Source organism: Ambystoma mexicanum, chromosome 5p (assembly GCF_040938575.1).
Source record: "Ambystoma mexicanum isolate Mex_15411 chromosome 5p, UKY_AmexF1_1, whole genome shotgun sequence".
Lineage (NCBI taxonomy): Eukaryota > Metazoa > Chordata > Amphibia > Caudata > Ambystomatidae > Ambystoma > Ambystoma mexicanum.
This window is the reverse complement of record NC_090930.1, coordinates 1,195,588,622-1,196,742,054: the sequence shown is the minus strand read 5'-3', so window position 1 is coordinate 1,196,742,054 and position 1,153,433 is coordinate 1,195,588,622. Positions and strand designations below refer to the sequence as shown.

Sequence of the window (1,153,433 nt, the reverse complement as noted above, 5' to 3'; positions counted from 1 at the left end):
CATTTCGCCTTCCGAAACCAGTGAAGTAACTGGTCAAATACGCACCCCTGCACCAGAAGCAGGATGGAGAGCTCATCCATTCAAACATTAAGGTGAGCCTTCATTGGGGATTTCGGAGGTGGTCAGAGAAGAGCAAAGGGGAGGTGGGAAGCAATCACAATACTCAGCAGTCAGTTAATCCCCTTTCTCCACCTACAGAAAGATTTTTCTACGGGCCAGAGAAGTGAGATTTGGCAGTCCAGTTCAGTCGGTGTTTCGAATCCTGCGCATCACGCTTGAAGAGGTCACAGCAATCCAGACCAGGTCAGCGCCTCCGTGGGAGCCAGGTGAGCATTACAGAACGCGAAGCCTTCCTACAAATTCCCACCCAGGCGCTATGGAAACTTCTGAGACTGATATGTTGGCCCAATTACTGGGGGAATTACGGGCCGAAGTACATGCCGCTCGTCAAGAGACTAATGCCCTCAGGAGGGAAATAATCGTATCTAAGGAACGAACTGATGACCTGGCTAGGCAGGTATTGCAAGGTCAAGCTGGGCAAACCCCTCTACCTGGTTCCGGGGGGAATTCTGTTCCTGTGGCTTCAAGTAACCCTGTGCAAATCAATCTACCTGGAAATATGCCGCTGGCCCCACCTGAACGCTTTGCTGGGGACCCCAAACGGTTCGCCGTATTCATGAATCAATGTCGTTTGCACTTCCTATGCAGACCTGGGGCCTTCCCTAATGACCAGACCAAGGTAGCTTTTGTGTTGTCATACCTTAGCAGCTGTGCTGCCGATTGGTCAGTACCACTGGTTACTCAAGATGACCCAATCCTCTGGGATTTCCAAGGATTTCAAGCAAGCATGGAGAGATTATTTGCTCGACATTCTCAGGGACAAGCTCGGGATGATGAACTTCTATCCCTGCGACAGGGCAACCAAGATCTCCTCTCCTACATAGCAACCTTTAACAGACTAATCGTGGAAACTGGGTGGCTAGAGGATAAAAGAATCACATTATTCTATCGGGGTCTACGCGGAGAACTTAAAGATGTCTTGGCCCAAGTTGTAAATCCGCCCCAAGAATGCACAGAATATATAGACTTAGTGGTCCAATTGGATCACAGGCTCCAAAACCGAAAAGCGGATCGGTCCAAGTTTGAAACCCGGGTGTTGGTCAAGACCCACGTCACTCCCAAGGGTGCCGATGTCTCCGAGCCTATGCAAATTGGAGGGGTTAGAGGACCTTTAACCCAAAAGGAACGTGAAAGGAGGCGGCAGTTAAAATTATGTCTTTATTGTGGGAACTCTGGACACTTTCTACGAGATTGCCCGGCAAAACTGCCCAAGAAGGTGGTAGGAGCCGCTGATAAAAACCATGAAGACTCTTTTTCGGGAAACGACTTCGCCCGACAAGCGTAGGGGTCCGCTTGCCGAGCTTGAAAACTAACTCTTAGACCTCGCATTTCATTGTGCCAATGGTTCTCGTAGATCCGGAACAGCCTATGCGGTTGCATGCAATAAAGGCATACATCGATAGTGGGGCTATAGGAAACTATGTGGATCGTGAATTGGTCTCTAGGATTAACCTCTGCGTCCAAAAACCAACAAAGATGTCATCACCACAGTCGATGGAACTGAAATTGCCTCAGGACCGGTAACACATTCCACTACTGAGGTGACTCTTATTGGTACGGACGGCCATCGGGAGGCAGTTGTGTTTGACGTAATCAAGGCCCCACAGTTTCAGGTTATTCTTGGAATTCCTTGGTTAGAGACACATAATCCTCGAATTGATTGGCGAGCAAAGAGAATAACCTTCCCGGATTGTGCACAAACCTGCTACCCAGAAAATCTGAAGATTAGTCTAGCATCTGTAACCTCTGCCTCCATGCAACTACCTCCGGAATACCAAGACTTTCAGGACGTCTTCCAAAAGGAACAGGCCAACACGTTACCCCCCCACAGATCGTACGATTGCCAAATCGATCTGGTGCCCGGTGCACAACCCCATTGTAGTAGGATTTATGCCCTTACTGAACCTGAGAACCGGCATTTGAGACAATATTTAGATCAATACCTAGCCAATGGTTTCATTCGCCCGTCAAAGTCCCCGGCATCCTCGGCTTTGTTCTTCGTGCCCAAAAAAGAAGGCGACCTTAGAACTTGTATCGACTATCGCGCATTGAACCAGATAACGGTTAAAAACCGTTACCCTCTGCATTTGATCCCTGAACTCCTTGACCAGGTGAAGGACGCTTGCGTATACACCAAGTTAGATCTCCGGGGGGCTTATCATCTGGTGCGAGTAAAAGAAGGCGACAAATGGAAAACGGCCTTCCGTACAAAATATGGTTTATTTGAATACCAAGTGATAACTTTTGGGTTGTGCAACACGCCTGCTGCCTTCCAATTCTTCATGAACGATGTCCTTCGGGAACTTATCGATGTTTGTGTTGTCGTATATATCGATGACATTCTTGTGTACTCCTCTTCGGAATCTGATCACAGAAAGCATGTCCGGGCCCTCCTTGAGAAATTGCGCCAGCACAAACTGTTTGCTAAGCTGGAAAAGTGTGTTTTCCATACCACCGAGGTGGAGTTTCTTGGATTCATTCTGACACCTAATGGGGTCCGAATGGACTCACGGAAAGTGGAGGCCATCCTCAAATGGCCATCTCCTAGCTCGGTAAAAGGGGTCCAAAGCATGCTTGGTTTTGCCAATTTTTATCGCAAATTTATTCCGGAATTTTCACGTGTAGTACAACCCATCACTGCACTTTTGCGGAAAAATAAATGTTCCGAATAGACCAAGGAAGCCGAACAGGCCTTTCAGGAATTGAAAGCTAAATTCACGTCTGCACCTATTTTGAAGCACCCGCGTCCCGATCTCCCATACATAGTCGAAACTGACGCGTCCAGTTTAGCCATGGGAGCTGTCCTGTCTCAGAGAGACCCTGAAACCAACCAACTGCATCCTGTAGCATTTTGGTCCAGAAAGTTCTCACCGCCTGAGGTAAATTATGCAATTACTGATAAGGAATTATTAGCCATTAAGTCCGCCTTTAAGGCTTGGCGGCATTATCTTCTTGGCGCCAGGCACACCATCACCGTGATCACTGATCACCGAAATTTACAATATTTAAAGACTGCCAAGGCTCAATCATCACGTCAGCTCCGATGGGCTTTGTTCTTTGCTGAGTTTGATTTCGTAATCACTTACCGTCCCGGCTGTAAGAATGGCAAAGCAGACGCACTATCTAGAATAGGAATGGGAGAAATAGACACTAATTCACAACCTGTGCCGATCATTCCCGAACAAAGAATTTTGGGATTAACCTCCTTGGAAACCTTTGAAGACATTCAAGCACGAGTAAAACAACTCCTGGACTCTACCGCCTTGCAGGATTGGATCCAAAGGGGGTCTTACTTTTCGGTCAACGATGGCCTACCTTACTTCCAAGGACGCTTATTTCTGCCAGAAAAGGAATTACAAGAACTGGTTATTTCCCGTCATCATGATACCCTGATGGAAGGACATCCTGGCATTGCCAAAACTGAGGAAAAAATTAAATGACAATTCTGGTGGCCTTCCTGGCGAAAGGATATTAAATCTTTTGTGATGTCCTGTGGAGTGTGCGCCCAAAATAAAGGCCAAAAGACAAAACCCGCTGGTCTTCTTCAGCCTTTAGACATTCCACCAGCGCCTTGGCACACCTTGTCACTAGATTTTATCACGGACCTGCCCCCTTGTAATGAATACAATACTATTCTGGTAGTGGTGGATCTATTTTCTAAAATGGCTCACTTTATTCCGTTGAAAGGATTACCTTCAGCTTCTGTCCTTGCTAAGGAATTCCTCGAAAATATCATCCGCTTGCATGGATTCCCGTCCATATTAGTCTCCGACCGGGGAAGCCAGTTTATTTCACATTTTTGGAAAAGGTGTTGTCAACTGGCACAAATCGACGTAAGACTCTCAACCAGCCATCACCCACAGACCGATGGTCAGACGGAGAGAACGAACTAGACCCTTGAACAATACCTACAGTGTATGTTGCACCAATCGGAGGTAATTGGAAGGATTTGTTATGGGTGGCCGAATATGCGTACAATAACTCGGTGCACTCTGGAACTGGACAAAGCCCCTTTTACAACCTATATGGACATCACCCTAGTACTTCAGACCTGGACTCTCCTCTGAACCTTGAAATGCCCGCAGCAGACCATTTGCATTCCACTATAACTCAAGCATTCAAGAATGCAACTGCCCATTTGCAACAAGCGAAAGAAAAATACAAGAAAAATGCAGATCTGCATCGGAAGGAGGCACCTTCATACCAAACAGGAGACCAAGTATGGTTGGCTACCAAACATTTATTGCTCAAGGAACCTCGAACTTTTAATCCAAGGTATTTGGGCCCTTATTCGATCAAAGCTATCATTAATCCAGTGGCAGTCAAGCTCGATCTGCCAGCTAACATGCGGATTCATCCAGTTTTTCAAGTGTCACTTTTGAAACCAGTGCAACCAAGAACCAGATTAATAAAGCCACCAGAACCAATTCAGATAGATGGGGAGCCTGAATTCGAGGTGAAGAACATTTTGGATTCTAAAATTTCAAAATCAAAACTTTTCTATCTAATTGACTGGAAAGGGTACGGGCCTCAGGAAAGGTCTTGGGAACTCAGCGACCACGTACATGCACCTCGGCTGGTAAAAAAGTTCCATTGGGATTTCCCAAACAAATCGAAACCTCCAGAAGGAACGACCTTGGGAGGGGCCTTGGGGGGGAGTGCTGTCATGATGCCTGCCCCCGGAGCACCAGGACAGGCCCAGCACCCCTGGGAGCTGGCATCATGCCCTCGGGTAAAAGCCCAGCGGCCCTTAATAGGGGCTCTTTGGACTTTGTCCTGGCGCCTTTGGTGCCAGGCTCATGTTGGGCATCAGTCCTGGCGCCATAGGCGCCAGGCCCATAAAAGAGGGTGTTTGGTGCACTTACCTGACGCAGACCATGCTGCATGAAGCCTCAAGCCAAATGAGGCTTAGGAGGGACTATTTTATCAAAGGAACTATTTTACTTGGGTGGGGACCGTGGAAGAATACTTACCTGGAACTTCTTCCAAGGCTATTTAAACCACGCCCGGACTGCCACACGTGCTTCGCGTTGCTCTGCATCTAGCAGCTGAACGCTCACCGTGCCTGCTCCTGCATCTTGCCTCCAGCCACGCCCGCCTCGATCTTGGGATACCTGAAAGGAAGGAAGGGAAGAGAAAAGGTGAAAACCAAGAACTTAATCTAACTTCCTACCTGTGTCCGGAACCATCACGCCAGCGATCCTGAAGATAGACATTCTTTAAAAGCATTGCGCTACTTGTTGCAGCGCCCCGCATCACTCACCTGCCTTGTGGGCTCTTCACTATCCACCGCGACCTTCTGGGCTTTCCACCACATCTCTGCACCTGCAGGGGAGAAGAAGAGACAAAAGGTGAGCAGGAGGAACAAATGAGGAAAGCCTGATTTTCCGTCACAAGACTTACCTGGCCATATTTGACGGAACCACTCCTCATTTTGGGTCGGCGCCACTTCTTGGCCTGGTACCGCACCCCGGCCCCTAAGGGGAAAAAAGAAAGACATTACTAGAGGGATTCAAAGACATTTAAAGGGATCATTTTATCACAAACTCACCTGAGTTTATCTCCGGCAATATCCCTCGAAGCGTCACTTCCACTCTGCACCTGAAAATAAGGACAGATCGCAGGTTAAGAAAAGCAAACAAAGAGAAGACTCTACTCTGGAACTTTTTAAACTGCATACTTACGGCATTTCGCCTTCCAAAACCAGTGAAGTAACTGGTCAAATACACGCCCCTGCACCAGAAGCAGGATGGAGAGCTCATCCATTCAAACATTAAGGTGAGCCTTGATTGGGGATTTCGGAGGTGGTCAGAGAAGAGCAAAGGGGAGGTGGGAAGCAATCACAATACTCAGCAGTCAGTTAATCCCCTTTCTCCACCGACAGAAAGATTTTTCTACGGGCCAGACAAGCCAGATTTGGGGGTCCAGTTCAGTCGGTGTTTCGAATCCTGCGCATCACGCTTGAAGAGGTCACAGCAATCCAGACCAGACCAGCGCCTCTGTGGGAGCCAGGTGAGCGTTACAGGGCTTCGAGCAAGGTAGAATGGCTAGGTGTGCCGTTTGAACTTCAACATGTGTGGGCTGTCCTGAGAATCTTCTTTTTGCACCTGGCTGCTTTTTGTATAGACAGCTCTGTCTATGTGATCTTAGCGCATAATCTAACTTTCACTTATGTCTCGCTTTGTGGTGCTATCTTTTTTCGTTGTTTGTTATGTTAGTACCAGTATGCCTGCGGACCGTGTGTTGTGCGCTATATAAATAAATTAAATAAACCTTCAACCCCAATTTATCTTTAATAATGTGTGTCTTCCCACAATCCATGTCAGGGAAAAATATGAAATCTTATTGCAAGTTATTGTAAAATGAGAAAAGTTTTGTTTCAGAGCACTAGGCCCGAAATGGAAGCCATCTTGGCTGGTGCACATAAGAAAACAAAACTGAAATCAGAAAGCGAAGAAACACATTTATTTTCTTGTTTGTATATTTGCTACGCCAGCACAATTAGCATTAGAAAATGCTTTCTCCACCAGAATTATATTGAGCTCAGACTGATAATTTATTTCTCTGCTAAATCCATCAAAACCAGCTCGAATGCTTAATTGCATTCTCGTTGCCCACAGCTGCGTGTTTATATAACTTTGATTCAGCTTTGGACCTTGAAGTTTCAGAAACTCTCCATCAACCACGACGCATTATAATGTTTGATCCATTGGATGGCTTCTCCCTAATTAAATCCCAATAATAATCCACTTTTTGAATGGAAGTCTGTGCAGACAGAAGGGTAGAAAACGAAGGCGGTGTATCCTGGGGGAGCGGGATAGGAGATACATTGCTGTACAGGGGTCTGTCTCTCTGACAGTATTGTTTTGTTTGTTTCTCCCACATCAGCGTGAACTAAAAGATCTTTGAGATTTATCGGACAGCCCCATGATTCAAATCTTGGGGTATTCTTTGATCCCCCTATGGATTTGTCAGCCCACTTTTTTTTGGCTTTTGCCGCAATTTTATGTGGGTTGTGGGTTAGGGTACTTACTTAATTAGTTAAAGGGTAGTATGGACAGGCTGTAGGGGTCTCCACTGCACATAATAGCACAAAAAGACAAAAGATATTCGACAATTTTGCATTCAGTATTTAATTTGCTCAGTGATCACATAAATGCATCAGCTCTCCATATAGCTCCTACTCCTACTACCTTTGAAAAGATCCATCCTTCCTCCAGGAACAATATAGAGTTCACATTACTTGTTTCGATTTTATTTTTCGAAATCATTTAGTGCAATGCACTTTTAACTGGCTGCTCTAAACCCCAAATTCCCCATTCACAAGTCTTGCAGAATTACACGGCTCTTGGGTAGTACATGCCCCTCTTTTTGTCCACATCGCACCCCTATTACACAAGCTACACTATCGTCCAGTTAAAGCCAGAATTGATTATAAGATTGCCTCAATTTCCTATTGCTGTCTGTCAGGCGTTGCTCCTTTACTCCTGAGATCAATAGTCAAGAATCCTGAGATCCTCCAACTCCAACTCTTATCTTCTTGTGGTTTCCAGGTACAACCTTAAGTCAGCAGGCGGTCGATTTTTTTTATCGTCGAAAGCTTTCGCATATGGAATAGTCTACCTCTCTCTTTAAAAGAGCAACCAAACCTAAAGCTCTGCATGAGGCAATTAAAAAACATTCATTGCAAACGACTTTTATTTTTCATTTAATGCAGAGGCTCTGTGTCCCACCTTCGGCAAATATTGTCCAAATATTGGACTGTTAGTGCTTTAATGCCTTAAGGCCCTTAGCGCTCTATATTTATATACGAAATATATAACATAAACATCTATAATCAGCTTTTTTTATCAGGGGAACTGGTTGTTTTTTCATTACTTCTATTTAGTGCCATTATAAATTCATATATTTTTAGAACTGGTTGTTATTGCACGACTTGGCCTATCGTTGTATGTATTTCTTGATGATTGCATGTTTTTAAAAATTCAAGAAAAAACATTGGGGGAAAAATGTGACTGTCTATGGCACGATGTGGGGTACAGGGTATCTGGAGCAATCCGCATCTCCTTGTTTTTCATGTGCGGTCAGTACTCTTCTACCGGCTTGATAAGGACTTATTGGTACATTCTACAGACCACACCTGGGTACATGTCTAGCTCCTCTCCAGGTCAACAAGGCTATACACAGTAGGATGAAATGTCCCCCGCCCCAGCACTGCATAGGAAGCCTTAGCACACAATGTAACAAAACGCAACACCTAATGTCATTTACTGACCAATAAATCACAATCTCTACATGGCTGGTGGTAGGGTCACCTTGGTTGGCTACATGCTGGCCATCCCGCTGATTGAATGCAGTTCACATATGTCATTTGCATCACTTAGTCTGTTAAGTCAGCAGGGATACAAGGGGGCTTAATCAACATATGGTTGTCAGGACTCTAGTTCTTGTTGAGTTAGCGCATCATATGTCTTTACCCGGACTATTTATTGTTGGTAACACTTACTAGAATTTAAGTGAAGGTTAGTACATGCTCCTTTTTCGAAACACACCGCATGTGCCTCGCCTGGTTTCCCTGCATTGTCCTATTGATGTTTTGCCTCGCCCTGACTGTTGCTGAGTAGCAGCCCAACAAAAAAGCTGTGCACAGAATCCAAAGTGTAGAGTCTTCAGAACCACACTACGCTGGCATAGACCCTTGCCAGCCCTGCAGACAAGAAGACGTGTTCTTGCCTGGAGCCTGCCTTGGCCCCCCCACTTACCCTCTCTTCTCTCTCACCTGTCAAACCGGATGAGGTGGTACCATACAGGTCTGATCTATGAAGGCTTCATTTAAACAGGTGAACCCCTGCCCCTCAAAAACCATTAAAGACAATATTGACTCCCTTTCCCCAGCCTTCGTTGATCTCTGCAATCTCTCCTGCTCCACTGGAGTTTTCCTAACTGCACTGAAGCACTCCCTTATGCACCACCTGCTCAAAAAACCCTCTGCCGACCCCTACATTCCGGAAAACTACTGCCCTATCTCCACCACTCCCTTCCTGGGCAAACGCCTGGAGAAACTGGCTATCTCACAGCTGACCCTACACACTAAATCTATTGGTTGCTCCCATGACCATTAATCTGGCTTTAGAGCATCCAGCGGCACGGAAACTGCTCTTCTGAACACCTGTGAAGACCTGCTCTCAAATCTTGACACTAACACCCCATCTATCCTCATTCGCCTTGACCTCTCCTCTGCCTTCAACACGGTTCACCACAACATCCTGATCGTATGTCACCGTGACACCCTGGGAATCCCTGGTAACGCTCTGGCATGGTTAACCACCTTCCTCTCAGACCGTCCATCCTAGGTGGAACTCGGAGCCTTTCAATCAACTATCAATCTGTCAACCTGTGGCATTCCCCAAGGATCTAACCTATACCCCTGGTTCTTCAACGTCTATGTGGCTGCCCTGACATGGGTGATTGCCACCTTTACCTCTAACTTCCAGTGCTATGCGAATGACACGCAACTATCTTTTAGGCTACCCTCAGCCGCCTTCTCCTCCTCGCTCATATCGGACTGTCTGCTATTCAGTCATGATGTGCTTCAAACGACCTCTCCCTCAATGCCACTAAGACTTAGATCATTCGCATTGGGACCCCAGCTGCCAGTTTCCCACTTTCACTCTGGCCGGCCTCCCATGGCCCTGCACCTGCACCCACCTGCGAAGCAAGAAACCTTGGGGTCATCTTTGATTCCACTCTCTCCTTCTCCTCTCATATTTCAGGCATCTCTAAAAAGTCAAACTATCAACTACACCTCCTCAGGGTACTTTACCCTTTCTCACTTTCCCCCCGAGCCTCACTGTCTCTAGAGCCCTGGTTCTCTCCAGGCTGGACTATATGCAACAGCCTCTTCCTCAACCTCCCTTCTTCTGCCCTGCGCCCTCTGCAACTCATCCAGAACAGAACTGCAAGACTTATTCTTGGCCTCAAACCCAGGGACCTCATCTCTCTGGTGCTGAAATCCCTCCACTGGCTCCCTGTGGCTGCAAGGATCCAATTCAAGGCCCTTTGCATTTTCCACAAGGCTTTCTGGGACCTGGGACCCACTTACCTTCAACGCTGCCTACCTAAATACTGTCCCTCAAGAGCCCTCTGCTCATCTTCCTCCACCCTTCCACGAGTGAGCTGGTTCTACAAGCAGAGATTTGGTGGGAGATCCTTATCCTCAGCAGGTCACTCCCTCTGGTATAGCCTCCCTGCTGCCCTACATCTTCAGCCAGATATCCTGAAATTCCAGAAACTCCTCAAGACCTTCCTCTTCCTTATCTCTCCCTCCACCCTGTTCACCTAGTTCTCTGTCCTTTCCCTCACTCCCTCCTATTACTTACAGCATGCTGACTGGCCGCCTCAGAGTCTCACTGGTCCCCGGCAGCCCCGTCAGTCCTCTCTCGCACTTGCCTGAGGGACCTACACCCCACCCACACTCAACGCACTGAGAGAAATTAACCCAAGAGAGTGGCTCTCTCTGCACTTACCCCAGTCTCAACCTGACCAGGTGCACTTGACCCACCCCTCCCTTTGACCCTCTGTGCACTTGCTGGATCCGTACGCAACATGCCTGAAGATCGTCTGTCTGTTTCTCCCCTGTTTTCACCCCAATTGTACTGTTAAAACTGCAGAATCGCTGTCAGTCATATTTGCTATATCCCATACTGTTAAATGTATTTTATTCACGTACTCTGCCTGTGCAGACTATCATCCTCTTAGATTTTGAAGGGCTCTGAGTGACTGTTATATTTTCCCTGTGTTCCCACCCTCCTTGAGCGCTTTGAAACGCTTGCCTGTGTATAGGCGCTACATAAATAAACAATACCGTACCATACCAGGTACTCTATTGTGCCAGTCACTGCATCACAGATTGCCCTGTTCAGGGAAGGGCACGTGCTCTTCTTTTCACTGTATCAAATGCATCCTTTTTAGTTGAGCAGCATTTCCCCACTTTTTACTTTCATCAGTTAGGGAGCATTTAAATCAAGTGTTTAAACATAATTTCCATGTTTGCATCTGGCTAGGAAATGGGGATTTAGACAACTCTTCATTGATCTTTAAAATTTCCATTTGCACGTATACGCATTGTGTGGTTCACTTATATTAGAAACAGTAGTGGGTACTGCCACGTAGCCACTGAATGTGTTCTATCCCCTGCCTCATGATCACTGTCATTCATGGCTGATTACAATTCCATTGCATAAGTATTTCGATCTTCTATATTGAAAATTGACAATGCCTACATAAATCCCATAGTGGGTTCCAAAAGGGATATTAGCATCGTTGGCTGGTGTGGCAGCCAAATAGGTTGCTCAGAATGTGGGCTTCACCTACTAGTCTGTACCTACATTTTATAAAAACAAGATTCTGGCAATAAATTTGTCAGAGGCGGAGTGAAGCTCCATTGGCTCTGCCATGAAATATTCCTACTGGATTTCTTATAAGCATTTTTTTTAAATTATCCAATATATATATTTCATTCCCTTTTAAAGAGGAGAGTTGCATCCGTTGCAGGTAAAAACAGGCCTTTATTTTTTGTAGATCCAATGCGTTTCGGACTTGAGTCCTTCAAGGACCAAAAATAATCATAGATAGAAACATCCAATTTGTTTATATATTTTTGTTATTCTTTGATAATAAACCTGTCAATTACCAACAATCCCAATCAAATAACACATATCTGCCTGAAAAATCTCTGTAATCTGTCCAGAAAGAAAAAAACATAATGGTACTGATATCATTTTCAAAACAGTGTTTATCGTAGTTGTTATTGTACTGAGCAGCTGCAGATGTATCAAACTCATGAAGGTTACATGCCTCAACTGGCACTTAAATAGAAAGTGCTGGCTGATGCGTAGTCTCATCGACCCTTTGACTTGCAAACAGCATAGTAAAAGAAAAAGAAAAAGGGGAAGAAACTTTATAAGTATGAATGTTATAACCAGGACCTTCTGTTGCTGCCTATTTTTCAATTAAAAAGAGATTATCTGCTATGGGGGATTCTCCTGTATTGCTGCTAGACCATGAAGCTACCTCAGTGCTGAGAACGCTGAGTTTTACTGAGGGAAGCTTGTAATCTTTGTTTTTATTTCAACCTGCGTGGCGAAAATTCAATGCAATGACGTCCTCAACGTGATTACGTTATTGCGCTACTACACGCCATGCACGGTATGCTTTTTGCAAAATGTAAATATTAAGTTCTGTATATAAACTGAGAAAAACTGTTGAATATGCTATTGAATATTCCATTATTAGAGCCCTGCTGTAACTCATGCGTGTTCCATTATGTTCAATAAATACCAACTGTTGGTGTGAAGGTTGGATACATGTATGTACAAACATTTTCTGAATCATTTAAAAATACATTATTGAGCACCTGTGTTTCAATGAATATAATTCTATGGACAACAGCATGTTGTACAATGTAATAGAAGATAGTCTTAACTAGAAAAGACTTCAAATTGCATCTGTATCTTGGGTATAGTAAAAGACAGTTTTAAACCAGAAAACAGTTCCAATTACACTCCTTCTTCATTCCTCCTGGAATGACGGAATTTATAGTCTCTATCCAAAAGCATTCTCTCTGATTTAGAAGTCTGGACATCTCAGTTCCAGGAGGTCCGTTCTTGATCACCTCTAATATCTGAAACTTCATTCGTGACATCTGGTGGCACAGTTCTAAATGCTGTGCTACTGGTGATTTTGTGTTCCTTGCGCGCAGATTGGACTGGTGTTCACTCCTTGCTTTACGTGTGGACTGTCCTACATAGTATTTCCCATATCGACATTTAATGCAATAGATTATGTTGGGTGTTTCACAAGTGGCAAAGCATCTTAGTATATTTTCCTTTCCAGTATTAGCATGGTAAATGATGCTCCCTTTCGTAGCATAGCCACAATTCACACATTGAAGGCATTGAAAGGTCTCAGTCTTATTTGAAACTTCTTCCTTTCTTGTTATGTCATTATATGTCAATACATCTTTCATATTCTTGTAAGCAAACATAGGTCTTTCTCTAAACAAACTACCTCCTGTGTCATCTTCTGAAGGATAGACCAGTTTTTGTTGACAATATTTTTGATTTTCTGGCTTTGTAATGAAAGGTTTGATGCAAATACCAAGTCTGATGTTTTCTTATCTTTAACCTTGTATAATAAATCTTGTCTTGTCTGTTAGTTTACTTTTTGTCTGGCCTCTCTGATCTCCTCAGATGTATAACAATGTTCTAAAAATCTACTTCCCATGGCATTTAGTCGATCTACACATTCATTCTTAACGAAACTATTCTTTTAATTCTTAATAATTGACTGTAGGGTAAACTCTTGATCGTATTTGGTGAAAGGAAACTTAGGAGATGGAATACATTATTGAGATCTGTAGATTTCCCAAGAAATTGGTGGTCAATCCTTCTGTTGTTAATTGATATGATATGATACATGAGTTGTCATTTATAACACGCCTTGAATCTTAACGTCAAGATAATTAACTTTCTTACACCCAATGTCTGCTGTGAATTGTATGCAAGGGTCGATCTCATTCATGTATGTTAGAAATAGATTGAGCTCTTCTGTTGTTCCTTGTCATATACCAAAGATGTCATCAATAAATCTTCCCTAACACTTAAAGTATTTGTGCCATATGGGGTGATTCAGTACATGTTCTTTTTCAAATTTGTAAACGAAAGTATTTGCATGTGATGTTCTCATGTTAACCCCCATAGAGGTGCCTAACACTTGTAGATAATATTCTACGCAATAGCTAAAATAAGAACTTTGGACTATAAACTCTAGCAAAGCAATTAGAAAGATTTTTGAAGCTCCAATTTCATCTTCTTGTAAGAGGAGCTATTCAACAACCTCTTGACCTGATCGTGTGGTATGGAAGTGTATACATTTCTTCTTTACCTACTTTTTCGCATGTCCCCCTACCATCTGCTGTCCTTAGATCTCCATAACGCAGCCCCCTACTTGCCAAGACTTCTTTGTTGCCTGTTGCCCACCGCCTCTCCACTCCTTGGCTCCACTTCCATAGTCCATGCCTACTCTATCTGAGCCTTCCATGGAAATGGCAGAGGAGCTCCACAGTCTTCACTTCCATTGCGGCCATCTTAGGTGTATTAATTCAAGCAATATACTGCCCCTTAGCACCCCATTCATTAACCTGGGGTATTAATTGCTATAATGCTGCATTCATTGGACTTAACCGAATCTTAACAACCTGCTGCCCAAGTTAAAAGGCCCACGCAAACACACTGCATGCATTATATACATACTTTACATTTGCATGCAATCATTAAGTTCACAACAAACACAACAAAGTTTTCCATTTGTGAGTGGTAGTGCTTTGTTATTTATACATTTGTTTTCCATATATCAGTTTTGTTTATAACATATACACATCATTTGTACATTGGAAAGGACATTTGAGAGATGTTCTTGGGACCTAGTCTAACCCTCCATTTAGAGTCTCAGCAATAGTTGTTCACTTTAGTACTGGGAGAATAGAACACATGTATTTTCAAGAGCTCTGGCCAGAAGCTCCTTTTGGGATAGTAGAATTTGAATTTTGAAGCAACTAGATCCCAGATCAGTGAATGGTTTTGGATCATAACTCTTTGGAGAACTGCTAACATTAGGACCATCTGTTTCAGTAATCCTGATAGGTTTAGGTGCAGTGGCGTTCATGGAGCAGGTTTGGTCATGAGGTTCATTCAGCCTACTGTTTTACTTCTGTGGCATAACATTGCCATTAATGTTTATGTTTAAGCATTTATATAGCGCACCTTGTACCCGAAGGCTGATGGGCACAGACTAACACACAGGAAACATAGAATGAGGAAAAGACATGGAAGAGATCAGATTATTTATCCGCTAAATCACAAATGGAAAGGAAGTACTCTCTAGGCAAAAATCAAGGTCTTCAGCTGCTTCTTAAAGAGGTCTGTTGAAGCTATAGTTCTTAGCATAGGCGAAAGGGCATTCCAAGCAATTGGAGCTGCTGCTATAAACGATCCCTGCCATGCCTTATTGAAGATACTGCGAAAACTCTAAGAAGGTTCATGTTATCTGATCTTAACGTCCTGGCGTTGTGTTTCATGACAATGGCTTCTGTCAAATATGCTGGCATTTGACCCATAATACATTGATGAGTAATGAGAAGAAGCCTAAACAGAATTCTTGCCCTGATCAGTAACCAGTGAAGACTCCTTCTAGCCTCTCATACGTGATCTCTTTTACTTAAACCCTTCACTACTCTCACCGCCCCATTCTGGATCACCTGCATTGGAATTCTACTTGCGAGATGCCTACCAGTAGGCTACCACCATAATCCAATTTGGATCCAATGATGGCCCTAGCCAAAGTTTCTGAATTTTTTTCTGAAATGAAAGGGCATAGATGACGAAAGAGTTTGATGAAATATGAGGATGAATAGATCAGATTGTTCACCTGAGCCTTCATGGTCAGGTGTTTATCCAGGTATACCCCTAGGGTCTTCACCTCGCTCAAGATTTCAATAAAACAGTTGTCCAACTTAAGATTCTTATAATCAGCCCCCAGTTTCTCCAATTTACTGGGTGTGCCTACCAAAAGAAGTTCAGTTTTAGCACTATTCAGCGCCAGCCCATTTGTAACCATCCAATTTTGGATTTTAAGATAGATTTTGGTAATGAAGGCTTCCTCCTCTTGATAGATGCCCGAGATAGGTAAGACGCATTGCGTATCATCTGCATAGTTGGCAAATATGATTCCCTCCTCTTCCAGCATCTGGAAGAAGGGGATCATAAGGATGTTATAAAAGCATGGTGATACACATGCTCCCTGTGGGACCCCATATAGTAGAATCATAGGGTCGGCTTCTGCCAACTCACTGGCCACTCTGACTTGTCAATCATTCAAGAAAGAGGCTATCCATTGGATTGCTTCCTCAGAGAAATATGCGTTCTCCCTTAGCCTGGTGGACAAGATGGAATGATCCACCAGGTCGAAGGCCGCTGACAGATCTAAAATCATATGTAGAGCAATCTGTCCTTTGTCCATACATTGAAGGAGGTGAGATTTAAGGGCAAGAAGGCCCGTCTCTGTTCCGTGGTTGATGCGAAAACCTGACTGATAATTATGCAAGATTTGATTTTGTTCCAAAAATACAGAAATTTGGTTATACACAACGCAATCTAGAATTTATAATAGAAAAGCAGTGTTAGTGATCGGTCTATAGTTCGATGGTGTTAATGGACACAGATTGGGCTTCTTCAGAAGAGGCGTAATTCATGCATTTTTTATGTTATCTGGCACCCGATTAGGTTTAAAGGAGGCATTAACAAATTCAGGGAGAGCTGGGATCAGAGTGAGTAGGCATTCCTTGATTATAATGGATGAGCAGGGGTCTCCTTTACAGCTTGTGCTTTTGAGTTGACATATTGTTTTGGCTAGTTCATCTTCAGAGATTGACATACATCTGAAGGTGGGTGATTCTTTATCATTGGCAGTCAGAGAATGTAAATTATCTTCCTGTCCTTTTATGTTCAGGGCGAGTTGTTTTTTCTCTATTTTGGACATGGCTAGTTGAATTTTTAACAATAGGGTCTTGTATGGTTCCTGGAGTGTGTGATTGTTTTTGTAAAATTTTAAAAAGCTCTTTACAGTCAGATTTGGCATTGATGATTCTGTCATTAAAAGACTCCTTTTTTGCTATAAGGATCGCTTTTTTAAATTCTGGTGCAGATCATTAGAAAACCAATTGTTTTTATGTTCGGTTATTTTCACTTTTGTTTCAACTGGAGCAAACTTCTCTGTAGCTGTCTTTTGGCCTGCCACCTTCTGCAGTTACCCTGTTAAATCCAAAGTCCCCATGATTAATGTAATTCATTCAGGCCAGTGACCTTTCTGTCATTGCCTAGCGTGAGTCATAGTACCCTGAGACTTCTGGAAGCCTTACTTCTTCCATCCAGAGTCTCCAGGATACATGGTGATCCAGTCTGTCTTTTGGAAATACTGTCATCTGGCTCTACAGAGGAATGCTGTCTGATGTCAGCAGAGTGCAAGATTTGAGAGCTGCAGGTAGAGGCTCCCAGACGGGACCCCCTAAAAGGAATCCAGAATGAAGGGTTCTGTTGTGCTCCATACTTACCTACAGCTCCCTTCAATCAGCCTGTCCTCTTTCTCTCAGCAATCCACTCCCTCATTAAGGGGTTGCCCTCTTACATAACCCGTTTCCTCATCTCATCAACCAGGTACTTCCAGCTTTCAGGAAGCTCAGGGGCTTGGCCGGCCACCTTCTGCAGTTCCCTGTAAAATCCCAAGTCCCCATGATTCAGCACAAACAGAAAACACATGTAGCCCAGTACGGTGTCTGATCCTCATGGTCTGCCATAGTTAGAAACACTGCAATCATATCCCAGTCCCAGATGTCAAGTTATATGGGCTTCACGCAGATGCGGTTTTTAATCCAATAAACAGTTAATACACTTGGGCAATGTCAGATTTACTATAGGCTTAACTGACTAAATAACTAAATCAAAAAAATATGGATCGGAATGCTCAAAGAAGAAGCAGATTCTGTACAAATCGAGGGAGGTAAGACTACTCTTCAAATTACATCCTAATGCATTGTAGCAGCTTGAGGCTGCACAAGATGCCTCTAAGATTGGGGAAGTAAAACTCACTCTACTCTTGCATGGTAAGGAATCCATCAGATTTTCACAAACCCAGATTATCCTGCAGACCAAATGAAATCCAATGGAAACCTATTGCTCCAATAACAAATCAAAGATTAACTCCTGAAGGGGGGCGCTGTTGAGCAGCCGTCAAGATGGCTGCCTAGCTCTTGAGCTCCGTGCACAGCCGCTCTTCATCCGAGGACATCTGCGGGCTAATGCAGCTCTGCGCCTACCCGACCAACCCACTGGCATCCCTATAACTGTGGCTACGTGTTGCTGTGATCCTGGCTCGGATCGGACCTTGGGAGCCGGAGATCTACTTTGCGGGATCCTCGAAGCCTTCCTTTCCCGGCTCCCGCCACCACACTACGTCCTCCCCTGCCGCATCCCCCCACTGGCCCGCCTGCTGAGACGCACATCGCGGTGCCCTGCGATCTGCGCCAGGTGTGCCGCGGACTGGGTCGCACCCTTCGCCGGACCAGCGCCCGCTGCTTGGGCCGTGCCTTGCGCCGGCCATCCTGGACTTTCTCCCCGTTCTGGGGCCGGGGCCCTCGGCCCGGCCGGAGGGCCCAGTGCTGGGGGGCCCTGGGCCGTCCCTCCTCCGCGCTGCTCGACACTTGGACGGTGCGCCCCTCCTGGAGGAGCTGCGCCCGCCGCCGGGCTTGGCTGCGGCGCTCGACTGGGGCCCCGCTGATCTGACATTTGCGGCCTGGTTGCGGCCTACGGCCTCCGCTCTGCGCTGCCGCCGAGACCGGATCTACCTCCGGCGGCACCCAAGGACCTGAGGAGCTGCACCTACTCCCTGACTGGACACTTGCGGGCTGCATACCAGGTGAGGAGCTGCTGGGGCTGCTGCGCGCCGGAGCCCCCGTATCCGCTACAGGCCATTCTCGACCTGTGCCTCTGTCCCCGCGCGGCCCCGACTAGCTCCTGCGCCACCTTGGTTGGTCTCTGGGCCCGTGTCCCTGCATCCCGGCGGACCCGGATCGGCCCGCTGCCGCCTCCCTCCGGGCACAGCGGCCCCCGGATTAATACTGAGGCCCACACTTTGGCACAACCTAGCTTCCCTGCTGGTCATCACCTTCACGGCCCTATGCAATACCCGCTTAAGCACTAAGGCCCACACTCCTTCGGTTGGTACTCTCTATGGTGCTCACTCGGGGTCTGTTCTGGACACCATCATCACCCTCTAAGGCGGTTGGATCGCGCTCTCCCTGCTGCTATTCTATACTTCCCTGACGCCACAGCCCCTGCCGCCTCTGTCAGGATTTGTTTGAATCGGCGGGCTGGACCACTGTCATTTGCCTTGAACCTCTCCTACATCTCCTCACTCGAGTCTTCACTCTGGCCGCTCAGGGCCCTGCCACATCATTCACGATGTCTAACAGATCGAGGAATAACAATAAAACCGGGGCCATGGACAAATTCGCTAAAGCCGCCCTGAGGCCCGACTCGGCCCACGCACCAAGCGACCCAGCTGACGACCCGCCATGCGCCGAGGCACCCACTATTGACCTCACAGCGATAATGGAATCCATGGCTAGAAACTTTGCAGCTTTCCATGAAAAGCTCGATGACATTAATGCCAATGTAGCCTCACTCAGAGCCAAACTGGATCAGCAGGGGGTTCGAATCACAGAGACCGAAAACAGGATTGGAACCAATGAAGATAATATATCTACACTCCAGGGCACGGTGTCCACTCTGGTTTCGGATATGAAGGCGGTTAAAGCCAAATGTGATGACCTCGAATCTAGGTCGCGCAGAAACAATATACGCATCGTTGGTGTCCCTGAAAATGCGCTGAAGGTTCGACTGGAATTGGCGGTCGAGGATCTCTTGAGGGAACTACTGGGTAACCCAGACATGTCTCCCTTCTTTACCATTGAGAGGGCCCATAGGGCGCTGTCACCCCGGCCTAAACCCGGTGACTTTCCGAGACCCATCATTGCCAAGGTTCTGAGCTTCAAAGACCGCGACCTAATTCTCCGCCTCGCACAGGAAAAAGGCGAGTTACGATTCGACTCGCAGGTGATCAGGATTTTCCCCGACTTTTCCACCGGAGTTCAGCAGGAACGTCGCCAGTTCCTTGGAGTGAAGAAACTCCTCAGGGAAAGGAACATCCCCTATGCCATCCTCTTCCCTGCACGCTTGAAGTTTACGTTCAACGACAAACTATACTTTTTTACAGTGCCTTCTGAGGCGGTTAAATTCATCGAGGCACATGTTCCGCTCCACCCTCCGGCTGATGACAATATGAATAATGAGTGAATTCTATGATTGCTTTGCGATGCCTTGATACTATGCTTATATGTGGATCGAGTCCTGCCACTCTCTGTTCATATACATGAGTGATCACACCTCTGTATTCACTTGTATACAATGCTTTCCTATGTGGGCTTAATTATTGCTCTTTGAGGAGCAACTGTCATCCCGTCCAAGTTATTCTCCCACACTTACTCCTGCTGCTCTCTGACATGCACAGCTCCCTTGGTCTGGTTGCAACCGTTGCCCTCTATTCACGACCACTAGGGCATGTTTCTTCTCATGGCTCCGCCTGGGGTGGGTTGCTGGATCTCCGTGATGTGTGTGTTGCTCCCTGCGCTCCACTGGGTGGGACTGGGGTTTTCACGTTTTGTCCGCTAACAATGTTCGTTTTGTAACGGAACCAGCTGGTTCCTAGCGTGCTCCCGCACGGCAACGGCGCACCCCACTGCGATTGCACTGTTTTTGGATATGCCCTTGTTTTGGGTTAGCCCCTGTTGGGCTTTTGGGCAGTCTGGGCCATGTTGGGGCCGGCCCGGCTCTGCACAGTTGAGGGTGGGTGTTGTTCACACTGCTGAAGTTGGGTCAGCGGTGAGGGTGGGGGGTGGGAATGGGGTATTTGGAAAAAACGGCATACTAGGGCTCACGGCACGCACACTGGCAAAACATAAGCGCACTCCCGACCTCAACCCCGGTAATGCGCACTGCTGCTATACCTGGGATGTTCATTGATGCGGGTATACCGGGATTAGAGATCCGCCACTGACATGTCTACCGTCATAATGTCCTGGAACATTTGCGGATTAAGCAATCACACCAAGGCCCGCAAGATCATGGCCTTTGCTAATAGACATGGCTGTAAGATACTACTCCTACAAGAGACACACTCCAATGCCCACATTCCGGGCACCATGGCCCCGTCGTGGGGTCCCACTAGATTCTTTACTTCCTACTCCTCCCAATCCAGGGGAGTCCTCACAATGATCCATAAATCGATCAAATTCATCCTGCACAAAAGTTACGTATGTCCCGAGGGTCGCTATGTCATACTACACTGCACGATGGTGAATAGAGAATACCTACTTGTTAACACTTACTGCCCCAACGTTGACTCTCCTGAGTTCTTCGATGCGGTAACTGCCATACTGTTGGGCTACGTGGGGGTCCAGATTATATGGGGGGGTGACCTAAACCTTATCCTTGACACTGTCCTGGACAGGACTGGCACGTCCTCTCCAGCCCTAACCAGTGCCGCACGCAGGTTGCGTGGCCATATGCAGACGCTCAATGTTTGCGACGCCTGGAGGACAGTACACCCCTTGTGCCGGGAGTATACTTATTACTCATCTGTCCACGACAGTTCGTCTCGTATAGACCTGTTCTTAGTGTCCAGTGAAACCATGGGAGGGGTGGAGGGGTCCTGGATTCTCCCCCGCACTCTGTCTGACCACGCTCCAATCACACTTTCTGTGGGGCTGGGTATACCCACCCCGACACTGAGCACTTGGCGTTTCAAATCTGAGGCCCTCAGGGACATTGTCTTTAGGGCTGATATCCTCGCCGACATTATATCCTTCTTTGACCACAACTCTCTCCAAGACACCTCAGCCGCGGTTCGGTGGGAGGCCTTTAAGGTATACATCAGGGGGATGTCCATCTCACGGGAGGCCGGGGTACTGAAAGCTATCCGAGCCAGCCTTGATCGCTCTGAAGCTAAATTGAAACAGTTGGAGCAGCAATGCTCCACTGGCGCCGATCCCGCCTTACTTCTCAAAATCAGCGAGGAATTGCAGGCGTACAATGCGCTCACTACCAACGAAGTCCAGTACTTCAGCTGCCCACAGGCTGCCAGGAAATATGGCGAGGGTGACAGACCGGGGAAGACATTGGCAGGAGTGGTGAGGGGGGAATTTGGCCGAGCTCAGATCACCTCCATCAAAGACGCATCTGGCAACGCACAGTGGGCTGACCAACAGATTTTGGAGATATTTACTGAGTTCTACAGGTCCCTCTACTCCCAGCCTCCCGAACACTCCGAACGACACATGCGCGAGCTGCTTGCTCAGATCCCCACCACCGAAATTTCCCCTGCTGCCCGCGACCAGCTGGACTCCCCGGTAACGCTGGATGAGATAGTAACCTCCATCTCTAACCTGCCCAAAGGCAAGGCGCCGGGACCTGACGGCCTCACGGCTGAGTTTTATCAAGAACACGTGGCCATACTGGCTCCCAAGTTACTCGAGGTCTGGGTCGAAGCGCTCCGCTCCTCTATTCTCCCCCCGTCCATGCGTGAGGCTATCATCACGGTACTACTCAAGCCTGGCAAACCAGACGACTAGTGTGGGTCTTACAGGCCCCTTTCCCTCATGAACCTAGATACGAAAATCATTGCTAAGACCATAGCTAACCGCTTTCTCCCCTTTATGCCATATCTGGTCCATGAGGACCAAGCGGGCTTCATCCCCAGCAGGTCCACCTCTCATAATATAAGGAGACTGTTTAATGTTATGTCCCGTATAAATCAAGATGCTCAGGCCGTGGCGGTTACTCTGGATGCTCAGAAGGCCTTTGACATGGTCTCTTGGAACTACACGTGGCTGGTGCTGGAGACGATGGGAGTTGGCCCAAACATGATCGGGTTCATTAAGCTACTATACGCCTCCCCTGTGGCCCGGGTCAGGGCTAACTCCTTGACATCCGACTCCTTCACACTCTTCAGGGGTACCCGGCAGGGCTGCCCCTTCTCCCCGATCCTCTTTGCCCTCGCAATTGAGCCAATGGCGGATTATGTCCGTGCTCGTCATGCCCGCAAGGGGATACGGTTGAAGGATGACCCCGAAATCATATCTCTATATGCAGATGACGTGCTATTATACATTAGAGAGCCCGCGACCCACATTGACCCCATACTGAGGGACATCACCCATATCGGCACCTACTCTGGCTTCACGATCAATTACTCAAAGTCAGATATCTTCCCGCTCACGAAATCTACCCAACAACCCACCACTGAGTACCCCTTTCGCTGGTCCCCGGACGGTGTCAGATACCTGGGGGTGCAGATATCCTTGACTGAATCTACTCTGCTAGCCGACAATTACTCCACCGCGGCGCAAACCGCCGAGGCCAAGATGTCAAGATGGCGATCGCTCCCACTATCCATGGCTGGTCGTCTCTCCCTAATTAAAATGATCCTGCTCCCCAACCTTCTTTACACTTTTAGCAACGTTCCCGTGTGGCCTGGGAAGGCCTACTTCACTAAATTGGATACACTATGCGCTCAGTTCCTATGGCACTCCGGTGCAGTGCGTAAGAAGTGGACTGACATGGCGCTCCCCTATAAACAAGGGGGGTTCACTGCCCCGAATCTGCTACTCTACTGGACTGCGGCCCAGGCTCAACATGCCACCCACTGGTACCCGGGCTCCCCAACGCGTCCACATGTCAAGTTAGAGCGACTAGCGGCCGCCGGCACCAACATGATGTTCCTTATACTACATCGCCATTACACACCTGATTCACCCATTGACCCTGTCGCTACGACCATCCACGCATGGGACCGCTTGCTATGTCCGACGGACGGGTCCCCCCCCTACTACAGATGGCTCCCGGTGTGGCGTCTGCCTGACTTGGAACCCACACACGATAATGCCTTGGCCCAACACTGGGGAACGCTGGGGTATCAAGCACTGTCCGATTTCTACCCAGAAGGCAAGTTCATTGACCCCCAAACATGGAAGCAGGGCCACACCAGATCCGCCTTGGAGACCCTCCAATACTATAGGCTACGGGCAGCGTTCCGCACTGCATGGCCCTCATTTCCCGATGAGCCCCCGGATAACCCGGCGATCGCATACATTGCCAACTCAGGCGGCGCCCGCAGTGTCGTCTCTTCACTATAAAGGATCCTTCAGGAGTCCATCACAATCCCGGCGCTTAGGGCGCGCGACGGCTGGGCGAATGAGTTGGGCCTGGAGTTGTCTGATGGCGACTGGGGCGCAATGTGCTTACACACAAAAAAAGTCTCCTTCAATTTCCGCTACCGCGCCATGCAGTACAAACTCCTCAATAGGCTCTACTATACTCCACACAGGACTTCGGCGTTCGCCCGCGCCGCCGCGGCCCGGTGCCTTCGCTGTGGAGCTGAGGAGGCTGATCACCTGCACATGTTTCTGTTCTGCAGGGAGCTATCTGGGTTCTGGGAATGCATCTTGAAAACACTCTCTGACATAGCTGAAACTGTGGTTGATCCTGACCCCTTGTCGATTCTGTTCGGGGTCTGGAAAACCGATGGAACCAGACGCCTAACTAAGTTCCTAAACATAGGCTGTATGATTGCCAAAAAGTGTATACTCCAGAGCTGGAAAAGCCCCGCTCCCCCGGTCTTTCAGAAAAGGTTGCGCTTACTCACCTGGTCACGCAATTGCGAGGAAGAATACTTGTCTATGCTCCCCGCCCAGTCTCGCCCCAGGAGCATTTGGGCTGAATTTAACGCTTACCTTAGCATCCGGGGCGAGGGCACCCCCGAATCTGGTTTGTCCCCTGCCCCGTCGGACTCTGATCCCACTGGGTGAGCCCCTACTTTGTTCCTTTGTTTTCGGATTGGTATGCTCCCTCTCAGATACCGCCCGGCTGTCCATGTTGTGATTGCTGTATCCTTTATGATGTGCTGCTCCATGATGTAACTGCTATGCACCTATTGCCTTGTGTGTGCCTTGTGTACTTCTGCCGTTCAAAAATAAAAGTTTAAAAAAAAAAAAAAAAAAGATTAACTCCTGAATGATTATCTGAGGGCTACCAAATCCTTTCCATCTGCCAGTTTGTGAATTGAAAAAGTGAATGCCTTTAAATAAATAGAAATCAACTGATGAGTACCCTTTTCTGGAAATATCTCCTGGAACTCAGAAACAGTGAGTGGAATGGCGGGCTGTGCAAAGGGACTGCTATGTTTTACAAGACAAGGAAAGAACAATATCCATCCAAGGAAAACTGGGTGAATACTTTGCTGCAGGCCCGAAAATATGTAGCCTAACAGTAGGCATGCAATTTTCAAGCTGCGTTGAATGCTTCTTCTCGAAGACATCTTCGGGCCTCCCAAGCTCTACTCGAAGGCGGCAGGCTGAGGTTTTCACTCAACCAAAGAATGGCCTTTAATGCGCAATGTTGTGAGCCATCAGTAGTACGTTCAGTGCTGAGGGGATACTCACTTATAAAGCATAGATTTGATCCACAAATCTGGAAGAACAGAGCACTGCTTTTACAAGCTTGATTGACGCACAATTGATCAAGCCAGAGCTGCCATCCCATTCATGTTCTACCTCCAAACTCATGAGTAGGACTGAAAGAGCACTCCTAAAATAATAGCTGCAGGGGAGGAGTGTTAAATCCCAGCATTCAATTGCTCAAACCAAAGCAATAGAGTTGGCGAAAAAGTCCTGGCCCCCATACATTCTGTAGGAAAAGGCTATATGTTACATTAACACTATTAACACACAGCAGAGGTGATGCACCTTTGGTAAAATCTGTGGAACATGTGGAACAGCAAAATAGTTTTGTATCCACTTGGTCTTAGTATGTTCATCATACATTAAATTAGAATGAGAACAATATGACCCTTCATAAAACATTCAGGAATTCGGCCAAAGAAATGTTGTTAGGGAATAACAATAACGAGGCTCTGACAAGCGATGAATCTGCAGGCAGATTGGGGGGCACGGAACAGGAGTACCATTTCTACCTACGTTTTGCACTCTGCTTGCAAAACCACCTGGTGTTATGCCAACGCAACATTTTCATGCAGGCGCAAGACCAATGGATTCCTGTTGATTTGAACCTGGTAAAAGCAGGCAGATTCCATAGGAATCCATTGCAAATGCTGTCTTCTATGCGTAAATGGCACTGACCATTGGCACTTTTTGCAAAAGAAACCAGGCGATTTTGCCTGTTCTATCACTTTTATTTTACAACATGTTTTACAAATGTAGACAATTGCATAGAGGGGGCCGAATTGCATGTAAGTGCGGATGTTGGCAGTCACCTCCATGCAAACCTTTTGCAAAATAACCTCCTTAGAAAGAGCAAGATTCAGAGAAGGAACATTGTCAATGTCAATTAATGCTATTAACAATAATCTTCTGGTGAATGGGTCAAAATCAAAGATAATTATACACTGCACCAGATAAAAAGCCAAAACGTATGGATTGGTTAGTGGGGGACTCATGTCTGGAAAGGGTTCCATCACTACGATATTTGGGGTATACTTTATGAAACAATGTTCCAATGAATTCTATTAAAGAAAGATTAAAAGCACGGATGCAGTCTCTACTTGCCCAATTTATAAGAGTTTACTCAATGACGTGCAGAGCAGTGCACGTGTGCCGGCGAGCATTACAGAATAACTTCTGAAGAGGGCACGTGTGTAAATGGAATGGCCGTTGAAGGATGTTGTGCCTAAGGTCTAAAAGGCAGATCTTTGTTTCATTTATATCTAAGTGACATTGGCGAGTATCTACATCCTGGGGCCCTGGACACTCCGAAGGTCCAACATTTAAAACCTTTATGGTTTGCATATGTTGGTGATTTCTTTATTATTTGATTTACCTCCGATTGGCACCTTTTCTCAGCCTTTTCTAAGTTTGCGGAGATTCATAAATTAAAGATAAATTCGAATAAATAGGAAATCACACACTGCACTAATAAATGAGTAGTTAGGTCTTTTATTTGGAATCTTGATTGTGTGCCCCTTGAAAAAGTAGAGTGTTTTATATACCTGGGATTTCCTATCTTCGCTAAACAGAACGAAACCTTAATGGTTGTTTTCATGTGCCTCGTCACTGTGCCATCAAATAGTTCATGTAGATTCTCGTGATGGCAAATATTCAATTCTACCCAGTTTGAAATGTTATGCCTTCCACAATTGAGAGTAGGAGGTGGAAGACAGTACTACAAACTCTGCAAGGTATGCCCCTCCCTGTCTTACGTTACGAACTTAGGGGGTAATTCATAGAATTCAGCGCACAAGTGGCGCACGCGGCTGGCGCACAGTGTGCGCGTGCGAATCCCTGCGCCAGCCGCGTGCGCCAAAACCCATTTCCGCGCACAGCGTATTCATGGATTCCAGCCACCAAAACCAGCCGTGGCGCACAGTGGCGCAGCGACCTTGCAGCAGTGCCAGTTACGCCCCCAAGAACGCCATCCGCGCAGGGAAAAGCCATCAAAATCCCCAATCCAGCGCAAAGGGCTGCGCTAACCCTGTACCAGCACGGCAAGCGGGCTACGTGTATTTCAGGGGTTCACGTGAAGTTTCTCACGCGATCGGGCCTGGGGGAGCGTGCTACGTGTATTTCAGGGGTTCGCGTGAACTTTTTCACGCGATCGGGCCTGGGGGAGCGGGCTACGTGTATTTCAGGGGTTCGCGTGAACTTTTTCACGCGATCGGGCCTGGGGGAGCGGGCTACGTGTATTTCAGGGGTTCGCGTGAAGTTTCTCACGCGATCGGGCCTGGGGGAGCGGGCAACGTGTATTTCAGGGGTTCGCGTGAAGTTTCTCACGCGATCGGGCCTGGGGGAGCGGGCAACGTGTATTTCAGGGGTTCGCGTGAAGTTTCTCACGCGATTGGCCTGGGCGCGTGTATTTCAGGGGTGCGCGGGAAGTTCCACACGCGAATAGCCTGGGCGCGTGTATTTCAGGGGTGCGCGGGAAATTCCACACGCGAATAGCCTGGGCGCGTGTATTTCAGGGGTGCGCGGGAAGTTCCACACGCGAATAGCCTGGGCGCGTGTATTTCAGGGGTGCGCGGGAAGTTCCACACGCGAATAGCCTGGGCGCGTGTATTTCAGGGGTGCGCGGGAAGTTCCACACGCGAATAGCCTGGGCGCGTGTATTTCAGGGGTGCGCGGGAAGTTTTACACGCGATTTCAGCAGGGTACGTGTATTTCAGGGGTGCGCGGGAAGTTCCACACGCGAATAGCCTGGGCGCGTGTATTTCAGGGATGCGCGGGAAGTTCCACACGCGAATAGCCTGGGCGCGTGTATTTCAGGGGTGCGCGGGAAGTTCCACACGCGAATAGCCTGGGCGCGTGTATTTCAGGGGTGCGCGGGAAGTTTTACACGCGATTTCAGCAGGGTACGTGTATTTCAGGGGTGCGCGGGAAGTTCCACACGCGAATAGCCTGGACGCGTGTATTTCAGGGGTGCGCGGGAAGTTCCACACGCGAATAGCCTGGGCGCGTGTATTTCAGGGGTGCGCTGGAAGTTCCACATGCGAATAGCCTGGGCGCGTGTATTTCAGGGGTGCGCGGGAAGTTCCACACGCGAATAGCCTGGGCGCGTGTATTTCAGGGGTGCGCGGGAAGTTTTACACGCGATTTCAGCAGGGTACGTGTATTTCAGGGGTGCGCCGGAAGTTCCACACGCGAATAGCCTGGGCGCGTGTATTTCAGGGGTGCGCGGGAAGTTCCACACGCGAATAGCCTGGGCGCGTGTATTTCAGGGGTGCGCGGGAAGTTCCACACGCGAATAGCCTGGGCGCGTGTATTTCAGGGGTGCGCGGGAAGTTTTACACGCGATTTCAGCAGGGTACGTGCATTTCAGGGGTGCCGGGGAGTCCTACATGTGATTTGACAGTGTGGGTCCTCCCAGGTGTTCCCTGTACACCCTCCACGGCCCCTGAAGGCAGCCCACACCACAGGGGACTACCCTGCATCCCTGGTCATGTCCCGCAGGCAGCCCACCCAACATGGGCATGCCCCCCAGCAAAGGCACATGTCTCCTTGAACTAATGAACACCAACTCATGTCCCCCACCACCCCCACCCCCCAGCACTGTGGGGCACCTGCCAGCAGGCCCCCACCCATGTCCAACTCATGTCCCCCACCACCCCCACCCCCCAGCACTGTGGGGCACCTGCCAGCAGGCCCCCACCCATGTCCAACTCATGTCCCCCACCACCCCCACCCCCCAGAACTGTGGGGCACCTGCCAGCAGGCCCCCACCCATGTCCAACTCATGTCCCCCACCACCCCCACCCCCCAGCACTGTGGGGCACCTGCCAGCAGGCCCCCACCCATGTCTAACTCATGTCCCCCACCACCCCCACCCCCCAGCACTGTGGGGCACCTGCCAGCAGGCCCCCACCCATGTCCAACTCATGTCCCCCACCACCCCCACCCCCCAGCACTGTGGGGCACCCTCCACCAGGCCCTCGCCCATGTCCCATCCATGCCCCCCTGCACCTGGGTCCCAACAATCCCCAATCATCTCCGTAATGGCCATCCTCCCCTGCCAAAAGGCCCAACCAACTATCACATCCACCCACATATCAAAGGCAATTACATGTTACACACCCAATGTAAATAATGCAAATGAACACATGTCTGTCACACACAATGGCTGCAAGTGAATGTTAAAACACCCAACATGGCATGCATGAAAGTAATGAGATGATACGACACATTGAAGGATGAAAATAAAAATGTATTGAAAATCAACTAGAATGGAAATGAAATTAGAAAAACCACAAAGCAAAACAACAAAAAGAAGATGAATGTCCATGAAAAAAATCCAAAAAATCAAAAAATCCATAGAAGAACTATTTACAAGACAATCCCGGGTCCATGAGCCCAACCAAATGAAACCTAACTATGTCAACTAACTAAAAACTGAACTATATACAAAAAAGTGGCGCATTGTCCAATCGCAACCAAATAAAAAAAAAATAATTAAAAGGAAACCTACCACTAACTATATAACTATATACAATGGCAGCGGGCAAGTCCTGCGGCTCACTCTGTGATGTTGCCGGCCAGGGCATCATCGAACTCCATGTCGATGTCCTGGAGGCGGGACTCTGTCCTGGCCCCGAGGTCTCGCAGGGATAACCCCATGTTCACCTCAAACTCCCTGCGAGCTTCCTCGAGGCACTCAGCCCGCCTCAACGCCCGACGCATGGAGAACTCCGCCCTGACCATGGTGAGCCGCTCCTCTTCCGCCCGCTGCCGCTCCGCACCTATCCGCTGGACCAACTGCTCCCACACGGAAGACACTACCATCCCAGGGTTCTCCTGCCCTCCGGCCGATGCCTGCCCCTCTGATCTTGATGGCCCCGAGCCATGATGCCTCCCACGTCGAGCCTGCTGCTGCCTCCGACGCCACTGCCCCTGCCAGCACGACGGCATCCAGGATGATGGAAACCACCGACGCCGTCGTGCACGTGCCCTGCCCGATGATGCCGTCACATCCTCCATCTGCTGGGGTCCAGTTGCTGTGTTGTCCACCCCTGCTGGACCTCTGACTCCCGACTGTGGCAGGGATGGGATCCCCACCGAGCTGGCTGCATTGGTCAGGGCAGGTCCACAGGGGGCCCTGGTGGCATCTGGGCCGGAAGACGGCAAGGAGAACGACTGGCGTATAGTCTCCACAGAGGAGGAGAGGGCCGCCAGATTGGCTGACACATGCAGGAAACCCCCGAACATGGCCGATCCCAATTGGGCCACGTCGGCACGGTGCTCTTCGTGATGACGTGCGTGCTCCTCCTGGGAAGCACGCACGGCATCACGAATCACAGCCGTGCGCATCGCGACCCCAATCAGGACCTTCTCCACACGGCCAGGGGTCCCCTCGTCCGCAGGTGGAGGGGAGTCAGATGACATGGACATCCCCTCTACCTGCGGACGGGCCTGGGACGGGGCATCCCTGCTGGTGCAAGGTGGTGCACCCACAGGTTCAGGGACAGCGACATGCACAGGCCCCTCCACGGTGACCTGTGCTGCCTCCTGCCCCTACCCCTGGACTGCACCACTTGCACCAGCAGGAATGCCCCCACCAGGCCCCATGTGCGCCTCAGTGGCGGCCTCCTCCTCCTCTGTGGAAACCACCAACCTGGATGGCTCCTCGCCGTCTACCGCCGTAGCAGGCCCCTGTGGGGGCTCACCCACCCCTTCCGCTGCAGCCGTGGGGGCATCCCCGCCGCCTTGCTCCACAGCGCCGTCTCCGCCCTCTCCTTCACTAGCCGCTGCGTAGAGGGAGACATAGAACACAAGCATCAGGGTACTGTACAATGGTCCCCTAGACAAGAAGCAATAGCAGATGAGTGCCACTGTCAAAGTACACTTCCATCATGTCACACCACAACACATGTGTCAGTCCAGGCAAAACACACACAGTGACAGTCATGGTGCGTGCCATGGACATTTCAATGCATGTCCAATGGACTCTCGAATCATACAATGTAATGGGACTCACATGCATCATGGGTCATGCCTATAACATGCACACACTTCACCTCAGTCACATCCATCTGGCCCCGTACACCCCAATCACAGTGCATACAAGGATGACTAGACTGCATCAGTGAATCTGTACATTGTCACAGACATGTGTCATGCATCCATGGCACTCACAAGTCACAGACACGCAGGTCAGGCACACAGACATGGATACCACATATGTATCTGGCATCAGCACCCATCCCTCGCCCCCACCCATGTCCAGGAACAGAGACTGCCATGCTCTCATGTGTGCAATCTGCACAGGGCTCCCCATGTCGCATTCAAACACATGCAACAACCGTGCGGTTCACACATTACAGGGCGCACATGCATTCCCATGATGTCCTTGCACACATACATGCGTACATGGCCTATGTCACACATGCAGGCAAGTATCAGACAACCAGCACACTGCAACATGCCCTGTCTCACACAGCAATGCTTGGCCACTTACCGCTCAACTCCAGACGGGTCTCCCTCTCAAGGACCTGGGCGTGGAGCGCTGGGTGTGCGCGTTCCAGGACCCTCAACTGGATGGTACTCATGCGGCCCCGGCCCCCCTCCACGAGGCGCCGGGCCTTCATGAGGGTCCTGGACCTCAAGTCCTCCCAGCGCTTCTTGACCTTCTGGATGGTGCGGGTTGCCACCCCCTCCGCGTTGATGGCAACCACACAGTCGGCCCAGATCCTCTCCCGTCCTACCCTGTTGGCGCGGGACGATCTGAAGAGGGCATCATACTGCCCCAGGACTTGCTCCACCAGGACACCAACTTCGGTGGCAGTGAAGCTGGTGCCCCTCTGCCCCTCTGGCCGGGGGTTGCCACTGGGGTCAGATGTGGATGTGCCCGACATGGCAACCCCAGGGGCAGGAGTGGGTGGGCAACTGGGTCCTGGGGCTGGGCTGTGGAGCGATGTTATTCGAGTCTGGAGTCTTCTGTACCAGCAGGGGTGGACACAGCAACTGGACCCCTGCAGATGGCTGATGTGCAGGCACCAAATGGCAGGGCACGGTGGCAGCAGGCAGGCAGGCAGCAGCAGATGGCACGTGGGAGGCTGCTCGGGGCACTGGGGGGCAGTGATTCGGCCTTCTGGGCAGGAGCGTGGTCTTCCGTGTGTTTTCGCGTGGCCAGCTTGATACGGAGTGATTTGGCACGTGAAAATCCTGCACGTCAGTGTGAAAATCGAGGAAAGGCCCTTAGCGCGTAAGCGCGTCAGCACGCGTACGCGATTTCATTGGACCAAAGGCCCTTGCAGCGTAAGCGCGTCTGTGACGTTTTGCGCACGGGCGTTGCCCTGGCAGGGCTTGGTGATCCCGCGTGCATTTATGTTCTGTACGTGCTTTTCGTGCGGTGCGTGTGTTTTCCATCCGTTGGGGTTCACACGCTATTACTTCACAGCGGGTGTTGGCTACGCGTTCTTCTACACGCAAGGCAGACGGTGAGTGGTACCCCACTCCCCCAGGCCCGATCACGTGAGAAAGTTCACGCGAACCCCTGAAATACACGTACCCCGCTCCCCCAGGCCCGATCGCGTGAGAAAGTTCACGCGAACCCCTGAAATACACATAGCCCGCTCCCCCAGGCCCGATCGCGTGAGAAAGTTCACGCGAACCCCTGAAATACACGTAGCACGCTCCCCCAGGCCCGATCGCGTGAGAAAGTTCACGCGAACCCCTGAAATACACGTAGCATGCTCCCCCAGGCCCGATCGCGGGAGGAACTTCACGCAAACCCCTGAAATACACGTACCCCGCTCCCCCAGGCCCGATCGCGTGAGAAAGTTCACGCGAACCCCTGAAATACACGTAGCCCGCTCCCCCAGGCCCGATCGCGTGAGAAAGTTCACGCGAACCCCTGAAATACACGTAACACGCTCCCCCAGGCCAGATCGCGTGTGTGACTTCCCGCGAACCCCCGGAATACACGTATCCCGCTCAATCGCGTGTGTAACTTCCCGCGCAACCCCGAAATACACGTGCCCCGCTCGCACAATTGCTGTATGTTGCCACTTTTGTAATGCGCAGGGACGCTACCGCCTGCCTTCGTGTGGCGGACGTGTATCGGCTTGTGCGTGTCTTTCGCTGTGCGTGGCTTTGCCCTATTCGATTCCATGAATACGTGTGGTTCGGGTGCGTGTGGGCGTTCCGTCTGCTTCCCTGCAGTACATCCCCAGTTACGCCCTTGTTTTCGCGAGTTGTTCCCCATTCCGCGCGTTACGCCCCGTGTTCCGCCCACTTTCTGGTGTATGCGCCGAGGTTGTGCGCTTTCACTGTGCGCATCGCGCACGTCTTTTGGGATGTTGCAGTGACGTGTGCGCCATGCACGGGTTTGGCGCACATCCCGTGGTTAACACGCGCAGGGACTTCCATGAATCGCACGCGTGCGCGTGCGCCTGTTTTTTTCCGCTTGCGCCTGCTTGCGCCTGCTTGCGCCTGCTTGCGCGAAGATTTTCGGCGCACGTTTGTTCCATGAATCGGCCCCTTAGTCTTTTATCACTTAAATGTAGGGCCCACTGGAAATGCTTGTCATTTTATTGTATTATGTCCAGCTAGCTCATCCTCACTATATAAAGAACTTAATAAGGTTCTGAAGAAACAAGGTGATGTTTTTATATGTGATTTGTATGATGCCTTAAATCAAATACTAGCTGGCCTGCGTCTTAATGAGTGACCTTATAGACAACATACTGAGGGTTATAAAATTACCTTATCGTCAACATTAGATTGATACGTTGAATCTGTTTCATTCCTATGAATCTCTTGTGCATTTCAAGTTTGAAACTAAGTTGATTGGAAGTGTTGCTCCATATCTCATTGTGTATCCACATAGTTTTGTGAGGCCACTTTTTCTCAGATTTTGATGAAATCAAGGACCCACGAAAGAGAAACTGCTACCTAATGGTATGTTGTCGGTCGATCATGGATCCTGTAGGTTCTGTGGATCACGTGATGGTATTGAAAACATGAAAACATGGAACATTTGATTACTGCATGTGTTGAACTTCGTGGCCCTCGTTAATTGTATTTTAGGAAATTTGTACAAATGTTAAATGTAATGATGTGTGACTCTTTTATGCAATTCTGCCTAGCCGGTCAAACTAGTTTGCTGGTTTTACCTGTAACTGTTTTTTTTTAAAATGTATGAAATTGGAGTGAAATACGGTTCAAGATCATTTTTTGGACTTAGCGAATTGTGTTTTAGGAAATATTTTCAAATGTTAAATGCAATGACATGTGATTCTTTTATGCATTTGTGCCTAGTCGGTTGAACTACTTTGCTGGTTTTGGCTGTAACAAGTTAAAAAAAAAAAAGAAAAATTAAGATTTCTATTCTTTTTCTGTTATTACTACTCAACTTTTATGACAGAATTTGTATTTTGTATTTTTATGAGATGTGTAATTACTCTTGTCTTATTATCTGTATTGAATATTAATCTGTTCACCTTTGTAAGTTTTTTTTAAACTGAATAACAAATAAAAAAATAAATGAAAAAAGGCAGTTTGAAGAAATATCCTAGAACAACATGCCGAGTGGCTTTCCAGAACTTTAAACACTAAACATTTTAAACACTAAACACAGCTTGTTTAGAAGAAGACACACCAGGCAAAAATTGGTCCCTGAAGATGGTCCTCTGGACCAAAATGCATTGGACTTTTTAAAACAGCCTGTGTCTTTGCAATAAACACTCTTTTTACGGATACTTTGTTGAAGGTTCTTCAAGGTTTGGCAAAAGGAATAGAGACTCCAACATGGAATTTCATGTAGAATGTTTTGAAGCATATTTATAAAGTGTGTGTACAAGTTTATGTGAGCCACTCACATGAGGTCCTTCCAATCTCCTGGGTAAGCCCAACCCAGGTACCATTCATATATAATTTTGACACCTCACAGTGCAAGTGAGAACATTTTGGCAACAGGACCACATTACTGATTTAAGATGAATGAATATTTGTTTTCATTTTTTGAAAGATATTAAGCGGTCCCCACTCAACCAGGTTCTTTCATTCACATTTCCGTTGCTATCTCTTTTGCAATTTTATTCAACAAAAATTGTTCCTCTTCTAATCTTCACTAATTTATGGTTTGGACATCAGATTGGTTGATGCCAGGGTTTGTTTAAACACATTCTAGGGTATTATCTGGAAATGGACTTTGGGTTTGACTCTTTCCACACCGAATACTATCATAAGACATGAAATGGGTCTAATTTCTTTGCATACGATAATGACCTGGAGTCAGCTTTGTACTTTTGCTAACATTCTTGCCCCTTATAAGAACTCTTTGTACAAAGATTTGAATGGGGACTTACTGTCTGGATCAGATGGCTCTCTTAAGGATTTTAGTAGAAAGATATGTGTGATTCTAGAAAACAATCAGGTTGGATGCAGATTAAATAATAGCGAATCCAACTAAGACTAAGAACTAATTATATGAAACTGGACAGAAACAATCGAACAATTGGGACAATGCTCGATGTACAAGGAATATGCTGGTTTTGATTAGAAATAGACATACATTGGGCTTCATTACGAGTTTGCTGGTCCGGAAACAAGGGTGCCGGTAAGCTCACCAGCACCCTTGTTTCTGGATGGGAAAACTCTGAGTCTGCCTGCCATGGCCGCTGTTCCCGACAGGTCTGACCCTGCCGGGCGCTGTGGCCACGGTAGGCAGACTGTTCATGGAAGCACCGGCACTGTTGCTAACGGTGCCAGTGCTTCCATGTCCCCACTCCCATAGAGTCCCAAAAGACTCTATGGGAATGGGGACTTACAATTTGCTGTGCTTGACTTACCGGGCCACCAGCCTCGTAATGAGCCGGTGGCACCAGGAAGTCACGCGCTAATTAAGTATTACGGGTCCGCCTGACCCGTAATGAGGCCCATTGTCTAGGTATATTTGTCTATTTTCTTGCAATTGGAAGAGAATAATTTATACAAAATGTGTTGGGAAGGGGACAACCCCGTCCCTTCCCCCTTAGCACTTTAGATGCATTCAAAGAACTATGATAGGCCAGGGGTGGGGGGCGGTGTGGAGGTGAAACAATCACCTCCCAATATAAAGGACCCCACTTAAATATGATCAAATGCAATCAACCCACATAGTGCAGCAAAGGGCACAAGCAAAATTGCTATTTTTGCTAGATGTTCGCAATCATAGTTAAGAGACATTCATGCACAGCAAATGCGGCATTGCATGTATGAGACCCAAATTGCGAGGCGAGGGAAATCTCAAACTATGACCGAGATCCCATGAGGACAGCCCACACGCCCAACCGCCACAACGCCTATTCATTGTTCTAACAGTGTTGTAAATACGTGTTTTTTACTCCAGAGGAATGGGCCCTACAAGACAGTGATCAGAGACCTGCGCCTGGTGTGCATGTTATCACACACTGGCCAAAGCATGACCCAGCCCATCCACAGGCAACCATGAGTTATAGCCCATATAACTGACTGAGCCCTAAGACCCTTGAATTCCATGGCACCAGGTGACCTTCGACCACCAACCCTAAATTAGCAAGTCCTGAATGTTCAAAGAATGTGAACATGCACGTCTTTCAATCACAATCGTATGATTTGTATTGCGAGGTGCTGGGAGGGATAAATTATAGTTCAAACCAAGGGTGGAGACCTTGCAGCCGGATGGCGCGACAGTTAGGGAGTGGAATGTGTGTGTAGGGGTCAAAGTGCCCCACAATCTCCTTTTAGCCAACCTTAAAATCTGTCAGGTGCACAGTATAATGACAAAGTAGCATTGTGTTAGGAGTGTAGTTAATTTGCTCTTTGACCTTCATCGTGAGAAGAAGATGATCACTGCAGTACCCATGTGATGGAAGACGGACAGACTGGGCTGGAACCAATGATCTGGCATCTCTTATGGAGAAGGAGGATTTTGTATAGGCGGACACCAACCAGCCGCACAGGTTTTTACTGTATATATGATGTAATCAATAGCAATGTTTTCCTTTATAAGATTCAGCTTGTACTACTTTTTGGCTGAACGTTCTTAGCAGCAAAGTTCTTTGCTGTTGCTCTCATCTGTGTGTGAGATTAAAACGTGTTATCCTTACAAGATCGACTTGGGACTTTCTTCCCTAGCGGGTTGTATTCTCTCTGGTGTGAGCGTTCAGGGACTTGCCTTCCAACGTAAATTGAACCAACTGCCCACGCTTGAGTGCAATGGTCCAAGATTGGGGTTGGTAAAATCTGCAAGATTCTGCCGATTTTATAAGAGGGACGACTTGCCCCAAACCTTGAAACACTTAACATTACATTGTGAGTTAACTGGCCATCTGAGGAAATTACATTTCAAACGATTTGTGTTTAGACATTATGAATATGCTAGCGACTTTATGGAAGGCAATAGTATGGCTCTGCTATTCGTACTTTATAGATTGATAACGATGCTATTTGATATGCTACACACCTAGATCCATTGATGGTTGGCTTCGGAGAGTGCAAAAAGACTTTTTAGAAAGTTAATATTGGAAATGTCAAGTAGTTATGGGAATGGATCCTAAATTTGAATGGAACTGTTCTGTGATTATGTATGTTGTAAAGTTTCTATTCGTATTACGTCGTGAGATATTTTATGTGTGTAAGGTTTCTCTTTACCTTTGTTTTGTAAAACAAAACAAGAGCATCATGTTATTACTAGTCTTTACAATTTCTAGTCAAAAGAAAAACATGATGCAAGCAACATTCTTCAGTTCAGGGTTGTGTGCAGGGAGGCTGTATTGCTTAAAATCAAGTGGCTGGAGACATACCTGCTTAAGAGGTTTTATTACACTAGAGCTACTTCATATATGTGATTAATCTATTAACTTTAATACAGGTGCTTGTGCAGGCAGAATCGCTATTTAAATCAATCAACTGAGACAGGACTTTGGATTCGTTTCAGCTAAACGGCTGCAACTGTTTTTTCGGCAGAAATAACCGTAACAATATGGCACGCTAATGTAACAAGCAATGTAAATAGCAGAGGCTGCTTAAAAGTGCCCTTTAAAAACCAACTGATGTAATGTAACAAGTGATTGACATAACAGATGCTGCGTAAACAATCAAAAAGCATTGTGTCCCTCGTCATCTGACATCAAATGGTGTCACTTTACTATAGAGTATTATATACCATTAGTCTTGGTTTGTAGTGTGTTGATAAAGAAACACATCAGCCCAAACTAAAAAGTGCTGTGTAGTCCCTGCTCCTTATTCTGTGGCAAACTCCAGTGGAATCCAGTACAATCAGCCTAATTACCTAATACCACCTAGATACCACCAGACGATATTCGCGTTACCATCACTTGGGGCGTTATTACCACCGGCGGTATTAACACTGGATTACAAGTGGTAGTAGGTGGTATAAGTCCCCATTAATTGGAGTCCATATGACTACATGGGGATTTTGGTGGTACTAACACTGGGGGTAATACCGCTGATTTCGCCGGTTTAGGGCTGTAAGGCAGAGGAATTACCTCCAGCATTCTGCCTTACCTACAAACATGTAGTTCGGTGGTGTGGTAATGTGGCAGTAATGCAGTGGTAACTTGTTACCACTGCATTACCACCATCTTTTACCACACCTCCGAACTCGTAATGAGGCATTTGTAAGGCGCGTATACATCAAGTAGATTGTGTTTCAAAATGCCCACAAGGCAACAGGGAGGGGACATGGCAATGAAAGGCAATTATTATAACAATGAAGAAAGACAGAGGCAGTCCTACTAGGCCTTGTGAGGTGATGGGGGAGAGGGGGTGGGTAAGTGCTAGGCATGCCACGAAGGAAAGTGCTAGGGAGTACGTTGTAAGCAACTATTAAGTGCCAGGCAGAGGTCACTTGCTGAGAGTGGTCAACTGACAAAAACAATAAGTGCAGGCATGCGAGATAGCACAGGCCAGTGGGAGCCAAACGGCAAGTGCTGGGAGTGGGTCTAAGGTGAGGCTATTGGAGGTATGAGGGGGGGGCAGGACCCAGAAGGACACACAAGGGCCATGGTCACCAATATCAGCGACTGTGTGGTTTAGCAAGGGAGGGAGCGGGGGGAAGAGGAGGTGAAAAGGGAAGTCTTGTGGAGCCCGAGACGTTTGTTATTTTTCTTTTTCCATTAACCCAGACGGTGAATATGGATATCCCCGTCTATTGGCTGTTGGTAAGACTTGCCCCAAGAGCTTCTACTAAAACGGACATGTGCTAGAGCACTGCCGAGGCAGCGCTTTTGGAAGCCCGGAAGTAAAGAACCATGTGGTCCCAGGATGAAAGATAGAAACCAAAAACGGACTACAAGTGTTTACATAGTGTTTCATTGTGCTTTAAGGGCTGGGGGGATACCTAAACGGATGTAGGACAAATGTAAGGGGACAAGAGCACAAAGGGATATAAGGAAATGCAAACTGCAGGCAGGTTGGGTTATTAGTGTGGGTATTGGGGTGATAGGATAATATCTGTTTATGATGGTTGCAACCACCCAATAAATGTAGTCTTCCTTTGTCCATTTCTGATACGACTCCTGAGTAATTTTGTCTGATTTGTACGTTCATAATGTACACTTAGAACACCGTGTAGCCCTGGGGGCATTATTAATTCAGCGTTTGCCTATGCTGAAATGAACTTGGGGAGAGTGCTTAGGGCTTAGAAACCCTATGGGCTGTAAGCACTTTATAAAGACAAAACATATAGATAGATAGATAGATAGATAGATAGATAGATAGATAGATAGATAGATAGATAGATAGATAGATAGATAGATAGATAACAGGGACACATTGACAAGGCCTGCCTGGGACCAACCAAGGAGAGTTTGTTGCCTGCAATGCTATTTTATAATGGTGGTATGAAGAAATGGTAACTCACCCAAGCTCCATCTGATCGTTTTCACACTGTTTGAAATGGCGGCACATTTCTTCTCTAATGATTAATAAACTCACTGATAGGCAGCGCTTAGCTTAAGCACTATATGAGGGTGATGGATCCAAATACTCATTGCTTCGCAACTGGTTAGTGCATCGGTTCCCTACCTTTCCTCCGGCTGGCAGCTGTGACCATACTATGGCTTCTTTTCTTCTTTGGCTATTTCCTGTTTTTGGCTGTATGCTGTTGGAACTAGTTCCACTGCAAAGCCTCTAATGAGTGCTTTGCCTGGCGTTCAGTATTCCCTTCCTGCAACTACCGCTATGCACTGAGGCATGCACCCTGGCAGCAGAGTAGATTCAATGGCATCCATGTGCCATTGGCCAAGATCCACATTCCCCCTGCTTTATCCAGACTCCTTGCACCGATGTTTTGGGTAAAGATGGGGCAGTATTAAAGTTTTACTTAATTTAAAATGTATCCTGTGTTGGTCAACAGTGGGCACATGCACCTTGTGGTTAATATGTAATCAAACAATTGGATTTACATACGTTTCTGTCTCCCAAATGAGCACAGCGTCCTTAGGGAAACCATGCGATGTTCTCTTGATAGATATTTAGTGTAACAAGCTCATTTTTCCAAACACTTTCTTTATTTATCTATTTTTAACACTTGAAAATGTGTGTTTATAGTGTCCCCGCCGCATTACATGTTTCAGGCGAAGTCACACTTTATCAGGTGCTAGGGCTCAGCCATCAGTGGACTCAAAACTGACAGTGACGGCATACTTACTCCAACTGCATGGTACACTGATCCCTGCACAGATGCCCCTAGCATCACCATCATCTGTCAACATGGATCTTCAAGATAACCTCTCAGTGCGACCCCATAATCTTGACATTTAAGGAACTAGAGAGATAGATCCAAGCCAAAAATGATACCTGGATTCTTCACTATCTGGGATCAATTAGGCGGGTTTACTGGCTCAGCTGGCCACAATGGGAGGAGCTGGGAACCTGGCCAATGTACAGATCAGAATCCCTGTGTGGGGTTTCATTTAGTTGTGAGTCAACCATCAGTCCATTTTGAGTAGGCATTGGCAAAGATATCTTTAGTCCAAATCTGGTTAGTTGTGGAGTTGATAATGATTTCTGTGCTAACTTCATAGTTGGGGTACATTAGTCCAAAGAATTATATGTTGAAAAGAAGAGGAGAGAGTATGGATAAAGAGTGAGGGAAGTGGAGAGATGACTTGGAAGCCATAAGAAAGGAAAGCAGCAATGCCCGCCAGTACTCAATCTTGAATCCCTGTCTTTGACACTTGATTAGTTGGGGTTGGGTGGTTTACTTTCAAAATTATAAGGGACTGAGTTGTTCTAAAGCCACTTTTGAGGGGACCCTCCAAGACTCTAATATTCTCCACCCACTTGAAAATGTCTGTGACCTCCAATTTCCTATCCAGCAAGCAAGTCCATCACATCCATCAACCGTTCTCTCTATAGTGATAATAAGAGACAACGTCTGCTCTATTGATTTTAATTGGGCTCCTGTCGCTTCTAATTCCTGTTCACACGACACTCCATAGCCTCCATTGATGTAGAAAACCTCGCAACTGAATTCACTGTCTGCCGGAAACTTGATATAGCTGCAATGACGTTGAAGAAGCCCTTGGAGATCTTCACACTGAGAGTCATGGATTCCCTTCTTCTTCAGCACCTTTCAAATTCTTTATAGTTAGGAGAAAAGTCCCTCTTGTTTCTCTTTTTTCTTCTGCAAGCCATCTGAGCACCTTACTGTCACAACTCCACACTATGCCTTCATATCTCAGTCCTGCTGCACAGGTGGAGACCCAGTGTGTAATTCCTGAACCTTAAGTGTATAGAGCCATGGACCCGTGCATGGCACCACCGTTAGACCCATACTAATAGGTTATGTACCACCGCTTCCTTACGAGACTCCAAGGTAAAAACCCTAACAGGTCAGCCTCCCACTCCTTAGATGCTCAGCAACTCAACCTCGTTCCCTTCTCTTCGGGGCTGGCAAGATAGGGCGTTTTGACACCATGAGAGCTAGCTGCGCTACCCTTTGGTTCCCCCACTTCTACCTGACCAGCGCTCTTCAGCCCAGGGACGGTGCTGTGATAAGACTATTTGATGCAGCTGCCTAGGGCATCACAAGCAGAGAGGTCTCAGGAGTTGGCATTATTTGTCTAAAACATACAATCTGGCACCATTGTAATGGAGGGAGACACCTAAACACTGTAAGTACTTACACTGAACCAAATGCAAAATGCAAAATGAAGCATTCACATAGAACACAAGAACCCAAAATATTTAGTGTTTGGCCAAGATCACGAGGCTGCACTGCAATCCATTTCATCCACATCCATCTGTAAAAGTTTTTTTAAACCAGTAACGTTGTAGCAATTTTACTGGTCCAAGCAAAGTACTTTCCAAAATGTTCTTTGTACATGCCACTAACCCAAATGTTCTGACTGAAACTGCAAAGAAGATGGAGATATTGTTGTTGCATCACAGCAAGGCTTGGTTGGGCTTTTCCACCTTAAGAATCTTAGCAGCCACTCACCACAATATGCCGGGGGCTGCGTTATCTTTTACGTTAGACCATGAGCAGGATCCACTGTCCCCTCACCATCGACACAGCCCAACCCTCATATATGCATTTGGAATATGCAACTGCACTAGCAGCAGAAGCCCCCTTATCCTTTCCCACCCACCTTTCCAATACATTTAGAAAGTCTGCACCCTTAAAACACAACCCAGGTTCAACCTCAACTTATTGACTTCAGGATGGCTCCCTTGTTCACAGTCGACCACCGATCCTTATACAACCCTCAAACAACACTCTGACACTTCCAAATTAGGTTCATTCTCCAGCCTTGACCCCAGCCCTTTCCCTGGTCCTTAGAGATATGGATTCTAGTATAAACTTGTTACACAACGATTCTGACTTGAAGTGAGGCCTCTTGGCACTGACACCCATTGATGCTGCCATAGTTGCACAACCAGCCCAGATGCCCCTGGATGCCAGTCAAAGTTTCACTCTCGTTGCCATCCTGATTTAGTGTCGAACTCCTTATTTAGCACTTGCTGCTCTCTATAAATTTGATTCTATGTACATAATTTCAGACAGCAACAGCTCAATGTAAAATGTAAAATGTTCTCTAGTTATTATTTCACAATAAACCACTGTAACAAATCCAAGGAGTTTCTCAACTCTCCCCAAGGGGGAGCCACCCCCTTTGGTACCAGAGAGGTGAGCCTGCTACGCTTAGCAACCCCTAGGGGACAGGGTAAGCTGGAACCTTCTGGGGATGGCATCCCCTTAGGGAGCAGGAAACCCAGAGAGAGGGACCCAAGTCATCACCCCCCAGACACTAAAACTTTAATAGGGTTTATAGGAACTAAGGTGCATGGTATCCCTAGGGCCGTTAATGGCTAATATGGCTTCTGACCCACACTTGACTCCATCCTTATGAGAAATCACAGAAAGGTGAGAAGAAAAAACAATGAAAACAGAGAATCGTCGAAGCCTGCAGAATTTGACTACAATGCGGCAGAAAGCCCAGGAGGTGTGGCTGGCAGTAGAAGGCGAGCGTCAGACGAGGCGTCCCAGGACGCGGTGTGTTCCTGGCTGGTGCGGCAAGGCCTCCCAGACGGGTATGCTGAACTGGCCAGGAACACAATAGGAACAAGAGCAGAGAATTTTGGATAGCTGAGGAAAGGCCCTGCAGAGAAGCTAGCCACCGACACAGAGAGACCGGGAAAGAAGCAAAGTCTATGGGTGACACAGACTTGAGCAGACTAAACACAGAAGTGGCTCTAGAGAGAGAGGCGCTGTGGACGTTGAGATCTTGACCACTTGAGTCATTACAGGGCTGGGATAACTAAGCCTTTGCATGGCTTAAGTTCCTACAATAAAGCCACATAAATACCTGTCGAATGAGATTAGCAGATTTCAAAAATATGTTTTCTGATTGTCAGTACTGATCCAAAGTCATGCAGGATGAAATCAATGTGCGGACTGGCTGAAACCGCCAGTCCCTCTGGCATATGGGAGTCAGATGCTGACAGCTAAAGAGGATCCTAGGAATGAGGAACTAGAGGAACAATTAATTGCAGTAATCTTCAAAAGATTAGTGACGAAATGGCAAGGTAGCTACAAACATCCATATATGGCTTCTATCTTGAAACACCAAGCCAATGCGGTTCAAGCACATTTGGCCCTCATTAAGAGTTGGCCAGTACACAAAAAAAGTGCCGGTAATAACGCTTAAAAGCACTTTTACCGAACCAGACAACTGCAACTTTGCTGGTAGGGGTAACAGATTTACCTCTAGCTAAGACCAGGAGGTAAATCTTACTCCAACCGACATACAAATGCCTCTATTACCGGCACAGTAATACTGTTGCCGATAACTCCCCCGATGGAGTCCAATGAGACTCCATGGAAATGGGGACTTACCGTGAATACTGCCACTTGTAATCTGCCGATATCGCCAGCAGACAAGTGCCGGTAACGTTATCACCATTTGCCAGTATCCCGCCGGTATTACTGCTGCCCATTGTGTCATCATGGTGGTACGCAAAAGTAGATGATAAAACTCTTTGTACAGCACACAGAAACACAGTGGTGTAAATCTGAGCTGCAGTGCTTGAATGATGTTGATCCAGCAGCTCTACTTGACGAAGCTGTTGAATGAGTTGAAACATGCTACCAAAAGTAGCTTTCTGAATAACAGAAAAGACCCACCCAATTTTCTGTGGCTCTTTCTACCCAATATTGTTGCCAAACTCAGATTCTAAAACATGAATGGGTGTATGGTTAAACTGATTTACTCAATGTCTGAAGACGCTTGTATCGGAAGATCAGTATGGTTTCTTTTGTGGTTGACACATGCATAGTCATGTGAGTGATTTGTTTTTCAGGATTTATATAGCCACCTAGCAGGATCTGCCACATTCTTTAATGGCTATAGACGCAGTCAAAATGTTATGGCTTTACGGGTGGGTATGGCTAAGAGAGTGTGCCAGGAGGAAGACTTCAAATGGAGTTCCCGAGTGGGAATCTACCTATAGATCAGGGTATTTGGCTATGTTTGTTCTCGGAAGGAGGGGCTCCCCGACCTCTGTTGAAATGTTTAGGGACGTGCAGTTTCACACTAAGTTACCCAGAGTGATACAGATGTGGACTCCTTATGCACTCCTTGTGCACTGTGCTTAGCGAGGTACAACCTCACCTCACTGATGAGGACCAACTAGGTCGAAACATGTGTCTTGGGTTGCTGTTGCTACTCCTGTTCAGAGGAGAATTGCCTGGCATTTCGGTGCTGGACTGCCCAGGTGGGTTTGGCCAGACTGATATGCAAATGGGTATTTCCCATCTGTGAAAGGTACAGGGAGCTAAAACGTGGATGTAGATCCCCCTGAGTGGGAACCTACCCATAGAACAGGTTCTGTGTCTGTGCTCGTTCTCAGGGGATGGGCTCCCAGACCTCTGTTGAAATGATCATGTCAAGCACCAGTGGCCAGATTATCTACCATTTGCACCAGGGCTAAGAATTGAGCAAATGCTCAGATAATACAAAATTGAGCAGTCATGTAGTATCGCAATCCGTATTATCGAAAAAATCATCTGCACTAGGGCAGAAAAGAATCAGACTGTTGTACTATGTTTGCTGCATAAGATAAATACATATGTGTTTATGGGTTTACTAAACGTCTTTCATTTTACACAGCAGGCATAGTAAATAATGAAGTCGACTTCCTTTTTGCCCAAGTAAAATCTTTTGCAGATAATACCGATTGTCGCGAAATTCCTTTGCATTAGAGAAAGTTTTTGAAAATCTGGCTCGAGGCGCCTCTGCATGATCAATCATGATATTAGGCGTGGCGATGCACTTTATGGCATTTATTATGTGCTAAATATGCAGTCTGCCTCTAATTCATGAAGCAAAACAAACATTCTCAGAGATATTGTACACAATAGGACTCCATATGCCTTGACTCTGCAACCTTTGGCTCTGCAGATGTTTTGAACTACAACTCCCACCAGCCCTCACCAGCAGAGTGAGTGCCGAAAGATCCTGGGACTCATAGCCCAAAACATCTAGCGAGCCACAGGTTGCAGAACCCTGCCATTTTTTGATAATGTTTTTATTGCATATCTCAAGCCTGCTAAATAAAGGATTCCATTAGGGGTACTGACTCCGATTAATGTGAGCAAAGTATACATATTTTTTTCTTATTTTCTTTTTTATTTCCACTCAGATTTAGTCAACCCTGTCAACCCATGAGGTATTTATAGCTTTCATTAGTGTGTCATGCTGCTTTCCACCAGCCTGCCAAACCATAACTGTACAGAGCACGGCTTCAATCATAGATGCCTCAAGAGTATTTAATTCCATCATTAATTGATTTAGTATAAAGTCACATATTAAGTTCCAAATTTCTGAACTTCTTAAAGTCTGCGTATAGCGAGCTAAGCACTCAGGAGCAACGTAACTGTCAAATAGTACATGCAAAAATGCATGTTTATACTGGGCCCATTGTGCCAGCTCATTATTCTATTTAATATGCTTCTCTGTCTTGATCAGATGGTTGTTTCATTCCACCAGTCTAGCATTCCAAGATCATTATCTGGGGCCTCATGCTTTGTTTTTCTGCTATAATCAAGCAATTAACTACCACCAGACATTTCTCCATGTGCTTCCTTTTCTTCTTTGGTTCTGTGTCATATCAATTTTCAAGGGATGGGCATACAAGGTGTCATATATTGATATCGAAATGAAGGACCATTTCAATAATGCTATGGATTAAGCTGTTCCATGCATAAGATTCCCACAAAATGTCTTACATCAGCATTTAATAACCTCTAAATTGCAGGCAATATTTATCTGCTTGCATCACTGCTGATCATACATCATTGTGTAGATAATCTGAGCTGTACCGCCATACTGTCTCGGGAGGATAGCTCAGAGGCAACGTGCTCTCCTCGGAAGCAAGACAGCACAGAGCAACACAGGTTCGATACCCGGGTCTGCGCTTAACCTCTGGGTATTAAGTGCCTTATAAATATCATATCATACAGATATATAATTTTCCTTAGTTAATTACAATCGACATCATAATTATGGTCTGGTTTTTCAACTCTTCATTGATTATCTGGTAGTAATTAGGTACAATTAAGGGACTTTCCATAATGTCTAACTGCTAAAAAAAACAAAAAAAAACACTTGCTTCTTCTGAATGCTTGATTGGAGCTGGAGAAATGAAATTATGTGATATACCCTTATAATCTATTTTCCTCGTTTATTTCCCCGAAAAGTTGCCCTTTCATTTCCATTTTCTCTTGAATAGGTGCCCAAGTTCTACTATTCCAAAATCCACCAGGGAACAAGGAATTAATGATGGCTCATTCTTCCCTCACTATGGCAAACCACATTTCTTTACATATTTGATTCTTCTACCCTGCTCCCACTCCCCCCTCCAGCCTACTTCTGCAGGACTCTGTCCCGATGCATTCTGGCTTCACCATCACCATCTTTTGGCCAATGCTGGAATTTACTTTTGTGGACTTCATTGATTCACAGTGTGTCACCCTTTCTAAACTCTCATGCTGGACTTCCCTTGCATCTTGTACTCATGGTGGCCCAGAATCATGCTGTTCCCATCTTCATCTTGTATCCTGGCTGCAACATCATGTGTTACTACTGACTTCTGCAATTGTATTCACTCTCCCCTCTTGCTTCTCCACTCTTTTTGACTGCTTACTCTTTGTTTTCTCCTTCTCTCCCTTTCTCCCTTTTCCTATCTCCTCCCCTCCTCCCATTACTTTCTTGTATGCACTTACTCTATCAGAATTGCCCCTGGACCAAGTATGATAGCAACCATGTCTGTCTCCTGCCCCCTTTACTTGTTTTTTCCTCCCCCCCCCCACCTCCAGCACTATCTGAAATGTCGTCAGGCCGAGTACGATAGTTAATTTCACATCCTTACGGTTCATGGCCTGTAAGAATGTGATTGTATTTTCCCTTGTTCCCTCCCTTGCCTTGAAGCGCTTTGAAACACATTGTGTATAGGCGCTATATAAATAAACTATCATATCATATCATTTCTTTCCATATTTGTGTATTGTCTTTAGTATTTGGAAGGGCGGAACAATAGTAGATCTGGGAGAAGAAATGGTCAGAAAGGGGAAGATTAGAGGAGCGAAAAGAGAGAAAAGGACGAGCGCAATGAAAGCTAAAAAGAATAAACCAACAGTTGCAAGCAGTAAGAGAGATCTGGGAGGTAAAGGAGAGAGAAAAATCGAAAAGAACACCAAGATTACGAGCAGTGTTAAAAAAAGAAAGCAAAGAGGGGACGGTAAGTGGCGCAAGCGTTGAGAGGGAGGAGGTGGGGAAGAAAAGATTCTTTGGTTTGGAGGGGTTCAAGCCAAGATTGGAAGGAAGAGAGACGAGCAGCGGCTCAAGAGTGAAGACCATCAGGAACTTCAGAGAAAGAGAAAAAGATTTGAGAATTATCGTCATAGAAATGACAGGACAGTTTGAAAGACGAAATAAGCAAGGAAAGAGGAATAGTATAGAGGCAGAATAAAAGAGGACCAATCACAGATGCCTGGGCGACATCATAGAGCAGGGGGGAGGGGCGGAGAAAAAAGGACAACCAGCCTAGACACCGACTAACAAACACCAGAGAGAAAGAATGGACCCAAATAAGAGCAGGGCCAGTTATGCCAAGAGAGGAGAGAGTGGTGAGGAGGGTAGGGTGGTTGACGGTGTCAAAGGCTGCAGAAATATCGTGAAGAATTAGTATTGAGGAGAGTTTGGTATGACATGCGGAATGAAGTGAATAAAGTACATGTAGAAGGGCAGTTTTGGTAGAATGAGCAGGCCGCAAACCAGACTGGAGTGGTTAGAGGAGAGAATGAAGATGCAAAAATTAGGAAATTTGGGAGTAGACCATTTGCTCCAGGAGTTTAGACAGAAAGGGGAGAAGGGCAATGGGGCGGAAAACAGAAGGGAGAGACGGATCAAGAGAGTATTTTTTCAAGATGGGCATAATAGTAGCGTGATTGAAGAAGGATGGAAAGAGCTAACAAAAGAAGAAAGAGAAACATTAATGAGAGCTGTGAAATAGGGAAGGAGGTGAGGGCAAACAGAATTTATGAGAGTAGAAGGGAAAGGATCGGTACGAGAGGCAGTGGGATGAGCATGTGAAAGTAAGCGCGGGATAAAGATCAGTAAGGGGAGAAAATGCACAGAGGAGGGGAGTGGGAGGAAAGAGGGGGGGTAGGGGCGGGTGAGGATGGAGATGAAAAGGCAGAATGGAGAGTAGTAACCTTAGTAGTAAAGTAGGCAGCAAATGTGGATGCAGGTAGAGAAGAGAAGAATGAGGGGTCTGGTGGACATGGAGAAAGAATATTATTTAGAAGTTGAAGAGACGTCGAGGATGATGGGCTAAGGAAAGAGTAAGAAGCAGAAAGGAGAAGCTAATCATAATAAGTGTGAAGAGATGACAGCTGGTTGGGATTAGAGGGGTATTGAGACTTTTTCCAGCAGCATTCAAGGTTTAGAACGGAGAAACAAAGAGACTTAAGGGATGCAGTAAGCCATGACTGAGGAGGCGTACAAGAAGCGGTGAAAGAATGCACAGGATAAAAACGGTGAAGAGTAGAAGTGAGAGAAGATTCAATAGAGGCAGCAGTACAGTCAGAGTAGAGTTGTGTAAAGGAATGAAGAGGGGGGAGAAAGAGGCCAAGAGGGGAAAAGAAGAGGGAAGCATCAAAAGAACAAAGTTCGCAAAAGAAGAAGGATGAAGAGTTGGGAGGAGGGAGAGGGGAGACGAAATTAGAATAGAGAAAGAAAGAAGAAAATGATCAGATGAGTAAATGGGATATGAAGATACAGGAGTGTAAAATCAGGTGGAGGATAAAATAAAATCCAAGGAAGACCAAGAGACATGAGTTTGAGTTGAATATAATGACAGGATTAACTTTTGTATATATTGTAAAGCCGTCCCTGTTCTGGACTTTCGGTTATATCAATGCCTTCAGTTCTTGGTGGTTGGAGAAGTGATCGCCTTCAACCCAGAGATCATAGTCTAGGTCAGTGCCTCTTTCTCGATTGTTTTCCTTAGTCTGACAGCTTGTTGGGCTTTGTTCGTGTACCTTTGACTCAGTATCCCAACATACAACGCTATCTCAAAGTGAATGTATCTCAACTTGCTCTGGGACTTGTACACTAGTTTCCCTGCTTGTAGTGTTATTTCAGAATTAATGTCGGTCAAATCACTGTGGAATTTATGGCTGAGTTTCCCAACATGCTGTATTATTTCAGAATGAATATTGTACAAATTGCAGTAGGATTTAGGACTCAGTTTACCGTCATGAAGCCTTTCTTCAGAATGTATGTCTCCCAAATTTTTACTTGCAAAGATGCCTTCTGGCATCACCTCTTGGTCCAAAACCTCCAGTTATACTTCTAAGCCTTTGTTTGTGTAATCGCTTGGCTTGGTATTGCTCACTTTTGTTTGACTGGAGTCAGTTGCCCATCCGCAGTTTTTCCTATATGGCGCTCATTGGACTCATTTCTTGCTCTGCTCCTTCCTTGGATTCTACTCAGCCTGGGCGGTTTGGCTCTGGCTCCACATTCGTTTGTCTGTTAGGCATCAGGATGCAACTGTTAAGGTGTACGTCTCGCAACTTGGACGTACCTCTGTTTCTGGATGATGTCCGCGTTGGGGAAGCCAGTCTGAGATTCGGATTAACCAGTAGAGAATATGGTACAAGGAAGCGGCCTCAGTCCCGTCCTGATAGTACAGGATTGGACGGGGACCACCCCCCAGCACCAAAGATCTTCTTCTTGTAGTGACCTTGGTTGCTGTAGCTGGCACAGACGAGACGGGCAATCAGGAAGTCGAGAAGTCCAGAGAGGAGAGAGCTCTGGAGAATGGCCCAGGGGAGAGAGCTCAGAGGATCGCCAGGAGAGCCAGAAACACTCAGTTCAAAGGAGTTCCAAACAACAGTCAATTTGCAGGCTGTGGAAGGATGGGTAGCCAAGTTGATGGAGAGAGTCCAGGCCCAGGCACATCCGGAAGGTGTTGAGGTTCAATTGGAGCAGGCAGGTAGACTGGTACCCCAGTAAGGCAACAAGGTAGGTACACCAAGGAGGCAGCAGATAGACCTCAGGAAACCTCAAGGATTACCAGGGTAAGGCAGTAAGGGAAGAACAGGGAGGCCAGCCAAGGAATAGGGAGCAAAACTGGGAAGTTGGGATTCCAGGCGAAAGGAGGGAACCTGGCAGGGAAACCAAGCAACAGGAGGCAGTGGGTCCGGAGGGGATTGCTAGAGCACCAGACTGAAGGACTGGAAGGTCTGGCAGGAAAGCAGGGACCCAGGCGGGCAAAACAGGAAGGTCAAGTAGGGGAACAGGAAGTCCAGGCAAGGAAGGGCAGGGATCCAGGCAGGGAAGGGAAGCAAGACTGCAGAGTCAAACAGGAGCAGGCGGCGAAACAACGGTGAGTCAGGAATGAACCGCGTTAAGACGCGATTCGTTCCTGCACCCGATCGCTATTTACGGCCGCGGTGCGAAACCGAGGCTTGGAGCGCGAAGAGAACCGCGCATGCGCCGCGGTCCTTCTGAGGCGAGAACGAGGCTTGAAGCGCAAGCCTACGATCGTCTTGGTCCGCGGCTCACGCGTGCGCCCGTAACCTGGACCACACAGCTGATTGGGACATCGGAGAGTCTCCCTCCCACTGATCCGATACCTAGAATAAAGCTGCCAAGGAATGTAGCGACCCGCAGCCTTCCAGGTACGTGTCCTAACAGCAACTGCCCTTATCTGTTTTTGCAGCAGCCCATCTCTTGGTCCCCCTCACTGCAAACGGCTTTGGTCTGACATCCAACTAACCATCTGGCCTTGAAATGTGTTTGGCGCTTGCAAACAGTTGGTAACAGGACACACCTCTGAAAGCCTCCAGCATGCCCAGCATTGCCTCTTCTCCACAGAATGAAGATACATTGAATGAAGATAAATTCCTCTGGTCATTCCAAGGTTTCTGAAGCTCACACTGTGCCTGAGGTACTTGAACCTGGTGATGAAAGAAAGATTCCTCGGAGTTGCTTTCTCTGGCAAATTCTGGCAATGATTAATATAATGAATTAAGCATTTATTAAACATCTCCTTAAGATACAGTGTACTGGAGATCCATCAATACTTATTTTTTCTTTTTAAAAGTTCACTTAATTTGGAGTATCTCAGTTTTAGTTTGGTTAACTTGATAGCCAGACCTTAATCCAAAATAGTGCAACTCAGATTATAAAGCAATTGTGGGGGACATTTTGGTTAATAGAGCATGCTTTATTATGAAAGGCATTTTCAAGATGGTTTCAAGAGGTTCAATACATTAGACAAACAGACAAGTGCTCAACAGGCAGAGTTGCCTAGTACAGCATTATATATTCAATAGACCTCTATATTCGTCATTAATAACCACCAGTCTAGCTATGGAAGATTTATACAAGACCTGAATGGTTTTCAATATGTTTATAGAGAATCTCATTTGTAACATGACCTTTCAAACAAATTGCAATTTGGCTTTTTCAAAACTCTTCTTATCATCCATCATAGTCGCCCTCAAAGGGACTCCTTTGTTAGCTGCTGTTTCAAAGGCAGCGGACGAATTCAGGGGTTTGTCATTGAGGGGGGTGGTAAATATGTTATGTTTTCATCATCATGATCATCATTAAGAACTTTATTCGGCCATAGGGACATAAAAGTATCTCCTCACACAAACAAATAAATAAATAATACAGTAATACAATAAAGTGATAGCGAGTTGTGATAACAGTACGTCCTATAAACTGCAGCACCACAGAAGCCACAGCCCCAAATGCCAACTTTTGGGCTAATCGTCCCATACACAGATGCCTACATAGTTGGTTCGGTTATGGGGCCACGGGTCCCTGTCCGATTGCAGTTGCCCAGTACCTTTTCCCCGACTGGTTTTCTGTTAGCTCCAGATAGCACTAAGTTGTGGGGCTAAATCTCGGGAAATTGGGCAGCATTGAGGTGATTTTAAGAACTAATTATAATCGTACTATTTGCTTTTAGATTACACTTCACATTCATCTTCAGAATGGCGTTGGATACGCTCTGGTCCCTACATTCTATCCGAAGAAAATCGAAAGCACTATCACCCTGATAATGCAATCCCACACAATTGTAGTTACAAGCAGACAACTACGTGCAGTGTTGACTCAATGCATACATTTGCTCTCTGGATTTTGGCTGGTAGAGGGGCAAGGAGGGAACTTTGTGCAGAAATATTGTACCCCTCCCAATTATCCTGCTGACCATACTGTTTGGCATGCTTTTAGTCTCGGGACGATAGCTCAGGGGCAACGTGCTCGCCTTGGAAGCAAGGCAACGAAGCAACACAGGTTCGATCCCCTGGTTCTCGCTTAGAAACCTTTGGGTATTAAGCGCGTTATAAATAACCTATCATATCATACACACACTCTTCCCCACGCCACGCTCTACATTCTTTTAAATAATCACCATTAACAACGTGGCTGTAACTCAACCAGTTAAATTGCTGTGTGTACCATTGGTAGACGCTGAAGGTTCAACATGAAAAAGGTACAGCATGTGGGGGGGTTGAACGACTTGATTATTTAGCCTTACAGGGGGCACGATGGATTATTGCCTTAGACATCGTGTCAGCCATTACGTTATTGGGGTTATATGTGTTATCTTTTTCGCAGGTAGACCCCCCAATCCTTTTTACTAAAGGACATTTTTGGATTGCAGATTTCTAAACTATGTTCGACTGGCTCCTCAAGTTGGTGTCATGGCCCCAAAATCTTTCTCCAAATGAATACACCTCACCCCATCATTCCTCCTCTCCTTTTGCGTTTCAATAAGAGCCAAAAGCAACCTCTTAATATCTGCAAGCTCGGCTCGAATAAGACTGCATTTACATTTGCATCCACAGGTTTTGAAGAAGATGCTGTGGAAGGGCTGAGACTCGGCGGGAAACAATTTTCTGAATTATATGATATGATAGTTTATTTATATAGCTCCTATACACAATGTGTTTCAAAGCGCCTCAAGGCAAGGGAGGGAACAAGGGAAAATACGGTGACATTCTTACAGGCCATGAAACAACAAGAATGTCAAATTAACTATCATACTCGGCCTGGCAACATTTCAGATAGTGCAAGAGCTAAGACACAGATAGGAAGGAAACGGGAGACAGACAGGCGACTACCCGCAATAGGCCTGACGACATTTCTGGTAGAGCTGGACTATAACAAGAGGTGAAGGAGAGGGGAGGAGAAACAAGACTAGGCCTGATGACCTTTCAGATAGTGCTGGAGGGGAAGAAAAAGTATGGGAGGTGGGGAGAAGACAAACAATTGTTGAATGTAAGTTTGCTTCAGCCTTATCCGAGATAGTGCTAAGGGAAGGTAATCTGTTCTCAGAAGCACCATCCGACACAGCGCTCCATTTTACCTTTCTGACTGCAGGTGCCGCTGCTTCTGTTTGCACTGATGTGCTTTTCAGGCCTGGTAGCACTGCTAGCATCTTGACAGCTGTAGCAGGATCACATAGAATGTCATTTCCAGCGTCCTTATATTTAGGAGGTGGGCTTTTCTGTATTGATTCCCCCCCTGGATGGACATTTCGGCGGTTGGTTTGTGTGTGGGGACTGACCTGTGTTCCCCAATACTAGCATAGGGCGTGGTGGTAGTCCACAAACGGTCATCTCGGATTTAATTGAGTCGGGGTCAGAAGCACAAAGGTTAACTTCAGCAAGGCCTGTAACTAAAGGCTTAGAGGAATACATGGCTTCAAAATTCACTGTAGCAGGGTTAGGAGGGGGTCGCCCTTAGCGATAGGGCATCGGATATCATTACAGCTATCTGGGGGTGGGGGGATTGCCATACACTTGCGCATTGGTAGATCGGCTACGGCTGCTCTAGTAACGTTCTCTGCTGGACTGACCGGGAACTGATGTCCAAGTCTACAGTTTGCCGATCCATTGATATTGCCATGGGCGGATTCATGCCTTTACCAGATGGGTGCGTACTCCCAGAACTCCTGGTTGGTGCCCAGGAATTGGTGAATTTAATTGATCAGCCAATATGCCTCACCTGTGAGGATTGTAAAACAACTGGTTTTACCCTCAGTGACAAACTCAGCATTATCAATGCCCCATTGGAAGAGTCCCGAGGCCATTCTCTGGTTAATAATTTGCATCTTTAGAACTTAACAATGTTTGAAGTGATTAGTTTATCTTGATGAAATAATCCCATTCTCCCCCCCCTATCCTCTACCCTCCTGATTCTTGTATGTCTCTTATCTGTCTCCCTGTACGTCTCCCCCCTAATCTCTATATTCACTACATATAAGTCACTCTTTGCAGACTAGTGCTACTATTAATGTTATACTACTTGTTATATTAATGCAGCTTATATCTACTATAGTTCATATTATATTCATAAATGATCTAAACAAATGATTTAGCTATATAGAAATACTATTACAAGTGATCTGAATCATTTACTATGTTATTTCTCTATGGTTCTTATTTATTCAAAGTCTGTAACTTGTTGATATCTGTATCAAATTCAATACTTAAACAATAAAATCATTAAAATAAAAAAAAAATAATAATAATAATAATTTGCATCTTGCGTCACTCTAGTGAACTGTCTTGCATCGCGAAGAATGAAAGGAGCTTAAATGAGACTGAAAAAATATGCCTTTGGTTGGTTGATAAGACAGTCCGGTAGATAATCACAGAGCACAGGACGCCCAAGCCCCGTTTTCCTATGGGCACTGAGTGGGCAGCCTGTACCAAAAGGGGCTGTGGGCTTGTGGAAGATGGTAGGAAGATGGAAGAGTACAGACAACAAATGTGGTACTTGTAAACAGGCACCCAATGTCAGAGAATGTGCTGGTAGGAAGTGTGTTGCTTAAATTTAACAGACTAAATAAATCCTCCGGTCAAGTGCATGATTTTCATTGTGTAAAACCCTATAAAAATCCTGACAAATGTGTGCTCAAGGGGCAATTTCTCAGGATGGGGATACTTTGCCCCGCTTCTCTGTCTGTTTCTCTAGAGCTGGAAAGTAATAAACTGATTCTGGTGTCTGCTTCCGTTCGTATCGAGTTTGGATTTATTTGCTGAATTAATATCTGCCGTCAGGCCTTCGAATCATCATGCCCAGCTGAGACAGAAACCGAAGTAGACAAAAGGATAGATAAGAGGCCTAACTGAAGACTCCAAAGGGGTTTTGAAGGAGGGCCGCCATTAGGTTGGTGTCTATTCTTGGGCTGCACAAAGCCCTAACACTGGCACTGTGGCAGAACCAGAAGAGGGGAGGAGCACAGGGAGGTTTAGGGTGGGGGTGGATGGGATTTAAAATCTCAAAGCATATTAGTTAATGTATTGGAATAAGTAGTGGGTGAAGATAGAGGAAAGCTGTAGGTGGTGTCAAAGTTAGAAGCAGATGGCGAATGTCAAAATAAATCTGTTATTACTTTAATTTAGAGAAAAGAGGATGGTGTGGGGAGACAGGATTAATGATGAAGATAGGATCCATTTAATGTGTGGCATGTCTCTCCCTACCTTCCTATCTAGGCTGACTTAAAGCAGAGTCTGTCATTTGACACTCAGAAAGTGGAGTTTTCCTAAACATAAGAATGGAAAAGGAACATTGTTGAGCCTGTAACACGAGTACTCACAACACGTTGAGTGGGATTTGAACTTGGCTTTATTAAGGCAATACAGAAACGAGTTCATGTTCATCTCGTTCAGTAACGACCCCCGGCCAGGGAAGACTTCAACTGACTCCGAGTAGAATCAGAACCTGCTCATGCACCAAACTCCAAGCTCTACCAGTTCTGAACTTGGAACATAGAAACTATGTACAATGCAGCTATATACCATTGCACATGTCTGAATGCAGGCACCTCTAACAGACATCTAAAGGAATGTTGTTCCCCAGAAAAAAAGTACAATGGCATATTTTATGTATACATATTTTTAGCCGGATAGTTAAGGGTGTTTAATGGGATGGAGTTATATGACTCAGGCGGATAAGCACACCTCTCTGGAAGGTACCTTTGACTTGGTGAAACCTCTAAATGTATACTGGGCGGTCTCAAACCTAAAAAGAGGCAAATAGCTTCGGAGCAATGGCAGGTGTTATTAGATCACTTTGTGGAAGTGTCTAATGGTAATGGGTTCAGGAAGCACATATGGGGTTTCTTAGGGGTACAATGGTAAATTAAGAAGTGAAGGGCAGAAATTAATAACTAGAGAAAGGGGCTGAGCCCTCCTACCTTTCGAACACCCATTACTTCTCCATACCGGCAGCTAGTCACAGATATCAAATGAAGGATGGGAGACAAAGAAGAGGAAGGAGAGGATGGTATAGATTTCTTTAGTACTGCAGATTCTGGTCGTTCTGCTGAGCAAGCTTCAGCAGCAGCAAAACACTCTCAAGCAACTTCTGGGTGCACTGTAACCCAGACCGTAGCTGGGCCAATAGTGCAGACGCAGCAGCAGCCCTCGGCCAGTATACACCCCAAGCAAGCGCTTACAAGTCCACTACTACACCTTCTCATATCCAGACAGGTGCTGTGTATGGTCTGTATGGTTCACATTTACAGGCACAACTACTGCAGCTTCCAGGGACTGCCGCTGATGGTACAGGTAACTTTGCAACAACGTATGGCCGGCGGATGCCACAGCATTTTAGGAATTGGTTAAAAGATTTCCTAAATCATAGGGAGAAACTCGAAAGGTTTACAGGAGAAATTGAGCACCGTAGTGCAATGGTATTATCTGACCTGGGTGAACCTGAATCAATTGATGAAAGTGATTATGTCCACTGAAAAGAGCCAGACCTTGACACACGACAGTGGTTGGCATAAGCAGGTGCAAGGGATAGGAGCAGAACTAGTCCAAGCAAGAGAAGACTTGTTGATCAAAATACCCACTGTGTGCCAGGGAACGAGAGATTGGGCAAACATATTTAATTGCAAGAAAAATAAAAATGAATTCCAAGTGGATTATCCTGATCGATTGCAGATTGTGTTCACAAAACATTCAGGGATTAAGAAACCTGCGAAAACTGCCAAGGAGGGAGTGGCTGCCGCATTTGTTCAAGAGCTGATGCCCACATCATCGGCAGCAGTTGAAACCAATTCATGTGTGGGGGAGGGAGGGCAGAAAAAAGTGGTGGTAGTTGCAAATCATTGTGTGCCTTGTCGAAACAACAGCATGAAGTAACAGAGTGCAAGTTAGTGATATTGCATTTGCAGAATTGGGCGAGGAAAGGGGGATGATACAAATTCAGGTATGGGTACAAAAGCAAATGTGAATACAAATACAAATGTACAAATGAATGTGATGGGTTCTGGTAAGGCAAGGGGCAGAGGACAGAGTGGTGGTGCCCCTGGTTCTCAAATTATGCCAGTGCTGCCCAATATTATTGTAAGCAAAAGGCCCACTGGAAATTTGAGTGCCTAAAAGACTGTATCCTCAGGTTCGGTCTGTCGCTACTGCTCTCCCGATCTTAAATTTAAATGTGCACAATTTTAATCCACAGGTAAAACAAACTGAGGTTTAGGACAGTCAGGACAAAGGCGACATTGTCATTCATGCATTCAGTTCTAGAGTTCAAGAGGGCTCTTTTGTGGATTTCAAAATTGGTGATAAAGTTGTGCTTTGCTTAGTAGATACAGGGGAATATCCCTCTGCAATATGCCCTAACAATGTACCTATTGTACCACTTTCTGCTGCAACTGCAAGAGCTGATGGTATTTCTAACAGTCCTGTGTTACATTCCATCAAAGCCCCTTTGACAGAGACCTAATGTCCAATCTCAGATCAACATGCATTCTTAATGAGCTCATCTTTCCTGATAAAACTATTAGGGCATGATCTGTGCTGCAAATTGAGATGTACTATATATTTTACAGCAGTAGCCGTCTTTCTGGGTATTCTCCATGAAAATTAAGGTACTGTTTTAGGTATGTGTGTGAAACCTGAGGGTATCCTCACACCTACTACCCTTGAATCCTCTTCTCAGGTGGCCAGGGAAAGGCCATAGCTTTTGGATCCTGACCCTAAGGGTGGAGATGCAAGGGAGGATCACCTGTGTGGAGGGTCCTTGGGGATTGGAGAAAGGATATCCGCAGGCGAGGCATGGTATCCCCCTTTTCCTTGTGAGAACCAACCTCCCCCTCTCCCTGCCTTTATAGGCTATTGCAAACTATTTCCCCTAATTTCCCCTCATTCATACCATTATAGAACTGGGAGGAGGAAGAGGCGACTAGGAGTAGCACACACTAACTTGTCATTTCACCACTCTAGTACTGAGGCGAGGCCTGAAGACTGTTGTAAGGGTCAGGCATGTCCCGAGTACATCACTAATTATGGGCAGGCAACTGGGCATACAGACTCACACCTGCAACCTGTCAAATGGTTGCAGGCACATAAAAGGTGGAGCTGACAAAGAGACTGGCAAGAGAGAGACCAGCAGGAGAGAAGCCGGGCCGAGCGTAGTGTGCCTGAGGGAAGAGAGCTCTGAGGCAGCCAAATTGGGTCCTACTGGGAAGCCAGGATGCCAGAAAGTAACCTGAAAGAGCTGTGGAGCCGAAGTCTGGGCGGGCTGTGCAAGGGACACAGTGGTGGGAGTGCCTGCAGCAGGAGCTGAGAGGCACAGAAGAAATCCAATAGCTGCAAGCTACAGGCAGCGTCCGCGGGAATTGAGCAGAGCTGCCGACAGCACAGAGAGGAGCGAAGTGCGAGTCGGGCTGCAGAGCAGAAGAAGAAAAAGCAGCTTCCCCGAGGAGACGGCAGGGACCAGTGGGTGTACAGGAGGGAAGACTCGAACCCGCAGGCTCCTGGGGACTATTAGAGAGCAAAAGTGAATGCCAAATGAAAGAAAGAAGATAAGCAAAATATAGCAAATGAATAATACGAATAAGATGAACTGTGAGCAATAGAATAAAAGCTCAGAACTATTGAATACCGAACTAAATGAAAGCTTTTGGCAAACCAATGAACAGATGACAAGTTGGTGTGAAGTACAGGTGCAATAGATTGAAAGCAAAGAACAAATCCTATGAAATGCAGTGAAAAGCAAAGCTTGTATATTGCTAAAGAATGTGAAAGCAATGTGGTGATGGAAAGAGAGCACCGCAAAGTGAACTGTATGAAGGAGCACATTGTGGTAAAGTCAAGAATATGGCAATGGCAAAAACACATTGTGGCAAAGCTAAAAGGCTGGCTAGGAGAAAGCCAAGTGAATGTTAACCAGAATACAGGTGTAGTTACAAAAGCACCTGTGTGGGCAAGAAAGCCTAGGGTTATCAGTAGCGTGACCTGTAATGAGTGGACCGTGTGGTCCGACAACTGCGCCTAGACTGGGGGTGCCCTATCTACGAAAGCCAAAGAAACATATAGACAGCAAATCCAAGCGTATGAAAGAGATGGCTGAAGCGAAGCAGAAGAAAGCAATCTGTATGAACTGTCAAGACACCAGAAGGAGTGTAAAGTTGTCCTGGAACTGGTTTTGAATATTGAGAGACTGAACCTAAGTACAAGTTGGAAAGCTGAAGTCTTGGGGAAGGGAACCTGAGACCTTGTGGAACTGTCTAGAACTTGGGTAAGTGGAGCTGGAACGTACACCACGAGCTGGAAGAAGCTCAGATATTTATTTGGAACATTATTTCTTGTGATGCTGATATCCCTACACATTGTTTAGCTTTAGCTGTGTGGTCAAGGCTAGATTTTGGACACAGACAGACTTAAGGTGAACTTACTGACTCGGACTAGCCTTAGTTTCTTTAGGTAGGGAAATCCCACCTTATCATAGGGCAAATTAGGCCTTCAACCACCCTGACATTTAAGTTAATAAATTACTTTTTTTTTTTAACTTTGAATCTGTTGTCTGTGCCTTGCTTCATGATTCCTTCACCTATGATACAAACATAATTACCAAATGTCCCCAAAGAATGATTTGAGTACAGATTTGGTTACATTATTATCTAAGGTACCTAACAAATTGTGCTCTCAGGATGCAAAAGAAGTGGGTTTGAGCCATGATGCAGGAAATAGCTGAGCTCATGTTAATCCATCAGAACCCCTACCAGGGAAGCCCTAATATCCTTTAAGACCTGATTATGAAAGGGAGAATTACAGCAATAATAGAATCTTTCTTGAAACAGTTTACCATTGTGCCAACTAGAATTGCAGGCAATACACCAATTTTGAAGGTGAAGAAGCAGGCAGAAACAGTGACAAATTCAGAGTATTTGTCCCTTCTCCCCAGAGGGCAGCCTCCCCCTTTGATGCTAGGGAGGTGAGCCCGCTAAGCAAGACCCTCTCTAGAGGTATGGGCAAGTGGGACCTCACTGGGAGCGACTCCTCTCTAGGGGACAAGAACTCCCATTCCCATGTAGAGCTCCCTATGAGAGAAACACTGTCTGCTTATATGGAAGTTAAGGTGCCTGCACTTACTGCTGTATTGCCTTCAAAAACCAGTAATATGATGCCCATCTCCTTGGTTTTAGATAATGCTGTATTTCACATAAAGGAAGAGAAACAAAATGCCCCTATCAGAGTTGGCAGCAAACGTAAAGAGACAAAGAACCCAAATAGAGAGCAAGAGAACCTTAGAGGAGAGCATCTGCTGAAGGAACATCCTGGAGGTGTGTTGCACTGATGGTCCAGGGAGCAAGCCGCAGCACGAGAGATTTGAAGGGGCAGAGACGAACACCGGAAGGTCAGCAAAGAAGCAGTAGAGCAACCGCTATAGAGACAGGGTAGAAGACTGTCCTGCTTGGTGGCATGACAACGGGGTACATCTGGTAGGCTTAGAGCCCACAAATGAATGCTGATACTAGGTGCATTGGGAAGCACCAGTCTTCCACTCCACCTGTGTGCGCAGAGACTGTCAAGCTGGGCAGGTTGAGAATCAGAGATGCTGAGAAACCAGAGAGACCAGAGAGCAGAACCAGGGGAAGATGCCCCGATGAAACGCCAAACCCAGGAAACCAGCCCAACGTTGAAGAAGGTAGCAGGGAGGTTTAGGGAAGAAGGAGGCAACTGGAAACAAGTGAAGGAACTCTGAATGTGGGTTACAGGAGCCCAAGAAACCCAAAATACATTGGCAAGGGCCGCAAGTGTTGTCAAGTATAAGGAATCACGAGGGTCTAGAGAGCCCTATAGGAGACATTATGAAAGTAGTTCATAGAACAGAATCTGGATTATTCAGCTGATTACAGGAGAAACCACAAGAAAAGCATGCACGTAGTTAGAGAATGGATACATGAAGGACCCCTTAGTATAAAGATGATAAAACTTTAAATGTATATCATGAATTACAGAATCTCGTGACGAGTGTGCAAGGAAGATTAAGGAACTTTCTTACTTTAAATACATCTTTTTTCATTGGAATTAAGAGAATTACCCTGGGAAAAAGCCCAGTTAGCTTGACCAAAGGAAGTCTTGATCTTTAGGTTCTTTTTTGATAGTGGTAGAGCCAGATAGAATTAGGTTTTAGACAGAGGACATATTTTTGGAAGACTGACAAACACCCGTAGTTTTGTTTGTTAGGCAGGGAAAATCCTCTTTTTTAAACTAAAGAACCATTTGAAAGCTCCTCAGTGAGCGTCTGACTCCTTCTTCTGGGTCGCCACATGTAGTGTCAGAAGTGGGATGTCGACCAACTGATAGAAGTTGGGAACCATGCTATTTACCAAGTTAAACCCCACGCCAAAGCCCCCACACTAGCGACCACACAGTCAATAGGATTAGATTTGCATAGTGCAGAGGAAATCCCAATCCCATGCCATGAAAGACGTTTAATATTTACTGTCCTTGGTATTTCTCCTCCACCAGGCATGTATGTTTGTTTAGCCTCAAAGTCAGGACTCGCATGTTGATAGGTGGTAAATTCAGTGGTCGGGCCATTTTTCTAGAGGTGCGAAATCCAGCAACTATTCTTTCCTTTATTATGCCAACTGCAACTCATTGTAATGTTGTTAATATGTGTTCTGCCTGCCTTTTTCTCTATCCCTATACATCATGATAGCAGTATTTATTACCCTTTAGACAAACTGGCTCGCTGTAATCCTGGACTAGGCTTCTGCAGGGCTATACAGAGAGTCCCCAGTCTTCTCACAGTTCCTGGACGATATTGTATTTCTATGTGAGTTGGTATTGTTCCAATACATGGATGTCCTCATAATTGCATCTCTTTTATACTAAGTGTGTAAGCAGTACATGCTGGTGCTTCTCAATGCATTTGCTGAAAAGCATCATAAAGCATCTTGTCCGAAATTAAAATCACAAAATTACACAAGCCCAAGATACATTACCTGGGTCATGATATTTATGCTGGGGTATTGAAGTTTAACTCATTCCTGGATAGAAGACATTTTAACACTTCACAAATCGCAACAATTGCACAAACAAGATCTTTTCTAGGTGCAAAAGGATATTGCAACGGTGGATACTGGGATATGCTGTAATGGTAAGCCCTCAACAGGTAATGACACATATTCAAACCCCCAAACAACTTAAATGGTGGATACACGCAAAGGAATTTGGTATTGAGGTCAGACATGAACTTTCTACTGCCCCAGGACTTTGTCTACCAGATTACAAGAAATCTTTCATTTTGCATTTCCATGAAAAAGAATGGGTATGCCTAAGCAGTATTAACACAAAAACATGTTGACTAACCCCAGCCAATTCCTTATTATAGCACATCTTTAGACCCAATTGGAGATGGGCTACCACCTTGCTTATGGTCAGTTTCATCAGCTGTGTTACCAGTGCATTCGTAAGAGAATTTGGTATTAGGTTTACCCCTTGTTGTAAAGGTACCATATGTAGTAATATGCTTAATATGTAGCATTAGGCTTAGAATTAAAGACAAAAAAAAGTTGTCTGTTTGCTTCCTGACTCATAAATTGCTAGCTCATTTTATTAAACTATGCAAATGATACTTTAAAGTGATAACCTGCGTGTAATGCTGCCTCATTTCTGCCACACCAGAGAGGAGGGGAGCCCATGATTCCAATATTGTAACTGCTGCTCTTACAAGCCCCCGGAAGTATCTTTATGATGTCCCACTCCAAAATGTAAGATTTGAACATTACTGAGATTGTTCTTGTTTCAGGACTGAACAAGGAGAATAAGGGGTAGGGAATGCAGTTTGTACTGCACATGCAGTGATGGAAAATGCACAGACTTCTGATAGGTTTTCTGCCAAAACCTTTGGACATATTGGATTAACCAGGGTAGGCTGTTTATCAAAAAGGTGAGTTACTGTCACGGCTCGCTCCCTTCGCTCCCGTTCCCGCCACTTGGGGGCATGTTTTGGGGTTTATTCCCTACTGGACATTTCCTCCGAACCTTATGCTACAGTGTCCTGATGAATTGGGAGCGCTAAAACCTTATTTCCCAAATTACTTCCCTTCCGGATCCATTCCAGGTTTTTGGCAGCCAGCATGCTACTTTAATCAAATGACTATGCTTCCCAGAATGCCTGGCTCACTGCTTCACCTCCTCCCTTGCAGGACAAGGCTGGGTGGAGGATAGGCAACACCTGTGGCTGCAGGTGCAGCAGGCGGCACGCCCGAGGGGTGTGCTCGTTAAGCAGCTTTAAAAGCCTCAGTTTGCTTCAGTCCAGCGCTGGTCATTGTTGCTGTGTTCCTGTTGTGACTGGTCCCTTGTTCCTTGTTCCTAGCTTTTGTGCCTAGTACCTAGTTCTTGTTCCTTGTTCCTAGCTTTTGTGCCTAGTACCTAGTTCCTGTTCCATTCCTAGCGTTTGTGCCGAGTTCCTAGTTCTTGTTCCTTGTTCCTAGCTTTTGTGCCTAGTGCCCAGTTCCTGTTTCTTGTTCCTCTGCCCTGGATTTCGGATTCTTGTGCTTAATTGATTTCTGCTCACTGGATTTCCCTTTCTGTCTTCCTCTGTCTGCAGGCAGCCTGTCTCTGTGCTTTACCCTTTGATGCTGCCCAATTCGCCTGTGTTTTCTGTTTCTTTGTTGCTGTCCTTTGCTACTGAAAAACCTGATGCTTTAGTCTTTCCCTTTATAGATTTAGCTTCCTGCCTCAAGGTTTCCTTTTGTGATATCATTTTCCCTGCTCCTGATCCTTACTTTCTATTGGGATCCATTCCATGTTTTCCATCTCACTTCTGCATTCGTTTCCCATGGATTATTAGGTGTGGGTGTTATTGTAACTAGTCCCAGTGTAATGCCCTTTTGTTTCCTCACTATTTTATATCACTATTTCTACTCGCCCCTTGACTAGGGTCTTATGTATTTAGTTTCCTCCACCCATTGCTGTTATAGCCTTCAGGGTTCCTGTTTGATCAACTGGGTTCGTGAGTTTACTGACATTCAAGTGGTCTTTCCGGTCCTCGTGAGTACAGTTTCTAAGTTCCTTATTCTGTATCATCCAGAGTGTCAGCTCACAGATCCTGTCCTTGCTTGCCCTCTACGTGGGTTTGGCGCTGTCAGTATCTGTAATAGCATAGTGGGTAAGGAGTTTTCCGACTTTCCTTTCAGTCATAAGGAGGTTCTAAGTGCTTACCCCACATTCCTTTTCATATATAGGTATTATTGTTTCTCCTGGGTTTTAGTATACACAAGTCTTGGGTTTTGTATGCACATATTTAGATTCAAAGTTGTACACTGTGAGATTCCGTGCACATTGCCTTCTTCCTTTCTTAACAGAATGACCAGCCGTTATTCCCGGTTGAATATGGCCAGTTTAAGAAAGAAAGGCAGCAAGGCCACTAACAAGTTTGTACAGAAAGCTTCCCTTAAGTTTACCTGTGACAATCAAATCATTGATCCTGACTTAAATGAACTCCTTGTTACAAATGGGTATTTACGTGCAAAGTATTTTACCCACAGGATGGCCCATCGTACATTGCCTGATCCTAGTTCTGTCTTTAATTTTGATCCAGATTCTATGTCCGCACAAGCCTTAGCAGCGGAAAACAACACACTGTTAGATTTACTACACACAAGTACGTCTGTTGTTGAACCCCATGATTCCGGTTGTGCTTTACCTCAGATTGAACAGTTTCATGATTCAAACATAAAAAATGGAGGGGTTCATTGCATATCTTCTGTTTTCAGCCCTCAGTCTACTGCTTACTCCTCTGCACAAGTACTTACTGTAGTCCCTAATGTCAAGAGGTCTGATGTCAGTAGTCTGCTTAAGGGTAACACAGACCAAGTCGGTAAGAGAGAGTATAGATCACCAAACCTGCAAGCAGTAAATGACAATGTACAATCAGTGCACATCCGGATGGCTAGGGCAGGATCCAGCCCTAATGCTACCATGCCTTCCCCTGTGCCTACTGATAGTGATGTACAGTTAAGGCGGGGCATGCTAAAAGCTGAACTTGAGGAGTTAAAACAAGAATACATTACTTTACTAGAGGAGAATAAGACTTTACGGTCTTTTCTGAATACACCTCAAACTTTATCCGTTGATGAAGTGAATACTGTTCAATCCCTGAGTGCGGAGGTTTTTGTAGGTCATGATACTTGTCAATATGAAGATTCTATTGGGAGTGAAAGTTCTCTTTCTAGCACAACACTTATTCAGGGCACAGGTTCTGACAATTGTTCTACCGTTTGTCAGGAATTGCCGTTAACTGAAGATTTACAAGCCACTCCTTTACCTGAGATTTCCTGTTTAGCAGTCAGTCATAATTCTGAGCTTGAACACATACATGCTTCTGATTCCCAAACACAATCCACAATGGTGGCATACACAGAATCAGTCACTACTGTAGGCTTAGGTTCAGCCCTTGATCTAGCTGCTGAGACTGAAGTAGACATCCAAGCTGATGTGGAAAACGATGCTACCTCTGTGTTTGCTCCTTCTTCTGCCAATTTTTGTCTCAATGAACAGTCAAAAACAGTACAAAATTCATGTTTTGATGGACTCATTCCACAGTATACTGTACCAAAGACCCGGCAGGCAATTCCTGAACTGTTGATTGTTAATATGCCACTTTCAGAAGCTAAGTCAGAGGAGTGGACATTTGACGAAATCCTGATTAACAGAGACTTTACTATGGTGATTCCTCTGGTTGATTTTGACTTTTTCAAAGGAAGAGACTCTGTGTCATCCACTAAGGAGAGGGACGGCATGGTTACAGCTCAGTCTTTGGTTACTGGTGCCAAGGAGTCAACCGCCCTAAAGGTGCATTCCATTCCTGAGCCACAAATGTGTCTGTCGACTTCTGGGACTTCTGTTTGTCCTCCTACAACCATTGACTCTTCGATTATCCAGTCCACGGCTCTGCAGTCATCATTGTCTAACGTGTCTTCAATCAATGAACAATTGCTATGTCTGCCAATCACTCAAGAGCCTTCACCATGTACGTGGTCAGAGTCAAAGACCTTGACAAGTTTGTCATCAGCTAACGAGACGGCTCCAGCTTGCATGCCCTCAGCCTCTGAATTTCCTCTGGCATGCCTGTTTTCGGCTACAGTGACTCATCCAGCGGATTATCCTTCAGCCATGGAGCCTCCGGTAGCACATCCTGAGTGCCTGTCTTCGGTCCCAGAGCCTACTGCTAATTTGGCTTCAGTTCATGAAAGACCTGTATCCTGCTCAGCCTCGCTGCCAATATCGGAGGTGCACCTGTCTGCTCTGTTTGATCGTGTTGCAGATTCATCTACTTCAGAGCTACCTCCTAAATCCCAACCATTTATTACGGATGAACGTCCAATCTGCCCTTCTTATGCTTCAGGAGGATCACCAGAAGGCCTGCCTTTTACACAAGTTAAATCTCCCAACTGCTTGACTGTAGAATCAGCACCTCCCGCATATGCTACATCTGAGTCTGAGACTTCTGCCAGAAACATCAAGCTGGATCACGACTCGGGAGGGCCTTACATGCAAGGCCGTTGGACTTGCCTGGAGTGTTACAAGAGGGAGACGGATACCATCCGCCATGGCCCAGACATCGAACAAGTAGCCAACCAGGATAACGGGCTGGACGGTTCACATTTGGGGGCCGGTTTTGATCAGCCGCTTGACAGCCTTTTTGTTGCCGGATCCCACATGAGCCTGAAGGAAGGGACGGGCACGGCCCCCCAACTGCTGCACCATTCGGGTGCTAGTAGCCAAAGGAAGGATATGACTGCTGCAGTTCAAGATGTGCCCGTTATTGCTCCTGCTGCGAGTGTGCCTGATGTACCAAGTACTGCGTCTATCACTCCTATCGGTATGCCAAACATTCCTGCGGTTGTATTCCATGTGCAACAAGGTGGCTATATGACTGACACCAAGAGTGCCAGCCTCGTACAACCCATTGGACTTCCAGGCCCCCAAGGCGTGGGACAGATGCAGTCGAACCTTGGTCACCCTCAACCACAGGCCTTTAATCAAATGGATGATGAGAGAAGATCCGAACCTCTACCTCGGCCGCCACCTTCTTTGTCTGAACATGAACATTTCCTGAAACCTGCTGTTTTCTCGCCTCCTGTGTGTCCGCTCTCAGCAGGGGGGCTACCAGAGCATCAATCATTGTCCAAAGCATGTTGCACCAGCCTGCCTCCCTCCTGAATGATGTATGAGTGTTCGCTCCCAGGGACTGAGCTTCCTGGAACTTCCAACTCTGCTTCAGGTCCTGCAAGTCCTTCATGCCTTTCTTCGACCCATGAGTCTCTTCCTCACCGAAAACCTGCCTATGGCTCTCATAGACTGCGGCCTGATTCTATTCATTCCAGTCCTTCTGCTTCTGCCCGTGGGTCATCGTTTCCGTCAGTGCCACTTCTGAAGACAAAGCGCTCCTGTCATGGAAAGAAGAGGTTTTGTGCGAGTAACGGCCGCCTGGAGTCGGCCGTGGGAGGGGGTATAGTGTCACGGCCCGCTCCCTTCGCTCCCGTTCCCGCCACTTGGGGGCATGTTTTGGGGTTTATTCCCTACTGGACATTTCCTCCGAACCTTATGCTACAGTGTCCTGATGAATTGGGAGCGCTAAAACCTTATTTCCCAAATTACTTCCCTTCCGGATCCATTCCAGGTTTTTGGCAGCCAGCATGCTACTTTAATCAAATGACTATGCTTCCCAGAATGCCTGGCTCACTGCTTCACCTCCTCCCTTGCAGGACAAGGCTGGGTGGAGGATAGGCAACACCTGTGGCTGCAGGTGCAGCAGGCGGCACGCCCGAGGGGTGTGCTCGTTAAGCAGCTTTAAAAGCCTCAGTTTGCTTCAGTCCAGCGCTGGTCATTGTTGCTGTGTTCCTGTTGCGACTGGTCCCTTGTTCCTTGTTCCTAGCTTTTGTGCCTAGTACCTAGTTCTTGTTCCTTGTTCCTAGCTTTTGTGCCTAGTACCTAGTTCTTGTTCCTTGTTCCTAGCTTTTGTGCCTAGTACCTAGTTCCTGTTCCATTCCTAGCGTTTGTGCCGAGTTCCTAGTTCCTGTTCCTTGTTCCTAGCTTTTGTGCCTAGTGCCCAGTTCCTGTTTCTTGTTCCTCTGCCCTGGATTTCGGATTCTTGTGCTTAATTGATTTCTGCTCACTGGATTTCCCTTTCTGTCTTCCTCTGTCTGCAGGCAGCCTGTCTCTGTGCTTTACCCTTTGATGCTGCCCAATTCGCCTGTGTTTTCTGTTTCTTTGTTGCTGTCCTTTGCTACTGAAAAACCTGATGCTTTAGTCTTTCCCTTTATAGATTTAGGTTCCTGCCTCAAGGTTTCCTTTTGTGATATCATTTTCCCTGCTCCTGATCCTTACTTTCTATTGGGATCCATTCCATGTTTTCCATCTCACTTCTGCATTCGTTTCCCATGGATTATTAGGTGTGGGTGTTATTATAACTAGTCCCAGTGTAATGCCCTTTTGTTTCCTCACTATTTTATATCACTATTTCTACTCGCCCCTTGACTAGGGTCTTATGTATTTAGTTTCCTCCACCCATTGCTGTTATAGCCTTCAGGGTTCCTGTTTGATCAACTGGGTTCGTGAGTTTACTGACATTCAAGTGGTCTTTCCGGTCCTCGTGAGTACAGTTTCTAAGTTCCTTATTCTGTATCATCCAGAGTGTCAGCTCACAGATCCTGTCCTTGCTTGCCCTCTACGTGGGTTTAGCGCTGTCAGTATCTGTAATAGCATAGTGGGTAAGGAGTTTGCCGACTTTCCTTTCAGTCATAAGGAGGTTCTAAGTGCTTACCCCACATTCCTTTTCATATATAGGTATTATTGTTTCTCCTGGGTTTTAGTATACACAAGTCTTGGGTTTTGTATGCACATATTTAGATTCAAAGTTGTACACTGTGAGATTCCGTGCACATTGCCTTCTCCCTTTCTTAACAGTTACTGTCTATGCTCACTCCTACTATTCCTTCAGCATGGTGCATCAATATGCTTACATGTAGCAGGAAAGGGGCTTACTTATGGGTTTGAATGAATTTAACCTTAATGTTCTGGCTGTACCCCATTTTTGGCCCCATAGGTTTTGCCTCTTACTGCTAAAACACCCAACCATCTGCTGGCCGACTTGGCTAGGTCAATGCTGGTATCTCACTGTGGGCCCCCCTGGACACCCCTGATTTCTTTCACGGGTTTCCATCCTTCTTGGATGTTCTTCTTCTTCCTGGTCTTGGTCACTTCCAACTTCCTCCTTTTGTTCTTCTAACCCTCCTCCAGCAGCAACCTCTCCCTTTTTCCTCCACCTTCCTCCACTCTTCTATTCCTTCCCTCTTCCAACAGTAACTTCTCCATATTCCATTCTCCTTTTTCCTTTGTCAAGTATGCACTCTAACATCCCTTCCCCCTAATCGAGGCAACAGAGGGCACAGGGACTCTTACATAGTCTTCAGACTAGGCGCCTGCTTCATGAGTGCGTTGGGCAGCGAGGTTATCCCAATCCATGATCTGGTTTCGAGGCTTAGTAGCTCAGCACTCAAGGGGAAGAAGGCAAGTGGCAATCCTGTATCCATTCTATGCAGCCTGGAAGGGTGCGTTGAGAGGGAGAGTTGTTCAACGCTTGCCAGTTTTCCCCTTTTTCCGTAGGTAAAATGTTTAAAACCTCTGGAATTTTAATGGCTGGGACCGGTGTGGAGTGAAAAACTCTATTTAAACAAAGTAATAGATTTAGAGGGGCGCTAGAGAGCCCAGTCAAGATGGCCACAGGCCTGTGTGCTTCTGAATACCCCAGACAATCCGGAAAGTATCCTAATGAATCCTAGGTTACCACTTTCATAATCTTTACTTCATCAGCTGTCCAAGTGTGTTGGGCATATTTTGTGCAAGTTTGGTGTTTGTGCGTGAGCTCCAGGCTGAATAAAAGGCAGCAGCAATGGTGGCACGGTGAGGAGGTAGGCAAAAACAAGCAGTGCAGGGCTTGCATTTGACACCGAGCTGGGAACACTTCCCTCGGCAACAGAAGATGTGCGGCTCTGCTCCCTGATTGCTTGGAGAATCGGTGTGCATAATAGGAGTGTTGCCAGTTTGAAGGAGGGTGGTGACTTCACCCAGCGGCATTGCCTGCGGGGCTGCTGCTCTGAACAGTCCCCCTGTGTGGAATGAGGTGATGCCACTCCGGGCCATCCCAGTGGTGCCGTGCAAGAGGTGCCTCCCACCATAGAAGCAGCGGGAGAGGAGATGACCCTTGCCGCTGTGATCCCCCTGCATCATTCACTCTGAGGCTGGAGGAGGTGAATCCTCCTCCGAGTGTACCTACCGACATCGCCAGCTATAAGGAAAGCTCCAATCTGCTACATGGAGTGGGCTGGGCCGGCACGCTCCCGAGCTCCCTGTGTGCATGCACAGGGGGATGTTCTGCCTTCTGGTGAGCTGAAGGTTGGGCTGGCAAGACAGCGATGGTGCATGGAGCCGTAACGAGACTAGTGGCCCGAATTGGAGTGGCCTGCATGTTCTGCCTGGGGCGTGGCTGTGCTTTACAGACGGCCTCCATGCCCGTTCAAGAACAGACACTGAAGAGGTGAGCAACATGGCACAGTGCGCCATTGCCCTCGGATATTGTGTGGCCATCCGGGACCAGCAGATATCATGCTTCCTGTCCTATGGTTCCACAAGAAAGTTTGGGAAATTCTAGTCTGCTAACATTGGAGAGTGGCCAGGAATAGGGAGTCATTCCACTGTGTGGTGAAGAGTGGAGTGCTTGATGTCTCATCCTGTTGGGAAGCATCAAGATAGCAGACTTAAAGATCTCTGGATACTAGCTCTGCAGCTGGCATGCCGGGCCTGTGGTATGGTCTAATTAGCAGAACCCCCCCTGTGACCCTACGTGGTGGCGCTTGCTGAACTGTGGGAAGCAGTATCCTCAGTTGCTGCACGGATTGGGGGAGGAACCCCCTGCTGGGATCCCTACACAAAAAGGTGTGCTTGGTATTGGAGCACAGGAGACACACAAGGTAGGTGTGCTCCACGCGAGCAGCATCATCTGCGTTGTTGGATGTGGAGCTGCTGTGGATGACTTCAGATGTGGTACCGTCCCAGTTGGATGGGCAGGACTTGGGGTGATCTGATTGATTGACTTGGGGATATGAACAGAAGCTGGCGGTGAGGGCCAATACCCCACCCCCGTCCCTCTCAAATATGGTGGAGTAAATCACGACTGCAGTATATGCTTGTGACTGCCTGTGGATATCGACTGTGAGGGTTGCAATAAGTGACAGTGCACAGCCAGACAACCCCAAACGGCCCTGGTGAGAGCAGAGGTCACAGGATTGCTCAGATTTTGGTTGGTGGAGGTGCAGCGAGGGGGGGACTATGATCAGTGCTGCTCTACCCTACACAACCTGTCCTGCCAATACAAACCACAAGAAATAAGCTATGCAGGGTGGAATAGGCATCAGAAGGACGGGCCATGTCTTAATCGCAGAAAACTGGCAAGCAGCATTCGAAGCTGCAGTTTGAGGCTTCAACTCCAGCCAAGCATCAAACGGCTGTGGGGGACTCTCCAGGGGGGGCACCTCTCAATCTTCCTCTTTGGACCCTAGCGGTGCGCTCAGTGCTATTAAAGTCATGTTTGGTCAGCTACAGGCGGGTATACAGTCTTTGGATGGCAAGATGGACACCCTGACTTGCAAAGTAGACCACATGCAGGTAGCTTAGATAAGTATGGGGTGAGGCTCAATGAGGTTGAGGGGCGAGTATCAATGGTCGAAGATGAATCCTCCTCTGCTCTGAGGGAGTTGGTCCTAGTTCAAAAGGCACTTTAGGAACTAGCGGACAAGCAAGAAGATTTTGAAACACGTTCTCACCGGAAAAACGTGTGACTAGTCGGGGTGCCTGAGGCGGGTGATCAACGCAATATGGAGCCAATGGTCGTAGGTCTTTTGCAATTGACCCTTGGGAGCAAATAATTGTCTGCGGTATTCATTGTGGAAAGATCCCATTGTGTCCCCAGCGGTAGAAGGCCGATACCTTGGGCACCTGCTCGGACAATAACAGCCCAGATGCTGAACTAGCTTGATAGGGACCTAGCTCTGCAGAAGGCCAGAGGAAAAGGATCATTGGTATACCAGGGCGCATCGATCCGTCTCTTCCCTGACTTTTCAGAAAAAGTACAAGCAGCGAGAAGAACTTGCATTGAAGTTAAAAAGAGAGTCCGAGAGAGGAGCATGAATTATGCCATGATATGGACCACCAAGCTCAGAGTGGTACATGAGGGACGGGTGCTGTTTTTTCATATTCCGGAAGAAGCCAAAACGTTTCATGAGTCACTACCAAGGATGCCATGTCAAAGAGGGAACAGTGATCAGGGGGGAACTCCCTATGAAGCAGAAGCATGAACTGGCAGCTGATAAAGATTATGGGGGCAATTAATCTTAGAAGTGGCAGGGGTGGAATTCAATGACTGTATGTCAGAAAACGCTCCAGGTCTTGTATCACCCCTGCGGTTCACGTGTCTCATCCTCACCAAAAGCTTCTGTCCCGTTATACCACCATACAGAAGGCGGGCTTGCGGTATCCACGCTCTACGCACGGAACACATTTGCGTCGGGAACTGCGTTCCCGACGCCTCACGTGGAAGTTGCCATGGAGACTACGTCAGTGGACGCAGCATCTTCCACGTGATAGAAAACGTGTTGGGTCACGTGACCATCTTGGTGCCGGTACTTCAAGTACTTAATGATCTGGCGCCCACTTCTCGCTGCTTCTGATCCAATAGTGACAGCGGTTTTTTCTTGCTCAGATTTAGTGGTTTTGTTTGATCTCGGATTACGTTTACTGGATTGCTCTTGGATTATCCTTACCTGTTCTTGTATCTTGACCTCGGATTGTTTATGGATTATTCTTGCCTAGTGATTTGGTTTTGTCGAAATCGGACCTCGAAGCTTGGGAGACCTCTTACCTTCGTTCTTTCCTTCCTTCCTTTTCCCTCTCCAATCCCTTCCCTGTCCTTCCCCAGGGTGCTGTAGGCGTCCTCGTGCCGGCGGGTACAGGCTTGGTGCTGGACTAGAGACTTCCTGAGCACCTTTTAGGCGTCCTCGTGCCGGCGGGAATAGGTGGTTGCTGGACTAGTGACTTCTTACACCTTGGATTGTTTGGTCCACCGAACAGAGGGCAGATACCATCACACTGTTCCTACAGGAAAGAAGAAGGACTTTGCCAGGGACGTTCACTTCCAGGGAAAAAAGGGTAAGAAACCTACCTTTCCTTACCATTATTTCTTCCACTCATTCTCTGGTACTGATTGTCTTTTCTCTTCTTCTGGTCTCCAGAGTACCCCAGTATAGAGGACATTCTTGCATGAAACACTTCTGGTTAAACCGTTTTCTGCAGGTTAGTCTGTTGAGATTTTGTTACGTGTTCTCTTGAAAGGGGTGTATTTGATTGTAATCAGTATAATATTCTGCAGTCGTTGGCTGGAACCTGGAACCATCATCTACCGGGAAGTTGCGGGCCGCTCAGCTCTACGATCCCAACGACTCTACACCATCTTCCGATCAATTGGATTCTTAGACTGTCCTTTCGTACTCCTGAGAATCACATTGGTAGGAAGAAATATATTCTTCACGACGGGTCAACGCGGAACCAGGTTCCCGGATTTCTGACAGAATCAGAAGCCTTATTATGGATGCCGCGAATGACCCGTTGGCCGTTTTGGTTCAGTTAGTGGCCGACCTACGTGCCGATATGACGGCCACCCAGGCTGACACCCACCGGCGCATTGATGAAATGCAAGCCGGTATCAGGGAAGTGGTTACAGGAATACCATCTTTGGCCTCCGCTTCCGCTTCAGGTCAGGCAGGGCCTTCGGTCAGACCTGATTCTACGCATGTGTACATGGCCGCTCAGTTCCCGCTTGCTCCACCAGAAAGGTTTACTGGGGATCCAAAATCCTTTCGGACATTCATTAACCAATGCAGACTGCATTTCTTGTGTCGGCCTACCTCGTTTCCTGATGCGACTACTAAAGCAGCCTTTGTCTTATCTAACCTTGGAGGTATGGCCGCGGTTTGGGCGAATCCTTTGTTGGAACAAGGCAGTCCGCTGTTGTTCGACTGCGATGCATTGATCAGTGCTATGACGAGGGTGTTTGATACTCGCTACAAGACTCAGGCCACGGATCTGGAATTGCTGAATCTCCGTCAGGGGGACACTCCTTTATTATCGTATTTGGCTAAGTTCAATCAGTTGGTGGCTGAAACTGGTTGGCCGGAAGATAAGAAAGCCGCTCTGTTCTATAAAGGACTGTCGGATACGTTAAAGGATACCATAGCTACGGTTCCGGTGGTTCCTACGTCCTTTTCTGATTTCTTGGATCTAGTACTCCAGATTGATGCCCGACGTACCGAAAGAAAGGGGGAGAAGAGAATGATTACGGTCAATACCACTATATCCCCAATCCCTGTTTCTGGCGGTGACGAGCCTATGCAAATTGGGGCAGTTAGGGGCCCGCTAACGACAGAAGAACGAGAACATCGTAGACGGAACAATCTGTGCTTTTATTGTGGTTCCTCTACTCATCTGCTTAGTGCATGTCCAAAGAGACCCCGCAAGTCGGGAAACGCCAAGGCCCGGTCGTAGAAGGAACCCCTACGCCGAGCTCTTCCCTGCAGGGTTCCTCGTTGTCCACGCCTTTTTACATTGACGTCATGTTGAGTTACGATCAGGTCACTCCTTGGAGTTCTGCAGCTGTTCTTGACTCAGGGGCAACCGGTAACTACATTGATGCCCAATACGTTCGGAAATGGGGTATTCCCTTGTTGTCAAAAAGTGTTCCGGAGGTAGTCAATGCGGTTGACGGTTCAACCCTACTTTCGGGGCTTGTTACTGAACATACCATTCCGTTGTTGTTAACTATTGGCGCCGAGCATTCGGAAATCATCACATTTGACGTCATTATGGCACCGCAATACAAACTCATCCTGGGTTTACCGTGGCTCAAGCTTCATAACCCGGTCGTTAACTGGGAGACCGGGGTTATCGCTTTCAGTGCTCAGCAACGCCCTCGATCCTGCAGTTCCCTAGAGTCCATGTATGAAGTACCTGAAGCTCCTAGTCGGGCGTTGTTGAACTCTGTGGTTACAATCGGAGCTGTTGTTAACACCGTATTACCTGTCGAATACACAAGTTATAAGGACGTCTTTGACAAGGGGAAAGCAGAGATCCTGCCGCCTCATCGGCCCTATGATTGCCCCATTGTTCTCAAACCGGATGCCAAGACACCTTCGGGACGTATCTATTCCCTTACACAAAAGGAAGAAGTCGTCCTTAAAGAATATTTGGATAAAGCCCTCGAGTTAGGTTTTATTCGGCCTTCTCACTCTCCATTTGCTTCACCGCTCTTTTTTGTACCCAAGAAGGAGGGGGACTTAAGACCTTGTATTGATTATCGGGAACTCAATGCAGGTACTATCCGTAATCAATACCCGATCCCGTTGATTTCTGTCTTGCTGGATCAGTTAGGGTCTTCAGAATTCTTCACCAAATTAGATCTAAGGGGTGCGTACAATTTGGTCCGGATACGTCGAGGGGATGAGTGGAAAACAGCCTTTAAGACACGATATGGCCTATTCGAGTATTTGGTGATGCCATTCGGGCTTTGCAATGCCCCGGCCACATTCCAGAATTTCATCAACGACGTTCTACGCGACATGATCGACAGATTCGTTATTGTCTATTTAGATGATATACTCATCTATTCTCCATCCATGGAAGATCATGTACGTCATGTTTCACAAGTCTTACAACGCTTGCGGGAGCATCGTCTTTTTGTCAAACTGGAAAAATGTGTATTCCATGCGAGTGAGGTCGAGTTCCTTGGATATGACATCACCAATAAAGGAGTGCAGATGAGTAGCAATAAGGTGAAAGCTGTCTTAAACTGGCCTGTACCAACTTCAAGGAAGGAGTTACAATCATTTCTGGGGTTTTCGAACTTTTACAGGCGGTTCATTAGACAATTCTCTTTGATTGCTGCACCCCTCACCGAATTGACCAGTAACAAGAAACCTTATTTATGGAACGATAACGCCCAAATAGCGTTTGAGTCTTTAAAAGCCGCGTTCACTACAGCCCCGGTGTTGCTACACCCAAATGACAAACGTCCATTCGTTGTCGAAGCTGATGCTTCGGATGTCGCGGTAGGGGCTGTCTTGTCCCAAACCTGCGCTGATACCAAGGAGTTGCATCCAGTCGCCTACCATTCGCGCAAATTAACGCCCTATGAACGTAACTACACCGTTACTGAACGGGAATTGTTGGCCGTAAGAGACGCATTTATGATCTGGCGTCATCATCTCCTTGGGACGGAATTACCGGTCCAGGTTTTTACTGACCACAGAAACCTGTTGGCGTTGCAGTCCCTGACGTGCACCACTGCGAGACATGCCCGTTGGCATGAATTCTTTTCCATGTACAACTTTAGTTTGACTTACCGCCCAGGTGTCTTGAATTCCAAGGCGGACGCGCTATCCAGAAGCCTGGGTAATGATGGTTCACGTCCACAGGATGGGTCTTTGTTATTACCTACACAAGTGGTCTGTAGTTGTGTTCTACAACCCACTTTGAAGTCAACGCTCCAGAACTGGGTTGATAAAGAGCCCACAGAACTGGCAGACTATAACATGGATATTCTGCATGGTCTTCCTTATGTCCAGGGTCGAGTTTATATGCCTGATCAGGATACCCGGTGTACAGCTATTTCTTTGTGTCATGACGCTGCTATCGCAGCGCATCCTGGTTCCCAGAAAACTCTTGACCTCCTCAAACGCTGGTGTTGGTGGCCTTCCATGCGAAGAGACGTCTCGCAATATATCTTGACCTGCGCCATCTGTGCCCAGTGTAAGTCCCATTCAGCGAAACCTATGGGGTTATTACAACCATTACCAGTGCCAGCCAGACCTTGGGCGATGATTACCATGGACTTTGTGGTGGAGTTGCCTTTGATTGATGGGTTTGATACCATATGGGTGGTGGTTGACAGCTTTTCTAAAATGTCTCTCTTTGTGCCTTGCCAAGGCCTGCCATCAGCTGCTAAGCTGGCAGAGTTGTTCTTGCGACATGTTTTCAGGTTTTTTGGGTTGCCTGAGATTGTGGTTTCTGACAGGGGGTCCCAGTTCACGTCGCGTTTTTGGAGGCATCTAATGTTCTCTTTGGGGGTAGATGAACGGTGTTCCACAGCGTTCCATCCCCAGACGGATGGTCAAACAGAGCGGGTTAACGCTACCATGGAGCAGTACCTCAGGTGTCTCATCCTTCAACATCAGGAATCCTGGCTAGCAGTTCTTCCTTTGGCGGAATTCGCGTATAATAATTCCAGCCATTCATCAACGGGAACATCGCCATTCTATGCCTTGTATGGGCAACACCCACGCACCCTTCCTCTTGATTGGAATCTACCTGAGGATTGTCCGGCAGTTCAATCTTGTATCAAAGATTTGTCTCTGGTCCGTGATAGGGTGCTGGAACATCTGAAACAAGCACAAGAACAGGCGAAGAAGTACGCGGATCGGAATCGCCGTCCTGCACCCGTCTACATTCCAGGTACACGGGTATGGTTGTCCACTAAGAACCTACGCATTCCAGGTCGACGATGCTTGTTGCCACGTTTTGTAGGTCCTTATGTTATAAAGGACGTCTTGAGTCCATTGGTGGTCAAATTAGAACTTCCGCACTCTTGGAAGATACATCCGGTTTTCCATGTGTCCATGGTTAAGCCTTGTGTAGACAGCACCAGGATACCGGCTTCTCCGTCTCCGATATTGGTTCAAGGGGTGGAGGAGTATGAGGTCAATTCTATTCTTGATACCAGGGTTTCTCGTGGTACCAGGTATTTCTTAGTGGACTGGAAGGGTTACGGTCCGGAAGAACGGACATGGGAACCGGAGCAGAATGTGCATGCCCCGTTGTTGGTTTCCCAATTTTTGGCCTCTCGGGGGCATGGGGGTCCTTTGGGGGAGGATACTGTCAGAAAACGCTCCAGGTCTTGTATCACCCCTGCGGTTCACGTGTCTCATCCTCACCAAATGCTTCTGTCCCGTTATACCACCATACAGAAGGCGGGCTTGCGGTATCCACGCTCTACGCACGGAACACATTTGCGTCGGGAACTGCGTTCCCGACGCCTCACGTGGAAGTTGCCATGGAGACTACGTCAGTGGACGCAGCATCTTCCACGTGATAGAAAACGTGTTGGGTCACGTGACCATCTTGGTGCCGGTACTTCAAGTACTTAATGATCTGGCGCCCACTTCTCGCTGCTTCTGATCCAATAGTGACAGCGGTTTTTTCTTGCTCAGATTTAGTGGTTTTGTTTGATCTCGGATTACGTTTACTGGATTGCTCTTGGATTATCCTTACCTGTTCTTGTATCTTGACCTCGGATTGTTTATGGATTATTCTTGCCTAGTGATTTGGTTTTGTCGAAATCGGACCTCGAAGCTTGGGAGACCTCTTACCTTCGTTCTTTCCTTCCTTCCTTTTCCCTCTCCAATCCCTTCCCTGTCCTTCCCCAGGGTGCTGTAGGCGTCCTCGTGCCGGCGGGTACAGGCTTGGTGCTGGACTAGAGACTTCCTGAGCACCTTTTAGGCGTCCTCGTGCCGGCGGGAATAGGTGGTTGCTGGACTAGTGACTTCTTACACCTTGGATTGTTTGGTCCACCGAACAGAGGGCAGATACCATCACACTGTTCCTACAGGAAAGAAGAAGGACTTTGCCAGGGACGTTCACTTCCAGGGAAAAAAGGGTAAGAAACCTACCTTTCCTTACCATTATTTCTTCCACTCATTCTCTGGTACTGATTGTCTTTTCTCTTCTTCTGGTCTCCAGAGTACCCCAGTATAGAGGACATTCTTGCATGAAACACTTCTGGTTAAACCGTTTTCTGCAGGTTAGTCTGTTGAGATTTTGTTACGTGTTCTCTTGAAAGGGGTGTATTTGATTGTAATCAGTATAATATTCTGCAGTCGTTGGCTGGAACCTGGAACCATCATCTACCGGGAAGTTGCGGGCCGCTCAGCTCTACGATCCCAACGACTCTACACCATCTTCCGATCAATTGGATTCTTAGACTGTCCTTTCGTACTCCTGAGAATCACATTGGTAGGAAGAAATATATTCTTCACGACGGGTCAACGCGGAACCAGGTTCCCGGATTTCTGACACTGTAGCAGGGCTGAGCCAACTGGGGATAGCGTGTTCTCATGGAGATGCATTTGTTTGTTGGTGGGTTAAGGGGAGGTGAGGGTAACTGGCAGGTTGGGGTTGCTGGTGGGGGAGGGGCAGTATTTTCTGATGCATCGGGTGGGGTTGGTTTGTTTTTTTCAGCACACACTTTTATGACCTCTAATTACTTCAGAGGAAAAGTTGGAGGGGGAGGGCTTCGATGAGAATCAAAACACATGGGGGAATAGCTGATAAGGGGGTTAAGTGCATCTCATCGAATGTTAGAGTGTTGAACTTTCCCTAGAAATCAAGAAGGGTATTACTCTACATGCACCAGCACTGGGTGAAAGCACCTCTCGCCCGCTAGCGAATCAGCTTCTGCAAAACACTGGGGTTGCCAATAGGTACTTTTCATCATATTCCATATATTCTTATGGGGTCTGCATAATTGGTAAGAGCATGGTGGGGTTTCGATGCACAGAGGTGGGGAGGGACACTGAAGGGGGGACTTGATCCTCACAGGACTAATACATGGACAGGAGTTCACCTTTGTGATCTACTATGGTCCCAATACGGACTCAAAAGAGACATTGGAATTCATCGAAGGTCACTTGACATGCTATACTGGGCAGGGAACTTCAACGCCATCATGAATAACTCACTGGATAGATCGGAAGGGCTTAGCAGAAGGGTGTCCAAGGCTACTGGTAAGTTAGTTTTACAGATTTATGCTAATGAGTGCTTGGTGGATGTACGTAGGGCTGTACGTAGGGCCAGTGAGGAAAAGGGGTATACATTCTGATCTTTAGTTCATGGTTCTGCTCCTCGGCTGGACTTGGTTGCTAATATCTCTGTCCCAGGAAAGGGACATGGGGGCAGGAGGTGATACTTCAAGAATGAAAGCCTTAGGGACACAGTGAGTATAGGGCCCTTTAGGAACGTGCATGGAATGGTTGTGTTCACACAGAATAACTCTGAGCCCAAATAACCGAACCAACTCAGGAAGATGGCAAAGTACTGTTTTATTAACAATGATCTAAAAAAGGCAGTTTACAACGAACGTCACGGGACGTATGCTCAGGTTCTCTTCACGATTTTCACACAAACAATAGCTTTTATATCAAAAATACATCAGAGGTGATGTCATACTACGTGGCAATGGTGAAAGACCTACCAAGGGACAGGATTGGCTAAAGGGAAACATATAAGTATATCTTCCATAAGGACTAGGATTGTAATTGGCTGTAATTGCCATCTTCCTGAGTTCCCATCCACTGCATGACATGCTACCTAAATTAAGGCCCTATGGTCACTAGGATAGTAATTGGCTGCCCACTGTCAGGTGGACTACATATGTCTACCTCTTAAAACACGTAATCTTCAGAAACATTAGATACATAGTTTCGCATTGGTCTTTAAACCATCAGGTCCTCCAATATATGGACTAATATAATTGGTTGTCACGCTTGTGCCATGTCTGGAACATTCGGTTCATTTAGCAGCATGTAAACTCAGACCCAGGTGCAGGGAGATGGGCATGACACTACCTCCCCATCCAATTAGCCCAGCATCTCTCATCACCCATGCCTTCTGCCATGAAGATTGTCTTTGAACTTGGCCTTGCAAAGAATCCTTGTCTTTTGAATCCATGGGAGTGCGAACACTCACTATCGTGTTCTAGGATTCCAAGCCTGAACTCTATTTTCATCTGTGGCCCACGTGACAGGAGACCACGATTTGGTCAATTTTGCAGGTTTTAAATGCTGTAAATGAATTAATCTTGGCACTCTAGCTGTTCTTTTCTTACACCTTAACAAGGGATGAATCATCCTCTGCATGTTTGTTCCTTTCCAGAACAGATAAACGACATTGGCTGCTTCCGTCTTGACTCCAGGCCAGACAACCTGGGCATGCGGCTCCACGGTTCTGCTTGTTCTTGCTGCGAGACAGCTTTTGCTTTCCTCTTCACGGATCCTGGCTTACTAAATTCATGATACCGCTTCTATACAATGGCGGCTTCACCTGAATTCAATCTAATATGTATAGCCAGCTTCTATTATAATAATCGATCCTCTATTTCATCATTAGATGCTTTAGGATCCATACATCCTCTTCAGCCAGTATCTCGGGACGTTGTGTTATGTGTCTTATAACATCACTAGCTTCTTTTTGTTGCTCTTTCTCATATTCCTTCAGGGAGTTCCTGCCTTAGGTTGCCATCACTTCGAGGATACATTCGGTAAGGTTGTCTCAATTAGTATCTTCTTTCAAACACACGCTGCAGTATTGGCACAACATCTTGTGTCAAACACGGCCTCAGGTTTCTAACATATGGGAGGAAGGGGGCAGGTTTTCCTGCAGAGGCATGCAGCTGCTCCTCTACATTCCCCCCTCTGGTCAAGTCCTCGACCACCTCCTCAAGTTTTTCTAAATCTTGGTGTTTTCTCGTGAAGAGGTATTTCTTTGGTGTCCATTTCTTCATCGCCCCCCTCAGGGTGCATGCTGATTTGACATGTTCATCTACACTCCAGGTCATGTAGTTACATTGTCCATTCTCTGGATACAGAAAGTTTGTTCCCTCAGGTGCCAAGATGCCTGCCTCTATATATTTTCAGACAGCATCATCAGTCAGCTCCTTGGTGTCTGGTACATCACCGGTATCAATCATGATCTTCATTCCTACCGCCTGTTCTGCCATTTTCTTGCATTGGGCAATCACTGTCCTGATTACACAGAATCCAAACATTTACGAGCAGCAGGATTACTCCAAGGATTTTTAATACATTCATCAACCATTGAGAATCCATGAAAACAAGGAGCCAAACAAACTGTCATCTTCAATGTCATCTGTCTCATCTTCCATCTTGGTATGCAGGTCTGTCAACATCGTTATGGCCTCTCTCAGGGTCCCATTCTGGCCATCATGAGAAGGTATGAACGTGACTATGATGGCCCGATTTTGACGCAAACTCCTCCTCCCATTGCTGTGATCATATCAAGGACGTACCTATTCTGGAGGTTCATCAATCGTTTGGCTCTCAGTTCTTCCTTAATGGTGTTGAATCCCTTTTGGGTAGCATTGATTGCCTGCAGGAGCTCCCACCTAGTGATCTGTAACCACTTGGCATTTGCTACTGTTTGGATTCCAGGCATAAATATGGTTGTCATTATCATAGCAGTCTTGCTGAACAACTTGTGCTCCTCAGGAATGGTGTCATACGCTGTAATTGATTTGGCTGAGAAGTAATTCTCTCTCTTCGTCCGTAGAGGTTCAAGTGATCATTTTTTCTCAAGTGGTCATCCGCCTTTGGAAATTCACCAATGTTTAGATCGCTCTGAGGAATCACTAATGCTGGAGCATGGATGAACACCAGGGAACACACTCCGCCTCAGTCCTTGGGCAACTTCATATAGGCTCTGGATATATAAGCCCAATATCGATCCATAAGGACAGCCGCCCCTTCTCCCATCCTGGGAACGTCAATTGTGGTTTTGCATTCTTTGTTATATCCCACAAGGTTCTTTCCATGTCTCCGGAAGCACAGTGTCGCATTAACCAATGGGATTACAACTACTGGGCCTGATTCGTCTTGCACCTACGTCGGTAACTTGGAGTGCTTGGCCCATGACTTTCAGCATCCATCATTCACTTTCCGCACTTATTGTACATAATCTGTTTTCAGCAGAGGAGCTGCACAGGACATCATTCCTTCTTCCCAACCCTTCTTGGTATGCACTCGTTCATAGATCAATAGTTGAGTTTGTTCCCAACATCCAGGCGATCCAGATATTTCCATCCCATCAGGGCAGTTCATTCTCTTAATTTCTTCAATGATTACCTCATCCTGTCCTGCAGCAGGATACACGAGTATCTTGCTCTTCCACCTGGGCTTCTTCTCCATTTGTAGGGACTTGATATAGTCATCTTGGTATGGAAACGACCATTTTGATCTCCAATCGCAAAGTCGCCCAACTTCCTTGGAACTGGCCTTGAGTAGTACATGATGCAAGATGGCTGAGGCACTTTGCTTCGTGTGCTGAAACCTCCTTAAAAATAAAAGTCCTTACTGTATTCATGGCATAGGGGATGAGAGAGCAGACAAAGCAACTCTCATCAGATGATCTTTCCCCCACATTTTTCATGTTTTGGTACCACATGTTATTCCCCAGGTGAGCTGTATTATCTAGATAGGTATTTATCCCTTAATTATCTTCCTCTGCATCTCTCTTTTGTCTCTTAACATAATCATTGAGATCAAGGTATTTGACATCATTCACAATCATAGTGGGGAGAACCATAGGAACTCTTTCTTCAGTGGATACATTAAAATGATAGAGACTGTGAAAAATAAGGAGCAAAAAGACAATGAGAACAATCATGCAAATATAGGCCATGCATAGAAATCTAAGCATCCATCTCTCGCGTCATCCTACTGCTTGCTGAACTTGTTCACTCTCTATGATCATGCCATTTTCTTCATTAATCATGTTTAATACAACCATTGAGTTTATTATTATCTTTGTAATTGCACAATTTGCTCAAGTATAGAAATGAGGAGTCTCCTTATCACTGATTTTTTGGATCGTGTAGGAAGGTGTGAATATTAACATCTCTTCTGACAAGAGATGGGTAGAATTGAAGTATGAACACAAAGACAGCAACCACAAGCCGATGAATGTCACTATTAACAGATAGCATGTGTTTTTATCACCTGAAAACAGATACTCTCCACATCATGAATCTTGATACTGATCTCTTTTCCAATTTCTGATCAAGAACTGATGTTTAGGCATAATTCTGATGCATTGTTCACAACTTCAATACATTTCTAAAAGTTCAGTTCACATTCTGGAATTCCTCTGCAAGTCCTTGCACTCTCTGCTACAATATCTATAAGCAGTGTCTATTGAATTCCAGTCCAAATAAAGTACATGTTAGTCACTCGCTGCTTTATCGTCCTTCTTCTTAGTCATCAATAGGGTCTGCTGACGCTTGACTTGATCTGAAACGAAAGAAAAACTGATTGTCATACATATCAAATAGTCGTGCATCTTAGCACCGATAGTTTTACCTACACCCTAGAAAGAGGTGTAAGGGGCATTCTCATTCAACACCCTGTGACTAGTTCATGCGGGGTGAGGTGGTGGTCCGACCCTGGCTGATTCCGAAGGGCATATTAGGCCTACAGAAGGCATTACAGCCATCAATTATTTTAAGTCAATTTAATCTTGGCGATCCTTTTTTTTAAGAGGCCGTTGAGTCTCTCACATATCCTGTGTTGCTTTCGGGTGATAAGCAGAAGAAAACCTGTGTTTTATGCTCAGTAGAAGCCCTATCTGTTCAAATAGCTCATTGACAAAATGCGGCCCATTATCGGATCTTAGTACCTCGCACACACCCGCCTCGGGAAAACTTCATGCAGTAAAATCTTTGCTGCACAAGTGGAATCAGGGTGTGTACACTGACCTGCCTCAATCCACCTAGAGAAGGGACATACCACCACTAATAGATACCGATATCCATTACATGTCTGCAACATATCGACATAGTTGATATGTAAATCGTGAAACTGCCCATTCGGTCGAGGTATTACTCCTCTAATCGTTCTCAGTGTATGCCCAGCAGTAAATTTTTGACACACGATGCAATTCACAATAAACAGTGCAACGTGTTCCAACAGATTAGGAATGAACCAGTGTTCCGCAATATTGGCAGCAAGACTTTCTCTAGTTACATGCGTGGGATAATGCAGCTGTTCAAGAGCGATTTTTAACAGGGTTACGGCATCACTGGCTTTCCAGTGCTGTCCTGTCACCATAAAGCTTCCATGGGGGATAAAGAACATCCCCTTTGCTTCCATGAATGCAACCCTTTTGGCTTCTACTTCTGCGGATTCGTTCCCGCAAGAGATAAATCTGTTTGTTTAGTAGCTGCTACACATTTAACGACTGCTATGGCTCCTGGGAGTTGTAGTGCCTTAATGAGTCTCTCCAGTAAGGACGCATGCTGCACTGGAGAGCCCGCTGCGTGAAGGTAGCCTCTCCTTTTCCAACGTGACAATCCTGCATGTACGTTTGACGTCACATAGGCAGAGTCACTGTACACCATCACTTCCTGCCCTTCATGTTTTTCAAGCATGACAATAAGCGCTACTAATTCTGCTGCTTGCGCTGAAAAATGAGACGGTACCCTTGCGCTCACCACCACCTCGAATACTCCATTTAATCTGTCTCTTACTTCTGCGGTACCTGAATGCCTTTCCCCACTAGTCTGATCAATTTTTGAAGGAGCATCAATAAAATAAATCTCCCCTCCCGCTAAAGCATTCTCTTTCACATGGGGTATATCATCATAGAATTCAACATAATTGGCACAGTCATGCACATGATCACCTTCTTCGACGGGCTCAGCTATGAACGTGGCTGGGTTCACTATTTTGCATTTTACAATTTTAATTGTTGGGTTAGAATTCATTACCTCATAAGCTGACGCTCTTTGGGATGCCAATGTGCCTTTGGGTTTCTCTAAAATGGCAAACAAGAAATGCTCCACGTAAAGGGTCGTAGAGTAGCCCATGACAATACTTGTGGACTTCTCAATTGTAAACGCGGCAGCTGCCAAAGCTTGTTTGAAAGGGAAGTGTCCTCTCATAACTGGTCTAAAATCCCACTGTAATACGCCAGAGCTTTATACCCCAATGTGGTTTTTTGTGTAAGCACTGCTGCCATGACTGTCCCATTTGTGTGCGAAAACAAATCAAATTCCCCATCATAGTTGGGAATCCCTAAAACAGGGGACGTGCAAATTGCTCTTTTCAACTCCTCAAGCCCCTTCTCCATTTCTTCAGTCCATTCTATTTTTGTATTACCAGTTTGTGCTTTCTTTAATGCTTGCAGAAGTGGATTTGTGTACATGCTATAATCAAATACCCAGGCTCTAACATAAATGCACAAACTCAGAAATGGTTGCATCTGTTTTACTGTGTTCAGTTTTGATGTTTTCATGATTGCCTCAACTCTCTCATGTGTCACTTTCTTTCCTTCGTGTGAAATTAACTGACCTATGTACAACATATCCTCCTGGCAATACTGTAATTTCTCTTTATCAACCTTATATCCCTTGTCTGCTAGAATGGTCATCAGTTGGACAGAATCTTGCCTACACTCATCCTCTGTGGTGCTGCAAATCAACATGTCATCTACGTACGGTATCACTGCGCTTTTGAGATCAATATTGCCTAGCTCCATCTATAGGACTCTGTTAAAGATTGATGGTGACTCACAGTGCCCGTGAGGCACCCTAGTATGTTTTAGTCTCTTTTGGCAAAACGTAAATGAAGTCTAGTCTTGTGAGTCCTTGTGCAACGGGATTGAGAAAAATGCATTTTTCCAATCGATCAACGTAAAACATTGAGCTTCTACCGGGATACTGCACAATATTGTCGCCGGATTAGGAACTAAAGGAAACTCAGCATCTGAAATCTGGTTAAGAGGTCTCATATCCTGGAGAAATGTCCATGACCCCGATTTAGATTTTCTAATCGGATACAGTGCGGTATTACACGATGATTCTGATGGCACCAGAATCCCCTGATTCATCAGCGCTGAAATAGTATGAAATATACCTTCATCTGCTTCTCAAGACATGGCGTACTGATTTGTTTGGGCTAGAATTTCTCATGGCTTAAGCTTTATTTTAACCTCCACTATCCCCTTTAATAAACCTACGTCATAGGGGCCGGTGGTCCATAGGGCACTCAGCACCTTTTCAAGATCCTCCTGAACAAATGCTGGTCGCTGCTGCATTATCCCCATTCTCTGTCGGACTTCACTTTTCTCTATCCTTATCCAGTATGGGATGCTCAGAAAGAACACCACTAAGTCATCTGTTCGGTCCTCCCTGAACATGTCGTCATTGGTTATGTCAGTCAATCTATACCGCTCCTCAAGAGCTATCACTGTTCTCCATGGTCTACCCTCATCGTCTATCCCTTCAAGCATTACCATCTCTTTTCGTAATAAAGCTGCTTCCAGCTCTATATGAATAGTCTGTCCACCTTCGTCATCCATAGGTATTTGTGGTCTGAGTAAAAACCCATCAGGTATCCTCACAATCTTTCCTACCAGACCAGGCAACCATGTCAACAAAATGCTTACCCCATATAGAAAAATCGCTGGATCTAACGGAACGCCCTACAGAGCCACTTGTCCAGTGAACGCCAATATAAACTCTCCTACGTTAAAATAGTGTATTTCTGGAGTGGAGCACACTATTCCTTGATCAGTAAATGAAATTGTCATGTTAATTTTCATCATTAAATCTGTTCCTAAAATGTTAACTGGTGTCTGTCGTGAATACAACAAAGGGACAGACATGTCACATTCTCCTAAGGAGACCAGTACATTATCAGTAAAAGGAACTAGACGTGTAGCTCCAGAGAACCCTTGAGCATTCAAGGCAATACCTGACATTAGATACTTTCCCTCTCATATACACAAACGAGTTGCCCCAGTGTCTACAAGAAAAGAAAAAGATGTGCCTCCTATTGTCACATTGAGCCATGGTTCCTCTTGGGGTCTGTTGTCACAGATAGAACTGAACACATCAAGTCACCCTGTGAGCTGTCCTATTGTGGGTACAAGCTCATCCTTGTGCCTATAAAAGGATTTCCTCCTACCACAGTGACACCTCCTATTCTAGGTGTTAACACTTATCATGTGTTCACATACTGTTGTGTTTGCATAGGGGATTGCTGTGACTGCCCCTGAGGTGAATTCATGTGTGCTTGTCCCTGCTGTGGCACTTGCTGCATTTGTGGTGCGTGTGCCCGATAAGACGTGTTATCTTGGGAAAAGCCCTCGCTAGTCTGTGTGTGATATGGCAGAGGATCAACTGTCCCCCCCTGGAAAATTGGCCATTTTGTACATTCCCTCGGCTCTCGCATATAGCGCCGCAATATGTCCTGTCATTCCAAAATTCCAACATACTGGGGGAACCCTTCTGTTGATCCCTCCTTGGTTATATCCTCGCTGAGAATTCTGGTTCTTGTTTTGTGCGTTTTGAAACCCATTTTGGTTATTCTGAAATCTGCCTCCTCTTCCCCTGTAACCTATACCTCTGCCTTGTGGCGTAAACCCATACCCACCTTGGTCCATTAGGCGGGAGTTATTCACCTGTGATGCACCTATCACTTCCTTCATTCCTAATACTTCTCCGCTTGTCAATACCACCCCATCTATAGTGAATTTTGACAACTTTTTCTGAACCAACTTGCTTCCTTGATCTTCCCATTCTCATCTTTCTTCTTGTTTTTCTCTTATAGTGACAGACAATAATGCACTATTGTCAACCGTATCTCAGCCCACGGCTTTGCTTCCATCCCCACTTGTTTTTTCATCTGCCTCTGTACTGGTTCTGGCAACCCCGACATAAAATATGGTAAAACAATGCCACTGGGCTTCATTAGAAGTTTGGCGGTAAAACCGGCAGGCTGCTCCCAAACTTCCAAAACTTTCCAGCACCCGCGAATGGGCAACTACCAGGTCATTACAGCCCTGCCGGACCTGCTAATTGCCTGTTTGCAGGTGCCGGAAAAAAGATGCTCCCCATCCCCATTTGGCCCGATTGGGGAGGTTGGATGCACCGGCACGACATTCTGTGCTCGTGGGTGCCTTTCTGCCCGCCAGGTCCGTCCTGGCGTGCAGAAAGGCACCCGCGAGCACAACTTGTAGTTTGCCGGGCCGGGAACTACAGTACCGGCATGCTTACCAGTACTGTAGTTCTGAGACCGGCAAATTTATAATAAGGCCCACTGTCTTTTTCCACGGCTCCCGAGTTTCAAGCTGCCATTTCTATTGAATATCCTGAATGTAAGCAATAGGGTCTTCATCTTCTTTCATTTTGCGTGTCATGATTGCACCCATATCCGATGTGTCAGGATACTGTACTCTAAGAGCTCTCCAAATGTCTGCTCTACAATTATTGAATGGTGCTCCATTGTGCTGTGTGTTTTGTGCTTTCAAACTTGAATATCCCGCTCCCCTCCATATGTCATCAGCCCTCTCTCCAAGAATGGCTGCCAGGAGACCTTTAAGGTCCCCTATGACCAGCACATTTTTTTCCTGTCATTTTCTCTAAGTCGTATATCCATTTCCCAGCCCCTGAAGTCAAACTTAGGGAGCTTACATAAGCTGAGTTAGGCAACGCCTGGGTTCGGGTAGGACACTTAAGCCAATAAAGCCGTAGGGCGGCAACTGAGTTCCGGGTCGTACCTAAAGCTACAAAGCTAAAGTGTCATGTGCGAGGACAGTAGTAATGTGTCGGAGCGCAAATCTATAAGGCACAAGCTGGCAGGTTAGAATGCTAGGGTGCAATTAACTGTGGCAGAGAAAACAATCATGTTGCCGAAATCTAGAGTGCAGCTGGGAGAGGCATATGGCCTACCTTGCATCTGGCATGGCACGCGGGCCTCGATCCTATAGCCTGCTGCTTCTGTAGTGGGTGGAGGGAGCTCCTACTCCTCCCTGATGCAGTTGGAGGTGCTTTCGGGTATGGGGCTCCAGCACGGCAGTTCGGTTCGGTTGGTGGGGGAATGTCGGTTGGGTGTAGCTCTCACATGCACCAAACAGGGGCAAAACAGGGCCTTATACTGGCCTTGCAGTGGCCGCCGGCTATTCTGCCTGCGGGCGGAAGTTAGTGTTTAAATAACACTAGCTGCTAGGCAACCGGAGGAAGCCGAGCCTCGTCTTAGTGCTGCGTCGCGCCCGACATTTTGTTTTCGGGAAAAATGTCGGCGCGGTGCAGTGCTTGGCCAGATGGGGTCAGTCCTGTTGTGGGAGCAGCGTGGCCAGATGGGGGGGGTCCTGGCAGGGCTGCTGGTCTCACCTCCAAGCCTGGGAGGGATGGCCCGTTGCGGTCGCGGTCACTGCGCTGCACCCAGGTGTTGGAGCGCGTAGGTGGCTGCTGGTGGGGGCTCCTGCCCGCGCCACCTCTGGAAGATGATCTAACCCCTACAGGGGCAAAACAGGGCCTTATACTGGCCTTGCAGTTGCCGCCGGCTATTCCGCCTGCTGGCGGAAGTTAGTGTTTAAATAACACTAGTTGCTAGGCAACCGGAGAAAGCCGTGCCTCGTCTTGGTGCCGCGTCGCGCCCGACATTTTGTTTTCGGGAAAAATGACGGCGCGGTGCTTGGCCAGATGGGGTCAGTCCTGTTGTGGGAGCAGCGTGGCCAGATGGGGGGGCCCTGGCAGGGCTGCTGGTCTCACCTCCAAGCCTGGGAGGGATGGCCCATTGCGGTCGCGGTCACTGCGCTGCAGCCAGGTGTTGGAGCGCGTAGGTGGCTGCTGGTGGGGGCTTCTGCCCGCGCCCCCTCTGGAAGATGATCTAACCCCTACAGGGGCAAAACAGGGCCTTATACTGGCCTTGCAGTTGCCGCCGGCTATTCCGCCTGCCGGCGGAAGTTAGTGTTTAAATAACACTAGTTGCTAGGCAACCGGAGGAAGCCGTACCTCGTCTTGGTGCCGCGTCGCGCCCGACATTTTGTTTTCGGGAAAAATGTCGGCGCGGTGCTTGGCCAGATGGGGTCAGTCCTGTTGTGGGAGCAGCGTGGCCAGATGGGGGGGCCCTGGCAGGGCTGCTGGTCTCACCTCCAAGCCTGGGAGGGATGGCCCGTTGCGGTCGCGGTCACTGCGCTGCAGCCAGGTGTTGGAGCGCGTAGGTGGCTGCTGGTGGGGGCTCCTGCCCGCGCCACCTCTGGAAGATGATCTAACCCCTACAGGGGCAAAACAGGGCCTTATACTGGCCTTGCAGTGGCCGCCGGCTATTCCGTTGCCGGCGGAAGTTAGTGTTTAAATAACACTAGTTGCTAGGCAACCGGAGGAAGCCGAGCCTCGTCTTGGTGCCACGTCGCGCCCGACATTCTGTTTTCTGGAAAAATGTCGGCGCGGTGCGGTGCTTGGCCAGATGGGGTCAGTCCTGTTGTGGGAGCAGCGTGGCCAGATGGGGGGGTCCTGGCAGGGCTGCTGGTCTCACCTCCAAGCCTGGGAGGGATGGCCCGTTGCGATCGCGGTCACTGCGCTGCAGCCAGGTGTTGGAGCGCGTAGGTGGCTGCTGGTGGGGGCTCCTCCCTCTCATATACACGAACGAGTTGCCCCAGTGTCTACAACAAAAGAAAAAGATGTGCCTCCTATTGTCACATTGACCCTTGGTTCCTCTTGGGGGTCTGGTGTCACAGATAGTACTGAACACATCAGGTAACCCTGTGAGCTGTCTTATTGTGGGTACAAGCTCATCCTTGTGCCTGTAAAAGGATTTCCTCCTACCACAGTGACACCTCCTATTCTAGGTGTTAACACTTATCATGTGTTCACATACTGTTGTGTTTGCATAGACGCTTGCTGTGAATGCCCCTGAGGTTAATTCATGTGTGCTTGTCCCTGCTGTGGCACTTGCTGCATTTGTGGTGCTTGTGCCTGATAAGACGTGTTATCTTGGGCAAAGCCCTCACTAGTCTGTGTGTGGTCTGGCAGAGGATAAAATGTCCCCCCCTGGAATATTGGCCATTTTGTACATTCCCTCGGCTCTCGCATATAACGTCGCAATATGTCCTGTCATTCCACAATTCCAACATACTGGGGGAACCCTTCTGTTGATCCCTCCTTGGTTATATCCTCGCTGAGCATTCTGGTTCTTGTTTTGTGCGTTTTGAAACCCACCTTGGTTATTCTGAAATCTGCCTCCTCTTCCTCTATAACCTATACCTCTGCCTTGTGGCGTAAACCCACACCCACCTTGGTCCATTAGGCGGGAGTTATTCGCCTGTGATGCACCTATCACTTCCTTAATTCCTAATACTTCTCCGCTTGTCAATACTGCCCCATCTATAGTGAATTTTTACAACTTTTTCTGAACCAACTTGCTTCCTTGATCTTCCTATTCTCATCTTTCTTCTTGTTTTTCTCTTATAGTAACCGACAATGATCCACTATTGTCAACCGTATCTCAGCCCATGGCTTTGCTTCCATCCCCACTTGTTTTTTCATCTGCCTCTGTACTCGTTCTGGCAACCCGACATAAAATATGGTAAACAATGCCACTGGGTCTCATTAGAAGTTTGGCGGGCCCCTTGCCGATAAAACCGGCAGACTGCCCCCAAACTTCCAAAACCTTCCAGCGCACGCGAATGGGCAATTACCGGGTCATACAGCCCTGCCAGACCTGGTAATTTCCCATTTGCAGGTGCCGGAAAAAAGATGCTCCCCATCCCCATTGTGCCCGATTGGGGAGGTTGGATGCACCGGTACCGTTCACAACGGTGCCGGTGCATCCGACATTCTGTGCCCGTGGGAGCCTTTCTGCCCACCAGGTCCATCCTGGCAGACAGAAAGGCACCCGCAAGCACAACTCGTAGTTTGCCGGGCCGGGAACTACGGTACCGGCATGCTTACCGGTACTGTAGTTCCCGGACCGGCAAACTTATAATGAGGCCCACTGCCTTTTCCCACGGCTCATGAGTTTCAAGCTGCCATTTCTCTTGAATATCCTGAATGTAAGCAATAGGGTCTTCATCTTCTTTCATTTTGCGTGTCATTATTGCATCCATATCCGATGTGTTAGGATACTGTACTCTAAGAGCCCTCCAAATGTCTGCTCTAAAATTATTGAATGGTGCTCCCATGTGCTGTGTGTTTTGTGCAGTCACACTTGAATATCCTGCTCCCCTCCATATGTCATCAGCCCTCTCTCCAGAAATGGCTGCCAGGAGACCTTTTAGGTCCCCTATGACCAACGTATTGCCTCCTGTCATTTTCTCTAAGTCGTATATCCATTTCCCAGCCCCTGAAGTCAAATTTAGGGAGCTTACATTTTAAGTTATCCATGTCCATCTGTGCCAGTGGCATATAATGCGGTCTTGCCCCCCCTTTTCTAACAAGGGGAACTGCGTAAACCCCATTCCATAGACAAATCCCACTATTAGTCTGTGCATGGCAGGCACGATCGTCCCGGCTGTCTCCTTGTCGGTAATGACCTTAACCTACTTACATATGGTGGAGACTCTCTCTTCTTACTATGTGATCATCCTCAGGGATGTCAAGGTATGCTATAGGATCTGGCTTCATTCCGGGGTGCACAGGCTTCCTCCTCCTGCCCAAGACAGAATTCTCTTTCTTCGTATGACATGTCCAGGACCCAACTAGAGTAACTATCACCCCCTTCACCCTTATCTAGGTTCAGTTTGCTCAAAGATATTGCTTGGCATTCATCATTGAACAGGTTTCCCCCCTCACTTTGTGATTGAGGTACCAGGGATCGATCACCATTCCCTTGAGTTCTGTACTTTCTACCTCATCTTAACTATTGATGGACCTTATCGATCCTTTCTCCAGTGCTTTGCGCATCCAATTTTGTTTTTTTAGCACTACTCTAGATACTGCTGGTGTTACTTCCTTTATCGGAAGAAACTCTTCCACTCTGTCCCATTATATTTCTGGGCACGGTCTCATTTGTTCATTGCAGATGAGACTGGCATCGAGACCTCGCTGCCTTCTGCTTTGTTCTATTTCTTCATCTATTTCCCTTTGCTTTCTCGCGTCTCTTCTAATTAGTTCTTCCTCTTGCCTTCGTTCTTCTCTCGTTACTACTTCCCTTCTTTCCCCTTCATCCCTTCGTCTCTGCAATCTTTTGTCCCCTAATCTTTGTGCTTCATCCTCCTCTCTCCTCCTTTCCTTTCTGTCCTTTTCTTCTATCGCTCTTTGTCTATTGTTGTACTTTCTCTATTCCTCTGCCTGTTTTTCAACTTTTTCTTGCTCTTCTTCGTATATCTGTTCATGTCGCTCCCTACTTTTCCTTCACTGTTCATCTTCCTTTAATCTCTTCTATCATTCCTTATCCTTCATTTCTTGTTTTTTCTTGTCTTCTCTTTGGTTAACTTCCTCAATACTTTTCCCATCTCTCTTGAGTAATATCTGTCCTCCCATCCATTTGTTTTGCCCGAGCACTACCTCGTCAGCTCTGTCTTTTTCTCCTTTTCATCTCTTGATTTCTCTGTCGACAAATTCAACTGTTTGCTCTTTTCTTCCTTGTTTTGTATGAACTTATAAATCTCTTGCTTTCTTTTATTCTCTTCCAGACTATCGTCATTACTGTAAGCAGGGGGGTTGTATATCAGATTACTATACCCCATCGCTGGTCTTAATTCCTTTAAATGATACACTCCTGTTTCTTCCGTAGTAACTCTCTTTGCTTCAAACAAGGTAGGGGGAGCTGAGGGCTCGACACCTTCCTCCTTATGCTGAATAAGCATCCACTCCTCAGGTGGCGGATCTTCTCTTTCCCCTTGGTACATCTTCCAAAGCTCTAGAATCAAAGTCTCTTCTCTAATTTCTTCCCTGTGTACGCAGCGTGCAAGTATGTGGTCATATATTGCAATACCGCTTTTGACAATTATCCCCGTTGTGGCCATTGCATGAACATTTTATCTGCCATGCCCTTTACCCTTTCCGCACTGTACTGTTTGAGCTTGGGCATATGTTTTGGCAGTGTCTTGCACATGTGCATGAGAGGCGCATCCCCATAATGACAAGTCTCAATCGACTGTCGATACTTACCGGATTGTTAAATAAACTTTTTACCTTGGCTTAAATCACCACTTCCAATGTTTTTCAAAAACAACAAATATGAGCAAGCACCATCAATCGCTGCTCAATCCTCTTATTTCAATACCATATCTGTTCTTTTGATTGGCACCAATCATTTTGCTATACTTTTATCTGTAATCACTGTTACTCTTCAGGTTTTCGGTATCGACTCCTCCTCCAATCCGACCACTTCTCCTTCCATCTGCAGACCGGTGAAACCGAGCAGGGATTTCTTCAAAGGGGTACCTGCCCACTGTTTCGGTTCTTCTTGTAAGTTTATTTCTATTCAGCCGCTCTTCACAGGAAACTCAGCGATTTTCCGGCTAATGGTGGAGGATGCCCAAACGTCCGAAATTCTGGAGCGGAACTGGTTTGGATCTTTGAACCATCCACACTGCTACCACGTGAGCTTAGGGCTATTTAGGAATGTGCATGTAATGTATGGATTCACACAGAATAACTCTGAGTCCAAATAACCGAACCAACTCAGGAAGATGGCAAAATACTGTTTTATTGACAGTTATCTAAAACAGGGAGTTTACAAAGAACATCAACGGACGTACGCTCAGGTTCGCTCTGCGATTTTTACACAAACAATAGCTTTTATATCAAAAATACATCAGAGATGATGTCATACTACGTGGCAATGGTCAAAAACCTACCAAGGAACAGGATTGGCTAAAGGGAGACATCTAAATATATCTTCATAGGGACTAGCATTGTAATTGGCTGCCCAGTATCTGGTGAACAACACATGCCTACCTCTAAAACATGTAATCTTCAGAAACATTACATACACAGTTTCTCATTGTCTTTAAACTATAAGGTCCTCCGATATATGGACTAATATAATTGGTTGGCACGCTTGTGCCATGTCTGGAACATTCGGTTCATTTAGCAGCACGTAAGCCCAGACCCAGGGAGGGAGATGGGCATGACACTACCTCCCCACCCAATTAGCCCAGCATCTCTCATCACCCATGCCTTCTGCCATGAAGATTGTCTTTGAACTTGGCCTTGCAAAGTATACTTGTCTTTAGAATCCATGGGAGTGTGACCACTCACTATCGTGTTCCGGGACTCCAAGTGCGAACTCTATTTTCATCTTTGGCCCACGTGACACGAGACTACAATTTGGTCAATTTTGCAGGTTTTTCATGCTGTAAATGATTTAAAGTTGGCACTCTTGGTGTTCTTTTCTTGCACCTTAACAAGAGATGATTATTCCTCTGCATGTTTGTTCCCTTCCAGAACAGATAACCAACCTTGTTGCTTCCGTCTTGACTCCCAGTCAGTCAACCTCGCCATGCGGCTCCATGATTCTGCTTATTCTTGCTGTGACACAACTTTCCCTTTTGTCTTCACGGGTCCAGACTTACTAAAATTCATGATACCGATGTGCAGCTTCAATACAATGGAGGCTTCGCCTGCATTCTATTTACTACGTATAGCCTGCTTCTATTATCACTTAGTCTACTTTGCGTTTCAGCATCTGTAACAATTATTGAACGGTTGATTTTCTGCAGCACTTCATGCATGTGTAATCTTCTTTTTCGCATTTAAAAGGTACTTGATCCTCTACTTCGTCATTAGGTTCTTTAGGATGCATACATTCTCTTCTACCAGTATGTTGGGACGTCGTGTTATGTGTCTTATGACGTCACTAGATTCTTTTCGTTGCCATTTCTCATATTCCTTCAGGAAATTCCTCCCTTAGGTTGTCATCACTTCGAGGATACATTTGGTGAGATTGTCTCAATGGGTATCTTCTTTCGAACACACGCTGCGGTATTGGCACAACTGATGGTGTCAAACACGCCACAGTCTCAGGTTTCCAACATATGAGAGGAACGGGGGCAGGGTTTCCTGCAGAGGCATGTAGCTGCTCCTCCACACAGTGTTTCGGGAAGAGGTGAGGGAAGGTGTGACTTGGTTCTCCCAAGAGAATGAGGGCTCCGTAACCTCTTATTCCACGCTATAGGAGGCCTTCAAGTGCGTAATAAGGAGTTTGTGTATAGCCAAGGAGGCGGGAATTTTGAAAACCATTAGGGACAAGCTAGCCACCTGTGAGACGCCTATGAGAAATGGAATTATGTGCAGGGTCACTAACGTAACAAACGACGTTCAGCAGGCCAGACTCCATGAGGAACTAGGATTATTTAGGAGTACCGCTGATTGGGAGGTTACATTTTTTAAAAGGTCATAGGGAATGAGGAGATATGGAGAGGGCCAAAGGACTGGTGCCACACTGGCATGTCTAATTAAGTCTGATAATTTCAGATCGCACATCAACAGGGTCATGTACCTGTGAGAAGCCAGAGGGTGTCTCAACCACTAGTTCCTGGGGATCTCTCTCTCTTAGGTGGCCAGAGCACAGCCATCTCCCTTGGATCCAGACCCAGGGGGTGGACCAGTACAGGAGGATCACCTGAGTGAGGGGTCTTCGGGTAGTGGGGGTGAGACAGCCGATGGAGAGGTATTCATCCCTTTTTTGATCATCTACCCCATCCTATTTTGTAGGATTTTCCAAAGTCCCAACCCCACCTCTTTTTACACAAACACTGGACTGAGGAAGAGGGTGACAGAGTAACCAGACTAACTCTCTCATATCGTACTGGACATGTCCTGTTAAATAGGTCAGGCAAAGTCAGGCACTTTACGCTAAGTGCATACACCTGATACTAGTTAGCTCTCCTCACACATATAAAAGGCAACACCTAAAGACACACTCAGAGCAAGGTGGAACACGAGCACAAGCAGAACTTCCGGGATGAAGGCATACCTACTGGAGGAGAGCAACGGACAAAGGGATGAGAGCAGTGGTTTGAAAACCCAAGGGTTCCCCTACTGGACGTTGTTGCCTCCGACAGACCACGAAAGACACATGGAGAAGGCCAGATCCCTCAAGTGAAGATTACATTGTGTTTCAAGGATGCCAGTGACCCTCCCGGTTGAACAGCAGAGTTGGAGAGGCGTGGCCAAGCCTGTGGTACTAACCTTGACTCGTGAATTGGAAATAGCAAAACAAGAAAGAAGCGCACACAGTCGGTGAGTTGGCAAGCAACCTGAGAGACTAGTGTGTGTTAAAGTGAATGAAGTAGCATTGCTTGAAGCTATAAAACGAACAACCAACAAAAAGTGAATTAAGCGAGAGTAAACATGAACTTTGAATCAAAGTCGTCCTGCGGTGGTCTGTAAAAAGAGCCACGCATATTTGAAAGTCTTCGACATCCGAAAGGGGTCCGAGCCGGATTGAGGGAGACCCGAAGTACAATAAGCTACGATAAGGGAGCCCCCCGCAAGTTTGTACTGAACTGTGATGTGAGAGGTCTGAGCTCGACAGAGGGGGACCTATGTGAACTTTACGTTTGAATACAGTTTTGAAAGTTAAGAAAGAGACTTTAATGTGGAAGGCCAGGCGGGCCTCAATCCACGTTTTGGAACTGCTTAGAGTGTTATAAACCGAGCCAGAGTGTTTTATTCTGCCTATAAGGGCAGCCTTACTCTGTGAGGTTTAACATGAGGAGGAGAGCTGGTTCAACTACCTTTATTCTTTTGAACCCTTTTTTATCCTTTGCATGCATTCCTCCTTTTTACCCTTTTTGTACAAGAGATAGGGCATGCATTAGGTTTTTGTTAGCATAGGCCATTTTGATTTGGCGACTGTTTTGTTTATCGTTTGATCGTCGAGAATAATCTGATCTTAGTTATAGGGCAAAATAGGAGGTTCTCCGACCAGAACATTTTCAATAAAGGTTTTACAAATTGTATCCATTGTGTCAGTGTCATACTTGTGATACCATGCCTTCCCTACAGACCACACTGGGAGGCTTATGCAGATGGTCGAGGGGATGATGAGGGCCCAGAGAGATTAAGCCCAGTTTGCAAGACTAATAAAACCCCTGGAACTTCCTTCTGATTTGCTGGTTTTGGGATTCAGGGGAAAACAATCCTATATATGCGTTCAAAGTTGATAGATTCATGTCTCTCATGGATCACCACTTGGCTTTGTGATACATGGTGCCAGAGTGGAGTCAATGAGAATTAACATAAAGGTTCCACTGTGCTCTACACTGAAGTTCATTAGGGTCACCAATGGGCTAATCTCCCATTCAAGGCTACCATTGTGTTGGCTGGTTTTTACATATATATCCTGAAAGATGTGGACATGCCGAAAGGAAGTAAAACACTAATTTTCACCAAGCTAAGGGTCCAGATACCCAACGGGACATACTGGGAATAGCTGCTAAGTCAGGCCTAGCTGCTAAGTGGCCTCGACTAGCTAGAGGAGCTATGGTAATTGATGAAGACTACTGCTGTGCTGTGAAAATACTGCTATTTAAACATGGGAAGCGTGTAGATGGCACAAAAGGGGAACCAATAGCTCAGATAGAGTGGTAGATTTATTTCAAGCCGGAGGCGCAAGAAGTGGCAGAATTCGAAGAAAGTGAAAGTGCAGAGAAGGGGTTCAGAGTCTACCATCCAAGACCAATACCAAATCAAAAGGAAGAGCCCACGGATCACCTTCCCCTTAGTCCAAAGCAATGATTCTTCCTTCCAGTCTGCCTTCAAACAGGCAATCTTTGTTGAAGAAGGTAGAAGGACGACTAATACATATTTCGTGGGAAAGAGGGCAGGGGAGAACATAATGTAAAATTACCAACTGTTGCTCCCTCCTCCATTGAGATAAGCAATCTTAGATCTAGCCCTTTACCGGTTACCACTGGTACATCAGGGAGTGGCCAAGATCCAAGTCCAATTGCTTAGTATATTCCTTTTTGCTGGAATCTACCAGAAAGTAAAACAATTCTGTGAAAGTGCCCCATTTCTCAGAAAACCTACTCTATCATTATGAGTCAGACTCCATTGCAACCTTTACCCATCACAGGTGTTCTTTTCTGTTGCTTGGCCATGGAAATTATGGGGCCCTTAAGCCTCTCCAAGGACAGGAATTTTAACATCCCTAGGATTGTTGATTATGCCACCCATTACTCAGAAAACTTTCCATTACACAGCAACACTATGAAGTCCTTACAGATCAAAGATTCCCTTTTTTGTCGAAACTCATGACCAAAAACTACCCTACACATTGACATGCTCTGAATCTCCATATACAGGACAGAGACGGATGGCTTAGCTGAGCATTTTAACAGACATTGAACAATTGGGATGCTCTCTTTCCATGGGTCGTTTGCAGTGAGAAAGATGTCCCACGCTTCTGCTGGAATCTCCCCTTTTGAATATGGAAGAAAACCTCCTGACAACTTGAAGATGCTGAAAGAAAAGTGGGAAAATCAGGGCGAGATGTAATAAAACACTGCCACAGTCGTGCAACCCACCTAAGAACAGATGGGCCTTTTAAGAGATATGGTAGACAAGCGCCTGAAAACAAGCCAGGACAAGCAGAAGCGGTAGTATGATTGCCTGGCCCACATGAAGAAGTTCAAGGTGAGGGAACAGGTGATGTAAACAAACTTCTGGCAAGGTAGCAAAGGCCTTACCAAATCACAAACATTTTGAGTGTCCTCCATGATCAAGTGTAACAAGACCATCATCAGAAGACAGCACTAGTTTAGCAATTGAATGGGGTCAAAGAGTGAAAAGATCTGATAGAGTTGACCGTGATAGCTAACACTGAGATCTACTGTGAACCTGGGTTGACCGCCCCTGTGTTCGAAAATGATTCAAGATACCTTGAAGGCTGCCAAAGCTAATGATCTTCTCAGCTATTTAACACACTTCTCAAATGTCTTTGTGGACAAGCAAAGAAGGGTTGAATAGTTTGTGCATTGGATTGAAACACTGCACAGAAAATTGGTATCGGTTGGACCATATCAGTTGCCAGAACCAAATGGCAGGTGGTCCAAACCGAAAAAGAGAGAATGTTGGAGCTATGTATCATCGAGCCATGGCAGAGTTATAGGTCCTCCCCAATTGTCTTGATGACAAACCCAGAATGGTTCAGGACATACTGCATCGATTTCCGGAAATTAAATGAGATCTCATAGTTCAAAGCTTGCCCAATGCCCTGGGTGGAGGAAATGGCTGAGAAGATAGAACCAGCCACCAATATCTCCACCCTTAACTTAACAAAAGGATGCTGAAGATCCCTTTGGCGCCAGATGATTGAGAGAAAATGGTCACCTCCATTTCCTTTAGACCAATTTCACTTCTCATTGCTGCTATTTACCCTTAATTGGTCTCCTGACACTTTCCCGGCTACTTTTGAGAAGGACTTTCCTCCAGAGAGGCTAAACTTTGAATGTTCAGGCCTAACCAAAGTCAAATAGATGGAGAGGGACTTAACGGAATCCTCACATTAACACAATGACACCTCAGCCTGTGATATGTTCCTGATGCAGATGTACAAAGACATGCCTGATGACGGCCACCAAATCTAGGCACTTCTTGACAACAAGGATGTTGCTCTTGCTTTTGATGGTATTGACTTGTTCCACTTATCCACCAATGGGATACCAACTAGGAAGAAAATCTGCAATCGGACAACCAAGTCTCTGCTTGTCCTGACTAAACCACCAACTAAATACTTTCCTCCTCTATGCATGGAATGCAGGAAAGGTGTCACTCCATTGGTAGGATTTAAGGCTTCAAGGAATGCCAAGCTACCATCTGAATATTTCACTAAGCAACTCGAAACTGAATTAGCACAGGACAGGTTCCAAGAGTTTTTACTTCAAGCTATCATCTTCTGATCGCAAGCTAAACCAGTTACTGCCAGATACTGGGTCATTCACCTGCAGTCAAGGGCTATATTCTGAAACAAGTGAAGGAACACCGAAGACTTCATTAAGCCCTTGGCTCCTGTACGTGTTGATATGAGGATGTTGCCTCGCTCTCCCACATTACTCCTTCTCTCAGACTCTCCTCCGGTAGCTGGAATTCACAATCCTTTTTTGGGAAGTGTAAAACGTGCTCATAATCTGGACTGTGGTGGAAATCCCTCTCTCTGAGAAGTCTTTCTCTTTTTTGACAAGATTCTTGTGATGCACAACAAGAAGCAAGCTGTCCTGAGCACCATACTAGATCCCTCCATGTTCAATCTTTCTCTTCCCCATCAAACACTGAAGAACATATTGCAGCTGTGGGAAGAGTTCAGCTCAAAAGCGATTCTCCTCAGGTTTCACACCTATACAGCGAGACAGTGAATGGCCAGATCATGCTTTCCCACCACATGTGGAAACTCCATCCAAAGTCGGTAAGAGTATCTTTCTGGAGTGGAAATACCCTCTCACAGACACGTTTGCCACTTCCTCTAACAAGCAAGAAGTGCCCTTGGAAAGTGCCTTAGATGGGAACAATGCCCCTGTAGCCGGGCCATGTCTGGTAGACATTTCCCAAATCCCTTTCTTGAACAGGAGATAATGTAATTCAGAATCAGCTAAAATTGCTCATTGATACTGTTTGTTCCCCATTGGGCCTCAAAGTTCTCCTTCTCTGATTTAGTGGACTTGCACAGATTTCCTCTGTGGGATATTTTTACCCATGCCGATGTGCCTCACTGCACCCCTTTACCGATGGGGAAAGAAACAGCCAAAAATGGATGTGCTAACTCCTGTGTGCGCAAATACCTACAAAACTATGCGTGGGTCACAATCACAAAAGGCTGCACACCCCTGCCACACACAGTCAAAGTGGGGGGGGAACAGAACTCACTGCAGGAGTATGCCAGTGGGTGCTGTTACATTTAACATGAAGCAAGGCCACAGAATTGGGCTAAAAACCAAAAATGCCTTTTAAAACGCAGCTTTGCAACCTTCAAAGTGCTGTTTTTGCACTAGATCCATTCATTTTTCAGTGAATCATTGAGAGCAAAGGAATTACAGATCATCCAGTGTGGCCAGAGAAGCCGGGCCTCATTGACTGACAGCAGTTAAGAAATGTATCTCATGAAAAAGGCAGCCCAGCAACAATTCTTTTCAGTTACACAGGAAAAATGCAGCTAAAAATGGCAAAACATGTAACAATTTCAGCTGTGCAGAGAAAACTGACTGGATACTTACTTCCAGACTGCAAACAAATCTCAGCACTTAAGAGAAGAACGGGTGCTGAATAAAATGTGTGTGCTGCAGAGGAAACTCTGATGTAAAGGATTCAGTTTAAATGCGCTTTTTCCATGAAGAAGTGCAAAATCGCCTGTTTAAAAACATGTTTTTGTGAAAGGCCTAATTCTTTAAATGTCAAAATCCCCTATAAACTGTGTTCATTTTTATATGTTTTAAATGAAAGATTTAGGTGAATCTTAAAGTCAAAACCCAGTTTGGAATTAAATATTTAATTCTGACTTGACAGTGCCCAGCCTGGGAAAGATTGACACTTCAGGTTGACACTCCACTGCTAGCAGGAAGGCATAATTGCTGCAGGAGGTTCTCGCATACTTAGAACAAAGAACTCATTAGACATTCGTCTGGGGCCCAGCCAAGGACAATGGCAGGCTGAACACTGATCCCTTCAGGGAAGGGGCAGCAAACTTCCCTCTGGATCCCCACCCTGATCAAAGGAATTTGACAGCTGTTGCCAGTTGAAAGGAAAGTAAATAAAACTGCTAAAAGACATTTGTGGTTTAAATGCCTATTTGTGATTAAGTTTTGAAAACCTTTAAATTAAATTGGTAGTTGTAAATCTAAATGTATGCTCTTTCTGTGAAGACGTGAGGGAACCCTGTACTACATAAGAAACCAAAGTTACACAAAAAGAATAATTGTGGCGAAACTATTGATGCTACAAATATAATATTGTATAACCCATTTTCTAGGGGTGATTGCCCAGATATATACTGAATTAGGAATTGTTAGGCCAAACCGTTATGATTAAAATTGACAAAATTACACAGAACGACAAAGACAGCTCTCACTGAGATGGGAGTTAGATGTAAGGATAACCCACAAAATATGTAGTATATGTGTCCAATTTTATTAGAGGGCATAATCATAGAAATGTGCATTTGTGGGAAAGTTAAATTATGGTTCAAATCAATGTGGGAGTTTCCAAACCACATCATAAAATAGCTCTTTCTGACTTTCAACCAGGAAAAGGCAAGTGCCTTTGACCTACCAGAGCCGTGTGGGTGTGGTTTGAAATTCTGCCCCTACCATAAACTTAGTGATGTCACTTGGCATGATAAATATAGGAACTTCACCACACACAGACACACACTGATTCCTGACTCCATCCTGATTTCCGTGTGACACCCTGTTCCATAATTCTTCATCTTGTCCTGATTCTAGACTTCTTTACCAAGCCAAGGCCTCAGCATTTGGTGAACTATTTTCAGCTAAACCCAAATCCTGAAACCATCCCAAAAAACTTCAGGGAAATAATTTTGATCCAGTCTGGCTTGCTACCATTTATGCTTGCCTGCTGAAACTCGCCATACTGCTAATCTACAGTGTCCAGTGATCAGAAGAGCCAATCCAATCCAATCCAGCCTGAGGTGCAGTCCAATTGACCAGAACCGCTCAGCTGATCCAATTCCGCCAGAGGTGCCCTGCTGCCTGTAGACTGATCTGTGATGACCAGAACCTGACGGTCCAATCTTAAATTACAAGTGGACTGTAAGTATCGATAGGAATCCTAGTAACCCATAGTATATTTGCCTTGTCCTATCCCAATCTATAATGCATCCTCTCTTTAATTTAAGAACCACTAATATTGTCAGAACCATTCTTGTAACCCTGTTTGTAATCCCTAGTGTTAGTGCTGATTTTCTCTCCTTTGTTCTACAAGACCATAAGCCATTAGTGATTTGGATTAAATAAAGTAATTCCCATAACGAAAAACGGAGTATCCCCCCCGTGAAGGGTTACAATCGGCTGTGCGTAACTGTGGATATTCATGGGTGGCATTCTCTTTTTCTTGGTCATTAATATAGTTGAAATAAAAACAATCTGTCATTTCTAAAACCAAATTTCTGTTTTTCTCTGTTCTATTTTTTCAAAAACGCCTCTCATTCAAACTTGCATAACTTCTTCAATTGTATAGCTAGAGACTTAATTTCAACTCTCACTTAAACATTACTGAACAGTAGTATTTGACCCGTTTAAAATAAAAATTGCATAGTGAAATTTCTGCGTGAATACGCATTTTTGCAAAGGTTTTCCATGTGTGTTTTTCCCATTCAAAGTGTTTTTTGACTTCCATTCTGATTTAGAGTGTGTTCTGTTGGTCATCTTGTAACTCATGTTGGTTAGAATCTGTTTAGTGTGGCTTCCATAGGAATTTGCATCAATTTAAGGATTTTTGAACACTTTTCATTGTTTTTCTAAGACATTTTAAACTGTCATTTTAAAAAGTGTAAATTTCCCAAAAACACTTTTCTCTCTTGTTTGGGGAGGGAAGATTATATTCAAACACTGTACTCTGTTCTTATTCCTGAATACCCGCTGCTTACTTACATCTGTGTAGAATTGCTCATTTGTGAATGGAGGACTTTGCAGGGGGAACCTTAATTTATACGCTATCTTTCACCAACCAAAACTGTTATTTTTCCTGTGTTTTCTATTCTGTATTACTATAAGTGAATTCAATTGCTTTACTTAATTTCTGAATTGTTTTAATACCACATTGGTGATTGCTGCCCCATATATATATATATATATATATATATATATATATATATATATATATATATATATATATATATATATATATATATATATTAAAATGTGTGTTGATTTGAATTTTAAATAAATAAATACATATTTACCTTTACCAACCAGCCTGATTCCTGGTTCAGTGTGACGTGGGGGGATATTTTGAGAAGGGTGTGATATGAGTGGTGTATCACTCAGGATATTGAACCTCTAGACATAATAAATAAGTATTTCATCTGTGCATTACATGCTAGGTGAGACCCGGGTGTGTGCCTGATTGAAATCCTTAACACCTCTTCCCATTTCCCTTTTAAAACGGATGTTGAGAAATAACAAAGCAATCAGTTGATTCACCTCTCCCTTCCATCTGATCCATGAACGTCTTTCTCAGGTCAACATTGACATTATTCAGTTAGCTAGGAAGCAAACTACCTGTGTAGAGTATTCCAGTAAATGGCTTTGTTTCTTCTGCGGTAGTCAGGAGAGTCGGGTGAAACCTTTCATTCTCTTGACAATGTTCTATGGTTTATTTCCAATTTGACCAAAACCAGGCATACATGTGGACCCTTGTTGGACATATGTCATGTCCCCATGGACTTATTGAAACTAGAAAGATATGTCTTCTTCTCGTTCCAATCTGATCTTTAGCAGGTTGTGTTACTAGGTCTGGAAAGGATCTGGGTCTAGGCAAATGTCAGGACTTTTGGGACTCAGGGCTAGCTAGCCTTTTGGTTGTAGCTCGTGAGCTTTTATCTGGGGCTACAACCAAAAGACTGGGGGCTATAGCCCCCTCTGCCCCCCTCCCCAGCAACGCCTCTGATCTTTAGTATGCACCTGGAAGTATGTCTACATTTTGTTTCCCTAACACTCTCTGATATTTGACAGCTTTTCATTTGGCCTTGGACCACAAACTATCTGAGACTACTACCTCAGTTGAATTAAGTTTGGTTACAGTTGCTTGGAAGATTGCCATTTTGATAATGGCCACATCAGACTGAGTTCAGCAGTCTATCGACTTTCGAATCCTGCACATTTTTCCAAAAAGACAATGGCCCTCATTACGACCCTGGCGGAAAGTGACTGACCGGAGCGCCCCAGCGTAAATAGCGTTTCCGCCATTGCACGAAGGAGCAAAGTGCGGCCCATTCCGACCCATCGGGCACGAGCACCACGCCACGGCGGAAGTGCAAAGTCCGCGATGGCGGAAATGACCCCTAAACGGCCCACACCGCCGCCGTACGGCGCCCTAGGTGCAATACCGCCACCCCTCTTAGCGGTCACCGCAGTGTGCGCCTACCGGAAAGTACGGTGACCGGAAATATACGGAAACGGAAGTAAAAACATGGGCCCGGAACGGGAAACATCCCGGCGTACACCTATAAAACCACTAAAACCACACAACCACTAAAATCACTACCCTGAAACACACCCCAACCCGTCACCCACCCTAGCGAAACCAAGACAAATGGGAAAAGTAGCGAAGAAAGCGTGCGACCGCAAGCGGCAGGTCCACTTCTCCCGCGAGGAACTCACCGTGCTAACCGAGACCCTCCAGGAGAATGCTGCCGTCGTCTTCTCCACGCAAATGACCAGAACGGCACTTGCAAACAAGAAGACCATATGGGCTCTGGTGGCACAGCGGGTAAGTGCGGTGGGGACTGCACCCCGCACCCCACAGCAATGCCGCAAGCGATGGGACGACCTGCGGATACGCGTCCGCAGCATACTCTCTGCCAACCGCAACATTGCCACAGCCACCGGGGGAGGTCCTGAATCACCCATCAAGTTGACCCCCTGGGAAGAAATCTGTGCCTCCACCATCGGAATGGAGAGCATAGAGGGAGTCGGAGGGATGGAGAAAGGAGTGCAGACATCCGAAGATTCAGGTAGGTGTACCAGATAAAACAATGCCAAATCCACACAGTCCATCCATGTGAAGTACCATGCGTCCACATAGTGCAACAGAAACACATGTCCAGGAGAACGGCCACACACATCGGCCTGATAGCGCACGTAAAAACCCACAATAAATACATAAATAATTAAAAACCCCTAATACACGCACTACACGTGCAGCAGGCACACCCTAACTGCAGGCTGCCAAACAACTGCACCCTCACTCCACACACAAATCAAAGCACCTCCAAGGACCCGACCCAAATCACCCTCAGGTACCACCCCAGAGCATGTGATACAATGCCATTCCAATTCCCACAGACCCATCATTAACCCTCGCCCTCCTTTACTCCACCACAGGGTCCGATCCAAACGACGAGCTACAGGACACCCCTACCAGCACACCTGCAAAGAGGGCCAAGACCAACGGCCAGAGACCCTCCACCTCAGCTGCACGCATCAAGACACGGCAGCAGCACAAATCAGGTGGCAGCACAGAGGAGGGAACATCAACAGGCACCCCAGCAGCCAGCATGCCCACAACACCACCACCACAGGTCCCCCCAATGGATGCCACAGAAGGCACTGCCTCTGGTGGCAGCAGCACCATAGGTGACACCCCATTGATGGCAGCATGCTCCGACACAGAAAACGGGGATGTCGAAGTCAGATCCATCCATGACCTGTCCCAATCCCCCTGTCTGTCCCATCCCGTACAACATGAGGATACCACGTGTGGCAAGGCAACATGAGGACAACAGCCCCTCTGTGACACCCCCGCAAATGGGCATGGCCCAGCAGAGGCAACAGTCCCTCGACCAGTTAATCGTGCAACAGCAGCAAATGGCCACGCTCCTCAAGGACCATGCCGATGAATGTGGGGGCACTAAGGCAGACATAGAAACATCAACTGAGACACTTAGGGCAGAAATGGAGAGAGGCACAGAGACGCTAAGGGCACAAATGGAGAGTAGCACCGAGAGCCTGAGAGTCCAAATGGAGAGAAGCACCGAGAGCCTGAGGGGGGAACTGCATGCGACGTCCAAAGACGTATGTGCCGAACTTGCCGCAGTGCGCCGTGTGCTCACTGAGCTCTCGCAAACCCTTAGGGACATGCATGGACGTGAGCAGGCAGACACATCATCTGTTGCAAGTTCCGTCCAGGGCAGCCCCCAACGTAGATCTGGAAGGAACCTGCGCTCCACAGGCAGGGGTGCCCCTGATACCCGCAGAGGGGGCTTGCAATAGCGACAGCCCACTGACAATGAGCATCTTTGGACACTGGGGTTCGGGGGGGAGGTAGGAGGGTGGAGGGGGTGTGTTGGGCTCACTTGGGTGGCGGGTCGATAGGGTGTTCAACATGACATCACATATGCCATAAAAAGTGCACGATCAACCAATGAGATGTGTGGACATTGATTTTTGTGTACTAGGCCATCATAGGCGTACAGTCCATATTGTGCATGTCCCAGACACGCACAGTGCCACGAGTCCCGTGTCCATGTATCAGCCACCAGGCGTGAGTGCTAGAAGCATACATCAATGAGATGCTGACGAATGTCACGGGCCTCCGGTGCCTCGCAGACTCCATGAGGTGCTGCCACATCCCCACCCTCATCATGACCATCATCAGGTGCTTGCAGTTCTGCGTCAGGGGGCATGGGCACATTTCTACGTACGCACATGTTGTGGAGCATGACACATGCCATCACCATCTTTGCAACCTTCTCATGGCGGTACAGGAGTGCCCCGCCAGACCTGCTGAGGCAGCGGAAACGAGTCTTCAGTAGGCCGAATGCCTGTTCAATGACTACACGGGTACGTGAGTGGGCATGGTTGTAGTCCTCCTCATGCTGGTCCCGTGGGTTCCGGACTGGTGTGAGGAGCCATCTCTTCAGTGGATATCCAGCATCACCTGTATGTGGACGAGAAACGTATGATGTGGAATGCCATTGCTACGTACGCACACCCCCCCCCTTCCTGCCAGGTCATTGCCAAATCACATTCCCCACATAATCATGCATGTAATGAGACTCACCGAGTAGCCAGGATCTGTTCCCTGCGTGTCGCTCCATGTAGCGTGGTATTGTAGAGTTCCTCAAGACCATAGAATCATGGGTTGATCCAGGGAATCGGGCACAACAATGTGTAATGATCCTGTTGGAGTCACACACCATTTGTACATTCAGGGAATGAAATTGTTTTCGGTTGCGGTACTGGGCCTCCATGGCATGTGGGACGACCAATTCCACATGGGTGCAGTCGATGGCACCAATGCAACCCGGTATGCCGGCAAGTGCATGGAATCCCACTTTTGTGTTGGTAATTTCCTGCTCCGAGCGTGGTAGAGAGATGTAGTCGTCTGCGTGCTGCAGGAGGGCATCGAGCACTTGCAATAGTGTCCGTGAGAACAGTGGCTGAGAAATGCCATGCAACTGTCCGACTGTGTGCTGGTAGGTGCCTGTGGCCAGGAAGTGGAGTACAGACACCACCTTCAGTAGGGGTGGGATGGCGGTTGGGCTATCTATCATGCTGACAAGGTCAGCCTGTGTCATGTCCACAATGGCGGCTATGGTGTCCCGGTCCAGACGGTAGAGGGTGTGGATCTGCTCATCAGTGAGGTTGAACGGATGTGCTCGGAGGCGTGGGATTGCGGGCTGCCTGCGTGGTGTTAGTGGCTGTGCTGGCGGCCCTTGCTGGCCCTGCCTTGGCCTCCTCCTCCTCCTGCGTCTCCTTCGTGCGGCCGGTTGCAGTTGGTGTTCGTCTTCTTCTTGGAGTTGGAGTACTTGCAGTGCTATCAGGTCCCCCAGGGCCAACATCGCGAGTCCTGCCGGTAGCATTTCGGTGTGGTTGTGGGAGGAGACTGGCTGTGCAATTTATGTGTTTTCAGGCTGTATGGCCTCCACCTGTGGTGATTAATTCCACCTGTGCAAACTGCTCTCCCCTTTGGCCGAGCACGTCCCGCGCACAACGCTGCAAATCGGGGAATGGCATCTTGCTATTGCAATCATGTATTTGTACCCGATGGCCGTGTAACATTGGTTGACATGTTCATTCTGCTGTGGTCCCATTGTTGCACATACTATCTGTGCAGTCGCGAACAGACTTGTGAAGGGTCAGTGGAACGTAGTACTCGAGTAACGGTGGGCCCTCATGCATCACTGTACCGAGTTGCAATGACGGGCGGGGCGTCCCATTTGTGGGTGAAGGCAGTTGCCATTTTCACACACAGCCGCACTAGATGGATTAATTAGTGATTTCAAACGGCCACAGATGCCTCTTCGACGTGATGTTGCAAATGTGGAATGCGAAGGGCGGCGCTTTCGGTTTCCAGCTAGCGGCGAGGAGATGCCCACAGGTCTGACTGCAAATATAACGTTCTGTTGTTCAATGTCCTTGAGACAGGGCCCATGGCGAGGAAGCAATGATTGATATGAATAGTTTGGGATGCGCAATTGCTACGTGGGCGATGAGGCCGGCCGTTCCCAAATACATGTTACTTCACAACACTGGAATTACGGGCTGGGGCACTGTGGATTTTGCAGGCTGCATAACGCACAGACTCAATGGATGTTTCTAATGTTATGTGAGTAATTATTCAGGCGTTTTGATTCCGGGATGAGGGAATGATGCATGGATGCATGGGCAGGTGATTTGATACAGAGTTTGCCATGTACAGGGCTTCTTGGGATCTATCCGCCTCCCCTACGCTATGTGATGCAGGGCTGCCATGGTGGGACCATCGTCTATCTGGCCTTGTTGAGCCCTCCCTGTCTCGACACGCCCTCAGTCACTTGTGTCCATGCACATTAACATTCCCATCTGATGGATTCTGTTTTGACAGACGCATGCACAGGTACACTCGTTTGTGATGGTGTTTGCACCTCGATATAGATGGTTAGGAGTCGCAAGTGGTTTTGGGGTGGTGATGATCCTTTGGAGTGGGCTAGCATGCATATGGCTGTGGATTTCGTGTGATCATTGAAGTGAGTTGTTGGAATGTAGTTCTGATGGCCATTCTGTTCTTTTTCTTTTCTTTTGGTTGACAGGTATCTCCTCCCCTTTTGCCACTGCCATCTGTATGCCACTCCTGCAGATGGGTTTTACTCCCGACACCTGCTGCTTCGTGTTAATCAGTGGAGCAGCATTACGATCTTATGGGACGATCGCCAATGGCCCACATGCCCTTACGCAGTACTGGTGGCTCGGAGCAACATTTCGGCCTTTCAGCTGGACTAGTGCCTCCCCATTGGGACGGCCCTGCGGTTCTGTGCGCTTCCATGTTGCCTTTTCGTACGTGAATGTGGCTCTGTGTACCATGAGGGAACAGGACGACACACAAGTAGTGGCTGGTCATTTCTTGCGGATGCAGCCCACAATGGTGATTGGTGTTTAGGAGTTCATGGCCTGATGGCTGTATGGGCTTGGTGACTTTGATGTGCATTAAATTTCTATTCTGATTTGGCCCGTGTAGCGTTTTTCTTTGCAAGTGATGTGGCATATGCCTATTTGGGGGGCGATGTATTGTGAGGAGATCTGCATTGGGTTCCAGCTTCGGAGTTTAGTTGCGTGGTACTGTACTGGGCGCGTTTGCCTACTAAGCCCGTGAGGTCAGGGATGGGGGCTGCCAATATGACAGTTTGAATGTTGTCATGCTCAGGGGCGGGGGATTGGGTTTTGTGTAACAGATGCCGGTCAGCCAGGTGGACTGGTGGAATGATGTGATTCTCGGAATATGGCTGGTCACAGGTGCCTGTGTTTGCGTGCGTTTCTTGGTGGGGGACTGTGGTCATGTCCATTGGGATGGCTTCTGTATTCGTGCCATCTGTGCCCTGCAGCTCCCATTGGCCCCTCTTGTGTTTCTTTTGTTCGTTGCCATGCATGGGTGACTTGTACATTTCAATGGTTGCATTGTGGCTTCATTGCACCTACGGGGAGTTGTACTTTGTGGGCAGGGAGCGGTGTACAGGCACTCAGTGGGGCCGTTTACGGTTGATTCGCGATGCCGTACTTCTCACCATGGCGGAATGGTACATTACGCCATGCCTGATGGCGTTAGGTACATGTCCGCTAGGGTCGGAATTGGCGTACCGTTGCGCCATGGTGGTGTTTGCGGTTTCGCATGGCGCGCGCGCGCGTGCTTGGTGCAGTTAGCGTTGGCGTTCACTACGGTGTCGCTAATGGCTTCGTACTTTGCGGTGACGGGTCATAGTCGCACCGAGCGCTATTCGATGGCGGTATTGCATTTCCGCCATCGTTTTCCGATTTCCGCAAGGGTCGTAATGAGGGCCAATCTTATCTTCACACACTTCTTGGTTTTCATTTTAAGGTTTTCTCAAACATCTGCTTGAACCTAGAAATGAGTCCCCATAACATTCTTTCTAAACCCCTCTCAGGCTTGCAAAATGTACTAGCCCACTCGCTTTGGCAAGGAGATTTTATAAAGGACGATTACCATTTGCATAGCACTCAAACTTACTGGTGAGTATGGGGAGGTATGAATCTTTTGTCATTTACTGCAAACAAATGTTGTCTATAGTAAATGTACAATATGGTTCAGTGTGCATGGTGGCCCTTGGGTGGCAGCGTTGCACCAGATATGAAGTGTGCTTATGGTGACAGGCACCGTTTTACAGAAAGTACTGGTATGTTGTCACATGTTACCCTGGGACGAGGGCATTTCTTTTAGGTTGAGTATGTCAAAAGAACTTGGCCTGCAGGCATAGCGGAATGATTAAGAATCTGCAAGGCCTGCCTCCTATGAAGCAAAGAGGGCTCTGTCCTGCTGGGGCATCCACAGGTGTTTCAAATTCTACTTTGACAGGACAAAAGACCTCTCCATCTCAGACAGGCTCTATACGACCGACAGCAGGGCTGAACCGTGCAAGAGGCAGCAAAAGTGTCTACTGCCAATTGATTATTAGCGTGTTTGAAAGCTTTTTCTTGCCAGACACCTGCATGCTCATGAACCAATATAACTTTGGTAACCATCCAAAGGCAAGTTGCATGGGGTGCTATTTGGAGAGCGGCCACACAGCCCTCTACTTTGGCTTTCTGAAAGCACCACTCTCTGATGTTAATTCCAGAGCTGATGCCCGGATTGGTCACACAGTTTTGTGTTATTCTTTTTGGTAGATTAATGACAGGTACACCCTCCCTCTGGGTTCTTCTACTTTGAATTCTTCCTCTAGTGTGAAAGAAAGGGGACATATACAGAAGGCAGGAAAGGTTCAACAGCACCGGATCCTTTGTAAATTCACACACTTATTGAATATTCCCCAAAGTTGAGGAATATCCTGGATAGAAATGAAACATTCCCAAGGCAGTATATACATAGGCTTCACTCGTTTTCATTGAAAATAAAAAATGCTGAATGCACATTTACTGCGCATTAGGCATTAAAAAAAATGTCAAATCTCATTATACTATACAAGGGGAGCAGGGGCTGCTGGGTGTGCTCTGCTCCACCTTGTACGGACTAATGGGTTCGGGAGCTACGAAGGTGTCCCCCCGCTGCTGTTAAAAGGATTGCGTTGGAACACAAAGGTATGAAAAAAAGGACCCTGCGATGGAAGTTCCTACATACTACAGGGTTAGGAAACTAACGTTGCTGGAGGAGGGCGAGGCGAGGCGAGAGAGAGAAGAAAGGTGCGTGGAAAAAAGTAAACATGGTGCAGCGAGTTGAGGGTAGGAGGAATGCTGTAGTGTAGCGTGTGATCGATGTGATCACCGCGTGCCCCCGTTTTCAGATTCAGCATTTTCCTATTCAAAAGAACGCAGTGCGCAGTGATCACGTAGATCCGTATATTTACCTGCATCATTATCTATGTCAGTCTTAAATTAAGGTCTTTTTTCCTAAGGTCTGTAGGGCTTGCTTTAATCCCGCCGCCACGGCCTCACTAACCTAGCTACACCCATCTCCTCACACCTCAGATTGCAATCGCACATGTAGATGAACAGAGCTCCCATTTAGTGCTCTGCTCTTGAAGTCGTTTCCGAGAAGACTTATTTTGGATTTGAATTTCTTTTTTGCTTAAATAGTGAAAGGTTGTCATTTCTAGCAAATCATGACGTAAAAAATGAAAAACCTCTTTAAGTCTTGCATCCAACGTAGGGAAAATAATGTCTTAAAGAAAGCCCCTGGCACAGAGTGTGTCTGCTGTCTCTACCTAGACTACAACGTTCCCAACTGTAAAATCTTGCAAACGTTTGCATCTTGAATGAGAAAGGAATGGTCAGTGAGGGTGCGTTTAGTAGAGTCTGAAAGGGTGAAAGTGAGGAAAACAGGTCAATATATCTTAGGCCCTCAATGCTAGCAATTACTTGAATGGCAAAGGATGAGATTAGTAGGATATCATGTCACCTAAATAGGACGTGGCCTGCGAATTTATGTTTTATATGGCACAAAACTGCGAGGTGATTTTAAATATATTTTTAAGGCACCCTAGATGTGGCCATCATTTCCAACTGGCGTTGTACGGTTACTGGTTCCTTTAAAAGTTGTCACAGAGGCCTGGGGAAACAGCAATTCAAGGTACAAACTGTAGATGCCAAGAAGGAAAGCAATTATGGACACATTATCAGGGAACAAGTCTGACTCTTGTGCGTTGAACCTATAGGTGTTTCAAATATTTATAGCACTGCCCGCCAATCACCCTTTAAGAACAATGTATCTTCCTAAAGAATCAATAATTTAGCGATTGCCTGACACGGGAAAGCTTTTAGCTATCATTATCAGTATTGCACTATGGGAAAGCCAGCATCCAGTTCAATGTATACATATTACCAATGTCCTATGCATTTTAGTGGATGAGTGGCTTTAAAATGGATTACGGCAATGCTAACCGTATGATGCTCTCTCTAAGAATCAAACAAATGTTGGCCTACTTTAGTGAGACGAAAATGGTTGAAACGCTCATATCCTGCCCCATATCCTTCCACGTATTGGGAAATGTGTGCAATAGGTAGAAAGTACCATAGCCTCACAAAACGTACAGCACCGATGCTCTGGGCCTGCAGCAACAGTATTGCATCAATGAACAAATTGGGAAGTGAGTCAAATTCTGATGGCAAAATGCGACACAAAAATCTGGAGCAAAACACTTACGCCTACCTTACTGTGCAGGAGCCGCAAATCTGTTTAGGACACTGTAAACACAATGGGCAAGATTCTCACAAATAAAAAAGTGGGCAAATCTGAGATGCGCCACAAATAAATGCACCGAGTTTACAGAGATGCGCTACTTTTGATAAGGGGAACAACATGAGAGCAAAAGATGTGCGAAGTGGGTGGAAAGCATGCAAATATACCACATTTGGTATGCAAAGGGGGAGTGACCACAGAAAGTGTGTAAAGATGCACCAAAATCCTGATGTGCAAAACCAAACCACAGAATTTGCTTCAAAACATGACCTTCACGTAAGAGTAGAGCAAGTGGCCCAGCAAAGATTGCAAGTCACTTATGTAAACAAAGAAGTACACAGGTCACACAAATCTCAATAAACAACACAATACACTGGTGCACATACCCACAATGCCCAATGCAATAGGTATGACGCTGTTGCACCGACTGATGAGGAAGCAACTGATGAGGAAGATGAGAATAAGAAGGGAAAGGATCCATAGGAGGAGGAACACTCTCTTCCAACTGACTGATAACGAGATCACCAGAAGTACTGCATACCACCCGCATCATACTGCAGACGGTGATTCAGTGGGAGGGGGCCCTTACCACACCCACAATGCGAGGCCATGCCATACCTCCTCTAGTCAAGAAACTGTCGGCTTGGATACCTTCATCACAGGGACTTATGAGAGGACCAGTGCCATCACTTCCTCTGCATGTTGCCTCATCTGCAGCCTCCTTTGCCTTTGGGTGGTGTGCTGCATGGCGTTCAATTGTCACTGCCAACACCTCACTTATTTCCCTCACCTCATCTCTGGTGGCTCTTGCTTCCTGTGTGATTGAATTTCGATAATCAGCAAGTTCTTTTGTCAATCCAATAAGCCTATCTCCCAGAGTGCTGCATATCGACGTTAGTTGGGTGCACACTGGGAGCTGATGCTGGCACGTCTCTTCTTCCCGCGTGGTTTATGGGGTATTGCAAGGCCTGCTGGTGCTAGCTCTTGTGATAGAACGCTGTGGTATGGTTGCTTCATGGGTTGGTGTGTCTCCTCCAGCCTGTGTGTCTGCGTCCTTGTCCTCTGTTCCTGTGGTGTATGTTGGGCAGTGGTTACCACCATGGTTGGCTCGCCTTGCTATTGGCCTTCTCCAAGTGTGGGGTGCAGTTCCTCTTCTCCCCCTCTTCTTCTCCCTTATGTGCTAGCATAGCAGCATCTAAAACCACATTCACCTCTGCTTGTTCGTGTTCTAGAGGGAAAATGTTAATGAAGAACATGAGTGTGTGACATACGCTTTGGACAGGCCATCAGTTACAGCATTAGGTGCAGGGGGAATCTGTGCCGGTAATGCAGGGCATCAGCCTTCTCAGTTCTGCAATTTACTTTGTCCCTGGGTATGTTCGGGTACTTGCCTGTGTGCACCACCTTTGTGTGTGTTGCTCTAATGCTGGGCTACTGATAGATAGCAGAAATGCACTGCCCATTTTGGGGGTGTTGTGACGCTCCGTGTTTCTGCATGTCAACATTGGGCTCCCAAGTTCCTTCTCCAGTGCATCCCTCGCTTCCCGTGGTCTCTGCATATGTTACCTGCTTCGTCATCCCCTCAACTTCCTCTCACTTATTTACATTCCCCAGCTAGCTATCGCAGTATGCCAATCAACTGACATCCGCTACTACACTAGTGCTCTCTTTAGGTGTTATTGTATAGCAAGACGTGTCACAGTATGGAGTGGCTTGTCTATGTGCAGGCGCTGTGGTACTGGGTTTTACTTTTGCTTGGGTGGATGTTCTGGACTCATAAGGGGATAGTGAGTATAGATTGCCATGATATTACTTTACTCAACTCTATCCTCTGCAGCTGTGTCAGGTCCACCAAGATGCCACCTACTGCCACTAGGTTGATCATGACTGCCACTGCCTCTTCTGCTGGGTTGAGGGTGTTGTCTGATGGTGGGCTGCCTCCTGTTCATGAAGGTCTGACCATTTATCCTTCGTTTGCCATTTCATGTCTCCCCATCTTTTCTTTAACTCTTTTTTGGCCCTGAGCGCTGCTCCCAAGACATTAATGTTGCTTGTGAGTTCTGCCCAGATGGCATTTTTCACGGCAATGTTTGCCCGTTGCCTTGCAGATTGTAGACAGTGGCCTCATGGTCTGCCATATATGCTATCATCGCATCCAGCTCTTCCTGGGTGAAGTTGGGTGATCGTGTCCTTTCTCTCCTTCTTAGGCACTTTGACAGTTGTTGGATGGCATTTTGTGACTGTGGATGTTGCTGGATAGAGGTGGGTAGCCTGTCAGTTGTCCTGATGGTCTTCCTGGGCTTCTTCCTGCTTCTTTCTGGTTTGCTCCGGTTTCTGAGGTGAATTGCACTCTTTTTATGCACAAGTCACGTGATGTGCACGTTTTTTGGTATGTGTCACTTTTCACTCTACTTTTGAGCGCATCTGCTAATTGTGCTTCCTACGGGCACATCCCAGCGGATGTGTATTTTTTGCTCCATTATGTGTGCTTCTTTTGCGCAGCTTTTTGCAGTTGGGTGCAGCAAGCACGTTTTGGGTCCTTTCTTAAAAAATGGTGTGCGGTGCAATGAGATACGCCATGGCACATCTTTGCGCCAATGACGCATCTCATTGAGATGCCAACTTTTTTGGAGAATCTGGCCCACTGTTATTAACTCAACAAACCCACACTAGGGAGGTGGTGTGAGGGCAGCTATTCGCATTCTGGTCTAGATAGTACTTGACTCATCATGCCAGGGTGGGCATGGTAGTAGCAAATAATAAAAGAGGAAGGCAAAATGTAAGAGAAAGGGTTAACAGGACAAGTGTGACCATGAGTAATTTTTCAGCCAAGCAGGTTATCCCGTTCTATCGACTTGACAGTGAAACCACCAGGGAACTGCTCAGGAAGAGCCAAGCTGTTGCCAGTCTTGCACTTCTGAGCTTAAACATCTTTTTAGCACATTCGCAGTCGCCTTGATCCCATGGAATTTCACTTTCCTCAACATGTGTTCAAGGTCATGCTAAACAAATCCTGCTGGGACATCCATTTGCCCAAAAGTACTTATAGTCATACATGCAGCCTTGGAACTAGTATTTATTTATACAGTAGTTCATAATGCAATCGATTGGTCACTTCAGCTTGAGAGCTAGATGCGCAAAGTTATGGGGTTTGGGGCAGAAGATAGGAAATGGCAGGTGAAATAGTGCAGGTGAATACATGAGTCGAGTGACTTTCAGAGGAGGCAGTTGTTCTCTTCAGTCTAGAGTTGAGTTGGCTGTGAGTTCCAAAACGAAAGACGCTAAACCCCAAGCCGACCACCTCCCAGTTGTTGGTTGAAGAATTTAGCAGTGGATAGAATGGCGGAGTCCACATACATAAGGCGTATGCATGTAGGCTAGACACAAAAAAGGCCGGCAAAGGTGATTTCGCACACATGAAGCAGCATTCGTTAATCAGAAGTCATCCTGTGAGTCAAGTCTAGGTATTCCAGACTTGCAGAGGTAGATTCCCTTCAACCCATTGCTTCATGATTCTCCTGGTCGTCCATACCCCACCAACAGGAAATCACTGCACATGATAACGTGTGTAGGGAATATACTGGAGACTGTGGGTGATTTGCACATTCCCTATTGTGGTGGAAAATATAATTAAGAGGCTATTCATGTAATGCTCCTCTATGCCTTACTTGCAAAACTAAGCATCACTCGGATCTGCTATAATGAATTGTGTCACTCTGCCTAAAACAAGCCTAACCCTGTGTAGTTGTGAGCATGCCTTAACCAAATGTGCTCTAGCTAAGCTGCGAGAAGCAACTCGCTTCATAGACTGTGCGCTTCCTATGTTTTTCCACTCTGGCTTTGACAAGTGAGATGTAGAACACTGCCTCGCTCAGTAACATGGCTTCAGTGTGTAGAATGAGCAACATTAGGCGGATCAGGCGCTGCCCGAGTCCTGTGAGAAATAGTGTCTGTACTAGATACTGCTGACTTGCTAAAAATTTATCAGACTATGTCTGCTCCATGTTGGCTTGTGTGCACATACTGGCGTGAGAAGGTAGTTTAAATACAGAGAAAAATAAAATAGGCAGAAGGTAACTTGATTCACCCACAGTGCAGTACACAAGACCGAACCTCTATATCTGCAAGACAAGCTAAAACCCTACCTACCACCCGCACCCTAAGATCAAGCTCCGCCCTCCTCTTAGTGATCCCACCAACCAACTCGATCAGGATAGGAGGATCCTGGTTCTCAGCCTTGGCCCCCACGCTATGGACCTCGCTTCCACCCCACATCCAACACAGAAGACTGTTTGTTATTCCGTAAACTACTAAAAACGTGGCTCTTCCCATAACAACGGTTACCACCTAAAGATGTGTCTGAATCCCCCAACAACCCAACGATGAAACACACAAAGAAGACACAACAAAGCTGTCCTACCTAATGTTCGAAACCTCTGATCCGACCCACATGATAGAGTAGAAAAAATGAAATAGAAGGAATGGCTAGAGTAGATGGAGCTGATGAAGTAAACAGAGTGGATGGACAGAATTGACGGAAGGTAAGAGTTGATGAGTGAAGGCAATAAAGGAATAAATGAAGTGGACGGAACTGATAGAGTTGATAGAACAGATAGAGCGAATGGAACCGACAGAGTGGATGAAACGTTTAGAGTGAATGGAAAAGACAGTGTGAATGGAACGTATAGAATAGGGTATCCGGTAATTTTTTCAAAAACTTCTTTCGAAAAACACCATTTTGTCGAAAACATTTTGCCGAAATTTATTTTGTCGAATGTATTATTTTTTTATTTTATGTTTTTTTTTGTTTCGTAAGTTAAAAAAAGTGTTAAAAAAGAGGGCTTGGGGGGAACCCCCCCATTTCAAAAATAAAATAAAAAAATAAACATTCTAAAAACAAAAAATCGGCAAAATTGTGTCGAGAAAATGGCATTCGAAAATAAGCCATTCGAAAAAGTCACTATAAACCATAGAATAGATGGAACAAATAGAGTGATGGAACTATTAGAGTGGATGGACGGTTAGAGTGGATGGAACGGATAGAGTAGATGGACCGAATGGAACGGATTGAGTGATTGGAACGGATTAAGTGGATAGAACAGATAGAGTAGATGGAATGGACAGAGTAGATGGAACGGACAGAGTAGATGGAACGGACAGAGAAGATGGAGAGTAGATAGAACCAACAGAGAAGATGGAACGGATAGAGCAGATGAAACGGACAGAGTGGAAGGAATGGATAGAGTGAAAGGAACGGATAGAGTGAAAGGAACAGATGGAGTGAAAGGAATGGATGGAGTGGAAGGATAGAATGGAGTGAAAGGAACAAATGAGTGAAAGCAACAAATGGAGTGGAAGGAACTGTTGGAGTGGATGGAACGAACAGAGTGGATAAAACAGATGAAGTGGATGGAACGGATGGAGTAGAGGCAACGGATGAAGTGGATGATATCGATGGTACGGATGGAGTGGATGACATGAATGGAGTGGATAGCATGGATGGACTGGATGGCACGGAAGGAGTAGACAGTACGGATGGCACGGATAGAGTGGATGGCATGGACGGAGTGAATGGCACAGACGGAATAGAAGGAACGGATGGAATAGAAGGAACGGATAGAGTCGATGGAACGGATAGAATGGATGGACTAGATGGAGCGGATAGAGTGGATGGTGCGGATAGTATGGATGGTACGGATAGTACGGATGGAGTGGATGGTACCGATGGAGTGGATGTCAGGGATGGAGTGGATGTCACGGATGGAGTGGATGGCACGGATGGTGTAGATGGAGTGGATCATACAGATGAAGTGGATGTTATGGATGGAGTGGATGGTATGGATAGATCAGATGGCACGGATAGATTGGATGGAACAAATGGAGTAGATGGAACAGATGAAATGTTTAGGAACGGTTACAGCGGATGGAACGGACAGAGTGGATGGAACGGATGGGGTGGACGAAACAGATGGAGTGGATGGAAAGGATGGAATGGATGGTACCAATGGTACTGATGGACTGGATGGCACGAATGGAGTGAAAAGCACGGATGGTGTGGATGTCACGGATGTCAAGGATAGAGCGGATGATATGATATGATATGGCATTTATAATGTGCCTATACACAAGTGTTTCGAGGCGCGAGGATGGTACTGATGGTACGGATGGAGCGGATAACATGGATGGAGTAGATGGCACTGATGGAGTCGATAGTACCGATGGAGTGTATAGATCCGATAGAATGGATGGAATGGATGGAATGGATGGAGTGGACGGAACGGACTGAATGGATGATACGGACTGAGTAGATGGCACGAACGGAGTGGATGGTACGAATGGAGTGGATGGTACGAATGGAGTGGATGGTACGGATGGAGTGGATGGCACAGATGGAGTGTATAGTATTGATGGTACGGTTAGAGTGGTTGGAACGAATGGAGCGAATGGCACGGATGTAGTGGATGGCACAGATGGAGTGGATGGCTCGGAGGAAGTGGATGGCTCGGAGGAAGTGGATGGTACGGATGGAGTGGATGGTACGGATGGAGTGGATGATACGGATGGAGTGAATGATACCGATGATACAGATGGAGTGGATGGAACTGAAGGAACGGCTGGAGTGGATGGAATGACTAGAGTGGATGGAACAGCTGGATTGGATGGAATGGCTGGAGTGGATGGAAAGGATGGAGGGGATGGAACGATGGAACAGATGGAGTGGATGGAACAGTTGGAATGGATAGAACGGATAGAGTGGATGATACGGATGGAGTGGATGGTACGGATGGAGTGGATGATACGGATGAAGTGGATGATACCGATGATACGGATGGAGTGGATAGAACTGAAGGAACGGCTGGAGTGGATGGAACGACTGGAGTGGATGGAACGGCTGGAGTGGATGAAACGGATGGAGGGGATGGAACGATGGAACGGATGGAGTGGATGGAACGGTTGGAATGAATAGAACGGATAGAGGGGATGATACGGATAGAGTGGATGATACGGATGGAGTGGATGGCACGGATGGAGTGTTGACATGGATGGAGTGGATGGCACAGATTAAATGGAGGGCAAGGACGGAGTAGATGCTACGGACGGAGTGGATTGTACGGATGAAGTTGATGGTACAGATGGAGTGGAGAGTACAGATGCCTTGTAGATAACCAGATAACCACCATATCACACCACTACGCTTACTCTCTACTATACATCCATCACTCAACTAGAACACAGCTATACCCCTGATAATTCGGCCTGGCTGTTCACTTACGAATATGATCCCATGAACACCTCATTCACCCTAATAAAACGCAGCTAGCTGAGCACATTCCAGCCTAGTCTGAGTGTCCCCCCACCAGACTGCACACATCCAACTGATTTCCTCATCATCAAACCTATCGCTAGAAAACAGCTCTCATCCAACAACTACACCAGCTGCACACATATCCGGGTCATCCACGTACCATACGACACTATCTCTCTCTACTGACTTGAACTACGGTTCCACGGTTCCCGAGGGCGTTCAACCTACCAGCGTTTTGAGGTCATCCCAATGATATATAAGGCGCTATATAAATGCCAAGTAACATAACATTTCAAATTATTGTCATCGAAAGTTGTCTTGTGCACCCATTCCATAGAAGATCATGTTATGTCAAAGTATAAGAGCAGCGTAAACTGGCAAAGGGGGGTTCCATTCGAACACTGAGATAGGGCGTTTCTTGTGTCGTCCTGTTTTGCAGATGTCTGTATGCTGCTTTGTTGACTGCCATTAAAGATGCTTACCAACCTTCTATTGATTGGATTAATATTATTGCTGAATAGTGCCGTAGACGTTGGATTCACGCTGCCCTGTGTCAAAAACGCAGGGGTGGCCGGACGCGACTCTCAGCAATCCCCAAGGGACCAAGGTAAGACGGTTTGTCTCAAGTGAGGGATCGACCCAGGGATTCGGGGGAGGGAAGATCAGTCGCAGAAGAAGAACCAATGAGGTGTGGTTTGGTGAGCACAGTTAATCACAAAGCTATACTTTATGGCATTTATGTCTTGTCATGCTCTGTTGTCTCTGGTAACGGATTGGAAAAAATTTGTTCTGGATCCAGTCTGGTAGCAAGGCACAAGGAGGGAAGATACTGTGCCTATTTAATCCCAGTCTGGTCTTGTTAAAGAAAAAGGAAAGAGAAAGCGGTTGGTCACCGCGCTCACTGGAAAAGTAACTGAGGATGTACCTGTAACACCCAAACAATGCAACCATGCAGAACCCTCTAGACAAAGGAAAATTATGATGATGAATAATGAATGTGAGAGTAGGGAGATAAAAAGGATTCTTGTGTATGAAACTGGCAAAAATGCAAAATGTATGAATGCGAGACCCATTGTCCCTTCATGTTAGCCCTTCCTTTCCCCGAACCATACATGTGCAATCTGATCACTGAACACTTTGTTTAACCTCTATCTATACTAGTAAGGGAGCTGTTACAGGCTTTACTTTCCTCCTCATGTCTCTATTGTCCTTGTCTTTTTCCTGCCCTGCCTCTGGTTCTGTACCACAGATATGCCGGGTAGTTTAAAGGGGGAAAATTAACTGTGTTGGAATGTCACTGGCAGGAAGCATAGTTAGAGGGAGACATGCTACACTAAAAAGTGCATCTGAACGTATGATAAGGGGGAGGAGCAGAGCTTGTGCAGTTTCACACAAAGCCCTGAATAGTGAAACAACGGTGGTCACCATGAGCTGTGTCGACACAGCCAGCCTCCGAGCGCAGTAAATCCAGGCGCAGAAGGGGAGCGACATGGACAAAATCCGCAATAAGCCAATGCTGGTGTTCCTCAGTGAGAATGCATGTTAGGAAGTCTAGAGAAGTGCTGGTTCCCTCTCAAGGGAGCCCATCACACTTCATGTATACACATTACCCTCCCAAAAAGTTCCTGGACAAATGGCACTATTATACAAGAGACAACCCAGAGAAACAGTTTCCCCAGGAAGGCACATTCGACTTAGACCATATAGTATGGCTGCAAAGCACGCTAGAAGCCAAGCGCTCTAAGGAACACCAGCAGCAGTTAGACTGCTACTTTAAACGGCACGCTGAAATAACAAAAAGACAGCCAGAATCTAAAATGTGGGCACTTAAGGATGTGCAGTTGAAGTGTTGGGTACAAGTGAAACCACTAAAAATCGAATGCGCTATTTTGCATGGCCTAGACACAAAAGAGACTATAGCCAACTGTATCCAGTCCTCCAAGAGGTACCCTCTCCAAAAGAATCACTGGAAAATATTCTACACTCGTATAACCGTGCTATTCAGAATTTGGAGCATGAAAAGCAGTCTCTGCCTCCACACCACCTTGATTTGACCCTGAGCGAACCACCCACCCACTCAATGTGATCACTTAGCAGTCCCTCACTATCGCTACCAGTCCTAGACACCGTCTATGGACAACTGCCCAGTCTTTTCTGGTCCCTGTCAACTGGTACCTCAGTTATTTTCAAAGAGTTTCTGAACACTTTCCTCTCAGACACTGCTGCTGCGTTCCCTTTAAGACTGCTCCTTGGGGTCAGGAATGCCTTTGTTATGGTACACGCTCCTTGGAGTGCTACCAATCTGTTTAACATTGTCCAATGATTCACCAAGATCCGAGAAGACCCCTGCACAAGTTTCAGGAGGAATTACAGGTCATCATAGACAGCTACAAGCCCACCTGTGCAGATCTTAACAAATTATTGAGAGCCGCCCTCCCGGTTGACACGTTCACCCTGCTTAAACAGAAATGCAATTGGCCAGTGCAAGAGCCCAAGTACCAAGACTTAAAAGTGTTCACAGACAGACTGGTGCAGTCTTTTCTGGAAATCTGCCTCAAGAAAACCGTCTGGACCAAGATCGATGCATGCAAACAAGCTAAAACGGAAAATCCGTCAGATTTTCTTGAAAGACTTGAGCAATGTTTTAATCAGTATTCAAGAATCCCAAATGTGTCGCCAGGGCTCCACAAGCTGGAGTTACACAGTTTGTTATGGCTCTGCAACCGAAGGTGGCTGCAGGAATAAAATCAGATTTGATTGGTAGGGAAGGAACAAATCTGTCTCAGGTTTTGCAGACTGCACATCACTTTTATGAGAAAGCCGAAAGATAGAAAGAAAACACAGAAGCAAAGCTCATGGCTTTACAGATACAGCAGGTTCAACCCTCACAGTCATGGGGAGGTTTACGGTCCATATCAGGAGGGTGGGGAAGAGGGAGAGGCCCTCCACTGCAGCCTGGGTACATGAATATCCATGAAAGGTAGACTAGGAATGTGTATAATGATCAATGTAACTATTGAAAAGAGTTTGGTCACGGAAAATCTGAATGTCCAAATGGGCCGACACCATAGGCGAACGAGCCAGCCAGCCCACAGCCCCTTTTTCTCCAGCATTTTCCATGCCATTGGCACCAGCTACACTAAACACACAAAAGGACAGGCAGAGGTCCATGGGATTGCTGCCCTGTTCATACCACTTAGCCCTACTGCCCCTTCTGTCAATTATGCTGTTGGCAGAAAAATGGTATCATGCTTGGTCGACACTGGGGCTTTGCGCTTTGCACTAAAAGCTTCTGAGTTTCCTCATGTTGTAAGTTCTGATGAAATCATTAATGTGGTTGGAATTGGGGGAATGGCGATACTCCATCCTGTGTCTCATCCTCTGTTACCCGCCTAAGTCCTACTTCAGAAGAACATGCTTTCCCTTTACCCCCATTAATTTGTTGCATTTAGACTTATTGCACAAAACGAGTTGCTCCATCTACTGTTCCCCTGAAGGTATCTTCCTTGACATTCTCATTCATCGGTACTGTATATGTTTTGGCTGCTCTACAGCAAGAGGCAAATCTGAGCTCATAAACCTAGAATGACCCTCCCTTGTTGCAACAGGGAATGTTGGACCAGGTTCCGTCCAAGTTATGGTCATGACATGCAAAGGATGTTGTGTGCATACTGAATGCCGAATCTGTAAGCATTACCTAAAATCCATCTAAACCTCTTCCTGTGTGCCTCCGTACCCTGTCTCAAAACAAGCAGAAGAATGGATGTGCCCTGTCACTGATTCATTGCTTGAGCAAGAAATTATTGTGCTCACTTGCAGCCCCTCTAACACCCCCATTCTTATAATGCTGCTGTATTGCCTACTTTGGCCGTGGTCCTCAACCCAATCATCATCTTGTCTTGCATCCCAGCCACAGCCCCAGCCAAGTATTTCACTGTTATTGATTTGTGTTCAGCTATTTTCTCGATACCGGTACACCCAGACAACCTGGACTTGTTTGTCTTTACCTATAAAATCTTACAGCACACCTTCACTAGGCTTCCTATGGGCTATCTAGAAAGCCCCACCCTTCTTTTGTAGATACTGAAAAGAGATCTTGTCTTATTCAAGTTCAAAGGAGGGTTTGTCCTGGTGCAGCATGTAGATGATCTTCCGTTGGTTTCCCCTCCTGCAACTCTCTTGACAGCTCTTGCTCTGAAGGGTCACAAAGCTTCCAGGGAAAAGCTACAGTTTTGCTTGCCCTGAGTGCGCTATTTATGCATTGATATATCAGCAGGCCAAGGGCACTTGTCCCAGGATCACATTAAGGTGGTCCAGCAAGTGCCCAAGCCCCAGACCAAGAAACAAATGAGGGGATTCCTAAGGATGGTCAGATACTGCCAGCAATGTATACCGGGGTACACCACCATAGTTAAGCTCCTCCAGGTCCTAATCCATGATTTGACTACCGAACACCTGTCTTGGTCGAAGGAAGCCGATGATGCTGTTGTCACCATCAAATAAGAGCTCTCAAAAGCACTGGTCTTAGGTTTGCCGGACTATCAGAAACCTCATTTTTTACTGTTTTGTGATGATCATAATAGTTTTGCCCAATGTGTGTAGACTCAAATGCATGGTGGCAAGCACGGCCCCTTATCATGCCTCACCCTGGCGTTAGATCCTGTGGTTGCTGGCTTACCGGCTTTTCTGCGAGCAGTCGCTCCCACAGCTCTGTTGGTAGCACAAGCTGATGTATTATTTCAGGGCCACCGAGTAACCATGGCAGTGCCACACGCAGTCCTCGCCCTTCTGCTCTAGGGAAAGCCTCAACACATCGCAAATTGCTGACTCACCAAGCATGAGAAGTTTCTTATCTGTGCTGCCAATGTCACTCTTAGCCAATGTTTTGTTTTGAATCCTGCATTTCTGTTTCTAACACCCCAAGACGTGGAACCGCATACAAGCCTGGTAGTAATTGAAAGCCAATTCTCCCCTCTGCTGATTTGAAAGACATCCAGTTGCAAAACACTTAACTAATACTCTTTGTAGATGGTTCTTGTTCACAGGATCAGAGGGAGGGGTGACTGGTGTCGGGGTATGCTGTATGCTCTCCCTATAATTTCTTAGAAGTGTATCATTATGGCGAATGTAAATCCCGCCTCTGTAGCTGAACTGACTGCCCTCACTCGAGTATGCATTTTGTAGAAAGATAATTTGGCTAACATTTATACTGACTCCCAGTATGCTCATGGGGTAGTTCATGATTTCAGTGACTTCTGGCAGCAAAGGGGTTACTTGACCTCATCAGGTACCCCAAATCTGAACTGAAAGTATGTGTCTTCTCTATTACAAGGCCTGTTACTTCCTTCTTCCTTGGCAATTGTCAACTGCCGAGGGCAATCTGTCACTGACGCAGTCAACTCTCTAGCTGATAAAGCAGCTCACGCGGCCTTAAATGATCCCCTGGCTCCTAATGATGTTCTTATCTGTGTTTCATTTCAACAGTCACCAATTGCCTCTCTTTCTAGTTTGGCTGTGCTTCAAGACCAAGCACCCCAGTCTGAAAAGAAGTTCAGGTCAAGACACGATTGTAAGTTGTCAGCTGACTCCCGGTGGCACTCCCCTGATGGCTGCCTGGTGGCGCCTAAAGTACTCTTACTTTACCTAGCCTGACTGGCACATTCACTGAGGTAAAGGGACTATGATTGATATTGTGAACCATGACTGTTTTGCCCCTATGTTTACTGCTGTGGCCCAGGTATATTGTGAAAATTGTTTTATGTGCCTAGCTCACAATGTGGGAAGAGCAGTGAAAATCAGGCAGTCTGCACATCCGGCACCAGAAGGCCTGCTTCTGAATGTGCAGATTGGCTTTGTACAGCCGCCCTGAAGCATGGGATATGAGTTTTACCTCACAGTAGATTTTTTTTCTCTGCTTGGTTGGAGGTTCATCTGTGCTGAATAGCTGATGTTATCACTGTGGTGAAGAGGCTTTTGAGCTTATGGCCCTTAGGAACGTGCATATGGAATGGATGGGATTACACCAGAGTAATTCTGAGTCCAAATAATGGAACTAACTCTGGAAGATGGCAAAGTACTGTTTTATTAACAATTGCCATGAAATGGTCTTTGTACTTGGCCTTGCAGAGTATCTTTGTCTTTCAGAATGCACGGGAGCGAGGGCACTCGCTATCGTGTCGGGAACTTCAAGTTCAAGCTCTATTTCCATCCTTGGTTCACGTGACAGGAGACCACTATCTGGTCCATTTTGCAGCTTTTAAATGCTCTAAATGAATCGAAGTTTGGCATCCTTTGTATATCTTGCACCTTAATGTGAGAAGATTCATCCTCTGCATACTTGTTCTTCTTCAGAGTAGATAGCTGACCTTGCTTCTTGAATCTGGACTCCAGGCCAGACAGCCTTGCCATGCAGCTTCACAAGCCCATTATTCTTGCTGCAACACAGTTTTCCATTCCAGCTCCATGGGTTCTGGCCTACTAAATTCATGATACCAATGTTCAGTTTCTATACAATGGCGGCTTTGCCTGCATCATATTCACTACTCATAGCTAGCTTCTATGGTAACTTAATCTACCTTGCGTTTCGGTGTCAGGACATTTACTGAACAGTTGGTTTCTGCAGCACTTTGTGCACATGTAATCTTTTTCTGTTATATTTGAGAGTTCACTTGATCATTTACTTCACGATTATTGTTTTAGCATTCATACATCATCTTCAGCCAGTGTCTCAAGACATTGTACATACTTTTTATGATATCATCAGTTCACCCATCCAGTTTCTCCCCATACTCCTTTAGGGATTTCCTCCTGTAAATTATCATCATGTCGAGGTTACATTCGATAGGGTTTTCCCAATGGGTATCTTCTTTCAAACACTTGCTGCAGTGTTCGTATTATGGTTGGTTTTAGGCACAGCATAATCTCATGTGCCCAATACATGGGAGGTAGGGGGGCGGGATCACCTGCAGATGTACACAGTTGCTTCTCTACATTTTTGTTTGACTTTATTCCCCAGTTTGGGCTCCCACTCCTTATAGATAGTGATCGGGGTACCCACTTCACCGGACAGGTTATCGAGAGGTATGTTATGCCCTTAACATCACTCAGAAATTTCACTGCTCTTACCACTCCCAGCCTAGCCGCGCAATGAAACGCCATAATGGTGACCTGAAGACTAGGTTATCCAAAATGTGTCATGAAATCGGGTTCAAATGGCCCCAGGCACTGCCCAGCTACAAATGTGCAATCACCCGCACCCCGCACAAAATCCCCACTGGGCGTCCGATGTGTATGGTAACCATATTATACCCCCAGTGCCTCCTTGTTATCGGAACTTGCATATGAAAGATGAAATAGTCCTAAATTACTGTTGAGCACTTGTGAAAACTTTTTGTTCTCTCCACTCCCAGGTCAAGGCTACCCTGCCTGAACTGTCTACAGAACCCTGCCACCCACTGTAACCTAGTGATCTGGTATATAGCCGAGTGCGTTAATGCAAGTCAGCACTGCAGCCCTGCTAGCGAGGACTGCACCAGGTACTGCTCACAACCCAGACTGCAGTTAAGTGTCAAGGAGTCGCATCCTGGACACATGCTGCTCTTTGTTGGAAAGTGTAACCCGCCACTGCAGGTCCTGGTGCAAGAGTTCCCAACAGCTATCTCTCATGAATCGCTTCACCAAGAACCTTCACAGTCTGAACAGACGCCTCCAACCCCAAAGAATCAGAGACTGCACTTCCACTGTCCCAGCTGGATCCTCCTAGAGCAGGGACAGATGCCACAGCTGCTGACTCTGTTCAAAGTAGTGGGGTCTCTTCAAAAATTGCTGTTCTGGCTGCTTCCCCAAGTGATAGAGCCCCCATTCAAGATGACGCAGATTCAAGTTTCTCAACACAACCACAGCCAGTTGCTGCTGTGCCCTCTGAGCCAGTCATATCCGCATAGGAAGATATAGTCTGCTGCCACAGAGGGTTCCAATTAAAGGCTAATAAACGGTGAAAAGGATTTTCCTTGTTTCCAGCCAATCACCCACTAAACTGCCGGGAGAGAGAGGGGATGCCCCTCCCAGATGTGATAATGCAAGGGCAGGATTGGGGAAACCTGCATAGCGAGATGCCCTGCCCTGAAGAGATTGGCCCCATTTGCTACCATCTCACTGTTATCCTTTTCTTCGTTATGAGCGGAGTGCTTTTTTTGTAGATCTATAGTTATCTTTGACATTGCTGACCGCTTACTGAGAGAACTAATTCGGCAGGTTAGGTTGTGTCCCTGGGCACTGTAAGGAACTCATGGTGGCAACAGTAAAGACAGACACAAGTGATCACAGTTCAAGGGTGATTATTGAACTGTAAATGTAGGGTGGAATAACGCCTAACCTAATCCTAAATCTAAAATGGGAGCAAGCGTCAACCATCAAATGAAAAATAAAGCTGTCCTCGTGGCACCTTGTCAAAGTAAAAAGGGCTATTGCCAAATCCTTACAACTAATTACAAAAAGAGTGTGGGATAGGGTTTTCAATAAATAAAAAAGTGTTCACAAATAATAAGTCAGGGTGTGATTGCCAGAGGTCTCGTTTACTCATGTTTTCAACACGGGACAAGGTGGATCTCCGGAGAACAGCACACACTTGAGCTTTCCCAACACGAGCTGACAGTTCCCTCCAGCTATCAGGTTCATCGATGGTTAAAGTCTCTTTTCAATAACAAGTCTCTTCCCTTCGAGGGCCTGATGGTTTCCACAAACAAACACTAAGTTATAGTCTACGAATACTTTGGTTGATGCCTTCACCCCTCGGTCCCCCTCTTCTGGGGGCAGACCCCTCTCAAGTCGTATTCAACAATTTAATCAAACAGTTATTTTGTCAGTGAACTTTGGGTGATGACTTTCCACCCCTGGATCTCCCTCGGCCGGGCTCGGATCCTAAATGAATAGGGGGACAATTCACTTCCCCTTATCTTGCAATACTTCTTGCTTCACAAATCTTAACAACTTTTTAGACCGTTCCTCAGGAATCACCCCTGTTTGTCGGCCTCCCTCTGCCGGGTTCACTCTGGCCACCTTTTGCAGAACAGTTCACTGTGGAAATCCCTCGATAGGGGTTCACTCCTGTCAAGATTCTCTTCATAGGGACTTTGGGCTTCACCCCTCTCCATTAGCATCCCTTTGTAGGGTTCACTCTTGCTAACCTTTACGAAACAGTTTACGATGTGCCTTTTAGACTTCGCTCCTTCTCCTTAGCATCCCTCCGCCGAGTTCACTCCTGCCAACCTTTACAGCGCCCCGTTTGTGCATTCTTTTTACCATGTGGGATTCGTTCCCTTTTTGTTTCCCAATCATCTGCCGGTCAAAGTGTTTTCACTGTGCGGAGGATTTGACAAGATCCCTGTATGACCACTTTGACCCCCTTCCGCCTTTTCATAAGGCCTTCTGGTTCCTGTAGTTCAACAGCAGGGTAATCTCCCAGCGTTTCTCAAGTGAACACCCACGTGGTGTTTGATTCTGTTATGCTGGCTTTCCCCTTTCCACATATCAACAGTTCTTTGTTATTTCAAAGTTCAATTAGCCGTTTGCTACTTCTTTCGTTTCAACACAGTTTGGTTTCTTTATTGGCTCTCCCCTCGACTCACCGGCTGTTATGAACTGCTTTGCTTTCTAGTCTGTAAAGTCACGGCTGGTACCATTGGGCCATGTGTCTCTCCTTGGCTTTGTTGTTGGCGGAGGAGGCCTCCGGGTACCGTTAACATCTGCTGCAACACACTATTGTCCGCAGTCATACAATTCCTTCTCTTGAGGCTTTACAGGTCTGTTTCAATAAGGGTAAGGTCACTTCTCCCTTTGGTATCCACTCAACTTGCAGCGTCTTTCGCCTTCTCTTGAACTGCCGTGCTGAGTTAGCTCTCACATTGTGCAGTCTTCCTTGCTCGTCCTGTGCTCATGTGCTCCACATTTTATCCCTGTGGGGAAAGGAAAGGGACATGTCAGGTGAACAGCTCTGGAATTAGTCTATTGTTTTCCTTGGTGCAGAAAACTGTTTGTGTCAGAAGGGAGGGTTAGAGTGTTAGAGTAACCTACGGGACATAGAGAGGAAACAGTGTTGTTTGGGATTATAGTTCTCATCCTAGGGGTTTGGGTACATTCGGAAGAGTGAGATTGGTAGGGTTTGTGGAATGAGTAAGAGGGTTTGTGGGAACTGTAGTTGTTGGTCATATGCAACTGGGAAGTCGGAAAATGACAATTAGAGGAACGGGATCGGTAGGTTTTATGAAACAAACGGGCATACCCGGAATCGTGAACTGAACAGAGGGGATTGTGGGAATGGTAGTTTTTTGTCAGGGTAGATTGGGTGTTTGGAAAAGAATCATCAGCGGGACATGGAGAATAATTACTGGGGTTGTTCTGGTGGGCAACATAAAAACAGTGATTCTGAGAGAGGTTGTTTCCTACTCTAACAGGGTTTTTAATTGGTTTACCAGAGGTGTATGGATGGTGGCATTTTAATAAATGAGTTTTATTGGGAAGAAGGGAGATGGATGTAGTACAATCTACAAAGGTTTCAAGGATCTCATTCTCCTCTCCTTCTTCCTCAGTATAATACTGCGCCTCACCTTGGATATTCCCCCAAGCGTAACCCCGGACTCCCCTACCCAGGTGATCCTCCCTCGCTCGCCCACCCCCACGGTCAGGATATGATAGCGCCAGCCTGTCCCTGGCCACCTGAATAAGGGATTCTCAAGGTCTACCTGGGAGAATACCCTAAGGTTTCTCACAGCACTGAGCTAAAGAATGCTCCTTTGTGACTGCTAATGACTAACATATCTTCCTTCTTGAACTAAACTATTGGAATTTGACTGCGAAGGTCTGTGTTTTATTAAAGAGCGCCTGGAGACTGCCCTGTGATAACGATGCACAGTATAAATCAACATAAAATAACTATGAACTTATAACCATATCCTTTGGAAACTCCTGGGTGTGCCACTCTACGGTGACTAGCACCTCATGACTCAGACTACACTGGTGCTGATTTGCCTTGTCCTCACTGTGATCACTGTGTTTGACACCACCTGCCACCATTTCCACAGTCCATTGGCTCACCCAGGGACTCACAGTGACAACACTTTTCTGCACATGACGTGCAATATGCAAGTGCGCAGAATATTTCTGACTCTTGGGCTTGTCCGCATCTCCCTCACAATTTTACCTCTAGTTTTCCTGTAGCACCTGTACCCTTTGACTGGGGAGATGTCTGCCGGGTCCTTCAGTTAGGATCACGGTCTCGGGTCTTTGGTGGATACCATTCCGAGAATAGGTTTACCGATTCTTCAAATTTTCCATCCCCAGGACAGCTATCAAGGACACCTGCTGCACTTCACCTTTCTGCTCCGGCTACTGGCTTGTTGTGTTATACAAACCAAGATACACTATTCATAGGAAACAGTTAATGTTAGTATTACCTTTCAACCCGTAGCAGTGTGATTATCAATAGTGTCACCTTCACATATAATCAAGGTTTCTCTTTCACTGATTCCAGGTAGGCCACCTACCGCAGTACCTACTTTATCTGAGGGGTTAATGCACATTCCTAGTTGCCCAAACACTGGGCAGGATGCTGTTATATGGGTTATGTCTTACCAGCAATGCGTCATTCCAAAACCTTCTCTTCCTCCCCACGCCATAAGAGAAATTCAGGGTGGGAAAGCTTCATCAATGAGATAGGATACATCATTCCAGGATTGCGTGTGAGGTAAACTGTACAAACTGTCCAGGTTACTAGAGGAAGTCACCAATACCAGGTTCTTTCTTTTCTTGCAGTCCCACAAGTAGGTTGTCATCTGCGACATGATATTCCACCACGTATGACTCTAGATATGTTACTTGCTCCTAAAGTAGGTGTGTGTGCTCTTATGAAATCTAAATGTTGTACTTTCATACCAAATTCCAATAGTACTATCACTGATATTGTCTTCCACATATACACAACGGTAGCTGCCCTGCATGGGCATAATGCCCACAGGTGGCCTTTGTGGTATTGGTTCACGAATAACCTTGGCTCCTTAGGAGACTCCACCCTACATATCACCCTGATAATACTCATATTCATAATGAGCCTCTATTGTTTGCTCCTGCTCCTCAGAGGTTTGTCTACCAGCCTTCGAGAATAACGCAAATGTTGTACTTGATGAACACCACCAAAGAATTGCAATTTCAAGATGTACAATTGTATGACATGCATAACCTTTAATCTGTAAAAGGATGAGACTGGAGTGAAGGTCTCATAGGAGGGATTTGTGGTAGAAGATATTAAATATGCTGCTATTCATTTACCACTCCTCTATGCCTTTTTCACAAAGCTAAGCCTAACTCGCATCTGTCATATTGAATTGTGTTGCTCTGCTTCAAACAATCCTAGCTGCGTATATTTACGCATATGCATAAACAAATGTGCTCCAGGTTAGCTGTGAGAAGCTTCATAGACTGTTCGCTTCCTATGCATTTACTTTCTGGCTCACATAAGCAAAAGGTAGAACACTTTTGAAGGACTAGCCACCCAAAGGCTCCAATTTGGAAAAACATGTGTGCAAGACTTTGTAAAGTTCATGGTGCCCACCACCGCTTTAGATAAAGCACAAAGCTCTATTAAGAAGTTTTTTGCACTGAGGGTTTTCTCCACGACGGTTAGAGGAAGGGGCTACTCTACTGACCACTTTCGGGAACACAGGAGGCCACAGGCAGTACAAGAAACAAGAAAGGAGGACTTTAATATATCCCCAGTGCATTAATCACTGATTGGTTTATCATCATACCAAATGGAAGGCATAGATCTACTCAGAAATGTGCTGCCTATGAAGGATTGACTGGCCCCTCTAGATCTACAAGATGAATTCCAATCTAGGTCCCCCAGAGTTGTTTCTCAGAATTCCAATTGGCAGGCTAATTTTGGGAATTCACAAGCCTCACTTCAGCCCCATAGTGTTTTTCAAATGTAATGAGTCAGGTGGTCATGGAACAAAGAGTCAGAATGAGTATTTATTTAGACAAAATACATTTCCTGTTTCAAGACAACAGTGTTTAACACAACAAGTGCAAACGTCAATTTGTGATCAGGCTTTCAAGGCCTCTAGTAATTATTTGGGCCTTACAAAGCCTCAAGAATGCACACCTACGGAAGCAGACATCCTACGCACCGAGAGTGGAACTATCTTGGCAGGGCACTATAGAACTGATTTTGTAGCTTGATCACATAGAAGCTTGGATTGAAAGGGAACATTTTGGTTTGGTTCCAGATTAACTATCGAATCAGGTGTGAGCAAGATGGGCTCTGGGATGTTGCAGGCTGGTAACTACCAGCGGGATATGGTCCAAGATGAACTGGCCCTTCATATAAATTGTTAAGAGCTCTGAGCATACTCCTTTGCAATCAAATCCTTTACACCAAGGACAAAGTGAACTGCTGCATCAGCATCAATCTCTCAGCAGTTCATTATATACTTATTTGTGGGGCACGATCCAGACTGCTAGCAAAGTTAGCAAAGGACCTGTGACACTATTGCAACAGATAACAGAGGAGATGAACCACCTGGTGGCGCTCATCTTTCTCCCTCCTGCCCTATCCTTATACTTATTATAACATAAATAAAGATATACATAATATCATTGTAACATATCCATTATTTATATATATATATATAAGGCGACAAGGAATGTGAGCCTTAGCCCCCCCTCTCACCCGCAACAGTCTCTGAAGTTTTGCCACTGAAGTCCGACCCGTTTGCCAGTGACGATGCTGCGAGGCCGCTCCACTCATGCCCGAGTGTTGCCGCGGCCCCCCGGAGCATTGAATAAGCCTTTTTTGAGGTAATCGTTGCGAATGGGGTGCAAACGTTTTACTTCTGAACAGAGCGAATCAGACCAGTACAGCGCGCTGCGTTCCTATATCTCGTATATGTGAGATCACTATCAACGCTTCCGCACATGCGCACATGAAGAAAATAAGAACTTGATCTATCTTAAATGACTTTCACATTCATACGTGCTAGGGCTAAGCTTACTCCTCTGATCTCATCGATATCTGCACATGCGCACATGCGAATGTGGAAGTAAACTCAATTAAAGTAACATTTCATTGAATTCGCATATGGGAATCAACAGCCAAATGACTTTTAAAACCACTACACAATAACATATAATCCAATGTTTACATTCTGACATTGGAATCAAGCAGCCAGTAACTTTTCAAACCAAGGCATGAATTTAAAAAAAATAAAGTGAACGAATGTTGTTCCAAATCAAGACATATAAATGCAACACAAATCATCTTTGTGAAGTCATCATTTCAAACCAAGGCACGAATAAGGATAAAGCTAATAACTAATTATTTTCTTACCTATCTATCTGCTATTAAAGAAATTATAAGCTCCTCACACCTACAAATAACCTCTCATCCATCAAATATATATGTGAGTAGGGCAACCAATCATCACAACTGCTGCTCACATACTTATTTTATAAACACTGCACAATACTACGGTTATGTCCTTCAACAGTGTACCTCCATGTAGAGATGTCGCGAGAGCCGTAACTCTCGCGAGATCTCGGCCCCGGCCACTAGGGCCACCCCCGCGCGCCTGGCGCGCATTTCGGGAGCAGCAGAGGACGCGGGAAGACGTCCTCTCCCAGCTCCTCCGAGAAGTCGGCCCCGGCCTGCACTAAGACATTACAGCCTCCCAGCTGCATCCATTTATCACCGAGGCAAGCTGCCCAAGAGGCCTTACCAATCATATATGCATATGTATGTTGAATGATGTTGCATGCTGATTAAAGGACATCACTGTTACAAGAGGCCTCCTGTCATCCTTGCAAGTATTATACTACATAAATTGGCGACGAGGATCACCACTACAACCCACGCGAACCATGCAAGGCGCAACACCACCTCTGCCCTTCCTACAAACTCCAGGTAAACCCGCCATCCCGTGGCCGCAATGGCAACCGTTATTTATGACATACGTAGAGGCAGTAGGCGGTGCAGGATTTTCGGCGGCACGGCGCAGGGCAATGTTACTTAACGCCCTAGGGGTAGAAGGACAGAGGGTGTTTGAAAGTCTCACCCCGGGCCAGGTGGTTGGTGACAACGATGACGTGTTCAAAGAAGCAGTTAGAAGAATCGTAAAAAGGTTCGCCAGTAAGGAGAACACGGTTCTGCACAGAATACATTTTTATAGCCGCAGGCAAGAAGCCTCAGATCCTGTTGACGACTACGTCACAAAGCTACGCGAATTGGCAGCGCTGTGCAACTTTGGCGCCAATGCGGAGAGCCTCATCTGCGACATGCTGGTAGTTCACACCAACAGCAGGAAAGTGCAAGATAAAATCATTATGGAGAAGGAACTACTGCTAGAGAAAGCAATGGAGATTGCCAGAGCAGTCGAAGAAACAGCTGGGAGAAGAAAAGAACTCACGGGAAGCCTTAGCTCCACTGAAATACAAGCAGTGGCGTTTCGCCCGAAGAAAGAGAGACAAGCTTCGAACGTGAAAGAAGAAAAAGGCAGCACGAGAGAACCACTGAAATGCCACAGGTGTACCAGCACGAAACATCTGGCGTTCGACAGGGAGTGCCCGGCCAGAGATAAGGAGTGCTCTATCTGCAAACGCATTGGCCATTTCTCGATTGTGTGTCGCTGGAGAAACAAGAAAGTCACAAACGTCAACATGAGTCGCAACACGGAAAGAGAGTCGTCCTCGGAAGATGAAGGTAGGCCCACCGTCATCATGGTGAACAGCACACGGGCCAGGAGAGAAAAACCCCATTGCATAATCAAAATAGATGGGATGGAAACAAAAGTCATGGCGGACTCAGGGTCGGACCTCACCATAATTCCCATTCCCACATACAAAGAAATGATGGGGACGGAAAAGGTTCGAGTGCTCACCACACGGCACAAACCCACGATTTTTGGAGGTGCGTCAGTTGACCTACTGGGCTACATCAATGGGAAAGTAGAGTTTAAAGGAAGGGAAACCACCACCAGAGTATATTTCAGCCAAGAGGGCCCAGCTGTATTAGGATGGGACAACCAAGACAAATTGAAAATCAAGCTGGATCCCAGTTCGGAAGACCAAGTACTCTCTGTCTGCGGGAGGAGCGTACCTATAGTCAAAAGTGATTATCCCAAACTCTTCTCGGAGGAGCCGGGGCACATCAAAGGATTCGTCCACAAAATTATGCTTAAAAGGAATGCGGTTCCAATCAAACATCGTGTGAGGCCAGTACCAGCAACCGCGAGAGACACACTCAGGAGTCAATTGGACAAAATGAGGATGGATGGCGTCATCGAAGAAGTAGAAGCTTCAGAGTGGCTAAGCCCAGTCGTGCTCATAAAGAAACCCAACTCTCAAGAGCTAAGGGTTTGCATTGACCTTCGCAGTGTGAACTTGGAAGTCATCACGGACAGCTACCCACTACCGAGCATAAATGAACTAATTCTTATGATGAAAGACGCCAAAATATTCTCAAAACTGGATATGAGAAACGCGTATCACCAAATACAATTGCACAAGGAATCCAAGCCCCTCACAGCATTCATCACTCCGTTTGGCACCTATCAGTTCACCAAGATGCCATTTGGCTTATCCTCGGCTGCATCGGCATTTCAACGAATGATGGATGTCCTGCTACGGAAAGTCAAAAACGTGGCATACTTTCAGGATGACATCCTCGTCTACGCAAAAGACGAACAGACCCACGATACCACGTTGAGAACTGTCCTGACCAAGCTGCAAGAAGCGGGGGTGAGGTTACGCTACGAGAAATGTGTATTCAAGGCGAAGGAAGTTGAGTACTTAGGGTACAAAATATCCGAGCAAGGGATAAGTCCCAAACAAAATTTAATGCAGGCCATAATTAAGGCACCAGAACCCACCAACAAAGAAGAAGTACGGTCGTTCCTTGGACTGGCGGAGTACTACGCAAAGTTTATCCCTAAGTTCTCGGAAACTTCAGCACCTCTCCGCGAACTCCTCAAAAAAGGGTCGGAGTACTCGTGGCAAGAACCCCAAAAGAAAGCGGTGGAAAGTATAAAACGCCACATAATGGAAGCACCGTGTCTGCAACCATTTAACCCCGAGTGGGGTACTGTCATCACCACAGACGCCAGTGCATACGGATTAGGAGCAGTTCTAACACAGAAGAAAGGTGACACAGAACACGTAGTAGCCTTTGCCTCGAAAGCCTTATCCTCGGCCGAAAATAACTACTCCACCATAGAAAAAGAAATGTTAGCGTGTGCATGGGCCGTAGAACATTTCAGAACATATGTGTGGGGCACAAAATTTAGGTTGGTAACCGACCATAAACCCCTCATCCACATGCTCAGTCCAGGAGGCACCAAAGCGTCAACACCCAGGTTGGCACGCATAGCAGCCAAACTGCAGGAGTACACATTTGAGGTACAGCACATCTCAGGATGGAAGAACTCGCAGGCAGACTGCATGTCGAGATTACCTGAGGGTAAAGACAAGGCCACCACGTTTTTGCAAGAGGAGTGCATAGTGGCATCCATTACAGATCTCAAAGATCCGGACTACTTAGAACTCAGTGAGAAGCATTGGTTGGAAGAAGACGGAAAGGACCAGACCATGGCGAGAATACGAGAGTGGATCAGGAAAGGGTGGCCGAATGAAAAAGCGATTCCAGAAGGCATGAGGCCATATTGGAAGGTGGCAGATGAGATATCAGAGACAGATGGAATAATATTGAAAACGGACCAGATAATCCCATCTGCAGGTATGAGAAGAACCATTCTCTGCAGAGCTCACGCGGGCCACCTAGGGAACACTATGACCCGTCGCAGAGTGAGAGAGGCCTACTGGTGGCCGTCCATGGACCAAGAGATTCGCATCATGATAGAGCGATGTCATGAATGCCTCAACAGCGACAAGCGCTTAAAGATCAGACAGGCGCCGTTAATTCCCACAGAAGTACCAGAGGCTGTGTGGTCAAAAGTAGGTATAGACTTTATTGGACCCTTGGAGGCGATGGCGCCGAACATCGCTATGGCGTAGTACTAGTGGACTACTTATCAAAGTGGGTTGAGGCAGAGTTTGTCCCCAACATCACCACAGCGACAGTAATTGAAGTCCTCACAGAAATTTTCCAAAGGGAAGGACTCCCCGACGAAGTGGTAACGGACAATGGGGTACAACTAGTCTCGAGGGACATGGAACAATTCCTGAGGAAGCATCACATACGCCAGAAGAAAGCAGCGTTGTACCATCCCCAAGCAAATGGACTGGTGGAGAGAGCCAACAGGTTTATAAAAGGTGCCATCCAGTTAGCAACTGCTTCCGGAATGGACCCGCTCAAGACCACAAAGGAGGCCATAGCGGCCCACAGACTTACTCCCAACGGGATCACTCAAATATCCCCGTTTCGAATGTTAAGCGGGAGAAGAGCAGCTTCGACGCTTATACCACCATGGCTGACTAAAGTAAGAGAAGATGAAGAAGTAGACATGACAGAGGTGGTGTGGAGAATGGAGAACAGCAAGACACGCATGAAAACGTGGAGCGACAGAAGGAGAAGAACTAAACAAGCGTTAGACGTTAAAGAGGGAGATTGGATCAAAATACGACTGCCGACAAAGGATCAAATCACGGGCTCTCGATACAGCAGACCTATAAAAGTGATCCACAGAGGAACCAACCACGTCCGCACCGAAGACGGGCGCACTTGGAACTTGGAAAGAGTAGCCCTGTTCCAGAAGAGACAAGAGAGAGCAAAGACCCCGGAGAGATCAGAAGCAGAAGGAAGAATGGACTGCGAGAGAGAAGAAGAACGTGAGCTGGAGAATGATGGCGAAGAGAAGGAGGAAACAAAGATGGAACCGGAGGCACCTACAGCAGATCGAGAACCTGAACACCAGGATGCCCACAGCGAGAAAGAAGACCGACCAAGAAGAGAACACAGAAGACCGGTGAGATACAATGACTATGTATTGCAATGAACTGCCTTTGCATTATCAGGGGGAGGTGTGTAGAGATGTCGCGAGAGCCGTAACTCTCGCGAGATCTCGGCCACTGCCACTAGGGCCACCCCTGCGCGCCTGGCGCGCATTTCGGGAGCAGCAGAGGACGCGGGAAGATGTCCTCTCCCAGCTCCTCCGAGAAGTCGGCCCCGGCCTGCGCTAAGACATTACAGCCTCCCAGCTGCATCCATTTATCACCGAGGCAAGCTGCCCAAGAGGCCTTACCAATCATATATGCATATGTATGTTGAATGATGTTGCATGCTGATTAAAGGACATCACTGTTACAAGAGGCCTCCTGTCATCCTTGCAAGTATTATACTAAACTCCACCCATGTTTTTCTTACCTGAGGCAGGTGAGCCCACCATACCGTGGAAGAGGTGGATCAGGCCATTTGAAGATTATGCAGGAGTTGTGTGTGGTCAGAACTGTAGTGCTGAAAGAAGAAAATCAATACTTTTACATTGCTTAGGACCAGCTGGCCAAGAAATGTTTGAGACTTTGCCAGAACTTCCCGCCGATGAAGGTGTTAATCTTATTGAATATGAACGTACCGTCAAAAAAGATCGACAAACATTATGAGAAGAAGTTGAGTACTATTCTAGAATGCTACAAATTCGGGAAGAGAGTACAAGAGGAGGGAGAAAGTGTCAAACAATATATTACTGTTTTGAGGAACCTGCAATTTCAATTAACAACTGGATGAGGGATTAAGGGATCAGTTTATGTTGGAATGTAGAAGTACTAAGGTGAGAGAAAGAAATGGTCTGAAGATGACCCATCTTTGGATACTGTGTTACACGTGGCCAAAGAGGTGGAACATACTGAAGAATGTGTGAAGGAATTAGAAAACAGAATCAAATCTGTGCAAATGAAACCTAGTATTGTTCCGTTTAATGCCACTAATGCCAATGAATCAATAGTCACAGTGAATAGCGCCTCGGTTGGACGCAGATCAGTCGGTAAGTCACACAGACCGTCAATTGATATGATATGATATGATATGGCATTTGTAACGCGCCTATACACAAGTGTTTCAAGGCGCGACGAGGCAGGGAGGGGGGAACAAGGGGAAGACAGACAACGATCCTACTAGGCCAGGTGTCATTCAGACCGCGCAAGTGCAGGGGTAGGGGGAAGGGAAAAAGTGCAAGGGGAAGGGGGAGTGCAGTACAAATAAGTAGAATAGAAATAAAATAATAAATAAATAGGGCCAGCTGGTGGCAAGTGCAAGGTAAGTGCAGACAAGTGCTGGGGGGGGGGGGGCTGTAGGGATACAGACAGTCCCGCAGTGCAGGGGTTGCCAGGGAGGCAGTGCAAGTGAAGAGTGACTGGGCCCAGGACCGAGGTCGGTGAGTGGCCCAGTTGCAGAATCAGTGCAGTTTTGGTGAAGAATTTAGCAGGGGAGAGGGAGAGAGAAAGCAGAAGTGAAGAGGAAGGTTTTGAGGTGCTTCCAGTACCAGAGATGGTTCTCCTCAAGTTTCAGGGAGGCAGGAAGGCTGTTCCAGAGGGAGGCCCCTGCCGCAGAGAGAGATCTACCCCCAGCTTGTTGCTTCGAGAAGCGGCTGACCCTGAGGGAGTTGGAGACGGATGAGCGTAGGGCTCGGGAAGGAAGATATTTAGGAAGAGAGAGTTGAAGGTATTTAGGCCCCAGGCCCCAGAAGGCCTTGTGGACAATGCAGAGCGTTTTGAACTTAATCCTCGCAGCCACTGGGAGCCAGTGTAGAGATTTCAGTCCTGGAGAGATACGGTCCCTGGGCTTGAGGCCAAGGACAAGTCTCGCAGTTCTGTTCTGGATGAGTTGCAGAGGGCGGAGAATGGAGGCAGGCAGATCAAGATAGAGGCTGTTACAGTAGTCCAGCTTCGAGAGAACCAGGGCTCGGGAGACAGTGAGCTTCTGGGGGAAGGAGAGGAAGGGAAGAATACCTCTGAGGAGGTGCAGCTGGTAATGTGACTTCTTAGAGACGTCAGATATATGAGGAGAGAAGGAGAGTGTGGAGTCGAAGATGACCCTGAGGTTTTTTGCCTTGCAGGTAGGAGCAGGAAGAGGACCAAGAGAAGCCGGCCAGAGAGCTGCAGGGAAGGAGGGAGTGGGTGTGCCGATGAGTAGGATCTCAGTCTTACTAGCATTAAGGCAGAGGTCATTGGCAGCACACCATTCCTGGATAGCAGACAGACAGTCAGAGATGAGGGAGGGAGAGGAGGGGGCCGAGGGTAGCCTGAAAATGAGCTGGGTATCGTCCGCATAGCACTGAACGTTGGGGCAGAGGGCGGCGATGCGGTGGGCAAGGAGTGCCAGATACTGGTTGAACAGCCAGGGAGAGAGATTAGATCCCTGGGTAACGCCACAGGTGGAGAAAAAGATGTCAGAGAGGAAGGACCCAAGTTGGACCTAGGAGGGTCGATTGGAAAGGAAAGAGGTCAGCCACGCCAGAGCCTGACCAGTGATACCCAGGTTATCACGGAGACGGTTGAGCAGGATGGCATGATTGACAGTGTCAAAGGCAGAAGAGAGATCGAGCAGAATGAGAACACACAGAGTGTTGGAGTCGAGGTTCAAGAGCAGGTCCTCACGGATGTTCAGGAGAGCAGTTTCCGTGCTTCTGGCCGCTCTGAAGCCAGATTGATGGTCATGGAGACTATCAACAGCTTCAGCATTGAGGTTAAGCTGGGTGATGGCCAGTTTCTCCAGGAGCTTGCCCAGGAAGGGAGTGATGGAGATTGGGCGATAGTTAGCCGGACAGGAGGGGTCGGCAGAGGGTTTCTTAAGGAGAGGGTGCACAAGGGAGTGCTTGAAGGGGGGTAGGAAGACTCCAGAGGCGAAGGAGTGGTTGCAAAAGTCAGCCAGGGCAGGAGCCAGGGAGTCGATGTGGTCCTTGATAGTTTTGGAGGAACAGGGGTGAATCTGTTTAGACGAGACTTTCATAGATCGGACTTGTCTGGAAACCTCGTCAGCAGAAAAAAAGGGGAAAGGCAGAGAAGGAGAGAGCAGGGAAGAGAGGGGGGGAGGTGATAGGAGGAGAATGAGGACAGGATGTCCTGAGTTTTAGAGATGAAGTGGAAGGCCAGTGCAGTGCAGAGGGCCTGGGAGGGGACAGGAGAGGTAGAGACTGCAGCAGGGTTGGCAAGCTCCTTGCAGATTTTAAAGAGTTCAGCCGAGTTGTTAGATGCCGCAGAGATGCGGGCTTGGATAAGGGCTCTCTTCTTGGTGAGAACAGAGAGGCGGTATTGCCTTTGGAGCAGGCGGCAAGCCAGTTTATCAGAGGATGAACATTAAGCACGCCATTTCCTCTCTGCCACCCTGCACTTGCGTTTTAGGGTGGCGTGATCCGAATCATACCAGGAGTTACATTTGGCTTTGGGCTTCAGGCGGATTTTCATGACAGGGGCAAGGATATCAAGAGTATCAGATATAGAAGAGTGGAGCAAGGAGAGGGCTGTGTCAGGGTGGGAGTCAGCCGAAGGGGGATGGGGGGGCGAGAAGCTGGCAGCGAAAGCCGCAACTGACACGCGCTTCATGGGTCGGATGACTGAGAAGGTGGGTGGCAATGATGAGGGTGGCTTTGCCTGTGGGGTAGGGAGGGTGAGGTGGGAGGATAGGAGAAAGTGATCACTCCAGGAGAGAGGAGTGGAGAGAGGGACAGAGAGGGGAAGGTCAGAAGAGATCAGAGCATCAAGAGTGTGCCCTGCAAAATGAGTAGGCCCAGACGGGAGAATAGAGAGAGAGAGACGCAGAGGTCACGAAAGAGTCCAGTAGGGGGACAGGAGGCATCTAGGTGGATGTTGAAGTCACCAAGAAAGAGGAGTTGAGTGGTAGAGGACAGGAGTGAGGAGGAGAGGTCAGCCCACTCAGAGAGGAAGGAGGAAATTTGACCAGGTGGCCGATAGATAGTAGCCACGGTAAGGGAATGGCTAGGAGAGAGAGAGAGTCGGCAGACAAGACATTCAAAAGAGGAGTAGGTCTGCGTAGGAGTGACAGTGGCAGGAATCCACTCAGGGAAGATAAGGGCAACACCCCCCCCTGCACGGTTGGGCCTGGGCACAGAGAGGATCTTGTAACCTTCAGGTAGGAGTGTGTCAAAGCTCGTGACAGAGCTGGCTGTGAACCATGTCTCAGTGAGACCGAGGACGTCAAGGTCCAGTTCCTCAAGAAGGCGACAGATATCGGAGGAATGCTTGATGGCAGAGCGAGAGTTAAGAGTGGCAAAGTGGAGAAGGTTGCCATCCTTGAAGGACTTCCGGGGAGGGGTACAGATCAGAGGTACGCCCTGCGGAGGTGTAGAAGAAGGAGGTGAAGAGGGAGTTCGAGAGGGGGCAGGGAGGGAGGGTAGAGGCAAGGTAGCCGAAGACAGGGGGGGGACAGCAGGGGAGGAAAGGAAGTTGATGAGGTGAGGGAAGCGTCTATCAAAGAGGTGAAGGTTGGCCTGAGGGCCTTGGACCAAGACGGTCCCATTAGCGTAGACATTAATGATGGCCTTAGAGGAGCGGAAGGGGGCCAAGAGGACATCCCAACGGGTGCCACCATTAATGGGAGAAGAGGAAAAAGGAGAGAGCACAGAGACCATATGAAGGGTCCATAGGTCAGGTGAAGGCACGAAAAAGAGGATGTCAGTGAGAGTTTCCTTAGAGCAGGCACTAGTGTAGGTATCAGCGATAGGGAGGCCTGGGTTGGAGACCAGGATGTCCTTTTTAAACTTATTCCTACCAGATTTAGTGAGGAGAGCAGGATAGTCAATAGAGAAGCAGTTTGAGAAGATAGGCGCGATAGAGAGCACCATGGAGTGGGAGGGGGGTGGGGGGAAGACAGATGATGCGAGAGCCCACAGACAGGAAGGAACGGCAAGACAGGTTACCACATTTCAGAACAACAACAGTATTGTGTTTTAGGAACACAGTGGAGAGGCCACCTAAGTTTGAGAATCCTGCGAGGAGAGAAAAACCCTAGTTACCACAACTGTGGAACACAGTGAGGTGAAGACACAGTGCGAATGCAGTGGCCAGGCGTGTGTGGGGGTGGGCAGGAAGAAGGTGGAGAAGGCGAAATTTACTTGCGCCTTGCGTACCCTGCGGACACCTGCAGACACACAGGGAGCCGCAACTGCAGGAGTCGCCCTTGGCCTTGGGGCCCTTAGCCGCAGGGGGCTGCCGGGCAGAGGGCTGTCCAGGAGCGGGGTGGTAATAGGAAGAGGGAGGAGAGGAAGGGGAGGGAGGTATGGGCGGGCAGGGAGGCGGGAGGGAGAGGAGGACCAGGAAGTGGGAGGGCAGGGGAGAGCAGGCACAACAACGCGCTCGGAGCACAAATGCAAAATTCTTTTTAAATAACACAGAAATCACTCACAGAGGCCCGCTAGGGCCAGGCAGGGCTTCCTGGCCTGCAGTTCCCTCTTGGCTACCGGCGACCGCTCTCCCACGCTCAGCTCAACAAAGAAGCGAGCAGGGGGAGCGGGCGTCAAGTAGCCCAGAAGGGAGGCAGCCAGACAGCCAATCAGAGGGGGGGGTGGGCGGGCAGGGAGGCGGGAGGGAGAGGAGGACCAGGAAGTGGGAGGGGAGGGGAGAGCAGGCACAAAAACACGCTCGGAGCGCAAATGCAAAATTCTTTTTAAATAACACAGGAATCACTCACAGAGGCCCGCTAGGGCCAGGCAGGGCTTCCTGGCCTGCAGTTCACTCTTGGCTACCGGCGACCGCTCTCCCATGCTCAGCTCAACAACAAATTAAAGAAGAAAGAAGGAACAAGACAAGTTTCAGAGGACAAACAAATAATCGTGCAAAGAGAAGTAGTCCTAACAGACAAACAATCAGCCCAAGGAGAAGAAAACAAGGTAGATGTTACAGATGTGACAGCAGTGGCCATTGGGCAGATGACCCTGAATGCTCTGCACTGTAGATAATATGTGGCAATTGCAAAGGGAAAGGGCACTACTCTAGATGCTGCAGATTTCGCAATACATCTACGAATTGGATAGGCAGAAACACCGACAGTGGAAACAGTGAAGTAGAAGATGGAGAGGAATGTTTATTTATGATTATGAATGATGAAGATGGGGAGGTGATGGAGAGCCCCAAAGCAACCGTTTGTATAGACGGCATAGAAATGCGCATGATGATAGACTCTGGTGCCAAATACACCCTATTATCACAGAACCTATGGGACAGGAAGAAACATGAATACTTACACGAATCTGATATCAATCCCAGAGCATATGGAGGAGTTAAGATTGGGATAATTGGTTGGTTTTGGGGCACATTAAAATTTAAAGATAGGAAAGCCATTGGCAAAATATACATCACAAGTGTGGGCAAAACACCACTTTTAAGCTGGACACACCAAAGCAAACTTCGAGTCAAACTAGATTCTGCCGCTGATGAAGCTGTACTAGCAATAGGAGGTAATGAAACCAGATCTGATGACATGAGCGATGTCATGAAAGCGGTGTTTCGAGAAGGAATTGATTGTCTCCAAGGGTACTTCATGAAATTAAATTGAAATCTGGTCATAATCCTGTAGCACAGAAACTAAGAGGCATACCCTTATCCATGAGAGATGAGGTGAGGAAAGAAATTAAAGCTCTGGAAGACCAAGGCATTATAGAAAGTATCGAGGCTAGCGAGTGGGTCTTGCCACTAGCTGTACTCAGAAAGAAATCTGGTAAACTCAGGATATGTGTGGACATGCGAGAATTAAATAAATGCATAGACATCCTCTTCCTAATATTCAAGAACTAATATCCACGATTGGGCCATCAAGGCTCTTTTCTACTTTAGACTTAAAAGCAGCATACCATCAGGTGAAATTGCACAAGAACTCTAAACATCTTACAGCTTTCACCACCCTGATGGATTATATCAATATAAAAGGATGCCTTTTGGTTTAGTGTCTGCTGCATCTGTTTTTCAGAAGATAATGCACAAGCTCTTCGAAAGGCAGCCGGGTATCATATGTTTTCAAGATGACATCCTGATTTATGCAGAAAATCAGAGAACTCATGATGATAGATTAGCATATGTGTGCAAGAAATTACATGAAGCAGGCATGACACTAAGCAAAGAGAAGTGTAATATTAATTGTTCTGAAATTGAATTTCTGGGTCAAAATTTCAGAAAAAGGGATATCACCAAAAAAAAACAATTGGTTGACACCATAAGAAACATTCCTAGGCCAAACTCTAACAATGAAGTGGATACTTTCATTGGTATGGCAGAATATTATTCCAAGTTTGTACGTGATTTTGCTATTCATACTTTTCCTATGCGAGAACTCCTTAAGAAGAAAACATTTGAATGGAGTTAGGAATGTGAAGAAGAATTTGACTTCATTAAGTCCGCTTTAGCCAAAGCTCCAGCGTTGAAAGATTTCAGGAGTGACAGGAAAACCATTATTACGACTGACGCAAGCAATGTGGGGCTAGGAGCTGTTGTCACTCAAGAAGAAAATGGAAAGGAGGTTCTGATTGCTTTTGCGTCAAGATTGTTGAAAGGAGCTGAAAGGTCATATGCTGCTATAGGAAAGGAAACTCTAGCCATAAAATGGGCTGCAGAAAAGTTTACAAGTTTTGTTTGGGGCGTCAAAGTAGAATTTCAAACGGATCACAAACCGTTGGTCCATGTTATCATGTCTAAAGGATTGGATAAGGTTTCTAATCGCATCAGGAGATGGGTAATGCTCTTGCAAGAATTGAATTGTGATGTACGTTATGTGCCTGCAGTAAAAAATGTGGCTGCTGATTGTTTGTCCTGCCTCACCAACGTGTCGGAAGTTGGAAATGAAGGGGATGACGACACAGAAATGGTTCTGAGTGTAGAGACAACATCTATTCCGCAAAATGAATGGAATGAAGCAGAAGCAGAAGACTGTGGATTGTCACGTTTAAGACAACTCATTGTCAACCAAAAATCCTTAACAAAGACAAAATTTGAAGAACTAGGTCTTGAAGACTATTGGAGGGTAGCAAATAAATTATATATTGGTGACAACATGGTCATGAGAGGTGACAAAATTATTCCACATCGAAAGTTTGTCAAAGAATAATTGAATTGGGTCATGAAGGTCAGCAGGGGATAGTGAAAACCAAGCAAAGAATTCGAAATGATTTTTGGTGGCCTGGCTGCGATCTTCAAATATAACGGTTTATTTGAGATTGTTGTCATACCGCCGAGCTCCTGGCGTCTATGGAGCCGCTGGCGACGCAGAACTTAGCTCTGTTCGCTTCGGCCACGCCCCCTGTTTCCTGGTTTCCCTTCCACTGATTCTTATTGGTTGGGCGCTCCGCGGCCCGGTGTTTTAACCGGCCACTTCCGGTTCACGGATGCGTCGCAACGCTTCCGGTTTCGTCCGTTGGCTGAGTTGCTTGCTGCCTGTGACTTTCTTCCGAGTCTCTCGTTTGTCTGCTGGTCGGGTCCTCGTACCCTGTCCGGCCCCTTATGTTCCTCGTTCCTCCTTCCGCTAGTCCTATCTTCCTTTCTCTCTCTCCCTTGGTTTTACTTTCTTTGACCCGTCTCCCTTGCCCTCCTTCCAACTTGCTTACCCTCCCTCCTTCCCATCTTCACTTACCGTCTTTTTCTCCTCTTGTCTGTTCAGCTCCTTCTGCTCGCCTACCTTCAGTATTGCTTGCTGTGACCTCCCGTGTACAAGTCTCCGGCCTGTTCCCCTGGACTGCCTTTGCTTGCTGTATTAGTCACTTCCACTCCTAGCCTGTGTACCAGATCCTCGGACCGCTTACTGGACTGCCTGAGTTCTGGAGTATTCACTTCTCGTGTTGCCTCCAGACACTTTGCACCAGCTCTTACCTTTCAAGTATTCCTGGTTCCACGCCTACAAGACACCCAACTATAATACAGGGGTTTTTTGTGCCTAAGGGCTTTTTCCCCTCTTGGTCGATCCCGGGGGTGGGGCCCCCTGGTCTCCCCTTGGGGGGGCACGGTGGCTTCCTTCCGGGGTTGTCCCTATCTTGATAAAAAAAAAGGTGTCAGCCCGAAGAAAAGAAAAGAAGGGTTCTTGGAAGGAAGAAGAAGGTGAGGAGTCGGGGGAGAGGGAGATTTCAGAAACTACACTTTCAGACGAAGATATCACCGACCCCGGTGACAGTTTGCGACGCCTAAAAGAGATGGCCACCCCACAGCAGGTACAAGAACTCGTAGCCGCTGTACAAAGTCTAAGTCTGGAGATGCAGAACCTTAAGACAGCTAACGCCACCCTTCAATAGCGTCTTACAGACAGAGAAAGACCTTTAACTGATTTACCTCCACTTCCCCTAGTATCGGGGAAGTTCGATGGATCCCCAAAGAAGGTTAAGGAGTTTCTGGACGCTTGCAATCTTCATATTTCCTTTCGCCCTCAGACCTTTGCCTCAGACCACGCCAAGGTGGGGTTTATGATCACCCACATGACCGGGAATGCCCTGGCTTGGGCTACCCCTCTAGTAAACCAGCCAGACCCGGTCTTACAGGACTATAATGCCTTTAAGGCCCTGATTGAACAAACCTTTTTGCGAACAGAGAGTACATACTTGGCCACGGAGGACCTCCTTGACATCCGTCAGGGGAATTCTGATCTACTGACTTACATCACCACTTTCAAACAGGTGGCAGCTGAGGCAGGTTGGCAGGAACAGGCTCAGTATGCCATATTCCGGCGAGGTTTAAGGGAGGAATTGAAGGACGAATTAGCCCGAATAGAAAGACCGGTGTCTTTCGTCGAACTCCTGACAGCTACCCTCCGAATTGACTTCAGAATGACGGAAAGACGTCAAGAAAGGAAGAAGACCAGGCTAAGTGTACCCCCTCTCGTGGAGACTCACTCACCTGAATCTGTACCCTTCCAACGGACAACTAAAGAAGAACCCATGCAGATTGGAACCACCAGAGCCCCGCTCACACCAGAAGAAAGGAAACGGCGCAGGGAGGGTTCCTTGTGTATGTACTGCGGATCTTCATTACATTTATTAAGAGATTGTGCGGAAGAACCACCCAGAAGGTCGGGAAACGCTCTCCCTCGGTAAACATTGGGACGCATTACCGAGGGGCTGCTCCTAGTCCCTACGCGCCTCTTTCTGTATCCTCTACAGAAACAACTGAAGACTCCCGGATGATGGTCCTCACAGTTTCTCTCAGAGTAGGCCCCAAGGAAGTAACCACTTTAGCCCTACTCGACTGTGGAGCAGCAGGGAACTTCATGGATACCATTTGGGCTGAACGATATGGAGTCAAGAGGATAGCCAAACGAGAAGATCAAAACGTGGAAGGAGTTGATTGCGAACCTTTGAGCTCGGGTTTGATCACTCACACCACTGAAGCACTTACTTTGTCCATCCAACAACACACCGAAAGTATCACATTCAATATCATCAGGGCTGCTCACTTCCCTCCTATCCTGGGTATCTGTTGGCTATGCAGACACAACCCTAGTATTGACTGGTCTAAAAACTTACTTAGTTTTCAGTCCTCACTATGCAAATCGGAATGCTTGCCAGAACCAAGATTCAAGACCGTCAAGACCACAAATAGCTGCGAAGTCAGAACGGTGCACTGTCTCCCACACTACCTGAAGGAGTTCAATGAAGTGGCAACTGAAAAGATACCCGTCGAGCTCCCTCCACACCTGCCTGAAGACTGTTGCATTGATCTCACCCCAGGTGCATTGGTACCCTTCGGTAGGATGTTTCCACTGTCATTAGAAGAAAAACAATACCTCTGAACGTACCTGGACAGCAACATGGAGAACAGGGTCATAAGGCCTTCCACGTCCCCTGCAGGGGCTTCCCTGTTCTTCATCTCGAAAAAGGACTCAAAGGAGTTAAGGCCGTGTATAGATTATCGCGGTCTAAACAAGGTTACCATAAAAGACCGGTATCCTATGCCATTGATAACCGATATCCTACAAGCGGTACAGGGTGCTACCATCTTTACCAAACTCGACCTGAGGAATGCTTATCACCTACTCCGGGTGCAGAAAGGAGACGAATGGAAGACAGCATTCCGGACTCCTTTCGGACTTTTTGAATACCAGGTAATGCCGTTCGGGTTGGTAAACGCCCCGTCGGTATTCCAACGATTTATGGACAGACTATTCTCCGATCTCCTGTGCCAAACCACATTGGTTTATTTAGATGACATTCTGATATACTCTCGCACACCTGAAGACCATGTGGAACATGTCAGGCAAGTATTCAGAAGGCTACAGAGAAATCAGATGTCTGTTAAGCTCGCCAAATGTGTGTTTTCAGCCTCCTCCATTCCTTATTTAGGATACATTCTGTCAGACCACGGTATCTCCATGGATCCTAACAAGGTGTCTTCCATCATTGAATGGCCCTCACCCACCTCAGTCAAAGAGATACAGAAATTCCTGGGGTTAGCAAACTTCTACCAGAGATTCATCCCTAATTTCTCTCAAAAGATACTACCCATCACCTCGCTCTTAAAGAAGTCTGCAACTCCATTCAAATGGACAGCGGAGGCGGAAGACAGCTTTGGAAATCTTAAGGAAGCCTTCTGTTCAGCCCCCATTTTACAACAACCAAACCAACATCTACCCTTCGTTCTAGAGACGGACGCTTCTTCAGCCGCAATAGGGGCGGTGCTTCTTCAAGAGATCCAGGGTACAGAACATCCGGTGGCTTATTTCTCAAAGACCCTAAACTCCAGCCAAAGGAACTACTCGGTCATTGAGCGAGAGCTTCTAGCCATGAAAGCGGCCTGTGTAGAATGGCGCCATCTGCTTCAAGGAGGAAGGTTTCCGTTCACCATAAGGACCAATCATAAGAACTTACAGGTTCTCAAACAGTTCGAGTGCTACAATACTCGACAGGCCCGATGGGCTCAATTCTTCGCCCAATTCGAATTCCACATAACCTACATCCCAGGCAAAACGAATGTTGTAGCCGACTCTCTTTCCCGCCGGAGTGATTACCTGCCAGAGTCGGAGACGCATCTTGAACGGATGTTTCCCCAGTCCAGGACTATTGGAATTATTTCTAAATTCCTTCAGCAGGAGGATTCTGGAGGTCGTTTTGAAGTTGAAAGACACTCTAAAGATCTGACCTATGAAATCAGGAACGGCCTTTACCTTGTAGGAGGAAAACTTTATCTACCCACTCCGGCTTTTTCGTAAGACCGCACTTGTCTGGTGTCATTATTCCAAACTAGGAGGACACAGGGGAGTGGCTGGCACTCACGACTATCTTCAAAGACATTTCTACTGGCCTCGAATGAGAAGGGATGTAGAGCAGTACGTTCAGTCATGTATCATCTGTCTGAGGAGTAAGTCATCCCGTAAACGACCAATTGGTCTACTGGAACCAAATGCTGTACCCAAGGGTCCCTGGAGCACGATTTCTACTGATTTCATAGTAGATTTATCCCCGTCTGAAGGATGCACCTGTGTCATGGTAGTAGTGGATTCATTTACCAAATTGGCTCACTTCTCCCCATTGCCTGGCGTTCCTACTGCAGCCAAGATGGCGGAAGTGTTTCTCCAAGACATATTCCGGTAACACGGTCTACCTAACAAGATAATTTCAGACCGGGGTAGTCAGTACACCTCCCGGTTCTGGAAAGCCCTATGTATCAGACTAGGTATCGAAAGAGCTCTCACCTCTGGATTCCATCCACAATCCAATGGGCAAACTGAACGCTTGAACGGAACCCTGGAACAGTACTTAAGGTGCTTTATCAACTCCCAACAAGACAACTGGTGCACGCTACTCCCGCTAGCTGAATTCTCTTACAATAACTCCACACATGCCGCTCTGGGGTTCAGTCCTTTTTTTGGTACTTATGGTTTTCACCCTCGCTCCATTCTTCCTGTCTCTGGCCTCTCTACTAACGTACCATCAGTAGATTCTTCACTCTCACTCCTTAGAGAGACACACAAGAAGGTAGAGGAAGGCCTTAAGCCAGCCCAAGCCCGGTATTGCATTCAAGCCAACAAACATCGTAGACCTGTACCAGGATGGGATGTGGGTACCAAAGTCATGCTCTCCACTAGATATTTACCTCGTTGGGTACATCCCTCCAAGTTATCTCCCAAGTATCTAGGGCCATATGAGATCATACAGAAAATCAATCCTGTGGCTTTTCGCTTAAAGCTACCCAACAACCTAAAAAGGGTCCACCCTGTTTTCCATGCATCCCAACTCAAGTTATTTCATGCTGACACATGGGCACGACAGGTTAGACAGGCCCCGATTCCTCGGGGTTCCACTCGAGCTGAATATGAGGTCGCCCAACTCTGTGACTCCAGGTATCATAAGGGCAGGCTGGAATATTTGGTTAAGTGGAAGGGCTACCCTTCCTCAGAAAACTCTTGGGAACCCATCACACACATTAATGCACCTGTCCTACTTCGCAAGTACCATTTCTTTCATCCAGGGAAACCAGGGGGAGGAGCTTATAGGAGGGGGCATACTGTCATACCGCCGAGCTCCTGGCGTCTATGGAGCCGCTGGCGACGTGGAACTTAGCTCCATTCGCTTCGGCCACGCCCCCTGTTTCCTGGTTTCCCTTCCTCTGATTCTTATTGGTTGGGCGCACCACGGCCCGGTGTTTTAACCGGCCACTTCCGGTTCACGGATGCGTCGCAACGCTTCCGGTTTTGTCCGTTGGCTGAGTTGCTTGCTGCCTGTGACTTTCTTCCGAGTCTCTCGTTTGTCTGCTGGTCGGGTCCTCGTACCCTGTCTGGCCCCTTCTGTTCCTCGTTCCTCTTTCCGCTAGTCCTATCTGCCTTTCTCTCTCTCTCTTGGTTTTACTTTCTTTCACCCGTCTCCCTTGCCCTCCTTCCAACTTGCTTACCCTCCCTCCTTCCATCTCCACTTACCGTCTTTTTCTCCTCTTGTCTGTTCAGCTCCTTCCGCTCTTCCTCGCCTACCTTCAGTATTGCTTGCTGTGACCTCCCGTGTACCAGTCTCCAGCCTGTTCCCCTGGACTGCCGTTGCTTGCTGTATTAGTCACTTCCACTCCTAGCCTGTGTACCAGATCCTCGGACCGCTTACTGGACTGCCTGAGTTCTGGAGTATTCACTTCTCGTGTTGCCTCCAGACACTTTCCACCAGCTCTTACCTTTCAAGTATTCCTGGTTCCACACCTACAAGACACCCAACTATAATACAGGGTTTTTTTGTGCCGAAGGGCTTTTTCCCCTCTTGGTCGATCCCGGGGGTGGGGCCCCCTGGTCTCCCCTCTTGGGGGGGCACGGTGGCTTCCTTCCGGGGTCGTCCCTATCTTCATAAAAAAAAGGTGTCAGCCCGAAGAAAAGAAAAGAAGGGTTCTTGGAAGGAAGAAGAAGGTGAGGAGTCAGGGGAGGGAGAGATTTCAGAAACTACACTTTCGGACGAAGATATCACCGACCCCGGTGACAATTGTATCCTTTGTAATGAAAGTGAGAAAAGTTGTGTGGGTGCGAAACATCAGATGGTTGTGACAAAAATTCCTGAAAAAGCATGGGATGAACTAGGTATGGATGTGCTTGGTCCTATAAATAGTAATGGAATGCAGCAATATTTGTCTAGTTGTAATTGATCTTCTGACTAGGTGGGTGGAGGTATTGATTAGACCTTGCATCACTGCAAAAACTGTGGTTGAGCTCCTTTTGGAAATCTGTGAGAAAGAAGGATTTCCGAAAAGCATCATGACTGACAACGGCACTCAGTTTCGCTCTAAGGAAATGGAAGAGTTTTGTAGCAGGAATTCCATAGAGCATAAAAGGAGTGCCATTTATCATCCACTGGCCAACGGCATAGTAGAATGATTTAACAAGGTACTTAACGAAACCATTCGTTGGGCATGGTCAAATGGGTTGAATTGGGAGAAAGCTGTAAAGGAGAAAATTGTGGCGCATCGTTTTACTGCACACTCCACCACAGGTTTGTCCCAATTTGAATTGAGCAGAGGGAGAAAAGCTAACACTAAGTTGGTACCATCATGGATGAATAAATGCAGTGAAGTTAGGAGAGATTTTGGGTCTGTGTGTAAGAACGTCAGGAGAGTTCAGTTGAGGAACAAACATGCATATGACAAACAATCGTCGGTGAGTGGGGTAGATGCAAAACCTGCGGTTGGAAATATGGTAAGGATTAAACTTCCTCCGGTATTAAGGAGAGGTTTGAATAAATGGTCTGAGCCAATTAAAGTCATAGAAGTATATAATCATGCTATCAGAACTGTAGATGGGAGGATATGGAATACAGAGAGAGTATGTGTGATGAAGTCACAGGTAAATAATGTGGAGGCTAATTGTAGACCACAAGAAAGCAGTGCTGAGATAACAGAGGAGTTCAGCCACCAGGCGGCGCTCATCTTTCTCCCTCCTGCCCTATCCTTATACTTATTGTAACATAAAGATATATATAATATCATTGTATCATATCCATTATTTATATATATGTATATATATATATATATATATATATATATATATATATATATATATATATATATATATATCCACCCCCATACTACAATATTCGGTGCATTGCAAAGCTGCTCTGGGTTTTCTTCTCTAGCATACTTGTGCGCTTCCTTGTCCTGCTTCCTTTCCTGCTTGCCTTTGTCCTTACTTTGTTATCCTCCTCAGACCTGTGTTCCTCTTGGCTGACTCCTTTTCCTTCAACCTCTTGCTTGACTATGTACTTCATGGACTCTTTTTGCCATCCAGATCAACGTTCAGTTGCTAACCACCTCTGACTGCTGCCTGTTCCTGGAACGAATTGCTTTTGACATTCTACAGGGATTTGTCTTCCAAAAGAGTTTCCCTCACTGGGGTGACACCCTGCACGAAAGCCTTCATCCCAATCCCTTTCTCAATATTGGAGAGCACTGTGACTACTAATAGGGATCAACTTTACCTATTTACGTATGATCGCACTCAAAGAAGTAAGTTAAAGTTCCGTCTCTAAAACACAGCAGAACATATTCCAGGACTGTCCAATATTGTGGTGGACTGGGGCTTCAGATAGCTCAGAGGCCCCAACAACTGACAGCTGAATCAGGATGTTTGGGTTTTTAAGGGCCTATTACAGAAAGGAGATCTATTATGCCTCTTGTTGAAATGCACAACATCTGCGTTTCTTCAGCTGGAGACCATATCCCTCAGCGGCAGTGACAGATGCATTTCTTCATTTCATCAGAGGGTAAATATATCACACCTTTCCCACATTCTCAATGATAGCGAGGGTCCTAGCACAACACGGGAGAGAACATGCAAGTCTGGTAATCATAGTTCCCCTTTTGGGTTTCTTAAGCATCGTTTCCAACCCTGTTGGAACTTTCTACACCCTGTTGGAACTTTCTACACATGTTCGAAACCGTTTGCCCCAAAGGGAACTGCTGTTGACGGATCAGATGGGCAATGCTTACCTACTGGCTCTAGATCAGTCCTTGGCACTAGATGCATTGGCGGATTTCGGGCCTAGATGTTGAATCCTATGGTTTTTTGGAACGCTCAGCAGCTCATCAGAAACAGTTGCGCTCCAACCAATACAACAAGTTACAAATCTGCCTGGGCAACTTGGGGTAGTTAGTGTTCAGGGTGGTGCAAAGATTTGGTTTCAGGATCTGTGACAGAAGTGCTCTATTTTCTGGTTGCCTTCATCGAAGAGGGTAAAGCCTTTCATACAGTAAATACAAATAGGTCGGCCATTTCGATGGCCACTCCTAGCTAGATGGGATTCCAGTATGGGAGCACTCTCTGGCTGAGAAAGTGATGAAATGCCTCAAGATAACAGCTCGTCCGGTTCCCGGTGTGCCCTCTTTTAGGAAGTTAACATAGTGCCTGTGATTATGCAGAGCTGGCCTAATAACGAGCCATTTCAAGAATGGCTCCTACATGTCAACCTCCTATGTTGTTATATTTGATCTCCTGCTGTAGAGTATTAGATGTTCCGTCTTTGTACCCCACAGGTAGAGTGTACTCTCCAGACAGGGTTGTTGTTTAATGTCTTTAGGTACACTAAAACCCAGTCGAGGACTATTTCATATTCATCTTTTCCAGATCACCCTAAGTTGTGCCTGTGTTCTTGCCACAAGCTTTATGGACATGCAACCAACGAACGCGTTAGGAAAAAAAGGAAGTCATCTTTTCATAGCTGGCAAGAAGCCGTTGAAGGCAGTGTCTACCACAGCTCGCTGGGTCCTTTATCAAGTGGGTATAGACGTTTCCCGCATTGGGGCAAACTCAGCGAAGGGTGCAGTGGCATCCAAGACTTTTCAAGTAGGTGTGTGTTTGGAGGATATTATGAGAATGGCAGATTGGTTCAAGGACTCAGTCAAAACACCCATCAACATTGGTAGTCTACAAGCTTTGAACACGCATAAGGCTCACCTCCCGCCTTGACATAAAATAAATATTTGCAAAACGTATTAGTGTAGAAGGTCTCGGAGAGGCCAGCATTATTCCCACACTTAGCTCCTAAACAGGCGCAAGCTTTGGGGATGCAGCCATTATTGCATCGCATGACTGTCTTGATAATGTGCTATTATCTGAATTTAAAGGGATCCACGTGTCCATGAAAGCATGTGATTTCTCTTAGCCCTCGCTGATCGACTGACTGCCTGCATTGAAGTCACATTTTCGTGTCTGGGGGAACCCACAGGTGGAAGCGATGTCTCAGGGAGTTTTCACCTATGGTCGGGGCATTATTGGAAGTTGTCCTTCATGCAAGAAAGGGGAAGGAGATACATGAGTTATTATATCTGCAGAGGAGTCGTGATTGGGCTGTAGAGTCACATGATTGAGGATATTGTTCCCATGTTCCTGGCGAAGTATTTTCCTGGTCCTTTTTGGGAAGTGTAGTTGTGTATTGTTTTAAATAATGTTTTGCACTTTTACACATCGCTGCGTGTGCAGAAAAAGGAAAGAAAGTGGAACATAATGCTCGCCTCCCTGCCCTTGATAGAACAGTGACTCTTCTATGCTAATAAGTTTGGGAAATCGTTGTCGTCTAAACACTATAATGAGTGTTTTGTGATGCCCCGTGATTCCACAACTGCTAAACAATTATTCACATTATTAGTATTATGGTACTTATTGAGTGCAGAGCTGGCTTAAAGAAGCAACGGAGCGCTTTACAGAGGTGTACAACAGTACAGATGCATACAGAGTGCTTTACAGAGGTGTACAACAGTACAGATGCATAACAGAGCACTTCTCAGAGGTAACAACAGAACAGATATACAGCGGGTTTGGGGTACAAAGTGGCACGTCTGGACCCTATGAAGAATACTAACATGCAGAATGCATCCATTGCTGAAAATCAGCATGAAAGCTCCTGGGCTGCTCAAACACAGATTCTAATTTCCACACATCAATGATGGCGGTATGTGCACCTACCCACGATTGCAGGATTACTGTTATGTGAGCATGTTCCATATTGTCTTTAAAGAGCATGTCCCGCTCTCACCATGTACCCGCCAGCCATGTTAATGGCATTTATGTATTCCTATTTTTAAAGCGCACATCAGCCCAAAGGCATCGAGGCGCTGTTACATATAAGCATATCTGGTTATAGAGGAAATCTTAGTGGTTACATTGATATTTGCATTTTACGTCTCCTTCATACACCTCAATGCCCAGCAACCCACACATAAACACTGCAAAGAAACTGAGGATAGCCAACCGACAAATCTTAGTTTCAAGTATTTTATTGCCAAGCTTGAAACATCATGTAATCTTACTAAGTACATAACACGGTTTATTGGACCCTGAATGTCCAAGACACCCATTTGTTATGACTGAAAGTGGTGCCACCTTGTTTCCTGCGTTTTAAATGTCCATTACCAACCTGGGCGGGAGTGCTCGCCAGTCAAGATATTTTGAACGTGGGATGTACTAGCAATTACAAGCCATGTTCTGCATAACCTGGGTGCTGCACACCCTTCTCTACTATTCCCCTGCTTGTCTTGCATCAAACTTTTTTTAGCAATGAGGATCCCATCATGTGGGAGCTACAAGTTTTTATGAATTACAAAAACAAATGTTTAAACGTACTTGATTGGCCCGTGTGACTCCACTGCTTTTTTCGCCTTAAGTCCCTTCCCATGTTGAAGATGATATTTATATATTTTTTATGTTAATGTTTATTTGCATTTTTAAAGCGCTCACACAGCCCGTGGGCATCGAGGCGCTGTTACAGGAATTGTTTTTTTTAAGTTGCGTAGTTACGTATTCATAATGTGCTTAAAAACCTAGAGGTTTCTAAGCGCGGATCGAACCTGTGTGTCTTGCTTCCAAGGCGAACGCGTTGCCGCTGAGCTATCCTCCCGGGACAATGATACTGTCATCAACACAAAAACGGGACTTAAAGCTAGCAACTAGGTATTGTCGACCTTTTTTTCTTTTCTTTTTTTTTCTTTATTTAAAGTGTATTTAGTCACATAGTGACTTTTTTACACAAGACAATAAAAATCACAGTCAATTTCAAAATACAATTTAGCACTTGCTATAAAACTTGCTAAAACAATGCATTACAGAATAAGATCACAATCCATACCAAAATGCAACTTAACACTTAATAAAACAGTACTAATCAGTACTACCCTAAATTCACTTTTAGGGTCCATATTCTCATGAAGAACATCTTATTTAAAATTGATTATACCTAGGTTAAAACAGCATACCAAAGTAGGATTAGATTTCATACACTCATTTCATTCGGACCCTTTCAGGTGTGGCCAGTAATCTACTGGTTGCTATTTTCCATACAGAGAGGGCTGCCGCCGATACCACCAGTGACACAGCCCCGAAAATATTACTCCATTCTTCATCCAATGATAGCAAGGTGAACTTTGCATATACCATATCTAGCGTTTCACAATGTGTCAAGATACGTTGTGCTGATTCGATATGTTTCAGACACAATCTACAAATCCTATCTTTATAGTCTATTCCCACCCAAGCCCCTGTCGTCTCCAATACCGGGAGAGTCTGCAACCTTACTGAGAGGATAAATCTAGTGAGGGCCGGTGCTCTACATTTAACCAGATATGTCTTTGGCACCCCAGTGTAAACCCTTGATGGGAATATATAACACATTTTCAGAGGGACCCTAAATGGGCTAGTGCCTGGTCCGCATTGTGTGTTTGCGTTTTCTCTGGGATCTTGGTCAGATTGTATTCAAGTCATGAATCCGGGATTGGAGACACCCTGATTTCCCCCAGATATCCTCTAACATTTAGCTCTAAATTCTTGTACCACTTGCTCTTTGAGAATCTCTACGCATGTTGGACCGAATGGCTCAATAGTCAGTCCTTTTCCCCAGCTCATAATTCATTTTTGCACAGTTTTTACAGGTTGCTGATGCCCAGGTTATCGATAAGGATGGCAACCCAAGTTCAAACCTGATAGCCTCTACTGGGGTACCAGGCGGGAGATTCAAAAGTAAGCAGAGAATCTTCTCCTTTAGCTTACTAAGTGGGGCTACCAGCCTCCACGGGAAGACCTCTAACACATAAAAATCGTTGTCTTAATGGCAGGATTTTTGCTTCGATACACCTTCCCCCCTGAGAGTCAATCATTTTCTTTAGGGTAAGCCACTTGTGCCAAACTTTGTGCGTAATATCTTCGGCCAAATGAGTGCTTAGAATATTTGGCCTGATTAGAATACCAAGGTATGTATACCCCATCACTCTTTCCAGCATCGTTCCCTCAGCCACCAATTTTGAGGGCCCTTTGCATGAACCCCCTTAGCACATACCATAATCCTGGTCTTGCTTGTATTTGGACTGAGACCTAGACTAGTCGCGAAGATATATAATGCGTACAATGATCTCTGGAAGCCTTTCTTAGTGCGGTCTAATGTGACTTCATCATCCGCATATGACATACACGGAAGCGATATTGTGGGGGGAAGTTTGACACCTCCTTCAACCTGTGGACTAACTGAGATATATACAACTTGAAAGTCACGGATGGCCAAAGAGCACCCCTGTTTCAGTCCTCTACTTGTGGGAAAAGGTGGTGATAGATCCCCATCCTGGGAAAGTCTAATTCTAACCTCTGTTCCACTATACAGTGCTTTTATAAAATATAACAGAGACGGATCTATATGCCAATTTTCCAACATATCCCATAGTTTAACCCTGTCCACACTGTCAAATGCGGATGAGAAGTCCACAAAACAGATATAGAGAGATGTCCCAGGATAGGCGTGCGTGTCTGACATTAGCGTCAGCAGGGTACAGATTGAATGGGTTGTGGCACACCCCTTCCTAAATCCTGTTTGTTGGTAATGGAGTAATCCCTTCTCCTCCACCCAGGATGTGAGTAATTCTAACAGGAGGTTAGCAAAGGTTTTTGAGCTACAATCTAACATGGGCAGCAATCTATAGTTGGCTGATATATCCCAGAGCCCTTTTTTATGCACTGTTATTAGGATTGCTGTATTCCACGTTCTTAGGATAGCTCCTGTTTGTCAGATATGTTTAAATAATTGTTGTAAGATATGGGCCCACAGCACCACGTCAGCCTTCAGGACCAGATTTGATAGGCCGTCTGGACCGACCGCACTAGAGGCCTTCACTTTATTAATACATGCCTCTAGATCTGCATTCTTTACATGACTACCCACTATTGTATTTGCCATGGGTACGGCTTCCCCCGGCCTCTCTTGCCTGCCCTTAAAGTTCGTACCAATAAATCCTGCCCATTTTTCCTCCATGACCCCTACCAATTCCAAGAGGTTCTCAGGATTCCTTTCATACCCCCATAGCCAATGCCAACATTTCCTGGTATAATTTATCCTGATTAACCTATTCAGGTATCTCCAACCCATATTGTTTTGTGAAAACCTGTGATTCCTTAGCCAATTCTTATTGGAAACCTTCAGTTTACATAGTTCTTTCCTCTTGTCATCTTCCAGGAATAAATCATTTCTAGTTATTTTTTCGAGCAGCTGAATTTAGCTCCTGGTTTTTTTTGGCTGTGAAGCTATTATAACAGCGCAACTTACTCTGAGGGCCATTCAATTTAACAACACACCTACGTTCCAATGGGCCAAACAAGGAGCACATGTTACTTAGATCTTTATTACAGAGGGACAGCATTTCCATTTCACTGAGCCCACTGTTTCTCAGCGAGCGATTAATCTGCTCAATCCTTCCCGCTGACCAACTGTGTCTATTTCCCACAGGGTTCACCACCGGATTTCCTCTTAATCTTTCTCTAGCCGTCCCCTGTATCATTTAGCACTTCATAATTAACATCACTTGCCCCAAGGTCTCTCCTTTCCAATACTGATTAATACTTTGCTAGATGGTTATTTGTGAATATGAAATCAATCCTACTACTATATAGGTCATTTGTCCAAGTCATTTTATTTACTTCTTCCCCCCTGGCCTAGTGGGTGGAACTCAAACTATAGTATAACACAATTGAGCAAGGTCATAGTGGTCCAACTAGTGATTCAAACTTGCTGCTTCCGACAATAAACAGAATCTAGACTGACACTGTTCGTTGATTAGACACTGCAGTTGCTATTTAATTTGTGTACAGTGAGTGTAGTGGTACATATACAAATGAGGTCATAGGATATTCAACTTCAAACGTACACATGATATAGTACATGGGTGTATAAAATCAAATAAGCAATATTTGAAGATTGAATTTTAACAATTGCATTCTCTAAATCTCCTATGTTGGAGGACATGAGACATCACTGTTTGCAAGTGTTCGAGGTACAAAACGGACAAATAATGTGAAAACAATCAAGGTTGCAAGCCAACAAAACAAAACAAGTCAACACAACAGTGTTTCGGCCTTTTTTGCTAAATTTATATAGCAGTTGTTAGGTAGGCCTTCATCAGGACGGGTGAATTCTTGTGTTGGAGAGATCCCATGAACTCGTAATCAAAGGGCACAATGGCGTACATCATCAGAGTGTCCACGTACACTGACGGTAATGGGTGAGTGGTGATAAGTACCAAACAAGTCCATTCAAAATATCTGTGAAATCAAAGGGTGCATGGTGCTGTGCGTGGGTCCAGGCGTTCACAATGGAAACAGGTACACCGGTCTTCTGCCAAGTGCGGGTAAGAACTATTGTACACATTCTTATCACTCAGTGTCATTCTTCTGATATTTGAGAACACACCCCCGACACCGCTCTCCTTGTTACAGCAATTATTACGCATGTGACCTAGTCCGGAACCACTAGCATTATCTGATGATTTGGACATTCAGAAGTTTAGCCTGAGTGCTACCCATTACGGTAAGATCCGTAACTAACAGAGTCTCTCCTTGAGAGGCCAGCATTTGATGCTCTTTAAATCTGTTTTACCATTGCAACCCCACACACTCCTGACCTCCCTGTCTGTCCATACATTACATTATATTACATTTGTTATGCGCACTATTGGCCCTCAGGCATAACGGCGCAGACTAGACAGACAATAAGGAAACAGGGAAAGAGACACAAAAGAACAAGAGAAAAAAAAGGAAACCCTGAGTAGTGTAAAACAAGGGTCCCTTGCAAAGCAAGCAAAAACAGGACATTGCATCAGAAAACTACGTTACAAAGAGTCAGGAAGGTATGATTCCCGATTCCTGTTGAAAGTATCGGGAAAAAAGGGGCTTTTTCAATTCTTTCTTGAAAGCTTGGAGGGAGATAAGGCTCCTTAACCTGACAGGCAATGTGTTCCACAGGGAGGGTGCCTTCACATTAAATGCCCAATTTTCTGCCTTTGAGGTCTTACATCTAGGCTGTATTATCAGATTTTGATTTCCTGATCTGAGAGTTTGTTGATTACACTTCTCTTTTATATGGCTTTGTAGATAAGTGGGCATTACTTGTAGCCTGCATTTGAAAGTAATGACCAGCACTCTAAAAGAGAGCCAGGATTCAATGGGAAGGCAGTGAAGAGAGCGTCTGGCCTCAGTTACGTGGCTGTGCCTAGGAAGTCTGAGAACTACTCTGACCGCCCAGTTCTGAGCTACCTGCAGCCTGCGCTGTTTTTGCCGACTGATGCCCAACAGTAGACTGCAGCAATAATCCAGCTGTGCTCCAATTATTGCCTTGGCAATTGTCTCAGCACTTTCTTGAGAAATCATGGGCCTCAAGTGAGCCAATAGTTTAATGTAATACACTACGCCCGCCACTACTGTAAAGATATGAGCCTTCATGCTCAGTGTCGAGTCCAGAGTCACCCCCAAATGTTTTAGAGATGATGTCATCTCCCCCATTTAAAAGAGCTCTAGGCTTGATTTAAACTGTTTAATGCTTTAGAACTACCTACAATCAGCAACTCTGTCTTGCTTCGATTCAGGACTAGGAAATTATCCAACATCCACCTTTCGATCAATGCAAACATTCTATTAACCTCTAACTCATCGGTCTCATCATGTCCGGTTAATGAGATGACACATTGGGTGCATAGTTTGAAAACATGACCCTCTCTTCCTCTAGCATGAAGAAGAAGAGGGCCATTAACAGATTGTATAGGCCGGGTAACATACTTGCCCCTTGTGGAATCCCATACAGCACTGAAAGTGGAGTGGCTTCAGCGGAGGCCGAGCAAACTCTACTGCTTCTGTGCTCCAAAAATGATGCAACCCACTGGGCTGCCGAGTCAGAGAGATTTACTACCTCCTGTAGTCTAGGAATAAGAATGGAGTGTTCAATTAAATCAAATGCCGCGATTGGTCTAATGAGATAATCAGAGACAAACCACTTCTGTCCATGTCTCCCAAAAGTTTCGTTTTTAGCTCTAGAAGAGCGGTTTCTGTCCCATATTTTTTTCTGAAACCTGACTGGTTAGGATGGAGAATAGGATGTAGCTCTGAATGCTCAGCAAACTGACCATAGGCCACCCTGTCGAATATTTTAAGTAAAAAGGGTGTATTGGAGATGGGGCAAACATTTTATGGATTATCCATTGGCAAGCCTGGCTTCTTAAGAATTGGGGTAACATCATAGATTTTAGCTCATCTGGTACATTGCTTGCCTTCAGGGAGGTGTTTATGAAGGTAAACACAACTTCAATGAGATGCAGAGGGCATGTTTTTATGATCATAGAAGAACAGGCATCTTGTCTGCACTGTGAGGATTTCATATGCTCGATAATTCTTTTTTAGTTCACTCTCTTTGATGGGATGAAAATTGAACTGAGGAAATGAGGGGTCATGACTGAACCCTTTGTTTGAGTCCTTACTAAAAGGAATGGAGGAGTTATTTTTTTCTAACATTGTTGTCAGAATTTTATGTAGCTTATTGTGTAAACCTTCTTGTATGAGTTGACACCAATTCTCATTGTTTTTAACGTGAGTGTCTAGTGGAGCGGGAGTAATCTCCTGTTCCTTGTATTTGATTTTGTCGTGTTGATGAGGTCATTATGAAAGTCTCTCTTTGCCTCGAGAATGGACTTTTTGTACTCACTTACTAAGTTTTTGTACCTTGCAAGGAGTGCTGGGTTGTGTTCCTTTTTCCATTTAAAGAAAGCTTTACTGACTTCGATTTCTTGGTTCTGAGATCCACAGAGAACCATGCTTTGCTTTTATGTTCAGTATCCTTTATCTTTTTTAACTTGAGCGGAGCCAACTTATCTAATATACAGGTCAGGTTGTTTATCAAGATTACAGCCATGTCCTGGGAAGACATTTCTGTTTGAGAGTTTAAGGGTTTATTGTCTAACAGTGGGTCAATGTTCTCAACCGTGATACGTTTAAGATTCTGCAACCATAATTTGGTTGCTTGATCGGAAGTTTGGTTGGAAAGGGTACATGCAGTGTAAAGTGCACAAAAAAGTGATCAGACCAAGGACATGGACTGGCATCAACCTGGCTGCAATTAATATTAAGATTACCAAGCCAATCCATGGATTCGTGGGTTGGTGTTGTCATAAATTGGGAGAAACCCAAATTATCTAATGATTGTTTAAATTCTGTAGCCAAGAGATCAGTATCTATTCCTAACCAATAATTAAAATCTTGACAGATGACATAGGATCTTTCCATACACCAATCTTCTCCCTCCTGATGAAGGCCGATCAAGTTACAGCCACACAAGAACAGCTTTGATGCCGAAACACAGTTGTGTAGACCTTTCTCTGTGCCACAATATTGCCACTCACTAACAGTCAAATTTATTGGCTTGTACTTAATATACTGCAATTGCACTACCTTCCTCATGGCATTCCCCACAAGGGACCATAGAGATTGCATTTGCTGCTAAACTTGTTCCTAAAGGAGTAATTTTTGCACATGTATTTGTATATTGTTTTTTTGTACATTGTATACATTTTATTGAATGTTCCTATGTTTTTCCTCTATGTATATGCAACATTTGCTATGATGCATTATATTTGAATCACATGTAGTAGTCACTGGCACTATTTGTTCGTCCATTGACTGCCAGGAGTAGTGTTTCCCTTTCTGTGGGTTCCTATGACCTTGCTCAATTGTATTATTTAAAAGAGTTGCTATGCCCGCAAACTCCTCTTTTAGCAGAAATTGCTCCCCAGCCATATTGGAACAAAGGGGGTCATTAGGAGTGTGGCGGTAAGGGGTTAATGGTGCCGGTAAAGGTGCCGGAGCCGCCAACCCCTTACCGCCGCATTACGTGTCTGCTTGTTGGAACCCGCTAAGGACGCCTGGTTTTACCAGGTGCCCTTAGCGGGTCCCGCGAGCAGACCAGGGTGCTAACAACGGGCCTGTTAATAACAGGCCCGTTGTTAGCACCCTCCCCATTCCCATTGAGCTGTATGGGGGGTCGAATGAGAATGGGGCTGGGTTCCTTGAATGAGGAATTACTGGGCCTTCCAAGGTCGGAATGGCCCGGTAATTCCTCATTCAAGGAACCCGGACTCGTTACCCGGTGAGCAGCATGGTTACCCCCTAACTCGTAATGACCTCCACAGTCAAAATAATGCCTCCATTTTAGCTTCCAAAGTTCCCAGGGAGTTCTAAACTGGCGGGGTACAGATTGATCAATTTCCACCACCTCAACCCCTGTCTCTCCCACACTCTCCTTGTCATCACTTTCTCTAGGGCCAAACTCTGAGGTAGTCATAACAGTTTCCAAAGTAGGTTTGAGCATAGAATGGGAGGGTTCATGCAGCCTGCTGGCTCTAAGCGCTTCTTATTGCGCAACACAATTTTTACAGCAGCTTTCTTTGTGGTCGGGCTTCTCGCCCACTTACCATGAGTCTTCATCTTACTTGTGGTTTAACGATGTCCACAAGAATCCACCCTCTTGTTTTACAATCTGGCAGGTAATGGGGGAACAAAGAAACGCCTTACTGTGTCGCCCTAGGTGAAATCGCTATGCTGCCTTCTCGGGCAGGCTGGCTCCCTCTCCCTCCACCCCTCTGTCCCACGGATCACAGACCACTTGCCCCCACTTCCACACACGCTCTGCACCGGAAGTGTGCTTTTAAAGACTGAACGCCTCTTTCCTTGTTGAACAGATCGCGTCACCAGGAGCCCAGTCTCACTTAGTTAAAGTTCCAGCAGCAGAAGAAAAAAAGTCTATTGTCCATTGCCCAAAACAATGTAGATACACCAGCTATGCGTTTTCTAGGGAGGCAAAGATACACAAGGGTACAACAGAGAACGTGCACCCATTCCTCGTGCGCTCCGTGCCGGAAGGGTGCTTTTAAAGTCTGAACGCCTCTTTCCTCGCCACACAGATCGCGTCACCAAGAGCTCAGTCTCACTTGGTTAAAGGGCCAGGAGCAGAGGAAAATAAGTCTGTTGTCTGTTGCCCAAAACAATGTAGATACACATAGAAAGATTAAAGCTAGCAACAAGGCATTAGCCCACCTATTTTTTTCCTTTTCTTAAGAAAGGCATTTAGCACCCACGCCTAGGCATGATGGGTGCTAAAAGCAATAAAACCATGGCAGTGGGCCGAACCTGCTGTTGCCCTTACCGTCTCCAGCTTTAAGGGACCCTTCATTTGCTTGTGCTCTTAACATGGTGGCAGGCCATTACTGGCATGGTTGGCCTTCGACCTAGGGTTATATCACCTCAAAATGCGCCCAGACCTTTCTTCCTTTCAGGTGCTACATCTTGAAGTATACGGCCTGCAAGGCACATATTCTGATATTCTGTTTCTGCGTGTATGCATATTGTTTTTCCATAACGTATACCCAGTTTCCTAGCAATGGAGGCTTCTACAGAAGTTGGGTAGAGTTACAGGGGAAGGTACAACATGTAGGAGAGGCGCAGGGTAAATTAAGCCTTGTGTGTCCAACAAAATGTCCTTTGAGGAGCAGAGTTTCCAATTCCTTCCTCAGGTACAAGAGAGAGGCAGCCAGTCTGAGTGATGTGGTTGGAGCATGGACCCAGGATCTATCCATATAAAAATAGCACTCAACACATAATAAAATGGAGACAGACATCATGCTAAGAAACAGATACACTTAAGAATCTAGTAGCCTCCGTTATACACTGACCCTAATACATACATCTAGAAAAAGGTATGTGTAGGTGATCTTTCACACTTGCACTTTTTTATTATGCATTTCCTTGCATGAAACCAGGTGTAATCGACTGTGGTGACCTGCAGCTTGCTGTGCACAGACCCACAAGCTACTCCTCAGTGAAGATGGCCAATGAGCCTGAAACATATCTGGAGTTGCTTGTGGTCTTGTGCAGAACGGATGTCACCTAGCGGTTCGGGGAGGACTTGCACTTTTGGAGTGGCACCAAGTCTGATATGCATATGATCTTTCTGCTTCTATAATGGAATAGCAGGCTGAATATGATGGTCTGGATATTTGCAGCGAGCATGATTCATCCAAAACCTTCCTGTTTTGCACATCACAAAGAAACAGCTGAAATAATGTGCCACCTCACCCAAGAACCGGTTACCACCAGTAAAAATCATTACATTTGTGACCTGCATCAAACTGCTCCCCAACTACTGTTAAGATAAGGTCACAATGGTAACTATATGAACCTTCATATAGTGTCACCCGCTCAAGAAGATGGCCCTGATGCTCCAGATTGCCCAAGCCCTAAGATATTGTATGCACCAGGACGAGGGCACGCAGGCAGAGAAAGTTCTGCAAGAAATGGCATGCTACGTTGTCTGTGAATGGACACAGAGATACCAGCGCACTGAGGAACTTGTAGAAACTGCCTGCACATAATAGATGCAACAAGCAAAGGGGAATCACAGAAAACAAAATGACAAGTATACGATCCAACATCTTTATTATGAGAGAGATAAGGTTTGGGAATAACTATAATTAAGAAAGACTTTGGGTAAACAAACAAACAAAAATAGGATAAGTCAAGCAGTTGTGAAAGATGTACTATTTTAGAATAGGGTCGAATGTCCTCTGTCACAGTGTTCTTTGGTGCATCACAAAGTTCAGTCCAAGGATGTTTTCCACTTCTTTCACTTGTGGTCTCAGGGTTTGTTTCTGTGTCCTGGAACAAGTATTTGACAATGGCTGCTGGCAGGATTGCCCTCCTTGATGTGATGTTGTGTATGGCATCTCTTAGGACTCTGTCCTGCCTGCAGTGTGCCAGTCCTCCTTTCAGTCTTGACTGAGCCACAGGCTGAGGTTCTCATTTGAGTTCGGAGACCACAGGTTTTGGTTCTGTGTCAAACTGTAAGCTCACCACATGATCTGGGTTTCCTTGGGTTTTTGAGCCCACCATAGGCTCTGGTTTTGCTTGAGGTTGGGAGCCCATCACATGCTCTGGATCTCAATCCTGCTGTGACCCAACCACAGGCTCTAATCTTGAATGAATGAATACAATTGGCCCATTGATATGACATACATCAAATACACATCAACAGACATTCAATCTGTCTGAGATTGCAACATGTGTAACACCAGCATAGCACTGGATGTTATGTATTGTGTATCTTCTGCGTTCACTTTGCCTTGCATTCACTTTATCACTTTTACTACTTCTAGTTACCTTTACTTCTTCTTTCACTTCTTCTAAAATTCACTTTCTCATGACAGTGGGAGATCCCCTGTAAACTCACCGTCTCTTCTTTTCTAAGCCCTATTATTCCACCTACTCCACCCTTAACTACAACTCTAACCTTACAGCTAACCTTAACCACATCCCTTGCCTTAAGCCTACCCCAACTCTATCCTTCCACCTGCCCCATCCACCTACACCTACACCTCAACCTTACCTCTACTCTTAAATGTAACCCTAATCTAACCCCTTACCCCAACGCGACCCCCTGTAAACCTGTTTTTCTTACCCATTGTGGTAGGTCAGACACAGGAGACAACTGGACATGCTTCATGGTGTTTCACTTTATTAAAGTAAAGAAATTGCTAAGATGAAGTTTGTCTAGTCTAGAAATTAACAAAATGTGTTTGTCAGGATGTCTTACAAAAAATACAGGTCCTCTGTCCAGACCTATGCTATGGTACTAACTATCCCTACCACTAACAAATGCAAAATAAACTTCACCTAGAGAAGAGTTCTTGACTTCCCTTCTTTGGTTTGTGCTAGTTGGTGCATGACCCCTTTCCTCCAAAGTGTCTCTTGAAATGCCCCTCGAGAGTTATCAGGTTTTTGCTGTAACAGTTCAAAACCACCTTCCTCAGATCAGCTATCTGGATGTGTTAGCATGTCAAGAGTCCAAATAATGTCTCTTCTCCACCCTTCCAAGGTGTCCTGGCATCCTGCAGGTGATAGGTTTCTGGGTTCCAGCATGGACCAGCAATCTCTAAGTCTGGGTCTGCCTTGCTCTTGTTCACCACACCCTCGGAGTGACTTTGCTTTGCAGCCCTGATTAGGCCCTTTGTTCTCAGCTGGCTTTTCTCTTCATTCTGAACCCTCCCAGAGTTTTCTGTTTCCTTCGGCTTTCTAGTAACCCCTTTTGGGGTGGGAATTTCACATTCATCCCCTGTGGGTGTTTTTGTTACTCTTCTAGTTTCCAGTACCCACTTCTTAACTCTCAAATTAAGCGCATTACAATGAAGATTCCCCCTGCTAATAGCGCAGGTAGCTCTTGATTTTATTAAAGACAAGGAGGCGAGCATTATGCTTCATCTTCTTATTTATTTGCTCTCCAGCAGTTTCAACACATCAAACAAAATGTCCATCTTTCCGATGGCCCAAACACATTTTTTTTTTCTTTTTTTTTTTCAAAACCTTCATTTCCCATCAGCCTAGGCCCTGAACCCAGTGTTCTGCTCATGTGACCTAGTCCTTCCTCTTCCTGTAAAACCTCCTCTTCTTTGACTGCATTACAACTGCTATCGTAAACATCTCCTGAACTGGCAACTCGATCCGGGAGGTCTCTGCCCCGTGGAACTGTAAAAACGATCTCTCGCATCCAAACTTGCGATCTCGATCAATGCTTTCAGATCCTCTCTCGTGGTCACTCAGCCGTTCTTCTGATCTTCTCCTAAGACGGAAACAACAGTACATGTTAGGGCGGCGGATACACACCCTGTTCTTGGGAAAGAACTAACTTGTTATTCACTCCGTACATATCTGTCCATTATCACGTCATCTCTTATCATTTTCCCGTGTATCTCGGGTGGGAAATTAATGCTCGCCTCCTTGTCTTTAATAGAATCAAGAGCTCCCTGCGCTATTAGCAGGGGGAATCTTCATTCTATGTCAAGACGGAGGCGAGCATTATGCTTGTTCAAAGCTTCTTACCATAGCTTCTGCCAGTGTATTAATTGGTTTAAAATAAAACGTTCTAAACGTGCTATCACTCGCCCAATCGGCTGCTTTCAGAATATCTTGTAATGTCGCCCCTTGGCGGAGTGCTTTGGATGCCCCCGCTCCTCGCACGGAGTGTGCTCCAAACCTCGCCATGTCAATCCCTGCCAGGCTCATGACTTCTCTAACCCATCTCGCTATAGTGGCTGTTGCTACGCCCTTATGCGGTTTCCTGCGCGCTATCAGCAATTGCGTCGTCCCCGACGGTCTCAGCTCAGCCGTCTTATTTATATATTCTCTAATGCATGCGGCCACGCACCATTTAGGATGATCTTGCATATATGGATACATTATCGATGAGGAGTTTGTCTTTGTTCTCCTGGCCAGATGAAAAGTCACTCCGTCTGGCCCGTATATCTTTCTGTCTACCTCCAATGCTCTGACGTCTGCTACTCTCCTGCATGACATGAGATCATGCATAAAAGCATTGCTAATTTCTCCGACAGTCTTCCTAGCGATAGGTACCTATTACTGGGCCAGTCGGCTAATAGTCGAAGCACGACTGTCACGTCCCATAGAGATTTATACCTCGGCTGCGGTGGCTTCCTGCATCTTATCCCTTTCAGGAGTCTAATTACTGCCACGTTCTCACCTACTGGTACTCCCCTCAATAGGCATATGGCCTGCCGATATTGCAGATCTATATACCCCTATCGTGCGGTAGGCTTTACCGTCCTGTAGAAGTTCCGCTAGGAAGTTCCCGATCTCTACTAGAGGGGCAGAAACGGGATGAAAACCTCTTGTCTTGCACCATCTAGCCCATCTGTTCCAAGCTGCATCGTAGCTCCTTCTAGTCGAGGGGGCCCATGATTCTGCGATGAGGCTCGCAGCTTGTGGCGAAATTCCCGGGAGATTCCAACGTCTCCTGCTATCTTGCACGCCATTAGCGGCATCGTCCCCTTCACTCTCAGAGGGTGATACGACCCAACTGGGTCCGTGAGGAGGCCTTTCTCTTGCGGCAACACTCGTGGATAGTCCGCCATCAGTTCCATCAATGCTGGAAACCAGACTTGGGTCTTCCATATCGGCACTACTATGATCAGATTCACTGCCTCCTTGCGGACTTTCGTTAGAACTCTGCTTATCATTATAAAAGGAGGAAAAGCGTATAGCGTCTGACCTCTCCAATCTTGCAGAAAAGCATCTGTCCCTGCTGCTGCTGGGTCCAGTCTCCAACTGAAAAACCTGCTCATTTGAGCGTTCAGTCTGGACGCAAATAGATCTGCGTGAAACGGTCCCCAGAGCTCCTCTATCCGCTGAAAGGTCGCTCTGTGCAGCTTCCAGTCGCTGGAGTCCGTGAGATGTCTGGAGTTCCAGTCTGCCACTACGTTCTGGGCGCCTGGTAGATATTCTGCCGTCACTGCTGTTCCCGACTCCAGACAGGAGTGCCAGAAGTCCTTGGCTATCTCCGCTAACAATCTGGACTTCGTCCCACCTAAATGATTTATGTATTTGACTGCTGAGATGTTGTCCATCTTCAGCAGTATACATGAGTTCACTTTGTCCTTGGTGAAAGCCCTGATAGCAAAAGAGCCGGCCAGGAGCTCCAGGCAGTTTATATGAAGCCTGAGCTCCTCCGAGCTCCATCTGCCTCCCGTTTGGAGTTCTCCGCATCGGGCACCCCAGCCCGCTCTGCTGGCGTCCGATTCTACTACCATGTCTGGGCGGTCGCCGAAAATGGCTCTGCCGTTCCATGCCTCCATGTTCTGGAGCCACCACTCTAGCTCAGTTCAGGCTTCTTGGTCTAGCTGCACTAGCTGGTGGTAGCCGAGCCCTTGCTGAAGGTGTCTTATTTTCAACCTCTGGAGCGCTCGGTAATGTAGGGGCCCTGGGAATATCGCTTGAATTGACGCTGCGAGCAGGCCCACAATTCTTGCGATTGTTCGCAGCGATGCGGTCGGACTGGCGAGGCAGGTCCTTATTTCCCTTCGAATATCCCGGATCTTCCTGTTCGGCAGCTCCAGGGTCGCAGACCTGGTATCTATAATGAAACCTAGGAATTCTATCCTCCTGACTGGTACCGTTTCCGATTTCTCTCTGTTCACTAGGAATCCCAGAGAGGTCAGCAGGTTCGTAACCCATCTGGTCTGATATCGCAGCGCCTCTTCGCTGCTCGCCATTACCAGGATATCGTCTAGGTAGATGATGATGATTCGAATACCTTTCTCTCTGATTGCTGCTGCTACTGGTCTCATCATCTTCGTGAATGCCCAGGGAGCGGACGCTAGTCCGAACGGCATCGTGGCAAACTGCCATAATCGCCCGTCCCAGTTGAAAGCCAGGAAGGGTCGGTATTCCTGGTCTACTGGGATCGTAAGATACGCGTCCTTCAGGTCTATTCTTGTGAGCCAGTCGCCCTGCCTGAGCGTATCTCTCAGTTGGTGAGTCCCTTCCATCTTGAAGTGGTTGTAGACTACCCACTCGTTCAGGCCTTTCAGGTTTATCACTGGCCTCACTTCCTCTTTCCTGTGCACCAGGAACATATTGCTTATAAATTTTGGAGCTACGCAAGGCTCGATGGCCCGTTTCTCCGCTAAACTCTGCAGTTCTGTTCGCAACAAGTCTGCTTCTGCTCGCGCTGTTACTATCAACCTGGGGGTTTTGTACTGGATTGGGGTCTGCGTAAATTGTATGTGTAGGCCCCTGACTGACTGAAGCACCGAGGCGTCGCAGGAAAGCGCGTGCCAGTTCTCCCAGTACATCGCAGTCCTCCCCCCTACCGCAGGATAAGCGGATGGTCTCACCTGTGGGAACGTATTGTCCTCTTCCCTGTCCTCTGCCTCGTTTTCCCCTGGGGAAACGGCCTCTGGGTTGGAAGAAGGTGTCTGGCTTCTTATCCTCCCAGTACTGCACTCTGTTCGATTGAGGCCTTCTGGTTGTCTGATAGCGACCGGTCGCTCGGCCTCTGAAGCGACCGGTCCCTCCAAAAACCCTTCCGGGGAAGATTTTCCTAATGGAGGCTTGCGCTTTCTCCAAAGAGGTGTAGGTCCCTACGAACCTCCCCATCTCCTTTCCGAAAGTCTCGCCGAACAGCAATCCTTGCGCGGCCTCTCCTGCTTCGTAGGAGGACAGGTCTCCTAGCTTTTGATCTATTTTCAATAGCAGTCCTCTTCTGCGCTCTGAGGATATGGCGCAGTTCACGTTACCTAACAGGCATACGGCTCTTTGGGCCCAGTTCACTAACACGTCCGGGTCAATTTCTTCTCCTGTATCTTTCGCTCGTTCTGCCAGGTCCATGATCTTGGCCAGGGGACCTGCCAGATCCAGGACCTTCTCCTGGCAACTCCTCCAGGAGCGATCGATCCCTTTCCTAGGGTCTCTTATTCGATTTCGCCACGAACGCCAACATTTTAGGGTCCAATTCTGGTGCTTCTGCTACCTTTCCTGGGAGTTCCGGCCTGGGGCATTCCGCCCTCATTCTTTGCCTCACTTCCTTTTCGAAGGCCTTGCGCAGCCTCTGCGTCATGTATCGTGCCACTCTCGGGGAAGGCACCCATTCTGACGATCTTGGGTTCCTAATCTCCTCGGGCTGAAACATATCTGAGGTTTCCTCCTCTAAATGATTTAGTTTTCTCAGTCTCTTTTTCGGAGGCGGTAAGCTCCCTTCGTCTCCGTCTCTATCTTCATCCTCCTGCGAGGATGTTGGAGATTCTACGGGTTCCTCCTCTTGAGGGACCTCCTCTCCGGTGTCTCCCATATTCTCTTCCCCTGGGTAGGGGGTCATGAGGCTCGGCACCTCCGACTTGGCCATAAATGCTTCTCTGAGCCTATTGAAAACGTCGGATGCCTCCGGGGCCTTTGGATTCGCCCCTTCAAATTGGCCCGGGGGGTCAGAAGAGTTCGCGCTCTTCCGGGCCTTCATACACCCCTGAGGGCTCTCTGGCGTGGCCCTGGTGGACGTGCTTGTCGTCGGTGCGGTGCATCTGTCCTTTTGGCTTAGGAAAGTCTCAATTGTTAGCAGGCGGTCCTGCAGGGGTTTGACTCCTAGAGCCACTGCCTCTATGAGTGAATTACCCAGCACGTCTTTGAAGCTCTGAGCCAGATCTTCCGATTGCGTAGCTTCTTGCTCCTCCTCACTCCACTCAAAATCGGCCATGCTATGTGCTGGTAGGTGCCTGATAGTACCTGAACAGGTGTAAGGGCACGTCCACTTCTCACTCCTCTTTCTTGAGACTGCACCTGGCTGCCAAGCAGCTTCTTTATCCCTCAGTGGAGGCACTGAGTCCACAATTTGCTCGTATGAGCGGTCTCCGGTAAGGAATATTGATCTGACTCTGTCAGGAGATCGGGTCGCAATGCCCGCGCGGCGGTTAGCCCCTCCTTCCCAAGGGAGGGGGGCCTCGCGCTCCCTCGCTCTATGCGCCGAGATCTTCGGCTAAGCCCCGCCCCCGCGAGGGTGGGGGCTGGGGAAAGAAGAGTATCTCCCCTTAGCGTCGATCGCGTTTGGGCGCTAACTCTGTCTCTCGCTCCTCCTTCACGAGGGTGGGGGCCTCGCTCCCTCGCTGTCGACGCGAGTGCGGTGCCCCGGCCTCGGGACGGCCCCCGAAGTGCTGATACTGCAACACGGGGCTCTGGCTAAAACAAATTAAAGTAACGGATTGTCAAATCCTCCCTACGCTGCGTGATCCCTGCGCGCTGTCCTAATGACTGGTCATGAGAAACGCTATCAAATATCACTACAACTGGTAACCCAATACAAAAAAGCTGACAGAAATGCGCAGCTAAGTGAAGGGTACTTATCTCTTGGAGAGCAGGAAAAGAAGAGGAGGTTTAACAGGAAGAGGAAGGACTAGGTCACATGACCAGGACACTGGGTTCAGGGCCTAGGCTGATGGGAAATGAAGTTTTTGAAAAAGAAAAAAAAAAAAATGTGTTTGGGCCATCGGAAAGATGGACATTTTGTTTGATGTGTTGAAACTGCTGGAGAGCAAATAAATAAGAAGATGAAGCATAATGCTCGCCTCCGTCTTGACATAGAATCTTGTTCGATCCGTTTGTGTCTGCATGTTTGTCGCAGGCCTCTGCTGTTCCCACAGAGCCTTTTGTTACTTTTCTTGACTTTGTGTTAGTTTCGTTCCCTTTTGGAATGCTCTGGGGCTCAGCCACCCTTCTTCCTCTCCTTGGTGTGAACTGGGTACCTGTGTCTCTGCAGTGTTCATTGGGAAAAGCGGCTGGTCAGATTGCATCAGAACCGCTCTTCTTAGGTTGTCGGTTCATTAGGCTTCCTTCTCTAGTCAGACGTCATGATTCACGGTCGGCAGTGATCCGTTGGCTCTCCACCCACCACGTATGGGATGTTGGCCTGCCTCCAGGCTCTACTGGCTCTGCGCTGCAGCCTAGGCTCCGGCTGTGCACGGCGTGTTCGTGCTGGCCCTCGCCCAGCCGTAGCTTCGCTTTCCAGTCATTCCTCCTTCCCAGCCAAGGGTCTCAGCCTTTTTACCCCTCTCCCTGTAATAATGAGAGACACAGCACCACTGGTCCTGTGGGTCAGACCTCCAGGAGGAGTCTGCAGCACATCCAACCACAGTTAAAGGTCCCATTACATTATCGTTATTATCAGTCCCTATACAAGCTGAAACACTTGGACATTGGTACTAAGGGAGATGATGTAGACTTATTCACTGGGGGGTCCATGTCCCTAAGGGGGATGGGTTGTCACCCCCAGTGAGATGCTGCTTGCCCTGTCCCCTAGGGAGGGTTTTGCATAGCGGGTTCACCGCCCTAGTCTCAAAGGGGGTGGCTCCTACTTGGGAAGAGGGGACAAATTCTCTGGATTCATCAAACCATTCTGATCCCTTACCCCAAATCCCTGACTCCTTACCCTTCACTTACACCTATCTTTAATTCAAAACGTAGATCCTAATCCTGTTCCCAACTCTAACTCTAATCTTAGTCTGAATCCGAAACCTAAATTTGACAATGTAAAGATGCAGATGAAGTCTAAACAAGAAGTGCCATTGGCAGCTGGTGAATTTTTTAATTTGTGGGGGCAGAAAGATTTTCCTCAAATTTGCAATAGCGACCGAGAATAGCAAGGGAGCCTGAACCAACCCAGGTGGGTTTTGGAGTAACAGGCTACAATAGGTTAAAATGGTGCTTTTAAACAGCACACTATCTGTGAACAAGGGTGTAACAAGCAAGGCAGTTTGTAATTGTTTTTGTGGAATAATTCATGAAAACAATCCAATATATGCAAGTCACCAACAGTGGACAGGAGCATTTCCTGACGCATTTACATGATGCCTCCCCCCACAATATATGCCAGTATAAAAAAAAAATGTTCACACTGGCTGTGCCCATACATTCCCATGTTGGCTGCACCTATATATGCCAGGAATCCCTTATAAGAACATACTCATGTTGACTTTGCCATTAAATATGCCATGCCACAATAAGCAAACATATTCAAACTAGCTGATCCAATAGAAGCCAATCAAGACATATAATAACACATATCATGTTTGGATAATCATAAAGGGCCAGTGAAATGCCATGCCACACTAAGATATTATAGCTAGACTAGCTGCACCAAAATGCCAGTATAGCCATTTAATAACGCGTATCATGCTTGCTTTATCATTGATGTCCAGTAAAAAAAGTCATGCCACAGTAAGAAATGGTTAGACTGATTGTATCAAAATGCATTCCAGCCACGTAATAACACCTAACATGCTTGTTTTATCGTGTGTTTCAAGCAAGCATGATAAGTGTTATTATGTGGCTACAATGCATTTTGATGCGATCTGTCTCGCCATTTCCTACTGTGGCAGGAATTCTTTTACTGGGCATGTATGATACAGTATCATAGATGCCTATTAACAGATCTCTTCTTCTCCCTTCCACCCAGCCCACATCAGCCTCCTATCCTGGCTGGCACAGACCCAACATTAGCGCACCCACATTTACTCACGCACTTAAACACACATTCACAGACCATTCATTTCAAAAAGCATTCACACAGCATTCACTTGCTCATTGAAACACATTCACGTTCGCTCGCTCGTTCACAGAGCATTCATTTCAATTAAATGAATGCTGCGTGAATGAGCATATTCAAGCAGAATTCACACTGTATTTACTCGCTTATTCAAACGCGTATTCACACTTTTAAACAGTATTCACACAGCATTTACTGGCACAGTGAAGCCGTTATTCAAGCATCTAAACAGCTTTCAAACACATATTCATGCATTCAAACAGCATTCACACAGAATGTAATCGCTTGTTCAGATGCATCCAACCACCCATACAATAAATACTCACTCATACATAAACGCAAACATAGATGAACCTACACATACAAAATTACATTTTCCACTTACCTCAGCTCCGGTTGGGACCCTGCTCCTCTACGGCTCCAAGAACAGAAAACCGGATGCACAGAGCGCTTCCTGGTCCCTGCACTCAGGCGCAGGAACTTGGGTGCTGATGACATGGAGCCACCAAGCGCCCTGTCCCGTTTTGGTTTGTGTGGGCAGGCACAGGAGCGCCACCTCGCACATACAAATGTGCAAGTCACAAGCCTGCATTCCTAATGGGCCATGCAAGGCTGGGAAAGCAAAATACCCCCACACCCATCGCCCCGCCCTTGCATGGCTTATTGAGCATACACGCTGGGGAACTAAACTGTCAAAAACACATTTCCCTTTGACACTTTAAGCCAGCCCAGGCACCAGGCTCAGCTAAAACAAGCAGTTGGTGGAGCACTCACTGATTACACTGAACTGTCCCAGCTCCTCCATAAAGGTTTATTTATTTATTTTGAATGTATTAAGCGCACAACGGCCCTGGGGCATCACAGCGCTTAAGGGTTCAGGGTTCAGGTGGCTCAGTGCCCTCCTGCTCATTATGGATGAGCCGTCCCCGGACAGAACGTGTCTGAAGAAGTGAATGCAGAAAAGGTATTGTAGAATAGTAGTTTTTTGGGTGAAGTAAATGGAGGAAATCAAAATTACACATTATTCATTTCAATAAGACACATGTAGAGGTATCGCGAGAGCCCCGCTCTCGCGAGATCTCGCTCGCGCGACCAGCTCCGCCCCCACGCGCTACGCGCGATTACGGGACGAGCTGAGGACGCGAAGAGCTGCGTCTTCCCGGCTCCTCCGAGCACGGGAGTTAGTTTATGAGTTTACAGCGGAAGAAAGCCACGGCACCCAAACCCCTGTTGGCCACGTTTGGCCCTGTTAATACTGGACATTTTCCATGCCTCATTGTTCCAGATTTGATGAAAATAAAGTCCTGGTGAAAAACCTGCCTGGCTCCTGTCTTCCTTCAGGCACCATTATACTACATAAATTGGCGACGAGGATCACCACAAGAACCGCGCAGAAACATGCAGGGAGCCACACCGCCTCCACCCTTTCTACAGACACCAGGTAGGCCTGCCATTCCTTGGCCACAATGGCAGCCCCTGTTCACGACCTACGTGGAGGCAATGGGTGGATCTGGATTTTCAGCAGTGAGACGCAGGGCCATGTTACTTAACGCCTTAGGGGTGGAAGGGCAAAGAATTTTCGAGGGCCTTACCCCGATACCAGTAGATGACGTCAATGACGATGTGTTCATGGAGGCCGTTAGAAGAATCATTAAGAGGTTCGCCAGCAAAGAGAACACTGTACTCCATAGAATAAGGTTCTACACTCGGAAACAGGAGCAGTCCGAACCCGTCGATGACTACGTCACGAAATTAAGGGAACTAGCAGCCCTGTGTAACTTCGGTACCGACGCGGAAAACCGCATATGCGACATGCTAATCGTCCATACCAACAGTCGCAAAGTCCAGGATAAGTTCATCCTCGAAAAAGAGTTACAGTTAGAAAAAGCCGTGGAAATTGCCAGAGCGGTAGAGGAAACCGCGGGGAGAAGGAAAGAGTTTACAGGTGCCCAAGTCCCCACTGAAATACAAGCAGTTGGATTCCGTCCAAGAAAGGAAAAATCTGCTCCAGACACGAGAGAGTCAAGAAACAGCAAGAGAGAACCCCTCAAGTGTCATAGGTGCTCCAGCACCAAACACCTGGCATATGACAGAGAGTGCCCAGCCAGAGACAAGGAATGTTCAATCTGCAAACGCATAGGACACTTCTCGATAGTGTGTCGATGGAGGAACAAGAAAGTCGCGAGCCTCACCACAGACCACACAAAGGAAAGGGAATCCTCGTCAGATGAGGAGGGGAGACCCACGGTCATAATGGTGAACAGCACCCGAGCCAGGAGAGAGAAGCCTCACTGCGTCATCAGAATCGATGGAAGAGAGACTCGGGTTATGGCAGATTCCGGGTCGGACCTCACCATCCTACCCCTTCAGACATATAAAGACATGGTGGGTAAAGAGAAAGTGGAAGTGCTCACCACACGACACAAGCCCACGGTGTTTGGCGGGGCCTCAGTCGAACTTTTAGGGTATATCAACGGAAAAGTCGAATTCAAAGGAAGGGAAACCGTCACCAGAGTCTACTTCAGCCATGAAGGGCCTGCAGTATTGGGCTGGGATGATCAAGACAAGTTAAAAATCAGACTGGATCCCAGCACAGAAGATCAAGTCCTATCAGTCCATACGAGAAATGAATCTGTTGTCAAGAGCGATTACCCCACACTTTTCTCGGAGGAGCCGGGGCACATTAAAAGTTTCATTCACAAGATCGTGCTCAAAAGAAATGCCGTCCCTGTCAAGCACCGGGTGAGACCAGTACCGGCCACAGCAAGGGACACCCTGAGGCAACAGCTGGACAAAATGAAGAGGGAAGGAGTGATAGAAGAAATTGAAGCGTCCGAATGGCTGAGCCCAGTCGTCCTGATAAAGAAACCCCACTCACAGGAATTAAGGGTGTGCATAGACCTGCGCAGCCTGAATTTAGAAGTCATCACGGACAACTACCCGCTCCCAAGCATAAACGAACTCATATTATTAATGAAAGAGGCCGAAATATTCTCAAAGCTTGACATGAGAAATGCATATCATCAGATACAGCTCCATGAAGAGTCGAAACCACTTACCGCATTTATCACGCCCTTTGGCACGTTTCAATTCACTAAAATGCCTTTCGGGTTGTCGTCGGCTGCGTCGGCCTTTCAGCGCATGATGGACGTCCTACTCAGGAAAGTCGAAAATGTAGTATATTTTCAGGATGACATATTGGTTTATGCAAAGGACAAGCAGACGCATGATACCACCCTCAAAGTAGTTCTCAACAAACTACAAGATGCAGGAGTGCGTTTACGCCACGAGAAATGCTTGTTTGGAGTAAAAGAAGTGGAATATCTGGGGTACAGAATTTCGGAAAAGGGCATCAGCCCGAAAGAAAATCTGATGCAAGCCATCACCAAAGCTCCTGAACCAGCCACCAAAGAAGAGGTGAGGTCTTTTCTGGGATTGGCTGAGTATTACGCGAAATTTATACCAAAGTTTTCAGAAACCACGTCACCCCTACGCGATCTACTCAAAAAGGGGACAGAATTTTCTTGGAGGGAACCTCAGAAGAGGGCGATGGACACCATAAAGCAACACATCATGAAAGCTCCATATCTGCAACCCTTTAACCCAGAGTGGGATACGGTCATTACCACTGACGCCAGTGCATACGGATTAGGAGCAGTGCTAACGCAGAGGAGAGGTGACACCGAACATGTGGTGGCCTTCGCGTCGAAGGCACTATCTGAGGCGGAACGGAATTACTCAACGATTGAAAAGGAAATGCTAGCATGCGCATGGGCAGTCGAACATTTTAGAACATATGTGTGGGGCACAAAGTTCAAGCTGGTGACAGATCACAAGCCGCTCATCCACATGCTCAGCCCGGGAGGCACCAAAACATCCACGCCCAGGCTAGCTCGCATTGCAGCAAAACTACAAGAATACACATTTGAAATCCATCACATATCAGGATGGAAAAACTCGCAAGCCGACTGCATGTCGAGACTGCCAGAGAACAAGGAAAGGGCTACCACATTCCTACAGGGGGAATGCATAGTCGCATCCATATCAGACATAAGGGCCCCAGATTACCTGGAACTCAGTGAAAGACACTGGGAAGAAGAAGACGGGAAGGACCCAATCATGGCCAAGATACGCAATTGGATCAAAGAAGGCTGGCCCCATGAGAAAATGCTGCCGGAGGGCATGAGAGCATATTGGAAGGTGCAAGATGAGTTGTCGGAAACGGAGGGAATAATCATGAAAATGGATCAGATCATCCCCCCCACAGGAATGAGGCGCACCATACTCTGCAGGGCCCACACGGGGCACCTCGGGAACACGATGACTCGCCGCAGGGTGAGAGAAGCTTACTGGTGGCCGTCCATGGATCAGGAAATACGCGCCATGATAGAGCGCTGCCATGAATGCATAAACAGTGACAAAAGACTTAAGGTCCGACAAGCGCCTCTCATTCCCACGGAGATACCAGAAGCGGTATGGTCCAAAGTGGGCATTGACTTCATAGGGCCCCTGGAGGCGATGGAAACGGAACATAAATATGGCATAGTGCTGGTCGACTACTTATCCAAGTGGGTCGAAGCCGAGTTTGTCCCGAACATAACCACAGAGACGGTCATAGAGGTACTCACTGAAATATTCCAAAGGGAAGGTCTCCCCAAAGAAGTCGTCACAGACAATGGAGTGCAACTAGTATCCAAAGATATGGAAGCATTTTTGAGAAAGAACCACATCAAACAAAAGAAAGCGGCCTTGTATCACCCCCAAGCAAATGGACTGGTGGAGAGGGCGAACAGGTTCATAAAAGGGGCCATCCAACTGGCAACAGCGTCAGGAATGAACCCCCTCAAAACCGTCAAAGAAGCCATAGCGGCTCACAGGCTTACGCCAAATGGAATTACTCAAATATCCCCATTCAAAATGTTGAGAGGGAGGAGTGCGGCATCCACCCTCATTCCTCCATGGCTGGCGAAAGTAAGGGAAGATGAAGCAGTTGACATGAATGAAGTAGTATGGCGCATGGAGAGAAACAAGAAACGCATGAAAGAGTGGAGTGATGAAAGAAGAAGGACGAAGCAAGCGCCCAACATAAGAGAAGGGGACTGGGTCAAAATCAAACTGCCAAGAAAGGACCAAGCCACGGGATCCCGTTACAGTAGGCCCATAAAAGTAGCTCACCAAGGGACAAATCACGTCCGCACGGAAGACGGGCGCTCATGGAACTTGGAAAGGGTAGCACTATACCAGAAAAGGCAAGATGAAGCGAGGACCCAAGAGACACCCCACTTAGAAACTGAAAGAGATAATTGGAGAAACGAGGAACAAGAGGCAGAGGGAGGCGAAGGAGAAAGAGACGCAACCGTAGTGGAACGGGAAGAACCATGTGAAAGTCCTGAACCAGAGCAGCAGAGACCATGCCCTGTAATCAGTGAGAGGCCCCGAAGGGAGCACAGAAGACCGGTGAGATACAATGACTATGTAGTACAGTGAACCCGCTCTGCTTTTGGGAAAAGGGAGGTGTGTAGAGGTATCGCGAGAGCCCCGCTCTCGCGAGATCTCGCTCGCGCGACCAGCTCCGCCCCCGCGCGCTACGCGCGATTACGGGACGAGCTGAGGACGCGAAGAGCAGCGTCTTCCCGGCTCCTCCGAGCACGGGAGTTAGTTTATGAGTTTACAGCGGAAGAAAGCCACAGCACCCAAACCCCTGTTGGCCACGTTTGGCCCTGTTAATACTGGACATTTTCCATGCCTCATTGTTCCAGATTTGATGAAAATAAAGTCCTGGTGAAAAACCTGCCTGGCTCCTGTCTTCCTTCAGGCACCATTATACTACAACACAAAAATACATCATGGACACATCATCCAAAGAAAGCTTATTTTCCCTAGGAACACTTGTATATTCTCCTTCAGCCATTAGCCCACCACTGGTTCCGTGTGGGTGTGAGCCGACAGGCTTGGGTTCTGCATGTTGTTTGACCCCCCAGGAAAGTGCAAAGCCTCCCACCAAGAATTCTCTGAAAGCTCATTTTTGGGGATAGTGTCTGGAAGATGGCCACACGCAGATGTTGCTTCTCTTCTGAACCTTTGCTTCACTCCTCGAACATCGCTCCTGCCTCTTGTCTCTCTATCATCCGTTCAACCTCTTTAACCACCACCTCTTACCCCACTTCTATATATCCCTTTTCAACCTCTCAGTTTAGAACCTCACCATCTTCTCTCTCTATCCGCCTCCAACTTCAGCCTTTCCCAGTAGAATCTCTCCTCTTCTCTAACTCTTTCCAACACCAGCTCTATATGATGTCATCCTCTTCCCCCAACTGGATATTTTTTATACTGTGGGTAATAATGTGATTTGTTTATTAAATTTTTTTTAAATATTTTAACGCGCCCAATACCATTCCAGAGTTTGGTTTCTAGGATCAAGATTCGAACCTCTCTTGCTCTGCATGGTCTTGGAAGACCACTGTTTCCCTTGTGCTATCCTCCGTTGGGTAAAAAAAAAGCTATGATTGGCTAGCTCGCTTGTTCCTAGTTTTCCCTAGTTGTGTTTGGCCCTGGCTCCTTGTGACCCCTCCTCCTTTTTTATATAAACCCCGCCCCACCTTACATAAAGGCGAGGGGAGTTTTGTAATGGTCTAGGTATTTTGCCCACCATGCCAGGGTCAGGCAAAAGTGTCATGTCTAATGCTTGACCCATTTCTTTGCCTGGCAAGTTCTTGTGAATGTGTCTCTCCTCTCTCTCCGATTGTGTATGCATCAAGGGAAACTGTAGTCTATGATAATGGGCCCCACTGCAAGCACCTTGTTTCGGTGTTTTCATAAAATTAGGCAGTGAAGCAGCCCTCTGATTTAACTTGTATCCCAAAAGGTCCTGTTTCAAATCACATCTGCGCCCTTTGCGTATGTCTGTGATCCAGGTTTAATGACCGCCAATCACAGTTTCCATATTCAGTACCTTGCTAGGTGAAGGGGCTGTGGAGGGGAGTGGAAATCTGTTCCTGCGACCCAGAGGTCAAACATTTGATTTTGTGACATATAAAATACATTACACTGAAAACGAGAACGACCACATGCCACTTTGGCAGAGGTGAAACTGCCCACTGCCCTAGATAAATATGCAAGAGGATAACTGCAACAACTCATAGGAGACCCCCTAGGCATATCATACTCCGCCCGCAAAGAAGTACAAATGGCTATACTGACATTGACAGTGGTGTCAAAGCCACATGGGGCACAATATATATCGCATTTCCACACAGGACATTCCGGCCAACAAGGATGCTTTCTGTGACATTGTCAAGTTTCCCATGGTTATCTCTGCCATTGATGACACTCGCCTGGCCATCAAAGAACCATGTCACTGGGGCATTCGGCTACTACAAGCACAAAGGCTATGCCAGCCCCAACATACAGAAGTTGTGTGATACACACCTATCATTTTTTGTCTACCCAAAGGTATTCCCAGGATCATGACATGATGCGGGCATATTGGAGGCCAGTAAGGTGCCAAGGGGCACGTGGAATGAGGTATGTCACGGTATAAAACATCTACTTCACACCCCATCAGCCTTCTCCAGCCACTGATGGCAATATGCAGCCACACTAAACTTGTGCCATCAAGTAACATTACCTTCCCTTTCCCTCTGTAAGGTGACAGTGAATACTCACTGAAGACATGGCTCATGATGTCATACAACAACCCCAAAGCAAGGTGCATCGGGTGCTATAAAAGGGCATATGTGCACACCAGACACACGATAAAAGGTATTATCCTAAAGCATTGCTTCATATGGTGCTTTATATATCTACACCAATGTAAATGCCAAAATCAAGTCATTCAATTAATGACTGGAGCCATACTTCAAGTCTGCCTTATGCTCAACAACATAGCCACAGATGTCCACCTGCCCATACTTGACCAGCATGTATGGCCAATGCTGGAAGTGCCACTGGACAAACTGTGCACAGTCATGCACCATAACAGCAGTTTCCAGGTGTGACCGGGAAACTAAGGAGTACATCCATAGGTCAAAGGATAAGATGACAACACACCAGCAGCTATTTCTCTTAACAGCAGGGACTAGTGCAAACTCTGACTAGTCCCCTGGCTAACTATGTTAGAGGTACATTTATGCCAACATGTTCCACTCAATTTCATGCCCCATTCAGACAACCTTTGCTAAGCAACTGTGAATGCCCCCATATCACTAGGCACTACCAGTACCAAGTACCTTGCCAATGTGACTGAACTAGACTAAAATGTAGGTGTGCCTTTTGTGCGTGTATGTCACACGCCAGGGTAGCTGGCGCCTTTGGAATCAATAGAGGACTCGCCTCCATTGAACCTTGCCATCACGTTCCCACGCTCGTTTCTGAGCGGTCTAGTGTTCATCCAATATGGCCACCTCCAGGTGGTTCTTATTGCATCCCCTCCAGGCGGTTAGTGTTTTTCAACCCATTGGTTGCCTGACTTTAGGTTACAACGCTAGTTTTCCTTTGTTCGCTCTACACTGGAGCCTTCTGTCCTTCTCTGCTTACCTCAGCCCTGTGCCGGCTCAGCTGCCCCGCTTTCCTCGTGTGGCACATTCTCGCCGGTCGCGGCTTTCTGCCTTTCTCTTTCCCAGCTGTTTCCTGGAGGCTGCGCCCCTTGCTCAGCTCTGCTGGGCACCAGACTCTACCTTTCTTCTCTCTCGTGCTCACCTTGCCCTGGTTTCTCCAAACGCAAGAGTTTTGGTCTCTCTCCATTACCTCACTCGGCTGTAACAATTAGGTACTCACGAATGTCCGGAAACAGCAGAGGTGTAGAATTGGCTCTGAAGTATATAGGTAATTCCCCCAAAGTGTTCAGAGGCCAGAAAACTGGACTCAGTGCACCCCAGGGGCAGTACCCTTGGGAATCCCTCGTGGGGAAGAAAACCCAATTGTGTCTCGTAGAGGATGGTGTCTCCCGAGTAGCTGTGGAAGAATGGTAAGTACTGCAGGCTGAAGGAGGAACGGTTCCGGGAATCCGCTCGGTGAGAAGGAGTCGAGCAGCAACATAGTGGAAGCCCGAGTACAGCAGGCTGAGGGAGGAACGGTTCCAGGAATCCGCTCGGTGAGAAGGAGTCGAGCAGCAACGTGGAGGGAAGACCGGTCGTGCTCAATGCTGTAGATAAGGAGTAAAGGTAAGGAAGGAAACGAAGAAAGAAGTAGCGTAGAAAAGAAACCGCACACGAGTGCACGGGGAAGGAAAGCAAGAAGAGTAACAGGGAAAACGGAAGGTAAGGAAAAGGTCGAGACGGAGCTCAGATAGAGTGCGCAGAGCGCAGAATAGAGGAGAAGAGGCTAAGAAAAGCCTCAACGGAAATACTGCAGAAAGTTTAGAAAAGCACCATCGCAACAGCGAGGTGAAGCGAACAGAAGCGACGCGTCTTGCCCGACCATAGAGAGGAAGATATAGAATGGGCAGACGCGGTCGCCATGTTGGAAACAACTAGAATGGTTATCTTCGTGTGGCAATAGCGCTGAGAAGCCGCCATCTTGAGTTCCATTGTTGGTATCTTGAATGACTCATTCTCCATTTCCGCCAAGGGTGTCGAGCTGAATTCCTGACATCGGCTCTCTTGTCTCTGGCCGTGTGTACCCTGGTTGCTGTGGCAACCATCGCTTGCCTTTTTTTCTCATTGCGGTGCTAGCCCTGGCTCTCAGGCTCACCATTCTGGACTCTCCCCACTTTCCTTTGACTTCGCAGGCCTCCTTCTGCCAATTCAGACCGGAGCCTACCTTTTCCATTAGAGTACCACTACCTTCAACGGGCATTGCTTGGACTTCTTCAAGTTTAACAACTGGCTTTCATACATCCGGACATCTGGTTTTTTTCTGCCTTACTGGCTTTTTCCCCTTGTGTTTGTTGCCCCGGAAGAGGGGTCCCAGGCCTGCTGGTCTAACCAGCGGTCTCTGTGGCTTCCTTTCGGCTAGACCATATCTGCATATAAAAAAGGACTATCACGCTAGAGGAAGAAGAAAGAAGTCATCACCCTATTCCAGAAGTGCAGGTGAGGAGGAAAGTGCGTTCTCCGATTCTGGGGAGGAGTCCAGGGAACTTGACAGTTTGAAACGCTAAAAGGAAGCGATGGCAACTGCAGAGCAAGTCCAAGAGTTGCTGGCTGCAGTCCAAGGACTTACCGTAGAGGTGCAAACCTCAAGACTGAGAAAGCTGTTCTTCAGCAACTTGTCTCAGCCCGAGAACACCATCCTGCAGAACTTTCACCCATGGCCCCAGCTTTGTGGAAATTTGATGGATCACCCAAGAAAATAAGGAATGTATAGATGCATGTATGGTCCATTTTACCTTCTGGTCTAACACTTATACTGCAGAACATGCCCAAGTCGGGTACTTGATATCCAATATGACTGGAAACGCGTTAGCATCGGCTACGCCATTGGTGACCAGTGGCAACCAAATTCTCCATGATTTCGTTTTTTTTAAGCCCTGCTTAAACAAGCATTCAAGAGGCCAGAAACGACATTTAGAGCTTGTGAGGAAATGCTGGATGTCTGACAAGGAGCCTCCGTCTTGCTGTCCTACATCACCACGTTCAAGAGACTGGCCACAGAAGCTGGGTGGCCAGAGCAAGCACAATACGCAGTTAGCTCGTTCTTCCTGTCCTCCCACCTTCTGAGACTTGCTTTTTATACTTTATACTTTATATAGAAAGAAGAATCAAAAGAAGAAGATTACGTGGTAACTTCTCCTCATCTGAACCTCTGCCTGGCTCACTTCCCCTTGAATAGCTTGGGAGGAACCTATGCTAATAGGAACAGCTCGATCTCCACTTACCCCGGAAGAAAGAAAACGTTAGAGGGTTAAGGCACTATGCCTATATTGCAGATTAGAAGAGCACCTTCTTCGGGAATGTCCTGAGGTTCCCCCTCGATGTCTGGGAAACGGACGACCTCGGTCCTAGGAGGGACGGGCTACCAAGGTGCTACATCCAGTCCCTATGTCACTCTCTCTGCGGCTTCTTCAAGCTTTCCCAAGGACTCCCGTTTATGGTGGTGAGCATACAACTGTTGGTCAACAAAGGAAGGATTGACCCTCTTGCGCTTATCGATTGTGGAGCAGCAGGGAACTTCGTGGACACCATATGGGCAGAAAAGGTCGGCCTCCAACGCCTCAGATGTAATGAAGATCAAAAGGTGGAAGGGGTTGACGGCAGTCCTCTCAGCTCAGGACCCATAACCCATAACACGGAAGACATACAGGTCAAGGTCCTGCTTCACTCCGAAGTCCTAAAGTTTGACTTCATTCGTGCAGCACACTTCCCAGTTATTCTGGGAATATCTTGGCTTCGGAAACACAACTCGAGCCTCGATTGGTCAAAAAATCAACTTGATTTCAATTCCTTCTACTGCAAACATAACTGTCTGTTGGGGGCCTCCTAAAATACCGTCCACGCTGTTCCCACTGTCCCTGAGGGTTCGCTAGGAGTCCATTGCCTACCCTTCGATATTTCTGAATATAGCAAGGTGTTCGTTGAAAAGATCCCCCAAGATCTGCCACCTCACAGACCAGAAGATTGCGCCATCAACCTCATTCCAGGTGCGTTGGTTCCCTTTGGTCGCATGTTCTCCCTCTGACAGACTGAAAAGAAGGCACTTCGGCAATACTTGGATGCCAACCTTCAAAACAGACTTATTCAACCATCACAATCCTCTGCTGTAGCTTTGCTTTTTTTCACCCGTAAGCGAGTCTCTATGGAACTCCGACCTTGCATCAATTATAGAGGTCTTAATAAGGTAAACGTACAAGACCGCTACCCGATGCCTCTTATCTCAGACATCCTCGAGGTGGTCCAAGGAGCTACAATCTTTTCCAAGTTGGATCTCAGAAGTGCATTCCACTTCCTAAGGATTTGCGTGGGCGATGAGTGGAGAACCACTTTTCGCACACCCTACGGTCACTTCGAGTATAAAGTGATGCCTTTTGTTCTAGTCAACGCCCCGCCATCTTCTAACGATTCATAAACAGGTTGTTCTCAGATCTCATGTTTCATTCCATAATCATCTATTTGGATGACATTCTGTTTTTTTCTTCCACTCTTCAAGAACACCAGTTCCATTTGCAAGAAGTCTTACAACGACTACAACAGCATCATTTACAAGCCAAACTGGAAAAGTGTTTGTTTTGTGTCTCCTCTGTTCCCTATCTTGGGTTCATTTTGTCTGATCAAGGGATTAAAATAGATGAAAGGAAGGTTTCTGCTGTACTCGACTGGCCCACTCCGACCACTGTCAAGGACGTTCAGAGATTTCTCGGCCTAGCTAATTTTTACCGCCGCTTTATACCTTATTTCTCTGAAGTGGTCCTGCCTATCACCAGCCTACTAAAGAAATCGGCGACTCCCTTCCTATGGTCTGAGACAGCCAGCTCCAGTTTCAGGCATTTCAAGGAACTGTTCTGCTCAGCTCCTATTCTGCACCAACCCGACCAGGAACTGCCCTTTGTGATGGAGTTGGATGCCTCTGCCATTGGAGCAGTGCTTCTCCAAGAACAGGAAGGAAAGGAGCACCCGATTGCTTACCTCTCCAAGACCCTCACATCCAGACAGTGTAACTATTCAATTATCGAAAAAAAAGCTCCTCGCCATGAAGTTAGCCTGTGAAGAGTGGCGTCATTTTCTTCAGGGAGGTTTACAACCTTTTCTCATTCGAACAGATCACAAAAACCTGAAGGTACTTCAAGGTATGGAATGTGTTAACTCCCACTAGGCCAGGAGGGACCATTTCTTTGCACAATATGACTTTCCGATTACTTACCTGCCCGGCAGCCAAAACACCCTAGTGGATGCGCTCTCTCGCCGGAACAGTCTGGATCCCAATATTGTCCACAAACCCAAGCGCTTCTTCCCTAGAAACAAGATAATCGTGCAGATTTCAACCTTTCTACAGAGGGTAAAGGAAGCAACCGTTCAAGGACTAACAGCCATCCCGAGAGTTTCAGCGGACAGAATGAAAAACAAGGAGGGTCTCCCTCTTCTATAACCAACATCTGTTAATACCCAATTAACCCCTGCGTCAGTTGGTTCTCTCATGGTGCCATGAAAGCAAGCTTGCGGTTCATAGAGGTCAGGCTTGTACTCTGGAGTTGATACATCGATCTTTCTACTGGCCAGGTATAAAGATGGATGTAGAAGATTATACTAAGGCATGCCCAATATGTGCCCAGAGCAAGCATAGCACCCTCAAATCCATCGGGTTGTTGGAGCAAGGTCCTTTGCCAAGCAGACCGCAGAGCCATATATCTACCGATTTTATCGTGGATCTCCCTCTCTCTCAAGCTTGTACCTGCATAATGGTGAAGGTGGACACATTCTCCAAACTGGCTAATGTTTCTCCACTACCAGGTATTCCTTCGGCTTCTGTCATGGTGGAGGTATTTGTCAAGGATATCTTTCGCCTCCATGACTTACCCGACAAGATTACTTCAGACCGAGGTAGTCAATAGACGTCAAGATTCTTTTGAAAATAACTAGGTATTGAGAGAACTCTTTCTTCTGGTTTCCACCCTCAAACCAACGGACAGACCAAAAGGTTGAACAGCACCCTTGAGCAATAACTGAGATGTTTTATCAACCAGGAAAAGGATGATTGGGTATCCCTTCTTCCCACTGCAGAATTTGCTTACAATAATTTTCGACACTGCAACTGGAATTGCCCCATTCTATTGTACATACGGTCAACATCCTCAGAGCATCTTTCCTGTCTCAGTGGTGCCATCTAAACTGCCAGCCATTGAATCCACTTTTTTAAATGTATTTTTAAGTTTATTTAGCAATTTTGTATGCCCAAACCCTAAGGTATCACTACGTAGTTACAGACATCGTGATAATATTGAGTAGTATTCACAATACATTTACATACAAATAACAATACATATAAAACATGTTATGGTTACAGTGGCTGGCTAGAGTGATACTGGGTATCAACTTGCTAATATTGGTTAAATAGCCAGGTTTTTAGTAGCTTTGTAAAACAATGGAAGGAATCTTCATTTTTGATATTTAGTGGAGGGAGTTCCAGTATTGAGGGCCATGACTGGAAAACTGCTTCCCTCTGCTCTGGAGCATTTGAAGCGAGGGACCACTAGGTTCAGGCCAGGTCGGGGGACCAAGACTGCTCTGGTCTCGTCCTGGACGATATGGTTGACACAGAGGGGTGGGTGCCATGATTATCGGGTCACTCGGATTTTGACAAATAATTAATGATATGTGTGTTTAAATAATGATATACATATGTTTTATCAACGTATTTGGGATGTTATCTCACTATCAAACATAAGGTAAGGTATCACAAAAGCATACAGTTGACAAAACAGATGGAAATTGAAAAGCCAGTGCAGCCGAATTTACACATGGAAAAGTTGAATTTTTTCTAGTTTGCAGTTTTAAACGCCAAAACGTTTTTTTGCAAAAACGGGTGAAAAACACTGAATCGAAATGCAGTTTTTCGGCAGAGCGAGAGATGCACAGCACAGGGACAATATAGAACTGAAAGGACAGTTATAGCTGGTGAATTGAGAGAGAGATTTGGAAGGTAGAAGGAGGTTCGTTTTTAGGAAAATAGAGCAGTTAAAAGAGAAAATTGGTTTTAAATATGAAAGGCAAATTTTACTTAAACTAAATTATTTAGACTATATTGTTAGTGCAAGTGATGTACAGTGACCCACTGTTGACACGGATAGGCTGTGGTTGCGGCCTAATGCAAGTGATTTACAGTGACCGTTATTGGCATAGATCGGTTGTGGTCCAGCCTTATCCAATGTGTTGGGAGTGACCATCACTGGCATAGACTTTGGCCGCTGCATTTACTGGATTTTTTCATGTGCTACCGTCGAGAACCATTTGTAAATTGTATGGCTTTTTCCTAATTTCTTGAGGAGAGAGAGATTTGCCAACCTACCAGATGAAATTGTGTGATTCAGTAGTCACTGAGGGCAATGTTAAGAGTCAGCTGGATTGACTTAGGGCTAGTCACCTCTGCACTTGGCCCTACATATTTAGTCGCTATTGAGGTCAAGTCTTTCACAACAAGAATATTGTTGCAGGAAGGTGATAATGTTTAGCAGGTATATTAGAGTTAAATTGTCCTTGGGGGTTGGCGGGGAGCAGAACATATGACATGTATCGATGGTCCCACTAGAGCAACTCGCCAACAAAATACTGAAACTGGGCAATGATCATCCGATCATACTCTGCTGGACTGGAGCAGTCAATCTATTGACTTGTTCCTTGATGGTGAATGCAAGAACGGGTACAAACTAAGGTCTCAAATCAAATCTATCTTAGATGGAGCATGGTCCTAGGTAGGGTATTGAATGACTCCCACAGAACACTGTTTGATGCGATAAGAGGTTTCTTTTTTTTAATCTAATGACTTTATTGATAGGGGCCCAGTGAATAACTGGGCTGCCTTTGTAAGCATACCAGGAACACTGCTGTTTATTCAATGGTTGTAAGGCGCCAAGAATAAGACTCGGACACAAGGGAGACATGGTTTTAGTCAAAGACTTTTATTAAAATAAAAGGGTGTGTGGAAATGCCTCACAGTCCCTGCTCTAAGAGGTGTTTATCTACCTAAAACCAAAACTAAGGGTCTTTCAAGGTTAGAACATACAAAGCAAAACCATCCCATGTTCAAAGTACTATTCTGGCCCTCACATTTAAACCAAATTAAACCCAAGGTGAAAAGGGTAATGTATTTGACCTTGAGACGTGTATACATTTTCAAAAAGAAAAAAAGTAACTCCAAAACAAAAGTTCCAGAAGGATAGAGTTGCCTTTCCAGAGGGTGGTTCACTTCCCCTGAATTTCTCTTCACTCTGTTGCATATTCAAAAATATCAGTACCTTCAGTTTCTCTTGATCAACAACACAATTGGTACACAGAACAACTTGGCTCTTTGTCTTGATAGGATACATTGTGTACTCTCCTGCCAGGTTTTCACTCCTTTTCTCCTGATCACCACATCCTTTTGCTAGTCCTGATATATCTTTCTCAGGACCTATTTAGGTGACATATTGCCTATATACCGTTCAACATTTCCTTGCCTGGTGTGCTTCCCTACCAGGGCTTTCTTATATGAACACACTTGCAACTCCCAGGTACCCTCTCCTGCCACGTCTTTCATATATATGAACACCCTTGCAACTCCCTGGTATATTCTCCTGCCAGGGCTTTCTTATAAGCACACACTTGCAACTGCCTGGTATATTCTCTTGCCAGGACTTTTTTCTTATATATTTTCCTTGTACCTTTAATTTTCCTGGCATACTATACTGCCAGGAATTCCATTATATGTAAATGGCATACACTAACATACTTGAAAGCTCACTTGCTCTTTCTCTTTAATGTGCTTCATTAACAATTATTTGGGTGTGGCATGACTGCCAATATGTCCCTGTGTCCCCACTTCCTTTGGGTGACTCACCGGCTCCTGCTGGTGTACTGTTTCTCCTGAGGCAAGCAGTGGTCGTTCTGCATTTCCTTCCTTGCCCCTTTGTACCTCCTCCTCAATCTCTGCCTCTCTTTTACTCCTCCTATCTATACTTACTCTCTCCTCCTGTCAACTCAGTAGGATTCATCTATTCCCCCACTCTTATTCCTGACTACCTGCTGCTTCTTTCTATCCACTCAGAATTCGATTATGTATGGGTGGAGGGAACATTGCAGGGGGAAACCTTACCTTGGGTGCTATTTATCTTAATTCCAAAAGTGCTCCTATTCACTTGTGCTTTGGATATGTTCTACTAGAAGGTTAACCAAGCACATTACTTCCATTTCCATTGTCATTATCACCCCATTGGTGATTGCTGCCCAATATTAAAATGTGTGATTTTTGTGAATTTTTAAAATAATTAAATATTGTATTTTCACCAACCGGCCTGGTTTATGGTCCATTGTGAACTGGGGGTGTGAGACGGGTCGGGTACCGGCTCAACTTGAATTAATTGAAAATAAAGAAAAAAGCATTTCTATTGAGCACCACATCTCAGGCTAAGACCAAGTGTCCTGGTCCAGTGTGTGATGCCCGATTGCAATCCTTAACAGGTGTGTACATAGACCTACCTCAATCCATCTGGAAAAGGGACCTCCCACTAACAAGTACCTATAGGCATTACATTCCTGCAACATATCCACATAATCTATATGTAGATGCTGAAAATGGCCATTGGGTTTAGGGATTGCTCCTCTCACTGTCTGCAAAATGTGCCCTGCTGTAATTTTCTAGCACGCTATGCAATTTACAATAAACTGTGCCACATGTTCTTATAAATTTGGTGAAAAACGATCTTCTGCAATCATAGCAGCAAGACTCTCTCAAGTCATAAGCGCAGGGTAGTGAAGCTGCTCCAGCGCCATCTTCAATAATGGTAGAGGCATAACTGGCTTTCCAGTGCTATCCTGTCTCCATATAGCCTCATTGGGGAAAAGAACACCCCTGCTTCCTCCACAAATCTTGCTCCTCTTGTGAGGCTCAACCTTGTAACTCAATTAACTGAATAATAGACAACATATTAAAACCCTATTTTACCATCATACACCATCCTGACATTTAACACTTTTTACTTCAAAATCGGAAATATTTGGGAAATATGCTGCCTTTTTTTAATTCTACATCTGGGGCTTTGTTACAGCGAGAAAATATCTCTGTCCTCTTAGTGTGGGCTGCGCATTTCACGACAGTGATAGCTAATGGGAGTCTTCATGCCTCAATGAGCTTTTCCAATAGAGATGCATTTTGCACTGGTGTGCTGTCTGCACGGAAGGGAACCCCTCCTTTTCCAATGTGACAATCCTGCGTGTACTGTTGATGTCATATAGGCAGTCATAGCACACTGTCACTTCCTCATCCTCATATATTTGGAGTGCAGCGATAAGCACCACTAATTTTACAGCCTGTGCTGAACAACAGGAAGGCAGTTTTGCTCTTGTCACTACTGCAAATTCACCATAATGGTTCCGCTTTACTACTGCTGACCCAGTATGTCTTTCACCAGTCGTTTGGTCTATTTTTGAAGAACCATAAATAAATAGAATTCGCCCACTCCGAGAGCCTTTTCTCTAATTTGGGGAACATCACCATAGAACTCAGTAAACATTGTGCAGTCATGCACATAGTCTTCCTTCCCTACTGGGTCTTCTATGAATGTTGCTGGATTAACTATTCTACATCTAACAATTTTGATCGCTGAGTTTGAAATAATTACCTCATACCCTGATGCACTTTGTGTAGTTATTATGCTTCTTGGTTTCTCTAAAATGGTGAATAGTGGGGGGTGCCGTTGCGAGCACACCAGATGGCTGCCTGAGAGTTGAGCTCCTCTCCGGCTGATATCCTGAGCCAATATTTATCCTGTTTTGGGGCCACCCGGGAGACCCACACGGCAAGTATTTGAACTTAAACCGTGTGTGTACCTCCAGGGAAATTTCTGGGGGAAAATGGGCCGGATTGGCCCAAGAAATCTAAATTCCCAGATACTGTGTGAGAGGCGGGAGCAGAGAGCCGGGAAGGGGTACTACGCCGAGTTCAGTCAAGCCTGCTGGTGCAGAAACGCCTAAGGGCCGCAGAGTGGGCAGAGCTTATGTGGGCACCTGTTGCACACTGCTGAATACTCGTCGTCTACTCAGCAATTATTTTGAGATCTGTGGATCTCCCGTACAGACACCCAAGAAGCTGGTTTGGACCCCTGCAGAACCTGGAGACGTCTACCCTTTTCACTGCTAACGCAGCTGACCCGGCAGTCTGGGCGTGCATGAGTCAGGCAGGCGATCAACAAATGCACATGGATTGGCCGAAGCGGCTCTCCTGTTACTGAATAGTCACCCGAGGTACTGAGCTACATATAACCTTGTATGCAACCCTGTTGAACGAAGTCCAGGAACTGGGGGAGGCTTGACTGCGCCCCTGGCCCCGGCACCCGACGACAGCTGACACCTCTTCGGAGCTGATCCGGATCCAGAAGGACGACTGCCGCTGTGGTGTGGAGGTTGGTGGAGGGAGCTGTGTGCCGCCTGAGCCCTCCAGTTGTTTCCTGCTGCCAGATTATTTGGACAGGTGCGATTGGGTGGTCTGGTGGAGCACCGGCACTGTGGTGACGACTGGAGGCCTGCGACCTGGGAGTTGGAGACAATCCTAAGGTGATACTTCCAGCACTCGACTCCTGCTTTGAATGAAAGCACACGAGGTGTCCGGTGAACAGAGTACTAAGTTGGCCCTGAAAGCTTGAACATTGTATGGACATTTTATAGAAAGGAGCACTTCGGAATACTTGCTCACTTTGATGTAACGGTTCATATAAGGCGGAAGACTTGGGCAGAGTATTGAACCAAGGTGAGCACTCTGTCCAAATCCCTTTTTTTCCCATTATATTTGGAGTGGGGGTGACGGATGCAGTAATGAAGCTGAATCATGCTGTGGGCTGCGCGGTGTGAAGTGCACTGAGCGGTGGGGGAACAAGAGGTGCCAGCTACTGATACCTGCCGTGTGCTCTGAGAGCGGTAGCAGGGCACAGACAGGGTGCTTGAACACGCGTGTGACACATGGTTGGACTTTGGGTGCTGGGTGCACATGGGCCCTAATGGAAGCCTCCTGTGTTGCGCCCCCTGACATCCCCTACACCGCTGGCAGCCCCAGTAGGCTGTCTTTACCGGGACCCAATATATTAACCTGGAATAATTGGGGCACTTTTGACAGAACGCTCCGACATTGGGCATTTCTGGCCCACCACCGAGAAAGCAATAACCCCACGACCTAATAGCCCACCGCGGAACACTTGTTAGCACTACTGGGAGACCACTGGAGGGCAGGATATCAGCGGTCTGGAGCACTTCCCTAGTGTTAGAGGTGGGGGTGCTGTTACCCTAAAACATGCGCTGTCTGTGAGCTCACAGAATGACCACGAGAATAGGCCTACAAATTTCCTGTCTACTCACACAGTAGTGACACCACAAAATACATGGCCTGAGCAACTTATGTGAGAACTGGGAAGAAATAACTACTCGGTATAGGTACGTGAGAGGACACAACCTATTCAAACAGCACAATACTGTATTAAAAAAGAGGGTTTGACGTCAGTGGATGCTGCAGTAAGAGCGGTGCATAGGTCTACAAATCTACTCCTCTGCACCACGAGATCCCATGGGACAGTTAATTCGCACCCTACCCACCTGTGAACACTAATGAGCTGGAACCTTGGGCGATACATGGCGGTGCCTCACAGTTCCTGATCCGTTTCCCGGCAGGGGTCTATTGGTTTGGTGCCTGGCCCGGGCCATGTGTGGACATTTTGCCCCGCTACCATAAGCTTCTCCTGCTGACTGGTCTCCTTATGAAACAATGCTACCATGCAGTCAAAGTGCCCTTTAAAATTACCTTGCTGTGGCATTGCCCCAAGGCCTGCTGGGGCTACAGTCACCGAGTATATAGTGTCTCGTTGAAGAGTTATAACCAGCATCTGTAATAGACTGCCCTCGTTTTGAAGGCTTTTGTATGCCAACTATACAGGAGGCTGAGTGACACCTATACTCTATCTACTCGGCGATGACAAAGGGAGCAGGCTCCAAGAAGAAGAAGACCGGGCCCATGGACTCCTTTACAAGCAACCAGTCCCCAGCCGTTATGCCATCACCACCGACTGACCCCCCAATGACATTGTCTGAAAACTCTAGATACGTTCAGTTCCTCACCACTGTAAAAAGCAGATTTATGTCAGTCAACGTAAAATTGGATGACATCGTCGCCACCATCGGCTCACTGAAAGTCTGCGTGGAAAAGGAAAGCGCGAGAGTCACTGAGGCTGAATCTAGGATCAGCAATAATGAGGATTCCATTGGACAAAACACACGCGATATCACTCTATTGAAAACTGAAAATTGGCAAACTACGTGGCAAATGTGATGACCTAGAATCCAGGTCCCGCTGCAATAATATCCTCATTGTGGGGGTGGCGGACTCCTTCTGTAAGGGCCCCATGGAGGCACATGTTGAGACATTATTGAAGTCCCTGTTAGGAGATGATGCCATTTCGGAGCACTTTTTGGTGGAAAGAGCCCATCACACACTGGCCCCGGCGCCTAAACCTGGGACGCCTCCACGCACCATAGTCGCTAAGTTACTAAACTATATAGACAGAGATGCAGCTCTCCGTCTAGCAAGGGAAATGGGGCCCCTCCGACATGAAGGTGACAGCATTCATATCTATCTGGATTTTGCTGCAGGAGTACAAGCCCAGAGAGGATCGTATGACCAGGTCAACAAACAACTCCGCCTGCGACAGGTTCCGTATGCATTAATTTTTCTGGCAAAGCTGCGCATACAGCATGGGGGTCGTGCACACTTTTTTTTAACATCGCAGAGCGGCCATGGACTACATAGAATCTACAATCCTGCTACTGCCGCAAGGACAAAAACCTGCTCCTGCGGCAGACAGGAGAGACCCTGCCGAATGATCACGCCAACCATAATATCCTCTTTTGTTTATGATTGCATTTTGAAATAGAATGCCCTGGGTGGCACCTATAGTTATTTGTGTTTGTAGACCGGATGAGTGACGTTCAATTGTGGCAGTTGTGAGCCACAACATTCGCACCTCCGGAGAGTTCCAGAAGTTGTATAATGGGTATTGCCATCAGGTTGCGGTTGATGGTGCGGGAGGGGGAGGGAAGGGAATAGTGGGGAGTTTCACCCTCGGCGATATGCTGGGACCTGTTGGGGATGTTAAAGGTTTAAAACCAGAGAGTCATGTTGGTGGAGGTACAGTCGGGTCGGTTGATGCACACCGTCACATAACTGTGAGCACTGTGACACGTGGCACGTGAAACACATTCAAACAAAGGGCTCACTGTTAAACTATTCTCCTGGAGTGTTCGAGGGCTTAACAACCCAGTTAAGGCCAGGAAGGTTGCTGCGTATAGATCAAGACATAGTCCACAGATATTGTTGCTTCAGGAGACCCACGCACCTAGTAATGTAAACTCCAGTTTCCTCTCACGCTGGGGCCCTCTCCAATACTATACAGAGTATCCTGCTCAATCCAGGGGTGTCCTCACCCTGATCCATCCATCATTAGGGTTCTGTTACTTGGACAGTAGAGTAGATGCCCAGGGCAGGTTTGTGCTGGTGTGGAGGGAGGTGGCTGGCCGGTCAATCAAGATAGTTAACACCTATGGACCAAACATCGATGATCCGGAATTTTACAGGATAGTACTAGGTATGCTTGATACACCTGATGAGCCATTAGTACTATGGGGTGGGGGGGGTGGAATTTAATACGGTTCTTGATGTAGTACTTGATAGATCCTACGTTACCCCCCGAGGTATCACTAAGGCTGCGGCCACAAAACAACAGTTAATGGCACAAGTACCCCTCATAGATGCATGGCGCACAGTCCACCCGCTTGACAGGCCGGTACACATACTATTCAACCATCCATGACTCGGTGTCCCGGATCGATTACTGCCTCAGCAGCACTTTCCTCTCAGATACAATATCGACTAGCGAGATTCATCTCCGAACTCTCTCAGACCACTCCCCGATCTCGCTTACCCTAACACTACGAGACGCCCCGCCGGGAGCTAGACGCTGGAGGATGCCCCCTGCCCTACTTAGAGACCCACAGGTATGTGAATCGCTCCATACGGTGATTGACGAATTCTTCGATCTAAATGAGGGTTCGGTTAGTACACACACTATGCTATGGGAAACGTTTAAGGTATGGGTGAGAGGTATCCTTTTGGCTAAAACCATTGGGTTGTACACGACAGTTAGGAAAGAACTGGGAATAGTGGAAGCTAAATTAGCAACGCTCGAAATAGATTAGAGTACTACACATAGCAAAGAAACCCTCACCGACATACACCATACATTGAGGGAATTTAATAAACTGGCCGATAGAGACGTTCTATATATGGCAACCCCGGCTCGCGCCCAAAGATACAGTGAAAGTAATGAAGCTGGCAAACATGCTTAGAACGGAGGGTTACCGTAGCCCGATAGCCAGTATAAAGACTGCACAGGGTGAGGTGATAAACCAGGAGGAGGACATTAATGCAACGTTCACGGGATTCTATAGAACCTTGTACGCTAACCAAGATGTTAAGTCCAGAGAGGAGATATCTGATTACCTGCAGGAACTCCATCTCCCTTCCCTGGATTTGGAGGCTCATACCACTCTAGATTCACCTATCACGCTCAAAGAAAGTAACTGCAGCCATAAAGGCACTGACATCTGGCAAGGCCCCTGGCTCAGACGGCCTTGGTGCCAAAATGTACAAAGAGTTGCAGGATAAGCTAGCCCCTATTCTACTGAAGGTGTGGGAGGAGGCAATGGAGCGTGGCACACTTCCTGATCCCATGCGCGAAGCTATGATCACTGTGCTCCTTAAACCTAGACACCCGCCCACACCATGTCCTCTTATAGACCTCTTTCCCTTCTTAATACGGACACCAAAATCTTTGCCAAAATCCCTGTGATCAGACTTTTGCCATACATACCCACATTAGTGCATCCTGATCAGGCGGGCTTTATTCCCACCTGATCCACCGCTCTTAACCTGCGATGGCTTTTTGGAGTGATGTCTCAAATTATCCCGAAAACCAAGGCTGCGATTGCAGCTTTAGATGCTGAGAAGGCTTTCGACTCAGTGTCGTGGGCATACCTCTTCTCAGTTCTAGAACGCTTCAGTATAGGATAATACTTCCTAAAGTGTGTCAGGCTGCTCTACACCAACCCAGAAGCTAGGGTCCTCACCAAGCATACTTTGTCTTCTCTTTTTTCCCTAGGTAGAGGCCCCAGGCAGGGTTGTCCCTTCTCCCCCATCTTGTTTGCCCTCACGATTGAACCCATGGCAGAATTTGTTCGGAAAACACATGCACACAGGGGAATCAGAATGATAGGCCCTCCACAGATCATATATTTGTATGCAGATGACACTCTGATCTATGTACCCGGAAACCAATCTGGGACTGGTCATGGCTGATATCCAGGTGTTTTCCGAATACTTAGGGTACAAGATTAATGTTTCTAAATCTGAGTTGTTTCCGCTAACCCCATCCACACCAGATCTGTCAATATCAGCGGATTGAAATGGTCCCCAATACGGGTCTGTTATTTGGGAGTCATAGTATCCAACAATAAAAGTACACTAGATACTGATAATTATGAAGAGAAGAACTTCATACTTTAACGACTAAATTACAACTGTGGACAAAACTCCCTATTTCGCTATATGGTCGAGTGGCTCCCCTTAAAATGATTGTCCTTCCCGAGTTACTGTAATATTTGGATAATATCCTCATTTGCCTTGGCAAAACCGTCTTTATGAAACTCGAATAGCTCGTTACCTTGTTTATTTGGGGCGGGAAGACAGCGAGGATGAAATGGACCCAAGATGGTGGAACCGTTTGCGAGCGGTGGCATTGCAGCCCCAGACTTTGAATTATATTATTTAGCATCCCAGGCACAATTCGCTAAACATTGGTTTGACCCATACGACACGTCCACTCATATCAATATTGAGAGGTATGCGGCTTCCCCCTCTGATGTTCAGTGAATTATTTTTAATCCAAACCGCAAAGACACCTGCGAGTTCAACTCAATAAGTGCTACTGTGCATGCATGGTCCAAAATGTATAAGAGAGTTGGAATTGAGACACCATATGATCAAGAAGTTCCATTATGGAACTACCCAGGCATCGCATCCACGTTTGATAGGTTCCATGTAATTTCATCGTGGGATGTTTTTTGGCAGGGTTTTTCACCGTGATTTTTTTTTCTCTAAAAAACCCATCCATTTTTTAAAAAAAAAATTATTTTGGGGGTCCCCCCTCCCAGAACCCCCAATTTTCGAAACAATTTGATCGTTTTTTTCAAGAAAAAAATTTGTGGTAAAAAACGTACCGTTTGATAAAGCCCTACAAATGACATGGTACCCGACTAAACAATTTAAATTGCGAGATATGTTTCCGGGGGGCACATTTGAAGAAGTGAGAGACTTCATGGACATGGTGGGGGGCGGTCTGCTCAAACGATTCCAATATCATCGCATGACAGCTGCGTTTGCTGCTAAATGGCCCACATTCCCCATGGAACCCACTACCCATGAATGCATAAGGGCTATGACAGCGACTGAGGGGTGGAGGAAAGGGGTTTCGCTGATATATACTTTGGTCCAGACACATTCAACCTTCTGCAACCCCATAAGGGAAGCCTGGGAACGGGACCTGGGAACCAACATAGGCAAGGAGAAATGGCAAAAATACTGTCAACTTACTAAATCTGTATCTCTTCATTCGGGACTGCGGCTAATTCAATTTAAAATACTCAACCCGCTGCATTACACTGCAGCTAGATTAGCCAAGTAGACGCCTACCATATGTACTGGACGTGACCCCTGGTGGTGGTATTTTGGGGCGAAGTTACAGACATCCTTGCAGACATCCTTGAGGAAATCACATCAATTTCAGCTACCGCATCCCCTTCGAAATATCTATTCTGGGATATTGGAAAGACCGCCGAGACTACCAGGCACCCACTTAATATTGGTTGTGTAAATGCAAAACGTTGTATACTAAAGTTTTGGAAGTCTGCTAATGCTCCCCACCGTGAGGACTTTAAGGAGTTCACTATGGTAAATAAATATGAAGAGCAATTTATGTCAACGGTGTCTGCCACTTGCCGCCCTAAGGATATTTGGGCACCGTTTAGGAGCTACCTTTGTAATATGCTATCGGATAATGACTTTACACCTTTGTCAACCCCTTGATTTATCAAATGCTATGTGAAATGATATTGACGTTCAAATGTGATACTTGTTGTGATACTGTGTTGAACCTGTACCTGCTCTTACCTGATGTGACTCTCTACAAGATAAAGTTTAAAAAAGAAAAAATGGCGAACAGTGAATGTTCGACAAACAATGGGCCTCATTATAAGTGTTGCGGTAAGGCAACAACGGCGCTGGTAGTGCTACCGGCGCCGTTGTTACCTCGCCACAACATTACAAGTCTGCTCGTGGGTGCCGCTCTGGACGCCAGGTCAGACCAGACGTGCAGAGCGGCACCCGCTAGCAGACCAGGATGGTAGCAACGGTCCCGTTATTAACGGGACCATTGTTACCATCCTCTCCATTCCCATTAAGCCCTATGGGGGCAGGTCCCGCAAATGGGAAATACTGGGCCAGCAAAGGTCGGAATCGCCCAATAATTCTAATTTTTCGGGACCCGGACCCGAGTTTGGGAGTAGCCATGCCAGTAAAAACGGCATGGCAACATCCAAACTCGTAATGAGGCCCAATGTCAATGAACACCCCATTGTAATACATGATGCTTTTTCAATAGCAAATGCAGCAGCAGCTAAAGCTTGTTTGCAAGGGTAGTGCCCTTTCATTACTGGATCCAAAATCCCACTATAGTAGGCCAATGGTTTATGGCCATGTCCTAGTGTCATTTTCTGACACAGGGGCTGTACTGATCGCCCTTTTTAATTCTTCAAATCCTTCAGTCAATTCATCGGTCCATGTTATCTTACTTTTGCCGACTTGTGCTTCCTTAAGTGCTTTTAAAAGTGGTCAAACCTATGTGCTGTAATCAAAAACACAGGCCCTGAAATAGTTACATAGACTTAAACATTGTTGCATTTCCTTCACTGTGGATGTCTTCATAATTGCTTCTGCTCTCTCAGGTGTCACTTTTATCACTTTTTGAGAGATTAATTGCCCTATGTTTAGGACCTCTTCCTGACAATATTGTAATTTTTCTTTGTCTACTTCTATCCTTTCTCTGCTAATATTGTCATTAGTCGAACTAAATCTTCCCTATATTGCTCTTCTCTCCCACTGCACACTAATAGCTCATCCACGCACTAGATTATTGCACTCTCAACTTGTACGTTACCTAGATCCATCTGGAGGACCCTATTAAAGATTGAGGGGGACTCACAGTACCCCTTAGGAAGACGAGTGTGCTTTAGGCACGGATTTCTATCCAATTATGTCAAGTCGTGCGAGTCGTCATGAAGGGGAATTGAAAAGAATGCATTCTTTAAATCTATTACTGTAAAGTGCTTGGCCTTAGATGGGATGTTACATAATATTGTAGCAGGGTTTGGAACCAAAGCTAACTCTTCAATATTGTTTAAGGGATGGAGATCCTGAATAAATCTCCACGACCCCCCCCCCCCCCCCCGTTGATTTCTTCACTGGGTACAGAGCCGGGTTATATGGGGACTATGATGGCACTAATAATTAATCCTGGCTTCATTAAAGTGGAAATAGTCTCAATTATGCCTTCATTTGCTTCTCTGAACAAAGGATATTGTTTTTCTCATGCAAATTTCGCTCCTGGTTTAAGCTTGATTTTAACTGACGCACGTCATATGGACTGTTGGTTCATAAAATGCTTGCCACTTTTTTAAAATCTTCCTAGAAAAATGACGGTTTCTTTTTTTACCATTGCCATTCTCTATTCTACACTTTCATCCAATAAGTGAGACTTATGAAAAATACTAACTCATCTGAATAATCATCCCTGAAAAGCTCCTTATTTGTCAACTCTGTCAATCTGTATCCTTCACCAATGGCTATCATTGCTATCCATCCTCTTCTCTCATCATCTATCCCATGGACTCTTTCTTTTCTAACTACTGCTGCTTCTAGCTCTAGGGTGGTCTAACGTGGGGAGGAGAGCTGATTCAACCACATGTATTCTTTTGAACACTGATTTTTCCTTTACATACATTTCTCCTTTATACACTTTTTTTGTACAAGAGATAGGGCAGGCATTGGGTGTTAGCATAGGCCATTTTGATTTGACAGACTCCAATAGGACAGTTTTGTTTATCATTTAATGGTTGAGACTACTCCCATCTTAGTTATAGGGCAAAGCAGGAGTTTTTCCAACCCCAGAACCTTCAATAAAGGTTTTACAAACTGTACCTATTGTGACAGAGACAAACTTGTGATAGCAAGCCTACCACAATAGGTATTTCTGGTCTAAACAAGAATTCTTCAGGTATTGCCAATATTTTACCTACCAACCTAGGTAACCATGTTAATAAAACAGTCACTCCATACACAAATAATTCTGGGTCTAAAGGAACTCCTCGTAATGCTTTGTGGCCTGAAAATGCAAACATAAACTCTCTCACATTCATATAATGTATCCTTGGAGTGGAGCACACTATTCCTTCGGTAGTAAAAGATATTGTCATGTTAGGTATTGTCATCGTCACGCCCTAATATGTTAACTAGTGTCTGCCTAGAATACAATACTGGCATTGACACATCGTCTTCTCCTATAGAGATTGGTAATTCATCTGTAAAAGGCAATGCCTGACATTAGAAACGAGTTGCTCCAGTGTCTACAAGAAACGAAAATGTTTTGCCTCCTATCGTTACCTTGACCCTTGGTTCCACTTCGGGGTCTGGTTGCACTGATAGTACCAAGCAGATCAGGTTGCTCTGTGGGCTGTCCTATTGTGGATATAAATTCATCCCTATACCTGTAAAAGGATTTCCCTTTACCACGGTCACACTCCCTATCCTGGGTGTGGATGCTTGTGGGCCCCTGTATTCATATTACATTGTGGTACCATGGCTGTTGTGTCTGTGCTTCCTGAGTTTGAACTTGAGTTTGCATAGGCGCTTGCTGTGGTTGCCCATGTGGCGTTTGTGATTGCAATGGTGCTTGCTTTGTTTGCTATATTTGCGGCACACATGTCTGATTCTGCTTGTGATCTTGGGCATAATACTATTGTGGTTCTGTGTTATATTGTGGAACATAGCCCACCCCCCCTTTTGGAGCTTACCAGTTTTGCTGCATGCCCCCCTCTACTTCTACATGTACTGGCTACATGTCCCACCCTTCCACAATTGCAGCATTGCTGTGGCTGTCCTCCATTAAATCCTCCTCCTCCCTGAGGGTTTTGAAATCCACCTCATCCTCCTCTAGGTCCATTCCCTCTAGCTTGTGGCCAGATATTATACCCACTCCGATCCATAGGATATACTACACCGATTTGCTGTAAAGGCTGTACCTCTTGTGTTGTCACACCTTCACCACTTGTCAATACTTCTCTCTCTAAAGCTAGTTTTGACAGTTTTTTCTGAAATATCTTTGCTTCCTCCCGCTTTCTTCTTATTCTTCTCTTGTAACAACCAGCAATGATGAATGAGAGTCAATTGTATCCCTGGCCATGGCTCTGCTTCCACCCCTACCTGTTTCTTCATCTGCTGTGGCACTGGCTCGGGCAGTCCCTGGCATCAAATACGGTAAAATAATGCCACTGTTTTATCCCACGGTTCTCTCGTCTCTAGACGCCAGCGTTTTTGAATATCTTGAATAAAGGCAACAGGATATTATTCATCCTCACCTATTTTTTTAGTCATAAACGCAGCCATACTTGATGTATCCGTATATTGTACTCGGAGTGACCACCATACGTCTGCTCTGCAATTATTAAATGGTGTTCCAACATGTGTCCTATTTTGTGCAGTCACCCTTGCATACCCTACCAGACTCCAAATGTCGTCAGCCCTCTACCATACAATGGCTGCTAGCAGGCCTTTTTATGTCGCCTATTGCTAATGTCATTCTTTCTAACTCATAAACCCACTTTTCCGCACCTGAAGTGAAACTAAGTAATTTACATTACAAATTGTCTTTATCCATTGTTGGCCACAGTATATATTGTGGTCGTCCTCCCCCTTTCTCTAATAATTGGAATTGTGCATATCCGTTTCCACAATCATACCTACCTACACTTCTCGTTTTCCAGGTGGGGATAGTCTCGCCCATTCGTCTCCATCCTGGCAGGGATCTTAATCTGCTTACATAAGGCGGGGATATGTCCCCTGCACTGTGCGATCGTACTTGTGATTGTTCAGTGTATGGTGCCGGTTCTGGTGTTTTTTTCATTAGGGTCCTCTAAGTCTGCCCATTTTACCCCCTTTTCTATGCTTGATTCTTTTGAAAACGTGCATGCGCCCTCTCTTCGTGCTCTCTCATTTTCTTCGCTTTCTTCGTCTGACATCATTATACCCCAGCTTGTATGGCTGTTGTCCCGTTCCACATCCTCAATATTTAGTCTACCTAGAAACAACGTTCTGTGCTTGTCTGTCATTACGTCATCTGACCTACCCCGTTTCCTTTGATAGAGATCCTTTGATATTCTCTTTGGTTTTGAACCCATCTTTATCCCTCCTTTGTCTATTTAAATCCCCAAACCTTTTCCCTATGTCTTCTGCTTCATGCTCGTCAGCCCATGTTTGTATTCTCCATATCCCCTGCAGCTCCCTGCGGGACTGTTGTGACCCTCTCTTTTCTTCCCATCGTTCTCGTGCTTTGATCGGCACCATGCCTCTATTAAATAGTTTATTTCGTCGTCCCCTACTCCTGTTCATCTCCTCTTCCCTTCTTCTCATCTCTCTTTTCTCTTCTTCCTCTTGCCTTCTTTGCAACCTATGTTTTGTCATGCTCTCTATTTGTATCTCTTGTTTCTTCTCCTCTAGTCTCTCCTTCTCCTTCTTTTCTTCATATCTTCTTCATTCAATGTTTTTCTTCCTCTTTTTCCTTCTCTTCCTTGTATGCGTTCTCTTGTTCTTTCTTTACCCCCATCAATGCCATTGTCGTCTAGTTTGAGTAATATCTGTCCTCCCGTCTATTCATTCTGTACTATTGTCACTTCCTTAGCCTTCGCTTCTCTTTGTCTTCTTAATTCCTCCTCTGTCTCTATTTGTACTTTCTCTAATCACGCTGTTTATTGTAATCGCGTATTGACATATCTTTGCATTCTCTACTTTTGCTCTCTTCTATATTGTCCTCACTGTTATAAGCAGGGGCTCATATGTTGTATTAACATACCCCACTGCTGCTTTCAATTCCTTTAAAGGATAAAATCCCTGCTTCTCAGTACCTGCACTTTTGTTTTCAGAAGGGGAATGAGGAGCCAAAGGCGTTACATCCTCCTTTTTATGCTGATTAAGCATCCACTCCTTCTCAGGCGGATCGTCTTTCTCACTCTGGTACATCTTCCATAATTCTACGACAGCCGGCCTTTTCTGTAACTTTTCCTTTATATGTAGCATGCAAGTATGTTGTCATGTGTTGCAGTATTGTTTTTGATAATGAGCTTTCTTGAGGCCCCGACATGAGTGTTCTATTGGTCGTAACTTTGACCCACTCAGCATGATAATTTCTTATTTTGGGTGTGTATCTTGGCAGTGTCCTGGATAGATGTAAAAGGGGAGTGTCCCCCATGGTGACAAGTCAGCTTCGACTGTCAATACTTAACATATTTTTTATCCTTTTATTTATTTGACCAGATATAGCAAACTAATTTCTTTGGGCAAGCGTCATCAATCGCCGCTCATTACCAGAAAACCAAGTTTTTAACCAATTTTAAATCTCTATACAATAATGTTCTTTTTATTCCCTCGTTTACAATTTCTATCAATTCTTGCTGCCTCGTTTTATTATTGACACTCTAAGAATCTCCTCTTTATTGATTTATTATTCTCCTTTGATTTTGTATCCTACTGATTGACCTCAATCCCTTGATTTTTCAAATCTAATAATCACCTAAATTATTACTATCGTAATCCAGATACACTATTAGTTTTATGCTGACATATTTATAACCCCATTCAGATATGCACTTTACATTTTTTGCCTATGCCTTACTTTACTATCTCTAGTAAATGGATATTATTTCACTATTTACCCCATTTCGGAGATTGATACACACTCTTCATTTTGGCCTTGCCTGAGGAATCCTTAAATAATACCCCACTTGGAGTTTTAGTGCATACCCTTCCTCCCTTCTTGGAACCAGGAACCGAGGTATCAATTTCTTTTCTTTTTACTCCCAAAAAATCCAGTTACTTATATATACACACATTTATAATGCAGTCTGTCCCCCTATATTTGCCACTTTCAATGTTCTACTTACATGCGTGGCTCAGCTCAAGTCCCTCGGCATCGACCCTTCCCCAATAGACCACTTCGCCTTCTGTCCAAGGGGCACCTGTGGGGACCGGATAGAACTTCGTTAAAGGGGCCTGTGCCAACAGTCTTGCTGTTTTGCTGTCACATGTGTGTCGTTCCTCTGTTCCCCACTGGAAACTCTGCGATCTTCCAGCTAATGGTGGAAGCTGTCGATAGTCCGAGAGTCTGGGTCTGGGCCTGGCCGGCTGGACATAAACCATCTGCACTGTTACCAAAATGTGCAGTAGCACCTGGAGCGTTTCAAATGCCAGATGGAACTACCAATAATGAGCTCAGACCCAAATAAGTCGGCAGTCTTAAAAAATATGGCAAAGTACTACTTTATTATCAGCTCAATAAAGTAGGGCGATCTGGCAAACAACAGTTTGTAGTCCACACACTCACAATAACAATCTGATTATACAAAGGCTTTATACCTCAATATGCGTCAGCTATGACATCATCCTAGGTGGAAAATGATAAAACCTTTTGAAGGGAGGGATTGGTTAAGGGAACATATGTACCTATATATTATATAAGGGTTAGTGTCATCATTGGATGCCGCTTATCTGGTAGGCAACCCTTTAACTAGCTCTAAATACATATAATACAGATTATAGCGGAATAACAGCAGCAGATTGGCTTCTGCAACATTGTATACCACACTGCTGCATAGACACTTATGAATGGTTGGCATTCTCTCCTAGCATTGCACCTTTTGGCTCGTTAGCAGCATGTAAGCAAAACAAATCTCAGGTGCAGAGAACAAATCAGACTACTACCCACTTGCCCAATAAGTCCACCATCTCTCATCAGTCAATCCCCAAGCCAAGGCTTCTTCTTTGTAGTTGACCTTGCAGACTGTTCTCTGCTCTGGGACTTTCAAGGCAGTGAAGGTACACCGTTATCTTTGTCTGGAGCTTAATTAATAGGCCTTGTTTTCGAGTTCTGAATCAAGTGGGAGGTGACCATGATTTTGCCCATTTCAACCTTTTATTTAGTGCTATTTAATTAAATTAGGCTAGGTGTCATTACTCCTCTTGGCCTCTGGATCCTTGGTTGCTGTACCTCACATAAGCTTTCTGCGTTTTGATTATCCAAAACTTGGCAGTTGCAGATGTTTTCTTCTTTACTTAATCCAAGGCAAATATGTCTTGTGTACATGGCTTATCCTCTTGACTCCCTTTGTGCCTTGCAATTATTCCTTGATGTGGCATCCTTGATCCCAGGCCAATAGATATACTCTGTTCATTCCACAAAGCTGTTTTTCTAGAGTCTCGATCTCTGTAGCCCTGGTCTGTTTCTGAGGTAGCTTGATTGGTTTAAACACAAGTCCGGCGTCTATCTTTTCATCATGGCCGCTTTTGTCACGTTACATTTTCTTCTGCAGCAAGCTTCTATGTGTCTCATCTACCTTGCGTTTCTGCCGATGTAGATTAAATTCACCTCTTCTCACTTATTGCTTTGGTGTGCATGATTTCTTTGTATTCAATTACATGTTTCTCTTTATTACTTCAGTTGCATCTTTATTCTTTAAGTATTTGCATATCGTTTCAGTGCGTCTTTGTATCTTCTCTTCATTACATCACTTTGCAGCTGCCAGATTTCTTTTACGACTCTTCGAAGTTCAGTGGTTCTTGTAAATCTCCTACTACCCTTTCAATTCGAGGGTGCATTCAATACAGTTGTCTGAGTGCATATCGTCTTTCATGCACTCGATGCTGTATTGGGACAATGCCTGTTGTCACAAATAGTGCTCTCCTACTGTTATTTCAGTATGATGGTGTGAGGGGGCGGAAACTAGAAGTGACGTGTACACCTGCTCCTCTATACCTTTCACTAGGTTCTCTTCGCAGTTTCCTGTCATCGTTATTATCAAAAATATTTAGCAATTTGTCTGAATTCAAACTTGACCGGCATTCAAATGGTCTATCGCTCACTCTCGAGCACCCCAACCTGCCGCAACCACGATGTCTACACCTCAGCATTCCGGAGTCACTCGGGCTTCTCAGACTCACCAGGTATGCTGTCTACAGATGCTCTTCTCGGTGACGGCAGGCTTGCTGTGGCTGTCTCTTCTCCTGGCTCCATGTGACTCTTCTCCAGGATCTCCACCGCCTCGGCTGTATGGAGAGAGAGAGACGCTTTGATTGTCAGAGGTATGCAGACCAGCTCTGCTGCCGGAGACCTCTCAAATGCTCCCAGCACAATCAGCTTCCCCTGCACCGACTCTGCAGCACGTAAGCACTTCGGGCACGTGTCTCTCTGGCTCCACCTCCATCTTCTCCCACAAGCGCTCCACGGACGACTATCTTGGCCTGACCTGAGCGGGCCATTTATACCGCCCCCTCGAATACAAGTGTAGGCAATGTTCATTCATTACACAACAATCTTGGCACTCAGCCTCTCTCTTCCTCGTCCTAGTACCAGAGTGGTGTCTGTGTGTGTAATAGTCAATAAAGAGAGGATGTATGTCTCTGGTGCGTCTCTTTCTTGTCCCAGTACCTAACTGGTGTTTACTGGGAGACGATTTACAGGACAGATAGGGGAGGGACTGAAAATACCCTACAAAGGCCTGAGAGATATCTGACTCGTTATAAAAGGGAAAGGGGGGATACTGTGTTTCATCCAAGGGTGCCTCATCCCCACTCCCCAAGTCCCCTCCACCCATGTGCTCCTCCCTCACATATCCTCCCCCAGGGTCAGTATCCAGTAGTGACGGCCTATCCCTGGCCACCTGAGATGGGGATATATTGGGGAAAGAAGTGAGGACGCCCTCAGATTTCTCACAGAACCCTATTTGAAATTTCAGGGCAATGTTGCTTTCTATGGGCCAAATTTCAAGTTTCGAGAGCAGGACCCGCGCAAATACTTTATATGTAACATCCAGCATAGCTAGCAAACGATAATTTGCCGGGTCAAATCTACTGCCCTTCTTGTGAATCGGAAGTATGATGCTTTCCTGCGACATACTTGGAAGAATGTTAATGTCAGAAATATGCTTGAAGACCTTGTGCAGTAAGTCACTCCACCAGTTTGGATTTAGCCTCAGTAAAGCACTACGGGAGCCCTCTTGTCTGGGCGCTCGAGTGGGCTTAAGAGCGGGAATAATTTTGCTAATCTCATACGGAGACAATTTAAACTCCCAGGTGGCAGATTCCAAATTAATCAGATAAAGATCGTTTAATCGCTTTCCAATGTTGGCACACAGGAACTCCTTAAAATCTTTCTTAACAACATCAGAAATGATGGACTTGGTTTGAGTTTTGTAACAGGCAAATACCAGAACTGTTTGCTATTATTTGTTAAGATGGCACTAGTTAAGTCTCCCCACTTTATCTGCATAATTTGTAGCTGCTAAGCCCTCAACCAAGAGCGGTAAGTGTGTTTACGAGAGCGCAGCAGTTCTGCCAAATGTTTGGAATCGCTTACCTTGTTAACGATAGATCTCAAATCTTGATGCATAAATCTTTTAGCGTTTCTAACATTAACGTCAAACCTTTTGGATGAAATTCTCGCCTCAGGCCCGATTGGGCTGGTTTTAGTGACAAATGTAATCATCTCTGCAGCTATTATAGAAAAGGGAGTGGATCACTGAGCAGGCCATCCTTCATACCAAGGTCAGAGTGGCCTCTGGTGTTCCATGATAAGATCTTACAAGGATAATTAGGGACACCTATTGGAATTGCCAGAGAGGAAAGTGGACACCCAGGACCAATCCTTCACCAAGCTGGTCCACCCTAGGCTAGAATTGATACAATAAGTAACAGCCCTATCTCCTTTGCTGTTGGTGGCTATCTGCATGTCCTGAAAATGTGTTAGATCAATATGTGGTGTGTGTCCCTTTTTGCCAGGTCGCCAAATGATGCTTTGCAAGTACAGTGAAAGCTCTATAATGGTTTCAACTGGACAAGTATCCTGACCAAACCGAGGGTTATAAGAAGAAGGGGCTGGGGGGGCTAAGCCCCCTTTTTCTAGGAGGCAGGGTGATGAAGTGCAGCATGGATTGGGCTAGCTTACTCCATTTAGCTGAATTTACAATGCTCAACAGTGCTTATCCATCTGATAATCCACCTCAATTCACTAGGATTGGGAACCACTCTAGTAGTATAATTGACATCTTCACTGCCAATCTTACCAGCTTGATCGTAGATATGGGTGTAATAGCATGTGAAGAAAGTGATCACCATCCTTTGGTTGCCTGTCTCGATATTTTCAATCAGCCTCAAAACACTGCCCAATTAGGGACTTGTGTTAACCCCTCCCTTAATCGAGTCTCCTGGAACGACAATAAATTGGGGGGGCGTCAACTATGGCCCAGGCTGTTCTTGGTGACTATGTGATAGCAAACAACCTTCTTGTCATTAAGCCCTTAATGGCTCTTGAAAAGCAAGCTGTTATCAACTATGAAATGTGTGTGGATAGCATCAGGCTTAGCACGTTAGCTAGGCCTGGTATAAGCTCTCGCAATGCATGTGGCCCAAAAAAAATACATCAGTATGCATTTGATAAACAGATTAAGCTTTAAAACAGGGCCATGCGTACGGAGTTATGTAGTTTAGCACACTTCGCACTAAATTGCAGTGAACACGCTGGTTCGGTTCAAATCTGTAAAATCTAACAATCGTAAATGGCTTCAAAGTCATATGTTTAATCTTGAATGCAATTGATGGAAGGCCCTGGTGTACTCATCCTTAACTAACGACTCTGTCAAGTTTTGGAAGATCATAAATGGAAATAATCATACTGCCAGAGATATTAATGGAGTGCCAGAAAAGTTTTCGGTCTCACGGGTGGAACAACTGTTTGGGGTTGGGGGGTGGTTACCTTTAGGCGCCCACAATAACCTCCGAGTGGTTATTCATAAAATAAATGTATGATATTCATAAGTTAATCATGGCCAGTAAATCTACTAGGGTCTCTGGCCCAGATGGGATGTGTAGCACGCTGATCAAACTGGATTTAGAACTCTGCGCAAAGGCATTACATTGGTTGTTCCATTGAACTGGAGTGATGCAAACCATCCTTTCCTCCTGGTGTTTGATCATATTGGTCCCAGTGAATAAAAAAAGGTCACTATGCGGACCCTCGTAACTATCCCCTACTGGCGATGTTGGATGCTCCAGCGAAAATATTGGCTTGCGTATTATTGAAAGAGCTTGACGAATGGATAGAGTCAAATAGTCTCTTGCCACTTAACCAAACAGGGTTTCGTAAAGGCTTGGGCCCCTCAATCAAAATCTTGGCTCTAGTAATGCACAGCAGGCATGGATGATACAAAACTTACCAATATACGTGGCATTTGTAGACTTCAGTGCCGCTTTTGACACAGTCGACAGAGGAAGTTTGTGGCAAAAGCTGCCGAACTGGGACATCCCTCTGGGTCTATTGAAGATCATTGTATTATTGCATGAACACACTAAGGTGAAGGTTTGGTTGGACCAACATGGCAGAACTACAGGTTGCGTACCCACCCAGAAAGGATTGAAACAAGGATTCATCTCATCTCTGATGTTGTTTAATCTTTGTATCTTTGTATGTCGGATTTGGGTGAAGCCATTGCCAATAGTTCCTCAATTGCTCCTAAAGCAGGTAACACCCCAATAAAATGGATGGGCTATGCTGATGATTTAGTATTGTTGGATTTAACACCTTGTGGATTGCTGTCCTGTCTTAACAGATTGAAAGGTTACACAGAATTAAACTCCTTGGTAGTAAACACTGGCATAACCAATGTATGGTGTTTACACCTCCAAATAAAAAATAGACAAGGGTGTGCTGGCATATGAACGAGGAGTACAAATATCTAGGTATGCATCTGGATGATAAACTCAGTGGTAGGAGGCACTTCGGACAGGTAAACCTAAAGGTCTTGCAGATAGCAGGCAGCATCAGCTACCGAGTGCGAAAGGCTGGGGGATATTCGGTTGGCATCTTACTACAGTTGTAACATGCAAAGATATTACCCACTATTACTCATGGAGTTGAAATCTGGGCAATGAAGATTCTATTGGAATCTAAGAAAATAGATTCAAGGATACTAAAGAGACTCATTAGATTGCCTCTGAGCATATCCATTGAACTGGTATATCTTGAATTTAACATAGTACCATTCAAAGTTAAATTCAACCTTATTTGTGTGAATATGTACTGGAAGTTGGTAAATGCATCTGAACTCCGCAGTTTTTTTCGAGTACATTCAGGAAAGAGCGAATACCCCAAGATATAGTGAACAGTTTGTTAGTAATAACATAGTCTGGGATACATTAAATCAAAAGTAAACTCTGCAAAGACGCTAGAGATTGTGGGAGCCTGGCAGATGTTACCGAGGGATAGAAGACAATGCCGTCTGTATGGTGAAACACAAGTAGAATCTGTCAAACATCTACTGACCGCATGTTATGCTCTCTCGGAACTACGGTCAGTAGCCTTAAGTTCAGCAGGTATAGAAGGGACACTGTTTGGTGCGGCTCTGTGGACCATGTACATGAATGGTAATCACGAAGGGTGTATAATCTTCCTTACTTTATTCTGGAGGAAAACTGTGACCATATGAGATCAATGTGAGGGTGATAATTATTAATATCTTTCTTTGTAAGGCTTTTGAAGTACTGTAGATCAAGAGACTATTTTTTTCTTTTTTAAGTTGAATTTGAAAATAGTATAATATGTTGGAATGATGTATCTTTAAAGGATGTTTTAATATTTTTATAATATTTTAATGTGGGATAACAAAGTATTAAAAGTTTACTCTGAAATATGATTAATAAATTAATACACAGGACAAAAAAAGGCTTCTTTGACAGCAGCAACAAAATCAACTAGGGTGTCCCTATAACAGTGCACATAGATTGTGGCTGCCCAGGACAAACCGGGAGCTCAACCAATTTTACATCTGCAGAACAGATGACCCTTAGTTGTGGCACATAGTTGCAAAGTTCCAAAAATAAGGAGCGGTTCAAAGTACGTACATCAAAGTTAAGCTTTGTATGTTAATTGTTCGAGCATAATTCTCAGACTCATGGCTGGAATTGTTTGGCCCATTCAAAGTACACTAGTCAATCATATGTTTGTACAGTTTTTAATCTGTGCTGTGTGTACCTTCAAAGAATATGTGTGTCTAGCTTTCAGTCTATATGTGTATTTGCAGCTTTCAATCTATTCCTATTCATTTGCCTTCAGATCTACAAGTTTTGGAGATGGAATATTTCTCAGTAAAAGGTGCAATATTAAAGCAGCCTTGCACTTTCACATTACCCATAGGTCTACCTGTGCATTTCAAGAAAAGGGATTACATAGTTTTACACTCTGCATGATTTTCTATGAGTAGGTTGAATTCTCTGAGCTACCTACTTTGCACAAGAATCTGTTTAATAATTGTGCTCCCACCAGCAGAAATGATAAATAAAGCTTTGTCAGGGGATAAGGTTGCATGCCAGCTTGATAACCAGAATTACTAACTAATTAGTCCTGCGGCACACACAGATTATAGTTTAAATGCGGTCTAATTTTACAGGACAAAATTGCATTTAACTTTCAAAAAATGTCAGTTTTGCACTGACACACATTCCAAAATGCATTGCATTACTGACTAGGCAATTTGAAATGATACTCTGTCAAACACTAGTGTTTTGTGACGACATTATGATCTGTGTGTTTCTATTTTGGCATGACCCATGAATTCTATTTTATTTTGATATAATTCTACAAAAACAATCTGCATTTAAGTTGCAAGAAATGCTTTTAATTATAAATTGCGCTTCGCAATATAAAAATACATTGGGCTTTTTGGAAATTAAGTCTTACTTTCATTCAGTTTTCAAATACAGAACACAGTGACATTTTTGTATTACACTACCTTATGTCTCTGTCAATTAGCATCCTCCTGTTTTGCTCCCAGTCCCTCTTACTCTCAGAATTTACCCTGGGTAGCACTCTAAGGAAAATGTGGAGTTGTATTGGGGCTCCAACTTACATTTTAAATGTGGCTTATCATTCTTGAGGAATCAACTGGGACCCAATGTCTGTATATGTCCTCATCAGCAAGGTCCCTTTTCAGCTACCTGTCTGGAAACCAATCTCCAATATGTGTCTTGCTCATCTGTCTCTAAAAGTGCTTCTTTCTTCATACTGCCTGGAAGCCAGTTTCCATTTGGTCTCGGTTCTCCCCAGCCACCTCCTTTCAGTTCTAGCCAGAAAATATTCTTCAATATATTTTCCACTCTATTCTTATCTATCTTCGTCCAAGCAATTCTATCATTTCAAACGCCTCCCCTAATCTTGTGACTTGAAAGGAGGGGCTTTTCCCTCTAAGTCGCATGACTGAAAAGGTGGAAGGGAATGTCACTCCTAATGTATGATTAATTCTATCATTTATAGGACATACATTTGGAAGTGAATGTGCAAGTTTAATAAAATAAGGATCATTATAATCTATATGTCAGGAGGAATCATGAAAGAAGCAACATAATCCAGTGGCATGTTTCTTTATGAAATTATTGATTTTTAAAAATAATTATAATAAATGTATTCATTTTTAGTATTGTAGGAAATGTGTATTTGGTGCCCAATTACCGAGAGGATTCCCACAATCGCAACATAATTGGTCTCATGTGTTTTCATGGTATGGATGCAAAGTTATACTAATTTCCATTCATAAAGGTAAATTCAACAATATAATATGAGTTTTCCTTTGATTTCACATATGAATACAAACCACTGTGGCACTCTGAATGTCTGTAGATGGGGACCCTGTGCCTGAGCAAAGTTACACCAGTCATTATGTGACGTTCGGCATGTCCAGGCATATTTTTGCATTTGTCTAGGGAATCCATCTTGTGCCTTGGGCCTCTTGAGTGATGGGGCCATTTGTATAGGCCTGAATGGGTTTGCTATTCCATATCTTCGCCATGTGGCAGGATCCGCAGAGGACAGGATCAGGAGGTGAAAGCTAATGCATTGATTGTCTGTTTGAAGCTGGAAATTAAATAAGCCTGGTTGCAACTAACATAAGTATCTCGTGGATCCATTATTCTGCCTTCGCTTGAAACCCTGTAATCATGCTTTTCACCCTGAGGTGAAACATCGGCCCGTTTGCAGTCAACATACTATAGAATAGAAACAAATACACAGCTTTAATTTCACACAAAATGTGGCCTTTCAATTAAGTGCAACATGGAATATATATTAGGATGAATTAACTGAATGTGTGATTATGGGATTATACAATAAATTTAACAGTAATTGAATGCATACCCAATTTTATATTTGAGTCTTAACAACAGTAAAGCTGTGGTACATTTTGCTTTTTGCACAACATTTGAAGCAGGTCTCATTCAGAATTCAGTTATTTGACTTTTCTATCTTCACAAGTGAATATTTCTATAGCTCAGGTTGGGTGCTCTTGTTGGTAAATACATTTCAGACACTATGGTGTTGGTTCATTTGAATGGAAAGGGTTCCTAAATCTTCTGTTGTTGCAATTAAAGTGGATTACAAATCCATTCCTTTGGTTTTTGGGATTGCTTGCATAATTGTTCCGGGTGAGTGTAAAAGCTCAAACAGTTTGTGGCTAATCGCCACATATTTTTTTAGGTGCTGGTATATTTGTATTTATTATTGTTTTATATAGCGCCTTAATCAAACGCGCTTTACAGTTAACAAAACACATCAAACATAGAACAGTAGAAGCAGTAACAGTAAACATGAATCAAGCTTAAAATCGGTATGTAGAACTATTTGCATATGAGGGAGAGGAGAGTAGGGGGGTGGGGAAGGAAGGAGAAGGAAAGAGTAATGAGTGACGTGGGCTATAGAGAGAGAGGAGAGCTTAGGAGAGACGGGAAAAAGTAAAGAGAACAGGGAGAAGGGAACTAGGAGAGTGAAAAGGAGAGAGGGGGGAAGTGTCAAGGAGGGGAGTGAAGAAGTGATTTCAGTGAGGAGCGGAAGGAGGAATAGGTGGAGGAGAGGATAGAAAGAGGTAGGGAGTTCCAGTGTAAGGGGGCAAGGAGCTGAAAGGAGCAGAAAAGAGGCACAAGGTGGTGGGGGAACAGACGTACGAAGAGATCAGCAGATCTAAGGGAGCGAGAGGGGGTATAGAATGAGAGGAGAGAGGAGAGGCAAGGCCATGAAGGGATTTAAATACAAGACAAAGGAAATTAAATTTAAGTTGGGAGTGAAATGGAAGCCAGCCAAGATAAAAGAGTGTGTTGGAGATGGAGTCATGGGGAGAGAGTAGACTGAGGGTGCAGATGGCAGAGTGGTAGTGGGATTTGAAGGGTGCAAGATGGGAAGCGGGGAGACCGAAGAAGAGAGAAGAACAATAGAAAAGATGAAGGAGGACATTAAAAGTTTGGTAGCATGGAAGGTGAGAGAGGGACGGACTTTACGGATGTTAATGAGATGATAGCGACATGCCCGAGAAGTGAGGGAGATATGAGAAAAGGAAACGGAAGAGTCAAAGTAAATGCCTAGATTGCGAGCATGGTTGGAAATAGGAAGATTAGAAGGGAGAAAATGGATAGAAGGAGGGATGGAGAGGGTAGGGTGTTAGAAGGGAACAACAAGACTTCAGTCTTGTCAGTGTTAAGAGAGACATAGTGAGATGACATCCAGTCTTTAATGGCAGTAAAACAGAAAGAGAGGTTGAGATGTAAGTCTGAGGTGAAGGAAGAAAAGGAGAGGAACAGCTGGGTGTCATCAGCGTAGAAATGGTGAGAGAACCCGAAGGAGGAGATGATGGGGGCAAGGAGTGAGGTGTAAAGAGAGAACAAGAAGGGTCCGAGAACAGAGCCTTGGAGGACACCGTATTCGAGAGGGAAGGTAGTAGAGGTTCGTCCGCCCCAAGAGAAGTCGAAAGAGCGGTGGGAGAGGTAAGAGGAGAGCCAGTTAAGGACAGAGCCTTTGAATCCAAAGGAGGAAAGAGTGTTGAGAAGTAAGGGGTGATCGACAGTGTCGAAAGCAGCAGAAAGGGCAAGGAGGATGAGGATTGAGGAATGTTTAGAATAGCGAGCGGTAAAGAGAGAGTTAAGGACGATATAAGGCGAGGCCTGTTCTCTTTTGTATTAAAACACGTTCATTTGATCTCCAGCACGTACCACATTCAAAAGAAGCAGTACAATTCTTAGAATCAGTTTGCTTTCAGGAAATTACATTCGGCTCCATATTTTTGGACAAGACGACGATAAAACTGCCCCTTTACCAGTTAAAGTGAGGGGCATTCCAGAGGAGCAGTAAAACTTGTCTTGGAGGTCTCAAAGTGACATGCAAAGACTAATTTGTATTATTGAAGAAATTGACTAGATGTGTAATTTCATTTTTAAGTTCTCACTGATAGCATGTCCTATGCCTATTTCCACGACTCTCATCTGTATTCTGTCATCACAGTCTGAAAGTCATAGTGTGAGAAGGGATGGGGAACTCTAAAGAAAAGGGCAGACAGTCATCACCAGACTCCCAGATAGGATGCATGTTTTCCTGCTCCATTAAATAAAGTTTACGAACTAGGCTAACCTGTTGGTTTCGTCATTTATCATGAGGGAAAGCACAGACAGGCCTCTACATTGTTAGACCACTACTGGGGTTGGTGACTGGTGCAATATGAAAAACTATTCATATATTTTTGCCAACCCTATTTAGATGGGAGACTCCTAATGTTTTAGACAAAAATGTTGATTATTTCATAGATTTTTACTTTCTTCCTCCTAGAGTATCCTACCCCCAAATACAACTAAACTGACGCATTACATTCTCGCACTTTCTGTCTCAAAATGTCCCTCTTGGGTAACCAAAAATGTTGGCATGTTGCCCTATACTGTAATACAGACATTTTCCAAGACATAATTAGAAGTTGAAAGGCTTTGTATGTAGTTCGACGCTGACTCGGGGAAGGTGTTTTTTTTTATATAAATCCACTGAGCAAGGCACTGGCAATCATTAGAAAAGCCTCTTTACCCCGCTACACAGGCACGTCAAGTCTCCCATGAAACGCACACACACACTCGCAAAATAGAGCATATTTACTCTTGCTGGGAACGCTTTTCGCTTCTGGTTATTCAGTCCAAAAGCCTCTGATCGTTTTTCGAGACTGTATGAAAAATTTAGAAACGATGTCAACACTGAAGCTCTAGAGACCGCTCTACTTCCGCAGGAGGGCGGGAAAGTGTTTAGGGTGTGCGCATTATCAAAAAGCAAAAGGTTCTGAGAAGTAAAAAGGGGGAAGCAAAGAATGTTGTCTTTTAAGTGAAGTAGGGAGGGGAGAAAGCGTGGGCGTTTGGAGGGAGGGCGCCTGCCGAGAGTTGGAATGGTTGTGGGTCACGCCTATATGTTTACTGCGCGTGGACCCGCCCCGCCTGTCAGGCTCTGGAGGCAAGGGGCAGGCGTGGCTGGGGGCGTGCTAGGCGCCGGTGGAACAGCGACGGTTGGGCTTCGGTTCGCGGAGCCACACCAGACGTAACCCGGTGCAGCTGTGGCGAGTGGGGGCCGTGTGCCTAGCACCCGGCGCAGGTGGGTAAAAAGCGTCCCACCTCAGCCTCCACCACCCACCTTCAGGCCACAGCCATCATCGTACTGTGCCCGGTTCGTGTATCCTTTGTCACAGCGGGGATTCGCTTCGCCCCCCCCCCTTCACAGTGGCACTCTGTCCGACGGTAGATGTGCTGTTTTCCCTGTCCCACTATAGCTTCTTTCCCCCCGCCCCCCCAACACCTTAATCTTCATCCAGGTCTTCGCAGGTGTAGCAGCTGCCCCGTTATCCGCGCAGCCCCGCCCCCATAGGTTACTTCTTGCCCCTTCAAAGGCCCCCTAGCATATCCACTGCTACACCCTGCCTCTCAGCATTCTATTCGGAAAATGCTCACCCAGTCCTGTTTTTTTTAATTTGCATTCCTCGGTTGTGGATCTGGATTAATAGGATAAAAGCAAAACTACAAGACCCGGAATGCCCAGAAATAAGAACTTATTAATCATCTTCCATATGGGTGGGCATGCTGACATACTGTATTGTATATGGGTGCACATGAACCTTCTTGACTGAATCATATCCCCACTGGCGGCACTACGTTCCATGTCTTCACGATTACCTTAATAACAGCACACTGTCCATGCATAGGCAGTTGGCCTCTTGATTTGCACCTGCACACCTTCCCCTTCCTTTCCCACTGAATCTGTCCCCACCAAACATCCACATAGCTGCACGAGACCCCCCTCCCGTAAATTGAGCCCTGCCTTTTCATTCTGTTTAACACCTCCACCCAGGACCGGCTGAAGATGTGAGGTGGCAGCAAACCACCATTTCAGCATGGTGCTTTGCTGCCACCTTGCTTAGAGCAAAAACAGTCTGACGCACCCGTGGGTTATAATGGCACAAATATAAGGTTAATAGCTGCCAATTATCACGAGACTGCCAGGCAGCAGGGAGTTTACACACTTAATATGCTCACTGAAAAGCTATAAACCCTTGTTTGTCGGCAGAGTGCTAATGTGGAGGAACCGTGTTACAAAGGCAACAAGGTGATAACAAGGGTTTATGCCCACTGCAAGTTCATAGTAGCCCCCCCCCTGCTCTCCAGCTTGCTCCATCATCCCCACCTTAAATGGCTTTATCCACCTACAACTTCACAGATGGGTCAAAATACCCCTCAATATCTGTGCGCTGCCCCCATACATAGCTTGCACCTTGACTACGACTACACAGGTGTTCATCCCAGAGCTGTACCCTACTAGAGTGAGACCTTCTTTTCTGGTCCAGGCACACTGAAGAGGGAAGGTCAGAATACGCCTCCCGTCCCAGAAGATCCTCAAACAAGGAAGAAGCACCAAAGACAAAATGGCCACCGATCGTATGAATATACATCAATCCCCACTGAATCCCCAATGGACAACTAGCATGAGAGATACCCTCTCACCAGGCCCTACAACCCAGGAGCTGTGCGCACACTACCCAGAGTGAACAAAGACACACAAGAGGGAGCCAGAGATGGGTACATGGACAGAATCGACTAAGGCACTGAGAAGCCAAGCCTCAAGTCGTTAGAGACACCACAACGACATGGCTACGTCAGACATAAAGCACACATGCCATCCGCACATTCGGGACACTCATACACCCAACCACACAAAGAACACATGCGTACAGTTCTATGAGCAAGAGGACAGTGACATGTACATACGGTCTATGTTTTTATTATTTTTGCCATTAGCTTGTCGTAGGAACGCAAGAAGGGCATGTGTAAATGCTTGCAGATGCTTACATGTAAATAACCTTATGGAATGGCAGGAGCACTCGAGGGACCTGACAGCCACAATCTACTAATCTTTGGACACTATGGAAGGCACATACAGAAGAAGCCAGACCATGGCTTAGGAAATCGTAGTAGGCCATAGCTGTTTTAGGAAGACCTGAAGTCAAGCAGAATGCTGTTCATGCAGAACCACTGCAGCGTGAACAAAGCCACAGCCAAGGTCGTAATGTTGCAAGTGACATTCCTTACCCTGAACCGAAGTAACACAAGCTGCAAATGAGCCCATTCCCTGTAAAATACAGAATAATTCAGAGCTCCTGAGCTCACAAACGTGGTCTCCAACACGTGATTCGGCTGAGCTGATGAGGAGACAAGTTTTGGTGGCTGGGAAGAGCCAACTGTTTTGCGGACCGGACAATGGTTGCAACAAATTTGTTATACTCAAGCTATAGTTCTGCGCTGGGAACGGAGCACGCTCATGGCAATAATGGTCCACACGCGATTATGATGCTGACACATAGTTGTACCTCACGGACACATGGTTGCACCTGCACCATGAACAGGTGTCTTGCGGGCTGCGACCGGAGTTTGTCCCAGGCTTGGGGGCCCGCGGATCACCCAATCAAAATCTATGGCCCTAGAGGTGGGTCGCTGGGATCACTGACCAATCATGGGGTCCGCACACTGTAACAGTTAATAGCCGTTTTTAGGGATGGTCCAGGCCTGGCACCTGACGTGGCCTGGTCCAATGAACTAACCTCTATATGGGTTCCTATAGGGGAACTACCACTCAACAACCTATCCAGAGTGGAGTTAGGTTTTTTGGAGAAGGGCCCAGAATGTGATGCAAGTTGTGACGCCATTTGTTACCACAACTGGCCTGCGAGCCATGATTCGCTTAGAGGTGCCCGGAATCACTGCTGTGCATGTGATTCCTGTGATGTGTTGGCTGTAATAAACCTCAGTTATACCTTGCTACTTGTCTGGACCTTACATTCTTTTGGGCTGGGAAGGAGTTAAGCCTTCCATGAGTTCTGCATTCGCAGACTCCTAGCAAGAGGCTCTGCCTGCCTGGGAGTTCACCCTAACAACACTCTCTGGCTTGCAGGATTAGATTATTCAGCTCACAGTCTAGGACCAAGCTTTATAGTGATGGTATTGTGAAGCCCAGCTACTCAGTTCATGACATATTAAGCCAAGATCTTGGCAAGAAGGAAAGGCATCCCATTGAAAACAAGGTTTGAAGTCAGGTGTTCCAAAACTAGGGTGACCATATTTTGAAAATAAAAGAAATGGGACATGCCACAACGATAAAGGTAGAACTAGCACACCCATCCACTCGGGCACCACCCACAAAGAATACCACATTAAAATGAATGCAATTTCCAGCATTTATCCTATTTATAGACTGCAGATTCGGCTGTGACAGTAACCATGTCAAATTCCGAGGCTTTTGGTTTGATGGTTATTACAGACTTTGCTATGTGGATTTATTTACCAATCTTGTGGCACAATCAGCAAATACCAGTGCCAGTAAACCAAAATGGGAAGGTAGGGAACTGTTTTTGATCACACACACCTTGAATTGTTGCATCTCGGCAATGCTCGCCCTCTCCTTCCAAAAACGACGGACGATTTTTTACATAAATAAAACACTTGGGACGGGGCAGAAGGCTTAATTCTGGCAAACTGTGACACCTGGTCACCCTACTCGAAACCCATAGTCTTTTTCAGGACGATTATCTCTACTTAAAAGCCCTACTTTGGGATAAACTGCACAAACACACAGAGACTTGCTATACATGGAAAAGGTTGCATTAATGTGACAGGCCACAGTTTACAAACATTGCTCAACTGGCCGCCTGGCCTTAGAGACTAACCAAACCATTAACACATATAGGTAACCACCCTTCCTCCCCATTCACTCCCATCAAATATTCTTCTCCCCCTTGAACTTGCCAACTTTTATCAATGTCCTCGACCTATCCTTTACCTCTTCCCCTTTCTTGTAATAATGGGCTAGCCTGTCCATGTCAAAAACGCTGGTTACAAATGCCAGTGAAATCGCCATTTGACACGGCTTAGGGCTTCACTGCTTTTAGCGGTGACATCCGCCCCAACAAATGGTCAGGAGTGGGGGGCATGCATGGGGTGGAGCCACAACGGGTTTGGGCAGGGCAAACTGTTGGTTTGTCTGCATTTGCGGGGACAATATAGTGCTAGGGGGTGGGGCTCGGCAGATGCTTCTGCAAGGTGAGGAAGAAGGGGAGGGGTCAAGCAAGAGAGCTATAAATGTTTGTCCTTGAAACCAGGAAATATGGATTCTTCTTCAACTTGGTGTTTCCCGGGGAGGAATGGTTACCTATTCCACTTTATCTGTGTTGTGACCGTTCTTACTCTTTCTCCCCCTCGATGCTGTCAAATGAGGCGCCAATACATAGTATGCAACAAATCTAATTTTCAAATAAGATGTAACTATACATTTTGGGGCCAATACATATAACCTTTCGTGCTTGTCATGTCTTATGGATTTCTACTAAGGCAAATTCCCAGACACATAATGTCAGGTACACGTGGTTAGCTCCAGCTGCTTGAGGTACCAAAAGTAGCGCGTGGTAGATATTTAATCAAGCTAGCCAAGCCCTAGACAGTATCCAGGAGTTATACAGCTCCCAGCAACCCCCTACCCTGTAAGGATGATTCACAGGATCCTTTGTATACATGCACATTTGTCTAGGTATAGGTTAAGCTGTAAGTCTCTTATTTTCACGGTAATGGAATGGAAGTCTGCAGGTGCCGCATCCCAAGTAATGTTTGTTATTTAGTGGTTTGGTCTATTTTTGCTATCCTTTGAAAGTAAGGGTGACATTAACTCAAGCTGGAATGTGAAGGAGTTATCAAAGATCTGCTAATATACACCCCAGTCGGATCTGGAAATCATTCTTGACCATATTTGTTTATTGGGTGGCAGGGGGAGCAAAAGTACCAGATCAGAAAAGCGAACAGCCCTCATTCTTGGGCAAGAAGAGTATTGCAGCCAATCTTTTGACATTCATGTAGTGAAAGGCTTTCTTTGGTGCAGCTGTAGGTATTTGCGATCTCCTGCCAATGATCCCTCACGTTGTGCTACAACCCCATTCCCGTGCTTTCTACCTTTTGGTTGATTGGCTAGGATGTGTTGAACCTAAGTCAGGGATCGAAATTACGAATGGATAAGCAGTAGTAAAAGTAGGGTATCCAGCGTTAGCTAGTGACCAGGAGCTAGTACACAACGTTCTGCAAATCTTCCTTTCACATAAGATAAATCTAGCTTTCACATAAGATGCAAACATATAATTGCTTTCATTATTTATGACTCCTTATGTGGTAAATGTAGTATAGATGTTTCCTAATGTTTATTTAGAGATGATCCCACAGCATCAGTTGCCCTGGAGAGCCAAGGTGTTGGTATTACGATAACCAGGCTCTTCTAGGCAACAGGCTGGAGCTAAATAGCTGCCAGCACCCCTCAAGTTCGAACCCTGTGAGTCTACTACATGTATTGTCATCATATAAGATACTTGCATCATTGTCGGGTACTTGCGCATCAGCCAGCGCTGACTATCAGACCACTAGCACCATCTACTATGAATTTCAATGTGTTGGTATTGATGTTGCACCTTATTAATATAACTTGGGGTTTTATAGATCCAAAAATGTGGGCAACCCTTTCTGCAATCTCAATTAATCATTGTCATTGCCTACTTGCGGCACTTGTTTCATCCTCCCCAGAATTTTAAGCTTAGTCTGCCCAAACAGTGTTCAAACCTGTCAGTTGCCACTGCCATTCCCAATATAACGAGGTGGTGAAGGAAGAAAATGGTTCGTCAGGCTCCTTACACAGTAGAAGAAAATGCCCCTCTCAAAACTGTTGCCGACTGGAATTTGAGGTATGCCATCTTTTAAGGCCGAGTCATTGCTTGTACGACTCAGAACAGTTGAGGACGTTAAGGTGTACATCTGCCGCTGGTGTGCACCATAGATGTGATTTTAAAAAGTGTATTACCTGGGGGTAACGTACATCAATTTTATATACTTGGGGCGTGGCTAGGGTGACCAGACGTCCCGGTTTTACCAGGACTGTCCTGGAAATTGGAGCTCTGTCCCCCTTTGTCAAGATTATGTTTCCATTGGAAACAACAGTGGTCCCGGTTTTGGGTAGTAGGTGGTCTTAGCTGGCAGGCACAGCTCGCACAGAAGAAATGCTGCATTGTGCAAATTAAGATAGTGTTAGTTTGTGACAATTTATTATAATATGTGTTTATTTTAACAGTAACACTTAAAACCCCTTCTCCTCCAACCGCTATTGAAGTGTAGTGCTTTGACAGCCACTTTCAAGAGTTAGTCCTACTTCCCCTTTTTTTACTTTTTAAATCTGGTCACCATAGGCATGGCCATTTTTTCAGGCACAAGTGTGAGAAACCAATGGGCAGGCAAAAGAAAGGTTACTTCATGCTGTGTTTCACGCAGGAGTCCATAGATGGGTCCAGGTTTTGATTGCACGTTTCCCAACTTCACAAGTTTCAGATCACTCATACTCCCATTGCACCTCCTAGTCCTGCCTTACCATGGGAAATGGCTCATGGGTTACAGAGACTCTGACCCATACGTTTCGTCCCTTAAGTCCACCAGTTTGGAAATCTTTTAAGCTGGGTGTGCACATTTGTAGCATTCATTTCAGGACTTTGTTTCTCAGCAGTTAGGTCTCAATAGATGTGTGAGTGGAAAATGTATACATGATTGTTCGTCATCATCAATCAAAGACATGCTTCTCAGGAGGAGGATTTGAGGGGTTGGGCGGTCAAAGAAACAATAGTTTGGGCACAGATGCACGTGAGGAAGTGGGGATAAGGGCTGTGGCTGCCAGGATGGTGGGAAACTCTCAGGCGGCTTCAGCCCACCAGAGAGTTGTGGCGGAGGTACATGACGTAGCCAGCAAGAAAGTACTGTCTGAAGCCACAAGGGTGCTGAACAGCCACCAGCTTTAGTCATGGCACTCGGGAGTTCAAGACAAATGGGAGGCCACGGGCAGTCGGGCAGGTGAAGGTGGGGATGTGGATGGAACTCCTTCCAGCCCCTACCATAAGGTGGGGGGTTACCAAACTTGTTGTATTAAGGCGATATGTCCTGAGTCCAGCCTGTAGGTAAGGCCCGCCGCCCAAGTTAAGGGCATGTACGCAGTGAGGGTCCATTAACGAGGGAAGTGGGCCGTTACCTACAGGTTGAGTGTTACCCAGTTATGAGCATAAACTCATAAACGTATGTAGAATGTTGAGGGTGTCATCCTTTGGAATGTTAAGGCTTAGTGGTTCTGAGTGACGTTTGGCCCTAGCAGTGAGCAAGGGTGTTAGTGGGGTGTGGGGCTGTCAGAGTGTTTCTCCCTCCTTTCTTGTCTTCTGTGTCCCCCACAATCCTAACCTATGGTGAAGGTGCAGGACCTGGATTAAAGATACACTTACTTCGAGTCCCTGGAGACCTTCATCTGCCCCCGACGGAAAGCCCCGCATCCCGAGCGTGTTTAGCTTCGGAGGCCTGCTTTGGCTGTTGCGCAGGTCTCGAGGTGGGAGCCCCTGCCTGGGAGTTAGGCAGAGGAGCGGTTCCCGAGATGACTGCTTTGCTTCCATCAGATGGTCCGTGATTGGAGATGCATCCGGGTTGGAGCAGTGGAGCCGAGTTGGGGGCAAGGACCTCCTGTACTCCTGAGCCTTGGCTGCGGCGCAGGTCTCATGCCGGGGGGGGCCTTGCCTAAGAGTTTGGCCCTGTGTTGAAGGCCGGTGTGCAGAGCAGTTTGGAGGCCGGCACTTGGCAGGACCCGAGGTATCTCAGGCGTCTCCCTTGAAGAGTGCGGTAAGTGGCCGGGAGGCGACAGGTATGGAGATGGACGAGACGAACGGGTACAGACGTCCGTTGGGGGGGGGGGGACAGTTGTGGACGCCTGGTTCCTTCTCTAGTTTTGCTTCTGCGTCCGCGATAGACGGCTCATTGAGGACAGGGAGTGATGTGGACAGTGCAGAGCCGAAGGGCAGAAGGATGACGTTGCCCTCGGCGTTGGCTTTGCGGGCCAATCACCATCAAGGCCGTTGGTGTTCTGTGGGTCTTGTCCTGCCCACGCCGGCATTCAAGTTGATACGGAGATCTTGTGGCACAGGTCTTTTCCGATTTCCCACAGCAATGTCCACGTGATGCAGTGTTACAGCGATGTGAGGGATGTCATCGAAGTTCCCATTGCAGTATGTTATGTTATGTTTTGCATTTATATAGTGCCTTATATACCATTGGTATGGTCTGAAGGCGCTGGTAGGTTGAACGCCCTTGGGAACCGAAGTTCAGGTCAGTAGAGAGAGTAGAGCGAGTCCAAAGGTGCGTGTGCGCACCAGGTATGTGTGCAGCTGGTGCGGAATTCATGTGGTAGCTGCTTCTTAGCGGTAGGTGTTGTGGTTGAGAGATCAGGAGTATGTGTTCGCTCTGGCCGGAGTTATCCAGACCGAGTGTGGCTGCGTTAGGCCTGAGGAGAACGCCTGGCTGGGGGTGTGAAACCAGCAATGTTTACTTAGAGTGATGGGGAGTGAGCGGCAGATGTTGGTATGAGAACAGTTATACCGAATGGTGTCATAGTATCTTTGTGTTCTAGTTGTGTGGTGGTGTAAAGGAGAGAGTGGGGTGTGGTATGCTGTATACTCTTTCAGATTTTCCCTGTATTTCAAAAGCATATTATGTACGTCGCGCAATTCTGTGCGGTCAGGTCTGTTCTATGCATTTTTGTTCATTTCAGGCGTTCAAGATTGCCCTACACACTCATGTCTGCTCGACACACTCACGCACTCTGGTTCACCTTGCGTGTTCTAGTCGATCCTTCAATCTCAAGTGTTCCCCACGCATGCTCTCAAGTGTTCCAAACGCATGCACTCATGTCCTCTTCGCGCATGCACTCCTGTCTACCTACGCACTCATCCGCTCTGTATTCTCGTCTGCTCTGTATACACATTCGTTCTGTATGCTCATCTGATCTACACACTCATCTGGTCCACACACTCATCCGGTCTACACACTCGTCCGCTCAACATACTCATCCACTCTATTTACTATTCATCCGCTCTACGTACTCAACCGTTCAGCATACTCATCCACTCTACATACCCATCCGTTCCATACACTCATTCGTTCCATGCGTTCATCTGCCCCGCACACTCGTCTGCGCCCTGCACACTCGTCTGCGCCCCGCACACTCTCGTCCGGCGCACCCACTCATCGGCACAACATACTACTCGCCCGCTCTATGTATCCATCCGTTCCACACACTCGTCCGCACCACAGACTCATCTTTTCCGTACAATCATCCGCTCCACCTACTCATCCGCTCCACCTACTCATCCGCTCTCCACACTCATTCGCTCTTACACGTTCGTCTGGCCAAACGTTCATCCAGTCTATACGTTCGTCCGTTCAGTATAGTCATCAGTTCTACGCCCTCCTGCGTTCTGTTCGCTTCTCTGTATTTGCATACTCGTCAACTCTACACGTACTCATCAACTCTACACGCTCGTCCGCTCTACACACCCAACCACTCTGCACACTCATTGGTTTTAGTATGTTCATTTATTTCATCCGATCTCCATACTCATTTGATCTTTCTAGTCGTCTGTTCTTCCACTCATGCACCCTTCCACTTAGTGTATTCATCTGTTCTATACGCTTCATCCATTCTAACTATTTCATCTATGTCATTCGCTACGTTCCCTCTTCATTCATTATGTCCATTTCATTGGTTCAGATCACCTTACTTTCCTAATGATTTATTCCTACTATCCACTTCACTGTTTTGATCTACATTACTCGTTTAGTTCTTTTTGTCTTTCTAGTTTACATTCAAGTTTATTTAGCTGTCATTTAGCGGTTTATTTTTCTGGGTTCAGGTAGTTTGTTGGGTCAGTGTTATTGTGATGATGCTAGTTTGGAAACCGCTTGGTTTTAGGGGAAGAGCCAGGTTTTCAGTAGTTTGCGGAAGGGCGTTAAGTCCTCAGTTAGGCGGATGTGGGGTGGGAGCGAGTTCCACAGGGTTGGAGCCAGGGCTGAGAATGATGATCCGCCTAACCTGACTGAGTTTGTCTTAAGAATTACTAGGAGGCCGGCTGAGCTTGATCTTAGGGTGTGAGTGGGATGATATGGTATTAGCTTGTCTTGAAGATATTGAGGTCCAGTTTTATGCAGTGCTCGATGGGAGTGGTATAAGGTTTTGAAAGCCACCATACGGGCTACTCGAAGCCAGTGCAGTGTCTTAAGGGCTGGGGATACGTGGTCTCTTGGACCAAGCGCAAGTAGCATTTTGGCCGCCGCGTTTTGTGCTCTTTGGAGTTTATTCAGTTGTTAGGCATGAATTCCAAGGTATAAGGGGTTTCCGTAGTCCAGTCTTGATATGACGATTGATTGGACCGCGGAGACTCTGTTGGGAAATGAGAGGTATGGAAAGATGCGCCTAAGGGTTTTAAGGTGGTAGTGGCAGGATTTTGAGACATTGTTGACTTGGCGACAGAGTGTTAGGTCGGAGTCCAGGGTGGGGTGCATCCAAGATTTTTCACTGTGTTGGAGGGTGTCAGTAAGTTGCCCATGGCGGGTGGCCAGGGTAGTGGGTGCGGAAGAAGATCGGAGTTGCCGCAAACCATGGTTTCTGTTTTGGAGGGGTTTAACAAGAGGTGGCTTTGGGTCATCCAGAGTTCTATGTTGAGGAGGCAGGATGCCAGGTCAGGTCGGGAGTTGGGTTTCGAGTTCAGGAATTTTAGAATTAGTTGAGTGTCGTCGACGTAGTTGTAGCACAGGATGTTGTGTGAACGAATTATTGGTGAGAGGGTGATCAGGTAGAGATTGAACAGGAGGGCGGATAGACATGATCCTTGAGGGACTCCAGTGTCGACTGGTCGGGCTTGGAAGGTAAAGCTGGATAGTGTCGTTATTTGGTGCCTGTCTTTGAGGAATGACGCTATCCATTTAAGAGCGGTTTCATGAATTCCTAGGGAGTGGAGGCGGTCTAGGAGGATTGAGTGATTGATCGTGTCAAAGACGGCCGATAGGTTGAGAAGGATTAGTGCGGCGCATCCCGCGGAGTCTGCTGTCATTTTAAGGTCATCCCAGATCGAGGTTAGGGTGGTTTCAGTTCCGTGACATGTTCTGAAACCTGATTGGGCAGGGTCTAGGAGATTGTTGGCTTCGACAAAGGCATTTAGTTGAGAGTAGGCGGTTCGGTCAATGAGTTTGGCAAGGAACTTGGTGTTTGAGATTGGGCGGTAGTTTTTGGGCTCGAGAGGGTCGAGCGAAGGTTTTTTAATTAGAGGTTTGACGTGCACCATTTTGAATGCATCGGGAAAGATACCGGAAGAAAGGGAGGCATTTATGATAGATCTTGCGTGTTCTCCTACGCAGGTGGAAGCAAAAATTTCTTTAAGGGTTGTGGCTGGGCAAGGGTCCAGTGGTGATCCAGATGGTTTGCGAGCAGATGGAAGTTTGAGAAATTGTTCTGGTGATATTGGACTAAAGGATTCAAATGTTGGGGTTGCGTAGAGGTCGCAGCTGATGGGCTGGCCGGTACGGGCGGAGGATTGCCCGGTGGCTGCAGTAGAGCCAGTTTGGTGTTTAGAATTTTTGTCCTTTCGATAGCCGTGGTGTAAAAGTGGAGGGAGAGTGAGTTGCACAGTGATTGTGACGGGGTCAGGACGGTTGTATTACAAGCCGGATTGGTGAATTCGGAGATGATTTTGTGGAGTTCTTTGCTTGGGTTTTTGCAGTTTAGGATTCGGGTGTTGTAGTGGGCTTTTTTTTTGTGTGTGGAGTCTGGGGTTGTGGGTCGCATTACAAGCATCTCTGGCTGTCCTGGCTCTGGTGAGGTACACCAGCAGAGGATGGAGATTTCCACAACAAGAGTGTCCGGCTGTCCTGGTCATGGTATTCCAGCAGAGGACAGTGAATTCCACGGCAAGAGAGATTGCGGCTCTGAGAGTGAAGAGGGCCGGTATAATTTCCTGGATTTGGCGTTGGGGTACTTCAAGGAACCGTGTGGATTCGATGAAGATTAAATAACGGATAGAGAAGGTTAGTGTCTTGGGCCAGTGTGTTGTTGTCTTTTTGTTGTGGCCCATTTCTTAGGGGTGTGAGGTATAGCTTCCAGTTAGAGTAAGGGGCTGATGTTTGTGCAGGCCGTTGTTCGTCCTCGGTGGTGTGTCTTGTTGTGGCCTTCCAGTTTTGTTAGGTATTGGGTTATTTCACCCTAATTGCCTTGTAAGTCGTTTTGGGGGCATTCCAACAGTTTAAGTTAACATTGTATAGGGGGGTGGCCTTTCCTAAGCCTTAAGCAATGCTGGACTTGAGGGTGGTACACTGAAGTATTTGTGTTTCCAATTTAACAAGGGGTTTTGTTGGACATGGTTGGACTCATGGGTGTAGTTCATAATCACATCATCATTACTGTTTCGTGTGTAGTTCATAGGGGACGTGGTCAGACTTGTGGGTGGAGGGAGTTTAGCATAACTACACTTTGGCGCATAATGTTTCTTTGAAAAATGTAAACTATTGTGTTTTCATGCAAGCTTATGTGTCTTCTCATATTGATATTCATGTCATGTCGTCTCATTTGTCAAACAGTTCTGGTACTGGCTGTTGTGATTCCTTGTTGTTCAAGGGCGCTTGACCTGGTGTGTTTTGGTGTGTAAGTGTGCATGCTACAGCCTTAAGTTGAGCTCATATTTCTGGGTTTTATTCCGCTTATTGTGACGTGATGGTGTGTGTGTTGCGAGCTGGTGTGTGACGCAAATGTGTGGAATGCCTCGTTAGACCAGAAGTGTGTCGGGGGGGGGGGGGCGGCAGTCGTGAACACCTGGCCCTTTTCCCTGTGTTTTTTGGATGGTGTGTAAATTGTGGATGACAGGGTGGGTCCACGGGTTCTCAGCATTGAGGAGGTATTGAGTTGTGGATGCCGGGTGGGTCCACATTATTGCTGCTAAGGGCAGTACGATTAACTCCGTTTTGTGTGGCAGAGGGATGCTTAATTTCTTGGTTAGAGCTTAGCAAGTTGAATATTGAGTTGAGTTATGGTGGACAGTTGGGCGAGTCCACAAATACCATGGCAGTGTTATGTTGTGGCTGGGTTAACCAGGCGGGTTTGTGCCTCTGGTTTTGTTGCGGTAGGTTTGTGTCAGCTGCAGGTGTTAGTGCTTGTTTCTTGCAACGTGGGTGGATGGCCCCCATGTTTTGTTGTAAGAGGGTGTGTGATTTAAGTGTTGTTGATTCCATCTGTTTAGGATTTAGGAGCAGTTGGAATTCTGCAGTGTATCCACGTTCTGTACGACACGGGGTGCCCCAGTGTTGTTCTACCTGGTGTGGGTTGGGGTGTGTTAAGTGTCATTATGTCTACATTCCAGTTCTTATGCAGTGGTAAGGTTGTTAACAATGTTGTTAATAATGTCTTGGTGGAGTTGAAAGGTATTTCTTAGTTGTGTGGTCCCTCTGTGGTGTTGGGCATTTGTTGTGCTCTTTTGAGCTGGGTTGTGCTCGGGAGTGGCAGTTCCGAGAATCTGGGGAGCAGACCAGAGTGGGAGGATGTTTGTGCGATGGTAGTTTAGGGTTTGTTAGGTAGTTGTGTTCTTTAAATGTTATGTTATTTTGCATTTATATAGCGCCTTATGTACCATTGGTATGATCTCAAGGCGCTGGTAGGTTGAACGCCCTCGTGAACCGAAGTTCAAGTCAGTAGAGAGAGAGTCATAATGTGCGTGTGAGCACCGGATATGTGTGCAGCGGCGTTGCATTTCTGTGATGGCTGCTTCTTAGCGGTAGGTGTGGTGGTTGGGAGATCAAGAGTATGTGTTTGTTCTGGCAGGTTGTTATCCAGACCGATTCTGGCTGCGTTAGGCCTGAGGAGAACACCTAGGCTGGAGGGTGTGAAACCAGCTGTGTTTAGATAGGATGATGGGGTCAGGGGGGGGGGAATGAGGCAAGTGATGGTATGAGAACAGCTATACCGAATGGTGTCATAGTATATATCTATTCTAGTTGAGTGGTGGTATAGAGAAGAGAGTAAGCATGGAGATGTGATAAGGTAGTTCATCTTGAGATTGAGCACACTCCAGTAGTTCCATGCACTTCGGCCGTTCCATGCACTCCAACCAGTCTATGCATTCAACCATTCTGTGCACTCCCACCATTCTGTGCACTCCCACTTCTCACTTTGTTCCACCCACTTCTCCCGTTCCATCCACAAACTTCCCTGTTCTATCCACATACTTTGCCCGTTCCGTCCACGTACTTTGCCGTTTCATCCACATACTTCACCTGTTCAATCCACATACTTCACCCATTTCGTCCCTCCATTTCCCTTGATTCATCCACATATTTCACCAGTCCTTCCACATACTTCACCCCTTCCATTCATCAGTTTCGTTAGTTCCATCCATCCATATACTTGACCCGTTCATCCGCATACTTGACCCTTTCCATCCACATACTTCATCCTTACCATCATCTGTTCCATCCATTTACGTACTTCACCCGTTCATCCGTATACTTCACCCGTTCCGTACACCCACTTTCTATGATCCATCTACCTATTTCAACCTTTCCTTCCGCAAACTTCACCTGTTAAATTCATCCAATTTCTTCGTACCTTCCGCACATTACAAACGTTCCATCCACGTACTTCACCCGTTCCATCCATACACTTCAAGAATAGCTTGATCTGGGAGTGGCAGTCCTGGGTTTCTAGGGGCAGCTCGGAACGGTGGTAGTGCATTATTTGTTATTTTTGTTCTTTGTAGGTTTCTATCGAGGGGTTTGAGTACTGTCTGTGGGAGAGTTGAGTTTTGCAGTTAAAGTGGCATCGGGCTTGGTCATTCTGGTAGATAGTGGTTCAACATTTCGGTAGTGGTCCTGTTGGGCCTGTGGGGAATTTTGGTAGTGGTCCGGTTGGCCCTGTGAGAGGTTTCCTTGTGTTGGGTGCTGTGATTGCTAACATGGGCGGCCGTCGTGTTCTGTGGTTCAGTGCTGGTCTTCTGATGACTTGGATAGAATGCTGGTCATATTTCCCTCGTATCTTTGTTTGTTTCCCCAAGGGAGGGGGAAGTGTTATAATGTATGTTTATGAGCTTATGCTCATAACTGGGTATGTAGAATGTTGAGGGTGTCATCCTGTGGAATGTGAAGGCTTAGTGGTTCTATGAGTGACGTTGGGCCTAGCAGTGAGCAAGGGTGTGGGGTGTGGGGCTGTCCCAGTGTTTCTCCCTCCTATCTTGTCTTCTGTGTCCCCCACAATCCTAACATATGGTGAAGGTGCAGGACCTGGACATTAAAGATACAGTAAACTTACCTCGAGTCCCTCATTACTACATTGAGCCCAGCCACTGAGGGGCATACGGCCATTAGCACTCGTGTAGATCCCTACACGGGTGCTAATGTGTGTTTTTGTAAAAATGTTATAAAAAGAAAGAAAAATGTACCTTTAGCTCGACGCTGTACAGTGCCTTAATGAAGACTGTCTAGACGGAGACACTGTGCTGACTGTTGTCGAGCTAAAGGTGAGTTTTTCTTTCAATGTACAAAATAACAAAAATAAAAAAGTGCTCGGAACGCAGCCTTGCCTTTGTGAATACAGCCTGCATTCTGAGCATTTTCATTGGCTATGGGCGCCTCCCAGGGTGCTAATGAGTGAACGATCCAGTACAATCACCAACATGATAAACCAAACAAGGGTGAAGTAAAAAAGATGTGTGCAGAGTAAAAAGATATTTCTAAGAAAGTATTTGAATAGCATGGAGAGGAGCGATTAGGGAGTATTAGAAGACAAGAACTGGGGGACAGTTTAGGGCTGCAGCTCAGCAAAGAAAAACTGAAGCTGTCTGTAACCAGTTATCTGTAAGTTGACTATTGCCTAATAAAAGCAGGTGCAGACCACGTTTACCCATTGTAATCTGTTCTGTTATTTATTTCCGTGTGTCTAAAGGGGGCCTTGTTGGAGGAGGGGTTGCTGGAAAGGCATGTACAGTATTCTGTTTGAAACATGGATGGAGTCGGGTCCTTTCAACGCTTTCAAATGAAAGGGACCTCGAGCATGGAGGGTGCAGGGATTGGGCAGGGGTGGGTGGGGCAGCAACTGCCCCCATGTTGCCAGCCAGCAGTCTTGTAACATGGCGATCTATTCATTTCTCTATTTTCGTTCTGGGGCTTAAAATGGGCGCTTTGCAGAGCTCTCATTAGAAGCTTGGTTTTCTCTTCCCACAGGATATACAGAAGTGTTATCACCTCATTGCCTTCTAACACTGGTTCGTCTATATCGGGGTTTATAGCTTTTCAGTGGGCATTTAGTGTTTAAGCTCCCTGCTGGCTGGCCATCTCGTGATAGTCGGCGACTATTAAACCTACCTTTGTCGCCATTGTAATATGAACAACCCGGGTGCCCGAGACTGTTTTCGCTCTAAGCAGGGGGCCTCCACCCCATACATCTTCAGGCAGGCTCGTTTTGAAACCAGAGGGTGAGGTGCGGGTTCTCGCTGCTATCTGTTTCTTTCTCTCTTTGGTATTTTGGAATCGTTACTGTTCAGTGAAATGCCCAGCTAGATGACACACTTCTTGCACAGGCTACCTGTGAAGCTACTGTGCTAACCAGTCAGTGCCTGACTTTGACTACCATATACATTTCGGTTTGCAGGGTAGGGCGGGAGAGTGTGGATGTGTCGATCAGCTCTGTGGTTGACTGGGATTTAACACGACTGCACAACACTTCAGTGTAAGGCACTGATTTTCCAAATCCCGGGTGTCCGTGCTGCCAGCACCAGAGTCACCGAGCGCCACACTTCGCGGAAGGGGGTGAACTTCACGCGCCTGAGCCTCCCTGCCCATGTGTGAGCGGGTAGGAGGGATCAAGGGGCGGGACGTTCGCCAGAAGAACGCAGACGACCCAGGGAAAGCAGACGGGCATTAACGTTTATGTATTTACTTTCAGGGAAGAGGCGCTGAAGGCAGGGTGGCTGCAATACCGTGGCGGGGTAGAAGCCCGCAGGACGATTCAACAACAGCGCCGCATCGCACAGCTCTGCCTCAGAAGACGGCTTCAGTCTCCAGAGCCCGGACACCAGTACCATCAGGTAACAGCAAACAACCGCCCTCTCGCCTGGACGTTGCGTCCCCAAAAGCGGGGTTGCATCTGCACCCCGTTTCCATGTGTAAGCGTCCCTCTCCGCTATGTGTGTGTTTTTCAAGGTAGACGCAATAATGTTATCTGCACTGTGAATTACAATGCGCGCGGTGCATCCGAAATCCTAGTGTGGTGTGTCTCGCATCTCCAGACAATGACTTCTTTCGAATGAGACCGCATTGGTTGGGTATCGAAAATGCTTCATTCACAACAAAGGAAATGGTTGTTGGGGGCGGAGGGGCATAGCCTGTCTACTCGTATATTATAACGCGTTATGCTTGATCGAGCTGTCCGGAATAGAAACAACACAGTAATACCAGTGACGAGGGCAGGGTGTGCAATGTACAGATAGACAGAGGGAGGAGTGCGCCTTTTTGTCTTCAACCTGCTGCATTGACAAGGCGTTGCGCCGTGTTTCAGTTGTGCTTTATACCCAGATCAGGGGATCTGCAGGGGGGGGTTGACATGCGGGCCCGTGGACGAGAACAAAGAAGCTGGTTATTCTTAATGTCCCATTAATTCCAGTGCCAGCCCTTGTAATCCATCAACTCCCTGCTCTCTGATTAGGTCTGCTCTGCCACTGCAGAAATGTTGGGCTCTGATTGCATTCACGCCACTCCAGTATATCCCCGAGGCTAAACCTGTACCCTGTCAGCCTTTGCGGATTAGGGTTTATATTTGGGGTTGTGGGTTGGGAGATTGGGGATGGACAGTGGGACCGGTAATTCGGATGGTCCACCAGGCCAAATCATCAAAATCCCAGCCAAAAGTAGTGAAGGTGCTTGTTTTTAAGAAACAAGACAAGACAAAACAATTCAGACCTTACAGCTATGGTAGGCCAACTTATTAGTTGTCTCTTTCAATACGACATGGGTCACTTCCTCAGACAGTAGTAGTTGGGGGCAAGCCAGCTCCAGAGAAAGTTGTGCATACCACAAGCTGACCTAGCCCTGCTTGGTGCATGTAAAGAATGGGGCTAAGTGGTTGTTTGCCTTTGTGTTATGTTACTTGGTTTTCTTGTAGGGGGGTTATGCCATCTCCGTGGCATTTTGGGGCATGTTTTTTATTTAATTGTGGATGAAGGCTCACACATTTGTTTGACCTTCTTCACTCCCAAATAAGATCATGATTGTTCAACATAACATGTTTTGTTCCAGGTGGAGGGGTTGAACCACTACATAGGACGTCAACCTTGCTAGCACTGTCCAGATGTTTCTGCAGGCAGCTGTGGAAGCATTCTGTTGGCGTGGTCCTTTCTGTTCTTGGCTGGAATGGATAGGGTTTTTAGGTGACTGTCGACAGGGATAGTCCTTGCTTTCACTGACCTTATGCACTGTGTTGGTTGTACTCAAGGGTCCCTTCCATTGGCCCATCTGTACTACTGTACCAGATCACAGTAGTTTATTTACGTTCAGCCAGAGATGGAAACCTAGGGATTGTGGTGATAATGGAGCCATGTGGTAACCCTGAGGCCAAATTATGGGAGTGGGTTAGTCGGTATGAATAGAATTTAGAGTACCAATATCTTGCACATATTGTCTGCTTCAAAAAATGACAAAGAGCAGTGAAGAGGGCCACATAGTGTTAACCTGTCACCCTTCATGCCGTTTGATAGCATCCCTTATGTTATCAATAATAATTCACTACATCCAGCAATAAGGGCCTAATCCATGTTGAACAATGTTTTACTGCCGGATGTATACCTTTCCAAGGAAAAGTTTGCATTATTGAGGTAAACAAATGCATGTCACTCGAAAAAGGTTTTTGTTTTTTAGGTCCAACCATTTAAGGGACCATTTCATAGCAATGTATTCACTATCTGAAGCAAATTCTTGCTTTGGAGAGAAGGTGTCCTAGTGTAGAGGGGTGATCTTCCAACGCGTCTTATAGGGAGACTGGTGTAGGTGGGTACACAATAAATAGCTTAACCCTTCACTTATAACTTGACCCGCCTCTTGTCTCCAAACACTGCTCTTCTGGGTTCAAGATCACCCCCGTGTACCTCGCTAGGAAGGTCGTAAGGGTAGGGAAGATCAAGAAGTTAGGATAGGCAGGTTCCCCAAATACCCCTAAGCAGAAAACACAAGGTTAGAGTAACTGGAGCACAACAGGGAAGGCAGACAAAAGGAATGCTGGTGTATGGTTCTTATGTTTGTGAAAGCTTACCTTTCCTCTTTCAGTACACCAGCAGGGTTGTTTTTTTTTCTTTCTTTTTTTACAAAAGGGGACAAAACACAAGGCTCTATATACAAATTACTTTAAGTCTAGCAGCTGCGTAACTAAAATATAAAGCACAACAATATAAAAAGTCCTTTAAAAATGTAAGTGTCTTGAAAAATGTATTCAAAGTCTATACAGTGCACTGTATTAAAAAAAAACTATTTACAAAGATCTTGGTTGAAAGACAACCTGGCCAGGGCTGTCTGAAGGTCTTTGGCTGCTGCCTGCTCTCTTGATCTTCTCTCTTCCTGCACTCTTCTGTGCTGACTTTCGTGGCAGATGATGGCAGCAGGCAGTAACAGTGTGGGGGACCCCCAAAGTCTTTGTTTCGGCTGGGCTGCATAGCAAGCAGCAGACCAGCACTTAATGCAGCGTGGGATCCCCCCACAACTCCACTTCACCTGGGCCAGATCTGTCAGGTGTGGCCCAGGTGGGCCACCTGTCAAGGGGGAGGTGACCCATTGATTTAAAATCAGCTCCATGAAGGCTAAAAATACATTGGGCTCTCCCCAGCTACGGAGAGCGCCAGTAATTATAGGGGCCTGGGCCGGCAGGTAGTATGGGCCACGGGGGGGGGGGGTGGCAGCAACAGTGTTCAAGCGTTCCCCTATCAAGGGGACCACCAGCTTAGAGGCCTCGGCTGCAGTGTTAACCGGTGCAGAGCAGAGCGCTTCTAACCCTAATGAAGGTACACCGGGTGCTCCGCTCACGCCGGCAATTATTATTTTCCTTTTAAGAGTAAAGGGACACTTGCAAGGGACCCTTGCGTCGGCACGTGCAAGGCCTCCTTATTTTTTCAATTAGGGATCCCTGGCGCGGTGTCACATGCCAGAGATCCTTTCATTAATCAACTCCCTTACTAGGGGTTTCCCTAGCATTAATTTCCCCAAAGGTATTGTGTTAAACAGAGCGGACAGCCCACATTTCAATCTTCCAATTTACTCATATTGCAGAGTTGATATGGGCCATCCTCTTGGCATAGAAGCACATGTAATTGCTTAAATTGTGCACATGATTTGTGTTATATTGACTAGCCTTAAAGACCATGTGGATCAGTGCATCTTGATTCACCTAAGAGAGCGTATGCAGACATGCAGCGAAGGAAAGTTGTGTATGGCGTGCTGCACCCCTTTGTCCCCGCCCCCCTCACCCCAGACAAATCTGGTTAACCTTGGAAGGGGCACAGCGCTCCACTATCCGGACAAGCCTCATTGTTAATGTCAGCCGGCTACAGTGATAATGGACGCAGTACAAAACTTACTAACATATTGTACTCAGACTGAGGTGTCATCATATCAGATTGGCCAAGTTACTACGCGTGTGGCCGTGAAGCTACACAGAGGCCAGAGCTGTGTCTTTTCACTGACAAATAGTTTTCCATCACTTCATGCTCTTATAAGGTGATGGGTTCCATTCCTGGTCCAGATTCACCCGAACAAGCACAGGTCTCTTGTTGCACCCCTTAAGGACTCTACAGTGGCAAACACTGAACCTCAAGACACAGCTCACATATGCATATGTCCGTTAAGCGAGAAAAAATGTGCACACACTCCAGCAAAGTCCAATATTCAAGCCTTACTTTCCCTTGTCACCATTACCTCCTCCGGTAGAGGGCCAACAAAGAATGGTTGGCTTTTTGTATGGTTTCATGCGTTAGTCCCAGTAAAAGGTTATGCTAGCCATACTCTCCAGGGCAGGCGATGGAGCCGGACATGTGTAAGTGCTGATGGAATGGTATGCTCCAGTGGTTTGCATGAAAATACAAGTTGCAGATTTGGTAGAGTAGGTGAATGTTATGTCAAATATTAATAGTTAATGATCTATGTCCTATTACTGTGTATAATACATGTACTAACAATGCTTGTGTTATGTTGACTTATACAGCGCACCGTTACCATTTGCATGGTCTCCAGGCACTCACATGGCTCTGTAAGAAAGATGATGGGTGGTTTAGTGCGGGAAGAGGGATAGGATAGAGGTTGTGCTCTTCTGTCGATACTTGCAGAACCAGGAGAAACTGGCATCTGTGCGTGTCGGCTTCCTAAGTGTGCTTTGATTGTGTGCACTTTCTTGTTGTGTCCGGAGTGGTAAGGCCTAGTGTTTGGGAATGTTTGTTGTTTGCAGATGTTTGTTGTGGTGGATGTGTGATGTGTGTTTCGTGTGTAGTGTGGCTGGCCCTTTAGGGCGTGTGTGGTATTTGGGAGGTATGCAGGAGAGGATCTGGAGTGCTAAGTACAGTGGCAAGCTTCAGACTGTAGCATGCTTTCAACACAGAGGCAGGATTCAGAGGGTAGCGGTACCCTATTCAATACAGTATCTACTCTTCAGAATTCAGCTAAATGCAATACATTGGGTACCCTCAGAAATTCTTCTAAGTGCAGAACTGTTAATTACTGGAAGATAGATTTGTCAATAACCGTACAATTGTCCCTTAGGAGCCGCTGTTTCTTTTTCAGATGCTATCGAAAGCATAATGCCAGTCCTCACAAACATATATTCCTACTGTTTCACTGCCCCAGCACACTTGTGTTTCCCCCCAGTGGACAGTTGACTGACCCCCTTTAAAATAATGTACCTCTCTATGTAATAATGTTTTTCAAAGACTAGTTACTTCTAACCTACCTCTATTTCGGAGGTGACAATCTTGAATGAGGAACCGGTTATAAGTAACACGTTCTGACTCTCATCTCCTTGGGAGAATGGAGCCGTCGTGGTGCCCAAGTGTGTCGGGATCCTTTTTTGGCCATGGCTCATCAATGTTGGGCACCATAATGGATTGGGGTTTTTGTTCAGTGCAGGGTTAGTGACACCATCACTGTAAAAAACAAAACCATGTGTTTGCAGACACCAAAAACCGTTCAAAACATTGTGAAAGTGCAAGTTTTTTCCAAGAACAGTAATTTTCATTGCAAAAATATTTGCATTTGTATTGAATATACAACATTAAATTGGTGTTAAGACAATGGAATCGTGTAACCTGGTTGTCCAAGGGGGTACTACTCATAGCTCAAATGTATACTTCTCTGCTAAATCACATGGAACTGTTATGTCAAGCAAGCACACAATAATGGTGTTGTGGGAGGGCAAGGGGAAGGTTGTAAAGACATATGTTTTGAGGTCATTTAATCAATATATCATTTGGTCGTTGTATGAAATGAACATTGTAGTTCTGTTATATTGTGACTTTGAAGTGGGTTGCCACATCAAACTTGACAAAATATGTCTGAAACAGTCTCTTCTAGAGGCCTTTGGTAGATTTGGCAAACTGAAATCACATTGAAACAGGGAGGATTGAAACAGGGTCTTGGTGCATTAGACATTAAGGATCAGTTTACGCCTAAAGGCCTCAATGCTGTTGATTCGGAAATCCCTACTCACTATTTCTTGGACATTGGTAAGGTTTCCCAGACTCAAGTGTTATCTGCCATTCACTTCTGTTTAGCATATGCCTCCCTGTGAAAACAAGGCATCTTAACTGGTTGGAACACTCTTGTTGGTGGCAATCTATGGGACTCCAGAAAAGCTGCACAGCACCAGTCAAGGCCTTACAACATGCTGCAGCCCAGTTATTATCTGGTGCTCGTTGCTTCAGTTACATCATAATAGGACTCTGTGTTACACTGGCTCCAAAATGTGTTTTGAAAGCAGAATACCTCCCATCCGAAGCTCTGCACCTACAATTCCCAAAATACTTAAAAACGAAACGTTTGTGCTCTCAGAAGACTGCCATGGTCTACTGAGAAAAGAAACACTTTGCCTGGAAATTCAAAAGCTCAAGCAGAATCAAACTGACTATCCTTCCACCAGGTACAGGCAGATAAACTGGAATTAGTCCCTCCTGAACCATGCCATGCCTAGCAGTTATCATTTTCAGGAACTAACGGAACACTTTTTTTCTCTTGAAGAAACACCTTACAAACAGGTGCTAGTCTGGCACGCTGCCTGCTCCGGATACTGGTCTCTTCAGACGGCGCCAGAATACCTCTCATGACACAATTCCTAATCACCTGAACCTGTTGTCTTCCCCTATTGCTTCTTGGGTGCAGCCCGCCTCCCTTTGCTCCCTGGCACTCCACCCCCCCCCCCCCAGTAAAAGTGCACTTGTCGCATTCACCTGAACTGCTAGCTAATCTCACTACTTGTATCCCACCCTACTTGCTCCTCCAGCCACATATATGGCACGTGATTTAACTGCCAATCATTGTGACTTTTTGCATCCCTCTGCCTCTTCCCCCCCCCCCCCCGCCTCCCAGTTTGCGGTTTAGCACAGCTTCAAGAGCATTGACGGCTTAAGTGCCAGCCTCCACACAAGGATATTCTGTTCAGCATCAATGATATTTAGTGGCCCTTTTCCTAGCCAACCATAAAAGGACCCTGCAACAGCAGCCACCTGTACATTTACCACTGCTGTTCCCCTTCTACTCTCCCCCTCCCCCACACGTCTCCTTTCCAGTATTTATGCAAGCTAATTGCACCCTTATGCTATTTTCCTGCAGCTCTGATAATTTTTTCCTGCTTTTCAATCTGTTTCCAGCTTGTGTTTCTTAGCGCTCTATTAGTAAGGCATGCCTCTTATCCCCCCTGTCCTCCACCCCATCTACCTTTGTATGGTTGCTTACCCAATAAATCCTCACCAGGATCTCTAGAGCAGTCCTGCTTTATCCTGCGTGAGCTGTGTACCCACCTTTTCCAATTTTCCACCCCCCACATCCTGTTGGGCCCACCTAGCTCTCAAGAGCCTCCCTTGCCACCCCTATCCACCCATGCAAAGGGGTTGTGTTCCAGTTGAGTCATGGCCTAGTTTTCCAGCTTGGCGTGTAAAATGTCTGTTAAATTTAATAAATCTTGTAATTATCTAGTTTGGCGTTTTAAGATTTTTAGTGTAAGTACTGTCTATACAGATGACAGAATTGTCTTTCTACCACCGTTGCCTTTTCTTTTCTCTTCACTGTACAGTGCTCTGGTGCCCGTTTGGGCCTGGTATCCGCTATATAAAATGATAACAATAAATAGCTAAATGCCCCCATGCAGGCAACTTCAACAGTCTCATTTGGACAGAGTGCTTCTCTAGCTCTTCACTATTTGCACAATATTTCATGCTGCGTGATATTTTTGCCTGGCTTCAGAGTGGTTTAACTTCTAACACTTCGACTGCTAATGACATGATGTTAGTAATTGTGCTTCTTCGACGCCCAACGAGATGGAGCAGCACATTGTCGGCTCCTATTTCAAGATGAAACTACAAACCAGTCACAAAACACTGCATCGTGGTCTATAATGCTATATGGATTGCGTTGCCAACAACATCCCACCGTGGGAAAATCGAGAGATCAAAGGCTGATGTCTAAGGCCTAGATTTGACCAAAAGTAAGTGCTATTAAAAAGTAGTGCTGCTGTGACCTTAGCAGTGTTAAAGGGAGAAGGGATGCGACCCTGAATAACCTTTATGGTAAGTGAGGAGGGTTCAGGTAGATGGCCAAGTAGGTAGAATGGGAAGAAAAAGGGAATCCAGATGAATTGTTTCCCATTTTGTTGTGATCAAACACATTTCAGTTAATCTGTAACTACTAGGGCCGCTTGCAGTATTTCACTCCTTCAAATACTCAAAACATTTTCTGTTCATGCTCTTGATGATGCTGTTGGAGATTCGGATGATCTCCCTACGGTGGTGCAGTAGTAGCTGTTTATGGAAATGCAAAACATGCAAAGGGGAGAGATATCAATACCAAAGGCTGAATAGATCGAAGAAATACGAACTTTGTTTTGGCAATTAAGGTTCTGCCAGGTCCTTTAAGAATACAAAAATGCATAATGTAATGGGTATGTGTTTCTCCACTTTTTCTCAAAATGAGCCCCTTTAAGCAGAAAAGCTTGCTTCATCCACAAAGATGCCAGGGAGAAGTGAAGTAATTATCTTTGAAGAGCCTAGCATGTAAAATTAAAAGGTATATTTTAAATGCATAAAGAAAAGGTATGTCATAGGTTCTACTCAATTTGACCTCTGAATTTGGCTGATTTTGTCAACAATCGTTAGTATGCTCGAGTGTGTTCTGTGTGCACTGTGATGTTTATCTGATGCAGACTCTCGTGGCACTTGAATATGTGTCCAGTTGCCACACTGAAAGACTTTGTGATCTTACAGTTGTACAAATGTGCATGTTGATAGTCGCTGCATATCTTTAGTAAAAGGAAGGGCGGAGTTTAAATGGGCCCAGATACAGAACTACTCGCATAGTTTGGCATTGCTTGTCACGCACAAGGAGAGAACAGTTAATGGTTTCTTGATGTAGCCAAAGCTCAATAGTCTGCTGGTTGACGTATTGCAGTCTTCCCTTCAGAATGGTGGTGTGTTAAGTTAAACTATAAAATTCAAACTGTGAAGAAATAAAGAAAGCAACACCAGGCAGATGAATACGAGACGAAGAATGGTACTATAATGCAGGCTTAGAATTAAGCAAACATCCCAGTAATGAACACCATCCCACAAAGTATTAGATCTCTGAAGCAATGAAGGCACATTTAATGTTAGAAAATGTTAGAAAAATAATGTTCTCTCTTTCACATGAAATGTTAAGTGGGACGAACTTTTAAGGCCTATGCGACCAAACCAGTACCTTTATCTGGCAGGCTGTAGTGCCTTTACCTTGCTGGAAGGCTCCTGAAGGTAATGAAACCTTTTCTTTGATGCTGAGCTGAGTATAAAGGGCTCTTCTGATGGAATCTGGTGCAGGTGCAGCCTGAATCGATACTGCTAGCAGGCGCTACTTCTGGTGTTTCAGTTCACCTACAACTTTTCCTCGGAGCTTTTCCTCAGAATTTCTTAATGTCAATCCTTTTAGTCATTTTAGGGTCTCGTAATGTTCTTCATTCAGCTCTGTATTAAGATAGCATTCCCATTGTTTTAGATGGACCGCTAGTCTAGGTGGGGGAATGGGGTTCCCAGCCACTGTAAGCCCCACAAGTTCCTTATTGTGGCACAGCTCCATGAAGGAATGAGGTTACCCCAGGTCAACGGGTATGGAGATGATGAGGTTGTTATTGGTAACCATTTCTTTTTTAATGTCTCATATCACATCAATGCTGCTTGAATAACGAGCCTTCTTTTTGGTGTACCGCTTATTGAACTGAGAGAGAAGGAATGCTGAGTGGTTGCTGCCTGGAATGAATCTGCAACCTGCTGGATTCATAGTGGCCTTTGCAGCACGCTGTCACACCACTAAACCAATTTCTGGGCGGTAGAATAACTGCTGCCAAGTATGTGGCTAGATTTTTATTTATCAATGTTAAAAAGCATCTTTTGGTTTTTAAAAGTCACCTTATGTACGTACCTGTGAAAGTAACGGTCGAAGAAGCATGCTTGACACTCCACTTTAGACCCTGTCTGCAGATTTATTTTGCTGTTGGCGCCGACTAGGTAACTGGCATAAACTAAGTCTTCCTATGTGTATCTTGGAGACAGGGAAAGGAATTTTGTTTTCGGCTCCCTTTGGCATGCAGTGTACGTAGACATCAATGTGCGCCTGACACTGCGTCACCTTCCTATCGGCCTAGTTCAGAGGGAGAGCCAACGCACCACAAAATGGGCAAGGGGTCTTCTTGTGATTAACGAGTGTACGACCTGCTCTTCTAGATTAAGAACCCACACCAACCTTGAACATCCTAAAAACGCAGTTGAAGCTCATCTTGCGTTTATGTGAATTGAGTAGTTAGAGATTATTCGTCTCATTTTGATGGCAGACCTTCCTGAAGACCAACCACTTAAATATGAAAAACATGCTTCCCGCTGTTATGTGTCTGCGTAGGCCCGAAATTCTGATGTATTTTTTTGCCTTAGTCGAGACTGTAAATTGCTCGTGTTCAGTGTTGTACCAGTTTTGCAGGTCTGGCTGCCAATGTTCTTGTTGTGGGCGGCACTTGCTCGGTTTCCTCAAGCAGGTTTCCGGTGAGGTACAGACGGAACAGGATACAGCTGTGCACTAACCAGAGTGTTGTTTTTCATGTAATTCTGTCTTTCTGTGTCATGGTTACTTTGCTAACATTCGTGCTGTTAAGTGAAATTTAGGTGAGGGCGGGGGGGGGTTACATACTTATTTTTCTCGCAGGTAAAATGGGGACGCTCGCCCCTTCACTTGTAGAATTAAAATATGCAGACGATTCATGAATGTCAGAAGTAACAGTCAGAAAGATCAGGTCTGTAACTTAATTATGCAGTAGTGGAAATGGAAAAGAAATGCTCTTGGGTGAATGTGCTATGGGGCGGGGCTAGCAGTGGAGTCATGGCAGATAGGTGACAGGCTTGTAACATTTGTTAAAACACGGAACTAAAATGGAGGACTTGAGATGTGCAGGAATTACATAATATACCAACCAGACAATACAGTTGTGCAAAAAGAGTATGGGTCAAGGCTAAGGTGATACTTAAGTCCCCTGACTCCCCTAGATGCTGAGAAAGCTTTTGATTGTGTTTGTCGTTTTTAAATTATGCTTTAGTTCGAATGGGGTTTGGTCAACAATTCCGCAATGCCATTGGTGCCCTACAATATGACATTTTGGCTAAATTATGGGTTAATGATGGTCTTTAACATTTCAGTCATTTAGGGGGAACTAGGGGGGAACTAGACAAGGCTGCCCGCTTTCACCTTTTTTGTTTAACTTGGCTCTAGAGCCGTTATTAGCTTTCATAAGACAGGAGCAGGGCATTTGTGGTTGGAGGGTGAGAGATAGGGCAGTGAAAGTCTTGCCATATGCTGATGATTTGACGGTGGTGTTAACAAATCTAATTGAGGGGGGGATTCTTCTGAAAAGTATGTTAGAGGAGATAGGAGAACTGTCTGGTTATAAAGTCAATTGGGAAAAAGCAGTTGGGCAGACTCCTGTGAAATATTTAGGAATTTATCTTGTTTGGGATACTAAGAGAATGGTGGATTTTAACATTGATAAATTGAAAGAGATTTTGTTGAGACATTCGCAAGTAGGATAGATTGATTTTGAACCATTGGGCTAAAGTCAGTGCTATAAAAATTATGCTCCTACCCAAAGTCTTATATTATATACAATCACTTCCTATGAAGTTTACCAAAAAAGGGCTCAAACGCATTGATATAATATTTACAGACTTTTTATGGGGGGGTTGGTCAAAGGCCGAAAATCCCTTGCTTTACTATGTTACGCCAAGCCAGAGGAGAGGGCTTTGGATATCCGGTGTTGGAAAATTATCATTGGGGATTTTTACTGAAGAAAGCATCATATTATATTAGGGATGGGAAGGGATCGGAACCATTTTGGCTCACGATGGAAAGAGAGAGAGACTTGCTCCCTTTTCTTTAGATTGTTTATATTCATTTGGGAAGTTACCAAATTCGTGGGCAAAATTGGAATCTTTAGCAGTAACAAAATCGGCATTAGTAGAGTGGATTAAAGGTAGTGAACCAAATGTATTTATATATGGAGGAGCTTTAACCCCGGGTTACAGATTGATAGCAAAATGTTAAATTGACGGAGGTGGGCTAATAGGGGTATTTTAAAAATTGAGGCTGTATGGAAAGATGAGAGTATGGTTCCCTTTAATGATTTGGTTGAACAAAACAGATTGGGCAACAGAGTATGGGCGGTATAGATCTTTAGCACATTTAATGACTGAAAGACAACACATGTTAAGTGAAACGATGATTATTAAGCCCAAAATATGTGAATTGTTGATAGTCAGCCGCGTATTGTATCTACATATATTAAGCTAATGCCATTGTAAAGGTGTATGAAGGAGTCGTGGGAGAAGTTGCGATTTGGCGTGGGCTTTAGAACAAGGGAGAGATCTGTCAGTAGAAGTATGGGAGATGGTTTGGAGGGTGACAGTAAAAGCAAAGATGGACTTGAATTTGTGCTATGTTCATCAACGGGTATTGGGTCGTGAATACTGGACACCGGAGAGGATGTGTGCAAGGGGATTGACTGACAATGACCTTTGTTGGGGTGGTTTTTGTAGGAGGGGGATCTTATTACATATGCTTTGGGAATGTGAGAGCGTGATAGATTTTTGGAAAGGTGTTATAGATAGGATTAACTTGGTGGTGAATATTTCTTTTCCACGTAGCTTTATCAGTTGTTTTTTTATCAAGTGAAGGTAGATGTGAAGATGCTTGTGATTCGGCATATTGGATTGGTAGAGCTTTATTGGTGGCAATTAAAGTAATTATGAAAGTGTGGAAAACTAGAAAAAAGCCACAAATTGAGAACTGGCTGACCAATATGCAAACCCTTTCACATTTTGAGAAATCGCAGTCCATTAGACGTAAACGGGAGAATGAATATGTGGAAAGATGGGGATCATTTAATGAAGTGTATGGAAAAGTGTAGGTTGAGGTATTGTAGGTATTCTTTGAGAATCGGTTGCTGGAGGGGATGAGGGGAGGGGTGGGGGATGTATGTTCTTTCTTGTGGAGTTCTGTTTTATGTTGTCTTATTGTTGGGACTAAATAGTGGGTTTTGGTTATATTTTTGGTTTATGTAGTTAATATATGATAGGATGATATATGTATATTAATTTGATTTCTATACTAATTTGTATAATGATGGTGAGGTTTATGGAATAAACTAAAAGAGGATAAACATTTTTTTTTTAAAAAGAGTATGGGTCTTGCTTTATTTCCCACATCCTGACTGGAAGCCTACAGTTGCCAGCATGCAGATTAATGTAATGGGCACATTCAGACCACTCCAAATTGTGTGGGAAATGAAGCTTTGATGTGACCCGTCGAAGCTCACTTATACATGCTAACCTGGGCTCAGTATCTTAGATTAAAAATTGCATCTTTTTACGAAACGGCACCCGTAAACTCCACCCTTCTTGTGCCCACATCCGCCTTACAGTACACCTTCTAAAGCCATCGCCCGGATGAATTCCATGTACCAACACTGCTCCATCTAAAGTTCAGTGTCCAAACTCTTTGACCTGTCTTGCACTGTGCCCGCTTTCCATAGCCTGGCCTAGCCTCTTTCTGAACAGAACAAAGCCGTCCCTAATTTTAGCTACATATATTTCCTCAAACCAAAATGGATGCAAAACCCTTCAGCCAAATCTCTGCACCAACGAACCCACTGCAACACCTTACTCTGAAGGGTTGTTGATGTCTTCACCCATCCTCTAACTTTCCCTGACTATATGCAGTCCCTTACTGCCACAATCAATTCTAAAATATACATTTTTTATTTTATAATTTTTTATTTTATACAGTTGTGCAACAACTCTTACAACAATTCATCCATCCAAATGTTAAAACAATACATACACATTTTGTTCCCCATCCTGGAAAGATAAACAGCCTTCTCTAAACCTATCCACTTTCTCCTGTTTAATTTGCCCTTTTTCCACTACCATAATATTCCATACCTTGTAAAACTTTAAATTTTCCATGTTTGTTTTCTCTTGAACGTTTTTCTGCCGTTGGTGTATGCATCAATTGCCAATCCCTCATTGGCAGTATCCGTGTGGAATGTATTTCTGCGTCAGACCAGCCCATCATTATCTGTATCAGCTCCCTCTACATGCAGTTAATTGGGCCTAAACGGGCCCCTTCCCAGGTTTCCCTCCCCCACATGAATCGGAATCATCCCTGGAATGTGGTGTCCTGCTTTCAAATGTTCAAACATTGATAACAGCTGTGCCTAACACACGCCCCCTTTTCAGGAGTATCGTACTAGTCCGTCATTATAGCTACAGCTCAACTGCCCACTGCACACACTTCTCTTTTCCTGTTTGCATGCCAACTTTACTATTGAATGTCCACTGATTCATGCTTCATCTTCCACTGCGCTGGCAGCATCTGCAAAGTGAAAATGATGTGCTGAAACAAGGGGCAGTGGCATTGTAATAAAAAGCCCAGCTAACCTATGTATCTTGTATACACCGGACTTCCACGACCACTGTATTCCCTCCACTGTAAGGCCTTAGTGCCACTTTCTAATACTGAAAGAGTGAGTCCCAAACTAACTCCCGTCCAACTGAAGCTTGTTCAAACCCTTCCCTCACAATTCCAATACTTGTTCCCCTTTACACCCGACCCTTGCAGAAGTGCACCTTTTCACATTCCTCTCAAAACGCCAATTGCTGGAATGCATTTTCTGGACACACTGCTACGTCTTCCAACTATCCCAGTAAAATTATAGCCTCCTTCCTTTTGGTCACATTTTGCCCCCTGCAATATCATGTGCACCCATTCTGAGTAACTGCTCATCCATCCACTACAATGCGTCCACCCTCTTTCTCCATACCTGCTATGAGAACCAAAGATCCCATAAAACTGCAACAGCAGCAGACGTTTTATGAAAAACATTCACATTGCATTGAGCAAATTAACCCCAATACCCCACAAGCCCCCTTTGAACTCTTAACATATGTCTTTAGTTCTTTCTCCCCAGACCACTCCATAGCCCATTCTTCAACCATTCCTCTACCAATGTACCCAGCCAATGACTCAAACCCCCAGATTTCTTTTTCTTTTATGTATTCATTGGTCTCAACCCCCCAGATTAATGTCTGGTAAAATGCAATCACTACAATGTTGTCACTTATCAGCCCTTGTAGGCTCCCTGTCCATCAAATCGGACCATGACATTCTTTCTCCTGTTGTTTCCCTCTTTACATTCGTCCAGCCGAGCTCCCTGCTATTTTAAAAAACCCCTTCATGCCTTTTTATAGCTTTGCACCAATAATTTAGCCATGAAAATTTTATAATTCATAGGTCCCTCATTCTCTGTTATCCTACAGGTGTGCCGGCATTTTCTTCTGCAGTTCCACTGCATCAGATGCCAACCCATGGGGTTTCACACACTGAATTAAACAGGATGCCCGCTATCCCATTGTCTGTACCTGCCACTGCCACGTGCTTTGTCCTAAACATATGTTCCTTGACATACCCAGCACAAAGAGCTTTTGTAACGTCAATACCCTTTTAACCTTCGCTGACTGCAGGTTTACTATTGCTGTCTCATTGCAAAGTTAATATTTACTCTTGTTTTGTAAATCCTTGCTCCACAAGACCAGGGCTACAACCAGTGGGGAAAAATCCAAGAGGCCAATGTTCAAGCCCTTAACCTACTTTTTTCACCTACCAACTCTCCTTCCAATAAATACTAAAACTGTTTGTGCCAGAGATATCTGAGAAAATGGTCACTCTCCACTGAAAGCTCGATATACACACAATTTTAGTCACAAATAAACTTCAACCGTACCCTTTGAATCCTCCTTAGCTGCCTCCCTGACTTTAATATTGTGGTGTGGCTCTTAGGCACCCAATATCACCCATGCAGCCTCCTATGAAACCTCCTCCCTTGCACCACTACCTTGCAGGCAAAATTGAAGTGTCCATCCCATTAGCCTCTGCATTTTCCACAACTTCACCATCTTCGCTGCTACTGGGTTTTCTGAGAAACCTAACATTTTCACTTTCTCCGCAGCAACCTGTTGCATTTCTATTTAGTCCAGCTCTCTACTCAAAGTTATCCTTTCGCTTCAACCTATCGTCTTTTCCTTTGCCAATGGCACTCCAATTTCTTACATCACTTTCACAGATGTCTCCAGCAACTCTACACTTATCCCCTTCTGCCACAAAAAAGTGTTCAAAATAATGTAAGGCCAGGTCCGCCCCCATCCATCGGCAAACACACCATCGTAGAAAAGTGCTAGACTAGTCAAATAACACAAACTGAACACCCTTTCACCCCTGCAGCAACCTATCTGATCTTATATCGCACCCATACACAAGTGTTTCATGGCGCAACGAGGCAAGGGAGGGGTACAAGGGAGGACAAAACAGCGAATTTACTAAGCCCAGTGACACTGAGAACGCGCAAGTGCAGGGGAGAGGGAAGGAGGAAAGTGCAAGGGGTAGGGCAGGAGTAGAAAGTGCTTAACACATGATCAAAACAGCAACAGGTAGTGCGGCCAGCAGGTGGCAAGTGCAGGAAAAAGGGGCAGCCACGGGTGTCAATGAGTGCAGGAAGGGGACTGTATGGTTGCAAATATAGACCCAAGTGCAAGGGTTGCAAGCGGGCAGTGCTGGTATGCATCTAGGTGGGCAGGGATCTGGGCCCGAAATCAGTGGGTAGCCAGATGCCCAGTGCTGAAACAGACCGAGATCAGCAGGGGAGAGGAAGAGAAGGCAGAAGCAAAGAGGAAGGTCTTGAGGTGCTTCTGGACCGAAGATGGTTCTCCTCAAGTTTCATAGAGGCAGGGAGGCTGTTCCAGATGGAGGCCCCAGCCAAAGAAAGTGATCTACCACCAACTCGTTGCTTGGAGAAGCGACTGACCCTGAGGGAGCTGGATGTGGAGGAACGAAGAGTTCGAGTAAGAAGGTATTTCTGAAGGGAGAGTTGAAGGTATTGCGGACCCAGGCCCCAGAAGGCCTTGTGGACAATGTAAAGGCTCTTGAACTTAATCCTTGCAGCCACTGAGAGCCAGTGAAGAGATTCCAGGGCTGGAGAGATACGGTCCCTGGGCTTAAGGCCCAGGACAAGTCTTGCAGTCCTGTTCTGGATGAGTTGCAGAGGGCAGAGAGTCGTAGCAGGCAGATTTAGAAAGAGGCTGTTGCAGAAGTCCAGCCTATAGAGAACCAGAGCTCTAGAGACAGTGAGCTTCTGGGGGAAGGAGAGGAAAGGAAGACTACCTCTGAGGAGGTGCAGTTGGTAGTTTGACTTCTTAGACACATCAGAGATGTGTGGAGAAAAGGAAAGCGTGGAGTCGAAGATGATCCCGAGGTTCATAGCCTCACAGGTGGGACCAGGGAGAGGGCCAATGGAGGCCGGCCAGAGATTGACAGGACAGGAAGGTGCAGGAGTGCCGATGAGGAGGATCTCAGTCTTAGTGGCATTAAGGCATAGGTTGGTGGCAGCACTCCACTCTTGGATTGCAGACAGACAGAAATGAGAGGGGGAGAAGAGGTGGCAGAGGGAAGCCGGGAAAACCAGCTGAGTGTCATCCGCATAGCACTGAAAATTGCAAAACAGAAAGCAGCAATGCTGTGGGCGAAAGGTGCCAGGTATTGGTTGAAAAGCCAGGGAGAGATGTTGGACCCCTGGGGTACACCACAGGTGGTGAGTGAAATGAAGGAAAGGAAGGACCCAAGTTGGACCTGAGAGGGTCTGTTGGAGAGGAAGGAGGACAGCCAGGCCAGGGCCTGATCAGTGATACCCAGGTTATCACGTAGGCGGTTGAGCAGAATGGCATGGTTGACCGTGTCAAATGCAGAAGAGCGATTGAGTAGTATGAGGACAGAGGGGAGATTAGAATCAAGGTTGGATAGCAGGTCGTCACGCATGTTCAGGAGAGCAGTTTCTGGCTGATCTGAAGACAAGATTGATGGTCATGGAGACAGCCAACAGAATCAGTGTGGAGATTCATACGCATGTAATCCAGGACTCTAAGGCCAAATCCCAGTGAACACCAGAGTTGTCTCGCCACACGCTATGACCAATGTGAGACACAGGATGGGACCATGCCCACATAACACGGCCACTTGTACACATACACGTTCTAAGAATCATCCCGGTTCCCGATTTAGGTGTAGTAGGAATAGTGCTTAATTGTTGGGCAAGGAGGGAGGGGGGAAGTTAGAGAATGGGGCCGGGAATAATTATACGTAGGCATATGGACTCTGCACCGTGCCAGGTCGGCACAACCCACAATGGACAAGGAAGGACCTTGCCAAAGACTTCCTCTCTAGTGTATTGGGGGAGGAGGATTGACACTGGGGGGAGGATCTGGATCGGGGCAAAGTAAAGTGTTCCTCTCTTTGTGTATGTTTTTGTGTACTGTTTGTGCAGAATAAAGTTAAAAAAAAAAATTCTGTGTGGAGATTAAGCTGGGGGATGGCCAGCTTGTCTCAGAGTTTGCCCAGGAAAGGATCGGGCGGTAGTTAGACGGGCAGGAGGGGTCCGCTGTGGGTTTCTTGAGAAGAGTGTGCACAAAAGAGTGCTGTAGAGGGGAGGGGAAGGCTCCAGAGGCAAAGTAGTGGTTGCAGAAGTCGGCCAGGGCAGCAGCAAAGGTGTCAAAAGGGTCCTTGATGGTTTTCGATGAACAGGGAAGAACCTGTTTTGATGAGACTTTCATAGATCACACTTGTCTGGAAATCTTGTCCGGGGAGAACAAAGGAAAGGAAGAGAAAGAGGGAGGCGAGGCGGCTGCAGGGGGTTGAAGGTTGCAGAGAGAGAAGAGGGAAGGGGAGGAGAGGACGAGAGGGTGGATGGGATTTCCTGGGTTTTTAGAGATGAAGTGAGAAGCCAGGGCTATGCAGAGGGCCTAAGAAGGAGACAGGAGAAGTAAAGACGGCAGCAGGATTGGCCAGCTGCTTGCAGATTTTAAAGAGTTTGGCTGAGTTGTTTGATGCTGCAGGGACGTAGACTTGGATTTGGGCTCTTAGTGCGCACAGAGAGCCGGTTTTGCCTTTGGAGCAGACAGCAGGCCAGTTTGTCAGAGGATGCGCAAGATGACTGCCATTTCCTCTAGGCCACCCTACACTTGAGTTTAAAGCTGACTAGGTTGCAGTCGAACCAAGAGTTGCACTTGGCTTTGTTCTTCGAGCGGATCCTCATGACCGGGGCAAGAATATCGAGAGTATCGGAGATAGAGTGGAGCTTGGAAAGGGCAGTGTCATAATGAGTCAGCCAGAGGTGGAGGAGGGGGGAGAGAAAGTGGCAGTGAAAGCCTTAGCTGACACAAGCTTCATGGGCCGGATGACCGAGAAGGCAGGTGGCAGTGCTGGAGCAGGCTTAGCCTGAGGTGTAGAGAGGGAGAGATGGGAGGAAAGAAGAAAGTGAGAAAGTGATCACTCCAAAAGTGAGGAGTGATGAAAGTGTTAGAGAAGGGGAGGCCCGAGGAGATGAGAACATCCAGAGAGTGCCCTGCAGAGTGAGTTAGGCCAGAGGGAAGAATCTGCACACACCAGGCCCTCCAAATTGCACTCTCAACAGCCAATTGTCAAAACTTTATCATCAGTGCTCACCCACACCTTCTCACCAAGGCCACAGTGCAGTCTACCATGGCATAACACATCACACATCCCTCTTCCAAAATCTAGCCATTAGCTGACTGCCTGTTCAGCCATGACAGATGGTGGATCAACCAACTCCCACGCCTCAACATTTGCACCTTCTTTGGAACCGCCCCCAATGGGGAGATAATTAAGTGCTGCAGTGGCCAATCCAAAATGGAGCCTGTTAACCGCCCCTGTTTAACGTCTTTCCCTGTTTTCCACTTGCTGGCCATGTTCTCAGCCCACCTTTTTGTCCTAGGTTACCTATAACACAATTAAAATCCCTCCTGGGACCCTTTCCCAAGCACATGTCCTTTCTGGGTAGAATTGCAACCATTTTTGAAGCACCACCACCTGAACTGTCCTACATGCCCTCTTGCACCACTCCTTCTGGCCCTCTAATTTGTACACTTGGTCCCCTTGCCTCTAGCCGGGCTCGACTATCCCATCCTTGGCTATTGTGACATCTCTAGGTATGGACGGCAACAAGGCTGGCATGGCAGGAACGCGTGGATGGCTGAGTTGCATTGAGGGGCACCTTGCCATGTTCACTTGGTCTCTTCAAAGGTGCCATCACCGGTATGTAGTGCTGTGAGAAACCAGAGGGTGTCCCACTCGCTAGTCCCTGGGGATCTTTCTCTGGTGCTAGGGCATGGCCCTCATCTTTGGATGCAGACCCTGGGGGTGGGTCTGCGGGAGGATCACCTGGGTGAGGGGTCTTTGGGAGTGGCGGCGAGTCAGCTGATGGTGAAATGTGGTATTCCTCCCTCTTTTGTTTATTTTATCCCTATTTCTTACGATTTTCCGACATCCCAACTCCCTCCACCCCCTCTTTTACACAAATACTGGGCTGGGAAAGATGGTGATTGAAAGTAACCAACTCTCTCACATTGTACTGGACATGTCCCGTTAATCGGGTCAGGCAAAGTCAAGCACTTTACTCTAAGTGCATATGCCTAATACCAATTAGCTCTCCTCACACGAATAAAAGGCAATACCTAAAGACACATTATGAGCAAGGCGGAACATGTGGGGTGCATTTATAGGCCCCAAACAGAAGTCCCTTTCACATGAATAGCAAGATTTTAAATACTGAAACAAAAACGGCCTAGTCTTTGTTTTGTTTTTCAAGTAAAATTAAAGAGCCATGTGGAAAGGGGCCCGACTGTCATTACCAATGGATAAGCAGCATTTTAATTGACAAAAGAAGGAGAAACCAACGTTTAGAAAAAGTAAAAGTGGAAAGAATATCACTGCTCAGAGAAAAATGTCAGGAAAACAAAGCATGATGTGCGGGTTGACCAAAAGCAATGTATATTCTGTTTCACCTACAACACCCCAATGACATTTGAAGAGCCACTTTGTCTTCATGGAAAATGTCAGCCCAAGGCAGACCCTTTTGCTGGCTGTGGGCAAAACTTCACAAGGACATCTCCCACTTCCAGCCTGGATGTCACATCTCCCATTGAATGACCAGCCGCAATAAAATGTCCCGCTAAAGGTGCTGAAATTTAGTGTTCTCCAGACCTGCTGGCTCTGAAAGCCTTGATTTCAAGAAAAGTTACCACTTGGCTGTAGCATGATTAATATGTGTGAAAATGGGGACACCCACTTCAAAGAGCAAGCTTCCAACACAGAGGAGACTGATAAAGGTACAGGCTGACCCAGTGAAAACAAATGGCCACAAGGCAGAAATTGCCATTTGTGCCACATGAAGATTCACAATTAGACATGTCAGGGGTTACCCACAGTTTATGTAGATGGGTGCTCCTACCATGTTGATGACATGGAAAAAGAACTGGTGGCTGACATTGGGAATGCCTGGGTGAATGATACCCCGGAACACACTGCTTGTTATGTAATAGGACCCTGTAGTAGTCAGGTTGCAGAATTGATGGCTGTTTATCAAGCCATCCTCACTGGAGTGCACCACCAACTCAATGAACTGGTCATAATCACTGACTCCGATTATGTCAGGAATGGGTTTCTGGAGCACCTCATTGACTTGAAGAATCGAGGCATGCTCTGTGAACAACAAACCCCTAAAGCATGCCAAACTGATCCAGTCAATTGATGATCTGGTGACCTCTAATGAGATGACCATCTATTGGAAGAAGAAAGAGTTAATTCCAAGATGAGAGGCCAGATAAGACTGGGAATGACCTGGCTGACCAGCTAACTAAAACCAGAGCTCTGCAGGGGGATTTCATAGAAACTGATTCCTGCTGGGTGAAATCCAAATGGCAGCTGTCACTAGGTCACAAACTCGGGCTAAAAGCGAACTCTCAACAGCCCAGTGGAGTAAAGATACCCAAGATGGAGATTTGATCACTGCACAGTAAGAGGATCCTATCATTGTGAAATGTTATCGACACATTGAAGACCCCGTAAGCGTTCCTCTAACAGAGTCGGATTATGCCAGTAAAGAGGGTCTCTGGGTGTTTATGAAGTTTTCCCAGATGTTCCGGATCCAAGACGGTTTGTTGGGAAGGAGAGCCATATCTGACAGTGACCAGTGGGGAGTACCTACCTCATTGTAAAGCCTGATGTTGAACCACACCCATGACGCAGCCACTGCCGGTCATAGAGGGTTTCATACAACATTGGAAATCTTGGGCGAGGTTGCCTACTGGCCACACATGGGCCAGGACCTCGACATTTACCTAAAGGGGTGTTGTGTGCGCTCAATTCCAACCTAGTTCATTCACACACAGAGCTCCCATACAAAAAAGGGGAATGACAATACCTTGGTCAAATTTGCAAGTTGATTTCATCAGGCCAGTGATTCGCTCCTCTAGAGGAAACAAGTACATGTTGACTGAGATATGCTTGTTTACAAAGTGGGTAGAATGTCTTCCAGCCCCGAATTGTAAGGTGGAGACGGCTGCTGCACTGATGATCAACCACATCTTCTCTCGTTTCGGCCTCCCGCAAAGGATTGAGTCGGACAGAGGAAGCCATTTTACCAGTGAGGTGATGGCAAAGATGTGGGAGCTACTAGGGGTAAAAGGAAAACTCCACATTGCCTACCGCCGGGCCTCAAGGGGGGGTAGAGAGATGCAACAAAACAACCGTAAGTATTTTAAAGAAGTTTGTGGCAGACTCAGGACCCAGTTGGGACATCCGATTGCTGCTTGTCCTGATGGGTATTAGTTCTATACCATCTTCTGCAACAAAGATGTCTCCATTTGAGCTCATGACCGGATGAAAAATGGTGTTACCGCAGCATCTGCCCTCAGGAGGACTCAGGAGCAGACACTGATAAATGCATCCACTATTAATGCGAACATTGAAAGTTTAAGGACACACCTCCTTCATTTAAGAAAGTGGGTGCCGTGCTACACTCTCCAACCCAAAGATGGAAGGGAAGGCTGGAGTGCTTAATCCCAAAAGAAGGAAGAAAAAGCGGTGCCATGCCATACCCCCCAACCCAGAGATGGAAGCGGAGACGGGAGCGCGCACTCCCTGATGAAGGAAATTACGCCCGATGAAACCCCACTCTGCCTGCTCTTCCCCAACATAGAGTCATGGAAGAACGGGGGTGGGGCATGTGGGGTGCATTTAAATGCCCCAACAGAAGTCCCTTTCACATGAATAGCACAATTTTAAACACTGAAACAAAGACAGCCAGGCCTTTGTTTTTGTTTTTCAAGTAAAATAAAGAGCCATATGGAAAGGGGCCTACCTATCATTACCCATGGATAAGCAGTATTTTAATGTACAAAAGGAGGAATCAAAGATCCCTGTCACATGGAAAACAGGATTTTTACACATTGAAAACAAAAACAGCCTGCACAGGTGTGTGCATATAAACACGGGTTTTAAAAGTAAAAATAATATCACTGCTCAGAGAAAAATGTCAGGAAAACAAAACATGATGTGCGGGTTGACCAAAAGCAATGTATATTATGTTTCACCTACAAAACTCCAGTGACATTTGAAGAGGCACATTGTCTTCATGGAAAAGGTCAGAGGCACTTTGTCTTCATGGAAAAGGTCAGCCCAAGGCAGACCCTTTTGCTGATGTAGGCAAGACTTCACAAGGACATCTCCCACTTTCAGCCTGGATGTCGTATCTCCCATCTAATGACCAGCCGAAATAAAATAGTCTGCTAAAGGTGTCGGAATTCAGTATTCTCCAGACTGGCTGGCTCTGAAAGCATTTACTTCAAGAAAAGTTACCCCTTTGCTGTAGCGTGACTAATATGTGTGAAAATGGGGGCACCAACTTCAAAGAGCAAGCTTCAAAACATGATAAAGGCACAGGCTGACCCGGTGAAAACAAAAGGCTGGAAGGCGGAAATTGCCATTTGTCCCACATGAAGATTCACAATTAATTTAAAAGGACTTTTAAATTTTAGGCGTTTTTCTCAACAACCATAAGACAGGTGGATTTCATTTTGTACCATTTATTTATTATTTATTTTTTTAAAAAAAAATTATTTTGAAAATAAACAATACAAACCAAACTTGCAGCATTAATTACAATGGGCTCGAAAACATCAATTAACACTCGTTACTGCACCCCAATTCCCCCCCCCCCCTCCCGCTCAAGAACTTAAAAACATTTTGGTTCAGTATCCACTGCGTGTGGCTGGGTATCGCTTCCTTCCGAGGCTGCAGGGTCCACTACTGTGCCAAACAGTCCTGTAATTAACATCCTCCAAGCCGACAGGTTACCTACATCTTCCTCCCCGCAATTGCTACATGCCTCCTGCCATACCACTGTTTCAGCCTCCGCCCATTTTTGCATGTCCCGCCACCATACCTCTATCCATGGCTTGTGGCATTGCTTCCAGCTCACGGCTATCCTTCTCTTAGCAAGCACATATGCCAGGTCCCTCAGTTTCCCAAGGTGTTTAGTGTTCCGTGGTCTGGGAAACCCTCCCAGCAGGCAGGCCCAGGCCGTATCTAGGTGTAGCGGGACCCCTTTGTCTGCTAGTTTCCGTGCCACTTCCCCCCCCAAAAAGCTTCGATCATTGGGCAAGACCAGAACATGTGTGTCATATCTGCGTCTTCCTCATCGCATTTCGGACATGCTTGTTTTCCTGCGTTCGCAAACTTAGATCTTCTTTTCGGGGTCATATAGGCTCTATGCGTTATATATAGCTGTATTTGCTGCAATCTAGCATTTCTGGACACTTTCTTATGGTATCCCATGGCCCGTTCCCACATCCCATCGGTCAACTGCGCCCCCACCTCCGCTTCCCAGTCCAGCCTCAATTTCAGCAAGTCCTTCCCCACCCGGGTCATCACCACCTCGTATAATCTGGAGATCTCGTGCCCTCCCTCCGATATGTCATATATCGTTCCAATTAGAGCATCTGGTTCTTCCGCCAGCACAGTCTCCGGCCAGGTTTTACGGATAGTCTGCACCAGCCTAAGATACGTAACATATTGGCCCCCATGTAGCCCTGTCTCTTCCCCCAGGTCTACGAATTCTTTAATAGCCCCTTCTTGCCATATGTCTCCCAATGTGGCCAGCCCAACCGATTCCCAATAGGTCCTGATTATCATCCTAAGCTGGCTGTCTCCCTTAGTTAAGGCAACTAGCGGCACCTGTGGGGAACACGGGCACGGGCTCTCCATCAATTGGCATGCTCTGTGCCACATCTTCCTTTTTGTACCATTTATTTATGCCATTTTGTACCATTTTGTACTATTTTGTACCATTTATTTAATTTTAGGCCTTTTTCTCAGCAACCATAAAACAGGTGGATTTCATTTTGTACCATTTATTTATGTAATTTCCAGGTTATTTTGGGGGATATAAAATTCATCTGCCTGTGACTCTGGGAACTGTAATGGCCAGTTAAACTAGGTTTCTGGCTGATCTGAACATGCTTAAAATGTGAGAGTTGGTGAGCGGGTGGAAAATGAAATTAGGTATATGCTTAATAATTTACACATTCATAATTGTGCTTATTATGGAAATGGCAGAAAGGTGCTACATGGCAGTGCTACATAGTACAGATTTGATGGTTGGCTTATCTAATTCTCCATGATTAGCTGAATCAGAAAATGTTTGGTATTTCAGTTGCTAGTAAAATTATGAAGCTGTGCTACATAATTCGTTTTTGCCAAAAGGTTGAAAGGAGGACAAAGGGCGATTACAAATAGAATTGCCATATCTTGCTCCAGACCACTGAACCAATCCTGACTTGGAGGCTGGGTTTGGGAGGAGAGAGGAGGGTAATTGTCCAATCTTAGTTCCAGGGAGTATTGCCGGGTACTTCCCGCTATATAAGGGGGACTGTAGGAGAAGAAACACAGAGAGGAACAGGCAGAAAAAGAAGAAAGACTGGGACAGAAAAAGGAGAGGAACGGACAGACAGGAGACAGACCAAACCAAAAGGCAGGGGAGTCTGCTGGCCCTGAATCCTTTCCCTTTATAGTGAGGATGGGGGGGGGGGGGGGACAAAACTGTGTAGATCCTTAGCCTATTTAACCAAAAATATTAATTTAATTTCCCATTTGGCAGAACGCTATGGGATGAATTTTGTTAAAATTCGAAATGAACAAAGCTCACTTCCCAGTATGTGCTGAAAACTATAGCCCATAAATGAATTGGGTAATCCTTGTTGTCCAGCTGACCCCGACATCTTTAAGGAAGATGGGTGTCTTTGTTCTTAAATCAGTCCAACCTTTTTATCCAGCTTCCCCAATCCAGGCCTTTCAGTAAAGGGGGGTCTGAAATCCAGAATTCCCCAAAGCATTTCAATTTTTCTGTGTGACTTCCCAACATAGACCAAAGTAAGGGGGTGTCTGAAAAACAAGGATAAATCGCCCTGTGTTTATTTTAAACCAAAAGTGTGGGCAAAATTATAATTGTTGTATGTATTTTTACCAATCTTGAAATCCTACTTTTATCCTTTTAAGCCTGCAGGAAAATCAAAATCGCACAACATTACATAAGTGCCTTTATTGATCAGTGTAATTATTTCGTCAAGTGAAATTTGCAGAAAGTGAAGAACTATGATGGTCTTCTTTTTAACTCACTTTTGTGATTTATTTATGCTGAGAGAAGTTGATTGTGTTGTGCCACGGATGAAGTGGTTTTTGAAATTTTTGTGCTAATTTCTATTACTTTGAATTTAAATAAATACCAATATATTTCCCGTACACCGGCCTGGTTCTTGGCTCATTGTTAGCTCAGGGCAGAGGGATCAAAGGGGCATGATATCTGTCTGAAATAGGACGAAAAAAAAGAATCTGTTAAACAGTTTGTTGCATAACCACATGAGTGAGGAGGGAAGGAACTCCCAGTGTTGAGGCTGGTTTCTCAGTAAACCGTTACAGACACTAGTACGAGCTGAAATTCCGGGAAGAAGGCACACCTACTGGAGCAGGGCAACGGACCAAAGGACGAGAGCAGCGGGTTGAAAATCCAGGTTTTCCCTACTGGAGGTTGTTTCCTTCGACATGCCACAAAAGACATGTGTAGAAGGCCAGATCCCACAAGTGAAGATTGCATTGTTTCAAGGGTGCCAGCGACTTTCCCGGTTCAACGGAAGAGTTGGGGAGTCGAGGCCAAGCCTGTGGTACTAACCTTGACTCGTAAATTGGAAATGGCAAAAACAAGAAAGAAACGAACACAGCCGGTGAGTTGGCAAGCGACTTGACAGATCGGTGTGTGTTAAAGCGAATGAAGTAGAAACATGATATCGCAAGTGTAGGCTGCACGCCTGTGAATAAGACGCATAGAAAGGCAGACAAGTGAGTGAACTTTGTAGCAAGGACATCTGTGAGATCAGTGGTACTAAGTAACGGAGTGGTCCAGTGGAAGAAAGTAGCCCACTCGAAAGTCTCAGTGAAAGATACATTGCTTTAAGCAATAAAGCGAATGAACAGCAAAAGTGAAGTAAGCAAGAGTAAAACCTGAACTTTAAGTCGAAGTGGTCCTGCAGTGGTCTGTAAAGAAAGACACACACATTTGAAAGTCTTTGATCTCCGAGCCTGACAGAGCGAGACCCGAAGTATAATAAGCTTGAGGATGGGAGCCCCCTTGCAAGTTTGTGTTGAACTGACGTGAGAGGTCTGAGCCCGGCTGAGGGGGAACTTTTGTGAACTTTGTGTTGAAGTACTATTTTGAAAGTCAAGAAAAGAGTCTTTAACATGGAAGGCCAGGCGGGCCTCAATCCACGTTTTGGAACTGTTTATAGTGTTGGAAACCGAGCCAGAGTTTGTCATCCTGCCTACAGGGACAGCCTTACTACGCAATATCTAACGTGGAGACGAGAGCTGGTTCAACCACATTTATTCTTTTGAACGCTGATTTTTCCTTTGCATACATTTCTCCTTTTTACACATTTTGTACAAGAGATGGGGCAGGCATTAGGTTTAGTTGGCATAGGCCATTTTCATTCGACGGACTCCAGTAGGACTGTTTTCTTATTCGTTTGATGGTCGAGACTACTCCCATCTTAGTTCTATGTGAAAGTAGGAGTTTCTCCAGCCCCAACATTTTCACTAAAGGTTTTACAGATTGTATTCATTGTGTCAGTGTCATACTTGCGATATCATGCCTCCCCTACAGTGCATTGAGACTACTCAAATGTGCCAGTTAAGTGCAGAAATGTGTTGTGTTGTAGCAGCCTTTTAGAATTTTTTCCATGTTATTAGAAATTAATCAATGTTTTTTTTTTTTCAATTTTGCTATAATTCGGTCGTTCTAGGTAGTGTGGAGAATCGCCCCTCTCAGTTTGTAACTAGCTTGCTGTTTTTTTTCCTTTCTTTTTTTTTCAAAACTTTATACATTTTACAAAATAACCAACAAGTAACTAATGCAAGCATTCATGTAATATCAGAGTTACAATTCCTTTCTGAGCAATCAATGAATACACTAACACAACTTAGAATCCTATAATACAGGCTTGTACTATAATAATAGTAAAATGGCACAATCCCCCACTAAGATACATTTTCATTGGACAAAATACCCACAGAGCACATCGAATGGCGACACAACACCGAAAAAGAGAAAAGAAAAAAGATAAAAAGAAATAAAAATACATTTAAAAAAAAGAAATGTACACATACACTCCCCCCAACCCAAATCCCTCCACTAACCTACTTCACACGCAAGTGATTAAATACCTACCCACCATAGAGGCTGCTAAAAGGTGACCAGAGTGCTAAGTAATCCTCCTATTTATTTAGTTTTTAAAACAAGACCTTTTCAGATAACACTTGCATATCACTCACCCAACTCTCCACTCCTGTTTTTTCCTATTTTTCCACAATGTTAATATGTTTTACAGCCACTACTAGTACTTTGTCAATCCATTGACTCTACTGCCTAGCAATCTTACACCATCCTCTATTGGCTAGTAAAAGGACTTGCAAAGGCATCCTAGGAAAGTTCATTGATAATACTGTATCCATTCTGTCCAATACACCCCCACCCCCAAAATTCCTTTTGCCCTAGAACAATCCCACAGCATATGCATGAGTACCCCTCTCCTTACCACAACCTCAGAAAACAGCATTTTCAATCAAGCCCAAACCATGCATCCGCACCAGAGTCCAGTACAGACATCCCAAAACTCTCTGATGTGCAAGTCTCAAATTCAGATCTAACGTACTCCTAAAACCTACTTGTCCTATCTGCCCCCATACCTCATCCAAAATTTCACAACCCGGGTCCTCCTCCCACATCCCGTTTTTGTCCAGTAATCATCAATGAGCGGATCCACGGGCATTTGCTTAACATATGTGCATACGTGGTGACGAAGCAAATCTAGCACGCCCTGCTCGCTGGGTTTTAAAATGCACAGGTTTTCAGTTATCCTCCCAAATGTGTCTTGGGAGAGAATCCCCTCCCTCAACCCCTGTATCTCCCAGCCCGCCTCTAAATCATGCACCTTCCTGGGATGCATTTCCGTGGTTGGGAAAATGCATCTGCACTGACAACCAGAATGTGCTTTTCTGTGCAAGGAGAAGCCAAACACTCGGAAATGCACAACATAATGTGAATATTTCTACTTCTGCATATTGCTTGTGCATATGCGTGACTTGCACATTACAGATGATCAGGAACCAGAGAAAAGGGGATCTCCTGCGCTTTTCTCACATGGCCATTCTCTGTGGAACTAGTCTTCAATTGCTGAAATCAATAGATTTGGCTTCGTTTTCCTAATTCCAGTGCACGCGAGGAGCCTAAAATTGGCTGCATGCAGGTTAATTCTAAGGACTTCTAATGTTGGCAGAGAGGCACAGGGAATGATGGATTGCTTTGACCGGGATCACACATTTTGTTCCAGAGAGAAGTCTGGTCTAGAATGCTAACATTCTGGTTCTAGTTTCAACATTAAAGTACTCAACCAAGTTCCTCTAAAACCTCTCTATGAACTGTTTGCAAATTCCCCTCTTTTATTTTTGCGTTGTATTTTTCTTGAGCATAGTTCCTACTTTTTGTTTTCTGTTTAAAATGGCAAGGCCAAAATTACTGGTAGCTAGAGAATAGCAGAACTACAAAGGTCCTGATTCACAGAAGTGTTTTATAATGGCGCAGCCCCATTGGAAAACGCTCGGTGAATCAAGCCCTATAGTGTTTACATGGGTGTGAGGTATATCTTATGATTATCCGACAACGTAGGTAGGAGAGCATGGCCTAAATTCTTGTGGGGGCTGGGGGCATGCTCTGTTTTTCCATATACATGCAAGGGTTTGGTTTTGTAATATAGCTGCAGTCGCTCACTGCAAATGTTTTGCTGACTGGGATCAAATGTTTGCATGTTTTTCAATTGCACTGAAATGGTTATAGAACAAATTTCAATGAAGTAGTTTTCATTTATAGTGCCCATTAGTGTTAAGGTTCTCTTTTTCAGGTCTGAGTATATGGCGTAAGGCTCGCCTTGATTTCGTATTGCTTAGGAGAAAACCCATTGTTCTGCAATGCGATTGAATGGGGAGGGGGGCCTTCATCGATGGAAAATTCAAACTTGCACATAGAAGAGCAACTTCAAGATCCAGGAACACAAAATACGGCTGTAACGGAATGCCGCTTTTGTCCTTCAGTTTCCCTGTCTTTGGCCGTTCGAGATGCAACTGGACCACTGAGAGAGGCTAACAGGGGAAGGGTCTGCTCCTTTTAAAAGAAAGCTAATGTAGACGGGGGCAGCGATTATGGCTGTGTTCGTCAAAGATGTTGTTAGAGTATAGTGGTGTCCTGGTACTCTAAGCATATGTAGGTTGCCAGTGTGAGAGGATCTTGTCTTTTCCGCTCTTGCTAGAGAATGTTTTGCTCTCTTGCCACTTCACTTACATGCACGCAATTGGCGACATCATGGTGCCGGTCCACTGCTCCAGAATGCCTTTGATTCTTACAGTTCTATGGTGGCTATATTATGCAAGCTTCTTTCCACCTCCAGTCGCCCATTGTCCTCCCCTTGCTTTGTAGCGTAGTTGCTACTTGTCCCAACATTTACTATTTAGGCTTCAACTAAACGGCTCCAAGACTGTTCTTAAAACTGCATCAATGTGTAGTTACATATGTCAGTGATGGAGGTAGGGGGGCGATGGAGGGGGCAAGAGAGTTCATGGGTAGGGGAGAGCCCAGGGACTGGCTTGGCATGTGAACCAAATACAAGCCAAATAGCTAAAAGAATGGCTGTTTAAATCTTGAATCCAGGGGGCGCTGTTGAGCACCGAACAAGATGGCCGCCTGAGGCGAGAGCTCCGCGGCCGGCAGATCACTCTATCCTGATTTTAGGCATTTACAATCTACTACTTGAATCAGACTGCTACGATTCGTGAGCTGCGGGACCAGGGACCAACTGGCCCAAATCCCGAAGAAAATCGGCGCCGGTAACCCTGGGATCGAGAACTGCCGCGACCATCCCCCATCACCCATGTGACTGCGTGCCGAGATCCGACGCCCGAGGAGGGTCAGTCGGCCCAAGCCCTTGGAACTGTGCTGCCCCGCCTCTCCTGCGGAGGCCTGTGAGACGATCGAACACTTTAGCGTCGACGACCCGGAGTGAACCACATGATTGCCTGGGCCATGCGGCGCCGACGCTGAACACCGAAGATATTAGAACTGTAACCGCTCGTGCGCGGGCCTGCCTCCAGGCTGGGCGGCTCCTTCCCGGGCCCTCATTGACTCCTACATCGGCCTCCATCCTGCACGACCCCCTCGCTGGGCTCTTTTCTCCCCCCCTCCAGCGTGATCTCGGAACCCAGGGTAGAGCTGCGACACAACAACGGATGCCGGGTGCTGCGCTTCCCTGTTGGCCTGGACTAGACTGCTGGATCCGTGGCGGCCGCAAGGTACGTGGGGGCTGGGGTGGCTGCCACCCCTGGTGGTCTCGAGGCGGAGATAAGGTCAGATTAATACGTTGATACCGACCACCCGCGCTCGATAGAGGACGCCCTGTTATCGGCCTGCTCCCGCCGCGCGCCTCACTGTGGTCCGACCCCGCTTCTCCTCTTCCCAGGGCGCCTGACTTAGGACTACCCTACCAGCCCTTGCTGCGGAGGCCTGGTCCCTCTGGGGGCTATACTTTGCTGACACCATCGGCTCTTTCTCCCCGGAGTCACATCACTACCACAATGACAAAAGGGACTGGGAAAAAACAGAGCTCCATCAACATGTTTGCGAAGACTGCGGTCGGCCCTGCTGAGGAGGTCTCTGCACAGGCCCCTGTGACTAACTCAACCCCTGCTACCTCAGAATCCCAGAACATGATGGACTTTATCCGTGAAGGTTTTACCACGCTCCACTCGAAGTTAGATGACATGAACGGCACTATCTCCTCTATTAAGGCCATATTGAGAGGACTGACAGTCGAGTGTTGGAGGTGGAGACCAGAGTGAGCTCCGCCGAGGACGGCCTGGGAGCGCTATGTTCAGAGGTCACGGCGCTATCCAACCGCGTCCTGAAGGTGGAAAAAAAAATGAGGATTTGGAGTCTCGCTCGAGGCGTAACCACCTCCGTATCATTGGGGTCCCTGAGAGTGGCATTACAGAACCAATGGAAGACGTTTATAGAACACACATTGCTGTCGCTTCACCGAAGCTCTCTCCACAGTTTGCCATAGAGCAGGCACACCAGGCCCTGACGACTAAACCCAAGCCAGGAGCTCCTCCACGACCCAATATAGCGCGTGTCCTTAACTTTCGAGACCGGGATGCCCTCCTTAGAGCCGCAAGACTCAAAGGCGAACTTCTATTGGATGGAGCAAGGATACACTTATACCCTGACTTCTCGGTGGCCGTCCAGCGGGAGCGCAAAACTTTCCTGGCAGTGAAGAGAAGACTCAGAGATCACGGAGTCAAGTACTCCATGTTATACCCCGCTAAGCTTCGGGTGGAACACAACAATCGGGTGTCATTTTTCACGATTCCGGAGGAGGCCTCCAGGTTTATTGACAAGCACTTCCCGGGTTGACCTCTATCCCCAGCTATTCCTCTACAGCCACTCAGTTCGCCCGTTGGGGTGCGCCGACACCGGCTCTCTCCCCGACGCCAAGAATATACCACACTTGTACCTTTCAACGATTATTGGTTGGATTACTCTACATGATTGTGCCAAGTTAAACTGTGCTGAATATAGTTATCAAGTCACGTCCGAAGCCTTATTGCGGGCACCATGTTCTTGCTGGATCTGCCACAGGCCCGGAGCGGCGTCATCAGTCCGGCCCACAGGCCCCCAGGCGTTGATGCCACTGGTTTGGATTTGGTTCAGGGGTTTTGGGATTGTCATTCCTCTATTTGGGGGAGGGATGTGGGTGAGGGTGGGTTGGGATGGGTGTTTTGTTATAAAAAAAAAGTTTGGCTTTGGCAGCGAGGGTGGATCACAAGGTAATGCTGTGCTCTTGAGGCTACAGGGTTGCTACATCGGCTCACTGGACATTATCACCCTGCCGATTTGAGCGTTGCCGCTCCACCGACGGAGGTCAATCTAACCTTCATGAGTTGGAATGTGAGGGGGCTTGGCAACTTTAGAAAAATGAGACGGATACAGCTGCACGCGGAACGCCATGGAACCAAGATCCTCTTCTTACAGGAGACGCATGCGCGCTCTGAACATTGTTTAAGATTTGCCAGAACCTGGGGCCCCCAGAGATACTTCACCAACTTCTCTACTCAAGGTCGTGGGGTTATGACTATTATTCATAAGAGTCTTAAATTCACACTCCTCACATCACAAATAGACCCCCAGGGTAGATATGTATTACTCCATGCTACACTCCAGAATAGGGAGGTGATATTGCTGAACATCTATGGTCCCAACATAGATGACCCGGAGTTTTTCACACACCTCACATCCCTTCTAGATGGATTCCCTTTGGTTCCTATTCTCTGGGGGGGGACTTTAACACCATTTTTGATACAGACCTTGACAGATCTGGGTCCAGGCCCCGCCGGCTCTCCAGGGTGGCCTATGCTGCACTGTCGTCCTTCCCCCGCCTTGCAGTCGTGGACGCATGGAGACTACTCTACCCTGATTCCCGTGTTTACTCCTTTTACTCTTCAGTTCATGACTCTTATTCCCGAATTGATAGGTGGGTAATCTCTGACGTGTTGGTCAAAAATGTAGTACAACTAACGATTCCCCCTAGGACCGTATCGGACCACTCCCCGGTGACCATCACCATGTGCTGGGGGCTAGACGGTGACCGCACCAGACGCTGGAGGATGAAACCCCACTCTCTCCTTGACACTCTGTTCAGATCGGAGCTTGAGGTAGCCATTGAGGAGTTTTTTTAAATAAACAAGGGCTCGGTGTCCTCGCAGGCCACCATATGGGAGGCCTTTAAAGCATATATTAGGGGCACAGCACTGTCTAAAGAGAGCGGCATACTCAGGACAATCCGAAGGGATATCGCTGCCAGTGAAGCCAAACTATCGGCCCTGGAGGCCCAGTGCTCACGGTCTTCAACCCCTGCGACCCTTGCAGCCATAGGGGCGGAACTAGATGTTTTTCGGTCTCTAGCAGATCGAGAACAAAAATTCCTAGATAACCCCGGCCTGGCGAGGAGATACGGTGAGGGCGAACGCCCGGGCCGCCTCCTGGCTAGACTCGTACGCCATGAGCTTGGTCCTCCACATATACCTGGGATTGCTCGACCAGATGGCTCCTTAGCTATTACATCGCAGGCCATCAACTCGGAGTTCCTCGCTTTCTACGAAGCCCTGTACTCCAAGTCGGATGAGGCCACGGAGGCGGAGGTGGATTCCTATCTTGCGGCTCTCCCTCTAATGGTCCTTTCTCCCGAGAACGCTGGCTCCCTCGATTCTCCACTCACCCCTGAAGAGTTTACTGAGGCGATAGACTCTCTCGCTTCGGGGAAGGCTCCCGGATCCGACGGCATCCCGGTCGAATTCTATAAAGCCTATAAGACTCTCTTACTCCCTCATTTAATAGCTCTCTGGGAGGAATCAGTGGAAGCAGGCATACTCCCCCCATCACTCCGCGAAGCCACAATTACGGTACTGCTCAAGCCTGGTAAACCTGCTACCCACTGCAGCTCATATCGCCCGCTTTCCCTCATTAACTGTGACACGAAAATCTTCGCCAAAATGTTAGCGACCAGACTTGCTCCTGGAATGCCATCTATTATACACCCGGACCAGGCGGGATTCATCCCGGGTCGCTCCACCGCTCTAAACCTTAGAAGGCTCTTTAATATAATTAGCAGGATCAGCCCCGGTGTGCAGGCGGTTGCCGCGACCCTCGACATGCAGAAGGCGTTTGATTCAGTCTCTTGGAGATACCTCTGGCGGGTGCTCGAACAATGCAGATTCGGGCCGGTTTTTTGCTCCTGGGTCAAGGTACTTTACTCAGGGCCTGTTGCCAGTGTCCGCACGGAGGACAGATGCTCTCCAATATTCAATATTTCCAGAGGAACAAGACAAGGCTGCCCGTTCTCTCCCCTGATTTTCGCTTTGGCGATAGAACCTTTCGCCGACATGCTTCGACAACGACACTCGCACAGGGGGCTTCGCTCGGCAGGCCAAGCCGATATCGTATCCCTCTACGCGGATGATGCACTCCTCTTCGTGCGGTCCCCCTCCACTAATCTACCCCCGATACTGAAAGACGTCATCTACTTTGGATACATCTCAGGCCTCAAGGTGAACTGCGCAAAATCTACGCTCTTTCCACTCACGGAATGCACCCCCCCCCCCACCCCACCGACACCATGGGGTTTGCGTGGGCACAAACGAAGTTCACTTACCTGGGGATTGAAATAACACGTCAGTCCGAGGCGACCCTTGAGGAGAACTATCATAACTACCTAGCGCACCTGGAGACTAAGACTCAGGCGTGGAGTAAATTGCCGATCTCCCTGGCAGGCAGAATAGGGCTATTAAAAATGATAGTGTTGCCCCAACTACTATACAGGTTCACAAATGTCCCCCTGTGGCCGGGCGAGGGTTTCTTCCACGCATTGTCACGCAACAACAACTCTTTCCTATGGCACTCGGGCGCGATCAGGCTCAAGCTCGGGACCTTGTCTACCCCGATGGCCGACGGTGGCTTTGGGGCCCCTGATTTTCTTAAATACTGGTTGGTCTCTCAAATCCAATACACGTCCTACTGGTTCAACACAGTAGACCCCCCCCCCCCACATGTTAGACTCGAAAAGCTAGCGGTCAGCGACCGTGACATCCGCTCCCTGGTGATACAGCCCATCCCTTTGACACGGGATACACTAAATCCGGTGGCGTGTACCTCCCTGGCGTTAACGAAAACGTGGAAATTACTAGACACCCCTCATCCTTTTCATGGCAACCTCCCACTGTGGAACTTTCTCCCCGGGATCCCGCAGGTCCCTCCGTCGACTGTGCGTAGATGGGCTGAAGCGGGATACGAGTTGCTCCGCAATGTATTCGAGCAGGGTAACTTTGTTGAGTGGCCCGACCTACCGATGCCCTTGAGGGGAGGTCCGAGTGCATGGCTTCAGTATTCAGCCTTACGTAAAACTCATGTTCCCAGCAATGCCACCGGACGATCCCGCCATTGAGGAACTGACCTCCCCCATGCCTACCAGAGGGAAAATATCTAGGCTATAAACAATGATCCAATCCAGATCCATTTCGAAATTCACTGGGCTCAGGCGGGCGTGGGAGGAGGACCTCGGGGAGGAGGTGAGTGACGACCGCTGGGCTCACATGGGTGCCCGCATACACCAGGTATCATTCAATTCTCGGTTCAAATTGATCCAACTAAAGGTGTTACATAGGTTTCATTATACCCCGAGCAGGTTGCATCGTATGCTTAGCGATCATTCCCCAAGATGCCCCAGATGTGGACAGGATGGCGCCGACTATATACATATGATCTGGGCCTGCCCCCGACTCTCCCAATACTGGGAGACGGTGTTCACAACCGTCTCCGCTGTACTCGATCAGCGTATAGACCCCTCCCCAATGAAGGCTCTATTCCATGACTTCCCTGGGCTCCCCCGAAATTCCAAGAAACTGGCCGGCCTTTGCATGCTCCTTGCGGTGCGAGCCATCCTGCTTTGTTGGCTTCGCCCCGCACCCCCCACACATACACAATGGCTCAGAGCTCTCACATGGGCCTCAGACACTGAGGAAGCGTGGTCCTGCCTACAACCAGCTCACTCGAGGCCCAGGGATGTCTGGGTCCGGTTCCGCTCCTATATGTCGGAGTTAAGTGTGACGCCGGATACAACTTCCCCAACTACCACACCCACTCGCACAGGTGGTCTAACCTGAACTGAGGGTTCCCCTATACTGCGCTCGCTAATGTATGTGTCCTGGATGGAAAATGTTCAAACTAAACGCTCTGACTGTATGCCTATACTGTTTTAAATGTACCTACCTTGGATTTACCTTGTGTATTGCACGCCTGTGTTTAGCTGCCAAGCTGTTTAATAAAAAAAAGTTTTAAAAAAAATAATCTTGAATCCAAACACTCCCCAACTGGTGACCTGCTTGGCTTCACCCCAACACCTGGCCCCTTCCTGCCCCAGCACCCACATCGAATGTGGCCTCCTACCCCGACAACACAAATCCTCTTTTCTGGCATTGTGTGTCCACACTCCCTCACACAAATCCTCTACCAAGGGCTGCAAGGATTTGAGAGGTGCAGTTTAGCTAAAGAAGAGCAGATCCGTAATTTGCATGTGCATTGATCTCACTCTAAAATACACTGCAGAAAACTGTTACACAGAGTGAGGGGGGAGGTAAATATTTGAAGTTGAAAGCTTCTAGCCATCCTTAAAAAGCCCTTGTCACCTAAATTCTAAAGGGTAGGAATAGAGGGATATTTTGAACGGTGAAGGGAAGGGATATTTTCGAAAGTCATAGCAGTCGTTAGTTAATAGTGTTTTTCACTGAGTGTTCAGGGCCCGTCAGTCTCAAAAAGAGATACTTGAACTATGGTTCAGGTTAGTCTCATAACTTTTCAAGGCTGGTTATCCTGTAACATGCACTAGTGAGTGGTGATATCAGTGTGTCTGTGTGCTTCTATGAAGTGATTTATGTTAGAGATTTTTATAATGCACCAAATCACTAGCATAGGTGTCTCGCAGCGTCCAAGCGTTGGGGTTTCCATGTCTGATCGAAGAAGTAAATATTGCAGCCTACAGAGCTCTCCCTTGGTGCTTCCTCTATATGACGCTAAAACAAGCAACACTTGCTATACTTGCTAGACAAAGCTACACTGTGGTTAAATCCAAATTCCTTGTTTGTTCGAATGGGGTGTGATGTAACACCCAACAATTTTCTTCAACTTTGCAACAAATTAAATTGGATCATTCCATTTTTTGAATCTCAAAAAAGTTTGGATGTTTCATTTCCTTAATTGGCTCACCAACCAATCTTTCACAAACTAGGTTGGCGCACTTGAGTTTCTTTCTCATCACTACCTATTTATCATGTCTGATTGAAGCCTGGAAAAAGATGCCTTAAAATAGAGAGGCAGCGATGGGTAGTTTGGAAGGAAGAGGATAGGGGTAAGGCATCCGAGTGGAAACTATGGCAGTTTTGTTAATCCAGCCCCTATGTTAATGTTGAAGCAAAATAACAGTGAAGGCAGATTATCTCTTCTATCCCCTGAATAAAAATGTTGCACTCTGTGTGTGTGTGCACGCGCGTCTCTACATGTGCTCAAGCAGACTATGTATGTAAGAAAACTCAATTGCCCTGGATGTATATTAAAAGCTGGAGGGTAAATTCCAGAATCTTTATTTCTGGGACTACCGACCCCGAGGATCATGGAAAGTCTAGTTAATCTCCGTATGTGTAGAACTAAGTTGCCGGGTAGGGAAGGAGTAGAGAAACCATTAAAACACGAAAAAAATGAAAAATAAAAACATTCTGCAGAGGCAACTAGTCGCCATCGATCAAAAGCAATCAAAATGAGACCATGAAAACCTTGATAGGCGAGTTAGGTTCTAGTCTTGTTTCCTTGCTTCTTTTCATTTGTATGAGCTGAATTTTGATTGTACTCTCGGAAATGAAGCAACCTGTTGGAATTAATTGATTTTGATCCCATCGGAGAATTGCTGTAGAGCTTCGGGAAAAAAATCAGATCTTTTCAATGAGGATTTGATGTTTACTCCACCAAAGCGTTGTGGAATAGTCATGAACGCACCATCTGAGTTGAATTGATTTCATGTGGACAAGCGCTTCGTTTTTCCCTAATAGCCTACCCCACTGAATCTGAACTGGCCACTTGGTGCACAAGCAAGCACAATTCCCCCCAACCCCACCCCCAGGTTGCTACACCTGTATAAAGCCAACTGCAAAGTCCTTGCTTGGTTAACAGTTCTCCCAGTACAATTCAAAGGAGCCTGCTCCGCTCCCATCTCTGTGTGGTAAGAAGCTGAATAGTCTCTCCACAGCCACCAATCTGCTGAGCACAAGTCAGGGTCCCGGCATGCTGTGGTTCCATGAACCGAAGCATCTCCCCATTGCTGATTGTCTCTGAACATGTCCTTGGCGGATTACACCTGGGGGTGCTCATCTGAATGTGTTGGAGTGCTTAAAGTTGTAGTTGTGAGGGAGTGAAGTGGTAAATGTGAATTGGGAAAGTGCCCCACCCCACATTAAACCCTACCACTCGGAGGTCCTAATAGTAAACCGTCAAGCACAAACAGCTCCCCATGGTCAAGTGACTCCACCCCGCTAACAAAGGCAGCAACTACTAAACGGGGCAAAACGGTACAAAGAGCTGATGGTGGTGTAGCCTGCTGTATTCTAGCCCCCCCCCCCAAATCAAGGCCTTTCCACTAGACCTCTACAGTTCTCTCTACAAAGCCATGCCTTTGCAAATCAGAGATTCAACTTTTTATCACCTCCGGCCCCTACCCACCCATCTGATATGAGCAAAGGCAAGGGCTAGGGCTCTCCACTGTTCCCTTGCAACACACTTCTACCCGAGGCAGGTTTCAGTAAACCCACCTTGCTCCTTGCTGCCTCCCACCCATCCTGCTATCCTCTGACTTAAATGACCCACCTCGCTCCTGGTGCGCCATAAACACATTGACATGTGTCTTCTAATTGATTTTGCCCCCTTCTACTCTACCCATTCCAGATGGATCCTTTTCACCAGAAATATCCGGTCATCCGTTTAATCCTCTCTGAAGAAAGGAGTTCAGCATGCATATTCTGCCCTCCAATCCTGCCCTTGTCGGATAAATCCATTAACCCTGCAGCAACCCACCCAGCACTTAGTCAATGGAAGCATGGCCTTTCTGCAACCGGTTGCAATCCCTGCTTTCTCCATGTGATTTCTTTTGTTAAATTGTTTTTTTTTTTAAATGTATTCACCCCCAGCCCCGCCTGGATTTATGCACACCTTTCTATTACTTCTATCAGATGCCCCCAAATGATACCATCCCAGAATGTCAACCCCTCATCACTCTGATCCCAATTCACTTCCCCATGATCCCACTGAATTAATCTTGCTCCAAATTGTGGGACAGCTAGAAGGGAAAGCAAGACCCCACTGCTCACAACAGGCATGTAATTGATGTACCAAGCTCTGCTCATGTCTCCAGGTGCTGGATACCCCTATAGTGCAACCCCCTCAGACCCCTGGGTAAAACGTCAAGAAAAGCTGTGCAGTCCAACGGTGACTGCCGACACCCTGCCAGTCGTGACAACTATATCCTCTAATCCCACAATTATGTCCCAACTTCCCAAAACGTCCCACTAAACACAATAACTCCGGTGTCCTACCACCCCACTGGCCAACCATAGTCTCCTAGTCCGCTGCACCCTGCCCTCACCTAAAAGACACCACCACCATGTCCCCTTTAGGAGTACCAGCGGCCCCATCCGAACAGAAGGAAAGCCCATGCAGAGCCCTGGAACTATCCTCTAATCTCTACTATACCCACAAGTAAGGGCAATCCAGGACCTCAAACCTCCCCAATTCTTGCCAGGTACAGCCTTTCACCCCCCCATCCTAGGTCCTCAAACAAACTGGAACACTCTTTACCCTCCTCACCCCCCCTCCCCCCACATCCCGGACAAACAACCAGATAAAGGGAGGACAATTGATGAGACCCCTGTGTAATCGGTGTGCCACGCCCCAGCCACAACCAGCGCAGCATGGCATGCACAGATGCAAAAGGCGCCCTCCTCTGCCATGCCCTCCCGGACTACCAGTGCAACAAGCCCTCGAATTACAGCCCCTCAGGACAAAGGGTGGTGTGGGAAAATAAGAACACAGAGCCATGATATTTCCTGGAGATGTGTTTTAATTGCATCGTTGAGAGTTACAATGCAATTACAAATACGATCAACACCAACAGGGACGCCGCGAAACATCAGCAAGTTCCAAAGACAATGAGGGAGGAAAAGGGAAATAAACCTGAGACCTGTAGGGCTTTGAGGCTTTTTTTTAAAAAAAAATCTTTTTTTTTTTTATTTAAACAAGGCAGGGTTAGCCCCTACATTTCTTTTGTTCAGATGGGGGTGGGGGGCTTTCACTTATAAGTGGGGACAATACATCTGTCAAAAAAGAATGAAGTGAAAAGCCACCCCTCCTTCAGATTTCCAGTTCTAGTCGCAACTCTATTTCTGGTACAAATATGTCATTACAAATGCACCACGCCTTAGTGTTCTTTTTTGTGCTTACAAGGCACTTTTTTTATGCTTTTTAAGCATTCTCCATAGTGTCTCATCATATTCATTACATACATAACATGACACACGTTAAAAACAATTAACGACATTTTTTTCATACAAAAAGTGCTTAACTTGTTTTCCAGTGTGCCTCTCGTGGGGTTAGTAATAAAAGTGCTTTCAGTACAATCAAAGGAAACCATATCATTTAAAAAAAATGTCAATTTGTTTATGGGTGACTGCTAATAACCTACGGAGACTTGTCTATCGGAAAACGGCGTAGTGTCACTTTTCCCTTTCTGGACCACAGTCTTGCATTGGTAATGATTGCACAATAACGTTTAAAGCACCCGGTGGCTACACACAAGTAGAATTGACCAAAAACAACATCCCTGCAACAAGCTGAGCAGTGGCAACTGTGAACACTTATGTGTAGCCACCGGGTATGACTTGTGATTTCCGGATGTTTGTCTTAGCTGGCGACCGCTTGTATGTTTATGAAACTTCCATATGCCATTCGCCTTCTCTCTAACAACTTGCATTTCAATGCTGTTAATGTGCTTAAACTGATTGACTTGGTTATACATGTGTCCAAGTTGATGCTCCTTGGGTTAAAAAACCTTTACCTCGAGTGGATCTGAGATTGAACTAGGGGGGTTGGAGGGATGATTTTATGGGTGGAAGGAGACCGAAGACTCCACTGGGGAATTGGGAGGGCGGGGGATTCTTGGTTTGAGACATTTTAGAGCCTTGCCAAAATACGTTTGTAGGGTTATAAAGATGTACTTTACTTTTAAATCGTAGACTCAAAATGGTATTGCTAGTCTCTCACCCCACTCTTACAGTACTACAAGTGGTATAGCAGCGATGGGAGACGGACCAGAGGACATGATCTAACGTGTGGAATTGTATTAAAGGAAAAAATAAACCTCTCTTCTATCCCTACCAACTACAGTGATGATGTTGTTCCCTACACTAAAAAGTAAAGAAAATAATAAAACCAGTGCTCGTCAGTATATCTTGGAAAAGGCTCAGCCCTCTGTCCCAAACCTGATCTGTCCTATACTTTCCCTGCCACTAATACCCTAAATACCCCTGCCCCTAATACCCTCATTTCTTGGCCCCCAGCCTGCCAGCAACTCCACAAACTGGGTGGTTGTAGCGGTGGGGCTCTACAGCAGTCACCCCAATTACCAGCAGAGAGACACTCGCCCCTTTAAAAACTCCCCACCATTAGAACGGAAGACTCACCAATGGGGCAAAGTTTACTGTCTTTATTATCTAACAAAATGACAGGGATCACGCTAGAAAAACATGAATTCCCCAGGGTTCTCTTTGCCTGAGCGTGTCCCACCCAGTTGTATCCGGGTGTGACGTTACAAAACCAAGCTCCGTCCTCAAAACCTATTGGGCATTCACATTGGTCTTTTTAGGCGAACTAGGTATATGTTGTGCACTATTGGATAGCCATATCTGGTGGCTCCTCTTGGGACCACCTCTGCATGTTTCAATTTACAATGTTGCAGGGAGACCATTGGCTCCTGCAACATATTACATCTTCATGTGAAAGGCTACTCTGGATTGGGCAGAATGGATTCTCCCAGCCCTGGGACCCTGGACGGTTACCAGGCTGAGTGTACATTCTCAAGGTAGTGAGAATCAACATGCAGGGGCTGCGTGTTCCCTAATGTTGCCACCTCTGATCACCTAAACCTGGGAGAGTACATTCAGTTGGCAGTTCGTGAGCAATACTTGTATTTTTCCACCTGTAATTACGTTGGAACAGCTTCTCGTTATCCATGTCGAGTAAATGGGCATTGTCTTGTTCTTCCTGGTCACGTGTGTAGCGGCCACAAAATGGAGCTCTCTTGCCTGTAATTATGAGGATTTTAGCCTGAATTTCTTTCAGGTGGCTTATCGTTTTAGTAACCAGGAACTTTCCTGTCTCCACTCGTCCTTAGCTGGGTGCATCGTTTCTGCTTGCCTCTGGCTGCAGCGCTCATACCAGCCCTTCCATGTGCTCGAAGCTTGTCTCCTCTTCCTCATTCATTTCAGTGGGCGTATAGCTTCCATAGTTTTTCTTATGGCTTTTCATGAACTTCATGTCTAAATGCAGGTACGTCATGTCAATGATGAGGTTTTTGATTTCTTGATTTGTGGTCAGTCGACGTGTTCGATTGATGGCATCTCTATCTTCTCCAGGTCATCAACTGGGCATGGCCTGAATGGCTGTCTGAGAGAGTAGCGTTTCTCACATCAGAGATACATCGACAATGGCGGGGAAGGGCCTAAGAGTGAGTTGCATCTGTCGTGTCTCAGTGTTCGGGCTGAGCGTCGTGTGGGGCCCTAAAGGCCATATTTGGACCTCCATCTTCAATTCCCCCCTCTGGTCGACATGTCGACCACACTACCTACATGACTCTCTCTGTTCACTTGTAACTTTGGGAGCCAAACCTTTGTATCCCTCTGAAATGTCCATGGTATTTTGCATGGTCATCCAAACTCCATGTCAGGTAACTGAATTCCCCCCGGTGGCACCAAACCCATTTTGCCCAATATTCACGGGGTGTTGAACACCGCTTCAGCTGGGAACAGAGGGCACTGTCATTTGTGATTTCTGCGTATTCCGTGACTTTGTCTCTACATCTTCTTCAGTCTCTAACTCTATCAATACTTTCATCCCTATGGTCTTTTAAATGGTGTTTTTTGCATTGCGTTATGCTTACCTAATGACACAAAAGGCGAACAACACTAATACCAGGGCTGCCACCAGTGCCTTCATTCTATTAGCCAGCCATGTTGGTATCCATGAAAAGATATGATAGTCAGCCATCGTCTTTTCATACAGTAGTTGCTTCTGCGTCCATCTTAGCATGCAGCTCTGATAACCGGGTAATGGCCTCTGTCAGGGTCCCATTGTCTTCATCATGGGCAGGAATAAATGTACAGCAAGAAAACCCGATCTTGGTGCAAACGCCTCCCTCCATGGCCGTGAGGAGGTCTAGAACATACCTGTTCTGAAGAGCCATTAACCTCACTGCTCGCAGCTCTTCCTTGATGGCATTGAGCCCTTTGACAGTTGAATTTATCATCTGCATCCGCTCCCAACACGTTATTTGGAGCCATTTGGCATTTGTGCTAGTTTGGATTGCTGGTACGATGGACATGAAGAACATTTCCGTTCTGCTGAATAGTCTGTGGTGTGGTGGCATCGCATCTAGGGCCTCTTCCATTTTTGATGATACATAGTTCCCTCTTTTTACTCCGGTAAACCCTACAGATCTTTTTCCTTTGGAGAGTATCCATTTTGGGGAATCCGTCTGCGTGTATGTCCTTCTGGGGCACTGGGAATGCTGGTGTGCTGAACTGCACAAGTGAACAATTTCCTCCCCAGTAGGGTGGCAGTTGCAGGTATGCTTTTGACCCGCAGGCCCAGTAGTGATCCATAAGCACTGCGATTCTGACCTTCAGCCTGGTACCTCAGAGATCTGCTTACACCCCTTATTCTCTCCATCCTCTACCGGACCATCATTCTGGAAACATTAAAGAAGTGCCGTCAAGTGGTATGATGGGTATGGGCCCTGCTTCGATTTGCACCATGCACTTGTTTCCCAATCCTTGAGGCAATTGGCATTTTCCCTTTGCACTACTTTCACTGGAACTGTTAGGAGCGCATGTGCTTTGCTCCCACCCTCTCCTTCCTTCCACCATCTGCTGTGTACCTATGTCCATATACTAGCATCTGCGGTCATTCCCAGCATCCTGGCATTCCTTCTATGTCGCTTGGTCTTATCCTGGAGCACTATAACTCCTTTTGTCACTACCCTTGTTTCTCCCTTTTGCAGGCCTTCAGTGACCTTACCTGTGGTCTTGTTTGTACTCCAGTAATCGTCCATTTCTTGAGTCTTGATGTAACCCTCTTCATACGGGAACGTCTTTCTGGACATCCATCTTCGTGTGCCCATCTCCCTTGGAACCAACCTCTTGTGCATAGTGATTCATGCATGAGGCTTTGTGCTCCAGCCTTTGGAATTTCAGTTGCTACGAATGCCCTGCATGCACTCATAGCATAGGGGATGAGAGAACAGATGTAACGGCTCTCTCCGGTGGTTTGCCTCCCTACCTTGGCCATGTGTTTATACCACATGTTTTTTTTAAATAAGGGCTGAATCAGTTAGATAATAATTTACCTGGCTGAAGTCTACTTCTGCACTGCGCTTACTACCTTAGCAGTGCTTATCGATAGGGGTTACATTGGTAGGGATTCATGTTTGTGCATGCGCAAATGGCAGTCTTCGTAGAACAAGGATGGTAAAGAGCAGAAGGCACAAAACATTATCACAGCGTTTCGAATTACATTCGCTATTTTGTTTTACTGGGTGTTTTCTTGCGTTGCTCTAAGGGTCTCTAAAACTCACCTGAAAAGTCTCAAAAATGCATAGTTATTATGTTGGTGTATGTTAGGTTAAGCTCTTGGTCTATAGTACTGGCGAGTGCTGCGTAGAACAATCGTTCCCACACTATATGGATTCTCGATCACTGAGTAGCCCCATGATGGATGGGTACCTGTGGGTCAACTGTGGGTAGGTCTGAGCCACATAAAACAGAACAGTGTGAAGAAACAACCGTGAAGGAATCATCCGCACTGTCTTTGACTGTATCACAAATCTAGTGAAAGACTCTTGAAAAGACAGTCGATTGGGGACCATATATCTCGTACAGTCTGTATTTTATTTCGATGAATACCTATTGTAAGGAAAGGATAATGTGCCTAATCTAGGTGTATGTATTGTCCTTCCCTAACTCTTTAGTCCTGGACCGGGTTAGTCGCGGTTGTGGTGTCGGGATTTTCACAATCACCAGTATGGTTCACCTGTGTTTTCTACTGCAATGACTTGCGAGGACCTTTCCGTGACAGGTTTTTATTTGTACCGGGATGAAGATAGGGGCCAGACTCCCCAGATGCCACCCTGCCTGGAAGATGTTGCTGAGGCCAGGTAACCACCAGAGAGACTGCTGAAAATACACAGCAGGGGTCAGAAGTAAAGAGAGAATCACCCAAGGCAACTAAGGAAGAGGCCAAAGGCAGAATGGTGAAAAGTAGCGGGCACAAGGATGAAAGAACACCCAAAAACGGGGAATCCAAAACAAGAAAGAAAGGGGACAAAGCCAGGAAGGGAAGAAGGCAAGGACACAAGAGAAAAGCGCTGAGCAAGGTAAGGAATGTAACTGAGGAATGTAAATGAGTGTTGAGACGTGGGTTCTCCATGTCAGTGTTCTGTATTTGTAAACAAAACCTGCAGGCAGCAACTGGCTTATGTTCCTGCAGAGAACTAGAGCGCACATTCTGCTTCTGTATTTAACCGCAGCGGGCCACGTTGGGATAAATAATACCGCCCATTACTCAGGGTGTCTGTTTCCAAGAGGACCATAATGACCATGGCCTGAAGTTTATGACGGTATGCCTCCTCTGATATCCAGCCCCACCAGACTTGCCCGGATGTAAATGATAAAATCGTCAAAGAGATAATGGAGCATGAATGTTGGAGACAGGCTCCCACTACCGCTCACTGGGAGTCTAGCCTTTCCACTCCACTAAGTACTGAAGACGTCCTCTTTGGTACCGCGAATCACATAACCTTGCAACTACATATTCAACTTGTTGATCATCAGTTACGACAGGATGAGGGACACTGGCTTTCTTGAAAGTCGATTGTTAAGGCTTTAACAATGACATGTGGAACACCGGATGGATCCTTTTCGAAGTCAGAGGTAAGCGAAGACAATAGGCAACAGGACTGATCACCTTGTCAACAGAAAATGGTCCATAATAACGGACAGAGAGCTTGTTGGGACGCAAATGCCTGGGAAGATACTTAGACAAGAGCCAGAATGAATCACCAACATAATAGAGGGCAGTCATTCGTTTTTTGTCAGCATACAATTTGGTAGTCTCCCTGGCTTTGTTCAAATGTTTATGTTCAAATGTTCTTTGGCTTGTTTATGTATTGAAGTTAAATTGGAGATCCATGCATCCACAGAAGTAATATCACTAGTTTCACTGGGGGCTGAAGGACACATTGTTGGATGATAACCATAATTACAGAAAAGGGACCGGTCTTCAGAGAGGAGTGATTGGTATTATCTTAGGTGAATTCTGCAATGACCCAATCATCATTCACTTGGGTGGAGAAACCACAGACATTGTTTGAGTCTCTGATTCAATCTTTTGGTGATGCCATTACTTTGAGGATGGAATCCTAAAGATAAAGCCATCTTTATCCCCAGAAAATGACAGAACTGCATCCAAAACCAAGATATATATTGGGTTCCTCAATCGGAAATGATAGTCGATGATCACCCATGTAGACAAAATATCTCCATTAGGAATGGATTGACCATTTCTGTGCCTGTTGAAAGTATAGCCAGTGGAGTAAAATGTGCCATTCGAGAAAACGAGTCAATGGTGACCATAATTGGTGATCACTAGGTTACGCGTGCGCATTGAGGAAAGAATCCTGGAATCTGTATGGCACCGCAGCGTGCCATGTTTGGAGAAGCAATGCCACCCGTTACTCAGTGTCATTTTCCAAAAGGGAAACATCTGGATGATTATGGGTGGGCACCGCTAAGTTTTAAATAAATGTTTCTGTGATAATACTCAGTTATCGGAGTACACCTTGAGACCTGGGCACAAGGTTACAAATAACTGGGAAAAGAACTACAACCTAACCTATTCCTAGGTGCGCTCACTTCCAGCTCTCCTCTGGAGTTGCATTAAACATTGTTAGTATCAGTTCTTCTTATATGCCATTGAAATAAAAATAAAAAGCAAAAGGCTTAGCTAGTTCATATTAAGCCCCAATTCTTGAATTGTCAATTCTTGGAGGGAAGACATTCATAAGAGTATTAACCACGTGGCCATGCAATCAGTGCCCCATCCCTGAAGATGGACATTGTCCAAAATTCATCAGCAATTACAATCAGTGGCACTGTTTTTCTAAGATGCACTTTTCGCCCTTCAAGAATTGACAATTAAAGAATTGGGGCTTAATATGAACTACATAAGCCTTTTGCTTTTATTTTTATTTCAATGGCATACAAGAAGAACAGAAACTAACAACAATAATATTTAATGCAACTCCAGAGGAGAGCTGGAAGTGAGCGCACCTAGGACTAGATTAGGTTCTAGTTATTCTATTCTCAGTTTCCAAGAGGACCATAGCGACTACGGCCTGAAGTTAGACTTGTGGTTGTTCTGATTTGTCTTGTTCTTCTTCTTGCATCGAATCGTCTTCGTTTGGGCACGAGGAGGTCTCAACTTGCCAGGGCTTAACATCTCCAATGTAGTTCCAGAGCTTCTACCGCTCAGAAGGCCGGACAAAGTTTCTCAAGAGGACTGTGTCCCCAGGCTAAAGTAGTGGCAGTCCTTCATTCGTTTCTTGGGTGTTATCCTCTTCACTGTTCTTCGACCTCTCCAGCCTTGCCTGCAGTTGGCGAGAATTGAGAGGCCCTAGCTATCAAAGAAGCGACATACGCGTGCATTTAATTTCCAAATACATGGGAGATAACATGGGTGACGTCAATGCCCTAGTGGGAGGAGCCAGGGGGAGTTCCATGCGCTGTCTAGTTACCACATCATGGGGCATTAAGTGGTGGTCGGATCCGGGCTGATTGCGCATTGCAAATAGGGCTAAGGGAAAACAATGGAGCCATACCTTGTTTTAAGGTGGCTTTTATTTTTACAATCTTTTGTTTGAGCAGGCCATTGAGGCGTTCAAAAACCCAGTTTGCTTGCAGGTGATGGGCACAGGAGAATTTATGCTGTATCCCCAATAGAGTTGTGATGTGCTCAAAAGTGTCATTTACGAAATGAGGTGCATGGTCAGACCGCAGGACCTCACAAACCCCCCGCCCCCATCGTCAGAATACCTCTCTAATGAGGAATTTCGCGGCTCTGAGAGCATCAGGCTGTGAGCAGGTACAGGCTTTGATCCATCATGAATAAGGGCACACAACCACTATCCTGTAGCGGTAGCCCTGGCACACCTGGATCATGTCTACATGGTCTATGTGGAGGTGTTGGTAGGGCTCGATTGGGGTGGGGTATGGCTCCTCTCATTACACGTAAAGTGTGCCCTGCTGTAAACATTTTACATGTGGCACAGATTTCCATGAATGCAGCTATATGCTCTGCCATGCTTGTGAAGAACTACTCTTCCCCAATGTGTGCGGCAAGTATGTCCTTACCCAGATGAGTAGGATAGTGCAAATGCGTGAGCGCAATCTGCAGTAATGCTGTTGGAATCACTAGCTTGCCTGTTCTCGCCTGTCGCCACAAATCATCCGTGGGGGATATTGAACTTCCCCTTTGAATGGATTGTGTCCTCCCATGTATTCCTAATCTTTGATATCCCAATATCCCGCTTGCAGCCTTGGAATCTTTTTTTTTTCAGTAGAGGCTGCTGTGCATCGATGCCTGATCGAGTCGATGTCCCTCGGAAGCTTCCGTCTTGACGTCGATGTCACCGCAGGTATAAACGGCACACGCAGCGACCGTTGGCCTCAGTTCCATATTTCACTTTTCGACACGATATGGCTTCATCATCGGCACCATACACTCCTGGGTCCGGATTTAAGAAGTGCCGCGACTGCAGTGCTAAAATGTCTTTGACAGACCCGCACAGGATCTGCCTGTGGTGTCTAGGGTCAGAACATGAGTGTTGAGAGAGCGCAGAGGGATGTTGACGAGAGGTAAGCCTAAAAAATCCCCTTCTAAACTGAAATCGTCAGACGAGTCGAGACCAACGTCTGCTCGTCGTAAGAGGTCTAAACGCTCCCGTTCCAGAAGTGGTTCGCATCATTCCTCGTCTTCGGGGCATGGCAAGAAGAGATGCCATAGGTCACCGCCCACTTCATCATCTACTTAACCCGAACGGGTCATTTGCCCTTCGAAATCTAGTACCCTGGCTCCGTGGGAGGAGTTTAGACTCTGTAGGATGGTGTTTGAGAATGTGGCTTTGCCCCCCTCGACAACACCTAGAAGCGATGCTCCGGTTGAAAGACCTCGGAAGCACAAGAGCTGTGCTTCTTCGGACCCGGCCGTCGAACCTCCTTGAGAGCAATCTCATCCCTCGAGTCGAGAAAGCCTCTTCAAAACATAAAAAAATTGACATCATTGATGCCGAAGGAAATCTATACACCAGGTCCGAAGAGTGAGTCTTCGACGCTGTCAGCGCCGGTACCGATGGAGAAGCCATCGACGCCTCGAGTGTCGTCGACCTCGGCGCTGCATGTGTTAATCCCTTCGACACATTGGTCGAAGACATCGACGATAATGATGAAGACATCAACGCTTTCGTCGAATTCATTGAAGCCGTTAGCACTTGTGTCGAGACCTTTGACATTGACAATTTCAACATTTTCAGCACTTGTTATGACTTCCATAACACCTACTTCATTTGAAAAAACGTATACACAACAACCACGTACAGAGTACTTTAAAACACTATCTTCAATTTATGAAGACCCAGAGGAATCCTCTGAAGATGAAAGACCCTTTGGGTTGCAATATGGGACACCATTTGTGCCGGATGAACTTGTATCCGAAGAATCTCGCATGAATGATTTGCAAGATTGTCTTCATGAAGCGAGTGGTATTGACACTTCTCTTGAAATGGATTTTGGAAAGGCAGATCCTGGGGACCATTCTGAAGTAACATACAGAGAGCTCTTGACAAGAGTCATGGAGTATATGGGATGGTCCAGACCCACGCTTGTTTTTTAACAGAACGATTTTACTGATATATTAAATAAAGGACCACAGGAAGACACAATGGTCCCCTTCCATCAGCCTTTGCAGATGAGTGACTTCCAATTGGGAAACAGCAGTGGTTGTCCTGGCTGTGAAGAAAAAACTCACCGCCAAATACAGAGCTTCTAGGTCTGACCCTCTGTACCTCTCAAAGCATCCTACACCAGAAAGCCTGGTAGTGCAGGCAGCCACTTCCTCAGGTAGACAAAATACCTATCCCACGATACCGCAGGACCGAGATGATAAACGCTATGACGCCATGGCCAAGAAGGTTTTCTCGGCCAAAACCCTTTGGCAGTGCATTTCTATGGCGGCTGACCATATCCCCGAAGGGGAGGAACAAGACGGTTTCCTTAACATTGTCAAGTATAGGAAAGACGCTATGTACGAATCCCTCACGACTGGTCGCGTCTCTGTTGACAGCATCAGCAGAGCTATGGCGGCTAGTACAGTGAAGTCAGGATTTGCCCCAGATGTACAATCCAGACTGCTCAACATGCCCTTTGACGGCACACATCTATTTGGAAATAAAGCAGAAGCTGCAAACTTCCAAGGCAGCGGCCACATCCGTTGGAGCTGCAATAAGGCAAACTCCAAACCGCCCTACAGGTGCGCCCTGAAGGGGTAGGTCCTTTTGCTTTTATTCTGCATTCGGAAGGGGCAGAGGATAGCCAGCTCAAAGAGGACATAAGAGATTCCCCTGTGGTGGGCCGGGGAGAGGAACTAAGACTGCAACAGCAGCTGCTGCCTTACCTTCTGCAACTGCGTTGGGCGCTCCAAAATCTCTCAAGTCTTCAAACACAAGACTGCAGTAGGAGGCAGGTTGTCACAACATCTGCCAGAAGGGCAGGCTATTACTTCAGATGCTTGGGCATGGGAAACAATTGCCCAAGGTTATTGCCTACCTTTCCTGCAAAAACCTCAGTCATCCACCGGGGAACAACTCTTTGAAAGTTCCAGATCTGCTCCTTATGCAAGAGATATTAACCCTACTAGAGAAAGGTGCAATAGAACCAGTACCTATAGCGGAGAGGAACACGGGTTGGTACTCCCCATATTGTCTATTCCCAAGAACGGCAGAGGATTGAGACCCATCTTGGATTTAAGATATTTGAACAAGTTCCTCAGGACGGACAAGTTCAAGATGGTAACCATTTCTCAGATCCTTCAAGCCCTCCAGCTTCAGGATTGGATGTTATCATTGGACCTCCAGGATGCTTACTTTCATGTGCCAATCCATCACAATCACAGACAGTACCTGAGGTTCACCGTTGGCGGTTCTCATTATCAGTTCCGGGTTCTGCCAATTGGGCTGACCTCTGCCCGAGGGTTTTCACCAAGCTAATGGCGGTTTTGGCAGCGAGTCTCAGGAGAGGGGTGATTCACATCTACCCCTACTTGGACGATTGGCTGATCAGGGCCAGTTCCCCAGAACAGGCCGGGAACATCCCAGCTACACCTGTCACTCCCTTCACAGGCTGGGCTTCTCCCTCAACTTCAAGAAGTCCCACATGACACCATTGCAAAGACTCCAATTCATCGGAGCAGTCCTGGATACATCCCTGGGGAAAAGCCTCGCCGCCAGAAGTGAGGGCTCAACACATTCTGCAGATGGTGACGAAATTCCAGAATGCCTAACATCTACCGGCCTTCAATTTTCTGAGGTTGCTCGGTCTCATGGCATCCTGCATTTTTTGGGTGCCAGAGGCTCGCCTGAGAATGGGATCTCTCCAGTGGGCTCTCTGGACCCAGTGGTCACAGTTCTCGGGAAGGATGTCAGATCTACAAATCCCAAACAGTCTCACTGGATCTTCAGTGGTGGGCCTGTCGGGAGAACATTCTGAAAGGAGAACCTTTTTGGCAACCTTTGCCAGAGATATCAGTAGTGACGGACGCCTCACTCAAGGGATGGGGAGCCCATACCAACGATTTGACCATCAGCAGCCGGTGGTCTCCATCGGAGTCCAAACTACATATCAACCTTAGAACAAAAGGTATCCCAGTCTCTCCGCGCCAAGGAATTGTATAAATTGATGAGTGATTTCAGTGGAACTTGCAGCCGCCGCGCGCCGGTCGTGAGTTAGTGTCTGCTTAGGATTCCATAGGCACGATGGAATCCTAAGCAGACACTAATTTACTGCCACCGCGCCTTCCGCAATTGCGAGGCAATTTGAGAATTTATCCTGGCAGTGTCCTACACTTAATCTGTGAAGTCTATTAGCTGGAATCCAAGCCTCTGAAGAAGAGATGTTCGCAGCTTGAAACACGTGTCGGCGTTCTTTCGTGCTTCTAATAAATTCCACTAAAATCACTCATCAATTTATACAATTTCTTGGCGCAGAGAGACTGGGATACCTTTTGTTCTCTTGAATTCTCCTAGTGGATCTATACTGGCAGTATACCCACACCTCCCAGATACCTGCAGCCTTGTTGTATTTTCTTATACTGACATACAAGCGCTGTGGATCAGTGACTTTTTCTGCCAAAACTTTACATATCAACCTTTTAGAGCTGAGGGCAATCAGACTAGCGCTGAAGGCTTTCCTGCCATCTGTACGGGGAAATAATGTCCTGATAATAACGGACAGCACAGTGGCCATGTACTACCTCAACAAAGGAGGAGGTGTAGGGTCACTACCACTGTGCAGAGAGGCAATGCAGCTCCGGTTTTAGGCAATACAAGAAGGAATCTCTGTTAGCAGTTCACCTAGCCAGAGAGAACAACACGACGGCGGACACTCTGAGCAGGCAGAGCAGTCTCCCACAAGTGGGAACCAGCTCAGGAAGTCCTTCAAGAGATCTTCACTCTTTGTGAACGCCTCAAGTTGATCTGTTAGCGTCCAGTGCCAACAGGAAGTGCAAACTGTACTGCTCAAGGGAATTTCCCCCAAGAGGAGCTTTAGGAAATGCGTTTGTGATGGACAGGGAACTTCAGCTCCTGTACGTGTTTCCTCCAGTCCCTGTGATTCCTCACGTAATCAGGAGGTTGAGTAGGTTCAGGAAATCCATGATCCTAATTGCCCCAGACTGGGCCAGGAGGACGTGTTACCCGGACCTTCTGGACATGTCCATCTGCCCTCCGATTGGTCTTCCACGAAGAGAGGATCTTCTCTTGCGAGAGGCGGGTCGGGTTCTCCATCCAAATATCAAGACTCTCAGCCTTCACACATGGTTTCCGGGAGGCTGTGATACGAGGATTGGGACCTCCTGGACGACGTAATGGAGGTTTTGCTTTCGGCCAGAAGGCCAGCAACCACATATTTATACCACTGCCGCTGGAATAAGTTCTGCAGCTGGTACAGAGATAAGAATGTTGACCTTTCTCATGTAATACACTGGTGGTGTTATCTTTTGTATCACATCTGGCAAATCTGGGGCTCCAGATTGGTACCATCAAGGGATACCTGACAGTGCTTTCTGTTTTTAAGCACCTTCAGAGGAAGTATCCTACTTTAAAATTCCTCTGGTAATACAATTCTTGAAGGGATTAACTGTTTACCCTGTGACCCCCTTTCGAGTCCCATTGTGGGATCTCAACTTGGTTTTAAACTTTCTGATGGGTGCTCCTTTTCGAGCCTCTACATTCTTGTCCATTAAGACTTCTTACTTGGAAAACTGTTTTCTTAGTGGCAATAACATCAGCCCCGAAGGGGGAGTGAGCTACAGTCTTTATCCTGCACGTCTCCTCATACTGTTTTTCATAAAGACAGAGTGGTACTAAAGGTAAAGCCGACCTTTCTCCCTAAGGTTGTTTCTGAGTTTCATATTACTCATAAAATAACATTACCATCTTTTTATCCTCCACAACATCTGGGGAAAGAGGAAGAAAGACTTCAGACTCGACCCTAGATGGGCACTGAGTTTTTACATTTCCAGATTGGCAAAACTGCGGCATAATGACCAGTTATTTGTGGGCTATTCAGGTCCCAAATTGGGTCTAGCCATCACCAAACAAACTATCTCCAGACGGATTATTTTAACTATATCGAAATGTTACAGACTGGCCGATAAAGACCCTCCAGACAGCCCTACAGATAAGGTGTGTATTGGAAACTTTTACTCACAAAAAATTGGCAAATACTCCCAAAAAATGTAAATAGTCAAAATACTCCCATCAAAAAACAGGAGAAAGACAAGTGGAATCTTGCACTCCTACTTTTACCCTCACAGCTTCATGGATATGTTTGGACCAGTAATGCACATAGTACCACAGGAAGAAACTACTATTTTAACTGCCTGATTGGATATAGTAAACATGTATCTTTTAATGTGCATGAATAATTAAGTGCAAATAAATAATTACATAAACATTTCAATTTTTCAGTTAAACCATATTTTTAGTTGCTTATAAAATACTCCCATCGGGAATTGGGCTTACATTTTTACTCCCAACTTTAAAACATAGAGGGTAAAATACTGCCACTTCCAAATCTTATCTGGAGCAGTGCCTTCAGAACATCTAAGAGCTAATTCGACCAGGGGTGTTGCAACTTCATCTGCTTTGCAGAGGGGAGTTCAGATAAAGGATAAATGTGCAGTCGCCAGGTCGTCTGTGCACCCTTTACTAAATACTACAGTCTAGACTCCTGCACGAGCCAAGATTCTGCTTTTGGAAAAGCAGTATTTTACTCTGCGCATACATGATAACATTAGATTTTACTCCCTCCTCCAAATTATGTAAACTGCTTGGGAGTGTATCAAAGATGAGGAATATGTGGGAGGATGCAATCCATTTGAAGAACAAGCTACTTACCCATGGTAACGTTCTTTCGACTGGATGTTCCTCCCACGTATTCCTCATCGCCCCTCCCAACCTACCCCGCAGTAAAACTTCTCTTGCGGTTGCAGTCTACGCTCTCTCAAGCGGAGTAACCGTCAACCACAAGACGGCACTCCTCTCGTCAAAATGGAACTGAGGCCCACGGGCGCTGCCTGTGCTACTTACACCTGCAGTGACGTCAACGTCAAGACGGAGGCCTCCGAGGGACATCGACTCGACCAGGCATCGACGCACAGTGCCCTCTACTGAAATTTATTTCCAAGGGAGCAAGCTGGATGTTGGGAAATATCAAAGATAAGGAATACATGGGAGGAACATCCAGTCGAAAGAACATTACCATGGGTAAGTAACTTGTTCTTCTCACCCATAATTCATTCTCCTCTATCGGTGCCCTTCCCTGAAATTGCATTATCTGCGTGGCTGGCAAGGTATTGTAGCCTTCCTTTAGAATCATATTGTGTTAAAGTCTGTGATTTCAGAAAATGTACGCTGGGCGCTTCCGCATATGCAGCTTCGTTGCCCCGAGAGACTAGGTCCTCTCCCTCGTGTGGGCCTGGGACTTCACAACCACTATGGCTGATGGCAGTGGCAGTGCGTCTATGAGCCAGCGCAAAAGGGGCGCGTGCTGCACAGGTGTGCCGTCAGCATGTTGGAAGCCCCTCCTCTGCCATCAGGACAGCCCAGAACGTACTATAGACGTCACTTAGGCCGAGTCTGAATACACTGTATCTTCCTGGTCCCTGCGCGCTTCTAATGCCATTATGAGAGCCACTAATTCTTCTCACACCTTGAGATCCTGGGCTCCCCGGCTAGACCTCTTTCTGCACTGCCAACCTCCTTCTCCTCTCAGCCCTTTCCAACTTTCACATCTCCATCTCCAACACCTTTGCCATTATTGCCCCTGCCATGAGGATCTGCATGAAGACAGCCTCCAAGTGCAATAGTTGGTACGATTCTGATCTAGCCTCGCTGAAACACAAATGCAAAGTTGCTGAACGGAAGTGGTTGGCTACTAGCACATCCTCTGACAAACTGGCCTGTCACCTGCTCCAAAGGCAGTGCCGCCTTCCCATCGCTCCAAGAAATGGGCCTTTATCCAGTCCTGCATCGCTGGGGGCTCAAACAACACGGCAGAACTTTTCAAAATCTGTAAGGAACCTGCCAATCCTTCTGCAGTCGCCACTTCCATTCTTCCTTCTCAGGCCCTCTGCATGGCGTTGACCTCGCACTTAACAACTAAAACTCTGGACATCCTGTCCTCTCTCTCATTGAATGCAGTCTTCCACTGAGCCCCTCTCCCCCACCCGTTCTTTCCACCTCTCCGAATAGTACTGCAAGACTTATCATTGGCCTCAAGCCCAGGGACCGCATCTCTTCAGCCTTACCATCTCTCCACTGGCTCCCGATGGTTGCAAGGATCAAATACAAGACCCTTTGCAACATCCACAAGGCCTTCGGTCATCTAGCTCCAACTCTCTGCAGATAGACGTTTCTCGAAGTATAGAGTGGGGGGTAGATATCTCTCTTCGGCAGGTGCCTCTGGAACAGTCTCCCTGCCCCTCTCAGACGAGCTGGATCTCCTTAAGTTCTGCAAACTTCTCAAGACTTTCCTTTTTTCCTCTTACTTCACTCCCCCCTCCCCTGCTAGTCACTTCCTGCTATTGCTACTGGTTTGCCTGTTCTCCCTTATGAGTCGTACCTGTGACAGGTGCCCCCCCCGTCCAGTCTCCCTGCACCCATCCTTGACCAGCTTTCTGAGGCTGGTCTGCCCCCCCACCTCGCACTTGCCCCCACCTTGTTCCCCCTTGCACTTGCCCTACGGGTCTTCCTGTAGCACTTGCCCGTCCCTGCCCCCCCTGCACTTCTTGATACTGTACTTGCATGATCCAAATGTCACAAGGCATAGTAGGACTGTTACTGTTGTTTTTCTTTCCCGTTACGGACCCCCTCCTTTGTCTGGAAACACTTTTTGATGTATAGGCGTCTTACAAATGTTCAATAAATAAAATAAAATCACATCACGTAAGTGCTACCTAAGTTAGTTAAGCTCCCAAATGTAGGCATTAGGTGGCTGGTCCCTTACCCCACTCAATAATGTCTAGGTAGAATAATAAAGGAGTCTCTCTCCTCCTCAGGGTACGATGCTCATCCATCGCCTGTTTATTTTCCTGGCACTTTTTGCCAAAAAAATCATCCAAAAATATGGAGGGTGTGGGGTGTAAGGGCATACAAAGGGTAGGGTGAGGCATAGGGAACAAATAGTTAGGGGGGACCCCTAAATAAAAAAATAAAAAACCAGATGCTTTTTTTTCGGCAAAAATGTTTTGGCCAAAAAAGCAGCAAAAAATACTGGGGGTTAATGAACATAGAACCCCCCTCAGGCCCGCCTGCTTGTATAGTTTAAATATCCAAAAATTCTTGGAAATGTCAGTGTTCAAAAGGCTCAGAATTGGTATCATTCACAAAGTTCTGCTCCCTCAAAGTGAACGTCTTTGTTCACCTTCATTCCAGGTTTAACAACTCGTACAGTTTCCCCTTTTTGCTTAGGAGTTCGTAAATTCAGGTTAGGAAAAGTTAATTGGTTTTAAGTTCTCAAATTCCTCAGCTTGCTATAAACTGTCGGGCCCTCCATGCCTTATCGTTCTGGGTTTGGTATGATATTCTCTATTTCAGCCCTTTGTGGGACTCGCAGTTCTCAAGCCCTTATGGTTCCTTCGTGCAGTTCACCCCTTTGTAAGATACTTTCTGGTTCAACCCTTGTGGGTTATTCAGCCCTCCTAGGCTTTATGATTCTCAAGTTCGCTTCACTCCTTTGTTCAGTATTCTCAGGTTTCTTTTGGGCTATTCAGCCTTCCATTCTGCCTCTACTGGCTTATCAGCCCCCTCGCCGTACTCCTCCTGCTTCTCACCCTCGGCTGTGTACCTGCTCTCCTGCGGCACAGCTCGAACGGGAAGGCAGCTTCAACATCCTCGCGGCCGGGTTTTGTGCATAGATTCTTCCCTCCCTTGACTGGCAGGACTTCAGTGTCATAATGGCTGGACGCCAGTCTTCTTGTGTGGCAGTACTCTGCTTCCCCCTTCGCGTGGGTGCTCCACGTCTCCGGCTTTCCACCATTATGGGATCGGCAACGTTCTGTGGGCTCGGGATTCTCTCAGCCACCACATTTGGCACATTTACCTGCTTCCAGGTTCCTGGTGAAGGGAGACGTCTCCTCCATTGGCAGGTTCTCTCCCTTACAGACTGTGTCGGCTTCTTTGTACTCTTACTTGAAACAATTGGTCAGGTAAAGGGGCCAATAACATTGGTTCAGCGATCAAGCCACATGCTTTTAAAGGACCATTCATATTTTGACACTGTTGAGTATGAAAGTATGATGTGGTAGCCGCTTGCCTCAGAGTATCCTTGTCTCATAAGGATGGGGGTGGTGGCGTAGGGCACACCAGTGAGATCCCGCTTGCCTGTTCACTAGGGAGTCTGTTGCATAGCGGCCTCAGCCTCCTAGTCTCATAGAGGGCGGCTACCCCTTGGGGAGAAATGGCTCATTAGGGCCCATGTGTCCTGAGGCTTCCAGGACAGAATTGCGATCGACAAGGAGTTCCGTCGAGCAATAAGGTGGTAGGGTGTGCACTCCAACATCGCTGGAGACAGACTTCCAGATCCCCCGTAGCAGGAGACGGTCACGACAGACGCTTCGCTGGAAGGATGGGGAGCACACACCGGACGTCTTCACGCCAGAGGCCTGTGGCTGCTGGAGGTGAAGACACTACACATCAACGTACTGGAACTGCGGGCGTTGTTTTGGGCCCTCTGGTCATTTCTGTCGTCCCTCAAGGGCAAAATGGTGAGGGTCTTCATGGACAATACCACCATAATGTTTTACATCCGGAAGCAGGGGGGCACCAGATCCCCAGCACTATCCAAGGAGGCACCGGAGTTGTTGCACTGGGCCATCACCCAGGGGATGTTCCTCCATTCTGTTTCACCTGGCAGGAGTAAAGAACAACTTTGCAGACTCTCTTAACGGGGAGCTGCGCTATTGCCACGAATGGGAGCTTCGGCAGGATCAAGTGGACAACCGTTTCCTCAATTGGGGCAGTCCCCAGACCCCAGCCGGGGAGCATGGGGGACGCATTCTCTTTCCCTTTGGAAGGCCTGTTTTTATACGCATTCCCTCCGTTGCCACTAGTACTTCCAGTCATCGGTCAACTCGGACGTTACCAGTGCAGGATGATCCTTGTTGCACCAGCGTGGCCAAGACAGATCTGCCATGGGTATCAGGCAGGTAGTTGGGGCAAGCTGGGTGGAGGCTTGGCAGGCCTGGCATAGGTACACAAAGAACCCATAACAAATCCCTCCTTTCATTCCTTCCTAGTGTTTGTAGTAACTTCCTGGTTACCACTTCCTGTTGCCAAAAAGGAAGTGCATGATAACTCATGAGCTCTCTAGTGTTTGGGTGTGGCTGGCTATATAAGCCACACCCAAGATTCTTCCAGTGCTTCGTGTTGCTTACTGTGAGCTGTATCAGCAACACACTTGCCGTGCTCTGGATCAGCCAGCATCTGCTTACCTGCTCCGGATCATCCTGTTTCTGCTTACCTGCTCCGGATCATCCTGTTTCTGCTTACCTGCTCCGGATCATCCTGCTTCTGCTTACCTGCACCGGATCATCCTGCTTCTGCTTACCCGCTCCGGATCATTCAGCTTCAGCTTAACTCGTTCTTACTCCACGCTGCAGTAATCTCCAGTCAAGAGGGGACTTCTACACCGGCACCTGTAAGAACGAAGAACAGCGTTAACACGTGCACATCAGTAACGCTGCGCCTACTCTGAAATCCAGGTTAGTTGCAAGAGCGCACAAACCCCTGTAAGAAAGAAGAGACATTATTCATTGCGCTCGCTCCAATAACGCGGCCACTTATTTCACTGCGCTCTGTCTCTCTTTGTGGTGCATACTTATCAGAAGCCTCCGTGCAAACTTACCTAACCACCAAGTTTCCAGTAGCGCTGAACCCAGACTCGAAGCGCTAATACCACATAATTTCTCCTGCAAGGGAAAGGGAGAGACATTACCAGGTGCGCTCGAATTGAAGGCGCTGCACAAACCTACCAGCAGCTAGCTAATACACGCAGTGCTACTCACCCACAAAAATACCGGCAAACAAAGATAATACAGACAATTTATGACACACTACATTCTCCGCGCAACGTTCACTTGTGGGAAGGACTTTCTAGCCAGTGAAGAAACTGGTGCCATGAACTCTTGGCCTCGCTCTGAAGGCATAAAACAGCGTTTGTCATCTGAACTCAGCCTACATAAATTGGAACCAATCACATGAGTGAATCGCGCCCCTGCAAATGCAGGATGGAGTGCACACCCTACTAAAGATCATCGGGGGAAATCACAGCACACAGTAAAGAGAAGGGAAGGGCCCAGGGGAATCGGGTGAATTTGGGTCAGAGTGTACACCTTGTATTTGACAGGTATTCCTCCGGGTGAAACAGGGGAAGTGAAGACTCGGGGTCAAGGGAGGCTCGTCCATCGCTCCTCCAGAGACACAGGTGAGTGTGACACAGACCTTCTCAGCATGTCAGTATCCCCTGCAGTCAAGCTGCCAGTGGTCGCGGATCTTCTCGCCAGGGAAGGAGGCGCAATTCTGCACCACGAACCAGGATTGCTGAACCTGAAGGCCTGGTTCCTGCAGCAGCTCCCGGCGGACTGCACAGAGGTCCTCACCAAGGCCAGAGCGTCGTCGACTTTGAAGGGCTACGGACACAAATGGAAGCGTTTTGCGACTTTGTGCCCGTCGCAGAAGATTAACCCTCTGAGGGTTACAGCCCCTCAAGTACTTCCGTATTTATTGTCATTGGCTATCTCCTGCTATACCAGGTCCCCGGGACGGTCTTCGCTGTGGCTGCATCCTCTAGTCAAAGAGTTCATAAAGGGACTGTTCCACTTGTTCCTGCCTGTGAAGGCTCCAGCCCCGGCGTAGGAACTCAACGTGGTGCTGACTAGGCTTATGGGGCCCTAATTCGAGATTATGCATTCAGCTCCGCTCAAGTTTCGGCAGAGGAAGACCGCTTTCCTTGTGGCCATCACCTATGCAAGAAGAGTAGGTGAGATCCAGGCCCTGCCCTGCAAGCGACCTTACTTGACTTTCCACAAGACAAGTGTGGAGCTGCGGACACACCCCTCCTTCATGCCAAACATTCCATTGGAATTTCCCCTCAAGAAGCTGTTGGTGTTACTTGTGTGTTTTCCGATGCCTTAATAGCCGGCTGAAAGGACTTTGCACTCGCTGGAAGTGGCTCGAGCGCTGAAGTTTTATGTGGCCCGCACGAGGACTTTCTCAGAAAACCTCTCCGCTTTCTGTGAACTTTGGTCCCGTGAACCATGGGAAGGCTTTGTCCAAGGCTTCCATTTCCAGGTGGCTCTCCGGCTGCATCACTCATTGTCAACGGTTGGCAAACCGACCGCTTGCTGGCAGTCCGAGTCCATTCTACCAGAAAAATTGCTGCGGCGACAGTGTTCCTGTCTGGTATGCCACTGCTGGGCATTTGCAGGGCTGCTACATGGAGGTCAACGCACACCTTGATGACGAAATTCTACTGCATTGACAGGGATTCCATGGAGGAGTCCAGAGTCGTCCAAGCAGTGCTGCGCAACCTGTTCACCTGAAGGTGAGCCTGGTGAGGGGTTAAAATTATTGCTTCTGTTGAGCCTTGCCACCTCCCGTAGTTGTGTAATTATGTACTACTGTGTATTCTTTATTCACGAGCATGTGAATCCATGCCAGGCCCCATGCTGGAGAATGAACAAGTTACTTACCTGTAACTGTTGTTCGCCAGCATGGGTCTGGCATGGATTCACATGCGAACCCTCCCGCCTGCCCCTCTGCGGCTCTTCTCTTGGTCCTACTGCCACTTTACGTGCTACCAAAGATGGCTACCAGAGGAGGGGCTTAGGGAGAGGGCAGTCATTGGCTGGGGCTAGTATGACCCAGAGCTCAGTGATTGGCTTATAGGAGAAAGATATTGATTGTATAAATGAAAAAAACGTTTTTTTCTTTTACTGAGGATTCCCAGCCTGACGACGGGGAATATTCATGAGCATGTGAGCTTGCAGCTTTGGAAACTTTTTTCATAGTATTGGACGCAATGCGTCATCGAGTCGGGGGCCCTCGACGGCCTCTGTCATCGACACTGGTATAAGTAGCTTGTGCGGCACCCATTGCCTTAGTTCGTATTTTCCTCATGCTCAGCACACGCCAGACAGTTCATCGCCTCAGCGATTTTCTCATTGCCTATTTTCAATTTTCGAAGGTCGATAAAAAGACTGGTTTCAAATGGTGCTTCCATTGTGGTGCTAAATTGTCCATTAAGGACCCACATCGGGTCTGCCTGTGGTCTCGGTGTCGACCACAGAGTCGACAATTGCAGTTCCTGTCAGTCTATGACAGTGAATGCCTTGAGGAAGTGGAAACTTCTGGCAGGAACGCCCCTTTCTAAATCCCCTTTGCTACCCCTTCCAAAAAGAGGTTGTCGTATGAGTCCATGGAGGTTTCCCCTGTGAAAAAGTGCTCTTAACATTTGAAGCGCTCGAGATCCAGATCTTGTCATTCGTCCTTGTCCTCATCACATAAAAAGACGAAGAAACTACTCCATCGGTCGTGGTCGTCTCCGTCGGGCTCCTCTCCTGACAGATCAGTAAACTTTCGTAGCAAGTTGGCATCTTCTGCTGACTGGAAGAAATTTCGTCTCCAAATGCTGAAACTTATTCAAAAGGCGGCTCCAATCTCCTGTTTGATAGAGCCCAAGAAGGATTCAGAACCCACTGCTTATGGCAAGACTGGCAGGGTATCTTCTGAGATCACTACTGCGGCGCCTAGCCCAGGCAGTAAGTCTCCTTGACATCCGTCATAGGAGTCCTTGGTCTCTCTTCAAATTGAAGCCTAAGACTTCCTCCTCCATTCCTGTAAAGTAGCGGGTATCTGGCCTTTCAAATGGATTTTGTCCTCTCATGTATTCCTCATCTTTGATATTCGATATCTATCTCCAGCTGCTTTGGATTTTATTTTTGGCAGAGAGCGCTGTGCTTCGATGAAGTCGACTCAATGTCCCTCAAGGGCCTCTGTCTCGAGGATGATGTTGTCGAAGGTATATATGGCGCAAAGCGCCCGTTGGCTTCAGTTCTGTTTTTCCATCTCAGCTTATGCTTCGAGAAACTACGTTGCACTTCTTTTGTTCTATTCCGGTAAATGTCCTCTTCCTCGAACCTACTACCCCGATGTCGTTAACCAACTGAGTTTTTCTGTTGTGTCTCGGGGTGGAGCACAAGACCTCGGCCTGCTCCAAATGCCAGTCAATGACCAGAAAGGCTCTGAAGGAGCGAAAGGGGAAGTTGGCGGTAGGTAAAAAACCCCAAAAATCCCCATTGAAGAAACCTTCGGACGAGCCAAAATGTGACTCCGCGAAGGAAGAAGGTTAAAAGATCCAGGTCGATGAGTGGCTTCCCCCACTCCTAATCGTCGTTGAGGAAGTCGAAAAAGAGGCACCACAGGTCACCTTCTTCGACTTCGTCTTCAGACACTTCCTGTGAGAGGGTATCTTGTGCCATGAAAAGCTCCACACATGCCGAATGGGAAGCATTTAGATGTGAAATGCTAAAAATATTTGAAAAGCAAAGACCTTCGGCAAGCCAAGCTCTTCCAAAGAAGCCACTAAGGAAAGGGCTCGAGCCAAATCCCACACACCCTTGAGCCTGGGACGAAGGCCAGATCCTCATCGAGAGCCGTTGAGGACTCAATGCAATGGAAATCATCGAAGGATCCTTCAGCCGTTTGGCCTTCAATTTGGTACACCAAATGTGCCTGAGAGCTTTATTTCAGAAGAGTATAGATTGAAAGATCTTTATGATATGGTATGACATTTATAATGCGCCTATACACAAGTGTTTCAAAAAAAGAAAAAAAAAAACGAGCCCGTGGCGAGGGTCTGCAGTCGGCGTCCCCGCCATTTGCAGTGACCCAGGCCAAGTTAAGGAGTCTCCCGACCCCCTCCTCTCCAAACCCTGCAATGCAATATTGCATAGGTGCTTAAAAGCACCATAGCGCACTCGGCGCGTGGTCCCTCTCCCCAGCCCGCCCCCTTCCTGGTTCCCCTGTGCCCGCCTCCCAACACGCCCACTGCATCCGGATTGGTCCCCATACCCCACTTCAAGGGCAGCCCTGCGGCGAAGGACCCCGAGGCAAAGGATGGCCCCAAGATGTGTCTGCAGGTGTCCGCAGGGGACGCCATGGAAGCCAGCAGCTAACAGACACCAACAAAAACTGTGAGTGTGACATGGGTGGGGAGTAGAGAAATCACTCTACTCCAGAAAACCCCTGTCACTCTATCTTACCTCCCTTACTAGCATGTCCACACCTAGATAGAATTGTGAATACTAGCATGTCCACACCTAGATAGAATTGTGAATACTAGCATGTCCACGCTTAAATAGAACTGGGAACATTAGCCTGCATCGCATCTAGATGGAATTGTGAATGTTAGCATGTCCACACCTAGATAGAACTGTGAATACTAGAATGTCCACACCTAGATAGAACTGGGAACATTAGCCTGTGTCGCATCTAGATGAAATTGTGAATGGTAGCATGTCCACACCTAGATAGAATTGTGAATACTAGCATGTCCACACTTAGATAGAATTGTGAATGGTAGCATGTCCACACCTAGATAGAATTGTGAATACTAGCATGTCCACACTTAATTGTGAATGGTAGCATGTCCACACCTAGATGGAATTGTGAATACTAGCATGTCCACACTTAGATAGAATTGTGAACATCAGCCTGCGTCGCATCTAGATGGAATTGTGAATGTTAGCATGTCCACACTTAGATAGAACTGTGAATACTAGCATGTCCACACTTAGATAGAATTGTGAATACTAGCATGTCCACACCTAGATAGAATTGTGACTACTAGCATGTCCACACCTAGATAGAATTGTGACTACTAGCATGTCCACACCTAGATAGAATTGTGAATACTAGCATGTCCACACCTAGATAGAATTGTGAATGGTAGCATGTCCACACCTAGATAGAATTGTGAATGGTAGCATGTCCACACCTAGATAGAATTGTGAATACTAGCATATCCACACCTAGATAGAATTGTGAATACTAGCATGTCCACACTTAGATAGAATTGTGAATACTAGCATGTCCACACTTAGATAGAATTGTGAATACTAGCATGTCCACACTTAGATAGAATTGTGAATACTAGCATGTCCACACTTAGATAGAATTGTGAATACTAGCATGTCCACACTTAGATAGAATTGTGAACATCAGCCTGCGTCGCATCTAGATGGAATTGTGAATGTTAGCATGTCCACACTTAGATAGAATTGTGAACATTAGCCTGCGTCGTGTCTAGATGGAATTGTGAATGTTAGCATGTCCACACTTAGATAGAACTGCGAACATTAGCCTACGTCGCGTCTGGATAGATTTGTGAAGTTAGCATGTCATTGGCAGATGCACTGGCCATTAGAGTCTAAATGGAGGATAAGGGGAGCTATCAGAGAGCATGTTAGAGGCGGGGACTAGAGGAGTATGGAACCCGTATGCCAGTCAGACCCAGATCAGGACAGAGCCGCAACAGGGAGACTACGCTTCAATGCAGGATAGAGATGCAAACTAACCAACCCTACTAACAATTTCCCTTTCTGCATACACCTCTCAAACTCCAAACCAAACACAACCAAAACCTACAGCACACAAACCGCACAAACTTCACTACATTGCATCAACAAAACAAAAACACACAGCTTTGCACAACAGTACACGACGACTACCGGCCGCAAACACCCTAGGCCCAACCAACGGACCCACTGGGCTGAGGCCGCCAACAGCACATCACTGCTCTCTTGCACTTTTCCTGCTTCCTCCCACTAACTCAACCTCCCCTCCTCTTTCAGAACCGCCAGAGCGCCAAGGGACCACTACCGTGGTGATAGTGCGCGGTACAAATGTCCTTTAACATTAACATTAACACGACGGGGCAACAGAGCGAAGACAGACGGCGATCTTACTAGGCCAGGTGTCATTCAGATCGGTCAAGTGCAAGGGAAGGGGGAAAGGGAAAATGTGCGGGGGGAGGGGTAGGGGAGAATGCAGTACATGGGATAATAAAATAACGAGATAAATAAAACGGCCAGCTGGTGGCAAGTGCAGGGTGAGCGCAGACATAAGTGCTGGTGGGCGGGGGGGGATGTAGGGATACAGAAAAACAGTCCCCAAGTGCAGGGGTTGCCAGGGAGGCAGTGCAGGTGTGCAACAGGACATGGGCCCGAGAACAGAAGGGTGGCCAGGTAACCAGTGCAGTCTCAGTATCAGCCAGGAATTCAGCAGGGGAGAGGGGGAGAGAAAGCAGAAGCAAAGAGGAATGTTTTAAGGTGCTTCCAGAACCAAAGATGGTTCTTTTCAGGGAGGCAGGGAGGCTGTTCAGAGGGAGGCCCCAGCCGAGGAGAGAGATCTACCACCAACTAGTTGCTTGGAGAAGCGAGTGACCTTGAGGTAGTTGGAGGCTGAGGAGCGAAGAGCACGCTAAGGAAGATATTTAGGAAGAGAGAGCTGAAGGTATTGAGGCCCCAGACCCCAGAAGGCCTTGTGGACGATGCAGATGGTTTTTAACTTAATCCTCGCAGCCACTGGGAGCCAGTGCAGAGATTTCAGTCCTGGAGAGATATGATCCCTCGGCATGAGGCCAAGGACAAGTCTTGCATTCCTGTTCTGGATGAGTTGCAGAGGGTGGAGAATAGAAGCAGGCAGATTTAGAAAGAGGCTGTTGCAACAGTCCAACCTAGAGAGTACCAGAGCTCTAGAGACAGTGAGCTTCTGGGGGAAAGAGAGGAAAGGAAGAATACCTCTGAGGAGGTGCAGCTGGTAGTGTGACTTCTTAGAGACGTCAGAGAAGAGAGTGTGGAATCGAAGATGAGCCCAAGGGTTTTAGCCTTGCAGGTGGGAACAGGAAGAGGGCCAAGCGAGGCCGGCCAGAGAGCTACAGGAAAGGAGGGAGTGGGTGAGCCGTTGAGGAGAATCTCAGTCTTACTGGTATTAAGGCAGAGGTCATTGGCGGCACACTACTCCTGGATAGCAGACAGTCAGAGATGAGGGACGGAGAAGAGGTGGCCGAAGGTAGCCTGAAAATGAGTTGTGTCATCCGCATAGCACTGAAGGTTGGGGCAGAGAGCGGCAATGCGGTGGGCAAGGAGTGCCAGGTACTGGTTGAACAGCCAGGGAGAGAGGTTAGACCCCTGGGGGACACCACAGGTAGAGAAAAAGATAGCAGAGAGGAAGGACCCAAGTTGGACCTAGGAGGGTCGATCAGAGAGGAAGGAAGTCAGTCACGCCAGGGCCTGACCGGTGATGCCCAGGTTATCACGGAGACAATTTAGAAGGATGGCATGGTTGACAGTGTAGAAGGCAGAAGAGAGATCAAGTAAGATGAGGAAAGAGGGGGTGTTAGAGTCAAGGTTGGAGAGCAAGTCTTCACGGATGTTCAGGAGAGCAGTTTCCGTGCTTCTGGCAGCTCTGAAGCCAGATTGATGGTCATGAAGACAACCAACAGATTTGGTGTGCCAATTTACAATCAGCCAGTGGGGTAGAAACCTCACCAGAGCTGGGCTTTGGTAGACCTGAAGCTGGTGAGCATGCAGTTGCTTCATACAGACAACTAATGTCTAAAGTTGTATGCTACTTGAGGTGGAGTAGGCCTACCCTCCCCTTTGAGCAGGATGATTTTACAGACATCCTTGATAAGGGTCAGCAAATGGATCCTATTTTACCATTTCATATCGCTCTCCAAAAAATGGTGGCAGCAAATTAAGAAAATGCAAGAGACTAATCCGGCAGCAATAAAAACCAGACCAAAAAAATACTGCCCATCTAGTGACCCTGACTACTTACCAAAACACCCCACTCCAAAGAGTCTGGTGCTGCAGGCAGCTACCGCAACTTCAAAGCAGGCAGCCTATCCAACCATCCCTCCAGATAGGGATGACAAGAGATTAGCAGGCCGATTCATGTAATTCCTCACAAAAGTGTCGCACGCGGCTGGCGCACAGCGTGCCCGTGCGAATGTCTGCGCCAGCCGCGTGCGATAAAATCAATTTCCGCGCACAGCGTATTCATGGATTCTCGCCTCCAAAAGCAGACGTGGCGCAGAGTGGCGCAGCGAGCCTGCAGCAGCGCCAGTTACGCCCCCAAGAACGCGATTGGGCTGGGTACGTGTATTTCAGGGGTGCGCGGGAAGTTTCACACGCGATTGGGCTGGGTACGTGTATTTCAGGGGTGCGCGAGAAGTTCCACACGCGATCGGGCCTGGGGGAGCGTGTGCATGTATTTCAGGGGTGTGTGAGAAGTTTCACACACGATTGGGCTGGGTGCAGGTATTTCAGGTGTGCGCGAGAAGTTTCACATGCGATTGGGCTGGGTACGTGTATTTCAGGGGTGCACGGGAGGTTTCACACGCGATTGGGCTGGGTACGTGTATTCCAGGGGTGCGCGGGAAGTGTTACATGCTCGCCTACAACACGTATTCATGGAATCGAACGTGGCCAATCCGGAAACACGTACGCCAGCAGGAAGTAGGCGTACGTCCACCCGCACAGCATAAAAGTTCACGCAAACAACAAACAAGCTCAGACGCCAGGATGAACATACCGTTCCTAGCAGCAGTGGCCGTGGGATACCGCAGGAGGAGGAGGATAGTCCGGGCCAGAATTTTTACACCCAGAACCAGCCTTTTTGGGATGCCTGATGACCATGTGTATGGGAGGTAAAGGTTTCCACCTCACATAATACTCGACCTGGTCAGTGAGTGGGAGGATGACCTCACATCAACCACCCTGTGCTCCCAAGCACTCAGCCCCCTGGAGAAGGTCCTCAATGTACTGCACTTCTTGGCCACTGGATCATTTCAGCGGACAAGTGCCATAGTGGGGGAGGGGGGGGTGTCACAGGCCACGCAGTCACGCTGCCTACACCAGGTCTTGGCCATCATCACTGCACGCCCATCAGTCCGCAGGCACATATACCTGCCCAGAACACCTGCAGAAAGGCAGGCTGTCGTCCAGGATTTCTACAGGGTGGCACAATTCCCCAAAGTGCTAGGTGCCATTGATTGCACCCATGTGGCTCTACGTCCCCCCAGGGCAACTGAGCACATCTATCGAAACCGCAAGCACTGGCATTCCATCAACGTCCAGGTAGTATGTGATGCCAAGGGAATCATCACCTCAGTATACGCCAACTATCCAGGCTCCACCCACGACAGTTTCATCTACAGAATGTCTACCCTAAACCGGGACATAGAAGCTGGGCGGCATGGCGATACATGGCTGCTCGGTGAGTATAAATGCCACTGCGCATGCATGCATGTCAGATACTGAGTAATGTCACAACCCCACTAATGATACCCATCACCACCTCCCCAGGGGACAGTGCCTACCCTCTCAGCACCCACATGATGACGCCAATTCGGAACCCCACAACGCCACCCCAGGTAAGATACAACACCGCCCACATTGTAACCCGGGGCATCGTGGAGCGCACATTCAGAGTGCTCAAGTCACGCTTCCGCTCCCTTGACCGTTCTGGCGGGCAGCTGTTATACGCTCCCCCAGTAGTGTGCAGGATCATAGTGGCAGCATGTGTCCTGCACAACATTGCAACACGCCGGGCCTTGCCGTGGACATGGTGGTGCCCCCACATCCCCAACCACATGCATGCCCGCTGCGCATGGGAGGGGAAAGGGCACGGGGTGAGGCAGCCCGTACGCAGCTCGTGGCTAATTACTTCACATAAAATCACACCCCTGTGGAGTGCACACAGCCCTGGCACATACCAGCTGACAATCAATGATGATTGTAACTGACAATTATGATGTGTCAATGGACAGTCAACTGTCACAACCATACCAGCCTGAGATTGTACATCTGGAAGTGTTCCATTGTGTGCTTCCCTACCTACACAAACACCACCAATGCTGTGTTCAAAAGACACACTTCTATGCTGCTAAAATCATTACCCCCTTGCAAGATACAACATGACAACAGTGCCATGTCACCCAACCCCTCCCCAGCACACCATGGCATGACATGCCATGTGAGAGCAAACAAAGTCATCCCCCAAACATGACACGTGTCACAAAGTACAGTGTCCCTAATGGAAACTGGCCACACACAATATGCCCACATAAATGTAGAAATAACAACACACATGACCAAATACTTACCACAATACAATCGACATAGCATAAACATGACAGTACTAAGGTAAAGGATGTACAGTGTTGTTGCCACGCACATCTGGAAGTCCACTGCTCACAACATGAGCTCCATCTCCAAAGTGGACGGCCTTGTGAAGACATGAGGAATGAACCTGCAAATTAGGAGGGAGACATGGATGCACAAGCACACATCAATACACCATGCAGTGCACAATACAACAACAATAGGCACTAGGAATGTATACACAGCATTGACTACAGACTGCCCACACATGTCATGGGAGTCCAACGTCACTGTGTAAGTCACTTTCACTTGGGCACACCCTTTGCAAGCCCATGGAAACGGGAAGCAGGAGGGGTGTGTGTCTCACGAGCCCAAGCATCTAACCCAAACTCAGGACAAGCCTGCATGTGCCCAGCCGGAATACAGTGGATGCCCACGGGAGCCACACAAGGCAACACACTGCAACAAAAAATCAAAAATGGCCATGTGTGGGACAGGGGGGGTGGGGGAGGCCACCCAGGAGGTCCGAGGACAGGGTGCCCACCAACAGCCACCTGTGTGAATGTTGGGAAAAAAAACCACCTCCATGGGCTCATGGCCTGCACGGCTACTAAATTGTGGGAGATTCACTGCTGGATTTGCTCTCCTCAACCTCTGCTGCTGCTGCCACAGGAGGTGGTGGTGCTATGGGAGGCAGCCCATGCAAAGCCCTAGTTTGGTCCTCCACGGCAGCAAGCATGCGGGTGTGGAAGGCCTCGTTCTGGAGGGATATGGTGCGGAGATCCCCATGCAACACCCGACGTGTTGCCCGGACCTCCGCCCGAGTTGCCCGGGCCTCCGCCCGAGTTGCCTGCATCTCTGCTGAGAGCGTACGGGTGACGCGCTCCAGCAGCTGTTCCGTCCTGGTGACAGTGGAAGCCTCAAGGTCCACAAGAGTCTGCCTGAGGTGCCGGACCTCTCCCCTCAGGGCTTCCCTCTGTCCCTGGGCATCTAGAGAAATTGATTCCCTCAGATTGTCCAGGGCCGCCTGTCTGTCCCTGTTGGACGCCAACATGTCCTCCCTGACTGATTGGCAAATGGAGTCTGTTGCCTGCTGTAGTAGCTCCATCTGCCTTTCTGGGGGGACAATGGAAGTGGCCACCCTCTCCATGGCTTGAGCAATCATTTCTGATGATGCTGCCTGTTGGTTGGCCATACCGTATATGGATTGCTCCCATGCGGTATTGCCCGGTGGCGGACGGCCACCGCGTTGGCGGGCACCACACCTGGCTGGGGCAAGGCGAACTGCGCCTTGCTGTGTCGGCACTGCCTGAGGCTGCAGGACTGCATTTCCCCTCTGATCTGCTGGCCCAGGAACAGGATCAGATGTTGCGGAGTGTGGACCTGCATCCGTAACCACCACAGGCGCACCTACCAACACTGACATCCCCATAGTGGGCTCTACCCCTGGTGCAGGTGGGTCGGACAGAACAGTATCCCTTCCATGAACACATACCTGCGAATCCACATAGGTCTCATCCGAATCAACACCTGCAAAGAGTTCTGGGGAGGTGCAGCCAGGGACATCCCTGGACAGTATGGCCTGCAGCAAGAGGGTTCTCCCCCCCACCACCAAACCACGTCCCACACTGGTGCCTGGTCGTGCTTCAGATCCCTCCTGGGCCTGCACCATCTCCTCTCCCTCAACAGCATCAAGTGCGTCATCCTCTGCAAAAACATGAAAGACAAAAAATGGAAACAGGCATTAGCACCATGGCACGCTATTAGGCCAGACAAGCTACAGTACCAGTACTTGATTTACACATGTCCCACATGACTTTAACCCTCCCATGCATGCACTGTCCATGAGTTGGAAGGGGAGGAAAATGTCAGACACTGATGACACCAAGATGGAAGAGCAACACATTAGCTGCATGCTGGCTAGCAGTGCCATCACACATTGACCTGGGAGTGGCATGTCCAATACACATACATGACACTTGCCATCACACAGATGGCATGTACCATAGGCATGTCATATATGTGACAATAGGGCAGAGTGATGCGCAGTAGAACCGGGTAAATTTCTACAATCAGTCTGAATGAATACAGCTAAATACGGAACAATGTTGTTGCAAGATGCCACTTCAAGGGCAACTGGCGCGATGTAGTGCAAAATGCCTACTGTGGGCAGAAGGGATACTGTAATGCCCAAATCCCGGGGCACCGAATGCATTGGATGAAGCACATGGGTGGCCCAAAACACTCGGGCACACACACCCTGACCTGGCACTCAACCAGAACCCCTCCCACAAACAACATACACATGGATCACACACACATGCATGTGCACTCATCGGACAATGCCTCGTAATCTGGCAGTTCTCCCACACCTTGGATCTGCTCCTCTGTGACGTAGGTCCCAGCAACATGCTCATGTAGAGTGAGTTCAATGTCCTCTTTTGGAGACCCACCTCCAGTCACCAGAGTTGCGGCATGACTTGAGGCCAGCTTTTTCTTTGCCCTATGCTTAAGGTCGTTCCAGCGCTTGTAGCACTCAACAGCTGTGCGCCTCACAAACCCAAGGGCACTATGCGGTCCGCGATGGACTGCCAGTGTGCCTGACGTCGAGCAGGTGTGATCCTACACCCTGAAGTGACCAACATTTCGGCGTCATGTTCGGACACATACTGCACAAGTGCATCCAGTTCGGCATCATTGAAGCTAGGCTTCCTTGGCGTGCCGGACCGTGTAGCCGTGTCGGGGTCATCAGCCTGTACTGGACGAGCACTCTTCCTCTTTCTTTTTGTGGGTGGTGTGGATCCGGAGTGCCCTACGCCGCTCTGGACACTAGAGGCAGGAGCACCGGTGGACTGTGTAGTAGTAGTGTGCGATGGCACACTGACCACATGACTTTCTGCAGGCATTAGCTGAAGTGTGATGATGGCAGGGGGAACCTCAGTCTGATGTACCGGGACCAACACTGTCCTGGCTGGGAGAGTCAGAGCTGGGGTGGACGGAGCTGCAGCTGCCCCTGCAGCCTCCCCACCCCGCCTACTCTGGGCAGCAGATGACATGGCTGCCCCTGTACCACGTGGCCTGGTGACACTGGCGTGCGCCGCCACCCGTGGCCTAGACTTGGCGACCTGGAAGTCAGCCTGGGAGTCACCCTGTGCTAGGTTAGGTGCCACAACGGGCCGGTCCAACAAGGGCTGAGCAGGGATGTGTCAGCCACGTTTCCCTCAACCATGGGGGGGGGGGATGTGTGTCCCTGACTGGTCCTCCACACGTGGGGGGGCTAGGGGTAGTCTGCAAATCCTGGCCACGTCCCCTACCGCGCCCACCACGCCCACCTCTTGAGGCTCGGCCACCTTTGCCACCCTTACCACTTGCTCGCCTCCCAGCCATGGCACTGATGGAGTTGTGCGTATGGGAGTTGCAGTAGACAATTGTCCTGGGCAATTGGGGGTCAAAGGGGTAGGGTACTAGATGGAATTCGTACCCAAGTGCTCTAGCAAGGCTGTATGGAACCCCTGGGGAAAGATGACGGGTCACGCAACGCACAGGCACCCCAAAAACAGAAAATGACATGCACGCAACCCCTCGTAGACCACGTGCGTGGGAAAAGGAACCCGCACTACGCTGTGGCACCCAGAAACACAAAAATGAACGTATGCGTGTCACACGCAGCCTACAATGACCTCTGAAGGGGTACGCTACACACAGGGCTAGCACAGTTGGTAAATACGTGCGCGACTCACCGTCTGCCTGGGAAAACAGCGTGAAAAATACGCACGTGTGAGCGTTGGCAACACCCCCGCCAAAAGAAGATTTGTACACTGTCTGAGGAGACAGGACAAAAGGAGAAGTCAACGCTGTTTGAGGAAACGGGTCGAAGAGAAAATCAGAAAAATACTGACAGAGGTAACAGGGAGTACGAACTAGAAACGCTGTGAAGTAAATCGCGTGTGAACCGACAAGAAGTACAGATTTCACCCACTCGCTCTGCACGAGAAGCATGTACAAGGAAATGACGTACTACACGTACCTTTTAAACCGCACCACACGTCCAACGTCACTTCCGCGTATACGCACTGAGGCCCTATCCTCCAATTACGCGGGCTGACACTCGGACGTGCAGTTTTTGGTCTTGTAACATTCCCCCGGGTACAGGGAAACGCCCGCGCGTGTCACGTCAGACGCGCCTGCGCTGTCAGGGCCTTTGGTCCAATGGAATCGCGTACACAGGCCAATCGCGTGTGGAACTTCTCGCGCACCCCTGAAATACACGCACCCAGGCCAATCGCGTGTGGAACTTCTCGCGCAGCCCTGAAATACACGCGCCCAGGCCTATCGCGTGTGGAACTTCTCGCGCACCTCTGAAATACACGCACACGCTCCCCCAGGCCCGATCGTGTGTGGAACTTCTCGCGCACCCCTGAAATACACGCGCTCAGGCCAATCGCGTGTGGAACTTCTCGCGCACCTCTGAAATACACGCACACGCTCCCCCAGGCCCGATCACGTGTGGAACTTCTTGCGCACCCCTGAAATACACGCACCCAGGCCATTCGCGTGTAAAACTTTGCGCGCACCCCTGAAATACACGCACACGCTCCCCCAGGCCCGATCGCGTGTGGAACTTCTCGCGCACCTCTGAAATAAACGCGCCCAGGCCAATCGCGTGTGGAACTTCTCGCGCACCTCTGAAATACACGCACACGCTCCCCCAGGCCCGATCGCGCGTGGAACTTCTCGCGCACCTCTGAAATACACGCGCCCAGGCCAATCGCGTGTGGAACTTCTCGTGCACCCCTGAAATACACGCAAACGCTCCCCCAGGCCCGATCGCGTGTGGAACTTCTCACGCGTGTAGAACTTTGGCGCACATTTTTTTCCTGCGCAGGGACGCTACCGCCTGGTTTCGTGTGGCGGACATGTATGGGCCTGTGCGCGTCTTTGGCCGTGTGCTGTTTTTCCCTATTCGATTCCATGAATAGGTGTTGTAGGCGAGTGTGTGGGCGTTCCGCGCACTTGCCTCCTGTACTTCCCCCGTGACGCCCACATTTTCACGAGTTGTTCCCCATTCTGCGTGTAACGCCCCGTGTTACGCCTACTTTTGTTATGTGCGCCGCGCTATGTGCGAATTCGCTGTGGCCTTATCGCACGGCGTTCGATGACCTGTGCGCCAGCTTGCGCCGCACACTTTTTCAGCGCACCTCCCACATTTTGCGCGTGCACGGACTTCCATGAATAGATGTGCGCTGTTTTCTGTGCGATAATCGCACTGCGATTTTCGCTATTTCACTGCGAATCGCACGTTTTCGCACGCGTGCGCCGTTTTTTCAGCGCACATTCATTCCTTGAATCGGCCTGTCGATGGATGGGCAAGGAAAGTATTTTCTGCAGGGAGCATGGCTCTTAAAACTGCCACCTCCACATATACCCTAGCAAAATTCTCATTCACTCTATGGGGACTGTATTTCCATGGCGGCAGAGCACATTTCCGAGGGGGAGGAAAGAGACAGGTTCTTGGCTATTGTTGGAGACCGCAAGGAAGCCATTTGTGAGTCTCTTCAGTCGGGTCTGGATTCTGCTGACAGCATCAGCAGAGCCATGGCTACAAGCACCGTAATACGCAGATTTGTGTGGTTGAGGAAGTCTGGATTTGTGCCGGTTGTGCAGTCAAGACTCCTCAACATGCCTTTTGACGGGTCTCACATTTTTGGCAGCAAGGCAGTTGAAAGCATAAGTTGCAGACCTCAAAGGCGGCAGCCAAATCCTTAGGTGCTGCTATTAGGCAGCGTTCACTTTTTTCGCCCCAGTGGACAGCCAGGAGCTTTTCGCTACTACTGCTCAGTTGGAAGAGCGAGAGGAATGTCTGGTCAAAGAGGCCAAAGAAGATTGCCTCGTGGTGGATGAGGGAGAGGTGCGAAGCCCGCTCAAGCAGGAGCATCCTTACCAACAGCCACTGCATCAGCCGCCTCAAAACCTCCCTGAGGTCTTGAGTCAAAAAACACTAGTGGGAGGCAGGCTGTCTCAGCATCTGAAAGAATGGCGAGACATTACTTTGGATGCTTGGGCATTGTAAACCATAGCCCAAGGTTACTCCTTCCCTTCATTGAGAGACCTCAGAACCATCCTCCGGGGAGCCACTCTTTGAGGGTTCTAGATATGCTCCTTGTGCAGGAAATTTTGATCCTGCTAGAGAACAGCGCTATAGAACCAGTGCCTGTAGCCGAAAGGAACAAGGGATGCTACTCTCCTTATTTCCTAATGCCCAAGAGGAGGGAGGACTGAGACCCATCTTGGATTTGAGATACAAGTTCATCAGGAAGGACAAATTCAGGATGGTCGCACTTGCTCAGAACCTTCAGGCCCTCCAACTCTATGATTGGATGGTGTCGTTGGACCTTCAGGATGCTTACTTTCATGTGCCAATACATCTCAAGCACAGAAAGTACCTGAGGTTAGCCATTGGCAGTGCTCATTATCAGTTTCGAGTTCTGCCTTTTGGGCTGGTTTCCACCCGAGGGTTTTCACCAAGCTGATGGCGCTGGTGTCCGTAAGTCTCGGGAAACTGTGGATTCACGTCTACCCCTACCAAGACGATTGGTTGATAAGGGCGCGTTCTGCGGAACAAGTCCTGGATCATCTGAACGGTACTGCCACTTTCTTCACAGACATGTGCTTTGCCCTCAATTACAAAATGTCCCATACGACACCTTCTCAAAAGCTCCAGTTCATTGGGGCTTTACTGGATACATTCTTGGTGAGGGCTCAAGACATTCTACAGATGGTATCCAAGTTTCAGAGTGCCCAGCGTCTTCCGGCCTTCGACGTTTTGGGGTTGCTCGGCTTCATGGCATCCTGCATTTTCCTGGTGCCAGAGGCTCACCTGAGAATGAGATCTCTTCAATGGGCTCTCGGGACCCAATGGTTCTCTGGCAACATGTCGGGCCTACTTCGGGTTCCAAGCAGGGTCGCACAGGATCTCCTGTGGTGGGCCTGCCAGGACAATATTCTGAAGGGAGAACCTTTTTGGCAACCATGGCCGGAGATAACAGTAGTGATGAACACCTCACTCACGGGGCGGGGAGCCCACGCCAACGTTCTGACAATCAGCGGTTGTTGGTCTCCATCGGAGTCCAAACTACACATCAATCTTTTGGAGTTAAGGGCAATCAGACTTGCGCTGACGGCTTTTCTGCCCTCTGTACGGGGAAAGAATGTCCTGATAATGATGGACAACACAGTGGCCATGTACTACCTCAACAAGAGAGGTGGTGTAGGGTCACTACCACTGTGCAGAGAGGCAATGCAGCTCTGGTACTGTGCAATTCAAGAGGGAATCTCTCTATATACAGTTCACCTAGCCAGAGAAGAGAACACAGCAGCGGGCGCTCTGAGCAGGCAGAGCACTGTCTCCCACGAGTGTGCACTAGCTGAGTAAGTCCTTCAAGAGATAATCACTCTTTGGAGAAACCCTCAAGTGGATTTATTTGCGACCAGTGTCAACCGGAAGTGCAAACTGTACTGTTCCAGGGAATTTCCCCCAAGAGGAGCCATAGGAGACGCATTCGTAGTGGACTGGGAGTTTCAACTCCTGTACGCGTTCCCTCCAATCACTCATTCCTCATGTGATCAGGGGGTTGAGAAAGTTCGGGACACACATGATCCTAATTGCCCCAGATTGGGCCAGGAGGACGTGGTACCCAGACATTCTGGACATGTCCATCTGCCCTCCAATACATCTTCCACTATGAGAGGACCTCCCGCGAGAGGAGGGTCAAGTTCTCCATCCTGAGTTAAGACACTCAGCCTTCACGCATGGTTTCTGAAAGGCTGAGATAGAAAGCCAGCAACAAAGTCCTTGTACCGTTGCCATTTGGAACACATTCTGCAGCTGGTGCAAAGGCAAGAATATAGACCCTTTTCTATGCAAAACACCAGAAGTGTTACCTTTTCTATCCTTAGCCAATCTGGGGCTCCAGGTTGGAATAATTAAGGGCTATTTGGCGGTGCTATCCATCTTTATGCACTCATCAGAGGACTGTTCGTATTTCAAGATTCCACTGGTGACACAATTTCTAAAGGGACTCACCAATGTGTTCCCTCCCATCTCCTTTCCAGGTTCGGTCCTTAATCTGGTACTAACATTTCTTATGTATGCACCCTTTGAACCTCTACATTAATGACCGTTAAGGTTGCCAACATTTAAAATAATTCTGTTGGTAGTATTATCTTCAGCCCGTAGAGTGAGTGAATTGCAGGCGCCATCCTTTACTATCTTCTACAACAAGGTTGTCCAACATACGGCCCGCGGGCCACAATGCGGCCCTCCAAGCCATTTGATGTGGCCCGCGAGGCTCAAGAGAGTCTGTGGGCCCGGTTTATTTATTTATTTCTGCAATGATGGTCGGTACGGTACCCGACCAATATTACAGAAATAAATAAATAAACCGGGTCATGGCAGAGGAGCGGGACGTGGGGAGGACGGTTACTGCCTCTGGTGACCCCTGCAAGGGGCCACCAGAGGCAGTTACAGCCCTTAGCCACGGCCCGTTTTTTAAATTTATTTGGGCAATGTTTGTCGGGTCTGTGGACCCAATTAATTTATTTATATCTGTAATGTTGGTCAGGAACAAGATTACAGAAACAAATTAATTAATCGGGTCCACGGGCCCGACAAACATTGTCCAACTAAATAAATGAAGCAGGACGTGGCAGAGGAGCAGGACGTGGGCAGGACTGTTGCTGCCTCTGGTGACCCCTGGCAGTTACAGGCCTCAGCCACGGTTCGTTTTTTAATTTATTTTGGCACTTTTTGTCGGGCCTGTGTCTTGTGCCTGACTCCCACGTGTCGGCTGCGAGGAGCAATCGTGAACCACACACTATGCCCGGTTTGTCAATCCGCGTTACATGGGTAGAGGAAGGAGATGGCCTGTTGTGGTTTTGCCAACTGGAAGCCTGACCGCAGGTAAAGATCCCAAGAGGGAACACTGCAAACACGGTTTCCTGCAAACTTACCCATGCCCTTTCCTGGCCACATGGAGGCTGGGCATGGGGACCCTGGCCCTAATTGTTGTTGTGTAAGCAGAGGCTGACCGTACATTTTACGGGGCATGTGGCGGTAGGCCAGCCGTGTGGAGTCTTGCAGTACCGGGTGCTGGCCACATCTTCTAGAGTTGGGAAATGTGGCGGATCCAAAGTTGCCTCTGCCAAGTTTTACCTTCAGACCTTGTTGCCCTTTCACCAGCACTACAGGCCCAATGTGCTTCGAAGGGCAGGCTTGAGTAATTCTGTTCAGCCCAGGTCCCTGTGGGGAGGCCCAACCGATTAATTAATTTATTTCTGCAATGTTGGTCGGATACAGGTACCCGACCAACATTGCAGAAATAAATACATTAACCGGGTCGTGGCAGCAGTGCCGTCACTATTAGCACAGAAGTAATGAATGTGTATTACATAGATAAGCTGGCATATGTATTGGGCACACTGCACGTACTCAGGCAGCATCACTCATGCTCTGTACAGGACAATGCTGGCCTAAATTGGGAACAGCCAGCATAGACATGTTGTTACAAAGGCATATTTTGGGCACAACCAGCATGCCAATTTGTTAAATCAGTGACAGTGCTGTCTTACACTGTGGACACAGTGATCATTAAAATGTGTTGTATTCTAAAATGTTCTTGTCTGCTGTTGGGGACATGGAATGTACATATTTGGAGAAAAAAATCTTGGGGGGGGGGGTCCCCCCAGACCCTGCCTAGATCCTTATAGCTCACTCGCTACGCTCGGTCGCCCGCACTATTTCAGAAAAATATCGACACATACACACTGGAAGAAATCACAAGAAACTAACCTTTGATCACTGCCCCTGACACCAAAAGCTATCTTTGGGACTGCATGGCTATCACTGCCTGTGATGCTATTGTGTCAAAGGTCACACACCATCACTTTTTAATATACTGCTTCGGGTGAGGTTGTTGACCTTTGGCTCGCCGGCCCACTGGGTGACAAAAAGTGAATGCTTCGGCCCCACATTCAAAAAGTTTGGACAAGCCTGTTCTACAAGGATAGGGTTGTTCTGAGGATTAAACCTTGATTTTTACCTAAACTCATTTCAGATTTTCATGTAGGACAGAAAATCTTACTACCCACTTTCTATCCTCCACCTCATCCTGGAAGGGAAGAGGAGAAATTACATAGAGTGGACACGTGCAGAGCTCTGAGCTTTTACCTATCTAGATTATCCAAACTTTGTATTGACAATCCGCTTTTTATAGGCTGTACAGGTCACAAACTGGATCAGGCTGTGACAAAACAGACCTTATCCAGATGGATCATTCTGGCAATTTCAGAATGCTAAAGGCTTGCGGGCAAGATTCCTCCAGAAGGCTTAAGTGCCCATTCCACCATGGGCTTGGCTACCTCTACAGCTCTGCAAAGAGGTGTACCGATCAAAACATTTGTGAGGCAGCTACAAGGTCTGCTATGCACACTTTCACAAAGCATTACTGCCTGGAGTCTTCCCTCAGTCAGGATGGAGGCTTTGAAAAGCTGCCCTCCATTCGGTTCATGGAAACAATTGATAACTAAATTCTTACTCCCTCCACCAAATCAAATACTGCTTTGGGAGTCTATCAATGATGGGGAATACATGGGAGGACACAATCCGTTCGAAGAACAAGTTATTTATCCCTGTTAACGTTCTTTCGATTGGATGTTGCTCCCACGTATTACTCCTCGCCCTCCCAGCCTACCCCACAGTAGAATTTCCCATGTTATTACAGCTTTCACTCCTTCAAAGCTTAGTGCGGTCAAACCCGTGATTATGCGGGTAGTTTCTATTATAAGAAAAACAGAACTGAAGCCAACGGGCACTGCGCGTGCCATATATACCTTCCATGACCTCATCCTCGAGACAGAGGCCCTCGAGGGACATCGGGTCAACTGCATTGACTCAGTGTCCTCTGCCGCAGCAGCTGAAGCAGGATATCGAATATCAAAGATGAGGAATACGTGGGAAGAACACCCTGTTGAAAGAACGTTACCAGGGGTAAGTAACTTGTTCTTCTAAACCGTGTAAGCCGTTAAAGTTGTCGACGCCCTCTGCGCTTTTGACGCCTTTTACGCCATCAACGTCCTTGAAGACTTAAAGATATTCTATCGACTCATCTAAGTCTTCTAAGCATTTACCCAAGGCTGATTTATTTAAGACCCATGGCAGTTCATTTCTGAGAAGAAAGAAGAGGAGTTTTTTTTTTGGCTTGGCTCATGGCACTCCCAATGTGCCTGATGAGTTAATCTCAGAGGAGTCCAGATTGCAAAATCTTGTGGACACTCTGAAGGACGCTAGTGCCATAGACACCTTACCTAAGACAGAGTTTGCCCCTCCTGACTCTTTAAGTCATACAGACCCCTGATGGGTAAGGTCACAGAATATTCTGGATGGGGAAAACCTGTGCAATCCTGCAAAAGCATGACTTTACAGACCTCCTTGATAGTGGGCCCCCAAGGGAGCCTGTCTTAACCTTCCACACCGCATTAAGAACCAGAGTGTTGGAAAACTGGTTGAAACCGGATACCACAGCAGCGGTCAACAAAAATCTGCCCATGAAATACAGGCCTGCAGCAATAGACCCAGATTTCTTATCAAAACCCCCAAACCCCGAGAGCTTTGTGGTCCAGACAGCCACATCAACTTCTAAGGCTGCAGCCTATCCTATTATACTACCGGAGAGAGATGATAAAAGGGTTGACGCTTTAGGAAAGAGGGTATTTTCTGCAGGCAGCATGTCCCTCAATGCCATAAATGTGACTTGTGCCCTAGCCATGTACATGCACACCTTGTGGGATGTGATAGTTTTGGCCGTAGACCATGTACCAAAAGGGGAGGAGAGATGAGGTTTTCTTAGCCTAGTGCAAGACAGCAAGGATGCCATGTGCCAATCTCTCCAGTCTGGTCTAGACCTGATGTCCAGTCAAGACTCTTGTACATGCCATTTGATGGCTAGCAGCTTTTTAGCTCCAAGAGCGATGGCAGCCTAGAAAAAGTACAGGTGTCCAAGGCGGCAGATAAGTCGCTGGGAGCAGCAAACAGCCCCCACAATCTGCAGGATTTTCCCACAACTTTGGGGGAAGTGGACCTTTTTGTTTCTACTCTTCAATTGATAGAGGAAGAGGCCAGTTTGCACAGAGGGCCCATAAAAGAGCTTCCCGTGGCTCACAAGGACGAGGAGGAAAAACTCCTCTCAAAGCCTCTGCTTCTTTGCCCTCGGCTTCAGAAATAACCCCAAAACCCCTATGAGTCCTTCACTCACAGGACTGTGGTGGGGGACAGGCTGACTCAGCATTTGGAGAGTTGGCAGGGCAAAACCTCTGATGCTAGATTGTGGTTTACGGCTACTGCCTCCCTTTCTTAAGAAGACTTCCAGGTTGTCATGCAGGGGGCCAAGCCTTGAAAGATCGGGATCCAGTGCCCCTGCAGGAGATCTTCACCATGTTGGTGAAAGGTGCGAGAGTCTGTACCTGTAGCGGAGAGAAATCAAAGGTTGGTACTCTCCCTATTTTCGAATCCCGAAGAAGGACGGAGGACTGCGACCCATCTTGGACCTGAGACACTTTCGCAAGTTCCTCAGGAAGGATAAGTTCAAGATGGCAACTCTTTCGCAGATCCTTCAGGCCCATCGACTTCAGAATTGGTTGGTGTCATTGGATCTTCAGGATGTTTACTTTCATGTGCCAGTTCATCACAAACACAGAAAGTACCTGACGTTTGAAGTTTTGGATCCTGCCATTCGGGCTCACCTTTGTCCTGAGGGTCTTCACCAAGCTTATGGTGTGGTGGCAGTAAGTCTATTGAAGTATGGGATTAACATTTGGCTGATCAGAGCATGTTCTCCCCAACCTGCTTTCGATCATCTCGGTCATACTTGCCACTTCCTCCGCAGGCTGGGCTTCTCCCTGAATTTCAAGAAATCCCCACTGACACCATCTCAAATGCTTCAGTTTATTGGAGTGGTACTAGATTCGTCCGGGGGGGGTTGGTGGGACGAGGCGTACCCCCCAAACTAAGGGCCTAACATCTTTCGCAGATGGTCCAGAAGTTTCAGAGTGTTCACTAGCTTCCAGCGTTGGATTATCTGCAGTTGCTCGACCTCATGGCATCCTGCATTTTCCTGGTGCCAGAAGCCTGTTTGAGGGTGAGGTCCTTTCAGTGGCCCTCAGATCCCATTGGTCCCAGTTCTCCGGCCGAATGACTGACCTTTTTCACGACCCGAACAAGGTTGCACAGGATGTACTTTGGTGAGCCGGTTGGGAGAATATGATGAAAGGAGAATCTTTTTGGCAACCATGGCCAGAGATGACAGTTGTCTCACTCATGATGTGGGGAGCCCACATGAACAACCTTTCAATCAGCGGTTGATGGCCTCCGTTGGAGTCCAGACTTCACATCACCCTTTTAGAGCTGAGAGCAATCAGACTAGCAGTGATGGCTTTTCTGCTTTATGTGCGGGGCAAGACTGTCCTGCTAATGACAAACAATACAGGGGCTGTGTACTACCTCAACAAGAGTGGGGATGTAGGGTCACTACCTATGTCTAGAAAAGCAATGCAGCTCTGGTTTTGGGCACTAACGGAAGGAATCTCTCTACTGGCAGTTCACCTAGAAGAAAACATACCGGCGGATGCTCTGAGCAGGCATAGCACCGTGTCCCACGAGTGGGAGTTAGCAAAGGAAGTCCTTCTAGAGATCTTCGCCCTTTGGGGAACCCCTTAGGTGGATCTGTTCGCATCCAGTGTCGACAGGAAGTGCAACCTATTCTGCTCCAGGGAATTTCCTTAGAGGAGCTCTAGAAGACGCGTTCATAATAATAATTTATTGTGATTTTATCCAATATTTGGACTTTACACAACATCTAAAATGTATAGCATAACCTACAATGTATGATACACAACAATCAAATGTGAATAAGTGAGTAGATATAATACAATACAATGTAATATAATAAAACAAAATGAATATAGAATATGTACTTAATTCACAATAACTCAGATATATGTGAGATAAAGTGATTTACAATGCTACGCAGTTTTACTTGAGTTCAATCTCCAAGTTCCTCAGATCTTTCTGTGGCAGTTCATTAATGGTGTACAAACAGATCAAGGATGATGCAACAAGGTCTGTCCAAATGGTCTAGCATGGGTCTATGGCTTCTGAGACAGTACAACTAAATAATTCCAAATTCAAAAGTCACAGTATGTTTAATTGGGTAAGAGAGATTTAACGTGCTGCCAAACCCTAAATAGTACAAGCTGGGCTGAAATGGAATATGAATTTAAACAATAGTCCCAGCAAGAATCTGCAGTGATTGCATCATAAGAATGAACCAGTCTGCCTCACATCCACATGTATAGAGGCCCCAGGTCTGCGCACTGGGTAAAGACATGTCTGGCTGACTCTAGTTGACCAAGTTTGCCACAAATGCGGTATGTCCTGTGTTCAATGGGTATCCCCAAACGGGGACCCAGAACCACCATTACAGGTAGTTGATTTATGCACAGTTTTAAAAAAGAAACTGCCTTACTTTTGGGGTCGGGCAAACAAGCAGGTACGGTTGGGTCTTGCGATATCGGTGTACAACATGGTACACTGCCTCATATCCTTTTAACTTGGCCAGGTGGGTATAATTTCCACACCAATTCTATTTGTTAAATTTATGTTCAAAGGATTTTTTTAAATGAACATACTGTGTGCCTGTCTTTTTATCAAAGTACAAGCCGATCACTGTAAAAAGGGTTTCATTCAAGGTTTTAAAGTTTGACCCTCGAGGGGCCCGCTCAGTGTCCTAGTTACCTCCAACTAATGCAAGTAACGTACAAATGTGATCAGCACATGATTTTAAATAAAAGGCCCCCTTGGCTCGAAGAGCCATACCCCTTAATGAAGTAAATCCCATTTCTAAGCAAAGGTACTCCATAGGGCACAAAGGACCTAAACCCAATACTGATCGACTGTAATGACCCTCAAGTTTATTCAGCCAAGCCAAATCTTGCATGGCCAGCATGTCTAGGCTATAGAGAATGGCTGGGACAAAGCATTGCGAATAGAGCTTAACAGCACCGGCCATACTATAGCCTGCAGAGCCCCTGGCAAACATGCATGCTTGTAAAGTGAGTTTTTTAGCTCGTCTTTTCTTGTTGGTAATTATCCATTCATAATTAGGCCGAGCATCAAACTCCAAGCCCAAGTAGGTATAAGATTGGGTATAGTCAATCGTGCCCATTGTAGTATTAATTCTGGTCCGACAGACCTTATTTCTAGAAATCAATATAATATTAGTTTTGTCCAGGTTGATGGTCAAACTCAGCTGAGATGCGTAGCTGGCCAGTTCGTTAAGCATGTTCTTTATCCCAGATAAGGTCCTGTCAAACAGTATCAGATCGTCGGCGTAGAGCATGCCCACAATGCGGGAGCCACGTATCTTAGGTGGACAGTTTGATTTTATAGCCATATGGGTAAGGAGGTCCACAATATATAAATTGTACAGCATAGGGGCCGCAATGCACCCTTGCTTGACCCCCAAATTTATGTGTATACCGTCTGTCACTTCCCCATCGTTATTAAGTCTCACGCTGGCTAAGGTGTCACTGTGTGACAAGATTAGAATATGTAATGTCCGACTGTGGCAATTCAAAGCTCTAACCTTTTCCCATAAAGTTTCCCTGTTCACCTGATCAAAAGCACTACGGAAGTCCATGAAGGCAATGTATAATGTCGCCTCCTTTCTACTAAGTGTGGTGTTAATCAACTGGTCCAGCACTCTAATATTATGAGTGGTGGCTGAGCCAGGTCGAAAGCCTGTGTGCGCAAAGCTAAGCACATGATTGATCGTAGCCCACTTTTCCAGTCCCCCCCGCAGCCCCCACCCTGAGTACGAGTGACATAAAGATCTTTCTTGTGACCTCCAGCATGGACAGCAATCGGTAATTGCACTTGTTGGTCCGATCCCCCTTTTTGTGCACTAGTATCAATACATACTGCCACCATGTTGGTGGAATAGTGCAGGACCTACAGACTCGGGAGAAAAGGGTTAATAACACCTGTGCCCAATTGTTCGGGTCCTGGCTTCTGACAATAGGTGCCAGATTTTACGGCTATCCCTACTGCACATAACCGCCACAAACCTCTGCCAAAGCGCTATTTGTTGAGACTGCATATAGTGGCGTAACCAAGATCGAAATCTCTGTTTTACAGCTTTTATATTTGGAAGGGTCCTAGGGATATTGGCTGCTTTAATGTTGGACAATCTGTGTGCTGTAATGGCGCTGCACATGGCCCGCTTTTGATCTTGGATCAAAGGAATTACCGCCCCCAGACTTCCACCTAATACTGGGGCCAGGTCTACCCATGAAAACTGCCTGTGTTAACTGTTGTTTCCAATCCTCAATTGCCTCTGGATATTCATCCCTTAGCACCTGAGCTACTTCAAAGTCTGCAGGGAAGGTGATAACAATCATTCTTTCAATGTATTTCTGTGTCCATCTAGTCCCTGCATGATTAAGTATCGCCTCGCTGCAGGTACCAGGAAAATCGTACCCCCCGCCCATTGTCCGGGTGAGTTTAGCATGAACGCTATAGGCGTTTGGGGATATTTGCAGTTGGTGAACTTGATTCAGCAAGCACTCGGGTGCTGCGATCTAATCTAACGTTGCACGCTTAGTCCCCACTCCCCAGGGCACCTGCCCCGGTTGGTCACCAGTAGTTCTAGCCACAACCTCCCTTTGCTGTTAGATTTTACCATGGTCGTAGCACAGTGGTCCGAAACATTTCCATATGTCCCACACCAGACAGATCTATACATTTGGCATTGCAGTCTCCAAAAAGGAGCACATGAATACCCTCGACTCCTATATGCCGCATAGAAAGGATAGAGTCCAATTGGACAGTTATAGTCTCAGTAAGGCGAGTACCAGGTGGGTCATCTATGTTAACTATCAAAACTGCCTTATGTACACCCCAGCCTCCAGGTGGGCATATTTCTATAGCCAGGACATTACCTCATGAATTGCCCTGGAAAATAAGTCTGGGGTTAAAGCAAGACTTAACACCAATAAGTAGACCCCCAGCAGGACGTCCACGTTCGCCCTTGGAGGCTACAGTTTGGAAAAAAACATAGCCCTCGATTTCAACATCAAATGTGACCCAAGTCTCTTGAAGGATGAAAATATCTCTAGATACAAGCAAGTTCCGAGATCCTCCCTCATTAAGCCAGTGGTTGAATCCTCTCGTGTTCCTGCTTAAGACAGTGGTATTTCACTCTGATGATTTATTTTGTGTACGTTCTTTTCAGCCATTCCCAGCCTTGTTCATCACTGAACTTAACCGACGGCTGCACTGGCTTTTGGTTTGGAGTCTTTGCCAGAGTGCAAATGCACTTAGTGCAGCCATCCAGGCTGGGCTTGATGGGCAAAGGAGCATCCAAATCAAAGCCCATGTGGACAGGAGAGGACTGATGCTGTCGCATTAGAGTCGCTGTTTCGGGTAGGCAACCATGAATTTGCGTGGTTTTAAGCCCAATCGGGCGCCATGGTTCAATGAAGTTAGTCACACGAATTCAAGATCTGAAGAAATGCCAAAAGTGATGATCGATTTAATGGGGACTGGATTTGCAGCCATCAGATGGTGAGATTGTAATTTTTTTGCATCCAGGTCATAGATTGGAGCTACCTTTATGTTGACTTATTCTGAGGGCACTGCTGGATCAGGTTGCAATTTGTGTAGATGCCGGGCTCGTCGGGAGCAAAGAAATCGTAGGACCTTTAATGGACTCATTTAGCTCTACCAGTGGTGGATGACCCGTGGCCGGGGCCTCTTCAAATAATCAGCTTTCAGTGTGCCCACCGTCTAAGCCGACCTACTTTTATGGCGGGCCACTCTTTTCCGCTGTTTCTTAGATATGTTATTGTTAACTGGGCGTAACGTGGAATTCATAGATTGACATTCGACGGGGAGATGCTCCTCGATGGGGGGGTAAGTCAGCGGCTGATTAGAAGCCTTTCATTGCAGTCTTCTTGCAAGTCTATGCTGCCTCGAGGAAAGCTGGTGCGGCGCATGTACATCATTGGTGTTCAAAGAGGGGTTCTCGATAGTGCTACCCTTATCTTTATTAGGGGATTTGGGGCTCACGAGATGGTACTGTCAATGGAAATTGGGTGGGTTTTTGGGTCGCTTTGTACCGTAAATCAATTGTAGGAATTGGCTATGTTGATTTTTGGTGTGGTCAAGATTGTATACTTTGATGCTATAATAGTCCCTGCATTTTTAAATCTTCATGCATCACAACACATAATTTCAGCAGGATTTTTACAACGAAATTAAGGACTCTGTTACTCAGGGCGATGCTCGTGGTGTTATGAGTAATGTAGTCTTCTTGGCCTAAACCCGATGAAGTAATTGCTGATTCATATAGCATGTTCGGGCTGGCAGAGAGTCGGGGGGCGGTAGTAGGGTTTATATGTGCCTGATCCCCCAGAGAGGGAGGAGCAACCCTAGGAGACAGGGCCGCAATACAACCGACCGTCGCCGGCATCGGATTCCCAATCATTTCTGTCGAGGTATCACCCTGGGGTAAATGTCAATCTTCCTTCTCCCGTCCCGCAGGAGGGTGGAGTCGAGTGGCCTTGCAGCGCGTAACATAGTTACAGGAGGGAATCGTTCTCCAAATCCAGCGGATGGTAGCTGGTTTAACATTCTATTGGATGGTTATTAGCATCCGCATTGGTTATAGCCGGCCCCTGTGGCAGGGATTTGGTAGGAAAATAGGCATCCAAGGGGCCTTTGTGTGGCACCAGTGAGTCCTTGCTGGTAGCCCCGTTGCCCGTTCTTCGGTCGGGGTGTACGAGCCCTTCCTGATTAGTTGCAGGCTGCTTTACAGACCGCAGCCCATGGGTTTCTTAGAGCGGGTAACCGTTGTCTTACAACAACTTTGTGCTTTACCAGGCATGGCCAAGTTCTAGTTAGGTGCTGCTTGCCTCTGGGGCTCATAAAATGAGGATCCAATCGCACTACCGTCTCGCTATGTGCTGGCAATAGGTAGGGTTAGTGGGCTATGGTAGTACACTATTGCCACACTCCCACCAGTTAAATGTCACTTTTACGGGCGGTCTGGAGTGAAGGGGCGCGCCCTTTATGTTATAAAGTTTCAGAAGTTCAACGTGTTTTACTTGAGGGTCGAGTCTTTTAGATGGATAAGCCAATCCTTAGCAAAAAGCAATGTTGCAATCAGTAATAAAAGGAGGAGACTTAAGTAAAAGTCGTGCAAAATACCTGAGTAAATGAAGTTGTGTCCGCGGGCACAGCAGGAACACGGAGACACACAGTATTATGCTCAATGGGGTTTAAAATCTGGTGGTTCAAAGGCTGCAAGTAGCCCGCAGTCACCACTGGATCACTCCAAAACACCCAGTTCGAGTGCCACGCCTTAATTCCTTAATGTAATGCTGTACACACACACACGTACACACACACACGTACACACACACACACGTACACACACACGTACACACACACGTACACACACGCACACACACGTACACACACGTACGTACACGTACGTACACACACACACACACACACACACACACACACACACACACACACACACACACGCACGCACGCACGCACACACACACACACACACCTACCTCCCCCCACCACCCTCCCCACTGTAAGGTGCTCTCAACCTGCATTAAGGTTGCTAAAATATGGTAACTGCAATTAAGGTATAAGCAGCAGGGGGAGAGAACACACCGCAATCTCCCCAGCTCACAAACAGTAGTCCTCAAGGGGAGCCAGTGCAGGAAAAGTGCTACCGCCGTGGCCTTCCACCACAAAGGGGAAGTAACTGAACACACAAACAAGTTACCCCAACTCTGCTTGCCATTGCAATATAATCACAGAAATATCATGAGCTAGCAGGAATACCAAAATAACAGCAACGGAAACACGCCGCAGCCCAGGTCGAGTCAACGTTCCTTCGTTCCTCGCTCACTCGCCGACACAGGATTGATTAGAGGAGAGGACCTACAGCATACGTGTACGCAGTCGTCCTGGCACAAGAGAACAGAGAAAGCAGAGTAAGCCAGCCACTTCAGACAACCGACGTATCGACGAGGGAATAGATCATAGTGTACTGGGAAATTCCGCTTCGGGATACGTTTTTTCGTGTCATAAGGAGGTTGAGAAAGTTCGGAAAATCCATGATCCTAATTGCACCGTATTGGGCCAGGAAAACGTGGCGCAGAACTTCTAGAGATGGCCATTTGTCCTCCAATTAGTTTTCCCCAAAGAGAGGACTTACACTCACAAGAAGGGGATCTCCTTCTTCAACCAGAAATCAGTACTCTGAACCTTGACGCCTGGCTTCTGAGAGGATAAGATCTAAAGATTGGGACCTTCTGGAAGATGAAATGGAGGTGTTGCTTTCGGACAGAAGGCCGGGAACAAAATCTCTGTACCACAGCCGTTGGAATACATTTCGCAGCTGGTGCAGAGATAAGAGTATTGATCCTTTTCACATGCAAAGCTTCTTCTGTATTATCATTTTTACTACATCTGGCCCATCAGGGGCTTCAGGCTTCTACCGTAATGGGTTATTTGGCAGCGCTTTCCATTTGTTCGCCGGATCAGGGTTCCTATTTCAAAGTTCCTATAGTAATTCAGTTCTTAAAGGGACTACCAAACATCTTTCCCCTGATTGCATTTATTGTACCAGTTTGGGACTTGAATTTGGTGTTGAGGTACCTAATGAGTTGCACCTTTTGAACCCTTACATTCTTGTCCAGTCAGATGTTAACCCTTAAGACTATTTTTCTGACTGCAATTACATTGGCCCACAGAGTCCGTGAGCATCAAGCTCTTTCTTCTAAACATCCCTTTATTGCCTTTTTTAAGGATAAACTGGTTTTGAGAGTACATACGTCCTTCTTTCTTACTGAAGGTGGTATTGGAGTTCCATTTAGCTCAAAAATGGTGTTGCCTGCTTTTTATCCACCTCCTCATCCCTCTGAGGAGTAGAGGTTACATTGCTTAGACCCTAAGAGGGTCTTGAGCTTCTATATTTGTAGACTGCCCCAAATCGGGCAAGATGACCAGCTCTTTGTGGGCTATCTGTAACCAAACAAACCATCTCTTGCGGGATGCTTTTCTTTTTCATTTCGGAATGATGTACATTGGCTCGCAAAGATCTACCTGATGGTTTAAGAGCACATTCCACCCAAGGAGTGGCTACTTCTTCGGCTCTTCCGAGACTGGTGCCCCTGCAAGACACTTGTAGTGCTGCAACTTGATCCTCTTTGCACGCTTTCAGCAAATACTATTGCCTGGATTCTATGTCAATTTAGGAGGCAAGATTTGAAAAGTCTGTTCTTCACAGCATTAATCAACAATACATTCTCTGTTTCCACCCCCTTCTACATACTGCTTTGGGAGTCTATCAAAGATGGTGAATACGTGGGAGAACACAATCCATTCAAAAAACAAATTATTCCTGGTAATGTTCTTTCGAGTGGATGTTCCTCTCACGTATTCCTCATTGCCCCCCCATCCCTCTAGCTTGCAGAGAATTTCTGTAATTTTACACCTTCCTCTCTTTCAAAATTTGGGTCATATCTTTAAGACGGCTGAGTATAGGGAGGACAAAACTAGAACTGAGGCAACAGGCGCTGCGCAAGCTGCTTATACCAGCATGAACGTCACGGCTGAGACAGGACAGAGCAGAGGCCGTCGAGGGCCACGACTCGATGACGCATGGAGCCTGATACTAGGAAAGTTTCCAAAGCTACAAGCAGACTTACGAATATATCAAAGATGAGGAATACATGGGAGGAACATCCAGTCGAAAGAGCATTACCAGGGGAAAGTAATGTGTTCATTTGATTCATAATGACACCTGTACCAGTTAAGTTCCAGAAAATGATGCAATTTGCAATGTGGTTCCAATGCTCCTGTAATCAGTCCACTTATATTGTGTGGCAACCTTTTATGCTTACAGATGAATTATATGTAGAAAACATACATTTATGCAATGGTATAAAAAAAGATTGGCAGATTTCACATATGGGTGCAAAATTGCCATTTGTTTGCGGTAATTGACTCTTGGCTAGTAAGAAATGGTGTGCATTTGTACGTATAGAATTGAAGCAGCAAATGATTTTCTGGCTAGTAGCTTGCAACTTGAAATATCCCCTCTGTCATAGTTAACAGACACTCTAGGTAAAAATAAAAGAATGAAGGATCATATCCCATTTGTATTTCAGGAAGGGAATGTCATAACTCGCCATATGTTGTCATGTTAGTAGTTTGTAATTTTTCAAATAGCTGCCTCATTGTGGTCCCTCTCAAAGCTCTTAGTCAAAATTATCTGCTGGTCAAATTTTGACTAAATGGTCTCGGCAGTTTTGGTATCGTACAAGTCTTGTTAAAACAGTCCATCTGATGTCGTCTTTTATTTGCTGTTTATCGATGAAGTTCCAAACTGGGTGCTGTAACTATCTGATTGAGGACACAGCTATGGTGTTCACAAATTCATGTGCTCATTCTTCTCTTTGTTTTGCCAATGTATATATGGTGGTATCGATTTTTCTGTAAATGTGCACACTGAGCAGATACCACATGGACTGTGTCTATAAATAGATGGTAAACCACACACACACACACGAGTGATTGTGTTATTTTAAGAATGGTGTGGTAAGTTCCTGATATCACTTTTATCAGTCTTGTCCTGAATGGATGTGCTTCATTTGAAGGCATACAACAAAGCGCTACATGGGGATATACGTTTAAAGGCAATTGCTTTTAAGATGTGTTCTAGATATGTGTTTGCTTGGTATATCACCACTGTGATTAATTGAATAGTAGTCCTACATGTTGGCAAGCAGTTTTAACACTGGCACCAAGCTGGAAGAAAATTTAAGTTGGGCTTGTTCCTAATGTGCAAACTGTTACAGATAAGGTATTTTGCTTGTAGTCTACAAATGTGATTGGTTCTGATTGAAACCTCTTTCATTCGTGATTGTAGTCCGGAATGTTCTGATGTAAAGGCTTGGTGTGATAAATTTGCTCTTTGCCTCTTTTTTGTTTGGATTTACTCATTTCATGCTTATTTTTGCATAGTTTAACGCCTAACTTCTACAAGATGGCAATTCTTCAACTTTTTGCTAGTCTTTTTGTCAAGATGCGCAATAACATGGCCATATCAAAAGATGTTAGTTACATGTTGGTGATGAATACTGGAACTAGTAAAACAATGCATCGGCAAATATGTTTACTTCTAGGATTCTTTTTATTTAATGCAGGCAGTTTTTAAAGTGACTTTTTGAGTTAGAAATATATCGTAACGTTGGGCAGCATGGAACACTGACAACTGTGTATGCAAAATAGAAATCTTTTTATGCATAATTTGTGTTTTAGAAACTTTTGAAATTCTTTGATTTGTGATTTTGTTTCGGTATGTTTGTGACACAAATGATGGTTGGCTTTTTGTATATTTCAAGCATGAATTTACTGGTATAAAATATTTTTTAATAGCGTTTTTTTAATGAAATCATGGAGATCTGTATACAAACATGTCTTTGAATTATACTTTTTATATATTTTTGTTTTTTCTTTACTGCCTGTGTTGCAAAGGGTATTTGAATCAGTTGTATCATTATTTTTTGTATATTATTTTGGTTACTTTTTTCTATGCGGGTTGCTCTATAAGCAAGTACCTCTTTTTGCACGAGAGGTTTGCACTCCTTTAATTTGAAATCTGCCTAGCAGTCTTAACCATGTATCTCGGGAAATGACACTGTCCCTTTAAGGCTGAAGAGTTCCTGACTCCCATCATGCACCTTAATTGCAGTTGCAGTCAGTTATTTAACTTTTGTGAAGAAAAACCAGCACAGTCTCAACTTGTAAAGTCTTTTAATCTGAACATGTTTAGGTTAACTTTTTTATGTGGTCTGCCCAGTTACAAGCATGTTTTAGATTTTTCTGTGAATCTATGCTTTTTTGTTTTAAGAGTTTCAGTTTTTCAGTTTTTACCTCAGCGTTTCTGTTCTGAATACTGTCGCTTTTTTTCAAATGTACCTCGTGTGGTGGGGGCAAGAAATAAAAGAAAAATGACCATGCCTTGTGTGGTGTTCATGCTCCTGACAGTTGCATTGTTTATGAGTGCCCCATTTGTCAGAAAATGTCTGATCGTAGGCTTAGGGAGAGAGGATATAAGGCTTTGATCGAACAGGACATTGAGCTAAGGTTTAGTTGAAAGGGGGGCTCAATCCCATCTCAAAAGCCTAAATTGAGCCGCTTTAGACCTGCGGTACTAAAACACCAGAGGCTTTATGATGTTAATGTCAGTACATCTCGACCTTGCAAGACATCTAAAAGTAGGCAGGCCTGTGTCATGCTTGCTGTCAACACTCATGTTGAATACCGCAGCTCCAATGCCAGGAGCACGAGCTTCGATGTTACAGCTGAGGTCAACTCAGTCGTCGATTGCTGCAACAGCGTTGAGGAATCTGAGGGCATCCTCACTTCTTTCCCTGATATATCCTCCTCCCAGGTGGCCAGGTAAAGGCTGTTGCTACTGGATCCTGGCCACGGGGGTGGGTATGCAAAATAGACTATCTGGGTGGAGGAGTCTTAGGGAGTGAAGAAGAGGCACCCTTGGGCGAGACACAGTATCCCCCATTTCCCTTTCACCATGAATCCAACGTCCCCCAAGCCTTTATACACTATTTTCAATCCCTTCCCTACTTTTCCCCTAAATCATTCCCTAAGAAACACTGTTTAGGTACTGAGACGAGGAAAAGTCCAACTAGAGAAATACATCCTCTCTTTATTGACACTCGCACATACAGACACCAGTTATGTACTGGGACGAAAGGAGAATAAGAGCAAGAGTAATGCAGAACTTCCAAGTCGCACTGAACGGTCTAGTCCTTTACGGACCAATCAACCTGCCAGGAAGTTTAAAGGCAAAATACCAAGAGGAAGTTGTGTCAAGCGGAACTCGGTGCATGAATTGAACAGAACTTCAAATGAACGGCTATGAACGGATATAGTAGAGGCAAAGCTGAAAACATATATGCAATATAACAATTTTTATTAATATCAAATAGATAAGACATATATATATACATTCATCTCATAACAACATCTTAAACGTTAATTATAGAAATAGAACACTAATGGCTAAAGTGCTGGATAAAGTGCTATTGTATACTGCGTGTAGACCCAATATATGGTGAACACTGGATAGTGGGAACCAAGAGGACAGAACTTGCGCCGAGTGAAGGGGATCACATAGCGAAAGTATGGCACTCCTATTCCCCCCAACACTGAACTTCATAAATAAACATGAGTAATGTACAGTATAATATTCATGTTTTCAAACATAGCCAAAGACATGCAAAAAATACACATTCTATCAAAAAGTAAAGCATAACTGGTCCTCAAATGTAACCAAGAGAAATTAAACGTGACAAATATACATTCTGTCAACGAGTAGGATGCAAGTAGTCAACTACAAACTTCCGGGGACAGTAAGCATGAATACACGCAATGTCAACCCATGAAAAGCTTATTAAGCAATAAGTAGTTTCGACGGCATAATGCGTCTAGCTGGAACACAGCTGATACTCGTCTTCTTCAGGACGAAGCACTCCAGTGTCGTCAAGGCCACATTGCTTGATGTAGGCGTGGCCACTTTCACTCATTTTTGACTCAGAGACTGTAGCAACTGTGCTTCTTGATATTTAGCACAATCAGAAATGCATATTTTTGGATTTCTGTAGAAAAAAAGGAAACAGAAAAATAAGAAAAAAAAGAAAAACAGCAGTAAGGTTAAAACCGCTAAAAGAAAGCTTGCCTCAAAGCGTGTTCATAGAAGAAGTGCAATAAATTGCACAGTGGTGGGGAGAACAATGAATGCTATTTTCTCAACCTAAAAGTGGAGTTATATCATGCAGTCACTTGCAGTATCAAATCAAACCCACATAACCAGACCCAAATCAATTGGTCTGTAGAGACTAAACGAGGACAAAGGGTAAAACTGGGGTAGAAGACCCCCAGATTCAAAGTTGTGAGACCTGCAAGCCACCAGCTCAAAGGCGGAGGGCACTGAATGACCTAAGTTAAGATGAACAAAAACAGACCTGCACTGTTGCAGAAAAAGGCTCAATTGTCTAGGCTTGCCATGTAACTCTCAATTTGCTGAAAAGGATGGCATCATGCAAGCCGCACATGAGACCCAAAGCCGAACAATTCACAAGTGCAGACAGCACAATCAATGTCTCCATGCTGTACCATATATAAACTGGGAAAACAGAATGGTCCCAAAAGATGTAAAACCAATGAAAAGCAGTAGCATAAAGCAAACCATGTTGCAAATGTGCCAAATATTAGTGCACCCAGCTGGTTCCTCTTGTGCTGGGCAAGAATTGCATAAGCCCTAAATGAGCACACCGAGAAAACGGAATGCAAACGTAATGTATTCTTAGGCAGTCACAGCCTCATGATGCTACGAATAAAGAAGCAAACATACTGAGACTGGCATGTCAGGCAGAAGCGGGAAATCCTGTTGGCATGGGGCCATAGCTTCAATAATGATGGCAGGCTAATCCAAAAGGAATTAGAATGGCCTATGTCGCCCACCTTGTATTTAGCTAATCTTAGATGGAACTAGTCACATCTACACAGTTCAAACTGCCTCCAACGCCCAAACCGCAGTAAATAATAAATGAAAGAAAAAGGCAAAACAAATTCAAAACTTACGGGGCCGTCTTGGTGAACCCAACATCCACGGCAGCTGGCCGTTCGTCGTCCAATTGACACGGTCTATTGATCGCGCTGGAAGGCTAAACACATATTCCAGACAGCGTAACGGGAAACAGACGTGCAGGCATGAAAACGCTGCTCATTTAAGCACAAAGGGGGTGTGGAAACATACGCCCAATGTTGTCAAGGGAACAAATGTGGTTCAGCTGTGCCTGGTAAGAACATCCATACAATGTTTAAACAAAACGCACAGAGCGCTTTGAATATTCAAACTGAATGTTAAAGCTAGAAGTGAATGCTAGCCATGTATTAGGAACATTTAAAGGCAGCAAGACTGGTGAAAATGGAAGCAACTGTGAAAGCAGGTCTATGAACGGCTGGAGAAGCGCAGACCTCTCCGGGAAGGCGGCGTGGCAGACTGAGAGCTTGGGAGTCCCAGAACAATGCAGAGTGTATGCAGTGGGACGCAATACTGAAAGAATCTGGAAGCCTGCAGCGAACGGGAACCGGTGTGAGCAGGCAAAGCTTCGAGGGAGGTCCGAACTGCGAGAGATGCATAGGTGGCAGGAGCAAAGCCACGGAGAGCCGCTGTGGAAACAGTGCGAGGTGCCGCACAAGAGAAAGAGAGAGAGCTTGTCGAGGCCTGGAGACCTCGCTGGAACGCTGTTTGCACTGACCGGTAAGCCGGCCTAGGAAGGGGACACCAGGGCGGCTGGCGTATGTTGCACTCATGCAACTTTAATGAATGCTGAACCAAAGGAAAGGAAACCTTTTTGAATACTGAATTGAATGAAAGCAAGAAAGCAAACACTTTTGAATACCGATCCGAATTAAAAGCAATTACTGTTAAATAGTGAGCTGAATTAATGCAGTTTTGTGGAATCCTACGTTGTAAAGGAACTGTATAATTTGGGAAACCAAGTATTGGCAAGAGACATAAGATTATATATGAAAGTGCAACACGTGAATAGTGGCAAAGCAACATTTTGTAAAGCATCAAGAGTGTGTGAAATGAGAATAAAACAAGCACCACTGTAGAGTTAAAACAGTAACGTGCCTACAAGGAAGAAAAGGCAAGACCAGTGTCTCAGTTGCGTTACCTGTTATGGGTGGACAACTGCGCATAGACCGACAAAAACTACCTATGAAAGAGAGACTCAAAATACCTGTAAAGAAGCTTGTGATTGACTATAAAGGAAATTTTGGTGTGAACTGAAATTAAGGAACTGTACTTTATGAACTTGATGAAAGATAACCAAACCAGAAGAGCTGGAGAGTATTACCAAAAACTGTGTTGTAGAAAAGTTGAAAGACTTTAGAGCTTGGGGAAGGGAACCCCTTTGTGTTGTGAACTGCCTTGAACTTTGGGGAAGGGAAATCTTTTCCAAACCAAGAGATGGAAGAAGCTCTGAACTGTTATTTGAAAATGTATCATTTTGACACTAATATCGCTACACATTGTATGCATATAGATGTGAGGGCAAGTATAGGTTTTGGACACAGGCAGACTTTTACTTTGGACATCCTGACACAGACTATCCTTAGTTTATTTCGGTTGGAAAATCCAAACTCAGCATAGGGCAAGATGCACCTTTTTCTAACCCCTTTTCTGTTAATCACAGTTTCTAAGTTAAACTTTAAATTAGTTCTCTGTGTCTACTTCATGATACCTTCACAGTGTACACAACAAAGATGTCATCCTCATCATTAAAACATTTAAAGGTTTCCAAAGTGCGCAGAAAAGCCTGAGGAGAGATGCCGTAAGGCCAAAACCTCTTCTGAGATAAATTGAACTCTGCCAATGCCAGTATCTCCACCTAGCCTTGTAACACCCCAGAGGTCTTTTACACCTACGACCACTGATACATGTAAGTGTTTAGAATATTCACAGGGATGCCTAACCTTAAAGAGAGACTACCCCACAGACGACATGCTGACTTTTATATATCTGCAGAAGAGGGTTGCTTTAGGTGGATTGTTCGGGTCTCAGCCTCATTGAGGTAGACATGGGTAGTGTTTGAAGCGTTGCAGCACCGGGCACAAGCAAGACCACACCTCCCCCAGTACAGAGGCCGTTTGAAGCCATTCATAGGGACTTTCCATTCCCCTTCTAAGCCTCTGCAGAGATTGGCCAAGAGATATGTGGCCCCAAATTGTCTGCAAGTACACCTGCTTCCTTTCTACATGGACTTCTTACTCTGCTCCTCCAGACAAGGGGAAGTAGCAACATGCATGCTAGTGGAACTAAAGTGTGCCTTGTTGGCTACCACCAGCATAGCAGCACGTTCTCTCACTTTCTTTGGGAGATACCATAATTTCCTGTGGGAGTCGTATTTGCCTTTATAAAAGTGTCCAGGTCATCTAGGAAGTGTGAAAGAAGGATTGGCAGTGTCTACTGAGGGCATCAGTGCACTGCAGGACGTTGCTAAAATGTCAACAAACATCTACTGTCATGGTCTTATAATGAAGTGCTCCTCTGGGGCGTGCCTGACTGGCCTAAAGTTGGATTTGCAACAGGAATTCGTGGATCACTGCATCTCATACAAAACTGTTTGGATTCCCAGCAGCAGAGGTTACAAGGATGGAGACCAGAACTGAGACCCTAAAATCAGTTGGCCTAGATCTGACAAAGAAGTAATTTGTCCCTCCTATAGAAAGCAGTATTTACATCAGTTGGGTCACTCATGCCACCATCCGTAATTCCAGCCAAGATCTCATTACAGTCTGAGGTTCCACAGCAAGGGATGTGAATGCCAATTGTGGCAACACCAGCAAAGCCTACACTCCCTCTAAGCAATGTACTTCCCCACCAGAGAGCACCTGGGGGGGGTGGAAGGATTTCAAGTTGCGTGCCAGTTAAATAGTTAAATTAACAAAAGGCTGGGCAATGTTCGTAATTGTTAAATTATGTTTTCAATGTCACCTTCTCAGTTCTGCAAAGACCAAGACCAATTCCACACCTGTACCTGCTGGTGCTGGTAAATGGAGAATCTTTGCAAAAGATCAAAAGAAGGGCAGAAACTGGGCGGGCAAGTGAATTCCTAGTACTTCCTGGTAAAGAAAAAGGACACAGAATAAATGAGACCCACCCTAGACCTGTGGGTGATAAACAAACTCCTTTTACAAAGCCAAAATTCAAAATACTGGCTTAATATCAGTATTCAGTTCTCCAGATAAGATTTTGAGGTTCGAGTATTTTACACCCTATTTTTAAACTTTGAGAGTAAATGTAATGTCAAGCGAGTAAAGATAACCTTTCTCCTTTGCAAGAGAATAAAATGTATGTGAAGTCCAGCCAACGTGTACAAACACGGTATGGAAATCATTACCATTTGGCAGTTTTCTGCATTGTGATAGAATACACATTTCATTATTTCTCTGTGGTCTGGCCATTTGATCTCTCCTGTATATATTTAAATGTTAAAAACACAAAAACCTAGTAAGTTACTGTGCGACACCAGAATGTGCCTCACCCGCTAGTCCCCAGGCTTCTCTCTCTCAGATGGCCGGGACACAGCCATCGCCTTTGGATCCAGACCCTGGGGGTGGACCATTGCGGGAGGATCACCCGAGTGATGGGGTCTATGGAGAGTGAGAGTGGGACACTTGATGGCGAGACGCGGTATCCCCCTCCCTATAACACCCTATGGAAACTCTACCCTCCTCTTTCCTTCACGAACACTTTGGCACGGACAGCCCACTCTGGGAGAAAACCAACTCAAACCCAAGCATTGTACCTGACATGTGCCACTACTATGGTCAAGCAAAGTCAGGCAATTACTGGTAATCACTCACACCTGACTTCCGTTAACCTTCCCCACATGGATAAAAGGCTGAGCAAGTGAGCACACTGTGAGCGAGGCAAAGCGCACAAAGCAGCAGTACTTTACCGACGGCAGCTGAATGAGGGAAGAAAGACGACAAACCAAGAATGGTACACAAGGAGGGAGATACCCTTGGCCTTTCCGCCGAGAAGCTGTCGCTTTCCAGAACCCTGTAGAGTACAAAGCATAAGGCCAGGAAACCAAACGGAACAATCCTGTATTGGGTGTTGGAGATACCCGGAGCCCTCCCGCGCGGCTGACAGTCGGGGGCGGATCAGCAGCTGCCGTGGTACCATCCTTGGCTCCAAGATCAAAGCAGCACCTGAGAGATCAAAACAACCAGCAAGTTGGGGGAAACTGATGCAAGACCGGTCTGTGTTGAAGTCAAAGTTGCAAGCGGCAACATTGTATAAAAAGAGCAAGAACGAAGATTGAAACACGTTTGATGAAAGACGCGAGGAAAGCTTAATTGCTGATGGATGTTTTTAACATTTAAGGAGAAACATATACCAGTGACAAGAGTGGTCCGGCACCACGTGGGTGCTCAATCGAAGGTCTCTGTAAGGTATCCAGCCGGGAAGTGGCAGAAATTAAAGTAATAACATTGTGCGAAGCGAATCGAAGTGGTCCTGCGACCGTTTATTCGAAAGTCTTTGATCTTTGATATCAAGAGGAAAACGTAGAAAGTGAGATTACATGGTCCGAGCCCAAACGAGGGAGACCAAATGTCAACTTTGTGCAAAAGGGGTCTGAGTCCGAATGAGGGAGACCAAATGTCAACTTTGTGCCAAAGGGGTCCGAGCATGATGAACACTGGAAGAGATAACTTGTGAATGTGAAACCCTGATGAGAAAGGAACTTTGGTGCTTTGTTTGCTAAGACAGACCCTCTGCAGCAAGAGACTGTCATTGGGAAAGAAGCTTTGGTAGAAGACCCTGGTACCTATGCGTTGACCTGTATCCTCGTTTCAGAGAAGCCAGAGTGTGTGCAAAGCTTGAACGCGCCGCCTTACCCCGTGCTGGAAACGTGAAGAACGGAAGTCAACTGCTCAACTATCCGGACATATTATTTTTTGAACACTTTTCTTTTTGCATACACTATTGTCCCACACCATTTTGTATTTAGAAGTAAGAGTTGGCACTAGGTTTATTAGTATAGGCCCTTTTATTTTGACAGAGGTTCGACTAGGACTGCGTTTTTATTTGATGGTCGTTGCTTGCTCCCATCCTTTTAGGTTTAGATGGGCGTTCAACCCATTGAAGTTCAATAAATACCCTTGAACTGTGATTGCTTGTGTCTGTCTTCACTGTTTGATACCATGCCTTCCTTACATTACATAGTAAAGTAAACCTGAATTGTATTGTGTGTTTTGATGTTCGATTGCAGAATTTTCTTTTGATGTTTAATGAAAGTCCTCATTTCCTGGACCTTTTACTACCTAATGGTATGCCAAGGTTATGATACAACAGTGCAGAGAGACAAGGACTCAATGCTAAATTCTATATCTAATTTCATGGTCAAATGGTTATTTATATAGCGTTTTTGGCAAAGCGCTGTACATAGAACCTATTTATCACAATTATCACTAAACCGAAGTTGGTACTCGTTATAGACCTTGAAAGGATGAAAGGCTGAGTTGGCCTTTTCAGGATTTGAACCTGCAACCTACAGATCACAGCAACAAGCGCTCAACCGGATGAGCTATCTTATTGGCTTACTTTCTACAGAGGTCAGTGAACTAAGTATCGACTCGGGTATAATAATCACAGTGCTTAGATGTTGGATGCACCATGTATGAAGCACTATATAAAGTTAAATAACTATCTGGATTATCACAGGGACAGGTTTAGCTGAGTTTATATTTCAATTACAAATGTTACTTTCATTTGTTTGTTATTGAACAGCGCTTGCACTTCCTAGAGAGTTTTGGATGTTTTAATTGTAGTCTTGAAGATTCGAGAGGCTATAACACCCGTGATTGGTTTAATAACAATCACTCACCCTTGAGCAAAGACTCTGCTGCCAATGACCATTTCTGGTAATGTACCCCATTGACTGCAAGGTTGAAAGGATGTAAACTAAGCCGTGCATACTCATTATACACACTGTTTTTATAATTACAGTGTAAATTAAATTATAAGTGTAAAAATTATCTGCATCGCTTGTGCACACAGCACAGGAACTCTGGGAAATACAATTGTGCAATACTGGTTTGCTTTCACTGGAAAAAAGTATACTTTGTTACAAACGATTAATTCCCAAATGCAACTTTTTACCATCTAATTAATTATACAATCCTAAAATGCGATGAAAATAAATATGCACAGTGCTTCTGTTTGCTCCATGACAATCTACACACAACGCAGCAGAAGCTGAATGGAAAGAAACCATTCCTTTTTATCAGTGTGCAGTTTCCTTTTTTGAAAGGCATCCGAGAAATGAACAAGTTACTTACCAAACTGGTAACGTTCTTTCGATGGGATGTTCCTCCGACGTATTCCTTATCTTTGATATAATCCATTCCAGCTTGCTGGCCTCTGAAATCTTTTCCAGTGGAGGGCTCTGCGCATCGACGTCCCTTGAGTCGGTGTCCCTCGACAGTCTCCGTATCGGCGCCAACGTCATCATGAGTACAAATAGATTTGCGCTGCGTCCGTTGCTCAGTTCCGTTTTGAATTTTAGATTGGCTTTGCATGAATTGGTTAGTAACCTTGAAGGAGCATAAGCCTCAACTACAAGGGAAGTTTTACTGTGGGATGGATGAGGGGCGATAAGGAATACGTCAGAGGAACATCCCATCGAAAGAACGTTACCAGTTTGGTAAGTAACTTGTTCTTCGAAGGGATTGTGTCCTCCGACGTACTCCTTATCTTTGATAGACTCCCATAGCAGTATTATATAGAGGAGGCAGGAGTAAAAATTAAATGTTTCCCTTTTAAAGATGTACAGAATGCAACACAGCTTTTCCAAATTTTGTCTCCTGGCTAGAGGAGGAATCAAGGCTGTAAAATGTGGGGAAAGTGTGTGCGGACGACCACGTGGCAGCCGCACATATGTCCTAATTGGAACTCCTCTTTGGAGAGCCGAAGGGGCTGCGATACCCCTGGTTGAATGAGCCGTAAGATGTTGAGGGGGCTTTTTTCCTGCCAATTTATAGCATTCTATAATAGTTAAAATAATCCATCTTGAAATGGTTTGTTTTGTAATTGGCAAACCTAATTTGTGTCCTGCATATCCCACAAACGATTGGTCTGCTGGTCTGATTCTTGCAAGTCTGCTAATGTAGAAGCTTAAGGCACGCCTTGGATCCAGCCTGTGTAATCTCTCTTCCTCTTTCCCTGGATGGGGAGGAGGATAGAACAAGGGTAAAGTTATTTTCTGAGCAATGTGGAATTGAGAGACCACCTTTGGGAGAAAATTGGGCTTCGCCTGTAAAACAACCTTATCTTTATGAAAGATTGTATGAGGAGGTTTGCAAGATAGAGCTTGCAATTCGCTCACTCTTCTGGCCGAAGTTAGAGCCACTAGAAAAACTGTTTTAAGAGTGAGAAACCTTAATGAACAGGAATGAAGTGGTTCAAATGGAGTACCCATCAGAAACTTTAAGACTAGGTTTAGGTCCCACAATGGAACTTGAAAAGGTTTTGGGGGATAAACATTAGTTAATCCTTTCAGAAATTGAATTACTAAGGGTAATTTGAAATATGAAGGCTCCTCAGCAGTACGCTTAAAGATTGACAGCGCTGCGAGGTAGCCCTTGATCGTACCAACTTGGAGACCTGTGTTTGCTAAGTAAAGCAAGAAAGATAACACCATCGGTGTATTACATGAAAAGGATTCAATATTCTTTTCTCTACACTAGCTGCAAAATTTGATCCAACGGCAGCGGTATAAAGTCTTTTTTGCTGGCCTTCTGGCTGAAAGCAACACCTCCATGACGTCATCCGGGAAATCCCAATCCTTGTATCTCAACCTTTCAGAAACCAGGCGTGAAGGTTGAGGGTTCTGATATCCGGATGGAGAACCTGACCTCCCTTCTGCGAGAGAAGATCCTCTCTTTGCGGAAGACGAATCGGAGGGCAGATGGACATTTCTAGAAGATCCGGGTACCACGTTCTCCTGGCCCAATCCGGGGAAATTAGGATCATGGGTTTCTGTAATCTTCTCAACCTCCTGATCATTTGAGGAGTGACGGGGACTGGAGGAAACGTATACAGAAGGGGGAAATTCCCTTGAGCAATACTGATCACACTTCCTGTTGATGCTGGTGGCGAACAGATCCACTTGAGGGGTTCCCCAAAGGGCGAAGATCTATTGAAGGACTTCCTGAGCTAGTTCCCACTCGTGGGAGACTGTGCTCTGCCTGCTCAGAGCGTCTGCCATCAAGTTCTTCTCTCTGGCTAGGTGAACTGCCGATAGAGAGATTGCTTCTTGAATTGCCCAAAACCAGAGCTGCATTGCCTCTCTGCACAGTGGCAGTGACCCTATGCCGTCTCTTTTGTTGAGGTAGTGCATGGCCACTGTGTTGTCCGTCATTATCAGGAAATGTTTTCCCTGTACTGATGGCAGGAAAGCTTTCAGCGCTAGTCTGATAGCTCTCAGCTCCAATAGGTTGATGTGCAGTCTGGACTCCGATGGAGACCAACGACCGCTGATGGTCAAGTCGTTGGCATGGGCTCCCCACCCTGTGAGTGAAGCATCCTTGACTACTGTTATCGCCAGCCATGGTTGCCAAAACTGTTCTCCTTTTAAAATTGTTCTCCCGACAGGCCCACCAATGAAGGTCTCGAGCTACTTTGTCCGGAATTGGTAGGAGATCCGACATTCTCCAGGAGAATTGTGACCACTGAGTCCTTAGTGCCCACTGGAGGTATCTCATTCTCAGGCGAGCCTCTGGCCACTAGGAAGATGCAGGATGCCATGGGGCTGAGCAACCTCCAAAAAGTTGTAGGCTGGTAGACGTTGGGCATTTTGAAACCTGGTGACCATCTGAAGAATATCTTGAGCCCTCACCTCTGGTGGCGAGGCTTTTCCCAGGGATGTGTCCAGGACTGCTCCAATGAACTGGATGGTATCCTCTGTGACTTCTTTAAGTTGAAGGAAAAGCCCAGCTTGTGAAGGAAGTGGCGAACATAATTTAGATGGATCTGAGCTTGTTCCGGGGATGCTGCTGTGATCAACCAGTCGTCCAAGTAGGGGTAGACGTGAATGCCTTCCCTCCTTGGACTTGCAGCCACAACCACCATTAGCTTGGTAAAGACCCTCGGGCGGATGTCAGCCCAAATGGCAGAACTCGAAATTGATAATGAGTTGCCAATTGCGAACCTCAGGTATTTCATGTGTTTGAGATGGATTGGCACTTGGAAATAAGCATCCTGAAGGTCTAGAGATGCTAACCAGTCCTGAAGCTGGAGGGCCTGAAGGATCTGAGAAAGGGTTACCATCTTGAACTCGTCTTTCCTGAGGAATTTGTTCAATTCTCGCAAGTCCAAGCTGGGTCTCAATCCTCCGCCCTTCTTTGGTACTACAAAGTTGAGGGAATACTAATTCTTGTTCCTCTCCGCTACAGGTACCGGTTCTATGGCACCTTTCTCTAGAAGGTCTGAAATCTCCTGCATAAGGAGTGGGTCTTTGTTCCCTGGTGGATGACTCTGAGGGGTTTGTAGGAAAGGCAGGCAGTAACCTTGGGCAACTGTCTCCAATGCCCAAGCATCTGACGTAATAGCCTGCCATTCTGCCAGATGTTGAATTAACCTGCCGTGTCTTGTGAGGGGAGAACTCAGAGGGGTTTAGAAGCGGCTGACGCAGATGCTGTGGGTGAAGTAGCACCTGCTGTTGCGGATTTCGTACCTTTTCCCCGTCCACCACGGGTGAATCGTCTCTGGCCCCTTTGAGCTGGCTGTCCTCTGCCTTTTCCGAATGCAGAGTAAAACAGAAAGGACTTACCCCTCCAGGATGTACCTGTGGGGTGATTTGGAGTTTGCCTGATTGCAGCCCCAAGGGATTTCACTGCTGCTTTGGATGTTTGCAATTTCTCCAGGCTGTCATCAGCCTTCTTTCCAAATGGATGGCACTTCTCTAAGGGCATATTCAGAAGTCTGGCTTGCACACCTGGAGCAAACCCAGACTTCCGAAACCGCGCAAGTCTGCGGATTGTGGTACTCTCCGCCATGGCCCTGCTGATGCTGTCGGCAGAGTCAATGCCTGTTTGAAGGGACTCGCACACTTACCATCCCTGATGATGTTTAAGAATTCTTCCCGTTCTTCCCCTTCTGGGAGACAGTCAGCCGCAGATGAAGCACACTCCCAAGTGTGTGGCTGAATCTTGCCAGCGTGCAAGTGGCGTTGATAGATTTAAGTGCCATACTACATGCCGAAAATACTTTTTTGACATGGCGTCAAATCTTTTATCATCTGTCTTGTGGAATAGTGGGGTATGCCGACTTACTGTTTGAAGTCACTGCCTGCACAACTAAACTTTCTGGAGTTGGATGTTTACTTAGATATTCTGGGTCTGAAGCTGATTCTCTGTATTTAGCAGAGCGTTTCTTATTTACTGCAGGGATAACTTCAGGAGTCTCCCAATTTGCAGATATTTTCCTTTGCAGAGCAGCATGAAAAGGAACAACGGGATCCTCTTGGGGTCCTTTATCCAATATATCAGTAAGGTCATCTTGCTGAAAAGAAGGTGCAGGTGTAGTCCACCCCATAAATTCAATTATTCGAAGGGATTGTGTCCTCCGACGTATTCCTTATCTTAGATATAAATCCTTCAGCTTTGCTGGCCTCGGAAAATTTTTTCGCCAGAGGGCGCTGCGCGTCGATGATCGCCGAGTCGATGACCCTCGACGGCCTCCGTGCCGACGTCGACGTCATCCTGCCTATAAAGGCCGCGCGCAGCGTCCGTTGCTCAGTTCCGTTTTTCCGCGCTTCGTTGTGCCTCGGAACACCGTTGCTCAGTTCTCGTCAAGATAACGTATATAATAACTACTATTTACCTCGATATCGATGGCATCCTCCTCCGACCCGACGACCCCTCGGTCCGGTTTCAAAAAGTGCCGAGACTGCGGGAAGAAAATGTCGTTGACGGACCCTCACAGGGTCTGTTTGTGGTGTCTGGGAATCACGCACCAGAGTTCGGAGTGTGAGGAATGCCTTTCCATGACGGCGAAAGCCTTGAAGGAGCGTAGGGGGAAGCTCGAGAGAGGTAGGTCAACTTTAACTTCCTCGAAAGCTTCTTCGGTAGAGTCGAGACGTTCGTCTCCTCACCATAAAAAACACTCTCGATCTAGATCACGAAGTGGCTCCCACCACTCGTCGACATCGAGACACTCGAAGAAGAGACGTAGGAGATCCCCTTCGTCATCTTCGTCGAGTTCTCCTGAGAGAGTTCATTGCCCCACAAAACGCAGCTCGCAAGCTGAGTGGGAGGAATTCAGGAAAAAGATGCTAAGCGTCTTCGAGAAAGCGGCCTCGTCCCCCTCGAAGACAGCTGAGGGTGATACCCCGGGTAAAAAACCCAAAAAATCTAAACGCCGCGAGTCGCAGTACCCGGCGGAAAAGTCAACCCGAAAGCGCCTCGAGCCATCGGGAGATAAAGCATCATCGACGCCATCGTCGAAAACTCCTTCGAAACAGAGGTCGGCGCCATCGACGCCGTTGTCGAAGGATTCATCGGCGCATCAGTCGATCGAGTCGACGCCGACGTCGACGCCGATATCGACGCCGGTGAAGGAAAGAACCACGGCTACTCCACAGCCAACGGTTAGACAAAAGACCTCCGACTCGACGCCGAGAACGTCGACGTCGTTCTCGAGCAAGACTCCGATCCTTTCGAGTTCTTCGAGGCCTAGTACACATTTCTCGACGCTTTTCACGGCGCCTTCGAGTACTTTCACGTCGGTGTCGACGACATCGACGTTTTCAAGGCCTGTGATGATGGCTCCTTCTGCATTGGAAATGGGGTTTATACCATTCCAAAAACCAATGTATCCCCCTTTAACCTCGATTTTTGAGGAAAGGGAGGATTCAGACCAAGATATTGATTTACAGAGGACCACATCACCAGAGCCAGAGACTTTCGCCTCTGAGGAAGGAAGATTAAAAAATCTTCAGGATGCACTTCAGGAAGCTAGTGGCTTGGACACTTCTCCTGAAGCAGAATTTATCAAACCAGACCCAGGAGAACATGCGGAGACTCCATATAGAGCTCTGATGTCTAGAATCATAGAATTTATGGGTTGGTCTGCACCTTCTCCTGCCTTTCAGCAGGATGACCTCACTGACATACTGGACAAGGGCCCACAGGAGGATCCTGTGGTTCCATTTCACTCTGCTCTACAGAGAAGGATTTTGACAAACTGGGAAACGCCAGAAATTATCCCGGCAGTAAATAAAAAACTGTCAACAAAATACAGGGTGGCTAGTTCTGACCCTGAATATTTGTCAAAACACCCTACTCCTGAGAGCTTGGTTGTACAGGCTGCAACCTCATCAGGCAGCACATCTGCATACCCCACTGCTCCGCAGGATAGGGATGACAAAAAATATGATGCCATGGCTAAGAAGGTTTTTTCTGCCTGTAGCATGGCGTTAAAGTCTATTAACGCGACCTGTACGCTCGCTAGGTTCAGCCACACCCTTTGGGAGTGCGCTTCATCAGCGGCTGACTGCCTCCAAGAAGGAGAGGAAAGGGACGCATTTTTAAACATCATCAGGGATGGTAAAGATGCGATGTGCGAGACCCTACAAACTGGCCTAGATTCTGCTGACAGTATCAGCAGGGCCATGGCGGCAAGTACCACAATCCGCAGGCATGCGTGGTTGAGGAAGTCTGGTTTTGCCTCTGACGTGCAGACCAGGCTTTTGAATATGCCCTTTGACGGTTCTACCCTCTTTGGAAAGAAGGCGGATGACAGTTTGGAGAAACTGCAAACGTCCAAGGCAGCAGCCAAGTCATTGGGAGCTGCTATCCGTCAGAATACCTTTCGTCCTTCGGGATCATCGTGGAGAGGACGGTCCTTTCGTTACTATTCCTCATATGGAAGGGGCAGGGGACGACCGGCTCAAAGAGGCCAAGGAAGATTTACCCGTGGTGGACGGGGTAGGGGAAAGAAAGCCGCACCCGCAGGAGCAGGAGCCACTTTACCTTCGGCAACTGCATCAGCCGCTTCAAAACCACTCTGAGGTCTCCCCTCACAGAACACCAGTAGGGGGCAGGTTAACTCACCATCTGACGGAATGGCAGGCTATTACGTCAGATGCTTGGGCTCTGGAGACAGTAGCCCAAGGTTACTGCCTGCCCTTCCTACATATCCCTCAGAGTCATCCACCGGGGAACAACCCTTTGAAGCTTCCAGATCCGCTCCTCTTGCAGGAGGTTTTAGACCTGCTAGAGAAAGGTGCCATAGAACTGGTACCTGTAGCGGAAAGGAACAAGGGTTGGTACTCCCCCTACTTCATAATACCGAAGAAGGACGGAGGACTGAGACCCATCTTAGACTTACGGGAATTGAACAAATTCCTCCGAAAGGACAAGTTCAAGATGGTGACTCTCTCTCAGATCCTTCAGGCCCTCCAGCTTCAGGACTGGTTGGTATCTCTAGACCTCCAGGACGCTTATTTCCATGTGCCGATCCATCCCAGGCACAGGAGATACCTGAGGTTCGCAATTGGCAGCTCTCATTATCAATTTCGAGTTCTGCCATTTGGGCTAACCTCCGCCCCGAGGGTCTTTACCAAGCTAATGTCGGTTGTGGCTGCAAGTCTAAGGAGGGAAGGGATTCATGTCTACCCTTACCTAGACGATTGGTTGATCAGAGCTGTATCTTCGGAACAGGCTCAGAGACAACTAGATTATGTTTGCCACTTCCTTCACAAGCTGGGCTTCTCCCTCAATTTAAAGAAGTCACAGATGATACCATCACAGAGACTCCAATTCATTGGAGCAGTCCTGGACACTTCCCTGGGAAAAGCCTTGCCACCAGAGGTGAGGGCTCGAGATATTCTGCAGATGGTCATCAGATTTCAGAATGCCCAATATCTCCCAGCCTACGACTTTCTGAGGTTGCTAGGCCTCATGGCATCCTGCATATTCCTCGTGCCGGAGGCTCGCCTGAGAATGAGATCCCTCCAGTGGGCACTGAGAACTCAGTGGTCACAGTTCTCAGGAAGGATGACAGATCTCCTTCGGATCCCGGTCAAAGTAGCCCGAGACCTTCAGTGGTGGGCCTGTCGGGAGAACATCCTGAAAGGAGAAATGTTTTGGCAACCATGGCCGGAGATAACAGTAGTCACGGATGCCTCACTCACGGGGTGGGGAGCTCACGCCAACGACTTGACCATCAGCGGTCGTTGGTCTCCATCGGAGTCCAGACTACATATCAACCTGTTGGAGCTGAGAGCCATCAGACTAGCGCTGAAGGCTTTTCTGCCGTCTGTACGGGGAAGAAACGTCCTAATAATGACGGACAATACAGTGGCCATGCACTACCTCAACAAAAGAGGAGGCGTAGGCTCACTACCACTGTGCAGAGAGGCGATGCAGCTCTGGTTTTGGGCAATTCAGGAAGGAATCTCTCTATCGGCAATTCACCTAGCCGGAGAGAAGAACTTGACAGCGGACGCTCTGAGCAGGCAGAGCACAGTCTCTCACGAGTGGGAGATAGCTCAGGAAGTCCTTCAAGAGATCTTCGCCCTTTGGGGAACCCCTCAAGTGGATCTGTTCGCCACCAGTATCAACAGGAAGTGCGACAGATTTTGCTCAAGGGAATTTCCCCCGAGAGGAGCTCTAGGAGATGCGTTCGTAGTGGACTGGGAGTTCCCACTTCTGTACGCGTTCCCTCCGGTCCCTGTCATTCCTCAAATGATCAGGAGGTTGAGAAGGTTTCGGAAGACCATGATCCTAATTGCCCCGGATTGGGCCAGGAGAACGTGGTACCCGGACCTTCTAGACATGTCCATCTGCCCTCCAATTCGACTGCCATACAGAGAGGATCTTCTCTCGCAGAAGGAAGGTCAGGTTCTCCATCCAGCCATCAAGACCCTCAACCTTCACGCTTGGTGTCTGAAAGGTTGAGGTACAAGGATTGGGACCTTCCGGATGATGTTATGGAGGTGTTGCTTTCGGCCAGAAGGCCGGCAACTAAAACTCTATACCGCTGCCGTTGGAACAAATTTTGCAGCTGGTGCAGAGAAAAGAATATTGAACCCTTTTCTTGTGGTACACCTATGGTGTTGTCATTCTTACTTTACCTGGCTAATTCAGGCCTACAGGTTGGCACAATTAAGGGCTATCTCGCAGCGCTATCAATCTTTAAGCGCACTGCAGAGGAGCCTTCATACTTCAAAATTCCATTGGTAATACAATACCTAAAAGGATTAACTAATGTTTATCCCCCGAAACCTTTTCAAGTTCCCTTATGGGATTTAAACCTAATTTTAAACTTCCTAAAGGGTGCCCCTTTTGAACCACTACACTCTTGTTCATTGAAGCTTCTCACCCTCAAAACTGTTTTGCTAATAGCATTGACATCTGCTAGAAGGGTTAGCGAGTTGCAAGCCTTATCGTGTAAACCTCCACATACAATCTTTTACAAGGACAAAGTTGTTCTTCAGGTGAAGCCTAACTTCCTCCCGAAGGTAGTCTCGGAGTTTCACATCACTCAGAAGATTATATTACCTTCTTTCTACCCTCCTCCTCATCCGGGGAAGGAGGAAGAGAGACTGCACAGGCTGGACCCTAAGCGAGCCTTGAGCTTCTATATCAGCAGATTGGCTAAGATCAGACAAGCAGACCAACTCTTTGTAGGTTATGCAGGACATAAGTTGGGCCTTCCAATAACAAAACAAACCATCTCCAGATGGATTATTTTAGCCATTCTGGAGTGCTACAAATTGGCAGGAAAGGAGCCTCCTCAAAATCTAAGGGCTCATTCTACCAGGGGTATCGCAACATCCTCAGCCCTTCAAAGAGGGGTGCCAATTCGAGATATATGTGCGGCTGCCACATGGTCGTCCGCACATACATTTACCAAATTCTATAGCCTGGATTCCTCCTCTAGTCAAGAAACTAGATTCGGCAAGGCTGTGTTACACTCTGTCCATTCTGGAAGGGTAACATAACTTTTATTACTCCCGCCTCCAGTCACAATACCACTGCTATGGGAGTCTATCTAAGATAAGGAATACGTCGGAGGACACAATCCCTTCGAAGAACTAGTTACTCTTACCTTGTAACGTTCTTTCGATGGGATGTTCCTCCGACGTATTCCTTATCGACCCTCCCATCCATCCCCGCAGTATGACTTCCTGTGGGTTTGCAGCCTATGCTCCTTCAAGGTGATTAGTCTAATCCAAAAACATTACTGGGGACTACAAAACGGAACTGAGCAACGGACGCTGCGCGCGGCCTTTATAGGCAGGATGACGTCGACGTCGGCACGGAGGCCGTCGAGGGTCATCGACTCGGCGATCATCGACGCGCAGCGCCCTCTGGCGAAAAAATTTTCCGAGGCCAGCAAAGCTGAAGGATTTATATCTAAGATAAGGAATACGTCGGAGGAACATCCCATCGAAAGAACGTTACAAGGTAAGAGTAACTAGTTCTTCTAGCCATTAGAGCCCTATAAGGTATCTCAGCATGTTCTCCAGGTTCTGATCTAGCAATCTCTACTTCTTTCTATACCACTTGCCTCATGTAGAGACTCCTGAAGTCTTTGTCATGATTCATGCCCCCAGCCCTCCAAGATATCGGGCTGGAGCCAGGCCACGATCACCTACATGGCCCTCAAAGGCCTCTCCGTCCCTCCAAAGACCCACTTGGAGTCGGACTTGGCGCTTGTGGCACCAGACTCACTCACTCCCATAGGATAACATTGGGGATTGGACTTGTAGTGCATTGATGGGGACAAGGTGGATGCCTCCACATATTTTGGTTCCCACAACTGCATCTGCAGTCTAGTGTTTTGGGTGTTGTTCAGCCCAGAGACACCTGGGATACCCAGAGACTATTTAAGCCACGCCCAGGCTGAGAAACATGCTTTGTGTTTTCTGCACCTGCAGCGTGACACTCGCCGTGTTCGGATCGGTCTCCAGTAGGACTGCATCTTTCTTCTGCACTCAGCTCCTGCAAGAACAAGAACACCGTTAGGAACAGCCTTACCTTGCGGCGCTTCTGCCCATCATTCATCGCTCCTTCTGTTCTGCGGGCATCTTCGGTGGTGTCATTCCCATCCCGGCACGCCGCTTCCTAAGGAAAAGAACAGAAAAAAGGCATTAGTAAGCATTCTGCAAATCTTCGCTTATTTTTAAATACTGTACGAGCTTCAAACGCTTACCTGAATCCCAGCCGCTCTGGGGGAACTCTGTCTCCGGAACTTCTCATCCATCTGCAAGAGGGAAAAGACACTCCAGGTTAGCGTGGAAACATCTAGAGGCGCCGCATACCACGCTTACTCACCGCATTTGTTCTTCATAACCGGCATCCACGTTGAAAACATTGCGGCACCTAAAAGACACAGGAAAAGAACTCAGTTCAATACAAATACGAAAGGAGTGCATCACGCATCGCGCTCTCACTCACCTTCAGCGCTACTCATCTAATCAGCACAACACCATCCCCGGATGTCGGCCATCATCTAAGGAAGGAAAGAACAAAGTTTAGAGAACTGTTCAAAAGACTCATTATCTGTCGTGACTCTTGCCAGTGAAGTAACTAGGCAGCAACGAGCCCGCATCAATCAACGCGTCCCTGCGCTGAAAGCAGGACGGAGAGCACACTATCCAAAAAAACACGGCCCAGTCTCCAGTCGACTAGCCTCATGGGAAGGGTTTGAGGTCTTAAGAGATCAGAACAGGCTGAGTGACGTCCCTGTGGATACCAGGTGAGCGTTAGTCTTTTAACCTTTTTTCTTCAGAGATTAATTCCTCTGGAATTAGTACTGTAGTCCTTTGTAGACCAAAAGGTCTCTCATTGTCAGAGTCCTCCCCTTCTTCATATATGAAGGACAAGGCTCTAAAGTAATCCGACCTAGGATATGGAGTAAAACCCATTTCTAGAGAAGAAGGAGCCAAATTTGGTACTGCCTGAGAAAACGTTGTGGTTGTCAACGTGGACCTTGTAGGCTTCGACAATCCTGTAAAAGGTGTCAAACGTCGGAAAAGGCCTCAGTGAACTCGAGAGGATCGGAATCCTACTCGGCGGCTTCGAGATTGTTGATGGCAATCTCGACGTCACGGTCTGGGCTTTCGACACCCAGGGTCCCTGTGACGTAGAGGCAGTCCTAGACTTATCCTTCATCGGAGTTGACGACGGCGTCGATGAGGCAGATTTATGCGTCGAAGGTCCCTTCGACAATGGCGTCGATGACGCAGATTTGTGTGTCGAAGGAATCTTCGACAAAGGCGTCGATGACGCAGTCTTATTGCCCTTACTCAAGGGTTCATGACGCTCTCGTGTATTTTTATTTGCTGGGTTCCACGACTCGCGGCGTTGTGATTTTTTGGGTCTTTCACCCAGGGTATCACCTCTAGACGTCTCCGAGGTGGTCGAGGCCGCTTTCTCAAAAGCTAAGCATTTTTTTACGGAATTCCTCCCACTTAGCCGGAGAGCTGTGTTTCGTGCGTCAGGCGACCCTTTCCGGGGAACTAGAGGAAGAAGAAGAGGGAGATCTATGGCGCCTCTTCTTAGAATGTCTCGATCTCGAAGAATGATGGGAACCGCTTTGAGATCTCGATCGAGAATGTTTTTTTTGACGACGAGGAGACGAATGCCTCGACTCAGCCGAGGGTAGAAGTTTTAAAATCCTTACCTCTTTCTAGCTTCCCTTTACGCTCCTTCAATGCTTTCGCCGTCATGGACATACAGTCACACACTCCGAACAATGGTGCTCCGATCCCAGGCACCACAAACAGATCCTGTGAGGATCCGTTAAAGACATTTTCTTCCCACAGTCTCAACATTTTTTAAAACCTGACCGTGGAGTCGATGGTTCAGAAGAAGATGCCATCGTGTAAATTCAGTATTTTCGAAGAATAAGAAGATTTTTATGGAGAAAGGAACCGAGCGTTACGTTTCCGAGGCTCACGAAGCGCGGAAAAACAGAACTGAGCAACGGACGCTGCGCAAGTCTATTTGTACTCATGATGACGTCGGCGCCGATACGGAGGCTGTCGAGGGACACCGACTCTAGGGACGTCGACGCACAGCGCCCTCTACTGGAAAAAATGTCCGAGGCCAGCAAGCTGAATGGATTATATCAAAGATAAGGAATATGTCGGAGGACACAATCCCTTCGAAATTCAGTTTCAGAGGTTTTTCTCCAGGGCTTGCAATACATCCTTGTAGATAAAAATCAAGTGTTCTGGTTTCTGTCAAGTAACCTGACCTTTGCACTGCCCCATGCTCTAAACCTGCACGTAAATGTACACAGGTAAATAATAAAGCTGCTGTATTTACAAGATTTCCATGCGTAAAAAAAGTCTGCTATGAACCTTATCTGGAGGCCTGCTAGTATTACCCGCGTGTAGTCAAGTGGTTTTTGCAGCAAACCTCCTAAATGTCCACTTTGACATACTGTTGCCAAAAAGCATTCTAGGTTTCTACAATTTGTGATGAGGAACAAGCTTTTTCAATACAAAATGCTTCCTTCCGGGCTCAAAACCCCTCAAGAGTATTCTCAAAGTGTATGTCAGACGTGTTGGCTCCAATGCGAAAGGTTCACAAGATATCCGTGTACCCATTCCTCAATTACTGGATAATCAAGGGGGTTCATTAGGACAAGCAATCCACAAGTTCACAACAGTGAGAGCAGCAGTGGAAGATCTGGGTATCCAGATAAAAATGGGAAAATTCGTTGCTAGCCAACTGAGAAGGAAGCTACACCTACATCAGTGTCCTCTTTCCTAGGAGTTATACACTCCTGCATTTTTATCATTCACATTCCAAACTCGTAGGGACAGCTTCTGGAATGCTTAGAGAACCAATGGTCCCAGAAGACCAGGAACTTGGAGGAGCATGTTTTTTTTTACCAAAAAGGCAACACACTTAAATGGAGGTGGCAAGAGAAAGACCATTCTGTAGGGCATGACTTTTCACCCTTTACAGACTCCATGATTAATTATTATGGATATCTCAGTAAAGGGCTTGTGTGCCCAAATGGGCCATCTGACTGCCAGGGTAAGTGATCACTGAAAGACCAGACCGACCATGCAAATATGTTGGAGCCAAGAACAGTTCTTTTTTTTTTTGAGTGGTTCACCACAATTCTAATTCTCATATAGACATACAATTCAACCACTATGCATTACCTGAGCAAACGGGGAGGCACAAGGTCAAGGACATTCTCTAGGGATGCCTACATCATCTGGAAATGACTTCTGACAAGGCATCTCTAGTTTGAAATACACTTACCTGGAATAAAGAATAAACAGGGCTCCTAAATGAAGCGGTGATAGGAGAAATATTTGTAAGATGGGGAGTACCGTCTCTCGACCTCTTTGCTATAAAGGAAAGTGCAAGATGCTCAGACTCCACATCCAGGCTTCAGGAACAGGGGACAAGGGAAGAAATATTTTCACCATTTTATGGAATGGTGAAAATATTGTATGCATTTCCTCTGATTCTGCCAATAAAAAATGTAATCTTGAAGTTCAGCCAGTTGGTGACAACAATGAACCTCATTGTTCCGGCATGGGAACGTCGTGGTGGTACGTGAACCTAGCCCGTCTATCCATCCAGTAGACTCTGGCGGACTGGATTGCCTATCTAAGCTAGACCAGTCTACCAGCAGAGCTTTGCTACACTGAACCTGACAGCATGGCTCCTGATGCCATGCAATTTAGCCACTTGGATCTCCTGGAAGACTGCATGAAAGGACTCAAGGAGGCCAGAAGACCAGGTCCTTCTATGCTTTTTCTGTGGTGCTGGGAGAGAGGAACCCACCCTCTATCCAGTCAAGAAGAGACAATGTAGCCTTCTACTTTTTGATTGGTTAACTCAGTCTTGTAGTTTTCCTCTATAAAAGTACACCTTTCTGCCATTATGGCTTGCAGAAAAGGCTGCCCTCAGGAATCCTTTTTCCCCCGTTCCAGTGATTGAGGAATCCTTAACAGACTTGGCCAAAATTGTGCCACGTCCAAACGATTAGGATGTCTACTCCTACCTGGGAACTGAATATTGCCCTTTCAAAATCGATGGGCCCTGCTTTTGAGCCGATGCACAAGTTAGACCGGCATTTTATCTTGGCAAGTAGCCTTTCTAGTTGCAATCACATCAACTAGAAAAGTTATTGAGATCTAAGACCTATGTACTGAAGAACCATATACTGCGTTTCATAAAGAGATGGTAGTGCTTAGTAGGCATCCTCCATTACTTCCGATTTCCATATTAACCACACCGTTTCCTGGCCTACTTTTTTCTTAATCTTCCTCTTCAACAGATCTATATCATTACCCTTCCTGTGACGCGTCCTTTCCTACTGTCCACACCAGACAAAGGAATTGAGCTACTAGAACACTCTTGGGTGAATTATGACATGATTCACACGGTTCCCCCAGCTTCCAAAGTATCCATAGCAAGATGGATAGTATTATGTATCTTGTTGTTTTACCAAAACGCCTACAAATCTTTGCAAGATATGCCAAAAGCCCACTCATTGAGAAGGGAAGCAGTTACTAACGTGCGCCTAAGGCATGTCCCCATGACTGTAATCTGTAAGGCAGACAGCCACCTGCAGATTCGACATGCTTTGACCAGGCAATAATGCCTGTTTTCGGATGCTAAGTCTGTCACAGCAGTGGGCTAAATCTTTTTGCATAACCGTCTGACTGGTCATATCCATTTGGTCCACTTCATGATGTACTTCTCTCATCACTGTAGTTCTCTCCACCCTTCTGGGGGATGAACTTGGTATTCTATTCAGTGTTCGTGAATATCAATTAATGCATTTAGCTTTTCTTAGCTAAATGGCCATATGGGGATGGGCTCTTACTGTATTAACTAGTCATATACAATCTGTCGTTCCAGTGTTAACTGAATTTATGTAATCTACCTGTCCTGTGCCAATTGGCCATACCAGAATATTCCCAAGCTGTGTTAAATGGGCATACCAGAATCTCCCTGTACTATGCCAACTGGCAGTCCGCTTTCTCCATCACAAGGACAGGAGACTGTGCAGCCCAGGAAAGCAGGCCCGTTGGGGCACTATCTGAGCTTTGAGGTATCTGGCAGTAGTACTGGATGGGGGCTGCATAGCCTCTCCTCACCCTGCCCCTCCCCAACCCCTGCCTGTGTTTCAACTTAAGTTATATGGCTTTAGCGCTAGGAGACTCAGAATATAGAGTTACACCCATGTTTCCAAGAAGACGCCTTTCTCACAAGCATAGTGAAGATGATGTCAACTACGGTAAAACTGATTGTTGGCAATACTTTGTTAATGGATGACCCAGAAGGTCAGATGGTGTTCTGTGAATTCAGAGGACCTGACCGAGGATTTGCCTTAAGTATTGAAAAGTGCATCGGCCATAGAACCAACCCTGCGGCACCCATTATGCTAGAGGGGATCCCTACAGTAGCGAGATGTTGACATCTAGCATGGAGATTGAAACACAGAACAAAGCTGAATACAAGGCTAATTTAATTGGGTAACGTAAACACCAAATGTTGATGGTGGTAAAATGAAGACACCGGTCACATCTGGGATTCAAAGGACAGCTCCTTATCTATATTTATCCTAATATGTTAACCACAAAAGAGGGGCTGGTCAGCAGTCCATTGTGCTAGGCCACAATCTGGGAACCCCAACACCAAGCTTCGCCGCCAGCAAAAAGCACCTTGGTTTTATCGTCCTAAAGCTTAAGGTTATTTGAGGACATCCACAGAACAATGACATTCATGCACTGCTAGAAGTTTTCTGAGATGTTAAACAAGTTCCTCAGCTAGCCTGATCAGCAAGCAGAGCGGATAACATCAGGGGAAAATCCTGCCTCCTTAACAAGGCAGCCAGGCCTTTTATCAATTAGGAGTGGCATGGACCCTCCACCGGAGATGCACAGGAGCTACTGACCAGTCTCCAATACAAGGCCCTTCACAATGGAGCATGAAGCAAGACCCATCTGAAATGGGAATAGAAAGCAAGTTAGAGGTAGGGCCTGTAAAAGGCCAAAAGTAGTAGGCGAAGGAGGCGAAGCAGAGGAGGAGTAGCAGGAGAGCCAGTGGCCCAAGAGGCGGCTTTTCTGCAGGAGACACCTAGAGGGGACCTAATAGGCTTGCATGGAGCATCTCGAGTGTTATGAGGCAACTGGACTTACTGGCCAAACTGCTGTGTCTTAAGCTAAGGGAATGTTGGGCACTTTGTTCTCCTAGAAAGGGCTACAGTGCTTGAGTGTAAAGGGCATCATATCCCTTATTGAGAGTGAGAAGTGCATCCTGTGTTCTGAGAAGGGCACGAAATTCATTACTTTTGGAAAGGACCTTTCATCCCTTTAAAATTGAGGAGGGTCACTCTTCAGCTGTTGTGGGAAAAGTACTCTATCTCTGTACTGTGAACTGGGATACTATGACCCCAGATCAGGAAATGATCCTGATTATTTCATCCCAGCTGGATTATAAATAACAAGCTGGGGGCTATATCTTTCTGGTGAAGATGTGTGGCAAAGAAGTGACTCTGTGTTTTATTGCTATAGCTAAATATAAACCAAGAAGCAGCTGGACAGTGTACCACCAGGACTGTTAATACTGGAAACCCTGAGGGAGATCAGTATACTCACAAGATAAAGAAGCCAGACGCACTATACTTTGGCTAATACTGACATCTTTGTATTTAGACTAAACCCCAAGGGAAGTAACTTGTTTATTTGGTAAGATTGAACCTCTTGATCCAGTAGGGGATGACATGTATTTGGCTTGGAAAGCAAACTGATGAGCACTAGAGAAAATAGTTTTCAAAGAGGGATACATGACCTCCATCCACAGAGAAAGAACAGGCTGTCCTTACTATGAACCCTGACATTTTGTACTTGTCTGTCCCTTCTTGCACTTTTTACTTGGGATATTTCCAAGTATTTTTTGTTTCAAAGAGACACCTCCAGAACCTATTACAGTGCAACCCAACCATCACCTGTTTGTGAATAAAGTTGAAACCAAACGTCTTGTGCAGCATGTTTTGTCGTTCCCAACACATGACTAGACTTAGGAGATCTGACCATACTGTGCCAATTCATACTTGAATGTACCATTTCTGTGCTAACTGTACAGGAATCATCCCATCTGTGTTAACTCTGCGTACTGCAATCTGTACTAACTAGTTTAGCTGGGCTTACAGGAATGTGCCCTTAATGAGCATAGCGGAATATGCTCTTACTTTGCTTACTTGACTTTTTAAATCTTTACTTTGTTAACTGGGTATATAGGATTCTGCTCTTTCTTTGTTGAACGGGCATACACAAATCCCTCCCGACTGTGCTTGCTGGGTATACTGAAATCTTACTGTTCTAATTGGCCATACGAGCCAACTAAAATAAAGCTAGATTCTGCGTATTGTGGGCTAATTGGTCATACTGGAATCTCCCGTTGCTGTGCCAACTGGTTATATTGAAATCTAACCTTACAATGCTAACTGGACAAACAGAAATCTGTCCTGCTGTGCTAACTGGACTCTGGGGTCTACACTTACTGTACTAGATGGTCAGTGTATTCTAGTTTTATTGTGCTAACTCTGCTCATAGTCAATTCAGGAATCCGCCTTTATTGTACTAGATGGTCATATGGCCTCTACTGTGCTATCCTGGCCATTGGAATCTGCCCCTACGGGGCTGAGTGGACCTATGGAATCTGCCCTTACTGTGCTAACTGTGCATATTGAAATCCACCTTTGCTGTGCCAAATGGCCATATTGGAATAAACCCCTGCTCTAACTTAGCCAACCTAAGCATGATGGAAGGATTTGGCTGCATTAAATGTGCACACTTTATCTAACATTCTGTTCTATGTGACATAATTGGATCTGGCATTGATGTCCATTATGAGCATTCTAGTAAAATATGGCACTGCTGTGCTAACTGGGTCTAGCATAACTTGGCCCTGCTTTGCTAACTGTCCATATACTTGACAGTTGTGTCAGTACTTGGTTATTGGATATCAATGTTGTCAGCAAATTGTGTTTCAATGGTAGTGCTCTCTGGTGGCGTCAGTACCTATGCTTTTGATAAAACTCAGATTTGGTGTGAGTGCATAGCCTTTCTTTTAATAGTATATGGTGGCAATATGTACCTTTTTATAATGTGGATTCCTGGGCATATCATGGCAATACCCAATACATGATTGTACTCTATGGGCATATGAAGACATTCGCTGCCAAATGGTGCAAGTATCCGGACATTTGGTGCCAGTGCTTGACAAATTCCCATAGTCAATGACTGTATGCATTAGATACAAGTAGAACATACGTAAGTTTTGTAAACAAGATCCCTTATTTTTGTTTTTAAAATACTTGTTTTCTTCCATAGTATTTATTTTGTAAACCTTTACTCTGTTAGGGATTCAGAATGATATGTTCTGCTATTCCCCCAATGAACAATGGGTACAACAATTAAACTGACTATGCAGTGCAAAAACATTTGCACAAATCGGTCTAGGGCATTGTGGAATTGTTCGGCAACAGAACAATTAACTTGATCCTGCCCAATATCCTTTGTGAAGAGCTTCCATTTCAGTGTCATGCTTTCTTTCTGTCGTTGTCCTGGGCAAAGTACTGTAGCGCTGTAGGGTTCAATGAGATTCGCTTTTCCCCTGGGCTAGTCTTGAGCAAAACGTTTAATTGGAAAATGTACGAAATAAATGGATTATTGTCCTTCCCGGTAGACAAGTATGATTTGTAAGAGGATGATGATGCTTCCTGAAATAAGATGCATTGTAGCTGGTTGGTGCAAGCAGCTCTGCTCGGAAGTGCTGTGGAGTCCTTTCACTCAAACGGGCTCGGGCATGTACTGTAAGATGCATTCCAATCTAGAGGAAACATGCACTCCCGAACAGTTTCTCCTTCCGCTGATGGGCCTGCCACCGATTCAGCGCTTCGACGGCACAGCTGGAAGCTGTTATCCTAGGAATGCTAGGATTTTGCAATGACCAGCGAGGGAAGAGATTTTCACTGCTGCTTGACCACATCCAAACGATCTTTCGGTTTGGATTAAGAGGCATTCACGAACTGGTCTCTAGTGTTCTATTCATGTGCAGTGAGTTACTCCATCTTAGACGACCTCATATGTTTATTAGCATGGCTCTACTCTAGACTAATGATCCATGCTGCCGTGTTTGCAAACATTATAATAATAATAACAATAACAATAATAAAATGGCAATATTTTTCTTGCGCTCGCATCTATCCTTGGAATTCGGCTCTCCCGCTGTCTCGTTAATGCAAGTCAGAAAGCCGTCAAAGAATAGTCTACTTGGCTTCAACAGCACTAGAAGCAGGAAGGATGCATGCGCGCCTTGACATGAATGCCAACTTTATTGATGGATATGTGAATTTTGGTTTACGTTTTTTTTTTCTAAATCTATCCGCACTTTAATGTCTGTATTAATGCATTCATATTTGTAGTATGATCAGCCTTCAAAGGCTTTTATTGCGCCTGGCACAGGTTGTCATCAAAAGGGCTGTACAGTTAAAAACACATTTGCCAGACCTTGGTTGAAAACGTTGGTGTTTCTTTTCTCTTAAATTAATGTAAATACTTTCAAGAATGTTGTTTGTAGGTGTATTATCAGCAGGTATTAAATAATACAGCATCATGTATTAAATAGCTGGGTATTCAGCCACGTTGCATTTATTCTTTCGTGGATTAATCTGAAAGTGTTCGCTTATGCTCCATTTATTAAAACATTGTTTAGAACTACACAAGGTCAGTGCAGTCCATCCTTTGAGCTTTCCGTTTCCGTAGTAAAATGCAGGTCAAGAACAATGTGACATGTGGAGATTGGCAGTCGCCCAGGAACACAGGTGTACACGTTTTTTTTCAAGTTGTAATCTATTTATTTGGAAGTAAAACTATGCATTTTTGGCACTAAAATGCTTGCAGAATATTTGTATACATAACGGCGGAGGGCGTGACTCCTTTACAGTGCGGTGTGTTGTGTTAAAAACTGTATTAAAGTTTAAAAATGAACTATGGCACAATAAATAAAAAATAAAAAAGAACAATGGGGTGCAAGAATAGCAATTGCTGACCATATGTTGCAGGGGCAGGTGACACACAAGCCGGGGACGAGTGCAGGAAATAAGAGCAGGATGGTGGAGAAGTGCTCTGCAATGGGTGGAAGGAGATGAAAGTGGAGTATGGTTGACTTCAAGGGTACGTCTGGAAGGCAGAGTGATGTAGAGGTGTGGAGTGCTAGGAAACTGATTCTTCAGAAAGGAGGAAGGCTTTGAGGTTGTATTGAAATAGTGATAGAGATGTAGTACTAGAGACAGGTATCGGAAGATCATTCCATATTAGGGAAGCGAGGAGAGGGCGAGGGGCGGAAATGTGAGGCAGCGCATGGGGCGCAAGCTGTAGGCAGATGGTGGGCAGAGGATGATCATAATACATTGGGGGAGAGTAGATGAGCCGATGGGTAGGGTGGGGCACGTCTGGGAATAGTTTTGAAGATGAGATTTTACTTGACTCTTTGTTTCATGTGTAGCCAGCCAATCTGATAACGTGAAGAGGAGGTGTGCAGACTTTGACATTTAGTACTTTGTCCAGAGAAAGAAAAAAAAAGCATACTTGGGGAGGCCAAATAGCAGTCTGTACAGTAATCAGTTCTAGATAGGAGTAAGTAGTAGAGGAGATGTTTGGCAGTATTGAAAGGAAGAAGATGACAGATTCTTCTGATATTAAGTAGGTTGAGTCTGACAGCAGTGGCAGATTTTGAACTGAAGAGAGGGAAGTTGTGAGATGCGTAAAAGATAACCCCAACATTATGAGTTGAAGTAGAGTAAGGCAGGTAGTCTAAAGAAAAGAGAAATTTAGGGGGAGAAGAAAAGAGAGCATGCTTGGCAAGAAAATTGAGTACTTCAGTCTTGGAGGAGTTGAGCATGAGTGAGACACCATCCAATATTTGATGGCAGAGAGGCAGATTTACATTTTTGATTGACGTTCATCGGAATAAGAGGGAAAGCTGAAGAAGAGAAGTGTCGTCAACAGAAAACTGATAGGAGAAGCCAAAAGAGGAAATGAGGGTGCCAAGAGCAGAGGTTTAGAGAGTGAAGAGAAGTGGATTCAGGACTGAACTTTGAGGAACACTGACAGTAAGTGGGGTAAGTGATGAGGTAAGGTTGTTCCAGTGTCTGGGGTGATGTACAAATCAAACCAAGCAAGAGCCTTGTCTCTGATGCCCAGAAGAGAGACTTCTGAGAGGAGGTTAGAGTGATCGACAGAATCCAAGGTAGCAGAGACGTCAAGAAAAATAAGAATGCATGAGTGGTGGAGATGAGATTGCTGATATGGAGGAGAGCGGTTTCATAGAATGCAGAGATTGGAAGCCTGATTGAAGAGGGTCTCAGAGGTTTTGAGTATCAACGAACTCAGTGATACGGTTAAATAATAAATCAGTCAAGGATTTTAGAATAGTGTTGTAGGAGAGAAACAGGACGAAAGTTGGCAGGATAGTTGGGATGTAAACTAGCTTTCACGAGGAAAGGGATGATTGTAGAAGACTTAAAAGATGATGGAAAAGTGGCCTTGTCAAGGAAGGAGTTGAAGAGGAAAGAAAGTAGTGGAGCGATATTGGGAGCAATAAGATTTACAATTTGCAGGTCGGTGGGGGGCACAGGGTTGGCATGGAAGAGTAGGGCAGTAATCGCCTTCGGGTAAGTGGGGGAAAAAGACGACAAAGTGAATGGAGAAGCGGATAACAGTGCTGTATAGAAGTGTGTGGAGGAGGAGTTGGAAGATAAGTAGTGAGGGTGCAGCGAATGGCAACTTTTTCAAGCAAAATAAAGGGCAAGATCATTAGCAGAAGGAGTTCAGGAGATAGAGGAGGGTTTGGGAGGTGATAAAAGTAAGTTAAGCAATTTGTGGAGGCACCTAGGTTGGGAGGATTGAGAGGAAATAAGAGATAGTTGTGTTTGACAGAGTCAAGAGCAATGTCTGTTCGCGTTAAAATCGTATTTAAGTCATTTGTCTGTTAGTGTTAAAATGGTATCTAGGTGTGCCTTCATCCTGCATTGCATTTGTCTGTTAGTGTTTAAATCTTATTTAGGTGTGACTTCATCCTTCATTGTTTTGGTGTACTCTTCTGTGTATCAGGTTCAGAACTGTGCATTGCATCACTCACACCGCCGCCGTCCTATCGGTTTCCTTCTGGCTCTCACTACATGCTCGATCTCCGAGATGGCACTTTCCATCTGCCCAACTGCTACACCATCACCTTTCCTCCCTCTCTCACAAAATTTGGATGGTAAAAACATTAAAAGGACATCCTTGCTGCAAACCCTGCAGACACCTATGTCAGTGCATCCGCAAGAGAAATCCTCACTGACATCACTCTTCTCTGTCCCATTCCCTGACCGATGGACCTCTCACCTCACTGCCACCCTCTCCCCCTACTCTTCCACTCCCATTAACGGCGGCACTAAGTGGGAAGTCCTAATTATGGGCTGCCTCTCATCTCGCTTCTGCATCAATATCTATCTCTCTGGCACAGTCCTTGTTCAAGGCCCTCAGGCCAACCTCCTTCTCTTTGACTGAATCCTACCATCTCTCATTAATGTCCTTCCTTGCCCTGCCTCTCCCCCTGCTACCCTCTCTGCTCCACCACTTGTGACGGAAGCCCCACGCCCCATCCCCCACCTCAAAAAAAACCTTCAAAGGCATTTATTGTCTCCACCTGGTGACCCTTAACGCACGCTCAGCCTTCAAACACTCTCCTGACATCTGCCTGCTTCTTGAAGACACTGACCTGGACATACTTACACTCACTGAGACTTGGTTCAATGCCAGCTCATTGACTTCATTTGACTCACTCCTACCAGATGGCTTTAAGCTCACCTCAAAGCCTCGACCCCACCATGCTGGCAGAGGGGTTGCCTTAATCATTCCTTAGTGGATTCCTTTTTCCATCCTACCCACTCAACCCTATTCCTCTTTTGAGAGCCTAGCATGCAAATTGGTAATGTCTCCTTCCACCACCTTGACCATTGCTACCATCTACCGGCCCTTAGGGACTTCTTCTCTGTTTCTTTCTGAGTGGGCGGACCACGGTTCCTCCCTACTCTCTACCAACTCCAACCTGCTACTACTAGGGGATTTCAATTTCCACCTATACTCCCCTTGCACAGCATCCACCCTCTTGACTGACATCTGCGCTTCCCTATCCCTCTCCATTCTTCCCTCTGGCCCTACCCATTTTGCTGTACACACGCTAAACACCATCATCCACTCCAACCTCACTCTCTTCTCCCCTGGTCACCCACCTTTCCTGGTCTCACCACTCTCTCATCTCATCTGGGTCCCTATGGCCCTGTGACAACTCCTCATATAGCCCTGCCAACCTTGTTCACGAACATCCGTCCAATGAAACGAGTGTCAGCAGCTACCTTCTCTTCCACCTTCATTCCCCCTTGCCCACCCCACCCAACCCAGACCCTTCCACTGATTCTGCCATCAGCAACCTCTATCTGTCCATTAGCAACACACTTTACATCCTTGCCTCAGTCATGAGGATCCGCCTAAATACTGCCTCCAAGCATAACACCTGGTACAACTCTGAACTTGCAGACTAAAAACGTAAGTGCAGAGCTGCCGAAAGGAAGGGGCACACTTCAGGTTCACCCTCTGACAAACTGGCCTGCCGACTGACCCAGAGACAGACTCTCCATCCATGCCAAAAAGAGGGCCCGCATTCAGGCACAAGTGTCCAATCTGCCTAACAACACGGCTGTACTCTTCAAAATCTGCAGGGAACTTGCCAACCCGTCCCCAGTATCCTCTGACTCTACTCCCTCCCAGCACATTTGCAATGGACTCGCATTTAATTTCATTTTAAAATAACAGGACATACTGATCAGCCTTGCCATGCACTCTTCCAACCCAACCCCCCCTTCTCTGCCCCCTCCTACCACTCACCGTCCTCCTTCTCTCCTGTCTCCCCTGAAGAAGTCACCAGAGTTGTCAACTCCACGAAGGTCTCTCCCAAACAGGTTGCTGCATGCTCTTCCAGAACCCTCAGGGACAACATCACCTCCCTCACACGGGCTCTTGCTGATCTCTACAACCACTCCTTTACTACTGGTTCTTTACCATCCTCCCTCAAGCACTTCCTTGGGGGGCCCCCTCCTTAAAAAACCCTCTGCAGACCCCTCCTGACCAGCCAACTACCACCCCATTTCCATCAACCCCTTCCTGGGGAAACTGCTTGAGAAGTTGGCCATCCCCCAACTCAACTCAACCTTCACACCAAACTTGCTGGCGATCTACACGACCACCAGTTTAGATTCCGAGCATCCAGAGGCACGGAAACTGCTCTTCTGAACACCCGTGAAAAACTGCTTGCATCCCGGATTCCAACTCCCCTGCTGTCCTCATCCTCCTTGATCTCTTCTGCATTTGACACAGTGAACCATTGCATCCTCATAAAAAGGCTCCATGAAACCCTTGGTATCTTGGAGCGGGCACTGGACTGGCTTACCTCCTTCCTAACTGACTGTTCCTCCAAAACCATTCTGGGCTCTTTCTCCTCCCCTACCTCCTTCTCCATATGTGGCGTCCCCCAGGGCTCCATTCTTTCACCCTGGAACTTTAAAATATATCTTTCTCTGCTGGCACGCCTCATTTCCTCCTTCTCCCCCAACTTCCAGTGCTACGCTGACAACCCACAACTCTTCAAACTTCCTACTGACGCCCTAGCACCCACTTTCATACTTGACTGCCTCATTGCCATCCAGGCCTAGTGCACTGCTAATGACCTCTGCTTGCATGCCAGCAAAACCGAGAGTATCCCTATTAGGTCCCCTAGACCCTACTTCTTCCCTTCACTCTGGCCTTACTCCATAGGCTCTCCCCCCTTTCCTCCTCCTCTGAAGCCAAGAACCTCAGTCAGCTTTGACTCCTCCCTTTCCTTCATACCTCATATTCAGGACATTGCCAAGAAGTCCCACTTTCAGCTCTTCCTTCTCAAAGGAACCCTACCCTTCCCCACCTTCCCCCATAGACTCAATCTTATCTGTGCTCTGGTCCTCTCCAGGCTAGACTATTGCAATAGTCTATTCCTCAATCTTCCTTCGTCCACCCTGCGTCCCCTCCAGCTAACCCAGAATAAGGCAGCAAGACTTATCCTCAGTCTCAAGCCCAGGTACCGCATTTCTCCTGACCTACAAAGCCTTCACTGGCTCCCGGTCTCAACACGAATTAAATTCAAATCCCTCTATCATCTACAAGACTATCTGGGGCCAGGGACCACTCTATCTTCAGCACTTAATGACCAAACACTCACCTTCTAGACCCCTGCATTCCTCTGGCACCAACTCACTTACTGTGAAGCAGTTTGCTAACAGAGCTAGTGGTCGATCACTTTCCTCGGCAGGCTCCCTATTGTGGAATAGCCTTCCTCCCCCTATGCGTCTTGAGCAGGATCACCTTGAGTTCTGAAAAAGCCTCCAGACCTTTCTCTTTACTTCTTCCTTCTCCTCTCTTCTCTGCTAATCATACAGTAGCGGGACTGATGTACAGGGCCCTGATGTATCCTCGGGCCATGACCCCCCACATCCTTCATCCCAGCCGCTGTCTATTTCTTACTGCACTTACTTAGACGTAGGCTCCCACAGGAATTTGCATTTACGTTCTTCTCTTCTTAAGCACTTCTCCATAAGCACCAAAGCACCTATCCTTTACCACCCCCTGCACTTGCAAATTCTGAACACTCACAAGGCATAGTAGGTATGTTTACTCTCCCTTTTATTCCCATTGTTTGTAATATTAATTACATGTATTTATTTATCTCTGTTGTAATTCATTGTCTACCTTCCCCTGTTCCCACCCTTTTGCCCTGTGGGCGCTTTACACAGTTTTTGCTAATTGTGTAAGCGCCCAACAAATGACCAATAAATAAATAAATGAAGTAGAGTTGGGGGTCAGCAGAGAGTCGAGACCTTTGCCATGTGTGAGGCTTTTATCGCATCATAGTTTTCAATGAGTGATGCAAAGTGTAATCCAGGGCTTTGGTGTGGAGGGTTTCAGAGAGATTGTGATGAGAGGGAAGTGCAAGGAGAAGGGAGCATATACAGCCGTGTTGAAGTTTGTGAAGGATTACTCTGTGGCTCGAAAGGAGAGATTGGCAGAGGAGATTTAGCAAGCTATCTGAACCAATGTAAATGAACTGTGACAGTGTTACCCTGGTTGACCCTTAAGGTGTGTGTGTGAGTGCAAGTATGTGTGTGCGAGAGAGACTTAGGAGGCTGGGACCTCACCACCTGCTATGTAAAGTGGGGCTGGGGGTTGTTCTACAGAAGGATCCCTTGGCCAAAGCACTGGCGCCTTGGGGCAGGGAACTGCCATATTTCTTGTTCAGCTGCTTTTGGCCCTTCAATAAAGCAAACTCAGAATACTGTGTGGAAAGCCACAAGCCCTATAAGCCTAGACAAGTGATATTTAGTTCCTGTAGATTTCATCTGAGAATTTACCAGAGAAGAAGCTGTTCTATAGGCCTATAGGCTCAATTTGCAGAGCACAGCGTATCTATCCTAGCCCACAAGCACAGTGCTGTCGAATGAAAAATGGCAGACTGACCATTTAGCCCCGGTCTGTGTTGGAGAAGAAGCCAATTAAATGAAACTAGACACACCGGAGTACAGGAAGCTCGCGCAACAGAACCAATCCCTGAATAGAGCAACTGAAGTCTGTGCTGCAAGCCTCAGTTAAGGGAAGGGAAAAAAATGTATAAAAACCCTTGCTGGGAAAGTAGCGTAGGAACTTGGAGAAGTGGAGTAGCGAGGGCAGGAGAAGTTGGAAGTGCAAGAGACAGTAGAAATACAAGAGATGTTGATATAGGGGGTTGGTAGATGATTGTATATTAAAGGACTTGGAGGAGGGAAGGAGGCAGAAGATGTTGGATGGAATGAATACAGGGGGGGGTGAAAAACCTATGGAAGAGAAGCAGCCAGAGAGGGTGGAAGTAAGAAGGCGAAGCAGTCGGAGGAGACGAAGAGGAACAGGAAGTGGGAGAGAATGATGGTGGCAGGTTCCTGGAGATATATGGAGTGTCAGTCTGAGAAAGGCAGCACAAGGGTATCTGTTGTCTTGCAGAAGTGGGGGGAGGAAGAAGGAGCACCTAGCGAAGTGTCAAGGAGTTTTGACCCTAACAAACTATAGGGCTGGAGACAAGTCTTAGTTCCACACCCATGGGCATGAGTGGAAGGCGGCTCTGCTAGGAGGAGAGTACGATGGGGCAGGAGACCCACGCTCCCTCCAGACCTGCCCCACCTCTGGGAGTCTCGGTGGAACCTACTCCAGAAGAACATCTTGTAGCAACAAGAATACTTGAAGCATCTTTGCAACCTATGTAACCAGTGGTTCCCTGGAGAAGGATATTTAGCCGTCGCAACACTGATCCATGAAGCGCCTTTTCACAAGAGACTATGTAACCCCGGGGAGAGACCCAGAGACTATATATGTATGTGTTTATGTGTATATATATATATATATATATTTTGTTTGTTTGTGGCGAAGCATTGTTCCTTACACAATTCCACAGTGTTGCACTGATCTGCACCAAAGTTTGCATAGTTGCCTGTTAGGACCTTTCGGACATTACTGGCTACTGTGAAGACATCCTGAAGTAAGATGCAGACAACCAATTCAAAGTTCAAACAAAAGATCTTTATTTACTCAGATGTCAGGATAGTGTAAGGCATAACTTGCCCTATACTAAGGTGGGATTTCCCTAACTATATAAACTAAGGCTAGTCTGAGTCAGTTTGTCTGTGTCCAAAACCCTGCCCTCACAACTAAAACTAAGCAATGTGTAGGAATGTCAGTAACCAAAGAAACAGTGTTCAAACTAAACCTCTGAGCTTCTTCAAGCTCCTGGTTTGCTCTTAACTTCCTTCCCCAAGTTTGAGACAGTTCCAACAAAAATGCCTTTGGGGTTCCCTTCCCGGAGTTCAACACAGTTCCACAAAATTATCTTGGGGTTCCCTTCCCCAAGTTCAGCACTGTTCTGCGGTTTTTAAATTCACAGTCACATTAACGTGTTTAGCTTGCCTTCTCGCTCTTTCACTTGAACAATCTTAGACCGACCAGCCTCAGCCTCTAGGCTTCTCTTGGTGTAGTCTAAGTAAGAGATTCTCGGTGAAGGCGCAGTTGTTGGACCACCTGGTTCACCCATCACAGGTCGCGCAACCTATAACCCTTGGAACTTTACAACAGTCCATTCTTTCTCATAGGACTTCCTTGACAACACAGGTTTACTTTCTACATCTATGTCACAAGTTCAAATACACATCTGGTTCACTTTGGTGACTTCTTGCCTTTATCAACATGAGACTTCCACAAACCTTACTTTGTGGCATTTCTCCTGGTAACCACCTTACTTCCACCCTATCAAATAGTGCTTTGCTTTTCATTAGTTTCACATTGTTTGCAAATGCTGTCTCTTTAAGTTCACTTCGTTCACAAATGCACATCACTTTCTGCTTCAGTTGAGTGATATTCGCATATCTTTTCCTTTGTTCAGCATTCAAATCTCATTACGGTTTTTCCAACTTGTTTGGTATTCAATATCTCATATTGGGTCCCCAGGCCCCCTTTCCATAGACTTTTGCTTGACCGGCATCTGCCTTTACACACACCATGCCCCTGGAGCGCCCCAGCCTGAGTGATGCTTCCCTGTCAATCAGCAGTGTGTGTGCAGCCGCTCCTCCAGGTGCTCTGGTTTTGCTCCCGGGTTCTCGCTGACTCCACTCACTCTACCGCAGAGCTTCGGCAAGCAGTGCTTGCTTCCTCCTGACCTTCCGTCAGCGTTGTTCCCTACTCCCAACAGGGGAACGCACAGCAATGGGCTCTGCTGAGCTCCAGACCCTCTCGCAGCCCGCTCCAGCCTCAGCGTCTTTCTGACTTCTCTGCAGTCGGCGCCCTTTTCACTGGCCCATGCTCCGCCTGCTCCAACTTGGATTGCCGCTCTCTCCTGCCCAGCTGGTTCCTTCCTCTGCTGCTTTCTTTCTCTTTTATACACCTGCAACCAATTTACAGGCTGCAGGTGTGATGTTAATTCACATTGCCTGACCATAGTTATTGTGACATGCCTGAACCTCTCAACAGTTCTCAGGCCTCCTCGTCTCAGTACTAGAGTGGTGAAATAGCATATTAGTGTGCACTACTCCTAGTATCCTCTTCTCTGTACTATAATAGTCTGAATGGGAAAAATGAGGGAGATGGTTTGCAACAGCGTATAAAGGCAGTGGGGAGGGTAAGGTTGGTTCGCAACAGAAAAGGGAGGATACCATGTCTTGCCCGCGGAAATCATCACCCCAATCACCCTCCACCCAGGTGATCCTCCCTCACATATTCCCACCAGGGTCAGGATCCAAAAGCGGTGGCCTTTCCCTGGCCATCTGAGAAGAGGATCCAATGGGAGTAGGTGTGTGAGGATACCCTCAGGTTTCTCACACTACATGACATTTGGACATCCCACCGCTTTCCTCAGATTTCAGAAAAAATTAACATTTGTTTGTGGGTTTTTGGGTTCGTGACAAAGCGTTGTTCCTTATACAATTCCACACTGTTTAACCAATCAGCACCAAATCTTGAATAGTTACCTGTTAGGACCTTCCGGACATCACTGGCTACATGACATGTGGACACCCCACCCCGCTCCCTTGATTTCAGCACAAGTCAATATTTGTTTGTGGGTTTGTGGCTTGGTAAAGCATTGTTCCTTATAGAATTCCACACTCATTCACCAATCTGCACCAAATTGTTCATAACTGCCTGTTAGGAACTTCCAGACATTACTAGTTACATGACATTTAGACACCCAACCCCTTTCCCCGGATTTCAGCACCTTCACACATGAGACGGTTGCCTGAAATCGGCAAAACGTCAATCTGGTCATAGAAGGACCGGTCCCGAAACGAGGAACAAAACTCGATGTCCAGGCTATAGGATGCACGGTTTCCAAGATATTTGCACCACAACGAACTGCACCACACCAGGGTGAGGCGTCGGGTGGGGAGAGAGCACAGAAGGTCGCATTATGCAGCAGCACACCAACCTTCTCCTCCCCCCGTCTGTCAGCCAGCCGCACACGCCCATTCTCAGTGCAGTTTACTTCAGGGTACAAAGCACATCAAGCGATAAGCAAATAGGAACAGCGATTTACTGGATCAGTATTCTCATGTTTGTCTACTGAAATAATTCGGAGAACTTGTACTTCTGCTAGTTTTACATACAAACAAGTTAATGTGCTTCACAGTTATTGATGCCAAATGAAAAGGAATTGACAAACTAGATATCTAAGAAGTTGCAGACAGGTCTGCCTTCCGTGAAATGTACATTCTTCTGTACTGTAGGGAATGGGAAAATCCTTCTTTTGCCTCCGATTGAAGATCTGGTATTAGGTCAATAGACCTTTTTAAAAATACTGGGGCGCGAGGCAATGTGGGTTTTCGCATTTTGTATGCCGCCCAAAATAGGCCGAATAAAAATCGGTCTTTTTGTTGGGCGACCTACAAAATGCTAAATGTTCACATAGAACCGAAGATCTTGCCCCTGCAAGAAATCTAATTTCATGAGCATGTGGTGTTTAGAAACTAGCACTAAAGTCCATATTGCATAAATTGTATTTTATTTTTAAAATGTGTTTTTTATTGTATATTGGGAACGTTTTTAGTTTCTATTTGTGAAAGATTCTCATTTGCTTTTACATCATGGAAGCAAAAACACAATAAATAAAAAAAAGTCCATATTGAGATGTATATCCTGTATCACTAGAGTTATGCAGTGTGTGAATGGCAAATTGAATAGAAATTACTTTGCATATTCATTAGACACATGCAATATGTCAAATGTTGTCCAGTTGGCTAGTTGTGCTCTTTACGTCTACAACAGCATGCAAGGATTGCTTAGGAAAGTACTAGGAAGATTAGCTAGCAAAGGCGTTTGTCAGATTTCTATTTACCAGTGGTTTCTCTAGCAAGGTACCTTTTTGAGCATGTTGTGGCGTTTTTTGTTGTTGTTGCCATCACATGGCATTTAAGGTGTCTTAACCATAACTAGCTTTCGATTATCCAGCCTTTAGTTGGAGAGGTTTGTCCAGCAGCAATTCCAGGACCTATTTCAATTGACCCTTCCACAGGTTGCCATTCGGTTGAATGAATACAGCTTGGAAACCTGACTCTTGTGTCTCTAAGTAGTCTTTTGGACCTTCCTTTGCAAGCGTTGTTGGCCCTGTTGATACATCTCGTAACCCATTGAATAGAGGGATTTTTTGTAAACGTGTGAGCATTTTATTATTTTCTTTTCACCACTCCGTCTTTCACAAGACTTCTCAGTACGGAGTGAATCATTTTAAACTCAAATATATTTCTCAGTTATTCTAGAAAGCCATTTGTATTGTACAATAAGGAACACAAATATGTTTAGTGGCGTGCTGCTTCAGGCAGATTTTAAAGTGTTTTCAGGTTTTAAAGTGCCCTGAGAACATATATTTGTTTGGAATTAACTTCTGGTATGGCCTTGGGGGTATCAAGTTAATGTTTATTTTACATACAGTTAGGCTAGTGGCATTTGGAGTTTCAGACGGATATGAAGTATAGACAATTTACACAATGTGTACAAATTGAGAGGGAACGGGGTAGACACGTTAAATGCAATATCTGCATGTTTATTTAGAGACGAGGGGCATTGTCCTCCTCATGCAAACGAGGCAAGAAGCGTAAAAGGGCACTGAGATTGATGGAAGTAACCTGATCTTGACAAATTGATCACAGCGGTCGGGATAACAAAAGGTTCACACACTTTGCAATAGGTAAAATGATAACAAAGGGAGAAGGTTGTGAACCCATTGACCACTTTGGGGTTTCTCGAACTGTTGGGTTATTGGTTATAACCTTATTTTACAATATGGAAAAATGGTGCCATGGAGAAGAGCCAAATGGTTGTAAACCTGATCTATTTTCCTTTTTTCTGGATGGGGTTTTAAATAGACCATGAAAGGCTTTTTTGGTTATTTCAACAGTGGGGCAAATCTTTTCATTTTTGTCTGGTTGTTGGCATAAAGGCGAAAGATGGGAGTCCCAGAAGGATTTTCACCTTTAAGACTGTGCCACAATTGGCTGGTAATCCGTAACCTCTCTGAAGGTTGTTATTTCTGCATTTAATTTTTTATTGTTCACATACATTTTTATTAGCATTTTCAATTTGTAACTACCCCCACCCTGTCTCCCCCCCGTTGTCCCAACCATAGCCCATGTCAGTCCTCTTTTCACCATTGCGTTGATATAGTCCTGAGCCCCAATCAAATTGTATATTGGACTCCTCCATAATCTTCCTTCCGCCTTCCTCCTCCCCATAGAGCCCTCCTCCTTTGTCATGTTCACCGGTCAGAGCAGGCCCAGCAGTTTCATCTTTCTCGGGCACCATGATCCTTTGGATTCTTTCTGCAAAAATGTCAATACCAAGTCCCAGTCCACCCGGAAGTCCTGATAGTTCCTCAGAAAGGAGTAGGTTGCCTATTCTAGGGCCACAAATTGCCACACCTTGCCCACCCATTCGTGTTCCGTCGGTGCTTCCTTTGAATTCCACTTCTGGGCTAACACCAGAGCCCCTGATAGCATTAGTATCACATATACCTTTTGTTGTGCTTTAGAGGGTAGATCTTCTGATTGCCTAAAATTGCTAGGCCCCAACTAGTCTGTTGTTTGGCCCCCACTATTTCTTCTATGGCTTCCATTATCATTTCCAATTACTCTTGGATATGATGGCATTCCCCCCAGCTATGGCTCCACATCCCCTCTTCTCTACATTCCCTCCAGCATTCTTTGGGCACCTTCGAGAAGAACTTATGCAGAGATACTGGGGTAAGGTGCCACTGGCACATTCGTTTTAACCATAATTCTTGTAGTTGGACTGATCTTGTCAGTTTGGGAATACTAGCCCATATTTGTGTCCACTCGTTTCTTCGATCCGCCACCTCTTCCCATAGCCTCATATATTGTATCTGTCCTGCTTCTCTGTTTTTTGATACATTTGTAAAAGGTTCCCACTATTTTTTTTTTATCCCTGGTGTATTCTAATAGTAATTTTTTAAAGGGAGTTGGAGGCCTTATTGCTGCCTTCTTCATAGCTGGGTGCAGTGAACAATGTCTAATTTGTGTGTATCTTAATCTCCCTCGTCTAGCGCAAAGTCTGTTTTACACTGGTTGAAGGACTTAATCTCTCCCCTTGAACATATCCCCTATCTTGTTGCATCCTTCCTTCTCCCATTTATCGAACCCTGACCCTCTTGTTCCGAGAGAATTGTGGATTATGAAATATCGGGATAAATGGTGATGGAAATGTGGTGAACCCTGCTCTGGTTACTTGCTCGTCCCATGAGTCTACTACTAGTGACCCGATCGCACTGTGGTAGAGATTCTGTGGCTTATCCCTCCTAGGTTCCAAAGTACTGCCTCTATGTGCACTCGTCCCACTGCCTCATCCATTTGTCTCCATACCTTTTGTCTATCATCCAGTCTCTTAACACCCTGATCTGTGCTGCCAAGTAGTATGCCCACATATCTGGTTCACCCAATGCACCCCTGTTTCCCAGCATGTGCATAACTCTTCTTGTCACCCAGGTTTTTTTATTGTCCAAATAAATTTCCCTATGTACCTATGGATTGTTCTGAAGAATGACATGGGAACTTTCGTTGGCAGCGTCATGAAGTAATATAGGATTTTTTGGAGAATGACCATCTTTACTACATTAATCCTTCCTATCCATGATCTCCTCAGCGGGCTCCATTCTTGTAACATTTGTCTGATTTTCACCAGTAAGGGAGAGTAGGTTGCTGTGGATAGTGAGACAATGGAGGTCATTACAAGTTGGGCAGTAAGGGGTACCGGGCACCATTAAGGAGAGCGGTGCCGGTAATCCCTTACCGGCCAATTCCGAGGTCCCTTAGGGAGAGCCTCAATGAACGTGTGGTCTGACCACACGTCCTTTACGGGTCCCGCTAAGGGACCAGGGCGCTAATAACAGTACCGCAAATTGCGGTACCGTTATTAGCTACTACCCCATTCCCATTGAGCCCTATGGGGGCTCAAATGGAAATGGGGAATGGCATTTGGAATGGGGACTTACTGGGTCCGCCTAGGGCGGAATGTCCCGGTAAGTCCTCACTCCACCAGACCGGACACGATTTTGGAGGCAGCCATGGCGCTAATAGTGCGATGGCTACATCCAAAGTCGTAATGAGGCCCAATGTCTTTAGTAATGTTGACCCCCAACTATTTTATCACAGTATCTGCCCAACTGTATTGGAAATGACGTTTCAGTACCGGTTCTTTCTCCTCCGGTATTGTCACGTTTGGGGCCTCTGATTTGTGGGTATTTTTTCAGCCCTCCCACTGCCCCGAATGTATTCAGTTCCCGTCCCAAGGCCCTTGTAGACCTTTTTGGGTCTGTGAGTGTTGTAGGGTATTTTGTGTAGATTTGGGGCCTAGCGGTATTTTCTTACCACCAAAATAAAAGTAATTTAGCAATAATCACTCCTTGCATTCAGATTGGGTTTGGTATTATAGTGGTATCGTGGCTATGCATTATTTCAGTACACAGATACATTTAGTTGGTATGCATTTTGTTGTAGTATAGGAATGAGCATAATTTCTTTGTTTTATTTGTGGCCCCAACATACAAAACCCCTTTCTTTTGTTTAGACTGTTCTTGTGATCTCTAGAGGCCTCAGGCTTCTACATTATTCAATAACATCACATTTTCATATGGAGTGCCACTTATGGCTGTTATCACTGATTTATCTACACCAGTGAGCTATGCTTCCATAAAGTATTCACAATAACAGGTGGTATAATCACTAATTTATTTACATTTATGAAATGATTTCCAGAGGCCTCTCTCTCTGCTGACTAATGTACATCCAGCCGACTATCAGATTGTGTTCCACTCAGAAGTCACACACACATATACACTGAGTGGAACCACGCACACAGCTATTTATAATTACTCATCACATAACTTTTTCCACATGGGATGCTTGGCATATATTACCTAATAATCTCCCCTTTTATCAGGTGATATGGGCTAACTGCACCAGAGAAAAACAGAAGCAAATAGAAGCCTTTACACAGATTGTGATTTACATCAGTTTCATTTAAAAAATCATACATTACCAGTTTTGCGAGGCAGTCTTTTCTAGAATAAACATAAGAGAAACAATTGCAAAATACATGGCATTTCATTAGATTCTTTGTAACAATAAAAAGAACAGTGCATCAGTTGACTTGCATTTCTGAATGGCAACATTAGAATGCAGCTATCGCTACGCTGCCTGACTGAAATAGATTTCATTCACACACCGCACTCTCACTTTGTGCAAGATAATTACCAGCAAATTGTAGCTGTTCAGCACGCAAACTCTCTGGGTCTCTCTCTTTCTTTAAATGGCTCAGGGCTTCCTTTTAGAGCACCCGCCGAGGACATGCAGTTCCAATCTGCACTCTTTGGTCCTCAAGCCGGTGCCAATTGACTGAAATCTCCAACCTGTGAAGGTCAGCAGTGCACTGGAACGACGCCCCTCAATCAGGCAACCCCACAGCAACTCCCGCCAAGTCCTCACTGAAGCTGTGCAAAATGTCCGCTGGCTTTCTTTCTCCCCAGCTGCTTCAAGAGACCTCTGTTACAGCCCCTAACGTGATGCCTGCCCAATAAGAATCCACTATGTCATACCCTCCTTCTTCAAACAATAGCTCACTTTTCAGTAAGAAACTGTATCCACTAATTTCCTGCTTATTCAAGTTGTGTTTCCTGAAAGCACAGAGAAAGGAAAAAAAAGAATGCTGAATGTCCGTTTTAAAATGAGTTTCAGCCTGCCTCATTTTGCACTTGGAGAACACATGCACATGGAGAACACATTATGACATTAAGAAGTTAGAATCATGTTAGTACTGTTAATTATATTAGTTCATTAATCCTCTTATGTGTCTCCTGCAACAGAGGCATTTCAGGTGAGAAAAAGAAATGGTGCGTTTTTAAATGTGAAAAAAATGATGTGTTTTTGACTGAGTATCCTGTCTTTATTTACAAATCCATATGTTACACTGGCAACACATGGCTTGCAGTACAGCATTATAGCAATACATTGATTTCATGCAGTGGTGCTGCACTCCAAAAACATGCTATACATTGATCCCATGTAGTGGCGCTGCACTCCAAAAACACGCTAAATAATCCTACATAACCCCTCCTTTTTCTGAGAATTTTGGCCATGGTCCAAGCCACAATTGGAAGAAATCCAACTTGCCCCCTTTCTTCTTTTAACATGTAGCAATCCAACAAAATCAATATTCATATGTCAAGTCAAGAAATGAAAATTGAAAAATCACTGTTCAATCATCATAATATCAAAATTCATCTTTGAGTCCATCAGTTCTTATAAAATATTTTAATTTTTCTTCCCAATGGAAGTGTCCATAGTCCAGTGTTTTGATTTTATACTTGAAGTTAATCACAAAACAATAAAATAAAACAAATAGTTAAAATAAATAATTAACATAACAGATTAAAATAATTAATTAAAATAATAAATATGTGGAACTCCATACTCCGGGACACTTGTCTGCCTCTGATATGTCCCGACGGGCGATGTCACATCATTTGGTTAATTCGGGTGCTCTTCCATCTTGGCACTCTTGGATCCTTTTTCCATAGAAGTCATCTTTTCTTTGGCATTCCGGTTATTTTGTCTTCATCTCCACCCGGAGGCAGGCATCATTTGATCTTCTTCCAGGGGACTCCAAGACTCCATCGTCTCCCGTGTCCTCTGGTCCCGTGTCCTCCAAGTACAAATATGTTCATATTCTAAATCAAATAGAAAAGAAACAAATTAAGTATATAGCGCAATACTAACTTCACCCTTTTGCCAACAATAAAACATGCTTTGTAAAACATTTCGCCCCTTTTCTCTTGCCTTCTGAAATTAAGCACAGGTTAGAGAAAACAAACATACATAAAACAACATTCAATATATAATACATTTTCATTTTTGCACACCAACTCCATAAATTTCAGCTTCCATTTTTTTTAATATATATATATTTACATATATTACAGTGTTTATGTGCCATTATTATAATCAACCATCTTTATTTAACTTCTCTGACTAGACCCATTTACCTTACCTTTTTATGTTCAAGGGACTTTATCTGTTTCTACACGCTCAAGTTGTTGAATCTCATGTCTGGGGTGGCATGGTTTAATTTGATTCACATGAACAAACTGTTCTCTTGCTGTTTCACCTTCAGTATTCAAAATTTTATAGACCACAGGAGAGACCTTATCTATAATTCGAAATGGCCCCTGCCAGGCTGCTAAAAATGTGGAATTTTTCTGTTTGCCTTTTCCAAAATGAAATTTATATACCTGATCGCCCACACAATATTCCTTTACTGACGTCTTTTTATCATAATATGACTTTGCACTGTCAGCACCTCTTTCTAAATTTTTCCTTACAAAAGCAAATGCATGTTGTAAATGCTTCCTCAGTTCATCAATGTATTCATGAACTGTGGATGTGCTCACAAGTGTTTGCTCATGTGTCCTGTGTAGCAGGTGTTGTGGTAACACCATGTTCCTACCTGTTAAAACTTCATGAGGGCTAATACCTGTTGCTTTGGCAGGAGTTGATCTGATTGCCATCAAAACCAAAGGTAAGCGTAAATCCCAGCTGGAACCTGCTTCTGCCACAAATTTCTTTAAAATGTCCACAACAGACCTATTGCTGCGTTCAATTCCACCCGAAGAAGCTGCCTGATATGCGATATGTAGCTTTCGCTTCACACCCAGTATTTGCCATACCTTACTCATTAGAGCACTTGTAAAATGACTTACTCTGTCTGATTCTATTCTTTGTAGCAACCCAAACCTTGAAAACACATGATTCACCAGCAATGTGGCTGCTGTTTGCGCACTACAATCTGGTGCAGGAATACACTCAATCCACTTCGACGTCATACACACCACACTTAAAATATAAAGGTTCCCACTGCTCGACCTCTTTACAGGCCCTACATAGTCTATTTACAAATCAGACCATGGAAGAGTTGGGCCTCTTTTCATTAATGGAGCTCTATGCATTGGTGAAGCAGGTTTAAATTGGGCACATACTAGACATCCTCTAGTATATAATTCTACATCTTGGGACATATGTGGTCAATAAGCATAATCTTTTAGTATTTCCATTGTTTTCTGTGAACCTCTGTGGCCTGCAGTTATAGCATCATGTGCATGGTGTAGCACTAACCCTCTGAATGAAAGGGGTACCACCCACTGTATCTGTCCTGTTATGGACTCTCTAATCATGAGTCCATCTTGTAGTCTTATTCGTTTTTTATTCTTTAATAGCACCCTCAACTCTTCTTTTCCCATACAATCATTTTCTGTTAAAGGGTTTTGTTCAGAATCTAACAAATGATTATAATAGATTCCCAAAATTCGATCATTCTTTTGTGCCTCAATCAGATCTTGGTCTCGTGTATCATAACTCCACTGTACCACTGGTTGATCTGTCTCCTTTGGTGCTTTAGAACGTGTTACTGCATACATTTGTATTTCACCCAGTAAATGTTCAATAGGTAGCAATTCTCCCATCACAGCCCCAATTTTAGCTAGGGGATCTGCCTTATCATTTCCCTCCTTATCCTCTCCTGGAGTTTTTAAATGCCCACGAATTTTCCTCCAGTATATTGTTAAATCATTTTCTGACACCAATTTGCCTATGGCTTGTATCATTTTTCCATGTTTAAGTGGCTTTTTGTTGTATGTAATCATGCCTCTTGTTTTCCAGCCAGGTAAATATTCCACAAAGCTATTTCGTGCGTAATCAGAATCAGTCACCAGGACAATTTCACTGAATTTATTATCAACTGCAGTATCAATTGCTTTATAAATGGCTGCCAATTCCGCTACCTGACTGCTCCTAGCACCAATTCTCATCCCTATACTCGGGATACCTTCACACTTCAACCAGACATTTTCTATTCGTGACACAAATTGTTTATCACTGTCATTTTATTTCATCAAAAGCTTTGTGGTGATTGTTCAAATTCCTGCAAATTAGTTTCCACTTTTATTTCATTTGATACTGGTTCAGCTGCACAGTCATGTAAATCTGCTAAACCTTGAGCAATTGGGCTTTTTTTATTTTGGCCATATCTCACTTCTACAGGAAAACCCTGTAATGCTAGCGTCCATGAAGTGATTCTGGACTGCGCTAAATTACCTGACCTAATTCTTTTACTCTTTAAAAATGGCAAAGGTTGATGATTTGTCTCAATAATCACCTTTTCTCCCTGAACAATGGGGCGGAAATGTTGTAGCGCCCACACAGTGGTTAATAGGGCCTTTTCACATTCATTGAATCTAATTTCAAATTGGGAAAATGCCTTGCTTGCATATGCAATGGTTTTGTGATTCAAATCATGTTTTTGTGATAACACTGCTGACATACAATGTTCAGAGAAACCTATTTCTATAAAGAAATCCCTATCCTTTATGGGGTATGCTAAATATGGTGCCTTTACAAGACATTCCTTTAATTTAGCCACTGCCTCAGACTGCTCTTTTTCCCATTTCCAGGGTGTATTCAGTTTTAGTAGTCTAGTCAATGGTTGAGTGATTTCAGCATAATTCTCAATGAACTTTCTGTTATAGCCTGTCATTCCTAATAAACGTTTTACCCCTTTCACATTTTTAGGATCTTTTAGTTTCTGTATGGCCTCTATTTTCTTCTTTTGTGGATTTAGCCCATGTTCAGTCACTTCATGGCCTAGAAAATTCACCTTTTTCTTGCACCATTGTTCTTTTTGTAAAGATACTTTGGCGCCTGCTTTCTCCAATTGGCCAAGAACATGTCTTATTTCATCAAAATGGCTTTTCAAGCTATCATTTTTTATCAGGACATCATCCACATAAATTATGGTTCCTCTTTCTGCTGCATCAGGCATAGCCTTCCTCAAAAATATGCCAAATTCACTCCCACTGTTGACGTACCCGAATGGAGTTCTAACCCATGCGTATTGAGTCTTATCAAATGAAAAGGAAAATAAATTCTGTATCTCCTCTGCCAATAGCACACACCAATATCCAGAGGTGAGATCTAATGTGGTGAACACTTTTGAACCATGTACCTGAGCTAATCCCTGATCAATGAATGGCAGTGGCCATCTGGATTCTGGCACATAGTCGCCGTTGACCGTTTGGTTTTAACACACCTAAAATAGGTGTATTGGATGTGCTATGAATGGGCCTGATGATTCCCTGTGACTCCAAATTTTTAATGATCTCTGTCAATGATTCTAAACATGCCAGCGGTAGTCTATACTGACGTACAAATACTGGGCTTCTGCTACACCCTTCCAGAAGTGTGGCCACATGTAAATTAGTTAGCCCACAATCATAAGCATCTTTTGCAAATACATCTTTAAACTCAATATATATCTTCCTCAATTCATTTCTATCTTCCTCGTTGTCACATGCATCCACTTACAAAATCTGCTCCTCTACAATTTTGGAGAATTCTGGAAAATGTTCTGGCATGGGAATCTCGGCGCTTTCCTCTAATTGTGTGGCTGTGTCTCTTTGTAAAGGTGCCACTTTTAAATGTTTTGGCATATTAGCTTCCACTTCAGTGGGCTGATTTTCTGTTTCATTTTCATTTAAGTTAAATGTTATGTAATCCTCTTGATGACATCACACTGTCTCGCTTGAATCATAAGGGTACACAGAATGAATTTTAAACATCCCTTTGGGCTGCGAGTCCAGGTATTCTGGCAACTCACCCATGGCATCTACATACTTTTCAGGGATATTTCCAATCACCATGTTATTTAGATCTGCTGTGTAATGTGATTTTTGTATGGCCATTCCTACTGGGGAGTTTTCCTCTAAATGAATATTCTGACAACCTTTATTGTTCACCATCATTTTTACAGACCCTTCACCCACATCTACCAGTGGAATGTATTCATAATCCAGGCCTTGCTGTTTTATGGATTCATTCAGACACACAAATGCATCAGAATCTTTCATCTGCTGTCCATTTTTGCATTTCAGTGTTATTGCAAACTGCTTTGTGAATGCAGGGGTAACAGTACCTTTCCTCATTTGTAATTCAGTTGCATAAGGGACCAGCTGTGCGCAATGATAAGCCCTTCTTTTGTCTTCAAATTCAGGTGCCGGCCCACCTATGCGTGACCATATCTTTTGATTAAGGAAATCTAGCACCATACACATTCTGTGCATGATGTCATTGCCCATGTAAGAGTCATTTTGTGTTCCACACACTATCCAAACATTATGGTAAATTGTTTTTTGTCCAATGCTAATTTTCAGCATGCATCTACCTGCAATTCGGTTTTCAAAGTCTGGACCGTCTAAACCAGGCATATACTGGTTTTTAATCCTAAATTTCGGGATCTCCTCCCTTTCCATTATTTTTTGCAACTATTTGTCATTAATGAAGCTCCTTTCCTGTTCAAGCGCTAAAGTGGCTTTTATTGTTTTAGAATAGTCATTTATCCCAACATGAACCCATGGTTGTTCATCTTCCATGTGTATTTCAGCAAGAGTGGTAATGTGTTTTTCTGAACCTGCTCTAGGAGCAGTATTCTGTTTGCATGTCTTCACTTTTAAATAAAAACGTAAGGTGTGCTCATCTATGGCAGTTTGCCATTCTTTCCTTGGGTCTAAGTATATTTGTACAGGTAATTTTTCATTTTCACTCTGCATTTTGTCTTGATACATTAATATAACAGTGACGCTAGGTATGCAACTATTCTGGAGATACACCTCCACTGCATCATTTGTTTTTGCAACAGTGTGACATTCATTTATATTGCTGTTTTGTGATTTTAGTTTTAGGTCTCAATGGTTTTTTAGTTAAAGGATAGTTCCGGGACTTTTTTTTTATTGTCCCTACGGTTCGGCCATGTGTTTTTAAGCATAAATCGGTAGATCGTAGAAAACTTTCCTATGGACCTTACCCGACTTTTCGTCCATTAACGCACTCGAAATCAGCCGCCATTTTCTGATAATCCTATCATTTCCCCCCATCGACCTGGCTCACCTGCTTTTGCGGCACTAAATCAAATCCCCCGCCCCTGAGCCTGACATCAGCAGACGCGTACCGCCCATTTCCCAACGCCAAAGCACGTTTCGTGTCAACAATCGCTGCGCCTCAGCTAATGAAGTGTCGCCATGGAAATGGCAGGACGCCTCTTTCCTCAATAAGTATAAACACACCGTTTCACAACACACAGCAGCAGATTTTCGATTCCATTACTCTCTCTGTGTTAATTTGAGTATTCTGTGACTCGTTTCTGTGCTCTGGTCAGCTACCTTCGCCGCTTCTAGGCCTTGTGAACACCTGTACCATCTCTGTAAATTATTTTACTTTCTTTACCACACAATGGCTACAATAATGCCGTATATGTACGAGCCCGAGTACACCGAAGAAGAACTACTGGAAAGGCAAGCACGCGAAAACGATGGGGATTCGGACGGCAGTTGGGAGGACCAGTCAACGGATGAAGAGCCTGGACCATGTCGCATGGGCGGCGTCTCCACCTGGTGCACGTGCAATCGGTGCGAGCTAATGCCAACTGAGGAGGAGAACTGCTGCTGCCGTGAAAATTCCGGGTGCTTGGCCTACATTTCGGAAGGCGAGCCAAGTCCGCAATGCATCACCGAGCTGCCAGAGTTCAGGGAAGCCTGCCTCTCACGGACCGTGTTGAGGATGATGATGGTGCTTATGCACGAACTTCGCGGCACTGTTCGTCCGCGTAATCCGAGTAACGAGTAAGTATACTCTGGTTGTGATGTCAGTGATGCCACTACTATTTCATGGTCGTCTCCCGCATATAAAATTACATCTACATATCATTCGAATGCATGTAAATTGGTTCCATATTGTGCATTTTCTAAATAGAATTTTTTTCAAAGCAGAATGACATTTTTTACCTGAATCGACAGTGATAAGAAAGTTTTGTCATTTTAATACAGTTTGCATCTTTCATTTTCACAGGTGGTACAGGCTGGTGGCCTATCTTTGCTTCACTTGGTGGCTTCACGGGAGGCTCGGACACCGCGTTCGGAGAGTAATACCTGCCTGTGCGGTACTTGCCATTAGACAACATTTCCCCAGCGACAGTGGACAATACCGCGGATTTTCCCTGGATGTGCTGCAACCGGAACTTTACAATGTGTAATGTTTATTATTTATGTTCAATTGAAATTAAGATCTAAAATAAAACCCAACATATATTTTAACAATGGTTGTTTTGATTTTTTAAATAAATCTAGTGTGCGTCCATTGAATAGTCTTCCTGTGCCTTGTCTTGTCACACCACATGTCTCCGGCCAGCATCCTCCCTCACGCTGGCCGCCCACCTTCAATCCACATAACCGTTGAACCCATATGCAGCAGACATACATATGTTATTTTGCGGGTTGGCATCAAGCCTCCCGGCCTTGCCTCCTCCCCCAAAAATACTTACCACACCACTTTGTTCAAGCGTTGGCAATAAAAGGCTGTTGGATTTTATTGATACAAAACATGGTTATAGGTAAATAATCAATATAGTTGATCATAATAAATCATCCTTTTGGGCACCGGGTACCCCCTCTGGCCCGTGCCGCCTTGCCACCACAGGCCAGCCTGCTGCTGACTAACTGCCTAGGCATCCAGGGTCTCCAGGGTGAACTGCACCCATACATTCTCCTGGGAGGGTGAGGTATTTATAAACTCACCCCCCTGCCTTCCATGTACTAGATCCTGCAGCCTGCCTCTTACATGCAGTTAGATGGCCTCTCCTTGGTGAGGCCCTGCGGCAAACGAGTCTTGTCTGCACGACCACCGCCCCAATCCACCCCCCCGCCCTATCAAAGGCAGTTCGCACCGGGGTACTTGCGCTGGCAAGTGGAGCTGTCAGGGAGCGATAAAGGCCAAGAGGTGCCAAAGACCATGTACACGTCAAAGTGGTCTATAGAGCATGGGTTGTTGTTCCCATGTCTACCTCCAGACCCCGTGTCTCCTGCCAAGCATCCCCCCTCATGCTGGACGCCCCCCTGCAAACCGCATAATGCCACGACATATACACGTCATTCATTCACAAACACACCCCTGTTTCGAATTCTTTATAACCCACTTCATATTTCTAATGAGAACTTCTTTGCGCTTTGCTAGTCAACCCGTGAAGGTGCTGGTTATCTGCTCTTCGTCTCTGTGAACTTCCGTGACCACTTCGAGGAAACTCGTCAGTTTGCAACCTGTGAACTGCTCCCTGTTCTACGACAAGAAACTACTCTGATCCCTGCATCTAACTGTTTGTTCGTCAAGGTAAGGCCATGTACCATAATCATTTTGCGTCCAATTTCTTTTCGTTCAAGACAGTACATGCAAGGAACTAGTCACATGTTCTGAGTTTAGGCAAATTATTTTTCTATTTTTTTAAAGTTATTCAAATACTTATCCGCATGTGAATAACGTGAATAGTTCCAAGAACCAAAACGAACCTTGCATTGAACCCTTTATGTGTCATTTAATTTTTTAACACATTGGTATTCATATAGAATTGTTGATCTTTACTTTTCAGAACTTTCCACAATGCCTGCCTGTTCCATTGGCGGTTGCCCTTCGAAGACCCATAAAAAATCTGAAGGTACTATAATGCATGTTTTCCCTAAGACAATAGATCAGATAAGAGAATGGGTCCGATATTGCGGATATCCACCGTCTGAGCTTGAAAGTAGAGTCCTAGAAGTCTTTGCGGACAAGAGGGGTGATCGATACCGCATCTGCAGCAGGCACTTTAGCTCAGACATGTACTCCACATCATTGCTAATAAAGAAGAGCACACCGCGAGCGAAGCGAAAATTGCTCTCAACCGCTATTCCCACTCTATTCGTCCACATCCCTCCACTGGTGAGTCAAGTTTACGTATTTATCTCTCGGCCTTGCGGTAGTGTGTAGCATTAGCTAACAATAATTTCCCCATTTATGTATCCACTCAATATGAAGGCGGAAGATTCTCCATCCGTGTCGTTATTGCAGTCATCAGCCACTTCAAGCGCCTATCAGGTAATCTTACTTGGCTATTCTGCCACTGACTTGTTTTAGGCATGTAAATCAATAGTTTTAATTTATCGTGTAATTATTTTACCTAATGGTACACCCTTGTACTCGTCCTCTAGTCTTTGTTTTCAGTTATAATTATTGTTATCCAAAATAATGCAAGTACTGTCTTTCAGGGAGATGCTGAGGAGTCCAACGCATTGACGACAACCGTTGATGTCACTCAGATGCTCGAGGTACGTTTCCGGACAGTTCCATCGATGGAGATCATCAGATCTTGCATTCTTGTAGCGTGATTGTTACACACAATGTTTCTTTCGTTTTTAGCCATTGATATGTCCTTCTGTCGTCGCCCTCCTATGTGTCTTCTTTTTTCAATATTGTGTTCACTACTAATGAAAGTCCTATGTTTCAGGGAGTCGATGGAGCATTAGTCCAAGAAGAAGGGGGAGCATGCAGTTACGGGACGGCGCAACAGCTTGCAGAAGTGTGCACCGCAGTTACATCGTCCCTTGATGTTCTTATGCATTTCGAGGTATGGATACTGACAGTTCGATCAAGCGAAATCATATGACGTGATTACATCCGCTATCCTTCCTTCTTTATTAAAGCAAGTGCTATGTTTCAGGGAGATGACGGAGCTTCTTCTACAAGAACATCACCCCTAGTAGTTGATGCAGATCTCTGGGTGGTGACACTTCCAACGATCGAGCAAATCGAATCATATTTAGATATCCATTATTTATTTTAGACAACTGATCATTTGTGCAGGTCTATTTAGATGAGCCGTTGACGCCTGCACAAAGTTTATGTACTTTTTAACAAAATAGAAAACCATACTAATGCAATTACTGTGTTCCAGGGAGTTACTGAAGCATCATCTTCAATAATAATATCAATGGAAGTCTATGAGGAGCCCGAGGTATGGATCTTGACAGTTCCATCTAACTAGATCAACAATGCGTGAATAATTGTCGTTTGAATGTTCTACACAAAGCGTTCATTCGTGTTTTGCTATTGAGATGTACGTGGGTATTGGTCCCCAAGTACATTTTGTGTTTTCAATATTATTATACATACTAATGAAAGTTCTATGTTTCAGGGAGTCGATGGAGCGTCAGTGCGTGATGGATGTGCTTATCATGAAAATATAGTCGTTGCAGCGCAAGAGGAAGTGGAGACATGCACACACGAGTCGGAACAACAGCGTCCTGATGTTGAAGTTCGAGGCAAGAAAGTTTCAAAGAAAAGAAAGCAAAAGAAGGTTAGTGTCCTGGTCACTATATTATGTTGTTTTTCACTGTTAATAGTTCAATACTGTAAGTTGTGTTTAAACTGAACATCCCTTTTCCAATCTGTCCTCTAGTTGCGAGTGGGTGTACGAACTAGATCTACACAGACAGTGAAGCGAACGAGAGATGTTGCTTGTCAAACCTTTTGGCAGGGACTTGAGACTGGAGATGCATCGTGCCAATGGGAAGAATATGAAGTGATTGACAACGGAGCTATACCACCACCAGCCATTGATAGTGAATGTCCTCCTGGTAGTTCAGATGCAGTCGGAGATCAATTCACAGAATCCACACCCGCAAAAACTAAGACCGCGAGAAAGTTGAAGAAATTGTTTTATTCACCCATCGCCGGAGAAGGAACAGATGTTGCAATGGAAGAGAATGAAGTGGACGACAATGAAACACCATCAATATCACTGAACATAGCGGAAGACGATATCAGAGATTCTACCTTTCATGTGAGTGACATGTCCTCAACGTTACAGGCCGAACCAGCTGGGATGCAGAGTGACAGTATAAGGAAAGAGGCCAAATTCATTGTATTCGATAGTTGTTTGATTGATATTATTATTCGGATGAAATGTGGGCATTCGGTTGGTGGGGAAGTATGTGGGGAGCCATTGATTAATGTGACTCGTGCAATTCGAGGCACTAACCTTAAAATACATGCCACCTGTACAAAATATCATCCTTTCTCATGGTCTGCACAACCCATGCTGGGGCAACTGCCAGCAGGCAATCTACTTTGTGCAGCGGCTGCACTTTTTAGTGGTTCAAGTTTTAAAAAGTTAAAGTCTTTCTTTCAGTTTGTGGGAATCCATTTCATTGCGAAAACTCAGTTCTACAAATACCAAACCGATTATCTATTTCCAGCCATTAGCAAAGCTTGGAGAATGGAAAAAATGTCTATTGATAGTACATTCGCGGGCAAACGGTTCAGGCTAGCCGGTGATGGACAGTGCGACAGCCCAGGATTTTCAGCCAAGTACTGCACCTACCACTTTCAGGACATGGAAAGTAAGAAAATTGTGAGTTCGGTGGTCGTGCAGGTGTCACAAAGTACATCCTCAGTGGCCATGGAGAAAGTTGGCTTTGTAGCATCATTGCAAGAACTACAATCGCGGGGAATGGTGATCGACCTGATAGCCACGGACAGACACGTTTCAATTGCCAAGACAATGAGAGAAGAGTACAAAAATATAAATCACCAATTTGACGTTTGGCATCTTGCAAAAACAATCAATAAAAAAATGTCGGCTGCAGGTAAAAAAAAAGATATGCAAGGTATTTCACAGTGGTCCAAGTCAATCAGCAACCATCTTTGGTGGAGCTCAAAAACATGTGGAGGGTTGTTGGAAATTCTACTGGAAAAATGGCGGTCAGTAATGCTACACTGTAGCAACGTTCACCGCTGGACCACAAACCAACATTTCCACAATTGTGAACATGGCCATTTGTCCACAGAGGAGGCACGGAAGAAGAAGTGGTTGATTCCTTCATCACCCACTCACAAAGCCATTGAAAAGATTGTATTTGATAAAACTATAACAAGAGATTTGAGGGGACTCGCGGAATTCTGCCACACAGGAGATTTGGAGGTGTTCCACAATATGTGCCTAAAGTACAGGCCAAAACGATTGCATTTTGACATGGAGGGCATGATAAATCGGACTCTTCTAGCGGTCTTGGCACATAACCATAATGTTGGCCGTCAACAAAGTAGGACGACCGGAACTTTAGGGACGCTTCGCTACAATAAGGCCTTCACTAAAAGAAGTAAACAATGGGTGATCAAACCAGTGTTTGAGGATATGCAATATGAGTTTATTGAGAGACTTATTGTTGATGTCCTAGATAGGCACATACATGGAGTTGTGAAAGAACCTGTGCAGGGGACAACTGCATTGCCACCCAACATTGCCTCTGTTCCATGTCCACCTAAAGCAGAGCTCATTGAGAAATACACATCACGGTTTAAATGATTGTAATTTGATTGTCTGTTCTCTCGAGTCTCCTCATGTTGCAGGCCCATTGAATATGTGTAACTATGTAATGTGTAAATAAAAGTGATTGCTCAGTGTACATGCAATGTGTCTCTCCACCCTTGCCCCTCCCTTCACCGTGCAGTAGTGCGAACCACCCGGGTGTCACCTGTGACTTTGCTCTGGAGTCTCCTCATGTCGCAGGCCCATTGAACATGTGTAGCTATGTATTGTGTAAATAAAAGTGATTGCTCAGTGTACATGCAATGTGTCTATCCAACCTTGTTCATTTGCGCATTAAATTAAACCAAACCGTAATATAAATCATTTTTCAAAAAATATAGAATGTCTCCGTATTTATGGTTCTCTGGGGCTGCAAATGCACGCAGACAAAATGCAAAGATGGAGTGTAAATTTCAAGTCCTGTGAGATGGCCTTACACTGAATGTAGCTAACAAGGAATGTGTGCTCGTTCAAAGTGAAGGTCAGCTGCTTTGATTTTTTGCTCGGGTGCCGGAATGGCCCACGACTCAGTATAAGGTTCTATTGTTATTTGACCTTGACAGGCCGGGACCATCCCGAAAGACTTCTTTTTGGGGGTGTGGTGCAATAACGTAAGAAACGATAATGAATATAATTTCAGAAACGAAAGCCATTTAATGTTCGTTCATTAGAAGAAATAATGTCGGCATAGAAGGAGTGGTATTTCGGGGCTGCCCTACGCACAGACACAATGGAAAATGCAAATATAATGTAAGTAAATCTTTAGATGAGTTTATACCGCAATTTAATTACTATACAGTAGCTTTAAAGACGGGTTAAGTTGTACTTGTTCGTTCTATGTGGCATATTGTTTTGTACCGCGCACTATCTTGAGGAGAACCATCTCCTTTTACGGAAGCACCTCAAAACCTTCCTCTTTGCTTCTGGTTTCTCTCTCCCTCTCCCCAGCTACAACTGGTCCACTTTCTGCGACCTCGGTCCTTGGCCCTTCCACTCTCCACCTGCACTGCCTCCCTGTCAACCCCTGCACTGGGGGACTGTCTCAGTATCCTACAGCCCCCCCTTCCCAGCACTTGTTCTGCACTTACCTTGCACTCGCCACCAGCTGGCCCTATGTATTTATTATTTTATGCTACTTACCTTGTACTCCACTTCCCCCTCCCCTTCCCCTTGCACTTTTACCTTCCCCCTACCCCTGCACTTGCGCGATCTGAATGACACCTGGCCTAGTGGGATCGTTTTCTGTCTTCTCCTTTGTCCCCCCCCCCTCCCTGCCTCGCCACGCCTTGCAACACTTGTGTATAGGCGCGTTGCAAATGGCATATTATATCATATCAGTGACGAAGTGGTCCCCTGGCGCTCAGGCGGCTCTGAAAAAGGCGGAGGAGAGGGGGTGGGTTACTGGAAATGACGTATAATACCCAGTTGCACTGTCCTAGCTATGAAATAATTTCCCGACCTAATATATAAAATGAATAATTTTAATAAAGATCTGATGGTGAGACTAATTTCATTTTTTATGTTTTTAAAACAGGTACATCTTTCATTATTGTATGTGTCACGAGTACCAGACACCGCCGGATGGCTTTTACAACCGCCAGTTGCTTCTCCGCGTGAACAACGTTACCACCCTGACCATTTTATGGGACGATCGCCAAGTACAAGTATGCCCTTACGCGGTACTAACGGCTAGATGCAACATACATACCGTTGTGGTGGCCTAGTGCCTTGTTGTTGGAACAGCGATGCGATTATCAGTGCGACCGAAGAGCTTATTTTATCGTAAACCAACACCCTGTGTACTGCACACGAACATCGCTTGCCTCAAGACGAACTATTTTGGATCGAGAGCAAAGAAAAATGCAAATCGCTGAATATTCTCTAAACATTTGATGTCAAATAAATGTACTTTACCAAATTTACAATCTTGCGGTTTGATTTAAAAGTACAGTTTCATATTCCGAATTGTGGCGCGCTGTGTTGTGAGCTGATCTGTGTTGGTTTCCGGGTTCTGTGTGGAGTCGCGTAGAAGACGCCTGGGCGCGTTTGCCTACGCAGCACAGTCACGTCACGGATAGAGGCGGGGAATATGAATGTTTTGATAAAGTCTGTTTCAGGGGCGGGGGATTTGATTTAGTGCGGCAAAAGCAGGTGAGCCAGGTCGATGGGGGGAAATGATAGGATTATCAGAAAATGGCGGCTGATTTCGAGTGCGTTAATGGACGAAAAGTCGGGTAAGGTCCATAGGAAAGTTTTCTACGATCTACCGATTTATGCTTAAAAACACATGGCCGAACCGTGGGGACAATAAAAAAAAAAAAGTCCCGGAACTATCCTTTAAGGACCACAGTACTCCATTCACCCCATCTATGAGCGGAGATAATCTTTTCAGGCAATCTGTTCCCATCAGAAATGGAATATCACAAATGGATGTGACCAATACCTCCTGTTTCATTCTGCGTTTACCTAACTTTGTCAACCTCGGTGACGCCTATAATAGGCACCTCCTACCCGTTAAAACTATGCACTGGACCTTGATGTTCCTTCACTGTAATCTGATTCTGCGGGGATCTCTCTTCATTGATACTCTTTACTAATTCTTTAGACATAATTGTGGCCTGTGCGCCAGTGTCAATAATTGCAAATGTTTGGCATTTTTCTTCTATAGTGATGGGAGCATAATACCTGTGTTCAACTTCCTCTAACACACATAAGAAGTGTGAATTCTTACTGCTTACTGATTTCGGGGCTCACCTTTCTCAGGCCTTCTTCACTTTTGGCTAAGCACATTGGTAAATGGAAAGACATTTTTCCCTCCTTTTTGCTCATTCCTGTGTGAGAGACTTTATTCATTTCCCCAAGTTCAGAGGTTTTTTGGAGTGTGGCCACCGTTCGCCCATCCATCCAGGTATCATCAGAGGCACACTACAACTCTCCAACTGAACATGTGTAACAACATCACTTGGCAATTTGTCATTGTCTAATTCTGTGCATTTGTGATTATTCAGTATGATACCAGCCCTTTTAACCTCTTCAAAAATATGTGGTTCAAAGAATTCTTCAGGTGATTGACCTGTACCCTCCTTTTGAGCATTTCTTTTTCCTGCTTGTGTTTGGTCATTGTTTTGATTGCCCAGGGAAGGAGTTATAGCATCGCCACTTACTCCCGGTTCACTGGTATTCCCCATGCATGAGTCATTTTTCTTAAACCTGTCTTTGTTCTTTTGGATTTTCAGGTTTTCCTATTTCATTTGTACATAACGCCAATGTTTGATTTAGTTCTAGGTTAAACCGTACCTCTCTTTTAGAAGTATTTGCATTTTCTGTTACATGTTCATGTACTGGTATTTTCACTTTTAACTCATTAGACATCTCAGAGTCATTATGCAAAATTACATCAGAGCAAACTGTCTTTTTGGCGCTACAGGTATCATAAGTACTTAGTCACTTTTCAGAAGCTCCCCGATCATTGCTATGGCCTTCTGCCCCCTCCTTTGATGACTGTTTTTGTGTTGTACAGAGTTTTCCTATTTGCTCAACCAACATTTTCACTTGGGCCTCGAGGCACTGGAATCTCTCTAGAATCCTCTCTGTGGCCTAGATCGAAATTGGTTGTTTTCTCCCTGATTGGATCTATTCTGATACCTCTCAGGAGAATGATTTCTATTGGGATGGTTCCTGAATTCTTGATTCATTTGCGGAGGGGAGCAGGGTGCACCCATCCTTTGGTTTTAGTCCCCTGGTGGGGAATCATTGTACTGACGTGAGATGTAGTTCATAGTCTGCATTATGTCTTGTCTCTCAGGTTGTGGGTACTGGCCCCTATGTTGATTCCCATTATCAGAAAATCGATCCACATATCAGGGTCTATCCTGATTACCATATATCATGGTATTGGGATCAAATCTGCTTTGTGTCCCCAATGTCTGATAAGGACCATCATTTCTTTGATCCTGATTTTGTCTCCGCTTATTGTTCATACCTGACATATCAGGTCGATAGCCTGCCTGGGGCCTATCTCCTAAGTACCTGGGGCTGATGTAGCTCTCCCTATTACTAGGATCATGTGATTGAAACATTGGTGCAGTGTGTGATGACCTTTGTTGATTACCCCTCTGTTCAGGTGCCAAATTATTTTTACTTGGATTTTGAGCAGACTCAAGGGACATTTTGGCTGACCTGATTTCCATCACTGTTGCTGAGGGTTCTTTAGATTTAGGTCTAGTATCTTTCATACTCCTACGTCCCGTCCCCTTTCCTCCATACTTATGGTACATCTCTCCGTCCTGTGGGACGGGACCGGGGCACTTTGTAAAAAGCATCCACATTTTTTTCATAAATGTGTCCCTCCTCTCTTTCCTGCGCGGGGCCCGGCACGCGGCCGTAACCCCGCCCACCTTGGCTCCGCATCGCCCATCAGTCCTTTTCTCCGCATGATCGGGCCGGACACACTTGCATCCTCAGAAGTTTTTCTTCCGTTTTTCCCTCTCTGGCTCTCGCTAGCTTTCGTTTACTAGTCTGTCTATGACTTTTAAACTAGATTTTCCAGACTGTTCATCGTGTCACCGTCGCTTCGTGAGGGCGGATCCCATCCTCTTTGTTTAGAGTGTTTGGGTCCGGAACACCGTTGGGACTCCTGTTTTTACTGTGACTCCCTTTCGGTCCGGGCTCTTCAACATCGGTTGGAGCGAAGGGAGGAGGTGTTCGATCAGACTCCTCCTTCGCATTTTCAGGCGTTCATCGACGAGAAGAAAAAACGCCCGGTAAGTTCTTTGATTTTCAGGACACCCCGGCCGGGGGGATACCTTCCCGGGTTCCTCTCAAGCCGGGAGGGGCGTCGATCGCTCTGTTACCGGGGTTTGCCCTGAGGTGCCTGTCGGGCCTAATAATTCTACCAGTTTTCTCCGAGGGTCTCTGTAAGGGGCCTGTGTTCACTGGAGTACACTCCGAGGCCCCTCCTGTGGGGGCTGTGTGTAGACCCAGTTCTACTGAGTCGTGGGGTACCAGAGCTTGCTCTGAGGCCGTTCTTTCGGCTTCCCTCAAAAACAAAACCGGGGTACGCCCTTAGGTCTTGGCTGGGCTTGAGGTTACCGAACGCATGTTCGAGGCCTGTGCCGATAAGGCTTCTACCGGGCCTAGGTCCGAGGTTCCTCGTACAGAGGCTAAGGCTACCAACAGTTCTGAGGGGCTGGGCAAGGCCCCGCTCTTGTGGTGACACCAGATCTGTTGAGGGGGCAAAGAAGAAGGTTTCTTCCTTTACCGGCAGTGCCGAGGCTCTTCCTTCGAAGGCTCAGTTGGCGGTTGGTATGTCGCAGAAACATTCCAGGCCTCATAGTACCGGCTCTGCCGAGGTTCCTTACGTTAAGGCTAAAATTAAGACCCCTGATCCATCGACGGGGACCCCTGCCTCACTTCCTTACGTGCCGCAGTTCCCCTCAGATGAGGACAAAATGGCACCCGTTCCTGCCTCGGCCATTTTAGGTACTACCCCTACAACTACGCCATCGGCCCCTGATGTAGGGTTCGGTCCTTCGGGTGAACCTAAGGTCCCTTGTGCGCATCCTTACTGGCCAGTTTTTGATTGGAACGCCCGGATGCCTCGTTTCGTTGCCTGCGGGGGCGGCTCCCTTGATTTATGTGGATACGTCGGCGGAGGGGCCGGTGTGGCACCCGTCCCCGTTGCGTCCCTGGTTTTGTCCACCTCATGAGAGGCCTCCTCAGGTTCCGAAACAATCTCCTGAGGATGCCTTTTTCGGTAAGTTTCAAGCGCTTATGTGCACCGACCCCCTGAGGGAATATTTCAAGGGACTTTTCAAGGATATATGTCCACCCACACCTCCGGTTCCAACCCGTCGGTGGTTCCGCCGGCGCCTCCCTTGCCCGTGGTGCCTCCCCCTGCGCTTCCGCCTGTGCCGCCATTGTCCCCAGTGGACAAGGCAGTGCCTGACTCGGCTCAGCTAGAGCCGGACCTGTCAGATGACCCTCAAGGCGATCAGGACAACGAGGACCTGCCCCGCTCTACCAGAGCTTTCCATGACCGGGTACTGGACATGATGAGCTTCTTGGATGTTCCGGTGCCCGAGGCACCTGCTCCGCAGGAGGGCGTGCTTTCTGGGGCGTTCACCTTGTCTCCTTTGGAGCGTACCGGCCTGTTATTGCAGAAGGACGTTCTGGCCGAGGTCCGAAGAGTTTGGGAAAAGCCACACTCAGGACTTTTTGTCAATAAAAAGATTGACGCGAGGTACAGGCTACATTCCTCGGAAGAAGTGGCCTTGTCGTCTTGTCCGCCTCCCTCCTCCACAGTGGTGGCTCCGGCAACGTTGCAATCCAGACCTGCAGCTTCCTCCTCGGCGACGGCGACTCAGGTCTTGGGGAAGGAGGACAAGCTCCTGGACTCCCTAGGGAGGAAAATCTTTGCCAATTCGGCCTTGCAGCTCAGGCAGGCCAATGCAGAATTGATTTTGGCGGCAGCTAACATGCGGATGTGGAGAGGTCTGTTGGAGTTTGAGGAGCATATCCCGGTCGAGAAGCAGGAGGATTTCAGGAGAGGCCTTTCCGATGCCAGGGTCTTGGCCCAGGATCTCCTGGAGGCTGCGGCTCATCACGTAGACACCTCGGCTCGGGGTATGATGTTAGGGGTTGATACCTTGCGGCAAGCATGGCTGCATGCCACTAAGTTCTCAAAGGAGGTGCAAGACAAGGTCCTGGACCTTCCATTTGATGGACAATCGCTCAACTTGGCAGCATGGTGCCTGCGTTCACGGCATTAGAGCCTTTGGGTTTGTCTGCGGATATCATGCTCATTATCCAGGCAGCCAGGAAACCCTCTACCAGATCCCAATACAAGAGTAAATGGCTCAGGTTCTGTCATTGGTGTTTGAAGAAAGAATTGGACCCGAGGGTGGCGACGATTGACACAGTGCTGTCCTTTGTCTCCTCCCTAGCAGAGTCAGGGGTTTATGTCTTGTCCTGCAGGACTTATCTCTCGGCGATTTCCGCCTACCTCTCTACAGACCGGTGTTCTTATTCGTTATCTAACCCGGTGGTGAAGAGATATATTGCTGGTTTGACACGCATCTACCCTCCAGTTCGTACTCTGCACCCGCCCTGGGACTTAAACGTAGTCCTGACGGCGCTGTGCCATAAACCTTTCGAGCCAATGGCTACAGTTGACCTCAAGTATGTGTCCTGGAAAGTGTCCTTTCTGGTCGCCGTTACGTCAGCGAGGAGAGTGAGTGAGCTCCAGGCATTGTCGGTGGAGCATCCTTTCTTGGTTTTTCACAAGGACAAGGTAATCCTTCGGACGAACCCAGCTTTCCTACCAAAGGTAGTGACCGAATTCCATCTGAATCAGTCGATTTCCCTTCCGGTCTTTTTTCCGAACCCTGCCTCGGAGGCGGAAAGGGTTCTACACTGCCTGGATGTCCGAAGAGCTCTTAAGTTCTACCTGGACAGGACTGCCGAGCTTCGGAGCTCTTCCCAACTGTTTGTGACCTTCGGTAAACCCCAGGGCAGGCCGGTGTCTAAGGCATCCATTTCCAGATGGATTGCTGCCTGTATCACGGAATCTTTCAGCGTCCAAAAGCTGAAACCACCTAAGGGTATTCATGCGCAGCAGGTGCAAGGCAAGGCAGCTGCGGTTGCTTTTCAGAAGTATGTTCCCTGGGAGTCCATCCCTAGAGCGGCTACCTGGGCCTCCCCATCTGCTTTCTGTAAGCATTACTGCCTCGATATGAGCTCTAGGGCCGACGCTCAGTTCGGCCAGGCTGTGCTGAAGAACCTGTTTCAGTAAGGGGTATTTCCATCCACCCATAGTTCCTGTAAGGAGTGCTTGGGAATCTCCCATAAGTATGGAGGAAAGGGGACAGAACGTAGGAGTATTACCAGGTTACTCACCGTAGTGACCAGCTTACTCCTAGTCCATAGTCCCCTTTCCTCCATACGCCCGCCCACCGTCCCCTCTAATAAGGTTTCTTCGGAGCCAAGGTGGGCGGGGTTATGGCCGCGTGCCGGGCCCCGCGCAGTAAAGAGAGGAGTGACACATTTTTGAAAAATGTGGATGGTTTTTACAAAGTGCTCCGGTCCCGTCCCACAGGACGGAGAGATGTCCCATAAGTATGGAGGAAAGGGGACTATGGACTAGGAGTAAGGTGGTCACTACGGTGAGTAACCTGGTAATTTTATAACTTTCTCTACCCTGACAATAGAGTACCTCATATAGTTTTGTGCTTTGGTGTACAATCCATTCCAGGGACTTGTCACGGTCAAATTCACGGACCAATTGGGATATGATGCCTTTCTGCAGCCCATAGAAGTAGGCAGTTTTAAACTCATTGGAATTGAGGTCAAAAGATACATCAAAGCGTGAAAATGCTCTTTTTAAGTCTTGTAAAAACTGGCGAGGGGATGTATTAGGCCCAGCAGTGATTGTATAAGTGACTTTATTTGCCTCCTGCAATGACTGGAAAGGAGAAAAATGACGCCTAATCTCTTTTTCAAACTCCGCCCATGTCATATTCTGCTGTTCATTCAATCCTCTTTACTGGCCGTCGGGGCATCTAAAGTTAAATGAAAATATTGCCTGTACTGTTCCTTAATAATAATAATAATAATAATAATAAGGTATCTGGAGGGCTTTAAAAATGTCATGAACCGCTTCTAAGTGATCCTCTATGCAGCATTCCCCTCGTTTTTTAAATGGTTTGATCAGGGCTTTAATGGATTTCATTATCTTTATGGGGCTACTTGTTGCAATGCATGGAATTGCACTACTTAGTGACTCAACCCTGGTTCCAGGTGTATGGGATTGGTGGCGGCCCCCAATGGGAGTATCAAATCCCCCAAGGGCGCTGCAACCAAGTTCACTCACCGGCCCAGTCACTGGGGCACTAGCCCTTTGGGTAGAAATAGAATTCACCTCAACTCCATTGAATGTGGTACCCTGCCGCCTTTCCTGGGACATGGGAATGCACATTTCTCCAGCATTGGATCTTTCATGGATTCACATGCTTAGAATATTCCCTGTCGTCAGGCTGGGAATCCTCAGTAAATTATATAGACCTTTTCCATAGGAAAATTTCAACACTTTTGTGTCCTATCTATGTCGTTTTGGGCCGCGTACGCCTGCGCCATTAGGACGTAGAGGTATAAGTAGCCCCGCCACCGCGGCTCCCTCAGATTTCAACCGTCTACCAAAGTAGTGGGATTACCTCGAGTATCTACTATTTTATTAGGTTGTGCGTTCTTCTACTTCTGCTTCGACTGTTTCTTTTCGAAGTATGTCTGGAAAGGCATTTTTTCGTCCATGTGCTACATGCGGTCTTAAGAAGGTATATGAAGAAGACGGCCATATGGACTGTATTTACTGCCTTCACCCTCATCATACGGCGGACACGTGTGAGATCTGTCAAGGCTTCTCACAGAAGACCCTAAAAGACCGCAACAGACGCCTGGTTACTTGGCTCAATGACGGAGCGGGTGCGTACCCGGCATCGGAGGTAGGCTCTACAGCCTCGAGATCTAAGTCTCCTGTCCCCCCTCGTCGATCAGGGTCGGCGGAGCCTCCGGCGAAGAAATCGCGCTCATCTGAAAAATGCCTCTCGGAGAAACATCCTGCGAAATCCTCCTCTTCAAATAAGGCTTCCTCTTCTTCCTCCTCATCTAAAAAGGAGAGAAGACCCATCGAAATCCTCCTCAGCAGACTGTGATAAGTCTACCTCGAGTCGAGAGTCCTCGTCCCACAAGTCGAGGCCAAAAACGGTGGGAACGCCTCAAGGCCCTGCTCCACAGACTTCGACGACGGTCCGGTCGTCGACGCCTGTTTTGTCTTCGGCGACGGCTCTTCCGACGGCTATTTCGTCAGGTCAAACAGAGCCTATGGGAAAGATGCCATCGTCGACGGTGGCACTGTCGGTGGGATGGCAACCGGAGGTTTTTGACCCGATTCCGCCTGAAGCCTTGCTGCAACCAGAAGCGGCTTTCTCCATCTCGTCGGCGGAGGATGACCGTGATCCGGTCGCACATCCAACCGATCTGGAACTACAACCAACTGGTTCGGGGTCGCTCTTTAGTGGAAGTACCATTCAGTTAACTCTTCCTTTCTGAATCCCCAGGCTGTTCTGTCCCTGGAGGTGTTGAACACATTACAGAAGCTGTTGGAGCGGTTGGACACTGTTACCTCAGCTTGTCCCGACAGCGCCGCAAGCCTCGTCAGTCGTCGAAGAGCCAGGCCCTGCTCCTCGCCCTCCACCCAGAATTCCTACCGCTTACCCGGTTGAGGAAGATCGTTCTCGTCCGCAGGAAGAAGGGGAACTGTCAAAGTCGGAACGTGAAGGGTCGGTTTCAGATATCTCGTTATCCCCCTCAAGGGACCCTACATGGGACTCTGAAGCGGAGATGGTAACTCCGAAGAGTCCAGCGCAGCCATCACCACCTGATGATGTGGGTGCTTTCCATGCCATGATGGGTAAGGCATGTGCGGAGTTTGGCCTAGTCCCAGAAGAAGCGAAAAAAGATTGTTTTCTGTTTGATCATATGGGCAAGAGAAGAAAGGCGATATTTGCTATCCCCATTTTAGACCATGTCTGGCAGGAGGGACTGAAAACCATGCGTCGCCCTTTTTCAGAACCGGCAGTAAAAGGTTGATTGGAAAACTAATTCAAGGCTCCGGAATCGACCACCAAGTGCTTGACGTCTCAACCTTCGCTGGAATCAGTGGTATCCGCCGCGGCGGCCAGAAAGGCAAGGTCGCAACACAAATGCACGACCCCGCCCGATAACGAAGCCAGGAGACGAGATGCTTTTGGAAAGAAAGTGCTATCGGTCGGAGGGACTACAGTTAAAGCAGCCAACTCCCTGGCTATTATGGCCAGGTATGATAGGGAAATGTGGCATCGACTAGCTCCTTTCTTGGACCATCTGCCGGAGGAACACAGGAAGTCTGCCATGCTGCTCGTATGTGAGGGAGAAGAGGCCTCCAATCATTCCATTAACATTGCTGTCGACCTGGCGGAATCAGGCTTTAAGCAAATTTACAATGGCGTAGTGTTACGGAGGCAAGCCTGGCTTAAATGCACGACGTTCAGACCAGAGGTACAATATAAGGTAATGGATATGCCGTGCGAAGGAGAACACCTGTTGGGGAGAAAGTCGATGAAGCCCTGAAGGGCATGAAAGAAGATTCTGACACGGCTCGTTCCCTTGGAGCCCTCCAGAGTGGTAGGAATTTTCGTTCCTTTCATCCCTTCAGATGAGCATCAGGTAGCTCCCGGTTTGGATCATCTAGAGACCGAGGTTTCACCAGGCCCTCCTACTCTTCCCAAGGCTACAGACGTGCAGCCCAAGCTATTCGAAAAGGCAGAGATTACCAAACCTCCAGACGACGAGGCGCCTACTCCTCGTCGACGAAGGATAAACAGACCAAAAGCCAGCAATGACAACTTACAGGGCGTCCTGGGGGGCAGAGTGTCTCGTCACGTCGAGGAGTGGGCACGCATAACAACAGACCAATGGGTTTTGGACACGATACATCTGGGCCATTCTCTACAGTTCAAGGACAAGCCGCCACACATTCCACCGGTGTTCTCGACGCAGGCCCACCTTCAAATACTAAGGCAAGAGGTGACGCTTATGCTGCAGAAAGGGGATATAGAACTGGTCCCAGTGGCAGAAAGAGGACAGGGAGTGTACTCCCGTTACTTTGTCGTCAAGAAACCCAATGGAAAATGGCGTCCCATTCTAGATCTACGAGCACTCAACAAACTGCTCAAGAATCTAAAGTTCAAGATGCTTACGCTCCAAGAAGTGATCCATTTGATACAACCGGGAGACTATTTGTCGGCGCTAGATCTTCAGGACGCATACTTCCATATCCCGATGCGTCGGCGTCACAAAAGATTTCGAAGGTTCGGCGTCAGACGGACCCACTATCAGTTCAAGGTCCTCCCATTCGGTCTAAAATCGTCTCCCAGGACGTTCACCAAGTGTCTGGCTCCAGTAGCAGTCTGGTTAAGGAAAGAAGGTCCTCATGTGTACCCTTATCTAGACGATTGGCTAGTGAGGGGGTTGTCTCCAGAAAGAACACAGGAAAGTCTGCATGCCACCATGTGCCTCCTACAACATTTGGGCTTCGCAATAAACTTCGAAAAGTCCTCCTTATTGCCATCAAGGACCCTGGTCTTTCTGGGGGCAGAGTTCCAGACGCAGTCAGGACTGGTAAAGCCATCCGTCAAAAGGGTTCTGAAACTGCAGCAAAAAGCATCAGAGTGGAAAGTCAACACCAGAGTATCAGTGCGAAGGTACATGTCCCTCCTGGGGACCGTGTCGTCCTGTATACCCTTAATCAACAATTGTCGTCTCTTCATGAGACCGATTCAAGAATTCTTGGCGGATCGATGGGCACAGAGTCAAGGGCTTTGGTCGGACAAATTGACCATCAACCGCAAATTTGTCCAGGCACTTCAGTGGTGGAGTGTTTCCATAAATCTGACAAAGGGAATGCCCTTACTGGAACCGGTGTTCCAGATGACGGTGGTGACGGATACTTCCCTAACTGGATGGGGAGCTCATCTGGATTCCCTACAGGTTCAGGGGCGTTGGTCATCGGAGGAATCCGGCCTTCATTTCAATGTGCTTGAATTAACGGCGGTGCTTTGAGCCCTGAAATCCTTTCTTCCACGGATAAAGGGATCGGTTGTACAGATTATGACAGACAACACAACAACAATGTTTTATCTAAGGAAACAGGGAGGAACTCGCTCCAGAACTCTGTCATCTCAAGCCCAGGAGATCTGGCATTGGGCCATTCAGCAGAAGATATATCTATTGGCATTCCACTTGCCAGGAGTCAAAAACATACAAGCAGACTCTCTCAGCAGGGAAATGAACCGACTACACGAATGGGAATTGAGCGACCAACAACTACACTGTGTCTTCGAGAAATGGGGTCATCCGGCCCTCGACCTCTTTGCAACGAGAGACAACAAGAAATGCCCACAATACGCGAGCAGGTGGCCGCAGCAAGACTCACTAGGGGAAGCGTTCTCTTTCCCGTGGACGGGCAAGTTTCTGTATGCCTTCCCCCCCATTTCCGCTCATACGTCGGACGATGCAATGGATCCACAGATATCCATGTTGGGTGATCCTGGTGGCCCCGTACTGGGCCAGACAAGTGTGGTTCTCAGATCTACTCCATCTTTCAGCGGCAGAACCAATGAGGTTCCAGAAAGTCCCGAACCTTCTGTCTCAGGAGAAAGGGGTTGTTTGGCATCACGACCCCGACAGCCTCAGTCTGACAGCCTGGCTCCTGATTTCTCCGAGTTTGGTACGTTAGAGATTCCAGCGGACTGTCGTCGCATTTTGCAAGCGGCGAGGGCGCCGTCCACGAACGCTTCATATTTATACAAATGGAGGAGATTCTGCATATGGTGCGCAGGTCAACCAGGTCTGGTCCCGCTGGATATCACACCGGAACAGCTTCTACCATACTTGCTACTCCTAGCTCAAAAAGACTTGTCTGTTTCATCCATAAAAGTGCATCTAGCTGCCATTTCGAGATTTACTCGGAAGAGACGTTCAACTCTGTTATTTAGTGACCGGCTGATTAAACATTTCCTTAAAGGGTTGTTCCGAACCTTTCCTCCGGCGAAAAAGCTCCCTCCAAGCTGGAGTCTTAACTTGGTTCTGGCAGCGCTGATGAAGCCCCCTTTTGAGCCGATGTCATCGTCGTCATTGAAATTTTTGTCATGGAAGTTGGCTTTTCTGGTAGCTATTACTTCGGCTCGACGACTGTCAGAAATACAAGCTTTAGTGATCGATCCACCGTACTTTCAGTAATAAAGTCGTGTTGGCTACTAATCCTCATTTCATTCCTAAAGTACCTACCATGTTTCATAAGCACTCTTCTATAGTGCTGCCGACGTTTTTTCCAACACCTTCGTCGGTTGCGGAGAAGACTCTCCATACATTGGACTTGAAAAGAGTTTTAAAATGTTACCTCCATCGCACTCAAAGCTTCAGAGACACGAGACAGCTATTTGTGGCTTATGGCCCTTCTGCTAAAGGTAAGCCGATCTCGAAACAAGGACTAGCCCGATGGGTGTCTTCTACTATTTCCTTTTGTCACTCAAAAGCCGGAAAACCGCTGGAGAAGCGTCCAAGGGCCCATTCGACGAGATCCACCTCCTCGTCGACAGCGTTGTGGTCGGGAGTTCCGCTGGGAGACATCTGTCAGGCGGCTTCCTGGTCGGTACCACACACGTTTACCCGGCATTATTGCCTCGAGCAACAACATGCTGAGGATACACAGATGGGTCGCGCAGTCCTGCGGCACCTGTTTCAATAAGGTAAGCCCCAATTAAGGGGTCACATCCTTTGGCTAATGTAATTTGAAGTGTGATGTTGTCACTCCTAACATACTATACGGTGATGTTTTGCCATGATAAATATGCATTATGGTTATGGAGATATTGGTTTGCATACACACCTCCATCTATGGGCGATACTGCTGTACAATCTATTCTAAGCATGTGAATCCATGAAAGATCCAATGCTGGAGAAGGGAATAGTTTCTTACCTGTAACTCCATTTCTCCAGCAATTGGTATCTTTCATGGATTCACATGCGCCCGCCAGCCTCCCCTGACATGCAAACCAGATGTCCCCCCAGACTACTTTTGGGGTGGAAATCTGAGGGAGCCGCGGGGGTGGGGCTACTTATACCTCTACATCCTAATGGCGCAGGCGTATGCGGCCCAAAACGACGTAGATAGGACACAAAAGTGTCAACATTTTCCTATGGAAAAGGTCTATATAATTTACCGAGGATTCCCAGCCTGACGACGGGGAATATTCCAAGCATGTGAATCCATGAAAGATACCAATGCTGGAGAAATTGAGTTACAGGTAAGAAACTATTCCCTTGCTCTTCTAAGTCCTTGCACTTTTTAAGGAGCCTGTTTGCTTCGTTTTGCAAATAGTTGTTTTCATCACTCATTTTATTAATTATCTCCTGCATGTTGCACATTTGCATTTGGCACTCATTAAATTCTTTATTCCTCTTGTCTCTTTCTTGAAGCATGTTTACCATTTCTTGTTCCGCATTTTGGAGGTCACTTTCTTTCTCATAATGTTCTTTTTGTAAAATCGACATCTCTGACACAACCTCATCTTTATCTTGTCTAATGTGGTCCACCAATGCTTTTAAGTGTACCAATTCTTGTTCACTGTCCTCAGACTGTCTCTTGCTTTTGGACAATTGAACATCAAAAGCTCTGCATTTTAACTGCATGTCTTTTTGGCATACATCCAATTCTGCTCTTAACATTTCCTCTTTTTTACTTGCCCCATCTAAGTCAGTCTTTAATCTGTTAATTAGCTGGGTGTCATTTTCTTGCATTCGCAGGGACCTATTCAAAATAAAACAGATTTTGGCGCATAGCTGTATCAAACAGTCTTTCTCTGCATTTTTATCAGCTGCATTTAATAACCTTAGAAGGCAGACCTGAATTATGCTGCCTTCTGCAAAAATATTGTCTAGTTTTTCTTTCTGCACCTCACCATGAATGCGGTCATGCCATTCTGAGGTACTATTCGATGACCACGTCCCATGTGCAAATAACTTTGCCTCTAAATATTGCACTAGGTCTGAGAATGTGGTTTCCCTTTGAGACATTCTGAAATTTGTTTTTAGTGACACACTGCTATTATGAAATGGGTTCCTTTTAATGTACAGATGGCGGTGTGAGACACATTGCCACGCCCAGTAGGTGCTCTATGATCACTTGCCCGGCCTGCAACGCACCATAAATATGTAGGGTATTTTGTGTAGATTTGGGGCCTAGCAGTATTTTCTTACCACCAAAATAAAAGTAATTTAGCAATAATCACTCCTTGCATTCAGATTGGGTTTGGTATTATAGTGGTATCGTGGCTATGCATTATTTCAGTACACAGATACATTTAGTTGGTATGCATTTTGTTGTATAGTTCTTGTGATCTCTAGAGGCCTCAGGCTTCTACATTATTCAATAACACCACATTTTTATATGGAGTGCCACTTATGGCTGTTATCACTGATTTATCTACACCAGTGAGCTATGCTTCCATAAAGTATTCACAATAACAGGTGGTATAATCACTAATTTATTTACATTTATGAAATTATTTCCAGAGGCCTCTCTCTCTGCTGACTCATGTACATCCAGCCGACTATCAGATTGTGTTCCACTCAGAAGTCACACACACATATACACTGAGTGGAACCACGCACACAGCTATTTATAATTACTCATCACATAACTTTTTCCACATGGGATGCTTGGCATATATTACCTAATAATCTCCCCTTTTATCAGGTGATATGGGCTAACTGCACCAGAGAAAAACAGAAGCAAATAGAAGCCTTTACACAGATTGGGATTTACATCAGTTTCATTTCAAAAATCATACATTACCAGTTTTGCGAGGCAGTCTTTTCTAGAATAAACATAAGAGAAACAATTGCAAAATACATGGCATTTCATTAGATTCTTTACAACAATAAAAAGAACAGTGCATCAATTGACTTGCATTTCTGAATGGCAACATTAGAATGCAGTTATCGCTACGCTGCCTGACTGAAATAGATTTCATTCACACACCGCACTCTCACTTTGTGTAAGATAATTACCAGCAAATTGTAGCTGTTCGGCACGCAAACTCTCTGGGTCTCTCTCTTTCTTTAAATGGCTCAGGGCTTCCTTTTAGAGCACCCGGCGAGGACATGCAGTTCCAATCTGCACTCTTTGGTCCTCAAGCCGGTGCCAATTGACTGGAATATCCAGCCTGTGAAGGTCAGCAGTGCACTGGAACGACGCCCCTCAATCAGGCAACCCCACAGCAACTCCCACCAAGTCCTCACCGAAGCTGTGCAAAATGTCCACTGTCTTTCTTTTTCCCCCGGGCTGCTTCAAGAGACCTCTGTTACAGCCCCTAACGTGATGCCTGCCCAATAAGAATCCACTATGTCATACCCTCCTTCAAACAATAGCTCACTTTTCAGTAAGAAACTGTATCCACTAATTTCCTGCTTATTCAAGTGTTGTTTCCTGAAAGCACAGAGAAAGAAGAAAAAAAAGAAAAAAAATCTGAATGTCCGTTTAAAATGAGTTTCAGCCTGCCTCATTTTGCACTTGGAGAACACATTATGACATTAAGAAGTTAGAATCATGTTAGTACTGTTAATTATATTAGTTCATTAATCCTCTAATGTGTCTCCTGCAACAGAGGCATTTCAGGTGAGAAAAAAAAATGGTGCGTTTTTAAATGTGAAAAAAATGATGTGTTTTTGGCTGAGTAGCCTGTCTTCATTTACATATCCATATGTTACACCGGCAACACATGGCTTGCTTTACCGCATTATAGCAATACATTGATCCCATGCAGTGGTGCTGCACTCCAAAAACACGCTATACATTGATCCCATGTAGTGGCGCTGCACTCCAAAAACACGCTAAATAATCCTACAATGTTAACAACATATCATCTGCGAAAGCGGTCACTTTATGGGATTTACCTCCGAATGGGATGCCCACTATATCTGAGGTTTCCCATATTGTGTCCAAGAGTGGCCCTGCATTGCATTTTGATGGTCTTTTTCTTGAACCCATTCTGGTAAATGACACCTCTTTAACCATAAGTAACATCTTCTTAATATGCCAGATGGTTCTATGTCTCTAAATCAAAAAGATTATTTTCAAAGTATTTTTATTCAAAGAAATTACTTGAAAAACTCATTGAGTTTTTAAAATGCTGGGCCCCCTCAAAATCCCCCTGCCCTGGACTATTATTCCCAACCCCCTACCCACCCCCTTTCAACCCCATACCCACCCCCTTTATATTTCAATGTGTTTTGGCAAGGTAATTATTTTGTTAAAAATGACTTCGAAAAAGCACTTGTCGATGTAACTATGTGATACTATGCCAGATGCCTTCTTGCCCGTGGGCCAGGCCAAAATGCTGTTCTACAGGGCATCCCCTTGTTCATCTCTCTCCACTTTTGGCACGTTTGATATTACAAATGAGTTGTTGTTTTTAATTTTCTCCACATTTTATGTATGTCTTTTTATTCTACTCCTGGCAAGTGGAATTTGGCTTTTGTGATGTGCATTATTTCTTGAGCCTATTGACAAACTTGTACCTCATGAGGGGTTTTCAAGGTATCCGTGTAATGAAATGGTATAATGTGGGAATTGCATGGAAGTCAAACATTGGTTGATAAGGCAGATAATGTATAGCATGGCTGTGTTTGAATATAAATGTTTGAACCACTGCAAACGTGGATCATTCTATTGGTGATCATTGATTTTTCGATGCTCTGTCACCATTCCTGCTGTGGATTAGCCCCTGGGGTGCATGTGGGTTGGGTGTGGAGCAACTTCAAATGGTCTTTTGTGTGTGAATTGGAGAAACATATGGTGGCTGAGACGTTGCATGGACTAGTGGGATGGGCGATACCTGTTGTAATTAGCATTATCCTGTACCACAAAGACCTAGCAAGGTTTTGCTAATTTAAAATGTTCAGCCGTGAAGCCACCTCCCTTTCACTTATTCTCCCTTTGGGCTATTTGACTTGCTCTACTTGGACCTCGTTCTGGAGCGTAGGCTGTAGCAGCAGGTGTGACACAGAATGTCACAGTGTTTAAGTTGGGTCATCTGGCTAAACTAAAGCACTACCTCCCCTTGCATGCTCCTTGTCATGGAACACACAAATACTACAGAATGCCATGTGGCACACACATTGATGGAGCTGGAGAGCCTCTTCTCCTGGACATTGGTAGATGGGGAAACTGCTGTGGTCCAATGAAAATATTTGCTTCAATCCAGTGAGTTACTGCGTTGTTTCAGGGGATAGGCTGGTCCTTGTATTATTAAAGGACAAATGGTGCTGACTTAACACACTTTAACAGTTTAAATTCCTTGCTTTTCTTTCATGGGCTCTCCATTGCTATTCATGATCTCTTGAATTACTCTTAGCCCTTAAAACTTTGACTTTTCATATATTAAACTATATCGCTTTCTTTTACAGTTTTTACATGTGCAAACTACATAGAAGCACATTTACACTGCTTCTGTACTGACAAAGCATTGGCTGTGCCCAAAGAAAAATGCAGTAAAAGCAGTAGATGGGCACCTAGATTTTCAGAGGGAAAAAGTTGGCATTCACTTTAAGCCAGCTTTGTTTCACTATCCCATAATGCAGTTGCCATTTGAGCCTCAGTGTATTTTCGCTTAATATTTGAGACAGGTTATTCATACAGAGCAATCCTAGGTCCTGAATTCTTCGGGGAGACGGGAGGTAATTATGATTATTAATCATAACGATACCCATGATGTAGAACTAGAAATACAAGTAACCTTTCTTTCGAACGGATTGTGTCCTCCCAAGTATTCCTTATCTTAGATATATCCTAACCTTCAGCTTTTCTGCTTTCGAAATCTTTTCTCTCTCCACCAGGGGGCGGTCCACTCGAGGCTGCAGTGTCTATTTCGCTTGGCGGCCTCAGTCGAGCGTTGACGTCATCCACTGTATAAAAGCCTCGAGCGCACCCGTTGGCTTCAGTTCCATTTTTCCGTTAGCTTCGCTTCGGATCGATAAAACGGCACTTCAGTTCGTACGAATAATGTCGTCTTCATCTAATCCTTCGACACCGAAGACTGGATTCAAGAAATGCCAGAAATGTGGGAGAAAGATGTCGCTAACTTATCCCCATCGAAATTGCCTCTGGTGCCTCTGTTCTAACCACCGTATAGATGAGGGCGGTTCCTGTCAGTCGATGACCGATAAGGCCTTAAAAGAACAAAGAGGTAAACTGGCGGTGGGGGAGGAATCCTCGAAGTTTTCTTGGAGAGGGAAAAAAGACTCGGCTGAGTCTTCGACAAAACGTCATAAAAAATCGAGGTCGAGGAGCAGATCCAGGAAGTCCTCTTCTTCTTCTTCCTCTAAAAAGGCAAAGAAAAGACGACACCGGTCTCCCTCTTCCTCTTCCTCAATGTCATCTGAGGAAGTTAAAACATGACTCCCCAAGAAAGTGGGTATCTTTCAGAGCATCTATGTTAAAAATGTTTGAGAATGTGGCCCAGGCCTCCTCAAAAAAAGTCTTAACGAGGACCATGTCCCTGCTCACAAAAAAAGTGACGGGGAAAGATCTAAGGTGAGAAAATCTGACAGAAAATCATCGAGGGTGTCGTCCAGGGATTCTTCCCAGACACCTCATAGAAAAAGCCTACCTGTGCATAAATCGGAGGCAGAACTCAAGAAAATAGCGTCAGACTTCATACGTCATCAAAATCCTTGTCTAAAACATGCTCAAAGCCACTATTGAAGGCGGTCGAGCACAAGGTGTCGATGACCCAACCTAAAAAGATTGTCGAGTGCACAGTCGACAGTATCGAAGGCTCCTTCGACGGTGTCGATGGTCTCGACAACTCCTTCGACGGGATTGACGATTCCTTCGAGGATGTCAAACTACCTCGACAATACTAAATGTAATACCTACAACTTCGACACCATCGGCGCTTTTGTTGACGTCTTCGTCTATTCCAATGGCTAAATCGACACCAGTGTTAAAATCTATGCCACCTGAAAAGGTGTTTCATCCAGAAAACAGACATGAATTTTTTAGAACCATGTCCTCCATATATGAAGGAGATTCATCAGCAGAAGAAGAGGTTTCACCTGCTGGTGTTAGATTTGGTGCGAAACAGGTCCCTGAGGAGTTAATTGACCCTCAATCTAAGATGCAAGACTTGTATGAGTGCTTGCAGTCAGCAAGTGGTCTGGATACTATGAATTTGAAAAGCCTGACCCATCTGAACATGCGGATGCAGGTTATAGAAAATTGATGAACAGAGTAACTGAATTCATGGCACGGAGTTGAAATTCACCCGTCTATCAGGTTGATGACATGACTGACATCCTTTCAGGAGGACCTCAGCAAGACCCCATACTTCCTTTTCATGTAGCCTTACCCAGAAACTATTCCCACAGTAAATAAGAAGTATTTGTCAAAATATAGACCCTGTCCCTCAGATCCCGAATACTTAAGTAAACGCCCATCTCCTGAAAGTCTGGTAGTTCAAACAGCTACCTCTACTAGAAATGCTGCATACCCTACAATTTTACCTGATGGGGATGATAAAAAGGTTGATGCATGGTCCAGAACGATCTTTACGTCATGCAGCATGGCTTTAAAATCCCTCTTTCTTGCCAAAAATCGTCTCAGATTTTCACCTGTCCCAAAAAATAACACTGCCTACATTCTACCCTCCTCCTCATGCAAGTAAGGAAGAGGAACGCTACATAGATTAGATCCTAGAAGAGCTCTTTGCTTCTATATTTCAAGACTGGCAAAACTACGTCAGTGTGACCAACTTTTTGTGGGATACACTGGCCGCATTATCTAGATGGATAATTTTGGCTATAACTGAATGTCATAGATTGGCTGGGAAAGATCCTCCAGATGGGCTGAGGGCTCATTCAACCAGGGGCATGGCAACTGCAACAGCACTTCAAAGGGGTGTCCCTGTGCAAGATATTTGCGCAGCAGTCACATGGTTATCCATGCATACTTTTATAAAACATTATGCTCTAGATTCGACTTCTTCACAAGGAGGTCTGTTCGCCAAATCAGTACTTCATTCTGTACATGTCTAAAATTTCTGTACTCCCGCCTCCAATACAAAACTGCTTTGTGGGTCTATCTAAGATGAGGAATACATGGGAGGACACAATCCATTCGAAGTTACTTACCAACTGTAACGTTCTTTCGAGTGGTTGTTCCTCCCACGTATTCCTTATCGACCCTCCCAGCCTACCCCACTGTACAGTTTATGTAGTTTACATTCTAAAGTCTTTTAAGCCTTGGGTCAAAAGAGGCACGCCATTAACTACAATCCAGTGGCTAAAACATGCAAAAAAACAGAACTGAGGCCAACGGGCGCGCTTGAGGCATTTATGCAGCGGATGACGTCGACGCTCGACGGAGGCCGTCGAGGGACATCGACGCTGCAGCCTCGAGTGGAGCACCCTCTGCTGGAGAGAGAACACATTTCTGAAGCAGCAAAGCTGAAGGTAAGGATATATCTAAGATGAGGAATACGTGGGAGGAACATCCAATCGAAAGAACGTTACAGTTGGTAAGTAACTTCTTCTTCTCTATCATGGTATCTTCTTTAATGTTCATATACTCTTGAATAGAGTAGCAAGCACACCTTTACCCTGGGAATGCAGGAAGACCAGGTGGGATGAAGCTGGAGCAGCTTTCTATCTCCGAATAGGCCCTGGGTCTGTCATGGAGAGTTCTGCTTGCTGTCTTCTAACATGTAGGAAAGCAATATTATTTTAGGACGCACCATAGACCAATTGTATGTGCCTACAATTCAAAATTGATATTTATGCAACTTTGTGAAGATAGCATTGTGACAGAATGTGTGATTACTACAAGGAATTCGTCCCCCCCCTTCCAAAAGGGGTCCAACCCCTTTTGGGACTAGCAAAGTGAACCCACTAAGCCTAACACCCCGTAGGGGACAGGGCATGTGGGATTCCACTGGGGATGACATCCCCCAAACACCCATAGAGGAAAGGCACTCCCTAGATAGGGATCTGTTAACCTCCCTTACCCCCAGGAACCAACAGCTTTGTGGGTAACCTCTGTGGGAGTTAACCTCTGTGAGATGCAGCAAATCTATACAGGAATGACTGATGATGTTTCTGGACCCTCTCAGGCACCATACAGGCCTGAGAAGATAGACTGTGGACTTGCCACTCCTCCTTGTTGTTTTGAAATGTAAGATTCCAGCTGTGAAGAAGAGGAAAAGAGCTGCTTGCAGAGTAGCAGGGGCCAGGAACCCTACTCCTGGGAGGCATGGCCAGAGAAGAGAAGCACACACCCAGTGTGCCAAAGAAAAATGCAGAGAAGCTCACAGAACGAAGGGAAGCCCTGCTGGGAAAGACCCGGGCAAGGAGTGCCTCGAAAACAGGAGGATGCCCAAACCGAGATGAGTTTCCACCACCAAGAAGAGACACGAGAGCCCTGCCAAACAGCAGCAGGAAGGGAACCGAGGCTTCAAGCTACGCGGAACCCTAGGAGAAAGCTGGGAAAAAGAAGCTGGGTCACCCGCCTTGAAAACCCGCCGGGAGGAGGACCACAAAATAAATCAATGGTATGCTTGGCTTTAACCAGGCACTGAAGCAAGCATATATTCAGAAAATTGGTAGAGACAAATGAGAAGAATTGGGACCTGATGATCCTCTGGGCCCTTTTTGCAGTCCATATTACCACCGGGCCATTCTGAAGATTTCGCCCATCGTGTCCAATCTTACAGACAAGTTTAAGAATGCCCAGCCCAACAAACTTGTCTGGACCTCTAAGACAACACAGCTTTGAAAAGCTAAAAATTATCCTTTGTAATGAACCCATCCTCGATGCCAATTTTTAATAGGGAATTCTAAGAGCCGTCCAATCCCAGTTGCATTATGGCCAGGAACACTCAGTCCTGCTACAGCATCACAAAATTGTTTTCTCTGGAACATATTTATGCAGTTGTGGAATTTGAGGCTCTGGCCATCAAGTGGGCTATCACCTTCTTATCTAACCTGATGGAAATTCTGACTCTTTACTGATCATTCACCCTTAACATGGATATACCAGAGAAAAGACACCAGTGGCAGGGTCCTGAGGTGGTTTTGAGCTCTACAATCCTTCTGCTTCACAGTATTACACCAAAAGGGGAAAGATCAAAACAACATAGAATTTCCTAGTCTATATCCTTTAGGCCAACTGGAGGAGGGAATAAAGCCAACGGTGGGGGTATGTGATGAATCCAGATAATGTGTCTCCTCTCCCCAAGGGGCAGCCACCCTCTTTGGGACTAAGGACGTGTGCCAGGTAAGCTTAACACCCCCTTGGGGAGACGGCAAGTGGGATCCTAGTGGGGGTGAGCTGCCCTCACCCCACTCCCTTACCGAACAGACAATCCCTAGATAGGGGTCTGTTGACCTCCCTTACCCCCCAGACCCCAACAACTTTGTTGTCAGTTATATGTGAGTTAACCTTTGTGAGACACAGCAAATGTATACAAGAATGACTGGTATACTTTCTGGTCCCTAGCAGTACGATACCCACCTAAGGCGAGAGGCGGCTGGGAAATTGCCTCTCCACCGTGTTGTCGAGAAAATAAAAATGTCCTCCGATGTAGAGAAATGGAGGCCAGAAAGCCGCCTACTGGGAGGTGTGGCCGGAGACGGGAAGCACACGCCCAGCATGTCGAAGGAAGATGCAGAGAAGCCAACTTAACAAAGGGCAACCATGCTGGGGAAGAGACTTGAAAGGCCTGGTCCCGGAGAATCCCAGAGAACCTCGAAGGCAGAAGAACGCCTGAAATGAGATGAGGAGCCACGTTGCGGAAGAGACGCAAGAGACGCAATGATTGGCACGGGAAGGGAGCCAAGGCTCCAAGCTACACAGAACCCGAAGAGGAAACCGGGTAAAAGAAGCCGTGTCACCTTCCTGAAATGCCCACCCAGAGGGGCACCCGAAAAAAGTCAAAGGTCCGCTGTGGCTCCAGAGAACCGAGTGATGGGCATACTGGCCCCAGGAGACCCCAAGATGGGGTGAAAGCAAACTGACGACTGGGCGGGTTGAAAGCAAACCTACCCCGTGTGGGGTTGAAAGAGCGACTCCCAAGGCAGGATGAAAAGCAGGCTCTAGGGCGTGGTGAAAGACAGACCCCAGGACAAGGCAAACGCAAGGCAACGCCCAAGGTAGGGAGAAAAACAAACCCCCCAAGGTGGGTGAGACAGTCCACAAGAAGGAGTGCAGGGCCGAGATCCCAGGGAGGGGTAACGAGCAGCGAACAACTATTTGGGAAGACTGCAGCCAGGTTCTTGAACAGAAAGCCCCCAGAAAGTACCTGCTATGGACACAGGAAGCACTCAAAGGTCAAAGCAATCCAGAGTCTGGGACAGAGTGTTTGGGTATGCCAAAGGAAAGAGACTTACCTTAGGTTGAAGCCCCAAAGAAGGGGACAAACTTTATTAGAGAACACTGGTGTTCTGACTGGAATTGTGCAATGGGGCAAGAAACCCCTGGTCTTTTGAACAAGAGACATTTAGGGGCTCCGAAAACAGCCAAAATTCCTTTGTGGCCAACAGCCCTTTATTGTGTTTTTGTTTAGATTCTCTTTTGCTTTGTATGAAGTGGTAGGGACAAAGGTTAGGCCAAAATAGGTGAAGTCATAAGACATCCCGAAGAGCACCCTCTATATTAGGGCCCACAGATTAGGGAGAGTTTAGGTTTTAAGAGGCTCTAATCTAAGAATAAAGAAACCTAAATCCAAGATGCCACCTTGTCAGTCTCCGATCTGAATGGATTGTGCCCTGCCACGTGTTCATCATCTTTGATATTCGATATCCAGCTTCAGCTGCTTCGGAATTCTTTTTTCGGCAGAGGGCGCTGTGCATCAATGCCGTCGACTCGGATGTCACCCGAGGGCCTCCGGCTCGAGGGTGATGTCATTGAAGGTATATATAGCATTCGCAGCGCCCATTGGCTTCAGTTCAATTTTTCCGAGTAAGCTTACGCATCCAGAAACTTATCGCACGCTTTTATTGTTCATTTGCGAAAAATGTCTTCATCCTCGACACCTACTACCCCGAAGACCATGTTCAAGAAGTGTCAGGACTGCGCCTCCAAAATGTTGATAATCGACCCACATCAGTTATGCTTGTGTTGTCTCGGCATGGAGCACAAGACCTTGGCATGTTCGAAATGCCAGTCGAGGACCGGGAAAGCTCTGAAGGAGTGAAAGGGAAATTGGCAGTAGGTAGAAACCCCAAAAAATCCCCATCGACTACCTTGTCGAAAAAACCTTCTTCGGACGATGCGAGAGGCGACTCTCCTTGAAGGAAGAAGGTGAAAAGGTCCAGGTTGAGTAGCGACTCCCACCACTCGTCGTTGAGGAAGAGGGACCACAGTTCGACTTCGTCATCAAACTCCTCGCCTGAGAGAACTTTAGCCTGTCCCACAAAAGCCTCCACTCCTGCCGAATGGGAAGCATTTAGGTTAGAAATGCTAAAAATATTTGAGAAACAAAAACCCTTGACAAGCCATGCTTCTGCCGCGCCTTCTAAAGCCGGTTTGGAAAGGGCTAGAGACACATCCTGCCAGCCCTCGAGCCCGGGTGAAGGCGAGATCCTCATTGAGAGCCGGCGTGGCCTCGACGCAATGAGAAATCATCGAAGGATCCTTTGAGCCGTAAGCCGAAACATAAGTTGAGATCGAGGTCGTTGACACCATCGATGCCAGCTGCGCTATCGACCCCAATGGTGCCTTCGACACCATCGAAGTCTTCGAAGCCGAAATCGACTTCAGTAAAAATATCGACTCCTTGAGCGTCGAGTTCGAAATTTCTGAAGCCATTGATGTCCATTACAGATGAGACTTATACTCCTTTACCAAGAAAGGATTACTTCAAATCACTAACCTCAATTTATGAGGAAAATGAGCCATTGGATAACGATGTGCCATTTGGGTTACAATATGGTATACCAAATGTGCCTGAGTTTTATATCCGAGGAGTCAAGGCTAAACGATCTTTGACAACTTGTAAACAGCCAGTGGAGTGGACACTTCACCAGAGCTAGAATTTGGTAAACCTGAAGCTGGTGAGCATGCACATGCATCATATAGGCAGTTAATATCGAAGGTTGTAGATTACCTGGGATGGAGTAGACCTAACGGACATCCTTGATAAGGGTTGGCAAATGGATCCCATTTTACCATTCCACATTGCTCTTTAAAAAAGGGTGACAGCCAATTGGGAAATGCCAGAGTCAAGTCTGGCAGTAAACAAAACCTAACTAGAAAACGCCGCCCATCTAGTAGTGGCCCCAACTACTTATCAAAACACCCCCCACCCAGAAAGTCTGGTGGTGCAGCAGCTACGGCAACTTCACAGGCAAGTTACCCAACCATCCCTCCATATAGGGATGACAAGAAAGTAGATGCATGGGCAAGGAAAGTATTTTCTGGAGAGCGCATGGCTCTTAAATCGGCAAACTCCACATGTGCCTTAGCAAAGTTCTCATTCACTCTATGGTAGTGTATTTCCATGGTGGCTGAGCATGATCCCGAGGGGGAGGAAAGAGACAGATTCTTGGCTATTGTTAGAGACGGCAAAGAAGCCATGTGCAAGTCTTTTCAATCGGGTCTGGATTCTGCTGACGGCATCAAAAGAGCCATGGCAACAAACACTGTAATACGCACATTTGCATGGTTGAGGAAGTCTGGATTTGCACTGGATGTGCAATCCAGACTCCTTAAAATGCCTTTTGACAGGTCTCACCATTTTGGCAGCAAGGCTGATGAGAGCCTTGAGAAGTTGCAGACCTCGAGGCGGCATCCAAATCTTTAGGTGCCGCTATTAGGAAGCCTCAGTCCTTTCACCCCAGTGGACAGCCTTGGAGGGGTAGACCTTTTTGCTATTACTCCACAGTTGAAAGAGCGAGGGGAATGGCTGGTCAAAGAGACCAAAGAAGATTCCCTTGTGGTGGACGAGGGAGAGGTGCAATGCCCGCTCAAGCAGGGGCATCCTTACCAAAATCCTTTCTGAGGTCTTGAGTCATGAAACACCGGTGAAAGGCAGGCAGTTTCAGCATCTGAAAGAATGGCGAGTCATTTCTTTAGATGCTTGGGCACTGGAAGCCATAGCTCAAGTTTACTGCCGTGCCTTCATTCAGAGACCTCAGAACCATCCACCGGGGATCCATTCTTTGAGGGTTCCAGATCCGCTCCTTGTGCAGGACATTTTGACCCTGCTATTGGAAGGCGCTATAAAAGCAGTGCCTGCAGCAAGAGGAACAAAGGATGGTACTCTCCATATTTCCTAATCCCCAAGAAGGACGGAGGACTGAGACCCATCTTGGACTTGAGATACTTGAACAAGTTCCTCAGGAAGGACAAGTTCAAGATGGTCACACTTTGTCAGATCCTTCACGCCCTCCAACTTTCGAATTGGATGGTGCCATTACACCTTCAGGATGCTTATTTTCATGCGTCAATCCATCTCGAGCACAGAAAGTACCTGAGGTTCGCTGTTGGCGGTTCTCATTAGTAGTTTAGAGTGCTGGCTTTCTGGCTGACCTTGGCCCGAGGGTTTTCACCAAGCTGATGGCGGTGTCTGCAGCGAGTCTCAGGGGATGGGGGATTCACGTCTGCCCCTACCTGGACGATTGGCTGATCAGGGCACGTTCTCCCGAACAAGCACTGGATCATCTCAACGTCACTTGCCACTCTCTTCCCAGACTGGGCTTCTCCCTCAATTACAAGAAGTCCCATATGACACCAACTCAGAAGCTCCAATTCATCAGGGCGGTGCTGGATACATCCTTGGGGAAAGAGCTTGCCACCCGAGGTGAGGGCTCAAGACATTCTGCATATGTTCTCCAAATTTAGAGTGCCCAGCATCTTCCGGCCTTTTATTTTGAGTTTGCTCGGCCTCCTGGTATTCTGCATTTTCTGGTGCCCGAGGCTAGCCTGAGAATGAGATCCCTTCAATAGGCTCTCAGGACTGAATGGTCTCAGTTCTCGGGCAACATGTCGGACCTACTTCGGTGCCAAGCAAGGTCGCACGGGGTCTTCTGTGGTGGGCCTGCAAGGACAATATTCTGAAGGCAGAAAAATGTTGGCAACAATGGCCGGAGATAACAGTAGTGACGGACGCCTCACTCGCGGGGTGGGGAGCCCACGCCAACGATCTGACAATCGGAAGTCGTTGGTCTCCATCGGAGTCCAAACTACACATCAATCTTTTAGAGCTCTGTGCAGTCGCACTTGCCCTGAAGGCTTTTCTGCCCTCAGTACGGGAAAAGAATGTCCCGATAATGACGGACAACACATTGGGCATGTACTACCTCAACAAGAGAGGTGGTGTAGGGTCACTACCCCTATGCAGAGAGGCAACGCAGCTCTGGTACTGAGTAATTCAAGAAGGAATCTCCCCATCAGCAGTTCACCTAGCCGCAGAGGACAACACAGTGGTGGACGCTCTGAGCAGGCAGAGCAGTCTCCCACGAGTGGGAACTAGCTCAGGAAGTCTTTGAAGAGATGTTCACCCTTTGCAAAACCCCTCAGGTGGATCTGTTTGTGACCAGTGCCAACCAGAAGTGACCCAGAAGGAGCTCTAGTAGACATGTTTGTGGTGGACTGGGAGTTTCCACTTCTGTATGCGTTTCCTCCAGTCCCCGTCATTTCGCATGTGATCAGGAGCTTGAGAAAGTTCGGGAAACCCATGATCCCGATTGCCCCAGATTGGGCCAGGAGGACGTGGTACCCAACCTTCTGGACATGTCCATTTGCCCTCCAATTCGTTTTCCACAAAGAGAGGACCTTATTGAGAGAGAGGAGGGTCAGGTTCTCCATCCAGAGGTCAAGATTCTCAGCCTTTACACATGGTTTCTGACAGGCTAAGATACAAGGATTGGGACCTCCTGGATGACATAAAGGAGATTTTACTTTCGACCAGAAGGCCAGCAACCAAGAACTTGTACCGTTGCCCTTGACATACATTCTGCAGCTGGTGCAAGGACAAGAATGTAGACCCTTTACTATGCAAAACACCAGAAGTATTATCTTTTCTACTATACCTAGCCAATCTGGAGCTCCAAGGTGGAACAACTAAGGGCTATTTGGCCGTGCTATCCATCTTTAAGCGCTCGTCTGAGGAATCTTCTTATTTTAAGATCCCACTGGTAACACAATTTCTGAAGGGGCTCTCCAATGTGTTCCCCCATCTTTTTTCCAGGTTCCAGTTTGGGACCTCAATCTGGTATTAACATTTCTCCAGCATTGGATCTTTCATGGATTCACATGCTTAGAATATTCCCCGTCGTCAGGCTGGGAATCCTCAGTAAATTATATAGACCTTTTCCATAGGAAAATTTCGACACCTTTGTGTCCTATCTACGTCGTTTTGGGCCGCGTACACCTTCGCCATTAGGACGTAGAGGTAGAAGTAGCCCTGCCCCCGCGGCTCCCTCAGATTTCAACCGTCTACCAAAGTAGTGGGATTACCTCGAGTATCTACTATTTTATTAGGTTGTGCGTTCTTCTACTTCTGCTTCGACTGTTTCTTTTCGAAGTAATTCTGGAAAGGCGTTATTTCGTCCGTGTGCTACATGCGATCTTAAGAAGGTATATGAAGGAGACGGCCATATGGACTGTATTTACTGCCTTCACCCTCATCATACGGCAGACACCTGTGGGATCTGTCAAGGCTTCACAGAAGACCCTAAAAGACCGCAACAGGCACCTTGTTACTTGGCTCAATGACGGAGCGGGTGCGTACCCGGCATCGGAGGTAGGCTCTACAGCCTCGAGATCTAAGTCTCCTGTCCCCCCTCGTCGATCAGGGTCGGCGGAGCCTCCGGTGAAGAAATCGCGCTCATCTGAAAAACGCCCCTCGGAGAAACATCCCGCAAAGTCCTCCTCTTCACATAAGGCTTTGTGTTCCTCCTCATCTAAAAAGGAGAGAAAAGACCCATCGAAATCCTCCTCAGCAGACCGTGATAAGTCTACCTCGAGTCGAGAGTCCTCGTCCCACAAGTCGAGGCCAAAAACGGCGGGAACGCCTCAAGGCCCTGCTCCACAGACTTCGACGACGGTCCGGTCGTCAACGCCTGCTTTGTCTTCGGCGACGGCTCTTCCGACGGCTATTTCATCAGGTCAAACAGAGCCTATGGGAAAAGATGTCATCGTCGACGGTGGCCCCGTCGGTGGGATGGCAACCGGAGGTTTTTGACCCGATTCCGCCGGAAGCCTTGCTGCAACCAGAAGCGGCTTTCTCCGTCTCGTCGGCAGAGGATGACCGTGATCCGGTCGCACATCCAACCGATCTGGGACTACAACTAACTGGTTTGGGGTCGCTCTTTAGTGGAAGTGCCATTCCAGTTACCTCTTCCTTACTGAATCCCCAGGCTGTTCTGTCCCTGGAGGTGTTGAACACATTACAGAAGCTGTTCGAGCGGTTGGACACTCGGTTACCTCAGCTTGTCCCGACAGCGCCGCAAGCCTCGTCAGTCGTCGACGAGCCAGGCCCGGCTCCTCGCCCTCCACCCAGAATTCCTACCGCTTACCCGGTTGAGGAAGATCGTTCTCGTCCGCAGGAAGAAGGGGAACTGTCAAAGTCGGAACATGAAGGGTCGCTTTCAGACATCTCGTTATCCCCCTCAAGGGACCCTACATGGGACTCTGAAGCGGAGATGGAAACTCCGAAGAGTCCAGCGCAGCCATCACCACCTGATGATGTGGGTGCTTTCCATGCCATGATGGGTAAGGCATGTGCAGAGTTCGGCCTAGTCCCAGAAGAAGAGAAAAAAGATTGTTTTCTGTTCGATCATATGGGCAAGAGAAGAAAGGCGATATTTGCTATCCCCATTTTAGACCATGTCTGGCAGGAGGGACTGAAAACCATGCGTCGCCCTTTTTCAGAACCGGCAGTAAATAGTCGATTGGAAAAGAAATTCAAGGCTCCGGAATCGACCCCCAAGTGCTTGACGTCTCAACCGTCGCCGGAATCAGTGGTATCTGCGGCGGCGGCCAGAAAGGCAAGGTCGCAACACAAATGCACGACCCCGCCCGATAATGAAGCCAGGAGACGAGATGCTTTTGGAAAGAAAGTGCTATCGGTCGGAGGGACTACAGTTAAAGCAGCCAACTCCCTGGCTATTATGGCCAGGTATGATAGGGAAATGTGGCATCGACTAGCTCCTATCTTGGACCATCTGCCGGAGGAACACAGGAAGTCTGCCATGCTGCTCGTACGTGAGGGAGAAGAGACCTCCAATCATTCCATTAACATTGCTGTCGACCTGGCGGAATCAGGCTTTAAGCAAATTAACAATGGCGTAGTGTTACGGAGGCAAGCCTGGCTTAAATGCACGACGTTCAGACCAGAGGTACAATATAAGGTAATGGATATGCCGTGCGAAGGAGAACACCTGTTTGGGGAGAAAGTCGATGAAGCCCTGAAGGGCATGAAAGAAGATTCTGACACGGCTCGTTCCCTTGGAGCCCTCCAGAGTGGTAGGAATGTTCGTTCCTTTCGTCCCTTCAGAGGAGCATCAGGTAACTCCCGGTTTGGATCATCTAGAGACTGAGGTTTCACCAGGCCCTCCTACTCTTCCCAAGGCTACAGACGTGCAGCCCAAGCTACTCAAAAAGGCAGAGATTACCAAACCTCCAGACGACGAGGCGCCTACTCCTCGTCGACGAAGGATGAACAGACCAAAAGCCAGCAATGACAACTTACAGGGCGTCCTGGGGGGCAGAGTGTCTCGTCACGTCGACGAGTGGGCACGCATAACAGACCAATGGGTTTTGGACACGATACATCTGGGCCATGCTCTACAGTTCAAGGACAAGCCTCCACACATTCCACCGCTGTTCTCGACGCAGCCCCACCTTCAAATACTAAGGCAAGAGGTGACGCTTATGCTGCAGAAAGGGGCTATAGAACTGGTCCCGGTGGCAGAAAGAGGACAGGGAGTGTACTCCCGTTACTTTGTCGTCAAGAAACCCAATGGAAAATGGCATCCCATTCTAGAGCTACGAGCACTCAACAAACTACTCAAGAATCTAAAGTTCAAGATGCTTACGCTCCAAGAAGTGATCCGTTCGATACAACCGGGAGACTATTTGTCAGCGCTAGATCTTCAGGACGCATACTTCCATATCCCGATGCGTCGGCGTCACAAAAGATTTCTAAGGTTTGTCGTTTGACGGACCCACTATCAGTTCAAGGTCCTCCCATTCGGTCTAAAATCGTCTCCCAGGACGTTCACCAAGTGTCTGGCTCCAGTAGCAGCCTGGTTAAGGAAAGAAGGTCATCATGTGTACCCTTATCTAGACGATTGGCTAGTTAGGGGGTTGTCTCCAGAAAGAACACAGGAAAGTCTGCATGCCACCATGTGCCTCCTACAACGTTTGGGCTTCGCAATAAACTTCGAAAAGTCCTCCTTATTGCCATCAAGGAGCTTGGTCTTTCTGGGGGCAGAGTTCCAGACGCAGTCAGGACTGGTAAAGCCATCCGTCGAAAGAATCTGAAACTGCAGCAAAAAGCATCAGAGTGGAAAGTCAACACCAGAGTATCAGTGCGAAGGTACATGTCCCTACTGGGGACCATGTCGTCCTGCATACCCTTAATCAACAATTGTCGTCTCTTCATGAGACCGATTCAAGAATTCTTGGCGGATCGATGGGCACAGAGTCAAGGGCTTTGGTCGGACAAATTGACCATCAACAGCAAACTCGTACAGGCACTTCAGTGGTGGAGAGTTTCCATAAATCTGACAAAAGGAATGCCCTTACTGGAACCGGTGTTCCAGATGACGGTGGTGACGGATGCTTCCCTAACTGGATGGGGAGCTCATCTGTACAGGTTCAGGGGCGTTGGTCATCGGAGGAATCCGGCCTTCATACCAATGTGCTGGAATTAAGGGCGGTGCGTTGGGCCCTGAAATCCTTTCTTCCACGGATAAAGGGATTGATTGTACGGATTATGACAGACAACACAACAACAATGTTTTATCTCAGGAAACAGGGACGAACTCGCTCCAGAACTCTGTCATCCGAAGCCCAGGAGATCTGGTATTGGGCCATTCAGCAGAAGATATATCTATTGGCGTTCCACTTGCCAGGAGTCAAAAACGTACAAGCAGACTCTCTCAGCAGGGAAATGAACCGACTACTCAAATGGGAATTGAGCGACCAACAACTACACCGTGTCTTTGAGAAATGGGGTCATCCAGCCCTCGACCTCTTTGCAACGAGAGACAACAAGAAATGCCCACAATACGCGAGCAGGTGGCCGCAGCAAGACTCACTAGGGGAAGCGTTCTCTTTCCCGTGGATGGGCAAGTTTCTGTATGCCTTCCCCCCCCATTTCCGCTCATACGTCGGACGCTGCAATGGATCCACAGATATCCATGTCGGGTGATCCTGGTGGCCCCGTACTGGGCCAGACAAGTGTGGTTCTCCGATCTACTCCATCTTTCAGCGGCAGAACCAATGAGGTTCCAGAAAGTCCCGAACCTTCTTTCTCAGGAGAAAGGGGTTGTTTGGCATCACGACCCCGACAGCCTTAGTCTGACAGCCTGGCTCCTGATTTCTCTGAGTTTGGTACGTTGGAGATTCCAGCGGACTGTAGTCGCATTTTGCAAGCGGCGAGGGTGCCGTCCACGAACGCTTCATATTCATACAAATGGATGAGATTCTGCATATGGTGCGCAGGTCAACCAGGTCTGGTCCCGCTGGATATCACACCGGAACAGCTTCTACCATACTTGCTACTCCTAGCTCAAAAAGGCTTGTCTGTTTCATCCATAAAAGTGCATCTAGCTGCCATTTCGAGATTTACTCGGAAGAGACATTCAACTCCGTTATTTAGTGTCCGGCTGATTAAACATTTCCTTAAAGGGTTGTTCCGAACCGTTCCTCCGGCGAAAAAGTTCCCTCCAAGCTGGAGTCTTAACCTGGTTCTGGCAGCGCTGATGAAGCCCCCTTTTGAGCCGATGTCATCGTCATCATTGAAATTTTTGTCATGGAAGTTGGCTTTTCTGGTAGCTATTAGTTCGGCTCGACGACTGTCAGAAATACAAGCTTTAGTGATCGATCCACCGTACTTGAGATTTTTCAGTAATAAAGTTGTGTTGGCTACTAATCCTCATTTCATTCCTAAAGTACGTACCATGTTTCATAAGCACTCTTCTATAGTGCTGCCGACGTTTTTTCCAACACCTTTGTCGGTTGCGGAGAAGACTCTCCATACATTGGACGTGAAAAGAGCTTTAAAATTTTACCTCCATCGTACTCAAAGCTTCAGAGACACGAGAAAGCTATTTGTGGCTTATGGCCCTTCGGCTAAAGGTAAGCCGATCTCAAAACAAGGACTAGCCCGATGGGTGTCGTCTACTATTTCCTTTTATCACTCAAAAGCCGGAAAACCGCTGGAGAAGCGTCCAAGGGCCCATTCAACAAGATCCACTTCCTCGTCGACGGCGTTGTGGTCCGGAATTCCGCTGGGAGACATCTGTCAGGCGGCTTCCTGGTCGGTACCACACACCTTTATCCGGCATTATTGCCTCGAGCAACAACATGCTGAGGATACACAGGTGGATCTCGCAGTCCTACGGCACCTGTTTCAATAAGGTAAGCCCCAATTAAGGGGTCACATCCTTTGGCTAATGTAATTTGAAGTGTGATGTCACTGTTAACATACTATACAGTGATGTTTTGCCATGATAAATATGCAGTATGGTTATGGAGATATTGGTTTGCATACACGCCTCCATCTATGGGGGATACTGCTGTACAATCTATTCTAAGCATGTGAATCCATGAAAGATCCAATGCCGGAGAAGGGAATAGTTTCTTACCTGTAACTCCATTTCTCCAGCATTGGTATCTTTCATGGATTCACATGCGCCCGTCAGCCTCCCCTGGCATGCAAACCAGATGTCCCCCAGACTGCTTTTGTGGTTGAAATCTGTGGGAGCCGCGGGGGCGGGGCTACTTATACCTCTACGTCCTAATGGCGCAGGCGTACGCGGCCCAAAACGACGTAGATAGGACACAAGTGTCGACATTTTCCTATGGAAAGGTCTATATAATTTACTGAGGATTCCCAGCCTGACGACGGGGAATATTCCAAGCATGTGAATCCATGAAAGATACCAATGCTGGAGAAATGGAGTTACAGGTAAGAAACTATTCCCTTCTTATGTGTGCTCCATTTGAACCTCTACATTCATGTCCATTAAGGTTGCTAACGTTTAAAACCATTTTATTAGTAGCACTAACGTCAGCCCGTAAAGTGAGCGAATTAAAGGCGCTATCATCTAAACCACACTTTACCATCTTCTACGAGGATAAGGTTGTCCTGAGGGTTAAGCCTTCATTTTTGCCTTAGATCATTTCAGATTTTCATGCAGGGCAGAACATTTTATTGCCCACTTTCTATCCTCCAACTCATCCTGGCAAAGAGGAGGAGAGGTAACACAGATTGGATCTCTGCAGAGCTCTAAGCTTCTACATATCTAGATTATCCAAACTTTGCATAGATGATCAGCTTTGTATAGGCTATACAGGTCACAAACTGGGTCAGGATGTGCCAAAGCAGACCTTATGCACATGGATCATTCTAGCAATTTCAGAATGCTACAGGCTTGCGGGCAACAATCCTCCAGAAGGCTAAAGGGCCCGTTCCACCAGGGGCATGGCTACCCCCACAGCTCTGCAAATGGGTGTCCCGATCCAAATATTTGTGAGGCGACTATGTGGTCTACTATACACACGTTCACAAAGCATTACTGCTTTGATTCTTCCCTCGGTCAGGTTGCAAGCTTTTGAAAAGCTGTCCTCCATTCGGGTTCATGAAAACCATTGAGAAAATGTGTACTCCCTTCACCAAAACAAACACTGCTTTGGGAGACTTTCAGAGATATGTGGGAGGACATAATCCATTCGAAGAACAAGTTACTTAACCCCTGGTAACATTGTTTCCACTGGATGTTCCTCCCACGTATTCCTCATCGCCCTCCCATCCTAACCCACAGTAGAATTTCTCATGCTATTACAGCTTTCGCTCTTTCAAAGCTTGGTACGGTCAAACCTGTGGTTATGCAGGTAGTTTGTAATGAAAGAAAAAACACAACGGAGGGACATCAAGTCGACTGCATCGGCGCACAGCACCCTCTGCCAAAAACAAATTTCCGAAGCGGCTGAAGCTGGATATCGAATATCAAAGATGAGGAATATGTGGGAGGAACATCCAGTCGAAAGAACTTTATCAGGGGTAAGTAACTTGTTCTTCTGACTTACCACAAAAGCCATTTAGTGAGTGTGAAAAAGCCTCCACTTTTTTGGTTTAAAATGATGCAGGGAATTCTGTTTCTGAAAGTGAGATTTGCACATCAGAGACCACTTTCATAACTCTCCGTGCCAAATGCATAATGCACACACATGTACCTTGCTCAGTCTCCTGACAACCCCAGCAGCTTCCCTCCATTTGTAGTAGCAGGGTTGGTTCGAAGGTCACATGTTCATTTATGAACAAAGCTGCTGGAAAACAAAGTTCCAACATACTGAGATTTTACCTGTATTCACCTTTGGTTCACAATATCATACTTGTATCCTCCAGAAGCCTGGCAGCAGATTAATATCTAAATATAAATAATGGCTGGTTTTAATATGCTGCCTATTGAGATTACACAGTTATACATCCACAAGTATCTGAAGTCATTTATTGGCGGCTTTGTGAACAGTGACTCATTCATGATGTGGCCTAGAGGGGTTTAGGCTAACTAAGCTGGGTGCACCCACAATAATCTTGTTGTGTACAGTCTAGGAAGTGCTTGGCTCCATTCCCCACTTCCTGCAGACAATGTACTCTGGTAATGACCTCCGTGCTGAAAGGACATTTGTTTACAGCATCATGGATTGGACCATTAACAACATGCTTACCCCGGACCAATCAGCTGTAGCATTGTAACTATATAAAGAGGGATGGGGGGGGGGGCTTCTCTTAGTAGATTCTTCTGTGGACACTTGAAGGATACACCTGGACACCTGCAACCTATTTGTGATTACAGTCTGCCCCAAAGTCCTCTGCCAGAAAGGTGAAGACCAGGGATTTCCAAGCAAGAGGCAAGCTCTCTTCCCCAACCATACCAGGGGCATATTGGGGATGAAGCTGTTGTGTGGACCAAAGCCTTACCTGGTGCCTGAACATTGGAACCATGATCCAGCTCACTGGAAGAGGCAGTTCCTGCAGGTGTTCCCTATTATCTGCCGAGGAAGTGCAGAACAAAGGAATCACTTTGCAACTGGAGACCCTGGACAGGGCCATCTCATCAACCCAGAAGTCGAGGAACAGCACGATGTTGACCTTGCCTGCCTGTCGCAAGCTTCTTTGTGCCATGTGCCGTTACTGCTTGTTGAACTGCACTGCGTTTTGGGCCCAGTCGCCCAACTCACGAACCTGATGCCAAAACACTGCCTCAAAGGGCCTAGATTGACCATTACGGCTATACAGTCAGCCTATACTGCTGGATCGATCATGCTTCACTCCCGATCGGCCCTGCACTGCACCTAAGAAAACATAACACCCCACGGCACTCTGCAGGAGATGTTTCGCCTCTCGTCATGACTTCCTGGAGTCAAGCCATTGGGTGGCGACTTAGGCTGCGTCTCCATACGTGGCAGCACAGACCGCGACTCCTTGAATTCTACTCCGGTGGCTCCTCCATCCCTACTCTGGTGGAATAGTTACATACACTGTTCACATGCTCCAATGCTCCCTGGTGTCCCGAAGAAGGCGGCAAACTCTACCCACCTGCCGAAACGTCCACTCTGGGCATCTGACATGCCATGTACTTATAGTGCGTGGGCTGCCCACTATTTGGACGTAGACCTAGGATGTGCCTTTAGGCCGGATATCAATTAATGTATCAACGGCCAGCTACGCCTGGACCTCCTCACAACTTTCTTCCTCATCAGATTGACTTTGATATGAGGACCGATTTGTTGACTTTGTTTCTGCTTTTTATTTAGCTTTTTTCTAAATAGGAGGTTAACTAGGCAGCGATCTTTTGTATATATTATCTTTTGATACATTTTACTTTTGTGACAATTGAATCTTTTTTTCCTTGATGTTTTTCAAGTTTATTCTTACTTTGTATTATGCTGAACATAACAGAATACGTTTTGTGTATTTTGTCAAATTACATTTGTCTTCACTTTGGGGAAATGAAATACCCCCAGTCCAGGGACTTAGAAGGGTATAGTTTTGCATATGCCTGTCTAGTTTATGTCAGATTAATTTATTTCAATTTTGACTCAGCCCACTACTGCTTTCTATCTCATTTATTGTGTGGTTTAAAAGCCGTGATCAAAACAGACTTCGAAATGGTTCATTTGGGGACTATTTTTTCTGTTTAGATCAAAGAGCCTAGAAACCTAGCTTGATGCTGTTGAGCTCTGAAAGACCAGTACTAAAGGTATGTGAAGTGGCCCTGTCCCCTGTGGGGTACATTTACCAGCCCAGCAGAACTTCCCCTACACCACCAAACTGCATTTTCAGCAGTGAATGGCTGCGCTGTCTCTGCCAAGCACATATGGGGCGAGATGGAAACTGGAACACCCCGAGAATGACTGCAAGTGTTTTCTTCATGTGCACTAAAGAAAAGAATTCAAAGGCAGCGCTGCTATGCTGCCAGCTCAAAATGTCCCACTGAAAAAGAAAATATTCTGTGTTTAAAATGACTGCACACTGATGCCATTTCAATTTTTTTCAAAATTAGTTTGGTTCCAGTAAGACACATCTATGTTCATCCATATTCAGGTTGTACACCAGCAAAGGAGGGCAGTCCTCCCTGTAAGGCATTATGTGTCAAGTAAAATCTGAGAAATAGCAGAGAAATTCACCCCAAGCGCGTACTGCAAGCGTTTTCCTTTTGCAAAAAAATAACACAGGCAAACGCTTCACAAGAAGATCTCTCTCTCTTTGCTTATGTCAGTTTCAAAGAACCCTTCTGTTGATCAGATTCCTGTGTATTAGAAATTGACTAGGGCTATGGAAATGTTCAGAATAAAGATGGGAGGAAAATCCGCATTTGTAAAGTGACATTCAAGAAAAATTGACCTACGTGTTAAATAGTGCTTGTGCTAAGCAGGAAAATGCCGTTTGAAAGTTAAATGTTAAAATGATGCCCTGTGCTTGCACATAAATGTGATGAAAGATGGGGGTTTGCTCTAAAATATTCATGATATTTACTCCCAAAAAGACTTTAAAGAAAGGGAAATAAATAAATACAATTACTTTGAGACCAGCAGAACAGGTTTGGCAGGCACTGGCTTCAAAGTGCCCTGCCTCCCCTGGGAACAGAATTACCTTCCCCAAGTGGACCACCCCCCGGGGCACATAAAAAGGGGCCATGGTGTGGGATGTGGCGACCTCGTCAGACTTCCTGGCATTTCTCCAGCCAGGAACAACGGATCTGGGGAACTGGCTTTGTCACGGGCAAGTGTGAATTCCTGGTGACACCCCTCTACAGCTGCATCTGCCAGAATGAAAGGTTGCTATGGTAGCCCTGCTGCCAGGAGCTGACACAGTGGGGGGTAGGATGACTGGGGAAATATTAAGGACTGCCCTCCAGTGACAGATGCCATCCATTTGATTTGACTTTTTGATATCAAAGTATTTATTTCAGTAACTTAAAGAAACAGTAATGTGAAATTATGACCGTTTAAATGTCATTTTTGCGCCATTAAAATAGGACCTTGTAGGTTCTTCTGACATGTGGTGGACACAAACACCAGTACATTTTCATTTCTGGGGAAAGCGTACATGATACAGTTTTGCAACTTAATGAAAATATGCCCGGGGATAATGTGTATATATGTAGACAATTGTAGAATTTTAGGTGATGTGCTTTCCATGGAAACGGCGAAGGATTGCCAGAATGACTAAACCATATCGCACAAACTTGGCGTTTGGACAAAAAAGTCCCTTGTGAAATAAGGAATCTGCCTATCTAATTTTCCTGATGATGGTATTTGTAGATATAAGTGTTTTGCTCCATAACTGATTTTTGCAAAAGTAACTTTGGTAGAACAAAGCACATTGTAAAAAACGCACACACTAAAATTGAGTCACTTCCTTCAGTCCAATCTGCTGACAGGGAGGCAGCGACATCCACAGACTGACCTATCCCATTCTTAGAGGTAGGTCTAACTTAGTTCTGCCCACATTGTTAAAATCCTCTGATGGCATCCGGCCTTTATAAGGAGGTAGTTTAGGGGGAGTCTGGACATTAAAAAGTCCAAGATTCAAAAATCCAACTCTAGATCCAGAGATCCGGACATCCAACATTCACCCTGCAAGATTCCAGATTCCAGTGTCAGGCCAGGGGTAGCTGATAGCAGATCCAGCTAGAACCTCTTACCCATGCTGAACCTCTAATCCAGAATTAAACCCTACAAAAATCCCAATAATTCAGGGAAAAAGGGGAGACGGCTGCTGAACCCTTTTGCGATTATACTAATTTGCCCAGCTACCTGTTTAGCTTAGCTGATGCTGTCTTCTGAGGCCAGATCCAATTGCCCTGCTGTGTCCCTAGAGCAGAGCCCCTCTGCTGCCCAAGTGACCAGATTTTTGTCCCGGGGCCTGGCTGGCTGTCCAATCTATTCCATTCCAAGTGCTTGTTGTAAGTATTTCCCTTCCCCAGTAACCAAAAACTGCATCCCTTGCTTTACCTGGTATTGGGCCCAATCCCATAGAAATCCTACAAATACCCTAGTAAATTCTTAAAATTGTCAGAATCCTCTGTGTATCCTGTCCTTAGGAAAATCTGTGTTAATCTCTGTGTTAGCGCAAATCTTTCCAAATCATTTCAGTCCGTTGTGTAAATCCTTAGTACTATTTTGAATAATTTAATTAATTCCCATATGGAGCTGAACGCGGCATGGTTAGGTTGATCTTGCAAGTAACCTCCTCGCGTACCGTGTCTTTCTTTAAAAATCTAACCATAAAAAATATAGTTGCAGTAGAATAAGTCCTTTTTCTAACAAAGAGTTGCCTGTGAAACTGCTTTCATTTTTTAAAAAAAGGTGATTTTTTTTTTCCTTTCCCTTTAAGAATCACATACTGTCATCCATCCAGAGTTACCCTTTCACTTTCATATCATACCCGTGATGTGCCTTTGTACCTTAGCTTTAAATCCGAATTCCGATTTTGTCTGTTTAGCTCATTTTCCAAGACGTTTTGCTATTTTAAACCTGTGAAACAAAGCAATTGCAATTTCGCCACGTGTGATTCTTGCTGCACTGTTTTTCATTCCAAAGTCCATTTTGTACACTGTATGCACATTGTTTAGTACATTGCCTTGTAGCTTGCGAGTTTTCTTGCTGCTTTGATACAGCCATACACATTCTTGCCTTATTCATTCATCTGCACATGTAAAATAACCATTTAGTAATTCTGAATGACATTTTGCTCAGTTTTCACAGGAGCTCAATACGATTTTTGCCTCTCATTCAGGGGTGGTAGGTTGGATTCTCATTCCATTTTTTGCCTAGTATACTCCACTCCACCCACACAAAATTCAGTTAACAGGGGTTTGAGGGGGTGTTACAGGTGGAATGCTTAACTGTGGTGCCATTTATAATTACTACTCCAAAAGTAATTTAGCTTTCTTTCAATTGTGCATTGTATAGCCTATACTAGAAGGTTAAACTAAGTGTATTCTATAATTTTCCTGTGTAATTATTACCACACTGGTGATTGCTGCCCTATATTGAATGTTTGATTTTATTCATAATTAAAAATAAATATTCTATTATTACACACCGGCCTGGTTCATGGTCCATTGCGACACGGGGTGTACGTTAAGGGGGGTGTGAGACGGGTTGGCTGCCTTCTCAAAGCTGAATCCAAATTCATAAATATAAAAGCGTTTTGATTGTGCGCTGCATCCCTGGCCAGTCTATAGAGTCCTGGTCTGGAGTGTGACGCCTCTTTAAAATCCTTAACACTCCGCCTAGTGCATCTTAAAGGACCCTAGTGACATTTAAGTCCCCTTCTCTACCTTTTTGAAAGACATATTCAATAACTGACATTTAGCTACTGAAATCTTTGCCTGAGCACCCTGGGCTTAAAACCACAGCGACCCTATATTTTAAAGTCTGTTTTTTCGGCATTTTCCTTTACAGGGGTGAGCCAGTGACGTTTTTTTTAATCATTTGTGTGCATTTTTCTTAGTTTAATTAAAGGTCCTATTTTTATAGAACTAGGTTGAACAGTCCTTTACTTTGGTACCCCGTACCATTGTTCTTTATGGAACTTCTGTACGAGCTCACACCCTCCCTGAAGTGTATAGCCTGCGCTATGCATCAACCTGTGAAGTATGTATACCCGTCAGGCTGTCCCTGCTTCGCCTTTATTTTTGCGATCATTACTTGTTTAGTAGAATTGCGTGGCTGAGTAGGTGCTTTTGCCACTACCCATTACTCCTGCAAAGCAGTAGCAATTTCGTCACAGCCATACCCTCTTTTCTCCATTTTACTACAATGTGTATAGGAGCACGTCAAATCTTCACCGCGTTTCGTGATTTCCTTACAACCTCAGAATTAAATACCCATGTAAATGTGCATAGATCATTATGTTCTTATTGATTGTTCAAAATGTAAGATCAACTTTTACTTTTACTTCTCAAGTGATAATCGGGGCCTTTTTTTGGGGCAAGCTAACTTTCTAAGATGGCAGTGCTTTTTCAAAATTACGTCAGTTTCATCAGCATAACAAAAAAAATGCATACATGGCGACAGAAATGTACAAATACAAATCGCCTCAGTTTGTGATGCTACTTTGCTCTGCCGTCGTCACTGTAAAAGAGTTCACTCCGATGTGGGGTGAACATTTTTTTTGTGTATAAACACAAATTATTAGAAGGATGTTATTTTGCTAATAGCAGTGGAACTTATGAGCATGCGGTTATTCCTGATGCAGCTGCTGGCCGGTCCCACTGCAGAAAAACGGATGCATGATTAGTACTGGTAAGGAACATCCTTTCACAATCATTTAACTTGGATGATAATATCTTGCTTCTAACTAGTTGCTGCTTACTTTGCCAAAAGGGCTCCTGAGCATGTCATTTTATTATTTCCACTTGCTCTTAAAAGGTAAAAATGATTTTTCAGAACTAGTGCCATAAGCAACAGTTAAGAACAGTGGCCTTTTAAAATCCTTCTAGGGATACACATTTCAAATTACAAACCTAGCAAAAAATGCCTAGCAAGGCATACAAAGTCATTTATTCCCCTCAGTGCTCCTCGTGCACACAGTACACATCTTACTCACCAAGAGCCTCTCTTAGCAGATAGCTAGTGGTGAGTGCACATTTTGAGGCCTGAATACCACCATTTGAGAGCTATTCGTCACAAGCGCATTGTATGTTTTTTTTTTTTTTTTTTTGATGATTTAGTTTGTAAACTTTTTCATCATTTACTTCTATTGTATAAGTGATCAGAGTTCATAGTTTAAAATAGGTTTCCTGGTGTTTTTTTGTTAAGTTCCAGTATAGAGGTTAGGAAGAGAGCAATTGTATATGTATATTTATTGCTATGGCCACTGAGCAGAGCGGCCCTTGCGTGGTCATTTGTTGGGCCGAGAGTTGGGAAAACGTTCCGAATTGTTTGCTTTGAGAGGAAAGTGATTGGCATTCCATGACCAGATGGAAGATGGTTTCCGGAATTGCTTGGTCCTTACAAAAGCGGCAGTAGTTGTTTGTAGCATCAATCTGCTTCGTAATGGCTAGATACGATTTTGTAGGAAGAATGTTCAAGGGTATTCTTGTGAACGTTGTTCTGATGTTCTGATCTGGGAAGATTTGAAGGTATGCTGGTGGTTCATGAATTTTTCTGCTACCTTTGATACATTGAAGATTCTGTTTGTAAGTGTTCGTTTTTTGAATGGTCTTTATCCAGTCGTTATGAAGAAGCTTTATTTTTGCATGCTGTGGGCGAAGCGTTGGAAGTTCTTCCGAGATGTCTTTGTTTTCCATTTCTTTCCTCATTGACTGTTTCTATTTTTGTAGTATCGTGGTGTTAAAGGTGTTTGCCTGGGCTTGTAGAATTTGAATAGCTGGGGTTTTTTGATCAGTCAGTATTTTCCGGAAGATGTCTAATCTTTTCCATTGTACAAATGATTCGATTGACTGGGTTGCCAATTCAAAGCGGATTCTTGGCATTGGGTATGTCTGTGGTAGGTGAAGAATTTTGCGCCAAAAGATTGATTCAAATTTCATCCAGTCGATTGTCCGGGCGTTTAGCATTGCTTCTGTTCCATAGGTTAGTATCGGGATGTATTTTTGTCTGTAATAGGCAATGATGGGTTTTGAAGGAGAACTTGCCATATTTTCTGTGACGTAAACATCCTTGTCTCGATAGTGATTGTGCTGTTTGTTCAATTTTGTCGATCCATAGGTCTGATTTTGATTGATTTATTTGGATGCCGAGGTATTTGAAAGTTATCATGTTTTCTATTTTGCTCCCGTTGATGTAGAAGCTCGGTTGTTGTGGTTTTTTGGTGGGTGGTTTGGTTAGAGTCATTGTCTTTGTTTTTCCAGTGTTAATCGTTAGTTCGTTTTTTTCCATATAGCTGTTCAAGGCTGTCAGGGAGGCTTGTTGTCCAGTTGGTGTTTTGTCCAGCAATCGTCTGCATATGCCATGGCAGGCACTGATGTCGCATTTATTTTCGGGGGATTAGTTTTGTTAGATCTTAGGTGTTCTTCGATGTCGGCCGTGAAAAGGTTGTATAGTGTTGCTGCTAAAGTGCAGCCTTGTTTTAGCCCGTTTGTTGTCGGTATAGCGTTGGTTGTGACGCCTTGCTTCGATAATCTCACTTTTATGTTGGTTTCTGAGTAGAGGAGGATGATCGGTTCGAGGATGTTCGATGGAGAGTTCCAAGCTCTGAGTTTAGACCAAAGTTTTTGTCGTGAGATTGCATCGAAGGCCATCTTTAAATCAATGAATCAATCAATGAATGCTGCATATATTGTGGTGTGGTAGTTGATGGCTTCATGCTTTATTAATTGAAGTAATATCAGGTTGCGATTTATTCCGACATTTGCTGTGAAGCCTGTTTGCCTGGTCGAGAATTTGTCATTTTCTATGGCCCAAGTGGTTAGCTGTTTCAAGAGCACTGCAGTGAATAACTTCCCCAATGGGCCTAGTAGGGCAGTTGGGCAGAAGTTTTGTGGTTCTTCTCTTGGTCATTGCTTGTAGATTGGGACAATTATCGCCGACCTCCAGGAGGTTGGTATTCGGTGGAGTGTGTTTACCAAGGTTGTGATGTGACACATAAAGTTCGCCCAAGCAGCTGGGTCTTGTTTAATGTCAGCGTTCGAGAGTCCGTCAGGACCTGGCGCTCTCGAAGTAGTCAGTTTTTTGATCAGCTGCATGAAGTCTTCAAATTCTGCATTTACTTGCCAGGTTGCTTCGGATGAGGGGAGTGTGGTTTGTGAGTCCATTCTTTTCGGTCCGTATATGGTCGAGAAGTGCATTATCCAAGTTTCTTGCGCGACATTGGCTGTTAGTTTATTTTGCTTTTGTTGGTTATCGCTGAGCAGGTTCCAGAGCTCTCTGGTATTGTGGGTTTTATGCACTTTCATTATGTTTTCTGCGTCTGCTTGTTGGAGGACTTTTTGTTGAGATTTTGTCCAATTTGCGTGTTTTCGTTTCAGGTTTTTGATCTCATTCTTGTTCTCCGCTGATGTTATTTTCTTTATCTGCCGTATTGTACGGTTTAGGCACTTTTTCCTCTCGGCTATTTCTTGGTTGTATGTGTGGCGATGATCCATAAGGAGGCGGTTTTTGGTGGTTTGTCGAAAAGGAAGAAGAATCCATTCGTAATTAAGTTTCTCAGAGTCTGTCAAAGTGGCATCATGGAGTTTCTTCGGTAGTTTTGCCATAGCTGTTTGTGGAATTCTTAGCCTTGATGCTGTGCCGTCAAGTTCCATCCATGGGGGGGGGGCGATGGTCTTGGTTCATTTCGTTGGCTTAGTGACTCGGATTGGACGATGAGTTGGTTATGATCACTTTTGTCGGTTGATACCGTTTTGGCTTTTGTGACTGATTCATGTAGGTTATAAAATAGAAATATATAGTCAATAATTGCATGTGATGATGCTCTGGTCCATGTTGGCTTGTAAGTTACAGAGTTTTTCTTTGAGTGGTTCAGGAGGATAAGATTGTGTATCGTAGTTTCTTTGCTTTTGGGGACAGATCTGAGATTGTTTGAAGGGAGCCGTTTTGGTTATATAGTTTGATGTTTAGGTCTCCGCAGATTATAATTTCTGGTAAATGGTGTTTTGTCATGGCCTTGTCTATTGCGAGAAATACGCCATCGATGAAGGCCTCCGTTGATATTGCTGCAGGGTTCCAGTATAGATTTAGGATTAGAATTATTAGATTGTTTTTACTTTCGTTGTTTCGATGTGTCTTGATACAGGTTAGTTTTGGAAGTTGAGTCCAAGGGTTGATGTTCTCAGAGCTTAGTACTGTACAGTGGGGGTTTATCTTAATTAAGGTGAGGAGGCCAGATGCAGGCCTTCCTTGTTTTTGCACAATAGCAGGTTGAGAAATGTGAGAAAGCCATCGCAAGCTGGGGGTTCACTAAGCCAGGTTTCCTGCAGGCATATGATTTGGTATTGTTCTAGGTCAGGGGAGGGGTTTGTGAAAAGATGCATGTTTCCTCTGGTGTTCCACAAACAGAGTGACCACGTGTAACCCAGGTTCGTTGATTGTTATGAGTTGGATATCGTTGAGTCTTCTATGGATGCAGATTCCGTGAAAGAAGATTCTGAATCGTAGGTTCTTCTGATCGGTCGTTCGTCTCTGTCTGGTTGGTATGATTGTGGCGATTGGCTTCGGCTTCTGTCAGCTCTGGTGTGGTCGGAGGTATAGTTGTTCGTATATGGTCTTGTTTGATGTTGGCGGTTTTCCTCTTTGTCTGGGGTTAGTCTGTGTTTCGGTTTGTTGGGTAGTCTTGTGAATGTTGTGGCCCAGCACGTGAAGCCAAGTTTTTGAAGTTGAGCGCGTCTTGATAGAATGAGTTCTTGGTTGTTAGGATCAGGTAATTCTATGGCAATCTTATCTAGATTTAGATCATCTTGGAATGTTACGAGGTCGATGTTTTTTGTTATCTTACTCAGCTGTGGTATTGCTCCAAAGAGACGTAGTAGATTGGTTCTGTTTAGGATTATGGGTTCAGATCGGTTGGTTTCATTTTCAATATGAATTTCGCAGATTTCATTCTGTCGTAGTGGGTTGACAAATGTTGGGATGGTGTGCCTGTGTTCGATTGATTCTTGTAATGTTCTTGTTAGCGAGTCCATTGAGATTTGATCGAGGTTTCATCTTTTGTTTTGTCTATTGTATGATTTTCTAGCGATGTATCTGAGATTTCTTTTAAAGAGAGATCTGATGTTTCGTCTTGGTTGTCATTTATACATTGTTCCTGGTCTATGGAGTATTCGTCGATTATTATGAAACTCGTGTGAGGTCTTGGTTCAGCAGTTTGTGGTCAAATTGCTGAGATTTGGTCTTCGTGGATAGATAGATTGAGTAATTCTTCGTCAATGAGTGGTTCAGGTGACGTCCTTTGTAGCACTTGATGGTGTATCTGATTTGCGGGTTTATGGTCTCTCTGGATGTTGGTAATTGATGGTGTTGCCGGGGTTTGGGTTTTGACTGTTGTGGAATGATCAGTTCTTTTTACAGTTCTTAGGAATGCTCTCGAGCCCATTTGTCGTTTTTTGATATTTTTTGGGTGTACTAGTTTTGCCTCCTTTGTGTTTTTTTCTTTTGTAAAGATGTGGTATTCTTCGGTAGCATTCTTAGTTATCTTTTTCGATTCAGTAGACTCCGGTTGTGGAATGGTGATAATTTCAGCTGTGTGTTTCAGTGTCTGTTGTCCGTGTGTCGGGATTGCAGCAGTTGGTTGTTGTGGTAGGTTTGTGACGGTTGAGGTGGATTTTTCTTGATCGTTTGGTAAGTTCACTTGTTGTTGGTGGTTTGCTTTAAGCATCTGTATTAGTTCTGCTGTAAGTTTAGTTTTTTCTTGGCGGTCGCCTCTTGCAATTTCGGCCAATCTTTGTTGCCAACGATGTGATTCTTCAGCTTCAATGGTCAGGCGGGATTCGATTGGCGAGACGACGTGTTCCATGTGAATCTGTTTCGAGAGAATTAAGGCGAGGAGGGTGGCTTGGTCCTTCATGTTGTCTTTCATGTCTTCATGTAGTTTCAAGAAAGGAATCATCGCTTGTGAAAGTATGGCAATGAGCATATTTTGTAGATCTATCATAGTAGTTGGGATTCTCGGGTTGTTGTTTTCCTCCGAGTGGTCATCTTTCTGTATGGTGTTGACGTTGTTGTCTTGTGGGTTGGTCGGTTTTGAGCTCTTAATTATCGGGTCTGGAGTATAATAGGATTCATCTGAATCAAAGTTAAATCGTGTTGTTACAGTTTTTTTCTCAGTGAAATCGGGTTGTGGTTCTCCTTTTACAGGTGGATTCATACTGCGATGCGGGATACACGGCGTTGATGTTAGATGAAGTTGATGTATCTCTGTTGTGTTTCCACATATTTCTTTTCTTTTTTCAATGTTTGTCATAATTGACTCAATTTCAGTAATGTTTTTTGTTTAGGGGCTGTGGTATCCAAAGGCTGTGCGTATTTTATGGAGTTATGGGTGTGTAGCCACGCAAGTTTTGCTAATCTTGCTTTTTCTTTCTTCGTTTGTTGGGATGTTGTCCATACTGATTTTTGAGGGTTTGTAGTCTCTCTTGGCTCAGTTGTTTGGTGTAATGATGTGGCTTTCCCAATGGAGTAGTTGAGTCTTTTTCTGCTAGTTTGGTATTGGTTTCTTGTGTTATGGTGGTTGGTTCACTGGGTAGCGTATTTCGTTGGTCGTTTATTGTTTGCACTTCTGGTTTTGTAATTTTGAGGGAACTATTCGAGTGGTTCAAGTTTTTTTTGGGGGTTTCGATATGTTTGAATTTAGTTGATGTGGATTCTTGTTTGCTGGTTGTGGGTATTAGTATTGCTTCTTTTGTCGCATTATGGGGCAGATTTTGGCTTAAAGTTCGCTCCTTTTCGGTGGACTGAGCGGAGATGTCTTGGTTTCAGAAAGTAACTGGGGGGGGCATGTGATTAAAGACAAAGGGTCTTCTTGTTGGTTTCTAGTATGGGGGTTATGAACCTGTACTTTAGTTTGAGAGGGTATCGCTTCTTCCGGATTAAGTTGATTAGTGTTCTCAATATTTAGTTTGTCAGCCGCAGGTTGGAGGGATTCATGAAGGGTTATGCCTGTGTTTGAAGTATCTTCTATGATGAGGTGTTCTTCTTGTTTGAGTTCAATAGTTGTTGGACGGTCTTTTGGATTTTATTGCTCTTTGGAAGGATTGTTCCATGGTTAGCTGTGATGAGTCTTGCTCAGAAATGCTAGTCGTCGCAAGTTTGGTTCTTTGTCTTGTTTTGGGACTTTGGATGATTTGTTGTTTCGTGGTTCGATTTGTTGACATCTTTCGTAAGTTGATATGTGTTCTGTTGGGATCCAAGGGACTAGCCCTTTCGGTCTCCCCAGCAGAGTTAGCTGAAACTTGGTATGATATACAGGCTCCAAGGGACAAGCCCTTTCGGTCGCCCGGGCGATGATAGTTACAAAAGTTTATCACTTTGGTGTACAGTTGTGGATTTTCCTTTTCTTTGACTCCAAAAACTTCCTGGTGCACCCCAGTGCGCCTAACAGTCGCTCAACAGTCACCGGACTTTACTCCTGCCGGGCTTAACGCCGCAAGGTTGGAATGGCTCTGTTTTTATGGCCAGAGTGTCACGTGAGCGCCACAATGCTCCGCCCCCTCCTGGAAGCGAGCGAGCGCTCGAGATGCGCGAGTTTAAGAAAACTCCCAGCGCTATTGCACATGCAGTGACACAAGGTAAGGGTCTTGCTTTCCTGGAAAAAACAGCTTCAGAACAGGGAACAAGTCCGCGCCGCTCAGCTGTACTGGCTTTGCTTTTATGGCCAGAGAGTGTCACGTGAGCAGTCACGTGAGCGCCACAATGCTCCGCCCCCTCCTGGAAGCGAGCGAGCACTCGAGATGTGCGAGTTTAAGAAACCTCCCAGCGCTATTGCACAGGCAGTGACACAAGGTAAGTGTCTTGCTTTCCTGGAAAAAATGGCTTCAGAACAGGGAACATGTTTTTATTCTCATTGTTTAAAAAAGCTGTGATGCTTGCACACAGTTTTATAATAAAGACGAAGCATATATTGAGGTCGAGCAAATACATTTTTAGCATTTTGACATTAGAAATCTTAAAGCTTTGTTAACGACATCTTAATTGCATTTTAGTATGCTCATTCAGGATATATTCTATTCTATTCCATCACACGCATGCCACTACCAATCTGGAAGGCCTGGAGGGTCCTTACCTTTTCCACTTCTAAACTTCTGATCTCTTCCCTTCTCCCCAATTGTCTACTTTTCTTCTCTTCTTGTTGGTCTTCCCTCTGCTCATCTTGCTCAGCTTTCCTCTATTTATCCCTCTTCTGTGCGTGTCCTATGCTGGCTGTCTCTTTGTGATACCATCTCCTCTGCACTCCACTCTCTTCATTGTTTGCCCTTCGAATCTCGTCTTCCCTTTAATGTGCTCTGTGTCATATGTAAATGCCTGTATGGCTTAGCTCCTCCTCATCTCTCTTCCTGTATCTTTCTGTTCCCCCACACGCTCCCTCCGTTTGCAAATCCTACTTCTTTTAACAGTTCCACACCCTCCTTGAGTCCCTTCCCGTTTTTCGTCCTTTTCTTTGCTTGTACTGACACATTGAAAGGCCCCTTCCCCCTTTCTTTGCGCTCTATTTCATCCTTTCCCCTCTTCAAGACTCACCTTATAGCTAAACTTCTTTCTATTTCATCTTTTGGTTTGATTGTTTCATTTCTCATCCTATATGTACTATTGATTATGTTTTGTGAAGCATTTTAGCATTCAGCGCTAAAGAAATAAAATAAAAATACAAAAATACAAATTCACACTAATTCTTTAGGTGTCAGGTAAAAGGTGAATGATCTATTATGTATAAGTAAATGTTTCCTATACAGCTGATCTCCCCTCAACGATCTTATCACACGTTTGCTATTTTAAGGGCCATTATTTGGGAATAGTAGTCTAAAGATTACCAATTGATATGTTTCTTGCATAACTTTTCCTGGCTGGCATCTGAAACTTCAGTCTGTACCTTTTGTTATATTCCAATTTATTCTCAGTCAGTTAGCCACCCCTACATGTTCACTACAGTGAGTGGTGATTAGCATGCTGTTTGGATGATGAATGGCATGAGATTTTCGCAACATTCCTATATGGGAACTACTGTACAGGTCGGAGCATGCGCATTACATTCGAAGTAGTACCTTTACTATTGGTACTTTTTAGTAAATTTGAACAAGACAGGATTTGAATGTCGTGTCTCTTTTTTGATTGGTCCATTCAGATTACTCGATGGATTTGTCTGGGCAATTATCGCTGTCTTTTTTGTTTTGCTTCCTTTTTTGTATTTAAAACAGAATGACTCGAAACAAAAACTTCACTTGCATATGATTGCCTAATATGCAATTTTAAAAGCTAGATCAACCATAAGTGCCCAGAAGAAGAGTGGTAGAGAGAATCACATATAGGAATATTTGGGTAGTCATTAGGGATTTCAGATAACTCAGTTGGTGGTATAATGTTTGATACTTGTGCAGTTGGAGTAATATGGATATGGCATAACATGACAACTTGCTATGTCTGTTGCACTTCTGTTTTGCAACTCAACATGTTTTGTATACATTACAAACACAATGAATCATAAGGTCTCTGAAGATGCATTAATCATGTTACAACTTGGAGTTAACTACTTAAGGGTCAGTGCAGATTGTTTTCTCAGGCAGTTCTCATTACCATAACTGAGTGTCAGCATATTGTCTTTGTGGCAAACAATAGACTAATGGGTAGAAAGTATGATCAGGGATGTGTGAATAGAAGATGGCTGATGGCCTTATTTTAGATCTGGCTGCTAGATAATTACCAGGTTATAGGCTCCACCTGGTGATAATTTCATTGGTACTGGCCTTCCGGCTCAAATGTCCAGGTTACTGAGGCTGTTTGTTTTTTGAAGGACACCTGTGTGCTCCATGTGCAGAGAGTGCGGAGAAGAAACAGTTCTATAAAAGTGAGAAAAAGTAATTACCCACCATAGGGGGTGGGGGGCGGTGGGACGGTGGAAGCACCAATCCTATTTGTATAACTGCACAGGCACTGCTGAGGAGAGAAAGATCCACACATAATCGTAGAAGGGAAGTTTTAGCAGTAGATGACGCCTTACACTCTAACCACCCTGGCTGCTGGGCTGCAGCCCAGTGCTGACTATTCCATAATGGCGCTGTGAAAGTGCTGGACCCTGCATTATGGCCCACTTCCCCAAGGTAATGGCTACAGCAAAGTAAGTGCAGGGGGCCAGTAACCAAAGGTACAGCCTGACCCCGAGGCCATTATCACCATAAGCACCTGAGGGATGATGGCGAAATTGCAGGATGAGATAGCAAAAGGAGATAGAAAACCAACAAAAAAAAACTAACGAAAGCATGGAGTTTGGGCGTGTGCACCAACGTGCCATGTGTGCAAGATGTAGAGCACTGCGGCATGACAATTCAAGCTGATTAAGGAGGATGAATACAGTTGTGGAAGGCCGGCATAGGGAAGACACGAGTAGAATTAGGGGAAACAGCAGTGCAGATAGTCAAGACGTGGGAGGAAGATTCCGCTCAGGCAGGTAGGGGGGAAGGTGGGGCACTGAAACAGAGAATGGCGACCGGGAGGCAGTGGCCATTGAATGCAGGGAATGCAATCTTGTCCTGGAAATTAAGCACACGTTCACCTCCACATTGTGAATAACTGGGACACATACTAAGAGTGCTAATGTCATTTATTATGCAATGATGGAATTTACATCTGAATCCTCAAAAATAAGTGGCATACACTGTACCATCCGAAGTTATCAAATAGATTGGTAGATCGAGCAGAGGATTATCCGAAATTTATTGTAGTGGGCAAGTCAAAAGAATGAAGAGGGATTCGTGCGAGCAGATACAAAAGCCATTCAATCCAGATTTTGAGTAGGGAGAAGTCTGCAAAGAAATCATATGGAGCTATTTGAAAAATGTGAGACATGGCGGAGTAGGAATACAGTGGTTCTCATTGATGCAGGATCCCTAGAGAAAAAAAATAACATTTGAGGTGGGACTAAGCGAAAATACAATTAAAAATACAAGGAGGAAAGGGACATCTTACATTTTCTAAACCGATTAAAGGGTATTCCAAAAGCTGGAAAGGTCATGAATTGGAAGCCATGTAACATGCAATGTGAGGAAAGCGTATTAAGGAATGGTTCTCAAGAACAGGGAATGGGAGAAGCTGAGGAAATCGCAGAGTTGTTGAAGTAGTTTGTAGCTGTGAATCAGGAAGGATGATAACCCCTGACAGATGCTGGGGGTGAATTCAGTGTGGGAGGTCAGGGCCCTGAGAATGCATAAGGGTCCTGGACACCAATCAAAGCAACTGTGAAATTAGCAGAGGAGAGAAGGGGAGGGGGAGGAGGTAAAGAGGAAAGTCTTGCAGAGCTTCTGGAATTTAGGAAAATCCTGCTCAAGACGCAGAGGGAAGGGGAGGCTGTTCCATAGAAGGGAGCCAGCTAAAGAAAGCGATCAACTTCCTGCCCTCTGTTTTGCGAAACGCTTTACACAGAGTTGGTGCCTGAGGAACGCAGAGGTCTACAGAGAATATTTAGTAAGGGAGAGTTGCAGATGGTGTGGTCTATGGCCCCAGACAGCCTTGTGGATGATACTTATGATAGAGGCATTAGAATTTAATATGTGAAGGAACCGGGAGCCAGTGAAGACTTTTAGGGCAGAGAGATGTGGTCCCTGGGCTGGAGGCCAAAGATAAGTCTTGCTGCCCTATTGTGCATTAGCTGGAGGGGGTCACAGAATGGAAGAGGGTAGATTCAGGAGGAGGCTATAGCAATAGTCAAACCTAGAGAGAACCATGGCTTGGGTAACATTGTGCTTCTGGGGTAAGGTAAGAAAATGTAGAATTCCTTTTGAGTAGGAATAGCTGAAAGTGGGACTTCATGGCAAAGTGTGAGGGAGGAAGGAGAGAGAGGAGTCGAAGATGACTCCAAGGTTTCTGGATTCAGAAGAAGGGGGTGAGTCCATGGAGGAAGGCCAGAGAGAACGAAAGAAGGCAGGGGCAGGGGTACCAATGGGAAGGATCTTTGTTTTGCTAGCATTGAGGCTGAGATCATTGGAGTTGTACCAGGCCTGAATGGCAGATAGGCAGTTAGGGATGAAGGAAGGGGCAAGAGGGTCAGCAGGAAGTTTGAAAAAGAGTTGTGTGTCGTCTGCATAACACTGGATGTTGGGGAGAAGGAGGAGATGAGAGTGCCAGATGAGTATGGTAGATGTTAAAGAGCCAAGGGGAGAGGATGGAGCCCTTGGGGACACCACATGAGGAGGCGAAAGTAGGAGGGGAGAAGATGCCCAAGATGATTTGGGAGGAGTAGTCGGTTAGGAAGGAGGTCAGCCAGTCCAGTGCCCGTTCCGAGATACCAAGGATGTCATTGAGCGTTAGTATGAGGATGGAATGGTTGACCGTGTCAAAGGCAGAGGAGAGATCAAGTAGGATGAGGACAGCTGGGGAGTTGGAATTGAGGGATGCAAGCATTTCTTCATGGGTGTTCAGAAGAGCAGTTTTCTTGGCTCTGTATACTCTGAATCCAGATTGATGGTCGTAAAGACCACCAACAAGTTGTGTGAAGTTGAGTTGGGGCAAGACCAACTTCTCCAGCAGTTTCCCCAGGAACGGGGTGATGGAGATAGGGCGGTAGATGGTTGGACAGGTAGGGTCTGCAGAGTGTTATTTTAGGTAGTGCTTGAGGGAGGAGGGGAAAGAACCAGAGGCAAAAGAGTGGTTGCAGAGGTCAGCGAGTGCAGGGGCAAAAGAGCCAATGTTGTCCTTGATGGTTCTGGATGAGCATGGCAAAACCTGTTTGCAAGAGACCTTCATGGAGCGGACAACTCTGGTGACTTCTTCAGGCGTGACGGCGGTGAAGGAGGGGGAAGGAGGAAAGTGGAGGTTGAGGGGCCAAGGGGAGTCAAAGGGTGTGGCAAGGGTTGGGAGTGTGAGAGGGCCTGGCAAGGAAGAGGGGAGGAGGAGACTGCAGAAGGGTTAGTTAGTTACTCAGCAGATTTGGAAAATGTCAGCCATGTTGTTGGATTCACCTCGATACCCATGCCTGAATGTGGGTCCTTTTCTTGACACAGATGGAGTCTGTATTGCCTTTCGAGCAGACGGCATGCCAGTTTGACAGAGGGTGAGCCTGAGGTTTGCCACTTCATTCCGCCGCTCTGCACTTTCGTTTCAGGGCTGCAAGATCAGAGTCGTACCAGGTGTTCCGCTTGGAGGCAGGTTTCAGGCGGAGCCTCATGACTGGGGCCAGAATGTCAAGATGTTGGTAATGAACAGTTGGAAGTTGCTGAGAGCACTGTCGGTGGTAGAGTGAGTTAGGGGGGCAAGGTGGACAAAGGTGGTATTGAAGGCAGCAGCTGACACTCGTTTCATAGGTTGGCTGGGCTTTAGGGGGTGCGGTCAGTGGGCCGAAGGGACCCAGGTGGGAAGAGAGAAGAGTGGTCTGACCAAGAGCGAGGAGTGACCAGAGGAGATGAGAGAAGGAGGTCCGAGTGGATGAGCGTGTCCAGCGTGTGTCCAGCGGAGTGGGTTGGACCAGAAGGGAGAATGGATAGTGATAGAGAGGTGCAGAGGTCAATGAAAAGAGTGGATGCTGTGCCAGGAGAGTCTCATTGGATGTTGAAATCGCCCAAGAGGAGCAGATTGGAGGAGGTTGAAAGTAAGGAGGAGCAGAAATCGGCCCATTCAGAGAGGAACAGGGAGGTAGCGCCTGGAGGCTGACCTTTGTAATCCACACAACCTCATCACATTTGACCTGGATCTCAGACTTGGACATCATTCATACAAACTTAGGCCTTTCAAACAGGAACGCGCGGTAGCCATACCTACACTATATGTATCCATAAGTGATTGTTAACATTTTCCAACTTGAAAGCACCTTGTTCTCACCTATTGTGACAAATGTTACACACACAACACTGTTGGCAAACCACCTGTGCTTACCATGTCTCGCATGCATATCATTTGAATGTTGCATCCTGCTGACTTTAGTAACGTCCTTAACTACTAATTTTTTGCATCTAATTGTACCTATTATAGTATTGGATTTCCCTCTCCTATGTTATATCTTTGAACTGCGTAACTAGCCGTATATCATATAGCTTCCCTCTCCTATGTTATATCTTTGAACTGCGTAACTAGCCGTATATCATATAGCATTGTTCCTACTCAATGTTGCATTTTGCTGGCCCCTATTTGCTCATACTCCTTGTTTTTTACATATAGCAGCATCCATTGTATACCACAGCAGCCACTGTTATTTGCATATCTATTAGGTGTACTTACTTCATCGCCTTGCTAGACCCTATGACGCCGACCTGTTTGCATTAGCACCACTGTGCATCTTTTAGCCCTTGTTCGTCCTATTGTGTTTTGGGCAAACGTTTATTGTTCTCCTTACAGCCTTGCAATTTTTACATGTTATGTCCTGTCTAGAACCTTTATTGCGGTGAACCTCCCATCTAGCCTATGGTGTTCTGCTTAGCATCTTGCTATATATCCCACAGCGGCACAGCCAGTCCTCAGTGTTCTGCCTAGCCTATCTGTTCTGTCTGGCATCACAGTGCGTTGTATTTTACACCTAAACTATAGTGATCTAGTTTAGCATCTTGTTGTAAATCCTATAACCACGCACACAGCCCACTGTGCTCTTCCTAGCCTATCCTGTTATGCATAGACCTCAACATGTAACACATACTGCCACCTTGAGTACACTATACCATACCTATTACTCCATTACACTTCCGACTGCGCTATATCTCTTTTTACTTGAACTACTATCATGGCCTGCAGCCCCCACATGGCCACTCTACAGAGAGTAATGCTCACCATGGCTACCCTCTGACCTCTGTTTCATATCATAGCTCCTACTAAATTCCTACCAGTCTTTCAGCCTTATACACACACCTTGCTGATTCGAACGCATTGCAACCACTAGCGCAAACAACCTTATCTCACCTGAAGAATGGATCCAACTTTACGCCTCCCCTCCCACACCACTGATCCCATGTCCACTCAACCTAAGGAATGCCAGACTTGGTTCTCGCCTCCCATGTATCAAGTTGACAAACAGACTACCTGATGCACCAGACACTGGCAGGACGATTAACTCAAAAATCATTCCTATTGTAACCACTCATTCCAACAAAAACGTATGCTCTCCTACACACCTTACTCCCTCACCTGAAGCCCATACTCAGAGAGACCAAATATTAAGAAGCTCTCATCAATGCACGTTACTGGATAGCCCACGCCCTGGACATTGCTGACCTTATCACCAATCAACTAGACTTCCTTGCAATAACAGAGACCTGGCTATATCCTGCGGCAGGTCCCACCTTAGCATTAGCTATCCCAGACAACTATACAATCATCCGAACAGACAGCGGTACCGGCAAAGGTGGTGGAGTGGCCTTTATAACCAAATCACACCTGAGCTTTCGGGAATGCTCAATTGCATCCGTCCCGTCAGCGGAACTCCTCTCAGTTAAACTCCCGCTCCCAGCCACCGACACAATTCTTTTTCATCTTATCTACCGACCTCCTGGGGCCATCTCTTCTTTCAAAGAAGAGATTATCCACCTCCTGTCCCAATATACTAAATTGGGTTTGCAAATCATTCTGCTGGGAGACCTTAACATAGGTCTTCATGACCCAAAAGACTTTAATGCCTGTAATATAGGTCACACCATTACACAGCTTGGCTTCAAACAACACATTAATGGACCTACCCGCTACAAGGGTAGAACATTGGATTGGCTAGCAGATCTAAACTACTCCACCACTGTCCTTAACACATCCTGTGCTTGGTCCGATCATCACTGCATCACTTTAACCATACAGAAGAATGCCTATTTTAATACCAACACTGCCTTATCCCGCAAACCTTGTCCAGAAATAATCGTAATATTACCTTAGACAACTTATTACCATTGCTACAGCCTATTACCGATTCAACTTAAAATTCAGATATGGACCCAGCCTCTCTTGTAGACTTGTACAATGGCACCATATAACAAGCTCTCAGCAAAATTGCCCCTCTGAAACTTAGGCTAAACCGGCAGCCCACTTAAATAAGTGATTCACTGCTGACTTGAAAGTACTCCGCAATGCCAAAAGATAATCCGAAGCTAACTGGAGAAAGACCGTGTCAATCCCAAACAAGGAAAAGTTCTCCACTGCTGCCCCCACTTATAATGCTAATTAACAAGGGGGGTCCTGGGAGTCCCTCTGCCAGACATTAGTCCTGGTTGCGAGAGACTTACCCAGAGTCTTTAGCTCACTATCTTTCACAGAGAAGAAATATCCCAAACATATCAGTCTTTGTCCTGCCCTGGGGCAGTCCAGTACCGAAATGCTAGGCAATTCTCCTCTGAACAAGAGTACCATCAGAAACCCCAGACACGTGTTTCGGTCTGGTTGGACCTCATCAGTAGGGTGGATCTGTGCCTCTCTAAGAATAGTGAGCAAGGGGTCCACGTCTGGATTCCCCTAGTAACTTAGGGTGAGACCCAAAGTTACTTGCATATGCAAATTAACAAGGGGGGTCCTGGGAGTCCCTCTGCCAGACATTAGGGTGGTTGGACCACCCTACTGATGAGGTCCAACCAGACCGAAACACGTGTCTGGGGTTTCTGTTCGTACTCTTGTTCAGAGGAGAATTGCCTAGCATTTCGGTGCTGGACTGCTGGACTGCCCCAGGGCAGGACAAAGACTGATATGTTTGGGATATTTCTTCTCTGTGAAAGATAGTGAGCTAAAGACTCTGGGTAAGTCTCTCGTAACCAGGACTAATGTCTGGCAGAGGGACTCCCAGGACCCCCCTTGTTAACCCACTTATAATGCTGCCATTATCAATACCAAAAAAGAGATTTACAACGCCAGAATGAGCTTTTCTCCATTCTAAGTGAACTTGAGTCCCCTTATGCATTAAGGATAAGGCCTGGTGTGCCAATATTCAGAAAGCCTTATCAAACAAAATAGCCATGCTACAAGCCAAAATTGAGACTAGAAAGAACAGCCTAGCTCCAAATGCCTACGTATGCAAGCCTCCTGCTCCTCAACCCCCACCATGCCAGCCTTTCTATTTCTCCCCAGTCACTACAAAAGAAGTGGAAAATATCATATTGGGGCCTCAAACCCTCACGATGCCAGGGAGATATCTGCCCAGCCACAGTCGTTAAGGATGGAACAAAAGACCTAGCACCTTTCAAAACTGCACTGATTTAATTAATCCTTTAATAGCGGTTCAGTCCCCAATAATCTTAAAGAGGCATGGGTCATGCCTCTCCTCAGAAAACCTACCCTTGACCCTAATTACCTACCAATTACAGACCCACAACAACAGTCCCCTTCCTCCTAAAAATATTAGATAGAGCAGCCTATCTTCAAATTCAAAAACATCTGGAAGATAACTTTCTTGGCCAGCGACAGTCTGGCTTCAGACCCAGGCGCGCCAAAGAAACAGCCCTCTTGGATTTTAAAATCCAAATGGATGAAACTAAAGATAAGGGTAACCTGGCTATTCTACTGCTGGACCTATCAGCAGCGTTCGATCTCGTTGACCATCAGATCTTTACCAGACATCTATCTAGTGCTGCTGCCTTCTCTCCTAACGCCGCCAATTGGATCCAATCCTTCTTATCTAACAGAACAACTAGGGTCTTCGCCCCTACAGCGTCTGCCGATCCAATACCGACCCACTGTGGAGTCCCGCAGGGGTCCTGCATGTCGCCCACGCGTTACAATATCTTCACGAAGCTCCTCTTTGATCGTCTTGATAACTTGGGTGTCACTTACACAAATTACGCAGATGACACCCAAGTCCTCATTACACTCAAGGGTTGTTAACCACAAAGACTCTAAAATACTAAATGAGATTTTTCGGATGGCAGCCCACAACCTTTGTCTAAACGGCGACAAGACAGAACTTCATATCGTTGGCTTCCGAGCACGTCTGAACAGACTGGACTTGCGCTATGAAACCTTCAACATTTATAGGCACATCATCAAAGTTGCCAAGGAAGTAAAAACCTTAGGCGTTTACTTAGATTCCACACTCTCCCTCAAAAAACATATTAAGTCCACAGTCTCTACCACAGCATATACCAACAAATCAATGCGTGTAAACCCTTCTTGTCTACGCGCAGTTGCCTTACACTAGCTAGGGCCCTGATCTTATCCAAGCTGGATTGTTGTAACACCTTATTCCTTGGTACTACTGAATGTAATCTGAACAGATCACAAGTTCTGCAGAACAAGGCCTTGAGATTGGCCCTCAATATTCTACGTTCCAATCATATCTCGGCTGCCAGAAGGGACACACATTGGCTTCCAGTACAAGATAGAATCCTGCTGCGCACACTAGTCATCAAGCATAAATGCTCGTCAAATACAGCCCCGAAATACCTGACTTACACATTTTCAAGGAACCTTCCATTGAGACCTACTAGATCTTCATACCTCCATTGCCTAAAAATCCTCACCTATAAATTGAAAACAGCAGGGGGAGCTAGCTTCCTGGTGCTAGCGGCCAAATGTTGGAATGCACTTCTCCCGACTATTAGAGCCGAACCGTCTTTTTGGACATTCAGGTCCAAAGTAAAAGACTGGCTCTTTGCACAGCAACATTAGCTCATATTTCAGTTACCTCCTAACTCACTCTGATGCCCACACTTCTTTTATTTATGACCGATTTGTGAAACTAATTTGCTTGACTTTATAGACTAGCTGCCTGCCGCACCTTGGCTGCTGTACTCTCCTCTCACCAATCGTGCAGTGAGGACTGTTCTCTCCTCTCATTAATTGTGTAGTGAGGACTGTTCTCGTATCACTAATTGTAGAGTGAGGTCTGTTCCTCAGCCTCTTGCATGCAATACCAGTGTTGTCATGTTGACCATTCTGTAACCTGGTCTTCTTGTTTTTGTGCCGCCCTCTTTGTAACTGTACCTGTAACAAATCAACTATGATCAAAGCGCCCAGATGCCTCAGGGCTAGGTGCGCTCTATAAATAATAAACTAAACTAGAATTTAGGAGATGTACCTAGCAAGATCGTCCGGGAAATGCCCCATTACTGTCTTGCTAATTTTAAAATTTACTTCTGGTCAAAAATGTCTAAACTGTGGGTATCCTCGCCATATATGTAGCATCATTTCTACATTGCCACCAGCACTGGGACGTTCACTATGGGTATATAATATGCAGCTTTGTATCATCTATGCAATATATTGTACTGAAGCTCTTGGTTCTGAACCCCTTTGAACATTGCAAACCTCCCTTGCCCTATTACGTTTGTGCTAATTGTAACTGCAATTGAGCCAGCTGACTTACGGTTTCCGATGTTTTTGTGTGTGGTCTTTAAGTCGTTTATCTCCTGTTCCACGTCTGGTTCTCCTATCTCATGTGCGTCACCCAAATCCCTCATCTGGTTCCTTATCCTATCCCTCAGCTGTGTCCTAAATTCGTCCCATCGCTCCCTTTTGTTCTTTTCGCTTTCTCTTTTATATGCTCCTGGATCTCCTATCCTATATTTTTGCTGCCCTCGCCTCTAAAAACATAGTCTTTGAATGGCCATTGTCTAGGTTTATTGCCACCCCCCGCCATTTTAGATGTTCCTGCAGGGCTCGAAATTGATGGGAGCTGCTTCTCTCCTGTTTATAGACTAGAAGAGCCTGGGTAGCTTTAAACCAACAGCTACCAGGAGCTACGTTTTGATCCGCAGGCCAACTGATGCTGAAATAACACACACATGTGAATATAACTCATTAGGACACCTCTATACAACAGTTAAAGCAAAATAAATAATGGACAAAATGAAAGGTTTGCATCCTATGTGGAAGTTAGATTTGCGGAACGCTATCTACTAGCTCCTCTTTCGCCATTTGTAGCTCCTGGTCACTGGTTAATTATACTCAGGAGCTGCTTTTAGCTTCTGCTTATACACATTTCGATCCCTGTACCTGGATTACATGCAATTATAACTAATTAAATATTAACTAATGAAAAGAAATGAATAAAAAACTAATTCCAAAATAACTTTCTTTTTTGTAGTTTTGGGAGGGTTCCCCCCACAAACCCCCCTTTTAAATAATCCTTTCCCCCACCCCCAAAACCACTATTTCCTCTCACAACCCCATTTTTCGTTTTTTTCCAGAATTAGTTATTTTGGTATTAGTTGTTTTTTCATTCGTTATTTTTTCATTGGTTGTTTCCTATTCAATATGATCACTGCATACCCTGTACCTTTTCATGATTCGAGATCGAAATGCTCCCAATATTCACTTCTTGTAACATTTGTACACCCCCGTCACAAATATATGGTCTATTTGTGAATAAGAGCTATGGACATTTGAACAGAATCTGTAGACCATTTCTTGTGGGTGGAGCTACCTCCAAGAGCCAGTCAGCCCTAATGTTGAGTCTGTTTTTTATGCATTTGTACATGGCTTGGTGTCTGGAGGTTTCCAGTCCCTGGGGTTTATCCTTGAATCATTTACAGCCTCCTTTACCAAATTCCTCCAGTTTCTGAAGTACCTTCCAAAGAAATAGCTCCCGGTCTTGATTAGGCGTATACACAGATTAAAACGTGTTCAGTTTATTCCTTACTTTAGAAAAATATATTGACCTCCTGTGTCTTTACCCTCCCTGATATCGCTGATCTTTAGTGACCTATGCAGTAATATCGCTGCCCCTGCTCTTGTGGTGTTGAATGTTGCATGGTGCTGTACGGGGTATTCTTTGCTGAACAGTCGTCTTGTGTCCTGCTTTCTGAGGTGTATTTACTGAAGGACAGACTATTTGTGGTTTGTTTTTTCAGTCCCTGAAATATGCCTGCCCTTTGTTTTCCAGGGCAATGAACCCCTTGACATTCCAAGAGTGTAATGTAGTTTGGATCGGCAGATTACTGTGCAATGCATTTTGTTGAAGGAGAATTCATTGCGTTTTTTCGCAAAAGATTTTGCTGCATATATATATGTGGGGGTGGGTTTAGGGAAATAATTAATGTACAGGGTTTAAGGGGCGGATTGTGGACGAACTGGAGGGGTGTCTCCCTCTGCCCCCCGTATAAATGTGGCAAAATCAAGCAGACAAAATAAATTAGATGAATTCTCCTTCAAAGAAATGTATTTGAGCAAATCACCCTAAACCATGAAGCCATAGCTCCCGTTGGGTAAGTTCTGCCCTGACCGCTTTCCATGCGTCTCTCTTCCTTGTAGAGTGCACCTCATTCTGCATGCTACCTGCTCTACCTTTTCACTCCATATTTACTTGACTCTCATTCCCCTTTGTGTAAATCCTACCCAAGTCCGCATGGTGCTTTTTTGTAACACGAAAGGTTTGGACACTTGCCAACTGTATTCAAGTTTAAGTAAAAGTAACCAAAGACTAGTCTGTTTTCCAAAGCCAGGTAGACAACCTGTTCTTTGGAATAAAACCACCGTGGTCGAGGGCACAATAAATAAAACCACCGTGTTTGAGGGCACAATTATTTCTCACAGAGAAAGAAACTACTGTGGGCTTTAACACCCACAGGGGCAAGGCTGTGTAGGAGGACAGGAAAGGATAGAGTTGAATTCTAAATGTCCCTTCCTAGTCAACTGTTCTGTCCCTGTGTAGCGCTGCTGGACCGCCTACAAAAACAGGGGAAAGGATAAGAAGAGACACTAACTTCTTCTAGATGTTATGCACCATTCAGCCTTGCATTAATGTGCCCTGCAACCACTCTCTCCCCCTATGTGTTTGCATGGGAAGAGACAAATACCCGATCTAAAAACAGTGCTTACGTGATGAGGAGAACATCCATCCACGGGTTGTATACAAGTTTATTTGCCCAAGGATTGTTTCACACCCCATCCACTGTAATTTTAAAAGGAATATCACAAAGTCAGGTTGCAATCACTCTGAATTTGTGTTTAGACCAACATCAAAAGACAAACATTAGAACACTCTCCACTTGGCCATCTTCTAGATCTTCCTATTAGTATAGCAAGTGGAGTATGGTAAAAAATTGCTCATGTATAGAAATTGAATTTGGTATCTATCATATGTCGCAATTGCTGTCTACCGGTTTCAGCGACTCGTGTTTATTAAGGTCGCTTTCTTCAGGACAGTCTTTTTCTATGTATTAACAACACAGAGGTAAGAGAGCTAAGTTCTGTGCCCCCGTGTGTCATTTCTGGTCAGGAAAGTGGATAATCAATACTTTACCACGTCCTCGGTGCGGCAGGGCTGAAACAGACAAGTGACCGTGCGGCAGTGACGACACCGATCCTTGACTGCCCTCCCCGCACCGCGTCATGGTGCTTTCCCTTCTGTGGAGTAATCTGGATTTAATTTCCCGTATCGGCTTACTTCCACTGAACCCCTTCAACATTTTGACTATTTCTTTAACAGAACATTCCTCCCTTTATGTCGACAATGGCGTACTCCTATGTTCCATATACCACCCATGTTGTCCTTGAGTTGTGATCTACTCCCCAACCTTCGAGTTTCTAGTGGCTGCTTACTGCAGTGTTTATCCTTCTCTCTGGCACTTTTTCTTATCCATCATCTACTTTTCCACCTAATTTAATCAAAGATCCCAGATGTTAAAATTCCTTCCTTTCGGCTGTGATTGGCGTGGATAGGTCCTCCATGCTAGCCGCTTCAGCTTTCACCGTTTTAGTTTTTTAATAGTTGAACTTGCCCAGAGCTGTGTCTCTTGTTCCTTGGTTAATGGCATCACATTTCGTTGCTAGTCTTCGTCGGACTTCTTCTCAGCAGGTAAGTTGAACCTTAGTGTGGCTCGTTTCCCTCCATTTAAGGGAGTTCTGCATTTGCCTTTCCTTGTTCATGGGCAAGTTCTGCTTTCTCTTTTGGCCCATCTATCTGGGGCCTGCTAGTTGTGTTTGCTTCTCTGTGCTTTGTCCCAGCTCACATCAACATTTTCCAAGATTTTGCTGGTCTGTGAGGTTCCCTCCTGTAGGTCACTGTGTTCAGGTTGGATCTTGATCCTTCCAGGCCAAAGTTCTTTATTCCTAGTCCAGGGCAACTTTGCTCTGGGCCTTGCACATTCATTTTTCCTCACAATTTACTCTGTGTTATTGTCTTTGTTGACTCACTCCTTCTCTCCATATGTCGGCTTGGTGTGGGTGATATCTCAGCAGGCTTGTTAATGGGCCTGACTCTTCAGTTGCGGGATGTCCGAGCTGTTCTGTAGCATCAACCCTTGGTCTCCGGCAGACTGTCCCTGCCTAGTTCTTCCTGCTGGCTGCCCTGGAACTTTCCACCATCATCTCCTTCGAGGGACTCCCGAGCTGCTCCTCATCTGCTCTGGTGGCTGCAACCTTTGTGATCTACCACTCCCTCTCTTTGACAATTCGAACTGCCGCTTTCCTGTTCTCCCGCTTGCCTTGCCGAGCCCTTCAGCTCGAGCATGTTGCTATCTTGGTTCCGGCTAGCCATCAGGATCCTCCTACCTGCTTCGATAGCTCCTTTGCCCAGGTCCACTCCTCCACTGTGTCATGTGGCGGTTGACATTCTTGCTTTATGGAATGTTTTTCCCTGTAGATGCGGATGGGCCCAGTTTCTGCTTCCCTGGTACCCCGCACCCTAGGTCCGGGACGGGTGGTCTATTACAGACTCCCTTTAGTTTTGCATTGCATTGTGTGGTTGCAGCCTTCTTCTGCCGCAGGTCGGTGTTCTGGACTCTGAATTAGTTCTGGCCTTTGCCCGCATTCCCCCTCCCCCAGCCCCCTGGCTCCTTATCACTCCCCTACAGGTCTGCCAGTGGTCTGCGCCTTTCTGTCATGGGAGTCTGGCAATTTACTGCAGGTCTCCCCTTGTATCTGCCACCTTGTTCTTTTTAATGTACTCTTGATTATAGTTCACTTTAACGCTTTCATTTATTAGGTTTATGCTCCCCTGTCCCGCCCTCTTTGGAACTTTAGGTGGGTTTGGTATGAGAACTTTCAGTGCCCATCTTCAGGAGTCTTTTCACTTTACTACCTCTTTTCTACTTATAGCTAGCATCCTCTAGATAGTTTATTCAGTCACTTTGACGATGAAAGTGAAAAAGTCTGATTCCCTTCGTTAGAATGCGTGTCTCCCTTCAACATGCAGGCCCAACATTCCTTCTGTCATGCACTCTTTTCTGTCATATGTGTGTTTGTGACCTGTCAGTGGTCTTGGGGACCAACGTAACCAATGGGGGGCTTACTAATGGTCTGGGATTAGGCACAACAGATATTGATTTGTATTGGCTTGCCTGGTAAAAAAAGGAATAGATCAATGGTAGCCCCTGCTGCTACTTTTGTTCCTGCAACTCTGGTCCTTTACCTCAGCTCTTACAGGTGCATCTGCATTCACAAATGCCACTGGTGTCTTCAGAGTGCGAGGTACTGAATGATTCTCTTGCAATTATACAACTCTTTGATCTTTCTCTGGCCACATATTGTGATGCTGTTCTCTCGGATTCCGGAGGAATACAATATTTTTCCTTCCATTCCTCTTCTTTGTGCAGTCATTAGTGTTCTGTACAGATGAGAGGTGGCTTTGATTAATATCTTGGAATAACAAGTCACTTAACATTCTATTCATGAAAACATGTGAAGGGTGGATAACAGCATAGAGTGGGAAATTCCTGATAATTAGTACAACCGTATTACAGCCACATTACAGCACTTGTATGTCTCCCAAGATTACAACTACTACTATCCGTCGCCTCAAGGCAAAGGAGGCAAAGGAATGCTATCTAACTTCCCCATGTGTCTCCTCACCTTACCAGCTACTGCTGAACACGGCAGGTGTGCAAGCTGCAGAGTTAACATGCAAGATTTGTATGCACATCAAGGGATGGCTTGAAGGTACATTCAGCTTCTAATGACCCCCTCCCCCCCCGATGTTCTTTGGGTGGTAGTCCATTAACAAAGCATCACTACCAGCAACCTGGCCTGGGATAGCCAGAGGAGACTTGGTGGACCAACCGGTTTGAGTGCGCAGCTTGGTGATCAGTATCTTGCTCCCATGGGTTGAGAGTGAGCGGTTAGCCATGGGTTCCCAGATGCAACTTACTGTGATACACCTACATGGAATTTCAGGTGGCCTTGTGGTATCAGATTGTGTTCAGTGTTTAGATGTATGGTCTATGGACAGTCTTGTCCTTAATAGGAGATTATGTGAGGTCAGCCCTTTTGATTCCAATCACTCCAGTGTATGCTTTAAACACTGTGGAGATGGATCCAGCTCTGCGAGCCAACATCAAAGGTCTGACAGGGTTACAACATGAATCGAGTAGAACGAACTTAAATTGAATCCAGACACATTTAAGCTGTGAGCAGAGTTTAAGGCTGTCATAAAACCAGGGTCTGTAACCTGTGTGTCTCCATACATTTTGAATTGCAACTCCCATGACCCCTAACCATTGACTATCCTGGCTAGCTCTGATGGGATTTGTAATCCAAAATATCTGAAGAGCCAAAGGTTGCAGACCCCAGTCGTAAGAGATGGACAATCCTCCCGCTGTTTATCTGTGTAGAAGGTGACACATCCAAAAGGACTTTTCACCAACAGCGTCACAGTTAATGTTCATCTGCATGCATGCTCATTAAGACATTTGTATTGGTGTTTGACTTCAGAAGGAAGCTCAATTGTGAGATGTAAATGGGCCTATTGAACTGTGCCTGCTTGAGTATTCTTTTGAGTGGTGAACCCGAGCATAAGAAACCTAGCCAGTTTGATCTGCATTGAAATTCCTCGAAAATGTGAAGTCTTAGAAAGCACAATGTGGCTTGGCTCTTGGAACAATTTAGTCATTTTGCCAAAGACCTCTATTCAATACAACTTGAGTAGAGTTTTTGGTCAAGAATCTCGCATCCATAGCTGGGCAGACGCTCCATTTTAAGTACAGAAATAATAATTTGGTATTGTCCTTTAATGGAAATGTTCAGTAATCTGACCATCTGGTAGTTTTGCAGTCATTTCTTCTTCCTATGAGTATATTGCTATAATACTTTTTTTTGATGATTTGATTTCCATATTATTACTGTGTCCTTCTATTTTGCACTCTACTAGTTATTGGCCAGTGATGATTGACTCTTGGTGAGAACGAATTGGTGTACTGTGTGCTTGTGAAGAATTGAAGGAGCAAGTTACTTTTTATGCCTGAAATTGATGCTTGTTCTTACTCCTCTGATAGTATCCATTTTAACATTTCCATACACCAAGGCTTGTGATGTTCCTAATGGATAGTGAAACGCAAAACCGAACTACAATGCTTTATTCCTCATGCAAGGGACTTTGAGATTCATCATCCAGGTGTACTCGTTATATTGATGTTTTGAAGTATTTCATGATGAAAGGTCTGACTTTCTTAACCCTTCCAAGCAATGTGAAATATAGAATTCATTTTGATAGATTCTGAAAGGCTTAAGACACCAGTTTTCCACGATCCAAGTTAATGTAGGTTTGACTATGTTGTGTCTGATCTTGGTATTGTTAACGTGGCACAAGTGGTGGTCCTGAACTCCCCAATTTACCTCTACAACCATTCTAAATGAAAGCATTTTACAATCGTCCAAGCAGAAGTTTGGGTTTGTCTGAATATGAGAAAGTGTATGTTTGAGCTGATCTTTCTTGTACATGGAAAACATTTTATTTGATCCAAAATAAGGTTTCCAAATGGGTTCAGCAATATTTACCAAAATTGATGTTACCTGTTAAGTATGCCCATTTCCCATACCTACCTTGAAACAATAAGCCCAAAAATGACAAGTTTGAATAACGTGTGCAGCACCTGAGCAAGCGTGACTGCAAAGCAGAATACTCCATACGCAGTTTAGGACTACTGATCCAAACCTGCGTTCAAAGAAACCTGAAAGCTGCCGACACCCACCCGCGTTGCTCCTCCTTCACCCTCCCAAACCCTTTGCAATGTTTATCCCGCTGTGCCGTCTTTTGTCTCCCTCTCTCGGTCTCCCTTATCCTTTTCGTTTTGGCTACTAAGTGGCGTTAATAAGCCGGAACTATTGCATTGGAGTACAGCTAGGGAGAAATGGCATACCAGGATGGACACAAAGTTTGCTGAAGTACGTTGGTTATGTACCCACCCATTGGCTGCCCATGGCCATGCTAATCCCTATGGCCCACCCACTTCCTGACCCTCCCCGCCTAAAACACATCCTCCTGGGATCTCTTTGGACTAACTTTATTAAGCCTTACATCAAACATTGTGCTCAAAGTGCTTGCCAATTCTTTTTAAAAGAAGCTTTCAGAGAGTTAATGACTTAATTGGAGCTGTACACCGGCTACTGGTGTAAAAAATGGCTTTAGCAGGTCTGCCTTAAGGCACTCGATTTATAAGCCTCATTTGTGCCTTTCACTGACGTCCTGTTAAAAACAAGCATTGGCAAAGCCAACAGTTTTGGCTTGTGTAAAAGTATTACCAAGCGCTGCTATCATATGCCCAGATACTTGCACCATTTTGCAGCTGCTACATCTATGTCCTTAACACCACTACAACGGTGCGTGGCAAGTGCCTTTCCCATGGCCTTCCTGGGTGGGAGTTCACAAAATCTACATGTTTCAGGAGACCATTGCAATGCCCACTTTGACTTAGAAGGATACAACACTTTTACGAGGTCAGCTGTTAAAGGTGGAACTAGAAAAGAAAGTGGTAGCAATCATGAAAACTCCACCAGCAGCCGGCGAAGTATTTATAATTGCTCTGCCTTTCATTTTACGATTTCTGTGCTTCCCTGCGCTTGGGGAGCACCGAAAGCGTAAAATGAAAGTGAAGGCAGCCTCCTTCATGTTCAGCTCTGCTCTGGCTGCAGTAAGCACAAGCTCCCAGTAGGGAGCTTTTGCTGCTTGATTAGTGCCGCCAGGGCAGAACTTAACATGAACAGTGGAGGCTGCTTGAAATGACAAAATGGATGCTCCCATGTAAACACTTCTCGTTTGCTCAAAGGTTTACATAGAAACTTTCTTTAAAAATATATATGTTTTTGATTATTGCCCATCTTTTGGGACAATAACATTTTAGAGTGAACTATTCCTTTAAGGGGAGAAAGTGTGTGCCAAAAGCATAAGAACTTGGTAATATCACTAAAGAGAGATCTCTATGTTAAAGATAATCAGGCTATTTTGAAACAACTTTGTAGTGGGAATGAAGGAAAATTCTGGGGTACCATCAATAAGACTTTAAGGCCTTAAGGGGGTTTACATGGATTCACAGATCAGGGAGAAAATGTGGGTCAAATTTTGAGAATAATACCTCTTACCAGAAGTCTTTACAAATTATAAAGATCCCTCGTTGGGTCCCATTAGTGGGGGCACCTGCCTGTGGGAGGTTGATGATATAATCTGGGCCATAGACCCTCTTAAACCCCCGCGTGCACCTGCCCCGGATGGTGTTCTCCAGTTATTTCTGAAGGAATCGCCATCTGTTTGGGCAAACGTTCTTAAATCTCTATTTGATCAAATCTTCAGGACCCACGAAATCCCTGTGTCCTGGCTACAGTCCATTATTATTCCTATATTTAAAAAGATTGACCCTCTGGAACCAAGGAACTACAGGCCTATTGCTCTAAAAGATGCGATTAGTAAAGTGTTAGCTATATTGCTCCTTAAAGATCTAAATTATAGCATCACCCAGTCTCAAGCTCTGCCCAGATTCCAAGTGGCATTTAGGGAACAATTGGGGACTTCCCTTAATGCTACCATATTAGCTCACCTACATCACAATGTTCACCATAGTAATGTCGGGCGGTTTATATGGCCTCCCTTGACATGTCTAATCCGTTTGACTGTGTAGTCAGGTCAGTACTGTGGACCAAACTACTTTGGATGAATATCCCCCGAAAACTGGTTCAGTTGCTCTCTTCTACACACTGGCACTACACTGCGGATACGTCTCGCTCGAGATGGCTCTCTTCCCTCGGTTATTAGATATCATGTAGGATTAAAGCAAAGATGTACTTTAGCTCTGACCCTTTTCAATGTACATGTCTGTGACCTGTATGTGGTGTGGCAGGGGACTGCTATAGCGTCTGCTATGCTTGGCAGTCTGAGGTTGGACTGGATAGCCTTTGCTGACAATTTTATTCTTTTCGATCGAACAGCCATGGGCTTACAATCCAAGATCAATATATTCTATAAGTATGCCCTAGAAAATAATATGCTAACAAACGGGACTAAGTCGAACATCGTGGTTTTTGCCAGGGGACGCAAACCCAAGCTTATGCATTGGATAATGGGACCTGAACGTTTAGGTCTGGTAACATCTATGAAATATTCGGGTTACACTTTCAGTAATAACAATTTGAATGGATTGTGTCCTCCTACGTATTTCTTATCTTTGATATTCATTTCCAGCTTGCTGGCCTCAGAATTTCTTTTTCAGTAGAGGGCGCTGTGCGTCGATGTCCATCGGAGGCCTCCGTATTGGCGTTGATGTCATCATAGGTATGAATAGTTGCACGCAGCATCCGTTGCTCAGTTACGTTTTTCCGCGCTTCGTAAGCCTCGGAGACGTAACTCTCGGTTCCTCGTTGAATCAAAAACCTTCGCCATTTTATGAAGAAAAATGAATCTTCATTCCACAATGGCATCTTCGTCAGCTCCATCGATGCCCCGATCCGGCTTTAAAAAATGCCGGGATTGTGGAAAAAAGATGTCTTTGACTGATCCCCACAGGATCTGTCTATGGTGCCTGGGGCCAGATCACCCGTGTTCAGAGTGTGAAGAATGTCCTTCTATGACGGCAAAAGCTTTGAGTGAGCATAGGGGGAAGCTGGAGAAAGATAAGATTGTTAAATCTGTTACCCCCTTCAAAATTGACCTCTGACGAGTCGAGACCATTGTCTCCTCATTGAAAAATAAAGCATTCCCGTTCGAGGTCTGAGTGGATCACACCACTCATCCACTTCGAGACACGATAAGAAGAGGGGCCATAGATCGCCCTCATCTTCGTCAGTTCCCCAGAAAAAGTTGCTTGCCCCACTAAGTACAGCTCCCCGGATCAGTGGGAGGAATTTCGTTCAAAAATGTTAAGGGTCTTCGAGAACGCAGCCTTCCCCCTTCTCCCCCTCGGAGATACCTAGAGGCGATGCCCCGGGTAAAAAACCCGATAAACATAAAAGCTGCGAGTCATCGACCTCGTCAAAACGTACTCCTCGAGAGCATCATGAACCCTCGAGTAGAGAAAAAGCCTCTTTGACGCATAAGACATCGACCTTACCTTCCAAGTCCTAAAATGCGTCCTCGACTACTTTGTCGAAGGAGAAATTACTGACGCCGCATGCCACTTCGATGCCGTTCGCACCCGAGGCATCGGAGTCTCCTTCGAGAAAGTCGAGACCGGTGTCGACCACATTGGCGACATCGATGAAAGTCCCAAATCCCTCGACAACATAGAGACCAATTTTGAGTACATTGACGCTTTTCACAATTACATCGAGACCTATGGCGTCTACATCGATGATTTCGAGTCTTTCACGGCCAGTGATAACTTATATAACCCCCTCATCACTGGAGATGGGTTTTACACCTCTTCCACACTCTGATTATTTCAGGGCTTTATCTTCCAATATGAAGAAGGGGAAGACGCCGATTCAGAAAGGCCTTTCGGTCTACAACCTACAAGACCTTCTCTACCAGCAGAATGCATACCAGAAGAGGTCAGGCTAAATGATCTGGTATTGATACCTCTCCAGAGGTAGGCTTTGGTAAACCGGAGCCTGGTGACCATGCAGAGGGAAATTATAGGTTACTTATGAACAGGGTAATGGAGTACATGGCGTGGACGAGACCCACACCCACTTTTGACCAAGATGACCTAACAGACATTTTAGATAAGGGACCTCAAGAAGACCCTATAGTTCCCTTCCATACAGCCTTGCAGAAAAAAGTTGCCACAAATTGGGAGACTCCAGAAGTAATTCCTGCAGTAAGTAAAAAGCTTTTTGCAAAATAAAGGACATCGGCTACAGACCCTCCATATCTATCTAAACACCGACTCCAGAGAGTCCAGTAGTCCGCTACTTCATCAGTCAGAAAATCAGCATACCCCACGATACTGCAAGATCGTGATGACAAGAAATTTTACGCCATGGCCAAGAAGGTCTTCTCGGCATACAGCATGGCTCTTAAGTCTGCTAATACCACTTGCACGCTGGCAAGATTCGGTCACACCCTTTGGGAGTGTGCTTCAATGGTGGCTGACCACCTCCCCAAAGGGGAGGAGAGAGACGGTTTCTTGACATTATCGAGGACAGGAGGGATGCGATGTGCGATGCGCTTGTACTCCACTTTCAGAAAAGGCAGAGGACAGCCAGCTCAAAGGGGCCAGAGACGATTCACCCGTGGTGGACGGGGCAAAGGTACCAAGTCCACATCGGCAGGTGCTGCCTTGCCTTCAGCATCTGCGTCACCCACTCCAAAACCTCTCTGAGGTCTTACTACACAAGACACCAGTAGGAGGCAGGTTAACTCAACATCTGACAGAATGGCAGGCTATTACTTCAGATGCTTGGGCATTAGAAACAGTTGCCCAAGGTTACTGCCTGCCTTTCCTACACACTCCGCAGAGCCATCCACCGGCAAACAACTCTTTGATGTTTCCAGACCCGCTCCTTATGCAGGAGATTTTGGACCTGTAGCGGAGAGGAACAACGGTTGGTACTCCCCATATTTCCTAATTCTGAAAAAGGACGGAGGAATGAGACCCATCTTGGATTTATGAGAACTGAACAAATTCCTCAGGCAAGACAAGTTCAAGATGGTAACCCTTTCTCAGATCCTTCAGGCCCTCCGACTTCAGGATTGGTTGGTATCTCTGGACCTTCAGCATGCTTACTTTCATGTGCCAATCAATCTCAAGCACAGAAAGTACCTGAGGTTCACCATTGGCAACTCTCCCTATCAATTTAGGGTTCTGCCATTTGGGCTGACCTCCGCCCAAGGGTTTTCACTAAGGTAATGGCGATTGTGGCAGCAAGTCTCAGGAGGGGAGGGATTTATATCTACCCCTACCTGGACGACTGGTTGATCAGAGCAGTGTCCCCGGAACAAGCTCGAGATCATCTGGATTATGTTTGCCACTCCCTCCACAAGCTGGGCTTCTCCCTCAACTTGAAGTCCATATGATACCATCACAGAAACTCCAGTTTATTGGAGCAGTCCTGAACACATCCCTGGGAAAAGCCTCGCCACCAGAGGTGAGGACTCAAGATATTCTACAGATGGTGACCAGATTTCAAAATGCTCAGCATCTGCCGGCCTTCGACTTTTTGAGGTTGCTCGGCCTCATGGTATCCTGCATTTTTCTAGTGCCAGAGGCTCGCCTGAGAATGAGATCTCTCCAGTGGGCTCGAAGGACCCAATGGTCGCAATTGTCAGGAATGATGTCAGATCTCCTACAATTTCCTAACCGAGACGCACAGGACCTTCAGTGGTGGGCCTGTCGGAAGAACATTTTGAAAGGAGAACCGATTTGGCAACCATGGCTGGAGATACCAGTAGTGACGGACGCCTCACGGGTTGGGGAGTCCATGCCAACGATTTGACCATCAGCAGTCTTTGGTCTCCATCGGAGTCCAAACTACACACCAACCTATTAGAGCTGAGAGCAATCAGGCTAGCACTGAAAACTTTCCTGCCATCAGTACAGGGAAACATTCTTCTGATAATGACGGATATCACAGTGGCCATGCATCTCAACAAAAGAGGCGGCTTAGGGTCAGTGCCACTGTGCAGAGGGGCGATGCAGCTCTAGTTCTGGGCCATTCGAGAAGGAATTTCTCTTATCGGCAGTTGCCCTAGCCGGAGAGAAGAACACGGCGGCAGATGCTCTGAGCAGGCAGATCAATCTCCCACGAGTGGGAACTAGCTCAGGAAATCCTTCAAGAGATCTTCACCCTTTGGGGAATCCCTCAGGTGGCTCTGTTCGCAACGAGTCTCAACAGGAAATGCGAACGGTACTGCTCCAGGGAATTTCCCCCGAGAGGAGCTCTAGAAGATGCGTTTTTGGTGGACTCGAGTTTCCGCTTAGCCCCCATCATTCCTCATGTAATAAGGAGGTTGAGAAGATTCCGTAAAACCATGATCCTAATTGCCCCGGACTGGGCCAGGAGGACATGGTACCGGGATCTTCTAGACATGTCCATCTGTCCTCTGATTCGTCTTCCACAAAGAGAGGATCTTCTCTCACGAGAGGAGGGTCAGGTTTTCCATTCGGATATCAGAACTCTCAACCTTCACACATGGTTTCTGGAAGGCTGAGATACAAAGATTTAGACCTCCCGGATGACGTAAAGGTGTTGCTTTCGGCCAGAAGGCCAGCAACGAAATCACTATACCGCTGCTGCAGCTGGTGTAGAGATAAAAATATTGACTCTTTTTCATGCAACACACTAACAGTATTATCTTTCCTACTACACTTAGCAAATTCAGGGCTACAAGTCGGCACTATTAAGGGTTATCTCGCCGCGCTATCAATTTTCCAATGCACGGCTGAGGAACCCTCATATTTTAAGATGCCTTTAGTCATTCAATTTCTGAAAGGGTTGACTGTCTACCCTCCAACGCCTTTTCAAGTTCCCCTGTGGGACTTAAATCTAGTTCTAACATTTCTAATGGGCACTCCCTTTGAACCCCTCCATTCCTGCCTATTAAGATGTCTCACTCTGAAAACAGTTTTCCTGTTGGCTATAACTTCTGCAAGAAGAGTGAGCGAACTGCAAGCTTTATCTTGCAAACCTCCACATACTATCTTCCACAAGGATAAAGTAGTTCTTCAAGCGAAGCCTAATTTCCTCCCAAAGGTTGTGTCAGAATTTAATATTACGCAGAAAATAACATTACCTTCATTCTAACCTCCCCTCATCCTGGGAAAGAGCAGGAAAGATTGCACAGACTTGATCCAAAGTGTGCTTTGAGTTTCTACATCAGCGGACATGCAAGATTTAGGCAAGCAGACCAGTTGTTTGTGGGGTATGCTTGACATAAACTAGGCCTAGCCATCACCAAACAAACAATCTCAAGATGGATAATTTCAACTAATCTAGAATGCTATAAATTGGCAGTGAAAGACCCCCCTCAACATCTGAGGGCTCATTCAACCAGGAGTATCGCAGCTTCGTCAGCTCTCCAGAGGGGAGTTCCAATAAAAGACATCTGTGCAGCTGCCACATGGTCGTCTGCACATACCTTTTCCAAATTATATAGTCTAGACTCCTCCACTAACCAAGAAATTAAATTTGGAAAAGCTGTATTGCACACTTAAACCATACTACATTTTACTCCTGCTTCCTGTACACATTACTGCTTTGGGAGACTATCAAAGATAAGGAATACGTGGGAGGACAAAATCCATTCGAAGAACAAGTTACTTACAAACTGTAACGTTCTTTCGACTTGATGTTCCTCCCACGTATTCCTTATTGCCCCTGCCATCCTTCCCCGCAGTAAAACTTACCTTGTAGTTGCAGTAGCAAGCTGGAAATTAATATCAAAGAAAGGAATACATGGGAGGAACATCCAGTCTAAAGAACGTTACAGTTGGCAAGTAACTTGTTCTGCTATGGTTATGTGAAGGGATACCCTCACTGGAAAAATTAGGATTTTTAGCGCCCCAAATGAGATGTTTAATTGCCTGACTGTGTACATTTTCTATTATGCCTGCTGTACGCTATTATTTGGCTACGGTCGAACCGATTTTGCTTTATGGGTTAGACATATGTCTACTTGATGTGGGTGGTATGTCAAATATCATTCGAGGCAAATTATGGAAGGAAGTTTTAAATTTGTCTCTGGCAGTCCCTAATTCGGTCATTAGGCATGAACTTTGTCTCATTTCCTTGAAGGCACGCCTCATGTGGATACATGTCAACATACAGGACAATTCTGTATCCTGAAGCTAATTCATTATACAGGGACATGAATCACATTATGATGGAAGAGTCCACTATGTCTATTTAATTCATTTAAGATTCGGATTCATGATGCGTTAATTCTTATTGGGAGCTGTGAAGAAGAGTTTATTCACAGACCTGGTGTTTCAAAAAGATTCTTTTGAGTCTGATTGGGTGGAGACAGTTGACGGTATTGGCAAATACTCTACCTATATCGAATATGCCCAGTTTATACATCAAGAAAGACTCTATCCCCAAGTATTTACAATGCTTCCCATGTGGTAAGGTCTGGGCGACATATCTATGATTTAAATTGAATCAATTTCATTCTAGGGAAAGAGTAAAAGGTTGGAAAACTTCCCTTGCACTGAGCACTTTAGTACATTGTAGATTTTGCAATAAATTGGACATGAAGGAAAGTTTGAAGCACTTGGTCCTCGGCTGTGTATGTATTTTAATGAAAGTAGGCATAGCTGTTTCAAGAACAAAGTATGTGGCGATTCCGGAATTACGAAGAATCTGTTTTGGTGTAGGCTAATGTGGGGGGAAAATGCCACTGATTTTAGCATTGAATACATTTTTAGTATATGTATTGGATCATCTAACAGAAATGTGCTGAATATTTAATGTTTGTTCTTTTACACTCTTACTATGTATATAAAGATTGATTCATTATCTTTTAACTTTTGTGAAGTTGAAGATTTTAAATGTTGTGTAAGACTGTACGCCATTGTGCTTAAGTATCTTTTCTTTTCTTTTTAAAAAGTCATAATCACAATATACCACTACGACAGTGCCTGGCAAGTGCCTTTCCCATGCCTAAACAAAAGTTAAAGCTGTTTGCATTGCCAGTGCTTATTTCGCTTGCTGCCACATGACCCTCTTCTCAGGCACCTGTGGCTCCGGTGGACCTCTGCTTCCTCTCCTTCAGCAGATGCCCCCCACCTGCATGATGAAAATGAAAGAGGGGTTCCGCTCTGAGCCCATGCTTCGATTTTCATGGCACTACATGCTTTTGGCACGTTGTGGGTTGGCCTTGGGGTGCTAATATCAATAATACATATACCGGCGGGCTTGATCTGCCCATAAAGATTCCAGATATTCATTGCCTTTGGTATTCACAACTAATTTTCTTGTTCAGAATTGCAAGTGGAAGAAAAAATGAAGTGCTTGATATCATTATCGCTATTTCATGCTATTAATAACACTTTCTCACATTTCAGGTAAGAATGTAGAAGACCCAAGAAAAAAGGGTGAGCGCTGTTTCTATATGTTGTAGTACGTATTTGTTTACATGTTTGCATTTGGCAAAATACCTTGCCTTTTCGAATTCAACAGAAATGGTATTCCATTGTTTGTGCAAGTTTTGACAAGACCCATTGTTAACTGCATTGGCCTTTCCGATTACTCCAAGTGAGCAAGTAGGAAAATTACACAGATTTTGTACATGGTCTGAATTGTGAACTGTGCACCCCGAGGGGAGATCTAGGAAGTCTTAGGCGCAATAGCAGCTTGCTAAATACATCTTTAAACATATATGTTGTCCTCAATAATTTGTCAAAACACACAAAGTACGCTGCGTCGTCCTCCAAACTCATAGTATGTCTAGAGGTTCGGGCGTCCTAGCAATAACTGTCCCTGCGAGGGGCAAAATATAAACAAAGCTAGAATGCATGTTCCATCCACCATCTCATGCTCCGGCCTTTTCCCTGTTGGTTCCCAATGCTACACAGCAAAAACAAATCAAAACAATTTATAAGACTGAATAATTTGGGGATCTCAATTTGTGGTGGAAAGTACACAAAAAACTCAGTGTATGCAATTACTAACTGGCCTAATCCCAGGTCATTGAAACATGGCAGATGGCATTCATGCGGTTTATTTCAAAATGTCTATGGTCATGTGACAGTTGGCAAAACAATGAGAAATGTAAGAGGCTATCAAAATTAATTCCACCTCATTATCAAACCAGTGGCACTGGCAACTGAGAATAAAAAAGACATCTTAATATGTCCGTTTCTTTTTTATACCGTCTTACTTAAAAGCAATGCAGGCTAACAGAAGAGGAAAAAGCAGGCAGGAAAGGTGATAAGGGAACAGCAGAGGGTGCAAGTGAGAGAAGAGGAGCGCATACTGGACTAGGAATACAGGAATATAATATTTTATCACGTTTGTTGCTTGTAATGCATATGTCTCTTGATGTTTGCTGTGAAGTTCCCTGAGTGAACAAAGAAAGGAGGATGCAGCAGCAAAGACAAAAGATGTTTTATTAGAAGGAGAGCTGAGGGTTACAGGATATTATTATTATTTATTGAGCGCGGGCCTAGCTTTGGAAAGCAAGTGGGTGTTTTACAATCATAAGTGGAAGAACATAGTGAGGGAAGCAGAGAAAACGGGAGCAGGGAGCTAACACGGGAGGGCAGGTAATTGGCAGCAAGGGATCTACATGCAATTAGGGGAGGAAACGGTGAGGAGCAGAAAACCGAATCTTGTGTAGGTTGGGGAGTGGAGAATATGTATGCGGTTTGATGAGGGACTTGGCGCAGGCAGCCAGCTGGGGTTTGAAGCCCTCTAGGTTCATAGCAGAGAGCCAGATCTTGATGTCAGGGTGTTGGTTTCTTTTGTAGTGCCTCTGCCACCTATAGGCCACTTTAAAGTGATGTGAGGGGAAGAATCAAGAAGATAAAGGGGCAGCAAGAAACATGGTAGGAGTGTATGTGGAGAGAGAATAGCATACATAACGTCATGGTGGTTGTTTGTGCAGTGCTTGTGGGGCCCTAAGTCTGCTTCAAATGACCGCAGGCAAGCAGAATACGGAAAGAGGAGAGAGTGAAGACCAGACCAATATTTTATATCCTGTTGGTCGTAATGCATTTTCATTTTCAAAATGTGAGCAGTGTAACCAAGAAGAGGATTAACAAAGTTCTCAAGACCTAGGCATAAACTTGCAAAACCAGATTTATTGTGCTCAATAAAACACAACTAGAGTGACAGCCAAGGAGGGATACATCTCTGTAAAGGTAATGAGGGCAAAGGAAATGATAGATCTCCATATGGTTCTGAACATGTCCATTATAAGCTCTTTCCTTATGTTTCACAAGTGTTTGTAGCAAGTCAAAACACAAAATGCTTTCACTCTCCTATCCTGACACGTGAATCACATTGCAGATGAATGTCGTGTGACAGTCCATTTCTTCGCCATCGGCCATTGGTGGATTTTCAGGTTGTTGACAGATCTTGCTGCCATGTCTCCTCTAGACTGCATCTGGGCAACACATCTTGGTCTTAGACACCTATGGAGCCAACGAATCAGTGCTCACACACTGCGTCAATGGTGCAAGTCCAACCAGGTCCACCTTGGGCTCTATTTGCTAGCAGCACTCTTGGATTTCCGTTTCTCTTTCTGAAGGATTAGCAACATTTCTCTATTGTCATTGATGTTCTTGTTGCTTTCACCAGATGCCGTTGGTTATCTCTTGGCTACTAGCTAGCCTTAGTCCTGTCTTGCTTAGGGTATATAAGCTGCAGCTCCACCAGCTCCTGGACCTAGGCCCCAACTGTTCTTGCCCTGAGCTCTGGTCTTTGGCTTCTGGCACTTACTCCACCTACTGCCTCCTATTGCCTTTATTGTTCTATGCACATTTTGTTTTAGCAGCCTTCGGGTTCGTCAGCTTGTATTGCCCCCTCACAGTTTCAGCCTTCTCCTAATTAATATTGTCTAGCTTTTGCCCTTCTTCCCCAGCTCTTCCAATTATTTTCATTCCTGCTTCCAGCTCATAGTTTCTTCATTGTCCTTCTTCTCCTTCCTATTGCAGATGTTCTGTTTGACCATCTTATCCTCTGCCCTCTCCATGTGTTCTGCTTTTTCACCTTCTGATCTTCCCCTGATCCCTCATAAAAGCTGCCCACACACATTGTCCTTCTTCCACCTCTCTTCTCTCCTTCCTTATGTGCTAATCACCCTCTGTCTTGTTCCTCTCCTTGGTGCTTACTCCTCTTTCTCATCCTGTGCTTACTGTCCACCTCTGTTTCCCACAATCCCCCTGCTTCTATCCCCTTCTTATATGATATGATTGTGTATAGGCGCTATATAAATAAACAGTGTGTTTCAAAGCGCTTCAATGCAAGGGAGGGAACAAGGGAAAATACAATGACATTCTTACAGGCCATGAACAGTAAGGATGTTAAATTAACTATCATACTCAGCCTGACGACATTTCAGATAGTGCAAGCGCTAAGACATAGATAAGGAAGGGAGGGGGGACGAGTGGGGAGGATATGGAAACAGACAGGCAACTACCGTACTAGGCCTGACGACATTTCAGATCGTGCTGGAGGGGATGGGGGAGGAAAAAACAAGTAAGGGGAGGGGGAGCAGACAGCCGAGGTTGATATCATACTAGGTCCAGGGACAATTCTGATAGAGTAAGTGCATAGAAGAAAGTACGGGGAGGAGATGGTAAAAGGGAGAGGAGGAAAGAACAGAAAGTAAGCAGTTAATAAGAGTGGAGAAGCAAGAGGAGAGAGCGAATACAAAGTCTGTAGTAACACATAATGTTACAAGCCAGGATACAAGATGAAGATCGAAACTGCATGATACCATGAGTACAAGATTCAAAGGAAGTCCAGCATGAGAGTTGAGAGAGGGTGACGCACCGCAAATCAATGAAGTCCATAAAAGTCAATCCAGCATTGGCCACAAGACAGTGTACAGTCTCTTATTCCTGGACAGAATTGGTGAAGAGAGAGGACCTGTGCGTGGAAATGGATTAGGCCTTCTAATCAACTGAGGCCCAATCAAACTATCATTCTCCCATGTGAGTGTTTGGACAGGCTCTGCATGCCTATGGTACGAATTGGCGGTTCGCCATCTTGTAGTCCGGCGATCCCATGGTAGCGGCTTCCCTACTCCAACATGGTGTTGTCGGTGTCTGGCAATGTGGGTTTATCTGTCTTTGTTTCTTTTTTAAACACATGAATTAATTTTTAGAGACACAAATTGGGCAGAGGAAAATCCTTATTTCAAGCATGGCAACACCACAAGACCCCAAATCACATAAGAACGGATCACACATCGCAACTGTGACTTCCCTTGTCCCAAACCACCAAGGCTTTACAACAGCACTAGGTACCTGTATAGTTGTGGCTTATGCGCCTCAAAGTAGGAGTGCTGTACTTAATTAATGAAGGGCAGCCAAAAATTGCAACGTAGGATGTGTATTTCCCCCTGGCTAGTGCTGTAATTTTTTCTGCTGCAAAAATCTCCCATATTTTCCCCCCACCACATTGGAATAAACCAGCCTTCTGGGTGCTTCCAATTGCGAGAGAGCAATATCTTGGCCGCCGGCACCAGATAAGTGAGTAGTTTTTGAGCACTTCCCGGTATACAGGAATATCCCATCTGCCTGATGACGCAGGAGGACCATTAAGGGATCCAGAGGGAGAGATACCTTGAGCATGGCTTTGATATGAGAGAACACTTCTTTCCAAAAGGTTTGGGCCTTCGGGCACAGTCACCACTTATGAAAGTAGGTACCCTGGCCTCCACATCCCCTCCAGGAACTATCTGGATATTCGTATGATTCATGTGATGAAGTTTGTGTGGGTCTTGGTACCATCTATAATAGAGTTTCCATTGGCACTCCTTATCTGTGGTGCTCTTTGGCGCATTTGGAAACTGTGGTTGCGTTCCCTAATGCAGTGTCACAAGTCCTCTTCAGTGAGGGTGCCCAAGTCACGGTCCCAGCTGCGCATATAAGACAAACTTTCCTGCAGGTAATAATGATTGAGATTCTCCATGTGCTGTGCCCAGCAAGTTATGTTAATTCCAAGGCATTGATGTCTCTAGTACCCTTCTGTTTGATCCTGGGCTGGCTAGCCCAGTGAACCAGCTGAGAATAACGGAATCTCTCACTTTCCTGTAGGGAGAACCCTTGTTTGCAATCTGCCAGCATGAAAGGGGACCCATCCTTGTTTAGCTGTCTCAATGGTCCTCCCCCAGTCCAGTGTGAGAAGGCCGTCTTTTGCAGGCCCGGAGTGAAGTCTGGGTTGCCATCAATGTGGGACAATGGGCCAAGGCCAGGTGCAGTTCCTCATCTCTTGGTCGCTGTAGTCCAACATGCATGGTATGTTTAGTAGAGGACAGAAGGGCAGATCTAGGGGAGTCCTGGGACAGTGTTGTGAAGGGGAGATTCTGCAATGGAAGCTGGGTCCGTAGTTCATCCAGCGTGGCCGGTATTGGGGAATCTATCCAGTGTTCCCATGAGAATACATGTGAAAGTTGGGAGGCCAAATAGCCTCTACATGCGTCTGGAACTCACAAACCCCCTGGGTGTTCCCTTCGCAAAAGGACCTTGTTCACCCTTGGCTTGCTATGCTGCCAGATGAAGTTTGAGAAGCTTCCCTTGCAGTGCGTGAAGTTTCTGTACAGAAATGTTAGTGGAGAGGACTGCAAAGTGATAAAGAAGTTTAGGGATCTTGGTCATTTTGATTGGCGTCACCCACCCCAGCCACAAGATTTGCTTGTCCCACCATTTCAAATTAGGCTAAATGCTGGCAAAGAGAGAGGGGTAGTTGATGTTGTGTGCGTGTCTTTGATTCTACTAGGAATTAATGCAATCTTGTTTCCAAGGAATCGGGCACAGCGCAAGTTGGAGACTGAATTTCGAAGGGATTGTGTCCTCTGACGTACTCCATATCTATGACGGGTAATCACCACAGCTGTGCTGCTTCGGAAAATTGTCTGCGTCATGCGTTGATGACGTCGATATGCCGTCCTCGAGGGCCTCCATCGAGCCGACGTCACCGGATGTTATAAGTAGGATGCCCGTAGCCTCAGTTCTGTTATTTCCGCGAACGTGTTCGCTTCGGAGATCTCGGTGCGCCTCGGTTCTTCTGAGTTATTTCTCTATCGGTTCTTCGAACCTGTTCGTTTTGTGAAGTTCGTTATGTCTTTGTCTTCTACCCCGCGGCCGGGTTTCAAGAAGTGTCGGGACTGCGGTTCCAAGATGTCGCTGATGACCTGCACAACGCCTGCCTCTGGTGCCTCGGTGAGGACCACGCCACGGACGATTGTGACGAGTGCCAGTCGTTAACATCGAAGGCCTTGCAGGAGCGTAAGAAGAAGCTTTCTGTCGGTAAGGTGTCCAAGCTCTGAAAATCGTAATCCGCTGGGCTGTCGACCAACGATTCGAGGGGCGACTCTCTGCATCGTCGGCGTAGGTCTAGGGGGTCTCGGTCCCGGAGTGGGTCTCGCCATTCCTCTGCCTCTTCGAGGCACTTGCAGAAGCGCCGTCAACAGTCGCCTTCCCCGTCCGAGGACACCGCCCATCGGCGGGTTGCTTGTCCCAACAAGCACTCTACTCCTGCGGAATGGGAGGCATTTCGCGAGAAAATGTTGGTGATTTTTGAATCACAGGGCTCTGGTCCGTCCGCGCCTTCGAGAGAAGCCGGCCGTGACCGTGCTAGAGCCACCGCTTGCACGCCTTCGGGCTCGGGTGGTCGGCACGATCGAGAACCTTCACTGTCTCGATCGGACAAGGTGGATCCCTCTAGCCATGCCCGCTCCAGGTCCCGGTCCTCGACGCCTTCGAGACCGTCGGTGGCTGTCCGGTCTTCTTCGAAGATGTCGACGCCATCGGCACCATGTCCGTCGAGAGATTCACTCGAGGCTCCGGCTCTAAGAAAACCCTCGACGCCATTGGCGCTGAGGCCCTTCCAAGGACACGCTCGGGGCTCCGCCCTCGAGGCCTGTGTCGAAGCCATCGGCGCTATGCTCGACGTCAACGCCTTTCGAGGATGCTTTGTCGGAGGTTCCCCGTGTGTCGGTGGATACCCAGAGGAAGGCCCTAAAGAAGTCAGTGAGGCCTATCTGCCCTCTCCCTAAGCCCCCCTCTGGCAGCCATCCTCAGATTTTTACCGCACGTTCAAGTCTTGGGAGTCCTCGTGCTTTAGCTCTCGAGTTTTTGCTGCGTTTTCGCGCTTTTTCAGGAGATTTTCTCATTTTTTCGGTTTAATCGAGCCTCAAGCTCCACTGTTTCTACTTCCGATAACGGGGACCCGTTTCGGAATTCTACGCCCCTCAAGGGTAAAGTTTTCATCGCGTTTACGCTTCTTGGAGGATTCCAGAAGATCTGCGGCCTACCTCAACGGACATGGCCCAGGACAAGGGAAGCTCGACGCCCGGATCCAAGCTGTTCAGGTGCTGCCCTGGATGTGGATTACAGAATATTTTCAAGGAGGACGAGCATTTGCAATGTCTCTACTGCCTTCATGAGGACAAGACGCACGTGGAGAAGGACTGTGTGTTCTGCAAGAACCTTTCGGAACGGACCAAGCAAGATCGTCGTTCCCGCCTCGCCGCCTGGCTGGAGAAGGGCACAGCAGGTGAGAAGGCGAAGAAAAAGTCTGAGCGGGCTTCTAAGTCCTGTGAGGGCGCCCCGGCAACGGGGGCCCAACAGAAGGCCAAGCACCGCGAGTCCGCAGGCACCGGGAGCGCCGAAAAGTCGGGCTCTTCGGCTGCCAGGCAGGGCGCGACTTCCCCAGCACGTTCAACCACGAGCCAGCGCTCTGGTTCGGGGAAGAGGAAGTCTGAAAACCCGGGTAAGCTGCTGGAGCGGCCCCGGTCCATCTCGAAGGGACCCGAGGGGGAGCGAGGCGCTGACCCTCCCCCCAAGGCGAAGGCCCAGGACGCACCTAAGGTGGTGAGGGCTTTGATCCAGCCGGCAAAGGCCTCTATCGACGTGGTCGCTGCGGCCCTGGCGAAGCCGGCTGAGACTACGCCAGTGGAGACGGCCTCTGGGCCCAGAGTATCCCTGCCACCACGGAGGGAATCCTCTTTCCAGTCCATCGTTAAGACCCCCTTGAAGACCCCGGCGGGAAAAGAGGGGGCGGGGCCGGTGGCCATTACAGACTCGGAATCGGCCTCTGAGGAGGATCTGGTGGAAACCGTGAAGGGCCTCAACGAGAGTTTTGAGAAAGTTCGATCCCAGGGGAAGGATCCTGCTGAGGAGATCGAAGATAGCGAGGATGGCGACGACGACGAAGGCCCGGTGGAGCAGCCGTTCCTCCCGTCGCAGCCATTGCCAGAGCCTCAGGATAGCTCGGCGGCCATTTTGTTGGCAATCTAATCCTTATGTACTGAGATAAGGACGAGGTTACCAGGTTACCACAGACCCCGACGGAGGATCCAGGACCGTCGGGAAGCCCCCCGAACAAGCAGACGAGAGTCCATCCCGCTCCGCCCTTTGTGCCCACAAGGCCTGTGGACCCCTCATCCCCCTCGCCTGACCCTCGGGATGATACGGCGACGGGGACGGACGACGGCGGTGGCGATGATACGACGGACATTCCTTCATCGCCTCCCCCTCGGGCCTCACCGCCCAACGAAATTGGCTGCTTTCACGCCATGATAGCCAGGGTGTCCGAGCTCTTCCAACTCTGCCCGGAGGAACAGAAAAAGGAAGGCTTTCTTTATCAACGATGGGCGGCCAAGAGAAAGACGGTCCTGGCAGTGCCGTTGCTCGACATCTGGGACGAAGGGCTGGCTGTCCTCAAGAACCCTTTTACGACGCTCGCCAAGAGGGACAGGTACGAGAAGAAGTACCGGGTCCTCGACGCCGCCCCCTTGTACCTCAGGGCCCAGCCTACGCCGGAATCGGTCGTCTCGGCAGTGGCCAAGAAGAAGGCAGCGGGTGCGGCAGCATCAACTTCCACTTCCATGGGACGACTGGTCATTTCGTCGGCGGCGAAGACGATTAAGGCGGCCAATGCCTTAGCGATAGTGGCCCGTTACGACAGGGAGCTTTGGTTCAAGTTAGCTCCCCTGCTGGACTTCCTGCCGGACGACAAGAGAGCGGAAGCCCTACAGATCCTTCAGGAAGGCGAGGTGGCGTCGGATCACGCCATAATGGTGGAAACGGACATTGCCGATACTGAATTTCACCAGATGGGCAACGGGGTTTGCCTACGACGACGAGGGTGGCTCAAGGCGACGGACTTCCGCCAGGACATTCAGACCAGAGTGTTGGATATGCCGTTTGACGACAGCAACCTTTTTGGGAAGATGGTGGATGAGTCGCTCCATGCCATCAAGACAGACTCGGAGACAGCCCGGGCCCTAGGGGTACTTCAACAACAACGGCCCAAGGGATCCAGCGGTGGCTCTTCTACATACCGCCAGGCGGCCCGCTCCTCGTCCCAGGAGGCCTACAGAGGTCGTGGCAAGCAAGGAGGATCCCGCCGTTGTCGTCAAGGAGGCCAAGGTGGCAAGGCCTCCTCCAAGCAGGACTGACCCGGCCATAGCGTCGGGCCCCCACCGAAGCAGCCCAGTGGGAGGCCGGCTGAAGAAGTTCGTCAGCGTGTGGGAGTCCATCTCCACCGACTGTTGGGTGCTGGACATCCTGGCCAACGGGCACTCGCTGGAATTCCAAAAGAAGTGTCCTCGCATTCCTCCCGTGGCCAGGAAGGAGAATCTCTTCCCTCAACTGCTGTTGGAGGTAAGGGCGATGCTCAAGAAAGGTGCTATCGAGCTTGTCCCGAGGAGGCTCCGGGGCTCCGGAGTGTACTCAAGGTACTTCCTCATCAAAAAGAAGACAGGCGGTTGGCGCCCCATCCTGGACCTGCGTCGGTTAAACAAGTACATCAAGGCACAGAAATTCAGGATGGTCACCCTCCAGCACGTGCTGGGTCAGCTGGAGGAGGGCAACTTCCTATCGTCGTTGGACCTGGAGGATGCTTACTTCCACATCCCCATTCTAAAAGGACACAGAAGGTTTCTCAAGTTCGTGGTTCAGGGACGCCACTACCAATTCAGAGCCCTGCCGTTCGGATTAAAGTCGGCACCCAGGGTATTCACCAAGTGACTGGCACCAGTGGCTGCGTGGCTGCGCCTGCAGGGGATCCACGTCTACCCCTACCTGGACGACTGGCTAATACGTGCAAGGACAAGAGAACTCGCTGTCGAACACACAGCGAGGACCATCCGGCTGCTCACGGTACTGGGATTCGCCATCAACTACCCCAAATCCCCTCTGGTTCCATCGCAAGTAGCACTGTTTCTGGGAGCGAAGCTCGATACAGTGGGGCAATTGGCCTCCCCGTCGGAGGAGAGGACGAAGGCCATTTTGGGCAAGGTGCAACGCCTGCTAGCCACGGACGTGGCCAGGGTGAGGTCCATCAAGTCCCTCCTCGGGATGATGTCCTCATGCATCTACCTTGTACCCCTTTGCAGACTTTGGATGCGTCCGCTACGGGAGTTCCTTGACGCCCGCTGGTTTCAGGCGACAGGCTGCTTCGAAGACAGGATCCCTCTCGACGAGGAGTTCCGTCGGGCGATCCTATGGTGGGGTACCCTTGCGCACCTCACGGCAGGCACGGACTTTCAGACTCTGGCGTTTCAGGAGACGGTGACGACGGACGCCTCCCTGGAGGGTTGGGGGGCCCACACCGGAGATCTCCACGCAAGAGTCCTTTGGCTCCCGGAGGAGAGGTCTCTCCACATCAACATTCTGGAGCTTCGAGCAGTGTTCTGGGCACTCAAGTCGTTCCTTCTGTCCCTCAAGGACAAAGTGGTGAGGATCTTCACCGACAACACCACCACGATGTTCTTCATACGGAAGCAGGGAGGCACCAGATCCCCAGCCCCATCCAAGGAGGCCCAGGATCTGTGGCACTGGGCCGTCGCCCAGGGGATGTTTGGTTCCCTTCCACTTGGCAGGAATAAAAAACACCATCGCCGACTCACTCAGCAGGGAGCTGCGCTCGTGCCACGAGTGGGAACTACGTCAGGACCAGGTGGATCGGCTCTTTCGACGTTGGGGCAAACTCCGGATCGACCTTTTCGCGACGGCGACAAACTCCAAGTGCCAGAGGTTCGCCAGCAGGTTCCCGCAGCCGAGGAGCATGGGCGATGCTTTCTCGTTCCCTTGGGATGGCCTGTTTCTATACACGTTCCCTCTGTTGCCGTTGCTGCTCCGTCTCATCAACCAACTCAAGAAGTCCAGGTGCAGAATGATCCTCGTCGCACCGGCGTGGCCAAGGCAGATCTGGTTCCCGGACCTTCTGGACTTGTCAACGTCCCCACCAGTCAAGCTGCCAGCGGACGCAGATCTTCTCTCCAGAGAAGGAGGCGCCATTCTTCATCACGACCCAGAGTCGCTGAACTTGCAGGCCTGGCTCCTGCAGCACTAGAGTTTGGAGGGTACGATATCCCGTCTGACTGCAGAGAGGTTCTTGCAAAAGCCAGGCGTCCTCAACTCTCAAGTGCTACAGACATAAGTGGAAGAGGTTCTCTGTCTGGTGCCGTGCACAGAAGATTAACCCTCTGCGGATTACGGCCCCTCAAGTACTGCCATACCTACTGTCAGTGGCCAAAGGTGGACTGGCTCACGCCTCCATCAAAATACATCTGGCTGCCATCTCCCGATATACCAGGACTACGGGACGGGCGTCCTTGTGGTCTCATCGCCTGGTGAAGGAATTTATGAAGGGACTATTCCGATCGTTCCCACCGGTGAAGGCTCCAGCCCCGGCGTGGGAGCTTAATGTGGTGCTGACCAGGCTCATGGGGGCCCCATTCGAGCCTATGCATTCGGCGCCTTTGAAGTTCCTGTCGTGGAAGACCGCGTTCCTCGTGGCCATCATCTCCGCACGACGAGTGGGAGAGATCCAGGCCCTATATTGCAAGCCTCCATACTTGACTTTTCACGACACGAGGGTGGTGCTGAAGACGCACCCCTCCTTCATGCCCAAGGTGCCGTCGGACTTCCACCTCAACGAGCCCTTGGTGTTAACAGTTTTCTTCCCATCGCCTTCGACGCCGGCCGAGAGGACTCTGCACTCGCTGGATGTAGCTAGAGCGCTGAAGTTCTACGTGGACCGCACGAAGAGTTTTCGGAAGACGTCACAGCTGTTTGTGAACTTTGGGACGGTGAATCAAGGGAAGGCTCTCTCGAAGACTTCCATTTCCAGATGGCTCTCCAGCTGCATCATGCACTGTCACCGGTTGGCAAACCGACCGCTGCCCGGCCGTCCGAGAGCCCATTCGACCAGAGTGATCGCTGCTACCACGGCGTTGCTGTCTGGTGTGCCCCTGCTGGACATCTGCAGGGCTGCTACGTGGAGGTCGACGCACACCTTCACACGATTCTACTGCGTCGATCGGGACTCCAGGGAGGAGTCCAGGGTCGGCCAAGCAGTGCTGCGCAACCTGTTTGCTCAAGGTGAGCCTGGTGAGGAGGTAAGAGATGCTTAATGTTGAGTTGTTGTATTGCTTAATGTTGAGCCTGTTGCCACCTCCCGAGGTTGTGCATGTGTGTACTGCTATGTATTCTTTTATTCATGAGCATGTGAATCCATGCCAGACCCCATGCTGGAGAAAGAACAAGTTACTTACCTGTAACTGTTGTTCTCCAGCATGGGTCTGGCATAGATTCACATGCAAACCCTCCCGCCTACCCCTCTGTGGCTCTTCACTTGGTCATACTGCCACTTTACGTGCTACCAAATCTGAGGATGGCTGCCAAAGGCGGGGCTTAGGGAGAGGGCAGTCATTGGCTGGGGGCAGTATGACCCAGAGATCAGTGATTGGTTACGACTAAGAAAGGCAGATCAGAAACAAAACTGATACTGATTTTTTCTTTACCGAGGATTTCCAGCCTGACGGGGAATATTCATGAGCATGTGAATCCATGCCAGACCCATGCTGAAGAACAACAGTTACAGGTAAGTAACTTGTGCCTTCTTACCTGGTAACATTCTTTCGATGGGATGGTCCGACGACGTATTCCTTATTGCTCCCTCCCTCCCTCCCTGCCTGCCCTGCTACAGAATTTATGCGATTGCAGCTTACGTTTCCGCAAGGCTTTCTGTGGTCATACTGGCAGAAGATTGGTGCCACACGTTCTGGGAAAAAACTACAACTGAGGCTACGGGCGTTGTGCGTCCCACTTATAACATCCGGTGACGTCGGCTCGACGGAGGCCCTCGAGAACGGCGTATCGACGTCATCGACGCAGGACGCAGACGCCGAAAATGTTCCGAAGCAGCACAGCTGTGGTGATTACCTGTCATAGATATGGAATACGTCGTCGGACCATCCCATCGAAAGAACGTTACCAGGTAAGAAAGTAACTTGGTCTTCTCCCGGGACAAGGACATCGTCAGCATACAGGTAGATTGTATACTCCTGGCCCTGCAGCTGTATCCCTCTGATGTGGCTATTGCGTACTCGGATCGCCATTGAGAGGGCAAAGAGTAGAGGGGACAGTGGGCACCCCTGTCTAGTACCTCTGGTTACCCACACCGGTGGGGTAAAATGCCCATTCATCACTATCCGGGTGGTTGGTGTGGAGCAGTTTGCTAGTAGGTAAGCATAGAATGTCAGGACACAGCCCACTCGGTAGAGAAGGGCTTTGAAGTAGGACCATTCAAGGCAATTGAATGCCTTATGGGCATCAAGAGCTATGATCCCTACCTTGAGCCCCTGTTTCTCTGCGACCTCCACCAGGTTTAGGGTTTTTCTGGTAATATCTTGGGTACATCGCCCTGTGATGAAGCTTGTCTGATCCTGATGGACTAGTGACGGTAAGACAGTCATCGGATGTGTGGCGAGGATTTTGGAGTATTATTTGGCATCGTTATTGTTGAGGGTGATTTGGCGGTAGGTATTCAAAAGTGTTGGGTCTTTATTAGGTTTCAAGATTAGAATCGACTGGGTTGTGGTCCCTGCTTCTGGGAATTTATTGAAAAGCCGGGCGAGGTTTGGGGATAGAATCTTGCAATATGTATTCTAGAATTCCGTGGTGAACCCGTCAGGGTCCGGGGTCGTGTTCTTAAGAGACTTAATAGCGGCTATGACCTCTGCTTCTGTTATAGGCTGGTCTAATTGTACAACGGCCATAGCGAACAGCGGTGGGAAATTGGCCAGATTCAAGTAATCCTACAGGTCCGCCTCGCCGGGAGGGACGGCTTTGTTGGGCATTACATGTTATTTATGGACCCAGCAGAGCATGCGATGTTCGTCTTTGCATAAGACCTATCGTCTTTGGTGTAATAGTATTGCTTAACCCGTAGTAAAGCCTGTGAGGTCTGCTCCACGAGGTGCGCTTTTAACTTGACTCTAGCGATTTTCAACTGACATATGGCATTTAGGGAGCCCGAGAGTTTATGCAGTGTTTCCTTGGCCTGAACTTCTGCCCCGAGTTCCAATCGTAGGCTCATCCTGGCCTTCGTTTAGGCTGACGTCAGTTTCAAGAGTCCGACCCTTCACCCCTAATCACCTCCTTCATTGCGTCCCAGATCAGGCTACAAGAGATAATGTTAGTGAGGTTAGTTTCAAAATATGAAAGGAGCGCTGCTTTTATCTCCTGTTGTATAACTGTGTCTTTCAGTACCGGTCTGTATAGTCTCCAAGATCGTTGCTGCGGGGCGACAAGCCTGAGACAAATAGGGACATTGTCACTTGTGCATAATCAGAAAGTGCTGTATCATGAATGAGGGCCTCGGGGATAGCAGGAATCGGAAAAGAGGAGATCAAGATCGTGCCAATACGGGAGAATCCCTTGCGTACATGGGAATAGTGTGTAATATCTCTCATTTAGTCATTATGGAACCTCCAAATGTCAATCAGGTTCAACTCTCGAAGTACCCTGGCAAATGCCAGGGAGTTTTAGGTATTGCTCAGTAGCGGGTGGCAGGGTCTGATCTGTGGGCTAGATTGAAGTCGCCTCCTATAACAAGAGCCCCTTCAGCGAAGGACTGTAGGCAGTTTAATAGATCTACAAGGAAGAGGTCCTGCCAGTCATTCGGCGCATAAACCCCCACAAATGTTAAAGTGTTCCCCCGAAAGTTCCCCTTCACCCCCAGAAACCTCCCGTTCGGGTCTGTCAAGATCCCCGACTTCATGAAGGGGATGATTTTGTTTATTAATATCACCACTCCCCTTTTCTAACCCCCCACCCACCCACCCCTTCTAGGTCCTGCACCGATGCTGGGATTCCTCTGTTGCGTATATTGTTTTGACAGGAGCAATTCTCTGAATCTTCGTGTTTAGTTGCTAGTGAGGACGCCTTGTCTTCAAGATGCTCAGTTTGCTGGGCCCATTCCCCAGCTTCGTAAAACAGCTCATACAGGGAACTTTAAGCCTCTTCAATATGCCGTTTGGTGGCATCCACTCGCTTACCCATTGATGCAATTTTACCCGGCATCTCTGGCAGGCTTCCTTGGATCGCTGACTTAATTTCGGCAAGCCATGATTGAAGTTCTGTTTTCGTGGCCCACTCTGGATCTTAGGGTGAAGGGTTTTCTCCATGGACTTGAGCAATAGTGGTCCGGCACTTCTTCCCCATGTCTTGAATGTGTAGAAGAGACGCGATGCCCCAGATTTCTGTGCCTTCCCTGATTTCGCAATAACGAAGGTACAAAGGGAGACCAGCTGGACCGGGCCCACAGGCCAGGTGAGCGCGCCAGACCTCCAGGTTGATGCCAGGAGCAAGGACCACTGCAGTGCTATGCAGGATTCAGAAAAAGTTAATGTGGCTCGGGGGGGGGGGGAGTCTCTCTTATTGGGAAGGCTCAGCAGGTCTCCATGTCCGGGGAGACCGGCATCTCCAATGTTCACAATAAATCGCACGTTGGGGCCAACCAGGCATCAGACCCACGGGGCAGGCCTCCCTCGTCGGATCCCTCGCCTCTTGGATCTAGAGGCAGGAAGGGAGGGCACTCTTCCAGCAAAGACTTCATGGTTTAACAGTAAGGTCCCCCCCCCCCCCCCCCCCCCCTCACAGAGTCCGCAGTAGGACCACTGGTGTTATTGCGAATGCAGTCCGGTCAGAAGGTGGGCTTATCTGGGCCAGGACACTTCCCTACTCACCTCTACAGGCACTGGGTTCAGCTTGCAATATTCACGTTGCTGGACGCCAGCATGGCTTGGGCCTCCCCTCAGATCCCAGCAACAGTCATACAACAAGTGTCTCCCGACCTGGAAGCCACTTCCACGAGAGGTAAACATCACACCAGTGCTCTGGGTGTCCGCTCCAGCCCGTTAACGCTGGCTGGCAGGGAGAGGACGTATTTCTCGCAACCAGGCGAGTTGCCGCAGCAGCCCAACAAGCCTTGGGTGTTACTGCATCCACAGCCGTGGTTTTCAAAAGAAATGCCCGCCATGAAGCAGGGGCTTCATCTGTCGTTATCCCTGCGGTGCAGGAGTCACTCGGGCGGCCATCTTTCCTCCTCGCCCACCAGGACACGCTTCCCAGCTGTCTGTTTTTCTTCCATTTTCAATTCCTTGACTGCGAGCCAATGCTGGTTAGCATCATGGTCCCATTTCACAAACCACTTCTGCGATGCCATAAACCAAACTCTGGCTCATGGGATGTTGCGAGACACCAGCTCGCGAAACCCTGGCAGAACAGGGGTTCATGGGCCACTCTCTCGCTCTGGCAGAGTATGTCTGTGAACCCTAGGAATCCAAAGCATTTCTCAGTTTTACAGTGCCTCATTCTGTACAACACTTTGAAGCTTTGAGAAGAGGAGGCCTCCTGGGATCCTCCAAATACCTTCATTAGTTTAACATCACTCGGGCGTTCTTTCTTGGCCCCCAGGGTCTCACGAGCCTCTATTCCTAGGTTAAAACAAAGGTGCAGTGGTGGCATAGAAGGGAGCGAGAGGGAGTAGGAGAGCGAGATGGCGGACATTTGATTTTATATTAGTAGCATGTAACTGCGCAATGCTGAAACGTGCATTACATATGTGGGGTCTGGCACCCTATGAATACGCAACTTTTGAATGCGTGCACCTGACACTAGTGTATTTAAGGGCATAGCCAGGACGTAATTTTCTCTGGCACAAGGCCCCCATGAAATGCGCATGGCACTCTTGTGAATGTGGTGATCTGCACATGTCAGAGAATGCCATGTAAAAAAGAACATCACTGTTATTCTTTGCCTGTTTCATCGTGAATCAAGCGTATGCTGTGCGCTGCAGCTGCTACACAACTGATGACCATTCAGCAGGAGAGAACCATAGCTTGTCCTAATGTATAGGAAAAGAGGTGAAAATTCAAAACCTACCCAAGACAAAGCACTGAAGTGCATCCAGCATATTGAGCTGGCTCTAGTCTAAAAAAATAAAACTATATATATATAATTATTATTCCATTCACTTCACGTTATGAAATTCCAAAATGAAAGATGATTACAAAGAAAACGAAACCTCCTTAAGCCCCTCTCAGACAATCGAGTCTATGGTAATCACGCACACATTATGCGCCCTCTCTACATTCCAACTCTGAACTTGGACTGCAAGCCGTTACAGAAAGGGAAATATCGACACATTAGCACGTTCTTGGAATGTGTTGAGTGGAACAGCCAATCAAATTTCTCAGGATATGGTGGATCTTGTGTATTACGCTGCTGAAGTTTCTCTCCAAACAAAGCGCAGTCAACGCACACGCTCTCAGCAGAGTGACAACTACTGACTGGCTAACCATTAGGAGAGGGATGACCACATCGGAAGATTATTCTGCAAATAGCATTTATGACTTAGGAAACATGTATTAATGTAGTTGTCGAACCTCACTGTGCTTATGAGCCCCTTGAATTTATCTCGAGCATAACCGTGGAATGAGCGCCAGAAATTAGCGTTATTGGCCTACATTCTTATGGACTGAGGGGGATGGGGGGGGGGGAGTTATTATGGTGGGATAATGATCTGCCACCAACTGCCTCGAGCCCTAGGTTGGGGGTAGGGTCATTATACCAAGCGATAATGATCCATCCCAAGGTCTTTAAGGCTATTAGCACATGGTGCTAGTGTATGTTTTGGAGATGAAGCAAAACATTTGACTTTTAAGCGGGAGTAAAGGAACTAGACAACATTAGTTCGTACATTTAAATGTGGTTTTATTTAGTAGTATTTAAATAACATGCTTGTCTTCACAAGACAAGCATTTTAATTGCACCTTGGGTCAAGTGGAAATGGTTTAATGTGAGCATACGTTAGGTCGCATGCAAAGATAAAAGGTTGCTCCATAAGAAAAAAAAGTATTAGTTTCCAATGTTATAGCTTTCTCTATGATACCACATGGCATTTATAACGCGCTTATACACAAGTGTTTCAAGGCGCAACGAAGAGACAACGATCTTACTAGGCCAGGTGACCTTGAGATCGCACAAGTGTAGGGGAAGGAGAAAAGTGCTGGGGGCAAGGTGGAGGGGGCAGTGCAGTACATGGGATCAACGTTAAAATAAATAGAATGCATAAAAGCAAAAAGTAAAAGTGCGGCCAGCTGGTGAAAAGTGCAAGGGTACGTGCTGATGTGTTAAACGACCTCATGCAGCAAAAAAAAGGACCTCCCAGAGAGGAAGTCTCTTGTAGAAAAGAATCTTGCCTGGAAATTGCATTGGTGTTTCCGTATCTGCTTCTCAAGACAGAATGTTTAGAATGCAGGCAATGCCAGTAGTTATTCTGTTTGACTGAGAGGAGGTCAATAACAATCTCCGTGTGCCCACACTGTATATTCTAGATACATATAATTCATAAACTTTTATACAGTGTTTGTGACTTCATCTGCTCAGAAAACCACCACTACGCAATGTAATTGTCTTCCTGTTGTTCTCATCTGAAACCAACTTTGGAGTTGTATGATGTGAAGAAAATGTAATTAAACACATGTTTTGGAAAACACGACATTTGATTTTCAATGCTCTGCAGTACGCTGAATCAGTATGTTCAATGTATTTTGAGTATCTGAGGTATGTTTTCATATTTCCCTAGTTTTCCCACATGTGCTTTTCGGTATGCAGAGGGCCGCATAGGCAGGCACGGATGCCCACATCTTTTGAGTTATGTACAACAATACTAGCAATGTTTTGTGTACCTAAACGCTGTAAAATAGTTAATTTTTCGGTTAATCTCTACAGAGTTGATATACCCGGCTTTTAATAATGAACAGTTTGAATTCCATAAAGTGACATTTTTCACATCGGTTTATGATTGAATCGTTAACTCCCGTTTCAAGGGCTGTAACGGGTGGTAATGCCCGGAGTCTGAGTTAATGACCAGAGCGTAGCGAGGACGAACAAGCCTAGGAACAGGTGGTTAACGCTATTAGCACCTGTCCCATGGGCTGCCATGGGGCTAATTTAAAGTATTTTCTTTCTGTGAATGTTTATGCAAAGAAAATATTCTACGAACATGGCCGCCATGTAAAAGGAAGGTGGGTCTCTGTACTGAGCCAAACGATACAGAGCAGAAGGAGCTGTAGCAGCAGCTGTGGTGTTGGCACTCGCCGCTGTAATGAAATAAGTGGGGAGGGAGGATTGAAAAATAAGGGAACGTAGTGGGGGAGATGGAGGGCAGACAAATCGGCCTGTTATGTTCCGCCCTGCGTCCCGCTATGCGGTGACGCAGGGCGTGCCTAATAAAAGCCCTGCCCCCGCGCTCGGGAGGCAGTTCCGGGGCAGACCATCCACACATGTGCGTGTGATTCATTGAAGCTCCCGCTGGAGCTGCGCCACAGGCCGTGCGGCCTAGCCTAACCCCGCCAGCCCTCGCGCGCGCACGCCGAGGGCTGGAACATAACAATGGCGACGAGGTGGAACGAGGACCAACACGCGCTCAGCGTTCACGGTGCCTAGATGGCCCGCAGCCATCGCGGCGAAATTTTTGGACACCCGGTGGGGGGGGTCGCACACGTGACCCACCCCCCAAAAAAAACATTTTTTTTTCCTTCTCTCTTCTCATCATCACTCGCCCTCTAAGTGCCGGCCGGGCAGTGTGGAGCCATCTGACATCTGGCCTCCCACACTAGGGGCACCAACAAGAAGTGGCATCGGAACCACATGGAAAAACCAGCACCTGAATTTTCCGCCACAGCGGTTGGATACCACAGCAACTCCAGGGAAGGCCCAACTTCACCGCGCTAGTGGTTGCCCGCAGATCTCACGCCAGCACTGACCAGGTACACGTCGACATGGTGGCCGGTACGTCCACCCCTGGGCCCACCACGCCGTACAGAATTGCGGCAAACCTATTGCTGACGTCCCCACAGCCTCGCACACAAGGAGGCTCATCGACACTGGTCCAGCCTTTTGACCCCTTTACCGACCCATCTTCGAGTGGACCCAGATGGCAGCTGTGGATCCAGAAATTCGAGATGGCGATGGAGTGCAAAGATGTGACGTCGGCCAGGAAGATGAAGGCGCACCTACTACTCAGTGTGGGTGACGAGGTACTGCGCATTTTCAACTCCTTGAATGTTGCCGATGGCCAAGATGCGTACCAAAGCGCAAAAGATGCCCTAATGGCTCACTTTCTCCCCCAACTGAACCCGGACTATGAGACTTTCATTTTCTGCACCACCATACAGGCAGCGGACGAGACCCTGGATGCCTACCACACTCGGTTAAGAAAATTGGCCATGTCCTGCGAGTTCACAAATGTTGAGAGGGAGATCAGGAGGCAGATCATTAACTGCATACAATCAGAAAAACTAAGGCGCCTAATACTCAGCGAGAGAGGCATCCCCCTGCAACGGATCCTTGAACTAGGACGACAAAAGGGAACTAGCCCACACCAGAGCGGCCAACATGGAGGTCACACTGCACAGATTGCAACCTGCTCTCAACACAGCCATGGTGGCCCAGATCACCAACAAACAATCCTCGAGGGATGAATACAGTGGGGGCTATGGCCAGAACAGGTGGCAACCGCACATTCCTGGGCCCACAGAGTGTGGCTGGTGTGGTGGCCCATGACATGGCCGCCACAACTGTCCTGCGCAAGGCACCGCCTGCGGCGCCTGCGGCAGGAAGGATCATTATGCAAAGGTGTGCAGATCATCGGGCGCCTCCACGCAGCCCCCACAGAACCTTCCAGAAAAAAACGCGACCAAGAAAAAGAAGCAAGCCAGTGCAAGGAGGGTCGCAGTGGCCAACTCTTCCACGGAGGAAGAAGGGGATAATGTCTCGATAGGGCAGCAGGATCCCGCCAAGGGCAACGAGAGGAAAGGAAGAAAGATATACCTGGTGTCCCCATTAAGCCAAGGTCAAGAAACACAAAGAAAATCGGTCCGAAGGCACAAGTGCATGGTCACCGTCCAAGACCAGCGCATTCTCATGACCATTGACACCGGCGCTTCGGTGAATGTTATGCCCACAAGCATATTCCAGACTCTAAAGCCTCAACCAGTCCTGAAAAGCACAGACACGCTGTTGTATGCATACGGGAGCTGGAAGCCCCTACCAGTCATGGGCAGGTTCCGCACCACGCTGGAGCATGGCGAAAACAGACTATGGTCGAAAGTCTGTCGTGAAGGCAGGAATTGAAAGCCTCCTGAGTGGGGACGCAGCAGAAGATCCTGGGGGTGGTCAAATTCATCTGCCATATCGATGAGGCCGAAGAGGTGGAGAAAATGCTGAATCAATACCCCAAGCTGCAAGATGGAATAGGCTGCTTGAAGGGCAAAACCATCAGGCTGCACATTGACGAAACAGTACAGCCGAAAGCCGTACGGCATCGGAGGACACCTTTCCACATGAGAGAACAAGTGGAGCAGGAACTCAAGGCTCTGGAGGAAGCTGGCATCATAGAGGCGGTTACAGGGCCCACACCATGGGTCTCCCCGATGGTCGTCACGCGAAAGCCTAAACAGCCCGGAAAGGTCCGGATTTGCATTGATATGTGTCTACCTAACACTGCCATCAAACGAGAATGCCACATCACCCCAACGATCGACGAAATCGTGGCGGACCTCACAGGGTCTTGTGTATTCTCGAAAGTTGACTTGAAGGCGGGGTATCATCAACTCAAACTCCACAGAGACTCGCGCTACATCACAACATTCTCAACGCATTTGGGGTTAAGGAGATACAAACGCCTGAGCTTCGGGATCTCGTTCGCTGCTGAGGTATTCCAGCAAACTATCCAGGAGGTCATCAGGGGCATCCCTGGGGTCCTCAACGTGAGCGACGACATTCTGATTCACGTCCCCGACAAGAAGGAGCACCTCAAGAGGCTTCATACCCTACTGGGTAGACTACAAGAGGCTGGACTGACCATACACAGGGAGAAGTGCGAGTTCCTCAGATCGGAAATCACCTTCTTTGGTTACAAGTTTGGCAGCACGGGCATCTCCCCTGATCCCCAGAAGGTCGCAGACATCCAGGCGGCAAGCCCACCGATGACCCCCACAGAAGTACGCAGTTTCCTAGGGATGGCAACCTACTGCGGGAGGTTCATTCGAAACCTGGCCACCCTATCTGAGCCACTACGGGAACTGACGAAAGCAAACGTCAAGTGGGACTGGGGGCAGAAGTGCCAAGACTTGTTTGAAAGTATTAAAGAATCCCTGTCCGTCGACACCAAGATGGCGTATTACAACACCGAGCTGCCCACAGAACTGTTTGTGGATGCAAGCCCCGTTGGGGTCGGTGCCATCCTAATGCAGGTGACGAGAGAAGGGGAGAAAAGACTGATAGCCTACGCCTCGAGAGCCCTCACGGAAACCGAACAGAGGTACTCCCACATTGAGAAAGAGGCCATCGCCGTGCTGTGGGGGTGCAGGTACTTTCAACTTTACCTATATGGGCGGCGGTTCACAGCAGTCACCGACCACAAACCCCTACTACCCATCTTCATGGGAACGTTGTCACACCCTCCGGCACGGATCACCAAATGGCTACTACATCTCCAACAATACGACTTTGATCTCATCTACCAACCAGGCAGTGGAAACCCCGCGGACTTCCTTTCGAGGCATCCGCGAGCGGCAACACAACAAGAGATCCAAGTGGCCGAAGAGACAGAGGAACATATATGCCAAGTGGTTCGCGCAATGAGACCAAAGGCGGTGAGCATCGAAGACATCGAGGCAGAAACTAACAAGGATCCCTGTTGCAATCTAGTGAAAGATGCCATAATCTCAGGGGACTGGAAAACCTTCATGAGACACACACACAACAGAACAGCGGAAGCAAAAGGGTTTCTGTCCGGCATGTTTACCGTCCGGCAAGACTTGTCAATCACAGAAGGCGGAGTGATACTAAGGGGTAACCGCATCGTAATCCCTCTCAGAATACAAGACAGGATAGTGGCCCTAGCGCATGAAGGACACCAAGGGCTGGCAAGGACAAAAGCCCGCATACGGCACAGGGTATGGTTTCCCCAGATCGAGGAACAGGTCGAGACACTCATCAGTACGTGCCTAGCCTGTCAGATAACGGGGGCCCCGCCAGAACCGGAACCAATTCTATCGGCGGCACGCGGCCGCTCTCGGTGGGAGGCCATCAGCATTGACTTCTACAAGCTACGGGAAGGCCTCCACCTTTTGGTAGCTGTTGATGACCACTCCCGATATCCGGAAGTGGTCATTCCAGCCATAGAAAAAATGTTTGCAACTCGCGGACTACCAACCTCCATCAAAAGTGACAATGGGCCACCGTTCACCGGGGAGGAATTCAAAAACTATCTGCAGGACCTTAATATAAAGTATCACCACATCATGCCGAGGTGGCCCCAGGCCAACTGGGACGCCGAACGCTTCATGAGAACCATTAACAAGGTGCTAAGGGTATCCAAGGCGAACGCCAGCCCATGGAAGGTCGACCTCTACCGGTTCCTCAGGAACTATTGGGTTACCCCCCCCCCCCCAGCACAACTGGCATACCGCCGGCGGATCTCATGTTCGGCACCGTCATCCGATCCTCGATTCCGCACCATCCAAGCAGGACCCCGGACGAGGTCAATGAAGGACGCACGAAAATGAGGAGAAGGAGTGCCAACGCCCTCATGAGTGGCAAGAGGAGAGCGAGGCAGTCTCAGGTGGGGGACCAAGTCGTCATGCTACGAAACCCCACCAAATCAAAACTCAACACCAGATACGAGGAACTGCCATCGACCGTCAGCGATCGGCACGGAACCATGGTGACTGTGACCCGAGGACACCGTCAAGTCGTGGTTCAAGGCGGTGCCTCGCAACCTGTGGACTAACAGTGAGTGCCACCTGGAAGACGAGGACGCTCAGCCCAGCGAAGACGAGCCTAGGTCCATCCCGGATGAGACAGGAGCGGTGGATGGAACCTGGGAACCGCTGGAGGCCCCGGCCTCGAGGACCTGACCAGTGAAGGTGAGCCGGATCAGGAGCCGTGGGGGTGCAGGCCCCGAGAAGGGCGGTACGGTCTGAGATCTGCCACGAGACCGCCGGCCAAGTTAAATGACTATGTGCTACCAAATCTGAGGATGGCTGCCAAAGGCGGGGCTTAGGGAGAGGGCAGTCATTGGCTGGGGGCAGTATGACCCAGAGATCAGTGATTGGTTACGACTAAGAAAGGCAGATCAGAAACAAAACTGATACTGATTTTTTCTTTACCGAGGATTTCCAGCCTGACGGGGAATATTCATGAGCATGTGAATCCATGCCAGACCCATGCTGAAGAACAACAGTTACAGGTAAGTAACTTGTGCCTTCTTACCTGGTAACATTCTTTCGATGGGATGGTCCGACGACGTATTCCTTATTGCTCCCTCCCTCCCTCCCTGCCTGCCCTGCTACAGAATTTATGCGATTGCAGCTTACGTTTCCGCAAGGCTTTCTGTGGTCATACTGGCAGAAGATTGGTGCCACACGTTCTGGGAAAAAACTACAACTGAGGCTACGGGCGTTGTGCGTCCCACTTATAACATCCGGTGACGTCGGCTCGACGGAGGCCCTCGAGAACGGCGTATCGACGTCATCGACGCAGGACGCAGACGCCGAAAATGTTCCGAAGCAGCACAGCTGTGGTGATTACCTGTCATAGATATGGAATACGTCGTCGGACCATCCCATCGAAAGAACGTTACCAGGTAAGAAAGTAACTTGGTCTTCTCCCGGGACAAGGACATCGTCAGCATACAGGTAGATTGTATACTCCTGGCCCTGCAGCTGTATCCCTCTGATGTGGCTATTGCGTACTCGGATCGCCATTGAGAGGGCAAAGAGTAGAGGGGACAGTGGGCACCCCTGTCTAGTACCTCTGGTTACCCACACCGGTGGGGTAAAATGCCCATTCATCACTATCCGGGTGGTTGGTGTGGAGCAGTTTGCTAGTAGGTAAGCATAGAATGTCAGGACACAGCCCACTCGGTAGAGAAGGGCTTTGAAGTAGGACCATTCAAGGCAATTGAATGCCTTATGGGCATCAAGAGCTATGATCCCTACCTTGAGCCCCTGTTTCTCTGCGACCTCCACCAGGTTTAGGGTTTTTCTGGTAATATCTTGGGTACATCGCCCTGTGATGAAGCTTGTCTGATCCTGATGGACTAGTGACGGTAAGACAGTCATCGGATGTGTGGCGAGGATTTTGGAGTATTATTTGGCATCGTTATTGTTGAGGGTGATTTGGCGGTAGGTATTCAAAAGTGTTGGGTCTTTATTAGGTTTCAAGATTAGAATCGACTGGGTTGTGGTCCCTGCTTCTGGGAATTTATTGAAAAGCCGGGCGAGGTTTGGGGATAGAATCTTGCAATATGTATTCTAGAATTCCGTGGTGAACCCGTCAGGGTCCGGGGTCGTGTTCTTAAGAGACTTAATAGCGGCTATGACCTCTGCTTCTGTTATAGGCTGGTCTAATTGTACAACGGCCATAGCGAACAGCGGTGGGAAATTGGCCAGATTCAAGTAATCCTACAGGTCCGCCTCGCCGGGAGGGACGGCTTTGTTGGGCATTACATGTTATTTATGGACCCAGCAGAGCATGCGATGTTCGTCTTTGCATAAGACCTATCGTCTTTGGTGTAATAGTATTGCTTAACCCGTAGTAAAGCCTGTGAGGTCTGCTCCACGAGGTGCGCTTTTAACTTGACTCTAGCGATTTTCAACTGACATATGGCATTTAGGGAGCCCGAGAGTTTATGCAGTGTTTCCTTGGCCTGAACTTCTGCCCCGAGTTCCAATCGTAGGCTCATCCTGGCCTTCGTTTAGGCTGACGTCAGTTTCAAGAGTCCGACCCTTCACCCCTAATCACCTCCTTCATTGCGTCCCAGATCAGGCTACAAGAGATAATGTTAGTGAGGTTAGTTTCAAAATATGAAAGGAGCGCTGCTTTTATCTCCTGTTGTATAACTGTGTCTTTCAGTACCGGTCTGTATAGTCTCCAAGATCGTTGCTGCGGGGCGACAAGCCTGAGACAAATAGGGACATTGTCACTTGTGCATAATCAGAAAGTGCTGTATCATGAATGAGGGCCTCGGGGATAGCAGGAATCGGAAAAGAGGAGATCAAGATCGTGCCAATACGGGAGAATCCCTTGCGTACATGGGAATAGTGTGTAATATCTCTCATTTAGTCATTATGGAACCTCCAAATGTCAATCAGGTTCAACTCTCGAAGTACCCTGGCAAATGCCAGGGAGTTTTAGGTATTGCTCAGTAGCGGGTGGCAGGGTCTGATCTGTGGGCTAGATTGAAGTCGCCTCCTATAACAAGAGCCCCTTCAGCGAAGGACTGTAGGCAGTTTAATAGATCTACAAGGAAGAGGTCCTGCCAGTCATTCGGCGCATAAACCCCCACAAATGTTAAAGTGTTCCCCCGAAAGTTCCCCTTCACCCCCAGAAACCTCCCGTTCGGGTCTGTCAAGATCCCCGACTTCATGAAGGGGATGATTTTGTTTATTAATATCACCACTCCCCTTTTCTAACCCCCCACCCACCCACCCCTTCTAGGTCCTGCACCGATGCTGGGATTCCTCTGTTGCGTATATTGTTTTGACAGGAGCAATTCTCTGAATCTTCGTGTTTAGTTGCTAGTGAGGACGCCTTGTCTTCAAGATGCTCAGTTTGCTGGGCCCATTCCCCAGCTTCGTAAAACAGCTCATACAGGGAACTTTAAGCCTCTTCAATATGCCGTTTGGTGGCATCCACTCGCTTACCCATTGATGCAATTTTACCCGGCATCTCTGGCAGGCTTCCTTGGATCGCTGACTTAATTTCGGCAAGCCATGATTGAAGTTCTGTTTTCGTGGCCCACTCTGGATCTTAGGGTGAAGGGTTTTCTCCATGGACTTGAGCAATAGTGGTCCGGCACTTCTTCCCCATGTCTTGAATGTGTAGAAGAGACGCGATGCCCCAGATTTCTGTGCCTTCCCTGATTTCGCAATAACGAAGGTACAAAGGGAGACCAGCTGGACCGGGCCCACAGGCCAGGTGAGCGCGCCAGACCTCCAGGTTGATGCCAGGAGCAAGGACCACTGCAGTGCTATGCAGGATTCAGAAAAAGTTAATGTGGCTCGGGGGGGGGGGGGGGGGGGGGGGAGTCTCTCTTATTGGGAAGGCTCAGCAGGTCTCCATGTCCGGGGAGACCGGCATCTCCAATGTTCACAATAAATCGCACGTTGGGGCCAACCAGGCATCAGACCCACGGGGCAGGCCTCCCTCGTCGGATCCCTCGCCTCTTGGATCTAGAGGCAGGAAGGGAGGGCACTCTTCCAGCAAAGACTTCATGGTTTAACAGTAAGGTCCCCCCCCCCCCCCCCCCTCACAGAGTCCGCAGTAGGACCACTGGTGTTATTGCGAATGCAGTCCGGTCAGAAGGTGGGCTTATCTGGGCCAGGACACTTCCCTACTCACCTCTACAGGCACTGGGTTCAGCTTGCAATATTCACGTTGCTGGACGCCAGCATGGCTTGGGCCTCCCCTCAGATCCCAGCAACAGTCATACAACAAGTGTCTCCCGACCTGGAAGCCACTTCCACGAGAGGTAAACATCACACCAGTGCTCTGGGTGTCCGCTCCAGCCCGTTAACGCTGGCTGGCAGGGAGAGGACGTATTTCTCGCAACCAGGCGAGTTGCCGCAGCAGCCCAACAAGCCTTGGGTGTTACTGCATCCACAGCCGTGGTTTTCAAAAGAAATGCCCGCCATGAAGCAGGGGCTTCATCTGTCGTTATCCCTGCGGTGCAGGAGTCACTCGGGCGGCCATCTTTCCTCCTCGACCACCAGGACACGCTTCCCAGCTGTCTGTTTTTCTTCCATTTTCAATTCCTTGACTGCGAGCCAATGCTGGTTAGCATCATGGTCCCATTTCACAAACCACTTCTGCGATGCCATAAACCAAACTCTGGCTCATGGGATGTTGCGAGACACCAGCTCGCGAAACCCTGGCAGAACAGGGGTTCATGGGCCACTCTCTCGCTCTGGCAGAGTATGTCTGTGAACCCTAGGAATCCAAAGCATTTCTCAGTTTTACAGTGCCTCATTCTGTACAACACTTTGAAGCTTTGAGAAGAGGAGGCCTCCTGGGATCCTCCAAATACCTTCATTAGTTTAACATCACTCGGGCGTTCTTTCTTGGCCCCCAGGGTCTCACGAGCCTCTATTCCTAGGTTAAAACAAAGGTGCAGTGGTGGCATAGAAGGGAGCGAGAGGGAGTAGGAGAGCGAGATGGCGGACATTTGATTTTATATTAGTAGCATGTAACTGCGCAATGCTGAAACGTGCATTACATATGTGGGGTCTGGCACCCTATGAATACGCAACTTTTGAATGCGTGCACCTGACACTAGTGTATTTAAGGGCATAGCCAGGACGTAATTTTCTCTGGCACAAGGCCCCCATGAAATGCGCATGGCACTCTTGTGAATGTGGTGATCTGCACATGTCAGAGAATGCCATGTAAAAAAGAACATCACTGTTATTCTTTGCGTATGCTGTGCGCTGCAGCTGCTACACAACTGATGACCATTCAGCAGGAGAGAACCATAGCTTGTCCTAATGTATAGGAAAAGAGGTGAAAATTCAAAACCTACCCAAGACAAAGCACTGAAGTGCATCCAGCATATTGAGCTGGCTCTAGTCTAAAAAAATAAAACTATATATATATAATTATTATTCCATTCACTTCACGTTATGAAATTCCAAAATGAAAGATGATTACAAAGAAAACGAAACCTCCTTAAGCCCCTCTCAGACAATCGAGTCTGGAGCTGACGACGAAAAAACCCCCACAAAATGGAGGAGGCAGCAGGGTAACCCCTGCGGGGTCATGCCGCCGGGAGCGGGGATCCTCACCCGGAAGGGTAAAGGGCAAGGGGGCGGAACGGCGCCAAAACGCAATAGCACGAAAAAGCCCGCGAAGGGTAAACAAAAGGAAGGGGGCGGGGCCTGCAGGATAAAAGCAGGCGGGATCAGGGACCAGGCATCTTGCTCCTGCACTGGGACCCGGTCGCCGCCACCTGACAAGGACGAGGAATTTCGTTTGCCCAGCTGATCGGACCTCGGAGGGTCGGGAGAAGGAGAAACGCAAGGCGGCGGCAGGAAGAAAAGGCGAAGGACTGCAGGCGAACCAGCAGGCGGGATCGCACAGCCGGTGGAGGACAGCCGGCGGGCGTGGAGGAGCTGCCCAGCTGATTGGGAGCCGCGGCGGAGGAAGGCGCGCTCAGCCCGGGACAGGAAGAAGCTGCCCAGCTGATTGGGAGCCGCGGCGGAGGAAGGCGCGCTCAGCCCGGGACAGGAAGAAGCTGCCCAGCTGATTGGGAGCCGCGGCGGAGGAAGGCGCGCTCAGCCCGGGACCAGGAAGAAGCTGCCCAGCTGATTGGGAGCCGCGGCCGGGAACGACGCGACGAAGACGGGGCGGAGCTGCGGGTGAGCCCGCCCAGCAGCAGCCAGAGGACAGGCGCGCAGCGCCGGCGTGAAGGCAAGGGGCCAAGGGGCAAGGAGAGGCGGCTAGGACTCACCGGGCTGCAACCCGGTCGAAGACCCAGCCGGAACAGGACAGGGGGAACACCAGCCGCCCAGCGCCAGCCCAACCCCTCCCCCCTCGCACACGCAGACGCCCACGCCCTCCCTCCAAAGGAAAGAAAGCATACGACAGGCCGCAAGGAGGCGGCCGCGGGGGAGGAGCAGAGGCACCGGAACAGCCCGAGAGCCCGAGGAGCACAGGGATCACGAGGCTCACGACAGGCCACAGGGAGGCTGCCGCAGGGGACACCGGAGCACTGAACACGGGCAACAGCATCAAGCAGCCCATAATGGATCTGGCGTCATTTATGGAGTTAGCCAGGGTGGCAGCAGCAACCCATGGCCCAGACTGGATGTCCAAGATGGTGGCACAGCCTGGCCAGGAGGGGCGCAGCCAAGGAGTTGAAAGCTCCCCTCTGATGTTTCAGGACAGTGGCAGCGAGGCCACTGTGATCGAGGTCGAGATCCACAGCCTGGGGGAGGAAGAGGAAGAGAAGGAGACCCAGGGGAACAAAAGGAAAAAGACGATGACGGCCAGGGCTAAAGCAAGCAAGGAGCAGGCCGGCAGCACCAAGAGGCCACGACAGAAGGGGAGGGCGCAGGAGGATGCGGCCTTAACGGCTCCTACACCTGCTGAGGCTCCAGGGAGTCAAGTGAGCCCACCCAACGCGCCTGCGACCAGAACGGTGGATGTCGTGGGTGGAGGAACAACATCCCTGGAGGCAGTAAAAGGTATGGTGTTAGAATGCATGCAAGCATGGGGGAAAATGGGGCAAGTACCGAATGTTTTGCCCAGTAATGTTATGATGGCAGAGGGAGTGTCTCAGGGAGGTATAGCCACGCATCTGGGGGCGTCACAAGGGCCGGGAGGGCTCTGGTGCAGTGGTAGCACTCAAGGCTGGGCACAGACGGGTGGACTAAGTCAATTGCCCCAGAAGAGGGGGATACCGCCCGGGGGTTTCTTGTCTGTCGGGCTGCCTAGTGTGGGCCCACCTGTGGGTGGCGGGCAGCAGGGGCAGTTGGCGGGGCTCCCGTGGGGTCAAGAATGGGCAAACCAGGGGCCAGGGGCGCCAGTAAGCATGGGAGGGGCACAGCAACTGGCGTCGGGGTCTCCGGCAGGGACACAGGGGACACAGAAGGAGGCAGGGCCATGTGCGGTCTTGATAGGGGGGCTGAACACGGCGCAGCCAGTAACAGCAGGCGCGAGCGGCAGCGAGACAGGGGGACTGTGGGGACAGGCAACCCAGTATGGGAGGCCAATGCCAGGGTTCGCACCTATGCGGGCTACGGTGAATTCTCTGGTGTGGCACATTCCATGGGGGGTCAAGGAGAGGTTATGGAGGAAGGAATTCATTGACATCTTTGATTTGTTGGGGATCATCCCCACGGGGGGAGGTCTAAAGGAACTGTCTGAAAAGGAAAAAGAGAAAAGGGATAGGGAGGCCACTAAGGTAGAGCGTTCCATGAACAACTGGCTGAAAGCGTATAGGATGTACATGTCAGTAATGTTGGAGAGGTACCCACAAGATGCGCTGGCGATGATAGCATACGAACAGTATGTACATGATTTGTATCAGAAGTATGGAGGCGAAGGATGGCTGGAGTATGACCGGGGCTTTAGATTAAAAATGCAGATATGGCCAGCAATGTCATGGGACGAGATGGATGTCGGGGGGTACATGGATAAAGTGGTGCCGTGCAGGGAATCACAGGACGAGCCACCGGGAGAAAAATCTCGGGGTGGGAGAGGCAGAGGCGGGTTCCCGCAACGGGGGAGAGGGTCCTTTCGCGGGCCCTCCTCCTGGGTGTACAGGGCAGCAGCCCACCAGGGGGAGCCAGAAATCTGCTGGAGGTTTGCCGAGGGGTACTGCTCATATGGGAAGTCATGCAGGTACAAGCACCAGAAGGGCGGTGGGACGGGCCCCCGCAGGGCCACGCCGGGAGAGGCGAAACACGGGGATGGGGGGAAACAAAAGAATAAAGGGAATGTTGAGTGATACGCCGACAAAACAAGGCAATACTGTGGAAACTGTGAATGACAAATGTATGAATAAAAGGGCATTGCCTACACCAGTTAGCCTTCTTGCCATGACCCCATTCCTAAACAAGTACCACAACAAGGCCGACGCCAAACTGCTATGGCATGGGTTCAGGTGGGGCTTTAGGATCCCAGGGGCGGGGTCTCAAGGGGGAAGGGAGGCGGCCAACCTACGATCGGCTCTGGAGAATCCAGAGGTAGTGGAAAAGAAAGTTAACAAAGAGGTGGGGCTGGGGAGAGTGGCCGGCCCATTTACTAGGCCCCCCATGAGCAATCTGGTGGTATCCCCACTGGGACTGGTGCCAAAAAAGGAGGAGGGTCAATTCCGCTTGATACACCACCTATCCTTCCCCGAGGGCCAATCGGTGAACAGCGGCATTCCAGAAGAACAGTGCAGGGTGCAGTACGCCTCCCTGGAGGATGCGATACTGATGGTAAAGACGGCGGGGAAAGGGGCATTGCTGGGGAAAGCTGACATAGAATCTGCCTTCCGCCTATTACCAATCCATGAGGATAGTCACCACTTGCTGGGTTTTAAGGTGGGTGGCAAATACTACTATGACAAATGCCTCCCCATGGGGTGCGCCATCTCCTGCTCCTATTTTGAGGCATTCAGCACCTTTCTGGAGTTTACAGTAAAGCAGGAGATAAAAGAAGGGGGAATGTTGCACTACTTGGATGATTTTCTCTTCGTGGGGAGGGAAGGGACGGATGAGTGCAGATCCATGATGGAGATATTTCAAAACAGAATGGAACGTCTAGGGGTTCCCCTTGCACCGGGTAAGACCGTGGGGCCAGCAACAACATTGACATTTCTGGGGATCGAGATCGATTCGGTGAAAGGGGAGTGTAGGCTCCCTCAGGACAAGGTACAAAAACTGAGGGGCTTGATTCAGGAACTGAGGGGTAAAAACAAAGCGACCTTGAGAGAATTACAGGTGCTGGCAGGAAACCTCAATTTTGCAGGCAAGGTGATACCAGCAGGGAGGGCATTTGCCAGAAGTGTGGAGCTAAAAACTGTCGGCTTGCAGCATGCCGCACAGCACGTCAGATTGGGTTCAGAGGTAAAAGAGGATCTGAGAATGTGGGATAGCTTCCTGACAGGTCCAGCGGGGTGGCAATCTGGAGGGCGGACTGGGCAAGCAGTCAGAGGCTCAAATTGTTCACGGATTCATCCGGGTCCCTGGGCTTTGGGGCTATCTTGGGGGACAGATGGTGCGGCATGGCATGGCCGGAGGAGTGGCACAAGGAAGGGGTCACAAAGGATATCACGCTACTAGAAGCTATTCCCCATAGTGGTGGCGTTCAAGTTGTGGGGCAGGCAGCTGCAAAATTCCAAGGTAACACTATGGTCGGACAACTTGGCCGTGGTACAGATCATTAACACAGGATCATCCAGTAACCTGAGGGTGCTGAGGCTCCTCAGAGAACTCACCAGGAGTTCGTTAGAGTGGAACATCGAGGTTAGAGCGCGGCACATTCCAGGGGTGAAAAACACGGCCGCTGATTCTCTGTCTCGTTTACAGTGGGACCGATTCCGGGAGAGCTGTCCCGCAGCAAGCAAGGAGATGACACCATTCGAGGAACAATGGTGGGGGATGATTGGGGCGATCTGACCGCATTGGTGGAAACTGCCCTGGCACCCGGTACAACCAAGAGGTACAGGGCTTGTTGGATTCGGTTTACACGGTTCCAAGAAGAGGTACTAGCAGGGGACCCCGGGGAGAACCCGGTGAGAGCATTCATAGGCTGGTGCTGGAAAAAAGGGAAGACCCGGGCGTGGGTAAGCTATCACCTAGCAGCCATAGCTCATTATGCAAAAGTGCACGGGGAGAAGGACCCCACTAAAGAGCATTATGTAATGATGGCCATGAAAGGCTGGGCGAGGCAAAGCACACCAAAACCAGATGAGAGGCGGCCAATCGATATTGGGAAATTGCACGGATTAATTAAATGCCTAGGGGAGGTATGTCGGGATGAATCGGAGCGTGTGCTCTTCTCGGCCGCATTCACTGTGGCATTTTTTGGGGCGCTTAGAGTAGGCGAGCTGGTGCCGGAAAACAGGAACGGCAAGGGGAGGGGGTTCTTGCGCTGCGCGTCAGGGACATCCAAGTGGGGAGCGCTCAGGTCATCATTTATGTGAGGCGGTCAAAGACGGATCAGAAAGGAAAAGGCACGGCGCTGACCGTGCATGCCATTCAGGCGAGCCGGGTTTGCCCGGTGGCGGCATCGGCAAACTTTATGCAACAGAGGCGGCCATCTGGGGCAGAGGCGCCGTGGCTCACGCACAAGGATGGGTCCGCACTAAGCCGTTTTCAGTTCAAAAAAGTAATGTCGCTTGGGCTGGAGAGAATGGGTTTGGCAGGGGGCCAGTTTGGGACGCATTCTTTCCGGATTGGGGCTGCCACCTCAGCATCAGTCGGGGGGCTAGGGGCCGAGGAGATTAAGAAACTGGGGAGATGGTCGTCAGGATGTTATAAACGTTATGTCAGGCCTGAAAAAGTGTAAAGTTAACCATGCCGTTCCCTCCATGTCATTTACCAGCAGTGCACCAAAGAAAGCTACGCACGGTATGGGTGGTGGGGCACTCATTCGTCTCAAGGGCAAAGGCAAGCTGGAACCAGCAGCATGAGATCTTGACGGCTGGAGAATTCAAGATCGAATGGCACGGGGTGCCAGGGATGAAATGGGCCCAGCTGGAAGGGCAGTTGCGCACGCTGCTAAAAAAGCGGCGGAAGCCGGAGGTGTTGGTAATACACTTAGGAGGGAACGACCTGACCAGCTTAGGGAGAGGGATATTGCTGAGAGACATCACATGCTCTTTACAGGAAATAGCGGCACAAGTGGAGGAGACGGAAATCATCTGGTCCGAGGTGATTCCGCGGACTCAATGGAGGGGGGCAGCAAACCATTCGGCAGTAGAGAAATCACGGAGGAAGCTGAACGGGGCAGTTGCCAAATTCTGCAAGGGCAGAGGTTTCCATCAGATCAGGCATGGTCTGATTAACGAGAAAACCCCCGAGTATTTCTTAGCCGATGGTGTGCACCTATCCCCAAAGGGCATGGAGCTCTTTTTCTGGAACATTTGTACCAAATTGCTGGAGTTGTGAGAGGAATGAGGAGGAAGGGGAGCCAACGGTGGACGGGAACCCACCGGTTGGCGTGGCGGTGTTTGGGCAACCAAACACAAATGATAGACTCCGGATGAGCCAGAAGGAAACAGAATGGGTCTTCGCTCTTCTGGACCAGCGCCTCTTGGGGGCCTAAACGGCGGGGGCGCCTGGTAGGAACAAATAAGGCTCAGCTTCCCCCCCAAAAACAAACGGCGCTCTCCCCACCCACGGACCCCTGCACGGGCAGGATAGGAACAGGTACAATGGGTCGGGGGAGTTGGGGGCCTACTATACCAAGTATAGGGGGAAGCAAAGGAAATCCGGCAAGCAAGCGCCACACGTGCAGAATGAGGTCACTATGGTGTACAAATACTTCTGTTGTCATGGAAATAAAACCGCGGCCAATTTTGCCAATTGAAATCTTGTGTCATGCCAATTCATGGGGGGTTAAAAGCATTGTGTGCATGAGCAAAAGAATTGGGAGTAAAGGCAAATGGACGGCTGCAGGGGTTATATGGTAATCACGCACACATTATGCGCCCTCTCTACATTCCAACTCTGAACTTGGACTGCAAGCCGTTACAGAAAGGGAAATATCGACACATTAGCACGTTCTTGGAATGTGTTGAGTGGAACAGCCAATCAAATTTCTCAGGATATGGTGGATCTTGTGTATTACGCTGCTGAAGTTTCTCTCCAAACAAAGCGCAGTCAACGCACACGCTCTCAGCAGAGTGACAACTACTGACTGGCTAACCATTAGGAGAGGGATGACCACATCGGAAGATTATTCTGCAAATAGCATTTATGACTTAGGAAACATGTATTAATGTAGTTGTCGAACCTCACTGTGCTTATGAGCCCCTTGAATTTATCTCGAGCATAACCGTGGAATGAGCGCCAGAAATTAGCGTTATTGGCCTACATTCTTATGGACTGAGGGGGATGGGGGGGGGGAGTTATTATGGTGGGATAATGATCTGCCACCAACTGCCTCGAGCCCTAGGTTGGGGGTAGGGTCATTATACCAAGCGATAATGATCCATCCCAAGGTCTTTAAGGCTATTAGCACATGGTGCTAGTGTATGTTTTGGAGATGAAGCAAAACATTTGACTTTTAAGCGGGAGTAAAGGAACTAGACAACATTAGTTCGTACATTTAAATGTGGTTTTATTTAGTAGTATTTAAATAACATGCTTGTCTTCACAAGACAAGCATTTTAATTGCACCTTGGGTCAAGTGGAAATGGTTTAATGTGAGCATACGTTAGGTCGCATGCAAAGATAAAAGGTTGCTCCATAAGAAAAAAAAGTATTAGTTTCCAATGTTATAGCTTTCTCTATGATACCACATGGCATTTATAACGCGCTTATACACAAGTGTTTCAAGGCGCAACGAAGAGACAACGATCTTACTAGGCCAGGTGACCTTGAGATCGCACAAGTGTAGGGGAAGGAGAAAAGTGCTGGGGGCAAGGTGGAGGGGGCAGTGCAGTACATGGGATCAACGTTAAAATAAATAGAATGCATAAAAGCAAAAAGTAAAAGTGCGGCCAGCTGGTGAAAAGTGCAAGGGTACGTGCTGATGTGTTAAACGACCTCATGCAGCAAAAAAAAGGACCTCCCAGAGAGGAAGTCTCTTGTAGAAAAGAATCTTGCCTGGAAATTGCATTGGTGTTTCCGTATCTGCTTCTCAAGACAGAATGTTTAGAATGCAGGCAATGCCAGTAGTTATTCTGTTTGACTGAGAGGAGGTCAATAACAATCTCCGTGTGCCCACACTGTATATTCTAGATACATATAATTCATAAACTTTTATACAGTGTTTGTGACTTCATCTGCTCAGAAAACCACCACTACGCAATGTAATTGTCTTCCTGTTGTTCTCATCTGAAACCAACTTTGGAGTTGTATGATGTGAAGAAAATGTAATTAAACACATGTTTTGGAAAACACGACATTTGATTTTCAATGCTCTGCAGTACGCTGAATCAGTATGTTCAATGTATTTTGAGTATCTGAGGTATGTTTTCATATTTCCCTAGTTTTCCCACATGTGCTTTTCGGTATGCAGAGGGCCGCATAGGCAGGCACGGATGCCCACATCTTTTGAGTTATGTACAACAATACTAGCAATGTTTTGTGTACCTAAACGCTGTAAAATAGTTAATTTTTCGGTTAATCTCTACAGAGTTGATATACCCGGCTTTTAATAATGAACAGTTTGAATTCCATAAAGTGACATTTTTCACATCGGTTTATGATTGAATCGTTAACTCCCGTTTCAAGGGCTGTAATGGGTGGTAATGCCCAGAGTCTGAGTTAATGACCAGAGCGTAGCGAGGACGAACAAGCCTAGGAACAGGTGGTTAACGCTATTAGCACCTGTCCCATGGGCTGCCATGGGGCTAATTTAAAGTATTTTCTTTCTGTGAATGTTTATGCAAAGAAAATATTCTACGAACATGGCCGCCATGTAAAAGGAAGGTGGGTCTCTGTACTGAGCCAAACGATACAGAGCAGAAGGAGCTGTAGCAGCAGCTGTGGTGTTGGCACTCGCCGCTGTAATGAAATAAGTGGGGAGGGAGGATTGAAAAATAAGGGAACGTAGTGGGGGAGATGGAGGGCAGACAAATCGGCCTGTTATGTTCCGCCCTGCGTCCCGCTATGCGGTGACGCAGGGCGTGCCTAATAAAAGCCCTGCCCCCGCGCTCGGGAGGCAGTTCCGGGGCAGACCATCCACACATGTGCGTGTGATTCATTGAAGCTCCCGCTGGAGCTGCGCCACAGGCCGTGCGGCCTAGCCTAACCCCGCCAGCCCTCGCGCGCGCACGCCGAGGGCTGGAACATAACAATGGCGACGAGGTGGAACGAGGACCAACACGCGCTCAGCGTTCACGGTGCCTAGATGGCCCGCAGCCATCGCGGCGAAATTTTTGGACACCCGGTGGGGGGGGTCGCACACGTGACCCACCCCCCAAAAAAAACATTTTTTTTTTCCTTCTCTCTTCTCATCATCACTCGCCCTCTAAGTGCCGGCCGGGCAGTGTGGAGCCATCTGACATCTGGCCTCCCACACTAGGGGCACCAACAAGAAGTGGCATCGGAACCACATGGAAAAACCAGCACCTGAATTTTCCGCCACAGCGGTTGGATACCACAGCAACTCCAGGGAAGGCCCAACTTCACCGCGCTAGTGGTTGCCCGCAGATCTCACGCCAGCACTGACCAGGTACACGTCGACATGGTGGCCGGTACGTCCACCCCTGGGCCCACCACGCCGTACAGAATTGCGGCAAACCTATTGCTGACGTCCCCACAGCCTCGCACACAAGGAGGCTCATCGACACTGGTCCAGCCTTTTGACCCCTTTACCGACCCATCTTCGAGTGGACCCAGATGGCAGCTGTGGATCCAGAAATTCGAGATGGCGATGGAGTGCAAAGATGTGACGTCGGCCAGGAAGATGAAGGCGCACCTACTACTCAGTGTGGGTGACGAGGTACTGCGCATTTTCAACTCCTTGAATGTTGCCGATGGCCAAGATGCGTACCAAAGCGCAAAAGATGCCCTAATGGCTCACTTTCTCCCCCAACTGAACCCGGACTATGAGACTTTCATTTTCTGCACCACCATACAGGCAGCGGACGAGACCCTGGATGCCTACCACACTCGGTTAAGAAAATTGGCCATGTCCTGCGAGTTCACAAATGTTGAGAGGGAGATCAGGAGGCAGATCATTAACTGCATACAATCAGAAAAACTAAGGCGCCTAATACTCAGCGAGAGAGGCATCCCCCTGCAACGGATCCTTGAACTAGGACGACAAAAGGGAACTAGCCCACACCAGAGCGGCCAACATGGAGGTCACACTGCACAGATTGCAACCTGCTCTCAACACAGCCATGGTGGCCCAGATCACCAACAAACAATCCTCGAGGGATGAATACAGTGGGGGCTATGGCCAGAACAGGTGGCAACCGCACATTCCTGGGCCCACAGAGTGTGGCTGGTGTGGTGGCCCATGACATGGCCGCCACAACTGTCCTGCGCAAGGCACCGCCTGCGGCGCCTGCGGCAGGAAGGATCATTATGCAAAGGTGTGCAGATCATCGGGCGCCTCCACGCAGCCCCCACAGAACCTTCCAGAAAAAAACGCGACCAAGAAAAAGAAGCAAGCCAGTGCAAGGAGGGTCGCAGTGGCCAACTCTTCCACGGAGGAAGAAGGGGATAATGTCTCGATAGGGCAGCAGGATCCCGCCAAGGGCAACGAGAGGAAAGGAAGAAAGATATACCTGGTGTCCCCATTAAGCCAAGGTCAAGAAACACAAAGAAAATCGGTCCGAAGGCACAAGTGCATGGTCACCGTCCAAGACCAGCGCATTCTCATGACCATTGACACCGGCGCTTCGGTGAATGTTATGCCCACAAGCATATTCCAGACTCTAAAGCCTCAACCAGTCCTGAAAAGCACAGACACGCTGTTGTATGCATACGGGAGCTGGAAGCCCCTACCAGTCATGGGCAGGTTCCGCACCACGCTGGAGCATGGCGAAAACAGACTATGGTCGAAAGTCTGTCGTGAAGGCAGGAATTGAAAGCCTCCTGAGTGGGGACGCAGCAGAAGATCCTGGGGGTGGTCAAATTCATCTGCCATATCGATGAGGCCGAAGAGGTGGAGAAAATGCTGAATCAATACCCCAAGCTGCAAGATGGAATAGGCTGCTTGAAGGGCAAAACCATCAGGCTGCACATTGACGAAACAGTACAGCCGAAAGCCGTACGGCATCGGAGGACACCTTTCCACATGAGAGAACAAGTGGAGCAGGAACTCAAGGCTCTGGAGGAAGCTGGCATCATAGAGGCGGTTACAGGGCCCACACCATGGGTCTCCCCGATGGTCGTCACGCGAAAGCCTAAACAGCCCGGAAAGGTCCGGATTTGCATTGATATGTGTCTACCTAACACTGCCATCAAACGAGAATGCCACATCACCCCAACGATCGACGAAATCGTGGCGGACCTCACAGGGTCTTGTGTATTCTCGAAAGTTGACTTGAAGGCGGGGTATCATCAACTCAAACTCCACAGAGACTCGCGCTACATCACAACATTCTCAACGCATTTGGGGTTAAGGAGATACAAACGCCTGAGCTTCGGGATCTCGTTCGCTGCTGAGGTATTCCAGCAAACTATCCAGGAGGTCATCAGGGGCATCCCTGGGGTCCTCAACGTGAGCGACGACATTCTGATTCACGTCCCCGACAAGAAGGAGCACCTCAAGAGGCTTCATACCCTACTGGGTAGACTACAAGAGGCTGGACTGACCATACACAGGGAGAAGTGCGAGTTCCTCAGATCGGAAATCACCTTCTTTGGTTACAAGTTTGGCAGCACGGGCATCTCCCCTGATCCCCAGAAGGTCGCAGACATCCAGGCGGCAAGCCCACCGATGACCCCCACAGAAGTACGCAGTTTCCTAGGGATGGCAACCTACTGCGGGAGGTTCATTCGAAACCTGGCCACCCTATCTGAGCCACTACGGGAACTGACGAAAGCAAACGTCAAGTGGGACTGGGGGCAGAAGTGCCAAGACTTGTTTGAAAGTATTAAAGAATCCCTGTCCGTCGACACCAAGATGGCGTATTACAACACCGAGCTGCCCACAGAACTGTTTGTGGATGCAAGCCCCGTTGGGGTCGGTGCCATCCTAATGCAGGTGACGAGAGAAGGGGAGAAAAGACTGATAGCCTACGCCTCGAGAGCCCTCACGGAAACCGAACAGAGGTACTCCCACATTGAGAAAGAGGCCATCGCCGTGCTGTGGGGGTGCAGGCACTTTCAACTTTACCTATATGGGCGGCGGTTCACAGCAGTCACCGACCACAAACCCCTACTACCCATCTTCATGGGAACGTTGTCACACCCTCCGGCACGGATCACCAAATGGCTACTACATCTCCAACAATACGACTTTGATCTCATCTACCAACCAGGCAGTGGAAACCCCGCGGACTTCCTTTCGAGGCATCCGCGAGCGGCAACACAACAAGAGATCCAAGTGGCCGAAGAGACAGAGGAACATATATGCCAAGTGGTTCGCGCAATGAGACCAAAGGCGGTGAGCATCGAAGACATCGAGGCAGAAACTAACAAGGATCCCTGTTGCAATCTAGTGAAAGATGCCATAATCTCAGGGGACTGGAAAACCTTCATGAGACACACACACAACAGAACAGCGGAAGCAAAAGGGTTTCTGTCCGGCATGTTTACCGTCCGGCAAGACTTGTCAATCACAGAAGGCGGAGTGATACTAAGGGGTAACCGCATCGTAATCCCTCTCAGAATACAAGACAGGATAGTGGCCCTAGCGCATGAAGGACACCAAGGGCTGGCAAGGACAAAAGCCCGCATACGGCACAGGGTATGGTTTCCCCAGATCGAGGAACAGGTCGAGACACTCATCAGTACGTGCCTAGCCTGTCAGATAACGGGGGCCCCGCCAGAACCGGAACCAATTCTATCGGCGGCACGCGGCCGCTCTCGGTGGGAGGCCATCAGCATTGACTTCTACAAGCTACGGGAAGGCCTCCACCTTTTGGTAGCTGTTGATGACCACTCCCGATATCCGGAAGTGGTCATTCCAGCCATAGAAAAAATGTTTGCAACTCGCGGACTACCAACCTCCATCAAAAGTGACAATGGGCCACCGTTCACCGGGGAGGAATTCAAAAACTATCTGCAGGACCTTAATATAAAGTATCACCACATCATGCCGAGGTGGCCCCAGGCCAACTGGGACGCCGAACGCTTCATGAGAACCATTAACAAGGTGCTAAGGGTATCCAAGGCGAACGCCAGCCCATGGAAGGTCGACCTCTACCGGTTCCTCAGGAACTATTGGGTTACCCCCCCCCCCCCCCAGCACAACTGGCATACCGCCGGCGGATCTCATGTTCGGCACCGTCATCCGATCCTCGATTCCGCACCATCCAAGCAGGACCCCGGACGAGGTCAATGAAGGACGCACGAAAATGAGGAGAAGGAGTGCCAACGCCCTCATGAGTGGCAAGAGGAGAGCGAGGCAGTCTCAGGTGGGGGACCAAGTCGTCATGCTACGAAACCCCACCAAATCAAAACTCAACACCAGATACGAGGAACTGCCATCGACCGTCAGCGATCGGCACGGAACCATGGTGACTGTGACCCGAGGACACCGTCAAGTCGTGGTTCAAGGCGGTGCCTCGCAACCTGTGGACTAACAGTGAGTGCCACCTGGAAGACGAGGACGCTCAGCCCAGCGAAGACGAGCCTAGGTCCATCCCGGATGAGACAGGAGCGGTGGATGGAACCTGGGAACCGCTGGAGGCCCCGGCCTCGAGGACCTGACCAGTGAAGGTGAGCCGGATCAGGAGCCGTGGGGGTGCAGGCCCCGAGAAGGGCGGTACGGTCTGAGATCTGCCACGAGACCGCCGGCCAAGTTAAATGACTATGTGTGGTAGTGTAAGGTACCTGGACCACGGACACTAATGGCCGGGCAGTTATTGGTTAAGAGCGTGAACCGATGTTTGAACTCACAGTTGATGCAAGTTAGTGTTATGTTTGTTTGTTTTATAATAAAGGAGGAATGTTATGTTCCGCCCTGCGTCCCGCTACGCGGTGACGCAGGGCGTGCCTAATAAAAGCCCCGCCCCCGGGGCAGTTCCGGGGCAGACCATCCACACGTCTGCGTGTGATTCATTGAAGCTCCTGCTGGAGCTGCGCCACAGGCCGTGCGGCCTAGCCTAACCCCGCCAGCCCTCGCGCGCGCATGCCGAGGCCTTGAACATAACACGGCCCTCGGGTGGCTTGGAGCGCGGGCTAGATCAGCAGTATCATCCCACGTTCCTAGCCCCCTGATTGGTTGGCTCCACCCACGCAGGGTTCTAATGTTGATTCTTACCGTTTTTTCCTTCATGCTGGATATTTCTCTCACGTTTTATGAAATCGTTTTGGGATTTGTACTTCTTTTAATGATACCAAACTACCCAAGGCTCTTATTTTGGCACTTACTGTAGTACTCCAAATATCATCTCCCTTTCATTTGTCAAGGAGAATAATTATATGCTATGTAAACTGCGAGCGTGTTTCTATTTTGGGAACTGAAGATTTGCCATTGAGCATCTGGGTAGCACAAGTGTGTGGTAATCAATTTCAGCACTTCTGGTGATTAATCATGTCTCCTTGCGACTGTAGATGCGTGGTGATGATTGTAGAATGAATCTTTAATGCAGTAGGCCAACAACACACCTTTAATTCATGGCTAAAACGGATCGTTTCAATATGCACGATTTCTGGTCTCCTTTCTCTGGTTCCTTTTTTGGAAGGGGTCATACTTCTGCACTTCCTCTTTCTCGCATGTTGACCGTAAGCCATAAACGTTTGTACATTGAATTATTGTTTAATTGCAGTTCAGCAACAAACACAAATGTTGCCCATGTTGGATAAACTACGTTCACGCCCGCTCGGACAAGTATACAATATTACAAACCCATTTGTATACAGTGCATTATTATCACCTCATTAAACATACTCCATTTGTCAACCTCAGAAGGATGAAGGGATGATCTTGCCATTCGAGCCTGCGGCTGTAGGCCTCTGTCGTGTTGGGTAATATGTCCTTCTACATGCAAGTAGGGCATTCCATCATGCTTTTAGTGAGATTCATAGCTTTTTTCAACAAAACGTAATTTCGGAGAAACACAGAAGATTTATTTCAATTGCGTCTGGATGTGGCAAATGAATTCCTGGGCAGACACTTCTGTCGTTCTGTCATACTATATGATGTTGCTATACATTGTGTGATACAGAACAGCATGTATGCTGTTTGCATTAGTTACCGTGTACCTATTTGGAAAAGGGAAGTGATACAGTTTGGGACTAATTGCACGTTTTCTGAATTCAAAAGCGTCCATGCATGCCATTTTTTTATACATTTGATGTACAAAATATTTTCTTTTTACACCTTTGGTAAAACGTTAAAAGATGCTACATATATATAAAAATGCAATCTAAAATGTATATACGTAAACGAAAAAAGCATTGTCATTTATTTTAAATCTCCAATCCTTAAGTGGCGTTTCCACCTCAACAAAGGACCACCTAATGTATCCAGCTCAGTTTGATAAAAGACCACAGATGCCATTGTGGCCCCTCTGAAATCAGTCTATCACAAATCAGAGTACCTCACCAGAAGACTAAGAGGAGATGCACTGGCTACCCCTTCAAGCACACATTATGCTCAAGAGAATTTGCGTTGCCAATAAAGCAGCGAAAACCAAAACTCCACTCTACATGGCTGAGAAACACACAATCTCTGGAGGCCAGCGTAGCGCCAGAAGCCAAAACAGTACAAGTCTGGAAAACAAGAGCTGCAAGAGGGAAAGAATACAGCACACCAGCGTTTATCCTATTATCCTATTACCCTATTACATACCCTGTCTTTGCAACACGTTACAAATGCAGGTAAGACTGCCCCTCCATGCTACACTTGAGGAAGGTTTTGAAGACATTCTTTTTAAAGAACATCTCAATCAATGATGAAAATAATTTATTGAACACCCCTTATTACTGCTCTTTTGCTGTTATACTCCTAAAACGCAAAAAGTCTTCTACAATTTACTATATGCCTGGTGTTACGAGGATGGAAGGACAGCCAGTCACACACAAAACATATCCAATCAGTGAGCGTTAACAAAAGGCGAGATTTGTTTGGAAACTGGTACATAACAGATAACTGCCTGCTTGGTGGAGTAGAGGTTCTGAATTAAAAGGGGGTTTGATAAACAAAGTTGGTCTATCTGGAAAGGAGCAATACCCTGTGTTTACAGGCTTGACACTCAGTCTCATAGGAGCGGTTTCCCTCTGCTCCAATTCTTGTCCTAAAATTGGTCTGGTCTCCCTGACTTGTTTCCCCAAAGTGACTCAAGGTGAACAACTCCTACAGCACCTAGGACGACATTTAGCCAACATAAAAACATGATTCTCAGTTACCTTGTCAGGAAGGGGGACCACATCAAAATCCTGTAAGGGAGAGCAAGTTAAGAGGACCTGATATTAGTCCATTCCCTATTGTAATCAACACACAGTCCCGGGGTGTCCCTGTGACAGAATGCTATCAGTGAGGCATTATATCCTGTTTTCTTTTTGGTCATAAAATGGTGGCAGTATTTCTGCCCTGGAAAGGAAGCTCTGCTAATCGAGCTCACTTCCATAATGTGCCCTGCCAAAATGCACAGTGCACACATGTACCTTTTTGTGGCTGTCTACTGACATTCCCCAGAAGCTGGCTTGCAGTGAGTACAGGGCAGTTTCTCAAAGGTCACGTGCATTCTTGAATACAGTTGCTGGAACCCAAATCTACAACCCGCTGGCGTAGGTGGGGCTTGTTAACGGTAAACACCTCTGGTTCAAAATACCATAATTGTGTGCCTGCTGAGGACTGGTGGCAGTTGTTGACTAAATCTAAGCCATGTATGGTTTTGATATGGCGGCTACTGGGATTAGACAATTATACAGTCACACACCTATCATTTCTTTGTCTGCTTGGTCGACAATGACTCATTCATGAGGGCCTGGTTTGTATTCTGTTTTTTCGAATGGATTGTGTCCTCCCACGTATTCCTCATCTTATGATATCTCTATATCCAGCAGGGGGTGCAGCGCCTTGATGCCTGTCGACTCGATGTCCCTCAAGGGCCTCCGTCTCGATGTTGACGTCATTGATGGTATAGAGCACGCGCAGCAACCATTGGCTTCAGTTCCGTTTTTCCGCGAGAGCTGTCGCTTCGGAAGATCGGCATGTTCTGGTTCCTTGACAAGAAACCTTTCGAATGTAGTCATCCTCACAGCGGTAAAATAGAAGGTGCCACAGATAGCCATCTTAGTCATCGAGTTCCTCCCGGAATGTGTCTCTTGCCCGACCAAATCGGCCTCACCGTCTGAATGGGAAAGGGTCAGAGTTAAAATGCTCAAAGTTTTCGAGGATGCGTCCTCAACCCCCTGGAATAAAGAGTCGTGCCCATGTCGACAAACACGACAAAATGGAGGCAAAGGACAAAGCCTGTGTGCCATCAGGCCCGGGTGTCCAGGAGAAGACTCCTCAGGAGCCCTCTGAGGTACCCTCAAGTAGAGAAAAGACTCCTTCGAAAATAGTCATCAGCGCCGAAAGACTCCACGTCAGTGTCTACAAAGTCCTCGACGCCATTGTCGACGCACCTTACAAAACCCTTCAAGGCTGTCGAGAAAACGTACACCCCACTACCAAGGAAAGACTTTTTTGAGTCACTTTACTCAATTTATGAGGATGTTGAGCCATCTTCGGATGTATCACGTCCGTTTGGGTTACAATATGGGACACAGGGGTCCCAGAATCCTTGATTTCTGGGGAATACAGAATTAAAAATCTTCAAGCGGCCCTACAGACTACAAGTGGGTTGGACACTTCCCCATAAATTGAGTTTGGAAGACCAGATCCCTCAGACCATGCTGATAGATCCTACAGACAACTGATATCCAGGGTTGTAGAATATCTGGGTTGGAGTAGGCCTGCACCTCTGTTTGAACAGGACGATCTCACAGATGTTCTAGATAAGGGACCTCAGGAGGACCCTATTCTTCCTTTTGATGTAGCCCTACAAAGGCGAGTGAATGCCAACTGGCAGACAACGGAATTAATTCTGGCAGTGAATAAAACATTTACGATTAAGTACAGGCCGTTGAGCAGTGACCTCTATTAGCTGACAAAGCAGCCAACTCTAGAAAGTTTGGTAGTTCAGGCTGCCACTTCTACATCCAAACAAAATGCATACCCAACTATCCCCCCGGGCAGAGATGACAAGCATTATGATGCTTTGGCTAAAAAGGTTTTTTCTGCGGGGTGTATGGCCCTCAAATCGGCAAATGCCACGTGTGCACTGGCTAAATTCACCCTTTCGGATTGCATAGTGATGGTGGCTGAACATATTCCCGAAGGGGAAGAAAGAGAGGGATTCCTTAACATATTCAAAGGGAAAGATGCAATGTGCAAATCCCTCCAGACCGGTCTTGACTGTGCTGACCGTATCAGCAGGGCTATGGCGGCTAGTACTGTAATGTGCAGATTTGCCTGATTGAGAAAGTCTGGTTTTGCTCCAGATGTGCAGTCCAGACGTCTTAATATGCCCTTTGACAGCACACATTTGTTTGGCAGCAAGGCTGATGAGAGCCTGGAGAAGTTACAGACCTCCATAGCAGCCGCCAAATCCCTTGGCGCTGCAATCCGACAACCACAAACTCGCCACACTGGAACAACTTGGAGGGGCAGGTTCTTTCACCATTACTCCTCAGCTGGAAGAGGGAGAGGACTGTCGAATCAAAGAGGCCATAGAAGATTCCCCCCTGGTGGACAAGGAAGAGGTACTAAGACCGCTCTGGCAACGGCTAATTTACCATCAGCCGCTGTATCAGCTGCCTCAACACCTCTCCGAGGCCTTAGTGCACAAGTCCCCGGTGGGAGACATACTCTCACAGCATCTACAAGAATGGCAGGTATTACTTCAGATGGGTGGGCGTTGGAAACAGTTGCCCAGGGTTACTGCCTTTCCTTTTTAAAAAGGCCTCTGGATCATCCACCGGAAAAGAGCTCTTTCATTTTCGCCCTGCTAAATAAAGGTCCTATAGAACCGGTACCTGTAGCAGAGAGGAACAAGGGTTGGTACTCCCCTTACTTTCTAATCCCCAAGAAGGACGGAGGCTTGAGACCGATCTTGGACTTAAGAGACTTGAACAAGTTCCTCAGGAAGGATAAGTTCAAGATGGTTAACCTTTCTCAGATCCTTCAGGCCCTCCAGCTACAGGACTGGATGTAATCATTGGACCTTCAGGATGCTTACTTTTATGTGCCAATCCATCACAAGCCGAGAAAGTACCTGAGGTTCACCGTTGGCGGTTCTCATTATCTGTTTCGAGTTCTGCCATTTGGGCTGACCTCCGCCCATGGGTTTTTACCAAGTTGATGGCGGTGGTGGCAGTGAGTCTTAGGAGAAGGGGGTGGGGATTTATTCGTTTTTTATTATTTATTTATTTATTTATTTATTACACGCCCAGACCCTCGGGTATCACGGCATGGTCACAAGACAACGTAGGAATTGGTCATACATTGTTAGAGTACAAAATTAAGCACAGATGGCGAGCTAGTACAACAGGATAGACAATATATACAGTTTACAGTTTTCACTGGCATGTTACACTTACGCGGCGCCATGTCCCATAGTGCTAATATTGGTTAAATAACCAAGTTTTTAGCAATTTCTTGTAACCAGGGAAGGATTGACATCCACCCCTATCTGAACGATTGGCTGATCAGGACCCGTTCTTCCGAACAGGTCCTAGAACATCTCGGCTCCACCTGTCACTACCTCCACATACTGGGCTTCTCCCTCAATTTCAAGAAGTCCCACATGATCCCATCTAAAAGGCTCCAATTCATTGGGGTAGTCTACCACAAGTGGGAACTAGCCCACAAAGTCCTTCAAGAAATGTTTGCCCTTTGAGGAACCCCTCAAGTGGAACGGTTTGCGACCAGTGTCAACCAGAAGTGCGAGCTGTACTGCTCCAGGGAATTTCCCCCAACAGGAGCTCTACGGGACGTGTTCATAGTGGACTGGAAGTGTCCATTCATATGCGTGTTCCCTCCAGTCCCTGTCATTCTTCGTGTGATCAGGAGGTTGAGAGAGTTTGGGAAATCCATGATCCGAATTGCTGTGGATTGGGCCAGGAGGACGTGGTACCCGGATCTTCGGGACATGTCCATCTGCCCTCCAATACGGCTGCCACAAAGAGTAGACCTTCTCTCACGAGAGGAGAGTTGCGTTATCCATCCAGAGGTCAAGACACTCAACCTTCATGCATGGTTTCTGAGAGGTTGAGATGTAACTATTGGGACCTCCCGGACGACGTAATGGAGATTTTGCTTTCAGCTAGAAGGCCAACAACGTAATCCTTATACCGCTGCCGCTGGAACAAATACTGCAGCTGGTGCTGGGATAAAAATGTGGACCCTTTTACATGCAGTACACCTATGGTGTTATAATTTTTGTTACACATGGCTAATCTGGGGCTCGAGGATGGCACAATTAAAGGGTATCTGGCGCGCTATCTATTTTTAAGCGCTCTTTTTGAAGAGGTATTTTTCTTAAAGATTCCACTGGTTATACAGTTTTTGAAAGGATTGACAAATGTATTTCCTCTGGCCCCTTTTCAATTCCCGGGTAGGGATCTCAACCTTGTTTATGACATTTCTAATGTGTGATCCATTCAAGCCTATTCATTCACTCCTGTCCTTTAAGATTGTTAACTTTAAAGACCATCCTTTTAGTGGCTCTTACATCAGCCTGTAGAGTGAGTGAACGTCAAGCCTTGTCCTGTTAGCCTCCTTACACAGTCTTCTGACTTGATTGCCTGTGGTCAAGCTGGATTCCTGCCCCCTCCCTCCACCTCAGTTGAGGCTGTGGGAAGTGGACATGGAGTTAGTAGTCATGTTTTATGATAATACGCACCCCAGGAGGTGACCGAGCGCTAAGGACAGCCCTCCTGAGTGTTTGTTCCCATTAACATAACTTAACCAATGCAGCCAGGACATTTGTGAAGTTCTTTGGACTCAGATACACCATTCTAAAGCATTACTCAGAAATATGCAATGGACAATGAGGGTGGTAGGTTCATATATTGTTAATATCACACCTATCATCTACAAGCTCTAATTTGCATTGCACAAGCCATAACAGACGCAACTATAACATAGCACGTTACCATACATCTGAAAATAACTGCTATGTGAGTGAAGAGCATGGTTTACATTAATAGAGAAAAGAACAAGTGATCATTTTAGTTTAGCAGCTTGAGTGACCTGGGATTTATACTATTTTGAGCTATATACTATGTTGAGCTATGATATGGTGTGGTGTAAAATACCAAACGCCTTTAGTCTCAAAATGCACACAGCCAGACTCCACAGTTAACTCATGCTTTAGGAAAATATGTGCTGCACACGACCCGACCACGGCTTCCTGTCCAGGTTGGTGTGCTTATCTTTCTCGCCTCTGCTCTGAGATCTGTGACCGATCTCTCCGAGCCCCCAGGACCTGCGTCTGCTAATTGCTGTGCAAATCTCCTTTCCCCTTAATCCAGTTTGCTTTTTTATATGTAACACAGGAATCCGACCTATGCGTCACATCCGCTCTTTGTGAGGTTAAAGTTTGCCGCTTAGAGTGTTTCCTTGTCTGTTGAACATACGACATTCCTATGTGCAAACCTATGAAAGACATGTGTTGTCTGTGTCCATTGGTTGTCTCTACTATAGTAACTGGGCTTCCGTTCAGTGTATGGGTAAAGCTTGTCAATTGCTTCCACACAACTTCAAACTCCATTATATTAACTGGGCTTCTGAAGGGGTAATGCATGTCACTTGCTTCCACACACTCTTAACGGTGTGTGTGTATTTTGGTGCTTCCTGTCCTTTGACTGCTTATCAGATCTAAATGGTGTGAAAAGCATCTCCTGACCTTGCTACTTGCCGTGTAAAACAGGAAGTTGCCCCTTGCGTTTAGGTTTCTCTGTTGCAGGGGAAAGCTACGACTTCCTGCCCTCTTGCAACGTATATGTTCTATAGCACATGTCTGCCTGTTCTCCTTGTCAAAAAAACATGCATTAATTGGAAGCGTGTGCATTGTATTCAACGAACATTTGCAGACACTTGCTATTGCTATTGACTGTTTCATCTGTAAAGTCACCTGATGTGTTTATCAACTGTCTTACCAGGCTCCTTGTCCATAATCCATACTACCTCCCTCAAGGCAGTTTGTCACAGATCAAAGATTTGTAGCTCTGTGAAGACATTAATTCACCTACTGGGAGCAACATTTTATATAAAAAAGGTTGCCTATATTGGTGGCAAAACACAATTTAAGCATTCATATTTTAGCAAATAATTACTGCATGCACAAAACTAACATGAGTTGCTTGAGAAATTGATGAGCGCCTAGAAGCATGTTATGTGTGCTATACGCAATAAAAATCAGCGGCTGGATCACATTTAAAATACTTAGCACTAATTGGCAACTCCAGCATGAAGGAATACATGTCCTAACATTGAGGTATTCAGAGTGCGTCCACTATATTGTAAAAGGAACTAACTGAGGATGCATGAATTAATGCATGTATTCAATGTGAGGTATTTAGGTTAACTGAAAATCATTAATGGCAATAGTTTCAAGATAAGACAAAGGATCCTTTGAGAATCCATTAGCAATTAACAACCAGCATAGCTTAGCTCCTGGCTTCTTGACCCAATGCGCTGTTGACTGTGTGAGCTTGAGCCCATGCTCACATGCGTAAATAGTTTGCATCAGTGTTCTTGAAAATGAACCAATATGTGAGTGCCTTTGTTACCCACAGTGATTTGCATGTGGAGGTCATCCAATTTGTACGTTTGCTTTGCACTCAAACTTGCATTTTGAGGTATAATGCGATAAATTTTCAGTTCTTTGACCCCTGACTGAGATGCCAGCCTGGGCAAATTTTGTAGAATTTCAGGCATTCTGAACTCCGGATTAGCAGCAAGCCTTCTCCTGCCGTGTGTTAAGAAGCACGGAGGGGACGAAAACAGTCCTGGGCATCATTTCCTTGTGCCATTTACTTCTGTAACCAGAGGAATCCATCACTTGTCTCGCCTATCTCCCCAGGTCCCTGGGGTTCAGGGTTTGCGAGTAGGCATTGATCATCTTGTGGCTGGTTTGTGTCAGGTTTTGCTAGAGTGTCCAGCTGTTTCCTTGGTTGTGGCGTCGGTCGCATTTGGCAATAGTCAGAGACTTTTTTGTCGTTTCCTGAACAGTTTATCTTGCCCTGGCATGTTCCCACGGCAAGGTGTGGTTTCAGGGGGGATTTGGATGAAATCACAGTGGAATACTTGCTGGAAGAACCTTTGGATTCTGCAAATATCTCTATGCACAGACTATGTTTTAGCAAGTCTGCTGCGCCACAGCACAAGCCTGGAAGGTGAGACTTTGACTCTCACGTTCTTGGCAAGAAGAGATTCTTCGGCACATACTCTGCGATGGCAATGGCTGATACTGTAGACTTCTTCCTGGTCAATGACAAAATGAAATGTTTTTTAAATTGCGCACACTGTTCATATCCAAGACGTCTGCAATGTTCTGCTCTGAACCGGTAACAAGTTGCTTCAAGGCCCTTCATATTGCGACTTTTCATGTTTTCAGTGTCTTCAGCAACATATAAGACCAATATCAAGTATGATCATCAGCTAGCAGTACCACACACTTGACAAAGTCGGTGTTCTAATGACTGTGTCCAAGGCAATCAACCCTTTCTGTAGAGTACTTGTGGCTGCTGCCGCCACCACAGACAGACCAGTATTGAACCCATTGAACTGTGAATTGTCAATCGAGTGCATCGCTTCTTCCATTGTATCCTCAGAGGCTAGTAAAGATACCATTTGTTTGACCACAGCGGAGTGGTGCTTGGAGATATGGATCTTCAGTGCTTCTCACCTCCAAATGCATTTTTAACAGCTGTGCTATGTGTAAGCTAAAGTTCGGATATTCTAATTGCCTCAGCGTGAAGCTAGGACAGTGAAATGATTTTAGTTGAAATAATCTAGGCAGATTCAAAATGAACCCACAACATTTAATTTGTGCATTTACAGTGATCAGGGTTGGCATTCCCACTGTGACATGACAACAAGATTGATTGAAATGTACCAGATATTAACCATTAGTTAAGCAATGCACATGATTGTGAAAAGACGCAATTGGTGCAACATGTAGTGTGCATTTAGAGTTACTGTCACAGGAATTCACTGGCTCATTCTGTGTACACACCACCCGTGCAGAGCCTCGGCAATCACGTAATGAGTACAGTGTTATTTCAGGACTGTGAAACGTATGCATGTGAATATGGTACAACATAATCCTCTCTGACCCACATGTCATTTACCCAATGCACATTACCCCATGAATGTAGTTCCTAACATAACATAGAAGGTGTTGTTTGAAGGGGGCTGTTTAGCACCTTGTGCACAATCCGATTTGTTGAGCCTACCGATCAGGCAGATGCTGCTGCCACAATCTTTGCAAGTACACTAAGCAACAAGAAAGTGGAGCCAGACATCGCTTGAGGTGTTGCAACCATGGACAAGTACATGTATTTTTTCTGCCCATGAAATTGCATTGCAATCTGGGACCCCTCTGCTGAGAGTGTCCAGAAAATCTTTTACCACATAAAGACTTACTGCGGCTTCTTGGTTGCTTCTAATCATAGATAAGTCCTTTTGAATCAACCCTACTACATCTGTAATGACCCCTCGTAGCGCATAGATGCCCTGTTATAGCGCTTGATCATTAGAATCTGCAGCATGAAACCCTAGCTGCACTGCTGCACTTTCAGTCTGCAGGATTTGCATTATTGCTTGTGACCAAGTGTAAGTTCTACCTGTTACAACTGTATTGTAGGGTCAGAGGTGGTGCAGGTAGCTGCGCTCCTGACACGCCCACTCTGGGTGCACTTCAAACCAGCAGCTGACTGCATGATAGCTGTCCAATTCTCTTCTTTTATTAAGTTATCTAGAGATTGCATCACCTCGCTCAGGTGATACTGTGAAAGTATTTCTTGGCACAGTTTACCTATGGATATAGCTTGTGTCAGGGAAGGGTTATGGGAGTTCCAGGCCCTATATGGGCCCACACTGAGCCCTGCTCTTCTTTATTTGCATTAATTTGCTTGAACTGCCCATAACACAGGACTCTCTGATGCATAAGTAATATGCTTGGTGCCATTGCATTCTTTTGCTTTTCTATAAGATGCACTCCAGAACTCACCTTCTACCTTCTTCCATTGTGGGTAGAAGCTCAAGTTCCTGTTACTACAAATGGTCTGGTATTGCGTATAATTTAAAAAATACATCAAATGTGGGAATCTATATGCCATGTCTAACGTGTGAACACCTCTGATTTGCCATACCTGTTGACCCCAAGTAAACCATAGAGGGACAGTTTCCCGTCCTGTTTGTTCAGTCATGTTTGAAAAGTATTCTCTGTCAAAAATGACTGAATCTGCAACATACATGTGTTGTGCATTATGTAACACTGGAGGGAATTCATACTGATTTTCAAACATGTAATCCCCTCTTGGTATGGTCTCAGTGAAATATATGGGAACCATGCTTTGGATTCAGGGCTATCAGTTTGAAAGGGCACTGCACAGTGTTCCCAGAATGTGTATTTGGGCCACAGGATGGGCTCACATTTGACAAGTAAAAAGGCATTGTAATATCGCACATAAAACACATGGGGGCATTTCGTGGAGATCCTCCACATCATCAAACGCATCAAATAATGCATTTTGCGCAAATGTCTGTAGCCTAGTTCTTAACAGTTCTCTGTTCTGGACACAGGATTACTGGGTGCAACAGTCTGGATTCATCAATCACAGAAAAGGTGTGAGCTTGCAGCTGGGCCATTAAATGTTTTAAACAATTGCATCCACACATGACCCATAGTTAGAGGAAACATTTGTATTGAGGCTGGAGTTCCCGACTCTTGGAGCTTTCTTTTCTCTAACATGCGTGAAGAACTCAACGGCTTTAGAGCAACTTCTTTGCTTGCAGGTGGAGTGGAAACCTTGCTCAGAAAATGACCGGAAGTCAGTGAGATGAACAACAAAGTGAGGGTGAGCCACAGTAGGAGAAAATACATTACCAGCATTTTATAACCCTGTTTCCGAAAGTCTGTCCAATAGAATTCTTTCATTACTTTAGCAGCTAGAAAGGCTTTCTGTTTCCAAATTGGCAGACCTGCAGTACTTCCCTGAATTGTGGACGTGTAGTCAAGGGTGGCATATTCTTCCTGATCTTGAATGCCTATCACCATCTTTTGACAGATCTCCATCTCTTCATCTTCTGCAGGCTCCGCACTTGGAAGAGGAGGATTGCGTGGAAACATCACAGTAACCATATGGAGAGGGTTTCAGGTGATCCACAGAAACTTGCCTTGTACCTCTCTTGGGTGGTAATGCGGGTAGGACAGCAGTTCTGGAAGCTTTAACTCTGATTGCTTGCACTGCTGGTCTGTAAAACGGGCCAAATGGAGTTATATCATGGATCTTCTCCAAGACCCAATCTCCTGCTTTGAGAATGTTCTCAGGACTGGCCTCAGCAGCTTCCATCTGGAGGGATTCCCTCAGTAGCGTTGTCGCCAGTAGTTGCTTGTGCCTGGAGAGGGGGCTGGGAACAGTATGCAGATCAGGCATAAACATCTTTCTCCCAAACAAGAGTTCAAATGGAGTCTTACCGTTGCATAGAGACTGGTGTGGTACATTTTTAATCTCCTGATCGCTAAGGGCACATGGTCTACCCAGTTACCTTCAAGTGACCGAATGCCCTTAGTCAGGCACACTTTTATGGAATGATTGTCTCTCTCTACAATCCCGTTCGTTTCAGCTCGGAAAGGATGGGAAAAGTGCAACTCTGTTCCCCATGCCTCTAATGCCTTCTTCAGAGCCCGCCCCAATAAAGCTGGACCATTGTCAGCATGGAACGCTTAAGTTGCCGTCATCGCTACCACACCTCAAGTGCCTGTATGACTGATTTGCAGTCTGCTTTCTTTTGAGGAATCATCCAGGTGAACCTAGTGCAAGAATCCAATATTACTAGAATGTACTTTTACGTATTTATTGCTGCTAGTGGGCCTATATGATCCATATATTGATCTCAAGATCTTTTCTTCCTTTCTTAAAGGAATCTCCTTAGGTTTTTTGCTGTGGTCCACAGTTGTCTTCAAGCATGTATCACAGTTTGCTATATATATTTTCACTTGTTGTCGTAGCCCTGGCCACCAGTAACGGTCAAGGAGTAGCTGTGCAGTTGCACTTACTCCAAAATGAGCAGATGCAAGTCCAGTGTGCGTGGCTGCAATCAGCCTTTCCCTGTGCACTCTATTAGGGATTAATCTTTGAATAGGATCCCCTCGTTTCATAGGAATGGTGACTATTGCTTTATTTTCAATGTCATATACATAATTACTAGGGAAACATTTTGGCCTAGGTACAATACCTAAACAAGCCTCTTTTATTTCCTTATCCATTGCAGTCGCTGAGTGAGTTATGGCAGCTATCCTCTTTCTCACTGTGTGCTCTTTGTCATATTTATCTGCCAATGCATTGCATGTGCTATGAATGTTCCCTTTTAGTATGTGCTCTTGTGTGCATCACCCATTGCAAAGGGCAAGCCTGTTTAAGATCCCAAACCTGCTTCCAGATTTGCCTAGAAGCAATAGTTTTATGCCTAATGTCTCTGAAGTAATTTTGAATCCACCAATGCAAATCAGTGTAAACCCTGACAATGTAATCTGAGACTACTAGTGTGGGCTTCCCTGCATCTGCTTGGCACAATGCAAGCAGTAATCCATGCAATTCAGTAGTCTGGGCAGACATGTCTCCCAGATGCTTTGTTGCAAAATCAGTGTGTATAAATGCTTCTTTATGTGAAAAATGTCCTAGAACTGCTCCACAGTTGTCAGAATATTTGGAACGTGTCCCTACTGCCGGTATCGCTGAACCATCGCAGTAAATTACTTGAAAAAATCAAACAATGGTATTTCAGGCCGTGAGGTGTCGGGCTCTTTGTCCATTGTCCAAGTCAATCCACTTATTCTTTGCAATTCTGCCTTTATAATGGTACATCACATCTGGAGCATGTTGAGATGCTGACCATTGAATCCATATAGCATGTAATGCCTTTGCATTGGGCATGCTAGCGTTTGTGGCAGCCTCAAGTTGAGCTAAAGGTTGTTAATGTGTATAGTGAACTGAAGCCATGATGTTCTCCTCAGGTGTAAATGTTAACTCAGGTGTGGAATATACATGTGACTTATATGCAATTGGTTTAGTCTTCCCTAGATTGCACACTGTGTATGTGAAAGCATTATCTCCCACCAACAGTTTTATCTCTAAGTCTTTGTCTGTATCTCTGTTCTGCAAAGGAGCGTGGTGGGTGGTCGTATCCTGGCGCACTTCTCAAGAAAATCTGCTGACAAGCCTCTGCCCTCATCTGAAAGAGTGAATCCTAGAAAGGTAACCTCACGATGAGCTATTTGTGATTTTTTTTTTAAGTTAATCAGGTATCCCTTTGCAGCCAATGTGTGAAAGACTCTTTCTACTTGTTGCAAGTGTTCACTGAGATTCTCATGGGTGATGCAGATATCATTTACATATTGCCTACAGTTAGGAATGTCTGCAAGTAAACTCTGTATTCTACTTGAGAATGTGCTAGGTGAATTATTATACCCCTGCATTATTCTAGTGTATTGGAAATGTGTTTCCTTAAATGTGAATGCAGTGTATTTCTGGCTCTCTACACTTAAGGGTTGTGTGAAATACCCATTGCCTAGATCAAGGTTTGTTTTATGTTTACATCTATGCAAGTTGGCTAGCAATCCAGAACTGTGGTGTTCTGGACTGCCTCTGTCTTACAATGTGCATTCAAAATTCGAAAATCCACAATAAAATGGTAAGTACCATCAGGTTTTAACACTGGGAGCACTGGACTATTATGTGGGCTAGCTTGCTTTATAATCACCCCCTGATCCATTAGCTGGCTACTGTGGTTTGCATGTGGGCAACTGCCTGTGGTTTACCTGGATACTGCCTCTGTGGCAGGGGTGGTTTCAGTACTGGCATCACATGCTCTGGACATTACTTATCATGCCCTACATGATTTTTAAACCACTGCACTGCTGACCAGTTTCTTGCATATTTTTGCATTAGGTCCCCACTCACTTGAAAAAGCAGGCATTACCACTTCTTTACCTCTCAGCGCTTGTTGCACGTATAATGGTGGCCAATCTTGAAATGCTAACAGTCCTTTATATTGGATGTGTAACTGTGGCCAAAATAGTGCTTCAATCTTTTTGGGGTGTTTGCCTTCCGCTGAATGGTTACAAAATACACTTCATTATGTGCTAATGTCTGCCCAGTGGGTGTAGTGATTTGCGCATTTCTGTTTGCCCTTGTGGGCTCCAATAGTGCCTTGTGGCTACTTTCAAATACGGAAATTTCAGACCGAAGTCTAATAGGACCTCGATCCAATCCGTGCATCGCTTAGTCTTGGGAACGATTCGATGAGTGCGTGGACACTGCATTCTGTGAAACCTGTAGGGCTGCTGTTTGTTTTTTCTCAACCTTCACATCCTTCCCCTCAACTTTAGAACAGTCTGACGTCCTTGCCTGCGGGGAAGGAGAGAGACCCTCTTCAGTGTATTTTTGCGAACTCTTCATGTGTTTCCAATCTAGGTATGAAATAGGTGTGCCCCCCAGGCTTACCCCATGACCCCTGTAAGTCCCTTGCCAATGCATGGCCTGCCTATCTCCTGCAGCTTTCCCATTCTTTGGCTCATGTTCAGGATATTTGTCTTCCTCTATTGGCGATAACTGTCACCTCTGTGTTTTGTTGCCCTTCTTACCATGGAACGATCCTCGTCCTTTTGAGGGCCTCACTTCGTGGTCTGTTTCCTTATCTGGCTTAACATCTTTGTTAGCTTTTTTTCTGTGTCTCTGCAGGTCTCCTCCCTAAGTGATCCCTGCCTAGCGATTGATAAGTGAATGTCACTATGTCCCCAAATTGTTCCATTTTTTTTCTTGTTCATTCAATTGAGACAATTTGCTATGGACTTCTAACCTTACAGGCTCTCCTTTTAATAAGGGTAGAATTATTCTCTCAACCATTTGATTATTATTCGATGCTATGAACAGGCCTAAATTCATGGCGGCGGCAGCGCCTTGTGTTCCCATGATGTCTGCTAATATCAGTGCTAGCGATGTGATGGACAGTGTGCCTACCAGCTATAAATTGAAATCTAGCTGTCACAGCTCGCTAAAGGCGGTGTGCAGCCAGATGGAAGGAACGTTGCTAATGCCCTATGCCTGTGGGGCATTTTGAGGGTAGGCTGATTTCAGTTGTCCTAGTTTCTCTGAATACCACTTGAGTATTTCTTCATTTCTGGACGGGCAGGACCCTAATACAATTCTCAATGTCTGTAGCTGTACCCCACCTGCATCCAGCTGTCCCTGAGGCTGCTGAGCAGGTGCTACACCCAGCTGTGCCGCATATTGTAGCGCAATATTGCGCACTGTGTCAAAATGGGTGGCTAGCAATTGGTACTCAGTCTGCAAATATGGGCCTCCACGGTTTGGATGAAACCGGGCTAAGAATTCTAGTGAAAGATTGGGTGTGGCTAACGGTCCATGCCTTGCAAACTAGATTACCTCCAAACCAGTTGACATGATTTGTAAGTGTTAAAGACCATTCGGAAAACTGGTATGGGCGATACTGGATGTTGTTTAAATCTCCTTTCACCAGGAGAGTTGCATATACATTATTTGTCTTGTTGGCTGGGGTTTTTAAGTAAGTAAAAAGTGATTCTGCTGGCAATCCACCTAATTGTGCTACTGCTACTGTGAAGTTGGTATTCACTGTTTGGCAGTGCGCTGATCAAAGCCACTCATACAGCGCCAATGGGAATATTATCTATGTCTTAGCTCTTGCATTATCTGAAATGTCGTCAGGGCGAGTATGATAGTTAATTTCACATCCTTACTGTTCATGGCCTGTAAGAATGGCATTGTATTTTCCCTTGTTCCCTCCCTTGCCTTGAAGCGCTTTGAAACACATTGTGTATATGCGCTATATAAATCAACTATCATATCATTGATTTCCTAGTGAGCCATCTTCTGTACTTTCTCTAACCTCTTCTATTTAAAAAAAAGCTTTTTAGATAAAAATGTTGCCCTGTCCTTTTCTCGTGAGTGGGACATGAGGGTATTTTAACTGTTAGTAATGCTATGGTAATTCTAAGACGTCCCATCTGTTACGGGTGCCACCTGACTTGCCTGTGGTCAAGCTTGATTCCTGCCCCCTCCCTCCACCTCAGTTGAGGCTGTGGGAAGTGGACATGGAATCAGTATTCATGTTTAATGATAATAAGCACGCCATAATGTGACCTAGCGCATAGGACACCCTTCCTGAGTGTTTGTGCCCACTGCTGTAATTTAACCAATGAAGCCAGGAAATTTGTGATGTTCTTTGAACTCAAAGAGACACCATTCTAAAGCATTACTCAGAAATATGACATTGAGGGTAGTAGGTTCATATATTTTTAATATCACACCTATCTTCTACAAGCTCTAATTTGCATTGCACAAGCCATAACAGAAACAACTATAACATAGCACATTACCATACATGTGAAAATAACTGCTATGTGAGCGAAGAGCTTGGTTTACATTAATAGAGAAAAGAACAAGTGATCATTTTAGTTCATGCACACAGCCAGACTCCACATTTAACTCACGCTTTAGGAAAAGATGTGCTGCACACCACCCGACCACGCCTTCCTGTCCAGCTGGGCGTGCTTATCTTTCTCTCTCGCCTCGGCTCTGAGATCTGTGACTGATCGCTCTCCGGACCCCAAGACCTGAGTCTGCTGATTGCTGTTCGAATCTTCTTTCCCCTTAATCCAGGTAGAGTTTTATATGTAATACAGGAATCAGACCTATGTGTCACATCCGCTCTTTGTGAGGTTAAAGCTTGCCACTTAGTGTTCCCTTGTCTGTTGAACATACAACATTCCTATGTGCAAACTTATGAGAGACAGGTGTTGTCTGTGTCCACTGGTTGTCTCTACTATAGTAACTGGGCTTCCATTCAGTGAACGGGTATAGCGTGTCAATTGCTTCCACACAACTTCAAACTCCATTATATTAACTGGGCTTCTGAAGGGGTAAGGCATGTCACTTGCTTCCACACACTCTTAACTGTGCGCGTGTATTTTGGTGCTTCCTTTCCTTCAACTGCTTATCAGAGCTAAATGGTGTAAAAAGCATCTCCTGACCTTGCTACTTGCCCTTTAAGATAGGAAGTTGCCATTTGCGGTTAGGTTTCTCTGCTGGAGGGGAAAGCTACGACTTCCTGCCCTCTTGCAATTTACATGTTCTACAGCACGTCTGCCTGTGCTCCTTGTCAAAAACACGTATTATTTGGAAGCATGTGCATTATATTCAACTAATATTTGCCGCCACTGGCTATTGACTGTTTCATCTGTAAAGGGCTTGATGTGTGACCAACTGTCTTAGCAGGCTCCTTGTCCATAATCCGTAATCCATAACACTTCTTTAAGGATAGAGTGGTCCTTAAGGTTAACCTACATTTTTACCAAAAATTGTGTCGGAATTTAATTTAACTAAAAAAATCATGCTACCTTCTTTTTATCCTCCACCTCATCCTTGAAATAAGAGGAGAGGTTACAAAGGCTTGACCCAAGATGTGCACTTAGCTTCTACATTTCCAGGATGTCTAAAGTAAGACAAGATGATCAACTTTTTGTTGGTTACACAGGCCATAAAATGGGTATTGCGGTCTCTAAACAAACCTTATCCAGGTGGATCATTTTAGGAATCTCTGAATGCTACCAATTAGCTGGAAACGATCCTCCTGGGGGTATCGGAGCATATTTGACCAGGGGCATGGCTACTTCCTCTGCCTTACATAGGGGAGTCCCAATTTGGGATATTTTTGCGGCAGCCACCTGGTCCTTTGTCCACACATTCACCAAGCATTATAGTCTGGACTCTTCTCCAGCATTGAATCTTTCATGGATTCACATGCTTAGAATATTCCCCGTCGTCAAGCTGGGAACCCTCGGTATATTTATTAAACGTTTTCCATTGGAAAAAACTCGACACTACTGCGTCCTATCTACGTCCTTTTGGGCCGCTTACGCATGACACAATAGGACATATGGTATAAATAGCCCCTCCCCCGCAGCTCCCTGCTGTCATGACCCGGCGAAATTGCCCCTTCTGGACCTCATGGTCATTGTCACGAAGGGCTTGTACTCCTTGTTCCTCCCAACATGGCCGTACCAAGCTCTGTGCTACGAACTAGCTTTCACGTCGTAGCACGTACTATAAATTGGTCACGCCCTTGCGGGTCCGCGCATCTCAACGCGATCTTCGATAGTGACCCGACGTGTTTGCTCTCTACATTTGCTTCCTTGATCCTCATACTTCCTTCCTTGCCTTTTTTCCTGTTCCTGGACTTCCCCCCTACATTGCTTGTTTATCGCTAATCCTGGACACCCTGGAACCACGAACTTCCCGGAACTCTGAACGCGCTCTGCAACCTGACGAGGCTCGGGCGAGCCTATTCAAGACCCGAACCACCCACAGGAAGAGACCTGCGGCCGAACAAGGGAGATCCCGATCACAGGTGAGACGGGGGGAGATTTACGACACCTTCAGATTTCAATCGTCTCCAAAGTAGTCGAGATCACCTTGTGTTGCTACTCTTTACAAGGTTGAATTTTTCTTTCCCAATGTCTGAGAAGGTGTTGTTCGAAGAAAGTCTACGAAGGAGATGGGCACATGGATTGTCTTTGTTTTCACCCCCATCACTCTGAGTAGCTGTTGGGCGTAGGATAAACCACTACATGAAGGCAACTGTCGGTGCGTGCTATATACCATTGACGTTAACATAGAGACGGAGGCCCTCGAGGGACATAGAGTCGACCGGCATTGATGCGCAGCGAACCCTGCTGGAAAAGAAATTCTGAACAGCAAAAGCAGGTTATGGAGATATCATAAGATGAGGAATACGTGGGAGGAACATCCAGTCGAAAGAACGTTAGCACGGATAAGTAAATTGTTAGTCTTGGCTGGCCTCCCCCAAAGCAACAATGTAGGTCCCACCCAATAAACCCTCTCTTTGATAGCCCTGAGAAGGTTGGCCATATCCTCCAAGGAACAGTAACACTCGGTCAGGGATTTTATAACTGAAATGAGGCCTAGAATTAAGACATGTGTAAGGCCTTCCTGGCAGAGCAAGAGAACCAATGAACATGAACTCTGTAAATTGTTTGAGATTTCTGCCTCTTGTTTTGTGTCCAAATCTAAAAGACACTTGTCAGAATGCACATTTTGCTATCATGTTTCGATAGAATTCCATTACATATTTTCTTTAAGCCATGTGTGATTTCCTGTGCCTAAACGATCCAGCCCGGGAAATCAAAAACGACAATCCTGTGACATAGAAAACTACATGTATTTTCTAGGACTTAAGATTTCAATGCATTCTCACATATATATATGTACTTAGAGTTTTTGCATTAGAGAGTTGAAATAATATGCCTGAATCAGGTGAATAACTTAATTCTAAACTGCCGAGAAACAGAAATGGAAATACTTTGCCTCTTTACATGTCAGTGCATGGCTTAGCCCAGAAATTCAAAATAAGATACACAAAGAGTACATGGCACTACCATCCGGTTGGAACCAGTTAGAAAGTTAGGAGATGTCATGGTCCAGCCACATGGCTTTTAGGACCACTTTTAAAATGCTCCTTTATTGTATGCAAGACATGTTTCAAAGCAGACAAACTCTATACATTTACGTCAGGCCCTCATTTATGAACGCAAGGCTTCAATTTCAAAGCGAATCTGTAACCCAGTCCATCATCTATCAATGTCAAAGATAATCACCTATGAGAGGTCAACTGAAGAGGGGAAATCACATGCAGATGCACTGCGAAGAGACATCTGCCTTGGATTAGTAAAGGTCAAAGTTCATTCAGAATACGCACACCAAGTGAATTCATTGGCTTTGGATAGTGGTGACATAGAAAGGGAATATTTAGGCTATGTATCATCTCTGCCCTCTGGCAGAGAACTGCTATAGTTGCCCACCAAAGAAATGCATGCATTTAACATGAAGAGGAATATACTTAAAATGTGTAAAAACGATTCTAAGCGGTGCAGCACCATGCCGCATCCGATCTACTTGAAATTTGGACAGTTTGCAGATAAGAGTAGTACCTATCAGATTATGTAAAATAGACTAGGGCATCTCCATTTTTCAAATTGCCTGTAAATGTGTAAAATGTGTCAAATTCTATTGCACAATATCACAGAATCTCAAAATATAGGTTTTGACCAAGTTAGCAATGATGAAGCAGAAATTTGAGTAAAACACATTAGTATTTCTTCAGAAAGAGTACAGCATCCCTCCCACCTTTTTAGTCTGGTGGATGGAAAACAACACCACTGACAAATCAGGAGTTGTATTAGGAAGTATACAACTGCATATGCATATAATGGAGGCAGGAGGCTGTATTGGGAGATGAGATTGAGAATATGAACAAACTGGAGATTGGAGAGCAGAAGGACTAACTTACTAAAAGGAAAGAACTGTCCATTGAGGGGATTACGTCATTCCATGAAAGGAAGACCATTTTGCGCATGGCGATTGATTTCAAAATGAGCCGCCGAGGGTTTACTTTAGGAATGGCCCTCCCGAAAACCAGAAGTTGCATCTTAAAAGGTAAATTAAAAGAAGCCTCTCCTAATTCCCTAAATCGTCCAATGTGATGGTGGAAAATTCCAAATGTTCTGTGTGATGTGTATATATGAAAATCTAATCTGAAAGCATTTTGGCTGCCACTGACTTTGTAAATGTAAGTATTATTTGCAAATACAGTTGGTGGTTGAAGCTGGTGTTGAGTTGTTTAGATCATAGTGGAATCATGACCCACTATAGCTTAGGAGGCATCATGCAGTTAATGCTGCTGCTGGAGACCATAGTAAAGACTGGATGGGATGCAACAAAATATATGCTGAAAGGAAGAATTCTATCGATTAAGTACTGTGGGAAGTGCAAAATGTTCTTTATTGCCCTTTCTTTTAATCTATAGGCAGAGTCAAGTCTAATATGTGAGGGGGAAAAGGGTTTTCAAATACGCATCTGTTACTGGAAAACAGGGCATCTCCAGCCCAAAGCATTAGAAGTAGTCCCTTTTAAAATTGTGCATGCATCTGGATAGAGACAAATACATGCATGTGCAGGGAAAGTATGCGGGGGTGGGGGAAGACATTCTCTCTCTCTCTCTCTCTGTCTCTGTCTCTCTCTGTCTCTCTCTGTCTCTCTCTGTGTCTCTCTGTCTCTCTTTCTCTCATTCTCTCGTTCTCTCTTTCTCTTTCTGTTTCTCTTTTTCTCTCCCGTATTCACGTTTGATTGGGATCACCTCTGGTTTGGTAGTATTGGGGGGTTGTGTGAAACTGTATTCACTAATCCTGCAGAGCATCAGTAATTTCATCACAGTGTGTACCCAGGAAAGCATCCTTCAATGTACACAGCTTTAGGGACTTTAATTCCCCCATCACACTATTTAATCCGCGTTGGCAGCTGTTCCCATTGGTTAGCATTCTTCCTGGACTCCAGCCAGGCGACATAATTTTGCTTGAGAAACAACTTTAGGTTCCCCCTATTGCACTAATGGTTCTCTGTGGGTAGGGATCCCACCCCCACCTAGTACTTCACTGGCTTCAGTAATTGTAACCACCAGTTAAGGATAACCTTTCTTGGCTTGAGCCACAGGCTCTTCTTAGCTTCTCACTGTTACAAATCTTCTTTTCCGTTCTGGTGACTTTGCAACTACCACCAGGGTCTGGGCTAGAGCCCCAAGGAGGCAGTTTCCTTTCTACTTCTCTATAGTATCCTCCGCTTGTAACAAGCTTCTTGGTCAAGGCCCCCTGCAGGCATCATCCACCGTTAGTCAAAGCACGTTTCAACTCTCAGTTTGGCTTCTTTGGCTTGGTCACCACCTGCTCTCTCACTCTGCTTCTCCTGCTCCTCTCTACCACAGTACCAACTATCTGGAATGCCATCCGAACTCCTACACAGACTAGTGATTTGTGTTTCATTTTTTAATTGTGCCTTGGGCTCTATTTATTCCAATGACAGTTCCGATTGGTGGGTCAGCTTCCCCATTAGCCTTTGGGTATTGTGAGGAGTCAGTAATGCAAGGCGGACAACTGCTTGTAGTTTTCTCAAGATTAAACTTTTTTCTTTTTTATAAAGTTCCAAATACTTGCTCACTTGTCCTGCTCTATCGGGGAATTTCCTACCTGGTCTAAAGACAAAGGGAATAACTTTTAACATAGTCAAACTGTCCCTCACACTAAAAAACAAAACATTCAAAGGTAATCATAAACAACATAAAGAATAAACAACAATAAAACAATATTTGGATGTCTTTCCCATGGTTTCCTAAAGTCAATTTTCCAAATGTTCAAAAGGAAGGAAAAGTCTTATACCTGTTATTCGAAGTTCTATGTCAAAACAAAAGTTCATCAAACAAAAATCCACTAGAAACAATTTTTCAGCTTTCCGTTGAAAAGATCCCCTTCCAATTCCAGCCAAGAAAAAAGCACCAGTGGTAATCCTGGATATCTTCTTTCCAAGATTGTTTGATACAGTTTAAAGAATAGGTTAACAACTTCTTCTGCATCTTCACAATTGGTTAGGATCTCCATTATATTTAGTATAATTGTCAAGATGTTTCTCTTTGGGTTGTTGCTTTCTTCTTGACAACCACCCTTCTATTACAGAATCCTCTGTTCCACAATATGCCACTACTTCAACCAACTTAATTGTGTCATCCACGGAGTGTGTTATACATCACCACAGTTCATGTATTTCTGCTTTGACTTTATACTTCAGAATTATAAGGCGTATGAAGACAAAAGACCTCGACCTCTTCAGGTACCCAAGACACTCTTCTTTCCTATACTCCAAGAAAAGGGCAGCCTCTTTCCCTCTGCTGTCTGCCTTACTACCACAAGTATAACTTGCCTCTTCTCCAAGACTGACTTTCTCTCAACTTCAGCAGTCTTTAGCATTACAGATTGTCTTAATCTTCTTTCCAAGCATCGAATTCCCTTCCCCAGCTTTGTTTACACCTTTGTGGTTCCAGTAACTAGCCAGCAGCTTTATTTTCACTCTTCCAGCTTCAGGGCACAATGCCCCACTTGTATCGGAGGACACAGGACCTTTAACAACCTTGCAGCTCAGGTGAACAGATCTAAATATGACTTGTTTCACCATGGAAAGGGTTTGCTTCTTGGCTTGGGTATTGCTTGTTCTCCTCTTCAGTACAATAACTTCTGGATTTAAAGAATAAATGTTTAGAATTCTACAAGGTTTAGGCACACACAATCACTCTTTAAGATAGATCTTTAACCTTAAAGGGTTGCAAGTGATTGTATTTCCATGTAATATCGTGGAGAGAATTTCAAACTCCTATTGGAAAATACAACTGGTCAAATGCAACCTTCCTTTGATGCTGCATTCACTTGTAACTCTTGTGAAAGTCAACTTTAGCTTTTCGGAATAATATCTAGCATGCGTTCCCTTCTTAATTACGGACACGTGACCACTCTGTCAACAGTAAATTGTTCAACATGGAAATGGGATACTTTTCTTCTTACTTGAACACTACGGCTTAAAGATTTAGCGCGCGTGTTACATTTACATTGTCAGAAAGGAATTTCACGACGATGAACAGTTTATATTCAGTTTTGAATTTACACAAGTTACTTTCGAGCTGGTAAGTTTTCCAACTTTATCAGTTTCTGCTACTGCTTTGGGCACACTTGGGACCCACACCCTTCTGCAGCACTGTTGTCTCTGGTCCGGCCACTCCAATTGGGAGTCTCCTTCACTCCTCTGTCCCTCGGCTTGCTTTCTGCTATGGGCCTTGGGCTTCAGCATGGTCACGGCTCTGCAATCGCATCCACTAGGCGCACATGGGGAAAACTCCCCTCTCAGCACATCTTTCCCGGTGCAGGCCCCAGCCATGCAGGTTTTGAGAACACAGGACTGTCTCAGAACTTGCAGGTGAAATCCGATGTCTCCACATTCCGGCGTCCTTTCTGTGATCATACTTCCTCGTGAATTGCCAGCCTCATGCTCTTCTACTACTACTACTACTGCCAGACTTCCAACTCCTGCAACATCTCTTTCCTTCTCTCCTCTCCTGCTGCAGCCTTTTATGCCTCTCAGGTTTGGCAATTGGCTTCAGGTGTGAGCCGTTAGTTTCAATTGCCAGACCCTGGCAAAGGCTGTTAGGCCTAATTGCCTGACTACTACATCTACATGCCTCTTCAGCCCTCTTATTCGACTCAGTCCATGTAGGACATGGACATTCTGGGACATGTAGTTTACTCCATCAAAGTTGGGTTTTTCAACTTCTTGAATAATTGTAAGGGTAGATTTAATTCCCTTAGTAAATTTAACAGAGGGGCTGTAGGTTTTAACTTTGCTAGAGGAAGATGGTTTAGCGAAGACAACATTTCTGACATTCCTTGTAGTGCACCCTTGGTATTGAGGAGGCATTTGATTTTAGGACCAGAAAAGATTCTTTCTTTTGGAACAATATACTTTGGTGATACAAGCTTAGTGTTTACCACTTTAGATTTAATAAGAGTTTTTGAGACCTTAAAATGACAATAAGCCATGACCTCTTCAAGCACAGCGGTAAGAATCTCCCTGTTAGAGAAAAATACTGTGTCTCATCCCATGGAATCTCCTCACTACCCTAGCCCTGTCTCCAGCCAGGTGATCCTCCCGCAGTACACCACCCCCAGGGTTGGGATCAGGAAGCGTCTGCCTGCCCCTGGCCACCTGGGCGGAGACTTTAGGTAGGGCTTCAGTGGGGGATCTGTAGGATTCCTCACAATATTCTAATGAAGGCTATGGGTTTCCAGCAATTCCACATGTGTGGGTGCGTGCCTTTACCCCACTTTTTGCCAAATGTTGGGTCTCTTTCAATAATTCATTTTGGGTCCATCTTCTTTTCCCCTGTGGTTGGAGGGCTAAAATATGGTGTCTGATAACTTGGGCCCAGGCTTAGGCATTCTGGTGGCCGAGCAGCCTCATATTCTGGCTGCCTGTGCTTTGAGGGATTTCAGTCCCTCAATGAAACAAAGTTCACACTATGTGTGGATGTGCTGCCTGTGTTTCATGCCTCTTGAATTCTTGCTCTGCTTTGGGTTCTAGGCCACGATCCACTATTGTGCTTGCTGCTCGAGTCGTGCTGAACCAGGAATGCCACTCTGTGAGGAGACTTGCTGATGGAACCTGCAGCGAACTGGCAACTTCCCATTTATATGGCATTCTGTATAAACCTATTCTGAGGCCAATTATCTCAGGGTTTCTATTCCCCGTACTTCAGTGCAATTTAATGTTAGTTGTAAAGACAAAAGCAAAATTGATTCATCATTTACTAATCAGACATAAAGTATTGACACATTTTTACTTGACATTGTATTGAACACTTATCAACATGCTACACTAATTTGTAGCATGTTGACAAGGGATTTTTGGGAATAAGGGACCTTTGGAATTTTGTGATCCGCTATAGTGAAGGTACATTTAGCTCTATAGAAATGCAATGGTGTGGGCATTTGAGTGGTCAGCAATGAGAGGTGGACACAGTTCTGCAATGTTCTCAACATTAGCCACATTTATATTGAAGAAAATGGGTTTGGAAAAGGCCAAAATGTCCATACCTATGAAACTAAAGTAAGTTGACCTTGTGTTCAAAATACATCTGACCTTCACAGTGACATACAAAATCAAAAGGTACAATATAATTTCTGTTGTCACTTCAACCAGGTTGTGCAAAATTATATATTTATATATATATATATATATATATATATATCAATGAAAAAAATGTTGTTGAAGGAACGTTATGGTGACAAGTAAAACCGAAAAACCTCAGAAATTCACCAATTATAGTAAACTAAGCAAACATAACTCGCGCCACCACCGTGCACTGCAAAGACGAACACCCAGAACATCAAAGATGACATCACAAATGTCATTGATGACATCATAGGGAACTCCTCTACTGAAATATCCAATTTCAATAAAGACTTAATAGGACAAAAAACTGCTTTTCAACACAACATTGAATTTCCCGGTATACTCCCCTGCCAGGAATATCCCCCTTTTGGCTCGCATATATCCCCTAGAGTACTCTCCTGCCAGGTATCTCTTTCCAAAAGGTTCAACTGAAGCTGGATAATTCTGGTTTACTCTCCTGCCAGGAATATCCCCTTTTAGGCTCACACAGATCCCCTGGTTTACTCTCCTGCCAGGTATCTCTTTCCAAAAAGGTTCACTACATGATGCGGTTATCAGGTCTCGCTGCAACATTCATATTTCTCTTAAATATCACACAAATTTACTTCCTCAGCAGCATAACTTTGTTGACTTCAAGTAGTACTTGCACCAATTTCACCCATACTGACATCCCCTGTATGAGGGTTTGTTCAAGCTCTTTCTGTCAACTTACAATGGCTCTTGGTTCTTGTCAGTGCTTGTTCCAGATTTCCCCCAACTGACATCTCATGTCATGTTAATTGAACACCTTTTGCCTCTTTGTTTATCTTACAATGTCTTTTGGCTTATGGCAATGCTGGTTCCAGGTTTCCCACAACCGACTTCTCTTATCAGGGAAATTGTACCATGTTTGCCCTCTTGTTCGCTCTGTAAATCTATTTGGTTGATTTTCAAAACGTTCACTTAATTGTCCATGTGCCTGTTGGAACGCCCGGGGTCACCACTATCAAAGGGCCAAACCACCAGTATTTCCTAGCTTCTCTGACTCGTGGTTCACTGTAGTGGCAGAGCCCAGCCTCTGGTATGACATCCGCAGCTCAACAACCTCCTCTTTCAGGTCTTCTGCCGACTTTGTGGTTCCTCGCTGATACAGTCGCTGCTTTCTGGTTTGACAGCGTCGTGGACGGTGTCCGCTCATTTGGTCGAAAAAAAAAAAGATTGAATGACCATTTGGTCGAAACCAAATGGTCGAAAAAAAAATGGTCGGTTTTTTTTTATTTATTTATTTATATATTTTTGTTCATTTTGTTTGTTTAAAAAAAAATAATATATAAAAAGGGGGGTTGGGGGGGAACCCCCCCCCCCCCCCCCAAACAAAAAATAAATGTCCAAAAAATAAAAAAATCGACCATTTGGTGTCGACCAAATGGTCATTCGACCAAATGACTGGTAACCGTCGTGGACGTCTTGTCTGCAGTAGCCGCTTTCTTTGTTGAACTTACCTGCAGCCCGTCAGTCTCCATTGGTTCTACTGCCACTCCGGTACATCGGGTTGACAAGTGGCAGCCCCTCTCTCCTTCAGCCAGGTTCAGTCCCACACATCTGCTTCTCTCTGCAGCTTTGCTTCCTGCTCCGTGTACTCTGCAGGCCGATCCAACTTCTCCTTCACATTCTCTCACCTGCAAGTGATTTTTGGATTTAAATGTCCCGCGTAATGGATTGAATGAATAACAACTAGACAGCACGTTGCTCTTGGTATTGTTGTTGATCCACAAGGACTCGTTAATCTTCTTCTTCATCACAGTACTAAAAGCTTTCTGGGAATTGAAGTCCAAAATATTTTCATAGTGATTCGAGTTTTAGTTGAACACTTTTTTGTCTACATAACAATCATCATGAACATAAGATGTCAGATGAGTTTTAGAGATGTTATGCACATATGACAAATGAATGAAGTTTTGTTGAAGATGTTTAACAGAAGTAGGTTTCAAGCCCTTACCATTAAAGGGTTCTGAATAACGACAGCAGGCCATTAAAAACTTTGGGATTAGGGTTTCTTCTTCACAATCAAGGGAAGAATACATAGTCTCTCCTGTTGGAGCCATCACCTCCCCCTGACTGCCATCATCTCCCGTGTGATCTCCCCCTCAGAATTCCAACCCTGAGGTCCGGATAGGTTAGCGGCTGCAAACCCTGGCCACATGGGAGGAGACTTTACGCTGGGGATCAGTGATTAATTTATTTTATAGGGTATTTATAATGTGTCTATACAGCAAATGGTGTTTCAAGGCGCAACACGCCAAGGGGGGGGGGGGGGCAGATGAAGAATAAACAAACAAAAACTGTCCTCCTAGGCCTTGTGTCCTTCGAATCGTGCAAGTGCAATAACAAAAAGAGCAGGCAGGCGAAGAGCGGGGGGGGGGAGTGCCAGTCAGAGTGGAGTGCACTAATGCTGAGGAGGGAAAGGAAGTGCAGGTTGGAGTAGAGAGCATGCAAGTGCTGGGGGGGGCTAAGGGCCCCTGGACTAGGCGAGTGCTAAGTGCACAAGTTCCAGGGGAATGCAGAGAGTGCAGAGGAAAGAGGTCTGCATGCTAAGTGCAAAGAAGGTGCTGGATGGGCTCAATAGGAGTGCAGGTCCAGCCAGGCTAGTTCAGGGGGAGGGAGCCCGGACGGGCAAGGGCAGGTAAGGGGGGGGGGGCAGGGGAGCAAAGGTGCTGGGGTAGAATAAGCGAGGAAAACCTGGTGCCCTGTGTGAATTATAAGGAACCAGGCAGCCAGTGAAATGCGGCATAGGGTAAGATGAGCAGAGGACGGGGAGAGGGAAGGAAGAAGAGAAATGGAGGGTCTTCAGAAGCTTCCAGAACTTAAGCAGATCCAGCTCAAGTTTGAGAGGGGTGGGGAGGCCATTCCAGAGGGAGGCACAAGCCAAAGAGAGAGATCTACCCTCCACTCTCTCTGCTTGGAAATGTGTCTGCTCTGTAGAGAGTTGGAGCCAGAAGACCGAAGGGCTCTAGCTGGGAGGTATTTAAGGAGAGAGAGTTGGATGTAGTGTGGTCCGTCCCAGACTCCAGAAAGCCTTGTGGATGATACAGAGGGTCTTGAACTTGATCCTTGATGCATCCGGGAGCCAGTTGAGAGATTTTAGGGCTGGAAAGATGCAGTCCTTGGGCTTGAGGTCAAAGAGAAGTCTTGCAGTCCTATTCTGGATTAGTTGAGGATTTAAGCAGATTGAGGAAGAGGCTGTTGCAGTAGTGCAGAGTATAGAGGACCAGAGCTCTAGAGACATTGAGTTTCTGAGGGAACATGAGGCAAGGGAGAATGCCTCTGAGGAGGTGCAGCTGAAAGTGGCCCTTCTTGGCAAGGTCAGTGATGTGAGGAGAGAAGGAGAGAGATAGGAATCGAAGATGACACCAATATTTTTTGCCTCACAAGGCCAGAGAGTAGGAGGGGAGGAGGGAGCTGGGGTCCTGGTGAGAAGGATGTCAGTCTGAATGGCATAAAGGCAGAGCTCGTTAGCAGCACATCATGCCTGGATAGCTGTCAGTCTGGAATGAGAGAGGAAGAAGTAGAAGCAGTGGAGGGAAGCTTGAAGGTGAGCTGCATGTCGTTTGCATAACAATGGAACTGAGGAGAGAAGGGAGAGATTAAATCGACTAGAAGGGCAAGGTAGATGTTGAAGAGCCACAGGGAGAGGTTAGAGCCCTGAGGCATGCCACAGGTGGAGAGTGCGGTGAGGGAGAGAAAAGGGCCCAGTTGAACCTGGGATGGTCGTTGAGAGAGGAAGGTGGTCAACCAGTCCAGTGCCAGGTTCATGATGCCAAAGGTAACATGGAGCCGGTTTATAAGGGTGGCATGATTGACCACATCCAACGCAGAGGAAAGGTCAAGTAGGATGTGAACAGAAGGAGAGTTGGAATCGAGATTTGCAAGCAAGTCTTCACTGGTGCTCAGGAGAGTAGTTTCCGTGCCTCTGGCTGCTCTGAAGCTAGACTGGTGTTCGTGGAGGCAACCAACAGATTCAGTGTGGTGGATCAGCTGGGAGATGACCAGTTTCTCTAAGAGTTTGCCCAGGAAGGGGGTAACAGAGATAGGGCGGTAGTTAGCTGGGCAGAAGGGGTCAGCAGAAGGTTTTTTGAGGAGGGGGTGCACAAGGGAGTACTTGAGTAGCGGGAAGGAGCCAGTCAGTGGCAAAGGAGTGATTGCAGAAATACGCCCAGGCTGGAGCAAGGGAGGCGATGTTGTACTTGGTGGTTCTAGAGGAGCAAAGGAGCACCTGTTTTGAAGAGACTTTCATAGAGGGGACTTGTTTAGAGACCTTATCTGGTGATATGGGCGAGAAAAAGGAGAGTAGGAGGAAACGGGAGAGGGGGGCCAAGGAATGCCTGAGAGCGGGTGAGGGAGAAGGGAGGGGTGTAGATGAGTGAGGACAGGATGTCCTTCGTTTTTGTTATGAAGTGAGAGGCCAGTGCAGTGATGACTCAGCAGGATTCATCAAAGCATGTCCTAAATCCCTCTCCTTGCATAAAGTCTGTATTATGAGCCATCACGGGGACCAATGTAGATGCTGAAATACGAGCTAGCAATGATAGGTCCTCACTCGCAGAGTGAGGTTTGAATACAGCTCACAGGTGATATCCAGCAGCTGAAGTGGCAAGGTTTCAACACTTCAGTGCAGGAGTGGGCTCAGCCTATAATGATTCCTTATGGGAATTCAGGGGGAACATATTTCCCTTCAGCACTTATGGGTAATTGCCATCGCAACATTTGGCCTTGTTTTGTAACCTTAAGCAGGGTTGGGCTGTGTAATAAAATTCCCTCGGGCACCAATGGAAAAAGTGGGACAAGATCGCAAATGCCAATTGGATCCCATCTTGACAGACTGTTTTTTGGGTAAAAGGTGTTGCAAATTGTGCATTGTAAAGAATGTGTTCAGTGACACAGGTCAAAATTACTTACTAGCCGCACAATGAGGTAACTCGTCAATCGAGCCCGCTTTGACAAAAAAACGGGCCCTTTTTCTCACGCTGGCACCCTGGGCCTTCGTTCAAGCCGGACCTTAAATGGTATGGGGTATGAAGACATTGACCCCCATGTTTGCTCCGTGGAAAAGGCTAGAGACATAAATGTTTTAGGGGGTTCCTGCTATTTGGTCTGAACTTAATTTACTAACAGTTCAGACTCGTCTGCTCCTTTTTATTGTGAGGTTGCTATGATTTACATATGGCAGTCCTAGTTCACAAGAGCACGCTAGACCTTAAAACAAACCTGGTGGCATGCAGGACAAGAGGGTAGGTCACCAGTAACTCGGGAGGCAACGGTGCAAACATTCTCAGCGAAAGGTCGCTTTAAAGTAGTGTTGCACGCTGGCTAGGTGGACCAGGTCACGCCGCGGCCAGTTTAATTATTCGGTATGACAGCTAAGTGTGGTAGGGCTTCAACAGAGCTCACTTGTTTAAAAAAAAAAAAAAGGGCATTAAAAAGTGAAAGATTAAACCATTAAGGAAAAAAGAAGTGCCAAAGTTCAGTTCTGACAGATATGATTTGCAGTGTGCTTGACAAAACACCGCAGAGATAGCCAGTCACATGCAGTGGCTTGCGACTACAGTAATATTCAATTCCATATTCATAACAAGCGCGTACAATTGCCTTCATTTCATTATTACTGTAAATGCTCTTGTTATTCTGATGTTGCTGATTGCACGGCAGTGGGTTCTTATCAGCAGCAGCCGCGGGAAATCATTGCAGGCAGGAACGCTAGCAGTAGAGCCGCAGCACGTAGATCGGATTATTTTATGCTGACGGTGGCAACCTTCGCTCCAGTCATCCTAACACAGGCGTGCACATCAACAGTGCGCCGGCATTTGCCAAGCCAGCGTTCGCAAGTGTTATTTCCTGGCCTTTACTAGAAACCTGCAAAACCGACATTGACAAAGGCAATATTTTTTGTAGTGAAAAGTGCACTTCAGCGCTGGTAAGAAGGCGTTGAAGTGCAATGGAAAAACAATAGGTTGCCTCATAACACAACGAAAAGCACTTTCCTGATGCACACCTGTCCTTCACTTGATGCCAGGGTCTCTCTGAATTAATTTCAAAGGCACTCTCCACAGCTCACTAGGCATTGCATGGCTTTGGCCTGAATTCTTAATGTGACTGTCTGAACATGTCAGATATCACCCCAAATACTTATACCATCCAATGAAACACGGCACACTGCTGGGTAGAGGCCTGCTTTCGTGAAACACTGGAAAAGGATTCACTTCTCTTTTGAGACCGCTACCCTTCAAAATCCCATTTCTATGCATTCCTTGCGTAGCTGCCCACCTATCCTCCTGGAAATAAATGAAGTATGCTTTCCCCTTGCTCTGCCTCTAAAGGGAATAGCTATGCTCTCCTCGCTGATCTGTATTCGAAGAGGTTGTGTCGATGACTCTCTGCTCAATGGGCATGTGTCACCTTCTCACACCCAGCACTCTGGGATATTTCTGGTACAGGGAGTCCTCGGGTGAGACCCAATGAAAGACCTGTAGGCTAGTCTTATCGACAACTCCACCACACCTCTCTCTACATACGCTCGTTGTAATCCTATTCATTGCTGCTGAGAGTTTACAGGGTGTTTTCCTTTTGGTTCCCCGTCCTCAATTCAGAACTCTATTGGCTACATTTGTAATTCAGCATCAGTGCCTCCTGTTGCTTATGTTACGTTGCTTGATAATTTGTACAGCGCCTACTGCCATTTGTTATGGCTTCAACGCGCTGTAGGTTGAATACCACCGACTTGAGAAAAGGAGCTTCCCGTGCATGCAAATAGTAATGATAATGTAATGAGCTATTTAATTATTGGTAAAGCTGACTAGTACAGTGACATAATACTAGCTATAGAGTGAAGATTGATAAGGCGTGGCATGGATTGCTAAATCAGCTTGACAGCTGGACCACATTTTTCATGGGACTCCGCTGTACTCTATGGGGCGTATCGCTAAAGGTGGGATGGGAACGTGTATACATGAGTAAGGGAAACTGTGTACAGTTTAGGGCCCTTCTATACTTTGCATGCAGAACAGTCGTACAATGAATAATATGCACATTTGTCAGATATGCCAGAGATGCTGTCAATGCATGTTCTGTTTTTTAGGTTATATTTGCGAATGACCACAGCTTTTACATTCAACGACCCACAAGTTCCAGCCATGCATATATAAAGAAAAGAATGTTATTTTTAAGGTATGTTTCACAGGACTCCTGTCCAAACACATGTGCTGGAGTAGAGGGACAGCTGCGAGGCTGACCCATCATGGGTGGTTGTGTCCACGCTGTGGAGACCAGCAGCACCTGGGCTCTATAGTGCGACTTCCCCTTCAGGCGTCCATAGCCAGAAAAACAGTATAGGCTATAGTGGTGTAGGAGATATTTATGCAGCAACCATCAATACAGGGCATTCGGTCCCCTCCAAAATCAAAAGCGCCACATCAACATTCCTTTTAAGTTCAGTCTACCCCTGTCTGTGATTCATATAGAACCACGTAGGTCCCTCACCCCTGTCGCACAGATAAGCCGGTGTATAGAAAGTATATATATTTATTACAGAATAGGAACATTTATATTTGTATAAAAATCATAGATCACGCCGCCTCACTCCGTGGACCAAATGCTTTTCTTTCCTAATGATAGTTTTTTTACAAATTGAAAACACTAGTCAGTTCAGGAGATCGCTGATCACAAACTCTTTGCTCCACAACATGTACAGTCAAAACATTTGGCCTGGGGTTCTCTTTTAGTAGCATGTAGCACCTTGAAATATGACAAGATGCATAAGCTTGACGCTCTACTTTATATGAAGTCTAATTTAAATAATATGACACACTTTTCTATTGGCAAAAACAATTTCACACATGCAGCGCTCTGTCTTATTAATCTCCCTGAGCACTCGGGAATGCTAGCATTTTTGTTTAACTTAATCACATGTAAAAAGAATTTGGACTTGCGCTGCACTCTTAGCAATGCTGGCAGTGTTCTTGCACAACAAACATTTCAGAACGAACACTTTTTATTTATATTTGAAACCCTTTTTCTTTCAGCACTATGCAAGGCAAAATCTCCCTTCTCTCAGGCGCCACTTTCTCACTTTCAGTAAGAAGGTATGCTTTTAAATCAGTGACTCCACTCTGTTTAACTTTGGGAAGATACTGTTCTGCCCCAGCACACACAAATTCAGATATTCATTTTATCATTTGGCACCCCTCTGCTTTAAGGCAGGGTTCAGGGGAATGGGAAGCAGTAGGAAATTGCATTTTCAATCCCCTTTAGGGAACTTTGGACTTGGCAAAAATAAATAAGAGTACCCAATTACTTTACAGACTATATTTATATCCACACTGGAAGCAATGTTGTTAATTTCAACAAAATCACCCTGCGTACTTTGGATATCTAGGAATTAATTAAATTATTATTTAATAAAATGCTAAGGATTTATTTTAACCGCCACACCCAATCTATAAAGGGAAACATTACATCACACAGATCCCACAGGACTTGGTTTGGTCGGACAATTTAACTTATAAAAATATCTCTGGGGTTGGGCTCAGCAAAAAGGACATCCAGGCTCAGGTCATCTTTCAGGTACAGAATAGGGACCATCAGAATCCAACATCAGTCTTGGATATTCTCCAGGCTCAATCTCTCCATTTTGCCTCTCCTTGGTCATAGCTCCCAGCCTCTGTTCCCTCTCCTGGTTTCCTCCAGTAATCTTAGCAGTTCCAACCCAGGTAATTTCAAGCAGTCTCCCGGATTTCCATTGTGCGCCCCCTTATGAATCTTTCACCACTCCCTCAAAAATGTCTAAATAATGACATGCTAGCTCATTGGTCATTAATTCTGATTGGACGACTATTTTGCAACCCCTTATTTAAGGCCAAACCTATTTTCTTTGATTGGCCTGTTCAGTTGCCAAGCCCAACTATTAGGAGTGAGAAGACCACCGACTTGAATGCCCATGCTGGACCTAAGTCCTGTAACTGCACAAAGTTGCAGATTCGAACAATGGTTTTTCTTGATTTATTCAAAAATGAAAATGGTTTCAACCCAAAATGTTTATACAGATATCTAATTTATCAAGCTATCACCCCCTTACCCCCAAACATTTTCTGGCGTGCTAGAAACACATTGTAGGTTGTAACTCCTGTTACCAAGGTCGAATGTTTGAGACTCAACAGGTAGACCTTTGTATAAGCTTTACAGTGGTATTTGTCCCATTACTGTGTGACATATGTTTTCTAAAAAAAAATAACAAAATATGATTGTCCATCTAAACCTATGGCACCCTCTAAACATATATGTATATTTTGGCTTCAATTGTATATTAAGTTTAATCTCCACTGAACATGAGATCTAGAAATCTACTTTGTTGGTTTTTCCTGCAATTAACCCATTACCATTCTTTCTCCCACGGCTAATTGATCATTTGTTGCATATCTTTGAGAGCTGGCCCCAACCCCCATACATTCTTCTTGGACACTGCTGTGGCTTCAAAAGATGTTTTAGATAGATAGAAGATTGGGGAGGGTCGCTGTCTGAGTGTTCTGAACAGAAACTGAAGCCATTTCTCCTGAACTGAAACTGATGCCAATTCTGCTGAACAGAAACTGGTGATTTTACATGCTACAATTTCTTTTACACAGGAGGACTTTTAATACTTGACCTCAATTCATATGCAGAGTTCTCCTTCGCCATGCCATCAATGTTCATCTTTAAACTATACTTTATATTAAACTGGCACAGGCACTGGAGTTTCACTGGCAAACGGTTCCTTAATTCCCAGATGCAGATGGCTTTATTTTTCCATGCAGCTCTTTTTTTAAAGTGCCTTTCATTTTTTCATACTGTAGTGAAAGGTAGGGCTCCGATTTTAGTTCTTGCCATTCACAGATATGGCACACTCCATGTTAGTCCTCTTTCTCGCAGTTTCTGACAAGCCACCATTTTCCTTAATATATGCCTTTAAATTTACTTATGCAGTGTCTTATCATTTTCCATTTTCCTTGTTTCAAGCTGCAGAATGCACACATTTCCTTGGTCTCTGTTTTATCAAAGCAAATGGCGTTTTCCTGTTTTGCCATTTGAAAATTAATTGCTGGCCTTTCAGTCTGTCAATCAAAATTGTGCTTTCACATTTCAAAGACTGTATTTCTGCGTTTTTAAGCCCATTTCATTTTATTTTTCTGGAAACAGCATTTTGATGTGGCAGTTGATAATTAAATGCTGCCCTTCAATTTGGCAGTCATATGTGTGTGTTTTCTCAATGCTCTGCATTTTTAGGCCCTACATAGCAAAATGCAGTTTCCTTTTTGCCTGCGGGCTGTATTTGAACCCCACAGACCCCCCCCCACCCCTGATCTTTTTTATGATGTCACTCCTGGGAAAGAGCAGAGAAGAGTGGGGTTGTTCTCACAATTCAAATTCTTCGATGGAGCACTTCCTGGTCTCATTTCTTCTCTGGAGTGGGTGGTCTAGATTCCACCTTTTTGATTTTCGGTTCCAGGGGTTTGGTAACTGAACCCCTCCCTCTTTTTCCCTTCGTTCCTTTGCAGGGTCCCAAGGGTGCTCTCAGGACTCTGCATCTTCCGGACCCCAGGCAGGAAAGAAGAGTTATACTAAAGAGTGGAGTAAAAAGAATTGTTAAGTTTGAATCTATTTCAGAACAGACATCACTTTTTCAGTCACAGACAATATTCACTGACAATCATGAATCAAAAATGATCACTTGAATTTATTCACTCACCCGTTTTATATAGTTTACAAAAAAAGTAGCAGGCGCCCCTCTCTAGAAAAAACATGGCATGATAAACGGTTATGTGGTTTTGTTCCCGCTTTGATTGTCCGCAGCCATTGCTTTTAGCTCACTGTACTTTTCACAAAGGAGGAATGGACATTCGCATATCAGTCTTTGTCCCGCCCACAAGGGCAGTCAAGCACCGAAATTCCAGGCAAACCTCCTTTGAACTAGAGTACCAACAGCAACCCCATACACGTGTTTCAGCCTTGTTGGGCCTCACCAGTAAGGTGGAACTGTGCCGAGCAAGGGGTCCATGTCTGGGTTCCCTCAGGTAATTTAGGGTGACCAACCCCAAGTTCCTTCCAAAAATACAAAAAAGGTAGGCGCCTCTGTAGAAAAAACATGTCATGATAACCGGTTCTGTGGTTTTTTCCAACTTTGAGAGTCTGCAGCCATTGCTTTTAGCTCACTCTACTTTTCACAAAGGAGGAATATCCATTTGCATATCAGACTTTGTCCCGCCCACAAGGGAGGTTTGCCTGGCATTTCTAAAAACAATTGCCAATCCTTACTACTAAATTACAAAAAGAGTGTGGGATAATGTTCACCAGAAAAGAAAGAAGTGTTCTAAAAATGATAAGTCCGGATGGTGAGGCTGGGTCTCCCTTCCCCATGTTTGAAACACGGGAAGAGGCACACAGCACACTCTTGGGCCTTGACAGCACGAGGGTCACAGTTCAGTTCGACAGTATTCAAAACCCCTTCAGAGGCTGTCTCTTTTCTGCAAAAGTCTCTTGCCTTAGAAGGTTTGCTGATTCAAAGTAACAAACAAAAGTTCTCAGTGATCTTGCACCTCCGGCAACTGTTCTTTGCCCGGATTTAAAAAGGACAAACAAACAAAAGTTCTTTATGCGATTGCTCTTCGCCCCGGGACCTTATTACAAAAACGGTCTTCCCTCCGTCGGGTTCAATACAGTCTCTCGGATATCGCTCGTAATCTTTAGAAGCCTTAATGTCTGTTTAAAGAAACTACAAGTTGGCACCTTTTGTTCTAGGTTGTATTATTCTTCACGCCTTTTCGTGGAAGGGAAAACAAATAAACGTAAGTTCTTTGGGCAATTGCTTTTCGCCCCTGGGATCTCTCTCTGCCGGGCTCAGATCTTTCGTGTACAAATGAGCCTCCCTTTGTCGGGTTCACTACGGCCTTTCTTGTATATAGTTTATGTATTCCTAATACAGTTCATGTATAGCTCAGTTTTTATCAGAAAGCAGGCTTTCCTTCTCTTTAGCTTTCTTTCGGCATCCCTCTGTCGGGTTCACACTTGCCAATTAACACAATTCGCAATCGTAGTGGAAAGCGGGGTTCCCTTCGCCTATCTTTCCTCTGGCAACGGGTCAGAGACTTTCGATTGTACAAAGGATTTGACATGACCCTTGTAGGACCACTCTGACACCTCACGCCACCCTTTCCTGGGGCCTTCTGGTTGCTGTACTTCCAAAAACAGGCCCCGGTCAGAGTCTTTTTTTTTTTTTTTTTTTTTAATTTGTTAGGGTTTTGGTTCAAACAAAAAGTGTACAAATCTTTCACTATTCACATGTAAGACAATAAAATGTAATTTGATGCCTCATAAAATATATTTACATTAAAACTTGTTACAATTGCATCATCCTAATGCATTAAGTTAATCCAAAATTATAACAAAGTAAAACATGTATTCCCTTAGCTCTTCAATCTTTTTCCTTAACAGCGAAAGAAACCCACACAATGTAAGCATCAGACTCTGTAGCTGCCCTCCCATCAAACCAGACCACGTTGTGTCACTCAAAATCAAGTTCCAAAATATCTATTCCTCTCCTCAACCAGTGCTGGACAGTTAGTTAATAGGTGTTTTGATGCAAACCCTACAAGTTTGTATACCCAGACCCGATTTCTGCTTGCTTGTTCTTTCCAGCGTTGGAATTTGGTTGAGTCGAAAGCAGAGATAAATTTCCCTCAGCTTCGGGCAAGGAAAGAAGAGAATGTACCCTGGAATCACTTCCCTTTTTGTGAGAAATTTGGCGTACTCGCCATACAGGGCAGAAGTACCCACCTGGTCTGAGGAGACAGCCCAATCATGTTTAAAGAGCTTCTTCTTTACTGAGGACAAGTTTGCAATGAGCTCTTCTTTAGAAGAGGCAATTACTGAAAATGTTTCAATCATATGTACCTTAAATTTAGTGATGCTAGCACCCGACTCTCTAGTCTGATCTTCACCCCAACTCTGGTAAAGGGACATTGATGGCAGGTTTATTAATTTAGCAAACTCTGGCAATTTTCTCCACTTGGCTCTAGTTGCCAGTGAGATTAAGCAAAACCCATGTCTGAGTGAGTTTGGAATTGAATTTGCATGTCTCATTGTTTTTTTCCACAGCATCTCTTGAACTGAGTTAAGGTACTCCCCCAGATCGTTCAGGGGAAGATCTAGACCATACAATGGAACGGCTTCCACAGTTATAATACTGCCGCAAAGGTTGTAGCGGGAAATGGCACAGCTGGGAGTAAACGTTCATCATTTTTACAAACAGGGGTGCACATTTTCCCCTTACCAGTTGTTTCCATCCCTCGTTGGAGTTCGAGTTGGTGATATGATACCCCAGGCATCTAAAGGACTGTACTCTCTCAAGGGGATGTCCTCCCACGTGCAATGTCATGGTCTTAGGTTGCCTTTTATTGGATAAAATAATAACCTTTGACTTTTGGGAGTAAACGTTCATCATTTTTACAAACAGGGGTGCACATTTTCCCCTTACCTGTTGTTGTTTCCATCCCTCGTTGGAGTTCGAGTTGGTGATATGATACCCCAGGCATCTAAAGGACTGTACTCTCTCAAGGGGATGTCCTCCCACGTGCAATGTCATGGTCTTAGGTTGCCTTTTATTGGATAAAATAATAACCTTTGACTTTTGACCATGTATCTTGAGGTTGTTTTCTACTGCATAGTTGAAGAAGAGGGTTACATTCCTCTGCAGCCAAATTGGGGTCAGGTCAAACAAAACAACATCATCAGCTAAGGCCATCCAGTCCAGGGATGCTGTACCCAGCTTGACAGAATTGGTAGTGCCCCCCCCCCTAGATTTTTTTTGAAGACGGCCAGGTAGAGCTTGAACAGAGTCAGGGCTACGCCACATCCCTGCTGCAAAACCATTTACATAGCAGTAGGGTACGTAGTGGCTCCTTCCCTGCTCAGCCTCACCCTAAGTGTAGTATCCGTGTGCAATAGTGCCAAAAGCTGAACCAACTTAGTTGGCAATTTCATTGCTAGAAGTTTTTTCAAATCCTCAGTCTAACGGTATCAAAGGCATTTGACATGTCTATCGATGCCATATAAACTGTGCCCACAGCTAAATATTTATCAGCTGCTAGCAGATGTGACATGGTCAGGGCGTTAAGAGGTCCCCATTTCTGCTCGAAACCCGATCTGATATTGTGAGATCAGGCTCTGCAATGTTATTTGTCTCTTAAGTTCCCTTAGCAAAAGGGTTCCAAATATCTTACTGGAGGAGTCCAGGAGGGCTATGGGTCTAATGCTCCTAGGGTCCCTCCTGTCTCCTTGCTTAAAAATAGGAATTATGACAGATTCTCTCCACCTATAAGGATCTGTGAGTGTTTGAGTGACGTGTCTAAATAAGTCCCATAGGGAATTTGCCCAAGCCTCCGGTTTGCTTTTGATTAAATCCGTAGGAATGTTGTCGGGGCCATGAGCCCTTTAAGGTTTTGCCTTGCTTATTGCCCATATTATATCATAAATCTGCCACTTGAAATCTCACTGTTCCCTCTATCTAAAATTAGTTGACCTTCTTCACCCTCGGGCAAAGAGTATTTTTCAATGATGTCATTTATCCACTCCTTTGCCGTGATATTACACTCAATACACTTTGCTATAATCTGCCTCTTAGCCTTTTGCAAAGACGGTCCCGTATGTAATTTTAAGAGAGGTTTTAATGGCTGCCCTCTTGGTCTCTTTCACCTTCCTGACCTTAATATCATAGGAATGATTGTTTACCTCTGATAATTTGGCCCCTATTAGAGAGTAGTTTTGTGCAATCCAATAGGCTCTGGTTATAGTTGTTAGCCTTTATCCTGACTCCCCCTTTTTTCATATTAATCGGCTATTTTTCCCAGATAGTGATGAAGTTTTTGTCCGCTTTAGCGTTCCACTTCACCACTAAACCTCCCCTCTCTAGAGTGGTAAATGCTTCATCATATACCATATGATAAAGGGAATTGGGAAAGCGCATAGCAAGAATTAAAGGGAAATGGTCACCCCCTAGAGTGTTCCCCCTCACCAAAGGATCGCATAACAAGCCAGAGCCGTAGAGTCATAGAAATGATCAATTCATTACTTCTTCAACCCCCTGGTCTAGGTGAAGTGTAAAAGGCACTCGGGTCTTGTTCACCATGGTAAACACACTTGAAGATCCCAAGTTGCAAAGTATTGATCCCAAGCCACCCCCTGCTGCACAGATTGGGTGGAAATCCTCACTACTCCTTGGGGCCCTCACTTAAATCGTAGTTGTACACGGGTAGCATTATGGTCCCCGGCCACAACGAGGTACTCTTTTTTTAATGTTTTAATTTTGTTTTTTATTTTTAATTTTTTTAAAAAAATTTATTTAAAAAAATTTTCTATTTCTTTTTTCTTTTTCCCCTTTCCAGCCATTTCATGAACAGGTGATCTAGTTCCTGCTGTAGATCTACAAGGCTGGTATTAGCTTGGTTCCAATAAATATTTACCAACATCACATTTGCTTTAAGGCATGGTAGATAAAGGGGCATTGCCATAAGATCTTTGGACCTAACCTTTATCTCAGAATGGGTGCAGTCGCAGTTAAGATCAATAGCAATTGCGAGTCCACGTGTTGGTTTTCCCTTTGGCCCTCTAGATGCTGGCTTGCAATAAATGTGATATCCCTCCAACTCAATACCGCATTTCCAGTCTTTAGGTACGGTCCAGAGTGGCCTTCCTGTTTGTGGAAGCCACACATGTTCCAGGACATTGTCTTCAGGGATCCTGCCTCAAAGACTCAGCTGTTTAGCCTTAGTTTTCTTGAACATTTCAACTGCTGCTTCCAGCCAGGACCATTCTTCTAAGTATGGTCTTACTGCTGCTAAACTTTAAGATTTGTTAGTTGCTATAGTTTCAGGAACTTGTATTGATTGTACAGGGGACAAGTAGGCCTCAACCTCCTCTTGTGAGTTTAGTTGTCCCAGCTGATAGCCGAGAGACGTGCAGGCTTGCCAATTGTTCCAGACCATTTGTGCAATCAAGTTAGAGGAATAATAGCAAACTAAACTCTCAGCTCCCTTTTTTTTCCTCCAAAATGCAACCCTTTGTATGTCATCAGATCTCAGGGCTTGAACCTGAGGAATGGCATGAAAGCCTTTTATTATTTGGACCCTGTTTATGTGGAGAGAACCACACATATGTGTGGGTCAATTTGCCAGCTCCTTATATTTCCCTATAAGCTCTCAAATTCCAACTCTCCAAGTCTTTGGAATGAGCGCCCACGTGGCGCCGGACCCCCCTGCACCTGAATGTCAACTGGGCTTTCTTTAAAGTTTAAACCTACACACAAGTTCTTCCTTTTTCAAATTCCTTGCTTTCAAAATGTTGCTTCTTGCAACCTTGGGCTCGATACAGTTCGGTTTGCTATCAGCTTCGTCCGACTCACTGGCTGTGCTGAATCGATTGGCTTTTTTGTTCTTTGGAGTCAAGGATAGTACCACGGTAGCCAGCTTGCCTCTCCGTCTGCGTTATCAATGAGAGAGGCCTCCGTGTAACATTGACATCTGCTGCTGTGCACGCCAGCTGTAACTCCCTGTCTTATGATTTCTCTTTCGGAGGCTTCGGGGTCTGAGTTGAAAAGGGCAAGGGTAATTCCCCTTCGTCGTAATTCCAGGTCTCACTGCCTTTCTTCTCCGTTTGCACTGCCGGTTTGGTGTAGCTGTCTCCTCATGCGTTCGACCATGCTCGAAGGGTGCTTTCGTGCTCCGCCTTTTATCCCTGTAGGGAAGGTAAAGGGCCCTCAGGTGTGCGTGATTATTAAATTGCCTGACTCTACCTGACCTGTGTTTTGGAACATGTCATGTAAACGCCTCTGGTGTTAGTCCGTTGTCTGTTACAGTGTAAGACAGTGTTCATGCAGGAAAGGGGGTAGAGCTTCTAAATATCCTACAGGGTAGGATGGGGAGAAGATGTCACAGGGAAGGGGATACCGCGTCTCACCCTCAGTATCCCACTTCCACTCCTCGAAGAACCCTCGCCCAGGTGATCCTCCCTCAGTGTTCCAGCCCCAGGAACTGGATCCAATAGTGATGGCTGTGTTCTGGCAACGTGGATGACAGATCCCCGGGGGCTAGTAAGTGAGACACCCTCAGGTTTCTCACACTAGGTATTTCACGGCCGATTGAGCCAGCTTACATATGGAGGGAATTACAGTTAAGCTGACCTCTCTGAGGGTTCTCATAATAGTAAAAAGATGGAAAAGATGGTGTTACCAAGTTTTACTATAAATGACTATGTCGTCAATTTAGGCCCCACAGAAATCGGAGTAGGGCTGTAATATCCTGTCCATAAGTTGTTGGAAAGTGGCTGGGGTCCCATGCAGGCCGAAAGGAAGGACTTTGAACTGGAATAGTCTCAGGGATGTTGAGAAAGCTTACTTTTCCTTATCGGGTCCATGTCAATATCCCTTGGTTAAATCTAGGGTTGATAGGAATGTGGCGTTTCCAAGTTTATCTATTAACTCATCGATTTGTGGCATAGGATAGGCATCAAAGGCGGAGATGGTGTTAACCTGCCTGACATCTATGCAAAACCTCCTAGAATGAATGGGTTTAGTTACCAACACGATGGGGGAGGACCATGGACTTGCAGAGGGCTTGATAATGTTTGCCTTCAGCATTTTTTTCACTTCCTTAACCACTATTTGTTTTCGTGCTTCTGGGAGTCTATATGGTTTCAAAAGTACCACTTTTCCCTTTGGAGTTCTGATATAATGATAAGTACCATGTACTTTCCCTGGTTTCACGCAGACTACATCAGGGAATGCCATAATAAGGTCATTCATATCTTCTTGTTTCTGTTCAAATATTTCTTGGGCAATAAGTTCAGAGTTGTCTATCTCCTTGGGTATGAAACAAAACAATATCGAGGAGGTGGTGGCAGAAGGATTTTCTTTCAACTCCTTTGTGAGACTTATGTGCTAAAGGTGGGTCTTTGGTTGGGCTATTTCATAGGTACAGGTGCCTGTTTGCTCTAGCACCTCATATGACCCATGCCACTCTGAGACCGGTTTATTTTCAGGAGTAGGTAAGAGGGCTAATACCCTCTGACCAATTGAAAACAATCTCAAATTCACCCTCCTGTCATAGGTGGACTTCTGTTGGGCTTGAGCTTTCTCCATATGAGTGTGGACTAGACTCCAGACAAGTTTCATGTGTTCTAGCAGTCGGGTAGCTGTCTTTGAGAGGGGAATAGGTACCTCTTCTCTCTCTTTGCAGGTCCCAGAGCATGTCGAAGACATCTCTTGGTTCTCTACTTCAAAGTAATTCAAAAGGAGAGAATCCGGTGGATGCCTGAGGGGTCTTTCTTACTGCAAATAGGGCCCGGTGGATCATGCCATCCCAGTCCTTCCCATCATCTACCAATTTCCTCAAAGTAATTGTAAGGGTTTTGTTAAATCTCTACCAATCTGTCCATTTGGGGGTGGGAAACTGAGGTTCTTAAGGTGGTAATGTGTAGTAATTCCTTGACTTCGCTCATGAAATTGGATCCCTGATCAGTTAGGATTTCCTTGGGGAAAGCAACCATAGAAAAGAATGGCAGTAGGGTTTTTAAAATGTGTTGGGTTGTGTTGTTCCGCATAAGGAAGGCCTCTGGATACCGTGTAGCGTAATCAACGATTACGAGAACATATTTATTACCACGTCTGTAGGTTTCCAACGATCCAATAATATCCATCCCATTTCGGGAGAGAGGGACTTCTATTATCGGTAAGGGGTTTAGAGGGGCAGGTAAGGGAATATGTGCACAGGTTTTCTGCCATATTTCACATGTCTGAATGAAGTTCTTTATGTCAGCATGGATACCTGCCCGTAGAATTTCCCACTGATGTCAGCTTAGGTTTTAGACTGCCCTAAATGTCCCCTGTCAAATGAGAATGTGCAATCTCTAGCACCATCTTGCGATGGATTTTGGGTATTAACTGAGTTTTACTTAGTCCTTCTCTGGAGGTTTCCTTTCTATATAGTAATCCCTGCTTCAGGAAGAAAAAGGGGCTCCCTTTTTCTGGTTCTTCTCCCTCTGGAATAACTTGTAAGAAAGCCTCTGTGAGTGCTGGGTCATTTTGCTGGGTGAAAGCTAGATTGGGAAGGATGGTAGGTTTGTCTTCCCTTTTTGCCTCAGCGATGGGTGTTTCATCTGCCTCTCCAAAGGCTAGGCTACCTCTCTGTTTCCTCTGGTTCGCTTTCATCCTTAAAACGGGGAAATAGTCTTCTCAAGAATTCCCTGTGCAATTTTGTCCCCACAGTGTTTTTCAAATGGAGTTTCGCCATGGTTCTGTAGGAGAACCTTTGCCTCCCCAAAAGTCTGGATCTATGACACCTGCTAGGACATCTAGACCAAACTTCCATGCCAGGCCTGATTTTGGGGCCAATCGTATATAACAACCTTCACGGGTTATTAGGACTAAGTCTGTGGGAATCCTCCCTCTTTTTTCCCAGGAGGGGGATAGTGGCTTCTCTGCTCCTACAGATATCAAAGCCTATGTATTATTTTGTGGCAGTAGAGGGGTCTGAGACTCTGTGACTAAGTTTCTGGAATTTTAGGGTTCCCCAGTTTGTCTCTGTTGAGTCATTTCGCACTCCTGCACCATATGTAGGGGACGCATGGTATCACAAGTATGACATTGACTCAATGGATAAAATTTATAAAACCTTTATTGAAATTGTTGGGGATGGAGAAACTCCTTTTTTGTCCTATAACTAAGATGGGAGTAGTCTCGACCATCAAACAATAAACAAAATAGTCTGAGTGGAGTCCATCAAATCAAAATGACCAATACTAACAAAAACCTAATGCCTGCCCTGTCTCTTGTACAAAAATGTGTATATGGATGCAAAAGGAAAAATCGGTGTTCAAAAGAATCAAGGTAGTAAAACCAGCTCTCCTCCTCACGTTACACCTCATGGAGTATGGCTGTCCTCGTAGGCAGAATGACATACTCTTGATCGGTTTCTAGCACTCTAAGCAGTTCCAAACCGTGGATTGAGGTCTGCCTGTCCATCCACATTAATGTCTCTTAATTGCCTTTCAAAATTATATTCCAACATAAAGTTCACAAAGGTCCCCCTCTGCTGGGCTCAGACCTTACAGCACACAATTCATGTAGGTCCCTCTATCACATCACAGTTCAACACAAACTTGCCAGGAAGCTCCCTTCCCTAAGCTTAATGTACTTCGGGTCACCCTCAATCGTGCTTGCACCCCTTTGAGATTTTGAAGACTTTCAAATGTGCGTGACTCTTTACAGACCACCACTACACCACTTTGACTTGAAGTTCACGTTTACTCTCACTTAATTCACCTTTCCTGTTTGTTAGCTTTATAATTTCAAACAATGTACCTTTCACTGAGATTTTTGAATGGGCTACTTCCTTTAGTATCGCTGATCTAACAGTTTCTGTTTACTTCAAAGTTAATTCACAGGTGTGCCTTTCTTCGCTTCTCATCCTCAAGCGTGCAGCCTTCACTTGCGATCCTTCACTTGTGATGTAATGTTGCTACTTCATTCGCTTTAACACACACCGGTCTCTCGCGTTGCTTGCCATTTCACCAGCTGTGTGCATTTGTTTCTTGTTTTGCTTTTTCCAATACAAGTCGAGGCTAGTACCGCATGCTTGACCTCGCCTCCCCAACTCTGCTGTTCACTCAGGAGGGTAGCTGGGGGTCCTTGAAACACAATGTAATCTTCACATATGGGATCTGGCCTTCTCCAAATGTCTTTTGCGGCCTGCCTGAGGCTACAACCTATACTAGGGAACCCTTGGAGTTTTCAGCCGTCCCTTGGTCTGCTGCTCTGCTCCAGTAGGCGTGCCTTTGTCCCAGAAGTTCTGCTCGTACTTGTGTTCCGCCTTGCGTAGAGTGTGTCTTTAGGTGTTGCCTTTTATTCGTGTGAGGAGAGCTGAGTGGTATCAGGTGTATACACTTAGTGTAAAGTGTCTGACTTTGCCTGACCTGATTAACAGTACATGTCCAGTACGATGTGAAAGTTAGTCTGGTTACTCTGTCACCCTCTTCCTCGGCCCAGTGTTAGTGTAAAAAAGGGGTGGGGGATTGGGACTTCGAAGAATCCTATAAAATAGGATTGGGTAGATGAACAAAAAAGGGGGAAATACCACATCTCCCCGTTGGCTGTCTCAACCCCACTCCCTGAAGACCCCTCAGCCAGGTGATCCTCCCGTACTTGTCTACCACCATGGTCTGGATCCAAAGGCAATGGCCATGCCCTGGCCACCTGAGAGATAGATCCCCGGGGACTAGCAGGTGAGACACCCTCCTGTTTCTCACACCTACCTCATACTCCTTTTTCAAGGTCATCGTATGATTATATTCTTTCAGCTGACTTCTCCAAGTTGCGCTGAGCAAAAGCTTGCTGGATCTGCTTAGGTTCCCAATGTTCTCGTGAGTGGCTGTATGTATTTATCAGCGTTTGCTCCTGAGTTCTATAGAGCAGATGATGAGTGAACACATTTTTTCATCGAGTTATAAGCTCAAATGGAAACATTTTAGTTGGTGAAGATGGTGTAGGTCTAATAAACGTCAAGCAAAGCTGTAATCGAATTTCCCAATTGGGTCCAGTGTCAGCCACAAACTTCTTCAGTATTCTTACAGTTGTCTTAATGCATTTCTGAACCCCTGAGCTCGATGCTACGCGGTAGGCGATGTGGAGTTTTCTTTTGACCCCTAGAATTTCCCACATCTTGGCCATCACTTCATTGGTAAAATAACTTTCTCAGCCCCACTCCTTTCTTTGTGGGAGGCCGAAATAAGAGAAGGTGTGGTTGATCATTAGCGCGGCAGTGGTCTCTGCCTTACAATTCAGGGCAGGAAGACATTCATCCCACTTTGTAAACAAGCATGTTACAGTCAACATGTACTTGTGTTCTCTAGAGGAACGCATCACTGGCCTGATGAAATTGACTTGCAAATCTGACCATGGCAGTGTAATGGCCCATTTTTGTAGGGAGAGCTCTGTGTGTGGGGGAATTTCGATGAAAATGTGCATACCTGAGGCATCCCTTTAGGTATATATTGATGTCCTGGCCCATGTGTGGCCAGTATGCAACCTCGCGTAAGTTTTCCAATGTCGTGTGAAAACCCCAATGTGGCCACGTCATGGGCGTGATTCAACATCTGGCTCCTGAATGAGTTAGGTACCACCCACTGGTCATATCCAGATATGGATCTCCATCCCAACAAACCGTCTTGGATTCAAAACATTTTGTGTAATGTCATCAACACCCGGCAATCCTCTTTACCAGCATAATCTGATTCTGTTTGAGGAAAACTAACGGGGGTCTTCAATGTGTCGATAGAATTTTCCAATGATGTGGTCTTCTTTTTGTGCAGTGATCAAATCTACATCTGTGGCATCTTTACGCCACAGAGCAGTTGAGAGTTCACTGTCGGCACGAGTTTGTGACCTGGTGACAGCAGTGACTTGGATTTCATCCAGCAGGGGTTCCGTATCTATGAATTCCCCGTGCAGATCTTCAGTTTTGGCCAACGGGACAGCCAGGTCATTCCCAGTCTTATCTGGCCCCTCTGTTTTGGAATAACCTCTTATCTTTTTCCAATATATGGTCATCCCATTAGAGGTCACCAGATCACCAACAGACTGGATCATTTTCCCATGTTTGAAGGGTTTGTTGTTAGCACAAAGCATGCCTCTATTCTTCCAGTTTATCAGGTGTTCACAAGCCCATTCCTTTCACAGTCTGTGATTATCACCAGTAATTTGAGTTGGTGGTCTGCTGCAGTGAGGATGGCTTGATGAACGGCCATCAACTCTGCCTCCTGACCACTTTGGCTTCCTATTTTGTAACCAACAGAGGGTTCCCTGTATCATTCACCCAGGCATTCCCAATGCCAGCCACTAGTTATTTTCCCCTGTTATTGCCACCACGGTAGGAACACCTATCCACATAAACTGTGGGTATCCCCTGGCAAGTGTCTTCTTCATAGACTGTGTGAGGGGAAGTTAGTTACGCCTCCATATTGTCTTTGATCCTTGGACTTTTGTCCTCGACAGTTTTCTTGAGCACAATCATGCAAGTCAGCCAATCCTTGCGCTAGAGGACTCTTCTTGTTTTGGCCATATCTGACCTCCACAAGAAAGCATTTTGTGGACAGAATCCAGCAAGTCATTCTGGAATTGCATTCCCCACCCATATCCTGTAACTTTGTAGATACTGCAAACTGCAAGGGTTGGTGAGTAGTCTCTACAATCATGTGCTCCACAGTGGATAAACGGGCAGTCGTTTTTCAATGCCTATAACATTGAGAGTGCCCTTTCACAGTCGACAAACTTTTGTTGGTTGCGTAAGAGATAACTTTGTTGACCTTGTCATGCTTTTGGTACAACACCACTATTAGGCATCAGAAAACACTGTCTCCAAGAAGAACTCCATATTCTTAATGTGGTAAGCCAAACAAGGAACTTGCAAAAGGCTTCCTTTCAGTTGTTTAACTCCCTCAGATTGTTCTGGACCACACTCCCACTTGACTCTGGCCTTTAATAAATAGACCATGGGTTGAGCGACCTTCTGCGTAGTCTTCAATTAACGTTTGACTGTAATTAGTGAGTCCAAGAAGGCTTTTTAATTCTTAAAGAGTGGTAGGGTCTTTTAATTTCAGTAAGTCTTCCACTTTCTTCACCTGGGGATTGAGACCCTCTGGGTTGATTTCATGCCCTAGAAGGTTCCCTCTGGTCTTACACCACTGTACTTTTTGAAAGGACAGTTTTGCTCTGGATTTCTTCAACTGGGCCAGAATATAGCGAATTTCTGCAATATGTTCTTCCACAGTTGAGCTCTTGTCAATACATAATCCACATAGGCCAGGTTTCCCCTTTTGCCCAAATCGGGCATGGCCTTATGCAGGAAGCTATTGAACTTTTCCGATTTGTATATATCATAAGGGTATTCAGGTACACGTGCATTGCTGCCCCCAATGGTAAAGGCAAGCTTGTATTGGTCTTCCCTACTCAGGGGTACCGTCCAGTAAACGTTGGTCAAATCAATGGCTGTGTACACTTTTGACCCTTGGATCTGTGCCAGCCCTTGATCAATGTAGGGAAGTAGCCATCTTCACATGTGGACCTGTTTGTTCAACTCCCTCTGGTCTGCAAACAGTCCCCATTGCCCATTTGGTTTTAGTATCCCCAGTACCGGGTTGTTAAAGGTATTGTGAATCTGACTAATTATCCCATGTGATTCCAATTTCCTAATTTCTGTGAGTGACTCCATGGACGCGAGAGGGAAAAGGTATTGTTGAATGAATACTGGAGCCATCTCTGGGCGCGCGGGTATGGTGGTTGAATGGATTGATGTACATCCACAGTCATAATAATCTATTGAAAATAAATCCCGGGAGTCCAGGAATACCTGCTTCAGCTTCTCTCTTTGCTCCTCAGTCTCTTAGTCATCAGCGAGATTGATCCGTTCCGAAGGAGTACATTTCCCGAACAGGGCTAGTCTGTTCCAGTCAACTATGCACTTTAAAGATGTAAGGCCCAGTTCTCTCCGGATGATGGCAATGGGAGTAGGCAATGGGACACCCAGGAACCTCTTCCAAAAGGCCCCTTCGAGACGTGACCATAGGAGCTCCGGGATGTTAAACATGGCTTCAGCCCCATAATTTACCACAGGTGTTACATTGGCTTTGTAGTACCTTAGGACTGGTAGAATGGAAAAGCACCCAAACTTTCTATTTAGTGCACACGCTTGGCTGGTAAGAGCTTTCATCGTTCCCAGAAGATGAGTTGACATTGGGGCTTCAGATCTTGAGCCAAACACCCAAATACTTAAAAGGTTGTACTTGGTCAATTTTCTCGCCACCTATATACCTGGAAAGATTTTTTTTTTGCCTTGGTGGAATTACCAAAATTCAGGGTTTTATTTTGCCCTTGTTGATTTCAAGGGCATTTTTTAAGATGTCATTTTGTAGGGCGTTAAGTTGCCTTTGTAGGCCCTCAGGGGTCTGATCAATAAGTACGACATCAGCGTACAGTAGTCGTGATAACTGGACTCCTCCAACCTTGAGGGAAAAGATCGTGTTGTCCAGAAAGCTTCAGGCATATCCTCCAGAAAGAAGTTAAGAGTGCCGGGTACCATTGGGCTCCCCTGCATAACTCCTCTTGAAGTCTTGATTTCATTAGAAAGGGTTCCCACAGTGATCAATCTGACTCTTAAGGAGGTGTTAGAATGCATAGCCATGATTGTGTGATGTATTGACAGATCTTCCTCTCTAGTTTTGACCAAAGTTTACCTCTCAATTTTTGGTCGAACGCCTGGACCAAGTACACAAACACCATGTAGATCTTAGATTTTTGACTTCCTGAGTTGCCTTTCAGTACTTGGAGAAGCAAGATGTTAAATGAGGTGTCCAAGCCCTTAACAAAGCCCGTTTGAAACGGGTCAAGGCAGTTGATTTGCCGGCACCAGATATGAAAGTGGTCCAAAATGACTGTGCTGTATAGTTTTCCGATAACGTCAAGGAGAGCGATAGGACGATAATTCTTTGGATTTTCACAATCACCTTTTTATGGATCAGTACCACTATCACTCTCCTCCATGAGCTTGTCAGTTGGTGAGACATGGCAATTTGGTTGAACAAAATGGTTGTGAAGACGGACCAGTCTTCAGGGAACTCTTTAAGCATGCAGTTGGTCAGCCCGTCGGGGCCCGGCGCTCTCAAACCTTTTAACTTCTTGATTCAATTTGCAATGTCACTGACATTGTTGTCAAATACCCATGGTTCGGGACACTCGCAGGCGTTAGCACTTTCACTGGAATCCAAAGGCATGGTGTACAGACTTCCAAAATGGTTAATCCAGGATTCTTCACTTATGGGTTTCGATTGATCTTCTTAGCACTGTCTCGTCAAGTTTTATCAGTGACCAGAATTTCCTCGGGTCTTTGCCAGCCAAAGCTTTCAACATGGCCTCTAAGTCGTTCTGGTATCTCTGATGTTTAGGTGAGCAAAGCCAATTTGTATAACTTGACTGGGCTGACCGAGTTGTTTGAAGATCTTCGGCAACCCAGACTTCCTTGCATCTCATACCAGTTTTCTCACCACCTTTCTATGTCCAAGCCAATCCAAATTAAAGGTACGTTTATAGGTGGTGGCCAAGAGGACCTTCTTAGGGCGATAGTTGAATTGTTCCAGTAGGGGGGGGGATATTCAACCGAGAAACAAGCTCTTCCGAGGTCTGTTGTTAAGGTTCTGATCTTCGTGGTTGATGGTCTCAAACGCAACCCCCCCGTTGCAGGAGTCGACCGTTGATAGCATATGTTCCCAAACAATGGGTCTGAATGCCTTCCATTCCAGCAAAAGGAGATGATGGTCACTGTGAGTTGTCCTAACCACTTGGAACTTGTTTACCAAGGGTAGGAAATTATTAGAAACGTAGATGTCATCTAAGACCGAGTTGTGCCTCATGTTTTCCCATGTTGGTTGAGATGGTATGTCACCTTTAAAGTTGCCGTTAAGCAGGTGCATATCTCTCGAATCCATAAGTGAGTTCCATAAGTCCCGTCTGGTGTACCGAGGATTGTCACGGTTCCAGGCCTGGCCCAGACTTTTTTTCGGCCAGATCCGCAATGTTAAGGTCGCTACATATAATGACATATTTAGACTGCTGATTGATGTGAACATCATCAAGTTGGTCGGTAACCTGAGCTATTTCTCCAGCATGGGGTCTGGCATGGATTCACATGCTCATGAATATTCCCCGTCGTCAGGCTGGGAATCCTCGGTAAAGAAAAAACCAGTATCAGTTTCGTTTCTGATCTGTCTTTCGTAGTAATAACCAATCACTGGTCTCTGCGTCATACTGACCACAGCCAATGACTGCCCTCTACCTAAGCACCGCCTCTGGCAGCCATCTTCAGATTTTTACCGCACGTTCATGTGTTGGGATCCTCGTGCTATTGCTCTCGAGCGTTAGTGCTATTTTTTCGCGTTTTTTCACAAAAACTCGATTCTTTCGGTCAAAAGAGCCTCAAGCTCCACCGATCCTACATCCGATCAACGGGGACCCGTGTCGGATTCGTCTGCGCCCCTCAAGGGTGAAGATTTCGTCGAGCTACACTTCGGAGGTCTCCAGAAGCTTCTCAGGCCCGTCTCGGAGATGGCCCAGGAGAAGGGAAGCTCGACGCCCGGAAAGCTGTTCAGGGTCTGCCCTGGATGCCAGCTGCAGAACGTCTTTAAGGAGGACGAACACTCTTTCTGCCTTTATTGCCTTCATGAGGACAAGACGCACGTGGAGAAGGACTGTGCGTTTTGCGGCAACATGTCGGAACGGACCATGAAGGACCGTCATCAACGTCTCGCCAACTGGCTGGAGGGTAAGAGCCCGTCTGGCGAGAAGAAGAAGAAACCCGAGCGGTCTTCTAAGACCTTTGAGGGCGCCCCGGCGACGGGGGCCCAACATAAGGCTAAGCATCGCGAGTCCGCTGGCACCGGGAGCGCCGAACGGTCGGGCTCTACGGGCGCCAGGCAGGGCGCACCCTCCCCGGCACCATCAACCACGAGCCAACGCTCTGGGTCGGGTAAGAGGAAGGCCGAGCACCCGGCGAAACTCCTGGAGAGGCCCCGGTCGAGCTCTAAGGCAGAGGAGGAGCGTGGCAGTGCCCCCTCCCTCAAGGATAAGGCGGTGAGCGCACCTAAGGTGGTGAAGGCCTTGATCCATCCGACCAAGCCCTCTATCGAGACGGTCGCGGCGGCCCTGGCTCAGCCTGTGGAGGCTGCGCCAGTGGTAGCGACCTCGGGGCCCAGAATCTCCCTGCCTCCTCGGAGGGAGTCTTCTTTTGTGCCCATCGATAGGACCCCCGTGAAACCCCCCGTGGGGAAGAAGAAGGGGGGGCAGGGCGTCGTCGTAGATTCGGCCTCAACCTCAGAAGAGGAGCTGATCGAGGTCTTAAGCCACGGCCTAGGCGTGGAAGAAGGCCTTCCCGTCGGAATGGACCCCGACGCAGGTGACGACGACGACTACATCGTCGAGGATACCGACGGGGCCCCTGCTCGCCCGTCGGATTCCCCTCTGCCAGCGCCGCAAGACAACTCGGCGGCCATTTTGTTGGCCATACAGTCCTTATGCTCCGAGATAAGGACGAGACTACCGTTACCGACGGAAGAACATTTCCCGTCGGGGGATCCAGAACCGGGACCTTCTGGTGTTCCCCCTACCAAGAAAAGAAGGATTCATCCACCACCTCCTTTTCAACCGTCGCGCCCCGTCCAGCCCTCTCCCCCGTCCACCCGAGGGGATGATACGGGGACTGACACGGCAGCGACGGGTACGGACGACGAGGCATACGACGAGGATATTCCGTCGTCGCCTCCCGCCAGGGCTTCTCCGCCCGACGAGATCGGATCTTTCCACTCCATGATCTCCAGGGCTTCCGAGCTTTTCCAACTCTGCCCTGAGGAGAAGAAAAAGGAAGGCTTCCTTTATCAGCGGCGCGAGGCCAAGAGGAAGACGGTCCTCGCAGTGCCTCTGTTGGACGACATTTGGGATGAGGGCCTTTCCCTCCTCAAGAACCCTTCCACGACGCCAGCTAGAAGAGACCGGTACGATAAGAAGTACCGGGTCCCGGACACGGCCCCCCTGTGCCTCCGGGCACAGCCTACCCCGGATTCCGTCGTCTCCGCGGCAGCCAGGAAGAAAGCGGGGGGGGGTGCGGCCTCCACATCGACTTCCCCGCCGGACGGCGAGGGAAAGAAATTGGATGCTATGGGACGTAGAGTCATCTCGTCGGCAGCGACGACGATTAAAGCGGCCAACGCCTTGGCTATCGTGGCTCGCTACGACAGGGAGCTCTGGTACAAGATAGCTCCCCTGCTGGATTTTCTGCCGGACGACAAGAGGGCGGAGGCCCTGGAGATCCTGCAGGAAGGTGAGGTGGCCTCGGACCACGCCATCACCGTGGCGACGGACATCGCCGACACTGGGTTCCGCCAGCTGGGCAACGGCGTTTGCCTTCGACGTCGTGGATGGCTCAAAGCTACGGACTTCCGGCAGGACGTCCAGACCAGAGTCCTGGACATGCCCTTCGACGGGAACAACCTGTTTGGGAAGACAGTGGACGATTCCCTTCAGGCCATCAAGGCGGATACTGAGACGGCCCGGGCCCTCGGAGTTCTGCAGCAACGTCGGACGCCCTTTCGGAGCAGCGGAGGCAAGGGCGCCTCCAGAGGTTCCGGCGGCGGTTTCGCTTCCTACCGTCAAGCGGCCCGCTCGTCGTCGCAAGAGGCCTACAGAGGACGAGGCAAGTCTAGCGGACCCCGTCGTCGTCGCCCAGGAGGTCAAGGCGGCAAGGCCGCGTCCAAGCAGGATTGAACCGGCTGTGGGGTCGGGCCCCCACCGGAGCACCCCGGTGGGAGGCCGGCTGGCGGGCTTCGTCAGCGTGTGGGAGTCCATCTCCACCGACCGTTGGGTGCTGGACGCCCTGGCCCGGGGCCACGCGCTCGAGTTTCAAAGAAGGTGCCCGCGTGTCCCCCCCGTGGCCAGGAAAGAACTTCACGTCCCTCAACTTCTCCTGGAGGTAAAGGCGATGCTCAGGAAGGGCGCCATCGAAATCGTCCCAAAGAGGCTTCGGGGCTCCGGAGTTTACTCGAGATACTTCCTCGTGAAGGGGATTTCCTATCGTCGTTGGATTTGGAGGATGCCTACTTCCACATTCCCATCCTAAAGGGGCACCGAAAATTCCTCAGGTTCGTGGTCCAAGGGCGTCATTACCAGTTCAGAGCCCTCCCCTTCGGACTACGGTCGGCACCCAGGGTATTCACCAAGTGCCTCGCACCGGTGGCGGCGCAGCTGCGCCGCGAGGGGATCCACGTCTACCCCTACCTGGACGACTGGCTCATCCGCGCCAAGACGAGGGAACTCGCCGTGGTTCACACGGCAAGGACCGTCCAACTCCTCAAGGACCTGGGATTCTTCGTGAACTACGCCAAATCCCACCTGGTGCCCGCGCAAGTCGCACTGTTTCTCGGAGCGAGGCTCGACACAGTGTCCCTTCTGGCCTCCCCGTCGGAGGAGAGGACCAGGACCATCTTGGGCAAGGTGCAACGGATGTTGGTGGCCGACGCGGCCAAAGTGAGGTCCATCAAGTCCCTCCTCGGGATGATGTCTTCCTGCATCTACCTCATTCCCATGTGCAGGCTCCGGATGCGCCCGTTGCAAGAATTCCTGGATGCGCGCTGGATCCAGACGACGGGCAGCTTCGAGGAAAGGATCAAGCTCGACGAGAACTTCCGACGAGCGATACGGTGGTGGGGCACCCGCGCGCATCTGACGGCGGGCATGGACTTCCAGACCCCAGCCCACCAGGAGACTGTGACTACGGATGCCTCCCTGGAAGGGCGGGGAGCGCACACCGAAAATCTGCACGCAAAGGGACTCTGGCTCCCGACGGAGAAGTCCCTGCATATCAACGTCCTGGAGCTCCGTGCAGTGTTTTGGGCCCTCAGGTCTTTCCTTCCGTCCCTCAAAGGCAAGGTGGTGAGGATCTTCACCGACAACACCACCACCATGTTTTACATCAGGAAACAGGGCGGAACCAGGTCCCCAGCGCTGTCCAAGGAGGCGCAGGACCTGTGGCATTGGGCCGTCGCCCAAAGGATTTTTCTGGTGCCGTTTCATCTGGCAGGGATAAAAAACACCATCGCCGACTCACTCAGCAGGGAGCTGCGCTCGTGCCACGAGTGGGAACTACGGCAGGATCTGGTGGATCGCCTCTTCCGACGGTGGGGCACACCCCAGATCGACCTGTTCGCGACGGCGACGAACACCAAGTGCCGGAGGTTCGCCAGCAGGTTTCCCCAGACGAGGAGCATGGGCGATGCTTTCTCGTTCCCCTGGGAGGGCCTGTTCCTCTACGCGTTCCCTCCCTTGCCTCTACTAATCCGGCTAGTCAACCTGCTCAGGAGGTCACGGTGCAGGATGATCCTCGTCGCACCCTCGTGGCCGAGGCAGATATGGTTCCCGGACCTTCTGGACTTATCAGCGTCCCCGCCGATCAAGCTGCCGGCGGACGCGGATCTACTCTCCAGGGAAGGAGGCGCCATCCTTCACCACGACCCGAAGTCGCTGAACTTGCAGGCCTGGCTCCTGCAGCGCTAGAGTTTGGAGGATACGACATACCGGCCGACTGCAGAGAGGTTCTTGCAAAGGCCAGGGCGTCCTCGACTCTTAAATGCTACGGGCACAAATGGAAGAGGTTCTCTGTCTGGTGCCACGCACAGAAGATTAACCCTCTACGGCTTACGGCCCCCCAAGTACTGCCGTACCTGCTGACGCTGGCCAAAGCTGGACTGGCACACGCGTCCATCAAGATTCATCTTGCTGCGATCTCCCGATACACCAGAACCACGGGGCGGACGTCCTTGTGGTCTCATCGTCTGGTGAAAGAGTTCATGAAGGGACTGTTCAGATCGTTCCCGCCGGTGAAGGCTCCGGCCCCGGCGTGGGAGCTCAACGTGGTGCTGACCAAGCTCATGGGACCTCCGTTCGAGCCTCTGCACTCGGCTCCGTTGAAGTTTCTATCGTGGAAAACTGCTTTTCTTGTGGCCATCACCTCCGCACGACGAGTGGGAGAGATCCAGGCCCTTTCCTGCAAGGCCCCGTACTTGACTTTCCACGACACGAGGGTAGTGCTCAGGACGCACCCCTCCTTCATGCCCAAGGTACCGTCGGAATTCCATCTCAACGAACCCTTGGTGTTGCCTGTATTCTTCCCGTCGCCTTCGTCGCCGGCTGAGAGGACTTTGCACTCGCTGGATGTAGCTAGAGCGCTGAAGTTCTACGTGGACCGCACGAAGTGTTTTCGGAAGACGTCACAACTCTTTGTGAACTTTGGACCTGTTAATCAGGGGAAGGCTCTCTCGAAGGCTTCCATTTCCAGATGGCTCTCCGGCTGTATCATGTACTGTCATCGGTTGGCAAACCGACCTCTGCCCGGCCGTCCGAGAGCCCATTCCACCAGAGCGATCGCAGCTACCACGGCGTTCCTTTCTGGTGTGCCCCTGCTCGACATATGCAGGGCTGCTACGTGGAGGTCGACGCACACCTTCACGAAGTTCTACTGCGTCGATCGGGATTCCAGGGAGGAGTCCAGGGTCGGCCAAGCAGTGCTGCGCAACCTGTTCGCCTGAGGTGAGCCTGGTGAGGAGGTAAGATGCTTAATGTTGAGTTTGATGCTATGCTTAATGTTGAGCCTTTGCCACCTCCCGTGGTTGTGCATGTGTGTACTGCTATGTATTCTTTATTCATGAGCATGTGAATCCATGCCAGACCCCATGCTGGAGAAGGAACAAGTTACTTACCTGTAACTGTTGTTCTCCAGCATGGGTCTGGCATGGATTCACATGCGAACCCTCCCGCCTACCCCTCTGCGGCTCTTCACTTGGTCATACTGCCACTTCACGTGCTTCCAAATCTGAAGATGGCTGCCAGAGGCGGTGCTTAGGTAGAGGGCAGTCATTGGCTGTGGTCAGTATGACGCAGAGACCAGTGATTGGTTATTACTACGAAAGACAGATCAGAAACGAAACTGATACTGGTTTTTTCTTTACCGAGGATTCCCAGCCTGACGACGGGGAATATTCATGAGCATGTGAATCCATGCCAGACCCATGCTGGAGAACAACAGTTACAGGTAAGTAACTTGTTCCAAACACTTTGTTGGGGATCAATGCCGGGTTCCAGTAAACGTTGATAATTTTTAGTTTACTTAGAGTTTCGGAGCCTGCTGGTGATGCCTCAGTCTCCCATCCAATCACAAGTTCTTGTGTAAGGAGGTTCGTTGACAGTTTTTAGGAGGTTTAGGGGACTGCCAGATTTGGCTGCTGTCAGGAGCACCGCTGATGGGTGTCCGACTCGCCCTTTAACGGTTGTGCTTATAGATATTTCAAAGCTGTTCAACACTGGAGTCTACCTTAACCACGTTTCTTGCAGACAAATCAGGTCATAGTCCCCCAAATTTATTTCACTAGGTTTTGATAGTTGAGTGAACCCCCGGGTGTTCCAGGAGGCCAGCTTTATGTTGGCAGATATAGGTACCGAAAGAACTGTGTCCCAGCATTGTTCTTAAAGGTTGGCGCTGGGTTGCTAAAGGTTGTTTTGGGCCGATAAAGTACCTCACCGCCAGGACCAGTCTGATGATGCGTCACTGGGCGTCTCGGAAGTCACTTTGGCATTAATACGACCCACTTGCCGGGAGGAAGACTCTGTTTGAAAAGTGACGTTTATCTTTAACCTTGGGCCAGTTGGGACCCTTCCTAGATCCAAGGGGTAAAAGTCATTCGATATCGGTGTAGGATAAGTTGTTCTGCCATCCCATTGGAGATGTTTTAAGTTGTTACTGCAGGAAATGTTTTACGCTTTGGCTCGTTTTAGATGACTTGGTGGAGTGTCATCCACAAAGTTTCCAGCCGTCAGATCTAACCCCAGCATTAATAAGCGCTCTGTTGCGTCAAGCAGCATGTTTTTGACTGTTGAATTGATGTGGAGAAACAGAGTCCAAGCAGCTTTCGTCTGTGAATTCGATAAGTTGCAAATCGATTGAACGTAGCTGTCGCAAATTTGGAACGGAGTGCAGAAGATCTATAACTGCTCCCCAATTAACAATGAGCTTATTGTTGCGATCCAGCAATCTCGCCAATTTCAGAGAATGAGATGGGGGATTCTTTAGCCTTGGGCTCTCCGGAACATGGCTGCGGTTATGCCCTCTAGTTTCTTTGTCTCAAATTTCCAACAATTCCTGGGCGTTCGCCGTGATAGTCCAGTCGTTTAGTCTGATAGGGTGACTGTTCTCGGTTCATTAGTTCCTTTGCGGTGACCAGCCGTTCATTGGCTTTTAATCATTGTCTTCTCTCTGCCATAGTCACGAAGGGAGGAGAAGCTGGCAAGTCTCCTGAAGTTTCTGGTGACTCGACGCAAACTTCAGGATTAGGGACTAAAACTGCTAACACCTTCTCACATGGCTGGCTACACATTGATTTGTCAAGTGAATAGACCGAAAGTTCCAAGAGGGTTTGCAATTTCGGACTTGAAGGATCCATAAGAGCGTCTACAGTTGAAGTGTTATGCATAGTGTCTACGAGCTGTCCACGAGGACCTGTGTTCATCTTGCATCTCGACTTTAAGGAGGACTTTCTTGGGGCGGGTTTTGTAACTTCCGCCACACCACTATGAGTAATTTTTAGACACTGTTGCTGGGCCTCTATAATTACTTTGCTGTTGGTCTTGTCCTTTTTACTGAGCCCAGGAGTCTTTTATTGGTTGAAGATGGATGCCAGGTTGCCGCTAGCTCCTTCACCCTCTTCCATCATTGAGATGTTTTGTAATCATTGATCAGTACAAATACATGATCCGTTCTCTGCTCTTTTAAGAGACGTTGCTCCCGTCTGTGAGTTCTTGAGGATTCCTGTATGATTGACACGTTCACCTGTCGGGTCTACTGGGAAAGACACATTTGTGGTCTGGACAGACTTAAAACAGAAGGTACTTGCAATATGCTCTTTTCTGTGTAACATGCTGCCATTGTCACGTGGAGGATACTTTCCCAAACTCCGGTCTTTTGCTGTGACAAAGCTTTCCAGGAAGAGAAGTTTAGAATGAGTCAAAGCCAGTAGAGTAGTATGATCCTTAAGCGTATCATTCAATTGTTAATACAATTTGGTGAATGGTGCCATTGCTAAACTGATGGTTGACATAATTGAGAATAGATCTAGTTTTTCTCTTTTGTTAGAGAAATTTGGTTGTGGTTGACCAGAAGGCAGGTCGTCCTGGAGTCCAGCGACAGCAGTTTGATCTGAGGCTGATGTGGACAGACCAGGCTCCTCGACCACAGTTTCATCTAAGGTATGCCCCTCTTCACCCGGCAATAACAAATCCCTGATAGCTGGTACGCCAGATAAAGCTGTACCCGACTCGGAGGGCCCCCCGAGGAGGAATGGGCCAACTCCCGGCCATGTGCACCCACGGCACGAGCCGGCGTTGACAGGAAGACTAACCTCCTCATCATCCCCTTGGGGTTGGGGGGTACCACAGGTGGAGATCAGCCCCCCCCCCCGAGTCCAGGCACTTATCACTGGCAGCCATAATCTGCTTGCGTTCTGGCATCTGTAAGCATCTTTGCTAGGACCAGATGTTGGGCTAGTGCGTTGCCTATTTAGCGTGGATGGTGAAGGTGGTATTAACAAGGGTTTCACAGTAGATGTGGATGCCTTGAAGTTAAATGGGGTAAACCGATTGGCCCTAAGGCATGGTCCTTGACTTGTCCCAGAAAGTCTTTGGTCGGCCACCCCCAGGACCCCACACCTTCCAGGATATCCGCATCCGATAGGTCACACAGCTTTTTGGTAAACATTGAGGATACCGTTGGGCCCTGGACTGGACCCCATTTGTAGAGTCTGTGATACGTGCGAGCCTTGTGTGCCAATTTTGATGGTGGTTTAGAAGATTTTGTTATAATACCTGTGCGACCTGGCAAGATATCACTTGGCCTAGCATGAATCTTGGTGCCAGGAGGAATGAAGGAAGCACTTATATTGTCCTTTGGAAGTGCATTAGTAATGTCAATCTTACTTCTGTCAGGTGCACAAGATTCCACCCTCTGGCCTGAAAGTTCTTCTCCAGTTGAACCCGGAAAATCTGGGCTGTTATTGAAGTTGAGGCCAATTGCAGGCAGGGCGGACACCTCATAGTCTTTTAGTTCCTGTGCCCTCCATGTGGGACAGGGATGTCGGGATATGTTGACGTGTACATGGTGAAAAATTATGAATTTGAGCCACAATTGGAAGGGGCGGGCCAGGAACAGAGGATGCCGGTTCCGCTCCCTCCGACTCAGTTGAGGTTGTAGCATCATGTGTCCCTGCTCCCTCAGCTGAACTGTCCACACCCGGTAAGATGATGGAAAACAAAAAGCCTGTAGTCGGGGTAACAGATGATTTGTGCAAAATAACAGCGGGATGCAAGGTCGACTGAGGCTGAAGGTCAGCAACTGGCAAATCCTTCTGTGCAGAACCCTGTACGTGAGAGCACGGCAGGAGCCCAAGTGATGTGACACTGGGCTTTTGAGTGGGTCAAGTCAAAGGAATAAAATGAGGACAAAGGAACAGCCACTGTGTCCGGTAAAGCATCTAGGATCGTCAACGCAGGGGATGTATACAAAGTTAATTGAGTGCCGGGCACGTGAGGATCCGCGTTGAGGGAGAGGAGACCACTGGCACAATTAAAGTGGAAGTCTTAAACTTTCTCACCACATGGTCGTCGCACTCCAAGTCTGAGTGTTCCGGGCCTGTTGTTGTCGTTGTTGACATGCAGTGACTTAAAGATAACTGCCGCATTTTGCTTGCGCGTACTCCGATTTTTAGTGCTCCTTAATAAAATGGCCTCGTCTATCGGCCATCGGACACCATACACTCTGCTGCACTTCGCTACGCTTTGCTTCTTGAGATGGCTAAGAGAGTGAGCGTGAGCAGGAGGAGGAGCATCTATAGATAGACAGGGCAGAAAGACTCAGAAAGGCTCAGCTAGTCAGCAACGTCAGCAAAGTCCTCAATAACTGGCAAGGTAAAGTCTGTAGCAAGTAGCTGAGAGCATGTTGTCCCCAGGACACCAAACACCCTACTGCACTCTGCTATGCTTCTCAAGATGGCTAAGAGAGCGAACGCGAGCAGGAGGAGCGCCTATGGATAGACAGGGCAGAAAGACTCGGGCTCAGCGAGTCAGCAAAGCCCTCAGTAACAGGCAAGGTAAAGTCTGTAGTAAAGTAGCAGAAGCATGTTGTCCCCAGCACACCAGATACTGTACTGCACTCTGCCAGATCAGCTGTAATGTCTGTTGCTTCAGAATATTTAAAACCTGATACATTTTTATCAAACACCTGTTGTGGTCAATCTCTTTTATGATGAACTGACTGTTTTCACTATTTGGTTAATTAATGGACTCTTTATAGAGCACAATCTCCTCCAACAGTGCATTGTTGTAAGTGGTTTGATCATTCACCTTGAGTTGCAGTCTGCTCAAGTTTTCCACACATTCTTTGTGTGTCCTGGAGTGTAGAGCACGGTGGGGAGTCATAATGTCGAAAAATAAATGTCGACAGACAAAAATGTCGACAAAATAATGTCGAAAAAAAAATGTCGACTTTCGTTTTTTTTAATGATATATTTATTTTAGGGGTTCGGGAGTAATAAAAATGGAAAAATAAAAAAAAAATAAAAAAAAGGGGGGCTGGGGGGGAACCCCCCCATTTCGAAAAAAAAATGCATTGAAAAAAAAGTCGACATTTTTTTTTTCGACATTTTTTTTTCGACTTTTTGACTGTCGACATTTTTGTTGTCGACATTATGACTATAAACCGTAGAGCACTGCATTTCTTGCCCAACAGACTCTTGTTGATTTGTTTCTTTGTAGCTCAATGTGGTTTTCATATTTGAGCTCTAAAATCTGGCTTTGCAGTGCTTTATCTTCCAATTGCATGAGCGATTGCTGGACCTGTTTCAGGTCTCCAGTCTGATCTTAGCATACTGGCCTCTTTATCTTGCAATCTCTCCGATTAATTGCAAACGAACATATAACTGAGCTGTGAATTGAGCCATTTTAGTCCACTCATCCCACACATTTTGAGTCATGTAAAACTATAGAGCTTTATGTAAAATCCCATTATCCTGCAAAATGTCAGTGCCTACTGATGTAATCTCTATTATTCTAGCTTGCCATCTTTCTTTACCCTGTCCCCCGACACACACAGTCATTCCCATGTCCCCCAAATGTATCATTCCCAATAGACGTCTTCAGTTTGGCTCATCAAAAATGGTGGATAGAGCAGGGAGTGATGAAAGACAACTTCATGCACGTTTAAAAGCTACATTGCCCTCTCCTTCTCTAACCCCAACAACAATCCCTTGTTAAGTGTCTGTCATACTAGTGATGAATCCTTATCCCTTCCTTCTCTTCCCGATCTTAAAGCAGTCAGAAATAATTTATTTAGAAGCTAAACCCAACTTGCTTTCCGAGGGTACAATTATTAGCAGACTTACATTTTATACACAGCCAATCGCAAAAACCCTTGCATCCTTTCTTTTCTCTCATTGCCTGTGTCCTGAGAAGTTCATAGGTAGCATAAGTGCGGAGAGGGCAAACGTTAATGTCCATGAACTCCGCAATTAATATATCATATCATGGTACAAACTAACATAACATAGCATAGAATATATGATAGCAATGCGTACCAATACCATATAACATGAAGCCTAACATACTGTAGCACAGTAAAACAAACCTAGCATAACGTAACCTAGCCCAACCACATGGTGCAGCGTGGCATGACTTAACAGTATGTTGCCATTGCCAATGTTAATACTGCAACTTCAAATAACATAGCATCAGTGCATGCCATTTTGTGACCGCATAGAATGAACACACGTATGCTTTCAATAAAACATGCCTGCAGGATGGCTAAATCTAGTCCATATCGCACTGGTTGTATGTGTTGAAGTGCAGCTTCACAGGAACTGTGTTTTCATAAGTGTCACTTCATAAGTATTTGCCTGTTGTATGTATGTAACCGCACAACAAATTCATCCATAGATGGCAGCCAGAGAACTAACCATTTGAAGTATTAGCCCCCATGGCAGTCATTCTTCTTAAATTCTCCCTACAGTATCTCCCCCACTTGGGATTAGAAATTCACATTATGTTGTTCCTTTAACAGACAAACGTGTCGGAGTGACGTAAGTATGTTGCGTGTGGAAATTAATAAATGGGGCGTGTCACGTGCTCTCGTCAGAGCATGCATGGAGTCCAGACTGAAAGCAGAGGTCTGCTGTGTCTTCTGCGGGGCTGGACGGACTCAAGATGCAACCGGAGGCCAGCAGGGGGGCCCTTTCCAAATTACCGACGAGGTGGTTGTCCGTGCATGTATGGACCTGCTGGGCTAGGCAGTGGTGCGATCTGAGCTACAGCTCGAGGTATGATTTCTTCTCGTGCCACCGAGCCGGCACGTGCAGCATTTTCGGCCACCATTTTATGTCATTCTGGCTAAGGAGGTTGCGGTTCCTCCCCCAGGTCGAATCTTCACGCAAAAATGTGAACATGCATTTGAATAATGTATGGCCGGCCTCATGAAAGGCTGTATATGAAACGCTTGTAGGCATTATTGATGCTAACAATAAGAATTCCTGGTGTACCTTTTTTGGACTAAACGTGTCAGCACGCTATGTTAAGACGACCATCTCTTCACGCTTCACATGTTCTCTGTCAACACTGCGATGCTCATGCTTTTGTGCTTTATTTTTAAGTGTCAGCACGGATATTCTCCAACATTATATGCTTGTCCCTTATTTCCCAAATAGACCATTAATGCCCTGAGTCCTTTCTTGGTCATTCCACCTTCCAAACGTAAAACCAGAGGTGATAACGTTTTTCTGTACTTGGCCCTCGCCTGTGGAATTCACTTCCGATATCTTTGCTTTCTTAGGAATCCCATAATTTTGGAAAGTTCTGGAAATGTTGCTTTTAATTAACGAGATTTGCTTTGTCTTAATTTTACTTATTCTCTTTGTTGTTTGTTTGCTTTACATTTAGTTTTCCACCAGCACCTCAATGCAGTTCAGTCGGTTTACCGCGCGGTATATCATAAACATAGCACTAGCTTTGCTTTGTTAATGAGAACTTTGCAGCGAAGTGTGTGTTATAAGTATGTGTTGCATGTACTAGACAGTACAGAAGGGAATATACCGGGGCATAAGTGTTCGAGACGTGTAACTGTTAACTCCCTCGACAAGTGTGCATTGATTACGCTGTGCCCCTTCTAAACGATTGATCGCCTTATGGACGAGGTCATGGTGGAAGGTTTACATATTTATAGGCCACCATGGTTGTTTGGCAACCAAAGGATGCTTTCCTTGGAACAACAAGCACAGTAATAATTTGATGGGCGTGGGAGGTGTTCGATCCAGCAGTGCGTTGTCCATTTCTTAGGTGCCTGATCCCTCAGGTGAGGGCGAGGCGGTCCTGGTTTGGCTGCTATAATTCGGGTTGCTTTACCTTCAGATATTGGGGGTATTAAGACATAGGATGGTTGGAATCCCAAGCAGGAAAGGGACAGTGTGGTACCTCTCCTAAGTTCACCATCGGCCTTGCACCAGCACAGGTGGGTAAACGGGCGGCATACGAAGACCGAAAGCATTAGCTACCACACAAGAACATGAAGCGTTTTGTGTCAAGTCACCCATAATGCTTGGAGAGGGAGGGGGCGACCTTAGAAGACATGATGGAGATGTTTGCAGTAAAGTTGATGTGTAATGTTAATATCGTTTCGTCGCATGTTCTAATCGAAATATCTGGTCCCGGTGAATAGTGCGGCTAAGGCCCACTGTACTTCCAAGTCCTGGCATCCTGCAGATGAAGGGTCACTACTACAATTGAATACATTACTCATTGCTATGGTCCTGTGAGAAGTCTTGCTGTGGGTAAGTACGAAAATGAAAGTCTGAATTGGTGATTTCACAGCTGGTGAGGAACTGAGGTAGCTAAGAAAACTGCTTTGAATTGATTAATTGTTCCTCTACCTTGGCTTGTCTGTGTTTATATTTAGGTGCGGTTTATTAATTCTACAACCTCTTTCTCACTTGGGGTCGGTACCGCAAAGACAGAAGTGCTTAAGCAAAATGCAGGAAATTATTAGGGGCAAAAGTAACTTGAAATATAGCCTTTGGTGCTTTTATAAGAAAAGTGTTCTCATCTGCTCTAGGCCTTATTTCTCATGTAGTAGTACAAATAAAGTAAAGTAACGGGCCACAGTACACAATTCCACATCTTATTGTTCTGCACCAAATATTGATAGGTTCTAGCCAGTAGGGGAAAAAACATGTATAACGGAGGATGCCACATCCTTTAAATGTTCTTTTAGTAAATGGGTTAATGTTGTGCTGCAATTCTCCAGGGGCAACAACGTGCGTCACATAGAAAATCATGGAAGCACCATTGAGCAATTCTGTTACATTGAAACGGGAAAAAGTCCTAGATGTTTGCTTTTCGAAAAAGCAGTAGACTGAGAGAAAGACTGGTATTTAGGGCAGGGATGTAGAAGAGGCTAGTAGTGGCAAATGGGAAAACCATGGGAAGTAAAGGAGTTGTAAATCGCTGGATAGAGGCAGGAACTGACAAGCTCCTCGAGGAACGAGAATAATCCCAGAGGAAGGAACGAAAGAGGAGGGTTGATGGAGTTTGCATTTTCGATTGCTATTGCTAATAAAGTTATTGCGTTTCGTACAATTGACGCCTGCTCTTGAATGGTAGGACTTCAGATAACAGAAGTGGAAGGTGGTATTCCCAACAGGATAGCTTTACCCGAGTGCATGCGAGAGAAGCATGAACTGAAGATTGGAAGTCGACACTTCTTTGGATTCCCCAAAGGCAAAGCCAATCCTTTGGGGGAATGCTCCAGATGCCAACATTTACTTGACATGGGACGAAGGTGAGGTGTCTGTCAAGTATAAAACCACGGCCTTCCGTATGTGGTATTTTTATGGGAATGGTTTCATCAATCGAGAATTCAGCATCTAAGCATAATTTGTTGGAATTGTTTTTGTGGACACAATGTCTCAATTTTTGACGTTTGCTGTAGAAAGGTGCCCATCATCCAGGAATTCATTTTACAATGATTGTGTTTCAACTGGAACATGTAAAGACCGGAGGTGAGCATTCTGCTTTTCTTTCTTATTAATTTCAGCCCAAGCAGCCCTATACAAACACTGGAAACAACATAAACTCAACATCAAATGAACCCAAAACTACATTTCCCATACTTCCTAGTACTTTCCCCAAGAACTCAGAAAAAAACACGTGATCTATATCTCCAATCAAAATCCTTCTTGTCTGCCCATAAAACATTGCATTTTTCTGACTCTTCGCTGCACAAGCAGCAGATAAGTGCTTTTATTCACATCTTGTTATTGCCAAGGTCTAGACCGGGCAGGTTCTGAGTCAGCGCTCGGGGACTCGATAAGTTATAGCACGGTGCTTCGGCTGAGCTCGCCGCTTGAGACCCGCGGTGCGTGACGAAGAGGCGCGCGCCATGGTTCTGGACGAACAACACTGACTCAGCAAGCTGATCCCCATGCCGCTGGGTTGGTGCGGCAATAGGGATGCTGTGCAGCAAACCGCACCATGAAAAGAAACCCCTGCTGGGGTGTCGGCCTGTGTGCCTCAACAAGAGCCCCTGCCGGGAGTGACAGGGAGTGCTGTGCCCCAGGGACTTCATGCAGTAGAGCAGAATTGCTGTAGAGTCTTTTGCCAAACAATTGTCCAAGTGGTAACTTTTACGGTTTGGAGAAAGCACAGTCATCTATGAAGAGTGTTCTTCTCTTTTTAACCAAACCGGCAAAGGCAGGGGTTGCTCTTCCCGTCGCTGTGGTGCTGTCCCTTTAAGGACATGCACATGGCGGAGTGATGTTGCACTCTGCCGCGTGCAGCTTAGATAAACAGGTCTTGTCCGGCTTCGTCGTAGCGACCTGGGAGGCCGAACCAAGCATACGTGTTCGGATCACTGTGTGCGAGGTGGTGGCTCACGGGGTTGCTGGAACACACTGAGACACCCACAATAGTTGCTTTCAGTCACACAGGAAGTCCCAAACCAACCAGGTGGATTATCAGTACTGGCAGTCCCAAAAATCAGACCCGCTTTTATCATCTAGGTAGAGTTGAGGACGGAATAGAAACTGTAGAAGACCAGCAAGGCAGTAGCAAAAGACCTCAGATGGGTCTCAGCGGGATATTCCCAGCAGATCTACGTGAAGGAAACAGAAAAAAGTGAGGTCGAAAAGACGTGTTTTTTTTGGGTTGAATCACTGTTTTGGAGGCTTTTGCAAATTCTATTTTTTAAACTGTAATTTATATTGCCATTTTTATTTGCACATAGCACTCTACAAATAATAATGTACCCCCCCTCCTTACCCAACCTTCCTCTGCACAAAGTCTAATTTCAGTGGCTGTAATATGCACTCGCCCTTTCCATATGTCGGTAGGGGATGCACCACCAGTCAATTTCGGTCCTCTCAGCGGTCGAAACTGCCCAAGTTTCGAACTTTCCAATTTACCTTAGGCTTCTCCAAACAACTGTGCTGTTCACTGCCCCGCCAGCCTCACCTCTGTCTCCCGGCCCCAGTAGTGTCTCCTACCCAGGGCTTGCCCTAGCTGCATCTCTCAGTAACAAAGCGCTTCCTCTCTTCCCCCTTTTACATTTTCTTCTTCGGTTAGTCTCTGGTTACTGGCCCCGCTAACCCAGCTCCCTCAACTCTGTCTTCCTTCCTCTTTCCATTTGGCTATCAAGGAGCCCCATTCCTCGTGGGAAGTCCCAAGGTAGTCGTTCACTATGGCTGTCAATTTCTCTATTATTATATCCTGGAGGTTTTTTCCCATTCTTTTTCATCGGGAGATTTGTATCTTTCCATCTCTGGGCAATGGCTGTCCTGCCTGCTCACAACATGGCGTCCAGCAGTCTAGGTAACCTATACTATGCCGTATCTCTTGCCGGAAATCCCAACAACATCTGAAAGGGTTCTAGCTCCAATTGCTTCCCAGTAACATCTTTGACCGAGCTTAAAATGTCCACCCAGAACAACCGCACCTTTGGACATTGCCACCACATGTGAGTTAAGGACCAACACCTGTCCACATGCTCTAGGACACTTTTGAACTTTTCATTTTAGTAATGTGGGGGAGACCCTGTACCTTCTCTCCACTTCCCCCTACCTTAAGTTATGCCCTTAACTCACCCCCATCTATTTTTTTAATGAAAATGTGCAAATATCCTGCAGAAATTCGACTACAAAAGCCTTAATCTTTTCACCCTTCTTGTTTTCTCATTCTTTTTTTGGGCATTACCATTCCCTGCGTTGGAGGGCGAACTGCGCCGCAAGCTGGGACAGGTTCTATGGAGATGCTTGTGTCAAGCAAACAATGAGGGGATTTCACCTAGGTTTTTTTTGCAGAGCCGGTGCCAGTGTGGTTGCTGGGCAGGATGAAGTGGCAAGCTTAGCGCCAAAAGAAGCGATGGTGCGAGTGACCAGGCATGCTGAGGGGCTGTTGAGCAACCTGTTTCGAATGGATTGTGTCCTCGTATTGCTCATCTTATGCTAGTTATACTTCCAGGCTCAGCTGCTTCGGAAAAAACATTTCTCGGTAGAGGGTACTGTGCGTCGATGCAGTCGACATGATGTGCCTCGAGGGCTTCCATCCGAGGGTTGACCTCATAGTCGGTAAATGTAGTACGTGCAGCGCCCATTGGCTTCAGTTCCGTTTTTCTGCGACAGCTACGCTAAGAAGAATTATGGCGTGCTTCAGTTTTTTTGTGAAAAACTTTGTTCGACAATGGCCTCGTCTTCAGCACCTTCAACCCTGAAGACCAGGTTCAAAAAGTGCTACAACTGCGGCGCCAAGATGTCCCTCATGGACCCCCATCGGTTGTCTCTGTGGTGCATTGGCGACGAGCATAGGATGGCCGACTATCCTGTCAGTCTATGACCGGTAAGGCTCTGAAAAAACGTAAAGGGAAGCTAGCGGCAGATAGGCCAATACTAAATCCCCCTTTGACGACTCCATCTAAATAAAAGATCATCCGGCGAGTCGAGAGGTGACTCTCCTCAAAGGAAAAGATCAAAAAAAGCTCCTGCTCCAGGAGCGGATCCCACCATTCCTTGTCATCTTCGATGAAGTCGAAGAAAAGGCATAATAAGTCGCCCTCTTTGAGTTCCCTCTGATTCCTCTACAGAGGGAAGTATAGCCTGTCCTACCAAATTTTCTACTCCAGCTGAATGGGAACATTTCAGACGGGAAATGTTGAAAATCTTCGAGAAAGGGGCTATGTCCCCCTCGAAGAAGGTAAACAGCCATGCTCCTGGCGAGCCACATGAGGCAGACAAGGAAAGGCCTAAGGCTGCATCAAAAATCTTAGAAACCTTTACCAGAGAAAGATTTCTTTAAGTCTTTATCACCACGAGATGATAGCTCAGCGGCAACATGCTCGCCTTGGAAGCAAGACGAGACGGAGCATCACAGGTTCGATACCCGGGTCCACAATTAGAAACCTATGGGTATTAAGTACGTTATAAATAACCGATCATATAATATCATATCATTATATTTACGAGGATTACATAACTTCTGACCACAATACTCCACCATTTGGGTTGGAATTTGGAACACGTAACGTCCCAGAAAGTCTTGTTTCACATGAATCCAGGCTAAATGATTTATATGAAAATTTGAAGTCGGCTAGTGGCTCGACACTTCACCTGAGGTGGAATTTGGCAAGCCAGACCCGGCAGACCATGCTGATGCTTCTTATAGGCACCTGATGACTAGAGTCATTGTTGACTTTGTTCGGCAGACCTGCTCCACCGTTTGAGCAAGACAGCCTAACAGATTTTCTGGATTATGGTCCACAAAATGATGACATACTTTTTTTGTAATTGTTAGTTTGTACAGTGCTTATTCACAAGTGAAGTGCTTCAAAGCGGGAATGGAGCAAGGGGATACAGTAGTCATTCTTAGTCCTGAAGTTTCCGAATGATATAACAAAAAGTAACTAGCGTACTAGGCCTGACAGCATTTCTCCTAGTGCAAGTGCATGTAGTGTTTCAGGTGCAACCAAACTAGGGAGGGAAGACAAAGGGGGGACAAGACAGAACTTATTAGCCTAGTAAATTCAGGTCATGCAAGTGTACAGACGAAAGTGTGGGGGGAGGGTGGGATAAGTGCACCTATTCCAGCAGGGCCCTAGGTTAAGTGCAGAGAGGTTACCCCTCTCATGGAACGTGTGCTGAAAGTGCAATAGTGCTGAACATATTGCAGAGGCCTAGAGGCAAGTGCAAAGACTGGCGGGGGAGCCTGGGACCCGTGAGGCTCTGGAGGTGAACCACGCAACCAGTCAGCAAAAACTGAACAGAGTTAGGGAAGAGAAGGAGGAGTGGGGCAGGAGAGAAAAAAAGAGGATGTTAGCAGGGGAGAGAAAGAGGAAGAGAAGAGGAAGGTCTTGAGGAGTTTTTGGAACTTAAGGAGCTCTGGCTCAAGGCAGAGAGAGGCAGGGAGGCTGTTCCAGAGGGAGGCACCTGCAGAGGATAAAGATCTACCCTCAAATCTCTGCTTTGAAAAACGGCTCACCCTCAAAAAGTTGTAGCTCTCAAGAAAAGGGTTATGGCAAATTGGAAGGTTCCTGAGTCTAGTCGACCAGTGGAAAAAAAAAAAACCTCACCAAGAAATACAGGCCATCTAGTAGCGACCTTAGCTACTAGAACACCCAACACCTGAAAGCCTAGTTGTTCAGGCAGCAACATCTACCTCGAAACAGGTTGCATACCCTACCATCCCACCATATAGGAATGATTAGCGTTTTGACGCTTGGGCAAGAAAGATATTTTCTACCAGAAGCATGGCGCTCAAGTCTGCAAATGCCACTTGCTGTTTAGCAAAATTCATTTTCACCCTGTGGGACTGTGTGGCTATGGTGGCTGACCATATTCCTAAAGCGGAAGTGAGAGATGGCTTCCTGAATATTGACAGCAAGGAGGCTATGTGTGAGTCTCTGCAATCAGGATTGAACTCAACTGATAGCATCAGCAGAGCCATGGCAGCAAGCATGGCAGTATGCAGCAAAGCTGACAAAGGTTTAGAGCAGCTCCAGACCTCAAATGCAGCGGTCGAATCCCTTGGAGCCGCCATCAGACAGCCACAACCTTCTCATCCCAGTGGATCATCTTGGAGGGGTAATTCCTTTTGCTTCTACTCTTCAGAGAAGATTCCCTCATGGTGGACGAGGGAGAGGTGCAAAGCCTGCCCAAGCAAATGCTGCTTTACCATCGGCCGCTGCTTTAGCCACCTCAAAACCTCTCTGAGGTCTTAGTCCACAACACCGAAGTGAGAGGTAGACTCACAGCATCTTCAAGAATGGCAGGGTATTACTTCTGATGCGTGGCTGTTGGAAACAATAGCTCAGGGTTATTGCCTCTCCTTTCTAAAAAAAAAAGGCCTCAGGACCATCCACCCGGCAGCCAAGTTCCCATCTGTTCCTCGTGCTGGACATTTTGAGCCTGCTAGAGAAAGGCGCTCTACAACCAGTACCTGTGTGAGAGAGAGGAACAAAGGGTGGTACTCTCCTTATTTCCTAATCCCCAAGAAGGGCGGAGGATTGAGACCCATTTAGGACTTGAGATACTGGGCGGAGGATTGAGACCCATTTAGGACTTGAGATACTTGTATAAGTTCCTCAGGAAGGACAAGTTCAAGATGCTTACTTTCATGTGCCTGTGCATCACAAGCACAGGAATTACCTGAGGTTCGCCGTTGGTGGTTCTCATTATCAGTTTTGAGTTCTGTCATTCGGGCTGACCTCCGTCCCGAGGATTTTCACCAAGCTGATGGTGGTGGTGGCAGCGAGTCTCAGGAGAGGAGGGATTTGCGTCTACCCCTACCTGGACGATTGGCTGATTAGGGCCTATTCCCCTGAACAGGTCCTGTAACATCTCAGCATAACCTGCCACTCTCTCCACAGACTGGGATTTTCCCTCAATTACAAGAAGTACCACATGATAGCATCTCAAAGACTCCAGTTCATCGGAGCAGTCCTGGATGCATCCTTGGGAAACGATGTTGAGGGCTCAACACATTCTGCAGATGGTCACCAAATTCCAGAGTGCCCAGCATCTTCCGGCCTTTGATATTCTGACGTTGCTCGGCCTCATGGCATCCTGCATTTTCATGTTGCCAGTGGCTCGCCTTAGAATGAGATCCCTTCAATGGGCTCTCAGGACGTACAATTATCAGGCAACATGTCAGACCACCTTCAGGTTCCAAACAGTGTTGCACAGGATCTTCTGTGGTGAGCCTGTGAGGACAATATTCTGAAGGGAGAACACATTTCTCCAGCATGGGGTCTGGCATGGATTCACATGCTCATGAATATTCCCCGTCGTCAGGCTGGGAATCCTCGGTAAAGAAAAAACCAGTATCAGTTTCGTTTCTGATCTGTCTTTCGTAGTAATAACCAATCACTGGTCTCTGCGTCATACTGACCACAGCCAATGACTGCCCTCTACCTAAGCACCGCCTCTGGCAGCCATCTTCAGATTTTTACCGCACGTTCATGTGTTGGGATCCTCGTGCTATTGCTCTCGAGCGTTGGTGCTATTTTTCGCGCTTTTTTCACAAAAACTTCGATTCTTTCGGTCAAAAGAGCCTCAAGCTCCACCGATCCTACATCCGATCAACGGGGACCCGTGTCGGATTCGTCTGCGCCCCTCAAGGGTGAAGATTTCGTCGAGCTACACTTCGGAGGTCTCCAGAAGCTTCTCAGGCCCGGTCTCGGAGATGGCCCAGGAGAAGGGAAGCTCGACGCCCGGAAAGCTGTTCAGGGTCTGCCCTGGATGCCAGCTGCAGAACGTCTTTAAGGAGGACGAACACTCTTTCTGCCTTTACTGCCTTCATGAGGACAAGACGCACGTGGAGAAGGACTGTGCGTTTTGCGGCAACATGTCGGAACGGACCATGAAGGACCGCCATCAACGTCTCGCCAACTGGCTGGAGGGTAAGAGCCCGTCTGGCGAGAAGAAGAAGAAATCCGAGCGGTCTTCTAAGACCTTTGAGGGCGCCCCGGCGACGGGGGCCCAACATAAGGCTAAGCACCGCGAGTCCGCTGGCACCGGGAGCGCCGAACGGTCGGGCTCTACGGGCGCCAGGCAGGGCGCACCCTCCCCGGCACCATCAACCACGAGCCAACGCTCTGGGTCGGGTAAGAGGAAGGCCGAGCACCCGGCGAAACTCCTGGAGAGGCCCCGGTCGAGCTCTAAGACAGAGGAGGAGCGTGGCAGTGCCCCCTCCCTCAAGGATAAGGCGGTGAGCGCACCTAAGGTGGTGAAGGCCTTGATCCATCCGACCAAGCCCTCTATCGAAACGGTCGCGGCGGCCCTGGCTCAGCCTGTGGAGGCTGCGCCAGTGGTGGCGACCTCGGGGCCCAGAATCTCCCTGCCTCCTCGGAGGGAGTCTTCTTTTGTGCCCATCGATAGGACCCCCGTGAAACCCTCCGTGGGGAAGAAGAAGGGGGGGCAGGGCGTCGTCGTAGATTCGGCCTCAACCTCAGAAGAGGAGCTGATCGAGGTCTTAAGCCACGGCCTAGGCGTGGAAGAAGGCCAGCCCGTCGGAATGGACCCCGACGCAGGTGACGACGACATCGTCGAGGATACCGACGGGGCCCCTGCTCGCCCGTCGGATTCCCCTCTGCCAGCGCCGCAAGACAACTCGGCGGCCATTTTGTTGGCCATACAGTCCTTATGCTCCGAGATAAGGACGAGACTACCGTTACCGACGGAGGAACCTCTCCCGTCGGGGGATCCAGAACCGGGACCTTCTGGTGTTCCCCCTACCAAGAAAAGAAGGATCCATCCACCACCTCCTTTTCAACCGTCGCGCCCCGTCCAGCCCTCCTCCCCGTCCACCCGAGGGGATGATACGGGGACTGACACGGCAGCGACGGGTACGGACGACGAGGCATACGACGAGGATATTCCGTCGTCGCCTCCCGCCAGGGCTTCTCCGCCCGACGAGATCGGATCTTTCCACTCCATGATCTCCAGGGCTTCCGAGCTTTTCCAACTCTGCCCTGAGGAGAAGAAAAAGGAAGGCTTCCTTTATCAGCGGCGCGAGGCCAAGAGGAAGACGGTCCTCGCAGTGCCTCTGTTGGACGACATTTGGGATGAGGGCCTTTCCCTCCTCAAGAACCCTTCCACGACGCCAGCTAGAAGAGACCGGTACGAGAAAAAGTACCGGGTCCCGGACACGGCCCCCCTGTGCCTCCGGGCGCAGCCTACCCCGGATTCCGTCGTCTCCGCGGCAGCCAGGAAGAAAGCAAGAAAGCGGGGGGGGGTGCGGCCTCCACATCGACTTTCCCGCCGGACGGCGAGGGAAAGAAATTGGATGCTATGGGACGTAGAGTCATCTCGTCGGCAGCGACGACGATTAAAGCGGCCAACGCCTTGGCTATCGTGGCTCGCTACGACAGGGAGCTCTGGTACAAGATAGCTCCCCTGCTGGATTTTCTGCCGGACGACAAGAGGGCGGAGGCCCTGGAGATCCTGCAGGAAGGTGAGGTGGCCTCGGACCACGCCATCACCGTGGCGACGGACATCGCCGACACTGGGTTCCGCCAGCTGGGCAACGGCGTTTGCCTTCGACGTCGTGGATGGCTCAAAGCTACGGACTTCCGGCAGGACGTCCAGACCAGAGTCCTGGACATGCCCTTCGACGGGAACAACCTGTTTGGGAAGACAGTGGACGATTCCCTTCAGGCCATCAAGGCGGATACTGAGACGGCCCGGGCCCTCGGAGTTCTGCAGCAACGTCGGACGCCCTTTCGGAGCAGCGGAGGCAAGGGCGCCTCCAGAGGTTCCGGCGGCGGTTCCGCTTCCTACCGTCAAGCGGCCCGCTCGTCGTCGCAAGAGGCCTACAGAGGACGAGGCAAGTCTAGCGGACCCCGCCGTCGTCGCCCAGGAGGTCAAGGCGGCAAGGCCGCGTCCAAGCAGGATTGAACCGGCTGTGGGGTCGGGCCCCCACCGGAGCACCCCGGTGGGAGGCCGGCTGGCGGGCTTCGTCAGCGTGTGGGAGTCCATCTCCACCGACCGTTGGGTGCTGGACGCCCTGGCCCGGGGCCGCGCGCTCGAGTTTCAAAGAAGGTGCCCGCGCGTCCCCCCCGTGGCCAGGAAAGAACTTCACGTCCCTCAACTTCTCCTGGAGGTAAAGGCAGGAAGGGCGCCATCGAAATCGTCCCAAAGAGGCTTCGGGGCTCCGGAGTTTACTCGAGATACTTCCTCGTGAAGAAGAAGACGGGAGGATGGCGCCCCATCCTAGACCTCCGACGTCTGAACAAGTTCATCAAGGCGCAGAAGTTCCGGATGGTCACCCTCCAGCACGTCCTGGGCCAGCTGGAGGAAGGGGATTTCCTATCGTCGTTGGATTTGGAGGATGCCTACTTCCACATTCCCATCCTAAAGGGGCACCGAAAATTCCTCAGGTTCGTGGTCCAAGGGCGTCATTACCAGTTCAGAGCCCTCCCCTTCGGACTACGGTCGGCACCCAGGGTATTCACCAAGTGCCTCGCACCGGTGGCGGCGCAGCTGCGCCGCGAGGGGATCCACGTCTACCCCTACCTGGACGACTGGCTCATCCGCGCCAAGACGAGGGAGCTCGCCGTGGTTCACACGGCAAGGACCGTCCAACTCCTCACGGACCTGGGATTCTCCGTGAACTACGCCAAATCCCACCTGGTGCCCGCGCAAGTCGCACTGTTTCTGGGAGCGAGGCTCGACACAGTGTCCCTTCTGGCCTCCCCGTCGGAGGAGAGGACCAGGACCATCTTGGGCAAGGTGCAACGGATGTTGGTGGCCGACGCGGCCAAAGTGAGGTCCATCAAGTCCCTCCTCGGGATGATGTCTTCCTGCATCTACCTCATTCCCATGTGCAGGCTCCGGATGCGCCCGTTGCAAGAATTCCTGGATGCGCGCTGGATCCAGACGACGGGCAGCTTCGAGGAAAGGATCAAGCTCGACGAGAACTTCCGACGAGCGATACGGTGGTGGGGCACCCGCGCGCATCTGACGGCGGGCATGGACTTCCAGACCCCAGCCCACCAGGAGACTGTGACTACGGATGCCTCCCTGGAAGGGTGGGGAGCGCACACCGAAAATCTGCACGCAAAGGGACTCTGGCTCCCGACGGAGAAGTCCCTGCATATCAACGTCCTGGAGCTCCGTGCAGTGTTTTGGGCCCTCAGGTCCTTCCTTCCGTCCCTCAAGGGCAAGGTGGTGAGGATCTTCACCGACAACACCACCACCATGTTTTACATCAGGAAACAGGGCGGAACCAGGTCCCCAGCGCTGTCCAAGGAGGCGCAGGACCTGTGGCATTGGGCCGTCGCCCAAAGGATTTTTCTGGTGCCGTTTCATCTGGCAGGGATAAAAAACACCATCGCCGACTCACTCAGCAGGGAGCTGCGCTCGTGCCACGAGTGGGAACTACGGCAGGATCTGGTGGATCGACTCTTCCGACGGTGGGGCACACCCCAGATCGACCTGTTCGCGACGGCGACGAACACCAAGTGCTGGAGGTTCGCCAGCAGGTTTCCCCAGACGAGGAGCATGGGCGATGCTTTCTCGTTCCCCTGGGAGGGCCTGTTCCTCTACGCGTTCCCTCCCTTGCCTCTGCTAATCCGGCTAGTCAACCTGCTCAAGAGGTCACGGTGCAGGATGATCCTCGTCGCACCCTCGTGGCCGAGGCAGATATGGTTCCCGGACCTTCTGGACTTGTCAGCGTCCCCGCCGATCAAGCTGCCGGCGGACGCGGATCTACTCTCCAGGGAAGGAGGCGCCATCCTCCACCACGACCCGAAGTCGCTGAACTTGCAGGCCTGGCTCCTGCAGCGCTAGAGTTTGGAGGATACGACATACCGGCCGACTGCAGAGAGGTTCTTGCAAAGGCCAGGGCGTCCTCGACTCTTAAATGCTACGGACACAAATGGAAGAGGTTCTCTGTCTGGTGCCACGCACAGAAGATTAACCCTCTACGGATTACGGCTCCCCAAGTACTGCCGTACCTGCTGACGCTGGCCAAAGCTGGCCTGGCACACGCGTCCATCAAGATTCATCTTGCTGCGATCTCCCGATACACCAGAACCACGGGGCGGACGTCCTTGTGGTCTCATCGCCTGGTGAAAGAGTTCATGAAGGGACTGTTCAGATCTTTCCCGCCGGTGAAGGCTCCGGCCCCGGCGTGGGAGCTCAACGTGGTGCTGACCAAGCTCATGGGACCTCCGTTCGAGCCTCTGCACTCGGCTCCGTTGAAGTTTCTATCGTGGAAAACTGCTTTTCTTGTGGCCATCACCTCCGCACGACGAGTGGGAGAGATCCAGGCCCTTTCCTGCAAGGCCCCGTACTTGACTTTCCACGACACGAGGGTAGTGCTCAGGACGCACCCCTCCTTCATGCCCAAGGTACCGTCGGACTTCCATCTCAACGAACCCTTGGTGTTGCCTGTATTCTTCCCGTCGCCTTCGTCGCCGGCTGAGAGGACTTTGCACTCGCTGGATGTAGCTAGAGCGCTGAAGTTCTACGTGGACCGCACGAAGTGTTTTCGGAAGACGTCACAACTCTTTGTGAACTTTGGACCTGTCAATCGGGGGAAGGCTCTCTCGAAGGCTTCCATTTCCAGATGGCTCTCCGGCTGTATCATGTACTGTCATCGGTTGGCAAACCGACCTCTGCCCGGCCGTCCGAGAGCCCATTCCACCAGAGCGATCGCAGCTACCACGGCGTTCCTTTCTGGTGTGCCCCTGCTGGACATATGCAGGGCTGCTACGTGGAGGTCGACGCACACCTTCACGAAGTTCTACTGCGTCGATCGGGATTCCAGGGAGGAGTCCAGGGTCGGCCAAGCAGTGCTGCGCAACCTGTTCGCCTGAGGTGAGCCTGGTGAGGAGGTAAGATGCTTAATGTTGAGTTTGATGCTATGCTTAATGTTGAGCCTTTGCCACCTCCCGTGGTTGTGCATGTGTATACTGCTATGTATTCTTTATTCATGAGCATGTGAATCCATGCCAGACCCCATGCTGGAGAAGGAACAAGTTACTTACCTGTAACTGTTGTTCTCCAGCATGGGTCTGGCATGGATTCACATGCGAACCCTCCCGCCTACCCCTCTGCCGCTCTTCACTTGGTCATACTGCCACTTCACGTGCTTCCAAATCTGAAGATGGCTGCCAGAGGCGGTGCTTAGGTAGAGGGCAGTCATTGGCTGTGGTCAGTATGACGCAGAGACCAGTGATTGGTTATTACTACGAAAGACAGATCAGAAACGAAACTGATACTGGTTTTTTCTTTACCGAGGATTCCCAGCCTGACGACGGGGAATATTCATGAGCATGTGAATCCATGCCAGACCCATGCTGGAGAACAACAGTTACAGGTAAGTAACTTGTTCCTTGGCAACCATAGCCGGAGATAACAGTAGTTACGGATGCCTCACTCACAGGGTGGGGAGCTCACGCCAATCGTCTGACAGTCGGCGGTCGTTGGTCTCCATCGGAATCCAAACTAAACATCGGTGTCGATGCAGTCAGCCCGATGTCCCTCGAGCCAAATCCTGCGCGCCCTCGAGCACTGGGCGAAAGGGAAGATTTTCATTTAGAGCCGCCGAGGCCTCAACACAATGAAAAATCATCGAAGACTTCGTCGAGTCATCAAAGCCACGGATAAAGTGCACAGACAAGTCCACATCGAAACCATTGGCGCTTTCAACGCCAAAGATGTCTTCATCGAAGACATCAGCGCCAAAATCAAGTTTGGAGACAATTCCATCGGCATCTGGCTCAACCATCAGAGCCAACAACGCCCTTAGCAAACATTCAATAATCCTTTACACCATTGCCAGGAAAAGATTTTTTTAAATCTCTCATGTCGATTTATGAAGACAATGAGCCTTCAGATGACACTGAGTCACCTTTTGGATTACAATATGACACACCTAATGTTCCTGAGGAGGAATCTAGGTTGCAGGACCTGCGTGATAATTTACAAACAGCCAGTGGGGTGGACACCTCTCCAGAATTGGATTTTGGCAAGCCAGACCCAGATGATCATGCAGATGCCTCTTACATGCAATTAATGACCAGGGTTACTGATTTTATGGGATGGAGCTGGCCTGCCCTCCCATTTGAACAGGATGACCTCTGATATCCTGGACAAAGGTCCTAAAATGGTTCATATCCTAACATTTCATGTAGCTCTCTAAAAAAGAGTAAGTGCAAACTGGGAAGCACCAGAATCAAGTCCAGCAGTCATTAAAAATGTGACTAAGAAATATAGGCCGTCAAGTAGTGACCCCAGCTATTAGTGTAAACGCCCTACTCCACAAAGCCTGGTGGTGCAGCAGCAACAGCAAACTATAAACAAGCTGCCTATTAGACCATTCCACCAGATGGGGATAATAAGCGTACAGATGCCTGGTTAAGGAAAGTCTTTTCTGCCGGGACCATGGCTCTCAAGTCTGCCAACTCTACCTGTGCCCTTGCAAAATGTACCTTCACTCTATGGGACTGTGTATCCATGGCGGCTGAACATATTCCTGAAGGGGAAATAAGAGATGGCTTCCTGGCCATTGTAAAAGATGAGAAAGAGACCATGTGTGAGTCTCTACAATCAGGTTTGGATTCTGCTGACAGTATCAGCAGAGCCATGGCGGCAAGCACCATGATACGCAGCTTTGCGTGGTTAAGGAAGTCTGGATTTGCACCAGACGTGCAGACTCCTTAATATGCCCTTTGATGGGTCTTCTCTTTTTGGCAGCAAAGCTGATGAAAGCTTTCAGAAGACCTCAAAGGCGGCAGCCAACTCTCTAGGTGCCGCCATCAGGCAGCCTCATCCTTTTCACCCAAGTGGACCTTCTTGGAGGGGTAGATCTTTTTGCTTCTACTCCTCAGTTGGAAAAGCGAGAGGAATGGCTGGTCAAAGAGGCCAAAGAAGATTCCCTTTTGGTGGACGAGGGAGAGGTGCAAAGTCCGCCCAAGCAGCAGCATCTTTACCATCAGCCGCAGCTTCAGCCGCCTGAAAACCTCTCTGAGGTCTTCACTCGCGACACCCTGGTGGGAGGCAGACTGTCTACGCATCTGAAAGAATGGCAAGGCATTACTTCGGATGCTTGGGCATAAAAAACCATAGCCCATGGTTACTGCCTCCCCTTCATTCAGAGACCTGAGGATCATCCACCGGGAAACCATTGGTTAAAGGTTCCAGATCCATTCCTTTTGCAAGAGATTTTGAGCCTGCTAGAGAAATGTGCTATAGAGCCAGTACCTGTAACTGAGAGGAACAAACTATGGTATTCTCTATATTTCCTAATCCTCAAGAAGGACAGAGGACTGAGACCCATCTTTGGCTTGAGATACTTGAAACAATTCCTCAGGAAGGACAAGGTCAAGATGGTCACACTTTCTCAGAACCTTCAGGCCATGCAGCTCCTGGATTGGATGGTGTCATTGGACCACCAGGATGCTTATTTTCACATGCCAATCCATCTGAAGAACAGAAAGTACCTGAGGTTCGCCGTTCTCATGATCAGTTTAGAGTTCTTCCATTCGGCTGACCTTCGCTACGAGGGTATTCACCAAACTGATGGCGGTGGTGGCAGTGATTCTCGGGAGAAGGGGAATTCATGTCTACCCCTACCTGGATGATCGGCTGATGAGGGCACTTTCCCCCGAACAAGTCCTGGATCATCTTAGTGTAACCTGCCACTCTTTCCACAAACTGGGCTTTGAGGGGATTTGTTCCTCCGACGTATTCCACATCTATGACAGGTAATCACCACAGCTGTGCTACTTCGGAAAAGCTTTCGGCGTCCTGCGTCGTCGACGTCGATACACTGTCCTCGAGGGCCTCCGTCGAGCCGACGTCACTGGATGTTATAAGTAGGACGCACACCGCCCATAGCCTCAGTTCTGTTTTTTCCGCAAACGCGTATGCTTCAGAGATCTCGGCGCGCCTCTGTTCTTCTGATTTCTATCGGTTCTTCGAACTTAGTTGCTTGTGAAGATATCATGTCTTCATCGTCTTCTACGGCCGGGATTCAAAAAGTGTCGGGACTGCGGTTCCAAGATGTCACTTACAGACCCGCACAACGTCTGCCTCTGGTGCCTCGACGAGGACCACGCCACTGATGACTGTAACGATTGCCAGTCTTTGACGTCGAAGGCCTTGCGGGAGCGGAAGAAGAAGCGATCTGTAGGTAGGGTTTCCGACCGACGATTCGAGGGGCGACTCTCCACGTCGGCATAAGTCCAGGGGGTCTCGGTCCCGGATGGTTCCCGCCATTCCTCTGCCTCTTCTAGGCACTTGCGGAAGCGCCGGCACCGCTCGCCTTCGCGGTCCTCGTCCGAGGACCCCGCCAGACGGCGGGTAGCTTGTCCTACCAAGCATTCCTCTCCTGCGGAATGGGATGCATTTCGTAAGGAAATGATGGCGATTTTTGAATCGCAGGGCTCCGTTCCGTCTGCGCCTTCGAGAGAAGCCGGCAAGGAAGGGCCACCACTCACACGCCTTCGGCTCTGGGGGTCGGCGTGATCATTGGGAGCCATCGAGGTCCCGATCGGACAAGGTAGATCGCTCTAGCCATGCCCGTTCCAGGTCCCGGTCCTCGATACCCTCGAGACCGTCGGAGCCTGTGAGGTCTTCTAACAAGACGTTGACGCCATCGGGGCGCCAAGGCCGTCGAAGGACACGCTCGGGGCACCGCCCTCGAGCCTTGTGTCGAAGCCATCGGTGCCACGCTTGACGTCGAAGCCCTCGACCCCTTTTGTGGAGGCTTTACCAGAGGTACCCCGTGCATCAAGAAGTCAGTGAGGCCTGTGTTTGAGCCTTTTTCTGTACCCTCATCCAGGGATTTATTCCAGCCTCTGGATTAAATCTCTGAGGTGGATGAAGGGTCTGATGAAGGTGTGGTTCCTTATGAGGTTCCTGACAAACTCTTGTCTGGTCATAGCCAGTTGGAAGACCTGCATCAGTCTTTGCATGACGCCAGTGGTTTGGACACCTCTACAGAGGTTGAGTTCAGTAGGCCTGAGCCTGGCACGCACGCCGAGTCTTCATACCGGCGTCTCATGTCGAGGGTGGCAGAGTACTTGGGGTGGTCTGTGCCACCAGTGGATTTTCTACAGGATGACCGGACAGATATCCTTGACCAAGGTCTACCCACTGACCCGGTGCTGCTTTACAGAGAAGGGTGGCGGCGGCTTGGACTGCTACTGAGAGTCTCCCGGTAGTGAGCAAGTCGTTTCCGAAAAAATAAAATACCGTCCAGCCAGTAGCGACCCCTGCTACTTGACTACACACCCCACTCCAGAGAGTTTGGTGGTGCAGGTGGCTACGGCCCCAGCTAAGCAGGCGTCGTACCCTACCATCCCTCCTGATGGGGACGATAAACGTTTTGATGGCTGGGCGAAGAAAGTGTTTTCTTCAGGGAATATGGCTTTACAGGCAGCTAACTCTGTGTGTGCCTTAGCACGTTTCACTCACACTCTGTGGAAATGTGTGTCTTTGGCGGCTGAACATATTCCCGAAGGGGAGGAAAGGGATGGTTTTCTTGCCCTCGTTCAGGATGGCATGGATGCCATGTGTGAATCTGTTGAGTCGGGTCTGGACTTGGCAGACTGTGTCAGCTGGTCCACGGCGGCGAGCACCGTGATGCACAGATTTGCGTGGTTGCGGAAGTCGGGATTTGCTCCTGACGTACAAGCCCGGCTTCTCAACATGCCCTTTGATGGTGTACATCTTTTTGGCAGCAAGGCTGACGAGAGCCTTGAGAGGTTGTAGACCTCCAAAGCTGCAGCGAAGTCGTTGAGCGCTGCAGTTCGCCAACCTGCGCCTTTTCGTCTTAGGGGACGGCAATGGAGGGAAGGTTCCGTTCGATACTACTCTTCCTTCGGTAGATCGAGGGGAGCTGCAAGTCAAAGGGGCCACCATAGGAGTACCAGAAGTGGAAAACAAAGTACTTGAGGTGCCAAGGCCGCTCGGGCCGTTGCCTCTTTGCCCTCAGGCACTGCCGCGTCAGCTCAGTCATGAGGCCATGTCCCATGGTTCGCCAGTTGGGGGAAGGCTGGCGCAGCATCTTCTAGAATGGCGTGCCATTACTTCAGATGTGTGGGTTCTGGAGATCATAGCCCCCGGCTACTGACTTCCTTTCCGGCAGAGGCCTCACGACAATCCACCAGGGAATCTCACTTTGAAGAGTCCGGATCCACTCCTTGCACAGGAAATCAAATCCCTGCTGGAGAAAGACGCCATAGAAATGGTGCCTGTAGCGGAGAGGAACAAGGGATGGTATTCCCCATATTTTTTGATCCCGAAAAAAGACGGTGGATTGAGACCCATCATAGACTTGCGCGGTTTGAACAAGCTCCTAAGGAAGGACAAGTTCAAGATGGTTACTCTTTCTCAAGTCCTCCAGGCCCTTCAACTTCAGGACTGGTTGGTGTCTCTCAACCTCAAGGACGCTTACTTTCATGTGCCGATTCATCCCAAGCACAAGAAATACCTGAGGTTCTGTCACGGCTTGCTGGCACCGGCGTTCCCTGTGGCAACGCTGGAGATTGCGAGCACTCTCCGTTTCCCCTTCTTCCAAGGTGGCTCCTCATCCTCTGGGTTACGGTGCAGTGTTTTCACTTTCGCATGGCAGACGTCCTCTGACGTCATCTCGTTCTCCCATGGATTCCGGATATGGCACAGCAGAGCCGAAGCTCAGTGCGTCGCTACTCTCTACAGACGCTATGTGAGTTCGCAACTAGGGTGTTTATTACTCTATACCTTATTCCTATGCTTAAGTTTCCTTCCTGCTCTTTCCTACAGCCTTGCCTTTCTGCCCAGTCATCCCGTTCCGCTGCCCACGAGTCTACAGGAAGCTCAGGTAGCCTCCCCTTCCAGACACGTTAGGTACACCACCAACCATTACATTGATTCCTCTCGTACCTAGTTCCTTCGCTCATCTCTTGTTTACTTATCTAGAATCTGGACTTCGCCGAGATTCCGTGACCAGATCCAGTGAGTCCTGTAATCTTGAGGAGCTGCAGCCAGCGGATAACGCGACCGATCCAGCTCCACATCCGTTCCAGCAGGGTTTTTTCCCCCAGGAGGGTTTCCCTGGGATCCCTTGCACAACCCTTCGTTTCCCTCTTAGGGTGGAGGGAGGTGTTAGGGCCCTCAGGGGACTCTCCATTTGCCTCGTTGGTTGCTGCACGAGACAGGTTAGAGTTGAAACATTACAGCTAGCGACGCCATATAAAAGGAAAAAAAAAAAGTTGAATACACGTTATGACTACTTTACAGGCAGCCTTAGACCAAGTGCAGCCATTAACGACCGCAGTACAAGGATTGTCCCATGAGGTACAAGCCTTAAAGCATGAAAATGCAATCCTTAAACAACAAATGTTAATTAAGGCCCCCACTAGTTCGGAGATTCCTCCTGGCCCTCTACCAGGCGGGAAATACGACGGAAACCTGCATTCCTTAAGGGAATTTTTGGATGCATGTACGGTGCAATTTGCTTTTAAAACATCCTTCTTTCCCTCGGACAGAGATAGAGTGGGATATATGATTACCCATCTCACAGGTCCCGCGCTAGCTTGGGCCACGCCTATTGTCACTTCCAACAATGCCATATTAGATTCTGTGCCTGCTTTTACGGCGAGCCTAAAAGCTATGTTTTCTCGGAGGGAATACAATGTCTCCTCTCAAGAGAAACTTCTCGATTTCAAGCAAGGGTCTTTAGGAATCTTAGAATTCATTACCCGTTTTAAACAAATGGCCCTAGGTACATCATGGGCCGATGATGCGCTTATTACGCTGTTTAGGAGAGGGGTTAATGAGGAGTTGAAGGATGAACTAGCTCGAGTTCCGAGACCGAACACATTAGCTGAACTAATCTCGTTAACCATGCAGCTGGACTATCGTCTGCAAGAAAGGCACACGGAGAGGAGGAAAGGGAGAAGTCATCGCTCTGCGCCAGATTTAGCATCCTCCCCTAAAACTGCTACTCCAGCCGAACCTATGCAGGTGGGCACTACACGGGGTCCTCTAACTCAAGAGGAACGCGCCCGCAGAAGAAACCAGGGACTATGCATGTATTGCGGCTCTTCTGATCATGCCGTGCACGAGTGCCCAGTCGCTCCTCTCAGAAAACCATTTCGTTCGGGAAACGCCAGACCTCAACCGTAAGGGGACCTACGGTCGGGGTAACAGATACAGGTTCCCAATCTCCTACAAGGTTGTCTCCCTCACTGGACATGGTAATCCTGCGTGTCACTTTTTCTCTGCCAGATAAAAGCATTGTTACTGTCCCAGCCTTGGTTGACTGTGGGGCAGCTGGTTTGTTCATGGACGATTTTTGGACGAGAAAACAGAATATTCCCCGGTCTCCCAAAGCAATCGCGATACCTGTTGAAGGCGTAGACGGAACCCCACTAATATCGGGACCTATACGAGAACAGACTCTCACTTTGAAGATGTTCATTGGATCACACAGGGAGGACGCCGTATTTGATATAATAAAAGCAGCTCACTACCCTGTCATTTTGGGCTTGCCATGGTTCAGACTACATAACCCTTACATAAATTGGGCAGCCGGTTCCATTTTTTTGGGATCAGAATATTGTACCCAACACTGTCTTGCTGAAGGATCAGTCGGATTTTGTACTCCTTCTTCGAATCCTGTTGCCCCTCAAAGGATAGTAGACTTGATTAGTCTTGTTCCTCCTGAGTATGAAGAGTTTCAGGACATTTTCTCCTCTTCCAAATTTTCTGAACTTCCGCCTCATCGGAGAGACGATTGTTGCATCCGTCTAGACTCCTCTCAGCCACTCCCTTTCGGAAAGATGTACATCCTTTTCGAGAAGGAAAAATTAGTCCTACGACAGTATTTGGATACCCACCTCAGAAACGGTTTGATTGCGGAATCGACTTCCCCTGCAGGCGCATCATTATTCTTTATAGCAAAGAAGGACACGGACGAGTTACGTCCCTGCATTGATTATAGGGGTCTTAAAAAGGTCACAATTCCCGATCGATACCCAATGCCCTTATTACCAGACATCCTAGAAGCAGTAAAAGGGGCAACAATTTACACAAAGTTGGACCTCAGAGGGGCTTATCACCTCATCAGAATTAAAGAAGGGGATGAGTGGAAGACTGCGTTTCGTACCCCTTTTGGACATTTCGAATACCGGGTTATGCCCTTCGGTCTCGCGAATGCACCTGCAGTTTTTCAAAGATTCATTGACCATATATTCTCAGACCTCCTTCTTCATACGGTAGTGGTGTATCTTGACGACATATTGGTGTTTTCCAGGAATCCTAAAGAACATCACCAACACGTGTGTCAGGTATTACACCGATTACGAAGTAACCACCTCTATTGCAAGCCAGAAAAGTGCAGATTCCATCAGACTACAGTCACGTACCTGGGGTTCGTTCTGTCCCCTACTGGAATTTCCATGGATCCTCGCAAGGTGACCGCTATTCTGGAATGGTCCTCTCCTAGTTCTATCAAGGAACTACAGAGATTTCTGGGGTTTTCGAATTTCTATAGGAAATTTATAGCAGGATTTTCCTCAATCGTTCTGCCCCTTACAAGATTACTCAAGAAGGGAAAGCCTTTTGAATGGACAGAAGACGTTCAGTCAGCCTTTGATACTTTGAAGACTCTTTTTACTTCCGCTCCACTCTTGCGAACCTCAGATCAAAGCTTACCGTTTATAGTCGAAACCGATGCCTCCCATTTTGCTTTGGGTGCAGTGCTTAAACAAGCTTTTGCTCAAGGACCAGAACACCCTGTGGCTTTTCTGTCCAAGACTTTTTCTCCCTCTGAGATCAATTACACGGTGCTAGAGAAAGAGTTGCTGGCTATACAACGGGCCTTTCAAGAATGGAGACATCTCCTTTTGGGTTCCCAACATCCCATTGAGGTTCGCACCGACCATCAGAATCTCAAGAGTTTACAATACGCTGAGACTCGCAACAGCCGGCAACAAGATGGGCCTATTTTTTCTCTCCCTACAATATCACTTTCACTATCATTCCAGGTAAAACTAATCTTCAAGCAGACGCTCTATCTCGAAGAGATCCCGATTGCAAATCTGGTTTTCAGGCCGAAAGATTGTTTCCTCATGCTACATTTATATCTATGGTTCAGGACTTCCTCCACTCTGTAGCAGCCCAAACTCATGTCTTAATGGACTCCATTAGATTTCAGGCGGATAAATGGGGACTAAGTCTCGAAGATGGATGTTTCTACCGGGGTCATCAGGTGTACATTCCCTCACTCCAGCTCCGAACTGAAGTAATGCACATGTGTCACGATTCTATAGTAGCTGGACATCGTGGAAAAGCCAGCACACAGGAGCTCATACTGTGACATTTCTGGTGGGAAACCTTAAGAAGGGACGTGACTGATTACGTCTCTTCCTGTGTGGTCTGTCTGCAAGTCAAGGTTCCTCGCAGTAAACCATTGGGAAAGCTGGCTCTAGTCCAAATACCTACCCATCCTTGGCAATTGATTTCCACAGATTTTATTGTTGACTTACCTGAGTGTAAAGATCGTACCACCATTATGGTAACGGTTGATTATTTCACCAAATTGGCTCATTTCCAGGCTCTGCCCCCAGTACCGACAGCTCCACAGATGGCAAGACATTTCGTAGACTCCATCTTTTCCCGGCATGGTCTTCCTGACAGCATAGTGTCAGATCGGGGTTCCCAATATATTTTCCGATATTGGCAACAAGTCTGCTCTGCTTTAGGCATAAAAAGAGCCTTGAGTTCGGGATACCATCCTCAAACTAATGGGCAGACTGAACGTTTAAATCAAACTCTGGAAACGTATCTGCGCTGTTTTGTATCAGCGGCACAGGACAATTGGAAGGATTTGTTACCTTTGGCAGAGTTTGCCTACAATAACGCTCCTCATGCTTCTATCAAAACTAGTCCCTTTCATTGTACCTATGGGTACGATCCTTCCTGCTATTCATCCTCTCTTCTCAGATCTTCGGCCTTTCCAGATGTGGACGCCCTCATGGGCGACATTCAACAGCCACATCTTTTGGCCAGAACCGCATTACTGGAAGCTCAAGAGCATTCTAAACGTTATGCTGACTTGCATCGTTCACCGTCTCCAGTGATTGTTCCGGGGGATTTGGTCTGGCTCTCAGCAAAGTTTCTGCCCAGACATCTGGTTCCCTCTAAATTGTCTCCAAAATATTTTGGACCTTTCACGGTATTGAGAGCAAAAGGTTCTTTGGCTTTTGAGTTACAGCTTCCACCTTCTTGGTCCAGGATCTACCCAGTTTTTCACGTTTCACAACTCAAGCTTCATGTATCGGATCGTTTTGGTCGATCTACAAAGGCCTACCCGCCTCCAGTAGCTACTATGGATGGTCCTGAGTTCGAAGTCTCGGGCATTTGTGATTCCCGTTATCATCGCGGTCGACTGCAGTATTTGATCCATTGGAAAGGTTACTCTGTGGCCGACCGTACGTGGGAACCAGCTTCAGCTGTCCACGCCCCCTTACTTGTTTGCCGTTTTCACAGGTGTCATCCGGGCAAGCCAGGGGGTGTTACCCTCGGAAGGAGGCATACTGTCACGGCTCGCTGGCACCGGCGTTCCCTGTGGCAACGCTGGAGATTGCAAGCACTCTCCGTTTCCCCTTCTTCCAAGATGGCTCCTCATCCTCTGGGTTACGGTGCAGTGTTTTCACGTTCGCATGGCAGACGTCCTCTGACGTCATCTCGTTCTCCCATGGATTCCGGATATGGCACAGCAGAGCCGGAGCTCAGTGCGTCGCTACTCTCTACAGACTCTACGTGAGTTCGCAACTAGGGTGTTTATTACTCTATACCTTATTCCTATGCTTACGTTTCCTTCTTGCTCTTTCCTACAGCCTTGCCTTTCTGCCCAGTCATCCCGTTCCGCTGCCCACGAGTCTACAGGAAGCTCCGGTAGCCTCCCCTTCCAGACACGTTAGGTACACCACCAACCATTACATTGATTCCTCTCGTACCTAGTTCCTTCGCTCATCTCTTGTTTACTTATCTAGAATCCGGACTTCGCCGAGATTCCGTGACCAGATCCAGTGAGTCCTGTAATCTTGAGGAGCTGCAGCCAGCGGATAACGCGACCGATCCAGCTCCACATCCGTTCCAGCAGGGTTTTTTCCCCCAGGAGGGTTTCCCTGGGATCTCTTGCACAACCCTTCGTTTCCCTCTTAGGGTGGAGGGAGGTGTTGGGGGCCTCCGGGGACTCTCCATTTGCCTCGTTGGTTGCTGCACGAGACAGGTTAGTGTTGAAACATTACAGGTTGGCGACTCGCATTTTCAGTTTCGGGTCCTGCCGTTCGGATTGACCTCTGCCCCGAGGGTCTTCACCAAGCTCATGGTGGTGGTGGCAGCGTATCTCGGGAAAGGGAGGATTCACGTCTACCCCTACCTGGACGATTGGTTATCAGGGCGCGCTCTCCGCGCAAGTCCTGGATCCTCTGTCAGTCACCTGCCACTCCCTTCACAAGCTGGGGTTCTCCCTCAACTTAAAGAAGTCCCACTTGACACCTACCCAGCGGCTCCAGTACATCGGAACTGTGCTCGACACATCTCTGGGGCAGTATTCGCCTCCCCAGGTGAGGGTTCATCACATTCTGCAGATGGTGGACAAGTTTCAACGTGCCCAGAGTCTCCCGGCGTTCGAGTTCTTGAGGTTGCTTGGCCTCATGGCATCCTGCATTCTTCTGGTGCCAGAGGCCAGGCTGCAGATGAGATCTTCACAGTGGGCTCTCAAGATGCAGTGGTCGCAGGCCTCCGGCAGGATGTTGGATCCAGTTCAGGTGCCGCCCTCGGTCGCCCATGATCTTCTGTGGTGGGCCGTCGAAGGCAATCTGATGAAGGGGGCTCCATTTTGGCTTCCCTGGCCGGAGGTGACGATGGTGACGGACGCATCCCTCACGGGATGGGGAGCTCATGCCAACGAGTTACAGTCAGCGGTCATTGGTCTCTGTCGGAGTCCAGACTCCATATCAATCTGTTGGAGCTGAGGGCTGTCAGGCTAGCCCTGAAGGCTTTTCCGCCGGCTGTGCGGGGAAAGAATGTCCTGATTCTGACGGACAATACAGTGGCCATGCACTACATCAACAAAAAGGGGGGGGCAGGGTCTCTCCCTCTGTGCAGAGAGGCGATGCAGCTCTGGTTCTGGGCCATCCAGCAGAAAATTTCGATCTAGGCAGTTCATCTGGCCGGAGACGAAAATATGGCGGCGGACACTCTGAGAAGGCAGAGCACGGTCTCTCACGAGTGGGAGCTGGTTCAGGAGATTCTCCTGGAGTCTTCGCCCTTTGGGGGACCCCACAAGTGGATCTCTTCGCCACCAGTATCAACCGGAAGTGCGAAAGATTCTGCTCGCAGGAATTTCCTCCAAGAGGAGCCTTAGGGGACGTGTTCGTAGTGGAGTCGTCCTTCCCACTCCAGTCCCCGTCATTCTGCAATTGCTGCAGAGGTTATGGAGGTTCGGTTCCCGAATGATCCTCATTGCTCCGGCAGGGGCCAGGAGAACGTGGTACCCGGACATTCTCGACATGTCCATCTGCCCTCCATGATGTCTTCCCTACCGAGACGATCTGCTCTCACGGGAGGGGGTCAGGTTTTCCATCCAGAGGTCAAGTCCCTCAACCTTCATGCTTGGCTTCTGAACGGTTGAGGTATTGTGACCTCCCTGAAGACGTGATGGAGGTGTTGCTTTCGGCTAGAAGGGCCGCAACAAAGTCTCTATACCGTTGCCGTTGGAGAAATTTCTGCGACTGGTGTAGGATTAAGAATGTGGATCCTTTTTCATGTGCCATTCCTGTGGTTCTGTTTTTTTGCTTTCATTAGCCCACAAGGGCCTGCAAGTGGGTACCATTAAAGGTTACCTGGCGGCGCTGTCCATATTTAAGCGCTCGTCTGAGGAGTGTTCTTATTTTAAGATTCCTTTGATTTCTCCATTTTTGAAAGGGCTCACTAATGTGTTCCCACCGTCACCTTTCCAGGTGCCCGGTTGGGATTTGAACCTGGTTCTAAAATTCCTAATGGGAGCCCCGTTTGAGCCTTTACATTCTTGTCCTTTGAGACTGTTGACCTTTAAAACTGTATTTTTTGTTGCGGTTACTTCCGCTCGCAGAGTGAGTTAGTTGCAGGCACTATCCGCCAAGCCACCCTTCATGGTGTTCCATAAGGACAGGGTTGTCCTTGGGGTTCATCCTTCTTTTCTTCCGAAGGTTGTTTCGGAATTTCATTTGAGCCAGAAGATTATTCTCCGGCGTTCTATCCTCTTCTGCATCCTGGTAAGGAAGAGGAGAGGCTCCATCGGTTGGATCCTAGGAGAGCGTTAAGCTTCTACATCCCACGCATGTCCCAGGTCAGAGTGGACGATCAGCTTTTTATAGGATACGCTGGAAGGCGTTTGGTTCAAGCTGTTACTAAGCAGACCTTGTCCAGATGGATTATCTTGACCATCTCGGAATGCTACTGTCCGGCGGGTAAGGACCCTCTGGTAGGCTTGAGGGCCCATTCTACTAGGGGTGTGGCTGCCTCCACTGCTCTGCAGAGGGGTGTTCCCATTCGTAACATTTGTGAAGCAGCCACATGGGCCTCTGTCCATACTTTTGTAAAACATTACTCCCTGGACTCTATCCATGGGCAAGATTTAGCCTTTGGTAAGGCGTTCCTCTATTCTACAATTTGATTGGGCATTCTAAATTTCTACATTATTTTCCCACCTCCATACTTTGGTACTGCTTTGGAAGTCTGTCATAGATGTGGAATATGTCGGAGGAACAAATCTCCTCGAAGAACAAGTTACTTTCTAACCTGGTAACGTTCTTTCGATGGGATGTTCCGATGACGTATTCCACATCGTACCCTCCCAGCCTGCCCCTTTTCAGAATTTCTTATGCGATTGCAGCTTACGTTTCCGCAAGGCTTTCTGTAGTCATTCTGGCAGAAGATTGGTGCCACACGTACTGGGGAAAAACTACAACTGAAGCTACGGGCGTTGTGCGTCCTACTTATAACATCCGGTGACATCGGCTCGACGGAGGCCCTCGAGGACAGCGTATCGACGTCATCGACGCAGGGCGCAGACGGCGAAACATTTTCCGAAGCAGCACAGCTGTGGTGATTACCTGTCATAGATGTGGAATACGTCGTCGGAACATCCCATCGAAAGAACGTTACCAGGTAAGAAAGTAACTTGTTCTTCTCCCTGAATTACAAGAAGTCCAATATGATACCACCTCAAAAACTCCAATTCATCGGGGCTGTACTGGATACATCCTTGGGGGGGAAAAACCATGCCACCCGAGGTGAGGGCTCAACACATTCTGCAGATGGTCACCAAATTTCAGAGTGCCAGCGTCTCCCGGCCTTCGACTTCTTGAGGTTGCTCTCATGGCATCTGTATTTTCCTGGTGCCAGAGGCTTGCCAGAGAATGAGCTCCCTTCAATGGGTTCTCAGGGCACAATGGTCTCAATTCTCGGGCAACATGGCAGACCTACTTCAGGTTCCAAACAGGGTTGCACAGGATCTCCTGTAGTGGGCCTGTGAGGACAACATTCTGAAGCGAGAATCTTTTTGCCAACCATGGCCGCAGATAACAGTAGTTACGGATGCCTCACTTATGGGATGGGGAGCCTACGCAAGCGATCTGACAATCAGCGTTTGTTGGTCTCCATTGGAGTCCAAACCACATATCAACCTTTTGAAGCTGAGAGCAATCAGACTTGCTTTGAAAGCTTTTCTGCCCTCTACTGGGAAAGAATGTCCTGATAATGACGGACAATAAAGTTGCCATGTATTATCTCAAAAAGAGAGGAGGCGTAGGATCACTACCACTGTGCAGAGAGGCAATGCAGGTCTGCTTTTGGGCAACACAAGAAGAAATCTCCTTATCAGCATTTCACCTAACCAGAGTGCAGAATAAGGCGGCGACGGACGCTCTGAGCAGGCAGAGCACAGTCTCCCACAAGTGGGAACTAGCTAAGGAAGTCATTCAAGAGATCCTCACCCTTTGGGGAACCCCTCAAGTGGATCTTTTTGTGACCAGCATCAACTGGAAATGTGTCCTGTTCTGCTACAGAAAATTTCCCCCAAGAGGAGCTCTAGGGGACATGTTCTTAGTGGATTGGGAGTTTCCACTTCAGTACGCCTTTCCTCCAGTCCCCGTCATTTTCACATGATCAGGAGGTTGAGAAAGTTAAGGAAATCCATGATCCTAATAGCTCCGGATTGGCCAGGAGGACGTGGTACTTGTGGTACATGTCCATCTGCACTACAAAATGTCTTCCACAAAGAGAGGAACTTTTCTCGCAAGAGGAGGGCCGGGTTCCACATCCAAAGGTCGACATGCTCAACCTTCACGCATTGTTTCTGTGAGGTTGAGATACAAGGATTGGGACCTCTTGATGATGTAATGGAGATCTTTCTTTTTGGCGAGATGGCCAGCAGCAAAGTCTTAGTACCGCTGCCATTGGAACACATTCTGCAGCTGGTGCAGGGATAAGAATGTGGATCCTTTTCTCAGCAAAACTTCTAGGTGTTATCTTTTCTGCTGCATTTGGCCCATCTGGGGCTCCAGGTTGGAACTATTAAAGGTTATTTGGCGGCGCTTTCCATCTTCAAGCACTCGTCTGCGGAAACCTATTTAAAAATAACTTTTGGTAGAACAATTTCTAAAGGCACTCACTAACGTGTTCCCTCTATCTCCTTTACAAGTTCCTATTTGGGAGTTTAATCTTGTTTTGAAATTTCTCATGTGTGCACCATTTGAACCACTCATTCTTGTCTTTTACGACTGCTAACATTCAAAACCATCTTGTTAGTGAGTGAGTTGCAGGAGCTATCTTCTAAACCACCCTTTAAGGTCTTTAACCCCTTAAGTGCCAAGGATGAGTATGCTTGTCCTTTTTGCTTAGAATAGCCTGGCACTTAAGGGGTTAATAAGGACAAGGTTGTCCTTAAGGTCCAACCTTCATTCCTACCTAAGATTATATCAGATTTTCATCTGGGACAAAAGTTAGTATTACGTACCTTTTACCCATCACCTCATCCTGGCAAGGAAGAGGAAAGGTTACACAGACTTAACCGAAGAAGGGCTCTGAGTTTCCACATTTCAAGAATAAGTTTTGTCTAGATGACCAACTGTTTATAGTATATACTGACCATAGACTGATACAGGCTGTAACTAAACAAACTTTGTCCAGATGGATTATATTAGCTATTAGGGAATGCTATAGACTGTCCGGGAAAGATCCACCAGAAGGCTTGAGAGCCCTTTCCACCAGGGGCATGGCTGCTTCTTCTCTGCAAAGAGGGGATCCAATCAAAGATATTTGTGAGGCAGCCCGTTGGTCTACCATTCACACTTTTACAAAGTACTACTGCCTTGATTCCACCTTAACAGTCTGGAAACTTTGGGAAAGCAGTCCTTCATTCAGCTCATAACAACCCTTGATTACAAAATTGGTAGTTCTACTGTAAGGAAAATACAAAAAAACAGAAATGAAGTCAACGGGTGCTGCGTGTTGCGTATATACTTTCGATGACATCATCCTCGATACGGAGCCTCTCGAGGGAGATCGAGTCGACTGCATCGACGCACAGCGTCCATAGCCAATATTTTTCTTTGCTGAAGCAGCTGAAGCAGGATATAGGAAATATCATAGATGAAAACATGGGAGGAACATCCAGTTGAAAGAACGTTACCATGGCTAAGTAACTTGTTCTTTTCTAACTATAACCCTGACTTATCCTTCCGTCCCTCCAATATCATAAACTACTGTGAGAACCAATCTTTTCCTTCCTTATTAACCTCATTTACTGAGGCTACCAGAGTGAACGAACCAATATCGATTTCCTTTCCTAAGACCACCACTAGACCAGAGACATGTGACTTACCCAATCCAGCCTTCATAGAATGTATTAAGACACACAATCTTCCTTTTCCTAAGTATCAATTAAGGACTGCACCGAAGAAAATGAAATCAAGAGGAGTGCAGATTTCCTATGAGAAACACCACTATGGAACTGGGATGAAGAAGATGCAGATGGAGGCACATCAACATCTTCATAGGCCATGTCCCACTAACAAGGTCAGGGAGGGTCAGGCAATTGAAATCAACCATGCCCACCTGCAGCCTATGAAGTCTTCAGGGGAGTATAAAAGTAACACTAGCAATCAGCAAAGAGAGTGATTTGGGAGGAGAGCAGAGGGGCCGTGGCTGCCCAGGACCAGCTGGAAGAAACAGGGACGCCGACACAAAGTGGGTTTGTGTGAGTAAGCATTCGGGAGAAGCGTAGCAACAGACCCCTGTTTCCAACACAGAAGAGAAGTCCAAAGAAGGGAGCCGAGAGGCGTGCTGATCCCTTGTTACATTGATAAAATGAAATGCCAAGACAGGAACCCAGAAGTGTCTGAGGGGCAGGTGGGGAGACCCTGACCTCAGATAACAAAGACGTTTACCCAAGAATGAAGAAAACACCGTCGGTGAGTGAAGCACAGTTAGAGCCCGGTGTGTATTGTAGTAAGCGAGCAAGATACACTGTTGCAGCCTGAACGCGCAAGACTGGAGACACATTGGGTAACATTGACAAAAGGAATTACAAAGATACATAGTGACAGAGTGGTCGCCTGTATGATTAAATGTTCTAATGACTGTGTAAAGAAAGAAAGTGACTGCAAAGAGGGAAGCTGTGCGCCGTCACAAAAAGTGAGAAAAATAGAGATCCGGCACGCACTTCACAACACCGCAACAACAGCACACGAGGACTGACATCGATCCGACACTCACACCAAAGCTCAGCACCCGGTGTATACCGAGTTGAAGCTGCCAACAGAACACCACTCCTCTCATTATCCTACTCCCGCTTCACCTACTAACCACCCCACCTTCTTGTTGCGGTGCGCGGTACAAATACCTTTAACATTTAACATTTAAAAGGAGGAGCTTTGCGAGAAATGAAAAGTGGGAGCAAAATTCCCAAAACTGATAGGAAAGTGTAGACAACAAAGTATTTTGGAAAAGCATTGGGATGGTCACCAGGCTGATCCAGGCTGGCAGCAGAGACCCCAGAATAAGGAAAAGATAACTCTATTAAGAAATAATGCACCTGGTTGTGTGACCTGTAATGGGTGGACCGTGCTGTCTGACAACAGCGCCACAACCATGGTAGCCCAATTGAAAGCAAGGAGCTGCATGATATAAAGGGCTTCTGGGTTCACAGAAAGGAGACCCAGAGAAGCCTAAAGAACTTACCAGGAAAAGGTACAGTAAACTTCGTTTGCCAAGTGAACATTGGGCCAAGTGAACTTCTCTTTGCCGCGTGAAATCTGAGAGACTTGTGGAACTGTATAATTCAGAGTGCCACACTGTTGCAGAAAGGCTCCATTGTCGCATTAACTTTATTTTGAACACTATTGAGTTGACAAAATCCCATCGACCCCGTTATTCCGGAAAAGTGAGTACAAGCATAGGTGTTTTGTTTTGGACGGACAGACTTAGACTTCCCTTAGTTTTCTTTCTGCTACAGAACATTCCCATCTTAGAGTTAGGGAAAGTTAGGCTTTACACCATCTTGGCAATTGAGAATAATGGTTTTCAAACTTTTTATTTACTTTGTTTCGTCTCTTGATCCCATGCCTGTCTCACATAATTCTGGGGCTAAATAGTTTCTCCAGCTGATCATTTACAATTGCCACACTCTGCCTTGGTTGTTTGGACCATGACCACAGTTAGGATTAGTGTTTATGCTGCGACTTTGTGTCAGTCTCTATGCTCATTTGGAGGCTAGGACCATGGCAGGAAGCCTTTGGTTGTTTAGCTACACACCACTTCCAAGACTTGAAACCACCGGTAAGAGATTTTCTTTTCAGGGCACCCCAGCCAGGTGCCCTTTCTGGGATGCATTGTTGCAGTCCTACCGTCACCAGGCGTAGGTCTCTAGTAATCCCTCAGAATCAACTAACACTGGAGGAGATTCTGAGGCTACTCTACTAGGTTAAGCATACTAGGGGTAACGCTGAGGTTACACAGAAAAGTGTCAAGTATAATAATGTAAAGGCCAAGTTTCCCAGCTCTGGGGCTAAGGAAATTGGGGCACGTCCCCACTCCCATCCGAGGATCAAAGTTGAGGGCCTAACATTGACACTGATTCTGCTGAGATTCCCAAACAATGGACTAAATCTACCATGGGCTAAATCCTTTTATCAGCGCTGAAGTTGGATCTATGTTAGTTGAACAGTTCAGCTGAGGTACCCTGTTCTGGGATTTAGGCTGCAACCAGGGCTTTGCAGATTTACATGAGTGTCCCAGAGGATCCTTCTTGAAAGAAGGGGTAGAGTCAGAAAAAAGGGTGAAAGAGGCAAAGGATCAGCAGGCCTTTCTGCCGCCCAGGCTCAGTGTGATGCAGTTTATTTATTATTTGATTATTTAAGGCACACTATACAGCAAAATGGTGTTTCCAAGCACCACAAAACAAAAAGGTTGGGGGGGAATGGGGTGGATAAACGGCAATAACAGTCCTATTAGGCCTTGTGACATTCGGATCGTGCAAGTGCAGTAACCACAAGTGCAGGGGTAGATGGGAGTGGTGAAAGGGGGGTGGGAGGGTAGGTGACTGTCAGGTGAGAGGACATAAATATGCAGAGGGGGAAGGGAAGAAGGAAGAAAGGGGCCAGGGAATAGGCAAGTGCTTGGGGGCTTCTAGGGGGGTAAGTGCCAGGAGATGCCAAGGGCAGACCCCCATCTAAGTGCAAGGACGGGGAATGGACCAGAATCAGGAGGGATGCTCAACCCACCAGGCTAGTTGGGGAATGATGACCGGAAGGTCAGTGCTGAGGTGGGGGGTGCTGGTATAGACTGGTCATGGAGGCCTTGTGCCCTTGCCTCATAAGGGAACAGGCTGCCAGTCGTAGCAGCAGATGGGGCATTAGCAAGGGAGGGCGAGAGGGAAGGAAGTAGCAAAGAGCAGGGTTTTGAGAAGCTTCCCGAATTTAAGGAAATTCCAGTTCAAGTCTGAGAGGGGCAGGGCGGACATTCCAGAGGGAGGCACCTGCCGAAGAGAGAGATCTTCCCCCCCACTCGCTGCTTGCAAAAACGTCTGATCTGCAGAGAGTTTGAGCTAGAGGACCGGAGGACTCTAGCAAAGAGGTATTTAGGGAGACAGAGTGTGATTTACCGGTGTCCCAGGCCCCAGAAAGCCTCGTGGATGATGCTGAGGGTCTTGAATTTGATCCTTGCAGCCACTGGGGGACAGTGAAGATATTTTAGGGCTGGAGAGATGCAGTCCCTGGACTTGAGGCCAAGATAGAAAAATGGCAGACTTGGTAGAGACACTGTAGGTGGACATTTTGGTGTTCATCTTCAGTGCCCCGTGGAAGTACCTCAGAAAGGTCGACCCCAGCGCCTTGCTGTGTAAAGAACCTTTTACAATTTGGGTAGAATAGCTGGTTCATACCAGAATGTCCTTACCGCCTACCCTTTCCTTGGCCGCCACATCGCCTTTTCTGCATTATGTCTACCCTTTACTGTTCAGACCCATTTGGTAACTGGTCTGGGGAATCACTGTCTTGGACTCCACCCTCTCTTCGACAGCCCCCATGATCCAATCAAGTGGCATAGGACTAATTTTTCACACGATTTTAAAAACTCATGCATTCTGTTACTACGAAAAAGTATTTAGCTTGTGCAGGAACTCTTACCTCTAAGCCCCTGTAAACCCCACAGGTTCAGATTTTCAGAGCTCCAACCTGCTCCTCCAGCTGAAGCTGAGACACTGACCCCCACCCTACCCCCCGTCCCTCCTCGATCTGCAGGATGACCTGAATAGCCCTCCTGATTATGGGAATTCCCCTCGGGATGAGGGACAAGAGGAAGAGCCCTCTCTCAGCTGAAGCCTTACATGATAGACTATCAGGATTAATGGGGTTTCTAGATATTCCATGGCCCGACGTCTGAAGCAGAAGGCAGCGTTTTGATGGACTCCCTATCTGTTAGAGCTTTGGAGAGACCAGGTATAGGGAAATGGAAAGATGTGCTGGCTGAACCAGAAACATTTGTAATGAATTACATTAGATTCTGCCGACAAAGACTGACAGCTGCTACAGGTCCTTGGGTTCCCAAGCAGGTCACCTTTACCTCCTGTCACAAGCTATCTTCCTCAATAGTGGCAACTGCCACCTTGTAGAGCAGATATTTCTCCTACCCCATAGCCTCTCAAGTTCTAAGGTTAAAGCCCTGGGGGCGGTAGGCAAGAAGTGTTTTGCCAAATCTGCCCTTCAGTTAAAGCAGACCAATACAGAGGCCCTATTAGCTACCATTAATCAATAGGTATGGAGGGAGCTCTCAGAATTCGGAAAAATACATTCCTCCAGCAAAACGGAGCAGTTTAAGCGGGGTTGGCAGATGCAAGAGTGATTGCTCAGGACCTATTGGAGGAAGCATATCATCACAGTGATGCATCCTTTCGAGAGGTGACATTGGCAGCAGACTTGTGAAAGCAAGTATGGGTTTATGCCATAAAATTCACAAGTGGTCCTGAAAACTGAGCTAAACCTTTCTCCCACCCCTTTCGTAGTGGTTGATCTTTTTCAGAGCTGCATGGATGAAGATTTGAATAAAAAGAAGGCCAGCACTCTTGCAGACAAACTGCTCTCTACCCTTACTAAAGCTCAGGGTACCAAACCGAGTCAGGGAGAGGGGGAGCATCAGACAGGATTTTCACTCTGCTCTTTTGCAGGATTAAGGGGTTTCAAGACCAAAAAGCTGGGCAGGCTAACAAATAAGACTGTAAAGAAAAAGGAATAGACAGAGGACCTTCCTTGCCTGAAGCTCTGGAAGTACCTTCTATGTATTCAGGCAGTGGCATGGTGGTAGATTACTTAGAGGGTCCATCGTCATCTATTATGATCTACCGCAAGAGGTCCCCATGTTTTATGGAGTTGAAGTGTCCCCGGCTGCTGATCGACTCCAAGGACATGACAGCGGTGTTCACCACAAGACCAAACAAAACATGAATTCCAGTATGAACAAGGCACTGAAAAGTTTGGCTAAACCTCAGAAGATCTCTGTGATGAAATGACTTCTGCCCTGAAAGAGTAAAAGGTTCAGTAGTGGCTAAAGTGGCTACACCGTCCTCAAATTTCTACAAACCAAGAGTGATTCCAATCGGAAAGGTAAAGCAGGTACTGTTAAGAGACATACCACCTTCACCTTTTGTGTTAACATAGGCTGAGGGAAGGCTAGACTCTTGAGGGGTGTGAATGTGATTCAGTAGCAACCCAAACAGTATTAGTATAACAGCCCAAAATAAAGAGAATGTCCAAACAAGGGTCTTTAAAAATAGATATACTTTAATTAAACACCTCATCTGCAAAAAGAATATGTACAGATAGAAAAAGTATGGAGGAAAGGGGATAGAAGTTATGCATACATGTATTACTTTCTGTAGTGATTACAGAATTTCCAGTCCAAAGTCCTCTTACTTGCATATTACCTTGCTGCCTTCTCTCTGAGTTATAGTCCACAGTTTCATGCTCTTAAAAGGATTAATGGTTTCACGTGGGCAAAGCATGCTTGATGTCACCCTGCCTATTTTGCCTAGTAAAAAGATTACTGCACAGATGGTTCTGGCCGGTCTCCTTCATGTAGGGACAAACCTGTTTATGCTACGGATTCCTAACATTTTTTGACTACCAAAACATCTGACATTATTGGATCTCTCTTGGAGGAAGCGTTCTGATAATCGTTTTAACGTCCTTGCCTTGTTGTGGAGAACTATCAATTGCATGGATTTGTCATTCAAATGGATTGTCCTCCGATGGATTCCTCATCTTAGATATTCGTATCGTCAGCTATGCTGCGTCACAAAAACAAAATTCCACACCAGGGGGCACTGTGCTCGAAGTCGTGGCATCGACGTCCCTCGGGGGTTGCAGTAGAGTGTCGATGTCATCTGTAGTATAAATGGCTCGAGCCGCTCTCGTTGGCTTCAGTTCTGTTTTTTTGATATTTTTAACTGATTAGTTCTCAAGGAACATTGAGTGTAACAAACGTAAAATGTACGGTGGGGTAGGATGGGAGGGTCAATGAGGAATACGTGGGAGAAACATCCAATCGAAACAACGTTACAGTTGGTAAGTAACTTGTTCTTCGAATGGATTGTGTCCTCCCACGTATTCCTCATCTTAGATATACTCCCAAAGAAGTGAAAATTTGGAGGAGGGAGTACTGGTTAATTTTACTCCTTGTCTGTATGTAGAACAGCCTTAGCAAAAAGACCCCCCTGGGATGAGGTGGAATTTAACCAGTAGTATTTTACAAAAGTGTGCATTGACGACCAGGTGGTCGCTGCACAATTATCCTGTACCAGGACACCCCTCTGAAGAGCCGTTGAAGTCGCCATGCCCCTAGTAGAATGAGGTCTTAGCCCCTCTGCAGGTTCTTTACACGCCATTCTGTAACACTCTCCAATTGCTAGAATTATCCATCTGGGTAAGGTCTGTTTCGCTACGGCCAGGCCCAATTTCTGGCCGGTGTATCCAATGAAAAGTTGATCACTTTGCTGAAATTTTGCCAGTCTAGAAATGTAAAAACTGAGAGCTCTTTCGAACATCCAATCGAACGAACGTTACAGTTGGTAAGTAACTTAAAACGTTTAGAAATTCTGGTTTGCAGAGGAAAATGATGCCCTATGGTAAACGGCCTCTGATCTTGGCACCCAACAATGTTTCTGGAGGTGGACCCTGCGTGTTCCACAATGTGCCAAGGATAAACCTTAAGTAATTGAGGTAAATCAACATGGTATGTTTGGCATGGTAAAGTTTGTGCGACAACCTGATCAGTGATGGCTGGGGGTATTGTTGCAGATTATTTTGATAACTCAGTATCATTGCAGATTCAGTGGTTCCCAGCTGGTCTGGTGTGGGCGTTCGTAGTATGGAGCAGAGTTCAGGCCACAAATGTTTGCAGGTGATAGTGGGCTAAGGCAGGCTGGGAGACATGGACCAAAATGCTGTTGAGTGGCAAAGTGCATGAACACAACTTCAAAAGAATATATGCAGGCTGGAGGAAACTCATTTTTCTCTGTTAGGGTGGGGCAGTAGTTAAAGTTTTTCTGAGCAGGTGGGCAGCTACAGCAGGCATGAGTGGCTGCGAGCAGTGGTGTCACTAGGGTTGGTGACACTGGGTGCAGTAACTCATGGTGTCACCCCCAGCCAGGGGGGGGGCAAAAAGGAGGTGGTAACACCATGAGTTACTGCATCAGGTGTCACCAACCCTAGTGTTGCCTTTGCCGTGTGCATCATACATAAACCTTATATCTTGTTTCTCTTGTTGGCAATCTGGTCTAGTGCGTACTACATCTAATCCACTATGCAAATGTTTTCTGTGTTTAAAACATTTCATTCATGTTGCCGATTTAATTCTCAAGCCAATGAGGCTACAATAACCCCCTGCTGCTACATTTCATTAGCAGTTCGCCACGTATCACTGTTGGGCCTGGCTGGCGCCGCTGGGGTGAAGTAAACAGCCCGGCCTGTGGACTGCTGAATCCATAGGCTGCACCTTTGAGCAATTGTGTTTGTATTGCTCAAAGGTGCAGCCTATATAGTGGCTTCACTAGGAGGGTGGGCAGGCGTGCTCAGAGCCCATGGTGCACGGGCGGAGTGGGAACCAAAAGAGGCCCTGGAAATAATTTTCAAAGTGGCCCCATATTACACATTTTCACCAAGCCCAACCCGTTTCCTATGAGAACATGTGGAAATAAAATAGGTTACCACAGGAAAGAGGCCCACGGTGCAGAGGCCTACTGCGACACCTCCACAGTTCCCTATAGGCCAGTCTACTCAGCCCAGGATTCAGAGGCCTACCAGGAAACCTCCAGAGTTCCCTATCTACCCCTGCCCCGTGAGGGGTGTCACTGATTTAGTCCGAACCTCCCCCCGGACCATCTTGGTGACACAACGAGCTTGGAGGGTTGGTTTTGTGGGCTGGTGCGACACTTGCGTGCAGGTACACTTATGAATGGCACCTATTTTGAAGTATGTATTGGCGCTGTTGGCCCTTTCCAGCGAGACTCTGCATCCAGCTTTGGCGGGAAGCGATGTGCCAGGCAGTATGGGGTATGGTCCCCCATCAGTGTAGTGGAAGGCAGGCAGGTATAGCAGCAGAGAAAGCTGAACGACTGCTTAGCGCTGTCATGTTTTCAACCTGATTGCCAGTTGTTAGTCCTTTTGGTGGGACGAGTACAGATATGCACGCACGACAGGTATAAACCGTTTCCCTTTATTGGCCTTCAAAATGTTTAGAGAAGCTTAGGTCAGGCTAAATCTTAAACTTCCTTTACCTCATTCTCCAAGCCTCACTCCCACATGTTTTACGGGTTCCCTGCTGGGTAAAATCTGTGTTTATGCTGCGAGTACCTGCAGGGGACACAGTCACTGCCGTGAGCACTTTGATAGTTTATTTGTATAGCACCTATACACAATGTGTTTCAAAGTGCTTCAAGGTAGGGAGGGAACAAGGGAGAATACAGTGACATTCTTACAAGTCCTTGATAAAATAAAGAATGAGAAATTAACTACTGTATTCGGCCTGGCGACATTTCAGGTAGTGCAAGAGCTTAAACGATGATAAGGAGGGGGTGGGAAGGAGAATGAGACAGACAAGCGGCTACCTTACTAGGCCTGACGAAAAGTGACTTAGTGGCGTAATTTTACAAGAGGTGAGGCGGGGGGGCAACAGAGATGAACAAAAACAAGCAGCTAACGTACTAGGCCTGATGACATTTCGATAGTGCTGGAGGGGGAGGAGACGAACAACGTTGCTATCATATTAGATCCGAGGACAATTCTGATAGAGTAAGTGCACAGAAAGATAAGGGTAAGGGGAGGGGGAAGAGGAGAGAGGGAAAGGAAGAAAAATGGAGAAGGGGAGAGACTAAGAGTAAAGCAGTTTAAAAGATTGGAGAAGCAAGAGGGGAGAAACAAATGCAGTTGCAGAAGTCCGTAATAGCACATAATATTGCAGGGAACAGCAAATGCAAGCCATGATTCAGGATGAAGATGTGCAAAGCAGGATACAGGGTGACAGTGAGTATGTGATGTAGGGGAAGTCCAGCATGAGAGTAGAGAAGGGTGAAGCACCATAAGTCAAATGAGTCAACAAAGGCAAATCCAAGCATTTGCAGCAAGACGCGATGATAGAAAAACGATAGTGTTTTAAGACAAACTCCTGCACTGGTATGATGAAAGGGGGTGGGCAGAAGGAGGGGGCTTACATGGGGGATGGGAAGGCAGGATAGAAAGGAATGAAGCCAGGCAAAAAGACACATGCATAAGAGTAGGGGGGCAAGGGAAGCGGCATACAAACAACACAGGCAACCAGGAGGGGGCAAGGGAAGCGGCATACAAACACAGGTAACCAGGAGGGAGCAAGGGAAGCGGCATACAAACACAGGCAACCAGGAGGGGGCAAGGGAAGCGGCATACAAACAACACAGGTAACCAGGAGGGGGCAAGGGAAGCGGCATACAAACATAGGCAACCAGGAGGGGGCAAGGGAAGCGGCATACAAACACAGGCAACCAGGACGGGGCAAGGGAGGAGGGTAGCGTTTTGGTAGCGAGGAGGGTAGCGTTTTGGTAGCGGACAGGGAGCAGACAGAGGCCTTAGTATTGGGGGCTTTGAGGAGGGCCGGCCAAGCCTGCAGGCCTTCTGATTGGCCAAGATGAGGAAGGCCAGGGCCAATCCTAGGCCCGTAGCAGCACTAAAACAAGCACTACGGTGCAAACAGAGGACACAGCCATCTTGTAATGGCAGTGCAGCAAGTAGGGCTAACAAGAAGGTCACACAAAACAGAAAGTTTAAATTGCTCAAATAGTAAAAACATTTCTTGGAGGATGATGTAGATGCCTGATCGAACAAATAAGCAATTTAAAGTCCCAAGTTTTTACTCCCACTCTGGCAGAGAGTGGGGGTAAAATCCTTCCTGCAATCCTTCAGTGAAGTGGCAAGCCGGCACATAGGCCTTTGGAGAACTGAACATCTTTAAATAATGGGATCAATGGGCATTATAGTCCAACGTTTGCAAGCCTGGCTAATGCAATGGCAACATTCAGACAAGTTTTGTTCTGCAATGTGGAAGTAAAAAAGCATGTTTTTTACAAGGGTTCAATGAACTAATATGCAAATGCAGTAGATTAAACTTTTTTTTTCTTTGTTCTTTGGGAAGTAAACCACTGATGTTCGAGGTCCTAATTTCCCTTGATTGGCAGAACAATTTTGTGTTCAATTCCAATCAGATTCTAATCAGTTATGGCTTGCAGTATAATGAAATTCAAACCCAATTTCTAACATGTAGAAAAGACGCTAATCAATTCTGAAAAATTAAATCAACCCCCTGGGTCTGTCTGCAGATGTTTTATGTATCGAGTATCTGGTAGTTGGTTAACTCATTGGAGCCCGGTTGATGGCACATAATGTATTTTTAAACAATGAGTCAAAAACAGGGTAAGGAGAAAACCGTCTGCAGTAATGGGCATTTTGTGTTTGGGATATAGTGCCTAGATAACGTACTCGGAATATCTTTGATAGATGTCTGGCCAAATAAATTTTTAAAAAAAGTTTTTTTCTATATATATATATATACATTTGTTGTTTATGTTCTCTCATGTGCCTGCACTAAGTGGTACGTTGGGAGCACGGCATGTAAACTCAAATTGAGAATTTTGCAATATCTCAGGGCAATCAAAAACTCTGACCCCGCGTACCCCATGGCCAAGTACTTTAAGCAGGAACATGAGAACAATTTCCATTTGCTTACATTTTTTGCGGCGGCACATATTCTTATCCATCTTAGAGGCGGAGATCGTGTCTTAAAATTGAGAGAATTGGAAACAAGGTTTATCCTGGACTTCGACACTAAGTTTCCCAATGGCCATAATCTGGACAAGGAGTTATATACGTTTTTGGGCACTTAAGTGAGTCATGTTTCCTTTCTCTCTCATGTTTTTCATCTTTTCTCCCGTTAGACTATAATTTGGTCATGTATTTCCTTCAGTAATGTTCCTGGCCTGTTTTGACCAACATCATGCCCTAATTTTATTGTTTTCTTTTAAGTTTATTGGGGTTAATTTTTGGCTGTCTTTGTCCATGACTATATGGGGAATTAGCATCGTGTTATCTATTTCGGTTCTATTTGTGTAGTCCTCTGCTCTTTATCTTTGGTTATTCTCATTTCATTGTCTGATTTATGATTGGGGCGGGAACCATTGTTTCTTTTGTCATTATGGGCATCCAGGTTGGGTCATTATTTTCATGTCTTTATCTTTTATTATTTTGTGCAGACTATCCTATTTCATGCATGTCGTTATAGGTTTTCTCAACTTTGATCTACTATGGTACTTTCGGTGCTAGCATCCTTGGCCCTGCTAATATACTGCTATATTCGCCACTATGTCTGCACTTTATCCTTACTGCAATTGCACTTTTTCCCATCGCTTTGGTCTTTAGGAGTACTGCATTCTCTGCTGGCATTGATGTTATATAGCTGTATGCCCTGGTAATTGACCGGCATTTCAGTTATTGTGCTCGCACTTTTCGAGCCTTTTAATCCCATTGCTGCTATTTTCTGCCACTATGGTCGCACTTTACCTTCTGAGTTGCAACTCAGATCATGTTTACATTTAGATGCTGCTATTTTTGCTTGCACTTTATTCATTCGATGGATTCAGGAGGATTATACTCTAAGTGGGTTTTGTAGCGAATGCCAGCATTTGCTTGGACAGCATGTTTGCTTTTTCATTTCAACCTAAGCACTATTGATTGAACCATCAATTTATTCTATGCTGGTATTGATATTTCCATGGTTTTATGTTTTTTTTTTAATCTGCAGCCTTGTATACCACTGTGTAGGTATTTTATTGCCTTAGCTTGCCAATGCACCTTGTTTTTTACTCTATAATATGGAGACTACAACATTTCTGCACTACCACTATGCTGATTTCCATTCCACAGCATTATCGCTGTCATTTACGTGTCTGCAGTTGTATTTCAACTATGTATTTTCCTACGTTGACAGCCCGTGCAAAAAAATGTTTTCTGCTTGTGTATTAGGAATTGGACACATTGTCTTATGGTTGTAGCCGTTTGCATCATTAATTTTTATTGTTGAGTTGTTATCTGTATATTGACCTTTTAAACAACCTATATCCTTGTATCATGTTTTTTATACGCCCCATAATCCACCTGTTCAGTCAGTGTATTTATATGTTGTGCGATCAATGTGGGGTTTGTGTGCAGCAGTATCATCTTTCTTCTCTAGAATGGCAACATGCTTTCTTTTACCATCTGGGTGCACTATGCACGCCATGCTCCTGTTGCATTTTGGGGCATTCCGCATGTTTTGTGCCTTAGATATTTCACTGCCTTTATCCATTCCATCATGGCTGCCACACACTTTTCACACTGTGACACACTCTTGGTGTGAGTTACCGACATAGCAAATGGACTACACATTTTTGTTTATATGGTGCTCAAGTCCATTTTCCCTTTACGTGAACAAGCGCTCAGTTGAGCGTGAAACGCATTGTGTCGCAGGCTATACCCCATGGCGTCCTGCCTCTGGTTTTGTTGCTATCCTAGCTGTGGCATTTTAACCCATTAAATTGCTTCTACTCGTATCCATGTAAGATGTGAGTGTTTTTGTTACATTTTTCTGGAGATGTTATTTGGCCTGCGGAGAGTGCAGTTTTTTTCCTTCTTTGTTTTGAGATATATATATATATATATATATTCTTGTGAGCCTATTGTATACTAAAATGTATCGGGTAAAACATGTACCATAAAATACAAGTTGTGGTAGTGCACTTTTCTTTGCCACAAATGCACATGCACATGGACTTTTGGGAAGACCGTGGATTGAAAGAAAAATACTTAAATCTTATTGCCCGCAACCCAAATTAATTGCTGCAAGGGAAGCAAGGGCTGTTAACAAATGTTAAGGGCAATTAGGAGCTAGTGTCACAACACAGCTGCAGGCAATAAGAATATATGCAATTGTCATAGTGACCAGGTTCCAGGTGGTATGTAAAACCGGTTTCCATGTTTGAGAACCCAACGCAAACCGTTCATAAGTGAACGTAAAGCCATGTGTCCTAACATGAAATAACGTGTATTGAAGGCTGCTGTCGCGGTTTATATTGCAGTCACACCCAACTCATGGAGTTCCTTTCTTCACAATGCATGTGGCGCACAACAAAGCACTTTTGGTTTTTTGTTTGGTGCACTGTGTTAAGGCCTCCAACCCATCTTGGACCCAACCCAAACAAGTACATGGTGCCACAATGGACAAGGAACCAGGCCGGTGTGTATTCAAATTAGATGGATTTATTAATTTATTTCAACCAAATATCACAAATAAATTAACATCAGCCATCAAGGCTGGGGTAACACAAAACAAAAATGATGTCCATAAAAAAGCACCAACACAGAGATGATACTGAGATATGCAGTCACAATTAATTATTTTTAACTCACCCACCAATAAGGAAAAAATACAATTCAAGACACAGTGATTTCTGATTTAAAACACAGTGTTATGATACCTTTCCCCCCAGCAACCCTCACCCTCCAAACATCAATTAGGTTTGACTGCTTTGAATGGAAGGCAGTGGCAGGGAGTGAGAAGACAATCGAAAAATCGGATTTTAAGTGTTAAGCACAGAAACAATATGTGAGAACGAAAGGCAATGGGAAATTCGTTTTGCCACACCTAAAACGAACAGGCAGGGCTTTGGGGGTTTTGGTCAAAGCACAATGGGAACATCGGTTTTGGGATAGAAGTACAGCTGCAATGTGAAAGAATGACAAGCAAGGAGAAATTCATTTTGCTACACCTAACCAGAACAGGCATGGCTTTGGGGTTCTGGTCAGAGCACAATGGGTACACAGGGGCAATTTTGTTTTGCACCTGGTGTATGCCAAGGCACTACCAAGCTTCACACTTCTGATGTAAGATGAAGGGGATCAATGGGGAATTTCGTTTTTACACCCTGCGCACACATGCGGAACAGGGCTTTGGGGTTAATTCATTTTGGCAAATCTTTAGGTCTATACCGGCTCACAACACCATGGGAGGAGTTTAACTTTTGAATGCCAACAAACATTGCCTGTGATTTCTATATGGGAATTAATTGATTTACTTTGATTATATATGCTAGGGACCTACACAGACAAATGGGATATTTTTCTATTGGGAAATAACTAAGAAAATGCTTGAAAAATATAGGGCCTAGTCAATCTATGGCTTTGGGGTGGTCTTACATACATGAGAGGTCTGGAACTAGGCATCGGGGCACCGATGGGACAGCAAGGGGGGCAGTCAAGGATCTCTTCTTTCCTCCAAGGGCTCCCATTCAGCATCTATGTCTCCTGGCTCCTGTCTCCACTGCAGGATTTAGGCCCCTCTGCTTTTTATGCCAGATTTTACCAGCAGGTCGCCTCTCAGAATTATTGTAAGAAGTCAAGCTCTGATGCAAACTGGCTTATTTATAGGGCAAATGGCATCATTACTGCAGAGATTGGTTGATTATCACTACCCACCTCCCACCTGTGTGCTGATAGGACAAGGGGATGGGGGAGTGATTTGGGATAGCTGTGGTAGGAGCAAGCTTCATCATCCCACTTTGACAGATGGGCTTGGCCATGTTTTTGAACTCAAAATCTCTCAACATGGCAAGTACCCTAAATTTTCAAATCTTCACATGTATCCATATATTATTTAGAGGTATATTTAAGTAGAATCAGATAAGACTAGTCTGAAATCCGTGCACCCTTCCTATGCAGGGTTACCGTTTTTCTTCAATTACTGAGGAGCCATATCAGTGAACTATGTGCCACTTTACAGTCCCCATATTAATTATGACTGGCATGTACATACCAACTTTCACTTCTCTCGGAATCAAGGGAAGGCCAAATCCCATTTTCATAACTTTAGTTATGCTTATCACACCAAAAGAATCGCTCTATCATGGTTAAAAGGGGGTGACTGTCAGCTTTAATAAAAGTCTAGAAGGAACACTGGCATGTACGCTGCCTATTTTATGCGATAAAATGTATTTCTCCCATTTTAATCAAACTGCAGTTTCACTCCTCCTTCACTGGGCCCCCACACTTGCTCTTCCAGTTTCCTTTCTCTTCAGGACATGACTTAAGCAGAGAGGTCTGTGTTTAGATTCTGCCTACCCCTTCAATTCCTAATGGCCACTAATGGATTTCTTTTATGGGACTTGTGACCTGGAGGGCATTCCTGCTGCAGAACAGACTTGACTTTATCTGGTCTTCACTGCGCTTTTGATCTAGGCCATGTAATTCTTTCTTGTATTTTTTTTAGGAATGGTTCTGATTGCTGATGACAGCCAGGTCTGTCTTCCGGACAGCAGAGGGGAAGGTCCTGGAGCTTAGTTTCATGTTCGGAGAAATCACCAGCAGCACATAGCCTTTAAACTCTCACATAATGGTAATTGTACACTGCATCTATAAGGTTTCCACATACAAGGGTGTCACTTTTAAATTGTCCTTTGTGTAATGTTGTTATCTGAGAACACCACGCTCACACGTCAAAAGTGTGTTGAGAATTTAATTTCCATGCAATGCTTGGGGCATATGAGAAGGGAGGGGAATACCTTCCCTTCCCCTCCCTTCTCACATCCACTTGACCTTATATCACATATTTGACTTTATTGCTCCTCTTCCCTTTACTACTTCCTCTCCCTTCCTTCTCTCCATTCCCTCACCTCCACTTTCCAAGGAAACTATTCTACATATTGAATCGATGGTTTGCTCATGATTGTTAACTTGCTTCTTCCATTATTGTACTTTTTTGTTATATTGTAAAGCGCTTTGGATTAAAGCGCTATATAAACTAAATAAACATAAACAATCTGGTATTCCATTGAAGATGATGTGTGCATTGCTGTCTCACATGTCTTTCTTTTCTTTCCTGAAATGCATTGCGCACATCTTTTCACTTTGAAGAGTCAGGCCCACTTTCTTTCCTTAAATTTCTGGGCCCATTTCGGTCCCATAGGCCTCAGGTCTGGCATCATATCTGTGCTGGCCTTTAATTTCGGTGAGCATGGACAAATTACTCTGGCTTCTTTATTTCTGGCATCCAAGGGCTATATTTCACCCCATAAATTCCCCCCTTGATTCATGAGACAGAGAGAGGAGCAAGGAGAGTGTGGTGTCCATTTCCTTGTGGCCTGGGTTCGTTCCACGGATCTCGGAAGGAGCACGTCTGCTCTTTTCCTTGTTCTGAGGGAGTGGTGCTCTACTCTGCACTCCACTCTTTATAGATTTTTGGCTTTGGTCCTGACCCCTACCTTTCCGGTAGCTCCACATCCGGCCTGTAGAGGCAAGGGGTTATTTAATCTGCCGAGAATAAAAGAGAGATTATGTATTTCATACAGTACTGATTTCCCCGGTATGATTGACGTGTGAATTGACAACAAAACGACGAGTCATACAATTACATTGCATGGCTTCACACTTTTGGACAATGACATACGCACTTAATAACTTTCTAATAAGTACAGGTTGTTCTACTCCCTGTAAATGTGTGATTTTTCTCCATCTGGGTTGCCATTCTTTACATTTACTCTTCAGGTGGTGCCTGGGCTCTACCCTTACTGGGTTCGTCAGTCAGTCGCAAGTTCTGTCTGGGATGACAGCTTTTCAACTGATTGATATGAACCCATTTCTTATCCGTCTGTTCTCCTTTGGGGATGCAGATCTTATAGGCGACAGGTGAGATTTTATCGACCATTTCAAAAGCACTGTGCCGGGAGGGGAGGGACGTCTGCTCTTTGGTCTGGTTCCTTTGAAAATTGTACAGGTAGACCATGTCTCTTACTTCGTACTCTTAGTGGTCTTTAAGTCGTAGTGGGTTTTTATCTCCTCTGCCGACTTTTCTAAATTTCGCTGAGCGTAAGCAAAAGCACGGTGAAGGTGTTTTCACAAATTCTCAGTATTCTCGTGGGTCGTGGACGCATTGATCAGGGTCTGCTCTTGAGTTCTGTAGAGCAGATGCTGAGGTAGCACCATTTTGTTGTCCAGTCATGAGATCGAATGGTGACATTTTTGTCACAGAAGATGGTGTAGACCTGAAGGCCATCAGGCCAAGCGGTAATCGGATGTCCCAACTAGGCCCAGAGTCTGCCACAAACTTCTTCAAGATGTCCCATGCTTGAGTGGTTTGTGATTCACACACAGCATGCCTCGTTTTTTCCAATTAATCAGGTGCTCCACGAACCCATTCCTGACATCTGAATCAGTTATTTTGACCAGTTCTTGGAATTGGTGTTGCACGGCAGTGAGGTTGGCTTGATGTACCGCCATCAACTCTGCCACCTGACTACTTCAGGGACCTATTTTGTACCGAGCAGAGGGCTCTGGGGAATCATTCACCCAGGCATTCCCAACACCAGCCACCAATTATTTTTCCCTGCAATTATCAACATGGTAGGAGCACCCCTCCACAAACTGTGGGTATCCCCCGGAATGTGTCTTCCTCATAGACTTTGTGCGGGGAAGTAAGAAATGCCTCCATGTTGTCTTGGGTGTTTAGCCTTTCATCAATTTTCTTGAGCGCAGTCAGCCAAACCTTGTGCTAGGGGACTCTTCTTGTTTTGGCCATATCTGACCTCCACAGGAAAGCCTTGCATGGGCAGAATCCAGGAAATAATTCTGGAATTACTCACGTTCCCTGTTCGGATTCGGTCACTCTGGAGATATTGCAAGGTCTGGTGAGACGTGCTCTCCCTGGATGAACGGGCGGTAATTCTTCAATGCTCACACCGTTGCCAGGAGTGCCTTTTCGCAATCATTGAATTTTTCCTCCACAGAGGAGAAAGTCTTGCTCGCGTACAAGATTACTTTGTTGACCTTGTTGTGCTTTTGGTATAATACTGCTGTTAAGCACGTATTTGAGAACCCCATCTCCAAGAAGAACTCCTTGTTTTTTATGGGGTAAGCCAAACAAGACGCTTGGGAAAGACTTTTCTTTAGTTGTTTTACTGCTGCTGATTGTTCTAGACCCCACTCCCACTGGACCCCGGCCTTTAGTAAATGGACTAAGGGGTCGGGTGACCTCTGCGTAGTCTTCTATGAACTTTCTACTATAATTAGTTCAAGAAGGCTTTGTAGTTCTCGCAGAGCAGTAGGTTAATTCAATTTCAATAATGCTTCCACCTTTTTTGCCTGGGGACTGAGACCCTCGGGTGATTTCTTGTCCTAAGAAGTTCACACGGGTCTTAAACCACTGTGCCTTTTGAAAGGACAGTTTTGCTTTGGCTTTCGTCAACTGGGTCAGAACATAGCGTATTTCAGCTATGTGTTCCTTCCTCTACAGTTGGGCTTTTGATTAAGACATCGGCTTGGTTTCCCCTTTCACGCAAGTCGGTCATGGCCTTATGTAGGAAGATGTTAAATTCATTGCCAGAGTTTATGTATCCAAAGGGGGTTCGGGTCATGTGTATTGCTGCCCCCGAAGGTAAAGGCAAGCTTGTACTTGTCTTCCCTACTCACGGGTACTGTCCAGTAACCATTGGTCAAGTCAGTGGTGGTATACACCTTTGACCATTGGATATGGGCCAGTCCCTGATCGATGTAGGGGAGGGGCCATCTTGACACGTGGACCTGTTTATTTAACTCCCTTAGGACTGCGCCATTGCCATTGGGTTTCAGTATCCCCAGTACCGGGTTATTAAAGGTACTGTGAACTGGACGAATTATCCCACGTGATTCTAAGTTTTTAATAATCTCTGTGAGTGACTCCATAGACGCGAGAAGCAACCGGTGTTGCTTCACAAATACGGGAGCCATCTCAGGGTCCGTAGGTATGGAGGTTGAATGTATCTCTGTGCGACCAGTCATACGGATCCACAGCAAAAATCTCCTGAAAATCCCAAAACACCTGTTTCAGTTTCTGCTTTTGCGCATCAGTCTCACAGGCATCAGCGAGATTGATTTGTTCTTCAACCATCTGCTTAAAGCCTGGAAATACCTCCGGTTTGGTGATTTTGGCGGTATCCTCCATTTGGGTGGAGAGATCTCTTGTTATGGTGTTGGCCTAGACATGAGGTTTCAAGGATGTGAGGTAGTCACTGTTGACCTGAAATACCACCTCATCCCTCCTGATGTCACAGATTACCTCATCCCCACCATAAGGGCAGGAGGAGTACACCAAGAAATTCCCCCCTTGTCGGGTGAAAATCTTTTCCGGAGGAATATCGTCATCGAAATTGTAACAGTCATTTGGAATTGGTCCCATGATCTCATTACTTAAGTCAATAGAATAATGTTGGGCATCAACTGCCATTTAAATAAAGGTATTTGCGCCCAGAGTGATACTTCTAGGGTTGTCGTTATCCACCAATATTCGAATGGTGTCATGTTCTAGGTCAAATAGGGGAGTCGGATGTAAATACAAACCTTGCTCTTGGAGGTGATAATTCAAATTTATATAAGCTTCCTTGTTTTGAGGATCAGTCCTTGATTAACTTTTAGGGGAATTGTGAATCGTCAAACCTGTCCTGGGATGGTGACCTCTTCTCCTATTTGAACTTCGACCGCATAGGGCAGCAATTGAGCTGACAGCAATGCTTTCTCAGTGTTGTCAAAGCCCACGGGGCTACCCCTGAGTCAGGACCAGGCTTTGTAATTAATTAGGTCCAAATGAATTGCGAATCGATTGCGAATGTCACCCCCTAAGTAAAAGGCGGAGGGGACATCTCTCACAACCCAACAATTCTGTTCTATGCTTTTGTCGCCAATGGACATTTTTAGCATGCACCTGCTAGGCAGGAGATATTTGGAGTTTCCAGGCCCATTTCCCCACTTATCAATCAACTTAAATGTGGGAATGGTCTGATCTTTTGGGAGTTTCCCGACTAATGCTTCGCCGATGAAGCTTCTTCCGTTATTCAGGCATACTCTGGCGAGAACAGCCCCCCCCCCCTCCCCTCATTTACCTGGATAGGGAAAAACAGCTGCTCACCCTTTCTCTGGATGTCGGTCAAACTTTGAGCTGGTTTTTCATCATCTTTTATCGTGAGATTTGGGTTTTCTTCAGATTGTGGATCGGTATCACATTTCAGAGCATTTCCTTTCAGTGTGGAATGCCACTTAAAACTGGGGGGAAAGTTAATTTTGAAAAATGGAGAAGGGTTCCCATCACCAGTTTGTTCTCTTACAGAGATGACCGTGATGTCTGGGACCTGATTGTTCATAAAGTGAAATTCTATTTGGTCAGACCGTTGTTCAATTATGTGGCATGTGCCATTTAAACTCACATAATTGGTATTTTTTTCAATTTGATTGTGCGTTTAGTCTGAGTCCAGAGGACCTTGTTCACGCAGTCAATCAGGCGTAGACAAGGTGTGCCCTCTGTAGCGACAACTTTGATCTCCAGATCCACAGTCCCTTCGATGGAAATATAATTTGCATCGAAGATTTGGAGTTGTCCAGGAAGAGGTGTGAGGGGAATTTGTTAACTCTCCCCCTCCCTGAATTAATCTGGTCAAAGGCCTTTTTGGACAGCAGAGTGGCTTGTGATCCACTAACCCCCAGCGCTCATAATGCACATTGACCCTGTACCTTGATGGAGGCATTAAATCTCCGATCCCTCTCTACAACGGGACAAAGAAAAGGTGCCTTTTGTGCCAGCTTTGCAGTTAATTTTTTTTATTTTGAACTCCGACACTGTGTGATCTTGGACAGTTTTCTGTGTCGGAGTCTGGGAATCTGTAAAGAAAATTTTACACTTAGCAACAAACGAACTGGGGAAGTCCCCTTTTTCCCCTGATTCTTTGCTGTCCCCTTTTCCTTGACACAGTTGCCCAAATCTGTTTGTGGGAGGATCCCTCATTGCTTTGAGTCATCTGGGTGAGATTTCTGGGGTTCAAGAATTGGTTGCTCTCGGTCAGTCTCCATACTTACCTAGTCTAAATTGGGGTCTTTTGGGTGCCCATTTTTCCTTTCAAGGGATCCATCCATCCCTGAAAGAGAAGATATTTTTCCCTGAATTCTTCAGGGATTATTCCCCTTGGAACGGGACGAATCGGACTTCCTCCACAAAGTGGGTTTTCTCTGGCTCTTGGTTTCTCCTATTTACCCTCTGTTCCCTAGGTTCCATCATTTTGGGGGTAGGCGATCTGTGTTCAGAGGTTTCCAGGGGGTTTTCTCGGGTGAGAAAGGAAGTTCTTCTAGGGCTTCGTCTCTCCCCCCCCCCCCCCGGATCACCTTCTCTGAAACCTGTGGGTTGTCAGGGTTTTCTTCCCGTCATTGCTCTGGGGCACCAGGCCCGGTTGTTGAGCCGTTCTGGGCAGCAATGTCCATTTGAGGGTTCTGTTGAGCCCTCAACATGCGGCCCTGGTCTTGTGTCAAATTTTGGACCTGGCGCTCCAGTTGAGACATCCTTTCTGGTTGGTATGGGGGTCTGGAGTCATACCTTTGCTGCTCTCGGAAAGGGTAGCTGTCCCTTCTCCCAGAGTAGCTCGGTTATAGAGAGTTTCCCTGATAACCCTCCATCCTTGGTCTCCCTTCTCCCTGATTTGGGAATCTATTGTCCTGAAAGCGGGGAGAGGGAAGAGGATTGTTTGAGAAATTGGGGTTTGGAGGGTATCTGGGAAAGAAGCTTAAGTTGGAGGGTGGAGTATTTCTTCCCTCCTGAGGGAAGTTTTGTGGGAGGTTTCCTTGTGCCGGGGAGTCCATACATATCCCAAGATGGGGCTATTACCCTTGCATCCCGGGGTGATATAGGTGGCAGGGTCAGGTGGAGAGTTGGTTGGATACCCTTCCTGGCTACCACCTGATTGTGTTGAATCAGAGTCTCCTCTGCTTCTCATTCTGCTTATTAGTGGGAGGAGTATGTTTAGGCCTCCCCATTTCCATGTCCAAAATGGGGGTATTTCTCACCTCTGCCACCTTTGCATCAGCGGGTGTGTGAGATGGTTTACGTTTTTTGGTGTTATTTTTGTTCTCAGATGGTTTTTGGACTTCATAAATCCAGATGGCCTGTTCTATCACCCAATCCAGGGTCCTGCGCTCATGGAAGTCCCTTACCAGTTGGGTTATGATATATTTCAGGAATGCATGGAAATAAGTATTAATTAACTCCCAGCTATTTGTGCGCACCCGTCGAGAGGTCTGGGCAAATTCCTGCTTCAGCTCTTGCCCAAACTCTCTAGGTGCTTGGTCTTCTCGACACTGCAGGTTGTAGGCCACTTTGCAGGCCTCCTGAGGGTTCCTGTGAAAAGAGAAATGCTTTAAGATGGCCGCCTTCTAGGTGGACCATCTTTGGTGATCTTGATCCTCCAGCCCTGCAATGAAGCTGGAATATTCCGGAGAGAATGTTAATTTGACAAACTCCATGGAATTTCCATGGAATTTTGATCATTTTTGATGCCAAATGACATCATCATCTGGTCATACAGTTCTAGATACTTCCAAACTAGTATTTGGCATTTTTGTCATATGGTGTCATAAAGCTCTTAACGTCTTTTATTTGCATAATTAGGACTTTTACAATACCTCTCTTCTGTTTTGGAAGCCTTCCTTATCTGCTGCACCTTAGTCCACTCACCCTCTGACTCAAGACCTGCTACTGTTGGTGGTCCACTCTCTGTCCTGTAGAGTTTCCCTACGTCTGAGACTGGGAATCCCTCCCAGAATGACAGGGTCTGGTCTCTTCTCCCCTATACTGTGGGCTGTCTGGGTCACATCCATAGGGCTCCACCTTTCGCACAGGGAAGTAATCATCTTCCTCATCCTTTCTTCCGGGTATGGTGGAGAATTCCCCCCACCTCCCTGAGTGTGTGAAGGTTTTGTGAAGGTTTTCAAAATACTCTTTCGAGGCCTGGACTCTGGTTCTTCTGTCTGCAAAGCGGACCAGGTGGTCCCTTTGTAACTTATGTTTCTGCCAGTCTAACTCCCTGATCTTTTCATCATAGGAGCACTCTTGGTCAGACGTACATGGTATGGTATTTTTAAATCTGGCTAAAGATGTATATCCGTCAATATCTGATAAGGACTGGCCTTCCGGCTCAGTTGGACTCGGCCTGGTTAAGTCCAGCTGCCTCATGTTTCTGTGTTCTTGCAACTGGCAGGCACGAAGTTAACAGCACCCTGTGTATATAATGTGGTGAGTTGGCTTGAGGTCCCTGGTAAGGAGGCCATCGCTCCTTGATCGGAGGGTACCTTTCCATACTCTAACTGGTCGGGCGCCTCAAAGCCTGCTTGTATTTGGCCATCTCCTTTTCCAATCTCAGATTTGTCTTTCTCAGCCCATATCTCTTGTTGATATATAGAGGCCTGAGATTTGAGCTCTGCTAGCAGGGCTTGAGTAGCTTCTAGTCTCCAGCATGGGATCTGGCATGGATTCATATGCACATGAATAATCCCCGTCGTCGGGCTGGGAATCCTCGGTAAAGAAAAAATCAGTATCAGTATCAGTTTCGTTTCTGATCTGTCTTTCTTAGTAGTAACCAATCACTGGTCTCTGGGTCATACAGCCCACAGTCAATGACTGCTCTCTCCCTAAGCCCCTCCCCTGGCAGCCATCCTCAGATTTTTACCGCACATTCAAGTGTTGGGAGTCCTCGTGCTATAGCTCTCGAGCTTTTACTGCGTTTTGTGATTTTTCAAAATGTTTAATCTCATTTTTTCGGTCAATTGAGCCTCAAGCTCCACCGTTTCTACTTCCGATCAACAGGGACCCGTTTGAGAATTTTCGAAGCCCCTCAAGGGTGAAGTTTTCGTAGAGTATGCTTCTTGGCGTCCAGAAGACGTTGAGGCCTACCCCGTGGACATGGCCCAGGACAAGGGAAGCTCGACGCCCGGATCCAAGCTGTTCAGGAACTGCCCTGGATGCGGATTGCAGAATGTGTTCAAGGGGGACGAGCATTCTAGATGCCTCTATTGCCTTCACGAAGACAAAACGCATGTGGAGAAGGAATGTGCGTTTTGCAAGAACATGTCGGAGCGGACCATGAGGGATCGACAGATCCGCCTCACCAACTGGCTGGAAGGAAAGAGCCCAGCTGTAGGTGAGAAGAAGAGGTCAGAGCAGTCTTCTAAGTCCTTTGAGGGTGCTCGGGCGACGGGGTCCCAACAGAAAGCTAAGCACCGAGAGTCCGCGGGCACCGGGAGCACCGAACGGTTGGGCTCCTTGGCTGCCAGGCAGGGCGCACTTTCACCGACGCCATCAACTACGAGCAAACGCTCTGGCTTGGGGAAGAGGAAGTCGGAGATCCCGGGTAAGCTTCTGGAGAAGCCCCAGTCGATCCTGACGGAAACAGCCGAGGGGGAGCGAGGTGGTGTCCCTCCCTCCAAGGTGAAGGCCTCAAGCACGCCAAAAGTCGTGAAGGCCCTGATTCAGCCGGCTATGGCCTCTATCGAGGGAGTCGTGACGGCCCTGGCAAAGCCTGTGGAGGCTACCCCAGTGGAGACTACCTCGGGGCCCAGAGTTTCCCTGCCACCGCAGAGGGAATCCTCTTTTCAACCCATCGATAAGACCCCCGTGAAGACCCCGGCGGAAAAAGGGGGGGCGGTGGCCATCACGGACACGGATACAGCCACTGAGGAGGAGCTGGTTGAAGTTGTGCAAGGCCTCAACAAGAGGCTTGAGGAGGTCCGGTCCCACGGGAGGATCCCCGAGGAGGTGGACGAAGAAAGCGACGGTGGCACTGACGAGGTTCCCGAGGTGGAGGAGCAACCGTCGCGCCCGTCGCAGCCATTGCCGGACAACTCGGCTGCCATTTTGATGGTAATTCCAAACCTTATGCACAGAGATAAGGACGAGATTGCCTCTACCCCAAACGGACGACCCAGTAGAGCCGGGCCCGCCAGGAAGCCCTCCAAACAAGTGGAGGAGAGTTCATCCCCGCCACCTTTCCAGCCCTCACGACCCGCTCAGCCTTCATCTCCTTCCCCTGATCCTAAGGATGACACAGGAACAGATACGGCCACGACGGGGACGGATGACGACGGTGGTGACGGGATGGGCCTTCCATCACCACGCCCTCGGGCCTGCCCGCCCGACGAAATTGGCTCCTTCCACGCCATGATTTACAGGGCATCCGAGCTCTTCCAGCTCTGCACCGAGGAACAGAAGAAGGAAGGCTTCCTCTATCAACGGCGCGAGGCCAAGAGGAAGACTGTCCTCGCTGTGCCATTGCTTGACGACATCTGGGACGAGGGACTTGCTCTCCTGAAGAACCAGTCCACCACGCCTGCCAAGAGGGATCGGTACGAGAAGAAGTACCGGGTCCCCGATTCTGCCCCTTTGTGCCTCATGGTGCAGCCGACCTCAGATTCGGTCGTCTCGGCGGCGGTCAAGAAGAAGGCGGCAGGGGCGACGGCTTCGACTTCAACCTCTCCACCTGACGGCGAGGGAAAGAAACTGGATGCTATGGGACGACAAGTCATCTCGTCCATGGCGACGACAATTAAGGTGGCCAACGCTCTAGCGATTGTGGCCCACTACGACAGGGAGTTGTGGTACAAGATCGCCCCCCCTGCTGCACTTCCTACCGGACGACAAGAGGGCAGAGGCCCTGGGGATCCTACAGGAAGGTGAGGTGGCGTCAGACCACGCCATAACAGTGGCCACGGACATCACGGACACCGGGTTCCGCCAGTTGGGCAACGGTGCTTGCCTTCGACGGCGGGGGATGGCTCAAGGCAACAGATGTCCACCAGGACATGCAGACCAGAGTTCTGGACATGCCCTTCGACGGGAGCAACCTGTTTGGAAAAACAGTAGATGAGTCACTTCAGGCAATCAAGACCGACATGGAGACGGCTCGGGCCTTGGGAGTTTTGCAGCAGCGACGGCCGCCCTTTCGGAACTCGGGAGGCAAGCAAGGTGCCTCCAACGGATTCAGCGGTGGCTCCTCAATGTACCACCAGGCAGCCCGTTCCTTGTCACAAGAGGCCTACAGAGGGCACGGCAAGTCAGGAGGACCCCATCGCTGTCGCCAAGGAGGCGAGGGCGGCAAGGCCGCCTCCAAGCAGGACTGAACCGGCCGGGGCTTTGGGCCCCACCTGAGCACCCCGGTGGGAGGCCAACTGGCGAAGTTCGTCAGCGTGTGGGAGTCCATCTCCACCGACTGCTGGGTGCTGGATGCCCTAGCCCACGGGCACACTCTCGAATTTCTAAAGAAGTGCCCCCGAATTCCTCCCGTGACCAGGAAGGAAAATCACATCCCAAAACTGCTGTTAGAAGTAAGGGCGATGCTCAAGAAAGGGGCCATGGAGCCCGTTCCGAAGAGGATCCGGGGCTCCGGAGTATACTCAAGATACTTTTAGTCAGAAAGAAGACAGGCGGTTGGCGCCCCATCCTGGACCTGCATCAGTTAAACAATACATTAAGGCCCAGAAGTTCCGGGTGGTCACCCTCCAGCACGTGCTGGGACAGCTGGAGGCAGGCAACTTCCTGTCGTCGCTGGACTTGGAGGATGCATACTTCCACATCCCCATTCTAAAAGCACACCGAAAGTTTCTCAGATTCGTAGTACAAGGACGGCACTACCAATTCAAGGCCCTGCCATTCGGATTGAAGTCGGCGCCCAGGGTGTTTACCAAGATCCACGTTTACCCCTACCTGGACGATTGGCTCATCCGCGCAAGAAGAAGGGAGCTCGCCGTCGAGCACACAGCGAAGACTGTCCAACTGCTCACAGACCTGGGATTATCCATCAACTTCCCCAAATCCCACCTGGTTCCGTCGCAGGTCGCACTGTTTCTGGGAGCCAAGCTCGATACAGTGGCACGATTGGCTTCCCCGTCAGAGGAAATGACGAAGGCCATCCTGGGCAAGGTGCAGCGCCTGCTGGCCACGGACATCGCCAGGGTGAGGTCCATCAAGTCACTCCTCGGCATGATGTCCTCTTGCATCTACCTGGTGCGCCTATGCAGGCTGCGGATCCGTCCCCTGCAGGAGTTCCTCGACGCCCGTTGGATGCAAGCGGCGGGCAGCTTCGAAGACAAGATCCCGCTCAACAAGATCTTCCGCCAAGCGATTCGGTGGTGGGGCATCCGCACGCACCTCGCGCCGGGCACGGACTTTCAGACCCCAGCACACCAGGAGATGGTGACGACGGATGCCTCCCTGGAGGGTTGGGGAGCGCACACCGGATATCTTCACGCGAGAGGCCTTTGGCTCTCGGAGGAGAGGTCACTCCACATCAACATTCTGGAGCTCCGAGCAGTGTTGAGGGCTCTCAGGTCGTTCCTCCCTCTTCGCAGACAACACCACCACGATGTTCTACATCCGGAAGCAGGGAGGAACCAGGTCCCCGGCCCTATCCAAGGAGGCCCAGGATCTGTGGCATTGGGCCGTTGCCCAGGGGATGTTTCTGGTGCCATTCCACCTAGCAGGGATAAAGAACACCATCGCCGACTCACTGAGCAGGGAGCTGAGCTCAGGCCACGAGTGGGAACTGCATCAGGACAAAGCGGATCGCCTTTTCCGATGATGGGGCAAATCCCAGATCGACCTGTTTGTGACGGCGGCGAACTCCAAGTGCCGGAGGTTCGCCAGCAGGTTTCCCCAGCCGAGGAGCCTGGGCGATGCTTTCTCGTTCCCCTGGGACGGCCTGTTCCTGTATGCGTTCCCTCCATTGCCGTTGCTACTGCGACTCGTCAACCAACTCAAGAGGTCCCAGTGCAGGATGATCCTCGTCGCACCGGTGTGGCAGAGACAGCTCTGGTTCCCGGACCTTCTGGACTTGTCAGCGTCCCCCCCAGTCAAACTATCGACAGATGCAGATCTTCTCTCCAGAGAAGGAGGCGCCATCCTCCATCACGACCCGGGGTCGTTGAACTTGCAGGCCTGGCTCCTGTGGCACTAGAGTTTGGAGGGTACGATATCCCGACGGACTGCAAGGAGGTGCTTGCAAAGGCCAGGGCGTCCTCGACCCTCAAGTGCTATGGACACAAACGGGAGAGGTTCTCTGTCTGGTGCTGTGCACAGAAGATAAACCCTCTGCGAATTACGGCCCCTCAAGTGCTGCCTTACCTGCTTTCGCTGGCCAAGGCGGGGCTGGCTCATGCCTCCATCAAAATACATCTGGCGATGATCTCCCGCTACACCAGAACTACTGGACGATCATCTCTATGGTCTCATCGCCTGGTGAAGGAGTTTATGAAGGGACTGTTCCGTTCATTCCCGCCGGTGAAGGCTCCGGCCCCGGCGTGGGAGCTCAACGTGGTGCTGACCAGACTCATGGGGGCGCATTTCGAGCCTCTGCATTCGGCACCATTGAAGTTCCTGTCGTGGAAAACTGCATTTCTTGTGGCCATCACCTCCGCACGATGAGCGGGAGAGATCTAGGCCCCATCCTGCAAGCCTCCTGCAAGCCTCCATACTTGACTTTTCACAAGATGAGGGTGGTGCTGAGGACGCACCCCTCCTTCATGCCCAAGGTGCCGTCGGACTTTCATCTAAATGGGCCCTTGGTGTTACCAGCTTTCTTCCCGTCGCCTTCGTCGCCGGCCGAGAGGACTTTGCACTTGCTGGATGTAGCTAGAGCGTTGAAGTTCTACGTGGACTGCACGAAGAGTTTTCGGAAGACATCACAACTGTTTGTGAACTTTGGACCTGTGAACCAAGGGAAGGCCCTCTCGAAGGCTTGCATTTCCAGATGGCTCTCCGGCTGCATCGTGCATTGTCACTGGTTGGCAAACCGACCGTTGCCCGGCCGTCCGAGAGCCCATTCGACCAGAGCGATCGCTGCTACCACAGATACCTGCAGGGCTGGTACGTGGAGGTCGACGCACACCTTCACGAGATTCTTCTGCGTCAACCGGGATTCCAGGGAGGAGTCAAGGGTCGAGTTGCTTAATGGTGAGTTAATGTAATGCTTAATGTTGAGCCTTGCCACCTCCTGTGGTTGTGCATGTGTGTACTGCTATGTATTCGTATATTCATGAGCATGTGAATCCATGCCAGACCCCAAGCTGGAGAAGGAACAAGTTACTTACCTGTAACTGTTGTTCTCCAGCATGGGTCTGGCATGGATTCACATGCGAACCCTCCCTCCTACCCCTCTGCAGCTCTTCACTTGATCATACTGCCACTTTACGTGCTACCAAATCTGAGAATGGCTGCCAGGGGAGGGGTTTAGGGAGAGGGCAGTCATTGGCTGGGGGCAGTATGACCCAGAGACCAGTGATTGGTTACTACTAAGAAAGACAGATCAGAAACGAAACTGATACTGATTTTTTCTTTACCGAGAATTCCCAGCCTGACAACGGGGAATATTCATGAGCATGTGAATCCATGCCAGACCAATGCTGGAGAACAACAGTTACAGGTAAGTAACTTGTTCCTTACTTTGTTTCGTGCCACTACTTGGCAACTGAGTCCCTTGTTCTCCTCACAAAGGGACTTATTTTCCTTCTTTGAGACCTGTATTGTCTGGTTATAGTCAGACCTCTTCATTTGCAGGAGACTATTCTCCTCCCTTTGAGCACTTTTGGCCTGTGTTGCCTGTTCTAGGTCAAACTCTGCTTGTCTCACATGTTCCCTTAATTTTTCACAATTTGCTATTCTCTTCCTGGAGGTGTTATCGCTGTCGTTTCAGAGCATTCAGATTTTGGCACTCCTGATCGAATTCCATCTGGGAATTGACCTCCTTAATTATCAACTGGCTATTGTCATCTTTCAGTTGTTTAATATGCTTTGAAATGCATAAATGTCCTCTAAACAGGCTTTTGTGCACAACTTGCTCACTTCATTTTTATTGACTCTTGTTAGGGAGAATTCTCCCTTTAGGCTGAATTTCCTAACCTAGTGAGTCCTCCAGCAGCTTTGCTGGATTTTTGGGGTTTAATTTTTTCTCCTGCCAAGAGTGAGACTCTTTTACCCTCACTCTTGGGCATGATTTGAGTGTTTCTTTGAATCTAGATGTGTTTAATGGGCTATGGGGTCTTTTACTCCATATGGCTTCATGTGTTTTTGTGATGTGTGTTACACAGCACCCTCAGTGCAGTGACACAGGGGTGTCATAGTGACCCCCCAGTATAGACTCCATACCCTGGGACTGACTACTGTCTCCCAGGGCATGTAAAGTCACCATTGACTTTACTAGTCTTAAATTCTGAACAGAACCAGTGCAAACCATCATATTGTGGACGTACTGGCTGGGGCAATTCAATTGCCCCGGGGTCTGTTAGTCGAGGGGGCACGTCTCCGTCCCCCCTGATCGAGTTTTGGCTGGTGGCAGTGGATACTACTTTTTATATTGAACCGCGAATATTTTCCTATGGGATTTCCCATTGTTTTAGGCTACTATCTTTATTTAATTATTTACGGTAGCCTCGAACATACCGCCGGTTTATTTAATTAATATTAATTCTCCTGTTGGTATTTTTTGCCAAAACTTGATTCTAAAATGGCGTTTGTGTTCTCTTCTGTGACTCCAACCCAAGTCGAGCCCTTTGTTGCACTTTTTGGCGGGCTTCTCCACAGAAGCCCTCCAAAGTGGTGCCACTATGTCTGGGGTACTTAGGAGGGGTGGAGGGGAATTTAGGCACCCTCGACTGAGTTGCCTAGGCAACTCAAGTCACACTCCGTCCTGATTGGCCCAAGTGGTGAGTCGGCCGGCTCACCACTTAGCATGTTTGAGTGACAGCTAGGCTGAGTGAATGGGGGTTTGCTGCATAAAAGCAGGGCCTTGGGGACTGGAACTTCAGAAGTCGCCACAGGACCTAAGAATCCGACGAGGGAGAAGCTGAGCCGACCTGCCACAACACCACTACCGGTGGAGCCCTGCTGGACCGTCTCAACACTTTTTCCCAACGACAGAGGAGATCTCCCGCCGGAGAGTCTTCTTCCTTTAACTGTTGGGGATAACCAGTTTCACCGTCTTTTCGCTTTCCCGACGTATCTCGTGGCCGCCTTGCCCGTGCCAAGCACCCCGGCAACCGGGACACCACATTTTACCACGACCGCAAGACAAAGGTACCACCTTTAACCGGAAAACTCTGCGGCTGGTTTCTGCCCTGGTAGTGCAACGACCTTCATCTTTCCTCCAAGTCGAGATCTTCTCTTCCCCTGGACGACGACGCAACTTGCACCCACTACCAGGAACAACTGCCACCGCTGGAGGATCCTTCCCACTTAAGGTACCGTGTCCCGCCTGGCTTCCCTTGCTACCGACTGTACGGGGTAGATTTAGCCCCCGTCTTTCGAACCTGGGTTAGCCTGGGACACCCTGGCTAAACTTTTCTAAGCCTCTAAATTCTTTTCTGAACCCTCTGCAAGACTTTCTAAGCCTAGTGTAACTGTGTGATCTTGGGCGCATTTGTGCTCTGCTCTCGCAAAGAGCGGGCCCAGCCTTTGGACTTTGGCTCACCAGTGACTTTTCGCTCTCTGCCTTGCTAACAGTGTTCTTGAATCGTAGAGTGGTGTACCTCTTCATATGCTGTCTTTTTCCCTCCCTTTTTCACAAACTTATTAGAGTGCAATCTAGTTAAGCGCTCACCTCTGTATGAAAATAAGTGGTGTTTTACTGTGATTTTTCTAATAGGGAAAAAGGGGTGCATATATCATAATAGTAACTGTGTGTAGGATATTTTACAATAAGAGTGCTGGAGTGTTTCAACTGTGTGTTTTTAAATAAATAATTATATACTTTGATACCAAAGCTCTGGTCAGTGTTTGCTTGTATTATTGTATCTGAGTGCCTATTGAGTATACTTTGCATACTGCCTAACTCTTCTTGATGGGGAAGTCTGACTGCTCAGCCACAGCTACCAGGTAAATCTGGGTGGTACAGACTGCTACCAAGTGGGTTTACTGCCAACACCTGTAGTCTTAAATCTTTTGCAGTGGTCCCTAAGGGAACTGCACAGGTTTCTGCCTAACAATTCTCTCAGATTTTCCACACCTTACTGATGCTCCTGTTTCAGTGCAGAAAATTGAGCTTCATGCTCTAATTCGCGTGCTGCTGTGTCACTAATTCCTCTTTTAGCTGCTGAATGTTTTCTAATTTTAACTCTGAATCGTGGCTCTGTTGCACTTATTCCACTAATTGTTTCAATTCTCTCTGTGCCTGATCAAAAAGCTCAGATTGGTATTACACAGCGCCTACACTCTCCTGGTATATATCTTCCATGATCATCATATTGAAGTATATATATGCTGTGAGCTGAGCCATTTTAATTAGGTCTGCGTCATATAAAAGTCTGTCAGGGCGTGATGTAACGGCCCATTATCCTGTCACATGTCAACATTTACAGAGGTAACCTCCTGCATCATTCTAGATTGCCACATTTCATGCTTCTGTTCTACCAATTCACGTTTAATAAACAATTTGTATAGGAGGTGCTTCTGGCCTTATTGATTTCTACGGTGCTCATTATGAAATGTGTTCTGTACCTAATATGCTCTCTATGCAAGGGCAACAGCTCAAACCTGTTCTTGCTTAGTTCATATTTACAATGACAGTCAATGAATAGCTTCTATCTACACACACCGACCTGAAACCCAGGGTACAGGTCCATGGGTACAGGTCTGAATGGCGCTTTCACAATACAACACAACTTTCCATTCACATAAACGCAATTTCACCTTCAATGAATAGTCTGCTGTTACTGCACTGTCACGAGTGAAAACTCTTTTCCAATCACGGCACGAGCCTCCAGTGTTGTCGCGGTTTATTACGCAGTCACACCAAACTCCTGGAGTTCCTTTCCCCACAATGAATGTGCCGTACAACGAAGCACTTTTGGTTTTTCGGTTTGGTTCACTGTGGTTATATTATGCCACGATTCCATAAAGCAGAAAAACCACTAAACTGATCAGATGGCAGTGACTTGGAGATAGTGAAAAATCTCCCTAAGAATCTTACCGCCCTCTGCCTGGAGGTGACCACGATAGAGAGCCAGGACAGAGAGAGGCAACACCCCCAGGGAAACCCTCTGGGGTAAAAATCCCTGTGCTGGAATAGAGAGCGTTGTTTACTGTGGTTCGACCTTCTTCCCTCTCCAACTGTATTACTGGATCGGCAGCTATAGAAGATTCCTTCCAGATAGCCTGACAGACAAGAAGAGAATGGTAAGTAATTAGATAAAGAGTAAGGGAAATAGAAGAAAAGTAAAAGGAGGAACCCCTCACTTCTATCTGGGAGCTCTGCTTGTTCTTAAGTAACGTCTTGGACGTTGAGGCACTTTCTGTGCCGGAAAATAGGACAGGATATAATGCGTTAGAATCACGCAGAGTAAATATTACAAGAACAGGTAAGAATCTCTAGTTACCTACGTAGGACAGCAAGTAGCTGTTAGTAAGCATCCAGCGCCAGAGTACCGTGACCGTGATGACGCCCGTTTATCGGGAGGGTCCAAGGATGGGATCCGTAAATCCTACGATAATATAATGAGAACGAATGTCACATCAATATAAGGTTAAAGGCAATGGGAAAGTTGATGGTTTCCTACCTGTTGCTCGAATAAGGTAAGACTATGAAATAAGTGAGTCGGATCTTCGCTTTCGGTGAACGATGATTCCCTTCTGGGCCAAACGAGTTCTGCGCATTCGTTCACAGCGTGGGTGTGTTCTCAGGAGAATGATACCTATGAGAAGTGAAGACGTAAGTAACAGGGAGTAAGTAGAGAAAACCAAGAAGTCCTAGGACACAAACTTACAAAGCGCCTTGCTGGAGAGTAGCGATGCACTGAGCCTCTGCGTCAAAGAGGCTATATGCCGTCACGTGATCGCTTGACTGCGGAAGCAATGCATCGTCAGGACCTGGCCAAATGGTTCTGGCAGATCGGAAACTCCCGTCGGCCATCTTAGGGAGGATCAAAGAAAAGGCAAAACAAAGTCTCCCATGGTACTACAAAGACCAGCGCCGGTAGTGCGATACAACAGGTTAGGCCTCCAATCCGTCTCACACCCAACACCAACAAGTACCCGATGCCACAATGGACTAGGAACCAGGCTGGTATGTATTCAAATTAGATATATTTATTAATTTATTTCAACCAAATATCACAAATAAATTAACATCAGCCAACCAGGCTTTGGGAACACAAACCAAAAATGACTTCCCGTAAAATCACCAGCAAAGAGATGACACTGAGATCTGCAGTCACAATTAATTCTTTTTAACTCACCCACCAATACATAAAAAAATACAATTCAAGACACAGTGATTTCTGATTTAAAACAGTGTTATGATACCTTCCCCCAGCAACCCTCACCCTCAAAACATCAATTAGTCTTGACTACTTTGAATGGAAGGTAGTGGCAGGGAGTGGGAACACAACCAAAAAATTGGATTTTGAGTGTTAAGCACCGAAATGATTTGGGAGAAAGAAAAGCAATGGGAAATTCATTTAGCCACACCTAAAAAGAACAGGCAGGGCTTTCGGGTTTTGGTCAGAGCACAATGAGGAAATCGGTTTTGGGATATAAGTACAGCTGCAATGTGAAAGAATGACAACCAAGGAGAAATGTGTTTTGCTACTAACCAGAAAAGGCAGGGCTTTGGGGTTCTGGCACAATGGGTACACAGGGGCAATTTCGTTTTGTACTTGGTGTATGCCAAGCCACTACCAGGTTTCACACTTCTGATTTAAGATGAAGGGGATCAATGAGGAATTTCATTTTTACACCCTGCGTGCACACGTGGAACAGGGCTTTGGGGTTAATTCATTTTGGCAAATATACCAGCTCACAACACACTGGGAAGCCGTTGTTAGTTTTGAATGCCAACAAACGCCACCCGTGATTTCTATAGGAGAATTAATTGATTACTTTGATTATATATGCTAGGGACCTACACAGACAAACAGAATATTTTTCTATGGGGAAATAACTAACACAATATAGTGCCTACACAATCTATGTCTTTGGGGTGGTCTTACTTACAGGAGTGGTCTGTAACTAGGCATCAGGGAGCATCAGGGCACCGGTGGGACAGCAAGGGGTCAGTCAAGGATCTCCCTTCTTTCCTACAAGGGGTTCGATTCAGCTTCTTTGTCTCCTGGCACCTGTCTGCACTACAAGATTTAGGCCCCTCTGCTGGGATGTTTTTTTGCCAGATTTTAGCAGCAGGTTGGTTGCCTCTCCTATTTATTGGAAGATGTCCAGCTCTGATGCAACTGGCTTGTTTATAGGGCAAATGACATCACTACTTTGTCATGATTCTCGAAACAGGGATTGGTTGATTATCACTCCCCACCTATGTGCTGATAGGACTAGGGCATGGGGGAGTGATTTGGGATAGCTGTGGGAGGAGAAAGCTTCATGATCCCACTTTGACAGATGGGCTTGGTCATGTTTTTGAACTCAATCTCTCAACATGGCAAGTACCCCAATTTTTACCCCAATTTTTAAATCTTCACATGTATGTATATATTTTTGAGAACTATATTTTAAGGCGATGCTGATAAGACTAGTCGGAAATCTGCATGCCCTTCCTATGCAGAGATAGTTTTTCTTCATTTACTCAGGAGCCATAACAGTGAAAAATATGCCACTTTACAGTCCCCAAATCAATTATGACCAGCATGCGCATATCAACTTTCATATCTCTCGGAATCAAGGGAAGGCCCATATCACATTTTCATTAAAAACTTTAGTTATGTTTATCACACCAATATAGTTTTTAGCATGGTTAATAGAAGGTGACTGTCACCTTTTAATAAGTCTGGAATGAACGTTGTGGCATGTACGCTGCCTATTGTATACAATGTATTTCTCCCATTTTAATCAAACTGCAGTTTCACTCCTCCTTCACTGGGCCCCCACCCTTGCGCTTCCAGTTTCCTTTCTCTTCAGGCACATGACTTAAGCAGAGAGGTCTGTGTTTAGATTCCGCCTCCCCATTTAATGACTAATGGCCACTAATGGATTTTTTATGGGACTTGTGACCTGGATGTCATTCCTGCTGCAGAACAGACCTGGCTTTATCTGGTCTTCACTGCGTTTTTGATGGAGGCCATGTCATTCTTTCTTGTATCTTGAAGGAATGGTTCTGATTGCTGATGACAACCAGGCCTGTCTTCCAGACAGCAGGGGGGAGGTCCTGGATCTTAGTTTCATGTTGGGAGAAATCCCCAGCAGCACATAGCCTTTAAACCCACCCATGATGGTAATTTTACACAGCATCTATAAGGCTTTCACTGTTTTCACATACTATAGTGTTACTTTTAAATTGTCCTTTCGGTAATGCTGTTATCTGAGAACACCACGTTCACACGTAGAAAGTCTGGTGAGAATTTCTCTTAGCATATTGCCAATTTGGAAGGAAAAACGAAAATGATCTTCTTTTTTTTAATTTCCATGCAATGCTCTGTTTCATTTTAGCTGCTTGGGGCACAATTTGGTATTCCATTGAAGATACTGTGTACATTGCTGTCTTTCTTTTCCGTCTTGAAATGCATTGCACACATCTTTGCACTTTTTATAGTCAGGCCCACTTTCTTTCCTTAGATTTTTGGTCACCTTTTGGTTCTATAGGCATCATGTCTGACATCAGTTCTGTGCTGGCCTTATATTTCAGTGAGCATGCACAAATGACTATGGCTTCTTTATTTCTGGCATCCATGGGCTATATTTCACCCCACACTGCCATGGACAAAAAATGAGAGCTGCTTGGGGATAGAGGTCCTCCATTCCTTGCTCGATTTCTGGTTAGGCTCTGACGAAGGAGTGAACACACACTATTTTGGACTCATAGACGGCCAAGGCTCATCAAACTCCATAATGGGTGCTTGTTTGTATTACTGCTTTCTGGTTGACCTCTGTAAATGAACGAAGTACTTACCCCCTGGTAATGTTCTTTTTACTGGATTTTCCTCCCACGGATAACCCTTCTTTAATATACACCGATCTCCTGCTTGCAGTTCGGAAACCTTTTCGACAGCAAAGGGTGCTGTGCAGCTTCGGGTCGATGTCCATTGGCAGCTTCCATTCCCACGCTCGGACGCAACGTCGACCGTGGTATAAATAGCATGCACTGTGCCGGTTGCCTCAGTTCTAGTTTTTGCCCCTTTCGCACAGCCGACTTGAGGATACATAAGCTGCATGGACATTGAAAGAGAGAGAAGTGCATTAAAAAATTCATCAACAGTCAGATGGGAAGGTTGAGAGGGCAATGAGGAATCGGTGGAGGAACATCCTTGTGAAAGAACCTTACCAGGGGTAAGAACTTTGTAAGTAATTTGGTTTCCAATGGATTGTGTCCTCCCATGGATTCTTCATCTTTGATAGACTCCCATCACAGTTAGATAGAAGGAAGTGGGACCAGTGGAAAATTGTTACTGTTTTATATTGTGCAAAACAGCTTTCCCATACCTAGCTTCCTGACCCTTGAAGGTGTCCAGAGAGTAATGTTTTGAAAAGGAGTGTATCGAAGACCAAGTTGCATCATTACAAATGCATGTGCACAGGTACACCTCTTTGCAGAACTACAGTGGTGGCCACTCCTCTGGTGGAATGAGCCCTTCGATTTTCTGGGACATCTTTCCCAGCCAAAGAATAACATTGTGAAATGCACAGAATGATCCGATGTGAGAAGGTCTGTTTAGTTACGGTCTGACCCAGTCTGTGTGCAGCGTAACCAACAAAAGTTGTCTTGCCTGATATTTGCCAATCTGGCAATATAAAAGCTCAGAGGCCTTTTTGGGGCAAATCAGTGCAACCTTTCTTCCTCCTTGGAATGATGAGGTGGTGGATAAGGTAATCTTTTGTGTCAGATGGAATTTGGACACCTTCTTGGGAAGGAAGGAGGGACAAAAAACCCTCACGACTACTTTCTTAGAAAATGTAGGGAAAGGAGATTTACATGAAAGAGCCTTTAGCTCACTCGCTCTGCGAGCAGAAGTGATGGCCAGTAGGAAGATTGTCTTAAATATCAATAATCTGAGTGGACAGGAATGGAGATGTTCAAATGCAGCTTCATTAGAAATGTTAATACAAAGTTTAGATCCCAAGCCGGGACTATGAAAGGGGCCAGTGGAAATATATTTTTTAGTCCCATGAGGAACTGAATTACAGTTGGTATTTTAAAATAAGAGCCTTGTTCTGGTGTGTGTGCAAAGATGGAAAATGCTGCCAGGTAGCCCCTGGCAGTAGCCACCTCCAGCCACTCATGGGGTAGGTGTAACAAAAAAGAAAGCACTGCAGGTGTAACTCAAGTAATCAATATATTTAGCCCTACACCAGCAGCAAAACCTGCTGCAGCGGTATAGTGCTTTTGTTGCTGGTCTTCTGGCTGAAAGCAACACCTCCATAACTTCTTCCGGGAGGTCCCAATCTTTGTATTGTAACCTCTCATAAACCAAGCATGAAGGTTCAGAATTCTGATTTCTCATCAAGAAGACGGCCTCCCTCTTGTGAGAGTAGGTCCACTCTCTGACATAGATATAATGGAGGGTAGATGGGAATTTCTAGAGGTTCTGGGTATCACGTCCTCCTGACCCAGTCCATAGCAATCGGGATCATGGACTTGATGAACTTCCTCAACCTCCTGATGACAAGAGGAATGGAGGGGATTGGTGGGAACACGCACAGGAGTGGAAAATCTCAGTCCACCATGAACGTGTTCCGCAGAGCTCCTCTGTGAGGACATTTCCTGGAGCAGAACAGGTTGCATTTCCTGTTAACTGGACATGAACATATCCTCTTGAGGGTTACCCCAAAGGGCGAAGATCTCTAGAAGGAATTCTTGAGCCAACTCCCACTAGTGGCAGACTGTGCTCTGCCTTCTCAGAGTGTCTGCTGCCTTTTCTTCTCAGGCCAGATGAACAGCCGATAAAGAGGTTTCCTTTTTGAAGTGCTCAAAACCAGGTCTGCATTGCCTCCGTGCACAGTAGTAGTGACCCTACATCTCCTCTCTTATTGATGTAATGCATGGCCACTGCGTTATCCTTCATTTCCGGGATGTTCTTCCCCTGTATGGAAGGGTAAAAGGCCATCAGCGCCAGTCTGATTGCCCTCGGCTCTAAAAGGTTTGTGTAGTTTAGATTCTGGTGAGGACAAAAGTCTGCTGACAGTGAGCTCACTCATGTGAGCTCCCCATCCCATAAGGGAAGAATCTTTGACCACTGTTATCTCCAACCAGGGTTGCCAAAAGGTTCCCCTATCATCACATTCTCCTTGCAGACCCACCACAGAATATCATTTGCAACGTTTCTCGGGACCTGAAGATCTGTCATCCTGCCTGAGAACTGTGACCATTGGTATCTGAGAGCTGACTGGCGGGGCTTCATCCTTAGGCAGGCTTCTGGCACCAGGAAAATGAAGGATGCAATGAGGCCCATTAACCTCCAAATAAATCAAAATCTTGAAGATGTTGGGCGTTCTGAAATCTTGGAACCATCTGAAAGATATGTTGAGCCATCAAATCGGGTGGTGAAGCCTTTCCCGAAGGACTACTCCAATGAATCACAGCTTTTGGGTAAGTGTCACCTGGGACATCTCAAATTTGAGGGAGAAGCCCAGTTTGCATAGAGAGTGGCAGGTGCTGTTTAGATGTTCCAGAGCCTTTTCAGGAGAACAAGCTCTGATCAGCCAGTCGTCTAGGTAAGAAAAGATGTGAATTCATCCCCTCCTTAGATCCGCTGCCATCACTGACATCAGCTTGGTGAAGACTCTTGGGCAGAGGTCAGCCCAAAAGGCAGTACCCGAAACAAAGTGAGAACTGCCAATGGCGAACCTCTGGTACCTCCTGTGCTTGGGAAGTATAGGCACATGAAAGTAAGCATTCTAAAGATAGCGTTGACACCATCCAGTCCTGGAGCTGAAGGGCCTTGAGGATCTGCGAAAGAGTGACCATATTGAATGTCCTTCCTGAGGAACTTGTTCAAGCGTCTCAGGTCTAAGATGGATTGTAGTCCTAGTCTTTCTTGGGAACCAGAAAATAAGCGGAGTACCAACATTGGTATTGCTTTGCTACATGTACCCCTTTCATGACACCTTTCTCCAGCAGGGAGAGAATCTACTGCAGAAGGAGCAGGTCTGGTTCCTAAAGAGATTGTTAGCTCGGGGGACAATCTGGATGCCTTTAAAAAAAACTGGGAAACAGAATGCTTGAGCTACTGTCTGCAGCACCAAAGCATTTAAAGCAATGTACTGGTATTCTTCTACATGCTGGTTCAACCTGCCTCCCACCGGAGTCCTGTGAGTAAAGTGGTCCGAGTGGTTTTGGGGCTGTGCAGAGGGTAGTGAGGAGGCGACTGCCTGAGCGATTCGTCCTCTATGGCTTTTAGCACCACGTGGAAATCTCCTTTGCCCTCTTTGGGCAGGCTGGCCTCTACCTTTTTGTCCAAAGAAGGAGTAGAAGCGAAGCACCCTCTCCAACCCTGGGAAGGCGGGTGTTGCTGTTGAGGTTAACGGATGGCTGCACCCAAGGAGTTTGCAGCTGCGTACGAAGCTTCAAGCCTCTCTAAGCTGTTGTCAGTGTTTGCCCCAGTTAAGTTTGACCCATCAAAAGGCATGTCAAGAACCCTAGACTGGACATCAGGAGCAAATCCATATTTGTGTAGCCATGCACACCTCCTTATGACCTCACTTAATCCTGTAGAGCGACCAACAACACAGTCCGATGCATCCAATCCTGATTGACGTGATTGGCATGTAGCTTCCTTATCATTTATGATGTTGTAGAAACCATCCCTCATCTCTCCCTCAGGAATATTATCAGCCGCTTGGGAGACTACATAACACAAAGTGAATGTATATTTGGCTAATGTGCAAGACTCATTAATGGCCAGGTGGGATGGATGGAAAAAGCAGCTACTGTAGATGTGGAAGTAGCCGCTTGTAACACAAAGGTCTCAGGAGTAGGGTGTTTGGCGAGAGAATCAGAATCAATAGTGGATGGCTTATATGTCTTACCAACTCCTTGTTGACATCAGGAGTTGTATTAGGCTTCTGCCAGTTTTCCAAGATATCAGCCCTCATTACAACTTTGCCGGTCCGGAAACAACAGTGGCGGTAAGCTTACTGCCACATTGTTTTCCTGACTGGCAAGTGCTAGTCTGCGGCCTGGTGCTGGTCTGCCCGCCAGCCAGGTTTGCCCTGGCGGTGAAACGACACCCGGCCGCAGACGTTCAAGGAAGCACTGTTATTAATGGTGCCGGTGCTTCCATGGTACCCATTCCCATTTGAGCCCTGTGGGACTCAAATGGGAATGGGGATTAACAATTGCTGCCGTTTCACTTACCGGACCGCCGGGCCTGTAATGCCCTGGTTATTCCAGCAAGTCAGCGGCGATGATTCATTACCGGTCCGGCGGCTACCTGCCGGTTTTTCCGGCACGGTTTCCGCCGGAATCGTAATGAGGGCCATTGTCTTTGACTGCAGAATGGAAAGGCACTATAGGTTCTTTGGGGGGTCCTTTGTCCAGAATATCTGCAAGGTCATCCTGTTCTATATGCTTTGCAGGACGTCCCCAAACCAAATACTCAGTGACTCTGTTCATCAATGTCCTGTAGTCAGAACTTGGATTAGCAGCTGAGTCTGGTGAAGCAAATTCCACTTTTGGAGAAGTGTCTAACCCACTGGTTTCTTTAAGACAAGTAACCAAGGCCTCTAAACAAGATCCCTCAGAAATGAGTTGCTCAGGGACATTGGGCATTCCAAAACATTTGTATGCAAAGGGTACAATGTCTTCATCCTTTTAGTCATCCTCAAATATTGATCCAAAGGACTTTAAAAGTATTTCTTTGACAGTGGTTAAAAACTGGAGCAGGGATTGGAGGATGTTGACTGGTTCCACGTCGAAGACCTCGACGTCGAGTCGTTCGATAATTAAGATGTGGAAGCCTTTGACTTCAGTGCTTCCTTTGCGGTTGTCACCACTCTGGTAGGCATCCCAGAGGGCTTCTGACCCGGGATTTTTGGGTGCACAAGTCGACGCATTTGACGATTTCTTGCCAGCTTCAGAATGCACAGTGGGATAGGTATGCTTTTTCGGCTTTTTTGAGTGACCAGGAGGGGCAGGCTTCCAAAAAACGTCCAATCTGCTGCTGAGGCAGAGTTGTCTGGGAAACGTACCTTTCGAATGGATTGTGTTCTCCCACGTGTTCCTCATCTACGACATTCGTATCTCGCCAGCTTTGCTGCTTTGGAAAAAAAAATTCTCTACAGAGGGGGCTGTGCATGAGGTCGTGGTGTCGATGTCCCTGGATGGTCTCCGTAGCGTGTTGACGTCACCAGCAGTATAAGTAGCTCGTGCCGCACTCGGTGGCTTCAGTTCCCTTTTTCCGATAGTTCCGCAATCAAGTTAACAGCGCACTTTGTATTTTCCTCAGGAAAATGTCATCTTCTTCGACCCCTTCCACTCCTAAAATGGGGTTTAAAAAGTGTATCGACTGCGGTTCTAAAATGTCGATCAGACCAACTGCCTTTGGTGTTTAGGTTCGGATCATCGAACCAGCGACTGTGGCTCCTGTCAGTCGATGACAGAGAAAGCTCTTCGTGAACAAAAAGGTAAATTGACGGTGGGGAGGGAAGCTTCGAAGCCTCTTTGAAGGCCTCTTCAAGAAGCATAGGAAGCCCGGTGAGTTGAAAGACTCGAATCGGCACAAGCACTCAGAGGTCTCGTTCTAGGAGTAGGTTGAGACGTTCTTTGTCTTCTTCCAAGAAGGCGAAGAGGAGACATAGTTCTCCCTCTTCTTCATCAGATACCTCTACTGAGGTGATACGATGTCCAACTAGGTCGGATTCCCCTAGAAAATGGGAAGAATTTAGAGTGCACATGATGAATGTCTTTGAGAATGCGGCCCCAACCTCCCCAAAGAAGCCTCGTAAGAGCCAGACCCCGGTCGTTCCTTTGGACGACGCAGGAAGGCCAGAAACGACTTCAGTTAAGACCAGTAGTAAGGTGAGACTCGACATTCTCGACCCGACATTAAAATGTCGAAGGTTCCTTGACAGTTTAATGATTTTCTGACACCGGCTAAGAAGCATGAACCGTCGAAGCTTTCGACGAGTTCGACACCATCGGCTTCGATTGCTTCGACGCCGAAGCCTAAGGAGTCATCAACGTCTTCGAAGATTCCTTCGATTCCTTCAAGGCAAATTCAAGAGGAAGGAAAAAGTTACACACCTTTACCAAGGTCAGAGGAGGAAAGCGCCTCAGAGGATATTTCTCCATTGGGAGTAAAATTTGGTACTAGGGATGTACCAGTGGAATTGATTTACCATGAGTCAAGAATAAGATCTTTATAACACCCTTCACTCTGCCAGTGGCATTGATACCTCACCAGAGTTAGAATTTCCAAAACCTGATCCTGCAGAACATGGAGACTCTGGGTACAGGAATCTGATGAACAGGGTTGCTGACTATGTATGGGTTGGGGTAGGTCATCACCAACCTTTGAACAGGATGATATGACCGACATCCTGGATCAGGCCCCCCAAAAGGACCCAGTTCTTCCATTTCATAGGGCCCTTCAGAGAACAGGGATGGCAAACTGGGAGGCTCCTGATTCTGGGTCAGCAGTCGTCAAGAACTTCCCCAGAACAATATAGACCAGCAAACTGTGACCCTGATTATCTTAGTAAGCACCCTACGCCTGAGAGTCTAGTGGTCCAAGCTGCAACTTCCACAAGACAATCAGCCTATCCATCTATTCCCCCGGTTAGAGATGATAAAAAAGTGGAAGCTTGGGCTCGCAAGGTGTTTACCTCGGGCAGTATGGCCCTTAAGTCTGCTAATGTTAACTGTACACTGGCCAGGTTCACTCATACCCTGTGGGATTGTTTTATGGCAGAGGCTGAACATATTCCAGAAGGCGATGAAAGGGAAGGCTTTATGAATATTGTTAAAGATGGCAAGGAGGCAATGGGAGAGTGTCTCCAATCAGGACTGGATACTGCTGACAGCATCAGCAGATCCATGGCTGCAAGCACAATACTGCACAGATTTGCATGGTTGAGGAAGTCGGAGTTTGTACTGGATGTGCAGGCCAGACTACTCCACATGTATTTCGACGGCTCGAGGCTGTTCGGCAATAAAGCTGATGAGAGCTTGGAGAAACTGCAGACCTCGAAGGCGGCACCTAAGTCACTTAACGCCTCTATGCAACAGCTTCAAAACCTTATTTGGGCTCATCTTCCTGGAGAGGTCGTTCTTTTCGATACTACTCATTTGGTAGAGGAAGAGGACAGGCCTCACAGAAAGGTAAAAGAAATGTCACTGGTGGAAGAAGAGGAAGCGGTGCGAAATCAGCCTCAGCAGTGGCATCTTTACCCTCAGCTGCTCCTGTAACCGCCTCCAAATCGCTCTGAGACCTTGTCACACAAGACCCCGGTGGGAGGCAGAATCTCTCGGCATCTGAACGAATGGCAGGGCATTACTTCAGATTCTTGGGCACTGGAAACAGTAGCTCAAGGTTACTGCTTTCCCTTCCTAAGAAGGCCTCAGAACCATCCACCGGGAACCAACTCTGTCAAAATTCCAGATCCGCTCCTGTTGCACGAAATTTTAACCCTACTAGAGAAAGGTGCAATAGAACATTTACCTGTAGAGGAGAGGAACAAGGGTTGGTTTCCCCCTTACTTTCTCATCCCAAAGAAGGATGGAGGATTGAGGCCCATCTTGGACTTAAGAAACTCGAACAAGTTCCTCAGGAAGGACAAGTTCAAGATGGTAACCCTTTCTCAAATATTTCAGGCTCTCCAGCTCCAAAACTGGCTGGTATCATTGGACGTTCAGGATGCTTCCTTTCATGTGCCAATCCATCTCAAGCACAGAAAGTACCTGAGATTTGCGGTTGGCGGTTCTCACTATAAGTTTTGAGTTCTGCGATTCGGGCTGACCTCTACCCCGAGGGTTTTCACCAATCTGATGGCGGTAGTGGCAGTGAGTCTCAGGAGAGGGGGGGGATTCACGTCTACACCTACCTGGACGATTGGTTGATGAGGGCACGTTACCCCAAACGGGCTCGCGAACATCTCTCAATCACCTGCCACTCCCTACACAGACTGGGCTTCTCCCTCAATTACAAGAAGTTCCATATGGTACCATTCCAAAGACTCCAGTTTATCGGAGCAGTCCTGGACACTTCCTCAGGGAAAGCCTCGACCTCCCGAGGTGAGAGATCATCACATTCTGCAGATGGTAACAAAGTTCCAGAATGCTCAGCATCTGCCAGCCTTCGATTTTCTGAGGTTGCTCGGTCTCATGGCATCTTGCATTTTTCTGGTGCCAAAGGCCCGACTGAGGATGAGATCCCTTCAATGGGCCATAAGAACTGAATATGATCTTCTGCAAGTTCCGAGCACAATTGTTCAGGACCTTCTATTGTGGGCTTGCAACAACAGTATCCTCAAAGGGGAATCTTTTTGGCAGGCATGGCCGGAGATGACAGTAGTGACAGACGCCTCACTCACGGGGTGGGGAGCCCACACCAACAATTTGACAATCAGCGGTCGTTGGTCTCCATCGGAGTCCAAACTGCACATCAACCTTTTAGAGCTGAGCTGAGGGCAATCAGACTAGCACTGAAGGCCTTCCTGCCCTCTGTACGGGGAAAGAATGTCCTGATTATGACGGACAACATAGTGGCCATGTACTTCCTCAACAAGAGAGGCTGCGTACGGTCACTACCACTGTGCACAGAAGCAATGCAGCTCTGGTTGTGGACAATACAAAAGGAATATTTCTGTCGGCAGTTCACCTAGCCGGAGAGCAGAACACGGCGGCGGACGCTCTGAGCAGGCAGAGCACAGTCTCCCACGAGTGGGAACTAGCTCAGGAGGTTCTTCAAAAGATCTTCACCCTTTGGGGGATCCCCTCAAGGGGATCTGTTCGCGAACTGTGCCAACCGGAAGTGCGAACTGTACTGCTCAAGGTAATTTCCTCTGAGAGGAGCTCTAGAAGACACATTCCTGGTGGACTGGGAGTTCCCACTTCTGTATGCGATTCCTCAAGTCCCTGTGATTCCTCACGTAATCAGGATCTTGAGAAAGTTCGGGAAACACATGATCCTAATTGCCCCGGATTGGGCCAGGAGGATGTGGTACCGGACCTTCTGGAATGTCCATTTGCCCTCCAATACGTCTTCCACTAAGAGAGGATCTTCTGTCGCAAGAGCAAGGTCAGGTTCTCCAGCCAGAGGTAAAGACACTCAACCTTCACACATGGCTTCTGGGAGGTTGAGATAGAAGGATTGGGACCTCCCAGGCGACGTAATGGAGATTTTACTTTCGGCCAGAAGGCCAGCAACTAAATCCCTGTACCGGTGTCATTGGAATAAATTCAGTAACTGGTGCAAGGATAAGAATGTGGACCCTTTTCAATGTGGCACTGCTATGGTGTTTTCTTTTCTGCAACATTTGGCCAATCTGGGGCTCAAGGTTGGAACAGTAAAGGGTAACTTGGCAGTGCTTTCCATTTTTAAGCGCTCCTTAGAAGAGGTTTCCTATTTCAAAATTCCATTGATTATCCAATTTTTGAAGGGGCTTACCAACGTGTACCCTCCAGTACCATTTCATGTCCCTTCTTGGGATTTAAATCTTGTATTGAAATTCCTGACTTGTATACCTTTTTGAGCTTCTACATTCCTGTCCTTTAAGGCTCTTAACACTTAAAACTGCCCTTCTTGTGGCTTTAGCATCAGCCCACTGGTTAGTGAATTACAGGCTCTCTCATGTAAACCTCTGTATACTACCTTTTACAAAGACATGGTGGTACTTAGATTTAAACCTTCTTTCTTGCCGAAAGTAGTTTGACTTTCACTTATCACAAAAACTTCCAACATTCTACCCTCCTCCTCATTTGGGCAAAGAAGAGGAGATTTACACAGACTGGACCCAAAAAGGACTCTGAGTTTTTTATCTCAAGAATGTCAAAATTGCTCCAGGATGACCAACTTTTCGTGGGTTATACCGGTCATAAATTGGGGTTAGCAGTGACAAAACAAACTATATCTCACTGGATTACTTTGGCTATTGTGGAGTGTTACAGATTAGCCGGGAAAGACCCGCCATAAGGGCTTTGTGCCCATTACACAAGGGGTATGGCAACTTCTGCGGCTCTTCAGAGGGGTGTCCCTGTAGTTGATATCTGTTCAGCTGCAACATGGGCATCAATCCATACTTTTGTTAAGCATTACTGCTAAGATGCGTCTTTGTCCCATGAGGGATTGGTTGCAAAAGCTGTACTTCATTCTATCCAAGATAAAACTAAATAGTACTCAAATCTCCTAAATTACCACTGCTATGGGAGTCTATCATAGATGAGGAATACGTGGGAGGACACAATCCATTCGAAGAACAAGTTACTTACCAACTGTAACGTTCTTTCGACTGGATGTTCCTCCCACGTATTCCTCATCGCCCCTCCCATCCTTCCCCGCTGTACAATTTACATGGTTTACACCTTACTTTTACGAAGAGCTTACAGTCTGGGGCACGACTGAATGTTTAATAGTTTATACGAAAAAACAGAACTGAAGCCAACGGGCGCAGCACAAGCTACTTATACTGCTGGTGATGTCGACACGCTACAGAGACCATCGAGGAACATCGACGCCACAAACTCGTGCACAGCGCCCTCTGCTGAGAAATCTTTTTTGCGAAGCTGGCGAGATACTAATTTCATAGATGAGGAACAAATGGGAGGAACATCCATTTGAAAGAACGTTACAGTTGGTAAGTAATTTGTTCTTCTATTGTCGGGTGAGGAGTCTGATGATGAAGAACAATGGTGTCTTTGCTTTGACGCGAATCACTCCTTGACCTCAACCGCTTAGTGTTTGAATTGTTTCTTAGGCCTTTGAGGTGACCGAAGTAGGGTGAGTTTAGACTTCCTACTTCAAGGCCTTGTTAGTCATGAACTGACAGTAGCCACAGTCGTCAACGTTGTGCTCCTTACCGAGGCATCAGAGATATATTGTGTGCGGATCTGTGATCGACATCTTCGTGTCACAGTCTGCACACCTATTATACCCTGTCTTCGGGGTAGACCTACTGGAAGAAAAGTACTGCATTGCTGAGGCACACTAAACTTTTCTGAAGCGTACTGTGCATGTGGAAAAATGGAACTGAGACAACAGGCGTTGTGCAAGCTATTTTAAACCACAGTCTGCGTCACATCAGAGCGCAGTGATTGAAGCCTCTGAGGGACATAGACCCGATGCCGCAGTTCGCCCTTTGCTGTCGAAAAAGTTTTCCAACTACAAGCAGGATATCTGTGTATACCAAAGAGGAGGAATCCTTGTGAGGACAAAATCCACTAGAAATTGGAGGTACTTTAAGAGTAAAATCATTATTGGTGTGCATTCTCTCTGAGACAAAGTAAACACTTGGAACAATTTTTGGTGGTGTTATCGTTTTGCATTTTTATTTTCATTGCGAAGTGTTGCTATATAGTGCGACTCATGCCAGATGGGTGGTCTCTTCAACTTGGTTTTGGAAGAAGGTGGTAAGGGATGGCATGGTTAGTGCAAGGATGCGGACTGGCAGGTTTGAATCCTGATGTAAGTACAGACTGAAAGAACCCCTATTCTGCTTGTTGGTTTGTTTCTAACGGTTCCTGGTGAGCTAATTTGGGCAGTATCTGCATCTAATGGGGAGCTCCAGCTGTTATTTGCCTACTTGACTCATTACGAACAAAGGTCTACCAGGAAAGCGGCTTGGATGGGAAGTTGTGTGGTGTTTGTGTGGTAATAATGATCCAGAGTTGCACAGAGGATGCTCTTCAGGGCTTCTGTGGTGTTTAGTGTGGTTTGGTGAGGGGTACTAGCAGGCTTTCAGATGCAGAGTTTTGTTTGTGGCAAGCTGTGTGTGTAGTACTAAAAGTTAGGAAGAAGAAATGAAGAGCAGGTTAGTGGAAAAGGGAATCCTGCATTGATGATATTGTTCAGGGCAAGGGATATTGGCTGGCCTTGGTCTATTCCGGTTGGTAAAAATTGGGTTGATATTTCAGACATGTTCTCGTAGAAAGTTCTCTAGAAAGTGACAGTAGCAACACAGTTGTACTTGAGAAGGGTGCCAGCCCAATTGCAGCTGGTTTATGGAGGGCACACTGTAGTCTTCTAGTAATTGCTGGCTCTGCTTAAACCTATCCTCCATGAGTTGTGTACTATGTGCATAAAGGGGGTAGGGATTGAGAACTACCCAATTGGGGCCAGCCTCCGGAGCGAGTGCACCATTGCAGGTGTGCCCGTGGAAATGTTTTGGTGGCCCATGTTTTTTGTTGGGGGGGGGGGGGGGTGCCTGGATGGGATTGACCCTATGAGTGCGGCCTTCAGGGCATGCAGATCCACGCAGATCAGCACTGTTTTCTTTGCGGTCTGGTGAACAGGTTGAATGGATTTTGTAATTCTCCGTGTTGCAAAGTCGCCAGGGTACGGTGTTCCATAGATTAGGTGGCAGGACTGAGAAGGAGGAGTTTCCTTTGTGTTTTTTTTTTGAGACTGAGGTCTGTTACTAGAGCAAATTCACTGGAATGAGCATGCCAACAGCCACCTATGAGATTAACTTATTTGTAGTTGTTTCTGGACCCGTGCCGTTGACACATTGGCCAAACGTTTTTTAATCAGATTAATTTTACTTGGAGCCAATGTATGGCTTGGAATGCCAGGGTAATGCATTTCATCTTTCTAGTCTCAGGAGGAGTCTTTTATTTTAACAAGTAGTATGTGAGGCTTAGATAAACACTGTTGTTGTTATGCAGTGTTTAGTTTGCTAGAGTGGCATTACTCCACCTTGATATATTAAATGTTTGTTAAATATATGAATTAATAATCAAAAGAATTTATCTGTCTCTTCAGTTATTTAAAATGTATATTATTTTGTTTTATTAGGCTGTCCCCATTAATTGTCTATCTGGTCATGATTTTTGTCATGTATTATTCCTTTATTGACTTTCCCCTAAAATATCATCAAAAGATTTCGAATAAAGAATGTATATTCTGCCACGTGTGACAGGGGCCCTGATCCAGCCCTGTCAGGGGTGGGTGGGAGCCCGACCCCAACGACCCTGGGTGCCAGGGAATGTGTAGATGGGCCTCCTACCATCATCTCCTTACCAGTTAAGACTGTACCATTGCAGGACCTGGCATTGCGCTGCAAAACATCCTCACAAGAAAGACCACAGACCAGCAAAGGAGAAGGGTCAGCTGTGAGGGGACTTATCATCCAGGTGTCCAGGACACGGCCATCGCTTTTGGATCCAGTTCCTGGAGGTGAACCAGTGCTGGAGAATCACCTTGGTTTAGTTTAGTTTAGTTTAGTTTATTTATTTGTACCGCGCACCGAACCCTGGGGTAGCTGGGCGCCGGAGACTTAAAAACAGTTACAGCATGGCAAAAATATACAGTACAGATTGTGATAAAACAACAACGGTGTAGTAGACCGGGTTACAGGTGGTCAACAGAGGCAAGCAGAGAGGAAGTGCATTAAGCGGCGTTTTTGTTGGAAAGCCATGTTTTTGTTTTGGCTCTAAAAGTCCAAAATGAGGGTTCTGCTCTAAGGTGTGGTGGCAAAGCGTTCCATAGTTTGGCAGCTAGGACCGGGAAGCTGGCGCCGCCTGCTTTTTTTAGAGAGAATTTGGGAACGGAGAGGCAGTGTGCGTATGGTGTTCTAGTTGGTCTAGTTGAGGTGTGATTGTGGAACTTGTCTGCCAGGTATTTGGGTGCGTCGTTAGAGCGGCATTTATGGACGATGACGAGGGATCTGAGGGAGATTCTGTCTCGTACTGGGAGCCAGTGAGCATCTTGTCTGAAGCTGGAGATGTGGGCGTTTCGTGGGATACTGCGGGCTGCTCTGATGGCATTATTTTGCAGTACCTGTAGTTTGTTCAGGTTGTGTTCTGATGAGCCAAGAAAGAGGGTGTTGCAGTAGTCAATTTTTGAGAGCACTAACGCTCTGGCTAGTGTAATGCAGCTAGAGGGTGATAGGAAAGGTTTGCAGGCGTTGATGAGCTTATTGGTGTAAGCTGTTGAAGAGGCAGTTGCGTTCACCTGTCTTTTGAGTGAGAGAGTGGAGTATAGATAAACCCCAAGGGTTTTAATTTCTTTGGCTACTGTGATTAGGTTACCGTCAATGTTGATGGACGCGTAACGGGGGTCTAGTTTGTTTAGCCGCGGTTGGGAGCCGACAATGAGGAGCTCAGTTTTCTCATCGTTGAGGCATAGGCCGTGCTCTGCCATCCAGGCTTGGATCTCTAAATAAAGGTTGTTGATTTTGGTGGAGTCCTCGACGTAGCACCCTGATAGGGTGATGAGAACCTGGGTATCGTCAGCATAGTTTGTGTAAGTGACACCTAGATTATCTAGGCGGTCAAACAATAGCTTTGTGAAGATATTGTATAGAGTCGGCGAGACGCACGAGCCTTGAGGAACGCCGCAGGTGATGGGGACAGGGAGTGCTGATGCCCCTGGGGAGAAGACCCGGGTGGTTCGGTTGGTTAGGAAGGACTGGATCCAGGCAGTCGCCTGGTTAGAGAAGGCCGCTGAGGTCCTCAGATGTTCTGTGAGGATCTGATGGTCGACGAGGTCGAAGGCAGCTGATAGATCTAGTAGTAGGAGAATGGCTAGATTACCCTTGTCCTTTGCCTCGTCCATCTGGATTTTTAGGTCCAGTAGGGCTGACTCTGTTCCATGCCTTGGCCTGAAGCCGGATTGTCTGAGACCCAGGAGATTGTTGTCTTCCAGGTGCTTCTGTATTTGCAGGTAGGCCACTCTGTCTAGGATCTTCAGGATGTAGGGAACGGTGGTGATTGGCCTGTAATTAGTTGGGTTATTGGGGTCTAGATTAGGTTTTTTTAGAAGTGGCATGACCCAGGCCTCCTTGAGGCTACTGGGCACTGAGCTTGATTTGAAGGATGCATTGATGAGGGCTGTTATGAAGGGGGCCAGAGTGTTGGCGCCTTCTTGGATGATGGGGGCTGGGCATGAGTCCCCTTGGCATCTAGAGGGCTTGAGGCCCTTAATGATGCTTTCTACTTCTTTAGTGGAAACTGGTGAGAAGGAGAAGGGGGGGCAGGTAGGTGTTTTGGGGGTGGTGGGCGGAGGGCGGTTTGTTTTTTTGGATAGGCTGAGCTTTTTCTGTTCGATTTTGGATTGTAACATGGTGATTTTGTCTGCAAGGGCTTTTTGAATCCTCTCACACCAGTCTGCATCTTTCACGCAGGTTTCAGCCAGAGTGGGGGGGGATTCGAGTTCCCTAAGGATATTGAAGAGCTCTTTTGTTTTAGATTTGGCGTTCTCAATTCTGTTATCGTATGTCTCTTTTTTGGCCTTAAGGATAGCAGTTTTGTAGGTGGTGGCTGCTATCGAGAGTTGAGTTTTGTTGGAAAGGTTGGGCGTTTTTCTCCAGGTGGCTTCTGCGGCTCGTTTGGAGTTTCGGAGGATTTTTAGCTCTGGTGTGAACCATTTGTTCATATGGGCTGCCGGTTTGGCTTTGGTGAGTTTGAGTGGGGCGATGGTGTCTATTGCTGATTCTAACGTTTTGTTGTAGAGGTCAGCGAGTTTCTCTGCATCTAGGTTGGCGTAGTTTGTAGGGGTACAGATATTGTCTATAAGTGGGCAGAGGTTTTGTAAAGTAATGTTGCGGTTGTTTCTGGTGAGGGTTTGGGGGATGGTAGGGGTTGGAAAGTTTGGTTGTGATTTCCCTTGTATGGAGAAGGAGATGGCGTGGTGGTCAGACCAAGCAGTTTGCTCGTTTTTTGTAATGGTCGTAGAGCAGTTGAGATCCGCTAGCCAGTCCAGGGTCCTGCCTTTGTTGTGGGTAGGGTCTGTGATTCTGAGCTTGAACCCTAGTTGGGAGATGGTGCTTTCCAGGGAGAGCGCATTGGTATCGTTTGGGTCGCCGAGACCGAGGTTGAGGTCACCAAGAAGGATAGTTTGAGATCCTGTTTTGGTGTTGGTGGTCAAGAGGTCAGATATCTCTTCCTCAAATGTGGTGATGGGGCCTGGAGGTCTGTAAAGGAGGTGTAATAGTATGGTTTGTGTGGCAGAGAGTTGGAGCTTAGCTGACAGAAGTTCTGCAGAACGGAAGCTAGGCGGCGGGATTAATCTAAGTCCAAGGGATGTTTTAGCGATGAAGGCTACTCCTCCTCCTTTGCCTGTGTCCCGGTCTTTCCTTAGTATTGAATAACCTTCTGGGATGGCGAGGGATAAGGCTGGGCCTGCTGCTTGGTGCAGCCAAGTTTCAGTGATAGCCAGGAAGTGTAGATTGTTGACAGAGATGAAGTCTGCGATATCTAGCGCATGGGCGACCAGGGAGCGGGCATTGACAAGGGCGCCCTTGATTAGTGGTTGTTCAGATGTACTCAAGGGGGCTGATTGGGTGATGTTCAAAGTTTGAGTGGAGTTTGCTTGAATGTGTGCGGGATGAGAGGAGTGTTTTTTGGCGAGTGTTTTAGGGGTTATGAACCGAGAGCCGAGTCTCAGGTTTCTGTCTTTTAATGTGCATGGGTTCCAAGGAGTGGGTGGATTTGCTGGGCCTTTGCTGGGTCTGTGATGGGTTCTGGCGCCAAGTCTAGAGTTCCGATCGGAGGGAATGAGGGTAGTGTTACGGGAGTTAGTTGGGTTAGCTAATGTGGAGGTGTTGTGGTCGATGGTATGGCATGATGCTCTCATGTTGATGGGGTTCTGCTTATGGACAGCTAGGTGAGTATTTGCTGCGACATGCAGAGCGTGTGCATGTCTATGGGTGGGATGGGCGGACTTGGTATCCGGGGGGAAGGCTGGTGTAGTGGGCAGGAATGGTGTAGGGCAGGTGATCGGGTGGTGTCTTGGGCAGGCGGGTCTGACTAAACCATTATTATGGGCTAGGTAACTGTTGCCAGTGCAGGGTATGTTACTTTGCATGACACAGAAAGGGAACATGATCGTAGTCAGGTAGGGTAACATGCTAGGGCTGAGGTGATGTGCAGAGGGGTGGTGTGTAAGGGGCATTGGCGGTATAGGTGGGGCGCAGCACAATGCGAATGAGGTCTAGGCGACCATAGGCACAACACAATGCAGGTGGGGTCTAGGCGACCATAAGGCACAACACAATGCAGGTGGGGTCTAGGCGACCATAAGGCACAACACAATGCAGGTGGGGTCTAGGCGACCATAAGGCACAACACAATGCAGGTGGGGTCTAGGCGACCATAAGGCACAACACAGTGCAGGTGGGGTCTAGGCGACCATAAGGCACAACACAGTGCAAGTGGGGTCTAGGCGACCATAGGCACAACACAATGCAGGTGGGGTCTAGGCGACCATAGGCACAACACAATGCAGGTGGGGTCTAGGCGACCATAGGCACAACACAGTGCAGGTGGGGTCTAGGCGACCATAGGCACAACACAATGCAGGTGGGGTCTAGGCGACCATAGGCACAACACAGTGCAAGTGGGGTCTAGGCGACCATAGGCACAACACAATGCAGGTGGGGTCCGGGCGCCTAGGTGCTAAAATGCGGGGTTTCCGGGGTTTGGGGGTGAGATAGCCTATGGTAAGACAGGGTTTTCCCCTTATTTTGTTTATCCAACCAACCATAAATTTTAGGATGCTCTGAGGCCCCAACCCCCTCAACCGCACCCCTTTTTTTTACACAAACACAGGACCGAGGAAGAAGGTGGCTGAGAGTAACAACATTCACTTTCACACATCGTACTGGACATGTCCCGCTAATCAGCTCAGGCACTTGTTTCCAAGTGCATACACCGGATACTAATTACTTCTCCTAACACAAATAAAAGGCATAACCCAAAGACACACTCTGAGCAGGGCAGAACACGAGTACACGCAGAACTTCCGGGAGCAAGGCAAACCTACTGGTGCAGAGCGACGGACCAAGGGGCGAGAGCAGCCGGTCAAAAACCCCAACAGTTCCTTACCGGAGGTCCGACAGGCCGTGGAAAGCACGTGGAGAAGGCCTGATCCCACAAGTGAAGACTGCATTGTATTTCAAGGATGCCTGCGACCCTCCCGGGTGAATGGCAGAGTTGAGGAGGCGAGGCCAAGCCTCTGGTTCTAACCTTGACTCGTGAATTGGATATCGCTAAACCAAGAAAGATGCACACAGCCGGCTAGTTGGACAGCGACCTGAAAGACTGGTGTAGACTGGTGTGTGTTAAAGTTTGAGATCGCAACATTTTATCACAATTGAAGGCTGCACATGTGTGAGTGAGACGTGAGGAAAGGCAGACCTGTGAATGAACTTTGAAGTAAAAGACAGCTGCAAAATCAGTGTTACTTAGTATCTGATACTGATACTAAGTAATAGAGTGGTCCAGCAAAAGGAAGTAGCCCACTCGAAAGTCTCAGTGAAAAGTAAATTGTTCGAAGCGAATGAACAGCAAAAGTGAAATACTGAGGTTTAACTGCTAGAGAAGGGTGGAGTGAAAGTTTAACTGTAAACTGTGAGTCAAAGTGTTCCTGCAGTGGTCTGAAAAGTAAACCACGCACATTCAAAGTCTTTGACATCCAAAAGTGGTCCGAGCCCGACAGTGGGAGACTGAAGTGAATTAAGCTTGGGGAAGGGAGTCCCCTGGAAAGTTTGTGTTGAACCTTATCGTGAGAGTCCGGGGCCCGGCTGAGGGGGACCTTCGAAACTGTGGTGAAAGGTCTGAGCCCGACAGGGGGACCTTTGTGAACTTTTTGGTTGAAACATTTTTTTGAAGTCAAGAAAAGAAACTTAAACGTGGAAGGGCAGACAGGCCTCGAGCCTTACTTTGTGAGGTCTAACGTGGGGAGGAGAGCTGGCTCAACCACATTTTCATTTGAACACTGATTTTTCCTTTTGCATACATTTCTCCTTTTGTAAACTTTTTTTGTACAAGAGATGGGGCCGGCATTAGGTTTTGTTAGCATAGGCCATTTTGATTTGACAAACTCCACTAGGACTGCGTTATTTATTATTTGATGGTCAAAACTACTCTCAACTTAGTTATAGGGCAGAACAGGAGATTTTCCAACGCCAACAATTTCAATAAAGGGATTTTACAAATTGTACCCATTGTGTCAGTGTCATACTTGTGATTCCATGCCCCCCCTTCAAAGCTCACCAAAAGAAACTCCCTAATACAGCAAAGCCGTGTAGAAAAGGGGCTAGGGGGTAAACTCCATTATGTAACCTCCCAAGCCTTCCCCTGTCACGCCCCTTAAGAGCAAGGTAAGCCATTGGTAGGGTAAGTGGCCAATCCAGAGAGGGCGAGGGATATATAAAAGGGAATTTTGGAGTTGTTTGGTGTGGGCTGCAGTTGTTTGAGGACCGGCGGCGGAGGACGTTGTCTGAGAGGCCAGAGGAGGCGACAGTGACTGGAGTGCAGAAGCAATTGTTAAGGAGGAGGTCTGTGGAGTGTTTGTGTGAGAGCGGGGAGAGTGTGAGTAATAGAAGTAGAGTAGGAGTAGTGGTAGTAAGAAACAAGTAAAGTAGATAGTGAGAGTAGCGAGTAATTGAGATAAGAGGTAGAGTGCTAATTTTTAGTAGAGATTGGTAGTAGTGGAATAGGAATAGTACTAGACGGAGAGTGGGTAGAGTGACAGTGAGTGTGAAAATAGGAGTAGCTATTGGTTTAGAGGGCGAGGAAGGAGGGAAGAGACAATAACAGAGACCAGTAGTTGGAGGTATGAACTTTATTAAGGACAGGAGTAGGAAAGAAAGTAAGATACAAGGGTGGGAGTTGGAAGGCAGAGTGACATGATGGAGGGACATTGACTTGGTGGGAGGAGAACAACTCGAGACCGGTATAGCGATGTGTCAGGTTCGCGAGGGTCTGAAAGGAGAGTGATGCTGGGTGGAAGAAGGCACCATATATTACTCCCTGAGACTATTAAGAGGGGATAGGTGAGTGACAGAAGATTCCTAGGGAGTCACACAACTTATTAGGACTACCACCACCAGTCTCAGAAAGAGAACGGACAGCTAGGTGTTACAGTTGGCAAACAATAACATCCCTGATAAGGATGCCTGAGCTAGGGAGGAGGAAAACCTGGGGAAAGTTGAGCCAGAGAGGGACGGCGCTAGCGCCAAAAAAACCCAAACCCTGAGAACCAGAGAAAATGTTCTTGCTGGATATCAAACCAGTCTCTAAATCAAAAATAAACCCCATTGGACTTCGTCATCAGAGTCGGCGTGGTACTTTCTAGCAGGCCACCCTGTCACACGCTAGTCTGGGAATATAGGAGTCAACCAGTTGATTTGGGTGATAGAATGTCAGCGGTAGATATTCTACAGCTTTTACCAGTTTGTGTTTGTTAGGTTAATGCAATGATTGACTAGGCTGGCTAGGAATATGATGATCACGTGACTATAGAACAGTAGTTGGACAAGTTGGCCCTCAGGGGTACAACAATAGATTGTGTTTTGTCTTTTGAATAGATCTTTCTTTTAAGTGTATCTCCAAAAGGCCCACTTTCTTCCGAATGGCCTTCAATGCCATCTTTAACTCTGAAAAATGTACTTTACATTCTGGAATCAATAACATGGGAACTGTGAGGAATCATTTAGTCAATTTCTTGTGTCTGCGGATGGTGAGGAAGGGGACAACATACATTTTAGAAGTAGAAAGCTGTAGTCGTAGTGCAAAAACGTGCCTGCAAAAACGTGCCTGCAAAAACTATGGTGCCACTGCCTCGGTCTCTATATTGTTCTATTCCTAAGGCCATGTTATATTGATGAATCCACGAAGAGCCACCAGTAACTATAAACTCTTTATTCCACATTCTTCCTCAATCGGTTGCTTCATCCCCTTCATATGACATCATATTCTGTCTTCCATTCTCACAGCAGACATAGAGCGGACATCACATCCCAACCATCGGCCTCATTTGGGGGCGCAGTTTGCAACTCTTGCGGACTCCGTTGCGGTTCCATGTCATTTCATTGCAGGATGTTTTTTCGCTGTTTTTTTTTTTACAGAAGATTTGCTTATGAAAAAGCAAATTGATTTTTTAAAAAAGTTTTTGGGGGGTGCCCCCTCCTAATCCCCCACCCGCTTTATTTTTTTATATATTCCCGAACACCCACACGCAATTTATATATTTTTCTATCACACCAAAAAATGCATGCCTGTCTAGAGAATGCAATGAGTGGATGTAAGAGATGGTGTGAGTGAGTGACTGGTGGGTGAATGAGTATGAATGTGGTAGTGTGTGTTTCAATGTTGTGTGTGGATGCCTGTGTGGTGAATAGGTGTGAATTAATGTGAGAGGATGTATGGGTGAGTGACCACTGGGTGGAAGGGGATGGATCTGTGCGTGCAAGGCCAATGGAGACTGGGGAGCACTAGAGCATTTTTGACACATGCTTTATTGACTATGCATGTTTTACTGGTATTTTTGGGCAAAGCCAAGTTCATGTGTGTCATTACCTGGCTAGACTGGTATTTTTGTGCAGTCAGTCTAGCCATTGCTTACTGTGGCATGACATTTATTACTCTGCATCTTTAAAAAAGCAAGCATGATAAGGAGTGTTACCTCGCTAGACTGATGTTTTGGTGTAGCGGTCTGTATATTTTTTACTGTAGCGTGACTTTTTATTAACTGAGCATCTACGATGAATCAAGCATGAAAAGTGTTCTTTTGTGTCTAGACTGGCTTATATTGGAACCAGTTTGAACAGGTTTTCATATTGTGAAATGTCACTTTTAATGGCCAACCCAACCAGAGTATGTTCTTACATAGGAGTACTGGCATATATTGGCAGAGCCGGTGTTGTGCCCAGTACCAGTAATGATACTACGAAAGAAATCTTAAAGCAAACATGCATATGGTCTTATGTGGGAATACTAGCATATGTTGGCGGAGCGAGTCTGGAAATGTTAGGGCACAGCCAGCATGAATTTTTTTATTTTTTATACTGACATATATTGCAGGGACCGGCATGATAATGCATTGGGAAATGCCCTGTGATTTGTTTGGTGACTTGCATCTATTGTACTTTTTTTTCAGGATTTACCCTACACTGTACAAAACCGATTGTTGGCCTTTTACCCAAATTTTCACAGAAAGTGTTCTGTGTAGTGCACTATTTTAACCTATTATTCAAAACATTTTCTCAGGGGAAGGTGAAGAATCCCCCCTGGCCCCCGAAACCCATTTTCTTTGATCAGTCGCAAAAACACACACTTGTGGCAAATATTTAAACCCTCCAAAAAAACTCAAAAGCCACATTTGTGGAACCGGCACTGCCCCCTTCTTTCTACGCTACGTGAAACATGTATGCTTTGATTAAAAGCATATTTACTTCTTTCACTAACAATAGTGCATGCCCCTGCAGCGGCATAATCATCATGGACATTGTGCACACATGGTGGTCAGGGCCGGCTCAGGGTGTGGCATGCCCTGTGCTTCAAGGAACTTGGGTGAGGGGGAAGGGCACAGCATGGCTTGCAAGGGGTTCCCCACATTTTGTGCTACACCATTGTCTGACAAAGGGATAGTATGCAGTTTGCACCTTGAAGTATGGCAGTGATTCCCCTGGTGAGAAGCAACTTGTGGGTTTTTTCAATTTAAATTTTAAAAGTGCCACTGAATTTCGTGTCCTCTGGCACCCAGTATTACACTTAGGTAATAATCTATGGGGGAGCTTTGGTAAGTTGAAATAACCTTTCCCAGGTATTCTACTCCAGCAAAGCAACATTATCAGGTGCACTCCAGACCAGTCTAATAGGTTTCTTCTGTCATAGTGGTAGCTGACTCATAGATACATTTATAAACAGGGAATTATGTTGATACTAAATCTTGGTCAATAATTTAATTTTCAGGCCTTGCTAACAGCAGCGCACGCCTCCCCAGGTCAGTGCTTATTTGGCTTGTTTAACACAGCAACGCCACAGATAACAAGCACTTCAAATGGATTGTGTACTCCCACGTATTCCTCATCTTAGATATATTCAGCAGCTTGCTGCTTCTTCGGAAAAAACATTCACCAGAGGGCGCTGTGCTCGAGGCCACATAGCTTGCTCCCTCGAAGGCCGCCGTCGAGCATCAACGCCATCCGTCGTATAAAGGGCTCGAGCCGCACCCATTGGATTTAGTTCTGTTTTTTCTGAGCTTCTGCTTCGTGCTTCGAAATGGCACGTCAGTTTTCTCATCAAAAATGTCTTCATCCTCAACTCCGACAACGCCCAAGATGGGTTTTAAAAAGTCTGAAATGTGGAAGAAAGATGTCCATTACGGATCCTCACCGCAACTGCCTTTGGTGCCTTAGTCCTGATCACAGAGTCGACGAGTGCGGGTCGTGTCAGGCGATGTCGAACAAGGCTCTTAAGGAACACCAAGGTAAGCTATCGGTGGGAGAGGAGTCTTTCAAGTCAGCAAAAAGACTAAAAGACTCGGGAGAGTCGATAAAAAAATCTTGTCATGAGCCGAGGCGGTTGAGGTCGAAAAAGTCGCTCGAGGAAGTCTTCTTCCTCTTCATCTAAAAAATCAAAAAAGCGACGTCACAGATCTTCGTCCTCTTCTTCCTCCTCACCTGACAGAAGGTTAATTTCTTGTACTTCTAAGCAGGATTCCCTAAAAAAATGGGAGGCCTTTAGGGCTTCAATGCTAAAGATTTTTGAGAAGGCGGCCCGACCCCCTCTAAAATGTTGCGTGAAGAGCATGCGCCTGTCCACTCTAAAATTGACAGAGGTAAATCTAAAACGACACGCGCTAAATCTGACAAAAAAAAACGAGGGCGTCCTCGGAGGATGATTCTCCAGCGCCTCATGAAACAATACAGAAACCTCCGGTGCACAAATCGAGGTTGACAGAGGACAAAATGGCGTCCTCATTGTCAAAGTCCGGTATCGACTCAACACGTCCTTCGATGACTTCATCGAAGCCAAAGATGGCGTCGATACCTTCGGCCTCGGCGTCGAAGACTTGCTCGAAGACGTTTAAGCCTTCCTCGATGACCTCAGGGATTCCTTCGAGCATATCGAAGCCATTGTCGATTCCAACGACACCTTTGATTTTCTCGGGGAAATATTTTATACCGGTTCCCAAGACGGCAACTATGGCTAAATCTAGGTCTATGCCGCCACCTTTACCAGAATTATTTTTCCACCCTCAGCCCAGTCAGGAATTTTTAAAATCTATTTCTATTTTTGAAGAACAAACCTCTGATGAAGAAATTACATCAGCTGGTGTTAGATTTGGGACAAGAGAAGTCCCTGAGGAACTAGTAGATCCTATGTTAAAAATGGCAGACCTTTATGACTGCCTACAATCTGCCAGTAGCCTAGATACCTCACCTGAGGTAGAATTTTAAAGGCCCGACCCCACTGACCACGCTGAACTGGAGTATAGGAACCTCATGGAAAGAGTGATATATTTTATGGTGTGGAAGTCAGTGTCTCCAAGGTATGACTAGGACGACTTGACTGATATTATTGATGAAGGACCTCAGAAAGACCCAAGCCTTACTTTCCACAAAGCTCTTCTTTTTTTTTAGTTAATTTATTTTTAGAGTTTACACATACAAACAAACACATTTGCACCAACCGGGTGCAGACATAACAGTTTCAACATGCCTTTTTTACTGCTCTGGTACCCTCCGCCCCCGACGCCCATCTTGACTGTTCATGATTGTACATTTGTCCCCAATGACATGGTCTGCTGCATGTAGCTCTGCTGACCGACATTTGACCTCGCTTTTCGTCTACGCATCTTGAGACTGCGAATCCGAAGTCTCAGTGCTGTTTAGCAAGTATGTTATATAAGGGTCCCAAATATCAGGGGGTCTTGCATGTAGTGGTAGTGTCCTTGTAAATTCAGTGTCCATATCTTGACAATACAGAATGTCTTTCTTCCAGGCTGCGAGTGTGGGAGCTGGGCCGCGACCCCATGTTCTGGCAATCCTTCTGCGCGCTAAGACCAGGAGGAGGGCTGCTAGTTTCCTTGATGCGGATTGTAGGTATTTTGTCAGCCCCACTAGGGCCACTAGCATGAGTGGGGACAGTTCTTCTCCTAGTATGTTGGTTATTATTTGTAAGATCGAAGTCCAAAATCAATACACCTCGGGGCAGTCCCAGGCGAGGTGGAGGAAATCTGCAGTTGGAGCGTTATATCTTTCACATTGTGGCGACTGTTCTGGATGATGTGTGTTTTTTGACAGGGGTATAGTAGGTTTGGTGCACGAAGTTGAAATGGATTTGTTTTAGCCATGTGTTTATGGCGACTTTCTGAATCTTACGAAGGATGTAGGTCCAATCTTCTCCCGGTATTGTCGCTTGGATGGCTGTTTCCCATCTCAACTTCACTCGGGGATCAATCGCTACCGTATCTGTTAGAATGGACATGTATAACAGTGACACTAGCCTCCCCTCACCCTGCACCTGGATTACATTATGTAGTAGGTCCCATGTCTCTGGCTGTTTGGGGAATGGTGGAAACAGGGCTTGTAGAGTGTAACGTAGCCTAAAGTAAAGGAACGTGTCGAGTGAAGTAGTACCTCCCCTCTCTTTGGCCATTTGTGGAGTTAAGAAGGTGCCCTCAGGGAAGAGGTCTCCAAGGGATTGAATGTTAAGTTTGTCTAGTCATACCAAAAATACCTTTTCAGCTGTTAGGGGAATACCTGGGATGAATTTGATTGGCAGTAGGGGCGAAAACCTTATGCGTACACAGTACCTCTGGGCGATCTTCCTCCAGATTGCATAAGTGGATAGGACCGTGTTCAGCGTATTGTGTGGTACCGGGATTTGGCTGATAATGACAGCTCTTAAAAAGTGTGGAGATGCCAGTGCCTGTTCTACATGTACGTGTGGGCGTATGAAATGTATTGTATACCAATGACTTAAAAATTGTGCCTGGGCGGCCCAGTAGTATTTCTCTACATCTGGGAGTGCAAGTCCACCATGTGATGTCGGAAGTGTTAGTGTTGCGTAGGCTTCCCGTGCTGGTTTCCCCGCCCACAGTAATTCCAGGATGAGGATTTTGACTTTTTGGAAAAAGGTTCTAGGGAGGAGTAGTGGTATGTTTGTGAACAGGTAGAGGAGTTTGGGGAGTATGACCATTTTAGTTAGGGAGGTTCTGCCCCATAGCGTTAGTGGGAGCGACTTCCACCTCTGGACCCGATCCTGTAGGGAGCGTAGTGTTGTTTCGTAGTTGTCTTTATATATGTTGTTTATGGTTGAGGGACATGTAAATACCCAGGTATCAAACTTTTGAGCTTTCCCACTTAAAGCCGTGGTCATCTGTAAACCTAGTGGTATTTGGAGTTGGGGGGGGAATATTACTGATTTCGAGTGGTTGGTTCTGAGGCCAGAGATATGACGAAACTTTCACTTCCCGCATTATTGGGTTGAGATTGGTTTGGGATTCATTGACAAATAATGACATCGTCAGCATTTAGGAAGACCACTAGTTTGTGGGGTCCTAACGTAAGAGCTCTATGCAGTTGGTTGGACCTTAGTCTCGAGGCCAGAGGTTCCATCAATAAGGCAAAAATGAGGGCTGACAGGGCGCAACCCTGTCTGGTCCCGCATTCAAGTTTGATGTAGGGCAACCTCATGTTCCCCAGGCTAATGTAGGATTGTGGGCCGTTGTATAGCAGTGAGACGAGTTTAATGAAGAAGTTTCCCAGTCCCATTTGTTTGAGAGTTGCGAAGTTGTAGGGCCATTCAACAGAGTCAAATGCCTTCTCGGTGTCCAGTAAAACGGCTATTGCTTGTTGTGTCAGATCGAGTGCCTCTATGACTCCGAAAAGTCTCCTGATGCCTTAGGTCGTGCTGCGCCCTGGTATGAAACCGTTCTGATCCCCGAGCACCAGTGCTGGCATGAGAGGAAGTAGGCGTGACACTAGGATTTTGGCTAGAATCTTGTTGTCCAGGTTGATCAAAGAGATTGGTCTGTAGGATGCGCAGTCTTCGGGGGTTTGCCTTCCTTATGTAGCACAATTACATTGGCTTCTCGTAGTGTGGGTGGGAGAATCCCTCGGTCTATGGATTCTTCGTAGACTCAAAGTAATAAGGGGGTGATGATGGTCGCATAGGTTTTATAGAATTCTCCTGCGAGTCCGTCGGGGCCTGGTGCTTTTGTGTTCGGGAGGGGTTTAATTGCTTGCAGGATTTCCTCTTGGGTTATGGGAGCGTTTAGGGGTTCACGCACTTCATTGTCCACCCAGTACAGTTTGGTGTCATTGAGGAAGTTTTGCAGTGTCTCTGGATTTATACTACTCTTGGAGCTGTATAGGTTTTGATGAAAGTCACGGAACACGTTAACCATTCCTTCCTCTGTGTAAATTTGGGTTCCACGTGTGTCTGACACGTTCTACTCGGGTCGGTTTTTTATCGATTGCTAGTAGCCGGGCCAGCAGCGCTCCTGGTTTTTGACCTTCACCGTATTGACGGATTTGGTGCCTGCGCCCTAGGAATTTCAGCTCACGTTCGGCTGTTTCTTTAAAATTCAGTAGTTCTTACTTCAGGTCGGCCTGGATTTGTGGCTCGTCAGAGCTATTGCATTTGAGTTCCTTCAGATGTTGTTCACTGCTTGCCAGTTCACGACGTATCAGTTTTAAGATGCCGTTCTCTTTTGTCATACAGACTCCGCAAATATAGCACTTTAGAGTTTCCCACAAGGTGCCAGCAGAATTACAGAGTCTTGGGTAACTTCCAGGAATTATGTGATCTCTTGTTGTAGTTCTGTTGCGAAAATCGAGTCTGCTAGGGAGCCTGGTTTGAATCTCCAATTGAGGCCTGGTACAGTGACGGCGGATAGCTTAAACTCTAGCGTCACCATCGAGTAATCTGAAAAGGATCGTGGAAGAATGTGGCTGGGTTCCCAGGTAAATGGACTGTGAGCTGATGCTAGAATGTAATCTATGTGGGAACCGGTGTTGTGGACAGCTGATTGGAACGTGTATTTTCTTGCATCACGGTTGGAATGCCTCCACGTGTCGATGAGATTAAATGTATGGCAGATCTCCCTGACCTGAAGGCTTGCTTTGGATGGTTTGCCAGTCGTGTTGTGAGATTTATCGACCTTGGGATCTGTTGGCGTGTTGAGATCTGCTCCCCAGATGATTGTCGCTGCGTTGACCCTTCCTAGCTGTGTCTTGATCCAACTAAAGTTGTTTGGACTGTCTGTATTGGGAGCGTACGAGTTCACTAGGATTACTTCTCCTCCCGCTAGGATTCCCTTCACCAGGAGGGCTCTTCCCTCTGTGTCTTTTCGCGATTCAATCAAGCTGATGTTTGCTCTCTTGTCAATTAGGATTGCCACCCCTCTTGCATAGGATGAGTATGATGAAATGGATCTATGTCACCCCCAGGATCGGGCCCAGTGTTTTTCCGAGGTTGGTAGAAGATGGGTCTCTTGCAGCATGGCCATGCTGATTTGGTGTCTCCGGAGGTATTGTAGGATTCTTCTGCTTTTTGCTGGATGGTTGCCTCCTCGAATGTTCCAGTTGGCGATTTTAAACACTGTTACTGAAGGATGGGTGGATGGTTAGGGGTGCACATTTCGCAGTCGGCTGTTTCCAACTGGAGCTTGGGTTTGTGAAAGGATCTGTTGGGTCTTAACGACGTCTGAGTGGGGTTCTGTGGCATTGTCGCAGTGGCGTGAAGGTGAGCAGATGATGGTATCTTGAAGTTATTTTTGTCCCTCCCTTGCGTGGGCAACCCCCAACTGGCCCACGATGAACCTTCCCTTTATAAACTGAACATTTAACATTGCTGCGCACGGGGCGCTGGTGACCTTCCAAGAGGGGAGAGGCTCCTTTAATTCAATGAATAAGACTACTGCTGTGTTGTTTTAGGTAGTGGTGGTGGCTTGGTGCCCCTGTTTGTTGTTTACAGAGTAGTTTATGGCGGATCGCTCCTCATCCGGTCTCTGCGTTGTGGTCTTGCGTTGTTGGAAGCGGGTTTGCATCCGGCTCGGTACAGGAAGTCGCTGGCTTCTTCCGGTGTCGTGAAAAATTGAGCTTTGACCTTGTGCTGGATGCAGAGTTTTGCGGGTAAGAGCATTGAATACTGTATTTGATTGTCCTGGAGTCAGCGTTTGACGGCTGTGTATGATCTTCTTTGCGCCTGGACCGCTTGGGAGAAGTCAGGGAAAAATTGGATGTGATCACCTTTTTCTCTAGCCGCTTTAAGTATTGCGTCACGATCTTTGTAGTTTAACAACTCCGCTATGATTGGGCGTGGGTTCACGCCTGGAATTGGCTTAGTGTTGGGAACACGGTGCGCTCTCTCAACAACAAACAACTGGGAGAGGGTCTCAGCTCCAAAAAGTTCCATACATATCTTTTCCACGTGTTCTTCCATTTTGATCCGGAGCTGTTGCTCCCTGACCCCGATGATTCTGGTTATTTCTATGAGAGCGTCCCTCTAAGTCTTCATTTTTAGCGCATAATGCTTTCATTTGAGACTCCAGCACGGATACTCTGGAGGTCAGGGACGTAGCTCCGTCGTCAAGGTCGTTGTTCCACTGCATCTAGTCTATCTGCTTGTTTGTCCAGGCGGTGTTGGAGCTGATCGACCTTCGAGGGCAGCGTGTCTAGTTTACTGCCTAGGCCTCCAATTCCGGCTTTGAGGTCTAGTAGGATTTCCCTGATATCGAAGTTCTGTGCTTATTCTTCCATATGGGGGGGTTTCCTGTGTGGTGATTGCTGTCTGCTGTTGGGGTTAGACGATTTGGTGGAAGAGCTGGCTTTGAAGTTTAACTTTCTTTGGGATTGGTCGTTCTTCCCCATGTTCAGCGCTGAGATGGTTGATGTTTGCTCACGGGTGTCGGTCAGCTACAGCAATGGGGGTGAAGACATGTCGTGGGCACCAGGTTGTGGCGGTCCCCTTTAACATTGTTTTAGTTGGGTTGTCCTTGGTATAGTTCTGGGGACTGCGTAGGACTTCTGTTGCTGGGGGGCGTGAAGATGGGGTTTTGAGGTAGTTGTTCTCTGGCCTGTGCGCCTCCAAGGAGTAGCCTTCCAGGCATGCGGGATGTGCTGTCAGCGTGTGGCAGTGGATGTTGCTTGTGGGGTTTCGTTGTAGTTACATGGGTCTTGACTCCTAGATTGAGGTAGAATCCGCTTTAAGACTTGAGGACTTGGTGGGCCTGGGAGCGCGGGTCTCCACTCACGTGCAGGCTGTTGCCCTGCCACTCTGCTGGTGAGCAGGATTTTGATTCTACTTGTTCGTGTTAGTTGCCTGGGGGCCACAACCACCTCGGTTTTGTATGAGGGAGTTGAGTTGCTTATGGGGTTGTTGGGTGATGCACCTTCATCGCTTACTTGCGTCTCTGGATTGGGGGCAGGATATCTACTACGTCACATGAGTCCGGACCTGTGAGGTTGCAGAGTCGGATATTTCTGACGCTCTCTTGACGCTTTATGGTTCAATTAGCATTGGTAACGTCAGCATTTTCACTCGCACGGGGCCTGTGTATATTGCCCTTGCATTGGGGCGGAGGTTCGCGCTAATTGTGATTTGAAATGTCAATGCCGCCGCAAGTGGCTGCCAGCGCTTGCCGACCGGCTTGTTGGTGTTCAGGGAGCCCCAGAGCGTGGAGCAGTCGGGAGTGGAAGGGAGAGGTGTTGCGCCGCCACCGCCCAGACTGCACCATCGGCGTCTCGCCTTGCGTGGGGGGTCGCTTTATGGTGAGCTTGACTTAGGTAGGGATCCGCGCCGGCCTCGGGATGGAGTGTCCATATGTCCGCGGGTGGTTGACTGTGACACCGGGCGGATCAAGGCGCGTACAGCACTGGCGGATGGTGATACACACGGCCGCTCTGGAGCGCTCTTACCTTGGCCCCGATTGGAAACCATCCGGGTGCCGCGAAGCTGTCCTTCTCCTTATGGGCTGGCACACTGCAGGCCGTTGGAGCTCACGGGTCCCCATGGGTGCACGGGCCTCGCTCACCTCTCGGGCCGCTGGCGGGTTTTCCATGGCGGCTGTAGCCACCCCTCACTGGCGCGTGATTACGCTCGCCCAGGCTCCTCCTCTGGTGGTTACGCCAACAATGCGGTCCCCGCCGGCTGGGGCCTTGGTGCTGCGCGGGTGGGCAGGCCTCTGTCGGTTGTTTTCACTGGAGCCCGGATTTTCGATCGTTCGCTGTGATTATGGGCTCTACTTGGGCAGCAATGTCTCCTGCGACTTCTGGGCAGTGAGGGACCGTTAAGGCTTGTACCGCAGAGTCAGGATGTTACAGGATTAATTTGGGAGCCGCACTGAGCTCTTTAGGGAGCCGCCATCTTGGTCGGCCCTCTAGTGCCCTCTCTCCACAAAGCTCTTCAAAAGAGAGTTATGACAAATTGGGAGACCCCTGAGTCTTTACCAGCTGTAAATAAGAAATTTGTAGGAAAGTACATACTTGCTCCCTCGGATCCAGAGTATCTGTCTAAATACCCTTCACCTGAAAGCTTGGTGATTTTAGCTGCGACTGCATATAGGCAATCGGCTTATCCCTCCATGCCCCCTGACAGGGGCGACAAAAAGATTGAGGCCTGGGCGAGGAAAGTTTTCGCTTCGGGTCGTATGGCCCTTAAATCTACTAATGTGACTTGTACATTAACTAGATTTACCTACACCCTGTGGAGCTGTTTGGATGCAGCGGTTGATCACATCCCAGAGGGTGAGGAGCGGGATGGTTTCCTGGCGATAGTAAGGGATGGAAAGGAGGCTCTGGAGGAGTGCCTCAAGTCAGGACTGGATACTGCAGAGAGTATAAGCAGGTCCTTGGCATCTAGCGGAGTCTTGCGTAGATTCACATGGTTAAGGAATTACTTAATATGCCCTTTGACGGCTTGAGGTTGTTTGGCAGCAAGGCGGACGAGAGCTCTGAGAAGCTGCAGACCTCGAAAGCGGCAGCAAATTCACTCAGCACCGCTATAAGGCAACCTCAGCAACACTCGTACGCAGGCTCATCTTCCTGGAAGAGTTGCCCGTTTCGCTTCTATTCCTCTACTGGAAAAGGGAGAGGGCAGGCCAGTCAGAGAGGCCAACAGAGAAATTCCTTTTGTGGTGGAAAAGGGGAGAGGCGCTAGATCAGCCACAGCAGCGGCTAATACATCCTCAGCCACTGCTGCAGCCACTGCAAAGCCACTTTGAGGTTTTAACCCACAAAACCCTGGTGGGAGGCAGAATCACTCAGTATCTGGACGAATAGCGGGGCATTACGTCAGATGCCTGGGCACTAGAGATAGTGACCCATGGTTACTGCCTTCCTTTTCATCAAAGGCCTCAAGATCATCCACCGGGAGCCAACTCCAAAATTCCAGAACCGCTCCTTCTGCAGGAGATTTTAACCCTGCTAGAGAAAGGTGCAACAGAACATGTACCTGTAGCAAAGAGGAACAAGGGCTGGTACTCCCCCTATTTTCTCATTCCCAAAAAGGACGGAGGATTGAGACCCATCTTGGACTTGAGAAATTTTAACAAATTCCTCAGGAAGGACAAGTTCAAGATGGTGACCCTTTCTCAGATCCTTCATGCTCTTCAGCTTCAGGACTGGCTGGTTTCATTAGACCTTGAGGGTGCTTACTTTCATGTGCCAAACCATCTCAAACACAGAAATTACCTGAGGTTTGCAATTGTCGGATCTCACGATCAGTTTCGAGTTCTGCCATTTGGGCTGACCTCCGCCCGAGGGTCTTCACCAAACTAATGGCGGTGGTGGCAGCGAGTCTCAGGAGGGAGGGGATTCACATCTACCCTTACCTGGACGATTGGCTAATCAGGGCAGGTTCACCTGAACGGGCCCAGGAATCTCTAGCCATGACCTGTCGCTTCCTACACAAACTGGGCTTCTCCCTCAATTACAAGAAGTCGCAAATGATTCCGAGCCAAAGACTCCAATTCATCGGAGATGTCCTGGACACCACCTCAGGGAAAGCCTTGCTTCCCGAGGAGAGAGCTCACCACATTCTGCAAATGGTAGCAAAGTTTCAAAATGCCCAACATCTACCGGCGTTCAACGTCCTAAGGTTGCTAGGCCTCATGGCATCCTGCATTTTTCTGGTGCCAGAGGCTCGACTGAGGATGTGATCCCTGCAATGGGCCCTCGGGACTCAATGGTCCCAGTTTTTGGGGGAGATGTCCGGTCTTCTACAAGTCCCGTCCAAGCTGGCTCAAGATCCCTTATGGTGGGCTCGCAAGGAGAATATCCTCAAGGGGGAACCTTTTTGGCAACCATGGCCGGAGATAACTGCAGTGAAGGGCACCTCACTCACAGGGTGGGGAGCCCACACCAACAATCTGACAATCAGCGGTCGTTGGTCTCCATCGGTGTCCAAACTACACATCAACCTTTTGGAGGTGAGGCCAATCGGACTAGCGCTGAAGGCTTTTCTGCCCTCTGTACAGGGAAAGAATGTCCTGATAATGACTGACAACACGGTGGCCATGTAGTACCTCAACAAAAGAGGAGGCGTAGGATCACTTCCACTGTGCAGAGAGGCAATGCAGCTCTGGTTCTGGGCAATGCAAGAAGGAATCTCTCTATCGGCAGTTCATCTTACCGGAGAGCTGAACACAGCGGCGGATGCTCTGAGCAGGCAGAGCACAATCTCCCACGAGTGGGAGTTAGCTCAGGAAGTCCTTCAAGAGATCTTCAACCTTTGGGGAACCCCTCAAATAGATCTGTTCGTGACTGGGGCAAACCGGAAGTGCGAAGTGTATTGCTCAAGGGAATTTCCCCCCGAGAGGAGCTCTAGGGGATGTGTTCGTAGTGGACTGGGTATTTCCACTCCTTTACTCGTTTCCTCCAGCCCCCGTGATTCCTCATGTAATCGGGAGGTTGAGAAAGTTCAGGAGAACCATGATCCTAATTGCCCTGGACTGGGCCAGTAGGACGTGGTACCCGGACCTTCTGGACATGTCCATCTGCCCTCCAATACGTCTTCCACAAAGAGAGGATCTTCTCTCGCAAGAGGAAGGTCGAGTTCTCCATCCAGAGGTCAAGACACTCAACCTTCACGCTTCGCTTCTGAGAGGTTGAGATATAAGGATTGGGACCTCCCGGATGATGATATGGAGATTTTGGTTTTGGCCAGAAGGCCAGCAACAAAATCCTTATACCGGTGTCGTTGGAAGAAATTCAGTAACTAGTGCAGGGATAAGAATGTGGATCCTTTTCAGTGTACCACTCCCATGGTGCTTTCCTTTCTATTACATTTATCCAACTCGGGGCTCCAAGTTGGAACTATTAAAGGATATTTGGCAGCACTATCTATCTTCAAGCGCTCCTCAGAAGACATTTCATATTTTAAAATGCCCTTAGTTATTCAATTTCTTAAAGGGTTAACACATGTGTTCCCTCCTACACCTTTCCAAGTTCCCATTTGGGATTTAAATTTAGTTTTAAAGTTTCTTATGTGTGCCCCTTTTCAGCCTTTACATTCTTGTCCTTTAAGGCTCCTAACTTTAAAAACTGTTTTACTAGTGGCCTTAACTTCAGCCCGCAGGGTGACTGAGTTACAGGCGCTCTCTTGTAAGCCTCCTCACGCGATTTTCCACAAGTATAAAGTTATTTTATAGGTCAAGCCTTTTTTCCTACCTGAAATAGTTTCAGGTTTCCATCTGTCACAGAAGATCACTTTACCTTCCTTTTATCCTCCTCCGCACGCTAGTAAAGAGGAGGACAGATTCCATAGACTAGACCCTAAAAGGGCTCTCGGCTTCTACATCTCTAGACTGGAAAGATTTAGACAAACTGATCAGTTATTTGTCGGTTACACTGGACACAAATTGGGCCTTGGGGTGTCCAAACAAACCTTATCCAGATGGATAATTCTAGCAATATCTGAATGTTACAAATTTGCTGGGAAAGAGCCTCCAGATGGTTTAAGGGCTCATTCAACCAGGGGCATAGCAACTTCCATGGCTCTTCACAGGGGTGACCCAGTGCAGGACATTTGTGCTGTGGCCACTTGGTCATCTATGCACACCTTTTGTAAAACATTTTTGTTTAGACTCCACTTCTTACCAAGGGGGCATTTTTGCAAAAGCCGTCCTTCATTCAGTACATAATTAAAAACTCTGGTACTTCCTCCTCCAAATTACTACTGCTGTGGGAGTCTATCTAAGATGAGGAATACGTGGGAGGACACAATCCATTCGAAGAACAAGTTACTTACCAACTGTAACATTCTTTCGACTGGATGTTCCTCCCACGTATTCCTCCTCGACCCTCCCAACCTACCCCTCCGTACAGTTTTTACGCTTCTTGCACTTGTACTTCCTTAAGAGCCTGACATCTGTCGACACCCAATACAACTGATGCAACCATTAACATCGAAAAAACAGAACTGAATCCAACGGGCACGGCTCAAGCCCTTTATACGACAGATGACGTTGACGCTCGACGGTGGCCTTCGAGGGACCAAGCTATGCGGCCTCGAGCACAGCGCCCTCTGGCGAATTTTTTTCCGAAGAAGCAGCAAGCTGGCGAATATATTTAAGATGAGGAATATGTGGGAGGAACATCCAGTCGAAAGAACGTTATAGTTGGTAAGTAACTTGTGTTTCTGTGTCAATTGATCTATAGATGTTTTATACACTAGATGTAGCCTGCGGTAGAGATGTTAGTTGCCCTGATGCAAGTACTGCATTATGTTTCTTTTACATATAGACCCCCACGTCGTATCTGGAAAATGACATTCCCCAAATGTGTGATTGTGCCTCCCTCTGTTCCTCGATTCTTATATCTGGCTGAAATTAGAGTGCCTGGATCACTGGTGCTAGACTCATCTGAAAAATCTGAAAGTAGTTCGCCATCACGTCCCGTGATTTCAATTGTGAGCTGGGTCAAATGACATCATGTCCTGTGATGTCATCAGGGGGGTCAAGGGTCGTGTGAGATAACTTCCGGTACCTCTGGTATTTTTGTGAAATGACATCCCTTATCCCAACGCCACTTAAAGTGTCAATATTAACCCATCTCCTCTATCCATGGTCTGGGTGCGGTGGGTTCTTGACATGTTTTGTCCCTCTCTTTAGGTCATCACAACTGTCTGCATTGTCCACGTCACCATTCATGATTCTTCTAGCTCCAAATGTTCTGCCAAGATCATTGACCCCTGAACTTTTGAGAGAGAGAGAGAGAGACTGAGAGAGAGAGAGAGAGAGACTGAGAGAGAGAGAGAGAGGGAGAGAGACACTGAGAGAGAGAGACTGAGAGAGAGACTCTCTGACTCTTCCCAAATATTTCAGTGCAACATCCGCGTAATTTGGCATATGGGCAATGTTCTTTTGAAGATCTCCATGAACCTCTCTACTGTTAATTTCACTTGGAACCATAGGGGTGTAATTTTACGATGGTGTACACCAATATATTCAACAAACAAAGCCAGGTCATGGGCACTAAAAGGAGGGCTGTTATCTGACTTCATCACTTTGGGAATGCCATAAGCTGCAAACATTCTATCCAGTGCCGGAATTATAGCAGATGCAGTGGTGGATGCCACTATTGCAACATCAGGTTATCAGAACATTTTGTCCATGACGACAAAGACATGAGACTATTTGTCAGCGGGCCAAATAGGTCAACCGCTGTCTTCTACCCGACAGTCAGTGGTAATGTCATGATGTTCAGGAGCACTGGAAAGGTGCGTGGAGCTATGAACATGCAGATGAAGCCCCTTTTTAGTACTGATTCTACTGAGGAATCCGTTCTATGAAACCACACCTCCTGTCATAGGAGGTGCTTGGTGGAGACAATCACCCAGTGACCCTCGTGAGTGAACGCTATTTTTTTTACTTGAACTGACAAAGGAATCGCAAAATTCTGTTTTGCTTTAAGAGTATTCCAGAAGGTGCAATGGATAATTCATCCTTCACAAGAACACGTATTTTCACTTCAGTGTGATCACCATTAGGCCATGTCACTGCCGAGATGGTCATGTCACGCAGTGGTCCCATTCTAATGCGCTCCATTACTGAAGAAAAAGTAGAATCTTGAGCAGTTTCTTGCACAATGGTTTCTATCGAAATAGCTTCAGGGTGGGCATGATGGACTACATAGTTGATGTATTTTTTCAGATTTTGAAACAGTAGCATCCTGAATCGCAGGTAAAGGATGTCGGGACAGAATAGCTTATGGATTAGTGCTCTTTGGCAATTTTGTGAATGTCGTCTAACTGGTACTCTTGTAATCGCCGCTCCCAACGTGCAACTCGAGGAAGTGTTTTGCCATTGTATGTGCCTAATTACTATTGTGCACCTTTTCCTGAAATATTTCTTTGGCTGATGAAATACCAAAGGTAATCCATTTATTCCCAAACAGCCCTAGAAGTGTAGCAAATGTTGTGATAAAGCTGGACAAGTGGTGGAGCTCCTGCTGATGATACCCCTTGTTCAGAGCTAGTTTAGAAAATACAGTTGCATCATGCTCGTCATCCTTGGAGCAAGTTGCCTCTCTCTCTGTTTGGCTCAATTAGGTAATACACATGTCTACACGTAAATGAATACTTCTTAAGTCTTTTTTCTTTTTTGGGGCGCAGGTACTACTGGCGATACTAATGTTGTGGGACCTTACACTAGCTCAATAATTTCTTGTTGTAATAGTGCATGGAGTTCATCTTCCACTTGTATTTGTATGTTTAATAGTGTTGTGAAAAGAGACATGAAAAATGTGAATACCATGTCTTTAGCACTGGATGTGTATGCTGACGAGATTAGGTATATGATGCGGATGAGTTTCGTTTGTTGTGCTGATTTGAAGAGGAGGATATGCCTCCTGGAACTGTCACCTGGAGGACCTATATGCCCAGCTTTTCCTTTTTATCTATATAGGAACTGGTGTCTAGGAATACACTTTTACAAGGGAGGGTTGGATAGGGATGTGTGTCTATAGAAGCTGGCCAGAGCTACGGAACATGCAACAATGAGTATTTGATTTCACTGATGAGATTGCGCTTGGGTGCCTTAAGTTGGCCTCCCATGAGGACTCGATCCCTCTCTCTGTCCTGAAAAATATCTGTCAGGATATTGTCACCCAACTTACTGAGGCAATGAATGACTCCTTTGCCTCAGGTATTATCCCAGATAACCTGAAACATGCGTTGGTTATTCCACTGCTGAAGAAGCCAGGGCTTCATCCTACAGTCATGTCTAATTTTCGGCTCATCTCCCTGCTTCCATGTCTGATGAAGCTCATGGAATCACTGGTGTCTCCCTTGCTCAGCACTTTGCTTGAATCTTCTAAATTTTTCGATCCTTTTCAGTCTGGGTTTCGCCTTGGCAGAGGAACCGAGTCAGTGCTGGTTTCTGTGCTAGATGATTTGACTCGCCTGGTTGATCAGGTTGGGGTTGGTGCCTTGATTCTTTTTGATCTTTCTGCGGCATTTGATACCATCGACCACCCTACCCTGATCTCCACCGCAGGTATGTCCGGCCAGGTACTGGCTTGGTTTTCCTCTTTTCTGTCGGGGCGCACTCAGTCTGTATCTCTGCTCCCCTTTTGTTCTCGGGCTATGTCCCTACTTTGTGGTGTCCCTCACGGTTCTTCTTTCTCTCCTATTCTGTTTCATCTTTAAATTCTTCGTCTGCTGGCTATAATTCACGCTTTTTGTCTGCTCTACTACTCCTACGCCGATGATGCCCAGATTTTTGTATGGCTTCATCTCGCTAACTCTGAATCGGCTGGCCAATTGAAAAACTGTCTGCTAGCTATTGGCGAGTGGATGGCAAGTAACTGGCTTAAACTCAACAGTGGAAAAATGGAGGTGTTGGTGGTGGGTTCCACCTTGCCATCTCTGTACTGGATACCGGAGTTTTGGCCATTGAGTCTTGGTCCTTTTCCTCAGCCTTTTACATCTGTCAAGAATCTGGGTGTCAAGCTGTCGGCATCCATATCCATATCCATGGCCGACCAGGTCTCTGTGGTTCAAAGGGCTCACTTCAAGCTACGCACGCTACGTAAGGTTCTTCCATATATCCTGGCTAACTCCATGCACTGGTAGTCAGCCTTAGTTATCAGTAACATTGATTACTGTAATTATCTTTACTTGACTCTTCCAAAATATCTCCTATGTTGTCTTGAGCTTCTGCAGAATGCTGCGGCTAGGGCTATTCTACGTCCGTCTTGGGGTGCCCATATGTCCCCACTGTTAAGACAGCTTCACTGGCTTCCTGTGGAGCAACGCATCAGTTTTAAGACACTGTGCAATGTGCATAGGGCTGTCCATGGCTTGGGTGCCGAATTGCTTCAGAGTAAATTTGTTATGTACATTCCTGCTCGGCCTCTTCAATGTCAGGACCTTACAACCCCCTAGGTTCAGGCTCACTTGCACGTCGGGCTGTGCTTTTTTCCGGTAGCTGCCACCAAAGCTTGGAAGCAGCTGCCTCTTGTTCTACGCAGTACCGAGTCTCCCATCGCATTCTGTCACGCTCTGAAGACTTTTCTATTTTAATCCTGCTATCCTGATCCTTGCCTCTTGTTAGCGCCAAGATGCTTTCAGGCTAATGTAATGCGCTTTATAAATATCCATACGATAAGATGAGATTTAATGTGGCTCTTGTGTCGATGAGGAATTCTTATGAATTTTCATTTAACTGTAACTAGAGTACCGGGCTGTGTTCAATGGTAGAAGGATTTCCTAGCAGGAAGACGTAGCCTATTTTCCTTTCATCGCTCATTGATTTGGAGTAATGATGGGACTGTGTCTCGATATTTTGTAGTCACCAATGACTGCCATAATCGGGTTCTCTCAGCAGATACATGTGCAACTAGATGATTCTCTCTGACTTTCAGAGGAGCGCTTGCCATGAGCTGGTGGGTGGTACTGGCATTCACGAGAATGTTGGTCTTTTTTGAGGGAGACTTGTTTCACCCTGACAAACGATCTCGACTGGAAGACACACAAGCTGTTGTCTGGTATGTTCAGCACACAGTCACAAGCATCACCTCTATTTCCAAAGGCTGGTTGCAAACCATGGTGAGGAAAATTGTAACATCTGTAGTATACACATTTGGGCCTTTAGCCTTCTCTTTTGGTTGCACTGACTTGGCATATGGGCGCAAACACAGATAGAGTAACTATTTTAACCTGTCCATTGCATCTGCTTGTTAATTGCCATGGATAGAATGGATAGAATGTCATGACGAGTAAGTGATTTCCACATTCAGAAAGAAACTACTCCAGAAGTCATATCATTTGCATATGTAACTGCTCTTTATTTCAATATTTAACAAAGTCGCAATGCTTCAGGCATGTTCTTCGTCTCATAGGAAAATTGTTCAATGACTCCTCTTTAAGCTGCATGGTGGTGTGAAAAAAGTGTCTTTCGTAATTGACACTTGAATGGATTGTGTCCTCCCACATATTGCTTATCTTTGATATTTCCTAATATCCAGCTTGCTGCTTCGGAATTCTTTTTTTTCCCATTAGAGGGCTCTGTGCATCGGTGCCTGTCGAGTCGATGTCCCTCGGAGGTCTCCGTGCCGATGCCGACGTCATCACAGGTATAAGTAGCGTGCGCAGCGTCAGTTGCTCAGTTCCGTTTTTCCGTTCTTCACAGCTTCGGGAACGCAATGCTCGGTTCTGTGAGAACATCTAAATTCTTCGATTTTTCTGTGAAAATCTTTCCTAAACTTCAAAGAGATGGCCTCCTCATCGGCTCAGTCTACACCTGGGTCCGGTTTAAAACAATGCTGTGACTGCAGGACTAAGATATACATGACGGATCCACACAGAGTCTGTCTTTGGTGCCTTGGGGCAGAGCATCAATGTTCCGAATGCGACAAGTGTATGTCAATGACGGCCAAGGCCTCGAGGAAGCGCAGAGGGAAATTGGAGAGAGGTAAGCTTCAAAAGTCCATTACCCCACCCAAACGCACTTCTGACGAGTTGAGGTCTTCGTCTCCTTGTCACAAAAAAACACTCCTGATCAGGTTCTCGAAGTGGATCACATCATTCTTCCTCTTTGAAACATAGTAAGAAAAGGCACAATAGGTTGCCGTCCACTTCATCCTCCAGTTCACCAGAGAGGGTCATTTGTCTAACGAAACACAGTTCCCCGGCCCAGTGGGAGAAATTCTGTAAAAGTATGTTAAAGGTATTCGAGAACGCGGCATTGCCCCCCCTTGAAGACACGTAGAGGCGATACCCAAGGAGAAAAATCTGGAAAACACAGAAGCCGTGAGTCTTTGAACTCGGCTGGTGAAACTCCTCAAGAGCGTGAAAAACCATTGAGTCGAGAAAAAGCCTCTGTGATGCACAAAAGGTTGTCACTGTCGACTCATATGGCAATGCCGAAAAGTGCACCATCGACGCCCTCAGTGCCTGCATCGAAGGAGAAGCCATCGATGCCTCGTGTGTCGACCTCCTCGACGCTGTACAAGACAAATACCTTCGACGAATTCATCGAAAATGTCGACATTACTGTCGATTATATCAACAACCTCAAAGCCATTGACTGTTTCATCAATGCCGTTGACGTCATCGTCAACGATTTCGACAATTTCATGCGCCAATAATGACACCCATAGCGCCTTCTAAATTTGAAAACAATTACACACCACAACCTCATTTAGATTATTTCAAGTACCTATCCTCAATCTATGAGGAGGCAGAATCATCTGAAGAGGAAAGACCTTTGAGTATCGGACGCCTTCCGTCCCAGAAGAACTGGTGTCAGAATAATCTAGAATGAAGCATCTGCAGGACTCCCTGCATGAAGCAAGTGGAATGGATACTTCTCTGTAAGTTTAATTCGGTAGACCTGATCCAGGAGATCATGCTGAAAGCAATTACAGAATGCTTATGACTAGTGTGATGGAGCATATGGGGTCTAGACCCACACCTGTGTTCGAACAAGATGACCTAACGGATATACTCGACAAGGGACCACAGGAGGACCCTATTGTCCCTTTTCCCAAAGCTTTACATAAAAGGGTATCTTCCAACTGGGAAACACCAGAGGTGATCCCTGCAGTTAACAAAATTCTGACAGCAAAATATGGAGCATCAGCTTCAGATCCTTTATATCTTTCAAAGTACCCAACTCCAGAAAGTCTGGTAGTACAGGCTGCAACTTCTGGAAAGCAGAATGCATATTGCACAATCACGAAAGATCGTGATGACAAGAAGTTTGATGCCATGGCCAAGAAAATGTTCTCGGCATGCAGCATGACGTTAAAGTCTGCTAATGCCACATGCACGCTGGCAAGGTTTATGCGCACCCTTTGGGATTGTGTTTCGATGGCGGCTGACCATATCCCAGAGGGGGAGCAAAGGGACGGTTTCCTGAAACTTTTCAAGGATGGAAAGGGTGCAAATTCCTCCAAACAGGTCTCGACTGTTGACAGCATCAGCAGGGCTGTGGCAGGTAGTACAGTAATCTGCAGATTTGGGTGGTTGCGGAAGTCCGGATTTTCCACAGATGTACAGCCCAGACTTCTCAACATGCCTTTTGATGGCACACATCTATTTGGGAGTAAAGCTGATGAGAGTTTGGAGAAGCTGCAAACTTCAAAGTCGGTAGGCAGATCCTTTGGAGCTGCGATAAGGCAAACTCCAAACCATCCCACAGGTGCGCCCTGGATGGGTAGGTCCTTTCGATATTGTTCCACATTCGGAAAAGGCAGGGAACAGCCAGCTCAAAGAGGCCAGAGCCGATTCCCCAGTGGTGGACGGGGTAGAGGTACTAACACCGCAAAAGCAGGTGCTATGTTACCCTCCGCAACTGCGTCAGCCGCCCCAAAACCTCTCTGAGGTCTTACATCACAAGACAACAGTAGGCGGCAGATTAACTCGACAACTGACAGAATAGCAGGCTATTACTTCAGATGCTTTGGTATTGGAGACAATTTCCCAAGGTTACTCTCTGCCTTTCCTACAAACACATCAGAGTCATCCACCGGGAGACAACTCTTTGAAGATTCCGGATCTGCTCCTTATGCATATTTTAATCCTGCTAGAGAAAGGTGCTATAGAACCGGTACCTGTAGCGGAGAGGAACACGGGTTGGTACTCATCGTATATTCTAATTCCAAAAAAGGACGGAGGATTGAGACCTATCTTGGATTTAAGAGACTTGAACAAGTTCCTCAGGAAGGACAAGTTCAAGATGATAACCCTTTCTCAGATCGTTCAGGCCCTCCATCTTTAGGATTGGTTGGTATCATTGGAACTTCAGGATGCTTATTTCATGTGCCTATCCATCACAAGCACAGAGTACCTGAGGTTCGCCATTGGCAACTTGCACTATCAGTTTCAAGTTCTGCCATTTGGGCTAACCTCCGCCCCAAGGGTTTTCAACAAATTAATGGTGGTTGTGGCAGCGAGTCTCAGGAGAGGGGGGATTCGCATCTACCCCTACCTAGGCGATTGGGTGATCAGGGCAAATTCCCCGGAACAAGCCCTAGATCATCTAAGTTACGCGTGCCACTCCCTCCACAGACTGGGCTTCTCCCTCAACTTAAAGAAGTCCCACATGATATCATCACAAAGACTACAATTTATCGGAGCAGTACTGGATGCATCCCTGGGAAAAGCCTTTCCACCAGAGGTGAGGGCTCAAAACATTATACAGATGGTGACAAAATTCCAGTATCTCCCAGCCTTCGGTTTTCTGAAGTTGCTTGACCTCATGGCATTTTGCATTTTTCTGGTGCCAGAGACTCGCCTGAGAATGAGATCTCTCCAATGGGCTCTCAGGATCCAATGGTTACAGTTCTCGGGAAGGATGTCGGATCTCCTACAAATCCCAAACTCAGTCTCACAGGACCTGCTTTTCTGCCATCTGTACAGGGAAAGAATGTCCTGATAATGATGGACAATACAGTGGCCATGTGCTACCTCAACAATAGAAGAGGCGCAGGATAAGTACCACTCTGCAGAGAGGAAATGCAGCTCTGGATTTGGGCAATTCAAGAAGAAATCTCCCTATCAGCAGTTCACCTAGCCGGAGTGGAGAACCTGGCGGCGGATGCTCGAAGCAGGCAGAGCTATGTCTCCCACACGTGGAAACTAGCTCAGGAAGTCCTTCAAGAGATCTTCAGCCTTTGGGGAACCCCTCAAGTGGATCTGTTCATAACCAATGCCAACAGGAAGCTAGAACTGTACCGCTCCAGGGAATTTCCCCCAAGAGGAGCTCTAGGGGACGCGTTTGCGGTGGACTGGGAATTTCCACTCCTACGTGTTTCCTCCAGTGCCTGTCATTCCTCACGTAATAAGGAGGTTAAGGCGATTCAGGAAAACCATGATCCTAATTGCCCCGGATTGGGCCGACCTGGTACCCAGACCTTCTGGACATGTCCATCTGTCCTCTGATGCGTCTTCTAACATTCTAACAAAGAGAGGACCTCTCACGAGAGGAGGGTTGGGTTCTCCATCCAGAGCACAAGACTCTTAACCTTCACGTTTGGTTTCTGAAAGCTAAGATATAAGGATTTGGGATCTCCCGGATGACAGAAGACTAGCAACAAAGTCTTTGTACTATTGCCGCTAAATAAATTCTGCAACTGGTGCAAGGAAAAGAATGTAGATCCTTTTCTATGTAGAACACCAGATGTGTTATCCTTTCTTCTATCCTTGGCTAATCTTGGGCGCCAGATTGGTACCAGTAAAAGGCTAGCTGGCTGTGCTGTCCATTTTTAAGCACTCATCAAAGGAATGTTCCTATTTCAAAATTCCACCGGTGACTCAATTTCTAAAAAGGCTCACTACTGTGTTCCCTCAGTCTCCTTTGTAGGTTCTTGTTTGGGACATTAATCTGGTTTTTAAATTCCTAATGTGTGCACCATTTGAACCTCTGCACACGTGTCGTTTAAGGTTATTAACCTTCAAAACCATCCTATTGGTTGCTCTGACATCAGCCTGGAGAGTGAGCAAGTTGCAGGCAATTTCATTCAAGCCACCCTTTACCATCTTCCACAAGGATGGGGTTGTTTTAAGGGTCAAACCTTCTTTTTTTGCCCAAAATCATTTCCGATTTTCATTTAGGTCAGAAAATGGTTCTACCTTCTTTCTATCTCCACCTCATCCTGGTAAGGAGGAGGAAAGACTACATCAGTTAGAGCCTCGGAGAGCGTTAAGCTTTTATATTTCAAGAATGTCTAAGTTAGGAATTGAGGGCCATCTTCATCAGATACACTGGACATAAGCTGGGTCGGGCTGTTACCAAGCAGACCTTATCTAGATTGATAATTCTGGCTATATCCGAATGTTACTGGCTGGCAAGAAAAGACCTTCCTGAAGGTTTAAGAGCTCACTCCACCAGGGACATGGCTTCAGCCCTTCAAAGAGGCGTGCCAATTAGAAACATTTGTCACCAACTTGGTCTTCCATCCACACATTCACTAAGTATTATTGCCTGGAGTCTTCCCTTGGTCAGGATAATACTTTTGGCAAGGCAGTCCTTCACTCTGTTCATGAAAATGTATGAATTATAATTCTACTCCCAACTCCAAAGCAAATACTGCTTTGGGAGTCTGTCAAAGATGAGGAATACGTGGGAGGACACAATCAATTCGAAGAACAAGTTACTTACCCTTGATAACGTTCTTTCGACTGGATGTTCCTCACATGTATTCCTCATCTCCCTCCCATCCTACCCCTCAGTAGAATTTCCTGTGCTCTTACAGCTTCAGTTCCATCAAGGCTGAGTACGGTCACTCCTGTGTTTAACGGGTATCTCTGCTGCAAGAGGAAGAAAAACAGAACTGAGGCCAACGGGCGCTGCACGTACTATATATGCCTTCGATGACATCCTCCTCGACACAGGCCTTCAAGGGACATCGACTCAACGCCATCGACACACAGCGCCCTCTCCTGAAAATAAACCTCTGAAACAGCTGAAGCTGGACAACAAGTGTCGAAGATTAGGAATACATGGGAGCAACATCTAGTCGAAAGAACATTACCGTTTTGCACGCATGTCTTATCTGGAGCCTTTTTAGGGGGGGATTGAGGAACACAACTGAGCATGTAAAAACATCACAATGAAAGAAGCCTGGGAATGAAACCACGAGAAAGATCAGCATTGGACATTCTTCATGCATTGCTGACTTCTTTCTCTTGCGACTGTGAAATTTAATTAAATGCGTCTGTGAAGGGTCAGTTGTTACATGTCTTAGGTTGAAAAAGGCCTGCTGATGGAGAATGCATTAGCAGTCTGCTTTTTAAATCTGTGAAGAGGTTTTTAAAGGTTCAGTGGCATGCATTGTGTAATTCCATAACCCCTGGCATATGTTAGGAACACACATGCCAGGGTTTAAGTATAGTTTCAAATAGAGTTTTCCACGAAAAGTTGACCTTTACTCGCAGGTCCATTTCTCTTGTAAACCTAGTTGAGACGTTATTGCTCTAAAATGTTTCCAATTTGGAACTTCGTGTCCTTGGTGGTGTTGTGTGATGAAGCTCTCTGAGGGTTCTTTGCATGTTCTAGATATAAAGTTGCAATGCCCAACCATATTTTTTGCTGCGGGTGGCTGGTGAGCCTCCTAGGAAGGACTGCATGATGTGCCCCCCCTCTGTTCGGTGAGGGTGTGGGTGTGGGTGTGGGTGTGGGTGAGGAGAGGGCCCCCAAAAATGGTGGGACAGGCCCCCCAATGCATGGGGCAGTAGGGTTTGGGCACCCTGGGGGCAGATTGGCAACACTAATGTGCCCATCTGCACCAAGCGAAGTTGGGTAAACAAAGAAAATACAAAATCGTAGGCTGCTTTTTAGGGGGGGGCTGAGGGGCACCCTAAATTGGCAGCGAGTGTTGGACTGCAACGGGGGTGGTACTCACCCCCACCCCCGACCCAAATGGAGGGCCCCACCTCATGCAACCCTCCCTGAGGGCAGATATCTGCTCCTAGGAAGAGGCATCTGACCCCAGGGAGGGATGCATGAGGTGGGGCCTCCCCTATCTGACGCAAGGGAGGGATGCATGAGGTGGGGACCTCCGTTTGGGGTGGGGGGGAGAGTGACCCCCCGTTGCAGTACAACATTCGCTGCCAATTTAGGGTGCCCCTCAGCCCCCCCCTAAAAAGCAGCCTACGATTTTGTATTTTCTTTGTTTACCCAACTTCGCTTGGTGCAGATGGGCACATTAGTGTGCCAATCTGCCCCCAGGGTGCCCAAACCCTACTGCCCCATGCATTGGGGGGCCTGTCCCACCATTTTTGGGGGCCCTCTCCCCCTACCCCAAATGGAGGGGGTGTACCTCACGCAGCCGTTTGTAGGAGGCCCACGGAGGCCTGCATGAGGTGCCCCTGCCACCCATTTGGGGTGAAGGGGGAGAGGGCCCCCAAAAATGGTGGGACAGGCCCCCCAGTGGGTGGGGCAGTAAGGTTTGGGCACCCCGGGGCCAGATTGGCACACCAATGTGCCCCTCTGCACCAAGGCAAGTTTTGTAAACAAAGAAACAAATGGAAAATGGTCGAATACTTTTTAGGGGGCACCCCAAAAGGTCTGGGAAGTTTCTAATGGGATGGGGCATTGACCCCCTACCCCCCCAGCCACAATGGAGTGGGTGCCATGTCATGCAGCACTCCCTGGGACCAGATATCTGCTTCTAGGAACGGACGCCTGAACCCGGGAGGAGTGCAGGACAGCCCCCCCCATTATCTGCCCCTGGGGAGGGCTACATGAGATGGGCTGCCCCTCCAATTTGGCCATGTGTGGGTTCCCACGGGTGTCCTCTTTTGGAAAATGCGTGGGGTTCCCTGTTTTCCTTGCTGGTTTGGACACCCGAGGCCCATATCTGTATGGTGTGCCGGTCGGCAGAGCGTCTCAAATTCCGGTCTGAAAACAGACTTGGGGTTACTTGTGTTTTAGGCTTTCCCCTTGGCTGCCAGGTAGGTGCACCCACACATGTGTGGTACCGTTTTCATCAGGACACCTGTGGGAACGCGGGACGGTAGGCCATGTGTTGTTGGGGGCGTGTTTCGATGGGCGAGCCGAGCGAAATGTGCGGAAAATGCATTTTTTCCCCCACATTTCGGACTTTGCGGGGGTGTCTGTGTAATAAATTCTGGGGCGATTTGGGCTAATCATACCTCTGCGGATTCCCACGGGTGTCCTCTTTTCGGAAATGCATAGGGTTCCCTGTTTTCCCTGGTGGCTTGGACACCCGAGGCCCATATCTGTATGTTATGCCGGTCGGCAGAGCGTCTCAAATTCCGGTCTGAAAACAGACTTGTGTTTTAGGCTTTCCCCTTGGTGGCCAGGTAGGTGCACCCACACATGTGTGGTACCGTTTTCATCGGGACACCTTTGGGAACAAGGGACGGTAGGCCATGTGTTGTGTTTGTGTGGTTTTGATAACGTTTTGACCCATTTGCTGGTGGCCTTTGTCACACAACACTTTCATTTCCCAAATGTGACCTACATTTAGTCGCTGCTTTGGGGACAATACACTTTTGTAACCTGCACAAGTCACCTACCCTTGAAAAGGTCTGCCTGTGCTCTTTCAAAAAATGTATGCTTGCCGTTCCTCACCACATTGGTTTTCCCGATTTACACATGCTAAGTGCGTCTGTTCAGGCCGTGAGCGTAAAACTCCTGTGTACCATGGCTCAGTGTTTGGCTTGTGGTAATGCTTGTTTTGTAAAACACTACAAAAAATGTGTGCTCTCCTAACTGCAAGTGTCGGGGGAATGTAGTGGAGCATTGCTTTTCTCAAAATTCATAGAAGCCATTGCCGTACCAAGCCAACCATGTCCAACACATACCTTTTTTTTCAGTAATTTTTCTGCTTTTCCCCCAATCTATGGCAGTTTCCCCTACCTAGTTGTTGCCTGACCTACGCAAATCACCCCTTCCGAAACTTTGAATTTTGTCTACTTTTCAGAAATACTTGCCTTTCTGTCCTCCAATTCGGCTTTCCTACCCTTTTCTTCCATTCCGTCCATGCATGTCCAATTGGCAAAAATGGCCAAAATCGCCTACCTCTCACAAAACGGTTGATAACTACATCAAAATAATTTTTTTTCGTTTCCACTCAACCTGTTCTTGAAAGCCAGGAAATTGGGGAATTCAGCACAGCAAACCATTAGTTCCTAGCTCTTACAAGGAAAAAACCACAGGCTTCTTTGTACATCATTTGTTTGCCATTTTTTGAAAAAACCCAACATTTTCGCCCTTTTTGCTTATTTTCTCTCACCCCCCTACAGCAACCTAGGATTCCTGGGTGGCGTTACGACCGCCTTCATGTGGGAAAAAAAGAGCCAAATTTGGTCGAGATACCTCACGTAACATGTAACAAAAAAGTTACAAGCCATTGAATGGCCACATACCGAAATCACCAAAAAAGGCCCTAGCACTGGGGAGAAATACCCATGGCACTTAAGGGGTTAAGATAATAAGCATGCATAGAGGCCTCCCAACTCAGACTGTCGGAAGCGGCCGCTATTTGGTGCGGCTTGACAGTGCTGGATTCTTTCCTCTAACCCCTTCTTAGTTACCCGTGTGGAGCTGGCATCCTGAGCTCTGTGCCCGACATCTGTTTTTACCCGAGGAAACTTCAGAGGGTATGGGAGGCACGGCCAACTATCGGATCTTGGCTCCCAGTCTGGCTACCAATTTCAGCATGAAGTTGATGCGGGTGTTGGGCGAGGAAGCAGACCGTCTTGAGTACTTGATATTTGGTGCCTGGGGGACCCTTGGAACGGTGCAAGGCAGTATGTGCTACGTGATAAATTGCCTATGGCAGAAGAACACAGAGTTGGGCTTGCCTGCACTGTGTGGCATGCATATATCTGACTGTGTGCTTGCCTGTAGCATTTGTGGTGTCTTGCCTGGCTGGCTGTTAATTGTGTCGGCTCGCTTCGGGCAAATACTATCAATATTTTTTGCTATTCAACTTCACCTCTGGCATTAGGGAATATGGACTATTTTCTGTTCCTTCCTTCTGTTACTATACTCAGCCATTCTTCTTAGTATGCTGTTACAAGAGCTGGAACGTTCAGACCTACTTTGAGAGTTACAGATGCATGTTCTTTTAATGTTAAATCCATTAACTCGGGGGCTTCTGAAACCCCCAGGCATAATAATTGACCCTCCAGCTCGGTCTCCATGGGAAAGGATGGGTAATCCTTAATTGCCAGGTGACTGTTGTATCAGAGATGTCCTGGCTTGAAGCTCCCAAAGAAGACTGCGTCTGAAAAATGAGAGAAAAGAATTACTGGCCGATGTTTCTTGTCATCTAACATATTTAGTTACTACTAGACATGTCTGTGGACAAGACTGTGTAACTGCCATGGAATGACAAAATGTCCCAATAGGATCTCCTGAGTTCTCCCAATTTGATGACCCAAGTCAGCCGGAAGAGAGCATTCCTGAACCTCAAATGGGAAATTTCGACTGCCTTTCTCTAGCCGTGGGTAAAGCAATGAAGTCCACCTCGAAGAGCATGGATAAGGTCATCGCTGAAGCTCTCCCCAATACTAATCTGGGAGAGAAGACAAAGAATGCTATTGGAATATGGCAATCTATCAAGGAGAGAATTGTTCTTGACCAGGTTAAATGTGACAATGTCATGGACGTTCATGCCTGGGTAGACTCCTTTGAGAAAATTATTCCTCAGTTAGACATAGTGAATAGAGGCTGTCAAACAGACCCTTGTTCAATACAGGTAGATGCTAGTAAAATAGGAAGGTGAATAGGGGCTGTCAAACTGCTAACTATATAAAGCAGGTTGACCCGTAAGGCAGAGGCAAGTTGCGAAACTGATATGTAGCAAACCAGGAGTCTACTGGCTGAAAATGGAGCATCTCCTGTAAGCCACACCACAGGGTTTGGTTTCGAGCACAGTCCTGCTTCCTGGTCTCACCGCTTTTGCTGGCAGTTCAACCTTTAATAGTCAAAATTTGTTGCCACTTGGTTGCCGCACAAATCATTTGACTCGCCCTTTGGTCAGGAGAGACATATGTATCAGAAAGGCTGCTGTGCCAGAGATTGCTGGCCCATTTCTAAAAGTCTGACTGCGGACCATACAAGTATGGTTATTGTGGATGTGAAAGACCAGAGCCAAGCCCTCCAGAATAAAGTTTTGGCTTGGTTACGTTCTAAAGATGGGGGAAGCTGTATTAGAATCCAGGATCTAAGATTTCTGCAGAGAGTCCTGTTAAGGACTTGCGGTTGGGACCTCACAGCATTCGTCCACATTGTTAGCAGAGGATCTTGGGCCTATGAAAGACTCCCCACCGCAAGAACGGAAGACTCGGCCATGGGGCAAAATATACTCTCTTTATTATCAAAAACTGACTGGGATCATACAGGAAAACAATTCTCCAGCATTCTCTCAGCTCCCGAGCTGGTGTCACACGTTTTGATGCACGCGTGACGTCACAAAAATCATGTCCACCCCAAAAACCTACGGGTGTCCACATAGGTCAGTTAGTTTGGGCTAACTAAATATAGGAATGCTATGTTAGTAATTGTACTGGCTTAACATATCAGGTGGTTGTGCTGAGACTTCCCTTAACTGTTGCAAACTACACTGTTTCAGGGTCGCAGGATGACCATTGGCCCATGCAACATTTTATACCACCTTACAAATGGAGCTATGGATTGGCTAGAGCGGGTCCTGCCAGGCCTGGATCCCTGTCTGCTCACAGAGCCTCAGTGTACCCTGTCATGGTGATGGGAACGAACATGGAAGACTGTGTTCCATATTGCTACCACTGTCTTATCACCTAAGCCTGAGAGAGTGCCTGCAGGTTGCAATGTTGGTGGGCAACACTTGTATCATTCCACTCCATTTTGCTGGGAACAGCTTCTCTTCCCAACACAAGTAAATGAGCATTGTCTTGCTCTGGTGGGTCATGTGTGAAGGGACCGCAAAATGAAGCTCTTTTGCCTGTAATTGAGGATTTTATTCTGAATTCTTGCAGGTGGTTTGCTGCTCGGGAACCATGAATTTTCCACCCGCCCTTGTCCTTGGCTGTGAACTCCAGCTCTGTGCCTTGTGCTGCAGGGATCCTCTCTCAACTTCCATGTATCTGAGTCCTATCCTTCCAAACTGATTTACTTCAGTCACCCTATAGGTTCCCTATGTGTCTTCATGTCTTCATGGCTTCTTATGGTTAGTTGAAATGAAGCATATGGAAGCTTGGTACATGTATACTCTGCATCTTGCGGTTTCGCTTTGGCGAAAGAGAAGGAAAGATTCTTAGCATTATGTTAATGTATTCGTCCTCTACCTACAGGAGTTGTAAGCATTTTTTTCATGTCTACAAGCAATAAACCAGTGTATGTGTGTGTAGCTATTTGATTCATGGATAACACAGCTATGTTGTTGTCTCTAATGACGTCATCGATACCTGGCTTTATTGTTAGTCGACCTGATCCATTGAGAAGACCTCTGTCTCCCCGAAACCATCAACTGGATACTGTTTGAATGGCTGTCTGAGAGAATATCTCTTGTCAAATCTGTGATACATTGGTGCAGTCAGTGACCAGCCAAACAGCGAGTTATACATTTCATTCTTCATCATACGATTCAACAGTCACATAGGGGTCATAAATGCCATTCCTGGGACCCTCTCTTCAGTCCAAATCCAGGAGTAGTCTCTTATGAATGGCTCAGACTGAAATGTCATTTGCTGTGGTAGTTTTCCCATCTTTCCTGAGATGCTGTGACAATCTGGGAAAGTTGCCATCCACCACAAGTTTAAGAATTGTAATGGATTTAGCCATTGTTATTTGCTTTTTTGTAATTGTTCTTGTCTGCCTTTATGGTGTGTTATGTTATAAATGTGTGTTTTTTTTTTATTGACTGTATGTTTTTATGTGTGCTCATATGCCTCTGTACGTTATAAATTAAGTAAAGTAATAACTAGAGGGCACAAGCAAAAACCCACTCCTGTAAATGTAACTCACAAAATGAAGACTGTAGAATCTTATTGCACTCTGGGTACTTGAGCAGGGGTCTTCGGCAAGTAATTGCAGGAATGCCACAGTTCCAAGAATATGCTTAGAAAACAAGGTGGAAAAGGTAGCTTAGAAGTCAATAGGTTCCCAGAAAGTGGCCCAGGTGGGCAAGGTTTCTTAACAGTACCTTGTTTTTAATCTTTAGATTGAGGTTTGACAGCTTCAAACAGGGCTTTCTGTTGCTTCAGCTGCAGTGGAGCCCATGTTGAGGCGGTTGAAGTGAATGTGTTGCCAATGGCATTTGGCGTCTCATGGCTACAGAGGTGCGGGCTCCTGATGGTTTGTGTCTGCAAAACAGTGTCTTCCAAGGGTTTTGAGTAGTGGTCAAGTCGGCCACAAGGCAATGTCTTCTGATGGCCTGAGAGTTTGATGGGATCCAGCAGATGGAGTCAGCCCTTCATTTGGCAGCCCTCTCGAAGGTCAAGCATGTGGTTCTGGTTGCTCAAAACTGCTTTTGCGATGGGTTGATCTGGCACCTTAAAAGCTTGAAGTACAACAAGCGATCCGAAGTTGAAGAACATACCAAAATCTGCACTGCAGGTCCTGTCTCAGTTCGAAGTGCATTGGATTCCAGCTGTTTTTGACATTCCTGGGTTCTGTGATTAACAATCTAGGTGCTCTAGGTCAAGGTCAGTCCTTCTATTTTTTAACTCCCTATCCAGGGAGCTTTGCTGGCCACTGAAGGACGTCCTTCACCTCCAATGAGGATCCAGATTCCATTGCAGTTGGCAGGGTGGTAGCACTTGGTCAACAGTTTACCCCTACTTTTTCCCAGGGGATCACTAGGGGGTAGAGTACTCCCCTGCATTGGATGCTTTCTATCTTCACCTCTAAAACCAAGAACTCTGGAATGGACTGCACTCCCAATAGAGGTTCAAAGGTGTATTCTTCCTGAAGTAGAAAGTATCATAAGTGACATTTAGCCTTTATACCTTTTAATAAAGTCTAAATGCCACATGTGATTGGCTCCTGGCAATCGTCTTGCAAGGGGTCCAAACCCTGTTCTTTAACCCTTGCGCTCTTATATTATGCCCAGATAGCCTCGGTGGCAGCGCGTGTGCTCGGAGGGTAGTGTTACCCTTCAGCATCCTGGCTATTGTCTCACTTGGAGCAGCAGAGACAGCCATGTTAGTCATGAATTTACATCACCTTGACATCACTGACTTGGGCTGTTGGGGGGGCTAGTGTGGTAGATGGGCTCTAGGTTTGTTTAGGTTTTCCCCAGGACATGCATGGCCTTGAAGCTTTTTCCTAGTGCCTCCCTGTGTTGGAAGGGATGAATTAATTTCCTCGATCCAGTCTGGGTTTTGGGTTGGGAGAAAATAGGGCATTGTGGGAGATGTCCATCTGAGGGTGGTTTGCCCATACAATTTCAGTGTTGGACTCCGAAACATGTTTCTTGCTGTCTTTCCTGGCTTAAGTGACTTGGCTGGTGTTTGCCAGGTTAACCCTCGTCCCCAGTCTCTAATTCTGCTTCCTGGATTCAGTCTGGGTTTTTTCAGTTCTTGGAGGGCATTATGGAAAATATTTAACTGTGTATTATAATTTTCCTCAAATCAATTGATGCATTGAGTGAGTACTAGATCAGTGATTCATAATCCCTACTTTCAGCATTTCCTCACGACTGGTGTCTGTAGTTTGTAGGTTGTGATTATTTTGCTCCGAGGTGCTCTAATTTGATGACACATCCACAAGGTCGCTCATAAGATAAGGGATATCGGTACACAACACTGCGATTAGTCAGTCCCACTTGCAATACATCCCACACCCATTTGGGTCCTTTGATACTAATCGGTCCATGGAGGATCCAACCTGACCACCTACCCTATCCGAACTATCTTGGAATTGCACCAACCAGCTTCATCACTTAGCCCCCAGCATGGACACTTCCTAAATTTTGGGGCAAAGGAGTCGGCTTTCTGGAGTGCAATTTGCCCGCTCTGGTGTGGTATCGAATTGCCCTAGGGGTGCGATTGCCTTGGGGTGGGCGCCATTGCTCTGGGGGGACCCGGCCAAGTAATGGCTTGTGCTGCCTCTTGCGTACGTTACGTAATAATACATGCACAGGCCCCTGCCTTCATTCTCACCCAGTTCTCTCCCTCGAAGGACACCACGCGGACAAAGCCCTGAAAATGGCATGTGCTGAGCACAATGGGAGAAATAGTTTAAGTAAATTGAAAGGACACAAAAGAGCAGGCCCGATACAGCCACAGAGTGATTATGGGTTAAGCAGCATTGATGCAGTTGGTCAAGGTTTAGCCAGGCCCTGAGGATCCGAGACAATGATTACTTGCTCAGCCCAAAAATGCATAGTTTACGCATTTCCCATAGGCTTTTTACGCATTTCTCATATGCTTTATTTGTATTTTTGGAGGTTCACCATTAACACTTCGCATTTTTCTGAGAGGGAGATCTCTAAATGAAAATGACAAGCACTGGCATCGAAACACTGCAGCCTTGATGAACTCCTACATTTCTGAAGACATGTCCCAAATCATTTTGAACTGTTCTTAAAATGTATTGATACATCACAGGGAATCAGATTTTGCCCTTTGGCCCTGAAATGATGTGCTTCCTTTGGCTTTGTTTGTGATTTCACTCCTACTATAAACCGAAAACACCAATTTCTCCAGCATGGGGTCTGGCATGGATTCACATGCTCATGAATATTCCCCGTCGTCAGGCTGGGAATCCTCGGTAAAGAAAAAATCAGTATCAGTTTCGTTTCTGATCTGTCTTTCGTAGTAGTAACCAATCACTGATCTCTGTGTCATACTGACCACAGCCAATGACTGCCCTCTACCTAAGCCCCGCCTCTGGCAGCCATCTTCAGATTTTTACCGCACGTTCAAGTGTTGGGATCCTCGTGCTATTGCTCTCGAGCGTTAGTGCTATTTTTTTCACGTTTTTTCTCAAAAACTTCTATTTTTCGGTCAAAAGAGCATCAATCTCCACCGTTTCTTCATCCGATCAACGGGGAACCGTGTCGGATTAGTCTACGCCCCTCAAGGGTGAAGATTTCGTCAAGCCACGCTTTTGGAGGACTCCAGAAGTTTCTCAGGCCCATCTCGGACATGGCCCAGGAGAAGGGAAGCTCGACGCCCGGAAAGCTGTTCAGGGTCTGCCCTGGATGCCAGCTTCAGAATGTCTTTAAGGAGGACGAACACTCCCTTTGTCTTTACTGCCTACATGAGGACAAGACGCACGTGGAGAAGGACTGTGCGTTTTGCGGCAATATGTCGGAGCGGACCATGAAGGACCGCCATCAACGTCTCGCCAACTGGCTGGAAGGAAAGAGCCTGTCAGGCGAGAAGAAGAAGAAGAAGTCCGAGCGGTCTTCTAAGACCTTTGAGGACGCCCCGGCGACAGGGGTCCAACACAAGGCCAAGCACCGCGAGTCTGCTGGCACCAGGAGCGCCAAACGGTCGGGCTCTACGGGCGCCAGGCAGGGCGCATCCTCCCCGGCACCATCAACCACGAGCCAACGCTCTGGTTCGGGTAAGAGGAAGGCCGAGCACCCGGCGAAGCTCCTGGAGAGACCCCGGTCGAGCTCAAAGGCCCCATTGGAGGGGGAGCGAGGCAGTGACCCTCCCCCCAAGGAGAAGGCGGTCAGCGCACCTAAGGTGGTGAAGGCCTTAATCCATCCAGCCAAGGCCTCTATCGAGACAGTCGCGGCAGCCCTGGGTCAGCCTGTGGAGGCTACACCAGTGGTGGCGACCTCGGGGCTCAGAGTCTCCCTGCCACCGCGGAGGGAGTCCTCTTTTATGCCCATCGACAGGACCCCCGTGAAACCTCTGTCGGAGAAGAAAAAGAGGGGGCAGGGGGTCGTCGTGGATTCGGTCTCAACCTCTGAGGAAGAGCTGATCGAAGTCTTAAGCCACGGCGTTGGCGTGGAAGAAGACCAGCCCGTCGGGAGGGACCCCGACATAGGAGACGACGATAACGTCGAGGGTGCCGACGGGGCCCCTGACCGCCCGTCGGACTCCCCTCAACCAGTGCCGCAAGACAACTCGGCGGCCATTTTGTTGGCTATACAGTCCTTATGCTCGGAGATAAGGACAAGACTGCCGTTACCACCAGCGGAGGAACCGCTCCCGACGGGGGACCCGGAGCCAGGCCCTTCTGGGAGCCCTCCCCCTAAGAGAAGAAGGATTCATCCTCCACCTCCTTTTCAGCCATCGCGCCCTGTTCAGCCCTCCTCCCCGTCCACAACTCGTGGGGATGATACGGGGACTGACACGGCCGCGACGGGTACGGACGACGAGGTTTACGACGAAGATCTGCCGTTGTCACCCCCCACCCGGGCTTCCCCGCCCGACGAGATTGGATCGTTTCACTCCATGATCGCCAGGGCATCCGAGCTTTTCCAGCTCTGCCCGGAAGAGAAGAAGAAGGAAGGTTTCCTTTATCAACGGCGCGAGGCCAAGAGGAAGACGGTCCTCTCTGTACCTCTACTGGACGATATTTGGGATGAGGGCCTCACCCTCCTCAAGAACCCATCCACGACGCCGGCTAGAAGGGATCGGTACGAGAAAAAGTACCGGGTCCCGGACGCGGCCCCATTGTGCCTTCGGGCACAGTCGACCCCGGACTCGGTCGTCTCCGCGGCCGCCAGGAAGAAAGCGGGGGGGGGCGCGGCCTCTACGTCGACCTCCCCGCTGGACGGCGAGGGAAAGAAATTAGATACGATGGGACGCAGAGTCATCTCGTCTGCAGCGACGATGATTAAGGCGGCCAACGCCTTGGCTATCGTAGCCCGCTACGACAGGGAGTTGTGGTACAAACTGGGCCCCCTGCTGGACTTCCTACCGGACGACAAGAGGGCTGAAGCCCTAGAGATCTTGCAGGAAGGAGAGGTGGCGTCGGACCACGCCATTACGATTGCGACGGACATCGCTGACACTGGATTTCGCCAGTTAGGCGGCGTGGATGGCTCAAGGCTACTGACTTCCGTCAGGACGTGCAGACCAGAGTCTTGGACATGCCGTTCGACGGAAACAACCTGTTTGGGAAAACAGTGGACGATTCCCTTCAAGCCATCAAGGCAGACACGGAGACGGCCTGGGCACTTGGGGTTCTCCAGCAACGGCGGCCGCCCTTTCGGAGCGGCGGAGGCAAACAGGGTGCCTCCAAAGGTTCTGGCGACGGATTTTCCACCTACCGTCAAGCGGCCCGTTCGTCGTCGCAGGAAGCTTACAGGGGACGAGGCAAGTCAGGCGGACCCCGCCGTCGTCGCCAAGGAGGACAAGGCGGCAAAGCCTCGTCGAAGCAGGACTGAACCGGCCGTGGGATCGGGCCCCCACCGAAGCACCCCGGTGGGAGGCCGGCTGGCGAGCTTCGTCAGCGTGTGGGAGTCCATCTCCACCGACCGTTGGGTGCTGGACGCCCTAGCTCAGGGTCACGCGCTCGAGTTTCTAAAGAGGTGCCCGCGCGTCTCCCCTGTGGGCAGGAAAGAACATCACGTCCCTCAACTTCTCTTGGAGGTAAAGGCGATGCTCAAGAAGGGCGCCATCGAGCTCGTCCCAAAGAGGCTTCGGGGCTCCGGAGTTTACTCAAGATACTTCCTCGTGAAGAAGAAGACGGGAGGATGGCGTCCCATCCTGGACCTACGACTGAACAAATTCATCAAGGCACAGAAGATCCCGGATGGTCACCCTCCAACACGTCCTGGGTCAGGTGGAGGAGGGCGATTTCCTGTCATCGTTGGATTTGGAGGATGCCTACTTCCATATTCCCATCCTAAAGGGACACCGAAAGTTTCTCAGGTTCGTGGTCCAAGGGCGTCACTACCAGTTCAGAGCCCTTCCCTTCGGACTGAGGTAGGCACCCAGGGTGTTCAACAAGTGCCTAGCACCGGTGGCGGCGCAGCTGCGCCGAGAGGGGATCCACGTCTACCCCTACCTGGACGACTGGCTCATCCGAGCGAAGACGAAGGAGCTCGCCGTGGAGCACACGGAAAGGACCGTCCAACTACTCACGGACCTGGGATTCTCCATAAACTACGCCAAGTCCCACCTGGTGCCTGCGCAAGACGCACTGTTTCTGGGAGCGAAACTCGACACAGTGTCGCTTCTGGCCTCTCCGTCAGAGGAAAGGACGAGGGCCATCTTGGGCAAGGTGCAGCGGATGCTGGTTGCGGACGCGGCCAGAGTGAGGGCCATCAAGTCCCTCCTCGGAATGATGTCTTCTTGCATTTACCTCATCTGCCTGTGCAGGCTCCGGATGCGCCCGTTGCAGGAGTTCCTGGACGCGCGCTGGATCCAGACGACGGGCAGCTTCGAGGAGAGGATTGCACACAACGAGAGTTTCCGACGAGCGATCCGGTGGTGGGGCACCCGCGCGCATCTGACGGCGGGCATGGACTTCCAGACCCCCGGCCACCAGGAGACAGTGACCACGGATGCCTCCCTGGAATGGTGGGGAGCGCACACCGAAAATCTGCACGCGAGAGGCCTTTGGCTCCCGACGGAGAAGTCCCTCCATATCAACGTCCTGGAGCACCGTGCAGTGTTTTGGGCCCTCAGGTCTTTTCTTCCGTCCCTCAAGGGCAAGGTGGTGAGGATCTTCACCGACAACACCACCACCATTTTCTACATCAGGAAACGGGGCGGAACCAGGTCCCCAGCCCTGTCCATGGAGGCGCAGGATCTGTGGCATTGGGCCGTCGCCCAAGGGATGTTTCTGGTGCCGTTTCATCTGGCAGGGATAAAAAACACCATCGCCGACTCACTCAGCAGGGAGCTGCGCTCGTGCCATGAGTGGGAACTACGACAGGATCTAGTGGACCGCCTCTTCCGACGGTGGGGCACACCCCAAATCGATCTGTTCGCGACGGCGACGAACTCCAAGTGCCGGAGGTTCGCCAGCAGGTTTCCCCAGCCGAGGAGCATGGGCGATGCTTTCTCGTTCCCCTGGGAGGGCCTGTTTCTATACGCGTTCCCTCCATTGCCATTGCTGGTCCGGCTCATCAACCAGCTCAAGAGGTCACGGTGCAGGATGATCCTCGTCGCACCTGCGTGGCCGAGGCAGATATGGTTCCCGGACCTTCTGGACTTGTCAGCGTCCCCGTCAATCAAGCTGCCAGTGGACGCCGATCTTCTCTCCAGGGAAGGAGGTGCCATCCTCCATCACGACCCGAAGTCGCTGAGCTTGCAGGCCTGGCTCCTGCAACGTTAGAGTTTGGAGGATACGACATACCGGCCGACTGCAGAGAGGTTCTTGCAAAGGCCAGGGCGTCCTCAACTCTTAAATGCTACGGACACAAATGGAAGAGGTTCTTTGTCTGGTGCCACGCACAGAAGATTAACCCTCTACGGATCACGGCTCCCCAAGTACTGCTGTACCTACTGACGCTGGCCAAGGCTGGATTGGTGCACGCGTCCATCAAGATTCATCTTGCTGCGATCTCCCGATACACCAGAACCACGGGGCGGACGTCTTTGTGGTCTCATCGTCTCGTGAAAGAGTTCATGAAGGGACTGTTCAGATCGTTCCCGCCGGTGAAGGCTCCGGCCCCGGCATGGGAGCTCAACGTGGTGCTGACCAAGCTCATGGGACCTCCGTTCGAGCCTCTGCACTCGGCTCTGTTGAAGTTCTTGTCGTGGAAAACAGCGTTTCTTGTGGCCATCACCACCGCACGACGGGTGGGAGAGATCCAGGCCCTTCCCTGCAAGGCCCCGTACTTGACTTTTCACGACACGAGGGTAGTGCTCAGGACGCACCCCTCCTTCATGCCCAAGGTGCCGTCGGACTTCCACCTCAACGAACCCTTGGTGTTGCCAGTTTTCTTCCCGTCGCCTTCGTCGCCGGCTGAAAGGACTTTGCACTCGCTGGATGTGGCTAGAGCGCTGAAGTTCTACGTGGACCGCACGAAGTGTTTTCGGAAGACGTCACAACTCTTTGTGAACTTTGGACCTGTCAATCAAGGGAAGGCTCTCTCGAAGGCTTCCATTTCCAGATGGCTCTCCGGCTGTATCATGTACTGTCATCCGGTTGGCAAACCGACCGCTGCCTGGCCGTCCGAGAGCCCATTTCACCAGAGCGATCGCAGCTACCACGGCGTTCCTATCTGGTGTGCCCTTGCTGGACATCTGCAGGGCTGCTACGTGGAGGTCGACGCACACCTTCACGAAATTCTACTGCGTCGATCGGGATTCCAGGGAGGAGTCCAGGGTCGGCCAAGCAGTGCTGCGCAACCTGTTCGCCTAAGGTGAGCCTGGTGAGGAGGTAAGAATTGCTTAATGTTGAGTTTGATGTAATGCTTAATGTTGAGCCTTTGCCACCTCCCGTGGTTGTGCATGTGTGTACTGCTATGTATTCTTTATTCATGAGCATGTGAATCCATGCCAGACCCCATGCTGGAGAAGGAACAAGTTACTTACCTGTAACTGTTGTTCTCCAGCATGGGTCTGGCATGGATTCACATGCGAACCCTCCCGCCTACCCCTCTGCGGCTCTTAACTTGGTCATACTGCCACTTCACGTGCTACCAAATCTGAAGATGGCTGTCAGAGGCGGGGCTTAGGTAGAGGGCAGTCATTGGATGTGGTCAGTATGACGCAGAGATCAGTGATTGGTTACTACTACGAAAGACAGATCAGAAACGAAACTGATACTGATTTTTTCTTTACCGAGGATTCCCAGCCTGACGACAGGGAATATTCATGAGCATGTGAATCCATGCCAGACCCATGCTGGAGAACAACAGTTACAGGTAAGTAACTTGTTCCTTCTTTAATATTTTTCTTTTTTGTTGCTAAATGCAAGTAGGACGAGCGCTTGTTCTTCTTCTTGCTGATAGATTTTTATCCATCAGCGGTGATTTTGGATACCGAGGCTTGAGCCTCATTACTCCATCTTCTCGGGTTGAGTATGTAGTCGTGGGTTTGTATTCTTCTTGGTCTGTGTGGTCTTGTCACAGTAGGGCTGGTTTCACAGGGTCTTCGCAGTGATGGGCCGCAAGTATCACGTTCCAGATTCTCCCTCTTTAAGCTTGCCATCGGTTTCAAGGCAGCTGATGGAGGAGCAGGGAGTCAGTGATCCCAGGACAAAACGTCCTGCGGCCTCCACAAGCAGTGGAAGTTCGAATGTTAAATGCTGCACACTTTTCCTAATCTGGGTCCATCCCAGATTTGTCTTTGGATCCGCAGCTCGGGGGGCAGCAGAGGGGCGAAGGGCACTGGTCATTAGCACTTAGATTTCGACTTAAGAAGAACCATGTCATCCTTCTGTTAGGAGAAAAACAGGCAGAGGTGGAAAACGTGGGTTGTGCAGGCGGTCTAGCAAAAATAGCTGGTCCAATAGAACAGTGTTTCATTGTGTGAAATGCATCGTTTAACCATGAAAGCAAAACTAAAGCCATCAAACAGCAGTGGGGGCTGTGGAGTAAACGAGAGACACAGGGAGGGGGGTTGAAACGCAATCAGGATGAAAGACAGGTGCAGAAAGGATGATGGCGTGGCAAATGGTTCTTCAGAGTCAATAACGCCTCAGCTTCAGGAGAGGACACTGATAGGCTCAGAGGATTAGGGTTGGGCATCTTCCAGTGTACCAGGCTTCCATCATACAAACTATGTGTATACTGGTACACACACCCACACAAATACACACTCACACACTCACTCACTCTGACACTCATACCCCAATGCCACCCCAAACACTGCCAGGAGTTATTCACTCCAGTCAACAGTGTAGAGGCTGGAGACTGTTTTCAAAATAGTTGCTCACTTGTTGGTAGATATGGCTGAGCAATATAATCCACGCTTTCTGTAGTTGAGTTGAAAGAGATGGCAGGTAAAAGGTTACACATATAAATAGACGTCCAGAGAAAGGCTTCTTTCACATACTTAGTCACTCTAATATTCACGTTGATGGAGGATATATGGTAAAAAGTAGCCTGTCTTCGTGAAAACCCCCAAGTCTCTTAAATCTCGATATAATAAAACCGGTTTAATTTTTACAGCAGTGATTTATTGACATTGGGTAGGAATTACTTAACTGCGGAGTGGAGTGTAGTTTGGGAGTGGCACAAATGCCGACCGCGTTGCAGTGCTGGGGGGTGTGGTGGGGGCTCATTCTAGTGTTTCGCCCTGGGCACAAACTGGACTAGAAACTGCCCTGTCTGTTATGACTAGGATGGTCTTAGTTACCTTGTTAGGCAGTGCTTAAATGTGTGGGGGTGTTTGCCAAGGTTCCACCCTGGTACTTATTTCTGAGCAAAGCAAAAAGAGGTGATGCCTGGAAAGTTTAAAACCTCTGGCATTGCTCTGGGCAACCCTCCAGACCATTGTTCTTCGCCTGCCAAGCCATTACAAAAGGGGAAAGACCATATGCAAATCAGGCTTAGTCCCACCCCCAAAGGGGTAGTCCAGCCCAAACTGCTAGGTCACATCCCTTCTGCACGAGACCACAAGCATCCCCAGACATGTTTCAGCCTTGTTGGGCGTCATCAGTGAGGACTAATGTCTGGCAGAGGGACTCCCAGGACCCTCCCTTGTTAATTTGCATATTTAAATAATTTTGGGCCTCACCCTAAACTACTAGGGGAATCCAGACGTGGACCCCTTGCTCACTATTCTCAGAGAGGCACAGCTCCACCCTACTGATGAGGTCCAGAAATACGTGTCTGGGGTTGCTATTGGTACTCTTGTTCAGAGGAGAATTACCTAGCATTTCACTGCTGGACTGCCCCAGGGCAGGACAAAGACTGATATGTTTGGGATATTTCTTCTCTGTGAAAGATAGCGAGCTAAAGAATCTGGGAAACCCCTGGTCCCTCTGTACGCCACCACCATAACTAGTAAAACTCTAAAGTGATATGTGCACATGTTTTACAGTGACCATCAGGCGTCTTATCCATAGAGGTTTCCCTTCATGGACCAAAGACCATTCACAAGGTTAGTAGTGTGGAGCGCACATTATTGTAGTATATGAACACATGCTGTGATAGTAAGGCATATTGAATTCTAATGTAAAATATACGTCATATTTCTTACAGAAATCGGGAAAGAACAAACCCAATACTTAAACCTGAAGAAGGGCGAGAAGCGCCCGAAACGCGTAGTTGAGGATAGGCCACAATATTCTTAAGCAGTCATTTGAGAATACTGACTGACTCCTATCAAGATATTGGGACATTGATCAATGAACTTTGGGAAACATTATTACATATGAAGAAAATGTGTTAATAGGATTATTAGTTACTCTAAGGAGAAGTTTTATGATTTGTATTGCTTTGTTATAAATTGATATTGATTTGAAGTAAGTGTCTATTATAAATATGTGTATGGCTATTGAAATACACTGATGAAAAAAATGAAATGATTGGTTTATATGTTCTGACTTGAATAAGGTCGAATGAACGTATTGATTGGATCTAAAAGGTTTGCAAAAAGAGTTACATTTTTTGCTTATTGCTGTGCCCCAGTTTGTTCCCGGTTTTCTATACAGTGAACCTTCCAATTTTGTCATTAGTTTAGTAAGCACTTGACGAACTGGGAGCACTTTGAATCGAACTGATATATGATCAGAATCGCACTACCACATCATGAGAATTTATTGACCCTGATTTGAGTGCACCTCCACATCCATCTTTTTCAGTTGCAGCTTTAAACCCATATATGTTGACAACATGGGGAGCAGCCGTGGGTGGTGGAAACGGGGTGGGGAGCTGCCCATCCTGACGTATCATGGGCGTGTTAGAAATTATTTGAGCCCTGGCCATTTTTTTGTACAAATTAAGTACTGCTGTTAGGGTGAAAGGGACTTTGATGGTGATCAAGTAGCACTGTTACATTTCCGAAAACATTGCATTTTTTTCAATTTTTTTTTAAACTGAAATTTCGAGAAAAAATGAACTATACAATACTTATTTTCTAAGAACCGTTTACAGGTATATTCACTTAGCTACTTTAAGAACTTAAAATGTATTCTGTGTAATTAGGCTTGCTCATAAAAGTCCAATGTTATATTTACTAAAGGGAGAGAGAAGGGTAGACAAGGGTGTAATTTAGTGGCTAGCTTGCACAGTAAAAGTATACATTATAAGTATACGTTAAAATCCTTACATACATCTAAAGTAAGCTAACGTTTTTGCTGGAACATGTCTCAGCATACTAAGTGGGGCTCTTTAGGATCTCCAATTAATTTTGCTGGTTCAAAAAATGTGCAAATGAATGTCTTGCATATATCAAAAAATGAAAAGCAAAGGCAGTCTTGAAGCAAAGGAGGCATTGAATACTTCATTCACTCGTGAAAAGGGCAGTGCTGATTGGTGGCTGGACTGCTTGCCCTTATGCTATAGGAGTATGATGAATACCATAGTCTACATTAGGCTTACATAAAGTTATAAGAACATGTGTGGGAAGTAAAGGGGAGCAATTGCCACTTAAATATCATTCTAAAAGAAACTGTTTTGTAGGGTTTGAAATTCAAGGGTGCTGAATGCTGTTTCACCCCCTGATGAACAATTTATTTCCTGCAGGCCTTTCTGAGCAATCTGCTTACTCACGGGGTATTTGCTATGCAATTCATTATTTCTTGGCAGTAATCTGGAAAAGTAGGATGAAGTATGCAGTTAAAAAAAGGAAAACGTGCTATTTCATTCCATGTCAAATGTAAACTTCAAATGTAAAAAGAATGCATTTTGATTTCCAAACACATCTGGTATGAATTCCTCTTCCTGATGCTAAACAAGAGCAGTAGGGTCTCTGGCATGTGGAAGCAAACTTTGTGACCTAAGAATGATATTTTTTGCATAGTTTAGAGCTTTCAGGCATATTAAAATATGATTAAACACATGTATTCATGCTAAGCAGCTCCTAGTGACCAGAAAATGAATGGGAAAAAATAGAAAGTCTGTGGGAGAATAAAAGGACAGTCTTTCTTCCCCTGGCACATCCATCACTGTAGTCAAGATAGTTGTCTGCTTTAAATCGCTGCAGTCGAGGGGTTTGTGCTTTCTCAAGTAGTTAGCCTTGGAAAGGGATTTGCGAGATTGAATGCTCATTCCCTGGGTCTGTAGGGTCCAGATAGCTTTTTTTGGGGTGTGGGGGGCAGTTGGTGAACCGCTGCACGTGTAAGCGCTTTTGGTACAAATGCTCTAAGGAGTTGAGGTGTTGAAGCGTGGTGTGTGACTGTCTTCTTTGTACAGGGATCAGAGTAAATCACTATTTTTGTTGGGATTGCGACTTGTGGGAGCCAATCGGCTTGCATAATTTGAATAGTTGGGTGGAGGATTCTTGGGTTAGTGAATTGAAGGGCATCCACATGTAGGGGTATAGTGACTGTTCACCGGAGGTTAAGATGGCATCCGCCTCCGTGACTGGGGGTCATTGTGCTTGATGACATCCATTGTTGTGGCATTTAACCTAGTCACGTTGGTAAAACAATGGCACAACATATGCAGTGGAAGCAATGTCGCCCATAATAAATTGTAATGACATCAGTTTTATAGTAGATGTATGTAGTTATGCTAAAGTGGGTTTTAAAAGGTATGAACAACAGTTTTAACCATTCTTAGTAGTTTGAGCACATGGTTTTGATTGTTCTCTTTATTAAGGAAGTGATTAATGTACCTTTATGTATTATTCTGTATACCTTTAGTTATGTTAAAGGGGTAAGACAAATACAATTCAAGTGACGGACTGATTTGGCAGATCTTGTTTTTTGCCCCCTTCAGAATGGGTTTGTATATACTCCTACGTCCCGTCCCCTTTCCTCCATACTTGTGGGACATTCCGTCCTTCGGGACAGAACTGGAGCACTTTTGTGAAAAAGCATGAAACATTTCATTTTTGTCCTTTTTTATTTTTACGCGGAGCCACCGCACGTGACCGTAACCCTGCCCTCCTGAGTTCAGCCTGCGCATCGCCCTTCAGTCCTTTTCTCAGCGCCGTCGGGGCAGGACGCACTAGCATCACTGGGAATTTTGCCTTTTTATTCCCTTTGTCCTTCCTTCCTGCTCAGGTTCCACGGTCATCTAGTCCTCCGTCTATGCCGGAGCATCTGGGATTCGTGTCCTGTTCTTCATGCGAACGTCGTTTTGCGAGGGCATATCCCCACTCAAGAGAGTGTATAGGCCTGGAACATTGTTGGGACTCGTATTTTTATTGCTATTCCCTCTGTCTGGGCACTCCATAGTCTTCTTCGGTGGGAGGAGGTGCTTCAATGCTTTCCTCCACAGCATTTTCAGCTTTTTATCGAGGAGAAGAAGAAATGCCCCGTAAGTTCTTTACTTTTTAGGGCACTCCTTTTCGGGGTCTTCCAGGACCAGGAGGGGCTTGAGTAGCTCTATTACCAGGGGCATCCCTGAGGTGTCCCGCAAGGGGCCTAATAGACACACCGGAGGTTCCTCAGAGAGTTCCCGCAGTGGGCCTGCCAAAACCGAACATTGCTCCAAGGTTCCCCATTTGCAGGCTAAAGTTCAACCAAGTTCTTCTGTGGCTCTGGATGCCTGGGTTCGCCCTGAGGTCTCCATTTCGAAAAGATTGTGCCCTCCCACGTATTCCTCATCTATGGTATTCGTATCTCGGCAGCTATGCTGCTTCAAAAAAAAATTCTCGGCAGAGGGCGCTGTGCACGAGTTCGTGGCGTCGATGGCCCTTGATGGTTTCCATAGCGTGTCGACGTCACCAGCAGTACAAGTAGCTTATGCCACGCCGGTTGGTTTCAGTTTCGTTTTTCCAATAGCTTTGCAATCGAGTTAACGGCGCGCTTCGAATTTAAGACTGGGTTTAAAAAGTGTATTGACTGCAGTTCTAAAATGACGATGACAGACCCTCACCGTGTCTGCCTTTTGGTGTTTAGGTTGGGATCATCAAACCTGCGACTGTGGCTCCTGTCAGTCGATGACTGAGAAAGATCTTTGTGAACGAAAAGGTAAATTGAGGGTGGGGCGGGAAGCTTCGAAGGCCTCTTCTAAGAAGCATACGAAGTCTGGTGAGTTCAAAGACTCGGCTCGGCACAAGCACTCAAAGAGGTCTCCATCTAGGAGTAGATTAAGACATTCTTATTCTTCCAAGAAGGCGAAGAGGAGACATAGGTCTCCCTCTTCTTTGTCAGATACCTCTACCAAGGTGATATGATGTCCGCTAGGTTGGATTCCCCTAGAAAATGGGAAGAATTTAGAGTGCATGTGATGAAGGTCTTTGAGAATGCGGCCCGGCCCCCTCAAAGAATCCACGTCTTCGAAGATTCCTTATAACCTTGAGGCAAATTCAAGAGGAAGAAAAAAGGTGCACACCTTTACCGAGAACAGACTTTTCAAAGGGATTGTGTCCTCCGACGTATTCCTTATCTTTGATAGATCATCTCCAGCTTGCTGGCCTCGGAATTTTTTTTTCAGTTGAGGGTGCTGCGTGTTGACGTCCCTCGAGCCGATGTCCCTCGATGGCCTCCGTATCGGCGCCGACGTCACCACACGTATAAATAGACTGGCACAGCGTCCGTTGCTCAGTTCCATTTTTCTGCGCTTCGTGGGGCCTCGGAATATCGCTGCTCAGTTCTTCAGTCAAATATATCGATATATTCCTCGTGAATACCGACTCGTACTCGATGGCTTCCTCACCCGAACCGACGACTCCACGGTCCGGCTTCAAAAAATGTCGAGACTGTGGAAAGAAAATGTCGTTGACGGATCCTCACAGCATCTGTTTGTGGTGCCTGGGAATCGAGCACCATTGTTCGTAGTGCGAGGACTGCATGTCCATGATGGCGAAAGCCTTGAAGAAGCGCAAGGGGAAGCTCGAGAGAGGTAAGGCAGTTAAAACGTCTTCAAAAGTTTCCTCAGCGGAGTCGAGACATTCGTCTCCTCGCCATCATAAAAGACATTCTCGTTCTAGATCTCGAAGCAGTTCCCATCACTCTTCGAGATCTAAGCATTCAAAAAAGAGACGTCGAAGATCCCCTTCCTCGTCTTCGTCTTCTTCCGTTTCCCCAAAAAGGGTCTCCTGTCCCACAAAACATAGCTCTCAGGCTGAGTGGGAGGAATTCAGGAAAAAGATGCTAAGCGTCTTTGAGAAAGCGGCCTCGACCCCCTCGAAGACTGCTGAGGGTAATACCCTGGTGAAAGACTCGAAAAATCAAAAAGCCGCGAGTCGCAGTACCCAGCGAAAGAAGCCACTCGAGAGCGTCACAAACCTTCGAGTAAAGGCAAAGTTGCGTCTTCAACGCCGTCGTCGAGGATCCCTTCGACACATAGATCAGCGTCGTCGACGCCGTTATCGAAGGGTTCTTCGCACAAGTCAGTCGAGTCAACGCCGTCTTCGACGTAGACGCCGAGAAAAGACAAACCCACAGCCAGTGGCCATACCCAGAGCCTCGAGCACGAGAATGTCATCGACAGCCTCGAGTAGAATCCAGATACTCTCGAGTTCATCGAGGCCTCTACCACCTTTCTCGACGGCTTCGAAGCCTTTAACGTCTGCGTCGACGACGTTTTCTCAGCCAATCATGACAAATCTGGCTCCTTCTGCTCTGGAAATGGGATTTGTACCATTTTCAAGACCTGACCACTCCAGGGTCTTATCTTCTATTTATGAAGAAGGGGAGGATTCAGATCAAGAAAGGCCTTTTGAGTTGCAGGGATCTGCAACTCCTGCACTAGAGGAATTTACCTCTGAGGAAGGTAGGTTGAAAGACCTCCATGAAACCCTACAGGAAGCAAGTGGGTTGGACACTTCCCCAGAAGTGGAATTTGCCACACCAGACCCACGGGGTTTTGCTCCAGATCTGCAAAGCAGACTCTTGAATATGCCCTTTGACGGCTCTTCTTTGTTTGGTAAGAAGGCGGACGACAGTTTAGAAAAACTACAAACATCAAAGGCAGCAGCAAAATCCTTAGGAGCTTCAATCCGTCAGACACCATATCGCCCCTCAGGAACCTCTTGGAGAGGTAAGTCCTTTTGCTTCTATTCCACATTCGGAAAGGGCAGAGGACAGCCGGTTCAAAGGGGTCAGACGAAATTCACCCGAGGTGGACGGGGTAAAAACACAAAAGCCGCAGCAGCAGCAGGTGCCTCTTTACCCTCGGCATCTGCATCAGCCGCCTCCAAACCGCTCTGAGGACTCTTCACAAAACACCAGTAGGGGGCAGGGTAACTCAACATCTGACGGAATGGCAGGCTATTACGTCAGATGCTTGGGCATTGGAGACAGTTGCCCAAGGTTACTGCCTGCCTTTTCTACGCATCCCTCAGTCATCCACCGGGGAACAGCTCTCTGAGAGTTCCAGATCCGCTCCTCTTGCAGGAAATTGTAGACCTACCAGAGAAAGGTGCCATAGAACCGGTACCTGTAGCGGAGAGGAACAAGGGCTGGTACTCTTTTCCCCCCCCCCCTACTTTCTCATACCGAAGAAAGACGGAGGACTGAGACCTATCTTGGACTTACGAGAATTGAACAAGTTCCTCAGGAAGGACAAGTTCAAGGTGGTAACTCTCTCTCAGATCCTTCAGGCCCTCCAGCTCCAGGACTGGCTTGTGTCTCTGGACCTCCAGGATGCTTATTTCCATGTGCCAATCCATCACAAACACAGGAAATACCTGAGGTTCGCAATTGGCGGCTCTCATTATCAATTTCGAGTTCTGCCATTTGGGCTGACCTCCGCCCCGAGGGTCTTCACCAAGCTAATGTCGGTAGTGGCTGCAAGTCTAAGGAGGGAAGGGATCCACGTCTACCCCTACCTGGACGATTGGCTGATCAGAGCAGTATCTTCGGAACAAGCTCAGATCCAGCTAGATTATGTCTGCCACTTCCTTCACAAACTGGGCTTCTCCCTCAGTTTAAAGAAGTCACAGATGATACCATCACAGAGACTCCAGTTCATTGGAGAGGTCCTGGACACTTCCCAGGGAAAAGCCTCGCCACCACAGGTGAGGGCTCAAGATATTCTGCAGATGGTCACCAAGTTTCAAAATGCCCAACATCTCCTAGCCTTCGACTTTTTGAGGTTGCTAGGCCTCATGGCATCCTGCATCTTCCTTTTGCCAGAGGCTCGCCTGAGAATGAGATCTCTTCAGTGGGCACTGAGAATTCAGTGGTCGCAATTCTCAGGGAGAATGACAGACCTCCTTCAGATTCCGGACAAGGTGGCTCGAGACCTTCAGTGGTGGGCCTGCCAGGAAAACATCTTGAAGGGGGCACTGTTTTGGCAACCATGGCCGGAGATAACAGTACTCACAGATGCCTCACTCACAGGGTGGGGAGCCCATACCAATGACTTGACCATCAGCGGTCGTTTGTCTCCATCGGTGTCCAGACTACATATCAACCTGTTAGAGCTGAGAGCAATCAGACTAGCGCTGAAGGCTTTTCTGCCATCTGTAAAGGGCAAAAATGTGGCCATGCACTACCTCAACAAAAGAGGAGGCGTAGGATCACTACCACTGTGCAGAGAGGCAATGCAGCTCTGGTTTTGGGCAATTCAAGAAGGAATCTCTCTATTGGCAGTCCACCTAGCCGGAGAGAAGAACTTGACGGCGGACTCTCTGAGCAGGCAGTGCACAGTCTCCCACGAGTGGGAACTAGCTCAGGAAGTCCTTCAGGAGATGTTCTCCCGTTGGGGAACCCCTCAAGTGGATCTGTTTGCCACCAGTACCAACAGAAAATGCGATCTGTTTTGTTCAAGGGAATTTCCCCCGAGAGGAGCTCTAGGGGACATGTTCATAGTGGACTGGGAGTTTCCACTCCTGTATGCGTTTCCACCAGTCCCTGTCATTCCTCAAATGATCAGGAGGTTGAGAAGATTTTGGAGAACCATGATCCTAATTGCCCCAGACTGGGCCAGGAGAACGTGGTACCCGGACCTTTTGGATATGTCCATCTGCCCGCCAATTCGTCTTCCACTCAAGGAGAATCTTCTCACAGAAGGGAGGTCAGGTTCTCCATCCAGACATCAGAACCCTCAACCTTCACGCCTGGCTTCTGAAAAGTTGAGATACAAGGATTGGGACCTCCTTGATGACGTCATGGAAGTGTTGCTTTCGGCCAGAAGGCCAGCAACAAAGTCTTTATACCGCTGCCATTGGAACACATTTTGCAGCTGTTGTACAGAAGAGAATATCGACCCCTTTTCATATGGTACACCAACAGTGTTCTACTTTCTACTCTACTTGGCAAATTCAGGCCTTCAAGTTGGCACTATCAAGGGCTATCTCGCAGCGCTATCGATCTTCAAGCGTACTGCGGAGGAACCTTTGTATTTCAAATTACCCTTAGTAATACAATTTATAAAGGGACTAACTAATGTCTACCCTCCAAGACCTTTCCAGGTTCCTTTATGGGACTTAAATTTCCTGATGGGTACTCCTTTCGATCCACTCCACTCTTGTTTGCTAAGATTTCTCACCCTTAAAACTGTCTTATTAGTGGCTTTAACATCTGCTAGAAGGGTGAGCGATACAAGAAGGAATCTCTCTGTCAGCAGTTCACCTAGCCGGAGAGCAGAACACAGCGTCGGACGCTCTGAGCAGACAAAACACAGTCTCCCACGAGTGGGAACTAGCTCAGGAAGTGCTTCAAGAGATCTTCACCCTTTGGGGAACCCCTCAGGTGGATCTGTTCGCGACCTGTGCCAACCGGAAGTGCAAACTGTACTGCTCAAGGGAATTTCCTCTGAGGGGAGTTCTAGGAGACGCGTTTGTGGTGGCCTGGGAGTTTCTACTTCTATACGTGTTTCCTCCAGTCCCTGTGATTCCTCAAATAATCAGGAGGTTGAGGAAGTTCGGGAAAACCATGATCCTAATTGCCCCGGATTGGGCCACGAGGACGTGGTACCCAGACCTTCTGGACATGTCCATCTGCACTCCAATACGTCTTCCACAAAGAGAGGATCTTCTCTCGCAAGAAGGTCGGGTTCTCCATCCAAAGGTCAAGACACTCAACCTTCACTCATGGTTTCTGAAAGGTTGAGATATAAGGATTGGGACCTCCCGGACGACATAATGGAGATTTTGCTTTCGGCCAGAAGGCCAGCAACTAAATCCTTGTACCGTTGTCATTGGAATTAAGTCAGTAACTGGTGCAAGGATAAGAATGGGGACCCTTTTCAATGTAGCACTCCTATGGTGCTATCTTTTCTGTTACATCTGGCCAATCTGGGGCTCCAGATTGGAACAATAAAGGGATACCTGCCAGCGCTTTCCATCTTTAAACGCTCCACGGAAGAGGTTTCCTATTTCAAGATTCCATTAATTGTCCAGTTTTTTAAAGGGCTCACTAACGTGTACCCTCCAGTACCATTTCATGCCCCTGCTTGGGATTTGAATCTTGTGTTGAAATTCCTGGCTTGTATACCTTTTTGAGCCTTAACTTTCCTGTCTTTTAAGGCTTTTAACACTTAAAACTGCCCTTCCTGTGACTTTAACATCAGCCCACAGGGTTATTGAGTTATAGGCTCTCTTCTCCAGCATGGGGTCTGGCATGGATTCACATGCTCATGAATATTCCCCGTCGTCAGGCCGGGAATCCTCGGTATAGAAAAAAATCAGTATCAGTATCAGTTTCGTTTCTGATCTGTCTTTCTTAGTAGTAACCAATCGCTGGTCTCTGGATCATACTGCCCCCAGCCAATGACTGCCCTCTCCCTAAGCCCCGCCTCTGGCAGCCATCCTCAGATTTTTACTGCACGGTCAAGTGTTGGGAGTCCTCGTGCTGTAGCTCTCGAGCTTTTGCTGCGTTTTCGCACTTTTTCAGGAGATTTTTCTCATTTTTCGGTTAAATAGAGCCTCAAGCTCCACCGTTTCTACTTCCGATCAACGGGGATCCGTTTCGGAGTTTTCTACGCCCCACAAGGGTGAAGATTTCGTCGAGTTACGCTTTTGGAGGATTCCAGAAGTTCCGAGGCCTTCCCCGGACATGGCCCAGGAGAAAGGAAGCTCGACGCCCGGGAAGCTGTTCAGGACCTGCCCTGGATGCTAGCTTCAGAATGTTTTCAAGGAGGACGAGCATTTGTTATGCCTCTACTGTCTCCATGAGGACAAGACACACACGGAGAAGGACTGTGCGTTTTGTGGGAACATGTCAGAGCGGACCATGAAGGATCGCCACCTCCGTCTCAACAACTGGCTGGAAGGGAAGAGCCCGTCAGGCGAGAAGAAGAAAAAGAAGTCAGAGCGGTCTTCGAAGTCCTGTGAGGGCGCCCCGGCGATGGGGGCCCAACAAAAGGCCAAGCACCACGAGTCCGCGGGCACCGGGAGCGCCGAACGGTCGGGCTCCTTGGCTGCCAGGCAGGGCGCATCCTCCCGGCGCCATCAGCCACGAGCCTACGCTCTGGCTCAGGTAAGAGGAAGTCTGAGAACCCGGCGAAACTTCTGGAGAGGCCCCGGTCGATCTCGAAGATTCCAGCAGAGGGGGAGCGAGGCTCGGACCCTCCCCCCAAGGTGAAGGCCCCAGGCATACACAAGGTGACGATGGCCTTAATTCACCCTGCTAAGACCTCGATTGAGGATGTCGCATCGGTCCTGGCTCAACCTGTGGAGGATACGCCAGTGGAGGCCACCTCAGGACCCAGAGTCTCCCTGCCACCGGAGTCGTCTTTCAGGCCCATTGAGAAGACCCCCACAAATTCCTCGTTGGAAAAGGTGGGGGAGGGGCAGGTGGCCATCGTGGATACGGACACAATCTCTGAAGAAGAGCTCATCGAAGTCGTGGAAGAGGCCCAGCCCATTGGGAGGGATCCCGACAAGGGCGACGACGAGAGCGACGGTGTCGCCGACGAGGTTCCTCAAGAGCCCTCGCGCCGGTCGTTTCTGGCGCCGCAGGACACTGCGGCGGCCATTTTGTCAGCGATTCAGTCCTTATAGTCGGAGATAAGGACAAGGTTGCCCCTCCCCCTGACGGAGGTACCTGAGCCAGACCCGACGGGGGAACTCTCCCACGTCTGCGGCCTGCTCTGCCCTCCCCCCGGTCTACTACCCACGGGGATGATGCAGGCACGGACACGGCTACGACAGGTACAGATGACGGAGGCGACGACGGGACGTGTCCCCCGTCGCCCCCTGCTCGGGCGTCCCCGCCCGACGAGATTGGATCCTTTCATGCCATGATTTCCAGGGCATCCGAACTCTTCCAGCTCTGCCCAGAAGAGAAGAAGGAGGAAGAGTTCCTTTACCAACGGCGCAAGGCTAAAAGCAAGACGGTCCTCGCCGTACCACTTCTTGATGACATCTGGGATGAGGGGCTCGCCCTCCTCAAGAACCCTGCCACGGCGCTGGCAAAGAGGGACCGGTACGAAAAGTACCGGGTTCCCGATGCTGCCCCCTTGTGCCTTCGGGCGCAACCTACCCCGGATTCGGTCGTCTCTGCAGCGGCAAAGAAGAAAGCTGGGGGGGCATCGGCCTTGACATCAACTTCCCCGCCCGACGGTGAGGGCAGGAAGCTGGACACGATGGGACGACCGGTCATCTCATCCGCAGCGATGACTATCAAGGTGGCCAACGCCCTGGCTATCGTAGCCCGCTACGACAGGGAGTTGTGGTTCAAAATCGCCCCTCTGTTGGACTTCCTTCCAGACGCCAAAAGGGCTGAGGCCCTTGAAATCTTACAGGAAGGTGAGATTGCTTCGGACCACGCCATCACGGTGGCAACGGACATCGCCGACACCGGTTTCCATCAGTTGGGCAACGGCGTTTGCCTGAGATGACGAGGATGGCTCAAGGCGACGGATTTCTGGGCCCTCGGGTCTTTTCTTCCGTCCCTCAAGGGCAAGGTGATGAGGATCTTCACCGACAACACCACCACGATGTTGTACATCCGGAAGCAGGGCGGAACCAGATCCCCTGCCCTATCCAAGGAAGCACAGGATCTGTGGCATTGGGCCATCGCCCAAGGGATGTTTCTGGTGCCTCTTCATCTGGCAGGAATAAAAAACACGATCGCCGACTCACTCAGCAGAGAGCTGCGCTCGTGCCACGAGTGGGAACTACGCCAGGATAAAGTGGATCGACTCTTCCGACGATGGGGCGAACCCCAAATCGATCTCTCCGCAACGGCAACGAATTCCAAGTGCCGGAGGTTCGCCAGCAGGTTCCCCCAGCCGAGGAGCATGGGCGATGCTTTCTCGTTCCCCTGGGACGGCCTATTTCTTTGTGTTCCCTCCACTGCCGTTGCTGCTCCGGCTCATCACCCTGCTCAAGAGGTCCCGGTGCAGCATGATCCTCGTCGCACCAGCGTGGCCGAGACAGATCTGGTTCCCGGACCTTCTGGACTTGTCAACGTCCACACCAGTCAAGCTGCCGACGGACGCAGATCTTCTCTCCAGAGAAGGAGGCGCCATTCTTCACCACAACCCGGAGTCGCTGAACTTGCAGGCCTGGCTCCTGCAGCACTATAGTTTGGAGGGTACGACATCCCGGCCGACTGCAGAGAGGTTCTTGCAAAGGCCAGGGCGTTCTCAACTCTCAAGTGCTACGGACATAAATGGAAGAGGATCTCTGTCTGGTGCCGGGCACAGAAGATTAACCCTCTGCGGATTATGGCCCCTCAAGTATTGCCGTACCTACTGTCATTGGCCAAGGCTGGACTAGCTCACGCTTCCATCAAGATGCATCTGGTCGCCATCTCACGATACACCAGAACTACGGGATGGGCGCCCTTGTGGTCTCATCGACTGGTGAAGAAATTTATGAAAGGATTGTTCCGATCATTCCCGCTGGTGAAGGCCCCTGCCCCGGCGTGGGAGCTCAACGTGGTGCTGACCAGGCTCATGGGGGGGGCCCATTCGAGCCTTGCATTCGGCACCATTGAAGTTTCTGTCGTGGAAGGCAGCGTTTCTCGTGGCCATCACCGCTGCACAAGGAGTTGGAGAGATCCAGGCCCAATCTTGCAAGCCGCCATACTTGACGTTTCACGACACGAGGGTGGTGCTGAGGACGCACCCCTCCTTCATGCCCAAGGTGCCGTCGGACTTCCACCTCAACGAACCCTTGGTGTTGCCAGTTTTCTTTACGTCTCCTTCCTCGCCGGTTGAAAGGACTCTGCACTCGCTGGACGTAGCAAGAGCTGAAGTTCTACGTGGACTGCACAAAGAGTTTTCGGAAGACATCACAGCTGTTTGTGAACTTTGGGACTGTGAATCAAGGGAAGGCTCTCTCGAAGACTTCCATTTCCAGATGGCTCTCCAGCTGCATCATGCACTGTCACCGGTTGGCAAACCGACCGCTGCCCGGCCGTCCGAGAGCCCATTTGACAAGAGCGATCGCTGCTACCACGGCGTTCCTGTCTGGAGTGCCCCTGCTGGACATTTGCAGGGCTGCGACGTGGAGGTCGACGCACACCTTCACAAGATTCTACTGCGTCGATCGGGACTCCAGGGAGGAGTCCAGGGTCGGCCAAGCAGTGCTGGGCAACCCGTTCGCTTAAGGTGAGCCTGGTGAGGAGGTAAAAGATGTTTAATGTTGAGTTGTTATATTGCTTAATGTTGAGCCTGTTGCCGCCTCCTGTGGTTGTGCATGGGTGTACTGCTATGTATTCTTTATTCATGAGCATGTGAATCCATGCCAGACCCCATGCTGGAGAACAACAGTTACAGGTAAGTAACTTATTCCCCATGCAAACCTCTGTATACTACTTACCACTGTATACTACCTTTCACAAGGACAAGGTGGTACTTAGAGTTAAAAGTCAAGGGTTGTTTTGCAAACACACTGCGCACACAAACGATGTAAAGATCAATTGATTTGTAATTTAATCAGAAGGTGATGCAGCATGACACTTGTTTCGAGCGACTAGCTCTTCTACTGAGGCTGCATGTTAATTGTACAATTGCGTAAATAAGTACAATTTATATGTACATAGACGGTATAGCAGACCTGAGCACAAAACAAGGCATTTAGATGGTCAAAACCCGACCGTAACAAGTAATCATTCAATAATCATAGGTTGTCAACAGAATAATGCAAATCAATACATATTGACAAGTAAATCAAGTTTAAAGAACAAAAATTATACGACCCATATCGTGTAGATTTATCCAATTCGGACATTGCCAGAGGTTGAAAGAAAAAATAATAAAAGAAATACAAATAAAAGAGCTTAATTAGTATTGTGGGGCAATGTTGGCCATACAATTAGTCTTGCACCACTGGTAAATACCATCCCTACTCTTATCTGAGACACTATGCATGTTCTACAAATATTATACCAGCTCCCAGTGCTGCCAAATATGTTATTAGTGACGCTTGATGTTACAACCTTATATACCTCAATCAACCACCAGCAGGGAGTTGACAGTGTTGATTATATTTTCTGTGAACTTTCGGCTTCATTCTGCGAACACATTGAATTGTTCAAGGAATTGCTATTATGTTGTTTGTGCCCTCCCGGACTCTACGTGAGAAGAAATGAATAATACAGACACTCCCTGGACAGGGAATAAGGCACAAAAGGGCAGGCTGCGAGAGTTCAAGGAAAAGTTTATCTAGATCTCTGACATCTTTAACATATGATGCTACGTTGGACTTGGATTGGTCAGCTGCGGTGGTGTCTTAGGTGTGGGCATCATCTCTTCCTCCGGGTTGGTTGCTTGGTTGGCGGGAGGATTGACGTCAGACATCTGTGCTCCGGATGGGTGAAGGTCAGGTCGCTGTTAAACACAGTGGTCACTATCTAAGCTAAGAAAATACATTCTGAGTAATGCATGCACTAAATAATAGTTGATCAAAAGACCCTCAGTAGGGTATCATGTCATTGTACAAATCACTCAAGAGTTTATATCATCTACAACATTTGGGTTATACAGGTCACAGGTTTATGGGCCTTGACCACTATAATACTGCCATTGAACTATAGCGTTAGTCTCACAAGAATCTCAGGTATGTGGCACTTGTTAGTATTGGGCACGATATACTGCAGCAGGGGTCTAATGTTAGTTGGGGGTCTGTTGGGTGGGCTTCATAGCATGGTTGGCAGTCTGGCACATGAAAGGAATGCCTTGCAAGGACACAGGGTTAGAATGGCAATAAGTTTCAACTGGCGAGGGTAAGAGGGCAAGGACACTTATGTGGAGATGGACGAGCTATGTGCTTGGCTCATGTTGGTTCACATGCAGGACAGTGATCTCAGAGGAAAAGGGATGTGTTACATTTATTATTTGTTGCAAGCCGCTCCTGCTTCAGCGTGAAAATGGAGCTGCAGAGTTTTCCAGTTGAAGTGGGGACGAGGGTGGGGGCCATGTGCTCCGAGCTACTGCGGCGGGCAAAAGGGAGAGATGCATTTTGTACTATCTCAGTGAGGCCTGGTTACCAAGATGGAGTCGAAAGGGGGTACAAAAAATGGATGCCCTGTTCCCTGCTTGGTGGCCCCAACTACGCGAATGTAACCCAAAGTTAACATTGCATGAGGGCGAGGGGCGTACCCACCATTAGAGGCACTTGGTCCGAGTTTTGTACTGAGAAGTGGTGGTAGAGAGGGGCCCATTGGCCCCTCGCTCCCACACAATGTGCACTAGCTAATAATGTGTTTTTATTCAACAATACCTATTATAGACAACTAATAGGTATAGCGATGGGAGCCAGCTATGCTCCAGCTCTTGTAAACCTTTTCATGCATCACTACGAGCAACAGTTTGTTTTTTCCAACGCTACATTCCTGCCACATATTCACACATGGAAAAGATATATAGATGATTGTGATTTTGATTTGGAAAGGTTCTACAGATTACCTTAATGAATTTGTGTCTTATATTAACAACAACCATTGGGGCATAAAGTCTACATACACCTTTAGTTACAGTAGTGTTAATTTTGTGGATCTTTCTATCAGCATATTTGATAATAAATTTGTAACCAAGACTTACCGCAAGCCTACTTCAGTCAATGCTGTAATCCATTCAGCTAGCTGTCACAAGAAATCAGTCTCTAAAAACATACCTAAAGGTGAATTTGTCCGTGCCAGACGCGTTTGCTCATTAAATGATGATTTCACTATGGAATGTGCCCTAATCCGACAGATTCCTGGCAAGAGGTTATGATAAAAGCCTCCTTGATAAAACAGACCGGGAGGTTAAATCCATGAAGAGAGAGGACCTGCTTACTCCTAAAGTATGCTCTACAAGTACACACTGTAACACACTCACATTTATCACAAGATACAATGCAGATAGCTCTGGTCTGTATAACACAGTCAAGACACTGGCATATTCTTCAGCTCGACAGAGATTTTAGTACATAGTTGGATGTCTCACCCAACTTTATTCATACCAAAGCTAACAACCTCAAGAACATCCTTTCACCTTCCTTCATGTCTAGCCAACAAACCAAACATACTTGGCTACATCGACCACTTAACAATGTGTTTCACAAATGTGGGGGATGTTCAATGTGTACCTTTGCATATGAAACTTCTAAAATTGAATTTGGCCATTTAGGCACAGACAAAATCAATGCTTTCATTAATTGCAACACTAAATTTTGTGTATACTGCATCTTATGTATATGTGGACAACGCTATATTTGCAGTACTATTCGACCTTTGAAAATCCCGATAAGGGAGCACTTGTCATCTATCTCCCAAGTTGATTGTAAATTTACCTTGTCTGCACGTTGGCAACAAGTCCACCAGATGGACGACAAAGCACTGATCAAATTTGCAGGGATGGCTAAAGTCACCTTACCCCAACGAGGGGGAAACCTAGTCCTCAAACTGAGGCAATTGGAAGCTCGTCTCATCTGCCAATATTGAACTGACACACATGGCCTCAATACGGACCATGAATTATCCGTATTCTTGTGATTAAGCACCTTATGCCCTTCTCAAATCGGGTTCCCCATACTTTTTGAAATGCACTGTCTGCATTTTTATCCAATGTTGGCCATCCACTTAGTTCAATTTGACTATATTTTTATCTATTCACCTTGCAGATCGGCATTGACCAGGCACATACAATTGGCATCCAGCAGTATGTATAACTACCTTAGTACAAGTTGTTGCTTTCCCCCTGAGTCAAACTTAATAATAATTTTCTGGCCATCTGGCATATATTGAACATTTAGAGCATATATAATTGGTTCATCTCCATGATGATACCTCATTATCTCCATGAAAGTATTTTCGGGCACCTTCTTCTCCACACAAGGTGTTGTCCTTGTCCGGTTGCAATGCAACCCCTCGCACAACCACAGCTATACTAATATAAATATCAATAATACCAATTTTAATCATAAATTGGTTTTTTGAGTCCTCAATCTCGTCCCCCATTACTACCATTCTTCTAACTGGCACTCCCATTTTCTTGAGTACTCCCTAAGTGGGATTTGTTGCTACCGTACCTCTCTGTGGCCCTATTCACTCCAATTGTCTACATACACACACAATATGGCGCCCTCGGCAGCCCGCACGGCAGTACACGGCCATGCGTCAACTTGGTCGCGCTGTAATATTGCTCAACATGAGCCGCTCACGGCCGGCTCCTGTTCTACTCATGCAGCAGAGACGCTGGTAAGACTAACATTTTCGCGTGGACCCCTAGAGTGGTCTGAGCGTCCACGTGCATTCAATTGAAAGTCTAGACGGCCCTTAATTTTGCTAATTAGAGTGCCTGTGTTTCTTGTCCTTTCCACCTGGTTCGGCTGACCGCCGATCGCTATCCGCTTTCAACTATTAATCTCAGCGAGATCATATACACGATTAATCTAATGCCTGGGATGTTGCTCATAATTTACAGAACCCATATTCAACTCACAGTACCAATAATTTCACTGATCTGACCCACGTATTTGACTAAATCGCTAATGAACCCTATTCTTTTGCAGTGGAGCCCACAGTATAATTATTTCTATTTCATACCAATTCTTGGGTAAGTGTGCTCATATAACTTGCTGCTTACACTTTACCTACATACAAGGCGTTCTCGTCTAATTGGTGTGTCTCAACCATAATGTCAACCCTTTGCACTTAACCCAATCTTTTAACGTCCCTTGTCTAAATTGTTGTTTTTCAATTGTATTGTCTTCCCCTTAGTGATCAAAAAGGAAATTCCGGTTTCCAGGTACTTTTCAATGACGCTCTATTCATTTTGACTAATTGTATGGCCAACATTGCCCCACAATGCTAATGAAGCTCTTTTATTTTTATTTTTTATTATTTTTTCTTTCAACCTCTAGCAATGTCCAAATTGGATAAATCTACACGATATGGGTTGTATAATTTTTGTTCTTTAAACTTGATTTACTTGTCAATATGTATTGATTTGTATTATTCCGTTGACAACCTATGAATTGAATGATTATTTGTTACGGTCGGGTTTTGACCATCTAACTGCCTTGTTTTGTGCTCGGGTTTGCTATACCGTCTATGTACATATCAGTTGTACTTTTTTACTCAATTGTACAATTAACATGCAGCCTCAGTAGAAGAGCTAGTCGCTCGAAACACGTGTCAGGCTGCATCACCTTCTGATTAAATTACAAATCAATTGATCTTTACATTGTTTGTGTGCGCAGTGTGTTTGCAAAACAACTCTTGACTTGTATCATTTACTCGGTGGATAATTTGGCAGTTTTCCACTACCGCATTCGCCTGCAGCCCTTTCAAACCATTGAAATTGTCTGGTCCTTGCGCTGAACCCTGCAGTCCTTTTCTGCCAATTTTTGCCTGGTACTTAGAGTTAAATCTTCTTTCTTGTCGAAAGTAGTTTCTGTTTTCACTTGTCACAAAAAATAACACTCCCAACCTTTTACCCTCCTCCTCATTTGGGCAAACAAGAGGAGAGATTACACAGACTGGACCCAAAAAGGGCTCTGAGTTTTTATATCTCAAGAATGTCATGATTGCGCCAGGATGACCAACTTTTCGTGGGTTATACTGGTCATAAATTGGGATTAGCAGTGACAAAACAAACTATATCCCACTGGATTACTTTGGCTAATGTGGAGTGTTACAGGTTAGCCGGGAAAGACCCGCCAGAAGGGCTTCGTGCCCATTCCACGAGGAGTATGGCAACTTCTGCGGCTCTTTAGAGGGGAGTTCCTGTAGTTGATATTGGTTCAGCTGCAACATGGGCATCAATCCATACTTTTGTTAAGCATTACTGCTTAGATGCCTCTTCTTCCCATGAGGGATTGTTTGCAAAAGCTGTACTTCATTCTATCCATGATAAAAATAAATAGTACTCCGACCTCCTAAATTACCACTGCTATGGGAGTCTATCTTAGATGAGGAATACGTGGGAGGACACAATCAATTTGAAGAAAGTTACTTACCAACTGTAACGTTCTTTCAACTGGATGTTCCTCCCACGTATTCCTCATCGCCCCTCCCATCCTTCCCAGCTGTACAATTTACCTGATTTGCACTTTACGTTCACGAAGAGGTTACAGTCTGACGCACGAATGAATGATTAATAGATTATACGAAAAACACAGAACTGAAGCCAACGGGCGCGGCCCAAGCTACTTATACTGCTGGTGACGTCGACATGCTACAGAGACCGTCGAGGGCCATCGACGCCACAAACTCGTGCACAGTGCCCTCTGCCGAGATTTTATTTTCCCGAAACTGCCGAGATACGAATATCATCGATGAGGAACATCCAGTCGAAAGAATGTTACAGTTGGTAATTAACTTGTTCTTCTGGAGCTTTCCACACCGATACCGGGGTATGCCCTGAGGTCTCCATTTCTGGAGCTTTCCACACCGAGTTACGCTTCGAGGCCCCTCTTGAGGGAGCTATACATCCCGTGTTCCAGCATGAGGTTCCCCTTCTTGGGGCTAAATCCAGTACCGGCAGAGTTGAGGGATCCTCTTTGAAAATCCTATCGGTGAGGTACATTCCTCAACCTTCCCACGCTCAGGGTCGCGGTGGTACCATCTCTGTCAAGGGGGCAAAGAAGGCAGTCACGCACCTCAGGCCTTTGAGTACCGGCTCTGCTGAGGTTCCTCCATTGGAGGCAAATTTTGGGGCAGTTCCTAGGATGTCCAGTCAACACCGTAGACCTGTCAGTACCGGCTCAGCCGAGGATCCTTGTTTCAAGGCTAAAATGTTGCATAAGACCTCCGACTCCCCTGAGGAGACTGTTGCCTCACCTTTGGCTGTGACGCAGTTCGCCTCGGGTGTCGACAAAATGACAGCTCAACCTCCACGGTGGCCATTTTGTCTACCCCTCTTACCCCAGCGTTGACTATGGCTGGTGCTGGGGGGGGAATTTCTTTTGGGGCTGAGCAGTTTTTTCCACACCATCTGGGTAACAAAAACCTGTTCCGCCCTTCAGTGGATTGGCACACTCGGGCACCACTGCCTCATACAGTCTCGCTCCCTCCTGGTTCCGCACCCCTGATCTATGTGGACCCAGCCAGTGCAGGACCTTCCTGGCAAGCATCCTCATTGCGTTCATGGGGGTATGCTCCTTCCGAGCGGCTTCTGCCCACTCCAGCGCCTAGACCTTCGTCTGAGGATGCGTTTTTGGGAAATTTCAGACGCTCATGCAATCTGATCCCAGGAGGGCATACTTCAAGGGTCTTTTTCGGGAAATTTATCCTGAACCTCCTGTTCTGCCTTCTGCTCCGGCTGTTCCTTTCGCAGGCCCCGGTGGTGCCAGCTCCTCCACCTCTAACTGCTGGACCTCCTCTGTCGCTTCCTCCTCTGCCTCCGCTATCCCCGATAGAAAAAACATTGAGTGCACCGCTAGAAAACACTTTTAAGACCTGAGGCACCACGTGCAGCGGATCATTTTCCTGCTCCCGCTTCACTGGATGAGGGCCAGGCGGACTAGGACAGCGATGAACAGCCCCACTCTATCATTACGTTTCATGATTTCGTACTGGATATGATGGCTTTGCTTGATATTCCAGTGACTGAGGCCCCCGCTCGACAGGAAGGGGTGCTTTCTGGAGCCTTTCCTCTATCACCGCAGGAGCGCACTGGCCTCTTCCTCCAGAAGGACGTCTTGGCTGAGGCCCGCAAAGTCTGGGCGAAACCCCATACTGGGCTGCATTTCAACAAGAGGATTGACGCTCAATACAAGCTTCACGCCTCAGAAGAAATAGCCTTATCGGCTTGTCCGCTCCCATCGTCAATGGTGTTGGCAGCAGCCACCCTCCAGACCAAACTGTCGTCTACATCCTCCACTGCAGTGGCACAAATCCTCTACAAGGAGGACAAACGTCTCAACGTCATTGGCAATGAAGTCTTTTCCAATTCAGCGCTCCAACCCGGCTCATCCTGGCAGCGGCCAATGTCAGGCTGTGGAGGGAGCTAGCTGATTTACAGGAATGTTTACCTGTGGATAGGCTAGAAAACTTCAAAGCCGGTTTGTCAGACACCAGTGTGTTGGCACAGGATCTACTGGAGGCCGTGGCTCACCACATGGATAACTCTGCTCAGGGCCTTATGGTCGGGGTTGACTTTTCCCGCCAAGCGTGGCTCCATACGGTCAAGTTCTCAAAGGAATTGCAGGCAAAAGTGCTGGACCTTCTTTTTGGTGGTAAGGAGTTGTTCCATTCCTCCACAGATGAAGAACTCACAAAAACTAAGACGAGTACTCAAACCGCCAAGTCTTTATCGGTCCTGGCAATATCTCCAACTAAAGCCCCTTATTCACAGAGGTCAGAGTCCCAAACTCTGTCCTTCCCTGGGTTCAGGGGGTTTCAAGATTGCTGTGCGCTGATCTGAAGCTCCGGTTGGTGGGCCCCGTCGTAAGCAAAGTGGCCCATTTTTCTCTCGGCCAGCAGCCTCCTCTCCAGAGACAGGTAGTCTTCCTGCTGGCAGATCATCCAAATTATATCTTTTGTCGGCCGCACGAGACTCCGGTGGGAGGACTAATTTCGTCTCATTTGGAGGCGTGGCAGACCACCAAAAAGACCAATGGGTTTTATCTATAGCTCAGGTGGGCTCCCGCTTGCCCTCCCCCCCAACCCACCCTTCAACCCTCCCTTCCAGCAGACCGGGTCGCCCTCCCTCAGAGCCGAGGTACAGAGACTTCTAGACCTCAGAGCTGTGGAGCCTGTTCCCCTCAGGGAGCAAGGGAGGGCTACTATTTCCGTCTTAACAGTGCCCAAACCCAACCAGTCTCGCCTGCGCACTATCCTCGATCTCTCCCAGTCCAATATATTTCTTCCTTAAGAGAAACACAAGAGGATCATGCCTTTCCAAATAAAGTCCTCTCTTCGGAAGGGCGATTAGCTCAAAGTAGGCCTCCAGGTCGCATACATGCAAATTCTGAACTGGAGCCCGCATTGGAAATATCTGCGGTTCTCCCTGCGAGAGGAACACTTCCAGTTCTGTGTGTGCTCCCTTTCGGTCTCAGCTTGGCAAGGCGCACTGGAGACTCTTCCGACGGCCCCCGCAGCGGGTCTGCCAAAACCGGATGATCTTCCGAGGTTCCCCGTTTGGGGGCTAAGGTTGGGCCCAGTTCTTCTGTGGCTCCGGATACCAGGGTTCGCCCTGAGGCTTCCGCATCTGGAGCTAACTGCACTGAGTCTCGGCTCGAGGCCCCTCTTGAGGTGGCTATACGTACCAGGGTTAAAGCTGAGGTTTCCCTTCTTGGGGCTAAATCGGACACCAACAAAATTGAGGGTCCCTGATCGAGGGTCTTGGCTTTAAGGTATATCTCTCATCCTTCCCACGCGTACGGCCGTGGTGATACCAGTTCTGTTGAGGGGGCAAAGAAGGCGGTCACGCATCACAGGCCTTCCAGTACTAGCTCTGCTGAGGATCTTCCACTAGAGGATAATTCTGCGGCAGTCCCTAAGGTGTTGAGTAAACACATAGATCTGCCAGTACAGGCTCTGCCGAGGTTCCTTGTTTCAAGGCTAAGATGGCACACAAGGCCCCTGAGGAGACTATTGCCTCATTTGCTCCTGTGACACAGTTCGCCTCATGCATTGACAAAATGGCAACTCAACCTCCGTGGATCACAGCGGCCCTTTTGAATACCTCCCTTATAGCAACAGTGTAGTTCGTGTTTGCACGAACAGTTTGGTGACAGTGTTTTAAGTCCACAAGCAGGGCGGCACCAAGTCTCTCCTTGTGGATCTTGCCATACAAATTTGGGACGGGGCCATCCAGCACAATGTTTGGCTCCAGGCTGTACAAATCCGGGTCACATCAATGTGGCCGCAGATTCACTCAGTCGCCAGTCGGCAGCAGTTACAAGTGGGAGATGAACAGCAATGTCCGATCCAACAATGGGGCACTCCAGAGGTGGACCTCTGCAACTTGTTCAAACAAGAAACTTCCTCCTTATGCGTCCAGGGACGGGCTCGGAGCGTCCTCCCTGGGGGAGGCCCTCGAGATCTCATGGGACAACATGAAAGCTCATGCTTTTCCTTCATTGCCTCTAATCCATCGGTCGCTCTGCAAGCTCAGAAGCACATCAAACTGCACTGGCTCCTTGGTGGCCAGTCAGATTCTTTTTTTTGGAACTACATGTCGGTACTTCCCCCGATCAGATTGCCGCAGATTCCCGACCTACTTTACCAGAGCAATCGCCAGATGTGGCACCCCTCCCACAATCGTTCAGCTTGGTGGCCTGGTGCCCGAGTTCAGATTGTTAGCACAGTTTGATCTTTCTGGCGACAATATACACATTATGCAAGCAGCCAGGAGACACTGTACAGGAGCAAATGGCTCCAGTTTTGCCATTGGTGTTTAGCTAAACAGCTCAAACCCAGGCAAGCTTCGGTCAACACCGCTCTATCTTTGTGTCTCATCTAGCTGCTTTTGGCATCTGTTTTGTCATGCAGAACTTACTTATCCGCTATTGCGGCCTATCTGTCCACGGACAGCTGTTCCTTTTCATTGACTAATCCAGTCATCAAAAGACTTTTTACAGGTCTTCTTCACCTCTTCCCGCCGCTGCGCACCCCTCATCCCAAATGGGATTTGAATATGGTCCTCACAGCGTTATGCCATAAGCCATTTGAACCCATGGCCACTGCCGATCTTAAGTACCTTTCTTGGAAGGTTGCCTTTCTGATCGCAATAACATCGGAGAGGTGAATAAGTGATCTCCAAGTTCTTTCCGTGGAACACCCATTCCTCACTTTCCACAGGGACAAGGTTGTGCTTCGCACTCATCTTTCCTTCCTGCCTAAAGTGGTTCCTGATTTTCATTTGAACCAATCGATCTCCTTACCTGTCTTCTTGTCTAACCCGTCCTCCGATGCCGAGAGAGTTTTACACAACTTGGATGTCAGGCGAGCCCTGAAGTTTTACCTCGATAGAACGAGTGAACTCAGAAGCTCCTCACAACTTTGTCACATTCTGAGACCCGAAAGGGAAACCAGCTTCCAAAGCAACCATCTTCCGCTGGATTGCCTCATGTATTTCTGAAGCCTATAGCATTGAAGGCTTCAACCACCGAAGAGCATCCGTGCACATCTAGTCCGTGGCAAAGCAGCTGCTGTTGCCTTCCAAAAGTATGTCCCTTGGGAGTCCCCATCGGCTTTACCTGAGCTCAAGGGCTGATGCCCAATTTGGCCAAGCTGTTCTTTAGAACTTATTCCAGTAAAAGGGTTTTTCCATCCACCTGTACTACCTATGGTGTGTGCTTGGGAATCTCCCACAAGTATGGAGGAAAGGGGACGGGACGTAGGAGTTAACGTTACTTCCTGTAGTGACTACCTTATTCCTAGTCCATAGTCCCCTTTCCTCCATACGCACGCCCGCCCGCCATCCCCTCTTATAAGTATCCTCTATTATTGCTTAAATGGTATCAGACCTGGCGACTGAAGGGCGATGCGTGGGGTGGAGCTCAGGAGGGTGGGGTACGGCCATGTGCGGTGGCCCTGCGTAAAAATAAAAGGACAAAAATAAAATGTGTGATGCTTTTTAACAAAAGTGCTCCGGTCCCGTCCCGAAGGACAGAATGTCCCACAAGTATGGAGGAAAGGGGACTATGGACTAGGAGTAAGGTAGTCGCCATGATGAGTAACTATGTTAATGTTTGATGGATGTTAGGGGCTGTGGGTTTGCATTGCAAGGGCTGATGGTGTCCCAAGCTGTGGTGAACAGAGTTTGGAAGTCTTGATGTTTCCAATTTCATTTTTTGGATGAAGTAGTGTTTATTGTGTCATTTGTGACTAAAGACCATTTCCTAAATGTGGGCGATTGTGTGCCATGTGTGTGGAAACTAGCGTTCTCATCAAGGTGTGAAATTGGTTTTGGTATTGGTCAGTCTATGGCATTGGTACCAACGATGGAAGGATCTAGACTGAAAGTCCTGGCAAATGTGTGTCCAGCAGAGCAGAATGGGTAGGCTGGTGAACTAGCTGGTTGATTTGAGGATGTAGAAAACCACAGGTCATCACCGAATTATCCAATATGGAGGCTGGCATGAAAGGCAGAGAACAGGTTTATTTCTATACAACTGTGCAGAAATGTTGGGAAACCATCTTAGATCCCTGTCCCAAAATATTGCCCATGGAGCACAGAAACCTCAGGTTTTTTTTTTTACAGTTTACTCAAAAAGCCTCAAACAGGAAAGTTGGTATGATGCATTTAGTGTGTTAGATTAACAGTGGACCTCCTAACAGTCCATCCTGGCGCCATGGTTTTACAGGAACATCCAAGCTCGAGCTAATACTTCTTGACCAGCCTGGGGGACATGGACCACCTCTGCAGGTGCTTCCCATTGCACCCAACAGTACAAAACGCTACCTCAGCAGTCAGATGACTGCCATTCCAGTTCTTAGGCAGCTGAACCAACCTTCATGTCTTAATGCAGGGTGCTGTAGGTGGGCATATCTGTGCCACGTACTGTAACTTACCTCATCCGTGCACAGACTTATGGCCATTTGTGTACTTGGCAACCAATCATTAATTGTTATGCATCACCGCCCCTAGCATGGCTGTGGCTCTTATGCCATTGCTGAGATGATGGCTGTTGTGTGGCACCGTCCAAGGCCCATGTACGTCCATGCATCTAAAATAATATATAGTCCGTTTTCACAAGCATTAAGAAGGTTTTGGGCTCTAGTATATGGTTGCATTCCCACCAAATGTTAATCATTTAGAGCCATTAGGTGAGAACAGGAGAGGACTGTGTGGGCTTGAGGAATGGTGGGTTTAGGTGTCTAGGGCCTGCAGATTAGGATAATGTCACAAGAAAAAGATTGTGAGTATTGTGGTGGACCAGAAGTAGGATTCTGACTCTGGGACATCATATATATGGATTCGTATTATCTTGTTTTACAATCAGTCTGACCACTTGGCCAGCTTCAAATAAACTAAAATAATGAAAATTAACTAAGTGCGAAGTTCCCTATTCTAAAACTCAAAAGCAAAAGGAAAGGGTTTTCATATCAGGGTGGATTCAAACATAAAGTTCCTAACCCAAATCCTGTACTAGCCTACCACATTTATAGAAACACGAAGACTCATAAATCAAAGGGTTTAACCCCTTAACTGCCAATGGTCCCCCCAAACCTCCTGTCACCCCCTTCACCTCCGCCTCTGTGCCATGCCCTTTTTTGGGGATTTCAGTATGTTTCTGTTCAATCCCTTGTAACCTTTTTGTTACACGTGATATCTCGGCCAAATGTGGCCCCTTTTCTTCCCACATGTAGGCAGGCGGTCATAACACCACCAAGGAATCCTAGTTTGCTGTTTGGGGGTGAGAGAAAATAACCAAAACGGGAGCAAATGTGTTTTTTTTCTTCAGAAAATGCCAATAAAACGATGTACAACGAAGCCTGCAATTTTTTTCCTTGTAAGAGCTCGGAACAAATGGTATGCTGTGCTGAAATCGCCATTTTCCAGGCATTCAAGAACCAGTTGAGTGGAAACCAAAAAAACATTTTTATAAGGTTACCATCTGTTTTGTGAGAGGTAGGCGATTTTGCCCTTTTTTATTTTTACAATAGGACATGTGTGGACGTAATGGAAGATGAGGGTAGGAAAGCGGAATGGAAAGATAGAAAGGCATACATTTCTGAAAAGTGGACAAAATTCCAAGTTTAGAAGGGGTGATTTGCGCAGGTCAGGCAACAACTTTGTAGGGAAAATTCCCATAGTTTGGGGAATAATTGGAAAAATGACAGATAAAAAAGGTATGTGCTGGACATAGTTGGACCTGTAAGGTAATGACTTCTGTGAATATTGAGAAAAGCCATGCCCCACTACATTCCCCGGACTCTTCCAGTTAGGAAATCACACATTTTTTGTAATCTTTCACAAAACGAGCATTATCACAAGCCAAAAACTGAGCCATGGTACACAGGATTTTTATGCTGATGGCCTAAACAGACGTACTTAGCATGTGTAAATAAGCAAAACAAATGTGGTGAGAAATGGCAAGCATACATTTTTTGAAAGAGTATAAAAAAGAATGACTGTATTACGTGCTCAGCTTGAATATAACAGAAGCTATGACATTCAATCAATTAAAGCTCAAGTACAAGAAGTGCTATATTAGCCATTCTTTAATAGGTTGGTTGGTCAGCCAACACTTGTTTTGACAAGCATCTTGTTCACGGCAACTGTCCTCGTAGAGATAGAATTATAATTTTTAAGACCCGTTAAGTGCCCTTTTTGTGACATCTGATTTGGTCTAAAAAAAACATTGCCAGATTTAGAGTTAGTACTTGATGTGTTAACGGTCTCTTCTTCCGATTTGGGATCTGAGCTACCGGGGGTAGTGTTGGGTGCGTTATCACGTGATTTTAGAGTAATCATCATATTTCACCTGGAATGTATATACCCGATCTTGGCGATAGTCTTTATCGTCTCTGAAAAACTTCCTACATTTGCAAAGTTTGATCTCATCCTGGTATTCACTAAAGATCTCATTCATTTTCTAAATGTTTTTTGTTTAAGTGGCTTCGAGATTGGTCATTAAAGAAATTTCTTTCCTTAAAAGTCGTGATTTGGTCGGTCACCCTTGAATGTTCACTTTAGCATGGGCAGTTAGAAGTTCCAGCACTGGATCCACTGTACCCGAATCGTTACGACAAAAATGTATTAGATTAGAAATACTTTCCCCGTAAAGAAATTAACAAGTATTGGGAAATAGCATTGCTATCTAACTATCTCGATAATAGTAAAATTCCAAGGGGCCCAAGAATCCTCATATTTCTCAATTTCGATAATCAAGATGAAAAGGACCTTGCAGGTAAATGGGAGGAAAACTTAAATCAGAGTTTGAAAAATATTCTGGAACTTCTAGTTGCCCATGCTAAGAGGGAACATTCAAGGGTGACTGACCAAATCACGACTTTAAGGAAAGACATTTCTTTAATCACCAATTCCGAAGCCACTAAAACATACGACTTTGAGAAAATGAATGAGATCCTTAGTAATTCCAGGATGAGATCAAACTTCACAAATGTAGGAAGTTTTTCAGAGACGATAAAGACTATCGCCAAGATAGGGTATATACATTCGAGGCGAAATATGATGAGATTACTCTAAAATCACATGATAACACACCCAACACTACCCATGGTAGCTCAGACCCCAAATCGGAAGAAGAGACCGTTAACACATCAAGTACTAACAAAACATCTGGCAATGGTTTTTTAGGCCAAATCGGATGTTGCAAAAAGGGCACTCAACGGGTCTTCAAACATTACAATTCTATTATTCTCTACGAGGACAGTTGCCGTGAACAAGACGCTTGTCGAAACACGTGTCGGCTGACCACCCAGCCTATTAAAGAATGGCTAATATAGCACTTCTTCTACTTGAGCTTTAATTGATTGAATGTCATAGCTTCTGTTATATTTAAGCTGAGCGCGTAATCCAGTCATTCACTTTTTATACTTCAATTTGCTAGGGTGTCTCTGGGTACACCCTTTTGACTGTGATCCCACAGCCGGCCTTTCTTGTATATTTTACTGACCATAGCGCACACTCCAGAGTCCTAGCCATACCTACCTCAATTTATTTTTTGAAAAAACACAGGCTGACCTTTTGAAGGGTAGGTGACTTGTACAGGTTATAAAAGCGTATAGTGCCTAAAGCAGCAACTAATTTTAGGTCACATTTGGGAAATTAAAGGGTTGTGTAACAAAGTGCAGCAGCAAATGTATGAAAATGTTATGAAAACCAAGAGACAGCAACAAATGTCCTACCTTCCCGCGTTCCCACAGGTGTCCCGACGTAAACGGTGCCTCACATGTGTGGGTGCACCACCTGGGCACAAAGGAAAAATGCTAAACCACTTGTAACACCAAGTGTTTTGGCAAAGCAGATTTTGTGGGAATTTGCTCTTGTGGACAACCTACAGATTTGGGCCTGGGGTGTCGCAGCCACCACGGAAAACAGGGAACCCCATGCATTTCCATAAAGAAGACACCCGTGGGAATCCAAAGAGGTCTGACCTGTGCAAATCACCCCAGAGTGTATTACCCACAAGCCCCGGCAAAGTCCAAAATTTGGGGGCAGGGGAAACATGATTTTCAGGCATTTCCCACAATCAAACCACCGAAACACGCCGCCAACACCACATGCCCTACCTTCCCTTGTTCCCACAGGTGTCCCAGTGAAAACGTTACCTCACATGTGTGGGTGCACCTACCTGGGCGTAAAGGGAAAAGGCTAAACTACTGGTAACCCCAAGTGTTTGGGCAGAGCAGATTTTGCAGGATTTGTCTCTTGTGGACAACCTACAGATTTGGGCCTGGGGGTGTCGCAGCCACCAAGGAAAACAGGGAACCCCATGCATTTCTGAAAAGATACCCGTGGGAATCCAGAGATCTGACTTGCGTGAATCGCCCCAGAATGTATTACCCACAAGCCCTGGCAAAGTCAGAAATGTAGGAAATAAAACACCAGTTTCAGACATTGCCCACCTGGAAACCACTGAAACACACAGCCAACACCACATGTCCTACCTTACCGCCTTCCCACAGGTGTCGCGACAAAAACGGTATCTCGCATGTGTGGGTGCACCTACCTGGGTGTAAAGGAAAAAGGCTAAACCACTGCTATCCCCCAAAGGGTTTGGGGGAGACAACCTACAGATTTGGACATGGGGTTTTGCAGCCACCAAGGAAAACCGGGAACCCCATGCATTTCTGAAAAGATACCCGTGGGAATCCAGAGATCTGACTTGCGTGAATCGCCCCAGAATGGATTATCCAGAAGCCCCGGCAAAGTCTGAAATTTAGGGAAAAAAACACAATTTGTAGACATTTCCCACCTGGAAACTAATGAAACACGTCGCCAACAACACATGTCCTCCCTTCCCACATTCTCACAGTTGTCCGGATGAAAACAATACCTCACATGTGTAGGTGCACCTACCTGGGTGGAAAAGAAAAAGTGTTGACCGTCCACAAGACCAACGGCAGTCCCAGGGAGCCCCGGCAGTGCTCCCGTCCGTTCCCTGAGGGACATTCTGTAATGCAGCCTAGCCAGAGCTCCAGGATGGTCAGGGGTGATGTCTCTGGCTTTAGGAGGTTTTCCCTCATGTGGGTTGACCGTCCACAAGTCCAACAGCGGTTTCAGGGAGCCTCGGCAGGATCCCCGTCGTTTCCCAGAGGGAGAAGGCGTAACGCAACCCATTCAGAGCTCAAGCATGGTCGGGGTTGATGTCCCAGGCCTTGGGCACCCGTCTCCCTGGCACAACCACTGCACTTGGGGATGGTCGCCCCATATGGGAGACAGCTGCCCAAAGCCAGGGACATCACCCCCGACTATCCTGGAGCTCTGGCTGGCCTGCGTTACAGCTTCTCCCACCAGGAAAGCTCTGGGACACTGCTGGGGCTTCCTGGGACTGCCGCTGCACTTGGGGATGGCCAACCCACATGGGAGACAGCCGCCCAAGGCCAGGGACATTACCCCCGACTATACTGGAGCTCTGGCTGGGCCTGCATTACAACTTCTCCCTCCAGGAAAGGGCGGGACCCTGTTGAGGCTCCTTGGAACCGCTGCTGGGCTTGGGGGACAGTCAAACCACATGGGAGCCAGTCACCCAAGGCCAGGAACATCACCCCCGACCATCTTGGAGCACTGGTTGAGCTGCATTACAGAATTTCCCTCGGGAGGGAATGGGACCCTGCCGGGTCTCCCTGGAGCTGCTACTGTGCTTGGGGACGGTACACCCACATGGGAAATGGATGCCCAAGACCGGGGACATCACCTCCAACCTTCCTGGAGTTCTGGCAGTGCTGTGTTTAAGCTTTTCCCTTCAGGGAGGTATTGGCACACTGCCAGGGCTCCCTGGTGGGCAAAAGCTGTAACACAGGCCACCAAAAACTCCAGGACGGTTGGAGGTGATGTCCCCGGCCTTGGGCAGCTGTCTTCCATGTGGTTTGACCGTCCCCAAGCCCAGCACCGATTCCAGGGAACCCTGGCAGGGTCCCCGTCCTTTCAGCCAGAGTGCCAAGATGGTTGGGGGTCATGTCCCTGGCATTGGGCACCCGTCTCCCATATGGGTTGACCATCCCCAAAGCTAGCCTGGAGCTCTGGCTGGGCTGCATTACAGCCTTTCCCTCCGAGGAATAATGGGGACCCTGCCGGAACTGCCAGTGGACTTGGGGATGGTCGACCCACATGAGAGACAGCCACCCAAGGCCAGGGATAACACCCCGACAAGTCATGGAGCGCTGGCTCGGCTGCGTTACAGAATTTCCCTCGGGGAAGGGGTGGGAACCCTATTGGGGCTCCCGGGGACAACCGCTGCACTTGGGGATGGTTGCCCCATATGAGAGACAGCCGCCCAAGGCCAGGGACATTACCCCCAACTATCCTGGAGCTCTGACTGGCCTGCGTTACAGCTTCTCCCTACCAGAAAGGTAGGGGACCCTGCCGGGGCTCCCTGGGACTGCCGCTGCACTCAGGGATGTCAACCCACATGGACAACAAATGCTCAAGACCGGAGACATAACCCCTAACTGTCCTGGAGTTCTGGCTGGGCGCGTTACAGCTTCCCCCCATGCCGCCCACACTCCCCATGGGAAGGGATTGGCACACTGCCGGGCCTACCTGATGGAGAAACCCTGTAATGCAGCCCAGCCAGAACTCCAGGACAGTTGGGGGTGATGTCCCCGGCCTTGGGCATTCTTTTCCCATGTGGGTGTACCGTCCCTAAGCCCAGTGGCAGTCCCAGAGAGCCCCGGCAGGGTATGCATCCGTTCTCAGAGGGAGAAGCTATAACGCAGGCCAGCCACATCTCCAGGATGGTGGGGGGTGATGTTCCTGGCCTTGGGCGGCTGTCTCCCATGTGGGTTGACCGTCCCCAATCCCAGCTGCGGTTCCAGGAAGGGTCCTGGTCCTTTCCCAGAAGGAAAATCTGTAACGCAGCCCAGCCAGAGGCGCAGCCTGGGCATGTGAACGGTCGACCCACTTGGGAGACAGGTGCCCAAGGCCGGAGACTTCACTTCTGACCATCCTGGAATTCTGGCTGGCCTGTGTTAAAGTTTCTCCCTGCAGGAAAGGACGGGGACCCTGCCGGGACTCCCTGGATCTGCTGCTGGGCTTGGGGAAGTAAGCAGCCCCCTCACCGCCGTGCTTCAAAAACGGATCCCTGGTGTGCTAGTGGAATTGGTGGGCATGGGTCCAGCGATCTGCACCTAGCAATGCTTCAAGGAAGGTGTTATTGGAAAGGACAGGGTCTCCCTTGATCAAGAAGGTGAAAACCTACCTTCTCTTTCACCGCCGCAGCTGAAAATGGCTGCAGCTGTGAAATTTACTTTGTTTCACGTCAGCGCGCATTACGCACGCTGATGTGAAACTGAAGGAAATCCAACCCCCGGGCCGCTAGGAGGAACCTCCTCCTCACATAGCCCCGTGGTTGAATTTTACTTTTGTGCGATCGCTGCTTTGCAGCAATCGCACAAAGTGAAGTGCCGAAAAGGACGAGGTATATCGTCCTTGGCACTGTGAACGTAATGCCATGGACGAGATATCGCGTCTTTGGCACTTAAGGGGTTAATAACTAAAAAGATACTTGAGCTTCTGTTCCAGGTTTTCTCCCCTGATATAAAGTTCTTCAGATGCCACTGTAATGGCTAAATGTTACAAACGTAGTTCCAAATAAAATCTTTCTTGAGGTAATTCCGTCTTTCTCCTAACACCTCAGGGTGCAGTTTCCACTTGTTTCACACGCGGCAGTTTCTCTTTTCCCCTCCAGGGTTTCACCGGCTCTTTCACTCCACTCGGGTATTGCTCTTTTGTTTCTATCTTTTATCCCTGATCCAAGGTGTCTTCAATCTCTCCCCCCTCTTCTGGGATTTCTTGATTCTTGCTCCCCCTCTCTTGGGATATCTTCACTCACTCCTTCTCGTGACTCTTGTTCCCCCCCTCTCAGGGCGTCTTCACTCTCTTAGGTTAGCTTCACTCAGAATAAGGGGATGATTCTCTTACATGAGTCATTGTCACTAGGCTGACCCTTTCTCACCTCTTGCCCTCCAGGAGTAGTCAGGCTGCCCACAGTCCCTTCTTTACTGGGAAGTTTAGGTTGCTGTGAGGCGCCGGAATAAGGAGACAGACGCAAAGTTAGTGGTTTTACAAACACTTTTATTCAAATAATAAGAGGGGTGGGGGGACATGCTTTACTAGCCCATAACTCTGAGGGGTTCCACTGCCTCAACAAAACTAACTAATGGACCAGTCGTTGTCAGGATGTCCAAAATTAAGTCCTGTCCTGCGTCCAAAACCTATCCTGACCCTCAGACTGCAATCTTACCAAACTACCATGAGGTAAAATAATATGTGGGATGCTTTCCAGCAGCTGTTCTTTTCCTTTGGCCTCTCACTACCTCTTTTGGCCCAGTGATTCCCTTGCTTGGTACTCCGTCACCTGACTTTCTTCCTTGGTGGTTTTCTTAATGCCAGGGGAGCTCTCCCTTCCATGGGTTTCCAATGACGGGGGAACAAACCCTTCCCTGGTCTTTTTATGCCTGGGGTACAATCTCTTCCCTATTTTTTTCATGCCAGGGGAACAATCCCTTCCCCGGTCTTGGCCTCTGTTACTATAGTGTGGGCTTAGGGTTTACTTCTGGTTATGTTATACTAGCCAGTATAGACATGTTATTTGTGTAGGCCTTCACAGTGAGTAGTCGACCCACAGCTTTGTTATACATAAACCATTGGGTCTTTTCTCTATTCTATGTTTTGGCAAACTTGGTGTACTGTTCTGCCTGACCGTGTTGATTATACCACATTCCTTTCCCTGGGCCACTGGGACTAGGCAGAGCGGGCTTTTGGTTTTTCTACAGCAGGTATTTGTGGTCTACCGGTAAACATTTGCACCTTTTGGTTATTTTCTTCTTCCCTCTTGTGTCATCTAGGTGTGTTGACACTTACTGCCCCTTTTTCCTTCTCCACTCCTTTCCGCCCATTGCCCATTACCTCAGCCCTGCGGTTATTTACTTCCCGGCTAATCTGTGGAAGGTTGGCTGCTCCGTGGGGTTCCAATCACTTTGCCGCCGGTATACGTGGTGTCTGTCGGCTGCATGCAGGAGCGTTCGCTCCCCTGGGTTCTCCTTCATTTCCACGTCTCTTCGCTCCTTGCAACACTCACAGAATCACCTTTGGTTCTGGCGTCGGAGGTGACCCCAGGCTGTTGCTCCTTCTCCGCCTGTGTCAGGACAATCCTCCCCTTTCTGACAACTTGCTCCAGTGAATTCTAGCGTTGTTCCCTTTTCTCTTCACCTGACCTGTTCGGTTCTGCCATATGGGTCTTTGAGCACCCCCGTTAAACAGTACTCGTTGTCTTCAGCGTCCCTGTCTTGATATCAGTACTGCCATCGGGGTCTCAGTGGAGTCAGTACTGCCAAGGGCAGAGCTTGACCTTGGAGGGTCACAATGTCTTCCTCCCTCACGGAGCTTTCTCCCTGGTTACGTTACTGTTCCAAAGGCTGTTGTGCTCTGCCTTACCGCCACTACTGCTTTCACGTCTTCTACCACCTCTCCTTCGTGGGTTACCCCCACTTCTTCTTGGTACCGATGGCACTGGTTCACTGCTACCACCACTGTTACTCCACGTTCTCCTTCTCCGACCATGCAATCCCTTTTGCCGCAGCCAGTCTTCTCTTTTATTGCCAGCATTGTCACCAGGCAGAGAAACAGGACTGAAGTCCCGACTTGGATCCTTGCTTCTTCTTTCCTCCCTATGTGACTTCATCGTTGCAGTGCCTCTAACTGGTTTTGAATGGCAAGAGTACATGTACCCATAGGGAATCTCCAAGTTGGGTTCTCGTCTTAATCTGCAAACCTTTAGGAGTCCTCTTGGTTTTGGTACGGTAGGGGAATTTTTGTGGTGGCTAATATGAACGAGACCCTACGACTCGTCGCAGTTGCCTAGCCCTTTTCACAGGCTAGCATGGGCTGCCTGTCTTCCAGCTCCTCTGGGCTCCTGGGTCAGAGGGTTGCAGGCTTCTTCTCCCCCTCTGAGTTCGGCACATCTCTGGTTTCCCTCTTCTGCATAGCAGGGTAGCTACCAGGTACAAGGCAGCCTTCTTTTCCCGGCTTCCGGCTTCTTTTCCACTGCTTTCCCCTAACCAGCGAGACGGGGTACCAGTCCCCAGCTGAGGCAACTTGCAATTGAACTGGCTCTCCTTTAATTCAGTTAGCCTCCCAGGGTAGGCCATGCCCTATTTGTCAGTTTGAATAACAGTTGAGTCAATTAAGAGTTCCAATTAACTCCTATGTACAAGCTGTGCTCTGGTTTGCTCCTCCTGGGTAGTGTGATGAATCAGAGATGATTCACCCAGGAAACTTGACCTGGGACCCTTCTCCTGTGGCCAGGGAAAGGCAGACGCTTTCTGAGCCTGACCCTCGGGGTGGTGTTTTGCTTGAAGTTCACATGGGAGGGGGGAGAACAGGCCAGGAAGAATGGATAACTCCTTTTGTATAACTTCCCTCAAGACTCCGACCTTCTAATGGCCTATTGTGAGATAGAAACTGTAGAGAAAAGCTGAATTTGACTTTGTGGCCTGCAAGCCCATGAATCCTCAAAATACTGGGACGAAGAAGAGGGTTGCAGAGGCAGAGGACTGCAAGTTGCAGTCAATTAGGACCAATGGCCCACACCTCAGGGAGAGTAGGAGGCATAAAAAGCCCTCTTGGGTGCAGGCCATGAGGGAGTTGAATAAGGTGAAGCAGAGCAACGGTAGAAGCTGGGGTAGTGCTTCCATGTGGCAGCAGAACTGCTCCGTTGTGAGCCGAGACGGCGGGACCACGGAGGCATCCAGAGTAAATGCTGGTCCTGGGAGAGTCTCCTAGACTGGAGTTTTCAGCTGCAGAGGTTGCCAGTGGGTTTTTACCACTGTCAGTTCTGCACCGGGAGCAGATGAACTCCAGATTGCTGTGGGAGCCGGCAGACCTCTAGTATTGGCAGACACAGGCTGTGGGAAAACACAAGGAAGTGGTGGCCGGGCCGTAGAGGTAAACCGAAGCAAAAGCCTTGGAGGCAGCGAGGTGAACGGGCACGCACTTCGGACCCGATGATTTCACGATTACATTGTGACCCCATAGCGCTCCATAATCGCCCGCTGGCTGAAACCGGAATCTAAACTTTGACTTTGTGAACTGTAACAAAGTTACAGTAAAGGGAAAGAAATCTTTTGAGTAGCGTACGAATGCAAAGGAGGCAAATTCATTTGTTATAAACCAAGCTGACTTAAAGAAAAGCAGATGGCATAAGAAGAACTTTGATGCTTTTAGCAGAAAAGTGTGATTGTGTCACTGCGGGGGGGGGGGCATAACAAGAGCCAGCACCAAGAAAGGGCAATATTCAGAGGAAAAGAGACAAACCACTGTAGACAAAGCCAAGCGACAAATGTAACTAGGCAATTAAGAAAAACCCTGAATTTCCCATTCCAGAAGGAGGCAGTTTAGAATCTCAATGTTATTAATAACTGGTGCCCTTATGGCAAAGATGTCTTAAGAGAAAATGACTCTAACCCACATTGCCAAAGAAGTGTGTAAGTGGCAAGAAGGCTGCTCTTCTAAAGGAACAGGTTCAAAGGGAGTGGAGCATAACTTGCAGAAAGTGTGGCAACTACACAGGTGTAACAAATAGCATGAGTGTGATTCTTGTTTCCCTTGAAGAGTTTAATTTTGAGGTTGTGGAGCAAAATACATTGCTAATCTGTTTGAGTTTGACCTTTACCACAGATGTACATACAAGTAGTGGTTTGTTCTGGTCTGGCAGGTGAGTACACCAGAGCGGATGGCTTTGTTTTATTAGGCCTGGCAGCTGAGTGGACCAGGTCTAGTGATTGAAGTACTGTGGCGTGGTTAAAATATTGAAGAAGAAGATTGAAGAACCATTGAAGTGTTGTGAATTAATACCGCATTATCCTGACAAATTAATATTGTTGAAACAAGTGTGGTAAGAACTTCTGCAGAAGTATCAATATTGTCAAACAACTTGTTTTGTGAACTAGTGCAGAAGATCCTGACAAAGACCACCTTGTTGGAACCAAAGATCATATTAGAACTTTGTATTATCAAGTTGGAGCTAAAAAGAACTGAATTGTACCTTTTTTTGCAACATATGATTTCCTTAACCTTTTTGGAACTGTTGAACCAAATCCTGCTTGAATCTGGGGAAGGAGAATTCACCCAGATTAGAAGGAGAAACAAGTTACTATGTTGTGAATTTAACTGTCATATATGTTGCTATTGGGCTGCCATATATTTCCTTGTTAGGTTGGTGTATGTTTAAGTGTGAGGGACAGAATCCTTTTGTTAGTGTTTCCTTTAGTTTATTTTAGACAGGGAAGCCCTTGTCAGGGTAGGGATAGTAAGGTGTAAATCCAATCCTTGGAGTTAATAAAATGGCATCTTTTGAAAATCCTTCACAAAGTTGCCCACCTCACATTTTCTAACCCGCAGAGTAGATAGTAGGTATGACTCTTTGTCACTCGTGCTTTTTGAAAGAATGTTTATTTCCCCATGTCTTTGGTGGTGGTGTAGATGTTATTTAATTTAGATTCGGTTCACCTACGGTCCTCAATGGTGAATTGAACCCAGGTCTTCTACATAGTAGGTACCAGTTCTACCAATGTGCAATTACGGCTGTGCTGCTATTCAGTTTTAAGGGAATCTCAAGCTTTTTCCTTGCAGTTGATGATTGATTTTTCTCTCTCCATGTTGGTAGTGCTTCTCGCTGCATGTTGCCAGCTTGACCAACCACTCCTCTTCCTTCGCCGCCACAGGGATTCAGCAATATGTTATTTGTGTGAGTCGAGGAAAAACCTTGATTGACCACAGTATGCATTTAATCATTAGGGCTTCTGTTTCTGGTTGCATTAAGGTGTCGACAAGCCTTATGCTAATGTTGTTTATGTAAATGTCCTTTTGTTTGTTTTAGGTACATTGCGTTAGATGGAATGGACTTTTTATTTGAAAATAAAACCACTTTGAATGGATTGTGTCCTCCCACGTATTCCTCATCTTAGATATTCGTATCTACATCTTTGCTGCTTTGGAAAAAAAATTCCCACCAGGGGGGCGCTGTGCTCGAGGTTGCGGTATCGATGTCCCTAGAGGGCTGCCATCGAGTGCTGACGTCATCCGCAGTATAAAGGGCTCAAACCGCGTCCGTTGGCTTCAGTTCTGTTTTTCCGACAAAACTTTCGCTTCATGTGAACGAAAACGGCGCTTCAGTTTTTTCGACAATTTCTTTTACCCCCAAAACTGGCTTTAAAAAGTGGCAGAAATGGGAGAAGAAAATGTCTATTTGGAGGGAATTGTGCCCTCCGACGTATTCCACATATATGACAGTAATGACCACAGCTGTGCTGCTTTGGAAAATTTTTGGCCGCAGGCGTCCTGCGTCAATGACGTCGATACGCTGTCCCTCGAGGGCCTCCGTCGAGAGTCTACATCACCGGATGTTATATATAGGACGCAGGATGCCCGTAGCCTCAATTCCGTTTTTTCCGCGAACGTGTTCGCTTCGGAATCTCGGCGCGCTTGGTTCTTCTACTTTGAGTGCAATGTCTTCGTCTTCTTCTACCCCGAAGCCGGGCTTTAAAAAGTGTCCGGAGTGCAGTTCCAAAATGTCCATCACGGACCCGCACAGCGTATGCCTCTGGTGCCTCAAGCCACCGACAACTGCGAAGTCTGCCAGTCCCTGACATCGAAGGCCTTGCGGGAGCAGAAGAAGAAATTAACGGTAGGTAGGGTATCTAAAACCCGTACGTCGAAATCTGATGGGCTTTCGACCGACGACTTGAGGGGCGACTCTCCGCGTCAGCATAAATCCAGGGGGGTCTGTAGTTCTGCCATTCCTCTGCCTCTTCTAGGCGGCGTTCTCAGAAGCGCCATCAATGGTCGCCTTCCCCGTCCTCGTCGGAGGACTCCGCCAGAAGGCGGGTGACTTGTCCCACCAAGTATTCATCGCTGGCCGAATGGGACGCATTCCGCCAGTAGATGATGGCGATTTTCGAAATCGCAACGCACCGTTCCGTCCGCGCCTTTGAGAGAAGCCGGCAAAGGAAGGAGCTAGAGCTACCACTCGTACGCCTTCGGGCTCGGGTGGTTGGCGCGATCATCGCGAGCCATTGAGTTCCCGATTGGACAAGGTTGATCGCCGTTCCAGGTCCGGGTCCAGGTCCCGGTCCTCGACGCCATCGAGACCGTAGGAGCCTGTGAGGCCTTCCAAGAAGGCATCGTCGGTGCCGTGTCCGTCGAGGGACTCTCTCGAGGCTCCGGCTTCGAAGAAGTCGTCGGCGCCGAGGCCGTCAAAGGACACTCTCAGGGCTCCGGCCTCGAAGCAGTTGTCGAAGTCATCGGCGCCTCGGTCGATGTCTACGCGATTCCATCGGCACCCTCGACGCCTTTTGAAGAGAATTTGCCAGAGGTGCCCCGGAGGGCTGTGGAAAATCTGAGGAAGGCTCTCTGTAAGTCTGTGAGGCCTGTTTTTGAGCCCTTCTCTGCTCCCCAATCCAGATTGGATTTATTCCAACCTTTGGATTATATTTCAGAGGTGGAAGAAGGGTCTGATGAGGAGAGGGTTGTGCCTTCTGAGGTTCCTGATGACCTGTTGTCTGGTCACAGTCAAATGGAAGACCTCCGTCAGTCCTTACATGACGCCAGTGGTCTTGACACCTCTCTGGAGGTTGAGTTTGGCAGGCCTGAGCCTGGTACGCATGCCGAATCCTCGTATAGGCATCTCATGTCGAGGGTGACTGTGTACTTGGGATGGTCTGCTCCATCTGTTGATTTTCCTCAGGAGGATCTGACGAATATCCTGGACCAAGGTCCACCCACTGACCCGGTGTTGCCATTTCATATGGCTTTGCAAAGAAGAGTGGCGGTGGTTTGGACTGCTCCACAGAGTCTCCCGGCAGTGAATAAGTCACTTCCGAAAAAATACCGTCCAGCCAGTGGTGACCCCTGCTACTTTGTACTCCGGAGAGTTTGGTGGTGCAGGTGGCTAAGGCCCCAGCGAAGCAGGCTGCGTAGCCTACCATCCCTCCTGATAGGGACGACGAGCGCTTTGATGGTTGGGCGAAGAAGGTATTTTCTTCTAGGGGTATGGCTTTGAAGGCAGGTAACTGTAACGCTCACCTGGTATCCACGGGGACGTCACTCAGCCTGTTCTGACCTCTTACGACCTTGAACCCTTCCCTGGAGGCTATTCGACTGGAGAGTGGGCCTGAAACACAGGATTGGTAGAGTTTAATTCCCTATTGTCTCTGTGTGCTTGAACCCCTTCTTCCCCGGGGTCCAACCCTTCCCTTTGATCCACAGCTCACCTTGGTTTCTTGGATAGTGTGCTCTCCGTCCTGCTTTCAGCGCAGGGGCGCGTTGATTGATGCGAGCTCGTTGTTGCCTAGTTACTTCACTGGCAAGAGTCTGACAGGTAAGTATAATTAGTCTTTTGAACAGTTCTCCAACTTCATTCCTTTCTTTCCTTAGATGATGGCCGGCATCTGGGGAGTAGCGCTGAAGGTGAGCGAGAGCGCGATGCGCAATGCACCCCTTTCGTATTTGTATTGAACTGAGTTCTTTTTCTTTGTCTTTTAGGCACCCCGACGTTTTCAGCGTGGATGCCGGTTATGAAGAACAAATGCGGTGAGTAAGCGCGGTATGCAGCGCCTCTAGATGTTTTCACGCTAACCTGGAGTGTCTTTTCCCTCCTGCAGATGGATGAGAAGTTCCGGCGACAGAGTTCCCCCAGAGCGGCTGCGATTCAGGTAAGCGTTTGAAGCTCGTACAGTATTTAAAAATAAGCGAAGATTTGCAGAATGCTTACTAATGCCTGTTTCTGTTCTTTTCCCTTTTCCTTAGGAAGCGGCGTGCCGGGATGGGAATGACACCGCCAAAGATGCCTGCAGAACAGAAGGAGCGATGAATGATGGGCAGAATCGCTGCAAGGTAAGGCTGTTCCTAACGGTGTTCTTGTTCTTGCAGGAGCTGAGCGCAGAAGAAAGATGCAGGCCTACTGGAGACCGATCCGAACACGGAGAGTGTCACGCTGCAGGTGCAGAGAACGCAAAGCATGTTTCTCAGCCTGGGCGTGCCTTAAATAGTCTCTGGATATCCCAGGTGTGTCTGGGCTGAACCACACCCAAAAGACTAGACTGCACATGCAGTTCTGGGAACCAAAATATGTGGGGGCATCCATCTTGCCCCCATCAATACACTACAAGTCCAATCCCCAATGTTATCCTATGGCAGTGAGTGAGTCTGGTGCCACAAGCGCCAAGTCTGACTCCAAGTGGATCTTTGGAGGGATGGAGAGGCCCTTGAGGGCCATGTAGGTGATCGTGGCCTGGCTCCAGCCTGACATCTTGGAGGGCTGGGAACATGAGGGGCAGGAATCATGACACCAACTCTGTTTATGCCTTGGCAAGATTCACTCACACTCTGTGGAATTGTGCATCTTTGGCAGCTGAGCATATTCCCGAAGGGGAAGAACAGGATGTTTTCTAGCCCTCGTGCAAGACGGCAAGGATGCCATGTGTGAATCCTTTCAGTCGGGGCTGGACGTGGCAGACTGTGTCAGCCGGTCCATGGCTGAGAGCACCGTGATACGCAGGTTTGTGTGGTTGTGCAAGTCGGGGTTGGCTCCTGATGTGCAATCCTGGCTTCCAACATGCCCTTTGATGGTGTCCATCTTTTTGGCAGCAAGGCTGACGAGAGCCTTGAGAGGCTGCAGACCGCCAAAGCTGCAGCGAAGTCTATGAGCTCTGCAGTACTTCAACCTCCGCCTTTTCGTCCTAGGGGACAGCAATTGAGGGTAGGTTCCTTTCGGTACTACTCTTCCTTTGGCAGATCGAGAGGAGCTGGCAGTCAAAGGGGCCACCGTAGGGGTACCAGAGGTGGAAAGCAAGGTACTCGAGGTGCCAAAGCCGCTCGGGCAGTTGCCTCTTTGCCCTCAGGCACTGCCACAGCCGCATCCGCTCAGTCATGAGGCCATGTCCCATGGTTTACCGGTTGGGGGCAGACTTGCGCCGCATCTTGGAGAATGGCGAGCCATTACTTCAGATGTCTGGGTTCTGGAGATCATAACCCACGGCTACTGTCTGCCCTTCCAGCAGAGGCCTCACGCCAATCCACCAGGGAAGCTCTCTTTGAAGCGTCCGGATGTGCTCCTTGCGCATGAAATCCTATCCCTGCTGGAGAAAGGTGCCATAGAACTGGTGCCTGTAGCGGAGAGGAACAAGGGATGATATTCCCCTTATTTTTTGATCCCGTAAAAAGACAGGGGATTGAGACCCATCATGGACTTCAGTTGGTTGAACAAGCTCCTCCGGAAGGACTAGTTCAAGATGGTAACACTTTCTCAAGTCCTCCAGGCCCTTCAATTGCAGGATTGGTTGGTGTCTCTAGTCCTCAAGGATGCTTACGTTCATGTGCCGATTCATCCAAAGCACAGGAAGTACCTGAGGTTCGCGTTGGTGACTCGCATTTTCAGTTTTGGGTCCTGCCGTTCGGATTGACCTCTGCCCCGAGGGTCTTCACCAAGCTGATGGTGGTGGCAGCGCATCTCAGTAAAGGGGGGGATTTGCGTCTACCCCTACCTGGATGATTGGTTGATCAGGGTGCGTCCTCCCGAACAAGCCCTGGAGCATCTGTCCGTCACCTGCCACTCCCTTCACAAGCTGGGCTTCTCCCTCAATTTAAAGAAGTCCCCTTTGACACCTACCCAGCGGCTCCAGTACATCGGAGCAGTGCTCGACACATCCCTGGGGATGTGTTCGCCTCCCCAGATGAGGGCTCATCACATTCTGAGGATGGTGGACAAGTTTCAACGTGCCCAGAGTCTCCCGGCGTTCGAGTTCTTGAGGTTGCTCGGTCTCATGGCAACCTGCACTTCCCTGGTGCCAGAGGCCAGGCTGTGGATGAGATCTCTGCAGTGGGCTCTCAAGATGCAGTGATCGCAGTTCTCCTGCAGGATGTCGGATCATGTTCAGATTCCGCCCTCGGTCGCACAGGATCTTCTGTGGTGGGCCGTCGAAGGCAATCTGATGAAGGGTGCTCCATTTTGACAACCGTGGCCGGTGGTGACCATCATGACAGACGCTTCCCTCACAGGTTGGGGAGCTCATGCCAACGAGCTGACAGCCAGCGGCCGTTGGTCTCCGTCGGAGGCCAGACTCCACATCAATCTATTAGAGCTGCGGGCTGACAGGCTAGCCCTGTCAGGCTAGGCTTTTCTGACATCTGTGCGGGGGAAAAATTTCCCGATTATGACGGACAATACAGTGGCCATGCACTACCTTAACAAAAAGGGGGGTGCATGGTCACTCCCATTGTTCAGGGAGGTGATGCAGCTCTGGTTCTGGGCCATCCAGCAGGATATTTCGATCTCGGCAGTTGATCTGGCCGGAGATGAAAACGCGGCGGCGGACGCTCTTAGCAGGCAGAGCACAGTCTCTCACGAGTGGGAGCTGGCTCAGGAAGTTCTTTTGGAGATCTTCGCCCTTTCGGGAACCCCACAAGTGGATCTCTTCGCCACCAGTATCAACCGGAAGTGCGAGAGATTCTGCTTGCTTGAATTTCCTCCAAGAGGAGCCTTAGGGGACGCGTTCGTAGTGGAGTGGTCCTTCCCACTGCTGTACGGTTCCCTCCAGTCCCCGTCATTCCGCAAGTGTTGCGGAGGTTACAGAGGTTCGGTTCCCAGATGATGTTCATAGCTCCAGCATGGGCCAGGAGAGTGTGGTACCTGGACCTTCTAGACATGTCCATCTGCCCTCCACGCCGTCTTCCTTACCGAGACGATCTGCTCTCAAGTCTCTCAGCCTTCATGCTTGGTATCTGAAAGGTTGAGGCATAAGGATTGGGACTTACCCGAAGACGTGATGGAGGTGTTGCTTTCGGTCAGAAGGCCCGCAACGAAATCCCTGTACCGTTGCCGTTGGAGGAAGTTCTGCGACTGGTGCAGGGTACAGAATGTTGGTCCTTTCCAATGTTCCAATCCTTTGGTTTTGTCTTTTTTTGCTTTCTTTAGCCCACAAGGGCCTGCAAGTAGGTACCATTGAGGGTTACCTCGCGGCGCTGTCCATATTTAAGCGCTCGTCTGAGGAATGTTCTTATTTTAAGATCCCTTTTATTTCGCAGTTTCTAAAAGGGCTAACTAATGTGTTTCCACCGTCGCCTTTCCAGGTGCCGGGATGGGACTTGAATTTGGTTTTAAAGTTCCTAATGGGAGCTCCATTTGAGCCCTTACATTCTTGCCCGTTGAGACTGTTGTGCTTTGAGACTGTAGTTTTAGTTGCGGTTACTTTCGCACGCAGAGTGAGTGAGTTGCAGGCACTTTCCGCCAAGCCACCTTTCACGGTGTTCCATAAGGACAGGGTTGTCCTTAGGGTTCGTCCTTATTTTCTTGCGAAGGTTGTGTCAGATTTTCATTTAAGCCAGAAGGGGATTCTTCCCGCGTTTTATCCTCCTCCGCATCCTGGTAAGGAAGACGAGAGGCTCCATAGGTTGGATCCTAGGAGAGCTTTGAGTTTCTATCTCTCATGGATGTCCCGGGTCAGAGTGGACGATTAGCTCTTTGTTGTTTATGCCGGAAGGTGTTTAGGTCAGGCTGTTTCCAAGCAGACCTTGTCCAGATGGATCATTTTGACGATCTCTCAGTGTTACCGTTTGGCGGGTAAGGACCCTCCAGTAGGCTTACGGGCTCGCTCTACTAGGGGTATGGCTACCTCCACGGCTCTACAGGGGGGCGTTACAATTCACAGTATTTGCGAAGCAGCCACATGGGCTTCTGTCCATACCTTTGTGAGACACTATCCCTGGACTCTATCCATGGGCAGGATAAGGCAGTCCTATATTCAGCAATTTGGTTGGGCATTCTAAATTTGTACATTCTTTTCCCACCTCCATACGTTGGTACTGCTTTGGGAGTCTGTCATAGATGTGGAACACGTCGGAGGACACAATCCCCACGAAAAACAAGTTACTTATCTCTCTCTGGTAACGTTCTTTCGATGGGATGTTCCTCCGACGTATTCCACATCGAACCCTCCCAGCCTGCCCCTCTACAGAATTTCTTATGCGATTGCAGCTTACGGTTCCGCAAGGCTTTCTGCAGTCATACTGGCAGGACACTGGTGCCACACGTTCTGTGAAAAAACGACAACGGAGGCTACGGGCGCCGTGCGTCCTATATATAACATCCGGTGACGTCGCCTCTCGACGGAGGCCCTCGAAGGACAGCGTATCGCCGACGCAGGACCCCTACTCCGAAAATTTCTCCGAAGCAGCACAGATGCGGTCATTACTGTCATAGATGTGGAATACGTCAGAGGAACATCTCATCGAAAGAACATTACCAGGTAAGATAAGTAACTTGTTCTACTGATCACCATCGAATTTGCCTCTGGTGCTTGGGTCCGGACCATCGAGTTGACGAATGTGGTTCCTGTGAAGCCATGACATCAAAGCTCTCAAGGAAGGGGAGGAATCCTTGAAGTCCTCTTTGAGGAAAAAGAAAGAGACTGTTGAGTCTAGTGCAAAATCCTGACGTAAATCAAAGAAATCTAGGTTGAGGAGTCGGTCTCGAAAATCTTCTTTTTCGAAGAAGGCGAAGAAGAGGCCTCACCGATCTCCCTCTTCTTCTTCGTCGTCCGATACAAGGGTTATCGAATGTCCATCAAAACACGATTCCCCTAGGAAATGGGAGGCCTTTAGAGCCTTGATGATGCAAATCTTTGAGAACGCGGCCCAGACCCTGTCCAAGAAATCACGTGATGGCGATTCCCCGGCTCATTCGAAGAGTGACAGAGGGAGGTCAGAGACTAAACGCTTGAAGCCAGTGAAAAATCGTCGAGGGTGTCATTGAGAGAAACCTCTCCGTCACCTCATGAAAAGAGCAAGACGGGCCTACCGGTGCATAAACCAGAGGCAACACCAGACAAAATGGCATCCGGTACTAAACCGCCATCGAAGTCAGTGTCGAAGGTCTCCTCGATGCATCTGTCGACGACTTCTCCAGCATGGAGTCTGGCATGGATTCACATGCTCGTGAATATTCCCTGTCGTCAGGCTGGGAATCCTCGGTAAAGAAAAAAAAAACAGTTGGAGTTTCGTTTCTGAATTGTCTTTTTCCTAATAACCAATCACTGGTCTCTGGGTCATACTGCCCTCTACCTAAACCCCTCCTCAGGCAGCCATCTTCAGATTTTTACCGCACGTTCAAGTGTTGGGAGTCCTCGTGCTACAGCTCTCGAGCTTCTACTGTGTATTGCATTTTTTTTTATAGAGAATTTCTCTGTTTTTGGTCAGATTGAGCCTCAAGCTCCATTGATTCTTCATCAGAATAACAGGGACCCGTTTTCGGAAGCTTCTATGCCCCTCAGGGGTGATTTTCCACTTCTTGGAGGATTCTGGAAGATCTTTGAGGCCTACCCCGCGTGTACATGACTGAAGACAAAGGAGACTCAACGCCTCTGTTTAGGATCTGCCAAGGATGTGGACTACAGAAAGTCTGCAAGGAGGATGGTCACTCCCGGTGCCTTTACTGCGTACACTCGGACAAATTGCACGTGGAGGAGGCATGTGCGTTCTGCAAGGACATGTCCTCCCGCACCATGAAAGACCGTCACAAGCGGCTCGCTGACTGGCTGGAGACGAGGAGTCTGGCGGCAGGGGAGCCCCGGCAACATACTTCACCCAAGAGAAAGTCTGAGCGGTCTTCTAAGACCTTTGAGGGCGCTCCGGCGACGGGGGCCCAACATAAGGCAAAGCAATGCAAGTCCGCTGGCACCGGGAGCGCCATTGGTACTGGCTCCATAGCTGACAGGCCGGGCGCAGCATCACCGACGCCATCAACCACGAGCCAACGCTCTGGCTCGACGAAGAGGAAGTCTGACAACACGGGTAAGCTTCGGGAGAAGTCCCGGTCGGCTCCGACAGAGAAAGCCAAGGGGGAGCGAGGCGTTGACCCTCCCCCCACGGTGAAGGCCTCAGACGCGCCTAAGGTCGTGAAGGCCCAGATTCACCAGGCTAAGGATTCTATTGAGGGTGTGGTAGCGTCCATGGTGAAGACTGTGGTTTCGGCTCCAGTGGAGGTGACCCCCAATCCAAGAGTTCCCTGCCTGCCCAGAGGGAATAGTCTTTCCTGCCCATCGATAAGACCCCTGTGAATCTCCTGGCCGAGAAGACAGGGGGCCACGATAGTCCTACCGGGCTCAAATATCTCCTCCGAAGACAAGCTTTCGGACCTCAAGGCAATTCTTGACAAGAGGGAACTGACAAGGAGCGGCAGGTCGTCAATGAACCGGATCCGCTGCCGACGCTCCTGTCGCAACTGCTGCCACCTCCCACGGACAGATCCAGCGGCGCCTGGACAGTCAGGAAGCCCTCCTCCCAATCGGAGGCGAGTCCATCCATCCCCACCCTGCCATCCTTCACCTCCATCCCCTCTGCTGGGACGGAGATGGCGATGACTGGGACGGACGACGGCGGCGAGGACAGAACAGATCTCGCGTTCCCTCCACCCCGGGCTTCTCCCCCTGACGAAATTGGGTCCTTCCACGCCATGATCGCTAGGGCCTCAGAGCTTTTTCAGCTGTGCCCCGAAGAACAGAAGGAGGGATTCCTTTATCAGCGACGAGAGGCCAAGAGGAAGACTGTGCTCTCGGTCCCGCTGTTGGACGACATCTAGGATGAAGCGCTGTCCCTCCCGAAGAACCCATCCTCGGCCCCAGCAAAGAGAGACTGGTACGAGAAGAAATACTGGGTTCCAGACTCTGCCCCTATGTGCCTCAGAGCGCAGCTGTCCCCGGACTCGGTGGTCTCCGCGGCGGCCAGGAAGAAATCTGCAGGGGCGACGGCATCGACTTCCACTTCCCCGCTGGACGGCGAGGGGAAGAAGCTGGACTCCATGGGACGTCGGGTCATCGCATCGACGGCGACGGCCATGAAGGCGGCCAATGCTCTCGCCATCGTGGCCACTATGATAGGGAGCTGTTGTTAAAAATCGCCCCCTCCTGGACTTCCACCCAGATGACAAGAGGGCAGAGGCCCTGGAAATCTTACAAGAAGAAGAGGTGGCTTCGGACCATGCCATTACGGTGGCCACGGACATCGCAGACACCGGCTTCCGCCAGATGGGCAACAGCGTTTGCCTTCTCCGGCGTGGTTGACTCAGGGCCACCGACTGCTGTCAGGACGTACAGGCGCGGCTACCGGACATGCCCTTCAGGGACAACTTGTTAGGCAAGGCAGTGAACGAGTCACTGCAGGTCATCAAGGAAGACACCGAGACGGCCCATGCCTTAGGCACACTCTAACAGCGATGGCCGTCCTTTCGGTACTCCGGCGGAAAGCTCAGTGCCTCCAACTGATTTGGTGGCAGTTCTTCTTCATACCATCAAGCAGCCCCCTCTTCGTCCCAGGAGGCCTACAGAGGCCGCAGCAAGGCTGGAGGACATCGTCGTCGCCAGGGGGGCCAAGGTGGTAAGGCCCAGGCGAAGCAGGACTGAACCGGCCGTGATGTTGGGCCCCCACCTGAGCACCCCGGTGGGAGGCGGACGGGCAGACTTCAGCAGCCTGTGGAAGTCCATCTCCACCGACCCTTGGGTGCTGGATGCACTGGCCCACGGACACACCCTGGACTTCCAAAGGAAGTGTCCCCGTTTTCCACCTGTGGCCAGAAAAGAAAACCACATTCCTCAACTATTTCTGGAGGTACAAGCAATGCTGAAAAAGGCGCCATAGAGCTCGCCCGAAGAGGCTCTGGGCTCCGGAGTATACTAGCGGTACTTCCTCGTCCGAAAGAAGTCTGGCGGCTGGCAGCCCATTCTAGATCTCCGCCGCCTCAACAAATACATAAAATCCCAGAAATTCCGGATGGTCACCTTTCAGCACGTGCTGGGACAGCTGGAAGAAGGGGAGGATGCCTACTTCCACATCTCCATATGCAAGGGGCATCGAAAGTTTCTACACTTCATGGTCCAGGGGCGGCACTACCAATTCAAGGCCGTTCCCTTCGGTTTGAAGTCGGCCCCAATGGTCTTCACCAAGTGCTTGGCACCGGTGGCGGTGCGGCTGTGCCTGCAGGGGATCCACGTCTACCCCTACCTGGACTATTAGCTCATCCGAGCGAAGTCAAGGGAACTCGACTTTCCATCGAGGAATCGGGTGGTGGGGCACCTGCGTGCCTCTTGCGGCGGGCATGGACTTCCAGACCCCAGCGCATCAGGAGACGGTGACGATGGACGCCTCTCTGGAGGGATGGGGTGCACACACCGGAGCTCTCCACGCAAGAGGCCTTTGGCTCCTGGAGGAGAGGTCGCTGCACATCAACGTCCTGGAGCTCTGGCCCGTGTTTTGGGCCCTCAGGCCCTTCCTTCCGTCCTTCAAGGGCAAGGTGGTCCGGGTCTTCACCGACCACACCACCACAATGTTCTACATTCGGAAGCAGGGGGGCACCAGATCCCCGGTTCTCTCCAGGGAAGCGCAGGATGTGTGTCAGTGGGCTGTCGCCCAAGGCATGTTCCTGGTACATTTTCACCTGGCAGGAGTGAAGAACACTGTCGCTGACTCACTCAGCAGGGAGCTGCGCTCTTGCCATGAGTGGGAACTTCGGCAGGATCAAGTGGATCTCCTATTCCGATGATGGGGCAATCCCCAGATCGATCTGTTTGCGACGGCGACGAACACCAAGTGCCGGAGGTTCGTCAGCATGTTTCCCCAGCCAGGGAGCATGGGGGATGCATTCTCCTTACCCTGGGACGGCCTGTTCCTCTATGCGTTCCCACCGTTGCTGTTGTTTCTGCGACTCATCAGTCAACTTAGACAGTGCCGGTGCAGGATGATCCTCGTCGCACCGGCGTGGCCGAGCAGATATGGTACCCGGACCTTCTGGACATATCAGTGTCCCCTCCAGTCAAGCTTCCGATGGACGCGGATCTTCTCGCCAGGGAAGGAGGCGCGATCCTGCACCAAGATCCAGGGTCGTGGCACGATCGTGCACCACAACCCAGGGTCTCTGATCCTGCAGCACTAGAGTTCGGAGGCTACGATATCCCAGCGGACCGCAAGGAGGTACTTGCCAAGGCCAAGGCTTCCTCGACTCTTAAGTGCTAGGGACATAAATGGAAGAGGTTCACCATCTGGTGCCGTGCGCAGAAGATCAACCCTCTATGGTTCCGGCCCCTCAAGTACTGCCGTTCTTGCTGTCATTGGCCAAGGCGGGGCTGGCGCATGCCTCCATCAAAATTCATCTGGCGGCTATCCCCCTCTATACCAGAACTCCGGGGCAGTCATCGCTGTGTTCTCGCCACCTGGTGAAGGAGTTCATGAAAGGACTTTTCTGTTTGTTCCTGCCGTGAAGGCTGCGGCCCCGGCGTGGGAGCTCAATGTGGTGCTGACTAGGCTCCTGGGTCCGCCATTTGAGCATTTGCATTCAGCGCCTCTGAAATTCCTATTGTGGAAGATGACGTTTCTTGTGGCCATCACCTCCGCACGACGAGTGGGAGAGATCCAGGCCCTCTCCTGTAAGCCTCTGTACCTGACATTCCACGAGACGAGGGTCGTGCTGAGGATGCACCCCTCCTTCATGCCCAAGGTGCCGTCCGACTTCCATCTCAACAAGCCCTTGGTGTTACCTTTTTTCTTCCCGTCGCCTTCGTCGCCGGCTGAGAGGACTTTGCACTCGCTGGATGTGGATAGAGCGCTGAAGTTCTACGTGGACCAAACGAAGAGGTTTCGGAACACATCACAGCTGTTTGTGAAATTTGGCCCTGTGAACCAAGGGAAGGCCCTCTCCAAGGCTTCCATTTCCAGGTGGCTCTCCTGCTGCATCACCCATTGTCACTGGTTGGCAAACCGACCATTGCCAGGCCGTCCGTAAGCCCATTCAACCAGAGCGATCGCTGCAACCACAGCGTTCTTGACTGGTGTGCTCCTGCTGGAGATCTGCAGGGCTGCTATGTGGAGGTCAACGCACACCTTCACGAGATTCTACTGCGCCAACTGGGATTCCAGGGAGGAGTCCAGAGTCGGCAAGGCAGTGCTGCGCAGCCTGTTCACTTGAAGGTGAGGTTGGTGGGGAGGCAAGAGATGCTTAATGTTCAGTTGTTGAAATGCTTAATGTTGAGCCTTGCCACCTCCCGTGGTTATGCATGTGTGTACTGCTATGTATTCTTGTATTCATGAGCATGTAAATCCATGCCAGACCCCATGCTGGCAAAGGAACAAGTTACTTACCTGTAACTGTTGTTCTCCAGCATGGATCTGGCATGGATTCACATGCGAACCCTCCCGCCTACCCCTCTGCGGCTCTTCTCTTGGTCCTACTGCCACTTTACGTGCTACTAAATCTGAACACGGCTGCCTGATGAGGGGCTTAGGTAGAGGGCAATCATTGGCTGGGGGCAGTATGACCCAGAGACCAGTGATTGGTTATTAGGAGAAAGACCGTTCAGAAACGAAACTGAAACTGATATTTTTTTATTTACCGAGGATTCCCAGCCTGACGATAGGGAATATTCTTGAACATGTGAATCCATGCCAGACCCATGCTGGAGAACAGTTACAGGTAAGTAACTTGTTCCTTACTCGACGCCAGTGTCGAGGACAGCGTCGACACCTTTCTCGACGGCGCTTACATCTAAGGCTCCTTCGACCTTGTCGAAGTCTGAGTCGACAATCTTGACGCCTTTGTTGAAGTCACAGCTGATTCCGACACCAATATCTACGCCTTTGTCAAAGCCAAGGTCTATACCTTCACAATCCACGGGTAAAGTTTTTCCCCCTGTGCCTACACAAGACTTTTTCAAGTCTATAGCTTTCTATTTATGAAGAACTATCTTCTGAAGAGGATATTTCCCCTTCTGGGGTAAAATATGGTACAAAGGATGTTCCTGAGGAACTAATTAATCCTCACACCAAAATGGCTGACCTCTATGAATGTCTGCATGTCTAGTGGTCTAGACACGTCTCCTGAATTGGAATTTGATAAACCCGACCCAGCTGACCATGCAGACTTGGGATATAGGAATCTTATGAATAGGGTGGTAGAATTTATGGGGTGGAATAGAAATTCCCCCATTTTTGAGCAAGACGACATGACAGACATTCTCAGTGGAGGTCCTCAAAAGGATCCTGTCCTTCCTTTTCACACTGCCCTTCAGAAGAAGGTTATGGCTGCATGGGAAACCCCAGATTCTGGACCAGTGGTAAATAAAGAATTTTCAGGAAAATACAGGCCCTCTTTTTCTGGCCCTGAAAACTAAACATCCTACTCCTGAGAGCCTAGTAGTCCAGGCAGCCACATCCACTAGATAAATGGCAAACCCTTCAATTCCCCCAGATAGAGACGATAAGAAAATTGATGCCTGGTCTCGCAAGATTTTCTCTTCGAGCAGCATGGCCTTAACGTCAGCAAATGTGACTTGCACCCTTGCAAGATTCACATACACCCTGTGGGATTGTATTACTGCAGCGGCTGAACACATTTCTGAGGGCGAGGAGAGAGAGAGGGTTTCCACGCAATTGTAAAAGATGGAAAGGAGGCTATGGGGGAATGCCTCCAATCAGGACTGGTCACTGCTGATGGCATAACCAGGTCCATGGCATCTAGCACAGTGCTACGCAGGTTTGCGTGGCTGAGAAAGTCTGGCTTCGCACCAGACGTTTAGGACGGACTACTCAATATGCCTTTTGATGGCTTAAGGTTGTTCGGCAGCAAGGCGGATGAAAGTTTGGAGAAGCTACAGACCTCTAAGGCGGTGGCTAAATCTATTAGCGCCTCCATACGACAACCTCAACAACACTCCTACTCAGGCTCATCTTCCTGGAGGGGGTCGTCCTTTTCGATTCTGCTCCTCATTTGGAAGATGCAGATAACAAGGGGGGTCCTGGGAGACTCTCTGCCAGACATGAGTCCTGGTTACAAGAGCCTTACCCAGAGTCTTTAGCTCACTATCTTTCACAGAGATAGACCCCCCTTGTTAATTTGCATATTTAAGTAACTTTGGGTCTCACCCTAAGTTACTAGGGGAATCCAGACGTGGACCCCTTGCTCACTATTCTTAGAGAGGCACAGATCCACCCTACTGATGAGGTCCAACCAGACTGAAACACGTGTCTGGGGTTTCTGTTGGTACTCTTGTTCAGAGAAGAATTGCCTAGCATTTCGGTGCTGGACTGCCCCAGGGCAGGACAAGTACTGACATGTTTATGATATTTCTTCTCTGTGAAAGATAGTGAGCTAAAGACTCTGGGTAAGTCTCTTTCGTAACCAGGACTAATGTCTGGCAGAGGGACTCCCAGGACCCCCCTTGTTAATTTCCTCATTTGGAAGAGCAAGAGGGCAGGCTAGTCAAAAAGGACAGAAAAGAAAGTTTCCTCGTGGTGGAAGAGGAAAGAGTGCTAGGTCAGCCCCAGCAGCGGCAACTGTCCCCTCAGCCGCTGCTGCAGCCGCTGCAAAGCCACTCTGAGGCTTGACCCACAAGACCCCGGTGGGAGGCAGACTCCCTCAGCATCTGACCGAATGGCAGTGCATTACTTCAGATGCTTGGGCACTGGAGATGGTAGCTCAGGGTGGCTGCCTTCCTTTCAAATAAGGCCTCGGGACCATCCACCAGGAGCCAACTCTGCCAAAATTCCAGACCCGCTCCTTGTGCAGGAGTTTTTAATCCTGCTAGAGAAAGGTGCAATAGAACATGTACCTGTAGCGGAGAGGAACAAGGGTTGGTACTCCCCTTACTTTCTCATCCCAAAGAAGGGCAGAGGACTGAGACCCATCTTCGACTTAAGATTCTTGAACAAGTTCTCAGGAAGGACAAGTTCAAGATGGTAACCATTTCTCAGATCCTTCAGACTCTCCAACTCCTTGTTCGGATCATTGGACCTTCAGGATGCTTACTTTCATGTGACGATCCATCTCAAGTACAGGATGAACCTGAGGTTCGCGGTTGGCGGTTCTCACTATTAGTTTCGAGTTCTGCCATTCGAGCTCCCCTCCGCCCCAAGGGTTTTCACCAAGCTGATGGCTGTAGTGGCAGCGAGTCTCGGGGGCGGGGGGTGATGGGGGGCGGTGGAATTAACGTCTACCCTTACCTGGACGACTGGTTAATCAGGGCGAATTAATAATACTGTATATACGGAGCTGTGACATCATGAAACATTTTCACTTACAAAACCCATTGAAATTCAGTGAAAAAACATTGTTAAAGGGACGTTATGGTTGCAAGGTGTTAGGGAGAATTCTCATCTATGGCTAATGTCCCTCACCTAGTGAGTCCCCCAGCAGCTTTGCTGGTCTTCAGGAGTTTATTTTTTTTCCACTTGGTAAGAGTGAGAGCTTTTCCCCCACTCTTACCTGTGTTTTGCTATGTGTTTCTACCTGGTTTTGTGATTATGGATTCTGAAGTACACCACATCAGTAGCCCTCTTATTTGTGTGTCACACAGCACCTAAAGTGCCGTGGCACAGGGTTGTCTTTGAGACTTCCCTCGACTCCATTTCTGAGGCGACTACCGTCCCCCAGAAAAGGGTAAAGTTACCATTAACTTTACATAGTCAATCTACCACAGATCCAGTACACCACATCTTCCATGGAGTACTGGAAATGGTTAATTTGCATCCCTTTTTATCTGTACCTCCTAGAGCATTGTTTCGCTCTTTTAACATTTAGACTTGGCTGGTGGCAGTGGTATCTACCCTAACTTTTCTACCGCGATTATATTATCTTGAGGCTATTATATTTGCCTCGAACATAAACCCGCTTGACCAAATCGTCTTTCTTTTGGCTCCGGTTGGGTTTCTTCGCCATTTCTTTTTGTCCTTCTTGTGTCTTACTTTGCGCAGCAAACTAGGTTCGCCTTCTTTGTTCATTGTCTTTTGGCGGGCTTCTGCTTAGAAGCCCTCCTCAAGGCGCCTGGGTGTCTAGGTGGGCTAAATGTGAGGGAGGGGTGTAGTCACCCCCTGCACAGGGTATCCTAGGAAACCCAAGTCGCACTTGGTCTTGATTGGCCAGGGTAGTTGTCCAGGCTGGACAACCCCCCTGCTGGGTGATTGACAGCCAGGCTGTGTGAATGGGGGTTTTCCGCATAAAAGACAGGTCTCTTGGGCTAGAAGTCAGAGAGTCGCCACTGGAACTACAAGGAACCGAAGAGAAGCGGAAGGAACGACGACTGCTGCAACTACCCCGTCCCGGTGAAGCCCTGCTGCAGTCCGGAGCTATCTTCCCTTCAACGACTTAGAGAAGATCCAGTCCGGAGTCTTCTTCCCTTGAGCATGGTGGGGATAACCAGCTCATCTTCTACAGCTAGAGGATCCTCTTCCTTGGTCGAAATCGCTGCACGTTGCTGTAGTGGTCCGGATAGCCACCTGAAGAGCCTCTCCTGTTTTTAAGGAGCGCACCTTTTATTCCTCGTCGCTGCTGCCGGCTTCATCCCTGTGTGGTGCAGACCCCCTTCAGACGTCCTCCTTCACAACGAAGCTCCAGGAATCGTGGGTCTGCGGGAAGCCAACAGGAACAACTGCCAGGGCACCAGCTGCACCATTGGAACAAGGTACTGTGTTCTGCTTGAGGAAACTGGGTCAATCCCTTTTCTTCATTTCCAAGGCTTGCCCTTGTCTTCCCTCCCTCTTATAACTTTTGCTTCCGAACATTGACAATATCGAAGTGCCTTTGGTTACGTGGAATCGTGAACTGTCTGACTGTGTGATCTTCGGCAACAGGCCCCGGTGTCTTTCAACCCTGGCTCCGGCCCTTTGACTTTTGAACTCCTGTCTCTGAGTGTTTCTTGATTCTGCCTGCCTAACCAAAATATTGCCTGTGATTTTTGCCTCCAACTCCTTCTGGGTATCTCAGGTGCTATGTGTGTTTTTGCCCCGGTAGCATTTCATGTCACAGATACGCGTTTATTTAGTAGACCGAACTGTCAAAAAGTGATCGCAATCGTATTCGCGGTAACGTGTTTTGTGCCAAACACCGGTTCATTCAAACACAGGGAACTTACCTTGAGGCATACTGTACAAAGTGAATTAGTTAGTTGTAGTATATTTAACATGTGGGTTTTATTTGAGTTTAATAGAAGTGTTGTGTTTATAACGAATGGTTTAAAAATAAATGTGCTTATATTTTTTACCTGAAACCTTGAGTCAGTGTTTGCTTGAGTCACAGTAATTGTGGCCCCTTTGTGTAATCTCTGCTACTGCTGATATACTCTTGAGATAAGCCTGGTTGCTCCGCCACTGCTACCACTCTGACATAGTAGTACAGGCTTGTACCAAAGGTAAAACTTGTATTGCCACCTGTAGTCTTAATTGTGTGTAGTGGTCCGTAAGGGCACTGCACAGGATTCTGCCTAACACAAGGTAAAATCGAAAAACCAAAGAAATTTGCCAGTTATGGTAAGCTATGCAACCATGCAATGCTAAGACTAAAACCCAGGACATCAACGATGAAATCACAAATGGCTCATGGGTGGGGTTTTGGCACAGTCTAATGAGAAAACAGTTTTGGCTCATTTTCACTGCAGCCTTGCAGTTTTGGACCAAGGAATGTAAGCCAAGGATGATAGTTCAGATATATGGCCTGAGGCTTGCGACATTGAAGGTTAAATGGTACAGAGGAGTCTTTGTGAGTGGGGAAATGCAGCGATGCTGCACTTTTGTTTTGGTGTTTCTTCTTAGACCACCATACCACCCTTAACCTTTAATGCCTTTTATAACACATACTTAACTGCATTGATTTGATTTTATTCTTCTTTGATGAGTAATTGGTTTTACATAGTTATTTCCTCTTTTAACTGTACCATCCTCTCAGGTAAGCTCAGCGCTTTGAATGTTTTGATGTATCCAAACCCACCAGCATTGGTACCAGCAGATCCTTTTTCAGTTAAGAAATATTCAGATGATGAGCCTTCAGTATATTACCTAGTCTGTTGTGTAGTCAAAAACAATATGTAGTATACAACACAAAAGCATGCATACTAGTGAAAGGCTTAATGGCTCAGATGCCATTGCTGTATACAAATTGCATACTTGAAACATTTTTGAAAATCTTTTTTTAACTTTATCTGCCTCAAGATTCATGGGAAGTGTCTGTGGTGCAGAGTCTCTTACTTTCCTTGTTCGATCCAACAGAGAAGCTGGTGTCACCTTATGGGATCATGGGAACTCATTTTGTCCAAACTACTGGCAAAGCCGTAACTCAATCTGGTGGGTCCTGAGCCTCATTAAACTGCTTGTTTTATCATTTTGAGTTAAAGCAGGTGTTTTCAAAAGGCAGCTTGCAATCCGTGATATTCATGGCTGATTTGGGAATGTCAAACTGGGAGCTGTGGCAATGCTGAGAAATTCCGGAAGCGTCATGGATTTTTCACTCTTCTTTATGCCACCTGAAACCGTATCTTGTCAAGCTCCTATCAGTTCTGGGGGGTTGATCTGAAATTATTAGGGACATTCTTAATTAACAAGTGTTAAGGCTGGGGTGACTTAAAATGAGGGTATTTAGGTGCTCCCTGCAGCCCATGCTGATCGGCTTACATACCAGTCTTCAGCCTACCTTTACAATACTGTCCCTCCCGAGACACACTATTCTAATATCAGAATTCAACAGTAGCGAACAGAAAAGTCCCAAACCTAATAATTCTAAGTACTTTAGTTCCTAGGCTAACCTTAACCCATAACACTAAAGGTTTGGGCAACAAAATATGAATAAACCTGTTATTACCATGTCCTTTATGACCCAAAATAAATCTCATGCTTTCTTGACCGTCTCCTTCTGGGGTTAGTCACGGTACTGACTTTCACAGGAATTCTGAACAGCAGACTTTCTCCGCACCGATTGGCTTCTTTAATTCATACCCATTCTCCAGTCTTTCCTCTACCTCTGCTTAGTCTATGACCTTAGAATGTTGGTCCTTTTCAAGTCCTTGGTTTGTCTTCACCCTCTCCATTTTTTATCTGTGCTCTCCCTGACTGTGTTTTACTGTTTTCACTCTGGTCTCACCACAAACCAGGGTTTTCTCAGGTTTCTCTCAGGTCTCGCCACAACCTGGATTCCCCTCATGTCTCGCCACTACTTGGACCCATCTGGTCAATTTGCAGAGAAGTTGAAGAACGCTGCCATTTGGCGTCTGATGTCATTGATCTTTGAGAGGGTGATGGATACAACTGTTATTTTCTAATGTTAACATTTAGCATGACAGAGGCAACCGTAAACCACTAGAGATTGTCTCTTTTGGAAAAACGTATGTTTTGCTAAAACAGCATGTTGCTATTTCATTAAACCAGATTAGCATAAATCCAACATTTGCTTTAAAAAGGTTGGGATCAGACACAAATAGTGTACACTGCATTGGTGGTCACAAATGAGGAGACCTGTGAATGAGGGAATATAAGTACTACTAAAACGATGATGTACCTGAAAGCTTCAAAGTGTCCACTTATGTCATGTAACCTCAATCAGAAGGTCTCCCTTTCACTATGGCTTTGGTTTGCACGATTACGAGAAACTCTGGGTTTATTTTGAATCCTGTCATTTAATAAAATTCCAAAAACAAATGTGATGTGATGGTGAACAGTTGACCTCCCTTCCTCCAGTGCCAAAAATTCTAGAAAACTAAAAGTGACAATGAGCTCCATTGTTTGGCACGCATCTTTGCAATTGAACTGCTCTAGTGGAGGAGACTGAGTGTGACAATTTCATGCGTTTTGGCCCCGATAAAGATTATAACGAGCATGCACTTTTCAAAAACTCCTTCTGGAAATTAGAATTATTTAATAGTCTGTGTTAGGCAGAATCCTGTGCAGTTCCGCTAGGGAGCACTACAGAAGATTAAGACTGCAGAAGAGAGTAATAAATCCCGTTTGGTATCAGTCTGTACCACAAAGATTTAGTTGGTAGCTGTGGCTAAGCAGTCAGACATATCTCAAGAGGGCGATGAGCAGTATTCAGGTTTTACACAATAGGCCTTCAGTACTATGGAACAAGGAAACACTGACCAAAGCTTTGTATTAAAAAGGAATATATGTTAATTTACACACTTGTAGTTAAGCACAGTTATCACAAATATTAAGCAAGTTAAATTTGGTCAAAGAAAACATACACCACTCCCTAGTTCAATTGTAGACGAGTTTGAGCAAGAGCGAAAACTGAGCAAAACGGCACAGTGAAAACCAAACACAAATGGCACTCGAGCAATTTCTCACAAGGGAGGGAAAGGACAAGTTATACAGAAATAGCTTCTTATACACCCTAGCAACACTTCCCATAAGATTGTGAACCAGTTTAAGCAAGGCAGTGCATCAGTATAGTAAATACTTAAATGAAAACTGAGCAAAATGGCATTTCACAAGATATGAAAGTAGGGAGGAAAGGGTGGTTATAAGAAATAGGTGCACCAACACAGTTCTAGTTGAGAAGCGATCTAGAGAAGGCAGTTCTAACAAATAATTTAGCCAGAGTCAGTAGGCCTGTGCTAGAGTCATTGGTACAGGGCAAGGGCCCAGGAGCAAAATGTTCTTGTAGCTGCAGTCAAGTCTTTAACAATTTTGAAAAGGTGGATGCAGAAGGTAAAAGACAATGTTAAGAGAGAGGGGCGGCCAATCCAACAGATAGGTAAAGGATTTAAAACACCTTTAGTTCTACCACGAAGAAAGGGCGGCCTGGCGGAACAATGTACCTTTGAAATGAAGAAGTGGCTCCTGCAGTGGCAGTTGTTCCTGGTAGTTCCTGCAGTTCGGGGGATCCAGCAGAGGAAGAGAGGCTCTCGTCGTGGAGGAAGGTTCGAGTTACTGCACTACCCAGGGATGAAACCAGCCGCGGTGCTGCCCGATGAATAAAAGGTATGCTCCTTTAAATCGTAGTCCTGGTGGACTGGTGCCTGGCTATCCGGTCTCCGAGTACAGGCTACTGGCGATTTGACCACGGCAGGTCCGGGAGGGCGATTGGCAAACTGGTTTGCCCCACCAGCTCAAGGGAAGAAGGCCCTTTCAGATGATCTTTTCCCGTTGTGTGGAGAAAAGTGGTGAGATGCTGCAGCAGGGCTTCGCCAGTGGTTCAGTCGTTGCAGATGTCTTTGGCTTCTCTCCTCTTTGGCTTCTTAGTTCCAGTGGCGATGTGTTGCTCTTCCAGACCTCAGGACCCTGCTTTTATGCAGAAAGATCCCCATTCATACAGCCTAGCTGTCACTCACACAGTGGAGTGGTCATCTTTGCGGGAGGCCCTCCAGCCTATCAGGATAGAGTGTGACATGGGTTGCTGAGGCAACCCTGTCCAGGGGTCCTACTCACCCCTCCCACACAACGGACCCACCCCAGACTTAGTGGCGCCGAAAGGAGGGCTTCTCGGCAGAAGCCCGCCAAGAGGACGAACAAAGGATCCCCGACCTGGGTTAGGAGTTTAGAGAAAGACACGAGAAAGAAGTTATATTAAAGTTCTGGCAAATAAAACCTACCGGAGTAAAGTTGATATTAAAATACACCGGCGGTATGTTAGAGGCTGTCAGAAAATGTGGTAGCCTCGACCAATGGGAAAATCCCATAGGAAAACATTTTCGGTCGAATATTTCCGGTAGTAACCACTGCCACCAGCCAGAAACTTTTGAGAGAGGGACTGTACGGTACCCTCTCGAAAATGAACATAAGGGAAAAACTATTAACCCTTCCGAGTACCCCCATAGTAAGATGGGTTGGACTAGTTTAGTTCACAAAAATCAACTAGTAAAGTCAGTGGGGACTTTGCATGCCCTGGGAGACAGTAGTCAGTCCCAGGGTATGGAGTCTATGTTTGGGGGTCGCTACGACACCCCTGTGTCACTGCACGGAGGGTGCTGTGTAACACATGTGAATAACGATGGTTCCTATGGAGGTGAGAGAAACCCCATAGACATTAAACACAAAAATAGCCTAGAACACACATAGCAACATGTCTAAGAGTGGGAAAAAGAGTCTCACTCTTAGCAGGAGAAAAGAACAAACCCTTCAAATCCAGCAAAGCTGCTGGGGCACTCTATAGGTAAGGGAAATTAGCCATAAAATGAGAATTCTCCCTAACAGTCTGTTTCCTATATATTTCATAGGACAATGAAACACATTAAATTAAACTCGGACAGCACATTGGGCGTTTGTAGTGTCTGTTTAGGATTTAAGGCCATTATTTAAAGGTTTGTTCAAAGCAGCTTCTCCAACCAAACTCCGACGCCAGCCAGTGGGCAAGCAAGCAGAGAGCCTCTTCATTCTGAGGTCAGGACTCTAAAAGAAGGCCAGAGCTTTTGGATCTGCTTGACTGAATCATTTCTACAAGATGTAATCTGTGTATGCGTCACGTGCGCTGTCGCTAGGGAGTTCTCCACCGTCCCAGGTGCACTGCCCCTCCATTACACGCAAAGTGCGCTCAAAGAGGAAATATCAGAAGAGAGAAGTTCGATTGGCGAAAGGTACACGAGGAGCTGTGAGAACCTCAAGTCCTGTTCTCTTCCCTCCTCGACCCACAGGTGCTGCATAGGATAGAAGTTGATTAAAGAGCTCCTTAAAACCACCCATTTGTATCTTTCCACCTTTAAGATGATGCTTGACTGTGAATTCAGGTGGTTGCTCCATAGTGATCCTGCAAAGTTGAGAAGAGGGCCCGCAGTTCACAGACCAGAGTGGCGTCTTTGGGTTCCATTTATACTGCCAGCAGCACCTATCTCACAGTGCCAATAACTGTTCCACTAAACTGGTCATTGGTGCTATGCTTTTGCAATTTTCTACTGAGCACCAGCGTCCTGCTAGGCATGAGCCAACCCACATCGTTCATGAAATCTCCAGTTACATCCACTAATTCATGCGAACAATGGAAATCTGGCTTTAGTTTGTTCTTTGAGGCTATTTGTGTCTTTCATTTTGCAGGAAACGGAAAACATGCTCTTTTATTGGCGGCATAATGCAACCGAAGGCCAGTGCATGTTCAGACTAGAGCCTAAAGGAAAAGGTCCTGCTTTTGCAGACCTGTACGACAAAGCCTTAGCCTACATAGAATGCCTTTTTGGTAAGAATGTTATAATCCTTGAACAGATTGCTATCTTCCACACGATCAATTACAGACTTTGTCATGTCTTTAATGGTCTAGAAAGCACATGTGCATTTGTTGCAATCTTGGACCAACTAGGGTTACATTGCTTTTGCCTAAATGTTCAGGAAGCATTGTGGACGCACAATGAACTGACCCTGGTTCAAGCCACCACTGTTGCTAAGAGACAATGGAACATTCCATTTGATGCATGAAATACTCCACCAGGTAAACTACCACTGAGGACCTGTATATGGTACGTCACAGTTTCGAAGAGGATATCCTTACAATGCCGGGCACAAACATTAGCCAGAGAAGATGACGGGCACGTCTCGCTCATTGCATGAATATAAACCTGAGCGTTTGGGGTGCAACAGTCGCGCCCATCTTGGAAATCCTAATACCTGTCCTGCAACCAACAAAGAATGCACACATTGCAAGAAAATTAGACATTTTCCATTGGTGTGTCAGAAGATCCACACGCACCATTGTGACAGCAGCGCTGGTCATTGGGCCGGATTTCCTGGATTCGAAACCCGGCAAAAAATGTCTCCCCGGACCTTGGATCCAGGAAAACTATTTGTTCACGTTAATGTAATTGATCTGTTTTGCTTCAGAGATGGCGATTCGAACTCCGGTCCTCCAGACCAAAGTCGAGTGACTTACCAAGTAGACTGCAATGTCTGGTTGGAATGATTGTGAATATTTCTGTCCGGATTGTACTCTGCAGTAAACATTCAGGTACAGCTTTGTAAAGATGTGCTCCTTTTCTAAGTTGCTTGCCACGCTCTTGGAAAGGCTCCTCTTTGCTTTAATAATGTATTAGTTAATTTCCTGTAATGTAAATGTTTATATATTTTCTTATTGGGGGATTAGGGGGCTGCTGAGGAAAGTCTCCTGAGGTCCACCCTCTCCCACTAACTAGTATACCCTAACATCCTAACTCTACCCCCTCTGGCCTCCTCCCCCCCCCCCTCGTGGCTGGTGGGATCCCACAGTTAATCATTTCAATTTCCAGCACCATATATGGTGACATGAATAGCTTAGTCCTTTCCGTCTCTGAAAGTGTGTTGCAAGGCAGGATGACACTGTATTGTGTACTGGTGATCAATAAAGCTACTCGTAGATTCTGGTTTGGCCCACACCATCATTCTCGAATCTATGTTTGTGCAAGCATTCACTGAGTGTCTCATATGTCTATTCCCTGGAGTTTATGATGGGGACACAAGACCCATCTATTAGTCTACATCTCCTCCTTCCTTTTCAAAGCCCACCTCAGGAAAATGATGTCTCCTGCCATGGGCCAACTGTCCTGATTTGGGATGAGCAGGGGTCTCTGCCCTTTAGACTTGACCCTTCTTCATTTGAACAGGTCAGGGACTTCAATGTCTTATGAAGGCGTTCTTCGCAAATACAGTACCATGTTCATAAAACGTTACGGTCTGCTAAAGCACTACTTACATCAAACATAATTACGCTTGGTACCCCTTATGGCATGCAAAGAGCTTTTGAAGCCCCTTCAGACCCTGTTGGATGATAAGATAATCGAACCTGTAGAGGCCACGGAATGGCGCATACCTGTTGTGCTGATCAGAAAACCTGTTAGCAAGGAACTGCACCTCTGTCGACCTCTGCAATTTAAATGCCAACATCGCATCCGATAGTTTTCACTTGCTAAACATTAGTTTGTTCTTCTCACCATACTTCACAAAATGCCATCGTTGCAATATGTCAAGTATATAACCACTCTTTGTCAAAAGAACTCAACGTTTGTGCTGCATCTTCTGGGGGTTTCAGTATATCAGGATGCATTTTGGTTTCTTCTACGTCCTCCGTTTTCCAGTGAATGCTCACTCACTTCGTTCAAAATACTGTTTTTCCAGCATAACATTTTAGTGTACAGAGACTCGGAAAGCACACGCAATCTCACACTGGACATAGTTCTCTGCAGGACTGAATCCAGTAGCATTACTTTGCGTGAAGGCAAATGCAGGTTTTCCCTACTAAAATCAAACTAGTTTCGATCATACCTCACAGTTGTGAGGAAATTCATGGTTCAAGGGTGGCCATCTGATGAGAATTTACCGGTCTTGTTGCAGTCATTGTGGAAAATTAGAGGACAACTATCAGAACAATCTGGTTTGCTAGTTGATGAAAGTTGATAAACTAATTTCTCTGTTGTCACTGAGTAACACCCTCCATAAGTTAGCCCATCAGGCTCGTCCTCGAGTTACACTGACAAAATACATACTACGTGACAAGTATTGATGGCCTACTAAGGCAAAGAGGGTTGAGTCCAGCATCCTCGCCTGTGTGACTTGCACAGGAGACAAACGCTTAATTACATGTATCCCGCCAATGACGAGTGGAATGTGCAGTGTTCGTGTGGGAGAAGCTGGGTTTTGACACCATCCCATAAATATGCAGCAGTTCTAACAGAGTGCTCAACCAAGCGGACTGAGGCTCAGTTTCACCAACAAAATCAGCACCTTGGCCACCATTTCTTTATGCGACATCTTTGCTGGGAAGGGTATCTCAAATAATGGGTATGGATAATGGAGTCCACTTCACCTCTTGGGAAATGACAAGGTTCCTTTCTCAATGTGGAATCGCTCAAGCCTGTGCATCCCTATGCAACCTGAGAGGAAACGGCCAATTGGAGAGGGTGAATAGGTTCTTGGAGGAGACGCAGCAAAAGGGGGGGGGCGGCAGGTGCTACTGGATAATGACTCACTCCACCACAGCAGTTACATAGTTCATCCTGGTGAAAAGGTGCCCAGCAAACCCCAAAATGATTCCCGGCCTAGGAAAATGAAGCATGCCTTTCTTTGCCATCTCCAGGAATAATCAACCCAGAATCAAAGGCATTCAACGCAAATGCAATGTTGACGTTACTATCTGCCATGCCACCACTCCCCATACCATCAAGACGGGCAACTGGGTGAAAGTAATGCTGCAACGGAAGTTCAGAGGCACACTTTGAAGTTCATTGCACCTCTCCCCGTCCAGAAATTAAACGGAAATACCAAGGGCGAAAGGTGTGTAATGTCGCCAAATGACCTTCTAAAAGTCCAGCACAAACAATAGAGACTCTTATACAGGCCACAAGCTATTTACAACCAATTGAATCCCGTTCACATTAGGGGCAGAAATTAGCCACTGGGGACCACACGACCACAACTCAATGAAGCCTTTGCACCACACGGAGATCAAGCCTTACCACAGTCGAGTTGTCACACCAATGCAGCCAATTCCGTAATGCCATAGTCTGCACAAGAAAACCCTGCACACAAGACCAGGCAACCGAAGGGTAAAACATGGATGGAATAAATCAGGAATATGTAGACTGCACACCTCACAGTAAACAAGTACTCCTCCAATTAAGGCAAAGACAAGTTCCTGTTCGTGTATTTTTGCAGTGCAAAGTCAGTGTAACGTCATTTTGTACTGCAAAAATGCCCACTTCTCCAGCATGGGGTCTGGCATGGATTCACATGCTCATGAATATTCCCCGTCGTCAGGCTGGGAATCCTCGGTAAAGAAAAAACCAGTATCAGTTTCGTTTCTGATCTGTCTTTCGTAGTAATAACCGATCACTGGTCTCTGCGTCATACTGACCACAGCCAATGACTGCCCTCTACCTAAGTACCGCCTCTGGCAGCCATCTTCAGATTTTTACCGCACGTTCATGTGTTGGGATCCTCGTGCTATTGCTCTCGAGCGTTAGTGCTATTTTTTCGCGTTTTTTCACAAAAACTCGATTCTTTCGGTCAAAAGAGCCTCAAGCTCCACCGATTCTACATCCGATCCACGGGGACCCGTGTCGGATTCGTCTGCGCCCCTCAAGGGTGAAGATTTCGTCGAGCTACACTTCGGAGGACTCCAGAAGCTTCTCAGGCCCGGTCTCGGAGATGGCCCAGGAGAAGGGAAGCTCGACGCCCGGAAAGCTGTTCAGGGTCTGCCCTGGATGCCAGCTGCAGAACGTCTTTAAGGAGGACGAACACTCTTTCTGCCTTTACTGCCTTCATGAGGACAAGACGCACGTGGAGAAGGACTGTGCGTTTTGCGGCAACATGTCGGAACGGACCATGAAGGACCGCCATCAACGTCTCGCCAACTGGCTGGAGGGTAAGAGCCCGTCTGGCGAGAAGAAGAAGAAATCCGAGCGGTCTTCTAAGACCTTTGAGGGCGCCCCGGCGACGGGGGCCCAACATAAGGCTAAGCACCGCGAGTCCGCTGGCACCGGGAGCGCCGAACGGTCGGGCTCTACGGGCGCCAGGCAGGGCGCACCCTCCCCGGCACCATCAACCACGAGCCAACGCTCTGGGTCGGGTAAGAGGAAGGCCGAGCACCCGGCGAAACTCCTGGAGAGGCCCCGGTCGAGCTCTAAGACAGAGGAGGAGCGTGGCAGTGCCCCCTCCCTCAAGGATAAGGCGGTGAGCGCACCTAAGGTGGTGAAGGCCTTGATCCATCCGACCAAGCCCTCTATCGAAACGGTCGCGGCGGCCCTGGCTCAGCCTGTGGAGGCTGCGCCAGTGGTGGCGACCTCGGGGCCCAGAATCTCCCTGCCTCCTCGGAGGGAGTCTTCTTTTGTGCCCATCGATAGGACCCCCGTGAAACCCTCCGTGGGGAAGAAGGGGGGGCAGGGCGTCGTCGTAGATTCGGCCTCAACCTCAGAAGAGGAGCTGATCGAGGTCTTAAGCCACGGCCTAGGCGTGGAAGAAGGCCAGCCCGTCGGAATGGACCCCGACGCAGGTGACGACGACATCGTCGAGGATACCGACGGGGCCCCTGCTCGCCCGTCGGATTCCCCTCTGCCAGCGCCGCAAGACAACTCGGCGGCCATTTTGTTGGCCATACAGTCCTTATGCTCCGAGATAAGGACGAGACTACCGTTACCGACGGAGGAACCTCTCCCGTCGGGGGATCCAGAACCGGGACCTTCTGGTGTTCCCCATACCAAGAAAAGAAGGATCCATCCACCACCTCCTTTTCAACCGTCGCGCCCCGTCCAGCCCTCCTCCCCGTCCACCCGAGGGGATGATACGGGGACTGACACGGCAGCGACGGGTACGGACGACGAGGCATACGACGAGGATATTCCGTCGTCGCCTCCCGCCAGGGCTTCTCCGCCCGACGAGATCGGATCTTTCCACTCCATGATCTCCAGGGCTTCCGAGCTTTTCCAACTCTGCCCTGAGGAGAAGAAAAAGGAAGGCTTCCTTTATCAGCGGCGCGAGGCCAAGAGGAAGACGGTCCTCGCAGTGCCTCTGTTGGACGACATTTGGGATGAGGGCCTTTCCCTCCTCAAGAACCCTTCCACGACGCCAGCTAGAAGAGACCGGTACGAGAAAAAGTACCGGGTCCCGGACACGGCCCCCCTGTGCCTCCGGGCGCAGCCTACCCCGGATTCCGTCGTCTCCGCGGCAGCCAGGAAGAAAGCGGGGGGGGTGCGGCCTCCACATCGACTTCCCCGCCGGACGGCGAGGGTAAGAAATTGGATGCTATGGGACGTAGAGTCATCTCGTCGGCAGCGACGACGATTAAAGCGGCCAACGCCTTGGCTATCGTGGCTCGCTACGACAGGGAGCTCTGGTACAAGATAGCTCCCCTGCTGGATTTTCTGCCGGACGACAAGAGGGCGGAGGCCCTGGAGATCCTGCAGGAAGGTGAGGTGGCCTCGGACCACGCCATCACCGTGGCGACGGACATCGCCGACACTGGGTTCCGCCAGCTGGGCAACGGCGTTTGCCTTCGACGTCGTGGATGGCTCAAAGCTACGGACTTCCGGCAGGACGTCCAGACCAGAGTCCTGGACATGCCCTTCGACGGGAACAACCTGTTTGGGAAGACAGTGGACGATTCCCTTCAGGCCATCAAGGCGGATACTGAGACGGCCCGGGCCCTCGGAGTTCTGCAGCAGCGTCGGACGCCCTTTCGGAGCAGCGGAGGCAAGGGCGCCTCCAGAGGTTCCGGCGGCGGTTTCGCTTCCTACCGTCAAGCGGCCCGCTCGTCGTCGCAAGAGGCCTACAGAGGACGAGGCAAGTCTAGCGGACCCCGCCGTCGTCGCCCAGGAGGTCAAGGCGGCAAGGCCGCGTCCAAGCAGGATTGAACCGGCTGTGGGGTCGGGCCCCCACCGGAGCACCCCGGTGGGAGGCCGGCTGGCGGGATTCGTCAGCGTGTGGGAGTCCATCTCCACCGACCGTTGGGTGCTGGACGCCCTGGCCCGGGGCCACGCGCTCGAGTTTCAAAGAAGGTGCCCGCGCGTCCCCCCCGTGGCCAGGAAAGAACTTCACGTCCCTCAACTTCTCCTGGAGGTAAAGGCGATGCTCAGGAAGGGCGCCATCGAAATCGTCCCAAAGAGGCTTCGGGGCTCCGGAGTTTACTCGAGATACTTCCTCGTGAAGAAGAAGACGGGAGGATGGCGCCCCATCCTAGACCTCCGACGTCTGAACAAGTTCATCAAGGCGCAGAAGTTCCGGATGGTCACCCTCCAGCACGTCCTGGGCCAGCTGGAGGAAGGGGATTTCCTATCGTCGTTGGATTTGGAGGATGCCTACTTCCACATTCCCATCCTAAAGGGGCACCGAAAATTCCTCAGGTTCGTGGTCCAAGGGCGTCATTACCAGTTCAGAGCCCTCCCCTTCGGACTACGGTCGGCACCCAGGGTATTCACCAAGTGCCTCGCACCGGTGGCGGCGCAGCTGCGCCGCGAGGGGATCCACGTCTACCCCTACCTGGACGACTGGCTCATCCGCGCCAAGACGAGGGAGCTCGCCGTGGTTCACACGGCAAGGACCGTCCAACTCCTCACGGACCTGGGATTCTTCGTGAACTACGCCAAATCCCACCTGGTGCCCGCGCAAGTCGCAATGTTTCTGGGAGCGAGGCTCGACACAGTGTCCCTTCTGGCCTCCCCGTCGGAGGAGAGGACCAGGACCATCTTGGGCAAGGTGCAACGGATGTTGGTGGCCGACTCGGCCAAAGTGAGGTCCATCAAGTCCCTCCTCGGGATGATGTCTTCCTGCATCTACCTCATTCCCATGTGCAGGCTCCGGATGCGCCCGTTGCAAGAATTCCTGGATGCGCGCTGGATCCAGACGACGGGCAGCTTCGAGGAAAGGATCAAGCTCGACGAGAACTTCCGACGAGCGATACGGTGGTGGGGCACCCGCGCGCATCTGACGGCGGGCATGGACTTCCAGACCCCAGCCCACCAGGAGACTGTGACTACGGATGCCTCCCTGGAAGGTTGGGGAGCGCACACCGAAAATCTGCACGCAAAGGGACTCTGGCTCCCGACGGAGAAGTCCCTGCATATCAACGTCCTGGAGCTCCGTGCAGTGTTTTGGGCCCTCAGGTCTTTCCTTCCGTCCCTCAAGGGCAAGGTGGTGAGGATCTTCACCGACAACACCACCACCATGTTTTACATCAGGAAACAGGGCGGAACCAGGTCCCCAGCGCTGTCCAAGGAGGCGCAGGACCTGTGGCATTGGGCCGTCGCCCAAAGGATTTTTCTGGTGCCGTTTCATCTGGCAGGGATAAAAAACACCATCGCCGACTCACTCAGCAGGGAGCTGCGCTCGTGCCACGAGTGGGAACTACGGCAGGATCTGGTGGATCGCCTCTTCCGACGGTGGGGCACATCCCAGATCGACCTGTTCGCGACGGCGACGAACACCAAGTGCCGGAGGTTCGCCAGCAGGTTTCCCCAGACGAGGAGCATGGGCGATGCTTTCTCGTTCCCCTGGGAGGGCCTGTTCCTCTACGCGTTCCCTCCCTTGCCTCTGCTAATCCGGTTAGTCAACCTGCTCAAGAGGTCACGGTGCAGGATGATCCTCGTCGCACCCTCGTGGCCGAGGCAGATATGGTTCCCGGACCTTCTGGACTTGTCAGCGTCCCCGCCGATCAAGCTGCCGGCGGACGCGGATCTACTCTCCAGGGAAGGAGGCGCCATCCTCCACCACGACCCGAAGTCGCTGAACTTGCAGGCCTGGCTCCTGCAGCGCTAGAGTTTGGAGGATACGACATACCGGCCGACTGCAGAGAGGTTCTTGCAAAGGCCAGGGCGTCCTCGACTCTTAAATGCTACGGACACAAATGGAAGAGGTTCTCTGTCTGGTGCCACGCACAGAAGATTAACCCTCTACGGATTACGGCTCCCCAAGTACTGCCGTACCTGCTGACGCTGGCCAAAGCTGGCCTGGCACACGCGTCCATCAAGATTCATCTTGCTGCGATCTCCCGATACACCAGAACCACGGGGCGGACGTCCTTGTGGTCTCATCGCCTGGTGAAAGAGTTCATGAAGGGACTGTTCAGATCGTTCCCGCCGGTGAAGGCTCCGGCCCCGGCGTGGGAGCTCAACGTGGTGCTGACCAAGCTCATGGGACCTCCGTTCGAGCCTCTGCACTCGGCTCCGTTGAAGTTTCTATCGTGGAAAACTGCTTTTCTTGTGGCCATCACCTCCGCACGACGAGTGGGAGAGATCCAGGCCCTTTCCTGCAAGGCCCCGTACTTGACTTTCCACGAGATGAGGGTAGTGCTCAGGACGCACCCCTCCTTCATGCCCAAGGTACCGTCGGACTTCCATCTCAACGAACCCTTGGTGTTGCCTGTATTCTTCCCGTCGCCTTCGTCGCCGGCTGAGAGGACTTTGCACTCGCTGGATGTAGCTAGAGCGCTGAAGTTCTACGTGGACCGCACGAAGTGTTTTCGGAAGACGTCACAACTCTTTGTGAACTTTGGACCTGTCAATCAGGGGAAGGCTCTCTCGAAGGCTTCCATTTCCAGATGGCTCTCCGGCTGTATCATGTACTGTCATCGGTTGGCAAACCGACCGCTGCCCGGCCGTCCGAGAGCCCATTCCACCAGAGCGATCGCAGCTACCACGGCGTTCCTTTCTGGTGTGCCCCTGCTGGACATATGCAGGGCTGCTACGTGGAGGTCGACGCACACCTTCACGAAGTTCTACTGCGTCGATCGGGATTCCAGGGAGGAGTCCAGGGTCGGCCAAGCAGTGCTGCGCAACCTGTTCGCCTGAGGTGAGCCTGGTGAGGAGGTAAGATGCTTAATGTTGAGTTTGATGCAATGCTTAATGTTGAGCCTTTGCCACCTCCCGTGGTTGTGCATGTGTGTACTGCTATGTATTCTTTATTCATGAGCATGTGAATCCATGCCAGACCCCATGCTGGAGAAGGAACAAGTTACTTACCTGTAACTGTTGTTCTCCAGCATGGGTCTGGCATGGATTCACATGCGAACCCTCCCGCCTACCCCTCTGCGGCTCTTCACTTGGTCATACTGCCACTTCACGTGCTCCAAATCTGAAGATGGCTGCCAGAGGCGGTACTTAGGTAGAGGGCAGTCATTGGCTGTGGTCAGTATGACGCAGAGACCAGTGATTGGTTATTACTACGAAAGACAGATCAGAAACGAAACTGATACTGGTTTTTTCTTTACCGAGGATTCCCAGCCTGACGACGGGGAATATTCATGAGCATGTGAATCCATGCCAGACCCATGCTGGAGAACAACAGTTACAGGTAAGTAACTTGTTCCTTACTCTGACTTTGCACTGCAAAAACACACTTTGCACAGTTCCAGGAGTCAGGATTTGTGTCGGCAGTGCAAAGTCACTTTGTACCGTGCAAACATTCCATGAATCGGGCCCTTGGTGTAAGTTACACGCTGATTAAAGAACACGTTCAAACCACCCATTTATATCCTGCCAACTTTAATGCTAATAACTGCTGAACCCATATGCATGCATTAGTAATGGCCGAAAACCAAACCCTCACCCATAATGATAGGCTCACAACTTGTTTCAAGTGTTGGCAATAAAACGGACGTAGGATTTTATTGTACAGATATGGGTTATGACAATAACAATATCACATATCATGATGGTATCATACTTTTGGGCACCGGGTCCTGAGTTTACCCCCTCGAACCCGTGCCGCCACACACGGGCAGGTTCCCGGCTGACCGTGTTCCCCCAAGAGTATGCCCTAGAGACAGCCACTGTGAGCAAGAGTTGTGTTGATTTCCCGAAAGAAATGCTCCATGCCCTGGCTAGACGTCATGGAGAAAAAAGGTCTGGGTTGCCTAGTGTAATGGCTGGGTGTTTTATGAAACCCAGTCCTCTTGTCATACAGAATCTCTCTATCGTCCTGTTCAGTTTTCTTCTTGATATGTCTATAGATTTGTAGCAGTTGGCCCCTAGCCATTTCTTTCTTGGTAAGATGGCTGAGAAATATATTTCCGTCCCCCTCCAGTTGTGTGAAATGCCTGCTAGGGAGGAGCAGATTTCTTCGCATAGGATGCGTCTATCTGTGTTAACTAGGTTGTTGCCCCCTAGATGGATAATCAGGAATTTTGCGGGGGTCCCTGTATGCCACCAGTTCTGCTAGTGTTTCGTGGACATTAGCCCAGCGTAGGCCTCTGTATCCCCACCATGAAGTAATGGTGTTTCTGAAAGGTGGCCCTTCTTTGGTCTCTTCTGCCCATCTGCCTGTCCTGGAAACGAATGAGTGGCCAACTATCCATGCTGATCGTAGCGTGGTCCTCGATTCGCCTGTTGTTTCTGTGTTGGTGGGAGGTGGGGAAAAGAAAGAAAATTTTAGGGTGGGAGGCTATATCAATTTTGGTCTGATATCTTTTATAACAGTCTGACTTCCATCCCCCTATGTTTTTTAGTAGTTGCGGTGCTAAACCTCCTTGCCATGCTGCCGTGGTGGCACCTATCCTGAAGGAATGAGTGCCGAATTGTTTGGGATCCCACCCTGCTCTGCTGATTGCTTTTATCAGCACTCATTTAAATTGGTAGCGGCTTAGGGCGATGCATCCTTGTGGATTAAAAAACTCCCCCCTACTTTGGGTCGTTGCGCGTAATAGAGGTTGCTGATGCAAACCGGGCAGTTAGTTGCCTCATCGATGCAACAAATATTGATGGTTCTTTTTGCACCCGTTTTCGACTGTTGCATTTCTATGTTAACCCTCTCTTGCCTCACCCTGATTTCCATGACGCCCAGGCCGTTTGTGGCCTTGGTGCTGGAAGCGATGAGTTCTCCCACCCGGAAAGCCCCGAAGTAGGCTAGGAAAAAAGCTGTTTTAAATAACGTTATCTCGTATGGGTGCCAGCATATGGCTTCCAAATGGCTTGCTATCTGCACCAGTTTGCTGAAATCAAGGGGTTGGCGGGTGTCCACTTGTGGACACCTCTATTCTGCCCCATCCCTTCATTGTGTAAGAGATGAGGGCGTTCTGGGTGGGGTCTGAATCGCCCCAAATTTTTGTAAAGTATGAAATTGCCACCAGGTGTCTTTTTGCCCAATCCCTTTTGAAACCTTGTTCCCGGGCCCATTTTAAAAATACTTCTATATCTTTAATCGTTATAAATTCTACGTGGTTTACGCCTGTGGCCATAAATACTGTTTGCAAACACTTACTGTACTGCGTTGCAGTGGTGCTTGCCACCGCCCTCTCTGCCATCTCTGTTAGGAAGCCTGTGAGGTTGTTGCCACCCGTTGTTGATGTGCCTGATTCTTGTGGGGCATCCCGGCCTGGGCTCTCTGGCACTGACGTTGATGCCAATGTGTTGCTGGCACCCTTTTTAGAGGTGCCTGCTTTGTATTGGTCTTCCCGGCCTGCAATCTCTGGTGCTGGCGTTGATGCCAATGTGTTGTTGGCACCCGTTTTAGAGGTGCCTGGTTTTCGTTGGGCATCCTGGCCTGTTCTCTCTGGCGTTGATGCCGTTATTCTTGTCTTCCCATTATTGTCCGGCATTCTGCTGGTATTGGCGTCATCTGTTCTTGGGCGTGCGGCGCTTGCTCTCGGAATCTTGTCCACTGGAAACGAGATAAGGCATCAGCAATGTTATTATCTGCCCCTGAAATGTGCTTCGCTTTGAATACAACGTTTACTTGTAGTGTGACTGTTGTAATGGCTCGTAATACCTTTAGTACTAGAGGGCATTTCGTAGACCTTCTGTTTATGGAGCCCACTACAGCCATGTTATCGCACCAGATCAAAAGTTCCGTATTCGCTAGTCGCCTGCCCCAGATGTGTAATGTTAGCCAGATGGGGAATATTTCTAGTAGGGTGATGTTTCTTGTACACCCTGCTGTTTGCCATGAATTGGGCCAGTGTCCTGCCACACATTCGGAGTCTATTATGGCTCCAAACCCCTTGCTCCCAGCTGCGTCAGTGTATAGGACCTAGTTTGACCGGGTATTTAAAGGCGTTCGCCAAAGTAAAACCCTGTTGAAATCTCTGAGGAATTTTCCCCATGTTTCCAGGTCTTGTTTCACCTCTCTGCCTACCCGGATATGCAAGTGTGATTTGGTGAGTGATTTGATTTTGAATTCCAAGCTTCTGGCAAATATCCTTCCTTGAGGTATTATTTTGGATGCGAAATTGAGGCTGCCTGCCAAGGATTGTATTTCCTTTACAGTTCCCTTTTCTCTCATTATCAGGTTTTGTATTTTTGCCAGGAGTTCTGATATTTTTGTTTTGGGGATTCTGCAGAGTCCCTTTGAGTCTATTTCGATGCCCAGAAACATTATGTTTGTGTCTGGTTTGGTGTTTTTTTCCTTCGCTAGGGGAACTCCCCACTGTGCGGCCATGTGCTCGAGTTTTGCTAAAGCCCGGCCGCATTCGTTTGGTGGCCCTATGATCATGAAATCGTCTAGGTAGTGCACTATTTTTGTCCCTGGGCTCTGTTTTAGGAAAGCCCATTGAAAAAAGGAACTGAATTGTTCAAATAGTGCACAGGATACTGCGCCCCCTATGGGGAGGCATCTATTTATGTAGAATTTGTTAAGAGTGAAACCTAGCCACTGCTGAAACTCTGGGTGGACTGGCAAGAGTCTGAAAGCAGATTCGATGTCCAGCTTGGCCATCAAAGCGTTTCTGCCGCACTCTTGTATGAGTCTTAACGCTTCTTGAAAATGCGTGTAAGATACCGCGGATTCTGTGTGTGGGATGCCGTCTTTTTAACGACTGGCCTTTAGGGTAGGAGAGGTGATGAATTGGTCTCATTTTTCCGGGTTCTTTTTTGGGGACCAGGCTTAGTGGAGATATTAAATAGTCTTTTAAAGGCATGAAATCCCAGTTGCAGTTCTTTCTTGATTTTGGTTTCTACTATCTGGGGGTTGTCCCTGGCTGATTTTAGGTTCATTGGGATGTATTGTGACCCAGTGCCCTTAAAAGGGATGAAAAAACCTTTGGTAAAACCCTGCCATAGTAAAATGCTGGTTTCCTTGTCTGGGTAGCTGTTTAGGGCGTCCCTAAAATTGCCCGGATTGATGGGCGTTCATCCTGGTTCTAAAATTGGGATATCATTCTTTCCTGGCTGGTAATCTGGTGCATTTGCTTGCTGCATGGTCGCCGTTGCAGTTTGTGCAGGCGTGTTTGTACCAGCATTCTTTGCCCCATGTACACTGGTTTTTCCCAAAATTTCTGCATGGGATGTTGGATTTGACAGCCTGCTGTTTGTTTTGTCTGTGGGCATTATGTTTAGCCGCCCAAGGCTGGTTCCTTCGAAAGGGCTGCTCCCCTTTTTTGGATTTATCATTGTCATGGGATTGGCTTACTTGGGGATTTTTGCTATTTTTGGAAGAAGACTGCATGGTATCTTCTTCTTGGGGAGGTTCGGCGTTGAGGGTGTATAAATTGTTCTGGACTTCCTCCCACTCAATGGCCGGCCTTCTGACATGCTCCTCCTAAATCTAATGTCGTATGCAAGCCATGTCTTCCCCCTCTGTGTTACTTTTACTTCCCTTATTTTATCAACGTATGACCAGATCTTCCTGACATCCAAGGGGAATTTTTCTTCGTATATTGTTGCTAAAATGGCAAAGGCCTGTAACCAGTTGTCCTAGTTTTGTTCGACCTGGGCGTTTCTGGCAATAGCTTTTTCCTCTATTTTTTTGGGGTCTCTGAAAGCGTCTTTTCCTTTGCGCTGGGCTTCTATTAGGGAAAAGATTTCTATAAATTCTTTGGCCCATATGGCTTCTTTGATTGTGTTATCAATGTTCCATGCCAGGCATCTTTTGTATCTATTTAATATCTGTGTTTGGAAGGATTTCATTTTTTGGTCTAATTGTGCATTACATATTGTTACAATGTCAGTTGTATTGCTGCCGGGTTTCCCTGTCACGCTCGTGTTGTCTGTGCCTGGGGTTGTCCATGCTTTTAGGGCACCTGTTGGATCAGTAGCTGGAGTTGTGGAGGCTGTTGTATTTATAGCTGTGGGCGCTATTGGCAACTGCTGTGCTTGTTGTGGCGGGATTGCTATAGGTGGTGTTACGGGTGGGTTGACAACCGTTATTGTAGGTTCTATTGCGATGGTGGGGTTTGTGGCCCCAGGTTCCCTTGTGGGCGGTGTCTGTTTCCCCCTTATTTCTACCATTAGATGCTGTAATTCCGCTACATTCTCGCATAGTTTTGACAATTTTTTGGTACCTTTTCTGGCGCCTTTGGATATTTTTCTCCTTTTTAATGGTGCAGAAACCTCCTCCTGACTGGGTGGGCTGGAAATTCCTTCCATGGGTAGGCTGTACATGTTTTCGCTAACCCATGCCCATCCGTAGTGCTCTGCCGCTTCCATGGCTGCTAGCAATTGTGGTGACTTGGGCTTCTGCGCCGGTGTTGGGGGTGCCCGTGTTTTCCGTTTGGGCCCCATGTTTTCCTATGCCTGCTATAGGAAAAAGAAAAAGGGTTTTTTTTTTTTTTTTAAAACCTTTATTTTTGGTTTTTGTATTATTCTATAAAGACATAAGAACAAATACACACCCACATTAGGGTGGACTTAACTCTGCGCCGTGTCCCACCACCCATCCTCCCCCTCCCCCTCTCCCCCCACCCCCCGGCTCGGCCCATAGTTCAACTGTTTGTGCCGTCCTGATTCCAGGTCGATGTAGCATGGAAATGGTGCTGTTAGTTCTGTGCCTTCACTGTGACCTTTCTCCTGTGTCTGAGGCATCTGGTTGGCTGGTAGAGTCCTCCTCTGATTCTTTTAGCAAGAATGTTATCAGCGGACCCCACATGTCTGGAGGCCGGGCATGTAGGGGAAGTTGTTTGACAAAGTCTGTTTCTACATCCTGGCAATAAAGGATGTCTTTGCGCCAGGCGATAAACGATGGGGGGGGGGGGCCTCGGCCCCAGGACATGGCCACTCTCCTCCGGGCCAGTGTCAGCAGAAGTCCCGTCAGTTTCCTTGTCGGGGCAGAGAGCAGCCTAGTCATACCCAACAAGGCCGCTGTCCGGCTTGGTTGTATCGCCTCTCCCACTATTGCTGCCGTTGTCTCCAAGACATGGTTCCAGAACGGTGTTATTTCGGGGCAGTCCCATGCCAAATGGACGAAGTCTGCTGAATGTTCTCCACATCTTTCCCATTTTGCAGCTGTTTCAGGGCGATGCTTGTTTGCTTTCGCAGGTGTGTAATAGGTCTGGTGTAGAAAGTTAAAATGGATTAGTTTAAAGCGTGAGTTGAGGGCGATTTTTTTGAGTCTGCTTCAGGATGTAGGTCCAGTCCTCCTCTGATATTGTACTGTGCAGGGACCTTTCCCATCTGATCTTTGCTTGGTAGAGTTTAGGTGATGTATCAGTAATAATAGCTTTGTAGATTTGTGACACCAGCTTGCCTTCACCTTGTGCTTGAATGGCGTTGTGTAGTAATTGCCAGGTCTGTGGCTGACGTGGGAAGTCTGGCAGGAGCGCTTGAAACGTGTATCGGGTCCTAAAATAGAGGAATACATCGAGTGCGGTGTTGCCGCCTTTTGATTTTGCTTGTTGCGGCGTTATAAAGCCGTCCTCTGTGAAGAGATCCCCCAGAGTCTCAATTTTCAGTTTTTCGGCCCACTGATGAAATACTTTTTCAGACGTAAGCGGAACTCCTGGAATGAATTTAACGGGCAAAAGGGGAGAGTATCTCGTTTTTACCCCGTACCTTTGGGCCAATCTCAGCCAAACTCTATATGTTGACAGCATTACGTTCATGGTGGAGTTGGGAACGGGAATTTGACTGAAGATGACTGCGGTTAACAGGTTCGGTGTTGCTAGCGCCCGTTCCACCTGAACGTGAGGTCTGATTGTGTGGGAGGCATACCAGTGACTGAGAAATTGCACTTGCGCTGCCCAAAAGTACTTTTCCAGGTCTGGGAGGGCGAGGCCACCGCTCGCCACTGGAAGTGTTAGTGTTGCATATGCCACTCTTGCCGGTTTGTCTGCCCATAGTAGTTCGAGGACCATGCTTTTTAGTCTCTTCAGATAAGTTTGAGGAAGGACTATTGGAATATTGGTAAACAGGTAGAATAATTTTGGTAGGATCACCATCTTGACCAGGGAAGCTCTTCCCCAGAGCGTTAGTGGTAGGGTCTTCCATCTTGTCACTTTTTCCTGAAGGGACTTGGTCACCTCTTCGTAATTGTCGCGGAACACCTCATGGTAGCTCAGGGACATTTGGATTCCCAGGTATCGGACATTGGACGTTTTCCATGTGAATTGGAAGTCATCTTCGAAGGGTTTGGTGGCTGGGGTCAGCGGGAATATGATGGACTTTGATTGATTGATTTTCAGGCCGGAGGCTGTCCCAAATTTGATTACTTCCCTCATGACTGGGTTCAGGTTCTCTTCGGGATCGCGAACGAACAGGACCACGTCGTCCGCGTAGAGGGATATGATGAGCTTGTGTGGTCCAATAACGAGTCCTCTTCGTTGCCGATGTTCTCTTAGGATGGAGGCCAGCGGTTCCATCACCAGGGCGAAGATCAATGCTGAGAGTGGACAGCCTTGTCTGGTGCCCCGCTGGAGTATCACTGGAGCCGATTTTGCCGTACCTATGATGATGTTGGAGCGCAGCTCGTTGTAAAATAACGATACTAGTTTGATAAAGCGGGATCCCAGACCCATTCTGGTGAGCACAGCGAACATAAACGGCCATTCCACCGAGTCGAATGCCTTTTCGGCGTCGAGGAGGACCGCTGAAAAAGGGGGGTTTTATCAAAGAGTTAAACCGTAGTTATCGGCGAGTTCTTTGCGCCTGTTCTATTTGTTGCCCGTGCTGGATAACTGTTGACTGGTGCCTTCTTGCCCGGGTTCAGAAAATTGGGCAGCCCCCAGGCTTGATTTACTGGATTTAAATTGGTTTAGCTGTGAGGTCGCCCTGCAATATTACAGAAATTATTTTAAATCTGCAGTCTTTGGGCCCGCCGCGCTTGGAACTGTGTTCGCTAGCTCTGCGTGGCTGTAAAGCAAAGATGAGCTCCCAAGCTGGCTTGTGACTCTGCCTGAGTTTAAAACTGCCTTGTGTTATCTTGCCCCGTCTGCCTTATAACGCGGGGGTTCCGGTCCACTGTAATAAAAACTTCCGGACATAAATGTCTATTTATCCTCCCTCGTAGCCCCAGCGCGGTGGCTCACCTTAAAGTGTTGAATCGGAAGCCGTCCGCGCTGTGCTGTTCGTGTGCCGCTTCTCCTTCGTTCACACTGGTTTTGGGGATGATTCCGCAACACGCGTCTTTGTTTTGTTTTGGACACGCTCGCCGCTTGCTTTTCGTTCTGTGCCAAAAATGTTGAAGTTGACAGCGTCCACGCTGGCCGTTCGGTTGCCGCTTCTTCCTTCCTTAAAGCTGTATTGCAAATGCTTTGAACAGTACAATGTTCGGGAAGGAAAAAGACACTGCGATGTACAGCGAACTTCAAGAATTGCTAAAGAAGCAAGAAGATTTGGAAGACACTGAGTAAACAGTGAACCTCCTGTTTGCTTGGGTACCCGTTCAGGTCCACAAACAGGTTGTGTTTACTCTGAGCATGCTGCCCTCATTTATAGGACCCAGGGAGGCCCTGGGTCTTTGTTGTGTATGTGGTGGGGGCACTGTTGTCGCAGCCCCCAGCCGTATAGCCGCTGTCTGACCCCCTGGTGGGGGCAGATCTTTGAACCTGGGCCCTGCCTGATAGTGGTTTCCTTATGGCGCTTAGCACCTTGCTGTTTGGAGGAAGGGTGCAATGACTGTTCGCACCTTACCCTTCCGTGGCTTTTGTGCTGCCGAGACTGTGTGTCTCCGTAGCTGGGGGAAAGGAGAGTTGCAGGCGCGGGGGGTTGGGGCTGCCCTTCTCCCAGCTGCCGATGGTAACAGCAGTTACCCTGCCTCGCTTGTGGGATGCCCATGCAGCAATGCCCATGCTTGGCTGCGCGAATCCTGGTTGTTGCTCCATTCGCTGCAGAGTTGCCACACTTCAAAAGACCACATTGGTTCACTGCTAGGCAGGCCAATTGATCTTGTTGAAGGGGCCCAAAATGCAGAACTGGAACCTTGGGGCTGCCCCCTACACCACTCGCCTCCCTCTTGACAAGAGATCCCATAGGGAGGCCACCTCCTAGGCCTGCTCATTCATATAAGGTACCCGTAACCCCAGGTTTCTCTTGGGCCCCAGCCATAGTTGCTCCCATTCATCTTCCTGAGCTGGTGGCAGTACCTTGGCAGCTTTCGTCAGCCCACCTTTGAATTGGGTGGCAGTTTGTGCACCCAATCTTCAAACTTGTTAGAGGTGTTGGGGAGGCAAACAGAAGGCAGTGCTTCTGCCAGTATCTCCACTCCCACCCCAACTCGTAATCGGAACCTCAAACTGGAATAGGTGAAAAAGTGCCCTCATTAAAGGCTTCACATTTGACCTTGGGTATCTTAATAGCTCATATGCTCTCAAAATGAAATTATTTCTACAAGAAGCTATATTTGTGCCACTGTAGTATATCCATCCTGCTGGGTAAGGCAAAGATGTTTTTTTTTTCTTGTAAACGCAGCATTGGGGCGATATATATATATATATATATTTGGTTTTATGGAGGACACGCATGTTAATAATGTGTGAGATTTATGACCGGTTTACCCTTAAAAGAAGAAAAATTGCTGAAATGGTTGTATTCCGAGAAACGTCTGTTATGGCGAGTATTCGGGTGTTTCTGCTGTCAGACAGAACAACCAAGTGAACCCTGTCACTGGGACTGGAAGCCTTAATTGGACATATTGTCAGATTGACTGAACCTTCTATCGGAAAATGTACACAGAGCGGGGGCGCGTGGGAAGGAGAGATCAGCACTGGGAAGCCATCATTTACAACACGTCGACAGCCTGTCTATAGTGAAACGTGAATGCTCGCTGCCAGGGGCATTATTCAAGATACAACAAGCAGGTTGAAACAAAAGCAAACACTCGTTTCCCCACAAAGGACGAGCGATACAATACTAGTTAACAAAAGCTTGTAAACAGTGCTGCTGCTTCCGATAATGCTGGCCATTGTTTACCGCCTCATTCGCTATGCGACGAGCAGATTCGCGCGGTGCCTGACTGCGGCGGCGAGCAGATTGCACACAGCGTGCATCAGGGCATTGCCCTTTCCCTGGACGAGGCGCAGCCACGTGTCCTGTGCTGTCACTGTGCCCGCACACCGATGGAGCCGGGAGCATTGGTTAGGGGCAGCGCATCTGTCTTACGTTTGTCAAGAAGGTCGTCCCCTGTCTGTTAGTCTCTAGTGGATCGTGGGTGGTTTCGTAGATGGGGCACAAGATCGATGATTTGATTTAAAGAGTCAATAGTTCAGTAGAGAGAATACCTGCAGAAGGCAACATTTTTGTGGCAAAGGCTTTTGGATTATTTTTGCGTCTATCACTAGGTCGCGTGTCAATTCAAGCGTCAGGGAATCTCCGTGAATGGAGCACACGCTTCTTGTGTCGATCCCACTCTTTCACACAACTGTGCATACAAACCAGACTAGTGCTGGGAGGGTATTTAAAAGAAGAAATGCAAACTGTCTCTTCACCACATAACCCAAATGAGCGATCCTGGGAAAATTATTGAATCTTGCCCTTTTGTGAATCCCTAGAAGTGATTTAGATTGTTAATGCATTGAAAATAATCTGAAAGGCTAATGAAAAATCGAAATAATAGTAGTAGGAACATGGTATGTTCTGTGATGGGTTACCCGCAGCCTGGTGTCTATGGGATCCTGTGTTTTAATCAGCAGTGAAAGGTCATGAGGCCTTCTCTGGTGCTGTGGTTTGAAGGCACCACTAGCCACTGGCCTCCGGTTTAGAATGAATAACCCACAAGCTCTTCTTGATGCTTTAGCTTTATTTCTCGCATCCTGAATGGAAAGCTAGAAGCCCCTGCATGCAAAATCAAATGATCCTGAAACCTCTCCCGTTTAAGATCCCTGTACTTTCCGCACCTTAAGTTACACACTAAAAGATGTTGGTATATAGAGATACTTTGTCACAAACGTCCAGCTCATTGTTAGGTCGTTCTTTACATCAGACATAAGAGCAAACCCCTTCTGGAAGCAGGGAGATTTGCTAGGAAACTGGAGCAGTGTGTGTTCTTTCAGTTGGAAATGCCCCATGAAGTTGGTGATGGGCATTGCTTGAAAGTGAATGACCCCAAGTATAAGTTCATGTTTGGACCAATAAGCAGACAGACTACACTGCATTTTCATCATCTGAGCTGATGCTAAATTTGGCTAAGAAAGGGAAAAATAATGAGTAAAGTACACAGGTGGGCAGCAGGTAAGGCTTGTGGTCATACCTTGCTTTGGACAGGCACTGATCCAAAACTAGGGTCAAGCCAGAGCCCCTGTTCAGACACAGCAGTCTCAAACCTCCCCAGGCTCGAAACACTAGACAGGGGCATTGTTTGAAGATATCTACAGGGTCAATGAAATGAATACAGAAGGGCCTCATCTCCCCAGCGCTCTTCGGTGTCGCAGAAGTTACATTGCAGTAGCACTCTCCAGTACAGTACCCATATACAAACTGTTTCTTGGCCCTGCCTTTCTTCCTACTCTAGGTATGGATACTGTCAGTAACCCATAATCTTTAGTTAATTTTTTTTCCTGTCTCGCAACAGGATTCGGACGCAGCAGGTTTGGCCGCTAGCAACTCCTTGTAGTGGGATCTGGGAGCAGCTTTGGCCAATGCTCCCTTACAGGGGTCATACCTGCTTTGGGTTATGCTAGTGGGTAGTACCGCCCCTCGACGATCAGAATCAGGGTGGGGATGTAAAGGATGCGCCTCATTTGCATTAGAAACCCCCTCCAAAAGCCCAACTTGGACCCTGACGATGCTGCAAACTATCGACCTCTCACAAGCCTCTCGTTCATTGGCAAATGCATTGAGAAAAAAAATGGGTTTCTTATATCACGCGGACTCCAGCCTCTAAACACAGGAGCAGGACTAGGTTTTGAACCTGTGCTGCTCAGTGTAGTCTTGTTTCCAAGACAAGCACGTTGCCCCAGCGCTTTCTGCCTGGCTAAGGCAGTTGCCAACCAATTCCATGATCGCAGAGCAGGCTGTGTTGGTTAATCCTCTAGTTTGTAGCTTTGTTTGCAACCAAGCTATACTTCCCCTGCAAAGGCGCAGAATGCGTTCCTGCCCCGTTGCAATCTGACTGCCTGTTCCTTCCTGCTGCATGCTGTTCCGTCCTGCCCAGATAGACCACCAGATCACATTCGTAGGTAAGTTAAAAACAAAGGTATCTGTGTGCAGGTTTGATCGGGGTTGAAGTGTAAACAAAAACTAGTGGAACTGTTACCCCTGCCCGCCCCCTATTTCCCCCCACTTTCCATACTCAATAGCCCCCATAAATTAAAAACCCCATACCTGGGTACTGCCTTTCCTCCACTCTACAACGTTGTGTTTTACAACGGTACCATCAAGGCTTGAAGAAAACCCAGTGAAAGAAAATGCATTTAAATGACCACCATTAGTTTCAGTCAGTGTATACCAAAGCATGCAGCTTTATGCAACCTCCCCTTTCAAATCACCCATCGTTCGCACCTTTTAAGGTACATACCAAGGACTGTATCCACTCTCCCCCTACAGCAATTCTTGCTTAATTGCTGTAGGGGTCACTGCCAAAACTGTGGCTCGGGAATGGGCATTATGTTTAAGTCAAATAAACAAAAACAATCCACCATACGAAAACGCTTAGTAAGATGTGACACTGAAGTGGTACCGCAAGGCCCAGGTTCGAATTCCCAGTAGGGGAGATGTAAAAAAAAAAATGCCCTTTCGTGCAACCCTGAAACGGTGTTCTAGGTGACATTAAGGGCATGATGGTGTATTTCCCTGACAAGTAGGGGAACATCGTACCCTTTAGTTTCTGCTCACTTCGACCTCTGAATGTAATACTGTGCATTTCTGTGTGAAAGTGGGCATGTATGCGTTTAGTGTGTGTGTTTGTGTGTTAACACACAATAGAGCTGGGCATCCCGAAGAGTCTCCGGACAGTCAGAGTTTTAAAACACGGCCTATCTAAGACGTGGCCCCAGGCCCCCTTGCACTTCTCCCACAAAAAAGTTTGTAATGGCAGAAAAAGTACTGTTCCGGGATTCTAATCTGGGTGCTGTAGGGTGAGCGCGATGTTTAAAGCAGGCATTTACCCGCAGAACTAAACCCATGATATTATTCAATTTTTTTATGCCTGCCTTCTGAGTGATTATGGGAAGGAGGTTTTGAAAGTCTGGAAAACCCTGGCTCCGAGTCAGGCTGGGTCCCATAGCACATCTATTCCACAGGAAAGAAGCTTTTGCAGAAGAACCTTGCCCTTTTACGAGTCCTCCAGGGAAAGCTGATTTGAACAATGGCTTACATGGAAAAGCTTCTTTTTTAAAGCATGTTCACGGCGTGTAACACCATGTTTTCCACAACACCCTCATTGCTTACAACGAAAATGTCTGAGTCTGTGTTTTTTCTTCTTCTGCTGTCCCGTTGAAAACCCACTGTGAGCTAGGAGGAGCCAGGTGCAGTAGGCAGTGGTTTGAGGCAAGACAGGCGGGCCTAGTGAACAAAGACCCACTTTTCAGAGGCGCAGGACTATGTTAGGTTCGGGTGCTGGTCTAGCCCATGCTTTCAGGAGACTTGCAATCTTCAGGAGACCGTGGGCATGAATTTCTGTCCGGTCTGTGATGACTCTGGTCTTTTTGGGTACATCGTTTTTCATTTTTGCCAACCTTCCCAACTGTCTCAGAGATATTTGCATGTGTCTGCATGGATTTGGAGTATAGAAACAATGGTGTCGGTATTTAAATTAACATGTTAACTGAAATTTGAAAAATAATGTGATCTGCTGGCAAGTGAATTACCCTGTTGTCCTTTGTCAACCAGTGATTGTTCTTGGCCGGCAAGAGTTTGATATTATTAGAAGGAATATTTGTGTTATACTGGCCAAAGTGTCTGCCAGTCTTCTCAGTGTTTTGAGAAACAGTCAGGGTAGGCAGAGTTTGGCAATCAAGAATGATGGCAAGAATGGCTGCAAACTGTACATTTGCTACTTTAATAACCCTGGGGCAATGGTCCCTTCATAGAAAATTACTGGGTAGAATACACTGGGCCACCACGAGTAGAGTGCCTTCTTTCCTGAGACATGCAGAAGTCCCTCACACACACACACACACCATTCTCCCTTAATCAGCCTTTCACACACTAAATGATGAAATTATGTCATTCAAGATTTACATGGCAGTTCGTTTGTGGAGTCCGCTTGTGCTTCGCTCTTAGAGCCAGACCGGAATCGCAGGGTCAGCTCAGGTTTGACTGCTAATTGTTTGGCTCCCCACCTCTTATGTGCAAGTGCGACTATGCACACCCAAGAGTTTGAATGCATGTTTGCACTTTTGTGTGTGTTTTAGAAATCGGGGCTCCTGGAGCGGACCCTATTCTGCCCAGGAGGGCTTCTTATGAAACAAGGATACAAATGAATAGGCCGATAGTACACTCAAACACTCTCCTTTTACCCAGTCACCGTGAAACAAATAAGAAATTGAGTAAACACTGTGTAAATTGTACCGTGGTATGGTAAATACTTAGTTTTTTTATAGAGTCGCATATCTTTGCGTGAACTTTGGTACAGTATACAACATCACAGAAATAGGAGTATTGGTCATACAGACACAAAGCACAAGAACAACATAGACAATAGGTCAATACAATTGCTTGTGCATGGAATGAAGCATGAATCATCCACTGTCGATACATGGCAAACAGTGTTGGAAAAGAACACAAGTGGGCATTTAGAACAGAAAATACAAATAAGTTTTCTCCAAAACAGTCTCAATCCACCGCTGTTACAAGGTGCGTCTACACGTGGTGTTTCAGCCGTCTATAGGGGCTGGGTATGCCTCATCTCTGATACGGCCTTCTTCAGGACGGGGGACTGTATGAGCTGGATGTTCAAGAAGTGCTGTGAACAGTGAAAGGGAGGTATGGTCAGGGGAGTGCTTGAGTTAATTTATTTAGCAGGTGAAAAAAATCACTAAATGGGTCCTGTGGAAATACCAGGCACAGCTTACCTGTGGAAAAAGAATTGGCCACAGGTACTCTAATAGGAACGGGATCTCATCAGTGATGGTCCCTCTGGACTCCTATTGATAAGTAAAAAGATGACATAAGTATTGTCTCCCATGTATTAATATACTTGAGGTCAAATTTAATGCGCAAAAATATATAATCCCACAGCATGTTTGGTAAAGCTTACCTCTAAGGTGCAGCTGTGGTGTTCAGGGTGAGATCCTGCAAGAAAACTGTTATTTGTATTTTCTGTTCTAAATGCCCACTTGTGTTCTTTTCCAACACTGTTCGTCATGTATTGACAGTGGATGATTCATGCTTCATTCCATGCACAAGCAATTGTATTGACCTATTGTCTATGTTGTTCTTGTGTTTTTTGTCTGTATGGCCAATCCTCATATTTCTGTGATGTTGTATACTGTACCAAAGTTCACGCAAAGATATGCAACTCTATAAAAAAAAAACGAAGTATTTACCATACCTGGGTACAACTTACACAGTGTTTACTCAATTTCTTATTTGTTTCACGGAGACTGGGTAAAAGGGGGAGTGTTTGAGTGTATTATCGCACTTTTGTGTGTGTGCATGCACAAGTGCATGATATCTGTGTGTGTCTGTTTGGAGATCATACTGCCCCATCCAATGATGGTCATATCCCTAACCCCCACCTCTAGCAGCCATCTTCAGATGTTTACTGCACGCTTCAGTGTTAGGAGTCCTCAAGTTGCTTTCCGCGCTATTTGTGTGTTTTGTCCTTGTTTTTTCACGGAAAAGTTCAATTTTTGTTTCCCCCAGAGCCTGTGTGCTCTTTCCTCATCGGCCGGCAACAGGGATCCATTGACAGTGAAGTTTTGCACCCCTCAAGGGCGAAGATTTGTCTAAGTTTCTGGAAGGCCTTCTTGGGCCTACTTCGCTCCCTCCGACCATGACAGAGGAGAAAAAGGAGGGATGGACCCTCTTCAGGCTCTACACCAAATGCAGGCTACGGAAGGTCTTCATGGAGGACAAACATTGACAATCTCTTTACTGCCTGTAACTGGACCACAAAGAGGTGGAGTGCGAGATATGGGCTTCTCGAAAAAGACAATGAAAGACAGGCATAGCAGACTGTCGGCATGGCTCAATTCGAACAAGGCCTCTGCCCCGTGCTCAGAACACGGTCATGCCTCCGTCTTGGGAGAGATAAAAGTCCTTTGAGGACGCCCCATCTGTGGGGGTCCAAGATAAGGCCAAGAACCGCAAGTCCGATTCCACTGGGTTTGCCGCTGATACATTTCCCAGGTTGGATAGGCTGGGATCACTATCGCCGTCTGTCTCTGTAGCCAGTCACGATCATGGAGGTGGTAGGTGCCGATCCAATGAGGGTGGCTCCTATGGCCCAAATGGTATCCCTGCCTCCAAGGTGCGACACAGCCGCTGAGGCGGCCGCCAAGGCTGCAAGCACCCCTGGGAGACGGGAGGGTAGGCACCGACCCAGATCCCGGTTCAAAACCCTCAGGGAGGAATAAGAAGGGGGGGCGAGGAGACCCCAAAACAGCCCTCGAGGGTTGGCATTCAACAAGATGGACATCTCATCCACGGACGACGACCAAGAGTCCGTCCATACAGTCCACGAGGATGACAGTGGCGTAGGGCCTCACGGTCCATTGTTTCCTTCGCAGCCAAGGAGCATGTCCATGGACATCCTGTCGACCCTCCACACCCTGGTGACAGAGATCCAGCAGAGGTTGCCCCCAGCACCGACACTTGTAGTACCGCAGGCCCCTAATCTGCCTCTGTGTAAGAAGAGAAAGTGTCATCAGATGCCTCCACATCAGACTCCTCCACCACGTCGGGCCCCGACTCCACCAGCGGACCCGGATATGCACACGGACACTGGTACAGATACGGCCACGGGAACCGGCGAAGATTAGGACATCGTCACGGCAGACGATGTATCACCGCACCTGGACGCCCCTCATAGAGTATCTCCACCAGACGAGGTGAGATCATTCCACTCCCTGATCTCCAGGGCCTCTGAGCTTTTACAGCTGATGCCAGAGGAAAACAGGAAAGAGGGCTTCTTGTATCAGCGACGAGAGTCCAAGAGGAGGACGATCATGGCTGTGCCCTTTATTGACGACATTTGGAAGGAAGGCCTAGCCCTCATGAAGAACCTATGCATGTCTCCATCCAAGCAAGACAGGTTGGAGAAGAAATATAGGGTGCCGGACTCTGCGCCCAAGTATTTGAGGTCACAAGCATTGCTGGATTTAGTAGTGTTGGCTGCCGCAAGGAAAGGTTCGGCTAACCCGGCGTCATCATCATCATCAGTTCCTCCAGACAGCAAGGGGAAGAAGATGGATGCCATGGGGAAGAGAGTCATTTACACGACGTCATCCGCGATCAAGAAGGCCAATGCGCTGGCTATCCTGGCCCGATACGACTGGGAACTTTGGTACTAGTTGGGCCCGATCCTGGAATTCCTCCCTGGTGACAAGCGCTCACCCTCTTTCTGGAAGGTGAGGTGGCGTCAGACCATGCCATTACGGTGGCAATGGACATCGCTGACACAGTTTTCCGGCAGATGGGAAACAGAGTCTGCCTCATTGGCAGGGATGGTTGAAGGCCACGAACATTCGTCAGGATGTTCATATGAAGGTGCTGGACATGCCCTTCGTCAGAGAAAATCTGTTCAGGAAGGTGGTCGACGAATCCCTTTAAGCCATAAAGACAGATGCAGAGGCGGCACGTTCCCCTGGCACTCAATAACATTGCTGGTCTTCTTTTCACTCCTCCAAGGGATTCTCCACATCATACAGACAAACCTCTCGATCCTCCACGCAGGAAACTTAGAGGTCGTTCCTAGGCTTACGGTAGCAGAGGTCAGTGTCGCCGTTGCCTGCAGGGTGCCAGCGCCCAAGCAAGCCTGAACCGGCCAAGGCGTCGGGCCCCCACTCGTGCACCCCGGTGAGAGGCCGGCTGACAAGGTTCATCAGCGAGTGGAGGAAGATCACCACTGACAGATGGGTGCTGGACACTCTCGCCTAGGTACACACCTTGGAGTTCCAGCACAGGTGCCCACGTATTCCACTGGTTCCCCTTCAGGAGCTCCACATCCCTCAGCTCCTGGAAGAAATGCGAGTTATGTTACTGATAGGGGTGATGGAGCTTGTTCCCCAATGACTCTGGGAGTCTGGAGTCCATTCCAGATACTTTCTGGCAAGAAAGAAGACTGGGAGGTGAGAGAGGGGGTTGGAGACCCATCCTGGACCTGCACGGTCTGAACAAGTACCTGAAGTCCCAAAAATTCAGGATGGTCATGTTGTAGCAGTTGCTCGACCAACTGGAGGAAGGGGATTTCGTAACGTCGTTGGACCTAGAGGACACCTACTTCCATGTCCCCATCCACAGGAAACATCCACTTCAAGGACCTACTGTTCGGCTTGAAATCAGCCCCAAGAGTGTTTACAAAATGCTTGGCCCTGTTGGCTGCCCATCTATGTCGGCAGGGCATACACGTATACCCATACCTGGACGATTGACTGATATGCGCCCGCTCTCGAGATCTGGCTGACGAGCACACGAAGGAGACAGTCCGATTTCTGACAGAGCTGGGATTCTACGTAAACTATCCGAAGTCCTGCTTGGCGCCATTGCACAATGAGCTGTTCCTCGGCACCAGACGCAACACAGTGACTTGTCTGGTGTCGTCCTCGGGGATGAGAGGCTAGCAGCCATTCAAGGAAAGGTGCAACGACTGCCATCGGCGACGGCGGTCACGGTGCGGGCCATCAAATCATTGCTGGGCATGATGTCCTGCATCTACCTCGTCCGTCTCTGCAGGTTGCAGATGCGACCCCTACAGGAATTCTTGGATGCACATTGGATACAGGTGTCCAGGAGTTTTGTGGACAAGATCCCTCTGAACGAGGAGTTCCGGCAGGCAATAGAGTGGTGGGGGGTGTGCTCCCACATCGCCCAGGGGATGGGATTTCCCACCCTGCCATACCAGGAGAGGGTCACCACGGAGACCGTGCTGGAAGGGTTGGGGGGTCGCATCGTACATCTACATGCCAGAGGTCTGTGGCTTCCAGAGAAGGATCTGCACATCAACATCCTGGAGCTACGGGCTGTGTTGTGGGACCTCAAGCCTTTCCTAATGTCTCTGAAGGGGAAGGTGGTGAGGATCTTCATGGGCAACACCACCACCATGTTCTACATTCGGAAGCAAGGGCGCACTCGATCCCCAGCTCTCTCCATGGAAGCTCAGGACTTGTGGCACTGGGTCATCGGACAGGGGATGTTCCTCGTCCCTTTTCAGCTGGCAGGCGTCAAGAACACCATCACAGACTCCCTCAGCAGGGAGCTGCGATCCTGCCACTAGTGGGATCTTTGTCAGGATCAAGTGAACCGCCTGTTCGTCAAATGAGGCAGACCCTGATCAATCTTTTTGCCACAGCGGCGAACTCCAAATACCAGAAGTTTGCCAGCAGATTCCAACAACAGAGGAGCTTGGGGAATGTGGTGTTCTCCTTCCTGTCGGATGGTCAGTTTCTGTATGCTTTTCCCCTTGTTCCTCTCCTGCTACATGTCATCAACACACTCTGACAGTGTTGATGCAAGATGATACTCATCACCCCGGTGTGGCCGAGGCAGATTTGGTATCTGGATCTGCTCAGCCTGTCGGTGTCTCCTACATTCAGGTTGCTGGTACTTCTTGATCTGCTCACCATAGAGGGAGGCACAATCCTTACTCACGACCCAGCACCGCTGAGCCTGAGGACATGGCTCCTGCAGGCATAGAGTTTGGAGGTTATGAGTTTCCAGCGGACTGCAGGGAAGTCCTCGCCAAAGCCAGGGCGTTGGCCACTCTAAAGCGCTACAGCCATAAGTGGAAGCGTTTTGGTACGTGGTGCCAGTGGCAGAAGATTACCACTCTGAGGGTCACGGCTCCACAGATTCTCCATACTTGCTGTCCTTGGCAAAAGCTGGACTGGCTCACACTTCCATCAAGGTAATCCTGGCGTTCATCTCACGCTACACCAGATCCTCAGGTAGATCCTCACTGTGGTCCCAAAGGCTCATCAAGGAGTTCCTCAAGGGGCATTTCTGATCGTTCCCACAGGTGAAGGCTCCTGCCCCGGCATGGGAGCACCACGTGACGAGGCTCATGGGGGCACCTTTCAAACCTATACATCAAGCCCCACTCAAGTGTCTCTCATAGAAAGCGGCTTTCCTTGTGGCCATCACCTCTACCAGATGTGTGGGTGAGATCCAGGCCCTATCCATGCAAGCAACCATATCTGACTTTACACTAATCGAGGGTGGTACTGCGTACACACCCCTCCTTCATGCCGAAGGTTCCGTCGGAATTCCACCTCAACAAACCTTTGGTGTTGCCTGTTTTCTTCCCGAAGACTTCGTCACCGACGGAGCGAGCCTTGCATTCACTGGACGATGCTCATGGCTTTAAGTTCTATGTAACACGCACAGAGTTTTCGGAAGACTTTTCAATTGTTTTTTAACTATGGCTTCCATTTCAAGGTGGCTCTTCGGCCGCATCATGCACTGTCATCGGCTGGCGAACCAGACTCCGTCCGAGAGCCCATTCCACCAGAGCGATCACTGCAAGGTCAGCATTCCTTTCTGGTGTTCCCCTGCTTGACATTTGCAGGGCTGCGACATGGAGGTCAATGCATACCTTCACAAAGTTTACTATGTCGACAGGTATTCCAGGGAGGAGTCCAGAGTCGGCTTGAGGCGAGTCTGTTCCAAGGGTAAGTGATAATTGCTTCTGTTGAGCCTTGCCACCTCCTGTAGTTGTGTAATGTGGTACTGCTGTGTATTAGTTATTTATGAGCATGTGAATCCATGCCAGACGCCGTGCTGGAGAAGGAACAAGTTACTTACCTGTAACTATTCTTTTCCTGCATGGGTCTGGCATGGATTCAAATGCGAACCCTCCCTCCGGCCCCTCCACAGCTTTTCTTGGTCATACTGCCACTTTACGTGCTTAAGAAATCTGAAGATGGCTGCCAGAGGCAGGGTTTAGGGAGAGGCCTGTCATTGGATGGGACTAGTATGACCCAGAGGACAATGATTGGTTTAGAGGAGAAATACGGTTTTAAAGTGAAAATGTTTTTTCTTTTACTGAGGATTCCAAGCCTGACGATACGAAATATTCATGAGCATGTACTTAAACCATTCTGAATATTGTCATATATTGTGGGCACAGCATCATGAATGTGATATGCAGTGGCATACGTTGTGGGAACATCTTAATGAAAGGAGTTTACTGTGCCACTACTGACATGTATTATGGACGTGACATCAAAGTGATTTACTGAATTAATGCTGGCATATATTGTAGAGGAAGCATCATGAAAGTGGTATGATGGCATATTGTGGGGACAGCTTCAGTAAAGTGATTTAAAATGTCAATGCTGGTATAGATTGTGGACACATGTATCATGAAAATGTAACATGCTCCTGTGTTTTGTTGGTGATGTGGCATCTATTAGATTTTATTTTCATGTGTTGCCTTACAAAACCAACTGGAAATGGTATGGCTATTAACCAATTTTTCTCGGGGTGGGTGATGTTACTGCCCCTGCAATTAAAATAGTCACCTTCAGTCAATGACCTTAAATCATTTACAGTGCCGGTCCCCCCGTAAGAAGCCATCCCCACCACACCAACAGCTGTCTCCACCATTGGGTGCCATAAGTGGACATATGTAAGTCAGCCATGTGAACAGACACTTATACCTTCAGTAAGTCATGCCACGTGCACTTTTGGTACACGTGTTCTGAGCACAGGCAAAGGTTGAGAGATGTGGGTATCTGGCCTCAGCAGTATGAATGAAGGCGATGTTTGGTGTCTTGTATGTAGTTAATGATCATATGCCCCTTTCATCTGGCATCGCGCAAAAGTAAATATCCAAGTACGGGATGTGGGTGAAGAACAAGAGGTAATGTACCGATTTGCTTACTGGTCATCTTCATTACTCCTACTCTATCTCATGTTAGTACTTACAACCTGTCTCTCCCAACTGCAGAGATGAAGGTACACCTAATATGATTGGAAATAATCATTAAGGATTATGGGATACTGCAGGTATACATACTTTCAGTAGGAAGAGGTGCAGACCCAAGGAAATGTTGGTATATGGTTCCTCTTTTGGAGGAGACACCTCAATAATAAGTACTGAGACAAGGAAGAGTAGGACTATTAGTAATGATGAATGCTAGTAAGTAAACCAAACAATAACAGGGACTCATAGTGCAAGCTGTAGTGGATGGCAGTGTAGTCTCAGATTTGTTCAACACTCCAACACGGTCTACGCAAGCTGTTGCCATCACTGCATGATTTCAGTGTGTGACAATAGCATATGTGTATACATTACTTGTTGGGTCTCAATTCACAAAATGAGAAGAGCTTGTTGGTTCAATTTGTGCCATTGGTTTTTTAATGTTATAAAGGTACTAACATGTGTTTCGACCACTTGGGGGTCTTTATCAAGCCTGTGGTTGTTATTCATTAAAAGCAGTTTTAACATTTTGAACAGATGTTGGGTCCAACAAGAGTGTCACATAACATTATACCACATTTGTGCGCGTGGAGGTAAAGTAGTGCAGCGTTGCATTATGTGCTGGTGACATGAGTGACAGGGTGGTTATAGTCAATCAGCATATATACATTGTTAAATAAAATTGTATGTCGTTTCATAGAGGTAGTTTATTACAGTTATTGTTGGTGTATGCCACAAGATAAGAGGAGGAACAACGCACCAAGGAGAGAGAAGGGAGGAAGAGAGAATGTCAGTATGAATAAGGATCTGGTAATAATCTCTTAAGTGAGTTGTATTTGGTAAGATGGTGATAGCTTACCAGATAGGTTTATTTCATGTACAAGGGTGTTGGGTGGCCATATTACTTGGCATAGTACTGTGCACTGAATAGTGCTTCTGTGGGCAAAAATAAAAGTTTGAGTATCGAACTGTTGAGTTACGGTTGGGTCAATCCCGATTATTAATGCTAAAAAACGAACTGATGAATGTGAGACGAGCAGGTGATCAATGTTGTCATCACTGTGTAAAGTGTGTGACTCAGGTTGTGCTGCGCAGGGGTGGTGTGAATGTGCTACAAAGTGTGGGCCTCATAAGGACGGGTCTGTACTCTTGGGTGGGCTTATCCATTGTGGTTGCCTTGGCCAACTGTTAATTATTGCAGTGCTGGGGGTCTGAAAGCTAAACGCGATGATCCACAGGTCATTTGGTGGCTGTGTGGGTGAGCCCCTGTGAGTAAGGAGGCTCAATATCAGGGTGTGTAGGCTGTCTTGGGTAAAGAGAGGGTTCGGGGGCCATGAACCCAGGTGTCCATGGTGGGTTGGGCGGTGGATTCGAAGGTGAGCTTGACTCGTGCGGCTGGTGCCGTTGCATATGAGGCGAATGGTGGGCTTGGGTCAGTTCCTTAGAAGAGGGCTGATACTCCAGTGAAGTGATTAACTGCATCACTGGTGATATAATTGCTTACGTGGCTCATTGAGGTACTGGTGCGCCACCTTGGAGGCTGTTAACCTAAGGAGGCATCCCGGGGTCAGGGTTGGTCAAGTCAATATAATTACTACAACAGCTAGTTCAGGTACTGCATATCGGCATTGAGGCTGCTGGACTAAAAATGGCGACACAGGGTTGGGGAGGTCAATATTGTGGTGGATGGGCTCTTGCTGAGGCATGCTCGTTATTTGTATGTGTGAAAAATTATATATATTCGAGGCGAAGGCCGGTACCTGTATACCGACAGGTGCTGGTGTGTCCATTTAGGAGTCCCATCGTCTGGTTTAAACCAATTCCATTCAGAAGGTGCTCATACTTAGACACGTTAGCAGCATCGCGGCTGATACTGTGTAATTTAAAAGAGAAACGTGTGGCTTGCCGTATAATGCATGGTGCGGCTGTGAGCCTCATGTCAGGACTTATACATAGGAGGCTGCTTGTGGACATGGTCATGTTCGGCTATTATTTCATGATTTAGATTAGTACCCTGATGGCTTACCATTGATTGCATGTTGCAGGAGGATGCCCGTGATTAAAGACAGTCATTGTTAAAGTACACATGGTCGTGTTTGGGTATTTTTGCATGATTGAGCTTACCTCCTTGTGGCTGGTGCCTCGATCAAACATCTGCTCTCTGGTCGGTAGTTTCAGTGTACCACTCGAGCACTTGATAGTAGATATTCTGTACCGTGTCTACCAAGGGGCGTAGGAGACACATAAAATCTGGGGGGGACAGGGGACACCTTGGGGACTTAGCTTTTTTAATTTATTTATTGTGTTTTAGTCAAAGAACTCAACTTTTTACAACATTAAAATTAAAATAGCAGTACGTATTAAATCACAAATATCACTGTATAAAACCAGAGAAAAGAAGAAAAGAAAACAGAAGAAAATTAAAGGATGCAGCAAAAAAGAACATGTCTTTATATGTTGCATTTCTGGATTTGTCATCTGACTATGAACTCATGGTAAGAGAGAGGGAATAACAATTACTTCCAGTGGACCACAGCTAGGACGCCAGCTCGTTAAGAGACACATCACCTGTAAGTGGACTCCTGCCAAATAAAGGAGTTGCAGCCTTTTCTACCAACTGCAAGTTGCTACTTTATTTGTGTGGGGCAAGGAGACGTGTGTGTCTCTTGGAATGGAAGGATGGGGGTTTCAAAGAAAGAGCAAATCGTGCTTTTACCTCTGAGTAAGCCCTGTCATTGGAGTGGAGGGACCAGGTGTGTGATGTTGATGCTTTGGCTGTCCTCTGGGGGTTGGGGGGAACAGCAAACAAGGAGGATGAGCGATCGCAAGCCCACCCCCTAATAAGCACTCCCCAGGTCCGCGGCTGGATGCGTCGGACCCGGGGGATGCCTAGTAGGTGGGGTGTATGTGGACCCAGGGTTTTGGCCAGAGGGGTAGCCCGCTATGTGGGCTGCCCCTCTAGTGCTCCTGGGAGGGCCGGGCCAGCCTCTCACGATGAGTCTGGTCCCTCTTATTCCATCTCATGCTGGCTTTAGAGCCTAGCCTTTCTTTGCCTTTGTTATTCTGAATGCAGAGCTGGACTCTGTTCCTTTTTCGTTTAACATTTGCTGCAATGTATGATCTATTTGCTTCTCTCATATGTTACTAGGACAGCGGAGCATGGGTCCTCTGCCCTGTTACACTATTCAAAGAGCCCCTCTGGCCTTTATTTGCCTCTCCCTTGCCCCACTGCTTGCTTGCTTAATATATACCTCCTTGCTTGAAGACTCAACATATTCTCTCTAACACAGCAATGGCAGCTGCAGTCTGTCTTAACTGCTATTTGTTCCGTGTCTTGAATTGGCCTCTTATTTCCTTTTTACTGTCTGCCGGGGAAAGACATTTGCCAGCCACTGCTATAACGGTTCTACCTGGCCATGAGAGGGCAACAGCTAGCCAATATTGGAAGAACATGGGCAAATTATGCCAGAGGCTGGCAACTGCCTTCCTAATGCCTACACAAGAGACACAACTCTTGCCTTTGTTTCTAAAGTATTTCAGTGGATGAAGAAACGCGAGAACACACATATTGCTTACAAATGATGGGGATGATGTCACACTTGGTTAAGACATTTTGATCATGCCACGAGCTAATTTCCAGCTGCAATTAAGCAATTCATTTTTAGATTTCTGGTTTTAAATAATGTTAGTATCACCTGGAAAGCACATAGGTTGCTCAACAGGTTCCCGGAGCATGAGGGGTACCCTAAGAGTGGGCCTGGATAATTGGAGGGCATTCTTGCCCTGGTTTGGAGCCTGGCCCTTACAGCCATGATGGGGAGGGGGCCTATTTCTTTTGGTCGTTTGTACCCTTTGAGGGTGGGCAGACATTGCCTCCTGCTTTAGCCCACTAACAGTTCTGCAACTTTATCACACATACCTGTCAGGTGGCATGTAACTTAATGCAACTAATGTTATCAGCCTCAGAAGTCTGGAATCCTTTGCCACATCAACTAGGGTACAGGCTTGCCACCTGAGACTTACCCATGTCTGAGTCGGCATCTGTCGCCCTGTGGGGAAGACACCCATAAAGAGCAGAGCACGGTGCCCTTGTGGGTTTTTCACACTTCTTCCTCGGGGTCGGCACAATTCACTCTGCAGAGAAAGTGGCACATTCTGGGCAACATTCTCCCACTTTGACAATGTCACCCAAATAGCTAAATTGTCCATTTGAAATACCTCTGTCGACTTATTATTGAGCAATCCACACTGATGGGTTTAAGCACCTGTTTAATGTGAGATGGCAATTAAGGGCACTTGCCAACACACTCAAGAAGCACAGGACACCCTCTTACCAGCGACATGCCATGCTCACTCATTCTGATCATGAATTGCCATTTATCTGGGGTCATGTTAAATGTATTTATTTATTTATTACATGTACAGCATCACGCAAAACCCCCAAGCATCAAGGCGCAGAGTAAACTGCATGGAGTGGACCACTTCCATTGGCGCAATTTTTTACTTTTCCGCCACAAAATGGAAGATTTTAGCGTAAAAGGCAGGTGAAATCGCATTGCTTTTCCACTCTGGAAGAGTGTAAATACCTTGCGCAATTAGTGATTGCTGGCGAAATTGACAATGGCTTCCTCTGGACTCTGCCCGCTTTTACCAGGTTTAATTTACAAGGAGATGCCAGAGGAATCCCTTTCCTTATTTCCAGCATGAGAATCCATGCTGGCAGTAAGGCCGCATTTGTCTGGTGGAGCGGGAAATACAGGGGGTCCTGGTGTGTCCACTCGGCTCCCGAACTCCACCCAGAAAATGCATGAAAATCCAGCCAATTAGAAAAAGCGACCGTAATCGTGTTTTCCATAACTTTTTCTGAACCAATTGACCTGGAAAATGCTGTGTTGCATCGGAAGCTGAATGCATTCACTCCGCATATCATCCCACCGGAAGATTAAGCCAGGTGCTGAACACAGGTGTTACATATTCTTGAGCACAATCTGCATTTGGAGCATTAACTCACTGAGCTACCTTACAAATTATGGGCCTCATTACGAGGCTGGCGGTAAGGGGTTAACGGCGCCAGTAAGGATGCCGGTGCCGTTAACCCCTTACCGCCGCATTATGAGGTCCCTTAGCGGGTCCCACTAAGGCCGGCTGGTAAAACCAGCCGTCCTTAGCAGGATCCACTAAAGGACCAGGGAGCTAATAACCGGGTCCTCCAAGGTTGGAATGACCCCGTAAGTCCCCATTCAAGGAACCCGGACACGAGTTTGGAGGCAGCCATGGCGGTAATAGCACCATGGCTACCTCCAAACTCGTAATGACCCCCAATATCTCTTCTGGGGCTTTACCGTCTTAACCCCTTAACTGCCATGGGTATTTCTGACAAGGCCTTTTTTGGTGATTTCGGTATGTCGCCATTCAATCCCTTGTAACGTTTTTGTTACACATAAGATATCTTGGCCAAATTTCGTCCCTTTTTTCTCCAAATGTAGGTGGTCGTAACATTTCAGACTTTAACGGGGATTGTGGGTAATACATTCTGGGGCGATTCGTGCAAGTCAGACCTCTGTGGATTCCCACGGGTATCATCTTTTCGGAAATGCATGAGGTTCCATGTTTTCCTTGGTGGCTTCCACACCATAGGCCCAAATCTGTATGTTGTCCACATGAGCAAAATCTGCTCTGCCGAAAGGCTTGGGGTTACCAGTGGGTTACCCTTTTCCTTTTGTGCGCATGTAGGTGCACCCACACATTTGAGGTACTGTTTTTGTTGGGGCACCTGTAGGAACGCAGGATGGTAGGACATGTGTTGTTGGCAGTGGGTTTCGGTGGGTGTCCAGAGTGAAATGTCTGAAAACTGTTTTTTTCCACCAAATTTCAGAGACATTTCCCTCTGCCCACCCACCAAAACACGGCGCCAACAACAGTTGTCCTACCTTCCCACGTTCCCACAGGTGTCTCGACGAAAACAGTACCTCATATGTGTGGGTGCACCTACCTGGGCGCAAAGGGAACAGGCTAACCCACTGATAACCCCAATCTAGCAATCTGCCACCAGGGAGGGCTACATGAGATGCCCCCCATCCATTTGGGGTGGGGTGGATAGGGCCACCCCCTTTCCACTAATAACATTCATGGTGGTTCAGTGGCCCCCCACACCCACCCAAAACAAGTTATCATTTGTTTTATTTTTGTTTTGCCCCTTTCCCAGGGGCAGATAGGCACATGTGTGTGGCCAACTGTCTCTGGGGGGGGGCAAAAAGTACTACCCCAGGCTTGGGGGCTGGATCTGCCAATATTTGCAGTGGCCTCTCACCCCCACCCCAAATGGATGGGGGGGCATCTCATGTACCCCTTCCTAGGGGCAGAAATCAGCCCCCAGGGAGGGCTACATAGGTGCCCCCAACCACTCAGGGTGGGGTAGAGGGCCACCTCCTCTTTCAAGCACAAAAAACCCTGGTGGTCTATGGGGTCCCCCCAGTCCCCTCACACAAAACAAGTTATAATATATTTTTTGTTTTGCCCCTTTCCTAGAGGCAGATGGGCACATGTGTATGGCTATCTGCCCCCGGGGGGGGGGGGTAAAACATAATGCCCCAGGCTTGGGGGAGTGGCTCTGCCAATATTTGCAGTGGCCTCTCCCCCCCACCGCAAATGGATGGGTCATCTCATGTACCCCTTCCTAGGGGCGAAATATGCCCCCAGGGAGGGATACATAAGTGCCACCATCCATATAGGTTGGGGGGAGAGGGCCCCCTCTCAAACACCAAAAAATCCTGGTGGTCTAGTGGGCCCCACCGGGCCCCCACCCAAAACAAGTTATAATAATGTGTTTTTTTTTTCTTGTTTTTCCCCTTCTCTAGGGGCAAATGGGCACATGTGTGTGGCCATCTGCCCCCAGGGGGGGGTAAAAACGTACTGCCCCAGTCTTGGGGTGGTGGTTCTGCCAATATTTACAGTGGCCTCTCCCCCCCCACCCCAAATGGATGGAGGGCATCACATGTACCCCTTCCTAGGGGCAGAAATCTGCCCCCAGGGAGGGCTACATAAGGTGCCCCCCATCCACTTAGGGTGGAGGGGAGAGGACCACCCCCTTGCAAGAATCCCTGGAGGCTAGTGGCCCCACCCGCACCCACCCCCACCCAAAACTACGTTAAAAAATATATTTATTTTTTTGTTTGCCCCCTTCCCTGGGGGCAGACGATCACCCATCTGCCCCCAGGGTATTGCCACCATTACTATGTAAGCAGCCCCTCCCCCACTTCAAAAACAGATCCCTGCACGACACACCAAACATATTCTGGGGGGGATAAATGACATTACATCCCCCCCACTTACAATTGTGGGGGGGGATTTGTCCCCCCTGTCACCCCCATGTCCTACGCCCATGTGTCTACCCACTGGTTCTGGAGGCAGAGTCCGGATTGGTCCAAGGGTCCGTTACAGTGATATGCCCTATCAGTCATGTGGGCGCAAGTGGGGGTGGGTTGTCATGACAACTATTCCGAAATGCATTGTCTTCTAAATCGCAGGCCTGAATTGCAATGACTCAATATCTAGGTTCAATGGAGGGCAGTGCTCAGTGGGAGAATCCGGAGTTATACACATGCTAGTATGTGTATGTGGAATAAACGTCAAGCTGCTGCAATGGGCTTTCTTTATTTGATTGTGCTTACCAGCATCTACCTGCCCCTGGGTTCTGATGGTACTGGATTCTTGTGACTCGTGTGCCCCTGTGTTTGTTGAGGGTGCTGTGAGTTTAGATCCCAAGTTGGATAATGCGTTGTTCAGGATGAGGACATACATGAGTGTTCAATTAATCACAATCATTAGGGGAAAGGGGGCTGGGAGTATGAGCCTCATGGGCAAGATGCGTGTTCATAATGAGGGCATGGTTTGTGTAAATGTCATAACAGGTCTGCGTTGGACTGGTCAGGCGTGTTTGATGGTAAATGCCTGTGTCTTATAGGGGGCTGCGGGTCGTGGTCCCTGTGATAATGCAAACATGTTATTGCCTATGGGAGATAGCACTAATAGCCCACCTAAGGTTAGGTATCACTGGTTGTGGTATGTCAGCTAATGGTCTCTCAATATTTTTGTCATATTGCATAATTATGGGGCAAACCGATATGGTAGCGTGGGAGAAGTATGCGAGGGGAGGTTAATTGAATACATAATACTACAGAAAAACATTGAATTCATGTTCAACATTGAGACCCTGCTCGACATTTCTGGTTATAGATATCAGTCTGGCCTCATGCTGGCGAAGCTTAAGTTCTCTGTTCCCACCTCGGGGATCATATTTCACTCATTGGAGACCCACAAATGTAATGTCTTTCTGATTGTCCATTTGATGTGTCTCTTGCCAATGGACCGACAATGGTTATCTCACGTCTGATGTTCTGAGGGTGTTCAAGTGTTCCTGTATCCTTGTCCTGAATTCCCAGATGGTGCTCCCAATTACTTCATGAAATATTACGTGTACTCCTACGTCCTGTCCCCTTTTTTCCATACTTATGGGAAATTCCTCCGTCCTGTGGGACGGGACTGGAGCACTTTGTAAAAGCATCCAAAATTTTGCAAAAATGTTAGTCCTTCCTCTCTTTCCACGCGGGGCCCGGCACGCGGCCGTAGCCCCGCCCATCTCTGCTCTGCCCCGCGCATCGCCCATTAGTCCTTTTCTATCGCCAGGTCAGAGACCTTTTAACAATAACAGAGGAACCTTATTAGAGGGGACAGAAGGCGGGCGTATGGAGGAAAGGGGACTATGGACTAGGAGTAAGGTGGTCACTACGGTGAGTAACCTGGTTATACTCCTACGGCCGTCCCCTTTCCTCCATACTTATGGGAGATTCCCAAGCACTCCTTACAGGAAATATGGGTGGATGGAAAACCCCTTACTGAAACAGGTTCTTCAGCACAGCCTGACCAAACTGAGCATCAGATCTTGAGCTCAGGTCTAGACAATAACGCTTACAAAAAGCCGATGAGGAGGCCCAAGTAGCCGCCTTTGCGATGGTCTCCCAGGGGACATATTTTTGAAAGGCAACTGCGGCTGCCTTGTCCTGCACCAGGTGTGCATGAATACCTTTAAGAGGCTTCAGTCCTTGGACAGTGCAAGACTCCGTAATGCAGGCAGCAATCCATCGGGAGATAGTCGCCTTAGAGGCCTGCTTACCTTGTGGATTACCAAAAGTCACCAACAGTTGAGAAGAGCACCTAAATTCCGATGTTCTGTCCAGATAGAATTTAAGAGCCCTTCTAACAACAAGGCAATGCAGAACCCTTTCCGCCTCTGTCACAATGGATGGAAATAAGACACAATAAGAATGTTAACTTTAGAGACTGCTGGTGTAATGACAAGGCTTCATTGGCCAGCCATGCTCTAAACAAATAGAAAACAAGATTTGCATTCCAAAAAATGGAAGTCTTAGCATTCAGCAGACTCTCGATAAGAATCCACTGCAATGCCTTCTTGACTAAAACATGTCTACCTGCCGATTCTCCTTTAACCACTACGTATCCTGCAGATATTGCTGATCTACAATTATTAATGTTCGTATGAGCTTTCACCTTCCTTCACATGAGACTGGGAAGTTCACCATCTCCATTAAAGGGGCAGACGATTGGATGGATTTCGACAATGGTTGTCTGACCTGGAAAGCATCTCACGAAAAGGCCTGAGAAAGACTAGGGTTTGCAGAAATCTTTCATGCCATGAGAGGAAGCTGGATTCCTATACCCAATTCATAATAACATCCTTCTGAATAGCCCCCCCGATCTATAAACAAATGAGGACGCGATAGGAGAAACATTTGAGCGTTTACTGCTAATTTGAGAAGTAAGAAGGACCAGGGACACCTGTTGCCTGTGCATACTCTCAAACTCATACTCTCCATCATCGGGAAAGCAGTGGAAGGCATAACCCTTGCAGATGCGTTCAATCCTGGACAAATGTGCCCACCGCCAGGGCCTCCAGATCCAGCCGCCAGCCAAAAAACAAGAGGCACCAGATAATGGCAGCGAGAGGCAAAAATATCTCTGGTCAGATGATCCCAATGGGTCTGGAGATGGGGTAATACACTGCTGTCCCATTTCCAGTCTTGCCTGTCTTGAAGGTACTTGGAATTCCAGTCTATCGCTGTATTCACCCGCCCTGGAAAGTAGACTGCTCAGTGGTATTCCCCTATCCAAGCACAAATGGCAAACGTCCCTTCTCAAGTCTGTTAGGCCTTTGGATCTTGTTGCCCACAAACAATTAAGGTATTGCACTGCAGAGACATTGGGCATCTGCAGGAGCACACAGCAGTTTATGTTGTCTTTTGCAGACTCTTTAATGCAAAAGTGCCCACCAAAAGCTTCAGGCAGCTTAAATGCAGAGGCCTCTCTTCTAACTACCACTTTCCTCCTGTAGAGATGTATTTATTGAGTATTTATAAGGCACACTGTAAAGCAAAAAGTGTTTCTAGGCGCCACAAGGCAAACAGGGTGTGTGGGGGGCAGCAGGCGATATAAACGACAGTTACTGTCCTACTATGCCTTGTGACATTGCGGATCATGCAAGTGCAGAACAAGAAGTGCAGGGGGGTAGCGCAGTGGCCTAAGGGCCAGGCAAGTGCTCGGGCGGGATCCACGGGGTGACAATTGCCAGTGGATGACAATGGAGGTCCACCATCTAAATGCAAGGGATTGGGGGAGACTGGCTTAGGGGGGTGCCCGTCCTGCCAGTCTTGTCATGGACGGGACACCGGGAGGGCAGTGCTGGTGGAGACTGGTCAGGGAGGGGCTGGTGCTCTGTGTGACTCATATGTGTACCAGGCCTCCAGGGACAGCGGTAGGGGGACAATTAGCAAGGGAGAGGGAGGAAGGTAGAGAAGAGCTGGGTGTTGATCATCTTCGGGAACTTAAGGAGGTCTGGCTCAAGTCTGAGGGGCAGGGAGGCCGTTCAAGAGGGAGACACCTATTAAAGAGGGATCTATCCCTCACTCTCTGCTTGGAGAAACGTCTGATATGCAGAGAGTTGGAGCTACAGGACTGAAGGGCTCTAGCAGGGAGGTATTTAGGGAGAGGGAGTTGGATGTAACAGGGTCCCAGGCCCCAGACGGCCTTGCAGATGATGCCGAGGGTCTTGCATTGGATTCTAGCAGCCACCAGGTGCCAGTTGAGAGATTTAAGGGCTGAAGATATGCAGTCCCTGGGCTTGAGGCCAACTATATGTTTTGCAGTCATGTTCTGGATTAGTTGAAGGGGGTGAAGCGTGGAAAGAGGAAGATTGAGGAAAAGACTGTTGCAGTAATCCAGCCTAGAGCGAACCAGAACTCTGGAGACATTGAGTTTCTAGGGGAAGGTAGGGAAGGGGAGAATACCTCTGAGGAGGTGACACTGAAAGTGGGCCTTCTTGGCAAGTTCTGAGATGTGAGGGGAGAATGAGAGAGAGGAGTCAAAGATGACACCAAGGTTTTTTGTTTCACTAGATGGTGAAGAGAAGGGGACCCAAGGAGGGCAGCCAGAGTGTGAGAGAGAAGCAGGGAGCAGGGGTCCCTGCTCCAAGGAGAAGGATCTCTGTCTTACTGGTATTAAGACACAAATGATTAGCCGTGAACCATGACTGAATGGCAGTTAGACAGACATGAATGAGAGAGGCGGTAGAGGAGGGAAGCTTGAATGAGACCGGAGTGCCATCGGCATAACACTGGAAATGAGGAGAGAAGGAGATCAGGTGGGCCAGCGGGGGCAAGGTAAATGTTGGAGAGCCACAGAGAAACGATAGAGCCCTGAGGGATGCCGCAGGTAGAGAGTGAGATAGAGAAAGGAAGGGGGTCAGTTGCACCTGGGAAGGTTGATGAGAAAGGAAGGAGGTCAACCAATCCAGAGCAAGATCTGTGATACCAAGGGTGTCTTGGAGCCCTGACAGGGGCAGATGGGAAATCAAGGAGGATGAGAACAGAGGGAGAGTTGGAATCAAGATTTGAGAGCAGGTCTTCACTGGTGTTCAGGAGAGCAGTTTCTGTGCCTCTGAATGGTCTTAAGCCAGACTGGTGGTCATGGAGACAGACAACCGGTTCAGTGTGGTGGGTCAGCTGGGAGATGACCAACTTCTCCAAAAAATGTGCCCAGGAAGGCGAGTAGTGGAGATGGGGTGATCGTTAGCCCAAAGGGAGGGGTCCGGCAGACCGCTTTATTAGGAGAGGATGCGCAAGGGAGCGCTTGAGGGAAAGTGGGAAAGACCCAGTGGCAAAGGAATGATTATAGGAATTGGACAAGGCAGGGGCGAGAGAGGAGATGTTGTACTTAATAATTCTGGACGAGCAGGGGAGTAACCTGTTCAGAGGAGACTTTCATGGAGCAGACTTTAGAGACCTCATCCAGTGTTATGCGCGAGAAGGAAGAGTGAAAGGGGGGGTGTTGATGGGGGTCAAGGGAGGCAGGTGTGGGATTAGGGGGGGGAAGGTATAGGCAAGTTGAGGACAGGACATCCTGGGTTTTGGTTGTAAATTGGGAGGCCAGTTCAGTAAAGACGGCCTGGGATGGAAGAGCAGAGGTGAACACTGCAATAGGAATGGCAAGTTGCTTACAGATTTGAGTTCAGCCGTATTGTTGGTGGCGCCAGAGATGGGGGCTTGGATATGGGCCCTCTTATTGGAGTTAATGGAGAGACGGTATTTCCTTTGGAGCAGGCGGCAGGCCAGTTTGTCAGAGGATGTGTTTGCGGCCAGCCACTTCCGTTCAGCAACTCTGCACTTGTGTTTCAAAGAGGCTAAATCCGAATCATACTAGATATTGGATTTGGAGGAAGGCTTCATACGGATCCTCATGACGGGGGCAAGGGTGTCTAGGGTGTTGGAGAGCTGAAAGTTAGCGAGGGCAGTATCAGTGGGAGAGTCAAGAGCAGGGGTCGGAGAGGGGATGGAAGTGGCAGCAAAAGCAGCATCTGACACTCGCTTCATCAGTCGAATAACAGAGAAGGAGGCTGGCAGTGAAGGAGGCGACTTGGTCAGGAGCAAAAGAGCTCCAGGGTAAGAGGAGAGAGTGGTCAGACCACGAGAGGTGTGATCAGAGGATTTGAGATAGGGATGTCTGCTGAGATGAGTGCATCCAAAGTGTGTCCAGCTGAGTGGGTCGGACAGAGGGAAAAATGATGAGGGAGAGAAAATCCTAGAGGTCACGGAGCAGCTTGGAGGTAGAGGTCATGAGAGAAGAGGTAAGGTCGGCCCATTCAGAGAGGAAGAGGGAGAGCGGGCTAGGGGGCCTCTAGATGGTGGTCAGAGTAAGCGAGACGATAGGAGATATACCAAGCATGCAGACGAGGCCTGCGAAGGAGAAATAAGATTGCGTGGGTATGATGGTAGCAGGGACACATTCAGGGAAGATAAGGGCCACTCCTCCACCAGACCAGTTTGGAGAGAATCTTGTAGCCATCCCAAAGAAGAGTGTCAAGAGAAGTGACCGAGCTGGCATTAAACCACATCTCAGTGAGAGTGAGAACGTCAAGGTCAAAATCTTTAAGATGGAGACCGATGTCAGAGGCTTGTTTTCTGGCAGAGCGAGCATTGACAGTAGCTAAGTAAAGCTGATTAATACCTTTGAAAGTTTTCCGAGGCGGGTACAGGGATGTGGTACAACCATCAGAGGCCGAGGAGGGGCTAGGGAAGTGGCAGAGGGAGGAAGAACAGGGAAAGGAAGGAAGGAAGTTAATGTGTGATGGGAGGCGCCTATCAAGACTGAGGCGGTTGGGCTGAGAACCCTGGGTCATGACAGTGCCTTTCAGATGAACATTAATGATACACCTAGAGGCTGGGAAGTGTGCTAGGAGGACTTCCCATCTGGTTCCACCATTAATGGGTGAGGAAGAGAAGGGGGAGAGGATAGAGACCATGTGGGGAGTTCATAGGTAGGGACGAGGGAACGACAAAGAGGATGTCCGTGAAAGTCTGCCTGGAGGAAGCATTGACGTAGGTTTCAGTAATGGGCAGGCCTGGGTTGGAGACCAGGAGTCCTTGCTTAAACTTTTTTCTTCCAGACTTCAAGAGCGAGGTAGGATAACAGATAGAGTAGCAGTTAGAGTAGATAGGAGAGATGGAAAGCGTGATGGGTGCTGGGGGTAAGGGGTAGGGGAGGAACAGACAGATGGATTGCACAATGCACAAGGAACTCACCAGGCGGCCTAACAGCCAATCGGGTGTTGAGGAATGAAATGAACAGTAGGTCAAGTGTTAGGGGGGAGAGATCTAGGTTACAACAAATAGCAGGAAGAACGGCACCGGGAGGGGAGATAAGAAGGCACAGCCAGTAGATTACAACAGCCAGATTTGACTTTGACAATGAGGTTAAAAAAGGCTTACCATATAAACACAGCCAGAAGATTAAAACGCAGCCAGTAGATTAAAATGCCCAGATTTGACTTTCACACTGAGGGTAAATAAGGCCTATAGCTCAGGGGCAACGCGTTAGTCTTGGAAGCAGGACAATGCATTTCAACACAGGTTTGAATCCTGGTCTTGCGCTTAGAAACTGGTATCCGGTATTAAGCGCGTTATAGAAGAACAATTTTAATTATAGGGTAAAAAGGTCTTAACGTTTAAACACATCCAGAAGATTGAAATACAGCCAGTGTATTAAAATGCCCAGATTTTACTTTCAAATAAAGGTAGAAAAGGCCTTATGTTTCAAATCAGTCAGTAGATTGAGGCACCCAGAAATTGGCTTGCTAGGAGAGAAGTAAAATGCCTCACAAGTTACACAAGCCGTCAGTTATCAAGCAGCACATAGGATTGATTTTGCTGTCATCAATAAACAAGTTAAAAGGGCTGAACTTAGGCAGGTATGAGAAATGGATCAGAGTGAGACATCACCACCCTAGAAGCAAATGGGATGAAGCATATTGTTAGGTGGGAAGTGAAAAGGTTCAGTGCAGACCGATGGGCACGCACACAGTGTAGAATGTCAGGAGGCGAACGGACTGGAAGGGACTTAGTGGTTTAGTACAGGTAGGAAGGCAGATGCAGTATGTGCGCAAAGTAGAGGTTAGAGGGAGAGGTTTGGAGCTGACTGCACATGCTGCGGCTAATAGAGCGCAAATGGTAGAAACAGTCGAACGAAAGCGGGGGGAAGATCTCTGAGGCAGCGCTTACCTGCTGGGCCAGGCGTTGGACCAGCGAACTGCCAGGTGGGGTAGGACGTGGGGCGGGGGGGGCAGAGCTTCGGCTTACATCAGCAAGGCAGACAGAATTATAATGGAGAAAGTCGGAAAGGAAGAGTGCAGCGTGGCACTGCGGCCACGACCGGACGGGCCAGACAGGGAGGAAACATGGGCCTTAGGTGTGGGCCTTAGGTAGGGGGCCGGCTCCCTGGATAGGTTTAAGGAAGGTGATGCAGCCAATCCGAGTGAAAGGATCGCTCTGTAGCACAAAGAATTGGCAGACAACTGACGAAAATGTCTGCTGCCATTACTGAATGTTAAAGATAAAAACACTGGAGTATAGCATCAGCCCCATTGGCTTACCTGGTGCAAGTATTGTGCCTGAAACATCTCTCTGATAAACATCAGGGAAGGCAGTGATCTAGATGATGTGCAACTAGTCCCCAGGCCTACTTGCATAGGATTTTTTTTAAAAACTTTTCTTTATTGGCAAGGAACAGTAGCAGGTGCAGTAAACATTGCATCAACAATCCACCTTACATACTTAAGAACATGGATAGAAGATAAGACGAGCAGTGCATAGGTAATAAAACAGGTACATTCTCTGAGAACAGATCAGAACCAGCGAGGCTGCTCATTGCCTGGGTTGCACATCCGCCCGGTTCGGTGACAGGTGAGGACAGAAGCATAACTACAAAATTCTGTCCACACATTTTTGGGGCGAGCATTCACAGGAAGTGTATTGATATAGTTCTCCTCACACACTTGCGTCCAGGTGAGAGCCTTTAACCACATTTCTAGCGAAGGGGGGGGGCGCCACTTCCAGCACTGCAGGATGCATCTTTTAGCCACTATAGCCCCCACGTTCAAAAATGTAGCCACCCGTTTTGTGTCAGCAGCCTCCCACAGCCCGAACAGCACAGCCAGGGGATCAGGGTTAATCCGGAACCCCACCATCATTGAGAGGGCCTCAAGCACAGCCTCCCAGAACGGGGCCAGCGCCCCGCAGGACCAGAACATATGGGTATGATCCGCCTTGCTGGATCTGCATCTCTGGCAGACATGGGATTGGTCATGCGCAAATTTCCCCACCACATAAGGAGTATAATATAGACGATTAAGGAGTTTATATTGCATGCATCTAAATCTGGAGTTGAGGGAGACCTTGCGTGTGTGTATGCACATTTTCGCCCACATGTCATCAGTGATTGCCAACCCCAGTTCATGGTGCCATGCGTCCCGAAGCTTGTGGGATGATTCTGCAGATTGTGCCATTAACATATTATATAGGGCAGATGTTATGCCCCTACCTCCCGCAGAGTTAGCAATGTAGCAGATCTCCGGAGATTCAGGGGGTTTGTCCGGGTAAGAAGGCCACATGCCCTGCACCGCCTCTCTTAGTCTAAAGTATTACAGTAACTCCAGTGCTGAATTGGAGTGCCCTGGTCTCCATGTCTGCGGGGTGATAAATTTCCCCTCGGGAAATAGGTCAGAGAGCGCTCGATACCCCAGGTCCTGCCAGTGTCGCGTGAGAAGTTTATCCTGCGTGGGGGCAAGGCCTGGGAAAGACCATATGGGCAACCATTTATAGTACGGGCGGTGTTCAGAGTAGGATTGCAGAATCCGTTTCCATGCCATGATCGTGGTGGCCACTGGGTCAGCCGGGGCGTCAGATTGATACGAGTGAAAGAGGATCAGGGACATAACATTCACCTCCTCGGTTGCCAGGATCTCAAGTTTGACATGAGGGGGAGGGTCTAGGAATTTGTACCAGTGTGTGGCGTGTTGGGCTTGTGCGGTAATCCAGTATCGGGTTAAATCCGGGGCATTAAAGCCTCCTTTCTCATAGGGCAGAGTCATATGCTGCCACTTCCTGCGGACGGCGCCCGAGTGCCATAAGAACCGGGCGCACCCCGCATGTCATGAACCGTCGTCTACGTCCTTTATGGACCTCCTGGTCCCTGACTCGCAGGGGTTTGCATGCAGTTATCCTTCCAACATGGCTGCCCGGAACGGAATGCTCCGGATCAGTCTATGCGTTCCATGCTGCTCATCCTACAAAAGAGACACGCCCCCGCGGCTCTGCGCGACTCAACGCTACCGCTACCTGTAGTCGGACGTGCTTAGCCGGAGTTCGATCGGGGCTCTCGCTCGATTCCTTGTTCCCAGTTCCTTGAATCCCCTCCTGTTCCCTTCCCTCTCCAATCTCCTGGAAAACCTTCCGCGCTCGAGTCACGGTCCTCCGTGCCTCCGAGTGTACCTTAATTACTTACTGGAATTACCCTGGACTTTGTGAACGCTCCTGGAAACTGAACCGCTACTCTCACGCTGGACGCCGAAGAGCGGCGTTCGGGTCTATACAAACCCCGGACCGTAAAGAAGAAGAAATCCCAGAAGGTCGCAAGTACACAACAGAAACAGGTGAGAAGGGGAGAGACTTGTGACAGATTGAGACGCCTTAAAAACGATACAGGTTCAGAGATGGAAGCCGCCGTTCAAGACCTCATGCGAGGCATGCAGGAATTAACTACGGAGGTACAGAACCTCAAGGCAAAGAACGCAGCATTAAAACAGCTAGTTCTATCACGTGATTCCGCAACCAAAGAAAATGTAATATTGGGAGGAATTGTGGACAAGTATGACGGTTGTTCCAAGACTCTCCATGCCTTCCTTGATTCGTGTTTAGTTCACTTCACTTTCAAGCCCTACTACTTCTCCACTCCTAGAGCAAAGGTGGGTTTTATGATCTCACACCTCACTGGAAATGCATTGACTTGGGCAACCCCCCTAGTCAATACAAGCGACGCACTCCTGGATGACTATGATGGTTTTGTGAGAGCCCTTAAGGAAATGTTTGATCGCCCAGAGCAGGTGTATAGTGCTCAAGACAGACTACTCGAGTTTCAACAAGGGTCCCAGGATATGCTCACCTATGTTACTCGTTTCAAACAACTTGTGAAAGAAGCAGACTGGTCTTCAGAAGATGGTTTTACACTCTTCCGAAGGGGGCTGAACGAAGAAATAAAAGATGAGCTCGCTAGGGTGGCCCGCCCAAGCTCCTTACAGGCTCTTATGGATCTATCCTTACAGATAGATTTCCGAATCCAGGAAAGAAGAGCAGAGAAGAGGAAGTCTAAGGCAAGTTTCCAAAAGACCATCACGGAACATGCCCCTAGAGCAGAGTCTACTGTTTCTTCTACCCCGGATCCAGAACCTATGCAACTAGGAGCCTTTCGTGGACCCATTACCTCTCAAGAAAGGATGCGACGAATCCATACTGGTTTGTGCATGTATTGCGCCTCCGATAAACATCTTGTGAGAGAATGTCCCATTGCTCCTCCACGGCGTTCGGGAAACGCCCGCTCCCGATCCTAGATGGAGCACAGTGTCGGGAGAGAGATGTTTGCTCCAAATCAATTCCATCCTTGAACTCTCCTGGACAAAATAACCTTGTGCTTCTTCAGGCCCTACTATCGCCTTCCAAGACAGAATCCTACCCCATCCTGGCATTGGTTGACTGCGGACCTATGGGCGTATTTCTAGATCAAGATTAGGTCACTGCTCATAACATTCCACATAAAAGCCGAGTTACAATGCAACCAGTAGAGGCAATTGATGGAAGGTCTCTTTCCTCAGGACCCATTACCCTTCAGACTAAAGAGATTCTACTTTCTATCAATCACCATCAAGAGAGAATCAAATTTGACCTAATTAAATCAGCCCATTATCCGATGGTTCTTGGAATGCCCTGGCTGCAGAGGCACAATCCTTACATCAACTGGGCAGCCGGCTCACTGTTTCTTGGATCTGAATATTGTATGGCTCACTGCCTATCACTGGAGAACTTACCAAAGCCTAGAGACTTTCAAGAGAACCAACAAAGTCCACTCACCGTTTCTAACATCATCCAGATTCCCAGGGCATACCAAGCCTTTTCTGATGTTTTTTCGACCGCGATAGTTCAAGCTCTCCCTCCTCACAGGCTAGAGGATTGTGCCATTGATACCGAACCCACAGCTGTGATTCCTTTCGGCAGAATGTTTATATTATCTGAACCTGAAAAGAAGGCTCTCCGAGAATACCTGGATACTAACCTGGAAAATGGCACCATACGCCCGTCCAAATCTCTAGCGGGTGCTTCATTGTTTTTTGTTCCAAAGAAAGATACCAAAGAACTCAGACCATGTCTGGACTACCGTGGTCTAAATCAGTGCACTCTCAAGGACCGTTATCCTCTACCCCTCATCTCGGAAATCCTAGAAGCAGTCAGAGGTGCAGTAATCTTCACAAAATTAGACCTAAGGGGAGCTTACCATCTCATTCGTATAAAGGAAGGTGACGAATGGAAAACAGCCTTTAGAACTCCCTTCAGCCATTTTGAATATCTGGTCATGCCCTTTGGACTTGCTAATGCCCCAGCAGTTTTTCAACGTTTCATGAATAGGGTGTTCTCGGACATGCTGTTCCTCTTCATTATCGTCTACCTGGATGACATCTTGATCTACTCCAAGGACCTTCTAAGGCATGAAGAGCATGTTAAGGCAGTTTTACAACGATTACGTGAACACAAACTCCTAGCTAAACCCGAGAAATGCCTGTTTCCCGTCACTTCTGTTCATTACCTAGGATTTGTCCTTAGTCCAGAAGGAATTGGAATGGATCCTTCAAAGGTAAAGGCCATACTATCTTGGCCGGCTCCCACATCCGTGAAACAGATTCAATCTTTCCTGGGACTTGCCAATTTTTACCGAACGTTCATACCGTCCTTCTCTGAAATTGTTCAACCGATCATTGCTCTCTTGAAGAAAGATGCTCCATTTCTCTGGTCTACAGATCAAGACAAGGCATTCCAACGATTAAAGACCGAGTTTACTCAAGCCCCCATCCTGGCTCAACCCGATATTAACCGGCCATTCCTAGTGGAGACGGATGCCTCCAATTACGCCATAGGAGCAGTACTAAAACAGGAATTTGAGGACAAATTGGAACACCCCATTGCTTACCTTTCACGAACCCTGATGCCCAGTTAGACTCATTATTCCGTCTTGGAAAAGGAACTGCTAGCCATCCGCCAAGCCTTCACAGAATGGCGACATCTACTCCTGGGAGCTAGGCATCCAGTCCAGGTCCGTACGGACCATCGAAATCTTCAAGTTCTACAATCTTTGGAGTGTAGGAACAGTCGTCAGGCCTGTTGGGCCTTCTTCTTTGCCCAGTATCAGTTCCACATCCATCATGTCCCTGGATCACAAAACATAATTGCTGATGCCCTTTCTAGACGTCCTGACTATGAAAACTCTGAGGATCGGACCTTTCCAAAGATGTTTCCTCACACGTTCTTTGTTGCCCAAGCACTCACCCTCCTGGAGAATATCCAAAGCCAAAGCCGACTTTCGGACCTCTGGAAGGAGCACAAGCGAAATAACAGATGGAATCTCACAGCTAAGGACGGGTATCTATTCAAAGATAATCGCTTAGTCATTCCCACTCCTGGACTAAGACAAAGGATCACAAGTCTATGTCATGATACCTTACATTCGGGACATCGTGGGATAACCAACACCTTCCATTAATTACAAAGACAGTTTTGGTGGCCCAAGATGAAGGATGATATTAGGATCCATGTCCAAACATGCACAGTTTGCAATCAGAACAAACACGATAATAAGAAGCCAGCCGGACTCCTACTCCAACCAGCAATACCAACAAGACCCTGGGAATTCATTGCCACTGATTTTATCGTGGAATTACCACCCTCTAGAGGCTATACAACAATCCTGGTCACTATTGATTTGTTTACTCATATGGCTCATTTTACACCCTTATCCAAACTACCTTCCTCATCAGATCTTGCCGGAATTTTCCTGGAACACATATTCCGACTTCATGGGTTGCCTTCCAAGATCATTTCAGACCGAGGACCTCAGTACATATCTCAGTTTTGGAAACAAGTATGTCGAATTCTGGGAATCCAACGTGCCTTATCCTCTGACTACTATCCACAAACCAATGGAGCCACGGAGCGTGTGAACCAGACTCTTGGACAATATCTACAATGTTTTGCCACCAAAGTTCAGGACGATTGGTCACTCCTAATACCTATGGCTGAATTTGCCTATAACAATTCAGATCATTCAGCTATCAAGACCAGTCCCTTCTTCTGTAGTCAAGGATTCCATCCATCTGTCCTACCCTCCGTACTCCCACATCATACTTCACTACCTGCAGTAGTCTCCTGGATCGAAAACCTCATCACAGTACATAAGGAGGTTAAGGAACATCTAGAACAGGCCCGAGAAGATGTCAAACGTTATGCTGACGCTAAAAGAAGACCTGGACCTACCTGTTCAGTAGGAGATAAAGTTTGGTTATCCTCGAAGCTCCTTCCTCGACACCTGCGCCCCAACAAACTGGCTCCCAGATACTATGGTCCCTTTTCCATACAAGAAATCATCAACCCAGTAGCCTTTCGACTTCGGTTACCTGAATCTTGGAAAAGAATCCATCCAGTCTTTCACACTTCTCTGTTAAAACCATACATTCAGTCATCCCGAACCGCTCCTAGATCTACCCCTGTTATTGTAAATGATCAACTGGAATACAAGGTTTCCAGTATTTGTGACTCAAGATATCGACGTGGTCAACTACAATATCTGGTTGAGTGGAAAGGGTACCCTTCCAGTGAGCGTACCTGGGTACCCGTGTCAAACATGAATGCTCCCAGATTGGTTCGACGATTTCATCTGATCCATCCGGGCAAACCCGGAGGAGCTGGTTTCCAGAGGAGGCATACTGTCATGAACCGTCATCTACGTCCTTTCTGGACCTCCTGGTCCCTGACTCGCAGGGGTTTGCATGCAGTTATCCTTCCAACATGGCCGCCCGGAACGGAATGCTCCGGATCAGTCTATGCGTACCACGCTGCTCATCCTACAAAAGACACGCCCCCGCGGCTCTGCGTGTCTGAACGCTACCGCTACCTGTAGTCGGACGTGCTTAGCCGGAGTTCGATCGGGGCTCTCGCTTGATTCCTTGTTCCCAGTTCCTTGAATCCCCTCCTGTTCCCTTCCCTCTCCAATCTCCTGGAAAACCTTCCGCGATCGAGTCACGGTCCTCCGTCCCTCCGAGCGTACCTTAATTACTTCCTGGAATTACCCTGGACTTTGTGAACGCTCCTGGAAACTGAACCGCTACTCTCACGCTGGATGCCGAAGAGCGAAATTCGGGTCTATACAAATCCCGGACCGTAAAGAAGAAGAAATCCCAGAAGGTCGCAAGTACACAACAGAAACAGGTGAGAAGGGGAGAGACTTGTGACACCGCATGCAGTTCCGCAAAATAGCGCTTCCCGGGCCAGAGTGGGACATTAGCAAATATATAAAGGAGCTTTGGTACTATGATCATTTTGATTAGCAACAGTCTTCCCGAGAGGGACAGGGGGAGGTTGCACCACCTTTCCATTCTGGCTTTTGCATATTGCGCAGCGGCAATATAATTGTCAGCCAATAAGGAGGATCTTGACAGGGATACCTGGACCCCGAGATACTTAATACCTTCTAGGGCCCACCGGAGTGGGAATTCGCATGTCGGTTGGGGAGTTGAAGGTGTGAGAGGGAAAATGTCTGACTTGGTGTAGTTTATAGTGAAGCCCGAGAATGTGCCTATTTTAACTATCTCACGTTTGATAGGGTCCAAATGGACCGAAGGGTCTCTGACATATAGGAGCACATCGTCCGCGTAAAGCGATATAATTTCGGGTGTATCGCGCAGGCGTATCCCTTTACGGGTGTGTTTGTCTCTTACACTATCCGCCATAGGTTCAAATGGCCATCGCAAATAGTAAGGGGGGGAATGGGCACCCCTGGCGTGTTCCTCTATGGAGGGTAAAGGGCGCCGACATGTGAGAGTTAACCAGGACCCTGGCCTCTGGATTTGTATACAGCAGTTTGATATAGGAGAGCATGCGTGGACCAATTCTCATTTTTTTCTAGTACCGCCCACAGATATTGCCATGAAACCATATCAAACGCCTTTTGAGGGTCTAGTGTCACAGCAACCGCATTAGCTTTAGGGTCAATTCTAGAGATGATGTTGAATAGGCACCGGATATTGAGAGCAGTGGAGCGGGCGGGGACGAAGCCACTTTGATCCGGGTGGATCAAATACTTCATGATGGGAAGGAATCTGTTCGCAATGACCTTGGCCAATATTTTGGTGTCTGTGTTTATTAGGGAGAGGTCGGTAGGAGCCGCACTCCTCCAGGTGTTTGTCCGGCTTGGGTAGCACGGTTATGATGGCCTCACGCAGGGACTGGGGGAAAGTAGCGAGGCGGAGCGATTCCGTCCATACCTCATGTAGGCGCGGGACCAGTAGGGCCGCATGCTCATGATAGAATTCTGCGGTAAGGCCATCTGGGCCAGGTGCCTTACCCTTAGGGAGAGCCGAGATGGCTGTGGCTATCTCGTCGGGGGTGATGGGAGCATCCAGCTGCTCTTTAGTGGCGTGAGGTATAAAGGACATGGGGATACGGTGCAGAAGGAGGTTGAGGTCTTGTGGGCTATGCTCACGCTGTGGGGCGTAGAGAGCAGCGTAGAATTCCGCGAAGGTCTCCAGAATGGGTTGGTCAGCCCAGTGCTGCACTCCGTTCTTATCCCTAATGCTTTCGACCCAGGTTCTACCCCCCCTCGATCCGAGCTAGCCTGGCCAGGGTTCGCCCCGGTCTCTCCCCCTCCCCATATTTCCGTGCCGCAATGGGTTGGGCATAATATCGTATCTCCCTGAGAGCGTGGGCCTCAAAGGATCCCAATTCCGGTCGGATCTGCCCCAGCTTGGGTGGGGAGGGAGCAGAGGCGTATTCCCGCTCTAGTACCTTAAGTTTGGCCTCAGAGCATTGTAGGGAGTTCTTAATATCTTTCAGGACCCCTGCTTCCCTAGAGATACACATCCCTCTGATGAATACCTTGAATGCCTCCCACCTAATCCCATCTGTTGTGTCATGGCGTTTGTTGTTATCAAAAAAGGAGTAAATATCTGCAAGGATGTCGGCCTTAAAGACTATGTCACGCAATGCCTCTGACTTGAAGCGCCAGTTGGAGCGGTGAGGGAGGGAGGGTTTCAGAGCAATGTCCAGTGTCACTGGGGAATGATCAGAGAGCGTGCGCGGTAATATCTGCATGCTAAGAGTTTTCCCCATTAGCCCAGTCGACAGGAGAAATGGATCAATTCTAGAATGGCTGTCATGTACAGAAGAGTAAAACGTGTACTCCTTAGCCAGTGGGTGAAGCGCTCTCCAGGCATCAATAAGGCCAGCCGGGGCCATGTGTGCAAGGAGTCGGTGAGCGGCTCTGGATATCGTCCTATGTGCGGTGCCCGATCTGTCCAGCGTGCTGTCCAGTATAAGGTTCATGTCCCCCCCCCCCCTCCCAGATAATCGGGACCCCAATATATCTCGTGAGCAGGGTGTTGATGTCATCAAAAAATTTGGGAGCATCAATGTTCGGAGCATATGTGTTCACCAATAGGCACTCAGTATTAGCCAGCAGGCAGTGGAGGATCACATACCTACCCCCCTGGTCTATATGGCTTGTACGCAAGGAGAATTCCACTGATTTGTGAATCAGGGTTAGGACGCCCCTGGACTAAGAGGAGTAGGCAGTATAAAATTTATTAGAGTCCCAGGACGGTGCCATAGAGGATGAGAGATGGGCGAGTGCGTGGGTTTCTTGCAACAGGAGTATTTTGACCCCATGCCTCTGGGCATATGCTGTTATCCTACGGGCTTTCGTGAAGTTGCTGAGCCCCCGCATGTTCCACGTCTTTAGCCTGATGGCCATACCACTACTCTACGGGACATCCCAGCACTGTGTGGGCCTGCTCATTGGCCATGTGGTAATTGGCAATGCAATGGTGAACCCTTCCGCCATCCCAGCCACAGCCTCCTTGCCATTTTCAAAATAACATCCCACAACCTCACCTCCCCCCACCCTCACTGCCCACCCCAACCCAGCAGTGTAGAAGAACCCTCCCAGTGACCTAACACAGGCGTGCCAAACCCAACAAGGCGACGCCTGCCTATACACCCAACTGGGGCACAACCAAAAGTCCTAACCTGCCCAACATGGCATTGCAGCTGCAATGGGGGTCGCTGCTGCCGTGAACCCAACTTGAGTGAGAGGCTGGTGCAGTGCACCATATGCCGTACAGTGATGGTCAACATTACAATTTCATAGGAATCAGTGTATAGCGTTACAGAGTTAGCAGGAGATAGACAGGATACAAAAGTCCATCAGTGCAACTAGGGAGATTGGACTGTGCGAGTGAAGGTGGCGTCCGAGGGGGCCCACCTATGGAGGTCGCCGCGCACCTCCTCAGGCATTATCCAATGGCTCTTCCACCAGATCAGGAAGCGGGATGTGGGATTCGATTAACTTTACCGCTTCATCCGGTACCGTGAAAAAATATAGCTTATTGTGATGAGTAAGTTTCATTCGAGCCGGGAAGAGCATGGCGTATTCAATTTTCCTTTCCCTGAGCATTTTTTTCACGCCATTAAATTGTCGGCGCTCCATCTGCACACCAACGGAGAAGTCCGGGAAGATTCGAATAGTTTGTGATTCCAGTTTCAGCTCCCATTTCTCGCGGGCCAGACGTAGTATGCAATCCCTGTCTCTATAACAAAGGACCTTAGCGATGATCGGCCTAGGGAAGTCGCCCGGTTTAGGGCAGGGGGTCAGAGCCCGGTGAGCACGCTCAATCGTGAAGAACGGAGAGAGTGGTGGATTGTCCAGAAGGCCTCTGAGGAGATTCTCTACAGGGTGTTCCATCTTGCCCTCAAGGGTGGACTCAGGGACCCCCACGATGCGAATATTGTTTCTCCGGGATCTGGATTCTAAGTCATCGCATTTCGCTTTGACTTTTCATGTCTCGCACCAGGTCAGAGACTGTGCTTTGGAGAGAGTGCATCTCATCTTCATTGGCCCCGATTCTGGTTTCAGCCTCTGTCAGTCTGGTTCCATGCTGATCCAGCTTGGCCCGCATGGAGGCCATACTAGCATTTAGGTCATCCAGTTTCTCATGGACTGACGCAAACATTTTTGCCATAGTTTCCAGTAGTGTCGACAAGTCGGGCTGGGGGGAGCATGAAGGCGGATCCGAGTCGTCATGGCTTGGGGTGGTCCCTCCCTGCTCCGGTCTGGGAAGCGATTTAGCGTACTTGTCCATTGCCCCCGCCTTGTTGGTCCCGCGTGATTTATTTGGCATAGCTCAGGAGAGCGTTGGAGTGATTCAGGGCCGCACTCTGCAGGGCACGTTGCTAGTGGTTTTTAAGCTCTTGGAGTGTATCTGTATCAGGTCAGAGAAGAGGGGCCGCAGCAGCCCATCAAGCGAGAGGCCAAGTTCAGAGGAAGGTAGGGTTGAGCTGCCTGTCAGGTTGTCCAGCTCTAGGGTGTCAGTGGTGCCATCCAGGGAAGTTCAGCACATCCCCCGGTCCAGTGGAGTATCGCAAGCCAGGCAGGGATCAAACAAATGGGGCACACTGTGAGGGCAGGGAGGGCCGTGGACTGCCGGTATCCTAAGCGGTCGAAGGTGCAGTTCAGAGAGGCCAGTGAGATGAAGGAGACAGATGGCGGGGCGCACGAAACCACAGATAGTACACAGGATACAGGCCCTGCAAGTCCACAAGGTGTGCAATGGAGCTGTCCTCTCCTCTTGTGGGGGCGTGTCAGCGCTCAGGCGCGGGCACTGATTGTAGATGAAGTGAGCGGGCGCCACCACAGCACATGGGGCCCGCAGGAGGGTGGGGGGAGGGGGAGTGGCGCCGCGCCCAACCCAGGGCTCGGGAGGCACCAAATCTGGTGCAGTGTCCTTGGCTTGTGGGTCGCAGATGGATCAGAGTGCGTGGGATGTTCAGGGCCAGTTGGGGTGGCTTAATAGTTGGGCCAATTGTGTCTCTGGCTCTTAGAGGACCCAAGGCGCGCCGCGCTCTGCCCCCCAGCTCCTCACCTGCAAGGGGGCGGCTCCAGTCCCACGTCGCGTCCGCGGCACCCAGGCGCCAGGGGGACCGTCACGATCAGGCTGCTGAGGCGAGAGTCTCGGCAGGGGACAGCCGGCTGACCAGACAGCGGGAGCACCTCCCGTGAGATGGGCGCAGGTGGGAGGCCGCGTCCGACGCAGAGCGCCATGGCCCCCCCAGCAGCCCCTGCCAACCAGCCAAGACGATCGGGCCGCGATATGGACGGCACCAGCCGCCGCTTCACCTCAGCAGTAGGGGCGAGTTGGGCAACCCCACGCACCAGCAGCTTCAGGCGCCCCGGAGAAAGTAGGGCCAGGACAGGAAACACGGCCCCCACAACGCCTGAGGGCAGAGCGGATCTGTGCCCAGGCAAGGGGGAGAACCGGTCCGTAGATCAGCAGGTCCAGCAGCGTTAAGAGGGCCGCGGCCCCGGCGGCAGCGCCCCGCCCAGCAGGGCGCCGCAGGCAGGCGGCCGGCCGCAGAACCAGCGAAGTCTGCAGTCTGACAGTATTTGTAGGGCCAGGCCCGCGACGTCCTCCCGTGGCCCGTCTGGTCGTAGCAAGCAGGCCTGAGAGAAGAGGAGGCCCCGATTTAGCCGTGGGGTTCCGTTTTCAAGCGAGGACAGATCTGTATGTAGCTCAGGGGATCACAGGCACAATGCGCTCACTCCCAGCACTGGATGACGAGGAAAGCCGCTGATGCAGACGGCAGTGGCGCCCCCAGCCATTTTTCATAGGGGTGGCCTGATGAGGCCACATGAAATCTTGGGGTGGCACACCAAAACAAACACATAACTGAATTTCAGGAAATCTCTTATGGTGATGTAGTATATAGTCCAGTTGAAAACTATGTGTATATGAGAGAACGAATTGCACATTGATATAGTTCCATGTATTATTTAACAGTTAACTAATTAATGTATCTGATGAGCATAGACTAATACCAGTACCACATTCAAGCATGCGCACAATCCCAAAATACAGCCCACGAGACACCAAAATCTAAATATCCTTATGCTACAAGCAAAACACTCCACACACACACATAGACCAAAAAATAAACTAAATTATAACAACGCTTGCTACCACTAATAGGGAATCCACATAGTTTCTCCTCTTGTATTCATGCACAGCCCATCCAAAGTGCAAAGAAATATGATATGCCATATGTGCAACTAGTCAGCGTGAATTCACTAAACATAACGCAAACATACAGATGTTACATGTTGCTACCACACCAGGAATAGACCAGCCAAATCTGAGTGGCTACTCAAGTAGATGTACTTAGTCTACAAATTAAGTGTGGAGCCACTAAAGACCCAGCTAGCAGAGAATGTTCCACGTGGAGTAAAGATCGTGGAAGAGAACAGCTGAATTATCCTGTTTTGTGGAAAGGGACAGTTGTAGAAAAGGAACAAAGAATGGCGAATCTGGGAATAACACCTCCAGCCAAGTTGTTGGACAGACCGGGAGAACCCATTACAGAGTGGGAAGACTTGTTCAAGTTTTATTTACTAGCAATGGGTGGCAACACATTTTCGGATGGACCCAAACATACCACATTAATGAACTGTTCGGGCAAAGAGGCAGTAAGTAAGCCTTATTAAGAATACCTTGGATCCACTTCCAGCAGCGCAAGCTATAAAAGCAGTGGTGACCAAGAAGAACAAAGCTCCAAGTGCTCGAGGAAGTCCATTAGTGGGAACAAGCTTCAAATGTGCTTGTTTCCTGTATGAATTCATAGGTCACATGGTGTCGGACCCAGGTTGTTCAGCAATAAAAGGGGTGTGCTGGAAATATAGCAGGAGAGGACAGTTTGCTAAAGTGTCACAATCATATTATTCAGGGAGGAAGCAACCCGGACAGAAAGCTCGAATAAACATGGATGAGGCAAGAGAATATTCTATGGTGGTGGTCAGGGGAGTATCCAGAAATTGCAAGAGTGGGGGTGTGAGCCACTAAAAAAGTCCTGCTACTTTCCCGGGAACCACGGATGCACAGAGGCAATCGTACCGAGAGAAAGGAACATCTTTGAATCCACAAGAATCTACACACAAGGCAAAAAAAGAAAAAAAGAAAAAAAAGGGAAAAAAAAAGGGAAAAAGAACAAAAGGAAGACAAATAGAGAGCCGATGAGAGAGAAAATTGAATACCAATCAATACTGAATCAGAATTATGAGAAACATGACAAGGAATCTCCCCTGAGGAACCGTGGCTAAAGTCATGGGGAAACACGTGTTGGGAGACAATTTGGGAGAAAAAGTTTGTTTATTGAAACTTTAAGTGTATGGAGTATCCAGAACCTATACTGAATAAACAAATTGGAATTAACACAACCAAGTGATTGAGTAATTCTTCCCAAGGAGCGCACTAAAGGGTACCAACTTTATTTCTCGGAATTGTACATATATTGCTGCAGCCACAATACAGGCACCCCTGGTGCAGACCCTTGGCCATCTGAGAAAGGAACCAGAGAGGCACAAAGGCTTCGCTCTAGATAGGAACTCAAGCCGACATTGGCTGCAACATCTGTTTTTTTCAAAGATATCCACATCATGACAGCTCTGCTGAAATGGAAAGAACTGTACTCATGTTTGTATTAAGTAAAATGCATATCGTCGTCACAGAAACACTATTTTCAATTCAACAACAAAATAAAACCTCTACCTTTGGCGATGGTGAACCGAAGACGTAAACCACTGGCCAGACCCTGCACAATTGTTCCTAAAAGCCTTTTGCGCACAACAACCTACATGCAGTCTAGTCGAGGATGGAAACTCGGAAATAAACACAGCCTGGCTGGAAGCATGAGCCAATGCAGAAATGCGCACATCCAGGCTCAGGATGTGTTTATTTCCGGGTGCGTATGCTGCCATTTTACTAAGGCCTGCGGTCTGCTTGTCTGCGTTTCTGCAAGATGAGTGCCCGTTCAAGTGTTCTCACCTTTCGGCTTTGTTTAGTGTCACAGTGGCCTCTCATGTTCTGAGGATCTAGGTATGCACAGTGTGCTTATTCAGATACTTATTGGGAATCATTGCAGGATAGTGGCTGTCATGGGTAGGCATTGCATGCACAGCCATGTCTGCAGTGAATGCAAGGCTTGTTTCCTGCAGCCATCTGTGGGTGAAAGGGCAAATTCCCAATTTTGAGATATACTGTACAGATGTTCCAATTTTTAAATGGAATTGAATTGAATTGCTTTATCCCTCTTATACATCTTAACCTGTGTTTGGGTCAGTTATTGCTTATAAATAAATCAACAAACATACATGCATTTTTCCTAGTACGTGCAGTGCAGACGCAGCGTGGTAATAAACATGTTCTTATAGTGCTCTCAGCATCACTCTTTGGTTCCAGTTCTGAACTGTTTTCACTTGGGTTCCCTACCCAAACCAGTTAAAGCATTAAATATCCATTATCCTTCATGATGGACAGGTACTGCATATCTATATTGTTTGGGGGATAGGAAAAACTCTATAGTAAAATGTACTTTTTAGTTTTCATGTAATGCTTGATACAGGGTTTAAGTTATTTTGAATGCTCCCAATTGTGCCAATTTAGGGGATTTAGGACAAGCGATATAAGGTGATTTGCCAAGAATCACACAAATTGCTTCAGTGGAGCTGGCATTAGAACTCTGGCCTCCCTGTTCATACATCAATTTAGCAGCCCTTTGTTGAGTAAAGGTACAAATAGGAGACATCAATGCTATCATTTACATAGGCCGGGTGGATAGCTCAGGGGCAACTTGACAACATACATAGCAACACAGGTTTGAATCCTGGTCTTGCACTTAGAATACCTCTCTGGTGTAAAGCGCGTTGTAAAAGAATAATTATAAAGATACCCTGGTAACACATGCTCCCCACAGTCACCCAGGGATCTTTTTATTTTCCCAAGGGTATCATGAATTCAGCTATGCTATACATTTTGTAGATAGGTAGGTGTACAGGGGCCTTCACTACATGTTGAGTTGTAGTATTCGTGCTGAAGAATCTTTATGGTCCCGTTTGGCAGGGTAGATTGCAGTTTTCAGTGCTTGTGACTAATGGTGCCTCCCCTGTTCAATGGGCTAAAGGTTTTCACAGCTGAAGCAATGACGACCTGCTCAATGCGTGTGCGTGAGTGTTTGGGGGCAGAGGTGCATGGGGGTCTTCACTTTTAATCTTTCCTGCTATAGTCATTTCATAATCTTTCCTGCTATGTTTTAAAAAGATAGTTTAAAACCTGAGAGGGAAATAGTCCACGTGGCCGTGGTGCTTGCGCCATGCAAGGGCCTGTGTCTGGATGGGATGACAAAATGGCCTTTCGCCCAGAGCAACAACAAAAACGTTCACTGCCACAGCTCCAGTGCTTATTCTCGTGTGAACTCAGTACTAACAATAATGTGTAGCGTGGAGTGAAGGGTTTCATGTTCATACATCTCTATGTAGTGGGCTGAGAGAAAGAGAGTGTTCTGGAAGGACATCATAAATTCAAATCTCAGCAAGTTTTTTGCTTGTTTGTTCAGAATATAGAGGGACCCAACTCGAAAGGAAAATGTAACTAATTTAAGCGGTTACTTGGATGGAGTGGGGACAGTCACTTTCCCTGCTCGTGCTTTCTCTCCCCCCCCCCCGCCCTCTGTAGTCGCTGAATCCCCAGTCCACTTGCTCTTGCTTCCTCCCTCTCATCATCTTTTGTGTCCTCTCTCCCACATGATGCCTTTCTACTTCTCCACCTCAGGCCCTCACTCAGGGTTCACTGACTGAGCATGTGAGATCAGTCAGTAATGGGGGGGCCACCATCATACGTGCCACTCTAACCCTGTGGCAAAAAAGCAAAAAAAAAAGACATTTCTTTTCGCACCGAACTGTGCATGTTATTTGTCCATGCACAGTTCAGTGCGGAAGAAAAAGTATTATTTTGTTTGCTTTTTTGCAGGGTGGCCAATGGGGGGGCCAGCATTTTTATAAGGGTGGCCATGGCCCCCCTTGGTCACCCCCTGGGGGTGCCCCTGGCAGACGGATACTTGCAAGTCAGGCACAGAGCTACAAAGCTAGGCAGCCATCTTGCAGGCTGCTCAACAGCGCCCCCCAACTTGCATAGGATTCTAACAATGTCAGGCAATGGCTTGAAGATGGCTCCTCCATTCAAGTCCTCCATGTGTTTTAGCCGCCACTTCAGTTCTTCCCTGGCGTCTGGGAACTGCACCAATTAAGTGCAAGACATCCCTTTGCGGCGATGTCTCGCATTATGTCTATGCAGGGCTGAGAAGATCAACTCGATCGAGGCAGAGTGCAGCCCCAAATGGAGTGGATCTCGTGTCTATCTTGACCATCCACTCCCCTTGAAGAAGGGAATTCCTTAACATCTTAAAGGGGAGACACGCTACAGACACGTTTAAAACTTTCGGATTGATCGCTGGACGGAATCTCTTGTCAGGCTTTGGAACCAGGAAAATAGAGCCAAGAAAAGGAGATTTCTGATGAGGGGCCGGGACCATCTTCACTTTCAGAATAGGGTCCTGAACTACTCGGTCCACCAATTCCTGATTCCTTGAACCTTATACCAAGGGACCGGGTGGAACCAACTGGCAAGGCAGGGAATAGAATTGGAAGTGGTACTCTGCTTCATGGATCTATTCATAGAAGTAATCCATTTTGAAAGAATCGGGCAAGTCTCCCCTCAAACTTCCCCCGGCAAAAAACACTTAAACAACAAATGCATACCTTATCATTTCAATCCTTCCATCTATTGACTCTCGGGTTGGGAAAATGGCCTTGTATCTGCCGTTGAATGAAAAGAATCATGAGCGAGCTCCCCTCGTTGCAAACTGCGGGGGGCAAGAAGGGACCTGAAAGGAGACAGGGAGCTGCCTCTTCCAGCACTGGAAATAAAACTAGGGTCAGACACCTTTTTATATTGGTATGGGCATTGTCAAGAGCTGTACAAATAGGGACTAAAACCCTTATGCCTTTGGTGCCGTTTCAGAAGGGGCCGTGTCCACTAGTTTAGGGACCATGCAAATCAGAAGCGCTTTCCCCCTTTCTGTAGTTAACTATTGCATTACTAAGCAGACCTACACATCCCTGGACCCACCCCTGTAACACTGTCACATCTGCTTTTGAGCCATTGGCTGCACTGTCTTTGAACATAAATAATCTGAGTAAGTGGTCCCAGAATGTCCAACAATATATCCTGTCAAGACCTCAGCGCTTTGTCTATACCATTGATTGGAACTTTCCACTTTTTAGCTGGATCCATGATAGAGAAACCTGCATAGGTCCCAGCCGTTGACTGATCTAACCCGCCTCTCTGGTAACCTCTGCACCCCAGGAAGGTAGGCAGAGGCATCGGCGAGTCCCCAGAGGAGACAAAAAAAGTCTGAGCTCGCACAAAAAGGACTCTTAGACCGGCATGACAGGACCGGCACTCTGTCAACGAAACAAGTAATCAGCCATGACTCATGGGTACGTATCGCACTCCATCTCAATGGAAGATAGCCGCATTCCTCCAAAGGCACGTTCACCCACCAACAAACTTCTGCAATTTCCCGCTACGCTGTCTCATATCGCACATCACCTCTGCCGCTAGAATGCCGCTAAGTCCCACAGTAAAATTAGGTCTAGCTGGACACATAATCAGTCTCCTTGACTCTCATACTCACCCAATAGCCATCACAGCACCCAACCTCAAGCCAGCTCTACTTGGGTCGCTAAGAGGGAATTAGTCACCTCTAACCACCTTCGAACCAGCTAAAATGCACACACACATTCTAAACTTATCGGACCAATCTCTCATACCTCAGACTTCGGTCCACCAAGGGCGTTCATCCAACAGCGCTTTGGCGCCATACCCATGGCAATACGTGCTATACAAATGCCATATTACATTACATTACATTGCATAGTTCTTCTCCGGGGGTTGGATGGCTTAGTCTGGTAGGCTAGGTCTAGGGCAATTTGTTACACTCCTCATTTTCTATGGGTTTTGTAATCCAGTGTCTCATGAACGCTCCTACTGCTTCCGATGGGCACCACTTTGCTGTGTATGGATGTTGAATATTTGTATGATCAAAGAAAGGTTCCCCTAAAAGATCCCAGTACTCTGGCTCCTTAACAAACCTTATGTCCTTCCTTCTCTTCTTTCTCTTAGGAGAGCCTGAGTCTCCCAAATGGTAACATGAGCAATGGGAAACCTCTGTTCTATATACTTTTGAGGGAGTGAGACAGATGTGGAGTCTCTGAAAGAAGTCTCCCTTCCCCCCAACCTCTATCCCCTCAAGATGCTTTGTCTTGGCTCAATGTGTACAATATTAGGAATCAGTGTCCCAAACTACCCATGGTATTATCAAAATGAAAGTCCGACATTGTATCTATAAGCTGGCCTAATGCTGTAGCCAAAATGTAATTAAGGTTACCTAGGCCGTTCTCTATTGACTCCTGGACCACCTTGTTAATTGAGGCTGGATTAGAAACCTCCCTACTAATTAAAGTAGTTGCTCAGAAAGGACCCCATAACCCTCAGAGGAACCAGGCTGTTGTACCTCATGAACAATACTCTCCTTGAGTCCAGCTGTACCCTGATGGGTCCCTTCACTGCCCCTAGAGGTCGCCATTATATCAACAACCCCTTTTACTTTAAAGCTACTATGCCTAAAAGAATTATGGACTGCACCCTAAAGGGGAAACCCAGCCCTGAGCAAAGGCCTTCTCCATGACTGAAGCTCGCAAGCAAACGTGGCCACTGACCACTGAGCTGTGCAGCCAAATGGTATGGGCCCAGAAGGCTGGATGGAAATCGGGAATGTAGAAGGTATGCAGCATTCCACAGGCACTAGAGCCTAGCAGGCTTGAAGAACGGAGACGGGAGGGGCACAAAGCATTCTGCGCTCAGTGCGCGAAAATATCAATGGCACCCTAGCGTCTCAGTGATGGTTCACACAGAGGTCAGAACTATGTTGTGCAAGCAGTGCTCGGTATGCGGCTAGGCGCGAGAAGCACGCCGTAGATCATCAATAATATTAATAAAATCTAGCAGGCTCTGAAAATTCTGTCTGAGATGGTGCCCCGCCGTGTCTCCCAAAAGTTCTGTGCTAACCCCAGACCGCTAGAAGCCAAGGCTTTTTTTCTAAAGCCTGAAGCTCTCACGTATAAGAGAGCGCTTCAGGCTTTAGGAAAAAAGCCTTGCCTGCCTCTTCATTGTATCGCAGACCCCCACCTGACAACCTTTTCTTTTGAAATGCAGGGACCATCACCCTCGTGCCCCAGGTGCGAGGGTGATGATTCATGCAATGTAGTGCCAGGCATGGTGCCGGTGCAGCAATTAAACAGCAACACTTATCTGATCTGAATGCCGCCTCTAGACCACAGCCCTTTTGCAAAATCAAGCTGGGGCTCTTAAGGGGGTGTAGCCTAACAGGTGGCATTCAGGTGAGGCAAGTTGTAAGGATCTGGTCTTCTCCTGCATCCTAATGGAATCTGTAATGAGTGTTATGATTGACATTGGAATGTTACTCATTAGAATGTTTGTGTGACTGGGGTTCTCTTGAAGGCAGTTGAAGATATAAGCCCGAGAGAGAGGATGCCGGTACTTGCCTATGTAAACTGGTACTTACCATCTGATGAAAATGACTCTGGAAACTGGATGTTATACTTGGAAACTGATTAAAGAAGTCACTCATCCACACCTTGATGTCAGAGTCATTTTTCTAATACCCAGAACTCCACATTGGCGACAAGGATGCTGGCTGTGCTGGGGGGACAGCACAGAAGAAGAGGCAAGCACCACCCCCCAAACCAAGGAAGACCCTCTCTCTCAGGTAGGGCGAGCGCTTAATGCTGTAGGCACAGAAGGGCCCAGTGTAAAGGGCACAGGCGCAGAAAGTAAGGAGCTGCGCCAGAGCCAGGGGCCACCTGGCTTGTCAGCAGTTAGACACGTCAAGCACAGAGGAAGTCAAGAGACTTTGGCAGGGCTGAGGCCCGAAAGACTGTTTTAAGTGGTTGGTAATCCAAGCTGCGACATGGAGGACTTGGTGCCCAAGGCAGTAGCGGTTTGAAGAGGCATTGCGTCTAAGTTAAGCCTGGATTATGAGGAAGCCATGCTGCGCAGCTGGGGGCTTGGAGTCCAGGGCAGCAGCATCAGAAGAGGTTGTGAACCTTGTGAACCTAAGCTGTACTTAGAAGTGACAGGGAAGTTGGTTGAAGGAGTTTGGGTTAAGGTACAAAGCGCCTGGAACAGAGGAGGGTCCTGGGGGCCATTCCAGTGTTTAAGGGGGCTTGGAGCCCATACCTGCACCTAAGGGACTTGTTGTCCGTGAATACACTTGGGGGCTTGGAGCCCATGGTACAGTTGGAGGTATTCAGAGCCATAATGCGCTTATAAGGGGGCTCGGAGCCCATGGCCTTGTGGAGGAGCTTGGTGTTTTGTGACTGCATTTGGGGAAGAGTTTGACCTCAAAATATATTGTGAAAGTTATGAGGAGTTGAGAAGTTTGGCAGGTGCCTAAGATCCAGAGCTAAGCCTGGAGGAATACTGTGAAGCAAAGCCGACACCGTGCTTACCTTAGTATCAACTTGTGTGTCCTGTGGTCCTTAAGTGAAAGGAGCAGCGCGAGTGGAAGACCGTTGTGCTGAGAATGGGGCACAAGGGAGGCTCTGTCATTCTGTGTGTAGAGCACTATTTGCTGGGTAGCAGAAGCGGCGCTGTGAGCTGTCAATAGAGCATATATACGGTGATCTCTGCAGCAACGGTTGGAGTACAGAGTTTAGTTTTCCCTTCGCTGCCTGAGGAGAAGTGGTGAAGTCACTTGGAGCGGTGAGGGAGTTGGCGATTTACTGGAATGCAGAGGTGTCAGCATTCAGTGATAGACCATGCGCTGTCTGTTTAGGAGCTTCTACCCGGGTTGAGGAAAGGACCCTAGGATGTGGGTCTGACGTCCGGGTAAAGAACACTTCCTGGTTAAGATCCTAGATAAGGAACAGATCGGGAGATTAAGTACGCAATGGTAAGTGCGGCGGTGAAATGGAAATCCGGAGGAGGCTGTATGTGAAAACATTGTCGTTAATGTGGATGGCGGCAAAGACCAATGTTAAGAAGAGGTGGCGCAGAATGACGGAAAGAGGCAGGGCCGTGTCCCCGGAGGTACCTTTTCTGCAAAAGGGGCTGAAGAAAGAGACATTTTCTGTTATCCGGGATCAGCATGGATAGAGCCGTGACCCCAGAGGTATTTTTTTTCTTCTGGAAAGAGGCTGAAGAAATGAAACATTTTATGAAAATGTTTGTGGAAAAGTATGATGGGCCTTTTTGAGGTCATGGCTAATTGCAATTTATTGTCATGTGAGGCCTGTTATAACATTTAAAGACCGTGAGTGCGTGAGAGTGTGAGGCTGAATATTGACGGTTGTGGTTCCTTATTGGATATGTTGTCCAGAGAATTGGGTGCTCCATCAAAGTGGTCGAATGCTGAGGAGCAGAGAACAAGGTTTACATTTTTTTTTTTATCATCGAGTTTAGGTTTCAAGGGTATTTGTGCTCAGTCAGCTAGGGGCGTGCATAATTTAAATCCTGATCTGAAGGGTTTTAAAAGAGGTTTAAAGTGACATTCTTGAAGAAAGGGGTTGAAACATGCATAGTTTTAGTGATATTCTGAAATGTTACTCAGTATTTGTGTTTTAGGAACATTTGTGATGAGGGGTCTGTTGCAAATGGTGGTGCATGAGATTGATTTGATGTGCACCGACGGAGTGTAAATTGATTTTGATGTGCACGGATGGAGTGTAAAAGTCGTGGCCTCTGTTAACAAAAACTTAGTAGTGATATGGTACAATGATAAATATAGTGTTATTGGCATGTTTAACTAACATACATTTTCTTCCACAGATGGACTTTGTGTTGAAGTATAGGTTGCGTAGTCAGTATTGCTAGAGTTTAGTAAGTGAAAACTAAAGTAGAATTTCCCTGCACTAATGTTTTTCTCCACATGTGGGACTTTTGTAATGCTGGAATGTATTGAGACCTTATGTTATGTTTAAGTTAATAGTGCTGATTGTTAAGCACATTTTTCTTTTGTGTGGTTATTTTGCTTAGAAACCATACAGTATTTTATGATAAGGTGAAGATTTTATGCAGAGTTATTGCTGTTGCTGTTGGTGTGAGGTGTGCGGTGATACGTGTGGTTCTCTCTACATGAGTTTTTGAGTGAGGAATACTTTCAACATGGGCACAATAGGGGTAATGGAGTCACTGAGTAGTGAAGTAGATACGCGACTATCAGGGATACTCAGCCTAGTTGGAGGTGGTGTGTGTTTAGGCACATATCGGTTTTGTGATTGAAGGGTGTGAGGGAGTTGTGTGTGTGTTCTATTGGGGGATGTTGGAGTTAAGATTTGTATGAGAGGTATGGGTCCCTATGTGTGAAAAGTTTAGTAATGGTGTTTCAGTAGTTGGATGCCTCTCCTTCGCTTAGTAGAAAGAGGAAGGGACATTGGTTGTAATTGTGTCCCACGGCGGTGAGGACGTTCATTGAATACAGGAAGTTTGTTAGCAGAATGTCTGAGTTTGGTGAGATGATGCAGGTGCATCAAACTTGTAGGTGTTTGTGTGCTTTATATAGCTGTCATGCTTGAGTTAACTGGTTGTGTTTTTGATATCTCTAAGGAGGGGAGATATGTAAGGATCTGGTCTTCTCCTGCATCCTAATGGAATCTGGAGTGAGTGTTATGATTGACATTGGAATGTTACTCATTAGAATGTTTGTGTGACTGGGGTTGAAGGCAGTTGAAGATGTAAGCCTGAGAGAGAGAATGCCGGTGCTTGCCTATGTAAACTGGTACTTGCCATCTGATGAAAATGACTCTGGAAACTGGATGTTATACTTGGAAACTGATTAAAGAAGTTACTCATCCACACCTTGATGTCAGAGTCATTTTGCTAAAACCCAGACCTCCACACAAGTGTTACCTCTTAATTGAAGCGCCAAGCCCTGCCAGACCCCCAACCCACCGCCCCTCATTTCGGCCAAGCCCCCTTAAGAGCTTTGGCTCGATTTTTACAGGTCACTTAAAGCACTGCATACAATGTATGCTCACTTTAACAATTGGCACAAAGTTGACACTCGAATATGCTGAGAAAGGTTACTTATCTTGGCTGGTCGAGCAGCAAAGAAGAGGAGTAAGAGTAGTTTAGGAGTAGCTTTATCCCTTGAATTTTGGAAGATTGGCTTTGGAAGGAGTATATGCAAAGATTCCATATTGGATTGGGATTCTAAAGAATGTTTTCTGTGTTTAATTCGTTTTTCTTGATCAGAAAGTTATTTTCTTTTCTTTACTGTTGGTTCAAGTAAAGCAAAATTAATGCTTATAGGAAGGCTCTGGTCTTGATAAAGAATTGGGGGCATAGGGAATTCTCCTGGCTGTAAGGTAAGCTATAGATGAATGCCTGCTTGCTAACAATCGCACAGAGTCAGATGTCAAAATCTGCATCCAGTACAGCCATTAAATTGTCATCCAGAAGGCAGCACTAATCAATGTGGCAGCATCCTGGTACCACCTGGGTGGAAACCGTTGCCTGATTGGCCTGTTCTCACATAGCAGGGACATGCGCTTAATGTCTAAGGGATATCAATTACCTTCATCGTTTCTCTGGCTCCTGGTGCTTAAAGCCCATTTGGCCAGAGGGACTAAAGATTCCCTGGCTACCACCTGTGTTTGGCTTTCTCGGACTTGCACATTCTTGGATAGATACATTTCAAGGGCATGCACATTTTGTATTTACTGTAACGCTCTCAGCTGGCACCTTGCATGAGTCATAGAACACGTGACCAGAAAGACCCACTGTCTATTCCTCTCAAAAGAACATTTTCAACATCATGAACTACTCCTGTTTGAGCAGAGACTGAGAAAGTGGTGAAGGATCATAATAAGTCCAGGACTAGCAGCCGTACAATTCCAAAGGCATTCTGGGTGTCCTTGCCATGCTCGGACACAGGTTGCGCCCTAACTTTGAAATGTTCTAAAATATTTGAAATGGATGCTAGTGGCGCACGATCCAAGATGGTGGCTTGACATTAGACCTGCCGTGACCCAGTGCATTTCACGGCTCTTACCATCTCCTGTACTCCATCTACCTGCCATCGAGCGATTGCCCCCGACGCCTGACTGGCTCTGCAATCTTTTCGGCTGTTCTGAGCCCGATCTGCGTGGCTGAATCTTTGGCGCCTAGCCGCAGCACACAATGGTGGAGGCCATGTACACTGCACTGGAGCAGCGGCCAAGAGTGGAGACTGCAGATTGGGCTGCACTAAGAGGCTCCAGCTGCAGCAGAGACGGCACATGCAGCACGCCTGCAGACTCCCACCTACTGACAGCTATCTATTAGGGTATCGGCCTTGCAGCCGCTCGTCCCCTCAGGGCGAGGAGGGGGCGGCCACACAGCAGTCCCGGGCTGCTCCCGGATGCTGTGGCCGCGATGTGTGCAGTGCAGCGTTGCCTCTGTGTGGGGGTATGTTCTTCTCGGCACGCCCCATCTGCCTTTCTGTTAGCCCTGCACTGACACCACACCAGGCGTGCTGTGAGGCTGTGGTACATTGCCTGCCATGGAAGGGAGGGCAGCTGTGATCGGATGGCCTGCCATCTAGAAGCTGCGACCCTCCAAAACCTGATGATGGTCACACGAGGTGTTGTGACGGCACAGCTGCGCTGCAGGCTTGCTGCCTCCTGGACTGTTTGGGACACTGCCCCCATATACCCTATGTAGGGTCCCCGCTCTACTGCTGCCTAAGGAACATGTGCCTATCTCCTATTTGAAGTCACTGCTGGAGGACTCACTGCTTTTTGCACCCGCATTGTGAGGCATGCCATATACTCCGGACAGCTACTGACTCCCCATTGGACATATTTAGTTTCTGGCTGTGATATTGGGACCCATGGTGGGTTGTTTTCCGCATTGAGCCTGTGACGACTGCCGGACACCCATCTTGTGGAGCTACTTGCACAACTGGCTTCATACTGTTTGACACCTGCTGTGCGCAGACAGTACGCTATTTGGCTACAGCTGCATCTCCACTCCTTGTGCTGGCTTCCCTGCGAATGCAACATATCGGGTTTCACCCTTCCAGATACTCTGGGCTCCCTTGCGGGATGCTGCTGCTGGTGCTTCGAGGCTCTCCCTCCCTGAGCTACTGTTTCCCAGCTCCCTCCGAGCGCTTGGGAGGATTGCAGTGTGAGGAAATCGGTAGATACATTCCTGTGTGCCCCAGAACCAGGAATGATGAAAGATGCCGGGAGGAAGCTGGGCTCAATGAACATGTTCGCTAAGGCTACCCCGAAGGTGCCTGAGGCCGTGAGTGATGCTGCGACACAGGCAGAATCCATCTCATCACATTAACCTACAGATAACGTGGCGCATGATGGCCTGCATGCAGGAGGAATTCTCGGCCATCCACACGAAGTTAGATGACATGAATGGCACCATCAGCTCCATCAAGTCCCACTTGGAGAAAACCAATTTGTGACTGACGGAAGCTGAAATCATAGTGCGAACCGTGAAGGATGATGTCTCGCTGCTGAAAGCGGATGTGGAGACACTGACTAAGCAGGTATAGGCCGTGACTAGGAAGAATGAAGATCTCGACTACAGATTGCGATGCAATAATGTCCAGATCATTGGGGTCCCGAAGAACAACCTAGAAGGTTCCATAGAAGAGTTTGTGGAGCACACCATCCGTACCTTGCTTGACAACCCCTATTGGCTCACTTTGTCATTGAACAGGCTCGCTGATCCTTAGCGCCTAAACCTGATGGGCCATCCTGCCCAATCATTGCCCTATTGTTGAACTACAGAAATGGGGATGCCATCCTGAGAGTGGCCAGTGAAAAGGGGGAGCACCTCCTGGGTCCCAGTAGGCTGCATATCTATCCTGACTTCTCCATGGCAGTGCAGCAAGAGAGGAAATCGTTTTTGGCGGTCTAGAAGACACTTTACGGTCAGGGCATGAAATACGCTATGTTATGCCCCGCAAAGATTCATATTGAGTGTGGCGGCAAGTCATACTAGAGTGCCGGAGGAGGCCATGCAATTTCTACACAAACTCACTTCAGGATCGTGATGTTAGGCGCGCTGCCTTGGCACTCAGCCACAAAGTGTTTGAACTCTCATTTCCTACTTAGTCGGGTGAGTGTGCACTATTCAGATGGTGTCACTGTTGTATATTGGAAGTGGCGCTGCCAAGCTCACGACATTCTTTAATGTGCTTATCCTCCAAGTAACTCATGAGAAACATTATTGCTTCATGTTATGTTTTTTCCAATGGTTGTGTTGATGTCCAGGTCGCCCCGTGCTCCGGCCTCCTCATGCAAAGTTGCAGTGTTTTCAGGGTTGAGAATTATGGGGGCTACATCTTCCTGTTTGAGGAAGGTGAGAGTGGAGGGTTGCTGGGTTCATTTGGGGTTTCAAAATGCACTTGGCACAGAAGCAGAAACACAAGGTTTTACAGGGATTGCTACAGGTATGGTCAACATGTGGGTAATTATAAATGCTCCCGTCAGGGGGAATGTATCCTTGGCATGTCAGCAATGTGTGAGATGGAATGTGCGGGGGCTGTGGAATCCTGTTAAGATGTGAAAACTCATGCTCCACATCGAGCGACATAAGGCCAAGCTACTGTATCTGTTGGAGACCCATGCTCTGTCGGCAGGGTGTGAGGGTTTAGCTAAAAACTGGGGCGGGAAGTAGGTTCTACACTTCGTACTGCACACAGTCCACAGGGTGATGATCCTGCTTTTTGTTTTTTTTTATTAGTTTATTTATAACACAGCACATCGGAGAGCATATACATTAACATTTGTTAGCACCACACAAGCATATGAATTGGCATTACTCCCATCCATCCCTCGTTATCTCTAGATGGGTCTTATTTCCCAGGCTCATTGGGTCGGACCAAGCACTGAGTGCTCGCTGGTTAAGTGGAGGGCTCTCGCGATTAAGCGTGGCTCATAAGTCAGGGTTGGGTAATTCTGTTCATAGTCTAATAGCGGAGCCCAAATGTTCATAAAACGATGGAGAAGGCCCGCTTTGGCCGCCGTGACCTTTTCTGCTATTAGGATGTCCCAGGTATTGACTCACCAAAGTGTCATCAGGGGGCCTTTCCGGGGACTTCCAGGTGCGTGCCACCATAATTTTGGTCGCCAGCAGGAGTTGAGTTATCAGCGCTGCCTTCCGTCCTGTTCTTGGGTAGGAGTCTGGGATCGGGATCCCCAGGAGGACCTGCTCAGGGGCCAGCGGTATTGTCTCTTGGGTGATATCCTTTATTGCTGCGGGGCATTGGAACCAGAATACCCCTTACATTAGGGCATGTCCACCACATGTGGAGATAGGATCCTGTAAGGCCGCAGAGGCCCCAGCAGTGTGGGTCCAAGGCCTGTTGGAAGTCGTGAAGTCGAAGGGGGGGGAGGAGTACCAGCGCAGCAGCAGTTTGTGGGTGCATTCCCGATTAGTGATGCAGGGGGAGGCCATACGCCTTCTTGTCCAGATGTCCATCCAGGTATGGTCCTCTATGCCGTGACCTAGGTCCGCCCCCCATTGGGTCATATAGGAGGGCTTGATGCGGAAGGGGTCCTCCTACAGTAGTTATAGAGGGTCGAGATTTTCCCCGGGCTGGCAAGTCATTTATTGTGAGCTCCAGTGGGGAGGGGGTTCGCGTTGCGGCCACTCGAGTCTGAGGGTGGGAGCACCAGTGTCTCAATTGGGCTTAGGTGAACCTGTCTGATTCAGATAGTTGGAAGGCTATTTTGCATTGTTCGAAAGTGTGGGGGATGTCCCCTTCGAAGAGCTGCCTCAATGATTCGAGGCCACCCAATTCCCAAAATTCTTTGGACAGGAGCACGGGGAGAAAGCTGGGTTAAGGAAGATCGGGGAGAATGTGCTCGGGTCCCCTGGTATACCTCTGTCTACGAGCCCAGTCCCAGGTCCTCATTGATTGTTTAGTTGAGGTTAGCATATCTGGCCAAGCCCGGCGCAGTGTGGAGGGAATAAACGGAAGGAAGCAAAGGGTGAGAGAAAGATTGTTCGATCTCCACCCACTTTGGCCTGTCCAAAGCAGTTCCCCATGCTTGGAAGTGGGCCAGCTGTGCTGCAATTTGATACTTGCAGAGGTCAGGAACCCCCAGTCCACCCATGTTCGCACTGCTCATCATGGTTCTTCGGGGAATACGTGCTTTCCCCCCCCTCCAGATGAAGTTAATAATTTTCCATTGAAGCTGCTGCAGAGGGGGGAGCGGTATTGAGGTGGGGAGAGAGAAGCAAGTGTAAAGGAACCGTGGGAGGAAGTTCATTTTGCATGCCGTAATGCGTCCTAGGAGGGAGACCTCTTACGACTGCCAGCGGTTGAGGTCCTTTTCCAATTCGTCGAAGCGGGGGGGGTTCATCTGATACACATTTGTTGTATGGGCGGGGATCTGGACCCCTAAGTATGGGATAGATGTGACGCTCCATTGGAGTAGACTTTGCTTCTCTAGGGCTTCCAGTTCACCCAGGCCCAGTCCCACCCCCAGGGCTACTGATTTTTTTTAAATTAATGGCGAAACCTGCTACCCTCCCGAAACTTTGGATTTCGGCCAAGGCCGCGTTCATGGAAGCCTTAATGTCAGTGATGGTCAGTAGCACATTGTCTGTGTAGAGTGCAATCTTATGTTGGGCGGGGCCTATCTGAGGGCCTCTGATCCGAGGGTTTCGGCGGATGCGTTGGGCCAGGGGTTCCATGGCCAAGGCGAAGGACAAAGGGCACCCTTGTCGTGTTCCGCATGTGAGGGGGATCGCGTCCGACAGGTGGCCGTTGATTCTAAACCGAGTCTTAGGGGCTTGATAGTTTGCTAGGATCATTCTCTGGAAGGTTGGGCCAAAGCTGAAGGCCTCGAGGGTGAGGCGTAGATAAGACCAATCCACTTCATCAAAAGCTTTGGTTGCATCTAGGGCCAGCAGGGCGAGTTGTTGCGCATCCTGATTAGCGATCTCTATTAGGTCTAGTGCCCTACAGATGTTGTCTTTTGTCGATCTGTGAGTTATGAACCCAGTCTGATCCGGGTCTATAATGCTAGGGAGGATGTGCGCCAGGCGGTTGGCCAGAATCTTGGAGTATATGTTGGTGTCTAGGATTAATAGTGAGATGGGCCTGTATGAACTATTGTTCTTGGGGTCTTTTCCGGGTTTGAGAATGAGCACTGTAATGGATTCCTGCGTAGTTGGGGTGACGACCCCAGTGGCAGCAAACGAGTTGAATAGTCGAGTTAGTAGGGCAACCACTTGAGGACGGAATAATTTGTAGAATCGGGTGGAGAACCCATCTGGGCCTGGGGCTCTGAGTTTCAGGCTTTTTATGGCTTCTTCGACTTCCTCGCTTGTGATGGGTACTTTGAGTCCTTCTCTCGTTGCCGGCGTGAGGGGTGGTAGCGTCGCTTCTCGGATGTAGGACTGTTGATCGTTTGGATCCCTCGGGTAGCCGTCATTATCTCTGTTTGATGGGCTACCGCCAGGCGTAGCTTCTCGCGTTCCACGAATTGGGTCATCCCCTGTGGGCCGCGGAAGCCTAGGATGGTGTATCTTTTCTTCGCTTTGGCCAGTTTGTTTACCAGCAGCTTGTTAGCTTTGTTGTTGTTGACATAGTACCATTGTTTTGTTCTGGTTAGTAGATTCGCTGTGGAATCGGCATAGTGCACCTCCAGTCTTTCTTGCCAGCTGAATGGCCCTATGGGCCCTTCGGCTTGTGAGTGGCTTCCACTTCTCGGACCTCAGCTTCCAGTATGGCGCGGGCCGCCTGCTTCCATTTATGGAAGGCTGCTCCTTGTGCGATCAGTTCCCCTCTGAGCACTGCCTTCATAGCGTCCCAGGTATTAGCTGGTGTAGTGCCCTTAGATAGGTTCCATTGGCGGTGTAGGGGGGGGTCCGGTTGTGGGCTCGCAAGACTAGAGAGACTGGGGCATGGTCTGAAAGAATCCAGGGGCCAATGGAGACGTCATCCGTGAATGCCAGGACCTGGGGGGAGACAAGCAACAAGTCAATTCTGGAGAAGGTGCGGTGTACATATGAATAGAAGGTGAAGTCTTTCTCTTCCGTAGCTAACACACTCCAGCGTACGAAAAAGATGGAGCAGAACATTTGCCAATTTTGGGTCCCTGTGGGACGGGGGTGTGATCTGTCTTTGAGAGGGTCTGGGGCTCCGTTAAAGTCACCCCCGATGATGACCTGGCACTCAATGAATGAGAGGAGGGAGTCCTCCAAGTCTTGATAGAACCCTTCCTGATGCTTTTTCGGGGCGTACGCTGAGATAAGGGTGTAGAGTTTGCCAAAGATGATGCATTTGATTGCGATGAAGCGGCCTTCCTGGCATCGTAGTGTGTCTAGGACCTGCAGGTTCAGGTCCTGTGCGAAAAAAATGGCGGTGCCTCCCTTCTTGGTGCCGTTGGAGGCCGGGAATTGTAGGGGAAAGAGTCTGCTGCGCAGGCGAGGGAAGTCTGCCCGGGTCAGGTGGGTCTCTTGCAGGAAAGCTACTGAGGATCCTTCATCATGCAGTCTTTGTAGGATAGATTTCCTTTTTGGAGTAGAATTGAGGCCTCTGACATTTAGGGTGGTGAATTTCAGCTTCAGATGTGGGGGCAAGCCCTCCGAGCTCTCTCGCCTTGAGAGAGGGGGTTGTGGTGGGGAGTCAGGTCAGCCATAGTCATGAGGGGCAAGCTGCTTTGGGTTCTCCTGAGGCTGAGGGTTTTCAAATAACCTCCAACGGGAGGTATACACTTCTAACATAGGCCTCCAACGGGGGGCCAAAAGTGTGGCTCGGGGGGCGATTTTAATATATCGGTGCTTCCCCCCGCCACCCAGGCTGTCGTCGGCCAACATGGATAACATTCACTCCAGGGGTAAAACAGTGACATCCACCTTGGAGGAGGGTATGGACCGTGTGGGGTCCACAGTAGGCTTATGTAAGCAGAGTTGGTTCCACTGCTATATGTTCTTTAAGCGTTTCGTTGATCTTCATCTAGGTTTGCGGCTCCTCTGCACTCTTGTCCAGGGGGCACGCCTCTGTTTGGGGGAAGCTCTGTCCGGGTTGGAAATCCTACGGCCGGGGGAGGAGGACCCCGTGTCTCCTCGGGAACCAGGGTGCAGAATTGACACTGCATCGTCGAGGTGACTGATGGTTCGTGGGGTGCCATTGTGCGAGAACTGTAGAGCCATCGGAAACCGCCACCGGTACCGGATCTGCTGGTCTCTGGGGAAGAGCGTAAGTGGATGCAGCATTCTGTGCTTCTGCAGGGTTAGCGGGGAGAGATCCTGGAAGATCTGGAGCGGGAAGCCCTGGAAGGACAGTTCAACGCGTGTGTGACCTATCGCAGATATGGCCTTTGGTGGTGTAAAAATGGACTCTCGTGATTACATCCGAGGGGGGAGGAGGGGAGTCAAGTCGGTTCCCTGACGTGGGTGCAATCTGTGGGTGCAATCGAGGAGGAGTTGGGTCTCATCCAGGTTCGGTAGCAGCGATTGGAAGAAATTGCCGACATACTCTGGAAGCTCCTTGTCGGAGATTGAGGAGGGCACCCCTCGGATGCGCAGGTTGTTGGGCGGGAGCGGTTTTCCAGATCCTCTTGCTTGAATTCGAGGATCTCGGTCCTGTCCATTAGGGTCTGGATTGTACGTTGCACTGCTTCCAGTGAGTTGGAGTGTTCTAGGGCTAGTTCTTCAGATTCCCCCACTCTGTGTTCGATTTTGCTGACCCTTTGCTCTGTTTGTTCCAATTTAGCGGTGAGTTCTGACATACACGATCTAAACTCCGCTTTGATGTCGGACATTGTTAGGGAGAATTCTCTTATAAGGCTAATTTCCCAAACCTAGTGAGTCCCCCAGCAGCTTTGCTGGATTTTTGAGGGTTTTTTTTTCTACTGCTAAGAGTGAGACTCTTTTCCTCCCACTCTTAGGCATGATTTAAGGTATGTCTTTGACTTTTTGTGTGCTTATGGGCTATGGGATTTTTTACTCCATAGGGTATCATCTGTTTTTGTGTATGTGTTACACAGCACCCTCAGTGCAGTAACACAGGGGTGTCATAGTGACCCCAAACATAGACTCCATACCCTGGGACTGACTACTGTCTCCCAGGGCATGTAAAGTCACCATTGACTTTACTAGTCCAAAATTGTGAACAAAACCAGTTCAAACCATCATATTGTGGAAGTATTGGAAGGGGTTAATTCCATTGCCTCTGGGTCTGTTTCCAAGGGGGCACTGTCCAGTCCCCCCTTGTCGAGTTTTTGGCTGGTGGCAGTGGATACCACGCAAAATATTCCACCAGAATATTTCCTATTGGATTTTCCCATTGATTTTAAACGCACCACTTTTTGGTGCAATGTTAAAGATACCGCCCGTTTATTGATTTAATATTAAACCTCCGGTTGAGGCTTTTTGCCAGAACTCTTTCCTAAAATGGCGTTCGTGTCCGTCTCTGTAACTCCAACCAAGGTCGGGCCCTTTGTTCCACTTTTTGGCGGGCTTCTCCACAGAAGCCCTCCAACTGGTGCCACTCTGTCTGGGTTCCACATGTGTGGGTAGGGGAATTGGCACCCTAGACTGTGTTGCCTTAGCAACCCAAGTCGCACTCTGTTCTGATTGGGCCAGTGGTGAGCCGCCCGGGTCACCACTTAGCATGTTTGAGTGACAGCTAGGCTGTTGAATGGGGGTTTTTCTGCATAAAAGCAGGGCTTTTGGGACTGGAACTTCAGAAGTCGCAGCTGGACCTAAGAAATCCGAAGAGGGAAGAAGCTGAGCCATCTGCAACGACGACACCACCGGAGGAGCCCTGCTGCAACAACCTCTCCACTTTCCTGACGACAAGAGAAGATCTTCTGCTGAAAGAGTCTTCTTCCTCTGAGCTGGTGGGATGAACCAGGACGTCTCTTGGTCGAATCGCCCGTGCCAAGCACCCCGGCGGCCGGATAGCCAAGCTTCACCATTGTGACTGCGAATACCAGGAACGCACCTATTAACCGACGAACTCCGCGGCTGGTTTCTTCCCTGGGCAGTGCAACGACTCCAAGTTTCCTCCTCGACGAGATCCTCTCTTCCCCTGGTCGAAACCACTAACTGCACCCGCTGCCAGGAACAACTGCCACCACTGGAGCTTCCTCAACTTTAAAAGTACTGTGTTCCACCTGGCCTCCCTTTCTTCGGTTTGCTCAAGGTGACCCTTAAATCCTTGGCTTTCCAACTGGGTTGGCCCCAGACCTTCTAACTTTATCTTTTGAACCACCCCAACCTCTTTTGAACATTTTTACAAAGACTTGAATGCATTTCGCAACCGTGTGATCTTGGGCACATTTCGCCTTGCTCCATTCGAAGTGGGCCTAGCCTATGAACTTTGGCTCTACAGTATAATCTGCCTTCAGTAACTTGTTTTGGTCTCTTAAAAGTGTTGGCAACTGTTTTATTTTTATGACCTGCCTTTTTCTCTCCCTTTATTTAATTATTGGAGTGCCATCTAAGTTACGCGCTCACCTCTGTTTTGACAAAAAGTGGTGTTTTGACTTAGACTTGTCTAGTAATTGCTAGGGGAGGTAGGTATACTTTTCTGATTGTGTTTTGAACTTGCTTTGATTAATAGTGCTGGTGTATTTTCTAAAGTGTGTGTTAAATAATTATATACTTTTGATACAAAGCTCTGGTCAGTGTTTACTTGTTCTACTGTGTTTTTAGCCCTATTGTGTATCCTCTGTATACTGCCTAACTCTTCTTGAGAGAAGTCTGACTGCTCAGCCACAGCTACCAGGTAAATCTGGGTGGTACAGACTGCTACCAATTGGGTTTACTGCTTACTCCTGTAGTCTTAATCTTTTTGCTGTGTTCCCCAAGGGAACTGCATAGGATTCTGCCTAACAGACATGAAAGCTTGGAGGTCTTCTCTGGTTGTGAGGGTCCCTTTATCGTCCGGCGCTTTTTAGGGCATGAGTTTAGGAGGGTCCGCTTTCTTCCCCTTCTCCGATGTCATGCGTGGAGGGCCCTTAACCCAGGAGATTGGGCACACTTCTTTTATTCCTCAGTGCATGATTCCTTTTCCCGCATTGACCTATGGCTGATATCTGATTGCCTACTCAGCTGCGTTACCTGAGTGCCCATACTGCCCAGAATGTATTCTGACCATTCCCCTGTCCTGATTGCCCTCCAGATTGATGAGCTCCCCAGGCTCTGTTCTATTCGGAAGTTTAAGACCCAGGCACTGCTAGATGTTTCCTTTGACAGTAAGCTCAGAGACCATGTTAAACTATATATTCAGTTGAATGCGGGTCAGTTAACTCTAGTGGGGCACTCTGGGAGGTCTTCAAGGCCTATATCCGAGGCATAGCGATGGCCACTGAACATGGAGTTCTCAAACCCATAAGGCACAATATTTCGAAAAGTGAGGACAATCTGCCGTTTAGAACATAGACAGTCTGCCCATCCCCCCTCTGCTTTGCTTTCTCAGGTTTGGTGGGCACTTGCTGAATTCAGGGCAAATGCGGCGAGGGAAATTAAATTCCTGGATACCCGATGTTGGCAAAACGTTATGGGGGAAGAGGTGGAGGTTGAGTGGGCAACTTGGTAGATTGCTTGCATGCATGGTTTGCCAGGTGACTGGTAGTAGCTGCATACCACTCATTCAGGATAACTGGCACTCTTATGCACACATTGTCCGGGGATTAGTCAGGTATTCAAAGCCTTTTACTCCGATTTTTATTCTAACAAAGACACTTGCTAACACACTGACATCGACACGTTTCTAGTGGGCCTCCCTCTCACTTAAGTATCAACAGAGGCCAGAGCACAGCTAGACCTCCCCATCTCACTTGACAAAGTCACCCGTGATATTGATGCCTTACCCCTAGGTAAAGCTCCTGGATCCAACGGCCTTACCTTACCATTTTAAAAGTTCCCTAGCCCCTTACCTCTGCGAGGTCTGGGTTGGACACATCCTTGGGAAAGTGTTTGCCTCCCAAGGTGGGGGCTCATCACATTTTACAGATGATGGACAAATTTCAACATGCCCAGAGTTTTCCGGCTTTCGTATTCTTAAGGCTTCTCAGCCTCATGGCAGCCTGCATTTTTCTGGTGCCAGAGGCCAGACTGCGGATGAGATCCCTGCAATGGGTCCTCACGATGCAGTGGTCCCAATTCTCAGGCAAGATGTCGGATCCCGTTCAGGTTCCACTCTCGGTCTCGCAGGATCTTCTGTGGTGGGCCAGAGAAGGGAATCTGATGAAGGGGGAGCCATTTTGGCAACCTTGGCCGGATGTGACGGTGGTGATGTACGCCTCACTCACTGGATGGGGGGCTCATGCCGACAATCTGACTGCCAGCAGTCATTGGTCTCCGTCAAAATCCAAACTCCACATCAACCTGTTGGAGCCGAGAGCCATCAAGCTGGCCCTAAAGGCTTTTCTAATCCTGACGGACAACACAGTGGCCAAGCATAACCTCAAAAAAAAAGGGGGGGGTAGGGTCACTCCCATTGTGCAGAGAGGCAATGAAGCTCTGGTTCTGGGCAATCCAGCAAGGAATTTCACTGTCGGCAGTTCATCTGGCCAGAGAGGAGAATGCAGCAGCGGACGCACTGAGCAGGCAGAAAACGATCTCTCACGAGTGTGAGTTGGCTCAGGAAGTCCTTCTGGAGATCTTCGCCCTTTGGGGAACACCACAAGTGGATCTGTTTGGAACCAGTGCCAACCGAAAGTGCAAGAGATTCTGCTCAAGGGAATTTCCTCTGAGAGGAGCCTTAGGGGACGCATTAGTCATGGATTGGTCATTCCCACTTCTGTACGCGTTTCCTCCGGTCCCCGTCATTCCTCATGTGCTAAGGAGGTTGCGTAGGTTCGGATCCCACATGATCCTCATTGCTCTGGATTGGAGACGTGGTACACAGACCTTCTAGAGATGTCCATCTGTTCTCCAGGCTGTCTTCCCTACCGAGAGGATTCTCTCTCTCTCCCTCTCCATCCAGAGGTCAAGACTCTCAACCTTCATGCTTGGTTTCTGAAAGGTTGAGATATAAGGTTTGGGACCTCCCGCATGACGTGATGGAGGTGTTGCTTTTGGCCAGGCGGCCGGAAACCAAATCCCTGTTTCATTTAAGCCAGAAAGTGGTACTTCCTGCTTTCTATCCTACTCCTCATCCTGGTAAGGAGGAGGAGCGACTGCATAGGTTGGACCCTAGGAGAGCTCTGAGCTTCTAGATTTCTAGGATGTTCAGGGTCAGAGTGGACGATCAACTCTTTGTGGGGTACGCTGGACACTGATTGGACCCGGCTGTTACCAAACAGACCTTGTCCAGGTGGATTATCCTCACCATTACTGAATGTTAGATTGGCGGGCGAAGACCCTCCTGAGGGTTTGCGGGCTCACTCCACTAGGGGTGTGGCTACTTCCACTGCCCTGCAGCGGGGAGTTCCTATTAGGAATATTTGTGACGCAGCTACATGGGCTTCTATCCACACCTTTGTCAAACATTACTCCCTGGATACGCTCCATGGTCAAGATATGGCCTTTGGTAAGGCGGTCCTTTATTCTGCCATCTGATTGGGTATTCTAAATTCTTCTCCCTCCTACATTTTCTGGTACTGCTTTGGGAGTCTGTCAAAGATGTGGAATACAATCCATTCGAAGAACAAGTTGCTTACCAACTGGTAGCGTTCTTTCGACTGGATGTTCCTCCAAGGTATTCCACATCGCCCTCCGGCCTGCCCCTCTGGAGAATTTCCTATGCTATTGCAGCTTGCGTTCCCTCAAGGCTATGTGCAGTCAAGCAGGTATTGTGCACGAGCAGGTCACACGTTATGGAGGAAAAACATAAACTGAGGCTACAAGCGCTGTGCGTCCTATATATAACATCTAGTGACGTCGCCCTCAACAGAGGCCTTCGAGGGACATCAAATCGACGCAGGACGCTCTCTGCCGAAAAATTTCTGAAGTAGCACAGCTGTGGACATTACTTGTCAAAGATGTGGAATACGTTGGAGGAACATCCAGTCGAAAGAACCTTACCAGTTGGTAAGTAACTTGTTCATTCGGCTGTCAGGGGAACCCGAGATTATATATCTATGCAGATGACCTAGTACTCTGTGAGATAACCTCAAATACACTTGGCCCTAATTATGCAGGATGTTCTCGTCTTCGGAGAGCTGTTTGGTCTCTGGTTCAACTGTACTAAATCTGATATCTTGCGGCGACTGACCTGTTGGGCTTCTCCTGGTCTCCACAAGAGGTAACCTACTTGGCGATCATGGTAACCATGGCATCATACTTCCCTGTTTGATCACAATTATACTGCATACATGTCGCATTTGGGGCCAAGCTTAAGACCTGAGAGTGCGACAAGGCAAGGGAGGGGAACAGGGGAAAACACAACAACGATCTTACTAGGCCCATTGACATTTAGAACACGCAAGGGAAAGGGGAAAAAGTGCATGGAAGTGGAGAGTGCGGAGCAGATGAGAACAGATAAATAATAATAAATAGATAATAGAGGCAATAAATAGTGGTAGTTGCAGCCAGCAAGTGACAAGTGCTATGTTTACGGCAGCAGACTGGGTAAGTCTGAATAAGTGCAGAAAAGGAAGAAAATGTGGGGGGGGGGGTGAGGGACTGTATGGGTACTGATACAGTCCCCAGTACAAGGGCTGTCTGGGAAGCAGTGCAGGAGGGTGGCAGGGTCAGCAGGTACCTGGGTCCAGGGGACAGAGGGTGGCCAGGTGCACAGTGCCAAGAGAGCAGATCAGCAGGGGAGAAGGGGGAGCGAAGGCAGAAGCAAAGAGGAAGGTCTTGTGGTGCTTCCTGAACCAGAGATGGTTCTCCTCAAGTTTTCGAGTGGCAGGGAGGTTATTCCAGACGAAGGCCCCAGCCGAAGACCGAGATCTACCCCCATTGCAGGTAAAATAGCCTTGCTCAAGATGGTAGTCCTCTCCAAACCTCTTTATTATTTCCAAAATATCCTGCTATGGCTGGGAGCAGCGTTTTTCAAGGCGTTTGATTTCAGGATTACCGACATGTGGCACTCTGGGGCGGTATGCCTTAAATGGAACACTCTGTCTATATCCCACGCGCAGGGAGGGGTTGCTGCTCCTAATTTTAGAGTGTACTGGTTTGCTGCGCAAGCTCAATATGCAACTTTTTCGTTTGCAAACAAGCTACCCAGTCAACACCTTGCCCCTGTTATTTGCAGACTCCTGCCCGCTTGGCCCCATAAGTTTAACTGCTTTGACTTGCTATAAGATGTGGAAACTCCTGGATGTGACCCACCCATTTCACAGCGGCTTCCTAATGTATCCCAGCCCTTCCTAGCGTATACGCCGCTACAGAGCGACAGTGTTTACGAAACGGGTTTGACATGCTGGAGCCACATGTATGTTGATGGGAACTTTATTGCTGCTGAAAATATACCTGGTCTTGCACACCATAAATCTTCACAATGACTTTGCTACACTGGGATACGTAGGGTGTTCAAGCGGCTATCGGTGGAGTTTCTAGTGATGCCCACCAATGACCCCATGCTGGAATTTATTATGGGGGCCTACGGCTCCCGGGGCATTGTCTCTACCCTATATGGTCTGGTCCAGGCAAGGCAACCCTTCAAGTCGTATTTGCAGAGCACGCATGATGATGCTTACCGAATCTAGTTTGGGACTACGGATTATTCCCTCATTGGCACTGATCGTACTAGTTGCCTGATTGGGTCCGGTGTTCCCAGGGCCAGTTGTATATATAAATGTCTCTCTAAAAGATGGATATGTTTGGGATCGCCCCAAGGAACTGTTCTGTCGCTTCTAAGATATATATGGATATCTTGCTTATTATGCTATACGAAGTGCTTCAATAAAAAAAGAAAAAAGAAATGGATGCTATCTCTATGCCTACACACGACTCACTTTTCACTTTTCTTTTCTATTTCCACAGGAATAGTTCAGAGGCTTGTCTACAGCGACATCAAGCCGTTCTAGAGGCCAGTACGCCTTTCTCTTGGCAGAAAAAGGAAGAAAAACAAAAAGGTACAATTACTAACTAGCTATTTTTAAAGTGTCAAAAAAATGCCAAAATGTTCTATTGACCTCTCATTGCTCCTAAAAACAGAGTGAAATCACGAAGCGATATGTTAATTAACCAATGTTTCCCTTTTCACACTGATTTGCCAAAACATTTTGCTTTTATCTATTGCTAAACTTGGATTTACTGCAGGTTATCGTTTTTATGTGATAGCTCAGTGACTTGAGTACTTCTGTCATTGGCATCTGTGTACTTTTGAATGCTATTTGCACAACAGTGAACATTTCCCTATTTGGAGTATTGTCAGTGTAGGTTTGCTCACTGGATAGTTTCGGCTCCTTCAAAATACTGTGCAACATTGCTTTGCAACAGTGCAGATTTGTAATACAGGTCGAAGTTTAAAGTCACTACTTTTAAACCGGAAAACAGCCGATCTAGTTGTTCATCATTGAATGACAAAAAATGACTTAACTTTCAGTTTTGTAATTTTTTTTTGTTATTGTGTTTAGTTCAGCAAGAGAACCTTTACAATTTCATCTTAATTTCAATATGTAAAAAAGATACAAAATTCCATTTATCTTTAAAATTTATTTCTAAGTAATAGAACAATCTATACAAATAGAGCTGTTCTAAAAAAAAAAAAAAAAGACAAAATCTAGACGTTACAAGCAATAGTTGTTCTTTTAACACTCAAGAATTTTTGTTAAACTAATAACCAGTTTTGTACTTTTCCCCCCACATGCATTTATTCCATGGTGTGGTCCTAGATAGTTCTGATCCTGAGTGCCAATAACTTCCAAATTCCTTAATTCTTGAGACTCAACATGGATACAGTACATCACCAGATGTTTTAAGGACTCAACCGTTTGTGCAACACAACAGAAATGACATTCTCTGCTTTGGGTTCCAGACTTTTCCTTATTTATAGTCCAATTAGAAATACGATAATGGGTACAAAATGATTTAGTCTAAAGCGCATATATAAACCCCTTGCAGCCAATCATGGAAATTGGAGAATATAACTAGGTAAATCACCCAGTTTCCTTCTAAATAACGCATATTCTTTATAGGATTTATATTTACCAATTCGATCTGACTGGAGACACCAGTTCAACAGTTGGAATTTCCGCTAATTTGCAGGTAGACAGGATATAAGATCTTCCTTAGAAATAGTAGACAAATATAACATTTCATCCATTTTATTTACGAATTTAGATAAAACGGGTAACAAACCTGAAAGAATCATATTGTTCAGGTCTACATAAAGCGAGTTTTTGAGGGACCCAACATCTTTCTATAATTATTCAATAACCTCCAATTTCGTTTGGCTGAAAGCGGTAAGAGACCAAGTTCATGCCGAATTATATCATTGGGGATTGATTTTGCTAATCCCAACACCTTTTTCCATAATTTTCCCTGAACCATGTCTAACATGTCATCTATATCTTAGGTGCATATATCAAAAATATATAAAATGCATGGTTCAATTTTTAACAAATAGAACTGAATGATAGGGACTATTGAAAAGGTGCAATATTTTCGGTAAATGATACACATCTGAGCAATAAAAGGCTTCAGTTTTTCCTCTAAAAGCTCTTTCCACCAATTTTTTGCATTCTGATCAGTTAACGTATAGTCCGGGTATCTTGTTCCCTTAACTACCTCGAGCTCCACCATGCCAATTCACCAATTAAATTTCTTTGTTTTTCTCTTCCCATCAGAGAAAATTATAATCTGCGATTTTGCCTGGTTAATCTTTAAATTAAGAGATTCAGCATATAGATAGAATGAATCCAACTTACTCTGCAGTCCCAACAGAGTTTTGTCGAACAGCAGATAATTCGTAAAACTTATACGATTTAGTTTGAGATGGGCTAGGCATGCAGAATAAGCTGTTATATCCTTCCATATAGCATCTATATCTGAGAGGTATAGATTGAATAAAACCGCTGCTAAAGAACAGCCTTGTTTTAGCTCAATTTCTGTTTGAATAGGCTCTGTTAAGGTTCCAATTTTGGTTAGTCGGACCCTATAGTTTGTCTTTGAATGCAATACTGCAATCAAAGCCACTAAATGTACTGGGATCCCACTTCGAATCATTTTGTTCCAAAGCATTTCTCTTAATCTGCACTCAAGTCGAGAGCAGCCATATATACGGCCCCTGTATCCTTTCGTTTTGTTTGACATTGACGAAGAGATACAATAGTGGCATTCAATGGACAGCCCATAGATTTCCGAAACCCTATTTGGAATTTAGACAGGATATCGTTGCTGTAAAGATAATCCTGTAGTTCCTTTAAAATTAGCTGCGAAAAATCCTTGGAGGAGGCATCGGTTAGGGCAAACGGTCTAAAATGTGATATATCATTCACACTGCCACGAAAGTGGAATCTGTTTGGTGGAGAATATTGTGTCAAATTTTAATTTCAAAATCCTTGCCCATAAATACGGATCCATCTTTATTACACAGGAGGGGATCCCGTCAGGACCTGATGCTTTAGAATCCTTTAGTTTAGCTATTGCATCCACTATGTCCTCTATGGACAAGGGACCACACTCCAAAATGTATTCCGAATAGTTAGAAGTGCGTTCCATATAGAATGCTTTAGGAAGTTCACATTTTTTGGTAATATATTGTACCCAAATAGAGGCTAATATAGCTGGTTCATTATAAGTGTTGAGGGAATTCAAGGTTCTAATGAGGGTCGAGATGTTTTTGTGTCATGGGCTAAGATGTTATAAATCATGCACTGATTATCGTTGATAGCAGTAACATGTCTAAATTCTTTAATCAGATTTTTATATCGAAAAAGTATGTGTTTTTTTCAATGTTTTACACATCCAGACCTAAATTCAATCTGGTTAATTTTCTCAAATTACAATTTTTGTTGATCTTTAATTGATAAATTCGTAGGTTAAAAGCATGTCTGTGTTCCTTAGGAGTACAAATCAGCTTTGTGTCTCGCGCAATTTTCATTACATACATATAATACTGCTGCTGATTTGCTTCTCCATAGCCACACCCAGACAATTCTGCCCAATGGATGCAAAGAGGGGATCCTCCCTAATATACTTGATAAGTCTCCTACAAGTATGTAGATTCTATCTAATAGAGAGACCTGATCTCTCAGTCTCTATTAGTTGGAGCGACAAATCTGAATCAAGTCGCCAATCACTGATAGGTAAGTTTATAGAAATGGCTGAGTGATCCCCATGTCCATAGTCCGTGATTCGCACTGGTTCACGGATATTATGAATAACAGTTGACATAAAAAAAGTGGTCTATATAAGACCAATGATCACCTCGCCTCCAGGTAGAATGACAGGAACTAGAAAGGGGCTGAACCAATTGGATATCCCATCCCAAAAAAGTATCTCACCCACTTTTGTCCATTTTTAATCGTCAAAGGTACCTTTTTATTACTTGAGATTCTGGGTAAGTCCTTACTCTTGTAACAAGAGGAATTAGTCACCTCCTACTATGATCCCCACTTGCATCGTACTTACAAATACACCTTCCAGTACTCCATACAGCATATCCACCATTTGGTCCCAAGAAATTGTTAGCCTATTCCAATAAATGCAAAGAATTACTATGACTAAATCCGTTGGATTCTGAGGATGTAATTGTAGTGCCATCACACCTGCATCCTCATATAGTAGCACAGGATCAAAATTGCATTCATTACTCACAAGTATTGCTAGACCACCAGAAGGCCTACCCTTTAGTCCTTTCGTAGCCTGCTTGGTATAGCAACTGTAACCTGCAATATCAAAAGGAGACATATGCATAGTCTCTTGGAGAAGAATAACTTCAGGACGATTGCTTATGTCATTTCTGCCAAACCAACGTAAAAAATGTGCCAGGCGACAACAGTTCCATGACATTTTTCTTAAGGGTCCCTCGTTACGCTAACGTACCTAAGTTTGCCTTCACAGGTGGGCTTACATTTCCACTTGTTCCAGATGTAACCCCATTTAGCGCAACCACTAGTGCCAAAATGTGCTTGATTGTATCTGCACTAATATTGAGCTGCGGCCCTGTTTGCATTGTCTCACCTTTTTTAATCTTATTTTCTGGAGGGGTTTCCAAAAACTTCTCAGCATCTTTTTCATTCCGGAAAATATGAGGAACCAGACCAAGATCAATAAAGTTTTCCATCTGTTCCCATACCATCCTCATGATGATCATGGATCGGAAACCACAAATCATACGATGATTGTAATTTGTAGCAAGGCGGATCCATTCCAAATCATCAGAGCAAAGGGTTCTTAGAGGGGGAATCGCTTGGAATATTTTAAGCATAAATGTTCTATTTAGGCTAGTTAAACCATTTATTTCCACATTGCTTTCCCAGCCCATGATAATTGGCATTCCTGGAACAAATTTCTCCTCATAGGTGTTGTCATTCTTTCCCAGATCAAGGTTGTTTTTCTCGTGTGATACTTCTTGTTGAACTTCCCCTTCGTTCCCCTTTGGGGTTGGGATTTCAACCTATCTTATTGCAGGATGGTTGCTTATTTGTTTGACCTGTAGATATCATCTCTACCCATCTTTACTTCCTCTGCTTGTGTGTCTCTACCAACCATTCCTGTCCTCAGGGGCTCATCTATCGTCTCACCTATACAATTACTAGGGCTGCTTGGGTTCCCGCTCTTGAGGGATTGCTTAGTTTTCTTAACAATTTTATTTTTCACTGGGTAGAATTGTGATAGAGCTGTTTGAACACCAGAGATACCTACACCAGATGGTGCAAACTGTCCCTTTTTCTGAGGCCCAGTATTCACCTCATCAGATAGATGCACCCCACTCTGGCCAGATCTCACATTCAGATGTTTGGTCTTTCGTGTGCACTTTATTAATGGTTCTAAACCATTCATAGATCTCTCTGAGATCACGTCAAGGTGTACCTTAGACTCTTCATCAAGTTGATGCAAGTCGAAACCATTCTCCTCATCCTAATTATCTGCCACTACTTTCCTAAAGTTACAAGTTGTAGCTTCTGTAACATTTTTTGTTTGTATTTTATTTTTAGCATTCTTGGACTTTTTGTTCTTCGCATCTCTTTTCTGTGCTCTAGCTAAAGTTCTCCTTTCTCTCTGAGTAAGCACTACAATTTGATTTTCGCTCCCCCCTTCCAAGGCCATATCAATCTTACTTTCACACAACTCTTTCTTAGTGTCATCAGAGAGATCGATCAGATATAATAGCACTGTGGGACTATCACACTCCTCCCTCATGGGTGCCATTTCCTGCTTTGGTGATAAGAAGCTCATCATCCCATCATTTCTACCATACATAATAGATTTCCTAACTGCCTCTATATCTAATTGTATTTGCTGTATAGCATTACCCAAAGCACCTACGGATTCCAACACCAAAATATTCGATTTGGTGTTGGAATATATATTTTTGGCTACAGGTACAGCTGCCATTTCAGCAAAAGATTTTGCATCCACATTTACCATTCTCTCGTCTCCAGGGGTTTGTGTCATATTATCTTTCAAGGATACTTGCTTCTTTTTAACCACTACTAAGGTAGTTACAGCTTCACAAGTAAATAATATTCCCTCTATTTTGTTCATCTTGCATAGGAGGTCTGTCATAGTTGCTCTTAAGTCCCCCAATTCACAATGGGTTTGTTTGTGGCCCTTATCGAGCAGATCGAGAATTCTAGATAGGACTGGAAAATCTGCCCCAAACCCAGGGACATCGCAAGCACAAGAGCTCTTCCTCTTGCCTAGCATGTTAACGCCCATCCTCTCTAGGGAGGATTCCTGTCATATGTTCAAAGAGGTTAATCTGTTATTTGGGATTGGTAAAAGGGTTTTTTGAGGCTGTTTGATTAATGGTATTATCAGAAATCTTCTTTTCATAAGCAAACCCTCTTTGTCTTTTATTGTTTTACAGCTCAGCATCAGTAATACCTCCTGAAAATGAGCGAAAACCCCGATTGTACTGTACTGGAAGACTGAACATATGTACATCTTCCCTTCCAAATACTCGTTTGGATACTGGAGTAGATGGCCCCAAAGAGAATCTCATCCTCTTTCCAACTTCAGCTTCTATAACAGGACCCAGAATCGAACAATCATTCAGTCCATCCATAGCGCTTTTTGTACTAACCTTCAGGTCAATATTTTTGCTCACCCATTCCTCATTTCCGTCACCTATCTGGCTTGAGGTATCGGAAATGGTGAGATTGTTTACTTCCTTAACATTGAATTTGATAGGGGAGGATTCTAGATTTCTATTTGCCCTTTCTTTATGCTGCTCAGCTTTAATGGCATCTGAGGTACCCTCTCCCTCTTCATTCATACTCAAAGACTGAGGTATATTAGCAGGACTAAATTCACTACATTCAAAGTTAACAACCTCGTCCTGCGGAGCTGTTTGGTTTGCTAGGTCTTAATTTAGTCACCTTTCGTTCAGCATTTCCACGTTTGTTTTTACTGGGCTTAGTTTTCCTCTGCTTCTAAGCCCATTGACCATGATGTCTAACACACACCAAGTGGACTAAGTGCAGTATTGGATTTATTACTCCGTTGTTTCCAGCTCGATAAGGCAATAATATCACTACCGCTACTACTTAGCGCGGCTCTCCTAAATATTAGCAATATTCAGCAAGTTCCACCGGTTCTTACTTTCAGAGCTGGATTTATCAAAACATAGGAACCTCTGAACCGTAAGAATGCGCAACATAAAGTTGAATATAAACATATGGACATTATAACATCGAAAAAGCCTAAATGAAGCCCGTTCCACTTCCGCCAAACAGCCTAACTGCCACTTTCTATGGCACATCCGATATGCGCGCGCACGCCTCACTAATTATAGAGAGCGAGGAGCGGACTTTGGTGGGCAGGGGGCGGACCACGATTGGAACGCTGTAAAAAAGAGAATAATCTTAAGTAAGCTCCTAAAACATAGTTTGTTACTAACCGCGAACTGCTGTAAGCCTCTTATTAAGAGCAATGTCCAAAGAAGAGTTCCTTTACTTGGGTATTGTAGTCTCCAATGCAGTGTTACAGCAGATTAGTGCGAGATGGCTTCCTCTTGCAGACGGCGACTCCTCACTCGTTAGCAATGAAAAAACAGCCCAGCAACCTGGATGCAGCTTGGATGCAGCCTAACAGACAGTTTCTATGGCACTTCCGATGCGCGCGTGTAATATTAGTATGCAGGTTGTTCCGTGGTCAGGTTTCTGGCCCAATCAGGGAGTTGGGAATGAGTCTTTCCTCTTGCCTGCATATTCAGCTCCCTTATGCACCAGAAATGGCTATATTTCTTCCTGGGCACCTTGCCAGATGCCCCACTGTACCAGTGGTAAGTGTGTTCGGACCAGTGTACTACCGTCCATGTGGATCTCTTGTTAGCAATGCTGGTGGTGGTGGTGGTGTCATGGGGTGCCAATCCGCAGTATAAAAATGGATTACAAGTCCTCAGGCACACAGAAAAGAAAAGGACCCATGGTATCAAAAGTAATAGTACTCGCAGAAGTGGTAGGACACAGAGAGATTACGGACTGAAAGGAACAATATGGTCTGTGCCAGCCAGCAAGTCAGTCCTCACTAAGGGAACCTTTAACAAGGCCAGAGTGAGGTGAATCCCTTGAAAATATTGAGGAAACCTAACTAATTTGAAGCTATTCCGAGGAGTATTTTAGAGTGCTTAATTTAGAAAAGACTCCATCCAAGGAAGGGATAGCATCCATAAATCGGTTCACTTGACTATTCAGTTTTTGCTGACTTGCCCAACATATGTTGCAATTCTGACGAATGTTCCAGCATTACTTGACATTGAAAAAGTAGATTTAATCCCTCTAATACGAAAATGCTGGTATTGGTTTAGGAATGACTGGGTGTGCAAGAGAATCGAATATGAGAATATATTGCAGGCACATAGAGTGAGTTCGGAAGGCAAAAGTTCAAAAGACCTATTGGGAGGCTGTGTGGCTATATATTTTGATACCATGGATAATGTTACAGTAATCTATGTTCAAATGGATTGTGCCCTCCATCTTCGATATACTCTGATATCCTGCTTGCAGCTCAGAAACTTTTCTCAGCAGAGGGCGCCAGGCGTCGTTGACCTAGTGTCCTTCGAGGGCCTCCATCCTCCCTTGAGTAAGGCGTCAAGGCTGGTATATAAGGCACACACCACGCCCGTTGCCTCGGTTCTGTTTTTCCGCACAGTTGCTCGAAACGGTTCTTCACCTCGGCATGTTCGATAACTGTGTAGTTGCTAAAGATGTCGACTCCTGCACCGAAAATGGGCTTAGAGTGTTCGGCTTAGATGTCTATAACTGATCCTCATCAGGTATGTCTCTGGTGCCTGGTGTCGGGCCACATTGTTGAAGATTGTGGCTCATGCAAGTCTACGCAAGCCATCCCCAAAGTCGTCTTCGGTAACCCCCACAAAAAAATTGTCTGAAGATAAGAGTCCAAGAGGGAGATCTCCACACTGTGCCAAGAGGCATGGTAAGCACACCAAGTGTTCGAGATCTTGTCATTCCTCTTCATTGTCTTCGAGGAGATCTAAGAAAAGGCGTCATTGCACCAGATCGTTTTCTATGGATTCTTTGCCCAAAGGGAATCTGGTACGCTTTCCGAAGAAGGGGGCTAGTAAAGCAGAGCTGAAAACTTCCACCTGCAGATGTAAGAAGAGTTTGAGAAGGCGGCAAAGTCAGCCCCTTCGAATAAGTCGTTAAAGACTCCCGACCCCATCGCGCAGAGGGCCGACCATGTGTCTATGAAAACCGCTGACCATGGCCCAAGAGCCCAGACAGCAGGTTGTCGAAGGATTTGAAGACCTCGAAGACATTTTGTGCGCCTCTCATGGCCTAGAGGGGATAATCCTCCTCCTCCCCACTCGACACTGTTGAAGGCATCGAAGTCGAGCACATCGAGGTCAAAGTCATTGGAGTGGAGGCCCTCGACGTCCCTTTCTGAAACTTCGAATGTTTACAAACCACAAGACAAAAGAGACTTTAAGTCTGTGGCCTCTATTTACGAGGAGGAGGTGGAGGAGGAACAAAGCCCTATTTTTGGTTTTGGACAGCAGTACAGCACTCCTGGTGTTCCAGAGGAAATGATATCCCAGGAATCAAGAATGAGGTACTTTGTGGACACCCTGAAGGATGCCAGTGGTCTGCATACTTCCCCAGAAGTTGATTTTGGTGATTTTGGCACACCTGAATGCTTGGGACATGCCGATTCTTCTTATAGAGCAGTAATGGGAAACGTTATAGAATAGCTGGACTGGGGTAGATCATCTCTTGAGTATGAACAAGATGACTTGACCCAGTCCTTCCCTTGCATACAGCAGCCAAGAATAGGCTCTTGGAGAACTGGAAAAGTCTGGTCACTGTTCCTGCAGTCCACAAGGACAGAAATACAGACCCTCATCAGTAGATCCGGAGTTTCTTTTGAAACATCCAAGTTTTCAAGCAGCCACTGCTGTTTCTAAGGGAGCAGCCTATACCACGATTCCTCCAGACAGGGAGGATAAAAGGCTCAGTGCTATTGGAAAGAACGTTTTTTCTTCAGGGAGTATGGCACTAACGGCAGCCAAAAGAACTTGTGCACTGACGAAGTTTTCCTACACTTTGTGGGAGGTAATTGTCATGGCATCGGAGCACTTCCCAGAGGGTGAAGAAAGAGATGGATTTATATGCATTATTCAGGATCGGAAAGATGCTATGTTAGTCTTTGCAGTCCGTACTAGACACTGCAAACTGTATTAGCCGTTCTATGGCTGCTGGTACAGTGCTTAGATGTTTTGCTTGGCTAAGAAAATCAGGGTTTGCTTCTAACGTGCAATCTAGACTGTTGAATATGCGGTTTGAAGGGTCTTATTTGTTTGGAACAAAAGCAGATGAAAGCCTTGAGAAATTGCAGTCATCTAAGGCAGCAGCAAAGTCTCTGAGACTGGCCATTAGACAGCCCCAACAGAGTTGACCAACTCCGTCTTCAAATGTTGGATGTAGAAATTGTTATTTTCTATACTACCCCTCTGTTGGGAGAGCAAGAAGTCAGTTTATGCGAAGGGGACAGAGAAGACAACCGCACGGCGGCCAAGGTCGGTCGGGCAGATGAGCTGCTATAGCTACAGCCGACCTTGCCTTCTGCACAGGCCAGTACCCCAAAACCACTTTGAAAAGTTAAAGCATTTGTCTGCAGTGGGAGGCAGGTTAGTCCAACATCTGAAGTAATGGCGAAGCATTACAACAGATGCTTGTGCTGTACAAACTGTTGCCTATGGCTACTGTCTTCCCCTTTCTGAAAAGTCCTCCGAACTGTCCACCAAGAGGCCAGTCTTTGAAAGTACCAGATCCGCTCCTCCTACACGAAGTTCAAACACTGTTGGAGAAGGGTGCAATAGAACAGGTACTTGTAGCGGAAAGAAATCAAGGCTGGTACTCTCCTTATTTTCTGATCCCGAAAAAGGAGAGGGTTGCGACCCATTTGGACTTGAGATTCTTGAAGAAGTTCTTCAGGAGTTACAAGTTCAATATGGAATATTGTCACTCTTTCGCAGATCCTCCAGGCCTTTCAGCTCCAGGATTGGAAGGTGTCATTGGATCTCCAGGATGCTTATTTTCGTATGCCAATTCATCTAGAGCACAGAAAATATCTGAGATTCGCTGTTGGCAGTTCTCACTATTCGTTTCGGGTACTGCCATTCGGGCTGACCTCCACCCAAGGGTATTAACCAAGCTGATGGCAGCGAATCTGCAGAGAGGGGGATTCACATATACCCCTACCTGGACGATTGGTTGATCAGAGCCTGTTCACCCGAGTAGGCTCTGGAACATCTGGACAACACCTGTTGCTCTCTCCACAGAATGGGCTTCTCCCTCAACCTGACTCTTATCCTCTGATGTATAATGAATGTACTAATCTGACCTCTTTGTAGATATCTGTTTGAAACAGTTGTATATACCTGTAACTTATTGTAAATTTCGCCTTTGTGTTTTTGCTGTCTTCTCAATGTAACCTATGTAACCATGTAACGCAGCCAGATTCTTCTGGGTTCGGTGCGCTTGATAAATCAATAAATAAATAAACAAGAAGTCCCACATGACACCTGCAAACTTCAGAGTGCCCCAAATCTTCCGGCCTTAGATTTTCTGAGGTTGCTCGGTCTCATGGCATCCTGCATCTTTCTGGTGCCAGTGGCCCACCTGAGGATGAGGTCCCTTTAGTGGCCCTTCAGGGCTCAGTGGTCACAATTCTCTTTCAGGATGATGGATCTGGTACAGATCCCGAGCAGGGTCGCGCAGGATCTCCCTTGGTGGGCTGTCAAGGAGAATGTGTTAAAGGGGGAACACTTTTGGCAACCATGGCCGGAGATTACAGTGGTTAGAAACCGCCCTTTCACGTTGGGGGGGGCAAGGTGGGCTCACATCAACGGTTTGACGATCAACGGACGCTAGTCTTTGTTGGAGTCCAAACTGCATATCAACCTTTTGGAGCTGAGGGCAAACAGACTAGCGCTGATGGCCTTTCTGCCCTCTTTACGGGAAAGAATGTCCTGATAATGAAGGACAACACAGTGGCCATGTATTACCTCAACAAGAGAGGGGGGGCGTAGTGTCACTATCACTGTGCAGAGAGGTGATGTAGCTCTGGCTTTGGGTACTGCAGGAAGGAATCTCTCTGTCAGCAGTTCATCTGGCCAGAGAGGAAAACACGGCAGCGGACACTGTGAGTAGGCATAGCACTGTCTCCTACGAGTGCAAGTTATCTCAGGAACTCCTTCAAGAGATCTTTGCCCTTTGGGGAAACCCTCAAGTACATCTGTTCGTGTCCACTGTCAACAGGAAGTGCGACCTGTTCTGCTTCAGGGAATTCCCTCAGAGATGAGCTCTATAGGACGCATGGGAATTTCCACTACTGTAAGTGTTACTGCCAGTCCCTGTTACTCCTGGTGTTCTCAGGAGGCTGAGGAATTTTTGGAAATCCGGGATCCTGTTTGCCCCAGACTGGGCCAGGAGAACGTGATACCCAGAACCTCTGGAAATGTCAATCTACCCTCCAATTCATCTTCCACAAAGGGAGGTTGCATTCTTCAACTAGAGATCAGGACTCTCATCCTCCACGTGTGGTGTCTGAGAGGTTGAGGTACAAAGATTGGGACATGGCTCCTGACTTGGCAGAATTCAGGCACCTTAACTTGTCACAGGAATGCGTACACATTTTTAGCTTGGCACGGGCCCTGACTACATATCTCCCCTATCAAAGCAAATGGAAAAGATGTGCCTGTTGCGAAAGGCAGCAAAACATCGAACCGCTTTCAGCAAGCTCTGAGGCTAGCTTGCCATATCTCCTGTCATTAGCCCAAGGTGGGCTCTCCCAATGTACACTTGACTGCCATTTCCAGGTACACCAGAAAAAGGGGAAATATACCCCTCTTCAGACATTGGCTGGTCAAGCATTTACTCAGAGGGATGTTCAGAATATTTCCCCCAGTATAAAGGTTTTCACCACAGCGGAGTCTCAACATTGTCCTAGCAGGGCTCATGAAAGCACCATTCGAGCCACTAGCGACAACACACCTAATTTCTTTCTTGGAAAGTGGCATTTCTCATAGCCATTACATCATGGCAAGCATGAACGGTCACAGAGCCATAGCTCAGTTTTTACAAATTCAAAGAGGTTCTGACAACCAACCCTCACTTTATACCAAATGTCCCATCAGAATTCCATAACCACGCATCCATTAGACTACCCGTCTTCTTCCAAGGAGCAAAAACCCTGGCGGAGATTGCGCTGCACTCCGTAGATGTAAAAAGAGCACTGAAATACAATCTACACAGGACTGAGTCCTCAAGGAATTCTGCTCAACTGTTTCTCGCTTATGGACCTCCAAACAAAGGTAAAGTCATCTCTAAGCAGGGAATTACAAGGTGGATATCCTCCACCATATTGTTCTGTCACACGAAAGCAAACAAACCAACAAACCATTGACTGGTCCCGCCCAGGCCCATTCAACAAGAGCCACAGTGGCATCGGCAGCAATGGGGTCTCGGGGGTCACTGAAAGACTTTTGTCAGGCAACCACCTGGGCCATTCCGCACACCTTTACTAGTGATTACTGCCTCCAGGAACAGCACGCTGCTGATGCAAGAACAGGAAAAACAGTCCTGCACCATCTGTTCAAATAAGGTAGGCTTTTTACTGGTTACCTGCCTCCATCTAAGATTATACTGCTCTATGAAAGATCCAATGCTGGAGAAGCGGTACATTTCTTACATATAACTCAATTTCTCCAGCATTGGTATCTTTAATAGATTTACATGTGCCCTCCGGCCATCCCCTATGGTAAAAAGCCTCCCTCATATACATCAAAATCCAGCATGTACTGGGCAGAATCTGTAGGGAGGCTTCAAGGGAGGAGCTACATAATAGACGTCCCATTGGTGGTGACCAAAAGCACCCAAAAGGAGGGCAATGGGATATACAATGGACACTAACATTTTTCTTTATTTACTATTGTAAAAAGGGAATCGAGGATTCCCAGCCCCAGCCTGACGACAAGTAGCATATGAATCTATGAAAGATAACAATGTTGGAGAAATGAAGTTACATGTAAGAAACTTACACCATCCATTGCTTCTGCCTCAGAACTCAAAAGCCTTTGAGCAAGTGGTCTTCAACTGTATCATCCACTACCTCTAGGAGCACTCACTCTGAAATGCTCTTTATATAGGCTTTTGGAGGAAACACTCCACCAAACCTGCTCTCGCCCACATCTCCAAACCTCTGACCTCTGCTCATCACTCCTCACGGCTCTATTTTAACCATACTTGATCTCTCTACAGCCTACGAGACTGTTTACCATCCTGCACTCCTTTAAACACACTCCTCACTCTGATTCACACTTGTCCGATTGGCCTTTTACCTCTTAACACTCTGTCTTCATCCCATGGAACTCTAACATCTCCTGCGCCATGCTCCTATGGTCATCTTCTTTCATTCCTTCTTCCCCAACATCTCTCAATGCATCATCAGCTGCCTCACAGGCATCTGCCACTCTTCTTCTCTTCACTGCCTGATGCTTAACTCCTTTAAAACAGATTTCATGTTTATCCCTTCCTACAGTGCTAACAACCTTCAGTATTCATGCGCCTTACTCCATAGATATCCACTCTCCTACACCGAAGGCTTGCAATTTTTTAGTCCTCTTTGACAGCAACTGACTCCCAACAGTCCATTATGGCTTCTGCCACATCTGCTTAGTCGATCTTCTCCACATTAGGACAATCCACCACCATCTTGCATACCACTCAGCCAAAACACTTATCAGAACGCGTGTGCATAGCAAAATGTACCATTGCTCAAGCCTTGTCCTTTCAACCCCCCTCTACTCTTTCTCACTCCCCTTAAAGTCCTCTAATTTGCTAAATGCACATTCTTTAACCCTCCTTCTCCACACACCCGCCTCCTCCACCTCTACACACAGTCACCATGCTGGATGCCTTGCCCTGCAAAATCACGAAATTCCTGATTCTTCTGCAACCCCTACATCGTGACTGATTCTCTCTGTACTCTCCTTCCCACAACCCTCTTTCCTTAACATTTCCATTCCCTTGCCCCCGTGCACCTTCTCACTAATCACCTTCACCTGATTTTCATCCCCTCTATATCCGTGCCATCTGTGGAACGCTTCAAAATTAGACACAAACTCCAACTACTTGTTGGTGAAGGAGCCTCTCCCACCACACTGTCCCCCACTGCCCTCACAAACGGACTCCGGCCTGCCCTTCAGCTTGACATTACATTGCTATGTAATTATGTACATTTTTGTTAGTAGTAGTATTAGGCCTTCATTGTTTGTTGTATTTGTCCCTGGTTTATTCCCCACTACCCCACCCCATTATGAACCGATCACTCTCGCTTCATCTTTTGTAAAGACACTCTGCTCTGGGGACTGCCCCAGCTATGTATATTTCTTCCTATGTACGCCACGTCTGCTTGAAATGCCACCCCAATATTAACAAAATACAAAAAAGCTTTGAAGCACAGCGATTCCCACGTCTTTGACAGCACGAAGTCCTTGAGTGTTCGGTTTTTTGCTCTAGTTGTTTTGAGAGAACAGGAAAACGAATAGTGCAAAAGATACAATTTCAAGGGCACTAGTTATTTTGCATGCTTGAACCAAAGTGCTACTGGAGAATAATGAGCTTGTCGAATATGCTCTCGGGGTTAATGCTGCTCCCTGAATAATACACATGGTTCCATGAGCAGAAAGAATGTGACCTTTCTATTTTTACACACTTTCTAAGCGCCTGTCTTTCTCCTTTGTAATAGATTTTCTTAATCCACTCATTTAAAAGTGATTCCTATTCAATCAGCCAGTGACCTACATGTCCAAAGAATGCAGCTACAAAGAAATATGAACATTGGATTCTTGTTTTGGTGAAATGTTTTTGCTGTTTAAATGAAAACATAATATTTCATTTATTTATTTTCCTCTGGGGGCACATGCACTTCTTTGGTCCCCACAATTAATGATGGGGACGGACTTTGGGAGACTGAGAAGGTAATGTTGGGCGCATTTATTTTTGTATATTGCCACCGTCCGCAGTTACCCCTCAGACTTTAGTATTTCTGGAATACCTTTAAAGGTATTCCAGAAATACCACTTCCGTCAGTGGTAACCATAACATTTATTTTTTCACATTTTTTTTAGGCTTTGCCATCTTCAGTGTGAAAGTGGACTAGGATAATGCAAGGAAAGAGATCTGTTTACTTTAGGAAGCTGCAGAATGTATTGAATGTGGGTGATCGGGACACCTTTTCGTATGATTGATTAGCTGGACGCACCACCTAATTTTATTGGGAGTTGTTGGAATTTTAAAGTCTCTACAGTTAGAATGGTCTAGGGACACAAATGCTTTTATATAGGCATTTATTTAATATGAATTCGTGTGTTTAATAATTGGATGAATTGTTGGATTTTAATATTGTAATTATTTTTTGATGTGCTTTAAAAATGTATGCATCCCTTGTGATTGTTTTGTATTGTTAAAGGTTATTTTGTATAATTAAATAATAATTAAAAAAAATGCAAAACAAGAGCTGATGGCTGCAAAGTTTAGAATGAATCTTAACCTCTAGCACAGCTATCTCGACCCATCAAGCCAATTGTTATGCACTCGGGGACGTCATTTCACCAAAATGCCAGGGTTAGCAGAAGTGACAACTGACCTCTGATTATATCACAGGAAGCGATGTAATTTGGCTCTCACCCTGAAGTGACATCACAGGAAGCGATGGAACACAACCTTTTACCCCATGACAAAATAGGAATTCGCATCGTATAGTATTGTTCCCAAGTACGCTACGAAATATATGGTAATGATATCCCTATAATGTGATGTAAATTTCATGCAAGAATGGATCACCATATGTATTGTTAAAATCAGCGTAAAGGCCCATATTACCAAATCACTGTGAATGCAAGCAGATGTCCAGGGCCAAAAGATGTTATTATATAGCACTTACACTTAAGCGCTTTATATAGAATAAATATGCATACAATATCACCCAGCCTGTGTTGTTACACATTTATCGACCTCAGAAGAATAAAGGGCTGAGCGGAGGTGTTTAAGAACAGATTAAATCAGTGGCTTACCCCCTGAAGTGAGCCTGAAATAAACCTTTAATGGGTCTAGCAATTATTGTATAGAATTCCAGAAAGACAAATTATTTGTTATTCCTATTATTTCTTATTTAGGATCACTGCTCAGTGTTACACTTATGGAACTCCCTGGTTTTTTTTTCTTTTCTTTGTTAAAGCGGTCTGATCAAGAAAGCCAGCCGCTCCAAAAATAAACAGCCACATGGCTTTTTTTAGTGGTAGCAAGGGAGAGCACAGGGGTAGCAGGGGAGACCTCAGGGGAAGCAACTGTGACTCCAAATGACGTCCGTGTTTTGCAGCCTACCGTGCCATTGCAGAAAGACTAGGTGCAAATCCGGCTTGGCCTCATCCCAAAAGGGGCAGTTCATCCCGAACTGCTTGGTCACATCCCTTCTGTACGAGACCACGAGCAACACCAGGCATATTTCAGTCCATTAAGCATCATCAGTGAGGCGTAGCTTGGGTGTCTAGGCCCAGCAGCCCCTTAACCACGTTTGGGTATACCAATCCCGCTAGTAGTGACTTAAGGCGAACACAACTGTATATTTTTTAAATGCACAAAACGTTGATTTCTTAAATGGGTAAGGTGGTGAGAGTGGGGTGCCAGAAATGGCTGCCTTTTCACCCTCTTTCTATGTCCCATTGTGAAAATATATATATATTTTTTTAATTAAAGGGAAGCAACGTGCTTTTTGTTTCCTTCTATACACTAAGAATAGCTGGAAAAAATATTTGGACCAATTTTGAATTTTTTGAATTTTTACCTTCATCTCAGATGTGGAGGTGGAAATAGGTGGATTTTCAACAGAAATTCTGCCTGCCTGGAATACGGCTTGTTATATTGGACCATAGCCTGAATTAGGTACATGGTAAATGTGGCAGCATTTGCCAAAATACTGCTTTTTTTTTTTTTTAAACTGCTCCGCTGAACTCTAAATTCTCCAGCATGGGGTCTGGCATGGATTCACATGCTCATGAATATTCCCCGTCAGGCTGGGAATCCTCGGTAAAGAAAAAATCAGTTTCAGTTTAGTTTCTGAACTGTCTTTCTCCTAATAACCAATCACTGGTCTCTGGGTCATACTGCCCGCAGCCAATGACTGACCTCTACCTAAGCCCCTCCTCTTGCAGCCATCTTCATATTTTTACCGCACGTTCAAGTGTTGGGTGTCCTCGTGCCATATGTCTCGAGCTTTTACGGGGTTTGGCGATTTCTTTTTTTTTTTTTTCTTCAAAGAGTTTAACCTCATTTTTTCGGTCAATCGAGCCTCCAGCTCCACCGTTTTTACTTCCGATGAACGGGGACCCGTTTCTGAATTTTCTACACCCCTCAAGGGTGAAATTTCGTTGAGTTTCACTTCTTGGAGGATTCCGGAAGATCTTTGAGGACTACCCCGCGTGGACATAGCCTTCGACAAAGGAAACACGATGCCCGGATTCAAGCTGTTCTGGAGCTGCCCTGGATGTGGATTGCAGAATGTTTTCAAGGAGGATGAGCATTCTCGATGCCTCTACTGCCTTCACGAAGACAAAACGCACGTGGAAAAGGACTGTGCGTTTTGCAAGAACATGTCCAAACGGACTATGAGGGATCGTTGTATCCACCTCACCAACTGGCTGGAAGGGAAGAGCCCAGCAGCAGGTGAGAAGAAGAGGAAGTCCGAGCGGTCTTCTAAGACCTTTGAGGGCGCCCTGGGGACGGGGGCCCAACAGAAGGCAAAGCACTGCGAGTCCGCGGGCACCGGGAGTGCCAATCGGTCGGACTCCTTGGCTGCCAGGCAGGGCGCATTATCACTGACGCCATCAACCACGAGCCAAAGCTCTGGGTAAGGGAAGAGAAAGTCAGAGAACCAGGGTAAGCTTCAGGAGAAGTCCCGGTCGATCCCGATGGAGAAAACCGAGGGGGAGCGAGGCGGTGACCCTCCCCCCAAGGTGAAGGCCTCAGGCGCGCCCATGGTCGTGAAGGCCCTGATTCACCCGGTTAAGGCCTCAATCAAGGGAGTCGTGGCGGCCCCGGCGAAGCCTGCGGAGGCTACCCCAGTGGAAGCTACCTTGGGGCCCAGTGTTTCCCTGCCACCGCAGAGGGCATCCTCTTTTCAGCCCATCGATAAGACCCCAGTGAAACCCTAGGTGGAAAAAGAGGGGGGGCGGTGGCCATTACGGACACAGATTCAGCCTCTGAAGAGGAGCTGGCCGGCATCGCAAAGGTCCTGAACAAAAAGTTCGAGGAGGCCCGGTTATACGGGACGGATCCCGATGAGGCGGACGAAGAAAGCGACGGCGATGCCGACGAGGAACCGAGAGCCATGTAGGGGACGGAGCCTGCTCCCCAACCGTCGCTCCCGTCGCAGCCGGTGCCTATGCCAGAAGACAACTCAGGGGCGATCTTGATGGCGATTCAGGCTTTGTGTACGGAGATAAGGAGATGGTTACCCTTACCCCCGACGGACGCAAAGCCCGGACCCTCGGAAAGTCCACCAAGCAAGCGGAGGATAACTCACCCAGCCCTCATGGCCTTCTCAGCCTTCATCTCCTTCCCCTGGTCCGAGGGATGAGACGGGAACGGAGACGGCGACAACGGGGACGGATGATGACGGTGGTGACGACGGAATGGACCTTCCTTCACCACCCCCTCGGGCCTACTCGCCCGATGAAATTGGCTCCTTCCACGCCTCTGCCCCGAAGAGCAGAAGAAGGAAGGGTTCCTCTACCAACGGCGTGAGGCCAAGAGGAAGACGGTCCTCTCAGTTCCATTACTGGACGACATCTGGGACGAGGGGCTGACGCTCCTGAAGAACCCGTCCACGGCTCCTGCTAAGAGACAGGTACGAGAAGTAGTACTGGGTCCCGGACTCCGCCCCCATGTGCTTTAGGGCTCAGCCTTCCCCGGATTTGATTGTCTCCGCGGCGGCCAAGAAGAAAGCGGCGGGGGCGATGGCTTCAACTTCGACTTCCCCGACGGACAGCCAGGGGAAGAAACTTTACGCCATGGAACGGTGGGTCATCTCATCTGCGACGACGATTAAAGCGGCCAACGCCCTCACGATTGTGGCACGCTACGACAGGGAGCTGTGGTTTCAGATCGCTCCCCTGCTGGACTTACTCCTGGACGACAAGAGGGCTGAGGCCCTGGCGATCCTACAGGAAGGCGAGGTGTCTCGGACCACGCATCACGGTGGTGTAACGCTCACCTGGTATCCACGGGGATGTCACTCAGCCTGTTCTGACCTCTTACGACCTCAAACCCTTCCCTGGAGGCTATTCAACTGGAGACTGGGCCTGAAACACAGGATTGGTAGAGTTTAACTCCCTATTGTCTGTGTGCTTGAACCCCTTCTTCCACGAGGTCCAACCCTTCCCTTTGATCCACAGCTCACCTTATTTTCTTGGATAGTGTACTCTCCGTGCTGCTTTCAGCGCAGGGGCGCGTTGAGTGATGCGGGCTCGTTGCTGCCTAGTTACTTCACTGGCAAGAGTCCGACAGGTAAGGATAATGAGTCTTTTGAACAGTTCTCTAATTTCGTTCCTTTCCTTCCTTAGATGATGGCCGGCGTCCGGGGATGGCGGCGTGCTGCTGAGATGAGTAGCGCTGAAGGTGAGTGAGAGCGCGATGCACCCCTTTCGTATTTGCATTGAACTGAGTTCTTTTTCTGTGTCTTTTAGGTGCCGCAACGTTTTCAGCTTGGATGCCGGTTATGAAGAACAAATGCGGTGGGTAAGTGCTATATTCCGCGCCCCTGGATGTTTCCACGCTAACCTTGAGTGTCTTTTCCCTATTGCAGATGGATGAGACGTTAAGGAGACCGAGTTCCCCCCCCAGAGCGGCTGGGATTCAGGTAAGCGTTTGAAGCTTGTACAGTATTTAAAAATAAGCGAAGATTTGCAGAATACTTACTAATGCCTTTTTTCTGTTCTTTTCCCTTTTCCTTAGGAAGCGGTGTGCCGGGATGGGAATGACACCGGCGAAGATGCCCGCAGAACAGAAAGTGCGATGAATGATGGGCAGAAGCGCCGCAAGGTAAGGCTGTTCCTAACAGTGTTCTTGTTCTTGCAGGAGCTGAGCGCAGAAGAAAGATGCAGGCCTACTGGAGACCGATCCGAACACGGTGAGTGTCACGCTGCAGGTGCAGAAAACGCAAAGCATGTTTCTAAGCCTGGGTGTCGCTTAAATAGTCTCTGGCTATCCCAGGTGTCTCTGGGCTGAACCACACCCATAAGACTAGACTGATCATGCAGTTCTGGGAACCGAAATATGTGGGGGCATCCATCTTGTCCCCATCAATGCACTACAAGTCCAATCCCCAATGTTATCCTATGGGAGTGAGTGAGTCTGGTGCCACAAGCGCCAAGTCTGACTCCAAGTGGGTCTTTGGAGGGATGGAGAGGCCCTTGAGGGCCATGTAGGTGAGTGTGGCCTGGCTCCAGCCTGACATCTTGGAGGGCTGGGGACATGAGGGCAGGAATCATGACAGATGGCCACGGACATTGCTGACACTGGTTTTCGCCAGATGGGCAACAGCGTTTGCCTTCATTGGCTTGACTGGCTCAAGGCGACCGATTTCCGCCAGGACGTCCAGACCAGGGTTCTGGACATGCCCTTCGACGGGAACAACCTGTTCGGCAAGACAGTGGACGAGTCAATGCAGGCCATCAAGGCAGACACGGAGACGGCTCGGGCCTTGGGCGTTCTTCAACAGCGACGGCCGTCCTTTCGGAACTCCGGAGGCAAGCAAGGTGCCTCCAAAGGATTCGGCAGCGGCTCCTCGTCGTATGCCAGGCGGCCTGGTCCTCGTTGCAGGAGGCCTACAAAGACGCGGCAAGACAGGAGGATCTCGTCGGCGGCAAGGCAGCGGCCAAGTAGAACTGAACCGGCCGTAACTTCTGGCCCCCACCTGAACACCCCGGTGGGAGGCCGGCTGGCGAAGTTCGTCAGCATGTGGGAGTCCATCTCCACCAACCATGGGTGCTGAATGCCCTGGCCCGAGGGCACACTCTGGAATTCGCATTCCACGTGTGGCCAGGAAGGAAAACCACGTCCCTCAACTTCTACTGGAGGTACGAGCGATGCTGAAAAAGGGAACCATTGAACTCGTCCCAAAGAGGCTCCGGGGCTTCGGAGTGTACTCGCGATACTTCCTCGTAAGGAAAAAGACCAGCGCATGGCGGCCCATCCTGGACCTTCATCGTTTAAACAAGTACATCAAGTCCCAGAAGCTCCAGATGGTCACCCTCCCGCACGGGTTCCATGTAATAATTTTGCCACAAAGATCTCGCCATCCAAAAATATCGCCGAAAAATGGCCGTTTTTTGTGGCAACATTATTGCATTTTCTTTTTTTTTTTTGCCCCTGACCCCATATATATATGGTCACCCATATAATATCGCCACGACCTTTTCCCGGAGATATTATTTACGGCGACCATATATATGGGGATAATATTACCTGTTACCTCCGCACGTGCTGGGACCGCTGGAGGAAGGCGACTTCCTATAGTCGCTGGACTTGGAGGATGCATAGTTTAACATCCCCATTCTAAAAGTACATTGAAAGTTCCTGCGATTCGTGGTCCAAGGGCGACACTATCAGTTCAAGGCCCTTCCCTTCGGACTGAAGTCGGCGCCCAGGGCGTTCACCTAGTGCCTAGGACCAGTAGCGGCGCGGCTGCGCCTGCAGGGAATCCACGTCTACCCCTACCTGGACGATTGGCTCATCCGGGCAAAGACAAGAGAACTCGCCGTCGTGCACACAGCGAAGACGGTCCAACTGCTCACTGATCTGGGATTCTAGATCAATTTCGCGAAATCTCACTTGGTACTGTCGCAAGTCGCTCTGTTCCTGGGATTCAGGCTCGACACAGTGGCGCGATTGGCTTCTCCGTCGGAGGAAAGGACGAAGGCCAAACACAGTGGTGCGATTGGCTTCTCCGTCGGAGGAAAGGACGAAGGCCATCCTGGGCAAGGTGCAACGGCTGTCAACCATGGACGCGCCCAGGGTGAGGTCCATCAAGTCCCTGCTCGGCATGATGTCCTTGTGCATCTACCTTGTGCGCCTGTGCAGGCTGCGGATGCGTCCACTGTAAGAGTTCCTCGACGTCCGTTGGATGCAAGCGGCGGGCAGCTTCGAAAATAGGATATCGCTCAACGAGACCTTCCCCCAAGCAATCCGGTGGTGGGCCTCCCGCGCGCCTCTGGCGGCGGGCATGGTCTTGCAGACCCCGGCACGTCAGGAGACGGTGACGACGGATGCCTCCCTGGGGGATGGGGAGCGCACACCAGAGACCTTCACGCAAGAGCCTTTTGGCTCCCGGAGGAGAGATCACTTCACATCAATGTCCTGCAGCGCCGAGCCGTGTTCTGGGCCATCAGGTCGTTCCTTCCGACTCTCAAGGGCAAGGTGGTAAGGATCTTCACCAACAACACCACCACGATGTTCTACATCTGGAAGCAGGGAGGCACCAGATCCCCTGTCCTATCCAAGGAAGCCCAGGATCTGTGGCACTGGGCCGTCACCCAAAGAATCTTTCTGGTACCCTTCCATCTGGCAGGAATAAAGAACACCATCGCCGACTCACTCAGCAGGGAGCTGCGCTCGTGCCACAAGTGGGAACTGCGGCAGGATCAAGTGGATCTCCTAATCCAACAATGGGGCAATCCCCAGATCGACCTATTCGCGATGGCAACGAACGCCAAGTGTCGGAGGTTCGCCAGCAGGTTTCCCCAGCCGAGGAGCATGGGCGATGCCTTCTCATTCCCCTGAGACGGCCTGTTCCTGTATGCGTTCCCACCGTTGCTGTTGCTGCTGTGACTCATAAATCAACTCAGACGGTCCCGGTGCAGGCTGATCCTCGTCGCACCGGTGTGGCCGAGGCAGATCTGGTTCCCGGACCTTCTGGACATGTCAGCGTCCCCCCCTAGTCAAACTGCCGACGGACACGGACCTTCTCGCCAGAGAAGGAGGCGCCATACTCCACCACGACCCGGGGTTGTTGAACTTGCAGGCCTGGCTCCTGCAGCACTAGAGTTTGGAGGGTACGATATCCCGGCGGACTGCAAGGAGGTGCTTGCAATGGCCAGGGCGTCTTCGACTCTCAAGTGCTATGGACACAAATGGAAGAGGTTCTCTGTCTGGTGCCGTGCACAGAAGATTAACCCTCTCCGGCTTACGGCCCCTCAAGTGCTGCTGTACCTACTGTCGCTCGCCAAGGCGGGGATAGCTCATGCCTCCATCAAAATCCACCTAGCGGCGATTTCCCGCTACACCAGAACTCCGGGGTGATCATCTCTGTGGTCCCATCGCCTGGTGAAGGAGTTCATGAAAGGACTGTTTCGGTGATTCCCGCCGGTGAAGGCTCCGGCCCCAGCATGGGAGATCAACGTGGTGCTGAGCAGGCTCATGGGGCCTCCATTCGAGCCTCTACTTTCGGCACCGTTGAAGCTCCTATCGTGGAAGACGGCGTTTATTGTGGCCATCACCTCTGCACAATGAGTTGGAGAGATCCAGGCCCTCTCCTGTAAACCTCCATACCTGACATTCCACGAGACGAGGGTAGTGCTGAGGACGCACCCCTCCTTCATGCCCAAGGTGCTGTCGGACTTCCATCTCAACGAGCCCTTGGTGTTACCTGTTTTCTTCCCTTCGCCCCCGACTTTGCACTCGCTGGATGTGGCTGGAGTGCTGAAGTTCTACGTGGACCGCACTAAGAACCATCGGAAGACATCGCAGCTATTTGTGAACTTTGGACCTGTGAACCAAGGGAAGGCCCTCTCGAAGGCTTCCATTTCCAGATGGCTCTCCGGCTGCATCATGCACTGTCACCGGTTGGCAAACCGACCGTTGCCCGGCCGTCCGAGAGCCCATTCAACCAGAGTGATCGCTGCTACCACGGCATTCTTGTCTGGTGTGCCCCTGCTGGACATCTGCAGGGCTGCTACGTGGAGGTCGACGCACACCTTCACGAGATTCTACTGCGTCGACCGGCATTCCAGGGAGGAGTCCAGATTTGGCCAGGTAGTGCTGCGCAACCTGTTCACCTGAAGGTGGGCCTGGTGAGGAGGTAAGTGATGCTTAATGTTGTGTTGTTGAAATGCTTAATGTTGAGCTTTGCCACCTCCCGTGGTTGTGCATGTGTGTACTGCTATGTATTCTTGTATTCATGAGAATGTAAATCCATGCCAGACCCCATGCTGGAGAAGGAACAAGTTCCTTACCTGTAACTGTTGTTCTCCAGCATGGGTCTGGCATGGATTCACATGCAAACCCTCCCTCCAAAGCCTCTGCGGCTCTTCTCTTGGTCCTACTGCCTCTTAACATGCTACCATATCTGAAGATGGCTGCCAGAGGAGGGGCTTAGGTAGAGGGAAGTAATTGGCTGGGGGCAGTATGACCCAGAGACCAGTGATTGGTTATTAGGAGAAGACAGTTCAGAAACAAAACTGAAACAGATTTTTTCTTTACCGAGGATTCCCAGCCTGACGACGGGGAATATTCATGAGCATGTGAATCCATGCCAGACCCATGCTGGAGAACAACAGTTACAGGTAAGTAACTTGTTCCTTACCCACTTGATGTTGCATTTAAGAAAAGGGAAATACTGCTAGACCACTCTGAGAAAGTAAGATGTCGGACCAGGAAAAACGATTAGCTTTTTTTTTTCTCAATCAAACATATTTGCTGGTAAACAATGGGAAGCCTTAAAAGAATTTTGCTTGCAAGGCATGCTATGCCGTACAGATCATAGTGGTAGTTTTGATTAAATAATTCCTTTTGCTTCATTGCAATATTCAACTTAAGGGGATAGATTGTATTGCTCAACTCAAAGTGGTGGCTGCAACCGTCTGAGCATTCTACAAAACAAATGCTGTTGGTTTACAACCCACCTTCTCGTTCTACCTCCTCCCCTACCCCGTCCCTCTTTCTTTTTTTGCTTCATTGGGTTGCGAGTGGGTGAATGATGTTCAGTTCCTCTGTCTCAGAAGAAAACTGTTCAGTCAGAGGCAACGCCCCTACACTCTGTCCTCAAATGTGAACATTCTACTTTTTGTGTACAGCAAAGCAACAAATGGTCATACCAGTCCATCTGATGGTGTCGTGGGTGGATTTAGTAGAACCTTCAGTAGCAACAATATTTTAATACTGTCTACATAAAGCATTAAATGGTTCTCTAACCTCATTAGCTGGCTCGTGGAAGAGTGGATGGCCCCATTTATTTATTAATTGAGCATTTGTTTGGCGCTTATACAACAGAATGGTGTTTTGAAGCGTCATTGGCCAGTGGACCTCTCTGCAGCTGACCAGGCCTAGACTGATCTTTTGCTGCACTGCAATTGAAGAAAGGACTAGGTTGTATAGAAAAGGCACTCAGCACATTTTATCATAGCGCATACTGCAGGAAACCAGAAAAGGCTGATTGGAAGAAAGTTGTCAGTCTTCCATAGGTCTCAGCAGAAATCTTTGAAACATATTACTGATCCACGTCTGTGGGACATCCCTTACTTTCTGTCAAAGGTTTCAAAAAGGGTGCCAATGGAGTATATTCCCCCAATTTAATAAATAGCTGCACCTACATCTCATATGGAGTCAACACTAAGGTACCATGCCCTTATTTCACCTTTAGAGTATCTTCCAATGTATTCAAATGCTTTAATTGAATAATCTACATGATTTACAATAATGAAATAAGCATTGTGCATATGGTGTCTGTACCTTTAAGGAGACACACGCGGCAGAGTGACGCAACTCCGCCGCGTGTGGGTTAATAAAGGGGGCATGTCATGTGAGCGCCAGTGTGCCCGTGGAGCCCAGACAAGAAGCAGTGTGTCCTGTGTGCTCTGTTGGCTGGGGCACCTCACGGGGTGCCTGATGAGCGTCACCGTACAATACAACATTGTCGACGAGGTTGCTCTGCTGCATGAACCTGCGCGACCAGTGCAGCAGTGATTCTTTGAGCTTGGTTCATTAGCTTAATGCCGCAGGGTCAGCAAACATAACGTGGACGGCTGCCATTTTTGGGAACACGTGGTGGAGAAGGTTGCGGCTCCCTCCTGGAGTGCTTGTGTGCCTCCCATGTAATTTTTGGAACCCCCACAGTGTGTGTGTGTGGGGGGTGGTGTTTTGCTCACCTGCCGAAGAAATATAGGTGCTTCTGGACCTTTTCTCATCAGAAGACAAGATGAGGGATGAGGGGAAGGGAGAGGCCTAGTAGAAACGTTTATTTTTTCTTACTCTTTCAAAGTGGTCAGTGGACTGGGAAGAACACGGTTACTGGTCTGTTTTTGAACACTGCTTGGGGGGTAGCTTGTCAGCACGCTTTACGAGTTGCAGCCACAGAAGCTATGAGCGGTGCTTGTGCACTCACCAACATGGAAAACCAGCAGAGAGATGGTATGGTGCATCTGGCGCAAATGCGCAGCCAGGGCCAGTAACCCCAGTGGGAGTCCATGCCAGCTCTGTAAATGGATATGTAAGAGTGCGAAGACCATCCTGCCAAACATGATCCAGGATGGGTATTGAAAACACTGCTTTCCTGCACTTCGCCATGTGGTCAAAAAGGAAACCGTCCTTCTTTTCTTCTGCCGGAATTAAGCCAAATTCCTGGCACACCTTAGAAACCATGGAGTGGAAAGCCCCAATGTCATCTGGAGGCGAGGGTTGAGCAGGACTACCCTGCATATAGTGTTCTGGGCCATCCGTGTCCCAAGTGTCGGCTCTGCGAGGAGATGAAAAGGTGGTGGAACTTGTGTCCCATGGACCAGTGTCCTGGTCTGTGTCTACTAATTATCCCTCTTCTTTCTCGCGTATACGTGGACCTTCCACTGTCAATGTCCTTGTGGAAGTGGAGGTCTATGAGGGGATTGAGCTTGCAGACGTTTTTCTTGGTCCCTAGAGTGATGGCCTGAATCCCTTTGATGCTGCTGACCTGGCGCACCCCTGTCTTTTTCGCAGACATGAATTGCCTGTGGCTGCAGGGGTGGAAGCCTGGCATTGAGTTGTCCCAATAGTGACTGTAGTGTGGAAATGTCAGCGCTAGTAGGATTCGACCCTCCTTCCTGATGCAGCCCTTCCACCCACTCCTCACCTGGTATCTCAGTGTCCGTGAGTTGTTGGAGTCTTTTCTTCCACAGGGCCTTTTTCTTCTGAGGCGGATAGGGTCTGCCTCGGTAGGAAGCCACCCTGACCTAAATTAAGAGGTCAAGGGGGGCCCCTCTACCGGAAGAAACTATCGGGGGAAAAAGCCTTACGGCATAAAAAACCCCCTTTGAGTGAAGTGCGTGGGAGCCTTGGTAATGCAGCCTGGAGGTGAGCCTGGAGATGAGCCTGGAGATGCCGCCTGGAGGAGAGCCTTGAGAAGCCGTCTGGAGGTGAGCCTTGCGACGTAGTAAGCACAGAGGGGGAAGCCACGAATACAGGTAAGAAGCCCAGGGAAAGAGCCGGAAAGCTGACAAGCCGAGAGGGAGAAGAGCATACGAGACAGGTAAGCAGAATAACGGCCGGCAGGGCCAGGGGAGAAGGAAGAAGAGAAGCACGAGGGAAGAAACAGAACGGAGGAAAAACTGAGGAGCGTCTCACCCAAAAGCCTAGCGCGAAGGTTGCAACGCGCAGGCTTCCGGGTGGAAGCGAAGGAAAAAGGCGATTGGTGGCGGAACCGCCAAGACTAGAGCGCTGCATAGCAGTGAGAGGAGAAACGTGGCGGGGCGATTCAATGGCCGCTTAAGCGCCATTGAACCCACTTGCGCCACGGACTTCGGAGTGTGACAGGAAAGCACTTGCAGGGAGAGCAAGGATTGTGGTTTTAGAATGGGATACTGTGGATTTATACTTCCCATTCCCGATGGTGTTGAAGGTAGGTGTCTGAATTCTCAGGTGTGTCTTCTCCTCCTGACGGTAGGCGATCAGAGGGTTTGTCCTGAATAGGAGGCTGGGAAGTACCTTCCTCAGGATCTGAGTCCATGACCCCTGGACACTCTTACTCTTCTGGGGGAGGCTCAAAATCTGAAGTGATTTCTTGCTGTAAAATGTCCTGTGGCATGATGTCTGGGTAATTTATCGGAGATATTCCTAGAGGAACATGCTCTACCGCGTCCCTTGTCAGGGTTTTTTGTATACTGTTGGAGGACGCTATATTGTCCTGTATAGGTAAGTCTGTGGTCTCCGTCGTGACAGTGGTCGACGGGGTTGAAGGCTGCATAGGCTTACTCACGGGCGATTTGTGTGTTTTGGTTGTCGACGAGCTGATTGTTGACGAGTGATGTCCTGTTGTCGACGATGTCATCGGAGTGGATCTTGACGACGATTTGGTTGTTGGCGGGTGTCTGGAGGATGACTCTTGCCCAGAAGAGGATTTGCAAGACTCAGAGGACGAACAATCTTTCTTTTTTGCAGATGACAAAGACAAGGACGACTTGGATCTATGTTTGTCCTTCATCGAAGAGGGCCTTCTCGACGAGTCGGACGTGGGTTTTTTCGATGGGCGTTAGCCTTTATCCCTTGTTTTTTTTCAATGGCATCTTCGTCGACGGGACCTTGTGTTTAGTCCCAGTATGTGACTCCTCACAGCTAATTTTAGCAGGAGAGGAATGTTTGGCCTTATCGTGTCTCGTGGATGATTTTGGCTCACCTGTCTTGTGTTGTTCAGACTTGGATCTCTAACATGATGGCAACCTCTTGTCAGAGGAAGTGGTAGCTCTAACGCTCCTTGACAAACCCACTTCTGACACCGGGTATGTTTCTTCATTGAGGCAACAAATTAGGCGATGGTTTCTGTCCTTAAGGGTTTTTGTAAAAAACCCTGGCAGATGTCACATTCCTCTGGGGAATGATTAGGGTAGAGACAGTAAAGACAATCTGCATGTCTGTCACCCTCATACACATTTCATAGTCTGCAAGTGTCACAAGGCTGGAATAAGGACTTCTTCGGTCCAGATGTCTCACTGGTCATAAATAGAACCGTATATGTAGTCGCGTTTGCTCCGGATGGAGAAAAGGTGATGAAATGTCATTTTTTTTCAAGGAACATGAATAATCTCTCTGGAGAGAAGAATGCAAGGAATCCCACCAGCTCGAAAGATGGTTGAAATCTGAGGTGAAGCTGCTGGGCAGAGCTATACACTCAACATCAAGCCTGGGGCCAAGGTGGTAACTATGGATTGACAGTCTGGACATGTATTTCAGGGCCACGGGTGAGATGGATGAGGAGAGAGCAAGGTGGCCACGTTACTGTACTCGGCAGGCCCGGCGTTCATCACATTTTTCAGTCTCTACAACCAGTCAATGACTCTTATGTGGAGGCCAAGAATGCCTTATGCAAACTTTTTATGCCCCTTGCCAACTGCGACTCAGCGTTTCATCATGTGTAGTGCAAAACAAAAAGACTAATCCCTGGACACGTTTTATGGCGCCTCTGGCGCATGACAGTCTTGTGTGCTTGGAATAATGAACAGTCCACGATCAGGAACCAGCTTATACAGGGCTGTTCGTCTGGAAAGCTCAGGCGTCAGGTGCTGAGTGACCCTGGCCACACATTACTTTGCATACTGGAGCTGGGTCACTGTCATGAGGTGGCAAAAGTAAGGCGTCAAAGATGGACGCAGCTTTTCGGCCAGGAAAGACACAGGAGGTGTGTGCCATTGGCCGAGGAAAAGGGGGTGGAGGTGCTCATTGGTCGACAGGTGTCCCACAAGACAGAGAGGGCAGATCACCGGAGTCATGCCTGAAATGTGGGTACAACCTCCCCCATCCTGCGGAATGTCCTGCACAAGGAAAGGCGTGTGGAAGGTGCAGAACAGTGGACCACTATGCACACATGTGAAGGGCACTGTTACTGGTGGTGGTACAGAGAGGACCGGTCAGGGCAGGATTCCTCCGGCAACAACGCCTGCCCATTATAGCCTTAGTGGACCAGGAGGAAGAAATACTAGCTCAGGAAGTGGAAGAGGACGACGATGAGGAAAATATCTTTTATTTCCAGTGTAAGTGCACTGCCTACCAACATCTGAAGACAACCGAAATGCCTGGTCGATGTAATGGGTCGACAGTGGTACACGGGTTCATCAGTAAATGTGATGGCCAGAGTGCACTATGACGCCATGACTGTGCTGCCCATGTTGCACAAGCCCAAGGCAAGCATCTTCACATTGGGAGGTGAGCAGCCCATCCAATTGTCTGGAGCATTCGTGGCCAGGGTGGAGCATGGCGGCACCTCCATCAAGGACCATTTCTACGTGACTTGACATAAGCAATAACACCCTGCTGAGCTGCGCGTCAGCTGAAGCCTTGGGCATTGTCACTTTCCCCTATGAGGTGTATGTGGAGGATGTCCAAGGGGTTCTCCAGAAGTATGGCCGGCTTTTCGAAGGAATCGACCAGAAGGTTGGCGAACCAATGAGGCTACACATCGACGAGTCCATTCAACCAATGGCCCTCAAACACTGCAGAGTCCTGTTACACCTGCGAGACCTTGTGCACAAGGGGTTGGACAGTTTAGTGTCTTTGGACATCAGAAAAGGTCAATGGGCCCATGCCTTGGGTGTCGCCCATAGCCATCGCTCGTAAGCCAAAGCAACCAAAGCATTCTTCCGGAATTGCTTGTAAAAATCTTCAGTGAGGGCTGGATCATTTTGCTGGGCAAAGGCTAGGTCCGGAAAGATAGTGGGTTTTTCTACCTCCCTTTCTTCGATGTTAGGAGATTTCTCCAGCATGGGGTCTGGCATGGATTCACATGCTCATGAATATTCCCCGTCGTCAGGCTGGGAATCCTCGGTAAAGAAAAAACCAGTATCAGTTTCGTTTCTGATCTGTCTTTCGTAGTAATAACCAATCACTGGTCTCTGCGTCATACTGACCACAGCCAATGACTGCCCTCTACCTAAGCACCGCCTCTGGCAGCCATCTTCAGATTTTTACCGCACGTTCATGTGTTGGGATCCTCGTGCTATTGCTCTCGAGCGTTAGTGCTATTTTTTCGCGTTTTTTCACAAAAACTCGATTCTTTCGGTCAAAAGAGCCTCAAGCTCCACCGATCCTACATCCGATCAACGGGGACCCGTGTCGGATTCGTCTGCGCCCCTCAAGGGTGAAGATTTCGTCGAGCTACACTTCGGAGGACTCCAGAAGCTTCTCAGGCCCTGTCTCGGAGATGGCCCAGGAGAAGGGAAGCTCGACGCCCGGAAAGCTGTTCAGGGTCTGCCCTGGATGCCAGCTGCAGAACGTCTTTAAGGAGGACGAACACTCTTTCTGCCTTTATTGCCTTCATGAGGACAAGACGCACGTGGAGAAGGACTGTGCGTTTTGCGGCAACATGTCGGAACGGACCATGAAGGACCGTCATCAACGTCTCGCCAACTGGCTGGAGGGTAAGAGCCCGTCTGGCGAGAAGAAGAAGAAACCCGAGCGGTCTTCTAAGACCTTTGAGGGCGCCCCGGCGACGGGGGCCCAACATAAGGCTAAGCACCGCGAGTCCGCTGGCACCGGGAGCGCCGAACGGTCGGGCTCTACGGGCGCCAGGCAGGGCGCACCCTCCCCGGCACCATCAACCACGAGCCAACGCTCTGGGTCGGGTAAGAGGAAGGCCGAGCACCCGGCGAAACTCCTGGAGAGGCCCCGGTCGAGCTCTAAGGCAGAGGAGGAGCGTGGCAGTGCCCCCTCCCTCAAGGATAAGGCGGTGAGCGCACCTAAGGTGGTGAAGGCCTTGATCCATCCGACCAAGCCCTCTATCGAGACGGTCGCGGCGGCCCTGGCTCAGCCTGTGGAGGCTGCGCCAGTGGTAGCGACCTCGGGGCCCAGAATCTCCCTGCCTCCTCGGAGGGAGTCTTCTTTTGTGCCCATCAATAGGACCCCCGTGAAACCCCCCGTGGGGAAGAAGAAGGGGGGGCAGGGCGCCGTCGTAGATTCGGCCTCAACCTCAGAAGAGGAGCTGATCGAGGTCTTAAGCCACGGCCTAGGCGTGGAAGAAGGCCTGCCCGTCGGAATGGACCCCGACGCAGGTGACGACGACGACGACATCGTCGAGGATACCGACGGTGCCCCTGCTCGCCCGTCGGATTCCCCTCTGCCAGCGCCGCAAGACAACTCGGCGGCCATTTTGTTGGCCATACAGTCCTTATGCTCCGAGATAAGGACGAGACTGCCGTTACCGACGGAAGAACCTTTCCCGTCGGGGGATCCAGAACCAGGACCTTCTGGTGTTCCCCCTGCCAAGAAAAGAAGGATTCATCCACCACCTCCTTTTCAACCGTCGCGCCCCGTCCAGCCCTCTCCCCCGTCCACCCGAGGGGATGATACGGGGACTGACACGGCACCGACGGGTACGGACGACGAGGCATACGACGAGGATATTCCGTCGTCGCCTCCCGCCAGGGCTTCTCCGCCCGACGAGATCGGATCTTTCCACTCCATGATCTCCAGGGCTTCCGAGCTTTTCCAACTCTGCCCTGAGGAGAAGAAAAAGGAAGGCTTCCTTTATCAGCGGCGCGAGGCCAAGAGGAAGACGGTCCTCGCAGTGCCTCTGTTGGACGACATTTGGAATGAGGGCCTTTCCCTCCTCAAGAACCCTTCCACGACGCCAGCTAGAAGAGACCGGTACGAGAAGAAGTACCGGGTCCCGGACACGGCCCCCCTGTGCCTCCGGGCACAGCCTACCCCGGATTCCGTCGTCTCCGCGGCAGCCAGGAAGAAAGCGGGGGGGGGTGCGGCCTCCACATCGACTTCCCCGCCGGACGGCGAGGGAAAGAAATTGGATGCTATGGGACGTAGAGTCATCTCGTCGGCAGCGACGACGATTAAAGCGGCCAACGCCTTGGCTATCGTGGCTCGCTACGACAGGGAGCTCTGGTACAAGATAGCTCCCCTGCTGGATTTTCTGCCGGACGACAAGAGGGCGGAGGCCCTGGAGATCCTGCAGGAAGGTGAGGTGGCCTCGGACCACGCCATCACTGTGGCGACGGACATCGCCGACACTGGGTTCCGCCAGTTGGGCAACGGCGTTTGCCTTCGACGTCGTGGATGGCTCAAAGCTACGGATTTCCAGCAGGACGTCCAGACCAGAGTCCTGGACATGCCCTTCGACGGGAACAACCTGTTTGGGAAGACAGTGGACGATTCCCTTCAGGCCATCAAGGCGGATACTGAGACGGCCAGGGCCCTCGGAGTCCTGCAGCAACGTCGGACGCCCTTTCGGAGCAGCGGAGGCAAGGGCGCCTCCAGAGGTTCCGGCGGCGGTTTCGCTTCCTACCGTCAAGCGGCCCGCTCGTCGTCGCAAGAGGCCTACAGAGGACGAGGCAAGTCTAGCGGACCCCGCCGTCGTCGCCCAGGAGGTCAAGGCGGCAAGGCCGCGTCCAAGCAGGATTGAACCGGCTGTGGGGTCGGGCCCCCACCGGAGCACCCCGGTGGGAGGCCGGCTGGCGGGCTTCGTCAGCGTGTGGGAGTCCATCTCCACCGACCGTTGGGTTCTGGACGCCCTGGCCCGGGGTCACGCGCTCGAGTTTCAAAGAAGGTGCCCGCGTGCCTCCCCCGTGGCCAGGAAAGAACTTCACGTCCCTCAACTTCTCCTGGAGGTAAAGGCGATGCTCAGAAAGGGCGCCATCGAAATCGTCCCAAAGAGGCTTCGGGGCTCCGGAGTTTACTCGAGATACTTCCGCGTGAAGAAGAAGACGGGAGGATGGCGCCCCATCCTAGACCTCCGACGTCTGAACAAGCTCATCCGCGCCAAGACGAGAGAACTCGCCGTGGTTCACAGGGCAAGGACCGTCCAACTCCTCACGGACCTGGGACTCTTCGTGAACTACGCCAAATCCCACCTGGTGCCCGCGCAAGTCGCACTGTTCCTCGGAGCGAGGCTCGACACAGTGTCCCTTCTGGCCTCCCCGTCGGAGGAGAGGACCAGGACCATCTTGGGCAAGGTGCAACGGATGTTGGTGGCCGACGCGGCCAAAGTGAGGTCCATCAAGTCCCTCCTCGGGATGATGTCTTCCTGCATCTACCTCATTCCCATGTGCAGGCTCCGGATGCGCCCGTTGCAAGAATTCCTGGATGCGCGCTGGATCCAGACGACGGGCAGCTTCGAGGAAAGGATCAAGCTCGACGAGAACTTCCGACGAGCGATACGGTGGTGGGGCACCCGCGCGCATCTGACGGCGGGCATGGACTTCCAGACCCCAGCCCACCAGGAGACTGTGACTACGGATGCCTCCCTGGAAGGGTGGGGAGCGCACACCGAAAATCTGCACGCAAAGGGACTCTGGCTCCCGACGGAGAAGTCCCTGCATATCAACGTCCTGGAGCTCCGTGCAGTGTTTTGGGCCCTCAGGTCTTTCCTTCCGTCCCTCAAGGGCAAGGTGGTGAGGATCTTCACCGACAACACCACCACCATGTTTTACATCAGGAAACAGGGCGGAACCAGGTCCCCAGCGCTGTCCAAGGAGGCGCAGGACCTGTGGCATTGGGCCGTCGCCCAAAGGATTTTTCTGGTGCCGTTTCATCTGGCAGGGATAAAAAACACCATCGCCGACTCACTCAGCAGGGAGCTGCGCTCGTGCCACGAGTGGGAACTACGGCAGGATCTGGTGGATCGTCTCTTCCGACGGTGGGGCACACCACAGATCGACTTGTTCGCGACGGCGACGAACACCAAGTGCCGGAGGTTCGCCAGCAGGTTTCCCCAGACGAGGAGCATGGGCGATGCTTTCTCGTTCCCCTGGGAGGGCCTGTTCCTCTACGCGTTCCCTCCCTTGCCTCTGCTAATCCGGCTCGTCAACCAGCTCAAGAGGTCACGGTGCAGGATGATCCTCGTCGCACCTGCGTGGCCGAGGCAGATATGGTTCCCGGACCTTCTGGACTTGTCAGCGTCCCCGCCGATCAAGCTGCCGGCGGACGCGGATCTACTCTCCAGGGAAGGAGGCGCCATCCTTCACCACGACCCGAAGTCGCTGAACTTGCAGGCCTGGCTCCTGCAGCGCTAGAGTTTGGAGGATACGACATACCGGCCGACTGCAGAGAGGTTCTTGCAAAGGCCAGGGCGTCCTCGACTCTTAAATGCTACGGACACAAATGGAAGAGGTTCTCTGTCTGGTGCCAAGCACAGAAGATTAACCCTCTACGGATTACGGCCCCCCAAGTACTGCCGTACCTGCTGACGCTGGCCAAAGCTGGACTGGCACACGCGTCCATCAAGATTCATCTTGCTGCGATCTCCCGATACACCAGAACCACGGGGCGGACGTCCTTGTGGTCTCATCGTCTGGTGAAAGAGTTCATGAAGGGACTGTTCAGATCGTTCCCGCCGGTGAAGGCTCCGGCCCCGGCGTGGGAGCTCAACGTGGTGCTGACCAAGCTCATGGGACCTCCGTTCGAGCCTCTGCACTCGGCCCCGTTGAAGTTTCTATCGTGGAAAACTGCTTTTCTTGTGGCCATCACCTCCGCACGACGAGTGGGAGAGATCCAGGCCCTTTCCTGCAAGGCCCCGTACTTGACTTTCCACGACACGAGGGTAGTGCTCAGGACGCACCCCTCCTTCATGCCCAAGGTACCGTCGGACTTCCATCTCAACGAACCCTTGGTGTTGCCTGTATTCTTCCCGTCGCCTTCGTCGCCGGCTGAGAGGACTTTGCACTCGCTGGATGTAGCTAGAGCGCTGAAGTTCTACGTGGACCGCACGAAGTGTTTTCGGAAGACGTCACAACTCTTTGTGAACTTTGGACCTGTCAATCAGGGGAAGGCTCTCTCGAAGGCTTCCATTTCCAGATGGCTCTCCGGCTGTATCATGTACTGTCATCGGTTGGCAAACCGACCGCTGCCCGGCCGTCCGAGAGCCCATTCCACCAGAGCGATCGCAGCTACCACGGCGTTCCTTTCTGGTGTGCCCCTGCTGGACATATGCAGGGCTGCTACGTGGAGGTCGACGCACACCTTCACGAGATTCTACTGCGTCGACCGGGATTCCAGGGAGGAGTCCAGGGTCGGCCAAGCAGTGCTGCGCAACCTGTTCGCCTGAGGTGAGCCTGGTGAGGAGGTAAGATGCTTAATGTTGAGTTTGATGCTATGCTTAATGTTGAGCCTTTGCCACCTCCCGTGGTTGTGCATGTGTGTACTGCTATGTATTCTTTATTCATGAGCATGTGAATCCATGCCAGACCCCATGCTGGAGAAGGAACAAGTTACTTACCTGTAACTGTTGTTCTCCAGCATGGGTCTGGCATGGATTCACATGCGAACCCTCCCGCCTACCCCTCTGCGGCTCTTCACTTGGTCATACTGCCACTTCACGTGCTTCCAAATCTGAAGATGGCTGCCAGAGGCGGTGCTTAGGTAGAGGGCAGTCATTGGCTGTGGTCAGTATGACGCAGAGACCAGTGATTGGTTATTACTACGAAAGACAGATCAGAAACGAAACTGATACTGGTTTTTTCTTTACCGAGGATTCCCAGCCTGACGACGGGGAATATTCATGAGCATGTGAATCCATGCCAGACCCATGCTGGAGAACAACAGTTACAGGTAAGTAACTTGTTCCTTATCATCTTCCCCGAATACCTAAGTTGCCTCTTTCTGTTTTTATCTGGCTTGCTTTCTTTAAACTGAGGAAACAAAAATCCTGTGGCTATTTGATCTCCCTGACGTATTTTGAAAGGGATCTCGCCATGATTTTGAAAGAGAACCTTCACATCTCCCTCAAAGTTGGGATCAATAATCCCTGACATCTATCCCGAACGCTAGTTCAGTATATGTGGCTAATCGAATGTAACAGCCGGGAGGGGGTATTAAAACTAAATCTGTAGGAATCATTCCTCTTTTCCTAGGGGGAATAATAGCTTCCGTAATTCCGAAATTGTAGGGTACCCCAATTTGTTTAATTTGAGTCACATCCCACCGCTGACACCATATATAAGGAAGGCATTGTATCAAGAATAGACGACACAAGTGATTACAGTTAATGGGTGTTTATTAAACTGAGTTTTGCAGGTTGGAAAACGCCTAATCTAAACCTAAAGTGAAGATGGGAGCAAGCTACAACTATCAAATAATAAAAAGGCAGTCCTAGTTAAGTTGTGTCAAAATAAAAGGGCTTATACTAAGAAAAACCTATTGCCAATCCTTACGCTAAATACAAAAGAGTGAGAAATGTTTTCAAATGATAAGTCAGTATGTGTTATGACCACTTTGACCTTTCTTGGCGACTCTCCTACAGCCTTCTGGTAACAGTAGTTTCAATCAGCACGGGATTAAACCAGTGTCTTTCGAGTTAGCACACACGTGGTGCCGCTGCCCTCTGCAGCTGGTCTCCCCTTCAAACGAAACAATTCACAGTTCCTTGACTTTTCCCCATGTGCCACTTTGCGACTTTCATTCAACACAGCTTGGTCTCTTAGCGGCTCTCCCCTCGACCCACCAGCTATGATGAAACGCTTGACGTCCTTCTATCTGGATTCAAGGCCGGTGCTACGGTAGCAGGTGTCTTCCTTGGTACTGCTCATCAGCGTAGGCACGCTCCGTGTACTGTTGACATCTGTTGCAACACACTTGAGCTATTGTCTGCCGTTCATACGATTCCTCTGCCGTAGTCTCACAGGCTGGGCTCGGAAAGGTGAAGGTCGCTTCCCTATTTGTTACCCTCTCGGTTCGCGCCGTCTTTCTCCCCCTCTTGAACTGCCGTATCGCGATAGCTGGCTCGTACTGTCTGCCTTGCTCGTACTGTGCTCTCATGCTCCACCTTTTATCCATGTGGGGAAGGGAAAGGGCTGTCAGGTATGCGTGATTCTAGACAATTGGCTGACTCTGCCTGACCCTTGTATTGGGACATGTTAGGTTAACGGCTCTGGTGTTAGTTTGTTGTCTTTTGTGATGTGTGAAAGTGTCTGTGTGGAAAGGGGGAGCAGTGTCTCCAAGTCCTATGTGGTAGGATGGGGAAAAGGTGTTGGAAGAAGGAGGATACTGCGTCTCACCCATCAGTAGTCCACTTCCACTCCCCAAGGACCCCCCATCCAGGTAACCCTCCCTCACTGGTCCACCCCCAGGAACTGGATCCAATAGCGATGGCCATGTCCTGGCCACAAGGATGACAGAGCCCCAGAGACTAGCTAGGGAGACACCTTCAGGTTTCTCACACTACCCAATCTCCACCTCCTTGGAGGTCTGCCCTCCATCATCCATTTTGACCATTGGCTCTCCAGTACCCTCAGACCTCACACTGCCTCAGATCCCCCTCCCACAGACAAGCCCTGTCCCCCAGATAGTTCATCCCAGCTCTCAAAGCGCTCAAAACAATCACATCCTGGAATGCTAATGTCAGGCTGACCCAGCACCCCATAATAGAGCGGCTTATGCGTCTCAGATCAAAGCCTAAAAGGCTGAAATCCAGAAGGCCAAACAAATCTTTCTACTGCAATACAATATATAACGCCCGTAACACCAACAGGGAACTCCACAAAATCATCTCAGAATTCAAGTCACCTCCCCCGCCACACCACACTCCCAAACACTCCCAGCAATGCCCTCTCAGACCACTTCCACAACATAGTAGTGGAGAGAAACAACCCCATTGGCACTAAACTAGCAGAACTCTGGCTCTGATCGCTTACACACGCACCCAATCTCACAGACGCCCAAATGTAATGTAATTCAAAGGGCATTTCTAAGGCATTACTCGTGGTTAAGAAATATGCCTTTGTGCTTGCATCGAGAGCTTGGAAATATAGCTAAAAAATCCTGAGCTGCTGCATGGCATAGACATGGCTATAACTAAGGTTACACGACTCCCATGTAGATTCTGCTAGTCAGTGCCTAGTCCTTGGCCGTGACATGAGGGAAGTGCATGAATGCACGATATCAAAATCATGCAGGATGCACAAGTCCAATTCATGGATTTAGCTTGCAATGGAATTGAACTCTACAGAAGAAGAAAACATCTACACAGATGGCAAAATTGTCAAGACCAGCTCCAAAATCTTTTCCCAACCAATCCTCCTATAGCAGACTGGATTTGTGGTAGAGGTTATTTGGTGGGATTCCTGGCTCCCAAGAATAGAAGTCTGAAATCCCAATCTCTTGGCGTCCTCTTCAGGCCCTAGGAAACAATGACACAGGGAGATCGATCAATGGATCGCATTCCAGTCTGAGGCAGACTCGCGCTACACCGCCTCAGCTGGCAAAATAATACACAGGATTCCAGGGTACTGTTGGCAGGGTACAAGGGCTACCTTCCTCAGTCACCCCCCCCCCCTCATACAGATCTGGTGAACTCCCTTCTTGGAAGAGGTGAACATGGGGGCTACCGGGCCTGTTTTCCCCTCACTCAGAGAGGTCTGGGATTTTATGATTTTATCTGCAAATTTTCTTGTTGACGAAAGAGAATCATACTAGCCTGAGGGCTATACTGGACCTATCATTTTTCAGCCTCCACATTTCCATCGGGTAAATTAGGATAACACCATTCTTAGATCTTGGGAGCCCTCATTCAGTATGACTCGTTTTGTTCAGTGAATCTCAATGATACATTCTTGCACATCCGCCTCGAGAGCCTTACTGGACATTTCTATAGTTCCCTTCCGTGATGATACTTCTGGGCGCTCTATTTAGCCCTGGTTTTCGACCAACTTCAGAAAGTCACACCTACTGCCACTTGGGGAATTAACTTATCACTTTGCTGTGGGACTCTAAAAAGGCTACAGTGCCCCACTCCTCACTCACAGACTGGTGCATATTGGGCATCTAGTGAGCCTTGCCACTCTTCTCGAGATGGCTGCAACATCAGCATGGTGGTTCCTGTGACTCCTGGGCCTTGTGTCCTGTGTGTGCTGTGGGCATTATTGAAGATGAGAAGCCTCCAGTTATTCTTTGCAGCCTCTTGGAGTTAGCTCGGGGTGACAGTCAGACTGAGTTTCCCTTCCCTTGTGCATGGTCTTCTGTGGTGGAGCGCTCAGTAGAACAAGGAGTGGGCACCCCTTTTTGGGAGGCTATCTGCTCGGGGGAAGTGAGGGTAATTTCCACAGAATTGTTTCCGATGGCTTTGCGTGCCATTGTTAAAGAGCTTAACGTTCATGGCCTCTTGGCCCAGCTGGCTCTCTGGGAATGGGTGGTTTTTAACACAACGTCCATCAGGACAGTTCACCTTGAATGTAGAAGCAGGATACCTAAGCCGATTTCTTCACTGCAACCATAAGTGGGAGATAATCACAATGTATTCCGATTAGTGCATCTGTTCACAACCTCACCCAAGAGCAGATGCACCCACTATATTCCTCAGGGGGGCGGTGGCCAGGGGGAAGAGATTGATGGAAGATGCTCTTCTGTTGGATTGGAACAACCTCTTTGCTTATGCTTTCCCTCCAGTTCCTCTGCTTTTGAGGGTGCTCCTCAAATTTGCAGAGAGCAGGGGATTGTTTGTGATCGTATTAGCCCCCATGTGGCCGTCCAGGTTCTGGTTCCCAGATAACTTGGGTCCATGGAGGGAGGGACTGTGACAGCGAACTCCTTCTCCAGCTGCAGGGTCAAGTCCCTCCCGTCCTATCAGCAAGGTGTTTAGACCTGAAGAGCTGACTACTTGTCACCTAGGCGTTTCCAAGGATAACAAGGCCATCACCCAATTCACATGGAAACCATCTATTGCACAAATGAAAGTGGACAAGATTCTGTTATTGGTAATTGGAAAATCACATGAGTCAATGTACTTGCTCCATTGATATGTGCGTTGTAGCTCTTTTAGCAGCCTCTCAAGTTTCAGTAAATTATCACTGCTCCTATATCGCCTCCATACCCGTTTATCGTGTCACCGACAGCACCATCTTCTCGAGCTCCACTCCCATTGTGAGGAGGAACTTGGCATGCCTTACCAGTCTCTGTCCCGCATGAAGGCCTCACCCTATTTAGGACCTTGCACTGATCTGGCTGACAAACATTGTGAGCTCTTATCTTCAGCAATCATGGATAGGTCACTTGGAAGGTGGAGTTGCTTGTCCATCTCCCTTCGGCCATGAGGGTTGGTGAAATTTCGGCATTTTCATCTTATGAAACCTATAGTATTTTTTACTTAAAGTTGTGCTTAGAATGTAACCACCTTGTACCTCAGTGTGGTTGCCCATCTTCCATCCTTCCTTGACCTGCAACGTCCTGCAGAGGTCACAATTCACTGCCTGAACATGGAACTTGTTCAAGTTAGATCTTGACAGAACCAAACTAGATGCCTTGTTTGACACCTCATGCTTCGAACATGTTACCCAAATATCTAAGACCACTACAACTAGGTGGCTGGTTGAAATCTTTGTTACGAACAGCTGAAGCAGCCTCTTTAAAAAGGGTTGCATGCACACTTGGTCAGGGCAAAGGCACCAGCTATCACCTTTCAGAGAAAACATCCCTGGAATGTCTTCAGCTGGATGATTAATTGGGCCAGCCTGTTGGCCTTCTGCAAGCAAGCACTAATGTTTGGACACTGGTTTCAGGACAGATCCAAGTTTTGGACAGGCTACCTGCAAAACATTTTTCCCCATATGAGATGGCTGCTTTTTCCTGGATTGGTTCATGTTATTCAATCTCTCGTAGGTGTGGAAGAATGGGGACAGGATGTAGGAATAAGAATCTGGTACTTGCCTCGGTGCTGTAAGGAAGGCTTGGTATCCACAGTAAGACACTCAAGTGACCACAGTTCAAGGGTGTTTATTGAACTTAAAAAGGGGTTGGACAACGCCTATCTAAGCCTAAGTCTACAGATTGGAGCAAGCTACGACCACCAAATTATAGCGCAGTCCTATTGGTGTCTTGTCAAAATAAAAGGACTTTTACTAATAAACCTATGGCCAATCCTTACCGCTAAATATAAAGAATGTGGGAAACAATGTTACGAAAAAGAAAAGTGTTATATGTCAAGATGTTCAGGCCGTTGGCCTCCCTTGCCCATGTTTTCAGCACGGGAAACGGTGGTACACTTGAGCTTAGCACAGTCTCTGGCTTTTCTAGTACGAGGATACAGTTGACTCATTGGCAACAGGCCCTCTGTGCCCAAGTCTCTTTGTCTTTCAACGTCTCTTCATTCACAGGGCCTGATTCAACAAATAAATGATAAGTTCTTTTCCTCTTAGAGCTTTTCACAAGTACTCAATTTCTTAGGCAATTCACTATTCACCTAGGATCCCCCTCAGCCGGGCTCAGATCCTTTCAACACAATGTTCTTCACCTTGAATCTCCCTCATCCGGTCTCAGATCCTTCTCTTATCACAATGCTTTCAATCTCTGGTGTCTCTGTTCACCCCGGGGCTCGGATCCAGATCCCCTCAAATGAGCTGAGATCTTATAGATCCCCCTCAGTCAGGATCAGTTCAACTTCATATACTTTTTCCTTAATTATCAAAGACTTTCGAATGTACACAGGGTTTTGCTTGATCCGTTGCAGGACCACTTCGATGTCACAATTCTTTACCACTTTCACATTTGCCACCTTTTAGCTGGATACCTAACAGAGGCTTTCGAATGAGCACCCACTTGGAACTGGACCACTCTGTCTACGGTATTGTATCTTGGCTTCAAAGTTCAATCACTCATCTGTTATTTAATTATGTTAGCGTTGCTTACCACATACGCTTCATACACTGTTGTCTTCAGTTTGCACTATGCAATGTTGCTGCTTGCAACCTTGTATTCAACACAGACCGGTCTGGGATCAGTCTCCCCAACTCACCGGCTGTGCTGACTTTACTGGTGCTGCTTTTTTGTAGAATCCAAGCACAGTACCACAGCAGCAAGCGATTCTCCCCACCTTGACTATCGATGCGGGAGAGCCCTGTGTACCCCCCGACACGCAATGCAGGATTCTTCAGCCTTGATTCCTGGTCTTTCGTTTCCTGTTCTCAAAGTTCTTGAAAGTAACGGTCTTTCGTTGTACGGTCAAGGGCACTTCCCTCTTTGCAATCCTCTTGGGTCTTTCCTTCTTTTGCCTTGTATTAAACTGCAGTCTTGGAACTGATGCTTCCTTGTGTGCATGGTACAAAGTCCTTTCATCAACACCTGTTTTTACTACGGGTGTTTTACTGTGGAATTTCTGCTGAAAAAACATTGTGCAATTATTTGGGGGTCTGGGAAAGGGCATATAAAGAATTGGGCGGGGTCGATAATACAAATAATAGGTAAGTGACAGGAGGCTTGAGGGGTAACCCCCAAAAATAATTAACAAAACATTTCGAAAAAAGTTTTCAGCAAACAATCAGCGAAAAACACCCTTCATAAAAACGGGTGTTGATAAAATGACATTAAACCGTGTGCTTTGCCTTGCTCGGAGTGTGCTTTCGTCCTCCGCCTTTTATCCATGTGGGGAAGTGTGATGGAAGTCAGGGGTGCTTGATGATCCTGCCTGACCATTATATTGGGACATGTCAGGTATATGGCTCAGGTGCTAGTCCGCTTTCTCTCACAGTAAGCTGTCTGTGAGAAAGTGTGTGTGTTGGAAAAGGGAGGGGTTGAGTTCCTAAGTATCCTTCATGGTAGGATGAAATAAAGGTGTTACAGGGAAGGGGAAAACGCGTCTCGCCATCCGGGGTCCCACTTCCACTCTGGGGTCCCACTTCCACTCCCCGAAGACCCCTCACCTATGTGATCCTCCCGCACTGATCCACCCCCAGGAAATGCATCCAAAAGCAATGGCGTGTCCTGGCCACCTGGATGACAGATCCCCGGGGACTAGCGGGTGAGACACCTTCAGGTTGCTCACATTGCCTACTGAACTCCTAGTACATGGTTCCCTTTCCTCCCTACATTCACCCACCACCCCCTGTACATCGCTTAGTTGGGCGTTGCTGATGAGCAGGACTGAAAGGTAGGGCTGGTGGGCGGAGTACGCAGTTTTGACATGCCCAACGTCGACACGTGCTTACACAATTTTAAGGGAAAGGAGATTTTTCAGTGCAAAATGGCACTTATCCTGTCCCCATAAAATGGACTCCTCTAGATTTGCAGGAAGGTGGATTAGAAGTACAGTAGTCATTATAGAAAGAAATATATATATATATGGGTGGGCCGTTTACCAGGCGTCCTGCTTTTGTCTGTTTTGCTGTATCCCCAGCCCCCTTTTGCTCTGCACATACTGTGCAGGCTGATTTTACCATTAAAAATATTTTTCACACCGTCTTGTGTGAGCATTGCATTCTTTTTTGGGGTCCTCTCCCTATTCGGGATTGTAGGACCCTTGTGGATCCATGGTGAGTGCGGTCCGTCCTCTTTCCTCCAGTTTCTCTGAGATATATATATATATATATATATATTTTTTTTTTTTATTTTACAAGTAGGTTTCAAATGGTTGAATGGCATCTCAAGCCATCAACTGTTTGGTTGACATTGGCTGAAAAAGGGTGAGCAATAGTGTCTTTCATAATCTTTCTTCTGAAGTCACTATTGTGTGGATTTCTTGACTCTATTGAGAAGTTACATAACACTTTAAACTGGAAAATGAAAATGGTTTCCGCTTCAGTTTGTGTTCTCAACCATGAAGGTTCACCAAATTTGGCATGCAACTGATCCACTCAGATCTGAGCACTCGTGCCATGAACATTTTCATTCTCAAAATCAATGCTAATTGGAATGTGGTTTCCATATTTTGAGAAAAGATATGCTTTTGGGGTGCATATTTTGAGGTTTTCAGTTTCAAATGTTGGAACATCCCTAGCTTATCTTGAAGTTGTGCACCCCTAAGTAATGTCAACAATTGAAGAACCAAACACGAGATCTACCTTTTAAGAAAAAGATAAATATTGTAAAATTCATGTCTGCATATTAGGGCTCCTGGACAACACAAAATAGAAATCTATTACAAAATGTAAAACATACCAATTTGGAAAAATCCTGTCAGCCACACTTGAAATGTCCTTTACAAAAATATAGAGCTCTATTCATACATGCACATTAGGACAATGGGGACGGCACAAAATAAACTATACTCTGCAAACCACAAGATGATATGAACACATACTGTCCCTCCTCTCTCAACCTACTCCCTCACTCAAAAAATTACGCTCCGAATAATACACTTGGAATAACGTAGGCAATACAAAACAGACACTGCATATAACCCTACACCATGACCAACACCAATATGTTCTAGACGCTTTGGATAATATACTTAGGACATTGATTATACATGCAGGATGTTATTAAGCACAACCTTCTTACACAATAGGTGCTACATACAAGCACACACCGTTACCAATCATGATCAAAATAACATGCATCTATTACAACAATAGCCGAACACAAAAAAAGAGGAAATCAGTTGGAAAAAGCAAACCTTTTCCCCATATGCAAAGTCCATACCATTACAAATTAAACCTTAACTCACACTACACCTTTACAGAAGGCACAATATGCCCCAACCAAGAAACAAGGTTTGTAGCGGGGGAAATGCCTTATGTGGCTACACTTGGATTACAGGGTTGAAATAATCACAGGAATAGTATGAGGAAAATCGGACTTCACATAAGTGTAATCAAATAAATAAAGGATAGGCAGCCTCGTAAGCAACCCTTTTAATGGCTTGACACATTTTGCTTCAGACCATGCCTGGTGGCAGTGCCTGTTGAAAGGCATGCTGCCTCGACACACCACATTTAGAACATATATGTGCGCTGAAGACATTTGTTTTTTATCTGGGAAACACAACATAGTTTAACAGAAAAAGGAATAAAAACACAAGGCGATAAACTGATTTACCTGCGATTAAACCACTTGTGTCAAAAAGAAAAGGCCAGATTAAGATCCAGATCCTGTGGTGCCAAATCAGGCATATGTGCACATGACCGCATTTGCTCCATTTCCTCTTCTTGGCTCTACTTGATACTGCATACATAAATTGGATGGTAATGTGAATTAAGCAATCCCACATCTTTCAATGAGAAACTTAAAGCAAATGGAGAAAAATATAAAATATTTCAAGTTTGGAAGTGGGTATTAAACTCAGTAGTATTATTCCATCAAATTCACAAGTGTCATGGAAGAGACATAAAACAACCTTTGGACATAAAATGGTCCTGCATGCCAATAAGGGCCAGTGCATTATTTTCACATCATATTTATTGGATACCAAAACTGTGAAACTTTATTAAATAGTGATTGATAACAGGCACTGACACCTATTTACATTTTCAAAATCTAAAGGCATACCAACCTTTAATGGGCTAGTATTGAAATGGTTAACTTATAGGGTTTTAAAGCAGTCGGCTTAGGCTGCAAGCAGAAGCTGGAGTTGCTGCACCAAAAACAATGTCTATGATTATGATCCAGAATCTGATTCCAAAGCCTTCCATTTAGCTCTTAGACCTTACCATAATTTTTCGTGTGATCTTGCACTTCATGCTGATTTTCAGCGAGTTTCCCAAGGTCAAGCAGTATTGAGTAAATGGGGCAGCCTGGATTATTACCTGGATCTCTAGTTCTAAAGCCATAAACTTCTCTGCATCTCCTTGCTTTCCCTGTGCTACCCAATATTTTTTATATAATGTAGCACGTTATACTGGTGGTCCATTTGTGTCCAAACACTCCCACATCTTTGATAACAAAACTTCAGCTTAGGGAACTAAAGTGTTTTGCTTAAGTTCACACAGATTTGGTCATATGGAAACCACATCTTCTGGTTCCAAAGTCCACAGTTTAGCCGTAAAGCCACATCCTTTTTTAGTCAGTTCTTTTGATGTAATAAAGCATATTTGCACTCTGGGAAGACAGTTTATCCAATGAGAAACTGTCTTTTCACGTGCGTGAATCAATAATCACGGCCCACTCCCTTGCTACTTTGGGTTGGTTTCTGACTCATTTCAGACTATTTGGCTACCTTTGGGTGTCTTTCTTCCCTCCCTCAGGTTTCACCAGCACCGCTATGTCCGCACGGACAACAAATAACTCAGCAGAAGGCAGGTAAGCCCTCCCCTGACACTCTGCCCCAATGATGGTGATGATTTACCCATGATTGCACAATCTTTCTCAAGTGTGGAAGGTGATGAAATTAGAACTATTCCTTTGGTTCCAAACTATGCAACCTATCCAATAAAACATTTTTTATCCTGATCTTCTTTTCCCCTCCAACCGTCCCTATCCACCTCTTATTTCATGGAATTTTCAATGGTCAGTTGGTCATTGTGTGGGGATGATGGACTTTTGTATGGGGTAGAAGGCAGCACTGTCTTGGCCGACTGAGGCTAGATGGATGGTCGGGAGGGGAGGATTTAGGATGCATGTGTATGGTAGGATGGTGGGTGTGCCTGTGGGGATGTGGTTAGTGTGCAGTGCTGTGCCTCAGTCAGGATTACGTGTGTAAATTGAGAATGGAAAAAAGCTTGCAGGGAAACAAGTAGAGTGTGGGAATGTGACTGTGGCAACTGGGTAGGGTAGGGTAGGACGAGGAGATGTGCATGTAGGGTAGTTGGTAGAGTGTGCCAATATGCCCTTGAGGTAATAGGAGGGCTATATAATATGATATTTTATTTATGTTGCGCTCATACACAGGTGTTTCAGAGCGCAATATCTCTAAGGACAAGGGGTGGCAATGGGTGGAATACACTATCGATACAATTAACAACTGTCTGGTGCGATGATTTGGGTAATCTTGCAAACGGCCATTATAGTTAATCCGTTTGGGCATATTGGTAATACTGAATAAGATCAATGATGCGAATAGCCTTCTGCTTTTAATATTAATAATTCAGTGCCATTTGATAATTACCAATTCTCTGATTGTTAATATATATTGCTAGCCCATCTGATGGTCATTATTGCTTTTACCCCCAAAGTCAGTATTGCTAATTCCTTTGATCGTTATTATTGCAGGTCACAATTGCTTGAAAACCCTTATTCCTTATTCTGTCTAATCGCCATGCTTGCAAATTATCTCTGGTGTCATTATTGTTCTTTAAGGGTCAGTGATATGGGTATTATTGGTCAGTGGACTTGTAAACGTGCTTGAAATGCAGAGTTTGGGTTCTAATTTTGATTTTCTTTTAAAAGGTTGGTGAATCAATCACTTTAAACCCTCTTAGAAATGGCCATGCTTGCTTAGTGACCACATAATTAGTGTTAAAGTCAGTCAGTTATACATGGTTTGTGGTAAATGTCTTGTTTGATGGAACATTTTGTAGGGCTGCACATCTATGTAACTGTTAAACTGAGTTGTGTGATGTAGTGGTGTTAGGTTGATTTATACCATACCGCCCACCACTACCACCCGAGGGCAGTTTTCAGGCACTCACTAGGCTCTGCAAGAGAAGAGGGCTGGGTCTGTTAATGAGGATAGGATGATAGGATAGGTTTAGAATCAAGAGGAACTGGCATCTGTGTGCATTGTCTTGCGTGTGGGAGTTGGTTCCATTTGAGAGGCACCGTTTGTTTTAAGTTTATGGGTAGGACTCAGTGCCTACGATCTGTGCTAGTGTTTGTATGGGGAGTGTGGGTCATATGAGGTTGCAGTGGGGTTGTAGCCGTGCAAACTGGTTAATTGTATCCATAAAGGGGTCCAGAGTTATGGATGACTGTTAGTGTTTAATTGTCTTTTATTGGTGTTCATGTGTGTATTGTCAGTGGATTTATAGACTATGTGCAAGTGAGTGTTCCTCGAGGCTACTTCCAGAGTCGCCGAGAGTTGGTTGAGTGTGAGGATTAGATTAGTTCTCGGTGTGTCTGTGTAATGTGCTTCGCTCCTAGTCGTGTATAGCGGCCTTGGTTATGTTGGAGGAGCAGGAAGGAAGGGGGAGTTGCTGTGTACATTGATTAGTTTGACAGTGCTTCTGAAGTATGTCTTTGGTTGCTACTCAATGGTACTTACCCACGTCCTTGGTTGCGGTCTGTCGGCCAGCCCGCCTCCACTCCAAGCATTGAAGCAGACTTCCCCTACAGGTTTTAGTGCAGGGGTTGATTGTACCCAGTGTGTTCCTAGTTCCTCAGCAGGGATTCGTCGGGGCAGTTGCGTTTTTGCCTGTTGTGCGGTTGGCTGCTAAATTGGTGCACAGCTGGTATTATAGCAAATTTGAGGACATGGGGATCTACCGGCGACCCAAGTCATGTGGGTGAGCAATTGTTATGGTGCTGCTTCAATTTAATGAGTGACCTTTCTGGGCTTTCCTGAGTGCATGAATTGCGTGTGATGTGTCTTTCCGTGGGTCTGTCTGTTGATTGGCTGGGTTACACTTTGCAGATCCCTCTAGTTGTGGGATATGACTGGGAGGCGGGGAAGGTGGACGGTGTGATATTCTGGTCCTCCTTGGTTTCACCGCTGTTATCTGTGACCGTCTCTTGGTGTGTATCCTTTGGTCTGCACATTTTTTGTTGTGGCTTCCGTTGTTGTTTAGTGCCTGCCATTGTCTGCTGAAAAACAAGGTCTTTAGTCGTTTACTGAAGGTGATGTGGTCTTCTGTGGTTCTGATTTCTTTGGGCATGGTGTCCCATAGGTTAGCAATTAGGCCTTAGAATGCGGTTCCTCCGAATTTCCTCTTTTCGTATTGTTTTGTCTCCATTTGTAGGTTGTCTAATTTCCTCTTTTCATATTGTTTTGTCTCTATTTGCAGGTCGTCGATTGATCTTGGGTCCCTTCTTGGCTGGTAGCAGCAGATCTTGGCCTGCAATTAATTCAGCTCCTTGTCTGTGTAGGGATGTATGGGCAATGCACAGTGCTTTGAATTTGATGTGTTTTTCTACTGGTAGCAAATGGAGGCTTCTCAAAGCTGGAGTGATGTGGTCTCTTCTGTTTAATCTTAGGAGAATTCTGACTGCAGTGTTTTGAACCTGTTTGAGTTTCTTGGTGAGTCTTTCGGGCATTCCTAGGTAGAGACTGTGTAGTCCATTCTTGTTAGTTTTATCATCTTATTTGATCATTAAAGACTTCTTCCCGTTGTTGTCCCAAACTAAATCTTTTTTCAGGAAACACCTTCAATTTTGCCTTTGTGATTAGGTCAGGTGGGCATATTTTACTGCATCTGCTACAATCTAAAGAACTAATATTCTCATGGAAATCGGGACTTTTTTCAAAATCTACTTATTCAATCTGTGACCATAGGTTTATCCTCTAGTCCTCAGTGCTGTACAGTGCCATGGTAGTTTTTTGTGGGTATGGGTTTGCAATTAGTACCCATAACATAACCCTTCTTCCAGTATGCTAGACTTTAGCTTGATGCACCACTCAAGTTTTCTCTAACCATGCATGAGACGGCTGTCCAGTCCTGATTTTCTTGGATTTCTGATACTTTTAAGCTTTTATTTCCCATTTACAGTTCAGGAAAAGCAGGACTGCATGGCATTTTCAGGCGTGGCAAGGGTAAGCTCGAGACATGCCATTTACTGATATTCACCTCAGCTAATTGGCAGAACTTACCCTAAGCTTACACTTGCCCTGCATAATGGCGATAACTGCATTTTGGAGAATGTTGTTAAATCCACACGTCTATCATAGTTTTGGACCATGCTTCTCGTAACTGATAACCTATCTTTAAAGTATCCAATGCCTTTCACCCATTCTACATGTCCGATATGGCCTTTTGACAGCAGCTAGGACAAATCACACCTGCTTCAAGCATGAGGTCCATTTTGTTGTGATGAAGATAACGCACAACTTAGTCTGTAGAACAACTTGAAAGAGATGACTTATATGTTACACAGTTGAAAATCCTTTAAAATGGCAAGTGTTTATTTAAGAGAACTTAGTGCCATTGATCATTTCATAACTGAAGCAACTGTAAACTGCCATCTTTTCATGGACAAGCATGCACATATGACATTCAGATTAAGACTCTAGGGAGCATCAAACGCGGTTGGATAAAATCGGACTGGGACCAGTGAGAAAGTGAATCTATTTTGTTTATTTGCCCTTTTTCCCACTCCACTGTCCCATGATCTTGTATAATTATTTTCTTATTTTTCTAATTAACGTTTTTTGAGAACTCGAAGTATGTGTCTAGTCGTGTTACTCCCATAGTCACTTCATGGCATAGGGCTTAGTTAATTCAGGTGATTTACACAAAATGCATGCATATTCAACAGGACAAGATGGCACCCACTGTTCTTTACTCGAGAGGTGGGCCACATGGTCTCTTGCACATTGGTATCCGCCCATGCAAGACGACACATGAGGTACACCCCGATGCATTGTGAAAGACACTGGAGACAAGACTTGCACACACAATCCGCTTTTATCCCTCCCAAGGCAGAGGTTGAATGGTGAATGGAAGCAGCCAATCTCTTTGGAGGTTCCATTGTATATTCTAGAGCTTTAATCCTTGTCACTGCAACAGGAAGAACTCGGAACGACTTACATGTACACAACATCTAGAGCCCACAGCACTTGCGCACATTCTTTAACCCGCTGGAGCTTGCTCTTGAGGTGACACGTAACCATTGATTCAAGGACTCTGATCTTTTAGAAAACCTTTGGAGTGATGGATGGAAGTGTTTAAATGAACCATAACCACTACCATTGTTCTGGGCATTGCTTGCTGTGCCATTACAGAAGGGGAAAAACCATTCAAAACATGTCATCCACCACTGTTTAGTTTTATTGACATAACCCAAAGTGAAAACTGTGTTCAGACGTGTGTTCTGAGCTTGCTGTTAATAGAGAACTAAGCTATGCCTCACTCCTGCCCAATGAGCTCCAAGCATATTTGTGGTTTCTGGTAGTCCAGTAAAGAAGGGATTGGATCTAGAGGTTTGGGCTGGACTGACTCTCATTGGGTGTGGGGCTATTTCCATATCTGTCACCCTCCCCCCGCCCACCCCCTCACTGAAAAGGCATGATATGCTGAACAATGATGTGTTGGAGGTTTCCCAGAGCAATGCAAGTGGATATAATTTATTGAAAACCTACCATCCCTCTTCATTTTTATTTGCGTACTGAGCTACACATACAATGCATGGAAAGACAACAAGCATGATGGGACACCCACTCTGCAGGCTAGTCCAAGAGCTTTGCATTCTCAACAAAACCCACCCAATTACCACAAATTTAGTTGACAACTGAATGAAGAAGTCCTGAGCAGGTGTTTTCTGGCCCCTCGTTAATGGTCTCTCTAACTCATTACTGAGGGGAGATCTCTTTGGATATCCTTCCACTCCCCTTCTGTGTCTGTTAACCAAGGGGAACAAGATATGGCCTTTGTATGCACTGTGGAGAGGGTTGAAGTGGGTGTTAAGATCTTAGAAGATGCATTTCTTCTCCCATCAGAAGAACGTTCACACTACAGATTCCCACCCACCACATTCATCGCAAATGGTGCTTCACAAACTTAAATGCAACAGAAAAAGCCATGACTCTGTTGTCCCAACAGTTTCAGGGTATAAATACTGTTATAGTTGATCACCCTTCCACCATTGATTCCTGGTCCCTGTGAACTTCACTTCAGACAGTGTTGGTTGGTCAGAGGGGAATGTAAGTGCTCTTAAAAGTGGGAAGGAGATGGTCAACCGAGTAGCATTTGCTAGCTAGTGGAGGAGGTTCTGCTTCTGTTATATTTCAAAAGACATAAGTTCACTCAATAGTTCTTGTATGATGTTTACTGCTTCAGAGCAGAGTTGGCAACTTCAGTATTCAAACTGGACTCATGATGTCATTCGGGCCTATCTGAATTTCAGTGTTTCCATGTTATTGCCTTTTAAATCCAGTGGCCAAGAGACAGTTCAATTGGCTCTCGATGATGCATATTCAGACTCACCCTTCGGACCCCTGCTGGGATCTGGATGTAGTGTTCTCATCTCTTATGGACTAGAATGTTAAAGTAATGGCTTCCACCAACTTAAGAAGGGTGATTTGGAAAACAGTTCTTAGAGCGATGACTTCAGCCCACAGGTTGCAGAGAATCAAGACATGTAGTTTTGGGAACCTTTCCTTATCTTCCATACAGACAAGTTGACCCTTTGTACCATCCCTCTAGTTGGCTAAGGTGGTGCTGGTATTCCATTTGAACCAGCGGAAATGTCCTGTCCCGTTTCATAGGAGACAGGTTTCTACCAACCCGAAAGTCAGCAAAGCGTTAATGTTTTCTCCCGAAAGGTAGAAAGAAATGCAATGCTCTTCTTAGTGCTTTGAATGAATGAATGAATGAACAAATTAATGAGTATTTTATTTGTAACGCGCTCATACACCAGTGTTTCAGAGCGTGACAAGGCGAGGGAGGAGAAACGGGAGAACACAACAACGATCTTACTAGGCCCAGTGACATTGAGAACGTGCAAGTTCATGGGAAAGGGAAAAGTGCGGAACAGAGGATAACAGATAAATAATAAATAAAACGAACTAGGTAATAGAGGCAGTAAACAGTGGTAGTGCAGCCAGCAGGTGGCAAGTGCTGTGTTTACGGCAGCAGAATGGGTAAGTCTGAATACGTTCAGAAAAAGAAGAAAATGGGGTGGGGGACTGTATGGGTACAGATACAGTCACCAGTGCAAGGGGTGGCCAAGAGGCAGTGCAGGATGGTGGCAGGGTGAGAAGGTACCTGGGCCCAGCGGACAGGGGGTGGCCAGGTGCACAGTGCCAAGAGAGAGCAGAGTCAGCAGGGGAGAGGGGGGAGTGAAAACAGAAGCAAAGAGGAAGTTCTTGAGGTGCTTCCAGAACCAGAGATGGTTCTCCTCAAGTTTTAGAGTGGTAGGGAGGCTATTCCAAAGGAAGGCCCCAGCCAAGGACAGAGATCTACCCCCAGCTTGTTTCTTTGAAAAACGACTGACCCTGAGGAAGTTGCGGGTAGAGGAGCGAAGAGCTCGACAGGGGAGGTATTTACAGAGGGATATCTGAAGGTATTTTGGACGCAGGCCCCAGAAAGCCTTGTGGACAATGCAGAGGGTTTTGAATTTAATCCTTGCATCCACTGGGAGCCAATGGAGAAATTTCAGAGCTGGACAGATACGATCCCAGGGCTTGAGGCCAAGGGCAAGTCTCGCAGTCCTGTTCTGGATTAGTTGCAGAGGGCGGAGGGTAGAGGCAGGTCGATTTAGAAAGATGCTGATACAATAGTCCAACCTAGAGAGAACCAGAGCTTGGGAGACAGTGAGCTTCTGAGGGAAGGAGAGGAAAGGCAGAATACCTCTGAGGAGGCGCAGTAGGAAGTTTTTAGAGACCTCAGCAATGTGGGCGGAGAAGGAAAGTGTGGTGTCAAAGATGACCCCATGGTTCTTAGCCTCGCAGGTGGGGGTAGGAGTGCCAAGGGAGGCCGGACAGAGAGTGGGGGGAAGGGATGGTGATGGTGAGCCGATGAGGAGAATCTGTCTTGCTGGCATTCAAAGATCATTGGCGGCACACCAATCTTGAATGGCAGTTAGGCAATCAGAGATGAGAGAGGGAGAGGAGGTGGCTGAGGGAAGCCTGAAAATTAGTTGTCATCAGCGTAACACTGGAAGTTGAGCAGAAAAAGGCAATGCGGTGGGCAAGAGTTGCCAGGTATTGGTTGAAAAACCAGGGCGAGAGGTTAGACACCTGGGGAACCCCACTAGCAGAGAGGAAGATAGATGAAAGGAAGGACCCAAATGTCATCTTTGGGTGCTCTTCTGGCAAGGCAGCAATATTGAGATGATTTGAGTCCTGTATCCTAAAATTATATAGTCTTTCACCAATCCTCCTCCGCTTCTGTTGGACTAACGACAATCCTGGACTATAAAGGGATCTTTACACGTATTCCGCCTGCTCTTCCAGGAAGGAAAACATAGCACCCTCATCAAGGTCTGAGACCGGTTAGATGGGAGGACAGCTAAAGGTGTCTTTCCTAGCATTTTATCTGGCAAAGATATCTGGCATGGAGTTCTTTTCATCGTCAGTTATGCCTAATAGATCGCTCTTTGGTGTTCATGGGGCCACAACTTTGTTTTTTTGCTTCTCCTTTTTCTTCAACCATTTATGCGGTTTGGTCAAGTTTATCTTCTCTTACTATCCCCCGCACCTCTGTACTCTCAGCACTAGTATTATTTATCACTCTTAAAACTCTTTCATCGGCTCGCTACTCCTTACAACCCCTGTTGATTCTTCTAAAGGGCCAACAATAAGCACTCTTGCATTTCTGTGCTCCTGGTTAGCATCTTGTCCATAAAGGCATCAGCGCTACATGTTGCTGCAAATTCTCTCTGATCAGTGATGTATTGGTGACCTTATCTCCAGGCATTTGCGGCAATATTTGCTATCCTTCCAAAATGTATAATTTTTTTTCTATCTTGCATGGCAACTAAAAAAAGATCTTGCCCATCTGCCTTTGTTAGGAATGTGATGAATGCTGCTAGATAGGTTGACCTTTGGAATGGATTGTGTCCTCCCACGTATTCCTCATCTTATGATAACTCGTTGTCCCCAGCTTCGGGAAAAAAAATGTGCTCTCGGCAGAGGGCGCTGTGCTCGAGGTCATGGCGTCGATTGTCCCTCGACGGACTCCATACTCTGTCGACGTCACCGATGGTATAAATAGCTCGAACCGCGCCCGTTGCTTCAGTTCCGTTTTTCCGATCACTTCGCTATCGAGAACGGCACGCTTCATATTTTCTGTCAAGAAAATGTCGTTTTCAACTCCTTCGACACCCAAGACTGGGTTTAAGGTGTGTAGAGTGTGGATCAAAAATGTTGGTCACTGATCCCCACCGGGTTTGTCTCTGGTGTCTCGGTTCCAGTCACCGAACCGACGACTGCGGTTCCTGCCAATCCATGACCGGGAAAGCTCTTCGTGAGAGGAGAGGTAAACTGTCGGTGGGGAGGGAAGCCTCTAAGAAGGCTACGTCTAAAAAACATAAGAAAGCGACTGATTCGAAGGAATCGGATCGCCATAGGCACTCCAAGAGATCTCGATCTAGGAGTGGATCGAGACACTCTTCGTCATCATCTAAAAAAATGAAGAGGAGACATAGATCTCCCTCATCATCTTCTTCAGAGTCGACCAAAGAAATTCGATGTCCGACAAAATCGGATTCTCCCAGTAAATGGGAAGAATTCCGTAAAAAGATGGAGGTTTTCGAGAACGCGGCCCGACCCGCTCGAAAGAACCTCAAAAAAGCCATACCCCTAAGGTCGCTCCATTGGACAACAAAGGGAAGTCAAAGACTACCATGGTAAAGACCAGTAGTGTCGAGGATACTAAAAAAACTTGAGTCGACGCCAAGCCGTCGAAGACTCTTCGAGAGTCGAGCACTTCTCTGGTGCCATACAAAAAACACAAGTCGTCGAAGGCTTCGACGACTTCATCGACGCCGTTGGCGTCGACCATTTCGGCACCAAAACCAAAAACCTCCTCGAGGTGTCGAAGTCATCTTCGAAGTCATCGAAGACTCCTTCGACAACTTCGAAGGATTTATCATCCCCTTCGACGGTTTGGTAGAAGAAGAAAGGAGATTCACTCCTTTGCCCAGGTCAGACTTTTTTAAGTCCATGTCCTCAATTTATGAGGCATCTGGCTCAGAAGAAGACGAAGTTACTTCTTTTGGAGTTTCTTATGGCACAAAACAAGTTCCTGAGGAAATTATTGACCAGGAATCTAGAATGTGAGACCTGAGTGATACTCTACATTCTGCCAGTGGAAATGACACCTCCCCAGAATTAATGTTTGCCAGACCTGATCCTGCAGAGCATGCAGATGCTGGGTACAGGGGTTTTATGACCAGAGTAATAGAATATATGGGTTGGGGTAACACTTCACCTGTTTTTGAACAGGATGACATGACGGATATAATTTTCAGAGGGCCTCAAAAAGATCCAGTTCTCCCCTTTCACAGGGCCCTTCAAAGGACGGTGGAGAAAAACTGGGATAAACCAGAGAGTATTGCTGCTGCAGATAGCACTTTTCCAAAAAACATAGACCAGCTGGAACGGATCCTGAATACTTAAATAAGCATCCGACTCCAGAAAGTCTAGTCATTCAGGCAGCATCCACATCAAAACAAACTGCATATCCCACTATTCCTCCAGATAGGATAAAAATGTTGACGCATGGGCACGTAAAGTTTTCACGTCAGGCAGTATGGCCCTTACATCGACAAATGTCACCTGTACCCTGGCCAGGTTTACCCATACCCTGTGGGACTGTATTTCGGCGGCGGCTGATCATATTCCGGAAGGCGAGGAAAGGGAAGGCTTCCTGATCTAGTCAAAGACGGGAACGAGGCAATGGGGAAATGTCTCCAGTCTGGACTGGATACTGCTGATAGTATCAGCAGGTCCATGGCTGCAAGCGTTGTGCTACGCAGATTTGCGTGGTTGAGGAAGTCGGGGTTTGCACCAGATGTGCAAGCCAGACTCCTTAACATGCCCTTTGATGGCTCGAGGCTGTTTGGCAGCAAGGCTGATGAAAGCCTAGAAAAACTTCCGACCTCGAAAGCGGCAGCAAAATCGCTTAGCGCCTCTATGCGCCAGCCTCTAAAACCCTATTCCGGCTCATCTTCCTGGAGGGGTCGTTCTTTTCGATACTACTCCTCTTGGGTAGAGGAAGAGAACAGGCTTCTCAAAGGGGCAAAAGAAACTTCCCTCGTGGAGCACGAGGAAGAGGTGCAAAATCGGCCTCAGGAGCGGCATCTGTACCCTCAGCCACTCCTGCAGCCGCCTCCAAATCCCTCTGAGACCTTGTTTTTTTTTTTTTTTTTTTAACTTCTTTTTATTTTTTACAACCTAACGGAAAAGAACAAACCAAAAAAGAACGCATTCCCCATTTCCCTTTTTTCTCCTCCTCCCCCCTCCCTCTCCCAAAGGCTGCCGCAGTATGTACGTAGTCCATCGCCTCCTCGGGCTTGGCTCTAACAGTTGTCGCGTTTATAGCGGAGGGACCGGTCTCTCAGCAGCCTCCTTCCTTTCACTGGGAGTGTCCCTGCTCTCGTCTATGCGTGTGTATGCTGGCCTTTCCAGGTAGGGTTTCCACTGTTCAGCGTCTGCGCAGGCTACAGCCAGGCCTCTTTCCACCCAGTTCTTTCCTGTCTCTGAATCATATGGTGCCCTCTGGCGTGGGCGGGCCAGTTTCCTCATTTCCCGAGTCGCCCTGGTCGCTCGTGTCATCCCCGTTTCTGTTACCTAGCAGGTCTCGTACCAGAGAGTTCCATGCCAATAGTCTGGCTCCACTGTTACTCTCCCCCCTTTGAGTGACTCTCGCCCAGACTGCCGTCTCTGCTATTGTCCATTTTTGTAGGTCGGCCCACCAGCCCTCCTTCGAGGGGCCTTCGCTCCTGTTCCATGCCATCGCTATGCGGCGCTTTGCCAATATTATCATTAAGTCTTTCATTTTTGCCACATGTGACATCTGCCGGTGCCCCCTTGGGAACAGGCCCAACAAGTATGATGCTGGCGATCCCGCTGGCATGTGTATGTCTGCTGTCAGCGCCTTTTCTTTCACCATGTTCCAGAAGTCTGTTATCTGCGGGCACGACCAGAACATGTGCACCATGTCGGCTTGTTCGACTCCGCAACGCGGGCAGCACCGGGCCTGTCCATCTCCCATCCTCGACATTCTCTTGGGAGTCAGGTATGCTCTATGCACTATGAAGAGTTGCAGCTGCCTGATCCTGGCGTTCCTGGAGACCCTTTTCGTGTACCAGAGGACTTTGTTCCATTCCTCTTCTTCAAAGGGTTGTTGAAGTTCCTCTTCCCATTTCATACGTACTCTTAGTGTCTTTTTGTTGGTGATTCCCAGCAACTGCTCATAGAGTCTGGATACGGTGTGCCCCCCTTCGGAAATATCATACCATGCGTCCAGTGCTCCTTCGGTGTCCTCGGGCTCAGGCATGGTGTTCCACCTTTTCTTTATTGCGCAAATTAGGCTATTATGTAGGATGAATTGGCCCTTGTGCATGTCCTGTTCATCTACCAGCGTTTGGAATTCGACCCATTGTCCTTCTCGCCACAAATCCCCTATTTGGGCTACACCTTTGTCTTCCCATTGTGTTCTGTACGTGGCCAAACTGGCCACTCGGGTGTCCACTAGCCCTGCTAGTGGAATATGTCTTGAGCAAGGGTCTCGTATGTCTTGTGATTTCCAAGCTCTTTTCCATAGTGTTCGGCCTAGCTGAACTATGTTGGGAAGGTCTTTGGCTTGTGTGGCCTTTATCCATAAAAGTTCTCTCAGGTGGTATCTCCGGAGTGTTGGCCCAAAAAGTATTGCGTCTATGGAGATTTCTTCCCCTAGCCATCGCACCACAAATTGGAGTTGTGCTGCCAAGTAGTAATGCTCATAATCTGGGAGTTTTATGCCCCCCCACTCGTAGCTCCTTTGTAGTGTGTTTAGTGCCACCCTGTTTCTCCCCTCTCCCCACAGGAAGGTTCTCACCATGGTGTGTAGGTGTTTAAAGAAGGACCTCGGTATGTTATATGGGATGTTTGTAAAGTAATATAAAAGTCGGGGCAGGACCATCATCTTTAGCAGTGCCGCTCGGCCTATCATGCCCAACGGTAAGGTCTGCCAAAATTTCATGGCGTTTTCGATTTTGTTCAGGGCTGCTTGTGTATTACCTGCATGTGTTTCCGTGGTGTCGTGGTAAATGTCTACTCCCAGGTATTTAAAGGTGTTCGGGGTCCATGCGATACCTAGGTGCGGCAATTGGTCTGTCGGTATTGCGCGTAGGCCAGCTAAGGGAAATAGTGAGGATTTTTCTCTGTTGACCACTATTCCGGATAACCTACCGAACGCGCTCAGCGCTTCCAGCAAGTCCTGCAGGTGGGCGCGTGGGTTCTGTATGTAGAGAAGTATATCGTCTGCGTATATGGATATCTGATGTGTTTCCCCATCTATCTCTATGCCCGTGTCCTTGTAATCCGTTCTTAGGAATACTGCGAACGGCTCCAGGGCCAGAATATATAACATTGGAGACAGGGGGCATCCCTGTTTTGTGCCTCGCTCTATGCCCCATTCCTTAGAAACTTGTCTACCTGTCTTGACCCTCGCTCTCGGATCCTTGTATAATAGTTCAATCCATCGTATGAACCCTCGACCAATCCCGTAGTGGGCGAGCGTTCCCAGGAGCCAGTCACATCCCACCGAATCGAATGCTTTGATTGCATCCAGTGAAGCCACAGCCCTCTCCCCTCCCTCTTGGTTTGTCCTTTCTATGACATAATGGAGTCTGCGTAGATTCCAGGACGTGTTTCGTTCCGGTACATACCCTGTCTGATCTGTGTGGATCAGGGTGGGTAGCACTTTTTTAAGGCGGTTAGCCAATGTCGCCGTCAGGATCTTGGAGTCCTGGTTTATTAGGGAGATCGGTCTGTAGGAGCCGCATTCGAGGGGTGGCTTTCCTGGTTTAAGGATGGGGACTATTATCGATTCTGACATGCTTCTCGGGAGTCTTCCTTTCTCATATGCTTCCTCTAATGTTTCCAGCAGTCTCGGGGCTATGTCGTTTTTGTATTGTTTATAAAATTCGCCTGGCAACCCGTCTGGCCCCGGAGATTTCCCTGTCGGTAACCGGTTAATCACTTCTGTTAGTTCCTCTACAGTGAGAGGGGCTTCTAACATTTGGGCCTGTTCCTCCGTCAATTGTGGGAGGCTGATTTCCGCGAGGGCATCCTCCAGGTCCCCCTCCTCCGCTTCCTGGACCCTGGAGTATAAATCCTCGTAAAATTGCGAGAACACCTCATTTATACCGTCCTGGGATCTTATCACCTCTCCCTGTCTATTTTGGATTGCGTTGATCGGTTCCCGCTTAGTATCCTGTTTGGTTAGCCAGGCCAGGAGTCTGCTGGGCTTGTCCCCTTCGGCGTGTAATTTCTGTATATATTTCCCATAGTCAAGGCGCCCTAGTCTTTCCCAGGTCTCTACACACTGTTGTCGCAGGGTGGTGAGGTTCCCCTGTTCCGCCCCCTTCTCCCCCGCCTGCTCCTCAGCTCTCTCGATTTCCCCCTCCAGCTCGTCTAGTTGCGTTAGGGTTTCTCGCCTAAGGCCTCCCATCTTCCCCATCGCCTCACCTCTGACCACCACCTTGAAGGCCTCCCATACCGTGCCCGTGCTTTCCACACTACCCGCGTTATGCTGAAAATAATAGTCTATTACATTTTGAATGTATTCTTGGAAACCTCCATCTAATAATGCTTCTGCCCTTAATCTCCACGTGGGTATAGGGGCTCTCCTGTGTGTGTGCTCCCATGTGATTCTCAGGGGGGCGTGGTCAGATAGGGTTCGCGCATGTATATGTGCCTCAGTAAATTCCCCCAGTGTCTCCTTGCCCGTGAAAAGGTAGTCTATCCGTGTGAATGTCCCATGTGGGGCACTGTAATGCGTGTATCCCCTCTCTTCCCCATGTACCTTCCTCCAGATGTCTTCGAGCTCGAGTTGGTCTAACATCTGTCGTAGTGCTCTCGCTGGTGGCGCCGCTCTCCTGTGCTTATTGTCCGACCTGTCTAGCCGGGGGTCTAATGTGCAATTGTGGTCGCCCGCCCAGATCATCGTGGCATTCCTGTACGGGGCCAGCCGGGGCGGGAGTGTCCTGAAGAAGGCCGTCGCGTAATGATTGGGGGCATAGGTATTCACCAGGCATATCTCCCGGTTTTCCAGCATCCCATGGACCATCAGGACCCTGCCTTCCGCGTCTTTTTCTTGGTTGATGAGCTGGAATGGGATTCCGGGAGCGACCCAGGTCATTACTCCCCTTGCGTAATTGGAGTATGTTGCGCTATACATCTGACCACCCCATTTTTTCTCTATCTTGGCTTGTTTTGCGGCCGTCAGGTGTGTCTCCTGCAGCATTGCAATGTGGGTCCTTGTTTTGTTCAACCAGGTATATATCCTCACTCTCTTGACATATGCGTTCATCCCTCTGACGTTCCACGTGACAATCCTCAGGTCGTCTCGGTCCTTATGGAGACTCGCTCTAGAGGCCTATTTTTTCCCATGGGCCTGCTCAGTGTTCCATTCCCTCGATTTACTCTTGCCAGGAATTTGTATCCCTTCTTCTGCCTGTTGGAATTTAAATAGTCTGTTCGTCGGCTCTCTCGGGTCGGTTCCCCTACTGTTCGCTGTATTCCGTTGTTGACAGTCTCGTTTCGTGCTTTTCGCCAGCTCTCTGCTTGTGGGTGCTGCTCCCTGTGTTTGTCTTCCATAATGATTCTTTGTGTATGACAACTGTTATTTCTCCTTCTGCTCTCCTCTTTTTCCTGCGGGCTTAGCCTTAACTCTCCAACTGCTATAACTGTTAACCAAAAGAACATCAACAAACGCCCAGCCTCCCTCTCCCTGCTCGGGCCCCACCGCTCTCCAGGTGCCGTCTTCCTCTCCTTGGGCCTGCCTGTCGCGGCGTAGTGTCTCAAAACTGACACTATAAACATTGTCATAACTGGGGTTCCTCTGTGGGTCTTGGCGGTTCCGCTTCCCTGAGTTTCTTGCTCCTCCTGCAATTCTCTTTACTGTAGGCTTTTCAACTTGGAGGCTGTCGGTCACCCTATTCCGGTATTTCACGGCAGGGTGTCCCTACTGCTCTGTTGCTGTGGCGTTGGGTGCGCATATCGCGCTTGGTTTCACTCTCTGTTTCGCCGGGGGGAGTTTCTGTTTCGCTCGCCTCCCTCTGCCAGCTGCGGAATCCCTTGTTGGTCCATCCACTCCTGGGCGTCAGCCGTTGTCTCGAAGATCTGTGTCTTTCCGTTATGCAGTATTTTAAGTTTGGCTGGGTACAGCAGCATGAATTTCACCCCTGCCGCTCGAAGGCGCCCTTTGGTCTGCCAGAACTGGGCTCTCTGTCTTTGCACAAGGACCGTATAGTCTGGATACATCGTTATCTTGGCCCCATTTCTTGTTATGCTCCCTCCTTCTCTCGAGAAAGTCAGGATTTTTTCCCTGTCCTTAAAGTTCATGATCTTTGCAATCATTGGTCTCGGTGGTGCTCCTGGGCGCGGTTTTCTGGTTAGCGCCCGATGTGCTCTCTCCACTACAAAGCCCTGGGACAGGGTCCCAGCTCCTACTTCTTGGATCAGGAGGTTCTCAATGTAATTCGTGGGGTCTCTTCCTTCCTCCCCCTCCGGCAGCCCTACTATGCGTACGTTATTACGTCGGGCCCTGCTTTCTGCGTCTTCCACTCTGCGTTCTAGTATATTGATTCTCTCTATTGCTTCTGACATTTGTGTACGCGAGGTGGATACTTCCGCTGAATTGCTGTGCACTTGTTGCTCTACTGTTGTCATCCTCTCCGCCAGGTTCCTCGTGTCTTGTCTGAGGAGACCCACATCCACCATTACTGCATCTAGCTTGCCTTCTATTGACGTCTTTAGCGCCTCTATGGCTTCCAATATGCTGCTTTCCACTTGCCTGATCTCTCCTTGCGTGACATATGGCTCTGGCGTGTCTTTCTCTTCCGCCTCATGCTGCTGGTCATCACTCTTGCGGGCAAATGTCTCCATGACAGTCTGTCTCCCTCTGCCGCTCTTTGGCTTGTCTGGCATGTTGATACCTGCTCGTCTCGGCCTGTAGTGGAGTCCTACTTGCCCGGGGTCTGCTTTGCGCTCCGATGGGTTTCTGCGCAGTCTTCGCCCTCACTTCCTGCGTGTGTTGGCCTCTAAAGAGCTTCTTCCTTCTGTCTCTCTGTATTTGCCCTTCCACCGTGTCTCTCTGTGGTATTGTCTTCTCGCACACCCGTGGGTGCTTGCGGTCTATCTTACCGTGGGGCGGTTCTTCCCCTGGTCACTGCCCCTGTCCTGGCGTTATAGCGGGCGGCCAGTCTTACCAGCTGAATTTGTAGCTCGTGCTTCTATTGAGGAGCCGCCTCAGGGGTTATTTTACTCTCTTACTTATTGTCCTGAGGCGGCTGGCTGGGCCGGGGTCTGCTTCTGTGTGTGTCTTCTTTGGTTCACTTCCCTGTCGTTATGTCAGCGGCCGCCTCTTGGCTCTGCGCCGTCCCAGTGCGGCCTCAGCTCTCCTCGCAGGCTCCGCTTAGTCCTCGGTCCGGGTTCGGGCTTTGGCGTCCCGGTCGCTGCTGCGCCTCTTTCCCCTACCGGGTCTCCGTTACAGATGCTTGCCTCCGCGTCGGCAGGGGAGGGCTCTTCTTCGGTCCGACCTGTGGGCCGCTTCTCATTTCTCGCTGCGACTCTGCCCGCTCCAGTTCCATGCAGTTGGTACTTCGCGCCTACTCGTCTCTGCGCCGTCCCAGTTCGGCCGCAGCTCCCCTCGCAGGCTCCGCTTGGTCCTCGGTCCGGGTCTGGGTCCGGGCTATGACGTCCCGGTCACTGCCGCGCCCCTTTCTTCCGCCGGGTCTCTGTTACAGTCGCTCACCTCCGTGCCGGCAGGGGAGAGCTCTTCAATCCGATCTGTGGGCCGCCTCTCGTTTCTCGCTTCTCGCGGCGACTCTGCCCGCTCCAGTTCCACGCAGCGCGACTGCTTGCAGTGCCGTCGCGGGCTCCTTCCTCCGCCTGCTGCAGTCGGTACTCCGCACCTACGTCGCTCGGAAAGTATTCCGGTTCTGCCGGAGCTGGGTGTTGGTCGGCTGCCTCCCCCGTCGCCTCCGGTCTCTCCCTTCACCTCCGGTCCTTCTTCGCGTCCTCCTTCGTGTCACAGGACGCGGGTCGTGGTCTCAGTGTTGTGCGCCCGCCATTTTGTTAGTGTCGCCACGCATCTCTCCCTCTCCGTTTTCGCTCGTTCCAGCTTCCGATTTTTCTCGGGTCTTCCCCCGTATGCGCCCTGAGCCTTCCGATGCCTTTCCCTGGCGTTCGTTCGGTCTTCCGACGTGTATTTCAGCCTTTTTTCAGGATCATTAGCCGGATCGAGTGGGAGCCTTTCAGAGTTCGCTCACGCTTGCATGGCCGCCAAGCCACGCCCCCCCTCTGAGACCTTGTTGGACAAAACACCAGTGGGAGGCAGGATCTCCCAGCATCTGAAGGAATGGCGTGGCATTACCTCAGATGCTTGGGCACTGGAAACAGTAGCCCAAGGTTACTGTCTCCTCTTTGAAGCCCAAGGTTACTGTCTCCCCTTTCTAAAAAGGCCTCAGAATCATCCACCGGGAGCCAACTACATCAGAATTCCAGATCCGCTCCTGTTGCAGGAAATTTTAACCCTGCTAGAGAAAGGTGCCATAGAACTGGTACCTGTAGGGGAGAGGAACAGGGGTTGGTACTCCCCATATTTTCTCATTCCAAAAAAGGACAGAGGACTGAGACCCATCTTGGACTTGAGAAACTTGAACAAGTTCCTCAGGAAGGACAAGTTCAAGATGGTGACTCCTTCTCAGATCCTTCAGGCTCTCCAACTCCAAGATTGGTTGGTATCATTGGACCTTCAAGATGCTTACTTTCATGTGCCAATCCATCCAAAGCACAGAAAGTACCTGAGGTTCACAATTGGCAATTCTCATTATCAGTTTCGAGTTCTGCCATTCGTGTTGACCTCCGCCCGAGGGTTTTCACTAAACTGTTGGCGGTTGTGGCAGCAAGTCTCAGGAGAGGAGGTATTCACATATATCCCTACCTGGACGACTGGTTGATCAGAGCAAGTTCTCCAGAACAAGCTCAGGAACATCTTTCGGTCACCTGCCACTTCCTCCACAAATTGGGCTTCTCCCTCAATTTCAAGAAGTCCCACATGATACCATCCCAGAAGCTCCAGTTTATCGGAGCAGTCTTTGACACTTCCTCGGGAAAAGCCTCACCTCCCGAAGTGAGAGCTTCCACATCCAGCAGATGGTAATGAAGTTCCAGAATGCCCAACGTCTACCGGCCTTCGATTTTCTCAGGTTGCTCGGCCTCATGGCATCCTGCATTTTCCTAGTACCAGAGGCCAGGTTGAGAATGAGATCCCTTCAATGGGCACTCAGAACTCAGTGGTCCCAGTTCTCAGGGAATATGTCAGATCTTCTGCAAGTCCCGAGCGCAGTTGCTCAGGATCTTCTATGGTGGGCTTGCAACAACAGCATTCTCAAGGGAGAGTCTTTTTGGCAACCATGGCCAGAGATAACAGTAGTGACGGACGCCTCGCTCACAGGGTGGGAAGCACACACCAACGATCTGACAATCGGCGGTCGTTGGTCTCCATCGGAGTCCAAACTACACATCAACCTTTTGGAGCTGAGGGCAATCAGACTAGCGCTGAAGGCCTTGCTGCCCTCTGTACAGGGAAAGAATGTCCTGATAATGACAGACAACATGGTGGCCATGTACTACCTCAACAAAAGAGGAGGAGTAGGGTCACTACCACTGTGGAGAGAGGCGATGCAGCTATGGTTCTGGGCAATACGAGAAGGAATCTCTCTATCGGCAATTCACCTAGCCGGAGAGAAGAGCACGGCGGCAGATGCTCTGAGCAGGCAGAGCACGGTCTCTCACGAGTGGGAGCTGGCTCAGGAAGCCCTTCTGGAGATCTTTGCCCTTTGGGGAACCCCTCAAGTGGATCTGTTTTCCACCGCGATCAACCGGAAGTGCGATCAGCACTGCTCAAGGGAATTTCCTCAAAGAGGAGCTCTGGGAGACGGATTCGTAGTGGTTTGGAAGTTTCCACTGCTGTACGCGTTTCCCCCAGTCCCTGTGATTCCTCAAGTAATCAGGAGGTTTAGAAAGTTCAGGAAAACCATGATCCTAATTGCCCCAGATTGGGCCAGGGGGACGTGGTACCCGGACCTTCTAGACATGTCCATCTGCCCTCCAATACGTCTTCCGCAAAGAGAGGATCTTCTCTCGCAAGAGGAAGGTCGGGTTCTCCATCCAGAGGTCAAGACACTCAACCTTCACGCATGGTTTCTGAGAGGTTGAGATACAAGGATTGGGATCTTCCGTATGACGTAATGGAAGTCTTGCTTTCGGCCAGAAGGCCAGCAATAAAATCTTTGTATCGATGTTGCTGGAACAGGTTTAGTAACTGGTGCAAAGATAAGGATGTGGACCCTTTTCAATGTGGCACTCCAGTAGTGCTCTCTTTTCTATTACATCTAGCCGATCTGGGGCTCCAGATAGAAACAATCAAAGGATACCTTGCTGCTCTGTCCATTTTCAAGCGCACCTCGGAAGAGGTTTTATATTTCAAAATACCACTAATAATTAAATTCTTAAAAGGACTTACTAACGTATACCCTCCAATAGCTTTTCATTTCCCAACTTGGGACTTAAATTTAGTATTACAATTCTTGACTTGCATACCTTTTGAGCCTCTGCACTCCTGTCCCTTGAGGCTTTTAACACTAAAAACTGTCCTTCTTGTGGCCCTATCATCAGCCCGCAGGGTTAGTGAACTTCAGGCTCTCTCATGCAAACCACCATATACTATTTTTTTATAAGGATAAGGTAGTCCTTAAAGTTAAACCTTCATTCTTACCAAAGGTAGTTTCGGACTTCCATTTGTCACAAAAAATAGTACTACCAACTTTTTATCCTCCTCCTCATTTGGGCAAGGAAGAGGAGACTGCACGGACTAGATCCCAAGAGGGCTCTTAGTTTTTACATCTCAAGGATGTCTAAATTGAGACAAGATGACCAACTATTTGTGGGTTATACTGGTCATAAACTAGGCTTATCTGTAACAAAACAGACCATATCCCGCTGGATCATTTTAGCCATAATTCAATGCTACAGATTAGCAGGAAAAGACCCACCAGATGGGCTTCGTGCCCATTCTACAAGGGGAATGGCTACTTCTGCGGCTCTAAAGAGGGGGGTCCCGGCAGCAGATAATTGTGCAGCTGCAACTTGGAAAATAATGCATACTTTTGTCAAGCATTACTGCTTGGATACTGCCTCCTCCAATGAGGGATTATTTGCCAAGGCAGTTCTGCATTCTGTTCACGAAAACTGAAACTAGTACTCCCGCCTCCAAAATTGTCACTGCTATGGGAGTCTATCATAAGATGAGGAATACGTGGGAGGACACAATCCATTCGAAGAACAAGTTACTTACCAACTGTAACATTCTTTCAACTGGATGTTCCTCCCACATATTCCTCATCGACCCTCCCATCCTACCCCACAGTACAGTTTACGTTTTCTTACACTTTCCTCTCGCGATGAGTGGATCAGTTATGGGGCACGCCTGGATGTTCCTCCTATGTGTTTCATCGAAAAAACAGAACTGAAGCAACGGGCGCGGCTCAAGCTATTTATACCATCGGTGACGTCGACAGAGTACGGAGTCCGTCGAGGGACAATCGACGCCACGACCTCGAGCACAGCGCCCCCTGCCGAGAGAACATTTTTTTCTTCCCGAAGCAGCGAAGCTGGGGACAACGAGTTATCATAAAATGAGGAATACGTGTGAGGAACATCCAGTCGAAAGAATGTTACAGTTGGTAAGTAACTTGTTCTTCTTTCCCAAGCTATTCAGTACTAAAGGTGTTAATAATTTCTGGTTTAAATCTGTCCATCATATATAGTTTAGAAAAATACTCATATTTGCAATAAAGGTAATGGTGGGTTAGTTGTCAGACGTTTCCCAATTGGCCTTTAACGGGTAATGCTTGTCCCAATACGACCTGTAGTCTGTGAGTCCAATTGCAGTGTTAACCAGTAGCTGATATGGGAAGTCTGCACATACCAAGTAACCGATAAGGCCAAGGCCAATCCGGTTTAAGTGAAGGCATAGTTCTTCTATCTGCTCACTTTCTTTTGCAGGGTTTTTACAACATATTTCAATGGTTTTATGTAAAAATGTCCCCAGCAAAATGTAGACATGTGAAAAGGTTGCCAGCAAAAAGTTGTATTAACAAAAGTAGTCATTCAATACAATCAAGCCAGTGTCAAAATGTTACCAGTAGAGTAAGGTCATCAAAAAGGGTGTTTTTAAATGCACACATGTGCAAGGCTGTAATCCTAGCAATGACCCAAACCCTTAGTACAACCCCCACAATCACCCTAACTCGGTTCCTAAACCTTCCCCTAATTCTAGTCCCTATCCTGAACTCTTCCAGAACACTAAACCTTCAGCGCGCTAAAGCATTTTATTTGCATGTTGGGCAATACAGAATCAATGGAAAATGAATAGTGAAACGAATTCCAACCTCATCACCAGCTCGCCACAAATGACATATAGCCCTTGCCCTAACCCAAACCCAGTGTAACTCTTAACACTTACCCTAGTGCTTACTTTGCTCTAACCACTAGATTTATCCGAACCCCTATCCTACTCCAACATCACCAACCCTCACCAACCTCCCTATCACTTTCCTTAACACTTACCCAAACCATTACTCTGTTAGCCCTAGCCTTAGTATAATTCCTACCTTAACACTCACCTTGACACTTGATCGATCCTAACGACTAACCAACCCCAACGTCAGCAGCCCTGCAGAAACCACCCATCCCCCCTAACACAACACTAACCCCTATCCCTCCCCTAACCTCTATTCAAACCCTAAACCGGGATATCACAAGCCCACAAAACCCTCCTTAACTCCCTTACAGCACATTTTTGGCTACTTTCAGCTGCATGTTTTTACTAATAATTAGCTTGGAAACTTTTTCACTGCAGAGCTATTTTCAGCACGACTTTTGCAGGCACTACATTTTTGCTGGCAACATTTTCACTGGATACCATTCCAATAAATTACTATATCATGATGATGTGGCACACTGAAATTATGGATTTTGAAACGCCCTGTCGCTGCGATTCCAAACCCCCCAGAAAGTAAACTTAAAAAAGCAATCCATATGCTCTCCAGTGGGCAAAGAAAATACAACGCCATATCGTTCCTCCTTCATAGGATCCATTGTCTTCTTGTACATGAAGGAATATCTTAAGATCCTGTGTGTACATTTCTAAATGGTTTGTTCTAAGCTGATTGACTTGATAAGCGTTTTTTTTTTTACTGCGGTATAAGTATTCATGTTTTTTCACCGTTCAGCCAATTGGGTATAAATCCATATGTATTCACCCACCCTTTCTACTTGGACTTTTCCATCTTCTAAAATCTTACCAGTTTAGGCAGTATATTTTGCCTTTTTCATTTCACTACTTTCAGACAGATTTTCTGCATAATGGATGCTGCAAGCCAGCTTCTTACAAAGTTGATTCCTTTTGAATGAGAAAAGTGCACAGGACAAAAGGAGGCATAGGCATTCGGTATCTGGATATGATTCTGCACGCAGCTGCATCGGCAGTGAATCATTGAATTTTTTACAATGTGATGAACTTCTCCCATTAACTTTAAAAAAAATGACATTTATTAGGGCCAACTTAAATACAATTTTGACAAAGGAAGCCATTCTTTTGAGATTGTTTTGTTTTATGATTTCCAGTTGTCTCTTGGGGCAGAACATATCCACATTCTTTGCTTTCTGCCAAATATAAGTAGTTGCCAAAAAGTGTCGAGAATCAGTAGAAAATCTGTTTCCTTTGTGAAGCTGCCCATTTCCCTGCCAAGGGCTTTTTGGCAGAAGAATCACAGTGCTACAATCAGACTTCAGAGCTTCAGTTTTCTTTAAAATGATACTTCATAATGAAACCTTTAGTGACAGTTTCTAATCTGAGGCCAGGCTATTTAACATTTGCATCAGTGCTAAAAAGTGGAGCAAATGCACTTAGCATCACATTTGCTGCTTGCATAATATGGAATGGAGCAAACAGGGTTTTCCGCAATACAAATTGTATTAAGGTTTTGCCCTGGAGTAAAAAAGTATGAATTACTGGATCATGGCACATTTTCTCTAGTCCCTACCATGCTAGTAGAGAAAATTGGCAAAATTAAAACTAAAGAACTAAATTTCTGAAATCTTTGTGTAATATACACTGAGGCATGAACCGTTAGCTCCATTCTGTATTGCACAAGCAGCAAAAGTGGTACATAGTGCGTTTGTGAAATTTCTAGCACTGCTGCAAACATCATATAGTCTGTAAAGAAGTATTGGCTTTAGAGGGCCGGTCAATCAAGGCGACACAAATATGTTGAACATAAAAAATAGTTTTGCTCAGGTAAAATAACCAATTGTCGCGTCTTACTGAGTGGTGGTTAAAAAGCCAAATAAACCACTCTCGATGAATGTATTTAAAGAATACTCAGATAACAGACTGTGCCAAAATAGTGTTCAAAATTGTATTTAATCGTAGATGCCCTTGGTGATGATACGTGTTTCGGCTTTTAAAAAGCCTTTTATCAAATCAGGGCTTGTTTCTCAATACAAGTCAGTCTACAATAATCACAAATGGCATTCAAAAATAAATTCCACTTATGTGCAAATCATAAATAAAGTCCAAAATATATAAATGCACATTAAATGTTTAAACCACGTGACAACAAATATGTTGATTCACATATTCACATTTTGAGCAATAAAAACACTGAAAGCAGGGGTTGGTGATGCGGAGGTTTTGTTAGGTTAAGACAGATGCAAAAAAAAAAACGAAAGAGAAAGGGGAAACAAGACAGAAAAGTTGGAGTAAGTTGAGCCTTGTAATATGAACTTTTGCATAGCTATCTGTTCAAAATAGATATGTTATTTGACCTTCTTGTGTAAGTCTCGGATAAGCTCTTATGTTGCCGCTTTCAGAATAACTCGGTTGAATCCCTGTATGTGACAGCATACATTAATGGATGTATAATAGACATTTCTACTGACTAGAAACATCGTTCCAGTCTAAGAGTGCTGAAAGCGCATATAGTTTCAGACATTATTTAGCCTCCTTGACTATATGTATTGCACCTAATTTGTCCTCTTGCATACTGAGAATAAATTAACTTTTTGGGTTATTTCGCTGTTTAGACCAACTCCTTAATGACAAGTGGATGAACATTAGTCTCATATTCATCATTGGGCGGTACTAGAAAAACAATGTACGTCTTATTGAAAGCTACTCGAACAAGTTTCATCATTGTCTAACTTGGCAGCTTTACGTGCGCTCTGCCAGTTATAACTCAGCGCTTTGAGATTCAAGTTTAAAGAGAACTGTAATTTGCTGACGGTCTCTTACCGTTTGTTCTTATCCGATCCCGTTAATCTGCACACGTCGGCTGCTAACTGGGACACCTAATCATGTCAAAGTTGTGTATTTAATGTTGTTACGTCGTCATGGTAACATTCCCTCTGACGTCTGTTTAGTTTCTAGTTGCGCTAGAATCTGACTCGCGCCATATTTTGGGGCTAGCTTGTTATATTGCCAATGATTACGTACCTAAAGTTCCCCATTCGTTTAGGGAATATATTAAAGAAATAGTTATATCTGATGAGTATAACTGTTCATGGTTGATGTTGCTTTCGTACATTTGATTAACACATGGTTCGCTTAAGTCTTTTCATGCGCAAGGACAATATTAGTCCATATTGGATCAAAAAGTAAAATCATCATATAGTCTGTATTACAGTGTTCTGTTATTTCAAAATGTGATAATTACAGATTATAATTAATTGGGGTTCTTTTATAATGTTACTGTTTTTTTAAGAAGTGTTGTCATAAGGTGTTATTATTACTGCATAGTAATCTGTTTTTTTACTTGGAATTAGTTAAGGGTTGAACCTCCCCTGTTGGAACTCAAACCTAAACTGCAATTTTCTAACAGATCTGTAATCTGAGCACTTCACTTAGCTTTCATTTTAAAACTGTCAGATAACCATTCCAAAAGAATCAAGATGAAGACCCTTTTATCCAGCTAATTCAACTATTTACTGGTTCCTGACAGGATGATCAAACTAGTTTGTGTGTGGGCCCTTCAGGACTAATGACCCATTGGGACTTCAGGAACGTGTTGTGGGCTTTGGTTACTTAAAACAATTCAATTGAATGTGGCGCGAGCCGGGCGATGGAGAGAAAGTGCTCAATGGTGGCAACGGTGCCCGCTCCACCAGCTGAGCTAGGAAGGCAGAGTAAGAAAGAGTAGCTGTCCAGCAGTTGGAGTGCATGCAAAATGATGTGAGCTCTCGAAGGAGACCTCCACACCAACACAGTAGGGGTTGCCAAGATCCTCCATCCTCATTTTCCAGCCAGAGGCCTGACCCCTTTCTGAACCTGTTGTGCACCAGGAGATGTTGTCAAGAGTGGAAATAGAGGAGTGGTCAACCCAATTGGATGCATCGCTGTCCAGTCAGTGCTGGTTTATGTTACTGGAAGGCGAACCACACAAGCACAGAGTTCGAGCAGGGTTGCTGCTTGAGAGTCCTCTACATAATCGGCACATGCACTGAATGAATTCTGTGATGTACCAGGATCCATCTAACTTGCTGTGCTTTGCAATGCAGCAGTGCTTTCCGATTTAGGGTAATGATTCCAGTACATAGGCAATGTAACCGAGATGGTCGATGACATAGTGCACACAGCCTACGATGATGATGGTGACAGGAGCACCTCCTGCTGAAACTACCAGACCAGAGAAGAATATAGTCTTTGACAGGAGTTTATGGGTGCCCCAAAGCGCAAAAGAGTTGGTGCTGCCTCTGGTAGAGGGTTTGTTCATTAATATCGGTATGTTCACTGATGTCTTTCCAAAGTGCGACATTGTTCAGGATGATATCTTAGCAGGGGAGATTGCATCAGCAAGGAGCATGGCTGTGAGTTCAATGACTTAATATTGTGTAAAAGAGGTTTACTCTCTCGTCCCCTTTCCTCCATATTTATGGGTGACCATCTCATTGAGATGGGACCAACACATTATGTTGTTCCCCAAAATATCCTCAAATGTTCAATTTGGGGGCGGGGACAGTGAATGTGCATCACGTGGCCTCAGCGTGAGCTAGCCCAGCCTACCAGCAACGCCTGTCAGTCCCTTTATCCAATGCGGAAGGGGCTGGCAGGTCACCGGTGCTCTGCGCTTTTTTTGTTTCCTCTGCCTCCACCTTCTCTTCCCCAGTATATGTCTGGCATTAAGGTAGGGTTTTCAGTTTGTAGGTCTTGTGTGCGTCACTATTCGGCAGGGGACCTGTAGTCCCTCTGTTTGGAGTGGATGGGCTCCGATCCTGCTGGGACACATGCACGGCCTGTTTCACTGAGCCTTTAAGAAGGAGATCTTCTACTCCCAACGACCAGAACATCTGAGAAGCTTTGAGGAGTTTCGGCAGAATAGAAGTGACCCAGTCATTTTAGGGCACCCCATCGTGGCCACTCCTTTCCTGGGAGTAGTCTCTTCTGGGAGGGATCGGGATGATCCTGCATCTACAGGGGTCAGCCTGAAAGCCCCCGTGGCTGTTAACAGTATTCATGCCAAGGACCCGGTCGAGTCTCCTACCATTACAACAATAAGGACTTGCAGTGGCCTGTCTCTGATCCTTTGTCTGACGGCTCTTAGGACTCTTCCGACAGGTCTGCTACTGGGGACCGGCCCTAGGGCAGTGTGCCTCCCAGTACGAGCAAAATCTCAGTTCCCAGTGCAAGGAGCCTTTGGCGAGGGGCACAGTCCACCATTATTACAAACTCCTAAGCTGCACCTCAAGCCACACGTTCCAGAATTGTGGCCATCAAGAGTCACAAGGTACCATTTTGATGATGACGGACTTGGCATCTGCTGAATCATCCCCACATGATTGGTGAGACTCTGCTCAGGAGGTGGGGGTGTCTTATTCTGTGGCAAGGTCCGGGTCAGTGCCTTTGCCTCCAACCCTGTCAAAGGGCACATTTACATCAACGGTTGATTGCTCTTCAGTGTCGATCCCATCCTGGTTGACTCTGTATCCTCCAGCGGCAGGGTCTGCAATGTTGGCACCATTTCTGGCACCCTTCACAGCATTGTCAAAAAACTAGACACCAGCTTCAGCCTCTACTTCCCAGACAGCTTGAAAAGAAGTTCTTCGAACGATTCCAGTCGCTTATGAGGGTGTCAACCATGACAGCTTATTTTAAAGGCTAATTAAGGACATTCTTGCACTGATTTCTCCAGTCGCTCCTCCTCTGCCATCGACACTTCTGGCAGAGCCTGTAACAGCACTTCCACCCATCACTTTGATATTGAGTTACCTGGCCTAGTAGGGCCAGGGCATAAGCCAGTAGATCTTCATAACCCTGGTCTTCCTCTTTTTGGTTCGGGGGATGGCTCTGAACCTGTTGATCCAGGGTTAGGTGTCAATGACACTCCTCAAGCTGCACCTAAGGGTAACTAGGAAATGCCGTAATCAATTAGTGCTTTTCACAAAAGGCTTAGACGTTGCAGCCTTTCTAAACTTGTCAGCACTAACGGAACCTCTCCTGATGCAGGAGTTGTGGTAGGGCTTTTTGCTCTCAGAGCCCTGGACATATCCGGTGTACCACTCTAAAAGGATGCTCTTGTGGAAGCTGGGAAATCTGGCATGAACCCTATTTTGTCACCCAGAGCAGCAAGAAGCTTAAGGTACGGTACAGGCAGCCAGACTTTAGCGGTTCACCCCATGCTTTACTCCTGGGTTGTGACTGCTGCATCCCTTCATAAGGGTGGTTCTGCCTCAGCGCCTGCAGCACCCTCATCCTCCAACCATTCCATGATGGATGACAGACTGTTAGACACATGGTAACAGAAGGTTTATTCAAACTCTAAAGTTACAGTGGAAGCAGGCCAATGCTCACTCCTTGCTAGCTGCCACCAACATGCACTTGTTGAAGGAGCTGGCTGAATTTCAAACAGACTTGCCGCAGGATAAGCAGAAGATATTCAAAGTGGGCCTGGCAGATGCCAATATTGTTGCAGGTATCTCCAGGTAGAGACTGCAACAATATTGGCATCTGCCAGTCCCCCTTAGTATTGTCCAAATCATGTGCAGGCATCTCCAGGAAGAGACTGCACATGATTTGGACACAATATCTAGAGGAATTGGCATTGTTGCAGATATGGGCAGATCAGGTTGGCTTAGCTGCACACATTTTGCACAGGACATACAGGATAATATTCTGGATCTTCCTTGAAGGGGATGAATTATTTGAGAGGTCGACAGATGATGAGCTGAACAAGAAAAATGCTTCTACCTTGGTGGTTAAGTTTGTATCGATCCGTATCCTAGACCCCTAAAAACCTTTCCATACTGGTGCCTCTTGGCAAGATTTTAGATCCAGGTCCTCCAGGGGCTCCAGATGGTTTTTAAGAGCTTCTTCAGGCAAACATTTGTTGTTGCCTACAGGCTGAGGAGAAACAAATATTATCGTGGTGTCCAGTTTCACTCACATCACATTGGGGGCTGGATCTCAAAGTTTGTGATGGAGTGGCTTTGGTCTGGCATTTCTGAGGATCCCTGGGTCAGGTGGGTAGTCTGAAGGGTCTACTGGCTGGCCCTCCCTTCTCTTACTCCTTATCCTACCGAGAGAGGTTTGATCCGATGTACTAGACAAAGAGGTGCCAAAACTCTTGGATAGGAGGACTAGAGCCAGTTGCCCCATTGGAAGTGGCTAGAGTTTTTATTTCAGGATGTACGGTTTAAAAAAGGAATTGCTGTCATGATGCCTACCCTCGGGGATCCAGACCAAGTCCAGCAACCCCGGAAGCAGGCATCAAGTTACCCCAAGCAAGCCCAACAACCCCCGCTAGGGGCTATTTGGGTGCAGTCCTGGCGCCTATGGTGCCAGGCTCATATGGAGAGTCAGTCCTGGCGCCATTGGCGCCAGGCTCATAGATTAAAACTTACCTGATGCAGACCATGCTGCAAGAGCTCCAAGCCAAAAGAGGCTTGGAAGGGACTATTTTACCTAGGGACTATTTTTTAACTCGGGTGGGGCTGGGGAGGAATACTTAACAGGGACTACTTTGGAGGCTATTTAAACCACACCCGAAGAGCAGCACACGCTTCGCGTTATTCTGCATCCAGAGTTTGGAGCTCCTAGAAAAAGGGAGAAAGAAGGAGAAACGGTTAGAACAAGAGCAATACCTTTTGATCCTTACCTGAATTCCCGATCCATCGCGCATTCGAGCTGGAAGAAAGAAGTTATTTTATGCTCGTCGCCTCGCCTGCTGCAGCGCCGCGCTGAACTCAACGGCCTTCGCAGCATCTTCACATTTCACCGCATCCTCCTGCATGTTCCCGCCGCACTCCGGCACCTAAGGAGAAGACAAGAACAGCAAGGTGAGCCAAGGGAATACACAGAGGAATACCCCCCATAGACTTACCTGATTTTACCACCGGGGGTACTATTCTTCATCACGGGTCGGCACAGCTTCCACTACATCCTAGCCGAACCCCGGCCCCTAAGGGGAAACAAAAGGACAGCAAGGTGAAACAAGGGACTAACAAGGGGAACCCTCCTCACCACAAAAGACTTACCTGATTCTACCGCCGGAGGCATTATTCCCCGAGACTTCATACTTTCTCTCAGCGCCAGAATAAGGGAGAAAGCAACAGGTTACATATGGACATTATTTTATCGAACTGTGCTGGATAATACAAATCCTTACCAGAACATTACCGGTTGCCACGAGGAACTCTTCAGTAGGGTCAAGCTGCAACCTGCAAGGAATCAGACAAGAGTGAAAATCAGGCATTTGAACTCTTACGAACTACATACTTATGGCGTCTTGCCGGGAATATTGGAGTCAATATTGTCCTGGAACTCACCAATTCCTTCGAGCCAGTGAAGCAACTGGTTATCTACGCGCCCCTGCGCTCAATGCAGGATGGAGAGCTCATCTTTTCAAATCATCAGGTGAGACTATAAGAGGGGACATCCAAGGTGATCAGTGGGGAGAACAGTGGGGTGGGGGGGGGGGATTTACGCTCAACTCCACGGGTGGTTAATTCCCTTTCTCCATTTGCAGAAGAATATTCCTACGGGCCAAGCAAACGAAGCTAGGTGGGCCAGTCCAGTCCGTCATCTCGGCCCTACGCGTCACATTGGTGGAGACCGCAGCAGTCCAGTCCAGATCGACGCCTCTGTGGGAGCCAGGTGAGCATAACAATTAGACAGGCCTGAGAACCATTGTCACAGATGACACAATCAATCCAAGGCTCAGAGGCAACTAAAGGGTTTTTATGAAATTTCTGTGGGTCTTGGGGCTGCCTCCACCCCCTCTTGATTTGAACCTCCTTCCTAACATAGTTGTCCCTAATTCCCTGGTTAGAAGATATAGAAATGTGACCCCTTTGAATTTTTTCACTAAGGTCCCTTAGGGTCTTGCTAACTTTTCCTACTCTATCCAGTTGTTTCTACTTCTATTAGGAATAGTGCCTTACAGACACCCTGTTGATTTCAATCTTTCTCCTATCACACTCACTCTCACCTCTCCCTATCTTCCTATTACTTTCCTTTCTCAACTCCATCCACTATGTTTTCTCCTCTCTCCAACCTTCTGTCCCTCTGAGGTCTCTCATTCACCCATTGATGTTACTACTCCCTTGTGACTGATTCCCTCTTCCTTCCAACTTCTACTCCCTCCAACATCCACTCCCTCCACCACACTATTACTCCGACATCTGCACTACTATTACTCGCACTGCATTACTACCTTCATACAACTACCCTCTCCAACTCAGCCACCCTCCTTTCACTCAGTACCATGCATTTTACAATCACTCCTCTTCTAACCACACCTGCCACACTACCAAGCACTCTTGCACTTCAGTACCACTTTCACTCACTAGTCAATATTTCCCCTTCTCCAAACATTATCTCCACACTTTGCTGCTCCTTACTCCTTCCTGCTGGTCTTTTGGTCCTCCACCTACTCTGACATCACTGAATGACCCACACTTCTGCTTCCTGTTGTCTTTTTATATCCCCTTTTTTTCTGCATTAGCGCTCAGGCCAGATTGACCAATGACAGTCTTCCCCACCCTGGGACTGTTGAAGAAACCAAAAAACTAGAAGTGGTGGACTAAGCTCTGCCCACTACCTCAGTACGGGCTTGCTGCGGAACAATGGTGGCCAGGAAGGCAGTTGTGGATGGGACCTGTCCCAGGTGGCCCCAAGGTAAGTCCCATGTTGGAGGAGTTTGTGCTCCCCTGTGCAGTCTCTGGCAGTTTAGGGCACTCACTTATCGCTTTGTGTACTTGCTTTTGTCAATCGGCAGCACTGTGTAGTTCCCGACCACCTGCGTAGGAACACTGCTGCCGCTCCTCTCTCTCTCTTCTCTCTGGTTTTCCCTTTTCTGCATAGGCACGTGTAAGACTGAGTTTTGAATGCTGGTGGTCGGATGTGCGTTCTTCTGCAGCTAATGTAGGGCTCTGATGAAAAGCACTCGCTGTGATGGTTCTTACTGCTTCCATGCGATGTATCTCTAGAAAAAACAAAAGAACAGGGATCAGCATGTCTAAGATGCATGGCACGAGTTACATGTGCACTGCTCAGAAATAAAATGGCATGGGGGCTCGAATTAGGGCTCTCTCAACTGCCACCCTTCATCTCAAAAGTAGGACTGGCTCGGATTTCTCTCTGGTAGGCCTCCCACAGCAGCTGAGTGGGCGTTCCCAACCCCTTTGGACAAGGATTCTGGCCTTGTCACACTATACTCTACCACTTCGCCCCTTAATACCTTCCTCTGCCTAGAGAAATACAAGATGACCATGCCAGCACACATTCAGTCATCTTTGATCCAAGGATATTGGATATGCATTTAGGGCCTACAGGCTGCATATTTGCACATGCCAATGTGGCCTCCACCCAGGAAATGTGAGACTTTCACTCGGAGGCACATACACTCTGCATAGAGTGCTACCCTTCTGCCAGTGTGCGGCCCCAAAAGTGCTCACGAAAGTGTTGGCATTTATTGAGACCCATTTCAGGCAACAGTGTATACACATATTTCAATATATGAATAACTGGCTGCTCTAGGCATCCTCAGTCATGGGGGCTTCGGTGGATTTGCAACAGCTGCTTCAGCTCCTGTTCAATCTAAGTTTGTCAATGATCGCGGACAAGTGTCAGAAGATTTCTACTGTGAACATTAATTTCCTTGGTTTCCCCTAGAACTCGAGCCAAGCAGTGATATACCTCACAGAAGAGTGTGACCAACATCCTGCAGACAAATAGTATCTTTCAGGATCGTGTGTCTTGGCGTGCTGGCTTCAGCGCCATGTGGGGCCGCTAGCTTTTTGTTTTATGGCAGTGCCAGGCTAAAGATAGGAAGCATCCAGTTTCATCAGGCAGAATATTGAGCTACCCCGAGGGCGATCAGTCTACACACATTCCAATTCCAGAAAGCCTGCACTTACAAAGGGGGTTCCCTTGGCAGTGCCCCCGCATGACTTGGTGATCATGACGACTTCTCTTATGCGCAAGGGGTAATTTGACAGGACAATTCACTGCTTTAGGTTAGCCAAGACAAGCTATAGCAAGTCAATGTGCTGGAACTCTGTTGATTTTTCTAGTGCCTGAGGCCTTCTAGCCAGTGTTTTTGGGCAGGATTCCGAACAGTCCTCACTCAGACTGACAACACAACCCACATGTATTATATCAACAAGCCACATGGGACCCAGTGCCTACCATTGTACAGGTTAATGAGGATTTTATAATGGGGTCTCAGCCACAAAGTGTTCATGAGAGCTGTCCACCCCCTGTAGGGATCACAACACCGAGGTAGATAGATGCAGCAGATAGCAGGCGTACCATGAATTGGAGCTCCGCAAACCTATTCTACAGCAACTGTTCAGGATGTGGGGGTTATCCCAGTGTGCATGCATGTGTTACAGCATCCAACAGGAATTGCAGGTCCTTTGCATCTCAGGGAGGCTGGCACTCACAATCTTTGAACAACGGCCTTCTCATGTCTTGTGATAATCTGAAGATGTATGCCTTTCCACTCATTCCCCTAATTTACAACGTGGTTGCCAAATGGCGTACTACCACAAGCGCTTCCGGGATTCCGATCGTGCCCCACTTGCCCGCAAGAACATGGTTTTCAGATCGGGTGAGCCTCTTAGCATCAGGTTATTGCTGGCTACCAATTCCTCCAGAGAGGCTCTCCCAACTGGAAGGAGGCATCCTTCATCCCTCCTCAATCCTGGAAATTAGTAAATTGGTTCCTGAAAGCCTGACCTTTGGTCAGTTACAGTTGTCTGGGGGCAATCTAAGGGTCATACATACAGGCATCTCACAAACCTATTCAAGCACAGTACAAAACCAAATGAATACGTTTTTGTCACTGGCCTTTACAAAAGGAGTTTAGCCCACTCAATGCACCCTGGACCAAGTGCTGTCATTTATCTCGAGTCTGGTGGAGTCTACAATATCGTTTTGTCATGTCACACATCTTGTAGCTAACATCACATGAACAAGCAATCCTTTTCACAGCTTATCTACCTTAAATCCCATTATTCAGACACTTTGAGGGGTTACTGCACTGCACCCAGTGTGGCATCTCGACATAGCAATTGCCCACACAACATTTGAGCCCATGGCTACAGTGGACATTAGCATAGTCACTTGGCAGGGGCCCTTCTTGGTGGCGGTGTCATCAGCCAGAAGGTTTAGTGAGATCCAGGCACTAGCAAATCAAAACTGTACTCCCATTTTCCACAAAGACAAGGTAGTCCTTTGGTGTAGCAAAGGTTTCTGCCCATGCTTATTTCGCTGTTTCATATACGTTTGTAAACCTAAATATATATATTAGAGCTCTCTTCTACTTTTCCACAGGTAGCGGATGAGAGTGTTATATAATCTGGATTTGGTAGAGCTCTAAAGTGCTACATTCAAAGAACTAAAGACCTCAGAAAAGGGGATAATCTATTGGTGACATTTGGGGGCGCACATCCATGGACCAAGGCGTCAAAGGCCACCGTAGCTGGATGGTTGCCTGTATTACTGAAGCTTACACTTGCCGGAGAAAAACTGCCACAATGGGCATTCATGTTCAGGCAGTTAGAGCCTAGGCAGCCTATTAAGCATCCCAGTAGAGAGTCCCTTTGGACGATAGCGCAAAAGCGGCAACCTGGTCCATGGCATCTACTTTTTGTAAGCACTGTTACATGAACACCAGCTCAACAGCAGATGCAACCTTTGAGCATGCAGTCCTCCAGAACCTGTTTGCTTTGTGTAGTTCCCTTTCCCCCATAAGAGATATATGCTTGGTAATCTCCCTTAAGTATGGAGGTCAGGGAACAAGACATTTGAGTAAGAAAGTTACTCAGCATGGTGACTTCTGTACCCTACTCTATAATCCACTTTCCTTTAAGGGGTCTGACCTCCACCCGCCCCACCCCCCAAAAAAAATGATGTTGGTATAGCCGGTCTGAAGTGGAAGGAAAAGGGGACTTGGGTCATTGCCAATGGGCAGGGCTTGCATGTCTTGATGCCACACCCCACTCATGTACTGGAATATGCCCCAAATGTAAAATGTTCTAAGAAATATCTATTTGCTGAGCAGAAAATGTGCTGGTCATGTCCCGATGGTGTCAAACGGGAAATTATATTGTACCTCCTATTGCAGCGAATATATGTATATTGGCCTACGCCAAGCTGCTTATAAGCCACTTGCTAAGAAATCCGTGTTGCAAGGTCCTGACCTTAGAATCAATGTAAACCGCCATTTTAGGTCAATCCGCCATTTTAGGTTCTCTGTAACGTCACCCTGTGAGTTAAAATGGTGGACGATGTCATTCCGAAATACAACATGGCCGTCTTGACCTCTGTGTGTAATTAATATGTAACTTGCCTGCAGGCCACTTGTCGGGGTCGTGAACTGAGACCTTGTCCTTCGCTGACCTGTGTGTAAAGGATTACTTGTGCAATGAAACTAATCCACAAGCATATGTTAAGAACAATGTATCCAAATACTGAACTAAGAACACTTGTTTAACTACATTGTATTAATGTTTGAGAAGACCTTTATGAGAAATCCTAAAATACACTGTTACCATGTAGGCTGGTTGGCGAATGTATTAAAGGCAATCCCTATGCATAAAGTGGTATGAACTCGGCATGAACCCTAGATCAGTAATGTATTAGAGGAATATTAACCCAAAGTAGGGTTGGACATCATGTTCGCAAATGGTATAAAAGAGCAACGAATTCTAATGTACAGTGTCTCTCACTAAGCACACTGAACCACGCTGGAGTTTATTGTGTTGTACTGAGGGCCGATAGCTATCTGTTACTTTTCTTGGAAAACTGTTGAGTATAAATTGAAGATCTTTGTATGTTCCTTTGTAACCCGTGTTCGGTGTATTTCCTTTTGGGGTACTCGGCCTCGTTATTTTGATTTTGTTTTCACAATGGGATGGACAATCATGTGTCTGGAGGAAAGGGGACTATAGACTAGGGCATCCCTACAGAAAAGAGATGTACTAGACACTTTTACTGCCTACATATTGGCAAATACTCACAACCAAAAGAAATGGGGATTAAAATGCTCCCAACAAAAAAATAGGGAAGAACAAATACACAGAAGGTCTTCTCTGCCCCCACCAGCTCAGTGCCACGCATATATGTCTGCTTCTAATCTTTTTTCTGCCTGATGTCAAGAGACATTTTAAAGTACAAATGCATCTTAATTTGCATGAGTTGGTAGGTGCAAAAAAGTGTGCATCATAAAAGGATATGTTATAGAGTTGAAAGATGTTTCACTCTCCTAAAAGAACCCAGTTGAGAAAGAAAATACTTTTTTTAATGTGTTTATTAATTTTTACAATATATACATATCACTAATACACATGGATCCTTGAGTGCACCCTATAGTCTTGCACAGTGAGCCCACAACCTAATAACATTTTCCTTATACATAATCCAATGTAAAGATGAATATGATGACATAACGCAAATAGACAATACAACACAGCACAAACACAAGACAGAGGAAAAAAATAATAATAATCATATAAACTATTAAAAGGACTCCATAATGAAAGAGAAACTTGTATTCGATCAATATTTTCCAGTGACACTTTCTCATATTTGGACAGCATTTGAATTTCTACTAACCAATCCTCCACCACAGGCTTTTTCCTACTTTTCCAGACTCTTAGAATCAACTTATTAGCAACCGTCAAAGCTTTATCAACCCATTCATCAATCTCCCTTGCAATTAGACATCTTCCTCTACGCATTGGTAGAATCATGTTTGCAGCCGACCTAGGGATAGCTATGTTCAGAGTGATATCTATTCTGTCTAAAACTTCCGTCCAAAAGGTTTGCACCCTTGGACAATCCCAGAGTAAATACAATAATGTTCCTCTGTTCCTTTCACAACTCCAACACATATCATCATCTAGTAATTTAAGCTTATGCATGCCTTCTGGGGTCCAGTATAATCTACCAATAAACTTTTGCCTTATGAGCCTCAAGTTCATATCAATTTTTGCTTTAGATCCCACTCTAAGTAGATCCTCCCATTCGAATGGATTGTGTCCTCCCAACTATTCTTCATCTTAGATATATCCTTACCTTCAGCTTTGCTGCTTAGGAAATTTTTTCTCTCTCTCTACACCAGAGGGTGCTCCCCTCGAGGCAGCGGCATCGATGACCCTCGGCGGCATCCGTTGAGCACCGACATCAATCGCTGTATAAATGCCTCGAGCGCGCCTGTTGGCTTCAGTTCCGTTAGCTTTGCTTCGGATCGTTACAAACGGCGCTTCAGTTTTACGTGACAAAATGTTGTCTTCGTCGAACCCTTCCACACCAAAGACGGGATTCAAGAAATGTCTAAAATGTGGGAAGAAAATGACTTTAACTGATCCACACAAAAATTGCCTCTGGTGCCTCAGTTCCGACCACCGTATTGAAGACTGCGGTTCGTGCCAGTCGATGACCCATAAGACCTTAAAAGAACAATGAGGTAAACTGGCGATGGGGGAGGGTTCATCGAAGTCTTCTTCGAAGGGGAGGAAAGACTCGGCGAGTTTTCGGTGAAGCACCATAAAAAATATAGATCGAGGAGCAGATCCGGGAAATCTTCTTTTTCGTACTCCAAAAAGACAAAGAAAAGACGGCACCGATCTCCTTCTTCCTCTTCTTCCTCGACGTCATCTGAAGAAGTGATAACATGCCTTTCGAAACATGACTCCCCAAGTAAATGGGAAGCATTTAGAGTTTCCATGTGAAACATTTTTGAGAACGTGGCCCAGACCCCCTCAAAAAAGTCTAAAGAAGACCATACACCTGTCAACGAGAAACGTGACAGGGGAAGATCTAAAACAAGAAAGTCAGACAAAAAGTTGTCGAGGGTGTTACCCAGGGACTCTTCCCGGTCACCTCATGAAAAAAACCTACCGGTGGATAAATCGGAGGTAGAAGGGAACAAGATGACATTAGGCTCCCATGCGTCATCGAGTTCAACATCGAAAACGTCATCGAAGGCAATCGAGTACAAGGCGTCGACAACTAATTCTAAAAAAAATCACGTTGAGTATACAGTCGACCTCTTCTAAGGCTCCTTGAACAGTGTCGATGGTTTCCACAATTCCCTCGCCGATTCCTTCGAAGACATCGAAGGCTACCTCGACAACATCGAAGGTTGTTGTGACAGCATCAGCGCCATCAACGTTTTTGTCGACTCCCAAGCCTATAACAAGGGAAAAACCTGCATTACCTGAAAAAGGTTTTTCATCCTGAAAGTAGACATGTTTTTTTTAGGACCATGTCATCAATCTATGAGGGAGGGTCATTAGCAGATGAAGAAATTACCTCTGCTGGTGTTAAATTTGGCACAAGACCTGTTCCTGAGGAGTTGGTTGATCCTCAATCTAAAATACAAGATTTACAGGAATGCTTACAATCAGCAGGTGGTCTGGATACCTCCCCAGAGTACGAATTTGATAAACCAGCCCCAGCAGAACATGCTGATGCGGGCTACAGAAAATGAATGAATAGTCACTGAATTTATGGGATGGGGTAGAAATTCACCAGTCTATCAAGATGATGATATGAATGATATTCTTTCATGAGCACCTCAGCAAGACCCCATACTTCCATTTCATATTGCCTTACAAAGGAGGGTTAATTCTGCATGGGAACACCCTGAAGCCATTCCAGCAGTTAATAAAAAGTTTGTGTCGAAATATAGACCCTGTAATTCTGACCCAGAATACTTAAGCAAACACCCATCTCCAGAAAGTCTGATAGTTCAAGCAGCTACCTCCACTAGAAATGCTGCATACCCCACAATCCCTCTGGATAGGGACGATAAAAAGGTTGATTCATGGTCCAGAAAGATTTTTTACTTCAGGGAGTATGGCTTTAAAATCCACTAATGTAACTTGCACCCTGGCAAGGTTTACATATACCATGTGGGACTGCATGTCAGCGGCAGCTGAACACATACCAGAAGGTGAGGAACGTGATGGCTTTCTAGCCATTATAAGGGATGGGAAGGAGGCTTCGGGAGAATGCCTTCAATCAGACAGTATCAGTAAGTCCATGGTGTCTAGCACAGTGCTACGTAGGTTTGCGCGGCTAAGGAAATCGGGTTTTGCACCGGATGTGCAATCCAGGCTTCTTAATATGCCATTTGACGGCTCAAGGTTGTTTGGCAGCAAGGCGGATGAAAGTTTGGAGAAGCTGCAGACCTCCAAAGCGACGGCAAAATCACTGAGTGCCGCCATAAAACAACCTCAACAACGCCCCTACACAGGCTCATCTTCCTGGAGTGGTCGTCCTTTTCGTTTTTATTCCTCAATTGGAAGAGGAAGAGGACAGGCCAGTCAGAGAGGCAAAAGAAAATTTCCTCGGGTGTCAGGAAAAGGTGCTAGACCTGGCCCAGCAGCAGCATCTGTCCGTTCAGCCGCTACTGAAGCTGCCCCAAAACCACTTTGAGGTTTTGACCCACAAGACCCCAGTGGGAGGCAGGATCTCGCAGCATCTAGAAGAATGGCGGGGCATTATTTCAGATGCTTGGGCACTGGAAACAGTATCCCAAGGTTACTGCCTTCCTTTTTTAAAAGAAACCTCAGAATCACTCACCGGGATATAATTCTGTCAAACATCCGGATCCTCTCCTGTTGCAGGAAGTCTTAACCCTGCTACAGAAAGGTGCAATAGAACATGTACCTGTAGCAGAGAGGAACAAGGGTTGGTATTCCCCATATTTCCTCATCCCAAAGAAAGACAGAGGACTGAGACCCATCTTGGACTTGAGAAACTTGAACACTTTCTCAGATCCTTCAGGCTCTCCAACTCCAGGATTGGTTGGTATCATTGGGCCTTCAGGATGCTTACTTTCATGTGCCAATCCATCTCAAGCACAGAAAGTACCTGAGGTTAGTGATTGGCAATTCTCACTATCAGTTTCGAGTTCTGCCATTTTGGTTAACCTCCGCCCCAAGAGTTTTCACCAAGTTGATGGCGGCAATGGCAGCGAGTCTCAGGAGAGAGGGGATTCGTGTCTAACCCTATCTGGACGATTGGATGATCAGGGCACGTTCTCCAGAACAAGCCCAGGATCATCTGTCCAAGACTTGTCACTTCCTTCACAAACTAGGATTTTCTCTGAATTTAAAAAAAGTCAAACATGATGCATCACAGAAACTCCAGTTTATTGGAGCAGTCCTGTATACTTACTCGGACAAAGCCTCGCCTCCCGAAGAGAGAGCTACCACATTCTGCAGATGGTAACAAAATTCCAGAATGCCCAGTATCTTCAAACCTTCGATTTTCTCAGGTTGCTCGGCCTGATGGCATCCTGCATTTTTCTGGTGCCAGAAGCCAGATTGAGAATAAGATCCCTTCAATGGGCTCTCAGGACTCAATGGTCCCAATACTCAGGGGAAATGTCAGATCTGTTGCAGGTTCCAGCCAAAGTAGCACAGGATCTACAATGGTGGGCTTGTAGACATCATATCCTCAGAGGAGAATCTTTTTGGCAACCATGGCCGGAGATAACAGTAGTAACGGACGCCTCACTCACGGGGTGGGGAGCTCACACCAGCGGGTTGACAATCAGCGGTCGCTGGTCTCCATCGGAGTCCAAACTACACATCAGCCTTTTGGAGCTCAGGGCAATCAGACTAGCGCTGAAGGCCTTCCTGCCCTCTGTACGGGGAAAGATTGTCCTGATAATGACGGACAACACGGTGGCCATGTACTACCTCAACAAGAGAGGAGGAGTGGGGTCACTACCACTGTGCAGAGAGGCGATGCAGCTCTGATTCTGGGCAATACAAGAGGGGATCTCTCTATCGGCAGTTCATCTAGCTGGAGAGCAAAACACAGGGGCGGATGCTCTGAGCAGGCAGAGCACAGTCTCCCACGAGTGGGAGCTAGCTCAGGGAGTCATTCAAGTGATCTTCACCCTTTGGGGAACCCCTCAAGTGGATCTGTTTGTGACCAGTACCAACCGGAAGAGCGAACTGTATTGCTCAAGGGAATTTCCCCCGAGAGAAGCTCTAGGGGACGCGTTTGTGGTGGATTGGGAGTTTCCACTTCTGTACGCATTCCCTCCAGTCCCTGTGATCCCTCAAGTAATAAGGAGGTTGAGTAAGTTCAGGAAAACCATGATCCTAATTGCCCCGGATTGGGCCAGGAGAACGTGGTACCCAGACCTTCTGGACATGTCCATCTGCCCCCCAATACGTCTTCCAAAAAGAGAGGATCTTCTCTCGCGAGAGGAAGGTCATGTTCTCCATTCGGAGGTCAACACACTCAACCTTCACGCATGGCTTCTTAGAGGTTGAGATATAAGGATTGGGATCTTCCGGATGACGTGATGGAGATTTTACTTTCGGCCAGAAGACCAGCAACCAAATCTCTGTATCAGTGTCATTGGAACAAGTTCAGTAACTGGTGCAGGGAAAAGAATGTGGACTCGTTTCAATGTAATATTCCCACAATTTTATCTTTTCTATTACATTTAGCTAACCTGGGGCTCCAGATTGTTACGATAAAGGGATACTTAGCAGTGGTGTCCATTTTCAAGCGCTCCTCAGAGGAAGAATCTTACTTTAAGATACCTTATAATAATACAATTTTTAAAAGGTCTAAATAATGTGTTTCCACCAATACCTTTTCAAGTTCCTGTGTGGGATTTGAACTTAGTTCTGAAATTCCTCACATGCATTCCATTTGAGGCTTTTACACTCTTGTCCGCTAAAGCTCCTTACTTTGAAAACAATACTTTGAGGGGATTGTGTCCTCCGACGTATTACACATCTTGGACATTGATTACCACAGCTGTGCTGCTTCAGATAACTTTTTCGGCGTAGGCGTCCTGCGTTGATGACGTCGATACGCTCCCTCGAGTACCTCCTCCGACAGCCGACATCACCAGATGTTATATGTAGGATGCACGATGCCCATAGCCTCAGTTCCGTTTTTTCCACAAACGTGTTTGCTTCGAAATCTTGGCATGCCTCGGTTCTATCTTTTGAATCGGTTCTTTGAATATCGTTGTGTTAAATGAAAATATGTCTTCATCTTCTGCTACCCCGAAGTCGAGCTTCAAGAAGTGTCAGGACTGCGGTTCCAAGATATCTTTGACGGACCAGCACGCCGTCTGCCTTTGGAGCCCTGGTGAGAGCCACGCCACTGATGACTGCGACGAATGCCAGTCTTTGACGTCGAAGGCCTTGCGGGAGCCCAAGAAGAAGCTGTCGGCAGGTAGGGTTTCCAAACCCCGTAAGTCAAAGTCCGCTGGACTTTCGACCGACGGTTCGAGGGGCGACTCTCCGCGTCGGCATAAGTCCAGGGGGTCTCACTCCAGGAGTGGGTCCTGCCATTCTTTGGCCTCTTCGAGGCATGCAGGGAAGCGCAGTCATCTGTGGCCTTCCCCGTCCTCATCTGAGGACTCCGCCAGACGGCGGGTTGCTGCTCCCACCAAGCATTCATCTCCGGCGGAGTGGGACACCTTCCGTGAGGAGATGATGGCGATTTTTGAGTCACAGGGCACCGTTCTGTCCGCGCCTTCGAAAGAAGCCGGCACGGAACGCTCTAGAGCCACCGCTCGCACGCCTTTGCGCTCGGGCGGTCCACGCGATCACCGGGAACCTTCGAGGTCCCGGTCGGACAAGGAGGATCGCCATCGTGCCCGCTCCAGGTCCTGGTTCTCAAAGCCGTCGAGACCGTTGGAGCCTGTGAGGCCTTCGAAGAAAGCATCGACGCAGTCAACGCCATGTCTGTTGGGGGAATTTCTCGAGGCTCTGGCTCCGAGGAAGCCATCAGCGCCGAGGCCGTCGAAGGACGTGCTCGGGGCTCTGGCCTCGAAGCTGTTGTCGAAGTCATCAGCGCCTCGGTCGATGTCGACGCCACTCCCATCGGCGCCCTCGACGCCTTTTAAAGAATTTTTGCCGGAGGTACCCCGGAGAGCTGTGGAAGTTCCTAGGAAGGCGCTCAGCAAGTCTGTGCAGCCTATACTCGACCCATACTCTGTTCCTCCTCCCAGGGTGGCCTTGTTCCAACCCATGGAGTACATTTCAGAGGTTGTGGAAGGGTCTGAGGAAGAGGTGCCTCCTGAGGTTCCTGATGACCTGTTGTCAGGGCATAGCCAATTGGAAACCTTAGTCAATCTTTACATGACGCAAGTGGTCTTGATACCTCCCCGGAGGTTGAGTTTGGCAGGCCTGAGCCTGGTACACATGCTGACTCCTCCTACAGGCCCCTCATGTCGAAGGTGACAGAGTATCTGGGGTGGTCTGCTCCACCTGTGGATTTTCTGCAGGATGACCTGACAGATATCCTTGACCAAGGTCCACCCACTGACCCAGTGTTGCCATTTCATATGGCTTTACAAAGAAGGGTGGCGGCAGCTTGGACTGCTCCGGAGTGTCTTCCGGCAGTAAATAAGTCGTTACCGAAAAAATACCGTCCAGCCAGTGGCGACCCCTGCTACTTGTCCACACACCTTACTCCGGAGAGTTTGGTGGTACAGGCGGCTGCGGCCCCAGCAAAGCAGGCGGCGTACCCTACAATCCCTTCTGATAGGGACAACAAACGCTTTGGGCGAACGTGTTTTCTTCTGGGGGTATGGCTTTAAACGCAAGAACAAGGAAAGAGTACCCAAGGTTGGAGTCCTCCCGTCCCCTGCACAATCTGGGGTTACGCAACAAGGGCGTAATTATTTAAAGTAAAGATTTCAGCAATCTCTCAGAAAAATATTTGAAGTAACAAATTAGACTATAATGTTCCTTATTGAAATCGGGAAACAATACTGATGGTGGTGTAAAAAGGGAAGGAGGTCTCCCATTTATTCATAAAGAATAGTTGAAGCAGAAGGAATTAGGATGGCAATACATAGTTAACAGAGAATCCACTTTAGTTGGCTTGATGCGTTTCGAGGACATTCCTCTTCTTCAGAAGCCTTTGTGGAACTGTTGCTGAACATGGTATATTCATAGGAAAAGCAAGGAAAATCAAAAAAGGTATTGTTAGACATAGCTCCAATAGGATGGTAAATCCATCATTGTGAAATCATACATTTTAGTATCCATTGTTGTCTACAGGGATTCATCCATTTAAATAATGTACAGACGCTGTACTTTGCTAGACCCCAATACATTCTATCACGTCACCAAAAGATAAACATTATAGCATAGGATAATCAGGGCATATACATGGAGTTCTCCTACTCATACGTTGAAGAGTAACAATTGCTGTCATGGATTTCAAAAGAGGTCCTGATTTAATACACATACTAGTAGTGAGGAGGCACGTTAAAGCAAGATAATGAAATTACCTCTATGGTTAAGGGGAAATGAGTACTGCTATTTTAGATCCGTGTCATGCAGGAGTCAACAATCTCAGTCCCCGGGAGGTCTGAAGGGTAGCACTGAGGCACTAAAGAGATAAAGTAACCAAAGCAATGTATGTAAGGAATATAATAGAACTATACAACGTCTATACCTGCATGCGATGAGTGGTTAAACGTGGACCAAGGGATCAAAAGACCATATCACCTGGAACGGTAAAATAGTACCAATAATAGCGCTACGAGCTGGTTATAGTGCAATACAGTTAGTCGTCTTAACAGGCTTGGCTCAACAGACTAGTCGAAAATAGCAAGTGATAAATAATAAATAGATAGGAGGGTAAATGCAATGAGAGATGCTCAAGAGGAGAGACTCAAAAGGTGTAGGACAAAGACGGAAAAGTAGGTACAAGTAGAAAGGTATATAACTCACATTCAGACATGGAGCGCAGTGTGTGATAGCGCAGCCTTCACAGCGTCCTACGTTAACAATGGGTTAACTGACAGAGTGCAGGAACACTTCACTGGATTTCCCTTGCTCATGGCTTTAAAAGCAGCCAACTCCGTTTGTGCCCTTGCAAGATTCACGCACACTCTGTGGAATTGTGTATCTTTGGTGGCTGATCATGTTCCCGGAGGGGAGGAATGGGATGGTTTTCTTGCCCTCGTTCAGGATGGCAAGGATGCCATGTGAATCCGTTCAGTTTGGTCTGGACGTGGCAGACTGTGTCAGCAGGTCCATGGCGGGGAGCACTGTGATGCACAGGTTTGCGTGGTTGCGGAAGTCGGGGTTTGCTCCTGATGTACTGTCCCGGCTTCTCAACATCCCCTTTGATGGTGTCCATCTTTTTGGCGGCAAGGCTGACGAGAGCCTTGAGAGGTTGCAGACCTCCAAAGCTGCAGCGAAGTTGTTGAGCGCTGCAGTAAATCAACCTCTGCCTTTTCGTCCTAGGGGAAAGCAATGGAGGGGAGGTTCCTTTTGATACTACTCTTCCTTTGGTAGATCGAGGGGAGCTGCCAGTCAAAGGGGCCAACGTAGGAGGACCAGAGGTGGAAAACAAGGTACTCGAGGTGCCAAAGCCGCTTGGGCAGTTGCCTCTTTGCCCTCAGGCACTGCCGCAGCCGCTTCTGCTCAGTCATGAGGCCATGTCCCATGGTTCACCGGTTGGGGGGAAGGCTGGCGCAGCATCTTGTAGAATGGCGTGCCATTAGTTCAGATGTGTGGGTTCTGGAGATGATTGCCCACAGCTACTGTCTTCCTTTCCGGCAGAGGCCTCATGACAATCCACCGGGGAAGCTCTTTGAAGAGTCTGGATCCGCTCCTTGCACAGGAAATCAAATCCCTGCTGGAGAAAGGTGCCAGAGAACTGGTGCCTGTAGCGGAGAGGAACAAGGGATGGTATTCCCCATATTTTTTGATCCCGAAAAAAGACGGGGGATTGAGACCCATCATGGACTTACGTGGTTTGAACAAGCTCCTCAGGAAGGAGAAGTTCAAGATGGTTACTCTGTCTCAAGTCCTCCAGGCCCTTCAGCTTCAGGACTGGTTGGTGTCTCTCAACCTCAAGGATGCTTACTTTCATGTGCCGATCATTCCCAAGCACAGGAAGTACCTGAGGTTCGCGGTTGGCGACTCACATTTTCAGTTTCGGGTCCTGCCGTTCGGATTGACCTCTGCCCCGAGGGTTTTCACCAAGATGATAGTGGTGGTGGCAGCGCATCTCAGGAAAGGGTCGATTCACGTCTACCCCTACATGGACGATTAGTTGATCAGGGCGCGCTCTCCCGAGCAAGTCCTGGATCATCTGTACGTCACCTGCCACTCCCTTCACAAGCTGGGCTTCTCCCTCAACTTAAAGAAGTCTCATGTGACACCTACCCAGCGGCTCCAGTACATCGGGGCAGTGCTAGACACATCCCTATGGCATTGTTCGCCTCCCCAGGTGAGGGCTCACCACATTCTGCAGATGGTGGACAAATTTCAACATGCCCAGAGTCTCCCGGCATTCGAGTTCTTGGATTGCTCAGCCTCATGGCATCCTGCATTCTACTGGTGCCAGAGGCTAGGCTGCAGATGGGATCTCTGCAGTGTGCACTCAAGATGCAGTGGTCGCAGTTCTCCGGCAGGATCTCGGACCCCGTTCAGATTCCGCCCTCGGTCGCCCAGGACCTTCTGTGGTGGGCCGTCGTAGGAAATCTGTTCAGGGGGGCTCCGTTTTGGCTACCCTGGCCGGAGGTAATGATTGTGACGGACGCATCCCTCACGGGATGGGGAGCTCATGCCAACGAGTTGACAGTCGGCGGTCGTTGGTCTCCGTCTGAGTCAAGACTCCATATCAATCTGTTGGAGCTGAGGGCCGTCGGGCTAGCCCTGAAGGCTTTTCTGCCATCTGTGCAGGGGAAGAATGTCCTGATTCTGACGGACAATGCCGTGGCCATGCACTACCTCAACAAAAAGGGTGGGGCAGGCTCTCTCCCACTGTGCAGAGAGGCGATGTAGCTCTGGTTCATCTGGCCGGAGACGAAACCGAGGCGGCGGATGCTTTGAGCAGGCAGAGCACGGTCTCTCACGAGTGGGAGCTGGCTCAGGAAGTTCTTTTGGAGATCTTCGCCCTTTGGGGGACCCCACAAGTGGATCTCTTCACAGCCAGTGTCAACTGGAAGTGCAAAAGATTCTGCTCGCGGGAATTTACTCCAAGAGGAGCCTTAGGGGACGCGTTCGTAGTGGAGTGGTCCTTCACACTGCAGTACACATTTCCTCCAGTCCATGTCATTCCGCAAGTGTTGCGGATATTACGGAGGTTCGGTTCCCTCGGGCGTGGGCCAGTAGAGCATGGTACCCGGACCTTCTCGACATGTCCATCTGCCCTCCACGCCCTCTTCACTTCCGAAAATGATCTGCTCTTACTGGAGGGGGGTCGGGTTCTCCATCCAGAGGTCAAGTCTCTCAGCCTTCATGCTTGGCATCTGAAAGGCTGAGGTATAAGGATTGGGACCTCCCTGAAGACGTGATGGAGGTGTTGCTTTCGGCCAGAAGGCCCGCAGCAAAGTCCCTGTACCGTTGCCTTTGGAGAAAGTTCTGCGACTGGTGCAGGGTACAGAATGTGGATCCTTTCCAGTGTTCAATTCCTGTGGTTCTTTTTTGCTTTCATTAGCCCACAAGGACCTGCAAGTGGGTACCATTTAAAGGTTTCCTGGTGGCGCTGTCCATAGATTTCTCAGTTTCTAAAAGGGCTAACTCATGTATTTCCACCGTCGCCTTTCCAGGTGCCGGGATGGGATTTGAATTTGGTTTTAAAGTTCCTGATGGAAGCTCTGTTTGAGCCCTTACATTCTTGTCCATTGAGACTGTTGTCCTTTAAAACTGTATTTTTAGTTGTGGTTATTTCCGCACGCAGAGTGAGTGAGTTGCAGGCACTTTCCGCCAAACCACCCTTCACTGTGTTCCATAAGGACAGGATTGTCCTTAGGGTACGGCCTTCCTTTCTTCCGAAGGTTGTGTCGGAATTCCATCTGACCCAGAAGGTAATTCTTCCGGCATTCTATCCTCCTCCACATCCTGGTAAGGAAGAGGAAAGGCTCCACAGGTTGGATCCTAGGAGAGCTGTGAGTTTCTATCTCTCACGGATGTCCCGGGTCAGAGTGGACGATAGGCTCTTTATTGGTTACGCTGGAAGGCGTTTAGGTCAGGCTGTTTCTAAGCAGACCTTGTCTAGATGGATCATTGTGACGATCTATGAATGTTATCGTTTGGCGGGGAAGGAGCCTCCTGTTGGTTTACGAGCCCATTCTGCTAGGGGTATGGCTGCCTCCACTGCACTACAGAGGGGTGTTCCGATTCGCAATATTTGCGAAGCGGCCACATGGGCCTCGTTCCATGTTTTTTTGAAACATTATTCCCTGGACTCTATCCATGGGCAAGATTTGGCCTTTGGCAAGTAAGTCCTCTATTCTGCAATTTGATTGGGCATTCTAAATTTTCTAAATCCTTTTCTCACCTCCTTACGTTGGTACTGCTTTGGAAGTCTGTCAAAGATGTGGAATACGTCGGAGGACACAATCCCCTCGAAGAACAAGTTACTTTCTTACTTGGTAACGTTCTTTCGATGGGATGTTCCTCCGACGTATTCCACATCGTACCCTCCATACCTGCTCTGCTACAGAATTTCTTTTGCGATTGCAGCTTCTGTTTCCCCGAGGCTTTCTGTGGTAAAGCTGGCAGAAGATTGGTGCCACACGTTCTGGGGGAAGAAAGTACAACTGAGGCTATGGGCATCATGCGTCCTACATATAACATCTGGTGACGTCGGTTGTCGGAGGATGTCCTCAAGTGAGCGTATCGACGTCATCGACGCAGGACGCCTACGCCGAAAAAGTTTTCCGAAACAGCACAGCTGTGGTAATTAATGTCAAAGATGTGCAATACGTCGGTGGAACATCCCATCGAAAGAACGTTACCAGGTAAGAAAGTAACTCGTTCTTCTTGTAGCATTGACATCAGCCCGCAGGGTAAGTGATTTACAGGTGCTTTCTAGCGGTCCTCCTCACACAATCTTTTATAAAGACAAAGTAGTACTTACAGTTAAACCATCGTTTTTGCCAACAATTGTTTCAGATTTTCACCTGTCGCAAAAAATAACACTGCCTACTTTTTACCCGCCTCCTCACGCAAGTAAGGAAGAGGAACGGCTACATAGACTAGATCCCAGAAGAGCTCTTAGCTTCTATATTTCAAAATTGGCAAAAATACGTCGGTGTGATCCAACTTTTTGTGGGGTACACTGCCCGCAAATTGGGACTTGCTGTAACTAAACAAACATTATCTAGATAGATAATTTAGGCTATAACAGAATGTCATAGATTGGCTGGCAAAGAACCACCAGATGGGCTGAGAGCTCATTCGACCAGGGGCATGGCAACTTCAACAGCACTAAAAAGGGGATATTTGTGCAGCAGCCACATGGTCATCCATGCATACGTTTATAAAATAATATGCTCTAGACTCGACTTCTTCTCAAGGAGGTCTGTTTGCTAAATCCGTACTCCATTCTGTACATGACTAGAATAATTCTGTACTCCCACCTCCAAAACAAAACTGCTTTGGGAGTCTGTCTAAGATGAGGAATATGTGGGAGGACACAATCCATTCGAAGAACAAGTTACTTAACAACTGTAACGTTCTTTCAAATGGATGTTACTCCCACGTATTCCTCATCGACCCTCCCAGCCAACCCCACAGTACAGTTTACGTGATTTACACTCTAAATTCTTTTAAGGCTTGGGTTAAAAGAGGCACGCCATTAACTACAATCCATTGGATACAATATACGAAAAAACAGAACTGAAGCCAATGGGCGCGCTCGAGGCATTTATACAGCGGATGACGTTGGTGCTCGACGGATGCCGCCGAGGGACAACGATGCCGCGGCCTCGAGGGGAGTGCTCTCTGGTGGAGAGAGAGAAAAAATGTCCAAAGTAGCAAAGCTGAAGGTAAGGATATATCTAAGATGAGGAATATGTGGGAAGAACATCCAATCGAAAGAACGTTACAGTTGGTAGGTAACATGTTCTTCTTTTTCAGATATCTGTAAATTAACATAATTCGACCATACTTCTTTCAGTCTTAACCACAAATCTGAATAATCTAGTCCCATACTCATAAATTACATACAAGTAGACACCCCATGTTCTGATCTGTCGAACAACTTGCAAATCTCAGGCCTCTGCTCTATATCTCTGTCAATCATATTCATTGTCCGACTTATAAGAATTCTTAAATCTGTATAGCGATTCAACTCTCTTCTATTTAAGTTATACTTGCATCTTAATTCCTCAAAACTCAGAATCCTATTTCCCCCCAAAATATCCCTTATCTTAAGGATACCTCTCCCAATCCAGCTCTGCCAATGCAAACACCAGTTTTGCAATTGTAGCGCTTGGTTGTGCCATATGGATGCTTCTTGACTAAGCCCAAAATATTGATTATTTTCCTTAAACCATGTCACAAAAGCTTTCCTAGTCACCGCAATTGGTTGAAGCTTAATGATTTTCCTTGAAATATTTTCCATCGTATATATGGCATCCAAAGTATAAGGTGTACAGATCTCCCTCTCCATTTCCAACCAAATTGGACCTTTTCCATCCACATCACTAAAATAATGTGTGCACTTCTTTATAATATTTAAAAAGATCTGGATTTACAAATCCTCCCTCCTGTACTTTACGCAACAAAATATATTTTGGAAAATGTGGTCTTTTCCTTATTTCTGAAAAACCCTACCAATTTTCTTCAAATTTCTTTTCGGAAATAATAAAGGAAGTGATTGAATAACATACAACACTTTAGGCAGTAACACCATCTTAATTGCATTTATTTTAGCCCAGATAGTTAAGGTCAACCTTTCCCATTTTTTAATAGCCATTGAAATTTTACTTATTACCTTATCAACATTCAACTTCACAATTTCCTTTAAATCTCTAACAAAATAAACCCCCAGATACTTCACTCATTTCAGGGATCAGTTGCAATCCCACACTCCCCTATCACATATAGCTAAAAGAGGAAAAATATCTGTCTCAGACCAATTAATCCTATGACCTGACAACTTTCCTACCTCCTCCATCATTGCTTTCAGAACCGGGCCACATTCTGAAGGATTTGAAAGAAGCGTAATCCTATCGTCCGCATAAGATAATGTCTTCAGCTCAGTATTTCCTATTTGAATCCCTTTTATTTCATTATTTTGCCTAATGTACGCAGCTAATGGTTCCAGCGCTAAATCGAACAGGAATGTGACAGTGGGCAACCCTGCCTAGTTCCCTTCGATAAAGAAAACGCTCTAGATATTATTCCATTAACTTGCACCTTTGCAAATATATCCAGATGTATGCAATTAACCGCCTGAATAAATTTAGGACCAAATCCCATTTCTCGCAATGTATATACTAAATAATTCCATGATTCTCTAAAAAAGTCTGATTCGAGTGGATTGTGTCCTCCAGCGTATTCCTAATCTTAGATGTATCCCAACCAGCTTTCTAAACAAAATAAAAGACACGACTGATATCAAAGTGGTTTGGGATTGTTTTAAAGCATTGATAAGAGGAGAACTGATAAGTAGATAGGCTAATACTTGAAGAAAGTTTTGAAAAAATAGAAGAAATGGAAGAAAAGATTATGGATCTGCAGGGAAAGTGTGCAAATTCTAATACAGAAAAGTATAGAAATGATTTGAGAATGTTGGAAGGTGAGATGATGAATCACCTAGACAATGGCGGAGAAGGGAATATTTTATAGTAAACAAATGTTTTGGGAATTTGGGGGAAAAAAATGCAAGGATCTTGACAAATAAGTTAAAGGGAATAATAGAGGAATCGTGTGTTACACCACTGATAACGGATGAAGGGAAAATACTGCTTAAGAATACAGAGATGTGTGATCATTTTAGGGAATTTTATTTGCAATTATATATGTAAGACAATTATCCAAGTACTGAGGATCTCAGGGCATTTTTTGATAAAAGTAAGCTCCCAAAATTTCTTCGGAGGGGAATAGCAAAGTAGAGGCAGATATTGAAATTTGTGAAGTAATTGAGGCAATAAAACAAATGAATGGAGGGAAGTCACCAGGACCGGGCGGGTTAATTTCGGAATTTTATAAGTTATTTGCAGATCAATTGGCACCAGTACTGTGCACGATGTTTAATGATTTTCTGCTATCAGGGACTTTGTGTGATTCCTTGCTAGGTCTTGATAACAGTGATTCCAAAGATCGTCGGATGTGTGAGAACTATAGACCAATATCATTATTTAATGTAGACTTAAAATTATTCACAAAAATATGGTCAGATAGATTACATAGGGGACTTTATTGATAGATCTCAAGTAGGTTTTATTCTGGGGAGGGATGGGTATGACAATATCAGAACAATCTTGAATCTAATAGGTTCGCATAATAAAAGAGAAAAACAAATTACTTCTTACCTGATAACGTTCTTTTGATTGGATGTTCCTCCAACATGTTCCTCATCTTAAATGTATTCCATCCAGCTTTGCTGCTCTTCGCAAACATTTTCTGCAGAGGGCGCCGTGCGTCAATGTCATCGAGTTGATAGTCCCTCGAGGGCCTCTGTCGAGGGTGACGTCATCGGGTGTATAAGTAGCACGCGTGGTGCCCGTTGACCTCAGTTCCGTTTTTCCGCAGTACGTTGCTTCGGACATTCAGCGCGCCTCGAGTTCTGTCAGGAAATATAATATTACGAGAAGAAATAATGTCCTCGTCATCGACGCCGACCACAACCCCGAGATCGGGTTTTATGTAATTCGTGCAGCTCAAAAATGTCGATCACGAACCCGCACCGCAAGTGTTTGTGGTGTCTCGGGGAAGGCCACGACATGGAGGCCTGTTCGAAAGTGTCAGGCGATGACGGGAAAGGCCTTGCGAGAAAGGAGAGGAAAGCTACAGGTAGGTCGGAAGGATCGGAAAGACTCTAGCGTTGAGTCGAGACCCCATGGGGAAAAATCTCCTCGACGCAAAAGGCATAGATCTAGATCTCGAAGCGATTCTCATCGCTCGTCGTCTTCTTAAAAAAAGTCGAAGAAACGATGCCAAAGATCTCCCTCCACCTCATCGTCAGACGAGACTCCGAAAATGAAATGCCCCACAGAACATTTGTCTTCCGAAGAGTGGGAAGCATTTAGGGTCAAAATGATGGAGGTGTTTGAGAAAGAGAAGCCTCGGTCCCCGCCTTCTTCGGAAGCCGGCAGGGAGCGTCATCGCTCCGACACTCGCACGCCCTCGAGCCCGGGTGATCGTAAAAGGAAGGATAGAGAACCTTCCAGGATGCCGAGCGAAAAACAGTCGAGTCGACCGCTCAAGGTCACCGACGCCGTTCGAGACCTTCCACACCTTGAAGGGGAAACTGTCGAAGGCCGCCTCGACGCCCTCGAAGCAGACCCTGTCGACGACCACGATTTCATCGACGCGTTTATCAACGTTGATGCCGAAACCTTCGGCGCCAAAGGCTCCAACCAAGCCAGGGCAGCTAGAAAAGGAGAAAACTGCAAGACATATATCTTCTTCAAAATCTAGTATTACACCTCCTCCTCCTCCTCCTCTCCCAGAGAAGGTTTTCCAGCCTCTCCCTAGGAAGTAGTTTTTCAAATCCTTGACCTGAATTTTTGAGGATCAGGAGAGATCCGAAGAGGAAGATGTACCTTTTGGGTTGGAATATGGCACCCAAAATGTCCCAGAATGCTTAATATCGGAAGAAAGCAGGATGAAGTGGCATTGATGCCTCTCCTGAGAATGATTTTGGTAGACCAGACCCAGGAGAGCATGCCAGTCCATCTTATCGTCAATTAATGACAAAGGTGGTAGAGTACTTGGGATGGGCTAAACCAACAGCCCAATTCGTCCAGGACGATTTGACAGACATATTGGATCATGGTCCCACTGAAGACCCAGTTTTACCTTTTCATGTAGCCTTGCAAAACTGGGTGGCCAAGAATTGATAAACTCCGGATTCTATTCCTCCGGTGAATAAAGCCCTAACATCAAAATACCGCCCAGCCAGTAGCGACCCCGGCTATCTGTCAAAACATCCAACTCCCGAGAGTTTGGTCATACAGGCAGCCACAGCTTCCAACAAACTTGCGTACCCGTCTATCCCTCAGACAGGGACGATAAGCGTGTGGATGGTTGGGCACGGAAGGTATTTTCAGCTGGGAGCATGGCATTAAAATCTGCCAACTCCACATGTGCCTTGGCAACATTTTCGTACACTCTGTGGGAGTGCATCGCAATGGCGGCGGAGCACATACCAGAAGGGGAAGAAAGGGAAGGTTTCCTAGCCATCGTTAGAGATGGAAAGGAGGCCATGCAGGAATCCCTTCAATCTGGATTGGACACTGCGGATAGTGTAAGCATGTCCATGGGCACTAGCACAGTAATGCGCAGGTTTGCGTGGTTATGGAAGTCGGGTTTTGCACCGGACGTACAGAACCGCCTCCTGAACATGCCTTTTGACGGTGCTCACCTTTTTGGCAACAAGGCTGACGAGAGCCTTGAGAGGTTGCAGACCTCAAAAGCAGCGGCCAAATCTTTAGGAGCTGCTATTAGGCAACCTCAGCCTTTTCGTGCGCAAGGACAATCATGGAGGGGACGATCCTATCGTTAATATACCTCATACGGGAAGACGTGAGGAATGGCCAGTCAAAGGAGCCAAAGAAAAGCCACTCGTGGTGGACGAGGGAAACGTGCTAAGCCAGCTCCAGCTGCAGCCTCTTTGCCATTAGCGGCTGCAACATCCGCCACAAAACCACTTTGAGGACTTGCACCACAAAACACCTGTAGGAGGCAGGCTGTCGCAGCATCTGCAAGAATGGCGAGCCATTACTTCAGATGTTTGGGCTCTAGAAATAATAGCCCAAGGCTATTGCCTTCCTTTTCTAAAGCAACCTCAAAGCAATCCACCAGGGAGACACCCGTTGAAGTTTCCAAATCCGCTCCTACAGCAGGAAGTTCTAACCCTGCTGGAGAAAGGTGCCATAGAACCAGTACCGGCAGCGGAGAAGAACAAGGGTTGGTACTCCCTGTATTTTTTGATCCCCAAAAAGGACGGAGGACTGAGACCCATCTTGGACTTGAGAAGCTTGAACAAGTTCCTCAGGAAGGACCAGTTCAAGATGGTTACTCTTTCTCAGATCCTTCAGGCCCTTCAACTCCAGGACTGGTTGGTGTCATTGGACCTCCAGGATGCTTATTTTCATGTGCCGATTCATCTCAAGCACAGAAAATACCTGAGGTTCGTTTTTGGCGACTCACACTATCAGTTTTGAGTCCTGCCATTCGGGTTGACCTTTGCCCAGAGGGTCTTCAGCAAGTTAATGGTAGTGTTGGCAGCGCACCTCAGGAGAGGGGGGATTCATGTCTACCCCTACCTGGACGACTGGCTGACCAGAGCGCGCTCTGCCGAGCAAGCTTTGGATCATCTGAAAGTCACCTGCCACTTCCTCCACAAACTGGGCTTCTCACTCAACTTAAGTCTCAAATGACACCTTCCCAACAGCTTCAATACATAGGAGCTGTATTAGACACATCCTTGGGAAAGAGCTCGCCTCCCAAGACGAGGGCTCAAGACATTCTTCAGATGGTTTCAAAATTCCAAAATGCCCAAAATCTCCAGGCTTACGACTTTCTACGGTTGCTCGGCCTCATGGCATCCTGCATTTTTCTGGTGCCAGAGGCACGCTTGAGGATGAGATCCCTTCAATGGGCCCTAAAGACTCAGTGGTCCCAGTTCTCGGGTCAAATGACGGATCTTCTTCAGATTCCAAACAAGGTCAGACAAGACCTTCTATGGTGGACCTGTGCTTAAAGCGAGAACCTTTTTGGCAACCATGGCCAGAGGTCACAGTAGTGATGGACGCCTCACTCCTGGGGTGGGGAGTACATGCCAACGATTTGACAATAAACGGTCGCTGGTCTCCATCGGAGTCCAAACTACATATCAACCTTTTGGAGCTGAGGGCAATCAGACTAGCGCTGAAGGCCTTCCTGCCATCCGTCAGGGGAAAGAATGTCCTGATAATGATGGACAACACAGTGGACATGCACTACCTAAACAAAAGAGGAGGTGTGGGGTCACTTCCCCTGTGCAGAGAGGCAATGCAGCTCTGGTATTGGGCGATTCAAGAGGTACTCTCTTTAACGGCAATTCATCTAGCCGGGGAAGAGAATATGACGGCAGATGCTCTGAGCAGGCAGAGCACGGTGTCCACGAATGGTAATTGGCTCAGGAAGTCATTCAAGAGATCTTCGCCCTTTGGGGAACCCCTCAGGTAGACCTATTCGCAACCAGTACCAACTGAAAATGCGAAAGGTATTGCTCAAGGGAATTTCCCCCGAGAGGAGCCCTGGGGACGCGTTCGTGGTGGAGTGGAATTTCCCACTATTGTACGCATTTCCTCTGATTCCCGTCATTCCTCAAGTCATCAGGAGGCTGAGACGCTTCGGGAACTGCATGATCCTAATTGCCCCGGATTGGGCCAGGAGAACGTTGTATCCAGACCTTCTAGACATGTCCATCTGTCCTCCAGTACGTCTTCCTCAGAGAGAGAATCTTCTCTCTCATATGGAAGGTCAGGTTCTCCACCCAGAGGTCAGAACACTCAACCTTCATGCTTGGTATCTGAAAGGCTGAGATACAGGGATTGGAACCTTCCAGATGATGTTTTGGTGGTGTTGCTTTCGGCAAGAAGGCCAGCAGCAAAGTCTCTGTACCGTTGCCGTTGGAAAACATTTTGCAACTGGTGCAGGGAAAAGAATGTCGATCCTTTTCTATGTTCTATTCCGGAAGTACTATCTTTCCTTCTGACCCTAGCACATAGAGGTCTGAATATCGGAACAATAAAAGGTTACCTTGCGGCGCTTTCCATCTTCAAGCGCTCATCGGAAGAATGCTCCTACTTCAAATTCCTTTGATAACACAATTCATAAAAGGTCTCACTAATGTGTTTCCTCCTCACCCATTTCAAGTACCGATTTGGGATCTAAATTTGGTATTACAATTCTTAATGTGTGCCCCTTTTGAGCCTATGCACACGTGTCCATTAAGATTATTAACATGGAAAACAGCATTTTTAGTTGCTCTACCATCAGCAAGAAGAGTGAGCGAATTGCAGGCACTATCTTCTGGGCCACCCTATACTCTGTTCCATAAGGACAGGGTTGTGTTGAGGGTTAAACCATCATTTTTACCAAAGGTAATATGTGATTTTCATTTAAATCAGAAAATTGTTTTACCCTCATTCTATCCTCCACCTCATCCTTCTAAGGAGGAAGAAAGACTACACAGGATGGACCCAAAAAGATCTTTAAGCTTTTACATCTCTAGGCTTTCTAGACTTAGAGTGGACAACCAGTTGTTTATAGGCTACACTGGAAGAAAGCTGGGTCAATCAGTAACAAAACAGTTTTGCGCTGGATCGTGCTTTGCATTTCAGAATGCTACAGACTAGCACAAAAAGACCCACCTGAAGGGTTAAGAGCTCATTCCACCAGAGGCATCGCCTCTTGCACAGCCCTTCAAAGAGGTGTACCTATAAGGTCCATTTGCGAAGCAGCAACTTGGTCTTCGCTTCACACCTTCTCAGAATTCTATAACCTGGATGCTTCCCAGTCTAGGGAGCTAACTTTTGGAAAAGCAGTGCTTTACTCTACCATCTAAGGGCAGTTTAAAAAAAATAAAAAATCTGACCCCTCCTTCAGAGGAACTATGCAAAATACTGCTTTGGGAGCCTATCTAAGATGAGGAATACGTTGGAGGACACAATGCACTCGAAGAACAAGTTACTTCTTACCTGGTAACGTTCTTTCGATTGGATGTTCATCCAACGTATTCCTCATCGCCCTCCCAACCTACCCGTCTGTAGATTTTTTCCGGGTTATTGCCATCTCAAATCTCGCAAGGCTGATACCTATCTGCCGGCACAATTTACACAGTACAAGATCACAGATACAATAGAGCGGAAAAACAGAACTGAGGCCAACAGGCGCTGCGCGTGCTATTTATACACCCGATGATGTCACCCTCGACAGAGGCCCTCGAGGGACTATCGACTCGACGCACGGCGCCCTCTGCCAAAAATGTTTGCAAAGAGCAGCAAAGCTGGATGGAATACATCTAAGATGAGGAATATGTTGGAGGAACATCCAATCGAAAGAACGTTATCAGGTAAGAAGTAATTTGTTTTTCTCTTTTATTATGCGAACCTATTACATTCAAGATTGTTCTGATATTGTCATACCCATCCCTCCCCAGAATAAAACCTACTTGAGATCTATCAATAAAGTCCCCCATATAATCTATTTGACCATATCTTTGTGAATAATTTTAAGTCTACATTAAATAATGATATTGGTCTATAGTTCTCACACATCCGACAATCTTTTGGAATCACTGTTATCAAGGCCTAGCAAGGAATCACACAAAGTCCCTGATAGCAGAAAATAATTAAACATCGTGCACAGTACTGGTGCCAATTGATCTGCAAATAACTTATACAATTCCGAAATTAACCCGCCCGGTCCTGGTGACTTCCCTCCATTAAGATGTTTTATTGCCTCAATTACTTCACAAATTTCAATATCTGCCTCTACTTTGCTATTCCCCTCCGAAGAAATTTCGGGAGCTTACTTTTATGAAAAAATGCCCTGAGATCCTCAGTACTTGGATAATTGTCTTCCATGTATAATTGCAAATAAAATTCTCTAAAATGATCACACATCTCTGTATTCTTAAGCAGTATTTTCCCTTCATCCGTTATCAGTGGTGTAACACACGATTCCTCTATTATTCCCTTTAGCTTATTTGCCAAGATCCTTGCATTTTTTTCCCCCAAATTCCCAAAACATTTGTTTACTATAAAATATTCCCTTCTCTGCCATTGTCTAGGTGATTCATCATCTCACCTTCCAACATTCTCAAATCATTTCTATACTTTTCTGTATTAGAATTTGCACACTTTCCCTGCAGATCCATAATCTTTTCTTCCATTTTTTCTATTTTTTCAAAACTTTCTTCTAGTATTAGCCTATCTACTTATCAGTTCTCCTCTTATCAATGCTTTAAAACAATCCCAAACCACTTTGATATCAGCCGTGTCTTTTATTTTGTTTATTTGCAAGTCATTTATGCATCTCTCCTTATATAAATATATGGAAAAGATGGCCCCCAACAAATGTTCATTAAGTTTAACATATTTAAAATTCTCTGAAGCTGGTGGTGTTGTTGAAGCGACACAGAATCATTATACAGAAAAAAGCACCTACTGACGTAAGTGAAATACTTCTGTTATAGTACGCGTTGGAAGCTTTTGAAGACGTAATGGCGGAAGTTCGGATTGCAGTGAGCCGGCTGAAGAATCATCGGTAAGGACAGCGTTTGATGGATGAGAGTGGAATGGGGAAACGGCAGTCGTCAAAGCAGCTTCTAACACTTGTCTAACATGTAGAGTGTCGGAGCTGGTATAACACTGTATACGAGTGACGGCAACATGAAGGTGCGAGGTATGCAGATAATCGAGTACAATGCTACGCGGGCAGCATTAGTTATTTCTGCTGATGACAAGGCTAGGGTTACGCTCTGTGGTACAATTTGGAATATGATTGTGAATTAGTGGTGGGGGAAAATATAGTGACTGAGGTAGTTGAAGAGAAGGGGGGAAAGGAGGGGGAAAAAAATGCAACGCTGCGTTATGCTATTGTATTGCAGGTGAAGACACATGATATATGGCCCGCTGCTTATTATACCCCTCATCATGTGGAACTATTAATGTGCTGGTACTTTGACGAAAAGCTGACAGTAAGTCCCCTTATATGGACAGATCAACACTATACCGAGTGCATAGGGATCAAAAGGCAGAAAGGCTGGTACATTTTGGCGGAAACTGACCAGCTAACTAAGCAAGGTCTTAAAATCAATTCCCCTTTCTAACTGCCTTCAAACTCATCCAAAAAGACATCTTGCAGACTCCAATCGAACAGAAAAGAGTATGAAAGAAAATCCTCTTGTAGAAATGCCTACTGCCTAGTTCATTAATGCCTCTACACTGAATCATTGAAGAAGTCTCAAACCCATCCCCGGGGATCCAGAACTCACCCAATTATAAGGTGCTCTGTGTAAAGTCTGTCAGCATCAATGCTAGTTACTCATCTAGGCTGCCTTATGTGTGGATGTTCTCTAGCAAGAGGTGGTAGATACAGTCCCATGTCAAAAGATAATAGACCTGAACTGCCAGGAATGGCTGGGTTCAATGTCCAGGGAAGGACATTCTCGGTCCTTTTTTAATAAGGGCTTCCTTTGTGGCACAAACTATTTGCCATACAATAAAACAGTGCAACATCATAGAAAATACTTTTTCTGCTCCCTATAAAAAGTTCACTTACAACTTCAAAAAATAGGGAGTAAAAGACTCCCACTTCAACATCTTATTTGGAGCAATTTCCTCAGGCCCTTTCTAAATAAGGATCAGCCCCCTACCGTTTGAACCACTACTGCTTGCCTGCAGTCTCCAGGTGTGGCTTTCTAGGAAACCAGATAATGAGTATGTGGAGAAAAAGGAGTGAAACAATTGCAATTTGCTTACTCCTTCTGCGTTACTTGATTTAACAGATTTACCTAACCAAAAGATGCAATTATATTATAATGTATGTATTGTTGTGGCTGAAATAATTCAATCTTTCAATATTAACAACACTTTTCGACACAATCATAAAAACACATAAAAAAAAAATACAAGTGCGGCTTACATAAACGGTAAAAACAAAACCACAAATCCATAAGACAATTGTCACAATTCTCAATTAAAATTCATTCCCTTAGTTTCTGAGGCCAACAAATTGCCTATTAGTTCATCGTTATTAAATATTAGCTACCCCTATATTCGCCATCTAGTAAGATCTCTTTCAAAAACCTGATAGCTCAACTTAGTGATACATATTGACCATTATAAATCATCGCCCATACATTTATTTCTGTATAATTCTCAAAATACTTAAAACAAATGTAAAATCCTTTTATTTATTAGTTTGGGGCAATCTACCAATAAATGCCTCAAGGTTTCCAATTCATCTTGATTGTCGCCAAAACAGCCTCTTTTGTTCTTAGGCCATTTGTCTCTTATACCTCTGACATCCCCTTTCCTTGTTGGCCACAGGTTAAAAAAGAGCCTTAAGAACCCTGTAAGATATCTGTGGCACAGAATGTTTTTAAAGTAATTTGGCATGCAATTTAGTGGCATTTTTTCATTATGAGAATTTGGAAATTTAAAAAAAAACATATTACCATTTACATTGGTCAATGGTCGTGCCCCAATCAAACCACCATCATTTTTGTTTACTTTTGTCTACGGTCAACAAGGGAAGATCATGAGAAATATTTGCAGCCAATAACAATCCCAGGCAATCTTCCTTCCATTTCTGTAATGATCTATCAAACTGGACTTCCAACATATTGCAAATAGCAGTGAGAATTTAGTTTCTGCCCCATAAGTAAAAGTAGGGACAAAAGGCGGAGTCCAGGTGCAGAATCCCAGTCTGCCCCAATCTCCCTGTTCTGTTGGTGTGAGAGGAACTGCACGACAAGCAAGTCCTGTTTCTATTTCCATCTGGCAAGGAGTTTAATAACTCTAATCTCGTGTGGAGCGCAGCGCAGAGTTCAGGTGCAGAGTCCCAGTCTGCCCCAGTCCGCCGCAGTCTGCAATGACTGCAAATACTGGCCACGAGAGATCTACGACACGGCGTAAAACGCTCCAACAACGCCGTATGCAGAATCCATGGACTGCCTTGAAATCCGACAGTCACCAAAAAATCGAAGGTAAGCGTCTCAAAGCAAACAACTCTTGACATTTCTGCCCCTTTGCATGAGCTTGCCTCAGTCCTTTCCACCTCTGTGCTGGCGGAGACTCCGGAAGACGCCGTTGTAATTGTATCCACGGCAAAGTCTAGATCTCGTGGAGAGGAGCTTCTAGCTTCCCAACAGCCGTGCAACCCGGCGGACAACTCCGGCTGGAATGGAACCGAATTATCCAGAGCCGATGCAGTCACGCATTCGAGCGAGGTGATGTCCCTCGTTACCACCTCAATTGAGGCTGCTCAGGAAGTGGGATCAGTGAACAAGCCACAGCATTTCAAACCGCTGACATTAAATGATTTATCACTTGTTCCACTTAGATCTCCCCTTCCCTTTCCTACGTTACTCCCGTCAAGCGAGAGGGAGAAGACAATTCCTACCCCTGAAACCACCAACGTGTTCTTTTCCCCTTTCGACTGCACAGATGCAGAGCTAATGGAGGCTTCTCAAGACGAGGACGCGATCACATTCCACCCCAACAAAAACACTCCTACCAAAGAAATAATTACTGTAACGTTGGAGTGCCCTCTAAAAACAGCTCTTACCATTGACAATGAGTCTTAGACTCAAGAAACATTCGGTCTCTAACGGCTACAATCCATGTCCAAGTCTCGAAACAACAGTGCATAAAAAGTCTGATGTGAACGTAAATCAGACAATGACAACAGATGAGATGCCGGCAAATCTCTCCTCCCACATGACTGAAAGTCCGGGGAGGCAGTTAAGTAAAATCAAGTCTCGATTACCTGAACATGCCCCGATTAATAACACGCACCTTAGTCATCAGGGCCCAGAAATACACCTCAACAGCATTTTGAAATCAAATGTAGTGCGTGAGCCTTCATCCAAATCGACTAACACTAATTCCGAGGTACCAGGCGTATGTATGTTCGACGATGCCTTACAGCCGGATATTCGTCGGAAATCTAACACACTGAGAAATAGCAAGGCTTCTTCAAGCACCCCGCGACCGGCAGGATTGCGACCCTTACTATTAAATCCAACGAGTGCCTCTTGTGCCATGCCTGCAATAAATACATCAATAATAGGCGATTCTCATTCTGACACGGGAACCAGCCTGCATTCGTCCACAAATGAGAACACTGGCTCCAGTGCCAAACCTAGCCTCTCCTCTGCAGCTGCCATGCAGATCTACAACAGTGTCCTTGCAGCATCCTCAACAGCGTTGTTACCTTTTTTGAAGATGTACGAATCACTCCTTGATGCCGTAAAAGATCAGACTTCGCTAATTTCAAATCTAAAAGAAAAAATGGAAAACTTTGAAACTGTGAACCGGTTTCTGCAGAGCCAACTCCTACATGAAGCAGATCAAACAACTCGCTGGCAAGAAAGGCTGAGTGATCTTGCAGCGCGACATCACTGTCAGAATGACACCCTGACAGAAGGCCTGCTTGAGGCCGTCAAATGGATGCGATATTCATCTGCCGGGACGCTTCAAAAAGTGCCAATTTCATTGGCTCATGATCTAACATCTGCTGATTCTAGAGGCACGAGGAAATCCAATCATCAACAACACGCCCCGGACGGAGCACAAAGAGCGTGAAGTCAAAAGCCACGTCAAACACTGAAAAGCAAACAATTCATTTAGATGACGTGGCCGAGGGAAGACCTTCAAAAGTCGTTGAAAACTTGTCTAACACTCAAACAACTCCTGAGTCTCAGCAAAGCAACTCTGACAATTTTTCCTTGAATGAGAACGATCCAATAGTCGAATCCTCTGACCAGCCTAGTCGGGCTACACAACAGAATCCTTGTAAAAATATGTTTAACAACTTGGTCAGTTTACCGGTGTCTTTTGGGATTTTTGAGGGTGCTGCAAAATCAATCATGTCATTCACGCCTCTTGATTCTAAAACAACTGCACACAAAAAAATTCTTCAGAAGCAACCATTAATCAAAGGAATTCTAGCTTTAAAAAGAGCACAAGGATCAATGAAACAAAGAAAATTTATCAGAAATATGGGCCCTCTAACCAAAACTGGGTTGTTCAGTAGAAAAGGTACGTCGACCTCCTTGACCCCTACAGATATCAATTCTGAGGACCTTACGTCGCCCGAACGATGTCGATTAACAGTACCCTCAAATAAACGACGCAGTATCAACTCTGAAGTTGACCGGTCTATAGAAGAGTCAACCGGATCTGTCACTGACCTCTGAAACTTATCAACCTACTCTGACGACCAACCTGTGTTCTCCACGGGTTGCGAACAGGCGACTAATCGCACCACAAAAGAAACTCAAAACCAACCAAAAAACACAAAACAGGTTGAACAGTGTAATAAGCAAGTGGCAAGAGAAAGAGAATCGCCAGTGCGTAAATCGTCAGTGACCTCAAGGCTGAACCCAAAACAAAATATGGTTCAGAAAAACAACTCAACACACTACATTTCCCATGTTCACTAGGCTGAAAGGTCCGGCCCCACAAACTGCAAACTGCGGCTACAGAATCTCCAGTCGGAGGATGAGGATTTAAACCTGAACCGCAGAAACGTGATGAAACTTTTCAGCTGCATTCCTTCCCTTCGTACCATCACGTTGGACGAGATCAAAGTAGTCGAATACATGACGGAGAAACGTTGCGATCAAGTACTACTCCATATTGCATCTGCATCAGTGCGCAAAACAATTCTGAAGGCTGCGGAAGAATTGCTTGTATTTCGATTTGATCTAACTCTAGAACCGTCTAACACTTGTTCAAGTGTGAGAAATCCGAGATCGAGTCCTGAGTCTAATAACACTCAATTTGACAGATGTTGCGAGATACGCAAAGACGTGAAAGTTTATGCCAATTCAGGCCAAACTAATATCAATTCTCAAAGGAGCCTCTCCCATACTCATGACGCCTGGAAGAACACAGTGAATTCTAAGTAGCCACGACAAGTGGTATGTGATCAAACATGTGAATTTCTATCGTGGAACACAAGAGGATTCACTCATCTATTCAACAGGTTTGATGTCTTATTGGAAAACGTTTTTGCCATATGTCTTCAGGAAACTTGGTTAAGTGAGGCTCCATCAAGGGATGGTTATGTCACTTTAATGAATCCAGCCATTAAACATGCACAAGGGCGACCGTCATCTGGCCTTTTGACACTAATAAAAATCAATCCCCGGTGGTCAATTGTGAACTCTCGCTGTCCAAACCCCTTCGTTCAAGCGGTCCTGATGCGGACTGGTGATGATAATCTATCCACAAGGAAACATCTGCTAATCATAAATGGATATTGGAATCCTGAAAAAATCAGCACAAAGGTCTTCCTATATTCCATCACATTCATAACATCGTACTCGAATATCTCTATCATATGCTGTGGTGACTTAAATTGCACCTGTTTTAAAATCGACCCTGCATCACAGATCTTTTTTCCTCTATTGACCGAAGAGGTAAACATAAGAGGTCAGATGTGGAGTTTGGCATTGCAAAACCGAAATTGCCAAATGGTTAATGGTAATGTGAAAAGCGATCAACCACCGTCCGCAACTTGGTCGAACTCGAAATCAAGATCAATCATTGACTATTTTTGGGTATCTCAAACCTTCTTTGCCCAAGATTTAAAGTTAGTGGTACGTGAGATGATAAATAGCGATCACGATCTGCTGTGCTTCTCCTGCTTGTTGGAAGGGTCACAATGCGCTAAGAATTATGCCTTCCTGTTATCAGTGAATGCAAGGGGTAACTGACTTCAGATGAACGACTCTCAAATTTACACTTTGAGTCAACAACTCTTCAAACAGAATGAGGTCATGTCGGTTGACTATAAACCACTCTTGGCTAACTTGACCACTGTCAAAATATCTGACAGGGTGATGCGCATTTCCCACAGGCATCTTTCATCTTCATTAATAACAACTGCAAAAAGGATCATGCGTTGAGACATAAGAGCATTGAAAAAGTCATCTCTTACAAGATCAAGTGACACCAATCTTGGAAGTGCAATTCGAGCTTGACGCCAAACATACAGGATCTGGTTAAAATCTCAAAAAATGATCATCGAACAGGACAAAGCTGAACTAATGATGAAACATCTGCTCTCAAAGAACTCGTGTGAAATTTGGGCAATTTTGATCACAGGAAACTCGCGCCACTTACCTTCTTTGTCAAATGAAATCGAAGCAACCGCATGGGAGACTCATTTTGTGAATATATTTAGTACTCCCTTGAGCGAACCATCGACTGATTTACTCCAAATTGTGACCTCTTGGGACTTGCAAATCTCTGAAGACATTACAATTGCAATACGTGCTTTGAAAAACTTGCACGCTGCCGGTCCAGACATGATCTCTAATATGATGCTAAAACAAAATGAAGCGCAATGGTCAGTATTCATAGAAGCCTTGTTCTCCTTACTGTCTTCTCCAAGGACAGTTCCAGAGTCTTGGCGTGAAGCCATCATAGGGCCCATACACAAGAAAGGCAATCGGGCAGATCCTAACAACTATCGCCCGATTGCCCTGTTAGACACAATAGGAAAGCTGTTCGCCTCTTTTTTACGACAACGACTTGTACAGTGGTCCAGGAGCGAAGAGATCTACGATGTCCGGCAAACTGGTTTTACCAAAGGAGCCGGAGTAGAAGTCAATCTACTGATCATAAACATACTGAAATCAGAAACCCTAAGGGCAAAAAGAAAACTACATCCGGCATTCATTGACCTTCGGGGTGCGTTTGACAGTATCAATCGCGACAAGCTTTGGCAGAAAATGTCAAATTGGAACTGCCCGCAAAATCTGCTGCAACCGATCAAGGCGCTGCACTGCAGTACCTCCATTCGGATTCACTTAAACAATCGAGGAAAATATCAATCGATAAAGGGGTGAAACAGGGATGTCCCCTGGCAGCCGAACTCTTCAAACTGTTTATCTCTGACTTCCCGATACATCTGGAATCTGTCCGATGTTTTCTGCCAAAGATAAACAATACTGAAATTCGTTGCATAACCTACGCAGATGACGTCGTTCTATTAGATCTCACGCAGATCGGTATTCAACGTCTCCTAACAAACCTGCATGAGTATCTTAACAAGAACGATCTCGTATTAAATACGGAAAAAAACAAGTTTGTGACCATTGGGGCAGGTGGAACCAAAAAACAAAAGGTTTTTTTGTGGAAAACTAAGGGCATCACTCTGAGTTTGGTGAATTCCATTAGTTATCTTGGTATAACATTCAACACCTCTCTCAATGAGCATCATTGGAAGTTGGACCTCGTAAACCGAATGATTCAATTCAGTATTCAAGCCTCAAAAATAAACAAGCAATATGGAAAATTCGAGGGGATTGGGTCCTCCGACGTATTCCATATCTATGACAGGTAATCACCACAGCTGTGCTGCTTCGGAAACTTTTCCGGCGTCTGCGTCCTGCGTCGATGACGTCGATGCGCCGACGTCGAGGACCTCCTCCGACGTCCGACGTCATCCGATGTGATAAGTAGGACGCACGACGCCTGTAGCCTCAGTTCCGTTTTTTCTGCGAACGTGTTGCTTCGTGTTTCTCGGTTCTAAGCCTCGACTCTTTGGAGTTCTGTTCTTTCTGGTTCTTCGAACCTGTTCGTTTGTGAATTTCCTTCGGCGATGTCTTCCACTTCGTCTTCAACCCCGCGTCCGGGCTTTAAGAAGTGCGGGGATTGTGGGTCCACGATGTCGGTGACTGACTCGCACGACGCCTGCCTCTGGTGCCTCGGGGAGGCCCACGACACGGATGACTGTGTCGACTGCCAGTCGCTCACGTCCAAAGCCTTACGCGAACGTAAGAAGAAGTTGTCGGTAGGTCGGGTGTCCAAGCCCCGGAAGTCGAAGTCGGCGGGGCTTTCGACGGATGATTCGAGGGGTGACTCTCCGCGTCATCGTCGGAAGTCTCGTCGGTCTTCTTCTAGGAGTGGGTCTCGCCACTCCTCGGCCTCTTCGAGGCATTCTCGGAAGCGCCGTCACCGGTCGCCTTCCAGGTCCTCTTCCGAGGATTCTGCCCGGCACGTCGGTTACCCCACCAGCCGTGCGACGCCGGAAGAATGGGCTTCCTTCGGGAAGAAAATGTTGGCGATTCTTGAGTCGCAGGATACTCAGCCGTCCGCGCCCCCGAGTGGGGTCGGCCGTGTGAGGTCGAGAGACGCCGCTCGCAAGAGTGGTCGGCACGAGTCACGGGAGCGGTCCCGTTCGGACAAGGAGGCTCGTTCTCGCCGTACCCGTTCCAGGTCCCGGTCCTCGACGCGTTCGAGACCGTGTGCTCCTGTGCAGTCTTCGAGGAAGACATCGACGTCTGAGGCGTCGAGGGCGTCGACAGGCTTTCTCGAGGCTCCGGCTTCGAGGGCCTCGTCGAAGCCGTCGACGATCAGGTCGTCGAGGGACACGCTCGGAGCTCCGGCTTCGAGGGCTGTGTCGACGCCGCCGATACTGGAGGCGCTGCATCTGACGTCGACGCCGATTTCCTCGACGTCGACGCCGATCCTCTCGGCGCTGTTGCCGGTTTTCTCGGCGTCGGCGCCGATTCGCTCGACGCCATCGACGCCTTTCGTGTCGGAGGTGCCCCTTGTCACGGGTGTACCCCCTAGGAAGGCTCTGGTTAAGAGCAAGCACTCTCGGGTGCCTTTTCGCCACCTGGAATATATTTCGGAGGCGGATGAGGATTCTGATGGCCTGGTTCCTAGTCTGGTGCCAGATGAAATTGTCTCGGGCCATAGTCAGTTTGACGATTTGAGGCAGTCACTGCATGATGCCAGTGGACTGGACACCTCTCCGGAGGTGGAATTTTGTAGGCCTGAGCCTGGCTCCCATGCCGATTCCTCGTACCGGCGCCTTATGGCTAGGGTGTCTGAGTATCTGGGATGGTCTGCTCCCCCAGGGGAGTTTGTGCAGGATGATCTGACGGACATCCTTGATGTTGGTCCCCCAACTGACCCGGTACTGCCGTTCCATATGGCTTTACAGAGAAGGGTGGCGGCGGCTTGGACTGCTCCGGAGAGTCTCCCGGCGGTGGGCAGATCCTTGTCGCGTAAATACCGTCCAGCCAGTAGCGACCCCTGCTACTTGACCAGGCACCCCACTCCGGAGAGTTTGGTGGTGCAGGCGGCCACGGCCCCGGCAAAGCAGGCGTCGTACCCTACCATCCCTCCTGATAGGGACGACAAACGTTTTGATGGCTGGGCGAAGAAAGTGTTTTCTTCTGGTGGTATGGCGCTTCAGGCGGCCAACTCCATTTGTGCCTTGTCACGTTTCACGCACACTCTGTGGAACTGTGTTGCGTTAGCGGCTGAACATATTCCCGAAGGGGTTGAACGGGAGGGTTTCCTTGCTATGGTCCAGGATGGTAAGGATGCCATGTGTGAGTCCGTTCAGTCGGGTCTGGACTTGGCTGAATGCGTCAGTAGGTCCATGGCGGCGAGCACCGTGATACGCAGGTTTGCGTGGTTGCGGAAGTCGGGGTTTGCTCCTGATGTGCAGTCCCGGCTCCTCAACATGCCCTTTGATGGTGAACACCTTTTTGGCAGCAAGGCTGACGAGAGCCTTGAGAGGTTGCAGACCTCAAAAGCTGCAGCGAAGTCGTTGGGCGCTGCAGTTCGCCAACCTCCGCCTTTTCGTCCTAGGGGACAGCAGTGGAGGGGTGGTTCCTTTCGCTATTACTCATCCTTCAGTAAAGCGAGAGGAGCTGGCAGTCAAAGAGGCCAACGCACCAGAGGTGGACGACAGGGTACCCGTGGTGCCAAGGCCGCTCGGGCAGTTGCCTCTTTGCCCTCGGGTAACGCCGCAGCCGCTCCTACTCAGTCATGAGGCCATGTCCCATGGTTCGCCGGTTGGGGGAAGGCTGGCGCAGCATCTTGTAGAGTGGCAAGCCATTACTTCAGATGTGTGGGTTCTGGAGATCATAGCCCACGGCTACTGTCTTCCCTTTCGGCACAGGCCTCGCGACAATCCACCGGGGAACCTCTCTTTGAAGTGTCCGGATCCGCTCCTTGCGCAGGAAATTCAAGCCCTGCTGGAGAAAGGCGCTATAGAACTGGTGCCTGTAGCGGAGAGGAACAAGGGATGGTATTCCCCTTATTTTTTGTTTTCCAAGAAAGACGGGGGATTGAGACCCATCATGGACTTGCGCGGTTTGAACAAACTCCTCAGGAAGGACAAGTTCAAGATGGTTACTCTCTCTCAAGTCCTCCAGGCCCTTCAGCTTCAGGACTGGTTGGTGTCACTCGACCTCAAGGATGCTTACTTCCATGTGCCGATCCATCCCAAGCACAAGAAGTACCTGAGGTTCGCGGTTGGCGACTCGCACTTTCAGTTTCGGGTCCTGCCGTTCGGATTGACCTCCGCCCGAGGGTTTTCACCAAGCTCATGGTGGTGGTGGCAGCGCATCTCAGGCAAGGGGGGATTCACGTCTACCCCTACCTGGACGATTGGTTGATCAGGGGGAGCTCTCCCGAGCAAGTCCTGGATCATCTGTCCGTCGCCTGCCACTCCCTCCACAGGCTGGGCTTCTCCCTCAATTTAAAGAAGTCCCATTTGACGCCAACGCAGAGGCTCCAGTACATCGGAGCAGTGCTCGACACTTCCCTGGGGCAGTGTTTTCCTCCCCAGGTGAGGGCTCTTCACATTCAGCAGATGGTGCACAAGTTTCAACTTGCCCAGACGCTCCCAGCGTTCGAGTTCTTGAGGTTGCTCGGCCTCATGGCATCCTGCATTCTTCTGGTGCCAGAGGCTCGCCTGCGCATGAGATCTTTGCAGTGGGCACTCAAGATGCAATGGTCGCAGTCCTCCGGCAGGATGTCGGACCCGATTCAGGTGCCGCCCTCGGTCGCCCAGGACCTTCTGTGGTGGGCCGTCGAAGGCAACTTGATGAAGGGGGCTCCATTTTGGCTTCCCTGGCCGGAGGTGACGATCGTGTCGGATGCATCCCTCACGGGATGGGGAGCTCATGCCAACGAGCTGACAGTCAGCGGTCGTTGGTCTCCGTCGGAGTCCAGACTCCATATCAATCTGTTGGAGCTGAGGGCCGTCAGGCTAGCCCTGAAGGCTTTTCTGCCGACTGTGCGAGGAAGGAATGTCCTGATCCTGACGGACAACACGGTGGCCATGCACTACCTCAACAAAAAGGGGGGGGCAGGGTCACTTCCTCTGTGCAGGGAGGCGATGCAGCTCGAGTTCTGGGCCATCCAGCAGGAAGTTTCGGTCTCGGCAGTTCATCTGGCCGGAGTCGAAAACGTGACGGCGGACGCTCTGAGCAGGCAGAGCGCGATCTCTCACGAGTGGGAGTTGGCTCAGGAGATTCTCCTGGAGATCTTCGCCCTTTGGGGGACCCCTCAAGTGGATCTCTTCGCCTCCAGTGTCAACCGGAAGTGCGGAAGGTTCTGCTCGCGGGAATTTCCTCCAAAAGGAGCCTTAGGAGACGCGTTCGTGGTGGATTGGTCGTTCCCGCTGCTGTACGCGTTTCCTCCAGTCCCCGTCATCCCGCAAGTGCTGCGGAGGTTGCGGAAGTTCGGTTCCCGGATGATCCTCATTGCTCCGGCGTGGGCTCGGAGGACGTGGTACCCGGACCTTCTCGACTTGTCCATCTGCCCTCCACGTCGTCTTCCCTACCGAGACGATCTGCTCTCACGGGAGGGGGGTCTGGTTCTCCATCCAGAGGTCAGATCCCTCAACCTTCACGCTTGGCTTCTGAAAGGTTGAGGTATAGGGATTGGGACCTCCCTGAAGACGTGATGGAGGTGTTGCTTTCGGCCCGAAGGCCAGCAACTAAGTCTCTGTGCCGTTGGCGTAAGTTCTGCGACTGGTGCAGAGTTCGGAATGTGGATCCTTTTGCATGTGACATCCCCATGGTTCTGTCCTTTTTGCTTTCTTTGGCCCACAGGGGCTTGCAAGTGGGTACCATTAAAGGTTACCTGGCGGCGCTGTCCATCTTTAAGCGCTCGTCTGATGAGTGTTCTTACTTTAAGATCCCTTTAATTTCACAGTTTCTGAAAGGGCTCGCTAATGTGTTCCCTCCGTCACCTTTCCTGGTGCCCGGTTGGGATTTAAACCTTGTTCTTAGGTTTCTTATGGGTGCTCCGTTTGAGCCTTTACATTCTTGCCCTTTGAGGCTGTTAACTCTGAAAACTGTGTTTTTAGTTGCGGTTACTTCCGCTCGCAGAGTGAGTGAGTTACAGGCACTTTCAGTTAAGCCACCCTTCACTGTTTTCCTCAAGGACAGGGTTGTCCTTCGTGTTCGTCCTTCTTTTCTTCCGAAGGTGGTGACGGAATTTCATTTGGCCCAGAAGGTTGTTCTTCCGGCATTCTATCCTCCTCCGCATCCTGGTAAGGAAGAGGAGAGGCTCCATAGGCTTGATCCTAGGAGAGCTTTAAGCTTTTATGTTTCACGCATGTCCCGGGTCAGAGTGGACGATCAACTCTTTATTGGTTACGCTGGTAAGCGTTTGGGGCAAGCTGTGACGAAACAGACTTTGTCCCGCTGGATTATTTTGGCCATCTTGGAGTGTTACCGCTTGGCGGGTAAGGACCCACCGGCTGGCTTGCGGGCCCATTCTACCAGGGGTGTGGCTGCATCTACTGCGCTGCAGAGGGGTGTTCCTATTCGCAACATCTGTGATGCAGCCACCTGGGCTTCAGTACATACATTTGTACGGCATTATTCCCTCGATTCCATCAGAGGGCAGGATCTGGCCTTTGGCAAGGCGGTCCTTTGCTCTGCTATTTGATTGGCTATTCTAAATTTTGTTTATAAATTCTTTCCCTCCTCCTTGCTCTGGTACTGCTTTGGGAGTCTGTCATAGATATGGAATACGTCGGAGGACCCAATCCCCTCGAAGAACAAGTTACTTTCTTACCTGGTAACGTTCTTTCGATGGGATGGTCCGACGACGTATTCCATATCGCTCCCGCCCTGCCTTCCCCGCTGCAGAATTTCTTTTGCGATAGCAGCTTACGTTCCGCAAGGCTTTGTGTCTGACTGGCAGTTGACTTATGTCACACGTTCTGGGGGAAAAAACTACAACTGAGGCTACAGGCGTCGTGCGTCCTACTTATCACATCGGATGACGTCGGACGTCAGAGGAGGTCCTCGACGTCGGCGCATCGACGTCATCGACGCAGGACGCAGACGCCGGAAAAGTTTCCGAAGCAGCACAGCTGTGGTGATTACCTGTCATAGATATGGAATACGTCGTCGGACCATCCCATCGAAAGAACGTTACCAGGTAAGAAAGTAACTTGTTCTTCTCGCTTGAACCAGTGCTAATCTTTTACACACAAAAGGTCCAACCTGCCATCACCTTTGGGTCCGAATCGGGCTGGAACATAGAAGCCCAGTTCTGGCAAAAGCTTGAAGGTCTATTTAGGCGTTGGGTATTGCACCTACCCTCTTATATCTCAATGGTGTCTCTCCGCTATGAACTTTCACTAAATTCAATGCACAGCTGTGTCATGTGGAAATCCCTGATGGTTCTGCGCAAGATGAAGCTGAATCCACTGACTCTGTCATATCAAATATTTGAACGTCTCCCGGATTGTGGGCGACCGGGCCTCCTTGAAGACTGGCGGCAGCTACTAGAAGCAGCCCTAATCAACGCTGATCTAAATCTAGCCGATCTGCTTAGCCAACCTCAATGTGTTAAAAAGAAATTTGACTCGTGGTGTTGGATCCAGAATTACGACCTGTTGCAAATGAAGCCTACGTTCTTGAGATCAGGAATCGGAGAACACAAACTCAATGTTCAATGTCGATATCTGGTAACCTGTCAATCACGACATCATCGTGATCAATTCTTGAGGCTGCGTTTGAACGCACTGAACACCAGGGGAATGCAACTTCTTTGACATATTAACGAAGCAAACGGCAATCTTTGTCGTTTTTGGACCTTCAAATAGAATCCATTGAACACCTAATTACTGGATGCCCTGCGATAACCTCACGACGGTTGCGCCACCTAGGGGACTTTATACCTGTTGAACTAGACATTCAGAACCGGTGGTCTTATGCGGTTGCTGGGCATAACATCAGGTTGACTTGTGCCATTGTGAACTTCTTAGACTCTTTACATATAAACAAGAAAATTATCTCTAAATGAAGTTGTGAACCAATGTCAACTTAATGGTAATGATACATAACACCTTTTGAAGGACGGAAGCCGCTTCATAAATTGCCAGTGTTCTTATGGGAAATATGAAAGAACATGATGTCCTTCTGTAATAAAAATGTGGCAGCCTGTTAGTTTGCTTTCAGGCTCGCTGAGCTGAAGTTTCAATAAAAAAAAAAGTAGGTACAACCTTTTGTTTGTAGTAAATTACCACCAGGAGAGAAGAATACTTCCCAAACTTCTCATGAATAATCAGCCCCTGAAAGGCAGCAGTATTAACCTTATTTCCTCTCTATACTGGACCTCCAAAGCGTTATCATTAGTACAGACTCCCAAATATCTGTACTCATTCACCAATATTAGGGGCACTTTATACAGGTGCCAGGTAAATTATCTTTTCTCCAGAATGGGGTCTGGCATGGATTCACATGCTCATGAAAATTCCCCGTCGTCAGGCTGGGAATCCTAGGTAAAGAAAAAATCAGTTTCAGTTTTGTTTCTGAACTGTCTTTCGACTAGTAACCAATCACTGGTCTCTTGGTCATACTGCCCCCAGCCAATGACTGCCCTCTACCTAAGCCCCTCCTCTGGCAGCTATCTTCAGATTTTTACCGCACATTCAAGTGTTGGGAGTCCTCGTGCTGTAGCTCTCGAGCTTTTTCATGCGTTTTGTGCTTTTTCGAAGAGTTTACTCTTATATTTTTGGTCAATCGAGCCTCAAGCTCCACCAATTCTACTTCCAATCAACGGGGACCCGTTTTTGGAATTTTCAACGCCCCTCAAGGGCATCTTTTCGTCGAGTTTCCACTTCTCGGAGGATTCCAAAAGATCTTTGACGCCTACCGTGCGTGGACATGGCCCAGGACAAAGGAAGCATGACGCCTGTTGGATCCAAGATGTTCAGGAGCTGCCCTGGATGCGGACTACAGAAGGTCTTTAAGGAGGATGAGCACTCTTGGTGCCTCTATTGCCTTCACAACGACAAATCGCATGTGGAGAAGGACTGTGCATTTTGTAAGAACATGTCTGAACGGACAATGAGGGATCGTCCTACTCGGCTCGCCAACTAGCGGGAGGGGAAGAGCCCAGCAACAGGTGACAAGAGGAAGAAGTCCGAGCGGTCTTCTAAGGCCCAACAAAAGGCAAAGCTCCGCGGGCACCAGGAGCGCTGAACGGTTGGGCTCCTCGGCTGCCAGGCAGGGCACATTATCTCTGACGCCATCATCCACGAGCCAATTCTCTGGCACGGTGAAGAGGAAGTTGGAGAACCCGGGTAAGCTTCGGGAGAAGCCCCGGTCGATCCTGACAGAGACAGCGGAGGGCGAGCGAGGCGGTGACCCTCCCCTTAAGGCCAAGGCCTCAGGCACCCCCAAGGTCGTGAAGGCCCTGATTCACCGGCTAAAACCTTGATTGAAGGGGTCGTGGCGGCCCTGGCGAAACCTACGGAGGCTTCCCCAGTGGAGACGTCTCCAGGGGCTAGAGTTTCCCTGCCACCCCGGATGGAATCTTCTTTTCTGCCTATCGAGAAGACCCCCATGAAACCCCAGCAGGAAAAAGAGGGAGGGGGGAACGGTAGCCATAACGGACACTGATACCACCTCTGAGGATGAGTTGGCTAGCGTCCAAAGGATCTTGGACAGAAGTCTGACGAATCCAGGGCCCACGGGAAGGATCCCGACGAGGCCGAAGAAGAGAGCGACTGGGGAGCCGACGAGGAAGATGGGGCAGTGGAGGGCTCCGCGCCCCAGTCGTGGGACCCGTTGCAACCGGTACCCGTACCAGGGGACAATTCAGGAGCTATCTTGATGGCTATACAGACCCTGTGTACGGAGATGAGGACAAGGATGTCCTTACCCCCCACCAACGACCCAGCGGAGCCGGGACCATCGGGGAGCCCACCGAACAAACAGATGAGTCCATCCTCCTCCCCCCTTTCAGCCTTCACCCCCATCCCCTCCTCCGAGGGATGAGACGGGAACGGAGACTGCGACAACAGGGACGGACGACTGTGGTGACGACGGGATGGACTTCCCATCACCACTTCCCCGGGCCTTCCTACCCCACCCCCCTGACGAAATTGGCTCCTTCCACGCCATGATCGCCAGGGCATCTGAGCTCTTCCAGCTCTGCCCCGAGGAACAGAAGGAGGGCTTCCTCTGCCAACGACGGGAGGCAAAGATAAAGACTGTCCTTTCAATCCCGTTACTGGACGACGTCTGGGACGAGGGACTGGCACTCCTGAAGAACCCGGCCACAGCTCCCGCTAGGAGAGACCGGTACGAGAAGAAATACTGGGTCCCGAACTCTGCCCCGATGTGCCTCAGAGCACAGCTGTCCCTGGATTCAGTGGTCTCCGCGGCAGCCAAGAAGAAATCGGCGGGAGCGACGGCCTCAAATTCTACATCTCCCCCCGGACGGCGAGGGGTGGAAACTGGACGCCATGGGACGACGGGTCTTCTCGTCGGCGATGACGATTAAGGCGGCCAACGCCCTCGTGATCGTGGCACGCAACGACAGGAAGCTGTGGTTCAAGATCGCTCCGCTCCTGGACTTCCTCCTGGATGAGAAGAGGGCTGAGGTCCTGGAAATCCTACAGGAAGGCGAGGTGGCTTCGGACCACGCCATAACGGTGGCCACGGACATTGCTGACACCGGGTTTCGCCAGATGGGCAACAGCGTTTGCCTTCGGTGCGGTTGGCTCAAGGCCACCGATTTCCGCCAGGACGTGCAGACCAGGGTTCTGGACATGCCCTTTGACGGGAACAACCTGTTCGGCAAGACAGTGGACGAGTCACTGCAGGCCATCAAGTAGGACACCGAGACAGCTTGGGCCTTGGGCGTTCTTCAACAGCGGCGACGTCCTTTCGGAACGCCGGAAGCAAGCAAGGTGCTTCCAAAGGATTCGGCGGCGGTTCCTCGTCGTACCTCCAAGCGGCCTGCTTCTCGTCGCAGGAAGCATACAGAGGACGCGGCAAGACCGGAGGATCCAGTCGTCGTCGCCAAGGAGGACAAGGCAGCAAGGCCGCGACGAAATGGGATTGACCCGGCCATGGTGTCGGGCCCCCACCCGAGCACCCCGGTTATAGGCCGGCTGACGAAGTTCGTCAGCGTGTGAGAGTCCATCTCCACAGACAATTGGGTGCTAGATGCCCTGGCCCGCGGGGGCTCTCTGGAATTTCAAAAAAGGTGTCCCCGTATTCCGCCCGTGGCCAGGAAGGAAAACCATGTCGCTCAACTGCAGCTGGAAATGCGAGCGCTGCTAAGAAAGGGAGCCATCAAACTCGTCCCAAAGAGGCTCCGGAGTGTACTTGCAGTACTTCCTAGTCCGGAAGAAGACCGGCGGCTGGCGGCCCATCCTTGACCTTCGTCATCTAAACAAGTACATAGGTCCCAGAAATTCCAGATGGTCACCCTCCAGCACGTGCTGGGACAGCTGGAGGAAAGCGACTTCCTATCGTCGCTGGACTTGGAGGACGCCTACTTCCACATCCCCATTCTAAAAGGACATCGAAAGTTCCTACGAATTGTGGTCCAAGGGCGACACTATCAGTTCAAGGCCCTTCCCTTCGGATTGAAGTCGGCGCCCAGGGTGTTCACCAAGTGCCTAGCACCAGTGGCGGTGCGGCTGCGCCTGCAGGGATCCATGTCTACCCCTTCCCGGACGATTGGCTCATCCGAGCAAAGTCAAGGGAGCTCGCCGTCGATCACACAGCGAAGACCGTCCAACGGCTCACCGATCTGGGATTCTCTATCAACTGCGCGAAATCCCACTTGGTACCCTCGCAAGACATCCTGTTCCTGGGAGCCAAACTGGACACAGTGGGGCAACTGGCTTCCCCGTCGGAAGAAAGGACGGATGACATCCTGGGCAAGGTGCAACGGCTGTTGACCATGGACGTGGCCAGGGTGAGATCCATCAAGTCCCTACTCGGAATGATGTCCTCGTGCATCTACCTTGTGCGTCTATGCAGGCTACGGATGCGCCAACTGCAGGAGTTCCTCGACGCCCGTTGGATGCAAGAGGCAGGCAGCTTCGAGGACAGGATATCACTCGACGAGACTTTCCGCCAAGCGATCCGGTGGTGGGGCACCCGCGCGCATCTAGCGGCGGGTATGGACTTCCAGACCCCGGAATATCAGGAGACGGTGACGCCCGACACCTCCCTGGAGGGATGGGGGGGCGCACAACAGAGATCTCCACGGAAGAGGCCTTTGGCTCCCGGAGGAGAGGTCACTACACATCAATGTCCTGTAGCTCCGAGCAGTATTCTGGGCCCTCAGGTCATTCCTTCTGTCACTCAAGGGCAAAGTGGTAAGGATCTTCACCGACAACACCACCACGATGTTCTACGTCCGGAAGCGGGGGCGCACCAGATCTTCAGCCCTATCCAAGGAGGCGCAGGATCTGTGGCACTGGGCCGTCGCCCAGGGGATGTTCCTGGTACCCTTTCATCTGGCAGGAATAAAGAACACCATCCCCGACTCACTCAGCAGGGTGCTGTGCTCGTGTCACGAGTGGGAATTGTGGCAGAATCAAGTGGATCTCCTATTCTGACGATGGGGCAATCCCCAGACCGACCTATTCGCGACAGCGATTAACTCCAAGTGCCAGAGGTTCGCCAGCAGGTTTCCCCAGCCGGGGAGCATGGCCGATGCCTTCTCATTCCCCTGGGACAGCCTGTTTCTGTATGCGTTCCCCCCGTTGCCTTTGTTGCTGCGACTCATCAGTCAACTCAGACATTCCCGGTGCAGGATGATCCTCGTCGCAGCGGTGTGGCCGAGGCAGATATGGTTCCCGGGCCCTCTGGACTTGTCAGCTTCCCCCCCCCGGTGAAACTACCAACGGACGCGGATCTTCTCACCAGGGAAGGAGGCGCCATGCTCCATAACGACCCAGGATCGCTGAACCTGCAGGCCTAGCTCCTGCAGCACTAGAGTTCAGAGGGTACGATATCCCAGCGGACTGCAAGGAGGTGCTTACAAAGGCCAGGGCGTCCTCAAATCTCAAGTGTTATGGACACAAATGGAAGAGGTTCTCTGTCTGGTGCCGTGCACAGAAGATTAACCCTTTGTGGATTACGGCCCCTCAAGTGCTGCCGTACTTACTATCTCTGGCCAAGGCGGGGCTGGCGCATGCATCCATCAAGATCTATCTGGTGGCCATCTCCTTCTACACCAGAACTCCGCGGCGGTCATTGCTGTGGTCTCACCGCCTTGTGAAGGAGCTCATGAAAGGACTGTTCCGATCGTTCCCGCCGGTGAAGGCTCCGGCCCCAACATGGGAGCTCAACGTGGTGCTGACCAGGCTCATGGGACCGCCATTCTAGCCTCTGCATTCAGCTCCGTTGAAGTTCCTGTCATGGAAGACAGCGTTTCTTGTGGCCATCACCTCCGCACGACGAGTGGGAGAGATCCAGGCCCTCTCTTGTAAACCTCCATACCTAACATTCAAACAGACGAGGGTGGTGCTGAGGACTCACCCCTCCTTCATGCCCAAGGTGCCGTCGGACTTCCATCTCAACGAGCCCTTGGTGTTGCCCGTTTTCTTCCTGTCAACTTCGTCGCCGGCTGAGAGGACTTTGCACTCGCTGGATGTGGCTAGAGCGCTGAAGTGATACGTCGACCGCACTAAGAGTTTTCGGAAGACGTCACAGCTGTCTGTGAACTTTGGACCTGTGAACCAAGGGAAGGCCCTCTCGAAGGCTTCCATTTCCAGATGGCTCTCCGGCTGCATCATACACTGTCACCGGTTGGCAAACCAACCGTTGCCCGGCCATCCGAGAGCCCATTCGACCCGAGCGATCGCTGCTACTATGGCGTTCCTGTCTGGTGTGCCCCTGCTGGACATCTGCAGGGCTGCTACGTGGAGGTCGACGCACACCTTCACGAGATTCTACTGCGTCGACCGGGATTCCAGGGAGGAGTCCAGAACCAGCCAGGCAGTGCTGCGCAACCTGTTCGCCTGAAGGTGAGCCTGGTGAGGAGGTAAGAGATGCTTAATGTTGACTTGTTGTATTGCTTAATGTTGATCCTTGCCACCTCCCGTGGTTGTGCATGTGTGTACTGCTATGTATTCTTGTATTCATGAGCATGTGAATCCATGCCAGACCCCATGCTGGAGAAGGAATAAGTTACTTACCTGTAACTGTTGTTCTCCAGCATGGGTCTGGCATGGATTCACATGCGAACCCTCCCACCTACCCCTCTGCGGCTCATCTCTTGGTCTTACTGCCACTTTACATGCTCCCAAATCTGAAGATGTCTGCCAGAGGAGGGGCTTAGGTAGAGGGCAGTCAATGGCTGGGGGCAGTATTACCCAGAGACCAGTGATTGGTTACTAGTAGAAAGACAGTTCAGAAACGAAACTGAAACTGATTTTTTCTTTACCGAGGATTCCCAGCCTGACGACAGGGAATATTCATGAGCATGTGAATCCATGCCAGACCCATGCTGGAGAACAACAGTTACAGGTAAGTAACTTGTTCCTTCTTTCTAGAAGTCTTGGTAGTCTCTCTCATCGCGTTTGATTTTAAAACGTTAATTTTAAGATGATTCACGTTCAAATAAAATCCAACATCATTAACTGCATCTGCAGCCCAACCGGCGTCTGGTCCAATAGGACCAGATCGTCCGCATAGAGGAGCCATGAGACCGGGAGTTTACCCTGTGTCGGCGGGAAAGAACTGCCCATACCAGGTGAGCCCCCCATATCCGCTATAAAAAGGTTAAGTAAGGCAGGGGCGAAAATTCCCCCTGATTTAACCCTCTAAAAGTAGGGATAATGTTTTAAATCTCGGTTTGGTAACAGAATTCTCAGATTATGGCCAAGAGATGAGCGGGACACCCCCAATTCTGTGATTTATCAAACCCTGAGTCACCCGGATCCATACAATTTGCCTCCTTGATCCGACCCATTAAATCATTCAGAATTAAGTGAGCAAATATCTTTCCCAGTGTATCCGGGAGCATTATAGGTCAGTAGTTCTGTGGAATCTCCTGATCACCTTTTCTAAAGATTGGGATTACTACCAACTTCTTTCAGGACAAAGGAATGGATTTAGTTTTAAGGACTTGATTAAAAGGGTCATCAAAATGCTGGCTCACACCTTAGTAGGAAGCTTAAAATCTGATTTGATAGGCCATCTTTGATAGGCCATCAAGGCCACAGGCATGCACATTTCTCACCTTGGTGATAAACCTCAAGATGTAATCCTAATCAAAAATCACATTCCATTCTTGACTTTCTTATAGACCCCTTTTATCCTCTGAATTCACTGGTAGAGTGAATAATTCAGAAAAACAGGGGACTCGCGATTTCTCTGAAATAGGCTTGACCTACATAGCCAGTTGTTGGTCACTATTGTGCCTTTTTAACAGGACCCACATTTCGGCACCATTTTTTTATGCTAGTGCTGTCCGCATTTGTTTGCCTTCCTGTTGGGCCAAGGCAGATTTATGGCCTCTTAGCCAATACCTATATCGCTGTTTCAATAAATTCACTGCTCTCTCTTGTTCTGCTGTCAACATCCCTTAAGGCTTGAATTTTCCATCTTAGTAATTTTTTTCTGGACTGAATCTCTTTGTCAAAGACATGCTTTTGTACAAAAACAATGTTGTCGGGTACAGTCTTCTGGATGAATAAATTCAGCAAAGATGTAATCACGGGCCCAGATCAGTTGCCGAGTATTGAACTACTAGATACTTATGGAAATGTATTTGAGACCCTTCAGTCCACTTAAATCTATTTCTATCAGAGGGACACCTACAGCTTTGCACGATAAGTCTTTTTTATGGTTCATGAGTGAGAAACTCCATTTAACAATCAAGAGGTCATGATCACTACTAAGTTGAGCGGATACTCTGAACTCTTCAATCCCCATAAACCGGACCCTTGATGCAAAAAAGTAATCAATTATAGCCAAATGGCTTTCCCTTTGCAAAGTAGGGCTGGGAGGAATATCCACCTTTACAGAGCCATTGAGCATACAAAAACCCCTCTAATCCATCAATGCCAGCCAATTATTGCTCTCTGAGATATTGGGAGTCCTCGAGACTGCACACGTTATATTCAAATCAACCAAAATTATAACTGCCAAAGTGTTAGAATCTGCTGCAGAGAAATTCAATAAATTCTCAACACCCTCCATAAAAAGGTCCAGAAGAATTCCACTTGGGCTCCACTAAAGATGAATTAACGCAAAGTGACCTTGGTTCACTCCCTCCTTGTTTATCCAATGTAATTTTGACAATTGGGTGAAAGGATTGGGGTTCGCCCAGGCTCCCAACCCATTACGGCAAGCTATTAACAGCCCTGAGGCTGGTCTACCTTTAGGACATTTAATAGCCTGTGAGAGAATCAGGGAATGGCCACCCCAAAACGGGAGGGAGTGTGGGGGGGGGAGGGTCATGAGCCAGGTTTCCTGGAGAAATACGATCTCCAGGAAGCTTAAAGGATTAGCTTTATTATTTAATAAGTGTTTATAGCCTCTTGTGTTCCACAGCCCCATTTTAATTTATTTGGGTGGGGGGGCTGACTCTCTAGGTAGTTAATGGGATTGCCCCCCGGAATCAAGGCTTGCGCAACCCAGGACCAATCCTCCCCCAATTGTTTCTGAAGAATAGCTAAATTCAATCTCCCGATTCCCACTAGAATTCTTCTGAGAGCATGTTATCCTCATGGGTAAAAAAGGTGGTAACCTTGCCTTTAATTCTGACATTGATCTAAAATGTCCACCTCTATACAATGACTGAGTTCTATTCACTTCCCCAAATCCCATAGCCCAGGGAGAAAAATTGACTTCTAGCTAATAATAATACTTCGAAAACCATCTCTGAGGACAAATGCACATTCACTCTATGGAGATCATGACCATTAACAAATTCAATTTGGGCTAAGTCGCTTGATTGGAATAATGGTGAAAAGACGCAGAACATTCCATCTATTTAGAATCAAATGGGCCATTGCAGCCTCCACCCTTTCAAGCTGGAGGCAATGAGTTGGTGAAAATGCCAGCTTTTTGATACTTGGGGTTTCAGTCTTTGACATTAGTCTTGCGGCGGGAGCTTTCCTTCACATTAAAACCAGATTTACGGGAGGCTCCCCCACCCCCACTGAGTCCAAATGAGCCGAGTGTATCGTCCTGCTATGTTCTTGGACCACCATTGGATGAGATGCAGGAAGGTTTACACCCTCATAAAGTAAGTGAAGGTTTTTTGAGTTATTAGTTGAGTCTCTTTTAAGTTCAAAACTCAGGAAATTGAGGTCCTTCCTGATTGACACCTCGATTGGCCCTTAGTCCACCGTCAGATGGTTGGGTTTCTAGAACAGGGTGGTCAGATACAAAATGCTTCTAAGGTTGTTCCTCTTGTTGATTCCGAATCTGTTCCATTATAGCAAGAGGTTAATTGGTCTAATGAGTCGTTAGATTCGGTCTATAAAAGAAGATACATTTATCTCCACCTTTCCATCAATCTCAATTGCGATGGTTTCGGGCTTGAAATTGTGACGGATTTCAGGTTTTCTTTCTGTTGTTTCTTCAGGTTTCTTTTCCCCTTGCTCTTCGGTTCCGGCTGAAGTCTGGCCAGTGTCGATAATGCTCGTAAAAATGTCCGAGACACAGACCTCATCGGTCTAGCCGATTTGTTTCTGATTTTTAGATTTTTTTCCTTTTCTGGAGGTTTTCACCTCATCCTTTTGAAAATATAATTAATATTTGCTCCAAGGGTTTATCTTCCGCCAGCGCCTCAGTTGCAGATTGCGCCTCCAGAATAATTTCTTCTACTTCAACCGTCGATCCATATAGAATAGATTCCGAACCGTTTTGAGGAGCAACCTGCCGGGGTGTGAAAACTAATTGGCCAATTCAACCTGAACCCCTTTAGATACTAGGGACAAATTCTCCTTTAAAGAATTTACTGGCAATAGCTTAGGGTTTCTGCGGTTTGATGTTAACGGGATCATTGTCGTTAGGTGATCCTCAATATAAGATACCTTCATATTAAGGGTTAACAAGGCCACTTGATTAGAAATGTTTTCATTTAGAGATTTGAGCAATTTTGCTATCTATTGCATAATTGTATTCAATGCCATTAGTGTTATCTCCAACGTAAGGGTCACCAATGGCATCAATCCAAAGGACCTTCTTGGAGTCGGCTGTACGAATGAAATTGAGGAATATGATGAATAATCCATTGACTCCGTGTACAATATAAGAGAGCCAGAAAGATTAATGTACTTGGCCCTTGACTCTCTGACTTCTGGAAATCCTGGACCCAGTTCCTCCCTTCCAGCTCCACTGCAGAACCTTGCCCCAACTGCATACAGTTACTGCAGACTCTGAATTCCACTCTGCTGGGCCAAAGCCTTGCAGTTTGACAGACTATGGGCAGGCTCTTGCGGTTCAAGCAAAGGCTCCTTCCTGGATTTTATGTAAAGAATAACGTTCACTTTACCAAAGTGAACCTGGGCCCGGGACGTAGTTGGCGCTGGGGGGCGACTTCCACCTCCCCATGCGCCACCATTTGAAGGGGTCGACCCCCTTCAACCAGCGGGTCGCCCAAGTTTATTAAAGACTTATCCTGTACGCTGCCCCTCCTCTGCCTTCCGTCGATGTTACACAAGCCAATACAGCGGAATTTGGGATATCATCGAACACATTCAGGGGTTCAATTATTTTTCCCTCCATTGAAGTTGCAGGTTTTCAACGGGAAGGGGTGCCTCTGGTTTTCTGTTTTTAAGCACTGTTTCTAGTTGAAGTGGTATCAAATAACCACGGATGTCGAAGGTTAAAGTCAGAGTTCTTTCCTGCCCATGTCCCGTCTTTTACTTCAACAAGACCCCCGTTCACCTCAGTAGAGAAGGGGGTGGGCTAACCGTTCAAGCACTCCTCCCACTTGATGCGAGGAGTTCAGCATTTGTGTTTTTAATGTATAGGTGTAAGACATCTTAATGGTAATTGACAGTAAGAACAGACAATATGTGCTTTCTTGCCCAATTACTTTAAGCAAGTGGACACAGTACCTTTCAATGTTGATCCAGCACAATCAGTGTCGCCTCCGCCACCAGTTCAGCCAAACAGCAATCACTGTGCACTCATGTGTGCACATCCTGGCGGTTTTCTAGATCCCAGCCCAGGTGATAATATGCGGTGCTCGTCCAAACCAGCAGAAAAAATAGAAAACCAGCAACGTTCTTTAAAAAATGGGTGAAAATACGACGTGACTCGAAGATGCAATTATGCTACTGGAGAGTGAGGGGAAACGAAGAGGGGTCTTTGCACCTCAATGATCTCAATTAAAGTGAAATTGAAAACAGTAACATCAGCTGGATTAAATTCTGTTGAATGCAATCTAGAATGGTCTCTAAGTAAACATTTTTGGGTACTATACTGGGTCATGCATGAAACTAGGTGCAATACATTCTATTTGATTCTCTATGATATTATATGGGAAGGGCTGTGAAATAGGTGACCACCTAAATAATGCATTTCACTAAAAATGGCATGAAAACCAATCATTTAGAACAATGCAACCTTTTATGTGGTCTTCAAACCCATCGCCTTTGTTTTCATTTGAATCATTTTGCCTGTATTTAGTTGTGGAGGTTAACACTTGTCCCATTGTGATGATTTCATTGGGAATTGTGTCTTGCAATATGAGTTGGACAGAGGTTCTTGTTAGGGCTACTGGTGAAATCTTGATTTTGTTTTACCATCCACTCATCAAAGGAACTTGCATTTAAAACTGCTTTTGAAAACAAAACTTCTGCAGAGCGTGCTTGGTATATGTAGGGTAGCAGGCCTACCAAAGGAAAACTGGTGTAACACCTCAAATTAAGGATATACTTAGGGCCTGATTGCCATTGGAAAACGCTCTGTGAATCAGGCCCTTAATAGTTCAAGGAACACATCTTCGATTGTGAGGATTGTTTTCTCGGTTTAAAGGATATCCATGGGACAAGTGATCAAAAAAATGTTTTGTTTGCAGATTCAATGCCTCAAACTGGCCTCACATCTCGTTTTATGGGAGATGCTTTTACACAGCGTGGGCTACTCTTATTTCATCCCCCTATACCGGCGTGGGGGGGGGGGGGGTGGAAGGGGAAGTAGCAGCCCACACTAACAGGAATGTATCCTCTTGAACCTGCACGTGTATGACAGACCTACGATTCACTGGCTAATTTTGCGCTTTTTGTGTATCCCTCTCTCAGCTCCAAAACTTTGAGGATGCCAAAAAGCAGCGAGTACCAGTGTACACATTCTCAATAAATAAGAAAACGTACACATACATTTCCTCTTGCAAGCATTTTCAACATGTGTAAAGTTGGCTTGTTTCACAGAATGTTCTGCGCTGTTAACCACCCACTCACTCCCCATGTTGAGACAGAAGACATTTGAGAGTAGGAAGCATATTTTAGAGCTCTGAGCGAGCAGTGCACGTTATGTGACACCTGAAAGTGCACAGTGATTAGGGGTAATGGTAATACATTCATTTTGAAAAGATGTTCTCGCAGTGATATTACATTTTCTAATGCAATATGTGCAAAAGATGGTAGTAAGAGTATAGAGGTTTGGGAGATAGCTTGTGCACGTGTGGGTGTATATTTTGTCATTTAATTAATTGCATTTATTTGGGCAAATAGTAATTGCGATGTACCTTTTTTTTAGAATATATCATATGTTTGTTCTATATCTTGGCGTTTTTTGGACCATGTCTAGAGATAAAAGTAAGCGCTGCTGTTCACTTTTGACTTATTCAACAATGCTTTTATCAAACTTAAACACAGCTGCATCTATACTATAACACAATCCCAGTATAGCCTCTGAACTGCTCCCTGGTGCTTTGATATAAATGATCTTCTGGTTTGATTAGTCACACCCTGAGCATACATTGAACTGGCTTTCAATCCTAACTTTAGCAAATGTTTATGAATCTAGTTGCATTTTAGGTACAGCACATTTTAGATTCCAATTGCTTTTAGGTGCAGTACATGTTTTGAATCTAGTCTCAGTACATGTTTAGAATCTAGTTGCATTTTAGGTGCAGTACATGTTTAGAATCTAGTTGCATTTTAGGTGCGGTGCATGTTTTGAATCTAGTTGCATTTAGGTGCAGTACATTTTTAAAAAAAAATCTAGTTACCTTTTTAAGTACAGCGAATGTTTTGAATCCATTTTATTTTTTAGGTGAAGTAAATGCTATGAATTCTAATGGCATTTTAGGAGCACTGAAAGTCTGAATCTAGTTGAATCATAAGTGTAGCCTATATTTTTAAATCTAACTGGTATTTGAGTACTACAATTATCTTTGAATTCAGTGGCAACCATGCAATTTCAGCATCACACCTACTTCACTCCACTCCACAAACTCCTCTGTGAAGTCAGCCCTGCTTTTGTCCTTGCTTCTTCCCAACCATTGACTCCTGCCACTCTTTCTCCAGGCCTAAGTAATCAGACAGGGCCAGTAGCCCTAGGAGTTTCGCCTGATTTTCAGAGCATTAACCAAAGCTTTCCACCATGCCTAGAAGCTCCAAGGTCAGAGGAGCATACCAATGCCCTTCCTTGCCCCGCTCCCCTCCTCCCTCCCTCCCCAGCCAGCTTCTGGCAGCCCCTACACCCCCATTATTCTGCCCATCGAACTCCTCTGGGCCACCTCAACACGCACACCCCTCACCACCATCTCCCCTAACCTTCCCAGCACTCCCAGCTCTTCCTCCCAACTCTCCCACACCCTCCTCCACACATCTTTCACATCCCTAAGTGCAGCTTGGTCTGCCTTGGCAATCACTTCAGCCCCACCTACACTCCCACACAAAAACCATTGGCACCAGCACACCTTTCAAAACACGGAGCCAACAACCACCCCACGCTAATGTCCCATTGGTCCTCACCCCTTCTTCCACCCACATCCAATCCCGCACATCTCTCCTGTACCATCTTGTCCCCCCGTCTGTGATGAATCCAGCAGAGTTCTCACAAAAACCCTACCTAAGTCTCCTCCCAGGTGGCCAGGAAAAGGCAGACGCTTCCTGATCCTGGGGGTGGTATTAGCCGGAAGGATCACTGGGGAGGAGAAGGGCCCCAGGGGGAACAGGAGGACTTTGTTGGTTGAGACACAGTATTTCTCGTCTTTAAAGAAGGAAGTATCGGGGATACCAGGATATATAATGGTTTGCTGTCGGAGAAAGCTTTTATTTTCCCAACTCGTTCCCAAGCACGTAGAGAAAATGTATCCCAGGTGCCAAGAGTAATGTCAGACTACACCACACTTTCCCAATTAGTCCATCTCTCCGGCCCTAAGCCAAGTCTTCTCCTTTGTGGTTGACCTTGCAGCATGCTCTCTCCTCTGGAATGTTTTAGGGAGTGTAGGTACACCATTATCTTCGTCTGCAGCTTAATGAATAATAGCCCTTATTTTTTACTTCTAAATCACGTGTCGGGAGACCACCATTTTTGACATTTGGACCTCCTTTTTACTGCTATTTGATTCAATTGTGCTGTGTGTCATTACCCCTCTCGGCCTCCAGAGACTTGCTCACTCCACCTTGCATAGGCTTTTTGCATCTTCAATTGTCCAATACTTGGCATTTGCAGATGTTTTCCTCTTTACCTAACCCCTTAACTGCCATGGGTCCCCCACCCCCCGTGCCAAGGCCTTTTTTGGTGATTTCGGTATGTCGTCATGTACAATGCCTTGTAACTTTTTTCTTTTTTCTTACATGAGACATGTCGGCCAAGTTTGGCCTCTTTTTTTTCCCCACATGTAGGCAGTCATAATGCCACCAAGGAATCCTGATTTGCTGTAGGGGACGAGAGAAAATAACCAAATAGGAGAACATTTGGGGTTTTTTCAGAAAATGCCAATAAAATGATGAACAAAGAAGTGGTGGGGTTTTCCTTGTAAGTGCTAGGAACAAATGGTTTGCTGTGCTTCATTCCCCATTTTCCAGGCTTTCAGGAACAGGTTGAGTGGAACCCAAAAAAACATTTTGATATGGTTACCAACCGTTTTGTGAGAGGTAGGCGATTTTGGCCTTTTTTTTCCAATAGGACATGCGTGGACGGAATGGAAGAAAAGGGTAGGAAAGGTGAATGGGAGGACAGAAAGGCATACATTTCTGAAAAGTAAACAAAATTCCAAGTTTAGGAAGGGGTGATTTGTGCAGGTCAGGCAACAACTATGTAGGGAAGAATTCCATAGTTTGGGGAAAAATCGGGAAAATGACAGAAAAAAAGGTATGTGGTGGACATGGTTGGCCCGGTCAGGCAATGGCTTCTGTGAATTTTGAGAAAAACAATGCTCTGCTACATTCCCCCGACTCTTCCAGTTTGGAAATCGCACATTCTTCATAATGTTTCACAAAACAAGCAATACCACAATCCAAAAACGGAGCCATGGTACACAGGAGTTTTATGCTTGGGGCCCAAACAGACGTACTTAGCATGTGTAAATAAGGAAAACAATTGTGGTGAGGAAGGGCAAGCATACATTTTATGAAAGAGCACAGGCAGACCTTTTGAAGGGTAGGTGCCTTGTGCAGGTTACAAAAGTGTATAGTGCATAAAGCAGCAACTAAATGTAGGTCACGTTTGGGAAATGAAAGGGTTGTGTGACAAAGGGCAGCAGCAAATAGGTCAAACATTATGAAAACCATGCAAACAGAATGAATGTCGTACCTTCCCGCGTTCCCACATGTTTCCCGACGAAAACGGTACCTCACATGTGTGGGTGCACCTACCTGGGCGCAAAGGGAAAAGGCTAAAACACAGGTAACCCCAAGTCTTTCGGCAGAGCAGATTTTCAGGAATTTTGCTCATGTGGACAATTTACAGATTTGGGCATAGGGTGTCGAAGCCACCAAAGAAAAACCGGGAACCCCATGCATTTCCAAAAAGAAGACACACGTGGGAACCGACAGAGGTCTGACTTGCGCGAATCGCCCCAGAATTGATTACCCACAATCCCCGGCAAAGTCCGTAATTTGGCGAAAAAACCACAATTTTCAGACATTTCACTCTGGACAACCACCGAAACACGCAGCCAACACCACATGTCCTACCTTCCCGCACTCCCACAGGTTTTCCAACAAAAACGGTACCTTACATGTGTGGGTGCACCTACCTGGGCGCAAAAGGAAAAGGCTAGCTCACTGGTAACCCCAACCCTTTCGGCAGAGCAGATTTTACTCATGTGGGCAACCTACAGATTTGGGCCTAGGGTGTTGAAGCCATCAAGGAAAACAGGGCACCCCATGCATTTCCGAAAAGACACCCGTGGGCACCCCCCATTCCACTAAAAACATCCATCGTGGTTTAGTGCAAAAAAACATAAGCAATCTGCCCCCAGAGAGGGCTACATGATATGCCCCCCATCCTTTTGGGGTGGGGGGCGAGAGGGCCATCCCCCTTTCCACTAAAAACATCCATAGTGGTGCATTGCCCCCTGTTACGCTCACCTGGTCTCTGCGGAGGCGTTGGGGCATGGTTGCAGCCCTCCCGGGGGTGAGGTCGCTCGGGACTGCTCCTGCGTGGATAATAGGGGGCGTGAGTATGCCAGCTTGTGCGCCTGATCCCCTTCCAGACCCCTTCTCCCAAACCGTGGTACCCGTAGGATGCGCTGTCCCTGGAAAGCTCACCTGTTGATTAGTTTTGGTGAGCACTCTGTCCTGCTACTTCTGGCAGGGGCACTTGTATGATCTGGACAGAGTTCTTTCACTGGTCCCTTGCACGTGGTAGTCCAATCCTGCTGCGACTAAGCCACTATACTTCAGGTAAGTGTTCCTGTTTGCCTTTGTCTTTCCTCGTCTGTTTTTGTTGTATTGCAAAGTTCGTTGTCTTGTATTACTGTCCGTTCCACTTTTGATGTTTGCTCTTTTGCTTTCTTCCTTTGCAGGTGATGTTGCCGGCCCGGCAGAAGCTGCAGAGCATGAGGCGGCAGCTGGAGGAATGAGGAACGAAGCTGCAGCGGTACAGTTGCTGGTAAGTTAGCTAGGGGGCGCACAGGATTCAAATGCGGTGCGGCCCTAGGACGGATGTTCTAACCTCGTCTTTCTTCTTCACAGGGTCCGAGTTCATGGATGTGGAGTGCGGCGCTGTGGAGTCGGGATCAAGATCACTGGATGTCAGGAGATGAGTCTGCAGATGAAGCGATGAAGCACCGGTTTCCTGGAGGTGAGTATGCAGGAGAACGCCTGGTTTCGAAGGTAAGTAAACTTGTCCAAGCGGCAGTGAGTGTCACGTTGCACGCGAGTGCACAGTAACTGGAAGCACCGGCCTTAAGGATGGAGCAGCTTATATAGCTGAGCTTTTGAAGCCACGCCCACCAGGTTCAGCCTGCCTGCCGCACCCGATGAGTCAGCACATAAAGACCAGGCCTAGGGAGGCACACCCGATCAGTCAGCACTTGAGGATGTTCTCTGGAATAAAGGCTTTCGGCTCCTGGAAAGTTCTTGTAAAATAAAAGCACTCCTGCACTGAAATAAAGTGTTCCTGCTCACATCTCTGTATGAGCCTGGGCTGAGGCCCCTGTGTTTATAGGTCCCAAAGGGACATAAGTGAACCAAGTGACCCATTGCCCCCATCACTAGATGGTGTGTATTTTGTGTTCTGGGGCCTGTAGCCATGACACCCGCTCACGCCCACCCAAAACAAGTTATCTTTTTTTATTATTGTTTTGCCCCTTTCCTAGGGGCATATGGGCACATTAGTGTGCCCATCTGCCCCCAGGGTGGGCAAAATGTACTGCCCCATGCATTGGCGGCCATTCCAATGTTTTCTGGCGGCCCTCTCCCCCACCCCAAATGAATGGGGGGGCATCTCATGTGCTCCTTCCTAGAGGCAGATTGTGCCAACAATCTGCCCCAGGTAGGGCTTCATGAGATGCCCCCCATCCATTTGGGGTGGGGGGGGGAGGGCCACCCCCCTGTCCACTGAAAACATCCATGGTGGTTTAGTGCCGCCCATCACACCCACCCAAAACAAGTTATATTTTTTTGTTTTACCCCTTGCTTAGGGGCAGATGAGCACATGTTGGTGCCCATCTCCCCCGGGGAGGGGGACAAAACGTACTGCCCCAGGCTTGGGAGGGGGGGCTCTGCCAATATTTGCAGTGACCTCTCCCCTGCACCCCAAATGGATGGGGGCATCTCATGTACCCCTTCCTAGGGGCAGAAATCTGCCCCCAGGGAGGGCTACATGATGTGCCCCCATCCACTTAGGGTGGGGAGGGGAGGGGCCACCCACCCACCCCCCTTTGAAGGCACAAAAACTCCTGGTGGTCTAGTGGGCTCCCTACCTCCACCCAAATCTTTTTATATATTGTTTTATTTTTTACTTTTTTTGTTTTGCCCCTTCCCTAGGGACAGATGTGAAAATGTGTGTGTGTGGAGGGGCGGGGGGGCAAAACGTACTGCCCCAGGCTTGGGGGGGCCTGTGCCAATATTTCTGGTTATCTAAGAAATCTGCTCTCAGGGAGGGCTACATGAGTTTCTTCCCCATCCATTTAGGGTTGGGGGGGAGAGGGCCACCCCACTTTAAAAAATGCCTGGTGGCATGTGGCCCCACCCAAAACTCTGTTTAAAAAAAAAAAAAGAATATATATATATATATATATATATATATATATATATATATATATATATATATATATATATATATATATATATATATATATATATATATATATATACACCCATCTGCCCCCAAGGTATTGCCCCCTTGCTTTGGGGGATGGGGGAGAGAGGGCCACTTACATAGTAAGTAGCCCCCCCCCCATTTCAAAAACAGATCCCTGGTGTCTAGTGGGCATTGCTGGGTGCGGATAGAGCGATCCGTACCTAGCAATGGTTCAAAAAAGGAGTTGTTGGAAAGGGGAGAGTATCCCCTTTCCAACGACTCCTCCCTTGATCTGAATGGCACAATAGTGCCGCAAATCGAGGGAGATAAAGGTGGATACGCACCTTTTATTTTCACTGTGGCAGCCGAAATGGCTGCCGCGGTGAAAACTGAAGGAAATCCAACCCCCCGGACCGTGAGGGGGGGACCTCCCCCTAACATAGCCCAGGGGTTGGATTACAGTTTGTTTTGTGCGATCCCTGCAAAGCAGGGATCGCTCCAGAGTGCCACAACCAACGAGCTATCTCGTCCTGGGCACTTAAGGGGTTAATCTAAGAGAAATATGTCTTACGTATGATATGATAAGTTTATTTATATAGTGCCTATACACAATGCGTTTCAAAGCGCTTCAAGGCAAGGGAAAATACAATGACATTCTTACAGGCCATAAACAGTAAGGATGGGAAATTAACTATCGTACTCGGCCAGATGACATTTCAGATAGTGCAAGAGCTAAGCCATAGATGAGGAAGGGACAGGGAGATTGGGAAGAAAATGGAAACAGACAGGCGACTACCGTACTAGGCCTGATGACCTTTCTGGTTGAGCCGGAGAAAAACAAACAGTGAGGGAGAGGGGTGCAGAAAGGGAGGGGAGGAACAAAACAAGTGACTATTGTACTAGGCCTGATGACATTTCAGATAGTGCTGGAGGGGAGGGGGAGAAAAAAAAAGTAAGGGGAGGGGGGAGGAGACAGACGAGGTTGCTATCATACTAGGTCCAGGGACAATTCAGATAGAGTAAGTGCATAGAAGAAAGTAAGGGGAGGAGATAGGAAATGGGAGAGGAGGAGAGAGCAGCGAGTAAGCAGTCAAAAAGAGTGGAGAAGCTGAGGGGAGAGCAAATACAATTGCAGACGTCAGTATTAACACACAATGTTGCATGCCAGGATACAAGATGAAGATGGGAACAGCATGATTCAGGGCCACCATGAGTACAGGATGCAAAGGAAGTCCAGCACGACAGTTGAGAAAGGGTGACGCATCGTGAATCAACAAAGTCCATAAAAGTCAAAGCCAGCATTGGCCACAAGACGGTGATGGTGAAACCAGAATGCATCAGGGCAGACTCCTGCAGAAGTGGGGAGGACGGGAACCAGGGTAGAAGAATCAAGCAAAACAGGCAACACCTGTGTGCGAGAAGGGAGGGGGGCACAAGGGAACATCACAGGGAGACCGGAGGGGGTGGGTATGGCCTGTGGGGACAGAGGGAGTAAACACATGTTGGTGCATGCTTACCTGCTCTCTGAGCAGGAGGTCAGGCCCTGGGTCCTCCTGGTCCGACCAGGTCCAAACGGGAATTGCCCTTTTCTTCGTCAGCCAATCGCTAGAGATGCCCTTGGTCTAAGACTTAAGAGCAGTAAGGAAGAGGCAGGGCTAAGAAGGTGGGTGTTGCTTGGGCCAGGTGACCTAGATCCACTTGCAACTGCTCCCCATCTGCAAAGGAAGAGGCTGGAGGGCTCCTTAAGTAGGGAAAAAGAGCGGCAACCTGGAAGGTGCCAGGTGGGCGGGGCTTGCTAATTGAGGAAAAAGAGCTGCAACTTGGAAGGTGCCAGGTGGACGGGGCTTAGGCCAGGTCCACTTGCACCTGCTCTTCATCTGCAAAGGAAAGAGGCTGGAGGGCTCCTTAAGTAGGGAAAAAGAGCGGCAACCTGGAAGGTGCCAGGTGGGCGGGGCTTGCTAATTGAGGAAAAAGAGCTGCAACCAGGAAGGCACCAGGTGGGCGGGGCTTGCTAAGTAGGGAAAAAGAGTTTATCCCTTTGACTTCCCTTGTGCCTTGCAATTATTCCTTGAAATAGCAAAAGAGTGGCAACCAGGAAGGTGTCAGGTGGGCGGGGTTTAGGCCAGGTGACCTAGATCCACTTGCACCTGCTCCCCATCTGCGAAGGAAAAGAGGCTGCAGAGCTCCTTAAGTAGGGAAGAAGAGCGGCAACCAGAAAGGCACCAGGTGGGCGAGGCTTGCTAAGTGGGGAAAAAGAGTTTATCCCTTTTGACTCCCCTTGTGCCTTGCAATTATTCCTTGAAATAGCATCCTTGATCTCAGGCTAATAGAATCCTCTTTATTTCTCACACAAAGCTGGTTTTCCATTGTCTCCTGACTCTTCAGCCCTGGTCTGTCTCTGAGGTAGCTTGAGTTGTTTCAATACAAGTCTGGTGTCCATCTTTCCATCATGGCCACCCTAGCCACGTTATGTTTTCTTCTGCAGCAAGATTCTATGTCTCAACTACCTTATGTTTCTGCGTATATACATGTATTAGTCAGCAGGTTACTTTATCTTGTTTGCATAGATGATTTCTTCATGTTTGATTACATGTTTCACTTGTTACTTATGTCAGATCCTTAGTCTTAAGTATTTTCATATCGTTTCAGTAGGTTTCCTTCATGACGTAACTCTGACCTCGTCAGATTTCACTTGTAGCTTTATAATGTCCAATGGTGTGTGGCGACATCCTTCCACCCTGTCAATGCGAGGGTACATTCAGTACGGTTGTCTGAGTGCATATCGTCTCATACACTCAATGTGGTATTGGGATGACACCTGGTGTCTCACATAGGGCTCTTCTGCTATTCCGGTATGACATAGCTGAGGGGCGGGAGCTAGGGATGATGTGTCCAGCTGCTCCGCTACATATTGCCCACATATAAAGAAGGTCATAAGAGGAGCTGACTTAAGCCCACATTTCCAAATAAGTGTAAGAGTACTGTCAGAATTTGGTTGATACTGAAGAAGGGAAACGAGAGTGGCAGAAGGGCTGCCCTTTTGATAGGAGGTATTCAGAAGGAGTAGAACATAACCTGCATTGCGTGTCAATCACAAGAGTATAACAAACAACACCAGTTTTTTTCTTGTTGTCCCAAAAGGAAGTATAACAATTGAAGTTGTGAAGCAAACGACGTTGCTAACTTGGAAGGTAGCCCTTACCACAGAAGTACTTGTAGTTAGTAGTTTTTATTATGGGCTGGCAGGAGAGTACACCAGGGAAGAGAACTTTGTAGTAGTAGGCCTGGCAGGTGAGTGGGGCAGGTGGTGGTATTGAAGTACTGTTGTGTTGCTAAAAGTTTTGAAGTTGAAGAACCACTCAAGGGTTTTTGTGAACCATTAAAGAATCATCCTGACAAGTTTATATTGCTGAAGCAAGTGGTTATGAACTGCTGCAGGAGCTTTTGACACGTGTTGTAAACTGTTGTAGAATTATCCTAATAAAGACATTTTGTTGATCCTAATGAAATTAGGAAGTATTCCGGATTCATGTTTGCTTTGAAGTGGACACAGGAAAAACCTTGATGAACAAATGTGAACTATTGGGCTTCCCACGTAGAGATTTTTTTTAAAAATAGTGGTTTGAAATGGTGCAAAAATTGGGTAAAATCTCAAACGGTTTGAAATTGGTTTTGTACGGTAACGCATGAAAAAATAGTATACCTACATTTCACCGAATACAATTTTACTTAATGAGATTTCACTGAAAATGATAGGTAAAGTGGTATATGATTAATGCATAATATGTGTGGTAAAGTATAAGTTAGGGTAGGGAGGGGTGAGGGGGGGCTGCAGGGGGTTTCCTCTTGCATTATATTTTTAAAAAAAGTAAAAAGTTAATTTCGTTTTTCGGTCAAATGGATTTGGTGAAATCTCCATTAGGTCAAATCTTTTCGAAGAAATAACAAACATCCTGAAAAAATACAATAGGTGCAAGTCACCAAAACTGAAAAGGAGCATTTAGCGAAACACATTTTCAGGTTTCTTTTGCTGACAATATATGCCCGTATAAATACATGTTCACGTTGGCTGCACCAATATATGCCAGAATTCCCATTTAAGCACATATTCATGTTTGCTTTACCCATGATGCTAGTAATGATACTATGAGAACTCATGGCCACGCGTGTTCTGACAAAATATGACAGTATCTGCACGTAAGAACATACTCCAGTTGGCTTTACCATTAAAAATGCCCTGCCACAGTATGAAAATATGTCCAAACTGGCTGCATTAAAATGCTATTCTAGCTATATAATAACACTTATCATGCTTGCTGTTTCAAAGATGCCCAATATAAAATATCATGCCACAGTAATAAATGGCTGGACTGGATGCACTAAATTGCCAGTTTAGCAACATAATAACACTTACCATGCTTGCTTGATCAAAGATGCCCAATACAAAAAGGCATGCCACCGTATGAAATGACTAGACTGGGTGCAATGAAAGGCAGTCTAGCTACGTAATAACACTTATCATGCTTGCTTTATCATAGATGCCCAGTAAAAGAAAATGCATACCTACCCTCTGGATCCCCCAGTGCCTCGAACACACACAATGCGATTATGTGGTGCGTGCGAAGGGATCTATGTGATCACTGCGCCGCCCGCAACTGCGACGCCGAAAATGCTGACGGCAGTTACGGCGTGGCGCAGTGATCATTTGGATCACTGTGCCCGCTTCCCCTGGCCTGCATTACCCTTCCCAACTTCCCACCCCACTTACCTTTAAGGCGGCACACTTCTGCGTGTGCCACCGGCACTCTGGAAGAGCGGGGGACACCCCTCCAACCCCCATTACTGCACCCAGGAAGAGCAGGGGACACCCCCGAAACCTCCCACTCTGTTTGGGCACAGTAAATCTCACCCTCATTTTGTGTGAATCCAAAGTCGCAGTGACTGGGGGGGGGAGCACAAATGAGGGTGACATTTTGTATGATACCCGTTCGAGGTGCTTGGGGGCCCAAGGAGTAGGCATGGTATTTTCTACTAGGCATCTATCGCAGATGGCCAGTAAAAAAGAAAAACTACCATGTCTGCCCCCCTGGGCCTCACCAGCGCCTCGCACGGGAAGTTAATTTTGGCTAATGCGCAACCCCTCCTGCCAAAATAAGCTCCACATCCCAGTACAAACAGACGCACGCACACATTCACACAACCTTCACACGCAGGATGCAGTCCCTCATTCACACCCATCATCATACACTCACTTGTTACACACAACCCAAGCAGACACACCTACATGCACATATTTAAATTAACATACCTTCTGCCCCCGTCCTCATGTTCCCTACCAGAGCTCTAGCTTCCGCGTAGCATGAACAGGAAGCAAAGAGCGCTTCCTGGTTCGTGCACATGCACGCAGGGACCGGAGCACTGATGACGAAGTGGCCCGCTCTGTTTGTATGTGCGAGGAGGCACAATGGTAATTCCCATCGCACATACAAACGTGCAGTTCTTGGCGGGCATCCCCGATAGGCCATGCAATGTTTGGGAAGCAAAACTCCGCCGGCTTTGCATGGCTCATTGGATATGCAGGGCTGTGGAACAAAACTGTCAAATGGAAACCGTGTTTTCCTTTAACATTTCAAGCCAGCAGAGGAGCGCTCCCTCAGCTGAAAATGGCAGCTGAGGGAGTGCTCAGTGTTTACACTGGGCTGGCTTCCTGGCTCCTCCATAATGGGCGAGGGTACCCGTGGGTTGGCACCCCACACCCATTATGGAGAAGTCTTCGCTGGTACACGATCAATGAATCTATGCTCAGGATCGCTGGAGATTAAATACTGTTGACTTTGAAGTCATGTACGTGAACTGCACTGTTGTTAATGCAACAATTTTGAACACATTAAGGGATCCATAGCAATACATATCCTACAGCAGAAGGCTTCAGGGGTAGCTCAGCAGTTTGAGTCACTGTTGTTAAGACATTATTTATTTAAAGCTGGCTGTAAATCTTTTGCAATTCCATTAAAAAAAAAGTGCTCTAAAATGTGTTGGGCCAGGGGATGGGTTTGGGTGCTAGTTTGCTTATATTCAGGGTGAGGGTCTGGGAATTTCTGCCCCCATAGTGAAAATCAAAAGCTGGCACCGATGAAACCACAGTTTTTGTAATAGCTGCTGTAAGCACAATCATAACATTTATTTGTGATTAAGCAGGTTGACAAGCATATAACAATTTAAGAAATGTATACTGTAATAAGGAAGGGGCACAAAAATCCCACGGTATTTGTGTGGCAAAAAAATACACATTTTTAAAGAAAACTAGTGAATGTAAGAGCATGTTTCAGTTTGGAAAAGTCTTTTGGGTTTTTTTTCTAGACAAGTACAAGATGCACATTTGGAAAGCAGTAGTGTGCCCAGCATGTAGTTAGCCTGCTTTAAAAAGTGGTGCCCCCACCCAGTGATATTCATTGCCCATTGATTCCCGTGGTGTCCCTTTCAGGCCAGAAGAAAGAACTCTGGCTGAGCAAACGTAGCCTGAAAACGTACGAAGGATGGATGGGCGAAGGAGCACCTTTAAGGCCCCTGGAAAGAGTTCTTTGAGGGCTTGGCGCGGGCAGGCCCACCAATTAGGGGGGCAAAGCAGCCAATGGGAGACAATCGCCCCCAACTCCCCTCTCTAGGGATGCCTATGCTCCCACTCCCTCCACAAGCTACCCTAGCTACCCACCTCAGATAAACTTTTGACCCGCCACAACACCCCTGACTCCCTCCTATGAGCTCTTCCTTGATGACCACTCTTCCCTCCCAGCCTTAGACCACCCCCAGCACACCCTTTTCCCAACACTGACCTGCTTCCCTCCACCATGCACTCACCCTCTCACTTGGTCCCCCCACCGGGATTCCTCCTAGACGTTTGCCTCCACAGCAAACACTTTCCCGCCCCTATTCCCTTTCTTCGTCACTCTCCAAGAATCACCCTCCCCTGCCCACCCTACCCACTCTCCTGAATCCTTATCAATGCCAGAATTGTTGCCAAAAACAAATGCATCATATTCGACTTTATCTCCTCTGAAAGCCCAGACATATTCTTTATCACTGAAACCTGGTTTTCAGATGACTTCCAACCCATCGCACACAAGGCTTTCCACGCTGGCTACTCCCTGATCATGCACAACAGATCCAGCAGAACTGGGGGATGGAGGGGGCGACCACCCTCCACAAAATACACCTCAGAGTCTGACACTCTGAGAAACAACCCTGCAACACCGACTGCAAATCATTGCTAGTGAAATACCAATTCACTCCCTCCCTCACATCAGACCTCAGGGCTGCAATAGAAACTTCGCTGACACCCTTAGTGATTCCTTAGCAGCCATCCTGATCTCGCACCCTTCCCTATGCCTGCTAGGGAACTTCAACATCTGGTTTGATGCCCTTGACCCACCCACTCGTTGACAACATGGAAGCCCTCACACAACATGACCCAACTGACATCAAGCCCCACTCACATAGCAGGGCACACCCATGATGCAATATTCGGATCTACACATTTGATCTCCACACTGCCCCATGTCTACTAATTTGGACCAACCACTCTGCCATCTTCTTCTCTCTCGTGACTGCCACCCACACCCCCCAAACCCCATCCCTACCTCCCGTGTACCTCTTTGGAACAAGGCAATTGTAAACCCTGACCTGGCTGATTCCTTGCTTTAGTCCATTCCCAACCTCCCTCTCTTAAATTTGATTACCCTCTTTCAATCTTTTCGATCAATGGCTCTCTGGCCTCATGCCTCTCCTCCCGACTAGATCTGCTTCTCACAGACTATGGCCCTCATTACGACCCTGGCGTTGGACCATGGTGCTAATAGCACCATGGTCCATGCCGGTAACTTACCGACTCCGACCTGGCGGAATGGGGAATTACTGCCCCATTCCGAGGTTGGCGGGGCGGTAATTCCCCATGCCGCCATGGCCCTTCCCCATTCCCATTTTTGCCCCATAGGGCTCAATGGGAATGGGGAAGGCGCTAAGTACGGTGCCGCAAATTGCGGCACCGTACTTAGCACCAAGGTCCCTTTGCGGGTTGGTTTTTAACACCTGCAAAAAGCAAGCGTTAAAATCTCCACCCCGTAAAGGGACCTCGTAATCAGGCGTTATGGGGTTGACGGCGCCGCCACCTTTTACGGCGCCGTTAACCCCTTAACGCCAGGGTTGTAATGAGGGCCTATGCCTTACTCCCAAGTGGTGTACACCCTCCTTCAAATCCCTTTATCACTGTCTGAAGCACAAATAGCAGGCCACCCCTAATCTCTTAGCTAATTTTGGTAATAGCTTTGTACAACTAATCTCCAATCATGCACTATCACATCCCAATCTTATTCTTATGAGCGACTTTAATGTCTGGCCCAATAATAAAACTGATTCCCATGCCACAAACCTAACTGCTGCACTGTCTGACACCCACCTCTACCTTTGCATTTATCTCCCTACCCAGTGCTTGGGAAACACTCTTGACCTAACTTTATCAGCTGAATCTTCGACAGTCGTTTTTAAACATTTGCATGTCACATGGTCTGTCCATTTTCTTCTTCATTTGCAATTCTTTTCCCATTTTCCCTTCATTAGATATCTAACGTTCATTACCCTCAACGTTATTGGAATAAAGTGCCTCTGGCTTTGGTGGCAGATCATTTACTTGCTAGCACGTCTCACTTTACTAACAAAGATAATTAGGATTCCTGTATGGCTTTCTGTAATGCCATGATAGATGTTGCTGACTCACTTGCTCCAGTGAAGATCGGCTGTAGTCGCATTAAACCTTCTGCCCCATGGTCCTCCTCTGACCTTAAACTACTTAAGCAAGCATATCGACGCGCAAAACTTAAATGGCATACAAGCTATAATTTCCACGCAGCACTATGAGCAAGCTCTAGCATGTTATCACACAGCCATCAAATTAGCCAAATCCCATTACTATGCCAATTGTATCACATCTGCAACTAGTTCTTCTCGCAAACTTCTAAGTCGCTAAGGAACTGTCCTTTCCTCACCTCCAATGGTTGATCCTTCCCGCTCTCTATCCTTGTGCATCTCTATTGGCTCTCACTTTGTTGAGAAGATTCAAAAGATTTACCACTCTATTGCCTCTGCTGGTTTTAGATCTCCAGCCTCCATCCAGCTTTTGGAGATTCCAACAGTTGGCATTATTCAGGAGCCTTTCAGGTTTGAACGAATAACTGGCAATGTTGTCGTTTCTGCTCTTCAAAGGCTCAAATCCTCATCTCTGCTTGATCCTATTCCAGTTAATTTTATTCAATCTCTCCCTCAGGAAAGTATTTCTTTGTTCACTGCTTCTCTTCATTTTTCTTTGACTAATGGTATGATATCAACCCCTCAAAAACATGTTATGGTCACCCCATCAGCCCATTTAGACCCTGCTCTTTCAGCTAACTATTGACCTATATCCCTTCTTCCTATTCTTATGAAACTTATAGATGCTCCTGTTACTCCACACCTCGTTTTCTTGAAGCTAATCCCCTTCTACACTCTTTTAAATCCGGTATCCGACCATTAAGGGGCACAGAGTCATTTATGATCTCCGTTATTGATGACATAGCTTTACTTCAGGACTGGAGTGGGGTCAGAGTGTTAAATTCCTTAGACTTCTCCATGGTCTTTGATACAATTGATCACCACATCCTCCTCCGGTGAATAGAGTGGGCTGGCATCTCTGGTTCTGCTCTTTCAGGGCGCTCTCCCTTCTTAACAGACCATAAAGCAGCTGAGTCTCTTTTCCTGTGCTCTCTTTCTCCACATCTTTGTAATCTATTCCTTCGGCCTTTGGCTTATCATATTGCGGCACATCGCATACATTTTTACACATGTGTAAATGATACCAAGCTGGTTTTTCGACTTGACTCCCCCGAATCTGATCCTCCTTCTAATTTGAGAACTTGTTTATCATCTATTGGAGATCGGATGTCCAGTAACTTGTTGAAATTGAATGGGGACACAAAAAACGAGATCCTAGTGATTGGTGCATCTAATCCCTTAAGATCCTGGAACACATTTTGACCCGATTCTCTTGGATCCTGCCCAACCCCCAGGGTATCAGCAAAAAATTGTGGCATTTAACTTCTGCCCTCTGGCTCGAGAGAGACACAGATGTCCTCAGATTTTAGGTCTGGCTTTCTCAAACTCAAATTGCTTAAGAAGATCCTTTCCTTTATTCCTTTGCAGCTACGTTCTATAGTCATTGCCTACTCCATTATAGGATCCTTTGACTAGTGTAACTGTATTTATCTAGGCCAGCCAGATTTTCTGGTTCAACATCTGCAGATTTAGCAAAACTCTGCAGCACGTCTTGCCCTTAATTCACCTAGGTTCGTACATGCCTCCCCTTACTATACTAGATTCACTGTCTCCATGTTATCAGCCAAATCAATTTTAAGATCCTTTGTGTTACTCATCATGCCATTCACCAAATCAGTGCAGTCTATCTGCAGCCTGGGCTGGTTCAATCCATTCCTTCCAAAGCCTTGCTCTCAGCCTCCCAAACTCTACTGAAAATTATTCTGTACAAAAAAACACAGGGGGTTGCTCCTTTTTGGTTCTTGCCTCTACGTTATGGAACTTCTTGCCTCTACGTTATGGAACTTTCTTCCACATCATCTCTGAGACATCAACAACCATTTAGCTTTCCGTAAGGCCATTAAAACTTTTCTGTTTTGAATTTGTGTTTTTTCTTCGGACGGTCCCTCTTGCTGCTTCTTTAGCTCCCTGATGCCCTCGGGCCTAGGTTTAGCGCTTTATAAATGTCTCTACAATACAACCCAATGCCCCAAAACAGAGCCACTTATCCCAGGCAGATCAGGGCCTGCAGGACAGAAATTAGGAATACTAAAGGCTTGTTCTATGGAAACCAAATTGCCAACACCCATAGCTCCAGCAGGCAACTCCACAGGATCATTGCAGAATTCAAGGCCTCTCTCTGCTCTGGCCACTCCCCCACTCCCAAGCACTCTGTGATGCCCCCTCAGATCACTTTTACAGCATCACCATTGAAAGAAACTACACTGTCAGCAAACAATTTGCAACTTACTCCCCCATGCTGCATGGCCCCTCCTCTCCTCCTTCTCGACCATTTCCCAGCCTGAATTCCCAGTTATTATCCAGTAGCCATCCCTCTGGATCCCCTCGAGACTCCTGCACCCCCTCCTTCCTAAAGATCTTCCCTGCAGCCTTCAAAACCTCTTGCGTCAAACCCTTTCTGAAAATGCCCTCCCTTGACCACCTCCTTCCATCTAACTCCCGCCCAATCTCAAACACCTGCTTCATTGCCAATTTCTTAGATCGCACAGCATACTCCCAGCTCTACCTCTTCACAGAATCCAATTGCCTACTTGACCCTACCCCTCTGAGGAGCGGAAACTTACTTCGTCTCCATCTGAGATGACATGAAAAGAATGGCAGAAAGATAAAGAGAGATGAGAAAACGTTTACTCAAATGCGCCAAGCCTATTTTATTAGTGTTCGTTGGTGAGCCCAAAAGAACCTCCAGTAGAGGTTGTGGGGATTTGTGTTCATCTTCAGGAAGAATAACTAAATTCAGTTTTGTTGCTTCACATGGGATTCTTTATTTTTGCGATTAATTGAAAAAACAATTAGTATCTGTCAGTGTTATTTTCACACCTGACAGTTTCCAAAAGGGTTCTTGCTATCAATTCTTAAAGTGGGTTAAATAATTCCAATCCTTGTACTTTACATAGTTACAATCTCCTTAGTTTTATTCGAAAAGAATGGCCGACTTATAAGGCTGTGCTGAACTCGTACTCCTTGACCTTTCAGCAGCCTTTGACACTATCAACCACACCATCCTCTTGGACTGACTCCATTCTCTAGGCACCAGGGACTCTGCTTTAAGATGACTCTCTTTCATCGCCAAACTCACAAATCACCCTCCATTCGCCTCACTCTCCAGGTCTGTCTTCAGTGGGGTTCCACAGGGGGGCCTCCCTCCCCCCTTCAACCTCTACCTAAGCCCCCTGCCTGCACTCATCCGCTCACTTGACCTAACCTGCTTCAACTACACCGATGACGCACAGATCATTTTCAAGATTCGCAAAACCATGGCCTCCCCCACCCTGACCTCGCCTCCTCCCTCACAGAAATAGACCATTGGATGATAGCTAACCACCTCCTCTTTAATCCTGGTAAAACTGAAACCCTGATTTGCAGCAAGAAAGCACACTTCCGCAGCACTTCAGTGGACTCTAGCCGCAGGCACGGCTGCCCACCCATATGCACACACCTGCAAACACCAGTCCGAAACACATCGCACAACATCTATGCAATTAGAACACAACTAAGTCCCATGACAAAAATTCGGTTTAGCTGGATGCATGACAAGTCTCCTGGGCTCGCGCACTCAGCCTGTCCACCTCACAGCACCCATCCACATGCCTGATAAACATGGGTAGCATAAACTGGCCCGGCCATCCAATGCACACACGCATTCTAACCTTTCTGACATTTTCCAAGACCTTGGACTTCGGTCCTCCGAGGGCGTTCCCCACCACAAAGTGCTTTGAGGCCATACAAATGGGATAATGGCGCTTTATAAATGGTAAACTACTACTACTGCTACTACAACCTTTTGTGAGGATGAGTTAAGCTCATTGGTGCCAAGGACGAGGTATCCCGTCCTTGGGATTACCTTGTCAGTCCAGTAAGAGTAGACACCCCCTCGATCGTAAGGTAATATACTTTGTTGGCCGAAGACCAACCGCCTCATGTGTTTTAGTATTAGAAAGGTGTAGTAAAAGCTTAACCACGGTGCGGCCATTTTAAGGTGACCAAAATCGCCATTTTGTTTCCTTCTTGTTTTCTCTAACGTTGCCTTTTTGCTTCATGTAAAACTGCTTTGCTGAAATATTATTCTGCTTCACTGGTGCATAATGCAAGGCCGCGAGAGGCATGTTGAAACATAACGTAGTAACCCAGACAGAAATGCCCGGTCTCCTCCCTCACATATCCTTGGAGAGTGAGCAGCAAGGCATTCTAAGCAGTACAGCAGGTGCCAGCTACTCTCGTTAGCACAGTAGAAATGATAGAGCGAGCATTAAATGACTTGAATTATGCTCTTCTTTGTGGCCCCCCTTTCCTGAGCCCGATAGAGCCCTGGAGAGCAAGTTGACCCCCAGCACACAAATAGAAACTAGGAGATATCAAGGCCTGGAATGTGTCTCTCCCTACGCACAGCTTGCTTGCAGAAACAGAAGCATCGTGTTCTTTAAAACAAAGACTTATGTCTGTGGGCTTACAAAATTGCAAACTGTTACTAAATGAATGTTTGAAGGTGTCGTACTCGTCACCATTGTCAATCATCATGCCTAGTTCAAAGGAAATGCAATAGGGGCGGTATAGGTTGTGACACTACTGATTACTAGATGCTTGTTTTGTATATATGTAACTGTTGTATGAATTTCTCTCTTGCGTCCCCCGACGTCTGGTAGACACACGTCGCAGGGTGTGGGACCAGTTGGCCAACTGAGACTATTTGCTTTGCAATAAACCCTAGATTTTGGGAATACAACCTTGTGTCTGGCGTATCAGTTCGTGTGTGGTGATTGGGCCTTGTTTCCACAAACGAGGGTCCCTCAGGGGCCCCTTCTACCTCCCTGTTGCCAAGGACGAGAAACCTTGTCCTTTTCGGCACTCTGTTAGCAGGGATCACACAAAACTGTAATCCAACCCCCGGGCTATGAGAGGGGGAGGTCCCCCTTCACTGCCCGGGGGTTGGGTTACCTTCAATTTCACATCGGCGTGCGTGACGCACACCGACATGAAATTGAAAGTAAATTCACTGCAGCAGCCATTTTCGGCTGACGCGGTGAAAAGAGAAGGTAAGCTCCCTTCTCCCTCTGCCTCGATCTCCGGCTGTATTTCAAGCCGGACATCGAGGTAGGTATCATTGGAAAGGGGAGATTCTACCCTTTCCAACGATACCTTGTGTGACAGCATTGCTGGTCACGGATCGGGCGCAGAGCACTCAATCCGTGGCCAGCAATGCCATTCACCACCAGGGATTTGTTTTGGGAGAGAGGGGAGGGGGGGCTGCTTACTAGGTAAGCAGCCCCTTCTCCCCCAAGCCCCCAAATCATGGCGCCACAGCTCTGGAGACGCCTGGGGGCAGATGGGTGATCATCTGCCCCCAGGGGTGGGGATAAAAAAAAATTAAAAAAAAAATATTTTCGAAGGAAGGGGGGAGGTGGGAGGGGGTTTGGGGCCCTCTAGCCACCAGGGATTGTTCAAAAAGTGGTGTTGTTGGAAATGGGAGATTCTCCCCTTTCCGACGACACAATTTATGACGGCATTGCTGGTCACGGATCGGGCACAGATTGCTCGATCCGTGACCAGCAATCCCACTGGACGACCAGGGAGATGTTAGTAACGCGGGGAGGGGGGGGCTACTTACCAGGTAAGTGGCCCCCCGAGGCACCAAAGCATGGGGGCACATACATAGAGACCCCTGGGGGCAGATGGTTGATCTGCCCCCAGGGGTGGGGATATTTTGAAGAAAAAAAAATATATATTTGAAAACGAAATGGGGAGAGGGGAGGGGGTTTGGGTCCCACTAGCCACCAGGGATTTTTTGTAGTGCATGAAAGGGTGGTGGCCCTCTCCCTCCCACCCCAAGTGGAAGGGGGGCACCCACTGGTAACCCCAAGCCTTTTGGCACAGGACCTTTTGTTCATGTGGGCAACCTACAGATTTGGGCCTAGGGTGTCGAAGCCAGCAAGGAAATGGGGAACCCCATGCATTTCCCAAAAGAGGAGACCTGTGGGAATGCACAGAGGTCTGTTTTGCACGAAGCAGCCCAGAACGTATTAACCAGAACCCCAGACAAAGTGAACATTGTGTTTTTTCCCCACCAAATATCACACTTTGTCGGGGATTGTGGCTAATAAAAATTAGGGCAATGTGCGCAAGGAAGACCTCTGTGGATTCCCACGGGTGTCCTCTTTTTGGAAATGCATGGGGTTCCCCGTTTTCCTTGCTGGCTTCGAAACCCAAGGCCCAAATCTGTAGGTTGCCCACACGAACAAAATGTGCTGTGCCGAAAGGCTTGGGATTATCAGTGGGTTACCCTTTTCCTTTTGCCCCCCCCGGTAGGTGCACCCATACATGTAGGGCGCCGTTTACGTCGGGACACCTGTAGAAGGTATGACATCCGTTGTTGGCGATGTGTTTCGGTGAGTGTACAGATGGAAATGTCTCTGAAATTGGCTCGAAATAAAAGACAATTCTCAGACATTTCACTCAGCTCACCCACCGAAACACGCCGCCTAACAACACATGGCCTACCGTCCCGCGTTCCCACAGGTGTCCCGATAAAAACGGTACCTCACATGTGTGGGTGCACCTACCTGGGCGCCAAGGGGAAAGCCTAAAAGACCCCTACCCCCAAGTCTGTTCTGACAGCTGCATTCCACACTTTTTCCAGACGGGCACACCATACAGATGCGGGCCTCGGGTGTCCAAGCCACCAAAGAAAAGAGGGAACCCCATGCATTTCCGAAAAGAGGACACCCGTGGGAATCCGCAGAGGTCTGACTTGCACAAATCGGCCCAGAATGTATTACCCAGAAACCCTGGCAAAGTCCGAAATCTGGAAAAAAAAAGGCATTTTCCACACATTTCATTCGGCTCACCCGCTGAAACACGTCTCCAACAACACATGGCCTACTGTCCCGCGTTCCCACAGGTGTCCCGATAAAAACGGTACCTCACATGTGTGGGTGCACCTACCTGAGCGGCAAGGGGAAAGCCTAAAACACTGGTAACCCCAACTCTTTTTGCACAGTAGGATTGCAGGATTTTGACTAATGTGCACACCATACAGATTTGGGCCTAGGGCGTCCAAGCCACCAAGGAACACTCAGAACACCACAGCAAAACCCAAAATTTTCGCCCTTTTTGCTTAGTTTCTCTCCCCCCCCTAATCCACCCCCCCATCCACCCTAATCCCCCCCTAGAGCAACCTAGGATTGGGGGGAAAAGGGGCCAAATTTGGCTGAGATATCGCATGTAACAAAAATAAGTTACAAGACATTGGATGGCGACATACCGAAATCACCAAAAAAGGTCTTGGCACTTGGGGGGTGGGAGGAACCAATGGCAGTTAAAGGGTTAAGGGTTGCTGCAATGTTGGCTTTATTTTAGGTTGTGTTTATCAATTTTGTAGGTAGCAACATTCAATTGAAATTAAGTTGTGTGCAATGTTTTGGTTTTCTAAAAGAGCATTGGTTGATTTGCATGTGTGATATAGTGACACATTTATGTTTGGTACGGCGGATCACAATGTGATTGTAAATATTTATTTGCTAGTTTTATCTCACCACCCCTACTGTGCATATACGGTGGTCTTACTTCATGTTAGATGTGATAGATGAGCATTTTGCTGGTCGTTTTTCATTTAGGTATGTCCCTCCTACTGTCCCGGCCATGCACAGCCCCCCAACTGCATGTTGGGGTCTGGCAAATAATAGTTTGCATTTTGCAGACTATTTCCCATTGAGTTTTATTCTTTCGACCCTTCTTTGAATGATTGAGTTGTCAGTGTGTATTGTGGATTGTAGATATTTTTCTGCGTTTTGGTGTATAACTTACATTTTGAACCCCAACTATTGCGCAAGTACTGGTACAAGCACAATATATTTTTTTGTCTCTCGTGTTGCTGATTCGTTTTTCAACATTTCTGTATTGCATAAATTAAAAACAGCTATTTTTGCCAAAAACCTCGAAAATTTAAGTGGACAATTTCTAAATATGGGCGTCGAAACAATGCAAAAGAACATCTTTTTTTCAGGAATGATTTGGGGCATGAAAAGGTGATGATGAAACTTTGCCAAATTTGGCATGAGTGTTCAGAAATGGCCAGATTAGCGACCTGCCCCATTTGGTGACCTTTCGTGACAGAGAACAAAAGTTAGAAGAAATGCTTTTTCCTTTTTCTTACATAGGAAAATGCAAATACGTTTTCCTCTGTAACTTATGTACTTGCCCAGGAAAGTATACCGATTTGGCAAACTTTAGTATTTACTTTGTATGACTTTTTAAACTAAGAAACGCATTTACCTTGCTGTACCTGTGCAGTAGGTGTCGAGGACTTTTATATAGCTCACCACACACACACAGACATCTGCAACCATGCTCCCAACATCGGACACAAACACAAAGTTCAAACGGACAAACAAATCAACTTCATATTGCCAACCCTCAAACCCTTCAACACACTACCCATGCAATTCCAAACACCATTCATAAGGAAATAAGTAAACCGTTTTAAAGACATGCATTGGCAGTATAGTCTTTAGCACAAGGCACCAAACGCATTAAGAAACTTATGCTATGCAACCCATAATATACTAACAACATCCTGCAAGAAAAAATCCAATATGTTTGATTAAAAGGAAATGAAGTTGCCATGGTCTGTTAAATTGACCACATCTCCAACTAAGCATTAAGGGGGAATTGCAGAGGATATTGAAGTGTCAGATTTATGACCTTCTGTAATCGGGTATAACGGCACACATCCAGCCAAGCTCTGTCAGCCTTGCAATATTCTTCTGTGCCAATAACCCACAATTTTCATGCAACAATACACACAATAAATAAGTGTTTAAATAATCGAAACTGCACAAAGACTCCAGGTCAGCTCACATATGCTTCAGACGCTTCATTCCCTTGGTGCAACCAATGTAATTCCCACTATTGTGTAATATGGGCATATCAGGAACACTATTACTTTCAGTATGACAACTTGTTAAATTGGCGCTTACATCAGCCCGTTTAGCTCCACAAGGTCCATGCAAATGGATGTTGCGCAAAAATATTCTCCTATTCTAACTCTGATGTTCAGCAGAAAGAGGTGGAGCAAGTGGATCCAAGAGCCCTTAACTAGCCACAAGTTGTAGGATATGTCTAAGAACTAAACAAAATAAAAGCACCAATAGAACTGGAGGACCAAAAACTGAAAATGGAATAATTGCAAACTGCACACCTACACAAATTATTACTCCCACCATACTACTAGCAATTTCAAAAACAATGCGTAATGTGTGGCGTAAGCACACACAAAGTCAGTAACTGGACATTCAGACACACACTCCATGTAACCATAAACCTTTCATAGCCACAGCCGCACTCAAGCTTGTCACTTTCAAGAGGAAGCTCCTTCGGCATGTCTTTGCACGCTCCAACATATCTGGTCACTAACTTTATCTGCACAATCGCTCATCATTCCTTGATAACCTATGCAATGAATGCTTGATAAAAGATATGAATTCATACCAGCTAGATATTTATGCATGCATTCACACATGCTTACAACCAACACAGTAAATACATCACTGATAAACGTACTGTGTCCTGCTTTCAGGTCACAGGATTTATACCACACAGAGGTTTATTCCACCCCCAACAATCAGACTGGTAAGTCCAATATATGCACCAAATATTACACATGGAATGGGGGAAAAACCCCAGAAAACATTGCACAGCCCCACACTCGTGAACACCTTAACAATTTATTCAAGTCTGCAACTGCACTTCAAAAATATTGCACGCTCCACATCACAAACTATCCGAGCATAATGAAAAACATTTGCACAAAACACCACTTCCACCGCTTCACAAACATTGTATGAAAAAATTACATTTTAGAAGTGCATCAAAAAATAAATCAAAGCACTTATTGCCTAATGATGGGGAATCCCCTAGCCACTCCCAGCACCCACCCACACCTCACGCCAAAAAAGTATCATAACCAAATCCTATTTGCAAGTGGGCTATATGAAACAGAGTGCACAGATTTAAAGGGGATCAAATAACACACAAGAGAAACTTACACACAATAACTAATAAGAGGGAATTGTGAGGGGTCAGCAATGAGAGGCAGACACATAGTTGAAGTGGTCTCAATATTTGCCATTTTTAGTCAGATAACATTGGTTTGGGAAAAGGCCTATCTTGCCCTAAACAAAGGAGAATGTCCCAACCTATAAAAAAAAAACTAAAATAAGTTGACCTTGTGTCCAAATTGCATCTAGCCTTCACACTAACATAGAAAAGCAAAAGGTACGATTCAATTTCTATTGTCACTTCAATGAAGTTGTGCAAACATCATATATACACAGTTTCAACAAAACAACCCTTGTCTGCAGGATTTACTTTACCTTCCCCTGAATGGTTTCAGGAAAAAGTCATCTGGATACTTTGATTCATCTAAGTTCCATTAAGGGTAATAAAGATACTTATTTCGTGGGTATTCACCTGCAGTCTTTAGGATGGCCAAAACAAAAATGTTTAGGTTTAACAAAGACTTGATACAACAAAGTTCTTTTTCAACTAAGCCTTGGATTTCTTGGTGTACTCCCCTGCCAGGAACTTCTTCATTGAAATATTCAATGTCAACCAAAACTTCATAGAATAAAAACTCTTTTTCAACACATCATATTTCCCGGGACACTCACCTGCCAGGAATAGCCTCCTTTTGGATCACACAGATCCCCTGGTGTACTCTCCTGCCAGGTATCTTTTCCCAAAGAAGGTCTAACTTAAAACACTGGATAGCCTGATTTACTCTCCTGCCAGGAATATCCCCCTTTAGACTCACACAGATCCCCTGGTGTACTCTCCTGCCAGATATCTCTTGCAAAAAGGTTTTACTACCTGATACTGTTATTGGGTCTCTCCGCCACAGTCATATTTCTCTTAAATGTTGTCACAATTGCACCTCCTCTGTGGCACAACCTTGTTAACTTCAGTTAGCACTTGCACCACTTTCCCAGGTACTGACATTCCCTATATGACAGTTTACTCAAGCTCCTTCTGTCAACCTCTTTTACAATGTCTCTTGGCTCTTTGCACTGCTTGTTCCAGGTTTCCCCCAACTGATATCTTCTGTCTGGAGAATTGTACAACTTCTGCCTCTGTTTATCCTACAATGTCTTTTGGCTTATGGCAATGCTGGTTCCAGGTTTCCCCCAACTGATATCTCTTATCAGGAGAATTGCACCATGTTTGCCCTTTTGTTCTTTCTGTATCCATTTGGTCAGTATTCAAAACTTGGCCTTAATTGTCCAAACACCTGTTGGAATGGCCTGGAGTCACCACTATCAAAGGGCCAACTCAGTGGTATCCCCTGGTATCTCTGACTCATGGTTCGGTGTAGCTGCAGGGTTTTGCATCGGGTATGACTTCCGCAGATTGTCAGGCCCCCTTTCAGGTTCTCTGCTGGCTTTCTGGTCCCTCGCTGATACAGCTGCTGCTTTCTAGCTTGGCAGCGTGGTGGACAATCAGTCTCTGGTTGCCGATACATTTGCTGCCCTTATCTGGAGCCCATTAACCTCTGTCGGGTCTCCAGCCACTCTGGTACGTTGGGGTGACAAATGACAGTCTGGGAGCACCTCCTTCAGCTTGGTGTGCTCCTGCACGTCGGCCTCTCTCTGCAGCTCTGCTTCCTGCTCCGCGCGCTCTGAAGCCCGATCCGGCTTCTCCTTCACTTTCTCTTTCTCGTGTTCAAAGGTGTTGGCCTCATTTAAATGTCCCACACAGTTGAATGAATGGACAACTAGGCTGCACGTTACTATTGGCTTTACTGTTGATATTCATTGACTCTTTACCCCTCTTCTTCGTCCCAGTAGTTAAAACGTACTGGGAATTGCTGTCCAAAGGATTACCACAGTGTTTTAAGTTCTGTTGTTGCACATTTTTATTACCATTAGATGTCAGAGATTTAAAGGGTTTAGGAACACGTCAAGGATGAATAAAGTTTTATTTAAGATGTTTGACAGCAGTAGGTTTTAAAACATCACAATTAGAGGGACTGAATAATGACAGCAGGCCATTAGAAACTCTGGGATTAGGGTTTCTTCCTCATAGTCAAGGGAAGAACACTGCCTCTCCCCTGTCATAGCCATCGCCTCCCCCCCGACAGTCATCTCCTACCATGTGATCCACCCTCCGAATACTACCCAGGGGTCAGGATCAGGTAGTGGCTGCCTTCCCCTGGCCACATGGCAGGAGACTTTAGGCTGGGGATCAGTGATGACTTTGCAGGGTTCATCACACATGGCAGGAGACTTTAGGCTGGGGATCAGTGATGACTCTGCAGGGTTCATCACATAATCCTTATAGCCATTCAGTAGCACATGCAGCCCACCCAAACCACAACATTGCATGATATTTAATTTGATACATGTGCCATTCTTCAGTATAAAGTGCTGAGCATGAGACAAGAGTCATAGCGACTAACGCTGCCCATCCATGCAACACCGGAAAATGATGCCCCTGAAAGAACAGCACCCAGAATAAACTTTTCACCCACACTCTCACGGACGACATAACACAAGGTTTAACATGCAAGAAAAAGCACATCAAGATTTACTTTGTAAGGTTTACAGGTACAGATGCTTCTCTAAGGATACTGTAAGCTAGCCATGCTTTCACACAGATTAAAACTGAACAAAAATATCACAGAACTGCTCATTCACAGCCTTAACCATCAGCAAAGAGAAAACCTGTGGAAAATAGTAACTTGGTTAGTTACAAATAATTATGTAGGTTACTCATCTACAGTTAGTAAGAGTGGAACAATGTATTAGGTATGTAGAAAAAACCTGCAAAACCTTAACAAGTAAAGTGTGTTTATAACAGGTAAATGTGTCCTTCAATAGCCTCGTTTATATGCGACTCCGAAAGCTTGCAGTATTTAAAAAACCCAACACTTGGAGGTTGTTTTGAATCCTGCTGCATTTGAGGCCTCACCGTAGGCTTCATTGTAAATTTGGTTATTCCTATCAAATAGATAATTGCAAAACTAAAAAAAAAACCTATACAATTGATGTTGGCAAAGTGGGCACTCAACAGACTCCCAACCCTCCCCCATAGATTCTATGCCACACATAGCAGGCACAAAACTTCCTACCAACAATCACTGTCACTATCACATCCAACACTAGACCTCCTACTCTTTACAACCGGGATCCGCAACTTTTGGCTCTCCCGAATTTTCCGACTAAAACTTCCATGATCACTACGATCATGGAAGTTGTACAACAGAGCATATGGAGAGTCACCTGTTGCAGACCCCTGTTTTACACAAACCCACATTATAACTTTGCCCAAAGCTCACTTCCACGATACATCAATAACAAATACGCCCCCATGCACAGCCCACTCACAAAATTAAAACATCCAACAGCACTACACAACGTATGCCTATAATTTTTGGTGTTTACCTACAGAGGACGTGTACTCTAGGGTGTGTGAATATCAACCTGTCCCACTCTGCCATGTGACAGAAGTAATTTGCTCCAAATGCCACACCCATTTTAGAATTAAGCACCAACCAGAAGTACAGACTAGGGACCTCTTGTAGACACATGCGGCTAAAACAATGCACCATTGACACTGCACATGCCAACACACACAACAGCACTAAGCACTTCATCTACTCACACTACTACTGCTACAGTAGGCCTTATAAAACGAAAACATAAATGTAATGCCACACACTCTACCACATGCACCGAATTGGACACGTGCACATAGACGTGTTCCATCCTGTATTGGTGTGATTTACCCCCTACCAAGGCCACAACCCAAAACCAAGCTGTTTACTACAAGCCACAGTATCTAAATTGCAAACATATTACTTATTGTGGCTGCAGTAAATCTAAAGATGTGATGACAGACCGTACAATACTTGCATTCCAAATCATATAAAAGGAAATATGATCGAATGTAGAACAGAAGGATTTTTGAGTATTTAATCAACAGATTTCAATTTGGGTATTACATAAAATAGATTTTTTCAGTCTTAGTACTGCTCTTGCAAGAAAGACGCTTGACGATAGCATGGTGAAATTGTGACGTGTCTCGATCAAGGGACAAACATATGAAAGGTTTCCATTTCCAAAGACGAGAGCAGGTTCGCACATGCACACTGCATCTTAAATACAAATGAAAAACATTTATGCACAATAAAGTGCCGTGTGCTTTGTAATAAAAAGAACTATACAAAAAATCTCACTTTCTACGGATACTTATTTCATCTGTGTATTTACTTTAAGAAAATCATACCTGCCCAGAAATAATCATCTCACTGCACACATATTAAATCTGTGAAAATAATAATAAACATACCTACACCTGAACATATACATACCAAAATAACCAGGCATTGGTATAGTTGAAAGTTTTGGCTGTTGCACGAGGAAAACATGCTCGGCGTTTATGCACTCGGCCAGAGCCTGGCAGATGGGTTTGTTGAGCGGAAAGTAGACTGAGTGGCGAGAGTGTGCAGGAGGGTGGATGATTGAATGCAAGTGTGAGTAGTGAACAAATGAAAGCAAGTGTGCATGTGTGAATGAATGATTGTGGATAGATGAATGTGTAAGGGTATGGTGCTGGAGGGATGAAATATGTTGAAGATGAATGAATTTTAATGGCATATGATCATATAAATATGTATGTATGGGTAAATGCATAAGTTAATGAACTGCCATGGGTTTACCCCCCAGTGCCAAGGCCTTTTTTGGTGAATTCGGTATTTCACCATTCAATGCCTTCTAACGTTTTCTCTTTCATTAATGTTAAAGGATATTTGTACCACGAACTATCACCACCGGAGTGGTCCCCTGACGCTCTAGTGTGATATCTAGGAATGGATCATTGAAAGGGATGGGTGAATGAGTCTGAGAAAAGCAGTGGGAAGCCCACATCAAGGCTGCGTCACATGATACCACTGTTTAACATGCATCAGCCAGGCAGTTTGAGCGTTCATAGCAAAGTGTCCAACGATGGTGATCTTGCATGAAGGAGCCTGGAACGTGCTAGGATGCATCATGGTCCTTCGGCAGCAGCTCCTGTCCCTGTTTCCACAGTTTGGATTTGTGGGTAGAGTGACAAGTGAACATCAGCTGTTCATTCTACCAGCAACCAGGTACCAGAATGTATGCAGTTGACACTAGTGTCCTACCCACAAAATGATGCAGGCAGCTTTTGATGCCGGTGGCTGGTGTAGTGGTCTTGGAACAATTTTGAGAGTGAGGATTCTAGGCACTGGTGGTAGCTCACCAAAATCGCAAGGGTTGCGAACAAGCTTAGTACCACCAAATTGGTAACTACGGTGAAGTAGCTACCTCCTTTCAGCAGAAGCGTGGGTGAGCTCTGCTTAAGGCATTTGTTTTGTAAAGTTTTGTGGCCAGTTGGTACATTCTAACCTAGGAACAACTCTGCAATGAACTCAGTGGGGCTCATTGTACATTTGGCAGTCCAGGAAAAAAGTGGTGGTAATTCCATTACCACAACTTTTCCTACACCACCAAACTACAAGTTTGCCGGTGGGGGATGACTGATTTACCTCCAGCCAAGAGCTAGAGGTAAATCAGGCCGGAACGGCAAAAAAAAGCTGGTATTAACGATGCTGGTAATACTGGCAATCACCCCCCCCCCACTACCCATGGAGATTGGCCTACAGTTGGCGGCACCTGGAATATCCTGATAATTCTGCGATATCCGGGGCCAGTAACGGAAGGTCTGTTTGCCGGTATCCCGAGAGAGTTACCGTTGCAATACCGGTAAACGCCTAATGAGCCCCACTATCTTATTGGGGGAGAGATTTCTTAGTCCTTTAACACGACTCATAACCTTCAGCTTTAAAGTTAGATCTGATAAGAGACCTCATGGATTAATATCATAATTAACATTGCCTACCGTTACTCAAATGCAGTTGTCTTCTCTGGCGCCAAAATGTGTGTAGCGTGAGTTCTCACTTGCATATGTGGATGTGTGAGTTTACATACCTCGGGGACGAGTGCAGATAGAGAGCGGTGTGTGCAGGTGCGTGTTTTGCATGTGTACACTCTGTCTCTACAGGAATTCCCGTCTGTGCATTTTTTAAAAAATGGGATTTCGATTTTGCTAGTAGGAACAGAGGATGCTGCAGGTTGCAAATATACATCTACTTTATGTGATTGGCAAGAAGTTAGCATTGCCTGTGTGGAGATGTGCATTGGACCTGTGCATGATGCTTGTTAGTTTTTGTTAGGTGTTGGCGCTTGGTATGCCAGAACCAGTCAATTGAGTTTGGGAGCCAGTGATGGGATGTCAGGAGGCAAGATTAGGGCTTGATTTCTATACGTGATGAAAAGGCAGGTAAAGGGTTCCAGTGTCGTGTGTTTTGAGTGTCATGTTAGACCTGAGAGTTAGATATTACTCATACTTGCACTCTGACTCATCTGCTTATAAGATGGAAGTACATAGGTCCACCCTTCTCCAAGTCATCTCATGTGTCCTTCACCCAAGCTTCTCAAATTGTAGCCGTCCACATGCACCTTTCCTCCCCAGCACCAAGGCTCCATCCAGTGTGTGTCTTCACTCCGATCTCCTTCACTTGTCACCCCTTATCCCTGTATACCTAGCACATACATAATTTCATCATAGAAATGTCCAGGCAGACAATTGTTTCTCCAGCATTGGATCTTTCATGGATTCACATGCTTTGAATATTCCCCGTCGTCAGGCTGGGAATCCCCGGTACATTATATAGACCCTTTCCCGTAGGAAAACTTTTTCGACGCTTATGCGTCCTATCCACCTCGTTTTGTATCATGCGTGCCCGTGACGTCAGGACGTCATGATATAAATACAGGCCCCGCCCCCGCGCTCCCTCAGATTTCAACCGTCTTTCAAAGTAGTGGGATCCTCGTGTTTACTACTAGTGAAAACTAGGTTGTTTTTTATTTTTTTGTCTATTTCGCGTAAGCGAAGTTCAAATTCTGGAGAATTATGTCTGGAAAGGCGTTATTTCGCCCATGTGCAACTTGTGGCCTCAAAAAGGTTTATGAAGGAGACGGCCACATGGACTGTATCTACTGTCTCCACCCGCACCACACGGCGGATACATGTGAGATATGCCAGGGTTTCTCCCAAAAAACCCTTAAGGACCGAAAAAGAAGGCTGGTCGACTGGCTTAATGACGGAGCGGGTGCCTACCCGGCTTCGGAAGTTGGCTCCACGGCCTCCAGGAGCAAGTCGGAGCCTCCATCGAAGAAGGTGCGGCCAGCAGAAATTCGCGCTGAGGACAAGCATAAGGGGAAACAGGCTGGATCCTCCTCATCACATAAAAAGCCCTCCTCCTCCTCATCATCTAAGACGGAGAGGCTAGCGCTGTCAAAATCCTCCTCAGGGGACCGTCCCAGGTCTTCCGTGAGTCGGGAAGCTTCAGCCGGGAAGTCGGCATCGAAATCGACGACGAAGTCTAAGGGCTCGACGACGACGACTTGCTCGTCGACCTCAGTGTCATTGACGATGCCTATTACCGTTCAAGCAGCAGCGGTTGGGATTCCTTCGTCGACGGAGACTCAGTCTATGGCTTGGCTGCCTGAGGTCTATGACCCGATCCCCCCGGAGGTCTTACTGCAGCCAGACACGGCCTGCTTGGCGGAAGGGGAAGGTGACATGGTTCTGCAGCCATCGGATTTAGGCTTAAGGCCTTCCACGTCGACGAAGACGGCGACGAGTGCGAGCGGGGGTATGGTACCTATATCATCCACGTTACTGACCCCCCAAACGGTTTTGTCTCTGGATGTGCTTAATACTCTTCAGAAGCTACTACAGCGGATGGATACGCAGTTCCCTCAACCTGGGACGTCATCGTCACTTTTGTCTGTACCTTCCGTCGACGAGCAAACTTGTACTGCTCGCTCGTCGACGAAACACCCATCGGCTCCCCAGGCGGCGAAAGATCGTCCTCGAGCTCAGGAGGAGGGTGAGTTGTCGGAGTCCGACTCTATACGTGATGACTCGGGGTCAGACATCTCCCTGTCACCGTCGAGGGACCCGACATGGAATTCGGATGTAGAATTGGAGTCTACGAGGAGCCAGACACAGCCATCTCCCCCTGATGATGTGGGAGCCTTCCATGCAATGATGGGGAAAGCGTGTTCCGAATTCGGCTTGATTCCTGAGGAGCAGAGGAAAGACTGTTTCCTTTTTGACCATATGGGTCAAAGGAGAAAATCGGTATTTGCCATTCCAATCCTTGACCATGTGTGGCAAGAAGGTCTCAAGACGATGCGCCATCCGTTCTCGGAACCAGCCATAAAGGGACGGATCGAGAAAAAGTTTAAAGCTCCGGAGTCCACTCCAAAATGTCTAACATCACAGCCTCTGTCTGACTCGGTGGTGTCGGCGGCAGCGGCTAGGAAGGCCAGGGTCCAGCAAAAATGTTCAACGCCACCGGAAAGCGAGGCTAGGAGGCAGGACGCATTTGGAAAGAAGGTGCTCTCGGTCGGAGCGACGACAGTAAGAGCAGCCAATTCCTTAGCGATCGTGTCACGATATGATAGGGAAATGTGGCACAAATTAGCCCCTATCCTAGAACACCTGCCAGACGAACACCGGAAAGCAGCTATGTTACTGGTGCGGGACGGTGAAGAGGCCTCGAACCACGCTATTAATATCGCAGTTGACCTAGCAGAGTCTGGTTTCAAACAAATCAACCATGGAGTAGTGCTTCGTCGACAAGCGTGGCTCAAATGTACTACTTTCCGTCCTGAAGTACAGTACAAAGTCCTGGACATGCCATGCGAAGGGGAGCACCTGTTTGGCGAAAAGGTTGATGAAGCGCTAAAAGGGATGAAAGAAGACACGGATACTGCTAGGTCCCTCGGCGCCCTTCAAACGGGTAGAAATTTTCGCTCTTTTCGCCCCTTCAGAGGTGCTTCTGGAAACTCCCGCTTTGGTGCCTCGAGGGACCGTGGATTTAACAGGCCCTCGTACTCTTCGCAAGGGTTCAGACGAGCGTCCCAGTCGGCACGTGGAAGCAGGGACTATCAATCCTCCAGGCGGCGAGGCTCAGGTCCGTCGTCAACGAAGAACAAGCAAACCAGCAACCAATGACGGCCTTCGGAACGTCCTGGGGGGTCGAGTCTCTCATCACTTCGACCGATGGAAATGCATCACCAGAGATCGATGGGTCCTAGACACGATTCGCATGGGTCATGCGCTACAATTCAAAGACAAGCCTCCGCGTCTTCCTCCTTTATTCTCGACACAGCCCCACCTCCAAATCCTACGACAAGAGGCGGCGCTTATGTTGCGAAAAGGGGCGGTAGAGAGAGTTCCTGTGGTACAGGAAGGCCAAGGAGTTTATTCCAGGTTCTTTGTTGTCAAAAAGCCAAACGGCAAATGGAGGCCCATTCTGGACCTAAGGGTACTCAACAAGTGGCTAAAGAGCCAAAAATTCAAAATGCTAAAACTCCAAGAGGTTATCAGATCGGTGCAACCCATGGACTATCTATCATCACTAGACCTTCAGGATGCTTATTTTCACATCCCAATACGCCCACGACACAGGAGATATTTAAGATTCGTCGTCGGGAGAAAGCATTTTCAGTTCAAGGTCCTCCCGTTCGGACTCAAGTCCTCCCCCAGGACGTTCACCAAGTGCTTGGCCCCTATAGCGGCCCATTTAAGGAAGGATGGTCATCATGTCTATCCATATCTAGACGACTGGCTAGTCAGAGGGTCATCCAGGGAACAAACACGAGACAGTCTACGAGCCACAATGTCCATATTACAGGAACTGGGCTTCGCAATAAACTTCAACAAGTCCTCAGTAGAGCCTTCGAGGACCTTGGTCTTTCTAGGAGCGGAGTTTCATACACACACAAGCCTGGTGAAACCATCCAGCGAAAGAATTCAGAAACTTCAAAACAAGGCGTCGGAATGGAGAGGCGGTACCAAGGTCTCTGTGCGCAAGTACATGTCCCTGCTAGGGACCATGTCGTCCTGCATTCCGTTAATAAACAACTGCCGTCTGTTTATGAGGCCTTGCCAGGAATTTCTAGCGGACCGTTGGGCGCAGAGCAGAGGTCGCTGGTCCGACAGACTGGTCGTCGACGAACAACTAGTTCAAGCACTCGGCTGGTGGAAAGTGTCTACTCATCTAACGAAAGGGATGCCTCTACTGGAACCAGAGTTCCAAAAGACGGTGGTGACGGATGCATCGCTGAGCGGATGGGGAGCTCATCTGGATATGTTACAGGTACAAGGCCAGTGGTCTTTGCAGGAGTCCTCTCTGCATATCAACCTGCTAGAACTGAGAGCAGTGCGATGGGCTCTGAAGTCTTTTCTTCCGCAACTGAGGGACTCGGTGGTGCGTGTCATGACGGACAACACCACTACGATGTTCTACTTGAGGAAACAAGGAGGGACACGTTCCAGGTCCCTATCGACGGAGGCACAGAAAATCTGGCACTGGGCCCTGCAACACAACATGCAAATCTTAGCGTTTCACCTACCAGGAGTGAAAAACGTGGAAGCCGATGCTCTCAGCAGAGAAATGAACGAAGTTCACGAATGGGTGCTGAACGACCAACAACTTCAACAAGTATTCAAGGAATGGGGACACCCTTCCATAGACCTGTTTGCAACGAAGAACAACAAGAAATGCCATCAGTACGCAAGCAGATGGCCTCAGCAGGACTCACTGGGGGATGCGTTCTCATTCCCATGGACGAACAAATTCCTGTACGCATTTCCTCCTTTTCCCCTTGTCCGGAGGACGTTGCAATGGATCCTCAGGTACCCATGTCGGGTAATTCTGGTGGCCCCATACTGGGCCAGACAGGTGTGGTTTTCAGACCTACTACACTTAGCGGCGGCGGAACCGATGAGATTCCAGAAGACCCCCGACCTTCTGTCTCGACAGGAGGGTGTCGTTTGGCATCACGACCCGGACAGCCTCAAATTGACGGCCTGGCTCCTGACTTCGCCGAATTTGGTCGGCTAACGATTCCGGAGGACTGTCGACGTATCCTGCAAGCGGCAAGAGCACCTTCCACAAACGCCTCATACGCGTACAAATGGAAAAGGTTCTGTCAATGGTGTGAGGATCAACCAGGTTTGGCCCCGCAATCGATTAGGCCGGAACAGCTCCTTCCATACTTGCTGTTATTAGCTCAAAAGGGCCTGTCGGTGTCGTCAATAAAAGTACACCTAGCAGCCATTTCCAGGTTTACTCGTCGACGGCACTCGGCACCATTGTTCAGCGACCGCCTGATTAAACACTTCCTTAAAGGCCTCTTTCGGAGTTTCCCTCCAGAGAAGAAATTTCCACCGGAGTGGAGCCTCAATCTGGTCTTAACGTCTCTTATGAAACCTCCTTTTGAGCCAATGTCATCATCGTCTCTAAAGTTTCTGTCGTGGAAATTGGCCTTCCTGGTGGCCATCACTTCAGCCCGACGTATTTCAGAAGTTCAAGCTCTAATGGTGGACCCACCATACTTACGATTTTTCAAGACCAAGGTAGTCCTAGCCACTAACCCACAGTTCATACCAAAAGCTCCTTCGGTGTTTCATAAACACTCTTCTATCGTGTTGCCTACGTTTTTTCCGGAGCCATGCTCGGGAGCGGAGCGCATGCTACACACATTGGATGTAAAAAGGGCTCTCAAGTTTTATCTTCATCGTACGCAACCGTTCAGAGAAACGAGACAGCTGTTTGTGGCCTATGGGTTGGGTGCTAGAGGAAAAGCCATTTCAAAGCAAGGACTATCAAGATGGGTGTCATCTACCATTTCGTACTGCCATTCCAGGGCAGGAAAGCCTCTTCTACGACGGCCAAGAGCTCATTCAACTAGAGCAGCGGCATTGTCGACGGCACTGTGGGCCGGAGTCCCTCTAGGGGACATCTGCATGGCGGCTACCTGGGCGTCTACACACACCTTTACCCGCCATTACTGCCTGTCGCAGCAACATGCCGAAGACACCCGGATGGGACAGGCAGTGCTTCGACACCTATTCCAGTAAGGTAAGCCCCGGCTGCGGGGTTGCATCCTGTGGAATTTATGACTGTATGTGGTCCGTTTTTTCCTATGTAAACTATTACTGATGTATACATGATCATAGGGAACGGCCTTTTGCGAAGAAAGTATATGGGTTTGCATGCACACCTCCTCTTGGGGGTAGTACTGCTATGTAATCTATTCAAAGCATGTGAATCCATGAAAGATCCAATGCTGGAGAAGGGAATAGTTTCTTACCTGTAACTCCATTTCTCCAGCATTGGTATCTTTCTTGGATTCACATGCGCCCACCTGCCTCCCCTGATCATGCAAACCGGTTCCCCCACTACTTTGGGGGCCGAAATCTGAGGGAGCGCGGGGGCGGGGCCTGTATTTATATCATGACGTCCTGACGTCACGGGCACGCATGATACAAAACGAGGTGGATAGGACGCATAAGCGTCGAAAAAGTTTTCCTACGGGAAAGGGTCTATATAATGTACCGGGGATTCCCAGCCTGACGACGGGGAATATTCAAAGCATGTGAATCCATGAAAGATACCAATGCTGGAGAAATGGAGTTACAGGTAAGAAACTATTCCCTTCCAAATAGCGTAGTTAAATTAGGAATACTCTACTGGGTTCTGCACAGAGCATGTGATGCACTATTGTTATTTCATACCCTTTAACATTGTTATGGCTTTCATCTTTAGGACTGTGCTGTGAGGACTGATCAGGCAGATAGTCAATCAGAGCACTGCTCTACATAATACTTGAACTCGCTCAAAGTTCTGCTTAGAATGTCTTAACTCTGTGTCCCGAAACTGTGGTCTTCATAAATATCCCAATTCAATGCAAATAGTTTCACTCAAAAGTGTGATCCTGATAGCACAGTCATTTAGAATATGCTCATGATAATATCCAGACTACAATATCCAGACTCTTGGACTATGCCACTGAAATTGCACAAGGTCACTCTGAGCTATTATTTTTTCAGTCCCTCCGTGTCCACTCCTGATAACACATGCACTGCACCCAGATAAATGTCCCCCCTTTTTGTAGTGTGAGACTGATTTATTCCCTCAGACCGTAATCCGATAACAGCCATATTAACTCCCACCTCTTGTCTTGATATGATATATGTAATTTATAATGCCTCTGTACACAAGTGTTTCTAGGCGCAACAAGGCAAGGGACGGAAGACAGGGAGGTCCAGACAAACAATCTTACTAGGCCTTGTGTCATTCAGATCATGCAAGTGCGACCACGCAAAGAGCAGGGAAAGGGAGAGGGGGAAAGTACCACGGAGAGGGAAGGGGGAAGTGCAATCAGGGAAGCATTGCTTAGCGTAAGTGCAGCCAGGGCAGCACGGCTCTGGGTAAGTACAAGGATGCAAGGGACTGTAGAGGTTATAGTTACAGCCCCAAAGTGCTCAGCCGGAGGCAGTGCAGGGGAGTCTGATAGCAGAATAACCTGGTACCCAGTAAGACTCTGAGGGTAGCTAGGCTACCAGTCGGCACCGCAGACAGGCAGGCCAGCAGGGGAGGGGAAAAGAGAAAGCAGAGGAGAAAGGAAGGTCTTGAGCTGCTTCCGGAACTTCAGGTGGTCCGGCTGAAGTTTGAGAGGGGCAGGGAGGGCATTCCAGATGGAGGCACCTGCTGAGGCGAGATATCTACCCACTCTCTCTGCCTGGAGAAGCGTCTGACCCTCAGAGTTGGAGGTAGCTGTGCGAAGGGCTCGAGAAGGAAGGTAGTTTGGAAGAGAGTTGGATGTAGTGGATGTAGTCTGGGCCTCGGCCCCAGAAAGCCTTGTGGACGATGCAGAGCATCTTGAACTTGATCCTTGTATCCACCGGGAGCCAGTGGCGAGATTTCAGGCCTGGAGAGATATGGTCCCTGGGCTTGAGGCCAAGGATGAGTCTTGCATCCCTGTTCTGGATTAGTTGCAGAGGGCGGAGAGTGGAGGAAGGCAGATTGAGAAAGAGGCTGTTGCAGTAGTCCAGCCTAGAGAGAACCAGGGCTCTATAGACAGTGAGCTTCTGGGGGAAAGTGAGAAAAGGAAGAATACCTCTGAGGAGGTCTAGCTGGTAGTGGCCCTTCCTGGCGAAGTCTGTTATGTGTGTAGAGGAGAGGGTAGAGTCGAAGATGACCCCACGTTTTTTTGCCTGAAGGCAGAGGAAGAGGGCCCAAGGAGGGGGGCCAGAATGAGAGGGGGAAGGTGGGAGCATGGGTCCCAATGAGAAGGATCACATCTTACTTTTTTTTAAAATTTTTATTTTATTGTTCATTTATAACGTGCTTATTACCAGTGAGTGGTTTCTGGCATTAAGGCAGAGGTCCGTGGAGGCACACCAATCCTGAATCGCAGATAGATGGTTAGTAATGACAAGAGAGAAGAGTAGGCAGAGGGGACCCTGAAAGAGAGCTGAGTCATCTGCATAACACTAAAAGTTAGAGAAGGTAGATATCAGGTGTGCTAAAGGGTCCAAGTAGACATGTTAGAGCCCTGGGGAACACCACATGTGGAGAGAGAGAGGTGGTGGAAAGCAAGGACCCAAGTTAGACCTTAGAGGGTTGGTCTAGGAGGCAGGAGGTCATCCACGCCAGGGCCTGATCTGTGATGCCCATGTTCATAGAGTAGCTTGATCAGGATGGAGTGGTTGACTCTGTCAAAAGCAGAGGATAGATCAAGGAGGATGAGGACAGAAGGAAGACTGGAGTCAAGATTAGAGAGCAGATCTTCGCGGGTGTTCAGGAGAGCAATGTCTGTGCCTCTGGCTGCTCTGAAGCCAAACTGATGATCATGGAGGCAACCAACAGATTCAGTGTGGAGACTATGCTGGGAGATGATCAGCTTTTCCAGGAGCTTGTCCAGGAAAGGAGTGATGGAGATCGGGCAATAGTTTGCCAGACAGGTAGGATCGGCAGATGGCTTTTTAAGGAGGGGGTGCACAAGGGAGTGCTTGAGGAGAGAGGGGAAAGATCCAGTGGCGAAAGAGTGATTGCAGAAATCGGCCAAGGCTGGAGCGAGGGTGTCAATGTGGTCCTTGATGGATCTGGAGGAGCAGGGGAGCACCTGTTTGGATGATACTTTCATAGATCGAACTTGTCTAGAAACCTTGTCATGTGTTGTCAGAGGAGAGACCGAGGCGGCCAGAGGGGGCAGCAAGAGGTTGATGGAGTGGAGGAAGAGAGCAACGACAGGATGTCCTGAGTTTTAGTGGTGAAGTGAGAAGCCAGAGCCGTACAGAAGGCCTGGGAGGGAACAGGAGAGGTGGAAACTGCAGAAGGATTGCCAACTCCTTACAGATTTTAATGAAAGGGAGCTAGCATACGTTATTATGTCTGGCATACGAAGAACTTTTGCTCTCTCAGAGAATGCTAATAATTGTCCGGAAAAGAGAGAGACATATTTCTCAGGGCCTTAAGAGTATTGACATGAGATGCCAATACAAGTCTGGAATACTCGTCCATTGTCATTCTTTTCATCCAAATTCTTCCTTCCTGGAAGGACCTGCACGTAATAGTGTATTCATTCGGTACATGAGGTTCAGTTACGAACCTCCTGAGCAAACTTAAGCCAGCAAATTGTAGACTGACCCAAGTAATTGTTGGAATATACTCCTACGTCCCGTCCCCTTTTTTCCATACTTGTGGGACATCTCTCTGTCCTGTGGGACGGGACCGGAGCACTTTGTAAAAAGCATCCAGATTTTTTTCAGAAATGTGTCCCTCCTCTCTTTCCTGCCAGGGCCCGGCACGCGGCCGTAACTCCGCCCACCTTGGCTCCGCCCCACGCATCGCCCATCAGTCCTTTTCTCCGCTCGAGCGTTGCTGGGCGCACTTGCCTCCTCGGAAGATTTTCTTCCCTTTTTTCCTCTCTGGCTCTCGCTAGCGTTCGTTTACTAGTCTGTCTATGTCTTTCAAATTAATCGACGAGAAGAAAAAATGCCCGGTAAGTTCTTTACTTTTCAGAGCACCCCGGCTGGGGGATACCTTCCCGGATTCCTCTCGGTCCGGGAGGGGCATTGATCGCTCTGTTACCGGGGTTCGCCCTGAGGTGCCCGTTGGGCCTAATAATTCTACCGGAGTTTTCTCTGATGGTCTCTGTAAGGGGCCTTTGTACACCGGAGTACGCTCCGATGCCCCTCCTGTGGGGGCTGTTTGTAGACCCAGTTCTACTGAGTCGTGGGGTACCGGAGTTCGCTCTGAGGCCTCTCTGTCGGCTTCCCTCAAAAACAAAACCGGGGTGCTCCCCGAGGCCTTGGCTGAGCTTGTAGTTACCTAATGGATGTTCGAGGCCCGCGCAGAAAAGGCTTTTACCGGGCCTGGGTCCGAGGTCCCTCGTACAGAGGCTAAAGCTACCAACAGCCTGAGAGGCCGGTCAAGGCTTTGTCGGTGAAAGAGCACCGTTCCCGCTCTTGTGGTGACACCAGATCTGTTGAGGGGGCAAAGAAGTAAAGTTCTTCTTTTACCGGCAGTGCCGAGGTCCTTCCTTCGAAGGCTCAGCTGGGGGTTGGTATGTCACAAAAACATTCCAGGCCTCATAGTACCGGCTCGGCCGAGGTTCCTTATGTTAAAGGATAGTTCCGGGACTTTTTTTTTATTGTCCCTACGGTTCTGCCATGTGTTTTCAAGCATAACTCGGTAGATCGTAGAAAACTTTCCTATGGACCTTACCCGACTTTTCGTCCATTAACGCACTCGAAATCAGCCGCCATTTTCTGATAATCCTATCATTTCCCCCCATCGCCCTGGCTCACCTGCTTTTGCGGCACTAAATCAAATCCCCCGCCCCTGAGCCTGACATCAGCAGACACGTACCGCCCATTTCCCAACGCCAAAGCACGTTTCGTGTCAACAATCGCTGCGCCTCAGCTAATGAAGTGTCGCCATGGAAATGGCAGGACGCCTCTTTCCTCTATAAGTATAAACACACCGTTTCACAACACACAGCAGCAGATTTTCGATTCCATTACTCTCTGTGTGTTACTTTGAGTATTCTGTGACTCGTTTCTGTGCTCTGGTCAGCTACATTCGCCGCTTCTAGGCCTTGTGAACACCTGTACCATCTCTGTAAATTATTTTACTTTCTTTACCACACAATGGCTACAATAATGCCGTATATGTACGAGCCCGAGTACACCGAGGAAGAACTACTGGAAAGGCAAGCACGCGAAAACGATGGGGATTCGGACGGCAGTTGGGAGGACCAGTCAACGGATGAAGAGCCTGGACCATGTCGCATGGACGGCGTCTCCACCTGGTGCACGTGCAATCGGTGCGAGCTAATGCCAACTGAGGAGGAGAACTGCTGCTGCCGTGAAAATTCCGGGTGCTTGGCCTACATTTCGGAAGGCGAGCCAAGTCCGCAATGCATCACCGAGCTGCCAGAGTTCAGGGAAGCCTGCCTCTCACGGACAGTGTTGAGGATGATGATGGTGCTTATGCACGAACTTTGCGGCACTGTTCGTCCGCGTAATCCGAGTAACGAGTAAGTATACTCTGGTTGTGATGTCAGTGATGCCACTACTATTTCATGGTCGTCTCATCATTCGAATGCATGTAAATTGGTTCCATGTTGTGCATTTTCTAGATAGAATTTTTTTCAAAGCAGAATGACATTTTTTACCTGAATCGACAGTGATAAGAAAGTTTTGTCATTTTAATACAGTTTGCATCTTTCATTTTCACAGGTGGTACAGGCTGGTGGCCTATCGTTGCTTCACTTGGTGGCTTCACGGGAGGCTCGGACACCGCGTTCGGAGAGTAATACCTGCCTGTGCGGTACTTGCCATTAGACAACATTTCCCCAGCGACAGTGGACAATACCGCGGATTTTCCATGGATGTGCTGCAACCGCAACTTTACAATGTGTAATGTTTATTATTTATGTTCAATTGAAATTAAGATCTAAAATAAAACCCAACATATATTTTAACAATGGTTGTTTTGATTTTTTAAATGAATCTAGTGTGTCTCCATTGAATAGTCTTCCTGTGCCTTGTCTTGTCACACCACATGTCTCCGGCCAGCATCCTCCCTCACGCTGGCCGCCCACCTTCAATCCACATAACCGTTGAACCCATATGCAGCAGACATACATATGTTATTTTGCGGGTTGGCATCAAGCCTCCCGGCCTTGCCTCCTCCCCCAAAAATACTTACCACACCACTTTGTTCAAGCGTTGGCAATAAAAGGAAGGCCGTTGGATTTTATTGACACAAAACATGGTTATAGGTAACTAATCAATATGGTTGATCATAATAAATCATCCTTTTGGGCACCGGGTACAGAGATGACCCCCTCTGGCCCGTGCCGCCTTGCCACCACAGGCCAGCCTGCTGCTGACTAACTGCCTAGGCATCCAGGGTCTCCAGGGTGAACTGCACCCATATATTCTCCTGGGAGGCTGAGGTATTTATAAACTCACCCCCCTGCCTTCCATGTACTAGATCCTTCAGCCTGCCTCTTACATGCAGTTAGATGGCCTCTCCTTGGTGAGGCCCTGCGGCAAACGAGTCTTGTCTGCACGACCACCGCCCCAATCCACCCCCCGCCCTATCAAAGGCAGTTCGCACCGGGGTACTTGCGCTGGCAAGTGGAGCTGTCAGGGAGCGATAAAGGCCAAGAGGTGCCAAAGACCATGTACACTTCAAAGTGGTCTATAGAGCATGGGTTGTTGTTCCCATGTCTACCTCCAGACCCCGTGTCTCCGGCCAAGCATCCCCCCTCACGCTGGACGGCCCCCTGCAATCCACATAAGTGTGTCTCCATTCACGAGTCTTCCTGTGTCTTGTCTGCACGACCACCGCCCCAATCCACCCCCCGCCCTATCAAAGGCAGTTCGCACCGGGGTACTTGTGCTGGCAAGTGGAGCTGTCAGGGAGCGATAAAGGCCAAGAGGTGCCAAAGACCATGTACACTTCAAAGTGGTCTATAGAGCATGGGTTGTTGTTCCCATGTCTACCTCCAGACCCCGTGTCTCCTGCCAAGCATCCCCCCTCACGCTGGACGGCCCCCTGCAAACCGCATAATGGCACGACATATACACGTCATTCATTCACAAACACACCCCTGTTTCGAATTCTTTATAACCCACTTCATATTTCTAATGAGAACTTCTTTGCGCTTTGCTAGTCAACCCGTGAAGGTGCTGGTTATCTGCTCTTCGTCTCTGTGAACTTCCGTGACCACTTCGAGCAAACTCGTCAGTTTGCAACCTGTGAACTGCTCCCTATTCTACGACAAGAAACTACTCTGATCCCTGCATCTAACTGTTTGTTCGTCAAGGTAAGGCCATGTACCCTAATCATTTTGCGTCCAATTTTTTAATTTATATCGATTTGCTAGTAGTCATCAAATTGCATCCATGTTTTCTTTTCGTTCAAGACAGTACATGCAAGGAACTAGTCACATGTTCTGAGTTTAGTCAAATTATTTTTCTATTTTTTTAAAGTTATTCAAATACTTATCTGCATGTGAATAACGTGTATAGTTACAAGAACCAAAACGAACCTTGCATTGGACCTTTTATGTGTCATTTAATTTTTTAACACAAATTGTATTCATTGAGAATTGTTGATCTTTACTTTTCAGAACTTTCCACAATGCCTGCCTGTTCCATTGGCGGTTGCCCTTCGAAGACCCATAATAAATCTGAAGGTACTATAATGCATGTTTTCCCTAAGACAATAGATCAGATAAGAGAATGGGTCCGATATTGCGGATATCCACCGTCTGAGCTTGAAAGTAGAGTCCTACAAGTCTTTGCGGACAAGAGGGGTGATCGATACCGCATCTGCAGCAGGCACTTTAGCTCAGACATGTACTCCACATCATTGCTAATAAAGAAGAACACACCGCGAGCGAGGCGAAAATTGCTCTCAACCGCTATTCCCACTCTATTCGTCCACATCCCTCCACTGGTGAGTCAAGTTTACGTATTTATCTCTCGGCCTTGCGGTAGTGTGTAGCATTAGCTAACAATAATTTCCCCATTTATGTATCCACTCAATATGAAGGCGGAAGATTCTCCATCCGTGTCGTTATTGCAGTCATCAGCCACTTCAAGCGCCTATCGGGTAATCTTACTTGGCTATTCTGCCACTGACTTGTTTTAGGCATGTAAATCAATAGTTTTAATTTATCGTGTAATTATTTTACCTAATGGTACACCCTTGTACTCGTCCTCTAGTCTTTGTTTTCAGTTATAATTATAGTTATCCAAAATAATTCAAGTACTGTCTTTCAGGGAGATGCTGAGGAGTCCAACGTATTGACGACTACCGTTGATGTCACTCAGATGCTCGAGGTACGTTTCAGGACAGTTCCATCGATGGAGATCATCAGATCTTGCATTCTTGTAGCGTGATTGTTACACACAATGTTTCTTTCGTTTTTAGCCATTGATATGTCCTTCTGTCGTCGCCCTCCTATGTGTCTTCTTTTTTCAATGTTGTGTTCATTACTAATGAAAGTCCTATGTTTCAGGGAGTCGATGGAGCATTAGTCCAAGAAGAAGGGGGAGCGTGCAGTTACGGGTCGGCGCAACAGCTTGCAGAAGTGTGCACCGCAGTTACATCGTCCCTTGATGTTCTTATGCATTTCGAGGTATGGATACTGACAGTTCGATGAAGCGAAATCATATGACGTGATTACATCCGCTATACTTCCTTCTTTATTAACGCAAGTACTATGTTTCAGGGAGATGACGGAGCTTCTTCTACAAGAACATCACCCCTAGTAGTTGATGCAGATTTCTGGGTGGTGACACTTCCAACGATCGAGCAAATCGAATCATATTTAGATATCCATTATTTATTTTAGACAACTGATCATTTGTGCAGGTCTATTTAGATGAGCCGTTCACGCCTGCACAAACTTTCTGTTCTTTTTATCAAAATAGAAAACCATACTAATGCAATTACTGTGTTTCAGGGAGTCACTGAAGCATCATCTTCAATAATATCATCAATGGAAGTCTATGAGGAGCCCGAGGTATGGATCTTGACAGTTCCATCTAACTAGATCAACAATGCGTGAATAATTGTCGTTTGAATGTTCTACACAAAGCGCTCATTCGTGTTTTGCTATTGAGATGTACGTGGGTATTGGTCCCCAAGTACATTTTGTGTTTTCGATATTATTATACATACTAATGAAAGTTCTATGTTTCAGGGAGTCCATGGAGCGTCAGTGCGTGATGGATGTGCTTATCAGGAAAACATAGTCGTTGCAGCGCAAGAGGAAGTGGAGACATGCACACACGAGTCGGAGCAACAGCGTCCTGATGTTGAAGTTCGAGGCAAGAAAGTTTCAAAGAAAAGAAAGCAAAAGAAGGTTAGTGTCCTGGTCACTATATTATGTTGTTTTTCACTGTTAATAGTTCAATACTGTAACGTGTGTTTAAACTGAACATCCCTTTTCCAATCTGTCCTCTAGTTGCGAGTGGGTGTACGAACTAGATCTACACAGACAGTGAAGCGAACGAGAGATGTTGCTTGTCAAACCTTTTGGCAGGGACTTGAGACTGGAGATGCATCGTGCCAATGGGAAGAATATGAAGTGATTGACAACGGAGCTATACCACCACCAGCCATTGATAGTGAATGTCCTCCTGGTAGTTCGGATGCAGTCGGAGATCAATTCACAGAATCCACACCCGCAAAAACTAAGACCGCGAGAAAGTTGAAGAAATTGTTTTATTCACCCATCGCCGGAGAAGGAACAGATGTTGCAATGGAAGAGAATGAAGTGGACGACAATGAAACACCATCAATTTCACTGAACATAGCGGAATACGATATCAGAGATTCTACCTTTCATGTGAGTGACATGTCCTCAACGTTACAGGCCGAACCAGCTGGGATGCAGAGTGACAGTATAAGGAAAGAGGCCAAATTCATTGTATTCGATAGTTGTTTGATTGATCTTATTATTCGGATGAAATGTGGGCATTCGGTTGGTGGGGAAGTATGTGGGGAGCCATTGATTAATGTGACTCGTGCAATTCGAGGCACTAACCTTAAAATACATGCCACCTGTACAAAATATCATCCTTTCACATGGTCTGCACAACCTATGCTGGGACAACTGCCAGCAGGCAATCTACTTTGTGCAGCGGCTGCACTTTTTAGTGGTTCAAGTTTTAAAAAATTAGAGTCTTTCTTTCAGTTTGTGGGAATCCATTTCATTGCGAAAACTCAGTTCTACAAATACCAAACCGATTATCTATTTCCAGCCATTAGCGAAGCTTGGAGAATGGAAAAAATGTCTATTGATAGTACATTCGCGGGCAAACGGTTCAGGCTAGCCGGTGATGGACAGTGCGACAGCCCAGGATTTTCAGCCAAGTACTGCACCTACCACTTTCAGGACATGGAAAGTAAGAAAATTGTGAGTTCGGTGGTCGTGCAGGTGTCACAAAGTACATCCTCAGTGGCCATGGAGAAAGTTGGCTTTGTAGCATCATTGCAAGAACTACAATCGCGGGGAATGGTGATCGACCTGATAGCCACGGACAGACACGTTTCAATTGCCAAGACAATGAGAGAACAGTACAAAAATATAAATCACCAATTTGACGTTTGGCATCTTGCAAAATCAATCAATAAAAAATTGTCGGCTGCAGGTAAAAAAAAAGAATTGCAAGGTATTTCACAGTGGTCCAAGTCAATCAGCAACCATCTTTGGTGGAGCTCAAAAACATGTGGAGGGTCGTTGGAAATTCTACTGGAAAAATGGCGGTCAGTAATGCCACACTGTACGAACGTTCACCGATGGAACACGAACCAACATTTTCACAATTGTGAACATGGCCATTTGTCCACAGAGGAGGCACGGAAGAAGAAGTGGTTGATTCCTTCATCACCCACTCACAAAGCCATTGAAAAGATTGTATTTGATAAAACTATAACAAAAGCTTTGAGGGGACTCACGGAATTCTGCCACACAGGAGATTTGGAGGTGTTCCACAATATGTGCCTCAAGTACAGGCCAAAACGATTGCATTTTGGCATGGAGGGCATGATAAATCGGACTCTTTTAGCGGTCTTGGCACATAACCATAATGTTGGCCGTCAACAAAGTAGGACGACCGGAACTTTAGGGACGCTTCGCTACAATAAGGCCTTCACTAAAAGAAGTAAACAATGGGTGATCAAACCAGTGTTTGAGGATATGCAATATGAGTTTATTGAGAAACTTATTGTTGACGTCCTAGATAGGCACATAAATGGAGTTGTGAACGAACCTGTGCAGGGGACAACTGCATTGCCACCCAACATTGCCTCTGTTCCATGTCCACCTAAAGAAGAACTCATTGAGAAATACACATCACGGTTTAAATGATTGTAATTTGATTGTCTGTTCTCTCGAGTCTCCTCATGTCGCAGGCCCATTGAATATGTGTATCTATCCAACCTTGTTCATTTGCGCATTAAATTAAACCAAACAGTAATATAAATAATTTTTCAAAAAATATAGAATGTCTCCGTATTTATGGTTCTGTGGGGCTGCAAAGCACGCAGACAAAATGCAAAGATGGAGTGTAAATTTCAAGTCCTGTGAGAATGCCTTACACTGAATGTATCTAACTAGGAATGTGTGCTCGTTCAAAGTGAAGGTCAGCTGCTTTGATTTTTTCTCGGGTGCCAGAATGGCCCACGACTCAGTATAAGGTTCTATTGTATTTTGACCTTGACAGGCCGGGACCACGTAAGAAACGATAATGAATAGAATTTCAGAAACGAAAGCCATTTCATGTTCGTTCATTAGAAGAAATAACGTCGGCATAGAAGGAGTGGTATTTCGGGGCTGCCCTACGCACAGACACAATGGAAAATGCAAATATAATGTAAGTAACTCTTTAGATGAGTTTATACCGCAATTTAATTACTATACAGTAGCTTTAAAGACGGGTTAAGTTGTACTTGTTCGTTCTATGTGGCATATTGTTTTGTACCGCGCACTATCTTGGGGAGAACCGTCTACTTTTACGGAAGCACCTCAAAACCTTTGCTTCTGCTTTCTCTCTCCCTCTCCCCTGCTACAACTGGTCCACTGTCTGCGATCTCGGTCCTGGGCCCTTCCACTCTCCACCTGCACTCCCTGTCAACCCCTGCACTGAGGGACTGTCTCAGTATCCTACAGCCCCCCCTTGACGTTTAAAACCCAGTTGCACTGTCCTAGTTATGAAATAATTTCCCGACCGAATATATAAAATGAATAATTTTAATAAAGATCTGATGGTGAGACTAATTTCATTTTTTATGTTTTTAGGTACATCATTCACTACTGTCTGTGTCACGAGTACCAGACACCGGCGGACGGCTTCTACAGCCGCCAGTTGCTTCTCCGCGTGAACAACGTTACCACCCTGACCATTTTATGGGACGATCGCCAAGTACAAGTATGCCCTTACGCGGTACTAACGGCTAGATGCAACATACAGACCGTTGTGGTGGCCTAGTGCCTCGTTGTTGGAACAGCCATGCGATTATCAGTGCGACCGAAGAGCTTATTTTATCGTAAACCAACACCCTGTTTACTGCACACGAACATCGCTTGCCTCAAGACGAACTATTTTGGATCGAGAGCAAATAAAAATGAAAATCGCTGAATATTCTCTAAACATTTGATGTCAAATAAATGTACTTTACCAAATTTATAATCTTGCGGTTTGATTTAAAAGTACAGTTTCATATTGCGAATTGTGGCGCGCTGTGTTGTGTGAGCTGATCTGTGTTGATTTCCGGGTTCTGTGTGGAGTCGCGTAGAAGACGCCTGGGCGCGTTTGCCTACGCAGCACAGTCACGTCACGGATAGAGGCGGGGAATATGAATGTTTTGATAAAGTCTGTTTCAGGGGCGGGGGATTTGATTTAGTGCCGCAAAAGCAGGTGAGCCAGGGCGATGCGGCAAGTGATAGGATTATCAGAAAATGGCGGCTGATTTCGAGTGCGTTAATGGACGAAAAGTCGGGTAAGGTCCATAGGAAAGTTTTCTACGATCGACCGAGTTATGCTTAAAAACACATGGCCGAACCGTAGGGACAATAAAAAAAAAGTCCCGGAACTATCCTTTAAGGCTAAGATTAAGACCCCTTATCCATCAATGGGGACCCCTGCCTCACTTCCTCACGTGCCGTAGTTCCCCTCAGATGAGGACAAAATGGCGCCCGTTCCCGCCACGACCACGGCGGCCATTTTAGGTGCTACCCCTACAACTACGCCATCGGCTTCTGGTGTAGGGCTCGGTCTCTTGGGTGAACCTAAGGTCCCTTGTGCGCATCCTTACCGGCCGGTTTATGATTGGAACGCCCGGGTGCCTCTTGCGCACAATGTTTCGTTGCCCGCGAGGGCGGCTCCTTTGATTTATGTGGATACATTGGTGGAGGGGCCGGTGTGGCACCCTTCCCCGTTACGTCCCTGGATTTGTCCACCTCATTAGAGGCCTCCTCAGGTCCCGAAACAATCTCCTGAGGATGCCTTTTTCGGTAAATTTCAAGCGCTTATGCGCACCGACCCCATGAGGGAATATTTCAAAGGGCTTTTCAAGGAGATATGTCCACCGGCGCCTCCGGCTCCACCTGTTCCTCCGGTGGTTCCGCCGGCGCCTCCCTTGCCGTGGTGCCCCCTACCCCCCTCCCCCCTGCTCTCCTGCCTTTGCCTCCATTGTCCCCACTGGACAAGGCAGTGCCTGACATGGCTCAGCAGGATCCTGACCTGTCAGATGACCCTCAAGGCGATCAGGACAACGAGGACCTTCCCCGCTCTATCAGAGCCTTTCATGACCGGGTACTGGACATGATGAGTTTCTTAGATGTTCCGGTGCCCGAGGCACCCGCTCCGCAGGAGGGCGTGCTTTCTGGGGCGTTCACCCTGTCTCCTTTGGAGCGTACCGGCCTGTTCCTGCAGAAGGACGTTCTGGCCGGGCTCCGAAGAGTCTGGGAAAAGCCACACTCTGGACTTTTTGTCAATAAAAAGATTGACGCGAGGTACAGGCTGCATTCTTCGGAAGAGGTGGCCCTGTCGTCTTCTCCACCTCCCTCCTCCACAGTGGTGGCTGCGGCTACGTTGCAATCCAGACCTGCAGCATCCTCTTCTATGACGGCTACTCAGGTCTTGGGAAAGGAGGACAAGCTCCTGGACTCCTTAGGGAGGAAAATCTTTGACAACTCAGCCTTGCAGCTCAGGTAGGCCAACGCCGAGTTGATATTGGCGGGAGCTAACCTGCGGATGTGGAAAGGTCTGTCAGAGTTTGAGGAGCACATCCCGGTCGAGAAGTTGGAAGACTTCAAAGGAGGCCTTTCCGATGCCAGGGTCTTGGCCCAGGATCTCCTGGAGGCTGCGGCTCACCACGTAGACACCTCGGCTCAGGGCCTGATGCTTGGGGTTGATACCTCACGGCAGGCGTGGCTGCATGCCACTAAATTTTCTAGGGGCAAGCCAACGTCTAAGGCAACTGTTTCTAGGTGGATTGCCGCCTGCATCACAGAGTCTTTCACCGTCCAAGGGCTGAAACCGCCTAAGGGTATCCATGCACACCTGGTGCGGGGCAAGGCAGCCGCGGTTGCTTTTCAGAAATATGTCCCCTGGGAGTCCATCGCTAGGGCAGCTACTTGGGCCTCACCATCTGCTTTCTGTAAGCATTACTGTCTCGACATGAGCTCAAGAGCTGACGCTCAGTTTGGTCAGGCTGTGCTGAAGAACCTGTTTCAGCAAGGGGTATTTCCATCCACCCGTAGTTCCTGTAAGGAGTGCTTGGGAATCTCCCACAAGTATGGAGGAAAGGGGACGGGACGTAGGAGTATTACCAGGTTACTCACCGTAGTGACCACCTTACTCCTAGTCCATAGTCCCCTTTCCTCCATACGCCCGCCGTCCCCTCTAATAAGGTTCCTCTGTTATTGCTAATGGGTCTTTGACCTGGCGATAGAAAAGGACTGATGGGCGATGCGCGGGGTGGAGCCAGGTGGGCGCGGTTACGGCCGCATGCCGGGCCCCGCGCAGGAAAGAGAGGAGGGACACATTTGTTGAAAAAAATGTGGATGCTTTTTACAAAGTGCTCCGGTCCCGTCCCACAGGACGGAGAGATGTCCCACAAGTATGGAGGAAAGGGGACTATGGACTAGGAGTAAGGTGGTCACTACGGTGAGTAACCTGGTATTTTGCTCACATGTTTGTACCCATTCTTCAGCATTTGATCCACAATACTGTTTCAAAGGTGATGGAAGCAAGGTGCTAAACCAGGGTGTGGTTGGTGGTACACCATTTGAAGAAGGCCAATGTTCAGCCTGCAACAATGGGAAGCTCAAGGGCCATGTAATAAAGCAGCGTTGTGACATCTGAAAACCTTTCTACACTAACTGTTTATCTGCTTGCAGTCACATGTCTGCCCCTGTGATGGGATGGAAACAGCAATTCTAGATGGATTTATTTATTTGTTTGTTTTTAGGCGCTTATACAATAAGAGGATACTGTTTCAAAGCGCCCACAAGGCAGGAGAGGGAGCAGGAGTGGGGAAATACATTAAAACACAATATTTAAGAGCAGTGGGGGAAGGAAAAGAGGACAAGCCTACTATGCCTTGTGAGTATTCAGAATGTGCAAGTGCAGCAAGGAAGAGGGCAGAGGGGGTAAGTGCTGGGGAGTCTGAACTCATGGGTGAGCCACAGATGGAGTGCTAGGAATGTTGAGTGCTACACGGCCTGGAGCCGCTAAAGGTAAAAGTGCAAACCTCCAGGGCAGAGGGCGTAAGTGCAGGTACAGTGGATAGACAGGAGCTGGGCCGATTAGGTGTGGGAGGTCAGGGCCCCGATGATGCATAAGGGCCCAGGACACCAATCGCAACAACTGTGGAATTAGCAGAGGAGAAAAGAACGGAAGGACGACGTAAAGAGGAAATTCTTAAGAAGCTTTCGGAATTTAAAAAGATCCTGCTCAAGGCGCAGAGGGAGGGGGAGGCTGTTCCATAGGAGGGAGCCAGCTGAGGAAAGTGAACGACCACCTACCCTTTGTTTAGCAAAACACTTAACACACAGAGTTGGTGCTAGAGGAACATAGTCTAGAGGGAGAGTATTTAGTAAGGTAAAAAGTTGAAAATAGTGTGGTCCCTGGGCCCAGACAGCCTTGTGGATGATGCAGAGGGATTTGAATTTAATCTGTTCAGCAACCAGGAGCCAGTGAATACTTTTTAGTGCAGGAGAGATCTGGTCCCTGGGCTCAAGGATAAATCTTTCTGCCCTATTCTGGATTAACTAGAGGGGTCGCAGAGTGAATAATTGTAGATTCAGGAGGAGGCTATTGCAATAGTGAAGCCTAGAGAAAACCAAGGCTTGGGTAACACTGAGACTCTAGGGGGAAAGTGAGAAAAGGGAGAATTCCTTTGAGAAGGAAGAGCTGAAAGTGGGACTTCTTGGCAATGTCCTGAGTATGAGGGAGGAAGGAGAGAGAAGAGTCGAAGGTGACTCCAAGGTTTCTGGCTTCAGAAGAGGGCACAGGGGGAAAGCCCAAAGAGGATGACTAGAGTGAGGGGAAGAAGGAGGGAGCAGGGGGTCCCTATGGGAAAGATCTCAGTTTTACAGGCGTTGAGGCAGAGATCTTTGGAGATGCACCAGGACTGGATGGCAGATACGCAGTCAGGGATGATGGAGGGTGCAAGAGAATCAACAGGGAGTTTGAAAAAGAGCTGTGCTTCATCTGAGTAACACTGGAAGTTGGAAGAGAATGAGGAGATGAGGTGTGCAAGCAGAGCAGGGTAGATGTTAAAGTGCCAGGGGGAGAGGATAGAACCCTGGGGGACACCAGAGGTGGAGAGGGAAGTAGGAGAGAAGGTGCCCAGGTTGACTTGGGAAGAGCAGTCAGTAAGGAAGGATGTCAGTCAGTTTAGTGCTGTTTCGAGATACGAAGGGTATCTTGGAGCCGTTGTATGAGGATGGAATGGTTGACAGTGTCAAAGGCAGAGGAGAGAGATCAAGAAGAATAAGGACAGCCAGGGAGTTGTGAGTCCAGAAATGCGAGCAGTTCTTCATGGGTGTTCAGAAGAACAGTTTATGTGCCTCTGAATGCTCAGAATCCAGATTGATGGTCGTGGAGACCACCATCAAGTTCAGCGTGAGAGTTGAGATGAGGTAAAACCGACTTCTCCAGTAGTTTCCCCAGGAAGGGGGTGATGGAAATAGGGCAGTGGTTGGCAGGGCAGGTAGGATCTGATGAATGTTTTTTTAATTTTTCAACCCACTTTAGAGATTGTGGATAAGGTGAAAATGACCACCATCATCCTTTTGGAAGTTCTGCCACTTTTGAAGTGGTGCGCTATCCTATTCGATTTACGAGAATTATCTCCTTTGGAGGACTGGCAGAGGCATGCCTAAAATGGCTTCAAAATTTCCAATATGACACATCTCACATATTTGGCTCATTCACTCAGTTCAGGCTTATGTAGTGTGGGGAGATCTTTAGGGCTCTCCACTCCCCCAAATTTTGTTATGGTCAATCTATACTTGACTTGGGGAGTAAGCAGTTTTAGTTCAGCGAGATGCAGACCATAATTAACTATTGTGCACCCTTGTTACTTTCACTCATAAGCATGGAACACCATCAACAATGTTGAAGGACAGTTTTCGGTAGCTGAATATATAGTCTCTAATAGCAGAGTTAGGTGAAAACATCCTGGGTCATCCTGGATGCTGGCAGGCTCATTCAACCCCAAATTGAGATGGTTTAAAATAATTGCTTATTTCAATGTTCACGTTTACAAAAAGTGTTTGCTCTTCATGGTTGTGGAACATATCGTTGTATTATGAGCGGCTATCAATTTGCATCTCAAATACTGCAAGTATTTAAGTCTTTTCAGTTATATGTTACCACTAAATACCAAAATGCTATCCTTCTCTTGTTTGGCTCTTTTTCGAATAGTGACCTTGTGTCTGCAACATAGAAGGGCAATGCATTGGCTGCCCTTAGCTAATAGGATATTGTTAGCAGTGGTTTGTCGATTTTTTTTCTATAATCTGTTTTATTACTTTACTGCCAATATCTGATTCACTTTCACAAGGTTTATCACATAGATTGCAAGAAAAGGAAATGCTTCAGAGATGGCATTATTAACTATTGTGCTGCTGAACTCAACCAGGAAGTTAAGGGTGATCCCCAGAACCTCTAGTTCCAGCGCCATTGAGCGGGTGTCGCCTGTGGGGGCACCAGGATTTGTGATGAATTGAGGGAATTCGTCCCTTTTCCGAAAATGGGGAGCCACCCCCTTTTGGAACTAAGGAGGCAAGCTGGCTTTAAAAAAAACCTTCCTAGGGCACAAGGTAAGCAGCATCTCACTGAGGATGACCCCCACTTGGGGGACATCACATCCCCAAGCAGCGCCTCCTGTATTGGTTGGATATATGACAGTTGAGCAATATCCTAATAAGCAGGACCCTTTAAAAGGGACTGGCTTGGTTTCTGACCCGATTCTTTTTTGAACCCCCTATATATAAGCACGGACCAATGGCATCTCCTCTCAGTTGTCGACGGGAGGAACCGAGGAGAAAGACCCGACCGCTAAGCAGCCTTGCCTGACACACACCACCATACAAAAAACAGGTATGCAACCTGTTGGAGGAGGGCAGAGAGGTTCCCAAGAAGCCAACGAGGAGCTGACACGGAGAACACCCCACAAGGGGGCAGAGGCAACCAAAACATCCGAACGGCCGAGAGGCCAGAAAGCCCATGCTGGGCTGACAATGAGAATAGCCCACAAGCAGGTGAATGCACACCAAGAAAGCAATGGCCTGAACGGCCAGATAGCTTAACATGAGCTACCCGATATGAAGACAGTACTAGACCCAACCAGTGTGAAGAAGAGACTATTTTGTGATTGTCAAACAAAGCATGGTGAAAGGCACAAGCCACAAGTATGTGGAAAGGAACTTTTTGAACTTTTGAAACCGACTGCATGGGCGTCCTGTGTAATCTTCTCCAGAAGGAGAGAAAAATTGACAGGACCCAACTTTGAACTTAATCAGCAAGCCGTGGCCTGAGCAAGCTGAAAGAACTAGTTACAATTGGTTCGGGTCGTAAAACCAGCCACTATGAGCCAAGTAAACGTACTTGGGCCAAGTTATATATTGTTTATTTGTAGTGATTGGCCGAGCATAGGATAGGTTTTGGACAGAGGACAGCGTTTTTGTGAGACATCCCGATCAGCACCAGTTTATCTGTTCTTTAAAGTTAAGGATTCGTCATCTTAGTTATATGGTTAGTGAGGTTTCCTTTTCCTTTAATAAAAATTGTTCAACCATGTCTTCATGTCTGCCTCCTATGTCTGACTTACCACACATTCTAAACGATTGGAGGTCACTGGCGGCAGGTGAATGTTTACAGTGGAGCAACATTGTTTTCCCCAAATTAGTATGAGGGTCCTCCAAAGTAATGCAGGAATGTCGGATAAAGGGAGTTCCTCTCAAACTGTTCTTAATGTGTTGAAATGCTGCACAGTGTACAGTTGGTACAATAGGTTCACAGATTAACAAATCCTATTGGCAACAGGTCATCAATAGTACACAGGAGCATTTTACAACACTGCCATGGTGCCTTTGATATGGCTGCAAGGCCAATGCCACTATAAACACTTTTATGACACTGGAGCTCGCAGTATGTAGGTCATCACTGCCATTGTGAAACGTTCATGATGCTGCAGCTGTGCCCACAATATATGGCAGCATTGTAAAATGCCCTGAGAATAGTTTTACATTTTTCTCACTATACAGAAGAGAAACACAAGCGCTTTGTTTTTAATATATTTAAAAAACGGTTGTATTGGGGACATTATTTGAAGAGGGCAACTAAGAAGGCATTTCTGATGTACATATCATCTCGTCATCTTTCAAATGTCATGGCTAAAAGGGGCGGAATTGACCGTTTTGCTCATTGAAACTGTGCTTCCAATAGTAGCATAAACCACTGCTATGCAATAACCATGACCTGCATCAATATGGGGACGGAAATGGATTGAATATTTTAATAAAACGACCACAAGTGCTATCACAGAATTGACACTACCATTATGACTGGGCCGGTGGGATTGTTGTAACTGGGAGGATTGTTAATTGCCCCCTGTGGTGGTGGTAAATATGTCTAGCAGTATTTCCCTCCAAAAACTCAACTCGGCCTGTAATGAGGCCCTAATGAAACTTGCATGAATTAAATCTTTTCTCTGAAGCCAAAGTATTTTGTTTGGAAAAAAGATGGCTCCATTTAATTCCTAATTCAATTACATCAGCTGGGCATTCAAGGCGCCTGTCCAGCCATTCCTGCTTCTCTATTTGCGTCTTGGATCAATTGTAAATAAAGCATTACTAGTACCAGAATGCAAACCAAAAACCAGGACTGAATGAGCCAATTCACCAGGCACGTAACAATTTGAGAACTTTGTACATGCACACTACTTTCAAAATAACAATTTAAGACTGGCAGTGTTTGTGGTTTACAATTTATTCAAGCTTTGTGAAAAAGAGCACATTCCAACTTCAAATTGCGTCCAGACACACAGCTAAAATTAACTCTGAGGGTCATGAACTAGTAGGAGACCATCCTTGAAAACATGATGCTGCAGTGCAGCTCACTCCGTTTTATGGCTAATCGGACTATTCCATCCCTTTCCACTCAATCTCCCCCAACCTTAAAGCTCCACTGCATGCATTTACCTTTCATTCCACAGCAAGAGTAATTGGGGATATTTGCTCCACAAATTAAAGCAAAGTCAAAAGAAGGACAAAACGAGGCACTTTTAGATGCATCCGATTCGCCCTTAAAAACCAGGTTTTCTGCAGCGCATATGTTTGCGTACATTTTCCAGTCTGCCAATCCTGAGTTTTTTTCAAAGTATGAGGCTGGGCCGGTTAGAGGAGTGAGAGGCACTGTCATGCATGGAATGCAGAGTATTCTTCCAATCTTGGGAGCGCCAGAAAAGTGCAGTTGGCTGCAGGGTTTTGACCGAGAAGGCTGTAATGTTCTTTAACTGGTGACTGGAAAAGGCACGTTCACAGAAAAACCATATTATGGGATTGGGACAACAGTATGCATAACATTTTAAACATCCAAGTGCACAACATATACTCCCTTCTGCCTGAACGGATACGCTTTCCAGATAAATGCTAGAGAAGGGCCTACAGGAAGTTTAGATTAAACCTTTTGGAGACCATGGAGATTATAGGGCCAAGAAAGGAAATTCCAAAGCAGGATCGAATTTGCCACCTTTGTCACAATCCAAAAACGGGAGTTGCAAAAACATCTTTTCCTAAAATGCCCGTTAACGAGCTAGGCTAGTATGTGTTATTTTGGGAAGAGAGAGTCCTTCTGGAATAGATGGCATGTATGCAAGGCAGGTGAGCCTAATAATGTCTATTGAACATTTCTGGAAAGAATTGAAGACCGCCTTTATGGAGTATAGGGCCGTCACAAGGGGAGTGCAGGGGGGGGCAAACTGCCCCAGGCCTCGTGCTCAAGGGGGCCTCGCGGCGTCTGGATGGCATTTCGTTGTGCGAGATGTCATTTGCTGCCGGCTGCAGCAGAAGAGAAGATAACCAAAAACAAAGATTTACAAAAAAAAAAGTTACACACAACACACAGCATGGGGGAAGCGGTGCGGAGAATACTTTGGCACATGCCCAGTTGTTCACACTAAACATACACATGGATGTGGCGTGCGAGGGGAGAGGGAAGCATATTCCATTCTGAGTGCATCCCTTATTCATAAAATGATGTTGTATGGGATACCCTACCTCTGCGGATCCTTCTACTGGATATGGTCTGCCCTGGTGGAGGCCAGGCCTAGCAGAAAGCACGATCCAGAAACAGGTCTTTACGTACCCCGGCTTCCATGGCCATGCCTGGAATGGAAAGGCTCATGGCAATCATGGGCCTTACCCTTCGTTTTTGCTTTTCAACGCCTCTAATATTTTTTGCATTGAGTGTCAAAAATGCAAGTTGAAATCTAGACAGACACAGTGGGATTCATTAAACTTACACTGGTGCAAGTGCAGTTATGCGCTACTGCAAAAACCGCCCCAGTAAAATAAGTGTTCTTTTAATGCATTGTGGCACCCAGTGCAATATTTGTCCTATTGATAATAATGCATGGCATTTTCACTGGGCAATTTATGGCCCTGATGCGAAAATGCATTGAAAGTATGAATGTAAGCCCTAGTGCCAATACCATGGCCAATGTAACTTGCAACGTTGCACCTTTCTGTACCGAGACTTATGCAGGGCCGTCACTGGGGCTTGAAATTAGTGCTTTGAAATGCTTGCCTTATAAGCTGCCTTTTGACACCGGTTCCTCCACATCAACCACTTGCTGACAAAGGAGGATTTAAAGATTTTCAGTGGGAGATAGTGTTTCAGCTCCCTGCTAGCTGGCTGTCTCGCTGGGGCCTTTCAGCTCTTTCAGTTGAAAGCGGCTTCGCGGGACCCCTCAAATACCTCCATGTTGCCAGTCAGCAGTTTTGTAACACATTAATATATTCCTTTCATTCTGGGGCTTAAAATGAGCGCTTTGAAATGCTAGCCTTACAGCTGTGTTTGCTGGAGCCCTTTCAGCGGCCACTTCCCTGGGGTATACAGAAGTGTTATCACCTCATTGCCTTTTAACACGGGTTCCTCCATTAGCCAACTTCTGACAAAGGAGGATTTAAAGATTTTCAGTGGGCATTGTGTTTCAGCTCCCTGCTGGAGGGCCGTCTTGTGATAATCAGCGGCTATTAACTCCTAGCTGTATTTCTTTGTCTGCATTATTGTGTATGCACTAAACGGGTGCCTCAGACTGTTTTCCGCTCTAAGCAATGTGGGGCCCCCACCCGTCATGTTGAAATGGGCACCAACTCATCTTCAGCCATGCCTAGGTAAAGAAAACAGAAGTGTTATCAGGTGGCTAGACTGGCCTGCATTGAATATTGGGCAGTCTAGCCAGTAATAGCACTTATGGTGCACAGCTAATCTGGATGTACGTTCCGTGGCATGTTTTTACTGGCTGTGAGTCCTTATATGGTACTACTGGGCCAGATGCCTTTGGGTTCGGCGCGCTTTACAAATGCTGAATGAATAAATAAATAAATAAATAAATAAAATAGATTGATGCAGTCTGCATGGACATTTATGGGAACGCCAGAATTAACATGTTTTCATACTGGCATATGTTGTGGGCAAAGGCAGCATGAAATGTAATGAAAAATGCTCGTTTGCGTGGTTCGTGACTTTTACATCTATTGGGTTTGTCCATGTGCTACCATACAAAACCAATTGCAAACTCTATGGCTTTTTACCCTAATTTTAAAGAAAGTGCTGTAAAATACACCATTTTCATTTGTTTCAAAACAAATTTGGAGGCGAGAAACCCTCTCAAGCACCCCTTGTTTGATATGGGCTCCCTCACTGTGCTCTGTCAATCCCGTATAATTGGTGCAAACATTTAAGCTTCTTCAGTTCAAAAATTAATCAGCCGCCATTGAACGTCATCTACCTGTCACTGTGTATGATGTTTAATCTGCACAAAGGGGCAGGGCAGTCCTCCCTAAAGCTGGCATCACACACCACCCGCAGTCATGCCATCCTATATATATTTATGCATTTGGCAAAAATGTTAGTCTGGTGTGAACTTGTCTTCAGTAGAGAAACATAACTTAGCTGTAGTTGATTTTCTGTTATAATAATGAATCATATTTGGGTTCCTCCACACACACACACCCCAGGGGAGATTTATCACGTCTCCTGTTTGCGGCGCTGCCGCTGGTGGCCCAGTACAAAAAATCATAAGGGGGGGCCTCACCAAACTTTTTGCCCCGGGCCTCACCACACCTTGTGACAGCCCTGAGGCACCTGTGTAGTAATAAGAATTGAGAAATGACCACTGGGAGATACAGCTGGTGCCTAGTGCCTTACTTAAATGTTATTAACATTTCCATATTTTGTATCTGATTTGTGCTACCACGGTACAATTTGTAAGACTGTAATTGACAGCTGATTTTAATAATCAATGAATTAACTTGATTGTATGTTATTGGGATGCATTTGTATAAGTGTATAAGGTTATATTTATTAACCATCAGTAAACAGTTAATACCAAAAGAAATCAAATCTGCGTATCCCTGATGCTGCCATGTAACAGTAAGGCAAAAACCTAATTGAATCAGTGTTACAGGAATGAAACAGCAAACCAAAGGAAATATTTTGGCCGAGTTTGCTTTGCCAACTCGAAGCCAAAACTAAAAAAAGAAATGGTGAATTGCGAGAAAAGGTGTCTTGATAAATTTAAAGCACCCCTCCAAACCAACAAGAGAATCTTCCCCTGCAGGAGGAACCACGTTTTTTGCACTTAAAACGTACAGCAAATTATACAAAAATGCACTTCCTATTAAAGTCCACATTTGTAATCCTATTCCACTGGTCAAATATAATGGTTCACACTTCGAAAATTGTGAAAAAGCTTAAACATAGAGTAAAAATACATCCGAAAATGTACTTGCTTCAAAAAAACAAGCATTGGCAATGACAATAGTGTGGGCTTTGTGTAGGCATGAGAAAGGCACTTGCCAGGCAGTACAGTGGTGGTATTAACTGGCCATTGAGGGTAGCAGGTGCAAAATGCTGCGAGTACCTGGGCATCTAATAACTGTACCTGGCAAATGCCTCATACTTATGCACAAGCAAAAACTGTTGGCTTTGCCAATGCTTGTTTTTAACAGGACTTCTGTGAAGGACACACGGAGTGCTTATTAATAGAGTAGCTGAAGGCAGACGTGCTAAGACATTTTGGTTACACCAATAGTGGGTTTACAACTCCAATTAAGTCATTAACTCTCCGAAGACTGCTTTGCAAAAAAACACTGGCATGCACTTTGAGTGCAAAGTTGATGATAAAGCTTGATTAAAGCGAGCTCAAATAGTTCCCAAGCGGAGGGGTTTTGGGCAGGGAGGGGCAGGAACAGGGTGGGAATGGCCATAGGGATTATCATGGCCATGGCTAGTCAATGGGTGGGCACATAATCAAACACCTGTAGGCTGTGTCCCTCCTCGTATGTCATTCCTACCAATTTGTATCGTAATGCAATAGTTTCGGTTTATAGGTGTCGCAAGCGCCACCTAATAGTCCAAACTAAAATGAGAAGACCATAGAAAAGCTAAGGACATGCCACCCTGCAAACCTAATGAAATGGATAAAAAGGGGTATACACATACAAATTAGTGACTAGGAACTAAACATATTGCACAGTAAAAATTCAAATGTGTCAAAACCGCATGATGCACTACACACAATACAGTAGGAAACTATCCAATCTCATAGCAGGGCACAACATGTGTACTCACCGCTAACCAATGGCTAGTGATAATGGACTCTTGGAGAGTTGAAAATGGTGTGCTTTGTGTATGTGTATAATTGAGGAGGTGAGTGACTTTTATTTGGGTAGCTAGTAGGTTGCAACTTGAATTCACTGATTCAGTAGAACCCCAAATAAACTCATCTAACCATTATTCATGCAATTGGATCAACTGGTCCGATAAAATTTGGCACTTCAAAAACTACCTTCTAACAATACAACTCTACGTACACAAAATATACATTTCATTTCTCGAAATGTTTAAGTCCATGCTAAACCAAGTTTACAAAAGTGATCCAAAACTGAAAAATGTAATTAAATACATTACACGTGGTAAAACATTTCTGTTTTCCAAACAAAAGTTACAAAATACATAAGCACATAACTTTAAAGTCAGTGGTTAGAGCACATCAACAAACATATTCTCCATCATTGGATCTTTCACAGATTCACATGTTGTGAATATTCCCCATAGTCAGGCTGGGAACCCTCGGTTCCTTTTTGATTCCCCTTGCCCTAGGCAAGAAGAAACTACACTTTATAGGCTAACAGCCTTTTTATGGGTGTTTTTGGTCCCCACCAATGGGACCTTGAGTAGCCCTAGACTAGATACTCATCTTCCCCTTCGGTTCTAACCACGTGTTCAGCTGAGGGAGTCCTCTGGTTTTTTCACAGTCAGAATTTTCAGGGAAACTCTTCAAAACACCAATTTCAAAGAAAAGAAGCATTTTTCTACAAAACATCAAGTACACTCTTCAAGGTGAGGACGTTTTCTGGGGATGGAGGGCAAAATGAGACCAGTTTTCTGGCCCAGAAATGTATATGAAGGAGATGAGCACTCCGACTGCATATACTGCCTTTACCCCCAACACACCGTTGAAAGCTGCACCATCTGTCAAGGTCTTGGCTCCAAGACTCTCATGATAGAAATAGAAGGCTTGTCTGCTGGCTCAACGAGGGGAACTACCACGAATATCCCTCCGATGTCGAGTCGACCAAGAGCATGGCCGCTCCCACGGGGTAACAACTGCGATCGAGGTAAAGGGCCTGGACAGAAGAACAGCCCTTGAAGAAGGCCAAGCACCAGATCGCTCACAGCTATGAGTGTCGGCGGCGGACGAAAGACCAAAGGGGCCAGACAGGCTGTTGTCGCCCGCAGAAGGCCTGTCATCACCGGGGCAGAAGTTGGCAGCAGATGGCGGCAAATCAATGGAAGGACGAAAGCACAAACGTACATCAAGGTCAGTGAAAGAAGGTGAGGCCACATCAAACGGGGGAGGGGGCGCAAAGATCTCCCAGGTTGCACGTCTGTCATGGTCATGAAGTCAGGGGCACAGGCATGCAGGGGTCGCATGCACAGAAGACCTGGGTGGACACTGTCCTGGTGCCTTTGGCACCAGGCTCATGAACAAAAGTAAACAAGAACATCCATTTAACACCAAAAAGCTTTTATTATGGACATGGCACTTCGGATGCATTAACCTTGAACGTTCCATCCATGAAGCATGATGCATTAACCTTGAACATTCCATCCATTAAGCAGCCCCAAGTGTATTCTTTGGTGTGGCTGCTAATGGATTGCCTTCGCAGGTGCTCACTCTCTAGGAGTGGCAGGGTGTAGCTGGTAAACCGGCCCTGATGGGCGTGCCCACGATCTCAGATATGTGTCATTACCACTGTGAGGGGGCACAAGTTGTGCCACAAGCAGGGTCGCACCAGAACCCTGAGGGCCTTAAAACCACTGCAAAAGGGCTCCTGGAGCCAGTCTTGGCGCCTTTGGCACCAGGCTCATATGTTAGGAAGGATGGCTGTTCAAACTAGGTCCCATTTATGTACATGGGCCTTTAAATCCAACATGGAAGCACCCACACAGTCTAGTTCTAAGAACCAAGCCATGCGGTCTAGTGTTTTGGGTGTGGCAGGCCTGGAACTACTTTCCCTGGTACTACTTTACCTGGGCTATATAAACCACACCCTGACTGCAGAACGCGCTTTGTGTTATTCTGCAGCTAGCAGCGTGATGCTCACCGTGTCCAGCTCCTGGTCTTCAGCATCTTCCTGTAATCCTACAAGAACAAGATTATTCTGTCTTAACTGTGAAAACACCATGCAGCACTCAGCATCTCAACTGGGCTGCAATCTGTGGAAACCGAGAGAAGAAGAAACATCACTCACCTGTGAGTACTAGTTTAAGGACTTCCGGGGAACCGCTACCACAGCTGCTGTTCGAACATTGCGACCTGCAATAACGAGAAAGGGAAAAACAATATTAGAACGCGCACTTCCAAAACATCAAATTCTATCAGTCTTACCTGAATTCCATCGCGCTACGCCACGCTTCCATCCGGAGCACCACGCAACATCTGCAAAGGAAAAGAGACATATTCAGGTTCGCTTTCATTATTAACCAACCGCACAGTGCCGTACTTTAACGGATTCCGGGGGCCTGTTTTTCATCGCGCTCTCATCCACTCGTAGCACCACAGCGGCCTGTGAGGAGAAGAAGAAGAAAACACAGGTTAGCTTTAAAAGACAATAAAGGCGCTTCGCGCTTTCTCTTATCTAGAAACGTGCCACTCCATCCGGCACGCCAGGATCAAGACCTTCGCACCTGAAAAGGAGGAGATACATTAACGAATTCCCACCATAAACAGAACAAAGACTTACAATTAAACCTACCTGCCTACCACGGGATTCGGGGTCAAAGCAGGCCTGGGCCCAAGGAAGGCGTACTGCACCAGTGAAGCAACTCGGGCAGCTCGCCAACAAGCGTCCCTGCACAAGAAACGCAGGACGGATAGCTCACCCTCCAAATAACTAAAGTGAGAAAAGAACCCAGTGGGAAGGGAATCGGTCAGAGGGAGGTGGTAGATTCACCCATTAGAGACAGTTATCACAAATTCTCCCTTCTGTAATTGCAGATTAATTATTCTGCACTGGGCAACTACGCATCCAGGGTTCCAGAGCCTTCTAGACCCCCCTGGGGATACCAGGTGAGTGTAACAATAAGCTGCCCCGATCCTCAAGACAGACGCTTCGCGTTATTCTGCACTTGTAAGCAGCGTAACGCTCACTGTCACCTGAGGTCAGACTTACCTTTGAAGATCCTGCTTCCTGGACATCCTGCTATCTGCCAGCATACTTACCAACTGGGGGAAGCTGTTCTTACCTGTACATCTCTTCGGCAAACCAAGTATTCATCTTTACACTTTCCAGAACGCCGAAATCTTCATCTTGGCACCGCAACACGACATGCTCCATTGTCGACAGCAGCGCCTGCAAGGAAACACAGAAGACAATCTTAGACATAGAAAAAACAGTCAGTTTAAGGTTGTCTCCAACACTAAGCTCTCCATCACGCAAAAGGAGCCATACCGTTTCGCCACCAACTTGATTGGCTCCGAAAGAAGGGGAACTAACAGATACAGATGTGGACAACCCCTGCAACACCACATCCTCGTCAACCACTGCGAGGAGGGACAATGATTGGGACATGGATTCTCCCCAGGATAAGAAATCAACAAAGCCATCTCTTCCTGACCACATCACAGGGCCCCATTCTACGATCATGAAAGCTTGCAAGGCGTTTGCCCTTCTCGCCTTTGAGGATGAAAGGAATGCTTTTTATTTGACCATATGGGTAAGAGGAGAAACGCAGTAGGCTCAATTCCCATCCTCGACCACGTCTGGCAAGAGGGGCTGAAAACAATGAAGCAACCATTCACGATTCCAGCAGTGAAAGGCCGTCTTGACAAAAAGTACAAACCACCAGAAAATGTGCCAACATTTCTCACTATCCAGCCATCGCCCGAGTCTGTGGTCTTGGCAGAGGCAAGATGGAAAGCTAAATCCAAGAAACAAAAATACTCTATTCCAACAGACAAGCCCAAAGCGGGACGCTTTTGGGGAAAAGGTCTTAGTGTTTGGAGCCACGACAGTTAAAGCTGCTAACTCCCTAACCATCGTAGCCAGGTATGATGGGGAGATGTGGCATAAACTCGCACCAATCTTGGAGCATCTTCCAGAGGAGAAGTGTAGGGAGGCAGAGGCAATCCTGAAGGAAGGGGGAAGAGTCCTCCAATCTAGGTATTAACATGGCGGTAGACCTAGTGGAAACTTGTTTTAAGCAAGTGGCCAACGGGGTGGTCCTAAGAAGACAAGTGTGGCTCCGATGTATGGATTTCCGGCCAGATGTCCACCATAAAGTGGTCAGCAGGCCCTTTGAGGGTGATGAGCTGTTCGGGCCCAAGTTCGACGAAGCTCAAAAGACAATTAAAACAGACACCGAAACAGTCAGGTTGCTAACATCACTGCAGAACCATTAACCTTTTTGTCAGTTCAGGGGAGGAGCCGGCAGAATATCCATGTCCTCATCCATCCAACAAGGGACATCAAAACCCAAGAGGCTCAACCTAGTACTCCAAGGGATTCAAGTGAGTTTACCATGGATACCACAAAACAAATGATTTACGACAAAATCAGCGCTGCAACCAGCCCTCCGGATGCCAAAGGGGACGGCATGGTAAGACCCAACAGTGACAATCCATCCTGCGGTCCCCTGGGAGGCAGGATCTCAAGGTTTGCCTGCGAGTGATGAGAAATAACAAAGGACAAATGGATGCTGGATGTGGTAGCATACGGGCACCTACGAAAGTTCAAGCAAACACCACCTCCCATACCTCCAAACCACAGGTGCACAAGAGCGCACTCCTATGAGAAGTGCAGCTCATGCTGCAAAGAAAGGGCCATAGAAAAAGTCCCAAGGAACCAAAGGGGAAAGGGAGTGTCTCCCGATACTTTGTCGTCCGCAAACAGGACGGAAAATGGAGGCCCCTTCTAGACATGAGAAGGTTAAACACATTTCCAAAGCGCAATAAGTTCACTATGATCACATTAAAGCAGGTCATAGCGGCAGTCCAGCACCTTGACTAGCTGGAGTTCCAGGACGCACATTTTCACGTATCCATCCATCCAGGGCCCCGGAAATACCTATGGTTTGTGGTCAGAAAGTCGCACCACCAGTTCAAGGTCCTACCATTCGGTGTGAAGTCGGCTCTGGGCAGCTTCACAAACTGCCTCGCACCAGTGGCAGTCAGCCTGCGCAAACAGGGACACCATGTCCATCCTTTTTTAGACGACTGGCTGGTGTGATCCCCATCCAGGCAGGGAGCACAGTCTTCTGTAGCAGCAACAGTGGGCCTATTACAAAGTTTGACTTTGCCATCAACTACAAGAAATCCTTCTTGCGGCCTTGCAGGAGGCTCATATTCCTGGGGGCAGAATTCTCCACCCAGGAAACCAATGTGCATCCCTCCAGCGACAGAGTGAATTCCCTCACGGCCCTGCTAAAGACATTCCCTTCGAGCAAAGCAAAAACAGTGCGTTAATGCATGCAACTACTTGGGACGATGGCGTCATGCATACGACTGGTCCTGCACTGCAAACTTCATATGAGTCCGCTTCAAGAGTTCCTGACAAGGAACTGGACGCAGACCAACGGATCATGGGGGGGACAAGGTGCAGATCCCTCTCAAGCTGCAATGACAGCTTCAGTGGTTGCAAGCCAAAGCCTATGTATGCAAGGCGAAAGAGTTTCAGGATCAAACACCTGACAAAACACTGGTTACCGGTGCCTCCCTCCATGGGTGAGGTGCTCACTTGGACCAACTGCATGTCAAGGGGCTATGGACACCCCGCGAGTCATCCCTACATATAAATGCCCTCTAACTCTGAGCGGTTCGGTGGGCACTCAAATCTTTCCTCCCGATACTATGGAATCAAACATTCAAAGTCCTCACAGACAACAGCACCACAATGTATTATCTGTGAAAGCAGGGAGGAACGAGATCCAGGGCATTGTCCAAGGAAGCTCAACTGACATGGCACTTGGCCATTGCCCACGGGATCAGCATTCAGGCATTCCATCTGCCGGGGATACAGAATCAGACTGCGGACAGCCTCAGCAGGCAAGTGTCCCAAAACCACAAATGGGAGTTCCACTTCTCAACGCTGCAATCCAACGCTGGGGTCGGCCAACAGTAGTCGTATTCGCCAGAATGCACAACAAAAGGTGTGCCAGGTATGCCAGCTGGACGCCCCAAAAGGACTCAATGGGAAACGCTTTTGCTTTTCCTTGGGACGGTCTCTTCGTATACGCGTTCCCGATCCTGCTCAGAACGATACAGGCGATCAAGCGGCACTCCTTCAAGGTGATTCTTATTGCGCTGGACTGGTCTCGTCAGACCTGGTACTCTAATGTGGTCCAGCTCTCCAGGGACAAACCCATCCGACACAGCAATCAAGCAGACATCATAACACAAGGCAAAGGGAAAATTCTGCACCACAACCTTCAATCACTGCACCTGAAGCCGTGGCTCCTGACTTCGTGGAGTTCGGGAGCCTGAACATATCTCAAGAGTGTAAACGGATCCTGGTGGCGGCAAGAGCTCCCGCCACTAACAAATCATACTACCTAAAGTGGAAGAGATTTTGCAAGTTGTGCGATACCAAACGCCAACAACACCAGGAAGGACTGAACCCATTTCAGGTGACACCAGAGGAGGTACTGCCATACCAGCTAGGCCCAGCCAAACGAGGCCTTGCCCACAACTCCATTAAAGTGCACTTGGCTGCCATTTCTAGGTACACCAGGCGGGAGAAAGGCGTCTCTCTAAGGCCTCAGACTCGTACAGCATTTCCTCAAAGGCCTTTCAGATGTTTTCCACCAGTAAGATGGATATCGCCAGAATGGAGCCTCAACACTGTTCTCTCAGGGCTCATGAAGAAACCGTTTGAACCAATGGCCTCTGCACCTCTGGGATACTTGTCCTGGAAGGTCGCCTTCCTGGTGGCTATTAAGTCAGCCAGGAGGGTGTCAGAGCTGCAAGCCCTCGCAATCAACCAGCCATACTTGCGGTTCCAAAAGAACAGGGTACTTCTCATGACACATCCGTGTTTCGTTTCCAAAGTGCCCACGGATTTTCACAAAAATTCCACAATATCCTTGCCACCTTTCATGCCCTCATCACCGGCAGAGGTGGCATTACACTCACTCGACCTCAAGCAAGCGTTAAAATACTACATTGACAGGACGCAGTCCTTCAGGAAATCAATGCAACTTTTCGTAGTGTATGGCCTGACAATTAAAGACAGTGCTCTATCCAAACAAAGCATAGCAAGGTGGATCTCGTTGGCTATTGTCTTCTGCCACAAGTCAGCGGGGAAGCCCCTTCAGGCTCCCCCACATGAACATTCAATGAGAGCTACAGCAGCTTCAGCAGCATGGTGGTAGGGGATCCTGATCGGACATCTTCCAAGCGGCCACCTGCCGCATACTTCCGCGAGGCACTGCTAGCTGGCGAAGCAGCATGCCGAAGAAGTGCAGACAGGGAGAGCAGTCCTACAGTTCCTGTACCAGTAAGGTATGATCTTATGGATTGGTTGTAAAATATGCGGGTGTGGGTTTTTCCCTATATGCACCTCCAGTGTCTGTATCTATTGCTGGAGAAGGAGAAAGTTTCTGAACTGTAACTCCTGTTCTCCCGCATTGATAACTTGCATAGCTTCACATGTGCCCTCCTTCCACCCCGTCAGGTAAATTGACTCGCACCCCATGGACTTCTGGTACCATGGGGTCAGAATCTGAGGGGAGAGAAGGGTCTAGTCTAGGGCTACTCGAGGTCCCATTGGTGGGGACAAAAAGCACCTATTACAAGGGTCTTTGGCTACACAATGTTGGTTGTTCTTGCCTAGGGCAAGGGAATCAAAACGTAGCCGAATATTCCCACCCTGTGAATCTATGAAAGATACCAATGCTGGAGAACAGCAGTTACAGGTAAGAAACCACCTTCTTCTCCAGTCCCCACACACAAAAAATACCATGTTTTGCCTTTGTAAATGTGTTAAAAGAAATATCCTACCAAACAAAAATAAGCTTTTTATTAGGGATCATTCATGTAAATCCGAATAGGTCACCTCTCAATTTACTTTAATTGACGTATACTTACAGAACAATTGACTCATCCAATCACAAAATTATCAAAATACAAAACAATCAACTATCTTAATTGAATACAGTGTTAACCAATACTGTAAATAATTATATCACCAAACATCCATTTGCCCTCGATAGGACAGGTCCAGTGTCGTCTTTGAGTGATTTCGAACATGGGCAAAAGTCATGCCCATGGCAGTGTGGTCAGTGACCCACTGAGCCACCCACTAAATGGGTAAAGAGGATATTTGTCCAGTGCCAGGCCAAGCCTAGAGGCTACTTTGGGGGGCTTAGAAAAGCTCAGGCATTGGCAGCACAACCTTAACTTGCACCCCCAGCAAGTGCTGCTCATACAAACAAACGGCAATGTGCACTGCAAATTACGTTTGTTAAATATGTACACAGAGGACATTTTAATAAGTTCTTTACAGTGTAGGGACACTGTGAAACCCCATCAGTTGTAAAAACTTTTTAAATTCAGTGAATAAACTTTAGTTGAGGGAAGGTTATGGATAAGTATATACTGTAATACGCATACAAATAAAGTCGGCTGACGGAGATCTGATTTGTGCTGTTCTGATTTGACCTGTTTGATTTGATCTGACTTTATTTGATGTATATGTATTTTGGTTTTACATTTTTATTGTTTTTGTATTGTGTTCTAAAGCTAAGGTTTAAGTCTTTTTGACCAATTGCTTATTTAAAAAAAAAATACAAAAATACAGCGAACCAACTTTAAGGTTGCTTTAATGTGTATACGCACAATCTAAATACCATAGAATTACAACAATTATGGTAAGCTACACAACCATAATTTGCACCCTCACCATGCATTGTTCAAAGGGAATGGCAAGCAACAGGAGGGCTTTTCATGAACTTGGCCATGTTGCCCAAAGCGTACTTATTCTAAGACAGTCTATATTTTGTAGAGTATATAGCAACCTTATGATCGATTACTATAGCCCATAGCTATGCCCTGGAACATTGAAGAAAAGCATATGGTGTAGTCTTATGGCAGAACGTCGCATTTTCCCCCAATAAGGGTGTTGTACAGGGCTGGTAACGGCCCACCAAATTGAGCGTAGGTAGGCCCGAGCAAAGGGAGGGCTCAGGGCTGTTACCGGCTCTGTGTGCTCACCTAAATGGGGGTCATTGTTATTCACACCCAGGGGTTCGTCCGTGTGCAAGTATTTTATTATGATTTATTTTTTACATTGTGCAAGCCCACTCTCCGAGAAAAAAACAAGATGGCAGCCACCATAGAAAAGAGGCAGAGTGCTTTTTCTATTTCTATGGCAGCCACATGCAGGGCTGAGTACCAGGACCGAAGCACAAACTCCAGTGCAGCAGGCAAGTGGGGAGGGAGGGAGGGAGTGGGGGAGGGTGGGATGGGGGAAGAGTGCAGGGATGTCTTGGGAGGGTGGGGGATTGGGGGAGAGGGCGGAAGCATGAGGCGGTCCTCCATGTTGCCTCCCCACAATCAAGATAATGGGACCCGGGGAAAAGCATTGGGTGGCTAGAGAAACGTGGACGGTACACTGTGTTCTCACCCACATTTCCAGCCACTTGATTGGCTGAACGCCATTCCCCAGGTGCGAATGAAAAGTACTGTCCCTAGTCCACCACAAACTCTCACTTGCGAATTTCTACTGTTTAACCTCCCCAAATTCACCATTCACATCCCCTTCCACCCTCTTGATATCGTCAGAATTGTAATCTCTCATTCGAAGGGATTGTGTCCTCCGATGTATTCCTCATCTTAGATATCTCCTTCCAGCTCTGCTTGCCTCGGGAAAAAATGTTTTCTCTCTAGAGGGCGCTGCGCGTCGACGTCCTCCGAGTCGATGTCCCTCGACAGCCGCCGTATCGACGTCGACGTCATCCTGCCTATAAAGGCCGCGCGCAGCGTCCGTTGCTCAGTTCCGTTTTTCCGTGCTTACTCAGTGCCTCGGAATATCGTTGCTCAGTTCTTGTCAGATTAATCCTATTTACCTCGAGTGATTCGATCCGTACTCGATGGCTTCCTCGTCGGAACCGACAACTCCTCGATCCGGCTTCAAAAAATGCCGAGATTGTGGGAAAAAGATGTCGCTGACTGACCCTCACAGAGTTTGTCTGTGGTGTTTGGGAGCTGAACACCATTGTTCGGAATGCGAGGACTGTATGTCCATGACAGCTAAGGCCCTGAAGGAGCGTAGGGGGAAGCTGGAGAAAGGTAAGACTTTTAAAGCTTCTTCTTCGTCGACGAAGTCGAGACACTCGCGCTCCAGGTCTCGGAGTGGGTCTCATCACTCCTCGAGATCGAAGCACTCGAAGAGAAGAGAAGACGTCGAAGATCCCCTTCTCCGTCTTCCTCTTCCTCTGTTTCGCCAAAAAGAATCCCTTGCCCCACGAAACATAGTTCCCGGGCTGAATGGGAGGAATTCCGCAAAAATATGAGCGTCTTTGAGAAAGCGGCCTCGACCCCCTCGAAGACTGCCGAGAGCGATGCTCTGGTCGAAAGACCCAAAGGTCAAAAACGCCGCGAGTCGCAGTACCCGGCGAAGGAAACCTCTCGAGCGTGTCTCGAACCCTCGAGTAGGACTATGACCTCCAAACCTTCCTCGGAGGTTCCGTCGACGCCGTCGACGCCTTCGACGCCGTTGTCGAAGGGACCTTCGACACACGGGTCTGTCGACTCGACGCCAGCTTCGACACCGGCGTCGACGCCAAGAAAAGTCACGGTTACAACACACCCAGTGACTATCCCCAGGTCCTCGACGTCGATGGCTTCGAGATTGTCGAGTAGAATTCCAATTCTGTCGAGGTCTTCGAGGCCTCCGCCTTTGTTTTCGACGCCACGCTCGAAGCCTTCGACGTCGGCGTCGACGACATCAACGTTTTCGAGGCCGATAATGACAAGTTCGGCACCCTCTGCCTTGGAAATGGGATTTACTCCCTTTATGAGTTCAGAACAATTGAGAACTATGTCCTCAATTTTGGAAGAGGGTGAATTGTCTGAACAGGAAGACACATTTGAGTTGCAGGGACCTGTAACCCCAATTAGAGAGGAATTTTCCTCTGAAGAACACAGGTTAAAGGATCTTCATGATTCCTTACATGAGGCAAGTGGGTTAGACACTTCCCCTGAGGTGGAGTTTGCTAGGCCAGACCCGGGGGAGCATGCTGAAACCCCCTATAGAGCCTTAATGGCCAGGATCACAGAGTTCATGGGGTGGTCTGCACCTTCACAATCTTTCCAACAAGATGACCTCACGGATATTCTTGACAAAGGCCCACAGGAGGATCATGTGGTGCCTTTTCATAAAGCTCTTCAGAGGAAGATCATGACAAACTGGGAAACCCCAGATGTCGTACCAGCAGTAAATAAAAAACTGTCTACAAAGTACAGGGTATCTTCTACAGACACGGAGTTTTTGTCTAAACACCCATCCCCAGAGAGTCTGGTGGTACAGGCAGCATCCTCTACCGATGTCAAGACGGCTTATCCTACCGTCCCACAGGACAGGGACGATAAAAAATATGATGCTATGGCAAAGAAAGTCTTTCAGCATGTAGCATGGCGTTAAAATCTGTTAATGCTACTTGCACCCTTGCTAGGTTCAGCCATACACTTTGGGAGTGTGCTTCTACAGCGGCTGACTGCATCCCGGAGGGAGAAGAAAGGGATGCGTTCCTGAATATTATACAGGACGGTAAAGACGCTATGTGCGAATCCCTCCAGACGGGCATTGATTCGGCTGACAGTATCAGCAGAGCAATGGCGGCAAGTACATCAACCAGGAGATTCGCTTGGTTGAGAAAGTCTGGTTTTGCCCCAGATGTGCAAGCCAGGCTCTTGAACATGCCATTCGATGGCTCTTCTTTGTTCGGGAAAAAGGCGGATGACAGTTTAAAGAAACTGCAAACTTCAAAAGCAGCAGCAAAATCCCTAGGAGCTGCAATCCGTCAGACTCCTTTTCGTCCCACAGGAACCTCTGCGAGGGGCAAGTCCTTTCGCTTCTACTCCACATTCGGAAGAGGTAGAGGACGTCCGGCTCAAAGGGGACAAAGAAGAACTACCCGAGGTGGACGGGGTAGATATTCAAAAGCCGCAGCAACAGCAGGTGCCTCTTTACCATCGGCATCTGCATCAGCCGCCCCAAAACCACTCTGAGGACTTCCCTCACAGGACACCTGTAGGAGGCAGGTTGACTCAACATCTGGCGGTATGGCAGGCTATCACGTCAGATGCTTGGGCATTGGAAACAGTTGCCCAAGGTTACTGCCTGCCTTTCCTACGTATACCTCAGTCATCCACCGGGGATCAGCTCTCAGAAAGCTCCAGATCCGCTCCTCTTGCAGGAAATTTTGGACCTGCTAGAGAAAGGTGCCATAGAACCGGTACCTGTAGCGGAGAGGAACAAGGGCTGGTACTCCCCTTACTTTCTCATTCCAAAGAAAGACGGAGGACTGAGACCCATCTTGGACTTGCGAGAATTGAACAAATTCCTCAGAAAAGACAAATTCAAGATGGTCACTCTTTCTCAGATCCTCCAGGCCCTTCAGTTCCAGGACTGGTTGGTATCTCTGGACCTTCAGGACGCTTATTTCCATGTGCCTATCCATCTCAAACACAGGAAATACCTGAGGTTCGCAATTGGCAACTCTCACTATCAATTTCGAGTGCTGCCATTTGGGCTGACCTCCGCCCCGAGGGTCTTCACCAAGTTAATGTCGGTAGTGGCTGCAAGTCTAAGGAGGGAAGGGATTCACGTCTACCCCTACCTGGACGATTGGTTGATCAGGGCTGTTTCTTCGGAACAAGCTCAGATCCAGCTAAATCACGTGTGCCACTTCCTTCACAGACTGGGCTTCTCCCTCAATTTAAAGAAGTCACAAATGATACCATCGCAGAGACTCCAATTCATAGGAGCGATCCTGGACACTTCCCTGGGAAAAGCCTCGCAACCAGAGGTGAGGGCTCAAGATATTCTACAGATGGTTACCAAGTTCCAACATGCCCAACGTCTCCCAGCCTTTGACTTTTTGAGGTTGCTACGCCTCATGGCATCCTGCATTTTCCTAGTGCCAGAGGCTCGCCTGAAAATGAGATCCCTCCAGTGGGCACTGAGGACTCAGTGGTCACAATTCTCAGGGAGAATGACAGATCTTCTTCAGGTTCCCGGCAGGGTGGCTCGAGACCTTCAGTGGTGGGCCTGTCAGGAGAACATTCTGAAAGGAGAACAGTTTTGGCAACCCTGGCCGGAGATAACAGTAGTCACGGATGCCTCACTCACGGGGCCATGCATTACCTCAACAAAAGAGGAGGCGTAGGATCACTACCCCTGTGCAGAGAGGCGATGCAGCTCTGGTTTTGGGCAATCCAAGAAGGAATCTCTCTATCGGCAGTTCACCTAGCCGGAGAGAAGAACTTGACAGCGGACGCTCTGAGCAGGCAGAACACAGTCTCCCACGAGTGGGAGCTAGCTCAGGAAGTCCTTCAAGAGATCTTCGCCCTTTGGGGAACCCCTCAGGTAGATCTGTTCGCCACCAGCCTAAACAGGAAATGCGACCTGTTCTGCTCAAGGGAATTTCCCCCGAGAGGAGCTCTGGGAGACGCGTTCATAGTGGACTGGGAGTTTCCGCTTCTGTACGCGTTCCCACCGGTCCCTGTCATTCCTCAAATGATCAGGAGGTTGAGAAGATTCCGGCGAACCATGATCCTAATTGCCCCGGATTGGGCCAGGAGAACGTGGTACCCGGACCTTCTAGACTTGTCCATCTGCCCTCCAATTCGACTTCCACTCAGAGAGAACCTACTCTCACAGAAGGGAGGTCAGGTTCTCCATCCAGACATCAAAACCCTCAACCTTCACGCTTGGCTTCTGAAAGGCTGAGGTACAAGGATTGGGACCTCCCTGATGATGTTATGGAGGTGTTGCTTTCGGCATGGAGGCCAGCAACAAAGTCTTTATACCGCTGCCGTTGGAACAGATTTTGCAGCTGGTGTAAAGAACAGAATATCGACCCTTTTTCATGTGGTACACCAATGGTTTTGTCCTTCCTGCTATATTTGGCAAATTCAGGCCTTCAAGTTGGCACCATTAAGGGCTATCTCGCAGCGCTATCCATCTTTAAGCGTACTGCGGAAGAACCATCCTATTTCAAATTACCCTTGGTAATACAGTTTCTAAAGGGGTTAACCAATGTTTATCCCCCAAGACCATTCCAGTTTCCCCTATGGGATTTAAACTTAGTACTAACTTTCCTGATGGGCACACCTTTCGAACCTCTCCATTCTTGTTCGTTAAGATTCCTTACCCTTAAAACTGTTTTATTAATAGCACTTACATCTGCTAGAAGGGTGAGCGAATTACAAGCTCTTTCTTGTAAACCCCCTCACACAATATTTCACAAAGACAAAAGTTGTCCTGCAAGTGAAGCCTAATTTCCTCCCAAAGGTGGTTTCTGAATTCCATATCACTCAGAAGATTACCCTACCATCTTTCTATCCTCCTCCTCACCCGGGGAAAGAGGAAGAGAGGTTACACAGGCTAGACCCTAGGAGGGCTTTAAGTTTTTACATCAGTAGACTAGCCAGGATAAGACAGGCAGACCAGCTGTTTGTAGGTTATGCAGGTCACAAGCTGGGGTTACCAATAACTAAGCAGACCATTTCCAGATGGATCATTCTAGCCATTCTGGAATGTTATAAACTGGCAGGGAAAGAGCCCCCTCAAAACCTTAGGGCTCATTCGACCAGAGGTATTGCAGCTTCATCGGCCCTCAAAAGAGGCGTGCCGGTTAAAGACATCTGTGCGGCCGCTACATGGTCGTCTATCCATACCTTTACACGTTTTTACAATTTGGATTCCTCCTCCAGTCAAGAGACTAGGTTTGGAAGGGCTGTACTGCATTCTATTCATCAATAGAAGACAGCGTGAAGTCAGTACTCCCTCCTCCGATAATAGAATACTGCTATGGGAGCCTATCTAAGATGAGGAATACGTCGGAGGACACAATCCCTTCGAAGAACAAGTTACTTCTTAACTTGTAACGTTCTTTCAACGGGATGTTCCTCCGACGTATTCCTCATCGACCCTCCCATCCATCCCCACAGTTCTACTTCCCTTGCTGTTGCATCTTACGCTCCTTCAGGGTGATTAGTTTAGTCCAGAAAGTATTATTGTGGCTACAAAACGGAACTGAGCAACGGACGCTGCGCGCGGCCTTTATAGGCAGGATGACGTCGACGTCGATACGGCGGCTGTCGAGGGACATCGACTCGGAGGACGTCGACGCGCAGCGCCCTCTAGAGAGAGAAAAAATTTTTCCGAGGCCAGCAGAGCTGGAAGGAGATATCTAAGATGAGGAATACGTCGGAGGAACATCCCGTCGAAAGAACGTTACAAGGTAAGAAGTAACTTGTTCTTCTATGCCGAATACTTGTGAACACCTCACTTTGGTTAAAAGAAAAGGCAGCTTTTCATTTGTAAAAACTCTCATTTGTTGCAATGGACCATAGGAGATGTATGAACCTTTTTGCTACTGGTGCACCCCATTCTTGTCCAAATTTGGAAATTAAAAGTTGATCTGATTTGCACCAAAAGGCACATCTGCCCTGCTTTGTGATTAACCTATTTTAAATTTCAACAAATGCACATTTTCCTTATTGGAAAACAAATGCAAAAATGTGCAAAAACCTTTTTTGCGAAGGTTTTTTTTACTTCTAAACCATAGTATGAATTCGCACCAAATTTTCCAAATATGGGGTAGGGGGACACAGGCCAGAGAACATCTCTGGTAAATGGTATACAGAAATGTCAGACTAGTTAAAGGTTATTAGCAGTATAATTGTCACAAAGTCAAGGAATTTTAGGTTTCGCTTTAACTATAAGGCAACAACAGTTGTCCTATATTGTAAAGTGTGTATGTGCTCTCCTGCCCAATTTGACAAGAATGTGTGTGTGTTTCTCCCTCTCTCTCTCTCTTTCTCTCTCTCTCTCTCTCTTTCTCTTTCTCTTTCCCTCTCTCTCTCTCTCTCTCACTCTCTCTCACACATATTTTTTCAAATTGGGCAGGAGCACTATCGGATCTCATGCAGCCCTGGCCTGACTTCATGTTGTTTTTTCAGCTGTATCTTGCAATGGTATTGTTCTTATCAGGGCTCCATGGGGTTGGGTTCCTCTCCTGATTTATCCTTTTCCTCCACACCTTGAACAAATGACGAATTCCCGGCTTTTGGAGGACTGTGTCAAACTAGGACTGATATTAGACCTCAAGGAGCACCTGCTCGGCCACTTCAGGTGCAGTGTCAGTCAACCATCTGGGACCAAAAACAGCTGTTTTGTGTGCAAATAAGATATATGTCCTCAACCACCCTGTGGTCAAAGAAAACCTTAGGGGTTCTACATGCCCTTTTTATTGAGGTTTTTCCCTGCAATTTTATCACAACGGATCCAATAGGAGCAAATTTGAACAAACATTTTTTAAAAAGCACACTTTTGAGGCAGCTTTTTGCAAAGGCTTGGTGCAAATCGGTCCAGCATTGTGTTTCTGTGAGTGAGTACAAATGTCCTTTGTCTAAATGGGAAATGCAAGTCCCCATATACCTTTTGGCCCTTCGGTTACAGCTTCACAAAACTTTCCAAACTAAATCAGAGGTGCATGTATACTATGTTTGCCCAGCTTTGTGGAGAGTTGTTTAACAGTACAAAAGTTACAAGCATTGTGAGAGTGTAGGAGTAAGACTCGTACAGAAGGGAAAGTATGTAGATTGGCAAAGACTTTTATTAATAACAAAAATTGGGGCGGGCAAGGGCCTGGAGTTGGTTGAAATCCTAACTAACCCTACCCCTAAGAGAGGTTTAGCTACCTCAACAAAACTAGCTAATGAAACAGTCTGTGTCAGAATATCCAAAGTAAAGTTCCCTGCCATGTGTCCAAATCCTAACCTATCCCTTACAAGCTAAACGTGATATAAGGTGAAAAGGGAAATGCCTCTTGGCTGTCTGCCTGCAGAACAGCTTTGTAGTTCCAAAAAGGTCTTGAAAAGCAAACAAACGTTCCACAAGACTCAAGGGGCTGCTTCCCTTTCCCCAGAGTCTTTCCAATAGCCAAGATAGATCCTTATCTTTGCTTGGTGGACCTGTCTCCCAGACATTGCTATAAGGAAGGATGGGATGGATGCCTTTTCCAAGCCGTGTTGTGGACCCCACACCGTTTGTGAGCAGACCCGGCTTCCAAGAAGAATAGCCCGCCTCTCCCTCCCAAACTGTGGTGAGGGTCCCTGACCTATTCTGAGCAGACCTGGCTTCCATTTACTGCGACGAAGAAGACTAGCCTGATTCTCTCTCCCAAGATGTGCTGAGGGGGGTCCCTGACCCTTTCTTGATACCCCTCCTTGGTCCACTCTCCTGGCAAGTAGGGTACTGAACAATTTTGTTCTCACTGTCTCCTCTCTCAGACTCCATTTCCAGGCACAGTCTTGGTCTACTCTCCTACCAAGGTCTCTAAATGTCACTTGTGCACTTAAGTTTCATATTTCTCTTTATCACTGTTTGGGGTGTACTTCCCCAGGGTGGGTTCCAGACCCCTTCACTTGGTTAATGCCCCTGTTCTCTTTATTCGATTTCTCTCTTAACCGCAGCCTTGGTTTACTCCCCAGCCAAGGTATGCGAGTGTCACTTGTATATGCAAAGTTTGTATTTCTTCTCGGGGATATGCTTCCCCAATATTGGTAACTTGGATACTCTGTCCCCATGAAGATCCCTTATGAGCTTTGCTTTGGGTCTCGTGCCCGTTAGCCACCCTAGTACCTGCAAGGTCTTGCCCATCTCCCTTTAGTTGTTTGTGGGTCACCCAGGAGTATCAGTGGCTTCTCTGGTTTGCCAGAGCCTTCCCGCTCTTCTGCGCGTCTCCTCTGCAGTTTGGCTGCGGTTCTTTGCCCTCCAGCAGCCTCTGTCACCAGCAGGAAACCTTCCTGTCCTCTGATCTGCCTTCTGCGTTCCCGGCCTTCTGCAAGTGCGTCTCTCTCTCTCTCTCAGACACCACCTGCGTCTCTGCTCTCCTGGCCTGTGCATACCTGGCACTTGCGCAGCCCATGCTGTGCCGAAAATGAAAGCACCATCATTCTCTTCCCTCTCTGCCTTCGAATGACAGCTGACCAATAGGATCACTTAAAAGGCTAGAGTGTGTGCCTTCATTCTCGTCGGTGATCTTCCTTACTCGTAACCTCTTCCTCGTTCCGGTAGTTCTTACTTGGGATGTGTTTGTTACAAAAGCACATAGGGACATTAGGAAATGCAGAATTGGAGGGGTTTTGAGACAAGGTGGGAGGGTCAAAGGGATACTGCGTTCTCCCGAAATGGTCACTACTCTCAATGGGGTCCTCCCTCCCCATGAGATCCTGCCGCAGAGCACCATCCCCAGGGGGACTGTTTGGTAGCAGCCTCACCACCCTGTACTCATGAAAAGGGGCTTCCCCATCTAAAGCAGTGACGACACCTCAGGATTCGTCACAGCATATCAAAATTGCCTCTTACTGTGAAAGCAGCAACTTAACCATAACCTCTGGGTCCACATCACCAACCCTTTTAAATATATGCATTGTGGCACTCTGAGACTTGAAAACAATATATACATATATCCTGAATTTCTTTGGATAATTTTGTGCATCTTCGTGAAGAACAGCAAAGTTGTAGGAAGGATCCCAAAATGTAAATGTTCCCATTCATCCTCCATAAACTAATCTTTTACTCTTCCCACTTGTGCGACCTGCTGCATGAATTCATGCCAAACCTTCATGAGGCCTTGTCTGGTCTGACTCGTAATGCTTTTGTAGTTTGATTAGCAACTGTGCAGTAGTGTTTTTCAAAATCTGCCTAAATGTTGCCAAAAATTGATTAGTGATATTTGGAACTGCATTGCACAATATGTGGGTCCTCATCAGGTTCACAGTCCTCCTCTTAGCGGATTCAGGACTTAGTTCTTTAGACAAATTATTAGACCCATTAAAGGGTAACCAGATTGGCTTTGTGAAGTGTTGAGGGGGCTGCTATTGTGACCCATGGATTTGTAGCCTGCAACATGCCCCCATTTTTTTAGACGTCATGAGCAGTGCGTGGGGGCTGTTAAATTATGGTTATTGCAAAATAGGAATTGTGGTGCAGTTATGGTTGCTTTAGAAAGGACGTTTTTTCAATGAAAACACAAATATATATGAAACAATATAGGCTGAAGTTATGTTTTAGGTTTAAAAAAAAACAAAAACTTTCAAAGTTGCTAAAAAAAAGGACATGGGTCAATGGGAGGATATGGTTGCAGTGCAAATGAGTAAAACCCCATACATTTGCCAGGTATTATTTTTAACGTAATCCTAACTTACCCACTACCATGCACTGCTCGTGTTGTGCTCATTGATATGGAAAATTGGCACTTGAAAATAATTTTTACCATCCATGTTGGGCCTCAAATTAAATTCGAATGGAGCATAAACAAACTGTAGTACTATTGTTTTTTCTTAGCTCTTAATGTTGCTCTGGTCTTTCAGGAATTGTGGGTATGTGCATCTCGCATTTGATGCTGTGTGGCGTCATGAGCAGTGCTTTGTGGTAACAGTCAGGCTGCATAGCTGGCGAATTCTGAGGTTTTTGGTTTACAGTTCAACCATAATGTCCATAACCTTCTGTGGCAGATGGGTCCCCCTTTGAACTTGAACAGTGTCACAGTCAAGCTGTTTAGCAGCAGTCTTTTTTCAATGCAGGGACATGGTGCTGGTTCATAGTGACTGTTTCGACAGTCACAGTTTCGAATGACAAAGGTTCCGACACAAAAGTGTCGGAAAAAAATGTTTCCATTTTTTATTTATTTTTATGGGGGGCCCAAGCCCCCGTTTTTTTTAAACACTTATTTTACTATACAAACTTAAAATAAACCCTTTAATATTAAAAAAAAATTGATTCGAAACTTTATTTTTCAAAACCTTTGTTTCGGAACTTTTGTCATTCAAAACTATTGTTTCGAAACTTTGACTGCACACCCATGGTGCTATATGCTCGTTTCCACTGTGCAATCCTCTGTCAATTACATGAGGAAATGATATCTGATTGCTGTTGGTCTCCACCCATGCTAGTTGTGAGATCTGCGTGTCGCTTTGTTCTTGCACCTTAGGCCCGCTTTTCCTCCTGGTCAGTGTGTAATTTGCCTATGGTTAGGTTCTCTTCTGATCCCTATCATAAGCAATGCTGTTTATAGGAGGCAGAAGATGTTCAGATTATGTAGAGGCTTTTTTAACCAGGCTTATGGGAGTCTTCACACAAAGTCTTTGCCGGGTTTCCTAATCGCTGCAGCCTTTCACCCTGCTAATTCTGCTGTTTTCTGCCTGGCGGAAGACTCTCAATTTGTAGATTGGGAGAGATATTGTTTTTTGCCACTTAGCAGCTTTTTAACCCAGGGCAAAAGTATCAGTTGAGGATATTCCCGTTAGGTCTGACATCAGCACCCAGAGTTTTCACCAAATACCTACCTTTGGTGACTGCTCATCTCAGAAAAGAGGGACTGCAAGTCTCCTCCATACCTAGACGATTGGCTAATCGAAGCACCATCTCTACAACATGGGGGGGGGAGTCAACCAACTTGCAAAGAAATGTCTGACACAGTTGAGGTTCTCACCAATTAGAGGAACTTATCAAAGCTTCCGTCAAGGAACGCATTCTTTTTGGGAGCTCTGTTGGGTACCATGACCCTGCAGACAAGGTCCACACAAGAATGTCTTTGGAATCTGAGATCCAAAGTGTAAGCCTTGAAATCAAGTTTTCAGATCTCTCCTGTGAATACTTTTGTCATGTATCCCACTGGTCGGCAACTGCAGCCTTTTTATGCGCCCACTACAGATGTTTCTAGGTGAAAAGTGGCACAAGGTGTCAGGCAATTGGGAGGACAAGATCTACTTGACAAACTTCTTCCACAAAAGCCTCCTATGAGGGCATATGGAAAGAAGCATGACAATACGGTGCCATGATCCAAAGTCACAGTGCCAACGGATGCCTCCAGTTAAGGCCTGGGAGCCCACTTGGGAGACCTTCAGTGTGGTCTTCTGACAAGAACAAACTTTACATAAATATTATCTAACTTTGGGATGTCCTTTGGGCACTAAAGTTGTTCCTACTTTATGCTGTCGCAGATACTCTACAGATGTACAGAATCTGTAGAAATGGGTGCTGCAGCAAGGTGTTTTCCTTGTCCCCTGGCACCTCGCATAGATCGGCAACCTAATAGCAGACATTCTAAGCAGAGAGAGGCCGTCCTGCAACTAGTGGGAGTTGAAGCAATACCAAGTTGAACTGTATATATAGAAGGAAGGATAGAATTGTGCACTAGTAGGGAAAACTCCATGTGTGAGTCGTTCACCAGCCGATTGCCTAAGCAAGGCAGCCTTGGAGAGGGGTTGTCCATCTCATGGAATAGCAAGTTCCTCTATGAATTTCCCTCTTTACCGCTAATCTCCAGAGTCCTGTAGCGACTGAAAGGATGCAGTAGTGCAGACAGGCCTTGATTCGACCAACATGGCAAAGACAAGACAAGACTGGTTCTCTGACCTGTTGTCCTTTTCCTAAGCACTGCAGAAGACCCTACAACCAACCTTCGCCCTGTTATCACTGGAGGAGGGGTAATGTTCTTAACCATGACTAATCTGCCCTCAGCCTCAGTGCTTTGCTTCGGAATACATGGAGTTCACTTAAGTAGACCTGTTTCATTAATGTTGATAAAATATATCAATGGCCAGAGCCCCTTTGACTGTCAAGTGTGTCAGTAAAAAATGGCAGCATTTGGTGTGCTCGCAAAAACATTGATCCAATCGGATGTAAAGCTTCTCAAATACTGCTGTGCCTGCAGCATCTGGATAAGATAAGCTTATTCCATACATCTGTTATGGTCCACCTTGCAGCCATGTTACAATACACTCAAACATCTGGCACTACGTCCTTGTGGTCTGAGAGGTTAATTAAGGAGTTCAAGCTCAGTACAGACCTTAGAAGGTTAATGTGCCAGCCGTTCAAGCCGATGCATACGTGGACCTCAGAGATTTTACCTGGAAAGCAGCGTTTTTCTGGTCACTATCACATCAGCCAGAAGAGTAAGCGCGCTGCAGGCTCTCCGTGCAAGAGCCTTTCCTGTATTCCACAAGGACAGAGTGATCCTTCAAATTAATTGCAAGTTTGTGCCCAAGGTTCCTTCCTCATTCCGCCAGTATTCTTTAGTGCCCTATCTACTTCTGCAGAAGGGTCACTTTGGATGTTAGAAGGGCGCTTAAGCACTGCTTAGACTGCATCAATTCTTTAGGCCAAGTGCTCAGTCCATTTGAGCCTTAGGGAACTGGTAAAAGAGTCCCCCAGGCTGGAATCGCAAGATTGCGGTCAGCCTGCATTGCCCATTGTAACACAAAGGCGGGAACTGAGCTCTCTTGTAAGCTCAAAGCACACTTCACAATGACTAGGTCCTCCTGGGCAGCCTTCGTGGTGGGGGGTGCCACTCCACGACATCTGTGGATCGGCTACATTGAGAGTCCTGTATACCTTTTTATAAGGTTTAACTGCATCAACAGGAAAACAGAGAAGTCAAGGGTTGGACAGGCAGTCCTGCACAAACTGTTTGCATGAGGTGAGCCTCTTCATTTTCTCCTCCCTGCCAAAAAAGCTAGTTCTAGCTGCTTTGCAATCTATTCAACACCATGTGAATGTGTGAAAGATTAGATGCCGGAGAAGGAAAAAGTTACTTAGCTGTAACTACAGTTCTCCAGCATTGGTTTCTTTCATAGATTAACATGCAGCCCTGCCTCCAATCTCTCATGATACTAAACATTAAACGCTGCCTGTGTGTTAAAGTAATCTTAAAAAGGCATCCAGGGGAGGAGTTAAGGGAGATTGTGCCTATTGGCTCCAGGTCAGAAGAGCCAACCATGACTTTAATAGATAAAAGTGAGAGCATTTCACTGTTTTCAACAATGGAGACTGCTATTTATATCGTGAGGATTCCCAGCTTGAAGACAGGGAATATTCATTAGATTGTGAAGCTATGAAAGATACCAATGTTGGAGAACCGTAGTTACAGGTAAGTAACTTTATTCTGTACAGACAGAGGCGTTGCTGGGGGAGGTTGGTAAGGGGGCTATAGCCCCTAGTCTTTTGGTTTTAGCCCCGGATAGAATCTCAGGAGCTACAACCAAAAGGCTAGCTAGCCCCCAGTCCCGACAGTTCTGACATCAGCGTAGCCCTGGGTCTTTTCCAGACCTAGCAACACTCATGTGTACAGATATGTCTTTTTTACAATGATTGGCAAGCATATGTGACATTGTTTTCTCTTCTTAATGATTAAACTTTAACATCAAAGTGTAAATGTGTGACTGATATCGACATTGGTGATTTATGGTCTTACCTCTATGATCTCAGCAAGCTTGAGCGTTTGTGTGATATGCTGCGCATGCTGTCAAAATTAATCTGAATTATATTCAAAAGACAAAGCAATCTGTTTGTACTCCTACATCCTGTCCCCCTTCATCTATACTAATGGGAGTTGCTGCAGGCACGCAATCTGACCCTAAACATAACAACTTGCAAATTTCCCTTTAGGAATTTGCCCTCACAGGTGGGCTGCCTACCCAAGGCGCAGTCACACACCGTCTGTACCCTCAGTTGTGTTCTTTGTGTGAGACAGTTGATGCAGATTTTCTTTTTCAGTTTCCTGCTTCCTTTCAGTATTTTTAAATCTTAGTTTCCCCCACTCATCTCAGTTTTTTTCCTTTTGGAGGGCGGGTAAAGCAAGTTTTCTGTGTGAGAAGAATGTTGCAGGTCATTCTCAGAGGCAGACCCTCTTGCTTTTTGTCTGGCGTTTGGGGCCTCTTCACTGCTGGGGCACCTGTATTCTCTGTGATACGCTTGCTCAGAAGTTGTTGAATCACCAGCCGATTTGATAGAGATCTTCAATTTGAGTCGTCCGAATTACCTGAGAAGCTTCCTGGCTTCCCAGAAGGTAAGCCTCTTTCTTTGTTTCTCCTCTGCCCTAACTAGGTGATTCCTTACTGGTATTGACTAGGTTGGGAGGGTCCAATCCATGTTTGACCTGGCTAGCCAACTCACTACCATGGTCTGCCCCATGGCCACTGGGGAGGCTGTTACCAGTGTCTACACAGAGGATCCTTCAGGATCTGTCACCGGTCCAACTGATTTCCACTCTCTGTGAGGGCTTGTACCAGGCTCACTGTCCCAGATATTGTTTCTCCTCATATGGGATTCATCCCGAAGCCCACACCATGCTGGTTACATGGTCTTAGTAATTGGGCCCAAAAGGGTCTCTGGCTGTGGCAGGTTCTGTGCACCAATTCTCTGAGGGTTGCGCTACAACATTGGTGGTATCCATCATGCGCCACTACTGTGAGTTACCCCGGCATATTGCCCTCTTGTGATGATGGTTCCTGACTCGGGCCAATCACCGGAAGATGCCCTTCCAGTGGCTTCAGAAACTACAGGAACAAAGCACTCTGACAGGCATCTGCTTCCAACCACCAGCGGCCAATGGGTCTTACTCCTTTTTCTTCTCAGGTGGGCTGGTTTCCGAGTGTTGGGGGCTTCTCGGTGCTACCACACGTGGTGCCCCACATTATGTGAGCCCCCAGAGGCTCCTTAGCACCTTGAACAAGGATGCTTATTGAGAGGTTTCAGGACTTTATGCATTCCAATCTCATGAGGCATCACTTTAAAGGCCTTATTTGGGGGGTGCTGTTGCCAGTTGGCCTCAGCCTAGTGCTAATACGGGTTGTTCTGGTGATCCTCCAGCGGCTACCCTTCAAACATCAGAGTCCACACCGGTCTTGAGTTCCACTTCATGAACAGGCTCTCTGCCGCTGCTACTGTCAACACGTAAAATGCTGCCTCCTTCGCCACCAACACCTCTGCTACCACCAACCACAACAGATTCTGCGCAAGGATCCTCCTCTACTCCACCCCCCTTGTCCCCCCTCACTACCGCTCTTACCACCTGGTTTGCTGGGATATGACCCTGGGGCTATGGGTGTCTTACTGATGACATGAAGGAGGTGCTCATGTCAAAGGCCTTTCACAACAGAATTCTAGACCTAATGCAGAGTTTGAAGATACCAGTGCCATCAGTACCTCAAGTGGACCGAGGGGTTATGTCATCAGTGCTGTTGTTAAAATCTGCAGATGAATCATGAATTTATTTTCAGTTTTATGTACTAAAAGAAGCACTCAGGCTGTGGCAGAAGCCAATGTCTGACCCGCCAGTGACCAAAAAGTTGGACATTCGCTACCATGCTCTTCCAGGTGAGAAGCACTGTCTAAGGGGGCAACCTCCAGCTCATTGAACCATGGTAGCAGCTGATATACTTTTTGGAAAAGGTCAGGCTTCTTCATCTTCCTCCTCCTCTCAGAACCCCTTAGGGTGGGATGACTGAGTCTTGGATTCAGCTGGTAAGAAATTCTACCAGAATGCCTCCATTAGTCTTATACAAGCTAACACAGAGGCACTGATGACTGCGGCAAATTTGAAATTCTGGAAGGAGCTGGGAGATTAAGTCACTGGTTGCCATGGATTACACAGCTGATTTCCATTCAGGTTTAGCAGAGATTCACCATATAGCCAGGACATGATTGAGGCATCCTCTCACCGTCTTGACACTACCACTCGGGGCATGGCCAGGAGGGCAGCTCTGCAACAGAAAACCCTGCTGAGGGCCACCAAATTACATCCAGATGTCCAGGAATAGAATTCTGGATTTACCCATTAACAGGGTCGATCTTTTGAATCCAGACACAGATGAGGAGAAAAAGACCAAGTGGTGCGCAGATAGTTGAAACGCGAACTTCCCCCACTATAGCCCCAGCTAAAATGGGATTGTCGGGGCAGCCCTTTTCCTTGAAGTACACAGCAGGATTCATGCAGTTTCATGGGTGACGCAATCAGGCAGAAAGTTCTCCCAGTGCCTCTTCCAAAGAAAACAGCCTCCCTTGCCTCCTTCTTCCAGCCCTCCTATGGTCCTTTGTCTTTGAAACGGCATGAGACTATAGGTCTGCAGCACTCCTATAGGGTTCGGTCTGCCATCTCTTGAGCATTTGGAAGTCTAAAACCAGCGACTCCTGCATGCTTTCTATGATAAACAAGGGCTATCTTCTTCCCCTTCCTCCTTCTTCGCCCCTCTCTCAGTGGAGTTCAAAAACCCTGCTTTCGGAGGTACAAATACTCTGCAGATGTGAGTAATAGAGCGTAGAGTGGGTTGGGCTTTTATTGAAGGTTCTTTGCCAACCCAAAAAAGAACAAGGCGGGACTTCTAACTGTTCTGGACCTCTTCTTTCAACATTTTCTTGCCCCAAGATAAGCTTAAGATGACTCCTTCCCTAGTACACACTTCTTTACACCCGGGTGACTGACTCTGGACCTCCAGGATGTTAACTTAATTGTGCCGATTTGGTCCCTCTCATAGGCGTTACTTCTGATGCTCCATTGGAGACAACCACTTTCAATGCAAGATTTTGCCCTTCAGCCTCAGCTCGGCACCCATGGTCTTCACAAAGCTGATGGCTGTGGTAGCAGCCTACCTTTTGCTGAGGGGGGTACGCCTTTACCCATACTTAATGATGGGTTGATCATTCCTCAAGTAAGACAGCGCTCAATCTCTGATATATATTGGGCTTAATGTTCTCCTTGGGGTTCTCCAACGCGAAAAAGTCCACCCTTGCACCAATAAAGCTGGAGTTCATAGGATTTGTATGGGATTCTGAAGCCAGAAGGAGAGTTTCCAACATTAAAAACGTGTCAGATGTTTTAGTCACAGTGCATCTATTCGTGGCCCACGGCCTGACATCGACGTGGTGGTTCCAATGCCTTCTAGGGCTCATGCTTGCAGGCAGTGCCCATGGTAAGGCTTTGTATGCACTGCATGTAGCTTCACTTAGCGTTGCATTGGGACCAAATGAGGAGCCCCTAGGACTAGGCTGTTAAAATCCCATTTTGGCTCAGTTACCATTTCCTCTTGTGGCTGAACAATCACAGCCTCCTATTCGGAACTCCCTTCCAGGATTCTCCATACCAATGAAATATTTCAATGTACTCTTATCTCTCAAGCTGGGGAGCCACACTGGGGGAGTTACAAGAGACAAAAGATAACAGAAATTGCCTGGAGCTGAAGAAAGTCTTTCTGGCACTTCTTGCTGGTTCTAAAAGTATCCACAGTCCTGATTCTCACAGACAGCGCTGTGACCATGTTCAATCTAAACAAGCAAGGATATGCAAGATTGACAAATTGACGAAGCTGTATGCTCTTGCAGTGCCTATGTGGGAATGGGCACTTAAGAACAACATTTGGTTCCAAGCAGCCCAGGAATGAATAACTAGGAAACACACTGAGCAGTGTGGTGCATTCCAACCATGAGTGGGGACTTCACCCACAAGTTCTCAAGGAGATACTAGCGTTTCCCTGTGTAGAGCTCTTTGCTACAATATTGTAAAGCAAATACCAACAGTACAATCATGGAGGAAAAGGAGGGGCAGCTCCCTGGACTGTGAACTCTCTATTCCTTGGGACAAACACAACATGGAAGAAGAAACCTACAAAATTAACAAGGACTGAAAAGTGGGATCTAGAAGAAAACAAGCGAAAGGCAAAGGGTCCTTGTGGTTTTTAAGACTTAATCAATGAAAGGAAGAAAAACTTGTTTTTCAAAAGAGGGTTATTTTTAATTAATGAACACAACAAAAAATTAGAAGATATGTAAATGTGTTCTGAGCATTGATAAACATAACATTATACAGAGAGCATGTCTTACTTGGGAGTGAGCAACAATAAAGTAAATCAATATCGAAATGAGGCCCACTATTGAGACATGATAAATGACCTAAACCGGACCATCTCAAAATACAAGATAAAAAGAGTAGAAGTACTACCATCGCCAAAAAACCAGTGACATATAAAACACAAAATACAAAACAAATTCCATATGTAGAACAAGTCCCTAAACCTTGAGGCCCAATGGGTCATACTCCTACGACTGCATAGACACGTCAGCCCTTACTACCATACAGTTACTTGATGTTTGACAGGGATAAAATGGGTAGATAGTGCATCTCAATCTGCCTCTATACCTAGACTGTATTAAACACTGAGAGCCTAAGCATGCAATCAATGATCATCCATCAGTGATCGCCTACTCGAGATTCGGTTTCATATGGGCCAAAGAGGTTTGCAGACAGATCCTTCATCAGGGCAAGAGGATTCATAGCGAGATGGTCATTTAAATAAATTGTTCAAAACAACCTAAGAAAATATTGGTTGTCTCAAAGTGCTTACAAAAATGATTCTCAGACACTTTTGCAAGAACACACTCCCACACCCCACTTGAAAAATAAATTCAATGCAAAATACAAGCATGGTTGCATTACTTACAACATAAGAGGTGAAACAGTAGTTCTCCAGCATGGGGTCTGGCATGGATTCAAATGCTCATAAATATTCCCCGTCGTCAGGCTGGGAATCCTCGGTAAAGAAAAAATCAGTATCATTTTCGTTTCTGATCTGTCTTTCTTAGTGGTAACCAATCACTGATCTCTGGGTCATACTGCCCCCAACCAATGACTGCCCTCTCGCTAAGCCCCACCTCTGGCAGCCATCCTCAGATTTTTACTGCACGCTCAAGTGTTGGGAGTCCTCGTGCTTTAGCTCTCGAGTTTTTGCTGCGTTTTCACGCTTTTTTTCAGGAGATTTTCTCATTTTTTCGGTTTAATCGAGCCTCAAGCTCCACCATTTCTACTTCCGATAACGGGGACCCGTTTCGGAATTCTTCTATGCCCCCCAAGGGTGAAGTTTTCGTCGAGTTTACGCTTCTTGGAGGATTCCGGAAGATCTGCGGCATACTTCAACAGACATGGCCCAGGACAAGGGAAGCTCAACGCCTGGATCCAAGCTGTTCAGGTGCTGCCCTGGATGCGGATTGCAAAACATTTTCAAGGAGGACGAGTGTTAGGGAGAATTCTCTGTTTAGGCTGAATTTCCTAACCTAGTGAGTCCCCCAGCAGCTTTGCTGGATTTTTTTTTTTTCTCCTGCTGTTCTTATCCTGATGGTCGTGCCGATTATTGAATACCTCCGTCCCCAAGTACCACACAGACAGAATGACCAAATACTGTATGTGCAATCTTTGAGGCCACAGGTGTAGTGAGCCGTCAACTGGAACCAGGAAACGCCGGAAGAACCCCTTTGACCGCTGTAAGGCAATAGAAGGTTATCACACTAATGCAATATGGACACAGTAATAAAGAATTGATTGAAGCAAGGCTTACCTAGATGAACTGTGGGCCAGGTTGTAATGCAATAGGGGCAATCAGCAGAGACAGTGGGTCGGGTTTCAGAGAGGCTAGGCTGGTAATTCCACACCTGGGTAGGTTGACAACAAGATTCCAAAGAGGAGTCCAAAAACACGTAATGGGGTCGAAACCAGTTCAAAGCACAAGATCCAAGCAAGGGATAGTTCGTTTGAGTAATCCGTGAAGGAAATGCAAGCAAGAAAAGTTCCAGGGCAAAGGTAACAGATGAAGCCAGGAAGAAGTAGAGTATCCAAAAAACAGTCCGTGGTCGTAGAGCCAATGAATCCTTGATGAAAACAATAACGCCAAACAGTCCTTACGAGAAGCAGCTGAGAAGCGCTGTCAACATGGTTTCCGGCGCTTTTGAATGTTAGTTGTAGTCACATGATGCAAAAACGCGGCAGCGTGGAAAATCACGTGATTGCAAAGGATAAACGTGATTGACAGCAGTTCATCTCACTTGACGCGTGAATCGCCGTGTTCCTCGGCGGTGCTGTAAGGTATACAAAATTTTCCACGGGAGTTGCCAGGACAATGAAGGTCGGAAAACACCTGGAAAACCAGTCATCCTTCTCCAGTGTTGAACAGAAGGTAGTTTCCTTGTGCCCTGATTTGCAGTGAGAAATGTGCCAGGTAAATGTGGGCTGATCGTGGGTTGCCTAGTAATGGGCACACTGGGATGTGGGCTGATCGTGGGTTGCCTAGTGGGTTGCCTAGTAATGGGCACACTGGGAGACGTGACACCTGCCAAGAGTGAGACTCTTTTACCATTACTCTTGGACATGATTTGAGTGTGTTGCTTTGACTCTAGATGTGTTTAATGGGCTATGGGGTCTTTTACTCCATAGGGCTTCATGTGTTTTTGTGATGTGTGTTACACAGCACCCTCAGTACAGTAACACAGGGGTGTCATAGTGACCCCCCAAGTGACTCCATACCCTGGGACTGACTACTGTCTCCCAGGGCATGTAAAGTCACCATTGACTTTACTAGTCTCAAATTCTGAACAGAACCAGTACAAACCATCATATTGTGGACGTACTGGCCGGGGCAATTCGATTGCCCCGGAGTCTGTTAGTCGAGGGGGCACGTCTCCGTCCCCCCTGATCGAGTTTTGGCTGGTGGCAGTGGATACTACTTTTTATATTCGACTGCGAATATATCCCTATGGGATTTCCCATTGTTCGACCCTACCAACTTTAATTATTTAATTCCTATAGCCTCGAACATACCGCCGGTTTATTTATTTAATATTAATTCTCCGGTTGGTATTTGTTGCCAGAACTCGGTTCTAAAATGGCGTTTGTGTTCGCTTCTGTGACTCCAACCCAAGTTGAGCCCTTTGTTCCACTTTTTGGCAGGCTTCTCCACAGAAGCCCTCCAAAAGTGGTGCCACTCTGGGTACCACAGGGGGTGTGGGAGGGGGTTTAGGCACCCTGGACTGAGTTACCTTGGTAACTGAAGTCGCACTCTTGTGTGATTGGCCCAAGTGGTGAGCCGCCCAGCTCACCACTTAGCATGTTTGAGTGACAGCTAGGCTGAGTGAATGGGGGTTTTCTGCATAAAAGCAGGGCTTTAGGGACTGGAACTTTAGAAGTCGCCACAGGACCTAAGAATCCGACGAGGGAGAAGCTGAGCCGACCTGCTACGACAACACCACTGGTGGAGCCCTGCTGAACCGTCTCACCACTTTTCCCAACGACAGAGGAGATCTCCAGCCCGGAGAGTCTCCTTCCTTCGACTGGTGGGGATAACCAGTCTGCTTCCTTTTTCGCTTCCTGGAGCATCTCGTGGCCGTCTTGCCTGTGGCAAGCACCCCGGCAACCGGGATACCACGTTTTACCACTACCGCGAATCAAAGGGTAGTACCTTTAACCGGAAAACTCTGTGGCTGGTTTCTTCCCTGGCAGTGCAACGACCTTCATCTTTCCTCCACGTCGAGATCTTCTCTTCTTCTGGACGACGCTGCAACTTGCACCCGCTGCCAGGACCAACTGCCCCCGCTGGAGGATCCTATCCACATAAGGTACATTGTCCCGTCTGGCTTCCCTTGCAACCGACTGTACGGGGTAGATTTAGCCCCTGGCTTTCAAACCTGGGTTAGTCTGGCACACCCTGGCTAAACTTTTCGGAGCCTAACTAAAACTTTCTGAACTCCCTGCAAGACTTTTTAAGCCTGTTGTCATTGTGTGATCTTGGGTGCATTTGTGCCCTGCTGTCTCCAAGAGGGGGCCCGGCCTATGGACTTTGGCTCACAAGTAACTTTTGACTTTCCTGCCTTGCTTAAGAGTTCCTAAGTATTAGTGTGGTGTAGTTTTCTACATTCTGCCTTTTTCCCTCCCTTTTTCGTTAACTTATTGGAGTGCCATCTATAGTTAAGCGCTCACCTCTGTCTGGAAATAAGTGGTGTTAACTAAGACTTGTCTGATAAGGAATAAGGGATGTATATATAATAATAGTAACTGTGTTTGAAGTGATTTACAATAATAGCGCTGGAGTGTTTCAATCAGTGTGTTTTTAAATAAATAATTATATAACTTGATACCAAAGCTCTGGTCAGTGTTTGCTTGTGCTATTGTTTCTGAGTGCCTATTGTGTATACTTTGCATACTGCCTAACTCTTCTTGAAGGAAGTCTGATTGCTCAGCCACAGCTTCCAGGTAAATCTGGGTGGTACAGACTGCTACCAAGTGGGTTTACTGCTAACACCTGTAGTCCTAAATCTTTTGCAGTGTTCCCAAACGGAACTGCACAGGTTTCTGCCTAACAACGAGCATTTGCGATGTCTCTACTGCCTTCATGAGGACAAGACGCACGTGGAGAAGGACTGTGCGTTCTGCAAGAACCTTTCGGAACGGACCAAACAAGATCGTCGTTCCCGCCTCGCCACCTGGCTGGAGAAGGGCGCAGCAGGTGAGAAGGCAAAGAAAAAGTCTGAGCGGGCTTCTAAGTCCTGTGAGGGCGTGCAAGTCCGCGGGCACTGGGAGCGCCGAAAGGTCGGGCTCTTCGGCTGCCATGCAGGGCGCTACTTCCCCGGCACGTTCGACCACGAGCCAGCGCTCTGGTTCGGGGAAGAGGAAGTCCGAGAACCCGGGTAAGCTGCTGGAGTGGACCCGGTCGATCTCGAAGGGGGAGCGAGGCGCTGACCCTCCCCTCAAGGCGAAGGCCCAGGACGCACCTAAGGTGGTGAGGGCTTTGATCCAGCCGGCAAAGGCCTCTACCGAAGTGGTCGCTGCGACCCTGGCAAAGCCGGCTGAGACTACGCCGGTGGAAACGGCCTCTGGGTCCAGAGTATCCCTGCCACCGCGGCGGGAATCCTCTTTCCAGCCCATCGTTAAGACCCCCGTGAAGTCCCGGCGGAAAAAGAGGGGGGGGGCGGTGGCCATTACAGACTCGGAATCAGCCTCTGAGGAGGAGCTGGTGGAAACCGAGAAGGGCCTCAACGAGAGGTGCATAGGCCTCAACGAGAGGTTTATAGACCTCAACGAGAGGTTCAAGAAGGTTCGATCCCAGGGGGCGGTCCCTGCTGACGTGATCGAAGGTAGCGACGATGGCGACGAAGAGGGCCCAGTGGAGCGGCTATCCCGTCCGTCGCAGCCATTACCCGAGCCCCAGGATAGCTCGGCGGCCATTTTGTTGGCAAAGAAGGCAGCGGGTGCGGCAGCTTCAACTTCTACTTCCCCGCCGGACAACGAGGGCAAGAAGTTGGACTCCATGGGACGACGAGTCATCTCGTCGGCGGCGACGACGATTAAGGCGGCCAATGCCTTAGCGATCGTGGCCCACTACGACAGGGAGCTCTGGTTCAAGATAGCTCCCCTGCTAGACTTCCTACCTGATGACAAGAGGGCAGAGGCCCTAGAAATTCTGCAGGAAGGCGAGGTGGTGTCGGATCACGCCATAACGGTGGCAACGGACATTGCCGATACGCGATTTCGCCAACTGGGCAACAGAGTTTGCCTCCGACGACGAGGATGGCTCAACGCGACAGACTTTCGCCAGAACGTCCAGACCAGAGTGTTGGACATGCCGTTCGACGGCAACAACCTTTTTGGTAAGGCGGTGGACGAGTCTCTACAGGCCATCAAGACCGACTCGGAAACGGCCTGGGGGTGCTTCAACAGCGACGGCCCTTTCGGAGCTCTGGAGGCAGACAGGGTGCCTCCAAAGGATCCAGCGGTGGTTCCTCCACTTACCGCCTGGCGGCCCACTCCTCTACCCAGGAGGCCTACAGAGGTCGCGGCAAGCAGGGAGGATCCCGCCGTCGTCGCCAAGAAGGCCAAGGCGGCAAGGCCGCCTCCAAGCAAGACTGACCCGGCCGTGTTGTCGGGCCCCCACCGAAGCACCCCGGTGGGAGGCCAGCTGACGAAGTTCGTCAGCGTGTGGGAGTCCATCTCCACCGACTGTTGGGTGTTGGACACCATGGCCAACGGGCACTCGCTGGAATTCCAAAAGAAGTGCCCTTGCATTCCTCCCGTGGCCAGGAAGGAGAATCACGTCCCTCAACTGCTGTTGGAGGTAAGGGCGATGCTCAAGAAAGGTGCCATCGAGCTCGTCCCCAAGAGGCTCTGGGGCTCCGGAGTGTACTCAAGGTACTTCCTCGTCAGAAAGAAGACGGGCGGTTGGCGCCCCATCCTGGACCTGCGTCGGTTAAACAAATACATCAAGGCGCAGAAATTCAGGATGGTCACCCTCCAGCACGTGCTGGGACAGCTGGAGGGAGGCGACTTCCTATCGTTGTTGGACTTGGAGGATGCTTACTTCCACATCCCCATTCTAAAAAGGCACAGGAGGTTCCTCAGGTTCGTGGTTCATGGACGCCACTACCAATTCAGAGCCCTACCGTTCGGACTAAAGTCGGCACCCAGGGTTTTCACCAAGTGCCTGGCACCAGTGGCGGCGCGGCTGCGCCTGCAGGGGATCCACGTCTACCCCTACCTGGACGACTGGCTAATCCGGGCAAGGACAATGGAACTCGCTGTCGTACATACGGCGAGGACCGTCCGGTTGCTCACGGAGCTGGGGTTCGCCATCAACTATCCCAAATCTCACCTGGTTCCATCGCAAGTAGCACTGTTTCTGGGAGCGAAGCTCGATACAGTGGGGCAATTGGCCTCCCCTTCAGAGGAGAGGACCAAGACCATCCTGGGCAAGGTGCGGCGCCTGTTGGCCACGGACGTGGCCAGGGTGAGGTCCATCAAGTCCCTTCTCGGGATGATGTCCTCATGCATCTATCTTGTACCCCTTTGCAGACTTCGGATGCGTCCGCTACAGGAGTTCCTCGACGCCCGCTGGTTTCAGGCGATGGGCTGCTTCGAGGACAGGATCCCTCTCGACGAGGAGTTCGTCGGGCGATCCTATGGTGGGGCACCCGTGCTCACCTCACTACGGGCACAGACTTTCAAACCCCGGCGTTTCAGGAAACGGTGACGACAGGCGCCTCTCTGGAGGGTTGGGGGGCCCACACCGGAGATCTCCATGCAAGAGGCCTTTGGCTCCCGGAGGAGAGGTCTCTCCACATCAACATTCTGGAGCTCCGAGCAGTGTTCTGGGCTGTCAAGTCGTTCCTTCTGTCCCTCAAGGACAAAGTGGTGAGGATCTTCACCGACAACACCACCACAATGTTCTACATACGGAAGCAAGGGGGCACCAGATCCCCAGCCCTATCCAAGGAGGCCCAGGATCTGTGGCACTGGGCTGTCGCCCAGGGGATGTTTCTGGTTCCCCTCCACTTGGCAGGAATAAAAAACACCATCGCCGACTCACTCAGCAGGGAGCTGCGCTCGTGCCACGAGTGAGAACTGCGCCAGGATCAAGTGGATCGGCTCTTCCAATGATGGGGCAAACCCCAGATCGACCTGTTCGCGACGGCGACGAACTCCAAGTGCCAGTGGTTCGCCAGCAGGTTCCCACAGCCGAGGAGCGTGGGTGATGCTTTCTCGTTCCCCTGGGACTGCCTGTTTCTATACGCGTTCCCTCCGTTGCTGCTCCGCCTCATCAACCAGCCCAAGAAGTCCAGGTGCAGAATGATCCTCGTCTCACTGGCGTGGCCGAAGCAGATCTGGTTCCCGGACCTTCTGGACTTGTCAACGTCCCCACCAGTCAAGCTGCCGGCGGACGCGCATCTTCTCTCCAGAGAAGGAGGTGCCATTCTCCATCACGACCCACAGTCGCTGAACTTGCAGGCCTGGCTCCTGCAGCACTAGAGTTTGGAGGGTACGATATACCGGCTGATAGCAGATAGGTTCTTGAAAAAGCCAGGGCGTCCTCAACTCTCAAGTGTTACGGTCATAAATGGAAGAGGTTCTCTGTCTGGTGCCGTGCACAGAAGATTAACCCTCTGCGGATTCCGGCCCCTCAAGTACTGCCGTACCTACTGTCGCTGGCCAAAGCTGGACTGGCTCACGCCTCCATCAAAATACATCTGGCTGCCATTTCCCGATATACCAGGACTACGGGACGGGCGTCCTTGTGGTCTCATCGCCTGGTGAAGGAATTTATGAAGGGACTATTCCGATCATTCCCGCTGGTGAAGGCTCCTGCCCCAGCGTGGGAGCTTAATGTGGTGCTGACCAGGCTCATGGGGGCCCCATTCGAGTCTATGCATATGGTGCCTTTGAAGTTCCTGTCATGGAACACAGCGTTCCTCGTGGCCATCGCCTCCGCACGACGAGTGGGAGAGATCCAGGCCCTATCTTGCAAGCCTCCATACTTGACTTTTCATGACACAAGGGTGGTGCTGAGGACGCACCCCTCCTTCATGCCCAAGGTGCCGTCGGACTTTCACCTCAACGAGCCCTTGGTGTTACCAGTTTTCTTCCAGTCGCCTTCGACGCCGGCCGAGAGGACTTTGCACTCGCTGGATGTAGCTAGAGCGCTGAAGTTCTACATGGACCGCACGAAGAGTTTTCGGAAGACGTCACAACTGTTTGTGAACTTTGGGTCTGTGAATCAAGGGAAGGCTCTCTCGAAGACTTCCATTTCCAGATGGCTCTCTGGCTGCATCATGCACTGTCACCAGTTGGCAAACCGACCGCTGCCCGGCCGTCTGAGAGCCCATTCGACCAGAGCGATCGCTGCTACCACGGCGTTCCTGTCTGGTGTGCCCCTGCTGGACATCTGCAGGGCTACTACGTGGAGGTCGACGCACACCTTCACAAGATTCTACTGGGTCGATCGGGACTCCAGGGAGGAGTCCAGGGTCGGCCAAGCAGTGCTGCGCAACCTGTTCACCTAAGGTGAGCCTGGTGAGGAGGTAAGAATTGCTTAATGTTGAGTTTTGGATGTAATGCTTAATGTTGAGCATTTGCCACCTCCCGTGGTTGTGCATGTTTATACTGCTATGTATTCTTGTATTCATGAGCATGTGAATCCATGCCAGACCCCATGCTGGAGAAGGAACAAGTTACTTACCTGTAACTGTTGTTCTCCAGCATGGGTCTGGCATGGATTCACATGCGAACCCTCCCACCTACCCCTCTGCGGCTCTTCACTTGGTCATACTGCCACTTGGCGTGCTACCAAATCTGAGGATAGCTGCCAGAGGCAGGGCTTAGGGAGAGGACAGTCATTGGCTGGGGGCAGTATGACCCAGAGATCAGTGATTGGTTACTACTAAGAAAGACAGATAAGAAACGAAACTGATACTGATTTTTTCTTTACTGAGGATTCCCAGCCTGATGACAGGGAATATTCATGAGCATGTGAATCCATGCCAGACCCATGCTGGAGAACAACAGTTACAGGTAAGTAACTTGTTCCTTTCCACCCTCCATCCCCCTAAAAAGATTGCCGGGTCCTTCCGCTCCTCTCGATGGAGGAAGGGACTAATGTAGGACAGAGAAGAGGGTTTGTCTGCGCCTTGCATTTGCAGCTTGCCACCGCTTGGGTAGTCCCACTCAAATGTGGAGAAAAGTGGACTTTGGACTAGGATACAGTACACACTAAAGTGAGTAACTGTTCCCTATTTTTGCCGTCCTGCATTTTCAGTGGTTAGCAGGGTTAGGGACTGTAAAGCTGACAATGCACAGAGCAAGTAGGGCTCAGTTCCTGGGAGGTAGAGACGAAATGAGCGGAAACTGGGAGTTATTGGGTAAGGGGGGACAGGTCCAGCTGGAAAGGCAACACGCACCAGAGCATTGTGGCCCATTGTTTGATGATGGAAGTGAGTTACTTTTTTCTGATGGAGCAGTGTTCTATGTAGTATGGTAGAATGTAGGATGGAATACCACGTCTGTGCAAGGGCTTAAAGCATTCACTTAAAGCCTCACAGAGACCACATATTCCTCATACAGCACAAATGGATCCTCACACTGCAAATATGCACCCACCCACATATATGTCCACATGCAGTTCATATGCCCAAAAAATGCAGACACCCTTACACTGTGTAGACACACAGCTCAACAGCCTACACATAGACCCACACACTGCTTATTCACATTAATAGTGCACATAGGCATTCACACTTTACATGCACACTCTGACTGCACATGTTCTCCCACACTGCTCAAATGTGGCTGCATTGCACACACAAGCTGACACTGCATATACTCACCCCCCTAATGCTACAGGGGCCCACACAAGGTGCATATATACCCACAAGCTGAAGATACAGCCATACACTGTACATGGACATTGAATTCGGATTATTACTGATTAATTCTGATGTTTGCAATACATTCCGACCATCTTCTTATATCCACATCTCTCTGATGTCCTTACTCTGTGGCTCGGAATTTTATTTTCTCTTCACACCATCATAGGTTTACTTCTTCTATATAATGTTTTTCAAATGCAAAAAGAGGTTTGAGGCTTGTCATCATGATCCCTGCTTGCCTTGGGTGCTCAACAAGCACGTTCCAGTTTTGTCTAGATCCTAAAAATATATATCCTTGTAGGGAATCATGTTTTTTCTGCCCTTGCTCCAGAGATCCTAGCATGTACAGACACTCTAATAGGAGGAATACAGAAACTAGTCCAAAGAGATTAATTTCTGATTTGTTTATTAAACTCCTCTTGTGATCGTAACCTAAGAACAGTGTCCATTAAAACATTTAAATGTTTAAACCACTGAACTGTTAGCAATTTTCATTTGGAAAAATGCCACATTTCTGTAAGCAGCACTTGGTGGCTTGGCTGATTTGGGGAGTAATAGAAAGTGACCATATCACCAGAACGTAGACTTCTCCAGCCCATCGTCAGACTGGGAATCCTCGAATTTTTTCCACCACAGGCAGCCATCTTCAGATTTTTCACCGCAGTCTAGTGACTAGGGAATCCTCCACAGCTCTCTTGAGCTTTGTCTTATTAAACATTATTTCTAGTCTTTTTTCAAGTAAATAATTCACTAACAGAGAAAGTTTCTTGCTCTATACATACTGTACTGGAAATGTTTGTCTTAATCTTTAAATCGTCGAGAGAACATCATGCAACTGGCCCCTCCTGGCTACAGGCGTTTCAGGCTATAAAGGCCCTTCCTAATGAAACTCTTATCTTTCCAGAGACTGCCTCAGGTGCTCCATAAGGTTTGTCTTCATGAGAAACCCCCTTTAGGAGTGCATATCTGTCTTTACCCTCATGACATTCAATGATGTCACTTTAGTCAGATATTCCTCAGAAGACCCTACAGAACAGGCACAGGAGACTCCTCTGAAGAGGGAGTGCCATTCATCAGATGCACAGCTCCTGTCACTCCCACAGGACCCCTGAGAAGCATGCTTCCAAGAGAAGAGCTTCTTCAGTGCAAAGGGGGACAACACCTCCTGCTTAAGAAGAAGCATCCACAAAATGAGTTAATGATGCGTCCACCATATCAAAGAACTCCCAGGTTTCACTGAAATAAATAAATATTTAAATATTCACAGGTAAGACCTCCTCGTCCACAACTATTTCCAACGTACCGTCCACGGACTTTCATCCACAAGGTACTCTTCAACGGGCATATCACCGTCCATGGCCCTGTCGTCAATGGCTAATTGACGTTGATTAATGCCTCAGTCACGAGGGACCTATCAAGGAAACGCAGCCGGTCTCATCTACGAAGGTCCTCTCCTCCCCGGCTAACCCGAAGTCAGCGTCGACAGAGGGAGGAGTCGTCGTCAATGGGAGGATCCCTGTCAACTACAGTCATCGTCTACGGGAGGATCCCCGTCCACAGCTAACCGAAGTCCTCGTCGACTGGAGGATCCCTCGTTCATGGCAGTCATTGTCGATGGGAGGATCCCTGTCCCTGACTAATTTGTCTCCGTCGACAGGAGGATCCCGGTCCACGGCTAACCCAAAGTCCTTGTCAACGGGAGCCCTCGTCCACGACTACATCATCGACGGTTGTTAAACAGTCTAAGGGAAAGGCATAGTTGACGGGTCTAAGGGCCGTTTGTCCATGACTCCACGGAACAGAGTCATAAACACACGCTGCCAGTGCCACAGGTCTTATTACCGATTGCTAACCTGTCCCCCATCATGGAAATGGGTACATTTCCTAAAATAATTCAGCAAGACAAAAGTTCTGACGGAAAAAAAGGATAGACCACAGTCCGTGCCCAAGAAGAACAACCCTCTAAAAGCACATTGGATTCTCCATTGGAGACAACCATTTTCAATGCAAGATTGTGCCCTTTAGCCTCAGCTCGGCACCCATGGTCTTCACAAGCTGATGGCTGTGGTAGCAGCCTACCTTTTGCTGAGGGAGGTACGCCTTTACCCATACTTCGATGATTGGTTGATCAGAGCAGATTCCTCAAGTAAGACAGCGCTCAATCTCCAATATATATTGGACTTCATGTTCTCCTTGGGGTTCTCCATCAATGCCAGAAAAGTCCACCCTTGCACCAATAAAGCTGGAGTTCATAGGCCACCGTGAACACAAGGAAGTGTCTCTCCAACGCTGTCCTTAAGGGCACCTTCTTTACAGTGTCTGACTGACTGGCAGGACCTGATTTCATGATCCCTTTTCGGAGCCCGAAACACAGACAAGCCTGAGGAACTGAAGATTCCTCCAAACTCACTCCAACAGGACACCTACCCATGATATAATAGGTTATTTATAACCCCCTTAATATCCAGAGGTTTCTAAGCACGGACCCGGGGATCGAACCTGTGTTGCTCTGTGTCGTCTTGCTTCCAAGATGAGCATGTTGCCCCTGAGCTATCCTCCCGAGACAATGGGAGGAGTATGACATTGAGAAGCAAAAGAGGTGCAACTCCCCTGGCATCTCTTTACCGCTGGACGACATAGCTTCCTTCCATTCAAATTGCAAGACCGCAGCAATGTTTCGTCTCCAAGTATCGTGTGCAGAAAATGAGTCGGGGCTGGATCAGCATAGTCAAAATAAGGGGGACGGTTTACGGCTATAACCACCCCCCCCACAACTGTTAGGCCTCAAATACTATACAAGGCCTTAGAAGAGACACCACTATGTTGCGGGGACACCCGAAACCTGATTCTGTCACCACTGTGGCCACCGGGAATAAACTCATAAATCCTGCTTGACCACTAATGGCCCTGCCTGCACAGAAAGCAGGAAACCTGAGGCTGTACACAGCAAAGTTTCAGCTTCAGTATCGTTGTCTATTACAACAGCCAGTGCCCTCACTTTCCCAGAGCCCAGATAGCTCAGTCAGTAGAGCATCAGACTTTTAATCTGAGGGTCCAGGGTTCAAGTCCCTGTTTGGGTGTCACTTCTCTTCTAACAGCGAGATATGACAAAGGTGGGACAAGATGTGCAAGTTCATGGGGCAACTGCCAACAGAATTTCAAAACGAGACTTATGCCATCATTCAAAATGATGAAGCAGCTCCCGATCACATGATTCACTCGGCAGTGGATGCGGCTGCTTCTGGGTTTACAGAGTTAGCTCACAGAGTGGTCCTCAAATGCCAACATGCATGAAGACTTCAACTTCGGGCATGAAGTACAGCTGCAAATCTTCCACATTCCCTTCAACGGCCAACAGCTCTTTGGCGAGAAAGGGGTCAATCACCAAAAGGGGATCAAGACGAACACTGACACAGCTACAGCCATCAGTCCGCTAAGAGATGAAGACAAGGAAAGGTGGCATACCTTTCACTCTATCATGGTCTACCATGGAAAGTTTGATCCTACAACAGACCCTATTCCACGCAGAGGTCCACCTCAGCAAATCAGTCGTCCACAAGGTACCAGTAGTCCTCCTTGACTTCACATTGCACAAGGGCAGGCGCAGGATGGGCCAAACCAGGGTCTGTTCGCCATCTCCTCCCAAATCGCACCCCGGTGGAAGGGAAGATCAGCCACCATTACATCAGTGGCAAAAGAACTCGTCAGACAAGTGGGTGCCCAAATAACAAACAACGGACGTACCACTGAGCCTGTACGCAGCCATCAGTCTTACTTCCTTGTGCTCACATCTTGAATCGAGCCGCTCTACACACCGTTCCTCCCAATCTATGGGGAAAGGTTTTCTACTTGCGCTCTTTTATAGTAAAGAAAAGGAACCGGCAGCAGCGTCCTATTTTAGACTTGCGTGCTTTAAGCAAGGACTTCAAGCGCATAACTTTCAAACTAGCCACACAACAACAGACCGGCCATGGCTCCAAAAGGGCTATTTTTCTGGCTACTATCCAGCTAGAAAATGAGTTTTTTCAATTCAAGTACCCATTTATCTGGCGCTAGGTGCTACCACACGTTTACAGTGGGAAACAGGCACTTTCAGTTCCGGGTGCTCCCTTCGGCCTAGGGTCTTCACCAAAGGTCTTTGCCCGGTGGCAGCACGCCTAAAAAGAGTAGGTGTGGAAGCATTAACATACCTCAATGATTGGCTTATCAGAGCAAGGTCAAGAATTCCCACAACCAAGGCGGCGTTCAGGCAAACAAAGGAGACCATCAATAAAGTGGACTTTTTTTTCCATCAGGAAAGTAAATCAGTGGTCAAGCTGACATTTTTTTAAAAATTCTTTTAAAAACGCACACCTTTTCTTTCTGGGAAGTGAACTGGACACCATCATTCCAGGGTGACTCCAACCTCCAGACGAACAAAAGCGATCCCCCAGCTAGTCGATGGTTTTCTTAAAGGCACGCGCAACATGGCGCATCACTACAAATCCCTAGTGGGCATAATGTCATTGTGCATACTACTACTTGCAGTATAGGAAGGAAGAACTATATTGTCAATGGATCCAAGCATCAGGTTTGTGGGAGGACATTGTGCACCTGCCACTTCCTTTCCACCAGAGCGGTGGAGGGAGCAGAACCTAGAATAAGGCAGGCCTTTTTAGGCCCCTACTTCACGTTTCTTCTAAGCACAGACGCATCCCTGTAAGGATGGTGAGCCCATCTCGGAAGCTTGCAGACTAAGGACACATGGACCACACAAGAATCAAGCCTCCACATCAATGTCCTCTAACTCAGAACCTTTTCTTGGGTTCTGGAGTCTTTTCAACCACAGACAGCACCACCTCTATGCATTATACCATCATACAAGAGGGCACAAGGTCAGCATTGCGATCTGCAGAGGCACACAACCCTGGAAATGGGCTCTCGCCCACAACACTCAGGTCCATGCCCATTCGCCTCATAGCGCACCTAGCATTGCTTATGCAACAAAACAAGCACATCCTTCCCCAGAACCTAGCCTCGCTATCTCTCAGGGCTTGCTTGCTGAGCAACAAAAACATACCAACCTAACGTTGCCAGATGAATGTTGGGATATCATTTCAGTTTTCCAAGGCAACTTCCGCATGCAGCACTTATGCTAAGAAGTGGAAAAGGTATACAACCTGGTGTGCAACACAGCAGCTCCATCTGTTTTTCGATCACAGTAAGCAATATACCATCTTACCTGCTCCACTGGCTTAAGCGCACCTATCACAGGTTTTATTACAAGGTTCATGTCTCAGCTATCACATCTTTCTCCAGAGGTCCTGGAGCTACATCCTTCATCTCCGACCCTGCAGTAAAAACCCTCTTGAAGGGTTTTGTTAACGACCTTCCCACAGATGACAGCACCACTACATGCTGGAGTTTCAGCACAATTTTAACAGCATTGATGGCTCCTCCATATGAGCCCATCCACATATGGGATTTAAACTTCCTCTCCTACAATGTTACCTTGCTAGTGGTAACCACTTCTACTAGGCGAATCAGCTAACTGCAAGCTTGTCCACTTGCCCTCAGTTTATCCTTCCCAAGGTGGTATCGGATGTCACTCTGTCAGCACGCAACAAACAGCCAATTTGTAGTCGGCAGGTATACCAACATGCCTTGCATTCGCTGCGCCAGATGCAAGTACGTAAATGCTACTTGCAGCACACTAGTGCCCTTTATAGTGTCTTCCAGATTGTTCATTTCAGTTGTAGGGCCCCGTAGTGGCCAGGGCATCTCTAGATAAGGCCTTGTCCCATCAGGTGGTGTATTGCATTAGCCACTGTCAAGAAATCAGGGGCAATCCGCTTACCAGTACAGCTACTGCCCATTCAGCCAGAGAGAGGACAGCTACGCTGGCTTTCCAGACCGAAGTGGCCATGGAGGACTTAGGCAGGGTGAAACCTGGAGCATGCTCTGTATGTTCGCCAAACACTGCTGTCTAAGTGAAAAACGCTAGAAGGGAGTCAGCATCAGGACAAGCTGTCCTGCGGCACCTGTTTGCGTGAGGTAGAAACAGCCTTTGTTCCTTCCCTCCTTCCCTTCTTGTTCAAGCATGCATCATTTGTTCAAGGTACTCTCTGGGGTACTATTGTTGACCTGATGTGTGCTTCAGTGAAGTAGGTGGCATGCTTCCACTGCTTGGTATTCTATTCAAGCATGTGATTCTAATGCTGGAGAAGTCTTAGTTACTTACCTGTAACTGTATTTCCAATGGATTGTGTCCTCCGACATATTCCTTATCTTTGATAAATTCACTTCCAGCTTGTTGGCCTCGGAAAAAAATGTACCCAGTAGAGGGCGTGCGCGATGACATCATCATGGGTATAAATAGTCTTGCGCAGCGTCTGTTGCTCAGTTCCGTTTTTCCGAGCTTCGTGAGCCTCGGAGACGCAACGCTCGTTTCCATTCTTCAAAAAAATGTTTCGAAATTCATCAAAAATCAAGTTTCTAACAATGGCATCTTCATCCGAACCACTGACGCCATGATCCGGTTTAAAAAAAATTCGAGATTGTGGAAAGAAGATGTCTCTAACAGATCCTCACAGGATCTGTTTGTGGTGCCTGGGATCAGAGCACCAGTGTTCAGAGTGTGAGGACTGCATGTCCATGACGGCGAAAGCCTTGAAGGAGCGTAAGGGGAAGTTAGAAAGCGGTAAGGCTGTTAAAACTTCTACCCCTTCAAAAGTATCCTCGGCTGAGTCGATACATTCGTCTCCTTGTCGTCAAAAGAAACATTCCCGATCGAGATCTCGAAGCGGTTCCCATCACTCATCGAGATCGAGACACTCTAAGAGGAGGCGTCATAGATCTCCCTCTTCCTCAAGTTCCCCGGAAAAGGTCACCTGCCCCACAAAACACAGCTCTCCAGCTAAGTGGGAAGAATTTCATAAAAAAATGCTGAGGGTCTTCGAGAAAGCGGCCTCGACCCCCTCAGAGATGCTTAGAGGTGATACCCTGGGTGAATGACCCGAAAACCAAAAACGCTGCGAGTCGTTTAATCCGGCGAGCAAAAATACGCAAGCGTCATAAACCCTCGAGTAAAGGCAAAACATCATCAGATAAAACTGCGTCATCGACGCCATTGTTGAAGGTACCTTCAACGCACAAATCTGTATCATCGACGCCGTCGTCGACTCCAATGAAAGATAAGCCTAAAACCTCTACTACGCCACGGGCAACAGAGGTGTCGAAAGCTCCGACTAAGACGTCGAGATTGGCGTCGATAACTTCGACGATGCTGAGTAGGATTCCGATCCTCTTGAGTACATCGAGGCCCTTTTCGATGTTTTTGATGCCTTTTACGGGTTTGTCAAAACCTACAACCTCTGTCAACAACCACAACGTTTTCATAAGCAGTAACCACAAATTTGGCTCCTTCTTCCCTGGAAATGGGTTTTACTCCCTATCCAAGATCTGATTACTTCAGAGCTTTATCTTCTATATATGAGGAAGGGGAGGACTCTGACAATAAAGACCTCTTGGACTACAAAGAACAACAGTACCCATTCCAGAGGAATTCATCTCTGAAGAAAACAGATTGAAAGATCTGCAAGAGTCTTTACAGGTGGCCAGTGGTATAGTTACCTCTCCAGAGGCAGAATCTGCTAGACCAGAACCTGGAGAACATGCAGAAATACCTTACAGGGCCCTTATGGCTAGAATTATGCAATTTATGGGGTGGACTACACCTGCACCCTCTTTCCAGCAAGATGATCTTACTGATGTATTAGATAAAGGGCCCCAAGAGGATCCTATCGTCCCTTTTCATGCTGCACTGCAAAGGTAAATATCTGCAAATTGGGAGACACCTCAAGTTATCCCGGCAGTAAATAAAAAACTCTCTGCTAAATACAGTGTCAGCTTCAGAGCCTGAATATCTAAGCAAGCATCCAATTCCTGAGAGTCTAGTTGTGCAGGCAGCAACATCATCAAGCAATAAGTCGGCATACCCCAAGACACGGATAATAAAAGATTTGACGCCATGTCAAAAAAACGTATTTTCGGCATGCAGTATGGCGCTTAAATCTATCACGTCACTTGCGCGCTAACGAGATTCAGCTACACCCTTTGGGTGTGTGCTTCATCAGCGGCTGACTGTCTTCCAGAAGGGGAGGAACGAGAAGCATTCTTGAACATCATCAAGGATGGGAAGGATGCGATGTGCGAGTCCCTCCAAACAGGCATTGACTCTGCTGACAGCATCAGCAGAGCCATGGCGGCGAGTACCACAATCCACAGATTGGCGTGGTTGCAGAAGTCTGGTTTTGCTCCTGATGTACAAGCCAGACTTCTAAATATGCCCTTTGATGGCACTTCTCTATTTGGAAAAAAGGCTGATGACAGCCTGGAGAAATTGCAAACATCCAAAGCAGCAGCGAAATCACTCGGGGCTGCAATCCGGCAAACTCCAAATCGCCCCATAGGTACATCCTGGAGGGGCAAGTCCTTTTGTTTTTACTCCGCATTCGGAAAAGGCAGAGGACAGCCAGCTCAAAGGGACCAGAATCGATTCACCGCTGGTGGACGGGTCAAAGGTACCAAATCCGCACCAGCAGGTGCTACTTTACCCTCAGCATCTGCTTCAGCCGCTCCTAACCCCCTCTGAGGCCTCCCCTCACAAGACACTAGTAGGAGGCAGGTTAATTCAACATCTGACAGAATGGCAGGCTATTATGTCAGATGCTTGGGCATTGGAGACAGTTGCCCAAGGTTACTGCCTGCCTTTCCTACAAACTCCTCCGAGCCATCCACCAGGGAACAACTCTTTGAAGTTTCCAGACCCGCTCCTTATGCAGGAGATTTTAGATCTGCTAGAGAAAGGTGCCATAGAACCGGTACCTGTAGCAGAGAGGAACAAGGGTTGGTATTCCCCCTACTTTGTAGTACCAAAGAAGGACGGAGGATTGAGACCCATCTCGGACTTGCGAGAATTGAACAAATTTCCTCAGGAAAGACAAGTTCAAGATGATAACCCTTTCTCAGATCCTTCAGGCCCTCCAGCTTCAGGACTGGTTGGTATCTCTAGACCATCAGGATGATTATTTCCGTGTGCCAATCCACCCCAAACACAGGAAATACCTGAGGTTCGCAATTGGCAACTCTCATTATCAATTTTGAGTTCTGCCTTTTGACTGACCTCCGCCCAGAGGATCTTTACCAAGCTAATGGCAGTTGTGGCTGCAAGTCTAAGCAGGGAAGGGATTCACGTCTACCCCTACCTGGATGACTGGCTGATCAGGGCATTATCTCCGGAACAAGCTCAGATCCATTTAGATTATGTTTGCCAATTCCTCCACAAACTGGGTTTCTCCCTCAACTTAAAGAAGTCACAGATGATACCATCACAGAGACTCCAGTTCATTGGAGCAGTCCTTGACACATCCCTGGGAAAAGCCTCCCTACCAGAGGTGAGGGCTCAAGATATTCTACAGATGGTGACCAGATTTCAAAATGCCCGGCGTCTACCAGCCTTCGACTTTTTGAGGTTGCTCGGTCTCATGGCATCCTGCATTTTCCTAGTGCCAGAGGCTCACCTGAGGATGAGATCTCTCCAGTGGGCGTTAAGAAAACAGTGGTCTCAATTCTCAGGAAAGATTTCAGATCTCCTACGAATTCCAGACAGAGTAGCTTGAGACCTTCAGTGGTGGGTCTGTCGGGAGAACATCTTGAAAGGAGAACAGTTTTGGCAGCCATGGCCGGAGATAACAGTAGTCGCGGATGCCTCACTCACGGGGTGGGAGCCCATGCCAACGACTTGACCATCAGTGGTCATTGGTCTCCATCGGAGTCCAGACTACACATCAACCTATTAGAGCTGAGAGCGATCAGACTAGCTCTGAAGGCTTTCCTGCCATCAGTAACAGGGAAAGAATGTCCTGATAATGACGGACAACACAGTGGCTATGCACTACCTCAAAAAAAGAGGAGGCGTAGGGTCACTGCCACTGTGCAGAGAGGCAATGCAGCTCTGGTTTTGGGCAATTCAAGAAGGAATCTCTCTATCAGCAGTTCAGAAGAACTTGACGGCGGACGCTCTGAGCAGGCAGAACACAGTCCCACGAGTGGGAACTAGCTCAGGAAATTCTTCAACAGATCTTTGCCCTTTGGGGAACCCCTCAAGTGGATCTGTTTGCCACCAGTATCAACCGGAAGTGCGATCAGTATTGCTCAAGGGAATTTCCCCACGAGAGGAGTTCTAGGGGAGGCGTTCGTAGTGGACTGGGAGTTTCCTCTGCTGTACGCGTTTCCTCCAGTCCCCGTCATTCCTCAAATGATCAGGCGATTGAGAAGATTCCGGAAACCCATGATCCTAATTGCCCGGATTGGGCCAGGAGAATGTGGTATCCGGATCTTCAAGACATGTCCATCTGTCCTCCGATTCGTCTTCCGCAAAGAGAAGATCTTCTCTCGCAGAAGGGAGGTCAGCTTCTCCATCCAGATATCAGAACCCTCAACCTTCAAGCCTGGTTTCTGAAAGGCTGAGATACAAGGATTGGGATCTCCCGGATGACGTAACGGAGGTGTTGCTTTCAGCCAGAAGGCCAGCAACAAAATCTTTATACCGCTGCCGTTGGAACAAATTTTGCAGCTGGTGTAGAGAAAAGAATATTGAACCCTTTTCATGTAATACACCAATGGTGTTATCTTTTTTGTTTTATTTAGCAAATTCAGGTCTTCAAGTTGGCACAATCAAGGGCTACCCTGCAGCGGTGTCAATTTTCAAGTGCACTGCAGAGGAGCCTTCATACTTCAAATTGCCCTTAGTGATTCAATTTCTGAAAGGGTTAACTAATGTTCCCCCCCCCCCCCCAACTCCTTTTCAAGTTCCAATGTGGGACCTAAACCTAGTCTTGGAATTTCTAATGGGTAATCCATTCGAACCCCTTCATTCCTGTTCATTAATATTTCTTACTCTCAAAACACTCTTTCGAAGGGATTGTGTCCTCCGACGTATTCCTCATCTTAGATATCTCCTTCCAGCTCTGCTGGCTTCGGAAAATTTTTTCTCTAGAGGGCGCTGCGCGTCGACGTCCTCCGAGTCGATGTCCCTCGACAGCCGCAGTATCGACGTCGACGTCACCCTGCCTATAAAGGCCGCGCACAGCGTCCGTTGCTCAGTTCCGTTTTTCCGCGCTTACTCAGTGCCTCGGAATACCGTTGCTCAGTTCTTGTCAGATTAATCCTATCTACCTCGAGTTATTCGATCCGTACTCGATGGCTTCCTCGTCGGAACCGACAACTCCTCGATCCGGCTTCAAAAAATGCCGAGATTGTGGGAAAAAGATGTCGCTGACTGACCCTCACAGAGTTTGTCTGTGGTGTTTGGGAGCTGAACACCATTGTTCGGAATGCGAGGACTGTATGTCCATGACAGCTAAGGCCCTGAAGGAGCGTAGGGGGAAGCTGGAGAAAGGTAAGACTTTTAAAGCTTCTTCTTCGTCGACGAAGTCGAGACACTCGTCTCCTCGTCACCATTCGCGCTCCAGGTCTCGGAGTGGATCCCATCACTCCTCGAGATCGAAGCACTCGAAGAGGAGACGTCGAAGATCCCCTTCTCCGTCTTCCTCTTCCTCTGTTTCGCCAAAAAGAATCCCTTGCCCCACGAAACATAGTTCCCGGGCTGAATGGGAGGAATTCCGCAAAAATATGATGAGCGTCTTCGAGAAAGCGGCCTCGACCCCCTCGAAGACTGCCGAGAGCGATGCTCTGGTCGAAAGACCCGAAGGTCAAAAACGCCGCGAGTCGCAGTACCCGGCGAAGGAAACCTCTCGAGCGCGTCTCGAACCCTCGAGTAGGACTATGACCTCCAAACCTTCCTCGAAGGTTCCGTCGACGCCGAGGTCGGTGTCTTCGACGCCGTTGTCGAAGGGACCTTCGACACACGGGTCTGTCGACTCGACGCCAGCTTCGACACCGGCGTCGACGCCAAGAAAAGTCACGGTTACGACACACCCAGTGACTATCCCCAGCTCCTCGACGTCGATGGCTTCGAGATTGTTGAGTAGAATTCCAATTCTGTCGAGGTCTTCAAGGCCTCCGCCTTTGTTTTCGACGCCACGCTCGAAGCCTTTGACGTCGGCGTCGACGACATCGACGTTTTCTAGGCCGATAATGACAAGTTCGGCACCCTCTGCCTTGGAAATGGGATTTACTCCCTTTATGAGTTCAGAACAATTGAGAACTATGTCCTCAATTTTGGAAGAGGGTGAATTGTCGTCTGAACAGGAAGACACATTTGAGTTGCAGGGACCTGTAACCCCAATTAGAGAGGAATTTTCCTCTGAAGAACGCAGGTTAAAGGACCTTCATGATTCCTTACATGAGGCAAGTGGGTTAGACACTTCCCCTGAGGTGGAGTTTGCTAGGCCAGACCCGGGGGAGCATGCTGAAACCCCCTATAGATCCTTAATGGCCAGGATCACAGAGTTCATGGGGTGGTCTGCACCTTCACAATCTTTTCCAACAAGATGACCTCACGGATATTCTTGACAAAGGCCCACAGGAGGATCCTGTGGTGCCTTTTCATAAAGCTCTTCAGAGGAAGATCATGACAAACTGGGAAACCCCAGATGTCGTACCAGCAGTAAATCAAAAACTGTCTACAAAGTACAGGGTATCTTCTACAGACCCGGAGTTTTTGTCTAAACACCCATCCCCAGAAAGTCTGGTGGTACAGGCAGCATCCTCTACCGATGTCAAGACGGCTTATCCTACCGTCCCACAGGACAGGGACGATAAACAATATGATGCTATGGCAAAGAAAGTCTTTTCAGCATGTAGCATGGCGTTAAAATCTGTTAATGCTACTTGCACCCTTGCTAGGTTCAGCCATACACTTTGGGAGTGTGCTTCTACAGCGGCTGACTGCATCCCGGAGGGAGAAGAAAGGGATGCGTTCCTGAATATTATACAGGACCCTAAAGACGCTATGTGCGAATCCCTCCAGACGGGCATTGATTCGGCTGACAGTATCAGCAGAGCAATGGCGGCAAGTACATCAACCAGGAGATTTGCTTGGTTGAGAAAGTCTGGTTTTGCCCCAGATGTGCAAGCCAGGCTCTTGAACATGCCATTCGATGGCTCTTCCTTGTTCGGGAAAAAGGCGGATGACAGTTTAGAGAAACTGCAAACTTCAAAAGCAGCAGCAAAATCCCTAGGAGCTGCAATCCGTCAGACTCCTTTTCGTCCCACAGGAGCCTCTGCGAGGGGCAAGTCCTTTCGCTTCTACTCCGCATTCGGAAGAGGTAGAGGATGACCGGCTCAAAGGGGACAAAGAAGAACTACCCGAGGTGGACGGGGTAGATATTCAAAAGCCGCAGCAACAGCAGGTGCCTCTTTACCATCGGCATCTGCACCAGCCGCCCCAAAACCACTCTGAGGACTTCCCTCACAGGACACCTGTAGGAGGCAGGTTGACTCAACATCTGGCGGTATGGCAGGCTATCACGTCAGATGCTTGGGCATTGGAAACAGTTGCCCAAGGTTACTGCCTGCCTTTCCTACGTATACCTCAGAGTCATCCACCGGGGATCAGCTCTCAGAAAGCTCCAGATCCGCTCCTCTTGCAGGAAATTTTGGACCTGCTAGAGAAAGGTGCCATAGAACCGGTACCTGTAGCGGAGAGGAACAAGGGCTGGTACTCCCCTTACTTTCTCATTCCAAAGAAAGACGGAGGACTGAGACCCATCTTGGACTTGCGAGAATTGAACAAATTCCTCAGAAAAGACAAATTCAAGATGGTCACTCTTTCTCAGATCCTCCAGGCCCTTCAGTTCCAGGACTGGTTGGTATCTCTGGACCTTCAGGACGCTTATTTCCATGTGCCCATCCATCTCAAACACAGGAAATACCTGAGGTTCGCAATTGGCAACTCTCACTATCAATTTCGAGTACTGCCATTTGGGCTGACCTCCGCCCCGAGGGTCTTCACCAAGTTAATGTCGGTAGTGGCTGCAAGTCTAAGGAGGGAAGGGATTCACGTCTACCCCTACCTGGACGATTGGTTGATCAGGGCTGTTTCTTCGGAACAAGCTCAGATCCAGCTAAATCACGTGTGCCACTTCCTTCACAGACTGGGCTTCTCCCTCAATTTAAACAAAAAGTCACAAATTATACCATCGCAGAGACTCCAGTTCATAGGAGCGATCCTGGACACTTCCCTGGGAAAAGCCTCGCCACCAGAGGTGAGGGCTCAAGATATTCTACAGATGGTTACCAAGTTCCAACATGCCCAACGTCTCCCAGCCTTCGACTTTTTGAGGTTGCTAGGCCTCATGGCATCCTGCATTTTCCTAGTGCCAGAGGCTCGCCTGAGAATGAGATCCCTCCCGTGGGCACTGAGGACTCAGTGGTCACAATTCTCAGGGAGAATGACAGATCTTCAGGTTCCCGACAGAGTAGCTCGAGACCTTCAGTGGTGGGCCTGTCAGGAGAACATTCTGAAAGGAGAACAGTTTTGGCAACCCTGGCCGGAGATAACAGTAGCCACGGATGCCTCACTCACGGGGTGGGGAGCCCACGCCAACGACTTGACCATCAGCGGTCGTTGGTCTCCATCGGAGTCCAGACTACATATCAACCTGTTAGAGCTGAGAGCCATCAGACTTGCGCTGAAGGCGTTCCTGCCAGCTGTACAAGGGAAGAACGTCCTGATAATGACAGACAACACGGTGGCCATGCATTAGCTCAACAAAAGAGGAGGCGTAGGATCACTACCCCTGTGCAGAGAGGCGATGCAGCTCTGGTTTTGGGCAATCCAAGAAGGAATCTCTCTATCGGCAGTTCACCTAGCCGGAGAGAAGAACTTGACAGCGGACGCTCTGAGCAGGCAGAACACAGTCTCCCACGAGTGGGAGCTAGCTCAGGAAGTCCTTCAAGAGATCTTCGCCCTTTGGGGAACCCCTCAGGTAGATCTGTTCGCCACCAGCCTAAACAGGAAATGCGACCTGTTCTGCTCAAGGGAATTTCCCCCGAGAGGAGCTCTGGGAGACGCGTTCATAGTGGACTGGGAGTTTCCGCTTCTGTACGCGTTCCCACCGGTCCCTGTCATTCCTCAAATGATCAGGAGGTTGAGAAGATTCCGGCGAACCATGATCCTAATTGCCCCGGATTGGGCCAGGAGAACGTGGTACCCGGACCTTCTAGACTTGTCCATCTGCCCTCCAATTCGACTTCCACTCAAAGAGAACCTACTCTCACAGAAGGGAGGTCAGGTTCTCCATCCAGACATCAAAACCCTCAACCTTCACGCTTGGCTTCTGAAAGGCTGAGGTACAAGGATTGGGACCTCCCTGATGATGTTATGGAGGTGTTGCTTTCGGCAAGGAGGCCAGCAACAAAGTCTTTATACCGCTGCCGTTGGAACAGATTTTGCAGCTGGTGTAGAGAACAGAATATCGACCCTTTTTCATGTGGTACACCAATGATTTTGTCCTTCCTACTATATTTGGCAAATTCAGGCCTTCAAGTTGGCACCATTAAGGGCTATCTCGCAGCGCTATCCATCTTTAAGCGTACTGCGGAAGAACCATCCTATTTCAAATTACCCTTGGTAATACAGTTTCTGAAGGGGTTAACCAATGTTTATCCCCCAAGACCATTCCAATTTCCCCTATGGGATTTAAACTTAGTACTAACTTTCCTGATGGGCACACCTTTCAAACCTCTCCATTCTTGTTCGTTAAGATTCCTTACCCTTAAAACTGTTTTATTAATAGCACTTACATCTGCTAGAAGGGTGAGCGAATTACAAGCTCTTTCTTGTAAACCCCCTCACACAATATTTCACAAAGACAAAGTTGTCCTGCAAGTGAAGCCTAATTTCCTCCCAAAGGTGGTTTCTGAATTCCATATCACTCAGAAGATTACCCTACCATCTTTCTATCCTCCTCATCACCCGGGGAAAGAGGAAGAGAGGTTACACAGGCTAGACCCTAGGAGGGCTTTAAGTTTTTACATCAGTAGACTAGCCAGGATAAAACAGGCAGACCAGCTGTTTGTAGGTTACGCAGGTCACAAGCTGGGGTTACCAATAACTAAGCAGACCATTTCCAGATGGATCATTCTAGCCATTCTGGAATGTTATAAACTGGCAGGGAAAGAGCCCCCTCAAAACCTTAGGGCTCATTCGACTAGAGGTATTGCAGCTTCATCGGCCCTCAAAAGAGGCGTGCCGGTTAAAGACATCTGTGCGGCCGCTACATGGTCGTCTGTCCATACCTTTACACGTTTTTACAATTTGGATTCCTCCTCCAGTCAAGAGACTAGGTTTGGAAGGGCTGTACTGCATTCTATTCATCAATAGAAGACAGCGTGAAGACAGTACTCCCTCCTCCAATAATAGAATACTGCTATGGGAGCCTATCTAAGATGAGAAATACATCGGAGGACACAATCCCTTCGAAGAACAAGTTACTTCTTACCTTGTAACGTTCTTTCGACGGGATGTTCCTCCGACGTATTCCTCATCGACCCTCCCATCCATCCCCACAGTTCTACTTCCCTTGTTGTTGCAGCTTACGCTCCTTCAGGGTGATTAGTTTAGTCCAGAAAGTATTATTGTGGGCTACAAAACAGAACTGAGCAACGGACGCTGCGCGCGGCCTTTATAGGTAGGCAGGATGACGTCGACGTCGATACGGCGGCTGCCGATGGACATCGACTCGGAGGACGTCGACGCGCAGCGCCCTCCAGAGAGAAAACATTTTCCGAGGCCAGCAGAGCTGGAAGGAGATATCTAAGATGAGGAATACGTCGGAGGAACATCCCGTCGAAAGAACGTTACAAGGTAAGAAGTAACTTGTTCTTCTAATGGCTTTAACTTCTGCCAGAAGAGTGAACGAATTACAAGCCTTATCTTGCAAACCTCCATATACAATCTTTCACAAAGATATGTTTATTCTACAAGTGAAGCCGAATTTTCTCCCAAAGGTGGTCTCAGAATTCCACATCACACAAAAGATAACCTTACCCTCGTTCTATCCTCCTCCCCATCCAGGGAAAGCGGAAGAGAGATTACTTGGGCTGGATCCAAGGCGTGCCTTAAGTTTTTACATTAGCAGACTTGCAAAGATCAGGCAAGCAGACCAATTGTTTGTGGAGTGTGCAGGGCACAAATTAAGTTTGCCCATTACAAAACAAACCATTTCAAGATGCATTATATTAACCATTATAGAATGCTATAAATTGGCAGGAAAAGAGCCCCCTCAATATCCCAGGACTCATTCAACCAGGGGTATCGCAGCCTCTTCAGCTCTCCAAAGAGGAGTTCCAATTAAGGACATGTGTGCGGCTGCCACATGGTCGTACGCACACACTTTCACTAAATTTTACAGTCTTGATTCCTCCTCTAGCCAGGAAACGAAATTTGGAAAAGCTGTGTTGCACTCTGTGCATCTTTAAAGGAAAATAGTTCATTTTACTCCTGCCTCCTCTATATACTACTGATATGGAAGTCTATCGAAGATAAGGAATGCGTCGGAGGACACAATCCCTTCGAAGAACAAGTTACTTACCAAACTGGTAATGTTCTTTCGATGGGATGTTCCTCTGACGTATTCCTTATCGCTCTTCCCATCCTTCCCTGCAGTAAAACTTCCCTTGTATTTGCAGCCTATGCTCCTTCAAGGTTATTAACCAATTCATGCAAAGCAAAATAGCACCTCAAAATGGAACTGAGCAACGGACGCTACGCAAGACTATTTATACCCATGGTGACGTCGGCGCCGATATGGAGGCCTTCGAGGGACACTGACTCGAGGGACGTCGATGCACAACGCCCTCTACTGTGGAAACATTTTTCCGAGGCCAGCAAGCTGGAAGTGGATTTATCAAAGATAAGGAATACGTCAGAGGAACACATCAAAAGAACGTTACCAGTTTAGTAAGTAACATGTTCTTCTCCAGCATTGGTATCTTGCATAGATTCACATGCACCCTCCTGCCTCCCCTGAGAGGCTGCTCCAAGGTCCAGCAGTCATCATATATGCAGTCACTATAAGGCTCAAATTCTGAAGATGACTGCCTTGCGTCAAGCTTAAGCCCTGCCACCTCATTTGTTGGGGTCATAAAAGACCAAAGTGAGATAGAGGGACTATGATTAGACACTGGGCAATCCTTATTGCCTTTTCATATATATATATATATATATATATATATATATATATATATATATATATATATATATAATTATGTTTTTGTTTTTTAATTACTGAGGATTCCCATTCTGACATTCCAGCATGCACATCTATGAAAGATACCAATGCTGGAGAAATACAGTTCCAGGTAGTAAGTTAAGACATCTGCTTGGTTGGCCGTATGATCCAGTGCATCCACAAACACATTAACTTTCTCTGTTGCTCTTCTTGGCTGATTGCAGTCTTGCTTAACAAAATTTAAAAAAAGGTAATTGGGATATTTATTTAGCGCAAACCTAGTTTCGGAACACAACCCAGCGCTGTATGTCGGAAGGGTTAAACAGCATATTTTGGATGTTTGAAGTGTGGAGCAATCCTTGAAACCTAGTGTTTATTCCTGCTATACCATTCAGGGTCGCAGGGAATGGTAGCATTTACTGTTAGTGGGGGAACATGTTAAAATACTGAGAGTGGGCCTGGGGATACATGGGGAATAAAGGGTGGTTGTCTGGTGTAATACTCAGCTGAATGGATTCAACTATTATTCACCTAACATGGCAGCACTTACTAATCAATCCAAAAAACCATCAGTTTTTAGGTGAACAGTCTCTTCGCTAGAGATATTGAAAGAAACACAACCTTCTGGATCTGTAGTAAATTTCATAGGTCTTGAACCTCAGCAGGGGCATACTTAAAAACTTGAAAACGTGTGTGTTGCCGTTGAAGTTATATTTCTGCACGTTTCTAAAATATCTGAACTTCAAAACTGCACCGTTAAGGTCTGGGATCTGCATCCGTGATCCTTCCATTGCCTTCTATGAGAGAGGAAGAACTGTTCCAAATCTGACTCCTACTGATTATCTTCTTTCCTCGAGGGACTTTAAATTGGTTGAAGTGACAACGGAGGAAAGTTCCCTGATCCAAGCTAAAAATGATCCAAGATAGCGCATTAGTAGTTGCTTGCTGTAGATTGATCAATTTCAGGGTGATTTATGTTAAGTGTAGCAAGTTAATAGTGATTTGCTCTGAAAGCCCCTTTAACCTAGCCAACTCCTACATATATCCTGGTGTCATATTCAACACAAGCCTTAACAACATCACATGTGTGCCGCTGTGCTGCTGTAGGTATTAACCTCCCCTCTCTCCTTACTTTAAACTATAGTATATCCCAAACCATGCAGAAAGACTTATTTTTTCCTCATCTGTTTTGCTAATGCCAAACCCACTTTGGAATCCCTTCATTGGCTTCTCAAGTGTCCAGTCCTGTACAGCATCATAAAGCTTTACACTGGTTGGAACCCACCTAAATACAAATCCCACATTTGTAAATATGGTGAAGCCTACTGCTTCTTTCCTCGCCCCTCTCCCACCACCCCCCAGCAGTTTCAAAACACCAACATGGTTGCCATACACTCTTTGTCGCTCTTACCTTCTCAGTCAGACATAAAGAAGTCCACTGCTGCTTCTACAAAACATTCCAAAATATTGGTGTAACCTTATGTTGCGGTCTGAACACTTCAGACAAAATGCTTATTTTAAATATAGCAATCTAGGAAGCAATGCATAACTTTGCTTCTTATAAAAACACGCGTGCATCTTCCAGACTATTTTTTCATATCCTGAGTGTTATGCTGCACCTCGCTTGCAACTTTGCATCAGTTGCGGTTCATCGCGGGGGTTGGGGTGCCAGGAAGGGCATATGTATTCCTGTTTCCACACAATAGTGAATGCTGGGAATGGAACTCGCGAGGGACAGCATGCCCCAACCCTTGCTTTTGCTATATTGCTTAAATCACAGCCCCTACCCATTAAAGGGTCCATGGTCGCAATGCAAACAAGGCAGCAATGTTAAGAAAACTTAGTGTTAAGAAATCTTTTTGAGAATTTCAGCAGTGAAAGCTTTAGTCCCACGTGACTTTTTCCAGCACACTCTAAATCCAGCCCCTACTACACAGTAAGAGCGTTCGGCCATGAACTGCTTTCGCTTTGCAAACGGTTACTCCCTGTCCTGTTTTGAGTGGTCGCAAAATATCGATGATTTCCTGTGTAAATTGCAAGTCAGGGCACTGCCCTTTTTATTTTAAAATTTGTTTTAGTCGCACAAGACTTGGAAATAGTCATTTTGGATTTCTGTTACATGCAAATTGCATTCTGAAGACCGATGCGTTTATGTTGTACTAACGGTACCACCCAACGTTGCATAGGTCTGTAGCTGACATGCACGAGGGGTCTGCTATAGCCTTGTGTATGTTTTATTGTGTCATAACTCCCCATTTTTGAAAAAAAATGACAAAATCTGCAATCTCCCGAAATCGCCTGTATTGAAAGCACAGCGCCAGACCCTGCCCTGTGCAGGGCAAATGGGTGAGGTTGGTAAAATTTCACTATCGCCAGTACACCCCAGACTGGTATGCCGACATTGCGTCCTAACTTCTTATTTTTGGTGAAGTGGCAAAATCGCTAATCTCCCGAATTTCGCCTATACTGATAGCTCAGGACCTTACGCCACACATGTGCAGGGCGAATGGATATTGTTGGTCAAATTCCACTGCCACCAGTACACCTCAGACTGGCATACCGACCTTGGGCCAACATTTCAGCCCAGCAACTGTTATGGGGCTGGAGCCAACCCCGAAAATACAAACACACTTTCACAAATATATATTTAGAATGGTGCAGATGCAACAAAAAAAACGTTGGATGAATCTGCCAATCCTCCCCGCATTCACTAATCTAAACATAGCCTGGTATTCCATTGTAGCATGTCTGATGTCTTGCTGTGTCCATTCGCAGACATCCTTTGTGTTAGTTCCATTTTAACAAGCAGTGCTTCGTTTTATAGGGAGTAGTTCACTGAAGTGCTGTGCTCTAGCAATTTATTATCAACTGTGGGACAAAGAGACACAGGTTTCATTGCCAGCTTCACTGCTGAACAGATTGGTTGATCCTGGTCAAGCAAGTCACTTTACTTCCCAGTAGTTCAGTTTCCTTTCCAGCAATAAATGGATTGAAAACAGAGTAAATCCCAACATTAAGTATGATCCAAAACCGGGAAGCATGCTTTTTTAATTCTCCAATGTTTAATACCTCCAAAAATGATATTGCTTATATTTCACGCTGGTTTCCAGATTGGTAATTTAATTTTTCTTTAGCAAGAATGGTAGTAATACTGATGTGCAGGAACCATCGAAACACAGACTGTGCGCCCGCCCACGTAACCCCCACACAAAACACACACACACACTTCCCAGCATTTAAATGGTTGAGTGTTTATTAATAAATGCAATGATGCACAAAGAAGACAAATAAGCCAACATAATTCTATGCAGACCGGAATATACACTTGCACCAGACTGTGGATCTTAGTGCAACTGCAGTATGAAATATGACTCTTAAGGGTACATTCGGTCCTGCTTTAATGCTAACTTTAGCAGTGTTTTGATTGAGCGTACAATTAAATCTTCGCCAATTCGTTTTAATGAAATATGCATTGCTGTAAACAAAATGCTTCTGAAATGACTCATAACTACATCGAATCAATTTAGGAATCGGGGAGAGTAAGAGGGCTGGGAAGCATTTTTATGGAGCTGTAATATGCATAGCTTTTGCAATTTAGATACAGTTCTTCAAAACATATTGGCACATGGTGGAAAATGAAATTAAAATAATTAGGGAGCGGAAACGAAGGCAAGACAGAAAAAGGGCAGGCTTAATTAAATGTTGTGGAACACTGAAATTCTCCTCCTCAGAGCACTAAATGCATACCCGTGAATGGAGCAGTTGCAGCTTGCTTTGGAAAAATATGCACATGTTTTGTGTATTGCACATGGGGCGACGAGCATTTTCTGGCTCGGTTGGTTCACTGCCCGCCCTATTGCAAAGTCGAAAGTAAGTCCGTAAGAAGTCCTCCCCTGATGTATTAATGGGTATACAGGCACCTCGTCATATCTATTTAAAGTACAACACCATGAAATCCAATTTCAGTAGAAGGACATTTCACCACAAATGTACCAATTGAGTAATTTATAAACAGTTAGAAATGCATATTGTAGTTAAAAAAAAATTACACAAAGAAGTATATGGTGGATAATTAAATAAAATCGATCAAGGTAGGAAAGGGGAATTCAAAATATAAAACACAACGAAATAAAGCATGAACACTTTGCAGAAAGATGAGCAAAAGAGAGCAGAAGAGGTTGGTTGAGGGTGAAAGTAGCATGCAGGAAATTCCCCTGTCAATCCCTAGTGAAGGGAGGAATTGTACAAAAAATAAAAACACATTTTAAAAGCCAAAAGGTTGCAATTATTTTAGATAAATGCACATAAAAAAGCCATTTAATTTGGCAACAACAGTGAAAACATCAATGGAGTGTTATGTTGGTGAGATGTATGGATGCGCAATGTACATGCAAAGTAATTTCATTTGGAAAAACATGAAAAAATATATGGAGTTGTTTTTGATGGAACCTATTGAGGTGAAATGACAAATTAATATGAATGTGTTGCTTAATGAATAAGAGCTCTGTCAGTGCTATCCCAAGAACCTTGTCTACAGCCATTCTTTGGTACTGATTCTTGAGTGTATGGTCTCCCTCAAAAATATCAAGTTTGCTGACTTGCATGATGCATTACCCAATACCGAATCGCCCTTCTGTCTCACTCCGATCGGATATCCATTGGAAATCTACAACTCTACACAGGAATCCTCGAGCTACCCGTAAAATGAGCTTTGTCTATCGTCTCTTGTGTGTCTATGTATGAATAACCTCTCCCTGGGACCCAATGATCAGAGCTACTAGAAGCCTCTGAATTTGTTTGCATTGTTTATCTTGCACCTACTGTAAGTCTTAATAATCTGATTCTAGTTCTACATAGTAAAATTCAGCCATACATATGTTAATGTCTTTTCTCTGTATTAAAATGTTTTGAAATGTGTACTGACATTTTGTATGCAATCTCTGAATACTTCATTTAATTTCTAATTTTCTTCCTTAGATATGGAGAGATTTAAGTTGGATGACTGCCGCTGCACTTCCTAACCCTTTTTTTGCATATTAAAATACGGACAAGGCTCAGAACTGGGCAGAACATCATCTTGAACTTCAATATTGCACCATAGATAAACTTTAGGAAGCTGTAAAGCAGAATTCTGACTTCAAACGAAGTGGTTTTGGCTATGATGGAGAATCTTTCACAAGATTTGCTGCTCGAATGCCAAATTTGTTTCAACTATTACAGCCCTCTGCGAAGGCCAAAGTTACTGGACTGTCAGCACACATGCTGCTCCATCTGCCTCCAGCAAATGAGGACCAACCAAAAGGACTTGCGATGTCCGTGGTGCAGAGGCATTACAAAGTTGCCACCTGGATATTCTGTTTCTCAATTGCCTGATGATCCAGATGTCATTGCAGTCATTGCAATCCCCCACACCTCTCAGAACACCCCAGTGTTCATCAAACTCCCCAGCAATGGGTGCTACATGCTGCCAATGCCACTCTCAAAAGATCGGGCTCTTTTACCCGGGGACATCGGATGCCGCCTTTTGCCAGGCAACCAGCAGAAATCGGTTACAGTGGTGACTGTGCCAGTGGAGCAGCAACCGCTGCAAGGAGGACTGGCACATGAAATTGTAGAGGAGGAGCCAGACAGGCGAGGTGTGGTTAAAAGCTCCACTTGGTCTGGTGTTTGCACTGTGATCCTGGTGGCATGCGTCTTGGTCTTTCTTCTTGGCATTGTCCTCCACAACATGTCATGCATTTCGAAACGCTTCACTGTGATTTCCTGCGGCTGAAATGGCCCTGTCTGAGAATACCATTTGTGTCAATCTGGGGGGATGGCGAGAAGAGAATGGGTCCTGGAAGTCTGGGCAGTGCAGCATTCTTTCCTTAATCCAAAGCATCAAGAACCAGTCAGTGACCTGTTTAGCCCCACAATGAGCAAACAGTGGAACTCTGCCATCTTCAGGATGCGCCTACAAAAGCAAGCTTCCCTCTCATGGTCACATTACGAAAGAAGACTGCATGATGCCTTTTTACACAAAGACTGTAGTTTTGTAAGGCTTTTAATTGCAGGCCCCATGTTCTAGAGTATGAATATTTTTCAATCTGTAAACTGTGATCTTCCTTAATGCAGTAGGTGCAGATTAAATGTAATGTAGACGAACAGCTGAGATGTCCAGGAAAGATGTGTTCCTGATTCTTTTTTTATGATCAAAGAACTTGTAGAGGCAAAAACAATTCCAGCGAGTTGATTGCGATTTTTCTTTTCTACTTTCTCAATTGCACATGATTTTAGCTTGGACATTGTTAAATAGTTTTTGAGACTAGTCACTTTGAAATGTGTCACATTTGACATGCAATCTGTGCACCACTTCTCTGGTGTTCTTTTTGATTCTGTCCTACATTTGGCGAATTTTTTATGTGCTTTGATTAAAAACAAAAAAGGGAAGAATGTGGTAATATAGGCATAGGCTGTGAATCTTTGATGCCTACATAAGCTGAGACCTTGCATGAACTCCTGGTGATACGTGGATGTTTTGCTGCAGGTTTTCAGATACTTGAAATTACAACACCCATTCATTGTGGGACAGTGAAAGGTGAAACTGCCTTGGTGTGTCGTGTGAGGAGTTCATGTTTTATCTTATATGTGCTTGTCCACCTCTATGGTGTCTTAAATGTTTGCATTGTATAGTCTTAATGTGAGTCAAAGGAGTAGAGACTTGCCCCAGATTTCAGGTGGGCCTGACAGCAGGGTGGTTGTAGAAGCAGTAACTATAGTCACATTTGAAGCTGCATACATGAAAATAGTCGGGTAAAAAACCCAGGGCAGTGTATTATAAAATGCATTGATGCTAGTGTAATGAAAGGATGGGCTGCAATGGGCAATATGGAACCTACATGCCATTGCGTGAAGTAACTCAGTAACCACATTCGTGAAACGTCTTTGGTTGAAGTTAGTGAAAATCCTATTTACACACGCTGGCATGGTCATGGCTTCAAATTGGAGTGCATGCCAGTTTCACAAAATACAAATTGAATTCAAGATCTAAAGAAATCATGCATGTGGTACCGACATAGAGCCTGAATCAGGCAAAAGAAATCCGAAAATTACAAGGTTTTTTAAAAATGTGTGTAGACTACTCCCTACAGCTTATGCTTTACACGGTTTTCATGTTGCCTTTCGAGCTAGCTGTGAACTAGAACACATGCTTCCCACATCTCCTCAGGGGGAGCATGGCAAGAAATATTCTCGTAAATTAAACACAAACAGGGCCTGGTGAAGGGGAGTTTGATTGTGATTGTCCAAAGCTAGTGCAGGGTAAAATGTAAATTTGGTAGTAGTAGTAGTTTCACACACTAGTTTGGTGCACTTAAGCCTTCGCACTCCGACTTGTGTCCACCTATGGTCTATTTTCCACGCAGTACGATTGAAGCATCACAGCAGTACAGAAAGTTTGTTCCCATAACTTGGTTTGTTTAATGCAAAGGCTATTAGACATACATTTGAAAGTGTTTATTGCAGGAATTTCCCATTCTAGCAATGCTGTTTGGAAACGTTTAATGCTTAGAGGTTTTACCACATAATGTCTTTTGTCAGGATGTGGCAGTTTGTTGAGCGTTCTGTATTAATAACTGTTTTGCTGTTGTAATTGTAGAATTCATTATATTATTGTACTGGGCCTTCTAACATTTCTTTCTTGTTATTTTTCCAAATAGTGTAAAGCCTGTCTGTTTGATTTATGAACAAGACTCCTGCCTGTTTCAGTTCTATGTGTCTGCAAACAAATAATGTGAGATTAACTATAAAATGTAATTTTTGGGTGACCATGTGCAGCCTTTATAACACGTTATCCTATTTGGCTGGATGCATCAGAATGTCCTGTTATGTCTGCTGGTGTATTCAACACATCACCCAGCTATACCAGACACACCACCATTCATAGAAGAATATTCCTGCACTCGTCTCCTAACAATTGCAACCATAGATCTCCATTAAAAATGCAAATATTCAAGTTGGCAAAATATTTGCTGAGGCTCTAGTTGCTCATTTTAAAGTAGAACTTTGTAGAAGTCATTGATAGCGTCTGTGCTTGCAAGTAGCTGGATGATTAGGTCATTGTTTTATCTTTGCTGGCTTCTATGTTTGATGAACAATTGCCCCCTTTACATTGAGGCCTATGTACGCGTGGACAACGTCTTGCACATTAGTCTTGGGTGCAGAGAGCGTTACCTACCATTTGCAAGGTTTTTGGTTTGATGAATTGATCGTAATTGCAGGGATTGCGCTTTTTAAAAATGCAAACGCAAGTCTGTTGTTCAGCTCACAGTCCCCAGGAGGAATCAAGCATTATGGTGCTCTAGTATGCAGTTGTTTTTTTTCCAAATGCCACTCACTTTGCAGAGAGCTTGCTGAATAATGGGTAAGGACGCCTAAACTTCTGTTAAGTGAGAAATATTTTCTAAGTTATGCTAGGTGGATGTTAAATATAGTGATTTCATATTTTGAAAACATTCAGCTTTTTGCACCCACTGCTCTGCTTTTATTTGTAGTCTGTATAATCAAGGTACTTGAAATAAACGTGTTTCGTTTACTGCATTCAGATATGGCAGAAAAAGCCACATTGTTTTCTTTCTGCTTTTCAACTCTGTGTATTGTCAGTCATTCCCTAAAATAACACAGTGAAATTCCCTTCAGAATCGTCATTAACAACTCATTTCACCCACAATCTCTCCTGTTTGGTCTCGCCATCCTTCGATACCCATTGAGGAGTACATTCCGTACTTTCAGTAAGCACATTAGAAGTTTTCTTGAATGAGTACAACGACAGTGGTGAAGTGTCCCAGTAGTTTTTGGAATCTGTCTTTCAAGTGTTTTGTGCAATGCACAGTTTGTTGCAGAGCTGTGTCGGGGTCAGCCCATGTTTACTTGTATACTAGTCCAAGGCAGCTTGAATTAGGTGTCAGTGTTGGGACATTAAAATTGTTCCCGTTTTTAATAGACTAGGGAAGACTAGCCTTTTTGTCGTGCAAGGGGTTTTAGTTGAGAAGTGTGTCCTGGACATGCTGAAAGTGCTTGTCTTTGCAATGCTGTAAACGGTGGTTTGCTACACATCCAGTATCTTATTTGCTCATGAGTTTATCAGCACCATTACCCCAGCCCCATACACTCCACTCCTGAATATTCAGTGGCTTGGCTGAAAAGATAGAGGTTAACAGTCTTTGCTTGTGTATAACAGACGACCTCTTTTCAACTTATTTCTAGTCACGTGTGTTTAATCTGACTGCATCTCCCTGTGCGGATTTAACACTTTGGGATACAATTCCTCTAAACGCCAACAAGCCAGCAGTTCAAATTGGACGAAAGGAAAGCCCTATTTAGTGATTGGGTTTAGTAAGAATTTGTTGATCCAAGCAAGGTCCTGCTGTGAGCTCACTTATGCCAAGGCATGTCATGGGCCCACAAACATTTCCATGTTATTTCAGTTTGTGTGTGAGCGCACGTGTGCTGGTGGGGGGTGGGTACACCTGCTTTTTGGATCCTCACTCAACTTTCCCCATCACAGACAGCACAAGGGTACAAAAGAACATTTTCCGTGCTAACCAAAATGGGAAGGACGCCATACTATACTTTCTCATATTGGTTACTGTAGACATTTATTGCCCTGCAGATGTCTCTTGGATGAAGAGCGCCATACGAATATGCGATAGTCCTCGGAATGACATTGAATCAAAAGAAGGGGCTTGTTTCCACATCAGAACCAAGAGAGCACCTGGCACTAATGCAATGCAAATCTATTCAAATCGTGCTGTACACAGAATGTCATTTCTCCGCACATCCAAGTCACTTCAGAGTAAATTGAAGCATGTCAACATGTCAAACTGTTATTCAGAATTTTAGTTCACTTTTGAAATGCTTTATTTACCACTTAAACATGTCTTTCAAACATCACAGACTGGCAATCAAACAAGTACCTACATTTTCAAAGAAAACTTAATATTTCCTGACAGCTTTGGAATGTAGCCGCTTCATGATGACCACTGCACAGTTTCCAAAACAATGCCCTTCTGAGAGAACCTACACTTTCGAAGCCTAAGCTCTGAAACATTGGAAGCAGTTGACTTTCAGAATTGATCTTGCCAATATTTGCTAAATGTAATGAAACTAGACTCCTATTATGAAAAAGTGGTGCTTAATTTGGATCAAAGTTTTGGCCGAGAGGTTGGCTGGACATGAGAGGGATGGTCAAAGATAGGTAGACCTTTATTTGGTCCAGCAACTGACAGAAAGACATAGACAAGTGGCATTTTGAGAATGTAAATTGTGACGTTGTTTGAAAGACTTGCTGCAGTGCTGTTATTGAACTCCCAGGATTCATTTTGTGATCTTTGAGACATGAAGTGGTGGTGGGTTTAGAAATGTCCTCAAAGTGTTAAGTAGTTAAGTATGTATCCATTCTACAATCTGTATTTCCACAGGAAACATTGTACTCTTGACTGGAGAAAGTCAACTGCAGCAAGGGGTGTTCAGTGTATTGTCTGTAATTCTAAAATCAAAGTTGCAGTTGTATTAAAATAATGTATTACTTTTATTTGTTTTATTTGATTTTTATTGTAATGCTTTATCAGAAAAGAAAACAACTTTTGTTTTTCATGGTCTTCCACTGTATTTCTGCAAATCATGTGCGCGTGGTAATTATAAATGACCCTAATTCTGTTGTGCCCAATATACAATAACTTCCTGTGTCAATATTTGTTGAAATGTTCTGTCACATAAGCAGAGAATAAAAGACACTTTAGGTTAATTCATGCCTCCTAAAAAATTTAATTAGCCCCAAAGGACAGCCACTAGCACAGCGACAATCTTGTATTTTTTCTTTTTTTTACATATCGCAAACAATGAATAAACGGCTTTGTACACATTGAAAATGGTTGCACATCTATCTAGGGCTGACACCTTCAAGGAACCTTTGTCGTTCAGAAGATCATTTTTATGCTAAGAGTTTAAGTTTAATGTCCTTATTTGTATCACACCCTCTATCCGTTTCCCGGATGTGGTTGATGTTTGATGTATAAACTATTTTTTTTTAAACTGTCCTTCTCATCATAGTTCTTAATCTAGAGACGTTATTTGATACACACTAAAACCATCTTCTTGATTTCTTAATCATGCATTAACATTCAGGAGTTTAGTTATTCTTTATTAGCAAGTAATGGAAAGCCATGCTTTCAAAAATAATGGAAAGCAACTTCATCTGAACAGGACCCAACTCAAATAGTTTAGATGACAATGTCTGGAACCAGGTACCAACATTTTGATACCAATTGAATTATCATTCCTTCCTCAGAAGCACCACATTCATATCATTGCTAACAGTTCAGACTAAACTTTATATTTCATCAAGGTGAATCCTCTCAATAGGAAGTCCAGACTGAACTCTCAGGATGTGACGTTTGAGGCAATGTAACCTCATCAGCTGTGAAGTGTGCTGTAGTGTGCATAAACATACCCTAAATGAGTTTCCAGCACGAGGCATTTACTGCTCGCACCACTATCAGAATTACTTTTTTTCCTTTGCCAGGAATTTTCTGAATGAAAGCGAGTTGCCCACAAAAAGAAAAGAAAGTTCCCAACAGAATTAGTCTAGCAATTAATACACCATTGCTACAGACTGTCCTACCTGCATAATAGACCCACACTTTTCTCCCTGTCCACTCCTCCTTCCTTCTCTCATCCCTCCACAGTACTACAAAGTGGGTTTCCCTGCATGCTAGCACTGTACACAAACGCCTAAATAAATAGACCTCAGAATGCAGTATAGAAGACTATCTCCAATGGGCTACACAGGCTGCATCACCTGCCTCTGTTGTTGCCATTGAGTTTTAGACCACACCCCACCTTCCAAATATCAATCTCATGCAGGTATTTCAGTCCATTAGTGCCATTGGCCATTCGGTCATACATTGTCCGCTGATAAATCCATGTAGTGTTTTGTTGCTGTTGATAGTCTCATCTACTGGGCTCTCCAGTCATACTGCAGCGTTGAAAGGCAAGGTGGCTGGGAAACATACATGTGACACCCAGCACTGCTCCGAGCACCAGGCATCTAGATCAACACACAGATTGATGACTCTCTACTATAGACCCTATCCTACATGTTCTTTCCACCATAATGTTTGACTCTCCTCTACAGGGACAATCCCGGAGCTAAAACTGCACAGCACTGGCCTGTTTTTGTAGGTGGAGAAATTGCATGCGCTAAAATGCTCCTGTATAACCTGCTCTGTAATTGCCCTTCAGTTCTTTTCAGTGCGCGACTGAAAGTGATGCCTCACTAGAGTGGCTTCCTCTTTTTGTCACCACTTGCTCTTTTGTGTTTAATTCTCTTATTTATACATGCTGTTTCTCTGAGGGGGGTCTACTGTTATGGTTGGAAGAGCTGAAGGCCTGCACCAAATTTAATTCCTGACTTATTTTATGAGTATAACTTTCATAACCTACTCCTTAATGTGCGGTTTGGGAGCCACCTTTCAGAACCTTTAAATACACAGCCTATAATCCCCTCAGGGCTCAGACATACACATATATGTTCTGGATTTGAAGGTCACTGAAAGTGTTCTTTACCTTCTTCTCCCTCACAGGGTGTTTATCCTGATGGACAACCTTATTGCCATGTTCTTTATAAGGAACCAAGTGGAGCGGGGAAGAGTGTCGCCCTCTGTCCCTCTTGGGAATAGGTTCTCTGCATTAAGACTGCTTGCCTGATATTGATTTTGAATTTAGAAGTTGTCCTCCTAAGCAGGATGATTTGTCAGGCAAATCGTCTGTTTCCTTGGTTGCATCTGGTCCTCAGGATATTCACCTCAATGTGCCACAGTATATCTCCTCCTGATTTTGGGGCTTAGGGTCCCTGGGTAATGTTTCTATGCTAAATTGCAGTAAAAGCACAAAATATGCCTTTCATCCTCTTACAATGATTCCCAAGGCCATAGCCTAGTTGAGGGAGTCACAGAAATTCTGTCTAATGCTCACCCCTCCTTTCTCCTTTTCATATCTTATCATATCCGGGGGCTGCAAGATTCAGCTCATTGGACCTTATTTGCCTAGCAAATTTTCCTGCCCCGTTCCATCCCTATGGGTCGGATATGCTCATGAAGCAGGGGTGAAATGAGTCAGGGAAGTCCCTCCCTACCCTCGATCGATTAACTTGGCAGTCCGGTCCTAACTCATGGCCACCTTGGATCTGACTCACAAAAAAGTACATCCTCCAGGTAGCAGGGTTCAGAATCTCAAATAATCGCTCAGTTCTTCACACTGGAATCCTTAACTGAACAACAGTCCTGTGAAATGCTATTTGGACAGTGGTCTGTCGTTTTTTGGTATTTTTCTGGCTTCTTCAAGAGTTTACTCTTGCACGTCTTAACTTTCTGGGATTGGCACTTACAGTAACTATTTCTGCATTTTCTTATAATTCTCTAATCCGATAGTGTCGCCTGGAGTATTATTTTAGGAGTGTTTGAATAAAGCGCATCCATCACCCAAAGGCATCATGGTGCTAGTGAAAGGATGCAAACGTGGTCAGGATGATTAGTGAGGTATTTAGCTTTGATTAAAGAGATGTTTTTTCATGTTTCCTGAATTTTAACAAATTGGTTTCACTGCGTAGCGAAGGTGGCTTGGACTGAAAAGGAACAATCTCCTTTCCTTTTTATAAAGAAGGACAGTTATTATAGTAGAATGATTGGCTCTAAGGGCACCCTTAGTCATACCGAATTTGAGTTTTATTTTAGAAAGGGAAGGAATCGTGCCAGAATAAGCTTTTAAACAAGGCACATATTTTTAGAGGTAATCCACTTGATTACCAGGAGCCAGTGTAAGGCTCTGAGGGCAGGAGTGACATCGTCATATTTTTCTAGTTCTAGCAGCTGCGTTCTGGATTTTTTTGAACTTTTCTTTATTGGCAGCAGCATACAGCATGCACATTCATTAGAGCGCGAGTTATTCAATTGAAGCAACACTATTTACATCACACTTGAACAAAAATGCAGTGACATATATTCCAAAGGCATACAGTCATCAGACCATCACATGTTTTACACAGTAAGTGTGGAGGCCTCGGGTGAGGGCGTTGACAATCCACGATTGGTTTGTCTGTTGAGATAGCTACAGAATGCAGTCCACGCATTCTTAGGCCGATTCTGCATCGGTAGGGAGTTGATATATTCCTCTTCACATGTCTGGGTCCAAGTGAGTGCTCTTAGCCACATCTTAAAAATATGGGGGAGGGGCATTTCCAACACTTCAGAATACATTTCTTGGCCACCATACAGCTTACATTTAGAAACCTAGACGTTTTCTTGGCACTATCATCACTCCATATTCCAAACAACACACTAGTAGGGTCCGGACCAAGTCTGACACCCACATCTCAGAGAGGGCCCCAAGAATCCCCTTCAATAGCTAACGTGGCCATTATTTGACCAGAGCATGTGCATGTGGTCTGCTCCCTCCATCCTACATCTTGGGCAGGTATATATCTGGGTCCGAGAGAACTTGGTAAGTTTATGTGGGGTATAGTACAACCTATTCAGTATTTTATATTGCATACAGCGGTACCTAAAATTGAGGAAGACCATGTGCGTGTGAGCAAATTCTTTTCCAAACCTCATCCGAGATCTCGAGGTCTAGCTCATCCACCCATTCACTGCGTGCCCTAGAGGGTGAATTTGGTGATTTCAACAGTAGTATTTTATATAAGGAAGACACCACACCACGGACTGCGTTGGTTATGTAGTGTATTTCAGGCGTTTCAGGGGATTCGTCCGGGAAGGACGCCTACATGGCGCGCACCGAAGCCCGGAGTCTGTAATATTGCAACATCTCCAGTGTCGATCCAGAGTTTCCCGGTCGCCATGTTTGTGGCGTAGTGAACTTTACCTCTGGAAATAAGTTGGTCATTGCCTGGTATCCCAGCACATGGATAGAAGGCTATCATGCGTAGGGGCGAGCCCTGGGAACCCCCATATGGGGAGCCATTTGTAGTAAGGGCGCTGATCTGACGTTGGGCCTAATGTGCATTCCCACGCTGATAACGTGGACGCCACAGGGTCCGATGGAGAGTCGTCTTTGTACGTACAATGGAGAATTAGCGACATTATGTTTACTTCTGCCGCTGCAATCTTTTCCAATTTAACATGTGGCGAGGGGATGGTGCGTATACCAGTATGTAGCATGTTGCGCTTGTGCTGCAATCCAATATGTCAGGTTAGGCGCGGTAAAACCCCCTCTTTCGTATGGAAGGGTCATATGTGTCCACTTTTTGCGGACCGTGCCGGCATGCCATAGGAATTTTGCATATGATTTATGTAGGCTCTCAAAGTAATGTTTGCCAGGCCACACCGGAACATTTGCAAAGACATAAAGGAGCTTAGGAACAAGTATCATTTTTACTTGCAACAGTTTCCCAGCCAGCGAGAGCAGGAGGGAGCGCTGTCTTGTTATCTTGGATTCAGTATATTGCACAGCTGCTGTGTAGTTGTCAGTTAGCAAGGATGCATTAGATGGTGATACCTGGACCCCCAGATACTTGACTCCCTCTGGGGTCCAGCGGAGAGGATATTTGCACGCGGGTGGTTGAGTTGCACCAGTAAGCGGAAATATTTCCGATTTGGAGTAATTAATCGTGAAGCCAGAGGAGGTGCCTATACGCATTGCATCCCGTATGATGGGGCCCAGGTTGATGGACGGGTCCCTCATGTATAGCAATACGTCGTCCACGTAGAACAAGATTATTTCAGGGATTTCTTTTAGGCGTATTCCCATACAGGCGTGTCAGGATCGTATATAGTCAGCCACTGGTTCGATAACCAACGCAAAAAGAATGGGGGAGAACGGGCAACCCTGGCGGGTGCCTCTCAGTAGCGCAAAGGAAGTCGAGAGCATGGAGTTCACCAGAACCCTAGCCGTAGGGCCTGTTTATAGCAGTTTGATGTACATAATCGTGTGCATGCCCACTCCCGTCTTCCCCAGGACTTCCCACATATACTACCATGAAACCATGTCAAAGGCCTTTTGGGCATCTAGTGTAACGGCAACCGCCTCTGCACTTTGATCAATTCTGGACATGACATTAAAGAGCCGTTGGATATTGAGCGCGGTCGACCTCCCAGGGACAAAGCCGCTCTGGTCTTCATGTACCAAATGCAGCATGATCGGCAGGAATATGCTTGCTATAATCTTGGCAAATATCTTTGTGTCTATATTCATTAATGACAGAGGCCAATAGGATCCGCATTCGTCACTTGGTTTGCCAGGTTTCAGAAGGACAGTTATAGTTCCTTCTCGTAGTGAAGGTGCAAGTGTAGCGCCCCAGAGGGATGCAAACCAAACCTCAAGTAGTTTTGGAGTAAGCAGTGCTATGTGCTCCTGATAGAATTCAGAGATGAGTCCGTCCGGCCCGTGAGCCTTGCCCTTTGGCAGATCAGTTATGGCCCTAACTGTTTCATCTAATGTAAACGGGGTATCAAGTTGGTCTCTAGTTGTTTGTGAAATGCACGTCATAGAAATCTGATAAAGCAGCTTGCTTGTATCCTGTACTGTGTGTATTTGATCTGATGTGTACAAATCAGAGTAAAATTTGGAAAGACCTCCAGTATCTGCAGGTCCGACCATTGCGGGGTTCCCTTTGTATCCTTAATACATTCAATCTGGGAGTGGCCTCCCTGTACCCTGACCAGTATAGCCAATGTCTTCCCAGCCTTTCATCCTCCCCATACTTCCTCGTTGCATGAGGACGAGAGAAATAGCATATCTCACGTAGGGCATGCGCTTTAAAGTACTCCCTTATCTGTGCTAGTTTGGTGGGTGCAGCAGCCGCTTCACATTCCCGTTCGAGGTCCTTGAGCCTGGCGTCAGACTGACGTAGGTCATTCCTAATTACCTTTAGTATCCCCCGACTCCCCTGAGATGGACATGCCCCTTATGTAGACCTTAAAGGCCTCCTAGCGCACACCTTTTCATTTCAGTATCGTGCTGTGTATTACATTCAAAGAAGGTCTCAATATCCGATAGAATCTCAGCTTTGAACACAATGTCATTTAGTGCTTCAGATTTAAAGCACCAAGCCGTGCGGACTGGTGGAGCCGGACTCAGCCCTACAGACAATGTGACTGGGGCATGGCCAGATAATGTCCGAGTGAGAATCTGGACATCTTAAATTCTGCCAATCAGGTCACCAGATGTTAAAAATATGTCTATACTGGAAGAGCTGTCATGCACTGACGAATAGTAAGTGGATTCTCGTTCCCAGGAATTGAGGGCCCTCCAAGTGTCTCGTAAACCAAGCACCCCCATATGCATACTTAGCCTACGTGCTGAACGTGATATGGTCCTGGCTGCAGTCCCCGTTCTATCAAGCTCAGTGTCCAGTATCAAATTCATGTCCCCTCCCCAAATTAATTGCATGCCAATGTATCCCATAAGTATGGAAGCTACAGTATCAAAGAATTCAGGGGAATCCACATTGGGGCCATACGTGTTAACCACCAGGTACTCACCATTCGCTATTGTGCAATGTAGGATAATATATCTGCACTCAGGGTCTATGTAGCTCTACTTTAGGCTAAATTTGACAGACTTTTGAATTACCATCAGTACCCCCCTGGCTTGTGTGGAATAGGTTGTGTAGAACCTGTTTGATCCCCAGGAAGGTGCTAGGCTTAGTGCGAGACGTCCCAGGGCGTGGGTCTCCTGCAGAAGGAGTATTTTTACCCCGTGTCTCTGGACTTATGCCATTATCCTACGGGCCTTAGTGTAGTTTCCTATCCCTCGCATGTTCCATGACATTAATCGTATAGCCATGTCAATTCCTCAGGCGACATCCCAGCAGGAACGTCTCTGTGCATAATACGCTGCTTTAGTAATGTCACAGTGCTGGTCACTTGACATATGCAATGCTGCTTTGCCACCACCATTTTTGTCATAACAATCACTGAAAAATCCATTCCCCACCCTCATTGCCCTCCCCCAACCAGCAGTGTAGATTCCCCCCCCCTTAGTCAAACGCTGTGTGGGCCGTCCCCAACTTGTCCCACTCACGCCACAGTCCCAACAGGGGGCCTACGTACATCAGAACCACCAAGGTAACCATTGCAGCCGCAGTGGGGCTCACTGCTGCTGCACCGCAACACCATTAGGACCATTATGTTAGGCGGACAACATCTCACTATTCACTATCAGCTCATGAAAAGGAGGATAACCCGGCACAAAGGCATAACAAGTGAGCAGATGACGGTCTACTTTCAGTCATTGTCCATAATATTATCTGCAAAGTTATTCAATGGGACCTGAGCCTCGATAAATTTCACTGCTTCCTCCGATATGATAAAGAAGTAAAGCTTCCCATTGAAAGTGAACTTTAGGGCGCTGGAAACAACATGGCATATTGAATATTACTTTCCCTAAGCATCATCTTTACTCCCAGGAATGGGCACCTCTCCTGCTGCACTCCAGTAGAGAAGTCTGGGAATATTCTAATGATCTGAGGGTCCAAGCACAGTTCCCTCCGCTCCCTTGCCAGGCGGAGCAGGTGGTTGCGATCTCGATGGCTCAGGATCTTTGCTATAATGGGCCTTGGAAAATCACCAGGCTTGGGTCGCGGGGCGAGGGTGCGGTGAGCTCTCACTACGGCAAAGAAGGGGGACAAGTCAGGGTTACCCAGCAGGTCCTTAAGCAGGTTCTCCACAGCTAGCTCCTTTTTTCCCGATATGGCATTCTCAGGCACACCAATTATACGAATGTTATTTCTGGGCGACCGAGATTCAAGGTCGTCGCACTTTGATTTGACATGTTTCATATCTTGGGTGAGGGAGGCCTCGGTGCTCTAGAGCTCAAGTATCCCATCCTCATTTGCACCGATCCTGGTCTCAGCCTCTGTGATCCTAGTGCCTGCGTGGTCAAGCTGTGTTTTTAGTGACGCTACATTGGGATTGATATCATCCAGCCTTTCATGAAAGGACGCAAAATTGTTCCCCATGGACTCCTTCATGTAGGTTAAATCAGGCATTGGTGCCGCAGCGGGCATCACTGTGTCACTGCGAGGTGATGTGGATTGTTCCTGCTCGGACCTACATGTTGTTTTGGTGAATTTGTCTATAGTGACCATGTTCTTCCCTGCACAAGATTTATTCGACATCCTCTGAAGGAGTGAGCACCCACCCGACTCTGCCACACAGTACCCCCTGGCGGGACCACCCCAGGTAAGAGAAGATGTGGCCCCAAGGAGGATGGATGTAATGACCAGGGGCAGTTCGGACAGTGTCTGTTCTTGATGCTATGGGTCGGGTGGGTGCAGGGTGAGGATCAGGGCTCCACCTAGGGACGTGGCAGGGGGCATTGAGGGAGGAACACCAAGAGCACGTCCTCGGGAGTCACAGTAGCAGTCTCGACTCTAGCGGAGCAGCATGAAGTCCGTGTTCACTGCGAGGTTGTAGTATACAGAATAGTACATGGATTCTGCTATGTTTCCCTGCACAGCACAGCAGGCCCCATGAAGGCAGGGAGGGGGGAGCCCCACCACACCAGACCAGCCCAACGCAGAGGGAGAGGAGTGGATGATGATGGGGGGCCTCCTTGTGCCCGGAGGTTGGGCGGAGGGTCAGATCAAATGTCCTTTGGTGAGCAAGGCTGGGAGTGCCGGGGCTCATATGCAGTGGCACCTAACCAGTGGGCAATGGGAGAACAGGAGGCCCACTACAGCTAGTACATAGTGAAGGGTAGCCCCCGCCCCTCCCCCAAGGTGCTATGGCCAAAGAGTCTCCACAGGAACAGTAAGCGACCAGTGTGAGAGCTGAGGTTCTCCCCCCCCCGCGAGCCTCCCATGCCACGCCCGCAAAGTCAGCAATGAGACACAGGTGGCCTCCCGACTATACGTAGAGTACTTCTTAGTGCTGAGGTGTGGACAAATGACCCCGTGTAGGGGTGGCACGTGTAGTAATCAAGCAAGCAAAAGACCCAATCTGGGTCAGCAGCACAGGCCAGCACTTACTTTTGGCTATAAGGAGGCATAGGGGGAGTGTGAGCAGCAAGGTCCCCAGGAGCAGTTCCGTCCGGGCGAGTGTAGGCTAAGGGGTGACGGAGAAAAGCAGGCGTCTCCCGCCCACCCGAGGCATCCGGGGGCTGCGCTCACTTGCTCACACAACACTGGGCAAGGGGAGAATTAAGGCGGCACTGTCGGGCCGCAGTCCAGGTGTCGGCCCTATTGTGGAAGGAGGGGCAGAGCCCCAAGATGGCGCAGTCACCTCGGACCTCCCCAGGCGACGCCAAGGATAGTGCCGGCGTTGACGTGCCCAGTCGCACGCCTCTGGGAGTGGGCCGCAGTCCACCAGCGCGGGCCACGTGGTCCAGGATCTAAAAGCCACAGTAGTGTGCTGCAAAGGGTCCGCCGGCACCACAGTCGCCGGGGCGGAGGACATGCCGTCCCATTAGTAGGCAGGTCAGCCTGGCAGATATTTGCTGAGTATGCAGCGTGGAGTGAGGCCGTGGACCAGCCGGCAGCCATTTTCGAAGCTGCACAACAGCGCACCCCGCGTTCTGGATTTTTTGGAGACGTTGAAGCATAGAATCTGGCATACCCAAATAAGTACTATAACTGAAATCCTGTCTGGACATGATCAAAGAGTTGAGGAATACGACCACCTGCACAGTGGATGTGCGCTCACCTGGGATTTTCTTTGTTGACATTTTAAATGAAATTGGATGATGGTAGATCAACCTCTGGAAAATGTGTGGGGCTAATCTGCACACATTTTCCTATGCTGACCGCACGACATACACACACACACCTGTGTACTCTGAGTGGAAATAGCCTACAGACAGTCCTCCCTGTCACATTTAGTCGGAATGTGACACCCAGGAGTACATCAAGGCATCTCAAAAGGGGGAGGGCAGAACCTTCCCCTTGCCATGTCCAGCCTAATTAAATAAAAAGGCTCCATGGATCCACCCTATCCTTTGTTGGCTTGACTGGAGGCAGTGACGCATACTGATGGGTTAATTTAAGCAGGCCCACGAGAGGCCTGGTTGCAGGGCTAACAAAAGACAGGAAACCCCCAACACCTTTGATATGCATCTGCGTCAACCTGAAACCATCTCCTGCATTTTAGTATCATGACAGTGAGCTGTCATGTCTGGTACATGTGTTTAACAGTAGGTAACCCCCACGGGGGGACCCCATTCTGAATGTAGGAGTATGTGATTTGATGGAGACAAAGTCTGTTCTCGTCACAACTTTAAGAGGGACCTGCCTTTAATCAGGAACCACAAAGAGCTCAATTAACCAGGGAGACCCTTTCATCCACAACAGACAGGAAGATGGGTGGGACTTAGTACATGTTTTCACCCCTTTACCTTTTCTGTTGCAAAGCACTCTAGTTATGACCTTATGCATAACAGAAGATAGTAGGTGGGGACCCAGGATTGGTTCATTATGGTAGGCTTATTCTACTCCAATCACTGGGGACCATTTGGCTTTAAAAGAGGGTTGAGCCCCTCTTTTTCCAGATCATCTGAAGACTTTGCAAGGAGTAACAAGAAGAACGCATTTGGATTTTGGCTGAAGGTACAGTTTGCCTAACAGCTTCTGCCAGTGAAGGAAGGCCAGGATTTACGAAGATGGAAGCGAGATCCCTCCCCTGAAGATCTCCCAGGGAACAGAGGGATATACTGAACCCATAGGACCCTTCCAGCATCTCCAGAACCGGTACCAGCCAGCACACAGCGTGGCCTGCTAGCCTCTGCAAGCAAGCTTCCTAGGTGTCTCTGAACCAAACCGGGGTCTAGGCCGGTGCCTGCGACACTATCCTCAGCTTTGGGCCGTCCGCCTTAAAGGACGACACAAGCATAGTGAAGAAGCTAGGAGGAGAGCACCAACCAGCGTCTGCCTTAATGGAAATTTTCCAGCCTATCAAGCCGCTCGAGCTGCAACCAACTGCACCACTGACCTTTGTCACATTGCAGTCGCTAACGTTGTCTGAGACGCCTCGACCAACACAGACGATTCCTGACCCTGAGTCCCTGTGTAGGCCAGCCTGCAGCCATCCGTCCAGCCTTGCTTGCCAAACTGCCGGCCTGCCACCTGATACCTGCAGCTGTGTCCCGTCTTGAGCTCTGTCGCAGAAGCTGCGAAGTTCCCTGAAACGATTTGACCGTATCTGCAAATATCTGCATATGTAAATGGAGATGGACTGAGGGACTGAACAGTGGTTGCATAGGACAGAACATTCAATAGCGACGTGAGGTGCAGAGCGGTTGCTGTTTCTGTTCCAGCATGGGGTCTGGCATGGATTCACATGCTTGTAAATATTCCGTCGTCAGGCTGGGAATCCTTGGTAAAGAAAAAATCAGTTTGTTTCATTTCTGAACTGTATTTCTACTAATAACCAATCAATGGTCTCTGGGTCATACTGCCCCCAGCCAATGACTGCCCTCTACCTAAGCCCCTCCTCTGGCAGCCATCTTCAGATTTTTAATGCACGTTTAAGTGTTGGGAGTCCTCGTGCTATAGCTCTCAAGCTTTTACTGCGTTTTGCTTTTTTCCTAAGAGTTTACTCTTATTTTTTGGTCATTTCGAGCCTCAATCTCCACTGATTCTTCTTCCGATCAACGGGAACCGGAATTTTTCGCAGGTGAGAATTTTCGTTGTTTTCTCTTCTTGGGAGGATTCCGGAAGATCTTTGCAGCCTACCCTCTGTGGACATGGCCCAGGACAAAGGAGACACGACGTCCGTTGGATCCAAGCTGTTTAGGATTTGCCCAGGATGTGGATTACAGAATGTCTTTAAGGAGGATGAGCACTCCTGGTGCCTCTACTGCCTTCACGACAAGTCGCACGTGGAAGAGGACTGCGCGTTCTGTAAGAACATGTCTGTCTGAACATTGAAGGACCGTCAGACTCGACTCACTAACTGGTTGGAGAGAAAGAGCCCAGCAGCAGGTGAGAAGAAGTCATCCGAGCGGTCTTCTAAGACCTTTGAGGGCGCTCCGGCGATGGGGGCCCAACAAAAGGCAAAGCACGGCGAGTCCGCGGGCTCCGGGAGCGCCGTTGGTTCGTGCTCCTTGGCTGCCAGGTCGATCCCGATGGAGAAAGCCAAGGGGGGTGAGGCGGTGACCCTCCTCCGAAGGTGAAGGCCCCAGACGTGCCCATGGTCTGAAGGCCCTGATTCACCCGGCGAAGGCCTCCATTGAAGGAGTCGTGGCGGCCCTGGCGAAGCCTGTGGAGGCTACCCCTGTGGAGATGACTTCCGGGCCTAGAGTTTCCCTGCCACCCCACAGGGAATCATCTTTCCAGCCTATCGAGAAGACCCCAGTGAAACCCCGGGATGAGAAAGGGGGGGTACGGTAGCCATAACGGACACAGATACCACCTCCGAAGATGAGCTGGCTGGTGTCAAAAAGATCCTGGACAAGAAGTTCGAGGAAGTCAGGTTCTACGGGAGGGATCCCGACGAGGTGGACGAAGAGAGCAACAGTGAGGCCGACAAGGAGCAGTGGTCCGTGTATGAAACGGAGGTCCCTGCGCCCCAGCCGTCGCTCCCGTCGCAACCGATTCCGATGCCACAGGACAATTTAGGAGCAATCTTGATGGCTATCCAGACCCTATGTACGGAAATAAGGACAAGGTTGTCCTTACCCACAGAGGACAATCCAGCCCACTGAACAAGTGGAGGTGAATCCATCCTCCCCCCTCTCTTCCAGCCTTCACCGAGGGATGAGACGGGAATGGAGACGATGGGGACGGACGACGACGGTGGCGACGATGGGACGGATCTCCCATCACCCCCTGCCTTTCACGCCATGATCGACAGGGACCGGGACGAGAAGAAGTACCGGGTCCCAGACTCCGCCCCTATGTGCCTCAGAGCACAGCCATCCCCAGCTTCAGTTGTCTCCGCGGCAGCCAAGAAGAGATCGGCAGGGGCGACGGCATCAACTTCCACTTCCCCACCGGACGGCGAGGGGAAGCAGCTGGACGCCATGGGACGACGGGTCATCTCGTCGGTGGCGACGGCCATCAAAGCGGCCAACCCCCTCGCGATCGTGGCACGCTACGACAGGGAGCTGTGGTTCAAGAACGCTCCCCTCCTGGATTTCCTACCAGACAAGAGGACGGAAGCCCTTGAAATCCTACAGGAAGGCGAGGTGGCTTCGGACCACGCCATCACGGTGGCCCCGGACATCGCCGACACCGGCTTTCGCCAGGTGGGCAACAGCGTTTGCCTTTGCCGGTGCAGTTGGCTCAAGGCCACAGACTTCCGTCAGAACGTACAGACTAGGGTACTGGACATGCCCTTCGACAGGAACAACCTGTTCGGCAAGGCAGTGGACGAGTCCCTGCAGGCCATCAAGGCGGACACCGAGGCGACCCGGGTCTTGGGTACTCTCCAACGATGGCCGTCCTTTTGGACCTCCAGAGGCAAGTCTCAAGGTGTCTCCAAAAGATTCAGTGGCGGTTCCGCGTCATACCACCAGGCGGCACGCTCCTCGTCGCAGGAAGCCTACAGAGGCCGCAGCAAGGCCGGAGGACACTGTCGTCGTCACCAATGAGGTCAAATGAGGCCAAAGTGGCAAGGCCTTGGCGAAGCAAGACTGAACCGGCCGTGTCATTGGGCCCCTACTCGAACACCCCAGTGGGAGGCCGGCTGGCGAATTTCATCAGCATGTGGGAATCCATCTCCCCCGACCGTTGGGTGCTAAATGCCCTGGCCCATGGGCACACTCTGGAGTTCCAAAGAAAGTGCCCCCGTCTACCAACCGTGACCAGGAAGGAAAACCATGTGCCACAGCTGCTTCTGGAGGTACGAGCAATGCTAAAAAAGGGCGCAATAGAACTCGTGCCGTAGAGGCACCGGGGCTCCGGAGTATACTCGTGGTACTTCCTCGTCCGAAAGAAGACCAGCGGGTGGCGGCCCATCCTAGACCTTCGCCGCCTCAAAAAATACATCCAGTCCGGATGGTCACCCTTCAGCACGTGCTGGGACAGCTTGAGGGGGGCGACTTCCTGTCGTCGCTGGACTTGGCGGATGCCTACTTCCACATCCCCATACACAAAGGACATCGAAATTTCCTACGATTCGTGGTTCAAGGGTGACACTACCAGTTTAAGGCCCTACCCTTTGGGTTGAAGTCGGTGCCGAGGGTCTTCACCAAGTGCCTGGCACCAGTGGTGGCGCGGCTGCACCTGCAGGGGATCCACGTATACCCCTACCTGGATGATTGGCTCATCCGAGCAAAGTCAAGAGAACTCGCCGTCGATCACACAGCGAAGACTGTCCGCCTGCTCTCGGATCTGGGATTCTCGATCAACTTCACAAAATCCCACTTGGTACCGTCGCAAGACGCCCTGTTTCTGGGAGCCAGACTCGACATATTGGCGCGTTTGGCTTCACCGTCGGAGGAAAGGACAAAGGCCATCCTGGGCAAGGTACAACGGCTGTTGACCATGCAAGTGGCCAGGGTGAGGTCCATCAAGTCCCTGCTTGGCATGATGTCATTGTGCATCTACCTGCGTCTATGCAGGTTGCGGATGCGGCCACTGCAGGAGTTCCTCGACGCCCGTTGGATGCAAGTGGCGGGCAGTTTCGAAGACCAGATCTCCCTCAACGAGACGTTTCGTCATGCGATCCGGTGGTGGGGCTCCCGTGCGCACCTCGCGGTGGCATGGACTTCCAGACCCCGGTGCATCAGGAGATGGTGGCGACCGATGCCTCCCTGGAGGGACGGGGAGCACACTCCAGTGATCTCCACGCAAGAGGCCTTTGGCTCCCAGAGGAGAGGTCCCTGCACATCAATGTCCTGGAGCTACGGGCCATTTTCTGGGCACTCAGGTCTTTCCTTCAATCACTAAAGGGCAAAGTGGTACGGATCTTCACCGACAACACCACCATGATGTTCTACATCCGGAAGCAGGGGGGGCACCAGATCCCCAGCTCTTTCCAAAGAAGCGCAGGATCTGTAGCACTGGGCCGTCGTCCAGGGGAGGTTCCTGGTACCTTTTCATCTGGCAGGAGTGCAAAACCCTGTTGCCGACTCACTCAGCAGGGAGCTGCGCTCTTGCCACGAGTGGGAACTTCGGCAGGATCAAGTGGACCTCCTATTCCGACAATGGGGCAGTCCCCAGATCGACCTGTTCGCGACGGCGGCGAACACCAAGTGCCGGAGGTTCGCCAGCAGGTTTCCCCAGCCGGGGAGCATGGGCGATGCATTCTTCTTCCCCTGGGACGGCCTGTTCCTGTACACGTTCCCACCATTGCCGTTGCTTCGGCGACTCATCAATCAACTCAGACGGTCCCGGTGCAGGATGATCCTCGTCGCACTGGCGTGGCCGAGGCAGATATGGTTCCTGGACCTTCTGGACTTGTCACCGTGCCCCCCCCCCCCAGTCAAACTGCTGACGGACGCAGATCTTCTCACCAGGGAAGGAGGCGCCATCCTACACCATGACCCAGGATTGCTGAACCTGCAGGCCTGGCTGCTGCAGCACTGAGTTCAGAGGCTACAATATCCCGGCGGACTGCAAGGAGGTACTTGCAAAGGCCAGGGCATCCTCAACTCTTAAGTGCTATGGACATAAGTGGAAGAGGTTCTCTGTCTGGTGCTGTGCACAGACGATCAACCCTCTACAGATTACAGCACCTCAGGTGCTGCCGTACCTGCATGTTGTTGGCAAAGGCGGGGCTGGCACATGCCTCCATCAAGATCCACCTGGCAGCTATCTCCCGCTACACCAGAACTCTGGGGCAGTTGTCGCTGTGATCTCACCGCCTGGTGAAGGAATTCATGAAAGGACTGTTCCGCTCATTCCCGCTGGTGAAGGCTCCGACCCCGGCATGGGAGCTCAACGTGGTGCTGACCAGGCTCATGGATCCCCCATGCGAGCCCTTGCGCTCGGCACCGCTGAAGTTCCTATCGTGGAAGACAGCGGGCCTCATTACAGGTCGGGCGGTCCGGAATTAACAGTGGCGGTAAACCTGCCGCCACTGTTAATTCCGGACTGCCCGATGCTGAGTCCTGCAGGCGGGAGGTGATCTTCCCGCCAGGTCTGACCTGGCGGGTTGAACACCTCCCGCCTGCAGGCGGACGTGGAAACACCAGCACCATCACGAGATGGTGCCAGTGTTTCCACTTCCCCATTCCCATTGAGTCCTACGGGACTCAATGGGAATGGGGATTTACACCATTCCGCCTCCGGGATTCCCAGGACACCATGGTCGTAATGCCCTGGTATTTCCGGGAGTCACAGAGGTGGAATGGTAATACGAGTCCGGCGGTAACCAGGCGGTTTTACTGCCGCAGTTACCGCCGGACTCGTAACGAGGCCCAGCATTTCTTGTGGCCATCACCTCCGCACAACGAGTGGGAGGGATCCAGGCCCTCTCCTGTAAACCTCCATACCTGACATTCCACGAGACGAGGGAAGTGCTGAGAATGCACCCCTCCTTCATGCCCAAGGTGCCGTCAGACTTCCATCTCAACGAGCCCTTGGTGTTACCTGTTTTCTTCCCATCGCCTTTGTCGCTGGCTGAGAGAACTCGCTGGATGTGGCTAGAGTGCTGAAGTGCTACGTGGACCGCACGAGGAGTCTTCGGAAGACATCACAGCTGTTTGTGAACTTTGGACCTCTGAACCAAGGGAAGGCCCTCTCAAAGGCTTCCATTTCTAGATGGCTCTCCAGCTGCATCATGCACTGTTACCGGTTGGCAAACCGACCGTTGCCCGGCCGTCCGAGAGCCCATTCAACCAGAGCGATCGCTACTACCATGGCATTCCTGTCTGGTGTTGCCATGCTGGACATCTGCAGGGCTGCTACGTGGAGGTCGACACACACCTTCATGAGATTCTACTGCGTCGACCAGGATTCCAGGGAGGAGTCCAGAGTCGGCCAGGCAGTACTGCGCAACCTGTTCGCTTGAAGGTGAGCCTGGTAAGGAGGTAAGAGATGCTTAATGCTGAGTTGTTGAAATGCTTAATGTTGAGCCTTGCCACCTCACGTGGTTGTGCATGTCTGTACTGCTATGCATTCATGAGCATGTGAATCCATGCCAGACCCCATGCTGGAGAAGGAACAAGTTACTTACCTGTAACTGTTGTTCTCCAGCAGGGGTCTGGCATGGATTCACATCCGAACCCTCCCTCCAACCCCTCTGCGGCTCTTCTCTTGGTCCTACTGCCACTTTGGGTGCTACCAAATCTGAAGATGGCTGCCAGAGGAGGGGTTCAGGTAGAGGGCAGTCATTGGCTGGGGGCAGCAGGACCCAAAGACCAGTGATTGGTTATTAGTAGAAAGACAGTTCAGAAACTAAACTGAAACTGATTTTTTCTTTACCGAGGATTCCCAGCCTGACGGGGAATATTCATGAGCATGTTAATCCAGTCCATACCCATGCTGCAGAACAACAGTTACAGGTAAGTAACTTGTTCCTTAAATAGTGCATTGAAATGCAATTTTGGCCTCTGGTTTCAACAGTATGTTGGGAGAGTGACTATGAGCTATAACAGTCACTACTTTGGTAAGGTAACATTTACATAAAAACACCTAACCTACGGATGGCTCAGACATACCAACAACTTTCTACCTCCCCCCAGAGAACAGTGACAAGTGTTTCATGTTTCTAAAAAGCGCAAGGCCTTTGCGCCCTCAATCTAGAAGGCCCACAGTATAGCCATTAGGGCAGCACCCATGCCTTGTTTGCAGATCTGTGAAAAGGTGCTGTTGCTCAAAATTATCTCTAAATATCCTGATAACTGCTTATCATTCACTACGTTTGAGTGGTTGGCAAAAGTCTGAACCTGAAAAAGCTGTAAAACTCCAATAGCGGCATGCATATTGGCAGCTTTAAAAAAAAAATACATGCGTTTTATTATTAGTGATTTGGTTTGAAAACAAATCTTATCACTATACTAAAACTAAGCTACACAGAATATCATGACATTTTACATTTTTTTTAAAACATTACCAGAATGAAGTTCCACTATCCTTAAAACTAAATTTGGATTTCTAACATTTCAAATACTTTGAAGAAGAATCTGTACAAGTCTAATAGACAAGATGCACCATTTCCTAACGTGAAATCGGGACACAATAGGTCATCGGCCAAAGACATAGTAAATCCATCTAAGAGTTTAAAATGGATGTGCTTTAAATGTTCAGTGACTTAACAACTGAGAATCAGATGTTTTAAGGTTTCTACACAACCCCTTTTTTTTTTTTTTACACAATCTGCAGCCTCTTTCCTATTTGAGTATTTTACATCTGGTGCCAAAAGGCTCAAGCAACGGAAGCTTGTTAAACTTGAATTTAAGGGAAATATCACTAACTCTACTACACAAGAACAAAGGAATCTATTTAGACAAAGATGTTTTCTTTCTAGGAAATTTAGAATATTCATTATAAAGTTTGTAAGAGCTTAACTGGTCCACTGTTTTGCACCAGTCTAGCTCAAAAAGTTTCTTCGTGTATAAAGGATTATTAATTATTTCCATCTCGTCTAAACCAATTTTCTCCATCAAAGAGAGCATAGTTTGACTAAAGGTCTTTAAAGAAATAGAGGAATTAATGTTCAGCGTAGTATGGAAGTTCTCAAAGAATGACTTAGTTGGAGGACTTAACATTTTCTGGTCCAAACACAATTTAGACCATACTACTCCTACTGCCAGGGATGTTGCACCAAATTTGTGTCTAATGATGCATCCCGGAATTGAAGGGGACAAATTCAACACTTTCTTTTAAATTGTGGCTTGTAAAAAATAAAGATATGGACCCATGTGAAACAACATGGTCTCAAGCCTGTATGTTAATGATGGAACTAATTTTGCTAAGTAAAACTTTCAAAAAGGAATTAAAACATACACACAGATAACCGTAACCTTTTTAGTTGGGCGATGAGCAGAAGACACTCTAACCAGAAGCACTCTCTAATGGGGAGTTTGGGATCGTTGGAAGCAATAGTGTAGCCCAGATATTGTATAGAGTAAGCAAGCTCCAGACATGCTTGTCCCACCAACCAAATCATTGTTTTCAGTTTACGTTCTTTGATTTGGCTCCATAAACCATAAGAGTATCGGGGACTGCAAAATAATGAAAGACTGATAACCTTCTTTGCAGCCCCAACAAGGTCAAATCATAAAACATAACATCATTGGCAAATTCCAGCCAATGTAATTTTGTCATACCCAATTCTATCGAAAAATAATTCAGAGAGTCCCATAGGGAGTTGATGTCTGAAATCTAAATGTTGAAAAGCAGGGGGGCTAAAACGCACCCTTGCCTGAGTCCGACAAAAGTTTTAATTGCTCTAGAAAGTTAAACATCCCTAGTTAAACAAATCTTGACATGTGTATCAGAGTAAATAAGAGAGATTAGGTTAACCAGAGGAACTGGATTGCCCCAATGTAAGAGCTTGAACCGCAAATGCTCTCTATTGATGGGTTAAAAAAGAGCGTGATGCAAAAATTGCATCACTTAACATTCCAGTGGGCATTGCAAGTCCTTGTACATAGTCTTGTGTTGGAGAAGGGTCTGAATTTTTTTTAATTTTATGGTTGAGAAAACTCAACCTTTAATAAAACTTACAATAGAAACATGAAATGTAAAGTGTTTAAATCAGCATTAGTTTCAGTATAAAATAATAAAACATTGTACTTCGATTTATTTCATTTACATTATTAAAACTTAATTCGACTAAAACTCATCTAAATTCAATGCTCTAATAAAGGATGTATTGCCAATTACAAGTGACGTTGTTCTACCAGCCAGACATCTATTCCAAAATCACATCTATCAAAGTCGGAAGCCAGGGAAGCCCATTTATCCAAGTAAAGTTTATCTACGGTAATTAATTTGGGGCAATTCGTTACCCAGTGTTTAGAGGTTTCAACAATGCCCGCTGTCTGACAAAACCTACATACTGCTAAATTTGCAGAGATCTTGTTATGTTTTAACATGATTAGTTTAGAATTGAGCAGGCTCCAAACGAAAGTGGGTAAAGCTTACTTGGGTCACTTTGTCTGGGTAAATGCTGAGGAAGGCGGGCCAAAACTCCCCGCTTTTTTATAATCTCCCAAGTGGACCGATGATGAATATGAATGTAGTTGTTCCATTATCACCATCCAGTCGTGTTGGTGTAATGACTTTACCCTACTTGGGTAGTCTACCTAGTCCTGTACAGAACAGCTAATCCCGTCAAGAATCGAATTACCCAGAGCTTTCAAGGCTTCTATTTGAATGCAGCACTGTGCCACATAAAATATCTTAAAGTCTACGTATAGAGAGCCGTCTACTGGGATTAGAATTTTTCTCAATAGGGACACGTCTTTCCATTGTGCATATGCTTTAAGGGGCACTAAACCCAAATCATAACGAATGGCTACTACAGGAAGACTCATTGGTGTGTTTAGAATACGTTTCCAGATCCAGCTCTCCAATACAGGAAGGTGTTCCAGAAGATCAATGGATGCATCTCAATGCCATACAGATGTTTTGGGATAAGTTTTGCTTCATAGTATCTAATCAAGGATTTGAGGGTAAAATCTACCAAACTTTGTATCCATCATTTTAATCTGACTAATGAGTTTCCCCGTGATTTTGTTTAGCCAAAGAATACTGCTCTTTAGTGAAGACCTCCTGAATACTGGGAAACACAAATAAACCAATGAGTCTACACATGGAATCAAAGAATCAACCATACTCCATCTCAATGAAAAATGTTTTGTGCGATTAGAACACCTAATTACTTTTGATTTGGAGGGATTCACTTTGAGTGAGTGTTTTCCCATGTATTCTACAAGAGAGGTAATTAAGCATTGCAGACCAACTTTACTTGTATCAAAAAGAAAAAAACTCGTCTGCATAGGCAAGCCATTGAAAATTAAGATGTAGTAATTTCGGGGGAGATCAATGAGGCTTACGCAAGGTCCGACATTATGTTAGCCAGATAAAGGTTGAATACACAGGGAGTGACAACACATCCCTGTCTGAACCTCTCTGGATAGATTCCATTGTTAGTATGACTGTATTGGAATGTAAACAAATACGTAGGTTAAGAATACCAGCTGGAATACCACAGCTGGTGAGTTTCTTCCACAGTAGCCCCCGATCCAGGCTGTCAAAGGCAGCTGTTAGGTCTATGGAAGCTCCATATAGTGCTTCATAAATACCGCTCCATGCCAGCTGCTGAATTGTATTAATTACCAAGCCGTTGAGTGAAATCCCCATTTGTCTTCTAAAACCTACCTGCTACTTGGAGAGTCTGCCAGTCCCTGAGGCCCAGGCTTCTAAATGATGTAACACAAATGAGGCAAAGATCTTGCTCTCTGCATCGAATAGCGCAATTAGTCAGTAGCGAGAAGGATTGCGTCTATTGCCTCTTTTAAATATTGGAATGATGTGAGCACTGGACCAGGTGGGCGGGAAAACTCCAGTAGCTAGTATATTAGCAACCAATATGGAGAGACTGTTTGTCCACGCTTCCCTGTCAGATTTCAGGCCCAGATTAATCGGGCCGTGGGAGCTTGGAGCCCTAGAGGAGCTGATGATATTCGGTATTGTAAAGATTGCATCTTTACCAAAATCCATCTGAAAGGGCAAATCAATATTCCACTCAAGAGTCACCGCCACTCTACTCCACCCTGGAGTGTCTGCGAAAACTTGTCCAAAGTACAGAACCCAGTCCAACTCAAAAACTCCATTTATTTGGAATAACGATTGAGGGGGCTCTCTATTATTATTTGCCAAAAGGTCGTAGAATTCTCATCTCTTAAACATAATAGCATTGCTTCTCCATCCCTCTGTTCTCTGATTGCCTTAGATTGACCCAATTTCGATGCGCCTGTCGGATTTTTCTGATTAGTTCATATGTTTCAATAGCAGAACCAACCTGTCCATGTTTTTTTTAAGTGGACTATCCTCGACGGCGCAACTCATTTCCTTGTAGCCCCCTCTTTATTATAAGCATGCTTATGATTTGCCTTAAGCGGAGTCCACCTCTACCCCCCCCCCCAAGTCTACCCTGCTCACTTTTAAGAGGTAGCTTATAACATTTCAAAATTCATTGGGTAAGAGGGTTTTATACTTCCAGGACTGGTCCGTTAAATTCAAATAGGTGTTAAGAGTGGAGTTCACCCTTGCCACCTTACCAGAGTTCCAGCGTATTAGAGTGCCTAAACCAATGGATATCAGGTCTGAGGCACGTATCGATTTAGGAGCCAACCCTCCAGGTCTCTCGGTGTGCTGCACATGATGTTAAAGTCTGCTTCTACAAGGGCGTGGTCGCCAAATGGAGTAAAATGAGCATTACATTTTGTGCAGAAAGTACCTACCCCGTCATCCACTAATATGTAATCAAGTGAGCTTGCAACATGATTTGTCCATGTGGGGCGAGCAAGGGCTTTATAACAAGCCTCATTCAAAGACCCATATCTTCCATGGTTGAAAGCCATCTTTCACCATCCTTCCTCTTAGGAGTGGTCATGGCATCCAAGCCTCTTATTGCCCAACGGCCTCCGGAACAGATACAATCGGAATTTAGATCCCCCACCCGCGCAATGTCTTTTCCAGGAGCGACTTCGAGCCATTGTTGCATTCGGGACAATATTTCTGCGAGAAATGTTTCCAAGTCATCAATCCCTTTATTTCAGTAGACGTTCACCACCAACAAATCCAGTGAAGTGACTTGACCTAAGGTGATATGGGTTGCTAACGCTCCTCTAGTAATATTAAAAGTATCCTTGACTGTAACCTCTACTGAAGATTGGGTAAGTGTTAAAAGTTCCCCAGAAGGACTACTCAAAGTGCCTTGCACTGCCAATTGGCCTGTTACTACAAAGTCATCTAATATAGGTGGTTGTCAGCCAGGTTTCTTGTTGGTTAATCGTATGGGCTAACTGTAATTTGGCCCCCAAAGCAGGTTCTGAGAACAATTGCCTGTGACCCTGAGTATGTTACGTTATTAAGATCAATTGAGTACCCATTCTACGTTCAGCGGTCTGCACAAACGTATTACTTAGTTGATGCAGTAAATAGCCACGCCCAGTTATTAGGGGTTTCAGAATGTTGGATTTTTTGTTTCAGATATGCAATAATAACGCCTTGGAATTGGATTACCCACTTTCTTGGCTTGGGACTTGTAATGTCAAACCCCAAGATTCGTAAATTATCACTTGCTTTTAGGATAGAGTCTTAGACAAATCTAGAATTAAATTCTATGATTGCTCTTTCCGTCCCATCATGTACAGCAAAATCAACCCCTTTTAAATCGCTTGAAAAAATGCCCATCAGGTTTGGGATTTTTGTGAATAATTGCAAAATCGTTGAGCGCCTCAGTGTAATTTCCTTGTTCTCTGGAAAGATGCACTGAAGCATCATTGTCAGGGGCATATCAGTTCTCTCAAGGGAGGGTATTTTAGTTATTTTGGTGGCTGTGTGTGTTCTTGTTTGATTAAAGGTATTCACCCCACCCTGAAGGAGTGGACCCTTTGGAAACCTATCTTGTTGTTCCTTGGCTAACACTCCCCAATATTCCTTTAACTGGGGAGCGGCCAGGGAAATCTGTGTTGATGCCTTCCACTGGCTTGCACCCGGGCCATTAGTTCCCCTTGTATTCTGCCCCAAAATGGGTTTTGTACCCCAGCTGCATTGGTCACTTGAGTCTACACCCAGTCCTATCTGATCGCTTCCGATCTCACAGGGAGTCATCTTCATCGAGGATAATTTCAATTCAGAAGGGATAGTTTGTCCTGAAATCTCTTTTGGGGATTCCGACCCATTTCTCGGCCCAGTTCGCATCACACAATCTTCTTGGTAGCAATTAAGGCTTCCAAGGGGAACTCCTGTTTTCATCCCAGTAGGTAGTTCCGGAATCTTTACACCATGATTTAAAGTTACTGTTGCCTCGGATCCCAATACCTGGTGTTCTGTGAAGCCTAAATCTTTCTTAGAGGATCCCTGACTCCCTGGTAGAACCTCCCGGTCCACCAATTTATCAACCACACCGGTTTTACTCTTGGGGAGGTTAGCCTGAGGGTTCTGACTTTTGGTTGGATGTTTTTTTCTAATGGTCCTGAAAGAAAGTCTCTAACAAAGGGCTGCTTAAAAAATGTAGATTAAAACTGTTTAGATTGCTTAGTGTGTATTTTTTGTACCCCCAACCTTTTTTTTTGTTACCACCATAGCTTTGTAAGCATCTACCATTTCTTGTTTTGCCTGTTTTGTTACAATGGAGGTAACTATTCTTGTGAGCCCCCTCTTCCCATTTTTGTTTGAGGTTTTCGTTATAGTCCGAGTAGGCAGCTGGAGCACCAAGTGGGCTAGTTCTTTTACAAAAATTACGTCATCCTCACTATCCCCTTCAGCCACCCCCAACATTACCCACGTGTTCTCTTCATGCTCAGATGCTGGGCTTAGAGTAGCAGACTTCCTATCTAGATTAATTGTTGGCACAGGTAATAGGCAAGGTCGAGACTCTGGGGAAACGCCACACAAATCTCCCTTAGTTATACTGCTTGGCAAAGATATTGGGCCTCATTACACGGTAGGCGGTGGACCAAGGTGTTATTAGCACCTTGGTCCATGCCGGTAA

The 1,153,433-nt window shown here is 47.2% G+C and overlaps 1 protein-coding gene across 6 annotated transcripts; it reads left to right on the top strand.

Annotated features, from left to right (window-relative positions):
• The first annotated feature begins 226,435 nt into the window (after positions 1-226,435).
• RNF152 (ring finger protein 152) lies at positions 226,436-1,128,610 on the top strand. 6 transcript variants are annotated; one of them, XM_069613656.1, is made up of 6 exons: positions 226,436-226,573; positions 243,326-243,467; positions 475,982-476,011; positions 532,689-532,779; positions 865,406-865,497; positions 1,122,805-1,128,610. In XM_069613656.1, exon 6 carries the CDS (start codon positions 1,122,986-1,122,988, stop codon positions 1,123,598-1,123,600), a length of 615 nt encoding a protein of 204 aa, XP_069469757.1. In that variant the 5' UTR covers positions 226,436-226,573; positions 243,326-243,467; positions 475,982-476,011; positions 532,689-532,779; positions 865,406-865,497; positions 1,122,805-1,122,985; the 3' UTR covers positions 1,123,601-1,128,610. The 6 variants fall into 6 exon arrangements, with proteins under 6 accessions (XP_069469757.1, XP_069469760.1, XP_069469758.1 ...); XM_069613659.1 differs by lacking the exon at positions 226,436-226,573 and adding an exon at positions 243,069-243,224; XM_069613657.1 differs by lacking the exon at positions 226,436-226,573 and adding an exon at positions 243,069-243,232.
• The last annotated feature ends 24,823 nt before the right edge of the window (positions 1,128,611-1,153,433 follow it).

Bases quoted from the DNA above. Each gene is read 5' to 3' on its own strand.
- RNF152 (XM_069613656.1), top strand. From the start codon at position 1,122,986: ATGATGGAGAATCTTTCACAAGATTTGCTGCTCGAATGCCAAATTTGT.